This window comes from Homo sapiens, chromosome 3 (genome assembly GCF_000001405.40).
Source record: "Homo sapiens chromosome 3, GRCh38.p14 Primary Assembly".
NCBI classification, from domain to species: Eukaryota; Metazoa; Chordata; class Mammalia; order Primates; family Hominidae; genus Homo; species Homo sapiens.
In genome coordinates this window covers 130516211-131532457 of record NC_000003.12, presented here as the reverse complement: position 1 = coordinate 131532457, position 1016247 = coordinate 130516211, and the positions used below count along the sequence as shown (strand labels likewise).

The 1016247-nt window shown below is 38.8% G+C and overlaps 7 protein-coding genes, 8 long non-coding RNA genes, 1 other non-coding gene and 7 pseudogenes across 130 annotated transcripts, besides 31 other annotated features; 12 read left to right on the top strand and 11 right to left on the bottom strand.

Annotated features, from left to right (window-relative positions):
* On the bottom strand, nucleotides 5317-5990 carry BCL2L12P1 (BCL2 like 12 pseudogene 1; annotated as a pseudogene).
* On the bottom strand, nucleotides 11581-29859 carry LOC105374114 (uncharacterized). Of its 9 annotated transcripts, none has more exons than NR_189110.1 (4): nucleotides 29754-29859; nucleotides 23557-23677; nucleotides 14549-14624; nucleotides 11581-12073 (listed from the first exon to the last, which is right to left on the bottom strand). It is a non-coding gene; the product is annotated as an uncharacterized LOC105374114 (long non-coding RNA). The 9 variants fall into 9 exon arrangements; NR_189112.1 differs by lacking the exon at nucleotides 29754-29859 and adding an exon at nucleotides 29456-29549; NR_189115.1 differs by lacking the exon at nucleotides 29754-29859 and adding an exon at nucleotides 29374-29405.
* Nucleotides 29165-29851: an enhancer, noted in NCBI's record as "NANOG-H3K27ac-H3K4me1 hESC enhancer chr3:131221451-131222137 (GRCh37/hg19 assembly coordinates)". NCBI's record gives its function as "activates a minimal SCP1, AML or CMV promoter by ChIP-STARR-seq in primed H9 embryonic stem cells {active_cell/tissue: H9 hESC(primed)}" and the evidence as "EXISTENCE:reporter gene assay evidence [ECO:0000049][PMID:30033119]".
* On the top strand, nucleotides 29487-70246 carry MRPL3 (mitochondrial ribosomal protein L3). Its single transcript, NM_007208.4, has 10 exons — nucleotides 29487-29728; nucleotides 30743-30927; nucleotides 31937-32028; nucleotides 34181-34279; nucleotides 42378-42477; nucleotides 44718-44778; nucleotides 61179-61287; nucleotides 62685-62762; nucleotides 64290-64367; nucleotides 69583-70246. The coding sequence occupies exons 1-10, from the start codon at nucleotides 29637-29639 to the stop codon at nucleotides 69733-69735; spliced, it is 1047 nt and encodes a 348-aa protein (NP_009139.1). The 5' UTR covers nucleotides 29487-29636; the 3' UTR covers nucleotides 69736-70246.
* Nucleotides 29589-29658: an enhancer, noted in NCBI's record as "active region_20533". NCBI's record gives its function as "activates an Ori minimal core promoter by ATAC-STARR-seq in GM12878 lymphoblastoid cells {active_cell/tissue: GM12878}" and the evidence as "EXISTENCE:reporter gene assay evidence [ECO:0000049][PMID:35858748]".
* SNORA58 (small nucleolar RNA, H/ACA box 58) lies at nucleotides 53225-53460 on the top strand. Its single transcript, NR_002985.2, has one exon. It is a non-coding gene; the product is annotated as a small nucleolar RNA, H/ACA box 58 (small nucleolar RNA).
* Nucleotides 89791-100903, top strand: LOC105374110 (uncharacterized). The gene is made up of 3 exons (XR_924488.2): nucleotides 89791-90062; nucleotides 90313-90509; nucleotides 100283-100903. It is a non-coding gene; the product is annotated as an uncharacterized LOC105374110 (long non-coding RNA).
* Nucleotides 100904-125061: 24158 nt separating this feature from the next.
* On the top strand, nucleotides 125062-130685 carry LOC107986025 (uncharacterized). Its single transcript, XR_001740496.3, has 3 exons — nucleotides 125062-125140; nucleotides 126724-126910; nucleotides 127591-130685. It is a non-coding gene; the product is annotated as an uncharacterized LOC107986025 (long non-coding RNA).
* Nucleotides 130686-143627: 12942 nt separating this feature from the next.
* On the bottom strand, nucleotides 143628-150787 carry NUDT16 (nudix hydrolase 16). Of its 4 annotated transcripts, NM_001171905.2 has the most exons (4): nucleotides 150713-150787; nucleotides 150143-150412; nucleotides 149186-149296; nucleotides 143650-149114 (listed from the first exon to the last, which is right to left on the bottom strand). In NM_001171905.2, exons 2-4 carry the CDS (start codon nucleotides 150410-150412, stop codon nucleotides 149016-149018), a joined length of 480 nt encoding a protein of 159 aa, NP_001165376.1. In that variant the 5' UTR covers nucleotides 150713-150787; the 3' UTR covers nucleotides 143650-149015. The 4 variants fall into 4 exon arrangements, 3 of the variants coding, with proteins under 3 accessions (NP_689608.2, NP_001165376.1, NP_001165377.1); NM_152395.3 differs by lacking the exon at nucleotides 150713-150787 and adding an exon at nucleotides 150516-150684 and having other exon boundaries at nucleotides 143628-149296; NR_033268.2 differs by lacking the exon at nucleotides 150713-150787 and having other exon boundaries at nucleotides 143628-149296; nucleotides 150143-150684.
* Nucleotides 149676-150244: an enhancer, noted in NCBI's record as "H3K27ac-H3K4me1 hESC enhancer chr3:131101058-131101626 (GRCh37/hg19 assembly coordinates)". NCBI's record gives its function as "activates a minimal SCP1, AML or CMV promoter by ChIP-STARR-seq in naive H9 embryonic stem cells {active_cell/tissue: H9 hESC(naive)}" and the evidence as "EXISTENCE:reporter gene assay evidence [ECO:0000049][PMID:30033119]".
* Nucleotides 150245-150814: an enhancer, noted in NCBI's record as "H3K27ac-H3K4me1 hESC enhancer chr3:131100488-131101057 (GRCh37/hg19 assembly coordinates)". NCBI's record gives its function as "activates a minimal SCP1, AML or CMV promoter by ChIP-STARR-seq in naive H9 embryonic stem cells {active_cell/tissue: H9 hESC(naive)}" and the evidence as "EXISTENCE:reporter gene assay evidence [ECO:0000049][PMID:30033119]".
* Nucleotides 150245-150995: a biological region, named in NCBI's record as "H3K27ac-H3K4me1 hESC enhancer GRCh37_chr3:131100488-131101057".
* Nucleotides 150696-150995: a silencer, noted in NCBI's record as "silent region_14737". NCBI's record gives its function as "represses an Ori minimal core promoter by ATAC-STARR-seq in GM12878 lymphoblastoid cells {active_cell/tissue: GM12878}" and the evidence as "EXISTENCE:reporter gene assay evidence [ECO:0000049][PMID:35858748]".
* NUDT16-DT (NUDT16 divergent transcript) lies at nucleotides 150983-207366 on the top strand. Its single transcript, NR_038976.1, has 4 exons — nucleotides 150983-151125; nucleotides 155751-155846; nucleotides 204728-205281; nucleotides 206182-207366. It is a non-coding gene; the product is annotated as an NUDT16 divergent transcript (long non-coding RNA).
* Nucleotides 151106-151375: an enhancer, noted in NCBI's record as "active region_20532". NCBI's record gives its function as "activates an Ori minimal core promoter by ATAC-STARR-seq in GM12878 lymphoblastoid cells {active_cell/tissue: GM12878}" and the evidence as "EXISTENCE:reporter gene assay evidence [ECO:0000049][PMID:35858748]".
* On the bottom strand, nucleotides 167336-170613 carry NUDT16L2P (nudix hydrolase 16 like 2, pseudogene; annotated as a pseudogene). 2 transcript variants are annotated; one of them, NR_002949.2, is made up of 3 exons: nucleotides 170390-170613; nucleotides 170017-170286; nucleotides 167336-169102 (listed from the first exon to the last, which is right to left on the bottom strand). The product of NR_002949.2 is annotated as a nudix hydrolase 16 like 2, pseudogene, transcript variant 2 (transcript). The 2 variants fall into 2 exon arrangements; NR_027766.1 differs by having other exon boundaries at nucleotides 170017-170584.
* Nucleotides 170211-170260: an enhancer, noted in NCBI's record as "active region_20531". NCBI's record gives its function as "activates an Ori minimal core promoter by ATAC-STARR-seq in GM12878 lymphoblastoid cells {active_cell/tissue: GM12878}" and the evidence as "EXISTENCE:reporter gene assay evidence [ECO:0000049][PMID:35858748]".
* Nucleotides 170211-170767: a biological region, named in NCBI's record as "H3K27ac-H3K4me1 hESC enhancer GRCh37_chr3:131080535-131081079".
* Nucleotides 170223-170767: an enhancer, noted in NCBI's record as "H3K27ac-H3K4me1 hESC enhancer chr3:131080535-131081079 (GRCh37/hg19 assembly coordinates)". NCBI's record gives its function as "activates a minimal SCP1, AML or CMV promoter by ChIP-STARR-seq in primed H9 embryonic stem cells {active_cell/tissue: H9 hESC(primed)}" and the evidence as "EXISTENCE:reporter gene assay evidence [ECO:0000049][PMID:30033119]".
* Nucleotides 170281-170340: an enhancer, noted in NCBI's record as "active region_20530". NCBI's record gives its function as "activates an Ori minimal core promoter by ATAC-STARR-seq in GM12878 lymphoblastoid cells {active_cell/tissue: GM12878}" and the evidence as "EXISTENCE:reporter gene assay evidence [ECO:0000049][PMID:35858748]".
* On the bottom strand, nucleotides 181993-505581 carry NEK11 (NIMA related kinase 11). Of its 58 annotated transcripts, NM_001353033.2 has the most exons (20): nucleotides 505452-505581; nucleotides 504456-504528; nucleotides 502580-502845; nucleotides 453868-453974; nucleotides 451870-452035; nucleotides 434723-434848; nucleotides 422537-422655; nucleotides 399649-399713; nucleotides 398502-398628; nucleotides 379921-380070; nucleotides 379749-379827; nucleotides 377337-377422; nucleotides 369931-370050; nucleotides 366939-367032; nucleotides 363521-363628; nucleotides 361571-361685; nucleotides 303770-303930; nucleotides 288962-289022; nucleotides 258884-258980; nucleotides 181993-182901 (listed from the first exon to the last, which is right to left on the bottom strand). In NM_001353033.2, exons 6-20 carry the CDS (start codon nucleotides 434738-434740, stop codon nucleotides 182682-182684), a joined length of 1620 nt encoding a protein of 539 aa, NP_001339962.1. In that variant the 5' UTR covers nucleotides 434741-434848; nucleotides 451870-452035; nucleotides 453868-453974; nucleotides 502580-502845; nucleotides 504456-504528; nucleotides 505452-505581; the 3' UTR covers nucleotides 181993-182681. The 58 variants fall into 58 exon arrangements, 57 of the variants coding, with proteins under 57 accessions (NP_001339962.1, NP_001339967.1, NP_001339951.1 ...); XR_001740271.2 differs by lacking the exons at nucleotides 453868-453974; nucleotides 504456-504528 and adding an exon at nucleotides 190116-190400; NM_001353038.2 differs by lacking the exons at nucleotides 434723-434848; nucleotides 453868-453974 and adding an exon at nucleotides 496646-496785 and having other exon boundaries at nucleotides 505240-505581.
* Nucleotides 200214-200761: an enhancer, noted in NCBI's record as "NANOG-H3K27ac-H3K4me1 hESC enhancer chr3:131050541-131051088 (GRCh37/hg19 assembly coordinates)". NCBI's record gives its function as "activates a minimal SCP1, AML or CMV promoter by ChIP-STARR-seq in naive H9 embryonic stem cells {active_cell/tissue: H9 hESC(naive)}" and the evidence as "EXISTENCE:reporter gene assay evidence [ECO:0000049][PMID:30033119]".
* Nucleotides 315210-315711: an enhancer, noted in NCBI's record as "NANOG hESC enhancer chr3:130935591-130936092 (GRCh37/hg19 assembly coordinates)". NCBI's record gives its function as "activates a minimal SCP1, AML or CMV promoter by ChIP-STARR-seq in primed H9 embryonic stem cells {active_cell/tissue: H9 hESC(primed)}" and the evidence as "EXISTENCE:reporter gene assay evidence [ECO:0000049][PMID:30033119]".
* Nucleotides 439531-439637, top strand: RNU6-726P (RNA, U6 small nuclear 726, pseudogene; annotated as a pseudogene).
* Nucleotides 454071-454647: an enhancer, noted in NCBI's record as "OCT4-NANOG hESC enhancer chr3:130796655-130797231 (GRCh37/hg19 assembly coordinates)". NCBI's record gives its function as "activates a minimal SCP1, AML or CMV promoter by ChIP-STARR-seq in naive H9 embryonic stem cells {active_cell/tissue: H9 hESC(naive)}" and the evidence as "EXISTENCE:reporter gene assay evidence [ECO:0000049][PMID:30033119]".
* LOC124909434 (uncharacterized) lies at nucleotides 482766-484638 on the bottom strand. The gene is made up of 2 exons (XR_007096086.1): nucleotides 483754-484638; nucleotides 482766-483576 (listed from the first exon to the last, which is right to left on the bottom strand). It is a non-coding gene; the product is annotated as an uncharacterized LOC124909434 (long non-coding RNA).
* Nucleotides 489173-489983: an enhancer, noted in NCBI's record as "H3K27ac-H3K4me1 hESC enhancer chr3:130761319-130762129 (GRCh37/hg19 assembly coordinates)". NCBI's record gives its function as "activates a minimal SCP1, AML or CMV promoter by ChIP-STARR-seq in naive H9 embryonic stem cells {active_cell/tissue: H9 hESC(naive)}" and the evidence as "EXISTENCE:reporter gene assay evidence [ECO:0000049][PMID:30033119]".
* Nucleotides 505272-505461: an enhancer, noted in NCBI's record as "active region_20529". NCBI's record gives its function as "activates an Ori minimal core promoter by ATAC-STARR-seq in GM12878 lymphoblastoid cells {active_cell/tissue: GM12878}" and the evidence as "EXISTENCE:reporter gene assay evidence [ECO:0000049][PMID:35858748]".
* Nucleotides 505542-505601: an enhancer, noted in NCBI's record as "active region_20528". NCBI's record gives its function as "activates an Ori minimal core promoter by ATAC-STARR-seq in GM12878 lymphoblastoid cells {active_cell/tissue: GM12878}" and the evidence as "EXISTENCE:reporter gene assay evidence [ECO:0000049][PMID:35858748]".
* Nucleotides 505633-518583, top strand: ASTE1 (asteroid structure-specific endonuclease 1). Of its 5 annotated transcripts, none has more exons than NR_110229.2 (7): nucleotides 505633-505951; nucleotides 506864-506984; nucleotides 507127-508453; nucleotides 513742-513952; nucleotides 515409-515468; nucleotides 516119-516314; nucleotides 518071-518583. NR_110229.2 is itself a non-coding variant. In NM_001288950.2 (7 exons), the coding sequence occupies exons 3-7, from the start codon at nucleotides 507152-507154 to the stop codon at nucleotides 518399-518401; spliced, it is 2115 nt and encodes a 704-aa protein (NP_001275879.1). In that variant the 5' UTR covers nucleotides 505633-505726; nucleotides 506864-506984; nucleotides 507127-507151; the 3' UTR covers nucleotides 518402-518583. The 5 variants fall into 5 exon arrangements, 4 of the variants coding, with proteins under 4 accessions (NP_001275879.1, NP_054784.2, XP_024309254.1 ...); NM_001288950.2 differs by lacking the exon at nucleotides 515409-515468 and adding an exon at nucleotides 517202-517276 and having other exon boundaries at nucleotides 505633-505726; NM_014065.4 differs by lacking the exon at nucleotides 515409-515468.
* Nucleotides 505742-505981: an enhancer, noted in NCBI's record as "active region_20527". NCBI's record gives its function as "activates an Ori minimal core promoter by ATAC-STARR-seq in GM12878 lymphoblastoid cells {active_cell/tissue: GM12878}" and the evidence as "EXISTENCE:reporter gene assay evidence [ECO:0000049][PMID:35858748]".
* Nucleotides 512118-512227: a silencer, noted in NCBI's record as "silent region_14736". NCBI's record gives its function as "represses an Ori minimal core promoter by ATAC-STARR-seq in GM12878 lymphoblastoid cells {active_cell/tissue: GM12878}" and the evidence as "EXISTENCE:reporter gene assay evidence [ECO:0000049][PMID:35858748]".
* On the bottom strand, nucleotides 515746-681863 carry ATP2C1 (ATPase secretory pathway Ca2+ transporting 1). Of its 23 annotated transcripts, none has more exons than NM_001001486.2 (29): nucleotides 638121-638374; nucleotides 637683-637868; nucleotides 601932-602042; nucleotides 600320-600436; nucleotides 597747-597836; nucleotides 594995-595030; nucleotides 591767-591828; nucleotides 590759-590867; nucleotides 578482-578637; nucleotides 577378-577446; nucleotides 576279-576354; nucleotides 573117-573183; nucleotides 568363-568487; nucleotides 567413-567510; nucleotides 565218-565313; nucleotides 565039-565128; nucleotides 563062-563166; nucleotides 556970-557126; nucleotides 553039-553209; nucleotides 551779-551876; nucleotides 539457-539507; nucleotides 538360-538526; nucleotides 536347-536415; nucleotides 535662-535778; nucleotides 534705-534852; nucleotides 534069-534164; nucleotides 532799-532940; nucleotides 531114-531238; nucleotides 515746-516306 (listed from the first exon to the last, which is right to left on the bottom strand). In NM_001001486.2, exons 2-29 carry the CDS (start codon nucleotides 637686-637688, stop codon nucleotides 516211-516213), a joined length of 2850 nt encoding a protein of 949 aa, NP_001001486.1. In that variant the 5' UTR covers nucleotides 637689-637868; nucleotides 638121-638374; the 3' UTR covers nucleotides 515746-516210. The 23 variants fall into 23 exon arrangements, with proteins under 23 accessions (NP_001001486.1, NP_001001487.1, NP_001365441.1 ...); NM_001001487.2 differs by having other exon boundaries at nucleotides 531144-531238; NM_001378512.1 differs by having other exon boundaries at nucleotides 637683-637750.
* LOC100420298 (makorin ring finger protein 1 pseudogene) lies at nucleotides 604173-604708 on the top strand (annotated as a pseudogene).
* CSRP2P2 (CSRP2 pseudogene 2) lies at nucleotides 613259-614473 on the top strand (annotated as a pseudogene).
* Nucleotides 631224-631273: an enhancer, noted in NCBI's record as "active region_20526". NCBI's record gives its function as "activates an Ori minimal core promoter by ATAC-STARR-seq in GM12878 lymphoblastoid cells {active_cell/tissue: GM12878}" and the evidence as "EXISTENCE:reporter gene assay evidence [ECO:0000049][PMID:35858748]".
* Nucleotides 638120-638509: a silencer, noted in NCBI's record as "silent region_14735". NCBI's record gives its function as "represses an Ori minimal core promoter by ATAC-STARR-seq in GM12878 lymphoblastoid cells {active_cell/tissue: GM12878}" and the evidence as "EXISTENCE:reporter gene assay evidence [ECO:0000049][PMID:35858748]".
* Nucleotides 638537-781155, top strand: LOC107986023 (uncharacterized). Its single transcript, XR_001740492.2, has 3 exons — nucleotides 638537-639602; nucleotides 683459-683610; nucleotides 781061-781155. It is a non-coding gene; the product is annotated as an uncharacterized LOC107986023 (long non-coding RNA).
* Nucleotides 638600-638819: an enhancer, noted in NCBI's record as "active region_20525". NCBI's record gives its function as "activates an Ori minimal core promoter by ATAC-STARR-seq in GM12878 lymphoblastoid cells {active_cell/tissue: GM12878}" and the evidence as "EXISTENCE:reporter gene assay evidence [ECO:0000049][PMID:35858748]".
* Nucleotides 662774-663662: an enhancer, noted in NCBI's record as "OCT4-NANOG-H3K27ac hESC enhancer chr3:130587640-130588528 (GRCh37/hg19 assembly coordinates)". NCBI's record gives its function as "activates a minimal SCP1, AML or CMV promoter by ChIP-STARR-seq in naive H9 embryonic stem cells {active_cell/tissue: H9 hESC(naive)}" and the evidence as "EXISTENCE:reporter gene assay evidence [ECO:0000049][PMID:30033119]".
* Nucleotides 682197-682276: an enhancer, noted in NCBI's record as "active region_20524". NCBI's record gives its function as "activates an Ori minimal core promoter by ATAC-STARR-seq in GM12878 lymphoblastoid cells {active_cell/tissue: GM12878}" and the evidence as "EXISTENCE:reporter gene assay evidence [ECO:0000049][PMID:35858748]".
* On the bottom strand, nucleotides 685788-687623 carry LOC105374108 (uncharacterized). Its single transcript, XR_924486.3, has 3 exons — nucleotides 687520-687623; nucleotides 687281-687400; nucleotides 685788-685873 (listed from the first exon to the last, which is right to left on the bottom strand). It is a non-coding gene; the product is annotated as an uncharacterized LOC105374108 (long non-coding RNA).
* Nucleotides 692104-692867: an enhancer, noted in NCBI's record as "OCT4-NANOG-H3K4me1 hESC enhancer chr3:130558435-130559198 (GRCh37/hg19 assembly coordinates)". NCBI's record gives its function as "activates a minimal SCP1, AML or CMV promoter by ChIP-STARR-seq in primed H9 embryonic stem cells {active_cell/tissue: H9 hESC(primed)}" and the evidence as "EXISTENCE:reporter gene assay evidence [ECO:0000049][PMID:30033119]".
* Nucleotides 692868-693633: an enhancer, noted in NCBI's record as "H3K4me1 hESC enhancer chr3:130557669-130558434 (GRCh37/hg19 assembly coordinates)". NCBI's record gives its function as "activates a minimal SCP1, AML or CMV promoter by ChIP-STARR-seq in naive H9 embryonic stem cells {active_cell/tissue: H9 hESC(naive)}" and the evidence as "EXISTENCE:reporter gene assay evidence [ECO:0000049][PMID:30033119]".
* Nucleotides 695886-718735, bottom strand: LOC105374107 (uncharacterized). 4 transcript variants are annotated; one of them, XR_924482.3, is made up of 7 exons: nucleotides 718697-718735; nucleotides 713152-713288; nucleotides 710874-711036; nucleotides 709690-709758; nucleotides 709420-709499; nucleotides 708147-708454; nucleotides 702425-702874 (listed from the first exon to the last, which is right to left on the bottom strand). It is a non-coding gene; the product is annotated as an uncharacterized LOC105374107 (long non-coding RNA). The 4 variants fall into 4 exon arrangements; XR_924480.3 differs by having other exon boundaries at nucleotides 709420-709758; XR_001740494.2 differs by lacking the exon at nucleotides 702425-702874 and adding an exon at nucleotides 695886-696115 and having other exon boundaries at nucleotides 708147-709758.
* GSTO3P (glutathione S-transferase omega 3, pseudogene) lies at nucleotides 704029-704820 on the bottom strand (annotated as a pseudogene).
* RN7SKP212 (RN7SK pseudogene 212) lies at nucleotides 720363-720690 on the top strand (annotated as a pseudogene).
* Nucleotides 784605-784654: a silencer, noted in NCBI's record as "silent region_14734". NCBI's record gives its function as "represses an Ori minimal core promoter by ATAC-STARR-seq in GM12878 lymphoblastoid cells {active_cell/tissue: GM12878}" and the evidence as "EXISTENCE:reporter gene assay evidence [ECO:0000049][PMID:35858748]".
* PIK3R4 (phosphoinositide-3-kinase regulatory subunit 4) lies at nucleotides 785629-853524 on the top strand. Its single transcript, NM_014602.3, has 20 exons — nucleotides 785629-786140; nucleotides 787194-787972; nucleotides 796456-796589; nucleotides 798328-798910; nucleotides 802016-802150; nucleotides 803774-803995; nucleotides 808871-809044; nucleotides 813924-814069; nucleotides 815859-816062; nucleotides 823966-824167; nucleotides 825323-825510; nucleotides 826687-826897; nucleotides 828570-828735; nucleotides 841804-841968; nucleotides 846036-846247; nucleotides 848077-848208; nucleotides 850867-850967; nucleotides 851393-851481; nucleotides 851737-851845; nucleotides 852973-853524. Exons 2-20 carry the CDS (start codon nucleotides 787240-787242, stop codon nucleotides 853141-853143), a joined length of 4077 nt encoding a protein of 1358 aa, NP_055417.1. The 5' UTR covers nucleotides 785629-786140; nucleotides 787194-787239; the 3' UTR covers nucleotides 853144-853524.
* Nucleotides 785889-785948: an enhancer, noted in NCBI's record as "active region_20523". NCBI's record gives its function as "activates an Ori minimal core promoter by ATAC-STARR-seq in GM12878 lymphoblastoid cells {active_cell/tissue: GM12878}" and the evidence as "EXISTENCE:reporter gene assay evidence [ECO:0000049][PMID:35858748]".
* Nucleotides 855416-1015738, bottom strand: COL6A6 (collagen type VI alpha 6 chain). 16 transcript variants are annotated; one of them, XM_017005713.3, is made up of 40 exons: nucleotides 1015611-1015738; nucleotides 1014650-1014821; nucleotides 1007151-1007255; nucleotides 972256-972334; nucleotides 972030-972124; nucleotides 968794-969390; nucleotides 966844-967464; nucleotides 965196-965756; nucleotides 963854-964411; nucleotides 961065-961640; nucleotides 957933-958502; nucleotides 950554-950897; nucleotides 950390-950468; nucleotides 945798-945952; nucleotides 943276-943368; nucleotides 941364-941417; nucleotides 939846-939917; nucleotides 939736-939762; nucleotides 939353-939397; nucleotides 939206-939259; nucleotides 938115-938177; nucleotides 934028-934093; nucleotides 932648-932701; nucleotides 925492-925527; nucleotides 923494-923556; nucleotides 921747-921809; nucleotides 910575-910637; nucleotides 905911-905973; nucleotides 905089-905139; nucleotides 897833-897868; nucleotides 896697-896759; nucleotides 890744-890806; nucleotides 889591-889626; nucleotides 889435-889471; nucleotides 887456-887467; nucleotides 882896-883389; nucleotides 873686-873782; nucleotides 870150-870821; nucleotides 867362-867455; nucleotides 855416-857256 (listed from the first exon to the last, which is right to left on the bottom strand). In XM_017005713.3, the coding sequence occupies exons 5-40, from the start codon at nucleotides 972091-972093 to the stop codon at nucleotides 857061-857063; spliced, it is 6792 nt and encodes a 2263-aa protein (XP_016861202.1). In that variant the 5' UTR covers nucleotides 972094-972124; nucleotides 972256-972334; nucleotides 1007151-1007255; nucleotides 1014650-1014821; nucleotides 1015611-1015738; the 3' UTR covers nucleotides 855416-857060. The 16 variants fall into 16 exon arrangements, 15 of the variants coding, with proteins under 15 accessions (XP_016861202.1, XP_016861200.1, XP_011510728.1 ...); XM_017005711.3 differs by lacking the exon at nucleotides 1015611-1015738 and adding an exon at nucleotides 1015061-1015281; XM_011512426.4 differs by lacking the exons at nucleotides 1014650-1014821; nucleotides 1015611-1015738 and adding an exon at nucleotides 1015061-1015281.
* Nucleotides 953386-953635: a silencer, noted in NCBI's record as "fragment chr3:130297667-130297916 (GRCh37/hg19 assembly coordinates)". NCBI's record gives its function as "represses an EF-1alpha promoter that drives an FKBP-Casp9 reporter gene in an ReSE screen in HepG2 liver carcinoma cells {active_cell/tissue: HepG2}" and the evidence as "EXISTENCE:reporter gene assay evidence [ECO:0000049][PMID:32094911]".
* Nucleotides 993222-993291: a silencer, noted in NCBI's record as "silent region_14733". NCBI's record gives its function as "represses an Ori minimal core promoter by ATAC-STARR-seq in GM12878 lymphoblastoid cells {active_cell/tissue: GM12878}" and the evidence as "EXISTENCE:reporter gene assay evidence [ECO:0000049][PMID:35858748]".
* Nucleotides 1004566-1004766: a silencer, noted in NCBI's record as "peak4833 fragment used in MPRA reporter construct". NCBI's record gives its function as "represses an SCP1 promoter by STARR-seq MPRAs in K562 erythroleukemia cells {active_cell/tissue: K562}" and the evidence as "EXISTENCE:reporter gene assay evidence [ECO:0000049][PMID:32103011]".

Below are 1016247 nucleotides of genomic sequence, written 5' to 3'. Positions count from 1 at the left end.
GATTGCACAGCTATGGAAGTTCAGAGCCAGGATTTAAATATGGATACTCTGGCTCCTAAACCCAAATTCATTGTATAATCCCCATTTCGGCTATCCTTCTTGCACTATACTCATTCACTTGCCATATCAAGCAGCAGATTATTAGGAAATTTGAGAGAAATTAGCCTTAAAATATCCTTTGCTCCCAAATTCAGAAAGATCCGTCTCATCTGATGATCTCAGATTGTTGTTTTGGGCACTTGGTGTCTCGTGATGTACAACATCCCCCCCTGAAAGCAATAGAAAATTCTCAAGCCACAGCCAGGTCTCCCCAACTTCTTGCCATCAAGGAGACCATTTAGGTTGGACATTACAAATACAGATGCTTCCAAGAGCTGTGCAAGCCATAGGAATAACTAAGAAAAAAACAGGTTTTAACAGAGGGACATAAAGAGTAAAGTAAGAAGAATGGAGGGAAACTGGAACGCGTGTGTCCAGAAGAAGGCAGCTGCTACCCAGGTCCAGGGGCCATGCAAGAATGTGGACCTAATGCAGCCAGCCCAACCAGTTTTTTAAGAAAACTGAAAAACATGGTATTTCACATAAAACCTACTGATCTATAAATATTGAAAGCTCATTTAAAATTCAGTAACTGTTTAAAAAGACGACAAGAGCTGGTTGGGTGCGGTGGTTCACACCTGTAATCCCAGCACTTTGGGAGGCCGAGGCAGGCGGATCACCTGAGGTCAGGAGGTCGAGACCAGCCTGGCCAACATGGTGAAACCCCATCTCTACTAAAATACAAAAGTTAGCCGGGTGTGGTGGTGCATGCCTGTAATCCCAGCTCCCCAGGGGGCTGAGGCAGGAGAACCACTTGAACCTGAGGCAGAGGTTGCAGTGAGCCGAGATCGCGCTACTGCACTCCAGCCTGGGTGACAGGGCAGGGCAAGACTCAGTCTAAAAAAAAAAATTGCAAGAACCAATCTGTGCAAGTCAAATGAAAACTACCTCTGGGCTTATGTTTGCTCTGTGTGCAAATTTGGAACCACTGAGTTATATCTGTGTATGGCCTGCTCTCCACTGGGTCTCAACAGATAATATACACACTTTAAAATTCTTGAAGACCCTAAAGAGGCTTTATTTCTGTGGCTTATATTTATTAACATTTGCTATATTAGGAATTGAAACTGGAAATGGAATATATTTATTAATTTATTTAAATAGCAATAATAGACCCATTACATGATAACATAAATAAAATACTTTCATAACAAACTATACTTTCAAAACCAAAAAATGGTCAGTGAGAAGTGCAGCATTGCTTTATAATTTTTCAAATCTTTAGTGCCTTGTTTAATAAAAGATTGCCAGATCCTTATATCTGCTTCTGTATTCAATGTGTTGTGAAATGATGTTTTGGTTAAAGTACAATGTTGAAAACCTGGCCTCACGTGGATATGTAGTTGGAAAGAGGAGAGCTATTTTTAGCTATTTCAGGTAATTGTCCTTCTTTTTACCACATCCAAACTCAACAAGTGGTAGTTTTTTAAAGGTTAGTTGCAATGTAGAATATGAAATCATATCAATAAAATTGTCCTAGCATTTTCAATGGTTCTTTTACCCATGCACTATTTTGTAGCATCATGTACTGGGCATTCAGAAAATATTGATCCACTCAGCTATTTAGATGTTCCAAATGCTTGCACAGTTTATTTTATAATATCAAAAAACCCTGCATTTTCTATTGCTGTACAATATCACTGCTGATCTCACCAGACAGTCTTTAAGTATGGAGAACTTGTCAAATTATGGTGGCAGGTTCAGGCTTTCCAAAACTCTAATCTTTGTTAGGAAGCTCAAATGTTATCATTGCCAACAAATACTGTCAGTTGTTTTTCTTGAAGTGACAGGCTTACTTCAATCATTTTTAAGAAAATATCTCCCAAGTCTGAATAGCTCTGGCTTATCTGTCAGTCATTTTACAAGTAAAAATGATGTTCTATGAGGAAAAAAAGCAGCTAGATCAGCTCCAAACACAATGGCATGTATGCGTTTCCTTGAGGCAACCATTTTAGGTTAAAATGCAGCAAAAGCACTTTCTGGTGCTTTACAATTTGTCTCCCAGCATTTGAAAAACATGAACTCACGGGTCAAAATTTAATAAAAATAATAATTTTCCTACTGCACCAGGAATAGTGTTAAGTAAAACTGTATGTTTTTTCTTCAAGTGTGTGATGATGGTGAAAAATACAGGGAACACTAGTACCATGTGGTGCCACTTTCTTGATGTGAGCTAAAGCCCCAACAGTTTTACTCACCATCGCTTTTGCACCATTGATGCCAGTGTCAATATAGAGAAAAAGGTGAAAAACATTTTAATGTTATTATGAAAATAGTTTTTACCTCAGAGACCCCCTGAAAGAGTCTCAGGGACCTCACTCTGAGAACTGCTTTTTATAGCCTACTTGCCAAAGTTGTATTTGTTTGCTATTTCTGCATAACACATCTACAAACTTAGTGTGTAAAAACAACACACATTGATAATCTCACTGTTTCTATAGGTCAGAAATCCAAGAAGACTCAGGTGCATCCTCTGCTTAAAGTCTCATAAGGCTGAAATCAAGGTGTCAGTAGGGCTGTGTTCCTTACTAGATGCTCTGGAAAGAATCTGCTTCCAAGCTCACTCCGGTTGTTGGTTGCAGTTGCAGAACTGAAGTCCCTGTTTTCTTGCTGGCTATCAGCTGGGCAAGAAAGTAGAGGGGAGGGCAGTGTCAGGGATGGTGGGGTGGGGGCAGACACAATCTTTACTCTGAAGGGCTTCTCACATTCCCTCTCACGCTCTCCATGGGGCCCCCTCCAGCACTGATGTGTCCTTCTCAAACATTGACTCTAACTTCTTTTTCTGCTGTATTTCACTGACTCCAGCCAAAGAAAGTTTTCTGCTTTTAAGGGTTTATGATTAGATTGGCCCACCCAGACAATCCAAGATCCTAAGCTCTGTAACCATAATTATATCATTCAAGTCGTAAACCCATAAACAGAACATGTTTATGGGTTCCAGGGACTAGGGCTTGGACTTATTTGGGGGGCCATTCTGCCTACCACAAAAGAAGAAATGCAAAATATTACTAGATGATTCTTAGAGTAAACGTGGGTTGTTCAAGAATCGTAAAAAGGCTTCCCATGGTAATAGAAGAAAAATACAGACCAAGTCAAGGAGTGGCGTTAAAAAATACTGCTGATTCTAGACCTTGCCTAGGAGAGGTTATTCTAAATCTGCTTGAATACCTCCCGTTTTTTAGTCTACCCCACTTGATAAGCACCAACCTTGCACTAGGCTTGGGGTGAGAACTAGGGGGATGGGAGTTAAAGTGAGAGAGGCAGAGATAAAAATATTTGGTCCCTGCTCCTGGAGGAGCTCACAGCCTAGAGCTGCCCTCTGACTCTAGGACTTTGGGATCCCATTAGACATATTATATATGCCTTAACACTTAAGACATTTACTATTTGTGGACTTTCTCACGAAGATGTTCTCAAACATTGAAAGTAGAGCAGTGGTGTAGGAAGAGAGGTAAGGACACAGGTGAGAAGAACAATCAAGCCAGTCAACCATGTTTATCATCATCCCCTCCCTTGCCCTCCACATGGAATAGATAATCAAATTCCTCCTTAAAAAACTTCTACTCTCTAATCCTGTCTTGACTCAGTGCCTTCCTCTTGAGCACGGTATGTGAAAATACCTGGTGTTTTCAAGCCAAAACAACATGAATTCAAATCCAATCTCTGCTATTTAAGAGTGGGATGGTATCTCTGAGCCTCAACTTCCCCATCTGTAGAAGAGGGAGAATGATTCCTACTTTGACAAATTGCTGCGATTTCAGATAATGTATGCAAGCACCTTAGAACAATGTCTGGAGGTTGTATTCCCTGAAAAGCAAACTCTAAGATCAAGATTAGAATGCAGATAGACTATTAAGGGAGTATTATCAGGATCATGAACTGCAGAAGGAAAGAAAAGGAAGAGGCACTCTGATCCCATAAGAAGCTTTGAAGGGGCAGCCCTTTGAAGTGATCCCAAGCTGGGGAAAAGGGGCCTGGCCTTTATACCCCATCATAGATAAGCCAGCAGATACCTCAAAAGAAGGGTTGGTTTTGGTCAAAGCATCTCTTCTCAACTAAGGAAATTTCAGAAAAGTTGAGCCTCTGGGTCTCAGCAACTGAAAGAATAAATTCTCAAGCCTGAATGGGGAGATCTGGGTTGCAAAACACAACATCTATGACACCTGGCATTTGCCACACTACTCGGTATATTGTGACATTTGCAATTATTACTGCCATCATTTTTTTGTTATTAATTTTTAAAATTTTTATTTATTTTTTGAGACACAGTTCCACTCTTGTTGCCCAGGCTGGAGTGCAGTGGCGCAATCTCGGCTCACTACAACCTCTGCCTCTCAGGTTCAAGCAATTCTCTTGCCTCAGCCTCCTTAGCTGGGATTACAGGCATGCCTGGCTAATTTTGTATTTTTAGTAGAGACTGGGTGTCACCATGGTCAGGCTAGTCTCAAACTCCTGACCTCAAGTGATCCACCCACCTCAGCCTCCCAAAGTGCTGGGATTACAGGCGTAAGCCACCACACCCGGTTTTTATTATTATATTATTTTGTTGAGACACAGTCTCACTCTATCGCCCAGGCTGGAGTGCAGTGGCGTGATCTCAGCTCACTGCAATCTCTGCCTCCCAGGTTCAAGCGATTCTCATGCCTCAATCTCCCGAGTAGCTGGGATTACAGGCACCTGCCACCGCACCCGGCTAATTTATGTATTTTTTTAGTGGAGACGGGGTTTCACCACGTTGGCCAGGCTGGTCTCAAACTCCTGACCTCAGGTGATCCACCTGCCTCGGCCTCCCAAAGTGCTGGGATTACAGGTGTGAGCCACCGCGCCCGACCCCGGCTAATTATTTTCAATTTTTGTAGAGATGGGGTCTTACTATGTTGTCCAGGCTGGTCTTGAACTCCTGGCCTCAAACAATTCTCCTGCCTCGGCCTCCAAAAGTGCTGGGATTACAGGCATGAACCACCTCGTCCGGCCTCTCCCTGAGTAACTTCAGTCACTGGTTTCACGCTCACAGTATTAGCGTACCCAGTCATTGACGCCAGGCATAGCGTCCACACTCATGGCTGCAGTCCGGGCATACAGCAAGGGCTCACCACAGAACGAACGCAGTGGAGCTGGGAGAATACCGGAGGTCTGAGAGGAACCTAAGCAGTTCCCGCCCCTCCTCTATCACATGGCAGTCGGGTAAAGTGAGGCCGGGAGAGAGAGGCTTCAGCGGCTCACCCGGCCCCCGTGGGCCTGGATCCAGGGCGTGAGGCTGTGCGCGTGCTCTACGCTGAGTCCGGCCCGGGTGTCCCCCAGCTCGGCCACGCGCCGGCTCAGCTCCATGGCCAGGGCCAGGGGCTCCTGGGAAGGAGGCGGGGGCCCGGGGCATGCTCGGCTTGGGCGAGAGCTGTCCTCCCGGCTACAGAACAGCTCCACCAGGCGGGCGAAAAAGCCGGAGGCCAGGCTGATCCGCTTGCTGCGGCAGGGCGGGGTCCGAGGCCAGCAGGGCTAGGCGGAGATTTCAGTTGCTCTTGCTGTTCCAGCCGCTGGGCCACCAAGGCATAGAAGTCTGGAGTAGCTGGGCCAGGCTCTGAACCATAGCAGGGGCGGATGGGCAGAGACCAAGGCCGAGGGGACTCAGAGGGGGCTGCTCCTCGCCCCAGGGAGCAGGGAAGACATCTTCGAAGGCGGCTCAGGAAGTCTGTTGGCTCTTCTTGGGCATGGCTTCTAGGTGGATTTGGAACAGGAGACCCAGCAGCCTCACCACGCCTAAGGAAGGCAGCTAGGACCCTCAGCGTGTCTTCCCGGAGCCCCAGCTCTTCAGAGCCTGCCATGGAGGCACCTGATCTGGGGCCCCACTGCCACCTCCTCCGCTCAACTTGCCATCTCCTCCACTCAACTCCTACTGTCATCATTTTTACACTTCTTTGTATAGCCACTGCTCCTGACTTATTCTAACCTTATCCCCTCTTGTCTAGAATGTAAAAGATTTTCCTAACTGGTTTCTGTAATCCATATTACCTTCATCCAATCTGCTCTCCATACTGCTGCCACAGTGGTAGTTAGGAAATAAATCTAAGCATCTCATTGCCCTGCCTAAAATACTTTAGTGGTTCCCCACCAACTTCAGAATGAAATCCTAATTTTTGAATATGACCTTGAACATAACATGCATCTGACTTTCATCCTGATCCTTGCACACTTTTTCTGCCCACTTTTAGCCACCCCACCCCACCCTACACTGCTAACAAACTCTTCACATTGGTTTGTTGTTTCCCCCATCCCACCCCTTCACCCAGTTAATGTCTACTTATCTTGGGAGACTCAGCTCACATGTCAACTCCTCTCAGAAGCCCTCCTAGGCCTGGCACGGTGGCTCATGCCTGTAATCCCAGCACTTTGGGAGGCCAAGGTGGGCAGATCACCTGAGGTCAGGAGTTAGAAACCAACCTGGCCAACATGATGAAACCCCGTTTCTACTAAAAATACAAAAATTAGCCAAGCATGGTAGTGCACACCTGTAATCCTAGCTACTCGGGAGGCTGAGGTGGGAGAATCGCTTGAACCTGGGAGGCAGAGGTTGCAGTGAGCCAAAATCGTGCCACTGCACTCCAGGCTGGGTGACAGAGCGAGACTCCGTCTCGAAAAAAAAAAAAAAGAAAAGAAAAAAAGCCCTCCTAAACCTCTCTTCCCTACCCTAGATTAAACTAAATATTTACCTTGTGGATTCCCTTTTTACCTGTGCATACCTCTGTCAGAACTTTTCTCCCCACCTAGTACCTCAGTTTCTCCCAGAGAACAGAGCCCTGTCTTACCTTTAAACTGAGACCCTATTTAGTGCCCAATATGTGATTAGAGCATGCAGAATTAAATCTGTAAGAGAAGTCATCCTTCTGGTGGGAGGGGAACCACTTACAGTAGACCCTCAGTGCAGTTTTTTAGGAAATATAGCTGGCCCAGCACTTTGGGAGGCCGAAGAGATCGAGGCCACCCTGGCAACATGGTGAAACCCCATCTCTACTAAAAATACAAAAATTAGCTGGATGTGGTGGTGGGCGCCTGTAGTCCCAGCTACTTGGGAGGCTGAGGCAGGAGAATCACCTGAACCTGGGAGGTGGAGGTTGCAGTGAGCCGAGAGATCACACCACTGCACTCCAGCCTGGCAACAGAGTGAGACTCCGTCTCAAAAAAAAAAAAAAAAAAAAAAGAAAGAAATATAGCTGGTAAGCACAAATCAAATTCTGGTGCATTAACTGTTATTACACCAAAATTCTCAGTTTAGCACCAAGATTTTGAGGCAAACATTATTAAGTACAACAAGCTTATAATACAAGAAAATGTGACCAGTTTCCCAAGGTTTATGCAATGCAATTATGTAATTCAGATGTCCCCCAAGTTTCTCCAGCCTTCCAACAAAATATCCCGACAGGAATGTTATCATCCTGTTGGGGTATTTTGTTGGAGCTAGATAGAGGTGGTGGCTCACAACATTTTGAATGTACTGTCACTAAATTTTCCACTTTAAAATGACTAATTTTATGTTATATAGGTTATGTTATGTGAATTTCACGTCAACTTAAATAACACACAATAAAATGTTGTAATACCCCAGTTTATTAGATTAGCATGCCACCCAGTCACTCACCTGGGTCCGCTCCCAACCCATCCTCACCTCTCACTTTGTATGTGGCTCCAGGTTCCTCTGCTAATTATCTCCTGCCCTTGTATCACATTAACAGATTTCTAGGTGGCTGCATTTTTCTTTAAATCATACCCCACACCCACCACCCCTGATACCACCATGGACACATTTTCCTTGCTTAATCCTCCAAAGTGCAACCAAGAACAGAAAGTAGTGTTTAACAAAGCTTTCCTGAAAACTTGTAGTGAACAAAGGAAATTATGATGCAAAAGAGATAAACATAAAACTGAATCCTGTGTTTGCTATAAGAAGTCATGGGCTATAAAATACATTGTTAATTTAATAACTCAGGAGAAAAGAAAAATCTCATTAAACATTTACAAAGGTTTGATTTTAAAAATTTCATAGTTGCCAATAATAAGACAAATTTATCCCTGCAATTCCATTATCCTTTCTTCTTCAGTGTCAAAATGCATCTAAGCCTTCTTCATATTGTTAATTTAAAGGTTCTGCCATTTGCAGTTATACAGAGCATCACAAAGAAATGTTGGTATTCATAACTGTGTGTGGGATCCTGACCTTTTTGGGTCTTTAGTATGCATAATGTAATAATCAAGCTTACTCAGAAACACTGAAGTTTTGTAGGCATTTCTTATTTTATTAAATGTACAGTGTTTTCTAATTTTAAAACCCCAGTGTAAATTCATAAAGGTGCATCAGGCTGCCATTCCATTCCTGTTTGTGACTCCTGAGAACATAGCAGGATTCTAAAACTCCAGCCTTGTTGATGGAACAAAAAATGCTTTTTCCTAAAAAGTAAATATGGCTTCAAGCTCTGAAATAATTTCTCTAGTGTTGCCCAGGAATTTATGAGGGAAAAAATAGATTCAAAAATATAATGGTATCTTATACTATACAGTGTTCTTTTAGGTATATAGAACATACATGCATATATATAAAACATATATATATTTTATATATATATATTTTATATATATATAAAATATATATATGTTATATATATATTCACTTTTACAAAATTTGAAAGCACGCCTGAGTTTGGCAGGGCTTACTCTAAGGTGGGCAGACACTGCTTCCCCATTAATGTTCCCATCCTGATAGCCAGAGTAGTTTCTAAGACAAGAATTTCTTTTACTGGTGATGAACAGTTTTGGTACATTTCAAGAGGAAGATTTTTTTCTTCACTCTTGCATATTGAATCATTTTTCCAAGTAACGTAAAAATGCTAAAAAGGACTTGCCTGCATTCATTAACAACCCAGAGGTAATCCTTGGCAATGCTGGGATCCACTGGGATTGCAATCCCTGCAATCAGAGCCCCAAATGTCAAACCCAGGTGGAATGGAGTGTGGGATATTAAAAATATCTACACCCACAGGAACTGAATTAGACTGAGAAAATAATTTCATAATCTAAACTAATTCATTTAGAATTTATTGAGCAAATGAATTGAAAGTGACTAAAAATATCATTAAATTATAGCCACAGCTCAGAAATTACCATCCTATTCTGTCTATGTTTTGTTTTTAGTATCTTTAGGATCAAAATGAGCTTACCTGAGCTGCCCCACATGAGCTGCCTCACCTGTAGGATTTAGTCTTTATTTTTTTCCTGCAGATCTCAGCCCATCCTAGAAAGTACATTTGTCTATTCTAGCAAGAATGGATAACAAGCTGATCTGATCCTCCAAAAGAAGGCAGAATCATTATGACTATGACCAAGAATTTTGGTGCCAGGCAGAAACAGGTTCCCCAGAGAATGTGTAAATTTAGTTAACCTCTCTGACCTTCAGGTTTCTTATTTGTAAAATGAAGACAATATTATCTACCTCTTAAGAGTTCTTGTGAGTACTTAAGAAGATAATATCTTTAAAGTGTTATATCAATGTATGGCACATCATAAAGGTGTCTGTAAGTCATTATTTATAGCATAATGGGCAAGTTGTACAGCCTAGAAGGCAAAAGCCTGGCAATACATAAATAAATAAAGCAAGCTGAAAAAATGCAAAAACCTATAGCATTTCATGGCCCTCAATAAAGTGACTAGCTCATTGATAAATGTTTGACCTGAGCCAGGCCAAATAATTCAAACCTAGGACTTTTGGGCTTGGATTATTTTGCTGGAGTTCTTAGGAGAATAGAACTCCTTTGGTGTTACTACACTGTGAGAATAGGAATCTGAGTGTGCAGGAGGCCATTCTGCTGCCTCATGGAAATGAGGCCAAAACAGAAGAGAGCAGAACATAAGAGATAAAATTGAAAAAAGAACAAGATAGCATCCTGATGGCCTCAGTTGGGCTCTGGATCCAGCATTGCCTAAAGTGAGATCTACCATTGAAATTTTCAGCCACAAATACCTATGAATTTTCTTTTCATTTAATTCAGTTGAAGTTGGAGTTTTGTTTCTTGCAATTAAAGATTTCTGACTAATATAGCTTGGCTTTTGGCAGAGAGAAATATAGTGGGGCAGAGGTAGACAGAGGCAGTGCTGCACGGCCATTCCTCCTCTACCCCACCAGCCACAAAGGGAACTCATTCCCATGACCTCCTTTCTGGTCCTTGAACCCTTACGGCAAAAAGAAGTATGTAAATTAATATGATGATATTGCTAACCTAATATTTTATTCTAAGTATTCTGCCCTAGAACCTTGGAGAACAGGTTCATCTTTGATTTCCCCATGGGACTAAGCACATAGCTAGCAGATAGCATGTAGACAGCAGATGCACATAGGATTTGGAACACAGAGGTGCTTGGATATTTGTTGAAGAAGGCAAAAATATTGCCCAATCACCAACCTCTACTTCATTTTCTTACATGAGATGGAAAAGAGACAGAGGCGATTCAATTTGCTGTAGCCTAGATCAAATCATTTGAGTTGCCACTGCAGAGAAAAGGCAAAAGGACAGACCATTATAGTGTCCTCCTCTCCTCCATCTCTGGGAAACCCACTGTGTGCCTTCCCATTATTTTCTATTGACCGCTCCTTACTATTTCCCTGGTGTGCATTATATAATGGCTCCTTACATATTTTATTTCAGGATTTGGAATAAGATGACTCGCACTTATATGCATAATACAATGGGGCGAGTAAAAAAAAAATCTCATATTCCTAGAAGCAGGAAGGACACAGTGATTATGGTGTTTTCTAAGTTTGCTGGAAGTTTGATGGGGAGAACTGAGGGTTTGAGGGAGAATGGCTTCTTGTCCCCCATGCTGGTTTCATTTTCTTCCTCAGAAGACCACTGTGCTTTAAAGCCCAAGAAAGTACCCATTGCAACCAGCACCTTTTTTCTGCTTGAGACCTCCCATGTGCCCATTGTTGGGACATTCACCTGTGCTCATGGGAGAAAGTGTACAGTTTAGATGACGAAGACTATTTCCCTTAGAACCAATGTTGATATATCTTATTTTCTTCTCTGACCAAGTCACAGGCTTCTTTTTGCAAAGGACTTGCCTACTCATAATGACATTTTACGTGTGAACATTTCCAATCTAATTGATGTTTCATTTTTTAAATTATTTTCCCCTTCCTTTCTGGCCATAACTTAAGCAAGGAGACATTTTATAAAGAATTCTGCTTTCAGTCTCCCAAAACAGCAAGCTCAAAGGCTGAGGATCACATGAAGTGGAAATAATAAGAATGTGAATTAGGAGACCTTGGGTCTAAACCAGGTTGTACTAGGTAAATGGCTTCACGAGGGATGTTTCTAGATATGTTGTCTTGGACAATTTACCTAACCTCTCCAACCACAGTACTTTCCTCATAGATTGTTGTGGGAGTGAAATGAAATAATATTTGCAAAACATTTAGCACAACACGAGACACTACATAAATAAATTCAAAAGTAAATTTATTATTGGTGATTTTATTACTGCTATTATTACTGTCATGGTATAACAGGAGTTCCTTTGCCAAAGAACACACATTCTCTCAAACAAATTATCATTCCCATCATGATGAACTCACTTGAAGGAACTTGTTTTCTTTTAAAGTCAAGTCTGCAGACACACCTAGCATTCTCTGCAATGCTCCTGGACTGGGTATTGTGAACTTCAAGGAGGAAGAAAGAGATGGAAGGATGACAGGCAAGTGCACCTTGTCCAGAAAGGAGTCATGGCTTCCTGGTGCAGTTAATGATGATGATGCTGCTGACGATGTTTTTAAACAGTGAAAACACTACTTTTGCATATGTTGTATTTCCATAGTAGTAAAAGGAAGCCAGCAAACATGAAGATAAAGGACACTAGAGGCCAAAAGAATGATGACAGGGTCTCCTAACATCTTCTTAGGAGTCTTGCATGATTACATCAAGATGAATTATTCATGCTAAAAACACCAATGAGAAAGAAAAGGATGTATGGAGATTTTTTATAATGATTATAATACCTAACAGAAAGTGAATATAAATATTATTATTAACAATTGTAGTCAGCATTATTTTAGTTCTTACTATGTGCCAGGTACTGTGTTGAGCACTTTATATATATTATTTCCTTTAATCTGTACTGTTACCTTGTGAAGGAAGTATTTTTTTATCATACTTTAAAGATGAGGAAGCTCAGAGAAACTAAGTGATTCCCCGAGATGCATAGAAATAGTGACAAAAATAGGATTTAGGATTTGAACCAAGACCTGACATTTCTTAAAAAAAAAAAGCTCTTGGCTATTATATGAGTATATCAATATTAAGCCCTCTGCTTCTGCTAACGTTGCTGGTGGAGGAGGCAGAAGCATGCTGATGGGCAAGACAGAAACTCTTCCTTTTGCTAGATGTTTGGTAACCCAAGTTCAGGCCTTTTCACCCAAGTCATAGTTCTGGGGTTGCCTCTACTCCTGCTGGTATGGTAATTCTGGCTACTTTCTCAGTATTTCATACCAGATTTCCACATATTTTTGAGTTTTTTGTTATTGAAGTATACTTCACATACCATGAAAGTCACCCTTTCAACATGAACAGGTCAGTTGTTAGTACATGCACAAAGTACACGCATCTGCAACCATCACTTCTAAGACTTCCAAGTGTTTCTGGAGCTCTTATTATAAATATGGGGTTCCTGCAAAGGCCAAACAACCACATCCTACGACTCTGCCTTTACAGAGTTTGCAATTTAATTGAGAAGCCATGATTTAGAAGCTTGAGGCTTCTCACTACTTATAATAAAAGAGAATTATACCATGCAAGAATATAAATATATATATTATACACACATACACACACACACACCACAATAATTGCTAAGAAAAGAGGGGAGCTAACAGCCAGGGCTATTGATTATGAGAAAGTCTTCATGGAGGGGGCAGGCCTAAGGCAGGCCTTGCAGATGAAGGAGAATTGGAGAGGTGGTGTGAGCAAGGAGGGACATCAGATGCAAGGCTAAATGGTTCAAGTGTTAAACTCTTGCCAAGCATAACTGTTTGCCCTACTGAGAGACTGGCTGAGACTTTAATAGGAAATAAAAAAGAGATTAGATGAAGCACAGTGATTTCACCCAGAAAGCACCTGGTCTATTTCAAGGTAATTTATATAATTGTGACCAGAAGCTCATCTCAGAAGCTCAGGTGTGTTGCTCATTTGCTTCAGGGGGATGTGTGCTTTGTGAAGCAAGGATACATTTGGACCTAGGTTGGAAATTTCCACTCTAAAAAGCCATTTTGTTCCATTTTGAAATAAAGGGACAGTGAAAGCCGTGCCCCACGATGCTTCATGGTTACTAAAACTGCAAAGGCATTTATTTCTGCCTGGGCATAAAGAATTATTTTAAGCATCATCTCCCGGGCTCCTTGGTTACTAAGGGAATCCTGTCTCGTCTCAGCTCAGCGGCACAGATGGGTAAGTTGCCATGACGATCCTGAAAGGCCTGGTTGGAGTCTAATACCACAAATGGAGGGACCACTGTCACCGCATGACCCCTGAAAGCTAGCAGTGCCCTTTCTCCCCCTTGCAGCCTGTCCATTCCTCCTACTGGACCCACATCAGCTGCCCAGTCCTTGCCACTGGGGGTCACAGGCACAGTGGAAAGGGAGCAAATGTCAGCGGCTCACTCTGTTTGATGGTAAATCTCCCCTTCGGTCCCAGACTGTGCTGTTGACGCTGGATCATAGTCAAGTCCCCATATCCTTTTGGGCATATACAATTCTTCAAGCCTGGCCTTTGAAGGGAGGACACACTAGTTTTTTATCCAAAAGCTACACTGGGTAGCACAAGAAAATATGGAATAAAGCTTATTTTTTCTCCTGTAAGCCAGACAGACATAGCCTGAAGCTTTTTCACAAGGTAAAAACACCCCACACAATAATTGCTAAGAAACGGGGGAGCTAACAGCCAGGGCTATTGATTATGAGAAAGTCCTCATGGAGGGGACAGGCCTAAGCCAGGCCTTGCAGATGAGGGAGAACTGGAGAGGTGGTGTGAGAAGGAGGGACATCAGATGCAAGGAACTGTCAGGCTAAATGGTTCAAGTGTTAAACTCTTGAGAGTTAGAATTGGTCAATCCCTGCAACTACCTAGATGCAACTTCATTATTTCACATGGACATATGCATGGTGCTTGTGGTTCTAAAGATGGCTGCAACAATCTTCCATCCACGTGTTCTTCTTACAATGTGGCTTTGCCATGTTCACATTCAGGGGTGGGTCTGTGTTTCTTCCCCTTAAATATGGGCCAGCTTGTGACTGAAGTCAAGTGACACTATGTGACTTTCAAGGCTAGGTCACACCAAAGGAAATCTGGTTCTCTTGGCTAGCTTGCCCTGGGAACCCAACCACCAAATTTTGTACATACATCTCTGCTTTGGCACTTACCTCCTCCTGTTTACCTCCTTTGTCTTTTCTGCTACACTGTGAGTTCCTCGAAGACTGAGATTTTTGTCTTGATGCTCTAGAGTAGAAGAAAAATGGGAGAGTGATTGGAGGTTTTAGAGCCAGACAAACCTAGTTTTGAATTTCCACTGTGCTACCTATTAGCTAAGTGTTCAAGTTGCTTACCTTTTTTTCACTCTTGTTGCCCAGGCTGGAGTACAATGGCACGACCTTGGCTCACTGCAACCTCCACCCCCTGGGTTCAAGCAATTCTCCTGCCTCAGCCTCCCAAGTAGCTGGGATTACAGGCGCCTGCCACCACACCCAGCTAATTTTTGTATTTTTAGTAGAGATGGGTTGCTCCATATTGGTAAGGCTGGTCTTGAACTCCCGACCTCAGGTAATTCACCCACCTCAGCCTCCCAAAGTGCTAGGATTACAGGTGTAAGCCACTGCACCTGGCCAAGTTGCTTACTCTTTAACTGACATGCACTCACATATGTAAAATAGTGAACATATCTATCATTATTGTCAGGAGAAACTTCGATGATGTCTATTCCGAGCCAATTACCTGACATATAAAATGCCCAATAAATAACAGGTATTATCATTGTTATTTTATCTTCTACATTGAGTGAAGTGTGATTCAAATTCATTTGATTATTTAAACAATATTTGCCAAGCACCTACTACTAAAAACTGTATATTTCACAGTTGATATGCAATCAAGTATTTTTAATATATGGATGTACAAAATAATGCAACTGATCATTAATTTGGATTTTTAAAGGATATAAGCCTTCTTACCAAAAATTACTTTTTAAATTTCAACAGCTTTTGGGGTACTAGTGGTTTATGGTTACATGGATGAACTGTATAGTGGTGAAGTCTGAGATTTTAGTGCATCCTTCCCCTGTGTAGTGTACATTGTAACCAATGTGTAGTTTTTTTAATCCCTCACTGCCAACTCACCTTCTCCCTTGTGAGCCCCTAAAGTCCATTATACCTTCTGTCTGCCTTTATGTACCCATAGCTTAGTTCCCACTTATAAGTAAGAACATACAGTATTTGCTTTTCCACCCCTGGGTTACTTCACTTAGAATTATGATCTACAGCTCCATCCAAGTTTCTGCAAAAGACATTATTAAATTCTTTTTTAAATGTCTGAGAAGTATTCCATGGTGCATATATACCAAATCTTCTTCATTCATTGGTTGATAATTGCAATTGTGAATTGTGCCATAATAAACATATGCATGCAGGTGTCTCCTTGATATAATGGCTTCTCTTGGGTAGATACCCACTAGTGGGACTGTTGGATTCAATGGTAAATCTATTTTTAGTTCTTTAAGAATTCTCCATACTGTTTTCCATAGAAGTTATACTAGTTTACATTCCCACCAGTAGTGTATAAATATTCACTTTTCACCACATCCATGCCAATATGTACTGTTTTTTGACTTTTTAATAATGGCCACTCCGGCTGGGGTATGGAGATATCTCAATGTGGTTTTCATTTGCATTTATCTGATGATTAGTGATGTTAAATGTATTTTCACATTTTTTGTTGGCCATTTGTATATGTTGTTTTGATAAATGTCTCTTCATGTCATTTGGTCACTTTTTTAAATCTTTTTTTATTATACTTTAAGTTCTAGGGTATATGTGCACAACGTGCAGGTTTGTTACATATGTATACACGTGCCATGTTGGTGTACTGCACCCATTAACTCGTCATTTACATTAGGTATCTCTCCTAATGCTATCCCTACCCCCTACCTCCACCCTACGACAGGCCCCGGTGTGTGATGTTCCCCTTCCTGTGTCCCATTGTTCTCATTGTTCAATTCCCACCTATGAGTGAGAACATGGCGGTGTTTGGTTTTTTGTCCTTGCGATAGTTTGCTGAGAATGATGGTTTCCAGCTTCATCCATGTCCCTACAAAGGACATGAACTCATCCTTTTTTATGGCTGCATAGTATTCCATGGTGTATATGTGCCACATTTTCTTAATCCAGTCTTATCACTGATGGACACATGGGTTGGTTCCAAGTCTTTGCTATTGTGAATAGTGCCTCAATAAACATACGTGTGCATGTGTCTTTATAGCAGCATGATTTATAATCCTTTGGGTATATACCCAGTAATGGGATGGCTGGGTCAAATGGTATTTCTAGTTCTAGATCCTTGAGGAATCACCACACTGTCTTCCACAATGGTTGAACCAGTTTACAATCCCACCAACAGTGTAAAAGTGTTCCTATTTTTCCACATCCTCTCCAGCACCTGTTGTTTCCTGACTTTTTAATGATCACCATTCTAACTGGGGTGAGATGGTATCTCATTGTGGTTTTGATTTGCATTTCTCTGATGGCCAGTGATGATGAGCATTTTTTCATGTGTCTGTTGGCTGCATAAATGTCTTCTTTTGAGAAGTGTCTGTTCATATCCTTCGCCCACTTTCTGATGGGGTTGTTTTTTTCCTGTAAATTTGTTTGAGTTCATTGTAGATTCTGGATATTAGCCCTTTGTCAGATGAGTAGATTGCAAAAATTTTCTCCCATTCTGTAGGTTGCCTGTTCACTCTGATGGTAGTTTCTTTTGCTGTGCAGACCCTCTTTAGTTTAATTAGATCCCATTTGTCAATTTTGGCTTTTGTTGCCATTGCTTTTGGTGTTTTAGTCATGAAGTCCTTGCCCATGCCTATGTCCTGAATGGTATTGCCTAGGTTTTCTTCTAGGGTTTTTATGGTTTTAGATCTAACATTTAAGTCTTTGATCCATCTTGAATTAATTTTTGTATAAGGTGTAAGGAAGGGATCCAGTTTCAGCTTTCTACATATGGCTAGCCAGTTTTCCCAGCACCATTTATTAAATAGGGAATCCTTTCCCCATTTCTTGTTGTTGTCAGGTTTGTCAAAGATCAGATGGTTGTAGCTGTGTGGTATTATTTCTGAGGGCTCTGTTCTGTTTCATTGGTCTATCTCTCTGTTTTGGTACCAGTACCATGCTGTTTTGGTTACTGTAGCCTTGTAGTATAGTTTGAAGTCACATTTGCCCACTTTTTGATGGGATTATCTGTTGTTTTTTCTTGATGATTTGTTTGAGTTTTGCCAAGAGCAGCTCAGTTGGGGAGACCCTAACCCAGTGGTGCTAGAGGAATTAAAGACACACACACAGAAATATAGAGGTGTGAAGTGCAAAATCAGGGGTCTCACAGCCTTCAGAGCTGAGAGCCTCGAACAGATATTTACCCACGTATTTATTAACAGCAAGCCAGTCATTAGCATTGTTTCTATAGATATTAAATTAACTAAAAGTATCCCTTATGGGAAATGAAGGGATGGGCTGAATTAAGGGGATAGGTTGGGCTAGTTAACTGCAGCAGGAGCATGCACTTAAGGCACAGATCTCTCATGCTATTGTTTGTGGCTTAAGAATGCCTTTAAGTGGTTATCCGCCCTGGGCGGGCCAGGTGTTCCTTGCCCTCATTCCAGTAAGCCCATCACCTTCCAGCGTGGGCGTTATGGCCATCGTGAACATGTCACAGTGCTGCAGAGATTTTGTTTATGGCCAGTTTTGGGGTCAGTTTATGGCCAGATTTTGGGGACCTTGTTCCCAACAAGTTTCTTGTAGATTGTGGATATTAGTCCTTTATTGGATATAAGGTTTGCAAATATTTTCTTCCATCTGTGGGCTGTCTGTGTCAGGCCTCTGAGCCCAAGCTAAGCCACCATATCCCCTGTGACATTTGGTGTCGTGACTCGGATCGGGGGACCTCCTTTGGGAGATCAATCCCCTGTCCTCCTGCTCTTTGCTCTGTCAGAAAGATCCACCTACGACCTCAGGTCCTCAGACCAACCAGCCCAAGGAACATCTCACCAATTTTAAATTGGGTAAGTGGCCTCTTTTTACTCTCTTCTCCAACCTCTCTCACTATCCCTGAACCTCTTTCTCCTTTCAATCTTGGCGCCATCCTTCAATCTCTCCCTTCTCTTAATTTCAATTCCATTCCTTTTCTGGTAGAGACAGAGGAGACGCATTTTATCCATGAACTCAAAACTCCGGCGCTGGTCATGGACTTGGGAAGACAGTCTTCCCTTGGTGTTTAATCACTGTGGGGACACCTGCTTGATTATTCACCCACGTTTCAGAGGTGTCTGATCACCGCAGGGATGCCTGCCTTGATCCTTCACCCTTAGTGGCAAGCACCACTTTCCTGGGGGGCAAGCAGGAAAGTGGTGCTTTCCTGTCTCTACCTGTGCTTTCATGTCTCTACCCTCTCTTTTCTCTGGGCTTGCCTCCTTCACTATGGGCAACCTTCCACTTTCCATTCCTCCCTCTTCTCCCTTAGCCTATGTTCTCAAAAACTTAAAACCTCTTCAACTCAACAACTGACCTAAAACCTAAATGCTTTATTTTCTTCTGCAACTCCACTTGGCCCTAATACAAACTTGATAATGGCTCTAAATGGCCAGAAAACGGCACTTTCATTTTCTGCATCCTATAAGACCTAGATAATTTTTGTCAAAAAATGGACAAATGGTCTGAGGTGCCTTACATCCAGGCATTTTTCACACTTTGTTCCCTCCCTAGTCTCTGATCCCAATGTGACTCATCCCAAATCCTCCTTCTTTCCCTCTCACCTGTTCCCTCAGTCCCAACCCCAAGCATCACTGAGTCTTTTCAATCTTCCTTTTCTATTGACCCATCTGACCTCTCCCCTCCTCCCCAGACTCCTCCTCAGGTCACTCCCTGCAAGGCTGAATCAGGCTCCAATTCTTCCTCAGCCTCTGCTGCCCCACCCTATAATCCTTCTATCACCTCCCCTCCTCACACTTGATCTGGCTTACAGTTTCCTTCTGTGACTAGCCCTCCCCAACATGCCCCCAAATTTCCTATTAAAAAGGTGGCTGGAGCTAAAGGCATAGTCAAGGTTAATGCTCCTTTTTCTTTATCCGACCTCTTCCAAATCAGTTAGCGTTTAGGCTCTTTTTCATCAAATATAAAAACCCAGCCCAGTTCATGACTCATTTGGCAGCAACCCTGAGATGCTTTACAGCCTAGACCCTAAAAGGTCAGAAGGCCGTCTTATTCTCAATATGCATTTTATTACCCAATCCACTCCTGACATTAAATAAAGCTCCAAAAATTAGATTTTGTCCCTCAAACCCCACAACAGGACTTAACCTCACCTTCAAGGTGTACAATAATAGAGAAGAGTTGCAATTACTTGCCTCTGCTGTGAGAGAAACCCCAGCCACATCTCCAGCACACAAGAACTTCAAAACGCCTAAGCCACAGCAGTCAGGCATTCCTTCAGGACTTCCTCCCCCAGGATCTTGCTTTAAGTGCTGGCAATCTGGCCACTGAGCCAAGGAATGCCCGCAGCCCCAGATTCCTCCTAAGCCTTGTCCCATCTGTGCAGGACCCCACTGGAAATTGGACTGTCCAACTCACCCGACAGCCACTCCCAGAGCCCCTGGAACTCTGGCCCAAGACTTTCTGACTGACTCCTTCTCAGATCTTCTCGGCTTAGTGGCTGAAGACTGACACTGCCCCATCACCTTGGAAGCCTCCTGGACCATCATGGACACTCTGGGTAACTCTTACAGTGGAGGGTAAGTCCGTCCCCTTCTTAATCAATATGGAGGCTATCCACTCCACATTACCTTCTTTTCAAGGGCCCTGTTTCCCTTGCCTCCATAACTGTTCCAGGTATTGGTAGCCAGGCTTCTAAACCTCTTAAAACTCCCCTATCCTACCTGTCCAAAAACCGGACAAGTCTTAAAGGCTGGTTCAGGATCTTCACCTTATTAATCAAATTGTCCTTCTCATCCATCCTATAGTGCCAAACCCATATATTCTGTTCTGGATCTCCAAGATGCTTTCTTTACTATTCCTTTGCACCCTTCACCCAGCCTCTCTTTGCTTTCACTTGGACTGACCCTGACACCCAACAGCCTCAGCAACTTACCTGGGCTGTACTGCCTCAAGGCTTCAGGAACAGCCCCCATTATTTCAGTCAAGCCCTTTCTCATGATTTACTTTCTTTCCATTCATCTGCTTCTCACCTTATTCAATATTTTGATGACCTTCTACTTTATAGCCCTGCCCCTACAAATCTTCTCAACAGGACACCCTCCTGCTTCTCTAACATCTATTGTCAAAGGGATATCACATATCCCCCTCCAAAGCCCAAATTTCTTCCTCATCTGTTACCAATCTCAACATAATTCTTCATAAAAACACATGTGCTCTCCCTGCTGATTGTGTCCGACCAATCTCCCAAACCCCAATCCCTTCTACAAAACAACAACCCCTTTCCTTCCTGGGCATGGTTGGATACTTTCACCTTTGGATACCTGGTTTTGCCATCCTAACAAAACCGTTATATAAACTCACAAAGGGAAACCTAGCCGACCCCATAAATCCTAAATCCTTTCTCCACCCCTCTTTCCATTCCTTAAAAACAGCCCTAAAAGCTGCTCTCACACTAGCTCTCCCTAACTCATCCCAACCCTTTTTCATTACACACAGCCAAAGTTCAGGGCTGTGCAGTCGGAATTCTTACACAAGAGCTGGGATCATGTCCTGTAGCCTTTCTGTCCAAACAACTTGACCTTACTGTTTTAGGCTGGCCCCCACATTATTCCTGATACCACACCTGACCCCCATGACTGTATATCTCTGATCCACCTGGCATTCACTCCATTTCCCCAATTTCCTTCTTTCCTGTTCCTCTCCCTAATCACACTTGGTTTACTAATGGCAGTTCCACCAGGCCTAATCGCCACTCACCAGCAAAGGCAGGCTATGCTATAGTATCTTCCACATGTATCATTGAGGCTATTGCTCTGCTCCCCTCCACTACCTCTCAGCAAGCTGAACTCATTGCCTTAACTCGGGCCCTCACTCTTGCAAAGGGATTATGCATCAATATTTATACTGACTCTAAATATGTTTTCCATATCCTGCACCACCACGCTGTTATATGGGCTGAAAGAGGTTTCCTCACTACGCAAGGGTCCTCCATCATTAATGCCTCTTTAGTAAAAACTCTTCTCAAAGCTGCTTTACTTCCAAAGGAAGCTGGAGTCATTCACTGCAAGGACCATCAAAAGGCATCAGATCTGATCACTCAGGGCAACGCTTATGCTGATAAGGTAGCTAAAGAAGCAGCTAGCTTCTAACTTCTGTGCCTCATGGCCAGTTTTTCTCCTTCTCATTGGTCACTCCTATTTACTCTCCAAATGAAGTTTCCACCTATCAATCCCTCTCTACTCAAGGCAGATGGTTCTTAGACCAAAAAATATATATATATCTCCTTCCAGCCTCATAGGCCCATTGTATTCTGTCATCATTTCATAACCTCTTCCTTGTAGGTTACAAGCCATTAGACCACCTCTTAAAACCTCTCATTTCCTTTCCATCGTGAAAATCTATCCCCCATCTGCCACTCTTGACTCCCTCTTGGAGTGGATAGATGATCTTTGCTGACAGAACACACTCCAATACTTTCACCCCGATGAAGTCCTATTCCTTACTTTTATACTCACTCTTATTCTAGTCCCCATTCTTATGCTACCCTCTACCTCTCCCCAGCTATCTCCACCACACTATCACTCTTACTCACTCTCTCCTAGCCATTTCTAATCCTTCTTTAACAAACAATTGCTGGCTTTGCATTTGTCTTTCCTCCAAAATTGCCGAGGCCTCGATTTACCCACTGCTGAAAAAGGAGGACTGTATATATTTTTAAATGAAGAGTGTTTTTTTTTTCTTTACCTAAATCAATCTGGCCTGGTATATGACAACATAAAAAAACTCAAGAATAGAGCCCAAAAACTCACCACCAAGCAAATAATTATGCTGAACCCCCTTGGGCACTCTCTATTTGGATGTCCTGGGTCCTCCCAATTCTTAGTCCTTTAATACCTCTTTTTCTCCTTCTCTTATTTGGACCTTGTGTCTTCCGCTTAGCTTCTCAATTCATAAAAAAATGCATCCAGGCCATCACCAATCATTCTGTATGACAAATGCTCTTTCTAACAACCCCACAATATCACCTTCTACCCCAAAATCTTTCTTCAGTTTAATCTCTCCCACTCTAGGTTCCCATAATACCCCTAATCCTGCTCGAAGCAGCCCTGATAAACATCATCCATTATCTCTCCGTACCACCCCCAAAAATTTTCACCGCCCCAACACTTCACGACTATTTTGTTTTGTTTTTCTTATTAATATAAGAAGACAGGAATGTCAGGCCTCTGAGCCCAAACTTAGCCATCATATCCCCTATGACCTGCATGTATACATCCAGATGGCCTGAAGCAACTGAAGATCCACAAAAGAAGTGAAAATAGCCTGAACTGATGACATTCCACCATTGTGATTTTTTCCTGCCCCACCCTAACTGATACGATATAACCTCCCCTCCCCACCCTTAAGAAGGTACTTTGTAATATTCTCCCCTCCCCCCTTAAGATGGTACTTTGTAATATTCTCCCCTGCTCTTAAGAATGTACTTTGTACGCCTATCCCAAACCTATAAGAACTAATGATAATCCCACCACCCTTTGCTGACTCCTTTTTCGGACTCAGCCTGCCTGCATCCAAGTGAAATAAACAGCGTTGTTGCTCACACAAAGCCTGTTTGGTGGACTGTCTTCACACGGACGCGTGTGACATTCTGTTTACCCTGATGATGATTTCTTTTTCTGTACAGAAGCTTTTTAGCTAAATTAGGTCCCATTTATTTATTTTTATTTTTATTGCATTTGCTTTTGGGGTCTTACTCATACTAATAATGATTTTTTTAGACCTCCAAAGGAAACTAGAAAATAGAATACTGGCTGGGTGTGATGGCTCATGCCTGTAATCCTAGCACTTTGGGAGGCTAAAGCAGGAGGATTGCATGAGGCCAGGAGTTTCAGTCCAGCCTGGACAACACAGCAAGACCCTGTCTCTACAAAAAAATGAAAAATTTAGCCAGGCATGGTGGCACTCACCTGTAGTCCTAGCTACTCAGAAGGCAGGCAGGAGGATCGCTTAAGCCCACAAGTTTGAGGCTGCAGTGAGCCATATCATGCTACTGCACTCCAGCCTAGGTGACAGAGCAAGACCCCATCTCTAAAAAAAAAAAAAAAAAAGGTAAGCAAAACTAAATAAAGAAAATAGAACAGTTTCTCTTAAAATCTTGATGTTATATCTCAAAATATTCCAAAATCAAATTCTGTTTGCTATATGAGTTACCAGCATTTTGAACTTCGGGCTTAATTGTCTATAATAGTCTTCCATTTCTGCTATAACAAAGTACCCAAAGCTAAATGGCTTAAACAACACAAATTTGTTATTTGACAATTCTAGGGGTCAAAAGTTTGACACAAGTCTCACTGGGCTACTATGAAGGTGGCTGCAGGGTTGCATTCTATTCTGGAGCTCCTACAGGAGAATATAGTTCCTTGCCTTTTCTAGCTTCTAGAGGTCACTGCATTCCTTGGCTTGTGGACCCCTTCTTCCATCTTCCAGGTAAACACTGTTAGGTTGATTCTTTTTACATTGCATTTATCTTACCCTTCCTCCATTGTTACATTTCTCACCACAGCCAGAAATGTTCTCAGATTTTAAGGATTCATGTAATTACATTGGGCCCACCCAGATAATCTAGTATAATCTCCACATCTCAAGGTTCAAAACTCTAATTACATCTGCAAAGTCCCTTTTGTCACGTAATAAAGGACATTTACAGATTTCAAGAATTAGGACGTAAACATTTAGAATAATGTGACTATTGTGGCTGGGCGCAGTGGCTCACACCTGTAATCCCAGCACTTTAGGAGGCTGAGGCAGGTGGATCACGAGGTCAAGAGATCAAGAACATCTTGGCCAACATGGTGAAACCTGTCTCTACTTAAAAAAAAAAAAAATACAAAAATTAGCCGGGCATGGTGGCGGGCCCCTGTAAACTCAGCTACTTGGTATGCTGAGGCGGACAATTGCTTGAACCCAGGAGGCAGAGGTTGCAGTGAGCCTTGATCACGCCACTGCACTCCAGCCTGGTGACAGAGTGAGACTCTGCACTCCAGCCTGGTGACAGAGCGAGACTCCATCTTTACAAAAAAGAAAAAAAAAAAAGAAAGAATAATATAACTACTGTTTTCTACCTTCCAGAAGGACTTTCACTTAGAAGACTAGAAGGGACCTCAGCTGGACAGATGAACAGGCAGAGAGGTGAAGTGATTTACTCTGTGTCGCACTGCTAGTTAAGTTTAGACCTGAGATTGAATCCCAAGTCTCTTGGCTCTGAGTTCACAGCCATTTTTAGAATGCTGCTACCCAAAATGTGGTCAGCACTGACATCATCTTGAGCTTCTTAGAAATGCAGACTCTCAGATCCCACCCTAGACCTAATGAATCAGGTTCCGCATTTTAGCAAGATTCCCAGGTAAATCTTGTACACATTCAGGGTTGAGAATCACAGGCTTTCAACATCACGTGGGCTCTGAAAAGCCTCCAATGAGGTTGCATAGGAATTGAATGGGTGAATATCTCAAGCAGTTCGGCCTCATCATTCTCTCTTGAGACCGACGGATTCTGATCTAGACTGATGAGACGCCTAAAGATGCAGGCTTAGCACTATCATCATCAATCTTTGTTGGTCTGGGGCATCCTCTGGATGCTGAGCTGAGTGTTCCAATAATGTGCTATGCAGCTTTCTCTTCTAAGGACAGAGGCAGTACAGCAGATCAGTTAAGCACTTGGACTCTAGACAGCCTGCCTGGCCTCAACTCCTGTCTCCACCACTTACTTAACAAATGTAAAGTTTGTGCACTTGAATGACCTGCTCATCGTCTCTGTGCCTCAGTTTCCATATTTGTAAAATGGGGTTGAGACTAACAGTACCCACTTCACAGGTGAGGATTAAATAAGTTAATATATGGAAAGCACATAGATCAGTGTCTGCCACTTAGCAAAAGCAATGCAAATGTTAGTTATTTATCATTTTTCAGGGAATCCCTAGGCCTCCTCTAAGTGGAATCAAAATCCTAAATGAACTCAGTCTTTAGAATTTCTCCAGATTCTGTATCTGTAAGGCTCAGAGGGGTAATCCTGATTATGATTCTAGGTGGCTAGAGTATCCACTGGTTTGGAGCTATACTCTGGCCATCAAAACTACACTGGCATTGGGAGGAAGACCAGGGAGGAAGAGATGTCCTTTTGAAAAGCATTGGTTCCCTGGCATGTGATGCTACATTGTCTGTTGCTAATATTTTTTCTAAGTAATCAAAGAACTTTAAAAAATGGACATTGGTATAATTACATTAAGTTTTGAAACCTTAAACCCAGATTACTACATGGCCATACTGCTTTTTTCTATTTTTTTAAGGCTTTCTTCAAGCCAAATGAATTTTAATTCTGATCATCTCTTGGAACCCTAAAGTCTGTGGGCTTACTTGGGAATTTACAAATAAAAATTATGTTTTAAAAGCAATATATTAAAGTTACAAATTGTGATTTGGCCTTACTGAAGGACATTGAAGCAGAATTCATTCTCTTACTGAATGAGTATCTGTGGATTTTGCAATACAGCCTTTCAAATTTTCTATTTCAGCCAGCAATGAAATCTTAAAGTTCAAAAATCTCTTAAAGTTTATTTTATCTATATCCCCATTGAATGCTTGACTCACTTTCATAACATCTTTACTGATTTTAAAATATGCTAGATTCTCACAACTTGAGAAAAATGGAGAAAAAAAAGGATAACTTAGTAAATCCAAACTCATTGTTTAAAAGATTTCTAATTTCAAATATAAGGTATGTTATAAACTAAGAGACAGCATAAATGAATACTAAAGTGGAAATTACCCAACACAAAATTTACCATCTTGCAATAATCCAACTATACAGGATATATCACAAACATTATAAGAGCTAATGGTAGAGCCTAATGGCAGGAACACATATAAAAGATTATTTCCAGTGAACTCTTGCTTTGAAATCTGCTCCTTCTATGATGATTCTCTTGTATTGAACATGGCTTTAGTAATTCAAAAATGAATCTATTCCTAATGTTTTATTTAATAAGAGAAGGTTTATGAGATCATCTGTTGGTCTGAATTAGCGGAGTAAGAGTTATAGAACTGTACCACTAAAAAGAGAAAGTGCAAGTTATCTTCGTTCCAATAAGGAATTGAAATCTTAGAGAGGCAAAATGGCATTACAGTTTCAGGGTCTAAGGCAGTGTCTGAAGGATGACATCAGAAATAACAGGAAGCTCTAGGTCAGTGCCTGACTGCCCTAGAAAAGCCTAGGCTGGGTCCCTTGACAACTGGGCCTAGTAGCTGTCAGCAGCATATTACAGTGACTAAATCAAGTATGACACCACTCAGCCCTGGCTGGCAATCAGGAGACACATTTTTTACGACAGCAGACAAACCATGTTTTACTTTGATTCAGTTCAGCGGTGGTGCCTGCTGTCAAGGTCCTCCTTATGGACTAGGAGATATTTGGTACTATGGGAAAAGGTTAGACCAAATGGCTACCTCTTCAATCCTCACTGACCACTGCGTGTGATTACTTACCGATTTTCCTCTTTAGCCTTAAAGAAATTCCAAGGCAAGAGTAGTGACATATTTGTCATAGAGAGCCAAAGAAACAAAATGTCTAAAAGCATAAGCTCTATCTATGGTCACAGTCTTTGGCTCTACCAGTTAATAGCTGGGTGATTTTATTTAAGTTATGTAATCTCTGTATGCCTATTTTCTTAACTGTAAGATCCAGATAATTATACTATTGTCACAGCAGATTGTCATAACAATCAAGTGAGAAAATACACTGAGAGAGTAAAAATGAATACTATTAGTAACTGGACTGCAGTGTTTATAGCAGAACATCAATACAATATTTCTTTTTTTTTTTTTTGAGACGGAGTCTTGCTCTGTCACCCAGGCTGGAGTGCAGTGGCTCAATCTCGCTCACTGCAAGCTGCGCCTCCCAGGTTCACACCATTCTCCTGCCTCAGCCTCCTGAGTAGCTGGGACTACAGGCACCCGCCACTACGCCCGGCTAATTTTTTTTTGTATTTTTAGTAGAGAAGGGGTTTCACCATGTCAGCCAGGATGGTCTCAATCTCCTGACCTCGTGATCCACCCGCCTTGGCATCCCAAAGTGCTGAGCCACCACGCCCAGCCCATCATTACAATATTTCTTACAGACCGTACTGTAGGCCACACCACTGCAGCAAAATGACTAACAGTTCCTTATTCTGAGTGATTCCTGCTTTCTTATGAACATCATGCCCACTTCCTCTCTGTTCTTCCTGTCTCTAGAACAAAGACTATCAAGATATCCAATTGCTGAACTGTCCTTTCTTCTTGACAGCACCCATTCTAAAACAAGTTCCTGCTTCTCTGATGCCACTTTAAAATCACTCAGCCTTAAGTCCAAATTTCATTTCAAGCCCCTCCCAGGTCACTCTTTTGGAAACATCCTCAGACATATGCTGTCTTTTGCTGCATCAAGCTAATTAAACTTGACTTTGTATGAGTTCACGTTTTCTTCTAGTAGCCTTGGCTTATGGGCTTCCACAATGCTGAGCACATACTCTAGCACACTATATGGATAAGAAATGTTAGTTATTGGCAGTAGTACAGAAATCTTCTTATTCTCAACTTCTTGCATGTAGCACACCTCAAAACATGTTTGTTCAATGAAGAGCCATCCTTAAGTATCTGGGAAGCCAGGCAGCATGGCTAGAATGAAGAGATGTAGTTTTTCCTTCAAGGTCCAAAGTATTATTGAAAAGTGTCTAAGGTAACTGCAACAGCAATGAGTGGAATGAATGGACAAGCAAAGCAAAGATTTTTTAGCCCACTAAAGTCCAAGTAATGGCCAGGAATTGACCATTGTCTGGACCTGTTAAACCAAGATAGCCAGATCTCTAGTAAAAAGAGAAGGTTGAAATAGCTACACTTTAAAGTTCTTATTTCCAAATTTCTACAAACAGTAATCTGACAAATAAGGGAATTAGTAGAAGAATAAATGTCCTAGTCACATACATGGTTATTAGGCTAGATCTGGAACCCAAGACAGGGGATTTTTTGTGCAGGTGTATTAGCTATCTATTATTGCATAACAAATTACCCTAAAGCTTAATGACTCAAAAAAACGGTAATCATTTATTTTCTCTGGCAATTTCTCCTAGTCAGTAATTCATGAGCGGCCTGGCTGGGAGATTCAGGCTTAACGTCTCCATGAGTTGCAGCCGAGGACTGGTGGATCCACTTCCTAGGTGGCTCAGTCATGACTGGCTAGTTGATTCCTCTTTATATGTTCCTCCCTGCAGAGCTGTTTGAGTGTCTGCAGGAAATGAAGGCTAGCTTTCTCCACAGGGAGCAATCCAAGAGACAAAAACTGAAGTAACAATATGTTTTATGATCCAGCCCTAGAAGGCATACATCATTTCTATGGGTGTAGTCTATTGATAACACATGCCAACCCTGTTTCAGTGCCAACTCTGCTCCTCTGCCAGATGTGTTGTTTTGGACCAGCACCTAAATTCTGAGTCAGTTTCCTCATTTATAATAGAAAAATAAATACTTCCTTTCAGGACCGTTTTTTATGATTAACAAATATAGGATTATGAAGCGCTGCTTAGCATAATGCATTGCCTCACAACGGGCACTATTTAGAAGTGTCTTCATTTTCCTTAGCGTCCTCAGGAAGTCTGTCCTTATTCTTCTAAAGTTTAAACTCTGAACATCCCTTTTATTTTACCCCTGGAGAGGCGAGTCAGTCCCTTCCCACCCCTACCTACTCCAACTCACATCCAAAGTAGGACAACGGTGGAAGCAGAACTATAGTTTCCGGGGAGCGACTCGAGTGCCCGGAGTTCATTGTAAAACGCACCGGAAGTGGGTCCGGCGGCTTTCTTTCCGTCGCAGAGAGCATCGGCCGGCGACCGTTCCGGCGGCCATTGCGAAAACTTCCCCACGGCTACTGCGTCCACGTGGCGGTGGCGTGGGGACTCCCTGAAAGCAGAGCGGCAGGGCGCCCGGAAGTCGTGAGTCGAGTCTTCCCGGGCTAATCCATGCCGGGTTGGAGGCTGCTGACGCAGGTCGGCGCCCAGGTGCTGGGTCGACTCGGGGACGGCCTGGGTGCTGCCCTGGGCCCGGGGAACAGGTAGGAAGGTGTGAGGGTGTCCTACCTGCACAGTTGCGTCCTGAAGCAGTGGAATGGCCTGGTGCAGTTGGGCCTCCCCTGGGTGGAGGAGGAAGGGGCTCTGTTGAGACGTGGGACACAGAAGAATAAGGGCCGTTAACCTAAGGAAGCACGTTCTAAGGGGATTGAAGTGGTGATTTTTAAAAAACGCTTATGAGCCAGCCACTAGCAGCGAACGCTATTAACAGCAATCATATCTTACAATTAGTGAGCGTTTGCCAGGTACTAAGCGCTCTGCTAAGTGTATTAGGTGCCTTATGTAGCCTCACGGGAGCAAACTGCTATCATAAGGTTTACAGATAAAACTGAAGGTTAGGGAGGTGAGTTAATTTGCCCAAAGTCACTCAACTAATAAGTGGAAAATTAGGAATCTAGCCTGAATTTATCTGACTACAAAAGGAGAGTAGACTGCAGAAAGCTTTACTTCTGTTCTGACCCTCCATGCAAGAATTACACCCCTTCTTCCTGACCTCCGCCCACTAAGGTCTTTCTTGGTATGTTCACCTGTTCAGAGGTCATGCCTTTTGTGGATCTTTTAACTTTGCACACCCAGTTTCTTCACTTCTCTGAACCTAGGCCATGTCATTGCAGGGAGGAGGTGAGCTTGTTAGACAAAGATCAACATGCCACCTTCTGCCACCTCCACTGAATGTAAAACTATTAAGGTACACTTCCAAATGGGTTAGTGGCTTTTCATGTCTATAGGTAGGACTGTTTTTTGGGGAATATGTTTATCTGCGAGGAGAAGATGAATTTTTTTCTCCAGGGTAACGACTAACAGTTTAAATGTGAGCCTTATCCGAAGGAATGTGGGGAGTGAGGAAAAGGTTGGAGACCTGAAAAAAAGGTATACAGAATCCAAGCCCTTTCCCAAGGCCCTGACTACACTTTCCAATTTGTGACTTCCCTTTTCTATATTAAGTGGAGGAAGTTTTTAAATTGTGGTTTGGTTTTATTTATTTTTTCTTTTTATAGAACACACATCTGGCTTTTTGTTAGAGGTCTTCATGGAAAGAGTGGTACATGGTGGGATGAGCATCTTTCTGAAGAAAATGTCCCATTCATTAAGCAGTTGGTCTCTGATGAAGATAAAGCCCAATTAGCAAGTAAACTGTGTCCTCTGAAAGATGAACCATGGCCTATACATCCTTGGGAACCAGGTGATTATTTTGTATTTGATGAGCTCTCATTTCCTAATTACTGTGTGGCTGGACACATTTAAAATCATAGTGACTACTTGATAATTTATCATTTCTTGAATTTATTTTTCATGTGCTGCGTGTGTTTTATTGTGGTTTGTTTTGCATGTTTATTTCCAACTTCCTAGTCTAGTTTTAGTGAATGTCTGATGATAATAAAGACCTCCTTGAGAAGCTGTTTTATAGGTGAAGGGAGAATCATTCTGCATAGATTCTCTTGTTTACTTCAGCTAAAAAGAATATAAGTCAGGAAAGAAAGGCTGGAAGAGTATGATGTAAATTGTAATGTGTTGCATGGATGTTCACTTGGGATGCTCTAGCACTGTAGATTTGGGAAGCATAACCCCTGGATCAGCTCTTTGTGTCTAGAAGGATGCTAAACCCATGTGTGGCCAGACCAAGAGGAATAAGGCCTTTTCTATTAAGTGTGTGGTCCCTGGTTAGGGTTTATTGTGACAGTCGAATTGGATAGTTACCAAAACTTCTTAGTGAGGCAACTTTACCAGTTTATGCAAAGAATCTAAGTGTCTTGTTGTAGACTGACATATTTTAGCAATGTATGACCAGTTGTGGCATCTCTATAGCCTCAGCTAACTTCTCAGAGTTTGAGTGATAGATGTTTTCTAATGAATAAAGTTGGGTAAGAATTGATACTAGGAAAGCAAAATGATGGATTTATCATGCCCATTATTTAAAACCAGAATATACCTAACTTATCTGTTTTCTTTATTTCATATATTTATGTTTGTTCATTTTACAAATATTTATTGAGCACCAATATGTCATGCCAGGCATGGTTGAAGGCACTTATATCTGTAAAGAACAGTCCTACTTTACTCTGTGAATATATTAGCATATTTCTTACGTGCCTGCTCCTCATACGGAAACCTGATTTTAGGAAAAACGATTTCATAATGTTGGTGAATGTTGCAAAAGCTTTTGTTCACATTGCTTTGGTTTTAATTGCCAGGTTCCTTTAGAGTTGGTCTTATTGCCTTGAAGCTGGGCATGATGCCTTTATGGACCAAGGATGGTCAAAAGCATGTGGTCACATTACTTCAGGTAAGAGAGAAACAGAAGACGTAAGAGATATCTATGTGTTTCAAGATCTGTTTGTGCAAACCTTAACAAGAACTATTTGTGTCCTGAAACATGGAACTGTATGGTGAAGAAAGGGGTGATGTTGAACATAAATAGTATTAAAGAACTTATGGTGGTTTCAGGAATGTTCTCACTCTTGCCTGAGCAGTGGCCTTCTGATACTGGTATTGGGATAACTGGAGCAATGAATTTTTTTTTAAGTATAACCTAGCCTTTTACAGATCCCCTTGTTTACTTCATAATTGGAAAAAAATCTCAATCCCATTTTGTTTCCTTTTATGGAGTTCTTTCAACTCCAGATTACAGTTTTGATCTTTTTGCTAACAGAATATAATACTCTTGTCTGGTGAGGCTGTATTTTGTTCACTAAGGTAAGCTATAGTCTAGTGGGTAAGAATGTGTGTCCTGAGACCAGAATACCTGAGTTGCAATCTTGATTCTGCCACTTACTAGTGTGTTCCTTGGAGCACTGTGCCTCATCTGTAAAAGATACTCTATTCTGTAAAAGAAATAATTGTGAGCTACTTCAAAAGGTTATTGTGTAGATTGCACCAGATGATAAATGTCAGGCACTTGAAACAATGTTAAGTGTCCACTAAATATTAGCTACTATTGTCTTTATCATTATCATTGTTGTTATTATTATTATTATTATTATTATAGAAAGATACTGGTAAGAGATCATCACTCCCCCAATCACTTTGAACAACTCAGTTGATCTTGGGGCTTAGTCTTAGGCAAGTAATGATACAGGTGATGTAAAGTAACAGCTCATGCACCTAAGTGCTTAGAGTGCTAATAAGGCTCAAAGAGTCTATAGATCCTTTGCAAATTATTATTGGCTCTGAATGATCAAGTATAAGACAATAGTTTTGTGAACTCTGAAGAAACTGGCGGGGGCAGGGGGCTTTCAGTAATGGCTGGTGGGATTGTAAATTGGTACAAAACCATTTTGGAAAACACTTTAGCATTATGTGGCAAAATTAAGACGAGTTAGCCTGTAGTCTAGCAATTCCACTTCCAAGTATTACTAGAAAACTTGAGCAGCAGCATCACACTTAACGCCAACAAACTAGAAATAACCCAAGTCTCTGTCCACAGTAGAACAGGTAAACAAATCATGTTATATTCACATAATGAAATGTTGTACAGCAATGAAAATGAACAGAATAGAGCTACACACAATATAGATGAACCTTACAAATATGTTAAGTGAAGTAAGACATGGAAGAGTACATAAAATGCATAAAATCTGATTCCATTTATATAAAGTTTAAAGCAGGCAATACTTTCCAATATAGTAATTATAAAGAAAAGTAAATAGTTACCATAAATGTCAAGAGTTATTTCTAGGGCAGTGCTTCTCAAACTTTAGTGAACCTCAGAATCACTTAGAGGTCTTATAAAACACAAAGATTCTGATTCAGTAGGTCTGGATTGAGGCCTGAGAATCAGTGTCTTTATTAAGTTCCCAGGGAATCCTGACACTGCTTGTCTGGTGACCATACTTTTGAGAACTCCTGCTCTTGGGTAAAAAGATGAGGAGGTGATTGGGAAGAGACACACACGGGCTTTTGGGATTCTACTTCTTGAGCTGGGTAGTGGTTACATGTATATTTTGTTTATACTCATTTTGTTGTATATGTTCTTTTCTGTATGTATTTAATCTTTTTTTTTTTTTTTTTTTTTGAGACGGAGTCTTGCTCTGTCCCCCAGGCTGGAGTGCAGTGGCACGATCTTGGCTTACTGCAAGCTCCGCCTCCCGGGTTCTTGCCATTCTTCTGCCTCAGCCTCCCGAGTAGCTGGGACTATAGGCGCCCACCAGCATGCCCGGCTAATTTTTTGTATTTTTAGTAGAGATGGGGTTTCACCGTGTTAGCCAGGATGGTCTCGATCTCCTGACTTCATGAGCTGCCCGCCTCGGCCTCCCAAAGTGTGTATTTAATCTTTTTTTTTTTAATTTATATTTTTAAGATTGTGGTTGGTGTTAGAGGAAAGATGAGGTAAGTAACTGTAGGGAATTCCTATTTGTCCTAAGGTCTCAATGGGGCTGGTTTGTAATGTTAAAATATATATTGGCACATGCTTAGTTTTTTTATGTTTGTTTTTTTAGGTACAAGACTGTCATGTCTTAAAATATACGTCAAAGGAAAACTGTAATGGAAAAATGGCAACCCTGTCTGTAGGAGGAAAAACTGTATCACGTTTTCGTGTAAGGATGTATTTTCATAGCTAGAATACTGCATTTTTCATCAGTTTCAAATCTGGATGAGTTTATGTTTTGAGATTGTTCCACAGCCACAAACTTGCATTTGTTTGTGAGGTAAATTGTGTATTTGGGGGAGGCAGTCTGGCACAGCCATTTTGCCCAGGAGTCTTGGAGACTCTTGAGTTTGTTCTAATACCTCTCCCTGTATCTGGAACAAGTAATTTTACCTCTCTAAGCTGTAGTGCTTGTATATCTGTACAATGGGAACAAAAATACTACATACCTAATAGATTTATCACAAGGATTAAATTAGGTTTTTCAGATGTGCTTGGAATATAACAGACACTCAGTAGATTTGGTTATTTTGTTATTGTTTTATGTTTCATTTCACTTTCTTCCTATGGAAAATTGTCTTAACTCTTGACACCAAGAGCATGTGGAAATTAATTTTGTGTATTCTGGAAGGAGCTTTCAGTGTTTGGGAGAAAGCTGTATAAGAATCCAAATCAGATTTTTTTTAATAAAGCATTTTTTTTTAAGTAGAGTACTGAGTTTGTAGTTTAAGTTTGGAAAAGCTGCCCAATGAGTATCCTGTATTGAATAACTAAAACCAGAAAACCTTTCTCAAAATGGTGATGGTTTTCAGTAAACATCTTTAGGTTTACTATAACACATTGCTTATCTCTAAGACAAACTTTTTTTTCATTGTAAACTGTTTATGAAATGAACAAGGCAGAAATTAGGATACAACCCATACTCTCTGACTGTCAAAACTATCAGGTGTTTATCCTACTAACTACTCTATTTTCTGATAGTTAACTTTTATTGAACATTTATTACATGCCACGTGCATAAGCATTACGCTTTTTTCATTTGTTACTTTATATAAACTTTTCAGCCTCTGAGGCTAACGCAGTTAACTAACTCATTCAAAGTCACCCACTGGTAAAAGGTAGAGCGACAGACACCAGAGCCTTACTTAACTGTGTCTTGATATCTACCCACTGGGAGCTCATAAGCTAGTGAGGAAGTTACACAAATAAACCAGCCATCCCAGTACAATATTATAAATCCAAGGAGCACAGAACCGGAGACAGCCAATTCTGCCAGGGAAAATCCCAGGAGGTTTCACAGGGAGAACAGAAAGGAAAATGGGTGTTACAGGCATGCCAGAGAGAATGGCCTCTGCAGAAGCAGAGACAACATGGAAGAGCATGTGTGCTTGGGGAGAGAAGTGTAATGTGGCTGCATTTTAGTGTGCAGGCCTGGGCCAGTGTTGGGAGGGTGGTGAAGCTGCAGCTATCAAGGTAGTGTGTGAGGTTTAGACTTCATCTTACGGACTTTGAGGTGCTTTCTGAATTCTTTAACTAGGTCAGTAACTTGTTCAGATTGTTAAATTAGTTAACTAAAATTTTAAAAATCTGATAGAAGGAAAGAGTTTTTAGGAGATTGTTTTAAGAGATCAGGGGAGAGTTGATAAGAGCCTTTAGAAGCAAGGCAGTTGCATTGAGATTGGAAGGGGCAGGGATTGGAAAGGACTAGGTGGGAGGACACAACTAGGTCAGTGCTGATTGCATACTCTGGGATAGGAACAAGGAAAAGGGAAGCTTTGGAGGAAAGATGTTTGAGATGTTCACAGGAAATCATAGTTCTATAAATGGTGAGAAATACTGATTAGTCAATAAGTGGTGGTGGAAATCACTGAAATCTGTGACATGGTTTATTTTGTTTCGTGTTAGAGAAGTTAGCTATTTTTGAATATTATGGTAGCATACTCCATTTATTTTTCTTTAAAGCTTTGTCATAATATCTGTCCTGCTATTCTTAACAGTTTATTGACTAACAAATTTGGGTTTCATATAACTCCATAGTAATTATAGAGTACAATGAGATATTTATGGGAACTTTTTAAAAAAATCAAGTGTTTGACTTTTTAAAAATTTATTATGTACCAGCCTTCATATGAGTAATTCTTTGGTTTGATAGATGCCACTGTTTTCTACTTGATTGTACTTCTGTGTTTTTGTAATGACTAGCATCATCATCTTCATTTTCATTACAAGTTTTGTAAATTGATGCCTTCATGGCCTGGATATTTGTAAATCAAGCATGCTAGGGTAATCCCTTCTGCCCCAGCCAGGTCTGTGAAGATTGCTTCCTCTGAAATATGAGGTAGTGAGAAAACAAGTGATGTGGGATCAGAAAAGTTGAGTTCTAATCCTGATTTCTACCTTTAGGTCCCCTATACTCACCTTTTGAACATCTATTTTCTTACCCATAAAAACAAGGAATAGTACTTGATGGTCTCTGAATTATCTTCCAGTTCTGAAAGTCTCACATTGGTTCTCTGAATATTTTAATTCTCAAGAAAAAACAAGTTTGGAGAAAAAAAGTACATGGGAGCTCAATTTATTCTATTTTACTTAGTGATAAAGATGTGTTATAATCAAAATTTTATGAAAGTAATACTAATAGTATTACTATAACAGTACTAATAATTAATATTACAGAATGATAGGTATTGCATTTCATAGTCGAGGCTGTTCACACATTTTTTTCTCTTTAGCTTATTCTGATAGCTTTATTCTCTTCAGTGGTTACATAGCACAGCAGGGTGATTTGGATGTTGTGTTCTAATGTTGTGGTGGATTTTGACCCACTTAATTTACGTAAACTTTGAAAACTTCACTTCTCTAGCATAGAAAGTACTGCGAAGGACCTTCTTTCTTCAAGATATAAAATTTCTTCAAGATATAAAATTTCTAAGTCCAGATGACATTTATTACAATAACAAGAAAAAGCTTTGTCTATAAAATGACCTTTCTTCAAAATGAAATGTGAAAATGAAGTTTTAGAATTCTTTGTAAATACATCATTTTTGTTTGAAAACAAAGATTTTTGAAACTAAAAGTATCCAGACTTCCATATTATAGCTCTCAGGAAAAAATGCAAATCGATTGATTATAGAGGATTTTTTAAAAAACGAAGACCTATGAATATAAAATTTCATATATCTAAACATTTGGAAATTAAATCACTTTATAATAGTGTTAGAACTGTTTTCTTTTAATCTGTAAAGAATTTATGCCTCCAAGAAATTAGACTACGTTGCCTTTTTGTTTTGTACCTTATTATAAATAAAAACTGAGGTAGTACATAGTGTTTTTGAATGAGGAAGTTAAGTGGCCTTAAACATTGATTAAATCAATTCATCTTAGGAGGAGAGGCATTTTCATTGTGGGAAGGATAATTGCAGAGAACTTTGAAGTGGGGGAAAAGAATGCAACCTCATAGATGGGATTATCCAACTGTGACAGTACTGTCAGTCTTTTAAATTGCCTTTTGAAATCATTTACTTATTTAGAAGTCTGAAAAAAAGAAAAAAGTCTTTTACATTGCTTCTGGTTTTAACTCTACTTGAGCATTTGGTTTTCCTCCTGACTGAGACCTAATTAGTTTTATAATATTTTGATTTTAAAAGAAAAAAGTATTTACTATTAGTGAAATTGGATGATAATCGAGAAGTATGTTTTACCTTGGTTCTATTTATGGTTTAGTCTAAAAAGTTACTTAGGATGAAATGTTTATATATATTGTCTGTTTTGTATTATTAGAATAGTAAAGGATTTTCCTCAGAAGCTTCCAGATATGCTTAAAAAGCTGGCATTAACAAAATAATATGCTTTGAAAATCACGTGGAATAGGTGAATGTCAAAAATAAACTTGAAGTCCATTCTAAAATTTAATAAATCTGAATTTTATACATCAGGAAAATAATTTAAAGGAGCCATACTGTTAAATGAAAATTTTGTGTTTGCTCTTGTTGCAGAAGTGAGTATGATTGAAGATGAAAAGCAGGGGACTTGATAATAGTGGTGTTGGGTGTTAGTGTTAATTTCAGCGTGTAGGAAATAAAATAATAGAGAATGATTGGAATGAATTTGTGTTATCACTCTTGTGGAGGAAAGGATAGCTTCTTGAGAGAACTCTTGTGAGGTATAGAACAGTCTTCAGTGGACATCAAAGTAGAGCTTCTTGGCATTTGTTGTAGGCTCCACTGGAGAGCCCCAGGGGGATTCCTGGTAAGTTGTAGACTGATCCAAAAATTAAACTGTGTGCTTACAGGCCAGTGCCACCCAATTTCATGTCAACTATAGGCAACTGAGTAAGTTATAAGTACTAATGGTTTACATTTTAAACTGAACAAGTAACTAAAGTTTGCTAAGTATTCACATATTATATTCTACAAACAAGTCTGACTCTGCAGGCACTTCATTGGAATTTGGGGGAAGGATACTTTGTTATTATCAGTGTCATCTTGAGTTGGTTAGGGTTTTTTAGTTGCTGCTATTCTTGCTTTTTGAAAATTACAATTACTATTGGTTTGGTTTTATAATAGTTTCTTGCTGATTTGTTCGTCCTCAGAGCAAGTCATGATATATCTCTTAGGCCTATACTTTTACAGTAACTAGACCTGAAGATTGAGGCCACAAACACAGTAACGTCGTGTTCCAAGAACTGATGGAGCAGAAGAGTAGAAAAGTGGGAAGAGTTAGACAAACTTTATACCCAGATGGTTGCCTGTCCTTTATCTTCTGTTTCTTTTCATCGTTGGTTTAGCCCACTTCTTTATTGTCTAACTTGCCACTGTGCTTAGCTGTAAAGTTAGAGACACAGATGAATAAAAAACAGCCTTTACCATCCAGGTGCTCACAGGTCAGCATGCTGACCAACATTTGAGTAGATAAGTGTATGGTGATATGGACAGTAATTGAGATATTCCAGTGTCTAGTGTTGGCATAGACAAAGGAGCAATGTGCTCTGGTAAGGCTGCTCAGAGAGGGATCTGGATAGGAAATATAACTGAATTTAGTACTAGAGACATGTACTTATATTTCCCAGTGTGAAGAGTGCCTCTTTCACCAGAATAAAACGAACACAGATACATCTACCTGCTGTTCCCTCTTCCTCAACTTTGAAGCTTTGGAGATGCAGGGTAGGGAGGAGATCACAGATGAAGAGAGTGGTGCAGACAGATTCAGGAAAGCATACATAGAGTAACATAGCCATTGGGGGCCTGCGGGTTCTTCATTTATGGTTAGAAAGTTGAGGGAGAGCGAACAGCAGGAAAATAGATGTACTATGTTATATTGTGATGAAAGAGGCACTCTTCACATCAGGAAATAAAAAGTGGCATAACTTTTTTGTCAAGTCCTATAGCAATCTATATCGAGTCTTAAGAATTAAGGTGGGGGGAAGACCCAGGAATTATAAGAAAATAAGATGTCCATAGGTTTTGTTTTTAGTGACACTGGTTGTAGTGATATTTACAATAGCAGGACAGAAGGCAGGAGTGGAGAGCAGACAGCAGGTTCTACCAGGAGCTGGGGATATAGCAGCAACTAAAGCAAGTCTCTGCTTTCAGGAAGCTTAGATTTGGGTAGGTTTGGGGGTGAAATGGGGAGGCTGTTACATAGAACAGGGGTCCCCATCCCCTGGGCTGTAGACTGCTCTGTGGCCTGTTAGGAATGGGAACTGCACAGCAGGAGGTGAATGGCAGGTGAGTGAGCATTAGTTACCACCCGAGCTCTACCTCCTGTCAGTCAGATCAGTGGCAGCGTTAGATTCTTATAGGAGCGCAAACCCTATAGGAGCTGTGTGTGCGAGGGATCTAGGTTGCATGCTCCTTATGAGACTCTAATGCCTGATAATCTGAGGTGGAACAGTTTCATTCTGAAACCATCCCTCTTGCTGCCTCCACTGGTCTGTGGAAAAATGGTCTTCCATGAAACCAGTCGCTGGTACCGAAAAGGTTGGGTACTGCTGACATAGAAACAGTAAAAAATGTGTATCATGACACATGGAGATAAATGCTTTGAAGGGTAATACTAAAAATATAAAGGATTTTTCTCGGAAGCTTCCTGGTATGCCTAAAAAACTGGTATTAATAAAATAATATGCTTTAATAAAATAAAAGTAGGCTGAGGGGATAAGTGACAAAAAATGATGCTATTTCAGATTGAGTAATTAGACAAGGTAAGTTGATATTTTGATTGATACCTGAATAAGTAAGGGAGCCAGTCATGCAAAAATATGGCAGAAAAGCATTCTAGACAGAGGCAATAGGATGCGCAAAGGTCTTGAGGCTAGTGTTTGATGTGTTCTTGGGCCAATAAGGGAGTGCATTTTTTCTGAAGCAGGGTGAGTCAGGAGGAGAGTAAAAGATGAGGTCAGATTGTGTAGAACATTTTAAACCATGGTAAGGACTTAGGACTTGATTCTGTAAGAAGTAGAAGCCACTGTAGATACATGATATGGCTTGAGTTTTAAAATGATAATGCCAGCCTGTGAATTGAGAACAGACTAGAGAGTCGGAAGGGTGGAAGCTTGGAGACCAGTTTGGAGGCTATTGAAATAATCCAGGCAGAAGATAGTGGATGAGGTTGACATTGGGATGGGGTGGTAAGTGGTTGGCGTGGGCTATATTTTTAAATAGTCTGGAGGAATTGCTGATGAATGGGACATGGAATGTGAAGAAGAAAAGAATCAAGGGTGACCATAAGATTTTTGACCTATACGGCAGCATTATGGAGTTGCCTTTTTTATTGAGATTTGGAAGAAGGCCTGGGAAGGGCAGGCTTGGTGAAGGGAGTTGAGTTCAGTTTTAGACACGTTAAGCTTAAGTTTCTATATGACATTGAAGTGGAGATAATGACTTGGCAGTTGGACATGTGAATGTATAGTTCAAAGTAGAATTTGGAATTGAAGTTAGAAATGTGCAGACATTCACATATATGAGAACCGAGAGAGTAGTAACTGGAAGCCAAGAGAAAGTCTTCCATGGAGAGAGTGGTCACCTGTGTTAAGCATTGCTGGTAGATTCAGTAAAATGAGTATCAACCAGTGTGGTTGACCGTATGGAGATCCTTGGTGAATGACAAGCACTTTGCATTGAGTGCTAGGAGCTGAAAGTGCTGATTAAACTGGGTTCACAGAATGGGAGGAGAGAAAGTAGACTTGGCAAGTCTTTCCAGGAGCTTTGCTGTAAGGGGGAACAGAAAAATTAGCTAAAGAATATGTGGTCAAGAAAAAGTTTGTTTTAATATGTGAATTATTGTGACATGTTATATATAGTGATAGGAAGTTCCAGTAGAAAGGGGAAAAAAATGAAGATTTCTTAGAAGAGAGTGGGGACAATTTCAGGAGGAAACCATTGAATAGGTGAGAAGGGGTGGGAATTAGTGCTTTTAATAAAAGTATGGAGAGCTCATCTGTCAGCATGATTTCCAGCCCCAGTTTGACATAGAAATCATGTGAGGTGCTTGAAAATTAGCAATGCCTAGACCCCACACTAGACAGTGAAATTACAATCTCTAAGCAGAGGGCCCTTGCCGTTGGCATTTTCCAGAAGCTCTCCATGTGCATCTCATGTGTAACCTAGAGTGGGGTGGGAGGATAGTACTGTTAATATATTAGTGCTGGTATAGACAATTTGGTAAAAGCATGGAGAAGTTCTCTTAATTCTTTTATTTGATCAACTCAAAGGGAGGAAGAGGAAACAGTGCTGAAGATTTTAGAAAAGGATGTGACTTAGTTTTCTTATAGAGTGTGAAAATGATTTAACCAGAGATATGTAGGTATCTCTAGATATAAGCAGGCCACATTTGAGATTCTGAAGTTTGTGGTCATAACATTTAAATGTAACATACCGTGTTTTCTTCCAGTTTAGAATAAGTGCAGAATAGGCAGAGTTGATTTTTCGGGGTTTGGGTTCTTAATTCAGACAGTCTCCAGTCAGAATTTAAATATGAGCACAACTCTCTATTTTCCTGCAGAACAGAGGTCTTTCCCAGTGTGCTATATTTGAACACTATGTACATGATTGGAATCTAAATAGTAAGATTATTCAGAGATGTAATAAAATATAGCTATAAATCTCACCTCCCTTAAATAAGGGGAATTGGGTGCCCTTTGTTCATTAAGGAATAAGGTATGCTTTGATTTATTTTCTGGGGTGTTAATAACTTGGTTTAGATCTCCATGCATTTAATTCCACTTTTAATATTCAATGTATTACTTATATGTGCTGCTTTTCCTCTAGAAAGCTACATCCATATTGGAATTTTACCGGGAACTTGGATTGCCGCCGAAACAGACAGTTAAAATCTTTAATATAACAGATAATGCTGCAATTAAACCAGGTAATTTGAGGTTGGGGAGAGGAGGGAGGTAAAAATACCCAAATATGCAATTTGTTTAATGTCAGCCCTTTCAATAAAGCTACATCTAAAATGCAAAGTCTCAAACACTTACTTTTAAATACAAAACTGTATCTCATTTTGTTTTTTTTTTTTTTTAGTGGAAAAACCTGTAGATAACTCTTTGCTTTCTGTGAGAGAGGGAGGAACACTTTTGTTTTTAATGTAGAGAGAGTTTAATATTTGAAAAAGCCACCTCAAAGAAATACACTAACTTTTAAAATTCAAAGATCGTTGTTCACAGGCTGGCATTCATGAAAAATAGCCAGGCTCTTGCTTAGGTAGAAGAACTGGAGAAAATATAATAACAGAAGGGACCGACCATAGCACCTCAATGTAAAGATTCTTACTTAAAATTTCCAAGATATTTTGCCTAATCCGTGGACTGTCAAAGAGTAAAGATTTGGCATATGATTATATTGGCTCATATGGTTAGCAAAATATAACATTTTGATGTCTGAACTTCAGAAAAGCTCCCTGATCTCTGAACTTGAGTTCTGACAAGAAGACAGTAGAATGCTGCTTTAAGATTTGGTATTTAATATCGGAACTAAACTGCTTTAAGTAAAATACAGTTGCAGTAGGCTTTTATTGGTGTGACAGAGGGTCAGCCTTGATACAAGGTAGAATTAAAAGTATTCTTTGAAGTTAAGATTTTGCAATTTTAAGGCAAGGTAAATGGAATTAAACAAATATAAAAATTAGTAGAAGTACTTGGGCCATTGTATATTAGAATAGTTTATAATGGAAATACTTTAAATATAAAGGGATAGTTCTAAAATATTTGGTTGTGTAGACAGTTCTGAAGCACTTTTTAATATTCTCTTTGGTATTAACACATCTAACTTTCTTAAACTCTTTGTTTATGTTTATGATAAAGATAAAATTAAGCCACATTAACTTTTGCTGTAGCTCAAATCATACAAAATTGTTTTTGGGGTCAAAAATGGTCAAAAATCAGCAATTCAGCCTCATAAAAGGTCACTTAATTTCTTTTTAAAAAATTAATACTATTTTTTGATTGACAAATCAAAATTATATACATTTATGGGATACAGTGTGATGTTTTGATAATATGTAGACAATGTGGAATGATTAAATCTCTATATTTTCTTCATTCAAGGTTTTTCTCTGCCTATATAAATCCAGGTTGGGTTATAACTTAAAGGAAGTTCCCCCCCTGCAATCTTACAGCACTTTGCTGCTTGTATTAAATAAACTATAACTATAAATAAACTTTCAGTTACATTCTCTACTACAGTGGTTTCTGCCATTTAAAAAAATGTATCTTATTTGATGATGTTAATGTTTATTCTTCACCAAGATAATAAATTTCTTGCTGTCAGGGGCCATGTCTTATATTCTTATATTCTTGAATTTCTAGCTGCACATATTTGTAAGTGCCCTATAAATGTTTGCTAATTGATTGCCAAATAGTTCTTATAAATGTTACTTTCAAGTTTATGTAAACAATATTATGAAGGGCTTTGATTCATCACAAAATTTAAAACTTTTTAAAATAACATTTCCCAAGTACATTTAAAGTAAGACTTTATTTGCATACAACTAGTTTTGTAAACGTTTCTATATAAAATTTAATAAGTATCTATAAAGGCAATTTTTTGCTATTCTAATTATCTAGGCATGAACTGGAGAACTATAGTTTATTGGTACAATGAAGAGTTCACCCAAAATCTGATATGTAGAGGCTTTATATAGATGTCATACATACCATGATCATTACACACCATATGAGGGACTTGGGTTCAAGTAATTGTTTCCTGTTTGTCCAATGGGTGCAGGATATTTAATGAAGCCCCAACATTTTTTGGTTATTCTTGTTTTTGTTTTCCCAATGTGAAGACAAGAAACATATCTTAATTTAGTATACTGTTATTCACTAAAACAACCAAGAATCATCAAATTTATATGTTTGACAGCAAGAACACTGTGTTGTCATGGGAATCACTCATTTCAAACAGCACCACTTTTGGTCTCTGTGAAGTCAATCAAAAGACATATTTGTTGAATAATTTCATTGTTTGGATGTTTCTAATTGCAGAAGAGAATCTCTTACCATTTTTGAAATCAGCTAGAAGCCTTCCTGGATATAGTTTATGTTGAATAAAGTTGTTTCTGTGCTGTCAAATTTCATATTGATTTTTCATTTTCTTTTCATAAAGGCACTCCTCTTTATGCTGCTCACTTTCGTCCAGGACAGTATGTGGATGTCACAGCCAAAACGTAGGTCCTCATAGCGAGTTCTCTTTTCCTTTTGTTTTCATCTATTAAAAGAGAATAGAATAAGTGAAAGAAGTACAGTCTTTCAAGTCAGTGAATAAAGGATAAATATATTTCTCATTCTGAATTCAAATCTTTCATGTTACCTACACTGGTTTTTAAATTGTGCCAAATTAATTGTATGTAAAGGGTTCACATCAGGTTATAGCTTTTATTTTTATTTGTTTTTTTTTTATTATACTTTAAGTTCTAGGGTACATGTGCACAACGTGCAGGTTTGATACATAGGTAGACGTGTGCCATGTTGGTTTGCTGCACCCATCAACTCGTCATTTATATTAGGTATTTCTCTTAATGCTATCCCTCCCCCAGCCCCTCACCGCTGACAGGGCCTGGTGTGTGATGTTCCCCGCCCTGTGTCCAAGTGTTCTCATTGTTCAATTCCCACCTATGAGTGAGAACATGCGGTGTTTGGTTTTCTGTCCTTGTGATAGTTTGCTCAGAATGATGGTTTCCAGCTTCCATGTCCCTGCAAAGGACATGAACTCATCTTTTTTTATGGCTGCATAGTATTCCATGGTGTATATGTGCTACATTTTGTTAATCCAGTCTATCATTGATGGACATTCGGGTTGGTTCCAAGTCTTTGCTATTGTGAATAGTGCCACAATAAACATATGTGTGCATGTGTCTTTATAGTAGCATGATTTATAATCCTTTGGGTATATACCCAGTAATGGGATTGCTGGGTCAAATGGTATTTCTAGTTCTAGATCCTTGAGGAATCGCCACACTGTCTTCCATAATGGTTGAACTAATTTACACTCCCACCAACAGTGTAAAAGCGTTTGTATTTCTCCACATCCTCTCCAGCATCTGTTGTTTCCTTTTTAATGATTGCCATTCTGACTGGCATGAGATGGTATCTCATTGTGGTTTTGATTTGCATTTCTTTGATGACCGGTGATGAGCATTTTTTCATGTGTCTGTTGGCTGCATAGTTGTCTTCTTTTGAGAAGTGTCTGTTCATATCCTTTGCCCACTTTTTGATGGGGTTGGTTTTTTTCTTGTAAATTTGTTTGAGTTCTTTGTAGATTCTGGATATTAGCCCTGTGTCAGATGGGTAGATTACAAAAATTTTCCAGCGCACCAGCATGGCACATGTATACATATGTAACTAACCTGCACAATGTGCACATGTACCCTAAAACTTAGAGTATAATAAAAAAAAAAAAAAATTTTTCTCCCATTCTGTAGGTTGCCTATTCATTCTGATGGTAGTTTTTTTTGGTTTTTTTTTTTTTTTTTTTTTTTTTTTGCCGTGCAGAAGCTCTTTGGTTTAATGAGATCCCATTTGTCAATTTTGGCTTTTGTTGCCATTGCTTTTGGTGTTTCAGTCATGAAGTCCTTGCCCATGCCTATGTCCTGAATAGTATTGCCTAGGTTTTCTTCTAGGGTTTTTATGGTTTTAGGTCTAACATTTAAGTCTTTAATCCATCTTGAATTAATTTTTGTATAAGGTGTAAGAAAGGGATCCAGTTTCATCTTTCTACATATGGCTAGCCAGTTTTCCCAGCACCATTTATTAAATAGGGAATCCTTTCCCCATTTCTTGTTGTTGTCAAGTTTGTCAAAGATCAGATGTTTGTTTCTTCAACATAAATGATAATTTCATTTCTTTTGATGCCTCAGTTTTCTCCTTTTTGTTGCATGATAATTCTGCAGGGATTATTCTGACTAGGAACCCTCTGAAAAATATGCCATTGTTTACAGATGCTCTGGGATAAGTTTGTAATCACAGAGATTGAGCCAGAGCACCTTTTATCAAAAGAAACTGGGGGAGTGCTAGTATCACTTTCCTTCACATGGTTAAGATGCATTCTTCCTAGTTTCAAATATAGGTCATTGCAAAAGCTGCTGGCTGCTTTAATAACCTTCATTTCGCTATTTAGAAATGAAATGTGGGATAGATTGGTAATAAGATGAGTCTTCTTTTTAAAGAGATTGTAAACCTGTCCCCCTTTTTTTTTTCCTGCTTCCTGATTATCGTGAACTTGTTCCTAGTTACAAGAACCCCTGAAATCACTGGTTCCTTGGTAACTCTGTTTTGCATTCCTTTGGCAGAACTCAAAATATTGGAGCTTAAAAGCTTTGATTTGGTTAGTTGGGGAAATATGTGTGTTGTAAATCAGATTATTTTACTTGTTAATTTTTGAATTATTGCATATAAAATGCCACATAGTAATTTTGTTAATTTACACACAGTTAATGTTGTGTGAATTCCATTATGTATTTTATACAATATGGGATATTCTAAGAAACCACGCAAAGTCAGAGGCCTTTGTTAACATTTGCCTTGTGGCTGGACTTGTGACTAACTTGGATTAGAGTCTAGCTTTTCAAATGCCTATCTTCAGTGAATGCTTTCATCTCATATGCTTCTGTTTGGTTTCCTTGGCTTCTTTAAAGTGATTTTTAAAACTTCAGCTGCCTTCTTGTAAGCATAAAGTAAAAGAGGAAAACTTTTGTTTTTTGGTTTTTTGTAAGATCATTTTCATAGAAAACAAGATTATGTAAAGCCATGCACCAGCTTCAGGATTAAATAGCTGGTAAGAGTTGGGGGAACAACCAGCCCTGGAATTTAAAGTAGTGATAGTCAACTCTGGAGAAGTGAGGACCTCCATTTGAGAAGATCACCACTGTTATATGGGCTACAATACAATATTCTGTTTAACTTTTACTGTATTAACAGTGGGGCAGGGTTTTCCTCGCATGTGTGTGTGCATATCTTCATGAGGTATTTATTACTTACATGAGAATGAATTGGACTTTATTTGACCTTTTGCTAAATGTTACCAATAACTATAGCTCTTGTAGCTGACATCTTATTATTGCTGTAAGGTGCTTTTAATTTTAAATGCTTGTAAATTTATAGGATTCGTTGTCCTTCTCATCTGGAACTGTTTTGAATTTCCTGAGTGCAGCATTGTATTCCCAGCTGCATACAGCCCTAGTTGCCACTGCCTCTTCTCTCTGCCACTGACTTCCCACGTCTGTACATGTACACATACATGTGCATACCTTTGTTTAACTTTTTTTTTCTTTTTTAAACTCCTCTCTCTACTTTCCTTAATGCATTTTGGAACTTTTCGGCTCTATCTTCTGGATATTAATCCTGTTGGAAGGGTGAACACTAGGGGAACAATATGTGCAGTGCCATGGTTAAGGGAGTGATGAAAGGACATGGATTTATAGGCTGGAGCAGTGGGTCTCATGCTTGAGTAGGCTTTATAATCTCTTGGAGGTTTAGTTGAGCACAAATTGATGGACCCCACCCACGGAACTTCTGATTCTGTAGGTCTGGGGTTAATACCTGAGAATTTGCATTTCTACCAAGTTTCCAGGTGATATAGATGCTGCTGGTCCGGAAACACACATTGAGAACCACTGGGCTGGAAAATAGAAGCTCATCAGTTAAACCACTTTTCCTCCTCACTCCTCTACCTAGCACAGAATTCAGAATGCCTTTCTTTCCTTAACTCTGCTTGAATTATAACATACAAACATCTGTTTAAAAGCAAGCAAGTTTAATGTAATTAAAATAACATTGCCAATAAAAGTGAGTATTTATTACATTTTAGTTAGCATAAAACTGAAAACTAGTCTGTTTAGTAATTGGCTTCATTATCTTTTCATTAGAAAAGAGAAAAATCTCAATCCCTAATTTCTTAATTTTTCTCATGCTGTAATGTATTTTAATTATCAATCTTCACTTATATTTTTAGTACTAGATTTCAATGTTTCAATGTTATACCTTCAACTTTAATTGCTGAGTTAAATGTACTTTAGAAATAACTAAGAAAATTTTTTATAGGAACAAACACTGTCTGCATTTCAAGAAAATAGTGTGAGAAGTATCTGTCTACCTCAGGAATGAAATTGTCTGCAGACAGTTTTTTAAAAAGTGGCCAGTAACCAACAGTAACAGCTTCTTGACGATATACTTACAATTTTAAAGTGTTCCTTTTAAAATAAAATTTTGTTAGGAAACTTGCTTACATGAAAGATACATTGTGTTTACCTATACTGATGTTGGTTATAATTCTCTAGATAAATAGGTAAATTTACCAGTGTCACGTTAGGGTGTGAGGTGAATATATAATTTACCAGAATTCATTTTAATTTTTACTTGTAATATCAGCAATAGTTTTTCATCAAAAGGATGATAGAAGACAAATTTTATTTAGATTGTATGGGGAAGATTTTTACATCTAATAAATAAAACTGCCTAGCAGAACATTTTTACATAGTTTTATTATACTATCAATAGATAATGAAGCCCAGTCTTTGAAATATGGTAGTTTATGTAATTCATTCCAAATAAAATCTTTAAACTAGCATGTATCATGATGTCTTTTCTCCCTGCCCCTACCCTGGGTACATTTTTAAGGTTTATGTTCTTGCTCTATAGTAGCAATTATATTCCATTGTAACTTTGAATAGATGATGGTTTAGAGTCTAACATTTTCCCATTCTTTCAGTCTCGATTTTGAAGAGGGAACAGCTATAATGTATAAATAGTGAGTAAGCTGAGGTATGACTGTTAATTCTATCCTCAGCATAGGATGTTTAGCCCATTTTTTTTCTGTTGAATTCTGGTGGTGCTTATTATAACTTGTAAAAAAAAAAAAAAAAAGAAGAATGAAACAAAGAACAAATAAAAAGAAAACTAAAGATGCTTTCTGCTGTGGTTAGGGAGCAGTGTTAGGTATCTGCCTGAAAGGACTTGAAGGACAGAGATGGTAGTGATGCATTCGTAATAGCATGGAGAGACACTTCCTGCTAGGTGTCTTGTTGAACTTTGAATTCATGACAGTGCATACCTGAAGTAATTTTCCTTCTGGTTATCTGTAATTTATTTATTTACTTAAAATTTGAAGTCAGAAGACTTCAGGTACTTAAAATGTTTTTTTCTTTCTGAAAGAAGGATAATTTAAAAATCATGTCTAGAAGTCTGGGCTGATTAAAACAACTCATATTTTCAGGAATAATCTTACTACTTTACAGTTGTCAGTGTCCTTTAAATTCTCATTACCCTTTGGTCTCAAAACAGAAAAATAACTAGTTGACAATGTTATCTTAGTAATAAAATTTTTTTTTTTTTTTTTGAGACGGAGTCTTGCTCTGTTGCCCAGGCTGGAGTGCAGTGGCACGATCTCGGCTCACTGCAAGCTCTGCCTCCCAGGTTCACGCCATTCTCCTGCCTCAGCCTCCCGAGTAGCTGGACTACAGGCAACTGCCACCACGCCCAACTAATTTTTTGTATTTTTAGTAGAGATGGAGTTTCACCGTTTTAGCCAGGATGGTCTCGATCTCCTGACCTCGTGATCCGCCTGCCTCAGCCTCTCAAAGTGCTGGGATTACAGGCATGAGCCACCATGCCTGGCCAGTAATAAAAATTAAGGGGAGGGGGGTGGAGGAGATTAGGTATTGGAGCACCTTGGCACATTTATTGAGATTCAGTTAGTTTGGATCCTTTCATTCAAATACCAAAATGTGTAAAGAAGTATTGTTGCCTACCAAAGTCAAAGATGTTTAAACTGTCAACATGGGTTCTTAAAAGAGTAAAGACTTTGTGGGCTGTATACCTAGCCCAGTACACTGTTGAGTGAAGAGTGTCTACATACTGTCAGAAACTCTGCCCACAAGCTCATTGTTCTAACTGGTAGATGTTTGTTGTAAACTCCGGAAGGAGAAAGCAAGGTATGTGCTGCCTTCAGGATACAGTTGCTGTGCTGTCCTGTACATTTTCAGTTTTATTTCATTTTTAACAAGTAACTTTATGTACTGGGTATTCAAAGCAGTACGTTTTTAACGTATTAGTGAAACAATTTTCAAGATGAGTGATTAAACTATAGAGAGAAATAATCTTTGTAAAAATTAATCCCTCTTAAATCAGTCAAAATGAATGATTGGAGAGCAGTGTGTTGGGGTTATATTTAGTTGTTGGGTTAAAAATTTTATTAGTGGTCATCTATAGTTGCCTCCTTATTTACAAAGCAGCATGTTTTTACTCAAGCTCAGCAAAATTAAGGCCTAATAAGAGGCAATGTAAGGTGGTGGCTAAAAGCATGGGCCTTTCAGTAGCTCTGTGACCTAGATAACTTTCTTAATCTCTTTGCTGCTTCATTTTTAACATAAGAATAATTGTAAATGTACTTCATAGCCATATTACAAAGATTGAATGACAGTGCATAGAAAGCTCTTAGCTCAAGGCCTGGCACATAATAAATGCTCAGGAGTATTAGCTACTATCACTATTATTGATGTTGCTGCTTTGTAATTAGTTTCAATTTTAAAAAGATCCATGTTTTCCTGAATAGAAAATATCTTTCGAAATGAATAGAAAACATGACATTATTAGGAATTCAATTCTGGTGTTTTCCAATACATTAAGTTTTGCCTTTATATTTTATGTAACAAAGTAATAGCTTTACAAAACACTCTAGGTAATTTTAAGATCACATACTATCTATTGTATCTGGAATTTGCAGAGTAATGAGGATGCCCTTGAAATGGCTTCATACCTCTCCGATTTGCTGGAATATTTTAATATTTTTCTTCTAATCTGTTTCTTGAGAGGCACTATGACCTGGGTTGAAAGCGTGGCTGGATGTTTCCATTTCCAGCGATTTGATTTTGGGCAAGTGGCTTAACTTGTGGGGATTTCGATTTCATTATCTTTAACCTGAGGGTCTGAGGCTAAATGGTTTCTAAGGTTTCTTTCAATTCTAAAAATCTGTTTCCAAAAAATAATTCCTCAGTTTTCCAAGTGGCATAACTCACCCTTATCTATACTAAAGAAATAATACATGACAGTAGATTCATAGCTCATGGCAATATGGCTTTCTAATCTATTGAAGAACATTATGTGGCTGAAGACCTTCAGAAAATTTGTGTCCTTTCATGATATTGTAGAATTGTTTATTTGTGTTTTCTTTTTTGAGAAGAACAGAGTGTGCCCAGGACAGCAAATGTGGTGTTCTGGGTTTATTTAGTGCAGTTGGGAAATTGAAGGAATCACTGCACAGTTGACTCTTTGTACTATTAAATGAGCTAGATTTGATGTCAGAAAAGCCGTAAGCAGTGCACTCCTTGCACTCTTGTTGATAAAAATGTTCCCAGTTATTGATGGGAAGTTTATGGTTTTTAGACAGAAATCATATACCTGCATTTCAGGTCATGCTGTCACAAATTCGTCCTAAAGAGTTAACAGCTATATTGATATTCCATGCCACCTTCTAACTCTATGTGAATGGAACACCAAGCAACTGGAAAATTCCACCATGACTGACTTGTGGGCTCAGCACCTGTTCATCACTGATCAAGTAGGTTTAGACAGCAACACTGAATTGGGTAGAAATTGACTGCCGCACTTTACAGGGATCTTCAGTAGAGATGCTATGTGGAAATGCAAGTAAGTAGGAAACATCTGAGTGAGTTTGCTGAAATGAGGAGAAGCTATAGTAAAAGATTAAAATGTTTGTGCCATATTAGTTCATCATGAGTTAAAAGCTAATCTTGAGGGAGATTGTCAGCTAGCTAATAAGCCTTTTATATACATGTAATATGTTTTGGCAAAAATTAATTCTTTTTTGTTTATTAGAATTTTTTGTTTGTTTTAAAACTAAGAACATTTGGATAGTTTGAATCTAAAGCATAGTAAAGTGATTATTATATCCTACCAGAATTTCTTTTGATGTTGATTTAGACATTTTGCTTTTATATTCAGTAATACTTTATCACAGTTAAAAGATTTTATCTTAATTCTTTTTTTTGAGACGGAGTCTCGCTCTTTCGCCCAGGCTGGAGTGCAGCGGCGCGATCTCGGCTTACTGCAAACTCTGCCTCCTGGGTTCATGCCATTCTCCTGCCTCAGCCTCCCGAGTAGCTGGGACTACAGGTGCCTGCCACCACGCCTGGCTATTTTTTTGTATTTTTAGTAGAGACGGGGTTTCACCGTGTTATCCAGGATGGTCTGGATCTCCTGACCTCGTGATCCACCCGCCTCAGCCTCCCAAAGTACTGGGATTACAGGCCGTGAGCCACCATGCCCGGCCCGATTTCATCTTAATTCTAATCTGTTTTATAGGTTCATTTCAGCTCAGTGTTGATTTTAGCTAGAAACCCAGGTGAATCTCCATTTTCCTGTGAATCTCCATTTTACCATAACAGAGAAGCTGCTTTTTAAACCAGTAATTTCTTCACCTTCCCACCCCCACTTCTATTTATTAAATTTTAAAAATGTAGCCTGATTTGGGTGTATTCTTAAAGAAGTCAAGTGTCCTTTCTCCATTTGGTACACAGTTACTGGTTTTTTGAGTGATATATGTACAAGTCACTTAAACTTCTTAGAGCATAAAGAGAGAAAGTGAAAACTTAATTTGGAGGGCATACTCGTAGACCTTGCCTGACTGTGCTCATGTCCAGGCAGGGGGGACAGTGTATGCAAGAATAATTTGGAGTTCCTGCCAGCTCTAACCAGCTTCATCAGTGGCTGGATAAATTGCAGGACTCTAAACATTTCCCTGAAGAAAAAAAGAAAACTTAATTTGGAAATGGTTCTAATTGAAAAACCTCTACTTAGAGTATGGATTTTGATTTTTAAAAATTAAAAATCAAATATTTTGGGCTGGGCATAGTGGCTCACACCTGTAATCCCAGCACTTTAGGAGGCTAGAGTGGACAGATGACTTGAGGCCAGGAGTTTGAGACCAGCCTGACCAACATAGCGAAACTTCATCTCTACTAAAAAGACAAAAAATTAGCCGTGGTTGCAGGTGCTACTTGGGAGGCTGAGGCCTGAGAATTGCTTGAACCTGGGAGGTGGGGCTTGCAGTAAGCCAAGATCACACCGCTATACTCCAGCCTGGTAAACAGAGCGAGAGTCTGTCTCAAAAAAAAAAAAAAAAAATCGAATATTTCACAGGTGATGCAACTTGATATTGAATACTTGGTTGTTTTTTCATGACAATAGTGGGAAGATAGACAATGTAGTATGAAGGGTGTTTGAGGCAGAAGGAACAAAATGAACAAAGGCATGGAAGAGTGGCTTATTTAGGGACTCATGGAGTAATCTGCTATGACTAAGATTTTTCAGTGTTTGGAAGTCAGGTTGGATCCAGTTATAAAAAACCTTATATATTCTAAGCTAAAAATATTACTAGGGAACCATCTAAGTTTGTTTGCTTGTTTTTTTTTAAAGCAGAGTACAAATTTATGTGATTAGATTACCACCTTGGGAATTCTGCCCTGTGGTAGGATAACTTGAAGGAAGAGAGATGTTTGGTTTGTTTCTTAAACACTGCAAGTGAATGGCTGAGGTACTTCCAGTTGGATATGGTTGGTACATCTGTAGAATGGGATCATGGCAAAATTCTTGCCAGAGTGCAAGATTATGGAACTCCAGCTTATTACTAATAACTTCAGGGGTCTAAAAACTTTTTCTCAAAGAATGGGAAGTAAATATCTTAGGTTTGCAGACATTATGTTCTCTCTTGCCCATGAGAGAACTAACTTATTCTGCCATTACAGCTCTAAATTGGAGATAGGCAATATGTAAATTAGTGTGCATGACTCTATCCCAATAAAACTTTATTTACAAAAACATACGGCCAGCACAGGCCAGTTTGCCAACCCCTCTTTTAAACCTTAGTGAGAAGAGAATCAGAGGCAGCAAGAGGAAAGAGATTTCTCAAAGAACATTAGGGAAGCAGGAAAATAGGGAGGAAATGATGACAATGGAAAGGAGCGGGACGTTAAGGGGTAGAGGAAAACCCTGTGGAGAGATTCTATTTTAAAAGATCCTATAGAAATCTAAACACCGATGTTAAGAAATTACTAAATTTTTTAGGTTGTGATAATGGTATTGTGGTTTTGTTCTTCAAAAGTATTCTTATCTTTTAGAGATCTCTACTGAAATATTTGTGAATGAAATGATAGGGTATCTGGAGTTTGCCTCACAATAATCTATTGGAGTTGTCAGAGGAGAGGAACAGATGAAAAAAATAAATAGGCCTTGAGTTGATTATTGTTCAACACTGGATGATGGATACATAGGGATTTATTGAGTTAATCTCTCTGCTCCTGAATATTCCGTAAAACTTCCATAATAAAAAACTGTTTTAGTAAAAGACTTGGATTTGGGATTTGGGGATTAACCTCAGAGTGAAATCCAAAGAGTAATTGGAGAGGAAGATGGATTGCAGAGAGTGGATGGTTGATGAGAGAAGGAGAAGCAGTTTGTGTTCCAGTGAAAGACGAGGAGGGATATGAAGGGAAAAGAAGGTAGGAGAATCCAGTGGCTTCTCAAGGGAGATACTCAGGGGATGGGAATTTTAGAGGAAGTTCTCAGAGGACACAGAATGGATGGGTTTAAAAGCAGGTATATGGTCATTCTTCACCTTATGGACATTTCGTTTTATCCCCATAGACAAGTATATCCAGAATCATGCAATGAAAGGCAGTTTCTCACAAAGTAAAGAAATACATGATGGATTTATATTAAAACCTGTGTGTCTCTTGGTAGGCATTTGTCACAGTATAGCAAGGGAATACAATTCTCATAGTAAGAATCTCTAGAGATTTATAGAATTCAGCGGGAAACATTAAATTGTGCATTCCCTTCTGCAGGATTATTAGCCATACCTTTAAGCTTCTCCCCTTTTCTTCAAACCATCTTTTCAAACTAAAAGGCATGCCCATTATACAATACTTGGAAACTGTAGGACAGAAGAAAGGAGACTTAATCCCCTGTCTTCCCTGGACACAGCTATAGCCAGTAACAAATTTTACTCTGCTTCTCTAGACTGGGCACTACAGCTAAATAATACACAGTTTCTACCCTTCGTGCACTGAAAGTGTACTGAGGGGAAATGGACTGAGAAGCAAGGACAATAATGTTTCCTAGATTAAATGATACATCTGAATTTCTATATTTTAGTATAGATACTCTAAATAAAATACATCTTTTATGTCTTCTTAATTTTCAAATATATCTAACTAAAATTGGGATCTCTATGTTCTTTCCACTTTAAGCTTTCCTCTATTTGATTTTTTTTCTGCTATCATTAATTAAAAACTAAGCAGAAAATGGGTAAGGGATATAAAATATAAAGTATGTTGTATATTATTTTTAGTAAAATGAAGATTTTATTTTATATGACCTGTGGAAACCTTTTACTTGAAATGTGTCTGGCTATACTAAGTATAGATTAGTTCATTTCTTGCTTTTGTTTTATTTTTGTTCTCAAGTTGAGTGACAACTGAGAGTAGTATCAATACCTGTACCTCCCATGGATCAACAGGTACACTCTGTTCTCCCTAATCTGAATTCAGCCAATAATTTGTCATGTTATTTGTGTTTTGTTCTTTTGTTTAAAGGTTACTGAAGAGGTTCTCATTGTACAGAGTATAACTACATGATGTATTCTAGAGCTAGATTGAAAAGCAATCTGTAATTAGCCAACAGATAATTAGCACTTTCAGGATACCACTTTTATCTTATAATTATTTACTCTTAAAATGAGCTAAGTTATCTTCTGTAGTTCACCTGGCATGTGTTCTACTGGTGCATGCACTCATGCTCTCTTTTTAAGTAAGAGATCATCAGTTTTAAGAACACAGAAGTACCAGTAAACTTTCTACCAAGAATGGCCAGTGTAACATGTTCATTTAGATTAGTGTTGCCAGTCTCTCTGTCTCCTTTTCTCTTTGAAGTGTTGTTTGCCAAATGATATGGTAAGTTCAAATTACTCTTTAGGTATTTCCTTTTCATTTTTAAATTGCCAAGCACTGTACTTTCCAATTAGGTTCTAAAATTCAATGTTAAGTGGAAACATTTGTTAAATTTCTAAAGCATAAAATATTTGATTATTCTCTTCTTAGATGTTAGTTTACATAATTAATAGTGGGTTTTTATTTAATATGTGTTATGTTTTAGCTCTTTGATCAGGTATACACATTATCTTGAGTTTTCACATCCAAAAAATTATATACACACTGTTCACAGGCTTAATGTGAAGAATGTGATGTAAGCTATGTTTAAATTATTCTTATAAAAGTGACTTTTGACCTATGATTTGATAGTATTCAGCTGTTAAGTCATACATGTAATGTATCATTTTTGTTTTTAAGTTTGAGGTCTCACTATGTTGGCCAGGCTGGCCTCCCCTGACCTCAAGCAGCCCTCCCACCTCAACTTCCCAAAGTGCTGGGATTACAGGCATGTGCCACCAGACCCAGCCTTATCCTTATTTTTAGAGTGGATTTTTGATGTATTGAAAACAAACTGTATTATTCACATAGGCTTTCTTCAATCCATTGCTAATTGTTTGCTGAATGCATAGCAAAGTCCTTGTGGAAATAAGTTTGTTTTTATAATCTTTTTCTTTTTGTCCTCTTTGTAAATGGCCTGAACAGTACACTATATAATAATAGCTAACGTTGGTGGGGTTAGGGAACACTCTGTTAAAAATATGTTGATGTATTATCTAGTAAAAGGTGAGAAAAATCTTCATTTTAAGAGTAAAAATATGTCACATGCCTGGCATGGTGGCTCACACCTGTAATCCCAACACTTTGGGAGGCCCAGGTGGGAGGATCACTCAAGGCTAGAAGTTCGAGACCAGCCTAAGCAACAAAGCAAGATCCCTCTCTCTACCAAAAAAAATTAAAAATTAGCTGAGTGTGGTGGCATGCACCTGTAGTCTGTAGTCCTAGCTACTCATGAGGTTGAGACAGGAGGATTGCTTGAGCCCAGGAGTTTAAGACTGCAGTGAGTTATCACTGTACCACTGCACTCCAGCGTGGTTGGCAGAGTAAGACCCTGTCTCTTTAAAAAAAAAAAAAAAAAAAAATTAAAAAGTCTAGTACAGTCTGAGAATTTTTTCCAGTCTTTTTATTGTGTCATTTATACTGATATAATCAAAGACAAATTTTATTTCTAATTGACACATTGCAGTTGTATTTATGGGGTACAAGTTGATGTTTTAATATGTGTGTATATTGTATAATGATCAAATTAGGGTAGTTACGGTACCTGTTACTTCATGCATTTATCATTTTTTTGTGGCAAGAGCATTCAAAACCATTCCTAGCTGTTTTGTAATATATAATAATTTACTGTTAACCATAGATACCCTAGTGTACCATAGAACACCAGAACTTATTCCTTCTATCTACCTATTAACCAACCTCTCCCCATCCTCCTCATTCCCATCCCCATCCTCTCCCCAGTCTCTGGGTAATCACTGTTGCACTCTCTACTTCTATGATAGCAACATTTTTTAGATTCCACATGTAAGTGAGATCATACATTATTTGTCTTTCTGTGTCTGGTATATTTCACTTAACATAATGTCCTCCAGTTTCATTAATGTTGTTGCAGATGGCAGGATTTTATTTTTTATGACAGAATCATATTCCATGTGTATATGTGCCACATTTCCTTTATTTTGTCTGTTATTGGACACTTAGGTTGATTCTGTATCTTGGCTATTGTGAATGGTGCTCAATAAATACAAGATATCTCTTCAACATGTTGATTTCATGTCCTTTGGATATCTACCCCATAGTGGGATTGCTGGATCATATGGTCGTCATATTTTTAATGTTTTGAGGGATGCTTCCATACTGTTTTCCATAGTGGCTATACTAATTTATATCCCCACTAACAGTGTATGTGTTCTCTTATCCACGTTCTCACCAACGCTTGTTTTCTTTTGTCTTTTTGACAGTAGCCATTCTAACTGGAATGAGATGGTATCTCATTGTGGTTTTGATTTGCATTTCCCTGATAATTAGTGGTTTTGAACATTTTTCATATACTTGGCCATTTCTTTGTCTCTTTTTGAGAAATGTGTTAAGATATTTTGCTCATTTTTTAATTGGATTACTTGGGGTTTTTTTTTAGTTGTTTGAGTTCCTTTGCAGTTATTTTAGGTTTTTTTGCAGTTCTTTTAGTATATATTTTAGATATCTCTTGTCAGATGTAGTTTGCAGATGTTTTCTCCCATTCTGTAGGTTGTCTCTTTGCTTTGTTTCTTTTGCTGTGCAAAAAGCTTTTGAGTTTGATGTAATGTGTCTTTTCTTTTGTTGCCTGTGCTTTTGAGGTCTCATTTAAAAATACTTGCCCAGCCCAGTATTATGAAGCATTTCCCCTACATTTTCTTCTAGTAGTTTCATACTTTTTTTTTTTCATTAAGTCTTTAATCCATTTTGAATTGATTTTTGCATATGGTGAGAGAGAGGGGTCTAACCTCATTACATGTGGGTATTCAAGTTTTCCAGCACCATTTATAGAAGAGACTGTGTTTCCCCAGTGTGTGGTATTGCCACCTTTGTCAAAAATCAATTGCCCGTGATGTGTGAATTTCTGGGCTCTCTGTTCTGTTCCGTTGTTCTGTGTGTCTGTTTTTATGCCAGTAGCATGCTGTTTTGGCTCCTATAGCTTTGTGTAGTATGTTTTGAAGTCAAGTAGTATGATGTCTCCAGCTTTTTTATTCTTACTCAGGATTGCTTTGGCTATTCAGTGTCTTTTGTGGTTCCATATGAATTCTAGGATTATTTTTTCTATTTCTGTGAAGAGTGTCATTGGTATTTTGATAGAGGTTGCATTAAATCTGTAGACCACTTTGTATAGTATGGCCGTTTTAGCAGTTCTTCCAGTTCATGAACAGCAGATAGCTTTCCATTTACCCACATCCTCTGCAGTTTCTTTCATCAATGTTTTATCATTTTCAGTGTAGAAATCTTTCACTTCCATTATTAAGTTTATTCCTGGGTATTTATTTTTTCGTAGCTATTGGAAATGGAATTGTTTTCTTGATTTTTTTTTCAGATAGTTCACTATTAGTATTTAGAAACACTACCAATTTGTATATGTTAATTTTATATCCTGCAACTTTACTGAATTTATTCTAACACTTTTTTGGTGGAGTCTAGGATTTCCTATATATGATATATCATCTGCAAATGGGACAACTTCTTCCTTTACAATTTGGATACCTTTTATTTCTTTCTCTTGCCTAATAGCTCTAAGACTTCTAGCACTGTGTTGAATGGAAGTGGTGAAATTGGGCATACTTGTCTTGTTCCTGATCTTAGGGGAATAGCTGAAAGCATAACATCAGTATGTTTGTCATATATGGCCTTTGTTGTTTCAAGCTGCATACTTTCTATACCTAATTTAGTGAGCATTTCAGAAACAAACTTTAATAATTCTTTAGCTTTAGTGTTGTTTGCTTTCTACCTGGATCATGGGGTTAACAGAATTTGAAAATAGAGTGATTTCATTTTAAAAGGAGATTTTAGATTAGTAAGAAATTGTTACTCTCTGATTTTATTTCTCCATTTGTTTCTTCTCAACCCTGAGATGAAGATCCTTCTGATATCTTCTAAGATAAAATTTGTTCAGCATTTAGAGCATTATTTTTTTCTATTTAGTCCTCTATTGTACTAGTACCTATTGCTGCCTAACACATTATCCTAAAACTTAATAGCTTAAAATAACAAACATTTATTACCTCAGTTTCTGTGCTCAGAAATCCCATTGTAACTTACCTGGATGCCTCTGACTTGGGGTCTCTCCCAAAGCTGCAGTCAAGCATCAGCCAGGGCTGTAGTCATGTCAAGGTTCTAATTGGGGAGAATCTGCCTCCATACCTACTAATAGTCCATTGGCAGACCTCAGGTCCTTCGTTAATAGCTGGAGACATCCTTGCAGCATGTCTCTCCATAGGACAGTTTACACTAGCTGTGGAAGTTGGCTTCCTTCAGAGCCTGGCAAGCAAGAGAGTACCAAGATGGAAGCTACAGTCTCTTTGTAACCAAATCTCAGAAGTGACATCTCATCACTCTTGCCATATTTTATTTATTAGAAGCAAGGGACTAGGTTCACCCAGACTCAAGGGGAGGGAATTAAACAGGAGCATGAGTACCAGGAGGTGGTGATCTTTGGGTTCCATCTTAATGGCTGCTTGCCATATCTGCTATAAGTACTTTGAAACTTCTAGAGCTTTTCCATTTTTACTGTGTCATCTTCACAGAATTAGGATGATAAAACTCCTGTTCAGATAAAATTCCCTGTGCTTAGCTTGCTGGTGTCTCACAATCTTGAATTAATCATTTTATATAGAATTAGACTCCAGGAAGGGGTGCAGACCAAGACAGAGATAAAGGAATATTTATTTGCAGTTTTAGTTGTATAGCCTTTTCTAGTTATTTAAATAAGAAGCTTTGTTAAAACTCTAACAAGAATGTGTACAGTTGGTACTAGAAAGTGTACAATTGGGAATGGTCTATGCTCTTTTCATTATGTAAATTCTAACGTTTGTTTTGTTCAGTATTGGTAAAGGTTTTCAAGGTGTCATGAAAAGATGGGGATTTAAAGGCCAGCCTGCTACGCATGGTCAAACGAAAACCCACAGGAGACCTGGAGCTGTTGCAACTGGTGTGAGTATAACTAGTGAAGCTCTTTTTAATGCTAAATATTCAACTTCTGCACATGTAGTCCTCAGTCCGTCCTTGATATGAAGTCACATAATTTTAGTCTGACACAAGGGGACTCCATGTACTTGTCACCCTTTTATGGATCCTTGCCCCTCACTCATTTCCCAGAGCCAGACTAGAATTAGTTATATTCCACAAGGTTAGCTGAGCATCTGTAGTTTGGCTGTATATACCCTGAGTCTAAATTTAAAATGTACTTTGTGCAAATGTTGAATTCAGTTTGTCTTTTGAATTAGTATCAGTTAACAATTCTGAAATAATTTTCTGTGAATTGTAGGATTGAGTAGATAAGTAAATGTATTGATAATGGAGCTAGGTTTCTCACTGTTGGAAAAGGGCGTTAAAGTATGAAAATGGGAAAATTAAAATGAACCCTATAGTGTTGAATTCAAACTATAAGTATGCATATACTGTTTGGTGGGGGAGGGGAATGCATGCATGCACACAAGGAAAAAATGTAGCACACAGAGAAACAGAGGGGTGTGTGTGTGTGTGTCTTAGTTCTGTCTACTGGAACATTGTAGTCATATATAACGGAATATATTTGTAGAATGAATAAGAGTGATACTTAGTCTGTAATACTCAGAATTGTCTTTTAAGCCTGTTGGTTACATATTAAACATATCTAATGCCATGATGAGGTACTTCCACTGAGAGTTTCACCTGTTAATGTGAGAGCAGCTGATGGAAAAGTGTTTATATTGTGAGAATTCATGTGTTATAAGAAGCTGTTCCATTTTAGTCATAATTCAGATTTGCTTCTTTAGATGTAGAACTATTACCCGTTATCAGAGCCAAAATCAGAGACTGTTAGATTTATGTAAATCAGAGAAAACCAGGGCTAGACAAACTAGTATTCTGATAACTAACTCTGTCCTTGAATAATTTTGGTCAAGGAAAGTAACATCTAAAGCAAGGAGCAGTAGGACCATTCCAGCACCAGTGGTATGGATGAAGTCCATTAAGTCAGTTAATACAGAAGATGAGTTCAAAACAGGCCTGGCAGTCCATTTTTTTTCTTTGAATGATGGTGTCGGTGTGTCTGTATGCCCTTGTCCTTTTTTAATTCTTAGCCAGTATTAGGTCCGTTGTTGCTGAGTTTTTCTCCTAAATCTGCTTCTTAGTCTGTATTTATTTTATCATTCTAGTCTCATTAGAAAGGAAATCCTCTAGGAGTAAATATGCCTAAATCCATATTTAGTTCCTTACTTGGGACCTAGCAGAATAGGGGAAAAATAAAACATTTTAATAATTTATATTTTTAGTTTACATTGTGGTTTGATCAGTGCTGTTTAAAATTGATAGTACTTAAAAGTGTTAACTTTAGTTTTCTCATTTAGGATATTGGCAGAGTCTGGCCTGGAACTAAAATGCCTGGAAAAATGGGAAACATATACAGGACAGAATATGGACTGAAAGTAAGTGTTACAAGTGGTTCTTTTTAGGAACAGCTAAATTGTCTAAATGCAAAGGCAGCAGAATATGTATTTAATCTGTGTCTGTACCATTGTTCTAAGAGGCTTTAAAATTATTGAGGAAAAGAGGATACATGAATTGTGTGTGTGTGTGTGTGTGTGTGTACACTCTAGTTGTAGTAATGGTGGTAGTAATGATAGGGTATATTTCAGGCCATGAAAAGTGCAGTCATTAAAGAGACAAAATTAGTAGTCCACTCTTGGACCTGGAAGATTTTTACAAGATATTGTTGCATGAAAAAAGTAAGATTCAGAGCATTCAGTATAATACTCTTTATTGAGTAAAAGATTTAACAAAAGCTCTCTACGTGTGTATGTTGCTGTGCCATCATATAATCACAGAAGAGTGGAAGGGTATATACCAGGTTCTTGGATTATATATCAAATGTGTGTGTGTGTGTGTGCGTGTGTGTGTGTAAGTGTAAGGAGGAGAGTGGGAGGCAATCAAAATAGGAGGAAACAATAGCACTACAAAAGGATTATGATATACATCCGTTTTTATAAAAAATGTCTGTGTATATTTAAAAGAGAAGTTGAATTCAATCTCTACCAATGAGAAATGTACCTAAGTAAAACTGAGTTATACTATAATGGATGCTGTATAATTATATTTCTGTTAAACAACTAATGTTTATATTTGTTTGCATGTATGTTTTAAAGTGTAGGAAGTACAAAGAAGAAAATAAGCCACCAATAAGAACAATACCCAAAGACAATCACTGGAAACATTTTGGTGCATATCCTCCCAGTCTCTATTCTGCATACCTTTTATATATAAATTTTGACCAGGAGAAGTTTTCAAATTTTATATAATTAAACCTAAGATTTTTTTTACCCCTTCTATTACATTTATACTTATCAGAGACCATCTATTTGCTGTATTTTCTTCGTGTGTGTGATTTCAATTTTTGTAATATTTAATACTTATTCATTATTAGATAGGAGCCATGGGTCAAACTTGATTCCTTATCCAAATATTTTATTTTCTCAGTACCATTTTTTGACCAATCATTCTCTCCCATTTATGTACGTTTTTTCTCCACATGAAGATTTTTTGAGGACCATCTACTCAGCCCACTTACTTTAGAAATTAGAATCAGTGAGGTTGTGGCTTCTCCAGCCTCTAGTTACAGCAAGCTAGTATTAACTAAAAATAAAATAAAATTGAATTTCCACTTGTTATTGTTAATGGTGCCAACAGAGTCCTTTGAAATATCCAAATAGTCTTGATCATTCAGTCACATCTCTATTTAAAATGAGAGTTTTCTACTACTTCCATAAGATATATTTGCTATGGTCTTCTATTACAAGTCATCCATAGGACTTGAAGTTTTTCAGTTCTTATTCAACATTCTGAAGTACTGGTAATAATCTTTTATTACTTTACAAGCAACTTACATCCTCAGCTTTTAGTAACATTGTTTTAATACAAGTATATCCTAAAATTTTTGGTTTTATTTCATGCTTTAGGTGTGGAGAATAAACACAAAGCACAACATAATCTATGTAAATGGCTCTGTACCTGGACATAAAAATTGCTTAGTAAAGGTAAGTATAAGTGTCTTCTTTTTTTTTCCTTTTTTTTTTTTGTTTCTTACTCGCAAGCTAACAAATTACTATCTTTATTTTCTATTGTTTATATATGTGGATATTTGCCATAAAGTCTCCTTTTTCTCATATATGTGGCTTATAAATAAATGGCTGTTTTTCCACATGTTCTCTCCTGAATCTTTCTGCTTTTTAGTAGCACCTGAGTGAAAAAAATGCACAAGATAACCTGTATTCTATTTCTTTCAAACCAAGAACCTGTAAAAAGGGTAAGGCTGTGTATTAGTCCATCCTAATAGAATGGATGGACTCCTATAAAGAAATACCTAAGATTGGGTAATTTATAAATAAAAGAGGTTTAATTGGCTCGTGGTTCCACAGGCTGTTCAGGAAGCATGGCTAGGGAGGCCTCAGGAAACTTACAATCATGGCAAAAGGGGAAGGAGAGATGGACATGTCTTACATGGCTGGAGCAGGAGGAAGAGAGGGAAGGGGGAGGTGCTACACATTTTTAAACAAGATCTTGTGAGAACTCACTATCACGAGAACAGCAAGGGGGAAGTCTGCCCCCATGATCCAATCACTTCCCACCAGGCCCCTCTTCTAACATTGGGGATTACAATTTGACATGAGATTTGGGCGGGGACAAAAATCCAAACCATATCAGGCCAGTAAGCAGAAAGATCTTCAGGAATATGAGAAGGATATTTGGAAAACTATTGCCAAAATACCAGTATATCTCTGTCCTTCCAAAAGGAACATGTTAGCTTTTTAAAGTGCCCCATCTACAAATGAATGGATAAAGAAGATGTGGTGGGTGTGTGTGTGTGTGTGTATGTGTGTGTGTGTGCGCGCGTATGGCTGAAGAATATTCTAGAGAATGCACACACACGCTAGAATAATCTTCAGCCATAAACAGAATGAATTGCTATTGTTTGTGGTGACATGGATAAACCTGGAGGACATTATGTTAAGTGTAATAAGCTAGGCACAGAAAGACAAATATTGCATGATCTCACTTTTATGTAGAATCTAAAAGTTGATTTCATAGAAGTAGAGAACAGAATGGTTTTACCAGAGGCTGGGGGAAAATAGTGGGGAGGAGAGCTGGCGGAGGTGGTCTACAAGCACAGAGTTAGTTAGGAAGAATACATTCCGGTATTCTGTTATATAGTAGGGTGACTGACTATAGCTAATAGTAAGGTATATTTCAATATAGGTAGAAGAGAGGATTTTGAATGTTATCACCATAAAAGAAATGATACATGTTTAAAGTAATGGATATGCTAGTTATCCTGATTTTATCATTATACAATGTATATTTATTGAGACATCACACCATACATATATATGTACAATTATGTGTCAATTATAAGTAAACCCTGCCCCCACCCCCCCCCAAAAAAAATGCTTTTTGGCTTTTAAAAGAGTTACTTTGACAAACCAGAAATACATGAGGTAAAAATTGGAATCATCAAAAGTGGTTAAAGGTAGACATTTGAGGGGGAGCTTTTTTATTATTACTAACACCATGCTCTGATTATATCTTTTAAGTGTTTTTCTTAAAAAAAAGAAAAAAGTAAAAAATTTGTACCGATAGCTCAGATACATTTTAATAAAAACTCTTTAAGTTCTCAGAGACTTACTTCCATAAAATAGAAAATAAATATTCTGCCTGGGGTTTATTCCAACCTAATACAAATTTTCTTACCTCTGAGTTTTGAATCTTCCATGCTGAAAATAAGTTTGTATTAGAAGTTATGTCAGCTGTTCTCCAGAGTATACTCTTCATTGATTTTCCAATGATAGCAGCAAAGAAATAGTGAAACTTAATCCTCTGATTTTTTAAACTCAGTGTTTCCTTATATATTTTTTTTCATTTCTAGGTTCCATTACTAGCATAGGGAATAATTTTTTGAAATCTTGCAAGGAATAAGAATTTTGCTTTTTAAAATTACCTTTCTGAGACACTTCACTTACTGACTGGATTATTCTCATTTTTGTTAAAGAAAAAAATGCATTTAAGCCAGGCCTGGTGGCTTGCATCTGTAATTCCAGCTACTCAGGAGGCTGAAGTGGGAGGATAGGATCACGTGGCCTCAGGAGTTGGAGGCTGCAGTGAGCTGTGATCACACTATTGCCTTCTAGCCTGGGCAACAGAGTGGGACCTTGCTTAAAAAAACAAAAAAAAAAAAAAAAGAGAGAAAAAGAAAAATGTATTTGATGAATTTTTGTAAGTTTTGTTTTTTCCTTAAGTTTGCAGGTTTTTAAGTTTAAGTAGGTTTCTAGTCCCCAAGTAAGGCAGTCATACTTACAATGACAGATAGTTGAAGCCAGAGTATTGTCATTGTACTTCCCGTGGTATTTTGTCTTCATAATTCATGTGAAGACATATCTTCATATCCCTAGCCCCACATTTCAGATCACAGGTTATAAATAGCACAACCTGATAAAGGAGAAGGATTATTTTTTATAATAAAAGTATACTGGACACCAGATTAATTTTTAAATGTCAAATCCTCCTTTTCTGCCTATTTTTCTACATACATGATTCTAGGCTGGTTTTCTAGCTGAACCTTACCATTAATTGCTGTGACTTCTCAAGTACTACTACAACATCTTCTCAAGTACTTCTACAATATCCCTGTTACCAGCAGAGATGAATGGTCAATTATCTTGAAAAACTGTAGTACATACAATGACATTCTGATGTAGTTGTATAAATAGTTGATAACCAGTAACATTTATTACTCAGATTTATCGCCTACTTCAGTAAAAGATTACTTCCAAAAACTCTATTCACTCTCAATCGATAATAGTTTGCCATCACTGAAGATACTCAGAAGATACACCAAAGAGTTCTGAAACGGGAGTCTAAATACATTTTGAGAAACTGGCATCAGAACAATGTCTAGTCCCTTTTGAACTATTAACACACTAGTGAATATATTTCCAGCAAGTATATTTGTATAATAAACACGTCCTTTAAAAAAATCTTTGAAATATGGTGCTTAAATAACTTTCTTTTGTAACCTTAAAGTATCTGCCCAGGCATTAATTAAGGTATGAATTTGGGGAACATTTTATAGGTTTGTGTTTTAAATGGTAAAACTTGCTATGTCCTTTCACTCCATTATTTACGTTCTTCCAGTGACTCCGTAGCAGGTAAATTAGTCCTTCCTTGCCTATGGGTTTTGAGCCACTTCCTAGTGGGCAGCCAACTTTGTTAACATCCACTCACTTCTTGGGAGCTTTTGTTTCCTCAGAGTACAGGGTTACCAATAACTTTTTTTTAAGATTCCAAAGTTAGTAAAGATAGTCTTAGAGATGACCAACCTATTTAATTGGCATTAGCTTTTTGTTTTGCTGTTTGGATTCACTAAATGTATTAATGAAGACTAAAGAACTATTGTTTACAGCATAATAAGTATAAATGTATGTTCTAAAGTACGGTTCATTCGTGTTCATTCCTGTGTCCTATATATCATTTATTTTCAGATTTGCCTGGCTTTTGTCTGTCCTTCCCCCACATTTTCTTAAAAGATTTAGACTGGTTTGCTGATAGACATAAAAAGAATGAGGTAGATAATTGAGGGAGTCTTGGTGCAGGCAGGGAAATAATAAACCTGAGGTAAGATTAAATACACAAAAATACATATGGGCTGCAGACCTTTGGCCCTCAACTTTTGCACCACTAAGACAAAAATGGTTGAGATGTCATTTACGTTTCAGATCCATGAATTATAATACTTAGATTTTACAAACAGTGATTCCGTCGTCTAAAATATTTCTCAGGTATAATAGTTCTATAAAAGTGTGAAAGCAACTGAGAGTTATCTCTTTGGGTCATTGATGACTAAATTTTTATTTCTCAAATTAGCACAGAAAGTTTTGTTGTGATTGGTTTTATTGTTTTTTTTGCTTGGGTTTTATTTTCAATCCTAAATACTGAGCAAGTTTAAATTGGTAAGAATATGACTTTTTCCCTTCTTAAAGTTCAACCTAAGATTAATGGATTGGGGGGACAAAACTAAACAAGTTTACTTTCTTCTGGGTAATTTACTGATAATTTCTTGAAACAATTTTAATAAGAGGGATTAAAGTAGATCTGTTTTTCTGTACTAAGCTGTTCCTAGCAGCTGTGTACTTTATTTCAACCAAATTATTCATTTCTTATTGCTAAAGTAATTATGCCTCATTTTACTCGTGTATATAATTACATGTAATTTTTTTAAAAACTTTACTTATGAATGAAGGCTGTAGAATGAGTCAGAAGTTCTGAAGAATCCAATAATGTTTTCCAAAAATAAAACTCAACATTTTAGATCACATCAGTACCTATATTAAAATTCTTCAGTCTGTGAATTCACAGATATAATTAGAATTTTTGAGAATATATAGAGTTAACAGAGCTCTTATAAAGACCCATAGGTCTGTTATTGTTTTTGCTAAATATTATTCTGTCTTTAACTTATCAATAAGAATGTATGCTCTGACATACATTGTGCTGCATTTGTTGTATATGAAGATAGGATTGGTTCTTGTTGCTCACACCTATAAGCAGAAAAATGCACTAAGGCCATGGAAGTATTCAGTGCTAAATCAAGAATGATATAAAATAGTCTCAACTTAAAGGCCCTTACCCAAATTTGAAAATGCTGAAGAATTAACTTTAAATTTTCCGTCAATACAGGACTTTTTTTTTTTTTTGACCATGTGACATAGAAATACAATCTTGTTTGTTTTATTTGTTGGAGAAATGACTCTTTTGGTAGGGGAAGAAAAATGTAAGCTGATTTCCTTAATAAGAGGTGATATTTTTGATTATGTGCTCTTAGAGTTAAGACTAACAAAAATGCTAGTTTGTCAGGTCATTATATTTGAAAATGAATCCATATAAATGAAATTCAAGTAGTAATTTTAGAATGTGATTTCATCCTGTGGGCAATCCTAGAGATTCTTACAAGTTAAGATACAAAGTAACAATTGGTGATTTTATCCTTATAGCTTCTTGAGTTTCTGTTACTGGATTAGTCAAATTTTTTAGAATTAAAGGAAAGCATTGACTGAGTTCTTTTTACTCTATTTATGTAACAGTTGTGTTATTCACATTAGAAAATGTAGTAGCGAGTATTTCTTTGATTATGAATAATAGCTGAAAAGTCTACCTTTAAAGAACTTAATTGGTTTCACTAAGATTTTTGCCTTCTCTCAGGTCAAAGATTCTAAACTGCCTGCATATAAGGATCTCGGTAAAAATCTACCATTCCCTACATATTTTCCTGATGGAGATGAAGAGGAACTGCCAGAAGATTTGTATGATGAAAACGTGTGTCAGCCCGGTGCGCCTTCTATTACATTTGCCTAACATCTTTGGACGTGGCAGAACCTTACATATTCTGTGAGCTTCGATGAGCCAGAGTGATATCATAACCACCAGAAATCATACTCTCCTTTCTTAGTCACAACAAAATCACACATGTCATCTTTGTCAAGGGCATAAATATATCATTCATACCCCCATTAAATTTTGTTAGAAAAATTACCACATTAAATATATGAGTTAAGTAGATTGGATTTGCTGAAATTGGTGTTGGGCATATTAGCAAAATATTCTTAATTTGTGGACTCGATTCTTTTTTACTACATATTTCCCAAGTTATCTTAAGATGTCTGTAAATTTAACTTTTATTAAAGTTTTGTCAATCTTTGTGAAATAGTGGTTGTGGAACAGTAGAAAACCATATGGGGACTATAGTGCAACCTATTTGGGTAAAGAAACCATTTGCTAAAATGGAGAAAGTAAATAGATTTTTATTTAAATTACAGAAACATGTTAAAGGCCGGACAAAGGAAAGACAATAAAATCATAAATTATCGGTCCTGTTTACATTTTTGTTGGGAGAGGTGATTACTTTTTAGTTTTATCACTCAATTATAAGATCAGTGTGTTTTGGTTTTGTTTTGTTTTGTTCTGTTTAGGCAGGGTTTTGCTGTGTTGCCCAGGCTGGAGTGCAGTGCAGTGGTGCGATCTTGGCTCACTGCAGCCACGACCTTCTGAGCTCAAGTGATCCTTCCACCTCAGCCTCCCATGTATCTGGGACTATAGGTGCCCACCACCATGCCTGGCTAATATTTGTATTTTTTTGTAAAAATAGAATCCCACTATGTTGCCCAGGGTGGTCTTGAACTTCTGAGTTCAAGCTTTTTACCTTCCATGGCCTCCCAAAGTGTCAGGATTACAGGCGTGAGCCACTGCACCCAGTCTACCTTTCAAAAAGAATTTATAATGATCTAAGATTGTATGTTCAGCAAACTTTTATTAATCATGTATTAATCAAAATGCTAATGGTTTGTGGGTTTCTTTTTAATTGTATGAAATTAACATGTATTTACTAATGGCTAGTCATGACAAATAAGCTTAACCATGTGTATAAGCAGACCTCAGTTTAAATACTTGATTTCCTCTGAACCAGATTCTTAATTCACATCACCCAATACGTTTGTTAGTCATAGTGTTAGATTTCCATGTGCTATACTGTCCTGGTTATATCACGTTTTTCACTTCAAATCCAAAGGTAGCCACGTTTTTTTAAAGTTTTTATTTATACTTTATCTTATTCCATTAAAAATGTATGGCAATTGATAGGAAATCCACTCAATAAAATAGAAAAATAAGAGAAAAATATTTAGGATAATATAAATTAGAATAGGTGGTATTTTGGGGGAGGGAATAGTGTCAATGTCATATAGATGAGCAGGCTATGCTGTGCAGAGTTGTTATATTCAGATAGTTTGGTTTTGAGCTTCCTGGGTGCTAAAGTAAAACATAACATTATTTTTTATGTACTGTTCATTATTCATGAGTTTGATTAGTGATAATAATAGAGTGTCATAGTCTTTAACTGGAGTAGATTACATTTAAAACCACCACACCATATTTGGTTAAAAAAAAATATCAAACTAGAAATTTGTTAACTTGTTAAAAGTTTATCTCTAGTAATCATCATATACAAGGGTAAAATGCTAGAAGAATTCTTTTCAGGGATCAAACAAGGATACCCTCTACAACTTCTCTTCAACAGTATTCTTGGGTGTCCTAGCCAGTGCAGTAAGACAAGTAAAAGTAATGAGATAAATTGGAAAGTAGGAGCAAATCTCATTATTTGTAAGAAATATTTACCTAGAAGATGAAAGGTAGACAACTGACAAGCTATCAGAACCAATAGAGTTGAAAAAGGTAACAGTACAAGATTAATACACTAACATATAGCAATATTTTATGGGAAAAATGGATATTTATTTATAATAGCAATTAAAAATCACCTAGGGAAAGCCTAACAAGAAATATGCTAGAGTCTTATGTTCTTTTTTGAAAGATAGATAAGAAAACTTCAATAATGGAGCAGAATATCATGGCCATGAATGGGAAGGTTATATTGTAAAGAATTCATTTGAATCCTGTTTTAAAACTCTCAATAGGACTTAGAGCTAGTCAAACTGATTCTAAAATTCATGTGAAAGTGTAAATTCAAGAATAGCCACTACTTAAAATGGTACACATTAGATATGCCCCCATACTATGCTTAGGAACTTATACGGACATACCTTAGAGATATTGTGGGTTTGGTTTCAGACCACGGCAATAAAGCAAATATCACAATAAAGCAAATCACAGAATTTTTAGTTTCCTGATGCATATAGAAGTTATACTGTACTGTAGTCTATAGTGTGTTTCAATAGCATTGTATCTTTAAAAATATACATACCTTAATTTTAAAATATTGTCAGAAAATGCCAAAGATCTTCTGAGCCCTTAGCAAGTTGTAATCTTTTTAGTGGTAGAGGGTCTTGCCTCAAAGTTGATGGCTGCTGACTGATCAGGGTGGTAGTTTCTGGAAGGTTGGGTGGCTGTGGCAGTTTCTTAGCATAAGGCAATGGACTTTGCCACTTGATTGACTCTTCCTTTCACAAAAGATTTCCCTGTAGCATGGAATGCTGCTTGATAGCATTTTGCCCACAGTAGAACTTCTTTCAGAGTTTGAGTCAATCCTCTCATACCCTGCTACTGCCTTACAACTAAATTTATGGAATTTTCTAAATCTTTGTTGTCATTTCAACAGTGTTCACAGCATCTCCACCATAAGTAGATCCAATCTCAAGAAACCTCTTTCTTTACTCATCCATAAGAAGAAACCACTTTTACTCATCCATAAGAAGCACCTCCTTATCTGTTCAAGTTTTAGCATGAGATGGCAGCAATTCAGTCACATCTTCAGGCTCCACTTCTGCAGTTCATTCCTCCACTGGAGCCTTGAACCCCTCAGAGCCACTCATGAGAGTTGGAATCAACTTCCAAACACCTGTTAATGTTGATATTTTTACTTTCTCCCATGAATCATGAATGTTCTTAATGGCATCTAAAATGGTGAATCCTTTCCTGAAGGATTATGGCAACTTCATATATTAAGGACTATGGCAACTGTAACCTTACAAAACATATTTCTTAAATAATTAGAGTTTGAAAGTCACAATTACACGTTTATGCATGGACTACAGAATAGATGTGTTAGGCATGGAAACAACATTATTCTTGTACATCTTCATCAGAGCTCTTGACTAACTTAGGTGCATTGTCAGTGAGCTGTTATCTTGCGAGACAAATGGACAGTTATTTCTGGGAGAACATAAAATCTTTTACCTGCATTATTTGTGAAAAAGGAATCAGTATATGAAGGTAGCCAGTTGCCCAGACATAAGATTTTTTGACGAAGGCAGGCAACCTTCTGCACTTAAAGAGCCTGCCCCAAACTTACCATCTTCTTTCACTATAGTCGGTGGTCTGTGGATCTGTTTTTGAGTTTTAAAATAGCATTTCTGATCACCTTCCAGGATTACAAGTATGATCCCTGTCTTCTAGAATCAGGGAACAAAACTTTCACTCTCACCCCCCAACCCCAACCAGTCCCCACTGCCAGCAGCTTCTACAGGTACATATCCTTTGAAGAGGATCCAGACTCCATTCTGGCAAACTGAGTGGCCCAGACGAACTGTGTCCTTCTCTCCAGTTGTGGAATACCTAAACCAGTCTGCCTAGTCCAACACTACAAAATGTGATTTCCCAAGAACCTTAGGGTTACTATTTCTGGCTACAGCACAAACATTTTGCCTCAGCATCTGTCCTCAAATGTTCAGCTCGGAAATGGAAGTCTGCCTACTATAGATAGGGAGTACATGGTCCCAGTACTCTCCTGCTCAACTCTCTGGATCCCAGGCAGTACTAGAAGTCTGCTCTTGAGCAGTGCTGACCACTGGACAGATACGGTGGCAATTCACTTCTCAGCAGTGGAGCTGTCTTGGGCCTGAGTTGAGCTTGAGTTTGATTTACTGTTTTAGATTTTGTCTTGAAATGGAGAACCTTTTTGTAATTAAACTTCATTCAAATTAGACATTTGTTCCAGCATACTTGGTACTAGCTATTAGGAATAAAATATGGAAATACTGAACCTTGGATAATTCTCTAAGTCTTATAGAGGCCAACAGATTAAGGAATACTTTCAAGAGTATCCCTTACACTACTTAGACTACTGGTCATCCTTCCTCTCCAAGACCTTTTTCCTACCTGCTAGGGTAGCCGAAGCTGAAATGCAAATGTTAATTAGTCCTATTTCCACAGTGGCCCCTGGCATGGGTAAATTGGATGATGCCAGCTGTCACAAACATTAAGTTGTAAATGAAAATATTTCTTACAGCAAGTATAAGGATATACTTTACAAGAATATTAAGCATTTCAGAATCAGTAGTGCTTTTGAGTCAGTAGTGCTTTTGCAGTCTAATGGTGAGGTACAAATCTGCTTTTCAACTTTCCTCAAGGGGTAGAATATAAGGATGACCTTTACAGCTAATTTCCAAAGGTAAATTTGCAGATGGGACCTGACCATGTTTCAGGACATATGGAGAAATGTGTATAGAACTATGGCCTGTTTTTCTAGTGTAAAGAGTATTAGAATACAGTCAAACACACGGAAGCTGAGTTCGTACTTAGGGTTCCTCATATGCAGAATGAATTCCGTTAGTCTGTAGGATTACTTGCCTTACATCCAGTAGCTTATTTTGTTGTACTAATCAAAAAACCCCTCTTTGAGAAAGAGTGTGTCAGAGTGAAGTCTCTCCTGATTCCAGCAAAATTGAACCTACGCCCTAAATCGTTGCCCAAAGAGAGACTGTTGGCTGTGTCACAGTGAAAACCCATGATGGGAGGAAAGAGCAGTGTTCAGATTGCTGACTCTGAACCTGTTATTTGGACCTCTGGGATGAATACCTTTAAATGTTGGTGTTATTCCTCATTTTTGTCAGAGTAGAAACACAGTGTGGGCTTCCTGTGGCACTGAGTCTTGCAAACTTGTCTTCTAGCCTGGAGTGTGATGTGCTTCTACTAGCTACATTATTTTTCTATGGCTGATTCTTTTCCCTTGGTAGGATGTGTGTGATTCTAAAAATGCCTTTTACTGCCTGTTTTGCCTGAAGGTCACCACTTGGGAAGTTTTCCCCACTTTTGCAGGAACTATGGCAAGAAGAATGTTATGTTTCTATTATGGTACTTATCATGTTACTGCTTATCATGCTTTTATGAACAGTTTTATAATGGAGCACTTTCGTGATGAGGTAGGGCATGTTGCTGATAACTTACTGAACTGCTGAACCAAGAGAGTGAAGACAGGCAGACAGAAGCAACTCACTATGCTATGAGGCCACCTTGGGCAAACATCTTCAATAGCTTTATAATCATGTGTTACTTCATGGCTACCTGTTTTCTCTATGGGAAGAAGTTCTTCACATGAGAGTTTATTTTAGTAGTGATAGATAAAGCTTCTACTCTCTTCAGGGACTTTTCTTAAAGTTGACTTTACTATAACAACAGACAGTTCTTCAGTTTTCAGTTTTATTGCTATTTCTGCTAGAACACCTCATCCACCAGCTTGGCCCCATAAATGATAGTGGTCTCTCAAAGCATGTCCCACCAGACAAATGAAGACTGTCATTCAGACTTTGCCTCCAGCAATTACCTAGGATTCCCTGGAATAAGAGGACTCAGTGTCATTATCCCCTCCAGAAAACAGCCAGTCCTGAGCATGCAGGGTTGCCAGCCTCAATTTCATCGTTTGCTTTTCTGCTTTTAAATGTTTGCAAACAATAGCAGTCCATGTCACATGTTTTATTCTTTTTAGATTAATGAGGTGGCCTGTTCAAGTTAGACAGGCCATATTAATTTCAGCGAATGCGGTCCTTAGCACCACAAAAGCAAACAAATGATTTTAACTCAACTGGACAAAGAGTCTTGGCATAGTAGGTGCGTAATTGTTGGTTTTTGGATTTGACTGGAGAGTGAGAGTTGTGATTTTGATTCTCCAAAAGCAGACTATATGAGCACCAAGTATATTTTAGGTCATTTAGAAAGTTTGTTGTTTGAACAAATGAGGATAAGACATCCATCAGTTTTTGACACTGCACCAAATCTGCTTGATTTCAAAAGGAACTAACTAAACACTCCATCACAAGAGTCCTGACAAAGATGCACGGATGGCTATATTAACGAGACTGTGTCAAAATGAATAATAATAAATGGCTGTCTTGAGAATCCAACGTAAATTTCCTTATCTAAAATAGTGGTTTGTTTAAATGATGAAGCAAAGATGGCATTGGAGCTGTTGGCTGACTGTCCCTTTTTTTCTGCTAACTGCAGAAGCACGGAATCTGATGCCCTACTTTGTGGGGTAATGGTGTGCTTATCTCCCCCTCCTCAAACAGAGTTTGGCACGTTGCTAATAACAGCCAGCCTACTGCTAAAATATCAATGACAGAACAGAAGAAATAGATATTTAGGAAAACATAAATCAAAGCTGAGGAAGTAGGCAAAAAAAAAGCACTGATAGAAAGCAAATAAAGAAAGATCTATAATATTGGGACAGGCAGCATCTCCCTGCTCACATGGTAATTTTCTTTAGCCAGTAACCAACGAGGATGCCTGCCATGGGAAGAAGGTGTGATTTTGTGATTTAATGATCCAAAGCCCATTTTTAGACACCACTTAGCCATAAAGAGAGGCCCAAGTTTCTGTGGTCCAGGAGTCATTGAGATAAGTATTTATGACAAGGTCCACCCAAACACAAGGGGACACAAGAAGGGGGCATGTCAGGCACAGGGAATTTTCACAGTGGCTTACAAAGGCAAGTCTTACTCTTACCTAACACAGTAGTTCTCCACACTGGCTGCATGTTAGATCCCCACAGAAGAGCTTTTAAAATCCCCAATCCAATATTCTTGGAATTGGGGGGCAGGAGAGAGTAGGAGACCCAGTCATTAGTGGTTTTTAAAGCTCCCCAGTTAAATATTTAACTCCCATTTGAAGAGGGGCTAATAAGCTGAGATTAAGAAATACTGACCTAAAACAACATGACGTAGACAGGCAAATCATTTGTGGAACTCAGGCCAGTTAATTGGTCATCTCCCTGAAACAATTCAAATTGGAGAAAATTCTGTACAAATGTAGTAATAGTGATGTTTTATATGTGTATAGTATTTTAAATTTTAAGGTGTTTTTATGTTCATGTCAGGGTGCTCTCAGGAAAATGCTTAGCATCTTGTAAAACTGCAAATGTTAGATATCATCAACCCAGTGTTATAATTGAGAAAACAAGCAGAGTGCAAGTCTAGGACTTATTTGGAGTCTCACCAAAGAAGTGGCTGGCAAAGCCTAAAATTGGGGCACTGGACACTTTCCTATATTCTTCTATCCTGGGAATCATGATTTCCTTTGAAGAATGCTGTAAAATGTTGAGTGTATTTGTTTTTGTCTGTTATGAACTGTGATTGGCCTCACACATAAATAATGAATTCTTTTAGGTTGCTTTAGGAATGTGTTACTTTAGTATCTCAAATCAATAATACAATCACAAGTGAAACAAGCTGTCAATCTTGCCTAAAGTTTTTAAGTTAGGGTTGTCCTGCATCTGCACCAAGTTTCAAAGGTTTAAGAAAGAGTACTGAGAGGAAAAATTGAGAATGAAGAAAGTTTTATCCATTAACTTAGTTTCTGTTTTTACAAACTGGGATAGATCAAGATTGTTATTTTCTTTTTATGGCTGAATGTTTTAGTACAACTCCAGAGAAACTGGTGTGGAGATGGATAATCTTGAGTATAGGATGACATTGCACCAGCAGATTCCTAATGGTTGACTTAGTAATCAATGAATCCTCCTTCCCAGGCCTCATCAGGGCCACTCTCCCTTAATACTTGAAGTTTTGAGTCAAAACTACATGGCATTTATTGAACACCCACTGTCAGATGTTTCACACATGGTCTCTCATTTAATCCTCAATCACCCTGCCAGGTAATTGTTATCTTTGCTTCATAGATGAGAACATTGAGACTCAGAGATTGTGTAACTTTTCTGAGTCAGATATCTAATGAGTGGCTAATGTAAGACTAAGAGTTAAAGGTTGCCTCTGCACTCCAAGTCATTCATTCTGAGAAGAACTCCAGCTTCCAGTCACCCAAGTTTCCTAGCCATTCTGGTGAATGCTGCTGCATAAGCCCTCTCTTAAGCTTTGGGGAGAGATGAATCCCCCTCCCCTGTGTCATACCCAAAGACATGGCATAGACAAATTTTCTGGGAGGCAGTTTCTCCCATGTATCCAAAAGAAAAGAAAGTGTGCATTGTGTCCTTTAAGTTCTCCACTTCCCTCTTCTCCCATCACCTGAGCCAGGAAGACAGTTGAAAGAAGATTGCTAGAGCTTGAATGAGGGTGGGCCAATTCACCTACTGGACTGCAGAACTCTGGGTGATGCCATTCCTATTTATATTTGAGTGAAATTGCATATTTTTCAGGGCTGTCTTCACCATCCTCAGAGGGGAAAAGGGTTGAGTATGTATTGGGGGGGCTGAGTGCTGTTGAGGATAAATTAAAAATAAGGAAAACATTTGCCCTTTCACTCCAGGCTGCTGGTCAAGATGGTCAAATTACCCTCTCAACAAACTCCAAAATTAGACTTGAGCAAGGGTCCTGGGCCTAACAGATATTGTTTAGACCTGGAAATAGCTCTGAGCAGTAAAACATGTGAAACTTTTTTTTTTTTTAATCTTGGAAATGTTTCCTTATTAGTACTACAGAGCTACGTCTGAAGGCTCTAGGGGAGGATTCTTTTTGCCTCCCAGCTTTTGGGGGCTCCAGGCTTTCCTTGGCTTGTGGCTGCCTTTGTTTTCACATGGCCTTCTTGAAACTTTCTTTAAGAAGACAAATTCTTAAAAGACAGTTTCCGGAATATCAAAGAAGTCATATAAGCCAAAACTGCTGAGTCATCTAAGGATTGATTCAAACATTAAAGAGAGTTATTGCAGCTTTTTAAGGACGATGTTCCAATTTTCTCTCCACCTAACAAAGTGGTAAGGTACATTGGACAGGACAGAGAGGCACCCTTGACTTCTGCGTGTCTCTTCATGGACAGGCAGACCTAGGAAGAATATCCATGGATGAGTCATTTCTCTTCTTTACTTGATAAATTAGGTTGACCTAATCAACCTGATTAGGTTGATCTGGCCAACTTTAAGAAATCCTCTAGTGATCCTTTTCTCTTATCATTAAGCAGAAAAGTGTCTGAACGTCGTGTTGCCCTTAAAGCATAACATTACTTATGTAATTTCCCAGTTGAGAATGCATAACCTGGATCTAATCATTGAGAAATATTAAATCCCACCAAAAAAAAAATGTATTTCTCCACACTCCTTGGTGGCCTCACATGTACACATCCCCAGGGGTCACCCACCCCCCGACCTTGACCCCTCCTTGTGAGCTCAAAAAAAATAGAGAAGAGAATGTATTCTTCAAAAATGTCAAATGTGTGTCTTTTATGGCAAATCAAACCACCTTTTAAAAGAGAGGAAAGACAGACTTGGTGGCACGCCTTTGACCCTCTCTCAAAAAAAAAAAAAAAAGACGGGAAGGAAGAAAGGGAGATCGACTGGAGGCTTTTGCGAGTGGCTGATTTGAAACTGGAACTGTAATTCTTCGGTTCCACTTTAGTTTACTTAAATGTATTCCCTCCCATTTATCCAGAAGGAGTTGGACATGACAAGTGTTCATTGAATTCTTGTTTACTAAAGACTTAAATTCAGGAGTTAGGAAAATACTTGAGGTCATGTTTCCCAATACTTCCTTGTGGGAAGGAAGGATGAAGAAAAGGAAGGAGAAATAAATGATGGCCTGGGAACATCTCTTTAAACTACAGATAGAGCCTAGAGCTAGAATTAGCACTGCAGAGCAGTTGTGCCAGCCATTTCTCCCCGCTATGAATGAAGCTTGCATCTGAGGGTTCAAGCCTAATCTGTAGACAGTGATCTAGGGCACATTCCAGGGTCTCTGATTCTGCCAGTGCTTCTAGTAACACAAACTGACGTTTCTAAACAGAGATGACAGACTCCTAAGAGATGCTGAGAAGCTGTTAAAGGCTAAAGAAGGGAGCAGCATGCACGTTGAACCCATTTGTAGTTTTCACTGGTGTCTGATAATTGCTTATTGCAGAACACAGAAAGCCAAGGTCTGCATGCTTTCAGTTGATGCCATGGAAGTCCCTGCCTTTTCCAGGTAGTTCTGTCCCATGGGGCAGAATATAGAGTGGAGCTCTGAGGAAAAGTCTCCAGATTTTAAATTATATTTTTCTCAAGAGAATTTTCTTTAATGTATGATATACTGGCATTTCCTTTTTGTGTACAGTTTTTCTAGACTGTAAATTAACAAATTATGAATTAATCATACAACATTAAATCTCATCAAACTATTGATAATATTCCAACAAGCACTTTACTACCTGCTGTGTTAAGCAGGGCTTTCTACTATTATTTGATCCACCTAGTTATTTTATTTGCTTTTCTCTGTTCTGGTTTCCCTTCTGCATCCCCATGTCTAGTACAGTGCCTGGCAAATGACATCTAGAACTTCCAGAAGGCTTATTTGGTAAATGGATGAAATGAACATAGAATCTTCTTCATCTTCATCTTTTTATTTCCTTGATTGTTTGATTTTCTCTCGGTTGACTTCAACACCATAGTGATATTCTTGTAAAAGTTTAAGATCATTCTAGAATCTTACAAGCCAATAGCACATCCATGTACCCTATGCGTATTACAGAAGATATGCCCATTAGAAATGTTGGTCAGATTAAAACTTTAATAAATGGAGAGCAGACCTGTTGCTGATGAAGAGACTGCATACCACAAAATTCCCTGTTATTTCTAAGTTAATTTGTAGGTTCAACACAATGCCATATTCCACCAGCGTTGAGGAGAGCCATGAGTAGAAAAGGCATGGGGGGTATAATTTTGTAAAAGTGGTTCTAAAATTCATCCAGAATAATACGTAATAGGGTCAAGATTTATCTTTCCAGACTCTAAACGATAGACTCTGTCTTGAGAAAGAACAAAGTGCATGTGGTACTAGCACAACAATAAGTAGATTTTAAAAATAGAACAAGTAGAGAAAAATACTTTTAAAGGTCAGCTTACTATTTTTAAACTTGGAAAACAGGAATCCGGAGTTCATACCCATAATAATAAATAAACAAGAGAAAAGGGAGGACTGTCGATTACAGTAGAATGTTGAGTACCAACTAATAAATATAGTAGGGGTGTTAGAGTTGGAAAATCCAACTTTATTATTAACTTCATTATTTTGCAACCATCATGATAAAGATTGGTTCACATAAGAATCATCAATGGATACTAAATCTAGGATTAGGGAGGGATAGATTTTGTTGGGGAGCAGGATATGTGTATGGTCTTAAAGTGTCTCCCCACAGCTTGCTTATTAGTTGAAAGAGGAAAATTCTAACTATACAATGATTACTAAGTGAACAAAATTAATATGTCAAATGAGGGACAAATGAACATCATTTGTCACCAGATATGAGACACCAAAGACATAACATCACTTATGTAATATCCCAGCTGGGAATGCATAACCCAGATGTAATCATTAAGAAATATCAGGCAAATCCCACGAAAAGAAAAAGAGAATTTCTTCAAAAATGTTAAATGTCATAAAAGACCAAACAGAAGACTATACCAGATTAAAAGAGATTAGGGAGCCATGACAACTAAATGTAATACCTGATGCTAGACTGAATCCTGTATTGGATCAATTGGTAAATCCAGAATATGTACTTTAGATAAAAATGTTATCAATGTTTACTTGATAACCCTACTATGGTTATATAAGAGAAACTCTTATTTTTAGAAAATGCACACTGAAGGTATATAGAGGTAAATAGATATGGGATATACAACTTAGTTATTCTCAAATGTTCAAGAAGAGGCTCAGAAAAAAATATTTAGGTAGATGATAGAGATATATAGGTAGGTAGTAAAGTAAATAATAAAGCAAATAAAGGCAAAATATTACCAATACATAAATCTGAGCAAAGGGCATATGAATGCACTGTACTATTATTGCAACTTGTGTGTAAGTTTTAAATTATTTCTAAAGTTTAGAAATACATACAGTTATGGTTCCATTTATATGAAGTTCAAGAATAGGCAAAACTAATATTTTATATGAAGTTCAAGAACAGGCAGAACTAATATGTAGTACTAGAGATCAGAATTGAAATTGGCAAGTTACTTCCACAGAGGAGAGGATATTGACTGGGAAGGAGCTCACAGGAGCCATCTGTAATGTTGGAAATGCTCTGTATCTCTATCTGGGTAATGACTACGTGAATGTATATGTTTATATGTAAAATTTTATTGTGTTCACTTAAAACTTATGCACTTATATATGCTATATCTCAGTTCAAAATGAATTTAAAATATTTTTTATTAATTGTCTGTTAAGAGCAAGTCGTGTATGGAAGGGTGGAAATGGAAAGTAAGGGATATAATGAAGGGCTGTCAGATGGGCTCAAAAGTGAGTAATAGAATGGTGCCGAAGAAAAACTTCAAAATTTGCCTCAAAACTTTATAGGTGAAGCAACTATTTTAAAGTACCATAGAACCATGCACAATAGAATAATAATAATATACCTTTACCCACCGTTGCTGAAGGGATTCTAAGTCAGGATTGTCAGAAGAGTTGCTTAGGAAAGATATCCGGGAGACTTGAGCTAGGATTGGAAAGGAAATTTAGAAGTTGGAGGGAAAGGGAAATATACAGCATACTTCTTCCAAATTTATCTTCTTTGACCATTTATGTAAGCTTTTAGGTTTGTGAGGCCTTTGAGACTAGTTTGATCTTCTTTTTAATGCACAAATATAGAACTAAAAAATTAACACCTATAGATAAAGAAATAAATGAACATCTCTCTCTGAGAAGAGGCTTTTAAAAAGGACTGTAGTGATAGATTCTCAAAACATGAGGCTTCGAGATAAGGCTGGCACCTACCAAGTCAACAAACTCAAATCAGCATTTATGGAGGACCTCTCCCATGTCCTGGACATTGTACTAACTCTGGGGAGACCATGATGTGGAGCTCATAGCCCCTGCCTTCCAGGAGCTTATATACTTATAGGATTATGTAACAGAGTAATATTAAGAATGGCAAGTTGGGACTTCTGAACAAAGTGAAATGAGATCATGTTTTTTTTGCACCTCCTTTGCTTCAAAACATAGCAGTGATAGATTAAGTATAAAAATAGACATAGCCATGTTTCACAACAAGATAAACCATAAAAGGAAAAAAAAAAACATAAAGCAGAGAATAAACTGAAGCACAAGACTCCTAGGACATAGGTAAGAAGAAAAATGGTAGCAGTGGGATTTAAGGGGACCAAAATGCTTCACCCAAGAGGAGAGACCAAAGCCAAACTTGTTGCATGAAGCCAGAGGTTCAGAAGGAATTTCACCACTCCAACATCTACATCAAATGAAGACAAGAAAGAAAAACTGTACTGCTGCCTATGGCATTTGCTTGCCTGAGGATGTGGGAGATCACCTTCGAAATTTTATGACACCTAAGGGATAAGTTTTCATTGGCTCAGTAACAGGAATTGCAAAGTCTTCAGTATCACTAAAGGTCAGGATCCCTTGAGGCCATTTTGTACTGCAGGCTCAGAAGCCAGATAGAAGCAACTATGCAAACATCAAATAAGGACAGACGAGCATTGAAATATAAAGACAAATAGAAAATACTGCCTTTTTTTTTTTTTTTTTTTTTTGAGATGGAGTCTCGCTCTATCACCCAAGCTGGAGTGCAGTGGCACGATCTTGGCTCACTACAACTTCCACCTCCTGGGTTCAAGCGAATCTCCTGCCTCAGCCTCCTGAGAGCTGGGACTACAGGTGCGTGCCACCATGCCTGGCTCATTTGTGGTATTTTTAGTAGAGACAGGGTTTCACCATTTTAGCCACGATGATCTCGATATCCTGACCTCGTGATCCACCCGCCTCTGCCTCCCAAAGTGCTGGGATTCCAGGCATGAGCCACCACACCCGGCCCAGAAAATACATTGTTAAGAGGAAATAAAATATCTCCCATTCAAAATCCAAATTCTAAAACATAAAAAATCAATGCAAAGAAAGAGCCAATATGGGTCAGGAGCGGTGGCTCATGCCTATAATCCCAGAACTTTGGGAGGCCGAGGCGGGCGGATCACTTGAGGTCAGGAGCTCAAGACCAGCCTGGCCAAAACAGTGAAACCCTGTCTCTACTAAAAATAAAAACATTAGCTGGGCATGGTGGAGGGCACTTGTAATCCCAGCTACTCAGGAGGCTGAAGCAGGAGAATAGCTTGAACCCAGGAGGCAGAGGTTGCAGTGAGTCAAGATCGTGCCATTGCACTCCAGCCTGGGTGACAGAGTGAAACTGTCTCAAAAAAAAAAAAAAAAAAAAAAGCCAATGTGATCAACAGAACAAATGTCTTCCATATAAAATTAATTTATGCAAGAGTTCAACAAAAGTCTTAATATGTTTAGAATGCTGCTATGGTCTGAATATGTCTTCCTAAAATCAATATGTTGAAACTTAACTGCCAAAGTGATAATATTAAGAGGTGGGACCTTTAGGAGGTGACTAAGTGATGAGGACAAAGCCCTCATGAACAAGATCAGCACCCTGATCGGTTTGAGGTTCAAGGGAGCTATTTGCCCCCTTTTTCCATGTGAAGACACATAAGGAAGTGATATCTTGGAAGCAGAGAGCAGCCCTCACCAGACACCAAATCTGCCAACCCCTTGATTTTTAACTGTTCAGCCTCCAGAACTGTGAATAAAAATAGATTTCTGTTTTTTATAAATTACCCAATCTTAGATATTTTTATAGCAGTAGGAGTGAACTAAAACAGATGCTCAAGGAGGTAAATAAAACTAAATTTTATTCAACATAGCAAGAAATTACAAAATAAAAATAGGCAGATAGGAAACGAATGGATTTCCATGAAGAATTTAAAATGCTAGAAATGAAAAAAAATATTTAATACAAACTTTAGATGACTAAAAGGAGAATTAAGAAAGAAGATAGTACTGAGAAAGTCATACAAACTATAATAAATGTAAATGGATTAAATTTACTTATAAAAGATCGAGATTGTGAGATTAAAGAAATACCAGCTAGATGTCATTAATGAGAGATCTCCTAAAACCACAAAGAAGGGTTTAAAATACTTTGAAAGGAAAACTATGTGTATCAAGAAAATATTAACAAAAAGAAAGCTGGTTGTAGCAAGATTGACATCAGACAGTGTAAGCAAAAACTGTTAGCAGAGATAAAGAGGAACACTAAATAATAATACAAAAAAAAAGGGCTGGGTGCAATGGCTCATGCCTGTAATTCCAGTACTTTTGGAGGCCAAGGTGGGAGGATAACTTGAGTCCAGGAGCTTGAGACCAGCATGCGCAACATAGCAAGACCCCCATCTCTACCAAAAAAAAAAAAAAAAATTAGCTGGGCATGGTGGCATGTACCTGTAGTCCTAGCTACTTGGGAGGCTGAGGTGGGAGGATCACTTGAGCCCAAGAGTTCAAGGTTACAGTGAGCTATGATCATGTCACCATACTCCAGCCTGAGCAACAGAGTGAGACCCTGTCCCTTAAAAAAAAAAAAAGTAAAATCTTTTATCAACAACTGTTATAGTTATTACATGTTGGACACAAACAATTTCATGTACACCAACAGCAGACTAGGCTACTCTGACCATAATGGAGCAAGACAAAAATAAGGTCTCTCTAAAGTTGTGTCCAAACACAGAAAAAACAAGAACAATCCAACCCATTAAAAATGACCAAATATCCCCCTCTTTTAGCTAATATGAGTGATTACTTGTTCACAAATTACAGCCTTTAACTTGCTTTATTCCTCTCATCTCCTATATAAAAATTATTAAGGCGTAATAGAATTGCTCCCACTTCTAGACAGCACTCAATTCAGAGCAAAACAATACTTTGAATTCTCTCCCACATCACCTAACACAAGTTCATATTCCTGTAAACAGCCTTACCCTAACATATTGTTTCGGAAATGCCTCATGGCCTCTTTTGATGTGGCATTTTCCTTACTGCAGCAAGCCACTGAAGGGACTGTTTAATTACAGTGTATTCCTTATGATCTTTGGCTAGAGGATATTGGTAGCTCCATTTAACACATAAGAAAACAGGCACAGAAAGGTTAAGTAACTCAGTTACACAGGATATTGGGCTGCAATCAGTGGTCCTCAATCCTGGCTGAACATCAAGTTCTTTGGAGATAGAGCCTAAGTATTCATATATTTTAAAAGCTCCTTACAGTGATATGCAGCCAAGATTGAGAAACATAGATGATGTCTATAGCAGTACTTCTCAAACTTTCACATCCCTATTTATCACTTGAGAATTTGTTAAATAAAATGCAGATTCTGATTCAGTAATTTTGGGTGGAGCCTGAGATTCCACTTTTCTAACAGTTTAGCAGGTGATGCTGATGCTGCTGGCCAACAGAGCATATTTTGAATAACAGGGTCTAAAGTACCTTACAGCTCCAAATCACTGACTTTCTAGAAAAGTGCTTTGTTTGCCGGGGGCAGTGGCTCCTGCCTGTAATCCTAGCACTTTGGGAGGCTGAGGAGGGCGGATCACCTGAGGTTGGGATTTCAAGACAAGGCTGACCAACATGGAGAAAACCTGTCTCTACTAACAATACAAAAATTAGCCAGGCATGGTGGCAGGTGCCTGTAATCCCAGCTACTCAGGAAGGCTGAGGCAGGAGAATCGCTTGAACCCAGGAGGCGGAGGTTGCAGTGAGCCGAGATCACACTATTGCACTGCAGCCTGGGCAACAAGAGCAAAACTCCGTCTCAAAAAAGAAGAAAAAAAGAAAAAAGTGCTTTGTTTATCAAAAAATTTTATGTATTCATTTATTGAACACGTATAATTTATCCAGCAACATCCTAGGCAGTGGAAATACAACAGTAACCAGACAGAAAATGTCTCTGCCCACCCAAGTATCAGGCTGTCCAACTAAAGCAAGGAGTCTGGAGACCTAGGATCAGCTTTTTATGCTTCCACTGTAGCTTGGTGACTTTGACGATGGTTGGGATCCTGATATCTTCCTTCTAGCATTAACATTTTATTTTATTTTTCCCCTGAATAGTACGATTTGGGGAATCATACGTTGTTTCTAGATGCATTTGTTTGCTAAAATAGCAGGAATGCTGTTGGGGGAGGAAGGAAAACCAATATACAGGTCATGAAAATACAAAGTATGTTGTTATTTTAAAACCACAGCAACTATAATGGAATTTAAAAGTAATTTATTTAGCGTCCACGAGCTAATCCCCCAAAGATTATCACAGTTTTAAAGTAGGTCAGACTCTGAGACTATGTGTCTCTAGACTGTACCTATAATAAGTAAAATTCAAATGTTTTCATGAGACTAGTAAAGCCAGTTTATTTAAAACTGGAATTTTCTTTCTCTTAATGTGTGGTTAGTTCTAAGGGGTGACAAAAGCGAAAAGCAGTCCTTGACACCTGGAAGCTGGCCTGGTACTATCAGCTGGGCCTTGGTGTTCTCCTGTCGAACACAACTCTTTCACAGAAAAACAACATCAGAGAAGGCCACTCAGTGACCCTGATGGATCAAAACAAAACAAGACCACACTGTAATCATGTCTGAACACGAAGCATGAACATTGTCCAAATCACAAAAATGACCAAACATCCCACATTCTAGCTAATGTGAGTGACTTCTGCTTCTTTGACACTTCCAACTTTAGCCTTGGTCTATTCTGTCCTCCTTCTAGACAAGATTTACAAAGTAACTTAATCATAGAATTCTCCTGGCATATAGTGGCCACTCACGATAGAATTGTTGAATAAAACTCCAAATTCTTGATTTCATACACTCCTTTCTTTGACCACTATTTTCTGTTCTAGCTCATCTGCCTTATCTCATATGCACTGATCTTATTGAAAGCAAAGCCTGGCTTTTCATCTTCTCCAGGCCTGGCCTCAGCAGCTGAACATTGCTGGAGAAAAATCACACCACTTGAGGTTCATGAACTTGGGCAGTATCAGACTGCTCACACATATTGTGGGGCTTGTAGGACAGATGATGCAGGATATTTTCCTGGTGGTAATGCTGAGCAGTGTTAAAATCTGGGGAAGGGAAGAGAAGTTTGAGATGGAACTAAAGGTGTGATGGAGAAAGCAGAACTTCCAGTATTCGGTTAGGCAAACATGACCGCCTGGGGCTGGCGGCAGAGGAAGGCCAGGTAAGTTGACACTACTGCTGTTTGTTTAGAAGTGGCTGGAAACACCAGGGGCTGAAACCTTTGCAGAAAACCCTTTTATTTTCTGAAATGATCACTCAGTTCACGCAATTCCAGTGTTCCCATTGCAATGTTTAGCTCTCACTTATAAGTGTACCCAATATTTAGCTCTCACTTATAAATGAGAACATCCAGTATTTGCTTTTCAGTTCCTGCATTAATTTGCTTAGGCCTAGTTGAGAAGAGAGCTCAGTGGAGCTCAGCTAAAGTTTGGTCAAGGAGGGAGTCTTTATCAGAGCTAAGAGGGCAACCCACTTGGGTCCCCTTCCACACTGTGCAAGCTTTGTTCTTTTGCCCTTCACAATAAATCTTGCTGCTGCTAAAAAAAAAAAAAAAAAAAAAAAAAAGAAAGAGTTTAAGTAGATCTGCTGATATCATGGAGGATAGTATAGAAAGTTCATACTGCTGATCTCCAGGTTTCTTTTATGTGAAAGAAAAGTCCAATCCCTAATTTGTTTTGAGAGAAATTGTTGTCTCCAATATGAGCTGAATACAGTTGCTAACTGATACATTCCTAATAACTGACCTCCCGTGAATACTTACCATGGGTTCAATTTTGCTGCACCAAAAACTACTTCGCTTCCTAAAACCATTTTGATGAGCTACCTGTGTTCTGGAGTGCCCTGTGGGGTTGGTCAAAGGTTTGTCAGTCCTGTATCAGGGTTCACCTCCTTCCGCCGCCTCATTCTTCTTGCTCCCTGCCTCTTCTACAGGTATTGATCTCTAAAAAACATCCTGTGCCCCAAACTCCATCTCAGCCTCTGCTTCAGGAGATCTAATCAGATATACACTCTGTGATTTGTACTTTCTAGGGTATATCTGGTTCTAATGCTCAGTGTGGAAATAAAAAGGAAGAAAAAATAGTGTAGAGAGCAAGGACATGGGCAAGCCTGGTTTAAATTCTGTGCTTCCTAGCCATGTAACCTTGAAGTAATGATTTGAGTTTTCACATCTTTGAGAGACAAATAATATTCTCTCCTTTAGATAATTATTATGTGAATTAAAATGAGTTAAGGCTAGGCATGGTGGCTCACACCTGTAATCCCAGCACTTTGGGAGGCCAAGGTGGGTGAATCACTTGAGGTCAGGAGTTTGAGACCAGCTTGGCCAACATGGCAAAACTCCATCTCTACTAAAAATACAAAAATTAGCCGGATGTGGTGGCACATGCCTGTAGTCCCAGCTACTTGGGAGGCTGAGGCAGGAGAATTGCTTGAACCTGGGAGGCAAAGGTTGCAGTGAACTGAGATCACTCCATTGCACTCCAGCCTGGGTGACAAAGTGAGACTATGTCTCAAAAAAAAAAAAAAAAAGAAAAAAAAAAAGTTAATGTTCCAGGCACAGTGGTTCATCCCTGTAATCCCAGTGCTTTGGGAGGCTGAAGTGGGAGAATTACTTGAGGCCAGGAATTCAAGGCCAGGCTGGGCAACATAGCAAGACCCTATCTCTAAAAATTAGCCAGACATGGTAGTGCACACTTGTAGTCCTACCTATTTGGGAGGCTGAGGCAGGAGGATCACTTGAGCTCAGGAATTAGAGGCTGCAGTGAGCTATGATCATGCCACTGCACTCCAGCCTGGGTGTCTGTTACAAAAAAAGTTTAAAAAGTTAAAATAAAATGAACTAATACACGTAAAGTGCCTGGCATATATAATAGTGTATGCTAATAACATTATTACAACTATTCTTTTGGCAAAACCTTATTGTCTTCTCTGCTTCATACAGTGACCTACATAAAAGAGCTATATATCAAATGCTTATTAAGCAGCAAACACTGAGATTTATATGTATTTTCTCATTTAATGCTCATGGGAACCCTATAAGGTGATAGTTGTTGTTACCTCCATTTTACAGGTGAGGAAGTTGAAGCTCAGAGAAGTTGAATAACTTGCCCAAGATCACATAGCAAGTGAGTATTAGAGCCAAGATTCATATCTGGGTCTCTCTGTGTCCAGAAGCTAAAGGCATAACTATTTTGCCGCACAGCCTTCTGTCCTGTGGCTCGTTCCCCACCATGAAACCCTTATATGGGTAGTGGGAGCTAAAATAAAGATGGTTAGTTTAATATTAGGCATTGGAAAATCTCAGGGAGAATAGATATAAAAATATTTACTTATATGCATTTATATTTGTATTTAAAAAATTTTTTGTGTGTGTAGAAAGATAACCTCAACACATGCCCTGGATCAAACTAGGAACATGACTGAAGAATAAAATTGCTCCTCCTGCAAAGATGGAAGAATGTTGAGCTCTGTGAGAGCTCCCCACAGCATGAGGAAATAAAGGGGTTGAAACCAGAGAGAAGCTGAGTGGAGACCAAGCAAGAAGGCAGGAAAGTAGGAGCCAGGAAGAGACAGTGAGTAGCAAGGGACAGGTGGGAGGATTGGCGGAGGAACTTCTGAAAACAGGGATCCCTGATATCTGATATTAACTGACCTGCTGTGTTTACCCACAGGGCCTCCCAACCCCAGCACTGTGATTGCCCCCACAGACCCAGTAGCAAAGGCTCCATAGGAGTGTGAGGTATATTTGGAGAAGGCAAGGAAAGAAAGTTGGATCCAATGTTTGGGTGGATGCAAGGCAGAAAGAAGGAGGTGGCTGCAAGGGACAGCAATCAACAGAAGCAGGAAGTCAGAGCAAGCAATAACTACAAAAAACATGTGCCTTCAAGAATCCCCCCAAATATAGGGGGGGCCAGGATTCTGGAGGACTTGAGACAGTCCAGTGGTGCTAGGTCGGACAGATTAAAAGCCAGCTGGGTGGCTTCCGCTTGGTGTCGACTGCACCTGCACTGGCAGATTCAGGGCCTTGGATGTTCCCACCAAGCCCTTTAAAGGATACTACTGGGGGCAGGGGGAGAGAGAGATGCTGTCCCACCCCGGGTTACCTAGAAGCGTGTAGGGGACAGGGAGGAGGGTTTTCTAAGACTGGGGCTGGCACTTCCTTGGTCTCCCCTTAGGCTCCAGCTCTCACAGTTCTCCAGTGCCTTTGAGATCCTGAAGAAGGGAGAACCTCAGAAAGGGTTGCTGAGGGCTGCAGGGAGTCATGCACATGAGATGGGTCCTGCAAAGACCTAACATTTTCTCTCCTCTAACCACAGTAAAAATAAATGCCTCTAATATCAATACTTACAAGGTTAAGTTCTGCAAGTTAATGGAAATCACTGAAGAGAAGCCACCTGAAGGGAGAAAAACAAGGGGGACATTAACAGCTATCAACTAGTGAGACCCAAGTAAATTAGACTCATAAGATATTGGCTCCCTATAAAAGCAAAAGATGACATCTTGACATATATTCTTGAGTTATTTTTTTCCCCAACAAATGGAAAATGTTGACCACCATCAAGTAGACCTCAGTTAAGAAGGAATTGAGAACTACATTCTGACCATTGTTCTTTGTTCTAAATTTCTTCCTGAGGGTCCTGGAAAAGGTCATGCCCACAGACCACACCTTAACAATTCTTTCTGCTGACCCCAAGTTTTTAGCAAAAGCCTTGCTTCCTTGACCAATTGCAAAATCAAAGAATCTCTGAATTCACCTATGACTTGTAAGCTCCCACTTCAAGATATCCTACCTTTTTGGGCCAAACCAATATGTAACTTCCATGTATTCACCTATGATTTTACTTGTAACTTCTGCTTTCTTAAAATATACCCCTGCCTTTCAAAACCCTTGCTTGTAAGCCATCAGAGAGTTCAGGTCTTAAGCATTAGCTGCCTGATTCTCCTTGCTTGGCACCCTACAATAAATGCAATAATTTCTCTTGCTGCAGATCTTAATATTAGTGTTTGGCTTTTTCTGCACACAGGGCAAGTAGAGCCAAGTTTAGTTTGGTAACACAGCCAAGTCAATCTCCATTTCCCAACCCATGGAACTGTGAGAGATTAATAAATTACTACCTTTGCTTTAAGGTACTAAATTTTGGGGAGATTTGTTATACAGCAATAGAAAACCAATATATTTCATTATATATCTAAATTTCAAGTAAATTTTCATTTGAAAAACTCTTGCTTAAAACAATAACAACAACAAAAAATTATAATAGTCTAATCCAACTTTCTTAATTCATTGACGGAGAAACAAGCCATGAAAGGTCCAGACAGTGACATAACCAAGTCATGGCAGAGCCAAGACTAGCACATAACCTTGATTTCTACTTAATTCCAAAATCTATGGCCTATGCATCTATTACTCTCTATCATTCACTGTTGTCATTTCAATAGAGGTGTTCCTAGTCATTTTCCAGATGGGAAGTGTCATAGCGAGGCTATCTTTCCAGGCTATCTTTCTACTTTCCTGAAGGATTCTATTCAACGAGATTAGATATTCAGGGAAGAAAGTACTAAGAGTGCTGTTTAAAGAAAAGACTGATTTATCCAACCTAGTTATTAAGACAAGTACCAAGATATTCTTAAGTTTAGATAAATATGTTCTTCAGTGTTGATTTGACAGGAAGAGTTGAAGTAAATGGTAAAAGAACTTACTGTTAATCACTACCCTGAATATAATGAATGATGAGTTGGAACTTTATGGGCCTTTTAAAAAATACATGTATTTTATAAACAAGTTTAGAACTCCTCAATCCATTAACTAAAAAGCTTTGCTGCCCAAACATGACAATTTCCTAAACACCAAATCAGTGATTTGCTGCATAAATAAAGCAATCAGAGTGATGAAAATAGAAGGCTTCAGCAAAATCCACTTCTGAAAGCTGCTGCCAAAGGGAGAAGGGAAAAGCATTTTCAAGCTAAAATGTTGACTGAAAATGACCTAGAATAAGCTGAAAATTATCACTTCTCCCTGAAACCTACCGGTTAATTATGCTGTTTCACAGCAAGGTAGGTATAGATGCAGCTGGGATAAAAGAGAAATAAACGCACATTCAGAGAGAATTCAAACCACAATTTCATTGGTGGTATATTACATGCCTTTTTTTTCTAACATAGGCCAGGTTGCAAATGTTATGCTGATTTCAGTAGTAGTTGTGAAATTGCTAGAAAATGGCTACAAGTCTTTGCTCTGTCTTTTCAAATGACCTGTTACCAGATCTCTCATTTCAACACTCCCTTTTCATTGCTTATTTATGTTCCCATCTGGGAGCATATGGCAGTGATGTGGGAGAAGCCCCAGAACTTGCTGAAGTTCTGGTTGCTTCCTCAGACTGTATAGCAAAAACTAGAATGTCTCTTATGTGCAACTGCTGGGGTCACTGCAACTCTAGAGGAACATTCTTTCCCCTCAACGGATTCAAGATATGCTTTATATTATTTAATTTTTATATAAATGTCATCTACTTATTGAAGACAGACATTAATAGGACTGTTAAAACAATTAGAGCAATCATATTAGCTCATGCTGGATGCATGAGCAGGATCATTTACTGAGAAATCAATTTGTAGATTTCCACAACCTTCTCTCCTCAAGTCCTAAACTGGTATTCAGGTCCATAATATTTCCTTGCCTTGGGGATTCTTGTAGAGGAAATAATAGAAAATGCTTACAGCTGAAAACATGTCTTGCTTTTTGTGAAACCCTTGACCTCAACAAAGAGCTCGGTCTAAGATGGGCAGAGGGGAGCACAGAATCCCTAGAAAAGTAGTAGAGAGAGAGACTTCCCCTGAGACAGAGAAGAAGAAAGATCTGTGAATGCAGGCCCACAGCCTGGTTTGTGGCAACACTTTTGGAAAGGACCCTCCAGAGGGGGAGGTATGTGGTGCACTCAGCAGGAGTAGACCCAGGTTTAGGGGCCCAAAACTTCTGGAGGACTCCCTTTAAGGAATTTACACAGAATAAGGCACCAGTGTTAATATTTATTTAGAGTAAAAAAAAAAGATTGCAACAAATGAAAAATTAAAATGTTCTAACAGAAACCACATGCATTATAAAATCCAGAAAAAAAGTGATAGATTGATTAATTAACTGCCCACCACACTTCTATAATTTTTTTCTCTATATTTTTAATTGTAAATTCTTTTATCTCTTTTTTCATATAAAAGTTCTGTAACATTATTTTCTATAGAGAAAATGGAAAGATTGTATATTATCTAACATGGCTGATTGAAACTGTTAATGTTTTATTTTTTATTTGTTTTTAATTTTTATGGACATATAGGTATATACATTTATGGGGTACATGACATATTTTGATAGAGGCATACAATAATCACAGGATAATAATCACATCAGGATAAATGGGGTATCCATCACTTCAAGCATTCATCTTTTCTTTGTGTTAAAAATAATTGAATTATACTCTTAGTTATTTATAAATGTACAATAAATTACTGTTGTCTGTAGCCACCCTGTTGTGCTATCAAATACCAGATCTTATTCTTTTTTTTTTTTTTGAGACAATCTTGCTCTGTTGCCCAGGCTGGAGTGCAGTGGCAGGATGTCGGCTCACTGCAACCTCTGCTTCCCAGGTTCAAGAGATCCTCCTGCCTCAGTCTCCCGAGTAGTTGGGATTACAGGCATGTGCCATGATGCCCGGCTAATTTTCCTATTTTTAGTAGAGACAGAGTTTCACCATGTTGGCCAGGCTGGTTTTGAACTTCTGACCCCAAGTGATCTGCCTGCCTCTGCCTCCCATGTAGATCTTATTCATTCTATCTAACTATATTTTTGTACCCACTAACCACCCCCACTTTTTCCCACCCCCACTACCCTTTCCAGCCTCTGGTAACCATCATTCTATTAATACTTTCTATCTCCATGAATTCACTTGTTTTAATTTTTAGCTTCCATACATGAGTGAGAATATATGAAATTTGACTCTCTGTACCTGGCTTATTTCACTAAACATAATGTCCTCCAATTCCATCCATGTTGCAAATGAAAGTATCTGATTCTTTTTTATGGCTGAATAATACTCCACTGTGTATATGTACTACTTTTTCATTATCCATTTGTCCATTGATGGACACTTAGGTTGCTTCTAAATCTTGGCTATTGTGATTAGTGCTGCAATAAACATAGGAGTGCAGATATTTCTTTGATATGCTGATTTCCTTTCTTTGGGATGTATACCTAGCAGTAAAATTGCTGGATCATATGATACTTCTGTTTTAGGTTTTTGAGGAACCTCCAAACTGTTTTCCATACTGGCTGTACTAACTTACATTCTCACCAACAATGTGTGAGGGTTTCCTTTTCTCTACATCCTTGCCAGCATTTGTTATTGCCTATCTTTTGCATAAAAGCCATTTTTACTGCAGTGAGATAATATCTCATTGTAGTTTTGATTTGCATTTCTCTGATGATCAATGATGTTAAGCACCTTTTCATATACCCGTTTGCCATTTGTATGTCTTCTTTTGAGAAATGTCTATTCAGATTTTTTGCCCATTTTTAAATTGTCTCATATTTTTTCCTATAGAGTTGTTTGAACTCCTTATTCTGGTTATTAATCCTTTGTCAGATGGATAGTTTGCAAATATTTTCTCCCATTCTGTGGGTTGTCTCTTCACTTTGTTGATTGTATCCTTTACTGCACAGAGGCTTTTCCATTTGATGTGATCCCATTTGTCCATTTTTGCTTTGGTTGCCTGTGCTTGTGGAATATTACTCAAGAAATCTTTGCCTAATTGCTCTAAGACTTCCAGTATTATGTTGAATAAGAATGCTGACAGTGGGCATCCTTGCTGTGTTCCAGATCTTAGAGGAAAAGATTTCCATTTTTCTCCATTCAATATGATACTAGCTGTGGGTCTGCCTACATTGCTTTTATTGTGTTGAGGTATGTTCATTCTAGACCCAGTTTTTTGATGGTTTTTATCATGAAGAAATGTTGAATTTTATTAAATGCCTTTTCAGCATCAATTGAAATGATCATATGATTTTTATTCTTTATTCTGTTGATATGATGTATCACATTGATCGATTTGTGTATGTTGAACTGTCTTTGCATCCAAGGGATGAATCTCACTTGGTCATGGTGAATGATCTTTTTAATATGTTGTTAATTTTGGTTTGCTAGTATTTTGTTGAAGATTTTTGCATCAATATTCATGAGGGATATTGGCCTGTAGTTTTTTAAAATGTATCTTAGTCTGGTTTTGGTATCAGGGTAATACTGGCTTTATAGAATGAATTTGGAAGTATTCCTTCCTCCACTTATTTTTTGAGTTTGAGAATTGGTTTCATTCTTCTTTAAATATTTAGTAGAATTCAGCAATGAAGCCATCAGGTTTAAGCTTTTCTTTGCCAGGAGACTTTTTATTATGGCTGTGATCTCATTACTTGTTATTGGTCTTTTCAGGTTTTGGATTTTTTCACAGTTCAGTATTTGTAGGTTGTATGTGTCTAAGAATTTATCCATTTCTTCTAGATTTTCAATTTGCTGGCAGATAGTTGCTCATAGTAGTCTCTAATGATCCTGTGAATTTTTGCAGTGTCAGTTGTAATGTCTCCTTTTTCATCTCTGATTTTGAATTTTCTTTTTTTCTTAGCCTAAAGATTTGTCAATTTTATCTTTTCAAAAAAATCAATGTTTCATTTTGTTGTTCTGTTCTGTTTTTTGTTTCAGTTTCATTTATTTCTGCTTGATATTTATTATTTATTTTCATCTACTAATTTTGAGTTTGCTTTGCTCTTGCTTTTCTAGTTCTTTAAGATGCAATATTGGGTTATTTGAAATTTTTCTACATTTTTGATTTAGGTAATTTTGGCTATAAACTTTCCTCTTAGTGCTGCTTTCACTGAATCCCATGTTTTGATGTGTTGTGTTTTCATTTTTGTTTAAGACATTTTAAAATTTCCTTCTTCATTTCTTCATTGATCCACTGGTCATTCAGGAGCATATCGTTTAATTTCCGTGTGTTTATTTAGTTTCCAAATTTCCTCTTGTTATTAGTTTCTAGTTTTATTTATTTGTGGTTAGAGAAGACACTTGATATGATTTCCATTGAAAAAATTAAGTCTTGTTTTGTGGCCTAACATATGGCCTATCCTTGAGAATGATCCATGTGCTGAGGAAAATAATGTATATTCTGCAGCCATTGGCTGAAATGTTTTACAAGTATCTAATCTATTAGATCTATTTGATCTATAATGCAGATTAAGCCCAATGTTTCTTTGTTGGTATTCTGTCTGGAAGATCTGTCCAGTGCTGAAAGTGGGGGTGCTAAAGTCTCCAGCTATTATTATATTGGGGTCTATCGCTCTCATTAGCTCTAATAGTATTTGCTGTATATTATATCTGGGTGCCTTAGTGTTGGGTTCATATATGTTTACAATATCCTCTTACTGAATTGACTCCTTTATTGTCATATAATGACCTTCTTTGTCCTTTTTATAGTTTTTGTTTTGAAATTTATTTTGTCTGGTGTAAGTATAGCTACTCCTACTCCTTTTTGACTTCCATTTGACTTCCATGGAATATCTTTTTCTATCCCTTTAGTTTTAGTCTGTGTGTGTCTTTATAGGTGTAGTATGTTTCTTGTAGGCAACAGATTGTTGGGTCTTATTTTTTAATCAGTTTAGCCACTCTGTTTTTGTTGTTGCTGTGATTTGTTTGTTTGTTTTTAGAGACTGGGACTCACTCTGTTGCCCAGGCAGGCATGCAGTGGTGCACAGTTATAACTCACTGTAACCTCAAACAGCTGGGTTCAAGCAATCCTCCCACCTCAGTTTCCCGAGTAGCTGGGACTACAAGTGTGCACCACCACACCTGGCTAATTTTATTTTTTGTAGAGATGAGGTCTCACTATGTTGCCCAGGCTGGTCTTAAACACCTGGGCTCAAAGCAATTCTCCCACCTCAGCCTCCCAAAGTACTGAGATTGTAGGCATGAGCCACTGTGCCTAGGCCACACCCTATGTCTTTCGATTGGAGAGTTTAGCCTGTTTACATTCGATGTTGTTAGTAATAGATAAGGGCTTAATACAGCAATTTGGTTATTTGTTTTCTGGTTGTTTTGTGGCCTTCCCTCCCTCCTTCCCTCCCTTTCTTCCTTCCTTCCTTCTTTCTTTCCTTCCTTCCTTCCTTCCCTCCTTCCTTCCTCCTTTCTTCCCTTCTTCCTTCCATCCATCCTTCCTTCCTTTTTTGTGAAGGTGATTTTCTCTGGCAGTAGGTTTTAATTTCTTGCTTTTTATTTTTAGTTTCTTTGGATCTGTTATAGGTTTCTTGATTTAACGTTACCACAAGGCTTAAAAATAACATCTTATAACCCATTATTTTAAACTGATGACAACTTACCATTGACTGCAGAAAAAAACTAACTAATGAAGAAGCAGAGAGAAAATTAATAAAAACTCTACACTTTAACTTCATTCCCCCTGCTTTTTAACTTTTTGTTACTATTTATACCTTATTGTACTGTCTATGTCCTGAAAAGTTGCTGTAGTTATTATTTTTGAGAGGTTCAAATTTTAGTCTTTCTACAACATATGAGTAGCTTACACACTACAATTACAGTGTTATAATATTCTGTGTTTTTCTGTGTACTTACTATTATGTGTGAGTTTTGTACATTCAGATGATTTCTTATTGCTCATTAACATTCTTTTCTTTTACATTGAAGAACTGCCTTTAGCAATTCTTGTGGGATAGGCCAGGTGTTGATGAAATCCATCAGCTTTTGTTTGTCTGGGTTAGTTTTTATTTCTTCTTTATGTTTAAATGATATTTTCACTCAGTATACTATTCTAGAATAAAAGTTTGTTTCCTTCAGCTCCTTAAATACCACTCTCTCCTGGACTGTAAGGTTTCCACTGAGAATTCTATTGTATTCTATTGTTTGTATTCTATTGTATGTATTCTATTGTATGTATTGGAGCTCCTTTGTATGTTATTTATTTCTTTTCTCTTGCTGCTTTTAGGGTTTTTTCCTTTATCTTTGATCTTTGGGACTTTGATTATTAAGTGCTTTGAGGTAGTCTTATTTCACTTAAATCTGCTTGGTGTTCTATAAACTTCTTGGATTTGAATATTAATATATTTCTCTAGGTTTGGAAAGTTTATTTGTTATTATCTGTTTGAATAAACTTTCTACCCCGATCTCTCTCTTTACCTCCTCTTTAAGACCAATAACTTTTAGATTTTGAGGATATTTTCTATATCCTCTAGTTTCAATAACTCTTAGATTTTTCCCTTTTGAGGCTATTTTCTATATCCTCTAGTCATGCTTCATTCTTTTTTATTCTTTTTTCTTTTGTCTTCTCTCACTCTATATTTTCAAATAGCCTGTCTTCAAGCTCACTAATCCTTTCTTTCACTTGATCAATTCTGCTGTTGAGAGACTCTGATGCATTCTTCAGTATGTCAATTGTATTTGTCAGCTCTGGAATTTCTGCTTGATTTTTAAAAAATTATTTCAATCTCTTTGTTAAGTTTATCTGACAGGATTCTGGAATGTTTCTCTGTGTTATCTTGAATTTCATTGAGCTTCCTCAAAACAGCTATTTTGAATTTTCTGTCTGAAAAGTCACATATCTTTGTCACTCTAGGATTGGTCACTGGTGCCTTATTTAGTATGTTTGGTGAGGTCATGTTTTTCTGGATGGTCAATGCTTGTGGATGTTCACTGATGTCTGGGCATTGAAGAGTTAGGTATTTATTGTAGTCTTTGCAGTCTGGGCTTGTTTGCCCCTGTCCTTCTTGAGAAGTCTTTGATGTCTGGGCATTGAAGAGTTAGGTATTTATTGTAGTCTTTGCAGTCTGGGCTTGTTTATACCCGTCCTTCTTGAGAAATCTTTCCGAGTATTCACAGGAACTTATGCATTGTGATCTAAGTCTTTTGTCACTGTAGCTGTATCTGCATTAGGGGACATCCCAAGCCCAGTAATGTGACTATTGCAGACTTTTATAGGTACTGCCTTTGTGGCCTGGGGTAAGATTCAAGAGAATTCCCTGGATTACCACGCAGAGACTCTTGTTCTCTTCTCTTACTTTCCCCCAAACAGAGTCTCTCTCTGTGTTGAGCTGCCTGGAACTAGAGGAGGGGTGACACAAGTGCCCCTGTGGCCCCCACCAATGGGACTGCAGTGGATCAGACCTGAAGCCAGTGCAGCACTGGGTCTCACCCAAAGCCCACAGTGACCTCTGCCTGGCTACTGCTGATGTTCACTCAAGGCCCCGAGCTCTTCAGTCAGCAGGTGGCAAATCCAGCGATGTTTGTGTCTTTCCCTTCAGGGTGGCAAGCTCCCCACCAGCCCAGGAATGGTCCAGAAATGCTGTTCAGGAGCCAGGGCCTGGAGTTAGGAACCTTAGAAATCTGCTCTATTCTACTGTGGCTGAGTTGGCACCAAAGCTGCAAGACAAAGTCCTTCTCACTCTTCTCTCTCATTTCCTCAACCTGAAGGAGTCTTTCTTCACAGCCACCACCACCTCAGGCCTATGGCGAGTACTGCTTGGCTACCACTGATGTTTACTCAAGGCACGAAGGCTCTTCAATAAGCTTGCGGTGAATGCTACACGTCCTGGGTCTCTCCTCTCAGGGAAACAGGCTCCCCTCTGGCCCAGGACAAGTTCAGAAATGTTGTCCAAGACCCAAGGCCTGGAATTGGGTACCTCAGGAGCCAGTTTGGTGCTTACCCCACTGTGGGCCGAGCTGATACCTACGCTGCAAGACAAATGTCACTTATTTTTCCCTCTCCTTTTCTCAAACAGAAGAAGTCTCTCCTTGCGGCCACCACAGGTCAGACTATGTTGGGTCTCCCCTGAAACCAGCACAGCACTGGGTCTCACCTAAGGCCCACAGAGAGTACTACGTGGCTACCACTGGTGTTTATTCAAGGCCCAGATTTCTTCAATCAGCAGGTGATGAATCCTGCCAAGACTGGGTTCTTCCCTTCAAGGCAGTGGGTTCCCTTCTGGCCCAGGGTATACCTAGAAATGTCATTCAGGAGCTAGGGCCTGGAATGGTTTTCTGTTATATCATGATTGCGCTGGTATACACATTGCAAGACAACATCCTCCTTACTCTCCCCTCTTTTCTCCTTAAGTGGAAGGAAGGAGTCTGTCCCACAGCTCTGAGCTGTGCTCCTGGGGTTGGGGGATTCGGGGAGGGATGATGCAAGCACTTCCTTGGCTGCTCCATCTGGTGTCTCACTAGGGCATGTATACCCCAAGTCCACTGGATTCAAAGCCCAGTAACACCAGGACTTGATTAGGATATGCAGTCCTTGTGGTCTAGAATACTTGCAAATTTATTTAGAACCCCAGAAGGCTTTAGCCTGTGGCGATGGGATTAGCTGGAACTCAGTTTCCAGTTGCTGGAAGAGATGATTCCTCTCTGGCTAAAGGCTGATCTAAATGCTCCTTCCATGGGTGCCAGCTGAGTTCTGCCCTGTGTTGCTTTCCGCTATTGTAGGGCAGCACTGAGTTTCAATGCAAGTTCCACAGTCACTGCCCTGTCCCTCCCCCGAGTACACAGATTTTCCCCTCCACATCACGTGGCCACTGCCAGGGGATGGAGGAGGGGTGGTGCTGGCAATTCAGGACTGTCTTTCCTACTCTCTTCAGTGCCTGTTTCCTTGATATGATGTTAAAACCAGGTACTTTGATTACTTACCTGATTCGGGATTCTTATGGAGGTGCTTTTTTGTATGGATAGTTGTTCAATGTGTTATTCCTGTGGGGGGGATGATCATTGGAGGGTTGTATTTGGCCATCTTGCTTCTGTTAACATTATTTAATTTTTTTTTTTTTTTGAGACAAGGTCTTGCTCAGTTGCCCAGGCTGGAGTGCAGTGGCATGATAATAGCTCACTGCAGGCTTGATCTCCTGGGCTCAAGAGCCTCCTCAGTAGCTGGAACTACAGATGTGTGCCACCACACCAGGCTAATTTTTTATTTTTATTTTTTGTAGAGATGAGGTCTTTCTATGTTGCCCACGCTGATTTCAGACTCCTGAGCTCAACCAATTATTTTGCCTTGACCTCCCAAAGTGCTGGGAATACAGGCCTGAGCCACTGTGCCTGACCTGTTATCATTATTGATAGCTCTGAAAAGTTTCTTCGATCTTTAGTGCTCCTTATTGTGAAGTTATATAGGATTTCAGAATTGTGGTTAACAAATTATCCAGTTCCTTTCACATATGCACTGGAAGATTTTGAGGTATGTTTTATTTGAGTGGGTGTAAAAATTGCTTCTAGGTATACTGATTGCTTAGTGCACAAGAATTATCCAATCAGTATACTTAGAAACCATTTCTGTGCCCAGTCACATACAACAAACCCTGTATTAAGGGTTTGAATTTATATATGAGCCAATGTCTACAAAACTCTCCTAAGAAACCAGCCTGCTACCTTGCTAATGTGTTATCAACCTCACAGGTGTTAAGAAAGATCACTTCCTGGCAGGCCAGGAGCTTTAGAAAATTGGGTAGACTTCAAGACGATAGGAACTAACCAAATTTACAGGTTCTCCAGGACAAATACGGTGGAAAGGTTTATTGGTCTTTGTTTCCAAGCTTTGGGGTAGGAAAGAAAATAGAGACTTTCCCAAGTTCAATTTGAGAGTCCTAATCTTTGACATCTTCATTTTATACTTGTATGAAAGTCATTTATATAATGTTTTGAAAAGTATTCTTTAACACCTACACTATAAATATTCCATCACTTTTGTAATGTGCCTCCATAGCCCAATCTTCCCACCCAGTTTATACTGTACAACCAGATTAAGCTTCCCAGTGCCCAGCTCTGACTATATCACTCCCTTGCTCAAAACACTACAATAGCCCCTTCCTCTGGATTCAAGATGGTTGGTATTCAAGCCCTCTTACCATCATAACCCAGCCTCTGTACATCTACCCTGGGCTCCAGGCACACAGAATTCTTCACCTCCCCAGATACCTTTTAATCTCTCACCTCCTCACAATTACTCTTATTGTTTTCTCTGCATAGAATGGCCTCTGGTTAAATCTTCCGTCCACCTTGCAAAGCTTTTATCAAATACCCCATGACCACCAGCAGATATTCTTTCTTCTCTACTCCCACAGTCCTTTGATTTGAATATCCTTCAATCACATTTCATGTTGGTCTTATAGTCAAAACTAGATTTAAACACTTTAAATTCTTTGAGGACAGTGTCTAGCCCAGTATTATGCATACAGTAGGTACCCAATAAAAGTTGATAACAAATGAATGAATGAGCAAATTGGTTGATTCATTATACCATTTACCTAAATGTAATGGTTTGCTTTTTGTTTTTAAGAAAGAATGAAAGCTATTCCTTACCCTTATTGTGTGTGTCACCTTAAATATTTTCTTGTCATCCTTGTCTTAATGGGACTTACCTCAGAAGACAAGGATTCAAGTACAAGTAGTTTATTTAAGAGGTTATCCAAGAAAATACCAGCAAAGGAGTAGGAGAGTGAGTCAAGGAAAAGAAAGAGGCAATAAAGGATATGTTATTAAGCCAATTCCCACTGTGAGCAACAGGAGCTAAGTCCTATTGGGGTGATCTAGGGGGTAGTGCAAGACCCTCTTCAGAGCTGTCCCAACCAACAGGTGAGGACTCTGAGGGGGTATTTATCTACCAATTGGGTGAGTGTTGCTTCTAGGGATGTTATCTCCTGAAACTTCTAGCTCACCCTGCACACAGACCAAGCATACTCCCTTGGCCAGGCAAAAACCCTCAAGCTGAGAGTCAATGGTGTTTGCAGCATGCAACTATCAGTGTGCTCAGGGAATGTAGGTGAGACACCTACAGCTTGTGCTATAATACTGGAGGAGCTCCCGGCCAAGCAATTCCATGTATGTACTCCAGTTAAAGAGAAAAAACAAGTCCCATTCTCCCACTGTCTCTCTGTGTGTCCAAGGATGAATTTTTTTTTCTGATTATACTCTTGACACTGCAGGGTTCCATCACAGTACTAGATTTAGCATTATGGTTTTGGAATATATTGATGGATCTCAGGAGTCACTAATGTTTGGCCATAAAGGAAACTAGACGTCTGCATTTTTTTTTTAAGATTGTATAATGTGGCTGGGTGCGGTGGCTCACGCCTGTAATCCCAGCACTTTGGGAGGCTGAGGCAGGTAGATCATGAGGTCAGGAGATCGAGACCATCCTAGCTAATACGGTGAAACCCCGTCTTTCCTAAAAATACAAAAAAATATTAGCCAGGCCTGGTGGCGGGCGTATGTAGTCCCAGCTGCTTGGGAGGCTGAGGCAGGAAAACGGCGTGAACCCGGGAGGCTGAGCTTGCAGTGAGCTGAGATCGTGCCACTGCACTCCAGCCTGGGCAACAGAGTGAGACTCCATCTCAAAAAAAAAAACCAAAAAAACAAAAAAACAAACAAAAAAAAGGTTTATCAATTACAAGCAAGATGAGGCTGGTTGAGACTTCTGCTTGCCTTTATGGTATTACTTCTCTATGCATTTAATGTGCTCCCTCTGAGCTCTATTTAGCATGCTATTTACTGTGCTGGGAAGCAGAGGGAGGAGGAAAGGCCGAATGCTAGAAATTTGAATCATCCTTGTTAAAAAGATATTCTACATGCAAATAAGGAAAGAGAGGAGGGAGGTTCATATCCCTCTCCAAGGGGTGCTTGAAAAGCAATCACAGGAAGCCATCTGATCACCTCTGGAATGGAAACCAGAATGGAACACAGATTTGGGAACCCAGTGGGTCATGAGACATTTTAATTGGTGACAAAATTTAACCACCAATATGCTGCTCTACTGGTAGATGGCTGATTGTCAGTTCAGAGTGGATAATTACACCTGGAGAAATGCTACAGGCCATTAATTTATGCACCAAGCTGCTAGTCCTCTACCACTTCCCTTCGTCTCCCTCCCCCATCTCTAGCATGCTTCTTATCTCTCCGTGGTTCCAGTGTTCTTAGAGGCACATTCAGACTTGTAGTTATACTCAGGAACAGTGGTTCTCAAACTTCAGCCATATCAGCATCACCTAGGAGACTTCTTAAAACACAGATTGCTGGAATATACTCCAGAGTTTCCAATTCAGCAGATCTGGGGTGAATTTACAACTGTAACAAGTTTCCATGTGATGCTGATACTGCTGGTCCAAAGATCATACTTTGAAAACTACTGCTCTGGGAAGAGTAGCAATTGGAGACAGATCTTTAGGGCCACCAAACATCTGCTCAGTCTTTACAAAACTGGTGAAAATATAGCACATATTCCAAAAACCCATGCATGTCACTTAGCTCAGCTTTAGGCTGAAACTATCAGAACATCCCATGCTGGGCCTCTGAATTTTGTAATTTGCATCAGAAAGACCTCAAAAATTATCTGATCCACAATGGTCTACATTTTTGTTTCTCCTAAAAGCTTGTGGATTTTACTTGAGACCCCAGATGCATTCTTTTCATTAAATCTTTCACTCCCAAAAAGCCAAATAGCTGTCTGGTGTAAGTGTGACTGCTCTACATATGGGAAAAAAGAGTATATATCCCAGGAATCAAATCTAGAGATTATCATGGACCATGAACCAGTTGAATTGTTGAATTTAATGGAATTTGGGACTGGGGTCTTCTGGCTAAATAGTTGTGTCACTCTGGTTCCCTGGTCCTTTCTTTTCTTTTCTTTTTTTTTTTTTTTTGAGACATGGTCTCACTCTATCACTCAGGTTGGAGTGCAGTGGCATGATCATGGCTCACTGTAGCCTCGATGTCTCAGGCTCAAGCAGTCCTCCCACCTCAGCCTCCCGAGTAGCTGGGACTATAGGCATGCACCACCACACCCAGCTAATTTTTGGTTTTTTGTAGAGACAGGGTTTTGCCATGTTGCCCAGGTTAGTCTCAAACTCCTGTGTTCAAGCGATCCACCTGCCTTGGCCTCCCAAAGTGCTGGAATTACAGGTGTGAGCCACTGTACTGGCCATAAATCCTTTGAATTAATTTTCTTACTTCAAGGACAGCCTTTGGGTCACAACTGGGAAAAAAAAAGTAGCACCTTTGGAAATTAGAGCCCTGGATCCCAATATCCCAGTTCATTATACTTAATGGATGCTTTAGGCATTAGAATTTTATTTTCTCATAGAATACTCAGAAAGGCTGAGTGGTCAAGAAAAAGGAGTAGTTCTCAATTTTTTTCAAAAGTAGAATTCCTTCATATGGTCAATTTTTTTTTTTTTTTAGATGGAGTCTCGCTCTGTCACCCAGGTTGGAGTGCAGTGGCACCATCTTGGCTCACTGCAATCTCCACCTCCCGGGTTCAAGTGATTCTCCTGCCTCAGCCTCCCCAGCAGCTGAGGCTACAGATGTGCGCCACCATGCCCAGCTAATTTTTGTATTTTTAGTAAAGCCGGGGTTTCACCATATTGGTCAGGCTGGTCTCAAACTCCTGACCTCATGATCTGCCCACCTCAGCCTCCCAAAGTGCTGGGATTACACACATAAGCCACTGCACCCGGCCGGTCAAAATATTTTATATGTTCCCTTGCCCAAGTGAGTACCTATTAAATAGAAAGATAACTGACCCTTTAAAAAAAAAACCCAACACCTAATGTCCCCAGCTTGGAACTACAGTCCAGTCTCAGCAGTTAGATGCTCAGTGGGTCATGGTCAGGCAGGCCACAGGGACAAATGAGTAAAAGTGATCAAGTTGAGATGGGAGGTAAGGCGAGGCAAGCAGGCAGGAGCTAGGAAGCAGGAGTTCCCAGAAGCTGGAATAAACTCAAAAGTCAAGAACAACACAGCATAGACAAGATATTTTGAAAATGAGGGAAGATATGGCCACCTTGCTTCTGGCAGAAAGTCTTCTCTATGTCTGTGGTTATATTAGCATCAGCTGATGCTAGGACGTGGCCCTCCAGAGTCCAGGACTCAAAGTATAGATTAGTACAACAATCCTCAATACTTTACAGGGTCTAATAATGTGGGTCTAGGAAAGAGAAGGCTAGGAAGCAACATAACGATTAGAAGTCCAGATTCTGAAACCAAACTGCCTTTGTTCAAATTCTGCCTCTGCCACTTGCTAGCTGTGTGGCATTGGCTGGCCCTGAATTATTTGCTAGAGCTGGCTTGTCTGGTTCCTGAGAGCTGATTGTGCATATCTTCTCCCAACTCTCTGCTCAGTGATATTCTCTTGGTGGATTGAAATCAGCCATAGTAGGTATGTTCACATCATGGAAACCTACTGCAAATCAGGGCTTCCTCCATACTATCTCCAACCCCAGAGCTGGTTGTTAAGCATCTACCAGCATACCACTGCTCACTGCTAACATTTATGGGGCTCAGAATAAGAGTATAAAGACTTATCATGTATACATCCAAACATTTAAAAGTTATAGATTATTCTAGCAAACTGTCACATAGAATTATTCTATCTTCAACCTTGGCAAATATATCTTCATAATGACCTGGAGTACCTCCTTTTTTTTTTTTTTTTTTTTTTTTGAGACAGAGTCACTGTGTTGCCCAGGCTGTACTGGAATTGCTGGACTCAATGGTTCCTCTTGTCTCAGGCTTCCCAAGTAGCTGGGACTACAGGTGCACACCATTGCACTTGGCTCTGGAGTGCCATTTTTTAAACTTAGAATTCTAATGCTCTTCAGAGTTTTGTGTTAGGTGGCAGTGAGGGAAGAGCCAGCCCTCCTATTTTCCCTCTCTTTCTACTCTGCCCCCAGCTCCCTCCCTCACCATGTGAGGACTCCCCATCCTACACACTCAAGCTGCCCCCAAACCTCACAATCAAAATAGCTGCTCCTTGGCCATCCCTCTGGCCCTAGGGTACACACATGTGAGGGGAGGTCCACACTCCGGAGGCCAGCCCTGGAGGAAAATCCTGCACAGGACCTGGAAGTGTTCTCAGGGCTGTTTGGGCAGGGAATTCTAGGGTACATGGCTGTGGTCTAGAAGGTAGAACAGAGCCTCCTGTTAAGCAAGCATCTTGGCCCCACTAATTCCTTATCCCACAGGGAACAATAGGCAAGAGGAGACCAGAATGGGGCCCTCTAAAGCCTAGGGCCCAGGGTTCCTGTTGTCCAAGTCTAAAGGAGGTACTGACTTTGGGCCAGTTACTTAACCTCTCTGTACTCAGTTGTCTCTTTTCACTATAAATGGCAAATAAGAGTAGCACGTACCTCCTAGGGTCATCATGAGAATTAAATATGTTAATACTTGTGCAGCACTTAGTGTTGGCCCGTAAGTGCTTGTATAAGGTTTTGTTACATATATAAAGCAAGTATTCATGATTTGAAATGCATACTGGACTGGAAGTCTAAAATCCTAGACTCTAACCACTGCTTGCCATCTATTAACTCAGGGACATTCCTTCACTTTTCTGAGACTCAGTTTTCTTATCAGTAAGAATGAGAGTTGGACTAAATAATCTTGAAGGTCCCATAATTTACCATGGTTTATTTTTGTAATTAGTAGAAATTCCAGAAAAATCTTGTATTCACAAAGAAAGAAAAGATAAGATAGTTTCCATGGGGAGGAAAAAAATTATCTCTAAACCTAGTATTTTTGACTGAATTAGAATTTTAACCACATATAACCAAATGTCATTTAAATTTCTCCCTCCCTAGGATATATAATTTGAAGGGTATTCTTGTATTAATTATGAGTTTAGTATTATATTTTGATGACATTTACATTTGAAGAATCCCCGGCTGATCCTTCCAGGTCAGTGGCAGTGGAGTGACCTGCCCCTCAGCAAAGCTGCAGACACAACTGGCAGTGAGGTACCACACAGATGGTGGCCAGTCTCCATAGCTCCTCTCGCTTGTTCCTTCCTCATCTCAGCAGTGCTCAAGGATTCTGTAGCAGTTATCTATTGCTGTATAACAAAGTAGCCCAAACTTAGTAGTGTAAACAGCAACTGCCATCTATTATTAGATCTTTCACAGGTCTGAGGTCTGACTAAGCTCAGCTAGGTGGTTCTTACTTGGGGTCTCTCATGCATTTGTTTGTATTCAGATGGTGGCTGGGGCTGGGGTCATCTCAAAGTCTTCTTCATCCACTTGTCCAATGCCTGGGTTAGGTAGACTCAAGTAGCTGGGAGCTGGAACGGCTGGGGCTGCTCAGACATCTGTGCTCTCTCGACATGGGCTCTGCCTCTGGTCCCCCAGTATAGCAGCTTCAGAGTGGACCTATTTCTTGCATGACAGCTGAGAGAACAAAAGGTGCATGTTCCAAAGAGAGACCCAGGCAAAAGCTCTATCACTTTTCATGATCTAAACTTGAAAATCACACAGCATCACTTTTGCTACATTCTATTCATTAAAAATGAATCATTAAGGTTGGCCTGTATGCAAGGGGAGGGAAACTAAAGTCCACCTCTTGCAAAAAGGAGTGTCAAAGAATTTGCAGACATGCTTTGAAACCACCACAGATTCCTCACACAGAGATTGGATGAAGTTAGAACACAAGGAAATAGACAGCAGCCTCCCTTCCCAGGGAAGTTTGTAAGCCTTGGGGAAAGAAGAGGCCAAAATGAAGTCCGCAGGGACCAAGTAAGGAGCCACACTCCTCATAGAAGGCTGGGAAATCCTCAGGCAGAGTGGGGCTTTGTTGGCCTGTCTCTTCAGAGTCCAGCACACGGTCAAGCATGCCCTGTAGGTGAGAGCCCTTACTCTCTGCACCAGGAGAAGCTAGTTTTTCCAAGTCTGTACTCTTCTGCCTGTAGAATCTGCCCCTTCTTGGGGAAGACAATGACTAGCTGGACCAATTCTGTGATTCTGAGGGAGTTTCCTGAAGCAAAGCAGTTCTTTTGAACACTAGACCTACCATCATTTCCCTACAACTAGATTAAGGGTTGGGGCCACTTGGACAGTACATCTAGCTAATAACTATGTATCTAGGTAGGAAGAACATATTTACTAGAACTCCTCTCAGAGAGAAGGTAAAATATGATAGAAAGAAATACTCTGATATTTCTTTGATGTTTGAGTCTCAAAGGGTATACTTTAGAAATGCTTTAAAATTGTCTTTTGTCACATAACAAACCACCCAAAACTTAGTGGTTCAAAGCATCAATAATCCATTATTTCTCATGATTCTGTGGTTTGACTGGACAGTTTCTCTTCTAGTTTTACTGGGGCTCACTCTTGTGGCTGTATCAGCTGGTTTGGTTGGGTTTTGAGGCCAAGATGGCTTCCTTTGCATGTCTGACAATTGGTGGTGGCTGTTGGCTGGGGCATCTCAGTTCTCCACATGGTTGCTTGTAGTCCTGGAGCCAGACTGTCTTTCTTACATGTTGTTCTCTGGGCATTGTACCAAGTAAAACATGCAGTGTCTCTTAAAGCCCAGTCTCAACAGTTGATAAACAACACTTCTGCCATTTTATGTTGGTCAAAGCATGTCACAAAGCTAGCCCATATTCAGAGGGGGAGGAAACAGACTCCACCTGTTGGTGGAAGGAGTGGCAAAGGAGCATGCATATTGGGATGGGAGGAATTTGTAGCCATTTTGTTGCACTCTCCCTCAAGAAACACTTGATTTCTTCTAAGGAAGGTGGGCCCTGGAAACTCAGGACTTAAGGACCAAAGCTGAACTGTTTGGGAACACTAAGTGTGAGACTGAGCCCTGCCTCCAGCATTCCCCATCTCTGCCCTTACCTCTCCCTCAATCCCCCAGCTATCATCTGAATGTATATCTTAAGGCTATTTAAAAGGGTACTAAGTTATTAGCCTTACTGCATTAGTACCCACATGCCTCAGCATGACCTTACCTGTCCACTACCCCATGCCCAAAATTTATGGCAAAGATTCTCTGATACCCACTGAAGGGAGAACACCCAAGTGGCCGTAGAAGATCCCATCAACCTGAGAGATGAAATAAACAAACAGAGGGTGGCCACACCATTTAAAAATAGAACTCTGATCCACAAACTCAGCAGCAACCAGTCCAGAAAGCCAAACCACCTCTGCAGCAATTGGTCTAAAATGGTCACAACTTGGCCAGCTTCCAACTCAGGACCAACCAGAGAAAATCAAATATGTTCCCCAGCCCAATCACATAGGATGCCTTGCTTCTAGTTAGCCCATTTCCTGCTTCCCCATACCAACAACTTCCAATCTAGCAAACATGAAGCCTTCCCTTTTCATACTATAAATCATTCACACTGCATTGCTTGCCTTTGAGTCTGTGCCAACCAAAAGGAATGGAGGCTAACTCTCTTGCTATAGCCAACTCTGAATACATAGTTTCTGTTGATTTTCATTAGAGTGGTCTTCATTTATTTCCACAAACCCAAGCGTTTCCCTCTAAAAAGGACTACAGAAGTAAGTTTTGTTGAGAGGTGGTAATGATTTGCACCTGGTAGCAGGGGAGCAGGGGAGAACCAGAGGGTTTCTGAAAATATTTTAAAAGGAAGCTGTAGGAGTTGCTGATGGATCAAATATGTGGTGAGAGAAAGGTTAAGGATGACAACAAGTTTTGGACCCTAAGCAACTGGGTGAATGATGAAACCGTTTTCTGAGATGGTGAACATTGGATCAAGAGTTTAATTTTAGACATTTTGAGGTTACAGTTGAAGGTATAAATTTAGGAGTCACCAACTAGTAGATGGGCCTTAAAGTCATGACACTGGATGATATCACACTGGGAAACACCATTTATTTTACTCAATATGAATTGAGCACTTACTATTTGCCAAGCATTATTTAAGCTTTGTGGATTTAGTGGAAGAAGACATAGACATTGGCCCACCATTGAGAAGTATATAGTATGAATTAACAGCACTGTATTGTACATTTTAAAAACATTTGTTAAGAGGGTGGATCTCATGTTAAGTGTTCCCGCTATGATACATTTTTTTTTAATTGCAGTTTTGAGATCTTGCTACTGGAATTTATTCATGCCAGTGAATAGGGGACAAATATTATGAGAAGCAGTAATGAGAGATATGACCCAGCAGGAGGCTTCTGAGTTGAGACTTAACTAAATGATGATTTGTTGTTAGCCAGGTGAAATGGAAAGAAGAAATCATTTCTGGCAGGGGTAAGAGCATGTGCAAAGGTCCTGCGGAAGAAGAGAGCTTGCCATGACAGACAGACAAGAGGCCATTTGGGTTATGAGCCCAGAGGTGGAGGGGCAGCCTCATGGGAGATAAACAGGCAGGGTCTAGACCATGTAGGACCTCATAGGACATGGAAACATGCAGAGTTTGGGTTGTTGTTGTTTTCTAAAAACAATGGGAAGCAATAGGAGGATTTTAAGTGTGGAGGATACAGGATCTGATTGGTTTAAAATACAGGGTCCCCAAACCTACCCTTGAAGACTCTGATTTAGGAGGTCTGGCCTGAGACTTAGGTTATTTGAATTTTCAGCCAGCACCCCAGGGCATGCTGTCATATGTATGAACCCCACTTGAAGAAGTACTGGCACATTCCTATTTATCAAAGTGTTGCTAAGCATCCAGTGACACTAAACAAGACTTGGGCATTGCAGAAGTTTGCCTCAGAAAGGGATACCTGTGGCCAGGTGCAGTGGCTCACACCTGTAATCCCAGCACTTTGGGAGGCCAAGGCGGGCAGATCACGAGGTCAGGAGATCGAGACCATCCTGGCTAACACAGTGAAACCCCATCTCTATTAAAAATACAAAAAAAAAAAAAAAAAAAATTAGCCGGGCGTGGTGGCGGGTGCCTGTAGTCCCAGCTGCTCAGGAGACCGAAGAGGAGAATGGCATGAACCCGGGAGGTGGAGCTTGCAGTGAGCCGAGATGGTGCCACTGCACTCCAGCCTGGGTGTCAGAGTGAGACTCCATCAAAAAAAAAGAAAGAAAGAGAGAGAGAAAAAAGAGAAGAGAAGAGATACCTGTGGGGGTTTACCAAGGCCGTATGCTGCCTGATTAAAATAGAAGAAAATGCATGGAGAGGAATGTGCTACCTTGCAGGCACAGAAGACAGAGGATGCTGTCAGCCTGCTAACCATGTGTGTGCTCCTAAGACAGCCAGCTTTGCATAGTTTCTTTTCTGTTCACGGTGGTTAAGCTGGGCTTTTCAGTAGTTGGATTTCAAAATTGCAAGTTCATAATTCCCAAGACTGGTGTTTAGAGAATATCAGCTCCAAACTTTGGGAAATCCCTATCCAAGCTCCTCTTCGTATTCTCCTTGCTGCTCATACAAACCTTTTCTCTGAGAAGTTAGTACCCACAATGTTTGACTTCAGGTTACTAATTTGTTGACAAATATCACTGTAGCTCAGCCAAACCCTCACCCCTCACCCCTTCTGTACAATGATTTGTCTTCATGCCCCTTGCATTCCTGAAATGAAAAAGAGGCAACAGAAAAATAATCAGCAATTATGACTTTATTACGTATAAAATTTGAGAGTTTATTAAAAACAAGTATGATCTAAAGGAAATGAAGACACAAAAAGTTATTTGAATGCTTTTTCTTGGTCTCATGAGAATCTGGGCAGGTGATGGTGGCTTGAACTAGGGTTGTGACAGTGGAGATAGAGAGAAATCGACTGAATTGCCAAACAGTTTAGAGGTAAAAGCAACTGCAATTTCACCTTTAGTCCTTTGACTAGATTGCAAAAAGAGTTCTCAAATAATTACTAGGATTTTTCATGATCAGGGTGACAGGATTATGGGAAGGTTCTTCCTTAAATGACAGAATGCAAATCTCCCAGAGAAAGATAGCACCATCTCAATCCTTTTCTAGCCTTATCACCTTCGTGTGACTGACTTGACCAGTGTCATGCACAGGAGTCCCAGCCCAAAGACCTTCCTGGCCTGGCAGATAAAGTAAAAGCCCCTCTACTTGGAAAAGAATAAACAGTGGTCAACACTATTGCCAGGCAACATGAGGAGAGCTGAGAACAGTGGGGATCTGCAAATCAAGCCTGCGTCTGGAAACAGCAGTTTTCCCAGCCCAGCCCATTGCTAGCTCCTGACAAGGTGAGCACAGGATTGCTGGTTTCTGCCTTTCTAAGAGAAGCCAAAAAATGTGGATTTTTCAAAAAGTGTGAGATCTTTTCACTTTTAAATATTGGAAATCAACTCAAACTTTAAGAAACTCTGTTGTCCAGACTGTATGCTCAGACATTAACTCATTTAATCCTTACATTCATCCTATGAGGTTAAGTGTGATTGTTCTTTTCTGCAAATGAGAAAAACAAGTCTCAAACGGTGTGGGGCTTGCTCTATTTTAGTCCAAGATCATAGGCCTGAGTTTCTGTATCTGTAGAATGAGGAAGGGGTGGTTTCTGAGTCCCCTGAACTTGGGTGCGAGGGTCTGTACCAATGAAAATGTAGGCCGTTTGCTCAGAAACAAATCCATAGGCTTCATCATATTTTCAAAGAGATTCCTGATCCAAGCAGGCTGGGTGTCACCATCCCAGAGAGGATTGAATGAATTCTACCAGGTAGTCAGATGTCCAAAAACATGAAAAGATGCTCAGCTTTCCTGTAGTCAGGGAAATGTAAATGAAAGAAATGGGCTTGTCAGAAAGATTAAGCTATGCATGTCTAAGTGCACATGGCTAGTGCAGTGAAACTGTAAATGGTTCATTCAATCATTTATGGATCCTTTGGTCACCCACTTTTCTCTTTCTGTCCGTGGTAGTTCTAGAGCTGATACATGCTGACATGTGCCCAATAGTGTCACAATTTCTGTGCGCCAACCTTCAAGGAACAATTTTAAAGCTCAGTGCTTCAGATTACACTGTTCAAGGCCAATTCTAGCTGTTTGAAACCATTTGGGTGTCTTTTTACTGGTTTTATAACACCCTGTCCTCCTCTATACTGCAAAAAAATTTTCAGTAATAATCATGGAATGAAACTAATCATAATGAAGATAAGAAAAGAAATGCAGACTGAGAATGTTTCTATTATTGTATTATATATGTATAATTATGCCAAAAAATTAAAAAAATTAAACAAATATTGTATTACAAAAAGGAAAAATAATTATTGTTTTAAAATTATATCAATCTGATTTTTGAAAAAAGAAAAAAATTACCAACTTTATCTCAGTAATGAAAACATTATATTTCTATTTTAAAAATATTTTTATATTTCAGTTGTTTTTTGGGGAACAGGTCGTGTTTGGTTACATGTATAAGTTCTTTGGTGGTGATTTCTGAGATTTGGCACTCATTATCCAAGCAGTGTACACTGAGCCCAATGTGAAGTCTTTTATCCCTCACCCTCCTCCCACTCTTTCCCCCAAGTCTCCGAAGTCTATTGTATCATTCTTATGTCTTTGTGTCCTCATAGCTTAGCTCCCACACAGGAGTGAGAACATACGATGTTTGGTTTTCCATTCCTGAGTTACTTCACTTAGAAAAATGGTCTCCAGTTCCATCCAGGTTGCTGCAAATGCAATCATTTCATCCCTTTTTATGGCTGAGTAGTATCCATGATATGTATGTATGTATGTATATTATATATGTATTGTATATATACCACATTTTCTTGATCCACTCCTTGATTGATGGGAATTTGGGCTGGTTCCATATTTTTGCAATTACGAATTGTGCTGCTATAAACATCTGTATGCAAGTATCTTTTTCGTATAATGACTTCTTTTCCTCTGGGTAGATACACAGTTGTGGGATTGCTAGATCAAACCGTAGATCTGCTTTTAGTTCTTTAAGGAATCTCCACACTGTTTTCCATAGTGGTTGTACTAGTTTACATTCCCACCAACAGTGTCAAAGTGTTCCCTTTTCACCACATCCACACCAACATCTATTTTTTTTTGTTTTTTGATTATGGCCATTCTTGCAGGAGTAAGATGGTATCACATTGTGGTTTTGATTTGCATTTTCATAATAATTAGTGATGCTGAGCATTTTTTCATATTTGTTGGCCATTGGTATATCTTCTTTTGAGAATTGTCTATTCATGTCTTTAACCCACTTTTTGATGGGATTGTCTGTTTTGTTCCTGCTAATTTGTTTGAGGTCCTCGTAGATTCTGAATATTAGTCCTTTGTCAGATGTATAGATTGCAAAGCTTTTCTCCCACTCTATGTGAGAGAGAAAAAGCTGTCTGTTAACTCTGCTGATTATTTCTTTTGCTGTGCAGAAGCTTTTTGGTTTAATTAAGTCCCATCTATTTTATCTTTGTTTTTGTTGCATTTGCTTTTGAGTTGTTGGTCATGACGTCTTTATCTAAGCCAATGGCTAGAAGGGTCTCTCCAAAGTTATCTTCTAGAATTTTTATGGTTTCAGGTCTTAGATTTAAGTCTCTGATCCATCTTGAGTTGATTTTTATATAAGGTGGGAGATGAGGATCCAGTTTCATTCTTCTACATGTGGCTGGCCAGTTATCCCAGCACTGTTTGTTGAATAGGGTGTCCTTTCCCCACTTTATGTTTTTGTTTGCTTTGTCGAAGATCAGTTAGCTGGAAGTTATTTGGCTTTATTTCTGAGTTCTCTATTCTGTTCCATTGGTCTGTATGCCTATTTTTATATCAATACCATACTGTTTTGGTGACTGTGTTAGAGTTCTCTAGAGGGACAGAACTCATAGGATATATGTAGAGAGAGAACTCTGAGGGGTTGAAGGGGAGTTTATTAAGTGTTAACTCACACGATCACAAGGTCCCACAATAGGCCGTTTGCAAGCTGAGGAGCAAGGAAAGCCAGTCCCAGTCCCAAAACTGAAGAACTTGGAGTCCGATGTTCGAGGGCAGGAAGCATCCAGCACAGGAGGAAGATGTAGGCTGGGAGGCTAGGCTCTCCTAGTCTTTTCGTGTTTTTCTGCCTGCTTTATATTCTAGCTGTGCTGGTAGCTGATTAGATGGTGTCCACCCATATTAAGGGTGGGTTTGCCTTTCCCAGCCCACTGACTCAAATGTTAATCTCCTTTGGCAACACCATCACAGACACAACCAGAATGAATACTTTGCATCCTTCAATCCAATCAAGTTGACACTCGGTATTAACAGTGACAATAGCCCTATAGTATAGTTTGAAATCAGGTAATGTGATGCCTCCAGATTTGTTCCTTTGCTTAGGCTTGCTTTGGCTATGTGGGCTCTTTTTTGGTTGCATGTGAATTTTAGGATTTTTTTTGTAGCTCTGTGAAGAATGATGGTGGTATTTTGATGAAAATTGCATTGAATTTGTAGATTGCTTTTGGCAATATGATCATTTTTACAATATTGATTCTACCCATCCATGAGCATGGGATATGTTTCCATTTGTTTGTATCATCTATGATTTCTTTCAGTGGTTTTGTGATTTTTCTTGTAGAGGTCTTCTACTTCCTTGATTAAGTATATTCCAAAGTATTTTAATTTTTTTGCAGCCATTGTAAAAAGGGTTGAGTTCAAGGGGTCAGATTCTCAGCTTGGTCACTCTTGGTGTATAGCAGAGCTACTGATTTGTGCACATTAATTTTATATCCTGAAACTTTGCTGAAGTCATTACCAGTTCAAGGAGATTTTTAGATGAGTCTTTAGGGTTTTCTTGGTATATAATCATATCATCAGCAAACATGACAGTTTGACTTCCTCTTTACCTATTTGGATGCCCTTTATCTAATTCTCTTGTCTGATGGCTCTGGCTAGGACTTACAGTATTATGTTGAATAGAAGTGGTGAAAATGGGCATCTTTGTCTTGTTTCAGTTCTCGGGGGAATGCCTTCATCCTTTCCCCATTCCATATAATGTTGGCTGTGGGCTTGTCATAGATGGTTTTATTACATTGAGGTAAGTCCCTTGTATGCTGATTTTGCTGAGGGTTTTAATCATAAAGGAATGCTGGATTTTGTCAAATGCTTTTTCTGCATCTATTGAGACGATCATGAGGTTTTTGTTTTTAATTCTGTTTATGTGGTGTATCACATTTTTGAGTTGCATATGTTAAAGCATCCCTGCATTCTTGGTATGAAACTCACTTGATCATGGTGGATTATCTTTTTGATACATTGTTGGATTCTCTTAGCTAGTATTTTGTTGAGGATTTTTGCATGTATGTTCATCAGGGATATTGGTCTGTAGTTTTCTTTTTTGTTACGTCCTTTCCTGGTTTTGGTATTAGGGTGATACTGGCTTCATAGAATGATTTAGGGAGGATTCCCTCTTTCTATATCTTTTGCAATAGTGTCAATAGGATTGGTACCAATTCTTCTTTGAATGTCTGATAGAATTCAGCTGTGAATCCATCTGGTCCTGGACTTTTTTTGTTGGCAGTTTTTATTTTTATTTTTATTTATTTATTTTTTTATTATACTTTAAGTTTTAGGGTACATGTGCACATTGTACAGGTTAGTTACATATGTATACATGTGCCATGCTGGTGCGCTGCACCCACTAACTCGTCATCTAGCGTTAGGTATATCTCCCGATGCTATCCTTCCCCCCTCCCCCCACCCCACAACAGTCCCCAGAGTGTGATATTCCCCTTCCTGTGTCCATGTGATCTCATTGTTCAATTCCCACCTATGAGTGAGAATATGCGGTGTTTGGTTTTTTGTTCTTGCGATAGTTTACTGAGAATGATGATTTCCAATTTCATCCATGTCCCTACAAAGGACATGAACTCATCATTTTTTATGGCTGCATAGTATTCCATGGTGTATATGTGTGTTGGCAGTTTTTAAATTACCATTTCAATCTCGCTGCTTGTTATTTGTCTGTTCAGAGTTTCTATTTCTTCCTGGTTTAATCTAGGAGGGTTGTATATTTCCAGGAATTTATCCATCTCCCCTAGGTTTTCTAGTTTATGCACGTAAAGGTGCTTATAGTAGGCTTGGGTGATCTTTTGTATTGCTGTGGTGTCAGTTGTAATATCTCCCATTGCATTTCTAATTGAGCTTATTTGGACCTTCTCTCTTTGTTTTGTTTTGTTTTGTTTTGTTTAGTCTCATGAATGGTCTATCAATTTTATTTATCTTTTCAAAGAACCAGCTTTTTGTTTCATCTATCTTTTGTAATTTTTTTGTTTCAATTTCATTTAATTGTGCTCTGATCTTTGCTATTTCTTTTCTTCTGCTGGGTTTGTGTCTGATTTGTTCTTGTTTCTGTAGTTTCTTGAGGTGTGACCTTACATTTTGTATTTGTGGTTTTTCAGACTTTTTGACATAGGCATTTAATGCTATGAACTTTCCTCTTAGCACCACTTTTGCTGTATCCCAGAGGTTTTGATAGGTTGTGTCAATATTATTGTTCAGTTCAAATAATTTTTTAATTTCTATCTTTATTTCATTGCTGACCCAACAATCATTCAGGAGTAGGTTATTTAATTTCCATGTATTTGCATGGTTTTGAGGGTTCCGTTTGGAGTTGATTTCCAATTTTATTCCCCTGTGGTCTGAGAGAGTACTTGATATAATTTTGATTTTCTTAAATTTGTTGATACTTGTTTGGTGGCCTATTATATGGACTGTCTTGGAGAATGTTCCATGTGCTGATGAATAGAATGTATATTTTGCAGTTGTTGGGTAGAATGTTCTGTAAATATCTGTTAAATTCATTTGTTCTAAGGTATAGTTCAAGTCCATTGTTTCTTGGTTGACATTCTATCCTGATGACCTGTCTAGTGCTGTCAGTGGAGTATTGAAGTCCCCCACTATTATTGTGTTGCTCATTTCTTAGGTCTAGGAGTGATTATTTTATAAATTTGGGAGCTTCACTGTTAGGTGCATATGTATTTAGGATTGTGATATTTTCCTGTTGGACTAGTCCTTTTATCATTATATAATGTCCCTCCTTGTCTTTTTTTAACTGCTGTTGCTTTAAAGTTTGTATTGTCTGATATAAGAATAGCTGCTCCTGCTCACTTTTGGTTTCCATTTGCATGGAATATCTTTTTCCACCCCTTTACCTTAAGTTTATGTGAGTCCTTCTGTGTCAGGTGAGTCTCTTAAAGACAGCAGATACTTGGTTGGTGAATTCTTTCTGCCATTCTGTATCTTTTAAGTGGAGCATTTAGGCCATTTACATTCACCTTAGTATTGAGATGTGAGGTACTATTCTGTTCATTGTGCAATTTGTTGCCTGAATATCTTCTGCTTTTTTTCATCATGTCATTATTATATAGGTCCTGTCAGAATTGTGCCTTAAGGAAATTATATTTTGGTGTATTTTGAGGATTTGTTAGAGCTCCTTTTAGCAGTTCTGGTAGTGCTGGCTTGGTAGTGGTGAATTCTCTCAGCACTTGCTTGTCTGAAAAAGACTGTATCTTTCCCTCATTTATGAAGCTTAGTTTCACCGGAGACAGAATTATTGGCTGATAATTATTTTGTTTAAAGAGGCTAAAGATAAGACCCCAATCCCTCCTAGCTTGTAGGGTTTCTGCTAAGAGATCTGCTGTTAATCTGATAGATTTTCCTTTATAGGTTACCTGATGCTTTTGCCTCACAGCTCTTAAGGTTCTTTTCTTTGTCTTAACTTTAGATAATCTGATGACTATGTTCTGAGACGGTAATTTTTTTTGTGATGAATTCCCCAGGTGTTCTTTGAGTGTCTTGGATTTGGATCTCTAAATCTCTAGCAAGGCCGGGGATGTTTTCCTCAATTATTCCCTCAGATATGTTTTCCAAACTTTTAGATTTCTCTTCTTCCTTGGGAACACCAATTATTGTTAGATTTGGTAATTTAATGTAATCCCTTCTTGTCAGGGATTACAAACTCTTGGAGGCTTTGTACATTTTAAAAAATTATTTTTTCTTTGTCTTTGTTGGATTGGGTTAATTTGAAAGCCTTCTACTTGTTTGATTCTATTGCTGAGACTTTCCAGTGCATTTTGCATTTCTCTAAGTGTGTCCTTCATCTTCAGAAGTTGTGATTGTTTTTTATTTATGCTGTCTATTTCACTGGAGACTTTTCCATTCATATCCTGCATTTTTTTTTTTATTTCTTTAAGTCAGACTTCACCTTTCTCTGGTGCCTCCTTTATTAGCTTAATAATCGACCTTGTGAATTCTTTTCCTGGCAGTTTTTCTCCAGCAATTCAGAGATTTTGTCTTGGTTTGGATCCAGTGCTGGTGAGCTAGTGTGATCTTTTGATGGTGTTAAAGAACCTTGTTTTATCATATTACTAGAATTGTTTTTCAGGTTTCTTCTCATTTGGGTAGACTGGGTCAGAGGGAAGATCTGAGAATCAAGGATTGCTGTTCAGATTATTTTGCCCCACAGGGGTGCTCCCTTGACGAGGTCCTCTCCCCCTTCCCCTAGGGATGGGGCTTCCTGAGAGCCAAACTGCAGTGATTGTTATTTCTCTTCTGGATCTAGCCACTCAGCAGAACTACCAGGCTCCAGGCTGGTACTGGAGAGTGTCTACAAGGAGTTTTTTTATGTGACTCATCTTCTGGTCTGTCGGCCGTGGATACCAGCACCTGCTCCAGTAGAGGTGACAGGGGAGTGAAGTGGACTCTGTGAGGGTCCTTGGTTGTATTTTTCTTAAGTGCACTGGTCTTGTGTTGGCTGGTCTCCAGCCAGGAGGTGGTGCTTTCTTTTTTTTTTTTTTTTTTTTTTTTTGGTTTTGTTTTTTTAATTTTTTTTTTTATTATACTCTAAGTTTTAGTGTACATGTGCACATTGTGCAGGTTAGTTACATATGTATACATGTGCCATGCTGGTGCGCTGCACCCACTAACGTGTCATCTAGCATTAGGTATATCTCCCAATGCTATCCCTACCCCCTCCCCCGACCCCACCACAGTCCCCAGAGTGTGATATTCCCCTTCCTGTGTCCAAGTGATCTCATTGTTCAATTCCCACCTATGAGTGAGAATATGCGGTGTTTGGTTTTTTGTTCTTGCGATAGTTTACTGAGAATGATGGTTTCCAATTTCATCCATGTCCCTACAAAGGACATGAACTCATCAATTTTTATGGCTGCATAGTATTCCATGGTGTATATGTGCCACATTTTCTTAATCCAGTCTATCATTGTTGGACATTTGGGTTGGTTCCAAGTCTTTGCTATTGTGAATAGTGCCGCAATAAACATACGTGTGCATGTGTCTTTATAGCAGCATGATTTATAGTCCTTTGGGTATGTACCCAGTAATGGGATGGCTGGGTCAAATGGTATTTCTAGTTCTAGATCCCTGAGGAATCGCCACACTGACTTCCACAATGGTTGAACTAGTTTACAGTCCCACCAACAGTGTAAAAGTGTTCCTATTTCTCCACATCCTCTCCAGCACCTGTTGTTTCCTGACTTTTTAATGATTGCCATTCTAACTGGTGTGAGATGATATCTCATAGTGGTTTTGATTTGCATTTCTCTGATGGCCAGTGATGATGAGCATTTCTTCATGTGTTTTTTGGCTGCATAAATGTCTTCTTTTGAGAAGTGTCTGTTCATGTCCTTCGCCCACTTTTTGATGGGGTTGTTTGTTTTTTTCTTGTAAATTTGTTTGAGTTCATTGTAGATTCTGGATATTAGCCCTTTGTCAGATGAGTAGGTTGCGAAAATTTTCTCCCATGTTGTAGGTTGCCTGTTCACTCTGATGGTAGTTTCTTTTGCTGTGCAGAAGCTCTTTAGTTTAATTAGATCCCATTTGTCAATTTTGGCTTTTGTTGCCATTGCTTTTGGTGTTTTGGACATGAAGTCCTTGCCCACGCCTATGTCCTGAATGGTAATGCCTAGGTTTTCTTCTAGGGTTTTTATGGTTTTAGGTCTAACGTTTAAATCTTTAATCCATCTTGAATTGATTTTTGTATAAGGTGTAAGGAAGGGATCCAGTTTCAGCTTTCTACATATGGCTAGCCAGTTTTCCCAGCACCATTTATTAAATAGGGAATCCTTTCCCCATTGCTTGTTTTTCTCAGGTTTGTCAAAGATCAGATAGTTGTAGATATGTGGCATTATTTCTGAGGGCTCTGTTCTGTTCCATTGATCTATATCTCTGTTTTGGTACCAGTACCATGCTGTTTTGGTTACTGTAGCCTTGTAGTATAGTTTGAAGTCAGGTAGTGTGATGCCTCCCGCTTTGTTCTTTTGGCTTAGGATTGACTTGGCGATGCGGGCTCTTTTTTGGTTCCATATGAACTTTAAAGTAGTTTTTTCCAATTCTGTGAAGAAAGTCATTGGTAGCTTGATGGGGATGGCATTGAATCTGTAAATTACCTTGGGCAGTATGGCCATTTTCACGATATTGATTCTTCCTACCCATGAGCATGGAATGTTCTTCCATTTGTTTGTGTCCTCTTTTATTTCCTTGAGCAGTGGTTTGTAGTTCTCCTTGAAGAGGTCCTTCACATCCCTTGTAAGTTGGATTCCTAGGTATTTTATTCTCTTTGAAGCAATTGTGAATGGGAGTTCACTCATGATTTGGCTCTCTGTTTGTCTGTTGTTGGTGTATAAGAATGCTTGTGATTTTTGTACATTGATTTTGTATCCTGAGACTTTGCTGAAGTTGCTTATCAGCTTAAGGAGATTTTGGGCTGAGACGATGGGGTTTTCTAGATAAACAATCATGTCGTCTGCAAACAGGGACAATTTGACTTCCTCTTTTCCTAATTGAATACCCTTTATTTCCTTCTCCTGCCTGATTGCCCTGGCCAGAACTTCCAACACTATGTTGAATAGGAGCGGTGAGAGAGGGCATCCCTGTCTTGTGCCAGTTTTCAAAGGGAATGCTTCCAGTTTTTGCCCATTCAGTATGATATTGGCTGTGGGTTTGTCATAGATAGCTCTTATTATTTTGAAATACGTCCCATCAATACCTAATTTATTGAGAGTTTTTAGCATGAAGGGTTGTTGAATTTTGTCAAAGGCTTTTTCTGCATCTATTGAGATAATCATGTGGTTTTTGTCTTTGGCTCTGTTTATATGCTGGATTACATTTATTGATTTGCGTATATTGAACCAGCCTTGCATCCCAGGGATGAAGCCCACTTGATCATGGTGGATAAGCTTTTTGATGTGCTGCTGGATTCGGTTTGCCAGTATTTTATTGAGGATTTTTGCATCAATGTTCATCAAGGATATTGGTCTAAAATTCTCTTTTTTGGTTGTGTCTCTGCCCGGCTTTGGTATCAGAATGATGCTGGCCTCATAAAATGAGTTAGGGAGGATTCCCTCTTTTTCTATTGATTGGAATAGTTTCAGAAGGAATGGTACCAGTTCCTCCTTGTACCTCTGGTAGAATTCGGCTGTGAATCCATCTGGTCCTGGACTCTTTTTGGTTGGTAAACTATTGATTATTGCCACAATTTCAGAGCCTGTTATTGGTCTATTCAGAGATTCAACTTCTTCCTCGTTTAGTCTTGGGAGAGTGTATGTGTCGAGGAATGTATCCATTTCTTCTAGATTTTCTAGTTTATTTGTGTAGAGGTGTTTGTAGTATTCTCTGATGGTAGTTTGTATTTCTGTGGGATCGGTGGTGATATCCCCTTTATCATTTTTTATTGTGTCTATTTGATTCTTCTCTCTTTTTTTCTTTAGTAGTCTTGCTAGTGGTCTATCAATTTTGTTGATCCTTTCAAAAAACCAGCTCCTGGATTCATTGATTTTTTGAAGGGTTTTTTGGGTGGTGCTTTCAAGAGTGCATCAGCTGCAGTAGGATAGGGAGGATACAAGCTTGTCCTTGGTCAGGTGGTGTGCTGGGCCACAGAGCTCCTAAGAGATTATGTCCTTTGTCCTTGGAGTTCCTCGGCTGTCCCATGGAGCCTGCAGTGGCAATCCACCTCCTTCAAAGGGTTTGCGGATTCTCTTCTCTTGGCTTTCCTGGTATATTCCTGTGGTGGTTCTTGGAGCAAAATTTCACGATGTGGGTCTCCACATGCTGGTCTGTCTATCCGAGTGAGAACTGCAAGCTAGTCCTGCATCCTATCTACCATTTTCCTCTGAAAACATTACATTTCTTGATTTTGAGCTTTAACTTCTGCAAATGTCAGTTATTTTGTCAACATTTGCATATTCATGTTAAAGAAATAGCCAGATTTCTCCACCTATCTTCACTCACAGTTCAGTAAAAACCCATTATTAATTTTAATTCTGAAAGTTTCTTTAACACAAAGCAACAGATAAATTTTAGAAAAGTCTTAAGCATAAAGATAAATTAGAGATTAATAAAAATCACATTTCACAATAAATTCCAGAAATTGTACCATTGTTCACATCTTTGTTTCTTCAGGATTGACCTCAGTGGATTTCAAATGTCTCTGCAGTTGAAACACTTCCACTAAAATATTTTTGCCAGAAAACTCATTGTAAGTTTCTATTACATTTTAGAAAATCTCTGAAGGTTCCTCTTCTACTAAAACTTAACAAATGATTGAATAGTGAACACTGACATGATTTGATCCTCTGCTGTAGAGTAAATGTCTAGTTCTTGGTGAAAATAATCAAGGTGTTTAAATATTGCCCTTGTGATTTCTTGGCACTGTAAGACCAGCACATTTTATCATTTTTCCTGGCACTCTTCTTCAACATTTGATTATGTTTTTCTATGGAATTATTTATTTCCTTATTTTTCATGGTTATTGCGTTGTTCGTGGGCTTCTCCACAATTTCTGTGCACCAAACTTCAAGGAACAATTTTAAAGCCTGGTGCTAATGTATCTTCAGAGTACATTATTCAAAACTGATTCTAACTGTTTGGAAATATTTTTGTGGTTTTTTTAATCTCAAAAAAGAAAAATTGCGTTCAGCTATCATGGTTTATTTTAAATCTCCTGTTTAAGCACAAAAATGTGTGGTACCACAATGGCTGCATACGTAAACCACACCTGAAATTAGGGAGAATTTTTGAGAACCTCATAAATTTACTCTTGAAACAAACATGTGTAGCTGAGTCCATGGATGTTTGAGGCCAAGTACATAACAGGGATTTGAAGCTTTACATATGTATTCTATCTATTCTTAAGACTCAACAGTAACCACAGAAATTGCCTAGAAGTTAGGCCAATGAAAGATTTTTGAGGGGAGGGATATGTTACCAATAACACTGTTTAGCATGGCCAATGTCTGGTGATAATAAAAAGCAAACCAACTTTTAGTCAGTTTTATTACTGTTTTTGTATCCTCTACATACAGTGTGACGTTTTATTGTTTATACCTTGGGCAGCTACTCCCACGGTTCCACCCTTGGTATGCTAATGTTCACAGATGTTACATTCATTAATAATTCTGAGAGTCATTAAAAGATGTGATAGCATGCAGTGCTGGCCAGGATGGGGGTGTCTGGAGTAGGGGGAGACAGAAGAGGAAAAGAGAGGGCAGATTACAGTAGACTCATGCATTGCTGGAGGACATGGAGATCATTCTAGCCCTTCGATAGAATTTGGCAATAGCTATTAAAATTAAATGTAAGCATTCCTTTTAATCCAACAATCCTACTCCTGGGAATCAATCCTGTAGAAATAGAAGTTTTAGTTTATAAGGATCTATGGCCAGTAATGTTTATTGGGCATTGCTTGTGATAGAAAAAATGAAAAGAAGCACATCAATAAGGGAAGATTGGAAATATTGTCATATGTCTGAACCGTGGAATTCCACACAGCCACTGATAATTAGATTTGTACCGACCAACTTAGAATGATTTTCATAATGTTTTATTAAGTGAAAAAAGAAGGTGGGCTAAAAGTGTTTATCAACAACAACAAGGCCTTATGCATGTGAATATGTGACTTTGTATGGTTGTAAGAGCCTAGAGAAAAACTTTTATGAATCGAAGGGGTCATGCACTCTTGGTTTATTAGAGAGAAGAGGGGGAAAGGCCAAAGGAAGAGAAAAAATATTTTAAAAGCTGTTTTTAATTGTGGGGCTCTTCTTTATTTTCTTTTATCTACAGCTTTTTACCATTTATGTAAAATTATGTGTGTGTCTGTACATAGCCACAGAGGGCTATGAAGAGAGAATGCCAGCAGGCTCTCCAGCATCATCCACTAACACTTTCTAAGATGACAGAAATGTGCTACATCTGCACTGTCCAAAACAGTAGCCGTGAGCCTCCTGAGCTGCTGAGCACTTGGAATATGGTTAGTGTGACCAAGAAAGTAAATTGTACTGTACTGGCTAAACTTAAATAGTTTAACTATTGTAGACAATAGTTTTCTATAAGCAATAGAGTGTGGTTTATTTGTATTTTCTTCCTTCTACTCTTCTATAGTGTTTAAATATTTCTATAGTTACTAATTATGTAATCAGAAAAAATTAGGGAGAAGTAGTATGTGTAGTGATTAAGAGCTCAGAGTTAGATCCAAACAGCCTGGTTCAAATCCTAGACCTCCTTCGTCATTGCTTAAAATTTTGAGAACATTTCTTAATCTGAAATTATTTCCCTCACTGTGCCTCAGTTTTCTCACCAGTAAAACGGACATAATCATGATACCTATGTCATGGAGTTATCATGAGGATTAAATGAATGTATACTTGTAAGTGCTTAGAACAATACCTAGCACATGGCAAGTGTTTGATAAGATTTACAAATAGAAATATTATTGGTTGTACTTGTCAAGGGTCTTAGTTGCAAGGAATAGAAGATTCTGGCTAAAGAATTTACTGAATAGATACTTGTGACTCACAAAAATGTTGATGTGTCTGGAGGATCAAGTTCAAGGCCAAAGGGCAGATCCCAAATGATATCTCATTACTGGTTCTGGTGAGGAAGCCGCTGTGCTAATGTTGTCTGAGAGTAATTGCTTCCCTTCTATTCCAGAGTAAAAGTCTTTGCTGGTGCATCAGATTGGCAGAGCATAGATCACATGTCTGTGCCCTAGCTGCAAGGGAGTCTAGGTAAGCAAGCCCTCTTCTAACACTTTCAGCTTCTGTTGGGAAGGTGACCAAAAGTTGGGAGCTCCCTGCAAATAAAAATGAACTTCATGTGCTGGGCAGCCAAAAACAAAAGATTTTTAAAATATACAATAAATGCCATTTAAACTAGGGAAAGGCTGGGGAGAAAGGGAAACTAATGTAAAATTTTTAAGTAGACCTGGATTCTGGACTCATTAAATACATTTTAGGGGTAACTAGCTCTCTGAAACCTTGTTTTTGTATCTGAAATCAAAGTGTTGAATCAGATGAACTCTCTGGATGTTGATGCTGTGAAATGTCACATTCTCAGATCATCTCTGTGGTTGGCATGACTTGAAACAAAGAAAAAGAAGATCCCATAATTACGCTGAAAAAATTATTATTTTTATCTTAAGTCACCCCAAAATTTGTATTTAGAAATGGACAAGGTAAACATTTTTATAGGAATTTTTATTTCTTCCTTTAAAGTAACTTGTCAGTATTATACTGTTGGTTATTGGATTTGAGAGAAGACCTTCTCTCTCCAGACCCAAAGCCAGTCATCTTGTGTGCTCTGAAATGGACCAGACTATTTTTAAAAGGGAGAGAAAGAGGTGCCATGAGGTGATAAAAGGGACAAAAAAAGGTAGACTTTGTTTCTATAAAAGTTTTTTGGAACATGATAGCTTTTTTCATGTCAGCCATACTCAGAGATAAGTGGGAAAAACTCCTGTCTAGTTCTCCCACATCTGCCATGAAAGTTACTAGGGTTCTTATAGGCTTTTCTTCTGAATTACTATAGCATATATTTAGGATTATCCCTATTTCATCTGAAAGTTTTTATTTAAATGTACTGCTTGTTTGCACATGTTTGTTTAAGTTTTGCTGAAATCTTAAGTATCATTCTGTGACTTCTTAATTTCTCTTCCTGTGGGGGGTGTTTCTCTTACTTCATAAACTGAAGACAGGGCTTTCCAAAAATGTTCACATCCAAGCACTCATAAAAATTGTATTTGTATCTGAGGTTACTTCAGATCCTGAGTTGTCCTGGGGACTCCAGCCTAACCACCCTGAAAACTGAGGGCACCAATGATGCTGCCATCTGTCACTTTCGTGGTTCACCAGTGTGTGAGGCACTCCTCAGAAAACTCTGGCCTAAGCCCATGGGAAAAATTAAGTTTGATATACCAAAGCAGTCTTTACATACAGTTTTCCAGGGATGGGTCTGCTAAAGCATGCAATATATCAGAAAGGATAGGTTTCATGACAGTGAAGAGAATGGCGGACTAGCCCAGAGGTCTGTTTCAGTGAACTGAAATGGATGAGGAAGCTGAGGCCCAGAGAGATAAGTGACTTGGCCTAGGTCACACAGCCACTTGGCAGCAGGCCAGGCCGAGATTGCCAGGTGAAGAACCCTCTATCATTTAGAAGAGGTTTGGCCTCAAACTTAAGCATTGATATCAAATGCATTTTAGAATCTTGGAGTTTTATTTTTATCTAATAATAGAATTCTGCAAATTATAATCTTGGGATTTACCCAAGCAATTAGTTCAATGATTCTTTTGTAAAGTTTGTAGACACTGGGGTTAAAAAGGAACGAAACAGTACTTTATTTTAAGCAGCTTAATTAATGTCTTTAGCTACTCCATCTATTTATCACTTTATTCTAGAGTGTTTTTGCAATGCCCAATTCTTTGGCAGTGCATAGAGAAACACAGTTATTAATTACTATTATCATAATCACTTCACAAAACAATAAGTACTCATACTTCCTAGGATTGAAAGTTTCACACCAACATTCCTCCAAGATAAGCATCTTTAGAGTAAAATATTCATATGAATCATCAAGAGCTATTATTAAACGCTTTTCAGAGTTTCTGAGTCATTACCTTAAAGATTTAACTTAGGTTTACTTTGAGAGGAAAATGGAAGGCTAGCATTTAATATCTTTTCTTCTCCTGTAAGAAGTGCTGGTTCTTGACTAGGCCTCCGTGGGCGGCCTTCCCTACCACTCTTATGGGGGAAGTAGACTCAGAGGTGCATTGTGTCTATAAGGAACATGTTCAGGCCTCTTCCTCTTTCTGTTAAGGTGGTATACGAGAATGGGCTGCTGGTTCCCTTCCCCTAAATTTACTGCAGATAGCTCCAGAAGCAGATGCAATCAAAGCTCTGAGGAAATTATCAGTGACACCCAAAAGGGTGAGAATGCCCTGGAGAGACAGAAGGCTGTCTAGCGTAGGAGTGTGAGGAATGAGCGGTGGCAGGCTGGGGCAGACAGCTGGGCATGTGCAGCAGGCAGAGGGGATAGTGGAGGAAAGCCTTTGGGTTCTGCCTTTTCCTCTTCACTGCCTGGCTTTAAATGAATCCTTGCTGGTCCCTTTGCAATTGAAACTGGCAGCATCAACGCAGGCTGCTAGTGTTGTCAGGGTGCATAAATGTACTGCAAAAACCCTGTTGGGATGAGGGTTGATGAAAACAGGACTGGCCAGCTGATATTTAACATCCACTCATCCACCTCTTCCACATCAAACTCCCTGGGATGGCAGATTTTAATCTAGGTGACTATTGCCCACAGGAGTTGCCCGGCAGAGTGGTACCAAAAATAGTAGCCTATCGAATTCTGTGGTATCTGGAGCATCCAGCTCTGGGGTTTATTCCTTCTCTGTTCTTAAACTCACATGGAGGGATTCAGCTCCTGCTTAAAACACATTACCAGGCAGGGTAGATTAAAACAGAAACATGATTTCCCAGGGTAATATAACTGTCTCCTAAAGACAACAAACGTTGACTGGAACTTATAGAGCAAGAGCTTAAATAAACAACAAATATAACTTAAAGTGAGAATGTATTAGCAATCTGAAGCAGGAAAAGAATGTTTCAGAGGTATATACATATGTGAACATTTATCAAATTGTACACTTTAAATATGTGCAGTTTATTTTATGCAAAGTATACCACAATGAAGCTGTTAAAAAGAAAACTAACCACTTACTCACAAAATAAAATGCAAATCTAACAATATCACCCTATTTAACACTCTTCAATGGTTTCCCAATTATCTTAGGATAAAATTCAGTCTTTAGAATGTGGCTTGGAAAGCTTGCATGATCTGGTCCCTACTCAATACATCCTTTCCATACCCAAACTCTCAAATAGGAGACCCAGACATCTCAATTTCTTTCGATTCTTGGGTCTGCCTCCAAGCATTTGCATTCTGTTGCTTGTTAGCATTTTTCCCATATTCCACCCCTACACATACATATACACATTTACCTGGATAATTGCTTTAGGATTCTGCTTAGATATCCTTTTCATGAAGCTCTCACTGACCATCTCTCCCACCCCCATGACTGAGTGGAATCCCTCCTATGCGCACCTACAGTACTCTGGGCTTCCCATATTGCTACAACGTGGGTGTAGTTTATTTGACCCCACAAGTCTCATGTTGAAATTTGATTCCCAGTGTTGGAGGTGGAGCCTGGTGGGAGGTGTTTGGGTCATGGGGATGGACCCCTTATGAATGGCTGTCTGATGCCATCCTCACTGGGAGTGAGTCCTTATTCTTTGTTCCAGTCAGAACTCATTGTTGAAAAGAGCCTAGCACCTCCCTCCCCTCTCTGTCGCTCCCTCTCTCACAATGTGACACACTGTCTCCTCTTTGCCTTCTGCCATGAGTGGAAGCAGCCTGAGGCTTCTGCCCACAGCAGATGCTGGCACCATGCTTCTTGTACAGCCTGTAGAACTGTGAGTCAAATAAACCTCTTTTCTTTATAAGTTACCCAGCCTCAAGTATTCCTTTATAGCAACAAAAATGGATTAAGACACATAGCTTATCATGTATCCCTCTGTCTTGTGAGTGCCTGTTTACTTCTCTGATGCCTCACACCATCCTGTGAGAATGTTTGAGAGCAATAAATGTCCCTGTCTTGTGTATCGCAGCTCCAGTGCCTTGGATACTATCTAGAATATGGTATATTTCTTTAATGATTCAATCAATAAGTCAGTGGAACATGGAGGATCCGAGAGTAAGTCTTAATACCAAATTTAAAGGAAACCGAGGACAACCCTGTGAAAGGGAGAGAAGCAGGGAAGTACAGGGGTAAGAGCTCAAGCAATGTCAGGTAGACTTGGGTTCTCATATCAGCTCTGTCACTTAGTAATGTGACCTTGTGGAAGCTCCCTAACCTCACTGTGCCTCACAATATCCTCATCTGTTAAGTGGAGATAATAGTGATACCTATTTCATTGGATTATTATGAGGATAAAATGAGATAATCTGTGTAACTTTAGGTTCAATGCCTAGTTTGGCCCAATAAGTGTTAATTATAACTAAACAAAACAATATCATAGTGCTTAAGAGCAAAAAGAACTAAATAATAACAAAATCCAGTCAAATAAATGTTTCTGGTGTTACCAAAATGGAAAAGCCAGTTATAGGTAAGTAGCAGATTTGATCAATGGTAGCTCAAACTTACAGCTTAGCCTTACAGGCTTTCTGTCCAATTTTCCTGTAGTGTTGGTGAGTCTAAGGGTACTGAAGTTTGTGTTTCATGTTTTTGGGATTTCTGATTTTCTTCAAAACCTTGCTGAAGTAATATCTAGAGCTGCGGAGCCCATAAGAAGGTTCCAGCTAGGGAAGGTAGGGAGGAGATGCCACTCTCTGCTTACACGTGAAGAAGCCCTTTGCAGTGGAGACTGTGGTGTGTTTCCTGGAACCTCCACTCTAGGACCGAAGCATTCATTCCTCCAGCTTCTAGGTGTGTTGAAGTCCAACACTCAGGTGAGACCCTATCTGGGAATTTGCCATGGCTAGAGAGAGCTGCCTCCCCCAAAGTCACTCTCTTCCCAGGGCGGCCTACATCTAACAGCTGATTGAAGTGGGAGTACAGAGGCATCAACCTCTCACACCAGTTGGGCACATCTCTGAAGGCCATTCTAGCCCCAGGCCTCCCTGTAGAATTGACCTCTGTGGTGGGTGCATAGCAGTTCAGCATTTCTCTCTGCCCAGTATGTGCCTGAGAGCACTTATCAACAAACTCCTTGCCTGCACATCTCAGGCTCAGAAGCTGCTCTCCTGGAAACTGGACCTGCGACTACCATCTCTTGACCCACTGGATGCCTTAATGCCCATATATCCAGGTGTCACTGGGCAAGCAGTCAATGCAGAGATTGGCCACCTTCTCTGAAGCTGAAGCAATGGGGCAGCAAAGAGTGTCTGCGATCAGAAGAAGAAAGGAAAATTGCCACCATCCTTAGGAATTTGACATATGGAGTTATATTTCAGACAACATTTTGGGGAGAGGCCTTGAGTTTATTGAATGATCAGAAGAAAAAGGTATTTAGGATGGAAATCTGGGAGATCAAGGCACAGTTGACTGAACCATTCCAATTCCAAATTGTAAGCTCCATGAGGGTAGGGATTTTTGTCTAGTTTGTTCATTGCTGCATCTCTAGCCAGACCTAAAACAGCATCTGGCATATAAGAGGTACTCAATCAATATTTAGTGAGTCAGTGACTATGGAATTCAGCAGAGGAGAGGTGGTCAGGGAAGGAGGCAAACCTAAAAAGCAAAATGAGAAATGTGACTTAATTCAAGTCCTAGAGAGGGAATGAGGCAGTGAAATTTGGCGAATCAGATCATGAGCTGTGACCACAGGCAGATTTGAGTTCAACTCAGGCTTTGCTACTTAGTAGCTCTGTGACTACTGGAAAAATCATTTAGCCTCTCCAAGACTCAGTTTTATCATCTGTACAATGGGACTTATATTAAATATGGTGATTCTGCAAATTAAATAAGGTGATTTGCATGACATATCTTGTACATAGTAGACACTCAATTATCTGTTCATAAGGAGGCACATATGGTACATACATATGCATACACACACACACATGCACACACACGCACAATCTCAAGGGATTCTAGGGTAATAGTGTTTATAACATGCTTTCATATCCCCAAGAGGAAGAAGTATGCTACTTCGTCAGTTGTAAAAGGCTTGATAATATATTGGCTTTAAGGATGACACAAATTAATGCAAAAAACATGTGAACAAGTGGAGCTTATAAACTTACGCGGCTGCACCAGCCCATTACTTTGAGTCCTAACCATATGACTAAGTTTTTAGTTGCTTAAGCAAATAAATGTTATCAAACACCCTTTGAAGAACAAGTTAATTTGAAATTGAAGTTTTTTCTTAAATTGACCATTTGAGATATGGCTGCTGAGGTTTAAATATTCAGCTTTGACTTAAAGTAGAACAGTTATGCCAGATAGATGAGAGGCCATTTGACCCTTTTATCTCTGCCCAAGTATTCTAAACAACACAAGCTATGGACACAGATTGGATATGTTTTTAGTTACCACAGTATATAAGCTGCACAATCCATTTCTGACTTTGGTCTCTTATTAAATATGGGGTGGAAGTGGGTAGGCTGTCAAGAAGAACCAACAATTTCATATAAATCCTTCAATTCCAGGGAATTGTTTGAAATCAGGCAGAAAATACAAGTGTCATTTGTGAACCTTTTATACTTCAATTGACAAAAATAATCGTATACTTAATTTGGAGACAGAGTTCTGCCTTCCATGACACCCTTATTGTGGTTCTCTTCCTCTCCTCATTGAATGGTAGCCATGAAATTTGATCCTATCCCTCTTGACACAGTGACGGCTTTAGGTCGCCCAGGTCTCAGTCAATCAGCTCAATCCCTTCCTCTGACCACAGGGATTGGTTCAGGGTGGACCAATCATTGCAAACGTAAGGACTGTCTCTTAGATTCAAATAAGGGGAACCAGCCTTGAGATGGAGCCTTCACTATACATATTAGAGTCTAGTGAGACAGAAAAACTGAATTATCAAGCCCCTGGATCAAATTCCCCTGAAACTCATATACCCTGAGATTTTCCAGTATACGAACCAAAAAGGTTTAAATTGGATTTTCTATTACTTACAACCAATGACTTCATAAATAATACATGTCCATCAGCAAATAAAAATGTATTTGCATTTCCAAAACTATATTTGACTTCCTACATTCCATGACAGGGGGCTCAGCACACAACTCCCTGTATTGGCACGTATAATAAAGGGAGATAGGCTTACTTAAGCAAAATGATTTTTATTCACATCGGAAGTGGAGTTTGAGTCCTGAATTTGCACTTTGTTTGTATGTGAGCACTGAATTTGAGCTATAGAGTTCCAGTCATTATGGCTGCCTCCATGAGTAGTAATTAAGCAGTTACTGCTCAGAAAGTCATGCAGAATCAGAATTAGATCTGGCACCCACCTGACAGGTCCAACATCAATGAGGCAACCAGACAGGCAAAACACCTTAATATCCATTAGCCAATGAATAGGTCAGTAGAAATTAAGGGTGAGTGCCCATACTTCTACAGGGTTAACTTCAAAAGGTCAGTTTTCTAGCTTGCTTTGTCAACAAGAAAGGGAAGATGGGTTTGCTTAAGGAAGTTCGGAATGAAGTTTATTAGTGAACTTACCCACCCTTTTCTTCCTGTCCATTTTGTTTGGTCTTCCATAATTGGCAAGCAGCATTTATTAATACATGTTCCTGACATAAAGCTATGAAGTAGGTTTTCCTCTTCTAGTAAGAAATTCGGTCAAAACCACCCAGGTGCCCACATCTCAATTAAAAACAAAAAGACAGGAAACAATTGGGTAGTTCTACTAGTTTTTAATATTCTGTTTTTTCACAGCCCAGAATGTTCTAATTGGGAATGACAAGATTGCAGATCACAGGCAGAGCTGGGAGGTTTTCAGCCAAATTTAATGATACCTGAAAAATCCACCATTCTTCCAATGGGCTTGGTTTACTGGAAATAACACCTGCTGTAAATAACTTACATCTTAGTATATGGGATAAATTGCATGAATAGTTTTTTGTTGGTTTGTTTGTTTTTTGAGATGGAGTGTCACTCTTATTGACCAGGCTGGAGTGCAACGGCATGATCTCAGCTCACTGCAAACTCTGCCTCCTGGGTTCAAGTGATTCTCTGGCCTTAGCCTCCCAAGTAGCTGGGATTACAGGAGTATGCCACCATGCCTGGGTAATTTTATATTTTTAGTAGAGTTGGGGTTTCACCATGTTGGTCAGGCTAGTTTCGAACTCCTGACCTCAAGTGATCCACCCACCTTGGCCTCCCAAAGTGCTGGGATTATACGCGTGAGCCACCAGGCCCGGCTGCATGAATAGTTTTAATTCTCCACCTCTCCTTGTATCTATTCCCACCTGTTAGCATTTGACTTTGAAGTTCCTCTTACCAAAAGGCAGAATATATTTCCCTGCCTCTTAACTTTGGGTTCAGCCATGTGACTTGCTTTCACCAATGGAATGTTAGTGGGTGTGGTATCACTAATGGCTGGAAAAGCACTTGTGTAATTGTTCCTTGCTTCACTGCTGTAACCAAGAGATGAACATCTTGATCTAGCCCACTGGTCCCAGGAGAAGGATGAGAAACACATGCAGCAGAATCAGTCCCAGCCAAGCCCAACCCAGAATAGCTAACTCCAGGCCAGCTGGAGGGCTGCAGACACACAAGCTAAATAGATGATTATGTTGCTCACTGCTGACATTGTGTGTTGTTATAGAGCATGATTGTGGTAATTGTTAATTAATGGAATGTCAATTAATTGTTATTTAATAAAATCCAGGGTGCCCCATGCCTCCTTCTGAACATAATTTTGTTTCCATTTTAGTAATGCCTCTGTCGCTCCATTTTTTATCCTTGAAACTTTGTGGTTTTTCCCCGATACTAACTTAATACCTTGACATCCAATACAGAGCTCCAAGGGAAATGTGGCTTGCCTAAGATTTTTAGCAAAGACTTTTGTTATACCATTGGCTATAACATATGAACTTGCAGGCTTAACCTGCCCACTACAACAAACATATGACAAATTGCCACCAGCTGTCATACTAGCAGATCTGCAGTGACGATTTACTAATTTAATTCCCTTAAAATGTTATAATGGGCCAAGTGTGGTGGCTCATGCCTGTAATCTAAACACTTTGGGAGGCTGAGGCAGGTGAATGACTTGAGCCCAGGAATTCAAGACCAGCCTGGGCAACGTGGCAAAACCCTGTCTCTACCAAAAAATATATGTGTGTGTATATATATATATATATATATATATGTATATACATATATATATATATATGTATATATATATACATGTATATACATATATATATATGTATATATATATATATATGTATATACATATATATATATATATATGTATATATATATATATGTATATATATATATATGTATGTGTATATATATATATATATATATATATATAAAATTAGCCAGGTGTGGTGGCACACACCTGTAGCTATTTGTGGGGGCTGAGGTGGAAGGGTCACCTGAACCCAGGGAGGTCAAGGCTGCAGTCAGCTGTGATCGCACCACTGCACTCCAGCCTGGGTGACAGAGTGAGACCCTTTTCTCTCTCTCTCTCTCTCTCTCTCTCTCTCTCTCTCTCTATATATATATATATATATATATATATATATACACATATATATAAATATATATATGTATATATATATTTATATATATATACACACACACAGATATACATTCATATAGATAGAGATATATATACTACTATATATATGATATATATATATGATAGCATGAAACAGGAACAATATTCTCAACTCACCAGTGTTATCTTTAAAAGCTCCATGTAGCTAATACATAAAGATATTTATTCTAGTATTGAGCACTATTGAAAAAAATATGAATATTCTACAGTTTTTTTAAAGATAGACCTTCACACTAAGAAGATGAATGATAAAATTTCAGGTATCAGCCAATAGGTGGGAGAGGGTCTGAGGAGTGTCTCTAGGAACCAATAAAACCTTATTACTTGGTAATCGATAAGAATTAAGTTCCAAACTTCAACATGTACCTTAGGTAAATTTATCTGTTCTGTACCCATCATTTGAATGTAATGGTAGTAAGTTGCTAGGATGGTAATAAGTTGCTGAGATACCTCCAAGCAGCTTTACAAGTTTACTTTGTTAAACTATGTCCTATGAATTAAGAATTATTAAGTGTTTTGATTGGATGAGGTGAGAAGTGTTTATCTGCATTATGAGGAAACCAAAGAGTGCCCTTTGAGATTTGTCCAATCCCTTCATTTGTTTTACAGATTACATTGTTAAAATAAATATTTACTGAGCACATTCTGTGTGTCAGGCACTGTGCTAAATAATGGGAAATACAGGATACCCTTGAGAGGTTCACAGAAGACAGGGAGACCAAGAACCAGTAAGGTTAGGGAAGTTGCCCAAGGTCATAGGACCTTGTAAAAGAGACTTGAATCTTAGTCCAGTGCTGTTTGCCACAGTGTGAGAAAACTCTTTGACAAAAGTTAATATAAATTAATATTTAAAATGAACTTCTATGTGGAGGCTTCTTTAGCTTCCATAAGAGCCAAGACTTCTCATGAAGCATGTGTTCAATAAGCATTTTACTGAGTGCTTATTGAGTTTACTTCATAAGAAACATACCATATGCTGGGGAAATAAAGTCGTGTTCTAGTAGGGCCAAAAGCAATTTAAACACAGAATCCTGGGCAATGACATATGTACTATTGTAGAGTCATACTCTGGTTGCCACGGTAGCCCAGAAGAGAGGGGGCGAAAGCTGCCCTAAAGGGATTATGAGTTTTGAAGGACAAGTCAGACATTACATGGGCTCTTGACAAGTGGGACATTCCAGGAATGAACAGCATGTGAGTTGCACTTAATGTGATTAATGTTACTAAAAAGAGGATTGACATTTTCTCAGTAGTGTCTGAGAGCAAGATGCCTGATACCTATGGAGACCATGTGTCCAGTTTCAAACATTCAGCTTCTTTGTCCTAAAAATTGGAAGTACCGTGGCAGACCACAGATCTGAGTTTGGGAAATGAGGTATTAAAGCCAATATTTGAGGCAGATCTTTAGGTAGAAAGTGTTGGATTCTCAGATAGGGGATGGGCCTACACATCATTGACATTTCTGACTTCTCACCTCTCAGACATCACTGCATTCCATGGGCTCTTTCTTAGAAGTCACTTAAGACTTCACCTGCCTCCGAGGTGAAAATGAGGCTCATCTCCTGTGTTTCACCCACTCTGAGACATCATTGATTGCAACGTGCATTAATATTTTAGGTACCATTAAGAAAGAAAAATACTGCCATGGAGCCATAACATGATGTTTTCTTGCCTATTAAAAGGTATTTTTAAAATTTTCTGCACATTAAGAAAGATCTTTCAGAGTAATTTAGACATGAGCCTTTATTATAGATCACTTTTGTACATACACAGAAAGGAAATATAAGCAAAATAAAATGATTTAGATATCTCTAAAACTTCTACACAGCATCCTTCTCTTTGAACCACTTCAAATTGGGATCATAGATGTCCGTATCTTTCTATAAAACATCATCCTCTGTGCCATTAAGAGCCATGATTTGCAACGTTTCTTAAGAGTTCCCCACATTCGTCTCTTGGATTTCTTCCCAAGCTGCTGACATTCCTTCTAAAACTTTTAAAGCCGTATGCAGCAAATATCAACTATGTCAAGAACAAAACCTGGCATCAATTGTAAGACTCATTCCTATTTCAGAGATTTTAAAGATGTGTGTCTTAGAATACCTGAAACAACGGTAAGCCAGACCTGAGGTTTCTTAGAACATTATTACGGCTTTAAAACTTAGAAGAAAAAAAGTCCAGAATCCAGAACTTTCCCTCTGACTTTTTACATGGCACCAACCTGTGTCCATCTGCAGAGGTTTCTAACGTGATTTGGCAGCCTCACATCTGTCAGGCCCATGTGAGGTGGGAGCAGGATGACAGCTGCAAGTCAAGCACCGGAGCAAGACCTGCTGCCAAGCACTCTGATTTTAATCCTGTCAGTTAGTGCTTGGCTCCATCCGAAATGTATTCAGGGCTGTGACAGGGTTCTCAGACCCAGTGCCTCCTTTTTACAACAAGGATTTCGGCCTGACAGGGTGGCTCACGCCTGTAATCCCAGCACTTTGGGAGGCCGAGGTGGGTGGGTCACATGGTGGAGAGATTGAGACCATCCTGGCCAACATGGTGAGACCCGTCTCTACTAAAAATACAAAAATTAGCCGGGCGTGGTTGTGGGTGCCTGTAATACCAGCTACTTGGGAGGCTGAGGCAGGAGAATCGCTTGAACCCAGGAGGCGGAGGTTGCAGTGAGCTGAGATTGCACCACTGCACTCCAGCCTGGTGACAAAGTGAGACTCTGTCTCAAAATAAATAAATAATAAAAAATACAATAAGGATTTGGGGACACTGTAGCAGATTGTATCTTCCAAAGATTGCCATAGAATATCTCCTGTCCCACACCATCTTCCAGAACTGTGCTGCTCCTTTATCAAGATTTGGAGCCCAGTCCTCCCACTTCTTGAATTTGTGAGTTTGTGTCTAGTTTGTTACCAATGGAATGTGGGAAAAGTAAAGTTGTGTGACTTATAAGGCTGAGTCAGAAAAGGCCATGCGACTTCCACCTTGCTTGATGGAACATTCATGCTGGAGCCCAGACCTACCATGTAAGCAGTCTCACTGCCATAAGGTGGCCATGCTGTGAGGAAGCCCAAACAGACAACATGGAGAGGCCCTGAGATGATCTGAAGAGAGAGAGACTACTGCTCTCAGTTGAGAGACTACTCAAGCTCCCAGCTACTCGAGCTGTCACCTCCATCTGACTGCAACCATGAATTGCTGTTATTCTAACCCACTAAATTTGGGGATGGTTTGTTATATGACATTGGTAACAGGAAGACTCCCTTTAAGGAGGGGTGTCACTCCCGTGGAAGACAACTGCCTTAGGGACATTAAATCCTCCATGTGACCACCAAGTACACCAACACCAAGGAAAGGCTTCAGGTTCAGAGGCCAGCATTTCTCAGCCACTTACACTCACTGGGGTTCGATTACTCTCTCTCCCTCACCTCTTATCCTCTTCATCACCTCTAAGTCCTGGTATAGAACATTTACATAACTTACCGTCTCTTGGATAAATAAGGAATAACTTCAGTTAGTTCTACAAACTGAAAAAAACTCAAACAGATGATAGTTATTTCCCTATTCGTTATACCCCAGCTTTCTCGTTTGGGTCTCAGCCCCAGCATCAGGGTCTTCAGGGAAGGTAAAATAGTGAAAAGCTACTTCCGGCCCCACTTCACTCCATCCAAGTGTCCAGGGCTGCCAGGCCTCAATGCATAGGCAGAGCTACGTGTTGTGTGGGGCTTGAATCTTTTACAACTCTGGGAACACTTTTTAAGAAAAAGGAAATCAAAATTAGATATGAAAGGAAAGTGATTTAGAATATAAATTCACAACAAATTACAACTTGAAAAAACTAAAAAATCCTACAATCATGAAAAAATCCAGAAAAATAACATAATTAATTACCTAATATGCTCTTATAATATTTTTCTACCTTTTTTTAGTTGCATACTATTTGATTAGTCTTCATATGACAATTTTATGCTATCATTCTACACATGGTGAATTGGAAGTTTATTCAGTTTTCCTCTAGGATGGTAATCAAACTGTGTTTTTAATTACTGATAGTTTAAACAGTTTTTTTTGGTTTCACAACTTGTTATTGGTAACATAATGTAAAGTTTTAAAATTTTTCTCAAATGTTAAAAAAAACTCAAGTTTTTTGTGTTTTTGTTTGTTTTTGTATATGAGCTGTAAGATTAGGAAGAATTTTCCACAGACTAGCTTCTGGCAATATTAATTTCTAGCCTTGTTTCCTTTTTATTATCCTCATAATTCCAGGTTGGATGCCATAGGGCATGCTTCTTTTTTTTTTTTTTTTTTAATTATACTTTAAGTTTTAGGGTACATGTGCACATTGTGCAGGTTAGTTACATATGTATACATGTGCCATGCTGGTGCGCTGCACCCACTAACTCGTCATCTAGCATTAGGTATATCTCCCAATGCTATCCCTCCCCCCTCCCCGCACCCCACCACAGTCCCCAGAGTGTGATATTCCCCTTCCTGTGTCATGCTTCTAACATAACATGGTCTCTGGCCCTGCACCTTTGTGTGAGTTCACCTGGCTTTGTTCTCCCTGCTGTGTGGTGGACATCAGGTGTTTGTGCTATATACTGCCTCCTCCCATACAGATCTTCTTCTCCCCCAGATCTTGATCTGGTGAGACTGGCAATCACAACTCTCCACCCTGCTGGCCACAGAGAGAGCAGAGGGCCCAGTCACACTGCATATTCCAGTCAGCACAGGGGATCCATGCGAGCACACGGCCCAGAGTCAATCAATCAGCCTCTAATCTGATTTTGATCACTTGGGGCTGGGGAAGAGATCTTCCTTCAACTCCACATATTACCCCAAAATGCTTATTGGGATAGGTCCCCACTTACCCATGAGCCCTTTTTTTTTTGTTTTTTTAGATGTAGTAGGGCTGGTTTCTATACACCACAAGAAAAAAATAGTTCCTTTTTATTATTTTTAACTAGTCATTTTATGACCATAGAATACATACATATTGTGCAAGATTCGAACAATATAGAAAGGCATAACAGGAATATTTCAGAGTGTCTGTCCCTGTAATTTATTTCTAGTTTTACTACATGTGGTCCAGAACTTGGTATGTGCTTTATTATTTCTTAGAGGGTGATAGAAGACCAGAGGATTTACTGAGGTTATATATATATATATATACACACTGTAAGTTCAGAGGTTCATGTGCAGAATGTGCAGGTTTGTTACATAGGTATACATGTGCCATGGTGGTTTGCTGCACCCATCAACCTGTCATCTACATTAGGTAGTCCCCCTAATGCTATCCCTCCCCTAGCCCCCCAACCCCCATCAGGCCCCAGTGTGTGATGTTCCCCTGAGGTTTTGTTGTTGTTTGTTTTGAGATAGAGCCTCTCCCTGTCACCCAGGCTAGGGTGCAGTAGCACGATATCGGATCACTGTAACCTTCGCCTCCCAGGTTCAAGCAATTCTCCTGCCTCAGCCTCCTGAGTAGCTGAGATTACAGGTATGCGCCACTATACCCGGCTAGTTTTTTTTTTTTTTTTTTTTTTTTTTTTGTATTTTTAGTAAAGATGGGGTTTCACCATGGTGGCCAGGCTGGTCTCGAACTACTGACCTCAGGTGATCCACATGCCTCGGTGGCATGAGCCATTGTGCTCGGCCTACTGAGGTTTTATAAGGTCCAATAAACGACTAATTTGCTAAATGTTTCCTGACCCTTTAAAATTACATTCACTGCTTGAAGTTACAGAGCTCAATATTTAAGCAAAGTACATTCATTATATTTTTGACTTCTGTGCTGAGTCTGTTTCGAGTATGAAGACAATAGTATCCTTACATCATAAGATTGTTCTAAGGACTCAATATGTTAATACATGAAAAGAGCTTAGAATAGTGCCTGCCACACAGTAGGCATCCCTAAAATGTTAATTGTCATCAGCATCTTCCTTTTTATTCTTTTTCAATACTACATAGGCATACTTACACCTGACATTTTAACTGTCAAACATTGACTGAAAGTATCTTAGCACTCTCTTAATTAATACTATTTTCTTAATTTCTAATAGACTTTGCTGTATATAATCTGAAATTGTTGGTGATTATGTGATTATTGTGGATAATCTCTTGATCAATTAAAGAATTCTAGTGCCTTTGATATTAATATTATGATGATCTCTTACTTTTTTACTGTAATTCCCTGGCATTCTTTCTCATCTTTTCATATTCAGCCAGAATCATATTGTTTTGGTATGTACTTTGAAATAGTAAAATTTCACGAGTCTTACCGTTTTCAGAAATCAAATCCTGCTAATTTCCTCAGCAGAATCACATTTTTATGCTTCTTTCTCCCTCCTCACTACTCACTTTTACTAAAATAAGTGAGAACCTGGGAACTAGCATAAAATCAAATGATTTATTGTTATTTATAAAATATTTATTATGCTCAATATACATATTTCCTTTCAGATGTTAACATATTGTTTGATAGCCATCATTAACACAGTACTTAGCACTAAAATTGTACATAATAGGAGCCACTGCCTCACAGCCAGCCCACAAATTTCCTACAGTTTTCCTGTCGATCAGTTATTTCCTTTGATTCATTCTGTACATTCCTGAAAAACATCTGTATGGTTTTCCAGTAAAACTGCATGAGTAATATCCATGCTTTTGCACTTAAACGTCAATTTAGATAGACATGCAATTTGTGCTGTAGTAAGTGACCTAATTCTCCTACCTTACAAATTTCCTTCACACAAAAAACAGTCTGATGCTTTTTAGTTTTTATCTTTTTGTTCCCCTGAACATAGTGAGTACTGCCCACTTCTGGTGTAGTATCTTGAGTTTAGGGAAGTTTTTGTCCTGTTTCCTCTAAAATGTTGTTCCTGTTACATGTGTTCTGTTAGTATTTTCCTTCTATCACTTAACAAGACTCTGGATTCTCATTGTCTGATCTCTGTATCTATGATATTCTCTTTGGCCATTTTCCTTGTTTTGCACTTTTTCTCTGGGTTCTAGGGGATTTTCTTAAGCCTGGTCTCCATATCAGAGGTAGATTTTCCTGGGGCTGATGATGCTCTTGCTGTTCCTAGGGTAATGTTAAGTTCTCTAACAGAGAGATCCCTCTCCTTAAATTCTTTCTTGGTGTTGCCAGCTGTTCCTGCATGTCTTATCTTTTCTCTCACCTCATTTCAGAGTCCCTGCTCTCCTTAAATGCCCTGAGTAAATACCACTTCTACTCCTTGGAATGAATCTTCCAGAGCATGGTCTTTATCACGTGCATCTGGTGCTCACATCCTCTTCTATTTAACAGACCTATGTTACTTGCTGTTTACTTAAATCAATTAGGGGCAATTCTGCTCTTTTGGTTTCAAACAATTGGGGTCATTCACCTGTTCTCCCTTCCTTGTTTACCTGGCCTTTCCCTACATCCACAACCTAGGACTAGTGCTGGATAATAGGATGTTGTAAACCCATCAGTTCTGTCTTCTAGAGACCTGAAGAAGGTGGGAGGACTGGGACTGTAGGTGAGGGTCTTGGCTGAGTCCAGGAGCTTTCTATACTTGTTGAAAACCCCATCGAGGGGTTGTTATCCTGAGTGGAAAGAGGGAATCCTCTGCCCCCGCATCACCTGGGAATGCCTGTGGTGGGTACATACCCATGGTGAGGGCACAGGCAGCAGCTCCAATCTGCATCTGTGCATCAGGATGAGCAGCACTTTGGTGAAAATGCTAGACACACAAACTCCCTCCATCTGGGAGCTGTTGGTGAGGAGCTTCCTTTTCTTGTTTTATGTCCTTCCCAAAGTCCCTTTGCTATTCTTGCTTTTCGAGTGTAAGAAGGGTTCCTTTGCAAGATTTCATCTCTGCCCAGCTGGCCCCTGTAGACTACCTCTACCCCTAAAGGGAACATAGCCCCTGTAGAGTACCTCTACCCCTAAAGGGAGCCTCATTTGCCCAAGCCAGAAGGGAAGTGGGGAGAAGGCACATGGTTTCTCTTTGTGGGGGCCCTAAGTCCATGGGGGTTTCCCATTTTTCCTTTTTCCTCTGCCCTGCCCATACTCCTCTTCCTCAGAATTGAACATGTTGTAAATAAAATCCCCTACCTGGCTCTTCTATACTTCTCTGATAAGTGCCAAGGTCCAGCATCTTTTACTTTGGTTCAAATTCTGATGCCATCTAATGATTTGTTTACAGACTAAACTTTTTCCTCTAGTTTTGACTCTCTGACACCCGTTTGTGATTCTATTGGAGATAAAGGTTTCAAAAACATTTCTGTGCAACAAACTGAAACTCATATAGGAAACATGCCTTCCCTCTTCTCTTCCCCTCCCCTTGTCTGTTTCACTGGCCGGCTCCCAGCTCTAAGGGTTCCGGTAACTAGGAAAGGAGGAAGTCACTGTTGCCTCAAATGTTCCAGCCCACAGCAGCAGCTTTGCCATATGCCAAGTGACCACAGAGGACTTTGTCTCAGGACAGGGTGGGGCTCAAAGTGTTTTTATTCTGCACCAGCAGAAAAGTGCAATGCTGAGAAGTGGGAACATCTTGCTGATTATGCTGAGAAAGGCAGAAACACGTGTTTGTGGAGAGGCGGCTGGGCCACTCACCTTGCAAGAAACAAAATGTGCTGTGAAGCAGGAAAGTACATAGCATCCTGTACTTTCATACCGCTCAATGCATCTCTGCAAGCTTATCCCAAGTGCTGCCTCATCTGATCTCACCACAGGAATCACAGCAACATTTCAGATAAGGAAAAGGAGGTCAAGGGCTTGGGTCAAAGTCACCACAGCAGTTAGTGGGGGTCAAAGATTGCAATGAGCATTTCTCTTCTTCCTGCCCCAGATGATTGGACTTAACAAGGCCAAGGAAAGCTTAAGTGGGTCATCATCCCTGGCTTTCCTTAAACATCAGCAGGGTGGGAATGGCTAACAGGAGGAGAAACACAGAGTGTGAACTTGTATCACCCCCCACCTGCCTACCCAGAGACTGTCTATGTGAGTGAGATGAACACAAACCCCAGTACAGTGAAACACTTTTATGAAGGCTGCCTGAGAGGTAATCTACTGACTTGGAGAGTATGTTCAAGGGATCATATAGGAAAGTCATGGGCTCTTCCCCACGCAACCATCTCCAGAGACCTAAATAAAAAGCAAATTTAATACGAATAAGTGGACAGATGAGCTGCCCAGTAGGCAGGCACTGAGAGACTGATCAGTGGGATACTCAAGCAGAGTGAGACAGAGCGGAACCTTCCAAGTGGTATTAGTGTTGACCTGGATTACATCCCATAATGAGTTCTGGATCCAGAATTACCTGAGGGAAGGGGTCTGTTAGCAGTGCCATAAAGGGTCAGTGGCTCTGATCTCCCAGGCGTCAGGGTCCCTTGCAGAGATGACTGAGAACCAAGTGCACAAAGCACAGATGAAGCTGCTACAGGCTGGAACCCCAGGGGCCACTGGAATGTCCATTTCCTGCAGCCTGCCTATACTGAGGTTTAATCTAGATAACGTTTGACAAAAGGGTCAGGGTAAGATTAGGAGATGATAATTAACCTCTAGGAGTCTACCTCATTGTACAGCTGCTCCCCCACTGGGTACTCCCATTCTTCTAAGACCAAGGGCTGCCAGTGGGACCCACACTGCTCTGCATCAAGCTTCCAGACCACTGCCCACCCTCCCTTCCTCAAAAGGCTCTCACCTGGGAGATGCTATCCTGTCATGCCTGCTTTCCCCTCTGGCAGGTGCCACTGGCCTTGTGGCCACTCCTCTTGTTCACCAAGGATGCTGACTCCTAGGTCACACCATTCTCCTCAACATCTGTCGGTTTCTTGCTTCAGCACCCATGTGGAGGCTCACCCTGCCCTCCAGCCTCGCCAACCCTAGATTTCACTTCTTAAGGCTCCTCCCTGGCTCTGGCCAGCAACCCCAGGTCATACCCTCTATTTTGCCTTTACCTGAGATTGCTCCACCTCTCAATTTCCAAAGCACTCCTGTCTGGCTCAAATATACCTCCCTGCCCAACCCCTCACCATGCTGGAGTTTCTATCTTGTCAAGACCTCTAATTTCCTAATCCCTCCCTAGTCACCTCCTGTTTTCAATTCCAATTTCTTGGTCAGATTAAACCTTAGACTGCACATTTCATCACTACAATTTCTCCTGTGTATGTCTTCTGAACTGACCCATCTTTCTCTCAACTCCTTTTACTTCCCTGGCAAAACCCCAACACTGCAGTAAGTGTACCCATCCCAGCTCCTGAATCCTGATGAGGGGAAGACAGGTGTGTGCAGAGCCCCACTCAACACACACACACCTGAGTGCCCAGCATCCTACTCTAAACTGACCATCTCAGAGCTCAGCCTTGCCCTGCCCTTCTGCTGTTGCCTTAATCAACCTGTTTTCCAACACCTAGGAAAACATCTACTTCATACCTTCTGAGAACACACTCCACCCACAACTAGCTGATAGTCTCACTTCATTTCACAAAGAAGAGATTCAAACTCCTTCATCATTTCCCCATTAATTTAGTCATCCTAATCTTCTATACTTGCCCCTTTCTGTTTTATTGAGCCATATGAGGCTGCAGGACTGTGTCTCTTCCTACAAAGGTCCCATCCCTCCTTCTTTCTCATGGACTCTGCTCCTTCAGGGGTCCTCCTCTTTGTGCCCCTCCCATCTCTCTCATCACACCATCTTGACTGTTGCCATCAATATTGGCATGCTCTACCTCCCATCTTAAACATGCCTTGACTCCATAGCTCTCTATTATTAACCTGAGCCCCTTGAAGGCCAACTTCTCACACGTTCTACTCCCCAACTTTCCATTCACTCAACCAGTACAGCCTGCCTTCCATACCGCCCTTCCTGAAACTGCTGCCATCATAGTCATCAAACACTTCATGTTACTGAATTCAATGGACAGTTTTGCCTCTGTTTTAGTGAAACCCTCACAAGCACTCTGCATAGTCCGCTTTCTGTCTTCTTTAACGTGCCTGGTTCCCTCTGCCCAAACTTTTAGGATTGGGCCTCCTCAGGGCCTTGTCCTGAGCCCTCTTCTTTTTCTCTCTCCATGGATTACCTCCTCCAGTCTATGTTTTTATACCACCTTTATGTAGATGAAGTGAAGGCAGGGTGGTGCTAGACTGGGGTGGGTCAATTCCCTTCTGATAGTCTCGGAGTCTCAGGCATCCCAAAGATGAAAGCTCTAGAGGAGAGACACCAGTCCTCACAGGACTCATGTCCATGCTCAGTCCAAGGAGACCTAGCCACTTCCTTACCCTTCCTGCTCAGTTTCAGAAGAAAAGGATTGGGGATTGGTTGGGCTGCTCTCCCACCTTTTAAGAGCCAACTGCTTTGGTCACCACTCAAGACAAGAGCAAGTCTATTTTCAGAAAGCACAGGGGGTGCTCTGTTTCTCTATCCTCCCTAACAAATAGGCTGGGCTAGACCCTGGAGGGCAACCATGGAGGAGTGTGGGAAGGATTCACCCTTGCTTCAGAAGCTCCTTGCAATCAGGGACCAGGGTAGTGTGACAAATGCCACTTCAAGGTTAAACTGGACATGACCAGGGGAAGGTGTCAGGCTGTGTGTTGTTACAGATTGTATATTTGCATGCCTGGGGGTTACCAGGCTGTACGCATATAAACAGGGAGGAGGCAGGCTCTGAGAACCTGCCAGGGTGCCTGGGATAAGCTGTGACTTTTTGCCCCTGATGCCATAAGTTGGAGGGTCCTCTGCTCAAAACATATGGTACACACTTCTCCTTCTTTTCATCTGGTATCATGTATCATCTCTCAGATCCAATAAGAAAACATTCCCACGTCCTTCCCTCCCTCCCTAGTACCAAGGTCCTCATCTCAGTTTTCATGGGTCCATGGAGGGCTGCCTCTAGTGATGAGCTGGAATCTTAAGGCCTGAAATAGAGCCAGACTGCAGCAGTCCCAAGTCCTGGAGAGCTTCAAGTAACTGCTCCCGCGCAGAGCCAATAAAGGAATTCTCCAGGAAGGTAGGCAGGCCTCCTACACCATCCCGCAGGGTATACAGGGGCACTCGCACCAGGCCCAGCACCTGTAAAAGGAAGGAGACAGGAGACACTAGGGCCCCAGGTGGCTCATTCCCTTAACTCCATCCTTTCTCCAGCAGATCAGGCCTCACCCCTTAATACTCCAGCAGAACCAGGCCCAAGGCTCACACCTCACTAAAGCCTAGTGGCCCAACCTTCTGCAGGAAAATGACCCAAAACATATTATCTAGCTCTATCAATTAATCTTTCCCACATCTGCTTCTAAACCTCTAGTGGCTACTGCCTCAAAGATGTATTCATACCCTTTCACCAGTGGTTGTCAAAATGTGGTCCTCAGATTATTTGCATCAGCATTATTTGGGAACTTTTGAAAACTACAAATTCTCAGGTTTCCTCTCCCCCCGCCCCACCACCAATGCAGGAATGCTGAGAGAAATCGCTATTTTAATAAGACGCCCCGATGATTCTGCTACCTGCCAAATTTTGAGAACCACCTTCATACATAATCTATCTACTAGCCCTGCCTGAAATATCAGGGCCACATCTCCTACACAAGAAAAGCAAACCCCAAGAATAAAACCTAGGTTGCCACACCTAGATAATGTGATAATCTATCACACTGTCAATAGGGAACAGCAGAGAGACATGGATGAGTGTGTTCTAGAAAGGATCTCTCCTGGTAAAGGGTGGGAAAGACCTTTACAGAAAGCCCAGGTTGGCAGTACTAATTCAGAGTATAGATGATCACGATCCCAACTCCACCAAGAAAGCTGGGGAGAGGGCAAGGTCAGAGGGGCAAAGACTTTTCTCCAGGGATGCTTTCTTGGGGGAGAGAAAGCTTTGGGAGAAGAGGAAATTGGGAAAGGGACAGAGTCCCAGGCTGGTCCCACCTCCAGCCCGTGGTCCTTGGCGCGTGTTGCGCCGGCCTCCACAGCCAACAGCTCCTCGAGCGTCAGACGCTTGGCATAGAAGTGGGCCACAACGCGTGGCCCTGACCCGACGTGGGAGCTGCGGTAGTCAGTGCGCTCCACGCGGAAAGCGGCAGCCGCTTCGCCCAGCTCCTCGCGCAGCTCGCGGTTCAGCCCGTCCTCTAGGCTTCTGTCCTGCGTGTCCACGAATCCGCCGGGGAAGCCCAGGCGTCCATCGAAGCGCATCTGCATCTGCGGGAGGGGGAAGCGGGGATTGGCAGGGGCGCCCCAGAGGAGACCACCAGAGAGGGTGCGGGGCTCAGGCAGAAAGTGGCCGGGCGCGCCCCCTTCTCACCAGTATGGCGTAGCGCAGCGGGATGCGGCCGAAGAGCATCCCAGGGTCCGGCGCGTAGAGGAGAGCGTGGCACGCATGACGCCAGCCCGACCCCAGCGCCAGGGCCTCGCCTAGCTCCAGCCTGCGGGCTCCGGCCATGGCCGGACACTGCTCCTCTGCTGTCCCGAAGGCCCAATGGGCAGAGGGGCGGGTCTCACCTCGGACCAATCCGAGCCTGGGCGGTGCTGCAAGGCCCAATCCCTGCAGGGATAAGGGGAGGAACCTAGGCGCCTGGGGGCGGGGCGCCGCGACCGGTGCGGGAGGCAGCTAATCAGGGCGGGGCTTGCAGACCGGGTTGAAGTCCAGGGCCCAGGAACCCTAGGGTAACCGAAAGCAGCCTCTGGGTTGGGCCTGCGGTGGGGCGGGGCTAGAGGTGTGGCCGCGCCCTAAACCTGGCGCAAGGCCGGTACCTAAAGGCTCCTGGGAGCCAAAAGAGCAAGTCAGGGAACTAGCTTTGGTTGGGTTCGGTGGTACACAAAGCACAAGGCCTGGGTTGGGGTTAGGAGGAAATGAGACTTGCGGCGGGTCGGGGCTGAAGATGTGGCAGCGCCCTGAACCTGGAGAAAGGCTGGTACGTAAACGCCTGCGTCGCAATCTGGAGTCAGCTGGAGTGTCCCGGCAGGTGAGGAAGAGCTGGGGCGCTCAGTTGAGTGCTGGGAGCCAAAGAAGTAATAACTACCTTTGGTTGGGTGTGGTGGTACACAAAGCACAAGGCCTGGGTGGGGGTTAGGAGGAAATGAGGCAGGGTTGGCCTCAGACACCAAGGCCTATCCTAGGGAAATGGAGATGGACAGGCGCCATGGTCTGACAACTATCTTGAGTGGTGAAATTGAGGGGACTTGGTGACTGAGTGAATGGGGAAGAGGGAGCGCTGGGCTAGTGGTGGTTCCGAGTTTCCTGGATGTGGTGTCATTTTCTGAGAGGGGGAGAGTAGGAGAAGGGTGAGCAGTGATAAGTGTAGTTCTAAGGAATTGGGGTGGCCATAGGCAGTGGGCAGCTGATCGTGGGGGTCTGACGCACAGGGAGTGGCACATAGAGAAGTCACAGGGCAGTGAGATTTTCAGGGGAAGGGTGGGGGTGGAAGGAGCTGTGAGTGAAATCCTGTGGCACAGGACTGGGAGTGAGGAGGGGTGAGAGATAGAAGAAGCCTCCTAGGCTTTCTAGTCTTTCCCTCAAACCCCCTCAGACCTCTGAGCTATGAAGGAGGGTGGGTTACCCTACCACAAGGGCAGAGGCCTACTCAGGGCCTGATGCTGAGATGCAGGATCCCTCACTCCAGGCCAGGCCTTCCCCACCCTGCAGAGCGCCCCTACACCAGGTGTCGATATTGATTATGCAATAGAAAGCAGGAGGCAGCTCCTTGAGGGGGGCTGGGCATAAACTCACAGCCTGTAAGTGACGGCATATGGTGGGAAAGAGTCCGGACCCACCCAGAAACAGGTTTGTGACCTTAACAAGTCACTTAACTCTCTCAGATCCCAGCAGCTCATCTGTTAAGTGGAGATGATACCAACCTATTAGGGATGTTGAGATATGTTAGGCACTTAGAACAGTGCCAGGCAGAAAGTAAATGTAGCCATTCTTGGAGTTGAGGGTTGGGGCACAGTGCTATGTCTTACGTTGAGGAGCCAGGGCTGGGCACATACCTATAATCCCAGCACTGTGAGAGGCGAGGTGAGAGGATCATTCAAGGTCATGAATTTGAGACCAGTCTGGGCAACATAGCGAGACCCCGTCTCTACAAAAAATAATAATAATAAATAAAGACCCAAGTGTTGGAACTGAGCTGCACTCATCACGCTCCAGTGTTTGAAGGAGGGATGAGCTGTATGACATCATCTTTCCTAGCTTAGTCTTCTGCGTTGTGGGGCAGGGATATTATCTAATAACATGAAGCAACTGCATTAAAGTGATGAGTCTGTAGGTGTGATACAATTGTCACTGGCCTGCTAGAGTTCCAGGGGGTTTGGAAATAGCCCTGCTTTAACATTAGAGTCACCTCGCAAAAAGCTTCTAAAAATTTTTAAAAGCTGCCACTTTTTCCTACCACAGACCAGTTGAATCAGAATGTATGGGGTCCTACAGGGACATATGCGGTTTTTAAAATATGTTTTAGGTAACTAATAACCAGGGTGGAGAACCGGGGCCTTCCCCCTTCCACTAGCATTCCAAAGGCGACTTGGTTTTTCTCCTAGATAGGCTACCTTTAATGATTTAGGATCAAACATGCCCTTTCCAGATCTTCAAGCTGTTCTTTCTTTCCTGGTTACTTGAGACTTTAAAGATGGACTTTTCAAGATGACTTCAAAGATTTCAAAGGCAACATGAAAAACTGTAAAACCAAGGCAACAGCTGTACGAGTTTTCATGATTTTGGAGACCAGAGCTTTTTCTAGATGAATATGATGAATATGGAAGTCCTTTAGAGCCCCCAACCTTGCCATCCCTTTCAAATCCTTCTCTGCCTCTGCCCCACCCCCACCAACCATCCCCCATTCCACTATCCTAAGGCAGAATGCCCAGGACTCAAGGCTGCAGGTAGAGGGCTGAGCCATGTACCTAAAGAGCTGTTCCAAGTTCATAATGGTACCTGGAACCAAAAATAACTCTGTAGTCAGCATGGGAAGATTCTAGAAAACCAATCTATTATTTTAAAAATAATAATGAAAAGAACTAAGCATTTATCCTGCCTTTTTTATATGAGCTCTTCCTCAGGGCCACCAAATAGTTAATGAGAGGAAATTTATTTCACAAAGTATTCCAGGTAATCAAAGAGGAAGGACAGAGCCAATCAAAATTTTAACATTTGTTAAACTTTAAAGAATTAATGGAATCTAGGGAATGATCATCATTGGTTGCTAACATCATGAATAGACAGTTGTTATACACATTGTGATAAAAGAGCACACTACCTCCTTTGGATTATCTCTGCCAAAATATTGAACTGTCATCTTGATCTAACAATTTATAAGAAATTCAAAGGAATACCTATTTAAAATATTAGGAAGAGACTAGAATGATCTATGTAGTAATAGATTAGAGTTTGAAACATCAGTATGAATTCATTTTTAGCTTGATGTAGATATGGCTATATATATACACATACATACATGCACACATATATGTATACATACAAAGGTTAGTGTGCACAGATATTTCCTTCCTCTGTCAGCTGAGTGGGCTTAGAAGCAATGATATTCCAGTAGCAACAAACACACCAACTGCCACATTTTGGTTTCTAATACCATTTTCCATAAAAGGAATCAAAGCCCTTTGGAGAAATGGCTGATTCTAACATTGGGCCAGGAAATATGCAACATGGATATACAATAAGCCTAAAGCATCTTGTGATGCCAGAAATTAAGGAAGTTCACCAAATAAAAAAGGACAAAAATCGATACTGATGGAGGTATATCAAAGAAACAGAGACACAGGGACCAGCTGAAAAAGTTCCTAGTGGCCAAAGCTGAAAGAATTTGAGCAACAAAATAAGTAGTATTGGATTATAACTTGAAGTATCAAATAAATATCTACAGGCCCATACTGATAATACAAATAAATAATGAAAATGTGTTAGTAAATAAATGGAGGAGAAGAGAAAAATATCCCGTGCAGAAGAACTGGAAATAATTCATGTAGCTACTCTGCCCTCAAGGAGGTGGAGCATAGCTCCCCACTCCTTGTGGGTTGTGAATAATGACTTCCTTCCAAAGAGTACAGTAAGAAAACAGGAGAAGAAAGGAGTAACTTTGTGGAGAAACCTGACAAACACTACCTTGAACACGTGATCAAGGTCAAAATCATCATTGACAAGTCATGTTGGTAGAATGCACCCTTAATATGAAGTAATGAAAATGGTACTTTTGTCTGTGGTTTTCCCTCAAAAAGATATAATCCCTCTCTAACCATGAGAAAAGCACCAAGCAAATCCCAGTGAAGGGACATTCTACACAATACCCAACCAGTAAGCCTCAAAATTGTTATTGTCTTAGTCCATTAGGGCTGCTGGAACAAAATACCACAGATTGGGTGGCTTAGAAACAACAAATACTTGATTTCTCCCAGTTCTGGGGCCTGAGAAGTACAAGATCCGGGTACTGGTAGATTGGGTGCCTACTGAGGGTCCACTTCTGGGATCATAGAAGATAGTCTTGTGCTGAAACCTCATGTGTGAGAAGGGGTGAGGGAGCTCTCTAGAGTCTCTTTTATAAAGTCACTAATTTCAGTCATGAGAGCTCTGTCCTCATGACCTAATAACTTTTCAAAGGCCCTACTTCCAAATACCAACACAATTGGAGTTAGGATTTCAACATAAGAATTTGAGAAGAAAAATATTCAGTCTATAGGAATCATGAAGTATAATGAAAGTCTGAGAAATTCTCACAGCAAAGATGAGCCTAAGAACACATAACATGTCTAAATGGAATGTGGTATCCTGGAGAAGAAAAAGGACATTAGAGAAAAACTAAGGAAATCTGAATAAAGCATAGATTTTGGTTGACGATACTGTATCAAAATTGATTTATTATTATAAGAAATGTTTTATAATAATGTAGATGTTAATTATAGGGTAAAGTAGGTAGAGTGTATGGGAACTCTGTACTATTTTTATAAATTTTCTGTATATGTAAAACTTCTAAAAAATAGGTTTGTTTTAAATCAGGAGAATACAAACAGTGAAATATAAACTGAACAAAAATTTAAAGGAAAAATGACCTGATTTATTTAATAAATAAATTACAAAGGGAAAAAAGGCATGGTGGCAGAATCTATACATTAAGAGATTGAGAAAACATATCAATTGAAGCAGTTGGTTTATTTGATTCCTAATTTGTCCAAACAAACTTAGTGATCATTGTTTGAGGTGCTAATAGTATGGTGGCTGTTTTGTTAGGGTTCTTTATCTGTTAGAGATACATACTAAAACATTTGTGAATGACATGATAAAAATAATTCAATGAAGGGGCAGAGGCTGAAGTTATAGTAAAATTGGCCATGAATTGATAATTTTTGAAGCTGGGTGATGATGGATCTATTAAGGACTTATGTTATTCTGCTTACTTTTACTTTTATATAGCTTGATGTTTCCATAGTAAAAAGTTAAAAATAAAAAGATCTTTGGCATCTCATGAAGTAAAGGTAAAAGTTGTCATTTACACTTGAATAAAACTTTGCATTTCACAAAATTCTTTCACAGAATCCCTTTGGTCAAGGAGAGGGAGAGAGAGGTAAGGGTCTGGTCTTACTTTTTAAGCAGGAAGAAGACTACAAACCACCATCTACCATCTGCCAGGTAATTTTAAACCAGTCCACTTAATCCCCATCAGATTTTCCAGATGCTTTGAATGCAGAGCTAAGGTTGAGAACCACTGATTTAGACAAATATACTATGGGAGAAGGGGAAGGAGGTTCCACCAGCAGAGAGCAACCAGCTAGAGCCATTTGGGGCTTATCACAAAAGACTTCTTGTCAGGGAAATTCACCTATTGAGAGACATTTTGGTTGTTTCCAATTCTGGGCCATTGAAAAGAATGCTAATAAGCAAAGCCCCTCTTCTGCTATGAAAGTAACAGTGGGCAGATATTCCCTCTCTGGCCCTTGGGTAACTGAAAGGAGGCTTATAACCAAAGCACAGCCAGTGAGATGCTCCTGCTCAGGATGTTGATTTTGGAGAAGTGACACAAGGTATATGATCAGAGTTAAGGGTTCAGTAGGCCAGTAATGAGTGCCAGTGGTGTTGGTTCCAGTAGCACAATGGTAAGTATCCAGTTTAGAAGGCTCGGGTGGCAGCATCCTAAGCCCACTATCCCTAGCGAGATGCTGGCTGTGCCTCACCAACCCTCATCCCTGCCTCATCCTTGTTCTCCAGCTTCCCATTAAAACTGTGAGCTTCCTAATACCTTTCCAATAAATTAAATTTTGTCATAAATATACCATAATCCATTTCTATTGTTTCTTTCTTTTTTTTTCTTTTTTTTTTTGAGGCAGAGTCTTGCTCTGTCACCCAGGCTGGAGTGCAATGGCACAATCTTGGCTCATGGCAGCCTCTACTTCCCAGGTTCAAGCAATTCTCCTGCCTCAGCCTCCTGACTAGCTGGAATTACAGGTGCATGCCACCATGCCCGGCTAATTTTTGTGTTTTTAGTAGAGATGGGGTTTTGCCATGTTGGCCAGGATGGTCTCGAACTCCGGACCTCAAGTGATCCGGCTGCCTTGGCCTCTCAAAGTGCTAAGATGACAGGCGTGAGACACCGCACCCAATGATTTCTATTGTTTCTATCCAAGAACATTGATGAGTATATGAGGACAAAAATACTAATCAAAAAGTCACATACAAATGAATGATTTGAATTGGCAATGAGTGACTTGAAGAAAAGGTACATGGGTGAAATTAATCTGGTCTGGAAGGTCAAAGTATAAAGAATGCTTCCCTTAGGAAATGACACTAAAACTGAGACAGACTCAAAGTTAATGAGGTAAAACGTGGAGGGGTGGAGCGGTGGGAGGGTGATGGGTAGTAACAAGGGGAAAGAAGAGTGGGAAATGCAGCGCCAGTAGCCTGAGATCAAAATGGCTTTCTTAGCTCTGGTTGGTTTGGAGGGTAAGAAACTAAAGAGGAGGTGATTGAAATGCAGGTGACACATCTCAATGGAATATTATGATCCTTGTGGAGACTGCATAGTACCATGGAGCAAGTATTATGGTTGAAGATAGTAGACCTGTAGTTCATACACCAAAGAATTAAGGAATCACGCATGCCTATTGGAACAAAAGGGTAGGTAGGTAGAATACCTGGCCTTGTTTTTCCCCCTGCGGCGGACATCAGGTGTTTGTGCTATATACTGCCTCCTCCCTTAGAGAACTGCTGCTTCCCCAAATCTTGATCTGGTGGGATTGCCAACCACAGCTCTCCACTCCCCTAGCCACAATGAGGGCAGAGGATCCAGGCCTGACCAGTCAGACCACATATTCCAATCAGCACAGGGCAATCCATGTGAGCACATGGCTCAGACTCAGGCAGGCAGGCTCTGCTCTGATTTTGTTCATTTCAGGCTGGAGAAGAGATCTTTCCTCAACTCCACAAATTACCCCAGTATTCTTCCTGGGATGGATCCTTGCCCACCCATGAATCCTTTTTTGTTTTGCTTTTTGATTTATTAGGGCTACTTTCTGTATACATATAAGGAAAAAATTTTTTACTTTTTAACTGTTGTTTTATGACCATAGAATACATACATATTGTATAAGATTCAAACAATAAGAAAACACATAAAGAAGACCATTTCAGAGTTTCTATCCCTGTCACATATTTCTAGTTTTACTAAATGAGGTAGTCTAGAACAATGTGATCTATGATTTCTGAGAGGGACTAGAAGATTCGAGAAGATTTGCTGAGGTTTGATAAGGTCCAATATATGGCTAATTTGGTAAATGCTTCCTGAGCCCGTAAAGATATATTCTCTGAAGTTCCAGAGTGCAATATTTATCTGTTAGGCAAAGTATATCAATTACATTTTTGGCCTTTGTGCTGGGTCTATTTGGAGTATAGAGATAATAGTATCCCTATATCATAAGGTTGTCCTAAGGACTAAATATGTTAATACATGAAAATAACTTATAATAGTGCCTGCCACACAGTAAATATCCCCCAAATGTTAATTGTTTTCATCATCATCGTCATTTTTATTCTCTTTAGATCCAGATATGCATACTTAGAAGCTGACATTTTGGCCAGGTACGGTGGCTTACGCCGGTAATCCCAGCACTTTGGGAGGCTGAGGCAGGCGGATCATGAGGTCGGGAGATCGAGACCATCCTGGCTAACACGGTGAAACCCTGTTTCTACTAAAAATACAAAAAAATTAGCCAGGTGCGGTGGTGGGTGCCTGTGGTCCCAGCTACTTGGGAGACTGAGGCAGGAGAATCGCTTGAACCTGGGAGGCAGAGGTTGCAGTGAGCGGAGATCGCACCACTGCACTCCAGCTAGGCAACAGAGCGAGATTCCATCTCAAAAAAAAAAAAAAAAAGCTGACATTTTATCTGTCAAACACCAAAGGAAGTGTGTTTGCACTCCTCAATCTATTTTATTAATTTCATCCTACATTTGCAGATCATGCTATATATAATCTGAAGTTGGTGGTAATTATATGATCATTGTAGATAATCTTCTAGTCAATTAAAGAATTCTAATGCATTTGACATTCAATTTTGATATTAATATTATGATGATTTCTTACCTTTGACTGTAATTCCCTGACATTCTTTCCCATTCTTTCATATTCAGCAGAATCTATTGCTTTGATATGTCCCTTAAAGTAGTAAAATTTCACAAAGACTCTTATCATCTTCAAAAACTAAATCATGCTACTCATCCCCTCAGCATAATTAGCACATTTTTATTCTTCTTCCCCATACTCCCTATTATCTAATTTTCATGGAATGACCTAGAATTGTGGGGCTATCATGTTAATCAAATTATTTTTTATATTACATACATTTCCATGTATTGGTAACATATTGATAGCCATAACACAGTAACTTAGCATTAAATTTGTACATAATAGGACCCGCTGCCTCACAACCAGCTCACAGATTTCTTACACAATTTTCCTGATCAGTTAGTTACTTTGATTCATTTTGTGCATTCCTGAAAAACACCTGTATGGTTTTCCAGTAAATCCAAGCATACCCATGCTTTTGCACATCAATTTAGATAGACATGCAGTTTGTGCTGTAGTAAGTGGCCTAATTCTCCTACCTTACAAATGTTTTTCAATGAAAAACATTCTGAAGTTGTTTTTTAGTTTTTATCTTTTTGTTCCCCTGAACATAGTGAGTACTGCCCACTTCTGGTGTAGTATCTTTTGAGTTTAGGAAACTTTTCTTCTTGTTTCCTCTAAAATGTTGTTCGTGTTACATGTGTTCTGTTAATATTTTTCTTCCATCACTTAACAAGACTCTGGATTCTCATTGTCTGATCTCTATATCTACGATATTTTCTTTAGCCATTTTCCTTGTTTTGCACTTTTTCTCTGGATTCTAGGGGATTTTCTTAAGCCTGGTCCCCACATCAGAGGTAGATTTTCCTGGGGCTGATGATGCTCTTGCTGTTTCTAGGGTAACGTTAAGTTCTCTAACAGAGAGATCCCTCTCCTTAAATCCTTTCTTGGTGTTGCCAGCTGTTCCTGCATGTCCTATCTTTTCTTTCACCTCATTCCAGAGTCTGTGCTCTCCTTAAATGCCCTGAGCAAATACCGCTTCTACTCCTTGGAATGGATCTTCCAGAGCATGGTCTTTATCACGTGCATCGGGTGCTCACATACTCTTCCATTTTGTAGTATTTCTGGAACAGACCTATTAATATTACTTGCTGTTTACTTAATCAGAGGCAATTATTCTGCTCTTTTGCTCTCAAACCATTGGGGTCATTCACCTGTTCTCCCCTCCCTGTTTACCTGGCTTTTCCCTACATCCACAGCCTGGAATTACAGGATGTTGTAATAACAGGATGCTGGATAACAGGATGTTGTAAACCCATTGGTTCCGTTTTTCAGATACCTGAAGAAGGTGAGAGGACTGGGACTGTGGGTGAGAGTCCTGTTTGGGATTTGTTTATCCAGGAGCTTTTTATACTTGTTGAAAACCCCACCCAGGGGTTGTTATCCTGAATGAAAGGAGGGTATCCTCTGCCACAGCTGAGAATGCCCATGGTGAGTTCCTAGGTGGGGAGACAGGGGTGCAGCTCAGATTTAAATCAGGATAGCAGCACTTTCGTGAAAAGCCTAGGCACACAGACTCCCTTCATCAGGGAGCTGTTGGTGTGGAGCTTCCTTTTCCTGTTTCGTGTCCTTCCCAAAGTCCCACTGCTATTCTTGCTTTTGGAGTGTGAGTGCTGCCTGTGAGAAGACTTCTTCTCTGCCCAGCTGGCCCCTGCAGACTGCCTCCAGCCCTAAGGGGAGCATGAACTGCCTCATTTGCCCAAGTCAGAAGGGAAGCGGGGAAGCAGGGAGAAAGCACATGGTTTCTCTCTGCTGGGGCCTTAAGTCCATGAGGGAGTTTCCCATTTTACATTTTTCCTCTGCCCTGCCCATACTCCTCTTCCTCAGAACTGAACATGTTTTAAATAGAATCCCCCAACCTGAGTTCTTCTGCACTTCTCTGTCTAAGGGCCAAGGTCCAGCATTTTTACCCTGGCTCAAATTCTGATGCCATCCAATGATTTGCTTACAGACTAAATTTTTCCCCCATTTTTGACTCCCCCACACCCGTTTGTGCTTCCATTAGAGATAAAGGATTTCAAAACATTTCTGTGAAATAAACTGAAACTGAAACATGGCTTCCCTCTTCTCTTCCCCTCCCTTTGTATGTTTCACTGGCCGGCTCTGAGCGTCCAGGTAACTGGGGAAGGAGGAAGTCACTGTTGCCTCAAATGTTCCAGCCGAGAAGTAGCAGCTTTGCCATATGCTGGGTGACTTTGTCTCAGGACAGTGTGGGGCCAAAGTGTTTATTCTGCACCAGCAGCTAGCAGACTCAAGGGAAAAGTGCAATGCTGAGAAGTGGGAACATCTTGCTAATTACAATGAGAAAGGCAGAAATATGTGTTTGCGGGGAGGCAGCCGGGCCACTCACCTTCCAAGAAACAAAACGTGCTATGAAGCAGGAAGCACACACGGCATCCTGTACTTTCATATGGCTGGATGCATCTCTTCAAGCTTATCCCAAGTGCTGCCTCTCTAACCTCACCACACGAATCACAGCAACATTGCAGATAAGGAAATGGAGGTCAAGGGCTTGGCTCAAAGTCACCACAGCAGTTAGTGGGGGTCAAAGATTGCAATGAGCATTTCTCTTCTTCCCGCCCCAGATGATTGGACTTAACAAGGCCAAGGAAAGCTTAAGTGGGTCCTGATCCTTGGCTTTCCTTAAACCTCAGCAGGGTGGGAATGAGTAAGAGGAGAAGTATAGAGTGTGAGCTTCTATCGCCCACTGCCTGCCTACCCAGGGACTGTAAGGTCTAGGTGGTGAGATGAACTCAAAACTGACAACAATTAAACACTTTTATGAAAGCTACCTGAGAAGAAATCTACTGACTTGGAAGTTACGTTCAAGGGATCATACAGGAAAGTCATGGGCTCCTCAGCCATCTCCAGACACCTAAATAAAAAACAAATTTAATAAAAGGGACTGATCACTGGGATACTCAAGCAGAGTAAGACTGAGTGCTGTAAAGGAACCTTCCAAATGGTATTAACGTTGACCTGGATTACATCCAGAATGAGTTCTGGGTCCAGAATTGCCTAGGACCGGATCCTCAGGCAAGGGATCTATTAGCAGTGTCATCAATGGTGAGTGACTCTGATCTCCCAGTCTTCAGGGTCCCTTGCAGAGATAACTGAGAGCCAAGTGCACAAAGCACAGATGAAGCTGCTGCAGGCTGGGACCCCGGGAGCCACTGGAATGTCCATTTCCTGCAGCCTGCCTATACTGAGGTTTAATCTAGATAACGTTTGACAAAGGGGTCATGGTGACATTAAGGAGAAGAAGGTAATTTACCCCACCAGGAGTCTATCTATCTACCTAATCTGTACAGCTGTTCCCCCACCAGCCACTCCCATTTTCCCAAGACCAAGGGCTGCCAGTGGGAACCACATTGCTCTGCATTTAGTTTCCAGACCACTGCTTACCCTCCCTTCCTCAAAAGGCCCTTGCCTGGAAGGCACTATCCTGTCATGCTTGTTTTCCCCTCTGGCAGGTGCCACTGGCCTTGTGGTTCACCAAGGACACTGGCTTCTAGGTCACACTATCCTCCCCAACATCTGCCCTCTAGTCTGGCTAACCCCAGATCTCACCTCTTAAGCCTCTTCCTCTGGCTCTGGCCAGCAACTCCAGGTCATACCCTTGACTGCCTTTTCCTGAGATTGCTCCACCTCTCAATTTCCAAAGCACTCCTGTCTGGCTCAAATACACCTCCCCACCCAGCCCCTCACCATGCTGGAGTTTCTACCTCGTCAAGACCTCTAATTTCCTAATCCCTCCCTAGTCACCTCCAGTTTTCAATTTCCATCTTGGTCAGATTAATCCTCAGACCACACATTTCATCACTACAGTTTCTCCTGTGCATGTCATCTGAACTGCCCCATCTTTCTCTCACCTCCTATACTCCCCTGGCAAAACCCCAACACTGCAGTAAGCATCTCCATCCCAGATCCTGAATCCTAATTGGGGGAAGACAGGTGCATGCAGATCCCCACTCAACACACACACACCTGAGTGCCCAGCATCCTACTCTAAACTGAGCATCTCAGAGCTCAGCCTTGCTCTGCCCTTCTGCTGTTTCCTTAACTTGCTTTTTCACACCAAAGTGAATGTTTACTTCATACCTTCTGAGAACATGCTCCACCCACAGCTAGCTGATAGTCTCACTTCATTTCACCAAGAAGAGATTCAAATTCTATCATCTTCCCATCAATTTAGCCATCATAATCCTCTATGCGTGCCTCATTCCTGTTTTCCTTGAGCCCTGTTACGCTGCAGGCCTGTCCCTCCTCCTACAAAGGTCCCATCCCTCCTTTTTTCTCATGGACGATGCCTCTTCAGGGGTCCTCCTCCTGATCACCCTCCCATCTGTTTCCTCTTGCCATCTTAACTGTTGCCATCAACATCCACATGCCCTGTCTCCCACCTTAAACACTCCCTGACCCGACAGCCCTCTCTAGTGATCACCCTAAGCCCCTTTAGGGCCAGCTTGTCCTACCTTCTGCTCCCTCATTTTCCATTCACTCAACCAATTGAGTCTGTCCTCTATGCCACCCTTTTTGAAATTGTTGCCATCACGGTCATCAAACCCTCATATTACTGAATTCAGTGTACAGTTCTGCCTCCGTTCTACCTAAACCCTCACAAGCACTCTGCATAGTCTACTTTCTAAAAGCAGCTTTCTCTCCTCCTCTTCTCCTTTTACATGCCCTGTCCCTCTGCCCAAACTCTGGGGGTTGGGCTTCCTCAGGGCCTTGTCCTGAGCACTCTTTTTCTCTCTTTATGGATCACCTCACCCAGTCTAAGTTTTTCTATCACCTTTATGCAGACAAATCACAAATTTGTCTTAACCTGCCCAGAATGTCTTCCTTGATCCTGTCTCTTTCAAAAGCTTATTCCCCCACCCACCAGGCTTTCCCTACATCCTCAATATCAACGCCTTAAGACACAAACATAAAAGTCATCTTTGAATCTTCTTTCTTCCTTACTCCCTTCCTCCCACAACCAGTCCATCAGTAGGTCTTGTCAATGCCACCACCAATATCTCACGCAATCACATCCTTTCTGCCCATCTCCACTGCCCCTCCCTGCTCCAGATCACCACCATCTGCCATGTAGCTATGTGGCAGCTCCCTCTGTCTCCTCCTTCCTCTACTAGCCCTTCCAGTCCGTGTTCCACACAACATCAGGAGTGACTTCCCCAAAGCATACTCCAAGCCCCTCACATGGCCTGTGAGGTCCTATCTCATCAGACTCCCACCTACATCTCCACCTTGATCTCCTCTTACTCTGGTGTGCCCACATGGCCTTTTCCATTTATAGACCATACTTTAGTAGGTTAAAGTTGACTACCAGTTATTTGCTAGTCCTCTGCCCTATTCCTCATCGCCCCCATCAAGAAATGGAGTCTAAAAAAATATTCCATGCAAGTGGAAACTAAAAGAGATTAAGGGAAATCTACATATCTATATGTAGATATAATTACTTCAAATAGACTTAAAGTCAAAAACTGAAAAGAGACAAAAGAAGATCTTTATATAACCAGAAAGAGGTCAATTCATTAAAAGGATATAACAATTATAAATACGTATGCACCCAACATCAGAGCACCTAAATATATAAAGCAAATATGAATAAATCTCAAGAGAGAGACAGACTGTAATACAATAATAGTAGAAGACTTTAATACCCCACTTTCAGCAATGGACAAATCATACAGAAAAAAAGTAAATAAAACATCAGACTTAACAAATTTAGTGATATTAAAATCATATCAAGTATATTTTCCAACCACAATGGCATAAAACTGGAAATCAATAACAGGAGGAATTTCAGAAAATTCACAAATACATGGAAATGAAACAACATGCTCCTGAACAATCAATGGGTCAAAGAAGATATTAAAAGGGAAATTAAAAATTACCTTAAGATAAATAAAAATGGGGACACAACATACCAAAACCTATGTGATGCAGCAAAATCAGGTCTAAGAGGGAAGTTTATGGGATTAAACACTAACATTGAAAAGAAAAATGACCTAAATAAATAACCTAAGAGTACACCTCAAGGAACTAGAACAAACTAAGAACAAACTAAGCCTAAAGAACAAACTAAGCCTAAAGTTAGAAAAAGAAAATAATAAAGATCAGAGTAGAAATGAATGAAATAGAGACTAGAAAAACAATAGGTCAATGAGACTAAGAAGTTGGCTTTTTGAAAAGATAAACAAAATTCACAAACCTTTATCAAGACTAAGAAAAAAGAGATGATTCAAATAAAATAAAGAGGAAACATCAGAACTGATACTACAGAAATGCAAAAGACCACCAGAGGCTACTGTAAACAAGTATATGCCAACAAATTGAATAACCTAGAAGAAACAGATAAATTCCTAGACACACATAATTCTACCAATACGGAATCATGAAGAAAAATAAAATCTAATCAGACCAATAACACGTAGATGCATTAATAAGAAATGCTTTCCCATAAAAGAAAAGCCTAGGACCTGATGGTTTCATTGCTGAATTCTACCAAAAATTTAAAGAACAATTCCTCTCAAATTCTTCAAAAAACTGAAGAAGAGTAAATACTTCCAAATTCATTTTATGAGGCCAGCATTACCCTGATGCTAAAGCCAAAGACACTACAGGAAAAGGAAACTATAGGTCAATATGCCTGATGAACACAGATGCAAAAATCTCAAACAAAAAATGCTAGCAAACTGAATTCAACAGCACACGAAAAGGATCAGTCACCCTGATCAAATGGGATTTATTCCTGGGATGCAAGGATAGACCTTGTCAACAAATGCAAATCAATGTGATTCATCCTATTAACAGAATGGATAAAAAACATGTAATCATCCCAATAGATACATCTGATAAAATTTAACATCCTTTCATGATAAAAACTCTCAACACATTAGGTATAGAAGAAATGTACCTCAGCATAATAAAGGCCATATATGACCCACACACAGCTGACATCATACTCAATGGTAAAAAGTTGAAAGCTTTTCCTCTAAGATTATAAATAAGAGAAGGATGCAACACAGTACTGGAAGTCCTACCCAGACTTGGTAGGTCTTCCAAGACCTTGAAAGCCAGGTGGGGTGGCTCATGCCTATAATCCCAGCACTCTGGGAGGCCAAGGTGGGTGGATCACCTGAGGTCAGAAGTTGGAGACCAGCCTGGCCAACATGGCAAAACCCCATCTCTAGTAAAAATACAAAAATTAGTTGGGCATGATGGTGCATGCCTGTAGTTCCAGCTACTCAGGAAGCTGAGGCAGGAGACTTGCTTGAACCTGGGAGGAGGTTACAGTGAGCCAAGATGGTGCCACTGCACTCAATCCTGGGCGACAAAGTGAGACTCTGTCTCAAAAAAAAAAAAAGGAATTGAAGAAGACACAAATAAATGGCCCAACAAATAAATGAAAACAAATCCCTTGTTAATGAACTGGAAGAATTTATGTTGTTAAAATGTCCATATTACTCAAAGCAATCTGCAGATTCAATGCAATCCCTATCAAAATTCCAATGACTTTTTTCAAAGAAATAGAAAAGCAATTCAAAGATTCATATGAAACTACAAAAAAACCTTGACTAGCCAAAAAATCTTAACCAAAACAACAAAGCTAGAGGTATCACATTGCTTGACTTCACAATATATCATAAAGCTATAGTAACCAAAACGGCATGGTACTGTCATAAAAACAGACACACAGACCAATGGAACAGAATAGAGATCTTGGAAATAAATCCACACATTTATGGTCAATTGATTTTCCACAGAGGGTAAGAATACACAATGAGGAAAAGATAATCCCTTCAATAAATGGTGTTGGGACAACTGCATATTTCTGTGCAGAAGAATAAAATTAGAACCTTATCTCATACCATATAAAAAATAAACTCAAAATAGATTAAAGACTTAAATGCAAGACCTGAAACTGTAAAGCTACAGAAAACAGGGGAAAAGCTCCATGACATTGGTCTGGACAATGATTTTTTTGGATAAGACTTCAAAAGCACAGGCAACAACAACAAGAATAGACAAATGGGATTATGTCAAACTAAAACTTTCTGCACAGCACAGGAAACAGTCAACACAGTAAAGGGACAATCTATAGAATGGGAAAAAATAACTTCAAATCACACAACTGATGAGAGGTTAATAGCCAAAATATATAAGGAACATGAACAACTCAATAGCAAGAAAACACATAACCCAATTAAAAATGAGGCAGATGACCTGAATAGACATTTCTCAAAGAAAGGCAAATAGGTGTATGAAAAAATGCTCAACATCACTAATTATTAGGGAAATGAAAATCAAAACCACTATGGAATATCACCCCATATCTGTTAGAATGGCTATGATTAAAAAGATGAAAGGTAAGTATTAGAGAAAATATGAAAAGGGAATGCTTACACAATATTGGTGGAAATGTACATTAGTATGGTCATCATGGAAAACAGCATGGAGATATTTAAAAATAAAGAACTACTATATGGTCCAGGAATCCCATTACAGGGTATTTATTCAAAGTAATTGAAATTAGGATCTGGAGAGATAGCTGCACTCCCATGTTCACTGCAACACTATTCACAATAGCCAAGATGTGGAATCAACCTAAGTGTCCATCAACAGATAAACAGATAAAGAAAATGTGGTATATATACACAATGGAATACTATTTGGCCTTAAAATAGAAGAAAATTCTGTCATTTGTGACAACATGGATTAACCTAGATGACATGTTAAATGAAATAAGCCAGGTGAAAATACCACATGATTTCACTTATATATGGCATCTAAAAAAGTTAAACACATAGAAACAGAGAGTAAAATAATGGTTACTAGGGGTTGGGGGTAGGGAACAGTAATTGAGAAGATATTGATCGAAGAATATAAAACTTCAGTTAGGAGAAATAAGTTCAAAAGATCTGTTGCACAAATGGTGACTATAGTTAATAAACTGCATTAATTTGTGAAAATTGCTAAGAGTAAATTTTGTGTTCTTACCATGAAAGATGATAAATATGTGAGGTAATGCATATGTTAATTAGCTCAATTTAGCCACGCCACAATGTATACATATTTGAAAGCATCATTTTGTACACAGTAAACATAGGCAATTTTTATTAGTCAATGTTAGAAAATATTTTTTAAAAAACTATGTAGTTTACAAAGCTTAAAGTATTTGCTATCTGGCTTTTAAGAAAATGTTTGCCCATCCCTTCCCTGGAGTCTTGGAGAGCAAGGATGGCTCTCTATACCTTTTATAGTACCTGGCATTTAGTAGGTACATATTAAATATCTGTTGAAAGAAGTGAAGAGCCTCAAGGCCCAGCTCTAACTCCTCTTTAATGGGAGGCTCTTTTTTTGGAAGGGCAGGGCTAGACAGGTATGGGTCAGTTCTCTTCTGATAGTCCCAGAGTCTACAGCGAACCAAAGATGAAAGCTCTGAAGGAGAGACACCAGTACTCACAGGTCTCATGTCCATGCTCCGTCCAAGGGGACCTAGCTACTTCCTTACCCCTTCTCAGTTTCAGGAGAAGAAAAGTGTTGGAGATTGGTTAAGACCCTTTCCCACCAATTGCTGTGGTGAACCCTCCAGCAAGGGCATGGCTACTTTCAGGAAAGCAAAGAGGGTCCTCTGCTTCTCTATCCTTCCCAAAAAACATGGGCTGGGGTAGACCCTAAAGAGCAGGCATGGAGGACTGTGGGAAGGACTCAGCCTTGCTGTAGAAGCTCTCTGCAAAGCAAGAGGCAGGGTATGGTAACAAATGCCAATTCCTGGTTAAATTGGACTTGACAGGTGAAAGATGTCAGGCTGTGTGTGGTCACATTGTACATATGCATGCCTGGGGGTTACCAGGCTGTATGCAAATATACAAGGAAGAGGTAGGCTCTGAGAACCTGCCAGGGCCCCTGGGATGAGCTGTGGATTTTTGCCCCTGATCCCATGAATTGGAGGGTCCTCTGCTCAAAACATATGATATACATGTCTTCTTTTAATTTGGTATCGTCTTTAGGTCCGGAAGAGAAAACATTCCCTTCCTTGTACCAAAGTCCTCAGCTCAGGTTCCCTGAGTCCACAGAGGGTTGCCTCAGACGAACTGGGATCTGAAGTCCTGAGAAAGCACCAGCTTCCACCACTCCCAAGTCCTGGAGGGTATCCAGTAACTGCTCCCAGGCAGCACCAATAAAGCAATTCTCCAGAAAGATGGGCAGGCCTCCCACACCATCATGCAGGGTACAGGGGCACTCACACCAGGCCCAGCACCTGTAAAAGGAAGGAGACAGGAGACACTGGGACTCCAGGTAGCTCATGTCACTACCTCCATCCTCTCTTTAGCAGATCTTTCTAGAGCAGATGCCACAACTCTTAATACTCCAGCAGAAACAAGCCCAAGGCTCCTATCTAAAGGAGGCCCAGTGGGCTCAACCCTCTGCAGACAAATGACCCAAGACATGCTATCCAGCTCCATCAATGTTAATCCTTATGACTTCTGTCCCCTACACCTCTAGTGGCTCCTAACGCCAAAATTCATGCTTAGCCCTGCAACAATGGTTCTCAAAATGGGAAACCTAGACCAGCGTTATCAGCATCACTTGGGAACTTTTGAAAAAAGCAATCTCAGATTTCTGAACCCCTGCCCTCCCAGAACTTGGGAGTGGTGGAAGCTGGGGCTTTCTCACCCACAACCAGCGTTCTGGGAGTAGAATCTAGTCATTTTTGTTTTTATAAGCCTCAGAGATGATTCTGATACTTGACAAAATTTGAGAACTACCTCCATATACAATCTGTCTCCCTGGCCTTAAGTATTAGGGCCTTAAGTATTAGGGCCATATCTTCTTCCTAAGAGAAACAGAGGCCCAACAATAAGGGACTAGGGTAGATGCCTGGCCATTTTCACATTATCAATAGAGAGCAGCAGAGAGATGTAGATATGTGTGTTCTAGAAAAATCTCTCCAGAGCCCAGTAAAGGGCGAGGTGGGTGGAAATCTTCCCAGGAAGCCTAGGTTGGCAGTACCATTCAATAAGAGAAGACCAAGATCCCAACTCCACCAAGAAAATGGGGAAGAGGGCAAGTTCTGACAGACGGGGACCTCAATCCAAAAAGAGTTGCTGAGGCAAAGGAAGACATGGAAGGAAAAGGAATAAGATATGGGGCAGGGTCCCAGACTGGCCCCACCTCCAGCCCGTGGTCCTTGGCCCCTGTTGCGCTGGCCTCCACAGCCAACAGCTGCTCGAGCGTCAGAGATTTGGCATAGAAGTGGGCCACAACACGTGGCCTTGATCCGGCGTGAGAGCTGCGGTAGTCAGGGCGCTCCACGCGGAAGGCGGCCGCCGCCTCGCCCAGCAGTTCCAGCAGACCACGGTTCAGCCCGTCCTCCAGGCTGCTGTCTTGCGAGTCCACGAATCCGCCAGGGAAGCCCAGGCGCCCATCAAAGCGCATCTGCATCTGAGAGAGGAGGAAGCTGGGATTGGCAGGGACACCCGAGAGTAGCGCCGCAAGGAAGGTGCAAGGCCAGAGCGGAGAGTGGCCGGGCGCGCGCCCTCCTCACCAGTATGGCGTAGCGCAGAGGGAGGCGGCCAGAGAGAATTCCAGGGTCCGGCGCGTGCAGGAGCGCATAGCAGGCATGCCTCTAGCCTGGCCCCAGCGCCAGGGCCTCGGCCAGCTCCAGCCTGCGGGCCCTGGCCATGGCCCGACACTGCTCTTCCGCTGTTCCGAAGGCCTACGAGGGCACAAGGGCGAATCTCACCTCGGACCAATCCGAGCGTGGGCGGTGCCGCAAGGCACCAGCCCTGCAGGGATAAGGGGGAGGAACCTGGGCGCCTTAGGTCAGGGCGCAGCGACCGGTGCCGGAGGCAGCCAATCAGGGCGGGGCTTGCAGACCGGACTGATGTCCAGAGCCCAGGAACCTTAGGGAAACCATAAGCAACCTCTGGGTTGGGCTTGCGGCGGGGCGGGGCGGGGCTGAAGGTGTGGCAGCGCCCTGAACCTGGAGAAAGGCTAGTACATAAACGCCTACGTCAGAATCTGGAGTCAGCTGGAGTGTGCCAGCAGGTAAGGGAGAGCTGGGGCGCTCACTTGAGTGCTGGGAGCCAAAGAAGTAATAACTACCTTTGGTTGGGTGTGGTGGTACACAAAGCACAAGGCCTGGGTGGGGGTTAGGAGGAAATGAGGCAGGGTTGGCCTCAGACACCAAGGCCTATCCTAGGGAAATGGGGATGGAGAGGCGCCATGGTCTGACAACTGTCTTGAGTGGTGAAACTGTGGGGACTTGGTAACTGAGTGAATGGGGAAGAGGGAGCGCTGGGCTAGTGTTGGTTCCGAGTTTCCTGGATGTGGTGTCATTTTCTGAGAGGGGGAGAGTAGGAGAAGGGTGAGCAGTGATAAGTGTAGTTCTAAGGAATTGGGGCGGCCACAGGCAGTGGGCAGCTTATCGCGGGGATCTGACGCACAGGAAGTGGCACATGGAGAAGTCACAGGGCAGTGAGATTTTCAGGGGAAGGGTGGGGGTGGAAGGAGCTGTGAGTGAAATCCTGTGGCACAGGACTGGGAGTGAGGAGGGGTGAGAGATAGAAGAAGCCTCCTAGGCTTTCTAGTCTTTCCCTCAAACCCCCTCAGACCTCTGAGCTATGAAGGAGGGTGGGTTACCCTACCACAAGGGCAGAGGCCTACTCAGGGCCTGATGCTGAGATGCAGGATCCCTCACTCCAGGCCAGGCCTTCCCCACCGTGCAGAGCGCCCCTACACCAGGTGTCGATATTGATTATGCAATAGAAAGCAGGAGGCAGCTCCTTGAGGGGGGCTGGGCATAAACTCACAGCCTGTAAGTGACGGCATATGGTGGGAAAGAGTCCGGACCCACCCAGAAACAGGTTTGTGCCCTTAACAAGTCACTTAACTCTCTCAGATCCCAGCAGCTCATCTGTTAAGTGGAGATGATACCAACCTATTAGGGATGTTGAGATATGTAAAGCACTTAGAACAGTGCAAGGCAGAAAATAAATGTATCCATTCTTGGAGTCGAGGGTTGGGACACGCTGCTGTGTGTTATGTTAAAGACCCAGGAGTTGGAACTGAGCCACACTCATCAAGGCCCCAGTGTTTCAAGCAGGGATGAAAACTGTTAGGCATCATTTTTCCTAGCTTAGTCTTCTGAGTTGCAGGGTGGAGATGCCAAATACTAACATCAGATGGGCAGATCAAGGTGATAAAGCTGTAGGTGTGACACAATCCATGTTGGCCTGCTATCATTCTGGGGACTTGGAAATGGCCCTGGCTTCATGTTACACTCACCTTGCTCTAAAAGCGGATAGCAACTGCCAATTTCCGGGTTCCAGCCAGAGCAACTGAATCAGAATCTGTGGAGGTAATACAGGGACATGTGGCTTTTCAAAGATGTTTCAGGTAACTAATAGCCAAGGTGGAGAAGAGGTGATCTACCCCTCTCCCCAGCATTTCAAAGGTAACCTTCTCTCCTAGATTAGCTACTTTTAAGGATTTAGGGTTAAACATGCCCTTTCCAGATCTTCAGGCTGTTCTTTCTTTCCTGGTTGCTTGAAGAGACTTTTAAAGATGGACTCAACTATTTATAAGGCAACATGAAAATCTATAAAAGCCAAGGCAACAGCTATACAGGAATTAATGCTTTGGAGACCAGAGCTTTTTCTGGATGAAGAAAATGGAAGCCCATAAGAACCCCCAACTTTGCCATCCCTTTCAAATCCCTCTCTGCTTCTGCCTCACCTCCCCACCTCCGCCAACCATCCCCCATTCACTATCCTGAGGCAGAATGCCCAGGACTCAAGGCTGGAGGTAGAGGGCTGAGCAGTGTACCTAAAAAGCTGCTTCAAGTTCATGGCGGTACGTGGAATCAAAAATAGCTCTGTGGTCAGTCTGGGAGGATGCTAAGGAACCAATTCATTTTTAAAATAATGAGGAAAAGAATTAAACATTTATCATGCTTTTAAATTTTATTTATTTATTTATTTATTTGAGATGGAGTCTTGCTCTGTCACCCAGGCTGGAGTGCAGTGGCGCAATCTCGGCTCACTGCAACCTCTGCCTCCCAGCTTCAAGTGATTCTCATGCCTCAGCCTCCCTGAGTAGCTGGGCTTACAGGTGCCCACCATCACGCCCAGCTAATTTTTGTATTTTGAGTAGAGACAGGGTTTCGCTATGTTGGCCAGGTTGGTTTTGAACTCCTGACCTCATGTGATCTGTCCACCTTGGCCTCCCAAAGTGCTGGGATTACAGGTGTGAGCCACAGCGCCCAGCCCATCCTGCCTTTTTTATATGGGCTCTTCCTCAGGGCTACTAAATAGTTGATGAGAGGAAATTTTATAAGTATTCTAGCTAATCAAAGAAGAAGGAGCCAATCAAAATTTTACAATTTTTTTTAAACTTTAAAGAATTAATGGATCCTAGGGAATGATCATCAATGTTTGCTAAAATCATGAAAAGGCAACCAGTTACTGTGCACTTCATGATGGAAGAAGACATCACCTCCTATTAATTTTTCTTGCACAAAATTGAAGTTGAATCTCAACCTAAATACCAGTTATAAGAAATATAAAGGTGCCCCTTTTTAAAATATCAGGAAGAGACTAGAATGATCCATGTAATAGTGGATTCGAGTTGGAGACATCAGTATTAACTCATGTTTAACTTAATATAGCTACATATGTTTATATAGGGAAATATTTGTAGATATGTACACACCTCTTTTATAAAGTCACTAATCTAATTTGTGAGGCCCCTGCCCTCATGACCTAATCACCTCCCAAAGGCCCTACTTCCAAATGCCAATAAATTGGGAGTTAGGATTTCAACATATGAATTTAGGGGGAACAAAAATATTCAGTTGATAGCAATCATGAAATACAATGAAAGTCTGAGAAACTCTCACAACAAAGACTAGCCTAAGGACACATGACATGACTAACTGGATTAGATAAATCTGAATAAGGTATAGACTTTGTCTAATGATAATGTATCAAAATTGGTTCATTATTGCAAGAAATGTACCATAATAATGTAAGATGTTAATTACAGAGTAAATTAGGTGGAGTAATGGGAACTCTAGGTACTATCTCCACGCTTTTCCTGTAAATATAAAAAACTTTAAAAAATATATAGAGGAGGTCTCAGTATATTGCCCAAGCTGGTCTCCAACTCCTGACCTCGAGCTATCTTCCCACCTGCACTTCCTAAAATATTAGGATTACAGGCGTGAGCCACTGCACCTGGCCTGCAAATGTAAAACTTTTTTAAAAGTTTGTTTTTAAAACACATGAGGATGCAATCAGTAAATCCTAGACTGAAAGTTTACAAGAAAAATGACCTGGTTTCAGTAGTAAATGAATTACAAGGGAAAAAGAAATATGGTGGTAGACTCTATACATTAAAAGAGATTGAGGAGACATATCAATTGAAGCACCTGGGCTTTATTCTAATTTGAACAAACAAATTCAAATAGTGAGGGACAGGAGAATACTGATTGGATATTTTATATACAGGAATTATGGATAATTGAGATGTGATAGTATTGTGGCTATGTTTCTTAAAAGAGTTATCTTTTAGAGATACATATATTTAAATAAAGTTTTGCATTGTACAAAACTCTTTCAATGAGAGGATCCCCTTTGGTTCAGGAGAGGGAGAGAGGTAAGAGTGTAGTCTCACTTTTTAGGCAGGAAGAAACTGACAGCAAACATCTGCCATCTGACAGTTATTTTTAAACCATTCCACTTAATCCTCATGAAATTTTCCAGGTGCTTTGAATGCAGAGCCAAGGTTGAGAACTACTAATTTAGAAGACTATACCATGGTGGGAGTGGGGAGGAGATGCTACCAGCAGAGAGCTATCAGCTAGAGGCTGTAATTTTACCCAATTACTTCCTGAAAGTGCTAGATGCTGTTGCTTATTATTATTAAGCATTCACATAACCTAAAATCCCATTCAGGAGCCTTAAAGGAGGTGCATTTTCTAGAAGCTAACACTGTTTTTGGTTATTTGCAGGTATAGCATCAAAACTATCCACTGCTCTGTTATCCGGAGTTCATTAAGTAGATCCATTTCACACTATCAGGACAGAATTTTTCAGACACCTGAAGCTCTGTGCCTAGACCTTATTTATTTATTTATTTATTTATTTATTTATTTATTTATTTATATTTTGAGACTGAGTCTCACTCTGTCACTCAGGCTGGAGTGCATGGTGTGATGCACTCCATCTCCCAGGTTCAAGCAATTCTCCATCTCCCAGGTTCAAGCAATTCTCCATCTCCTAGGTTCAAGCAATTCTCCATCTCCCAGGTTCAAGCAATTCTCCATCTCCCAGGTTCAAGCAATTCTCCTGCCTTGCCCTCCCCAGTAGCCGGAATTTCAGGCGCCTGCTGCCATGCCTGGCTAGTTTTTGTATTTTAGTAGAGATGGAGTTTCACCATGTTGGCCAGGTTGGTTTCGAACACCTGACCTCGTGATCCACCCACCTCGGCCTCCCAAAGTGCTGGAATTACAGGCGTGAGCCACTGAGCCTGGCCACCTAGACCTGTTTAATTGAATACCCCACAAGCACCCCAAACTCAAAACACCCAGGAATGAACTCAGTATTTTTCCAGCCGCCCAATCTGCATGTCTTCCTGTATCACCAGCTCTGTGAATGACCTGTCTCCTGCCCAGTCACCTGTGCTGTAAAACTACCAGTCCTCACAGACCACTCCATCACTCCTCTACCCATCCAGTCAGTCCTCAGTTCTCTCTCATGATCTCCCCTCAGGATGTCTTGACTTCATCAGATGCAAGTCAGGCCTTCATCTTTTCTCACCTGGACAAACCTCCTGCCTTTCTGTCCTGCTTCCAGTCTCACCCTTTTCAAACCTGCTCTCCACCCAGTGCCATGATACAGCTAAAGATCATGTTCATCAATAACTTTGCAGTGGCTGCCCCTAAATACAGGACACAGCAGAGCAAATGTGACAGCATGTATCTGAGCTTTGCCTTCTGTATTGGTGATGTTTTGCTGAAACATACTGTAAAATGTGTTAACACCATCAAAAGAAACATTCATTATTTCACAGTGTCTGTAGGTCAGGAATTAAAAGGGGGTGGTTCTAGCTTAGAGTTTCTCATGAGGTTTTAGTCCAGATGTCAGCCAGATCTGTAGTCAAATGTAGGCTTGACCAGGGCTGGAGAATATGCTTCCCATATCTCACTGACACAGCTGGCAAGGTGGTGCTGGCTGTTGGCAAAATGTCTCAATTTTTTATCCCATAGATCTCTCCATAGGGTTGCCTACATGTTCTTACAACACAGTGGCTGGCGTCCTCCAGTGTGGGTGATACAGATGAAATCCATGTGTTTTATGACCTAGTCTCAGAAGTCACACACCATCACTTCTACATTATTCTGTTGGTCACACAGGCCGCCCCGAGGCAGTGTGGGAAGGATCTACACAGGACGTGAATACCAGAAGTGAGAATCACTGGAAGTCATGTTGGAGGCTGGCCACTATCCCCTTCTCGCTAAACCTGACATTATCACTCTCATATTTCATGTTCCACCAGCACCAAAAGATTTCAGATTCCCAGAACCTATAGGGCTGTGTCTTCCATCTTTGTGTTCCTCATGCCTGCAAGATCTTTTCCTCTCTTTTGTCTGGTGAATTCTTATCATTCAAAATTGTGTGCTTATACTTAGTGCCTAGTACAGAATGGGAGCTCAACACACGTTGAGCTGAAATCCAAAGAATAGAATTAGAAGGGATAGTCCAGGTAGGCTCCATGCTATCATCCCACATTACCTTGAAATATGCTGAAGGCCAGGAAAGTCAGAGTTTGTGGCTCACCTGGGCCATATTGAAAAAGGGTATCCATATTTTGTCTAAGAAGCCACAGAATAATATAGTTGGAGACAAACTTCCTCCAGATTTATAAAAATCAATGCCAAAAAAATTTTTTACAAGCCCAAGGATTTGATAAAAAAAAAAAAGTGTTGGAGGAGGAATAAAGAGTGATGTCAGGAGAAGGAAGACATGTTGGTTAGCTTATTGACATAATAATGCCACATAACAACCAACCACAAATCCTGAATAGCATGCAGCAAGAAATATGTATCTCTTGCCTGGGAGTTTTATGTCCCCTGGAGCGGCTCTGCTTTGCCTGCAGTGGCTGAGATGACTTTGCGTCACTCTGTGGGTTGGCTGGTGTGGCTCTGTTCCATCTCTGTCATCCTCCTATGATAGGCTGGCTGGTGATGAGGGAGATGCAAGAGAACATATCCAACTGCACCGACATGTTTCCAGCCCCTTAGTATATTCCTCAGCCAAAACAAGTTCCATGGCCAAACTCAGAGTCAAGGAGTGGGGAAATATTGAGAACTACAAAGTTATAAGGCAATAGTCAGGGGTTTAGGGAGGGGTAAATTGGGACTAAAAATTCAAACTATCAAAGTGGGAAAAGCCACAAAATTTTGGGAAGGAAAAAGAATGTTTCTAGCTGTTGAAAGATTGTCTCCTGAACTAAACCTAAAAATCTACTTTGAAAATATTCCTGCTGGGGCCAGGTGCAGTGGCTCATGCGTGTAATCCCAGCACTTTGGGAGGCCGAGGCAGACGGATCACCTGAGGTCAGGAGTTCAAGACCAGCCTGGACAACATGGTGAAACCCTGGCTATACTAAAAGTACAAAAAATAATAGCCAGGTGTGGTGGCACTTGCCTGTAATCCCAGCTACTCAGGAGGCTGAGGCAGGTGAATCGCTTGAAGCCGGGAGGCGGAGGTTGTGGTGAGCCGAGATCGCACCACTCCGCTTTAGCCTGGGCAACAGAATGGGACTCTGTCTCAAAAATAAACAAATAAATGAAATAAAAAAGAAAATATTCCTATTGGTGTCAAGTTTTCAATTCTGTATAAATGTTAATAACTGTGGTACTCCTAGTGAATATTTGTGTATTATTTTATAATGTATATTTGTTGAACCAAATTTCTGAACTTCCTTCTAAAGTTAAGGAAAAAACTTGAGCATCCTAAGATTTCTGGCAATGATGAACACTGTGGTGTTGCAGACTCATGAAGTGAGTTGAGGCACTGAAAGAAAGCAAGGCTGGTCTGGAGAGTCCACTGACTTGCCTTCCAGAGCTGTCTTCCTCATGGTTCTGTCAGCTCTTAGCTGGCTCTCAGCTAATTTCTGGTCAAGTGCTAGCTGAAAATGGCTAAAAGTGTTTATCTTTCAGGGTGCATTTGGATGGTAATTATAGAAGCCTAGAAACCTAAGGGAGTCTTCAGGGATGAATCTCCAATGGTGGAAGATGAGGTAGCTTGATAATACATTTAATGATTTTTTTTCCTCAAAGTTGAGAACATTTTATGGCATTTAAAGCACTTCTACACATTAGGCTGAATCACGGTGGCAATTTCATGTGATTCAACCTATTGTATTATTTATTCTTTACAGCAATCTTCAGACACAGGCAGGAAACAGATTCAGGGGAAATCACTTAGTTGCTTTAGATCACACAGTAAATGGTAAGAGTAGGCCTGGAATCCAAGTCATCTGCTATCAAGTTCAATTTTTTTCCTTACACAGGTGTGGCAGAAGTACTTTAAAACATTTGTTTTGCTCTGTGTCCACCCGTGCCTCTCTCCTTCCCCCAGCCCCACACTTTCTCCTTCTCTTTGCCTGTTTCTGTTTATCACCTTAGTGGCCTGGCCCCATTCCCTTCTGATACACTAGCTAGTGAACCCATCATCTTGAAAGAGGAATGTGGTATATTTCCCCCTGTTGAGCTACTGCTTAATTTGTCAGCCTCCTTTACTCTGAGCCCACTGTGATGGCTGGACTCTTAAAATATACCTAGGGCTTTGCTCCAACTTCAGCCCCAAAGACATTAAATAATTAACTTCCAGCACTCTCCTTTGTGTGCTTTATCTCTGCATCACCCAAAATAGCTGGTGGCATTTCCTCTGTATAAATAGAAAGCAGAAAGGTCAACTGGCATTTTTGAAATATATATGTATATATATATTTTTTTTTACAAAGCAGCAAGCTAGCAGGATCCCTTTATTTGCTCATACCTGTGACTGTTTCATAACAAGAAACTTCCTAGTTTAACTCCTTAGTCAATTTCCCCCACCATCTTGCAGTTGGATCGTTACTAATACAATTTGAAGTGGTTCAAAATTAAGACTGAGTACAGCTGAAAGAGAAAGCATTTTCTCAGTGGTGATAAGTAAAAGATTTAACATTCAAGTAATGTTAAATCTTCTTCCCCACTCCCACCCCAGTGAACCAAATGAAAGTAAACTTGAGTGAGCTTCTCTTTAGAGGCATGGAGCTATGATTCAAAATGATATTTCTTCCTAGCTCTTTTTTCTTTTGAGCCTGATGAAGTGCATAACACAAATCCCTGGAGAGTAAGCTGTTTTTAGTCTGCACCTGTCTTCTAAGAACCATGTTCTGAAATGCAAGATAGGAAGGTGAATCTGTTTGTGAAAGAAACTATTTGAAAATCTAGCTATTTCCTCTTAGGACCCAGCACACAAGTTTTGTTCTGTTCTAATGTTATAAAAACCATCGACAAGAAGATTGGGCAATTTTTATTAACTGGGGTAATATTATGGTCCCCGCTCTTCCAGTCATATTTGCAATCTGGTTGGTCACAAAAGGGCATGTGAGCTCTGGGGAGCATTTTCTGGGGTGAGGTCTCTTCCCTGTTAATGTGATGGCAATTTGCATGCCTGCTGTCAGCAGCAGTGTGGTCACATGCCCCCATCATCCTAGGTTTCCCAGGGCAAACCTGATTTTCAGTGTTCTACCATGGCAACAACCACGGGTCGTAGATTTTGACCTGGGAAACACACTCAAGTTCCAAATTCTGAAAAGTCTCAGATCCCACCTCCAGAAGCAGTATTTGAGGTCTGCTTTTCCTGCTGCAGACACAGGGGCTGTGAGAGCACAGACATGCTCCTGACCCCCAGCCTCCCAGCCAGGAATAATTCTCCAGTATGCAGGGAGAGAGGGTGAGAATGGGCATCATTAGCTTTGGGAAGAGGCAGAATGAAGTTTTGTGCAGCCCCCAAAACCTCTCTATAGTGTAAGGGAGTTGTGGGAACTCAGAAGAGTGATGTTCATAACCCTTGAGCACTAGAGAAATTGTGGGTTCACCTGGGTGGTTCCTTTGGTTGCTGGGCAGGGATAGAAGTGAAGCCACAGGATAGAGTGTTAGGGCACAGTGGCCATGCCCCTTTGTCCTTAAAATAAGCCCATTAAGTTCTCTCAAGTTATTCACACTGACTCACCTACCACTCCACCCCAGTCACTACTTGCTTATATTCACTGTGAAGCATTTGAAGTCTTTGGACCCTTCTTGGAAGTCCTCATACCACCTTCCAAGATGTGAGATTAATTAAGCCCCCAATTAAGAGCAGCCAAAACACTGTTCCAAAAAGAGGGAGGGGGAGAAGAGAGACAACAGAAAGAAAGGTCTTGAACAATTGTTCTGTGTGGTACCAGTGGCACTGGCACCACCTGGAAACATGTTAGAAACCGTGATCTCTTGAATCAGAAATGCTGGTGATGGAATCCACCAATCTATGCTTCAACAAGCACTCCAGGTGATTCGAATGCATGCTCAAATGTGGGAATCACTGGTCTAAAAGAGTGCATCATGCAGGAAGCACAGCACCACTGAAAACAAGTTAGTAAGATAAAGAAACTCTCTTAGTTTCCTCAGTCATCAGCAGGAGGCTGAAAAGTGAATAACAGTACTGTGGGCATCAAATTCACCCAGACAGTTCTGAAACAATAGATATGTTTTAGCCCCTTGTCTTCCCAGAGAAGGGAGTGGGGTGGGTCTTGGTATTGACAAAGATTATCTCCTCGACCAAACTTTAGACAGGCTCTTTTGAGCCCTCTTTTTTATGAGGCCTCATTCTTGGCTCTGTCTTCAGCCTGCCAAACCCAGTTTTAGCAAGAATTCTGGTAAAGTCAGTTTATTGAGAATACCCCACATTTGATAGCTGATCACCCTCAGTATCTGATCAAATTCCTCATCACCTGCCCTCAATCTCTGATGACCCTGGCCTTCCTCCAGTGGGAATCTTAAGTCAGTTTAGCAGGAATCTCCCTGCTATGGTGTGAATATTTGCCTGCTCCAAAACTTATGTTGAAATTTGATCCCCAAAGTGGTGATGTTGGGAGGTGGGGCCTAGTGGAAAATGTTTGGATTATGGGGGAGCACCCTGAAAAATAGCTTGCTACTGCTCTGGAGTTCTTGCTCTCTAGGCTGGATTGTTTCTTGAAGGAATGGATTATTTCCCCAAAGGGTGGGTGTTATAATGCCAGGACACCCCTCAGGTTTCTCTGTCTTCCTACTTGTCCACTTCCCCTTCATTGCCGTGTTGTGATGGAACACAACAGCTTTTGCCAGAAGCCAGGGCCATGCCGTTGAACTTCTCAGCCTACAAAACCGTGAGCTACATAAACTTCTTTTCTTTATAAATTACTCAGCTTCTGGTATTCTTTTATGGCAACACTAAACAGATGAATACAACCCCCAACCTTTGAATACTCCTTTTAGAAATTTTCCATCCACCAAGGCCCGTATCCTGCTAATTGGCTATTAATCTCTAGTTTTCTTTGCTTCAGCAAAGAAACTTCAGAGTTGAGCCCAATGCCTCTCCCATATTGCAATATTGTTGATACCTATCAAAATAGTCCTGATTACAGTCTTTTTGCCATTTCAATAAGTGTCAATAATTTTTTCATTAACAGTATATTTAAATGTGTCTATGTTTAAAAAGCTTCACAAGCAAATCTAATATAGTTCCATGGTTGAAAATTCTGATAGACACTGGTTAAGAGTATGGATTCTGGAATGCGACAGACCTAGTTTCAAATGCCAACTCTGCTTCTTGCAGCTGAGTGACTAAGCAAATTACCTAACCTGAGCATCTCTCTTTCTCTGTTGTCTCTCTCTCTCTCTTTCTCTCTCTTTCACTCTATCTCTCTCAAGTTAGTGAAAAGATCCAATGAAGGCCCTTAAACTACTAAGCACAGTACTAGTACCCAACAGGCACCAAATTAACCAAATATTACTGGCTCTAAGTAATAATTATCAAAGGATGGATATGTTACATTCAATAAGAAAGTTTTACATAAGGAAAAGATAAAATAGGTGATTTATTTTGTAACTGTGAAAACTATGTTTATTTTGAATACAAATCTTGAATTATCTATGGATGAGTTTGAAATAAATCATAGAAGAGAATCACTTTTTGGATTTTTAATCCAGGTCCTTGTGTGTGTATGAAATACACACATATCTTCCTTATTAGTCATGGAAGGGCAAAAGTGGACCAAAAACAGGTCAGCTAAGACAGGCATGTCTGGCTTCTGGGCTGTAGCTCAGCATGTTGTAGGCTAGAGTCCAGTGACCTTCACTGGCAGGCTGCCTACAGTCCATGAGACCCTAGGCAGTCAGGCACTGAGCTCTGTCCTCCAGCTGAAAATAATGAAGAGCACACGGCTTCTCCCCGGTCATCGTCAGGGTGACTCAATCCTGCTGGAAGCCCTGAGGGCGCACATGAGAGAAATGCTTTTCAAGGGAGCCAAACTTGATCTATAAGCTTATCTCAGGGTATAGTCCAAATAACACTTATGACTCCAAGCATAGGCAGCCATGCTTACTACTCTCTAAAGAAGCCAGTACTTCTGATGAGGAATTGAAAGTCAAGATGGGAGCTCTGCTTTTGTATCCATTCCCCATAATAGAGTTCAGCTTATATGTTAAATGAATTTTCACATAAATTTGTCCACTTGAACTTCTGCTTCTTTTTGATAGTTGCCTAGAGATGGTTCTGGAGAGTAGGTTCTTTTCCCATCGTGATCAGCAACTGCTCTTCAAAGTACAGGAGCTGGTCCACTTCAAAACAGTCGCTGGCTTGAGGCACCACTTTTTCCAAACACTCGCGGATCTCTGCTTCGCTAGCATTCTGATGCCTTGCTCTCTTGAGGTAATTATAGACCTCTTCAAATACTTCTGTCCCCAGCTTCTGCATGGCTGATCTGTCAAAAAAGTTACAAAAGATTACAAAGAGTTACACATTAAGATCACCTGCAGGAAAATGTGCTTTTAAATCATTGATTTTACAAACATTGTCATTCTGGGATTTAGAAAAAAAGGGGGAAGAAAAGGCACAATATCTCCACCCTAAACATTTAACAGTATTCAACAAATAATGCCTCAATGTCTATTATGTGCCAGGTACCCTTCAAGGAACTGGGAATATAGCAGTAAACAAGTTAGGCAAAGTCCTGCCCTTGTGTGTGTATATATATATAATACACAGATATACACACAGATGTGTTTATATAAACGTATGTATATATACACATATACACATAAGATATCAGATGGTTCTAAGTGCAATGAAGAAAAAGCAGGGTGAGGCGGACAGGAAAATCCTTCTGAGGAAGTGTCATTTGAGCAAAAGCTCTCAGGAAGTAAGACAAATACTAGGGGCAAAAGAATTTTGGCCCTAAGGCTAAAACATATTGGAAAAATAACAAGAAAGCTATTGTGGCTGGAGTTAGTAGAACAAAGGGAAACAGGATGGTGGGATATAAAATGCAGAAATAGTTAATAATAACAAAATAATAATGAGGAGGAGGAGGAGGAAAATGAGGGGGAGAATAGTTTTGTTTGCCACTTGCCAGGTCCTTTTCTACTCACTTTGCCCTTTCAATCACACTTAACCTTTACAACAGCTGTACGAAGGAGGCAATTTTTTAAATCCCTATTTTACAGATGAAGAAACTGAGGCTTAAAAGGGGTAAAGTTATTTGGCCAAGTTTCCACCAAGGCCGACATTCATTTTTTCCACACTTCCAGTGATTGTCCATATGTCAACATAATCTTTATGTTATAATCATATTGCCATATCTAGTATGTTTATTTCACCGTTGACTATTTTCCTCTATCTCCAGAAAGGGTCACAAACTAAAGACCTATGGGCAACATTTGGTCCATAACATGTTTTGTTTTTCAATACCATGTTTTATCTTCCTTTATTATTTTTAAATGTTTTAATGTGAATGTCTTTATGTGGGGCCTGCAAGCACTCTGTACTCTGCATTTTCTGACCGTCTTTGACCTACCTCCCCTATCTTTTATCATCTTATACCAGGCTCCTTCTCATAGTTCTTCTACCCACTTAACTCAAGGGCATTCAAGTTGGTGGATTTTGTTTTGCGGTTCTTCACGGTTGTCGTTTTTAATGGCTCCATATTGTTCCACTGAATTTATGTGCCAATATTTACTCCATTTTCCCTTCACCAAACAATGAGCTTTTTTTTGCTCCTTTGCACTATAACATAGTGTGAATACCTCATCTTTAGATATTAGGCTTTTACATTTTAGGGGAATATTTTATGACATCAAATTTTTAGGAGTTGGGCTATTATGTGTGTGTTCACTCTAAAAATTTATATGTGTACTTATGGTTTCTGCACTTTTCTCTGAAGAACAGAGAAAAGAGTAAATATATGTTGTGCTTGATTAAATGATAAAAATGTTATGGGAATGAGATTATTAGGTCAAAGTGTATAAATATTTGTGTGACTTTAACTTGAAGAAATATTACTTTTTCTTCATTTCAATGGATTTGGTAAAAAGAAAAACCAGGATGTGTATTTTTTTTTTTTGGAGATGAAGTCTCTGCACTGGTGTGATCTCAGCTCACTGCATCCTCTGCCTCCCAGGTTCAAGCGATTCTCCTGCCTCAGCCTCCCGAGTAGCTGGGATTACAGGTGCCTGCCACCACGCCTGGCTAATTTTTGTAATATTGGTAGAGATGGGATTTCACCATGTTGGCCAGGCTGGTCTCGAATTCCTGACCTCAGGTGATCCCAAAGTGCTGGCATTACAGGCCCACCTTGGCCTCCCAAAGTGCTGGGATTACAGGTGTGAGCCACCGTGTCCGGCCTTTTTTCACAATTTTTGAAGCATTAATGCTTAACAGTAATGATGGTAATGTTGATAATAACATTGGAGACATTAGTCACAGACTCATTCATTTTATAAGCTTTTATTGTTCAGTGTTATTCAAGCTTGTAATCTCTAAATCATAGGATATGTGTTACGTATTGTGGCCGATAAAGAGATGAATAGGTAATTCTTCTAGCTCTGGTTTAAAGGCTGGTCATGACAATGCAAGACATAAATTTTTAATTTTAACTAACATTTCTATAGCCCTTTAGAGCTTGCAAAGTGCTTTTGCATTCATTATTTCAAATGCTCCTTATGAACTAGGCAATTCATTGAACATTTGTCTTCATTTTACAGATGAGAATAAGCAGGTTTTTCGTAGCCTTTCACAAGCTCACACAGTTAGTGTGGTAGAGTTTGGACTCAAATGCTGATCTTAAAACACCAGATGCTGGAGAAACCAGCAGCCCTAGGCTCCACAATAAGTTTCCCACCTTCTGTCATGAGATTGTCAGGACTGATTCCAGCATGCCTAACATCCCTAGTCACCTCAGTCACCCCCACAAAATCCAGGTGTTTCTTTTGCTGACATCTACCAAACCCTGGTCATTCTCTTCATACACTGATTACTTCAGTGACTAGCCCACTCTTTCTTCCACCTTGTACTCTTGTCATCATTCTTAACTTCTGTATTCTTGCTGTCTCTGGTTTTGAACTGCCTCGCATTCAGCCATCATTTCTTTTACCCTACCTGAGTTGCCCATTCCCATGATCATATCAATTGACCTCATCAGTGCCAATGACTACATGACCTCTGAAATTGATTTCAAGCCTCCTACTCTCTAATCACCCCCTCAATGCCCTCCCACCATACTTACCAGCTAATCTTCCACTTCATGGTGCCCTTCACTTCGACTCTACCCCCATGATAATAATTACTCACTTCTTTTGTAACCTCATATACTCACTCCTCACCTACCTCCTCACAGTTAATTTCATGGCCCATCATCATAACCATTATCTCGCAAATACCTTTGACTTTTTCCACCCCTTTCCCTTTGTTTGGCAAAGACCTAATGGTTAAACTCAGTCGTATACCTACTCCATGGCTGTACCCAAACAAGAGAATATTTATGGAGAAAAGCATCCAAATATACCAAGTCTCTCATTTAAGATGATAATCTTGATTCAGAATGGCACTCAGCACTGCCCAGCAATCTTACCGTGTTTCCCCAGTATGTTTATTTTCCTCCCAAAATGACTACTTCAAATGTTTTCCTTTATTCTTTTAAAAAATATTTTATTTTTGATTTTTAAATTTTATTGTGTATATTTGAGGTTTACAACATGATGTTTTGGGATACATATAGATAATAAAATGGTTACTATAGTGAAGCAGATTAATATATCTATGACCTCACATAGTTACTTTTTTATGACAAGAACAGCTAAAATCTACTTATTTAACAAAAATTCCCAATACAATATAATTTTATTAATTTTAGTCCTCATATTGACATTAGATCTCTAGACTTGTCCATCCTACGTATCTACTGTTTTGTATCCTTTGACCTACATTCCCTCATTTCCTCTCCCCTACCAACCCTGCCTGAGGTAACCGTTGTTTCATTCTCTATCTCTGTGTACTTGAGCTCTTTTTTTTTTTAAATATTCCATATATAATTGAGGTCATGCAATATTTTTATTCCTATGTCTGGCTATTTTTCACTTAGCGTAATGTCCTCCAGGTCTATCCATGTTATGGCAAATGACAGGATATCCTTTTATAAGGCTGAATAATATTCCATTGTATATATATGCCACACTTTCTTTATCCACTTCTCCATTGATAGACATTTAGATTGTTTCCATATCTTGGCTATTGTGAACAATGTTGGAATGAACATGGGAGATATCTTTATGGGGTGGTATTTTCTTCTCCTTTGGGTATATACCCAGAAGAGGGATTGCTGGGTCATTGGTAGTTATACTTTTAATTTCTTTAGGAACCTCTATATTGTTTTCCATAGTGGCTGTACCAGTCTACTGTCCCCCAGCAGTATATATTAGGGTTCTCTTTTCTCCACACCAACATTTGTTATTTCTTCTTTTTGATAACAGACATTCTTAGGGGTGTGAGGTGATATTTCATAGGTTTTAATTTGCATTTTCCTAATGATTAGTGACCCTGAGCACCTTTTCATATCCGTTGGCCATTTTTATGTCATCTTTGGAGAGATATCTGTTCAGATCCTCTGGCCATTTTAAAAATTGAGTTATTTGGTTTTTTGCAGTTAAGTTGTAAGAGTTTTTATAAATTTTGGATATTAACCACTTATTAGATATGTGGTTTGCAAATATTTTTTCCCAGTCTGTAGGTTGTCTTTTCCTTTGTTAATTGTTTCCTTTGCTGTGTAGAATCTTTTTAGTTTTACATACTCCCATTAATTTATTTTTGCAAAAGATCAGAATAAAAATAAATAGGGAATAAAAAACATAGAAAAAAATTAATCAAACCAAGAGTTGGTCATTTGAAAAACAAAACACAATTGACAAAGCCCTAGCTAGACTATGAAAAAAAGAAAAGATGCAAATAATAAATCAAATCAGAAATAAAAGTGGAGACATCACAACAGATGCATCAGAAATAAAAAAGGATTATAAGGGACTGATATAGTTTGGATATCTGTCCCTGTGCAAATCTCATGTTGAATTGTAATCTCCACTGTTGGCGGTGGGGCCTGGTGGTAGGTGTTTGGGTCTTGGGAGCTGTTCCCTCATGGCTTGGTGCTGTCCTTGTGATAGGGAATGAATTCTCACAAGATCTGGTTATTCTAAAGTGTGGCACCTCTCCCCTCCCCACTCTCTCTCTTGCTTTTGCTATGTTACATGCCTGCTCCCACTTCCCCTTCTGCCATAAGTAAAAGCTCGCTAAGGCCTTCCCAGAAGCCAAGCAGATGTTGGTGCTATGCTTGTACAGGCTGGAAAACCATAAGCCAATTAAACTTCTTTCTTTATAAATTACCCAGTCTCAGATATTTCTTTATAGCAATGCAACAAATAGCCTAATACAGAAAATTGATACCAAGGAGAGGGGCATTGCTATAAAGATTCCTGAAAGTGTGGAAGCACCTTTGGAACCTGGGTAATGGGCAGAAATTGGAAGAATTCACATGGCTCAGAAGAAGAGAGGAAGATGAGGAAAAGTTTAGAACTTCTTAGAGACTGGTTAAATGGTTGTGACCAAAATGCTGATAGTGATATGAACAGTGAAGTCCAGGCTGACAAGGTGTCAGATGGAAATGAGGAACTTATTGGGAACTGGAGCAAAGGTCACAGGTGTTATGCCTTACCAAAGAGCTTAGCTGCATTCTGTCTATGCCCTAGGGATCTGTGGAAGTTTGAACTTCAAAGTGATGATTGAGGGTATCTGGTGGAAGAAATTTCTAAGCAGCAAAGCCTTCAAGATGTGTCCTGGCTGCTTCTAACAACCTATGTCCAGATATTGGAGCAAAGAAATGACAAAATTTGGAATTTATATTTAAAAGGGAAGGATAGCATAAAAGTTTGGAAAATTTGCAGCCTAGCCATGTGACAAAGAAAGAAAAAGCTTTTTTGGGGGAGAGAAATTCAAGCAGGCTATGGAGCAACCACCTGCTAGAGATATTTGCATACCTAAAAGTGGGTTAAGTGTAAATATCCAGACAATGAGGAAGAGGCCTCAAAGGCATTTCAGTGATATTCATGGCAGCCCCTCCCATGACAGGCCCAGAGGCCTAGGAGGGAAGAATGGGTTCAGGAGCCAGGCTCAGGGACCCACTGCCCTGCACAGCCTCGGGACACTGCTCCTCACATCCCAGCTGCTCTGGTTTCAGCCTTGGTTCAAAGAGGTCCAGCTTAGGCCAGAGCTCCAGAGGGTGCAAGCCATAAGCTCTGGCAGCTTCTACATGGTGTTAAGCCTGCAGGTGCACAGAATGCAAGAGTGAAAGTGGCTTGGAAGCATCTTCCTAGGTTTCAGAGAATGTACGCAAAAGCCTGGTGTTCAGACAGAAGCCTGCTGCTGGGGTGAAGCCCTCACAGAGATACTCTACTAGGGCAGTGTGGAAGGAGAATGTAAGGTTGGACCCTCACCCTAGTTCTCAGCCAATGACTTCACCTGTTTTCTCAAATGGAAAACCAAAACAATCACATAAACATTCCATTTTCCCAGTATTCAAACTGCCCACTTATTTGGATCAGTAACTATATACTTGGCCTCCTCTTCTGTGCCTAATTAAGGGATCCTCCCTGCTCCTATCAAAGACAAAACTCTACCTGAGTGCTCTGGATCCTGGCCTCTGTCACCATCACAGTGACATTCCCTCCTGCAGTCATCTTCTCTCTTTACCTCACAATCACTTTCTACCTCTACTAGATCATTCCTGTTAGGGTACACACATGACCTGCTATATCTTTTCCTAAACAATAAAACCTCCTTTAACCTCCACATCCCCCAAGGCTCATCCCCTTCTCAACCCATCACTTTGATCTCTATTCCCAACAAAACTTCTTGAAAGAGTTATGTTTGTTGCTTTTTTACTGCACACTCTTTCTGAATCCACTCCTCTTGAGTCTTGGCCCTCTCTTTTTCCCTGAAACTACTCTCACTATGGTATCAATGACTTTCATATGGCCAATTCCCCTGGTCACTTCTTTGTATACATATATTTTTTCTTTTTTAAAAATTGAGGTAAAAGTCATTTATCATAAAATTCCTATTGTGTATAAATTGGCCAGCCTGAAGTATTTTGTTATAGTATCGGAATGGAGTAAAATACTTAAATTTTCTATGTCTTCGGTTTCTTATATTTAAGTGGGGATTTCATACACAGACATACATGCATACATATACACACACACACACCTCTTATCATGCTAGGTATTATTTACTATCATGTACGTTATTGTTGCTTTCTCAGTGGTGAATTGCATAGCAATCCTATTTCTGTTAAACTGGAAGCCTCAAACAATTTTGTAGCTCTATCTTGGTTAAGATACTATTTTAGATTTTTTAACTTCTCTGGATGAATTTGAAAAAAAAAAAAAAGACACCAGGAGACTAGTGACACAGTGGGAGTGAAAAACATGTAATTTCTTAGAAATAATCATGAAAACCTGGTTTACCAGAAAGCCTTAAGAGAACACAGGCATAGTTTAAGGAAACCCTGAAAATGATTTTGTGGAATGTAAGAAATCCCTGCACATCAAATATGTGTGAGTCACTGCAGGAATGGAATGGTACAATGTATTTTACCTTTAATATCGTCATTTCAACAATCATTTGGTGCTAACAAGCATCCGGAATCTTCATTAAGGATACATTTTACAGAAAGAGGTTTAAAATTCTCCATGTGTAGTGTTTCAAATGGCTGTCTCTGAATCAGGTGGGCAAAGACAGAACAGCTCTCTCTCCAGAAGCAGGCAGGTGAACTGGTAGAGGCTTCCATAGCCTGCAGCGTGCCCAGATAGAGCACGTGCCTTGAAGGCCTCTTTCTGTCAATGGCACTTCCCTCTTTCTCAGTTCACTCTGGGCAGGATCCTGAGTGCAAATGTTGGTTTAATATACTGTTAAAAACCATTTCTAAAAGGATTATTTTAATTGTGACTTAAATACCCACCATCATTCATAATTATAATAAATGTAAATGGACTAGACTCACTGACTAAAAAACAAAATCCAGCTAGGTGTTGTTACAAGAAATATACCCATAACATGATGGCATTGAAAGATTGAAAGTAAAATAATTTTTGACAAAGCTACCAGGCAAATAATAACCAAAAGAAATCTAGGGTAGCCATATTAATATGATAAAAATACATTTTAAGTTAAAAAAGCATTATTAGAGATAAAGAAAGTCACTACATAATAATTCAATTCACAAAGAAGAAAAAAAGAATTCTAAATGAGCATGCATCTAATAAAACAGAATCAAAATACATAGAGGACTACAAAGAGAAACTGTCAGATATATTCTCACAATGCTGGATTTTAATATACCTTGCTCAGTTATTGATAAGTGAAGCATTCAAAATATTAGTAATGATAGAAAATATCTGAATAACATACTTAATAAGCTGAACTTAATAGATACACATAGAGCAAGACATTCTTCCCAGGCTCTCATGTAACATTTGCGAAAACTGACCATGTGCTAGACAATTTAACCCTCAATAAATGCTGAATAATTGGTTTCATATAAAATCTAGTGTCTGACCACAATAAAATTGTTAGAAATCTGTAATAAAAATAAAGATTAAACATTTACACATGTGAGTAAATTTTAAAATAATACATTCTAAATAAATTACGGGTCAAAAACAAAATCAGTCATTCCATAAACAAACTCATTTTAGGCTGACAGAAAAGCTATAGGTGTTCTAGTCTTGGAATATTGCCGTGTAAATTTATTCTGATATTTGGAAAACACACTATATTCTGCAATGATGCATTTGAATTTTTAGATTCATAAATAGAAATTCAATTTAAGAGGACTCTCTTGCTGTTATCTAAGATGTGAGAAGGGAGGGCAGTATTCTCTGTGCTGTTCAAATTAAAAGAGTTCCTATGTTTCCTTTTTCAAAGAGAGGGACATGGGGTGGCAGGAACTATTCCTTTAGTTAGCTGGGTATCTCAAATAAAAAGAATTTATATTTTCATTGTTTTCTATTTCTTTCTATGGTGCATTTCCTTTCTAAATTTTATCATTTTCTTCAAGAAACAAAAGCCTTTTAAGTTTTTTAGGGATTGTCAAACATCATTTTAGTCCAAATACTTCATTTACAGGTTGTTTTGCCCAAGATTGAATTGGCAGTTGGGGACAAATAGGGGACTAGAGTCCAGGTTTCAGGACTCTCAGGACAGTGCTCGTTGGGCTGGATAATGGTCCCTTGACACAGGAGTCCTGAAGGAAGGTTCCCTAATGTTCCAAAATTTGAACTGCTTGGGGTCACATCCCGAATACGTGTTTGGCTGACTCCCTTGCTGATGAAAAACTATTAAACACCAAGAAAGCTCTTCTTCTCTCCCCTGCCCATTTCCTCCAAACTCAATCTCTCATCCTCCAAATTCCTTTATTACCTCTTCCTGTGCTTACCTTTCATTTATAAAAAAATACATTTTATCACATCTACTTATTTGCCCATCAATTATAGACTATGCTGTGTACCCTCTAATTATTTATCTCTATCTAATAAGGGCTCTAAAGAATACAGCCATAGCTGCTTAGTTTTATAAGGATAATATCTAAAATGTCCTCATATTTTAAATATTATTTTAATTTTGAATCCCATACTTACAGAAAAGTTACAGGAATAGTATAAAGAACTATTTTGTCCCTGAGTCTTTTGAGAATAAGTTGCTACCCCAATGTCCCCCACTCATACTTTGTGTGTATTTTGTACGAATAAAAACACTTCTACATAACCACAAAACTGCCACCAGAATCAGGAAATTCACATTAATAGATCTGATTCTGTTATCTTGTATATGGAAACATTCAGATTTCCCCCAATTGTCCAATAACACTGCCTGATAACAAAGCATTCAAAATAATCATGAGTTCCATTTACTTGTCATGTCTCTTTAGTTTCCTTCAATGATCTGGATGCTAGAATGTCCCTCAATTTGCATTGCTCACGCCTTTGGGATTTACCAGCTCTTACCCTCTGGTCATCCATCCTTTTATGTATTAGCCTAAAGGATGACTTCAGGAGTAGTGTCTTTCATTATCTTGGGGTATTATTAGAGAGCTCCACCTACACCAGTTCAAGAAGGTTCTTACTGCTCTTGGGTAAAAACAAAGCTTTGATAGTAACAGGAGAGGGATCTTGCCACTTCCAGGTGCCTACTAATGATTCTTCCATGCAATCTGTTCCTGTTCCTGTTTACTGTAAGAAACAAGGACTCCTCTTAGGGAAGGGAAGCAGCTTGTGAAGTGAGTTTCCAGAAGCTCAGAATACAATGCTTTGTCCCAAATATTTCCCTGTACCCCCACCATCACACTTTATAAATCCCACCAGTGAAGGGTACATTCACACAGCTGAAGAAATCACTTCTCAAAGCAGCTGTTAGCTTCTTAGGATAAGGTTCAGGGGCTGCAAAGATGAGCACAGTGAAAAGACCGAAGCCCCGTTAGACACTCTAAGTGCTGGCTGGGATTCTGCCACCAACTTTCTGGGTGGCACTGGGTGAGTGACTTTCACTTTTCAGAGCCTCAGTTACTTCATCTGCAATGTAGACTAACTGATTTCTAAGGATTCCTTCAGCTCTAAATGTTCAATTATAAGTGAGAGCTCAGGAAGACATTCTTTGCTTATAGGTGATCGATAATTATTTGTTGAAAAAATGAAGTAAAAAATGACTTAAAAGCCAGAAGAAAATAGACACTTTGTGAGTCATGAATTTCACTCCTTTTAAAAATAATATCTGAGTAAGCAAATTCTTTTTAAGGGCTTTCAATCATGAGTAATTCTTTCTCAGGGAAAGGAGGGGAAAATAGAAGAAAACTTGTTTTTCAAAGAGTCTGTTAAGTCCCAGGAATGTTTTGTTTTTATTTCATCTTTGGGATTCCCTCTTTTATTTTTTATATATTTTTTAAATTGATAAAAAAATATATATAACAAAATTTCTTCTTTTGAATGTACAGCTCTATGAGTTTGGATAAACTCATTCAGCCATCTAACTCACACCTCAACTGAGATACAGAGCAATTTCATCACACTCCAGAATTCCCTCATATCCTTTTGTAACCAAGTCCTCCCTCCACCCCTTGGTGATAACTGACCTGTTTTTGTTCCTTCAGTTTTGCCTTTTCCAGAATGTCATATGAATGGAATCATTCAGAATGCAGCTTTTAAAGAACTGGTGCCTTTCAATTAACATAGCATCTTTGAGATTCATCTAAACTGCTGTGTGTATTATAATTTGTTCCTTTTATTGCTGATCAGTGTTTCACTGTACGGATGTGCTGCAGTTGGTTTATCCATTCATAGCTGACCAATATTTGGGTTGTTCCTAGTTTTTGAAGATTGTGAATAAAGTTGCTATATGTATTCATATGTAGGTTTTTGTGTGGACATATATTTTCACTTGACTTGGATAAATACCTAGGAGTGGAATTTCTGGGTTGTATGGTAAGTGTATATTTAACTTTATAAGAAACTGCTTATTGCTTCTCAGCCGTTTGGTGAAGATCAAGTGTGAAGAAACCACTCAACTGTTTTCCAAAGCAGATGTTCCATTTTGCATTCCCACCAGCAGTGTATGACAGTCTTAGTTGCTCCATATCCTTGCCAGACTTAGTATTAAAAAAAAAAAAAAAAAAAAAAAAACCAGCTGGGCGCCGTGGCTCATGCCTGTAATCCCAACACTTTGGGAGGCCGAGGCCAGTGGATCACGAGGGCAGGAGATCAAGACCATCCTGGCCAATATGGTGAAACCCCGTCTCTACTAAAAATACAAAAATAAGCCGGGCATGGCGGCGTGTGCCTGTAGTCCCAGCTACTCGGGAGGCTGAGGCAGGAGAATTGCTTGAACCCAGGAGGTGGAGGCTGCAGTGAGCCAAGATCGTGCCACTGCAGTGACCTGAGATCACGCCACTGCCCTCCAGCCTGGGTGACAGAGCAAGACTCCGTTTCAAAAAAAAAGAAAAAAAATTTATGCCAAGCACTTGATATCTATTTTTTAATGTGTTATTTACACAATCATATGAGGTATGCGATATAACTCCTGTTTCACAGTTGAAGAAACTGAGGCACAGATGTTAAGTATCTTAACCACTAAATGGCACTACATGGAGGGGGGGTTCAGATTGATTCTCATTCAGGCTTTGCTCCTAGCTAGCTGTGCAGTCTAGTCACTCAGTTCTGTAGGCCAGTCACTGTCTTCCTTTATAAATGAAGACATTAACTTCTGGAACAATTTCTAAGCTGATTTTTATTTTTATTTATTTTTATTTATTTATTATTTTAAATTTTATTATTATTATACTTTAAGTTTTAGGGTACATGTGCACAATGTGCAGGTTAGTTACATATGTATACATGTGCCATGCTGGTGTGCTGCACCCATTAACTCGTCATTTAGCATTAGGTATAGCTCCTAATGCTATCCCTCCCCACTCCCCCCACCCCACAACAGTCCCCAGAGTGTGATGTTCCCCTTCCTGTGTCCATGTGTTCTCATTGTTCAATTCCCACCTATGAGTGAGAACATGCGGTGTTTGGTGTTTTGTCGTTGCGATAGTTTACTGAGAATGATGATTTCCAATTTCATCCATGTCCCTACAAAGGACATGAACTCATCATTTTTTATGGCTGCATAGTATTCCATGGTGTATATGTGCCACATTTTCTTAATCCAGTCTATCATTGTTGGACATTTGAGTGGGTTCCAAGTCTTTGCTATTGTGAATAGTGCCACAATAAACATACGTGTGCATGTGTCTTTATAGCAGCATGATTTATAGTCCTTTGGGTATATACCCAGTAATGGGATGGCTGGGTCAAATGGTATTTCTAGTTCTAGATGCCTGAGGAATTGCCACACTGACTTCCACAATGGTTGAACTAGTTTACAGTCCCACCAACAGTGTAAAAGTGTTCCTATTTCTCCACATCCTCTCCAGCACCTGTTGTTTCCTGACTTTTTAATGATTGCCATTCTAACTGGTGTGAGATGGTATCTCATTGTGGTTTTGATTTGCATTTCTCTGATGGCCAGTGATGATGAGCATTTTTACATGTGTCTTTTGGCTGCATAAATGTCTTCTTTTGAGAAGTGTCTGTTCATGTCCTTCACCCACTTTTTGATGCGGTTGTTTTTTTCTTGTAAATTTGTTTGAGTTCATTGTAGATTCTGGATATTAGCCCTTTGTCAAATGAGTAAGTTGCGAAAATTTTCTCCTATTTTGTAGGTTGCCTGTTCACTCTGATAGTAGTTTCTTTTGCTGTGCAGAAGCTCTTTAGTTTAATGAGATCCCATTTGTCAATTTTGGCTTTTGTTGCCATTGCTTTTGGTGTTTTAGACATGAAGTCCTTGCCCACGCCTATGTCCTGAATGGTAATACCTAGGTTTTCTTCTAGGGTTTTTATGGTTTCAGGTCTAATGTTTAAGTCTTTAAACCATCTTGAATTAATTTTTGTATAAGGTGTAAGGAAGGGATCCAGTTTCGGCTTTCTATATATGGCTAGCCAGTTTTCCCAGCACCATTTATGAAATAGGGAATTCTTTCTCCATTGCTTGTTTTTCTCAGGTTTGTCAAAGATCAGATAGTTGTAGAAATGCGGCGTTATTTCTGAGGGCTCTGTTCTGTTCCATTGATCTATATCTCTGTTTGGTACCAGTACCATGCTGTTTTGGTTACTGTAACCTTGTAGTATAGTTTGAAGTCAGGTAGCGTGATGCCTCCAGCTTTGTTCTTTTGGCTTAGGATTGACTTGGTGATGCGGGCTCTTTTTTGGTTCCATATGAACTTTAAAGTAGTTTTTTCCAATTCTGTGAAGAAAGTCATTGGTAGCTTGATGGGGATGGCATTGAATCTATAAATTGCCTTGGGCAGCATGGCCGTTTTCATGATATTGATTCTTCCTACCCATGAGCATGGAATGTTCTTCCATTTCTTTGTATCCTCTTTTATTTCATTGAGCAGTGGTTTGTAGTTCTCCTTGAAGAGGTCCTTCACATCCCTTGTAAGTTGGATTCCTAGGTATTTTATTCTCTTTGAAGCAATTGTGAATGGGAGTTCACTCATGATTTGGCTCTCTGTTTGTCTGTTATTGATGTATAAGAATGCTTGTGATTTTTGCACATTGATTTTCTATCCTGAGACTTTGCTGAAGTTGCTTATCAGCTTAAGGAGATTTTGGGCTGAGACAGTGGGGTTTTCTAGATATACAATCATGTCATCTGCAAACAGGGACAATTTGACTTCTTCTTTTCCTAATTGAATACCCTTTATTTCCTTCTGCTGCCTAATTGCCCTGGCCAGAACGTCCAACACTATGTTGAATAGGAGTGGTGAGAGAGGGCATCCCTGGCTTGTGCCAGTTTTCAAAGGGAATGCTTCCAGTTTTTGCCCATTCAGTATGATATTGGCTGTGAGTTTGTCATAGATAGCTCTTATTATTTTGAGATATGTCCCATCAATACCTAATTTATTGAGAGTTTTTAGCATGAAGGTTGTTGAATTTTGTCAAAGGCCTTTTCTGCATCTATTGAGATAATCATGTGGTTTTTGTCTTTGGTTCCATTTATATGCTGGATTACATTTATTGATTTGCATATATTGAACCAGCCTTGCATCCCAGGGATGAGCCCACTTGATCATGGTGGATAAGCTTTTTGATGTGCTGCTGGATTTGGTTTGCCAGTATTTTATTGAGGATTTTTGCATCAATGTTCATCAAGGATATTGGTCTTAAATTCTCTTTTTTGGTTGTGTCTCTGCCAGGCTTTGGTATCAGGATGATGCTGGCCTCATAAAATGAGTTAGGGAGGATTCCCTCTTTTTCTATTGATTGGAATAGTTTCAGAAGGAATGGCACCAGTTCCTCCTTGTACCTCTGGTAGAATTCGGCTGTGAATCCATCTGGTCCCGGACTCTTTTTGGTTGGTAAGTTATTGATTATTGCCACAATTTCAGATCCTGTTATTGGTCTATTCAGAGATTGAACTTCTTCCTGGTTTAGTCTTGGGAAGGTGTATGGGTCAAGGAATTTATCCATTTCTTCTAGATTTTCTAGTTTATTTGCGTAGAGGTGTTTGTAGTATTCTCTGATGGTAATTTGTATTTCTGTGGGATCAGTGGTGATATCCCCTTTATCATTTTGTATTGTGTCTATTTGATTCTTCTCCCTTTTTTTCTTTATTAATCTTGCTAGCGGTCTATCAATTTTGTTGATCCTTTCAAAAAAACCAGCTCCTGGATTCATTAATTTTTTGAAGGGTTTTTTGTGTCTCTATTTCCTTCAGTTCTGCTCTGATTTTAGTTATTTCTTGCCTTCTGCTAGCTTTTGAATGTGTTTGCTCTTGCTTTTCTAGTTCTTTTAATTGTGATGTTAGGGTGTCAATTTTGGATCTTTCCTGCTTTCTCTTGTGGGCATTTAGTGCTATAAATTTCCCTCTACACACTGCTTTGAATGTGTCCCAGAGATTCTGGTATGTTGTGTCTTTGTTCTCATTGGTTTCAAAGAACATCTTTATTTCTGCCTTCATTTCATTATGTACCCAGTAGTCATTCAGGAGCAGGTTGTTCAGTTTCCATGTAGTTGAGCAGTTTTGAGTGAGTTTCTTAATGCTGAGATCTAGTTTGATTGCACTGTGGTCTGAGAGACAGTTGTTATAATTTCTGTTCTTTTACATTTGCTGAGGAGAGCTTTACTTCCAACTATGTGGTCAATTTTGGAATAGGTGTGGTGTGGTGCTGAAAAAAATGTATATTCTGTTGATTTGGGATGGAGAGTTCTGTAGATGTCTATTAGGTCCACTTGGTGCAGAGCTGAGTTCAATTCCTGGATATCCTTGTTAACTTTCTGTCTCATTGATCTGTCTAATGTTGACAGTGGGGTGTTAAAGTCTCCCATTATTATTGTGTGGGAGTCTAAGTCTCTCTGTAGGTCACTCAGGACTTGCTTTATGAATCTGGGTGCTCCTGTATTGGATGCATATACATTTAGGATAGTTAGCTTTTCTTGTTGAATTGATCCCTTTACCATTATGTAATGGCCTTCTTGGTCTCTTTTGATCTTTGTTGGTTTAAAGTCTGTTTTATCAGAGACTAGGATTGCAACCCCTGCCTTCTTTTGTTCTCCATTTGCTTGCTAGATCTTCCTCCATCCTTTTATTTTGAGCCTATGTGTGTCTCAGCACATGAGATGGGTTTCCTGAATACAGCACACTGATGGGTCTTGACTCTTTATCCAATTTGCCAGTCTGTGTCTTTTAATTGGAGCATTTAGTCCATTTACATTTAAAGTTAATATTGTTATGTGTGAATTTGATCCTGTCATTATGATGTTAGCTGGTGATTTTGCTCGTTAGTTGATGCAGTTTCTTCCTAGCCTCGATGGTCTTTACATTTTGGCATGATTTTGCAGTGGCTGGTACCGGTTGTTCCTTTCCATGTTTAGTGCTTCCTTCAGGAGCTCTTTTAGGGCAGGCCTGGTGGTGACAAAATCTCTCAGCATTTGCTTGTCTGTAAAGTATTTTATTTCTCCTCCACTTATGAAGCTTGGTTTGGCTGGATATGAAATTCTGGGTTGAAAATTCTTTTCTTTAAGAATGTTGAATATTGGCCCCCACTCTCTTCTGGCTTGTAGAGTTTCTGCCGAGAGATCCGCTGGTAGTCTGATGGGCTTCCCTTTGTGGGTAACCCGACCTTTCTCTCTGGCTGCCCTTAACATTTTTTCCTTCATTTCAACTTTGGTGAATCTGACAATTATGTGTCTTGGAGTTGCTCTTCTTGAGGAGTATCTTTGTGGTGTTCTCTGTATTTCCTGAATCTGAAGGTTGGCCTGCCTTGCTAGATTGGGGAAGTTCTCTTGGATAATATCCTGCAGAGTGTTTTCCAACTTGGTTCCATTCTCCCCGTCACTTTCAGGTACACCAATCAGACGTAGATTTGGTCTTTTCACATAGTCCCATATTTCTTGGAGGCTTTGTTCATTTCTTTTTATTCTTTTTTCTCTAAACTTCCCTTCTCGCTTCGTTTCATTCATTTAGTCTTCCATCACTGATACCCTTTCTTCCAGTCGATTGCATCGGCTCCTGAGGCTTCTGCATTCTTCACGCAGTTCTCGAGCCTTGGCTTTCAGCTCCATCAGCTCCTTTAAGCACTTCTCTGTATTGGTTATTCTAGTTATACATTCGTCTAAATTTTTTTCAAAGTTTTCAACTTCTTTGCCTTTGGTTTGAATTTCCTCCTGTAGCTCGGAGTATTTTGATCATCTGAAGCCTTCTTCTCTCAGCTCGTCAAAGTCATTCTCCATCCAGCTTTGTTCCGTTGCTGGTGAGGAACTGCGTTCCTTTGGAGGAGGAGAGGCGCTCTGTTTTTTAGAGTTTCCAGTTTTTCTGCTCTGTTTTTTCCCCATCTTTGTGGTTTTATCTACTTTTGGTCTTTGATGATGGTGATGTACAGATGGGTTTTTGGTGTGGATGTCCTTTCTGTTTGTTAGTTTTCCTTCTAACAGACAGGACCCTCAGCTGCAGGTCTGTTGGAGTTTGCTAGAGGTCCACTCCAGACCCTGTTTGCCTGGGTAACAGCAGCGGTGGCTGCAGAACAGCGGATTTTCGTGAACCACGAATGCTGCTGTCTGATCGTTCCTCTGGAAGTTTTGTCTCAGAGGAGTACCTGGCCATGTGAGGTGTCAGTGTGCCCCTACTGGGGGGTGCCTCCCAGTTAGGTTGCTCAGGGGTCAGGGGTCTGGGACCCACTTGAGGAGGCAGTCTGCCCGTTCTCAGATCTCCAGCTGCATGCTGGGAGAACCACTGCTCTCTTCAAAGCTGTCAGACCGGGACGTTTAATTCTGCAGAGGTTACTGCTGTCTTTTTGTTTGTCTGTGCCCTGCCCCCAGAGGTGGAGCCTACAGAGGCAGGCAGGCCTCCTTGAGCTGTGGTGGGCTCCACCCAGCTCAAGCTTCCCGGCTGCTTTGTTTACCTAAGCAAGCCTGGGCAATGGCAGGCGCCCCTCCCCCAGCCTCGCTGCCGCCTTGCAGTTTGATCTCAGACCGCTGTGCTAGCAATCAGCGAGACTCTGTGGTTGTAGGACCCTCCGAGCCAGTTGTGGGATATAATCTCCTAGTGCACCGTTTTTTAAGCCCGTCGGAAAAGCGCAGTATTAGGGTGGGAGTGACCCGATTTTCCAGGTGCCGTCTGTCACCCCTTTCTTTGACTAGGAAAGGGAACTCCCTGACCCCTTGCGCTTCCCGAGTGAGGCAATGCCTTGCTCGCCCTGCTTCGGCTCACGCACGGTGCGCTGCACCCACTGTCCTGCGCCCACTGTCTGGCACTCCCTAGTGAGATGAACCTGGTACCTCAGATGGAAATGCAGAAATCACCCGTATTCTGCGTCGCTCACGCTGGGAGGTGTAGACCAGAGCTGTTCCTATTCGGCCATCTTGGCTGCCCTCCTTCTGATTTTTAATATCTATTAATTCTTAACAAACTGGAGACATTGCTAATGGTTTAATGGATACCCGGAAGGTCATTATCATCTAATATTCATTACTCAAGCCCCCAAATTTACAAGGATTTTTAAAGCATCAGAACTTAAAAATATCTACTGATAAATGGTTGTGTATAAAATTAGTCCACCCTGAAAACTGCCTCTTTGCTGAATGCTAGTTTCTATCTCTGTCCATCACACTAAGAGTTCTGTTACCGGTGAGCTGTGACAGGGTAAACACAAAGTGCAAGTGCAAAGTAAACTGACTTCATTAAAATGGCACTGCAAAACTTGCAGATGCAGGATGTCACATAGTGCATGAATGTGTCCCCCAAGGTTCATGTGTTGGAAACTTAATTCCCATTGCAGCAGTGTTAAGAGGTGGGACCTGTAAGAAGTAATTTGGTCTTGAGGGCTCTGCCTTATGAATGGATTAATGCTGTTATTATGGGAGTGGTTAGTTATTGTAGGAGTGGGTTCCTGATAAAAGGATGATTTTGCCCCCCCCCCTTCCTTCTCTCTTTTCCCCTCTCTCTTGCCCTTCCGACTTCTGCCATGGGATGATGTAGCAAGATGGCCCTTACCAGATGCTGGCACCTTGATATTTGACTTCCCAGCCTCCAGAACTGTGAGAAACAAATTTATTTTCTTTATAAATTACTCAGATTGTGGTGTTCTGTTACAGCAACACAAAATGGACTATGTGAAGAAAACCATGTTGGAATCTTGTGCTGTCATTGATAAGAAAGGATCTGAGCATTAGGTCAATCACCAAAAAACTGAAAAATCAGTAACAATGATGACAGACTCTTCAAATAGGATGATTTAAATTTTAGGAAATTGGAAGAAGACTCCAAGAAACTTAACAAGGTCCTCCAATATTTTCCCCAAAATGATCTTCTCTGATTTGACTATGCTTGTTCCTCCATATCTCCCTGATCCCTAGACTTCTTCTGTCCTCTATCCACATTCTCTCCCAAGGTGGGTCATCTAGTTTCATGACTTTAAATCCTCCCTTAAACTGTTGGTTCTCAAATATGCACTTGTCACTTCTCTCCTAAACTCCAGACTCATGTATTCAGCTACCTACTTGACACTTCTGTGTGGATGTCTAGTAGGTAATAATCTTAGAATTATTGTGCCCTGTCAAATTCCTGCTCTTCCCTCTAAAATATCTTAATACTATTCAGTCTTCCCCATTTCTGTTTATCTCAGTTCCTTTTCAGGTCAAAAACCTGAGTTATCTTTGATTCCTCTCTTTCTCTCACATTCTAGTAGTCCAGTTCCTTTCATAATCAGATCAATTAGTAAGCCCTATCAGCTCCATTTTTAAAATGTAACTAGGATCCCAACACTTCTCACCATTTCCACTACTACTCTGTCTCCCACCTGATTCTTTCAGGAGCCACTCGATTCGTTTCCTGCTTCTACCCTCACTACTCTACAGTCTATTGTCAGCTCAGCAGCCACGGTAAGCCTACTTTCACTTCCCTGCTCAAAACTCTATTGGACTCTTCATCTCAGAGTAAAGGTCTTTCCAGTGGTATACAATATCCAATCATATCTCTCCAGATTGCCTACCTTCCTCCCCTCACTCCCTCCATTCCGGCTGCACTGGCTCCTTGCTCTTCTTTGAACGCATTAGGCACATCCTGCTCCAGGACATTTGCACTTGATGTTCCCTCTAACTAGAATGCTCTTTCTCTGGATATTCATATGTTTCTCTCCTCATCACCTTCAAATCTTTTCCCTCATGTCATCTTCTCAGAGAGACATATTCTGACCACCCTCTTTAAACTGTAGTCTTTACCAATATTCTGTACTACTTATTCACCATCTCTGCTTTTGTATTTTCTTCTTAGTATTTGCTACTTTCCAGCATGATCTGCTTTTCCCTAATATTTTATGATTTATCACCCATTAGAATATAAGGTCCATGAAAACACGAAAAATATTTTCTTTTTTTTTTTTTGACTGATCCCACTGCCTAGAACAGTGCTTGGTGCATAGTAATTAGTCAATAAATATTTGTTGGATGAATGAGTAGATGTCTTGAAAGTCAAATAGGAAGGAATATGGTGATGTCATACAATTTTATTAAAAAATATATGCATCCCTAGTATTCTAAGAATTAGCACATAGTAAAGTTATAGCCTAATTTTATAAACTCTAAAATCACTTTTATGGTTTTTAGCTGCTGTTTTTCAAGATAAAACTCCAAACAAGTACAGTTTTCAGTATTTCTTATGATATATTCATCATTATTTCAAATGCATTGGCTTTATGGGGCCTGCACAATCATCTTTAGATAAAAATGACCTCTTATATTTCTGGGTGACTAGACACAAGCCTTAATTAATTTTTAAAAAGGGATTCTATGCAGAAGGGACAGTGTTTCTGCCTGTCTTCTTTCACACTTTGCACACCCAGGCCATCTGGAGTGAAAATGAAGTCTGCCCAGAGCTGCTGGAAGCCCCAGCTGCCCTGCTGCCCATGGAGTCCTCTGAGGACGACTCCAGAGTCCCTCAACTCCTTGGAGGAGATAAGCAGCCAACACAGTGTTGTTCAGCAGATGCCACCGTCTGCCATGTAAGTTAAATAAGGCAGACAGCAGCAGCTAAGGAGATTTTAGCCTCCTGTTCTAAACAGTATTTTAGCTTAACAGCAGAAAACGTTTAACATGTTCCCCCACTCCTAGAAAAACAAGCAATTTATCTTCAGGGAGAGGGAGAAAAAGCACTTTCCACCATTCTGATGGGTCATCAAGTTTAAAAGCTCTCTTATCCCTAAACCTTTAGAGAAACTAACAGAAAGTATGTTTCCCTTTCCCTGCAGCTTATTTACCTTGCAAATTGTTTGTCTGCCCGGAAGTGCTACAATAATGGCTACATATATATTTTTGTTTCCAGATTCATTAATGATGTCAGAAGTGTAAAACTAAAGGCAGAAGACTGTTGTTTTCAAGATTGCTCCCCAACTAGGCTTGGCGACCCTTGAAGGCAGAGGACCTTTCTGAGTTATCTTTGTACCCTGCATAGTCCTGGCACAAAATAGCACCTAAGTCATTCATTTAGCAAATTTTTTAAAACAATATTCCTGTCATGACACATTCAGCAATTATTTATTTATTTATTTATTTATATTATTTTTAGAAACAGGGTCTTGCTCTGTCACCCTGGCTGGAGTGCAGTGGTGCAATCATAGCTGCAACCTCGACCTCCCAGGCTTAAGTGATCCTCCCACCTCAGTCTGTAGAATAGCTGGGACTACAGGAATACACCACCACAACCCAGCTCATTAAAAAAAAAATTCTGTAGAGACAAGGGTGTCTTGCTATGTTTCCCAGGCTGGTCTCAAACTCCTAGCCTCAAGCAGTCTTCTCATGCTGGCCCCCCAAATCACTAGAAGTACAGGCATGAGGCACCATGCTTGGCTATAAGCACATTTTTAATGAGCACTTAGTATGTGCCACATGCTGCAGATGTAGCCACAAGCCTCTGACCTCACAGACCTCATATTAAACAAGTAAACAAATAAGGTAATTTTAGATTTTTTTCAGTGCTACAAAATAAAAACAGGGAAATAGGAGAGAGAGTAGAGAACAGGACTTTGAGAAGAAAGTCTGGAATCCCCAAGAAGGTGGGTGTCAGAAAAGAGATTTGGCACAGACCCCGCCCCTTTTTTTTTTTTTTTTTTTAACCACCAGGCCCTGGAATTTGAACCACCATCTTCTGGAGTGACTCAAATGCAGAGGAAGCCAGGCCTGCTGCTAACGTTTCTGAGAGGCGGCAAGAGTATAAATGGAGATCCACATATGTATAAATAAAGAGTGTGAATCAAGCTAACAAACTGTTTAATAAAATATGATCTACCCTCTTAGCTTGACAAATCAACTTTTCAAACACCTGGAAGAACAAGTTTGCACTCAGGATTCTCAGACTCCTCAGAGTTCTGCACTGGGATGTGGAAGGGCTGTGCAAGCCAGCCCTTGGGTCCCTGATCCCTGTCTCCTGGCCTGTGCCCGTCTCTTCTCAGCCTGGCTCCAACTCCCATTGAGAGGAAGTTCTTGTACACATATGATACTGCAGCCCTTATGTCTAATATTTATCCATACCTTCTGCAAACAGCCACTGTGTGACCACCCTTGGGCTTCCCAGGGGTCTGCAAACTGACAATACAGACAAAGGGAACCAAGGCAGAGGCTCACAGACTGTAGAAATGGGCTTGGGGCCATCTGGGCAGAGACTTGTGGAATCCCAGGTAAGCAGGGCATCTTAGTTTGCTTGTGCTGCTTAAATACTATGGAAGAGGTAATTTATAAATATTAGAATTTATTTCTCAGAGTTCTGGAGGCTGGGAAGTCCAAGGTCCAGGTCAAGGTGCTAGCAGATTTGCTGTCTGGTGGGAGCTGCTCCCTCTGCTTCCAAGATGGCACTTTTTTGCTGTGTCCTCTGGAGGGGAAGAAAGCTTAGACGGGCAAAAGGGGGCAATTATCTCTCTGAGACCTCTTTTGTAAAGGTATTAATCCATTCCTGAGGGCTCTGCCCTCATGACTTAATCACTTTCCCAAAATCTCATCTCTTAATACTACCTCAATGAAGATTAAGTTTCCATATGAATTTTGAAGGGGTCACATTCAAGCCACAGCACAGAGCATGACCTAGCAGAGGAGACGCAAGCTCTGGGTGTGTAAGTCCCCTTTGCTCCATGGACTTCGTGCTTCATGGGAAGGGATGTGGCTGGAGGGTACCCCTCTACAGCACAGGGCCCAGAGCACCCCTCTTGCCTTGGGTTTAGGGATAGTATAGGTGGTGGTGGTGAGGCTACTTTTGCTCATTAAGAAAAGCCTCTTTGAGGGGTGGGACCGAGAATGTCATTTGAATGGAAACTTGAATCATAAAGATGAGTCATACAAGCCAAGACTTGGGAGAAGGGCATTCCTAAATGAGAGAAGAGGATATGCCCAGCTCTCATAAGCTCTGAAGAAGAGTCACCAACTGTGGTGGGTGGAGCCTAATTAAGAGGAGAAGAATGGTAAGAGACAAGGTGAGATGGTCAGGCAGGAGCAGGGAGCCTGGAGGTCAGGTAAGGGGGCTTGACTTTGCCATGGGTGCAATGGGAAGCCTCTGGAGGGTTGATATGATTTGAATTCTGTTACAGCACGATCACTCTGGGTGCTGTGTGAAATGGATGAATAGCAAGGAGCTGCAGCCAAGAGCAAATCAACAGAAGCACCACTCAAAATGCCTCAGTACCCATTACATAAGGATTCTTGTGATTAATTCTTCCCCAAAATTTAGAGCCAAGAAAAATCCAGCTCTCCTACTGAGAGTTGTAGATTAGAGCTTCTGTTTCTAATCTACAAACAAACAAATGTGTGCAATGTCTTTTCATGACAATTCCAACTTTATCATAAGGTTGTCTACTAAGAAACTAGTAGGCAGGTTTCTCTTGTTGTCTAGACCACCTGAAAGCTCATAGCTGAGTTTGCACTTATTTGCAGAGTAAACTGCTCATTTATCAATCTGGCATCCAATCACAACTTTTTAGCTAACTGTATGTTTTCATAAACACTTTTCTCACACAGTATAAATTTTAAATAAATAACAATAGCAATTAAGTAGTAACAACTCGAGACTGGTATCTGACTAGTGGTTCTTTCACCAGTGTGTACACTGGAAGTTTTGTTTTGTTTTTTGATGTTTGTACATTGTAATTGCAGGACAGGTAGTAAGAAGATTTCAAATTCACATTAGCTTTGCTACCACTAAATTATGGTGACTGTTCCTAATTTGCAAACAAATGTATGCAATCTCTTTTTATGATTATCCCAACTTTATCATAAGGTTGTTATATTTTAAGACATATGAAAAGATATAAAGTATAATACAGTGAATACATATATATCTAACTCCCAGTTTAAGAAATAAAACATTAGCAAATACAGCTGAAGCTCCATGAATTCCCCTCCCAAATCATACTCCCTTCCCACCCGCAGAGGGAACCTCTATTCTGAGCCTGGTGTTTATCACCACCAAGAATTAAAAAAATACTTTTACTATATATACACAAGTATGTACCCCTTAGAAATGAGTAGTAGTACTGTTTTGTATGTCTTTACACTTTAAGTAAATGGTATAAGTTATTTCTTGTTTTTGCTCAAAATTGTTGAAATTTATGCCCTTTGATTCTATAGCTGACTTTCACTGTGAGTCATTCCATCATTATTTCTGTATTCATTCTCCTGCTGAAGTACATTTCAGGTTGTTGCTATTCCTCTGCTGATCCCCCTCCCCCAACACACATGCTTTTATTAATAAATCTGCTGGAACATTCTTGCATACATCTCCTTGGATGTGTTGTATCATAAACCACAAAATATACTGAGCTTTTCAGACACAGGTTCTACATTAAGTCATTATTTTCAGATTGATTTACCATTGCTCATATTCAATCCTTTAGAATGGCCTCAAGAGGATATTTTATAATATTGGAGCACAATCCAGAGAGGGACAGAGTAATTTTAAAAATCAGAATTACAGAATTTTTTTAAATCCCTGTAAGGTACCAAGGAGCTCACCTAATCGAACACCTTCATTTTATGGACAAGAAAACCAATGCTCAGAGGGGGAAGGAGTTGTCTAGTAGTGAGCACTGGGCTATCGGGGGAAGCAGATACCTTCATTGAGCCTCCACTGTGATGGACATGTGTACAAACCATAAAAATAAGCCCCTTGCTTTCCCTTCTGTTCTCTAAGCCTCACTAAACAATGTGCCATGAAACATAGCCCACTTGATGAAGTCCTTCCTGAATGAATTACAATTGTGCTTCCTTTATCAATTCAAGCCACACTTTTTTTCATTTTTGAAGAGTCAATTTCACCACAGCTTTACTGAAGTAGAAGCAAAGATCAGAAGATAAAATAGATTTCTTTACCAAGCATAACTAGAATAACTAGATTTACAAAGGACAATTTTTTAAAAATCACAAAGGAGAAAATAGAGCATAAAGTTGGAAGAATTTCTCAGAGCAAGGATGAGTTCCCATGACTGGGAAACTATTCAGCTTCCTTAGTTAAGAGTGAATTTTAAAATCTGCATTTCATTTGGTGAGTTTCAACAAGGACTCTTTCCTTGACCAAACCTTAATCATGTTCCTCTGAGGCCTCTTCTTGACTAGGCCTGGTCCTGGCCGGCAGAGCCCAGCTCAGCAAGAATCCCCCGACCCTTAATACCTAACCAAATTCTCTTAGTAATTTCCTATCCACTGACCCCTTCGCCATGCCCATTGGCCATAAATCCCCAGCTGTCCCTGCTGCAACCAGAGTCAAGATTAATCTCTCCCCTGCTGCAGTAGTCTTGAATAAAGCCTTCCTTGCCTGTTTAATTATGTTTCATGCTTTTTTTCTTCAACAGATTCACCTCCCAATACCACACTGTCACTGAGTCCTTCATCCCAAACTGCCTGTAATTAGGATGGCCATGTGTAGCCGTTTACTGAGACAGTCCCAGTGCATGCCTGACACAGAAGCACAATAACCAATGGCTGCCCAATCTACTCTCAAAAGTGCCTTGGTTTGCACAATAAATTGTCTTCACACACATGAGGTGTGAAATTTACTGGCTAGAGACACTCATTAAGAAGAGGACTTTAAAAATGGTGCTACAGCAATATACACAGAACAAAAGCAAATTCATGAAACTAGAACACTCCCTTTTTCATAGTGCCTCCAGAGGCATAGTTACATTTGATTTATATCATATTCTATCCAAGTTAAGTGTTTCACCATAAATAAAAATTGATTTTCACGAATTTCTCATTCAAACATATTCATACAATGCCTTTATTATGCCTCTCCTTTGGCAACTACAAATGGGTTTATTATAGAACACTGGCCGGAAATGTGACATGCATTCCAGAAAGAGAGGAAGATGGGGGAAGGAGACAGGTAGAATGGAGATAGATAGAAAGAGACCAGGAAGGCCAAGGTAGTATAGGCTTCAGGAAAAACAGCTGAGATTGGGGAATCGATACCTCATTTTACAGAAATTGCATTAAATGACTGAAATGAATTTGCAAAACAATAATTGAGGCTGACACCTGCTCTTGACAGAAGGGATGAATCAAGACTGAGCTGTGCTTTAGCACCTGCTGTGGTGAGAAAGAACAAGAGGGGAACTGCTAAAGCTTTTTGCCTAGAAATGCTGAGTTTTTTAATTGCTTTCTGAAGCCAAAAGAGAAAATTCCTCGTTAAGGTGGGGTTTGCTGAGTGATTTTTGAGCAATGGTTTGTTTGTTTGTCCTAGCTACTTCCACGTATTTGAAAACATTTGCAAGAGGCCCTTATTCTGCCAAGCTTTCTTAGGTCTGATGGAATGAGATGAGAATAACAACTGCACACTCAGTGAGTAGGATCTCAGGCATGGGCTTTCAGACATAAGATGTGATGCAGGGGAGAGGGGAACAAGTTAGATCATATAATCTCCAAAGTTTCCTCTAACTGGAAAGTCTAAGGTTCTGCCATTCAGTGGACTCTCTACATGGGTTTGTTAATCCCATTTTACAGAAGGAAAGATTCAAACAAGGAGAGAGCAAGGACAATGAAGGGGAGCGGGGGCCTCTTCATCAGTGCTCAGTATGTGACCCACAGGGTCAGACTGACAATTTAGAAAAGAGGAGCCAAGGCCATCACAAGGATGCTCTGCTGAAGCCTCAAGGAAACGTGATCCCACCAGCAGCATTGCATCACATGTGAGCTGCTTAGACATGCAGAATCTCTCACCCCTCCTCAGACCTACTAATCACAATCTGCATTTAATGAGACCCCAAGTTCTTCATATACACATTAGAGTTCGAGAAACACAGGCTCTGGTTTGCATTTCTCTGATGATTAGTGATGTTGAGCAGTGATTACATTTATAGTAGCAAGACTCTAGAAAGTAGTTACAACTATGAACTAGCTTTTTAAAAATATAATTGCAACTTTATTTTAGATTTGGGGGCATGCATACATGTGCAGGTTTGTTACATGGGTATACTGTATATTGTGTGATGCTGAGGTTTGGGATATGAATGGCCCGATCACCCAGATAGCAAGCATAGTACTCAACAGTTTTTCAACACTTTCCCCTTCTCTTCCTCCCTCCTCTAGTGGTCTTCATTGCCTATAAGTGACAACATGTGGTATCTGGTTTCTGTTCCTACAATAATTTGCTTAGAATAATGGTCTCCAGCTGCATCCATGTTGCTGCAAAGGACATGATTACATTCTTTTTTATGGCTGCAGCATATTCCATGGTGTATATTTACCACATTTTCTTTATCCAGTCCCCCACTGATGAGCACCTAGGTTGATTCCATGTCTTTGCTATTGTGAATAGTGCTGCGATGAACATACATGTGCATGTGTCTTTTTGGTTGAACACTTTGTTTTCTTTTAGATATATACTCAGTAATGGGATTGCTAGGTCAAATGGTATTCCTGTTTTAAATTCTTTAAGAAATCTCCAAGCTGCTTTCCACAGTGGCTGAACTAATTTACATTCCCACCAACAGTGTATAAACCTTAGCTTTTCTCTGCAGCCTCACTAGCATCTGTTGTTTTTTGATTTTTTGATAATAGCCATTCTGACTGATGTGAGATGGTATCTCATTGTGGTTTTGATTTCCATTTCTCTGATATTTAGTGATGTTGAGCATGTTTTCATGTTTCTTGGCCACTTGTATGTCTTCTTTTCAGAGGTGTCCATGTCTTGCCCATTTTTTAAATGGGGTTATTTGGTTTTTTGCTTAATTATTTAAGCTCCTTAAAGATTCTGGATACTAGACCTTTATTACATAGTTTGCAAATATTTTCTCCCATTCTGTAGGTTGTCTGTTTACTCTGTTGATAGTTTCTTTGGCTGTGCAGAAGCTTTTTCATTTAATTAGGTTCCACTTGTCAGTTTTTGCTTGTGTTGGAATTGCTTTTGAGAACTTATTCATATATTATTTCCCAAGGCTGATGTCCAGAATGGTGTTTCCTAGGTTTTCTTCTAGAATTCTTACAGTTTGAGGTCTTACATTTAAATCTTTAATCCATCTTTAGTTAATTTTTATATATGGTAAAAGGTAGGGATCCTGTTTTATTCTTCTGCCTATGGCTAGCCAGCTATCCCAGCACCATTTATTGAATAGGGAGTCCTTTCCCCATTGCTTATTTTTGGAAGACTTTGTCAAAAATTAGACAGCTGTAGGTGTGAGGCTTATTTCTGGGTTCTCTATTCTGTTCCATTGGTCTATGTGTCTGTTTTTGTACCAGTATCATGCTGTTTTGGTTACTGTAGCCTTATAGTACAGTTTGAAGCCGGGTAATGTGATGCCTCCAGCTTTGTTCTTTTTGCTTAGGATTGCTTTGGCTATTTGGGCTCTTTTTTAGTTCAATGTGAATTTTATAATAGTTTTTTCCTAATTTTGTGAAAAAATTCTGTTGGTCATTTGATAGCAATAGCATTGAATCTGTAGATTGCTTTGGGTAGTATTGCCATTTTAACAATATTGATTCTCCCAATTCATGAATATGGAATGTTTTTGTATTTGTTTGTGTCATCTATGATTTCTTAGCAGTGTTTTGTAGTTCTCTCTGTAGAGATATTTCACCTCCTCTGTTAGATATATTCCCAGGTATTTTATTTTTTGTCTCGCTATTGTAAATGGGATTGCCTTATGAACTAGCATTGACATAGAATTCTGACATTCTTATAGGATCAGGCCAGCTTTCTAAGCTGGGAGGCATTGTTTCCCATACAGCATCCTCTACTGAAATACTAAGCTTTCTTTTTTACAATATGAGTTTAAATCTGGTAAAGGTACTGTAGAAGGAGTTACCATCAATTTCAGGCTACAGCTGTCTTTCCTTCTCTCTCTCTCTCTCTCTCCCTCCTCTTCCCCATCTCTGGAGGACAGATTTGCATTAATAATAGTTTTGATTTTTAACACATTGTTAGTATTAATTAGTCTACTGTTCTATGTCTTAAGAGGAGAACACCAGCCTTGCATGAGATGGAGATTATGAATCACAGTTTGTTTGGTAGTTTGCTGGATCTCCTTGTCCACATTTACTCCTGACTTCTAATTCTGCATTGGCTAGAATTTTCTTTGCTTAACTAAGCAGGAAACCATTTTCTCTTTAATTTGGGTACTACTACATTCTAATTTTATTTTACTGATGATCTGACTAGAAAGTGACAACCAAGCATAAACCTGTGTTAATAATTTAATTTTTCTTTTATTTTCTTTGTATCTGGGGAAGGTACTGCAGAAATTATTTGTTGTAAAACAGTTTTGATAAGATCTAACATATGGGCAATCCTGGGGAAGAAAAAAAAGAATTAAATCACAGGTTTTATGTTGAGCTATATGGAATTGCCATTTTTACAGGTTAAAAACAAGTCAAATATGGGCAATTTCATACAGTTCAGATTAATTAGAATATTTTAGTTTAGAATTTCTTGACAAGAAATATTGAAAAAATAGAAAGTGCTGTTTCTGGAGGCTGCATTGTTTATTTTACTTGGAGACTTGTTTTTATGAAATTAAAAAAAAATGTTTTCAGAGGCTAGATAACCATCTTTGTATTCTAAGCCACCATAAAGAATAGTGTATTAGAAAGTAAGGTTCAGTTATAGATTCAGGATGAATGTATGTGTCCTTGAAGGAGATTTATTTTTTGCATGTGTGAAAGAAAGGTAGATATAAATGGTGCTAGACTTTGACACCAAAAATTAGGGCAAGTTTCTTTTCTACTTCCTTGTCACAGTCAGGTAAACTCTGATAGGAGTAAGAAGAGAAGATATTTCCCCTACAGACCCACCACCAAGTTACCACCACTCTAGTTGGAAGGTGGGAGAGTATTTGAATATTTCAAAGCAAAGTAGTCCCTTTTTGGTTAATTATTACAATCATACTATAAGCATGCTGAGTCTCCATGGCACTCTGGGCATAATTCTATGACAGCCTGAACTGCATCACAGTGTAATTGTGTGTTTCAATGTCTGTTTTTCCCATACCAGCCCAATATCACACTTTGAGTAGTAAAGTAGGAATCATGCTTATTTGTAATGATGTGCCTAGTGAGTGCCAAGGGAGCTTAGCACACAGTAGGCATTAATAAGTATTTTCTTTCAAATGTAAAAGTTTGTTAAATAAATGACTTTTAATAACAAGTCACATTAGAAAAAATTGATTATATTAAAAATCTTTGTGGAGTATGGAAATCAATTTGGCAATAAGTAAGAATCCTGTGAACTAGTAATTATAATAAAAGGTCACATCTATGAACTAGTAATTACAAGATATTTATCTTAGTCTGAAATTTGAAAATAGCATTAGGTAAAAAAAAGTTTATGTCAACATTATATATGAGTTATAAAACTGAAAACAACCCAAAAACCCAAGAGTACAATATTATATTATAGAGAAATTAATGATGTTTTTGGAATATTTAATCATATTGGAAAATGCTCAAGAAAGGTGGGTCAAAAATAAAAAATGATATTAATGTCCTGCTTACATTAGTTCAATTAGCATTACATCACCAGAATGTCCTAAGTTATTCAAATTTCTACCAAAATAGTTTTTGTAATGGCTATAGAATATGCCATTGGATATAAATATTATAAATTATCAACTGTTTTATAAATATATATATATATATATACACATGTACACACGCATACTAAACAATGACATATGGATGAGATCATATATGCCTATTGTTCTGCATCTTCCTTTTCTCGGTTAACAATATACTCTAGAGAGCTCACCACACAAGCGTGTGCAGATCTTTCTCACTTCTTTTTAATGCCAGGACAGTATGCATTTGCAGAGATATATGTTGACTTTCCAAAACAACTCTTATTGATACTTTTAGGCTATTTATAGCTTTTTGTTATTAAAAAAATTCTGTAAGTATATACCTTTGATATATGTTTTTGTGCATTTATACAAGTATTTATATAGCATAAATTCTGAAATTTGCTGAATTAAAGAGAATTTTCACTTAAAAAATTTGAACAGACGTTGCCAAATTGCTCTCCAAATTATCACACTAATTAACATTCTCTTCTGTATGAAAGTAACTGCTTCATTTTAAAATGGAAATAATGAATGGGATATATTTGTGTTTATGTATTTGTTTGGGATTGAAATAGAGCTCAAGAACGCCAATGATACTATGGCACAACTGAAGTAGGTTTTTCTCCCTCCTTCCCTATCTCCCTTCCCACCTCTTCTTCCTCTTCACCTTCCTTCAATTTTTCTTTCCTTACTTCCCTCTTTCCCCTCTTCCTCCTTTCTTTCCCATCATTCTACCTTAGTATTTTATCTAATGGGAGAAGAGATAGAGGAAAAATTAGACTGAAGGACAGTGAAGAATCTGAAGAAAGCAGGAAATGGGCTTAAGTTGGAAGCAGACTGTTGGGAATACATGGAAATCTGCAGAGTGGAGCAAGTCAGACATACTGAGGAGGACGGACAGTTTGGATATGATTTTCTCATCTGGGGAACTTGTTTAAAAATGAGGTCTGCAGTAGGGCCTAAGATTCTGCATTTCTTTCTCTCGTTCCCTCCCCTCCCCTCCCCCTCCTCCTCTCCTCCTCCTTCTCTCCTCCTCCTCCTCCTCCTTCTCCTTCTTCTTGGGTGGGGGTAGAGACAGGGGTTTCACTATGTCACCCAAGGGTTTCACTGTGTCACCCAGACTGGTCTTGAATTCCTGGCCCCAAGCAATTCTCCCGTCTCAGCCTCCCAAAGTGCTAGGATTACAAGCACGAGCCACCACAGCTGGTCAGATTCTGCATTTCTAATGGGACCTCCAGTGATACTGCGGCTCCTCATCTGGGACCACACTTTGAGGAACACCAATTAGTTGCCATAAATTATAGGCAGGAGTGTTCCTAATCAGTGGTAAGGACTGTGATCATCACTATTTACAGCCAAGGATGCCTCCTGGAAATGTAACAAGGGGATGAAAGCAATGAGTGGGAGCAGTGTATCACTACTGCTTCACCCATCAGTTGCAACCTGTGCTGAAACCAGCACCAGGACCAAACAGCTGCTGCACTCATACCAATGCTTAGTTTTTCACTCTGGCAGGAACCCTTATTGAGGAATCAGGTCAAATTTTATTCGTTTCATCTCTAAAGCTCTGTCACAGAGTCCTTCAACATTTCCTTGATTCACATAATATCTGGTGCTGCTGACACTGTCCTAGGTTTAAGTGGCAATTGCTTGCCTTAGCTTCAGTCCTGAGGGTGCCCACAAACTGCAGCTGGTAGGATGGAAGCCTCACCCCATTATTTTCTATATTGGATGAGATGAACAAAAAGGAAATTATTGCCTAAAGGCCCAGCATTAAAATAGTTTGAGTCCAAGCTTGCAAGCATCTCAACTTTCATTTGAAATTTTAAGCCATTTTTAAGCTCCTCTATAAACTCTCCATGTTCCACTGAAATAGTTTTTGAAGTGTTACATTCCAGCAAAGTTAGGATTGTTCCTATATGCTTTGGAACCAGGTGCTTTTATATTTAATTCTTCCTGTGTAATAGTTTCTTTACCATCAGTTTTTGCAAATCAAGGAAAGTACAAATGCTAACTTCAAAAAACTCGCAAGCTGAAGTTGAGAGGAATATTTTCTTCCTCTCTGATCTAAGCCAGACAGTGTTGGATGCTGGCATGCCTAGGTTTTCCCTCTCTCAGTTTCCATCTAAGGACAGGATGACATAAAGATACTGTTTTTAAAGTATCAACAAAAAAAGCAAAAACAAAGAAAAACAAAAAAGCAAAAACACACATAATCAAAATACAGGCAGGAGCTCAGGCTTGGAGCCTTAAGAAAACTAGTTAATGCATATATTCTCATTTACAAAATATAATCAAAAGGACAACACTCAGAATAGCACAGGTCTTAAGAACTTTGTCACCCAGTGAAGCTGTTAAATGTACCTTCTGTGTCATGCCTAGGATGATGGCACTTGCATTCGAGAAATAGGTTCAATGTGAGTAAAACTGTGTGTTTCTCTAAAGCTGGGGAGGGGAACAGGCATGCAGGGTTAGCTTTATGAGTGACAGATACAAATTAAGGACACACAAGAAAAGTTTCTAATATGGCAGTATTCACTTTAGATTTTTCTCTAATTAAGGATAATTTTAAAATACAGTGATTAGCAATTAGGTTGTTTTATGCTTGATTCATGCTTTTATTTGAAATAAAAAGTTCTGTTTAAGTAGAAAATAAGATAGGCATAATGTTTTTTTCCTTTTTCAGAAAATTAGGCTGTTTGAATCATATGTTTATAGTAACCACAGAACTACTGTCTGTCTACCTGGTGTATGAAACAAAACAAATAGCCTTTTGAGAATTTTCTTTGTATATCCATATATAGAAAGCCATAAAAATATTTATGCCTTTGTACTGATAACTAAAAAAATAAAAGCATACCATCAATAACAGACTGGATAAAGAAAATGTGGTAAATATACACCATGGAATACTATGCAGCCATAAGAAGGAATGAAATCATGTCCTTTGCAGGGATATGAATGGAGTTGGAAGCTATTATCCTCAGCAAACTAACACAGGAACAGAAAACCAAACACCACATGTTCTCACTTACAAGTGGAAGCCGAATAATGAGAATACATGGACACAGGGGTGGAACAACACACACTGGGGCCTGTCGGGGGTTGGTGGGGGAGGGATAGCATCAGGAAAAATAACTAATGGATGCTGGGCTTAATACCTGGATGATGGGATGATCTGTGCAGCAAACCACCATGGCACATGTTTACCTGTGTAACAAACCTGCACATCCTGCACATGTACCCCGGAACTTAAAAGTTGAAGAAAAAAAAAAAAGAAGCATGGCAAGATATAGAAACAACCTGTGTTTACTGATGGATGAATACACACACACACACACACACACACACACAGGAATATTATTCAGCTTTAAAAAGAGGAGATCCTGCCACTTGTGACAGCGTGGATGAACTTAGAGGACATTGTGCTAAGTGAAATAAGCCAGACACAGAAAGAAAAATACTGCATGATCGGAATCTAAAAAAAGAAAACAGATTGCATACAGCACATAGAAACAGAGAATAGAATGGTGGCTGTTGGGGGGAGGGATTAAATGGGAAGATGTAAGTCAAAGCATACACAGTTGCAGGTAGGATGAATAGTCTAAAGATGTAATATACAACATGAAGACTAGAGTCAGAAATATTGTATACTGGTAATTTGCCAAGATAGTATATTTTAGGTACTTTTATTACATACACACAAAGAAACTATATGAGATGATGGATATGTTAATTTGCTTGACTACAGTAATTACTTCACTACGTATGTGTATATCAAGGTACATGTATCAAAACATCATGTTGTATACCTTAAATATGTACAATAAAAAAGAAGTGAAATAAAATATAATAAGCTCCTCAGTAATTTCCATCCCTTAAGATAATTTATAAGTTATTTGTTTGTTGCTTTTTAAACTATTTAACTTGAAGCTTGTTTGTCTGCTATATTTGGCATTGAATAATGAGTGAATAATGTAATAAAATATATTTTAAAAACATGAGTATGGGAGCTTAGAAAGGCTTGTCCCAGGACAACTGAAGTCAAGGCTGTTTTCCACCTATGATGCTGAAGGAATTGCTCAAGTTTCATGGTGAAGCAAGAAACACAGAAGCATGATATGCTCCAAGAATGTTTTTGGTGTGTGGTGGGCAGGCAAGTTGTGCCAGTTTTTCAGCTATTATCTCAGCTCCAAGCCCACTCTTCTGTATGCCACCTTGTGATGTTGTGCCCAAGGCTCTGCCAACCCTATTATAGCTTTCCAGCTGCTTCCTACTAGGTAGGCTCTGCCAATAGGAAGTGCTAAAGAGAGATTGGAAAGCTGGAAGAGAAAAAGACTTATCCTACAGTTTCTGTGAATGTCATGGTGAATGACAAGTTGAGAATGGCTGGGTAGGATTCCTTTTCAATATGTAACATTCTTAAGCATAGAGGATTTTCTCAAAAGATTTGTTGTGCAATTTGATATTAAATCAGCTACAGGTGGAACAACCTGGTCCTTGTGTGGAACATCAGAAATGAGCACAAGAGAACACAGTATTCTTGATGGTTGTTCCATGAGTTTCCACCTCCAGCTCCTGCTGTCGATGCTGTAACAGCACAGAAGATAAACAGTAACGTGGTGCAAAATTGTGGTTACAGTATTCTACAACTTCCTTAATGCAAGACACACACACACACACACACACACTCTTTTTCTCCATGGATAAATTGGAAGAAAGCAATGAGATATTTCTGGAGAAGAATCTGGAGATTACCAATCAGAATACTGGGTATAGTTAAACAAAGAGAATTAGATGTCATTACAAGAATAAATGCCAGCATTATTGAGTTGGCAGCTGACATCTATTTCCCAATATATTGTACTGAAAAGTAAATATACCTTAACTTGAAAACCTTTTAAATGAGTTTTAAAAATTGCCAATTCATTTATTGTTAGGAAAACGCACAATGTTGAAATGCTACTTGGTTCATATGTAAACCTGTGGGGCAAAACTGTTATTCCAACTTTGCGCTAAAATGCTACTGTTGTAAAAGCAGTGTTTGTTGTAAAGTCCCCTTCTTGAAAATTCCTAAGATTGTTTTGTTTGTGTTGGTTTAAAACAGCAAAATTTTGCATGGAGACATGGTAATATGAACATTTTCAGATGTGTTGCTCTGTCTATAACATAGTGAAAACTTCCTATGTCTTACTTTTCAGAAGAAGATATACGTGTGGCCAACAAACATATGAAAAAAAACTCAAGATCATGGATCATTAGAGAAATGCAAATCAAAACCATCATGAGATAGCATCTCACACCAGTCAGAATGGCTGTGATTATAAAGTCAAAAAATAACAGATCCTGGTGAGGTTGCAGAGAAAAGAGAACACTTACACACTGCTGGTGGGAGGTAAATTAGTTTAACCATTGTGGAAAGCAGTGTGGAGATTCCTCAAAAAGCTAAAATAGAACTACCATTCGACCCAGTGATACCATTACTGGGTATGTAACCAAAGGAATATAAATCATTCTATCATAAAGATACATGCATGTGTATATTCACTGCAGCACCATTTACAATAGCAGACATGGAATCAACCTCAATGCTGATCAATGGTAGAATGGATAAAGAAAATGTGGTACATATACACCATGGAATACTATGCAGCTGTAAAAAGTGAGATCATGTCCTTTGCAGCAATATAGATGGAGCTGGAGGCCATAATCCTTAGTGAACTAACACAGTAATAGAAAACCAAATGTCACATGTTCTCACTTGTAAGTGGAAGCTAAATGATGAGAACACATGGACCCAAAGAGGGGAACAACAGACGCTGGGGCCTACTAGAAGGTGGAGGGTGGGAGGAGGAAGAGGAGTGGAAAAAATAACTATTATTGGGTAGTAGGCTTAGTACCTGGGTGATGAAATAATCTACACAACAAACCCCCCGACACGAGTTTACCTGTATAACAAAGCTGCACATGTACCCCTGAACTAAAAAAAAGTTTTTAAAAAAACTTTTGTCTACTTCCCTTACCTCTAATTTTTAGCCTTCCTATTTGAACTATTCTGAAACAGGTGCTCATGAGCATCTTAGGGGTTCTGAAACTTGGCTGAATCACCCTTGGCCCTATTCTAGATTAGTAGGGATCAACTTGAGTTTGTGCTGTTTGTTACAGATGTAGAAGGTACAATTATGAGGCTGAGTTGACTGACCATTCAATAAATATTAAGTGTCTTCTAAAGAAACAGATTCAGGCTATGAATAGATTCCTCAGAGGAAGGAGCCCTGGAGCCCACACTCACCCTGGTACCCACACTATACATAAATTGCCTGGACTAGTTCTCAGGAAATTTGGATTCTAGGTCTTCTCTGTACATATGTTGAAGCTTAGAAGATACTTGTTTCATCTGTAAAATGGGCTCATGTCTACAATGATTATCCCACCCTCACTCCCCCATTGCCCCAAGGTCATGGCTTTCCATGAGTCCATTATGCTAATCACTTAACGTGTTATCTAATTATTTCAACCCTGGAAAGCAGGCATTGTTATCCACATTTTATAGATGACTAAATTAAACCTTGAAGAGGTAAAGCAACCTGCCCAAGATCATAAAATTGTTTAGTGGCAAGAAAAATCGGAGTCCAAGTCTCCCTGACTTAAAGAACCGTGCTCCTAACATCTCAGGGCAATGACACATCCTCATCCAACTCCACCCTTCCCCATTTTGGCTTTACATGCCCTCTCTTGGACAATTCAAATTTTATGGACAAAACCCATGTCTTCTTGGGTGACTGTGGCCTGGTTGCCTTCCGAGCTTTTCTATATATACCTGGTAACTATGGCAGGTTCTAACATTTTCCTAAGATACGTTACCCAACCAGTTATTTCAAATCAAAAATAAATTCAAATATCTCTAGACTTTGTGGGCTTCCATTGAATTTTTCAGCAGCTCTCTAAAACAACAGACAGTGGTTTACAATTTTTGCTAAATCTTTATCTTCTCTGGGATGTTTATCACTAGATTTTACTGATTTGCATACAACAAATATTTGCAAGAACTATACTCTTCAAACATATTCCTTTCAGTGCTGCTCTCAAGTCTCACTTCCAAGCGGCAAACGTCAGCTGCCTTAGCACACTCTGTAACACTTCTGCTCTTCCACAATCATCCATGTTTCTAACATTATTCACTCAGCAATATTAAGCCAACACCACAGAATACAACAAGGTGCTTCTATTTGCTTTGTTGCATTTAATTCAAGGTTCATAATAAACCAATGAGAGTAGGCAGCATTAATGATCTTTTACATTTAATGGAGCAGGAAGAGGAAGCCCAGAAAACTTAGGCAATTTGCCCAAAGCTACAGGACTAGTAAGTCACAGAAGTGATTTAAAAGTCTTGGGCTTTCTTGTGTGGGGTTGAGGGGGGTGAACAAAGGTTGGTTAATGGATACAAATATACAGGTAGATAGAAGGAGTAAGTTCTGATGTTTGACAGCAGAGTAGGGTGACTATAGTTAACCACAATGTATTGTATATTTCAAAATAGCTACAAGAGAGGACTTGAAATGTTCCCAACACATAGAAATGATAAATGCTCTAGGTCATGGATATCCTAAATACCCTGACTTATTACACACTCAATGCAGGTAACAAAATATCACATGTATCCCATAAATATGTATAAATATTATGCATCGGTTTAAAAACTTTTTGAAAAAAAGTGCAGGGCTTCTAAATCTCCTAAAGCTGATATAATTCTGTACATATTTACTTAAGCAAAGGATGAGGGATCCCAGGAACCCCACTAATCCACAGGGGAGTTATGAGAGGGGAAAATAGCTATCAGGGTCAATAGATATTTCCTTCTCTCCTAACCATGGCTTAGGAAGGAGGTCTATGATGCTCATGCTGTGGAGCTAGAAGCAATTACTAGGCTGCATATTTTCAGACATCCCGTCAAGGGTATTGACAACAACAGCTTAAAAAATGAAACACCTTCATTTTAGGGCACAGTCTGGGTGATGCAAACTGCCTAAGGTGCTGCATTAATGTTGCTGTGTGACTCCTGTCTTTTCCTGCATTTGTCATTCTTCTGTGCAGATACACACTGTATTTTTTTTCTGCAGATGTTTTAGAAGCAGCCAAGAAACACATCTCCCTGCAGCTGACACTCAAAAGGTGTGAATATCAGCACCTCTGACATCGCTTTTCACTTTAAAGTTTGAAAGTATATCTGTCATGTATAAAGTAAAAGTAAGAAACAAAGAAGAAAAATTGAGATGCAAGGGATTTTTAAAATAAAAATCTTTAGAAGATAATAGCTAAGTCGTTCATCAGTGAAGTTGTCTACAAAATATCTCGCATCTAATCCTGAAAATTAGTCTTTGAGGTCTATGAGGTATCTCCTGTAATCACCTCGTATTAATCATCACATTAAAACCCAGTTCCTCACTGGAGCCTTGCATCTTGTCCAGAGAAAACAAACCTATGGGCACCTGAAAACTGTCCCTAGAACCCATTTTTCTTAAGCCTAATCACAATCCATTTAGGATAATCAAATATCTGAATTATCATAAATTAGTGAGCAAACTTTTGGAGACTCAAGGGTACAATAGAGAATAAATACTTTTTATGACCTCATATTTCATTCATTCATCTATTCACTCACCCAACAGCTATTTATTGAGCACTGAACTTTGTGCTGGGGAATCGGCAGTGAACCAATGAATCCTGTCTAAATCATGTGTCTTTTTTTTCGATAGAAAAATGCAATAAGGAAATCATGTAATCATATCTACAGGTTGTTTTTTTTTTTTTTTTTTTTTTTTTTTTTTTTTTTTAAACATGGTCTCATTCTCTCACCCAGGCTGGAGTGCAGTGGCATGATCATAGCTTACTGCAGCTTCACTCTCTCAAGCTCAACCGATCCTCCTGCCTCAGCCTCCTGAGTAGCTGGGACTACAGGCATGTGCCACCAAGCTTGATTAATTTGTCTTTTTAATTTTTAGTAAGAATGACTCTTGCTATGCTGTCTAGGTTGATCTCAAGCTCCTGAGCTCAAGTGCCTTTTAAAATAAAATGTTTTACCCTCTTATTTCTGAACAAAAGGGTAGTTTTATTTATAGAATTCTTCAGGCTGTCTGGCAAAAGACCCACTTCCTTAATTTACTCAACATCCATTCTTCCACTTCGGCAGATAATATTGTCAAAAAAAAAAATAGAAAGCATTTTTCTTGTACCCAGATGTTCCAGTTCATAAAGAATCTTGGTGTAATTTTGAGACGTAATGAAACATCACTGTTTGGGACTTGTGTTTAATGAGAACATCTTCCTGAGCTACTGCAAGTAGGAGGAGAGGAGGTTGTTTTAAGACATATATGCTTCTGACAGTAGAAGATCCATTTTACCCTGGATTTCAACTAGGAAATGACTCTATGCCAATGATTACTTTTTTTAACAATCCAAATAATAATGCCAGAGCCCAGCTTATGTTGCTTTGTTTCTTCCCCCAAAGATTCAATTAGGAAAGAGTATGTGAAAAATGAATTTTAAAATGCCTTTCCCAGGACCACAGCAGTTAGAACACTTACACAGACAACAAGAATCCCAAAGTTAGAGAGTGATACAGGCCAAACAAACAGCAGAAAGCATTCTGGGGGGATTAAGTAACACCAAGCATTTCACCTAGTGCGTTCGAGCAGGGGTCCCCAACCCTTAGGCCGCGGGCCAGTACCAGTCCATGGCCTGTTAGGAACCGGGCCACACAGCAGGAGGTGAGCAGCAGGTGAGAGAGCATTACCACCTGAGCTCTGCCTCCTGTCAAACCAGTGGCAGCATTAGATTCTCATAGGAACACAAACTCTGTGGTGAACTGCATATGCAAGGGATCTAGGTTGCGTGCTCCTTATGAGATTCTAACTAATACCTGGTGGTCTGAGATAGAACAATTTCATCCTGAAACCATCCCCCACCCTACCCCCACCCAATCCTTGGAAAAATTGTCTTCCACAAAACCAGTTCCTGGTGTCAAAAAAGTCAGGGACAGCTGCGTTAGATGATGCACAGGTTATAGAAATCATCCAATGGCAATTACACTTAAATTGAGTCTTGAGAATCCTCAGGTGCGTGTATAAACTTTTGCAAATTATAAAAGGACTCTGTTACAAAGAATAGATTATCCTAGTTCAGAGTAGAATGGGACATGCAGAAGACCATCAACAAAATGTGTACCATATAAGGAAGAGAAAAATGTAGACCAGATGGGAGAAGTCATACAGTGAGAGGGTAATTCCTAATTCTTAAAGACAGGGGTGTAAATTTATTGTGTTCACTTACTCTTGTCCTCTGCCCCCATTCACTTAGCCATCAGAATTTGTTTTTATCTATTTTTGCATTCATAAATTATTCTCATGCCAGAGTGTAAAGTTGATTACACACAACAAATCCTTGAGCTGCTTTAGACAATTCTGAGTTAAGAACTGTTTTATTGTATTAAGACTTTCTTGACTATTATGGGTAAGATTCTACTGCCTAAAGAATAGGCAAACCAACCCAGCAGAACCCCTTACTAAAGACTGATGAGGCTCCATGTTGAGTTACTAATGGATGCTATTCTGCATCTTGCCTTTCTTAGAATATCAATAATAGTAATTGTGCTTTAACACTCCTTGATTAAGAGGTGACCATAAAAATAGAAAGTCAAAACACAGTTAATTAATGCATGACAGTAGAGAAGCATACTCATCAAATCAGCCAAGGGCATTCCTGTCATTTATTCCTCTGAGAATTTAAATCAAAATCTGCCTTCAGTTATTTTTCCTTCTTCAAGTGTCACATATTTTTAATTTTAAAAAGTGAGAAGCAAACATTTAATTTTAATTAAAACCAACAGATTATAAATTCTCTAGGTACTTGAAATTTTACCACTGAATAACGTTAGACCCTTGGAAGGCTACATAGTTTAGTTCATTATAGAACAGCTTTTTGTCACCAAAGAAACCGCCTTTACAAAATTCACACTGCAGTTCATGCAGAACTATTGAAGATATTGCTGTGCTCAATATGCTCTATATAAAACATCACATGATAAGCTCTGTCTTCCCTGAAGAACTGGCAGCACATTTGCATTCTTGATAATGAGAACTAGGAATTGTATCATGTTTTCCCTTTTTGACCTGGCTTCCTGGAAGCTCAAACTATATATTCACACAACAACTATGGTCAGCACACTGACTTCCTCACCTTCCCTTTGATCTTCACTTTCTATAGATATTACTTTGTTATTAGCCTTACTATATATTGCATTTTATGTAAAAGGGGATTAAATAAATGTCTCTCAGATAACTCTAATGAGTTAAGCCCTGCTCAGCAAAATGTGCTACACATATGCATCAACTGGCAACTTGATTTTCAAATCCTTTTGACAAAGAGTTCGGGAACAAATATATTTTCAAATGAAATAGACTTTCAGTCTCTCAAAGGCAAAGACTATTCTATTTCTCTCTCCACTTTATAGCAGTAAGCACTATTCTCTGCAAACGCAGTGGCTCAGTAAAGGATACTGAAGGCAACAAGAGTTAACACTTGTTTATTGAGGGTTTGGTTTATATTTCTTGAAAGTTGATATAACTTGGGAGGCTATTTTTAATCCCAAAATAGGAGGTACAGGATACGAAGAAAGGTGGAGGACTTCTAGTTTCTCATTTTCCATGAAAGTCACTTAGAAGGCATCACTCCCTCCTAATAAGTAAAAGGCTGAACAGAGTTTTAAAAAAATCAACAACTCTTTTAGGATCCATTAGAGAGGTGAGGACACAGGGCAAACCTCTGCCCCCAAGATTGGAGACACAGGCAGGCAAATCCATGGAGTCATGGCTTACCAGAGGAAACTCACAAGTAGAAACCATTGCGGGGACCAGTGCTGGGGTAGGAAAACATGAACTGTAACTGATGAATTCCTGGAGGCTCAGTGTGGACAAATCAGAAAGTTAAAAGCTCCAGGTAAACCCAGTTATACAGGGTCCCCATAATTGAGTGAGATATACCTCCAGGAGCTTGACTATGTTATCCCAGTAAATATGGGAGAAACAGCTCTCCATGCTTCCAGTAGGGGGAAAAGAGAAGGAACCATTTTGAACTATGTCAGTGCGCTCTGTTCTTCTTAGCAAGCCTTGCTCTTAGGAGAAGTTAGTTAACCAGAGCCTAATCTACTAATCAGAGCCTAACTGGCCCAGGTGAAAGAAAATGTCCAACTCCAGTTAGTTCTAGCCTTCCATGTGGAAGAAGAAAAATAACCAGCTCTAGCCCACTCAACATGAGAGAAGGGAAATACCCAACTATAGCCCACTTTAGCCATCTTGCCCCTGAGAAACTGAGAACTGAGAAAGGCTTACAAAGTTCACAGCCAGAGGCACAGACACATTTAAAAGCAGAGAACTTATTCCTAGGAGTGTAGAATGCTTCTCCTCCCCCTACACTTACTGCAACATTACTAAAGGCCCATTTACAGCAGAGTTTTTACTCAGTGTAACATGTTTGGTTATCAAAACAAAAATTATAAGACATATTAAAAGGTAAAAAACACACTTTGAAGAGACAAAGTACCAGAACAAGACAAGGCAGGGATGTTGAAATTATCAGACTGGGAATTTAAAACAACTATGATTATGCTAACTCTAATGGATAAAGTAGATAGCATGTACAAAAAGATGGGCAACATAAGCAGAAATCTTAGGATTTCTTAAATCCTAAGAAAGAACCACATTTCATAAGAAATCTTAGGATTTCTTAAATCCTAAGACAGAACCAAAAAGAAATGCTAGAGATAAAAAACAAGGGCCCAAGCCAAAATGGCTGCCTAGACACAGCCAAGAGGAACATATCCCATCAAGAGACGGGGACACTGGGAAGACTGGGACACTCCAAGCAGATCTTTGGAGAGAAGGCATTGAGAGTGGATAGAGGGAGGACCCAGATGCTTAGCTGTAAGGGGAAGAAGCTGGGAGCCCTGCGTGGGGCTGTCAAGAACCAAGACTCATTCCTAGCCCCAGTGACTCTGAGAAAGGGTGAGTTGAATAGGTGAGGAATGGCCCACTCTTGCCATCAACCTCTGGAATTCTAGCAGCAGGAGACCCCAAGATCTCAAAGGACACTTGAGCTGGCAGGGAGAACTGTTCAGAGAGGTGGACGGGGTGAGATTCCAGCCTGTGCAGAGCCAAGAGGGTTTGGTGTAGAAACATCTGCAGTGGAGCCAGGGACAAGACATGCCAATTCCCCAAGGCTCACCATGCTCCTTTAGGAGACTTTAACCTTAGGGAGACTGTTGGACCTAGGCAGAGCAGGGCAATCTTGCCTGTGGAATGGGGCCAGTCCAATCTGAGCACTCCTGTGTCTGCTGGCTTCTCCTGGGGCCCCACCCTCACCATGCCTGCTAGCAGTGCAGCCTTGGATGCCCAACCAGGATATTTCCCAGAGGCCCTCATCATAGCTCTTTCACCAGCAGGCCACAGTTGACTGTTGGAGAACTCCAGCAGACCTGCCCCTGCCAAAACACACCAGCTCACCTGAAGCTTCCCTTTGCCGTTTTGTTAGCACGCACTCACCAATGACCTTCTTACAATTGTTTGGCTGCCATGCATGTGTAGACAGACCTTCCCTCCCTCCCCCGCCAGTGCACACACCATAGCACTGCTTCTGCTGGTGTGAGCGTACCCCACTGCCCCCTCCACCAATGTGTGGGCACCCCACCATGCTGCCACCACAAATGCATGCACAGATGTTGGAAATCCCTCCCCTGCTGCCACCAGCACAAGCACACACACAAATGCTGGCAACCCCACCCCTGCTTGCACCCCACCCAGCCATGCCATCACTGCCACCAGCACGAGTGGGTGCAGGAATGCCATCACTCCATTCCCAATGGTGCTCCACCCCAGCTGACACATGTATACCCCATGACTATGTCTCAGCTGATGGCATGTGCGCGTGAACACAGATCCCACTGCCATTGCCCCAACAGAACTCTTTGGCCAGCACCAACTATTGGCATGTTGTGGCTAGCAGACCGGGAACACCTCAACACCCCCCTAGTGCAGCAGGTTCCTAACCTCAAGGGTCCAGAGAACAAAGCTCAGGCACTGGTACCAGCCTCTAGAGTTAGAGCACACAGCTCAGCTTATTCCATAAACAAAGCCAGATGCCTGAAACCACCCTGTACCACAATCAAACTCCCAAGGGCATCAAAGACGATAAAAGCAAAAAACCCATCCACAAGAAAGCAACTTCAAAGATTGAAGGAACATCAGCCCACAAATATGAGAAAGAACCAGCACAAGAACTCTGGCAACTCAAAAAGTCAGAGTGTCTTCTTACCTCCAAATAACTGCACAAGTTCCCCAGCAATGATTCTTAACTTGGCTGAAATGACAGACGTAGAATTCAGAATATGGATAGAAAAGATCATTGAGATTCAGGAGAAAGTCAAAACCCAATCCAAGAAATCTAAGGAATACAATAAAACAATACAGGAACTGAAATATGAAATGGCCATTTTAAGAAAGGACCAAACTGATCTGATAGAGCTGAAAAACTCACTTCCAGAATTTCATAATACAATTGCAAATAGTAATACCAGAATAGACCAAGCTGTGGAAAAAATTTCAAAGCTCAAATGCTGGTTCTCCAAATTAACTCAGACAAAAATAAAGAAAAAAGGATAAAAAAGAATGAACCTCCAAAAATATGGAATTATGTAAAGAGACCAAATCTATGACTCACTGGTATATGTGAAAGAGAGGGACAGAAAGCAAGAATTATGTAAAGAGACCAAATCTATGACTCACTGGCATCTCTTAAAGAGAGGGAGAGAAAGCAAGCAATTTGGAACATATATTTAAGGATATTGTCTATAAAAATTTTCCCCACCTTGCTAGAGAGGCCAATATTCAAAATCAGGAAGTGCAGAGAACCCTTGTGAGATACTATACAAAGATGAGCATCCCCAAGACACAGTCCTCAGATTCTCCAAGGTCAAAATGAAAGAAAAAATGCTAAAGGCAGCTAGAGAGAAGGGACAGGTCACCTACGAAGGGAACCCCATCAGGCTAATGGCAGACCTCTCAACAGAAATTCTACAAGCCAGAAGACATAGGGGGCCTATATCCAGCATTTTTAAAGAAACAAAATTCCAATCAAGAATTTCATACCCAGCCAACTAAGCTTCATAAACAAAAAACAAAAACACAACAACAACAAAAAACCCTGAGATCCTTTTAAGACAAGCAAATTCTAAGGAAATTCATTACCATCAGACCCACCTTACAAAAGGTCCTTTAGGGAGTGCTAAATATGAAAAGGAAAGACAGTTACCAACTACCACAAAAGCACACTTAAATACATAGACCGTTGACACTATAAAACAACTACACAATCAAGTCTATATAATAACCCCAGCTAATAACATGACGACAGGATCAAGTCCACACATACCAATATTAACCTTGAATGTAAACAGACCAAATGCCACAATTAAAAGGCACTGTGTCGAGTTGGATAAAGAAGCAAGGCCCAACTATATGCTGTCTTCAAAAGACCCATCTCACATGCAATGGCACACATAGGCTCAAAGTAAAGGGAATGAGAAAAATCTGCCACAAAAATGGAAAACAGGAAAAAGCAGGGGCACTATTCTAATTTCAGACCAAACAGACTTTTTACCAACAATAATCAAAAAAGACAAAGAAGGGCACTACATAATGGTAAAGGGTTCAATTCAACAAGAAGACCTAACTATCCTAAATATATATGCACCCAACACAGAAGCACCATGTTCTGAGAGACCTACAAAGAGACTTAGATAACCACACAATAATAATGAGAGACTTCAACACCCCACTGACAGTATCAGACAGAGCACCGAGGCAGAAAACAGATATTCAGGACTTGAACTTGACATTTGACCAAAAGGACCCGACAGACATCTACAGAACTCTCCACCCCAAACAACAGAATATACATTCTTCTCATTGCCACATGGCACATACTCTAAAATCAAACATACAATCAGCCACAACACAAATTCTCAGCAAACTGAAAAAAAATCGAAATCATACGAACCAAGCTCTCAGTCCACAGCACAATAAAAACAGAAATCTCTAAGGAGATCTCTAAAAACCATATAAGTGCATGAAAATTAAACAATCTTCTCCTGAATGACTTTTGGGTAAGCAATGCAATTAAGTTAGACATCAAGAAATTCTTTGAAACTAATGAGAACAAAGATAAAACATACCAGAATCTCTGGGACACAGCTAAAGTAGTGTTAAGAGGAAAGTTTATAGTGCTAGATGTTCACATCAAAAAGTTAGATCTCAAATTAACAACCTAACATCACAACTACAAGAATTAGAAAAACAAGAGGCAAACCAACCCCAAAGCTGAAGACAAGAACTAACCAAAATCAGAGCTGAACTGAATGAAACTGAGATGTGAAAAACCTCCAAAAGATTAATGAATTCAGGAGTTGGTTTTTTAAAAGAGTAAATAAGACTGATACACCACTAGCTAGAATAATAAAGAAAAAAATGAGAAGACCCAAATAAACACAATTAGAAATAACAAATCGGACATTACCACCAACCCTATAGAAATAAAAAAAAATCCTCAGAGACTACTACAAACATATCTATGCACACAAACTGAAAAACCTGGAAGAAACTGATACATTCCTAGAAATCTACAACCTCCCAACATTGAACCAGGAAGAAAATGAACTCTTGAAAACAGACCAGTAATGAGGTCCAAAACTGAATCAGTGATAAAAAGCCTACCAACAAGAAAAAGTCCCATACCAGAGAGATTCACAGCTGAATTCTTCCAGATGTATAAAGAAGACCTGGTACCATTCCTATGGAAACTATTCCAAAAAATTAAGGAGGAGGGACTCCTCCCTAACTCACTCTATGAGGCCAGCATCATCCTGATACCAAAATATGGCAGAGACACAACAATACCCTGATGAACATAGATGCAAAAATCCAGGATAAAATGCTAGCAAACCAAATCCAGCAGCACAACAAAAAGCTAAACCACCATGATCAAGTAGGCTTTATTACTGGGATGTAAGGTTGGTTCAACATACACAAATCAATAAATGTGATTCACCACAGAAACAGAACTGAAAACAAAAACCACATGATCATCTCAATAGACGAAGAAAAGATTTTTGAGAAAATTCAACATATGTTCATGTTAAAAATCCTCCACAACAAACTAGGCATTGAAGGAACATATCTCAAAATAATGAGGCATCTCTGACAAACCCACAGCCAACATCATACTGAACAAAAAAAAAAAGCTGTAGCATTCCCCTTGAGAAACAGAACAAGACAAGGATGCCCATTCTCACCATTTCTATTCAACAAAGTACTGTAAGTCCTAGGCAGGGCAATCAAGAAAGACAAAGAAATAAAAGGCATCCAAATAGGAGAAGAAATCAAACTATCTGTTTGTAGATAATATGAGTCTATATCTAGAAAACCCCACAATCTCTATTCAAAAGCTCCTAAATCTGATAAATGACATCAGCAAAGCTTCAGCCTACAAAATTAATGTACAAAAATCAGTAGCATTTCTATAAACCATCAATGTCCAAGCTGAGGGCCAAATCAAGAATGCAATCTCTTTCACAATAGCCACGGAAAGAACAAAACACCTGGGAATATAGTTAACCAGGGAGTGAAAATTCTGTACAGTGAGAATTACAAAACATTGCTCAAAGAAATCAGAGATTACACAAGCAAATAGAAAAAATATTTCATACTCATGATTAGGAAGAACCAATATTGTTAAAACAGTCATACTGCCCAAAGCAATTTACATATTCAATGCTATTCCTATCAAACTAATAATGACATTCTTCACAGTATTACAAAAAACTATTTTAAAATTCATATGAACCTTAAATAGAGCCCTAATAGCCAAGGCAATCTTAAGCAAAAGAACAAAGTTAGAGGCATCACATCACCTGACTTCAAACTATATCAAAAGGATACCATAACTAAAACAGTATGTACTGGTACAAAAAACAGACACACAGAACAATGGAACAGAACAGAGAGCCCAGGAATGAAGTCACACACCTACAACCATCCGATCTTGGACAAAGTTGACAAAAACAAGCAGTGGGGAAAGACTTCCTATTCAATAAATGGTGTTGGGATAACTGGCTAGCCATATGCAGAAGATTGAAACTGGACCCCTTCCTTATACCATATACAAAAATCAACTCAAGATGGATTAAAGACTTAAATGTAAAACCTAAAACAATAAAAATCCTGGAAGGTAATCTAGGAAATATCATTCTACACATAGGCCTTGGCAAAGATTTAATGATGAAGATGACAAAAGTAATTGCAATAAAAACAAAAATTGACAAATGAAACTTAATTAAATTAAAGAGCTTCTGCACATCAAAAGAAAATGTCAACAGAGTAAACAAACAGCCTACAGAATGGGAGAAAATATTTACAAACTATACATCTGACAAGGTCTAATATTCACAATCTATAAGGAACTTAAACAAATCAGCAAGCAAAAAACCAACAACCCCATTAAAAAGTGTACAAAGGATATGAACAGACACTTCTTAAAAGAAGACATACACATGTGGCCAACAAACATATGAAATATGCTCAATATCACTAATCTTCAGAGAAATGCATATCAAAACCACAATGAGATACCATTTCCCACCAGTCACAATGGCTATTATTAAAAAGTCAGAAAATAACAGATGCTGAAGATGATGCAGAGAAAAGGGAATGCTTATACACTGCCAGTGGGAATGTAAATTAGTTCAGCTATTTTGGAAACCAACTTGATAATTTCTCAAATAACTTAAAAATAGAACTACCAATCATCCTAGCAATTCCATTATTGGGTATGTATCCAAAAGAATAGAAATCATTCTACGATAAAGACAAGTGCAACACATGTGTTCATTGCAGCACTATTCACAAAAGCAAAGACATAGAATCAACCTAAATGTTCATCAGTGGTAGACTAGATAAAGAAAATGTAGTACATATACACCATGGAATACTACACAGTCATAAAAAGAATGAGATCATATCCTTTGCAGTAACATGGATGGAGCTGGAGGCCATTATCCTAAGCAAGCTAACACAGGAATAGAAAACCAAATGCTGTATGTTCTCACTTATAAGTGGAAGCTAAACATTGAGTATACATGAACACAAAGAAGGGAACAACAGACACTGAGGCCTGCTGAGAGGTAGATGGTGGGAGGAGGGTAAGGATCAAAAACTACCTATCAAGGGCCAGGCATGGTGGCTGATGCCTGTAATTGCAGCACTTTTGGGAGGCTGAGGCAGGTGGATCACTTGAGGCCAGGAGTTCGAGACTAGCCTGGACATCATGGTAAAACCCTGTCTTTACTAAAAATGTTACTGTGATGGCACACACCTGTAATCCCAGCTACTCAGGAGGCTAAGGCATGAGAATCACTTGAAACCAGGAGGTTGCAGTGAGCTGAGATGGCACCACTGTACTTCAGCCTGGGTGATAGAGTGAGGCTCTGTTTCAAACAAAAAGAAAAACAAAAGCCACCTATAAATTAAATGCTTATCACCTGGGTGATGAAATAATCTTACATCACACCCTTGCTACACACAATTTATCTGTATAACAAACCTGCACATGTAGTCCTAAGCCTAAAATAAAAGTGTAAAAAAATACTGTAACAGAAACAAAGAATGCCTTTGATGGGCTTATTAGTAGATGCAAAATGGCTGAGGAAAAAATCTCTGAGCTTGAGGATGTCTTAATAGAAACCTCCAAAACCTGAAAAACAAAGAGAACACAGACTGAAAAAAAAAAAAAAACAGAAGAGAATATCTAAGGATTATGACACTACTACATACATACATAGATGCATGAAAAATACTAGAAGGAGAACAGAGAGAAAAGAAGAAATATTTAAAACAATAATGCCTGAGAATTTCCTCAAATTGATGTCAGACGACAACCCATAGATCCAGGAAGCTTAGAGATCACTAAGTAGGATAAACACCAAAAAGAAACACCACCACCATTACCACCACCACCACCACCACCACCACCTAGGCATATTATTTTCAAACTACAGAAAATCAAAGGTAAAGAAAAAATCCTGAAAGAAGCCAGAGTGGGGAAAACCATTTTGCCTATATAGGAACAAAGATAAGAATTACATTAGACTTCTCAGAAATCATGCAAGTATAAGAATGCTTGTGATTTTTGTACATTGATTTTGTATCCTGAGACTTTGCTGAAGTTGCTTATCAGCTTAAGGAGATTTTGGGCTGACAGAGAGCCAAATCATGAGTGAATTCCCATTCACAATTGCTTCAAAGAGAATAAAATACCTAGGAATCCAACTTACAAGGGACGTGAAGGACCTCTTCAAGGAGAACTACAAACCACTGCTCAATGAAATAAAAGAGAATACAAAGAAATGGAAGAACATTCCATGCTCATGGGTAGGAAGAATCAATATCGTGAAAATGGCCATACTGCCCAAGGTAATTTATAGATTCAATGCCATCCCCATCAAGCTACCAATGACTTTCTTCACAGAATTGGAAAAAAACTACTTTAAAGTTCATATGGAACCAAAAAAGAGCCCGCATCACCAAGTCAATCCTAAGCCAAAAGAACAAAGCTGGAGGCATCAGGCTACCTGACTTCAAACTATACTACAAGGCTACAGTAACCAAGACAGCATGGTACTGGTACCAAAACAGAGATATAGATCAATGGAACAGAACAGAGCCCTCAGAAATAACGCCGCATATCTACAACTATCTGATCTTTGACAAACCCGAGAAAAACAAGCAATGGGGAAAGGATTCCCTATTTAATAAATGGTGCTGGGAAAACTGGCTAGCCATATGTAGAAAGCCGAAACTGGATCCCTTCCTTACACCTTACACAAAAATTAATTCAAGATGGATTAAAGACTTAAACATTAGACCTGAAACCATAAAAACCTTAGAAGAAAACCTAGGCATTACCATTCAGGACATAGGCATGGGCAAGGACTTCATGTCTAAAACACCAAAAGCAATGGCAACAAAAGCCAAAATTGACAAATGGGATCTCATTAAACTAAAGAGCTTCTGCACAGCAAAAGAAACTACCATCAGAGTGAACAGGAAACCTACAAAATAGGAGAAAATTTTCGCAACCTACTCATCTGACAAAGGGCTAATATCCAGAATCTACAATGAACTCAAACAAATTTACAAGAAAAAAATCAAACAACCCCATCAAAAAGTGGGTGAAGGACATGAACAGACACTTCTCAAAAGAAGACATTTATGCAGCCAAAAAACACATGAAAAAATGCTCATCATCACTGGCCATCAGAGAAATGCAAATCAAAACCACAATGAGATACCATCTCACACCAGTTAGAATGGCAATCATTAAAAAGTCAGGAAACAACAGATGCTGGAGAGGATTTGGAGAAATAGGAACACTTTTACACTGTTGGTGGGACTGTAAACTAGTTCAACCATTGTGGAAGTCAGTGTGGCGATTCCTCAGGGATCTAGAACTAGAAATACCATTTGACCCAGCCATCCCATTACTGGGTATATACCCAAAGGACTATAAATCATGCTGCTATAAAGACACATGTATACGTATGTTTATTGTGGCACTATTCACAATAGCAAAGACTTGGAAACAACCCAAATGTCCAACAATGATAGACTGGATTAAGAAAATGTGGCACATATACACCATGGAATACTATGCAGCCATAAAAAATGATGAGTTCATTTCCTTTGTAGGGACATGGATGAAACTGGAAATCATCATTCTCAGTAAACTATCGCAAGAACAAAAAACCAAACACGGCATATTCTCACTCATAGGTGGGAATTGAACAATGAGAACCCATGGACACAGGAAGTGGAACATCACACTCTGGGGACTGTTGTGGGGTGGGGGGAGTGGGGAGGGATAGCATTAGGAGCTATACCTAATGCTAAATGACGAGTTAATGGGTGCAGCACACCAGCATGGCACATGTACACATATGTAACTAACCTGCACGTTGTGCACATGTACCCTAAAACTTAAAAGTATAATAATAATAAAATAAAATAAAATAAATCATGCAAGTAAAATGAAAGTCGTGTGAAATACATACAGTTATAAAAGAAAATCCCACCAACCTAGAATTTTGTTCCTTGAGAAATTATCCTTCAAAAGTAAAGGAGAAATAAAGACTTTCTCAGACAAACAAAAATTGAGGGAATTTGTTGCTAGGAGACCTGCCTTGCAAGAAATGTTAAATGAAGGAAAATAACATAGGTCAGAAACTCAGGTCTACATAAAGAAAGATCACTGAAGAAAGAATCGATGAAGGTAGGTTTTACAGACTTTTATTTTTCTTAATCTAACAGACAACCTGTTCTAATAATAATAGTAAAAATGTACTCAATGATGTATGCTTATGTGTGCATGTGTGTGTGTACATATATTTTCTTATGTATGTTTATATATAAATGGAGTGATGGTAATTATAGAAGGGATGGAGGAGAGAATTAGGATTATTTTGTTATTATAAGGTACCCACATTACCTATGAAGTGGTATAATGTTGTTTGAAAGCAGACTTGGGCCAGGTGTGGTGGCTCATGCCTGTAATCCCAGCAATTTGGGAGGCCAACGCAGGTGAATGGCTTGAGCTCAGGAGTTCAAGACCAGGTTGGACATCATGGTGAAACCCTATCTCTACAAAAAATACAAAAATTAGCCAGATGTGGTGGCACTCACCTTTGGTCCCAGCTACTCAGGGTGGCTGAGTTAGGAGGCTCACTTGAGCCCAGGAGGTCAGGGCTGCAGTGAAATGAAATTGTACCACTCCACTCCAGCTCAGCAACAGATGAGACCCTTTCTCAAAAAAATTTAAATTTAATTTAAAAAGGAAAGTAAACTTGGATTAGTTGTAAATGTATACAGCCAATTCTAGGGCAACCACTAAAAAAAGTATAACTGATATGTTAGAAAGGAGAGATAAGGGAATCTGCTCAATTAAAACCATAAAAAGAAATCAATAGCATACTAGTTAAAAATAGATGGTGTATCCATAATATAAAGTATTTTGCAACAGTTAAATGAAATGGGGCAGATATATTAACTTTATGTAAAAGGCAATCTATTGTTTTTAGAACCAAATTGGCCTTAAAAATTGTTTAATGCAAAAAAATTACACATAACAAAATTACAGCCTCACAATATGATGTGCACTCATTTCTAACTTTTCCTTCATGATTCGCATGATAACGTACTACACGTTGAGTATCCCTAATCCAAAAATCCAAAATTTAAAATGCTGAAAAATCTGACACTTTCTGAGCACCACCATGAAGTTCAAAAGAAATACTCATTGGAGCATTTCAAATTTCAGGTTTTCAGATTAGGCATGCTGAACCAAATATTCCCAAATCCAGAAAAAAAAAAATCCCAAATCTGAAACAACTTCTGGTCCTAAGCATTTCAGATAAGGGATACTCAACCTATACTGACTATTCAAATCAGCCTTAAAAATCTTTATTTTCCCTGTTTAAAAAAAAGGCAGAAAGGACTAGAAGATAGAAATGGAACAAAGAACAGAGACAACAAATAGAAAACAGTAAGAAATAGGGTAGATATTAATCCAACTACATCAATAATCACTTTGAACATCAATGATCTAAATGTACCAATTAAAAGACAGAAATTGTCAGGGTGGATCAAAAAACAAAAAACAAGATCCAACTACATGTTAATTACGAGAAACTCACTTTAAATATAAAGACACAATTAAAAGCAATTGGTTGGAGAACAAGATACCATGTGAAAACTCATTAAAAGAAATCAAGGGGAGCCTTAATAATTTCAGACAGAGCAGATTTCAAAGCAAGGGAAGCTATGAGGGATAAATAAAGGCATTACATAGTAATAAAGGGGTCAATTCTCTAAGAAGTCAAAACAATCCTTAACACACATGTTCTTTAATGTGTATGTGTCTAACAACAGAGTGTCAAAATACATGAAGCAAAAACTGACAGCACTGAAAGGAAAAATAGATAAATCCACTATCATCATTGGAGACTTCCAAAATCCTTCTTTCAGAAATAGACAGATACAGCAGATAGAAAATCAGTAAGGACATAGTTGAACTTGACAATACCATTGATCAAAAGGATAAAACTGACATCTACAGACTACTTCATTCAACAGCAGCAGAATACAAATCTTCTCAAGCTCACATGTAATATTCACCGAGATAGACCATATTTAGGGCCATAAAAGCCATAGACTTTTTTTAAAAACAGAAATCATACAATGTCTGCACTCAGACCACAGTGGAACTAAATTAGAAATCAATAACAGAATAACTAGAAAATCCTGAAACACATGGAGATTAAACAACACACTTCTAAATAACACATGGGTTAAAGAAGAAATCTCAAGATAAATTTTAACGTATTTTGAACTAAATAGAAATGAAAACACAACTTATCAAAATTTGTGGATATAGTGAAAGCAATGCTTAGGAAAAAATTTATAGCAGTGAATACATATATTAGAAAGGAAGAAAGATATAAAATCCATAATCTAAGTTTCTACCTTAGAAAAAGAAAAAGCAAATTTAATCAAAGTAAGCAGAAGGAAAGAAGTAAGAATTAGAGCGGAAATCAATGGAATTAAAAATGGGAAATCAATACAGAAAATCAAGAAGACCAAAAGCTGGTTCTTTGAAAAGATCAGTAAAATTGCTAAGCCACTAGACAGGCTAATTAAGAAAAAAAGAGAGAACACAAATTGCTAGTATCAGAAATGAAAGAGGGGACATCACTATAGATGTAAGAAACATTTACGAGATCATAAAACAATACTATGAGGGACTCTATGTCCACAAATTTGATAACTTAGATGAAATGCACCAATTCCTTGAAAGACACAAGTTGCTAAAACTCATACAAGAATAGACTATTTATTCAATAAATTGAATCAATAATTAATAACCTTCCACATCAGAAAGCACCAGGCCCAGATGGGTTCACTGTTGCTTCTACCAAACACTTAAGGAAGAAATTATAACAATTCCCTACAATCTCTTTCAGAGGATAGAAGCAGAAGGAATATTTCCTAACTCATTCTATGAGACCACCATCAACCTAAACCAAAATAAAAACCAAAACCAAAGATGTTATAAGAAAATTAAACTACAGACCAGTATTTTTCATAAACATGCACATAAAAAGTTTTAACAAAATATTTGCAAATAAAATCCAACAATATATAAAAAGAATTATACAACATGACCAAGTGGGATTTATCCCCTCTAAGTGAGGCTAGTTCAGTGTTCAAAAATCAATTAATGTAATTCATTACATCAATAGACTAAAAATAAAAATATCACATGATCATATAAATAGACACAAACAAAAGCTTTTGACAAAATACAACACCCATTCATGATAAAAATTCTCAGTAAACTAGGAATACAGGAAAAATTCCTCAACCTGATAAAGGATATCTACAAAAAACTTATAGTTAACATCATACTTAAGGGTGAGAAACTCAAAGCTTTTCCAACTAATGTCAGTTACAAGGCAAAAATGTTCTCTCTCACCACACTTTTTCAACATTGTACTGGAAGTTCTAGCTAATGCAACAAGATAAAAAAGGAAATAAATATATAAAGATTGGGAAAGAAGAAATAATGTTCTCCTTCAGTGATGACACGATTGTCTATGTAGAAAATTTAAAAAAATCGATAAAAAGACTGCTGGAACTAATAAGTGATTCTAGCTAGGTTGCAGGATACAAGGTTAATATACAAAGGTCAATCACTTTTCTATATATCAGCAATGAATAAGTGGAATTTGAAATTAAAAGCATAATACCGTTTACATCAGCACCCCCCCAAAATGAAACAGGTATAAATCTAACATAATATATACAAGATCTATATGAGGGAAATTATGAATCTCTGATGAAATAAATCAAAGAAGAACTAAAAAAATGGAGAGAGATTTTATACTAATGGATAACAAGACTTATTATTGGCAAGATGTTAGTTCTATTAGCTGGACATAGTGGCACACCTCTGTAGTCTCAGCTACTTGGGAGCCTGAGGCAGAAGGATCACCTGAGCCCAGGAGTTTGAGGCTGCAGTGAGCTATCATCACACCACTGCACTCCAGCCTGGGCTATAGAGTGAGACTCTATCTCTAAAAAAAAAAAAAAAAAGATGTTAGTTCCTCCCAACTTCATCAATAGATGCAAAGCAATCCCAATAAAAATCCCAGCAAGTTACTTTGTGGATGTTGACAAACAGATTCCAAAGTTTATATGGAGAGGTAAAAAAGGTTTAGAATAGTCAACACAATTGAAAACAAAGTTTGAAAACTAACAATATCTGACATCAAGAGTTACCATAAAGGTACAGTGATCAAGACAATGTAGTATTGGCAAAAGAATAGACAAATAGATCAATGAAACAGAACAGAAAGTCCAGAAATAGACCCACATAAATGTAGTCAATTGATCTTTGACAGATAACAAAAGGCAATGCAGTGAAACAAAGACAGTCTTTTCAATAAATGGTGCTGGAACAACCGTACATCCATATGCAAATAATTGAATCTCGGCACAGACCTTACACCCTTCACAAGAATTATCTCAAAATGGATCATAGACCTAAATGTAAAGTGCAAGACTATAAAACTCCTAGAAGATAACATAAAAGAAAACCTAGATTACCTTGAGTATGGCAATGACTTTTTAGATACAACAAAGGCATGATTTTTGAGAGCAAGAAATGATAATCTGGACCGCTCTGTGAAAGACAACGTCAAGAGAATGAGAAGACAAGCCACATACTGGGAGAAGATATTTGCAAAACACTTATCTGATAAGGGGCTATTATGCAAAATATACAAAGAACTCTTAAAACTCAACAATAAGATAACAAACAACCTAACTAAAAAATGGGCCTTAACAGGTACCTCACCAAAGAAAATATATAGATGGCAAGTAAGCATATGAAAAGATGTTCCATATCATATGTCATCAGGGAAATGCAAATTAAGACAATGAGATACTACTACATACTTATTAGAATGACTAAAATCTGGAACACTGACAACACCAAATGCTGACAAGGATGAGGAGCAACAGGAACTCTCACTCATTGCTGGAGGGAATGCAAAATGGTTCAGCCATTTTGGAAGACAGTTTGGAGGATTTCTTGTTTTATTTTGTTTTTTGTTTTTACAAAACTGCACATATTTTTACCATATGATTCTGTAATCACACTCCTTGGTATTTACCTAGAGGAGTTGAAAATATGTCCACAGAGAGAATTGAACATGGATGTTTATAGCAGCTTTATTTATAGTTGTCAAAACTTGGAAGCAACCAAGATGTCCTTCAGCAGATGAATGGATAAACTGTGGTATATCCAGACAATGGGATATTATACAATGCTAAAAAGAAATAACCTATTAAGCCATGAAAAGACATGGAGGAATCTTAAATATTACTAAGTGAAAGAAGCCAAACTGAAAAGGGGCACATACTATATCATTACAACTATATGACATTCCAGAAAAGGCAAAACTGTGGAGACAGTAAAAAGATCAGTGGTTGCCAGGGGTTGGGAGGGATGACTAAGCAGAGTACAGAGTATTTTTAGGGTAGTGAAACTATTCTGTATGATACTATAGTGATGGATACATGACATTATACATTGGTTGAAACCCATAGAATGTACAACACCAACAGTGAGCCTTAAAGTTAACTGTAGACTTTGGGTGATTATGCTGTATGAATGCAGGTTCATCAGTTGCAACAAATGTACCATCTTGGTGCAGGACATTGATAATGGGGAGGTTATGCATGTGTGGGGGCAGGAGATATATGGGAAATCTCTGTATCTTCCTCTCAATTTTGCTGTGAACCTAAAACTAAAGACACCTTTTAAAAAAAGAAAGGGAAGATCTTGATTTTTCCAGTAGGCAGTTATCTGATCTTACAGAGTTTGGCATACTAGTAGAAATCTAGGTGCATGGTTGAAAGCTGTCTCAAGCCTCCTGCATCAAGTGCTGGGTGGGGTCACAGAGAGTCTGGCAGCATGACAGCAGCAGGGGCCATCCCTGGGCCTAGAACACTAATTGACAATTGTCTAGTCAACAATGACTTTGGCAAGAGACAAAGGAGACAGAACCCCTGACCTGGGTAGCAGCCTGGGCTTATGTAAGCTGCATTCTCCCTGCTTCTCTCAAGTCTCAGCTAGTTCACTGATTTTCACCATGGAGAACATCACAATTTCTTGAGATCAGAACATTGCTGCTGACAAAATACAGTGCAAAATAATTCTGCCTTCTTTTCTCTTACGAGCTGATACAACAGCAGAGGCACTCCTGCTATGTCTGAAATTCCTCTTGCCTCTCATTTTTGACCTGACACTGGTGAAGGTGCACACATTTTGATGTAAGTCAGGACCACACATTAGCTCAGTTTCCTACCCATGCTGCCAGGCATCAAGGGTAAGTCTATGACCAAGAACTGTAACAGGGCTCTGCCCAATAGTGTAATTAACAGTGCAAAACAGAGGCTGAGCCATTTCTGACTTGCATGGGAAAATACATTTCAGTGTCTCATAATTATTTGTCTGTTCAGAGACCTGGATAATGAGTTGGCTTTCTTCAGACCTCCTGGAAAACTCACTCAGTTGTCTGCTTCAATCAAAGGCCCTGTGTTTTAACTGCTGGTGTCAAGAATTTGGACACTTTGACTTGCAGAGATAATGTTAAGAAATCAGAGTTCTGTCTCCATCTTTGGATGACAGGTAAGGCAAAGATGGGCCTGCTTTTTCCCATTTCTCCAAGCTGTGTTGCACCATGATAGTGAAGTCAGTAGCACTGGGTTTGTCTTATCAAGAACCTCTGGGTGATAACAGACCATCCTGAGAATAATCTGTGTGAAAGTCAGGTGTGCCCTGGACCAGTTGTTGCTGAGATACAAGCTGTGATGCTGCTGGCAGGTCTGGAACTGTACACCACCTAGAACCTGAGACCTAGGCACAGGAGTGGACAAAAATTTCTAATGGGAGAGCATAAGGCTTGTCCTCTTTATCTGTCACAGGTGACACTAAGCAAAAAAGGTTACAAACCAAATCCCGTCAGTCACCTCTGTTCTACAGGTGGAGGTCCTTTGGAAGGCATTTGATGCTACTGCCATGGTCTGTGCAAGTGCCTTCCAAACACTCATACCTATCCCTCATGACCAAGGGAGAAAAGGGCCTGTAAGAAAGTCCTTCCACCACAGATAATAAAAACACCTTATGTTATAGACTGAACTGTGTATCCCCCAAATTCATATGTTGAAGTCCTAACTCCCATTACCTCTGAATATTTGTATATTTGTAGACCAGGGCTTGAAAGAGGTGATTAAGTTAAAACAAGGCTGTTATTGTGGGCCCTAATCTAATCTGACTGGTGTCCTTATAAGAAGAAATTTGAACTCACAGAGACACCAGGGATGTGGGTCCACACAGAAAAAAGGACATATGAGAACACTGAAAGAAGACAGCCATCTGTAAGCTAAGGAGAGAGCCCTGAGGAGAAACCAAACCTGCTGGCACCTTGATCTTGGACTTCCAGCCTTCAAAACTGTCAGAAAATATATTTCTGTTGTTTAAGCAACTTGGTTATGGTACTTTGTTATGGCAACCCGAGCAGACTAATACACCTGATTTTTCTGATGAGTTCTGATGAGTAGCTTTAATCTGGGAGGGGAAAGGAATGTTTTTAATCTCCGTTTTATAGTTCTGCAATTTATTTATTACTATCTACCCTTGCATTTCACAAAGCATTTGAGGAAGCCTAAAAGAACATATATTATACTATACAAAACATTAAACTAATTAGTTGAAATCAGGGTAGAGGAAAAATAAAGTCAGGAAAGTCATAATCTAAGAGTAAGATTAACACAGAAATGCATACCATATAGGCGGGGCGCGGTGGCTCATGCCTGTAATCCCAGCACTTTGGGAGGCCAAGGCGGGTGGATCACCTGAGGTCGGGAGTTCGAGACAAGTCAGACCTACATGGAGAAACCCCATCTCTACTAAAAATACAAAATTAGCCAGGCACGGTGGTGCATGCCTATAATCCTAGGTACTCAGGAGGCTGAGGCAGGAGAATCGCTTGAACCTGGGAGGCGGAGGCTGTGGTGAGCCTAGATCACCCCATTGCACTCCAGCCTGGGCAACAAGAGTGAAACTCCGTCTCAAAAAAAAAAAAAAAAAAAGAAAGAAAGAAATGCATACCATATAATCTTCGAAGACAGAGGTAAATTTGATTCTATGATTCCTAGTGGCCAAAGCAGAAAAGATGATCAGTATGCTCACCAACTCAAACCCTAGGATTAAAAACAAACCTGCTACTCAGGAAAAACAGCTTCCCAGATACTAAGGCAGCAGAGAAAGAGAACATTGCAATGTGGAGGAGGAAGACCTGAAAACATGGCATGATACAGAAGGTGACAATATTTCTTGTCATATCCTTAATTGAAATCAACAGCATGAAATCAGAACACACTCAGGACAAACAACTGGGAGTGAGAGCAAGTGGGCAGAGGAGACCTCTCTCCCCTTAAATGTCATGGTCATGAAATGGGTGGATTCAGTAGTAAGATTTAGAAGATGGGGAGAAATTGGTGGTGGTCACATCTTTCCAGCAAACCTTTATGAATATGAATTTTTGCCACCAGGTTTTTTATGAATATTGGACAGCAAAGAACTCATGATAGTTTCTATGGCAGGAACATGGAATGCATGTAAATCTATATCATGTCCAGAGAAAGGGATACCCCTGGGATGAAGTGGAGAATGTTAAGGCAAACCAAAATCTCAGCCTTCCTTACATAATATTACTGGTATAATAGCGTTCTCCAAGGGCTGAGATGCCACGAGGAAGCACAAATCAGAATGCTCTGGAGTTAGACCAAGGTGGGCTGGCTCAGCTTGGCATCTGGAGGGTTGAAGGACTTGTGGCAAGTAGGTCAAATCCACAGCCTTTCCCATGTTGATAGAGGGAGGATAGCATTTCTGAGATACTCTTATAATTCAGATATCCCCGGGGCCTTAAAAATCTTAGATACAAGTAGGCTTGAAACAAAGATCTTTGGCAGGGCGCAGTGGCTCACTCCTGTAATCCCACCACTTTGGGAGGCCGAGGCAGGTGGATCACCTGAGGTCAGGAGTTCGAGACCAGCCTGGCCAACATGGCGAAACCCCATCTCTACTAAAAATGTAAAAATTAGCCAGGCGTGGTGGCGCATGCCTGTAATCCCAGCTACTCAGGAGGCTGAGGTGGGAGGATTGCTTGAACCCAGGAGGCGGAGGTTGCAGTGAGCTGAGATCACACCACTGCACCCCAGCCCGGATGACAGAGTGAGACCTTGTCTGAAAACAAACAAACAAACAAAGAAACATCTTTGGACCATCCTTGAAACAGATAAAGTGGGCCATGGGTCCCATTCCCATGATACACCCTTACCTCTTGTTCTGGAGGCAGGGATCTCTGTGTCTGCTGAACAATCCTTGGCTGCACCAAAGAGCATGCCTGCTCCTATGAGATTACCTTTCCCTGCAGTCCAGCTTCCATGGGCACAGATGGACAGAAAAAAACTGCTATTTCATATGGAGTGGGCAATACTAGGGCTCTAATATTCTTCCAGTTTTTCTAAGGTTTTGCCCATTATTCTGCACCTGACTCTACCCAGAGTGCTTCTGGCCGCTCTGTTTGTGCATTCATGTTGCACAAGGGTGACTTACCTGCATGTGCCCCTCACACCCCAAGGGTCTTAATGAAGGACAGGTGAAACTCCTTGATTCTACCCCCACCTTATCAAGAATCCAAAATAATCTCTTTGTAAATTTTTTTTGTCAATATCTTCATACCATACTGTCAGAGTAAACTTGCCTCCTTTCTGAGATCCCAGGCATTGGAAGTCCAGATATGGCAGTTTATCCTGAGAATTGAAAGGTTCATGTTGCATGCTTCCTTTTTCTAATTTGGCAATTTGAAAACTATTAGGCAAAACTCAATGATAGAGAAATAAAAACAAAACTTCCTGCTTAGCCTGTAGTACCTGGTGGTGTTTAGGGTTTTCAACAATGAATAATATAATATAGATATTTCAAAATACTATAGGAACAGCTGTATCCATTTATTTAATTTTATCATAAAACATGCTTAATTGTTTAAAAATATCTAGCCCTCAGCTGGGAAAAGTACACTTTACTACAATTCAGGCATGGTCATAATGGAAATCAAATACATGTAACATAGTTTACTTACAGCTCTAAGAAGAAAAAAGAAACATGAACAAGAAAGAGTAAACAGGAGCTACTAGGAACACTGAAGAAGCCTTGGCACTATGAACATAAATACTGCCCAAGAAGTCCTTGAACTCTGCTCCCACATGCCCCCTACACCCCAACCCTGGCCATCTGTTTTGCAGTTGATAAGAGCTAATGGGTCTGCTTTAGGATTGTTTGCTTGGAAGCAGGATTTCAAATTTGTGTAGTGAAAAAACTAACAGAACAAATATTTTCATAGTCAATGAGACACTAACTCATAAAGTCAGGGCCTGCAGAATGGCAATTGAAGTGGCCAAGAAAGAGGGGTAGAAGGGATGGTATTTATTGGGTGACCACTTAATACACAATATAGTGCTATTTTTAATTATTCCTCCATTGTACAGGTGAAGAAACTGAGGCTCTGAGAAGTAAAGGGACTTGTCTAAGACCACAGAGTAAAAGTAGCCAAGTTGCAAACCCAGATTGTTCAGGTCCTAAAATCCACATTGTTCTCATTATAGCGATTTATCTCTCTGATGCTTCCCATCATTACTGAAATGGAGCAAATGGAATTAGGGTACAAATGTGTTAAGCATCAGCTGGCACAGACATGCGTGCACACACAGAAATTATTTATTTAGAAAACAATAGGCAAGGATGACTTTTGTGAAGAAAGATGAAAGCCTGAGGACATAGTTATTAGTAAAGAAGCAGAAGAATGACTCAGGTGCCCGCATGAGAAAAGTTTGTTTTGCTCTTGAGAAACGTGGGAAAGTGAGAGATGCCAGAAAACTGAAATGGAGCTGGGGATGAAGACTGTTTTTCAAAATAGAGAAGTTTTATTCTCCACCTACTTGGAGTGCCCTTGGGAGACAGATTTCAGCCATCAGCCCTCTTGAAGAATTGCCCTCAGCTGAGCTCAGCTCAAGAACTGCCTCATCAGGGCTCATGCCCTTCCTGCATTCCTGCAGTGAGTGACTGGTAGACGCAGGGCTCTTGAGCTCAGCCCCCTCAATGAACTCTGCAAGGCCATCCCAACTTCAGTGCACCCTGTGCTGTTGACCAGGCCTTGCTGAGATGGTACCACAGCCCACCTTCTCTCTCTACCCACTCCTGTTTCCTTCCTTGCCCCTATATAAATGGATCCAGAGAGCTGGCCATCCCCAGAAACCTTTCCACATGAAAATCATCTCAGAGCCTCCTTTCCAATGGGCCCACCTGCTAAAGAGCATTTTTAAAGAACAGGGATGCCTAATGATTAGTTTGAAGTTGCTTATGTCCTTGTGACATGAGGCTTTTATTGCTAGCTTTCAAATTTTCAAAAAAGTCAAGTGTACTCACAGAAGATTTGGATGAATAGGAGTACATTTTTCAGGGTTCTCTAGAGGGACAGAACTAATAGGATAGATGTATATATGAAAGGGAGTTTATTAAGGAGGATTGACTTACACAGTCACAAGGTGAAGTTCCACAATAGGCCATCTGGAGCCAGGAAGCCAGTTCGAGTCTCAAAATCTCAAAAGTAGGGAGGGCAACAGTGCAGCCTTCAGTCTGTGGCCGAAGGCTTGAGAGCCCCTGGCAAACCACTTGTGTAAGTCCAAGAGTCCAAGAGCTGAAGAACTTGGAGTCTGATGGGCAGGAAGCATCCAGTATGGGAGAAAGATGAAGGTCAGAAGACTCAGCCAGTCTAGTCCTTCCACGTTCTTCTGCCTGCTTTTATTCTAGCCATGCTGGCAGCTGATTAGATAGTGCCCACCCAGATTGAGGGTAGGTCTGCTTCTCCCAGTCCACTGACTCAAATGTTAATCTCCTTTGGCAACACCCTCACAGACACACCCTTGACTGGATTTGCATCCTTCAATCCAATAAAGTTGACACTCACTTAACCATCACAGGGAGTATTGGGGAAAATGAATTAAAAGCCTAGATTTTTCACTCTGCATCAATATGGGTCAGAATGGGGACAATAGAGACAGAAGCCCAGAGGATGAGATCATCACAGCACCCAAGAGTTTGTAGAAGTCTTAGGAAAGGCTTTGAGCTACCATAGGGCATGTCCTAAGGGCTTAAGTCAAAGTTGCCTAGATCTGGAGAGGCAGGGACAAGCTGGCTGACATCTGGGCTACAGTTATGCTAGTGAACCTCCGCTTCAGAGAAAGATGATAAGTCATTCCTGGAGCAGGGAAACAAATACAACAGGTCCATTTCAGGGAGAAGTGCATGAATCTGCTCACTCCTTTATAAGAGATGGGCCTCCTCCTCTGAACTTCCAGAGTGCTGGCTCCACTCCAGTGGCTCCTGGCATTTGCCCTCAGTCTTGTAAATCACACTTACAGGTGTCCGGTTTCCCTAGCTAGGTTGTAAGGTGTCTTTTTGTTCTATGCCCCAAAGCACAATGCCTCACACCTAACAGACTCTCAAGAAGAATTCAATTAATTGCTTCCAGGCCTTGAGACAGCTGAGTAAGAGGTCTGACAGGCTCTTTAAAGGATCTCTTAAAACCGACATATAAATTTAGAACCACTACTCTTTGGGTAAGGAACCCTTATTTGCTGATTACCAAGCTTTTGTTACGTACAAACTTTTGTTGTTTTGAAATTGAAATGCTGATTTCAATCAGCAGTTTCTTCAGAAACACTGCCTGATACTGACCTTTTATTTTAAAAAGGGAATGTTGGAGGTACAACTAGCACTTTTTCAATGAGATTTGGAAAAGGAATGAGAAAAGAACCATCACTGCATCTGTTTCTCCATTAAAGGGTTACTTCAATCAGTGAAACAGAATGAGCTTTGTTCATAAAGCACTTGGAAATCTTGAAATAGTAAAATAGTACATTCTAGTGATACACACACACACACACACACACACACACACACAGTAATAGCCTGAGCTCAGAGAATGAGATGCTGTCAAAATACAAATACCAATACCTGCCAATTCAGAAAAGCATGTGAAAGGGCATAAAATATGACAGCAGACAGACCAACCCTAGAAGCCAGCTTTGGTCTTGGGTGTTTAACTTAACCTCTTTGAATCACAGCTTCTGCATCTCTAAGGTGAGTTGGTTTGTACTTATGGCTACCAAATGAAAACAAATAGGTTCCAGAGCATGATGCCAGGTACATAAAAGGCCTGTGGTAATTAAGAGGCTTCTTTAGAGTTCCTGATGAGATCTAGACTTTAGCATCACTCAGCTCCCACTGTTCCCATCTCATCTTGGCAGTACTTTCCAGCTCTGGTTTTAGAATTAACTACACTTCTATTTGAAGTGTAGCCTTGCCACTTACTAGCTATATGGCAATGGGAGGGTTTCTTCACCTCTTGAAATACAAACTCTTTACCTATAAAATGGAGAATCCTCCGCACCTCACAGGTATATGGTGAGAACTTCAGGAAACAGAAGGTGTCTTAGCACACTCCCTGGCACAAAGGAGGCATGCATTGAAAGTTAGTTTCCCTCCATATAAACATTGCTATGGCTTTGGTCCAGTTCAAAATCTGAGCTGGTACGATTATAAACTTCATGTTACTACCCTATCTTAGGAACATTTTTAGCAAGTGCTTAATGTCTCACCATCATTTTTACAAGTGATTGCTACTGTACCATGAGCTATATATCAGGTTAACAAGAAGGACAATAAAGATCATGGACTTCTCATGTTCTGTTTAGATCTTCCTGTCAAGATATTCCTGTGATTGAAAGTGAAGGAGAAATTTCAAGAACTTGTGAACCGGCTATCTGAGACTGAATCAGTTATGAGGTCTGACCTCACTGTTATTTATAGAAAATCCCTGTGCCTTCTGCAGCCTCTAAATAGTTGACTTCAGCCCTCACGGCAGCACTATACCAGGGCTGTGCTCTGACCTGGGGAGGAGAACAGGCATCTATGACACAGATGCAAAAATACAGAAACCTGTTTTGACCATCAGCAGTGGCATGCACTGTGGTAGCCATTCAATATACCAGGGCATGAGACAGTTCTATGAAGAAGATCACCTTACCCCTCATCTTCCTCTATAAATACTATAAACACAATGTCCACATATAGGAGAAGCAATGTCCACTTGGGCATGATGTGCATGTCACTACACTGATCTCTATGGCATTAATAATGCCAGACTAATGTCTGATCTCTAGGCATTAATAATCTAAAACTGATGACACCAAAATCAGCAGCCCTGGAAAGGTGATTCCTCCTAGATATTAGAGATTTAGAACACCACAAACCCCTACTCCTCATTAAGATAATTTAAACAAAAATCTCTGGCTAAATAGCTAAATGAGAAAAAAAAGTATCGCTTTTATTAATCTTTGCAAGCAACACCATTTGACTCCCAGTAAGCAAGGTTTCTGGAAAGCTGTGTTGGATATCTCAGCTGAAACCTGAGGCTAAAAGTGGTTTCTTCCCTTCCACTCCAAATTTAGATGTGGGGACATTTTGTGCACTTTAATCTCAAGTGTGTTTGCTGTAAGACATGAAAATATAGCTTCCTAAATTCCAAAAAATATACCAAAAGCAAGTAAAATAGACCACACAATGAAATACTACATTTATAAAAGACAAAAGTAGATATACAATAGATGGATGGATGGATAGATAGATAGGCAGACAGACAGACAGGCAGAATAAACTCCAAAAGTTTGATAACGTACTTTGTGGGGAAACAACACTCTCATACTTTGCTGGTGGGAATGCAAAGTGGCATTTGGAAATACCTACCAAAATTATGTATGCATTTATTCTCTAACTAAGCAATCTCACTTCTAGAAATCTATCTCAAAGATACATTGGCAATAAAACAAACAAAAAACCCTGAATGTGCAAGGCTATTAATTACAGCACTATTCGTACTAGCGAAAGACTGCAAATACTCGTATGTCCGTCATTAGGTTACAGGTTGAATAAACAATAGTACATCTACACAGAGGAGAACTTGGAAGCTGTAAAAAGAAGTGAAGAATATTGCCATATACTACTGTGCTCCAGCATATATTACTAAATAAAGGAGACAAAATGTATATAATATGTTACCAATTTCTTAAGCAGCAGGAGAGAGATTCATTTATCTGAATATATTTTTAAATGAAAGGATGAGCCCTGAAATTTTTAAACATGGAAGGGAGGAAATAGGGCAAGGGATCAAGGATAGAAGCTAGTCTTCATTAAATATGGCTTTTAATAGATCTGACTTTGGACCCATGGAAACATGTTACATAATTAACAAAAGTATTAAAACAAAAGCTGTTTAAAAAAATGTGAAGCAAAAGAAATCAATAAACCTGTGTATACCCACACATACAGTGTGATTCAGCTGAGTGTAGACCAGCACGTGCATGTGAGGAGATTACTGAGCTGAGAGAGGGAAGGACACGAGAGGATGAGAGAGAATAGTACTTGGGGCTCACATTGGGCCATGAATAGTGCCTCTTCAGACCTTCATACTTGCCAAACTGGTAAACCTGGTCATTCATCAGCCATTGCATAGAGAACCCAGAAGGGTCTTGCTGCAGTAATGGGAAATAACCAGCTGTAGCCTAAATGCTGCCCTGGTCCCACATAACAAAGCTCAAAAGTAAAAACCAAAAGTATCAAACTGCTTCCAAGCAACTAAAACAAAGATCCCGGCTATTTATTGGAATACAGAATTATCCAACACCCACACAGGGTGAGTTTTAACTCACAATGTCAAAGACATCAAAATAATTAGTATAACTGTACTCTACTTGTTAAATAGAGGAAATATTGAACATGTTAAACAGAGACAAGAAAGATGTAACAAAAAGACTCAAACCAAACTTCTAGAGATGAAAACTTAATGTCTAAGATGAAGAATACACTGAATGTTCCAGTCAATTTTGCTATGAATCTCAAACTGCTTATAATGTCTATTTATAAACATACACTGAATGAGATTAACAGTAGATTAGACATTGCAGAAGAAAAGATTAATAAATTTTAAGACATAGCAAAAGAAACTATCCAAAATGACAGACAGAGAGGGAAAAAAAAGCCTTAAAAAAAAAGAGCATAGCACCAGTAAGCTGTGGGACAACTTCAAATAGCCTACTATATGTGTAATTGCAGTTCCTAAAGTGGAGAACACGTATCCCTACAAAGATTATTTTTTTCCTGTGCTCACTGCATGAATTGGCAATGCAAAGGTGATTCAGAGAATGTCACCAGAAAATGATGCCATCCCTGTCATTAAACTGTTTCTTAGGGCCCAGATGTTTTTCAGGTCCCTGACTTCCAATTGGAAAAGTGGGCTCAGAAGCTCCCCCAGATTCTCAGGCCTTTTCCATTATTGAGCTTTTTAGTGAGGTGGATCTGATCCCTAGAAATCTCAATAGAGCAAGATGAAGGAGACTCCCTCTACTCACACTGTTTCCAGGAACTAAGGCCTCCCAGCCATTGCAAAAAGCTGACAAGTCTGACAGGGAAACCAGCAGTTCAGCCTCAAAATTTTCTGGGTAGCAAGTTTCTCTAACAGCAGACTCTTACTGGGGACAGAAACCTTCGGGACCGCTGCTAGTGAGGTGCCTGTGACTTTAATGCCAGACCTGAGTCTCCTTGTGACAGTTCTGTGGAGAATGAAGTTATTCAAAATTGCAAGGCTCTAGCATATGACTATGCATAGATCTAGATCCATATTCATAACTAACTATCCAGTTACAATGGGGGTCTATGATGCTAAGTGATGATTTCACTAATATGACATTATAAAAAGGAAAAACTATAGGGACAGAAAGTAGACCATGGTTGTGAGGTACAGGGTATGGTGGGAGGAGCTGACTACAAAGGGGGAGCACAGGGAATTTTCGGGGACAGAGAACCGTTCTATAATAATCTTGATTGTGCTGATAATTATACGACTATTTGCACTTGTCAACACTGATAGAACTGTTTACTAAAAAGAGTGAATCTTATTGTATACAAATCAAAATTTATAGAACTATATATAAAAAGAGGTGAGTTTTGCTGCATGTAAATTATATACTCCTTATTAAAATAAATGGAAAATAAGTGAATTTATTTTATTTTTTGAGACCGAGTTTCGCTCTTGTTGCCAAGTCTGGAGTGCAATGGCGTGATCTCAGCTCACTGCAACCTGTCTCCTGGGTTCAAGCGATTCTCCTGTCTCACCTTCCCTAGTAGCTGGGATTACAGACGTGTGCCACCATGCCCGGCTAATTTTTGTATTTTTAGTAATTTAGGCTGGTCTCAAACTCCTGACCTCAGGTGATCAATCTTCCTTGGTCTCTCAAAGTGCTGGGATTACAGGTGTGAGCTGCCACTCCCAGCATAAGTAAATTTTTAAAAGTCAAAAATATTAGGGCCTTAAAACATAAATATATTAATATATTTTATATAATATTTGATTTTTATTAAGACTGATTCCAACTCACATTCTGGTAACAAATGTCTCAAACTTTAATGTGTATATGAATTTCTAAATAGTTTAAAATTCAGATTCTGATTCAGGAGGGAGGGGGCCAGAGAGTTTGCATTTCTCACGGGTTTCCAGATGATGTCCCTGGTGCAGGTCAGGGACCACACTCTAAGTAGTAAGGCACAGGACACCAGTGGTCTTACTTGATGTATAAAGCTGAGGCCAAGAGGATAATTCATTTAGATAGAGCAGGCCCTTCATGTACATTGCCTTGGCCTCTGTGAGTTAAAGGACCAGTCTTAGTCACAGTGGCCCCTTGCCCTCCTCAGAGCTGAAAGCTGACGAGCCGTCATTCCACAGGGTCTCCTTTTTGGCTTCTAGTGGGAGCATGGAGCCAGGCCTGGAATTTAATCTGGCTTGAGGTGTAAAAAAACAAAAAAAAACAAAACAAAACAAAAAACTTTTTTGAACAGAAACCCTTTCCTGAGAGCAGAAGTTTCAGGAGGACCATGGAGCCACAAAGGCCCACTTATCCACCCGTTCACCCATCCATCCACCTACCTATCCATCAATTCATCTATCCATTCATCATTTATCTATCCATACATGAATAGCAACCACTCTTCAAATGTACATGGAAATTCCTCAGTCAGAAAAGAAGTCAACACTGACTTCTTGTCATTTTGCCAACATTCCAATGACTTTGAGCAGTACCACCTAATAACTTCTGAGAGCTGATGTTGTTTGTGCACCAGTAGGGGAGTTTCATTTATGGAGTAGTCTCCCTGCAAGAGTGAGAAGTGGCTGTGGCCAGAAGTCAGTTGGAGAATGGCAAATGTCTGGAATTTATATTAAACAACTTCATGGCATTTTCTCAGAGAATTGGCACTAGCACTTTTCGCATGCTAAAAAGATACTACATGCATGTCTTAACAAACAGCTGCTTCACTTACCAATGCCCTCAGGTATAAAACATCACAAACACATGTCAACACCTTCAGACACTTGGCTTGGGGATTTTCAAAGTGAAGCAACCACACATATATTGAGAGTCTAAGTTGTTAACATTTACTGAGCACTTACTATGTGCCATAAACTATTCTTAGTGCATTTCATACATTATCTCAACTCACCCTAACAACAACTCTATGAGGCAAAAATCATTATTAGTCCCACTTCACAGATGAGAAATCTGAGGCCCAAAGAGTTTGGTTAACTTGTCCAAGGACACATATTAGTCAGTGGCAAGGAGGGATATAAATCCCAGCAGCTTGCCCCCTGCATCTTCCCTTCTGACCACTGTGCTAGGGTCTACTCTATGCCTGACATCGCATATATTAATACTTACAAAGCCCCAGGGCCCCCAGTTTAGAGAACTTGGAGAAGGATGGCAGCATGATCACCAGGTGTGTTGCCACCCAACTTCTTCATAGAGGAGACGACAAAGTCATTTGCCTGATATCCTTAAACTGTCACACACTAAGTAAGCCTTCAGGCACTACTTACTGAGCTGGAAGGTTCTTTCTTAACTAGATCTTGCCTTTGCTTATGTAACAATGGGGAAGGCTGTGGAGGGGGCAGATGTGGTAGGGAAATTTAGGAGTTCAGTTTTGGAAATCCTGAGCTTGAGATGCCTAATGGACATCCAAGGGAAAGTGTCAAAGAGCAGATCAAAATTCACATATTTATTTAAATACTTATGGATATAACATATGATGAATAGGACTTCCTTAAAAGTAACATGTGAGAACAGGTGGAAGTATAGAAAAACAAGATTGGTCATGGGTGATAACTGTTAAACTGGTTGGGTTGATTAGTCTACAGAAAAATTATACTACTCTGACTACTTTTATATGTGGCTGAAACTTCCTATAATTAAATGTTTAAAAGTTCAGGACAAACAATATTTCTTATGTAGGCTACCACCAAAAGTGTATAACCTGAAGCTCATAATGAGGAAACAACAGACAAACCCACAGTAAGAGATATCTTACAAAACAACTGGCCTGCACTCTTCAAAAATGTCAGTGTCATGAAAGATGAAGAATGACTAAGGAACCATTCTAGAGTAAATACACCAAAGAGACATAGCAACTGAGTGTAATGTGTGATCCTGGCTTGTATCCTGAATCAGAAAAACAATTGCTATAATGGGTATTATTGGGATAATCAATGAAATCTGAATATGGATTTGTATGTTAAATAATAGTATGTACTGATGTGAAATTTCCTGAATTCAATCATCATACTATGGTTATATTAAGAGAATGTTCTTGTTTTTAGAAGCTACTCATTTAAATATTTAGGGTTGAAGAATCATGAAGCATGGAATCTATTCTCAAACGGATCAGTAATAATAATAATTTATAAGTGTATATGTATATATATTATATAGATAGATATAAAGAAAAATTACAAAAATGTGACAAAGTGTTAACAACTGGCAAATCCAGATGAAGTCTATACTGGTAAATACAGAAGTGAACATCTTGTTCAGTCACGGCCCCTTCCCAGAGTGGCCCACATGCAATGTCTGATTGACTTGGGGTTACAAAGGCCCTCTTGTCCCAACTCAGCACAGTTCTGCAGGGCCATCTAGCCCCAGAACTCCCAATGGGGTTGGCAGAGGCCTCTAATGACCCATGTCACAGCTTGACTTCTCCCTGACCAGTCTGCTTCCTTCCTCCTCCTTTCTACAGGTGTTGGTCTCCAGAAGATTCCCTCACAAACCTCCTCCTACACATTAATCTCCATCTCTGAGTATGCTTCCTGGGAATCCAGCTGTGGCAATTAATATGACCATTTTATAGATAAAGAAACTGAATCTTAGAAAATCACTTGTCAAAGGTTAGACAGCCATTTATTAGTGAAGCCAAGACTCAGACACCAAATCTGCTGACCTCCAGCTTCTCCTCCTTTTTCTTTACCTCTCCAAATTACATCCCTCTGTGAAGGCCAAGGTGAAGGCTAAGTCCCTGCTTCTCCCAGAGGTCTCCCAACTTCCCCTTTCTGATCTTAGAGCTCTCATCATCTATTTGGCTCATGGCCATGCTCCTATTTGGGGACTTTTCTTAATTATCACCTCATATTACATAACCACTATGTTGTCATTTAACGTTTTGCATTTGAAGTTTTGTGTTTTCTCTACATTATAATCTCTATGGAGACAAATGTCATTAACTATTCTTCTTGGCATCCCAATAGTTGCCATCCATATGCTGAGCATGCAGTATATCACAGTGCAGAGAAAGAACAGCAAGATTTCCTCTCTCTGGCTGGCTTCTAAGTCTTTGAAACTGAGAAAACACAACATGCTCAAAAGACATGCAGATTTGCAGCCTTGATTTCCTTTTGCCTTTTCTGGAATGGCATAAGGATTCACAATATAAAATATAAAAGGATGGCAGGTTATTCCACTAGAGGAGCAATACCATCCATGGGGGAGTAACCCAAACTGCAGTAGCCCACATGAAAAAGGTGAGCCAGAAAGTACTTGGTCAATTACAGCCAAGCAATAAGGAGAAAAAAAACAACACACTAGGAATAAAATCATTAGAATGCATCTTGGCCAATTAATTTAGCAAAATATTTTCATTTTAATTATTTAAAACATTTCATAATATGCTAGGAAATGGGGTATTGTGTACTTTGCAAAAGTAATGAAGTCTTAGATCAAAAATCTGACACCACATTGTTAACTTTTACGGGTAAAATAAGCAAACCACTTTTCTTCTCTTTAAAGACTATCAACTGGGAAATTAGCAACACCTTCTATATTATCTCCTCCAAGCAAGGAGAGGTGGAGGTAGTTTCCCTCTACAGAGGGAAAAATTAATCCATACTCCCTCACTTTCAATTTCTGGGAATCAGTTCTTGCCATGGTAATTATGTTATTATAAGACCACTCTCAAAAGAAGACATTTATGCAGCCAAAAAAACACATGAAAAAATGCTCATCATCACTGGCCATCAGAGAAATGCAAATCAAAACCACAATGAGATACCATCTCACACCAGTTAGAATGGCAATCATTAAAAAGTCAGGAAACGGCCGGGCGCGGTGGCTCACGCCTGTAATCCCAGCACTTTGGGAGGCCGAGGCGGGTGGATCACGAGGTCAGGAGATCGAGACCATCCTGGCTAACAAGGTGAAACCCCGTCTCTACTAAAAATACAAAAAATTAGCCAGGCGCGGTGGCAGGCGCCTGTAGTCCCAGCTACTCGGGAGGCTGAGGCAGGAGAATGGCGTGAACCCGGGAAGCAGAGCTTGCAGTGAGCCGAGATTGCGCCACTGCAGTCCGCAGTCCGGCCTGGGCGACAGAGCGAGACTCCGTCTCAAAAAAAAAAAAAAAAAAAAAAAAAAAAAAAAGTCAGGAAACAACAGGTGCTGGAGAGGATGTGGAGAAATAGGAACACTTTTACACTGTTGGTGGGACTGTAAACTAGTTCAACCATTGTGGAAGTCAGTGTAGCGATTCCTCAGGGATCTAGAACTAGGAATACCATTTGACCCAGCCATCCCACTACTGGGTATATACCCAAAGGACTATAAATCATGCTGCTATAAAGACACATGCACACGTATGTTTATTGTGGCACTACTCACAATAGCAAAGACTTGGAACCAACCCAAATGTCCAACAATGATAGACTGGATTAAGAAAATGTGGCACATATACACCATGGAATACTATGCAGCCATAAAAAATGATGAGTTCATGTCCTTTGTAGGGACATGGATGAAACTGGAAATCATCATTCTCAGTAAACTATCGCAAGAACAAAAAACCAAACACCGCATATTCTCACTCATAGGTGGGAATTGAACAATGAGATCACATGGACACAGGAAGGGGAATATCACACTCTGGGGACTGTTGTGGGGTGGGGGGAGGGGGGAGGGATAGCATTGGGAGATATACCTAATGCTAGACGATGAGTTAGTGGGTGCAGCGCACCAGCATGGCACATGTATACATATGTAACTAACCTGCACAATGTGCACATGTACCCTAAAACTTAAAGTATAATAATAATAAAAAAAAAAGACCACTCTGGTACAGGTAGGGCTAGAAAACAATAAGTATATAAACATAGTAACAGCTTTAGGCTTGGAAATAATTTTCAGCATTTTTTTCTCCTTTGCTTTCAAACATTAGCATGGATGAGAATGTGCTGTGCTGCAAGAATACTATAAGTGCAAATCAACTGAAAAATAATTCTTGCCAAACTTCCCTAATTATTCGACCAGCACCAATACAGAAAGTGAATTTTAGAGAGAAGTTTCTAAGTTGGAACAGCTTAGTCCCAGGTATTTTGTCACGGCAGCACAAATGGACTAAGACAGTATCACATGACTGGGTCACACACTTGGTCAATATGCTTTAACACTGCACCTTCCTAGGGGGCAGGCAACATGCTACTTACTCCCTCATGCGTTTCATCTTGGTCCTGGCCATCACACTGTTGAAAATTGGTGGTCCTGGGGACATGTCTTCAGCCATGGTGGTGATGGTCTTTGTGTCTGAAAATCAATGCACAGCCCTTATTGACTTCATCAGCAATCCTGCAACTTCAAGGCGATGTTCAAGGGCAATCAGAAAACAGAAGCTAATCCACCTTTGCCACATGGTAATGCTACATTAATTAGAGATGAATTCAATTATAACACGCACATTAAGAAGATTTATTCCAAATGACAAGATTATTTACAGTTTTAATATGCACAAGGTATTCCAGGAGAAAGCCTCTCTCACAAAGGATTGTTTAAACAAAACACCATTATTTAAAAGATGAGCTTTTTATCCTAGAAAACTCAGGGGGAAATGTATCTATAGAAAAGCAAGTGTTCCTGAGGACCCTTTGGCCATTCTCTTTCAGCAGGTGTGGATGTTTGACTAAGTGACTAGGAATTTTTCTAATAAGCTTAGTTTTCCTTTTATCTTAATCTTATACCTGAGCATTAGCTTTTTTTGCAATGGAAAGCAAAATGCTGACCAGAGGTCCTATCTGCAGCTTTAAACTTCAGCAGAATGGAGCAGAAGGCCAAAGTTGTGTTCAGAGGGTAAGAGTTGGTAATGAAAGTTGAGGTGTAATGAAATCTGCTGAGAGAGCTACAGTTTTTAATGAAACATCCTGAAGGCTCTTATAAAACATGTTGAAACTGAGGGAAAGAAATATTCCATCAACTGAAACAACACTACTTTCCATTAAAAAGCTAAAACTGGGTTGGGTGCAGTGGCTCATGCCTGTAATCCCGGCATTTTGGAAGGCTGAGGTGGGCGGATCACCTGAGGTCACGAGTTTGGGACCAGCCTGGCCAACATGGTGAAACCTCGTCTCTACTAAAAATATAAAAATTAGCTGGGTGTGGTGGCACTTGCCTGTAATCCCAGCTACTCTGGAGGCTGAGACAGGAGAATCACTTGAACTTGGGAGGCGGAGGTTGCAATGAGCTCAGATCGCACCACGGCACTCCAGCCTGGGTGAAAGAACAAGGCTCTGTCTCAAAAAAAAAAAAAAAAAAAAAAAAAAAAAAGAAGCTAAAACTGGCCCATTAGCAAGAGCTCAGGGCAATCCATAGAGCTGAATTTACAATTTGGCCCTATGCTGCTCTTTCCTCCCTGGAACTGGGAGCAGAGTACTCCCTGTGCACGTCCTTAGATCTCTTATAAGGTGCTTCACATCCCATCAGTAAAAAACTGTCCACTCCAATGATCATTTATAAATTATATCCATGTAGTTGCTATGTCAGAGAGAAGAGACTCATGTTATGAAATTCCCATTCTTTTCTCAACATATCTCATATAACATGTGCCTGCTTGACTTAGGGACCAAGTAAAGAAGCAAGGTGGAGTCCCCATTTTACATATTAGTAAAACTTTTTCTTCTTCTTTTTTTTGAGACGGAGTTTCGCTCTTGTTGCCCAGGCTGGAATGCAATGGCGTGATCTCGGCTCACCGCAACCTCTGCCTCCCGGGTTCAAGTGATTCTTCTGCCTCAGTCTCCTGAGTAGCTGGGATTACAGGCGTGCGCCACCATGCCTGGCTAATTTTGTATTTTTAGTAGAGACAGGTTATCTCCTGTTGGTCTCCTGTTGGTCAGGCTGGTCTTAAACTCCCGAGCTCAGGTGATCCGCCCACCTCGGCCTCCCAAACTGCTGGAATTACAGGCGTGAGCCACCACACCCGACCTTTTTATTTTTTTGAGATGGAGTTTTGCTCTTGTTGCCCAGGCTGGAGTGCAATAGTGAGATCTCGGCTCACTGCATCCTCCACCTCCTGGGTTCAAGCAATTCTCCTGCCTCAGCCTCCCAAGTAGCTGGGATTACAGGCTCCCGCCACCAAGCCCAGCTAATTTTTTTCTTTTTAGTAGATACAGGGTTTTGCCATGTTGGTCAGGCTAGTCTCGAACTCCTGACCTGAGGTGATCCGCCTGCCTCGGCCTGCCAAAGTGCTGGGATTACAGGCGTGAGCCACCCCGACTGGCTCTATTTTTTAAATTTTAAAAGTTAAATGCAAATTCTAATATGTCTCACATACATCCTCCTTTTGCACTACCTGTTGGGGCATGTATCCCACTTTGAACTTCTTGCTCCTATAGATATAATTGAGATGAATATTCTCCAGCTTAATTCTGTGCCAAAGTCTCTGATCTTTCCTTGGACTAGATCCCTAGTTATGGAAATACTGGATTAACAGGGACAAACCTTGTAAAGGGCATAATACAAATTAACAATGTGTTGCTCATAGTACATTCACCAGTTATGCCTTCATGATAAAGACACAAGTACCAGCAACTGATTGCTCCCATTTCTCTCACTCCTGGAGATTGCCCCTTCCACACCTGGAGAGAAAATTTGCCTCGGCCCTCACTGCAACTGGACAGCAGCTTTCTGTCAGCTCCAACCTTCCCACTAACTCTGGCCAGGACAGATACTTTTCCCCAGGAAGCTTGGGGAGTGGGCAAGAGGAAGGCATAGGGGTTTATTTCATATTCCTGTTGGTTGCTTTTTACAATAATCTTTCCTAGAACCTAAAAAGTTACTAAAACAACACCAACCATACCATGCTAAGTAACTCACATGCAAGCTCAAAAATCAGTTCCGCCAAGAATAAAAATAAGGTGCTCCTTTCCCATCTTTTCCAGAGCTGGCAAGTTTTGAAGACTTATGCAAATAAAGGTCAAAGCAATTTCCAGGAGAGCTGCAGTTTATTTTAAGCTGGCTACAGTTTCCCTCAATAAGGCACTCAGTCTGCTAGGAAAGATGCTAAGCCTTAAGCCCAAGGGTAGAAAACAGGGCAAGTATAATTTCGAGTAACAGGGTTGGCAAAGCTTGGTGCTCAGAGCAATTCCTTTTTCAGTGTTTCTTATTGGCCAACTTTCTTTCCCTCTGCCTCCCATCTTCCAACATGAATAGTAGTTGCTTTATGTCAAAGAAAAGGACAATTCATTTAACAATCATAATAAAAATAATTGGGGCAAGAACATAGATGTCATCCAATAGGTGACTGAATCCCAGAGTGTGTTTTAGACCACTGCTTCTCAAACTTTAATGTCATACAAATCATCCAGGGATCTTGTTAAAATGCAGATTCTTCTTTAGTAGGTTTGGGTAGGGCTTGGGATTCTACGTTTCCATATGTTCCCAGGTGATACCAATGCTGCTGGTCCTGCAACCACACTTTGAGTAGTAAGGCTCTAGACAGGCCAGCTACATAATTTGTGGGGCCCAGTGCTAAATGACAACGCAGAAATCCTTGTTCAAGAAACAAGAGAAAAGCTGTTTTTTGGGGGGTCTGTATTTGTCTGTGGACCTGTCATTGTGCTTTTTGTTGGGTATTTAATGTCATTCTCCCTCAGGAACTAGGGCAGATACTCTGCAGGGGAGTGTAGACACTTATAGGGACCTGGCAGTCTTACCTCACGGCAACCCTTCCTCACTATTACCTAGGATCCCATTGGGAATGGAAGATTGCAGTAGTTATGGGATGGGGATTAAGGGCTAGGTGGCAGAGGAACCTTCCCAGGTAGATGTCTTAAAGGCAAGACAGCACATGAGCAAGGCTTTAAGCCTTGAGCCTGTGTTCCACTGTGTTATCAGCTTTCACTCATAAAACACAAATTCAAAGATAAAATTTTATGAAACCCCATGTGTGGGCTCCTTCCTGAACCTAGGGCTCTGTGTAACTGCACTGGTCTCACGTCCATGAAGCCCTGGTTCTAGAGCTCTGCTTTCTTAAAGCTCTGCTTTCTGAAAAATAGCTGAATCCTTAATCCCCATGTTAATTTTCAAAAACTACTTTTGGATGGAATGGGCAAGATGGCCGAATAGGAACAGCTCCAGTCAGCAGCTGCCAGTGAGATCAACACAGAAGGCGGGTGATTTCTCCATTTCCAACTGAGGTACCAAGCTCATCTCATTGGGACTGGTTAGACAATGGGTGCAGCCCACAGAGGGTGAGCTGAAGCAGGGTGGGGCGTCGCCTAGCCAAGGGAAGCCATGAGGGACTGTGCCATGAGGAATGGTGCACTCTGGCCCAGATACTATGCTTTTCCCATGGTCTTTGCAACCCACAGACCAGGAGATTCCCTCGGGTGCCTATGCCACCAGGGCCCTGGGTTTCAAGCACAAAACTGGGTGGCCATTTGAGCAGACACTGAGCTAGCTGCAGGAGTTGTTTTTCATACTCCAGTGGCACCTGGAATGCCAGCGAGACAAAATCGTTCACTTCCCTGGAAAGGGGGCTGAAGCCAGGGAGCCAAGTGGTCTAGCTCAGCGGATCCCACCCCCACAGAGCCCAGAAAGCTAAGATCCACCAGCTTGAAATTTGCACTGCCAGCACAGCAGTCTGAAGTCAACCTGGGATGCTCAAGCTTGGTGGGGGGAGGGGCATCTGCCATTACTGAGGCTTGAGTAGGTGGTTTTCCCCTCATAGTGTAAACAAAGCTGCTGGGAAGTTTGAACTGGGCAGAGCCCACCGCAGCTTGGCAAAGCCTCTGTAGTCAGACTGTCTCTCTAGATTCCTCCTCTCTGGGCAGGGCATCACCGAAAAAAAGGCAGCAGCCCCAGTCAGGGGATTAAAGATAAAACCCCAATCTCCCTGGGACAGAGCCAATGGGGGAAGGGGAGGCTGTGGCACAGCTTCAGCAGACTTAAACGTCCCTGCCTGCTGGCTCTGAAGAGAGCAGTGGATCTCCTAACACAGTGTTCGAGCTCTGCTAAGGGACAGACTGCCTCCTTAAGTGGGTCCCTGACCCCCATGCCTCCTGACTGGGAGACACCTCCCAGCAGGGGTTGACAGACAAATACAGGAGAGTTTGGGCTGGCATCTGGTGGGTGCCCTTCTGGGATGAAGCTTCCAGAGGAAGGAACAGGCAGCAATTGCTGCTGTTCTGCAGCCTCCACTGGTGGTACTCAGGCAAACAGGGTCTGGAGTGGACCTCCAGCAAACTCCAGCAGACCTGCAGCAGAGGGGTCTGGCTGTTAGAAGGAAAACTAACAAACAGAAAGGAATAGCATCAACATCAACAAAAAGGACATCCACTCAGAAACCCCATCTGAAGGTCACCATCAAAGACCAAAGGTAGATAAATCCATGAAGATGAGGAAAAACCAGCACAAAAAGACTGAAAATTTCAAAAATCAGAATGCCTCTTCCCCTCCAAAGGATCACAACTCCTCACCAGCAAGGGAACAAAATTGGAGGGAGAATGAGCTTGACAAATTGACAGAAGTAGGCTTCAGAAGGTGGGTAATAACAAACTCCTCTGAGCTAAAAAAGCATGTTCTAACCCAATGCAAGGAAGCTAAGAATGTTGATAAAAGGTTAGACGAATTGCTAACTAGAATAACCAGTTTAGAGAAGAACATAAATGACCTGATGGAGTTGAAAAACACAGCACGAGAACTTTGTGAAACATACACAAGTATCAATAGCTGAACTGATCAAGTGGAAGAAAGGATATCAGAGACTATGAACTTAATGAAATAAAGCATGAAGACAAGATTAGAGAAAAAAGAATGAAAAGGAATGAATAAAGCCTCCAAGAAATATGGGACTATGTGAAGAAACCAAACCTATGTTTGATTGGTGTACCTGAAAGTGATGAGGAGTATGGAACCAAGTTGGAAAACACATTTCAGGATATTATCCAGGAGAACTTCCCCAACCTAGCAAGAGAGGCCAACTTTCAAATTCAGGAAATACAGAGAACACCACAAAGATACTCCTCGAGAAGAGCAACCCCGAGACACGCAATCGTCAGATTCACCAAGGTTGAAATGAAGGAAAAAAGGTTAAGGGCAGCCAGAGAGAAAGGTCAGGTTACCCACAAAGGGAAGCCCATCAGACTAACAGTGGATCTCTCAGCAGAAACCCTACAAGCCAGAAGAGAGAGAAAGGTCAGGTTACCCACAAAGGGAAGCCCATCAGACTAACAGTGGCTCTCTCAGCAGAAACCCTACAAGCCAGAAGAGAGTGGGGGCCAATATTCAACATTCTTAAATAAAAGAATTTTCAACCCAGAATGTCATATCCAGCTAAACTAAGCTTCATAAGCGAGGGAGAAATAAAATCCTTTACAGACAAACAAATGTTGAGCGATTTTATCGCCACCTGGCCTGCCTTACAAGAGCTCCTGAAGGAAGCACTAAACATGGAAAGGAACGACCAGTACCAGCCACTGCAAAAACATGCTAAATTGTAAAGACCATTTAAACTATGAAGAAACTGCATCAACTAATGAGCAAAATAAAGAGCTAGCATCATAATGACAGGATCAAATTCACACATAACAATATTAATCTTAAATGTCAATGGGCTAAATGCCCCAATTAAAAGACATGGACTAGCAAATTGGATAGAGAGTCAAGACTCATCAGTATGCTGTATTCAGGAGACCCATCTCACATGCAGAGACACACATAGGCTCAAAATAAAGGGATGGAATAATATTTACCAAGCAAATGGAAAGCAAAAAAAAGCAGGTGTTGCAATTTAGTCTCTGATAAAACAGACTTTAAACCAACAAAGATTAAAAGAGACAAAGAAGGACATGGCATAATGGTAAAGGGATCAATGCAACAAGAACAGCTAACTATCCTAAATGTATAAGCACCCAATACAGGAGCACCTAGATTCATAAAGCAAGCCCTCAGAGACCTACAAAGAGACTTAGACTCACACACAATAATAGTGAGAGACTTTATTAGACAGATCAATGAGACAGAAAATTAACAAGGATATTCAGGACTTGAACTCAGATCTGGACCAGGCAGACCTAATAGACATCTACAGAACTCTCCACCCGAAATCAACAGAATATACATTCTTCTCAGCACCACATCGCACTTATTCTAAAATTGACCACATAATTGGAAGTAAAAACACTCCTTTAGCAAATGCAAAAGAATGGAAATCATAACAAACAGTTTCTCAGACCACAGTGCAATCAATTAGAACTGAGGATTAAGAAACTCACTCAAACCACACAACTACATGGAAACTGAACAAGCTGCTCCTGAATGACTACTGGGTAAATAACGAAATAGGCGGAAATAAATAAGTTCTTTGAAACTGATGAGAACAAAGACACAACGTACCAGAATCCCTGGGACACAGCTAAAGCAGTGTTTAGAGGGAAATTTATAGCATGAAATGCCCACAAGCAAAAGCAGGAAAAATCTCAAATTGACACCCTAACATCACAATTAAAGAACTAGAGAAGAAAGAGCAAACAAATTCAAAAGCTAGCAGAAGGCAAGAAATAACTAAGATCAGAGCAAAACTGAAGGAGTTAGAGACAGGAAAAACCCTTCAAAAAATCAATGAATCCAGGAGTTGGTTTACTGACAACAAAATAGATATACTGCTAGCCAGACTAATAAAGAAGAAAAGAGAGAAGAATCAAATAGACACAATAAAAAATGATAAAGGGGATATCACCACTGATTCCACAGAAATACAAACTACCATCAGAGAATATTATAAACACCTCTATGCAAATAAACTAGAAAATCTAGAAGAAATGGATAAATTCCTGGACACATACACCCTCCCAAGTCTAAATCAGGAAGAAGTTAAATCCCTGAATAGACCAAGAACACATTCTGAAATTGGGGCAGTAATTAACAGCCTACCAACCAAAAAAAGTCCAGGACCAGATGGATTCACAGCCGAATTCTACCAGAGGTACAAAGAAGAGCTGGTACCATTCCTTCTGAAAGTATTCCAAACGATAGAAAAAGAGGGATTCCTCCCTGACTTTTTATGAGGCCAGCATCATCCTGATACCAAAACCTGGTAGAGACACAACAAAAAAAAGAAAATTTCAGGCCAATATCCCTGATAAACATCGATGCGAAAATCCTCAATAAAATACTGGCAAACTGAATCCAGCAGCACATCAAAAAGCTTATCCACTACAATCAAGTCAGCTTCATTCCTGTGATGCAAGGCTGGTTAAACTTAGGCAAATCAATAAAAGTAATCCATTACTTAAACAGAACAAATGACAAAAACCACATGATTATCTCAATAGACACAGAAAAGGCCTTCGACAAAATTCAACACCCCTTCATGCTAAAAACTCTCGATAAACTAAGTTTTGATGGAACATATCTCAAAATAATAAAAGCTATTTATGACAAACCCACAGCCAGTATCATACTGAATGGGCAAAAGCTGGAAGCATTCCCTTTGAAAACTGGCACAAGACAAGAATGACCTCTCTCATCACTCCTATTCAACATAGTATTGGAAGTACTGGCCAGGGCAATCAGGCAAGAGAAAGAAATACAGGGTATTCAAATAGGAAAAGAGGAAGTCAAATTGTCTCTGTTTGCAGATCACATGAGTCTATATTTAGAAAACCCCCTCGTCTCAGCCCAAAAACTACTTCAGCTGATAAGCAACTTCAGCAAAGTCTCAGGATACAAAATCAATGTGCAAAAATCACAAGCATTCCTATATACCAATAACAGACAAACAGAGAACCAAATCATGAGTGAACTCCCATTCACAATGGCTTCAAAGAGAATAAAATACCTAGGAATCCAACTTTCAAGGGATGTGAAGGACCTCTTCAAGGAGAACTACAAACCACTGTTCAATGAAATAAAAGAGGACACAAACAAATGGAAAATCATTCCATGCTCATGGATAGGAAGAATCAATATTGTGAAAATGGCCATACTGCCCAAGGTAATTTATAGATTCAATGCCATCCCCATCAAGCTACCAATGACTTTCTTCACAGAATTGGAAAAAAACTACTTTAAAGTTCATATGGAACCAAAAAAGAGCCCACATTGCCAAGACAATCCTAAGCCAAAAGAACAAAGCTGGAGGTATCACGCTACCTGACTTCAAACTATACTACAAGGCTACAGTAACCAAAACAGCATGGTACTGGTCCCAAAACAGAGGTATAGATCAATGGAACAGAACAGAGCCCTCAGAAATAATACCACACATCTACAACCATCTGATCTTTGACAAACCTGACAAAAACAAGAAATGGGGAAAGGATTCCCTATTTAATAAATGGTGCTGGGAAAACTGGCTAGCCATATGCAGAAAGATGAAACTGGATCCCTTCCTTACACCTTATACAAAAATTAATTCAAGATGGGTTAAAGACTTAAATGTTAGACCTAAAACCATAAAAATCCTAGAAGAAAACCTAGGCAATACCATTCAGGACATGGGCATGGGCAAGGACTTCATGACTAAAACACCAAAAGCAATGGCAACAAAGCCAAAATTGACAAATGGGATCTAATTAAACTAAAGAGCTTCTGCACAGCAAAAGAAACTACCATCAGAGTGAACAGGCAACCTACAGAATGGGAGAAAATTTTTACAATCTACTCATCTGACAAAGGGCTAATATCTAGAATCTACAAAGAACTTAAACAAATTTACAAGAAAAAATCAAACAACCCCATCAAAAAGTGGGCAAAGTATATGAACAGACACTTCTCAAAAGAAGACATTTATGCAGCCAACAGACACATGAAAAAATGCTCATCAACACTGGCCATCAGAGAAATGCAAATCAAAACCACAATGAGATACCATCTCACAGCAGTTAGAATGGCGATCATTAAAAAGTCAGGAAACAACAGGTGCTGGAGAGGATGTGGAGAAATAGGGACTTTTACACTGTTGGTGGGACTGTAAACTAGTTCAACCATTGTGGATGACAGTGTGGTGATTCCTCAAGGATCTAGAACTAGAAATACCATTTGACCCAGTGACCCCATTACTAGGTATACACCCAAAGGATTATAAATCATGCTGTTATAAAGACACATGCACATGTATGTTTATTGTGGCACTATTCACAATAACAAAGACTTGGAACCAACCCAAATGTCCATCAATGTTAGGCTGGATTAAGAAAATGTGGCCAACTATTGCAAGGACAGAAAATCAAACAAAAAGAGCCCACATTGCCAAGACAATCCTAAGCCAAAAGAACAAAGCTGGAGGCATCACACTACCTGACTTCAAACTATACTACAAGGCTACGGTAACCAAAACAGCATGGTACTTGTACCAAAACAGATATATAGACCAATGGAACAGAACAGAGCCCTCAGAAATAATACCACACATCTACAACCATCTGATCTTTGACAAACCTGACAAAAACAAGAAATGGGGAAAGGATTTCCTATTTAATAAATGGTGCTGGGAAAACCAGTGAGAACTGCATGTTCTCACTCATTGGTAAGAATTGAACAATGAGAACACTTGGACACAGGGTGGAGAACATCACACACCAGGGCCTGTCGTGGGGTGGGTGGAGGAGGGAGGGATAGCATTAGGAGATACACCTAATGTAAATGACGAGTTAATGGGTGCACACACCAACATGGCACATGTATACATACGTAACAAACCTGCACATTGTGTACATATACCCTAGAACTTAAAGTATAATTTAAAAAAATGTGGCACATATATGCCATGGAATACTATGGAGCCATAAAAACGGATGAGTTCATTTCCTCTGCAGGGAGACGGATGAAACTAGAAACCATCATTCTCAGCAAACTAACACAAGAACAGAAAACCAAACATTGCATGTTCTCACTCATAAGTGAGAGTTGAACAATGAGAACACATGGACTTAGGGAGGGGGACATCACACACCAGGGCCTGTCGGGGGTTGGGGGACAAGTAGAGGGATAGCATTAGGAGAAATACCTAATGTAGATGACGGGCTGATGGGTGCAGCAAACCACCATGGCATGTGTATACCTATGTAACAAACTTGCACCTCCTGCACATGTATCCCAGATCTTAAAGTATAATACAAAACCCTAATTTTGCCTTTATTAAAATACTAGTAAGTCAAATCCAGTAACATGAAGAAAGGATAGTATATCTTTCCTCCTGACAAGAATGTCTTCTCTTGCCATTTTTATATAACATTGTACTACAGGTTATAGCCAGGGAAATTGGGCAAGAAAAAGAAGTCAAAGGAATCCAAATTGGAAAGGAAAAAGTAAAATTATCTCAATTTGCGGATAACATGATTTTGTATATAGAAAATCTATGTCCTATAGAATATGATAGGCATATTCAGGTTTTCTATTTCTTTTTGTTAAAAAAATTATTTGTGTATTTATGTTTAGAGACAGACTCTTGCTATGTTGCCCAGGCTGACTTTGAACTCCTAGGCTCAAGTGATTCTCCCACCTCAGCCTCCCAATAGCTGGGACTACAGGTGCACATCCCTGTATTCAGCTTTCTATTGCTTCTGAGTCAGTTTCAGTGATTTTTGTCTTTCTAGAAATTTGTCCATTTCATCTAATTTATCTGATTTGTTGGTATACTGTTGTTCGTAGTATACCTTTACAATCCTTTTTATTTCTTTAAGGTTAGTAGTAATGTCCCCTCTTTCATTTCTGATGTATTAATTTGAATCTTCTCTTTTATTTTGTTGGTCAATATTTGTTGATCTTTACAAAGAACCTATTTTTTTTTGTTTCACTGACATCCTTTATTGTTTTTCCATTCTTTATTTTGCTTATTTCCACTCTGATTTTTGTAATTTTCTCCCTTCAATTTGCTTTGGCTTTAATTTGCTCATCTTTTTCCAGTTTTTTAAGCCATATATTTTATATGCTCAATAGGTGGGAGTTAAATCAAAAGCAATATAAATAGTAGCTGTGATTCTTAACCTATAAAAATCTTGCAGTCAATTAAGAAGATAGGCTATCTATACAGATGATCCCTAGTAGTACTATGGAGTACATATACATAAGACACTATACTATGTATGGGGCATGCAAAGAGGTATAATGAGGTCCGTGGAAAAAGCAATAACCTTCAAGTTAGGGGACCACAGTTATTCTTTTAGTTCTCTCACCAGCTCAGGCCACCTCCCTGGGTCTCACTTCCCTCATTTTATATTTCAGTAGTTTCATTAGACTGAAGGCCTTCCCTCAATTCTAACATTCTGTGATCTAAGACATAGGTCAGGCATAGCATTTACTTGGGAAGACAATGCCTATGCTAACAAAGATAAAGAGCAATCAAAGGAAACAAATGCTAAGAAGCAAATGGCTGGGACCAACAGTAAATGTTATGAGCATTATGTCAGGCAAAATCATCCTGAAGTCTCTCTTCTCATCTGTGAAATATAGAATGATGAGGATTATGACACTTGACAATATCCCATGGGGATGTTTTGACAATGAGATGAAAACAAAATGATACGAAGACACATTTGGCAATTGGATGCTGTGTTTCCTAAAAGTGCAAAGCACAGCTCATAATAGTAATATTGTCAGGATTCCTCCTACTTCTATGGTCTCTCACCAGCAAAGTTATTTTCCCTGAAGGAGTGACAGCTTGATAATTCTGACATTTCACCAGCAGAGAGTTTCTTCTCTCATTTCTTTGAAAAATTTCTTCTAAAATTTCCCTTTACCCATTTCAGTTGCTGGACAAATGACCTTGATCATAAAAGAAAAAGCTGTGTTTGCCCTCCCTGCTAAACACCCTGCCATGTGGGTAATAAAGAGCTGATGCAGGGACCACAGAGGTGGATATTTTGGCAAACAAGATCTCACTTAAGCACCTGAGACATTGCTTACTCAGGAATCCTCACAGACACTGCCCTTGGTGCACTGTACATTTAGAATGCTTCTTACCTAATCTTTAACCCTCGTCTTGCTCTGAATTTCCTAAGGAATACTTAGGAAATAGCAGTTACTTGACTGATACCACTCTTTGCCAAATTATTGCAAAAGTATATCCTCATGGCTCATATTTCTCCTCCTACTCCTTGGAATGCGACATGACAGAAGATTTGCCTAGATCAAGGTCAGCAAACCTTTATCTGTAAAGGGGCGGGTAGTAAATATTCTAGACTTTATAGACCATAGAATTTCTGTTGCAACTCAAGTCTGCTTCAGTAGCATGAAAATAGCTATAGGCAATAGGTAAATGAATGAGCATGGCTGTGTTCCAGTAACATTTTATTTACAAAAACAGGCAGTGAGACAGATTTGGAATGCAGGCCATAGTTTGCTGACCTCTGGCCTAAATGATAGAGATTCATCATGATTCTGAGCTGGATGTGACCCTAGAACACCTCAAGTCAAATTTCTTCATCTTACAGGTGTGAAGACTCAGGCCAAGAGAGGTTTTATGACTTGCACAAGGTCATAGAAAGGGGCAGAGCCCAGACTAGAACTGTGGTTTCCTGACTCCCAAATGAGTGCTCTAACATCCCATAGAAGTGCCACAACCAAATAACGAGTTTCATGTGATAATTAAAAAAAAATAAGATCATCAGACAGAACTTCCCCTCTAAAAGGTTGAAATTTGGGGTGATCATTATGTCTTCCATCTCATTTCTCCACCTCTCCAGATGACAGCCCCATGACTTATTATGAGGGGCTGTGAATCAGCAGGGCACTGTGAAAGCTGCTCTACTCTGCTGAGAGGCTTAGCTGACACAAACTTGGTGAAGATTTTTCCTTGAGCTTCTCCTGTGACAATAGTGGACATCAGAATGGCAACAAAACTGTCGAAGAATCTGCAAAACAGGGTAGTCTCTGTACTGCCTCACCTCAACACCTCAACACCCCAGAAATGGAGATGCACTATGCAGATCCTCCTTGAAGGAAGAACTTGCTACCCCAGCTGTTGGGAGTAGACAGCCTCCAGCTGTGGCCCCTTCAGGAAATTCTTCAGCCTCAGAAAGCTGCCTTCCCCCAAATCATGCCCCTCCAAGTAGCAACCTTTAATGACTGATCATGGTAGAGGTAGAGAACCTAACCATTATGGCCTTTGCTGGCAACACCCATGGGACTGGAGCTCTCTGAGGGTTTGGCTAAGGCTTGTCAGGCCTTCATCACTGCTCAACTTCTCCCTCTGCCTCATCCTGCATCCTTCTCCTTCTGTCCACAGGGTCAATCCCAAGGGCACTCATGCATAAAAGTCCTGCCTACTCAACTCTGTCAGAGACGGCTTCCTAGAAAACCCAGCCTAAAGGTTGAAGTGGATAAGGTTGAGGGCATGGAGATTATTGTCTTGGTTCCTTTAATAAGTTGGGTATTTGATAAGAGCAGTATTAGAAATAATGACATGACCATTCCTACCACTTCTTGTCCATCCCCAGCTCTTTCAGAGAATTGATTTTATTGGTACAGGGCAGAAGCCACTGCCAAAGAAGTTGTTGTCAACCCTGTGGCATCAGCGGTGTCAATGCCAAACCACATTAGGATGCTGGAGTAGAAAAGCACAGGAGGAAAAGGAAGAAGATGGTCTAGGAGAGAACAACCTCAAATGCTTTCCAGTAGGAAGGGAGCTGGGGCATATTAGGACAAGTATGTGAGCTGGCTTAGAGGACTTGGGTTTGAATCTTGATTCTGTGATGTTTGGAAAGGTAAAAATCTGTGACTCAGTTGCCTCATTGATACAAAAAAAAGAATCCTATCTTCTATGGCTCTAGTAAAGCTTAAATGTATATTAAACTTATATATAAAGGTACATTATTGCTACAAAAGACCCAAGGCAAATTTACACTACCTCCCCATGATGTCCACCACAATGCTTTGCATGGAGCAGCTTCTCAGTGTATCAATAGGACTCCACTGCCTACACCAAAATTAAATAGTTGGGAAAAAGTGGATCAACTTGGGAAAAGCAAACTTGCTACTTATAGGAAATATGATAAATACCAGAAGATAGAAAATAAAATATTTTTATTATGGTTATTTCACACTGCAAATATTCACCTGAATTTTATAGATGATTAAAAACAACAAGAGTTAAGGAGTTTGGAAATTCTTGTTTCCTTTTGAATACACCAGGAAAAACCTCTAAGAACAGTAGCTACCAGTAAAAGGAAGAGACGAAGTGTCTGTTTTTTGGATTGACATTCAGTAATTAAATGTGGATACAGGCTAAGATGAGATTTGTGGAAGCCAGACCCTAACTTTTTCATTTGTGCTTTCCCTGTGGAGACACTAGCCAATGTTTGGGGAGTTTAATTATTCTTATCTGCCAACATGAAGAAATTTAGCTTTAAAAACAAAACCTGCTTTTCTGTAATAGGAGGTTGATCTGGCTTCAAGACTGATTCAAATACTTAAGGAAAGTGTATCAGCAGTACTTCCTTCTCTTTTTTTAAGTTTTTAAAATTTTTGTTTTATTTTATTTCAATAGTTTTTGGGGAACAGGTGGTTTTTGGCTATATGGATAAGTTCTTTAGTGATGGTTTCTGAGATTTGGGTGCACCCATCACTAGAGCAGTGTGTACTGTGCCCCATGTGTAGTCTTTTATTCCTCACCCCCTCCCACCCTTCCCCCTGAGTCCCCAGAGTCCATTATATCATTCTGCCTTTGTGTCCCCACAGCTTAGCTCCCACTTATAAGTGAGAACATATGATGTTTGGTTTTCCATTCCTGAGTTACTTCACTTAGAATAATGGCCCCTCTAACTCTATCCAGGTTGCTGTGCATGCCATTATTTTGTTCTTTTTTATGGATGAGTAGTGTTCCATGGTGTATATATATATATACCACATTTTCTTTACTCATTGGTTGATGAACATTTATGCTGGTTCCATATTTTTGCAATCGCTGCTATAAACATGCATGTGTAAGTATCTTTTTTCATATAATGACTTCTTTTCCTTTGGGTAGATACCCAGTAGTGAGATTGCTGGATTGAATGGTAGTTCTACATTTAGTTCTTTAAGGAATCTCCATACTGTTTTCCATAGTGGTTGTACTAGTTTACATTACCACCAGGATGCGTTCTCACTTTTCATTAGAATGTGAATCCTGACAATTGCGGGGGAAGCATGTAGCTCTCACTATCGTCAGCAGAACAGAAGATAAATTGAAAAATGATTACCTGGTATCATGTACTCCTTAGCTTCTATGAAAGCCAAAAGAGGAGATGTTTCCACAAGACACCGCAAGGGCCATCTCTCCTTTCACATCTCTAGTTATTCCTAAAATTCTATCCTTACAACAGTGGAGCTCATTAATATAGTAAATATTTGTTATTTTTGGCCTTACATTCTCATTTCCCTTGTAAGGGGAATCTTTTACTTTGTGAGACAGAGCCTGGCTCCCATTAAAGCCATGAATGCCGAAGACTAACTTACCAGTCTCCCATGTAATTAGGGTGTAGAAATATGACCAGCCTCTGCCAGTAAGATGAATTTGGCTGGACATGGTAGTTCACATCTGTAATCCCAGCACTTTGGGAGGCTGAGTCAGGTGAACCACTTGAGCCCAGGGGTTCAAGACCAGCCTGAGCAACATGGCAAAACCCCATCTCTACAAAAAATACAAAAAAAAAAAAAAATTAGCCAGGCATAGTGGCACATGCCTGTAGTCCCTGCTGCATGAGAGGCTGAAGCGGGAGGATTACCCTGAGCCCAGGAGGTCAAGGCTGCAGTGAGCCATGATTGTGCCACTGTACTCCAGCACAGGCAATAGAGTGAGACCCTGTCTTAAAAAAAAATTGATAATGAGAAGAAGCAGAGACCACATGAAGTCCATCCAGGCAGGTTTGCGGTAGGAACATCAGCCACATCCAGGTTCCCAAGGCAGCAATATTGGTCAGTCTAAAAACTGTGCCCAGTATCTAACATTATTATCCTTGAGGACACTCAAGATTCTCTGTGGAAAGGCCAATTTGGAAGGGATCTGAGGCCAGCTGTGTGAGTCATCTGGGAAATGCAATCTCCAGCCCCAGTGAAGCCTTCAGATGACTGTGGCCCTGGGTGATAGCTAACTGCAAACTCATGAGAGACCCTGAGCCAGAACCATCCAGTTACGCCCTCCTAAATTCATGACCTACAGCAACTATGAGAGGTAATAAATGATTATCATTGTTTTCAGCCCATATGTTTTTGAGTAATTTGTTATGCATCCATAGAGGACCAATATAGGCATTGAGCTTTTATGGTAGGTCAGGATAAGAAACAAATACATAAAAAATATTTCTGCATTTACCTTAAAACCAGTTTTGAAATCACTATATTGGTGCATAGTCTTTGTAGAAGACCTATGTTAGAGTAAGTTTTTAGAACTTAGGGTTAAAAGATTAACTTTGAACAAATTAATTTCTTAAATCTCTTAAAAATGTTTTAAATTTTGTTTTCATTGACACATAATTATTGTATGTAATTATGGGATACAATGTGGTGTTTAGATAAATGTATACATTGTATAAAAATCAAATCAGTGTATTTAGCATATCCATCACCTTATACATTCATCATTTCATCGTGGTAAGAACATCCAAAATCTTCTCTTCTAGCCATTTTGAAATGTACAATATGATATTGCTAACCACGGTCACCCAACTGTGCAATAGAATACCGAAATTTACTCCTCCTATCTAATTTTAACTTTATACTCATTGACCAATCTCTTCTTATCTTCCTCTCTTCTCTCCTTCCCAGCCTTTGGAGACAAATTTAACTGTTTATTTAAGCAAAGAATGATTTATGAATTGGACAGCCCTCAGAACCACAAGAGGTTTGGAGAACTCTATTCTGCAGGCAAGCAGCATTTATCGATAGAAAATGGAAGTGAGGTATAGAACCAGCTTTATTGGTTACAGCTGGGCATTTGCCTTATTTGGACATGGTCTAATCAGTTGGCAACCCAAGGAAAGCTTTACAGAGAAGTAGAAGGTTTGTAATTCTGGTGTTTGTGAGGGCAGGGCAAGGTTGTGTTCACTGAAATATTCTCAGAGGCCAACACATAGTATGGCATACAACTTTTTTTTCAATAATCACTTAATGAATGAATAGAAAGATAGAAGTAGAGCTGCCAAGCAGTCGGGAGGGGAAGCATTCTCTAGAAAGGATCAAGCAGTGTGAAAGCTCAGAAGTGTGAAACAACTGAGTATATTCATGGAAATATCAAGAAGTTTGGTGCTACTGGAATGTAAGGTGTGAGGAAGGGATTGATGAACCTAGATGTATAGGGCCAAGGCCAGAAAAAAATCTTGTGTGCCAGGTTAGGAGTTTGAATCTCATCCTGTGGGTTAGGATACCACTGTTTTATTTTTTTAAAGTACGATCTGAAAAGGTCACCTTTAACAAACAAGGAGAGTGCTTTGAAAGCAGTGACTTGAAATGTAGAACTGGGTATGTGTTATTACTACTCAGATAACAGATCACATGTTACTACAGTAACTGTTTAGGATCATCATTGCTCAGTAAGAAAGACAGAAGATGACCTCTAACTTCATTTTCTTTGAACTTCTTAGAAATGAAAATTCTGTCTCCATATCTTAGTAACTACATTATGAGCCAAGGTAATCTACAAACTTTAACATTCTTAAATGTTTGGGAAATTAGCTGTTCTTTCTCTCTTTCTTTCTTTCTTTCTTTCTTTCTTTCTTTCTTTCTTTCTTTCTTTCCTTCTTTCTGTCTGTCTGTCTGTCTGTCTCTCTCTCTCTCTCTCTCTTTCTTTCTTTCTTAGATGGAGTCTTGCTCTTCTCACCCAGTCTGGAGTGCAGTGGTGTGATCTTGGCTTGCTGCAACCTCCACCTCTTGGGTTAAAGCGATTCTCCTGCCTCAGCCTTCTGAGAAGCTGGGATTACAGGCACCCGCCATAATGCCTGGCTAATTTTTGTATTTTTAGTAGAGACGGGGTTTCACCATGTTGGCCTGGCTGGTCTTGAACTCCTGACCTCAGGTGATCCACCCACCTTGGCCTCCCAAAGTGCTGGGATTACAGATGTGAGCCACTGTGCCCAGCCAAATTAGCTGCACTTCTAGCTGAGAAAAGTTATCAGCAGAATTATACATGTCCTTGGTAAACTATATTTATAAAAAGGCTTTGTACATCCAAACTGGATGTTGTTTCAGAAGTAATTAGAATTTCACAGATGCTCCAAAACCTCACTTCCCATTAAGATTCTTTTAATGTGTTAATAGGTCTGATCAGTTTTGCTGTTTGAAAATTGTTACCCCTCAATTCTTCCATAGAACTTTGGTAATAATTCCTTAATCTCTGCTAAACAATAACACTGATATAGACCAGAGAAATCATCAGGGCTTCTGAATCCCTTAGAAACTTCCCTTGCTTAAGCTCTTCAAACTCTTAAGCCATTAAGTGTGGTGATGACTTAAAGTCAGTTAATCTTGCACTATTGTGTTTTTCACCTTGACAGAAAAAAATTTCTCATGCTAGTCTCACAGAGATTTCAACATACTGTTTTACTTTGGTTACTGACACATTGCGACCACTTTCATTGGAAGAGAGAAGGGATATTCTGGATTATAAGCCACTTGGATCATTTTGATGTGGATACACAATATCTGTTTTCCATTATCCCTTCTGTTTATGTCTTATAGAGATTTATGTCTTATGAAAAATTTAAATTTCTACAACTTCTTTAAAACTCCAAAGAACGCAACAGATTCAGGATTAGTGACAACTTACGGAGAACATGCTACATGTCTGCTACCTTGCCAGACAGCTCCATTTGATCCATGTGTAGCAAGGGGAGGTAGCAAGGAAAAGACTTTGTAATATAAATAAATCCCTTTAACAATATTATTAATTACTCTTATTAGCATACTCATAGCAAAGAACATTATGTATATTGGTGTTAACTAGAAAGAAGTTCCAGTAATCAAGTTTACATAGCTAAAAGAGAAACTCACCAATCATTAATTCACTTAATACACATGCATTATGGTTTCATTGAAGTTAATATACTTTGTAGCAGGGATATTGTACATTGCACTGGGGTTATACCCCAGTACACACCCAACACACATTTGCCTTATTCACAGTGTATGGTGTACTCATCACAGTATTCTGTAATTATCTGCCTCCCTGACTATACTGGGAAATCATTAAGACAGGGACTTGTTTTCTTCGCCACTCTATCTGTGACATTTGGCTTATAATGCAAACTTTATAAACATTTGTAGGGAAGGAAGAAGAGGAAAGGAAATCAAGGATAGAAATTTCAACTACGGAAATGTCATGTTTCAAAGTATCTGCCCTCAGTAAAATAGCTATTGGCTATATTATTGGCTATTCCCCATGCCCTCATTCTGGACTTTTTTTCTGTTCCCTTTTCATTTCTTCCCTCTTTCTTTCTCCTAATTCTGCCTAGAATCACTTAATATCCTGTTCATGTCTGGTCTTGCTTCTTGTATCCCATGGGAAATTTTGGTGGGAATTTAGCGTTTTGTAAATGAGGGGCCTTCATGTAAGACAATTTGTTTTCCATGTATGAGAAAAGCACCTAGTAGGTATTCCCTGGTACTTTCACAAAACCTTGCACTGATCTGTCCAGGAGCCCACCTCATGACAAGGACCATATTCTAAATGAGTCTCAATATCCAACTCTTTATGCAATGCCTTGAACCTTCATGAGCTCTCTAAATGCCTGATGTGGATGCTGAGGATCAGGCAGAAATACAATACCACTTCTAAGGAAGCTCAGTAACTCTTATGCACAGTGCCAGATAGCCCATCACACAGGACAGGATCACAGAAAGAAAGAGGAAAAAAATCTAGGAAGAAAACATTTCATTTTAGCTTATAGCTTTTAAGTTCTCTATAATTTTTGGAAATAAAATTTTTATTTTACACTTTAGTATTGTTCTGTTTGAATTATAAATTGGGGTGAGTGTGCACGATAATCCTTTCAAGGCTTAAAGATTATAAAGCCATAGTTCTTAAAGTGCAGTCTGGACCCAGAGCATCAGCATCATGTAGGAAGTTGTCAGAAATACAAATTCTTGGACACATACCAAACCTGTATTTTAAGCCCTCTAGGTAATTCAGATGCATGCCCAAGTGTGAAAATCACTGATCTCAAGGCTTTAATCTGACCTTGATGCTATAAAGGAGACTAATACACTGAACTTGAAATGCAAAAAGTCATCTTCAGGATCTCCTGAAGCCACACAAATGCTAACTCATTCATTCAGTCCACTCATCTGTGATGTAAGAAAGAAAAATATCACTGTCCCTGTTCCAAGTAGAATTCAAACTAAATTGGGGTCAGGAATGGGGTCAAGCCACTACACACAGCATTTTCAGGGTTTCGAAGTTAAAAATTTCTTGGTTGAAATTACCAGAAAGGACATGTGTATGTCTGTTTTTCTTTCTTCTCTGGTTAAGAGATAGAAGAAGCTCTTGAAGATGTTTGTAGAAGATACATACATATCTTGACATGCTCTGCAGGCACCTGGGCATTACCAAAGTGCCTAGGCAGATAATGAGCATGAGTAAAGCCTAGTTCAATTCACAGAGGTTTCATTTTGAAGTGAAAAAGCTTATACTCTGACATACTTAAGCTTAAATTGTCCCCGGATCCTGTTAACATTCTGACATATATTAACAACCACAATGATTAATAAGCTCTAACTATTATTACAGTTAGTGGGCCTCCCAAAAATGTAATAGGAACAAAGCAGACACAAGCTACCTGGGCAATGTTAGACCCTTATAAGACTATGTGATGGGATTGTCTTCATGATTTCTATATAATGACAGGGAAGTTCTTGCAGTCCTGAAAGCAATAAAGTTCTCATGTGTAATGAGGGTCCTGCTATGAGTTTCCACACCAGACAGGTATTTCAAAAGCATGTGCTCCCATCATCTCAATGTCTGTAGCCATAATCAAAGAACTCCTTCCATTTCAGCAGCAGCATTAATTAAATTCTACTGTTCTGGTAACATAAGAGGTCACACACAATAAGAGGTCATCATAGTCATAAGAAGCAGTAGAAGGGTTAAGGGGCTTCCTGTGTTGCACAGTTTTGGGCAGCAAGCACTTTAGCAGTTACATGGAATGAACTCTGAAATGTCCTATAAATCATCCCAGCAGATGCCAGGACATAAGCAGAGTAAAGGTATCCAAAACTGAAAAATACATTTAATTAACGTATTCAGAACCTTGCAATCAGATAATCTGAAAAGAAGCTATTATAACTTCAGGGTATATGTATTTTTTATTTTATAATCTAGCTTCTTTTTAATTTACAAATTTAGTTTACTATAATCTTCTCAGAAATCAAAGTGTCCAAAAGTCTTAATCCAGCCTTAATAGCAGGCACACTAAAGTAATGGAGGGCAGAATTGGGCTCTTTGCTTTCCAACACTTACCTCTTTTTAAAAATTGACTTCTAATCTAAGAATTCATGTACCTAGTACTTTTTTAAGTCAAAGCTTTTAATGTTAAAAACAAGAAAGCTTCCTGCCTCACCTTCAAGTTCCAGTCTCCAAAGTCAACCATATTCAACTCTTTAACTTGTTTTTTTTTTTTTTTGTATTTACCTTTATCTCTCTATAGCACATGTTTATACAACTATTTTTTTTAAACTTTTCTGTTTTAGACAATCTGTTTTGGACTTCCTACTATAAATAGGGAATGTTAATTTTGTTCTTTCTTTCCTCTCTCTGTTATACACACACACACAGATGCACACATACACTTACAAATATTTTTCTTCCCTCCATCTTTCCAATATAGTTACATCACATTTAAAAAAAATTATTATGACTATGCAAATATTGTATACAGCTAAGCACTCAGTGTGTGCAGATTACATTTTCTTTTTAAAAAATGACTTTTTGTTTTTCCAGGAGTTCATAATTGCCCTGGATTTTTCACTTTGTTTAGTTTTCTAATAACTTCTAATTCATCCCTAAACTCACCAAAGGAACTGCAAACTCCTCTCATTATGATAAAATCCAAATGGGTTATCCATTAGTTCCATTCCTCTCTAGGAGATATTTATTTACCCCTTGGAATTCTCTGACTCATTCTAGTCTGAATGGATTATTTCCCAGGCCTGTTGCCCACCTATCGTTCAGTGACCTTTCTTTACTCTCATTCTGGGAATCCCCTTAACCTCTCTCCTATATTGGATTTCCTATCACCTGAAGTTCATGTCTTCCTCTTTCTTGATTGACTCTTAGGTTTGATGACGCATATCCTCTAGGAACTTCCTAAGTAAAGTCATGGGAGGTAGATATTTTTCAGACCTCATTTTTGATATTGGATGCCTGCAAATGTCTTTCTTCCTTTCTCACACTTGATTGATAGTTTGGATAGATAAATATTTGTAGGTTCAAACTTTATTATCTTCTAGCTTTTAGTTATTGTTGAAAAATAAGACACCACTCTTTTCTCTGATACTTTATAAGTGGTCTGTTTGATTCTCTCTAGATATTTTTCTTATTTATTTGATAATTTTTTTCATTTTCTGTTCTTTTTTCCTGGAATTTCTATTTGTTAGGTGCTGAATCACGTAGATGAATCACTTTGTTTTCTTACCATTTATTAATTATATTCTGGTAAATTTCCTCACTTTTATCTTCCAAACCTTCTACTGAATTTTTATTTCTGCCATTAAAATTATAACTTTAAGAGCTCTTTCTTATTCTCTGTATGATTTGCTTCACAGAGGTAATACTTTCTCTGCTATCTTTTAGAATTTTAATATTGTTTCTTTAATTTTTTATTTTAAAAAACTTTTGTGGATACACAGTTTTTGAATTTTTATTTTCTTGTCTACATTGTCTGTTTCCTGAGTTCTTTGTATATTTTTGTCTTGATTTCTCTTTTTGGTTAGATTTCCTCAGATACTGGCTACTGCATTGCTACATGTTCACATTTAAGTGTGAAAAATTAAAAGTCAGTTTAAGCTCTTTCTGCAGATTCAGAGATTGTCAACTGGTAGCGCTCATTCCCACCATTTTGTTGAGGAAATGTTAACATCCTTAGGATTCTCAGGCTGGTAAATGCTGTCAGAGAGATATCTTCTAAAGAGTCCATGCTTTTCTGAACCTGAAGGAGTCCATGCTGTTCTTCCAGTGTTTCAGAAGCCAAGTAGGAATGGTATCTGGGGGTTTCATAACTTAATATGAAGACTTTCAACTCATCTCTTTGTTTTCATCACATCACATCACCCTGTCCTTTGGTGTCCCTAAAACCTTCCTGATTCAATGTTCCCCCAAATCGAGTCTGTTTTCTTCTGTCTTGACTGTGGAGAGGAATATTGTGGCTGTGCCAGTGGAGAGAAAGGCACCTGGGGTCTATTTCTCCTTACGCACACTGTCAACCAATCTTCCCATTTTAATCTTCACCTATACCATGCCTTCAGCGGTAGTTGAGGCCTCCAAATCTTGAGCATTTATGAGATTCTGTAGGTTCAGTTGCCTTGCTTCTCCTAGCCTACACCTTACCTTCCCTTCTTTCCTATATACATCTTAGGCACTTAGCTTTCAGCTTTCTCTGTTTTCTAAATCAGTTATCACTCATCTATCTGCTTTATATCTTTCTCAAGTTCACTAAAGCTCTCATCTGCTTCCATCTCCTCTTATGTTCTCTTTTTTTTCTGTAGGTTTATATTAGCTTTTTTCCTTTTTTGTCATGTTAGTGGGACTTCAAGCAGAGATAAATGTGTATTTTTACTCCATGATTCTAATGCTCATTTCTTTAAGGAAAAAAAAAACACCCAGCCTAGAAAGGAATTTGGATATTAACTATTCAATCAGTGCTATTTCAATTTTTAGCAGTGGAATCTATCTTTTTCCAGACACAATCTTTTATAGAAATTCAATTTATAAAACAGATAAGAGTGAAGATAATTTTGGTTGAAACTGGTAAAAGAACAGGGTCTGCATCTAATTTCTCCTAAAAATATTTTTAAATATTTCACATGGAAAAAGCAAAATAGTGCACAGAGATTCACACTATAATCTTTTATTCAAGAAAGAACAGAGGAATTCACTGGAAAAGGAAAGATCCCAGTGAAGAGAGGATGGGTAGACAGCCTGCATGCCAACAACTGACTGAGAACTGTGAGTAAAGCCCTAATATGGGAGAGTGAGAGAGACTGTTTCTCTGTGATCCAGCTTTCCACGGGGGGACCATGCAATCCAGGCCATGGAAGAGCACCTTGTCCCTCACCAGCCCTGGTGCTAACTTGGAGAAAGGCTGGCAGGCTGTAAGAAAGAAAGGCTCCAGGAAGTGCCCCAAGCATTTTTCCAGACCCAAACCTCAGCTTCCATGATATGATTATTATGTATTGTATGCCTATTTAAAAAATCTCATGTACTCCATAAACACAAACACCTACTATGTACCCACATAAATTTTTTAAGAACCATATGATCATCTATATAGATGCAGAAAAAGCATTTGAAAAAAGTCAGCATTCTATCATGATAAAACCTTCTATAAATGAGGCATAAAAGAAACCTACCTCAAAATAATAAAGGCCATATATGACACATCTACAGCCAACATCATACTGAATGGGGAAAAGTTGAAAGCAATTCTCCTAAACCTGGTACAAGTCAAGAATGCCCACTTTCATTACTCCTGTTCCACACAGTACTAGGAGTCCTACCCAGAGCAACCAAGCAAGAGAAAAATAAATAGCACCCAAATTGGAAAAAAGAAAGTCAAATTATCTCAGTTTGCTGATCATATGATCTTATACCTAGAAAACACTAGACTTCTCCAAAAACTGTTAGATTAGATGAACAAATTAAGTAAAATTTCAGGATACAAAATAAACATACCAAAATCTATGGCATTTCTGTACACCAATAACAATCACATTAAGAACCAAATCAAGAAGGCAATTCCATTTACAATAGCTACAAAAAAAAAAAAACCCTAGGAATACATTTAACCAAATAAGTGAAAAATTTCTACAAGGAAAACTACAAAACACTAATGAAAGAAATCATAGATGATGCAAACAAATGGAAACACATCCCACGCTCATGGATGGAGAGAATCAACATTGTGAAAATGACTTCAATGCAATTCCCATCAAATACCACCATCATTCTTCACAGAACTATAAAAAGAAACTCTAAAATTCATATGAAACCAAAAAAGAGCCTGCATACCCAAAGCAAGACTAAGAAAAAAGAATAAATCTGGAGGCATCACATTACCTGACTTCAAACTATACTATATTATAAGGCCATAGTCATCAAAACAACATGGTACTGGTATAAAAACAGGCACAAAAACCAATGGGTCAGAATAGAGAATCCAGAAATAAAGCCATATACTTATAGCTAACTGATATTCAACAAAGCAAACAAAAACATAAAGTAGGAAATGGACACCCTATTCAACAAATCGTGCTGGGATAATTGGCAAGTCACATGTAGAAGAATGAAACTGGATCCTCATCTCTCACCTTATACAAAAATCAACTGAAGATGGATCAAAGACTTAAATGTAAGACCGAAACCATAAAGATTCTAGAAGATAACATCAGAAAAAACCCGTGTAGACACTGGCTTAGCCAAATACTTCATTACCAAGAACCTGAAAGCAAATGCATCAAAAACAAAGATAAATAGATGGGACTTAATTAAACTAAAAAGCTTCTGCACAGCAAAAGAAATAAACAGCAGAATTAACAGACAACCCACAGAGTGGAAGAAAACCTTTACAATCTATACATCCAACAAAGCACTAATATTCAGAATCTACAAAGAACTCAAACAAGTCAGCAAGAAGAAAACAAAAAAAAATCCCATCAAAAAGTGGGCTAAGGACATAAGTAGACAATTCTCAAAAGAAGATATACAAATGGCCAACAAGCATATGAAAAAATGCTCAACATCACTAAGTATCAGGGAAATGCAAATAAAAACCATAATGTGATACCACCTCACTCCTGCAAAAATGGCCATAATTTTAAAAATCAGAAAATAATAGATATTGACATGGATGCAGTGAAAAGGGAACACTTTTACTCTGTTGATGGGAATGTAAATTAGTACAACCACTATGGAAAACAGTATGAAAATTATTTAAAGGACTAAAAGTAGATCTTCCATTTGAGCCAGCAATCCCATTACTAGGTATCTACCTAGAGGAAAAGAAGTAATTATATGAAAAAGATGCACATGCATGTTTATAGCAGCACAATTTGCAATTGCAAAAATATGGAACCAGCCCAAATGTCCATCGATCAATGAGTGGATAAAGAAAATGTGATACACATACACATGTGGTACACACACCACGGAATACTATTCAGCCATAAAAAGGAATGAAATAATGGCATTTGCAGCAACCTGGATGGAAATGGAGACTGTTATTGTAAGTGAAGTAGTTCAGGAATGGAAAACCAAACATCCTATATTCTCACTCATGTGAGAGCTAAGCTATGAGGACACAAAGGCATAAGAATGATACATTTGGACTTTAGGGACTTGTGGGGAAAGGGTGAGGGAGGTGAGGGATAAAAGGCTACACGCTGGGTACAGTGTTCACTGCTAGGGTGATGGGTGCACCAAAATCTCATAAATTGCCATTAAAGAACTTATTCATGTGGCCAAACACCAACTGTTCCCCAAAAACCTATTGGAATAAAAAAAATTTTTTTGTTTAAAGAAAACCTAGGGAAAACTCTTCTGGACATTGGTCTATGCAAAGAATTCATGACTAAGACTACAAGAGCATAAGCAACAAAACCAAAAATAGACAAATGGGACTTAATTAAACTAAAATGTTTCTGTGTAGCAAAAGAAACAAATCAACAGCATAAACAAACAATCTGCAGAACAGGAGAAAATATTTGCAAACTATCAATCTGGCAGGGACTAATATCCAGAATTTATGAGGGACTCAAACAACCATCACCAAAAACAAACAAACAAACAAAAAAACAAAAAACAAAAAAACCCCAACTAACTCGAATAAAAAGTGGGCAAAAGACATGCATGAACAGACATTTTTCAAAAGAAGAAGACATAAATGGGCAAAAGACATATGAAAAAATGTTCAACATCACTAATCATCAGATAAATGCAAATTAAAACCACAAGAAGGTATCTTACACCAGTCAGAATGGCTATTACTAAAAAGACAAAAAATAACAGATGTTGATGAGGATACAGAGAAAAAGGAACATTTATACAGTATTTTGGTAGGAATATAAATTTGTACAACCTGTATGAAAAATAGTATGGAGATTGCTCAAAGAACTACCATTCAATCTAGCAATCCCACTACTGGGTATATACCCAAAGGAAAAGATCATTATATCATTATATCAAAAAGATACCTGCACTTTTATGTTTATTGCAGCACTATTCACAACAGCAAAGATATGGAACCAACCTAAGTGTCCGTCAAAGGACGATTGGATAACAGTACACACACACACACACACACACACACAATGGAATACTATTCAACCACAAAAAAAGAATAAAATCATGAATTTTGCAGCAACATAGAAAGAACTGGAGGCCATTATCTTAAGTGAAACAACTCAGAAACAGAATGTCAAATACCAATGTTCTCACTTATAAGTGGGAGCTAAATAATGTGTACATATGGATATACAGTGTGGAGTAACGGACGTTGGAGACTCAGAAGAGTGGGAAGTTGGGAGAGAGGTGAGTGATAAAAAAATTACTTAATGGGTATAATGTACCATATTCAGGTGATGATTACACCAAAAGCCCAGACTTTACCACTGTGCAATATATCTGTGTAAGAAAACTGCACTGTACCCCTTTACTTTATAGAAATTATAACAATAATATATATTTTTGAGATAGGGTCTCACTCTAGCACCCAGGCTGAAGTACAGTGGTATAATCACAACTCACCGCAGCCTAAATCTCTTGGGCTCAAGGAATCTCCTAGTTTCAGCATCCCATGGAGTTAGGACTCCAGGCACAGGCTATCATGCCTGGCTGAATTTTAAAAAATTTGGTTAGAGACGGGGTCTTGCTATGTTGCCCAGACTGGTCTCAAACTCCTGACCTCGAGTGATCCTCCCACCTCAGCCTCCCAAAACGTTGGGATTACAGGTGTGAGCCACCACCTTCGACCACAAATATTTTAAAATATTTTTAAAGAGCCTCTGCTGCACCAGACACAGTGTTAGACTCTGGAAAAATAGAGATGAGCAGTACAGACACAGCTTCTGTTCTCATGCTGCTTAGTACCACCAACCCCTCATCCTGGAGGTCTCTAAGGAGCCTAGATTGAAAATTAGTCATCTAATCTAAGGTCCAGAGAGGAAAAAGCCTTCCTGGTCTTAAGTCATGCTTCGATGTTAAATGTACTTGTTAAATGTTAAATGCATCAAATAAGTGTATTTGATATACAATTAAACAGATCACAGGGTGATGGTCAGGTGAGAAAATCAAAGACTTATGTTATGACTGAGGTTTCCCATATGGAGATGTGGAATAAGCTAGAAAAAGGCTATAAATTGTGCATAAAGCTCCTAATAAAAGAGTGAATGTTTGCCCACCTGAAAACTTAATTGTTTGTTTTTACCCTGCCATTCCCTTTGAAGAGATTGCTTTTGGTTTAGAGTTTAAATTTTTTAAATAAAAACTTGTAATCAAATTTAGAAGAAAAAAATATCTCAGCCCTTTTCATCTAGTAAGAATACTCTGTGTCACTGTTTATCATCTAGTGCTAGAGTGTATCTCAGTTAGGCTTCTCAGATTAAAAAAAAAATAGAAGAAACTAAGAAATAGGGCTTTATCCCTGAAGCATAGCAATCCTATTTATTGAGACTGACAATGCTAAACAAGTTTTAGTTTTGTTTTTCAGACCAAATCTCTTCAAATAACTGACTGACCTTCGGAGTGATGGTCCTCCCAGCTTAACTGAATGTACTGTGCTCTCTGCTTCTAAAAGACAAGTTAGGTAGGGAGGTTCCTTTTTCCAGAAACTGCACAAACTTGTTATTATGCACTGCTAGGCTGCCATTTGATCACAAGGGACCACTGAATTTCAATTATTTCATCCTTGGAGACTAAGAGTTACTTACAATAATAATAAGCAATTTTTCTTTGAGTTTCCTGGCTTTTGGGTCAGACATTCAACTTCTATTGGCCTCAGTTTCTTCATCTGTTATACTAAGATATCAGACTTAAACACCTGTAAGATTTCTTCCAAGTTATTCCAAGATAATCAGTAGCTGTCAATGTATTTTGAAGCCTAAAGGAACTTACTCACCTAGAGAAGTGCAACCCAGGACATTTTCCAAACACCTGGCCAACGCTTCGATATCACTGTCCTGTCAAAATAAGGGAGAAATGTTTATTTTCCCTGTATGGTAGAAGGATACTTAATAACATGGAAAAATGTTCTTACTACATTTAGGCGAAAAAAAAATCTGGTTCCAAAATTATTTCAGTATAATCCTATTTTTAAAAAGAAAAATAACTTTATGTATATCTACATCACTCTCTCCATAACAATCTCTAGATTTATTGCTCTATCTGTCATGGCAAAAACATACAAAAAAATGTTAGCAGTGGTTTTGACTAAAAGATTAAATTATGAGTGATCTTTATTGTCTCCTTCGTGTGCTTATGTCTTTTCCAAATTATCTATAATAAATACATATTAAATCTATAAACATAGTAAATGCTATTAGAATAAAAGAAATATTTTATTCAATTTACAATTTAGTCAATACAGCAGAAATCTAATGCATTTTTTCCCTTGGAGAACAACTAGCTCTTCTTTGGAAATGTATGGTCTTCAAGGAGTGCTAAATCTAAGAATACCACTCGTCATTTACCTTAACCCTCATTAAGAGTCAGACTTCCCCCATAACGGTTGGGGAAATCACAGAACTGTATTTGATTAAAAATATTGTCTTCAATACAAAATAAATTTGTCCTCCACCAAGCAGGCTTGAAATAATCCAAAACAGCATCCTAATGATCTGGGAAAAGTATTAATTATTTTCAGGTTTGTGGTTATACTAAGGAAAATTAAGAATTTATGGCTGGGCACAGTGGCTCACGCCTGTAATCCCAGCATTTTGGGAGTCCAAGGTGGGCAGATCACCTGAGGTCAGAAGTTCAAGACCAGACTGGCCAACATGGTCAAACCCCGACTTGACTAAAAATACAAAAATCAGCCGGGCGTAGCAAAGATTCAGTCAAAGAAAACATCTTTCAGGAGCATATTATGGCCAGTGTGATTGAGAATTATGCTGCTGATTGGAACTTTTGCATTTCTTCCCTGTTTCATAATTTAAATTGAACTTTACTGGAGCTAAGTGGCCTGAGAGAGTAACTGCATCTTGCTAGATGCCAAATTACAGTGTCACCAGCCTTCAGTCATCTCAGCCAAGTGCTGGGAAGCCAGATTTTCAAATGCTGTGAAAATAACAACGGCTTCTTTGTTGATGAACTTAAATGTTCTTCAAGTCTCCTTCCTCCATAGCCACAAACCCCTCCATTATAATAACATGCCTTAGAGACATGAGGAATATCTTGTAAGATTCAATTCTGAAAAACTGTCCCACAGATTCAAGTTTAGTCAAATGCCCACATTTTTTTTCAGAAACCTATGCAGTCATTTCACTAATGAATTAGACATTGCTTTTATGGAGGAATGGTAGCTGTTCTCAAAAGGTCCAGTCAGATCCATGAAGTACATGATAACTATCAATGCCTGCCTAGCAGCCACAGGAAAAAACTATCATATCTGAAGGAATCTCCCTTTTTAGACAATGTCAAAATACAAATATTGAAAATAATGTTTTCTCTAACAATTCCCATTTATTTTTAATCTGGAAAATATAGAAAATTATCAAAGAAAATAAATACCCCAAATCCCACTGCTATTAATACAAACACACACACATAAACATATATAGTCAGTCTTTTCTATATACATCTATCTCTTAGATATTTCAGATCATACTATATATGTATGCTATATGCATGCCTATCTTTTAGATATTTGAGATTATACTATATATGTACGGTATGTGTGTCTATACATAAAATACACAAAAAAACAGTACAATGTACTGTTGTACAATATTGTTTGGAATATTAAATTTATTAAATTAAAGGGAGTTGGTACTGATATAAAAAATGTTTCTGTTTTTAGAACACACATTTCAGTCACTGCATTCTCAGGTATTCCAAGTCAAATATGATGACATCAATAGACTGCATTTTAAAAACATTGTTTGGTTTTTCTGTTTCCAAACAGAAAATGTACAATATTGTTCAGACTTTTTTCTGACGCTATTAAAAATTCTTCAGAAGCATAATTTTAATGGCTGGACCATTGCTCCCTAAAGGCATATCATATGTATTTATCCATACCCTTATCATTGGACATCTAGATTGCTTTCATTTTATTTTGTTTTAAAGAATACTGCAATGACTATCTTTACACATACATCTTTGTTTCATGTTTATTGTTATTTCTTTAGGTTGGCCCATCAGAAATAGAATTACTGGGTCAAGGAATATGACAATTTAGAAACCCTCCTCTTTCTCTGCTCTTACTCTTTTCTCTACACTCCTGCACTTCCCAACAAGTATATTTTCTTCACAAGGAGCTAATATATGCCTTCATATTTATTTTCATTCTCCTATCTATTAAAATATGCTCTCTGTCAAGAAGAGATATGACAGATCCATTAAAACCAAAAATGGTTGATAAAGTTTATGTGTTATCTCTCTCAGGATATTTGTATTTCATAAGGCATATGACCTCATATCAGAGGAGTTAATTTCTAATAGGAAAAGTTTAGGCAGCAGCAAGCAGGCAATCTCAAAGGAGAAAGTCAGATGGGGTCTTCACAGGATTGTAAAAATCACACCATGTAGATCTTCATTTAGTTATCAGGCAGTTGTTTGACAAAATAATCCAGATGATCTCCTCACTTAGAGCTAGTCATAACGAAAGATTCAATTCACAAGAAAAAAACTGTGTCACTTCATTATCCAGTTGTATTTCATTCAGAAAATATTTATTAAATTAAAAGGGGTTGGAACTGATATAAGAAAATGTTTATGTTTTTAGAACAGACATTTCAGTCACTGGATTCTTGTGTATTCCAAGCCAAATATGATGACATCGATAGACTGTATTTTTAAAATATTGTTTGCTTTTTCTGTTTTCAAAAATAAAACCCTGTTTCTAACAACAACAACAACAACAACAACAAAAACCAATTATGTGTCAAATGTATACAAAGACAAGGAAGAGAGATGAAGCCTTAGCCTCCCATTTGGAGAAAAATAATCCTTTTCTGACAGTTTGTTTCTCAAGCTGTTGCTGACAGTCACTTATCCAAGAGACTCTGGTTGTGGCGTACTGTCCAAGCTGCAGCCAACTCCAGTGAAAAAGGTGCAGCAAGGTAGGAAAGAGGTTTTGCCACACCTATTAGGAAACAAACCAATAAAAACCCACTCATGGGAGAAGCCTAGTTCTAAGAGGTTTGTTTTTCCCAAGTCTAAGAACAGTTAGCCTTTCTGTGGATAAAGATTCTGAGAAAGGAGCCAGAGGAAGGCAAGGCTTAAAGACATAAGATGCCATATTCTTCCCTCCTCCACTATCCACAGTGAACTTGCTCTCGCTAAATGAGTTAAAGGGAAAAAAAAATTACATTGACTAAAAACAATAGATAAATGATTTGGTTAAGAAAAATATTGACCAAGTTTGAAACTTAAAGAGTTGGAGATGGAAAACCAATGACAGGGTTTTGTTTGAAAGTTAGGTAAGTGAAAACCATTTACACAGTTCTCATTGAAGCTGAATGGATAACTAAGGGAATGATATCTGTAAAATGATAACTATATATAATATTATGTATATTGTTTGGTAACAAATGAATTGTGACTGTGTGAATGAATGAATGAATGAATGAATGAATGAAAGCTACCTAGCTGCCACAAGAACTTAGTTTGGGATGAGAGCTCAGTTTGAGCACCAGCAGTCCCTTAGAGATTGCATATCTATCTTTAGATGTTCTTGAGAGTCTCCCAAAAGGTTATTCTTTTGCTCACTGCTCCTTCACCTTGAAGGTGTGAAAACTCAGCCATCTGTCTACATCTAGCACCCTCAGCACTCTCCTGGCTGGTAGGCTATACTGACTCCCGAAGGCATATCTAGAGAAGGCTTGGCACATATCAACACACACATAGATGGGTTCAGAGCTACAGAAGTGTTTTATGTTTCCAGTGGCTGAAAGCTGCTCTGAGTGAGAATGGATGCATGCATGCTTTGCTTTCATGCTGTGCTGCCAGGCTTGACACCATGTCCTCCATCTGCCAAACAATCCTGAGCAGGCATAGACCTATAAAGGTATATATAGAGTAGAGTACGCATAACCTTCTATCACAGCCCCAGCTAGGAGAAGTGCTCAGCTGAGCTTCATCTTGCTCAGACCCCAGGCACGTCCTCAGTCAACCTTATGTCAACAGATGTTAGGGTATAAACGGGCTGATTTCTTTCACCTCTTGGTCACCTCTTCTCTCAGAGCCATCCCATAGAGAAGTAAATCCCACCAAATCATGCAAAACCCTCTTCCTCTTCCCTCCTCACCCAGAGTCACTCTGGACCCATGTTTTTTTTTTCCTGAGAGGCTTCATTTGAGTGTATCCAGACCTTCTTGAAGCTGTGGCCAGGCACTGTCCACAAGCAGCCAGGAAGTGGCCTCAATGCAGGCTGCAGACCTATAGAGCTCATCTATCTACATGAATATTGCAACTCTGTTGTAGTTTTTTTGTAGTTTTTCTTTTTTTGATGTAATTATTAATGATGCATTATTTTTATTGAGATAAAATTTGCACATCGTGAAATGCAAGATCTTAAGGGTACAATTCTATGAGTTTTCAAAAATGTATACACCTGTGTATATGCCACCTAAAGCAAGGTAAAGAATATCTCTATCATCCCCAAGATCTTTTTGCTCACTATGATCTTTTTGCTCACTATGCAGTTTCTGGAACGCGCCCAGGTTTTCATGACCTGGAGCTTTCCCTCACTCTCTGTTCCCTCTCTGTGAAGCACTCTTCTCCCAGTTCCCTTTTGTCCCATCAAGGGCTGGCTCCTTTCCATCCTCCAGGTCATGGCTGAAAAGTCAATCTCTAGAAATTCTCCTTGACTTCCCTTATTAGTAGGTCTTCCCTAAACCCCAAATGCCCATTCCTCTATCACTTCAGCTTCTTTGTTTTCTAGTTGCTCTTACTTCTTTGTTTGTGTCCTGGCTAATTGGCTACCTGTACCACTAGACTGTACACTGCATCCATTCATTCACGTATTCCACAATATCTACTAAGTATTTGTTCTGTGATAAACACTGTTCAAGGTGCTGGGAATATAGCAGTGAAAAAAAATAGAATATCTGCTCTACTGGCTTTCATTCTAGCAGAGGGAGACAGGCCATAAAAGAATAAGCAATAGTGGCCACTCAGACGGCAATAAAGACTATGGAAGAAAATAAAGTAGGAGAGGAAAGAGGGGATTCTCAGTCCAGTGAAAGCTATTTCATATAAGGTGGTCAGAGTCCTCCCTGATAAGATGACATATAAACAGAGACTTGAAGACAGGGAGGGAGCAAATCATTTGTGTATCTGGTGGGAAGAGCATTCAAGGCTCCCAAAGCCAGGGACATGCTTGGTGTGTTCCAGAAACTGGAAGGGTGGAGTGAGTGAGGACAATTCTCATGTTGATGGAAGAGAGGGGCTTAGTGAGGTGATGATGATGAAGTACTGAAAAGCCTTTCTTTGCTTTGAATGAGACGGGAGGGTTAGTAGGAGACCAGTAAGAAGCTACGACAAGGTGATGATGGCTTTCGCAGTAGGAATGCAGGTAGTAAGTAGTGGTCAAATTCCAAGTATACTTTAAAGGTCAAGCCAATAGGTTTTGCTTATGGATTGGATATGAATGTGAGTGAAAGGATGTCAGTCGAGGTTGGCTCAGGAGGAGCTAATTTGGACTGAGGGTAGAGTATATGAGGGGCTTAACTTTAGTACATGCTTATTTCAGGATGTCTATTAGAGACTCCTAACCCTACTCCCAGGCAGACTGGATATGTGAGTCTAGAGTTCTTTCGTACATGCTTATTTCAGGATGTCTATTAGAGACTCCTAACCCCACTCCCAGGCAGACTGGATATGTAAGTCTAGAGTTCTGCGAAAATAGAACTGAAGAATAGAAGGCACACATTTAGGAGATGTCAATCAATAAATACTATGTAAATATGTAAGGCTGAGTGAGATCCCATGAAGGTGGAACTATGTCTATTGTGTTCACTACCATATACCCAGTGCTTAGACCATTCAAATATGTGATGCATAAATGAATGACCCAAAAAGTAACTCATCTATGTTGCATTTCTAAAAGTGTTTTCTTGAGACAGGGTCTCATCTGTTGCCCAGGCTGGAGTACAGTGGCTTAATCATCGCTCACTGCAGCCTCAACCTCTTGGGCTCAAGTGATGTTCCTGCCTCAGCCACCCAAGTAGCTTAGTGCCACCATGCCACCATGCTCAGCTATTTTAAAATTTTTTTGTAGAGATTAGGTCTCACTATGTTGCCCAGGCTGCTCTCAAACTCCTGAGCTCAAGCAATCCTCCCACCTCAGCCTCCCAAAGTGCTAGGATTACAGGAATGAGCCAATGTACCCAGCCCCACCTACTTTTTTCTCCAAGTTGCATTTTTAAACTATCATCTACTCTCCCACAAATGGTGTCCAGAACAGCCCTGGAAAATGTCACTAAGTTACAGAAACCAAAACACCAAGGTGACCTTATCCATCTTCTTCACACTCAGATGTACCTTTCACATCTCAGCTTGAACTCATTAGAAGCCAAGCCCTTGCTTATATGCATTCATAATTCATAGGAAGGCAGAAGATGCCGTTTAGCACAAAGCCATAGGACAGAGCTGATGGCACCTTTGTGAGGGCTTCCCTGAAATCAGGAAGCTAATATCGTAACTCCTATCTCACTACTGATGGTGGCCTTCTGCCTTAAAGTGTGTGCGGTGATAGGAACACAGAGCCACATCTGCAAAACTCAAACTGCCAACAAGCCCCCACAGCTCCCATAAGACTAAAAGCCTCTTTCACTGAATTCCGAATTGCTGAAACGTGACTGTCAACGTGTCCACATTTCACTGCTAATGCCTTGTTTACTCTGCATTATTAAAACCTTCTAACTGCAGCTGTCTCTTATTAATGCCCAGGTTCTCGGCAAGTCAATGCCTGTGGGATTGCTTTAGGGTTTCAAAGACATTCATAGGTATCCAATGACAGAACTCTTAAGACATTTAGAATTACGGTTTAGAAATGTAAAGGATAAAGAGACGAAAAAAAAGCAGGGCTGATAGAATGGCAACGTAACACCTACCCAAAACAGGGCAATGGATTTTCCAGGAACTGGTGAGGCCTGTACTCCCTCTGCAACAATCCATTTCTAGAATTCCAGCACAGTGAAAGAAAAGCTACCTCTAATCAATCCTTCCACTTGCTCTTTATTAACTACTTAATCTCTTTCCACTCTATACATACAATAGCCTAGAGAAGAAAGTCCTGCAATTTAAGGGAGGTTTATTGCCACAAAAACACAAGAATTTTTCAGTCCAAAAGATAGTCATTGTGATACACAGTTGTTTATTGCAGATTTCTATTTTTAACTCTAGTTTTAGCTTTACTTTTATTTAAATCCCACAGAGTAAGTGAAAAATGTAGCCCTGTGATTTAAACATGATTTTAAATCATCAGCTCATAGTCCATTTTCACACACTTTGGAGCTGTCACTTAGGTCCCAAGAATCTCCTTTTCTTCTCCTTTACCAACTTCTACATTAAGTTCTATACTTACTCCAAATTCCTAATAGTTGGTACAACGAATATTTGCTGGTTTAAACCCCAGCTCTGTCATTGGATGGGGTAACTTAGGTCAAATTAGTTAATCTGTCTGTTTCATAGTCTTCTCATTTGTAAATGGTGAGAGATGTTAATTGCATTGAGTGCTGTGAGTATGAATGGGATAAGGCATGTAAAGGGTTTGGCACAACACCTGGATGCTGCAAGGTAGCTCTGTCTTATTATGACTGGTGTTTTCCCAGGGATGACATAGACCCCTGTGCCTTCAGATTACCAGGTTATGTGGGAACAATGCACCCCCAACAATGGCCCCCATGTGTCACAACCCTTTCCTCCCAGGCTGGACACCATGAAATGGTATTTACTCTCCCTGTCTAGGTGAATGAAATATTCAGAAAATTAAAATAAATTTCTGATCACAAAACAGTTGGATGGGACTTGTATTTTTCTGTTTGCCAACGCTGTTTAGGATGGTTTTCATATTTTTTGCAGGGTTTCTGTGCACCATATGGTCAGGGCACCTCAGCTCTGATGATAGCTAGGGAAACAGGGATTAATGTAGGGTAGTGGAGGGAGAAGATTGTTGGAGAGAAAAGCACTAGAGGGTCCACTGCAACTACTCTTATCAGCTGTGTCTCACCACTCTCACCCCAAAGTTCCAGGAGCAGCACAGCGGAGCACAGGGCATCTCACAGTGAAGGTCACCGTCCCTTTATTTGCCCATTGACCTGTGGACCTCTGATCAGCCACCAACAAGGGAGACTGTGGGGCTGGTGACCTCTCCATCTTCACACTGAAGGGAACACTCAGACACTTTGCATTCCTGCTCAGATTTGCTTTGCCCTTTTTTCACCCTATTGCCTTTCTCCTTTTTCTCCATGCTTTGGTATTGGGGTGAAAAATGTAGGTGTGATCCTAAACCCTATAATGGACCTAATTTTAAAGACTTAATGACTAAGCCTCCTACAAAGCCCACAAACTCACGCATGTACCCCCTGAACCTAAAATAAAATAAAGGCCAGAAGAAAAAAAAAGAATAGTATATCAAATTGTTAAGAGAAGTAAGTGATATAATGTAAAAAAAAAAACAAACCCCACTGTGCTGTATTCCACAGCAAGGTTTGACTGGTCCTAATATGACTAGCAATGAGCTATGCTTTGATCTGGACAAGAAATGGGAGAGAGAGAAGGGGGAAGAATCATGACGGAAATGAGGGCTGGGATGGGGGGTAGGGGTGGAAATTGTCACCTCAAAGTCTCTCCTTTGAGCAACACACAGTCTACAGAAGGCCCATCACCTAGAAGGAATGACACACCAAACTGGGAGTATCCACTAACACTGTAGCAAGGCTGATGGCTTTACAGCCTGGGACACAGGCCAGCGGAATGCTAATGGAAAAATGATCGACAATCTGAAACAGCTGGGAGTCTGCTTTTTAGAACTGATGACCTCTAAGGTCGATTTAAGACAAAAAGTGTTTCTTCCCAAGTATGAAGGTAAATTAATTAGGTCAGATCATGTAAAAATAACAGGCAAATAAGTCCCACTACTGGGACTCAACAGTTCTGGCAACTTATCTTAAAAAAGAAAAGGACATAGTAGGAGGAGATAAATCTGTATCCCATAACAGATGAGAGATGTTGGGTCTTTTTTGTTTTACTTTTCATAACTCAGCACTCTTCCTGGAACTGGTTTAAATTTTGCCTTGTACATAGCACAGTCATTCTGTTTAGTAAAAAGGTCTTGCCAGAGTACCAGATAATGCAATGGCCCTGCAGCTATTCCCTTGCACCTAACGCATTTACTCTATCATCAGTGGAGGAGAAGCAATTCTAATTGTTGTGCAGAGGAAAGACTGTATAAAGCAGAGGCTAAAAATAAATTCATACAGTCCAGTTCTGCTACTTACTAGCTGTGTGGTCTTGGAGATGTAACTTAATTTCCTTATGCCTCAGTTTCCTCTTGTGTGAAGTTAGGATGTCACAAACAGTATCTTTCAAGGGACCTAGGTTTTAAAGTCAGCACTTGAAATATCCTCCACTGCTGTTTCTTTTTTGAGCAAATGAAATAGCTGATTTGCACGTAGGGACTAGATTGTGTGAAAAATATGTATCTGAAATACTGGAAGTCTACAACAATAATTCAAAGCAACAAGAGGCTTACAGTCTGAGAGATGCAGGAACTGAGATGCAGTAGAGGGACTGGATTTATATCTCTCAGCTCATTTTGACTCTGGAGCATTCAGTAAAAGTCACATGAAATCCCTAACTCATGATCCCTTCCTTTCTCCTACCTTCACCTTCTCCTTTATCTCTGCCTTCTCCCTTATTTGAATTCCAGCCAGTTAAATTCTAGTTTGATGCAGTTCATCTAGAATATATGCATCAGAGTTGTTGCAAGAATTAAATGAAATAATACACCTGTGACAGCCATGAGATCTGCCACTTACAAGTCCCTTCAAGATAGACCCTGCTGCAAGGAGCCTAGTGATCTGACAGCCCTCGGCTACAACACCTTCGGGATCCAATGCAGGGTCCACGCTGAGGCCCTGCTCTTCCCAGGCAACTCCCAGGCAATGTAAGCACTATGGGGAAGTTAGGGCCAGGCCATTCTTTCGCAGTGCTGGACTCCAGCAACACACCTTGCGCTCCCTCTTGACAGGGCCAAACCTTTTTCAGAATTGCAGTGCAGCCTGAGGCTCCCATCCAATTGCTCCCTCTCTCTCTCCCTCCCTCCCTCCTTCCCTACCTTCCTTCCTGCCTGCCAGCCTGCCTGCCAAGGTTTTATCAGAATTGCACTGCAGCCTGAGGTTCTCATCCAACCTTCCTTCCTTCCTTCCTTCCTTCCTTCCTTCCTTCCTTCCTTCCTTCCTTCCTTCCCCTCAAATATATCAGTATGGTTTAAGACTCCTCCCACCTACTTGATAGGAATTTCCTTTTTATTTCTAATTCTGTCTCATCACCTGCTTCCTGGAGTACCTGAACTGACACAGCATGCAAAGTACCGAGCATAGAATGAAGATTCTGGAAATACTAGCTGTTACTGTTATCATTACTATGATCTGATTAAACTAATGACTCAACTAACAGCAGGAACTCTTGGAGGCACCTACCATCATGACAATCAGATCCAAGGGTCCTCAGCAGAATCTCAGGCCTTGCCTATCGCATATCCAGTTCTCTGCCCCGGGACAATGTTCCAAGAAGAAAATCAATTGTTTTTCCTAAGAATTTCAAAACCTCTGAATGATTTGGGGAAAAAGCATTGAGAACTTCAGAATTAACTGGAATAGTGGAACTCTGCCGCCTTTCATCTTAGGAAGAACAAACACCATAGTCCTGAAGAGCCTTCTTAAAACAAGCCTCAGTGACAGCCACATTCATTAAACAAAGCCCTTCCGAGGAAGATTTGTGTCGAGTCATTATTGTCCACCTAGTATGTGTATTACTGGATGCATCTGAGCCATTTATTAGTCTTGGAGAGAAAAATGATAGTCAAGGCAGCAAAGGAAAGACAGAAGAGTCTGTGAAAACACTCGTCAGCCTGTAGCCCTAAGCCATGTCCATTAGAGCGCATAAAACACTTTTTAGTGACAGGTTGCACAAGTGTTGTGGAGAACCCTGTTATGACGGCAGCTATAAACTCAATTCTCCTGAGATCTAAGATGCTGGCTCCAATTCAGTGACCACAGACTTGGCAGAGGAGCCATCAACAATATGATAATGGCTTGTGATAAAGGTTTTATTGATGCTGTGCTTATCACAGCAGAGAAACAGTTGGCAATCATCAGCAATTAGGTGCTTAATAAAACTGCTTTGGAGACACTGCTACTAAAAAGATTGTCATGGGTGGCACAAAGAACTCAGTAATCAATCTCAATGAAGTCCATGGCTGTGTTTCTTTTTGAAAGCACTTCTTTCATCAAAATAACTATGTGACTTTGGCTCCATCTAAAGGAAGGGGAATCAACTTTGATCTGATTACACACATAGAAGGCATTTGTGTGATGACCATCTAAGCAGACCCTGGCACACTCAGAGGTCCAGGGCAAGACCAGGGAAAGGGGAGAAGAGGCCAATCTGAGAGATGGCAGCAGGTCTCTCTCAATTCACAAAGTTGACCATGACTGAGTTCTGTAGTGTAATTTGTATGTTGCTAATGAAAATAACCTGAAAGGGAAGAGTCCACATTCATCACCTTTGGGGAAGGAGAAACTACATTGAATTACTGGAAGAAAACAAATGGGGTTGTAATTACCTGTCTCTAATACAAATTACTCTATTGTGTAATTGTTTTTGCTACTCTAAACAAATTACTCTATTTTTTGCTAATCTATACAAATTGCTCTACTGTGTATTGTTTTTGCTACTATAGAATGTATATTGACCTAGAATGGACTTGGCAACACTTCTGTTTCCCTTATGCCAAGTCCATTCTAGGTCAATATATATTCTATAGTAGCAAAAACATTGACTTGAGAATGTGACTGATGTGGGCCTGAGGCATGAGTCTGATCCTTGCCTAGCTACGTGACCGCAGGAAGGCTACACCTCTCTCAGAAACTAACTTTCCTCAATTAGAGTGAGCAGAGATCATGCCACTGCACTCCAGTCTGGGCAACAGAGCGAGACACTGTCTCAAAAAAAAAAAGAAAAAAAAGAAAATAGGAATAAGATAACTACCCAACAGGGTTTGTGAGACAAAATACCACCATGTATGTGAGAGGCTGTATTTAGTCTGTTCTCACACTGCTAATAATGACATACGTGAGGCTGGGTAATTTATAAAGAAAAAGAGGTTTAAGGGACTCACAGTTCCACATGGCTGGAAAGGCCTCACAGTCATGGTGGAAGGTGAAAGCCATGTCTTACCTGGCTGCAGGCAAGAGAGAATGAGAGCAAAGTGAAAAAGGAAACCCCTTATAAAATCATCAGATCTCGTGAGACTTATTCACTACCATGAGAACAGTACTGGGGAAACCACCCCATCATTCAATTATCTCCCACCATGTCCCTCCCATAACACATGGGAATTATGGGAGCTACAATTCAAGATGAGATTCGGGTGGGGATATAGCCAAACCATATGAGAGGCCTTAGCATCTTGTCCCAATAGATTACTTAAAATCAATCACAATCTGTCATGTAACATGTGATAGATATACAACCCAGAGAACAAAACTGCTGCCCTTATGTTTATCATCTGCCTTAAGACTAATAAGAAGGAATTTTTAAAAAATTACTTAAAAGCAAGTTAGAAAATCTCACTTTAACATTAAGGAGTTTTGGCAGTATCATAAAGAGGTACTGGATACCTTGACTGAGTAACTTCATAATAATAATAGCTAATATCTCATGAAGTATTTTATTAAATTCTGAGCATTATTCTAATTACTTTATATTGATTACTTCATTTAATCCTCAAAACCACTCTGTGAGGTAGAAACCATTATTCTCCCACTTTACAGATTAGAAAACTGAGGCACAGTGAAGTTCAGTAATTTGAACAAGGTCACGCAAACTGCAAGTTATAAAGACATGCAAGCAATCTGTTTTCCAACCCTATATTCTAAGTGCCAAAGATGGATATTCTGAGACTGGAAAAATTGTATTTCCTGACCTAGGAGCTGTTTGCCATATAGTATTTTATTCATGTGGTTCTAAATCTGTTTTATTTTCTTAAAAAACATTTCTAAGTGAATATTAGTAGCTAAAATTTTACCGCTTGATGCTTTGACCAAAAATTGAGCACTGTATGTATTTTGCATATCATGTGTTTTGCAACCATAGGCCCAGAATGAAGGCTCTGTAATGCTGCAATAATATCCGTTACAGTTGTTTATGACAGTGGCTCAGAAGGTAGTAGAAATTATATTTTCGATTTGTGGTAGGAGGTGCTGTTGTTTTCCAGATTCCGTTGGAAAAAAATGGGGAAACGGTATAAGCTAAGTTTTTATTTTGGCATTCTGAATCCCCCCTTTAGCTGTATTTTTCTCCAAATGTATTTGTTTCTCTCTTCATGTATTTGTCTCCTAAATTATCTCTCTCTAATCCTTTCTCTTCATCTCTTTCTCCTCTTTATCTCATCCCTTTTTTTGCTTGGCCCCATACCTGTACCCTTCACTTGCCTCTCTCTCTTAATATCAAATTGGAGAGCACTTCTTACTGCTTTTATTTATTGAATATTATGACACATAATCTTTATTAAAATGGTTGAATGGATTTAAGTGGCTGAATGGATTGAATATTATGATATATTGCATAGTCTTTATTAAAAATGGTTGAATGGATTTTTGGAGTGAATCATCTTCACTCCAAAAATCATCTCCTCTAGCTGAGTCTTCACTCAGGTGCCCTTTGGTAGACTTTTATTTTAGTAGCTGCATGGTTCTCAGTTAACAAAAGCTTCTGTAACTCATGGAAGTTTAGGATTGGAAGGTAAGAAGAAAAGAAGGTATGTATGCACATTGCCCAAAGCTTTCCCCTTCATCTTCATAAGCCTCTTGCTTTTTATTCCTCTGTTGCAGACACTCAACACTGAAAGCACATGTCAGGGGTGTTTCTTGACCTATGGCCCATATAAGGCTTAATCTTGCTATAGTTAAAAGAGATCTACTACAAGGGCATAGGGCATATACTCAGAGACTTCACCACTTAAGCAAGAATGTGTCCTCAGAGGCTAAAAGTAGCTAGACAGATTATCCCCTAAGCCCAGGATCTTTGGTTCTGATCCCCAAAACTAAGTCAGTCTTTACAAATTTTATTTGCATTCAATTTGTGAATATGACCCCAAAATATGATTACCAGACAGAAAAGTATATAAAAAGTGCCATTCTCTCTGCTAAAGAGATATTTGCATTTTTTAATTCAATAGCTGTATACGAAGCCCTCCTCAGTGGGAATATGGTGTGTGCCATCTCCCAACCCCCCAAATAAGTGCAGCATGCTCCAGTTCTTCCCCCATCAACATGGTCCAGATCAGATTCTCCAAATTCCATAGGGCCCTGCCTGCCTCTGGACCTTGAAAAGCCAGACTTACCACAAGTAGCTATTATAATAACCCTGTTCCCCATGTCCCCAACTTCACCTTATAAGACTTCCTTTCTTCTCTGGGAGAGTCCAATCAGTACCTTGAACAGTTCCATGGCTTCCGACAGGGAGCATTACATACCTGTTGGTTTGTTCTGTAAGCAGGCTGGGATCCCTCATTCCTGATTTCTTTCTCTGGTCTTTCTAACGCTATTTCTTCTTCCTCCTCATCACTCTCTTCACAATAGGAATCAAATGCATCAGCGTAGTACTCTTCAGCCACAAGTGGGTCTTCTGGGATCTCTGAAATAATGAACAAACAGTCAGATACTACCAGTTATTAAAATTATAATGAGGTAAGAATACTGTATCTTTTCACAGGGATGTATATTTTGCTTGCGTTGACAAAGCTTCCATGGAGTGTAGAGCTGAATCTCAGCTTCCTGGAAGTATTTGGTTGAATGTAATAAACACTCAGCAAAATAAAACCAGTAGAGGAAAGGAGGAACATTTCCATTAGCAACTACCGTTTGAAGGTAAGAAAAAAATCATTAAATAAGAATAAATAATATGCTTTAACATTTTGACATTTGGAGGCATGAATCCTTATTAAAAATGAGGAAATTTAGGGGCAAAGGTAGGACAAGATGTCCTGGCTGAAGGGTCCTATTACACAACACACATAAAGTTTTTAGCATAGGAAGTTGGAGCAAAACTACCACAGCATTTTTCCTAGATATTTCTTTTTTTTTAAATGTTACTGGTAGGACCAAACAAGATGAATAGGATATATAGCAGCATCATTTTGGCAAGCTGGGAAAAACACAATTCTTTTCTAACAGGTAATGATGGCTTTTGAGATGGAGTTCACTCTGGTGGGTCCTACTTACTCAACCTTACATTCAGCACTTATTTTAAAAAAGAATACCCACCTAAGCTGATGACAATAAGCATCTACCCAAGTTACTTGATGCAACATTGTTAGTAACTAGAATAAAGTTGGTGTTTATAACAATCTTCAGTGAAGAAAGGCCATGAATGGATCACAAGAAAGCATAACAATATAATTTACTAATGGGGGGCTAGAAATAAAGAACTACCCAAACAACTACCCTTGGGCTGGGGGAGGAGAAAATTAGAATACTCAGCTGCAGCAAAACAATGGGCATTTTAGACTTTGCACCATACTCAGACTTAAAATTAAAATTTTTCTTCCAAATTGTAACACATTATTTTTCAATCTATTGTTGCTATTTCTGGTCTAGTGGGAAAAATATGAAATTTGGGGTCAGAAAATCAAGGCTAGAATCTAGCTCTTCCACTTTTTAGATGAAAATTTGTGCAAGAGACTTAAACTCACAGAGCTCCAATTTCTGTGATAAAATTAACATAAGTGTAATCTAGTAGAGTGGCTGCTGAGATTGAGTAATAGAATTCTCATGAAAGCATCGGTATGCAGGGAAGTTTCATACAAATGTTCACTCAATTTCCAAGTCTGTACAAATGGGCTTTTCATTAAATGAGTCCAGAATCCTTTGAAAGTAAGATACTTAATGGATGTAGAATTCCCTGGAAATAGAAGATGTTAAAATGTGTTTGTTATCTATGGTTTCCCACTAAAACATAAAAGGCTGCTGTACAGTAGAATAAAAATTAGTCAGCTCAAAAGACAAAAATTACATATATTCAAAATTGCCTTTGCCAGTTCCTTAGAAAGCAGTGTACTAGGGATCTCATACCTTCTCTCAGCAATTTCAACACAGCGTATTTTTTTTTTTCACATCAGTTCAGATCACTGATTTTCAGCTGAGCAACAGATGAGATAGAATACTGTTATGGAGAAGCCATAGTTTTTATTATTTTTATTATTTATATTGAAATAATATATATTATTTTTATTAAACGTGGCTTCTAGTCATTATATCAAGAAGACACCTGCACGTGTCTGTATGTACACATATATATATAACATACCTATACACATATGTACATGCATATAGAACTTCAATACCTTTTGCATACAAGTGGTTTTTGGTTACATGGGTGACTTTTGTAGTGGTGAAGTCTGAGATTTTAGTGCACCCTCACCGAGTAGTATACACTGTACCCAATATGTAGTCTTTTATCCCTTACCTCCCTCCCACCCTCCTCCCTTCTGAGTCTCCAAAGTCCATTATCCCACTCTGCATGCCTCTGTGTACCCATAGCTTAGCTCCCACTTATAAGTGAGAACATATGGTATTTGGTTTTCCATTCCTGAGTTACTTCACTTAGAATAATGGCCTCCAGCTCCATCCAGGTTGCTGCAAAAGACAGTATTTCATTCTTTTTTTAATGGCTGAGTAGTATTGCATGGTGTATATATGCCACATTTTCTTTATCCACTCATCAGTGATGGGCAGTTATGTTGGTTCCATATCCTTGCAATTGTGAATTGTGTTGTGATAAACATAAACGTGCAGGTGTCTTTTTGCTGTAATGACTAGAAGCCATGTTAATAAAGATCTTCATTTTACTTACACTGAGAACGACAAGAGAATCACAGCATGAGAAGTGTATGAAAACTAAAATCTCCTGAGAGATCTCCAGTTCTGCCATCAAGTAGGGACATGTGCTTGCTGAGTGGAATGAAAGACAGAACCATATGATGTCTTCCTTCTCTTGCCCACCCTCAACTCTCCCTGAATCTCTGTGTCTCTTTCTCTGAGTTGTCCATTCTCCCTCTTTCCCCACTCTTTTCTACTTCCTCTCCCTCTCGAGTCTCTTTGTCCCTTTGACAGTTATTCATTCTCTCACTCATTCATATTTTTCCCTCTTGCTCTCCCATTTTTTCTTTATCTTCATTCCTCCTTGTCCACTCCCTTGGCTTTCAAACTACGACATGGTAAGAAATATCATTTACATTGTTGCCCAGTGCACAGAAATGTGCTTATATATGTATGTTTATAAATATCTTTATAGTCGAAACAAAAGTTTCATACACCAAGACCTATTTACCCAAACTACATATGACACACTCTGGTGTTTTTCATCCTGTTCAATTATTTTTTTAATGCTGGTTGCAACTCACTAAACTGACCTCTCAACCTGCAGTTTGAAAAACACCCCAACCTAGCTAGAGAGGCCAACATTCAGAAACACTCCTTTAGAATGCTGGCTTTGGCATAAAAACAAAATCTGCATTTAAATCAAGCCTCTAGCAATAGCTCTGTAACACTGTGTTATTTAAGCTTTCTGCACTTCAGTTTTCTCATCTATAAAATAAAGATGATAATATTCATCTCATGGAATTGTTGTGAACATTACATAGTATAATGGATGCAAAGTATGTATCAAATAAGGCAAACACTCAGTAGTTTTTCCTGTAATACCCAACACCAGGAAGAAATAAGTCATGCATCACTTAACAACGAGGATATGTTCTGAGGAATATGTCATTCAGGTGATTTCATCATTGTGTGAACATCATAGAGTGTACTTATTACAAACCTCGATGGTATAACCTACTACACATCTATGTTTATGTGGTATAGCCTATTGCTCCTAGGCTACAACCCTGTACAGCATGTTACTACACTGAATACTGTAGACAATTGTAATACAGTGGTAAGTACTTGTGTATCTTAACATTAAAAATGTACAGTAAAAATACAGTATAAAAGATTTTTTAAATGGCACATCTGTACAGGGCTGTTACCATGAATGGAGCACGCAGGACTGGAAGTTGCTCTGGGTGAGTCAGTGAGTGAGTGGTGAGTGAATGCGAAGGCCTAGAACATTACTGTACGCTACTACAGACTTATAAACACTGGACACTTAGGCTACACTACATTTATAAAAAATGTTTTCCCTTCTTCAATAATAAATTAAGCAGCTTACTGTACATTTTTTAAACTTCTTGACTCTATTGTAATAACACTTAGCTTAAAACACAAACACATTGTACAGCTGTACGAAAATATTTTCTTTTTTTCATATCTCTCCTAACTAGGAGATAGTCAATAAGCATTTTTTCTTTCTTTTTCTTTTTCAACTATTTTGTTAAAAATGAAGACACAAACATACACATTAGTCTACTGCTACACAGCGTCAGGATCACTGATACCACTGTCTTCCACCTCCACATCTTGTCCCACTACAAGGTCTCTAGGGGCAGTAACACACACGGAGCCTCCATCTACTGTGATAACAGTGCCTTCTTCTGAAATACCTCCCGAAGGACCTGCCCAAGGCTGTTTTACAGTTAATTTTTTTTAATAAGTAGAAGGAGTACACTTTAGAAAAATGATAAAAAGTATAGCAAGCCAGGCATGGTGGCTCACTCCTATAATCCCAGCACTTTGGCAGGCCGAGGCAGGCAGATCACCAGAGGTCAGGAGTTCGAGAACAGCCTGGGCAACATGGAGAAACCCAATCTTTACCAAAAATACAAAAAATTAGCTGGGTGTGGTGGCGCACACCTGTGGTCCCGGCTAACTGGGAGGCTGAAGTGGGAGGATCACTTGAGCCTGGAAGGTGGAGGATGCAGTGAGCCGAGATCGTGCCACTGCACTCCAGACTGGGTAACAGAGTGAGACCACACCTCAAAAAAAAAAAGTATAGTAAATACATAAAGCAGTAACAGTCATTTGTCATCACTATACTGTACATAAATATATGCATTACACTTTTATATGACTGGCAGTGTAGTAGGTTTATTTACCCAGCATCACCACAAGTATGTGAGTGGCTATGTTGCTCTGCAATGTTATGATGGCTATGATAGCACTAGGTGTTGGGAATTTTTCAGCTTCATTAACTGGACCACCATTGTACATGCAGTCTGTCATTGACCAAAAGATTGTTATGCAGTGTATGACTGTATTAGACAATTGCAAATATATACTCAAGTTTAAAATATTTATTTATTTTAAATAGAATAATTTCTCAAAATCCATACTGAACCCAACTGAAATGGGCAATATGGAATCTCGCCTCTCTGTGGTTTCCTTTCTGTGGACTCCACAGGAACCCGCAGGCATTTCACCACACTGTTCACCTCCCACTGTCCTTCCTGTCCACTGATTCCGTCAAGGTTTCCTTCAAGCAGCTCAGAAGAAACCTCTGCAAGGGGGGTTGACAAATATGTTCTGTAAAGGGCTAGATAGTAAAACAATTTTAGGCTTTGCAGATTACGTGGTCTCTGTCACAACTACCCAACTCTGCCTTTGTAGTGTGAAAACAGACAATACATAAATAAATGAGTGTGGCTATGTCCCAATAAAACTTTATTTACAAACATAGGCAGTGGACCAAGTCATATCTCTACAACACAGACAAACCTTTCTTTTGTTAAAACACTAAGCTCCTCTTCCCAAAACGTAGCTCATTGTGTACAGACAGCCTTAGTCCCTTTCCCTCTCCTACCTAAGATTTCCTCCTAGAAGGGGAAGAAGGAAAGAAGTGGCCAGGGAAAAGTGCCATTCTGCCACCTAAGTTATGAAACAAACTGGAATGAATCTGTCTCCAGTATTTCTTAAGTAAGCACCACTAATTTGGTGCTGCCCACAAAAGGACTCATTTTCATTTTCAAAGGGAAAAGTCAAAAAAAACGTAAGTCCGTTCAAACTGTGTTTGTCACGCCTCATGTTTTTCATACATAGACCCAACTTGAAGCCTTCTTAGCTTAAGATTCCTTTCTCCTGTCACTAAGGGGAAAAGAGTCTGATAAACAGCTTTAATTTCCTTGCACCCTGAAGTCAGCCTCATAATGGGTATACTGGAGTGGCATTCCAGATCTTCTGTATGCCAGGCAAGCAGTAACAGAATGTGTTTATGAAGGAATCCAATAATGGCTGCACGAGTTTGGACACAGATGTTTCAAATCCATGCTGGAAAAACGAAGACATCACCCTGTTCCAGGAAAATGATGGCCTTTATCAGATCCTTCAATTAAGACCCAAATAAATGCCTTTCTCTAAGACTTGTGTGAGCATCAGGATCACCTGTGGGCTTGTTAAAACGGATCTCTGGGTCCCACCCCAAGACTTGCTGATTCAGCAGGTCTGGTGTGGTACCTGAGAATCTGCATTACTCACAAGTTCCCAGCTGATGCTGATGCTGCTGGTTTGGAGGCTGCCCTCTCAGAATCACTGCTCTAGAATGTGACTAGTTCAAATAAGAGTATACACTATAATAAAATCTAAAAGATTTTATACTATTTCTACATATTTCAACCTTTGTATGTTAAAGACAAAACATAAACGTAAGAAAAACTTTACCTTAGAAGAGCTCGAGTTACTGTGCTATTAGTTGTCTAAATTACTTAAAATCTCCATAGAGGTATAAGTAATTCAACTACTCCCATTTTGTTGATAGAAAAGAACAAAGCTAAGGGTGAGCAGCCCAAAGTTATAATCTTTATATTTGTGTGCATTTTACAGTTTAAAAAGCATGCTGATATACATTTGATACCACAAAAATTTGATACCATTTAATAGCACAAAGATACCATTTGATCTTTGCAACAACTCTTCAATGTAGACTAGAATGACATTTTTCTGCCCACTTTTCAGATAGGAAAAGTAAGGTTCAGACAAGCTAATGACCAACCGAAGGTCACACTGCTGCATCTGAATCCCCTTTCTTTCACTGAATAAGTCTATTTATGGTTAGTTAGAAATTTTCATCTTTGCTAGTAAAACCATTTCAGAAAGGTCATGATTATCTTTCTTGTAGCTCTGAAAGATATTAGACAACAAGGGATAGACTTTTGACTTACGAGATAGAAAAACTGAAGCTTAGTCATCCTGGTAAACCGTCTTAAGGGAGCTGGGAGAATCAGATTCAGCCTGAGCCTAGTTCTCACTACCATCTATCTCAGATGTGTCAAACTTGAGTGTGCCTCAGAATCAGCTGGAAGCCTTGTTAAAACAGATTCTTGCTCCCACACCCAGTGTTTCTGATTCAGTAGGTCTGGAATGGGGCTTGAGATTCTGCATTTCTAACTATGCCACTCGTCTGGAAACACACTTTGAGAACTATTGCTCTATCTTATAGAACCTTCGAGGAGAAAATGACATACAGATGCAACTGTTAAATGAAAAACTCCCTGTCACTTCATCTACTGCATTAGCTCTTTAAACTGCTAAAACGATCCAGATATACATTAACAATTTTTTTAAAAAAGAGTGTTTTCATAAAACAGGAACTTTGCCTGAAGAGAAAACCAAGTTTCCTCTAAAGGAACTTAGTTCCTTTTAGACATTTAGAAGATCTCAGCCTGTGGGCCCACCACCATCCCAGATGGTTTTAACCATTAGAATGCCTTAAGCAAATCCATGTGACAGGCTTCCCAGAATGGTTCTTAAAGGGTGGTCCCCAGAATAGCAAGAACAACATCACCTGGGCTCTTATTAAAAATAAAAATTTCCAAATTTGCCTATACCTCCAACCTACTGAATCAGAAACTGGGATGAAGGTCCAGCAATGTGTGGTTTGACAAGCTCTCCAGGTGATCCTGATGCACCCTTAAGTTTGAGAACCACTAATTCAGCACAATGACTGGCACTTTATGTCTGCTGAAATAAAAATCCCTTCTAATATTCCAGGTAGATGGTAAGCTCCAGGAGGGCAGAGGCCACACCCATCCTGCTTACCATGGTATCCCCAACACATGATTCAAAGCAGACACCCAAAACTTCTTGCTGAATAAATGAGTACATAAATCTCTAAGAGATAAGGACTTTCAAATTGCCACATAATATCATATACAAAGAATTAACTAATCCTTTGGGAGAGTAACGTGGAGAGGGGAAGCTGAGGAGAGGAAGGAGATACAGATGTTTTTCCTAAGACTCCCCCACCCCTTTCCTCTTTTTCACATACTTTGAACTTATATCTCAGATGTAGTCATACCTTCGAACTGCAAAAAATGTCTTCATCGTACTAAAACTTCCAGTTACATCCTGCAGGCCCACTCAGTCAAGTCCCAGAACTCAGTCAAGAGGACCCAGAGTGTGACAGCAAATGCTGTTAGGCTGGAGCTTTCTCCAGGTGCCCTAGAGTCTGCCCCGGACACCCTGCCTCTCTCTGCATATCTAATCATAGTTCAGCATTAAAGTTTGCGGAGCTGGCTGTCATGGGGCAGACAGAGGGTGGGTGGTGGGAGCCCTCAGCAGAAGGCAGCTACCAAAAGATGTCCATCTCTATTTGTCCTTTCTTTTCTAGTTTTCTGAAGAGGGTAATGGCTTTATTACACCAAGCCAGAAAATACTGAACAAGGCTATTATAAGGCTCTAATAAGAACAAACTGATTTATTCTTGTATCTCAATGTGGCCTCTATGAAGACCATGTTCATTCATTACAAATTGGGAGTGGCAGTGCTTAGAATGATTACAGTTATTATTTGTATTAACATGACAGCCATCAAAGCATTTCTTAATTTCCCAAAAATAACATTTGTGGGTGTGAAAAACTGCTCAAATTCATTTTTAATAAAAACATTAAAAATAAAAATATTATTTTCTCATATGTATAGGAAACCTATGATTAATATGCTACAACGTCCCCAAAACCATAAGATTTTTTTTTACCTTTTACATAAGGTAAAAGTCAATACTTTGAGAAGACACACAGACATAGGCATTGTGCTGAGTTGCCTCAATTTCCCCCAGAAGCTCCATTTTGTATAAGGTAAGCACAATTTAGATGAAAACAAAACAAAACAAAACAAACAAAAAACCAAAAAGAAATTGAAGTCAAAGTTAACTGGTGACATCTGCTGCTTCTGAGAAAAACTGCCTTGCAACAGAAGTGATGATACAAAGTAGTGACTAGGAGGACCACCTGTAGGGTCAGATGGCAATCAAATTCTGCCTCCGTTGCTTATTGGCTGTGTGACCTCAGGTGGGCTACTTCACTTCTCTGGGTCACGGTGTTCTCATTTGTAAGTGGGTGTAGTGGCTACTATCAATGCCCCACACAAATTCTCTTCCCAGACACACTCCAAAGTATAATTGGCACACCCTCGTCTGCTAGCTGCTGTGCATGTTGGCTGCTGTATTAAGTCAGCCAGAGCTGTAATGAGAAGATACCACAGATTGGGTGATTTAAACAATAGAAATTTATTTCCCAGAGTTCTGGAGGTTGGAGATTAAGGGGCCAGCAGGGTTGGATTCCTCTGAGGCCTTTCTCCTTGGCTTCCCTCTTGCTGCTTCTTCACAAGGTCATCCTCTGTGCATGCATACCCTGGTGTCCCTGTGTCCTAATCTCTTATTCCTCTTTTTTTTTTTTGTATACTTTAAGTTTGGGGATACATGTGCAGAACATGCAGGTTTGTTCCATGGATACACACGCGTCCTGATGGTTTGCTACACCCAGGTTTGCTGCACCCATCAACCCATCATCCACATTAGGTATTTCTCCTAATGCTGTCCCTCCCCTAGTCCCCCACCCCCTGACAGACCCCAGTGTGTGATGTTCCCCTCCCTGTGTCCATGTGTTCTCATTGTTCAACTCCCACTTATGAGTGAGAACATGCAGTGTTTGGTTTTCTGTTCTTGTGTTAGTTTGCTGAGAATGATGGTTTCTAGCTTCATCCATGTCCCTGCAAAGGATGTGAACTCATCCTTTTTTATGGCTGCATAGTATTCCATGTTATATATGTGCCACATTTTCTTTATCCAGTCTATCATTTTTGGGCATTTGGGTTGTTTCCAGGTCTTTGCTATTGTGAATAGTGCTGCAATAAACATACATGTGCATGTGTCTTTACAGTAGAATGATTTATAATCCTTTGGGTATATACCCAGTAATGGGATTGCTGGGTCAAATGGTATTTCTGGTTCTAGATCCTTGAGGAATCACCACACTGTCTTCCACAATGGTTGAACTAATTTACACTCCCACCAACAGTGTAAAAGCATTCCTATTTCTCCACATCCTCTCCAGCAACCCTATCAAAAAGTGGGCAAAGGATATGAACAGACTCTTCTCAAAAGAAGACATTTATGTGACCAACAAACATATGAAAAAAAGCTCATCATCACTGGTCATTAGAGAAACGCAAATCAAAACCACAATGAGATACCGTCTCATGCCAGTTAGAATGGCGATCATTGAAAAGCCTAATCTCCTCTTCTTATGAGGACACAGTCAGATTGGCTTAGAGCCCACCCTATCAGCCTCATTTTAATTTAACCACCTCTCTAAAAGCCATGTCTTCAAATACAGTCACATTCTGAAGTACTGGGGGTTAGGGCTCCAACATATGGCTTTTAGCGGGGACTCAGTGAAGCCTATAACAGTTGCTGACAGCACACAGATACTCTATTCTCCACAGAATTGTTCTTGGATCAAAGAAGCCCTCCTTACTGAAAAGATGATGCCACATCTCTGCCCCAGGGGCAGTCCTGGCCAATGACTGAGTGACTTAAGGTAAAACCATCTTTGTGGTGTTACTCATGCCCCAGAGCTCCCTGTGTGAGCAGACTGAGGCTAGTCTCCAGCTGAGACCACATCCTTGCTCAGCTCCTTTTATCTGGACACAGCCCCCAACCCCACACCAAACTCTATATACACACACCCACATCCTTAGAGCTCTCCACAATAAGATACATGCACCAGATACCCATCTCAGGCTGTGCTTCTAAGGAACCCATCTAAAGACTTGGACATTATAATAAAAATATCTTGACTCATGGTTACAAAACAAAATATAAAGGATAAGAGATAAACATCTCTTAAAGAAAAATAGTCAGGTGCCAGCAAAGTCACATTCTTTAATATTATAACTTTAATCCTCAGACCTTCAAGAAAATAATAGAGCCCACATCTGTGGCACTGCTAAAGTGAGTCCTTTGTCAGATATCAATTACATCTCAGATGACTAAATTTTTTTCTCTCTGGAGGTTTAGTCTCCTGGCCCTCTTCAAAGTCTTCTTAAAATGCTTCATCTTGCATAATGTCCAGAACATGGTAGATGCTCCATAAAATGGCACTTATTAATTTAGTAGGTAGAAAGATTCGCTTTTATAATTGTTGTTGTGAGAATTTTTTTTAAGAAATTGTATTTAGAAAAATACCTAATAAAAGTGCAGGGAAAGAAAATGATATGATCCCTTCTGCCAGGGAACAAGAGGAGGGCTTTGGCCCTGTTCCAGAAAGGTGGAGGGAAAGAGAGTGGGAGGGGCCAGAGTGAGATGGTGGCCGATCATGTGCTCTGTAAGACGCCAAATTCACCCGAAACTTAGCATAAATGTACCATCTAGGTTTGTGGGAGTACACTCTATGATGTTTGCTCAATGACAAAATTGCCTAAGGACACATTTCTTTGAACGCATCCCCGTTTTTAAGTGATGTGTAACTGTACACATAAAGGGCCAACAGCATAGCTAGAGGAAAACACTTCCCAGGCAGAGGTCACCTGTCCTTCAGGATGACAGCTGAACTCTCCCAACAAGATAAAAACCACTCCTAAAACCCCAGCTTTCCATTCTCCCAGCAGCTTATAAGGATACCCAGTCTCTCCCTCCCCCATGCCTTCCCCGGCACTATTAAAGAAAAAAAACTGACTCTTCTGATACTTTGCTGTTTGGGAAAAGGCATTTTATCCATCTCAAAACTTCAATTCAACATATATTGTATTTTATTTTTTCCTTTTCAATTTTTAAAAGCAATCTCTCTCCCCACTGTGAACCATGAAATAGTTTATCAGAGTTATGCAGTGAGTCATCGGCTGGGCCTCGAACACTGTGTTCACGGTGTCCTAGTTCCCGGTGACAGCAGTTAAGATTGCTCATTGGAGCTCAGAAGTCATAGAGAGGGAAGGGCACACTCTGAGACCCACAATTGTTCCTTTCCCTGGTGACTCATCCCCTTTTATGATACCATGGGCCCCTGCTGGAGGTCCCAGAGAAGCTGTTACTCCACATGCCAAATGGCTGCTGCATCTCTATTTCATTACAAAGAGCCCCCTCTGCGCCCAAGGGAAGCAACTGTAATTTTCAATCACCGTAACATTTAGTGGGACTGGAGGCATGCAGCAGCATATTTGCTAAGAAATGTTTCAAACCAATGTTCAAGCCAGAGAAGAATATGGACAGCCCCCAGTGAAATAAACACACTCATATTCTGAGGGAGAAATGAACAGTCCAGGTATCTTTTAACACTCAGGTCTGCAATCATCTCCTATCTTCCATTGGCATCATGTCTTACACAGGCTGCTGCAGAAATGTTTTGAACCAATGTTCAAGCCAGAGAAGAATATGGACAGCCCCCAGTGAAATAAACACACTCATATTCTGAGGGAGAAATGAATACTCCAGGTATCTTTTAACACTCAGCTCTGCAATCATCTCCTATCTTCCATTGGCATCATGTCTTACACAGGCTGCTGCAAGCCTTGCCTAATGCACTCACCATGTGACTCTCCCCTTTCAATGAGGCCCTCGCTGCCAATAAAATTGAGTATAAAATCTTAAGTTTGGCAGGCAAGACCTTTTATCATTTGCAACCCACATTCCCAGATCTGCCTCTTCTTACCAATGAATATGGTAGATCTCATTTAAAGGTTATGTACCAAAAGACTCTGATTGGGCTGTCCTGGTCTGGGTCTAGGAAGCTTTATTTTTCTGATGCTTTCCAGATAGTTCTCATATGTACCTTCAGAATCCTGGCTTTCATAACCTGAACTCTGTATTTTTCCCTGAATTCACTCTTGCTTTCCCACTTCATCTCTTTAAAGTACCACTTCTTTTAGAATTGACCTAATATGGTAGACACTAGCCACTTGTGGCTATTTGAATTAAAATTATTAAAATTAAATAAAATGACAAATTCAGTTGCACTAGCTACTTTTCAAGTGCTCAATAGTCACCTGTGACAAAATTATAGAATATTTCCAACACTGCAGAAAATTCTACTGGACAGCACTGTTCTAGGCTGTCACCTCTCTAAATAGAGGGGCACAGCCTCCGCTTTCAGTTTGGCCAGATTTCTTTGAAGCTCTGGGATGTGAGTCACTTTACCTCTCTGATCCTCAGTTCCTCTCCTGGCCAGCACACCATCTACCATCACCAATCCCCACCTCTGCAAAGAGAAGGCAGAATCTCCTGGCCCTTGAAAGTGCTCCAGCTCTCACAGTTGTGGATGTAGCAGGGGAGAGGTAGTGTCTCCATCGCACCCCAGCCCTAAGCCTCTTCATGTAACTGAGTGCCATATCAAAGGATGTATCCAATCAAATCTTCTCATCTGTAAGATGCCCTTTTCTGCCTTCTTTTACACCATATCTACATGCACAGGTTGAATAAATGCCCAACCCCAGCCTTCTGGGCAACCCCCTTGCCCAGAGAAAGGCAAGCTCACAGACCTCCCACACCCCCATGGTAGACAATATCTTTCTTTTCTTTTTTTTTTATATATTTTTTTGTTATACTTTAAGTTCTAGGGTACATGTGCACAACGTGCAGGTCTGTTACATATGTATACGTGTGCCATGTTGGTGTGCTGCACCCATTAACTCGTCATTTACATTAGGTATATCTCCTAATGCTATCCCTTCCCCCTCCCCCCGCCCCACAACAGGCCCCGGTGTGTGATGTTCCCCTTCCTGTGACCAAGTGTTCTCATTGTTCAATTCCCACCTATGAGTGAGAACATGCGGTGTTTGGTTTTTTGTCCTTGTATATTTCACAGCACAGCAGGAATCAAGTCAACTTTGAGAATAATATCACTAACTGCAAGTGGAACTGAACCTCAAATACAAACAATATGTTTATATTCTTAGGATGGGGGTGCACATCAGTTGCTTGGTTTGCCATGATGCTTTCTTTCCTCACACAATAAACTACAGGGTTAGTACCGTGACCTTTTCTAAAACAAACTTTCAAAACCAGGGCTAAATTTAACTACATTGATTAGCTTAGCCTACAGCATCACACATGAGGTTGTGAAAAGAAATAATTTTCTTAGACAAAATGCATATTCATGACCCTTTCTGGAGGGCTAAATTAAGTACAGTACAGTACTGTTTTTTATATATAGGACAGCAGGTTCTGCTGTAAGTGCCTCTCTAAGTGACATCTCTATATTTGACTGAGTGTACTAAAAGCTCTCCACTCCCTGCTACACACACACACACACACACACACACACATGCACGCACATTCACGTGACAGAAATAAGCTCCATGATCCTTTTGGAAATAGGTCTCCCTCAAGCTCTAGAGTCTGCACTTTTATCCTATATGTCAAGATGATTTTCCCTCAGGAAAAACTGTAATGTTTCCCTGAAACTTTTCTTTCCTGCTTTAGAGAGTAAAAGCGAAAATGACAAGGTAACATTTGTCTTTTCTCCCCCAAATTCAGAGAAATGAATTCAGGCCAGGAAATTCATTCTGTCAAGGAGAAATGTAGAAAGACTTCACAGAGACTCTGAAAAATTTGGTACATAGTGGGATGTGCTGTGTTTGGAGGCAGAAGACAACTCGTTCTATGACTTTAGGCAACTGGTTTAAGCTCCCAGGCCTTAGGTGTCTTACGTGTAGAATGGGATGGTGATAACTCACCAACCTTAAAACCAGAGCCTGAACTGAATGATTTCAGGTTACTTTTCTGCATTAAGACTTACAAATTTACGACAAGGAGTAATAAACTAGACCAATATCTTAGTTAGTTTGGGCTTCTGTAACAGAATACTATAGACTAGGTGGCTTAAACAACAGAAATTTATTTCTCACAGTTTTGAAGGCTGGGAAGTCTAAGGTCAAGGTGCTGGCAGATTCAGTGTCTGGTTGAAGGCTCCCTTCCTGATTTGCAGACTGCTGTCCTCTTCTTGTATCCTCATATGGTGGAGGAGCATGGAAACATAGAGACAGGAAGCCAGCTTTCTCATGTCTCTACTTACAACGGAACTAATCCCATCCTGTGGGCTCTACCCTCATGACCAAATCACCTCCTAAAGGCCTCATCTCGAAATATCATCCCACTGGGGATTAGGGTTTCAATATGATGAATCTGGGGGGACAAAAACATGTACTGCATTACAACCAGTGTGCACATGAATCATCTGGGGAACTTGATGAACTCTGGGTTCAGATTGGCAGGACTGGAGTAGGGCCTGAGATTCTGCATTTCTGACATGCTTCGAGGTGATGGAGATGCTGCTAGTCCACAAACCACACTTAGAGTAGTAAAAGAATAGACCACTGATTTCTGTTCCTGGCCACCAAATATTTGCCAAAAAGTAAGATTCTAACTAAGACCACCACAGCTGAAGGATTTAAATTACTACCATAGGCGGCCTCTCCCTCCTCTCTTTTACTTTTTTCTCGTTGTATTTTCTCATTAACAAAGTTTCTGTCATGTACATTGGAATGCACTTAGCAACTTGTATAATTGCTGGCAGACAGAACACCTTGTAAGCCAAATGAGAGTTTCTCTTCAATAAAATCCTAACATCATAATTTCTCTTTTCCACCTCTGGTCTCCTGGAAAACATTTGTCTCCCATTGGCAGCACCCTTCTGTTAACCGGCCATCTGGAGGCAGTCAGGAAACTGCTAGAACATGCTTGCTGGCCTAAAGACATTCTCGGCTCACCAATGTGAAGAGGCAAACTTAACACAGCAAGATGGGATGTGTGTGTGTGTGTGTGTGTGTGGAGATGGGTGGCATGGGGGGTTTAAGGAGTTGGTTCACATTCACGCAATTATGGGGGCTGGCAAGTCCAAAATCTGCAAGGTAGGCCATGAGGGTAGGGCAACAGGCTGGACACTCAGAAAAGAGTTAATGTTGCAACCTTAAGTCCAAAGGAAGCCTGGAGACAGAATTCCTTCTTCTTTGGGGAAGATCAGTCTTCTTCTCTTAAAGCTTTCAACTGATTGGATGAGGCCCACTCACATTATGACATTATCAAGAGTAATCTGCTTTACTCAAAGTCTACTGATATAAAAATATTAATTGCATCTTAAAAACACCTTCACAGCAACATCTAGACTGGTGATGGACCAAACTACCATGGCCTAGCCAAATAGACATATAAAATTAACTATCACAGGATCTAACAGGAGAATTATTTTGCAACTTGAAATCTGACAGAGAATAAAGTTGCCAAACAGAACTCAGATCTTCCATGCAGGCTGCAAAAGTCCCTAACAGTAGAATTCCAGGCCTCTTCTAGTACTAAGAAACATCTTGACATTTAGATGTTGACTTTTTGGCAAGGGTAATTAACAGTTTCTTAACAAAGATGGCCTAATAGAAACAGTTCCAGTCTACAGCTCCCAGCGCGAGTGATGCAGAAGATGGGTGATTCTGCATTTCCAACTGAGCTTTGAAGACAGCAGTGGTTCTCCAAGCACGGAGTTTGAGATCTGAGAATGGACAGACTGCCTCCTCAAGTGGGTCCCTGACCCCCGAGCAGCCTAACTGGGAGACACATCCCAGCAGGGGCCGACTGACACGTCATACAGCCGGGTGCCCCTCTGAGACGAAGCTTCCAGAGGAAGGATCAGGCAGCAATATTTGCTGTTCTGCAATATTTGCTGTTCTGCAGCCTCCGCTGGTGATACCCAGGGAAACAGGGTCTGGAGTGGACCTCCAGCAAACTCCAACAGACCTGCAGCTGAGGGTCCTGGTTGTTAGAAGGAAAACTAACAAACAGAAAGAAATAGCATCAACATCAACAAAAAGGACATGCACACCAAAACCGCATCTGTAGGTCACCATCATCAAAGATCAAAGGTAGATAAAACCACAAAGATGGGGAGAAACGAGAGAAGAAAGTCTGATAATTCTAAAAACCAGAGCGCCTCTTCTCCTCCAAAGGATCGCATCTCCTCGCCAGCAACTGAACAAAGCTGGAAGGAGAATGACTTTGACGAATTGACAGAAGTAGGCTTCAGAAGATCGGTAATAAGAAACTTCTCCAAGCTAAAGGAGGATGTTCGAACCCAGGAAGCTAAAAGCCTTGAAAAAAGATTAGAAGAATGGATAACTAGAATAAACAGTGTAGAGAAGACATTAAACGGCCTGAGGGAGATGAAAACCATGGCACAAGAACTACGTGACGCATGCACAAGCTTCAGTAGCCGATTCCATCAAGTGGAAGAGAGGGTATCAGTGGTTGAAGATTAAATGAGTGAAATGAAGCAAGAAGAGAAGTTTAGAGAAAGAAGAGTAAAAAGAAATGAACAAAGCCTCCAAGAAACATGGGACTATGTGAAAAGACCAAATCTATGTTTGATTGGTGTAACTGAAAGTGACGGGGAGAATGGAACCAAGTTGGAAAACACTCTGCAGGATATTATCCAGAAGAACTTCCCCAACCTAGCAAGGCAGGCCAACATTCAAATTAAAGAAATACAGAGAACACCACAAAGATACTCCTCAAGAAGAGCAACCCCAAGACACATAATTGTCAGATTCACCAAAGTTGAAATGAAGGAAAAAATGTTAAGGGCAGCCAGAGAGAAAGGTTGGGTTACCCACAAAGGGAAGCCCATCAGACTAACAGCAGATCTCTCAGCAGAAACTCTACAAGCCAGAAGAGAGTGGGGGTCAATATTCAACATTCTTAAAGAATGTTCAACCTAGAATTTCATATCCAGCCAAACTAAGCTTCACTAATGAAGGAGAAATAAAATACTTTACAGACAAGCAAATGCTGAGAGATTTTGTCACTACCAGGCCTGCCTTACAAGAGCTCCTGAAGGAAGCACTAAACATGGAAAGGAAAACTGGTACCATCCACTGCAAAAACATGCCAAATTGTAAAGACCATCAATGCTAGGAAGAAACTGCATCAACTAGTGGGCAAAATAACCAGCTAACATCATAATGACAGGATCAAATTCACACATAACAATATTAATCTTAAATGTAAATGGGCTAAATGCCCCAATTAAAAGACACAGACTGGCAAATTGGATAAAGAGTCAAGACCCATCAGTGTGCTGTATTCAGGGGACCCATTTCACATTCAGAGACACACATAGGCTCAAAATAAAGGGATGGAGGAAGATCTACTAAGCAAATGGAAAACAAAAAAAAGCAGCGATTGCAATCTTAGTTTCTGATAAAACAGACTTTAAACCAACAAAGATCAAAAGAGACAAAGAAGGCCATTACATAATGGTAAATGGATCAATTCAATAAGAAGAGCTAACTATCCTAAATATATATACACCCAATACAGGAGAACCCAGATTAATAAAGCAAGTCCTTAGAGACCTACAAAGAGACTTAGACTCCCACACAATAATAATGGGAGACTTTAACACCCCACTGTCAACATTAGGCAGAACAATGAGACAGAAAGTTAACAAGGATATCCAGGAATTGAACTCAGCTCTGCACCAAGCAGACCTAATAGACATCTACAGAACTCTCCACCCCAAATCAACAGAATATACATTCTTCTCAGCACCACGTTGCACTTACTCCAAAATTGACCACATAGTTGGAAGTAAAGCACTCCTCAGCAAACGTAAAAGAACAGAAATTATAACAAACTGTCTCTCAGACCACAGTGCAATCAAACTAGAACTCAGGATTAAGAAACTCACTCAAAACCACACAACTACATGGAAACCGAACAACCTGCTCCTGGGTAAATAACAAAATGAAGGCAGAAATAAAGATGTTCTTTGAAACCAATGAGAACAAAGACACAACATACCAGAATCTCTGGGACACATTTAAAGCAGTGTGTAGAGGGAAATTTAAAGCACTAAATGCCCACAGGAGAAAGCAGGAAAGATCTAAAATTGACACCTTAACATCACAATTAAAAGAACTAGAGAAACAAGAGCAAATACATTCAAAAGCTAGCAGAAGGCAAGAAATAACTAAGATCAGAGCAGATCTGAAGGAGCTAGAGACACAAAAAAACCTTCAAAAAATCAATGAATCCAAGAGCTGGTTTTTTGAAGAGATCAACAAAATAGATAGATGCTAGCAAGACTAACAAAGAAGAAAAGAGAGAAGAATCAAATAGACACAATAAAAAATGATAAAGGGGATATCACCACCAATCCCACAGAAATACAAACTACCATCAGAGGATACTATAAACACCTCTATGCAAATAAACTAGAGAATATAAAAGAAATAGATAAATTCCTGTACATTTACACCCTCCCAAGACTAAACCAGGAAGAAGTTGAATCCCTGAATAGATCAATAACAGACCCTGAAATTGAGGCAACAGTTAATAGCCTACCAACCAAAAAAGTCCAGGACCAGATGGATTCACAGCCAAATTCTACCAGAGGTACAAAGAGGAGCTGGTACCATTCCTTCTGAAACTATTCCAATCAATAGATCAATAGAAAAAGAGGGAATCCTCCCTAACTCATTTTACAAGGCCAACATCATCCTGATACCAAAGTCTGGCAGAAACACAACAAAAAAAGAGAATTTTAGACCAATATTCCTGATGAACATCAATACAAAAATCCTCAATAAAATACCGGCAAACCAAATCCAGCAGCACATCAAAAAAGCTTATCCACCACGGTCACGTTGGCTTCATCCCTGGGATGCAAGGCTGGTTCAACATATGCAAATCAATAAACATAATCCATCATATAAACAGAACCAAAGACAAAAACCACATGATTATCTCTTTTCTGCATCAACGGATGCAGAAAAAGCCTTCAAGAAAGTTCAACAGCCCTTCATGCTAAAAACTCTCAATAAGCTAGGTATTGATGGGACGTAGCTCAAAATAATAAGAGCTATTTATGACAAACCCACAGCCAATATCATACTGAATGGGCAAAAACTGAAAGCATTCCCTTTGAAAACTGGCACAAGACAGGGATGCCTTCTCTCACCACTCCTATTCAACATAGTGTTGGAAGTTCTGGCCAGGGCAATCAGGCAACAGAAAGAAATAAAGGGTATTCAATTAGGAAAAGAGGAAGTCAAATTGTCCCTGTTTGCAGACGACATGATTGTATACTTAGAAAACCCCATCGTCTCAGCCCAAAATCTCCTTAAACTGATAAGCAACTTCAGCAAAGTCTCAGGATAGAAAATCAATGTGCAAAAATCACAAGCATTCTTATACACCAATAACAGACAAACAGAGAGCCAAATCATGAGTGAACTCCCATTCACAATTGCTTCAAAGAGAATAAAATACCTAGGAATCCAACTTACAAGGGATGTGTAGGACCTCTTCATGGAGAACTACAAACCACTGCTCCACGAAATAAAAGAGGACACAAACAAATGGAAGAACATTCCATGCTCATGGATAGGAAGAATCAATATCGTGAAAATGTCCATACTGCCCAAGGTAATTTATAGATTCAATGCCATCCCCATCAAGCTACCAATGACTTTCTTCACAGAATTGGAAAAAACTATTTTAAAGTTCATATGGAACCAAAAAAGAGCCCACATTGCTAAGACAATCCTAAGCCAAAAGAACAAAGCTGGAGGCATCATGCTACCAGATTTCAAACTATAATACAAGGCTACAGTAACCAAAACAGCATGGTACTGGCACCAAAACAGAGATATAGATCATTGGAACAGAACAGAGCCCTCAGAAATAATAACACATCTACAATCATCTGATCTTTGACAAACCTGACAAAAACAAGAAATGGGGAAAGGATTCCCTATTTAATAAATGGTGCTGGGAAAACTGGCTAGCCATATGTAGAAAGCTGAAACTGGATCCCTTCCTTACACCTTGTACAAAAATTAATGCAAGATGGATTAAAGACCTAAATGTTAGACCTAAAACCATAAAAACCCTAGAAGAAAACCTAGGCATTACCATTCAGGACATAGGCATGGGCAAGGACTTCATAACTAAAACACCAAAAGCAATGGCAATAAAAGCCAAAATAGACAAATGGGATCGAATTAAACTAAAGAGCTTCTGCACAGCAAAAGAAACCACGATCAGAGTGAACAGGCAACCTACAGAATGGGAGAAAATTTTTGCAATCTACCCATCTGACAAAGGGCTAATATACAGAATCTACAAAGAACTTAAACAAATTTACAAGAAAAAATCAAACAACCCCATCAAATGTGGGCAAAGGATATGAACAGACACTTCTCAAAAGAAGACATTTATGCAGCCAACAGTCACATGAAAAAATGCTCATCATCACTGGCCATCAGAGAAATGCAAATCAAAACCACAATGAAATACCATCTCACACCAGTTAGAATGTTGATCATTAAAAAGTCAGGAAACAACAGGTACTGGAGAGGATGTGGAGAAATAGGAACACTTTTTTTTTTTCTTGAGATAGAGTCTCACTCTTTCACCCAGGCTGGAGTGCACCCAGGCTCGGCTCACTGCAAGCTCAGCCTCCTGGGTTCATGCCATTCTCCTGCCTCAGCCTCCCGAGTAGCTGGGACTACAGGTGCCTGCCACCGCGCCCAGCTAATTTTTTGTATTTTTAGTAGAGATAGCGTTTCACCGTGTTAGCCAGGATGGTCTCGATCTCCTGACCTCGTGATCCACCCGCCTCAGCCTCCCAAAGTGCTGGGATTACAGGCATGGGCCACCGTGCCCAGCCAGGAACACTTTTACACTGTTGGTGGGACTGTAAACTAGTTCAACCATTGTGGAAGACAGTGTGGCGATTCCTCAAGGATCTAGAACTAGAAATACCATTTGACCCAGCCATCCCATTACTGGGTATATACTCAAAGGATTATAAATCGTGCTACTATTAAGACACATGTGCGCATATGTTTATTGTGGCACTATTCACAATAGCAAAGACTTGGAACCAACCCAAATGTCCATCAATGATAGACTGGATTAAGAAAATGTGGCACATATACACCATGGAATACTATGCAGCCATAAAAAATGATGAGTTCATGTCCTTTGTAGGGACATGGATGAAGCTGGAAACCATCATTCCCAGCAAACTATCACAAGGACAGAAAACCAACCACCACATGTTCTCACTCATAGGTGGGAATTGAACAATGAGAACACTTAGACACAGGGTGGGGCCTGTCGTGGGGTGAGGGGATGGGGGAGGGATAGCATTAGGAGAAATACCTAATATAAATGATGACTTAATGGGTGCAGCTTAATGGGTGCAGCACACCAACATGGCACATGTATACATATGTAACAAACCTGCACGTTGTGCACATGTACCCTAGAACTTAAAGTATAATAAAAAAATAAATAAATAAAACAATGCATGTTAAGGGAATGATGCAGTACCTGTAATGTTAGCCCTCTAGTGATGCATATTTTTATTGTTTCTTACTTTAATTTTTGCTTGTGTGATAGATAAATGTGTTATTGTATTCATTTTAATTGAATTTTAAAAATTAAGAGTGAACCCTAACGATTCTAATATTTTTATTAGCTGTTTTACTTTTTGCTCTGTGACTTGTTAATATTTGGCTTAGGACCAAGGTATTTGTGCATAAATTTTTTAAATGTTAAAGCTATTAAACCTTTGTTAAGTTTAAAAATAAAAACAGTTTCTTAACAAATAGAAACTTGCAACTACTATATCTTACAGCCTATCTGGAAAAGCTCTTTATCTCTAAGTATTCATGGTAAACTGTCTACAATTTTCTGGTAGAGTTCTCCTCAGTCATTCTCAGAAAATCATTGTCATCTTCACTTTGTCTGAAGTTTTCAAACCTATCTGGAGAGCCTGACTATTTGGGTGAAGACACTGATGCCCACCATGGACAGAACCAGGTAACCAGGTCACGTTACGGTGTGGTGCCTGTACAAGGCTTCTTTTGGTGAATGTGGGTGCTCTGTGTTATACTGTAACCATAGAGAAAGTGTCAGCACTAAGGGGCTCAGAGATTCATTAAAATCATTTTCCTTACTTATACGCAGTGATTCCATGGTTATCCTGTGACACAGACAACACATCAATAAAATCATCAATATTCTTTAAAAAATGTTTAAAGCCTAATTCAGGAAAAACTGATAAGAAAACTCCCCCAGATCTCATAAAACAGCTAGGAATTACTTCCAAATTTTTGAAAAGCTAGGTGTCTTAGGCTGAATTCCCCAGAAAAAGACTCTTGAGATGAGAATTTTTGTAAAAGTTATTTATCAGAAAGGCAGTATCAAGTAGAGGTCCACAAGGCCTAACTTTGGCTTAATCCCCCAGAGCTCTAGAGACAATTAACAGGGAGGTACTGGAGTGTTTATGCTCTTCCATACATTAGTCATTTTGAAAAGTCTGCCTCTTGAGGGCTGGGGGTGTGGGAGAGAGGTATATATTCCCAGGCCCTTCTGGCTGTCTGAGTATAGACAGACGGAGCTCTGGCAGCTTGAGAGTAGCCCCCACAAAAAGAGACACAGCTGGGACACAAAGCACAAGGAAATGGTAAAGGGATCAAACAGGGTATGAACAACCTGATAGCAACTGCTATACTGGAGCCTTTTTTCCTGACACTTGATTCCTATTCTGCTTTCTCCAGCTCTACCTGTTTGTGGTTCCTCTAATCAGACACCCTCCTGCTACATGCCTCCACTGAGAATGAGTAATGAAAGCCAAGGTGGTTACCTGTTCTGGATTCAAAAGTGCATTCCAACACTTGTTGGCTGTCAACACTTTGGACCAACACTTTCATTTCTTATTTACCATTTAAATTTCAATTTGATCTAGCCCTATCCATTTGTGATTTTGCTTTTACCAAACCCAAATTCCAAAACCAAGTGAATCTTTAGTTCACTTTGCACCAAGCCCACCCAGCTCCAGCATCTTGCCATACAGAGGTTAGTTTCCTAAGGATGGTGAGTCTTACCTTCATCCCTATCGCCAGTCCACTTGGCCTCCTGATCTGGACTGGGCCTTTTATATATCATCTTAAATTGCTCAGCCATGGTGTCTATTGAACTATAACTCATGTTTAGCTGATCACTTTCCCAAAAAATTAGCACCCTCAATGGAGAAAATCTTGAAGTCACAAGGTTCAATGCCCTCTCCCCATCAATATTCTGCTTCTGATTCTCTCAGAGCACTTTGACGGTCCTCATGCTGCAAACAATGAAAAAGCCCAAGGCATGCCTACTGATTTGCATCAAATTATTTTCATAAACAGCAATGCTAAGTCCTTCCACTAGAAAATTAATTTTGGCCTATTTAATGAGTAGGGAGAAATAGATGTGTTGTACATTTGCATTGTAGTACTATTTATTTAAAAAAAAAAACCTCAAACCATTTTTCCTCTGCTGTCCCACCAAGAAAACAATCAATACAGAAGACACCTGTGACCAAATGTGTGGGTGTTTTTCCCACAAACAAACAAGCAATTACTACTGCAATGGACACCAGCTGGGTGTTCCCTAATTCAATTCTGACTATCTACAATATCTATCTATGACACTGGAGATGGTGTCAGATCTCACAGGTTGAGAGCTCAGTCCCCAAGACTGCCCCACTTCAAACACCAGTCACAAATCCAGGCCTTCTGATCAACTGGCTATAAATCAGCTTCTCACAGCCCCCTCCTTGGGTTTGATTAATTTGCTAGGGTGACTCACAGAACTCAGGGAAACACTGATGTTTACTGGTTTATTATACAGGATATGACATAGGATACAGATAAAGAAATGCATAGGGTAAGGCATGGAGGAAGTGGCATGGAGCATCCATGCCCTTCCTGGGTGTGCCACCCTCTAGGACCCTCCATGTGTTCAGCCATCCAGAATCTGGGCAAACTCCATCCTTTTGGGTTTTTTGGAGACTTCATTGCATAGGCATGGTCAAAGCATGGATAACTGTGTCAAAATGTGATTGGACAAAAAGAGTAAGATCTAAACCTAGCAAAGCCTCTTTGTTCAGATTCCATTTGGCCTCTCTATGCAGCATCTCTTTCTCCAGGGAATGAAACAGGACCCTCTCTAGAATGAAGGTCTTATGACTCACAATCAGATTAGAGTTCTATTGTAGGTGAGAGAAAGGAGGGCAGGGGAAGGTCAGAGAAAGAGATTCTGTTTACTGAAACAAGGGCTATGGAAGTTATGAGCTAGGAACCATGGGTGAAAACTTTATATATATATATATATATATATATATATATATATATATATATATATATATATATATATACACACACACACACACACACATATATATATACACATATATAATATACAAATATACATATATACATATATACATATATATATGAACTTTATGTGTACTTTATATATGTGTGTGTGTGTGTGTATCACAATATCACCGTTTTGAAAATTTTTGTTTCAGCGGAGCTGAAGCCAAGTTTCTTTTTTTTTTTTATTATACTTTAAGTTTTAGGGTACATGTGCACAAAGTGCAGGTTTGTTACATATGTATACATATGCCATGTTGGTGTGCTGCACCCATTAACTTGTCATTTAACATTAGGTATATCTCCTAATGCTATCCCTCCCCCCTCCCCTCACCCCACAACAGGCCCCAGTGTGTGATGTTCCCCTTCCTGTGTCCATGTGTTCTCATTGTTCAATTCCCATCTATGAGTGAGAACATGCGGTGTTTGGTTTTTTGTCCTTGCGATAGTTTGCTGAGAATGATGGTTTCCAGCTTCATCCATGTCCCTACAAAGGACATGAACTCATCATTTTTTATGGCTGCATAGTATTCCATGGTGTATATGTGCCACATTTTCTTAATCCAGTCTATCATTGATGGACATTTGGGTTGATTCCAAGTGTTTGCTATTGTGAATAGTGCCACAATAAACATACAAGTGCATGCGTCTTTATAGTAGCATGATGTATAATCCTTTGGGTATATACCCAATAATGGGATCACGGGGTCAAATGGTATTTCTAGTTCTAGATCCCTGAAGAATCGCCACACTGCCTTCCACAATGGTTGAACTAGTTTACACTCCCACCAACAGTGTAAAAGTATTCCTATTTCTCCACATCCTCTCCAGCACCTGTTGTTTCCTGACTTTTTAATGATTGCCATTCTAACTGGTGTGAAATAGTATCTCATTGTGGTTTTGATTTGCATTTCTCTGATGGCCAGTGATGATGAACATTTTTTCATGTGTCTGTTGGCTGCGCAAATGTCTTCGTTTGAGAAGTGTCTGTTCATATCCTTTGCTCACTTTTTGAGGGGGCTGTTTGATTTTTTTCTCGTAAATTTGTTTAAGTTCTTTGTAGATTCTGGATATTAGCCCTTTGTCAGATGGGTAGATTGCAAAAATTTTCTCCCATTCTGTAGGTTGCCTGTTCACTCTGATGGTAGTTTCTTTTGCTGTGCAGAAGCTCTTTAGTTTAATTAGATCCCATTTGTCTATTTTGGCTTTTGTTGCTATTGCTTTTGGTGTCTTAGATGCCAGGCTTGCCACCTCGCAGTTTGATCTTGGACTAGCAGTGAGGAAGGCTCCATGGGCGTGGGACCTGCTGAGCCAGGTGCTGGATATAATCTCCTGGTGTGCCGTTTGCTAAGACCATTGTAAAAGTGCAGTGTTTAGGTGGCAGTGTCCCGATTTTCCCAGTACAGTCTGTCAGGGCTTCCCTTGGCTAGGAAAGGGAAATCCTCTGACCCCATGCACTTCCCAGGTGTGGTGATGCCCTGCCCTGCTTCAGCTTGCCTTCCGTGGGCTGCACCCACTGTCCAGCCCGTCCCAATGAGATGAACCAGGCATCTCAGTTGGAAATGCAGAAATCACCTGTCTTCTGCGTTGATCATGCTGGGACCTGCAAACCAGAGCTGTTCCTATTCCGCCCTCTTGGAATGGACCCTTGGCTCACACTAATCCCAGCACTTTGGGAGTCCAAGGTGGGTGGATCATGAGGTCAGGAGATCGAGACCATCCTGGCTAACATGGTGAAACCCCGTCTCTACTAAAAATACAAAAATTAGCCAGGTGTGGTTGTGCACACCTACAATCCCAGCTATTCAGGAGGCTGAGGCAGAGAATCGCTTGAATCCGGTGAGGCAGAGATTGCAGCGAGCAGAGATTGTGCCACTGCGCTCCAGCCTGGGCGACAGAACGAGACTCTGTCTCAAAATAAAATAAAATAAAATAAAAATCTGAATTTACATTTCTCATGTGCTGTAGGATTTCATGAGAAATTAACATTAAATTGGTCTGGAGTAGTTATACAGGATGCCTGCCAGAAAGAAAAAAAAAAATGACTGGAGGGACATTCCTACAACCTGCTGTTTAGCATTTGCTCAGAGAAAAATCTCCACTCATGATAAACTCTCAACCTAAATTTACTTACACACTTCAATGTTGTGGTGAACACATAACTTTGCAAAGTTTGTAGAGGTATTTCTGGATGATAAACTACTACAAGAAAATGCTGGGTAAAAGGAGAGGCACATTTCTGTCAGAGAGAACATTTCCCCTAGATATGTACAGAGTTTGCTCTCTCATTTCCTTTGTTTCTACTAAAATGATACCTCCCAAACAATACCAAAGAAGTGCAATATAATAAATATAAAGCAAATACTTGCAAAACTACTATATAGGTCGAGAAACTTAAAATTAACCAGTGGCCCAAATGCATCACCGACATTCCGATATTCCACATCCCTTCCTATTTGTAAGCCTGCTTTTCACTCTAGAAATAACCAATATTTTAACTTTTATGGTAAGCACGTCCTTGCTTTTCTTTATAGTTTCATATATATATATATATGAAAGTATATATATATATAGTTATATATATAATTCCTAAATGATATACTCTGGCTTATCTGGTTTAATGGTTATGTAAAAGAAATTATATCTTAGGGAATCTTTCATATCTTGCTTCTTTTAGTTATATCATGTCTACAAGATTTATCTATGTTGTTACAGAGAGCTGAGGTCCATTTACTTTTATTGCTATAGAGCATCCCATTGTATGAATATGCTATAATTTATTTGTTATGCTATTAATAGGCATTTCATTGTTTCTAGAGGCTATTACTGCATTCTTGTATATGTCTCCTGGTGCACATGTTACCGAAACACCAGGGGTTCGGTCTAGGTCCTGCTGCTCGCAGCACAGAAAGCCAATCACTGAGACAATGAGTACACCAAGGAAGAAGGCTTTAATCGGGTGCTGCAGCCAAAAAGATGGGAGCTCAGCCTCAATTCCATCTCCCTGGCTCACTAACTCTAGGGTTTATATAGCAGGGAAGAAATGTAACAATGTGTAAGAAAGCAAGAACTACAGGGGGGCTTGAGGCATCTGGTGAGTTTTGGTTCTTTGATACTTTTTTGAGAGGCCTGATAGTCCTTTCCTGAGAAAGAAACTCAGATAAAACAAAGACAAGTTTCAAGCTTTAAGAGCAGAAGGGTCAATTTCTATGTTTATCCCAAAACAATTGTCTATAGGACTGTTGGGCTGGTTTCACACATAAGCATACATGTTTCTAAGGAATACACCCAGGAGTAAAATTATTGAGTCATAGGGTATGCATCTTTATTAGAAGATGCCAAGAGCTATTTTCCAAAGAAGAGGCATCAATTTATACTCCCACCAGTAATGGAAGCATAATTTGTCTTTGTAGTTCCACATCCTTAACAACACTTGGTATTATCAAACTTTTACATTTTTGTCCTGAGTGGTACGTAGTGGTATCTCAGTGTGGACTTTAATTTTCATTACCTTGATTTACTCTATGAATTACAGGTTGGAAGTTACTTTCTTTCAGTACACAGAAGATGTCAATTACTTATGCGTTTCTTTATTGCTATTTAGATTAGCAATTAGTTTCCTTGTCACTTGTTTGAAAGTAATTTATTGGTTTTTCTCTGGATTCTTTCAAGAATCTCTACATCTTTGGTTGTCTGAAGTTTTAATATGATATATCAAGCTATAGATTTCTGTATTTTGTTACTCGGTATTCTTCAGTCTCTTGAATCTATTGAATGATATCCATCAATTCTGGAAAATTTTCCCCTGTTATTTCCTGAAATACTGTTTCTCTCTGAGACTTCAGTTAAGTGATATTAGATCTCACTGTGTTTCCCCGGTCTTTTGCCCTTTCTTCTGTAATTCCCTGTTTTTACTCTCAGTATTCTAATGTATTCTCACCTTTCTTTCAGTTCATTAATTTCTGCTTTAGTGGTATATAAGCTTTATGAAAACTAGTCTAGTCTAATCTACTGAAATCTTGCTGGCATTACCCAGCCTACATTATCAGAAGTAGAATGCCACTGTGTTTTATAAGATATTATATTTTACTTCTATTTGTAGTTTTTTGTTCATTTTCTAACTTCTCCTCCAGAATGTTATATTCCAAGAGGTTAGGGACTTAAAAAAAAAAAGCATTGTATTCTCAACACCCAGAGAGTTCTTTACATATGATATTTTTTAAAAAACTGTTGAATAAAAATGTTAATTTTTAAAAAAGTTGTAAAATATTTCTTCAAAACTATTATGCATTTTACCAACAATGTATAAAAGTCCTGTTTTCCCCCACACTTTTGTTAACATTGTATATTCTGTCTTGTAAATCTTTCCAGTTTTACAAAACTGTGATATATTATAGTTTTATTTTTATTTATTTAATAAGGTTGAATCACCTTTTATTAGCCTTTTGTGAGATTCTTCATGAAATTGGTAATTTCCTCTGCTCATTTTTCTGTTGGGTTTTCTTTTTTTCCTAATTTAAAGGGGTAGGTAGAACATATATTTTATACATTATAACCTGTATATATTGTAAGAATTGCAAATGTTTTCTTAATTTGTTATTTCTCATTTGTCTTTTATCTTTATTATGTCTTTTGCTATATAGAAATTTTGCGGCAAGGCTAAATTTCCTCGTTACCTGTGGCTACAAGGTTTCCAAACCAAAGGCTCAGCTCTGCTCATAGCAGGTTAAATACGTAGGGGCAAAATTATCCAAAGGCACCAGGGCACTCAGTGAGGAACGTATCCAGCCTATACTGGCTTGTCCTCATCCCAAAACCCTAAAGCAACTAAAAGGGCTCCTTGGCATAACAGGTTTCTGCCGAATATGGATTCCCAGGTACGGCGAAATAGCCAGAACATTATATAATTAAGGAAACTCAGAAAGCCAATACCCATTTAGTAAGATGGACACCTGAGGCAGAAGCAGCTTTCCAGGCTCTAAAGAAGGCCCTAACCCAAGCCCCAGCGTTAAGCTTGCCAACGGGACAAGACTTTTCTTTATAAGTCACAGAAAAAACAGGAATAGCTCTAGGAGTCCTTACACAGGTCCGAGGGATGAGCTTGCAACCCATGGCATACCTGAGTAAGGAAACTGATGTAGTGGCAAAGAGTTGGCCACATTGTTTACGGGTATTGGCGACAGTAGCAGTCTTAGTATCTGAAAAAGTTAAAATGATACAGGGAAGAGATCTTACTGTGTGGACATCTCATGATGTGAATGGCATACTCACTGCTAAAGGAGACTTGTGGCTGTCAGACAACTGTTTACTTAAATATCAGGCTCTATTACTTGAAGGTCCAGTGCTGTGACTGCGCACTTGTGCAACTCTTAACCCAGCCACATTTCTTCCAGACAATGAAGAAAAGATAGAATGTAACTGTCAACAAGTAATTGCTCAAACCTATGCCACTTGAAGGGACCTTTTAGAGGGTCCCTTGACTGATCCCGACCTCAGCTTGTATACTGATGGAAGTTCCTTTGTAGAAAAAGGACTTTGAAAAGCAGGGTATGCAGTGGTCAGTGATAATGGAATACTTGAAAGTAAACCCCTCACTCCAGGAACTAGTGCTCAGCTGGCAAAACTAACAGCCCTCACTCGGGCACTAGAATTAGGAGAAGGAAAAAAGGGTAAATATATATACAGACTCTAAGTATGCTTACCTAGTCCTCCATGCCCATGCAGCAATATGGAGAGAAAGGGAATTCCTAATTTCGAGGGAACACCTATCAAACATCAGGAAGCCATTAGGAGATTATTATTGGCTGTACAGAAACCTGAAGAGGTGGCAGTCTTACACTGCCATCATCATCAGAAAGGAAAGGAAAGGGAAATAGAAGGGAACCGCCAAGCAGATATTGAAGTCAAAAGAGCTGCAAGGCAGGACCCTCCATTAGAAATGCTTATAGAAGGACCCCTAGTATGGGGTAATCCACTCCGGGAAACCAAGTCCCAGTACTCAGCAGGAAAAATAGAATAGGGAACCTCACGAGGACATACTTCCCTCCCCTCCAGATGGCTAGCCACCAGAGAAGGAAAAATATTTTGCCTGCAGCTAACCAATAGAAATTACTTAAAACCCTTCACCTAACCTTCCACTTAGGCATTGATAGTACCCATCAGATGGCCAAATTATTATTTACTGGGCCAGGCCTTTTCAAAACTATCAAGCAGATAGTCAGGGCCTGTGAAGTGTCCCAAAGAAATAATCCCCTGCACTTCAGGCCATACATTTCAATCCCTGTATCTTTAACCTCCTTGTTAAGTTTGTCTCTTCCAGAATTGAAGCTCTAAAACTACAAATTGTTCTTCAAATGGAGCCCCAGACGCAGTCCATGACTAAGATCTACCGCAGACCCCTGGACCGGCCTGCTAGCCCATGCTCCGATGTTAATGACATCGAAGGCACCCCTCCAGAGGAAATCTCAACTGCATAACCCCCACTACGCCCCAATTCAGCAGGAAGCAGTTAGAGCAGTCATCGGCCATCCTCCCCAACAGCACTTGGGTTTTCCTGTTGAGAGGGGGTACTCAGAGACAGGACTAGCTGGATTTCCTAGGCTGACTAAGAATCCCTAAGCCTAGCTGGGAAGGTGACTGCTTCTACCTTTAAACCCGGGGCTTGCAACTTAGCTCACACCTGACCAATCAGGTAGGAAAGAGAGCTCACTAAAATGGTAACTAGGCTAAAACAGGAGGTAAAGAAATAGCCAATCATCTATCGCCTGAGAACACAGTGGGAGGGACAATGATTGGGTTATAAACCCAGGCATTGGAGCCAGCAATGGCTACCATTTTTGGGTCCCCTCCCTTTGTATGGGAGCTCTGTTTTCACTCTATTTCACTCTATTAAATCTTGCAACAGCAAAAAAAAAAAAAAAGAAAAGAAAAGAAAAGAAATTTTGTGGCCAGGCATGGTGCCTCACACCTGTAATCCCAGCACTTTGGGAGGGCGGATCACAAGGTCAAGAGTTCGAGACCAGCCTGGCCAATATGGTGAAACCCCATTTCTACTAAAAATACAAAAATTAGCCCAGCGTGGTGGCACCACCTGTAGTCCCAGCTACTCAGGAGGCTGAGGCAGGAGAATCACTTGAACCAGGGAAGTGGAGGTTGTAGTGAGCCAAGATCATGCCACTCTACTCCAGCTTGTGTGGCAGAGTGAGACACTGTCTCAAAAAAAAAAGAAAAAGGAAAAAGAAATTTCGCATTTTTAAATAGGCAATTCTGTAAGTCTTTTATGACTTCTGGGTTTATTTCATAATTATAAAGAAATTCCTTACTCCAAGAATATGAAGTTATTCTTCAATATCTTCTTTTATTATTTGTTTCATATCTTAAATATTTAAATTTTTAATTCACTGAAATTTATTTTTGTGTGTGTTATACAGTAAGAATCTATTTTTTTTCCAAACAGGCAATTTTTCCAAGACTACTTATTTAAATATGTCTTCTTTCTTCACTAAATAAAACAATGCATTTGTATATACTAAACTCATATTTAGGCAATGTTCTGGATTCTTTACTTTGCTCCATTGATCTGCTTATCATTGCATATCTCTGGAAAATCTTAAGGACTGCTAATAGAGTATTTGAAAAGACATTTAAGAGTTTTATATCACAGTAGAACCTAGATATTGTACTAATAATCATTTTTCATATTCTATTTAATATTTATCATAAATAATAATAACTTACAAAGGACTTTCAATATATTATCACATATAATAGTCACCAAACCCACATAAAATACGCTCCCATTCATTCATTAAGCAAGTATTTATCGGACGCATTTTACAAATAACTAACTGTACTGGTTAATGGGTATAAAAATTATCAAAATTGACAGAGCTCCTACACTTATGAAACTTACATACCAATAGGGTGTATAAAAATTTCTTCAATTTTATATATATATATATATATATATATATTCTGAAATATATATTCTTTATATATACAATTTGTAGACATTATATGTACCACAACTGACAAAGGTGCTATAAAGGAAAAGAACTGTTTCAGCATCAACTCATGGTACAACTCCGGGGACCACCTTCACATCATCTATGGAGGTCCCTGATGTTGTGCAGCACACAGCAGGCACAACTGTATGCAGTAGCCCTGCGGGTGCTAATATAAGAATAACACATGAGATCTAATTTATATCTGTGACTCAGGGAAGGATTCTCTGCAAATAGGACCTTTAAACTGAGGCCTGAAGGATGGATAGGCATGAACTAGGTACATGGTGAGGGCATATGATGTGGCTTCCAAGACAAACAGACATTTCAAAGATGGGAAAGATGTGGGCACACCCAGAGAACAATATGGCTGGACTATCAGGAGTGTAGTGGGCAATCATTCTTGTTTTCAGTGCTTAAACTAAGAAAATCTCAGGCAAACTGGGATGGCTGGTCACCATAACAGGAGTGAGATGGAGTGTAGTAGCATGGGGTGAGGTTGGAGGAGGGGTGGGGAAGAGCAAGCAGGCAGGGGCCTTATAGGCCACGTGAAAGTTTTTCTGTTGTATATCCTACACACAACAGAAAGCTAATAGAGGTTTCAAGCAAGCAATGGCAAACTCTGCTTTACATTTTTAAAAGATCACTTTGGTAGGCATGTAGAGAATGAACTCGTTGCGGGCAGGAGACTAGCTGGAGGCAAATGCAGCACTTGAGATGAGATGAGGGCTCCTCAGCGTTGGGCAACTGGAGGTTCTTACCACGCTCATTACCATGAGCAGCCTGGTAATAGTACCTCAGAATCCATGTTATAGATGACAGTGTTGAAACTTGGGAAAGTTTCAGAACTTGTCTGACATCACACAGCCAGTGTAGGAAGGCTAGATTCAACCTCAGATCTTTTCACTCTGTATCTCTTGATTCTTACTATACCATGCAGACTTCTTGCTTTATATTTCCTATATAAGAAAACAAACTTGAAAAGATGCATTCAGTTGCATGATCGGTAGGATGACAGTTTCTTAGAAAAATAAAAGGGGAAAATATATTTTGTATTTAATAAATGTTGTAGTTTCTCCTAATCATTTGTTAAAACTCAATTTAAAACACAAAGTTCACAGTTAAAATGTTGAGATAATTATTTAATTATAAAATATAAATTTATAAAAACAATGTAAATAGTGTACATATTGTGTGGCTTCACTCAAAAAATGAAAATGACTATTTTGAACAGTGGGGAAGAGAAACATTATCAATGTTGAAGTAAGGAAATATTATGCATTTCTGACTCCAAGTTCTGAATTTATAGGATCCTATTGAAAACACCTAGAAAACTCTCTAGGATGTAATAAATCTTGACAATGGAAGAGGTGCATATATATAGAAATATAAATTTGGGCCCATCATACTATTGCTGTACATTCAACTAGAACTGCATTTATTCCAATTGTACATTAAGTGTCTTTGTCAAATACACCTAATTTTTCATAAGCTATTCGACTAAAAATAACTATATATCTTTACAAGAGAAAATTAAACAACAAAAGGAATACATTCATTTAAGAATATAACTGGGAAAACTGAAATAAAACTATACTTGCAATTTGTCAATGCTGACATAGAGCAATCCATCTAAAGATATTCTCTGAAATCCATGCCACTAGGGGCAGAAAAACATTTCACTGTCACCATACCTCCCAGTGTCTGAAAGTTTTATTTCCATGACGATAAACCTGCAAATCAACTTGCTGTAATGTGTTGATTGCATTTGCTGATACTACAGCTTTCCAAGGACTATTTTTTTGAAAAGTTGACAAGTAACACAAAATTATTTATCAGGCAATTGCATCTTATTTGAGATTCTTCAGTGATGAAAAACTGCTGTGCCTAGTGAATGCTGGAGCCAGGCATTTGGCTGATTCATTTAGAAACTCTCAAACTCTTGGGAGAAATATTTAAGTAAATGATTGTACTTCATCACACAATTATCCCCATAGGAGGCCCCCCAACAATTTCAAGATCTTGCACCTACCTACTTAGCACATAAAATGATATCTATTAAAGCATAAAAGTGCATAATCTCAGTAAGAATGTAGAATTTTATGATCATTACAATAACACTGAAAACATTAATTCTGTTTATTAATGATTTCACACCCATGAAATTCAAATAAAGTAGGGCTTTTACCTTACATACCCTATTTATGAAATGGATTCCTATTGCTTCATTATTCCTTTTCCAGTTTATTAAAATTGTTTAATAGTGCAGAACAAATGGAGAAATTATTCATGATATCCTGTAATATTTAATGCTAGCTCTTGCAGTGTCATTTTATGCCTAGAATAGAAGTTCTCAAACAGTGGTCCAGGAACCCCTGGAAGTCTCTGAGACTCAGGAAGTCCAAACTCTAACAATACCAATATGTTATTTGCCTTTTTCACTCTTGTCCTATCATTAATAGACAGTTTTCCAAAGGCTATATGGCATGTAATATCACAATAGACTAAATACAAAGCAGATATGAGACTACCACTGCCTTCTCTTAGGCTAGTCGCTAAAAAAAAGGTAAAAATGTAAACTAACACCATTTCTTTAAACAAATTTTTTATTTTGGAAAACATGGTTAACTTTCATGATAAGTATGCAATTTATGTTAATATGTATAGATTTATTACTGTTATTTTTAAGTGACTATTTTTAAATTCTGTTTTACTTTCTAATACGGTATATATCTATAGATATAACCATGTAAACAAAAGCTCTTCAGTGTCCCAAGCAATTTTTAAGCGTGTTAAGGTGTCCTGGTGCCAAAAAGTTTGAAAGCTGCTAACCTAGAGTTTATTCAGTAGCTGGGGACACCAGCCGATTACCACACCATCACACTGTTGTGCAACCATCACCACCATCCCTGTCCAGAACTTTTTATCTTCCCAAATGGAAACTCTGTACCATGAAACAATAACTCCCCATTACTTCCTTCCCCCAAGACCCTGACAACCACAGTTCTACTTTCTGTCTCTATGATTTTGGCTGCTATACGTAGCTCATTAAAGCAGAATTATGCAATATTTGTCCCCTTGTGTCTGGCTTATTGCATGTAGCATAATGTCTTCAAGGTTCATTACATGGTGGCATGTATCAGAATTTTCTTCCTTTTCAAGGCTGAATAATATTCCATTGTATGTATGTTATACTTTGTTTATCCATTCATCCATCAATGGACATTTGAGTTGTTTTCACCTTTTGGCTATGGTGAATAGTGCTGCTGTGAACATCGGTATACAAATATCTCTTTGAGACCCTGCTTTCAATTTTGGAGGGTATATAATCACATGTGGAACTGCTGGAAAATATGGTAATTCCATGTTTAATTTTTTGACGAATCACCATACTGTTTTATACAGCAGCTACCTCATCTTAACATTCCCACCAGCAGTGCATAAGGGTTCCAATTTCACCACATGCTGGCCAACATTTGTTATTTTGTTTTTTGATAGTTGCCATTCTAATGGGTGTAAAGTCGTATCTCATTGTGATTTTTAACTGCATTTTCCTAGTGATTAGTGATATGGAGCATCATTTTATGTGCTTATTGGCCATCTGTATATCTTCTTTGGAGAAATTTCTATTCAAATCTTTTGTCCATTTTTTAATTGGGCTGTTTGATTTGTTGTTGTTTTCAAGAGTTCTTTATATATTCTGGATATTAATCCCTTATTGGATATGTGCTTTGCAAATATTCTCTCCCGTTCTGTGGGTTGCCACTTTACTATGTTGATACTGTTCTTTGATACATAAAAATTTCTCATTTTGATGAAATCCATGTTTATGTTTTCTTTTGTTGCTGGTACTTTTGGTGTCATATCAATAAATTACTGTCATATCCAATGTCATGAGCTTTCTTCTATGTGTTTTTATAGTTTTAGGTTTTTGATCTATTTTAATTTTAATTTTTGGTATGAGGTAAGGGTCTAGCTTTATTCTTTTGCATGAGATATCCAGTCTTCCTAATATCATTTGTTGAAAAGACTGTCCTTAACTCTCTTTTTAAACATTGTATTTTTTTTATCAGAATTCAGAGTATTTGTAGTAGGCAGAATAATAACCCCCAAACAATGTTCACATCCTAATCCCCAGAGTTTTTGAATATGTTATCTTACATGGCAAAGCAGAGTTAAGATTGATAGAATTAAGATTGTTAATTAGCTGCCTTTAAAATAGGGAGATCATCCTGGATTACCTGGGTGGGCCCAATATAATTATAAGAGTCCTTAAAAATAGAAGAGGGCACAGCACAGAAGAGGGAGAACCAGAGAGATGGCAGCATCAGAAGGGCTTGGTCCAGTGTTGCTAGCTTTGAAAATAGAGAAAGGAGGGCACAAACCAGGAATGCAGGAGCTCTATGAGCTGGAAACAGCAAGGTCACTAGAGCCTCCAGAAGGAATGCAGGCCAGTGACATCTTGATTTTAGCCCAGTGAGACCAATCTTGGACTTTTAATCTCCAGAGCTGTAAGAGAGTCCATTTGCATTGCTTAAGCCACTAAGTTTGTGATTATTTGTTATAGCGGCAATGAGAAATCAATACAGTATTATTTTTTCTAGGTATTAAATGTATTTTTTGAAATTATCAAAGAAAAAACTGAAACTGAGTAGTTGCTGAACTTTAGATAATTGTTCCTTTACCACAAGAGATATTAGTTAATAACATACCTCTGTAAGGATAAGAATAATAATTATAACAATGTGAAGAGGCTGCAGTCATTGTATCTTTTATTGGCTATGTGTTTCACTTTTAGATACTATTAATTGATTTCCTGCTGTTAAAGAAGTCTGTACACTAAGGCTTTTTTCCAACTCACCTTTCCATACCTCCCAATTTTGGTGACATGTTATTTTTATGTTGTTAAATGTTGTAATATTTACAATAATTATATTTTGTTCTGAAATCATAATTTCTAGAGATCTTTTAGTCTTCAGAATTGGAAGATTATCTTCTAATTTTACCCTGGATTAAGAGATTCAATGCCCCACTAAACTTTTTACCATAGCGTATTAGTCCACTTGTATCACTATAATTATAAAGAATACCTGAGGATGGGTAATTTATAAAGAAAAGAGGTTTATTTTGGCTGAGGGTTCTGCAGGCTGTACAGCAAGTGTTGTGCCAGCGTCCACTTCTGGTGAGGGCCTCAGGAAGCTTAAAATCATAGCAGAAGGTGAAGGGGGAGTGGGTGTCACATGGTGAGACAGGAAGCAACAGAAGGGAACAAGAAGGGGGAAGAAGCTACACTCTTTTAAACAACCAGATCTCATCTGAACTCATCAAGTGAGAAATCACTCATTACTTTAGGGATGACATTAAGCCATTCATGAGGGATCTGCCTCTATGATCCAAATACCTCCCACCAGCCCAACCTCCAACATATTTGTCTGTTTATTTTCCATCGCCCCCAGTTGAATGGAGGCTCCATGGAGGCAGGGATTTGTGTCTGCTTTGTTCACTCCTGAATCCTCAGTGCACAGGACAGTGCCGGGCACATGTGAGTGCTCGAACAGTAGTTTTTGAGAGCATGAATAAGTTCATTTGCTGCTAAAGAATTTTTGCTTCTTTAAAAAAATAATTTCTAGCTCAAGTTTCCCAAAATGACTAGCAAAATACCTTGAACTTAGCAGTTTCTCAGTAAATATTTATGGATCTATACATCGATGTGTAAAGTTAAATACAATCACAAGGCTATATGTGATTAAAAATAGTAGAGATATAAAGTCTTACGGTAAGTGAGCAATTAGAAAAAACATTTCTGTTTGGACTGGTTGTGAAATATTCTGTAAGCCTTTAACAATAATGAAAATTAGTAAAATAGTAGTAAAATAATTATTAATCACTACATTCCAGCAACTTCTCTAAGTGCTTTTAAATTCCTCACAGTAATGCTATGACATCAATATCATTGTGATTTCCATCTAACAGATGAGGAAACTGAGGCACAGAGGTTTATGGCATTTGACCCAAATGCCATAGTGATTGGCAAAGATAGAATTATAACCCAGACAGTCTGCCTAAATAACCTGTTCTCTTGACTGCTATACAAAAATGAGATAAAAGGGTTTATGTTTTTAAAGTGAATAAAGGAAATGGTTTGGTTTTAATGTTTGTGTCTCCCCTAAATTGATATGTTGAAACGTAATCACCAATGTGATGATATTAGAAGTTGGAGCCTTTGAGGGGTGATGAGATTGTGAGAATGGAGGCTTCATGAATGGGATTAGTACCCTTATAAAAGATGCAGTGAGAAGTCATCATCTATGAACCAGAAAATAGGCCCTTGCCAGACACTGAATCTGCCAATGCATTGATGTTGGATTTCCCAGTCTCCAGAATGGTAATAAATAAATTTCTGTTGTTTATAAGCCACCTAGTCTATGGTATTTTGTTACAACAGCCTGAACAGACTAAGACAAGAAGTGTTTTAGTTTCCTAGGCCTGCTGTAATGAAGTCCCACAAATTTGGTGACTTAAAACAACAGAAATTTATTCTCTCACAATTCTGGAGGTCAGAAGTCCAAAATCAGGGCACTGGCAGGGTTGGTTCCTTCTGGAAGCTCTGAGGAAGAATCTGTTCCAGGCCTCCCCTCCTTCCTAGCTTCTGGTGGCTGTTGGCAATCCTTGGTCTTCCTTGGCTTGTAGGTGCATTACTACAATCTCTTCACATCATCTTCTTTGTATTAATATATCTCTCTATCTGTTTTATTTTCTCTTCTCTGATGAGGACTTGTCACTGGATTCAGGGCCCACTGTAATCCAGGGTGATCTCCCCCGAAGATCCTTACCTTAATTTTATCTGCAAAGATCTTTATTCCAAATAAGGTCACCTTCTGAGGTTCCAAGCAGACATATCTTTTGGGGGTCATAATTCAACTCACTACAGGAAGTAATGAAACACTTTGGGGTAGAGGAAAACTTCACTGTAGGCTCTATAGGGCAGAACCAAGTCTGTCTTGCTCACTACTGGATTCCCTTTTCTCAGCAGAATGGATGCCTGATAAATATTTGTTGAAGATTGACTGTTGATGAAAGATAAAAGTGGTGCTCAGGGAATGCTTTTTCTAAAGGATATGAAAGGCAATTGCCTAGGAGCAGGAAAATCAATTAGGATTGAAAAGTGCAAGGATATAATGGTACTTACAAAGTACAAGGATAACAGCAATGTAAAATTCCTAAAAGAAGGGACTCCAGAATTCCTAAAAGGAAGCCCAGAAAGAAGAAAACAGGTAAATTTGAAGAGATTTCTACAGAGCCACATAAGATAACCACTTTTGAAGCTCAAAGAGGCAAACTGCCACTTAAGAAAATAAAGTTTATTATACTAGGTTAGTGCAAAAGTAATTGCGGTTTTTGCCATTACTTTCAATGGCAAAAATTGAAATTGCTTTTGCACCAATCTAATAATAAATCTTTTAGAGGAAAAAGAAATACCACTGACTATTTTCTTATCACCTTAAAATCATACAATTTAATCACAAAGGAGCCAAAATAAATGGACATTGTTTAGGCCACACAAGCACTTTGGAGACATGAACTCACAAAATGCACTTCTATGTACCAGGCTATGTAAGAAACAGCTCATTACACAACTACACACAAGAGACACACTCACACTATGGCACTCCAGGCCAGCTCTAGTCCCAGTGTCAAGCCTCTATCTGCCTGTGTACCCTTCATTAACTCAGGGTTTGTTTATTTGCTCCTAGATGTCACTAATGACTGTTAGCTATTTTACCTGACCATCTCTAATTAAATTGTATTTTCTCTTCAGTCTTGTAAAATCAGCTGGTTTGAACACTTCTGACTCATTAACATGATCAACTGGTTTTTAATAAATGTAAGCTTTGTCTTTCACTGTGGGAAGGAATTATTATTAGGTAAACTCTGAAATACTTTATTTTCAATCTGTGTGACTTTTGGGGCTTTCACTTGCTACACTATGGTCTGAGGCAGCATAATAGTATCACAGTGTTTGGTCCTAATATGCTCTGGAAGTAGGACTTCAACCAAAACACCTGTACTCATTTCTTCTATTTAGTGGAAAGCTGTCACAGCATAGAAGAGAAACCTCTGAAAAAAAATTGCAGATGGGGCTGGGTCCAGTACAACAATATCTCCTTCATCTTTTACCTCTTTGCACTTCAGTGTCCTTCTCTATGAAAAAGGAGAAGAGTTATTGACACATGTTGTCAGTATTTGAGAATTTCAGTAAACCAATCCCTCATTCCAAGGAAGAACTGGAAAATGAGGGAAATAGAATCTTTTGTGAGTTTTAAGTTGAAATATAAGATCAACATTTAATAGTAGTTATAGTGATTTTTGAAACAGGTTTCCCACCAGAATCACCTGTGGAGCTTTTTAAAAATTTAGATACTTAGATTTTACTCTGGAACAGTGCTGCCCAATAAGACTTTCTTCGATGATGCAATGTTCTAGAAGTATGCTGTCCAACACAGTATCCACTAACCACGTGTAATTATTAAGCACTTGAAATGTGACTAATGTGACTGAGGAACAGATTTTTAATTGTATTTAACTTTAATTAATTTAAAGTAACCACATGTGGCTAGTGGATTTCAAATCAGACAGCATACTTCTAGACAAATTGCTTTCAGTGTGTGCTCCTCAAACGCACAGCACCAGAAACAAGCACAGACTTTTCCTTGTCTTCAAAATCTATGCTATGAAAAAAAGGCCTGCTGAAATTTCTTCATATTCCAACTAAAGGAGAAAATAATGGAAGTAATTCAAAGCAATTTGTCTAAAACCAGGAGTTCACTTATACATACAGCCTTTGAGGTAGAGTGGATAACAAATCCCTATGTATCAGGAAAATTACCTGATTTTATTATAAACCCAAAGCAGAGGATTACATTAAAATAAGCCACAAGTATTACCTAAATATTTCCATTGCAAAAGTCATGGTTATGCCTACCAAGCTCTATATTTTAATCTATTGAGTTTGGCCTAAATCTCAAATGAGACTACAATGGAAAAATGGATACATATTCTGGTCCTTCTTATGCTCCTTAGCACAAAATATATTTACACTCATAATGTACTTAGAGAAAATAGATGGAAATTTTAACTGCTAGTGTATGGGCTCTAAACGGCTGGCAAAGGAGCGTCTTCTAAGGAAAGAACTTTGTCCCAGGTTCTACTTCTGGATATAACAGTGGTATCCCTGATGCACCAACAGGAGGGCGCCCATTTAGAAATGCCTTCCTTGGCGTGAATTAGGTCATGAACAGTTTGCTGCACTCTCCCTACATTATCTTGATACACATTTGTAGGGCCTTGGCTCTAATTCTGGGGGCTGTCTACAGACCTGACAAAGATGATAATTTATTTTGGTACTAAGTTCACTGGCCCAGATAGGCATCATTAAGACCATCATTTGATATGTAGAACTAATCAGCCAAAGTGATTTTATATTTTTCATAAACGCAAAAACAATAGCAAATAAAAATACTGTATTCTAAATTATTCTTAATTCATATAGTGAAGGTGTTTATGGGCTAAAATTATAAGGTTTCCTGGTGATTAAAGTTGAAATACTATTGATCATCATTTCAAAGGTTTTATGTGAAACTTGAGAAAATATTGCAACTTGCTTTGACACTGATTGTACTCCTTTAGTAAAAAATTGCTGTGTACTTTCTGTTTCACGTGCTGTGCTCAGCTTTGTGTATCATCTTATTTGTTCCTCACTAAACCCCTGCAAAATGGGTGTGATTATTCCCATTATACAGATGAGAAAACTGAGGCTTGGGAATATTAAATTTTTTGTCCAGGTCCACATAGTTGGTAAATGCCATAAGTAAGGAAAAGACAAAGTCTGGCCCCAAATCTCTTTAAAGTATACCAGTGGCCATCAGTTTAGTGGATTTTTCTGAAATGTGTACGAATATTCCAGAAATTTTAGTCATTCTTACTTTGAACATATTGGAGGTACAGTTACTTTAAGTCAGAGAAAACTACTGAATTATAGACTGTTATCAAAATACTCTTTTACCATCTCAAGCATATGGAATGGCTCAAAGGAACCACTATCTATGAATCATCTGTGGAAGTCTGCTTCTCAGGTCTTTCAAGAATTTGATGATTAGCTGCCAAGCATGCAGTGAACCCAGCGCCTCAAACTGTAAGATATTGGGGATCAGTTGAGCATTTGAGTTGGTGGGGGACAGTAGGGAATAGCATTTCTGTCCAATATGGGATTCCTCTATGGGAAATCTTTGAACCAGTAAAAGCTGGTTCAAAGCCACCCATTGGGCTGAATGAGGCTGTCTCAGAGCTCCAGTGCTGTCTGAGACTCTTCTTGCCCAGTCTGTTTTCCTTCCTGCTTGCCTTTCACAGGTGTCAGACCTGCATCATAGTCTGAAGGTTCTCTGCCTACTCCCAATCTTTCTATCAGTTTTCTTTCAACAGACTTTACCCTATTACAGCTCTTATACTTCTAACTCTGTCCTATTATCTGCTTTCCAGAGGATCCAGTCAACACAACCACTAAAAAAATATTTTCACGTAATGGCCCTACTAGGCCTGTTATTAAAAAATAGTGATTCAACCAATATTTGCTAACGTTCTGTCATATGGAAAGTGCTGTCATGAATTCCATGGGGAGACTAACTGATACAAACAAAAGAAACAAGTGTGCACCTGTAATACAGACTATACTTCATACAACCCTTTAATTCCCAGTAGTTCTTAGGCAGGACACATCCCAAGGAGCCTTGGGAGGATTACTCTGGTGACCCTTCTATTAAAGGATGGCTGGCCATTTCTATTAAATTAAATACTATTCTATAGTTACTGCAGAAGAACAAACCATATTTTTAAACTGTTGGTGACTTACCTAAAATATTATTTAAATGTAGGGGTATCCATAAAGAAAGATGCAACAGCTAGGGGACTCAAAAAGTATGCATGGAGGATTCTATTTCCTTATTTCAGAAATTCCTTTATTTTTCATTTTTCCAGTATTCGTCTAGTGAAATTAGATTACAGTCTCCTTTAAGAAGAAAGAGAAAAATTTTATAGATGAACAGTGATGCACACAACTTATCCTCTCCTGGCAACTTGTTATTCTACTGCTTCCCCAACTGAATTAATCTCTGCGTGAAATGTATGCTGTTTAAGATAAAAAGCATTCGTGTTCTTAATAGGATTTTTCCCTAGGTTTAGTCATTCATTCAGCAAATACTTAGCAACACCAACTCTGAACTAGTTACTGTATAAGTAGGTAGGAATAAAATGGTGAGCAAGACGGACATGGTCCATACTCTTTTGGGTTTAGAGTCTAGCTCAGTCCTTTTCAAACTTTAATGTGCCTACGAATCACTGAGATGTTGTTAAAAATGCATCTTCTGATCTAGGAAGTCTGAAGTGAGTCCGAGATTCTGCATTTCTAACAAATTCTCAGGATGCTACTGATTGTAATCCACAGGTCACACTTTGAGTAACAAAGAACTAGTTTATTGACTCTAAGTTGCTGTGGTATGATACATTCCTATACTGTGAGTACTTCCTCTGACATTTTTGAATCAATGAATATTGCCAATATAATGGAAAATACATGTTTTTACCATGATGCCTGCTGGATGGAATTTTGAGCTGAGAGAGCAATGATTATAGGAATATGATTTACTGAGAGCAAAAAGTAAGAGGCGAGGCATCGAATGACATCATGATGGCACCAAAGAATCGTGGAGTTCCTAGGGACAGGTAAGAAGATGGCCTCTGCGATTATAAAAAGTCGAGAAACAACAGATGCTGGCAAGGCTGTGGGGAAATAGGAATGCTTTTACACTGTTGGTGGGAATACAAATTAGTACAACCATTGTGGAAGACAGTGTGGTGATTCCTCAAAGGCCTAGAACCAGAAATACCATTTGACCCAGCAATCCCATTACCAGTATATACCCAAAGGAATATAAATCATTCTGTTATAAAGATACATGCACATGTATGTTTATTGCAGCACTATTCACAATAGCAAAGACATGGAATCAACCCAAATGTCCATCAGTGATAGACTGGATAAAGAAAATGTGATACATATACACCATGGAATACTATGCAGCCATAAAAAGGAATGAGGTCATGTACTTTGCAGGGACATAGATGGAGCTGGAAGCCATTATCCTCAGCAAACTAACACAGGAACAGAAAACCAAACACCACATGTTCTCACTTATAAGCTGGAGCTGAGCAATGAGAACACATGGACACAGGGAGGGGAAAAACACACACTGGGGCCTGTCATGGGGCCAGGGGGAGGGAGAGAATCAGGATAAATAGCTAATGCATATGGGGTTGAATACCCAGGTGATGGGTTGACAGGTGCCATAAACCACCATGGCACATGTTTACTTATGTAACAAACCTGCACATCCTGCACACATATCCCAGAACTTTAAATTTTATTTAATTTTAAAAAAAGAAGTTGGCCTGTGAACATGTTAGCATAGTCAGGGCAATGACCTACTCTCCTCAAACATGGCACAGAGCTAAAGGGGCCAAGGGAAACATTTTAAAATTTTTTCTAAAATCTGCTCTTTCTTAATCGGTAGTCACCTTTCAGCCCTCTCAAGTATACCACTAAAATTTTTCATTTGGGATGTCAAAAACACACAAAGGTTGGTCCTGTTCAAAATGTATAATCTCACAAATAAAAGGAGGCTAAATTTATTTGACTAGACACCATATGCTCATAAGCAACTGCTTATGCAAATTGTCAAATTATTATATCTTAAAATGGATTTGTGGGAGGTAGAGGGTGGAAGGAAAGAAGCAGGTTAATTTAGCTTTATGCTATTTGAAGCCAAGAAAACAGGTCATGTGGAATTGAGCTGGAAGAAGGGTTGAGTTTTTTCATTTCTTCTAGAGTCAAAAGAGAAAATCAATCTGAGATATAAAAAAGGGTAAAGTCTCTTTGATTTCTACAACCCAAAATGCCCAGGCGCCAATGCATGCAATGAAAGACTGCAGGCATCTTAAACTCACCTACAAATATTTACTTTGCCAGCTAATCTTCAATAGTAAGAAGAACTCCCATTAATAATTTAAACGAGCCTTGGCCAGAAAAAAAATTCAGACAAATGAAGGGGTTAGCAGGAAAGGATCATCAAGGTTAGCTGTGAAGGTAGGTAGGTATGTTTATACTACACATTCATATAAATATATCCCCACATGTGGATGCCAGTGCACAGAACAATGAGATGGGTTTGCAAGAAACCCATCCTGCAAGATCAGAGACAAGTCTACCTGGTGAGTTATAAATGCTGGCGACTTCACATACTTCCCTGAAGACAGAAGTGGAAAATTGACGATAAAGGAGAGAATAAGTCAAATTCATTATACTGCTCACACTTATACACACTATTATGAAATGCAACGATCATTTTGGATCTTTTTAGTGGTTTCCTATTTTTCCTTTTTTGAGTTTTTTAGAAGCAAGAGAAAAAGAGAAGTCAGTTGAAAATGTTGTTACTGATGAGTGAAAAAGATATTAGGTTTTGCTGCCATAGTTACTTGCCAGAAAGTTCTTTTTTCTTTTCTTTTTTTTTTTTTCTGGAGATGTGCTATTTCACTTCAAAAAATGAAAGAGTTTGACAGGTGATTCTAGGGGATCTCTCACTTACAACAATTAGTATCTGGTACTGAGGTGGCCCTTAATGTCACAAAACAAAATAGGAAGTTCCTTTATAAAAATCAAAGAATATTAATTAAAATGCCTATCATAAATTTCTAAATTAAAGTCTGGCCTAAACACCAAAGCAAGCTATTTCAATCACTTCAACAAAAAAAACTAGCATATGAATCAAAGATGGTGGTTATTTGACTGGAAGCAGACATAATCCAATATAGCTGTATTAGTTTTCTATGTCTACTGTGACAAATGACCACAAATTTTGTGATTTAACATAACACAAAGTTATCTTTTCTTTTTTTTTTTTTTTTTTTTTGAGGCGGAGTCTCGCTCTGTCGCCCAGGCTGAAGTGCAGTGGTGCGATCTCAGCTCACTGCAAGTTCTGCCTCCTGAGTTCACGCCATTCTCCTGCCTCAGCCTCCCAAGTAGCTGGGACTACAGGCGCCCGCCACCACACCCTGCTAATTTTTTGTATTTTTAGTAGAGATGGGGTTTCATCGTGTTAGCCAGGATGGTCTCCATCTCCTGACCTTGTGATCTGCCCGCCTTGGCCTCCCAAAGTGCTGGGATTACAGGCGTGAGCCATTGCGCCCAGCCAACACAAAGTTATCTTTTAGTTCTGTAGATCAGAAGTCTGACATGGATCTCACCAAGCTAAGATACACTTGTTGGCAGGGTGCCTTCCTTTCTGGGGGATCCAAGGAGGAAGAATACATTTCCTTCCCTTTTCTAGCTTCTAAAGGTCACCTGCTTTCCTTGGCTCATTGTCTCCTTCCTCCATCTTCAAAGCTAGCAATGTTGGGCCAATTCCTTGTCTCACTGCCATCTCTCTGGTTCTCCCCTGTCTGCCTCCCTCTTCTACTTCTAAGAACCCTTGTGGCACTGAGAGCATCCAAATAATCAGAATAATCTCCCTATCTGATTAGCAACCTTAGTTCCATCTGTAACCTTAATTCATTCCCCTCTGTCATGTAACTTAACATATTCACAGGTTCCAAGGATTAGGACAGCCTTAGGACATCAGGATTTTAAGGACATCTTTGGAGCCCATTCTTCTTCCTACAATAGTAACTTTCGTTAGCTGGCAGAAATGAGGAGCTAAGAAAGACTGTAAATATTGCCCTTACAAATATAACCCTGTCCTCCAGCAGTTTTAGCAAGGCTTCATATGGCCCCAATATAGAATTTTACATATTATAGACTGAATTAAGAGATTCAAGAACCAACTTAATAAATGCCTCACATATATTGCACATTTGAACACCTCTGAAATGGAGATGCATCTTAAAATAGACGGCATATCATAATTTCATGGACAGTAGTTTTATTAATGATATATAATATAATGATTCATCTCAAAATTGATGGTGTCTTTGATTCTGTAAAGTACAATATGATATTTCTCAATTGTATTGGTCAGGCTAGGCTACACTTGCTGCTGTAACAAATACGCCTGCTGACCTAGGTAACAAGGGATTTATAGCTCATTCCTTTTTTAATTATATTTTGCTTTTTAGGTTTAATCAGGAAATTTAAAACTAAATAAAATATTGTTTTTGTCATCAGTTTTATGATAGAATATGAAGAAATAAGCCTATTTTATAATAGTTCATTTTGGTACAAGTCAATATATTATTTTGTAAAAGAATAAAGGTATTTGTTTCTCTATCTAATTGGAACATAAATTTCACATGATTCAATTATATATTTGGGTTTTGTTCATTACCCTAATTTCAGAGTCAGGTAACTAAGATAGACTGTTGTGGTAAGATCAGTAGTGTTCACCCATATCTGATTCTCTCCTCCTTGGGCACAGGAAAGACTGTACTTCCCAGGCCCTTTGTGGAAAGTTGGGCCACATGACTAGTTTTAGTCAATGAAATTGCAAGGAAGTAATTTTCAAGCTGAAGAATTTATGTGTGGGTGTGCTACTTCCAATCTACTTCTGCTGCTTGTGGGAACATTGAAAGCCAAATGCTGAGATGGTGGTGGTATAAAATAGAAGAAGCCTTGGTCCTTAGTCACTGCACAGGGAATATCTGCCCTGAGAGATTCTTTCCCACATAGGACTTTATAGGAATGAGCTATAAATCCCTTGTTACCTAGGTCAATAGGTGTATTTGTTACAGCAGCAAGTGTAGCCTAGCCTGACCAATACAATTGAGAAATATAATATTGTACTTTACAGAATCAAAGACACCATCAATTTTGAAATGAATCATTATATTATATATCATTAATAAAACTACTGTCCATGAAATTATGATATGCCGTCTATTTTAAGATGCATCTCCATTTCAGAGGTGTTCAAATGTGCAAAACTGTGTATTTTAGACTGGATGAAATATGGTATATGTCTAATTGTAAGGAAACCTAGAAAATTTTAAGACTTGACTCATTTTCCAATAAGAATATCAAACTTGAATGTTGAACTATTAGGAGTATAAGTCAAACAGATAAATTTCTATTTATAATACATTGTTAATTTAGTAACAAATTTAAACTTATGTTCCCATATTATATAAAATATTTAGAGCTACTGCTTTTTTCCCACTCTGAAATTTCATGAAATACAATTATTTAAACTCCTCACATGCATACAGACTAAGTGTCCTTGTCATGACTATGAGTTGTGCAACTCCTTACTTCCAGCTCATATTTTTCAGATAAAGCTCTCCTTGAAATCTGCATAGGAAACTGTCAGTACAAGTTCTGTCCTTTTCTTAGCCTATCTGTGCTATTGTCACAAAATACCACGGACTGGGTAATTTATAAAGAACATAAATTTATTTCTCACAGTCCTGGAGGCTGGGAAGTCCAAGATCAAGGCAACAGCAGGTTCGGTTGTGTGGTAAGGGCTGCTCCCTGCTGCCAACATGGCGTATTATTGCTTGATCCTCTGCAGTGAAGGAACACTGTGTCCTCACATGGTGGAAGGTAGAAGAACAAGAGGGATGAACTCACTCCATCAAGCCCTTTGATAAGGGCACTTAATCCCATTCATAAGGAGGGAGTCCTCATGAGTGAATTGCCTCTTAATGACCCCACCTCTTAATACTATCACACTGCCAACAACTGAGTTTTTGAGAGCAGACATTCAAGCCATAACAATCTTAAAGTACAAGTACAGTCATGCACTGCATAATGACGTATCAGTCAACAACGAACCACATATACAGTTGTGGTCCCATAAGATAATAATTAAACTAAAAAATTCCTATTACCTAGTGACGCAGTGTAAACACACATACTGCACTGTCAGTCATATAAAAGTATAGGGCATACAAGCATGTACAATATAATCATAATTATGTTACTACTTTACATATTTACTATACTATACTATTATCATTATTTTATAGTATACTCCTTCTACTTATTTAAAAAATGTTAACTGTAAAACCTTCAGGAGATATTCCAGAGGAAGGCATTGTTATCATAGGAGGTGACAGGTCCCTGCATGTTATTGTCCATGGAGATCTCCCAGTGGGACGAGATATGGAGGTGAAAGGCAGAAGGCCTAGGCTAATATGTGTGTTCGTGACTTCGTTTTTAACAAAGAATTCAAAAGTTAAAAGAATTAATGTTAAAAATAGAAAATGCTTATAGAATGATATAAAAAAGAAAATATTCTTGTACAGCTGTACAATGTGTTTGTGTTTTAAGCCAAGTGTTATAAAATAATCAAAAAGTTTTAAAATTAAATTGTATAAAGTAAAAAAGTTACAGTAAGCTGAGGTTAATTTACTGTTGAAGAAAAATATTTTCAAAATAAATTTAGTATAGCCTAAGTGTTATATATACAGTGCTTATATATAAAGTCTACAGTAGTAAACAGTAGTGAATATCCTAGACCTTCACATTCACTCACCACTCACTCACTGACTCACCCATGGCAACTTCCAGTCCTGCAAGCTCCATTCATAAGTGCCCTATACAGGTGTACCATCTTTTATATTGTGTTTTTACTGTCTATTTTCTGTGTTTAGATATACAAATACTTACCACTGTGTTACAATTGCCTACAATATGCAGGACAGTAATATGCTGTACAGGTTTGTAGTGCAGGAGCAACAGGCTATACCATGGAGCCTAGATGCGCATTAGGCTATAACATCTAGGTATGTGCAAGTATACTCTCTGATGTTTGCTTAAGGATGAAATTGCCTAATGACACATTTCTCAGAACATATTCCTGTCATTAAGCAGTACATGACTGTATTCACGTGAGTGATATTTGAATAGGTTTTTTGTATGTTGTTGTTCATCCTGTGTCTGTAATTTTTATAATATAACTACTTACTATTCTTTTTAAAGTGCTTTCCAAAGACTTGTTAACAAAGACATCCCAGTTTTTCAACCTACGCTAGGGCAACAGTCAGGTTCACAACCTCAGTACTGTAAGGCAGCATAGGATATGTTCTAAGAAAGGAGAAAAATGATCAGGGAGATTAGTCAAAGAGTCCTGGTAGGAGACATCTTCTCACGTCGAATCAAGGAGGACGTCTTTGAGCTGGGTCTTAAAAGATAAGTCCGATTCTAACAAGTAGACAAGAGGTGATAAGCACCATCTAACCATTCTATATCTGTTTTGGTAGTAATAGCTCCTGTCACTGATTGAGCGAAATACAGTAACAGACATGTATGTTACTGTATGTTAACATATGTGTTATATCAAATACATGTTGTCTCACTTAATACAGTAAATTTTTCAGATTGGTATTACTAACTGCATTTTATTGATGAAAAACAAATTTGAAAACTGCAGATGACAGAAATTATGTTCCTTAAAATCACAGTGCAATCACATGGGAAAGTCAGGACTCAAAGGCAGATCTGAAAGATTCCCTTTCATATGGCAGCTTAGCTTTCTTTGGCCATCATAACAATGTTCTCCAAGTGGTAAGCACATAAGTATGGAGCACAACTGTGAAACCTGCATGCATGGAAAATAAATTCATCAACTAAAGGAAAACCATACCGTGGTATATGCAGAGCACTGTCTGAAACACACATTCTATAAGGTTTTACTCTATTACATTTGTTTCTATCCAACCTTAAAGCTATGATTGATACTTATTTAATTTTCTGCTTAATTGATTTGTTCCAAATCTGAGCCATGATGACCCAAGCAAGGCCACTTAAGGATGCCCTCTGCCTTATTAGCATGACCTTTAGTATAATAACTACTATATGATTTATATTTAGCTAAGTGATGATCCATGGGATGACATATAGCCTTCCCAGGCGGTTTACTTATTTTGAGATGTCCGTGGGTGCTGGTTTTCCCCATGAATACCTGACGTTCTGGGACTAATTTTCCCCCTATTTATATTACGTTTGCTTAGGATGCCATGTCAAAGTGGCTTGTTGGGCAGGTGTTAGACAGCACCCAGCTTAATTTTTCAAATTGGATATAATCTTTGAAATTTTAGTTAGTGACTTGTCGTACAGAAGGAACACTCTAAATTATTAAATATGCCTCAGGGTGGAGAATCAGCACATCTTCATTCAGTATTAGATTCATTCTAATTATCCTCTAGAACTCAGAAATTAGTGAGAACTGCAGGCATCTTTATTCCTGAGAGCAAGTATTAGAGTCAGGTGGAAACACTATTATGAAATGCAAATGTAACTCAGTGGAATAAGTGACAATTATGAAATAAAACCACCATCAATTTATCTTTATAAATCAAGTCTTGAAGACATCTAAAGCTCCAGAAGTGACGGAAGATCTAGGAATGTGGAAGTAACCCCTGGCATTTGTTTGGTCTTCTTTTCTGAGAACTAAAGAGCCAGGCAGCTCCACCAGCTTCTCCATCTTGGGCTGGGCATTGGAGTCTGAGCTATCACCTTTTGTTGTATTATGCTCCAGTGGCCTTAGTGAGCACTAGGTCCTTTTAGATCTGCTGGTAGGGCTCTCTGCTACTCAGATGTGTGCACCTCCACCCCCAACTATAAAGACTGAAGAGAGAGGAGCTAAAAGATCCCTGTCCCTTATCTCCAAATAGCCAACTTTCCTCCTTGGAAAGGACCCCAAAGCTTTGTTAACACTCCTTGTGGAAGACAACGTTGTTCAGCTGATGCTAGAAGAAAGTCTCAAACCCTGTGATCACCTTCTGGATTAAGGAGTTTGTGTCCCAGGTGATACCCAAAGATCTTCCCAATTGTTTTCTATCTCCATGACTTCACTCACATCGTTCTTGGCCATTCATTAGCTAACACATAGACAGCTAAGCATTACATTGTTTCTTCTGAATATTTTAATATTTTTTTAATTTATCAATTTTATTTAGGTATAATTTATATACAATAAAATGCACTAATTTAAAGTATTGAGTCCAATGAGTTTTGACAAATTTACACATCTGGGTAGCCATCACCACAATCAAGATAGCAAACTTACAAACTTTTCTATCACAAAAAAAGGTTTCCATGTGCCCTTTTAGAGTCAACTCCCACCACTACCACCCCCAGGCAACCACTGGCCTAATTTCTATTACTATAGATAAGTACTTCTGGTTCCAGAACTCATAGAAATGGAATCATTCAGTATGAACTCTTTTACGTGTGGCTTCTTTCACTTCACATAATTTTAAAAGTATTTATCTATATTGTTGTATATATTGGTGTGTGTTCCTTTTCAGTGTCAAAGAGTATATATTCCATCAACAAACTACAAATTTGCTTATCCTTTCACCTATTGATGGACACTTGACTTGTTTTTTATTTTGAGTACTTATGAATAAAACTTCTAGAAACATTTGTGAACAGGTCTTCTTGTAGATGCATTTTCAGATAACTATCTAAAAGTGGAATTACTGAGTGAGTAAAGGTTTTCTTTCAGATAACTATCTAAAAGTGGAATTAGTGAGTGAGTAGAGGTTTTCTTTTTAAAATTAAAACAATAAAAACATAACATATTTAATTAGCAAAGTTCAAATCACTTTATTTCCACTTGGACATTTAAAAAGAAGAGGTGATATCGTAAGTCATAGACAGCCCAGAACTGTAAAGGGCATGTGGGGCTCCTACAGGCAAGCAAAGCACAACCACCTACAGGTCTGAGCTATCTCTGAGCATTGGGCTCAGTGATTGCTTAAAGAGTGGCTGAACAGGAAATGAAGAGGTGACAGCTGGTCAGGATGTGGGTAAGCAGCCAAGGCCTACTTCACTGCATTCTCCACATCTGAATGGTGGGGTAGGGAGTCATGCTCCTTGTAGACCCAGGCCCTAGAGTCTCAGGCTATTCCAGCTTTGGAAAAAACACTGCTCTGAAAGTCAGCTGTGAGTTGCTAAAAAATAAAATATAAAACAAATGCTAGAGTACAAAGAAGTTCCTGGCAAAAATTAATGTGCAAGATATCATTAGCATTACATATAAGAAGTTAAATGGGGATAATTTCTTTAACATTCCAGTTGTACTTTCTCATTTGGTTATAATGGTTACCCATGACTTTCACTAGATTAAATCAGCTATAGTCAACTAATGCATATCAAATGTAAATAATAAGTCTTATCCTGTCTTTCTTCTCTGCAACTAACTCCTCATATGCCAGAGGGAATTGTCCAATTCAACCTCAAAGACTAATTAAATGTTTGGTGTAGGAGCTTTGAAAGAATGACTGTATAATTTTATTTTACATATACATGCCAAATAAAAAATAAATACAAATTTCCTTTGGGTGCTGAAAGTTTGCAGTCTAATCTTCTAAAAGGCAAAAAATAATTAACCACTTCAGAGTTCATCAACAAATTAAGTCTCATGTTTCAAAATTTCACTTCAATTAATCTCTGTGATCACTAATTTTCTGGTAGTTGCCCACCATTCTAATGATTTGTCAAACCCAAAGGTTGCATTTTCTTTTTTTCTTCTTTTTTTACTTTTATTTTAGGTTCATTATAGCACTATTCACAATAGCAAAGACATAGAATTGACCTAAATGCCTATCAAGGCTGTATTTTCATAGTTCTAAGTTTATTTTTTGAATTTAATATTAAGAAAGAATAGCATTTAGAAGGTATGAATTTACAGACAGGAAAAAATAACGGAAATGTTTAAAGTATTTTACAAGGCATCTGATCCACCTAAAACTATTATGTATTTTTTCTAATCTGATAGTTTATCATAGAGGCCTAAATAGTGTTTACATTACAACATGAACAAAGTGGTCAAAGAAGTAGATTTGACGATTTCCAGTCTGGCTGGTAAATCAACACACTGTCTACCATACTGAAACCTCCATGACAAAAGACAAAATGAGAGGTAAGAAGGACATAGCTTGGGTTTTCCATAGTAGCTGGAACCTGTGGTCAAGGCTAGCTTGGGAGTAATTTGGCTATAACAGTTCACAAAAATTAGCAAAGAGACACATGACAAAGACTCTGCCTTTTGAAAGTCCAGTTCCTTTGACATGTTTTTCTGTTTCTTACAAGTCAATTGCTTCTACCTACCACCACCGAAAACACACACTTTGGGGGAAATGGAAAGGGTGGTATACTAGATAGAAAGCAGGAACTCTGTGGTCCTTAAGCAAACCACTTAATGTCTTTGGCTTCTCATCTATGAAATGCAGTATTAAGTACTTTTCCTATTTGAAACCAGGAAGAAGCTCAGACTTTTTGGTCCTAGACCACCCATTCAATATCCTGTCCTGGGGCTTCCTATGCATAAATAGTGATGGCTCTGTCCTCCAGCAGAGCACAAGCCACAGGTATTGGGAGCTACATATTGCCTAACTTTCTCAGCTTTCTGTCACTGGAAAAGGGTCCGATCCAGACCCCAAGAGAGGGTTCTTGGACCTCGCACAAGAAATAATTCAGGGCAAGTTCATAGAGAAAAGTGGAGGCAAGTTTATTAAGAAAGTAAAGAAACAAAAGAGTGATTACTCCATGAGCAGAGCAGTGGCATGAGCTGCTCGACTGAATAGACTTATAGTTGTTTTTTGATTATATGCTAAACAACAGGTGGATTATTCATGAGTTTTCCAGGAAAGGGGTGGGAAACTCCCAGAACTGAGGATTCATCCTACTTTTAGACCATATAAGGTAACTTCCCATGTCATCATGGCATGTGTAAACTGTCACGGTGCTGGTGGGAGTGTCTTTTAGCATGCTAATGCATTATAATTTACATATAATGAGCAATGAGGATGACCAGAGGTCACTTTCTTTGCCATCTTGGGTTTGGTGGACTTTGGCTGGCTTCTTTACTACAACCTGTTTTATCAGCAAGGTCTTTGTGACCTGTATCTTGTGCTGGTCTCCTGTCTCACCCTGTGACAAAGAATGCCTTAACCTCCTGGGAATGCAGCCCAGTAGTTCTCAGCCTTATTTTACTCAGCTCTTATTCAAGATGGAGTCGCTCTGGTTCTAATGTCTCTGACATTTCTATTTTTAGAAAGAGAAGTCCATGGGATATTTCTATACTTCCAAATTTCACTTTTGGAAATTAACAAATAATATATCAAATACCATAAAAGGCCTAAGACAGAAATCCATCTGAAATATATATTTGTTTGTCAAGAATGTCTGTTACAAGATGGCTTCCATAGCACCATTTTAAAAGCTGGCTAATGCCAATCTAAAGAGCTTCAGGTGCTTGTCTCCATACAGCTGAAGGAGGCAGCACAGGCTTTAACAGCTCTAGTAAGAAGACTTCAAGTGCAAATCTGGTGAGAAGACAAGATAATCCAAGGTTCACTACCTTAATTCTCAATTTGAGAAGACAGCTAAACTGCTGCCAAAAAGAGCTGTTACATCATTGTGCAGCCATAAGGATGCACTTGCAGACCTCCAACAACACAGAGTGCAACTGGCCCAGGATCCCAGCTGCTATGCTCTGAAATCCATCTCTGCATTCTCTCAGAGGCTATGATGCCTCCCGATGGGCTACTACTGGAGCACAGAAGGAATACAAAGGCAGGCCTGTAGGATGGCTGACTTTGCTAGAGGACTTCCTGATGCCTTTGCTACCTCTAACTGCAGAGGAATCTAGTTCACCTTCACCAAACCTCTCTTTTCACTTGGAATAAGACTTTAATCAGTGGTCTAATGGTTCCCCTGGTTTTTTCTAGCTCTTTCCTATTTTCTTTTATATAAGCATTTTCTCTAAAAGTAACGTTGCAATTGTAGTCTAGTCTTAGCATCTGCTTCTCAGAGGATCAGACTAACATTCACTCATGTATTCATCCACTCATTAATTCACTCAAGAAATATTTATTGAGTGCTTAGCATGTTCCTGGAAATTTGCTCTAGGCACTGGGGAGACTGGTGAACAAGACTGAGAAGACACCTATATTGATAACCCTCCTCTGCTCAAAGTGTCATAACTGCTTCCCCTTCTTTAGCACTTACTGTGTGCTGGGCACTGAACTAAGACCACTCCACATGCCACGTCTCATTTGCTATTCACAACAACCCTGAAAGAAGGCATTATTATTCTTATTTCATAGATAAGAAAACTGAGACCTAGAGAGATTATGTTGTCAGGGCCTTCTCTGATAGGGCCAACTTTTTTACTCCAAAACTCATGCATTTAACCATTAGCTTATGATGTACCTACTCCATTTGCATGTATCTGCTCCATTTGGACCACTAATTAAAGTCTTATTCCAAGTGAAAATAGAGGTTTACTGGAAGTGTACTCGTTTGCTGTGTGGTCTGAGGTAGCAAAGGCATCAGGAAGTCCTCTAGCAAAGTCAGCCATCCTACAGGCCTCCCTTTGTATTCCTGCTCTGAGCACTTTTATTTTCTGGTAATGCACATCTGCATAGCTGATTTTCCAAAGCCTGGCTTCATTTCTTCAATTTAAATTTATGACAACTGGAAGAACCATTTACAGAACAGGGAAGACACAGTGCTCCAGAGTATTCGGAGTTTGCACAATTCCAAAGTCAGCTTAACGACAACAGTGTTTAACCCACCCAGAAGAGGTCTCTCACCAGGTGTGAGTTTCCAACTCATCCTCACTATTGCAAAGAAGATAGAGAGGACAGAAAAATCCTTGGCTTCTCTACTTTTCATCCTGGTCATAGCCCAGCCCTGGTAAACTGATAATAGCTGCACACACTCAGAGCTTCTCCCAGAGGCCAGACAGACCCACTGCAAAGTCGGCCACAGCAACCTGTGCAGCAGCTGTGAGCATCCTTCTGAAAATCAATGCAAACACATACCATGGTATCCAAGGTCAGATGTGGCATCCTCTACAATTGATTCAAGTTCGTGGAGGTCCATGGAAGGAATAGGCTGAGACTCAGGCAGGTTCTCTAAAGTTGGTTCATCAGATTCCTTGTGGAAGGTAATTAACAATTCATGAGATGCTGATAGAAGGAAACAGCACTACCACAAATGAAAAAAATATTCTTATTTAGAAGACTACTTGGAAACAAGCCTACCTAATCCTCTCCCTTAAACGTTTTCAAACTTCAGGAGGTAAGGTGGGATAAGAGAAACAGCCCTGAATCAATGAGACAGGTGACCTTGCACAAAGCATTTAACCTTCATGGGCTCAGTTTCAGGATCATGACTAGATAAGCCAAGTGGGATGCCCAAGGTACCAATTGAAGGTACTCACTCCATTGACAGCTGAGGGGGGCCTTCTTCAATTTGGCACCTATGGTGTTCCACTTACCACACCCTACTCCAGCCCTGCTCAGTTTCTGCATCTCAAAATTAAAGGTGTTAGCCTGAATGACTTACAAGTTCCCCTCTAGCTTTAAAGCTCTGTGATTCTATGAATTCCAATTTCCTAAAAGAAAAAGATCTAAGAGACCACATGATGAAAGAATTCACACTTCAAAAAAATAAAAGGTTTAGCCAAAATCAATAGGTATTTCAAGAAATCATTTTGCCTTTTTCCCTTAGTTTTGTGTGTGTGTGTGTATTTGTGTTTGAACCTGGAGCTGGTGCTGAGTTGATCTATTTTTCTTGATAAATGGTTTTCATGGGAAACTACTCCAAGAGTGTCTTTTTAATAAAAGAAAATTTAAAAGAAAGTTCAAACTAATCTTAATAAGTAAAATGAAGCCATGCCACACTGCAGTGCGGTATTTGTGAGAATATCATCATAAAGTGTTTTTAAGAAGTCAGTTTTCTGTACCGCATAATAATTGTTTCAGGAGGCGAAATTGGTTCCAGATTTCAAAGGATCACTGAGAGCACACAGAGAACTTTACAGATAAAGAACAGAGAGTACATGAAATACGTCTTTACGTGCACTTCAGAAATTATTTGAAAATAAGTATGTATTTGGACTCTCAATTAACTTTGATTTGCTGAGTTTCTCTTTGAAGAGAAAGATAGAATTGTTATAATTGCTTCTCTTAGAAAGAGAAGGACATGGTCTGATCTTTGATCCCCATTACCTCTCCACGTATGGAGACCTGATCTGCTATGTACTTTTCACAGAGACCTAACTTTAGCCCCAGCAAAACTGTATATGCCACAGGATCAAAGACAGACCTGGCCTGTCTTATGTATTATGGTATCCAACTGTTTTAAGCTGTGATTCTTTAGAGAAACAGTGCCTAACATGATTCCACATTCGATGGTGCTTCAAGATTTCAAAGCCCAAATTCAGCCAAGCAGAAAATGCCTGCTAAAATAAAAGGCCTTGTCAGCTAGGGTCTGAAAAACAAAGCAAGCCACTCTCTCTACATGCCTCAAATAATTTTTATAACATGTTTGAGAGGCGACATAGAGCCCATTCTCTCCCATAACTCTGATTCTCTCCTGTAAGTGCTTTTGAAATATAAAGTAGCTTGCTTCCACCAGGCAAGAGAGATGCAAAAAGGAATAGAGAACAGAGCCCCAATGAGATTAGCAAGAAATTAAATCATAAACATGTATATGGGCAAGGGGGAGGAAAGCACTCAAAGATGGGAGCAGTTTCCTCTTCCTCTTCTCCTTATCACATTTTTCTTTAGCCTCTTGCATCTGATTAATCTAATTTCTTTCCTATATTTATTTCATCTTTTTCAGCTCAATGAAGCTTTTTCCTGCTACATTTAAAACCCTTCAGGCTCCTCTGCAAAGTGTTCGGCTTCCCATTTTCTTTCCCCTTTGTTCTCTGGATATCATTAAACCTGCCTCACTTTTGTGCTTGTGAATATGATTAAACTTGCCTCTTCCCTGCCTTGCCACCTCTCTTCATCCTCGTCCTGGGGTGAACAAGAAAGTCTTCCCTCAGGTTGCTCCTCCTTTTCTTCCATTCCTTTTAAATGTGTTTTTTCCTAAAGAGATTATGACAAAGTCTGTTCAGCAGTGGTTTTCCAAGTCTTTCTTCATCTAGAGGTGAAGTGCTGCTTTCAGGAGGCCCATTTTCTATTCATTATTAATCAAGGTATACATAGGAAACAGACCAGCAGCATAGGAATTAGCAGAGGGATTATAAGAAATGCAACGTCGGCCGGGCGCGGTGGCTCACGCCTGTAATCCCAGCACTTTGGGAGGCCGAGGCGGGCGGATCACGAGGTCAGGAGATCGAGACCATCCTGGCTAAAACGGTGAAACCCCGTCTCTACTAAAAATACAAAAAATTAGCCGGGCGTAGTGGCGGGCGCCTGTAGTCCCAGCTACTTGGGAGGCTGAGGCAGGAGAATGGCGTGAACCCGGGAGGCGGAGCTTGCAGTGAGCCGAGATCCCGCCACTGCACTCCAGCCTGGGCGACAGAGCGAGACTCCGTCTCAAAAAAAAATAAATAAATAAAAATAAAAAAAAAAAAAGAAATGCAACATCTCAGGCTGCACCCTGGACTAATTGAATCAGAATCTGCATCTTAACAAGATTCATAGGCAATCAAGGTGCATTTCAAGTTTGAGAATACTATAAGCCATAAGAATTTGGAGGAGGGTCCATTGATTGTGGACCCAAGTGGGCTGACAAGGTTTTCCTGAAAACAATTGAAAGAGAGATGGGATGCTGACAATGTGCCAGAGGGAAATGACTGATGTGACTGCACAAAAGAGGGCAGGATGCCTGGCGATGCTGAGCCATCCAGTCTGTGGGCCTGAACCAGCTGGCAAGAGGACACAGTGTTCAAACAGAACAGACTCAACAGCCATCTATCTGCCTGGAGCATTTCTGCCCCCATCAATATATAAACATAGGAAACATGCTTCTGGAAAGCTCAGGGCCAAAGACAGTGGTGGCACTAATCTCAGAAGATCAAAGAATAAACCACAGTCTTTGTCCAGAACAGCATCAGCATCGGTCGCTTCCCCTCCTGCTCCCTTTGCTCCTTGCTGATGGGAAGGGGATGAAAATGGGAAGTCACTGGGGAAGTGATGAGTTGGGAGTTCATAGGATCCTTGTGAAATCCTCTCTTTCTTCATCTGAGTTGGGCCAAGATCAGAACTTTGTGTCTAGCTCCCATGTTCTGTGGAGTAATATATGCATAAGAACATTTTTTGGGATGCTGCCTGCCATATGGTCTCAGGCTTATCTTCAGTTACTTCAGGGCCCCCAAAGGACCTTGATTTATAAGAGGAAGACAAGACCTCATAGAGTATAGTTATAACACCAATAATAATTCCATCCAATAAAAAAGAACACAAACATGGTGATCTTGAAGGGTCAAAGAAGAAAAGCAAAAAAGGTAAGTAAATTATCAGACACTAATATTTAAGCTCATACTTGAAACTACATTTCTTTTTTGCCATATGGTAACTTCAAGAATGAAGTCATTTAGATTTTAAAGAACAAAATAATACCATGCCTGTACTTCTCAATTTTCAATCTTAGGGGGAAAATCCCTTAGAATCAGTGATCCCTGATTTATAAGAGGAAGACAAGACCCTGAAGAGATTATGACAAGGTCTGCTGAGCAGTGGTTTTCCAAGTCTTCCCTCATCTGAGGTGAAGTACTGCTTTCAGGAGGCCCATTTTCTATTCATTATTAATCAGAGTGTACATAGGAATCAGACCAGCAGCATATGAATTAGCAGAGGACTTATAAGAAATACAACATCTCTGAGCATTCTAGAAAAGTATGTCCCCATTTCTATAGCTGAATAAACAAGTACTTTACACATTAACAAACTCGGAATTCTTATAATTCTGTCAGCCTCCTTGTCAGGATTTGTGGGAATGTGCAGTTCTCAGCACTGCAGGGGGACAAAGCAGACTGCACCAGAGAAGAAGAGCCACCTTAACAGGCTATCATTTGCAGGGCCTAGAAGTGTGTGGGAAGCTGAAGAAATGCACCCAGTTTTCAGAGGGGGCTTGAGTCCTTCCATAGTGGTGGCATCAAGACCTTTCTCCAACTAGGGATCCAGCCCTATTGTTGACCCCATGGCCTTTCAGTCAGCAGGTTCTTCACTCGCCAAGTTCCCTGAGCAGGAAAGAACCCATCTCCCAATTCTCTGTAGCCTGCAACAGATCCCACAGGGGGCCTTCACTTAAATGGTGTGTCAGAGGGGTGGGAAAAGGGGGATGGAATTGAGCACATATTACCATCATCCCCACATTGTCTGCTAACTGGTCCATCAAACAGAGGAAGACTCCTGAAATTAGAGGAAGCTAGGCCTCTTATTGGTCCCCACTTGGGATTTTTAGAACTCCAAAGCACACAGAACCCCTAAATAATTGAGAAAGATGCATTACTGGCAGATCTCCCCCTTAAAGAGGGGCCCTGTCTGGCTGAGGGTGAGGTCTCCTGCATGCCCCAGGGCTTGGAGCCATCTGATAACTAAGCTACAACAGAATTAGCATCCCTGGGGCTTGGGGGATTGTCCCCACAGCCTCAGGGAGCTTGGTGCTTCCTGCTAAAGGAGAGAATCTCTCACATGCAGGGATCTCCGTGAATAAAAATCAGAATTTGAGACAGTAGAAGTTCTCTATAAAAATGGCTTCATCCCAAGTTGCTTTTACCTGAAGTGCTATGAGGTTGGTATTGATGTCTATTGCCCAAATTTGACGTTGTAAAGACCACCTTATTAATCAGAGCCTACCCAAGGCCTGTGGAGATATTGTCAACCATTAGAGAAAATGGTGTTTGCTATTTACAGATTTGGAATGCCGAGGACATGAATTTGGGGTCATTTCATGTGAATCTGCAACTCTATTCATTATTGAACATCTATGACAGTTAAAATTTGAATGAAATTATTAACACAATGTACAACAAAATGGGTAGGAAACAAAATAAAAAGGAAAAGAATAAAAACCAGACAAAGAGAACAATGTACTAAAGAGGTAAAGCAACAATAGCATGGGTGGAATTAAAAATTAGATATACACACATTTGTTCTGTCAGCTAATCATTTTAACCCATCAGTTATGCATTCAGTGCCAATTCAGTTGTCTTGTACAGAGTAGGAGCTTGATTTTTGTTAAATGGATCAATTGATCCACCTCTCGCTACAGCCGCTTTGAATCGTTGTCACCAGCTGTTGACCTACATTCTAGAATCCTTCCTGGAATTGGGTGAAGTTAATCTGGATGTTCTTGTTTTCTCCCTTGTCCCTTTTCCTACCCAATCATCGCCATGAATCTAAAGCAAGAAAAATTTTTATGTAAAATTTAAAATAAGAGGGTACTTACATGGAGTACATCAACACTCAGCTGCTGAAAGTTCCGAGATCTCAATTCTTGCATTCGTTTGCTATTTTCTTCATATTTTTCTTCCACAATCTTTCTGTAAATTTAAAGTGAATGTAGAAAAATAACTGCGAATTGCTAAAACCATGTCTATATTATACAGATGAGTGTGATCCTTATTTCAACAGACTGACTGGGGGATTAGAAAGCCAGGCCATCAGGTCTCTTCCTCATCAAGGTGAATGTGGTGCAGCACCCGGCTGATTCTCTTTTAAAGCACACACAAGATACTCTGGTTCCTTATTCACCCTTACAAATCCCAAAATGCAGCAGCAGGAGAAGGCAGTGCTCCTCTCTGTGAGTTCTCCAAGTGCAATGACAGGGCTATGTGTTCCCAATGCCTAGCACAGTGCCTAACACATACTAATAACACAAAAACTGCTTTCAGGATGAACAAACCCATAAAAAGTAAAACTAGAGCTACATATCAAAGGATTTATGAGGAAATATCTGGGAGTCATTGCGCAGGGGAATTTTTCTAGACACATTTACTTTGTTTTCTCTATTACAGGAGAGTGAGTTTAAGCGACCTGCTACTAAACTGGAAGAAAGATTTGAGTTCTTATGATTACTTGTGGGCTAATTTATACTCAGGTTTTCATCACTGAACACCCTTCTAGTCAAACTCCCTTGTCTCTAAAACGGGTACATTATAATTCTTCTGACAATAGAGTCATTTTCTAGCTAAAACACATGATCCCCCTTGATTCTATAATCAACAACTAGAAACAATTCCAATACAACTTATTCACAAAATCAAGACCAAACTTTATTTAAAACCATTACTTTCAAATAAGAAAAATATATTAGTGTATCATGTGAAAGATATGTGACTTCTTTGTATTAAAAAACAGTTTTAATGTATTTTGTAATCTGTATATGTTATTAAATTTGCCTTTTTAATCTGTTCCTATCAGAGATTTAATTTTCCTTTTACCCCCAGCCAATGACACGAATCATGGCACCTTGGAAATATCACCATTTCTGAGGTATTACGAACAGATTTGGGGCTGTGAGCTGATGCAATGGCTCAAGCAATTTATGTGAATATATTTTCCCAGTAAAACTCACACTCAATGTCATAGTGGTTTGCAGAATCCAACTTGTATTGGCTCAAGAGCAGATTGTGTAAATATCTTCCCAACTGAATATTAAATGGTATCATATTGTTAGCTTGATATTGGCCACAGTGGAAGTATTTATATCACAGAAATCAGCAAACAAATAAGCAGTCCCCTTCAAACCCAGAGCTGGTTGTTAAATATTTACCAGCACACCACTGCTCACAATGTACTTTCATGGAAATCTTTCTCTACCAATTTATTAAAGAAAGCAAATGTTACGGGAAAATAGACTCATAGATTCTTACTTGGCTTATCATGATATTCATTCTAAGTACAAGGACACCTCTAAATCATTTTTTGGATAAATTAACAAGGGAACAAAATGCGTAGATTTGTGTTCAGGTTCTTTCTGTCTCTCTAGTTCTTGATTGGGGCTCCTAAACTACCAAAATATTGGCAGAGGAAGAAAAAATAAGAAAAATTTGGAAATTTGATAACCTACCAACACATAAATCAGTCTTTCAGAAATTGAGGCTCTAAGCCTCTTTGAAATTCCATTTTTATACATGTATTTTTTCAGCTTTATTAAAATTTAATTGACAAAAAATGTTTAGATTTATATATACTGTGTGATGTTTTTATATATGTATACATTGTGGGATAATTAAATCAAGCTCTACTCTGTTAGCAATTTTCAAAAATACAAAACATTGTTATTAATTACAGTCACCATGCTGTACAATAGATCTCCAGAACTTATTTCTCCTGTCTGAAACTTTTTACCTTTTGACAACATTTCCCCATTCATGCCCCCCTGCCCCTAGTAACCCCATTCTACTCTCCCCTTTTGTGAATTTAACTTTTTAAGATTCCATATATAAGTGATATCATGCAGTATTTGTCTTTCTATGCCTGGCTTATTTCTCTTAACATAATGTCCTCCAGGTTCATCCATGTTGTTGCAAATGATGGGATTCCCTTCTTTTTTAAGGCTAAATAGTACTCCATTGTGTGTATTTATACCACATTTTATTTATCCCCTTATCTGTTGATGGATACGTAGGTTGAGTCCATATCTCGGCTACTGTGAATAATTCTGCAATGAACATTGGAGTATAAGTATCTTTTCTATATACTGATTTCATTTTCTTTGGATATAAGTCCAAATGTAGGATTGCCAGATCATATGGTAGTTCTATTTTTTAATGTTTAGAGGAATCTTCATGCTATTTTTCCATAATGGCTGTACTGATTTACATTCTCACCACTACTGCACAAGGGTTCCCTTTTCTCTACATCCTGGCTAACACCTGAAATTTCACTTTTTCATGTAAATACTCTAATTACTAGTGATATCTCCCACCAGCAACATCGCCCTGAGCATAGACTTTTCTAAATGCTTCACTTGACAGAACAGAGCTCTGTTTCCAGTCTACTTCTTCCAAAAGCTAACAATTTCCTGCCAATAAAGTCTCCTTCCTATAAATAAGTGAGGTCTCCTGGTAGAAGGTACGCAGCAAGCACCTAGGGAATCCGGGTGAAACAGTGATGTCTCCTGCTGGGGTATGTGCAGAAGCTGTCAACAACAATGAGATTTCGTTTGGAAACTGACCCTATTTTCATCACTAATAACCTCCCAAATAGTTAATCTTTCCCTTCACACAAGACTGAAAGCCTGATATTAATAGCACCTGACATTCAATCTATGGCTCAATAATCATCTTGGAGTGAACAAGTGAATGAATAAACACATAAATACATAATCGTATGCATTGGGGTTTCCTGTTTTGGTTTTTGCTTTTCTCTGTAAATTCCCTGAGAGCCCTGAGAAGTAGTCCCGAGCATGAGTGCCTAAAGGAAAAGCAGCTTACTTCAGCTTCCTGGCTTTCTCATCAGCCGCCTGGAGCTTCCTCAGCCGCATCCTTTCTCTTGGCGTCATTTTCTGTACTTCTGACAGTGCCCTCAGAGTCTGCAGGTGGATCCTTTTTTGCCTATAAATAACAAAGATTCCCCTCATATAGCCCATCCCAAACATGTTCAGAAAAATTAAACAAATATTTTATAAAAGTATCACTACACTACTGAGAGCAAAAGCATCTTGAGACAGGCCAGGCAAAAACTAATAAGCTTTGGGTATGTAATGAGCCAACCAGGACTGTAGTTAATAAGCAACATTTTTCAAATTAGATTTTTGTTTAAAGGAAATTATTTACTTTCCAAATTCCTGCTCATTTCATCGCCAATGACTAGTTTTCATAATGTAAAACAAATTAGGATCTTGGCCATTAAAGAGTAAATAGACTGGCCCAGTAATTCCACCATGTGGATAAAACACATAATCTTTAGAGTTAGGCAGGGTTCGAATCCCACCTCCACCACTCATTAGCTCTGTGGCCTTGGGCAAGTAACTGAACCTCCCTGAATCTCAGTTTTCTCATCTGTAAAGAATGGGCTACAGTAAGTATCATATGAGATAACATATGCACAGTGCCTAGCACATAAAAAGTATTCCAAAATGCTAGTATTTTAATAGCTAAATCTTATTTTTTTATTTTTTAACTTTTATTTAAAGTTCAGGGATGCATGTGCAGGTTTGTTATATAGGTAAACTCAAGTGATAGGGGTTTGTTGTACAGATTATTTTGTCACCCACGTATTAAGCCTAGTACCCATTAGTTATTTTTCCTGATCCTCTCCCTCCTCCCACCCTCCACCCTCTGAAAAATTCCAGTGTCTGTTGTTCCCCTCTATGTGTCCATGTGTTCTCATCATTTAGCTCCCACTTATAAGTGAGAACATGCATTATTTGGTTTTCTGGTCATGCATTACTTTGCTAAGGATAATGGCCTCCAGCTCTGTCTATGTTGCTGCAAAGGACATGATCTTGTTATTTTTATGGCTGTGTAGTATCCCATGGTGTAAATGTACCACATTTTCTTTATCTAGTGTACCATGGATGGGCATTTAGGTTGATTCCATGTCTTTGCTATTGTGAACAATGCTGCAATGAACATATGCGTGCATGTGTCTTTATGATAGAATGATTTATATTCCTTTAGGTATATATCCAGTAATGGAATTGCTGGGTCAAATGGTATTCTATTTTTAGGTCTTTAAGGAATCGCCACACTGTTTTCCACAATGGTTGAACTAATTTACACTTCCACCAATGGTGTATGAGTGTTCCTTTTTCTCTGCAACCTCACAAGCATCTATTTTTTGACTTTTTTTTTCTTTTTTTTTTTTTTTGAGATGGAGTCTTGCTCTGTTGCCAGGCTGCAGTGCGGTGGCACGATTTCGGCTCACTCCAACCTCAGCCTCCTGAGTAGCTGGGACTACAGGCACACGCTACCACGCCCAGCTAATTTTTGTCTTTTTAGTAGAGACGGGGTTTCACCGTGTTGGCCAGGATGGTCTCGATCTCTTGACCTCATGATCCACCATTCTGACTGGTGTAAAGCTTTCTGAGAACTTGCCCTATGAATCTGGGTGCTCCTGTATTGGGTGCATGTATATTTCGGATAGTTAGATCTTCTTGTTGAATTGAACCCTTTACTATTATGTAATGCTCTTCTTTGTTTTTGATTATTGTTGGTATAAAGTCTGTTTGGTTTGAAATTAGAACAGCAACCCCTGCTTTTTCCTATTTTCCATTTGCTTGGTAGATTTTTCTCCATCCTTCACTTTGAGCCTATGTGTGCCATTGTATGTGAGATGGGTCTCAAAGACAGCATATAGTTGGGCCTTGCTTCTTTATCCAACTCGACACTGTGCCTTTTAATTGTGGCATTTCGTCTGTTTACATTCAAGATTAGGATTGATCTGTGTGGATTTAATCCTGTCATCATGATGTTATCTGGTTATTATGCAGACTTGTTTGTATGGTTGCTCTATAGTGTCACTTAGAGTCTGTGTACTTCAGTGTGTACCAGTAGTGGCTGGTAATGGTCTTTCCTTTCTATATTTAGTGCTTCCTTCAGGAGGTCTTATAAGGCAGGTCTGGTAGTAACAATTCCCTCAGTATTTGCTTGTCTGAAAAGGATCTTATTTCTCCTTCGCTTATGAAGCTTATTTTGGCAAGATATGAAATTCTTGGTTGGAATTTCTTTTCTTTAAGAATGTTGAATGTTGGCCCCCAATCTCTTCTGGCTTGTAAGGTTTCAGCTGAGACATCTGCTGTTAGTTTGATGGGCTTCCCTTTGTATGTGACCTGACCTTTCTCTCCAACTGCCTTTAAAATTTTTTCTTTCATTTTGACCTTGGAAAACCTCACGATTATGTGTCCTGGGGGATGATCTTCTTGTGAAGTATCTTACTGAGGCTCTCTGCATTTTCTGAATTTGAGTGTTGACCTCTTTAGCTAGGTTGGGGAAGTTCTTATGGATGAAATTTCTATGTTTCTATGCAATGTATTTCTGTGTTTTCCAAATTGCTTCAATTTTCCCCACCTCTTTCAGGGACATGATTTGACCTCTTTTACATAATCCCATATTTCTTGGAGGTTTTATTCATTCCTTTTTCTCTATTCTTCCCTGACTGTCTTATTTCAGAAAACCAGTCTTCAAGCTCTGAGATTCTTTCCTCAGCTAGGTCCATTCTGATACTAATACTTGAGATTGCATTCTTTTTTTTTGGAGATGGAGTCTCATTCCATCATCCAGGCTGGAGTGCAATGGTGCTGTCTCAGCTCACTGCAACCTCCGCCTCCCAGGTTCAAGCGATTCTCCTGCCGCAGCCTCCTTGGTAACTGGGATTACAGGCACATACCACTACACCTGGCTAACTTTTGTATTTTTGTAGAGATGGGGTTTCCCCATGTTGGCCAGGCTGGTCTCAAACTCCTGACCTCAAATGATCCACCCACCTCAGCCTCCCAAAGTGCTGGGATTATAGGCATGAGCCACTGGGCCCGGCCTGAAATTCTTACAGTGTGGTTTTCAGCTCAATCAGGTCAGTTACATTCTTTTCTATACTAGCTATTTTTCTGTCAGCTCCTGTATCATTTTATTATGTTTCTTAGCTTCCTTGGATTGTGTTTGAATGTGCTCCTGCATCTCAATGATCTTCATTCCTATTAATATTCAGAATTCTATTTCTGTCATTTCAGCCTTCTCAGTCTGTCTCAGAACCCTTGCTACGGAGGTACTGTGGTCACCTGGAGGAAAGAAGGCAGTCTGGTTTTTTGAGTTCTCGAAGTTCTTGCACTGGCTCTATCTCATCTTTGTGGGCTGAAGTTCCTTCAATCTTTGAAGATGCTATCCTTTGGATGTTTTTTCCTTTTATTCTACTTGATAACTTTGAGGGTTTGATTGTGTTATAAGGTGGATTCAGTAGACTGGTTTTGTTTCTGGAAAATTTTAGGCAGCCAGTGCTCAGCTCCCAGCTCCTGGGCTGTGTGCTCTAACTCTGGGAGACTTGTACTGGGCCCCAATTTTGCTCTCTGGCTCCTCAAGGTCGTCAACTCATTGCGCTGGGGGGGCCTATGTGCTCCTGGACAGCTGGTCACTACACTCTGATGGATGGTGCCAGCCATACCATTTTGTAGGATGGTGGCAGCAGATCCATCCTTGCTTGCATGTGCCAGCAGCGGCAGTGGTGGTGGAGTGGCAGTGTGGAGGGGTGCAGACTTGTCAGCTGTGGAAGGGTGCTAGCAGGTGTCAGGGTGCCTGTCTCCCTGTGGGCATTCACAGCAGCAGCAGAGACAGAATGGCTCAGGGAGCCGGGGCCCTCCACTGGCAACTGTGCATGTGGTCCTGCTGGTGGTGGTGTTAGCACAGGGTGCAGCACTTGTGGGCATAGGTCTGTGTGCAACCTCTGTGCATGCTGACACAGGTAGGGGTGGCCACTCAGGGCAGGGAAGGGTCCGCTGTTCTCTGCACCTAGTTTCACTCTAGCAGCAGTGTTGGTACAGGGGCAGGGTGCTGGTAGGGCCAGGGCTGGCTGTCTCTGTGCCCGCCAAGGCTCTGATTGCAATGGCAGGGGAGGTGAGGTGGGATACACTCCTGTCAGCAGCAGTAGCAGGGCAGTGTGCATGCACATGCACGCTGGCAGGGCAGGAAAGTCAAAATCTGCCCATGTATATAGATGCCAGAAAAGCAACATGGGGAGGGTGGTGGCTGTGAGCCTGAGGAAGCTGCAGTTAGGGGAAGGAGCAGGCCTCCCTACTGGATCTCTCCTCCAGTCAGGCATGATTCCTCAGCAGTACGGGAGCTATGATGTAGACCCCCAAGACACCCGTGGCTGCACTGCAAGCAGGCATGGCCAGGCTGGGCCTCAGGAGAGGCCAGAAGATCAAGGGGTGCTCAGGTCAGATCAGCCCCCTCTGATGGGTAAGACTGCCTGCAGAGTTCAAGTCTGACAGTTCCCCTGGGTCTAAAGCCTCCCATGGGAGCAAGTCAAGCCTAGGGGGATGGTCTCCCTGGCCATGCTCTGCTGCAGACACTCAAGCACCAAACCCTCTGGACTTCACATCAGCTGGTGTGCTGCCCCTACCACTTCTCTAAGCAGCTCTCCCTACCAACTCAAGTGTCCCTGGTAGTCAAGGGGTGTCCTCCAGCCAGGATTCCAGAGGCCTGTGGCAAGAATAGGTTGCTCTCTGCCAGTTCAACTCACCCATTCCCCCAGCGTCACTGGAGGTCCCGGTGCACAGGTGTACAGTGGCCCCATACAGGATTCCCACCTTCCTCCCCCTTCAGCCCAGCTTCTGTGTCTTCTCTCCAACCACTCTCAGTTGTTTCCTCTGAAGATCTGTTAGGAGTGTGCCAGTCATCCTGGTCCCTCAGTGGCAGCTGTTCCACCTGGCTCACCTGGCTGCATCTAGCCAACTAGAGGTAGGGCATCTTGTCCCCTACCTCATGCTAAATTTTATTGACTATGTTTTCTATTCCAGGCTTAATACAGTAGATATTTTTGTTGCAGCATGGTGTAGTGGTTAATCGCACAGATTAATAACACACTCTGTGTTCAAGAATACACAAACTTTTTCCCACCGCCCAGACTGTAATGGACAATGATCACACTCCCAGGGCCAACACAAGGTTTAGGCTAGTGAGATACCTCAGGCGCAAAATCTAAGGGGGCACCAAAAAAATTCAGTAACCAAGATAATTTTAATGAAAATTATTTTAAAAAGTCAAAATTAATGTCAAAAAGCCATAAAGAATACAATAGCAAAATTTTAAGGACAGGATCCTACCCTGAACTTACACAATTCCACCTCACTTGCCTCACCTGATCCTGGCCCTGCTGGACTCTGTCTTTAAACTTTTAATATTTTGTTACCAGGGATTTTAAGCATTAATTTGGAATTTTACAATATTGCATTAAAATTTGATCTTGATTCTGAGTTTTGGTGTCCCATTGAAATTTTGCCACAGGGTCAAGGGCCTCACTTGCCTCATCCTCCTCCCAGCAGATCCCTGTGAATACCTTTTGACTTTTTTTTTTTTTTTGTGGAATGCTCACAGCCTCTTCAGTGTTTTCGATCCCAACAACCAGCACATAAACATCTTTCAATGTATGATTAATGTTAAGCATATTTCCTTAACTGAAAAAGAGGCTAAATAATCACATTGGCTAACATTTTAGCAGGTAATAACCCCATGCTTGTAAGCACTTTACATGAATTAACTCACTTAAATGCAGAGCAACTCTATGAAGTAGGTACTTTTTTTTATAGTCATAGAGAGGTTAAGTAACTTGTCCAAAGTAATACAGAGTATTACCTGGGAACTAGAATTTGAATTGAGAGAGTGTTATTAATCTGTGCAATTAACCACTACACCATACCTCAGCAAAAAATATCTACTGTATTAAGCCTGGAATAGAAGACACAATCAATAAAATTTAGCATGAGGGAAGGGGCAAGATGGCCGACTAGAGGCAGCCAGATAGACAGGGATGACTGGCACACTTCTAAAAGTCTTCAGAGGGAAGGCACATTGAAAGAACTCCAACCACATTCTCAATGGCATTTGCTTCTCTTCCTGACTTGGTTAGGACCCAATACTATAGAAGACCTTTCACACCCAACTCTTTCCTTGACAAACACTATGAGAAAATTGTAATGACCTCTGAGGACAGTTCTAATACCTCTCTGATACCATCCAGACAACAGACTCCAGAGGACATGCAATTTTCAGGAATATACATCTCTTATTTTGTCAGACCAATGGATCTCCTTGAAACATAGTCATAGATCTCGAAAATAGCAGTGACCATCTGAAGTCAATATTTCATAATGTAAAATACCCTCCAAACAACTGGATTCTAGAACACTGTTAATTGTAAACAGTGTCAGTTTTATAACTACAGTACAAAATAATAGCTAAAACTAGTCCAGTATTTAAAAAATATCTACTACTCTTACATCTCTAGTTAATAAAATACAATTGGAAATTTCGACGTTTCTTGAAATAGCAGGTAATAAACCATAAAAACAAGGTTATTAAGAACACGTCTAAAAATTTACCCCCTGTGGTATATAGTGTATCTTAACTGGAGATCATGCAAATTTCCTCAGTTTGAAAGTGAGGATGGAAAGCAAACATGGTAGCGTTGAGAAACATTGGACTGGGTGTTGGAGGAGTATATTTGTGCTAGATCAGCCTATTGAGGGCTTCTGTTTTCATCCCACTGTCCTGCACACCTCCTGTATACCATAGTTGTGCATGACTGTAAAACTATGCAAAAATCCAGAACATAAGAACCTAGTATTCTGGGTTCTTGCAAGTTATAGAACAAAAATTTTGAACGAGGTAGGAGAGAGAAGTTAGATCAGGAAATAATTATGTTTCTTTGGGGAATACAATGTTTAGTTCTTATGTGAAGGAATGTATATTTCAAGAAAGTGAATTTCGGCTTATTTTCAATTGTCTCAGGACTCCACAATGTTTTCTTGTCAATAGATACTCTGCCAGTTCACATTAAACAAACAACATGTGAAAGCCATTTATGGTTATTATGGAAGGCTCATTAGCATAAATGTTACTAAATATTTGAGATATTAACTTCTCTATATCCTTGCAAGGCAACTGCAGAGCTACCCTGCAGATCTGTAAGCTGTGCAGTGGTTTAAACTTTCATGATTTCAATTTGCTACCACCTGGGGTAAAGGGCTTTGGAACACCAAGTTCCTGAAGCTCCTTAATTTCTTGGCAAGACTTAAGTGAATTCTAGGATACTCGATGCAGTCAGTTTAGTGCTAATAGATTTTTAAAGACAAATACATTTAACATTTACACTCGATGGGCTTTTTAAAAACAAAGCAATTACTTACATGGCATTAATTATATGAGCAGCCTCCTTCTGACAATCCAAATTTTTGTCTTCCAGAGTCATTTCTGAATATCTACACATTAGGTTCTGAAAAAAAGATCAACCCTGACATATCTTAAAGGCTCCTCTTTAGGGATGAAAGGGAATAAATTACCAAGAATCTTTTCAGATTTGGGGTGCTTTTGACCATGGCAGGGAGCCTGAGAACAAAGCATGCTAGTTTTCCCTGGGTTATGTAAAATTACATGTAGCTTTTCCAAGAAGATCTTGCAGGGTCAGGCTCCTGCCTGTCTCTCCAGCTTCATCTTGCACTGCTTGCTCTCTCACTCCCTTTTGCCAATCATGGGCAGGCCTACTTTCAGCTACAAGAAGACACAAGCTTTTTCCAACCTCCCAGACTGTAGAGGACAGTATCTACACTCCCAGGGCCAGTGCAAGGTTTAGGCAAGTGAGATACCTCAGGCACAAAATCTAAGAGGGCACCAAAAAACTCAGTAGCCAAGATAAATAATTTTAATGAACATTATTGTTAAAAATCAAAATTAATGTCAAAAAACTATAAAGAATACAATAGCAAAACTTTAAAGATAGGATCCAACCCTGAACTTGCACAATTCCACCTCACTTACCTCACCCTAATCCTGGCCCTGCTGGATTCTGTCTTTAAAGTGTTAATATCTTGTTACCTGGGATTTTAAGCATTAATCTGGATTTTTAAAATATTACTTATCTTGATTATGAATTTTAGTGTCCCCTTAACTTTTGCCCCAGAGTCAAGGGCCTCACTTGCCTCATCTTGGTCCCAGCAGATCCCTGTGAATACCTTTTGACCCATTTTTTTTTTGAATGCTCAAAGCCTCTTCAATGTGTTTTTGATCCCCACAACCAGCATATGAGGCTCTTTCCAGAGGACCACCTGCAGGTTCTACTGGATCCCATTTGGCCTGCACAGAAGGAGAGCTGGAAGTATCAGGAAACCTAAGCCTGCCTCCCTCTCCTGTCTAGCCTTCCCCATGACCGCATGGGCTTCCCTGAGAGCATATGCTTGCATAAGAACCCTCCCATTTGTACCTACCTCCAAGGCACAACATAATCAGGACCTCTCTGTGCCAGCTATTCCCTGTGATTCAAACACTGTTTCTGAGGCTCTTTACATGGCTGGTTGCTTCCCATTGGCTCACTGGTAAAGAAATGTCACCTATTCCTTTGACCGCCAAAGCCCTTCCTTTCTCCCTTATTTTTACAGTATCCTGTTTGTTTATTATACTTTCTTCCCAGTGCTAGGCATATACTTATTTTATTTACATCCTTACTTTTTCTTGGTTATTGGATTCTCTCACTAGCAGTCAAGCTTCAAAAGGACAGGAAACATACCTGTTCCTTTCATTTTGGCATCCCCTGGTGTCAGCACAGTGCCCAGCACTCAACTAATAAGTACACATCATTTATCACCTTTGCTTCCTTTGGGTTTGGAACATGCCCCACTGATGAAAAGGTACCCACAGTTTTTAAAGTGGATGACCATTTTGTGGTTCCTCTTAAAGTTACGCATAAAATTACAGAGGAAACTTGCTTCAGGGACCTGTATTGTAAAACCCTGAGAAGTTTTAAAAAAAAACAAACAAAAGCCCTCTAAAGAGGGGACCATTTTCTGCTTTCTTAATACCTGAGACACAGCCTCTATGTCAAATTTCCTAATTTACAAGAAAACAAAATAAACCTAGCTAATCATTAAAAAGTATTATTGAGATATGTAATAAAGGATTGGAATTATAAATGGTCAATGATAACCCTAGATTTTAGCATCCTCTGTTAGCATATTCTTGTCCTTGCAGGGATATAGTTACAAAGTGTTCAGGTAAGATCTGTCAACAGAGCTCCAAGGGTGGATGTTGAGTTTTGGCATAAAATCAGAAACCTAACTTCTTATTTTCAGTGGCACTGGGGAATGGGAGTTCACACACACCTTATTTTGGAAAGAGATTGTCCTGACTACTATTTTTCTCAGCTTTAAAAAATTTTTATTTATTTATTTTTGAGACAGAGTCTCACTCTGTTGCCAGGCTGGAGTGCAGCGGCGCAATCTCGGCTCACTGCAACCTCCACCTCCTGGGTTCGAGTGATCCTCCTGCCTCAGCCTCCTGAGTAGCTGGGACTAAAGACACGCACCACCACGCCCAGCTAATTTTTTTTGTACTTTTAGTAGAGACGGGGTTTCACTATGTTGGCCAGGATGGTCTCGATCTCTTGACCTCGTGATCCATCCGCCTCGGCCTCTCAGCTTCTTTTTGGCCTTTTTCCTCCTTTCTGGTTGATTCTTACTGAATCATATCCCCACTGCATATCTTCAAGTCATGGAATGTGTATACAAATGCTCATACCTGTTTCCCAGAATCCCTTTCATTTTAAATACCTGTAGCTGCTCATCAAGGTAAGGGATTTTTAAAATTTCGATAGCAGATGGTCTTAATGAAGGATTCTTGTTCAACATGCTGTAATGTTTAAACAGAAAATTATTTTTCAGGTAAACTAAAATATAAGTACAACTTTAAATTATTTCTGTGACAACATGTTTATTTCTATACCTTTCCATGATGGCATTTAGTTCTTTTGGATATCTCTCAGGGAGAGAAGGTGTGTCACCTTCAACAATTTTTAAAACAATGGATAAGAAATTGGAGCCAGCGAATGCATGATTCATGCAGCACATCTCATACAAAATGCATGCCAGTGACCTGAAGACAAAGTCAAAGAATTTAAATAAGGAACAAATATCCTATTTTAAATTTTTTCATCATACAAAACCTCAGATGTGTTGGGGCATTGGCTGTGAGGCACAAACATACAATCAGTAGTTGACTTAAAACTGCAGTTTCATACAGTTTTTTTCCATTTAAATACATGTTTACCAAAAAAAAAACCAAAAAAGTGAAAGAATAAAGCACAAAAGTAAGTCTGAATGACAGCTTTTTTATCAAAGAATAAGCAGATCAAGAGTTAACAGTATGCCTGCACATAGTAAGAATTCTAAGTATTTGATTAATGTAAGGATTTTTTGAATTAGCTTTTAATACATAAAATGCAGCTGAATATTATCTTCCTAAGGCAGTTTGATAATTTTATATATGCAAAATATAATTTTAATTTAGCAGCCTAACCTTCCCTCTAATGTGTATCCAAGCATTTTGAAAAGGAAACTGGCATTATTTATTATTCTCTGAATATAATCCATTTGCAAGTGGAGTGGAAGAGCAGCTACTTGAAGCCCACATTAAAATGTATAATTCTCCCATGGTGAGTATGAAACAGAATATTAAAATTCTAGATAAGTCCAACACTGATTTGGATTAACCATGCAAATCAATAACCTCTAAACCAGCCGGAAAATATTTTAAATAACTCTACATCATTAAAAAAAAAACTGAAAGGGAAATTCCTGTCTGAGCTTAGTATTAAGAAATAATGGCACTTCTCCTGAATAATGAATTATTTTTATCTTATGGACATTATGAATTATGTAACTGTCCAGGTTTTCCTTTTCATGTTAGTCACTTGAAAGATAAGAAATAAACTTGTGATTGACCTTGTGTAAGTTACATTTTATGTAACTTTTAACAATGTCCTTAATACAACAAAGGATAGACAGAAATAAATACATGAATAATACCATTGAACTATTTTGTGGGTACTCATGAAACTGTGCATTTGTAAGAGAATTTTGGATATGTACACTGAGAATATTTCTGTTCCAGTAAATAATAACACTAAATATTTCCAACTGAGCTGACTGGTACTTTACATTTTACAAAGCACTGACAATATCTCAACAATCCCTTATAACTTCCCAGTGAAATAGAGCCCGTGTAATATTTTTCCCATTTTTATAGATTGAAAATTGGCTCAGAAAAGTTAAATGACTTGGCCAAGGTCACATAGGTAGTAAATGGTAGAACTGACTCTTGAATTAAGGCATTTATCTTTCCAAATCCTAGACTGTTTCCATTAAAGAATGCTAGAAAGAAGAGGGAGATGTTAGAAGAAAGTGCATGAAATCAACTAGAATACCAATATCAATGTAAATATTAAAAATGATGAAAATTATTTGAAAATCAATAAATTTTGCATCTATCTGCAAGACTATTAAATGGCATCTGGTTAGATTTCTATACCCAGAAAAAACAGTCCTTCAAATTAAGAGGAAATAAAGATGTTTTTAGCCAAGCAAAAACAGAGATTTCATTACCAGCAGGAAAGCATTTCTTAAATCCTAGACATAAATTTTTCTAACAGAAGAAAAATGATCCAGACAAAAACAATGAGTACAAGAAGAAATAAAGAGCACCAAAAAATAAGCATAAATGAATATTAACTCTACAAAATAAAATTAACAATATCTTGTGGTGTTTAAAAATTATGTAGAATAAAAATTCATGACAAAAATAAGGCAAATGACACAAGAGGGAAAAGACTCCAATTAAAAAACTAAATTATCAGACTGGAAAAAAGGTATATTCTGCTCACAAAACAAACTTTAAATATAGGAATACAGAGAGGTTGATAGAAAAACCATACAAACACCAAAATGGCAAGAAACACTACTAAGATTAAGATGGTGGATTAATAAAACAAACCACCAGGAATATAAAACAATTCTAAATCCATATACACCCAATAATGTGTGCGTGTGTGCATGTGCATCATGTGCATGTGTGTGTGTATGAAGCAAGAACTGACAGAATTAAAAAAATCAATAAAGATAGAAAAAATCTACACGATGACAAAATGGACATAATTGGCAAGTTGATGTAAATGCAACCAACAATAACAGAATTCAATTTTTTTTCAAGGGCACATGGAACATTTACCAAAATTGACAATATACAGGGCCATAAAGCAAGCCTCAACAGATTTTAAGGACTGAAATCTTCAAAGTCAGACCACAGTAAAATTGTGCTAGACATGAATAACAGAGTGACAGAGAAAAAGAGATAATTGAAAAACTATAAAATTGCCAACTGCTTGAAAACTAAGAAATACACATCTAAATAATCCTTAGGTCAAACAAGAAATTAGAAAACACTTTTAATGGAATGCTAATAAAGATACCAAATATCAACACATTGAATGCAGTTAAGGTGCTTACAGTAAAATTAAAAGTATTAAATGCATATATTACAAAAAAACTTAATATCTACCGTATAAGTCAATTTGAGAAGTTAAAAAAACAGCAAATCACACCAAAGAAAGTTTAAGGAAATAAATTTTAAAAGAGAAGAAATTAATGAAATAGAAATAAACAATAGAAACAAAATCAGTGAAGACTAATACATTTAATAGATTTCTAGCAAGGCTGATCAAGAAAATCAGAAAAAAACACAGATTAACGATAACAAATAGAAAAAAGTGCAACACTGTAGATTCCACAGATATTAGAAAGTATTAAGATGACATTATAAACATGTTTTTTCCAATAAATTTGATAATATGAAGTTAACAGTCTTTTAAGAACACAACTTACGACACAAGAAGAAAAAGATAATCTGAATAGTTTTTATCTATTAAACAGAGATAATTTCTTATTTAAGATAATAAAACTCAAAGCAGAATGACCATTTGACCCAGCAATCCCATTACTGGGTATATATACCCAAAGGAATACAAATCGTTCTACCATAAAGACACATGCATGCATATGTTCATTGTAGCACTATTCACAATAGCAAAGACATGGAATCAACCTCAACGCCCATCAACGGTAGACTGGATAAAGAAAATAAACTGTGGAATATTATGCAGCCATAAAAAAGAATGAGATCATGTCCTTTGCAGCAACATGGATCAACCTGGAGGCAAACTAACAGAGGAACAGAAAACCAAATACTGCATTTTCTCACTTATAAGTGGGAGCTAAACATTGACTACACATGAATGCAAAGAAGGGAACAACAAACACTGGGGCCTACTTGAGGGTAGAGGGAGAGGAGGAGGTTGAGGAACTCAAAAATAAAAATAAAGAAGGCGGTTGCTGTAACAAACTATAAGCAAACAAATAAATAAAGGTTTAAACACAAAAAATATAGTTAACAATAATTTATTATATATTTCAAAATAGTTAGAAGACTTGGAATGTTCCCAACACAAAGAAATGATAAATGTTTGAGGCAATGAATATCTCAATAACCTAGATTTGATCATTATGCATTGTAAGCTTGTATCAATATATCACATGTGCCCCATAAATATGTACGACTATTATGTATGCATAAAATTTATTTTTAATGAAAAAAAACTACCTATTTTGTACTATGCTTAACACCTAGGTAATGACATAATCTGTACACCAAGCCCTTGTGACATATTATATATATATATATATATCTGTAACAAACCTGCACATGTACCCCTGAACCTAAAATAAAAGTTAAAAATAATAATAACTGAGATAGACAACAGAAGTATCCCCTGACCCTCTATCTCAAAAGTAAATATTATAAAGCAATCCTTATAAGGACCCTGTATTTGTTTGGCTTTGTTTTTGCCTACCAATGTATTTTCAGCACAACAACAGAACAGTGGCTACCTTTATCTTCTCAATATAGATATTTGTTGAATACAGAAAAATAAAATAATAAAAAGCTCTTGCAAAGAAAAACTCCAGGACCAGATGGCTTTACTGATAAATTCTTCCAAATATTTAAGAAATAAATAACAATAATCTTACTCAACCTCTTCATTTCGTAAGACCAGGACAAGTTTGATACTAAAATATAACAAGGATATTATGGGAAAGGAAAATTACGAGCAAATGTTTTCATGAACGTTGATTCAAATAACCCAAATTTACACACACATATTAGCAAATAGAATACGACATATTAAAAAGATAATACATCATGACCATGTAGATTTTATTTCAGAAATACAGAGTTGACTTAATATATGAAAATAAATCAATCAAAATATATCTCATTATAGAAAAAAGTTGAAAAATTGTATCACCATCTCAACTGATGCAAAAAAAGCATTCTATAAAATTCAAAATTTATTATATTTTTAAAAAGAAGAAAACTCCTAGCACACCAGATATAGGAGGGAACTTCCTTAATCTGATTTTTTGAAGCTTAAAAATATATAGTAAACATTATGCTTATTGGTGAAATATTGAAAGTTTATTATTTTCTTCTGAGATTAGGAACAAAATAAGAATGCCTACTATCATCACTTCTATTCAACATTGTAATGAAGGTGCTTCCCAAAGCAATAATGCCAGAAAAAGTAAATTTTTAAAAAAATCTATAAAGATTAGTAAAGAAAACATTAGACTGTCATTAATCATGTCAACATGATTGTGTACAGAAAAAAATCCAAAGACCTGACAAACTGTTAGAATTAACGAGGGAATTACGCAAGACTGCTGAATACAAAGCCCTTTATTTCTATAAACTTGCACAAAAACACACTTAAAGAGGCCCATGAAATACCAACCAAAATCCTAGCAGACATTTTGGCAGGAACTGAAAAGCAGATTCTAAAATTTATATGGAAATACAAAGGAACCTGAATAGCCACGGCAATTAAACAAGAACTAATTTGGAAGTTTTGTATGACCAAATATCAAGATTTATTATAAAGTTATATAGCTTATATTATAAAGTTATATTACCTATGAAAGTGTGGTATTGGCAAAGAAGAAAAAATATACACCAATGCAATCAAATAGAGGGCTCAAAAACAGATTCACACATATTTAATCACTTGATTAATGCAAAAATAAACCACTGCATGGTAGAGGAAAATATGGCTTTTTCAACAAATTATGCTGGGCCAATTGAATATTCATATAGAAAAAAACGTACTTGGATTCCTGTCTCATACCATATAGTCACATACACACACAGATCAATTATAGATAGATGTTACTGTGAAAGACAGAATGAAATTGAGTCAGCTTTAAAAGAAAACAGGAGAAGAAAACTGAGTTTTAAAAGAAAACAAGAGAATATCTTCATGATCTTGGAGTAGGCAAAGATTTCTTAAGACATAAAAGGCACTAATGATAAAGTTATGAACTTATAAAATGAACTTCATTAAAATTACAAACTTCTACTCATAAAAAGACACCATTAGGAGAGTGAAAAGGAAGACACATAGTGTAAGATATTTGCAATTCAAATATTCATCAGACTACCAAAATATGGATAAAATTAATTAAAACTTCTATAAAGCAATAAGAAAAATGAGAGAATCCAATAGAAAAATGGGCAAAAGACTTGAACGGACGCTAAATGGCCAAAAGTCATGAGAAGACGCTCAACATTTTTAGTCATCAGAAAAGTGCGAATTACAACCACTGTGTACTACCACTACATGCTACACACTCATCAGAATGGCTAAAAAGAAAAAGACAGACAATACCAAGTCAGTACTTGTTATACTATGAAAAAAAAAGTTTCCTTAGGAAAACAAGAGGGGCTAAATATCACTAAAAATATATAATCATCAAGTTGAACCAAATACTTTTACTAATGTAGAATGTTTATGTTATGAATTGCCACAATATACTTGGTTATTTCCCCACAGAAGAATCTATAATTCAAACTTCAAGAATGTCTTCTTACACAGAATAGTAGAGTTACAAGAGACTATAAAGATTTGCTCATTTCAAACTCTGGTTTTATCAGTGAGAAAACCAAAGCTCAGAGAGAGGAAGTAATTTGCCCAGAAAGGTACCATGTCAGATCAGCTCATGTTGGTATTGGTATTAGTTCTCATCCAATACTTTTTAAAATTTCTCTTTTAAAAAGTTACATTGATCACATTCTGTTATGTAGCCTAACACACACATAATAATCTGAAAACTGAAAAAAAGAAATCAAATTTGCAAGTCCAAGTAACAGAAGGCTAGCAATCACTCAGCACCTACACACTCTGTTCTGATGATTTATGCTCACCCCACATAGGCTTAGGGTCTCCTTGAGGACAAGATTAGAAACAGAACAAGCTAGACAACCTCTCCTGGCCTGGGCATATCGGAAGGGCTGTAACAACAACCCTTGGGAGCAACAACCCCTGATCCAGAACATTTTAAAGTGTCTTGGAAGCAGCTATTAGATTGTCTCCATCAATAACACAAATGGTAACAACAATAATGATAATTATAATAATAATAATGAAAATGATAGCTGGAATGTTAATAGTGTTTACTATGAGCCAGGCCCTCTTCTATGTTCCTTTCATATTTTAACTCATTAACTTACACTCACAACAATCCTAATGAGGTAGGAACTATTATTATTCCCATTTTTCAGATGAGAAAACCATAAGATTAGGTAAATTGTTCAAGGTTCCATACTGAGTAGGTCATAAAGCTGGGATTGTAGCCCAGGCTATCTGGCTCTAGAGACACAGACTCTCTATGCTATCCTGCCTCTGGATCTTGCACCAATCAGAGCCTTTTGGATCACGAAAGTCTCTCTTGAGTTGGAAATCAGGGCTAGCCCTGACAGAGCCTTTTAAGCAGGGGCTGATTTCCCAAGGTAATTTCAGGTTCTATATAGAACCTTAATTCACTTTTAAAAATCACTGGGGCCTTAGACAACAAGCTATGCAGGGCGTCACACCACGGCAAATATAGGGCACACAGACTATGAGACCTTCTATGGAAAAAGGAAGGCAGACAAGTTTGGCTTTTGTCTTTTCATTGCTTGGAAGGAAAGAGGGCTTAGTGGTCTATTAACAGTGAATTGATCACCTTTCTGGTTTGATGGAGATATAACTCTACTTTGATGAATTTATTAAGGTTATAAAAAGATGTGGTAGGCCAGGCACAGTGGCTCACACCTGTAATCTCAGTGACTTGGGAGGCTATGGTGGGACAATGGTTGAGGCCAGGAGTTTAAGACCAGCCTGGGCAACATAGCAAGACTGCATCTCTACAAAAAATAAAAATATATTAACTGGGCATGGTGGCCCACACCTGTATTCCTAGCTACTCCAGAGGCTGGAGTGGGAGGATCACTTGAGCTCAGGAGTTTGAGGTTACAGTGAGCTATGATTGTACAACTGCACTCCAGCCTAGGCAACAGAGTGAGACCATCTCTAAAAATAAATAAAAATAAAAAAGATATGCAATTATCTGGCTAAAGAAACTATGGAACAATTAGATTCATAGCCTAACTTAGTAATCAATTAATTCTCATATAAGACTACAGTACTCTCTGTTTTGGAAATCCTCTCAGCTACACTGTAGTATGCAGTGCAATTACCTGTTTCACTTTGATGACTAGTATTTGCTTGCACTCTAGCACGTAGAGAAGACTTCATTTATCAGCCAGTAACTTGTGGAAACGGACCTGCTATAGTGGTCCCAGTGCACCTACCTGGAATGGGCGCCAGTAACTGAAACTTGGACAATCTGATTACAGAAACTACCTAGATATTCAAAGGTAAAAGATGTTTGGTTACCTACCATATCTCAGAACCACTGTCAGTGTTTCCCAAACTTTAACATACATGCAAATCACTTAGAGGTTTTGTTAAATACATACGGTAGGTAACCAAAATACATATGGTGACTATATTTCTATGTACCAGTGTTTCTTTTTTCTAGTTTCCAACCAGACATTTCCATATAGGAATCATCTAAAACTCTTCACTTCCATCCTTTTAAAATAATTTTCCCTTATTTGACTCCCAGGTCTTAAATCTGCTGATACAAAAGCAGATTGGGGGTGGGGGAGAGCTGAAATAAACAAGTGAGATGTGTATTTTACTTAGAAGTCTACAATTTGCATTTCTTTCTTTTTCCAAAATACAGACAACTGTGAAGAGATAAGCAAATAAATCCCTGAGGGAGTATGAATACAAGCAATGAAAAAGAAGGCTGGGATCAGGTGTCTGTGAAGCAAATTACACCTGAACTCCATAAACTTGCCATCTGTCCAAATTGAACAACTTGTCCGGAACTACTGAGAAAATTTCTGAAGCACAGGTTGATTGATAATAAATCACAAATGTAACTCAGACTTTGCTTGTCTTAAGGTAACTAAATTTACCCTTCAAAATCTGCCAGACTCTGCAAACAGATGCCTGCCCCAGAGCAATGCATGACTCTAGTTGGTTAGGAAGTTTTGTTGATCTTCTAGATAATGTTTTATTTTGATGTAATTGAAGAGCATCCTGATATATTCATCTAGAAAAGAGGAATCAGTTCAATCTATGGAAACAGTAATGGAAATGTAATAAAAGAGTAGTGGGTTTTGCTTTAGTGTGTATCACCCTAAATGAAAGTCTTTACTTAGGTAGAATTGAGTATTAACCTAAATTCAGTCTAAATATAATGAAATGAAAATAAATATAATGAAAAACATTGGGCTGCTTGAAGTAATAGTACTTAAGGAACAATATTATATAGCAATTTTTTATGAATGACCTACCTTATCTCAAAACCTCTATCAGTGTTTCCCAAACTTTAACATATATGTAAATCACTTAGGGGTTTTGTTAAAATGCTGATTCCGAGCATTTGGGGGGAAACAGTAGATACAGTGGAAGCATAGTTTTTAGATCTTTCTTGAATCCACATATGAAAACAGAGCAGCTACAGAACAAAACTCAAAACTCATGAATAATATTTATTATAATTTAATAATAATTTATTATAAAGCCAAGTTATAAGGTGTCCCCTTGAACCTTGCTGTGCAAGTGAAGGAACACAAACCACACAGCTACTTGACTGGCATAGTATCAGCATCTGTGTGAGAAGAAGCAGAGGGAAGCAATGGAGTGATCAAGGGACATGAGAACAGAAGAACCTCAAACTATCTAAAGTGGACCAATCTAAGCATAGCAATTAAACCCAGCAGGGGTTCTGCCCAATCCAAAAGCAGGGTGAATGCAAGAAATCCCAAGATAAGGCTTAAAGCAGCTGGAGCAAAATAGTTCAGGGCTGTCCAAAAGAATTTATTGAACTCATAGAAATGTTCTTATTTCTACAAACAATAGCCACCAGCCACATTTGGCTTTTGAGCACTGAAAATGTGGCTAGTGTGACTGATGAGCTGAATTTTTTAAAGAATATTTAAAAAGAAAAGTGAACTCATTTCTCTTATCATATTCTAATATACTGTCACATTTTAGGGAATACGACCCATAAAATTATTGACAAAACAAGGTTTGGGTGAATTTTCTCCTGTTCATACCAGCTCTTTCTAATTACTTTCCTCCACAACTGAGCTTTACAATGTTTCAAGGAAGATTATCAAAGCTCTCTCCTCTGTAGTGGTCCCATGTCCTCCATACCATAAGAATGTGGCTAATGGAGGAAAAAGATCAAAACCAGTGAGTGAGGAGAACAAGGAGACCACAGGGTGGCAGAAGAGAAAAACTGGCTAAAAGTCAAAGCTTCTTTGCATCTTTAGCTATTCTTAAGGTCACAGTTATAGATTTTATGCAAACCATACAGCTTAGGAAAGGATGTTTGGAGTTGGGGTAGGGAGGTAGGTTGGCAATGGAAACAATGATCAAAGCATCCTTACATAACCAACTGTTATTTACTCAGCCACTCTATTAAGACCGAATATGGCAACAGCCGACACTGCTTATGGGGCATGAACTGCTTCACATTTTGACTGAATGGCTGTGTTCCAACTGCTTTAATAATTTTATATGATCTCCAGAGGCTCTTTTATGATGGACAGAACATCAAAAGTAGTAGAATGTGCCAGGTTAATAGAAGACCTACCTATCTCCCTCCTTTAGTCTCCACCAATCTTCTCCCTACTGTCAGTTTTCTATAGCCCAGCTGGCATCATAATAAGACTGACTCCCCTGGTAGATTGATTGCTCTTTGCGAATATTCTTTTTCCCTTCCCCCACAGGGGGAATTGGCATAGGACTTGCTTCAGCCAGTGGAATATGGGTGGATATGAAGTGTGTCACAACTAACTGAGTGGAGGATCTAAAGGCAGACACATGCTCTTTCTCTCTAGCACTGTATTGTCCATGTTTTTCAGAGCATAACCTGTGTCCTGGAACTGGGAAAACTATGGATCAGAGCAGGACTGCAACTGGAGCAGAAACTCAGTTAATCTGTAGTCCTCAGGTAAGGCAAAGAATCAATATATGAAGTACCTGAGATTTTTTGGAGTTCTTTGTTACCGCAGCAAAGCTGACTGATACATCATTCCTCTGCTTAACAGCCTTTAGCAGATTCTCATACTCCAGAAGATGAAAGTACAAGCTTCTTTTCATAATTACATGGGTCATTCACCATCTGACCCCTGCCCGCCCTTCAGTCAAATGTACCAACACTCCCCTCCTTGCCACATACACACTTTGTCCTACAGCTAATCAGAAGAACCTGAGCTTTCTCATGCTTCCATGTCCTTTCATACCATTTCTCAGAGTCTTTCAGTAGTCAGAGAAGGTCCAAGTCATTTGTAACTATTTTTAAATTCCCAGTATATATTTTAAATGAACAAATAAATACCCCAATAAAAGTTTCAAAATTGGTGATATATCTGAAATTTTGGCATTAAATAAACACCTTTAACATATACCACCTCATTTGGAAATAATTTTAAACACATACATTTGAGGCCCTTCATGAATGAGAAGGCCCTGGCCAAATGGTTCTTCTGGCCAGCCACTTTCTTTCCCTGCACAGTTCCCTCCCTCTTCTCCCAGTGGGCACCCCTCACTTTTGGTCATTGACATTGGGTCTTTTTACCTGAAATACATTTGCCAAACTCTTCTCCATTTTTCCCCATCCTGAGCAGGAATCATGCACTCTCTAAGACTGTAGCTGATGCTCTCTACCCCTATCCCCAGCTGTCAATCACTCTCTGCTTTATACATCAGAATATGTATTGCACTATAACAGTATACAGCAGTTTGTTTATATGTTTATCATTCCTTTGAGGACAGAAACCTTCATGTCTTCACGTCTCTTCCCTTCTGCAAATACCACCCTAGGGGCAAGAAGGAGTAAGGCTAAAGGTATGAGCTATTCTGGTACACTGCCTTTCTGAGGTAGGAGGAGAAGCCCTAATTTACAAATTTCCATGGTATAAATACCATGGTTGTTTTCAAGTTACTAATGTGACATCAGTGAACATTGACTTGAGAAGAAATGTGGATAATTGGGTCTTATGAGCTGGTATGAGCTCCAGCATACCACTGAATCATGGGAATGATAGAAAGATAAGGCTGGAGTCAGATGGTCCAGTGCTAGGGGTGACGTTGAGGTGGGGGTTGGGAGAAAGAAGGCAAAGTCAGGAGGAATGAAAGAAGAGTTCTGAGGCACATGGAAAAGTTGCTGGTCTGGAAGTTCTCAGCTGTGGTCCAGGTTCTTGGGTTCTACCCATCAAACAGACCAGCAAGTAGAGTGCCAGATTGCTTTTCTGGCACAAGCCACTTCTCTTAAGCAATTTATTGAGCCTTTTGACATAAAGAAAACAAACACTGCCAGATTGTCATACGGAGGCCTAGATTAGAGGCTACTTCTCAACTCCTGCTTGCCGTTCTCCTGATGAAGTCCTGCTCCAGTCACCACTGCTGCATAAAAAACCACCCCAAACCTTAGTACCTTAAAACAACAATAATCAGTCATTTTGATCATGAATCTTTTTGGTCAGAGATTGACAGGGAAGCCTTGAACCTGCTCCCCACAGCATCTGCTGGTGATGCTCAACTGAGGCTTAAGGATCCACTTCCAAAATGGCTCACGCACATCACTGGCCAACTGATGCTGGCTATCAGCTGGAAGCTCAATGGGAGTAAAGACCAAAGGCCTTGGTTCCTCTCAATGTGGCCCTCTCCATGTTGGTCTCTCAATGTGCCACTCAGGCTTCCTCACAACAGGGTAGTTGGGTTCCAAGAACAAGAATTTCAAGAGAACCAAGCAAAATCTATATTGCTTTTATTACCTAGATTCAGAAGTCACATAGCATCAATTTTGCCATAATCACAGGCTTACCCAAATTAAAGGTGAGGGAACACAGACCCCACCTCTCAGTAAGAGTGTGTCAACATCACATTATAAAAAGAACATGTGAGAAAAGAACATGTGAGAAGTGATATGTTATGATGGCCATTTTTGGAAAATACAATCTGCCACATGCCCCTATGGATCATGGGACATTTTACCTTATGCTCCTATCCAAAGGGGTCTCCTTCATCAGAAACCCAGGCCCTGCCCAGGCTCTCATGGCCACACTCTTTCCTCGCCCCTGATGCTCCTCGCTACAAAGTGCCCAATCCTGGAATTTGAAAGATTCAATCCCAATTTGACTTCCTATAGAAAGACTAGTCTCAACTAGGGATTCCAAGACTTAAAACAAATTTAAAAAGCAATGTAAACAATGAAGTGTGGTGATAAGATTTAATACTTGCCAAATAAATTTGCGTGTTTGAAATAAGAACTTGTTAACACAACTAAATTTTTCTTTAGTAAGAGGAATGAAAGAAAATCCTGAACTAACCCTCCCTTCTCCTGCTCTCCCACAGAATTAACAAAACAGGAGTATATGAATTTGCCACATCATTTATTAATGAGTTAAATCTGTTTGGTCTTCTATAACCTTCTTATACTTATATATTAATATCTTTTTCTAGATTCAGGAAGTTCTCTGTTACTATTCCTTTTAATAAACTTCTTACTCCTATTTGTTTCTCCACTTCCTCTTTAAGGCCAATAACTCTTAGACTTGCCTTTTGAGGCTACTTTCCAGATCTTGGAGGTGTGCTCCATTCTTTTTTTTTTTTTTTTCTTTTTTCTCTTATCTCCTCTGACTGTGTATTTTCCAATATCCTGTCTTCGAGCTTACTAATTCTTTCTTCTACTTGATCAATTCTGCTATTAAGAGACTCTGATGCATTCTCCAGTCAATTGGATTTCTCAAGTCCAGAACTTCTGCTTGATTCTTTTTAATTATTTCACTCTCTTTGTTAAATTTATCTGATATAAATCTGAATTCCTTCTCTGTGTTATCTTGAATTTTGTTGAGTTTCTTCAAAACAGCTATTATGAATTCTCTGTCTGAAAGGTTGCATTTCTCTGTTTCTCCAGGATTGGTCCCTAGTGCCTTATTTAGTTTGTTAGGTAAAGTCATGTTTTCCTGGTTGGTCTTGACACTTGTGAATGTTCATCAGTGCCTGGGCATTGAAGAGTTAGGTATTTATTGTAGTATTCACCATCTGGGCTTGTTTGTACCCATCCTCCTTGGGAAGGCTTTCCAGGTATTTGAAAATACTTGGGTGTTGTGATCTAAGCTACATCTGCATTGGGGCCACCCCAAGCCCAGTAACACTGTAGTTCTTACAGACTTGTAGAGGTACCACCTTGGTGGTCTTAGATAACATGCAGAATAATTCTTTGGATTACAAGGCAAAGACTCTTGTTCTCTTCCCTTACTTTCTCCCAAACAAATGGGGTCTCTGTATTAAGTTGCCTGGAACTGGGGGTGGGGTGACACAAGCACTCCTTTGGTCACCACTACTGGGACTGTAGTGGCACCAGGTCTCGTCCAAGGCCCCCATAACTACTTCCTATTACCTATGTTCACTCAAGGCCCTGGAGCTCTACAAGCAGCAGATGATGAAGCCAGCCAGGTTTGTGTCCTTCCCTTGAGAGGTGTGAGTTTCCTAGGTCCTGGGCAGGTCCAGAGATGCTCTCCCAGAGCCAGGGACTAGAGTTAAAAACCTTAGAAATCTGCATGGTGTTATATTCTACTGTGGCTGTGCTGGCACTCAAGTCACATGACACAGTCCTTCCCACTCTTTCCTCCCCTTCCTATGTGCAGAGGAGCTTCACCCCATGGCCACCACCACTACAGGCCTACAGGGAACATTCCCAGGCTACCACTGATGCTCAATTAAGGCCTAAGGACTCTTCCTTCAGCTTGTGGTGAATACCACCAGGCCTGGAACTCACCCCTCAGGGCAGTGGGTTCCCCTCTGGCCCAGGGAAGGTCCAGCAATGCTATCCAAGAGCTAAGACATGAAATCAGGGACTCCAAGATCTCACTTGGTCCTCTACACCACTGTGGCTGAGCTGGTACCTGGTTTTTGGTTCTTATGAAGGTGGTTCCTTTGTGTAGACAGTTGTAAAACTTGGTCTTCCTCAAAGGATAAATGCTGGAGGAGAAGGATACCACATTTTCCATGATGTGATTATTATGAATTGCATGCCTATATCAAAATATTTCATGTACCCCATAAATATATACATCTACTGTGTACCCACAAGAATTAAAAATTTAAATTTTTTTAAAACCTGGTGTTCCTGGGGAGGGGCATGATCAGTGGGGCCCTTATTCAGCCATCTTGCACTGCCCCTCCTCCATCAATATCAATTTAACAAGGATTTATTAGCTATGTTATTAACCCTTTTAAAATTCATCAGGCCAAATTAGTACTATCTGCAGAGTTTGTATCAACCATTTCATGCTAGTCATTGAAAAAAATATATTAATGTTCAAATATACTTCACCTGACTGAAATGTTTTCTCACCTAAGCTTCCATTGGATGAAAATACTGACACCAGTGCTTATTCCCTAGGAAAGCACTCCCTGGTCAATAGCTTTCTTCTGAACCCACATAAGAACTTCCCAGGCCATGGGCAAGTGAAAAAAATTAATTCTTTTGCTCCAGAGCTTTCTTCACCAGGAGGGAGCTGATGAAGCTGCTGGCTGCCAGCTACTAGATGGCCTCATTTTAGTTACAGGAAATGCTGGCAAGTTGGACTGTATTTCTCAAAAAAATAGGCTGTTGTCCCCATCCCTTCCCTGTCCACCCTGGAAATGTTCTTCCATGAGGATACTTTCTTGGTCCTGGCAGGTCAGGCAGGTGCTGGTTCTTCTCTGTTTTCTTCTACTCACAGCTAATCCTTGCATGACACTTCTGCCCCAAGATCATGAAAGCCTGAGTCCAATGTTGGGCATGAACTAGATTCCTTCTCTGTCCCCCACCCAACCAACCTCCACACCAAATTTCTGAGAAAGACCCTGAGAGCTTCACAGTACACTCTAGATGTTGCCACTATTCCCACCACTGTTCCCTTTACTTATATCACCCAAAGAATATGGGGGCTACAAGATCAAAGAGCCATCTGGTTGGGTTCTCACAACAAAGTAAATAAGACCAACAGTGAAATATTGTTTTCTTTCTGTCTAATTGCAGTACCATTATTCAAATAATATTGTCCTTTATTTGTTTCTCCTACCAAAATAACATACTCTAAATATTCATAGTTTAAATCAATTTAATGAGCTGGCCTAGGAACCCAACTCATATTTGTATTTCTCCTGTGGGTATAAGAGTATTCAACAATTGCTTATACAAATCAGCTGTGATCAAAGCATTGTTCTCAGTAAACCTAATTATCCTAACTTTGCAAATAACTTTATAAACTTTTGGAACCTAACCCACTTTTAGGAGAAGGACTTCCTGTACTGAATGCTATAAATAAATGAAGCCAGAAAAGTTTAACAGATTGCAGAATGAAGATAATGTTACATATGGGCAAACATTACAGATGAAAACATAACTAGTATTAGGCCAATTCTCCTTTAAGCAAATTCTCCTTTAAGCATTATAAATATAATATGTACAGCTATTAGTGCTAAAACAAAACACCTGTCAATTATTCATAAGTGTTTCTAATCCTAAAAAAAAATTCCACAATAAACAGATGCTACACACTGAGATTCAGAGACAGGTTCTCAACCTCATTCAATCTAATTTTTCTCAGAGTGTCTACTAAAGATTACTCATCACACGTATGTATCTGACACTATAATTAATAGTTCTCTCTTATTATTTCCATTTTAGGTTTGGCAATAGAAATTTCATTACCAGATAAGCCCACTTTGATTCTGATACAACCAAGGTAATTACTAAATCCATAATAAGGTGGTTATTTAGGGTCAGGATGATGATGAATCCTAAGCTTGTACTTGCTGAAAAGTTAATCTCTGCAAGGAGAGCTAACCTAATGCTCAGAGAAACACATTAAAATCCTTCTGCTTTGTATATTTTGGAGGTTTTGGCTGTTTTTTTTTTCTTGAGTCAGACAGTTTTGTAATCCTAAAGTATAGCAATACTATCTGATATCCCATAATACTCCATGTAATAGTAGGAGCAATTTTTTAAAAAGAAATAACACTGACATAACTGAGACAAATACTCTATGCTTTCCTTTCCTCTCTGTGGGTTCTGTTGCTTTTGTTTTCTAGGAGATATTCATCTGATCTGGAAAGCAGATATAGCTGCCTGTCAAAAGGAGCCAGGTTTGTTACATATAATTCCAAAAACTTAAATGATAGGCTTTGTAAATTAATTTACTCCTAATTCAGATGGCATAACATAACATCTTCTTGAGATACCATATAACCTTAAACTATAAAGATATATATTTGAATCTATTTTAAAATGTCCATAATATTAATTTTTAAAATTAAATGTAAAGAGATATATAGGTATATAATTGAAATTCGATCTGAAGCAAAGCCCAAAATTGATTTCTCAAACTAGAGAAAGGGACTCCAAAAGAAGCAAGATTTCTCTTGATAGGTAGGAATCCTATCACTTTTGCTTTATACCTAAGGAATGTTACACAGTCTTGGGCAAATAGTAGATGTTCAATGAAGCAAAATTTAAAGGAACTCATTAGTTATTCCTCTATACATACCTTTGTGATGTTTGGTTTTATTTGGTTTGGGTTTTCTTTTTCTTTTGGATGTGGTAGTTAAGGGGGTTAGAAGGAAAGAAGACAGAAGATGATAGGTGAATTGGAAAAGACCTCCAGGGCAGAAGTAAGCCAATGATGAAAAAAACACGTGAATAATTTAGAAATGAACAATTGCAAGACTGAATTGAAAGGACGGGATTCATGGGGAATTGCCATACCCAGACCTAATCTTGACAATGTTCTCTCCCATTTGGTAGGCACGAGAACAAGGAACAGATAATGACCCTTGTGAAAATCCTAAGCAATATCCCCTGTTGTGATTCACTTTTCCCTAACCAGAGAAAATGTAATTTTCTACTTTGTCTTCTTTAGAAGAGTGAAGTAAGCACATCTTTTACACTGCTTGTCTTTGAAAGCTCAGAACTATTTATGTTGATTTGCATACAGTAATTATTTACTTAATTAACAAGCCCTCAGCTAGATTGTTCTTTCAACCCTCAACAAGCAGAAAAGTATATAATAAGATTCCTCTTCTAAGGAAAAGAAATAGGATCTATTGCTTACACTAGAACATACTGAATACAATTTTCCACATGGCTTCTGCAGTGAGATTTCACTTAGTTCCATAACAAGGAAGGAGAAATTCCTTTAATATAAGAGCTCAGAGAAACTGAGACATCTCAGATGCATCTGTCACTGAAAATCCAGAAATTTTAAAATTTAGTTTATCCTAGTCTGGGCGCGGTGGCTCACACCTGTAATCCCAGCACTTTGGGAGGCTGAGGCAGGCAGATCATGAGGTCAGGAGATTGAGACCATTCCGGCTAACACAGTGAAACCCGTCCCTACTAAAAATACAAAAAATTAGCCAGGCGTGGTGGTGGGAGCCTGTAGTCCCAGCTACTAGGGAGGCTGAGGCAGGAGAATCGCTTGAACCCAAGAGGTGGAGGTTGCAGTGAGCTGAGATCACACCACTGCACTCCAGCCTGGGCAACAGAGCAAGACTCCATTTCAAAAAAAAAAAATAGTTTATCCTTAAAGCCAATATCTTTAGTAAAATTCTTAAAAGTAACAAAAAGAAAAAAATATAGAAAAGCTGTACATTCCCCACAGAGATTGAAGTTAACCTTAAAATAGAATAAGCACAGTACTTAGGGTTACAAATACTTTATTTAATAGGTTAACAGAAATGTATTAAAATTTAATGCTTATGGTACATTAAGAACTTTCCCTTGTGATTCAGGAACCAAAAATCCAAAACCAACCAATTATCACTGAATAAAAAGAATTTTTGAAACTAGTTTAATGAAATATATTGAGTTCTAAATGCAAAAGACCTTCTTTTACTCTGGTCACAGAAATATTCATGTCAAAGGGATAAAGTGAATGTATGCAGTAAGTAAATGAGCTGAAAGACAAAATGTACCATTCTTTTAGGGAAGCAGATGAAGAGTCTAGCCCACTAGCCCACTCACCAGATGTCCGACTTTGTGTCATAGCCTTGGTGTTTCAGAGCCTCAGGACTCATATAATGGGGAGTTCCAGTTAAAGTTGTGGCCAGGTCACAGGATCCCATTAGAAGTCGAGAAACTCCAAAATCTCCTTGAAATAATAATTAATTTTTATGAATACTTTAAGCCAACGAAAAATTAGCCCTGGAAATTAACAACTGAATGAGTGCCTAATTTGACCATTTTATTATGCAATGGTTCATAGCATTTTAACAGGAAAGAAAAGTAATATATCTTAAATTATACAACGCTGGTAAATAGTTTTAAAAACATAAGTTTTATAGAAGGAAGACTTTGAGCCAGGAAAGTGAATTATGTAAGCTAAAATTCTTTATTTCTGGAATTATGGGAAACTAGACAATTTGATATAAAAAGCTATTTAAAGTCTGAATAATGGCAAACAGAATGATTTTGGAAAAACTGAATAAGATGATATACAATTTCACCTGAGGGGAGAAGAATTTGTTCTTAAATTTACAATAATGGAGCGTTTTAAAGAAAAGATCTGAGACTATTTAAGAACATGACTATAAAAATTTGAATCTATCAGCTTTTTAATACTTGCCTAACTAGTTGCACACTTTTATTCCTTCCTTCCTTCCTTCCCCAAGTACACCCTATATGATGATTAGATGATCCAGTAGCTGTTATGAGGAGAGGTACAGTTCTGAAGAACTAAAGGTTAATAAAGCCATTATATCAACATTTTCATTATCTATAACCACTTATTGCTTGTGATGAAATAATATAAATGAGAAACCTGTAGTAACTAATCAAACCAGTAAAATGATTCTAATAACTTGTAAAGTGCCTGGCATGAAACAGGGAACTCAAAGTATATTTGAAAAATCTATCAAATATGTGGTAAATTTGTACACCTCAATTTATATCAGATACTCAGAAACAAAACAATTAGGTTTTGTTGGGCCCATCTAGAAACCTGAGAAATTTAGTGTTCATTTCAGCAGCACATGTACTTAAAAATTTGAGAAATTTAAACAAACCAATGATTACTCTAATACTTCCACGTACCATTTACTTCAATTTGATATGATAATATCTAGAATATACTGTTCTGCGTTTTTGGAATTCATACTTTTTAAAATCTTACCAATTTTAAGGAGATTATTTTTCAGAAATACATTCTTTGACTTTAAGTCTCGATGAAGTATCCTCCTACAAAAGGCAAAAAAGATATACAACTTCATGCAGAATATAACATTTTTAAATCCCCATGTAAATAATATATGTTGTTGCACATGATTTACACATAAATATATACTCCCATAGATATATCTTTCAATGTTTAAAAGCTACAAAGCCACAATACTTTCCAGTTTCCCTGAGGAAACAAAAGTTTTAAAATAAAGATTTTAAAGGTTGGGGAACATGTAGTTTGGAGAACGGTGATATGCTTTCAACTATTTCAATAGGCTATATTTTATTATGTTTTTGTAGCATAATCTACATAGTACTATATCCAGTAACCATATCCTCAATTGATAGACCAGTTTGTAATCTATTATTACCCAAATGTCCAAGTTTTATATACTTGTGAAAATAATAACGTTGTTGATGATATTTAAGAATAGGTAACATTTATTAAATCTGACTATAAGTCAGTAATGTAAATTATGTCAGTTAAGACCTTTATTTTATGGAATTATAAAGAACTAGAAAACTTGAAAATCTTTGCATAAAAAAACTAAAATGCCGAATAAAGTATACAAATATCTTCATATATGCACAGTTGAGCTCACATAAAAATGAAAAAAAATCCCTGCGAATTATTCAAAAAGAAACTGAAAGTCATTCTAGGCCATAAAACATTAACAAATTTGAAAGAAGAGAAATCATACCATTTCTGCTCTCACATCAAAATGGAATCAAACTAGAAATTAATAACAGAAAGATAACTGGAAAATCCCAAAATATGTGAATATAAAACCACACACTTCTAAACAATGAAGAAGAAATCTCAAGAGAAATTTTAAAATATTTTGAACTAAATGAAAATGAAAACACACTTTATCAAAATTTGTGTGATATAGCAAAAGCAGTGCTTAGAGGGAAATTTACAGCACTGAATATATATATTAGAAAAAAAGAAAGATCTAAAATCAGTTATCTAAGCTTCCACCATAGAAAACTAGAAAAGAAAAGCAAATTAAACCAAAAGTAAGGAGAAATATTACAGCAGAAATAATAAAATTGAAAACAAGAAACCAATAGAGAATATCAACAAAAATAAAACTGGTTCTTTGAAAAGATCAATAAAATCAACTAGCCTCTAGCCAGCCTAAGTAAAATAAAAAGATAGAAGACAAAAACTATTAAAATCAAAAATGAAAGAGAGGGCGTCACTACAGATTCCGTGGACATTAAAAGAATAAAAAAGCAATACTATTAACAATCTATAACCACAAATTTGATAACCTAGATTAAAAGAACCAATTCCTTCAAAGACACAAGCTGCCAAAAATCATACAAGAAGTAGACAATCAAATAGGCCCATCTTCAGTAAATACATTCAATCAATAATTAGTAAGTTTCCAAATAAAAAACACTGGGCCCAGATGGGTTCACTGGCGAATTCTACCAAATATTTAAGGAAGAAATTGCACCAAATATCTATAATCTCTTTCAGAAAATAAAAGCAGAGGAAATACTCCCTAACTCATTTTAAGATGTCAGCATCATCCTAACATTAAAACCAAACAAAGACATTACAAGAAAAGAAAACTAAAAACCAGTATCTCTGATGAATGTAGATGAAAAAATCCTCACTGAAATATTAGCAAATCAAATCCAACATTGTAGGCCAGGCGTGGCAGCTCATTCCTGTGGTCCAAGCACTTTGGGAAGCCGAGGTGGGTGGATCACCTGGGGTCAGGAGTTCGACACCAGCCTGGCCAACACGGTGAAACTCCATCTCTACTAAAAATACAAAAGTTAGCTGGGCATGGTGGCAGGGGCCTGTAATCCCAGCTACTTGTGAGGCTGTGGCAGGAGAATCGCTTGAACCCGGGAGACAGAGGTAGCAGTGAGCTGAGATCACCCCACTGCACTCCAGCCTGGGTGACAGAGCGAGATGTTGTCCAAAAAATATACATATATATATCCAACATTGTGTCAGGAGAATTATACACCACAACCAAGTGGGATTTATACTAGGTATGCAAGGCTGCTTTAACACTTGAAAGTCAATTAATGTATCCATCACATCAACAGAATAAAGAAGAAAAATCACATGAAAAAATCAATAGATGCAGAAAAAGCAATTGACAAAATCCAATACCCATTCATGACAATAACTCTGATAAACTAGAAACAGGAATATTTATAACAAACCTACAGCTAACATCACACTTTACAATGAGAACCCTGACGTTTTTCTGCTGATATCAGGAACAAGGGAAAAATGTCCCCTCTAATCATTTATTTTCAACATTATACTGAAAGTCCTACCTAATTAAGTAAAACAAGAAAAGGAAGTGTAAAAGGAATAGAGATGGGAAAGGAAAAAACAAACTCTCTGTTTACAGATGACATGATCAGCTAAGTAGAAAATCCAAAAGAATCAATTAAAAAAACCTCCTGGAATTAACAAGTAATTAATTCTGCAATGTTGCAGAATACAAGGTTGATACACAAAAATCAATTGCTTTCCTATATACCAGCAATGAACAAGTAGAATTTGACATTTATATCAAACTATATTTACATTAGTACCCCTGAAATGAAACACTTAGGTATAAATCTAATAAAATATGTACAAGATCTATATGAGGAAAGCTACACAACTGTAATGAAAAAAAATCAAAGAAGAACTAAATAAATGGAAAAATAATCCATGTTCATGGATAGGTAGACTCAATATTGTCAAGATATGGATTCTTTCCAAATTGATCAATAGATGCAATGTAACCCCAATCAAAATCCCAGGAAGTTATTTTGTAGACATTGATAAACAGATTCTAAAATTTGTATGGAAAGGCAAAAGATCCATAATATTGGGTCTTTTGAAGGAGAACAACAATGTTGGAGGACTGATACTACCTGATGTCAAGACTTTCTATAAAGTACAGTAATTAAGACAGTACAGTATTGGAGAGAAAAAAAATCAATAAAACAGAATAGAGAGCCCAGAAATAAAACTGCGTGAATACAGTCAACTGATCTTTGACAAAGAAGCAAAGGCAATGCAATGGAACACAGTCGTTTCAACAAATGGTGCTGGAACAACTGGGCATTCATATACAATAGATGAATCTAGACACAGACCTTACAGCCTTTGCAAAAATTAACTCAAAAATAAATCATAGGCCTAAAAAATATAAAACTATAAAACTGCTAGAAAATAATATGTGATAAAATCTAGATGATTTTAAGTTTGGTGATAACTTTTTAAATATAACACCAAAGTCACAATCCATGAAAGAATTGAGAAGCTAGACTTTATTAAAATAAAAAATTTCTGCTCTGTAAGAAAACACTGTCAAGGAATAAAAAGATAAGCCACAGACTGGGAGAAAATATTTGCAAAAGACGTATCTGATAGACTGTTGGCCGGGTGCAGTGGCTCAAGCCTGTAATCCCAGCACTTTGGGAGGCTGAGGCAGGCAGATCACAAGGTCAGGAGATCGAGACCATCCTGGCTAACGTGGTGAAACCCCATCTCTACTAAAAATACAAAAATAAAATTAGCCAGGCCTGGTGGTGGGCACCTGTAGTCCCAGCTACTTGGGAGGCTGAGGCGGGAGAATGGCATGAACCTGGGAGGTGGAGCTTGCAGTGAGCCAAGATTGCGACTCTGACACGCCTGCGTGACAGAGCGAGACTCAGTCTCAAAAAAAAAAAAAAAAAAAGACTGTTATCCAAAATATACAAAGAACTATTAAAACTCAACAATAAGAAAATAATCTGGTTTTAAAATGGGCCAAAGACCTTAACAGACACCTAACCAAAGATGATATACAAAAGGCAAATAAACCTGAAAAGATGTTTTACATCATATGTCATCAGAGAAATGAAAATTAAAACAACAATGAAGTACCACTACACACCTATTAGAACGGCCCAAATCGAGACACTGACAACACCAAATGCTCACAAGGATGTGGAGTAACAGAAACTCTCATTCGCTGCTAGTGGGAATACAAAATGGTTCAGCCACTTTGGAAGACAGTTTGGCAGTTTCTTACAAAATGATACAAATGCTTATCACATAATCCAGCAATCATGTTCCTTGGTATTTATTCAAATGAATTAAAAACTATGTCCACACAAAAACCTGCACAATGGTGTTTATAGCAGCTTTATTCATAATTGCCAAAACTTGAAAGCAACAAAAGTGTCCTTCAGTAGCGGAATGGTTAAATAAACCATGGTACATTCACACAATAGAATATTATTTAGTGCTAAGAAGATATGAGCTATTAAGGCATGAAAAGACATGGAAGAAACTTAAATGCATACTACTAAGTGAAAGAAGTCAGCCTGAGAAATCTATATATGATTCCAGCTATATGACAATCTGGAAAATGTTAAACTATGGAGACAACAAAAAGATAAGTGGTTGCCAGGGTTTAAGAGGGAGGGAAGAATGAGTAAGGAGAGCACAGAGAATTTTTAGGGCCATGCAACAACTTTATGATACTAAAATGATGGGTACATGTCATACATGTGCCCAAACTCAAAGAATGTATAGCACTAAGAATGAACCCTAATGTAAACTATAGACTTTGATGATAATGATCTGTCAATGTAGGTTCATCTGTTATAACAAATGTATGACTGGTAGCAATGCTGATAACAGGGGAGGCAATGCATGTGTGGGAGCAGGGGGTATAAGGGAAATCTCTGTACCTTCCACTCAATTTTGCTGTGAACCTAAAACTGCTTTAAAAAATAAAGTTTATTTTAAATTTTTAATCAGAGCTTTGAGTAGATTCAATAAACTTGGATTTCAGGGTCCACAAAGGAAGAGGTATCTTAGTAAAAAACTAAACCCTTCAGCTGAAAGCTCTGAAAAACTTCTTCATAGAAATAAAGGCAAACTGAAAATAGACCAACCCTCCAAAAGCCTACAGCCTACAGTTAAACTATTTCAGTTCCTCATTAGATCAAGGTGATCTGCCCTAAATATAACTGTCAGGCAGAGAAAAGTAATATCATCTAACATCTCTCAATATTTCACATATATTGTTCAGCATTCACTCAAAAACTACCAGGCATACCAAAAGATAAGATCAAATGATTAAAAACCAAAAGAAAAAAAGAGATATAGAAATAAATACACAAGTGATCCACCTATTGAAATTATTGGACAAGGATTTGAAAATAACTGTGATTATTGCTCAAGAAAATAACTGACACAATGGAGAATTTCAATAGAGAGCTAGATTCTATATATTTTCTATATAGAAAATATATATATATTTTTATATGCACTAGGAGTGCATATATATATTTTCTAGGAATCAAATGGAAATTCTAAAACTGAAACAAAATTTTACTAAAATTAAGAATTTAGTGCATATGTTTGAAATCAAATTAGACACAGCAGAAGAGAGGATTTAGAAACTGGAATAATGGTTAGTGAAAAGTATTTCAACTGAGGTGCAAAAAGAAAAAAAGATTAAAAACATAGAAAAGGCTAGGCACAGTGGCTCACGCCTATAATCCCAGCTCTTTGGGAGGCCAAGGTGGGTGGATCACCTGAGGTCAGGAGTTCAAGACCAGCATGGCCAACATGATGAAGCCCATCTCTGCTAAAAGTACAAAAATTAGCCGGGCATGGTGGCAGGCACTTGTAGTTCCAGCTACTCAGGAGGCTGAGGCAGGATAATTGCTTGAACATGGGAGGCGGAGGTTGCAGTGAGCCAGGATCGCGCCACTGTACTCCAGCCTGGGCAACAAGAGTGAGACTCTGTCTCAAAAAAAAAAAAAAAAAAAAAAAGAAAGAAAGAAAGAAAAAGAAAACATAGAAAAGAGTATAAGAGACATCTGAAATACAGGCTTAAAGTTCTAATATATATATAAATGGATTCCTAGAAGGAGTGCATAGCAATGAAGAACAGAATGTGATGGTCTAACATACATCTTTAAGCATTGTAAAAGGAGAATAGGGGAGAAGCAAAATTCAAAGAGAGAATGACGAGGTATTTTCAGAATTTAGAAGTTTTCATGAATTCACAAGCTCAGAAGCAAAAGAAATCCCAAGCAGAATTTAAAACAAAAATCCACAAGTAGACATAACACTGTAATATTGGAAAACACCAAGGACAAAGATGTTGAGAATCAACTGAAAGAAAAGACATTACCTTAATAAGAATGTCTGTTACATGGAAAGTGACTTAACATCAATAACAGAATCCAGAAGACAGTGAGATAACATTTTCAAAATGTCAGATAAAAATCTGTCAATCTGGAATTTCATTTTTAATAATAGCTAAATAATAATACATTTTTAGCTGAAATAGTAGCTAAACTATTATAAAAGGATGAGGAAAAAATAAAAACATTTTCAAACAAACAAACAAAGAAACTGAGTGTTTATCATTCACGTAACTTAAGGATTTGTTTTGGGGAGGAAAAAAAATGACCACAGAAGGAAGACATGGGGTGGAAGAAGAAGTGGTGAACCAAGAGATTGATAAAAGTGGGGAAATCTAAACTAGTTTTGGCTTGTAAACCAATAATAATGGTAGCACTAATTAATAATTTGTGGGGTACATAAAGGAAGTAGAACTGAAATCCTGAATAAAAATAATAGAAAAGAAGGACACAATTGGAGTCAAAGTCTTTAAGAAGAAATTGACTGCAGTGTATCTGTCCTCCTGCTTAAATAGGAGAACCCAGTCTGGGAGCAGTATTCTTGAGCCTTAGGTCAGAAATGGGGTTGTGGCTTTAGAAAATGAAAATCTGTCCTTTAAACACCAACTTAAGTCCTTCAATGGCTCTGCACTGCTTCCAGAATAGAGTCTACAGTTCTATATGTGGCCTGCTAGAGATTTCAAGATCTGGCCCTACCAATGCTTCTGGCAGCCTTAGCAAATGCTTGAGCCACATTTCTATTAATATCATCTCTTCCTCTTCACAGTTCTTCACTCACAGGAGATGCTCAATAAATGCATGTTGGTTTTTAAAACACTATCCTTGGTACAAAGATGAATACTATCTAGTGGGACTCATTCATTAATCCAAAAAACAATTATTGAGTGCCAACTAGATGTTATGTGCTGTACTACATAATGTGACAGATACAAAGATTCATAAGACAAGGCTATGTATCTCATAATGCTTACACTCAGGTTAGAGAGTTTTTTTTAAGTACATCAGCAACTGTAAGAGATGGCAGAAGGGAAACCTAACCACTGTCACTTTACTAAAGAATTATTTATAATTGTAAATAATTACCAATAAAGACATTCACCTGGTCATAAGGAAATATCTCTCTCAGTAAATGATCACTCTCAGTTACATGCCCACCAAATTAATATTACTATTATTAATTAAAACCAGAAATATCAATTATAAAAATAATTTTTACCATTAGAATTAATGATAGTACAAGTGTAATAATGTTACCTTTGTAAAGTGTTCAGGCCTCAACCATCCAGCTTTATTCTGACTAAGCAAATTCTGACTAACAACATTTTAAAGAAAAGTCACTCATAAAGATCATATAGTTTACTTTATAGGACACAAATGGGCAGAAACTCAACCGGGCCTATAAAATCAGCATATAAAGTGAAGAATTGGATATGATAGTGAGAATTTCCCCTAATTCAAATAATCTTTAGCCTCTTTAACCCTTTAGTGGATTAGAGAGGAATAAGTATGTTTCTAAGAATAGAGAGAAAAGAGAAGAGCAAAACTAGACAATGCAACACTAGGCCACTTCATCTTGAGGTCCATAACCCCAGATGCTATAATCCTAAGCACTATACTACTATTTTTTTACTGTTATGCCCAATCTGGAGATGAGGAAATCAAGGCCTAGAAAGGCCAAATAACTTGCCCAATGTTGTATAGCCTATTGGTTCAAACTGAGGTCTCTTTGACTCTATAAACCACTATTCTCACATAGGTCTGTTTATCTATAAAAACTTTGCTATTTAATAACTATTTTCTACTGCCTTCTTACATTCCCACGATACCTAGACCTATGCTGTACATGAGTATGTTGCTGACTTCTTAACTGATTTAAAAAGAGAACAACAGTATTTACTAACTGTGTTAAATGAAACCTGGCTTTCTCTATGCCTACTCTTGGGGTTCTCTTGGTGTGGCAGGAACTGTGAAATGCCTACCCAATAACCATTCTCCTCCTCTTCTCCCTTGACACCAGAACCCCATGAGCCTCTGGGGAGGCTCAGCCCTCCTCAGACCTGTTAGGTAAAGGAAGTGGGGGGTGTAGGGGGTGAATGTGGCAGGGGGATATGATTGCTGAGTTAGATACAAAACTGGTTAATGCCCAACAAGGCCATAAACCATCATCACCAGGGATATCTGTTCTACTGGACAGAAATTATTTGCATCTCTGCTGGACAAAAATATTCAAGTGTGCCTCTGCCTCCACAGAGTTAGGAAGTAGCCCAGATAATAGAAAGTTAAGTCCAGCACTGCAGTGGAAAAATATCCACTAATATCTTTTGTCTCTTCCATGTTTTTTGAAATTTTTCTAACATCAATGAGACACAAGGGAAGTCTGCTGGAATCTTGTAGGAAATACTTCCCTACTCTTATAAAAGACAAAAAAAGGGGGGAGTGACATGCCATATGTCCCTTTTACCTTTTCTGGAGTTTGGTTACTGTTGTGTGAAGGCGGGATACGTGGTCGTGTTACAGCCATTCTGGCAACCACAAGAGGACAAGTCTGACTACAAAAGCCAAACACACTGAGAATGGTGGAATAAAGAGAAAGAACTAGAACCCCAGAGAATACTGCTCAGCCACCCAAGTTAACCAGCTCTAGAACAACTCACTTTGGAGACTTCATGTTAGGCAAGGTAATAAATTTTCTCTACTGTTTAATCTGCTTCTGTTATTTGCAATTAAGAGTGTCTTAAGTTGATCACTTGGTTTCTATAGCTATTGATTCTAGGAAGTCAAAGAGACAACAGGTTTAGGATTTGCAATAGTGAGCTAAGGAGCCCACCAGAAGACTTGGTGCTGTAACTTTGGAGTAAGTAAAACATTCCAAAGAAACTCACCTGATGACACCTAGACTAGACAAGCAGAAGATGAATTACAAATAATACATTGATAGGCCTCTATAAATATATAAATTAGTAACTCATCAGTAGATACTTTAAGAATAAGGCATACAATATGTTAGAAAGCAGTTATGAGAAGTAATTAGCTGGCACTGTGGTAATGGAACAATAAATTCTATGCAACAAACCAGGTATCAAGCTATTTGCTAAATATCTATTGAAAAATTATAATTGGCCATGCATGGTGGCTCATGCCTGTAATCCCAGCACTTTGGGAGGCCGAGGCAGGCAGATCACAAGGTCAGGAGTTCGAGACCAGCCTGGCCAGCACGGTGAAACCCCATCTCTACTAAAAATACAAAAATTAGACGGGCATGGTGGCGTATGCCTGTAATCCCAGCTACTTGGGAGGTTGAGGCAGGAGAATTGCTTGAACCTGGGAAGCAGAGGTTACAGTGAGCCGAGATCATGCCATTGCACTCCACCCTGAGTGACAGAGCAAGACTCCGTCTCAGGAGAAAAAAAAAATCGTAATGTATTGGCTTTGTGGTTACAGTAAGCCAAAATGAGCCAGCATAATTTTATCCTATGTTTGGCTAATATCCATTCCTTTGAAGTATATGAAAATGAAATCCAACAAATAATAAGGTAACAGGCAATAAAGTTTATATGAAATCTTTCTTCTAAAAAGCTCAACACAGTTCTCCATCTATTATCTCAAGTGCACCATACCATATCTGTTCAAGTGGTGGGTCCCTCTCATTTCTATGTTTCATGACACCCAAGTGATCTGGTTAAGATTTGCTGACAGTTTCTGGTTCAAATTCATGCTAAAAATCCCATCTCCATCTCCCCATCAGGTCATTCTTCCCCAGCATCCAGGGCCCATGCTAGGATGAAGAACAGTCTGTGGAGGTACAGAGGGCAGGCATTTCTCAGGCCTCCAGCCCAAGGTAGAACTGTGGAGAAGGTATGGACAATTCCTCTCACCTCCCCTCAAGCCCTAATATGAACAGTTTATGATATGAAACCCTCCCTGGAGGTCTATCCTTCATCTAGCAGGTTCTCAGGGTGGATCACAAACTCTTCTTGCCAAAGGTGCTGGCACAGCCAATGGCTCCTTTGTGATGCACAACCCAGGCAACTCCTGTTACTGGTCTTTGCCATGTGGCCCCTGTCCTGGGCACTGAGGCACCTGCCTTTCTTCATCAGTCTCATTCCCCTCACTAACACAATGAGTCCTCTATGTTGTAAGTCAGAAGCAGGGTCAGGTCTTCCTCAAACTATTGGCCACTGTCAGCATATCAGGAGTGTGCCTACACCTGGCTCAGGGGTGAGGTTACCTTGAAAAAGTGACTGCAGGATATCCTCAAGAAGTGAGGACCAGGAGAAAGCAGGAATCTCCAGTAACACCAAACACAACTTCTCTCTGCTTTTCCACCTTCAAATCTGGGGTAGGACACCTCCTTCCACAGTCATATTTACGGACTCAGATTTCCAAGTATGGCTCTTCCCTGGAAGCCTCACTACATTAAAAATGAGTTCTTAACACTACCTTTCAGGAAAAAACACAACAGGGAGGAGGTTCCAAGATGGCCGAATAGGAACAGTTCCAGTCTACAGCTCCCAGCATGAGCGACACAGAAGATGGGTGATTTCTGCATTTCCAACTGAGGTACCGGGTTCATCTCACTGGGGCTTGCTGGACAGTGGGTGCAGCCCACAGAGCGTGAGCTGAAGCAGGGCGGGGCATCACCTCACCTGGGAAGTGCAAGGGGTCAGGGAATTCCCTTTCCTAGTCAAGGGAAGCCGTGACAGATGGTACCTGGAAAGTTGGGACACTCCCACCCTAATACTGTGCTTTTCCAATGGTCTTAGCAAATGGCACACCAGGAGATTATATCCCATGCATGGCTTGGAGGGTCCCACACCCACGGAGCCTCTCTCACTGCTAGCACAGCAGTCTGAGATCCAACTGCAAGGGGGCAGCGAGGCTGGGGGAGGGGCGTCCACCATTATTGAGGCTTGAGTAGGTAAACAAAGTGGCCTGGAAGCTCAAACTGGGTGGAGCCCACCGGAGTTCAAGGAGGCCTGCCTGCCTCTGTAGACTCCACCACTGGGGGCAGGGCATAGCTGAACAAAAGGCAGCAGAAACTTCTGCAGACTTAAACGTCCCTGTCTGATAGCTTTAAAGAGAGCAGTGGTTCTCCCAGCACAGAGTTTGAGATCTGAGAACGGACAGACTGCCTCCTTAACTGGGCCCTGAGCCCCGAGTAGCCTAACTGGGAGGCACATCCCAGTAGGGGCCAACAGACACCTCCTACAGCCAGGTGCCCCTCTGAGACCAAGCTTCCAGAGGAAGGATCAGGCAGCAACATTTGCCATTCTGCAATGTTTGCTGTTCTGCAGCCTCTGCTGGTGATACCCAGGCAAACAGGGTCTGCAATGGACCTCCAGCAAACTCCAGCAGACCTGCAGCTGAGGGTCCTGACTATTAGAAGGAAAACTAACAGACAGAAAGGACATCCACACCAAAACCCCATCTGTACGTCACCATCATCAAAGACCAAAGGGAGATAAAACCACAAAGATGGGGAGAAACCAGAGAAGAAATGCTGAAAATTCTAAAAATCAGAGCACCTCTTCTCCTCCAAAGGAACTCAGCTCCTCGCTAGCAACGGAACAAAGCTGGACGAAGAATGACTTTGACGAGTTGAGAGAAGAAGGGTTCAGCCGATAGGTAATAACAAACTTCCCCGAGCTAAAGGAGGATGTTCAAACCCATCTCAAAGAAGATGAAAACCTTGAAATAAGATTAGATGAATGGCTAACTAGAATAAACAGCATAGAGAAGACCTTAAATGACCTGATGGAACTGAAAACCATGGCACGAGAACTATGTGACGCATGCACAAGCTTCAGTAGCTGACTTGATCAAGTGGACGAAAGGGTACCAGTAATTGAAGATCAGATGAATGAAATGAAGCGAGAAGAGAAGTTTAGAGAAAAAAGAGTAAAAAGGAACGAACAAAGACTCCAAGAAATATAGGAGTATGTGAAAACACCAAATCTACATCTGATTAGTGTACCTGAAAGCGACAGGGAGAATAGAACCAACTTGGAAAACACTCTTCAGGATATTATCCAGAAGAACTTCCCCAATATAGCAAGGCAGGCCAATATTCAAATTCGGGAAACACAGAGAATGCCACAAAGAAACTCCTCAAGACGAGCAACTCCAAGCCACATAATTATCAGTTTCACCAAAGTTGAAATGAGGAAAAAATGTTAAGCGCAGCCAGAGTGAAAGGTCGGGTTACCCACAAAGGGAAACCCATCAGACTAACAGCGGATCTCTCAGCACAAACTCTACAAGCTAGAAGAGAGTGGGGGCCAATATTCAACATTCTTAAAGAAAAGAATTTTCAACCCAGAATTTCATATCCAGCCAAACTAAGCTTCATAAATGAGGCAGAAATAAAATCCTTTACAGACAAGCAAATGCTGAGAGATTTTGTCACCACCAGGTCTACCTTACAAGACCTCCTGAAGGAAGCACTAAACATGGAAAGGAACAACCAGTACCAGCCACTGCAAAAACATGCCAAATTGTAAAGACCATCGATGCTAGGAAGAAACTGCATCAACTAACGAGCAAAATAACCAGCTAACATCATAATGACAGGATCAAATTCACACATAACAATATTAACCATAAATGTAAATGGGCGAAATGCTCCAATTAAAAGACACAGACTGGCAAATTGGATAAAGAGTCAAGACCCATCGGTGTGCTGTATTCAGGAGATCCCTCTCATGTGTAGAGACACACATAGGCTCAAAATAAAGGGATGGAGGAAGATCTACCAAGCAACTGGAAAACAAAACAAAACATAAAAGCAGGGGTTGCAATCCTAGTCTCTGATAAAACAGAATTTAAACCAACAAAGATCAAAAGAGACAAAGAAGGCCATTACATAACGGTAAATGGATCAATGCAACAAGAAGAGCTAACTATCCTAAATATATATACACCCAATACAGGAGAACCCAGATTCATAAAGCAAGTCCTTAGAGACCTACAAAGAGACTTAGACTCCCACACAATAATAATGGGAGACTTTAACATCCCACTGTCAACATTAGGCAGAACAACAAGACAGAAAGTTAACAAGGATATCCAGGATTTGAACTCAGCTCAGCACCAAGCAGACCTAATAGACATCTACAGAACTCTCCACCCCAAATCAACGGAATATACATTCTTCTCAGCACCACATTGCACTTATTCCAAAATTGACCACATAGTTGGAAGTAAAGCCCTCCTCAGCAAACGTAAAAGAACAGAAATTATAACAAACTGTCTCTCAGACCACCGTGCAATCAAACTAGAACTCAGGATTAAGAAACTCACTCAAAACCGCTCAACTACATGGAAACTAAACAACCTGCTCTTGAATGACTACTGCGTACATAACAAAATGAAGGCAGAAATAAAGATATTCTTTGAAACCAATGAGAACAAAGACACAACATACCAGAATCTCTGGGACACATTTAAAGCGGTGAGTAGAGGGAAATTCATAGCACTAAATGCCCATGAGAGAAAGCAGGAAAGATCTAAAATTGACACCCTAACATCACAATTAAAAGAACTAGAGAAGCAAGAGCAAACACATTCAAAGCTAGCAGAAGGCAGGAAATAACTAAGATCAGAGCAGAACTGAAGAAGATAGAGACACAAAAAACCCTTCAAAAAATCAATCAATCCAGGAGCTGGTTTTTCAAAAGATCAACAAAATTGATAGACAGCTAGCAAGACTAATAAAGAAGAAAAAAGAGAAGAATCAAATAGATGCAAAAAAAATGATAAAGGGGATATCACCACCGATCCCACAGAAATACAAACTACCATCAGAGAATACTATAAACACCTCTACTCAAATAAACTAGAAAATCTAGAACAAACGGATAAATTCCTGGACACATACACCCTCCCAAGACTAAACCAGGAAGAAGTTGAATCCCTGAATAGACTAATAACAGGCTCTGAAATTGAGGCAATAATTAATAGCCTACCAACCAAAAAAAGTCCAGGACCAGATGGATTCACAGCCGAATTCTACCAGAGGTACAAACATGAATTGGTATCATTCCTTCTGAAATTATTCTAATCAACAGAAAAAGAGGGATCCTCCCTAACTCATTTTATGAGGCCAGCAACATCCTGATACCAAAGCCCACAGACACACAACAAAAAAAGAGAATTTTAGACCAATATCCCTGAGGAACATCGATGCAAAAATCCTCAATAAAATACTGGCAAACTGAATCCAACAGCACATCAAGAAGCTTATCCACCACGATCAAGTTGGCTTCATCCCTGGGATGCAAGGCTGGTTCAACATATGCAAATCAATAAACGTAATCCATCATATAAACAGAACCAAAGACAAAAACCACATGATTATCTCAATAGATGCAGAAAAGGCCTTCGACAAACTTCAACAGCCCTTCATACCCAAAACTCTCAATAAACTAAGTATTGATGGAATGTATCTCAAAATAATAAGAGCTATTTAGGACAAACCCACAGCCAATATCATACTGAATGGGCAAAAACTGGAAGCATTCTGTTTGAAAACTGGCACAAGACAGGGATGCCCTCTCTCACCACTCCTATTCAACATAGTGTTGGAAGTTCTGGTCAGGGGAATCAGGCAGGAGAAAGAAATAAAGGGTATTCAATCAGGAAAAGAGGAAGTCAAATTGTCCCTGTTTGCAGACGACATAATCATATACTTAGAAAACCCCATCGTCTCAGCCCAAAATCTACTTAAACTGATAAGCAACTTCAGCAAAATCTCAGGATACAAAATCAATGTGCAAAAATCACAAGCATTCCTGTACACCAATAACAGATAGAGAGCCAAATCATGAATGAATTCCCATTCACAATTGCTTCAAAGAGAATAAAATACCTAGGAATCCAACTTACAAGGGATGTGTATAGGACCTCTTCAAGTAGAACTACAAACCACTGCTCAATGAAATAAAAGAGGACACAAAGAAATGGAAGAACATTCCATGCTCATGGGTAGGAAGAATCAATATCGTGAAAATGGCCATACTGCCCAAGGTAATTTATAGATTCAATGCCATCCCCATCAAGCTACCAATGACTTTCTTCACAGAATTGGGAAAAAAAAACTAAAGTTCATATGGAACCAAAAAAGAGCCCACATTGCCAAGACAATCCTAAACCAAAAGAACAAAGCTCGAGGCATCACACAACCTGACTTCAAACTATACTACAAGGCTACAGTAACCAAAACAGCACGGTACTGCCACCAAAACAGAGATATAGACCAATGGGACAGAACAGAGCCCTCAGAAATAATACCACACATCTACAACTATCTGATCTTTGACAAACCTGAGGAAAACAAGCAATGGGGAAAGGATTCCCTCTTTAATAAATGGTGCTGGGAAAACTGGCTAGCCATAAGTAGAAAGCTGAAACTGGGTCCCTTCCTTACACCTTATATTAAATTTCTTCAAGATGGATTAAAGACTTAACTGTTAGACCTAAAACCATAAAAACCCTAGAAGAAAACCTAGGCAATACCATTCAGGACATAGGCATGTGCAAGGACTTCATGACTAAAACACCAAAAGCAATGGCAACAAAAGCCAAAATTGGCAAATGGGATCTAATTAAACTAAAGAGCTTCTGCACAGCAAAAGAAACTACCATCAGAGTGAACAGGCAACCTACAGAATGGGAGAAAATTTTTGCAATCTACCCATCTGACAAAGGGCTAATATCCAGAATCTACAAAGAACTTAAACAAATTTACAAGAAAAAATCAAACAACCCCATCAAGAAGTGGGCAAAGGATATGAACAGACACTTCTCAAAAGAAGACATTTATGCAGCCAAAAGACACATGAAAAAATGCTCATCATCACTGGCCATCAGAGAAATGCAAATCAAAACCACAATGAGATACCATCTCACACCAGGTAGAATGGCAATTATTAAAAAGTCAGGAAACAACAGGTGCTGGAGAGGATGTGGAGAAATAGGAACACTTTTACACTGTTGGTGGGATTGTAAACTAGTTCAACCATTGTGGAAGACAGTGTGGCGATTCCTCAAGGATCTAGAACTAGAAATACCATTTGACCCAGCCATCCCATTACTGGGTATATACCCAAAGGATTACAAATCATGCTGCTATAAAGACACATGCACACGTATGTTTATTGTGGCACTATTCACAATAACAAAGACTTGGAACCAACCCAAATTTCCATCAGTGATAGACTGGATTAAGAAAATGTGGCACATATACACCATGGAATACTATGCAGCCATAAAGAAGGATGTGTTCATGTTCTTTGTAGGGACATGGAAGAAGCTGGAAACCATCATTCTGAGCAAACTATCAGAAGGACAGAAAACCAAACACTGCACGTTCTCACTCATAGGTGAGAACTGAACAATGAGAACACTTGGACACAAGGTGGGGAACATCACACACTGGAGCCTGTCATGGGGTGGGGGGAAGGCGAGGGATAGCATTAGGAGAGATACCTAATGTAAATGACGAGTTAATGGGTGCAGCACACCAACATGGCACATGTATACATATGTAACAAACCTGCACGTTGTGTACATGTATCCTAGAACTTAAAGTATAATAAAGAAAGAAAGAAAGAAAGAAAGAAAGAAAGAAAGAAAGAAAGAAAGAAAGAAAGAAAGAAAGAAAGAAAGAAAGAAAGAAAGAAAACACTACCTTTCAGGGAACATTTTAGCCACTCTACCACAATACCTCGCCAAGCTGGCTGGGAAATCCATGGGCAGTGAGGTGATGAGGAAGCCGTCTTGGAGTAAGTGCCCAGCCCTGTTCTCTCCTCTACTTGGAAAGCACCAAAATCAGCAAGGCCTTGAGACCACCAGCAGGTGGGCTCTCTGCAGAGAGGCTGCTCTGTCCTTTATCTTAAGAAATTGACATAACTGAACTCCCCGCCCAGAACAGTAATGGGTTTCAGTGCAACATTCTCAAGATAGCTTCTAGTGAACTGTGAATTTTCTCAGGTTTTAACATCATTATTTATGTGTTTATGCCATATGTTATAGATTTAGAATAATGTATAAATAAACCAAATTAAAATAAGTACAGGAAGCTCCAAAGGAGTGAACAGATTCTTCACTTTTTCTGTAACTTCATTCTTCTTAGTGTTTCCAGGGTCTTCTTTATCTCCTCTACGGCTGCACTGTATTAGTCTGGGTTCTAATGATAAATGATTTATTATGAAGAATTGGCTCATGAATTAGGGAGGCTGAGAAGTCCCACAATCTGCTGTCTACAAGCTAGAGACCCAGGAAAGCCAATAGTGTAATTCAGTCCCTGTCCAAAGGACTGAGAACCAGGGGAGCCAATGGTGTAAATCCCAGTCTGAGGGTAGGAGATGAGATGTCTAGCTTAAGTAGTGAGGCAGGAACAAGGGGGCAAATTCCTCCTTCCTCTGTCTTTTGTTCCATTCAAGCCATCAAGGGATTGGATGATGCCTGCCCACACTGTGGAGGGCAATCTACTTTACTGAGTCCACAGATTCAAATGCTAATCTCATCCAGAACCATCTTCAAAGACACACCTGTAAACAATGTGTAATTCTGGGCATCTACTGCCCAGTCAACTTGACACATAAAATCAACCATCATATATATAAACTAAAATTTTTGCAAGGCATTTGCAACAAACCTAACCTCTTCACATGTATTGTTTCCAAGGTAATCTTAACTCATATGTAAGCCAATTTATGTAATTTTCAAAATATACTTTAATATATACTGTAGATCATATAAGGAGAAAACTAGAATAATGCTTTGTAGACAAGCCTATATTTATCAGCTGTAATTTGAAAGATTTTAGTCTAAAGCTGAGTGAAACATTGTAGTAGACTTATTCTTGTTCCCAAGTATTCACGCTTCTTATTCCTTGCAGTGAGGGGTCCCTTTGGGAGGAAGAGGCATCTCCACCCCCTCTGACATTAAGAGTGGTCATGTGACTTCTCTGGTTAATGACATGTGAGCAGACTGGATGATTGTCATGTCTGAGCAAGGGGTTTCCACTCTCTTGCTTTTCCCTCCACCAGGAGTAAAGCCTGTCCTGGATAGGGCTGCTCCTTCAGTTTGGGTACTGGAATGAAGACATGTAGAGCAGACTTGCAGATGACCCATATCTGTCAATATGCAACATGAGCAGGAAATGATTGCTGCTGTAAGCCACGACACTGGAGTTTTGTTAATACAGCATGACTCCCTTCGGCAAGAACATGTTTTAGTGCTACGTTCTCAAAGTAGCTTTCTGTGAATAGTCTTGGCTTTTTAATTATTTATAAATGTTTATGCCATATGCTAAAAAAAATCATTCCTTTGGATTTAAAAAGTTTTAAAGTCAGACAATTAAGATAAATAAGTTTATTTTCTGAAGGAAACATGTTTTATACTAAATTAAATACTGAAAACCAACAGAAGTGAAACATAGATTATACATTTACAATCAGGAATAATATATATATAACTGCTCCATTTAAAAACCATTCTAAAATTGGATCAAGATGAAGACAACTTCCTCCCCCTCCTCACTCCAACTTCCTCCCCCTCCTCACTCCAAATTCCCAGAAATACAAGAAATTTTTCAAGAGGAAATTCACAATAGTGCTAGAAAACAATAGTTATATTTAAGCAAGATTGCCTTTTTTTTTTTTTTTTTTTGAGAGGGAGTCTTGCACTGTCACCCAGGCTAGAATACGATGGTGCAATCTCGGCTCACTGCAACCTCCACCTCCCAGGTTCAAGCCATTCTCCTGCCTCAGCCTCCAAGTAGCTGGGATTACAGGTGCCTGCCGCCATGCCTCGCTAATTTTTTGTATTTTCAGTAGAGATGGGGTTTCACTATGTCGGCCAGGCTAGTCTCAAACTCCTAACCTTGTGATCCACCCGCCTTGGCCTCCCAAAGTGCTGGGATTACAGACGTGAGCCACTGTGCCCGGCCTGCTTTTTCTTTTTTTCCCCAAAAATTCAGGAAAGAATGCAGGAAGAGAAACTCAAAACTTAAAACACTATTAGAAGAGTCCTGCCTCTGCATCCCTCTACCCACAGCAGCCACTAGTTCAACCATGCATTCTGCACAGCTTTTCTGGCTTCTCCTTCTCACTCTTCCCACTTATTGGCTTCTGATTTCTAAGATTACCTCCTAAAACTCTATTTGTACCCTAGTCTTTGTTTCAGAGCTCTGATATTGTAGGAACCCAAACAAAGTCAAGCCCTGATGGTTCCCTAAGATCCAGAGCCTCACTTCTAACTTCCTTCTCTCATTCTCATTCTCTCTCTCTCCTCCCTCTCCTTCTTCTCTCTCCATATTCTACCCAGCATATTCATAATTAAACTCATCACCATTGTTTCAAACCTGTCTTTCCAATTTCTCATTCATCCAGGCACAAAACCTCAGGTTCATCTTTGACCTTCTATCACATCTCAGATACACTTAATTGCAAGTCCAGTCATTTCAACTTACTGAGTTCATTCTCATCTTTCCTCATTCTACCCACCTCTGCCAGCTTGGTTTAGGTCTCACAATCTCATGCATGGATATTATAAAAGGTTCTTGACTGATAACCCAAGTTACCTTCTCTCCTTGATATAATTTATCATCTAACCTTCCTGAAGCAAGCTCTGGCAATATTATATAACTCCACTCAAAAAGCTCTTGTGGAGTTCAATGTCTATGCTCCAAAATAAAGCCCTCTTGACCTCAGCCTACCTTTGCAAACAACTTTATTCATTACTCCAAGAACCTTCCCAATAGAACTACTCATGATTCTCTCTAAAAGTTCCATGTTTTCCCACCTCTGTGGCTGTGCTCTGTTCCCTATATCTGGAAAGCTCTGACCCATTTTTCATCATACTTGAAACCTACCTTGGGTCAAGTGCTACTTCTTCCAAGAAGAAGCCTCCATTGATTCTCCAAATGAAAACATTATCTCTCTTCTGATCTCCTGTAACACTAAATTGTACTTTTCTTGGCCCTTTTATCACTTGTTTTAAACTAGAGTATAACTTACATTAAAATGCAAAAATCTTAAATTTGATGATTTTTTACATATATATCAACATCTGTACCACTCTTGTAATCCTCTATCCAGATTAAGATATAGAACATTTCTAACATCCCAGGTTTCTTTGTGCCCCTTCCAGGCAAAACCCCTTTGCAAGAGTAATCACTATTCTGACTTATCTTAGGTTAGTTTTGCCTATTTTTGAACTTCATATAAATGTAGTCATGCAGTATACACTCTTTTGCATCTGGCTTCTGTCATCCTACCTCTGATCTCTGAGATTCACCCAGGTCATGCTTATTATCAATTGTGTATTGTTTTTAAATTATAGAATAGTAATTTTAAAAGTCCATTATAGGGCCATACCACACTCAGGTTAACCATTCCACTGTAGATGAATATTTTTTAATGTTTTCACTATTACAAAAAAGGCTTCTATGGACATTTCTGCATACCTTTTGTTGGACATCAGCACTCATTTCTACCCTTAGGAATAGAATTACTGGGTCATAGCTATTTGTATGTTTGGCTTAGAAAGTTTTGCAAACATTTCTCAAAAGTGTTTATATCAATGTATACCCTATTAACAATATAAAATAATTCCAGGTACTCCATATGTTTACCAACACTTGCTACTGTCATCGTTTTTAAAACCCCTTTTGATGTCTGTGCTCTCATTTCTATATTAAATTATAACAACAACATTACATAGAGCTTAACATTTTGCAAACTTTTAAACTGTCTAATATCTGAATGCATATTTTCTACCCTTTAATGTAAGCAAGGAGAGTCCTATTATTATCCTTACTTTATATTAGGTAGGTGCAAAAATAATTGTGGCTTTTGTCATTAAAAATAATGGCAAAAACCACAATTACTTTTGCACCAATCTAATAGATGAGGAAACAGGTTCAGAGAGGAGAGCTTGCTCTCATGACCAGCTTGCTCAAGGTCATGAATCTGGTGAATAGTGGAGACAATGAATTGTGCACATCCACCATGGTGCATGGCTTATAGTTATAAGGGTACATGTTTTATGTCGGCTAGCTTACTAACAGCTCTTTGAGGTTGAGACTTATTTTTAATTTATCACTATCTAATGAAGGAATGAATGAACCGAAACATAAAATTGTAATTTCTCTGTACATAAAAATTTTACAGTAATTGGTTATAATAACATAATGACTAAGAAGCACCATCAATTGTTACCTGAATCACAAAGGATTGTATTTCAGATCCACAGATTCACAAATATCCAAATATTTAGTCTCATTTAATGACTTTCTTTGAATATTAAAGGATTAAAAATTATAAGCCTCTGTTCAAAGGGTTATTTTAAACTCATTTATTTTAACTATTACTAAGCAGTCTTAAAGGTATCAAAAATATTTGGGTTCTTAAATCAACCAAATTCCAGTTTTGTATTTTGTGCATAGAATACCATAGTTAGCATCTTAATATGTGTTGTTTTTTAGTTGTTTTTCTTGCATATAACCTAACAATATGCTAAGAAATAAAGAAATAAAAGAAATACCAATATAAATGTATGTACACAGAAGTTTTACAGTCAGTAGCTTTGGGTAGCTTATTAAAAGATTATTTGATTCATTTAAGTCAAATAATCTTTTAATAAAAGATTTCTAAAGATAGTTTGACATCATCCAACAGATTGTTATGAGGTGTCAATAAATCAGTAGCTATCTGTATCAACAAGCATGTGTTTTAGAAGATACATGGCGAATTACAGAATAATCCGATTACTTTTTATGCTGTCAGAAAGTACAGATGACACATTTAAGCAACCTGACATCCACGGATAGTTAGACCTTGGTGTGCTTTATAAATTACCCCCTTTCGTTCAAGAAGAATGGTACCATGTGTTAACGCCCACTTCCAAGGTGAAAGCGACCACAGACACCTCAGAATATCCACTTCTTTTTTGTCTATGTATGTTCATCTTTTCAAACGTGTTCATATCATTTTATGGGTCTCTAAAATATTTAACTTCTAAAACTTCTTACTTTTGACCTATAAAAATTCATTAAAAGTTTTAAAATACATTTTTGAGGCAGAGATTGTAAATGTAAATCACAGATAATCAAAATAATTGACCTTCATTATGAGATACTTCATATCAAAACTGACTTTCTATCTGAATACTTATCCCTCTGAGGTGAAAGAATACATTCTGTCTCAATTACTGAGCTCTTTTGGGATGTGAACCTAGCTAAGTGTGCACTGACACATTCCAAGGCGACCACACAATTCATTTGTGGCATACTAAGGTATTTACAACTCAAGCCTGCTGTAAGATACAATAAATTCATAGGATGCCAAAGGTTTCTGAGAACTTCCTGTAATTCACAGGACATGATCAGACATAATGAAATGTGTTTAATACAAATTTCTGTCTTATATTCAAGGCCAACTTGAGTTTCAGAACAGCAACAAAAAGCTATGCAAGTAAATCCTCTAGATATAATCATTCAACAGTTTTCTCAAGGAAAAACATATTATAGATGTTTAATTTTAGCCATATACCTTTTGAACTTGTTTTCTTTCAATTATAGAAAAAAAATTCACTTTTCAAGTTCAAACATGACTGTTAAAAATATATCATGCTCCCCCAGTAGCAAATGAACATACCTCTCATGCATGTAGTCAACTCCCAGCAGCAGCTGGATAAACCATTCTATTATTTGATTTTCTGGAAAGATTTTTCCAGCTTGTTTATATTCCTGAATTTTATCGTCCAGATCTCGGCCCTGAAATGAAGAGCATAATCTTTCATATTTTTTCAGCTAATATGTTAAAATCAAGTTCACTTAACAACAGTTAATACATAGCAGTCACTGTTTATAAGAAAGTGCCATTCTGTAATTATCACTGACAAAGATTCTCTCTTTAATCAAAGTCTATCCAGGTTCCTTTGAGCACTCTTCTCAGCTCGGCCTCAACATTAACCTATAAAGACTTTAACAAACACGAATCTATTAATAGTTTCTAAAAGCCCAAGGCCACAACCCTAGGATGGTCCTACCCTCCTACCCCTTAAAGTTCCTACCTGAGAAAACTCAAGGTAGACAGAAGAATTGACAGTTTCTTCCAGCCAATGCCTGAAGATAGGGCTCTTGTCTCCCAATCTCTAAGGAAGGTTAGGAGTCTAACTTTGATGAGCACCAGATAACAAACCCACATGAGTTTACAGGGACCAACCTCCACTTCCTGATTTTTGTAATTTTTCACTTCCTTGACTCTGCTCAGGCCCCTGCTGTTCCTCTTCCCTACTCCCTTATTCTCCCTGAATACCCAGTCACTCTGCACAAATTAGAATGGAGCTTAGCTCTTTCCTCTAGTATCAGTAGTTACTTCATAAAATCTGTTTTAAATGCTTTAATGATATCACTCCAGGAAAAAACCCTTATAAGGAGAAAAGTTATCACACAAACCTTCAATCTAAATTATTTTTTATTATATTACCTATATATGCACCCACATAAAACTAGCAATAACTTTTCTTACACTTAGAGTTGTATATAATTATAGAATCTTAACATATAAAACTTAAAAAGGTCGGCCAATAAAATTCAAATCAGTGATATGAATTTAATATAAAGTGATGATTTTTGGTGAAACTAAATTGGCACTTATATTGTGCATATAGCTGCTGTAGTATAGCTTCTTTTGAGTTCAGCATGCCCAGGGTACCATGCGCATTGGGATGACTGAATTCTCCTTTCCTCTACGTAGCTATAGCAAAACCCTAAGGAATATAATAACTGTGGATCTATGTGGGGATCCAAGCACATCGTTTAAGCATTTAGTTAAGCTCTATCCTATCATTCACTGGCAATAAGTAAAATAATAATACTTATTATTAAGGCCAAAAACTAACTATGATCAAAAATGACAAACATCTAAAATAGCCTGGCAGTGTCTGACATAATGCCCTTTCTGAATATGGTTGTACTGATGTATTTCAATTGCTATAAAAATAAAAATGTCAAATGCTAAATTTTCTTAGAGAACCCTTAGACCTGATCCATTTTACTGTAAAACACCGAAAACTTAGAGATAATTTGAGAAATGTTCCTCTAAAGAAAAGGATGGATTCAATGTTAACTGTGTTTAGTCTTTGCAGGATGCAAAACACAGGCCCCATAAAGAGTGGGAGAGGTCCTTATCATATTCATGGGGAGCAAAAGTGGAAAAAATAAGCTAGTCATAGACTACTCATGACAGAGTTGTTGTTAAGATGCAAAGGAAGAACATTTATAGGCAATGAGACAATCCAAAAGAAATTACTTCTAATGAAACAATATGAGGTCAACTGATTCACTTCTAATGCACTTTTTATTTCCTTACAGTGCAATGTGCAAATATTTGCTTAGCATTTTCTCTCCTACACAGGGCCGTAACAAATCAAAAGTATAGCAAACATTCACTAGCAGCCTAGCTCAAGTACGGTTTCCTGATAGTTTTTCTGGGCCAAGGAGAGTGTTCCAAAGCTTGGTGGAATTCAAAAATATGGCGAATTGAATACTTAACTCCTTGTCTAAAAGACTATCATTTCTTTCTCATTCTTCAAACCTGCCTTTATTTCTTCTCTCTTTTTACTCCTTGAGTTTATCAGAATTCTGTTGAGCCATACAAGCTGTACTCTCATGTTTCTGTAAGTTGCAAAGAACATTTCTGACAATAGATCATTATAACATCCTGTGTAGCAGACATGAAAGTCCTTCAGATGAAAGGTGACCTGTAAACATACAGTTGACCCTTGAATAACATGGGTTTGAACTGCGTAGGTCTGCTTAATATATCAGTTTACAAGCTTATAATATCAGCTTCTAAACTGATATTTTTTCAACCAAACACATATTGGAAATACAATATTTGCAGGAATGGAAATCTGCATATATGAAGGGCTTTTGTATATATGAAGGTTCTGCAGGGCCAACTGCAGGACTTGAGTATGCGAGGATTCTGGTATATCTCATTTAGTTTCTCTGAACACGATAAAACATCTCCAGTGGCAGAAAGACTATTGCCTACATGTTGCCATCTTCTTCCTGAATACCTTCAGAAGAGGAGTGAAAGGAGAGAGAAGAGGATGAAGACAATGATAAAGAAAAAGGAAAAGAAAAATTTGCCTTAAAGAAATATCAGTGAAGCTACCTGCTAGCTTCTTTTTTTTTTATTTTATTATTATTATACTTTAAGTTTTAGGGTACATGTGCACGACGTATGTCAACCCAATGTATCGCTTTAAAAACACCAAAAATAAGCACAATTTTCTCCATGTACAAAAATTATGGTCCCAGAACCTGTGCATTTTTTTAAAATGTGTTAACCTTACTAAGGACAAGCTAGAATTACAGTGGCCACAGTGAAGTTTTAACCCAGATAAAATTGGTTACTTGTGAGGCACATTAGAGAAGAAAGGATCCAACATACCACAAAAGCAATGGGACACACTCTTTAATGGATACACAGAAGTATTAAATATCTAAGATATGAAATGAATCAAAGATTTCCTCTTTAAAAGATTCCTTAGAGAAGGCCAATGGAAAAAATCTTAAGTCTTTTCTACAAATATCAGTCAAAAGCTTTAGCCATCTGGGTGGGTAATCTTGTTCCATGGGCCAGAAAAAAATTCACTTCCAGATTAGTGAGCTTTGTGTTATTGTACTTGGCACCTGGCTAAAATTTTTAAATGAATACTACAAGATCTGTTTTTATGTTTATATTTATATATGTCAGTATGTATGTTATGAATGTGTAACATATTTCTTTTTCTTTATGGTATTGCCAAAATTAAGTTGTAAAAGAGAACTATTTAATTGGTTTAAAGAAAAATAAGTGCTTATATAAAATAGGTATTCCTTAAACCCTTAGAAACAAACCTAAAATATTTTTCAAGTTGACATAATCTTGGATAATCTTCGGTAAATAGTAGCTAATAAAAGTATATTGGCTTGATTAATGCAGGCATACCTTCAGAGTTGTCGGCATTTAGTATAATACAGATGCACAACTCTTCTCCCCTAGGTTTATTTAGTAAAATAAGTTCATGTTATCTCTATGTGACATAGCTTGTCAGCAAGAAAAATAACTTAAGGTGATGGCTAGCTATTTAATGTCTCATCTTTATGAGCATTTCAAGCATAATTGTTAAAAGCAAGAGTCAAATAGAGGTAAGATAGAATTCCCATGTGAAAAATGTCCTTTCTATACCAGAAACTTTTAACATTCTTACGAAGGATGGGAAAAAAAAAAAAAAAGCCCTAACAGGATAGAAATAAAAATTTGTTTCCTCTACAGTTTCTTACTACAGAGAGACTAAAGACAGTTGGGACTGTTAATAAATGTTCTGTGCCACATTGAAAAAAATGTATTATAAAAAAGTACATGCTCCTAGAATTATAATTCACAGGTTTTCCAATCTATAGACTGCTGGCATGATATTCACACTTGCTTGCTTCCTAGTGTTCACTAGAAATTAAGGTCATAAAGGGCTAAGAATTCTAATTAAAATATGTAACTAAAATTACTAGAAATAATAAGGAAAACAACTTTATATGCAAGTATACAATATAGGTAAGATGTGCTTTTGGTAAGGAAAAGCATAAGTTATGAGGATGTGAATTGTTCTGTTAAAACAAAAAGAGAATAATTTTTGTTCTAGAGCAGAATGATTGATCCAAAATGAGAAAGAACTATTTGGGGAAAAAAACTGACTGGATATTAGAAAGTAATATGGTTTAGCTGTGTCCCCACCCAAAATCTCATCTTGAATTGTAATCCCCATAATCTCCACATGTCAAGGGCGGGACCAGGTGGAGATAATCAAATCATGGGGGTGGTTTCCCCCATGCTGTTCTCATGACAGTGAGTGAGTCTCAGAAGATCTGATGGTTTTATAAGCATCTAGCATTTCCCCTGCTTGCACTCACTCCATCCTGCTGCCCTGTGAAGAAGTGCCTGCTTCTCCTTTGCCTTCCAACATGATTATAAGCTTCCTGGGGCTTCCCCAGCCATGTGGAACTGTGAGTCAATTAAACCTCTTTCCTTTATAAATTACCCAGTCTTGGCTATTTCTTCATTGAGAATGGACTAATACAAAAAGTCTGTAGAAGGGAAACCTTGGGAAAGAAATTTTATACGTGATTAAGCTAGCTAAGATTAGACGTGCTATTTATAAATTTTTCTAAAAATTAAGCATTAATATCAAAAACACTATGAAGGGAAATTAGAATTTCATCCTTTATGTTAAAACAACTTTTTCTTGAGGTACTGGTCTACTTTTAACAGGAAATTGTGAAAAGGTTTTTTGTTTGTTTGTTTTGTTTTTACCTTTTAGGTAATTGGCTAAGGAAATATTCTGCATTTTGTCAAGATAATTAAGAAAGTTAAAGAAATGCCATGATGGCTGACTTGCCAAGATGACTGACTAGAAGCAGTTAGTGCATGCTGCTCTCATGGAGAAGAGGCAGAGCTGCAAGTAAACACTAGATCTTCAAGTGGATCATACAGGAGGCCATGTTTTGATTCATCAAAGAAGCAACAGCGACCCACAGAAAGCAAAGAAGAGCAAGGTAGGACAGCTGCCCACCCAGGATTGGTGCAGAGCCAGAGGAGGCTCCCAGCTGCAAGGAAAGGATGAGAGGATGAGTGAGAGTCCCCAAGGACCACATGTCTGCATGACCTTTGTAATCTTGGGCACAGGAGAGGCCCCCGGCTCCCCTGGGCTTCCAGATCGACACAGAGAGCTTGTGGAGTCTGTGCAGAGCTACCACTGAAGCCCACATTGAGCTCCATGAGCCTTGGATCTCTGAGCATGTTGGTGCCAGCTGCCATAGCCCTACAAACAAAGGAGCTCAGGCTCTCTCGTGCACCTCTAGGATAGGTACCACACGCACGGTGCTGAGGAGAGGATGAACTGCAGACTGTACCTCATCAGGCAAGGTCCAATCACAGCCACCCCACCCCAATCTGAACATTCCAGCTGGTCATCGCTCTTCTTTCCTCTGGGATGGAGCTCCCAGAGGCAACTGACAAGCCTGCTGCAATTGCCACTGCTACAGCCCCTGCCCCTGCTGTCCTCAGGCTGGGGAGAGAGTAAAGAATCTAAGAACTGTCATTGGCCTCCAGAATGCCACAGCTGCCATACAGTAAGGCAGCCAGACTGTTTTCCATGCAGCTCTCTGAACTTGCTGCTCCTGATTGGGCACGGCCTTCCAGCTTAGGCCCCCAGAGCAGCTGTGCCACTCCCACCTGATCAGTTAGTGGTGGTTCTGCATTTCTCTGGGGTGGAGCTTCCAGAGACAACTGACAGGCCCTCTGTCACTGCCACCACCATAGTACCCACCCATCACCCCCAACACCCAGGCTAGAAAGGGAACAAACAGCCTGATTGTTGTTGCAGGCCTATAGCACACCACAGCCATCCTATGGAGAAGAGGCCAAACTATCTTCTTTTGTCTTCCCTAGGCAGAGCCCCCACCCCACCTACTCCCAAGCTTGGGCCCACAGCACAGCTGCCCCATCCCTAGCTGATCACTCAAATTAGCCATAGCTATGCATTTCTTTGGGGTGGCACCCCCTGAGGTAACTGGCAGGCTGTATGCCATTGCTGCCACTGCAGCCCCACCTCTGCTGCCCCCAAGGTGGGGAAGGAACAAAAACCCTGATCTCTCCCCAGGGCTGCAGTGCATAGCCTAGGAGTACTAAGGCACTTGAGTGGGAATGGAGCCCACATTCTCAGAGCACTAAGAGGGTTGAGTCACGTGGGTTCATGGGCCGCAGCAGGAATAGGCATGCCTTTCTCCACAGAGCCAGACTGAAAAGGTATGGTCTATCTCCCTACTTCAGCCTCTGACTGAGGGAACCCTGCAGCCCAAACATCTAACAAAAGAAATGCAGGTACAGTGCCAGTGATTGGAAGGAGTTCCCCCAAGGCCCAGGAGTAAATGCAGTGAAGGGGTCACCTCTCTTGCCACTGCACCACAGAGCAAGCTTGCAAGTGGCAGGAAATACAAAGGAGCCATGCAGCAGAGTAAGAGCCTCTACCAGCAAATACGCTTAAGCTTCATCTACTGGATTGCAGCCCAAACTACAACAACAAAAATACTTTGCTAATATAACCCCCTATAAGACCAAGGGTAAGAATTCAGCCACAAATAAAGAAGCTGCATAGAGCATTGGCCCTCTGAAAACATCCAGAAATGAAGCCAACTAACTATACTCAATTTACACCACAATTAAAGGAACGCCAACCTTCTCAGATGAGAAAGAACCAACTCAAGAGTTCTGGCAATGCAAAAAGCCAGAGTGTACCCTTACCTCCAAACAAGTCCACTAGCTCCCCAGCAATGGTTTTTAACCAATCAAAAGTGACTGAAATGACAGACATAGAATGTGGACTCTGGATGACAAGGAATCTCATGGAGATTCAGGAGAGAGTTGAAACCCAACCCAAGGATTCCAAGGAATTAGTAAAATGATCTAAGAGCTGAAAGATGAAATAGCCATTTAAAAAAGAACCAAATTGAGCTTCTAGAGCTGAAAAATTGACTACAAGAATTTCATAATATAATCAAAAGTATTAACAGAAGGATCAAAGCTGAGAAAAGAATCTCAGAGCTCAAAGACCAGTTCTTCGAATCAACTCAGTTGGACAAAAATAAAGAAAAATAATTTTTAAAAATGAATAAAACTTCTGATAAATATAGGATTATATAAAGAGACCAAATCTATGACTCAATGGTATTCCTGAGAGAGAGAGAATAAACAACTCAGATAATATATTTGAGGATATAGTCCATGAAAATTTCCCTAATGTTGCTAGAGAGGATGACATGCAAAACGAATAAATACAGAGAACCTTGGTTAGACACCATATAAGTCAACCATCCCCAAGGCACATAGTCATCAGATTCACCAAGGTCAAGGTAAAAGAAAAAATCTTAAAGGAAGAGAGAAAAGTCAATTCATGCACAGAGGGAAACCCATCAGGCTAGCAGCAAACCTCTCAGCGGAAACCTTACAAGCCAGAAGAGATTGGGGTACTATTTTCAGCACTCTTAAATAAAAGAAATTTCAACCAAGAATTTCATATCTCATCAAACAAAGATTCATAAGTGAAGGAGAAATAAAACCCTTCTCAGAAAAGCAGATGCTGAGGGAATTCATTTTAACTAGACCAGCCTCACGAGTGGTCCTTAAGGGAGTGCTAAATGTGGAATTGAAAGAATGGCACCTGCTACCACAAAAACACACATAGGCACATAGCCCACAGGCACTGCAAAGCAATCTTAATTCTACATAACAACCGGCTAACAACATGATGACAGGATCAATATCTCACATATTAATAATAACCCTGAATGTAAATGAGCTAAACATCCCATATAAAAGCAAAAGAGTGGCAAGCTAACACCCATCTAACATGTAATGGTACACACGGGCTCAAAGTAAAGGGATGGAGAAAGATTCACTATCCAAACAAAAAAACAAAAAAGAGCAGGAGTCACTATTCCCATATAAAATAACCCAGATTTTAAACCAACAAAAATTAAGGAGAACACAGAAGGACATTACATAATGATAAAGGCTTAATTGAACAAGAAGGCTTAACTATACCAAACATATATGCACCTAGTACTATAGTATCCAGATTCATAAAACAAGTTCTTCTTGGCCTATGAAAAGACTTAGACAAACACATAGTAATACAGTGAGGCTTCAGTACCCCACTGACAGCATTAGACATACCATCAAGGCAGAAAACTAACAAAGAAACTATGGACTTAACACTTCACCCACTGGACATAATAAACATTTATAGAACACTCCATCCAACAACCACAGAATATATATGCTTCTCTTCTCCACATGAACATATTCTAAGATCGAACTCATGCTTGGTCATAAAGCAAGTCTCAATAAATTCAAAAACTTGAAATCATACCAAGCATACTCTCAGACCACAGTGCATAAAAATATAAATCAATATCAAGAAGACCTCTCAAAACTACACAGTTACATGGAAATTAAACAACTTGCTCCTGAATAACTTCTGGGTTAACAACAAAATTAAGGCAGAAATCAAACAATTCTTTGAAATTAATGAAAATAGAGACACAACATACCAAAATCTCCAGGGTGTAGCTCAACATGTTAAGAGGAAAGTTTATAGTACTAAATACCTTCATCAAGAAGTTAGAAAGAGCTCAAATTAACTATTTAACTTTGGACGTAAAGGAACTAGGAAAAAAGAACAAACCAACCCTAAAGCTAGCAGAAGAAAAACAATAACTGAAATTAGAGAAGAACTGAATGAAACTCAGATGCAAAAATCTATACAAAAGGTCAGTGACACCAAGAGTTGGTTCTTATAAAAAATAAACAAGATTGGTAGACCTCTAGCTAGATTAACAACAAAAAAGAGATCCAAATAAGCATAATCAGAAATGACAAAGATGATATTACAACCAATCCCATAGAAATACAAAAGATCCTCAGAGAATACTACGACCAACTTACACACACAAAATAGAAAATCTAGAGGAAACACATAAATTCCTGGAAACACACAATCTCCCAAGACTGAATCAGGAAGAGATTAAAACTCTGAATAGACCAATACTGAGCTCTGCAATAATAATAATAATAAAACCTACCAACCAAAAAAAGTCCTGCACCAGATGGATTCACAGCTGAATTCTACCAGTTGTACAAAAAGAACTAGTACCAATCCTACTAAAACTATTCCAAAAAATCAAGGAGGAGGGGCTCCTCCCTAATTCACTCTATGAAGCCAGCAACTGCCTAATACCAAAATCTGGCAAAGATGCAACGAAAAAGGAGAACTTCAGGCCAATATCCATGATGAACATTGATGCAAAAATCCTCAATAAAACATAGCAAACTGAATCCAGTAGCACAGCAAAAAGTTAATATGCCAAAATCAAGTAGGCTTAATTAATTTATTTATTTAGAGATAGAGTCTTGCAGTGTCACTTGTGCTGGAGTGCAATGGCATGATCTCAGCTCATTGCAACCTTGGCCTCCCAGGTTCACACGATTATCCTGCCTCAGCCTCCTGAGTAGCCACCAGCTAATTTTTTATATTTTTAGTAGAGACGGGATTTCACCATGTTGGCCAGACTAGCTGCAACTCCTGACCTCGTGATCTGCCCACCTCAGCCTCCCAAAGTGCTGGGATTACAGGCATGAGCCATCATGCCTGGCCCAAGTAGGCCTTATTTTTGGGATGCAAGGTTGGCTTAACATACACAAATCAATAAATGTGATTCACCCACCACATAAACAAAATTAAAAGCGAAAACCATATGATCATCTTAATAAATGCAGAAAAAGCTTTTAAGAAAATCCAACATCCATGATAAAAACCCTCAACAGACCAGGCATTAAAGGAACATACCTCAAAATAATAAGAGCCATCTATGAAGAATTCTCAGCCAACATCATACTGAATGGCAAAAACTGGAACCATTCTCTTTGAGAACTGGAACAAGATGAGGGTGCCCACTCTTACCACTCCCATTCAACATACTACTGGAAGTCCTAGCCAGAGCAACTGGGCAAGAGAAAGAAATAAAAGGCATCCAAAACGAAGTCAGCTATCTCTCTTTGCTGACAGTATGATTCTATTCCTAAAACACCCTAAAGACTCCACCAAAAGACTATTAGAAGTGATAAACAATTTTAGTAAGGTTTCAGGATACAAAATCAATGTACAAAAATCAATAGCATTTCTATAAGCCAATAATGTCCAGGCTGAGAGTCAAATCAAGAACACAATCCCATTTAAAATAGCCACAAAGAAAATGAAATGCCCAGGAATACAGCTAACCATAGAGGTGAAAGATCTCTACAAGGAGAAATATAAAACATTGCTGAAAGAAATCAGTGATGACACTAATAAATGGAAAAAACATTCCATACTTATGGATTGGAAGAATCAATACTGTTAAAATAGCCATACTGCCCTAAGCAATCTACAGATTCAACACTATTCCTATCAAACTACCAGCATCATTCTTCACAGAATTAGAAAAAACTACTCTAACATTCATATGGAACCAAAAAAGAGCCTGAATAGCCAAAGCAATCCTAAGGAAAAGAACAAAGCTGGAGGCATCACACTACCTGACTTCAAACTGTATTATAAGGCTATCGTAAACAAAAAGCATGATACTAGTACAAGAACAGACCCATAAACCAGTAGCTACAGAATAGAAAACTCAGAAATAAAGCCACACACAACCGTCTGATCTCTGACTAGGCCAACAAAAACAAGGAATGGAGAAAGGATCTCTTTTCAATAAATGGTCCTGAGATAACTGGCTGGCCATATGCAGAAGACTGAAACTGGACCCTTACCTTTTACCACATACAAAAATTAACTCAAGATTGATCAAAGATTTTAATGTAAATCATCAAACTATAAAAATTCTAGAAGAAACCTAAGAAATGCCCTTCTTGACATTGGTCTTGGCAAAGAATTTCTGGCTAAGTTCTCAAAAGCAGTTGCAACTAAAACAAAACAAGTGGGACCTAATTAAATGAAAGAGCATCTGCACAGCCAAAGAAACTATCAACAGAGTAAACAAATGATGTACAGAATGGAATAAAATATTGACTAATGATGCATCCAACAAACGTTTAATATCCAGAATCTATAAGGAAGTTAAATCAACAAGGAAGAAAAAAAAAAACATTTAAAAGTAGGCAAAGGTCAGGAGTTAGAGATCAGCCTGACCAACATGGTGAAACCCCATCTCTATGAAAAATACAAAAATTAGCTGGGTGTGGTGGTGCGCACCTGTAATCCCAGCTACTCAGGAGGCTGAGGCAGGAAAATCGCTTGAACCCAGGAGGCAGAGGTTTCAGTGAGCGGAGATTGCGCCACTACACTCCAGCCTGGGCAACAGAGTGAGACTCCATCTAAAAAAAAAAAAAAAAAGTGGGCAAAGGACATGAACAGGCACTCCTCAAAAGAAGATATACAAGTGGCCAAGAAACATATGAAAAAATGCTCATCATCACTAATCATCAGAGAAATGCAAATCAAAACCATAATGAGTTACCATCTCATACCAGTCAGAATGGCCATTTTTAAAAAGTCAAAAAACAGATGAGTAGGTTGTGAAAATTTTCTCCAATTTTGTAGGTTGCCTGTTCACTTTGATGGCAGTTTCTTTTGCTGTGCAGAAACTCTTTAGTTCAATTAGATAGCATTTGTCAATTTTGGCTTTTGCTGCCATTGCTTTTGGTGTTTTAGACATGAAGTCCTTGCCCATGCCTATGTCCTGAATTGTAATGCCTAGGTTTTCTTCTAGGGTTTTTATGGTTTTAGGTCTAACGTTTAAGTCTTAAATCCACCTTGAATTAATTTTTGTATAAGGTGTAAGGAAGGGATCCAGTTTCAGCTTTCTACATATGGCTAGCCAGTTTTCCCAGAACCATTTATTAAATAGGGAATCCTTTCCCCATTGCTTGTTTTTCTCAGGTTTGTCAAAGATCAGATAGTTGTAGATATGCGGCATTATTTCTGAGGGCTCTGTTCTGTTCCATTGATCTATATCTGTTTTGGTACCAGTACCATGCTGTTTTGGTTACTGTAGCCTTGTAGTATAGTTTGAAGTCAGGTAGCGTGATGCCTCCAGCTTTGTTCTTTTGGCTTAGGATTGACTTGGCGATGCGGGCTCTTTTTTGGTTCCATATGAACTTTAAAGTAGTTTTTTCCAATTCTGTGAAGAAAGTCATTGGTAGCTTGATGGGGATGGCATTGAATCTATAAATTACCTTGGGCAGTATGGCCATTTTCACGATATTGATTCTTCCTACCCATGAGCATGGAATGTTCTTCCATTTGTTTGTGTCCTCTTTTATTTCATTGAGCAGTGGTTTGCAGTTCTCCTTGGAGAGGTCCTTCACGATTTACAAGAAAAAAACAAACAACCCCATCAAAAAGTGGGCAAAGGATATGAACAGACACTTCTCAAAAGAAGACATTTATGCAGCCAAAAGACACATGAAAAAATGCTCATCATCACTGGCCATTAGAGAAATGCAAATCAAAACCACAATGAGATACCATCTCACACCAGTTAGAATGGCAATCATTAAAAAGTCAGGAAACAACAGGTGCTGGAGAGGATGTGGAGAAATAGGAACACTTTTACACTGTTGGTGGGACTGTAAACTAGTTCAACCATTGTGGAAGTCAGTGTGGTGATTCCTCAGGGATCTAGAACTAGAAATAGCATTTGACCCAGCCATCCCATTACTGGGTATATACCCAAAGGACTATAAATCATGCTGCTATAAAGACACATGCACACGTATGTTTATTGCAGCCCTATTCACAATAGCAAAGACTTGGAACCAACCCAAATGTCCAACAATGATAGACTGGATTAAGAAAATGTGGCACATATACACCATGGAATACTATGCAGCCATAAAAAATGATGAGTTCATGTCCTTTGTAGGGACATGGATGAAATTGGAAACCATCTTCTCAGTAAACTATCGCAAGGACAAAACACCAAACACCGCATGTTCTCACTCATAGGTGGGAATTGAACAATGAGAACACATGGACACAGGAAGGGGAACATCACATTCTGGGGACCGTTGTGGGGTGGGGGGAGGGGGGAGGGATAGCATTAGGAGATATACCTAATGCTAAATGACGAGTTAATGGGTACAGCATACCAGCATGGTACATGTATACATATGTAACTAACCTGCACATTGTGCACATGTACCCTAAAACTTAAAGTATAACAATAATAATAAAATAAAATTAAATTAAATTAAATTAAAATAAAAAGTCAAAAAACAACAGATAATGGCAAGGCTGTGGAGAAAAGTGAATGCTTACCCAGTGTTGATGGGAATGTAAATTAGTTCAGCCACTGTGGAAAGCAGTTTAGAGATTCCTCAAAGAACTCAAAACAGAGCTATTATTCAACTCAGCAATCTCATTACTGTGAATATACCCAAAGGAAAATAGATCATTCTACCAAAAAGACATATGCATGCATAATGTTCATCACCACACTATTCACAACAGCAAAGACATGGAATCAGCTTAGGTGCCCACCAATCATTGATTGGATAAAGAAAATATGATACATATACACCACGGAATACTCCACAGCCATAAAAACGGAATGAAATCATGTCCTCTACAGCAACATGGATGAAGCTGGAGGCCATAATCCTAAGCAAACCAATACAGGAACAGAAAACCAAATATCACATGTTATAAGTGGGAGCTAAACATTGAGCACACATGGATATAAACAGAGGAACAACAGACACTGCCAACTACTAGATAGGGGAGGGAGGAAGGGGGATGTGAGTTGAAAAACTACCTATTGGGTACTATGTTCACTACCTGGGTGCAATATACCCATGTAACAAACCTACAGATGTACCCTCTATAACAAAAATATGTCAATTTTTTTAAAAAGACAATTTCCTGTGCTTCGTGTGGTCTTTATAAGTCTTTTGATCACTCAAGAAAACAGTTCTCTCTATTTAAAAAGCTAAGGTTTTTCTATAATTATGTAACTTTCTTTGAAGTATTTTAATTATCACTCTGCTTAAATGACTACTGTTGCCAGTGACCTCTGATCCTATTTTAATTATTTTAAACCCTTTGACATTTTTTAACCACTTCTCAAAATCAAGCATTAAATTAAGGCCTTTCGACCTCAAACCAACTTTGGAAGTTTCCAAACTGACTTCTGGAATTTCTCAAAGGAATTTTTTCCTCTCTTCTTATAAAAAAGAGAGATGTTAAACTAATTAGGCTTATTTGATGTGTTAAATTGCATGGGAAGCATTGTCAAATAATAAGTGTTGCTGAACCATCTTTAAGTTATATTGCATGAGTATGTTATTAATATGTTTTCCAGAAATTATATGAAATTCCCAGAAACTTGATAGTCTTGACATATTACTATCACTCGTAATTTTAATTTTTAAAAAATACTGTATATACAGAAAAGGAAACAAAATTTTCTTGTCAATTGCATTATAATTAATTTTCATCAGACATTTAACCATTATCATTTAAAGTCTTGCCATCCACAGACAGTTAATTGTTTTACTTTGGTATTTTCCTGAAAGCTATTGAAAACAACTATAAACCTAAATTTTTCAACTTTGAGGGGATTCATGGAAAGAACTCTGACAACATAGGTTTCTGATAACCTTAGGTTCACACAATTAGATTAGATAAGAATTTCTAGAATGCTAATGAATAAATTGATTGGTTCATAAAACCACTAACCCCACATCAAGCAGAACACCAATTAATTGGTTGCTAAGGAAATGCTTTGGCAGGTTTTCATACTAAGTCAGCCAGTACTGAAATTGTTAAGATATACAATTTGAATGAGCTCCATAAGATTGATCCAAGTCAAATTACCTATGATGAACTATTTCATAAACAATGCTGTGTGCCTGAATTGGAGAAATCAACTGGTATTTAAAAGGATGTAAATTCAATGTTAAGTGTGGGCTAATGGAGGGCTTGGACAGTTGCTTGGTCCTTCCTGAGTCCTTAAAGCTTTAATTATTAGAAGCTCTGTACTCCTTAACTCATCACAGGAGAGAGAAAATAATCCCAATTATTTTAAAAAATACTGGCAGGCTGTCTGTTCTAAAATTCCTAAAATGGTTTATAACCACTGTCTGGTTTGTCAAACCCATAATTTTGACAAGACAATAAAACACTCAGATGATACATTTCCAGCACCTGCTGGATCATTTGAATACTTACAGATGGACATCACTCAATTCCTACCTTCAATGAATAGTTTCTGGATGTACAGAAGCTTTCCCGTCATGCAGGAAGGTTGCTGATATAACAGTAGCTAAAAGGTTATCATGAAATGTGTTTGCTTTATGGAATACTCCTGGAGAAATTTCCAGTGGTAGAGGCGCTCATTTCACTGGACAAGTTATAAAGCAGTTAAATAAGTTATTACAAACACAATGGTATTAGGCAAAGCTAACTGAATTGACTGTATTGCCTTGTTCAAAGGTATTACTGATTGATGGCAGTCAGATCCACCCCCCTTGGAAAACACAGATTGACCCCTTATAAAATAGTTACCGGAAGGTGTATGGCCCTAATAATAGCACCTCATGAATCTCACACTTTTATAAGTTCTGACATGACTTAATATTGAAAGATTTTAATGCATTATGCTAAAGTATATTTTTACCAGTTAAAAGAAACCCTTTGTGACCCACCAGCTGATGACAACTAGATCTTTCATGATCTAGAACCCACTGAATGGGTCTTTTGGAAGCAACACCAGAGAAAGACTGCCCTTGAGCCTCACTGAAAAAGATCATACCAAGTTCTTCCCACCACCCACACTACTGCAAAATTTCAGGGCCTCAAGCCTTGGATCCCTATATCTCAACTCAAGAGAGCCCCTCCAGACTCTTGGGACAGTAAATCCACTGGAGATCTCAAGGTAAAGCTGACTAGGGAAGCTTTTCTCCAGAAGCAAATGGCATCCTAGATGTGGACAGCTTTCCCAAGATCACAGGTCAAGACTGTTCTCCTCTGTCACTATGAAATCTTTGTTCCCTTTCCTCTTTGTTTTCTTTTCTGTTTATATATGGCAAGATAATGTGATAATTAAGATTTCATAATTGATAGCTTTTGCAGGGAACTAGACTGAATGTTGACTATGTCATGTTAAACCTGAATCCCTATATGATCTTAGAGATATTCTAGTTCACCATGTAACAAATTTCACTAATATTCCAAGGGTGACTATTTGTTCAAATTGCACATCTGGGCTAAGCGCAGTGGCTCACGCCTGTAATCCCAGCACTTTGGAAGGCAGAGGCGGGTGGTCAGGAGTTCGAGAACAACCTGGCCAACATGGTGAAACCCCATCTCTACTAAAAATACAAAAATTAGCCAAGCGTGGTGGCACACGCCTGTAATCCTAGCTACTCAGAGGCAGGAGAATTGCTTGAGCTGAGGAGGCGGAGATTGCACTGAGCTGAGATCATGCCACCACACTCCAGCCTGACAGACAGAGCGAGACTCTGTCTCAAAAAAAAAAATTGCACATCTGGTTCTTTCCACATGATTGGGTTTTTAGATTCATATATTCAGACTCTTGTTTAAATCTAATAGTAGGAAAAACCTATATTGAGGGTTTTGCAGCTAAATTATGCCAGAAACTAAGAAAACCAAAAGAAAGATAAGTTGACAGTTTGTAGACAACTTTATAACCCTAATCCCTTCTTATTGGTAAGAAGTAATCTACCATACAATGATTCAATAATGGACCCTTGGATAAATATTACCAGTGCTTCCCAACTGGTGATTTCTAACACACAAAGTATCACACAAGGAACTGTCTCTTGTGCCCCTCCAGGATATATTTTTATCTGTGGAGGATTTAATGATCAACCATATGTGTGGGCAACTCCTTGTCTCAAGTGGAAAATAAGGGACCAATGTGGATTAGAGATTCTAACAGTACCACTGTCACTTCATAAGCAACTGGAAACTGAACATTGTTCTGTATCTCTTAATTTGTGCCATGGATTAACGAGAAATTGTGCTTGCTTTGGCAGCACATATACTAAAATTGGAATGATACAGAGGAGGTTAGAATGGCCTCTGTGCAAGGATGACACGGAAATTCATGAAGCGTTCCATATTTAAAAACAAAAATAATAAAGAGGAACTTTCCGGCAGGCTTAAATCACTCTAAATGGGCATCTTTTGTAGAATGGTTCTTCTTTGGCTTGGCATAAATGTATATAGAGTTATTATTAGAAATCTGTCTCAAATATTAGCTACTATAGCTGACTCTATTGCAAAGGCTATCGTTGCCCAGAATCCTTTATAAATTCTCTTGCTAACATTGTTTTAGACTGTTTTGGACTACTCGATGAACATGGGAATATGTATGCAGTGGCTAACATCTCATGCTGCCCTTTCATAAATATGTCTGATACGGTAGAAACTCAGTTTTAAAAAGTAAACAAACAAGTTACTTGGTTAAAACAAGTAGATTCCTCTTCTGGCTCATTTTTTTGATTCATTTTATTATAATTGTTTTGGTTCATGGTGGCCTCTGTTAAGGAATACACTTCACTCTCTTAGTATTATCCTCCTGATAACCATCACAATAGTCTCCCTGGTGTTCTATATTCTCTCAAGTGTCTTAAATGCTCATATACAGCCATCTGTTGTACATCAAATGGTCTCACTACTGTTAAAACAACAAAAACACAAAGAGAACATAAGGAATCATTCAACTAGCCTGATGCCATGAATTATGTATTTCATACCAAGACCAAAAAAGTCCATGACGATGGTGACAGAGTGGCATCAATGCCCAATTTTGAGAGACTGACTAATAGGGAGAAATTGTTAAATTAACTTAAATTTGGCCTGAAGCTGCCTCCATACCTTGCATTCCTGTGCAGCAAACCTCACCCTAACGTAGTATGTAAACAAACCAATACACAGAAGAAATAGCTGAGTTTCAGCCAATCACAGGCAGCCAAATCATCACACCATGCCCAAATAAGGCAAATGCCTAGCTATAGCTAATCAAATGATTTCTCTGGTTTGCTTTTGTGTCCATCCTATAAAAGCTCATTGCTCAGGTTGCTGGGCAGAAAGAGCTCTCCGAACTCCTTCTAGTTCTGAAGTTTGCCCAATTCAAGAAATTTTTTTTGTGTGTGCTCAAATAAACTTTGGTAAATTTAATTTATTTAAAGTTTTTATTTTAACAGTTATAATACTAAAATTTGGAGACATTTGTGCATTAAAATAGCATTCCTTTCAGGAATTTATCCCCAAACTGCAATGCTGCTTTTCACATCCTATTGTCATTTTTAAACTGTGTTAAAGAAATATTAAATTCTATACATTTTATATCAACTTCTTTATTTTTTGTGAATGAGCATAATTATGTTTTCTGGGTTACCTTGCCATATGGATGCATGCTCTCTGAGTGACATTTATTGTTGGTCTGACAATCACCTGCTTACAATCTTTCAAGTGGAAGGAGAGATGCAGAACAACAGAGGTGGGTAAAAGTTTTATGTCTGTTTCCTGCATTGATATTAAGTGCCTGATTTCCTGTAATTAAATAAATATATATTTAGACTATTGAAGGAAAAACCAGAAAAGGGCCTTCAATAACAGGCCTCAAAGTGAAATGTCCAAAGGAAATAGCCAAACTCCCCATTGCCTTCTGGGTAGAACTTTAAAAAGAAGAAAGATATCTGTTTTTAGCATTAAGCAAGGGCTATGTGAAATCAACAGGAAGAGAGAACACTGAAAGATTAAATTAATCCAAGATCTGTGTCTTGTGCTTCTTAAGTTATTCTTCCTATTTCCATTTTACATGTTTATCCTCAAGAAAAACTATTTGTTTTGCATTTACTGTGTTCTTTAATAAACACAGCCAGATGCAATCACTCACATCTGTAATCCCAGTAATTCAGGTGGCTGAGGTAGGATGATCACTTAATGCCAGGAGCTTGAAACCAGCCTGGGCAACATAGCAAGATCCCATCTCTAAAAAACAATTTTAAAATTAGCCCAGCCTGGTGTCATGCCTATATTCTCAGCTGCTTGCGAGCGTGGAGTGGGAAGAGCATTTGAGTCCAGGAGATTGAGGCTGCAGTGAGCTATGATTGCACCACTGCACTCCAGCCTGGTGACAGAATGAAACCCCAATCTCAAAAAACACAAAAAATAAACAAAAACCTCTGATTTTTTCTAAGGATTTAATTATGATAGACAAGTCACTCAAAGATTTAGACACAACAAATTATGATTTGACACAACAAAGAAATACAGTTTTTAGTCTGATTTTAACTCAGCAATATGAAAAGCATTACTTTCTTTCTCTAAGCTGTCTTTAAAGTAAAAAGCTAATGTTTTTGATGAAATGTAATGCGTTGGTCTAAGAAATTCTTATTACAATATCTGTAAGTATATTCTGTTTTCTTAACTTTGTCCTTGAGAAATATTTAATAGTGACTTTTATTGCTAAAATAACTTTCATGAAAAATGTATTGACTTTAACTGACCCAAAATTAATATTGCCCTAAGTCTATACAGCTATCAAAAAATGTTTTCCTTCACTAAGATTATCCCTTGAAGGTTGCAATAAAAGACTTGATGTTAACTTCTAAGGTTTTGAAAATCTGTAACCCAAACTGTAACATTTGATGGATTAATAGTATCTCCTCCTTTCACCATCCCAGTTAGCCAATGACAGATTGCCTTTGAAATGTCGAGGCTTTAAAGAAATGAAGAACAACCCAAATTCAGTGTTCTTAACCCCACCTTTGATCGTTATTATCAAATTTTAAATCCTAAAAGGATTTGATTTTAAAAATTAATCCTTGTATTAACATTGGCAATCAAAGCACTTACAACCTTAAAAGACAAAAGAAGAGCATTCTCAGAAGCCTGAATTTAAAACAAAAACAAAAACAAAAAAACCCCTGCAATGTTTAAGGCTAAAAGGAACTTCAAAAATTATTCTGTCCTGCTTTTTATTTTAAAATGAAAAAGCTTCCGTTATTAATTCGCTGGACTGACAACTTAAAATGCTCTTCCTTCACACCCTACCATATCTCCATTAAATAAGCATTCTTCCAGTGGACCTCAAATATTATGCATCAAAATCTTCCAAGTTGCTTGTTTAAAATGCATATCCCTATTATCATCAACTATCATTATCATTATCATCAATAACTCTGACTCAGTAAATGCAGATTGGGTGCAGTGGCTCATGCCCGTAATCCCAGCACTTTCGGAGGCCAAGGCAGGCAGATCACTTGAGGTCAGGAGTTCGAGACCAGCCTGGCCAACATGATGAAACCCCGTCTCTACTAAAAACACAAAAATTAGCCAGGCGTGGTGGCACATGCCTGTAATCCCAGCTACTCGGGAGGCTGAAGTAGGAGGATCACTTGAACCTAGGAGGCAGAGGTTACAGTGAGCCAAGATCCCATCACTGCCCTCAAGACTGGGCAATAGAGCAAGACTCCATCGCAAAATAAAACAAAATAAAATAATGAAAAAGCTTCCCTTATTAATTCACTGGATTGACATTTTAAATGCTGTTCTTCATAGCCTACCATATCTCCATTAAATAAGCATCCTTCCAGTGGACCTCAAATTTTATACATCAGAATCTTCCAAGTTGCTTGTTTAAAATGCATATCCCTAGACATTAGCAACAATAACTCCAACTCAGTAAATCCACATAGACCCAAGGAATCTGTATTTTCAACAAGCATCCTTCGTGACTCTAGGACAGGTGGTCCATGGAACAAACTTTGAGGCATGATGCTAGGCAATAATATAAACAGGCCATGTACTTAATATTTAGCCTGTCAGTGGAAACATTTTGTCTAAAATTTGAACAACTCCAAAGGCAAAAGATGTACTTGAGAAAGGCAGGGCTGAATAAGAGTCATTTTACAATAACATGTTTTTGAAACTCTGTTTCATTACTTAGGAGAATACCAATAAATGGAGGTAAAGGCAGTGAGGGAGGAGATCCTTTGTCATTATATTGTACAACCCAAGGACATTTTCCTAGAATTTTGGAAGTGCACTTTAAGAGACTGCATAAAACGTGGGGGAAATGTCAAGCCACATTATGCTCTTAAAAGCAAAACAAGAAAAAAACCAGCTTCTAAATAGGTACTGAAGAATGCCATGCAGTATTATGATTTTCATTTCTAATAATATAAATGAACATCTTGAGTTTAGTTAGTATTTTTTTCAAATTCTTTTAGAGATAGTGTTCTTTTTGCTGAGGTAAATGTAGATGAATAAGAAATGGCAGAACTTATTCTTAGGTGATATGAAATAATGTGAAATAATGCTTTTATCTATAAAGCACAGGGTTTTTTAAAAAAAAACCATTTGAAATAAATTAGTGTGATTCTATTTTTAAACACTTGTATTTATATAAATTCATATGACAGCTAAAGCCTTACCCCAAATGTCATAAACTCTACTGGGTTTGCAGATTGCTTTCTATTAGTGCATTAGTGCATTTCTTTTCAATGAAACTAGTCTTGCTTTTCAATTGTTAGATTTAACAATTTTAGGTAAAAATCAGTGGTCTTATTTTTTATTGTTTTTCATTAAAAGGTCAAAATATTTCATAGTTTAAGAAAGAAAGTAAATGGAACAAACCAAATGACTTTAATTTTGATACTTATAAAAATCACAAATGGATCAGTTTAGGTATATAAAAACATTAGACACTCGTATTATTTACAGCCTTCCCCAACTGGACAAAATCTAGACCCATAGAATTGACACAGGATAAATTCAGGGAGGCCTACCTACTCCTAGATGGAGCTGCCCAGGAAAATCAGAGGGCCCCGATGGGACCCACCACTCTGAAAACAATGCTTAGTTCCTTCAATCAGCAGCAATCCCAGCAATGCAAACCACTGAAGACAGTCCTGAGGTGTGGACAGCCCCAATGTGTGGATGCCTGATTTGAGTTCACAGTAGGAAGGATGATCACCAATCAATGTCACAATGGTCAAATTCCAGGGGTGTTCCTCATCTATAAATAACCAATTCTGGGGGGTGGTGGTCCCAAACAGGCTTCAGGACTATAAGCAGTTGTTCTGAAGCACAGAAAAGGATTTGTTTCTAATACTAGACACAACACACCCAATATGAAGTTCTACAAGGACCCTCTGAGAACTAGTAAGCCTGGTGGCTGCACGTCATTGCCAAATTTACTTCTAATAGTCTATTGACACGCACTAGAGATTCAAGATTGCAAAACTCAACCCGCTTACTTGGTTTGTTTAAATACTTTTGCATAAAAAAGAAACATATGAGGAAATTTCAAATGTTCCGTTTTATAGTACAATCAGTTCGGAAAGTACTTGCCTCAAAGTTACTAGCAGGCCTATTAGTGGTTAAGAATTTGCGGCCGGGCACGGTGGCTCACGCCTGTCATCCCAGCACTTTGGGAGGCTGACGTGGGCGGATCACAAGGTCAGGAGATGGAGAACATCCTGGCCAACATGGAGAAACCCCATCTTTACTAAAAATACAAAAATTAGCTGGGCGTGGTGGCACGCGCCAGTAGTCACAGCTACCCGGGAGGCTGAGGCAGGAGAATTGCTTGAACCTGGGAGGCAGAGGTTGCAGTGAGCTGAGATTGTGCCATTCATTGCACTCCAGCCTGGCAATGAGGTGAGACTCTGTCTCAAAAAAAAAAAAAAAAAAAAAAAGAATTTGCATATTTCTTCCTTTTGGCATGAATCCTCATACTAAAGGCTGCACGACAAAATCTCAGAGGTAAAAACTAGCTTTACTTCTAGAAAACAGCCGGAGGGAGGAAAGGGGGGTGAGTAACAGTGAAATAACGAACAATTATAATAACTTTCATTATTGAAAATCTACTAGGAGAAAAGCTCTGATAGTCACTTTTTCAACATTCATTATTTCAAATCCCTATAAAAACAAAATATATGTTATACTCTCTTAAGAAAAACGGGTCAGAGAAATGAAATAATTTGCTGAAGGAAATGGACAAAGATTTGAATAGGAGATGCCAAAGTCTACACACTTCCCACTATTTAAAACCTTATCTAGTCTTCCATTGAGAGAAAATAATCATATCATCACATTAAAATTTGCATTTGTGTACAAATAGTTTATGTGAATATGTATATGTATTATAGAAATAGAGATGGATAAAGACACTGAAAATAATTGAGAATAAGCCAAGAAAAGGAGCATCTATCCCAATACCCCTGGTCCTAGTTCTGCCCTGGATTTAACAGTCAGAAAATCACTCCACTTTCTGGGGTCCTGTTTCTTCATCTGTAAAATGGAATTAATAAGCAAGAATTTACTTCTCCTCAAAAAAGGATAGGGGCATGTTAAAAAGACACAGGAGCCAATCTGAAGGAACCCCATTAGCCAAAGTTGGAACAATTTGAGCAACAAAATAAACAGTGACGGTACTGGGTGTAACCCATATAATATTTTAAAATCCATGAGTTCATACTAATATAAATAAATAACTGAAAAAATACATGGATGGAGGAGAAGCAGCAGCTCTTCCTTACAGTGGAATACCAATTAGTAAATACAGAAAGAATGAGAGAAATATATAATCACAATTAGGTAAAGAATAGAGAGTAAGAATCGCCACAGGCAACTTCACTGAAAGAGACTAAAATTAATGAGTGAAGATTTGAAAAGAAACAGGCTATTATTAATAGAAAACTCTCAAACTATCTTACCCAGGATATTTATCAATTTCAAAGGGAAAAAATAGTAACTTTACAGTGAAAAACCCCACAAGACAGAACCTTAACCAAGTGATCAAAGTTAACATCATCAGTAATAAGATACAGCTGGTACCCCTTAATATGATGTACTGAGAAGAATACAATACTACTATTGTAGTAGTCTTGCCAAGAATATGTAACCTCAATCTAATCGTGATAAAACATTAGACAAACCCAAACTGAGAGACATTCTACAAAATAGCTTGCCAGTTACCCATCAAAAGTGTCAAATTCATAAAAAACAAGGCAGGAAAGGGAAATTGTCACAGATTAGAGGAGACTAAAGAAATAGAACTAAATGCAATGTAGAATCCTGGATTGGATCCTAGAATAGACCAAAGGCATAAAGGGGAAAACTAGTAAAATATTAATTTTCCTAGTTTTGATAATTATACTATGATTATATAAGTTGTTAAAATTAGGGAATGTATTTAACTGCAAACATATTACAATTAAAGGTGAAGTACTGGGTTCCTAAATCACATCCCATGCTTTTCTACCTCTGAGCCTTTTATCACATCATTCCATTTAGCTGAAATGTCCTTGCTCTATTCTTCTTGGCCTAATCTTTCCCGTACTGCGAACTCAAATAGAATGCTAGCCCCTTCATGGTTCCCATGGTCAGAAGTCATTTCTCTCTCCTATTACCCCCACAGCACTTTAACCATACCCTTCCCATAACACATACCACACTCCCCCTTGTATTTTAGCAACTGATATAAATGACTCATTAATCCTACCTGAAAATTCATTAAATATTATCATATTATCTCTGTTATGCCACACAATGACTATAATTGTATCTGACACAGATCTGGGGCTCAGTAATGGCTTTTGGAAAGTCCCTTGATTACAATTGCCATTGTGAACTTCAAGTTCATAAGGCATCAATAAATAATCCAGATTGCCAACGTATTCATACACAATGAGAGCTAAAACTGCCAAGGCAATAGGGAACTCATCTCAGGTTAGCCAGCATATTTTTTCCTATTAGAGGAGACATATATGGAAAGCTAAATTAGGATCAGAAGGTTGCCTGGGAAGCAAGGAGAACAAGTTGTGCAATTTTCGTGAATAAGAGCAACAGGCTAAATGGCTTGATCATAAAACTACACTCACTACAGGGCCAGACTCTCTTGTTCTCAGCTCTGGGCCTCATCTTTGCTTAGTGCTCCACCAATAATGACAAATTTTTCCTTTATGACTATTTGTCTATTTCCACACTAACTATTCTCTCCTTTTGAATTTTTAAAATTATTTATTTTGCCATTCTCAGCCCTGGCTGCATTTTAGAATCACCTGGAGAACTCTCAAAACCCTGATGCCTGGGCCATTTCCGAGGATCAATTAAATCAGACTTTCCAGAGGTGGGCCTCAGGCCTCAGGATTTTTGATAGCTCTTCAGGTGATTCTAAGATGCAGCCAATGTTGAGAACTAGTACTACATTGATAAAATTTTTATTTACCTATGTTAATGTCACCAAGCAGAAAATAGAGAAGTCCAACATTTCCTGCCTTTTTCCCTATCATATGTTCTCTCCACCACAACCACTACCACCACCCTCTCCTGAAGATATGTGATCTCACCCATTCTCTAGTGTGTCTACTAATTTAATGCCTAGGTTTCTGGAGATGCCTTGTCTTCACCCAAATGGAAGACTTTCAGGCAGTATCTCACAGGTCTCCAGTGCAGCACATTGTTAGGTATATCAGCACAGTAAGGTAGGACAAAATACTTTTAACATATACAACAGGTAGAAGGATTCAATATTTTATCATTACCATTAGTGTTTGACAGAAATCAGGTGGGAGGCAGCTGGAACCAAGAGGTAAAGAATACATCAAAAAATATCTTGAGTGCTAACTTCTTTGTGGTTCACTATGTGGGTCCACGATGTGATAGAAAAATGAATCAGAAAAAGATCAATCCCACATGCTGAGAATCTGACATGGCTCATATGATGTAAACTGTGCTTTGTACCATGAGAGATAAAGATTCTGTGAGAGTTGAGGGGATTGGGATTGGGGTGGGGAGTGATTTCTAGCCACGAGTTTATGAGAGGCTTTGTTTATGGGAAAGGAACCTTGTTTATTGGAAACTTTGATTATGAGAGAGGAGGTGGCATTTAAGCTGGGCCTGGGAGTCAGGGTAAGATTTGAAGATGTGGGACTAGGAGGAAGGGCATTCTCAGAGGATATGGCCTAAGCAAAGATGAAAAGGTGTGAAACTGTGGAGGATGGGCAGTAGTTCCATTTCCTTCCTACATGGAGGAAAATAGAAGACACCAATATTTGAAATATTCTGCCATTCTGGTAGTTTTGGAACTATTCCCCATCAAAGATTTGGTTAAATCTTGACCAGAAATTATGAGAGTTCAGTTGTCTGCTGTTTTACACTCATAATCTGATGTATGTGTCCAAAGGGTTAGGTAGTAGATGCAGAAGCCTCACTAATGCATTTATATATTTCAGTCTTGAAAGGCCCCAAATTAAATTACAGAAGAGGGAACCTGGAGATAAAGAGATAAGCCATTTCAATGGTAGTGATAGCATTTTTCTATGAGGTGCAATTTTGGTCACCTGCCATTTCCTATACTATTATTTTACCTTAATAAAAAGGATAACACCAGCCCTGTGCCAGTTAAGAGTAAATTTGGGTCTGATGATGAGAAATATCTCTGTTAACAAGAACGGAGCAATCTGTGCAAGTCACTCCTCAGGAGTCCAGGGAAGTGGCAACCTGCCAGCTCAGTGGCACACAGAGCCCAGGCGGCCCCACAGCTGTCTCTCAGCACTGCCAGCAGCCATCACCATGGCAACAGCCCCTCCCGGGAGAGCAGCTCAGCCCACTGAAACCACCCATCATTTAAAAATCAACACAGATGATTCCGGATGAGATCCTCTGCAACAACAACAAAAATCTTATAGAACTGTCCCTTCTAAGAATGTAATTCAGACAATATAGACTGTGAATTAGATGGGTGATTCTCGAAATTCAGTATGCTTTGGGCTCATTTGGCAGGCTTGTCAAAACACAGATTGCCAGAACCCCACCCCCAGAATTTCTGATTCAATGCAGCTGGCTGGGGTAGAGGCAAAGAATTTGTATTTCTAGCAAGTTCCCAAGTGATGCTGATGATACTGGTCTGGGGTCACACTTTGAGAACCACTGGGTTTCATACTAGCATTGTATCACTGTTGATTTCCTGATTTTGATTACTGTACTATGGTTACATAAAAGAATGTCCTTGGTCTTAGAAAATACTCACAGCTGTATTATATTTAGGACAAAGGAGCATCATGTCTGAAACTTATTCTCAAATGGTTCATTAAAAAATGTAGGTAGAAAGATAAAGCAAATGTGGAAAAATAACAATTTGGGAATCTGGATAAAGGGCATATGGAAGTTCATTGTGTTACTCTTGTAACATTTCTGGTAGTTTAAAATTACATTAAAATTATAAATTTTTTCAATTAATACAGGGAAAGAAAGTTATAGCAACATATACTATGTATGTCTAATACGGTAGCGAGGAGCCACATATGGTTATTTAAATTTAAACTAACTAAATTTAAATAAAATTTAACATCCAGGCCCTCAACTGCACTATCCGCACAGCAAGTGCTAAAGAGCCATGTATATGACTAGCGACTACTATATTAGACAGCACAACTATAGCCCATTTCCATCAGCACAGAAAGTTCTGTGAAATAGTGCTGACTACAGTTTAAAATATTCTAAGACATGGAAAGAGTCTTTGAAAAAGTCAATGTCCTAAAAGCAGCAATAGAGGTAGCAGTAATAGTTATAAGCAGTATGAGTCAGTTGTTTCTAAAATAACACAGTTTATTAACTGAAGGAGGCTAAAGAAGAAATATGAACAAATTATAGCAGGTGGATCATAGTATGCAACATATGCATATGCAAGTATCTGTAGTTTTGCACGAATTGGTGACATATTTGCCAGAGTAAATATTCAATATCACTGATCACACCTGACATCATCTTACTGATTTTCTCAGCAATCCACTGGATGATGGACAACCAGATATCCAAATGACCTGGTTCTTCTCCACTCACCCTCCACCCTGTCCACTTTCCTCCAAGCAAAGCAGGGTCAAGACATAGATGGGAAAATACCCAGCAAGGCTGAGGCTGACCTGAAGGGGAATGGCCAAGACATGGAATATTTCAAACTTGTTCAGATATTTTAACTTGGCTATTGGTTTCATTTTGGGTGATACATCAGCTAATGTGTAAAGCAGGCAAGGTTGTTCTCGCTGCTATCCCTTTTCCTTCTGAGCTTCTTTTCTTTCTCCTGTCTCTTCTTTTCTCTCTCTCAAACAAATGGCACCTTCAAGTTAGGTCGAGTTGTCCAAAGTTTCTGGCCCAAACAGAACTGCCGTCTACTCTAAAGAGCATCTTTTTTCCCTCATGTCTTTTGGGCTCCAGCAACATCCAAGTGATAAGCTGACTTCATCCTAAAGTATGAACAGTACCAAATTCTCCCAAGGTGCATTTGGCTAACCCTAGCTTCCATAATATTCTGGGAGATACTTTTTGAGCGTAGTCATCTTTGGGTATTCTCTACCTGACCCAAGCCCTGTCAATCCTCTCTCCATAATGTCTCAGGAGTAAACACACAGATTCACACTGCAGCTACACATTGTCCACTTTCCCCTCTCCCACTTCTCTAAGCAGCTTCACACTCCCTTGGGGCTCAGTAAAATACACAGCTATTACTTGGATAGAACTCAGAGTGGTTGGAAAAACTGTAAATACTTCAAGCTGTAAACCACAAATTGATAAATATGAGGAATTCTTGTGGGGAAAAAAGCCATATTTCCATTTCCAAACTTCCACTGAAGAAATTAAACCATAGAGCTGGAATCCAAAACTCAGGACATATACCTCTACTCTAACCAAGCATCTGTTAGAGCATTTAAATGTCCGTCTAAGCATCAGACCATTCTAGAAGGTTTGCCCTTCCCCCTATCAAAAAATTGTTGATGCATTCTTCTGCAGTAATTTCTCCTTTTTGTTTTTTGTTTTTCTTAGAGATAGGGTCTCACTCTATCGCCCAGGCTGGAGAGCGATGGCATGGTCCCAGTTCACTGAAGCCTTGAACTGCTAGGCTCAAGCAATCCTCCTGCCTCAGTCTCTTCGCTAGCTGGAACTACAGGCTCATACAACCACGCCCGGCTAATTTTTTTAATTTTCTGTAGAGATGGAGGTCTTACTATGTTTCCTAGTCTGGTCTCGAACTCCTGGATTAGCAATCCTCTCACTTCAACCTCCCAAAGTGCTGGGATTACAAGTATGAGCCACCACACCTGGCCTCCACCTTAAAATATATTCTTTTTTACTGAGTTTGCCAATGGAGGGAAAAACCCTTCCTTAGAAACAAGTTTTGTCAATTATCTACAGATAATCATTCTTAGCTGCAAGACATGGGATCCCAGGTCTTTACAGTTCAATTTATGGTGTGATAATTGGACTTTTAAGATCTCTTTACAGAAGGCTTTTTACCATTCAGCAAGTTTTTATAAAGACTTCCAAGAGAAAAGGAGAGTCTCACCTCACAGTACTCCGTGATAATGCAGAAATTATCTTGCTCCACAAAACTTGCATGGAACTTGACAATGGCTGGGTGGTCCAGCTTGGAGAGGAGTTGGGCTTCCAAATTGGCCTGTACAGTTTCATTTGGATTTAGTTCTCCAACAGATATTTCCTTAAGTACCTTTCTGAGATCAAAAAAAATTTTAAAAACATTTAGAGCTGAAAAACACATTTAACAAATATCATCAAGTGGTACAGAGCCATTAATTAATGCCCAGGTTGTGACCTACTCATATATCTGGTATTGCCTATTATGACACTGTGTCTCCTGGTGGGACCTGGGCCTGTTTTCCTGTCCTGCTTCCCCAAGGCCTCTGACCTCCTCATCTGTGTATCCTACAGTTCTATAAGGGCAGCCATGGAACTAATCTTGAGCAATATTGCTGGGGTGGCCCTTCCTCCACCTCTCTAGATGTTTCAGTGTCTCTTGGTTTCTCTTATAGTTATCTATTTCTGTCTGTCTCTTTCTATGTGTGTTCATACACACACACACACACACACACACACAAACACACACACACATATATATATGTAATCCATCACTCTGTCTCCCTGTATCTTATTCTTTCTTTGCCTATCTTTCCTTCTGTGTCTCTGCCTCTTTCTGTGTCTCTCTTTGCCTCTGTGTATGTATTTACATGTATTTACACACACTCACAGGCATGCTTCTCTCTCTCAGCTTAAAATTTTCCAAATATATCGACTTAATATCAATAGGAGCAATATTTATTTATTTTCTTTTTAAAACTATCCTTGGCATATCATACTTCATTACTACCAGTATTTAACAGGAAAAATTAACTAAAAACATTAATAGAGATATTTAGTATTTCTAACATGTATAAATGAAAGAAGAGCTCATTAAATCCCCAAGTCATTAATTTAAAAATTGTGATAACTCTTTGGGAATAGACCAAAACATTATCTCTTCCCATCTAAGAAAAAAAAGAGTCTGATAAACAAATCAATTATAGTACCAAAGTGTGAACTAGACTATAGGAAAAAATACTTTAGAACACCAATTATGTTTGCAGACACAGTCTGATGATTATAAGCAAGCATTGGCAGTTCATTAGGGCAAGTGCTGCAGGACCTGTACTAGAAAACATTTTACAAAAATCTTCTTTAGGAGTTGCTACTTATGCATATCAATAAAAATGTATTATAGTAGAAAATTTCTTTAGGCCCTTTAACCAATGCATAGATTAACCATCATTCTCCAGTCCTTCCTAACAGATGCTGACAGATGCCCTTGCCACAGGGAATGCCTCCAGCTAATAAGCTCTCCTTGGCATGCCCATGAACTTCTGCCCTCCCAGTTGAGATGTATGCTTACCAAGTCATTGTGTTTATTCCCAAGCCTGCTAATGCCAGTTATGCTCATCATTGTAAATTTATGACTTCAATATAACTTAAATGAAGAGTGAGCGTGAAAGTTATCTCTGCTAGGAAAACTAAGTCAAATGATTACCAAAAAACTTGAAAATAAAAAGTTGCAAAAATAAACAGCTGTCAAGTAACTGAAAAGACAGTTCTAAAAAGGTTAAAAATGTGAAAATCTAGTATTCTGAATTCAGATTGTTACAGAAAATAAATCTAGAAAACTAGGTCCTAAAAAATAATATAAAAATAATATATATTTTATGGATGTAGTTTATGCAAAAAAAAAAAAAAGATGAAGGAGTCTCTAACCAGAGGACATTGGATGCTGGCTATACAGCCAAAAACTGGAGAAAATGTACAGTTATATATTTTAAGTTGATGTAAATGTTTTAATTAATGTCATTTTATTTTAAAATTGTTTCCTTTTTTTAACCAAGTACCAGCTTCAATCACATTGGAGAGAAGAGCTTCTACCATTTTTAAAAATGTGATTATGCTATTAACTTCTCAGTAATTCAAACAAGCCTCTCCCTCTGTTTTACAATGGAAGAACCGTAATATCCTCAGGCATTACCAGAGGTAGAGCTTTCTTCTTGTTTCATATTCAGGGTCTAGAAGTTTTGATATTGCAGTCAGCACACTATTGTATAGTATTCCCCCATCCCATTTCTCAGTGAGAGACTACAATTAAAAAAACAAAACAAAACAAAATTAAAAACTCGTTACAATTCTAAGTTAGGAAATCTGTCCTAGAAGCTGAGAGCCTAAGTAGGAAAATGTAGAAAGTGCCCTTATCCTATTCCGGGGTTGGGTAACGTTTGACCTTTTTTTTCCCAGAGCAATAAAAGCTGGGTTAAGTTTCCATTCTCCAAAAATCTCATAAGGAAAACCTTCTAATCCAAGATGACCATTACTGGGAAGTCACTTCCCCTGAAATTTGAGTCCTTTAATATTTTATTCACTTTAAATATTCTCCATGGTCTTCCCATTCTGAACTCATCTCATTCCCAAAAGACAACCAACAGCAGGCATAAGCTGCTTCCACAAAGAGGAGGCCAATTTGCATTAGAAAGGGCAGCTCTGCCTCAGGAACCTCACAGGCAAGGACTCAACTATGCCATTAACAGGTGTCTTTAAATGTGACTGCAATACAGAAAGTTGGAACACTTGTCTTCCTTCCCCTAACGTGTTTTCACATTGGTTTTAAACAGCCTATTAGGCTCCTATTTAATAAGAAGTAGATTCTAGAGAAATGCCTGCTTGGTAACACTCTGAAGAAAGGCTGTTCTATCAAGAATTTGGTTTAAAATGACCTAATGTTATTAGGAGTGGCATTTCAGACTGTTAGTATACCCAAAGAAGCTAGAAATGACATACAAGACACTTTTTTTAACTACTGAAGATTACAAAGCAGCAGGCGAAGCACAAAGACATCTTCATAGAGCTTTTCAGTAATTTACTGTACCCCAGCTAGCATGCAGTTATAAAAGTCACAGTGGTTAAGCATGACAATATAAAGTCTTACCAACTTGCAATATTCTCTTGCTGTGAAGGAATAAATGCTCTAAAAAGCTTCAGGATACTTATTTTTCCTTGCAAACACCAACTATTGTGCAGCAGAGCATGAGCAATTTTACATATAAAATGTAAATACCTGAGCCCCGTCTGGCACCTTGATGATAAAGCATAAAATCTCATTTGTCCACAGTTTAGCAGATGAAGGTAGGGCTATTAAGACAGGTGATATCTATTATAATCTCTCTAGCTGATGCGGAGACGTTCACCTTCCTTACCTAAAATCACGTCACTGAGCTGACAGAGGAAACTCTCATTGCATATCACTTAATACGAGATCTGTATCAGCCAAAGACAGCATGGAAACTTACCAAGTCAAGGGACAGTTTGTCACTTGCTCAGTGATTCCAGCCTGTCACCCCTCCTAAATAACATGACAGACATTTATTTTATCAGAGCCTCAACTCAGGAGAAATTTCAAGACAGTAGCAAAACGAGGCATCCCCGGAGACTTCCCAAGTTACATGCTTTCTTTCTTTCTAGCATCAGTGAACTGACAAACTTTGAGAATAACTTTGGAAATTCGGGATAACTATGGCTAATTTCATTCCCTTGAAATTGGCCTACCTTTTGCAGAAATGGGGAAGATGATATCTTTGAGATATTAATTAAGGGTTACTTTTCTCCAAATTTTCACATATCTTTTCACATTTTCCCCATTCAACCAGCAGCATACACTGCTTCAGGTAAAAGGTGAAATCACTACAGAAATATGAGTCAAACACATGTCTTTTGAGTTTTTAAAGAAAAGACCAAGACTAAAGAGAAAGGATCTGGAGGAACATATGAACAGTGAACACAGTGAACATGTATGGTTGTGTTTTTCAAAGCTTCAAATTGCAATGAATGCTATAAAGTTGAGGTAAGGATGTCTGAGGCCTTTCTGATTTCAGAGCTGTGACCCTGATGTGATTAGCAGCTACTGTACCCACTTAGCCTAAGCCACAGGAAATTTTAATTTCAACTTAGACAAACGAGTAACTTTTTGGCTTTGGATTTTGCTTTTGTGTTTTTTTATTTATCATTTGCCTGTTTTACAAAGAGAGATTATGAAATATAATCAGGGGTTTTAAGATTTTTCATCCCTCTAGGAAGGCAGGAATTATTTTTATCTGCCTTTCTTAAATGGGAAGGTCTCTTTTTTCTAATTTACAAGGAAATAGTTTCATTATAGAAAAATTTAAAAACACAACATAAGGAAAATATTACCCACAATCCAACACAGAAATTATCAGAATTAACATTTCTGTGTATTTCCTTACAATCTTTTTGCTACATGTATTTCTTAATAGTAGAGGCCAAACAGCTTACACAATTTGCTTACTGCTGTTTTCATGAGACATTATTGTAGCAGACACTTGTCATTTGTGGCTGCCCACTTTAGACAGCTTCCTTACACTGTGGCAGATCCCTGGGCTGTGAGTCTTGCCTCCCATGGAGAGATAAAAACAGACAAACCAACCCTATGACTCCCAGCCTCTCTTGAGCTTGGGTGCTGATGTGTGACCTAGGTTCTGTCAGTCAGCTGCATCCACCCGACACTTTGATGTGAGTGTGAGCTGCATCAAGAAACAAGGTGGCACGGCGTCTCCATTTTGCAAATATATGTGTCATCAGAAACAGCATGGCCCTGAGCTCAAGGGCACTAGGTCACTTCACTGGTGATGTTCTGCCCTCTAGCCTGCTCCCCCAGCCCTCCCACCACTGCTATGAACTATCTGTGTTCTGTAACAAATCCTTTTCTGCTTAAACTGGCAAAGGGTGGCTGCTCTTACCTGCACCTGGGAGTCCTGATCAGTGCAATTATGCATCACAGAAGTACTTTCAGGTGTTACCACAAATAACTGTAAACACTTTGGGGCAATGAAAGCCAAACCTCCAAAGGTCTGGCTCATTTGGGTTCATTTTCATTTCCACCTTAGACTCTTCTAATGTATTTAAGGCTGCGGTAATTCTTTCTCCATTTACATGTAGATAGAAATTGATGGTGGAAAACATCCTGTTTTAAAGTTATTTCATCTCTTTTAATATGATATATAACTTTTAAAAGTAAAGGGGCATGAAAAAGATATATAATGGCAGAGAGTAATATTTATTTAAAAAATTGGCACATTGATAAAAATAATGGAAAAGCCAGGAAACAAAGTTACATAAAGGAATAGCTGGTAGGGGAAAAAAAAGAGTAGAGGTTAGTAGCAAGTATACTACATTATACTACAGATGGAGTTTCATTTTATTTCTGTTGTTTTTCCTTCCCTTGGTAAAACAAAAATATTATTTTTATGTCTGTGTCACATTAAAGGACAAAATTATTTTATGGGTTATCCCCATATGCCACAATATGCACTGCTTTTTGTTTTTTAACAATTAAACCCGTGGAACTAGCTCATTCGGGGGTTAGAACTCTCTAATTCATCTTGTCCATTCTACGTACCCCGATCACAAACATGTAGCAGAGCCTTTGGACACAGCAGGGGTTAAAGGGGCATCATGGTGCAGTGCAGGAATGGCAAACTGTAGGTGCCCATGGCAGACATCAGCAACTGAGGAACAAACTGCCAAAGACTTTGAGACAGGAAATCTCACGCTTCTGTTACTTTACTGTCTATTAACTATCTTCTATGTGCCAAATACCATGCCATGTGCTGGAGATATAAAGACGAAAAAGACAAAACTCCTGCCCTCCAAGAGAGCTCAGTCCCATGGGGAGGCCAACAAGTATATAAATAGTTGGACAACTTCATGATAAATGCTAAAATAGAGCTGGGGGTGGGCAGTAGGATTCCTAACCTTTCTTTGAGCAGGAAGAAAAGGCAAAATCCACGGTCTAGAGCTTCAGGATGTTCACTTTTGCAAATGCAAACCGCTTTATACTTGCTGCATTGCCTTTTCCCTGGGTGGAGCTCAAGCAGCAAAATAAATGAATGTATCATTCTTTACCATTTGCCCTGTATAAGTCAATATCCAGTAGAAGAGTGTCTGCATTTGCATTACCTGAATAGGCTATGAAAGTTAATCAGCATATGACTCTTTTAAAAAATGACTTTATACATTATATTATATATTACAATATTTTATATATGCTGTATATTTCCTTAGAGTAAACACATACATACACATACACAAAATCACACTATACATTATGGAATGTGGAATTAAAATGTTACAGGGAGGAGGAGTATTTTTTAAGAGACATATAAAACTGTAAAACTGTCAGGTTCATAAACCTCTCCTTCCCTCCTTGTTTTCTTTCTTCCTTCCTCTCCACCCATTTATTCCCCATTTTTTCCAAAAAATATTTAAGCTTTACATAGCAAGATCTTTAAAATAAGCATGAGGAACCCTCCCATTAAGCCATGCTTTGCTCTGAAGGACTCTCTTCATTTGGGTCCCCTAGAAGGCGAACCCTGAGACAAGGATTTGAATGCAAGTAGTAATTTGGGAAGTAATAGGAAAGTGGGGAAGTGAGACAGGAGGGGAAGGAAGCCATGAAAGGGTATATCATCAAGACAGTTATCACTGAGGGCAGTTGGAGCTTAATTCTGTCAAGAAACTCTGGGAGCTAGTGTAGAACATTAACCTCAGAGTTCTCCTGCCCAAAGGGTGAGGAGTAATGGGGCTGGGATACTAATCCACCAATTCCCATTATTCACTGGCTAAAATTGCTCCCTGGAAGTATTAATTCCTCCACTCTTCTCCCTTGCCAGAGCACAGGAAATCCTAATGGCTAGAAAGAGCACTCAGGCAGAATTGCATGTGCAGGCAGTTGGAGGCTGAGTCCATGCATAAGAAAATGTTAAGTGCCCAGGGGATATAGGCAGGACCCCAACACTGTCTTCCACAGGATAAAAATAAAGGAAATTCCTCCCATTTTAAATTCTGGCCCGGTTTCCCTATACTCCTGAAGATGGCTAGCAAATAAAGATTCCTAGACAAAGTAAAATAAAGTGCCTCAAATATTCAACAATGAAACTGCAAACCAATTACAACCTATAGATAAATTCCATTTACTATGCTTTTCAAGACTGATTTTGTTTACAAATATTTTAGCAGCATATGAGTATTACATACAGATAATAGGCAAATAATTAATAATACAGCTAATAAAGAACAAAAAAGGAGTAAAATTATTTCAGATATTTTTGTTTGGCAAACATGCTATTTCTGGCTGCTGTCTAGATTATATTTCCATTTGTGGTGACAACTTTCATGCAGTGTCTCAGTGCTGGTACTATAACAAATCATTGCAAATTGCCTTTTAGTTTTAAGGAGCAGAAGAGGATAAACAAAAATTCTAGGAGTAGGTGGTTTGAAGACAAATATTGCATGAATAAAAAATATCTAATAACCATCATGTGAATTCTATGACTTTTCCCATCTGTATAAATAAGCAAAATAGAAATGACTTGAGCACATGTCTCAAGGCTGGAAATAGTGCTGGTGCTCCCTGGAGTTCTCTGCAGAGAATCTCTTGTGTCAGTGCAAGAATAGAGCTGGCGTCCAAATGGACCATGTCCTGCATTTCCCTAGAGGGCTTCCTGGAAGTCACATGGAGAAAAGATAAAATGTCTGACCGCTGTGTCATGCAAAGCCCTTCCCCAAGCACATGACCAAAGAGTTGATAGCCAAGCCAAAAAAAATGCATCAGAGCATGTTAATTCACTGGGGAGCAACAAAAGTCTGCATTTGTTCAGGCAGTGTTAAAAAAGCTTGTGCATTTGTGCCCTCACAACATGACAGCCATTTCCCCCCCATTTCTAAGTCACAGCCTCCATAAAAGCTGCTGGGGCTGTCTCGTAGAAGAGTGGAGAAAAAATTGCCCTTCCCTCTTCTTTTACCTACAATATGAGTGGATTCCCTTCATGGAGGAGACAGCTTTCTGGAACTTCTTTCTATTTACTTCTCTAAAAGTTCTCTTTACAACCAAGGATGCCTTGGGTCAATTCTAACTTCCCCTTAAAATCATATACAGCTCCTCCTTGTCCCTATCTTTCTCCCCCACAACCTGAGACAAATGGTCAAGCAATTCTATTTTTCTTATTTATACAGATGGGCAGAGTCATCGAATATTGTGGCCTCCTTATTGTGAGAAACACTGATGACTGCCTACCCCACACAGTCATCCCCCAACACCCCTACCATCATATGCTCTGGAAAGGAGGATCCTCCCCTAGTTCCTGTGGTGAATCATAATTGGTCTGGAAAAGATGTTCCTCACTGATAAAAAGAGAAGCATGAGAGGAAACTCTTCTTTAATCCACCTCTGCATGTGATCATCTGCATTTGACTCCTTGAACTATGGCAGCCAGCTGGAGCCATGAAGTAAGCCACCCTAACATGAGTGGCAGAAACATGGAGAGGTAAGAGAGAAGGCCCCAACGTCCCTGATGATGTTGCTCAGCTGCTGAATTAGTCAAACCAGAATTGCTCTCTCTCTAGACTTCTTGATAGGAGGACAAGAGTTTCTTATTGTTTAAGCCATTTTGATAGTATCAGCCATTTCCTGATACTACCACTTTGCTACAAGAAGGAAGAGGAGATGTTTAAAGAAGAAGAGATTAGAATCAGGGGTAGAGAATGTAGTACAGTAAATATTCCACTCATTTGTAAATGCTTAAGGTTATAAAAACCCAAATGATAAAGTTATTTAGGTATAGCTATGCTGTATAAAAAGATTAGAAGAAAGGTAAGCCCTTTGAGAACTGGGCTATGTCTTACTTACTTAGAAAGCAGTTAATGAGTCTACTAATTTAAACAAAAAATGTATAACTTGGCTCTTTTCTATTTGAGCATTGATATGAATCTTTTAAAAATCATGACAAAATGAACTACAGTGAACTACACAGAAATGAACCTATTGTGAGAAAAAAAACTGGGGGACAAATGACTAAAAATTCTTTGTTATTAGTACATTTCAAAACTAAAACAACATGATATTTGTTTAATTTGAAAACATAATTCAAAATTATTTTATATAAAATTTTTTAAGTTATTTAAAAACATCAGAATTCAAAATTATTAAAATTCCACCAGTGTTATCCTTCTTCCCTTAGGTGATGATATAGAAGTAATAATAGCAAACAGAAGATAATCTAAAATGAGAGGCAAGAAAGAAAAGAGTGAAGCAAGGGGAATGGATGATTCGCCAATCAAAAAATATAAAGATTTTAAAATAAATACTGAGTTGAAAAAGACCAAGAAAAAAAGAATTCTTAAAATATTTGGTTTTCACTCTCTCCTGCCAAAAAAGAAAAGAAAAAGAAAATACACTTTACAAACAGTAATAAATATACCTTTTTCTATAGTTCTCTAGTGATAGGAGATAAAAAAGTACTAAAAATGCAAGTTTATAAAAATTTGCTTGCTAACATACTTGCTGGAATAGCTTTGATCTGGAAGCTGAATTACCCGTGGGAGCTGATAATAACATTAGCATAGACAAAAAAATGGCAGATATTCATACCTGAAAAAAAAGGTTTTGCTCTGATGTTTCACAATATCTCAGAGAAATGATAATACCCATTGTAATGGCCTGGCCCAAGAGAAGCACAAAGCTACCAAATTTTCTTAATGTGTTCCCCCCATATTCAGCTTCTTTTCCAGTTTTGAAATGGATTTTATGTTTTTGTAGAATTTTAAAGCTGGACAAGACCCTCAGAAAGCAGATAATCAAAGTACCTCAATCAATTGAAGTCCTGGGACATTAAGCAATTTATCCAAGGTCACAAAGCAAGTTACAATGGAGCCACCATTTACCTCTTGAAGGAGGAAACAGACCATCAATTCTGAAGAATAGACTTTTGTCTCCAGATTTAATGGTTTTCCCTTTCTGCTGTTAGTATAGAGATCTTCAGTGTCTAATGAGTAAGACAGTCTAAAATTTTTCATTTTTCAAAGAACAAAAACTCCTGACATCTGCTTTCTTCCCTTCCCTAGCATTAAAGAAAAAAAGAAAAAAACAAAAACAACTTGTCGTTGTGATTGGAATAATGGTTTTGCTTTCGATGAGGCACTAATGACCCTATGTCTGTTCTTCATTATCATTTGAGAGTTACAGAAATCTCACGGAAGCTAGGAATATTGCCAATTATAGCACCGCAGATTTGGAGGTTTGGGAAAAGACATCATACAGAAGAGGGAGGCAGTGTTTCTCAGGACTTACTCTCCTAACAAGGTGGTGAAGTCTACATTTTGAGGTTGTTCCAAGTACCACAACCCTGAAGGTATAATTTTGTGTGTTTGAGGGCCAGTCTTTTTAAAAGTTCAACTGAGCAAAATTCATTGATTTAAAATTGTTAAACAATGGAAAAGTAGTAATATGCCTTAAAAACAAAAATAAATATTGATAACATAAGACTCTAGGCAACAAATCACTCATTCACTCCATTACGCTTTGAGAAGTTCTGAGCTTACAGCAAAGATCCTACTTATGCAGGCGAGGAAATTAAGGAGCATAACAATGTTAATAAGGATATAAAAAAATTTACCACAGATAATTTGGTTAGCTTCTGTTACAATTATTATATGCTCCAAATTTAAAATTAGTGTTAGGTTAATATTCAAAATGCAATATTCTAATGAATAATTCATTCCAGGTTTGTATTTTTTTTTTATTATACTTTAAGTTTTAGGGTACATGTGCACATTGTGCAGGTTAGTTACATATGTATACATGTGCCGTGCTGGTGCGCTGCACCCACTAACTCGTCATCTAGCATTAGGTATATCTCCCAATGCTATCCCTCCCCCATCCCCCCACCCCACCACAGTCCCCAGAGTGTGATATTCCCCTTCCTGTGTCCATGTGATCTCATTGTTCAGTTCCCACCTATGAGTGAGAATATGCGGTGTTTAGTTTTTTGTTCTTGCGATAGTTTACTGAGAATGATGATTTCCAATTTCATCCATGTCCCTACAAAGGACGTGAACTCATCATTTTTTATGGCTGCATAGTATTCCATGGTGTATATGTGCCACATTTTCTTAATCCAGTCTATCATTGTTGGACATTTGGGTTGGTTCCAAGTCTTTGCTATTGCGAATAATGCCGCAATAAACATACGTGTGCATGCGTCTTTATAGCAGCATGATTTATAGTCATTTGGGTATATACCCAGTAATGGGATGGCTGGGTCAAATGGTATTTCTAGTTCTAGATCCCTGAGGAATCGCCACACTGACTTCCACAATGGTTGAACTAGTTTACAGTCCCACCAGGTTTGTATTTTGAATATTACAGAAAAATACAAGAATTGCAGATTTCAGTGAGACAATCAGATGACAATAAAATCAAGATACAGTAACAAATTGAGTTTTAAGAAGCAACAAAAGCTGATTAGCTCCATTTCCTTGAGTAGGTAAAAATGAGAAAAGATAAACACTGTTTAAAGTAAAATTAAATTATAATCTAGGCAAGAAGTTGTTTAAACTAATAAACTAAAAATAAAAAATAAAAAAATCTAGGGTTTTAATGAAATAAAGTTCTTTAACCTTGTTTATAATAGCAGTGGTTTGGCTGTCTTAACAGTAAGACAGCCAAAATAGCAAAAGTTTATAATTCTAAATTTCAATCTCTATTTCATCATCATGGCAAGTGTAATATGCAGGCTTGAGCTACAACTTTTTAACTATAGGATAAAGCCAGTTGTTACTGCATTTAAGTTTGAGATGGAAAGGGAAGAAAATGAAACTCTGTATAAGCATACTTCCCTTAGAGGGTTTAAACACTGATTCTGGGTCTTATATTTTTGCTGAGTTGTGCTTATACCCAAATAAAAGTCTATTTTTGTGCACCTAAAAAGTCAGGGCATAACCTACCAAGACAGATCAAAGGAGAATCTACTACTAGGAAGGATCTAGTTTCCCTGAATGACAGCTTATGGATTTAGTCATTGATTTGTAACACACACAAAGTCACAAAGCACTTGCTACAGTCACAGAGATGCTGTGTGGTTTCTCCCGCCTGCCCAAGTTGTCTACAGGAGCTCTGCAGCAGAGACATCCTCCTCAGGACATAATGTTGAGTAAGGGACACTAAAAAAAAGAAGCTTGGGCGTGGTTTTCTATGAGTTTTGTTTCTAGAGATTCTGGAATCTGAGAATAAGTCAAAATATTTTCATGTTAATATGATCAAAGGAAAACATTAGAATCAAAAAGTGTGATACTTGAATACAAAGAAGGGACACAGGGTCTTAGAGCAGTGCTTCTTGAATTTTATTGTGCATACAAATCACCACAGGATCTGTTCAAATGCTGCTTCTGGTTCAGCAGCTCTAGAGTGGGGCCTGAGAGCCTACATTTCTCAGGTCTCAGGTGATGGCTGCAGCTGCTTGTCCAGGGACCATACTTTGAGTAGCAAGGCTGAGAACAGGCAGGGGTCTGGAAGACTGCCAGGGCTAAAAGTGTTGAAGAGCCCCAGTGTTCTCTAGAGGCTTGGGACAGAGGGTGGATTTGAAGAGCAGACCAACAGACAGGGACTGTGTCCCCCTCCATCCCCCAACCTACTCACCCCTCCTTCCCAGCAACCTTGAAATCTCATTTGAAAACAAAGAACTGGGAACAGCTGCTAGTCCAGCTTCATCATCTTACAGATGAGAACACTGGAACTCAGAGAGGCCGCAAGAGTGGACTACATGCCCTCCTGAGAAGATTCCACAGCCAACACTGATATGACCCCAAAACCGTCCGTTTTAAAATACTATGAAGAAAATCTTCCTTACATTTTAACCCAAATTCTTTAAACTATAGTTTGCACTGGTTTCTTCTTGTTCTGTTCCCAGTAATGATAAAGTACAGCTGCCCAATGACCCTTTGAACATCTCTTATTACATAATTTATTACCTTAATGTATTTATACTCAGCCTCATTTCACAGACAATTTGACATAACTTACATAATACAACAAAAAATTAAGACCAGCAAGAATAGAACACAAATAGGGAAAAGAACACAAATATGCTGGCCAGAAATTATTGCTATGATTGAGCTTCAAATTTAATTCCAAACTTCTTGAAAGGTATTTTTATTATTACTATTAGTACTATTGCTGTTGTTGATGGTAATGTGATACAATTCTTGCCTATTACGAGGGGTATTTCAATCTTTGGATCCTGAGTGTCATAAGCCAGTTTTAATTTTAGTCACATAACAGTGAAGATGTTTCCCAAGGAGAACATCAGTGGTTCTATTGAATAGAATTCATTCAGAAACAGAATTCCAACTTACATATGAAATAATGCACTTTGATGTCTAACTTAAGAAAAGCTTCTCAACTATTACCTTAATTCCAGTTTCTAAATTCAGTGCACGTGTATGGGGCACCTGATCTGTGGAAGGTACTTTACTTGTCACAGGCACAGCCTCTGCCTTCAAGGACTTTGCAATCCAGTGGCAGAGCAGAGACAAATAATTAAAAGCTATAAGAAACTGTCATGCACCTTAAAAGGATGAAATCAATATCCTAAAGAGGTAATCAAAGACCAAGATATGAGATAATCATGAGAAAACCTCTACCCACTAAAATAGTGATACTGGTGATGATTATGGCAATAGTAAGCGCCATACATGAGACAGTTATTTGGCACCATGTACTGTGCTAGGAAACTATTAAAATCCTCTTGAAATAAAGAAACTAAGACACAGAGAGATTAAGACACAGAGTCTGTTAAGTGACAAACCACACTCAATAATAATGAAACTGAGATCCCACTTGTAAATCCTCTTTTTCTTTTCTTTTTTTTTTTTTTTTTTGAGACAAGTCTGGCTCTGTCGCCCAGGCTGGAGTGTGGTGGTGTCATCTTGGCTTACTGCAACCTCCGCCTCCCAAGTTCAAGTGATTCTCCTGCCTCAGCCTCCCGAGTAGCTGGGATTACAGGCATGTGCCACCATGCCTGGCTAATTTTTGTATTTATTTTTTTTTAGTAGATATGGGGTTTCACCATGTTGGCCAGGCTGGTCTTGAACTTCTAACCTCAAGTGATCAGCCCGCCTTGACCTCTCAAAGTGCTAGGATTACAGACAGGCGTGAGCCACCGCACCTGGCCCCCACTTCCAAATCCCGGGCATCTAACTATCTCACCCCTATGGGATGCTGCCTTCTGAGTTTATGAAGTCAAAGTCCAATGAGCTTCACAACAAGAACACAACTCAAAAATACATCTCTGCACAAGGTTGATAGTCTGAATAATCCGGAAAAAAAAGGGAGAGGTGCCCTCCTGCCCTCCCTGTCCCCAAGGCACATGTACATGTTCCAATTTTTATGAGCAGTATTTTTCAAAAATTTTACAGCAATAATCCTGACACAAATTGCTGGCAATATTGAAGAACTGCTGATTAAACAGATGGCTTGTGAGAATTTAAAATATAAAGCAGCGGCCAGCAGGAGCTCACATGGGCTTATGGAGAATATGCCAAATTAACCTAATTTCTTTCTGTGGAGGGTTGATTGGTAGATCACAGAGAAGCAATTAGTTGTGGTATATCATGATTTCAGCCCATCTGATAAAACCATGTTAACATGTCAAAGAGATGAGTCTGTGATATCCTTTTCATACAGGAGAAATGCAGTCTTCTTGTGGATTCATAGCTGGTCAAACAAGCAGACCAAATATGCTGGACTCTTGTGTCTTAGGCCATTTTTCAGGTGGTACTTCCTAATGCCATTGAGATCCCTAACAATATCCTCACTTACATTTTATTAATGACTTGGATGAAAATCTAAAAGGACACATTTACCAAGTTTGTAGAAGACACAAAGCCAGACAGCATAATCAATAGGCATAAGGGAAATTCACCTTTTCAAAATGACTGAAGAAGCTGAAACACGAGCTGGAAATCACCAAGACTAAATTTTGCAAACTAAAACCTGAAGTTTATAGTTAGAGTCAGGAAAATCAAATCCTCAAATCTAAGATGAGTGACACCTGACTTAACAGCAGAACAGCTCATCTATAAAAACTCTGGGGAAAGTATGTGGGAAGGGGAATACTTCCTCCCCCACCACCCCAATTCAATATGAAACAGTATGTGACTGCTAAAAGAGCCAATATTCCAGGCTGATTTTGAAATGTATGAAAGATTTTAGTATCATTACACTTGGTTCCATCATACCCCTGGTGTTCAGGCCTCATTTCAAGGGGAATATGGTCACCAAAGTTAGTTCAAGGAATGATTTTAAGATGTTGAGGGGTCTTAAAACCAAGTTATCCAAGGAATAGTCAGAGAAACAAGGAGATGGACAGAGCTAATGTATTTCAAGGAATAACTTGTGAAAATGTGCTAGGAATGTTTTCCTTGTCATTCATTTAAGACTTACAACCATATAGAATCATCCTTATTTTCCCCATTTTACAGATAAGAAAACTGAGACTGGTAGTTTAGGTAATTGTCCAAAGTAAGTGGAAAGACTGAGATATAAATGCAGGAGGTCTGACTTTAAGACCAAAGCTCTTTCTACTCATTGTTAATGTAATCTTTATCCAGCATTTAAATTTTAATAATAACAAGAGAAAGCAGACTAGCAAGGGCATGATAACTGTGTTGTAAAGTTCCTTCCTTGTACATGCCAGGGTTTTCATGCCTTTGTGCCTTCACTTATGCTATTCCGCTGTCTGGGACACACTGTCTCTACCCTTTCTCTGCCAGATTTATATTCATTCTGTAAGTTTGGCTCCAACGTTCACTCTTCCAGAATGTCTTCTCTACTCTATAAAAATAGAATAAGCACATCTCCATCTAGCATGCCCTGCAAGGGGTTGAAAATGCCTATTTACATTCTTGTTTGCCTGACTGGTCCATAAGCTCTTTGAAGGCAAGAGCTATGTCCAGTTTAGTTTTTATTTTTTGTTACTAACAGTTTTATTGAGACATAATTCATGTACCATTAAATTCACTCTTTTCAAGTGTACAATTCAGTAGCTTTTAGTATATCCCCAGAGGTCTGCAACCATCAACACTGTCTAATTTTAGAACCCTTTATTATCCTTATTATGGATTGAATTGTGTCCCCCTAAAATTCATATGTTGGTCTCAACCCCCAGTGCCTCAGAATGTAACTGTATTTGGAGATAAGGTCTTGAAAGAGTCGATTAAGTTAAAATGAGGCCAGCAGAGTGGGCCCTAATCCTATATAAGTGTTGTTCTTATAAGGAGAGGGAGAGACCAGGGACACGCTTGCACAAACACAGAAAGGCCATGTGAAAACAGAGCAAGGAGGTGGCCATCTACAAGCCAAGGAGAGCAGCCTCAGAAAAAAATCACCCTGCTGGCACCTTATTCTTGGACTTTCGGCCTCCAGAACATGAGAAAATAAATTTCTGTTATTCAAACCACCTAGTCTGTGGCATTTCATTATGGCAGCCCTGGAAAACTAACACAGTCCCCAAAGAAATCCCTTATCCATCAGCAATCACTACCCATTCCCACTCTCCATAGCCCCTGGCAACCACTTTTCTTTCTGTGGGTTTGCCTGCTTGATATTTCATATAAGTTGAATCATAGAATATGTAGTCTTTTGTGACTGTCTTCTTCCACTTAGCATATTGTTTTCAAGGTTTATCCAGACTGTAGCATGTATCAGTATTTCATGGCTTCTCATGGCTAAATAATATTCTATTGTATGGATATACCATATTTTGTTTATCCATTTATCAGTTGATGGACACTTGGGTTGTTTCTACCTTTTGGTTATTATGAATAATGCTGCTGTAAACATTTGTGTACAAGGTTTTGAGTGGATATATGTTTTTATGTCTTTTGGGTATGTACCTAGGAATGGAATTGCTAGGTCATACGGGTAATTTTACACTTGTAGTAAATTTCCTGGCTGGTGAGTTACTCTATGATTTCCTCAAGCTCAAGGATAATCATTTTTCAAATACTACTTTTATGTCACTCTCTTGCTAAAGATCTTCTCTTGTATTCCCCATCAGACAAAACTTATTAAGCCTCCAGTTCAAGGTATTCTATCAACTGGACCCTATCTATCGGGACTGTATTAATCATTATTCCCAAACCTGACCCATCCACCTCCTCTATTCATGATCCTATCTCTGTATCCTTTTTCTTGCTTCTGTTTCCCACTCTGTCCCCTTCCTTTCTACTACATCTGAGAAAAAGGACAGTTGCCCTCCAAGAGTTGTCTTGTATTCAAGACTCAGAATTCAGGGCATAGAGAAGATGGTCCTGGAATGAAAAATACTCTGCTGAATTATCTTAATTAACCACAGAGTAAGGGGCTTGGGTTAGATGACGTAAAAGCTCCATTCAGGCTAGATGCAGTGGCTCACAACTGTAATCCTAGCACTTTGTGAGGCCAAGGCAGAAGAATTGCTTAAGTCCAGGAGCTTCAGACCAGCCTGGGCAACATAGTGAGACCCCCTCTCTATAAAAAGTAAAAAAATTAGCTGGGCGTGGTGGCATGTGGCTGTAGTCCCAGCTACTTGGGAGGCTGAGGCAGGAGGACTGCCTAACCCTAGGAGTTTGAGGCTGCAGTGAGCAGTGATTGTGCCACTGCACTCTAGCCTGGGCATCAGCGCAAAAGTCTGTCTCTTAAAATAACAAAAATAATAATTTTTTAAAACTTCATTCATACCTAAGATTCTCTGATTCTGTTGAGAGATTATCTTCATCAGCTGGGCCAACACTGCCCTGAGATCCCTTTACTTCCATTTCTCTTGCCTAGCTTTATGTAGTTGATTACAGTGAATGCCTGAGTCTCCTACTACAGCATTAGTGGGGATCGGTTGGAGCCTGGAACTGGCCAGAATAGAGGAGATGATGTGGTGGTTCCTTTCCTCCTTGACAGTCAGAGCTGTGGAGTCACATCTCTACTAGCACCACGACTTGTTTAATCAGGCTGTGGTGCTAAATCTCTAAAACACAATGCTGAGTGAAGGAAGCCAGACGAAAACAGTCCATACCACATGGTTCTGTTTATTCAAAACGCTAGAAAAGACTTACCTATAGTCACAGAAGCATATCAGTATTTGCCTGGGTTTGGGGTGGAGGAAGATTAGAAGGAGCACAAGATAACTTTTTAAGGGTGTAGGAATGTTCTATATTTTATTTCTGGTGGTGGCTACCACAGTGTGCAAATTTGTCAAAACTATTAGAAATGTGTATTTCAAATGGGTATCTTTTATTGTCTATAAATTATTCTTCAACAAAGTTGGTTTCTTAAAAAGTCAGGCTACAGTAATGAGAGGGCAGCAGAGGAGAGAAAGTCTGCAAAGGCATTTTTAGCCTTTAACCTGGAAGGTTCTCCGGTTCAGATCACAAGGTTGAATACCTTGTTTGGTGATCAGAGTTCCAGGGAAAATAGGAGCTGCCATGTACATCTATTCCCAAGTTACACAACAATATGAAAATTACTCCACAACACTGTAGTTATACTGCTACACACATGTTCTGTCACCCTAAATCGTGTTCCTTGGTATAGGGAATGTTGTTGCCTAACAAGTTTTGTGTGCCTCAGCTCTTCCCCTAAAATGTAAGCTCCTAGAGGAGGGTTTTGGGTTTTATTTGTTGTTTGTTTTTTACTTGTTTTACTTGCTCTTTGGTGCCTACTGTTACTAGTGCCCATTGAATTCATTCGTTATCAACTCAGTTATCTTTTGATTGAACATGGTGTACGCTACAGTCTGATGCCCTGGACTCAGAATTGGGTGCTGATGACATCAAGAATGAGGGGCCTCAAGAAGGCCACTGTGGTGGTAGCAGAGGCAGCACGATGGAGTTCCTAGGCAGCAGTGCCATGGGCCCCAGCACCAGTGATGGCAGGGAGGTTGTCCTTAGTCTGGCCCTCCAGAAATCCTTGGTGAATCTGTGACCCACCCATTAAATTTATAATAAATTCCTTTTGGGCTCCGGTCAATATGCTAAGTCTTATTTTGTTGCTTGGATCCGAGAGACCTGATAAGATAACAGAAAGGAGGATACATATGTATTAGCAGTCTTTAAAGTAAATTACTTTGTGTAGAACTGGTGAAATCTTGTTTTCCCTTTCTCAGAGAAAAGCAAGAGTAGGGAAATGAAACAGAAGTAGGAAAAAAGTACACACTGTCCTTGAGAAGAGACTTTGTCATTTTATATATAGCCAACACCGAGATACACTATCTGATCATAAGGCAGAATAAAAATTAGATGGGGTCTACCAGGTATAGAAATAGCATAACATCCCCAGAAAGACTACATCCTGCCCTACCTGCCCTACATTCTACCCAATGCAAGACTTCCTTCTGTGGCAGATGGGCCAGCTAAACTCAACTTGACACCACTTAATGAGGCAATGTGCTCCTGCCTGTGATTCTTGTCTGCTAGTCCCACTTCTGCAGTCTAGAACAGCATAGATCATGTTTACCTCTGAATATACTGAAGCTCTTCAGATGTTTAAAAAATCTTTAGTTAAGGCAATGCTACTCAAACTTCAGAGTGAAACAGGACCCCCAGGATCTTGTTTAAATGTAGATCTCTAGGCCTAAGTGTGGAAAGTTTGATCTATAGCAGGTTTCAGCTGAGTTCTCGGAGCTGTAGGTGATTCTGCTACAAGTGATTTATGACTTTCATTTTTGAGTCCCTACAGTATGCCCAGTTCTGGATGGGGGACTGGGAATATAAAAACAAACAAATACAGTTCTCCAAGGAAGATATACACATGGCCAATAAGCACATTAAAAACTACTCAGTCTCTTTAGTTATCAGGGATATGCACATCAAAACCACAAGGAGACCACTTTACACATACTACATACTAGGAAAGCTAGAATCAAAAGGACAAATGATAAGTATCAGTGAGGATGAAGAGAAATTAAAACCCTCATACACTGCTGGTGGGAATGCAAAATGGTACAGCCACTTTGGAAAACAATCTGGGCAAAGAGAAGACAGTCACATGTGATACTGTTTACCAGTCTTCAGAATTATGAATGATATCTACCCAAGAAAAGGATATTTTCCATTTGATTTGCTAAATTTTGGACACTGCCTAGATACTCAAGTGGAAATTCCTTTTAGATCTCTGAAAATATGAGATTAAAAAAATGGATGAAAGATCAAAACTACAGATGTAAGCTTAGGATCAGGAAAACTTGGGAAAGTAAGTAGAGTGAATGTGAAACACACCTATACTTAATCCATCATCCTTCAATCCAGAGAATGTTTTGCCAGATAAACTTGGATTGAATTATTAGAAGGCTAGATAAATTGCCTCGATGAAAAAAGCAACCAGAGCCAGTTAACAAGGGCAAGACCAAGCATATTTTCTCTCACTAAAAATGGCCTCCAATACCTTTATGTTTAAAACTCCATGTGAGGTTATACAGATCTGCTCAAATGAGATAACTTCACCCTTGCTCATTGTTTTTAGACCCTTAGAGCCAAAATAGTTCAATTATTCTGATTGCTACTGAACTATGTCATACATCTGTCTTTTAACAGGGGACACTTTAACTGCCCTCCTTCCCCATGACAATATCCATAATATTCTGTGTTCAAGGCCATAGAATTGGCATAGTACCTGTGCAGTCACATAGGGCCCAGTGCTTAAAAGAGACTCACACTTGGATTAATGCTCTGCTATCACTGGCTTGAAATTCTTAATAATTTTTTAACAAGGGACTATGCATTTTTCACTTTGTACTGTGCCCCACAAATTATATAGCTGGTCCTGTCTGTGTTAGTCAAGCATACAACCTATTTATAACTGACTCTTGCTAAACTAACCAACCTCATTCTTGGTCACTGGATCAACTTTGCTTTTACATATTCCATTAAGTGAGGCAGGGCTCAGTTCTGTCAACCCTCTATGTGTCTGTCAATACAGTAAGTTCTCTGAAAGAGGTGCAAGATGGTGGTTGCAGATGGGGAAGTCAAGGAGGCTACAGAAACACTTAAAAGAACTAAAACATCATCTGTCAATGCAAATGGGAGTCAATTGTGTGCATACTTTGATACAAGTCCATTAAACGCATATACTTCACACTATGTAGATGGAGCTTAATTTGGCTTCTTGAAAGGGCTATATGGAATAATTAAATGCACATATCTGTACATTTAAAGGGCATCAATGAATGGTGTGCCTCTGATGGGACTTTTATTACATGTTCAAAACCAGGTTTTATTTGTTATGGGTTACATTTCTAAAGTTCAGGAAAATATGAATATTAAGTCATAATAGTTTTACAGTAACATCAAAAATATGTGTAAAACACAAAAATTAATGTACATATTTCTCCTCTTTATAACAACTTTATTGAGATATAATTTATATACCAAAAAACCTGCACACTTAATGTATACAATTTGATGGGTTTGGGCATATGCATACACCATGCTACTATTACCATATACAATTTCTTTCTGTATTCTATTCTCCAGCTCCAGATAAAAGTACCTCAAAATAAAATTCATAGTAGTTTTGATTAGCTAAAACATATTTTCAGGGGAACCAAGAAGACTGATACTTCTCCATAACATAATTTCAAATGTATTTTCATTGTTCATTAACGGTTCTCCTGAACCACAGATCAGTTACACCTTGTATTAACAATTTTTTTAATCTTTCTTTTGAAGGCTCCTGATAGAACTACTATAAAACCAAATGAAAAGATGCTTTTGAAGTACTTAATTTTTTCAAAAGAAAAAGTTACACTATTGTTAATACGGAAAATGGAAATTTTCTGGAATAGAAGTATTATTAGCTTTATGAAATTTTACTTCCATTTGGGCCAGTTGCCTCTTCTCAGTTACCTCAGTTGTAACCAGGGATAATTCCTGTTACCCAGACAGACTTGTCTGTGAGGATGGGAGAGCTAATAGGTATGACTATCTTAGCAGCTAAAATTAGGGCTGATTTCCCTCTCTTGTCTATACTGTATTATGAATCTCTTAAGGGAACTGTGATATCTTGAGGCATAAAGTTGACTGTAGTATGAATCTCTTAAGGGAACTGTGATATCTTGAGGCATAAAGAGATGAAGATAAGTCAATGGGTTGTATTTACATAAAATACAATGACATGCAGTATCTAGATATTACACCCACAGCTTTCTTTTAGTCCTCAGCCTAAAGGGGAGATTCCTCAATGTCCAAGCAACTCTAATCTGGGGCTGGTATCGCTCTCTCTAAAACTAGATTCAATGCCATCCCCATCAAGCTACCAATGACTTTCTTCACAGAATTGGAAAAAACTACTTTAAAGTTCATATGGAACCAAAAAAGAGCCCGCATCGCCAAGTCAGTCCTAAGCCAAAAGAACAAAGCTGGAGGCATCATGCTACCTGACTTCAAACTATACTACAAGGCTACAGTAACCAAAACAGCATGGTACTGGTACCAAAACAGAGACATAGATCAATGGAACAGAACAGAGCCCTCAGAAATAACGCCGCATATCTACAACTATCTGATCTTTGACAAACCTGAGAAAAACAAGCAATGGGAAAAGGATTCCCTATTTAATAAATGGTGCTGGGAAAACTGGCTAGCCATATGTAGAAAGCTGAAACTGGATCCCTTCCTTACACCTTATACAAAAATTAATTCAAGATGGATTAAAGACTTAAATGTTAGACCTAAAACCATAAAAACCCTAGAAGAAAACCTAGGCACTACCATTCAGGACATAGGCATGGGCAAGGACTTCATGTCTAAAACACCAAAACCAATGGCAACAAAAGCCAAAATTGACAAATGGGATCTCATTAAACTAAAGAGTTTCTGCACAGCAAAAGAAACTGCCATCAGAGTGAACAGGCAACCTACAAAATGGGAGAAAATTTTTGCAACCTACTCATCTGACAAAGGGCTAATATCCAGAATCTACAATGAACTCAAACAAATTTACAAGAAAAAAACAAACAACCCCATCAAAAAGTGGGCAAAGGATATGAACAGACACTTCTCAAAAGAAGACATTTATGCAGCCAAAAAACACATGAAAAAATGCTCACCATCACTGGCCATCAGAGAAATGCAAATCAAAACCACAATTAGATACCATCTCACACCAGGTAGAATGGCAATCATTAAAAAGTCAGGAAACAACAGGTGCTGGAGAGGATGTGGAGAAATAGGAACACTTTTACACTGTTGGTGGGACTGTAAACTAGTTCAACCATTGTGGAAGTCAGTGTGGCGATTCCTCAGGGATCTAGAACTAGAAATACCATTTGACCCAGCCATCCCATTACTGGGTATATACCCAAAGGTCTACAAATCATGCTGCTATAAAGACACATGCACACGTATGTTTACTGCGGCATTATTCACAATAGCAAAGACTTGGAACCAACCTAAACGTCCAACAATGATAGACTGGATTAAGAAAATGTGGCACATATACACCATGGAATACTATGCAGCCATAAAAAATGATGAGTTCATGTCCTTTGTAGGGACATGGATGAAATTGGAAATCATCATTCTCAGCAAACTATCTCAAGGACAAAAAACCAAACACCGCGTGTTCTCACTCATAGATGGGAATCGAACAATGAGAACACATGGACACAGGAAGGGGAACATCACACTCTGGGGACAGTTGTGGGGTGGGGGGAGGGGGGAGGGATAGCATTAGGAGATATACCTAATGCTAAATGACGAGTTAATGGGTGCAGCACACCAGCATGGCACATGTATACATATGTAACTAACCTGCACATTGTGCACATGTACCCTAAAACTTAAAGTATAATAATAAAAACAACAACAACAGAAAAAAAAAACTGGAAGCCCAGGACAGGAGGGCTTGCCCCTGTGGCTGCATCCCTATAGACATAGAGGGCATCTGCTTTGACCCCCTTTGTTATCTTCTCTCAAGGCAGAAATGGGAGGCCCTTGATGACACAACTGTACATCAGGATGCACAGAGCAAGTTTCTCTCTGTTCTCCACTAGAACCATAGAGAACAAGCTGGCAATGATTTCTGACCAATAGGGATATGACACAGGGAGTTTCAAACATTGTGTGTTTCTCTCACTAGAACATGTAGCATATCTTCTGAAAGAAGGCACTCTGATCTTGGGGTAACACTGTTAAGAATAAACACTAGTCACTGAACATCAGAACCATGAGCTCCCCAGGAGAAACCAAAATGAGAGTGTCTGGATGCTTTTCGGCCCCAAGTGGATGATTTCCCTGAGGTCCTTCATATCTAACCATGATAAGGGAAAAACACAGTGAGTGTCCTGACCCTTGCTAGAGGAATAAAATATCTTCAGGCACTGCATGAAGCTGAAATCTGGAAAACACAGTCTCTCTGAAAACACCTAACTCCTAACATAGGCAAGGAGACCATGTCTACAAGGGGAGAGATGGGGCAACCATCTAGATCTCTCTATTCCAATTCCATAGCGCCCATTCATTCCAGTGTGAAATCTCTTCAGCAGAGCAGAAACACACAATGAGGCAGAGACAGACAGAACCAGCCCAGAGACCTGAAAGTGAAAGTCTTCACTGATCTCAAGGCAGTAAAATGAAGCCCTTCGGAAGAAAACCCAAGTACCCCTTCTCCCCACCCTCATTCATGCCTTACTCCCCTGTAAAATGGTTCCAACTCTCCAGAAAAAGGGAACTGATTAACACACAGTATACTTGGTCTCTTTGCACTATTGCCCAGACACAGAAACATAAACATAAGTAAGAATACTGTATCCTGCTACTGGAAAAACAAGAGCTTTAGTGGTAAATTTTGCTCCAAAATCTCTTCCAATGATCTTTCATTTTGGGTGTTTTTGTCAGACTAAATATTTACTGCTGTTTAATACCAAACGTAATATGAACTACCAAGTAGCATTTACCAGATATACACTCAACACTCCTTATCCTCTTTCCTTATTTTTATTTCATGACGATTATTATTTTTAAAGACAGGGTCTCACTCTGCTGCTTGGGTTGGAGCGCAGTGGTGCAATCATAGTTTGCTGTAGCCTCAAACTTCTGGGCTCAAGTGATCCTTTCACCTCAGCCTCCCCAGTAGCTAGGACTACAGGCATATGCCACCACATCCTGATTTTGTTTTTGGTAGAGATGGGGTCCTACTATGTTGCCCAGGCTGGTCTCACACTCCTGGCCTCAAACAATCCTCCCATATCAGCCTCCCAAAGTGCTAAGAATACAGGAGTGAGCCACCATGCCTGGCCCCTTATTTTTATCTATAGCCTTTAATCACATTTTAGTATATTATATATTTGTATTTATTGTCTATTTCCTTCCAAAGCCTAACTAGACTGTCCCCTCCCTGAGAACAGAGACTTTGTTTTGTTCACTGTCTGAAACAGTGCCTGACATTGTCAGCAATCTATCCATTGACCAAAGACTGAATGAAGACATTCACATTGTACATTACTTATAGTAAACACTACTTCCTAATTTTTACAGACTAAATGATTCTATTGCATTAAGCACTTGGCTGATATAAACCGCGTCTCTATTTTTTACTGCAGGACCTGAAGAGATAGATAGGTCTTCAAATCAAAGTGACACCCTTCCTGCCTGGGGAACACAGCAAGACATCAAGGCTCTCTTGCCCCAGGGATGCCATGGTCTAGACAGTTTATTAAGACATCAGCCTTGCTTGCCTGAGGCTAGTCCTTCTGCTACATCTGGAAAGAAAGGTGAAGCAAGCTCGCCCTTGGATCAGAAAAAAGGAAAAAGCAGGGTGAAAAAACTGCCCAACTGTACCTTAGAAGGGTAATTTCAAGCCTTGGTTTCACCAACTAAGGTACAACCATCAACCTAAATGATAAAACCCCTCCCTTAGCCATCTTCAGCAATTCCATATCTACCGGGTACATTCATTCATTTATTTATTTATTTATTTATTTATTTATTTATTTATTTATTTAGAGGCAGGCTGTCACCCAGGCTGGAGTGCAATGGCGCAATCTAGGCTCACTGCAACCTCTGCATCCCAGGCTCAAACAATCCTCCCACCTCAGCCTCCCAAGCAGCTGGGACTACAGGCATGTGCCACCATGCCTGGCTAATTTTTTTATTTTTTTCGTAAAGACAGGGTTTCACCATAATGGCCAGGCTGCTCTCCACCTCCTGGGCTCAAGCGATCCACCCACCTCAGCCTCCCAAAATGTTGGGATTGCAGATATGAGCCATAGTTCCCCTCCATCAGGTAAGTTGAGATATCCTTCACGGAAGAACCTCCACTCCCTGCAGTTCCTCTAGATTTATCATCTGCATCAGGACCCATGTCTCTTTTTCTCAGGCCTGCAGATTTATGAGGGGCTTCAAATGTTGACTTTTTTTTTTTCTTTGAGACAAGGTCTGGTTCTGTCACCCAGGCCAGAATGGCATGAGCTCAGCTCACTGCAACCTCTGCCTCCTAAGCTTAATCCTCCCAACTCAGCCCCCAGAGTAGCTGGGACCACACCCGGCTAATTTTTGTATATTTTGTAGAGATGGGGTTTTGCCATGTTGCCCAGGCTGGTCTCAAACCCCTGGATTCAACCGATCCACCAGCCTTGGCCTCCCAAAGTGCTGGGATTACAGGCATGAGCCACCCTGCCTGGCCAAATGTTGACTCTTAATAAGAGCTCTAAACCGGGTTACACCCTCTGTCCCTAAGACACACTGGCAGCTTGGAAAGATGTTCACCACAACTTTAAATGTGTGTCCCATTTCTGGGCCACCCCAAGTCTAATACACTAGGAATTAAAATTTATAATAATCTTGTCAGTTGTGTAGTCACATTGTATTGAATTTTGGTATGTTAATTTTTTGTCAAATGTAAATATTTAAAGCATATCCCATTTTTGTTGTCCTGTGTTACACAGTCTTATAGTTAAATAGACTTCAAAAGAATGGAAGTGGCTCAGATCCCTCTCAACTTCTAAGAGACCCTGATCTCTCATCCCATTGGCCCTTCTAATAGAGCTATTGGCATTCACATCCTATTTTCAGCCCAAATGTCAGTTCCTGGAGTACAAAGGCGGTGGCTGCTTCAGATGCTTCAGACTGAAACTGCTCTTTGCCATTCTCATGGACACTGGAGAGTTAAGTTTGGTTAAATTGATGCCTTTTTCTTTTAAAAAAGAAAGAATACACATATACCTTTGTGTACACACAAGCTAGGAAACATCAATCTAATACATGGATGGCAAGAAAAACCAGATCTGGCTCATGCCAGTTACAATGGTCTGTGAAGATAAAAAGATTTCTTCAGATTTATTTCTCAGCCAATTTCTGCTTTTCCTAGGGAGAAATTAAAAGTTTGTTAAATACCTATGTTTAGCCTTTTATTAATTTAGCCGGTGAAATTAAAAGTACTGGTAGACTGTAATTAAATTAAGACATTTTCGACCTTGAATTAATGCTGCCATTGGAAATGTTGACATGTCTTAATAGTTGGTCTGCATGTTACATTACCACCATCTACTGTTCATAATGGTCAATTTTTAAATAATGACTTTTATTCTTATTTCCCTCAGTGAATCTTTTGTAAATGTAAATATCACATATGCTTGTGACCACTAATTTGAATATGGGGCCCATGGTATCCAACATGGGTAGTATTTCCCAATTAGGGCTCCTTGGTACATTAATGCTAATAAGAGTGTCCCGGGGGGCGGGAAAGAGGAGTTCAGTAGTCAAACTTGTTTTGGAAATGCTGCTTGCTACATCCAGGCTTAAAAAGTTACAATTTACCCCAGCAAATTTAAGGATCTGAAGAGTTCTTCAGTAAAGAAACTGGTTCAATGTTGTGGAACCCAGTGTTTTCCAAGCTTGTATAATCATGGAAATCTTTTTAGGTAAACCACCTATTAATATTTTTCAAGACATCAGAGTTTGGTGCTGTAGGGCTTTAGGTCAGAGGGTACTGGGCCTATTCCAAAAACTCATAGCTGCAAGTGTTTCATTCTATCAAATGCCAACAAGAAAACTAGACAATTTTACAACATAATTTCTGCTCATAAATAATTTGCCACCAGGTTTACAGTTTTCTTATACTACCTTCGAGAGACATACGGTGGCAAGGTAACACTGTTGTCACTATCACTTCACAGCAGTTATTTCTGAAAGTGAAAAATCATCCTACCACTAGGCCTTAATAACAAGTTTATGGCAGAACTTCTCAAATGTTGCCAGCAAAACACCCCTGATAGTAAAGAAGGATAAATTCAAACCCCTGGAATGAGACTGCTAAAAACAGCACATTTCTGAAATGTTATGTTTTATCTTAAAAATTCATGCAAGAAATAGTGGCATGTTTGTGAAATGACAAATGTTCAGGGTTATCCACTGCAGTGATATTTTTAATAAGAAAAGATTTAATATAACTCAAATGCGCATGAACAGGAAAATGGTTAAATAAATTATACTACAACCACACCATGGAACATGCTATTGAGCTGTTTAAAAAAAAAAGAATGGGGAAATGTTCTACACACTAACATGGAAATATCTCCAAGATATTGTGTCATATGAAAAAAGCAAAAAAAAAAAAAACAAAAAAAACCAGAAGTGTATAATATGCTAGCTTTTATCAGAAAGGGGAAAAATAAGACTCTGTATTCTTAAGTTGCTAATGTGTGCATAAAGCAATTCTAAAAGGATCCAGAAGAAACTCTTAACAGTGGTTACCTTTTGGGGAAGAGGATGAGAACTCAAAAAAGGGGAGAGAAGGATGAGGAGAAACTCGAAACTTGATCTTTTGATGTTTTTTGAGCCATGTGAATGTGTAACCTATCAAAAATTATATTATAAAGTCAAAAATCATGCAAATGTTTTACTCTACTCCATGACATATTCAAATTTGTCTTAAGAGTTTAAGAAGCAGGGCATAACTACTCTGGAGGCTGAGGAGGGAGGATCAGTTGAAACCAGGAGTCTGAGACCAGGAGTTTGAGACCAGACTGGACAACATTGAAACCCTGTATCAAAAAAAAATTTTCTTAATATATATTTTTAAAGGTTTTAAAAATTACCCACATATTTTCACAACAGTACAACTAAATCCATATTTAAACTCTGATTGGTAGGTTATCTGAGATATGTAGGGTCTTGTGTGAAAGGTATGGGTTTAGGCCATTTAAAAGTTGCTTAAACATTTAGCCTTCATTCCATTTGGTAAACCAACATCAATACAAAAAATGATCTGGAATCTCCACTAAAAAGTACTTGTTTGACAGTTTGGGATTTTTATCTACAGGCCGGGGTATTTTAGACCTGGCAAATATTAACCCCAGGGTCCCAGGACTCATGCTCAAAATTAGTACTAACTTATTTTGGAAGTAACTACGGAGAAAATGCCACAACACTGAAATGACAACCCAAAATGTGGAGTGTCACAGAGTTATGTGCACTCCTCAGTGCCAGAGTGTCCAACGGAAAGCCAACTGGTTGGGAGGCAAGAAACCTCAAAGGCAAACCTTCTGCTTTATAATCTAACGTAACTGGAATTAAAACTCTCCAAGTATTTTCAAAATATTTTTTAAAACTTGTTGATTATTTTTAAAATTAAGTAGTCTGGCTTAAGCTAAACAATTTTCCACTACATTTCCCAAATTTTAAAGAAGTAGGCTTCATTTGGTTATACTAATTTTTTTTGGAGGCAGGGTCTCACTCTGTCGCCTAGGATGGGATGCTGTGGTGCAATTCTAGTTCACTGCAGCCTTGACCACCTCAGGTGCTAAGGCAATCCTCCCACCTCAGCCTTCCGAGTAGCTGGGACAGACTGCAGGCATGCGCCACCATGCCCACTATTTATTACTATTTGTAAAGACAGAGTCTCCCAATGTTGCCCAGTCTGGTCTGGAATTCCTGGGTTCAAGCGATCCTCCTGCCTCAGCCTCCCAAAGTGTTGGGATTACAGGCATGAGCCACCATGCCTGGCCTTACTATACTTTCAGAGAACTTTTACTAAAATGCTTTCTATATATGTGGAAAATATATGGCATTTTTATATGGTCTAATAAATAAATAAAATATAACTCAGATATAACTGATGAAACAAGCAAATGCAATATGATTAGTGTCAATAAAATGTACTAAAGGTTCCTGCATTTTATTCCAGAAGATACTCTAGGTGTAAGTTTTATGTCCTTGTCTACCTCCTAAGAATGATTTAATAAACCAACGGTGTCATAAAAGTCTCCTACATTCTTTCAAATTGAAATTTTATTTCTAGGTATAAATGAGGCCAGAATTAAAAAGACAAACAGCATGAATAGATGAACCGTGCAGCACGACCAGCAGGGAGTCATTTGTTACTGCTTTCTTTGATTCTGATCCTGTCTCAGAAGGCTGTTCTCTGTGGAATCCCTTCAGAGAAACAAACAGGCAGTGGGGACCGCAAGGGCTTAAAACTCTACTGCAATCTCCTGATGATCTGTTGGATATTCATAAGTGGCAAAATGATTCCACCTTTAGGTTTTATTTCGTTGTAATAAAGAATTATGAATAATTGATCACTAGGTAATAAATTATTCAGGTAGGCACACAGTTTCCAAGGAATCCTGGAGTGAGTCTGGTTAATGGCAAAGCAGGAGCTTGAGGCAGCTGCTGAGGGGACACCCCCCCATTAACCTCACACTGCAAAGGCATGGGTAGTTAGTGCCTCTCAGTGTGGGCTTTTCAATAGGGGCCATATTAATGCCTTTTGATTTTTTTTTTTTTTTGGACTGAAACACCTGTTTTATTTTCCCAATCTAAACAAAATTTCCTTGACGTTAGTGTTGTCACAAGCAACAACTTTTTTTAAATTGTTTTTGTTATTTATAACATGTAGTTAAAAGTATTCATAGATATATAGTTTAAAAAACAAAAAAATCCTCAGAAGATCTCTACTTTTAGAAAATGCAGTTTGAACAATATCTGGCAAATTTGGAGGATCATATATTATTGTTATAAATGAGGCAATATAGGAAATAAAAACACAAAACTGACATCTTGGTTCTGCATAGTTTATCTGACAAACTCTTGAAATAGATACCGTTTAGTAGAAAATACACGTTTGACAACACTGAGTAACATATATGGGCTAAAGTGGGCTTAACATGCCACTGATGGACACACAAATTAAGCCGTTTGTGGGACATAAGTACAAATACCAATTAAAGAAATGACAAATAATTTTGTAAATTGTCATCTAAAAGCAAGAAGAGTCCCAAAATAAATGACGTATAGAGTGACGATACAAGTGGGCTAAGTCTTAGGATAAAATTTTCATTCTTAAACTCCATACCACTAGGACATATACTGCGTAACTACTGCTGTTTCACAGGACTAGCAACCGTCAATCATCTCTTTGCTAATTGGTACAAAAACTGCACAGAAATTATGTATCTGAAATTGGGTCTCTAAATTCGTCTCTAGATTCTACATAGAACATAATCATGCTGAGTCCATACCATGAGGTCCATTTGTTATTCTACATGGATTTATGCCTTTAATCTACATGGAATGTATAACCAGAGAAAATTTAAAATGTGTTTTAGAACCAAAATACTAAACTAACGAAACTTTTAGCTAACTACAACCAAAAAGCAATCATTGTTATTGTATGTACTATTAATTAGAAAAGGCTATACTAGTTCAAGCCTTAGGTTCGCGAAGTCAAAATGGACACCAAGTCTTCCGTAGGCGGAGCAAGTCAGCAGGCAGCTATCCTCCTTACAGTGCTTCTGTACACAGGTGCCAGCGTCTCAATGCAAGAGCTCAGAAGAGAAGCTCCAAGGTCAGGAGGGCTCTACTCCTTAGGCTGAAGTGACATGTAAATGATGCATCATTCCACTCAGAAATTACTAGCCAGGACACTAGAAAAAGAAATGGTGGATAGGAGGCAGGACTAACTTGCAGCTCCCACTCAGACAGACAGAGCAGCGTGTGAAGACTCATACAGAGAACTTTTGCTCCAAGAACTACCACAGGAACATACCAGGAAAGCGAGAGGATCCACAGATCCTTTGAAGGAAGCGGATTGCTGCTGCAGGCACCTGGAGACAGCCAAAACACTCTGAGTGCCCAAAGTGTGAAAGAGGGATCATCTGCCCCCAAACACACACCCTCACTGGGGAACCTGAAGGTCCAGATCACAGAAGGATCTGACCTTACCTGGAGCTGAGACAAATTTAGAGAGCCAAGTGAAATACAGGTGTAGAAGCAGCAGCAGGAAGAGCCCTGTGGGCACTCTTGGTCCCCAGCGAAGCCGTTTCTGACTTTGTCTCACAGGGGTCCTTGGAGAGGGCTGCCAGAGGAACTGGGAAAAGACCACAGGGAGAAGGAAACTTCCAGCTGAACTTTGTAACCATTTTGACCAAACGCAGTTTCCTGGACAGAACCTGGGGGAGGGGGCGAATAGGGAGTGCAGACACAGCACAGAAGCTGCGGCAGGTGGGGAAACACAGAACCTGAAAGTCCTGCATGCTTTCTCAGCGGGGAGGCTGGTGGCCTGGGGAAAGTTCCCAGCTCTGTTCACCCGCTGCCTGGAAATAAACTCAGTGCTATTGAGAGGGCACGGTAGGAGTAACACTGGCCTTTTGGGATACGTGGGAGCTGCATGAGGCCTGTAACTGCCAGTTTTCTCCCACTTCCCTGGTGACCTGCATGATGCAGCAGAGGCAGCCATAATACCCCTGGAAACATAATCCCACTGGCCTGAGAACCACACCCACATACCCCACAGCAGCCACAGCAAGCCCCACCCAAGAAGAGTCTGAGCTCAGACACACCTAACCTTGCCCCAACCTAATGGTCTTTCTCTACCTGCTCTGGTAGCTGAAGACAAAGGACATATTCTCCTGGGAGCTCTATGGTCCCACCTACCACCTGATCCTTCCTATACTACCACAGCTGATGCTCTCTTGAAAGCGCCACCTTCTGGCTGGAGGCCAACCAACACAAAACTAGTACAATAAACAAAACTACAACCAAGGACCCTCGCAGAGTCCACTTCACTCCCCTGCCACCTCCACTGGAGCAGGTGCTGGGATCCAGGGCTGAGAGACTGAAGATGGTTCACATCACAGGATGCTGTGCAGACACTCCCCACTAGCAGTCCAGAGCCCAGTAGCTCTGCTGGGTGGTTAGATCCAGAAGAGAAATAACAACCACTGCAGGTCAGCTCTCAGGAAACCACATCCCTAAGGGAAAGGGGAGAGCACCACATCAAGGGAGCACCCTCATGAGACAAAAGAATCTAAACAGCAGTCCTTGAGCCCCAGATCATTTCTCTGATGTAGTCTACTCAAAGGAGAAGGCACCAGAAAAACAATCCTGGTAATACGAAAAAACAAAGTGAACACCCCCAAAAGATCACACTAACTCACCAGCAACAGATCCGAACCAAGAAGAAATCTCTGAATTGCCAGAAAAAGAATTCAGGAGGTCAATTATTAGCTAATCGAGAAGGCATCAGAGAAAGGTGAAGTCTAACTTAATGAAATCAAAAAATGATACAAGATATGAAAAGAAAAAACTTCGGTGAAATAGAATACATAATAAAGTGATACTTCTGGAAATGGACACACTTAGAGAAATGCAAAATGCACTGAAAAGTCTCAGCAATAGAATCGACAAGTAGAAGAAAAAACTTCAGACCTTGAAAACAAGACTTTCCAATTAATCTAATCTGAAAAAGACAAAGAAAAAATAATTTTTTTAAAAAGCCTCCAAGAGGTTTGAGATTATGCTAAACAACCAAACCAAAGAATAACTGGTATTTCCAAGAAAGAAGAGAAATCTACAAGTTTGGAAAACATACTTGAGAGAATAATCAAGGAAAACTTACCTGGCCTTGCTAGAGATCTAGGCATCCAAATACGAGAAGCTCAAAGAACACCTAGGTAATTCATTGCAAAAAGATCATCGCCTAGGCACACACTCATCAGGCTGTCTCAAGTCAAGATGAATGAAACTATCTTAAGAGCTGTGAGAAATACCTAATGTAAATGAGGAGTTGATAGGTGCAGCAAACCAACATGGCAAATGTATACTTATGTAACAAACCTGCACGTTGTGCACATGTACCCTAGAACTTAAAGTATAATTAAGAAAAAAAAAAAAGAATCACTTTATTGGAAACCAGATACATATTCTGATTAAGGGGAAAAAAAGAGCTGTGAGGCAAAAGCATCAAGTAACCTATAAAGGAAAACCTATCATATTAACAGCAGATTTCTCAGCAGACACCCTACTAGAAGGGACTGGGACCCTATCTTTAGCCTCCTAAAAGAAAATAATTATCAGCCAGGAATTTTGTATTCAGTGAAACTAAGCTTCATAAGTGAAAAAAAGATACAGTCTTTTTCAGACAAACAAATACTGAGAGAATTCACCACTACCAAGCCAGCACTGTAAGAACTGCTAAAAGGAGTTCTATATCTTGAAAACACATTTTCGCAATACACCAAAATAGAACCTCCTTAAAGCATAAATCTCACAGGACCGATAAAACAAAAACAATGAAAAAATAAAAAGGTATTCAGGCAACAAACCGCATAAGGAATAGAATAGCATGTATCTCAATATTAATGTTGAATGTAAATAACATAAATGCTCCACTTAAAAGACACAGAATGGCAGAATGAAAAAGAATTCACCAACCAACCATCTGCTGTTCTCAGGAGACTCACCTAATGCATAAGAACTCATGTAAACTTAAGGTAAAGGGGTGGAAAAAGATATTCCATGCAAATGGGCACCAAAAGCAAGGAGGAGTAGCTATTCTTATATCAGACAAAACAAACTTTAAAACAACAGCAGTTAAAAAGGACAAAGAGGGACATTATACAATGATAAAAAAAACTTGTCCAAAAGGAAAATATCACAATCCTAAACATACATGCACCCAACACTGGAGCTCCCAAATTTACAAAACAATTACTACTAGACCTAAGAAATGAGATAGACAGCAACACAATAATAGTGGGGGACTTCAACACTCCACTGACAGCAATAGACAGGTCAGCAAGATAAAAAGTTAATAAAGCCACAGGACATACTAACCAGCAACTATAGAATATACATTCTATGCATCAGCACGTGTAACATTCATTCTCCAAGACAGACCATATGATAAGCCATAAAACAGGTCTCAATAAATTGAAGAAAATTGAAATTATATCAAGTATTCTCTCAGATCAAAGTGGAATAAAACTGAAAATCCACTCCAAAAGGAACTCTCAAAACCATGGAAATACATTGAAATTAAATAACCTGCTCCTGAATGAGTGTTGGGTGAACAATAAAATCAAGATGGAAATTTAAAAATTATTTGAAGTATAATAGTGACAAAACCTATCAAAACCTCTGGGATACCACAAAGGCAGTGGTAAGAGGAAAATTCATAGACTTAAATGCCCAAATCAAAAAGTCTAAAAGGGCACAAATAGACAATTGTCGATTTTAGGTCTTTCTTGCTCACATCAAAAAGTCTAAAAGGGCACAAATAGACAATTGTTGATTTTAGATCTTTCCCATTTTCTCCTGTGGGCATTTAGTGCTATAAATTTCCCTCTAAACACTGCCCTAGCTGTGTCCCAGAGATTCTGGTATGCTGTGTCTTTGCTCTCCTTCATTTCAAAGAACTTATTTCTGCCTTAATTTTCTTATTTACCCAGTAGTCATTCAGGAGCAGGTTGTTCAGTTTCCACGTAATTGGGCAGTTTTGAGTGAGTTTCTTAATCCTGAGTTCTAATTTGATTGCACTGCGGTCTAAGAGAGGGTTTGTTATGATTTCTGATCTTTTGCATTTGCTGAGGAGTGTTTTACTTCCAATTATGTGGTCGATTTTAGAATAAGTGCTATGCGGTGCTGAGAAAAATGTATATTCTGTTGATTTGGGGTGAAGAGTTCTGTAGATGTCTATCAGGTCTGCTTGGTCCAGAGCTGAGTTCAAGTCCTGAATATCCCTGTTAATTTTCTGTCTTGTTGATCTGTCTAATATTGACAGTGGGGCATCAAAGTCTCCCACAATTATTGTGTGGGAGTCTAAGTCCCTTGGTAGGTCTCTAAGAACTTGCTTTATGAATCTGGGTGCTCCTGTATTGGGTGCATATATACCTAGGATAGTTGGCTCTTCTCGTTGCATTGATCCCTTTACATTATGTAATGCCCCTCTTTGTCTCTTCTAATCTTTGTTGGTTTAAAGTCTGTTTTATCAGAGACTAGAGACTAGGATTCCAACCCCCCCCCCCACCTTTTTTTTTTTTTTTTTTTTTGCTTTCCATTTGCTTGGTAAATAGTCCTCCATCCTTTGTTTTGAGCCTATGTTTGTCTTTGCACGTGAGATGGGTCTCCTGAATACAGCACACCAATGGGTCTTGACTCTATCCAATTTGCCAGTCTGTGCCTTTTAATTGGGGCATTTAGCCCATTTACATTTGAGGTTAATATTGTTATGTGTGAATTTGATCCTATCATTATGATGCTAGCTGGTTATTTTGTCCATTTGTTGATGCAGTTTCTCCATAGTGTTGATGGTCTTTACATTTTGGTTTGTTTTTGCAGTGGCTGGTACCGGTTTCTCCTTTCCATATTTAGTGCTTCCTTCAGGACCTCTTGTAAGGCAAAATCCTCAGTATTTGCTTGTCTGTAAAGGGTTTCATTTCTCCTTCATTTTTGAAGCTTAGTTTGGCTGGATATGGAATTCTGGGTTGAAAATTCTTTCCTTTAAGAATGTTGAATATTGGCCCCCACTCTCTTCTGGCATGTAGGGTTTCTGCAGAGAGGTCTGTTGTTAGTCTGATAGGCTTCCCTTTGTGGGTAAACCAACCTTTCTCTCTGGCTGCCCTTCACATTTTTTCCTTCATTTCAACCTTGGTGAATCTGACGATTATGTGTCTTGGGGTTGGTCTTCTTGAGGAGTATCTTTGCAGTGTTCTCTGTATTTCCTGAATTTGAATGTTGGCCTGTCTTGCTAGGTTGGGGAAGTTCTCCCGGATAATATCCTGATGAGTGTTTTCCAACTTGGTTCCATTCTCCCCGTCCCTTACAGGTACACCAATCAAATGTAGATTTGGTCTGTTCACATAGTCCCATATTTCTTGAAGTCTTTGTTCATTACTTTTCATTCTTTTTTCTCTAATCTTGTCTTCACACTTGATTTCATTAAGTTGATCTTCAATCACTGATATACTTTCTTCCACTTGATTGATTTGACTATTGATACTTGTGTATGCTTCCTTCATGAAGTTCTTGTGCTGTTTTTCAGCTCCATCACATCATTTGTGTTCTTATCTAAACCGGTTATTCTAGTTAGCAACTCCTCTAATTTTTATCAAGGTTCCTAACTTCTTTGCATTGGGTTAGAACACGCTCCTTTAGCTCGGAGGAGTTCATTATTATCCACCTTCTGAAGCATACTTCTGTCAATTTGTCAAACTCATTCTCCATCCAGTTTTGTTCTCTTGCTGGCGAGGAGTTGTGATCCTTTGGAGAAGTGGCATTCTGGTTTTTGGAATTTTCAGCCTTTTTGCGCTGGTTTTTCCTCATCTTCGTGGATTTACCTACCTTTGTTCTTTGCTGTTGGTGACCTTTGGATGAAGTTTTTGCGTGGTCATCCTTTTTGTTGATGTTGATGCTATTGCTTTCTGTTTGTTAGTTTTCCTTCTAACAGTCAGGCCCCTCTTCTGCAGGTCTGCTGGTATTTTCTGGGGGTCCACTCCAAACCCCGTTTGCCTGGGTATCACCAGCAGAGGCTGCAGAACAGCAAAGATTGCTGCCTGTTCCTTCCTCTGGAAGCCTCATCCCAGAGTGGCACCTGCCAGATGCCAGCCAGAGCTCTCCCGTGTGAGGTACCTGTCGACCCCTGCTGGAAGGTGTCTCCCCATCAGGAGGCACGGGGGTCAGGGACCCACTTGTGGAGGCAGTCTGTCCCTTAGCAGAGCTCGAGTGCTGTGCTGGGAAATCTGCTGCTCTCTTCAGAGTCAGCAGGCAGGAACGTTTAAGTCTGCTGAAGCTGTACCCACAGCCGCCCCTTCCCCCAGGTGCTCTGTCCCAGGGAGATGGGAGTTTTATCTATAAGCCCCTAACTGAGGCTGCTGCCTTTCTTTCAGAGATGCCCTGCCAGAGAGGAGGAATCTAGAGAGACAGTCTGGCTACAGCGGCTTTGTGGCACTGCAGTAGGCTCCACCCAGTTTGAACTTCCTGGCAGCTTTGTTTATACTGTGAAGGGAAAACCACCTACTCAAGCCTCAGTAATGGTGAACACCCCTCCCCCCACCAAGCAACAGCATCCCAGGTCGACCTCAGACTGCCATGCTGGCTGTGAGAATTTCAAGCCAGTGGATCTTAGCTTGCTGGGTTCCATGGGAATGGGATCCGCTGAGCAAGACCTCTTGGCTCCCTGGCTTCAGCCCCCTTTCCAGGGGAGTGAACAGTTCTGTCTCGCTGGCATTCCAGGCACCACTGGGATACAGGGAAAAAAAAAACAAAAAACAAAAACCTGCAGCTAGCTGGGTGTCTGCCCAAACGGTTGCCCAGTTTTGTGCTTGAAACCCAGGGCGCTTGTGGTGTAGGCCCCTGATGGAATCTCCTGGTCTGTGAAGACTGTGGGAAAGGTATAGTGGCTGAGCTGGAATGCACTGTTCCTCATGGCACAGTCCCTCACAGCTTCCCTTCGCTAGGGGAGGGAGCTCCCCAACCCCTTGCACTTCCGGGGTGAGGTGACGCCCCACCCTCCTTCTGCTCGCCCTCCGTGGGCTGTACCCACATCTAACCAGTCCCAATGAGATGAACCAGGTACCTCAGTTGGAAATGCAGAAATCACCCACCTTCTGCATTGATCTCGCTGGGAGCTGCAGACCAGAGCTGTTCTTATTCGGCCATCTTGCCCTGGAATCGCCTTTTGAATTTTTATAAAGTAGAAGTCTCCACTGAGTACTTCCAAGTACTCAATACTGAGTTCATGTCCAAGTATAGTTATGAAATATTGAGCCCTTGCCTCTTCATCCATCAGAACGGGATATTATTACCAGCTGAACACAACTTTTGCTGCTGAAACTAGTGTTGAACTAAAAAACTGTCCAATTAAAAAATGCATACACATATACACACCTTAAACACACACATACACACACACATATATATACGTGAGTATATATTTACGTATGTATACACATACACACACACACACAGAGTTTTTATGGTTATGTGAGCTAGCAAAATAATGCCAAAATAAGCTTTATCTGTGGGAAATTATCTACTGTTGTCAGTTTTCAAAACCTTTTGAATATGTACTTACTCCCTGCAAGTTCAATAGTCAACTGCTTTAAAGCTTACTTAAAATGCAATTTCAGATATGTGTCAGGTCCAATTCATATGGAACACCCAAATGTTTCATTTTTTAAGTAATGTTAAACTGCCTTGCAACTCACATCTGTCATTAATCCTTCCTGTAATTTTGATTACTAAAGCAATTCTAAAAATAATAGAAACTACTCATTAGAGCTCAATAATCTTTGCACCAAAATGTCTTTGAAATAGCAATATAAATTAAAAGCAGCTGATCACCAAATAGCAAATCCAATATTGCAAAAAGTGGATTGGCCGATATTATCCCCAAACTCACAGTGTATGCATTTGTATGAGGCTTATGAGATGAAAGACATAAGCAAAGAAAGAAGAGAGGAAATGAAGGGCTGTGGGGCCACAAATCTTCCTTGAATCTCCCCTGAAGGAAAGCAGCCATAGCTAAGTGATTAGGTTTTAAAGGGTTTCTCAAAATTCAAACTAATAGGGAAGTGGAAACATCAACCAAACTTTAATTAAAATGCTAAGTGACTGCTGCATGTGGGAGAGACTGAGAAAATTGACACCCAAACACATTCTAATCAGAAATTCAATGTTCCAAATTTTCCACTCTTAGAAAGTTGGAAACCTAGTATGTAGGACAATATTATCAACTACATTTTGATCTTCCTTCTTCACTTGCCCAATAAAGGTACCAAAAACAAAGCCTATGATTTTTCTCTGAGCTAAAAACAATAAAATTGGCTGGTATGAACCCAAGATTAAAAAGCAGCACTCAGCTGAAAGTATCAAGTTTCATAATGATTATCATTAGTAACTGCAAATTCAGCCAGTTTAACAATCTTAAGGGTTTTCATATATCATGGTACAGGGTTTTTGCTTTTTCTAAACACAATTGTTAAGGTACAATTGACATAATACACTGCACATATTTTAAGTGTATAATTTGCCAAATTTTGATATATGTATATACCCATGAAACATGACACCATCTCTACAATCATGATAATGAGCATATCCATCACCCCCACACATTTCATCAGGCTTAGTGTTTGCTTTCTTAATAACTAAAACTTTGGGTGTTTTTTTTTTCATATAACTACCCAAATAAATACAGCACTACTGTACTAATAAGTATGTTCTATAGCATGTCAAAGGTTCATAATTATTCATTCGTGAGTAGCAGGGACTAGGGCTTATAAGAGTATCTGAGAAATAAAAAGTGTTCTCGTTAAACTACGGAATGGAAATTCAATTTCACAGTATTTTAAAGCAATAAAGGTCACACAATATTAACTGCTTATTTTTGATACTACATAACATTATTTATACAATGCACAATTAGTGGAAGTAAACTACTTTTAGAACTCTGGTGCCAACAATGTTTATTTCCCACATAGATGTACAAATTACTCTTAATTAAATTTACAAATTACTCTTTCCAAAAACCAAGCTTAGGAATAACTGACCAAGAAACTATTACTAACATAAGGGTTGCTTGTCTCTCATGTTGACTTGTAAGTCATGCACATCACTCAAAGTGCACTATTTAAACATGGATGTTATGGCAACTAAGCTTTTTTCCCCAGGAAAATCAGTTGAAGAGTAATAAATTGATCCAGAAACTAATTTTAACTTGAGAATTTTCCCCCTTCTCATTTCTTTTAAATTTAAGTCATATACATATCTCATTTCAAGTTACTTAAGGGTGGATGATATCACAACTAAAATTTTCAGTTCAAAATAGGTATAAAGTTGGGTGCTGGCCAAAATTGCCTATATTACTCTTGAGAGACATTCATGCGTCAAAAAGGAACCAGATCGGTTTAGAAGGAAAGGACTGAGTAAAACAGATGCCTCCCTCAACTGATCCAGTTAAAGTAAGCAATGGTAAAAGGGAACTGCCTGCTGTCTGCCAGGAAGAGAGCTGGGCTGCCGGATGCACCAAAAGTTGTTGGAGGAAATATTCTCCCCAAAAGGCTGCTTGTGTAGAAACAACAGCAAGAAGGGCTAGTTACAGATTATACTTGAGGGTGTTGTGCTTGTTTTGGGGTCAGGAAATTAAAGTTAGCTGACTGAATATTCTAATATTCATCAACCATTAAGAATTCTGGATTTGGTTATTGAGGTTCCTCTGGACTCTATTAAAAATCAGCTCACTTTTTATTATAAAACATCTCGATGAAAAAAGCCCTTTTAGGGGAAGGAAAAAAAACCTACAAGGTAGACTACACCCATCAAATTTTGCTCTTGCATTTTTTGCACTCATCCTAAAATACTTTATTTATTGAATAAATGAGATACAATAACTTAATAGGCTTAACACAAAAATCTTGCACTTTAAAAATTTTAGGAAGTCAACAATGACAATGTAAAGGGATCAGCATATCCAATTACATTTATTATTACTATTATTTACTAGAATAGCTTAGATATTCCCCTATCTCATACATTTAAATGAAGAATGCTATTCCATATTTCATGGGATGTCATTCAGTGTTAGCCAAACCATTAGCTTCCCTACTCACAAATCCACCAGAACAACACATTGAAAGAACAGAGTGGAATGATAAATTTAAATAAGTCTGAAAATCTAACAAGTATACTATTGTAATTTGAATATACTTTTACTGCTGACACTAATACGGCTGTAATATTTTAAATACATCACTTTTGTTTTCTTTCAAACAACAGTAATGTAAGAAAAAAGAATTATTTTTAAGAAGAATTTTTGAGTATTGTTGCCTTCTTCCTAACTGTTGTCTTCTTCCTAAATGTTTCTTGGCAATTCAGTCTTAAAAGGAGGCTTTTTTGGCCCCCTGCCTAAGCCAAAAAGAAACTGAGGGTTTCCCTGCAGCCTACTCATTCTAATATTTTATTAGTCATTTCTGATCTGTAAATATTAAAAACCAGATAGAAAGCACACGGATTCTTTTATGCTAACACATGCAGCAAAGCGGCCTTAGGAAAGTCATTTATCTCAGAATATTGACTTCATTACCATGATTGAAACTAATCAAAGTAACTATGTGCCCTTGCATTTTCTTCTCTCCTTATCCATTCCATCTCCCAAACTTTAAATATAAGATGGCCAGAAGCTCAGAGGCTTGACCTTATTGTGTGCAGAGAACTGACAAAGCCCAAAGTGAAGTCCAAGTTCAAATGTACTCTTTCTATATTTACCTAGAGGAACCTAAGCACAAGATTCCGAGAATCTGAACTGTTTTTAATATTAATTTTAGTATTAAAATTTTTAATATTTTAATATGCTTTCATGTTATACTTTCTCTTAAAAGATAAGCAGGAAGATTTTTTTTTTAACTGTGAGAAACTGAAAGAAACTGTGTTTTGAGGTCTGGCAAGGCAAAATAGAAAGAAATCATTAGTTTCTTCCAAATTGTTTTCATAACTCTCCACGGCGTAAACCACTGAATCCTATTAAATTAACTCGTCCCACTCAATAAACCCACTATCCCATCACAGATAACCACTGGAGAGAACTCCTAGACATAATATAGAAATAGTAGCTTTAATAAGAATACATAGATTGAGTTCAAAGTTGGACTCATTAAATCTATTGATGTTTTGTTTAAAATGACTCAAAATTGAAAGTAAAGATATGTTAAAATGATTAAATAAATCAGACAGAAATATCCATAAATAGGTATTAGTAGGTACAATATATAAATATTAGCTTTGCTAAAGGTGATCAGCTATTAAATGGCAGAAATTACAGTCACAATCTGAATTATTGAAAGTGTATTTTTAATATTACAAAAACCCACACATTTTAGTAAGAATTATTATTCCTGCTGGGCATGGTGGCTCACGCCTGTAATCCCAGCACTTTGGGAGACCAAGGCAGGTGGACCACGAGGTTAAGAGTTTGAGACTAGCCTGGCCAAGATGGTGAAACCTTGTCTCTACTAAATATACAAAAATTAGCTGGGCGTGGTGGTGGGTGCCTGTAATCCCAGCTATGCAGGAGGCTGAGGTAGGAGAATTGCTTGAAACTGGGAGATGGAGGCTGCAGTGAGCTGAGATCACACCACTGCACTCCAGCCTGGCAACAGAGCAAGACTCCGTCTCAAAAAAAAAAAAAATGGATGAAGTTCTTTTTATCTAATTACTACAGTGCAAATGTAGCTGTAACTCACAAAAAATGCTTCCATTGAATGACACAGAATGCCTGTCATTTCTCAGTGACCGAAGCTTGCATTCCTTAGTTTTTCAGTTATGCTACTGACAGGAAGAAAATGCTGAACCAGTCATCACATCAAATCGCTGAGGACGCTAAAAGGCACAATAGTCTTCTACTTCAAAGAAGGCACTAGAATCTAGATATCCAACAAGTGGCCGTTAAATGACAAGAAAGCCATAGACTATTATGCAGGTGTTAAAAATGATGCTTTTAAAGAGTATTTACTAACATGGGAAAATGCTTATATTTTCCTGCTTTAAAAAAGCATGTGAGATTGTATATACACTGAACTCTATTCCATTTTAGTGCCATTCACACTGAATGCAACTCTTCTCCCATCCCTTTGCCTAGTACAAGGATCCTCAAAATGCAGTCCTCTAAGATGTAGTAACAGCTGTTAGAAATGCAAATTGTCAGGCCCCTCCTACCAGACCTGCTAAATCAGAAACCTCTGGGGTAGGGGGGAGCCAAGCAATCTGTTTTAATAAGCTCTCCAGACAACTCTGATGCTCAACAAATTGTGAAAACCACTGGCTACTTCTTAATAATTCTTCAGATTTCAGCTCACAGTTCTCAGGGAAGCCTTGCCTCACCCAACCTTCCATCCTGCAAGCAAAGATGAGTTTATTGTACCTCACAAGAACCAAGATTTTTCTTTCACAAGTTATTGCAGCTAAAATTATTTATGATTATGTAAGTAGAGTTTTTATCTCCAGTTGAGATATTTCAAGTCTAGTGACACATATGAATCACCTGGAAGTTCTCAAAAATCCTTGGCCATACCCCAGACCAAACAGAATTCACTGGAGTATGACTCAAGCATCTGTACTTTCTAAATATTGTGATTCCACTGTTTGGCCAAGGTTAAGAATCACTGTACCAGACTCAAGCTCCAGATGACCAGTAAACGGTGACCAGTATTTGTTGAATGAATATGTGGGTTTTTTCACTTTATTTTATAGGTTTTGTTTTGTTTCAGTCTTGCACATGATACAAAATTCCAAATGCACAGAAAGGGTTCAGTGAAAAGTGAAGTCTCCTTCTCTTCCTATCTCCTCTCAGAGGCAATGACTAGGACCAATGCCATGTTTCGTTAAAAGACTGAATATTTGTCAGTGCATACAGAAAAGACCACAGGTTGGATGGCAGGATTATAGATTATTTTACTGCTTCTTTATGCACATCTGAACTTTTTATAAAGTGTATACACATTACTTTCAATATTGGGAAAGGAGGTACCCTATGAATATTTGTATGGGGGTGCATCCAGAGCTATTTAGTAGATAAACACTGGGTCTTAGGGCTCCCACAACAATAGCCACTTAGAATGTACATACAGCTGTTCCATTTTGTCAAGTTCTTAGAAGAGACCTTTTACCTGGTTTAAGCGAGTAATTGCCCAATTATTCCACCTGCTTATTTTGGTTATATTTTCACTTCTCATTAGATATACAGCTTCTCCAGAACTTCTACCAGAAAATGGTGGGAGGGTGCACAAAGGAGGAGGTACTGTTCATCCTAGGAACCAGATTAAGAAGTGGAATCATGGTTTATAGATCTATCTTGTCTTGATTTAGTTAATATAAGCTCCTCTCCAAGACTGACCATCTCTGGGTGTATGAATATGAAAAGCTGAGGCCTGGACCCCAGGGTGGTGGCTGAACCCCTGAGCCCTTTTGACTCCATGCCAGTTAGTGAGTCTGTCTCAATACAGTACTTTGGAACAGGGCTGGACGTCTGAGATTTCTATAAGTAGAAACTGGAGTATGGAGAGCTTTACAACAATGGACCCAGACTTTTTTGGCTTTTGGGGTTTTTTAATTATCTTTTTCTTACTTTCTACCTCCCTTACTCTTATGGTCTAAGACCACTCCCCTCTGTTGTCAGTATGACTCATTCTAGCATCAACTCTTGGCCCCCTATCTTCCATTTTGTTTCCATAACTGGGTAGAAAATCAGCTTGCTAGGACTTTTAAAAATCTACTCTAATGTAGACCCAAGAGCTCTCTGAGGAGGCAAGAGCCTGGACTTGAGGGCCATTTCTTTAAGGACTTGTAGGCCTTTTACTATTTAACTCCTGATCCTTATCTCAGGCAGACATATGAGATAGAGGGGGAAAAAATGCCTTCTGTAGAGATAAAGCATTTCCTTGTTACCATTTTTCCCATATTTAGACAAAGACCAAGGTGTACGATCACAGTTAAGGGGTAAAATATTTGGATACGCACTTGGATAGGACCAAGGGGAAAATACACATAAGTTAGATAGTACACAGAAACAAGTAAGATAATATTGAGTTGGAAAGGGAGTAGCCACTCCAACATCTCCGAGTGCAACCTGCCACACAGATACTTAAGCATTGTCTTGTACTGTATACTAGTTGTTTTATGTGTGTTGATATAGTCTTCCGGACTGGAAGCACCTGAAGGCTAGGCCTTATCTCCTACTGCTTCAGTTTCCTCTCTCGTGCTGAGTCCAAAGCAAAGGTCTAATATTTAAATTGTGGCCGGGCGCGGTGGCTCACGCCTGTAATCCCAGCACTTTGGGAGGCCCAGGCAAGTGGATCACAAGGTCAGGAGATCGAGACCACGGTGAAACCCCATCTCTACTAAAAATACAAAAAATTAGCCGGGTGTGGTGGCGGGCGCCTGTAGTCCCAGCTACTCGGGAGGCTGAGGCAGGAGAATGGCGTGAAGCCGGGAGGCGGAGCTTGCAGTGAGCCAAGATCGCGCCACTGCACTCCAGCCTGGGTGACAAATCGAGACTCCGACTCAAAAAAAAAAAATTTAAATTGTATTAAATACTTCATAGTTGACAGACTAAAACAGACAACAGCATAAAATCAACTCTGCATAGTAAGATCACTATATCTTAAATGTGATAAATTTTTTAAAAATCATTATAACCAACATTCTATGCTGATAAGATGAATGTTGAAATTCACTGTAGCTGTGGCCATGATTAATTACAAGTTTAATCATGTATTTTAGGGTAAACCTATTTCCTTAATATCTCTTTTCTATTAAATTACATGCACTATGCTAATGTTAAGGGCCAAAGTAATTTCTGGGCTGATCAAATCTTTTGGGTTTGATTTTTTGAAAAGATACTTTGACAATTTAACAATACTATAAAATAAAATGAATAAGAACTAGCACAATCTTTTTAGGACTATGACAACATAATTAGACTAGAGTGTCTATAATTATGAAAGAAAATATTCTCAAATATTGTTTTATGAATTTCATGATGCATAATAAAGGAAAAACCTCTATCTCATTCACCATACATTTTAACAGTTTAATTTTATTCTACTGTGATAATGAAAAAAGGGATGCCCAATATTTATGCCAGGAAGAAAACTCTCCAAACATGCATCAAGCAAGTGTAATGTCTGTACTGTAGGTTTTATTTTAATCTCACAGCTAATTCAGAAAGTGAATAAAAATGTAAAGGAATATGGTATTTACATTGTAATTAAAGGTCACCCTGTATGCAAAATGTCAATGGTAAAGTGATGCCCCCAAGTGGCATAATGATAAATTGCAATACTTTGACGGAAAAGTTAAGTACTATGTACATACAGCTGTTCCATTTTGTCAAGTTCTTTGATTAAATATAGAAATGTATATAATGAATCTGTATTTCATAGAAACTAGTCATAAGTCCTACAAACTTATTGTCATTCCTTTAACACTGATACCAAGGGATAGTCTGATACCTTCCTTATGAGCTCAAAAAGTTAAGGGTGTATCTGCAAAACAAAAAGGGAAGTCATATCTATTCTGATGTGTTGAAGGAATAGCATTCATACCATTATAGAAGTCTGTATAAAGTATTCATCTTCTAGCCACCTCTAACATTAACCAATTCCTTATGTTTGTGGTCTAGTATGTAAAGCATAATTTAAAACCTTATCTAGTCAAATTGCTTGGACAATGAGTAGTGCTAATAATGTGCTTTGCTCACAAACTAATGGTTCAGTATCAACACAAAAAAAAAAGAGTTTAGTTTCCTGCCTCATATATGCATTAAACATAACAATCACTGATGAATTGATATCTTAGCTAAAAGGTTCACATTCTGAGAACCAATTTATTTTGGACAGCCACAGAGATATAAAAGATGACAACAGAATTGTTACAATCTCAAGACACATCTTGAATAAGTTTTTTAAATTACATGCCTGGTTTCAGATTGGTTTATTTGGGAAATTTTTCTCATTTAAAAGTAATCCAGAAAAACCTTCCATTTATTAGAAGTTTCCAATTGCAGTCATTGGGTGGTAATTAGCTAAAGTTTTCTTAGGCTTCCTTTAATTATTCTTTTAACTTGGATTGTTTATAATTAAGGTGAATCTGTGCTGTTTTTGAGGAATAATTATGAGCAAGGCAATGTGACATCTAAATCTTATATAAATAGGCAGATATCGTATTCTTATTACAATCCTATGAGGTATTATACTCATTTTAAAGATAAGAAAACCAAAGCTCAGATTAGGAATGTACAGAATGTAGACTTCACATTAAGAACAGGCCTGGCTTTACTTTTTGTTCACATCCAAAGCTGGGATTTTAACAATGACACCATACTGCTCTGTTTCTATTACAGCATTCTAGAATTTTGTGAGTAGTCACATTCATACTTTTTTCTGATTTTAGCAAATAATTCCAAAAGCAATTGTCTACAAAGGTCGGCACGTAGTGGAAAGGTGTGATGCAGCTGTATGCCAGAGACAGTAAGGAGAGGTAGGAATGTGGCTAACTGGAGAATATGGAATTTGTCTAAGGGAGTAGCTGCTGCCTAGCTTTAGCAGTCCATTGTGGCTACACAGGAACTGATGTTAGCAAACGTTCCCAAATCTTTTTTTTCTAGAAAAGATGAAATGCTCAATTTATATGAGCTGCTCATTTAAAAATACTGACTACTGGCCAGGCGCGATGGCTCACGCCTGTAATCTCAGCACTTTGGGAGGCCAAGGCAAGAGGATCACCTGAGGTCAGGAGTTCAAGACCAGCCTGGCCAACATGGTGAAACCCTGTCTCTACTAAAAATACAAAAATTAGCCAGGTGTGGTGGTGCATGCCTGTAATCCCAGCTACTTGGGAGGCTGAGGTGGGAGAATCACTTGAACCTGGGAGGTGGAGGTTGCAGTGAGCCAAGATCGTGCCACTGCACTTCAGCCTGGGAGACAGAGTGAGACTCCGCCTCAAAAAAAAAAAAAAACTGATTAATTTACTAAAAAGAAACACTACCCAGGCCAAACAAAAGACATCTGAAAGCCACATGTGGCCAGTATGCAATATGTTTTAGATTCTGATGATGAATGATTCCTTTCCCAGAGATTGTGGACTAGACCTTCTGGTGCCAAATGATTTTTGTCCGTTATCCTCACCACTGGATTCATTCCACAAACATGTCTGCCATCTTCAGCTCCAGTCATGTGTTTTTTTAAGATTGGTTCAGGTACAAGAAAGATCACTAACAAATCACTTGCCAACCAACCAGCCCCAGCCCCCTTTCTTCTCTCTCATTCTCTTTCTCTCTCTCTTCCCCGCTGACTACAAACACACTCTCTCCACTCACTTATTATCTTAAGTCTAAAGGTTTCAAGTTTGATCTTCATACATCTTATTTTACATCCTTTTAATTAACTTTTTAGTCCTCCTGTGAATTATCTTAAAATTTTTCATATTCCTCATTAGTTGAAGAAACCAAAATTGGATATGATCCTACAGTGTAGTTTTTAGAAGTACTGGGTCTGGTTTAGGTCTTACTCTCAATGTTTCCATAAAGGTTATCTAATAATTGTCAGAAATTTATCATTCTATTCTAAATGGCTAGAAGAGCACCTCTAGGATTAAAGAGAAAAAATCCTTTTCAGCAGGAATCATAATGCATGTTCTAAGGACATCAGAAAAATGCCAGCTCTTTTATCATCCCTCATGTAGAAATTGACTAAAAACTATAAATTCTAGATAATTACAGCTTTTAAAAATTCTGGACAGAGACCATTTAAAAGATTGAGTTTTAAAACAAAGTAGTAACATCACTAACATTTACCTTTACAATTCCTATGACCTATGAAGATGTAGAAAAGTGTTTATCACACTGATTTTAAATCCACTCTTAAATATCCAATAGGCAAAAGCTGGAAGAACTTAGAGTAGCCTTAAAACCTTAGAAGAAAACAATATATTATGGGATGAAAATGTGGTCTTCTGGGGTTAAGGGCTGATATCTTGGATCATTCTTCCTTCTGCTTTCTGTTCCTCCTGTGTTTCTGATAGGCAAGTTTCTTACCCTAACTTCAGTTCCAACTTACTTTCCACTGCAGCAAATTAAAAAAACTTTACACAAAAACTAGAGGTTTATCTGTAAGGGAGGTACTGTCTGAAGCTATTAAGAGTTTTTCTCTACTATGAAAGTGTAGAGGGTCCGATCATAATCAAAAGAGACGAGGTGACAAGGGGGTCATTAACATAAGCTAATTTTAAATAGGAGTGTCCATTTGGTTTAAGTGTTTAATCTGACAGCTTTCTGACTACGGAATTTGAAAATCCTCGCCATGGAAAGCCCAAAGAAAATTAATACTGTTACTTTCTTTGGTATACCCTATTCATCTCAAATGTGAATAATTGTTTATTTGCATTTTGTAACATTTCTAAAAATAGTCATTATGAACAATTCTTATTTTCTCATTCAAGAAGTTCCAATCAAGTTAAGTGGAAGTAATATTGTCACTGAGACTGTGGCATGCCCAAACATCTTATTTTCACATAATCTATCCCATTTCTAGCTCCCTTCTTTAGGTCATTTGGATACTTTATTCACCTGCTGAAATGCCTTTAAACCTAATATGAAAGATTAATTAGGGAGCTTACCTATATTTATGAAATACTTGCTTTGGTATAAAGAGCAAAGTGGACATTACTCCATGTTCTTTTTTTTTTTTTGTCAGTCTTGCTCTGTTGCCCAGGCTGGAGGGCAGTGGCATGATCTCGGCTCACTGCAACCTCCACCTCCTGGGTTTAAGCAATTCTTGTGCCTCAACCTCCAAGTAGCTGAGATCACAGGCATGTACCACCCTGCCTGGCTAATTTTTGTATTTTTAGTAGAGACAGGGTTTTGCCATGTTGGCCAGGCTGGTCTTGAACTCCTCGCCTCAAGTGATCTGCCAACCTTGGCCACCCACAGTGCTGGGATTACAGGCATGAGCCACCATACCTGGCCTGCTCCATGTTCCTAATCAGCTAAGACCTGCAAACAAAAAGCAGCCTACTCAAGATTCATAGGAAGCATTTTTACTTACAATTCCTCTCCTCGTTTGGCTTTCTTGTCTGAAACCAGATAGACAGTTCCAAAACTTCCACTGCCAAGTTTTTGTTGAAGCACGTATCTTCTTGCAATCAAGGTCTTTGGATAAGTGGAAATGGCTGTTGATCCACTCACACACTTAGCTGCCTCTTGGAATTTCAGCATTGCTCCAAACAAGAGAGAACTGGTTCATTCATTTATAGAAACTTAACATTCCAGTCTCCTAAGAAATGGTCAAATTCATCCAGTGTTGGTCAGTTCCTTAAAGATGAAAAGTTAAAAGATCAGGTCTAAAGGTTGCTAAACGATGTCTAACAAAAAGTGTTAAGTGCAGTGATATCTGCACCTTGATCAGCAGACTGACACCATATTGGTTAACAACTTGAAAAAAAATGTTAAAAGGTAGAGATACCACAAATTCCAGAAGGCAATCTTTCACAGGAAGAGCCTCCCTTTGTACATTGAAATTTGGCAGAAGTGAATTATAGCCAACTTTCCACAAATTTCTGGGATGTACATCTGTTTTACAATGAGCAATCTCTTCATTTATTTAAGATTTATACTCCCCAACTACTTATAAAAGAATCCAAATACAAGAACATTATCACCTCCTTAAATCTATACATCTGCATCAACCTTTTTGTAATGCCCTCTTCTCACCTTATATTTACTTTGGTTTACAAAGAGTGAGTTAGGATTAAACAAGGAATTAGCAGGTGCTGTTTCCTTTAGATTTATTTTTTTCTGTAGATGTTAAACCACAGTTTTTGTATTTATTAGGACAGATGCAAAGAAGGATAAGGATTGAGAATTTTTTCCCATGCTCAGCAAATTCTAGTTTCTGAAGTTCCTATTGTACACATTGTGTATAATCTCTCTGGATTAAAAACAGGAAGAGTTACAAATTCAATTCAAACCTAAAATCCCATTTAATGTCAGTGGAATATAAATGCTACAGATAAATCTGTAATTCCTCAGGGAGCTATGAGACGTGGCAGTTATGAAAGGCAGGACTGTTTAGGCCGGGCGCAGTGGCTCACGCCTGTAGTACCAGCACTTTGGGAGGCCAAGGCGGGCGGATCACGAGGTCAGGAGATCGAGACCATCCTGGCTAACACGGTGAAACCCCGTCTAATACAAAAAAATTAGCCGGGCATTGTAGCGGGCGCCTGCAGTCCCAGCTACTCGGGAGGCTGAGGCAGGAGAATAGCGTGAACCCAGGAGGCGGAGCTTGCAGTGAGATCTCGCCACTGCACTCCAGCCTGGGCGACAGAGTAAGACTCCATCTCAACAAAAACAAAAACAAAAACAAAAACAAAAAAAAGAAAGGCAGGACTGTTTCATATGAGTAGGTACAAAGTAAAATCACTTTTATTTCATCAGAATGTTAAATGTTTTGTTAGTTATCAAGAAAAGTGTGCTTTTGTTTTAAATCTATATAGAAATAACATTTTAAATTGAAAACTGCCTACACCTTGAAGTTAGGTTTTCATATTCAACAATTCCAAAGCTATGAGACAAAAACCTAGTTTTTAAGGATGGTCAATGGGCTTTACGTGGTGGTGTCCGTCAACCACAAAAACTACTAGGGCAATTAACCACAAAAATCCTCAAAACAGAACATAAGTAAATGCCCATTTACAACATTTTCCTTCTTAAAATGTATGAATCAGTTAAGTTGTACCTAATACCAGTGAGATTAGTTACCAGCTTTTTCTTTTCCCTTCCAAAGACACGTTAGTAAAATCTGCTGGAAAAACAACTACAGAGCAGGCCTCTAAATATACCTTTTGTTTTTACTTCCCCTTCACTGTCATAAAAGTGATGCCGTCTGGCCATACTAAGCTGTTCAAATAAATATATGGACTTACAGACTTTCCAGCTGAAAAGGGTCCTTCAGGTCACTCAGTAATTCTCCTTATTTTAAAGATGAGATTAAGGTTCCTTTTAGAGAAGGACAGAATTAGGGACGGACAGAATGAGAAGTTCACTTCTAGCGGCTCTTATTTTAAAGGACAGTCTAAACCCAGCAGTGCTTAAGTAGTCTGGTCCAGGCTGCAGAAGACTCTGGGACTAGGTTCCCTCCCGCCCACCCTCACAGACTCAGCCCTGCCACCCCCATCCCAGTCCACTTTTAGGTCATCCATTCCATTAGTCTCCTCTGCGCAACCATAAACCTACCCAAGAATGTGTCGCATTGTCTAGATTCTAGAACTATCTGTTCACTTGACAACACGCTCCCCCTCGAGGTTTGAGTGAACTTGGGCACTGCGAACACATCTTCTTTATTTCTGCATCCCCAATCCCTGGCATACCTCCTGGCATATACTAGGTGTTTAACAAACCTTGTTAAGGCAAGTAAGTGTCCAGCAGATCAACTGCCGCCCAAAGGAGAGAAAAAAGGTTAGTTAAGAAAGCTAGATGGGAACTTGGAGAAAGTTACTACCTTGTGCAAACTACCCGTTCTCGGTGAAACAGATCTGGCTGGGGGCAAAAGACAACGGAAGGAGTATTTATCACAAGTTGAAAACCAGTAGTTATCTTCCCAGGTAATAAGAGGAAGGCAATTTGTCACCAGTTTCTGCTACAGCACAAATCTACCTTTAAAGTAAATCTTAACCTTAAGGTAAAACGAACAATTCCTTGCTTCTTCACCTTTTTAAACATTTACATTTTGGCAAAGCAGGTTAACGTTTATTGAGGGGCACTGAGACTGGAGTACATCCGGAGGTAAGATGTCCAGGAAAGCGAGGAGATCGCAGCCATGGCGTCCTAGAGATTCGGAACCCAGCCCGGGCAGCTTGAAACCATTACCTTCCCCCTCGCAGGGGAGCCTGGCTAGCCCCAAGGAGGACAGTTCGCTTTACCTTTCCCTGTCGTGGTCGGAGCGGCGCCCGGGGCTGCCCAAGTCTTGCGGGTAATCGGGCAGGCCTCAAACTAGGGGCAACCACACCCACCGAGCGCCAGACACCGCGGGCCACGGCTGTTTGGAACCGTGGCCAGGGAGACGGCGCGGGGCATACTGGGAAGTCGGGGCGAGGCGGCACCAAGGCGGAAGTGTTCGCCGACCCAAGTAGGCGGAGAAAGCAGAGGAGGACCGGCGGGCCAAGCTTTCCTAGCCTGACAGCAGCCATTTCGGAACGTACGTCCCAGCCCTCTTTAGCTACTTAGCGCCTCTGGGCCCGAGAACACCTGCTCCTTGGCTCAGTCTGGCGCCACCGGCATCACGGAACTGTACTTCCCAGAGACGTCACACCGGGAGACTTCCGATTCCCGCTCTTGAGATTGGACTCTCACGTGCAGGAGCCAGTCCTCGCTGGGCTCTAGCGGGCTTCTGATGGAGGAGCTACTCCTCTGGGAGGACAGAGTAGGTGGGCTCTGCTGCAGGTCCGGGCGGCGGGTTGTGAGGGCCGAGGTGGCACGGTGTATGAAGGCCTGTGTTTGAAGACTTAGGTCAGACCTTTTGCCCGCCTTTCCCCTATGCAGCTCTATGCAACTGTCTGTGCAAGGTCCTGTAATTTGCGTAGGACGCCTTGACACAGTCTCTGCTTATGGACGCTTTACAAAACTATCTTGCAAAGAAATAAGTACTATACAGGATAAGGTTCTGAGATACTGACAGGGCTGGAACTAGGGTGAGATAAGTGTAAAATGTAAATGGATGCCAATAAAATTCAGTAATCAAGGTAAGTTTTAATGCAATCTCTAAAAATCAAAATTATAGCAAAAAAAATCCATGACTGACAAAATGTCACGATTTTAAGTAATAGTAACAGTACCGTGCTGTGCCATATTGAAGCCCGAGGTGTCAAAAGAAAAACCATCAATTCTGATCCTGCGAGTTAAGTTAGCCAGGTGAGGAAGCGTAGCTGGGCCAGATATGCAAAATAAGATGATGAAAAGAGCTCGTGGTTAGGGGTGTAACTGGATAGAGGGGTTCCTAGAGGCATGAAGCAGTTTTCCTTATACCAAAAACTATGCCAATTAAGAAGGGCCCACAAATCCAAAGCCTGAAAGAAGTTCCGTGACTGATTGTCAATACAAAAGAAAAACTTGATCCTTATCATAGGTCCTACACACCTTACTTTACTGAAGCCCAAATGCTTTGTGATTATGAGATGAATATGATATCTTTTTTTTAGCTTAGGACTTTTTACTTTGACCCCACAAAACAAATACTCTGTGCTGTAAGATGTTGACTATTACCACTTAAGAATCAAAGTTCACAGAACTTCTATACTGGTGTGTCAGTAATGGACTTCAACTGATTTTTCTTTAGAATTAGCAGCAGCCTCTGTCACCATCCAAAGATTACAACCCATGAAACCATTGAATTTGTGCCTTGTATCAGAAAGCAAAGGAGAATGAAAAAGCACAGCTAACATTGCTTGAGGATCTAGGTAAGAATTTATGATGTTGATATCTATGTTCTATCTAAAGAGCACTTCATAACATTTGCTATTGATTTAATGGTGCTGGAAGCAATGACTTGGTGCCCCATAACTAGCATCAATTGAAAATGTTTTCTGTTGTTTTAAACAGGCGATTAATTCTTTAGACTGTCATCATGGGTATCCGAGGACTAATGAGTTTTGTGGAAGATCATAGTAATGAGTTCTTCACTGATTTGAAGTTGCGGGACACAAAAATTGTCATTGATGGTTATGCTCTTTTCCACCGTCTTTGCTTCAGTTCAAACTTGGATCTCCGGTATGGAGGGGACTATGATTCTTTTGCAGATGTTGTACAAAAATTCTTTGAATCACTGTTTGCTTGTAATATATGCCCATATGTTGTATTAGATGGAGGATGTGACATTTCAGATAAAAAGCTTACAACTTTAAAGGATAGAGCTAGAGAGAAGATCCAGATGGCCCATTCCCTTTCTGTTGGTGGGAGTGGGTACGTATGTCCCTTACTCATCCGGGAAGTATTCATACAGGTTTTGATCAAGCTGCGGGTGTGTTTTGTCCAGTGCTTTTCAGAAGCAGATCGGGACATTATGACACTTGCTAACCATTGGAATTGCCCTGTGTTATCATCAGATAGTGACTTTTGCATTTTTGACCTGAAAACTGGGTTTTGCCCATTGAATAGCTTTCAGTGGAGAAATATGAACACTATTAAGGGCACACAAAACTATATCCCTGCCAAATGCTTTTCCCTTGATGCATTCTGCCATCACTTCAGCAATATGAATAAAGCTCTACTACCTCTCTTTGCGGTGCTATGTGGAAATGACCATGTTAATCTACCCATCATGGAGACATTCTTAAGTAAAGCGCGTCTTCCTCTTGGAGCTACCAGTTCTAAAGGGAGGAGACACCACCGAATCCTGGGACTTCTGAATTGGTTGTCTCATTTTGCCAACCCTACCGAAGCACTAGATAATGTTCTGAAATACCTCCCAAAAAAGGATCGAGAAAATGTTAAGGAACTTCTCTGCTGTTCCATGGAAGAATACCAACAGTCCCAGGTGAAGCTACAGGACTTCTTCCAGTGTGGTACTTATGTCTGTCCAGATGCCTTGAATCTTGGTTTACCAGAATGGGTATTAGTGGCTTTAGCTAAAGGCCAGCTATCTCCTTTCATCAGTGATGCTTTGGTCCTAAGACGGACCATTCTTCCCACACAGGTGGAAAACATGCAGCAACCAAATGCCCACAGAATATCTCAGCCCATCAGGCAAATCATCTATGGGCTTCTTTTAAATGCCTCACCACATCTGGACAAGACATCCTGGAATGCATTGCCTCCTCAGCCTCTAGCTTTCAGTGAAGTGGAAAGGATTAATAAAAATATCAGAACCTCAATCATTGATGCAGTAGAACTGGCCAAGGATCATTCTGACTTAAGCAGATTGACTGAGGTAAGTATTTGTAATACTAATGAAATTTTTGTAAAGTACTTTACAGGATACAAAGTGCTGTCTTCTATATTAGTTCACTTACTATAACAAACTGATGAGGTTGAGTGCTATCTTGCCCTCATGTCGTAGCTAAGAAATCTAGAACTTGAGTGAACTAGGTAATGTCTTAGCCAGAAAGTGTCAGTGCTAGGACTCAAACCTAGCTCTTTTAGCTCTAAATCTACCATTTCCACTGTACTTCAGTAGTCTGTGTTATCGTCACAGTTATTACTACTATATTGTTATTACTACCAGGTTAATACTAGCTATCAATAGAATGGGTTACGTGGCTGAAAAAAAAAGGAAAAAAATTCACAACTGCAAAAAAAGTGTATAGACACTAATCATAGGCACAACATCTCAGACTACATCGGATTTCAGATAAGGTTAGTACTGATGCTAAGGTCTAATTTTTTAACTTTTATTAATGAATACCTTTTTTAAAATAGGTTTTTGTGTCATTATGGTTATTTGCCTAGTTTGATACAGAAAACATGACTCTTAGTCTAACTTAGTGTTGCTTAAACCTGAGTAACACCCAGACCACCTTTTCAAGGAGAAAAAAATTCTCATGGATCCCAGTGTTGTCTTTTTATATTACATATATATTTAAAATTACAAATAGATATGAAACTATGCTGATAAAAGAACTAGATTTAGACATTAAATAGAGATAACTTAAAAAAAAAACAATTGCAATGCCCATTAGGGGATCTTCTTAGATCCAATGAAATATTCAGTCTCACAAAACTCACAGACCACACGTGGCACCAGTCTACTTAAGGATGTAGGACGGCAACCACAGCTTCCCAGTGGATTTAAGTCAGGTCTTCCTTTTCTGTCAGAGTTCTCCCAGCACTGTTATCAGTCTACACCAAAGCTTTATCACCATTGGTGATTTTGTCCCCCAGAGGACATCTGGCAATGCCTGGAGACATTTTTGTTGTCCCTACCTAGGGAGTAGAAGGGGTAGTGGTTGCTATCGGTATCTAGTGGGGAGAGGCCAAAGATGCTGCTAAATTTTACAACCTGTAAGTCTTACAGTGCACAGGAAAGTGTCCCATAACAAAGAATCTCTAGCCCAAAATATCAGTAGTGCCATTCCCTGGGCTATACAGCTGACCAGGAACTAGCCTCTTAGCCTCCTCTTCAGTCACATCTCAGACAGGAGGAGATGAATGTCATAGTGAATGAGTGCAAGAGCCTTCTTGGCATTGGGCAGTGAGTCCAAGAGCCTTCTTGGCATTGGCGAGTGACTGTTAAACCCCCAGGGTTTCTTTGGTTGGGGGTGAAGAAAATGTTTTGGAATTAGTGATGGCTGCACAAGTTTATAAATATACTAAACCAAGGCAAGATGGCTCATGCCTGTAAGCCCAGCACTTTGGAAGGCCAAAGTGGGAGGATCACTTGAGGCCAGTAGTTCAAGACCAGCCTGGGCAACACAACAAGACTGTCTCTACTAAAAAAAAAAAAAAAAATTTTTTGCCAGGCATGGTGGTACAGCTACTCAAGAGGCTGAGGTTGGAGGATTGCTCGAGCCCAGGAGGTCAAGCCTGTAGTGAGCTATGATTGTGCTCCCTGTTGAGCAAAACCCTGTCTCTAAAAATATATATACACTAAACCCACTGAATTGTATGCTTTAAAAGGATGACTTTTATGACATATGAATTATACCTCAGTTAGATAAAGGAGAAGAAAAGGTTTCAGTAGCTTAAAAGCCCCGTTCCCTATAGGATCCAGTCTTTCTTATAATAATTCCATAAACATAGCTAGGTCCCTGCAAGGGACATCCTACTTACAAGACACTGCACTCAGGGAAGCCCCAAGATATGGTGTCCCCATCAGGTGTTTATAGTTCATTTATATATAGTTTAAGCTTAGATGCAATTTTATAAGTCATTTTTATAATGCTTGGTAACACAACTGACAATCTACCTTTAGCACATTTCCAGGGGTACAAAACTAGAAAGTGGAGCGTAAGTCAGTCTCAAACAAGGGATTTATTAAAACTTTACCCACACCAATAAAATTCAAACTAGCTACATTATTAATGTTTTGCTGAAATTACATTTCTACTCAAGCATAAATGGTGCTGTTGGGGAGTTTTTTAAAAAAAATGTAATGGCTTTACTGAGAAATAAGTAGTGTACAGTAAAGTGCACATAAAGTGTGTACTTTGATGAGTTTTGAGATGTCTACATCTGTGAAGTCATCCTACAATTAAAATAATCAATGTATCCATAACCCCTAAAGTTTCATCTTGTTCCTTTGCAATTCATGCTTCCTTGAGTATAAACACAGTAAAGTGCCCAAATAATCGTACAGCATGATAAATTTTTGCAAGGTCTATACATCCATGCAAAGAAGATCCAGATGAATCATTATCGCCACCCTAGAAGCTTCTCCTAGTGTCTGGTTCCAGTCACTCGCTCTGCAACTCTCTATAATCACTCTCCTGTTTAACAACACAATAGTTTTAACTGAATTATTACTTTAGAAATGAATTCTTTCATCTGGCTTTTATTCCACATGAGATTCATTCACATTGCTGTGAGTAGTTGATCATTCATTTCTCATTGCTGTAACATTTTTCTATTTTGGTATATTACCATTATACACTTAAGAACATTTTTTTTCATTACACAGCTTATGAGCATTTGGGTTCTTTCCAATCTTCCATTTCCATGTGTTCATTAGCCATGTGATACTCTATTATATGAAGTTTCTGTACAGTTTTTTGCTCATTTTTATCATATACGGGTCCTTTGTCAAATAACATATTGTGAATAGTCTCTCCCATTGTTTATTCACTCTTTAGTATGTTTTGATGAACAGAAGTTCTTAATATACTCTAATTTAAATTTTTATTATTTATGGTTACCACTTTTGTGAACTGCTTAGGAAACTGCCTACTCCACGGTCATGAAAATGTTTTTTTGCTGTTCACATTTAGATCTATAATGTATCTAGAATTGGTTTTTTGTGGGTGCGTATGGTGTGAAATAGGGATCAGGATACCTTTTCCCCCCACATGGAAATCCAACTGAATCCATGAGTATAGCAGGCTGCTTATATTCCTTGCTAAGTAGAGATGACTTAAGTGTTCTCATCATTTACCTGGATTCAAAATAGAGTGAAATTTTAGTTCATTCTCTGCGCTCTGCTATCACCCAGCTTTCTCTTGGCATAAACTTATCAATTCTGAATTTAGCTCAGTGCTAATGGTTCTAATTAGCCCCTGAAAATTATAAATGTACCAGGTGCTCATGTGATTCCAAACACAAATGCAAGTACAAGTATAGAAACCTTGTGATAGTACCTATTCATTTTGTTTTTTAGATCTTGTAATACATTATCTGCTTTGGCCAGCTGTTGTTAATAAAAACTTTATAGTCTCTCATTTAATTCCCACAATAACCACATGGGATAGGGTTTCATTTTGGTTATGTTAGTTGCAATGGACAGAGCACCATTCAAGTTAACCAATGGGAGGTTAATCATAAGGAGACACAAAAGTGGATCATTCTTAAGGAGTAAGGCAGCCAAGACCAGTCTCTCTCTGGGCATCTCTGCCTCTCGGGGCAGCTGCTTCTGCAGGCTTGTGCTTTCGCTCCCCCTGGGGAAGAGGGAAAGTAGTTGTCACATGGGATAAAACCTAACTAACGTTAAGGGCTGTGAGTTGAGTACTTCCCCTTTTGGAAGGGACTGTGGACTGGTGGGTTTGATGAAACATCTTATACAAGTCATTATAATGACCATTTTACAGATAAGTCAGACAGACTGTAGAAAAGGTCAGAAACCTTTCGACCAAAGCCATAGGGTTAGTGCAGAGCGGAACATCTCTGAAGTCAAAGCCCAGACTGCTTTGTTTATGAAAAGTTGTAACTTGGCTCTATAATTCAGTAATTTAAATATATATCAGAAAAGAGTTGGTGTATTTTCTTAGCTCTACTTAGTGCATTTTAAAAACCAGTTTAAGAGTTTAGTTTCCACTTTACTTAAAATTTAAGTAGTTAAAACTACTTCCAGTAGGGGTAATTGGTTATACTATAAAGTTCTTTGCATATTTCTAATTTTAAAATTTGTATCACAATATTATTAAAAGCAGTATTTAGAAATAATCGTACTATTTAAAGTTTTCATGCATTAATGATAAAACTATTTTGTCATTTATGATGTGTTTTGTTTCAGGTTAATATCTTTAGTCTCAGCTGTCAACCACTCTTTCTACTAACTAGATGTTACATGCTGAGAAATGTTATTACCATCTCAACTTTCCAGAAAGCAGAAAATCTTTTTCTGGCTGTGTGCAGACACTAGGAATACAACTTTTCTTTTTCTTAAAGTTTGATTATAAAGTCCCCCAGAAGATGACCTTTTAATATTCCTGAGTGCATGACCTGTAAGGTCCCCATTCTGGTTCTTACAAGGTCTTGGTAATTCATTAAGGTAAAATTATTTCAACAAGAACCTCAGTGCTCTTATAGCTGTTTTACTTCTGAGCTTTTATTTGAAGTACACGCTAAACCATGAAGTAAAAGTATGGCGTGTTACTCCAAGCACAATGCAAGTAGTCCTTAAAATATTCCTATCTCCCTTGAATATACCTCTAATCTACAAGCAGCCACCCTGGGACAATCCCTGTGTGTCTTTTATGCAAAGACAATAAAGCATTCAACAGGGAAGGGACATGAGACAGGACCCAAACAAATAGAGTATATGCCACATAGGGTTCCTAAAAGCAACGTTTGTCTTCTGGAGGCAATTAGTAATGGCATCATGCTGAAGGCAAATGCCTGTTGCACAGGCACATACAGGTGGTGTTGAGTATACAGCTTTGTTTCTCAAAGTAGAATACTTGGGCTGCTAGTTAAAATGTATATTCCTCCTGGGCTCTCTCTCAGATTAGTCAATCAAAATTTATGGAGTAGGGCCTAAGGATTGAATTTTTAATGAGCTTCCCAGGTGACGTGCACTGAAGATGCTCACCAGCGTATACAAAGAGGATGGAATGACATAAGTAAAGGTGTAGGAGTAGGCAGTACACCCATTCAACCAACCATATTTATAAAGCATCTTATTAATGTTCTAAATGCTGTGAGTGTGGCTGATTTTTTTTCCCACAAGAAGATAAGTTTAACAGCTGACAGAAGTTTCAGTAGCATTAAATCTCTTCATGCTATGGTGGAAAAAAGAAATAACAGACATTTCCCAAAGTAACTTGCAGGATACTTGGTGTGTATTTTCAGCTCTCCTTGAGGAGGCGGCAGATGCTTCTGTTAGAAACCCTGAAGGTGAAACAGACCATTCTGGAGCCAATCCCTACTTCACTGAAGTTGCCCATTGCTGTCAGTTGCTACTGGTTGCAGCACACCGAGACCAAAGCAAAGCTACATCATCTACAATCCTTACTGCTCACAATGCTAGTGGGGCCCTTGATTGCCATAATCAACAGCCCTGGTAGGTAACTGGAAATTACAGGAGTATATTGTGGCATGTTGCTTGCAAACTGTTTACTCGAGTTTACACAAACAAAAAAGTATTCTTGGATTATTTACTCCCATTAATTGTATCACAACTTAGATGTGGAGGCACCAAAATATCATTCATTCATTGGTAAATATTTTTTAACACTTCATGTGCCAGGCTCAGTGCTGGAGGGCTTGAATCTTAAGTATACAGCAGTGAGATGTGTTGGGGTACTGCCAACTTCCATCTGTTTGGTGGCACCTACTCCTTTAACTTGTGAATTGTGACAGTGTATTTTGCCAGCTGCATTTTGTATTCCATGTTACCTATCCAGTTATTAGCACAGCAGCAACGTCATCACAAGAAACTTGCCCAGAAGTGAAACTTATCTAAATACCTACAACCACTACATTCTTGCTTATACATCTTTTTATTCCTTTTTCTCTGCTGTAGGTTTCAATTAGTATGTAAGTAGTGATGGCAGAAATAGTAATTTGTCCTTTTTTTTTTTTTTTTTTTTTTTTTTTGAGATGGAGTCTCACTCTGTTGCCTAGGCTGGAGTGCAGTGGTGCAATCTTGGCTCACTGCAGCCTCTGCCACCTGGGTTCCAGTGATTCTTCTGCCTCAGCCTTCCGAGTAGCTGGGATTACAGGTGCCTGTCACCGCGCCCAGCTAATTTTTGTATTTTTAGTAGAGACGGGTTTTCACCATCTTGGCCAGGCTGGTCTTGAACTCCTGACCTTGTGATCCACCCGCCTCAGCCTCCCAAAGTGCTGGGATTACAAGCATGAGCCACCGCGCCCGGCCAGTAATATCTCTTAAATACACTGAGGCAAGTTCATCTGCATATAATACCAGGTGAAGTAAATGCTGAAACACTGGGACACTTTAATACTTCAGTGGAATATCCTCTTTAAAGATTATGAATGCTCTAACACTGTATAAACATGCATAATAATTATACTCTGGAATAGTACTATCTAATATGGTGGCTACTAGCCACACATGGCCAAAGTTAAATTCCATTTAAATTAAAAATTCAGCTTTTCAGTCACACTAGCCACACTTCAAGTGTCAGGTAGTTACATATGGCTATAGGCTAGCCTACTGTATTGGACAGCACTGCAGAAAGTTCTATTAGATCGTGCTACTCTAGTTTACTATTTTAATAAGTTAGATAAAAGAATGAAACAGCATGGATTCCTGTTTCTAAAGTATTAAGGCTCAAGCTTGACAGCTGTCAGAGGGACTGTTGTTATATGACAGCCAACTTAACACAAAACAAATCAGTTAAGTCCCACTGCTGCTTTATGAACACAGGTTTAGAGTATTTCCTCTGATTGAATAATAAATACAGTATAAGAAAGCTCTCAGAGCACAAGCCTATTAAGTTTTTACCTGAGTCCAAGAGAAGGGGCATGTCAAGGGTCTGTTTCTTTTCTTTTAGGAAATGTGGACCCTGTACCCAGGCAGGCTCAGTGTCTTGCTCCTCGCTAGTTGGTAAAAGGTGGGCCTCCTTTTTATTATTTTCAAATTGGTCCAGATGTTATTTTGTGCACCCCTGCCCAAACAAATCTGTAGAAACTTACAGCTAAAAACACACAACATTCCTTATTTCCTAGGATTGTTGCTTCTTGCCCCTTATCCTCTACTATGAAAAGAAAATGATTATTTGCCAAATTCTCCAAGTCATACTTTAGCTTCCTCCTATAAAACACAGAGGTCAAAATGTGTTTTGAACACACAGGTTGTTTCTTTAACACAAATGCACCACAGCTTGGGAGTTTCGGTGAAAGAGAACAGTAAAGAGAATAATATTTAATAGTCATTTGTATTTTTCATAGACACAGATTTAGGGTTTAGAGAATTCAAATGCAGACATGTTTATGGTCAGGTAGTAGACCAGTGGAAAAGATCTTATTTCAGGGAAAAAGTAAATTCCGATGGGTTGAATAAAGTTAGGTCATCATTAAAAAGACAGTTCAGTATCAATATTTCAATTTATACAGCAAGGCATTTATGAAGCCAGAAGAGAAAAACATCTTAGTTTTTTTAAATTAATTTCTTTCTTTATAGAATTTGTAGTATATGTGGAGAAAATGAAAAGCTGTTACAGTGCTTTTAGAAATACTGCCCTTGGGCTGTTTCTTTATTTAGGTAAGGAAGAGCTGCAGGAAGATGGTGCTAAGATGTTGTATGCAGAGTTCCAAAGAGTGAAGGCGCAGACACGGCTGGGCACAAGACTGGACTTAGACACAGCTCACATCTTCTGTCAGTGGCAGTCCTGTCTCCAGATGGGGATGTATCTCAACCAGCTGCTGTCCACTCCTCTCCCAGAGCCAGACCTAACTCGGTAAGCACCATGGGAAACTTTAGTTCAGATGGAAGCACACAAAAGTAAATACAGTATTTTCACTTATATTTAAAGCAACAAAGTTACTTAAAAAAAAAAACCAAAACAAAAAAAAACTAATCTTAATGTAATTGATTTTGAGTCACTGTTACAGCTGAAGAGCTGGAAACGGGAAAAATATTAAATTATTTCCATATTCTCAAAGAATGTTTCCATGATTCAATCCAATTTTAAAAAATCAGTTCCTTTAAGTAATACATTAATATGTGGGAGAGGGGAGGCAATCATTGGTAGGATACAACTCTCTCCTTTCCTCTCAGTCTTTAAATGTCACTTTGTAGAGCCTTTTTCTGATAACCCACCCTAGTGAGACACACTGTCTACCCTCATTCACTCTAGTCCTGTTACTCTATTTTTTTTTAATTGCATTTCTTACCACTTGGCATATGGCTTACTCATTCATTCAGATATTAAATGCCTACCCTGTGCTAGGGTGTAGGGACAAAAACAGAATCTCAGCTCTAATGGAGCTTTCATTCTAAGTGAGATGATGAGTAGATGCCCAAGTGAACTTAACCTAGGATGTTTGCTTTACCAGGCAAGAAGGACAATAAGGGAGTTGAGCCTATGTGCCACAGAGTAATTATAATGTTTGTCTGTGGAGTTTAAGCTGGGTATGATAAAAAGAAGTGACAGCAGCAGTAGGGTGTGGAGCAGTGAAAAAAGTGATAGGATCAATGGATTGGACATCTTGGTAATTGACCATCCAGGAGGTACTTGAGGGAGAGATGAAGATAAAAAGGAGATAGATTGTGTTTTGTTTGTCTCTCCACTCAGATGTAAACTCTGTGGGGGGAGGGGCTTGTCTATTTTATTTGCTGTTGCAGCCCCAGTGCCTTCAATACTTTGAATGAGGATATATGGACGCATACAAAATATGGTGGGACTTTACATGTTTCAAGGTAAAAAGCCTCCTGGCAGTAAACAGTGTTGTTAATATATCTCTGGGCCTTATATCTGAGCTAACACAAATAAGACTAATTGGCCTTTGACCCCTGGATTCTTTATTTCTTTCGTTTAATAATTTAAGGCCATTCTTGACTGGATCCTCTTTAGTTACCACAAATCCTTTTAAAACAAAACAGGAAATGCAAAACAAAACAGTTCTCTTAATAATGATTTAAACAGCAGGATTGTTCTTGAATCTTAGCATAACCAAGGCTTTTTACACAGAGATGTTACACTGATTAAATGATGGTTCTACATGGATTGCTAAGGTACCAGTTTATCAGCTTTGTCCATAATAAACTTGTGGATTCCAATTAATCCCATCTTCTATTTGTGAAGTAGGTTTTTAGTCTCAGTGAATGACCTTGCAAATGATGCCAATAAATTTTCTCATATTCTAACAAACTGCCTGTTTGGTTTATCAGGGTCCTTTTAAATTCCTTTTCTTTAAAATTAAAGTGTTTGTTAAAGACACCTGCTCAGTCTGGGGCTAGCTGCAAAACCACTAAGCATGCATCACGTAATTTGTTGATGAAAAGTTTTTAAGTATCACCAGCAAAGAATCTTTGTCATACCAGCTCAGTTCCTTCCTTCAAAGAACAGATTATTCTTAAGTAATTTCGATAATATTATAGAGCAATAAGAGCTCTCATTGTTTAGATGCATTTGTTGAAGCTATGTCAATGGTAGTTATCCTGTTGCACTGAATTACTTCTTTAACAACATACTTTTTTCTTGCTTTGAACAGACTGTACAGTGGAAGCCTGGTGCACGGACTATGCCAGCAACTGCTAGCATCGACCTCTGTAGAAAGTCTCCTGAGCATATGTCCTGAGGCTAAGCAACTTTATGAATATCTATTCAATGCCACAAGGTCATATGCCCCCGCTGAAATATTCCTACCAAAAGGTAGATCAAATTCAAAAAAAAAAAGGCAGAAGAAACAGAATACCAGCTGTTCTAAGAACAGAGGGAGAACCACTGCACACACCAAGTGTTGGTATGAGGGAAACAACCGGTTTGGGTTGTTAATGGTTGAAAACTTAGAGGAACATAGTGAGGCCTCCAACATTGAATAAAACTCAGTTTGCATCAAACTAGATGTATTTAATATAATCCTTACTTAAAATTCTTCCGTTACCACCCTTGAAACAATTAGCTTTTTCTTTAGGACTGACCTGTTAGGGGATAAACATCACAATAATCTGAATTCCAAGTTATTTTGTATTTTGTTTTTAATAAATACAACCTGATTTAAGAAGCTTCTGTATTTCTAAATATGTTTGAAACCATGTTTATACTTCTCATGTTCCATTTCAGCAAGTTAATGGTAATATAGTCTATATGCTTTAAATTGCAGCAATTTAGCCAGCTACATTCTCAGAAAGTAGAAGTCTCACTCAATTATTGCCTTTAAGTAGCAGCTGGTTATCATTTCAAAAAGTTTTAAAAACAGTTTCCTCTTTGTACTTTAGTATGAAGTCTGGCCAATGAAAGTTAGAAGTGAGGATGCCAGACAGAAAACTGTCTCTACTAAAAGTAAGTACTTAGTCAATGAGACCATGACAGGATTGAAGAGCACTTTAGGTGCACTCCAGGTTTTAAAGGAGAAGTTGAAACTAATGGCTTCAGCCAAATAAGAAACAGCATCCTGAGCTGTTAGACCTGGAGAAGGAGGAAACAGTGAGAAGTGAAAATATCAAGAGATATATGCAGCAATACCAGACCCTATGCCCTCTTTATACTACAGATTTTGACCCATTAATGAGATGTGAAAGTATTTAATGAGTCATACCCAGCATTTTTTAATGAAAAAGTTAGAATGGAAAATATCAGATATACATATCATGTATTAGGTGATTGTGTAAAATATATTCCTTACTGTGGACTGTAGGGAAGAAGTTTAAAAGGTACTGCTCTGGAAAATACTGCCAAATAGAGGCTGCTAAAATTAGAAATACCCAGAGTTCTGAAAGTGCCGGCCAGTTCCAAATGAGAACTTGAAAATAAAGAGAACCAAGTAGAATAAATGCATTGGGCAAGATCTGAAAATATACTCAACCTTCATTTTACTTGTATTCATACAAATTGTGTTCTTCCTTCTGTACTCTCCCACTGGTATATTCCATCAGGAATAGCCCTAAAGGTAGCTTTAAAGCTGCCATTTTGAGCAGGCCTATGTACAGTTCCTAATATCTGATAAACAATTTTCTTTACTTTACTAGAATTACCATACTCTTAGAGAAATAAGCCCAGCATCAGCCAGTGTCAAACACACACCTGCCAAGTGTTGACTTTTACAAAAGGCACAATAAATCATTTGCCCCTAGAGTATTCAACCCTAACAATTACTTTGTTAAATAAGAGTTCTTGAAATAAGGAAATTTTTATTATTTTCAGAGGATTGCATGGGAGTTCCTCAGTAAGGTTATTTTTATAACCTTACTAACAACCATCTCCAAAGAGATGGTTACTCCCAGAAGAATCAAGAAAAGAGTAGTCAAGTACATCTATTTTTGAGAAGAAATGTTACTGGAAAATAAGGTATCTAATGAGGACTATAAACATGTGAGACCGGTGCTGGATGTAGTGGCTCACACCTGTAATCCCAGCACTTTGGAAGGCCAAGGCAGGCAGATCATTTGAGGTCAGGAGTTCAAGACCAGCCTGGCCGACATGGTGAAACCCCGTCTCTACTAAAAATACAAAAATTAGCCGGGCATCATGGAGGGCACCTGTAGTCCCAGCTACTCAGGAGGCTGAGGCGGGAGAACTGCTTGAACCCGGGAGACAGAGGCTGCAGTGAACCGAGATGGCGCCACTGTACTCCAGCCTGGGTGACAGAGCAAGACTGTCTCAAAAAAAAAAAAAAAAAGAAAAAAGAAAAACCATGTAAGACCGTTGTTATATCAAATCCTCCCTACCTTGATTCCTGGAGTTTGAAGCTAATCTGGAGACTATATTAATATAACTGTCCCATTTCCTGGGTTATCATCAACACTGCTTCTTAAAACCACTGAATTACATCTACCATGTTTTTCTTTCATTAAAAGTGTCCTCCTCCAGCAGAAGTAATAAGTCAGGTTCCTTTCTCTAACCATGGCACTCAGGACCATTCCACTGAAATTATCCAGCCTTGCAGTAAAGCAGTGACAGTCTAATAATGTCCCTTTAAGTATACTACTCTGGTGTATATCTTCTCCTACATGTATTAGATGAGAGGTCACAGGCACTTCACAGGAGTATGTAAGGTGGTTCACCGAAAAATGATGACATAGCACCTGAACCCCCTGCAGAAGACATTCTTGTTCAGGCTGCTTGGGAGACAACACACAATGAAATGACAAGAGATTATTTTATTAAGTTGGTGCAAAAGTAACTGTGGTTTTTACCCTTACATAAAGCAGTCTGTCAAGTGCAAAATGGCAAAGTGCAGACTGAATACTACAATAAGGAAACAGCGGTCACCAGGATGAGAAGAGGTTAAATCACAAGAAGATTCTCAGACCTGGCTTTTGACCTGGCTTTAAAGAATAGGAATTTTAAAATTGAGATCAGATATACATTAGGAACACCTGTGTAGAAGCAGAATATTGTACATCCCATATTCCCTTTCCAAAATCTAGTTTCCTATGTTTGCAATCAAGTGATTAGGTCCTGCTCTTTCTAATTCAGTTCTAACAAATGAAATCTCATCTTAGGCTTTGGAAACTGTCTTCAATTAGCAGTTCAAGTAACAAAAGGAACTCTGGGCAGCTAAGATGAATAAATTTTAGAGAGAAAGCTGCAGAGACAGGAAAACTTTTACTATAACCTAATCATGTTCTGTATTTAGTGGTGATAAAATTATACTGGAAGTCTATTTTTTAAAAGCACTTTTTGAGACACCTGGACCTTGAAAGTTTAATATGCATCCTGTAAATATAATCACAGGTCTTTCATGCCATTTGATCATGGGGAAAGAATTCAAATTAACCTTTTGACATCTGAATTTGAATTTCAGAAGATAAAGACCATAGCTAAAAAGCCCTTAGAATTATCTTTTTCTCCTTTGTGCACAAAAGGAAATAAATCAATGACTATGCCTCAGTTGCCCTACTTGCAAAATAAGGATTATAACAGTCCAAATTATTGTGTAAAAGATACAATAACAAGTATATTTAAGTTACTTAGCACAGTGCCTGATACTAAAAGTGTGTTATAAGTGATAGCCATTGTTATATCCGCACATGAAAAGCCAGGGCAAAGCAAGGAATGTGGGAAGAAGTGAGTGAGTGTTAAGCAGTACAAAGATTAAGACAACGTGAGACCAGAGTTGCCACAGGTTTAAGAGCAGAATTTTGCAGAGGCAAAGGAGATCAACACTATCAAATATGGTGAAGAAGAAAGATGGGCAGGAATGTGAGAATATTATAGCAACTCCAGCCGTAGCCACACTGGAAAGGGTAGAAAACTACCAAGACAATTTCAATGGGCAGCCAAGCTCAAACTTAGAAAATAATGAAAAAAGACCAGAAGGAATTATCCCCATGTGAGTACCTGTCCCCCTTGAGCCCTTTTTCCTATGTTCAGAGAGTTTTCTGTAGTGTTTTTAAAGCCCAATTTGAAAGAGCCCTTGGCATGTTTAAAGATAGAAAAAGGTGGCCGGGCGTGGTGGCTCACACCTGTAATCCCAGCACTTTGGGAGGCTGAGGTGGGCAGATCACGAGGTCAGGAGATCGAGACCATCCTGGCTAACATGGTGAAACCCCGTCTCTACTAAAAATACAAAAACAATATCAGCCGGGTGTGGTGGCGGGCACCTGTAGTCCCAGCTACTTGGGAGGCTGAGGCCGGAGAATGGTGTGAACCCGGGATGCAGAGCTTGCAGTGAGCCGAGATCGTTCCACTGCACTCCAGCCTGGGCAACAGAGCAAGACTCTATCTCAAAAAAAAAAAAAAAAAAAAAGATAGAAAAAGATGAAGAGCAGATATTACCATTTCCTAGGAATTTCCTCTTCCTGCAACTACCAGGGTTATAACCTGGCCCTACTCCATAATCCTAAGGAGGCCAAACCCAGTTTTCCCCCTAGCAAGTTTGCCAGATTTCACTGGGTGCTGCTCTCTACCACATGCTGTTTGGCTGGCTGGTGTACCATTTACCTGAGCAGCACCTGGAAAGCTGTCACTACCAAGACCAGGAAGTTCCATAAAAGGATAAACTTTCAGTGGTGCCTGACTCAAAATATGACACTGTATTTTCAATAAGACAGATGTGGGGTACTTGGTGTTTATCTCGTAATGTCTTAATGACACATTTCAGTCATCACAGCTGAAAGTGATTCTGCATCTTGTACCAATTTGAAATTAAATACTACTCTTGGAAAAATGTATTAAAAACATTACACCCCACTTTCAGCAACAGCTTTCTGAGCCATACAGGATAAGCTGCTTCTGCATTTCTTTCCAGAGGTGTGAGTAATACCAAATTCAAGTCCATCCAGCTGTAAAAATTCTAAGACGAGAACTTCATGTTAAGGAAGGAAGTTTTAAAATTTAAAAGGCGTGACTGCACCAGGCCATATAACAGTCTGTTAAAATGAGAGAAGTAAATGAATGAGATAATACATGAAAGAAGTATTTCCAGCTAGTTTCACTGGATTCTGTTTTTAGGGACAGAAATCAAATGAAAAATGAACATGCTACAATGCACATGCAATCTCTTCTATTCCTGCTACTCCTGAAAACATTCTATTTGGTTAAAATAGCTAAGTCTTTCTCTCAAAATATAAATATATTTTTATATTTATGTATACATGCACATATACAGTCACCTTTTGGTATCTGTGGGAACTATGCAAATATGTTTTGGTTTAGAATGTTCTGTTCTGAAAAAATGAGTTAGTGAGTATATTTTTTCCCTAAGACTGAGCTGTTAGGATAGTTTAGTTTCTGCTATTACTAAATGTTGTCTTCTCTAAGCAAGATAACATACTTAAGCCTATTCAGATTAAGCTTTATTTCTCTGGGTTTGTACAACCAATAGGAGGGAAACCTCCACTTCTCTTGTGCATCCAAGAGGTAGAAGTGAGCCCATCAACCAGATAGGAGCAGACTGCTTCAGATGGATAAAAAATTGGGTGAGCAAAGAGAGAGAGATGGGAAGCACAATTCAGATGGGACGGCAGATCAGAACACTCCAGCCACTGTAAGAACAAGAAGCCTTGATAATGTGATGGCATGTCCTCCTGGTTGATGATGTTTTAACAACAGTCTGAGACACTCTGACTTTCTCTACATGGGGGCCTTGATGGAGACTCAGAGTAGTCACTGACATCAAATCTGCTACCAAGAGCATCCATTCAAGAGAGAATATACTGTTGGGAGATTGGAGGGTAGAGAAAATTGATGGTACTTCCTTTCTAATCCACTGAATGCAAGGTACAGGGCCTATTTTCCTCTTTTTGAATATCTAAATGAGTAGGCAAACTTTCTACAAAGGGCTAGATAGTAAATATTTTAGGCTTTACAGGTCATATAGTCCCTTGCAACTGCTCACCTTTGCTGCAACTGCTCACCTTTGCTGCCACAGCATGACAGTGCCAATAAACAATATTGTAAATGAATGTGGATAGTTGTGTTCTAATAAAACTTTATTTACAAAAATAAGCAACAGGAGAATTTGACCAGCATGGCACAGTTTTTCTTTTCTTTCCTTTTTTTTTTTTTTTTTGAGACAGTCTTGTTCTGTTGCCCAGGCTGGAGTGCAGTGGCGCAATCTAGGCTCACTGCAGCCTCCACCTCCCAGGTTCAAGCAGTTCTGGTTCTCAGCCTCCCAAGAAGCTGGGATTACAGGGATGCATCACCACGCTCTACAGATTTTTGTATTTTTAGTTTCGCCATGTTGGCCAGACTGGTCTCGAACTCCTGGCCTCAAGCAACCCGCCTTCCCCAGCCTCTCAAAGTGCTGGGATTAAGGGTGTGAGTCACCATGCCTGGCCATAGTTTCTACACCAAAACTAAATAATAGCTCCATGTGGGTGAGTTAAACAAGATCAAATTAAACTATTTCCCTAACTTGTAATACCTCTAGCTGATGCATGGACCATCCAACCATCCAGACCCACTCCACATAGAAAAATACTTACAAAATCTAATGCAATCCTATTACGCAACCACACAGATGAATGAGACAGGAATAGGAATTAAAACATACTAATTTATAGCTTGTTAAAATTGATCTAATAATGCTTAAATGTAAAGTTTGTCATGTCTTTCCTATCAGACATACATTTTCTACAGTCACCTATTTGTAAGATGCACATATCACGTGTTTCACAGTATGCCTGCAAGATGCAGACCTGATAAGAGCAATGGTCCAGGCATTATATGGTATTTTATTTATGACCCTAAGATGGCACCAAATTGTCACTTGTCAACTAAAGGGCACTTTGGTATACTTATCAGAGAAAACTTTAATAGAAAGTTCTTTAATGTAGTTGAGAAGATTAGTAATTTTTTAAAAAACTGTATTAAAAGGCACATTTTTCAAAAGCTACAAATCCAGAGCCCAAAAATGGATCTCTGGAATTTATATAGAACAGTTTGCTCAGTTTCTGGCATTGAGTGCTCATAACAATGAGATGTGGTTTCTACTCAAAAGGGTTATTAAGTAGAGCAATGCAACTATTGCTTAAGAAATAATGATTCTGGGGCACCCTTGGGTTAAATATGAAAAGAAGTTCTGTCAGGCCTAACAGCCATGAAGCCACCACAGAAATGTGGGCCTTTGTCAGTATATTTGTCAGTTTGGCCAGATTTGCGTAAAACAGGATAGGAATAGCAAAATCAGGTGTGTACGGTGACCTGCAAATGAAACACCATCTACCTGGAGCAGCTGTGCAAGCACAGGCTGTTACATCATATATGTTCACGTGTACACGAGAACACCAGCAGATTTACATTAGAAAAGGATTTCTAAGGATAAAAACTAATGGCTCAAATAATTGTTTTCACTTTTCTCCCCAAACTTTGACATTTAATTTTGAATGAAAGAGATCACCAAATTTCTGTTTAGATTTATCAACAAGTGTTTTCAACTTAAATTTTTAATGCTTTCTAAAACATAAAATCCCACAATTTTATATGCAAACTTATTGCTACATTCAAAGAGTGTTTACAAGAAATGAGGCTGGGCGTGATGGCTCACGCTTATAATCCCAGCACTTTGAGAGGCCAAAGTGGGCAGATTGCTTGAGCCCAGGAGTTTGAGACCAGCCTGGGCAACATGGCAAAACCTAATCTCTACCAAAAAAAAATACACAAAATTAGCTAGGTATGGTGGCATGCACCTGCAGTCCCAGCTACTTGAGAGGCTGAGATAGGAGGATCACTTGAGCCCAGGATGTCCAGGCTGCAGTGAGCCATGATCACACTACAGAGCAACACCCTGCCAAAAAAAAAAAAAGTGTACAAGAAACTGTACTACACACACACACACACACACACACACACACACACAAACACACACTAGAAATCTGGAAAGGTTATTCTTGTTGGCATTTCACTGGGCTCTGAAGTAGAGGTAAAAGCTCTGATTCTCAACATTGGGACAGAGAAAAAACGATTTCAACTTAAAGTAACACTGTCCAAAATGATCTGGAAGTGGACTGTATTGGAGCATTGTGTAGGATATGAGGCTAGAAAGGCCAAAAAAATTACGAGTAAAATTTAAAAAAATAAACAGGCCAACCGTGGTGGCTCATGCCCGTAATCCCAGCACTTTGGGAGGCTGAGGCGCATGGATCACCTGAGGTCAGGAATTCGAGACCAGCCTGACCAACATGGTAAAACCCTGTCTCTACTAAATATGCAAAAATTAGCTGGGCATGGTGGCACAGGCCTGTAATCCCAGCTACTCGGGAGGCTGAGGCAGGAGAATCACTTGAACTCAGGAAGCAAAGGTTGCAGTGAGCCAAGATCGCACCACTGCACTCCAGCCTGGGCAACAGAGCAAGACTCCTTCTCAAAAAACAAACAAATGAAAAACCAACATTGTTTTCTACTCTTCTGCCATAATTACTCATTCAGAGTAAGTAGCTGTTTTCTAATGGTAATGTTATTTACTCATTGGGGTTTCCTTACGTGGCATACCTTAAGCTATGTGGTATGCCACATAAACAGACACACACATATACACACACACACACGCTCTCACCTCTTAGAAAGTGTCTTACTACATGTATCAAAAAAATTGCTACCAGTAATTCAGATCAGTGTTTTCCAGTCAGTAACCTTAATAACAGATTCCCTATTAACATTCAACAACAAAGGAGATTGAAATATTATCTTGTCCTTCTGCATTTTGAATTTACACAACTGTTTGCTGATTAATAACTATGCTAAAGGAAAGTTTTTAAAGAAAATCTTATTTTGTGAAAGCTGAGTTTACTTTGACTTATCGCTTAATTTAACAACAACAAAAAAAATGGATGCTTGTTTTTCTACTAGCTTATAATTAGTCAGCTATAGCTTTGATTAACACATCCGTCTGGGAAATCTCAAAGACACCACAAGCTGTACATTTCAGATGGACCTGTGTCCCACTAAACCCTGCTTAGCTTAGGTTCTTCTGCTAATAGCTCTACTATTCAAGCCAAAGGCCACAGACTAGTATCTTTTCCATTTTCCTTTTCTCCTGTCCAGTCATGTCAATGCTATCTCTCAGAAGATACAAATTCAAAGCTGGGCACAGTGGTTCACACCTAATCCCAGCATTTGGGAGCCCAAGGCTGGTGGATCACCTGAGCTTAGGAGTTCGAGACCAGCCTGGGTAATATGGTGAAACCCTGCCTCTACCGAAAATACAAAAAAATTAGCCAGACATGGTGGTGTGCACCTGTAATCCCAGATACGCAGGAGGCTGAGGTGGGAGGATCGCTTGATCCTGGGAGGCAGAAGTTGCAGTGAGCCAAGATCACACCACTGTACTCCAACCTGGGGGACAGAGTGAGACCCTGCCTCAAAAAAAAAAAAAAAAAAAAAAAAGACAATTCAAATTCCATGCCTTTCTCTCCATCCTGACTGCCACAGCTCAATTATCCCTTTACTCCTTAAGCTTCCTTGATTTTCTAATTGGTCTCCCTATTTCAGTCTTCACAATTGACCCTCTGTGCTTCCATCAGCATGTTACGATACAAAAATCCAAACTCACATCAAACTCTTGAAATGCCCTGGCATGCTATCAGACAAATCAAATGTCTCTGCTTTCAGCATTAGGTTCCTGCCTATCTCTCCAACCCTTCACACTGTACCTCCTGCCTTAACAGTGTCAAACTCATTGTGGTTTTCACAGATTCCTTATAGCCCCTACCACCACCTCTGCAGAGGCTTTGCTGTTTGGCTGCACTGTCCTACTGCTTCTCAGCTGGAGTTTCCCAACTTAAAATTTGATTCAGCTGTCATTAGTTCTAGGAAATTTCTATGACAAATTTCTTTGAGGATCCCATGAAGTTATTTCTCTACTTCAACTACTGTAGCATTCTGGACAGCATTTACCACTCTAGTGGATATATTTCACATTGGTCTCCAGAACTGACTGAAAACTTCCTGAAGGCATGATACTACTTTTTCTTTTTAAATCTAAACCTACAACAATGTTTATGGACAATTGTATCTACATTAATACCAGGGACTGGTTAACCATTATCCATTATTAACAATAACCAACTCTTGACAACCAAAACCCAAAACAATGTCATTAAATAAGAGTTAATAGTTCAAGTGGTAACTGAGCTCAAGGAAACTTAACCATCAGAATGATCTGTCTGTCCAATCACGTACTAGTTAAGGATGAACATCCATACCACGTTTTAGTATGCAAATCAGCTGCTGTTTGGATTGCAGGAGCTCAGTCTTAAAAAGCACTTCAAAGATTTTCAAATGCCAATGTCAAGGAAACATCTAGTGAAAAGTGCACTGGACTCATTTTAATCTATGTGTATTTTTAAAGTAAATGGGCAAAGATCCCTATTTACTTTCTTGAAACAGCTTATTAGCAGTTATATCCCCTGCTATCTGTGTTCATGGGCTCCTACAGGGCAGGGATGCCATTATCGTTCTACTTCTAGCACACTCCAGGTACTAAAAAAATGTAATGAAAAGATAACCAGTTCATCATCTAACTTCATGGGTGAGTCATATGTGGAAGTGAATTGCCAAGTGACAGAGGCAGAAAGCAAGGTAGAGTTAATTAAGTTTCCTAAATATTATGTTTATTGTTTGCCTCCAATTCATTTCAGTGAGAAACTATTTTTAAGTGTGACCAATACTTACTTTACTTATATAGTATATCAAGGAGACCAAAACTTAAGTGATCTCAAAAAGACTACCAATGTAAAATACATACCCTACATGGGCATGGCAGGTAAATAATGTGTCTTATTCTTGTGAGGGTGGTTACTGCTATATAAATAAAGCCTGTATCCTGAGAGGGGAGGGTCTTCGGGTTTCATGGTTTCACTTTTGTTTCATCTCTGGGTCATGCAATGTCCAGCACAAATGTGACACAACATGTTCAGCCTTGTTCTGTGTGGCCAGTTTTGATCATTTCAGAACTGTTTACCTAATCAGTGAATTATTTTAAGTTCTTTTCTTTTCTTCCCTGATGTTTAGCCATTATGGGGCCAAATAACTCCATAAGGTAGTCTAACAGGGAAAAACATCAAGTAAGTTAGTATTGTTAGGGACTCTAGCAAGTCCTAGGATTAGGAAATAGGGTAAAAATTTAAAATTTAGATACTAGCCCATTTAACTCATCCATGTCAACTTGGATTAATATATTATGGAAAATTGCAATCTGGATCTGTACTGTACATTCAACTTCTTTTTAAATCATAGATTCTGTGTACTATGCATTCTCCAGCATCCATATGGATAATTTTAATTTCTGTATCTTCAGCATCCATATGGATAATTTTAATGCTAATAGTCCCCACTGGGATGTCATTAACTTAAGAAATCATTTTTATTTTTATAGTACAAAGCAAATGAATGTATAGGCACATTTATTTCAATCAAGTCATAATCTGAACCTAAAATGCAAAGCAAAACATTAACGTGCATTTAATACGTATTTCAAGTCTTTGTAACAGAGAATAAAAATCATTACAAAATTAAGGTATGAGACATCAAGTCACTAATGATAGAGTTGATTAGACAATGGCTTCCATGTTCCATCTAACGACATGGAACAATGTACATTTGACAATTCAGCCTTAAAGGGTTAAGTAGAATAAACTGCAGCCAGCTCCTTACACTCAACTGCCTCAGTAACAATGACTCAAAGAATAGATATTTTCCCTATCAATGACAATATTTCAGTGCTAACACTTGCAGTTTAATATTGGATAAAAGCTAAGGAGTGGTTCATCCTGACAGATTATAAAAGATAAAACTTATTGGCTTCAAGAAGGATTAAACCTGTTAGAATTGGGACCAATTTTTGTTTATATACTCAACAGAAAAACAAATTTCTAATTTTAAATTTCTGGCCCACATACTCAAAACAAATGACCTATACCTCATCAAGCTTTCATAAAAACTGATGGCATTACACACAAAATCCACCTATTTCCCTAGCATGCCCAATGAAACAAAAAGAAGGTACAGAACACATGATGAAAGTAGAAGAGATATACTCAGGTTTGTGCTAAAATCTAGGCCAAAGAAGCTTCAGATGCACACAGAGCAAGACCAGCAAAGAATCTTCCACATATACTCTGGTTCATAAACCATTTGTTTGGGTTTGGGGACTTTTTATTCTAAGTCCAGTAGCCTATACTTCCTAAGAAATATGATTAAAAACATACATAACAGTAAAAATAATAAAATAGAATTACTTAGCTGAGGTATTTGGATTTATATTTAGAGGATGACAAAATGATATTTGACAAAGTATATATCTTTACCTCAAAAAGGAAGACATGTTAATATAATTTATTATAAACTTCAACCCAATCAGTCTTAAATGTTTTTGACTCTATGACTAAGCGTTAATTATGGACACTGTTACCCTAGAACACCACTTGATAGCCCTGCATGAATTCTGCCAAACCAAAGACATACCTTTTTAAAATAAAAATAAAGCAACCATTTACACTTACTAAGAAAAACAAAAATTTACTTCAAATTGTAGTATAGGCTTTTCAATCACAAAAAGAAAGAAAAGAACAGTGATCTGACAGTGGTCACATCCTGTGCAAAAAACTTGATACAAAAATGATAGCACATGGTATCTGAGCTGCTTACATTACAAGAAAAAGGAAATACAGTAGCTGAAATATGGCACTCCTGGGAATCAACTTCTAAACCAAATAGAATGCCTTTGAAATGATTAAATTTATTTGTGTATTAGTAAGAAAGCCCCACCACCATAAATAGTACAATATTTAAAAATAAAAAAAAATATATCTATCTAAGATAGATAGTGTATTTGTACTGTTAGACTTCTTTAAGTGCAGAAGGTGGTTCAGGTTTTGCCTTTTTAATTAAATAACTGACCATATGCTTTATAAAGTTTCACTCAATCACAAAAGCCAATTTAAATCAAGGAATATGATATCAAAGTTGCATAATTTCATTTGGGACTGCCAGCAGGTTAAAGTCTTAAGTCTTTAACATTAATGTTCATTTTTAGTCAATGAATAGTTAAAAAGTTCTCAAATCTTCATATCCTCTTGAACTTGCCCTTCTAAATGATCCTCAGACTGCAATTCCTAGTTTGCAAATAAAATAATGCAATATGCATCATACTTCAAGAAAAGATGATGATGTCGAACTAACATGCTTCTGGATCTTTTCCCTGCTCCTTTCAACCTTCTTTATAATTTCTGCCACTATGCACACTGATGAGGTGAGACCCAAAAGAAACAACAGATCTGCAAGAGAAAATAAGTTGGGTTTTACATTTCTTTGAAACTTACAGTTGCAAAGCTTAATAGCTTACATTTTTCTAGCATTTTAACACAACTTTTTTTTTTTTTTTTTTTTTTTCTGAGATGAAGTCTTGCTCTGTCACCCAGGCTGGAATGCAGTGGCATGATCTCAGCTCACTGCAACCTCCGCCTCCTGGGTTCAAGCCATTTGCCTGCCTCAGCCTCCCAAGTGGCTGGGATTACAGGCATGTGCCATCATACCTGGCTAATGTTCGTATTTTTAGTAGAGAGGGGGTTTCACCATTTTGGACAGGCTGGTCTTGAACTCCTGACCTCAAGTGATCTGCCTGCCTCAGCCTCCCGAAGTATTGGGATTACTGGCGTGAGGCATGGCGCCTGGCCACCACAGCTTTCAAACACATTGTTTCACAACTATTCCATAAGGCAGGCACAATCACCCTCAGTTAAAAATAAGAAAAGAAAAAAAGATATTAAGTGACTTATCCAAAGTCACATAACTAGGAAAGGCAGCAGCCAGAATTAGAACCCAAGTCCTCTGACCACTTTCCCTGAAACCTTATGTGGCTAGCCTTTAACAGTATCACCAACAAAAGGAGTTTATTTCATAGATCACACAGCCCTTTAAAAAAGTACTGTATCAACAGTAGTAGACAATTTGAATGACAATGCCTATCTGAAGATTAAAAATTTGACATTAATATGTTCTATTTCAAAGCATAGAAGACTTGTCTTTACAATACTATCCACACTATCTCAATTCTTATTTACTGCTTGGAAAATTGCAGATGTTTCCTTAAAATGCCATTTTTTTAAAAAGAGGAAGAAATGTGAATATGGAATTAAAATACTGAAATTCAACTAGTTCAATTTTAAGGTAAATTTTAACTTACAAGAAAAAATACAGTGAAACTGTATAACTCCTTTTCATAAATACCCAAATTGAGAACTCAATAAAGGATAGCATTACTGTCAAATATATCATTCCTCACACCTACACAGGAAAACTAATTTTTAAATGCACTGTATTATACATTTAATAAATGGTAATGTAAGAAAAATGTGTAATTTCCAAATAGTCTTTATAAAACATTCTGCTATTTGGTCAGACTGACATTTTGTGAAATTAGAATGTACAAACAAGAAAGAATAATGAAATTATTAGTTTACTGAAAATTCTAACTTTAAAGAAGAGAGCAACTTGGTTTTCAGGGAGATTAAGTCTAGTTTTCTCTTCATACAAGATGGCATAGTACATAAAAAGTTATAAACTATACTCTAGAGCAGGTTTTGATTTGCTATATTTGAGAATCACGTATTATGATTTTTATAACAATTGATAACCTATAAAAGAGCAAAAACCAAAACCCTGGAGTTAGGAGAGTAATTCCCCTGAGCTTCCCCAAGTGAAAAAATAGACTCCTTTTTCAAATCAAGTGAGTTACTTATTTTGCTATTTTAAAAGAATTTTAAAATTAAAACAAACACATTAGAAAATATGATTTATCTAAAATACATAAATGATAAAGATAACGTTTTCTTTACCCAGTATGCTTAGGCTCTCAGTCTGAAAAACCTTCTGAAGCGGAGGAAAGTAAATAACTAGTAATTGTCCCATGATGGATCCAAGAACTGCATAGCAAAACATTCTATTACTGCAGAGTCCAATCTCAAACACAGACTTGGTCTGTTGGCAGAGCAGAGAGTTCATTTATTACTCCTTGGTCACAGAAATAACTTCTTTATTATATTCACTTCTAATTTTTAACAAGCAGTGTCACTTTATCACTGAATTGTGCAATGTCAATTCTATGAAATATCTTAAATTTTACTACTGTTTTGGAATAATTCAGATGGAATAAAAGTAAATATTAAAGTAGCTTTTATTTTATTTATCAAGAAAAGGCTTGCTTAAAAAGTGACACTATATAATTTAGACCATAGAAAGAAAAGAAACCTTTTAACATCCCAAACATCAAGAAACTTTATTTGTATTTTGCTAAATCATTTCTATACATTCACTAAGGTAGATAATCTAAAATCCTTTCTTGGAGAATGGACCTAATTGTGTGTGTACTGAAAAAGTAAAACCACTTTTCATAAAAAAATAAATATTACAGCTTCTTCAAAAATTGGTCAATTAGTGAGAATTCGCTGTACTCAGAAGTTCCAGCATGGCAAATGGTAATATAGTTAAGGATTCATAAAGTGCTTTAAAGCTGAAATGAATAGTCATGCCTCAAATGAAACTAGTTTTTAAGGACAATATGCTCTAAAAAAGTACCATAAAGCTCTAGCCCATTATTTTCTATCAAAACACTTAGACCAAGAAGCAGCAGTCACACCTTAAGATACAACAAGGGAAGAAAAGCAAAATTAGAATGTCCTAAGCTTTGACACAGTGACAGGAGTGATGGGAAAAAAAATAGGCACATAACTGCTCTTATACTCCTAGCAATACTGTCTTTTAAAATGAGACTAATAAAATCTCAACAGAAACTATGAGGTTTGTTCTATGCTCAAATAATGTTAACCACGATCTATCTTATAGCTATAGCCAGCTAAACGCAGATGACAACACCTGTGAATTATTAATACTTTTATGTTCTAGTCAGACATAAAGCTTACCTCCCACAAATGCCCCATCCTCATTGTGACCAATGGCACATGTTTATAAGAAGGCTGTGTCTGGGGCTGCAATCTGTGGCTACAAAATTAAGCAAAGCTAAAAACCCATAATCTTTGCCTACTTATTAGAAAGCACTCTACTCAAGTGAGTCAATCAAGTCAATCAACTAAGTTCACCTAAACATACCTGGGATCTGGAACTTAGTGCATTGAACATGTCAAAAAACACAAAGCATGTGAAGGTCATTGTTGTGTCTCGAGGTGTAATCACATTGTCTCGTAGCTGTCAAGAGGCAATAACAAAATTACTTTTCAGTGGCTGAATTTAATGGATAAATCGCTGCTTTTTAAAAAATATAAACATTTTCTTTCCATTAGGAAGAAATAACTTTAGCCTAACACATGAAACATAAAAGCTACCTAAATTTCCTATAAATCACCTAGTGAATAGCTGTAATCTACATAATAAAAAGTAAAAAAAAAACTTCTCATGAACTATGTATTAGATATTAAAATACTGTTATTATTTAAAAATAATAAAGTGGCTCTATGATTTTAAGACTCAGATTTTCCAACTTCTCTCTAAATTTTCATGTATTTTTATTGTAACTGATACTTCTCTGCAGATTTATTCTAATACATGAATCAATAATTTTATTTATCCATAAAGATGGAAATCAAACTCTTTTAAAATGTTCTTATATTTTTCACTAAAAGAGCTCCCTTAACTTCCCAGCCTTCTGGGTAACCCATCAAAATAACTAAGAATCCTATCAGATATACAGAATTCATGTTAATATAGCAGCTTGGCCAGTGAATATACCTCACGCCAGAAGACAAACAAAGTCCCACAAACAATGATTATTGATGAAACAAGTATTTTAAGTATCAAGTTTTTAGTCAAAATGCTGTCTTTCCAGTTGCGAGGAGGTTTACGAATGACATCTTTATCCACTGGTTCTACTCCAAGGCTTAAAAACAAACAGAAAAATAAATTACTTTCAAGTTTTAAGGTCTGGATTTGTTACTTTCACAACCTCACTAACCTCAATTATTCGGCAAACTAAATGCTTTCTTATAGAAACAAAATGTTGCATCATAAAACGCTGGCTGATTACGCAAAAATAACCACTGATTTTGTCACTTTTTCTCTCCTCTTTATTTGTTTGGCACAATTTGATAGGGGATAGATAATCAACTTTCAAAAAACCATCCAATTCATTTACATGTAAGTTTACCTATTTCAAATACGGTGTGAAATACATGACCTACCGACTGAATTTTGAAATATCTTTCATATAAAGAGGTTTTAACTGGGATGATTTGCTGGAGTGGCCAAATGACATCTATCACTCAACTACCCCATTATTATTAAATTTTTTAAAAAAGTTATGACACTCAGGTCCTCTAATACTTTCCCAAAGTCTCTAAAACTGACAGTAGAACCTAGATAATAAAACTGAACCCAGAAATTTCTCCATTATACCCATTTCTTAGAAATAAAAGGCTTACTTACTTCCTGAGGACAGGGATAGCACCTATTCCTGATCTATTCTCAACCTTAGGCTAGGCATCTAACAGTGGAAAGGCTCAGATCTACACTGCATGCACACTCAAAAAGAATTAATAAAATACACACATCACACAATTTATAACATAAATGTTAAAACATTTGCTGCAAAGTTTTCCAACACTGTCCATAAATCAAGTTTTAAAACTTAATTATCAGGGTAGTACACATTCCTTGTCTTTCCAGCTCATGCAATTAAAAAACTCGTACCTCTGAGCTGGGGGTCCATCCATAATAATATTGATCCACAAAATCTGCATGGCATTGAGAGGATTAGGAAAGTTCATTAATGTAGCCAATGAGATTAAAGTTAATGCTGCTATACTCCTGTTGAAAAAGAGAGTCATTTAAAAATATCAGTAGAGTAAATCTGTTGATTCTATGATACCACTTTTTTAGCATTTAAAAATCTCTTACTACTATGCTTTTAAAGGAAGACTGTTTCAAGTAAACTATTCTTCAGTCACGTGGACATTTTAAAGCTAAGAGTATTTTAACAAAGGATTTTCAAGATGTTTAGACAACAGGAACAAATAAAGAATTTTTACATCTGCATGATAGTTTCAACAATATTTTGGTAACTGTTCTTTGACTACACAATACCCCTTCTACTTTTGGAAAAAGATACCAAGAGGAAACAATGAGATGTGAGCTATTAAATAAATCACAAAGATTTATACATTTTGATGATACAGACATCTAACTGTTACATTTACAACCTATTTATCATGCCATTTAAAATTTCAGAATACAATAAATTTTCTTTTTGGAAAACTGACATATGAACAATGCTCACAAATATAAGGCAGAGAAGTTTCTAGGCATTCTGCTTAAGTTCTACTTTTCATATAATTTATCCAGAAGACCCATGGTGACAAATTTCTTGCAAACTTACGTGCTCAGCTGGAATCTAACGAAATTTTTAATGTTATTATAAATCCCTTTACCCTCTTCGATTGCAGACCTGAAATTTAAAAAATAAAGATGAAGTGAGAAAATATTATCATACAAAAATGTATCTATACTAAAACACTGTAGAGCTAATTTTGAAAATAAATTTCCAACCGGGCACTGTGGCTCATGCCTGTAATCCCAGCACACTGGGAGGCCGAAACTGGCAGATCACCTGGGGTCACGAGTTCGGACCAGCCTGGCCACCATGGTGCAGCGAAACTCCGTCTCTACTAAAAATACAAAAATTAGCCGGGTGTGGTGGCGCATGCCTGTAATCCCAGCTACTCGGGAGGCTGAGGCAGGAGAATCGCTTAAACCCGGGAGGCGGAGGTTGCAGTGAGCCAAGATCACACCACTGCACTCCAGCCTTGGCAACAAAGTGAGACTGACTCAAACAAACAAACAAATAAATAAAATAAAATTCCAACTAATACAACACATGTATCAATATGGAAACATTTATTTTAGCAAAGAATTAAAGTCAAGCCTAAGCTCTACCTGAACTAATTTGTCACAATATTAAAATTCTTATTCTGAAGAAGATACTTCAACATTAAAATCATGCATTGTCTCTTCACACAAGAGAAAATACTTCACATTCATAATACATAAAATGATTATCTTTTTTTTTTTTTTTTGAGACAGGGTCTTGCCCTGCTTCCCAGGCTGGAGCGCAGTGGCACAACCTTGACTTACCTGCAGCCTCGACCTTCTTGGCTCAAGCAATCCTCCAGCTCAGCCTCTAGAGTAGCTGAGACCACAGGCTCACATCACCACTCCCAGCTATTTTTTTTGTATTGTTTGGAGAGATGGGTTTTGACATGTTGCCTAGGCTGGTTTCGAACTCCTGGGCTCAAGTGATCCATCCACCTCAGCCTCCCAAAGTGCTGGCATTACAGGCATGAGGTACCCTGCCCAGCCATGATTATCTTCTTCACCTTCCTCTAAGCTCATTTTTCTTAGTGGTACAAAATGCAGAGTAAAGGTTTAAACTAATGCATGTCAGGAATCAAATGGCAATGAGATATATAGGAATTATAGAATTTAAGCTACGTGTTGCTCCTGCACATCAAGTAGATCACATGTTGCAGAGGAATTAAATGAAGAACATGGTTTACAAGGATTCATATAAATTATCTCATTCATTTAGCTGAATCCAGGAAAATCTATGCTTTTTAATCAACTCCCCATTTCTTCTAAGATTTCTATATAATTATAATAATGGAAAGAAAAAACTCATATCCTTGCAAAAGCTTGGCAAATACTGTGAGTCCTAAGCTCCCAAATGTTTCCCTGTAGGCCAAAACAGAGTAATAAAGCAGCCTGGAACATATAATTGGAATTTATCACTAAACTCAGGTCATCCAACAGGTAGCTACCAAAAAAATAAATAAATAAATAAATGGGATTCACATGATCCCCACCTGAACACTGTGAAACTGACACCACCATGTATTACACTGGAGTCTTAAATCAACTGGAAACTGTGGCTGACACAAATAGAGCTATTTAAATTTAATAAATTATAACATTAAATGAGGGCAAGATGAATAAATTACTGATATAAAAAACAGGTATGGATGTAAACTTCATAATTTTCAATATTTATTATAAAGCCAAAAAAAGAGCCATACATATGCATATTTCTAACTACCTGAATTTAACTAAAATAAAGGCCATTACTATACCATCATATTAGTGCCCAGAAAAAGGTGAAATGTGGCTGGCACTTGGCAAATACTTCTTAAATGAGGGTCCTGCCATTTACTATGCCTGTTCCAGCCACACAAATCATCTTCTTCATACCATAAAATAGGATAATTACCCTAGAAAAGTGGTTTAGTTTACCTAATGTTTAAATACTAATTCTTTTCCAGTTGAATTCTCTAGGGGTGGGGGACAGGAAAGGATAGGGGAAGATTCTCTGATAGGCATTCACTGAAACAAAGCTTACATTATGGTTTGAAAATCATCATCCACTAGGATCATGTCTGCTGCCTCTTTGCAAACATCTGTACCAGTCTGGCCCATCGCAACTCCAATGTCTGCAGCCTTCAGAGCAACTGCATCATTTACTCCATCTCCTGTCATGGCTACAACTGAACCGTTCTTCTGTAGCGACTAGAGTGGAGCAGAGGACAGGGGAGAGGAAGGAATTTTGATAAAAATGTTGCTTCCATACAAAGCGATAAACAAATCCTCCCTATTTTTTTCACATAATTAAGATTAGAAATAATATAGACCACCCATTGTTCAATGAACTTCAACAAATGGAGATCTCAGTAAGATAAAGCTTAGAAAAAGTTGCTACTAATATTCCCATCTGTGAGAACTGTATCTCTAAATTCTGTTCTTCAAACAACTATACAATGATTCTCAACCAGGGGCAATTGTGTCTCCCAAGGGACATCTGACAATGTGTGGAGATGTTTTGGACTATCAGGATTTGGGGGATGTTACTGGCACCTAGTGGGAAGGGGCCAAGAATGCTGCTAAACATTCAATAACATATGGGGCAGCCCTTCACAACAAGGAATTATCCAGTCCAAAATGTCAATGGTGCCAAGGTTGAGAAACTCTGAACTACACAATGGCTGGCTATCATAACTTAAGACCATTAACTACTGGATACTCTATCAGTTGGTTTAAATACATTTGACTAATTAATATAAATAATCATAGCCTTTTAAGCACTGTTCACACTGTCACAACACTATTTCCTTGCTGTATTTATTTAGTTTCTAACTAATTACTGCTATTTACGCTGGGATGACTCGGCTATGGACCCCAGTTAGAACATTGTTTTATACTGTCTAACTGTTTAAAGAAGGCTGTATTTGCAGATACTTCATTCAAGTTTTCTTCTACATCTTATGCCAACTAAATTCTCTATTAGTGTTTCTATGTCAAGCTCTTACAAAAAAAAAAAACTGTTTTGCTTCACAGTATTTCTGACCTTGATGCTCTACTCCCTGTAATGCAAACATAACAAAAGTAAAGTAGCAGCATTTTGTATACAGAAATAAAACAATCTGATTCTTACACACTCACCTTAATAATTTTCATCTTGTGCCTTGGGCTAGCTCTGTAAAATACTGCAACCTGTTAAAATACAAGATACACTAAAAATCTTCAATATTAAGATTTCTACAGAATAACCCATGCATTCATAACTAATGATGAAAAACTCATCAATTTAAGCTGTATTTAATTTGCCACTGAGATCAAGCTTAAGCAATATGACATATGTTTGTTAAGACATTAATCTGACATGGTCATTTCAATCTTTACCAAAGGTACCACAGGAAATACACAATCTAAACAAGTCATCCAATTTATATCATTATGTGTAAACTCTGGAAAGAAAACAGCCTTATTCTTGAAATGTTCCAGAGACAAAAAAAGGAAAAATTCTCTTGCGTCTGTTTCCTATGACACTCGCATACAACTAAAATAGCCTTTTCCCTTTGTTCTGTCTTCAGGAGCAATAAAGAACAGCTGCTTCTCAGTGTCTGTAGAGCCATTTTTTACAGTGTCAAGTGTCTGCTCATTCCCTTTTACTCAGGTTAACTCATTAGCCTCTCTTCCACTGTACTTCTAAATTGCTTATATGATTTTTATCTCTCCAAAATAAATATTTAATCCTTTTTTCTGACCCCATCTCCTGATCTAAAATCGTTTCACTGTGTTCCAACAAATCTCCTCTATTTTTTACTCTTTTTCACTTTGCTCTAACCTAGTGTTTCCACAAAACACTACCATCCCTATAACCTCCTCAAATAGTACTTTGCTCTAACCTAGTGTTTCCACAAAACACTACCATCCCTATAACCTCCTCAAATAGTACCACTGGGGGAGCCTACAGGTGGAACACGGTATCCGCTATTCTCCCTTCATAAAACCTCAGTTCTGAATGTCAGATGAGACTGTAACTCACTAACTGTAAGCATTCACTGCTCCGGAGTTCACAGCCCCTCATTTCACAATGATTTTAACTTCTGCCTCACTACCATGTCACTCTCTCCAACAATATTTACAAGTTATGGTGATTTCAATATACATAATACACCATTCTCTTTCCTATTCTCCTAGAGGATTAGTTCATATTAGTTTTCTCTCCTCGTACCTGCAATCTATCCCCTTTCTCTAGCCTCCTTCTCAGCCGACCACCTTGCTTCCTACTTTGGAGAAATCAGAATCAGAAGAGAATTTCCACAATTCCCCCAACTCAGTATCTGTATCCAGGAACTAACCTCTGGTTTTACTACAGATGAACTCAATATGCATCTACTGCAGGTCAAAGATTCTACCTTCTTACCTATTAAGACCATTACTCCAGAAATTCTCCTCCCTCCTGTGCCAAAATGTTTTCCTCACTGCTATATCTTTACCGTCAGTATACAAAAACATGTTGTCCCTTCCATATAAAAAAAGAAAGAAAAACCACTTCTCTTCCCTTCCCATTTCAGCTGCCACCCTTTCCCTTTTTTTTCTTTATTTTTTTTAAATGGAAGAGGAAACATGTTTGTATACTGATGGTAAAGTGCAGCAGCAAGGAAAAAATTTTGATATAGGAACGGGGAGGATTTTTGGAGCAGAGCTCCTTAGCAAGTAGCCTATACTTGCTGTCTCCCATTCTCTCTGAATCCATCCCATGATCATACTGTTACCACAACTGCAGTGAAACACGATTCATGACTTTCAAAGACCTGCACCACCACCACCACCACCACATTGCTAATGCCTACAGTCATTTCTCATCTGACTTAATCTCTCAGCCGCACCCTAACGTAGCTGATTAGTCCCTCCTGAAACACCATCTTCCCTTGGCTTCCACTACCACCGATACTGGTCTTCCTCCTACCTTTTTGGCTGTTCCTCTTGTACAGACTTCTCCTGATCCCTCTTGATGCCTAGATGTTGGAGCACCCCAGGGCTCAGTTCCTTTCTCTATAAGAGGTCTCAGAATTCCCTACGCCTCAGGTGAGCATACCCAGGCACATGGCTTTGGATTTTACTTACATGCATTTTTTTGAATGCATTTTTATCTCAAGCCCAGACATTTCTTCTGAAATCCAGATCAGCAAAACTAATTCCCATCCCTACTTCACATTTCCTCTTAGATGTCTCAATCTTGCTCCTTCCTATCCTCTGTTAGTGAAAAGTACATATGTGCAGTTGCTGAGGCTCCAAATTTTGGGAGCCAACCTTAATTCCTCCATTTTTCTTATGTGCCAACAAGCAGTTTGACAGCGAATCTTGTTGACTCCACTCACAAATATATCCAGAATTCAACCACCTTACTCCAAAACCATTGCCCACACTCTGGGCCAATACCTCCAAACTGATTTTCTTATTTCTGCCCTAGTTTCCTGCAGTCAATTTGCAACACAGTAGCCAGAGTGGCACTGTTAAAACAGAAGTGAGATCGCGTGTCTCTTCTCAAAACCCTCAAATGATTTCACATCTCTCTCAAAACAAATGCCTAAGTCCTTTATTATCTACCGGGTCCCTCATGAAGTTCACACCTCACTGCACTCCTATCATTAATCTTTTCCTGACTGAACTACATTGGCCTCCTCGTTGTTCCTCACACATGCCAGGCACACTCACTTCCAGCCTCTGCCCTTGTCTGGAATGCTCTTTCCTCGGATATAACATGGGTCCCTCTTCTGTCAAATAGTACCTTCTCAGTGAGGCCCTCCCTAGTCTTACTATATAAAAATTTCAATCTCCCTCTCTTATCATTCAAATTTTGCCTTTTTTTGTGGGGGGGGGGGTTGCTCTTAAGCACTTATTTAACATTATATTCATTTATCTTCTAAGACTCATGAAGCCAGAGATTTTTGTCCTATACCAACAGCGCTCTATAAAGACAAATAAAATGAATGAACAACTGAATAAATCTCAGTACTACCATAAAGACTGTTCCCTGGTTCTCTCCTTTAATAAAGGTCTAAATAAAAAAAGTATTATTTTCTTAAACAAAAGACTCAGCTGCACTGTAATATCACACTACTGATTATCCCTAGGCAATCCAAATATCATGAATCACATAACTTATATTTGGGAAATATCCTTTCTTTCAAAAAAGTTCAAAAATCCATTCAGAAACTCTTCAGTGTGCCTTTAAAAAAAAGACTGAGTTACACATATATCCAAAACATACTGGTAACCTTCCAAGTGAAAACTCTAATTACTGCAGAAATTAATCATGTAGCACACAGCACTGAAATATAACAAGTGTTTGGCAAAAGCTGCAAAATAAGTTAGCGAATGAAAGGTTGTGACTGTGAGTTGTCCATGTACTTCATGTGTTGAACAAAGAATTGAACAAAACACACAAAGGAACAAAAGAACGAAGCAACAGAAGTACAAACTTATTGAAGCAAAAGTACACTCCATAGAGTAGAACGGGCTCGAGCAAGCGGCTCATGAGTCCCAACTACAATGTTCTTTAGGGTTTGTGTTTTTTTTTTTTTTTTTTGAGATGGAGTTTCGCTCTTGTTGCCCAGGCTGGAGTGCAATGGCGCAATCTCGGCTCACCACAACCTCCTCCTCCCGGGTTCAAGCGATTCTCCTGCCTCAGCCTCCCAAGTAGCTGGGATTACAGGCATGCACCACCACGCCCAGCTAATTTTGTATTTTTTAGTAGAGACAGGTTTTCTCCATGTTGGTCAGGCTGGTCCCGAACTCCCAACCTCAGATGATCTGCCCACCTTGGCCTCCCAAAGTGCATTACAGGCATGAGCCACCACACCCAGCCGTTTTTTTGTGTGTTTGTTTTTTTGTTTTTTTTTTTTTTGAGATGGATTTTCGCTCTTGTAGCCCAGGCTGGAGTGCAGTGGCGCAATCTCGGCTCACTACCTCTGCCTCCTTGGTTCAAGCAATTCTCTGCCTCAGCCTCCCAAGTAGCTGGGATTACAGGTGCCCGCCACCATACCCAGCTACTTTTTGTATTTTTAGTAGAGACGGGGTTTTACCATCTTGGCCAGGCTGGTCTTGAACTCCTGACCTTATGATCCACCAGCCTCGGCCTCCCAAAGTGCTGGAATTACAGGTGTGAGCCACCGTGCCCGGCCTAGGGTTTTTATTAAGTTAAAAGAATTTGGTAACACTACCAGATGCCATTTAGAGGCCTCCAATTGGTTACACCCTATGAAGGATTAGCCTGTGACCAATCAGAGACTGAAGTGGAGACTTGGTCCCCAGCCAATCAGAGGCTGAAGTGGAGACTACTGTCTTGTTATCACAGGATTAAGGATGTGGCCTAAATGCTGCCTAATCTTGCCTAGAACTGGCTGCATCTACTGTTCTTTTACTTATGCCTTAACCCTTGATTACCCTAATTCCCTATTCTGCCTCATTTCTCCGAGAGACATGATCCCCATAAATCTTTATGGGAGGCAGAGGCACTGAGGATCAATTTTCTGTAGCTGCTTCTTGCTGGTCGTGGGTGTCATCCCTGCCTATTGGGGATCATGGCTGTCCCGAAGTTAGATGGGTATCCGTGGGTTGCAGTGAGCCTTGTACTTGGTGGTAAAAGGTGCAGCTGGCTTGATCCAGTTGTGACAGTTGGGTATTTTGGCCTGATTTTAGATTTGGAGGAAGAGATAAAAATCATCAAAGAGAGTAGAACAAGGCCACATATTTTCAGAAGCAATCTACAAGGGGTATTTTTCTCTTCTTATGAGTCCTCCTTTTCAGTGTCACATTTGTGGTCAGCACTCACAGTTCTTTTGATGGAAATTAATAGACAAGATGTACTAGGGAAAGGAAGTTACAAAAAAAAAGAAAGGAAAATATTAAAGGAGAGATTAATGGAAAAGATGTGTCTTGCATTAGAATAACCTACCGAAGATCCTCAAATCTTCTAGGACAGATTAAAGAAAACTAATGCACTGAAGAAAAAACAAGTGATTGAAATAAAGGTTTACAACCTATTAAAAATTAGACTATATGAATTGTGATAATAATATGGGGACTTGGTGAATAGATTCAGTAGAAATATAAATGCAAGTAATGCTGTAAAAATCAGAAAAAGAAGAATGAAAGAGGATGACCACTTCTATCAATGGATCAATGGAAAATGTAGGACACACTAGAAAAAGTCATAAATGGAAAACACTGAGAATTCCCAGATGACTTAATAACAAGCAAAACTGAGATTCAGTACTACTTTTTAACTGGCTCTAGGTCAAAGTACATAGCAACACTTCATATTCCAAAAGGAGAATGAAATGTGTTCAAAAGAATTATGAAAAAGGATGGCTGAAAAATATTTTAATGAGGGGCACAATTAATATGATTCTAGTACATGGGGGAAAATGTCAACAAGCTAATGATTTAGAACAAAAGGTCTGTTTTATTTGTAACAATAATAAAAGTTATTCAAACTGATGTGAAGCAAAAGCAGCAAACTGTCTGAGTGCAGTGGCTTATGCCTGTAATCCCAACACTTTGAGAGGCCAAGGTAGGAGGATCACTTGAGCCCAGGAGTTTGAGACCAACCTGGGCAACACAGCAAGACCCCATCTCTATAAAAAATAACAAAATTACCTAGGCATGGTGGCATATGCCAGTAGTCCCAGCTACTCAGGAGACTGAGTCATGAGGGATCACCTGAACTGGGGAGATCACCTGAACCCAGGAGTTTGAGGTTGCAGTGGGCTATGGTCACACCACTACACTCTAGCCTAGTCAACAAAGCAGGAGACTCTGTCTCAAAAAACAAACAAAGGAAAGCAGAAGACGAGGCTACGTGCAGTGGCTCATGCCTATAACCCCAGCACTTTGGGAGGTTGAGGTGGGAGGATCACTTGAGCCCAGAAGTTCAGGACCAGTCTGGGCAACACGTGGTGAGACTCCATTTCTGCAAATCCTTTCTTTCAAAAAAGTTTAAAAATCCATTCAGAAATGGATTTTCTTTCTTTTTTTTTTTTTTTAATTACCCAAGCATAGTGGTGAGCACCTACAGTTCCAGCTACTTGGGAGGCTAAGGCAGAGGATAGCTTGGGCCCAGGAATTCAGGGCAGCAGTGAGCTATGATCATGCCACTGCACTCCAGTCTGGGCAATAAAGCAAAACACCATCTCTAAAACTAAACTAAACTAAACTAAACTAAACTAACTAAACTAAACTAAACTAAACTAAACTAAACTAAACTAAACTAAACTAAACTAAACTAATCAAAAAGCTGAAGGCCAAATAAACATATTGGCTATAAAAGGGTCACATGAACACAAAATGAAGTAGGGAAAAAGACAAGATGAGGGTGGGGGCCGTCCTGCTAACCTAATGAGACAAAAAATTCTCTAATAATATTTGGAGAAAAGACTTAGGTATTCAAAAGATACAAAATACCTGGGAGGCAGGGCTAGTATTTATAGAATTCCACTTTAAAGTAGGATGAATTTAAGCAATTCAACGAGCTTCTGACAGGGCTTAGGTCTTATTTTGTTTTAGTCTCCTTGGAATAGCATCAGGATATCTGCTATAATTAACGCACACACACTCTACTTGGGAAACCCCAACAATGTGATTTGTCCAGGCTGATGATGTAATTTGTAATTAGTTTCTTTCTTCCCTAACTATCTTTGGTTGGTTTCCAGAGTTCACCTTAATTTTTATAAGAGAGCCAGAGGACAAACTGAAGAAAGCAAATAAAATGAAAGTTTCACCACCTTTAGCATCTCTGAGAAGTTATGCAGAAGTCTAATGGTAAAATGTTTAAGTAACTGCAGATTTCACATACATTTACTAATACTCTGTCCCAATACCACTAAAAAAATCCAATATGGGATTTATTCAGAAATAAACTTCAGGAAGAGATTACCAGGATAGGACGTGCACCAAAAAAAAAAAAAAAGCCCTATTCAAATATATAAACACCTTCCCCACCCCAAAAACAAAGCAAACATCCACACTGCCCCAGCTCTCTGGGTGGCAGTGATCCCAACAGTCATCTATGATCCCAACATACTGGGATCATAATCTTGAAAGATGCAATACCAAATGCCATAATCCCAAATGCTGAAATCCCTAAAGATCAAAATCCCTAAAGTCTAAACTCCTGAAAATCACAATCACAGGATAGGAAAATTTAATAGAGAATGTTCATGTTAGTGTACATCGAATCATAGAATTTCAAAAACAGCAGTGCCACATAGAAAATGAATATGAACATACGCTGACAGCCATGTTCTTAAAGAAAAAAAAGCAACTACTCATCATGCTGCAAGACTTCAAAATATAGTTAATGATCGTGAAAGTCAGCCAGCTTTTATGGACTATCTCCATGCAACTGTCCATCATTTATCTCTGTAATATGCTTTTCCATGTCATATTTTCTTTTTAGGTTTTTTGCTGTTGTTGTTAATTTGGTTTTTTTTTTTGGTGGGGCGGGGGAGGTGGGGTGGGGGAAGGAGTCTTGCTCTGTAGCCCAGGCTGGAGTGCACTGGTGCAATCTCAGCTCACTGCAGCCTCTGCCTCCTGGGTTCAAGCGATTCTCCTGCCTCAGCCTCCTTAGAGTAGCTGGGATTACAGGCGCCCACCACCACACCCAGCTAATTTTTGTATTTTTAGTAGAGATGGGGTTTCGCCATGTTGGCCAGGCAGGTCTCGAAATCCTGACCTCAGGCAATCCATCCACCTCAGCCTCCCAAAGTGCTGGGATTACAGCTGTGAGCCACCACACCCGGCCATTATTTTTCTTTTTTTAGTTTCCTTTTCCGCTATTTTAAATTGTGAGTATTATTTTTTACAATTTGCTATGCTATGTATTTCACCTTTGCATCATTTCCAACACTGGAAGCGTAAGTTATAGAGACTTAAAGGATTCTAATTTGTTTTATGCATGTTTTGCAAATCTGACTTCACGAAAGTGCATGATCACAATGTTGACTTTGTATGTAAGCACTGTACATGTATGTAAAAATGTTGAAACTTCCTCAATAAATGAACAGATGTCCTTTTCATACATCTGCATTTGTGAAAGATAAAAATGACCCACAGTTATAAAGTGGGGTGCACACAATTAGCAACCACAGTGATAGGTGTTTATGCATTTCCCTTATGACCTATTTCTTTATAAATACAGTTCATATGCTCATAACAGTCCTATGTTATATCTTTCTGTCATATAATATGCCTGAGTGTTTATGCTTGCAAATGCTTGCAAAACTATGTAGGTTATTTATTATTGCTTATTTTGTATAAAGTGACCAATGAAGCATTTTCATGTTTTTATGTTTCTCAAATAAATTCCTTCTTAAAAATGTAAATTATTTTATTTTAAAATTATTTTTTCCAGAATTAGATTTTTAGGATTTTGATCTTTGGGGACTGTGGTTTTTCAGGATTTTAAGACTTTATGGATTTCAATCTTTCAGGATTTCAACATTAGAGATTACATCTTTCAGGACTATGATTGGCTCTCTCTGAAAACAGCATTCATGAGTGATTAGAAGTTGAGAAATAAAAAATATGGATAAGCAAAATAGTGTATTTCTATTAGTAACAACATCCAAAATCTAACCACTTGCTAGAGGATGAGGGAAGTGGGGCTGGAGGTCTAGGGACTTAATGCTACTGTATGAAGTGTAGTTTATGGAAATATAAACAGAAACTTTTTCAGAGGACAATTCAGCAATATATGTTAACGGCCTTACAAATGTGTTGAACATTAGTCCAATCATTTCACATGCAGGAATTTAGTGTATAAAAATAATCAGATGTACATGGATAAGGGCAGTGGTAAAAAATAATAACAATAATAATAATAATCAGAGTTGGGTACATCTTAGGTTCAATAATATTCAAAGAAACAGCAAACAACAGATGAACTCTGGAGCATACAGACCTGGATTCCAGTTCCAATGCCAACACCACCACTTACTAGCTCTGAGACATCAGCCAAGTCTCCCAAGTACTGTGGGCCTCAATTTCCTCATCTATAAAAATGGAATTGCCTGTTTCTTAAAAAACTAAATATACTCTTACCATATGATCTGATTCAGCAACTGTGCTTAGTATTTACCCAAATGAATTGAAAACTTATGTCTACGCAAAAACCTGTATATGAATGTTTAGAGCAGCTTTATATATAATTGCCAAACCTGGAAGCAACTAAGATGCCCTTCAAAAGGTGAAGTGATAAACTGTGGCACTTTCATACAATGGAATATTATTTAGTGCTCACAAGAAATGAGCTACTAAGCCAGGAAAAGACATGGTGAAACCTTAAATGCATGTTGCTTAGTGAAAAAAATCCAGTCTGCAAAGGCTACATATGATATTATTCCAACCATACACATTCTGGAAAAGGCAAAACTACAGAGACAGTAAAAAGATCAGTGGTTGTCAAGGATTCAAGCGGAGTGGGGAGGGATGAAAACGTCAAACACAGGGATTTTCAGGGCAATGAAACTACCCTGTATGAAATTCTAATGGTGGAGCGAGACTCCGTCTCAAAAGAAATTGTAATGGTGGATATATGTCATTATGCATTTGTCAAAACCCCTAGAAAGGTACAACACAAAAAGTAAACCTTAATGTAAACCATGAAATAAGAATGTATCAATATTAGCTCATTAATTGCAATAAATATACTACAGTAATGCAGTCTATTAATATGAAGAGGAACTGTGTAAGAGTAGAGGGTAGAGATGGAGTAGGAATGTAGAACTCTGTGTTATCTGCTCAATTATTCTATAAATCTAACACTGCTAAGAAATAAGGCTTATTAATTATTAGAATTTTTAAAGCGGTGCTGCCTATCTTTCATAAGGTAGCTATAAGAAGTAAATTAGATAATGTAGGTAATACATGCATTGGCAGATAATAAATGGTTGCTATTGTCATTATCCTTAAAGGAACATTTACAGTAGTAAAAAGAATAGAAGCTCAAATTTCAACAGGAAAATGGTTATGTAACTCTCTCTCTCTATATATATATATGCATGCTATGCATTTATACACACATACACATGGTATACTCAAAATATTGTACAGCAATTAAAAACATGTTTTCTAATAATAATTGATTTCAGAAATGCCAAAGTTATGTAAAATGAATGTTCAGAATTATAACAGTATAAAGTAGCAACCAGGTTTTGTTAAACACATTTTTTTAAGTCATAATAGGTTAACTTATTATGGATACTCTGTGGATGCATAACCTGAGTGTGGGTTAGATTACAGACAACTTCTATTGTAGCTCTTACTTTTCTATATTATTTGATTTTTCTATGTTGAACATATACCACTAATGAATAAATTTTCTAATCAAAAAAGTATAGACATACCTTAAGATGCAGAAACAATTTAAGAAAATTCCACATTCTGAATATATAACTTGAAGTTGTAAGTGTAAAATAAATGAAGGAGGAGGTAGCACATTTTATTAGTAACAATGGATGGCTACAAAATAGCTAATAAAATAAATTCCAGATAAGTGCTTATTTTGAAGGACATACAAATAGATGTGCATATATAAGTTAACTAACAATAAAACCAAGAAATCTGAACTGTCAGCAACTGGGAAGACTGCTGCCCACCTCTTATGGGGCACTTCCTATGGGACCTGGGTATCCACAAACCAGGCTTTGATAGGCCCCTTACAAGGCAGCCCAAGATAATAAAGTAAGTTAATCTCATATCAGGGAACCTGGCTTTAAAGAAGCTACTGTGCTGTGGGGCAGGAGATACCTCCTTCCTACAAATAATTTGTTAGAAAAGCATTATAATCAAAAGTTAAAAAGTATTTCAATGGAAAAAGGACAGTCTTTTCAACAAATGTTGCTGGAATAACTGAACATCTATATGCAAAGAAAATAAACCGTAACCCATTACAACATATACAAAAAAATACACTCAAAATGGATCACAGACCTAAGTATAAAACCCAAAACTATAAAACTTCTATAAGAAAACACGAAGAAAATCTTTGTGAACCTGGGTTAGGCAGGGAGTTCTGAGATATCAAAAGCATAGTCCATAAAAGAAGAAATTGAAAAACTAGACCTAATCAAAATTAAAAGCTTCTCTCTTGGAAAAGACACACTACCAACTGGAAAGAAACATTTTCAAACAAATATCTAATAAAGGACTTGTATCCACATTATATAAAGAATGCTCAAAATTCAATAATTAGAAAACATAATTTTTAAAAAATAGGCAGGGCAGACACTTCACTAAAGAAGATATATGGATGGCAAATAAGCATATGAAAAGATATTCAACATCACTAGTTGTGAGGGAAACGCACATTAAAATCACAGTAAGATACCATTGTACACTTATCAGAATGGGGGAGGAGGGCAATGACAATCCCTTGTGCTAGTGAGGATGCAGGACTATTAGAAGTTCCAGGCACTGCTGGTGGGGTTGCAAAATAATAAAGCCATCTCGTAAAACAACTTGGCAGTTTCTTATGAAATTAAATATACATTAAGTGTATGACCCAGCAATTACTCACAGATATTTACCCAAGAGATATGAAAATGTATTTTCATGCAAAATAAATTTGTGTACAAACTGCAAAAGCCTGTACACAAATGTTGACAGCATCTTTATTCATAATCATCAAAAAGTGGAAACAATCTAAATGTCCTTTAACTGGTGAATAGGTAAGGTACACCTATAATAGAATATTACTTTAAAAAACAACAACAAACTACTAATACACACAACCAACATAGATAAATGTCAAATGCATTATGCTAAGTGAAAGAAGCAGATTCAAAAGCCTCATTCATATGGTATGATTCAATTTTTAGTGCATTCTAGAAAAGGTAAAGTGGCAGAGACAAAAAAAGAATTAGTGGCTGCCAAGTCCTGGAAGTAGGGGGAGAAGGTACCACAAAAAGGCCTAAGATAATCTGGGGGGATGATGGAACTGTTCTATATCTTGATTGTGGTGGTGGTCACAAGACTGCATGCATCACTCAATGTTCAGAACTATACACTAAAATGGGCGAATTTTACTATATGTAAATTGTACCTAAAAAAAATCACATACTCATGCTAAAATTAAAATTGAACAAAAGAGTAAGAAGTATAAATCAATGATCTCTCTCCATCCTCTAATTCATAAATACAAGCACTATTAATTTCCACAGTACTTTTCTCAGAGGAAATCTGGTTCTTGCTAAAATTAATAATTTTGCACTGATATTCATAAACATCATATCATAAATAATCAATGATAAGACTAATTCAATGATAAGACTTCATTTCAGGATTTGAACCAACAAATCTGGTGGTTATTTAAATCCCTGATGTTCACAATTAAACAGTTTCATTAAGATAGTAGTAGAAATGGTAACACTTAGAATAAGGCCTTTCAGTCCAAAAGGCTTTAGTTTAGGCCTACCTTTGGTACTATTTGTGAAAGCTGCTGAACATCCATTGCATCTATTTCTTCTCCTGAGACTGACTGGGAAGTTTTGGAATACAATCCCAGACGACTGGCTAAAGCAAATGAGAGAGAAAATGTAATAAACCAAATTGTTTTTGCTTGACAGGCTAGTCAACGTAATGCTCATTTAGTATGATTTGTTATCTGTTCTCTTTTGTTACCTACCAGTAATACAAACCTATCTGAATCAGTATTAAGTCTGGAGTTTTATGTTTGACTTTCATTTTTGTTTAAATTTAAGAATAAAGAATTTTCAAGGCTGGCCACGGTGGCTCAGGCTTGTAATCTCTGCACTTTGGGGCTACAGGATCACTTGAGCCCAGGAGTTCAAGACCAGCCTGGGCAATATAGCAAGACCCTGTCTCTACAGGAAAAAAAAAAAAAAAGAATTTTGACTATTTAAGCTAGCATACCTAAGAATCGAAACTAGGCCAATCAGGTTCTGCTCAGCAGCTGAAATGTAACGAAGATCAGAGTGCATTTTAAGTACAGTGTCCGAAGCCAGACAAAATGGTGGTGGATCTGTGGTAATCATGTAGTTATACATAAATGAAAATAAACATCGAAAAGTTATTCTTCCAATAATATAATGTTCCTAGTGACCTGTTCTTAGACAATATATAGTTTGAAACTCCTGGACTAGCCCCTCTCCAAATAAGAATTAATGGAGTTTAGCCAACTGTTAAATTTATCAGTATGAATTACAGTTTAGAGGCTCTGGGAAATTAACTTTCATTCTCTTCTTCGCTCTTATTCTACTTCTTACGGTAATCTTAAATAGCATTCAAATATAGGTATACATGATGAAAAACAAATACATATAACAAGCTATTTTCTGCCAAATTATGCACAAGTCTGCTTTGAAAATTATACTTAAGTTGAAAGGAAAAACTAAGTTTCATGTTTCCTTTGACAATCATGATCTAGTGCTTTTACTCTGTCATCACAGTTGATCATGAGATTAAAAATAATTACCCTTCTGTGAATAAAATGCATGTGATTTCATGATTTAGTTATGCATGTCAAAGTTATTACTTTTTAAACTATAATCAGTTTTGCCAACTTTATATAGACCATGAGCAAAACCATGAGTCGATTTCAATTGCATAATCTCAATATTACATAAACATATTCATAACTAATAGTTCACAAAATTATGCACCACAGTATTTTAAGAAAAACTATCGAAAACAAAAGAAAGCAGTCTAGTTATACCGATTGCAACTGCAGTCTCCTGTGAATCTCCAGTAATCATTTTTATTGATACTCCTGAGGCAATGAGTGTTGTAACAGCTTCTTTCACACCAGTTCTAGGTGGATCAATGATTCCCACCAAGCCAAGAAATGTCAGCTGTCCCAGTTCAGGACCAGAAGCCAAAGCAAGAACTTAGGAAATAATAAAATCCAAACAACAACAAAAAAAAGTGAGTCATGAAAACATCAGAATTTAGTTGATAGAAATTGGAGACAGTAACACTTCTTAAATAAATCACTTAAGACTATAATGTCATTTGTAAAATCAAAATGATTACAGACCAAAACATTATAGTTTAATGGTTCTGGATAAGGGGTCCCTTTAAGCTGTTTTAATTAAAAAGAATCAAACTAAAGAACTGAAGGGCAGAGTAGGCAAGAGACAGAAAATGAACAATATTTTCACATAGTAATCACATGCAGCTACTTTCAACAGGAACTCTACCTCTTTAAAAAATAGAATTAATTATTTAGAGAAACTATGGGTTTGTTAGGCTTTAAAGTCAATTTTAAACAGGCAAACACCTTTGAAGGTGGCTTCTAACGGATCTTCATCTTTCCATTTCCAAGATCTCCAGAAAAATTAAACACTCTGAAGAGAAGGCTGTATTAGTTAATTATACACAGCCTGTAACAACTTTGTACATGAAAACTCCTGGAAGGTAAAGCTAATTTGGAAAGTGGTTGTAAAACCATTAATACCAACAATAGTTTGGATTCTTTTACTCCTTCCATAACATGAACAGACATTTCTTATTTGTAACGTTGGTTCTCTAAGAGTATGTAAATAACGCCATCATATTATTATTTCTACTTATTTCCCTGTCATCATCCTTGGGCATGTAAGATATAGTACAAAGTACTTTTCATTTCCCAAATATCATTTAGCTTGCTCTCAGAATTATGGAACTCCGGAAACTACTTTTATTAACCAAAGGGATGTGCCTGCATCTGAGATATTAGACTGAACAACTTGTAACATGCACATACAAACTAAACATAAATAAGTCAAGAGGAGACTGAAAAGCCCCAGAGAGACCAAAGAAACTATCCATTCTTCGTCAAGCAGAAGGTATGAAAGATTACATATGCTCAAAAAAAATCAAGGTTAAAAGCAAGTAATTCTATTTTTCCAAAGTAAGAGTCATATACCTAATTATTTATGTAGATGTGGGCTCCAAAGGCTTTCACCCTTGAGAGAATGAGCCACTTCACAGTTCCTGGTGTTAGGATAGAGGCTGATGGTAACAGAAGGGGACAGTGACAAAAATATATGTCAGCAAATCCTAAGACGGAAAGATCAGCTCTGCGCACTCCTAATGGAGGGGTGGCACTAGTCTAGAGGTTAGTATCCTGTATTTATTTGCTTCTTTAGCACCAGTGAAAATCTGCTGCTACTCTCTGAGTCAAGGATAGGTAAACTTTTTTCATGTGGAGAGCCCCTGACATAAAACAAAATATACTCTAATATCAAAATTAAGAACCACAGTATTTTAAGAAACTTGTTTCATAAGATGTAATGTAAGTACATATCAACTGAGGTTTAAAATCTTTCTGTTCTTCATTACGGTAATCTCAGGGGGAGGATGGAAGTGGAGCACAAGGGTAGATAAAGAAGAAAAGACATGAAGCAAGAGACAAATGAGCAGAATGTTTCCCAAAACTCTGTGCAACAAAAACTTTCCCCTCTACCAACTCTGGTCTACTTCATAATGTTACAGTACAAAACACACATACACAAACCTCCACAATCCTTCATATGAAAAGAATTAGTCAATATAATGAGGTAGGAAAACTTTGTTCCAGAAACTAACAAAAAGAGGGAGCATATATTAGACCTTCAAGACCTCTTTAAGTCCTCTAAATCCATGCCACTTTAAAACCTCTTGCTATGTGCTGCTAAGAGTAGCAAGACTCTGCCCACTTCCCTACCTTTTTTTCTCCACTCTTTTAATGCTTTATTAATAGCTGGAAACAAAGCCAACAAACTGGAAGTGATGACATCCCAGAAGTTCAAAAGAGGAAAGAAATGGGTTCACATTTTGTTCACCAACGGTCTTTTTAAAAAATAAATAAGTGCAACTTAGCAAAAGTAAATTTAAAAAGAAAGGGTCAAAGCCCCAGAATCAGGTGAATCAGGGGAGTAACAGGCCCTCTGCACCACAGTCTTCCCAGGATTGTCTCAGTGGAGCTGCCACTGCCCCTTCCGACACAGGCTTTATCAATCCAAACCCTAATTTTGTGGCAGCAAGGCCTCCCTGCAGTGCCCCTTAAGTCTCTGAAACTCCCACTTGCTCTAACGATTATAATCCTGGGTCAAGCCTTAACTGTCATTCTCTTTCCCTAGCTGAGGTGGAAAGTTGAGGAGTGTAAGGGGAACAAAAGTGTTACCCTGAGCCAGAGTATCTGAGCTTCCAAACAGTTTGGTCTGCCAACTGTTCAGAAGGGAGTGACGGTACAATGTACGAGGGCACCCCCTGTGCTCAATTATCCAGAGTGTCAGTTGGCAATTGTACATTTGGCTTGATAAAAACACATCAAAACCCTGTGGTTTCAGAGATCCTGCTATTCTTAGGTCTGGCCCAGGTAAACCAGAAAAGAGATTCCTCCTGCCCCAGAAATGACGCTGGGAGAAAGAATCTGCCTTGGCTTCAGGGGTCCAGAAAGCTTGAGGACTGAGGTGGGGGGATCCAGGGCATGTTCCAGATTCAGGCCTTTGGGATGAAACCCCAGAAACTCTAGAACCTGTCATCAAAGCCTCTTACATTAAAAGGGGAAAGGGGGAAGGAAAAGTTGTTTTCCTTTAAATTTTTTTCCATCCAAAATATCCATTTGCAAAATAACTTCTCAGCCATGAGTCTCTGCCTCCCATTTCCTTGGAGACAGGGGATGAAGTGTTAAGATGGTCACAATACAGCCCATATCCCAGATGAGATGCACCAGGCTCTGGGGGCAGGGGTATGAGGAGTGATCTTGGTTCAGCAGCACAGAAGGTTCAGAGAGAAGGGCAATGGCAGCAGGCTGGGAGCAATGTTCTCTGCTGGTAAGAGTACCTTTCCAAACTTAGTTTATTTTAAGAACAGAAGCCCTATAAATCCATCAAAATGTTTAAAACTCAAAAAAAGCCTTTGCTTAAGTGAACAACAAATAAAAACATTTTTCACATAACTTGTTTTTCTTCCTCCCAGAAATTGTAGTGCTTAGACTCCTATTTCATTAAAATAATAAAATTAAGGAAGCCAACTCTTCCAACTGCTGTGAGAGACTACATAACTACATATATTCTGCAGAAGCCAGATGACTATCCAGAAGGTAAGAATCAGGTTAGGACACCAACCACCAACCCCCGAGTCTTACACATGACATCCCTAGGAGAGGTGGCCTAATGTGTGTGTGTCCAGCAGACCCTCTCCCCATCACTGCTCAGTCAGCAGCATATAAGTAAGCAGAATCTGGGGACTTCTTTACCTCCCTGGTGAACAGTAACAGATCAAGTTAGCAATCACCTTAAAGGATATATTAGAGGCTTCAGACTCAATTTTTAGAAAAGTATTTTTGTCTTTAAAACAAAGTGATAAAAAGAGAGTAACACCATTTTACCTCGATCCATTTCCCTTCTCATAAGATAAACTTGTTTAAAATAAAATTTCTATCAGCTACTCAGAGACCTCTGGAGATCTAAAAGAACCAGTGATTCATATTTTGCTACATTCTCAAATTTCCATCTTTTGAGGGCCAATTAACCAACTAAAACTTAACACCTCAATACTGGCAAGGGTTCTACAAATCCTGGAAGTGAGTTGGACAGCTCAAATGTGAAGCATGAATTCATCTGCAATTAAAAGAAGGCTCTACCTTTCCACCCCAGGGGACTATGCTGAAATAGCCTTACCTCTGAGTCCCGCTGAGCCCATGCGTGCCTTCTCTTGTTGGTACACATCTCTCTGCTGCTGAGTAAGTGTCAAGGTCTGCCCTTTGCTCTGGTATGTAGTACAGTACTTAATTACTTGTTCGTAAGCACCTTTCATAAAACAAATCTCTGGTCTGTCCTAAGAAGAAAATGTACCAAACACAAGTTTAATTTCAACTTGTACTTACCTGCCATTGGAGTCCAAAATTAAGTGGCATTCATTTCTCATAATTCCCAGAGAAGTTACTCAAGCCTAAGGTTTTGACTGCCACCTGAACTCTGAAGATTAAATATTCCTATAGGGGAGCTTTCTGTATCTTCTATAGAAAACATCTATCCCACCATCCCACACATAAAAGGCAATGCTATACTAAGCCCCAAATTTGGCACTCTGAAATGTGGAAAGAGGCTCACTGCAACATAACAGGAAATGGAAGAGAAATAACAGCTCACAATGGTTCAAGTTCTCTATTAGCTACTATATACGTCTATATCTATCTACCTAAAACACCATTTAATTCTCCCAATCACACTGTATTTATGGGTATTATCGCACTTTTTCTTTTATTTTTTGTCATGGTAAATAATCTTCAAAAGCTTATAATGAAATACTGCAGTTTCCTGTTCAACGCTTCTCACCACTAGTCCTACTCCATGGAAGCAAAATAATTTTAACTCTCTTAGCTGTTTTCTCTGATATTTACCCTCATGTTTTTAACATGTTTATACTGCTACTCCATCAGTTATCAATTTTATACACTGTCTATTGTGACAGATGTTAATTTCCCCATTTCCACTATCTATTCCCCCCCTCCCCATCTTTATGATATAGCTAAAGCAAAATCTGCCAGTATTTTGTTTACAACAAGACTCTTTGCTGCTAAGCCAAGTGTGGTAATGACTATAGCAGTTCACAAATATCCCAGTTCTCCTGGGAGGCAGGAATGTATTTCCCTATTGCCGTCCTCACTCCACAACGGTCAGGTATGACTTGCTTTGGCCAATAAACATGAGTACTTGTGTCACTTCCAAATGGAAATGTAGGTGCCAGTGCACAATTTCCTATTCTTCTACCCCTGCTGTGACAGTGTGTGCTCACATTAAAATGGAGCTTCCATCTGCCTGCATTCCCAAGTAACTACAATGAGCAGATATTTGGGGACAGGGAGGCAGCAGGAGAGCATGATGTTGTTTTCATGGCCTATCCTGATTGATAGCTCAAATAGGATACTTCTTTTCCTGTTCAAGTTTTGTCTTTTATAAAGTTAATAACCACCTCTTTAATTTGTTTTCTGTATACCTATCATTCATTCTTCCTAAACTCTTCAATGTAATATAAAACCCTTCTCATGGTATTTTTTCACAACAACAAAGAAGCAGATAAGCTATTACCTCTATATTATTACTGGAGACCACCCTCCTTCAGTCTTCTTTCCATTTCTAATTGGCTGATTTCTAGGCCTGCTGTACCACTGGTATCTAGGAACAACCCTCTACCTCTATCCTCACTGAATTTTAAGTCTTTTAAGTCTCCCTTTTCTTTTTTTTCTTTTATCCACCAATATCTAAGAAAGGGTGTGTGGTGTGGGACACATTTTTCTTCTATCCTCACATTTGTAAGTTTAGCTAGGGATAAATTTCCTCTCATTTTGAAGGCTTTGCTCTATTATCTTCCAGCCTCCAGTGTCAATGTTTTCATTGAAAAGTATAAAGAAATTAAAGTAGTGTCCCCTTATCCAGGGTTTAATTTCCTGCAGTTTCTGTTACTTAGCAGCAGTCCAAAAATATTAAATAGAAAATTCCAAAAATAAATAATTCATAAGTTTCCAATTATACAACATTCTGAGTATGGTGATGAAATCCCACTCTGTCCTGCCAAGGACATCATCCCTTTGTCCAGCATATCCACACCGTATATGCTCCCTGCCCATTAATCACTTAGTAGCCATCTATGTTACCGGATCGAAAAAAACACGGTATATATAAGGTTCAATATTATTCATGGTTTCAGGCATCCACTAGCAGTCTTGGAATGTATCCCGCTGGGCTAAGTGGCAGACTACCATACTTTAGTTCCTAAGCCCTTTTATATGATCTCCCCTTTGCTTAAAGCTCTCTAGAAGCTCTTCGAATTCTCCCTCTCCAAGTGTCCTCAAATTTCTTAATTATGGGTCTTGTGTTTATCCCTCACCCCACTCTGCTTTAACATACATATTGTGCTGAGCAGTTGGTGGGCCACTTTATTCTAGATGCTAAAGTCTTTTCATTCTGGAAAATTTTCCAGCATTAGTTGATAAAATCTTCTCATTTTCTGTTCTTTCTTCCTATTACCTATTCCTATTACCCTTCCTATTACCACTATGGGGTAATTACTGGATCTTCTGTATTTGTTTTGATTTTTACCTTTTATACTGTACATGTCTTTGACTTTCTGTTCTACTTTGATACATTTCTTGACTTTATTTAATAAACATTTTATTGAAAGTTATTTTGTCTTTTTTATGGTTTTTGGAAATTTTCTTCAGCATCTGCCACTACCTTTCTCTAAGATCCCTTTCTCTGTTGGTTTGGTCTTTGGCTTTCATACTAAAGATTTTCTCCAAGTATCTAGTAATCCCTCCCTGTTCACTTGTATTTAATACACCATGGAATACTATGCAGCCATAAAAAATGATGAGTTCATGTCCTTTGTAGGGACATGGATGAAACTGGAAATCATCATTCTCAGTAAACTATCGCAAGGACAAAAAACCAAACACCGCATGTTCTCACTCATAGATGAGAAGTGAACAATGAGAACACATGGACACAGGAAGAACACTCTGGGGACTGTTGTGGGGTGGGGGGAGGGGGAGGGATAGCATTAGGAGATATACCTAATGCTAAATGATGAGTTAATGGGTGCAGCACACCAGCATGGCACATGTATACATATGTAACTAACCGGCACATTGTGCACATGTACCCTAAAACTTAAAGTATATAAAAAAAAAAAAAAGAGTGAAGAAACTAAAAGACTAGAAGCTCCATGAGCACTGGCAGAGCTAAGGATCAACTGGTAAGCCTTGCTGTAGGGTGATGAGATGAAGTCCAGGAGTAGGTAAGTGCTTCCAATGAACAAAGAGCTTAGCTCAAAGGTGCCCCTTATGACAGGGCTCCCCAACTCCCAGGCAGTGGACCAGTACAGTCCATGGTATGTTAGGAACCCAGCCACAAAGAAGAAGTGGGCTGCAGGCAAGAGAGCACTACTGCCTGAGCTCAATCTCCTGTCAGGTCAGCCAGGGCCTGAGATTCTCATAGAAGCAGGAACCCTATCGTGAACTACACATGCAAGGGATCTAGGTTGTGCACTCCTTAAGAGAATCTAATGCCTGAGGATCTGAGGTGGACCAGTGTCATCGCAAAACCATCCCCTGCCTGTGGAAGAGTTCCAGGAAACCAGTCCCTGGTGCCAAAAAGGCTGGGGACCACTGCCTTACGAGACCAGGCAGCTTTTCTAAAACTCTTGAATCTTCTTACTTAGGGAATGACAGTAGGGAGATGCCAGCCTTCATGTATTCCAAGAGACAAATGGTGTTAAGAACTAGGGCTTTATCCTTCAGGACAATGACATCTTCTTAATCATTCTGTTTTCAGTCTTAAGGCTTAATCCTACCCTCTACTCTTATCCCCAGATTTCTGGTGTTCCACAGGGGTAAAGGAAGGCTAACCGTCTGGCCTAAAGAAGCAGCAAAGGTACTTGGGGGAGTTCTATTGGTTCCTTATTCAGAATTTCAAATTTCTCTACTATTTTTAGCCTTATGCCTTACTCCCTGCCTTCAAAGGTACCTGGCACCTTTGAATCTTCCCTATACTTTCTGAGTTTATATCTTTTATTCCTTGTTAGTAATTTTGGTGGGTTCCAGGGAGATAGTAGAGATAAATATATATTGTCATGTTCAAGTGAAAGTCCTTTAAAAGCAAACTATCTGAGCCACTGAAGTTACTTTTAAAATGTTAAGTTTCCCTATCTGTGTCAGGATGACTTCTTCTAGATCCTGAGTCACATCTGTGGGTTGGGTTTTGTTTGTTCATTTCACTGGTTGGTTTTCACTTGCAAGAGGAACTCTTCAGGTCAGCAAGTGTGAAGAATAATCAAATGTTTCCAAACATATCCTGCCACTTTCTGTCCCCCACTCCCACAACTAAGAAGATTTAATCTTCCAATGTAAAACTTTGGTAGATTACATTAAAAGTTCCTGAAAAGTAAAATTATTAAACATTACATGAGCCACACTATCTTGAGGTACCGTGTGATGGTTTACAAAATGTAATGAAATAGACCTATCAAAAAAAGTCATATGCATATGCTTGCCATATAACTATGTGGTTAAGGGACATCAGCTGAAAATCGCCTAAGTTTAATGCAATTTCTGAAAGCTTTACATTAAAACGTTTAAAGTGAAAGGTATTGTATTTTCATAGTTTTATTTCCAATTGTCTTCTTTCACCTAAGCTTGTAAAAGTTCCTTTAAAGAATAGACGGAAATCTTTTTTTTGGCCCTCATGAACATAGTTCCTGGAAGACTTCAATTCAAAGTTCAGTGTTAACCAACCTGGCCTTTCTTTTAAAAACTGTATGTTTCCACTTATATGAATGAAGGGAGATCCCTTCATTCCTGTTTTCTATAGAGACGTAATCATAGGTATCACATGCAAAAATCATGTGTTTGCTCATAGGTAAAAACATATAACCAACTAGTCATTCCTGTCAAAGGAACTATAAAAATAACAAATAAGTCCAGGCATGGTGGCTCACGCCTGCAATCCCAGCACTCTGGGAGGCCAAGGTGGAGGATCATGTGAGTCCAGGGGTTCAAGACCAGCCTAGGAAACACAATGAGATCCCATCTCTACAAAAAATTAGCAAAATTAGCCAGGTATGGTGGCACGTGCTTACAGTCCCAGCTACTTGGGAAGCTGAAGTGGGAAGATCACTTGTGCCAGGGGAGGTTGAGGTTGCAGTGACCCGAGGTCACGCCACTGCACTCAGCCTAGGCAAAAGAGTGAAGGAAAGTTTAAGGGTGTGTGTGTGTGTGTGTGTGTGTGTGTGTGTGTGTGTAATTTTTTTTTTAGACAGGCTGTTGCCCAGGCTGGAGTGCACTGGGGTGATCTCGGCTCACTGCAACCTCCGCCTCCCAGGTTCAAACAATTCCCCTGTCTCAGCCTCACTGCAACCTCCGCCTCCCAGGTTCAAACAATTCCCCTGTCTCAGCCTCCTGAGTAGCTGGGACTACAGGCACACACCACCACACCTGGCTAATTTTTGTATTTTTAGTACAGACAGGGTTTCACCATATTGGTCAGGCTGGTCTCAAACTCCTGACCTCAGGTGATCCACCCGCCTTGGCCTCCCAAAGTGCTGGGATTACAGGCGTGAGCTACCGCATCCAGCCCAAGCTTCAATATTTTTTAAAGTTAAGTTTCATCATCAAGCTGGTAATAGCAACTATGAGTGATATAATTATACACTGTAGATAATTCAGAACTCTTATTACACTAACTGGAAAAATTTCTCAAGCACCCAGGAACAAGGTGGCGGCTTAAAATATCGGTATGTCATTTTGTCAGCTTGTAAGCTGGAGTAATCAACATGAATGACATACATTTGCAAACTACTTTTCAAAAAGTAAGGTGGCTTCATTTGTTCTAAAGATAAGACATTCCTTCAGTGAAAGAACACAGATTGAAACACAGTCTGCAAAGACCTTATAAGGAACTGTCATGAAGAAGAGAAAAAATTCTGAAAAAATCTGATGTCACAAGCTTCAGGAGACTGAGACTAGGCTACAACTCATTTAAGCTGTTTGCTCACACAGCAGCAACTCCATGAATATATCTATGCATGGATTCTATAAGGAAAGACTATCAAAGAGAACACAAACAATTAAGAGATGAGTGTACTATTAATTACATGTACTTTAAAGCAACAAGTCTTTATTATGTACAATGACTAAACCCAAAGGTGGACAGTAAATGAAAAAATAGTCATCTAAGCTAAACAGGAAATAAGTATTCTTTAAACAGATGGATACCTGCTGTGTTCGGTGTACACACTTAACAGCCATCCACTTTTGCTCAGAGCTAAAAGGGTATTCAGCTTTTCTGATGTAGTCTTGTTGAAGTCCATCAAGACCCATCTATATGGCACAAAGAGAAAGTTAATTCTCACCTATATGTGATTATTTTTTCCTTTAACAAAGAACAAGGGTCACCACTTGTAACTAGGTTGGCTGGATTATTTTTCAGTTAATAGTGAAATAGTAAATGCTCCATCTATATATACTGTACTTCCCTACACATCAGCATACATTTTCAACATGAAAGCCCAGGTATGTAGATATAGTCTAAGGCAGGTTTTCTGGATTGTACGCTGACTAAACCTCCCATACACACTGTATTAATCCCTCTACCCACTCAAATTCTGAAAGGAAGCAGGATATAAATAAATAAAAGTACCCAACCAATTCTGAGCATGTATTTTTATGATCAATAGAAGTTTTAGATTAAATCTCTCACTTCTTAGGGACTCAAATGGCTCACCTGTTATCATCCTAGTCCCTTACCCTCTGCCACTTTATATCCTGAATACTACCAGTCATGTTGTTGTTTTCCCTCCTAATAGCGTTTGCATCAATATCAAATATCTAAATATCAAAAATATCAAAAAATATCTTCCAAATATCAAAAATGTTTAAACTACTCAAAATTCTACCATGTATTGCTTTCTACTTTCTACTGAAACATGTTCAGGCTCTTCTTGGCCTTAAAGGTTCTCCAGAAACCCACCACATACAGCGTCTATAAAAATCCTCCTGGTCGTGCAAATACGTTTCATTTCATCCAGTTTGGCCAACTCATTAGCCACAACCAACTCTATGCTCTTTTATTCCTCTCTACTTCTACTTTAGTTCATTCCCTAGCTTATCTCATCTAAACCCTTCCTATCCTTCAAAGCCCTCATATCCCAGCTCTGAATTTGCATTGTTCTTATCTTATATGTGACTCAGTGTTTAAGATTTCAGTGTCTGCTGTCTTGGACTGCCTTTTGTCTCAAGAATGTCAATATAAATTCCCTACCTAAAATGTGAGGTCTCTGCCCATAAAAAGATAGTTTCATATTCTTTATCCCTCAAAGAAACTAATATCTTTATAAGCATAACACAGGAAATACTTGATAACGGATTCATGTTTTGAGTACTATGCTGTTTTAGTTGTAAGGAGACCAAATGATACAGAAATGTGCTTTTCTGCCAAGGAAACTATATATTCTAAAACTATCAATTTTATTTCATTAAATATGTTATAATAACCTGTAATTCTGTACTGTCTCTCATTTCAAGCAACCTCATTTAGAAGCCTCTTGCTTTATACAAGTATCAAAATTTTCTCTGAATACTCTTAAAGGTAGGAATAGTTATTTTTGTTATGAGTGACAGGCTGGACTTACTAGGTTTCTCACTGAATCAAATATAGGACTTAGGGGATAAGGAGACGGATTGGGACAGATGAAAAGTTAACTGAGACTTCTTCTCCCCAAAACAAATTATAACTTCACAATCATTTTGAGAAATTAACAAAGGAGAGAAAGGAAAGACTGGGAAAACAAAGCTATTTTCTCATGACTGTGTTATTATCTTTACATAGAAATACTAAAGAATGTTGCCTTTTATTCATTCAAAAGTTAGTATTTATCAGCAATTACACACATTTATAAAGTATTTCACATGTAGATCTCAACATTGTGGAAGACAGGAACATTTCTTCACAAGAAATCAATGACTGCTCATTAGTTTGTAACTTGCATGTGAACAATAAAGTTATACTGAAAAAAGTCTATACTTTACATTTATAGGAATAAAACTGATACCTAAAAGATAGTAAAAACAATGAAATAGTATGAGTTTTTTTCACTCAATACCTAAAAACCAGTAATACTGAAATTGATGACACTGCATTCTGTTGTGAGGGCAGTGTCTCAAATGTCAAAGAAGAGAAATTTAGGTACGTACCTTCATTGCAAGAGCAATTAAGGCCCCTTCTGTTGGCTTCCCCATTAGAGTATTGTTTCTAATTACAGCATCATTGCACACACAGCCCGCCTAAGAAAAATACACATAAACTATGAACCTATCACTGTGTCTTAAGTTATTATGAAGAAAGTCACCATCTTGGAAAAAAAAATATTTACCTCAACAATTCTGCTAACAGCTGGGTTATAGAATCCATGAACAACATCACCATCAACAATCACTTCCCCAAATTGATTATAGCCAACTCCAGTAACCTAAAGATCACAAAGTGGGATCAATAATACAAACACTACAAACACTTGGTGGTGACAAGACCTATAAAACCCAAAAACTATAATGAGTTCTGTTCATTTTATTTATAATGACACTGTTAAAAGTGTTCACCTAGAAAAGCATTAAAATTTGTCTTTAAAAAGGACATTTAGTAAAGAAATATAGATTCTAATTCTCATCACAATTATTAATCTAAAAAGACATTGTTTTCTAATTACAATATACTGTTAAAAGAATAAGCTATGAAAATATACATAAGTAAGCTTAAACTTATATGACATTACACTTATATAGCATACTACAGTTTGCAAAGAACTCAAATGCATTACCATATGTAACATACAACACAAAGCTGTGACTTAGACAAAAGCAGTATTCTTTTTGCAAACATGCAGGCCTGGAGACATTGAGATATATGCTAGCACTTACAAATCACTTTAACACAGCATATTACACACCAATTTTAAAAATCAGAGGTAGAGACAAACCAGGTATTTATATCATATGTCTAGAACAAACCAAGCCAAACGAAAAGAAATTTCACAATAAAAATCATACAATTTAGTGGCCAGGTGTGGTGGCTCACATCTGTAATCCTAACACTTGGGAGGCTGGGACAGGAGAATCACTTTAGCCCAGGAGTTCAAGACCAGCCTGGGCAACAAAGCAAGATCCATCTCTATTAAAAATAAAAATAAATAAAAAATGTTTAATGACATTAATTGAGAGATAAAACAATTAACAAATAGTTAATGCATTACATATAGCATGACCTTAAAACAAAAGAAAAACTAATATTCTACCTTCCATACCTGGATCATATAAGCACATGTAATCCCAATGACCCTTCTGAATCATCCAGAAAGGGCACATTCACCAACACAGCATGGGGGATCTTTGACCAGATCTAACACCGTAAATATCAAGAGTCTCTTTTCAAAACCTATGTAAAATGGACGTAAATAAACCCAAGTACAACTTCTGTCAATTTGCCTACTGCTTATTTTTCTCAATGAATTAGCTATAAATACATTTTAAATCACTGTACCCAACATAAGTAGTGTTAAGAGCATTCCAGTCAGAAATCCTGCATAGACTGAGTAGGATTAGACCTGTCCATAAGCACCTTCAGGAAGAACTACTGCACAGTGATGTGCACTTAAGAGACAATGTATCAATATATAATTGTTAAAATAAAGTGATTCATTCATTCATTCATTTATCGAGTATTTATTACTATGAAGCAGGCTGTGTGCTAGGCAATATAGCTCCTGCTCTCTTATAATGGGGAAAAGGGACAGAAAATTTTACCTAAGATAAGGACTAAGAGGTATGAAATGCTAAGACAACATATAACATAGGGCCACTTCTGGGTGTTCTGAAGAAGTGGGTTGGAATTAAGGTGCAAAGGATGAAGAGGCATTAGACTATCCTAAACAGTGACAAAGGCAGCAAAGTTCTTAAAGTAGGAATAATTGTGTCACATCGAAAGAACTATAAAGCCAGTATACTTGGTGCACAGAAAGCAAAGGGTAGCATATAAGGGTAGAGGAGAAAATAAGGGACAGAACATGTACGGCTTTGAGACGCCACAGTTCAGGATCCTGATCACAATGGAAAACCATTGGAGTACCTTAATTTATGGAGTGACATGCTTAAAATTTGGTTCTAAAAAGATCCCTCAAACTGCTTATGGAGTGAGGGCATCAAGAATGGAAAAAGACCAGTCAAAAAGCTTTATCAGAATGGCAGGTGAGAAATGGCGGTAACTTAAAGAAGCTGGCTATAAAGTAGATGGCTGGGAAAATTCTTTAGGAAGTCAAAATTGGTAGGATTTGATTATGGATAGATGAAGGGGTGACTGAAAGAGAGATGTCAAGGAGGAATCAAAGTTTTTGGATTGAACAAGTGTACAAGTGGAATGAGACAAAGACTTGGTAAAATCACAGAGAGAGAAAATAACTCCACTACTAATTTACAGCCCTTTTGAAGGTAAGACACTGGAACTGTTAGGAATGTTAAACACCAAGTTTCTTAAAGGGATACTGTTTTTGTTTGTTTTTAAAAACCTATAGAGTACCTCAGCATGCAGACCATCTGAAGTAAATATGTGAGTAACAGTCATTTCATTCTTCGTCAGTGTTCCAGTTTTATCTGAACAAATCACATTACAGCAGCCTAAAGAATTAAATCATTACAAGTCACCAAAAGAATCAAGGAGAAATATAGGTTCACTTAAAAAACAAATCAAAGACTAGAATCCTGTCCTACTTCTCTGAATTTTATAGAAATCAAACTCATTGTTAATTTTAGATTAACTTCTCTCATTATGCTTGTTTCAGCATAAGGTACAGTTTCTGAAATTAAAAATAAAAATTAGATGATGACATGTTCTTATTTATATACAGTTAGTTTCTACAAAGCTACTTCACATTAGCTTTATGTAATGATCTTATATAACATCTTTTCTAGAAAGTTTGGAGAGTTTCTAAATATAAACCCGTATAATTTCTTCAATCAGGATTTTTCAAGGTATTTCAGCTTCTCATATATGGAGAAGATATTAAAATACAAACTAGAAATTAAATTCAGTACATTTTTGGAGTTTCAAAGCATATTGCACATAAAGTTTTGTTACAGCAATATAACTACTGTAAATTTACTGTTCTTACAGGCAAATTCAACTCAAGTATGACATTTGGGATCTGTAATAATACATTATCTTCTTTGACATGTCACAAGAAAAAAATTCTATTAATTTTACTCCAAGATTTCAGTTGTTGTATGGATTTTCTTAACATGATTTGTGCATTAGAACATGATGTAGAAAGATTTCTCTTCAAGTCCCCTCACCTAAGGGATAGGAATTTTTAATTGCCTTTTTTGGTTGTTAAAACCATATCCAATTTTGCCATAAGCCAAACATCATTATGCAAATCTCTAAGATAAAAACTGTAAAACTCTGAGATGATTCACTATTGACATAAACTTACGCATCATTGCATAAGAATGCTCTTAACACAGACTTACCCAGAGTTTCAACAATAGGCAGCTTTTTCACAATGGCCCTTTTCTTCACCATTCTCATAACACCAAGAGCTAGCGTCACTGTGACCACAATGGGGAGACCTTCAGGAATTGCTGCTACAGCCAAACTATAACCAACATATACAAAGTATTAAAATGTAGGTTAAACAGCACTCACAGCAAAATTTAAATTGGATGTTACTTAAAGCTTAATAAAACGCAAAATTAATATAGTCAATACCTAAAAAATAAACTTCTCAAAAGGAAGAGAAAGTTAACATTTACTGGATACCTAGTAGCTGCCAGGTTAAGCACAGTGGTTAAAAAATGTAGGTTCTGACATCAAATTGCCTGGATTTGTATCCCTGGCTTCACCATCTCTTACTTGTGTGATCCTGGGCTACTTACTAATCTAGCTCTGTAGTTTACTGTCCTCATCTATAAAATACAGATAACTACAAATGTTCAAACAAAAACTCATACATGAATGTTCACGGCAACACTATTCACGATAGCCAAAAGATGGAAACAGGCCAAATATTCATCAACTGATAAATGTAAAATTGTGACATCCATGCAATGGAGTATTACTTTAGCCACAAAAAGGAATGAAGTACTAACACATGCTACAACATGAATAAACCTTGAAAACATTATGCTAAGTGAAAAAAGACAGATACAAAAGGTCCCATATTATATCATTTCATTTATATGAAATATCTAGAATAGGCAAATCCATAGAGATAGCAGATTAGTGAGTGGTTGCCAGGGACTAGGGGAAGAGGAAAACTGGGGAGTGACTGCTTAATGTGTACAGGGTTTTCTTCTGGCATGATGAAAAGGTTCTGAATCTAGATAGCGGTTAACAGTTGTAAAACATTGCGACCATACTTAACTCCACCAAATTAACTCTTTAAAACTGTAAATTTTATAATATGCGTATTTTATCACAGTTTAAAGAATTATTTCACTCGCCTTTTATAATTAAAAAATAACAAGTCTTTCTTTGTGCCATTCCAAATACTATTTCTTGATCTGCTAGAAATAAGGACATAAGCAATTTAACCCTTCATTCTACCACTGTTCCCTCTGCTGCTTCTACTTCCTAATTTCCATTACCAACTTTTTCTTTGCATAATCTAGTACATTAGCATCCTTTTCTATAACCGTAATTGACTTTTTCATGCTTTATTTACTGGTTGATTTTAAAGTTGAAAGCACATAAGCAACAACATTATTGGCTAAACAATACACACTGAAGAGTCAAGAAATATGTATTATCATTAATACTTCCTTTTCTCCTTTGGGCTACTCAAAGAGAATGTTCCTAGTTCAAATGGAATCCTTTTTTTTCTTTTTTCTTTTCTTTTTTTTTTTTTTTTTAATGCTTCCATTAAGGAAAAACAGGCATTATCACTTACAATCTAGATACAACGAATCTTTTCAATCTTTTATATTTAAGTCATCTTAGCAAAACTTTGCAGAGGAATAATTAAATTGTAAAAAAACTTCACTCTAAATTTTCATTTTAATGATAACCCAAAACTATTCCTGGACTTGAAGGCATCTATACCTGAAATGGGTAACATCTTTTGGATGCAACTAACTGCTCATCTACTGCTTTTGGTGAACTTGGAACATATTTATCTTATAAATATTGATTTCAGATTTCAAAAAATATTTCTAACAGGCGCTAGCTTATTAATCTAGTTCTTCTTTCTTGCATTTGTTCTGTCAAATTGCAACACTTCTAAAACCACTGATGGCTCCCAATTGTGTTGAAAAGAGAACAGTTATCTTCTTTGGTCCATGACTGCAAAACATTTTCAATTTTAGATTTATAAACACCAATTACAATGATGAATCCAATGAATTTTTCTACTTCTGCATAATCTATTTCCTTTTAATCACTTTTATATTCATACCAGCCTTCAGCATTTCTCCACTTAAAAGCAGTATGAAGTCAATGCTGATAAACAAGCATCATAAAAGATGAATGAAATAGGGTCATGCATTCGTTTAGCTAAAAGAGATGGTCCAGATTCTTGCTGAAAACTACTACATGATAGAGTCCTTGCTGCAGAATGATTAACTGGAAGAGAATACCTGTTTCTTTTTTGTCCTTAAAAACAGATTGCTCACTCATCAAAATTAAGGTGTTTGAGAAGATCTAGAGTATCATCATCCAAAGACTCAGTCTTGAGATTTCACTTATATTATTAATTTCACCCACATCATTACGGCCTACAGTGCTTCTATTTGGCTCTTTGCACTGATCTTCTGATTTGTCTAATAATTGTGAAAAGTCTTCTCTGTCAATTATTCTCTTTGCCATTATAGTAGAAAGTGAAAAATTCTGAATTCTCATTTTTGTTCAATGAAAGCTGTAACAAACAAACCTAAAGATTGTGCCTTTAGACTTCTTTTACACCTTCTTAAATGATGCAATACTTTAGGCAACACAATAAGAAAACTAAAGAATAAGAGAATAGTGATTATTTACTTTATTATTACATCAACCTTCTCAATGATTCCATCATTTTTCTGCTTTCTTATTGTTTTAGTCATCTTCAGCACTCTTGCAAATAATTGTTAAAATAATTCCTAGGGTGAAGAAATTGTAAAATACTTCAAGAAAGAGGAAAAATAGGATCATTAAAGGTCCCATAATGTAGCTTATACTTATAAAAGATTCCAATGGATCCATACTGCAAAACAGAATTGCAAAATAGAATGAGTTTTATTCTATTTGAAAATTTTTAAGTATCTTGTCCTTTGGAAGACCTTGAAGAAAGAACAGAAGTTATGATATGTCAATCTGTACAAACAGAACTCAAAAAAAAAAAAACCCAAATCCTCAAAAACTAAAAATGATCCAATGGATAATATGTCAATGTTTAATATCTCAAACTTATTCCCCATTTTAAATGTATTTTATATTTAACCCATGGCGTTTTTAAACACAAATTTAAACCAAGAGTTTCAAATTGCATTTTCACCCCCTCCCTTGAGAAAAAAAAAAACACATTCTTTCACTATATCACAAATATCTTTTTACTTCTTATTCATTCTGATTCCTTGTAATCTATTTGACTTTTCTTTTTGAAAGACATTGACTTTTGTTCTAATATTTGAAATATTTCATATGCCTACAACAGAGGTCTACCAGGATTTCTTTTTCTTAGATGCCTAAGTAAGTTCTTGCCCTTTCTTATGTCTATTATCATCTTCCTTTCTTTCACCCTTGTTTTGCTGGAATTCATATAAGGATGGGTAGGAAATGAATGTTCTGAGTACTTGCCTACCTATTTGTCACTAATTGGACCAATCCTTTGGCTAGGCCCAATTTACAGATTTATGATCAATTGCCCCCCTAATTTGTTACCACGGCTCCACTTATTCTAATGCAATCTGATGTTGCTGTGGATGAACAGTTAATAAAATAATCTTCCCCTTCTGGATTTGATTAACTCTAGTTCTGTTCACCTAGTGACCTGGTAAGAATAATATGTCAAGTATGCTGCTAGATAACACTGCTATGATTAAGGGATCCCCTGACTAATAAAATCTCTCTGGACTAGGAAAGTTATAATTATCTTATAGGAAATCATAGCTTTGAGTTTCTCAAGTGTAGTAACTTGTAACTAGACATGTCCTTTGCAGGCATCTGGAAATGCATGTTTCAAAATACGTCTCTCATAGAACACGAGATATTTTAACCCAAGGTAGATCCCACACTCACAAGGTTGACCTTATCTCCTTGTACTTGAGTGAATTGCTACATGGACTGCTGCGGACTCTCAGGAGAAGGCTGCCTGAAGTTACCCTGCTGTGTTCAGGGCACAGGTATCAGATGTGGTCTGTGAAAGTCTTGTGAGTTGGAATGTTTAGAAGAACCCAAAAAGATCCTGTGGTAGAAACTGCAGTTGCTAATGAGAAGTCTGATGCCAGCGTAGTTACCCTTCCTTTGTAGATGACCTGACTTTTCTTCTTTAGTTTCACAATTATGTATCAAGGTTGAAGTTTTTTCCATTCTGCTTGGTATTTAGTGAATCCTTTCAATCTATAAAGACTTACTTTTTGCCTTAGCTTGAGAAAATACTTGTGTGTCATATCTTATGTAATTTTTGAAACTCCAATTAGTTACAAGTGGTATTTCCTGAAATTATTCCTCTTCATCATTTTATCTCATTCTAAGACTTTTTACTCTTTTTGGGGGGAGACCTCTTTGAATTTATATTACACCCCTACAATTGAATTTTTAATTTCAACAATCATAATCTTAATTTCTAAAAACTCTTTTTGTTCTCTGATCCTTTTCTACAACAATTTATCTCATGGATGCAGTTTCTTCACAAGTCTCTGAAAATACAAACACTTGGTTTTTAAATTTGTCATCATTTCTTCAATGTTTCGTTTTCCTCTGAAATTGATTATTCAATTTCTATATTGTGAACTTTCTCTTTCATGTTGCTAGTTTTCAATTTGACAATCCTTAATTGTATATTTATATATAAAAAGGCAATAATGCATTAGTAATTCCAGACATCTAGTATGGGTTTTCTTCATTACCATATACATACATTTTCATTTTTCTAAGGATAATTTTAATATATGACTTCTGAACTATTTATGTAGCGATGTTATACTCTTATGGGCTCCATGTAATACTGATCTCCATAATAAAACGTAAGCTATGTCCATTAGAGAAATAAAAGAGGCAAAAGAGACTCCAATTATAAAGTATTGAGACTTACCTTACACTAATAGTAAACATTTCCAGGATATCTTTTCCCAGTAACCAGCCAACCAACATGATGATTCCTGAAAGATAATTAAATAGTTATTTTTCCCTTTTACATACAATCACCTAGAAGGAACAGAACAAGCTGAAGGAATCTAAAACGTCCCTTGACAAAAAAGGGAAAGCATATCAGATCACAATTAGAAGATTTTATAAAAATCCATTAAACAGGGGAGGTTAAAGTTAACACTGCTTAATGTGAATGCTGTGCATACTCACATACGTACATGTGTGCACACACACACCACACATGCACACACACACACAGTTTTACTTTTGGTTGACACTGCTCCTACCATCCCTTAAAGCAGTAATATTTTATTATTTTTTTAAAAATTACCAGTATGTTCATACAATGAAAAAAAGAAGGTGGCAGCAAACATATAGGTCTTCTATTTAATATCAAATATGCAAAATTAAACCCTAAAACTTTATTTTCCATAACACAATATCCAGACACTTCTCAGCAAATCCATACTACACACAAAGGGACACTTACGACTTGGCTCAAAAAGTGATGTGCCTTACGTTAAGCACCTACAACTGCATTAACATCTAAAAATCACTACTTTTATGGCATTTCAAAAATTTAAAAATCAATTAAACCAATACTCCTTGCTTTAACCTTTTATCTTTGAAAAGAATAGGGGGAAAGGGGCGCACAAGCAGGTTTGTGAGGAAAAAGCAAACAGATTCACGAGAGGTTTGATAAAATAAGCTATCTCAAGACTGCAAATCAATATGAACATTTAAGACAAGTTTTTTTTTTCATCTTTATATAACTAAAGAATAATTATCCAAATAGCAACCTTCTAAGATCCTATCCCAAATACTATCATGATGAAAGAAATTATGTCCAAAGGATTATACCAGGGGTCAGCAAACTATAATCTGTGGGTCTCCTGTCTGCTTAGGTAAATGAAATTTGTTGGAACATAGCCACACTCATTTATTTACATATTTTCTATGATTGCTTTCATGCTAATGGCAAAGTAAAGTATTTCCAACAGAGACCATATGGACTAAAATATTTACTATCTAGTTCTTTACAAAAAACAAAAAAAAACAATTGCTGACCCCTGATCTAGCTCTTGACCTTGGCAAGAAAAATTATGTCCAATGTAATATACTAACATATAACCAGAGATCGTAAAGTTGAAACATATTTATTACTAAATTTGAAATGGTTTATGGTATAGTGCTAATAGAAACTACAAAGATTTAATTGGCTAGAATGTCATTCGATCTATCAAATTCACTATAAAATTTCTAGAAAATGAGCAATAATCAAACGGAAGAAGTTATGAGGGCATACACACCAGTAAAACAAAAATAACTAAGATAACTTCCTACCTTCTACTTTATGTTTACAATGAAGATAGATGGATAAACAGAATTACTATTTACAAAGTTATTTCAACTAATATTGTATTAACAGAAATATTGCTTTAAAATTGCATTAGTCCTGTAATCCCTGCACTTTGGGAGGCTGAGGTGGGCAATCACATGAGTTCAGGAGTTTGAGACCAGCCTGGCCAATGTGGTAAAATCCCGTCCCTATTAAAAATACAATAAAAAAATTAGCCAGGTGTGGTGGTGCACACCTGTAATCCCAGCTACTCGGGAGGCTGAGGCAGGGAAATCACTTGAACCCCAGGAGGTGGAGGTTACAGTCAGCCGGGATTGCGCCATTGCACTTCAGCCTGAGCAACAAGAATGAGACTCCATCTCAAATAAAAAAATTGTATTACTGACTTTGAAATACTAAACTAGCTGGAATAATTAACACGGTAAGAAAATTAAAGGAGAAAAGACTCCAAAATTAATGCAAGTGCTTAATGTGTGATAAAAACGTGACTTCAATCCAATGAATAAAGACTGGATTACAGAATTAATGGGATAATTAACTTGAGTAAAAAAGTTAAAACTCTGCCTTAAGCCATGTACTAAAATAAATTTTAAATAAAATAGTAAAATGTCAAAAATAAAAAACTATACAACAATGTTTTAATAAATGTTCTTATAAACATGAGGTTGGGAAAATCTTTAGGAACAGAACAAAACCAACTTAATTGCAGAGATTATCAATAGGAGGGTGATAACAGAATCTCAAGGAAAAGGGGATGTTTTAACCCATTTGTGTCTGAGGTTGCAATTTTTTGAATTTTTGCAACCAGACCTTGGCAATGACCTTGAGCAGTAGGATATAAATAAGTCCCACATGCTTAGCATTCCAATAATGGAACACTAGGCATAAATGGTTAATTACATATATTGTCCTCTTACCAAGTTTATTCCACATGCCTCAAAGGCAACTTAAACGGGAAAAAAAAACTTATACAACAAAAAGATTGATAATCTAGTCATATAAAAAGCTTTTATCAATCTAAGACTCAAGACACAAGAAAAGGGACAAAAGAAATCGTTGGCAGGTCATAAAATGAAATAAAAATGATCAACCCACACATGACAAAGCATTCGGTTTCCCTAATAATGAACTGTGAAATCAAATAATGAGAACTCTTTTATTTACAGTTGAAGTTAATGACAATACTTAAAGCTGGCCAAAAATTTAAAAGTTACATGGATCCCCTTTGACTAAATAATTTTATTTCTAAGAATTTTTCCTTAAAAAAGAGAGGTATTTACCAGAAGACACCACACTAAAGAAGTATTTATATGACCAAAAAAAAACCCTCAAAAAATCCTAAATGTCTAGAAGAGGTCTTCTTATATGTTTTCCCACAAAATAGAAAACTATACAACCTTTATGTTTGTTTTATGTGACCATCAATTTAATGACAAGAGTTTTATGACAGGATATGTGAAATAAAAATAGAAAAGCAGTCCATAAAACTATCGTATTACATTCTTGTTGAAGACTAGAAAGACAAATACTAAAATGTTTCAAGAAATATTTTCTGATTACAAGAATCAGAGTTCTATTTTTTCTTTGTTGAAATGAACAATGGCTACTAGTAGTCTTATAATTTTAAAAAGTATTAAACTTAATAAAAAAAAGAAAAGCCAATAAATAAAACTAGAATACCACCACCCTTCACATTCAAAAAACAAAACTCAAATAAAAATATATACATACTCACTCTTCTCTTACCTATTATACCAAAGGAGTAAAAGGAAAGTTGTTTTCCTAAGAGGTCCATGCTCTTCTGCAGAGGGGTTTTTGGTGCCTTGATAAATTGAAGAAGAGTGTCACCACAATTAGCTATATTTACTAAGCTTTATCAAGTGCCAGGGGCTTGCTAAGTGCTTGACAAAGCAATTCCTAAGTTAACCATACAACTCTCCCATAAGGTAAATAATCACCTTCACTGAGAAAACTGAGACTTAGATTTTACACAATGCCCAAGGTCACACAGTGAGGAACAGAAATTCTCTATTTTTAAAAACCTGTTTATTATTTGAAAAGGTCCGTTCTCTCTATGCTTCCTTTTGAGGAAAAATCTGTTCTCCCTCCTACCAACCACTGCAGGACTTCATTACCATCAGCTGCTCTCTCACTTGCTTTTCCAATTTTTCCCTTTTGGTATCCACAAACATGCTAGTAACCCAGGTCTTTTAATCCTCCCTCAACTGCTAACCCTCTTCTCTATTCATCCCTTCACTGCCACGCCTCTTGGAATGAGTTCCCACTTTGCATCGCATACTGGAGTTTTGGCAGGTTACCTGAGAAATCCAGAGGATTTGGGGAGAACACGACATTTGCAGAATGAAGCTTCTTTTTATAATAAGAAAGTATTTAAAATGAACTCATCTTTAATACTTTTAGCCGAGAATATCTTGTAGGTTATTTTACTTGGCAATCTTTTCCCTGCCACCCTTACTTGGAATTATGTGAAGTTGAAAAAATTTGATAGAAGACATATTCCAAGGTACAAATATACTAATTACTAATCCTTAAAATTACCACAACACTAATTTCTGAAAATAATAAGATCTACAAATAAGTGGCTATAAGCCTTTTTCTGCTATAAACAATGAGTAAAGCTCAAAATCCTTTAGAATACTAACAACATCAATTTAGACCTTTTCAATTACAGGCTTTCCAATTATGTTTCTAAACAGAGACAACTGATTTCCATTCTGAATAAAATATTGCTCTCAATAGTATATAAAATAATCCAACATTCTCTACTTACAATGAAGAATTTCAGATTTGGAACAAATACATCATTAACATATTAAGTACTCACCTCTTCTGCTTGCATCATTTTAAAAACCTCCCCAAATTCAGAATTTTCTCCTGTTCCAATGACAACACCCTAAGGGGAAAAACAGGAAAATACATTTACATCCAGATGAAATGTAAACCAAAACACATACACACACACATCCAACAACTTTCAAAGTCTTACCTACAGTGAAGATGTCTAACATACACACTCCTAAGATTTCCTCAGCAAATTTACTTTTTTATGTTCCTGTCATTAGCATTTGCCCCTTATGATTTAAACTCTGGAAACAAACATTACATTAAACGTATTGCTGGCCGGGTGCTGTGGCTCACGCCTATAATGCCAGTACTTTGGGTGGCCGAGGCGGGTGGATCACTTGAGGTCAGGAGTTCGAGATCAGCCTGGCCCACATGGTGAAATGCCATCTCTACTAAAAATACAAAAAATTAGCCAGGCATGGTGGGACATGCCTGTAATCCCTACTACACAGGAGGCTGAGGCAGGAGAATCACTTGAACCTGGAAGGTGAAGGTTGTAGTGAGCCAAGATCACGCCACTGCACTCCAGCCTGGACGACAAAGTGAGACTCCGTCTCAAAAAAAAACGTATAGCAGACTCAATTCTGAGGCCTATTTTTTGCCTATATTAGTATTTCTGAAATACAAACATGTATTATACTCAATAGGAGACATTTAATATAGTTTCTTTTTACCCCTAGTGAATGGTGTCTTTTGCACTGGTGGAGTATCAGAATTCAGGAAAGGAAGCATTTGAAATCGATCAACAGGTGAACAACATATAGTCAGATTATTATAGCCAGTATCATATTAACTAAATTAAAATTTATTTAATAATAAACACATCCATGAAAACACTGTTTCTCTCTTTAAAAAGAAACAGGTATTGAGGATTATCCATTATCTGGGAAATAGCAGAACTACGGAAATATTATACTTTGGGGACACAGATTCTCCCCAGTTTCACAAATAGATGTAATGGGTTAAGTTCAATTTTATCCTTTGTCATGTATTTGAAAAATTCCACATAAAATCAGCAAAAAATAATTGAGAAAATAGTTTCAAACAAAGGAACTGCTTTTTTCAAATCAGGAAAAAAATTTACCTTTGCTTTGCCACATCTGACCAGTGTTCCCATAAAGGCAATGTTACTTCTCGATGCAAGATCTCCATTAGTTGCAGCTGGCTGAGGAGCTGTCACCTTAGAACAAGGCGTTGTCTCACCTGTCAAGCTGGACTCATCAATGGAAAGATCCACAGCCTTAGGGAACATAAAGAATCCCAGATTCAAATTTTGTGCTACATTTAACATCTCTAGAGTTCATAACCATCATCACTTCTTCCTCAAACATCCCTTTTCCATTGATTAGCCACATCTTGTATCAAAACCATCACTCTAAAAGACCAGAATCAGTACAATCATATTTTAAAATACAATTAAGTCAACAAAATCTAAGACATGCAAAGTAGAATGCTGTACCATGAGACTAGATTAGCCTAAAATTGAAAATACAACTAGGAAAAATTTGACACTAGCTAAGACTCAATCTTCATCTAGAGAAAACTCAACTTTTCATGACAAAATATTATTTCCTAATTTTGTCAAGTACCTAAAGTTCTGGAAATATGGCTTGGCAGATTAAAACCATCGACGATGACTGAAAGTGATAAATGAATAAAGGGGAAAAATGTTACTTAGAAATCATTTCATCATTTTGGAATCAATTTTCATAAAATCATTATTGTTATACATGCCGTTTATTCCAAATTACAATTTGCAAGACTCAAAAATGTATACAAATGCTTTCATGCAGATCATAACTATCATAATATCTTCCAACTCTGCAACAGGGCTCAGTTTTGAAGGCTTCACTCCTGACACAGTATTTACCTACCCAAGCATACAGAAAAAAGAAAAAAAAAACAATTTTATGAGTATAGATACATACACACATACATACATATATACATACATACATACATACATACATACATACATACATACGAACAAGTGAGGGAGAGGACTAGGGCCAAGTAAGTCAGAAATAGTTAAGAGTTAAACAGCTTCCTCTACTGCAGTGCTCTCAAAACCTTCAATACATTAACATGAATCACCTCAACAGGAATACAGATATACAGCAAAGCTTCTGAAAGGAGGACAGCATCACATCCACTACCTCAGAACTTGTTAGAAGTTAAGAGTCCTTTGCTCCACCTCAAACACAGGGTGGAAAAAGTAAACCTAACAGACAGTATTTACAAGCCCTCCAGGTGATTCTGTTGCAAATTTCCATCCATTTTATTCCAGAAGCATTTATTCAAGGGTCCTTAGGATACTCTGTAAGAAACTAGGAATTAGTTCATGACTTTACTGATTTTACAGGCTCATTCATTCACCCAACAAACATTTACTGACTATCAGTGTTAGGCACTGAGCAAGCTCCTGGTAAGAAAACAGGATAAATTACTGCACAGTATCACTGATATTTTAGGCTGAGTCAGTATTCTCAATCAGGCCTTTCTTAACTCTCAGTTCACACTATGTACCAAGTATTCTAAATTTAAATCTTCTTTTTCTTTTCTTTTGGTGGGGGGTGAAAAGTTATAAATTACATCTTTTCAAATGGTTCACTTCTGAGCATAAAAACCTCAAATAACCTCACGTAAAATGATTATTAAAAATTGGTTCACAGAATCTTCATCTCCTCAACAAAACTGTTTTAATTTGATCAACAACATTCCTACATTCACTTAACAAATATTTATTACTGCTTACAATGTGCCAGGCCCTGTGCTTTATCATACACAGTAGGATAATCAGCAGTGAATGAAACAAAGTTTCTACCCTTGGATATTAATGGGAAAGTGATTTTAAACAAGCACGAGTATATAACATAATGCCAGGTAGAGGGAAAACAACAAACATAATAAAGATAGAGCCACATTTTAGAAGAAAACATTCCCCAAAACCAGGTAATCCTCTGCAGAGCCCTGACAGACCTGAGAGCTCCAAGGCTGGGCCATAATTAGGGAGAGTGGATTTCATGTAAAGGCAACAAAAAGTACAAAGACCTTGGGGACAGGAACATGCTTGGTGTGTTTGTGTGTTAGGCAAACATAACTGCAAAAATAACAGTTTACAATAGGTTGTTAAGTTTTAAAATATTCATCATGAAAATAAATATAACTCCAAAGAGACAAAATTGTGCTAGCATTTCCCAGAAGTTTAGATAATATGACAGTGGAATGCATTTTAGTATCAAAATAAGCTTACAAAAATTATTCTTTAAAATACAGATCAATAGTCATTTAGACTTTAAAGGATTTTGCATTTAACATTAATTGTGTATACAAACACAAACCAGTTAATAAATCTGAGTTCATTACCTTAACGCAACTGAAGATTTAAAAAACACCTGTCATGTTCAAAGGCAAGTGAATTTTTCTTTATTAAAGAAACATATTTATTTGACTTTTATTTCCACGTTAACCTTGGAACTATTTAACTTTTCACACTAACACATTTATTAGCAAGGTAAGAGAAACAAATCTTAAAATGGGCCCTTCTTCAAAGATAATGCCAATACTAAAAATCAGCTGACATTTCATTGCTTACCATCTGCTAGGCACTATGCTACATATCTATGCTAAATTATCACATTTAATCCTACTAACAACTCCTATGAGGCAAGTAATTACTATTATTATCTGTTTTACAGGCACTGAAAGGTTAAGTAACTCATCCAACGTTATAGAGGTACAACACTATGCAGATAAAATTCCAGTGTTGAAAGACTTTAACTCCAGATTCCTCTTAATTATTTAGAGGATCAATCTGCAAATTATTTCTCCTCCCCAATTTTGTAACCACTTATAGAAAAAGACAGTATAACACATAAAGCAAAGATATGTAAAAAATTATGTATTATCTGAATTACAAGTAAATTTATATAAGGTTCATTTTATTTAGCAAGCTCATATTTAATGCTTGTTACAACAGTCAGAGTTGCACGTAACTTTCCAAGATCTTAATTAGGAAAGAGACCCACTAATATTTAAAAATACTTGTAGAAATTTACAGAATTCCTTCTGTAAGAGAAGTAAAACTCATGTTTTCCCTTTGAAGACTTTTGCTTTAAATGTAAATCTTAAACATGGATAAATACTAACATGAAGTGACTAACAGAGAAGGAATTTTTTTTTTTAATCTGTTGTTTTTAAAAAGAGAAAAGCATGATTTCATGGCTCTGTCAGCAACCTAGCTCTTTGGTTTCAGCCTCAGAACAACAATCACTTAAGAGAGCCCTTGTCTGGTGGAACAGACAAGCTGATGTGGAAGAAAAAGGAGCTCAGGACCCTAATTTTTTCCTATATCATTATAAATTTGCAACTAAAACTCAAATGATCATGAAATTTGTCTAAATCTTACAATGTCCCAATCTGCAAAGATTTCAACTATCTGTTGAATACGAATACTTTCTAAGTCACAAGTTATTTTCTCTTAATAGTGATTGCAAGAGTTTTCCTAGGAAGTAGTTTTGAGGGAGTAGAGGGAAAGAAAAGGTGGAATTTAATAAATTAGGCAAGCCTATTACAGTTTAATAAAGTCACAATTTAATTCGTCTGAGAAGAAAGATATTAGAGTCATTATTCATTGCATTCATGAGAGAGGGAAAGGTAGGATAAAGTGAAATCAAAGAATCAGGCAGCCCCATGACAGCCAGCCAGAAGTTTAAGTATTAAACCCTCAGAAGACCTGTTAATGAACAAGAAAACTGATTTTCACTTTCATTCTTCTTCAAGCAGTCTGGTGGAGGTGTGAATATGCTATAAAACAGTTCAAAAATCAGAATATAAATAAGAATCAAGACGACTATATAATCCACAGTCTAAATATTTAACATGTACACAATAAAAATGATTGGAAAATTCACAAGATTATTATTCCCATAAAACACTAGAGAGAAAGAAATCAAATGCCAGTCACAAAGGTTTCCTGAAAGGCAGAAAGTACTTTTAAAAATTCAGGTTAATATGGAACAACTGGCAGCTACAAATAAGTTCTTAAGCTAAAGAACGGTTTGACATACGGTACACTGATAAGGCAATCACCTCTCGAGTCTAGAATTAAAAGCAAATCATTAAAATGCAGATTAGAAATGGATTTCTCTCCCCAGAAAACAATCTTCCAAAATATTCACCTGTAGCTGCCTGATCATGATAAAATTTCTTACTTCTGTTCTCAAAAATTAACATACCTCACTGTTTATGCAAATGAAGAAAAATGTAATTTAAAATCTTCATGTATTTAACTTACTAACACTCAAAGCCAAACCAACCAAGTGTTATGTTACGTATTACTGAAAACGATATATGAAATTAATTTTATCCCGTGGTAGATGCTTACATAAATTGCTAACTTTCTGATTCGAGTATACAGAAAGTTATTCAGAAGATACAGCTGTTTCATCTACATTGAAAATGTTCGGTACAACCACCTTCCTCAATGATCTTAGCTACATCTTCTGAATAACTTGCTGCAGCTTCTCCATCAACATCTGCTGCTTCATCTTGCACTTATATGTTACAGAGATGGCTTCTTTTCTTAAACCTCACGAACCAATCTCTGCAAGCTTCAAACTTTTCTTTGGCAGCTTCCTCACTTCTCTCGGCCTTCACAGAACTGAAGAGAGTTAGGGTCCTGCTCTGGATTAGGTTTGGTTTAAGGAAATATTGTGGCTGCTTTTATGTTTTATCGAAACCTTTCAAACTTTCTTCATATCCACAATAAGAATGTTTTACTTCTTATCATTTGTGTGTTCACTGGAATAGCACTTTTAATTTCAAGAATTTTTTCTTTGCATTCACAACTTGGCTAATTGTTTGAGGCAAGAGGCCTAGCCTTCAGCCTATCTTAGCTTTTGACATGCATTCCTCAGTAAGCTTAATCATTTCTAGCTTTTGACTTAAAGTGAAAGACATGCAATTTTTCCTTTCACTTGAACACTTAAGAGGCCACTGTAGGGTTATTAATTGGCTTAATTTCCATATTGCTGTTTCTCAGAGAACAGGAAAGCCCAAGGAGAAGGAAAGAGCAGTCGGGCAGAGCAGCAGTAGAAAACACGCAACATTTACTCATTACATTTATAGTCTTACATGAACATCGTTAATGATGCCCCAAAACAATTTTAACAGTAACAGCAAAGATCACTGATCACAGATCACCATAATAGACATAATATTGAAAAAGTTCGAAATACTGTGAGAATTACCAAAATGTGACACAGAGATACAAAGTAAGCACCATGCTGTTGGAAAAATGGTGCCAACAGACTTGCCTGACACAGGGTTGCCACAAATCTATTAATATATTTTTTTAAATGCATTATCTTTGAAGCATGATAAAATGAGGTATGCCAGTACAATCTCAGAAGGAAAAAAGAGAAGGCGACAGAAAGAATAGCTGAAGATAAAATGGCTGAAAACTTCCCCAACTTGATGAAAGACATAAATCTACACAACCAAGGAGCTCAATGAAATCCAAATATAATAAACTCAAAGATATCCACAATTAAACACATTATAATCAAACCATTGAAAGATAAAGACAGAATCTTGAAAACAGCCACAGAAACAACTTATCACATAACAGAATTTTCATTAAGATTAATAATCCTAATCAGAAACCACAGAGGCCAAAAAGAGCAGACATTTATAATATTCAGAAAAAAAAAACTGTCAACCAATAATTTTCTATCTGGCAACATTATCTTTTAAAAATGAAGGAGAAATTTTTAAAATCCTAAATAAACAAAAGCAAAAAGAGTTCATCACTAGTCAGACCTGACTCATAAGAAATGCTAAGAGACAGCCCTTTAGGCTGAAATAAGAAAGTAGAAAGTAACTCAAAGCCATATGAAGACATAAAGAATTCCAATGAAGCTAACTATGTAGGTAAACATAAAAGTCAGTATTATTGTATGTTGAGTTCGTGACTCCTGTGTTTGCTTCCTATATAATTAAACTTATAAATGCATAAAATGCTTATAAATCTATATTAATGGGCACAGAATGCATAAAGATGTCATTTGCAAAAATAACAAAGATGAGGGAGGTGTGGGCTGTACGATTTTGTATGCTACTGAAGCAAAGTTAGTATCACTTCAAATAGATTGTTATAAGATTAGGATGTTCATTGTAATCCACATATAATCACTAAGAAAATAAGTAAACAGTATGCACAGAAAATAATTTGAGGGAATAAAAAAGGTACATCAAAAAAAATCAATTGGAGGGGCGTGGAAAAAAAACAAAGAAGGGCACAAAGGAGAAACTGAGGAACATAAAAAGATAACACAAATAGAAAACAAGTAACAACAGAAGTCCTTTCCTATCAGTAATCACTGTAAGTGTAAATGGATTAAATTCACCAACTATGTGATATAAATCCTTACAATGGAAAATTATTTGGCAGTAAAAAACAATGACATACATGAATGAAGTACCTAAAAACATTACATTAAATGAAAGAGGCCAGACATAAAAGACTACATATTGTATGATTCTACTTATATGAAATGTCCAGAATAGGCACATGTATTTCAGTGGCAAGCAGATTAGTGGCTGCTAGAGGCAGGGAAAATACAGAATGAATGCTAAGAGGTAAGGGTTTTCCTTTGAGAGTGATGAAAATGCTCTATAATTAGACTGTAGTGATGGGTGTACAACTGTGAATATACTGAAAACCACTGAACGATACACCTTAAATGTGTGAACTGTATGATATGCACATTATATCTCAAAAAAGCTGTTTTAATAATTTTTTTTTTTAATGTGGTGGATGGACCAGTGCTTTTGGCATGGTCTAAGAGCTGGTTAAGTATGCGTAATCTCAGGCCCCACCCTACACCTACCAAAACAGAGCCCAGCTGATTCCTAGGCACATTAGAAGTTGGAATGCATTGCTCTAGGGCAACTCTGTGTCACAGTGACAAAACAGGCCTGAAAAAATCAAGCGGCTTGCCTAGGCTCACATGGTCAATTCATTTCATGAGCAGACACATATCATTCTTTGAATCACAGTTGTTTGCAAGCTGGTGTCTGCCAATGGAGAGGGCTCAAACTGTCTTTTTCACTTCTAAGCCCTGAAGCCTGATACAATGTGCTGTACATGGTTTTCAAATATGTGCTAAATGGCGAAAATGGTTTCATAACAGACTGATTTCCTAAGAAATGGATTACAATTGCCTAAATTAGCTTCATTACCAACATAAGTAAATTTAAAATATCACTACATGCTTACATTTTATCAAATATTTGAAAACATTCTTTTTTGAAAAAGCATACCAAACCAAATCAGAATTGTAACCTGGGTTTTACCAGAGTATTTTTTCATTGAGTAAATGGAACATGTATTTTATTAACTCAGGAAATCAGAATGCTTGACACAGAGTGATTGCTCCAGTAATGGATTTACCCAACGTGGAGGAAGCTGCTTGTTAGCGGGTCTTAACAACAGACTGGGCAAGAATGTGAGCCTCACAGATAGGAACATAATGGCTACATGGGGTTCCAGTCAAGGAGATTATTTCTGACTCCTTCAGGTGGCAGGTAGCTAAAGTATATCTGTGCTGGCTCAATGATGCCCATTATCTTTGGTTTTTACTTCTCCTTAGAACTAGGGAACAGAAAGGAACAAGCCCTGAAAACACCAGAAACTACTCACTGAGCCAAACTGCTATACTATAACAAAGTACAAGGATTCATGAGATTAAAAAATGGCTCACAATATAATGCCCACTGGCGTGTTCTTAAGTTTGAATTCCTGAGCTTGGCCCCAGTTAGACCCTAACTCCTAATAGAACTAACCTTTCTGCCCAGATTAAAATGGTCTGATAATCCAGTATCATAAAAACAGCTTAATCTTGGTTGCTAGCCCAAGTGGTAATTCTCTGAAAGAAGTCTGATACATTTAGAAAATCATCAGATCAAAAATAGGTTTAAAAAAATGATGGGGGCCAACTATAAGCACATGAACCACAAAGCAAAGTGTCAATGGACTTATTCAGAACTTCAAATGAAAGAAAATCTTGCTATCATTTCAAGCGATGTATTATTCGGCTTAGAAAGTTATAGCTGAGAGAAGTAAAATATTTTCAAAAGACCAAAAAAAAAAAAAAACCCACAACCTTTTTCCATCTGACCCTCACGCTGTTTTTTCTTACAAAGAGTTCTTTATCCAAATATTGATATAGACTTTACCTGGAACAACACCAAAAATATGCTGTGTTTTCACAAAGGCAAAACATACTGTTCAATGATAGACTGGATTAAGAAAATGTGGCACATATACAGCAGGGAATACTATGAAGCCATAAAAAAGGATGAGTTCTTGTCCTTTGTAGGGACATGGATGAAGCTGGAAACCATCATTCTGAGCAAACTATCACAAGGACCCAAAACCAAACACCACATGTTCTCACTCATACGTGGGAATTGAACAATGAGAACACTTGGACACGGGGTTGGAAACATCACACACCGGGGCCTGTCGTGGGGTGGGGGGAGGGGGGAGGGACAGCATTAGGAGATATTATCTAATGTAAATGACAAGTTAATGGGTGCTGCACACCAACATGGCACTTGTATACATATGTAACAAACCTGCATGTTGTGCACATGTACCCTAAAACAAAGTATAATAATAAAAAATAAATAAATGAAATAAAAATAAAAATAAAATGTACTGTTATCCAGGCATACATAGTCAATAAGATTGCTTCATCTAAAGTCATTGTCCGACCAATCCATTGGTTATCATCAAGTAATTGGCCAGTGGTGCCTCTTCTCAACACTAAAAGTTAAAATAAAAACCCTCGGGGGAAAAAAAAACAAATAACATGCCCAAAGCTCAATTCCTCTAAGTTTTACTGTCCTAGCTCCATCAGTGCCTCTCAGGCTCCTGCTGGAAAGGCCACTGCCACCAACTATAGTCCTCCCTCTGTAGCAGTGGATTCAAGCAATCACAGGTGGAAAATATTCAAAGAAAGTATAATAAAAAAAATACAACAGTAAAAAAAATACGAACTTTTAAAAATATAGTATAACAACTGTTGACATAGCATTTATATTTTATTAGGAGTTATAAGTAATCTAGAGATGAATTAAAGTATACAGAAAAATGTGCAGAGGTTATATATAAATACTACTCAATTGTATGTAAAGGACTTGAGCATCTTTGGATTTTGCTCTCTGTGGATCTACTAGGACCGATCCTCAGTGGATACCAAGGGAAAACTATCTTGGCTCAACCACTGGCTTCTGAAAACCTGACACAGGCAAGGGAAAAACTACACAATTCCTTAAGTTATTAATATTAGTCTTTAAAAAGTATAAACAAAATGGCAGTCTCAACCTGTTACAGTCTTAACTATGTATCCCAAAAAGTCACATGCTATATAGCTCTACAGTCAATGTTATAGTATTTGGAGATGGGGCCCTGGGAAGTAATCAGGGTTAGATGCGGTCATGAGGCTAGTCCTAATGATGCCATTAGTGGCCGTATAAGAGGAAGAGAGAGAAATTGCTGTCTCCGCCATGTGAGGACTCTGCAAGAAGATAGCCATCTCAAGCTAGCAACAGTCCTCACCAGAAACCAAACCCTGCCAGACCTTGACCTTGAACTTCCAGCCTCCGTAACTGTGAAAAATAAATGGCATGGTATTTTGTTAAAGCAACCCAAGCTAAGACACAACCTATGAAGATAAAAGTTGTACCAGATAAAAGTTGTACAACAGTCAAGTCACTGAATGTGCTAACAAGAAGCTGCTAAGGACCCAGGCAAGTTTACAGTCAAACTCTGAAAGCACTAAAATTTATGACAGTTACAAAATGATGACACTAAAGTTGCAACTGTGGCTTTAGGCCTAGTCTGTAAGAGAACTAACTACATAGCAGAAGTTCACAGACTTGCTTTCTCTAAAGTGAAATCTATGTGCTTTGGAAGAAATTAGTGATATCCCAAAGCTGACTAAGGAGTTTTCTGGTTCCTTTAAACCCTAATGACAGTTTATTTCATACAGTAGTATCAAATGACCAGCTAGCCTTACAAAATTATCCAAAGATCACCACAGCCAAACTGAGCCAACAAAACTCCAATAAGCCAATTTACTTTCAAAAAACTAGCAGCTTCTGTGTCCAGAAGAGAAACTGACTTTATCAGTCTATATCCTAAGTCAGTACATTTAAATTTAGATGGATAAAAGATCCCCAACTCTTTAAGGAAAGTTATTTCAATCTGCAGTCAAAGTAGTTGCAAAAGTCTGTTTGGGGTAGCAAGTAACAGGCAAAACAAATAAGGCAGAATTAAGGTAGAGAGAATAAAAAATGTTCAACTATATACGTAAAAGTGGATTAACTAGAACAAAATCAACCTAACTACAGTACTGCAGAATAAAACGTGCTGATGAAGTGCTTGCAAAGTTAACAAGTAGGGGGAAAACAATAATAACTAATAAATTACTCCACAAGACATATGCTTATAATTCTTATTAAATTCACAATGTCGGCCAGGAGCGGTGGCTCACGACTATAATCCCAGCACTTTAGGAGGCTGAGGCAGGTGGATCACCTGAGGTCAGGAGTTCAAAACCAGCCTGGCCAACACAGCCAAACCCCGTCTCTACTAAAAATACTAAAAAATTAGCCAGGCGTGGTGGCAGGCACCTGTAATCTCAGCTATTGGGAGCCTGAGGCAGGAGAATTGCTTGAACCCAGGAGATGGAGACTGCAGTGAGCTGAGATCGCACCACTGCACTCCAGCCTGGGCAACAGAGTGAGACTCCATCTCAAAAACAAAAATAAAAAATTCACAATGTTTTCAATATATATTTGCTGAGTAGATAAAATACATACTAATCTATACTGACAGGTTTTCTTTCCTGTTTACATGTGAACTTTGAAATAATTAACTGTCAAGTCAATTAACCCTTAGTTAAATGAAAACCCTAAAATAGTTTAGCAAGCATTAATGGTGTTTTGAAGTTTCTATCATTATATTTCTCGAACCATGCAAATGAGAAACACCATCTTCTAACTATCCCAATGAGAAGTTCTGCTTCTCAACTGGAAGAGCAGCAGCCCAGAATAAAGAATGGCATGAACTCCATGAATTTAAATTAGGGTTTTCTGGGGGAGGGGGAAGAAAACTTATGCCAAGTGACAAGACTACTTAATCTCTGAGGAAGAATAATTCAAGGTATTGTCATCGGCAAAATATTAGGAACTGAAGGAAAGAAGAGTAGAAAAGAATTAACATTAAAAAGACCTCAAAGACGAGAAAAAGGATAATGAAGTAAAATTAGTAACACTTGCAATATTATCAATTATTCCTAGTCACCCAATTAAAGCAATCCAGTAGCTTTCTAAGGATAAATTTCAAATATTTGGAAAAAAGGCCTCTGCTGAAAGATTAAGCCAAGTTTGTTCTTATTACAGTCTGAAAGGTTTTTCAGGCCTTCTACAGCATCTATGAGAACACTCATACTTTTGGCCATAGTATTTAAAGACTGACTGCTCTGCAGGTGTTAACAAACAGCTTAATTCCAATGGTGGATAAGACCTGCATACTAATGGGTTTTGAAAGCCTGTTAAACTAGGTGCCTATCTCCATTTTCCAGTTCTTCAATCTATTCTACACACTGTAGCCAGATTAAGGATAACATTATTTAGCAACTGCACAGGAGCCTCAAAAGGTAACTCCTAACCAAAAAAATCTGAAGTTAAGCCTAGTATCCAAGGCCTCTGAAATCTGATTCCATCACACGTTTTCTACCCTTACCATGTCCCAACAGAGTTTCATACACTGGAATGTTCATAGTGATTTGAATGGTGTTGCTTCATTGTCTTCCCCATCTTTGTCCAGTACTACTCTTCAATTATCACTGCCAAAGCCATGTGGTCTGAGGCATATTCTGATCTCATTCAAATCAGGTGGAACCTCTCCCTTCTTTAAATGTCTATATCCTATTCTTTGAACTTCTCTTACTCAATTACTGAGTTCTATTTTATGGTGAGTAATTTGTGTACACATAGTATGTTCCCTAGTCACAAGTATTCTGTCATATCATCTTTGTATCTCCCACAGTCCCTAATATGCAGGTTTCTATAAAGATCTGCTGATTCACTAAACAAACACCTCAAAAGATGTTACAGTAGAGACAGATACATTTTAAGGAAAAAAAAAAGTTTATATATGTCACATTTTAAAGTAGAATACCAAATGGTTCAAATCAACTATGTGTTAATTCCTTAAAACTAGTAATGTTTATCCTTTAATCTACATCCACGTATTTTCACTTATTACAATCAGATCCCAAATTTACCTCAAACAAGCGTAAGTCAGCAGGAACTCTATCCCCAACAGAAAGGCAAACTGTATCACCTGGAACCAAGTCTCGGGCAAGTGTATGCTCCAATTTTCCTTCACGCACACTGTAACACGAAATAGAAACAACCATGGTTAAAAAAAAAAAATTCATGCAACTTGTCTTAAAAAATTATTTCCAGTAGGCTTGTCTGAGGAAAAGGCAAATATAAGAACCAAGAAAAAGACTGTTTCTAAACACTTAAGATGCCAAGATGACAGAAAATAACTTGAAAAACAAATTATTTGTTCAAATGTAAAATGTGCAAATTGAAGCAACCTTTTGAATCACCTGGGTCTGTTTGATTGTGAATCACTATACCCAGAACAGGGCTTAGCACACACTTGCGCATGGACACGCGCATGCATGCGCGCGTGCGCGCACACACACAGACACACACACACACACACACACACACACACACACACACACACTGTTAAATACAGCCGGGCGCGGTGGCTCACGCCTGTAATCCCAACACTTTGGGAGGCCGAGGTGGGCAGATCACGAGGTCAGGAGATCGAGACCATCCTGGCTAACATGGTGAAACCTGTCTCTACTAAAAAATACAAAAGATAATCTGGGCGTGGTGGCAGGCACCTGTAGTCCCAGCTACTCAGGAGGCTGAGGCAAGAAAATGGCGTGAACCCGGCAGATGGAGCTTGCAGTGAGCCGAGATTGTGCCACTGCACTCCAGCCTGGGTGACAGAGCCAGACTCCATCTAAAAAAAAAAAAAAAAAAAAAAAAAAAATCTGTTAAATACATCCATGTCTCTAGAATCTCGGATTTTAAAGTTTTCAATGGTACAGTTTTGCTACATTAATGAGACCAGGAACTTTTTGTGTCAGATTAATAGTATCTTCCTTATGTTCAGACAAAGTGGGGATAACAATATGTACGGTACTAGTCACATTCAACTTCTATTTTTAAAGGGGCAGAAATCCATACCAAAAAAAGGATCATACCAATGGCATTCTGGTGGCACAAGTTTACTCAATTCTTCAAGAGATTTTTCTGAACGATATTCCTATTCAAACAAAAAAAAGTAGAATTTAATTTTGCTCCCATGAATATATTCCATTTAGACTTATTAATCTCAATCATTATTTTAAAATTTCCCCCAATTCTCATCTTTTCCTTTACTTGTGCTTATATTCTTACCCAGAAAAGCTTGTCCCTTATTTTAAAATGTTAAATGTAGAGATCAATTTTGATAATTAAATATTCCCAGTTTTACATTTTAATATTCAATGTACAAACCTAAGGTTATTTAGAATAAAAATGAAAACTGACTAGTATGTCCAAAGAGTACATAATTTGAGTCATTAAAAGTTTTAAGTCATTGAGCCTTAAAATTTAGATAATCTTATGTTAAGTGTCTAATGACCACAGAAGTCAAAGATAATTAACCGTAAACAACATCTGCTTTAGGAATTTAAGCCCATGCTAACAGCAATGGTTTACAAAGTAAACCATTAGAACAAACATGGGATAAACAAGGAGTAAGATGTGGCTGGCTCTATACTGACAGACCCAGTTCCCATCAACCTGTGTATCCAAAAAGGAAAATTCTCAGGAGTTCTAACAATGTGATTTCTAGCCTTCTTCCATCCAGATAACAAATAGCTGAGGGTCAGTCAGAAACATCCTTCAACTCACAATACTACTTAGTCCACATTTCCATGAGCAGTCTTGCATCACACATCACTGCTATTTTTGCCTCATGTCTGTAGTAAGCAAAAGAATCTTCTAATCTAAGGTCAAAAGAGGGAGAGGCAAATAGTGGAGGTAGAAGGGTTGGGAATGTTTTGAAATGACTGCAGTGCTAGTACTAGTCAAAATGTCCTATCCATCACAAACTTCAAATAGAAAACACAAGGCTATGTAAGAATAACTTAGAACACAATCAGTCTCTACTTAATCTTAGAGTGACAAATATAAGGAAAATCTACAAATGTAAAAATCATAAGACAACACCCCAAACACATGAAGGATATTAAGGAATTTGGAAGTTTACCCAAAAATTCTGTAATATGCTAGAAAATACCCATCAATCCTAGATCCCAGTAATAAATGACATAGATGCTGCCCAATCTTTACTTATGTCTTCTGGTTTCTTAGCCTCTACTCCCTACAATTATAAAGATACCTCTATATCAAAATGATCATTAAACATACCACCTAAAACCTAATAAATGCCTAAAAGTCATTTTTCAAATTTATTGTAAGGTGACTTCATTACGACTATATAAAACAATTAGCTATTTTTATGGCTGGGAAGAAGTACAGTGGTGTGGGGAATGGGGATTGCAAAGACACACGGAAAAAAGGCAGGACATAAATATAAAAAGGAATATAAAAAGCCCTCTTAAGACACAAGTAATATAGCACAAATAACAAATAATGATAAAGTATTAAGAATTTTTTATACATTTTTGATAAAGAGCTTTTTGATTAAAGCATTATGATAAGTTCAACTGACAGTAAATAGGATCTTTTTGGAGAGGATTTTTACTTGTTTATAGACTATTTTGTTGGTTTCACAGGCATATTTGGTGATGGGTCACATGTGTGTAAGAATCAGACCTAGCAATTTGAAACTAGGCTTTTTATAAAGTTTTCATCCTTTTGTGAGATTTCTATCAAATGTACCTATCATAAACATATTTAATAGTCTCAGCCATAGCATTTAATGTGTATAACAACACTATCTTGTGTAAAATTCCATATTGACTTATGTTAAAATCACAATTTTGTGGTGTTTTTTGAAAACATGGGCTTTCTAGTGATCAAAGAGAACAAGGTACTAAGGTCTTCCATACATAGTGATACTATTTGCAGGAATCCTTCTGAAGTAGGGCACTCCACATATCTGACACATTCTTAAAGACGCAAGAAGGTCCAGTTAGTGGTCCAGTGGGTCATATCACTCACTTGGCTGAATGAATAGCTGCCTTGAATAATGGTTAGCCTGACATGACCTATGCTAGACTAACCAGCTCCACCTGACCATGGGCAACATTTGTCTAAGCAAGAAGATTCCCCTAAAAGCGGAACCCTGATAGTCTACTAATGGAGCTCACAAACCTACTGCAAATGATCTGATTCCAACTGGCTTTCTACACTGGGTTACTACAGAACTAATAACAACTAGGTTAGAGATTACCTTAAGAGGCTGGGATAGTGACAAGAAATACCCACGTAATAAATCGTAGATGTAAGAACAACCATAGTTATTCAAAGTATAGGCTTCAGATTCAAAACAGCACGAACTTCAGGCTTATGCAACAATATTACATTTTTCTCTAAGCTAGAATAATTCTATTCTTGTTAACCATGTTCTAGCTAAAAAGGAAATCTGCTGATATTGTGAAACACTGTTCTAAAATCTACAGAAGTTTCAGATATTTAAATAAACATAAAACTAAGCCTACATTTTTATTTGTCTGTACTTATTAATAGAAATCTTGACAGTATCTCCACATTATTCATAGTAATTTTTAAAAGGGGCTACTTTACATATGTTTTATTTACTGTTTGAATTACTTTGATTCAGATCACAACACCCCTTTTGTGGAGGAATGAGAAATTGTTTTAAAGGGAGGGGAGAGGAGGTCATGCCAACAATGAGTAGAACCATTTTAATTCCTCAAAACAGACTCAAATAAAATAAGGTTAAGTGATAAATTCAGCAAACAAGTGTAGCATTTGGCTAAGGGAATCAGTCACAGAAACCTGTGGAATTTTCTTCAAATGGTACATCACAGATCGACCTTTTAATTCTATACTTTTTTGTTTCATCTAGACTTAGCTCTAGTAGGCATTAAAACATAACAGTGTTATGAAACTATAAACTCTGGTCCAATTTTTTAATTGAAAAAATAAAAAAGTTTACTGCTGGATTTTATTTCTATTACTATGCTTTTTGTTTCCATCTGCTTCAGTTATCCTTAACATTATCAAATAAAAAACTAGATTTTCTTCATCTCACTACCTAAATCAAAGCAGTTCCTTAGTCCCACACCACAAGCTTCCCTGAAGAGTTGTCTGTATCTGAAATTACTTGAAAAACAAAGAATAAGTTGTTCTGATGGGCATTACAACCCCCCAATAACGGTAGGTTCTACCACAAGACACCTTGATTTTTAAGCAATTAACATACCATTTTCATGTTGGCAAAATAGAGTACTTACCTGAACAAAGGCAACTGTAACAACGATAAGTATTGCCTAAACAAAAGAAACAGGCTTTTAAATCAGACATTAACTTGAGAAGTAACTGTTAACTGTATTTTATTTTTCTAACTATCTGCAGTCCCACAATAACAGATTTTAAACACTGAGATCAGCTGGAAAAGAAATCACAACTTTACCTTAAGGCCTGTGGGGAAAGAAGCTAACAGTTTACAGTGGCTTGCCATTACCAGGGCAGCTTCTCTAACTTTTTGATCTCAGGGCCCTTTTATGCTCTCACAAATTGAGGACCAGCTTTTAAGTGGGTTATATATACTGATATTTACCATATCAAATTTTTCAACTAGTCAGTTTTAATTTCTACTCATCAACTCATGTAAAAAATTTTAAACCTCATTACATGCTAACACAAATAACTTTATGAAAAATAAATTTTCCAAAAAAATTGTGAGAAAAATAGCAGTGTTTTAAATTTTTATATTTTAATATATGACTTTCTAGAAAGCTAGTATTCCATTTACTATAACATATTGTTCAGGCTAAAGTGTATGAAGAAAATCCAGCCCCATACAGATACGGTGGAAAAGGGAGGAGCATTTTTTCTTTTTTATTTTTTTTAGGGAGGAGTTTTTTTTTTTTTTTTTTTTGAGACAGAGTCTTGCTCTATTGCCCAGGCTGGTGTGCAGGGGCGTGATCTCAGCTCACTGCAAGCTCCGCCTCCGGGGTTCACGCCATTCTCCTGCCTCAGCCTCCCGAGTAGCTGGGACTACAGGTGCCCACCACCACGCCCAGCTAATTTTTTTTTTTGTATTTTTAGTAGAGACGGGGTTTCACCATGTTAGCCAGGATGGTCTCAATCTCCTGACCTCATGATCCACCCGCCTCAGCCTCCCAAAGTGCTGGGATTACAGGCATGAGCCACCATGCCCAGCCTAGGGAGGAGTATTTTAACAGCTTTTTCAGATGATTGTGGATATTCTTCTTAGCTACTACACCAAAACTCAAGTGCTAGTTACTTAAAGGTAATCTGCAATGTAGAATATAAAACTGTATCAATGCACCTTTCATAATCTATTATATCGAAATCCATTGACCTATCTTGCATTTGAATGGATCTTTTACCATTTCAGATTTTGTAATGTCACGCATTGGTCTTCTGGGAAATATTGGTTCACTTGGTTATTCAAATCTTCCCCAAGATTGCCCAAATCTTCCCCAAGGTTACCACATTTCGTAACAATTTTTTTTTTAAAAAAAACACACATTTGTTGAAATCACTACTGATCTAATTGGAATAAAGTCTTAAATACTGGGATGCTATCCAGCCCATAAGAGTGCATACAAATTTTCCAAAACCCTAATTATTGCTTGAAAACCTGAATTTTATCATTAGCAACAAATTCTGCCAGTTGCCTTTCCTTGGTCTGATTCGCTCATTTAATTCACTTTCAAAAATAAGAATCTGCTGGTTACCCAAGTCCTAACACCCATAGTTTGTCTATGAGTCAGTCTTTCAAGTACAAGGCTAGTTTGCCTCACAATCATCACCCTTCCTTGAGACAACCATTGTATTTCAATATACAAAAGAGTTTCATGCATACTTCCCATTTCATTACATAAATTATTATGAAGGTATGTACTCAAGGGTCCAGATTTAATAAAATTAATTTTTACTGCTTTATCAAGAACATTCTTAAGAAACATGAAAGAAAACAATGACTGTTAACAAAGTTGGGTGCCATTACTCTGAATTGTGCTAAGGCTCTAACAGTTTCACCTGCCATTGTTTTTGTGCCATTAATGCCAAAAGTCTATAATTGAAAGACAAATAATGTTTTAGTATTATTAAAATGGTTGTGACCTCACATACCCCTTGAACAGGTCTCAGGGATACCTGGGATACTGCAAGCAATAGTTCAAGAGCTGCATCTCTACAATAACATCTACAGTGTTCTTAAGCATAAGTGCTTTTACTTGCTACAAATTTTTTATACAAAAATGAAATGGAGCAAGAAGGAAAAAGATGAGAAAACAGTTCAATGAAAGCTAGAATAACCTAGCTGGAAAGAATAAAATCATATATAGTAAATGTATGCTGTAAATACAGCATGCACTATAAGGAATATTTTTAATTTCACATGTCAGGCTTTAGTTCACAACTAGTCAAAATATATTCTCAACTGCAAAGTGAAATAAATTTAAAATTTAATCAGATAATTATAAAATTTCATATTTGTGAAAATTACCAGTTAAAGAATTTTCATGTGTGCTAATCATGGACTTTTGAACATTACTCAAAATTACTGTAACTATAATAAAAGCAGAATTTGAGCCAGGCACAGTGGCTCACACCTGTAATTTCGACACTTTGGGGAGGTCAAGGTGGGAGAATCACTTGAAGCCAGGAGTTTAAGACCAGCCTGGGCAACATAACAAGACCCTGTCTTTACAAAAAAATTTTAAAATTGCTGGGGGTGTTAGCATACACCTGTAGTCCCAACTACTCAGGATGCTGAGGCAGAAAACAGCTTGAGCCCAGGAGTTCGGGGCTGCAGTGAGTCATGACTATACCACTGCACTCTAGCCTGGGCAATACAACAAGAAACTGTCGCAACAAAAAGAATAAAATAAAAGCAGAATTTGGACACTGAAAAAAATCTGAGAGCACTTCTCAATTTATTTTCCAAAATAAAAACCAATCCCAATTTATACACTTACTCAACAGATTAAAAATATGTAATTTTTTTCTTACCACAGTGATACTGACGGCATCATCAAACTGATGCATTAAAACACTGATGACTGCAGAAGCCAGAAGCAGCATAATAAGGGGATTTTTAAACTGAAAGTAAAAACAAACAGCAATTCAACACAGTTTTGTACATGACAGTTCTCTCAGCAAAGGCTTTAAAAAAAAAAAACCATAAGAGCATGACTGGAAAATTACAAAAGTCTATACTCAGTTTATTTTATGTATCTCTTCAATTAACAAAAAAAGCGTTTATACTTAACTACATTTAAAAGCTTTTTAACAGTTCCTTTTCAGAAAAAAAAAATTAAATAGCAATACTTAAAACTAAGAATTAACCAATTCCTTATAGTATACAGCAATTTTTGGTATATTAATTTAAGAAATACAGCTGTTCTGAATTTCTACTGAGGCTAGAAAAAGCAGGAGAAGATGATTTTTAAGCTAAAAATTTGGGCGAAATACTGAATAGAACACTGAGATTCAAACATTTCTCAAGTACAATGGTGTAGATTACAATTCTGTGGTTGACTCACATATCACAGAAAAATTCCCTCCTCTCCACAAAAGAAACTGAAGATTTTCCTCAAGGCTAGCTTTCCTGGTTTCTATCTACCACAGCAAATCATATCAAAGAAACAGGACTATAGCATCAACCTGATCAGAAAGCATTTAAATGACCTCACACCAGAGTCAACCCCAAATTCTTCCAGTTGGACATTCTATTCCTTGAAACTCTGATGTTAGAATCTCTTCCTCTGCTAAAGTGTTACATCACTGTCAAAGTTGCAAAGTAATTAGGCTAAAAAGAATCCATCCCACCAGAAAGCCCCAGCCCTTAGATACCATAGCTCTGAGGTTACATGCCACCACCTCCAAAGCCCCTTTATGGTTCCATTCCCTGGAACAAGTCCCAATCCTTCTTCACATCGGAATCCTATAAGAAACTTTTAACAATACCAATGCCCAGATTCACACCAAGTTAATTAAATCAAAATCTTTAGGCATAAGGCCCAGGCTTTAGCATTTTTTAAGCACTCCCCAAGTGATTCTAACGAGGATTTTTAAAAAATAATAAGTTAAACTGCCCTAATAAAATAACACTGCAACTGCAATATGGTTCAGGGCTGACCAACCACAAACCTGACTGAGTCAGAGTACCTAGGTTTGAATCCAGTTGCTGGCATCTGTGTGTCACCTTAATCTTTTTAAGCTCCAGATTCTTCATCTGGTAAAACAGAACCTTATACCAAAGAACTGTTATAAGGATTAACTAAGAATGTACATTAAAGCACCGTGTAAACCAAAAAAAGTTCTTAAAAATGTTAGCTATTAACGTCACACTTTGAGGGCAAGACCCATGATCTTTTTTATTTTCCCCTAAAAAAGCTGTGCCACATTACTAAGCACACCACTTGATGGATGGCAGGCTGCAGAGGAATAAAGAATCACCCAGTGCTTTGTGATTACGATTACTATTTACTGTTATTTGTTTAGTTGTGCTTAACTACATTACAGGCACTATTTAATTCTCACAGGAATCCCAAGGGGCAGGTGCTCTAGCTTTGGTAACAGGATCAAGAAAGTAAAACATTAAATCATACTGCCTAGGGATAAGTCAAATCATTACAATTTATAAATCCAGAGTAAACTATGTTAATGCTTTCTGAAGTCTTTGGTAATGTGGGAATGTGGTAAGTATGAAAATACAAAGACACATATAAATAATATTCCATAAAAATAAGACATATACACACAAGGTTCATCCAACCTTTAAAATTCCAGTGTTGCTACTTTAGACAAACTCATTCGCAAAATTAAGCCTGGCAAATTTAAGCTCATTAGCAGAAAAGGCACTTTAGAAAAGTTAAACATAGATCGTTTTAGAAAGACCGCAGGTTAAAAGGCACAGACATTTACTAAAAAGAAGTTTTTAGCAAAAAATATTTGTTTAGCAAACCAACCTAATTACTTCAAAACTAATCATAGTAACCTGTAACTTTTTACATTAACACAATCGTTATCAAGATAAAAGCAGTCTAGAATAAGTCTTTCCTAAAATTTAGGATGAAAAAATATAAATAACTATCATCTACTGAGAGCTAACTATCTCCCGTAAGGTTATCATCACCATTTTATAGATAAGGCTCAGAGGATAATAAAGATGACACAACTGGTAAGAAATGAAGGTGTAATTTGTACCCAGGCAGCCTGAGTTTAACTTACCTAACTTACTTTTTACTAGTTTTCTGAGCTGGCCATGATTACCTTAAAAAATATTGCCAGTCCTATCATTTAAATAGTGTAGGTTTGATATCAGCAAAGGACACTACTGTCAACAGTATTATCTTTGTGTAATATACCCATATGGAAAATGTTGTCTTTAAGATTTACATACTAAAAATACAGGAATTCCAACCTAACAGTAAGCCCCAACAAATGAAAAATTTTAGGTAAAAAACATCTAAAAATTATTTCCTTTCTCCATAAACAGTATCACAAAAGTAAGCAACTACATAACAGAAGTCCATGTATTAATAAATTACACAGTAGAAGAGGAAGTAAAAGTATCTCACCTGAGAAATATACTTCTTCCACAGTGGCTCATCTTCACTAATATCAAACTCATTCCAGCCATGAAAGGCTCGCCTATGACTAACTTCACATTTGTTTAGACCATTCTGAAGATCAGCCTATTAGAGTTTATACATGAAAGTTATTGAAAATGTTAGCACAGAAAAGAAAAACACAAAAAAGCACATAATATAATGTATTATCACATTTACAGAAACTACAACAGTCAAAACTAGTCTATTATGAGAGCAACCTATCAGTGGTTGCCTGGGACCAGAAGTGACACATAGAGAGGGAGGGATTAATTACAAAGGGACATGGGGGAGCTTTCTGGAGTGATAAAAATGTTCTATCTTAATGGTGGTGGTGATTACATTTGTCAAAATGCAAATTGTACACTTTTAAAAAGTACATTGTATTTTATGTGAATTATATCTCAACAAAATTGATTTTTTAAAAAAAATGTAAACAAAAAGGCAGAGTTTACCAAACAAACAAAATTTAGGGAGAAAAATAACACAATCAGCCACAAGACTTACAGAAAGCATAACAGTACATTTTAATTAGCTTTTTCCTTTTCATTGTTGTTTCGCCATTTTCTAAAATTAGTTTCTCCCAAAGAACGTTCAATGGGCCATAAATGTCTTCCTTGTTCTCTGGGCCTATCAAAACCCTGGGGTTGGTATTAATTTATACTCTTGGACTGTGTAATTATTTCATGCTCAAATTTTGTGCTTCCTAAATTACTCAAAAGCAGTGAAGTTCAGATGAACTTCTTCTTGGAACAGTTTATGTTCTATAAACACTACCTACATCCTTCAGTTATTCTCTCTCATGATTTAGTATTCTAACTATTAAAGAATAAAATTATCTGTACCCCCAAAATAGTTGCCCTGACCAAAAGGTTATTATAATAGAGTCCAATAAAGGAGCCTTTCAAAACAAACATATTACAAATAAGTGGTTTTAAAGCAGAGTATAAATACAATAACAACAACAACAAAAACCTAAAAAAGGATACCCATGTTTTTAATGCTATCACTAAGATATGTGACTGCTGAAGGAAAAATAAAAAATATTATCTTTTTCATGTTTCGATAGATACTACTTTTGAAAACCAGGAAGAGCCTACATAAGCAATTACAGATTATCTGCAATTCTAAACTTGTACTTAAGTTTTTACTTTACCTTAGAAAACCCTTATCAAAAAAAGATAAACTCCTACCACTACTTACGTTAATTATTTTCCTAATCCAACCAATCCTTACACAGCACTAATATAGTTCCTAGAAAAGCTATTATGTTCTAGAGCTGCACTGTCCAATCAGGTAGCCACTAAGCCACCTGTAGTTATTTAAATAAATTTAAATTAAATTAAAGTCAGTTTCTCCATCACACTAGCCACATTTCAAGTCATATAGTCATGTTTAATTCTGTCAAGTTTAACCCCATGTCAAGCTCAACAGTCCTGTTCAACTTGTGGCTACTATGCTGAATGGCACAGAACAGAATATTTCTATCACTGAAGAAAAGTAAATTAGACAGCACTGTTTTATAGAGTCTAAGTGACTGACTTTACACCATCTAGTCCCTTCCTCCCCACTAACCACTTACTTGGAGAATGCTTGCAACTTCACTGACTGGTAATTCACTTGCTTTTTTTGATGTCAATACAGGAATCATTGTCTCATTTTCACCATTAGGTATTTTTTGAAAACGTGCAACCTAGGAAGTAAAACCAAAGAAAAAATATTTGAATATAGCAAACAAGTGTAATGCAGTCTAGAATAATAAAAATCCAAAAGTTCACAGCAACTAATTTTCCAGTTAGAAAAATATTTCAGACTAATTACGTAGCTAGTCCTAATAGGAAAGACAATTTTATACTAACCACATGCTACTTCTCAAGAAATTACATTTCAAAAACTAAGCCATCGGTGCCCAGCTAGAACACAAAATTTTCACATTGAATGAAAAGCACGCTATTTCTCCACCAACATAAGAGTAAAAAGTAAAACAGATGTCCTGTCTAGCAGATCCTGATGATTACAAATAATCATAATCCTCTAAACTCATTACGTTTAACATGCAAGACAAAGTACAGCTAAGCTTTCTCCATTTTAACTACTCCTCTTAGTCAGTCAGCTCATAGCTGATCTACCCAGAAAAGACAACTGGCTACTCTTTCAACGCACCATGACAACAAGTCAGACTTTAAGAGCTATTCACAAACTAGGAGAAAAACAAGAAGTAAAAGAGACCAGACAAGCAAAGGATGCACAGGTTAGTGAAGGGGAGCTGGTGGGAAGGGTGGGGAAGGCTGTGAACAAGCAGTTAGTCACGAGATAGTAGTAATCAAGGTACGTACTTGATGCAGCTTCATAAGTAATTATCTATAGCTACAGAAAACTGTTTAACACAACTCTAGAAATAAATCCTCAACACAGACTTGTTTTGAGTCCTAAGCTGAGATTCTTTACAGACAAAATGCTTTGAGTGAAAACAGAAGGGAGACAAAAGCTGCCCACTACTGAAACTTAAGAGACGAAAACACTTGAATTGCCACACATCCACTCAATTAAAATAATACTGAAACTAAAATTATCATCTTACTGCCCAGATACAAGTTTTTAAGCTGTCAGGTAAGATCTTTTCAACCTTGGATAATTAACATTTTTAGGATAAAATATTTCCCTAAAACTTTTAAAGCAGTATCTTTAAGCAAATGAAATCAAAGAAGATTCTACTACATTAGAGTGTCATTACAGAGGCCTGCACACATAAAGGCTTTTTGCATTTACTCCAAAAAATAGTAAATTGCTGAGGAAAAAAAGTCTTCTCTCAGTATGACTGAGTTTCTGGAACAATCAAATTCATGTTTTCTAATCTTATTTATGTAAAAAGTACAGTTGGACGTTTAAATACTTTAAAACAAAGAGCAGTAGTATTTTTCAACTTTTAATGAGGAGATATCGGTGAATAAATATGAGGAAACTAGAGACAGATTACCTTTCTTTACTGCAAATTACTGAAATTATTTTATAGCATAATATTTTTACATAATTAAGAAATGTAAAAACTTAGAGAAAAGATTAGGAATTTTACAAAAGCTACACACATGTTTTAGAGCCACTGAAATGCCCTTATTTCAAATCTATAAAACAAACTAGGACAGGGGAAAGACTTCATTGAACCGTTCCTAAGTAAAACATTGGAGAAGATTCCCCCCAAAATGATTTAAATCTTAAAACAATGAGAATTGAAATAGATGACATAGTTATTTCATCTTGTGAGATCATAAAGCAAAATTAAGAAGAATCAAATATATTTACACTGCCTGCAGTGACAGATCAATAAAATCTCTTATTTCTAAGATCCCCAAACCTCATCTTCTTCATATATATAACCTGGGGATAATATGGCTAAACAGAGATGTTTGAGGATTAAATACACTAACACAGCATTTGACTTACCACTAGTAAGAGCTCAAATGACAGCTATTAATACTTTTCTTCCAACAAGGTCAATACAGACTAAACAAGGTGAGTAAAGTCAGTTCATGATAATTTCCTATTAATGTTTACTTTTCTATCAATAATATATTGGAAATTGCTAACTCTAGTACCCAGCATGCAATATGACAGCCTTACTCATAAAATGTTTCTCAACTAATCCTTTGGTAGTTGGTATATAGATAGGGTCTACATTTGAACACACTTTACATAAAACCCTTTGGGGGTATTCCATGGGCTCAAAGTAGCTGTAAATCTCCAGAGTAGGAAACGGTATTATTTCATATAATAAACAATAAAACACTAAAGGGGCATGATACTCTCTAAATATATAAAGGGCTGCTTTGAGATGCTCTCCAGCTGCAACCACACCTGCACCTCAAGTGTGTTCACAAGTGGAGGAGTACTAAGCAACAGAAAAGCAAGATGGTAAAGTCCATCCCAGAATGCCAGGCCATATTTAACTTTGTCATTCCACATGAGTACTGCGTGGAGTAGAAGGTAGCAGAAACTCATTTCAGGAATACAAGGAGATGAAGAGTGATAAGGCATGTAGGTATTTTAACGAAGAACATGGAAGCTGCCCATTTGGAGAGAATTGTTCCAAGTCTGCCTACCCTGATGGTGGTAAAAGGAGCCAGAGACAGAAAATGGGAACATAAACAGATACAGGGCCCAAGGAAGGAACCAACTCTGGGAGCTCACTGAGGAAACAGAACAGCAACCCCTTTGACAACAGTGACAAGAGTCTGTCATCTTTGAGATAGGTGAGATGCTGCTTAAGCTCTGTCTGCAGGTGGAGATGATGACCTGACAGTCTCTGATGATAAATGCAGCTTGTTTCATGATAAGCTAGATGATTTTTACAATTTGAATATACAGCAACATTGCATGGCGTGTGAACTAGTCTGCTGAGACTCAGATGGTGGCTGTCCCCTGTGGTCATATAGCAGTTGCCTGTTTCTTTCCTAGGCAGGCCTAATCAACTCCAGGTGCAGTCATAATAATTTTTACCCAGAGCTGGTTTTCTCAATCCTTCATCTTTCCCCAAGGAATATACTGTTTTCTCTATTTTAAAAAGTTAAAAAGGCCGGGCATGGTGGTTCACGCCTGTAATCCCAGCACTTTGGGAGGCTGAAGCGGGCGGTTCACAAGGTCAGGAGATCGAGACCATCCTGGCTAACATAATGAAACCCCGTCTCTACTAAAAAATACAAAAAATTAGCCAGGCATGGTGGCAGGCGCCGGTAGTCACAGCTACTCAGGAAGCTGAGGCAGGAGAATGGCATGAACCCGGGAGGCAGAGCTTGCAGTGAGCTGAGATCACGCCACTGCACTCCAGCCTGGGCGACAGAGCGAGACTCTGTCTCAAAAAAAAAAAAAAAGTTAAAAAAAAAATCTTAAAGATGGTTTTCTTGTGAAATAAATTTAACTACCAGTTAGTATATGTAGGTTTGTTGTTTTACCTGTTTTCAACCAGATTCACATAGTACTTATATAGTGTTTATGAACTTTCCATATTCATTTTGAGGACACCAGATACAAAACTAAAAGCACTGGCCCTGCTTTGGGGTCCAAGAATAGAGGTGAAGGGTAAAAGGATCTGATGTGGCAAGCAGACTTCTGCTACAGACTGAAGAGGTGGGTCCTTGAGATTTCCAGTGAAATATGTACATCCGTGTTTATATAGCTGTTTTCTACCAAGATGGTATAATTCCTACTATGTGTACTTGCTCACTGGTTTCATTGCACACAAGAATACTACTGGGCAACCAAAACCAGGCGCAAATGTGTTGAGATGTTTAATGTGTTTCACATGATAGGAAAACAGCGAAAGAACACATATAAAGATCACATGCATAAAATACACATGGAGTTGGAAGGCGACGCCCAAGGGCTGAGAGACCTGGTATGTGAGCGTGAGTGTGTGTGATAAGGTTCTCATCCCTGCATACATGTGACATTCCTAGCCTTAGTAGAAAAACTTGGTTTAATAGTTTGAGCCTAGTATGGCAGACACATTTTAAAGGACAAAGCAGTATACTGGTAGTTATTACCATACAGCAGTGCTAGTTTTGTCTACATATTTATAGAAATGAGGATTAGCCAGAGCAGTTAAAACGATCTGGTTATCCCATATATTAACACATACTGGGTCTTGGATATACTATTTTATTTAATGTTTTAGTATCACCTAGGCTTTCCAGTTCAAGTACTTTTTGAAAACCTTTATCTCCTCATTGGAGTAGTTTTGCTATCCAGTTTTTGTGTTTGTTTTATTTGCCTCGTTCCATGCCTGAACTTTGTAGGTAGATACACATTATTCGAAACTATATCTAGATGCTCAAATTAAGATGGTGGATAGGAGGCAGGACTAGCTTGTATCTCCCATTCTGACAGACAGAGCAACATGTGGAGACTCACATCATGAACTTTTGCTACAATACAAGAACTACCACAGGAACAAACCAGGAAAGCCAAGAGAATCCACAGACCCTTTGAAGAAATTGGATCACCACTGCAGGTTCTCTGGGAGGCCTAAAAACTATGAGTCCATTTGCTTTCTCAAGGGGGAGGCTTGTGGTCTGGGGCAAAGTATCCACCCTGGTAACCGGCTACCTGGAAAAAGACTTGGTGATGTTGGGGAGGCATGATGGAAGTGAGACCAGCCTTTAAGACCACAGGTTGCATGGAAGCAAGGTAAGGTCTGTGACTGCCAGCTTTCCCCCACTTCCCTGGTGGCCTGTATGACTCAGCAGAGGCAGCCACAATCCCCCTGGGACTATAACTCCACTGGACTGGGAACCACACCCTCACCCCACCCCCCGCAACAGCAGCTGCAGCAAGCTCACCCAAGGAGAGGCTGAGACACCCCTATTCCTGCCCCCACCTCGTAGTCTTTCTCTAGCCATCCTGGTAGCCAAAGACAAAGGTCATAATCTCTTGGGAGCTCTATGGGCCTGCTCACTGCCTGAGAAACCTGAATACTTGACCAAGTGTCTCTAGGGCAAATGTGCATCCTCCCTGTAGCACCACAGCTGATATGCTCTTGAAAGTGCCAACTCCCAGCTGGAGGACAACCAACACAAAACCAGCACACTAAACAAAAACACAACCAAGGACCCTCACAGAGTCTACTTCACTCCCCAGCTACCTCCACCAGAGCAGGTACTAGTATCCACAGCTGCAAGACCTGAAAACGGATCACATCATAGGACTCTTTACAGACACTCGCCAGTACTAGCCTGGCACCTGGTAGCTCGACTGGGTGGCTAGACCCAGAAGAGCAAAAACAATCACTACAGTTTGGCACTCAGGAAGCCCCATTCCTAGGGGAAAGGGGAGAACACCACATCAAGGGAGAACCCCATGGGACAAAAGAATCTGAAAAGCAGCCCTTGAATCCCAGATCTTCCCTCTGACATAGTCTACCCAAATGAGAAGGAACCAGAAAAACAATTCTGGTAATATGACAAAACAAGGTTCTTTAACACCACCAAAAGATCGTACCAGCTCATCAGCAATGGATCCGAACAAAGACGAACTCTCTGAATTGCCAGAAAAAGAATTTAGAAGGTCAATTATTAAGCTAATCAAAGGAGGCACCAGAGAAAGCTGAAGTCCAACTTAAAGAAATCAAAAACATGATACAGGATATAAAAGGAAAATTCTTCAGTGAAATATATAGCATAAATAAAAAACAACCACAACTTCTGGAAATCAAGGACACACTTAGAGAAATGCCAAACGCACTGGGAAGTCTCAGCAATAGAATCGAACAAGCAGAAGAAAGAACTTCAGAGACAGAAGACAATGCTTTCGAATTAACCCAATCTGCCAAGATAAAGAAAAATTATTTTAAAAAAAATAAACAAAGCATCCGTGAAGGCTGGGTCTACGTTAAACATCCAAAGCTAAAAATAATTCGTGTTCCTGAGGAAGAAAAGAAATTTGAAAGTTTGGAAAACATATTTCAGGAAATAATCAAGGAAAACTTCCCCGGTCTTGCTAGAGATCTAGACATCCAAATCTCAAGAGGCTCAAAAATACCTGGGAAATTCATCATAAAAAGATGGCCCAGGCACATAGTCATCATTACCTAAAGTCAAGATGAAGGAAAGAATCTTAAGAGCTGTGGGGCAAAAGTATCAGGTAACCTATAAAGAAAAACCTATCAGATTAACAGTGTATCTTTCAGCAGAAACCCTACAAGCTAGAAGGGACTGGGGTCCTATATTTAGCCTCCTTCAACAAAACAATTATCAGCCAAGAATTTTGTATCCAGCAAAACTAAGCTTCATAAATGAAGGAGAGATAAAGTCTTTATCAGACAAACAAATGCTGGGAGAATTTGCCACTACCAAACCAGCACCACAAGTTCTAAATCTTGAAACAAAACCTCAAAATACACCAAAATGGAACTTCCTTAAAGCATATATCTCACAGGGCCTATATAACAATGATGCAATGAAAAAAAAAAACAAAAACAAAAAACTAAGGGATTAAGGCAACAACTAGCATGATGAAAACAACAGTACCTCACATCTAAATACTCACGTTGAATATAAATGGCCTAAATACTCCACTTAAAAGATACAGAATGGAAGAATGGATAAAAATCCACGAACCAAGGATCTGCTGTCATCAAGAGACTCACCTAACACAGAAGGACTCACATAAGATAAAGGGATGGAAAAAGATATTCCATGAAAATGGAAACCAAAAGCAAGCAAAGGTAGTTATCCTTTTTTTTTTTTTTTTTTTGAGACAGAGTCTCACTTCATCACCCAGGTTAGAGAGCAGTATGCAATCTAGACTCCCTACAACCTTCACCTCCTGGGTTCAGCTATTCTCCCACCTCAGCCTCCCAAGTAGCTGGGATTACAGGCGTGAGCCACCACACCTGGCTAATTTTTGTATTTTAGTAGAGACATGGTTTCACCATGTTTGCAAGGCTAGTCTTGAACTCCTGACCTCAAGCAATCCACCCACCTATGCCTCCCAAAGTGCTAGGATTACAGGTGTGAGCCACCACTTCCGGCCTAGAAGTAGTTATTCTTATATCAGACAAACTAGACTTCAAAGCAACAACAGTTAAAAAAGGACAAAGGAGGCCAGGTGTGGTGGCTCACGCCTGTAACCCCAGCACTTTGGAAGGCTGACACAGGTGGATCATAAGGGCAGGAGTTCGAGACCAGCATGGTGAAAACTCGTTTCTACTAAAAATACAAAAAATTAGCCAGGCATGGTGGTGTGTGCCTGTAATCCCAGCTACTCGGGAGGCTGAGGCAGGAGAATTGCTTGAACCTGGGAGGCAGAGGTTGCAGTGTGCCAAGGTCGCACCACTACACTCCAGCCTGGGTAACAGAGCAAGACTCTGTCTCCAACAAAAAAAAAAAGAAAGACAAAGAGGGATATTATATAACGATAAAAGGACTAGTACAACAGGAAAATGTGGCAATCCTAAATATATATGCACCTAACATTGAAGCTCCCAAATTTATAAAACAATTACTACTATGCCTAAGAAATGAGACAGACGGCAACACAATAATAGTGAGGGAACTTCAATAATCCACTGACAACACTAGACAGGTCACCAAGACAGAAAGTCAAGAAAGAAACAATGGACTTAAGACTATACCCTACAACAAATAGACTTAACAGATATTTACAGAACATTCTACCCAACAATTGCAGAATATACATTCTTTTCACCAGCAGATGGAACATTCTCCAAGACAGGCCATATGATACGCCATTAAACAAGACTCAATAAATTTATGAAAACTGAAATTATATGAAGTATCCTCTCTGACCACAGTGGAATAAAACTGGAGATTAACTCCAAGAGGAACCCTCAAAACTACATAAATACATAGAAATTAAATAATCTTCTCTTGAATGACGACTTCAAGTCAATAATGAAACCAAAATGGAAATTTTAAAATTCTATGAACTGAGGGGTAACAGTGACACAACTTATCAAAACCTCTGAGACAGAGCAAAAGCAGTGCTAAGAGGAAAGGTCACAGCATTAAATGCCTACATCAAAAAGTCTGAAAGAGCACAGACAATCTAAGGTCACACCTCAAGGAACTAGAGAACAAGAACAAACCAAACCTAAGCCCAGCAGAAGAAAATAAGTAACAAAGATCAGAGCAGAACTAAATGAAATTGAAACAAAAAATTACAAAAAATAAATGAAACAAAAAGCTGGTTCTTTAAAAAAAAATAAACAAAATCAATAGACCATTAGCAACATTAGCCAAGAAAAGAAGAGACAAGATCCAAATAAGCTCAATTAGAAATGAAACAGGAGATATTACAACTGATAACACAGAAATAGAAAAGATCATTCAAGGCTACTATGAACACTTTTACATGCACAAACTAGAAAATCCAGAGGAGATGGTTAATTTCCTAGAAATATAAAACTCTCCTAGATTAAATCAGGAAGATACAGAAACTCTGAACAGACCAATAACAAGTGGTGAGACTGAAACAGGAATGAAAAAATTGCCAACAAAAAAAAAGTCCAGTACCAGATGGATCTACAGCTGAATTATTTCAGACATTCAAAGAAATTTGGTACTACCGTTACTGAAACTATTCCTAAAGATAAAGAGGGAATCCTCCGTAAATCATTCTATGAAGCCAGTATCACCCTAACACCAAAACAAGGGAAGAATATAACAAAAAAAGAAAATTACAGACCAATATCCTTAATAAATATAGATGCAAAACTTCCCAACAAAATACTAGCTAACTGAATCTAACAGCCTATCAAAAAGGTAATACACCATGATCAAGTGGGTTTCATACCAGGGAAATCTACTGACCCTTGTGATGCAAGGATGATTCAACATATAAAAAATGTATTAATATACCACATTAACAGAATCAAAGATAAAAATCACATGATCATCTCAATAGATGCAGAAAAAGCATCTGACAAAAATCAACGCCCTTTCATTATAAAAACTCTCTACAAACAAGGAATAAAAAGAAAGTAACATAATAAAGACTGTATATGAAAAGCCCACAGCCAACATTATATTCAATAGCAAAAAACAGAAACTTTTCCTGAAAGATCAGGAACAAAGCAAGGATGCCCACTCTCCCTACTTCAGTTCAACATAGTACTGGAAATCCTAGCCAAAGCAATTAAGCAATAAATTAAATGCTTAATAAAATAAAAAAAATACATCCAAATCAGAAAGGAAGTAGTAAAATTGTCCCTTTTGGGCCAGGCACAGTGGCCCATGCCTATAATCCCAGCACTTTGGGAAGCCGAGGTGGGCGGATCACTTGAGGTCAGGAGCTTGAGACCAGCCTAGCCAACATGGTGAAACCCCATCTCTACTAAAAATACAAAAGTTAGTCAGGTGTGGTGGCAGGCACCTATAATCCCAGCTACTTCGGAGGCTGAGGCAGGAGAATCACTTGAACCTGGGAGGCGGAGGTTGCACTGACCCAAGACTGTGCCCCTGCACTCCAGCCTGGGAAACTGTGCGAGACTCCGTCTCAAAAAAAAAAAAAAAAAAAAGAAAGAAAACTCGCAAGATTCCATTTTTAAAAAACTGTTAGAATAAACAAATTGAGTAAAGTAGCAGGATACAAAATCAACATATAAAAATCAGTAATGTTTCCATACACTAACTATCTGAAAAGGACATTAGGAAAACAATCTCATTTACAATAGAAAAAAATTAACTACCTAGGAATAAACTTGAATGAGGTGACAGGTTTGTTTATTGAAAACCAGAAAACAATGAATGAAATTAAACAAGACACACAAAAAAACAGAAACACCTATGCTCACGTTTTGTTAAGACTTAGTATTTTTAAATGCCAATATTACTCAAAGTGATCTATAAATTCTACGCAATCACTATCAAAATTCCAGTGGTATTTTTTATAGAAATGGAAAAACGATTCTAAAATTCATATGGAACCACAAAAGACCATAAATAGCCAAATCAATCTTGTAAAAGAACAAAGCTGGAGGCATCATACTTCCTGATTTCAAAATATATTAATATTACAAAGCTACCATAATCTAAACAGTATGGTATTGGCATAAAGACGGACATATAGAGCCACAAGAACACAGAAAGAAAGCCTAGAAATAAGTCCACACACATATGGTCAACTGATCTTCAACAAAGATGCCAAGAATATACAATGAGGAAAGGAATGGCATCAGGAAAACTTCATATCTACATGTAAAAACCTAAAAAAAATAAACTGGGCCCTTTTCTTACACCATACACAAAAATCAACTGAAAATGATTTAATAAACCTAAGACATGAAACTAAAACTCTTAGAAGAAAACATACAGGAAAAGCTTCATGACACTGGTGTCGGCGATTATCTCAAGGATTTAATACCAAAAGCATAAGCAACCAAAACAAAAATAAACAAGTGGGACTACATCAAACTAAAAAGCTTCTACGCAGCAAAAGAAACAATTAACAGAGTAAAAGGCAACCTACGGAATGAGAGAAAATATTTGCAAACATCTGACAAGGGGCTAGTCTCCAAATATATAAAGAACTCCAATAATTCAACAGTAAAAAAACACAAATAACTCAACTTAAAAATGTGCTAAGGACATCAACAGACATTTCTCCAAACATATACAAATGGGCAGTAAGCACATGAAAAGATGCTCATCATTAACCATTAGGGAAATGAAAATCAAAACCACAACACAATATTACCTCACACCTGTAAGGAAAACTATTATCAAAAAACCAAAACAAAACAAAACACAACTACTGTTGGTGAGGATGTGAAGAAATTGGAATCCTGTTGGTGGGAATGCAAAATGGTGCAGCCACTATGGAAAAAAGTATGAAGCTTCCTCAAAAATTTAAAAACAGAACTACCATATATTCCAGAAGTCCCACTTTGGGGTATTTATCCAAAAGAATGAAATCAGGATCTCAAACGGATATTACCACTCCGATGTTCACCACAACACTATTCACAATGTGATAGTGATAGCTGCAGAAACCTAATGTCCACCAACAGATGAAAGGATTTTTAAAATGTGGAATATATGTACAATGGAATACTATGTAGCCTTAAAAAAGAAACTCTAGGCCGGGCGTGGTAGCTCATGCCTGTAATCCTAGCACTTTGGGAGGCTGAGGCAGGCGGATCACCTGCAGTAAGGAGTTCGACAACAGCCTGGTTAACATGGTAAAACCCCTTCTCTACTATAAAAATTAGCTGGGTGTGGTAGTGGGCGTCTATAATCCCAACTACTCGGGAGGCTGAGGCAGGAGAATCGCTTGAACCTGGGAGGCAGAGGTTGTAGTAAGCTGAGATCGCGCCATTGCACTCTAGCCTCGGCGAAAAGAGCAAAACTCTCTCAATAAAAAAAAAAGAAAGAAAGAAAGAAATTCTAAAATTCTAGCGATCTCGGACTCCCTGGACACTCCCTCCAGCCCAGCCTCTCTAGCTCCGCCTGTGATGCGTGCTCCTGCCTCCAACTCAAAATGCCTGCGTGGAGAGGTGGAAACAAGTGTGGGGTCTGCGGGAGGGCCGTGCACCACGCAGAAGAGGTGCAGTGTAATGGCAGGAGCTTCCACCGCTACTGCTTTTTGTTTGTTTGTTTGTTTGTTTAAGACGGAGTCTTGCTCTGTTGCCCAGGCTGGAGTGCAGTGGCGCGATCTAGGCTCACGGTAAGCTCCGCCTCCCGGGTTCACGCCATTCTCCTGCCTCAGCCTCCCGAGTAGCTGGGACTACAGGCACCCGCCACCATGCCTGGCTAATTTTTTTGTATTTTTAGTAGAGACCGGGTTTCACCATGTTAGCCAGGATGGTCTCGATCTCCTGACCTCATGATCCGCCCGCCTCGGCCTCCCAAAGTGCTGGGATTACAGGCGTGAGCCACCGCGCCCGGCCCACTGCTGCTGCTTTCTATGCATGATTTGCAGGAATAATTTAGATAGCAAGACAGTGGCAATTCATGATTAAGAGATTTACTGCAAATCCTGCTATGGAAAGAAGTATGGGCCAAAAGGCTACAGTTTATGGCCAGGGCGCTGGCATACTTAACATGGACCGTGGTGAGAGCCTGGGCATCAAGCCAGAGTGTTCAGCCTCACATGCCTACAAGCAAATCCAAAGACTTCTAAATTTGCTCAGAAATACAGAGGTGCTGAGAAGTGTTCCAGATGTGGGGATTCCGTACATGCTGCTGAGAAGGTAACTGGAGCTGGAAAGCCCTGGAACAAAAACTATTTCCGATGTGCAAAGTGTGGGAAGAGTCTTGAATCAACAACTCCTGACTGAAAAAGAAGGTGAAATCTATTGTAAAGGGTGCTATGCAAAGAACTTTGGGCCCAAGGGATTTGGCTATGGCCAAGGAGAGGGCTCTTGTTCATGCCCAGTAAGGTGTAAACCCAGAACCAAGCATCACACACTGAGAATCTCTTCATAATCTAGGCACAGATAATCTTTCTAAACTACTGCAAAATTCTACCAGCATTAAGTACTATATATTACCCTGTACTCGGATAGGCTGGCTAACTCGTAGGAAGGGAGCACTATATCTTATCCTTTTGCTTTATTCGCCAGCATTTTTTGGGAACCATTTCTTTTACAATTTAAATAAAACTTCAGCTTGAAAAAAAAAAGAAATTCTACAAAATGGCACAACATGGGTGAATCTTGAGGACACCATGCTAAGTGAAATAAGCCAGTCACAAAAAGACAAATGACTGCATAACTCCACTATCTAAAATAATACAAATTCATAAAAATCAAAGAGTGGAATGATGGTTAGCAGAGGCTGGGAGAAGGGGAAATGGAGAGTAGCTAATCAAAGCTCATGAAGTTTCAGTCAGTCAAGATGAATAAGCACTAGAGAGCTGCTGTACAACATTGTACCTATAGCCAACAATAATGTATACTTTAAAATTCATTAAGAGGCTAGATCTCTTTACCACAATATTTTTAAGAGAATATTTTTGCAAGTAAAACAAAAAAGTTTTCACCTGATCCCAAGTTTTACTAGTGTTTTTAAATGTCGAGGTAAAATAAAAGCAAAAGTTTTACATCTTAATTTTTAGCACACACTACCATGTAAGCAAGATTCAGAAATAATACTCTGGCACTCATTCCCAGCTGTTATGTGTTAAACACAATTGCAAACCATCTATAACACAACAAAATCTAAAGTCTTACTTAGATAAAACAAATCCAAAGGCGTTCACATATTATTAATCTGCTTTTAAAAAAAAGAAATGTCTTTTACCTGGTAGTTAAGTTTATCTTCATAGAATCCACTATTCTCCTCAACTGCAATGGGATAATATGCCAACAAATCCATCATAAGTTGAAAGTAACAAGTCAAAAATGCATTTCATACACCTAACCTACCGAAGCGAACATCATAGCTTAGCATAGCCTATTTTAAACACACTCAGCAACACTTACATTAGCCTACAGTTGAGCAAAATAATCTAATACAAAGCCTATTTTATAAAGTGTTGACTATCTCATGTATTTAATAAATAATACTGTACTGAAAGTGAAGAACAGAAGTACAGTTTCTACTGAATGTCTACTGCTTTCACACCATCGTGAAGTTGAAAAATCCTAAGTCAAACCATCACAAGTCACGGACTTGTGTGTACTTCATTTATAGTAACCAATGACCTTAGCTGCTTTAAGGATATAATCAGGGAAGTGAAATCAGTCAGTACACATTGATTTACAAAAGCTATGTTTAGAAAAACCAATCCTCAACATGAGTAAGAAAAGTGGGCAAGAAAACACCATTTGTATGGTTTTTGGACAATAAAAAGATAGAGAACTGAGAGCTGAATAAAAAAAGAAAAAGAAAAATTGAGCTGTCGAGTGGCTGAATAAAAAAAGAAAAAGGAGAACTGAGGGGTCAAGTTACACATAAAGGTAAGACATTAAAGATTCAAACAGTCCTCCACTTCATTAATCAGGGAACTTGAATTCTGCCTGCAATGGTACCAGCTGTTTCCCCGCTAAGGCAAAAGAAATTGGTACTGCAGCAATACATAATGGCTTTGAAAAGAAAAAAAGAAGAAAGAAAAAATATATATATAAATTTAAGCACAAATTTAATCTTTAACCCTACTAATCAATCACCTTTTGGGCCCGTCCTCCAAGAAAATCATAGTTTCGACCTCACTTTATTTTTTTATTTATTTTTATTTTTTGAGATGGAGTCTTGTTCTGTTGCCCAGGCTGGAGTGCAGTGGCGCGATCTCTGCTCACTGCAACCTCTGCCTCCCAGGTTAAAGCAATTCTTCTGTCTCAGCCTCCCAAGTAGCTGGGATTACAGGCACATGCAGCCATGCCTGGCTAATTTTTTGTTTTTTTTTTTTTTTGAGTAGAGACAGGGTTTCACCGTGTTGCCCAGGCTGGTCTCAAACTCCTAAGCTCAGGCAATCCACCCACCTCAGCCTCCCAAAGTGCTAGGATTACAGGCGTGAGCCACTGTGCCTGGCCTCCACCTCACTTTAAATACTCATACTCCATGAGGATCTCTAAAAGGAATGTTACCTAATAGGAGACTATAAGAATCCTATTTATTAACTATACTTAAATATTCTGTTGTCACAAATAAGTTTGCTTTACATGTCCCAGTAATGCTGCCCTTCACATATAAGGATGGCTAATCCTCTGTTATTAAGATACATAACCCATTTATTTAGTGACAGTGGATTTGGACTGACTCAGAACGCCTCAGGCTAAATATAAATGGCTAAATATAAAATCTAAAACCACACTACTGAAGTGGCATATGTAGAAGAGGTCTACCACTGAGTCCCTTTGTCTGAAATGCTTGTAGCACATTTCTGCAGGCAAAAGCCAGGTCCAGCCTGCACACTCCATACCCTACACTAAGCTTTTAGGCCTCATTCCTTCTATGAGCTTTTTTGTGTTGGCTTGCGACAACCCTGAACCGATTACTCACACTCAGTCCCCTACCACGTAACTATCACTGCTCATCCAAACGTGTTTTTCCCTCAACTACACTATAAACTCAATAGCTACAAGAACTGCAGGTCACACAAACCAACACTCACTATGCCTGGCATATAGCTGGTACTCAGTAACTGCTAAATAAAAGGATAAATGAAAAACTAAGCTAAGTAACAGACTTTTTCCCTAATTTTTCAACTAACACTATATCCCTAAACAAAAACTGTACATTCTTATAATTAAGAATGAATTAGGCCGGGCGCAGTAGCTCATACCTGTAATTCCAGCATTTTGGGAGTCTGAGGCGGGTGGATCACTTGAGGTCAGGAGTTCGAGACCAGCCTGGCCAACATGGTAAAACCCTGTCTCTACTACAAATACAAAAATTAGCTGGACGTAGTGGCAGGCGCCTTTAATCCTAGCTACTTGGGAGGCTGAGACAAGAGAATCGCTTGAACCCAGGAGGCGGAGGTTGCAGTGAGCCAAGATCACGCCATTGCACTCCAGCCTGGGCAACAGAGTGAAACATCGTCTCAAGGGGGGGAAAAAAAAAAAACCCAGAATGAATTAATCCCAGTAAGTTCACAATTAACTCTTTTCTTTCCCAATCTTTACTAAGAGGTAGGAAGGAACCCTCCTGTCATCCAAAGCAACAAACAAGTCAAAGAAGATTCAACAATCCAACTGCTTTCCCGTAGGTGCTAATGCTCTATTTGCTCTGTATTATAACAACTGCAGAATATCCAGATGGTTCTCATACTTATTCACAAATAATTGGGCTTCTTCTATTGAAATCTATGTTCCCCATGTTTTCATGTTCAAGGTATGTTATGGGGTAGGGAGGTAGAACGTGAAAGGGATGGGCAATCAAAATCTTAGTCAAGCAAGTTAGTCCCACCTACACAACTACTTGCCTAACATCTATCAGTAATTCACATTTATGTTTTTAATTCCTTGCTTCAACTTCCAATCCTTTTATTAAGATATAATCAAAGACACCCTCTACTTAGGAGGCTAAAGCAGAAGATCAAGAGTTCAAGCCCAAGCTAGGCAAAATACCAAGACCCCATTTCCTTGCCCCCCAAAAAAGACAAAGACACCCCAGAATGATATTATTGAACACAAAGTAGCCAAAAGTAATTCAACATGAGTTACTAACCTGAATGGGTTTTTTCTTGTAAAACTATAGGGCTTGGCTGGTCTGAAGGCAGTTGAGTTATCTCAACTGATTGTTCACAGTCAGTTACAGATCCAACACCTTTCTACTCTTTCTCCCTTCTCACTGAAATGCACTTGACTAGTTAAAACAAATCAAAAAAAAAACAAACAAAAAAACCTATATGGCTTAAGCCTTAAACTAAAGAACAAAAATGTTTAGCTATGAAACTTTCACAGGGCACTTTCATTTTAAAAGATCAACTATTTATCCTTAAAGGATCTGCAAGAAATACACTGTTTTTAGTTTGAAGCTTTGAGTTAAAAAAAAAGTCTAAAACTCTACTGATTTCACATTTAGTCATTTATATGTTATCACAGTAACAGTTGGAGGAAACATAATAGGAAGAAGAGTACTAAGGAGGAGGAGGAGGAGGGAAAGAGCAGGTTTGCCCGTTAAGCTGCTAAGTACCAGTGCTTGATGCTGAGTGCTTTATTTCTAATACTTCACTTAATCCTCGGAAAACAATCTGAAGAGGGCATTATTTTTACTACTTTTTTAGATAGGGAAATTAAAGATTAAAGAAGTAATGTGCCCAACACAAAAAGAAATTAACAAAACTAGTAAGTGATATGGCCAGGAACCGAACCATTGTGTAACACTAAAAGTCCTCCTTCTTAACTATTGTACAATATTTAAATTAGTCAGGTCATCCAAAAGTTTCAAAGTAAATCCAGTTTAGGGGACTAATTTTAGTATAGTGAGACTAGATTTAAGATCTAAGAATACAGGCTTCTTTTTAACCAAAAGCAAACTTAGTGCAAAGAATCTTTTCATCCTTCCACCTCCCCTCTTCCCCCATACACACACCAAAAAAATCTTAAATAAATACAGCAGATTTTAACTTTGGAAAAGGAGAAAACAATCATTTAAAAACAGCATGTCTTAAGTACAGTAAGGCTGTACAGTCTTCTGATGCCAACAAGACATTTTATAAACACTGTCACATGAAAATACACAGCTAAACTGCATAATTTCTGACAGGTGGGCCAGTAGTATTAATAACTCAGTACCACTAGGTATGCCACGAGGCTCTATTCTGTTAATATTTTATCAACAACTCAGATAAATACTGAATAGCATACTTATCCAAGATGACATTAACTCAAGGCTGGAGAGGGATACCCACCTTGCCTCATAACCAAAACAAAATTCTTTTTTTTTTTTAAATTTATTTATTTTTTATTATACTTTAAGTTTTAGGGTACATGTGCACATTGTGCAGGTTAGTTACATATGTATACATGTGCCATGCTGGTGTGCTGCACCCACTAACTCGTCATCTAGCATTAGGTATATCTCCCAATGCTATCCCTCCCCCCACCCCACAACAGTCCCCAGAGTGTGATATTCCCCTTCCTGTGTCCATGTGGTCTCATTGTTCAATTCCCACCTATGAGTGAGAATATGTGGTGTTTGGTTTTTTGTTCTTGCGATAGTTTACTGAGAATGATGATTTCCAATTTCATCCATGTCCCTACAAAGGACATGAACTCATCATTTTTTATGGCTGCATAGTACTCCATGGTGTATATGTGCCACATTTTCTTAATCCAGTCTATCATTGTTGGGCATTTGGGTTAGTTCCAAGTTTTTGCTATTGTGAATAATGCCGCAATAAACATACATGTGCATGTGTCTTTATAGCAGCATGATTTATAGTCATTTGGGTATATACCCAGTAATGGGATGGCTGGGTCAAATGGTATTTCTAGTTCTAGATCCCTGAGGAATCGCCACACTGACTTCCACAATGGTTGAACTAGTTTACAGTCCCACCAACAGTGTAAAAGTGTTCCTATTTCTCCACATCCTCTCCAGCACCTGTTGTTTCCTGACTTTTTAATGATTGCCATTCTAACTGGTGTGAGATGGTATCTCATTGTGGTTTTGATTTGCATTTCTCTGATGGCCAGTGATGATGAGCATTTTTTCATGTGTTTTTTGGCTGCATAAATGTCTTCTTTTGAGAAGTGTCTGTTCATGTCTTTCGCCCACTTTTTGATGGGGTTGTTTGTTTTTTTCTTGTAAATTGGTTTGAGTTCATTGTAGATTCTGGATATTTGCCCTTTGTCAGATGAGTAGGTTGCGAAAATTTTCTCCCATTTTGTAGGTTTCCTGTTCACTCTGATGGTAGTTTCTTTTGCTGTGCAGAAGCTCTTTAGTTTAATTAGATCCCATTTGTCAATTTTGTCTTTTGTTGCCATTGCTTTTGGTGTTTTGGACATGAAGTCCTTGCCCATGCCTATGTCCTGAATGGTAATGCCTAGGTTTTCTTCTAGGGTTTTTATGGTTTTAGGTCTAACGTTTAAATCTTTAATCCATCTTGAATTGATTTTTGTATAAGGTGTAAGGAAGGGATCCAGTTTCAGCTTTCTACATATGGCTAGCCAGTTTTCCCAGCACCATTTATTAAATAGGGAATCCTTTCCCCATTGCTTGTTTTTCTCAGGTTTGTCAAAGATCAGATAGTTGTAGATATGCGGCGTTATTTCTGAGGGCTCTGTTCTGTTCCATTGATCTATATCTCTGTTATGGTACCAGTACCATGCTGTTTTGGTTACTGTAGCCTTGTAGTATAGTTTGAAGTCAGGTAGTGTGATGCCTCCAGCTTTGTTCTTTTGGCTTAGGATTGACTTGGCGATGCGGGCTCTTTTTTGGTTCCATATGAACTTTAAAGTAGTTTTTTCCAATTCTGTGAAGAAAGTCATCGGTAGCTTGATGGGGATGGCACTGAATCTGTAAATTACCTTGGGCAGTATGGCCATTTTCACAATATTGATTCTTCCTACCCATGAGCATGGAATGTTCTTCCATTTGTTTGTATCCTCAATTTATAGCACTAAATGCCCACAAGAGAAAGCAGGAAAGATCCAAAATTGACACCCTAACATCACAATTAAAAGAACTAGAAAAGCAAGAGCAAACACATTCAAAAGCTAGCAGAAGGCAAGAAATAACTAAAATCAGAGCAGAACTGAAGGAAATAGAGACACAAAAAACCCTTCAAAAAAATCAATGAATCCAGGAGCTGGTTTTTTGAAAGGATCAACAAAATTGATAGACCACTAGCAAGACTAATAAAGAAAAAAAGAGAGAAGAATCAAATAGACACAATAAAAAATGATAAAGGGGATATCACTACCGATCCCACAGAAATACAAACTACCATCAGAGAATACTACAAACACCTCTACGCAAATAAACTAGAAAATCTAGAAGAAATGGATAAATTCCTCAACACATACACGCTCCCAAGACTAAACCAGGAAGAAGTTGAATCTCTGAATAGACCAATAACAGGAGCTGAAATTGTGGCAATAATCAATAGTTTACCAACCAAAAGGAGTCCAGGACCAGATGGATTCACAGCCAAATTCTATCAGAGGTACAAGGAGGAACTGCTACCATTCCTTCTGAAACTATTCCAATCAATAGAAAAAGAGGGAATCCTCCCTAACTCATTTTATGAGGCCAGCATCATTCTGATACCAAAGCCGGGCAGAGACACAACCAAAAAAGAGAATTTTAGACCAATATCCTTGATGAACATTGATGCAAAAATCCTCAATAAAATACTGGCAAAACGAATCCAGCAGCACATCAAAAAGCTTATCCACCATGATCAAGTGGGCTTCATCCCTGGGATGCAAGGCTGGTTCAATATACGCAAATCAATAAATGTAATCCAGCATATAAACAGAGCCAAAGACAAAAACCACATGATTATCTCAATAGATGCAGAAAAAGCCTTTGACAAAATTCAACAACGCTTCATGCTAAAAACTCTCAATAAATTAGGTATTGATGGGACGTATTTCAAAATAATAAGAGCTATCTATGACAAACTCACAGCCAATATCATACTGAATGGGCAAAAACTGGAAGCATTCCCTTTGAAAACTGGCACAAGACAGGGATGCCCTCTCTCACCACTCCTATTCAACAAAGTGTTGGAAGTTCTGGCCAGGGCAATTAGGCAGGAGAAGGAAATAAAGGGTATTCAATTAGGAAAAGAGGAAGTCAAATTGTCCCTGTTTGCAGACGACATGATTGTATATCTAGAAAACCCCATTGTCTCAGCCCAAAATCTCCTTAAGCTGATAAGCAACTTCAGCAAAGTCTCAGGATACAAAATCAATGTACAAAAATCACAAGCATTCTTATACACCAAGAACAGACAAACAGAGAGCCAAATCATGAGTGAACTCCCATTCACAATTGCTTCAAAGAGAATAAAATACCTAGGAATCCAGCTTACAAGGGATGTGAAGGACCTCTTCAAGGAGAACTACAAACCAAAACAAAATTCTAACAAGCTGATTATCAGGCAGAATCAACGAGAAGAGGCAATATACCACCACCTCAACATTTACAAAAGCATACACGTATACTTATGAGAAATAAATGTAAAAACCTACTACTAGCTGGGTGCCGTGGCTCATGCCCGTAATCGCAGCACTTTAAGAGGCCAAGGCAGCAGGATCACTTGCACCCAGGAGTTCAAGACCAACCTGGGCAACATAGTGAGACCCTAACTCTATTGACAATAAATAAATATAAATATAAATATATATATAAAACCTACTACTATACCGAAAAACCAACTACTAACATACCAGATGCTAAGGCTCTACAATAATAATTCAGACAAACACATGGGTTAAGTTGACCTCATACATCATTTAAAGAGCTGTAAAAGCATTCTCAGTGTAAACCTGTTGCTAAAAAGGTAAACATTATCCTAAACTGCATTATGAGAAAGATAGCTTTTTAGTCCAAGCGAGTCAATGAGCCTAGACTATTTCACAACAATCCAACCATACCTTGAGAAGTCTATATTCAGTTTAGGGCATCATTAGAGCCTGCTACCAAGCATGGCATACTATGGTGACATTTCTGGAAATGAGGTCTTAAGATGATCAGTGGAAGGAATTAGGAATATTCGGCCTAGAGAAGTATGAAGGGCAGTACCTGACCATTAATTGGATTTCAATAAAGATTTCTAAATAAAGGATATGACAGGTATCTTCAAATATTTTAAGATATGTTACATGAAACATGACATTCTCCCTAAAGACAGAACCAGCATCAACAGATAAAAAGTTTCCAATCACCAGGAAGTTTCTAGGAGAGATGTTGGTGCCATTTCTATATGGGGTGGGAAATTGGTCCCCTCACCTTAAAAATTCTAGGAATGGTCTGGCAAAATCCAGAGGGATCTCACTGCCTCCTTACTGCCTGTGGTACTAAGGTTTCTGAAAATGTATCAGTAACCTTTGTTAAGGGAGATACTATGAAATGGTTACCTTCTTCACTGAACCTTAAGTTCCAGAGCATGAACCCAAAGAACAGTGGCATAATCAGGCTTCAATGCTCTTAAGTATTCTTAAATATTCTTTGTACTTAAAGAATTAAATATTCTTAAATATTCTTCATTTGATAAATTAAAAACTAGCACAATCACAACTCTTAAAAGATAAATCTTATTTTTCTCCCATACTTACAATATGTAGAAATGAAAAATATGGTTCCAAATACTATTAAATATTTGTACCCAAGAACTAATTCTAATCCATTTTCCACACAGCAATAAAAATCACAATAAAATGCATTTACCTCTGGATACCAACAGGGATTATATACAAAACAATCAAACTGCTCTAGAGACCAACAGATATTATATATAAAACAATCAAACTGACAGAAAAAAACAAATATTTTATTCCTAAAGAGTAGTATTAATTTTAATTTTACTTGCACTACTGAGTCATTCTTAATGATTTTTCAGAAAACAAAAACCTGCTCATTGTTTTAAAAAAAGTCAAGTAATGAGAAAGGATTTAATGAGATTTCCAGTTCTACTGCCCAGAAGTAATCTCTGTTAACTATTTCTGTGTATACTGCCAGCCATTTTCTATACAGGTGTGTATACAAGTATTTCTGGTGTTTTTTTTTTTTAATTTCTAATAGAACCACACAATAACAAATTTTGTCATTCAATACATCTTGGACTCCATGTCACCTTACATACTAACCTGCCTCATTCTTTTCAGTGGCTCACAGGGCATTTCATTGTATGCAGTACTTCAATTTTAACTAGTCCTCTTGATGATATTTAGGCTGACTCCTGTCTTTTGGTATTACAAATGTTGCTGCAGTAAACATCCTGTACAAACTTCTTGGTATATTTGTGCAAGTACAGGTACAGAATACATTTCTGAAAGTGAAACTTTGGTTGTTCATATTTTTTATTCTGATAGCTACTGCTACTGATCTCCAAAGGGACTGTGTCAAAAACTTCAAACTCAGAAGCTTCTATTTTCCCCACAGTCTAGCCAAGACTAGTCATCACTACACTCTAATCTTTGCCAATCTGACAAGTGAAAAATTATAATTTTGTTTTTAATTTGCATTTCTTCATGACTGAGGTTGAACATCTTTTCATGTACCTTTTGGCCTTCTATTTCTGTGAAATGCTTGTTACCTAGAATAAGGTCACACCCAAACATAGTACTCAAAAAGTCTTATGTTTGTACCTAAGTAAGAATATTATATTCTCAAAGTAAAGGACAATTCAAGGCAATGCTTATGAAAATTCCAACTGCCTTTTTAACAGAAATGGACAAACTGATTCTAAAATTCATATGGAAATGCAAGGGATCCAGAATAGACAAAACAATCTGAAAAAAAAAAAAAAGAAAGGCAGACACTGTTAAAGGTCTCACACTTCCAGTTTCAAAATTAACTTACTACAAAACCTACAGTAATCAAAACATTATGGTACTTACATCAGCAAAGACATATAAACCAACAGAATAGAATTCAGAGTCTAGAAATAAACCCATAATTTCTGGTCAATTGATTTTTGACAAGGGTGCCAAGACATTCAATGGAAAAAGAATAGTCTTTTTAACAAACAGTATTGGGATAACTGGATATTCTATGCAAAAGAATGAAGGTGGGCCCTTATGTCACATCATATGCAAAAATGAACTCAAAATGGATCAAGCGTGAGAGTTAAACTATAAAATTCTTATAATCTTCATCACATTGAATCAGGCAATGGTTTCCTAGATATATAAAGCACAAACAATAAAAGAAACACATATATAAATTGGACTTCATCACAATTTTAAAAGTTTCTGATGTAGAGGATACCATTCAGAAAGTGAACAGGTAATCCACAGAATGGGAGAAATATTTACAAACCATATCTCTGATAATTATCTTATAAACATTGCTGCAGTGAACACTCTTAGGTAAACATCTTTGTATACTGGTACAAGTATAGAATATATTCCTATCCAGTATCCAGAATAAACGTATGTGTGTGTGTGTGTGTGTGTGTACACACATATATATAAAGAACTCTTACAACTCAACAAAAAAGTAAATAACCAAATTACAAAATGGTCAAAAGATTTGAATAGACATTTCTCCAAAGATATACAAATAACCAATAAGCACATCACACTTCCTAGTTGCAAAACTAACTTATCGCAAAATCTACAGTAACCAAAACATTGTGGTACTTGGATCTGCAAAGACTTATAAACCAACAGATTAGAAGTCAGAGTGCAGAAATGATTTTTGCATATGCTGTGAGATAAGAGTCCACCTTCATTCTTTTGCATGAAGAATCCATGCAAAAGATCCTTGACACATCATTAGTCATTTGGGAAACGCAAATCAAAACTACAATGTGAAACCACTTCATACCCCCTAGGATGCAATGGAAAAAAAAAAAAAAAACAGCAAAATGTTGGAGAGGATGTGGAGAAATTAATTAAAAGAAAGCCTCATACACTGCTAGTGGGAATGAAAAAATGGTTCAACCACTATGGCAGTTACTCAATAAATTAAAGATAGAATTACCATGACCCAGCACTTCTACTCCTAAGTATACACCTGAAAAAACTGAAAACATGTTTACACAAAAACCCATACATGAATGCTCACAATAGTGTTATTTTTTGACAAAAAGTAGAAACTGATGAATAAACAAAATGTGTATATCCATACAATGGAATATTATTTCATCGCAAAAAGAAATGAAGTACTAACACGTGCTAGAAGCCAGACATAAAAGGTCACATATTGTATGATTCAATTTATATGAAATACCCAGAACAGGCAAATCCATAAAGACAAAGTAGATTAGTGGTTACCAGGGGCTAGCGAAAGGGGAGAATGGGAAGTGACTGCTAATGGGTAAGGGGTTTCTTTCTGGGGTGATAAAAATGTTCTAGAATTATATCAATATACAATTTTGTGACTATACTAAAAACCACTGAATTATACACTTTAAAATGACAAATTTTGTGGTAAGTGATTCTATCTTGAAAAAGAAAAACCCAGTAAAGGACAGGGTCTACAAAATACTTCATGATTTACCACAGCTATGAGAGAATTAGTATTCATACTGTAGGTGGCTCCGGGTCTAAAACTGTGCATACAGAACAAATAAGATTTAGTCGATGGGCATGATTTCAAGCACTGACAGTTATGGGGCCACAGCTGATATCAATTCCCAAGTGTAAACGATGTAGAAATGAGAGCTGAAACTAAGGAACCAGGCAAGCAAGCCCAAGAGAATGATTGCCAAAGCACATGTCCTTTAACTGCTGTCTGGCAAAGCAATTACAGCTGTACCCAACCTTAAGCAAATCCAGTCCTTTTAAGAACACATCTTTATCATAAATAAATGGGAGAGGGATACTGTGCTATGATGAAACAGGATGTAGGAGGAACTTAAAACAGCATACAAACAATAACAAGTGAACCTAATTTTATTACAAGTGACTAACATAACCCTTAGGCAGGGATGAAAAGAACCCAAGTAACTTCTGAAAACAGAATTTGCCTGTATACCATAAAGTTAAAGACAAATATTGTACTCTAGTTTAAAACTGTGTTTCTCACCAGGGAATGAATAGGTCACTAATTCTAAAACTACTTTTGTTTGTGTGTACTCGGATGAAACAAGTAAGTCAATATACTGTGGTTGAGAACAGTTTCTCACCTTTGGAGAAGGAAGTAACAAAGAAAGAGAAAAGGGCTGAACAGGAAAAAAGACCAAAATGGACCCTATGGTGGAAGAACAGAACTGGCAGCATCACTGGCAGTTTTTTATTTATATACATAGATGGATAGATAAGAAAATAAAAACATATGTGTTCATACATGTTACCAAACATATACACTGCTAGCTCTATCTACTAAGAGAGCCTAGAAGCAATGACACCCAGTAGCATGGAGCACACCTGGCACCCAGATCTTGGTTTCTAGATATCATTCTCTAGTAAAATGAACTCAGCTCCCTGGAAAAATGGTTGATTCCATGGCTGGTGCAAGCAGGAAAAATACAAGATACACCCAGAACATCATGTGATACCAGAAAGTAAATTAGTGCTCACAAAATGAGAGAGGGTATTGTAGAAAAGACACAGGAACAAATTTTCAAGTGCCCTCAATAACCAAAGCGAGAATGACTTGAGCAACAATTACTGGATTTTAACCCATAAGGCAAAATATCCACAAAGCCATGTAAATAAATTAATTGGATAATTAATAAGTAAAGAGGACAGTACTTCCTTAATTGTAGAATTCCAAATATAGTAAGAATGAGTGAAATAGAAAACTCGCCATTAAGCAAAGACCAAAGCAGTAATAACTGCTGCCAGTTAAGAACCATTGATAGATAGCAAAACTTGCCCATGTAAAGTATGATGGAACACAGGATATTGCAAAACTGGCCCATGATAAGTATGATGGGACACAGTATATTTGCAGTACCTCCCCACTAGAGGAAGGTATTAATTACAAAGGAATTACTAATTATTATACAACTACAAGGTTAAAATGAACATTTATTATTACAAAGGAAAAAGCAGTAACTTTACAATGAAGAAATCTGGCAGACACAGCCTTAACCAAGTGATCACATTAACTTCACCCATCATAAGACATGCTAATCACGGGTGAAGATCTGACAACCCCATATTGAGAAACATTCTAAAAAATAACTAACAGTACTCTTCAAAAGTGTCAGTAACATTTATAAAAGATGAGAGAAAAAAAAGACTGAAAAGCTTAACAGATGGGAGGAGACTAACATGATGATAACTAAATGCAAGGTAGGATCCCAAATTGGATCCTGAACTAGAAAAAGGATAGTTTATAAATGTGAATGTCCTGGTTTTAATAATTATACTATGGTTATATAAGATGTTAACATTAGGAGTAACTGGGCAAAAGATATCCAGGACCTCTTTGTACTATTTTTATACCTTTTATGTAAGTCTAAAGTTATTTCAAATTTTAAAAATCAACATAATTTTAGAAGATTTTAGAAAAACCTCTCAAAGTAAAGTAAATCTTTCTACCATAATTGAATTTGCATCCAACAGTTAACTACATCTGAATTATACTGCCACTCTGGGAAGAATTTGGCATTTTTTGATCATTAAATTAAAAAGTGGGCATAATACTCCATCTACTGATACATCTGTTTGTATAAATTATTCTAGGTTTGAAAGAAATTTGGTACAAGGATGGAGGAAAGGGGTATCATACCATCTACATATTTTTTAAACCCGTCCATTTTGTTGCCATCCTATATTAAGCATGCAACCAGTGTTTTTTAAAGCCTTCAGTGAGCAACAATTATTTTACTAGCAATACAGAAGATGGAAAGGAAAGGAAAGGAAAGGAAAGGAAAGGAAAGGGGAAAGGGGAAATGGGAAAGGGGAAAGAGGAAAAAGGAAAGGAAAGGGGGGAGGAAGGGGCAGAAGGAAAGAAGGGAGGGAGGGAGAGAAAGAAAGAAAGTTTTTTTAGATTCCTTTATACCTTCTCCTAATACCTCCCCCACCATGACCAATGACATTCATTTCATAAAGCAGCTAACTGGTGAACCTAATTTTACAGGCTATGACAAACCAAACCCTTATGAAAAGACATTATGGTGGCATTCTTAACACCCTGTGCTTCCAGACCTAAATAACTACAGGTACAATGGGGAGCCACGTAAGCCTTTAAAAGCAGTTGACAGTCAAATACAATTTAATATCATTTAAAGCTACCAACTTTGAATCCTATAGGGTTAAGTTAACCGATAATTTATTTGCTGTCACAAAATGTACTCTGTTATTATTTTCCATGTTTAAGTGGTGTTCCTCAAAAGCTAATTTTTCTAACCAACTAATTAATGAATGGAATATTTAAATAATCTTAGTTTAAGATGAAAAACAGGCAGGTTATTTCTAAATTCCACCTGCAATTAATAAAACGTACATTAGTAAGTCCAATACATAGTTTACCGAACTCAAGGACTTTTACCTACAGTAATTCCATTCTATAGATGGAGAAAATAATGTATAGTAAGAGTAAACCGGTTTTTTTCCTAAAAGGAAAGAAATAGCAGCAAAGAATTCCAGTGACTCCCTAAAAATGAGAATGCCACACAACTATGTACATGTAAGGAGACTTTAAACACTGAGGCTATGACTGGAATAGATCACTAAGGGATTGGTATTAGAGATGAAAATATCGGTGGTCCTGTCCCTAACACCACTGAAACATTCAACACCTTACAAAATAAAGGGAATATTCAACACCTTACAAAATAAAGTAAAAAGACACCCGACAAGCAAAAGAAAGCCACCTAATGAAGACCCTAAAAAGGAAATCTAAGGAAGAGTTCTGACTTCGGGGGGGGTCTAGTTAGAATAAATGGATAAAAAGGAAAAAGGCAATAGACATAGGAGGTCTAGCATTTTCCATGAGAAATAAAATTCAGTACATTTTGGTCTTGATTTCAAAGAATAGTAAAATTGCTTCCAAACAATAACAGTTCTGTGAGCAATAAATAATACATAAAATGTATTTACAGGCTAAAAAGTAAAATTTAAGGGCTTAACTTCATTGATCTACACTAAGGGTTTAACTTCATTGTCTACTGCTAGGTGAACACTAAATACTGAATCCTGAAATAGTACAAACCCAAACCAAAGTATAATCAAAATCATAATTTGATAAAACCATGAGAAAAGCATTAAGATTATAAAAGCTACTCTATGTTTCCTAGGCATCCCACTCACCTCTCAGAAAAAAAAAAAAAAAAAAAAAAAAACAAAAAAAAAAAACGTGAAGCCTTGAAATTAGCAGTTAAAAGACCAAAAGTAACTCCCCTAAATCTATTCATCAAGTAAGGTAAGGGAAATTAGGATTTGCTGAGAGGCTCTTTCATGCCAGGCACTTGTACACACCCTGCCTGGTCTAATTCTAACAAACCTGAAGTAGTCATAATCTCTTTACAAGTGAGGAAACCAAGGCTTAGAGGAGTCAACTTCCTTGCCGTTTGTTAGAACAGTGTTTCTCAATCTTGGCACCATTGACATCTGGGGCTAAAAAATTTTGAGGGTGGCGGGGGGAGGTAGAAGATGCTGTCTTACGGATTGTAGCATGCTTACCAGCATCCCTGGTCTCTACACACTGGATGCCAGTAGCATACTTTGAGTTGTGACAACCCAGCATTTCTCTAAACATTGCCAAATGTCCCCCGGGGGCAAAACAATCCTGAGATGAGAACCACTTAGAAGGAAGAAGCCAGCATTTTCATTCAATTGACAGTAGGTACGTCCCAGAGTCTGTTCAAGATGAATAAAGGACAAATTGAGGTCTCTGCCTTCAAGAGCTCACTTTGAATCCTGGTGCTTGATTTAACACCTCTCTCCATGCATAGCTATATGAGCCTCACATCATGACAGTCTGACCTATATATTCCCTTCAGCCAGCCCCTAAATCGGCTCACTCCTTCAACCACAATCAATGGCACCTTCACTGACCCAAATGACATCTTGCAGTCATGTCTGATTCAACTATTCCCTTAATTCTCTGTATCTAGTCACTGTCCAAGTCCTGCTGATTTTTCCTAGGAGTAAAATATCTCTGTCATCCATCCCTACCCTTCATTCCCATTACTCTAATATAGATACAAACCACACTCCCTTTATCTTCTAACAGATGAAATCAGGAGTAACTAATCTCTCTTGGCCCCTCATATGAATTAGGGGTACATATCAAGATATAATAACTGATCTACCAACTTTTAGGATAGAGGGCTGGCAGACTTCAGAGCAGTCCCCAATGACCACATCTTTCTCTGGGGTGGGGAGGGATGCTGGAATTTCTCATCTGATACTAGTTTCATAAGCCAAATATTAACTCTTAAGTAAACAGTAACCCTCACAAGCATTAAGAAAAGGACACAGCAGAAATTAGTTTGCATACCACTACAAAGTGGTTTGCATGCTATTTCTGGCATTTGTGCCATGAACTGCTTTTGCCTGCTTCAAAAGAAGGTAGAACTGACACTCAACAGAGCAAGTAAGGTACAACTCCCAAGCTTAATTAAGCCAACTAATATTTCCACCCCTGATGATGTAGAAACCTAGATGAAGGCAGGTAAAGCAAACATGCTGCTAGGGAAACACTAAAAATAGATGGCCAAACAAAATCTAGTGAAATGCCTGCATACAAAGAGAGATATAAATCTCATATATAACATATACAAATAAAATCACAGCATCAAAAGGCTAATTTATTTATACTACAAATGAAAAAGGCTCCGATTTAAGATGAGAGGAAATCCAGGACCTGGTTCAAAGTTGGATCTTGCCCTTAGGCAGAGAATAACAGAACGTTTATGTACTAATGTACTAATGCTCTATTCTTTTTAACTTCAGGACACCATAACCAAGATAAATTTCTGAAATTCACAACTTAACCAAAACTTTTAATTTTTACTTTGCGTGTTTAAATTTTCAAAAAAACACATTTACATATTCAAAAAAAAAGTCTGATGAGTGACATCCTAAATATTTCCACTTATTATTTCTGAGTTTTCCTATAAAAGGCTGATGGCAAATATATTTATTATTTAGGGTCCTGCTTTTTCCAACTTTATCAAGCTGTTTTAAGTAAGTAAATAAATAAATGAAAGTAATTTCTATAAGGATGCATCAATATCTCAAAGCTTTCTAAAAGAATAAAGAATGTCATACTAAAGCTGGGCACGGTGGCTCATGCCTATAATTCCAACAATTTGGGAGGCCAAGGCAATAAGACTGCTTGAGTCCAGGAGTTCAAGACCAGCATGGGCAATATATCAAGACCTCGTCTTTAAAAAAATTAAGAAATTAGCTGGGTATAGTGATGTGTGCTTATAATCCCAGCTACTCAGGAGGCTAAGGCAGGGAGATCGCATTAGTCCAGGAGTTAGGGGCTTTGGTGAGCTATAATGATGCTACTGTGTCCCAGCCCAGCCTGGGTTACAGAGTGAGACTCCATCTCAAAAAAATAAATAAATAAATAAGCACAAAGGGAAAAAAAAGGATGTCATACTAAATTAACGTATTTCCTTCTGAGGGAGGGACACGAGTTTAGGTCAGCATGTTTACGAAATGACCAAATGTCAAACCAAAAGGCCTTTACTTAAGAAAGCAATTACAACTAACAGGTATATTAAATAATTCCAATTCACACATTCTCTAATACCTATAGCAGAATTAAAAAAAGCAGAGATAGAAATTGAATCAGACACCCAGTTACGGCCATCTTAAGATAATGCTTCTGACCCCGACTATTACTGTCTTCTGTCTATAATCTAGGACAGCTTTTCAACATTTCATTCAAACTTTTTCTAAACACATCACAGGTTTAGTCTAAACCAACCTAATTTAACACAATTGGTGTAATTTATTTGTAATTCTACGATTTATACTTTTGTCGTAGCAACTTAAAGCCTGAAGACAGAAGATACACAGTTGACTCTTTAACAACATGAGTTTCAACTGTAAAGGTCTACTTATACTCAGATTTGCTTCTGTCACCCGAGACAGCAAGACCAACCCCTCCTTTTCTTCAGCCTACTCAAAGCGAAGACAATGAGGATGAAGACCTTTATAGTGATCCACTTCTGCTTAATGAATTATAAATATATTTTCTCCTCCTCATAATTTTCTTGGTAAGTTTTTTTCTCTACTTTATTGCAAGAATACAGTATATAATACATATAGCATACAAAGTATGTGTTAATTGACTGTTTATGTTATCAGTGAGGCTTCCAGGCAACAGTAGAGACTATTAGTAGTTTAGTTTTCAGAGAGTTAAAAGTTACATGCAGATTTTCAACTGCATGGTGGGTCAGCACCCCAACCCCCACATTGTTCAAGGGTCAACTGTATTAACAAATGCATATAAGTAGCAGTCATATACATCCAAGAGGAAATTATCAATTTAGCCTTTTTTTTGAGAGATCCTTTCTTTCATGAAATGATGGCATTAACCTCAGGATGCACCCTTTACTGCCTTTTACCAACATTTGTCTACATGAAAAGCATAAAGATAACCTTGTCACAACTGATGCCTGAAACCATTATTAAAAAGAATTTGTTTCAACAAAGTAAATGTGAGGGGACCTCTTGAACTGATCCTTAAGATATTTTAAGATGCTACATGTAACAACGGTGTAATTTAAAATTCATGCTAACTTTACCATCAAGCCACAGTGTTCCTGGCACCTTTAAAACAAAATTTAACCTTGCAAAACAGATCATGGCTAACTAAGATCTCCAAAATCAGTCCTGGGCCCCTAGGGGTGTGTTCCCTAGGAAACTATTTTGTTTCATAATGCTTTGCGTTAACAGACCTGAATTCTGCTGACTTTAAATGAATGACAAAAATATGAAGACAAATCAAGTATTTGGAATCCAACTGTCAGAAGGTTATTGCATACAAGTACTCTCTACAGCATCCTCTGGCTTAAATTACTACAGTTTACAAAATGTCATATATATAATCTCTTTTAGTTTCAACTCTTTTTCAGAGTACTAATTAAGACTATCATTTTATGGACAAAACTGCAAACAACATAAACTATATTTCCCACACCCAAAGATATATTTTTATAACCTGGTTTCCTATTTTCAGTTAAAGGAATAAAATTAAGGTGGCTTCTCATCCCTTTTTCCCTATAGCTTCTCCAACTATAGTAATGCAATTTTTTCTTGAGACATTCCTAGCTGATTAACAATTTGAAATTGAATTAAGAAACTGCTTTTAAAAGTAAAGTGTAAATACAACCATTTTCAAACAAAAAAGATTGGGGCATTGTTCTCTACACCTATTAGCTCTGTCTATAATCTTAAATTAACCATGTCCTGAAATCCTGAAGACTATTACATTTCTATCCACTAGTCAAACATTTAAGGCTATATTAAAGTTTCATGTGTATTAAAGTCACACTGAATTTTCTATGGGAAAGGCCAAATTTATTCCAAAAAATAAATCCATTACTAGAAAGGAAAACCTATGTGCAAGCTTCTCCAGCTAGACATATCTTTTCTAGTAAGCTATCACTTTAAACATGCAATTAACTTTTAAAAATCAGGTAAGAGCTGTTTACTTGTGCATCTCAAGATGCCTAAGCGGGATCTGTTTAGATTTGTGATAAACATGTAAAAACAAATTCCAAAGGATCTGGATAAAATCCTAACTCACGACTGAATGTTAAGTAGTCCAAAAATTCCAGGAAATTAACATTTTAAACGTTCCTAGTGACAAGCAGAAAGTGTTCATGAAACATCCTGGAGTCTACAGCTAAAAATTGGTCAAGCTTTGCTGAGAAAGTTTAAATGGGCCCTAGGAAAAAAGTCCAGAAGAATCTAAACCGAAGTGCCAAAGAAAATACCACCATTGCTGAAGGAACCAACACATGGATGAAACCATTTCCTCCCCACACCACTGTAAGCTACCTAAGAAACCTTCATGCTGATGCTCTAGGGAAACACTATCAATTCTACACTGTTCACACCCACAAATGTAACTACCTGCATACCTACTGGAGGATACTCTTACTAGGGAACAGCAGCATCACTCAATTCATCCAAGTTAACTGTATGTCAAACATTGCTCTGGCGGCTTCATTTATTACTCACATCAACTTTGCAAGAGGGCATTATCTCATTTACAGATGAGATAACTTAGAGGCTGAGAAAGCTTAGAAGCCTAGTAACTTGTCAGATTTTTCAGGAGAGGAAAACATTACTTGTCGGGCTTCAAATCCAAACCTGTCTCTTTCTGTACTGGACCCTGGCTTCTTGGTAGAGCCCTAACTTTTTCTGTAGGCTTAAAAGCACTAATGCCATAGAAAATTCCTTACCTAACTCCACTTATCCCTCAACTAACAATGACAACTTCATTTTGAGCATTTGGCTACTACTGTTCCCCCTTCCAACATTTAACTGTCATGACAATATTAATGCCAGGTGGCCTATTAGTATGTATCAAACATTCAGCTAGGCAATTTATAATTAACATTTACCGAGCACTTACTATGTGCCAGATACTGTTTGAATGTTTACAACAACCTCATAAGGTAGGTTCTATCATTATCTTTATTTTATGAAGAAACGGAAGCACAGAAAACTTTAATATGCACAAAGCCAAATGGTAAGCGACGAATCCAGCATTCAAATCAGTCTGCATGGTTCCACCACAACTCAAGCTCTTAAACGTTATCATTCCTACCTCACAAGAGAATTTATACAGGGTTTCTCATTTAATCCTCTCAATTCTGTGAGTTAAAGATTATCAATCCCAATTTATAGATGAAGAAATACAGGCTCAGAAAGGTGACGTAATTTACTTAAAATCACACAGCTTTAAGTGGTTCAAGACAAGTTAGTCAAGACTTGAATCCATTTTTGTTTCACACCTCCAAATTGTTAATACTACACTATATCAAAGAAGGATGAAAACTACAAAAAGGCAAGTGAACAATAAAAAGGCACAGGTATCAATCTATGTAGTTTAATATGGTCAGTCACTTTTGAAAATTTCTAGGCTATATACAGGCTCTTCTTCAAACTGTTTATATATAAAAAAAAATGTGACGATAGGGAGAAACTGACAAAAATGGTCTCTTGATGGTCAAGAATAACGGGACAGAAAACCCCACACGTTTTTAAGAACTGTATAATCTTTTACTATGAAACCACAAAATTCATATTTGGCCACAAAATACAGAGACAGACACAAGTAGGCACCATTCTCCTATCTCACAACCACCCCCTCCCACCTCAGTAGATAATGAGAATCGGCTTTATTACTCATGCTCTTCCTCCTGAGAGATCAAGAAACAAAAGCAACATGAAAGAATCCACCTACTTTAGGCTACCCTCTTAAATCTGGTACCATTCTGAAAACAAGCTCATAAACATACATTAAATGTTAGAAGTTATTTAAGATGTTTCTACCAAGAAACAAGTATATGAATGCATTTAACATTCTTTGTCTCATGTGCAGAATGGATTTGCCTTTCTTAAATCAATAAACTTAAAAGAGAGGAAAAAGGCTCAGAAAAGTGACTTTCCTTATCACCAAAAACATCACTGCTTTCAAATGTTTCTCAAGACCCAATTAGACAGTATAACTCCTCTGCAGTTATACACTTTAGTATTTCAGAAAATGTCTTCCGCCAATTATCCATCCAGAGTAAAATTTGTCAATATAATCATGCCTCTCATCATATTCCCTACATAGCCCAGAGGTCTCAGAGAGCAAAACACATTACTGCATCTATAAGAAACACCCATTTCAAAATTACTAGTCCTAGTCAGACAATCAAGCTTACATTCTCAACAATGGAAAAACAAATTAGAAGCAGCCAGCAAGACTGCAGCTCCTTTATACCAGACACATATTTTTTAAAACAAATTATACCAGAGGAAAAAACTGTCATTTGTTAAGTATCTTTTATAGTATTTTGCAGCCCGGTTAAAGGCAGAAGAAAAAAAAATGATCACGCACAAGTCAGAAGTCAGTCCAAAGAATAAGTGTTGTTTCAGGAGGGGGAAAAAAAATCACTTATTCACAGTTGTTCAACAATTTTAAAAATAATCAGTGCTGTGTAGGAAAAGCATTAAATATTTTAACGAGGCCAAAGGGATCATGTAACATGTGAATGACGATCTAATGTGTCCAAAGTGTACAGTGAACAAACAGGTTCCGCTGTCAGCCTCCTAAATGATGTTTTGAAATAGGGTGGAACTTTAAGAAAAGCACTCATCTCATAACATTTCATTAAATTCACTGGGTTTTTTTTGTGAATTGAAAAATAATGAGTTTTTTCCCCAATGCTAGACATAATAAAACATGGCTTGCTTTCTTATAAATGAATCCTGCCACACACCACATCGAGGCTTGAAACGCCAATATACAGAGATGCAGCCCCATCCCCTTGTCCCCCATTTCCACTTCCCCTCGAGTAATTCCTTTCAAATAGCTATTTAAACATGCACAGACGCTATCTGAAATGAAAACTTCCCTCTCATTCCCTAAGCTGAAGAGAGCAGGAATTCCTCAAGAAAGCTGAATCAAGCTCAGTCACCCACAGAACCTCAATCTCTCAAATGCCCCATGTTACCAAAATAAAAGCTGGATACCCTAAGTAAGCAAATCCTTGGACACTTCACATACACAGTAAATAAATAAGCTCACGAAAATAAAAAGGTGGAAAAACAAAGACAACTTAAAAGCAAACCACCACACCCTCAACTCCGCGTTGCAACCGGTCGGCCAGGGGCCTTTACCTTCATTTTCCATCGAAACTGCACTCGGGTTGATGGCTACAAAGTCTTTAGTGTCAGCCACGGCCACACTGGGAATAGAGAGGAGAGGAGGAGGACAAGGAAGAGAAGCCCCCGGAATCCCAGGCTGTCACCCCCGCTCCCGGCCACGCGTCCCACGGCTGCTCCCACCACCCCTAGCAGCAGCATCTGCAAGAGAAACCAGGAGAAGCGGCGCTGACGAGAGGCTGAGGAAGGAGTTCCCCGCCCAGCCACTATCTCGGGAGCCCCCCTCCCCAAGATCCCGCACCCGCCCCGTCGTGTGCCCGCAACGTCCCCAGCTCACGCCAGCGGGGCGGCGCCCTAGAGATGCCCCCCCATCCAGGGGATACCCGAACCTCCCCTTCCTTCAGAACCTGGAAGTTTCTAGAAATGGGGGCAGGAGGTAATACTGGTACCCACCCAAAGCCCCGGACAGCCCTCCTCCAGGCTGCGGGGTCTCAGCCGCGGGGCTCGCGGGGGCGCCCCGCGCGCCTCGGGAGAAGAGGAGCTGCTCGCGGGGCAGCGGTGCGAGGCGGGAGCCTGCTCCCGGCGTGAGAAGAAGCGAGCGGGAGGGAGGAAGGGAGGGAGAGAGGGCGGGCGGGGAGGGGAGAGAAGAGGAGGTGAGGGGACCCGTCACGGTCCGCCGGGCCGGCTCCGCGAGGCCGTGCTGGTCTGCTCCCGCCTCCGACTCCTGCGCTCCGCCCCTCCCCGCCGCCGGCCGCCCAGTCGCGCCCCGCACTCCTGGGCCAGCCGCGAACCCAGCTTTGTCACTATTACTTCCGCTGAGAGAGGTGCGCGCAGGCGCATTCGTGTTCACGGGCTGGGAAGGCGGAAGTGAAGTGAAGGCCGAGACTTCGGCCCGGAATGGACAATGTTTGGGTTTGGATCCGTCCGGTAGGAGGTCGCTCGGGGTTGGTGGCCCGCCTTGTTCTTGCTGGCGCCTCCCTTACCCCAGGGACGGTGTCCGCCCGTTTATATGCACCCCCTGAACGCGAGGGTCGGAGATTCGCCCACGCCCCGTGTCGGCCACGCATTCCCGTGGGGCGGCCGCGGGGTCGGCCCAAGCTGAGAGTCATGGCCGCTGTCCCCGAGGCGTTTAAGCGCTCTCTACAAAGTCTGTAGGGGAAGCTGCTCCCGTCGGGGTGGCAGTCACAATCTCAGCAGGCAACGTTGAGGCCCACGGAAGGAAGGGGCGAGGTGTCCATGCTCCTGCCAGGGACTGGAGCACCGTGAGCAGCCTCCCGAGTCTCGCACTCTCACTTGCAAAACCCTGCACTGACTGCTTGGTTCTTGGGGGAGCCGGTAATCGCGGGGCGACTTCCCAAAATTCTTTAAGGGGTGTGCTTAGTTACCATGTGTAATGAGAGAGCAAGGTTCAGCCTCAGAGAGCTCCAGGGAGAGCTAATCTTTTTCATTCGTTTGTGGTATATGGAACTGGGGAGAGGCTGGAACAGCAATTAGAAACCAGTCGTACAGCTGTCGAAGCCAATGAACGAGCACTTCTTTTAGCAGCTGTACCTTTGTCCAGTGTCAATGCCTTTTCACACGTAAACATTTCACTTGCTCGGCATCTTACCCAGACCCCTAATAAGTGCTTTTTAATGAACGATTGGTTTTAATAAACCGTGGTGAGCCAGACATATAATGTTGAACAGAAGTCCTCTCACACCCATAACCACTAGAGGGCAGGGCTTCACCTACTGAGTTGGTGATCATCCTACAGAGAACTCAAAAGAAAATTTCCGTATATGCTAGATGTGTTTTTCTCCATCAACACTTAGACACTTTACAAATTTGCTTTTTATCTCAGGTCCTGTAACATATCGCAGTGTGCTCTCTAACCACACGTTCAACATCAGAATTAACGGACGGGGTTGCCTGTGTTTCTATATTTGTTCCCAAGTAAGTGGTACTAGACTAGGATTGAAAATTCTGGACAGCTTTCTAGATTTACCTTTCTTTTAAGAAATATTGAACTTTTATTCAGCGAGGTCACTTTTAAAGATGAACCCATAAAAATCACTATCAAGTAGATTTCTAGTCTTAACGAGTTAACTATGATCCACCTCTGGCATGCATGGTCAGTGATTTTTGTCTGCACAATGACGGAGCCAAATTAACGGACGGGGTTGCCTGTGCTTCTATATTTGTTCCCAAGTAAGTGGTACTAGACTAGGATCGAAAATTCTGGACGGTTTTTAGATTTACCTTTCTTTTAAGAAATATTGAACTTTTATTCAGCGAGGTCACTTTTAAAGATGAACCCATAAAAATATCAAGTAGATTTCTAGTCTTAGGAGTTACTATTTATGATCCACCTCTGGCATGCATGGTCAGTGATTTTTGTCTACACAATGACATAGCCTGTGATTTGTACAATGATTGTGATCTCTCGTAATCAATTTGTAACAGTTATTACTGTACATATTCGACCTTGAAACAGCATTATATTAAAAACAAAAGCACCTAAGGTAGGAAATTACACAATATAAATACTTTGATATTAACATATGCATTTACAAAATAGAGGGTAACTGTACAGAATTTGGTATTGGGTCACTTTAGCTGAAACATTTTTCTAAAGCAACTTTTCAGAACTATCTGTTGTATTAATATACTGCAATACTCTAGCATTAACACTGAATCTATAACTCCTCCAAAAGATTTATAGCTCCATGGTTTATTCCTAAAATGACTTAAACTGAAATTTTACTTTTGGTCCCCTAAATTATGAAAATCATTGTTCCTATTACTAAGCCAAAAAAGAAACTGGTAAGATCAAGATCAACTTTACCAAGAAGAATTGACCAATTAGTCATTTTATATAAAAAACTTAAGCATCTGGAAATTTTGGTGTCTGAGGGGGTTCTGGAACCGATCCCCTGTGGACAATGAGGGATGACTATATACATATATATGTCATACACACACATATGTATATGTATAGACAAACATATACACATATATATGTATATTCATACACCCACATATACATACACACTAGCCTTCTTTCAAAAGATTTTTGTAAGAATCTCATAAAGTAAGTGAACACAGGTTGCAAATTATAAGCACTATAGAAGTATAAGATTATTATAGAGAGAATCAAGGAAATCCCTGGAGTGTTAGCTAGCTACAATGGGATTGATGGCAATGAAACATATTATTTCCAAGTTTCAGCTTATTGCTTCCATAGAAATCAAAGCTCTAAAAATTCTTTCTACTCTCCTTTTGTCCTGAATATTTAACCTACAAAATTAAATGCATCTGATGCAAAAAGTGGTCACGTGCAAGAAAGGGAAATTTGTCAGGCTTTTCCGCTTGGGGGAAATATTACAAATGGGAAAGATTGAAGAAGAATGGTCATGACATTCTAATTTTCTTTATACTGTGCTTTATTCCACAAAGGGTGTGCGGTATCTTGTTTTTAATATCAAATTTGATAGCTGCATTTTTATAAACCTGGATGGTACAAGAATATGTGGTTCTTTAGGGATTTAAAAATTAAAACTTGGAAAAAATTATTTTAAAATCTTTCCTCAATTAATTAATGTCTTCTTTTAAAGGCTGTTTTAATGTTGTTTAAAGTACCAGAGGTTAATAGTTAAGAAATTTCACCTAGCTGCTAGAAAAGAAATTGTAATTTTATTTTAAGTTGAACATTTTATTTATTTACTTACTAACTTAAGAGACAGAGTCTCTGTCGCTGAGGCTGGAGTGCAATGATGCCATCATAGCACACTGCAGTCTTGAACTCCTAGGCTCAAGAGATCCTCTTGCCTCGGCCTACCAATGTGCTTGGGATTAGAGGCATGAACCACCATGCCTGGCAAAGTTGGACACGTTAAAAACATATAAAGATGCATCACTTTATTTTTATAAGCTAACCTACTCCAACAGAACAACAGAAGTATTTTTCTTCTTATAAGATAAAGGACATGCTAAATGTCAAGTTTAGAAAACTATAGTTTTATTGCCAAGAGTGTTGTACGAAATCAGTTCCTAACAAACATCTACCAGAATTGCTATAAATCTGCCTAGTTCCATGTTTTGGCAGTGCTGGAAGATTAAAAGTTGGAAGCAAGAATAAAAATTGAAGGACTCATATGAGCTACTTGTGTTTGGTTGGTTTTAATAGCACCCAGATCCAGATCCCCAAGTACTCTACAAATATTTTATCACTCACAAAATTCCATAGCCTCTTTCACACTTGCTAGCATTTTAAACATGAAATATTTGATGAAACTGAGATGAAATGAGAGAACTTATACTCTTAATTTTTATTGTTAAAGAAGTTTATTTCAAGTATGACATAGTCTCTCCATTCATTGGCTCAGATTCTGAGCCAGTGGTAATATTTGGGATCTTATATACTACCAGTCTTCTGGATTAGACATGAGTGTCGATGGGATGCATGTGAAAATAAGAAAGAGGTAAGAGCAAAGTGAGTGTGAGTCCCATGACCCAAGAGTACCATGACCAATGAACTTCATCATTTCCATGGAAAACAGACATACAATATTCCAAATTATATAAACTACAGGATTTGTTTTGAGATACAAAGGTATCCATTTAAATGATAATATTCCACCTAGTTTCCAAACTAGCATAATTCACCTCTGGCCCCAAAACATTTGACAGCAGTAAATATGTAATAAAGACCTATTAAATAAATGGATAGCCTGAAAAATGTTTATCATAAATATTTTTTGTTGAATGAATAACAATCTACTTGTTTCCTATGATCAAACTAAAATCCAAGCTCCTACTTTCCTGTAAAACCAAGAGGACTTAAGGGATTTTTAAGAAGTTTAAGGGTTTCTGGTGCATCTCACACCTGTAATCCCAACATTTTGGGAGGCTGAGGCAGGAAAATTGTGTGAGCCCAGGAGTTCAAGACCAGGCTTGACCACATAGTGAGATCCTGTCTTTACAGAAAATAAAAGCATTAGCTGGGTGCAGTGGCACACACCTGTGGTCCCTGATACTCAGGCAGCTGGGGTGGGAAGATTGCTTAAGCCCAGGAGGTCAAAGCTGCAGTGAGCTGTAATCATGCCACTGCACTCCAGCCTGGGGGACAGAGCAAGAAACTGTCTCAAAAAAAAAAAAAAAAAAAAAAAAAGTTTAAAGAATAAACCTACATCTCCAAAAACCACAAAGGGGTTAACTAGGACAACATTATCTGAATGGGAATAAGTCCTAATTGTTGTAAGAAATGCTCGATATTGAGCACTGCCCAGAGCAGATAAAATTGCACACCCAGATTTTGAGCCCAGGTAACCATTTGAAATTAAAAGATAACAGTGTTGAGGTGCTTGTTTCCATGCATTTGAGAAATTTTAGCTGAGCCTGTGCTTTTGATTTTGATGGCATGAATATTAATGCCTGACAAAAAGCATTGTACACTAGGTCCTCGAATAAGGTCATTTTGTTCAACATCATTTCATTAAATGATGAGAAAAAAACATCAATTACTGGTAGGGCCACTGTATTGAGTTTGCACATTCTCCCTGTGTCTACATGGGTTTTCTCCAGGTATTCTGGTTTCCTCTCATATCCCAAAGTTGTGCATGTTAGGTTAATTGGCGTGTCTAAATTGTCCCAGTGTGAGTGAGTGTGTGTACATGTGTACCCTGCAATAGAATGGCATCCTGTCCAGGGTTGATTCCTCCCTTGAGTGCTGAGCCGCTGGATAGGCTCCAGCCACCTACAACCCGGAACTGGAATAATTGGGTAAATAATTACCTTATTTGTTTTATTAATCTTTCTTAAATGTATGTATAACTCACATTTATTTCAGTGTTTAATATTCGAAGTGTTTTGGAGAGCAGAGCAAGATGGCGGAATAGAAGCCTGTACCATTGATAACCCCCGACAGGAACAACACATTTTAACAAATATCTGCATACTGGAAAGTTTAACAACTAACTGCATACCATCACAAGAACCAAAAATCAGAGCAATCGGAGTACCTGGTTTTATATTCATATCACTGAAAGAATCATTGAAGAGAGTAGGAGAGACAGTCTTGAATCACAGACACCACCCCTTCCCCATAACCTAGCAGCAGCCCTGCTACACAGAGAGTATATGCACTTGGGGGAGGGAGAGTGCAGTGGCTAGTGGTCTTTCTATTGAACTCAGTGCTGCCATGTCACAGTGGAGAGCAAAGCCATGCTGGGCTCAGCCAGCACTCATGCATGAAGGGAACATTTGGACCAGACCTAGCCAGAGGGGAATGGACCATCCCAATTGTCAGAACTTGAGTTTTTTGGCAAGCCTCACCACCATAGGCCAAAGTGCTCTGGGGTTCTAGGTAAACTTGAAAGTCTGTCTAGGACACAGGGATTGCAGTTCTTAGGCAACTTCTAGTGCTGGGCTGGGATGGGCTTAGAGCCACTGGACTAGGGTGGTACATGACCTGGGGAGACACTAGCCAGGGAATCTAAGGGAGTGCTTGTGCCATCCTTCCCCCAACCCCAGGCAGCACAGCTTGAAGCAACAAAAGTGACTCCTCTGCGTATGAAGAGGAGAGCAAAGAAGACTTTGTTTTGCATCTTGCATACCAGCTCAGTCACAGTAGGATATGGCACTGGGCAGTCATGAGGCCCCCATGCTAGACCCTAACTCATAGATGACACGTCTAGACACACCATGGGCCAAAAGGTAAACCGCTGCCTCGAAGGGAAGGATCCACACCTGGCAGGATTCATCACCTGTGAATAAAGAGCCTTTGGGTACTAAATAATCAGCCGCAATACCCAGGTAGTGCATCATGGCATGGGCCTTGGGTGAGACTCTGAGACGTGTCTTCAAGTGAGACCCAGAACATTGCCAGCTGTGGTGGCTATGGTGAGAGACTCCTCTTGCTAGAGAAAAGCAGAGGGGAAAGTAAAGAGGACTTAGTTTTGCACTTTAGATACCAGCTCAGTCAGAGTGGGTTAGACCAACAAGTGGGCTCGTGAAGTCCCCAATCCCAGGCCTAACCTCTTGGATGGCATTTCATGACCTTCCCTGGGCCAGAGGGAAGCCCAGTGCCCTGAAGGGTATGTCCAAGCCTGGCAGCATTCACCACAAGCTGACTGAAGATCCTTTGAACTTTAAGTGAATACCAATGGTGGTGTAGAAAACCACCCATGGCCCAGTGATAGTGGTTGCCACAGGGAGAGGCTCCTCTGCCTGTGGAAAGGGGAGGGAAGAGCAGGAAGGACTTTGTATTGTGGTTTAAGTGCCAGCTTAGCTACAGTAGAATAAAACGTCAGGTAGACATACAAGGATTTTTGACTGCAGTCCCTAGCTCCCATACACCATCTCTGGACCCACCCGGGGCTGTGGGGAACTCACTGCCCTGAAGGGAAAGACACCAACCTGGCTGGCTTCACCACCTGCTAATGGTAGAGCCCTAGGGACTTGAGTGAACATGGGTGGTACCCAGGTAGTGGTTACAGAAAGCCATGGGCAAGACCTAGTGCTGTGCTGGCTTCAGGTCTGACCCAGCACAGTCCCAGTAGTGAGGGCCAGGGGGGTAGTATGTCACTCTACCTGCAGCCCTAGGCAGCTCAGCACAGAGAGACTTCATTTGTTTGGGAAAAAGTAAGGGTAAAGAACAAGAGTCTCTGCCTCATAATACAGAGAATTCTTCAGGGTTTTATCCAAGACCACCAAGGCAGTACCTCTACAAGTCTACAAGAACCACAACCTTACTAGGCTTGAGGTGCCCCCTCACGCAGCTATGGCTTAGACCACAATACCCTAGTTCTTTCAAATACCTGAAAAACCTTCCCAAGGAGGATGGGCACAAACAAGTCCAGACTGTGAAGACTACAATAAATACCTAACATTTCAATGCTTAGACACCAATAAACATCAAGACCATCCAGGAAAACATGACCTCACTAAATGAACTAAATAAGACACCAGGGATCAATCCAGGAGAAACAGAGATATGTGACCTTTCAGACAGAGAATTCAAAATAGCTCTTTTTAGAAAACTCAAAGAAATTCAAGATAACAGAAAAGAAATTCAGAATTTTATCAGATAAATTTAACAAACAAATTGAAATAGTTAAAAAGAAGCAAAACTTCTAGAGTTGAAAAATGCAACTGGAATACTAAAGAATGCATCAGAGTCTCTTAATAGCAGAATTGATCAAGCAGAAAAAATAAATAGTGAACATGTAGAAAGGCTATTTGAAAATACATGGTCAGAGAAGACAAAAGAAATAAGGATAAAAAAGAATGAAGCATGGCTATAAGATCTAGAAAATAGCCTTAAAAGGGCAATAACTCTTAAATTATTGGCTTTAAAGAGGACGTAGAGAAAAAGATGGGGATGGAAAGTTTATTCAAAGGGATGATACCAGAAAACTTCCTAAGCCTGGAGAAAGATATCAACACTCAAGTACTAAAAGACTGTAGAACACCAAGCAGATTTAACCCAAAGACTACCCCCAAGGTATTTAATATATCAGACTCCCAAAAGTCAAGGGTAAAGAAAGGATCCTAAAAGCAGCAAGAGAAAGGAAACAAATAAAATAAAATGGAGCTCCCAAATGTCTGGCAGCAGACTTTTCAGTGGCAATCTTACAGGCCGAGAGAGTGGTGTGACATATTTAAAGTGCTAAAGGAAAAAAATAAAATTTATTGTAGAATAGTATATCTGGTGAAAATATCCTTCAAGCATGAAGAACAAAGACCTTCCCAGACAAACAAAAGCTGAGGGATTTCATCAATGCTAGATTTGTCCTAAAATAAATGTTAAACAGAGTTCTTCAACCTGAAAGACAAAGATGTTAATGAGCAATAAGAAATCATCTATATGAATATTTACAACAAACCCTCATGACGTGTTTATCTATGTAACAAACCTTCACGTGTACCCCCAAATCTAATATAAAAATTAAAATACATATATATGTACAAACTCGCTGGTAATAGTAAGCACATAGAAAATCAGAGAATATTATAACTGATTGCAAAAACAAACTGTAATTGTGGCATGTAGAGTACTCAAGTAGAAAGTCTAAATGGTGAACCAACCAAAAATGATAACGACAACTTTTCAAGACATAGTACAATGAAACAAAGAGAAACAAGACGTTAAAAAGCAGGGGGACAAAGTTAAAGTGTAGAGTTTCTATTAGTTTTCTTTTTTTTAATGTGTTTTTGTTTATGCAATCAGTTTTAAGTTGTCTTAAGTTTAAAATAATGGGTTATAAGATAGTATTTGCAAGCCTCATCTTGAAAAACGTACAATAGACACGAAAACTATAAGAAGCAAGAAATTAAATCATACCACCAGAGAAAATCACCTTCACTAAGAGGAAGACAGAAGGAAGGAAAGAAGGAAGAGAAGACCACAAAACAACTAGAAAACACATAACAAAATAGTAAGAGAAAGTCTCTACTTATCAATAATAACATTAAGTGCAAATGGACTAAACTGTCCAACCAAAAGACACAGAGTGGCTGAATAGATTAAAAAACAAGACCCAGTGATCTATCACCTATAAGAAACACACTTCACCGGCTGTGCGTGGTGGCTCCTGCCTGTAATCCCAGCACTTTGGGAGGCAGAGGCGGGTGGATCACCTGAGGTCAGAAGTTTGAGACCAGCCTGGCCAACATGGTGAAACCCCGTCTCTACTAAAAATACAAAAATTAGCTGGGCGTTGTCGCAGGTGCCTGTAATCCCAGCTACTCCAGAGGCTGAGGCAGGAGAATCGCTTGAACCCAGGAGGCGGAGGTTGCAATGAGCCAAAATCGCGCCATTGTACTCCAGCCTGGGCGACAAGAGCAAGACTCCGTCTTAAAAAAAAAAAAAAAAAAAAGAAAGAAAAGAAAGAAAAGAAACACACTTCACCTATTAAGATACACATAGGCTGAAAATAAAAGGATGGAAAAAGATATTCCAAGCCAATGGAAGCCAAAAAAGAGCAGGAGTAGCTATGCTTATATCAGACAAAATAGTTTTCTTGACAAAAACTATAAGAAGAGACAAAGAAGGTCATCATATAATGATAAAGAGGTCAATTCAGCAAGAGGATATAACAATTATAAATATGTATGTACCTAACACTGGAGCACCCAGATATATAAAGCTAATTTTATTAGAGCTAAAGAGAGAGATAGACCTCAATACAAAATAGCTGGGGACTTAAACACTCCATTTTCAGCATTGGACAGACCTCCTAGACAGAAAATCAACAAACATCAAATTTAATCTGCACTGTAGACCAAGTGGACCTAATAGATATTTACAGAACATTTCATCCAATGGCTGCAGATTACACATTCTTCTACTCAACACATGGAGTAGTCTCAGGGACAGACCATATGTTAGGTCACAAAAGAAGTCTTAAACGTTCCCCAAAAATGAAATAATATCAAGCATCTTCTCTGACCACAATGGAATAAAACTAGAAATTAATAACGAGGAATTTTGAAAACTATACAGATACGTGGAAATTCAACAATATGCTCCTGAATGACCAGTGGGTCAATGAAGAAATTAAGAAGGAGAACGGGCACAGTGGCTCACGCCTGTAATCTCAGCACTTTGGGAGGCCGAGGTGGGCAGATCACCTGAGGTCAGGAGTTGGAGACCAGCCTGGCCAATGTCGTGAAACCCCCTCTCTACTAAAAGTACAAAAATTAGCCAGGCATGGTGGCCAGAGCCTGTAATCCAGCTACTCGGGAGGCTGAGGTGGGAGAATTACTTGAACCCGAGAGGCGGAGGTTGCAGTGAGATGAGATGACACCACTGCAGTCCAGCCTGGGTGACAGAGAAAGACTCTATCAAAAAAAAAAAAAAAAGAAGAAAAGAAAAAGAAAGAAAGAAAGAAAAGAAATTAAGAAAGAAATTGAAAAATTTCTTGAAACAAATGCTAATGGAAACACAACATACCAAAACATATCAGATACATTGAAAGAGGGAAGTTTATAGCTATAACTACTAAGAGGGAAGTTTAAGCTCTAAGTACCTACATCAGAAAGAAGAAAGAGGGTTGGGTGCGGCAGCTCACATGAGTGATCCCGGCACTTTGGGAGGCCAGGGTGGGCAGATCACTTGAGGTTAGGTCAGGAGTTTGAGACCAGCCTGGACAACATGGCGAAACCCTGTCTCTACTAAAGAGACAAAAGTTAGCTGGGCGTCGTGGCAGGTGCCTACAATCCCAGCTATTTGGGAGGCTGAGGCAGAAGAATTGCATGAGCCTGGGAGGCAGATGTTGCAGTGAGCTAGGCTGCACTCCAGCCTAGGTGACAGAGCAAAACTCTGTGGAGAAAAAAAAAAAAGAAGGAGAAGAAAGACTTCAAATAAATATCCTAATGATACATCTTTAAAAAAATTAGAAAAGCAATAGCACATCAAACTCAAAATTAGTAGGAAAAAAGAAGTAATAAAGATCAGAGCAGAAATAAGTTTGAAATGAAGAAAACAATAAAAATGTCAATGAAACAAAAAGTTAGTCTTTTGAAAAGATGAACAAAACTGACAAACCATTAGCCAGACTAACAAAGAAAAAAAAGGAAAAGACCCAAATAAATAAAATCAGAGATGAAAATAGAAACATTGCAACTGATACTACAGAAATTCAAAGGATCATTAGTGGCTAGTATCATCAACCATATGCTAATAAATTGGAAAATTTAGAAGAAATGGGTAAATTCCTAGACACATAACAACCTACCAAGATTGAACCATGAAGAAATCCAAAGCCTGAACAGTAACAAGTAACAAGATTGAAGCCATAATAAAAAGTCTTCCAGCAAAGAAAAGCTTGGGACCTGATGGCTTCACTGCTGAATTCTACCAAACATTTAAAGGTGAACTAATACCAATGCTACTCAAACTATTACAAAAAATAGAGGAGGAGGGAATACTTCCAAACTCATTCTACGAGGCAAGTGTTACCCTGATACAAAGAACAAAGACACATCAAAAAAAAATCTACAGGCTGGTGTCTCTGATAAATATTAATGCAAAAATCCTCAATGAAATACTAGCAAACCAAATTCAACAATACATTAAAGACATCATTCATCATGACCAAGTGAGCTTATCCTTGGGATGCAAGGATGGTTCAACACATGCAAATCAATTAATGTGATATGTCATAGCAACAGAATGAAGGACAAAAACCATATGATCACTTCAATTGATGCTGAAAAACCACTTGATAAAATTTAACATCTGTTCATGATTAAAACCCTTTAAAAACTAGGTAGAGAAGGAACATATCTCAACATAATAAAAGTTGTGCTGGGCATGGTGGCTCACGTCTGTAATCCCAGCACTTTGGGATGCCAAGACAAGCAGATCACTTGAGGTCAGGAGTTTGAGATCAGCCTGGCCAACATGGTGAAACCTCATCTCTACTAAAAATATAAAAAATTAGCCAGGTGTGGTGGTGCATGCCTGTAATCCCAGTTACTTGGGATTACAAGAGGCAAGAGAATCACTTCAACCCAGGAGGTGGAGGTTGTAGTGATCCAAGGTCGCGCCACTGCATTCCAGCCTGGGCAACAGAGTGAGAAAAAAAAAAAAAGAAGAAAGAAAAAAGTATATGACAGACACACAGCTAGTATTACCCTGAATGGGGAAAAACTTAGAGTCATTATTTTAAGACTGGAACATGAAAAGGATGCCCACTTTTTCACCACTATTATTCAACATAGTACTGGAAGTCCTAACTAGAGCAATTAGGCAAGAGAAATGTTCTTTAACATCTAAATTGTAAAAGAAGAAGTTTCATTATTTTTATTTGCAGATGATATGACTATATATTGGAAAAACCTAAAGACTCCACCAAAAACTATTAGAACTGGTAAATAAAGTCAATAAAGTTGCAGGACACAAAATCAACATACAAAAATCAGTAGCATTTCTATATGCCAACAGAGTACAATATGAAAAAGAGGTAAAAATAATCCCACATGTAATAGCCACAAATAAAATTAAATCCCTAGAAATTAACTTAACCAAAGAAGTGAAACATCTCTATGATGAAAACTGTAAAACACTGATGAAAGCAATTGAAGAGGATGCAAAACAATGTAAACATATTCTATATTCATGGAATGCAAGAATTAATATTTTTAAATGTCCATGCTACCCAAAGCAATCTACTGATTGAATGCAATCTCTACCAAAATGCCAATGACTTTCCTCAAAGAAATAGAAGTAATAACATGGAAAACATGGAGAAACGTCATCTCTACAAAAAACTTAAAAACTAGCTGGGCATGGTGGTGTGCACCTGTGGTCCCAGCAACTTGGGAGGCTGAGGTGGGAGGACTGCTTGAGCCCAGGAGGACAAGGCTGTGGTGAGCCATGTTCACACCACTGCGCTCCAGCCTGGATGAGAGAGAGACAAAGGAGGGGAAGGGGGAGGGGGAGGAGGAGGAGGAGGAGAAGAAGAAGAAGAAAAAGAAAAGGAGGTCTTAAAATAGGTGAGTAAGTTAAATTGCCACTGGCCAATATCTTCCACCAACTTTGAAAGCTTTGCTGACGGGTTGGTTGTTTTAAATTAAAACTGTGGGAAAAATTCTGTGTCATATCTGCAGGCCTCTAGCTGTGTTTGCATTAATAGCCTAGGCCTCCTCCCTCCATTTAAATGCTGTATCAATTTCATATCAGAAACATTTTCAGTCTCTCTTTATCCTGCTGCACACTGGGATGTGGGAGTGCTTTGGGAAAGGTAGCATTTCCTCATACCTCCAAAATAGTACATTTTGCACTTAAAAGTTTTCTATCCCAGTAACTGCTGGAAGTCAGATATTTTCTGCAAAGCTTTCTTCTGTGTCTGAACTTGTCCCCTGTCCTTCCAGGCCCCCTGCAGAAATCATCTCTCTCCACTGTGCTTCCTATTGTGCAAATAAATGAGGAAAAAGGCACAAAATGCCATTATGATAATAAATTGGAGAGTGAGATAAACAGCCCCAAGGCTTTATGAGGATCCTGCAGTTTAGCCCAGGACAATCATCCAAACAGACCACTAGTCCCACTGAGCATACTATGGGAGATACAGAACCCATATCAATGAGATGGTTTTTGAAATAGATAATGAAAAAGGGGAAATTACAATTTGGCAATATAGTTTATGAGATAAATGATAGAGAAGGGTAATTACAAATTGGCAGGAAAGAGTTTTTGCAACACAAGCAAATTGTTAATCCTTTAGCTTAGAAAATTTATTGCTACAATCAAAGATCAGGTGGAAAATTGGATTAGAAGCATTTACAGTATGCCTTTGGACAACCTTATTTTTCTTCCTTGATTATAGAAGGTAATGCTTTTGTAGCCTGTATCATATTTTAAGTTTTTAATAGTTCTAAATGTCCAATATTTAGGCGAATTGGAAAAATGAGGATTTGGAGGGGTAAAACTTCCTATGAGTGGGAACAGGTAAGCTGAGGTGAAAATTTGGGGCTTGAACTGACCCAATCAAGCTCCCAATTCAAACATCTGAATGCAAAACTATTTTCTGCAAAACTACTACATCAACTACTAGAAATATTGGTATTTTAAATGAGCAGTGTCCCAGTGTAGAATATTTAACAGGAGGCTTACAAACTAAAAATGACACCAGGCCCTTTGAGGTGAGTAAAGGGAACTCTGTAATTTTCCAAATGATAATTATAGTATATCTTTTAATGAATGTCATAAGTAATCCTCAAACATCCATTCCCAGCCACCATGAACACCTTTGCACTCCTCCTAGGTACCTGCTGCCACCACCACACCAAATAGGGGTTAAAGGACCAGACCACATGAGGGTTCACTATCACTTCTGCCAGCAACCCAGCCCATTCCAGCGATGAGGTCATCATGCACCCATGTGCTGCCCAGGGGCCCAAGGATCATCTCACCTGGCATCCCCATCCAGCACAGCTTTCCCACAGACAACTGCAATCTAAGCCACTGAGGAACTTGCAGACACCACTGATGTTGATGACAGCCAAAGAAATTATACAGAGACTGTACTATCGCACCCACCCAGAATGAAAGCCAAAGCACTCTACCCAACTTACATTATGAATACATCTATAGGAAAAAGTCTTTTTCTATGAAAGATACTGTATAAAATTGGAAGAAAACAACGGTTACACCAGATGCACAGATATTAACATAGAGAAACAAAATAACATGAAAAAGCAAGGAAATATAACAGCACCAAAAAACAACGGTAATTCTTCAGTAGCAGAATACCAAAAAAGGAAATGCATGAAATGCTTGAAAAGAAATTCAAAATAATTATCTTCAGAAAACTCAGTGAAATGCAAACAAATACAGATAAACAATACAATAAAATCAAGAAAACAATTCAGGATCTGAATGAAAAATTCAACAGAGGTACATTTCATTAAAAAAAGAGAAAAAAACAGAAATATCAGCCAGGCATGGTGATTCACACCTGTAATCCCAGCACTTTGGGAGGCTGAGGCAGGTGGATCACGAGGTCAGGAGTTCAAGACTAGCCTGGCCAACATGGAGAAACGCTGCCTCTATTAAAAAATAAAAATACAAAAATTAGCTGTGCATGGTGGCATGTGCCTGTAATCCCAGCTACTCAGGAGGCTGAGGAAGGAGAATTGCTTGAACTGGGACCCAGGAGGCAGAGGTAGCAGTAAGCCAAGATTGTGCCATTGCATCCAGCCTGGGCAACAGAGTGAGACTCTGTCAAAAAATATATATATATTAAAACTGAAGAACCCAATGTATGAAATAAACAATACTTATATAGTTTCAAATAGCTAGAAAGTGTATGTTGAATGGTCCCAACAGAAAGAAATGTAATTTAATAAAATAATAGCTGAAAAATTCCCAAATTTTAGGAGTGATATAGACATCCAGATACTGGAAGCTCAAAGATCTCCAAATAAATTCAACACAAAAAGGTTCTATTTGAAATGCATTATAGTTACATTGCCAAAAGTTGAAGAAAGAATTCTGAAAACAGCAAGAGATAAGCATCAAGTCATATCTAAAGGAATCCCCATCAGAATAATAGCATATTTCTCAGCAGAAACCTTATAGGCCAGGAGAGAATGGGATAATATATTCAAAGTGCTGAAAGAAAGAAATTGTCAGGCAAGAATACTATACCCAGCAAAGCTAACTTTCAGAAATGAAGGAGAAATAAAGTATTTTCCAGAAACCAAAAACAGGAAACTCATCAATACCCCTCCAAAAAATGCTTAAGAAAGTCCCACATTTGGAAGCTAAAGGACAATGTCATATTTACCATCAAGAAAACACACAATAGTGTAAAATTCACTGGTAGAACAGATACAAAAATAAGACAGAAAAAGGAACTAAACATTATCACTACAGAAAATCATTAAACTGCAAAGAAAAACAAAAAGAAACAAAGGGTACACAAAACATTCCGAAAACAATTAACAAAATGACAGAAGTAAATTCTCATTTATTAATAGCAACCTTAGGGCTAAACATTTTATGATTTTTTTATTATACTTTAAGTTCTAGGGTACATGTGCAAAACCTGCAGGTTTGTTACATATGTATACATGTGCCATCTTGGTGTGCTGCACCCATTAACTCGTCATTTACATTAAGTATATCTCCTAATGCTATCCCTCCCCCCTCCCCCCACCCCACGACAGGCCCCAGTGTGTGATGTTCCCCACTCTGTGTCCAAGTGTTCTCATTGTTCAATTCCCACCCATGAGTGAGAACATGCAGTGTTTGGTTTTGTGTCCTTGTGATAGTTTGCTCAGAATGATGGTGTCCAGCTTCATCCATGTCCCTACAAAGGACATGAGCTCATCCTTTTTTATGGCTACATAATATTCCATGGTGTATATGTGCCACATTTTCTTAATCCAGTCTATCACTGTTGGACATTTGGGTTGGTTCCAAGTCTTTGCTATTGTGAATAGTGCCGCAATAAACATACACGTGCATGTGTCTTTACAGCAGCATGATTTATAATCCTTTGGATATATACCCAGTAATGGGATGGCTAGGTCAAATGATATTTCTAGTTCTAGATCCCTGAGGAATCGCCACACTGACTTCCACAATGGTTGAACTAGTTTACAGTCCCACCAACAGTGTAAAAGTGTTCCTGTTTCTCCACATCCTCTCCAGCACCTGTTGTTTCCTAACTTTTTAATGATCCCGTTCTAACTGGTGTGAGATGGTATCTCATTGTGGTTTTGATTTGCATTTCTCTGATGTCCAGTGATGATGAGCATTTTTTCATGGGTCTGTCGGCTGCATAAATGTCTTCTTTTGAGAAGTGTCTGTTCATATCCTTTGCCCACTCTTTGATGGGGTTGTTTGATTTTTTCTTGTAAATTTGTTTAAGTCCTTGGTAGATTCTGGATATTAGCCCTTTGTCAGATGGGTAGATTGTAAAAATTTTCTCCCATTCTGTAGGTTGCCTGTTCACTCTGATGGTAGTTTCTTTTAAACATTTTAAATCCCCCCAATTGAAAGATAAAGACTGGCTGAATGAATAAGCAAAAACAAAACCCAACTTTATGCTGCCTACAAGAAACTCTTGTCACCTTTAAAAACAGACAAAGACTGTGAGTGAAGGAATGGAAAAATGTATTCCACACAAATGAAAACCAAAAGTATATAGGAGTAGCTATACTTATATCAGACAAAATAGATTAGGCAAGAGAAATAAATAAACAGCATCCAAATTCAAAAACAGGAAGTCAAATTGTCCCTGTTTGCAGATAACATGATCTTATATACAGAAAAACCTAAATACTCCACCAAAGTACTTTTAGAACGAATAAACAAATTCAGTAAACTTGTAGGAAACAAAATCAACATACAAAAATCAGTAGCATTTCTGTATGCCAATAACAACAACAATAAAAAGAAATCAAGAAAGCAATTCCATTTATACTAGCTACAAAAAACCCCTAGTAATAAATTTAACCAAGGAGGTGAAAGACCTCTACAATGAAAACTATAAAATGCTGATGAAACAAATAGTAGAGGACACAAAAACAATGGAAAGACATCCTATGCTCATGAATTGAAAGAATTAGTATTGTTAAAATGACCATATTACTCAAGCTACAGATTCAATGCATTTCCAATTAAAATACCAACGACATTCTTCATAGAAATAGAAAAAACAGTCTTAAAATTCATGTGGAAACACAAAAGATCCTGAGGAACCAAAGCAATCCTAAGCAAAAAGAACAAACCTGGATGCATCACTGTATCTGGCTTCAAAATACACTACAAAATTTTAGTGACCAAAACAGCAAGATAAAAACAGAAACAAGGACAAATAGAACAGAATAGAGGACCTAGAAATGAATCCAACTATTTACAGCCAACTAATTTTCAGAAAAGAAGACAAGAACATACACTAGTGAAAGAACATCCTTTTCAATAAATGGTGTTGGGAAAACTGGATATTCATATTAAAGAAGAATTAAATTAGACCCCTAACTCTCAGCATATATAAAAATGAACCCAATATGGATTAAATAATTAAATGTAAGACACAAAGCCCTAAAACTACTAGAAGAAAACAGGGAAAATGCTTCTGGACATTGGTCTAGGAAAAAATTTTATGGGTAAGACTTCAAGAGTACAGGGAACAAAAATAAAAATAGACAAGTGGTACTATATCAAACTAAAAGCCTCTGCACAACAAAGAGTATCATCAACAAAATGAAGAGACAACCTGTAGAATGGAAATAAATATTTGCAAACTATTTACCTGACAAAATATCCAGGATATACAAGGAACTGAAAAAAACCAACAGCTCAAAAAATAACTCCAAAAAAAACTCAAATATTTTGATTTAAAAATGGGCAAATGATCTAAAGACACTTCTCAAAGCAAATGGCCAACAAGTACATAAAAAAAAAAAACACTCGACATCACTAATCATCAGAGAAATGCAAATCAAAACCACGATGAGATATCACCTCACACTTGTTAGAATGACTATTGTCAAAAAGACAAAAACTAACAAATGCCAGTGAGGATACAGAAGAAGGGAAACTCATACAGTATTAGTGTGATTGTAAATTTGTACAGCCGTTATGGAAAACAGTATGGAGGTTCCTCAAAAAACTAAAAATAGAACTATCATGTGATTCAGCACTACCGGGTACCTATCCAAAGAAAAGCAAATCAGTATATTGAAGAGGTATCTACACCCCCATGTTTATTGTAGCATTATCCACAATAGCCAAGATAATGGAATCAAACTACAAGTCCATCAACAGATGACTGGATAGAGAAAATGTGGTATATATACACAATAGAAAACGATTCAGTTATAAATAAGAATTAAGTCCTGTCATTCATGGCAACATGGATGAACCTGGAGGATGTTATGTTAAGTGAAATAAATAAGGCACAAAAAGATAAATAACACATGTTCACACCCATACATGAGCTCAAAAGTTGAACTCATAGAAGTAAATAGTAGAATAGTGGTTACTAGAGGCTGGTAAATGTAGTTGGAGGGGAGGAATAGGGAGAGGTTGGTTAATGGATACAAAATTACAGCTAGATAGGAGAAATACATTACAGTGTTTTATAGCACTGTGGGATGAGTATAGTTAACAACAATTTACTGCATATTTTTAAAAAACTGGAAGAGAGGATTTGGAATGTTCCCAACAAAAAGAAATCATAAATTTTTGAGGTGAGGGATATGCTAATTGCCCTTACTTGATGATTACACATAGTACAGATGTATCAAAATATCATTCTGTGTTGCATAAATAAATACAACTATTACATGTGAACTAAAAAGAAAAGAAAAAATCCATTCGTTTCCAAGATCATTAGTCTAAGTTAATATTTCTCAGTGTGGCTTTACTATGAGCAGCATCAGCATCACCTGGGAATTTATTAGAAATGCAAATTCTCACACTCCGGCGAGTCCTACTGAATCAAATTCTGGGGATTAGATGCAGCAGTCTGATTTAGCAAGACTTTTCAATGATTCTGAATGCTTGGAAGTACAGCAGCCACCTTTTTATCCCTCCTTCTACCCTTCCCCTGAGAAAAGACAATACTAAGAATGGCAAAGTAGTGACTCGAAGAAGCCAAGTCCTTTAATACATAATTAAGCTAACAAATAAACCAACTCTGGGGCCTGCCCTACCACTAGACTTCCTCTAATGTGAGATAATAAATGAACTACATTTTCTGTTACATACAATCAGAAGAATCTTAATTGATAGATTAAATGAGAGGAAAAAATTTAGTTTAGATTAATAGGTTAAAATGTTGGTTGATGATTGTTCCTATAAAAGTGAAGAGTATAATACAATATGAATTATTCAAATGATAAAATGTTACGACAAGTACTTAAAATGTTAAAGGCGATGTTAATCAATAGGAAGTTACAGAATAAGATGTCCAAAAACTGAATAAGAAGTGTGTCTGTTTTTTAAGTTAAATAATTGCCATATTAGCAGATAAAGTTAAAAATTGGCTATTGACTTCAGAAATTCCATTGACAAGTTTTCCTTATCACTCATTAGAAATATTTTAAAATTATATAACTGACTGTATTTTATTCTTAAACATTGATGATCTTTTAGAATTTTTACTTATATAGTTGCATGCCCTGGGCACTAGATTTTTTTCTTATCTTTTCTTTTTCTTTTTTTCTTTTTTTTTTTTGAGACAGAGTCTCGTTCTGTCACCCAGGCAGGAGTGCAGTGGTGTAATCTCAGCTCACTGCAACCTCTGCCTCCTGGGTTCAAGCGATTCTCCTGCCTCAGCCTTCTGAGTAGCTGGGATTACAGGCACCCGCCACCATGCCGGGCTAATTTTTGTATTTTTAGTAGAGACGGGGTTTCACCATGTTGGTCAGGCTGGTCTAGAACTCCTGACCTTGTGATCTGCCCACCTCAGCCTTTCAAAGTGCTGGGATTACAGGGGTGAGCCACGGTGCCTGGCTAGATTTTTTTTCTTTAACTAATGATTACTTAGTGACAGATTCGACTATGGAATTGCTAAAATGAAACTAAATTTACACTTACTTAAAGTATACTATAGTCTTTTCTTTTTCCCAAAAGCTAGGCAAAAATATTTATTATTTTGTGGTTTGCACATCAACTTGTTTCTATTAGCAGACACAATTAGAACAGTTAAAAAGCTATGACATTTGAGTTTTTAAAAAACTTATATTTTTTCCTCATTTAAATGACAAAAATGTTATTTTAACCCTGGAAAAGTACAAAAGTACTTGGAAAGGTAAAGATGTCAACATTACACATTTGATTAAAACGTTTAAATTACTTTTAGGGAAGTGAGAATCAATTCTCACTGAACAGACACCAAAAGTACATATTTGTATATAATTAAATTTAATGCTCAAAACATTGCGAAGTAAGCAGACTAGATTTCATTAATTGCTTCTTAAAGGTGATGAAGATGAGACTCATACAAAGGAAGCTCCCTGCTCAAGAATTTCTCAGTGTTTAATGTCAAAGTTAGCAGTCTAATACCCATCTTGGCTTGGGTATCCCTCCATCCCTCAATGTTTCCACAATGCCTTATTGGAGAATATATAAGAAGCTGCTCTGTTTATTTAGTTACCTTTTGTAGTTTATCATTTTGTTTGTTAAATTCTTGCCTCTTTCAATTCAGTGTGGCCCCCTTTAACTTTAATAGTGCCTAATTTCTGAGTGTAGGATATATGCCCCATAGCTAATTTGATGACACTCAAGATTGTATTAATTAATAAGGTAACTGTCTTTCTTAGTCACTCTTAGTCAATATCTACATCTATTCACTTGTTTTTATTCAACCTTCAGATACCATTACTGGAGAAATTATTCTCCAAGCAGACCCTCTTCTAGAATCCCTTGGGTTTATCTTCTCAGAGTTGAAAAGTACTGCTCAAGCTGGGCGCAGTGGCTCACACCTGTAATCCCAGCACTTTGGGAGGCCGAGGCAGGTAGATCACAAGGTCAGGAGTTCAAGACTAGCCTGGCCAAAATGGTGAAACTCCGTCTCTACTAAATATACAAAAATTAGCCAGGTGTGGTGGTAGGTGCCCGTAATCACAGCTACTCGGGAGGCTAAGGCAGGAGAATCGCTTGAACCCAGGAGGCGGAGGTTGCAGTGAGCCGATTTCGTGCCACTGCACTCCAGCTTGGGTGACAGAGTAAGACCCCATCTTTAAAAAAAAAAAAAAGAAAAGAAAAGTACTCCTCAAATGGGAGTGTAGTCTCATGAATAATAATCACAGATAGGCATAGTACTGGTAAAATGGGAGTGTAATCTCATGAATAATAATCACAGATAGGCATTTTAGAGACATTATTCAATAGGTAATTGAGACATGTTAATTAACATGATCTATTGAAAAATCAACAGAATACATATTAAACATATGTCCTAAACCTAAAAGCCACTAAGTAGTATTAAGAATACTGATTTCATCTTTCCAGTTAAATTTTTGTTATTCAGAGTCTTTATAATTATGTTTAAACAATAAGCAGAGTAAGGGCTAGGGAAAAAATGAGGGTTTTATTCTTTGTTTCTTTTAATTAAGACCTCATAATGGCTTTAGAAAGTATGCAGGACCTAACAAGGATTATATCTTTTTGTATATTCCATGATTTAAATCAACAATTGAAATTCTCAGTTGCTACATCACTTTAATCAGCTATCGAAGATGATATAAACATAAGAACATATTTTAGATTATATTCTTAGGGCCAAGACATTGCTTAAAGATTTTTTTTTTTTTTTTTTTTGAGACAGAGTTTCACTCCTGTTGCCCAGGCTGGAATGCAGTGGCATGATCTCCGCTCACTGCAACCTCTGCCTCCCAGGTTCAAGCAATTCTCCAGCCCCAGCCTCCAGAGTAACAGGGGTTATAGGCACGCGCCAGCACGCCTGGCTAATTTTTGTACTTTTTAATAGAGATGGGGTTTCACCACATTGGCCAGGCTGGTCTGGAACTCCTTACTTCAGCTGATCCGCCGGCCTCTGCCTCCCAAAGTTTGGGATTATAGGGGTGAGCCACCGCCCCTGGCCTAAAGATTTCTTACTAAGCATTAAGTAACACTAGGCATCAGCCAAGGTGAATGAAAATGGTCAATTAAGAACCTGTGAAACTCTAAGTCATCATTAGTATCCCTCTGGCTTTGACAATGACTTACCATCTTCTAAGCAGCATACATGCTATTCTTGAGTAGGTATGACAAGCCCTGTCAGCTTTGATTTTGGAAATATACATCATCAAATGATCTGCAACAGTGGTTCTGAAAGTGTGGTCCCTCCCACCTGGAATTTTTTTAGAAATGCAGACTCTTGGGCCCCACCTCAGTCCTACTGTATTAGAAACTCTGGAGGTGGGGCCCAGCATTCTGTTTTAATTAGTCCTTTAGGTGATTCCAATGCATGCTAAAGTTTCAGCACTGTTTACAAGAAGCATTAAGCTTTCATCTAAAAATATTTTGATCATGCCAATAGTACTCAATTCTAAGAGTGAATAAGAATGTACAGGGATAACTCAGAGATATTGTGAGCTTGGTTTGAGACCACCACAATAAAGCAAATATCACAATACAGAAAGTCACACAAATTTTTTGGTTTCCCAGTGCATACAAAATTTATGTTTACACTGTATTGTAGTCTATTAAGTATTCAATAGCAAGTCTAAAAAAATGTATATACCTTAGTTAAAAAATACTTTATTGCTAAAGAATGTTAATGATCATCTGAACCATCAATGAGTCATAATATTTTGGCTGGTAGGGGATCTCGCCTTGACGTTAATGGCTATTGACTGATCAGGGCGGTGGTTGCTGAAAGTTGAAGTGGCGGTGGCAATTTCCTAAAATAAAACAATAATAAAGTTTGGTGCATCAATTGACTCTTCCTTGCACAAATGATTTCTCTGTATTGTCTGATGCTGTTTAGTAGCATAGTAGAACCTCTTTCAAAATTGGAGTCAGTCCTCTCAAACCCTGCCACTGCTTTATCACCTCAGTTTATAAAATACTCTAAATCCTTTGTCATCATTTCAACAATGTTCACAGCATATCTACCCAGCAATAGGTTCTATCATAAGAAAACATTTTCTGTGTTTTCTTATGAGGAAGCAATTCCTCATCTGTTCAACGTTTATCATGAAATTGCAGCAATTCAGTAACATCTTCAGGATCCACTTCTAGTTATCTTGCCCTTTCTACCACATCTGTACTTACTTCCTCCACTGAAGTCTTGAATCCCTCAAAGTCATCCATGAGGGTTGGAATCAACTTCTTCTAAACTCCTGTTAATGTTGACACTTTGTCCTCCTTTCATGAATCACAAATGTTTTTAGTGACACCTAGAATGGTGAATCCTCTCTGGAAAGTTTTCAGTTTACTTTGCCCAGATCCATCAGAGGAATCACTATCTATGGTAGCTATAGCCTTATGAAATGTGTTTCTTAAATAATAAGACTTGAAAGTTAAAATTCTTCCTTGATCCATGGACTGCAGAACAGACAGCAGACATGAAAACATTATTCTCCTTTTACCTCATGTCAGAGCTCTTGGGTGACTAGCTGCACTGTGAAGAGCAGTAATATTTTGAAAGGAATCTATTTTTTTTTTTGAGGTCTCAACAGTGGGCTTAAAATATTCAGTAAGCCATGCTATAAATGGATCTGCTGTCCTACAGGCTCTGTTGTTCCATTGATAGAGCACAAGCAAAGTAGATTTAGCATCATTCTTTAGGGACCTAGAATTTTCAGAATGATAAATCATCATTGGCTTCAACTTAAAGTCAACAGCTGTACTGGTTCCAAACAAGAAAGTCAGCCTGTGGCTTTTTATCCACATTGAAAATCTATTATTTAGTATAGCCACCTTCATCAATGATCTTAGCTAGGTCTTCTGGATTACTTGCTGCCACTTCTCCATCACTCCTTGCTGCTTCACCTTGTACTTTTATGTTATGGAGATTGCTTCTTTCCTTAAACCTCAAGAACCAACCTCTGCTATATTCAAACTTTTCTTCTGCAGCTAACCCTCCTCTCTCAACCTTCACAGAATTCAAGAGAGTTAGAGACTTACTCTGAATTAGACTTTGGCCTAAAGGAATGGTATGCCTGGTTTGGTCTTGTATCCAGACCGCTCAAACTTCCTGCACATTAGCAAAAATACTGTTTAGCTTTCTTATCATTTGTGTGTTCACTGGAGTAGCACTTTTAATTTCCTTCAAGAATTTTCCTTTGTATTGACAACTTGGCTAACTGATGCATGAGGCCTAGCTTTCAGCCTACCTCAGCTTTCAACATGCTTCCTCATTAAGCTTAATCATTTCTTTTTTTTTTTTTTTTTTTTTTTTTTTTTTATTTTTTATTGATCATTCTTGGGTGTTTCTCGCAGAGGGGGATTTGGCAGGGTCATAGGACAATAGTGGAGGGAAGGTCAGCAGATAAACAAGTGAACAAAGGTCTCTGATTTTCCTAGGCAGAGGACCCTGCGGCCTTCCGCAGTGTTTGTGTCCCTGGGTACTTAAGATTAGGGAGTGGTGATGACTCTTAACGAGCATGCTGCCTTCAAGCATCTGTTTAACAAAGCACATCTTGCACCGCCCTTAATCCATTTAACCCTGAGTGGACACAGCACATGTTTCAGAGAGCACAGGGTTGGGGATAAGGTCACAGATCAACAGGATCCCAAGGCAGAAGAATTTTTCTTAGTACAGAACAAAATGAAAAGTCTCCCATGTCTACTTCTATCCATACAGACCCGGCAACCATGCGATTTCTCAATTTTTTCCCCACCCTTCCCGCCTTTCTATTCCACAAAACCGCCATTGTCATCATGGCCCATCCCCAATGAGCCGCTGGGCACACCTCCCAGACGGGGTGGTGGCCGGGCAGAGGGGCTCCTCACTTCCCAGTAGGGGCGGCGGGGCAGAAGCGCCCCTCACCTCCCGGATGGGGCGGCTGGCCGGGCGGGGGGCTGACCCCCCCACCACTCTCCCGGACGGGGCGGCTGGCCAGGCAGAGGGGCTCCTCACTTCCCAGTAGGGGCGGCCGGGCAGAGGCGCCCCTCACCTCCTGGATAGGGCGGCTGGCCGGGCGGGGGGCTGTCCCCCCCCACCTCCCTCCCGGACGGGGCGGCTGGCCGGGCAGAGGGGTCCTCACTTCCCAGTAGGGGCGGCCGGGCAGAGGCGCCCCTCACCTCCCGGACGGGGCGGCTGGCCAGGCGGGGGGCTGACCCCCCACCTCCCTCCCGGGCGGGGCGGCTGGCCGGGCAGAGGGGCTCCTCACTTCCCAGTAGGGGCGGCCGGGCAGAGGCGCCCCTCACCTCCCGGACGGGGCGGCTGGCCAGGCGGGGGGCTGACCCCCCACCTCCCTCCCGGACTGGGCGGCTGGCCAGGCCGGGGGCTGACCCCCCCACCTCCCTCCTGGACGGGGCGACTGGCCGGGCAGAGGGGCTCCTCACTTCCCAGTAGGGGCGGCCAGGCAGAGGAGCCCCTCACCTCCCGGACAGGGCAGCTGGCCGGGCGGGGGGCTGACCCCCCCACCTCCCTCCCGGATGGGGCGGCTGGCCGGGCAGAGGGGTCCTCACTTCCCAGTAGGGGCGGCCGGGCAGAGGAGCCCCTCACCTCCCGGCCGGGGCGGCTGGCCGGGCGGGGGGCTGAGCCCCCCCACCTCCCTCCGGGACGGGGTGGCTGCCGGGCGGAGACGCTCCTCACTTCCCAGACGGGGTGGTTGCCGGACGGAGGGGCTCCTCACTTCTCAGACGGGGCGGTTGCCAGGCAGAGGGTTTCCTCACTTCTCAGACGGAGCGGCCGGGCAGAGACGCTCCTCACATCCCAGACAGGGCGGCAGGGCAGAGGTGCTCCCCACATCTCAGACGATGGGCGGCCGGGCAGAGACGCTCCTCACTTCCTAGATGTGATGGCGGCGGGGAAGAGGCGCTCCTCGCTTCCTAGATGGGATGGCGGCCGGGCAGAGACGCTCCTCACTTTCCAGACTGGGCAGCCAGGCAGAGGGGGCTCCTCATATCCCAGACGATGGGTGGCCAAGCAGAGACGCTCCTCACTTCCCAGACGGGGTGGCGGCCGGGCAGAGGCTGCAATCTCGGCTCTTTGGGAGGCCAAGGCAGGCGGCTGGGAGGTGGAGGTTGTAGCGAGCCAAGATCACGCCACTGCACTCCAGCCTGGGCACCATTGAGCACTGAGTGAATGAGACTCCGTCTGCAATCCCGGCACCTCGGGAGGCCGAGGCTGGCGGATCACTCGCGGTTAGGAGCTGGAGACCAGCCCGGCCAACACAGCGAAACCCCGTCTCCACCAAAAAAAAACGAAAACCAGTCAGGCGTGGCGGCACTCGGCAGGCTGAGGCAGGAGAATCAGGCAGGGAGGTTGCAGTGAGCCGAGATGGCAGCAGTACCATCCAGCTTTGGCTCGGCATCAGAGGGAGACCGTGAGGGAGAGGGAGAGGGAGAGGGAGAGGGAGAGGGAGAGGGACAATCATTTCTATTTTTTGATTTAAAGAGAGGAATGTATGACTCTTTCTTTCACTGGAACATTTACAGGCCATTGTAGGGTTATTATTGGACTACTTTCAGTACTATTGTGTCCCAAGAAATAGGAAGGCCCAAGGAGAAGAGAGCTGGGGAAATCACTGGTCAGTGGAGAAGTCAGCACACACATTTATCCATTAAGTTTTCTGTCTAATGCGGGCATGATTCAGGGCACCCCACAACAATTACAATAGTAACATCAAAAATTACCACAGGTCATCATAACAGATATAATAATAATGGGAAAGTTTGAAACATTGCAAGAATTACTAAAATGTGACACAGAGACATGAAGTGAATACATGATTTTGGAAAAATAGTGCCAATGAACTTCCTCAATGCAAGGTTGCCAGAAACCTTCAATTTATAAAAAACACAATTACCTGTTAAGTGCTATGTATATATAAGTGAAGTGGAATAAAATGGAAGTATGACCGTACATGAATATTTAAACCTCCTCCAGCATTCTTAAATTATATAAGGATTTGAATTTCTTTGAGTAGACACTTATTGGCCTAAAACCAGCTATTTTAAAATATGAGAGGAAAGAGTATTAAAATCATAAAGAAATCATACTTCTCCCCTCTTAGGTAATTGAGTATCACATTGGCAAAACCACAGTTTGAGAGAATAAGAACAAAGTTAGCAATTCAGTGATAATGGAGCTACAGTTGTCATCCTAGCTATGAAGCCAGTTTTTGTTTTCTTATTCCAGGTCAGGACCTTTGGAACAATGCTTCTTTGACTAGGTGTATCAGGCTTTAGCAGCACCAGTTAGATGAAAGAAGAGGAGTAGGGAAGCTTCACAAAGTAAGGATAAAATGCCATTTTCTTGAAACTGGGTTTCTCAAACAAATAATTTTATCCTTAAAGAAAATAAGTTGGATAACATTTCAGAGGCTCTAAAAATTTCAAGTATATTACACACAAATTTTATGTTGGGGACAGAGCAAAAGGAGTTTTTTGACGCTAGTGAAATGGCTTTACACAATTCTCACTATTTAATCACTTGAAACAAACATGTCTTCATTATTTAAGGCTAAAATACTTCTATAATTTGCTTTATTTATTTTTAGATGACTTATAAGCCATGGTCTAGTTAAGTTGTAAACTTGGGTAATATAGTAATGGTACAGAACAGAATTGTAAGCACTGCTTACATTTAAGGATAATTATGCATATATAATCAAAAAAGGAGGATTCTAGAGTTTCAGCTAAGAATAGGATATATATGAAAAAAGTAGACATTTCAATACATTCTCAATGAGCAAAATTCAGCAAAAAAGGTCAATATATGATTATGGGGATTAAACAAAGTTAAAAAATTTTTAAATCAACATAAAGATGATCTTTATCTAGAGTATCAGACAAGTTTCAGAAACTATGTATATTAGTCTGTTTTGATGCTGCTGAAAGACATCCCCAAGACTGGGATAAAAAAGAGGTTTAATTGGACTTACAGTTCCACATGGCTGGGGAGGCCTCAGAAACATGGCGGGAAGTGAAAGGCACTTCTTACATGGTGGCAGCAACAGAAAATGAGGAAGAAGCAAAAGCAGAAACCCCTGATAAACCCATCAGACCTTGTGAGACTTATTCATTATCATGAGAATAGCTCCGGGAAGACTGGCCCCTATGATTCAATTACCTCCACTTGGGTCCATCCCACAACACATGGGAATTCTGGAAGATAGAAGTCAAGTTGAAATTTGGGTGGGGACACTGTCAAACCATATTATTCTGCTCCTGGGCCCTCCAAATATCATCTCCTAACATTTCAAAACCAATCATGCCCTCCCAACAGTCCCCCAAAGTCTTAAGCCATTTCAGCATTAACCCAAAAGTCCACAGTTCAAAGTTTCACCTGAGAGAAAGGCAAGTCCCTTCCGCCTATGAGCCTGTAAATCAATAGCAAACTAGTTACTTCCTAGATACAATGGAGGTACAGGTATTGGGTAAATGTGGCCATTCCAAATGGAAGAAATTGGCCAAAACAAAGGGGTTACGAGGCCCATACAAGTCCAAAAATTCAGTAGGGCAGTCAATTTTTAAAGCTCCAGAATGATCTCCTTTGACTCCAGGTCTCACATCCAGGTCATGCTGATGCAAGATTGGGTGCCCATGGTCTTAGGCAGCTCCACCCCTGTGGCTTTGCAGGGTACAGCCTCCCTCCTTGCTGCTTTCATGGGCTGACGTTGAGTGTCTGCGGCTTTTCTAGGAGCACGGTGCAAGCTGTCGGTGGATCTACCATTCTGGGGTCTGGAGGATGGTGGCCCTCTTCTCACAGCTCCACTAGGCAGTGCCCCAGTAGGGACTCTGTATGGGGGCTCTGACTCCACATTTCCCTTCCACACTGCTCTGGCAGAAGTTCTCCATGAGGACCCCACCCCTGCAGCAAACATTTTCCTGGGCATCCAGGTGTTTCCATACATCTTCTGAAATCTAGGTGGAGGTTCCCAAACCTCAATTCTTGACTTCAGTGCATTCACAGGCTCAACAACACGTGGAAGCTGCCAAGGCTTCGGGCTTCCACCCTCTGAAGCCATAGCCTGAGCTGTACATTGGCCCCTTTCAGCCATGGCTGGAACACAGGGCACCAAGTCCCTAGGCTGCACACAGCACAGGGACCCTGGGCCCAGCCCACGAAACCACAGGCCTCCAGGCCTGTGATGGGAGGGGCTGCTGTGAAGGTCTCTGAAATGGCCTGGAGATACTTTCCCCATGGTCTTGGGGATTATCATTAGGCTCCTTGCTACTTATGAAAATTCCTGCAGCCAACTTGAATTTCTTCCCAGAAAATGGGTTTTCCTTTTCTATCACATAGTCAGGCTGCAAGTTTTCCAAACTTTTATGCTCTGCTTCCCTTATAAAACTGAATGTCTTTAACAGTGATGAAGTCACCTCTTGAATGTTTGCAGCTTAGAAATTTTTTCTGTCAGATACCCTAAATCATCTTTCTTAAGTTCAAAGTTCCACAAATCTCTAGGGCAGAGGCAAAATGCTGCCACTCTCTTTGCTAAAACATAACAAGAGTCACCTTCACTCCGGTTCTCAACAAGTTCCTCATCTCCATCTGAGACCATCTCAGCCTGGACCTTATTGTCCATATCACTATCAGCATTTTGGACAAAGCCATTCAACAAGTCTTTAGGAAGTTCCAAACTTTCCCAAATTTTCCTGTCTTCTTCTGAACCCTCCAAACTGTTCCAACCTCTGCCTGTTTCCCAGTTCCAAAGTCACTTCCACATTTTCGGGTATCTTTTCAGCAACACCCCACTCTACTGGTACCAATTTACTATATTAGTCTGTTTTCATGCTGCTGATAAAGATATGCCCGAGACTGGGAAGCAAAAGAGGTTTAATTGGACTTACATTTCCACATGACTAGGGAGACCTTGGAATCATGGCGGAAGGCAAAAGGCACTTCTTACATGGCAGCAGCAAGAGAAAATGAGGAAGAAGCAAAAGCAGAAACCCCTGATAAACCCATCAGATCTCATGAGACTTATTCACTATAATGAGAATAGCATGGGAAAGACCAGCCCCCATGATTCAATTACCTCCCCCTGGGTCCCTCCCACAACACCTAGGAATTCTAGGAGATACAGTTTAATTGAGATTTGGGTGTGAACACAGCTAAACCATATCACTATACTATAATTGCAAATAACACATGAGTTTGCAAAAGCTTGATTACATCTTAATGAATTCTTAAAGACTTTATCTTTCTTTAGTGATGTTTTAGTTTTTCCACTATGTGATCTTAAACAGCAATAACACAGTCTTTCTCTGTGTGTGTGTGTGTTAACTGGTCTGCTTGGAAGAATAGTAAATGGTGTGTTTAATATTAATTAGACTAATATAGGAGTATAGAGATCTATTTGTATTTGCAAAGAATCCCTTTGCAAATAATTCTTTTTTGAATATAAATGGTGGCAGAGGAGTCTGAGACCTTTGAGTTTTAGCAGTACCAGAACATCTATATCTTCAACATATTATTTATAAAATATACTGAATAGAACATCCTCTACTTCATTCAATGAGTTTGGGAGCTGAAGCTGCTCAGAATAGGATCTCATATAACATCATTTTTTGAAGCGCTATATGGCATGGACTCTTGTGTATTATAGTGTAATACCATTTTTTTTGGTTACACCTTTCCTCCAGAGCTGGGTTTTCTTGGAAGCCAACAAAGCTTAAGCTTCAAGGTCCCTCACTTGCAGAACCCTCTTTAAGGCCCCGAGAAAGACTCTAGCATTGTTCTCATAATCTTATGTTTCGTTAAAAATTTGCAAAATATATTTTAACTGCAATTGGCTTGAGAGCACTCTTTTTACTGGCTATCCCTCCTTCACAATTCTACTCCTATCAGGTAGCACTGAAGTGGCCATAGGTATGTCTTGGATCTGGCTCAAAGAAAGTTGAGATGGGGATACCCTTAGATTTCATTTGGATTTAGTGGATTATATAATTGTGGTTTGTAGTCATGCCTGTGCATGGTTAAGTTATTGCTAAATGTTTTGGTGGAGAAATGACATACAGGAATATCCCTACTACCTGTACTAAATCACTGGGCTGAAATCTTCATATAAATATGTCCTATGGTGCTCAGCACCTGAAGTATGTGGGTAGTAAAGGAGAAACAGAGCCAAAAGCTAGGCGATGGAACTTTTCTAGACTCTAATGAAAAACAATTAACTATGTCAGGGGAGTATCTGAATTATCTTTCTATTATCTCTTTATAGAATATTTAAAAAATCAGCCAAGTGCGGTGGCTCACACCCATAATTTCAGCACTTTGGGAGGCCGAGGCAGGCAGGTCACCTGAAGCCAGGAGTTCGGGACCACGCTGGCCAACATGCTGAAACCCTGTCTCTTACTAAAAATAAATAAATAAATAAATAAATAAATAAATAAATAAATAAAGTGAATAAGTAAGTATAATAAATAAAAATAAAGGCCGGGCACAGTGGCTCATGCCTATAATCCCAGCACTTTGGGAGGCCAAGGAGTAGGGATCACGAGGTCAGGAGACTGAGACCATCCTGGCTAACACGGTGAAACTCCGTCTCTACTAAAAATACAAAAAAAAAAAAAAAATTAGCCAGGCATGGTGGCAGGCGCCTGTAGTCCCAGCTACTCGGGAGGCTGAGGCAGGAGAATGACATGAACCCAGGAGGTGGAGCTTGCAGTGAGCCAAGATGGCGCCACTGCACTTCAGCCTGGGCGACAGAGCGAAACTCCATCTCAAAAAAAATTTTTTTAATTAAAAAATCAAAATCAAAATAAATCATCATTGTGTTAGGAGGTCATTAAAGATCCTGTGGCCCCCACATTGTAGGAACAAAACATTTAGGGTGTATTCATTAATTTTTAATTGGTAAAAACACTTATTTCCTAGATTTTGTGATGCCTATGGTATTTGTCACTCAGATTTGTAATTTGTTGTGATTTCTTCTTCCATTCTAAATAAGTATTCACTTCGTATCTACTTTAATGTTGACAATTTTGTGATGTTAATTTTATGTCTCAATTTTACTGGGCTAAGGGATGGTCAGATAGCTGGTAAAATAAATAAATAAATAAAAATAAAAAAACACATTATATCTGGGTGTGTCTGTAAGGTGTTTGGGGGAAGAGATTAGCATTTGCATTAGTGGACTGAGTAAAGAAGATTCACCCTCATCAGTATGAACGTTCCTCATCCAATCCATTGAGAACCCAAATAGGACCAAAAGGCAGAGGAAGGGTGAATTTGCTTTCTCTGAACTGGAACATTGATCTTCTCCTGCCTTCAGACATTAGTGCTCCCAGTTCTTACGCCTTCTGACTCTGAATAAATTACATTGCTGTCTTTCTGGGTTCTCAAGCTTATAGACAGCAGATTATGGGATTTCTCTGCCTCCATAATTGCATGAGCCGATTCCCATAATAAATACCTCACCTCCTAGAGAACCCTGATACAGACTTTTGAGATAAGGTCTCACTCTGTTACCCAGGCTGGAGTGCAGTGGCGTGATCTCGGCTCACTGCAACCTCTGCCTCTCAGGTTCAAGTGATCCTCCTGCCTCAGCCTCCCGAGTAACTAGGACTACAGGTGCATGCCACCAAGCCTGGCTAATTTTTGTATTTTTAGTAGAGACAGGGTTTCACCATGTTGTCAGGCTGGTTTTGAACTCCTGACCTCAACTGATCCACCCACCTCAGCCTCTCAAAGTGTTGGGAATACAGGCGTGAGCCACCGCACCATGTCGAGAAACCTGATACAGATTTTATATTCTTTTTCTTAAACAAAGTCTCCCAAATTGAATAAACTTTAAACTTTGCAAAAACCTGTATTTCCACCTATATTTCTCATTCTAAAAAAGATTTAAGGTATCTTCCAAACACAATAGTTATGATGGTTTTATTTTCAACTCCTTTATCCTCATAAATGAGAGAAAATCTGAGGTCAAGGAAAAAAGGAAGGAAAAAGTAAGAAAGGAAGGAGTGAAGGGAAGAAGGAGAGAAAGGAATCCTATCTATGGGAGGTATCTCTGTATGAGGGAATGAATTGGGCTTTGAGGTCAAACAGACAAACCTGGAGCTAAAATCTCAGAGTCATCATTTATGAGCTATGTAGCAAGTTACTTTACCTCTTGAAACCTCAGTTCTCTCACCCACAAAATGGGGATAATACCACTGACTTTGCAAGGTTATTATGAGAAATAAATTACAACATACGTAAAGCACCTTGTCAAGTGCCTGACACATATAAGGCATTTAATACAAATTTAAAATATTTTATTCTTGAATGCATAACCTAAGTTGTATCTCCTGAAATAGCCTTACTAATATGCCACCTTTAGGGTGAGTAGGAAAGAAATAATTCCAACATTTTTCCTGCTCTCTTCACAGCAAATCATGAGCAGTACAACATATGTGGGTATTTTCATTTTGTTTTCTGTCAAGACATGGGACTGTCTGTACAAGGTGCAAAAATATGTCATCTTTCATTCTGAACAAAAGCTAACGAAGTGTAGATGAACTGTCTAAAACATGGAATGGGATAGCAAATTTAGGAATCTTTAAAAAAGCTACACTGTCACAGAAAAGGGTTTTGCACTTTATGTTTGTTTTAATGAAAAATAATCATACATTAACTGTATTAGGGCAGTATCCAAATTATCTTTCTACTATCTCTTCACAGAGTATTTAAAAACCATCACTTTATGAGGAGGTGATTAAAGACCCTGTGGCCCCCACAATGTAGGAACAAAATATTTTAGGATGGATCTGTTAACTTTTAATTGGTAAAAACACTTATTTTCTAGATTTTTTTGATGCTTGTGATATTTGTCATTCGAATTTGTAATTTGTTGTGATTTCTAATTCAATTTCTTATTCTAATAATGTGCTTATTTCAAAGACAAAGCAACAGTTTTGATATTCATCCATTTACTGACTCCCATGTTTCAAAGGCACCAGAGCACAGTAGGTTAGAAAAATTTTAAAGTAAATGAAGGGATTAAAAATAGCTCAGAAATCAACCCAGGGTCCAGGTGTCTCTTAGGCTTGTCTGACACTTCACTGCTGTGATGCTGTGGACAAGAAGGATGGAACACCTTCAGAAGGGACCATAATAAACGGCAAGTTGCCAGCACTGACTGCATTGAAGAAAATCTGAAGGTAAAAGAGGCTTGATTGAAGAAGAAGAAAAAACAACAGTGGTTAAAGTGCCACAAAATAACCTGAAATTTCTTGGCACCCCCATTTATCAATGACTGCTATGTATATTTAGCTATTTATCGTTATACTGGAAGGGGTTAGATAACTTACAAACTATGGATTAGAAGTAGTTAAGTGGTCGATTAGGCTTAGAAAAGCTAGTCACAGGTACATAGCTCTTCACTTGAGGTCTTTGCTAGATGTAACTTTTGTTTTTTACCTTGACGGAGAATTACATGCTACTCTAATCACCAAAGGCATTTGATTCTGTCTTCTTTGGTCTTAGACTCTAGAGCAACATGCTAAGACTATGGAGTATTTACCACTAACCAAATAAAACGGGAATCCTAACTACACATCTATGCCCTCTGCCCTCTCCTTATTTCTAAAATATCTGAATTGTTCATCTCTCTATTGCCTATTATACTAGAATATCAGAGCTGGAACCTAATAAGTCATTCAGTCTTCTCTTTTATGATGCAGAAACCATTGCCACAACATCCCCTAAGGAGGGGTCACATACCCCCGCACTCTGCAGAAGATAATTCATTTCTTTACCTTTCATTTTTAGAAAGTTCATCTTTATTAGTATATCATAATCCCTCCCTGCAATTCTACCCATTGGTCATGGTTATTTCCTCCGGAACCTCCCAAATGCATACCTATCTTTCTTCATGAATTAGCCCTATGATTCTTAAGTCCAATACCTTAATCACTCAGCCATTCTGGTACTACAGCCCTAAGATTCTTACAAAACACATACACAAACACATATACAAAAGCAGTCATGTATCTTCCTCACAAAGTCTAACATCCAGGATTATTTCAAGTACTTCAGTCTCAAGATAGAATTCATTGCACCCCTACTCCCCACATTCACTAATTCCACAAACTTGTATTCAGTGCCTTCCATCTGTCAGGCACTTTGCTAGTCACCTGGGATACATCGGGAATCAAATAGCCCCCACAGAAAGATGCGAAATTGCTACTAGGATAAATACAGCAAAGGACAGTTACCAAGTGCCTTCAAAGGATGTAATGAAGCAAGGTGGAAAAGTCAGAAAAGGCTGCTCTAAAGGAGTTAATATTGAATTAAAATCTGAAGGAAGAGTAGATACTAACTGAGGGAGGATAGAAAGATGATTATTGGAACAGATGCCCTAGCCAGGAAGTAGCAGGGAAACTTGCATACATAGAAGAAGTGTGCTATAGCTAGGGTTCAGAGAACAGGGGGTGTGATGGTTAATATTGAGTGTCAACTTGATTGGATTGAAGGATGCAAAGTATTGTTCCTGGATGTGTCTATGAGGGTATTGCCAAAGGGGATTAACATTTGAGTCAGTGGACAGGGAGAGGCAGACCCACCCTCAATCTGGGTGGGCGCCATCTAATCAGCTGCCAGCACAGCTAGAATAAAGCAGGCAGAAGAAAGTGGCATGAGGAAACTGGCTGAGTCTTCCGGCCTTCATCTTTCTCCCATGCTGGATGCTTCCTGCACTGGAACATCGGACTCCAAGTTCTTCAGCTTTTGGACTCTTGGACTTAACACCAGTGATTTACCAGGGGCTCTCAGGCCTTTGGCTACAGACTGAAGGCTGCACAGTCAGCTTCCCTACTTTTGAGGTTTTGAGACTCAGACTGACTTCCTTGATCCTCAGCTTGCAAACGGCCTATTGTGGGATTTCACCTTGTGATCGTGTGACTCATGTGAGTCAATTCTCCTAATAAACTCCCCATCATATATGCAAATATCCTCTAGTTCTGTCCCTTTAGAGAACCCTAACTAACACAGAGGGGCAAGGTCAACATGCAGCAGGGAGAGAATCAGAGCTGGACCATACAAACCCCTCCACATTAGGGAGCTTTGTCTGTATCCAAAAAGCAAATGGAAGCCAGTGAAAGATCATAAGCATGGGGCTAGGTGGTAGTGTTCAGAAGACCTCTCTGACTGTAGTGTGGATTACTGGGAGACCAATGAGGAAGGTATTACAGTATTTCAGGCAAGAAGTAATGACGGTCTTTGGGCTAGGGTGGTGAAAGAGGGAAGTAGACCAACCGGTTTGGGAGTTTTTTAGGGGTAGAATTGAATGGAGTTGGTGATAGATTAAATATTGACTAAGGGAGCAGAAAGCACCAAAGATGAACCTAGGCCTCTGCCTAAATATCAGGATGGTGATATTTTCTTAGATAGTGAAGACATATTTGGGAGAGAGAAAGACCATGAGGGTGGTTGCTGACAACTAGAAAGCCATTTATCTTTATGCAAGCTATCAATGATAACTCTCAGGCATCTTGTAGATAATGTGAAAAACCATTGGTAGCTTTTTATTTTTTGGTAAATACATAGCTCATTTAAAAAATTTCTCCCTTCAGATAGAGGAAAAGGTTGTCATTACCATAATAAAATAGTTCCACTTTTAATGTCACATTTAATAATCAGAAATATTAAAGTTCAACTTCATGTTGTCACAATTTAACTGTCAATGTTACCTATATATAATTATACAAATTCCTCCACAGGAGTGGCATAGACTCTCTGTCCTCTATCTTAACCCATTTGTGCCCAAAGTTACAATTTTTTGAATTTTTGCAATCAGACCTTGGCGATGGCCTTGAGCAGTAGGATGTAAATAACTCCCACATGCTTATTGTTCCAATAATGGAACACTAGGTATAAATGAGATAACATTTATTAAGTTCTACAAGGAAAATCTTTTCCTCCTGTTTGTGAAGGACTGAAATTTTTTCTACTCAAGCACAAGCACAGGGGGCAAGGTCAACATGCAGCAGGGAGAGAATCAGAGCTGGACCACACAAACCCCTCCACATTAGGGAGCTTTGTCTGTATCCAAAAAGCAAATGGAAGCCAATGAAAGATCATAAGCATGGGGCTAAGGGGACATGGAGAAGCACTTTTAGTTTCCCCTCAAATATCATTTGAACTGACAATGGATAGCATTTCATGACTTTTCAAAAAGACTTTTTACAATGAATAGCTTTGGTATACACTCAAGATATAACCAACTTACTGACTTTATGGAGCTAAAAACATTTCTTAAATCAAGTTGTAGTGAAACGTCTATCATTTTACCTAGAGAATCAGAGCCTACATCAGCAACCTCAAATCCTTATTTAGCCTTGGAAATCTCAATATAGTTTTCTTTGGAATGGGGAGTTCTTAATTTTTATAGTATCATTCAGAGTAAGTATGAGAGCCAAAATGCAGAAATAAGTTTCTAAAATTCAAATTAAATTCAAATATTTATTTAACAGTGCAACTTTGAGGTTAGCATTCATTAAGAAACAGAGCAGCAAAGAAAAAAAATTCCAGTGATCCCGTTCCAACTAGAAACATTTTCTTAAGCCATTGAAAGGAAACTTTAGAACAGCTTCCAAAACAAAATTTGATTCTACTCTGTAATTAAAATGTAGCTACAGTACATGCCCCCTGGGCCCAAAGACCACTCTCCTCATTTTAAGCAGATTCACTGTTAAACAGGCAAGACTTGTCAGATCAGCCCTTGAATGGTATTTCTCAATCAGGAAAAAAAAAATCTCTGTTCAAGAGAGCGAGACATTGGTACAGGTCATCCCAAATTCTTGTAGATTAAATTAGCTGGCCTGTGTTTTCTGACTCCTTCTCGGCTTTCCTCCTGCAGGGACACATAGAAGTGGGGATTCAGACTGGCGAGGCTGCTGAAGGGCAGTGTAAGTTGAGGGACAAGGCAAAAAAGAGCAGGCTCTGCTCTGCCTCAGTCTCTCATCAAAACGTCTTATTTGTTATTGACAAGTTGACAAGTTGACCCTCAGGCATCACCTATTCTCTGGACCCATCCTGTAGAGTTTTTTTCTCATATGGCCTTTTTCTACATCTCTGCTTAGGGGTTCACTATACATAACAGAATGAGAGTCAAGCGAACCAAATTCTAATCCCAGCACTGACACAGATGAGCCATGCGAGCTTGGGCAAATCTCTTAGTTTGTGACACTAGTTTCACGTCTGTAAAATAAATTCCTCTACATGATTTCCCCTAGATCTCAACAGCCTCTGCTTACTAAGGATAATAACCCTATTTTCACCATCTCTTACCCTCACCTGCATAAAAACACCTCAGCCCCGTGAACCCTCCAACCCCACGGCTTCTCTAATACTTACAAAGTCCCCTTTTTCCATTCAATTACATTAATTTATCATCTATGTGCCAGATTTATGCTTAGCACTGGGACTAAACTAGCAAACAAAATAATATCATATTCCCCGCATTGAGCTAAAATAAGATTTTCATTTAAAGCAGAAAATTCTGACTGCTACAGGAGACACAGATTGTAGGATAACCAGAGTGAACATGGAGACACGAATTGGAAAACTATTGCAATAGTTCAAGTAAGAAAAGATGGTTGGCAGGATTAGAAGGGTGAAGATGGAGAATTCAATAACTATTTTAGAAGTCTTACTAAAGGATTAGGAAGGGGACGTAAGGGGGAGAAAGGGAAAAAGAGAGGTGCCAAGGTGACTCCCAGGTTTCTGGTTTGAGCTTTTGTGTTGATTGATGGAAAAACCTGGGGAGGAGCATGTTTGGAGCTTGTGGAATTCTCTTTGGACACATTCAGTCTGCAACATTCACAAGACATTCAGATGGAGATATCAAGTAGATGATTGGATGCAAGGCTGAAGTGCTCTGGGTATAAACATTTGGGAGTTTTCAGCAAATAGGTGTTTGAAACCATGGGAATAGAAGAACTCACCCAAGGAGAGAGAGTAGACTGTCCCACATGAGCTGACAAACTGTCTTCTCATTGTTTGGTGCTAGCACCCATATGTAGCCCAGGGGTGCTGGCCCCTAAGAGCAGTACTCCCCAGGGGTTCATGAGGTATTTGGTTCTTGGCAGGCATCTCCAGGCTAAAGCTAGACTATAGTCAGCCCAGAAGTGGAGCAAATTCTCCCTTCCACACTCAGTGTCCCGCTTGATCACCTGAGCCACAGATCAGGCTGCTGAGTCTCTAGTACTTAGGGGAACATTGCCTGCAAGTCTCACTCATTCCTTATAAACTAGACACCAACATCTGAGCCAGGTGCTGGATGTTGCCCTCAGACCAAAATAAAATAACCGAAACCAAACACCCTTATGCGTGCGTTCAGCACACCTACTCAAACTCATCTGAGACTCCATTTAGGCTCAGGCTGCCCAACGTTCACCACCACCACTGTTACTACCACACCATTTGAATAATTCTGAGAGAAAGGTTAACAAATTTTCCCAACCTTCAGCATCTTCATCTCATTAATGCTGTTAATCTTCTACATATGTGGGGATTTGGCTTTGTGAAACACTTGCTGCAAGAGAATCTAGGGAAGCAAAGGATGAAATATTTGTTCTCAATTTGATAAATAACCTACCAACCTATTGATGGCTGTATCACAGGAATAACACTACCACCACCAGAAAAAGCTACCAAACAAATCAACCCTCATGTCAAATCTTCTTGTCTGTATGACACCAAGTGCGAGAAGAGCACTAGGAGAAGTTTTAAACAATAAAGCATATGTGAACAAGGTGAGTGTAACAATGATCATAATTTGGACCACAGAAAAGGGGTATGGGGAACTTCTAGGCCTAGTAAAAACAACAAAGGAGGTCTGTGTCACAGTCAATCCAGTGTGTACCCTCTGCCTGTTGTGTGGGTCACCTTTACACCAGTATCTGCCAGGCTCCAGTATGCCTCAGGGAACAAAGAACAAGATAACATCCAGTGTCATGTGTGCATGGGTGCACGAATATCGACATGAAATCACATGATTTACTACATAGAATGTAGTAAGGGCTGTGTCTGAAGCAAACAAAATATCTTGGAAAAGGAAGACTTCATTCTTCCCAGCAGCACTGGAGAAAGCTTTTCACTGAGCCCATTTAATCCAAGTATTGAAGGATGTACAGGAGACCTCCAGGAGGGCAAGTTGTAAGTAAAGGAGAGAATTCTAGGCTAGAGGGGGGAGTTCATTTAAATGTGCAAAAGTAAAGAAGCAGATGGTGTTCTGTTATAATATTCCCCAAGTATGTGGAAGTCAACATGGTTGGTACTTAGCAGCGCTAAGTGAGGTGGGAGAAGATTTTAAGTGGCATGCAGACACTACATTCAATAACACTGAATCATTTTGGATTGAAAAACATTATCTACCTTTTAATTCCTTTCCATCCTCACCCAGGAAACTTTCTCAGTTGGCTCCTAGGATGCTCTAACCTTTCTCTTAAAAGCTAATCTTCCTTATTAACAAATGAGCAGGTTTCAGGCTTGGAGGTTTTACAGGCAATAGTATCTACCTAGAATTTAATACTGTTTTGCTTTTATTAATTATTTTTACTTACGGCTAATGACAATGGTTTTCCATTTACAGTCATGATATGAACTTTTTTTCTAAATAAACTCTAATAATGTGATTTAAGTACAAATACAGAAAAATATTGAGGAATTAATCATACAGATGTGGTAAACAGTAAAAATTATGACAGTGCTATGTGAATATAGGAAATTTTAGAAATCTCTCAAGGAGAAAAGTTAGCAGGGTGATATTTTGCTATTACTAGATTGTTCAGGGATCAAGCGTGGTAAAATGAATAAAATTTAAAGCCATGAGATAGAAATTCACATCTTCCTCTGGTACTTTCTAGCTGCATGGGCAAGGGCTCTTAAGGGCTCTAAGTCTCAATCCCTTCACTTTTATATCAAGGATTAGTTATACAAGAATGTAAGGATTAGAGGCAACAAATATGCAGGTCATAAGATTGTAGACATTATTAACCTCCTTTATAACTTCCCAACAAGCTTTCAAGGTTAGTTATGATGAACTCTGACCTAATTTCTCTAATTCTGTGAGACATTAGGTCTGCAGAGCTGTAGTTGGCTTTAAAAAGAAATCAAATATATTATTTCTCTTAATTATTCAATTCACTTATATAAGAATTTAAGAACTCAGCATAATACTCACTCCCAGCTGTTCCTAGGTTGTCCCAAATGGTTGTACACTGGGGAAGGGACTACCCACCCTGTCCAAGTCAGAGGTTTTATGTTAAATTCTAATGGTCTTCTGAATGCATTTTGTAATACTTCTTCAATAAACTAAAAACAAAGAACCATAGAACTACACAAGCAATATAGCCACATCTCTGAAAACTTACAATACTGAGAAAAAAAAAATCACTCAATTCACATTCCACAGTTGTGTTCCCATCCTTTCAGCCACCTCTCTTCCTTCCATAATAAATGAGGCCTGAAGAAGCCCGTGAACATTAAAAGATTGGCAAACAAAAACTTATACAGCCCTACCACTTGGTTCTCTAGCTTTCTACATCAAAAGCAAGTGCAGGCTGAAACTTGGAAACCAAAAGTTGGTCTTTTAATGGTGACACCTTGCCTAAGTAAGATAAACTGGACCAGCCTAGCTCCCTTAGTGAACAGAGTCTGTTTGAATTTCTGGCCCTTGTAAAATTATTAAAGCAGGGCATACAAGCAGTTTCCTCTCAAACAGTAGCAATGATTTTTATTTTCCAAATTATGCATTGCCTTTTTGGGAAACCTGTCATGAGAGGATTTTCTGTCTGCTAAACCTATCTTGCATTTCCTGGAAGTGTTTTATTAAGTGGGTCATCTCATATCACAAAGGAGAAAAAAATACAGGACACTGGTGATATCTCCTGCATAGTTTTGCAGTTCTAGTTACAAGCACAATGCACAAGCAATTTATGACTGCTGGGTCTTTGGTATGGCTATACATTTGTCCTTCACATTTGTATACCACCGCCACACTTCTTCCTAAATGAATCACTAGATTTAAATGGATCAGATATTGCTACTTCTTCTAACAATTTGGTAAAATTCATAAAAATCATTTTTAGAAATGTCTTTTTTGGAGATCAAAGAAATGGAATGATATAAATCTCACACCATAAAAATGACTGCATGATTTTAAATGAGATGTGATCAGACATTTTAACAGTTTTAAAAATGCTTATATTCCCAAGTGATAGTGTCTCCTGCTGGAAATCATAGCTTTTGATTGGCTAAAAAGACTGAATATGGCAGTGCTCTACCTCCTACCTTTTACACACACAAAAATGACCAACTGCTTCTGAATGATCTTTATAGCTTGTTAATGATCTGTTTAAGGTTATTATAGTTTATAAAATGTTTTTTGTTTTGCAAATTCTGGCTATGTAAACATAACCATAAATACAAGAAGACAAGTGTACTTCTAGGGTCTGATACTTTCTTTGTTGAGATATTAATAGTGTCAAATTTTGTATCTGAGGCATTGGAAAATGATCAAAGAATTCAAAATTTAACTTTGATAGAGTAGCTCTTTAGAAGAAAGAAAGCATGTGGCTTCATTACAGAACTCCGCTTAATCTCAGGATCTGAATGTTCCAAGTTTAAATAAATTCTCACAAGCCTGCTTGCTTTCTGATTGCCAAGTCTGAACAGCCACAAGCAGGATCTGACCTGTACCTATAAACATGTAAACCAGCACAAATGAAATCACTAAGCGACGTAAAAGCAACAAGGAACAAGCACCCGTTCATTTTAAAGATAATATAAACAAAATGATACCTGTTCTTCGGCTCTTTGGTTTCTCAGCGTCGATAAATATCTCCTAATTGCATGGAGAGGATATTTTTTGAAATAAGAGAATCTAGATGGAGGCAACAGACTATCCATAGTGAGGAAAGCAAGAGGGTCCTTGTCTGCACCTCCTTGTCAGCAACCATATGAAATTAGAAACTTAGCAATTCCTCAGATGCCTAAAGATTTGTTTGTAGCTCGACAACTTCCCTCCTACAAACAAAGCAAATGTTCTCCTTGCTGTTTCCTCTTTTGGGTAGAGTTCCTGGTGAAACCAGACAGCCAAGTATGAACACTGTCTAGAAGCGTCCAGAAATGCAATGCCCAAAGGGCAATAGGAATTCAGGGGCTGGTCCACAGAATGCAAATTGCTTAGTGGTAGTGATGCGACTGTCCTATTTCTAGCAACAGTGTTCTGTTGCAAGCTATGTTAATATTAGCTAGCTGGTGACTTTCCATACCCACAGACTCTCGTGAGGCTTAATTTTAATTCTTCTGACACTTTTTCTAGTTCTTAAACAGGGCATGAGATGTGGTTTTCCCAGTTTCCTTCTAGATTTCTTATCATCATGCGCACACACAGACACACAGCTCAGTTGCGGTCTGAGCTGGAAAGTGTTGATTCATTCAGTCTTGAGAAGACTGTTATAGGGGACTTCCAAAAAAATTTAACAAATTACCTCACTCTTCATTGTTATCAAGGAGCTCGTTGTCAGCACTGAAAACGTTTGGCTTGCACTGTGATGCATTATGCAACATGCCCAGTAACCAGATACTTTACATTAATTGAACAATAGCTGCAAACAGATTCTGTTCTGAGTTAAAAGCCTTCTCTCCTTGAATCCTTATCTCAAATCCACAGGCTGAATTCAGAAACATTAACTTTCCCTAGGCTTTTAAAAACTATGAATGTAAGTGAGAGAAAATGTTTTATGTTTACTTTCTAACTCTTATTAAAAAAAAGATTCATGCTTAAAAAAAAAAGAACAAAAGAAAAATAATGCCAAGAGGTCTGTGGTCTTAGAGGACATGAAATCATAAAATTTGAAAGTTCAATATTTTCTTAATACTTTATAGAGATCACAGGGTTTTTCTAAACTAGGGCCCCAAATAGACATTACTATTTTATTATCCTTTTAAACTTTACAGTAGCTGGTTCCTTTGATGGAAACATTTGGTCACTTCTGTGAGGGGCTGTCATGTAGAAAACAGACTGGACATCAACAAAAATTATGTGACCCAGAGTTTTCTTTAAGGGTGAAAGCAAGCCCTGGTTTTTCCCTCTTCCTAGAGAGCACTGCAAGTTGCGGGGAAGAGGAGGTAGGCAGAGCTGGGGAAATTACATTGCAGCCTTAGTTGTCCCCCTGGACAGCCTCCCTGACACTCCTGGATGGGTCACCTGCCTTCAGGGAACACACTTGATGGCCTAAACCTGGTTGTGCTGCAAGCAGCCCAGGCCATCTGTCAGGTTGGCATTGGGCCCACTAGCAAGGTGATCTTCCAGACTCACCAGGACCAGCCTGGCAATTCCAAGAAGTCATTTACATATTGCTACTGGAGCTGGCTCCTAGGAGGAGGCCCTGCCCTTCTGTCACCTCTCCAGGTGCACCATGCTACATGCATACAGAGGCTCTGCACGTCCTTCTCTGTATGCTGGAGACAGCTGACTCTAATGAGGGCAAGAGAGAAGCAGTGTGCTTGTGAAACACCTGAATGCTAAGGGCACAGTGCTGCATGCTCCCTGCCAGTTCATGACCCAGAAAAACAAGAAGTATAGAAAGCCAGATACCCTGGGCCAACTTGAAGCCCTGGAAAGAGAGGCAGCCCTAGGGATTGTGGGGGCAGGGAAATGTGTCGTTCATACGAACCCTTGAGATCCACTAACTGCCCTTTTGCTTCTCTTTTTAAAAATATCAGAACCTTCAGAGATGCCTCTTTATTGTGGGCAGAAGCCAGCAGCCTGCTAAACACCCACAGCATGACTGGTGATCCAATCTTTTCCCAACAGACGAACACAAAGCAGACTTCATTTCCACAGTTGTTTCAGGATCACTTTTTCTGGGGCTGAGGTGAGTGATGAAAAGAAATGGGGAGGGAGAAATGCAGCATCCCCAAACAAAAACTGTTCTATTAGATTAAGCACAAAAAAGAAAAATGGGTGAAACAAATTCAATTAAAATTCCTTTAGGAATTTAATTGATAACGAATATAAATCGTATCTAATACTAATTGGGCCCTTTGGCCAGGTGATGTGCTAAAGTCTTTACATGTATTATCACATGTAATCCTACAGTAACATATGGGTAAACTAAAGCTCAGAGAAGGTAACAATTTGCTGAGGTCGCACAGCTGCAAAAACAGAGGCGAAGGGGATTCTAACCAGGTAAACCTGACTCCAGTATCTGTATCCAACCTGTATACTGCAGAACCACTTAACCCACTCCCAGAAATGAATTCTCAAGGACCTATTAACTTGAAGAAGGAAAGACATGGTGTTACCTTGTTAAAGAGGAATACAGGCCAGGCATGGTGGCTCACACTGGTAATCCCAGCATTTTGGGAGGCCAAGGCGGGCAGATCACTTGAGGTCAGGAGTTTGAGACCAGCCTGGCCAACATGGTGAAACCTCGTCTCTACTAAAAATACAAAAACTTAGCTGAGTGTGGTGGTGCGTGCCTGTAATCCCAGCTACTTGGGAGACTAAGGCAAGAGAATCACTTGAACCTGGGAGGCGGAGGCTGCAGTGAGCCCAGATCGTGCCACTGCACTCCATCCTGGGCAACAGAGCAAGACTCTGTCTCCAAAAAAAAAAAAGAGAGAGAAATACAAATACAGATGGCTAGGAATTTGCAGACTACGATTGGAGAGCAAGTACGTCTTCTCAAACAATCATACAACCTCCTGTCCTGAATTCTCTATAAATAATGTTCATATCATTACCTACCTCTTAAAGATTCCTTTATGAAATGATTCTGGTGATGCTAAAAAGAAGCTGTATTTGTAGATACAGATATTCTGCTTCCCAATTTTTGAAAACTACTACAATCTCAGTTTCTGTTTGACATAGGTTTCAATGGTCCGTCTATATTTAATAAAATATGAATGTGGGAATTTATGCACCCTGTTTCTCAGGTGGTAGGCATAGTCTCCTTAAGTTTACAGTATGGACATCTCTGCCATCACAGCTTGGAGAAGTGCCCTTTTTTTTTTTTTTTTTTTTTTAAGGCGTGCCATTTTTTATTGCCCCTGTGGCTCAGGTGCCTTGATGAAAGACAGCTGACCAGAGTCCTGGTGGCTACAATCTATATCTGCAAGGACTGAAGGGCCCAGTGTTTCTTCCACAAGTATATGAGGTATATTTTGCCCTCTGCAAAGTAGCACAATAAAGAGTGGAAGCAGGCCGGGCACGGTGGCTCACGCCTGTAATCCCAGCACTTTGGGAGGCCAAGGAAGGCAGATCATGAGGTCAGGAGTTCAAGACCAGCCTGGCCAAGATGGTGAAACCCTGTCTCTACTAAAAATAGTAAAATTAGCTGGGCGTGGTGGTGTGTGCCTGTAATCCCAGCTACTCAGGAGGCTGAGGTAGGAGAATCACTTGAACCTGGGAGGCAGAGGTTGCAGCGAGCCGAGATCACGCCATTGCACTCCAGCCTGGGTGACAGAGCAAGACTCTGTCTCAAAAAGAAAAAGAAAAAAAAAAAGAGTGGAAGCAGTTATCTGTTATTTTGCAGAACTCACTCCCACCCCTCGTCCTCGATAGAAAAATAACTAACAGAAACCATGAATCCAGGAAAGTCATAGGTTAAGGCTGTAATCCCACAATGAAAGGATATTTGTGTGTTCTCTGTGCTTTCTAATAATAATCTGCTTTTTTGCAAATGGCTTAAAGTATGGGGAATCCCAAATTCTTCACTTGAAAAGCAACATAATGAGGCAAAGCCAACACCAGGAAAAATAGTGGTAAGGGAGTGAGCAGAAAGATATTTTACAGTTTATTCTTTTTCAAATGTTAAAGAAGATAGGATGAAAATGTAGGTTTGTGAAGTCATCTAGCACTGTGCATTGCACACAGTAGGTGTTAAGTTAACATATACCAATGCATATTCATTGAAAGAGAATGACAAAGAAGAAAGAATTGGATCCAAGGGTTAAATACAGGTTGAGAAACATGAAACAAGAATTGAGAAACAGTGTCTCCAGGATACCTTTGAATTGATGAGATTTTCAAATTGCATCAGGACAAAAATGAAAAGCCCGCTAATCTCCTCCTTCCAATCAGTGCTAAGAGTTCCCATCAGGAAAATGACTCCATTCTCTGGGAATTAATCCAGCCTGGATACAGAGTGAAGGGCCGGCAGTTAGGATGATGGAGAAGCTGCTAGCTCAGAAAACAGAAATCATTTATTATTATGAATTCTACTGAGAAATCACTCTCATCCCACTAGATCTGTAGATACTGGTCCAGTCTTACACTCCCCTAAGGACAGCATCAAATACAATCAAGAGAGGAATGGGAGGCATTTAATATTGCTCATCAGGGCAAGTTTATGCAGCACCAGATTCCACCTTATTGCATGATTAAAGCACTTCTGCTACTTCACAGTACATTTTCTTAGTGCCCTCACCACATAGGGAATAATTATCCTACATCTGCAGATGGTGTATTTTTACTTTCCCAAAATTCACTTTCAAAAATCCCTCTATATTCCCATTACAACCATCATTCAGCAACTTTGATGTTTCTAATTGCTCTATAAACTGTGCAACTTTTATGCCTTTTGCTCTTCGGTTTCAAGTATTAATTTCTCAAATTTAACAATATTTCCACGCTCATGAGACACTTGTCCTCCACTGAAGAAAAAAAGACATTTTCTGCATAGTTTAGGCCAAACTTGAACATACATTTGAATCATCTGGAGGGCTTGTTAAAGCACAGGTGGCTGGGCCCCACCCTCAGACTTTCTAATTCTGTAGGTCTTGCGGGAGGAGCAGAGATTTTGCTTTTTTAACAACTTCTCCAGTGATGCTGATGCTGCTGGGAACCTCACTTTGAGAGCCACTGGTTTGGGAGCTATCAGGTAGGGACATGGCTGTAGAGGGATTTCCCAGGTGGAGTTTGAAAGATAGATGCCCTGTTTGCTAAAGCACTTTGAGAGCTTCCAGCAGGCCCACAATTTAAAACACACTTCCCCAGTAGGGGTGGTTTTCCTCAGGCCAATGCCCATCTCTTTTTTTGCAGCCACTTTCCCATAAGGAAATTCCTGCATATCAGTCTTCACATGGGCCTCTCATCAGGTGATATCTTGACTTGATATCTGACTGCTCCCACATTCTCTCTCACTCATTTTCTCTTGTCAAGGTACAGTGGTGCTATTAGTAGCCTTAGTTCAGGGAAATCAACTCTTGCTTTAGGCCCAGGACCAAAAAATAGAGCCAGCTCTACCCAATGCCCCCTCTTCTCCCTCTTCTGCCACTAGCTTCTCATCCTTTTCAAGTTGGGATGGAGGGATCCTAAACCTGAAACAGGGAACCCCCTTACCACCAAGAATCTCCCAAATCACATCCTTTCTCAAACCCATCGCCAAGTACAACCTGCTCATCTTTGTCTCCAACATGCCCATGGTTTGGGATGAATCCTCTAACTCTATCTTCTTTCATCCAGTCTTGAGAATTCCCACTCAGGATGGAATTGCAAATTATTCCTTTAACAGAAACATTCAAATCTCCCAGCAAACTTACTGTTTTTGATGGATTTGGGGCAGGTCTTTGAAGCTGTGTTGCCTTCTTCTCCCCATCAGTCATGATTTGCTCCTCTGGGAGGCCTAGCACCAACCCAGAAGAAGAGGAAAGAGGCTTTTCCTTTTAAGGAAAATGGGGTAATTTCAAATTGGTGGGCATGCTACTGATAATTCTATATGAAAACTAAAAATATGGTTTTACTATAATGCTTCTCAATCTTTCATGTGCATATGAATTACCTGGAAGGTCTGGGATGGAGCCCCAGATTCTGCATTTCTAACAAGTTCTAGGATGATGTTGATGTTCTGTTTCCGTGTACCTTACTTTAATTAGCAAGAGTCCAGTACCTGTTTTGGAATGCAAAATCAACACTCTCTCAGAGGCTTAGTTTAAACTCCAATTTTAATTGCGTGAGTTTCTTCCATTAATACTCATGACAGTTTGCTATTTTTAAATTCATTTGTTTACTCTTTTTTTTTTTTGGTCTCCTCTACTGGAACATAAGCTCCATGAGGGCAGGAATCTTGTTCATCTCAGTCACCATTTTGTCCCCAACACTTAGCACAGATGGTAACAATGTGGAAGCCAGGGAACAGAAGAACAAGTGGTAACTCACTTAACAAATGAGCTGAAGGTTAAGGCAACAGCAAGGAACACAGAGAAGAAACCCAATTTGCACTACAGAATTCCCCAAAGGCTCCAGAATTGGCAGACCAAGTAATTCTGGAAATGGGGGCAGAAACAAGGTGGTTGGTTGGCAATTGTTAAGAAGCATTTTGACCAGACCCCTTCTTACTCCATTAAGGAGAGGATAGAAATTTCTTTGCGGAAGATTGGCGTTTATTTTCACTCCTGTTCTCTTGGCTCTTTGAGTTTGTACCTTTAAAAAATAGCAATCCTTCTCCCTGTATGCAGCTGCCTTCTTTTTCATTCTTTAGGCCTCAGCTTAAATCATACCTGCTTGGAGGGGGTTTCCATACTTTTCTATCTAGAATAGGTTCCCCCTGATTTTTTTTTCTCACTAGGTAAGTTCTTTCTGTGTGTAAGTTCTTCACTGAACACAGGGAAGTCATGGGGTGATATTATAAAAAGAAATTATTTTCTACTCCTACTATCCCTTTATATATGACCTGTGTGTGTGTGTGTGTGTGTGTGTGTGTGTGTGTGTGTGTGCACCTTCCTCTGTATATGAGTAAATTTTGGAGCAGGCTGCATGACTTTTTTAGTTACTCAAAGGAACTAGAAAATCCTACAATAATTTCATCCTAAGCAAGTCTCAATTTGATATAGCCTAGTCGAAGAAAATATTTTCAACATGATTGACCTTCTCACTTCACTTTAGCTGAAACCTACTGAGCACTGACTACTTTCAGCAGAACAGAGAGGAGTGGTCTCACTCTCGCATTTCTCCTCCTCTCCTAGCTTGCTCACTGAGATTTCTGAAGCTGCCAGGGCAAAGGCAGGGGTTGGAAGGAGAGACACTGTGAATAGAAAGCTCTCACTTGGCTGGTGCTGTTGTAAGTTGGCCTCATTCTCTCTGGGCCTGACAGTTGTTTAGAGTGTTCTCTTTCCCTGGCAGGCTCTTCATTCATTGCAGCATTAGGCACCTGGCTCAAAGTTATCCTGTCAGCCACAGGGCTGCTACCACCCTTAATGCATGTCCAGTTTACCAGTGTTTGGTTCCTGGGTTTAACTGACTTGCTAAGAAAGATTTCCCTGACCCTGATGTTATAAAATATTTATCTTTCTTTTTTTTTTTTTAGACAGAATCTCCCTCTGTCACCCAGGCTGGAGTGCAGTGGTGCAATCTAAGCTCACTGCAACCTCTACCTCCTGGGTTCAAGCGATTCTCTCGCCTTAGCCTCCTGAGTAGCTGGGATTACTGTAGGTGTACACCACCACAACCTGGCTAATTTTTATATTTTTAGTAGAGACGGGGTTTCACCATGTTGGTCAGGCTGGTCTCGAACTCCTGACCTCAGGTGATCCATTCCCCCACCCCACACCTTGGCCTCCCAAAGTGCTGGGATTACAGGCGTGAGCCACCATGCCCAGCCTTTCTCCATGTTTTCTAATATGCTTTGTCTTTTACATTTAGATATTTAACACCATTTAAAATGTATTTTTGTATATGAAATGAAGTAGAGATCTATTCTACTTTCTTTTTTTTTTTTTTTTTTTTTTTTTGAGACAGAGTCTCGCTCTGTCACCCAGGCTGGAGTGCAGTGGCTTGATCTCGGCTCACTGCAAGCCCCACCTCCCGGGTTCATGCCATTCTCCTGCCTCAGCCTCCCAAGTAGCTGGGACTGTAGGCGCCTGCCACCACGCTTGGCTAGTATTTTTTTTTTTTTTTTTTTTTTGTATTTTTAGTAGAGACGGGATTTCACTGTGTTTGCCAGGATGGTCTTGATCTCCTGACCTCGTGATTCTCCCGCCTCGGCCTCCCAAAGTGCTGGGATTAGAGGTGTGAGCCACTACGCCAGCCCTATTCTACTTTCTTGCAAATGGATAGGTGATGTTCCTAGCCCCATATATTCATTCTCCACAGAATTATAATTCCACATTTATCATTTATTCATTTCTAGTATATACTGTGTATTAGTTTGCCAGGTCTGACATAACAAAGTGCTGCAGACTGAGTGGCTTAAACAATAGAAATTTTTTGTCTCATAAATCTGGAGGCTAGCAGCCTGAGATCAAGGTGTTGGCAGGATTGGTTTCTTCTGAGGCCTCTCTCTTTGGCTTCTAGATGACCATCTTCACCTTGTATATTCACATGGTCTTCCTATCTCCAAATAAAAACCCTATCTCCAAATAACATCACATTCTGAGGTACAGCAGTTTATGACCTCAACACATAAATTTAGGGAGGGAAACAATTCAGTCCATAACAACTTGAATCTATTTTCAGATGCTCTGCATGTCTATTCCTGTGTTATCATCACAGGTACAAACTTATAGATTACTTAGAAGACAATCTACTATTTAGAAATTAACTTTTCTTAATAGTTAATATGTTACATCGTTTGTAAAACTTTCCCCAATCTCTTCAACTCTCCTGCTAGAAACGAATGCCTCTCCCTGTATTTTATTTCAACCTCCATTATAATACTGTTCACTTTATAAAGAGGTATTCCAACTTCTGTATTCAAACAAGATTGCAAGCTCCCAGGGCTCAAGTAACTAAATTATTACTAAATATTATTAAATATTCATATTTGATATTATTAATAATCATTTGTTGATGCTTACTCTGTGTTGAACACTGTGTTTTGAGTTTTGCTTGGATCTGCATCCTGTGAAGTAGAAATAAGGCTTAAAGAAGTCAAGTTACTTGCCTGAGAGCACATAGCAAGTTAGTGACCCACTTAAGATTCCAACCATCTCTATTTTACTCCAAATCCTAAATTCTTAGCCATTATGCATCACTGCCTTGACAGCTGTTTTGTACCTGCTTCCTTCTCCCTGCAGAGTGCCTGCTGCACTGTAGGTATTTAATATATGTGCTTAGAACGTGAACTAAGCTGAAAAGCACACCAACCAACAAGTTTTTTTGATGTCATTCTTTCTATTTAAAAACTGTTGTGACTAATGAGCTATTTTAGGTCTGGATTACTGTGGCTGAAGTAACAGATATGTGATCAGGTCCTCCTCATCCCCATGACACATAGAGTGTATGCTTCCCAATACTGAGAGTCACCATTTCCTTCCTGTATATTCCTGGTCTTTAATATAACCTCAAACCAAATTCCATTATATTGTGTACTTGATGCTACCATTACTCAGCATGTTAAACGAATGCCATAGGCCAGGTGTGGTGGCTAGCACCTGTAATCCCAGCACTTTGGGAGGCCAAGGTGGGCAGATCACTTGAGGTCGGGAGTTCGTGACCAGCCTGGCCAACATGGTGAAACCCATCTCTACTAAAAATACAAAAATTAGCCAGGCATGGTGGCGCACTCCTGTAATCCCAGGAACTCGGGAGGCTGAGACAGGAGAATCGCTTGAATCCGGGAGGTGGATATTGAGGTGAGCTGAGATCTGAGATCACACCACTGCACTCCAGCCTGGGTGACAGAGCAAGACTCTGTCTCAAAAAAAAAAAAATAATAATAATAATAATAATAATCAATGCCATAAAAAGCTTTCATTTAAAGATCAAAATAAAATAATTTTATGAAAGATTAATTAGCAAATAGGTAGTCAATAAATGCTAATTATCCATGATCACTGAAGAATTTGTGCAGTGGTTGACCTATGAATAGTATAACAATGTGTTGATTGGATGAGTCAAGTTGTTTTAGGATGGAAATATGGACGGAAGGCTCCTAGTGGTGGTAGTAATAGCCCATTGTTAGGCTCATTAATTATGACTAAAACAATACCTGTTTATACCTAAATTGCTCTATCTTTCCTAAATGTGAGGAATCAACATCTTTATACAATTTTGAATAATATTATCTACTAAAAATTTATTTATATGATGCTTCATTTCCCTGGATGAAGGAGCCCTGTATTAATTGTGTAAAACATTTCATCAAAATGAATAAATTCTCCATTACTATCTATCTTCAGCGTTAAAATGTATCCTTATTCTACTTCACAGTTGCTTTATTTTAAATTATTTTAAGTTATTTCCTTAAGCTATTCCAAACAATCTCTTCCCTTCCTCAATATTAGTTTTCAAACACTTACATATTACTCTATCTCCCCAGAAGCCTTTGTTTATAGTTCTAACATTTTTATTGCTATAGAATTCCTTTTAGCTCTTTATGATTTCTCCTGCTCCAGGTCCTGTCTAGATCTGACATGTTATGATTCTGAGATGCTCCACAATGAAAACAATGTTTTAAACTCTGAGCTTGTCAAGCTCCAAAAGAATATAAGGTTGAAGAGGGGGATAGGGCAACAGAAGTGCTGTTATTGCCACTGTTCTGCAGAATTGGAAAAGTAGCTCAAAATGACAGCATGGGTTAAGTCCCCTTCATTCACGTGGCTACAAATGCATAAACAAGTCTGTTTCCAAGAGTGTTTCAAGGTTTTCTCCTTCCCAAGAATTTTTCCCCAAGTGTTTTTCATGACTTCCTACCAGGCATGTCACATATGAAAACTGACTGCCCCGCCCCCCACTTAACAGCAGGTGTCCAACTTTCAACTTCCATCTGCATTATTTCTTACACTTCTGTCCTTATTAGGAGTTACTTCCTTTGTTTTGCAAAGAGGCAGCCTTGTAACAGGTGTCTTTATTTGGCAGCTAACATTGCCAGAGCCACTTGAGTTTCTTCCAGTCTGTGGCTGGGCTTCTTGCAATTGATTGTGGCAGATGTAATGCGGAGACTACCATTCGAAATGTAAAATGGATCAGATTGGCTAGAACATCTGAATGAAGATTTCATTTTGCTAATTTTAAACATGCAAGTGCTAAAGAACACATTTTTAAAGAATTTTACAGGACACCAACTTTTCAGTGTGGTCCTAGCTTAGCTTCTCTCTTCTCAAATGCACAGTTCGCCTTGTTTGTGGAAAACAAGGGGTCACTTATGACAGAATTCATGCTCTACCTTTCCTTCTGAAAGCACAGCCAGCTCCATGTGACCATCAAGCTATACTTAAGACAACCATTCCTTGGAAGCATAATTCCTTATCAGAGCCAGAAAAAGACAGTGTCCCACTAAGAGGAGTATGCCAATTATTAAGTTATTGTTTCTCAACTCCAGACTCAAAATTCTGTTCTCTACTTAGCAACGCTGGGATTCTACACACTTTTTTTCTGCTTTGCCAGCTGTTCCCCATTAGCCTTTGCCAATGGAAAGAAACAGAAAGTGAAGGAATAAGAGGGGACTTATTCCTTTTTTAGTTTTGCTTCCTGTTCTTGACAATCACTCAAGCAACACTTTTTTCACCTCAGGGACTGGACTTCAGCAGCAGTAGTTCACTTTTTTAGGAGAAGCTGAATCCAGCTTGCAGTTTTTCTACCACTCCCAACCAGTCTTCTCTCCTCAAAGATCTGGGTTCCAGCCCCCAGGAGTCTCCTCCTCTCCTCTGAGTTCAGACACAGGAGTGCTAGCTGGCCAGTGCCTCCTTCCTCAGAGGTTTGGGTCTTAGACTTCCCCATTTTGCACTAGGAATACTTAGTAGGCCCAGATTTCTTGCATTTACATGCATAGAATTGAAATTCAGGCCATTTTATTTGGATATATTACAGGTAAAGATGTCATAAGAAGGCTTAAGGACTTGGGAACATTCCGTTTATGTGTTAATGACTCCCAAACCTGTATCTGAATACCAGATATCTTTCCCAATATAAGAATCTATATGTACCTCAAATTCAGCATGTACAAAATTAAATCATTATCTTCTCTCTTAGATCAATGAATTTTGATATTATTGGTCAGTTCCTAGCAAGTGCTATTTTTCACCTTCTCATACAGTCTTCAATTGCTGTCAGTTTTAATTCTTAAATGTTTCCTACATTCCATTGTTACTTCACAATCCCAGTTCAGGTTCACTAAACTTCTATGGTACTCCTTAAAACCCTCCTAACTTGTCTCTTTGCTTTCCAGCTGTTTCTAATGTAACCTAATATTTCTAGAGTGTGTGTGGTTCTAAAAAAGATATAAAAAGATAATACACATTTATAATTTCCGGAACACTGTTCCAGATCTGTCCAGTAACTCTGAAATACTCCAAATCATTTAAGATTTTGCTCTTCATTATTGGTTTTGAGCAGTTTGATTATGTGTCTTGGTGTCTTCTATGTTATGCTTCTTGTGCTTGTTTTCATTGAACAATACATTCATTTCTTGTTTATTAAAAACAATAAATCTGTGGGTTTATTGTTTTAATCAAGTAAAAAAAATTTTGGCCATTATTTACTCAAACATTTCTTCTGCTCCCTCTTTAGGAGTCCTCAATAACATGTGTCTTAGGCCACTTAAAGTTGTCCCACAGCTCATTAGTTTTTTTCTTTCTTTTTTTTTTTTTTTTTTTTTTTTTTTTTGAGATAGAGCCACTCTCTGTCACCCAGGCTGGAGTGCAGTGGCATGATCTCGGCTCACTGCAACCTCTGCCTTCCAGGTTCAAGTGATTCTCCTGCCTCAGCCTCCTGAGTAGCTGGGATTACAGATATGTACCACCACTCCCGGCTAGTTTTTGTATTTTTAACAGAGATGGGGGTTTTGCCGTGTTGGCCAGGCTGGTCTTGATCTCCTGACCTCAAGTGATCCAACTGCCTCAGCCTCCCAAAGTGCTGGGATTACAGGTGTGAGCCACCAAGCCCGGCAATTTCTGTATTCTTTTTCCCCATGTTTCACTTTGTATGCCTTCTATTGTTCATGTCTTCAATTCATGTACTATGTCTAATCTGCTATTAATTTTATCCAGTGTACTTTTCATCTCAGTCATTTTAGTTTTTACTCGAGTCTTTTCTTATATTTTCGTATTTCTATTTAACATTTTGAACATATGAAATACAGTTATAATAACTATTGTAATGTCCTCATCTTCTGATTCTAACATCTGTGTTGGTTCTGGGTTAGTTTCAATTGACTATTTTCCTCATTATGGGTCATATTTTTCTGCTTCTTTGTAATTTTTGTTTGAATGTCAGACATTATAAATTTTACCTTTTGAGTGTGGAATATTTTTGTGTTGTTATAAATATTCTTAAGTTTTATTCTGAAATGTTGGTTAAGTTACTTAGATATAGTTTGATCTTTTTGGGTATGACTTGTATGATTTGTTAGGTGTACACATCTATGATTTATGATTTCTTAGCTGTATTCAGTCAGAGCTAATTATTTCCTCTTAGTAAAATAAAACCTTCCTGAGTTTTCTACCCAATGCATCGGGAATTTTGAGTTTTTCCCCAACTGGCTTAAGAACAGGTACTATTCCTGACATCATGTTAACTAGGTACTGTTGTTCTCTACTTCTTTTGGATGTTTCTTCCCCAGCCTTAGGTAGTTTGCAGATCATATATACACAGACCACTACCCAGCTAAATGCTCAAGGGGACCTTGAGTATATTTCTAAGGTCTCTCTGGGGTCTATGCTCTGTCACAGAGCAGTTCTCAGGATCAAGAGTTTTTATATATGTAAAGGCCTCTAACTTGTTGCCCAACATATAATTGGGGCTCAATAAATACTTTAAAAATCAAATTTAGATCTCCAGATACAATAAACTTTAGTGGACTTTTCTCATTCTTTTTTGTTTTTTATTTTTTTTGAGACAGTCTGGCTTTGTCACCCAGGCTGGAGTGCAGTGCCGCAATCTCGGCTCACCGCAAGCTCCGCCTCCCAGGTTCACACCATTCTTCTGCCTCAGCCTCCCGAGTAGCTGGGACTACAGGTGCCCGCCACCACACCCGGCTAATTTTTTGTATTTTTAGTAGAGACGGGGTTTCACTGTGTTAGCCAGGATGGTCTCGATCTCCTGACCTCATGATCCACCCACCGCAGCCTCCCAAAGTGCTGGGATTACAGGCGTGAGCCACCGCGCCCAGCCGTCTCATTCTTTTGACTACCCAGCATCTATAATTTCTTCTAATCAGGCAGAGCTTGTCTGCCATCATAGAAACTGCAAAGAAGCAAGTCAGAGAAGAAGCAGAGACCACACTGAGTTTATTCTAGGGACAGGAAGCAGCAGGGCAGTGAGAGCAGGTCCATCCACTCTTTAGAGGCAGCATTCTCGGTGGTCATAGTAATAATGGCCCAGCAGTGCAGAAGTGCGATTTTCATTAAATCTGTTCTGTGGTGAGATTTGGGGCACTTTTCTAGCTGTGTTGCCTGGCAATCTGGTTGTTCTTCCAAAGATTCTGCATGCCATCCAGTATCCTTTAACATTTTGCATTGTTAAAGTATAGCATATATACAGAAAAACACGCACATAAATTTTTTTTTACAAAATGAATTTTTACAGACAGTGCATTTTTATAACCAGTGCTCAGATAAAGAAACAGAATATTACCAACATCCTAAAAGCTTCCTCATTCCCCCTCTAGTCACTACCATCTGCCATCCAAGGATAACCAAAATCCTGACTCCTAGCATCATAGATTAATTCTACTTGTCTTGTTTTTCTTTATACAAATAGTATCATACCACATTTGTTGTGTATGTCCAACATTATGATTGTGAAATTTATCCATGTTGTTTGGTTTAGTTGTATCTCATTCACTCTTACTAGTATAGCAAAGTATTCCATTCTATAAATATACTATAATATTTATGCATTTGTGTTGGGGGTTCTCAAGACCACCCTCAGGCTCAATGATTTGTTGGGAAGACTCACAGAACTCAGAAAAGCTGTTATACTCATGCTTAAGATTTATTTCAATAAAAGGATGCAGATTAAAATCAGCAAAGGGAATAGGTGCACAGGGTTGAGTCCAGGAGAAACCAGGCACAAGTTTCTAGCTATCATCTCCTGGTTGAGTCACGCAGATAGCGCTCAATTTTTTCAGCAATGGTATGTGGCAACACATGCAAAGTGTTGCCAACTAGGGAAGCTACTTAAGCCTTGGCATCCAGGATATTTATTGGAGACTGAACTACTCAGTCTCCAGCCCCCATAGGGTCAAATGGATACAGTGAGGCCTAAAGCCTCAGGCATACAAAAATAGGCATTTTGTTAGTGCTAACTAGCTGGCATAGCCCAAGCCATTAGGCATAAAAAGATACTCTTTTCGGGCACGATAGTCCAAGGGCTCAGACACCTTTTCCCAGGAATCAGGCTAAGGGCCATTGCTGAAGAACTTGGGAATATACAGGGTTTGAGTAGCCCAGGCCTACAGGGTTAACCCTTTATACATATCATTATACTGCTGATGAGCATCTAGGCAGTTTACATTTTTATTAATATGAATAGTGCTGCTGTGAACATTGTTGTACACATTTTTGTTAAAGATTTGTATGCATTTCTATTGGGTGGTTAACTAGAAGTGAAAATGGTAGATTATAGAATATAGCATTTGCTCAGCTTTTATATATACTGCCAAAGAGTTTTCCAAAGTGACTGTGCCAGTTTACACTCCCAGCATCAGTGTAACATATGGTTCCAATATCTTTTTTAAAAGCAGTTTTATTGGGATATAATGGACATACAATACATTCTATATTAAATTATCCAATTTGATAAATTGTGACATACATTATATTTACATCTGTAAAACCACCACCACAAGCAAGATAATAAAAGTATCATTCAAGATAATAAAAGTATCATTCAACTCCAAAAGTTTCCTTATATTTCCAGTATCCTCTCAATTGATTCATTTTTCTATTAAAAATCAGCCAGTCAGTTTCTGTTGCTTAAAACTGAGACTTCCTAGATGATATAATCCTATCTTGCATTTGTCTTGCATTTGTGCCCAGCTTGGTCCTCTGCACTTCTTTTCATTTCAATTCTTGCTGAGCAGCTTTGATGTATGCCAAGGACATAGATTCTGATTTTTGCCTGTGTGAGTCAGTTTGGTCAGATTCCAGGTCATCTGATTCTGGCTTTGTCCTCAAGACTCCTGGTGATTCCACACAGCATTTTATCTCCAGTTTTCTGCATATACTTCTTCCTGAACTACCTTACAGCCCCTGGCCCCAGTCCTTCCTGGTTGGCCCAGAACCAAACTCCTCTAGATTCATCCCTGAAAGGGTTTCCTAGATGTTAAGAGAAAGGGCTTTTTCCTCAGCTCTTCATTAAGTTGCATAGACTAGTGATATAGGTTGAATTGCATCCCTCCCTCCACCCCACCAAAATATATAGATGTCCTAACCTCCAGTACCTCAGAATGTGATTTTATATGGAGATAGGGTCTTTATTTCCATATAAGGCCATATAAGTAATCAAGTTAAAATGAGATTGGGGTGGACTCTAATCCAATATGACTAGTGTCCTTATAAAAAGGGGAAATTTGAATACAGATAACAGACATTTGAACAAATTTGGACACCATGACATAAAAACAAATAGAGGGAAGATGATGTGAAGAGAGACAAGGAAGAAAGCCATCTACAAGCCAGGGAGAGAGACCTGGAACAGATCCTTCCTTCACATCCCTCAGAAGGAACCAACCCTGCTGACACCTTGATTTCAGACTTCTAGCTTCAGAACAGTGAGACAATAAATTTCTGTTGTTTAAGCCACATCATTTGTGGTACTTTGTTAAGGCAGCTCTAGCAAATTAATACAACCAGGTAGGATGCATTAGCTTTTCTCCATCATTTTCAAATCATGTGAAGTACAACAGAGGATCAGAAGGCAGTGTCTGCCCTTTTGGAAACACTTCATTATAGAAATTGAGATTGGGGAGAAAATAACTTGGGAAGAGCAAACTAACTCAAGATTTTTTACTTTGGTCATGGCTAAATCCTGAAGTTCTATACTCCTTGTTCTTTTCTTTCCATTTTCTTGAATTGATAAGCACGATTCATTTTTCACAGCCATCTGTGGGAACACATGGACTACTTCAGTTAGTGGCTATTAAGATCTGTTCTACAGTCTGAGGGGGGTGATTTGGGAATGCTTTTCTCTTAGGTCCTTTTCATGGAAACTTTTCCAAAACAAAAGGTTAATGAAATTTCAATAGAGGCAGATACAGAATGTCTTGAAAACCCCCTGAAATATTCTCATCACCTTTAATCAGGTCATCTGACAGGCTACCTTCAAAGAACCCGACTTTAGACTGAGTCCTTGTAAGGGCTGATTTTGCTTTACTTGTAAAATGTTATAAAGTCTACTTGCCTTGTTGGTCAAAAGTTGATTAAAGAAGAAATATCAAGGAGAAAGAATGACAAACAGAAAATATATTGAAAATAACTTGGTTCCATTCTCCCTGTCACTTTCAGGTACACCAATCAGATGTAGATTTGGTCTTTTCACATAGTCCCACATTTCTTGGAGGCTTTGTTCGTTTCTTTTTACTCTTTTTTCTCTAAACTTCTCTTCTTGCTTCATTTCATTCATTTGATCTTCAGTCACTGATACTCTTTCTTCCAGTTGATCGAATCAGCTACTGAAGCTTGTGCATTCCTCATGTAGTTCTCGTGCCATGATTTTGAGCTCCACCAGGTCATTTAAGGGCTTCTCTACACTGGTTATTCTAGTTAGCCATTTGTCCAATCTTTTTTCAAGGTTTTTGGCTTCTTTGCAATGGGTTCGAACTTCCTCCTTTAGCTCGGAGAAGTTTGATCGTCTGAAGCCTTCTTCTCTCAACTCGTCAAAGTCATTCTCCGTCCAGCTTTGTTCCGTTGCTGGTGAGGAGCTGCATTCCTTTGGAGCAGGAGAGGTGCTCTGATTTTTAGAATTTTCAGCTTTTCTGCTCTGTTTTTTCCCCATCTTTGTGGTTTTATCTACCTTTGGTCTTTGATGATTGTGACGTACAGATGGGGTTTTGGTGTGGATGTTCTTTCTGTTTGTTAGTTTTCCTTCTAACAGACAGGACCCTCAGCTGCAGGTCTGTTGGAGTTTGCTGGAGGTCCACTCCAGACCCTGTTTGCCTGGGTATCAGCAGCGGAGGCTGCAGAACAGCGAATATTGCTGAATAGCAAATGTTGCTGCCTGATCGTTCCTCTGGAAGCTTTGTCTCAGAGGGGTACCCGGCCGTGTGAGGTGTCAGTCTGCCCCTACTAGGGGGTGCCTCCCAGTTAGGCTACTCGGGTGTCAGGGACCCACTTGAGGAGGCAGTCTGACCGTTCTCAGATGTCAAACTCCGTGCTGGGAGAACCACTACTCTCTTCAAATCTGTCAGACAGGGACGTTTAAGTCTACAGAGGTTTCTGCTGACTTTTGTTCAGCTATGCCCTGCTCCCAGAGGTGAAGTCTACAGAGGCAGGCAGGCCTCCTTGAGCTGCAGTAGGCTCCACCCAGTTTGAGCTTCCCGGCCTCTTTGTTTACCTACTCAAGCCTCAGCAATGGCAGGCGTCCCTCCCCCAGCCTCACTGCCGCCTTGCAGTTCGATCTCAGACTGCTGTGCTGGCAATGAGCGAGGCTCCGAATGGGCATATGATTTATTGCCCTTCCAGTTCAATCTGACAATAGAGAATATAATAAATTTGCCCCCCTGAGGAACTTCTTTTCCACTTCAAGTCCTTCGTTTGGCTATTTTCACCCTCCAATCTCTATCCTTTTCTAGTTTTTAGGTCTAAATTTGCAGATATTTCAGCAAAGCTGCATAATGACCTATTTGGTTGAGTCTTGGGAGTCAGATTCTGATTGCTTCTTGGAAGTGAGCACAGCGATATCCCCTGGGGCCTTGCTCTGATGCTATTAGTGAATATCTTGGTTTCCTGGAGATCAGAGATCCCTTTCTGCAGCTCTGGCTCCATTTCCTCCCGCTTCCATGGACAAGTGTCACTCCGCTGTCTACAGAGGTTGCTTTTTTCTTCTTTTTTAAAAATTGAGATTAAATCCATATAACATAAAATTTACTGTTTTAACCTTTTTAAAGTGTACATTTTGGTGGTTTTTAGTATATTCGCAGTGTTGTGCAGCTATCAGCACTAACTCCAGAATGTTTCCAGCACCCCCCAATAAAACCCTGTACCCATTAACTGTCATGTCCTGATTCCTCCATCTCCCTTTTCCCTGGTACCCTCTAATCTATTTTCTGTCTCTATGGATTTGCCTATTCTGGTTATTTCATATAAATTGAATTATACAATACTTGGACTTTGTGTCTAGCTTCTTTCACTTAGCATGTTTTCAGGTTTCATCCATGTTGTAGCATGTTTCGGTATTCTATTCCTTTATTTGGCTATCATCCCATTGTATAGATATACATTTTATTTTTATTTATTTATTAATTCATCAATTGATTAACATTTGGGTTGTTTCCATTTTTGGGCTATTATGAATAATGCAGCTATAAATATTCAGGTATAAGTTTTAGTGTGGACATATGTTTTCATTTGTACGTATATGTATTAATATATCCACAGGGTATATACCTGTGATTGGAATTGCTGGGTCATATAGTAACTCTATGTTTATGTTTTTGAAGAACTTTCAACCATTTTTTAGTCTTTTCGGGGAGAATAAGATGATAAGATTGATTTCAGACACACTGATGTTTAGGAGAAGCTGAGCTATCAGAGAGAAATGCCCACCATGAGTTGAAGATGCAAGAGTGGAGCCCAGGTAGGCATATCAAGATTGCATATGTCAACTTGGGAATCATTCAAATGCAGTGACTGCTAAACCTATGAGGGAGATGAGGTCTTTGAGGGTGATAACAGATAGAGAGAAGAAAATATGAGGAGCCTATGATAGGCCCAGCACTGCCTAGGATTGTACTTTACTTGTGTCATTAGTTTAATCATTACAACATAATTAAGTGAATGCTACTATTAGCCCCATTTTATAGATAGGGCAACTGAAGCTCACTGAGGTTAAGCATAGGAGCTAGTTTGCATAGTTTGTATACAGCAGAGCCAGGATTTAAATGCTGGCAAAGAACATAGATATAGCCAGAAGACATTTAGAAGATGAAAGCAAATTAAAAAGAAAGAGAGAGACCCATTAAGTGCAATAGGATGGGATAAGTGAGTTATTGTGTTCCAGACTAAAAGGAAGAAATTTTTTTGTTTTTTGTTTTAGAAGGAATATGTCAATTGTGCAGACTGTTACAAAGGCATCAAGTAAACACAGAAATGGGATAATATCTAATTATCCCATTTCTGACCCGTTACAATTCTCAGGATGTTTGCTATTTAGCTTTTAACTGATCTGTCCTGGCTGCTGCTCTATATGCATTTTCCTCTGCAGAACACCAGGACATCACTGGGTTGCTATTATAGACAATAAATGCATTTCAGAATGAGTAAGGAAACCGATTATTTACAGAGAAAACAGTTTCACAAAAACTTTTTTTTTTTTTTTTTTTTTGAGACAGACTCTCACTCTGTCACCCAGGTTGGAGTGCAGTGGCACAATCCTGGCTCACTGCAACCCCCGCCTCCTGAGTTCAGAGGATTCTCCTGCCTCAACCTCCTGAGTAGTTGGAATTACAAGCACATGCCACCATGCCTGGCTAATTTTTGTATTTTCAGTAGAGACGGGGTTTCACGATGTTGGTCAGGCTGGTCTTGAATTCCTGACCTCAGGTAATCCGCCTGCCTCGGCCTCCCAAAATGCTGGGATTACAGGTGTGAGTCACTGAGCCCGACCAAAAACTAAAATTTTTCAGTAAAATGAGATTCTTTCATGGTAAATCATGAAGTAAAATTTTGAATGCATAACACTAAATAACTCTTAGTACTAGAAGGAAAAAGAATTATATTGTAGCACTGAAATAAAACTGTATTGTATGGGTAATGAAGCAGTACCCTCACCTTTCTTCAGTATTTTATATCTTTGGCTTTTTTCCCCCCTTTTCAGATGGTGGCAGGTGGACTTGAGATTAAAGTGCCATTATTTCAGAGCACTGAAGCACATCCACGTAATGATGACATTATGTGAGAAATCTCGGGCAGTTTCAGTCCGTCAAGTCTTTTTCATTAGTAGTCGCAGGTATTGCTGGGGCTAGAGTCTTCCCCCGCTTCAGACTGTTGGTTTATTTGGCACTTCAGGATATTTTCAAAGATAAAATAAGGTTGGATTCCCTGAAAAACCAATTATAAAAGCTTTCCATACAAAGCTTTTGTATGGAAAATTGCCATGAAAAACTAAGGAACAAATGTTTTTAAGAGAAAAATAAGGTAAGAATAAAGTGAAATGGATGTCGTAGTAAGTCTCTGTTATTCGCAAGTCAATGGGTGACAACCAAGCAACTAACTAGAATACATTCACCCACTGGCTTGTCTGCAACTCAATTTTACAGGCCGCTCTTTGTTAGAAAACAAATGGTTTGGGGGCTGCTTTTTATTAAAAGAAAAGCCTTACCGAGAGCTCCTATGCCCTCACTATCTGGCTAAATAGCTTTTTCTAACTCCTATATTACTAGTTGCCTGGTACCTGGCACTGGGATGATTAAGGCAGAGGAATATTGTCTCTTGGGTGTATAAGTCAGATAGTTGAGGCAAGACTCTGGATTGGTTAGTTTGTATATCAAAGGCATGCATGCTCCTGGCTGAGTCTTTTGCTGTCTCTAAGAATTGGCTAACCCTGAAAGGGGCTGTCTCTCCCCAGCTAGATAGGTTTTTTTAAGATGTCAAAACATCATAACATAGAAAAATTTAAAAATATACAATCGAAAATGTGAGTTTTTTCCATAATTTGTTAATTATCATGAAAAGGCTAAAGCAATGAAGCATTGTTCTATTCTGAATATGAAAGAGGTAGTTACATTAAACTGAACTACAAGGTACTGTAAGAAAAGAAACCAAGTTCATTGAAGTCTTCCCAGTTTGGGCCATTTTCTAACATTAATTACATCTATGTTAATTACTTTTTGTTGATTATTCAAATTCATTCTATTTATTTATTTATAGGTAGACTCTAGCTCTCACCTAAAAGGGATTTAGAAAGGAAAAAAGACCTAAAATCAAATTTGGATAAGTAATATTAAAAAGCTGTTAATGTCCCATCAATCTGCAGAAAGCAGAGTACATTAGTATATTAATGTGGGCAGCAAAGGCTATCTGGTTAATACAGGAAAATTTCAGAGAGATTTATGTTCACTCTTCATCTCTTTTGCATCATTTTTTTCTTCAGGGTTGCCTGTCTTCCTTGTTACTAGTCCTTTGTGGTTTGTGTACTATTTGATCTCTTCTCTAAGGTTTTATTAGAGTTTTGATACCAACTTTTTTTTTTTATAAGTGAAGGAAAACATCAGACATAGCTTTATTGCTGACTCCAGCCCCCTTCAGAGCCCATAGTCACAGGCCTCCAGGCTGTAAGTAGAGCTCTGTGAAACCTTGCCAGTCCTTCACACCAGTGAGCAGGGCTGAGACTGTGGGATCTTCCCTCATGGCTGCCATCCACAGTTTAAGTTCTGGAGTGTGTTCTACACACTCATTTAACTTCATTGCTTCCAGCCGTTCAAACGAGGGCCAGATGACGTAGTCAATCATAGAGATGGAACTGCCACCAAAGAAGGTTGTCTTCTTATTAATCAGAACCTCCTCTAGCTTGCTAAATTCTTTACACAATGCTTCTTTCAGGCCAGCACCATCTTCCTTATTTTGGGTTCTAAGGAAGCTTCCTACCAAAGATGGCACCTTAGAAAACAACTCAAAGACCATCTTCTGGCAAGCTTTGTCATAGGGGTCATCCGGCAACAGCTTCTTCCCTGAGTATGCTTCATCCAGGTACTCACAGGTGATGGCAGACTCGTAGATCAGCTGACCCTGACTGTTTTCCAGAACTGGCACCAAACTAAAGGGATTTTTCTTAAAGAACCACTCAGGCTTATCTTTCAGGTTGATATAGATTACTTCATGCCTGATTCCCTCGGCCTTCAGAACCAGATGCGTCCTCTCAGCAAACGGGCAGAACCTCATGCTGCAAATGCAGATCAGGCCCTCTGGGACCAGCCCCAGGGGCGTGCTTCCCTTCCCCGGGCTCCTGGCTGACTCCTCTAACATCGCAGCGCAGCGCAGGCCAAGCTGCCAGTGCCGCGGGCTCTCGACATCAACATTTTGAACATTTGACATCTCTTTAAACTTTAAAATATTTAATGAAGTAAAAAAAACATCTCCAAAGTTATACAAACACATATTTTTGAGTAATCATTGAGTATTGACACATTTAGATTAGTATGACATTCTTATAACTACACTATTAAGTTCAAAAAGGAAGATACATTTCTATTTAGCGTTACTCATAAAAAAATTCAAAACTCAGGTTTTTGTTTTGTTTTGTTGTTCTTATTTGGTTTTTGGAGACAGAATCTTGCTCCGTTGCCCAGGCTGGAATGCAGTGGCGCAATCTCAGCTCACTGCAGCCTCCGCCTCCCAGGTTCAAGCAATTCTCTTGCCTCAGCCTCCTGAATAGCTGGGATTACAGGCATGCACCACCACGCTCGGCTAACTTTTGTATTTTTAGTAGAGACGGGGCTTTGCTATGTTGGCCGGGCTGGTCTCAAACTCCTGGCCTCAAGCAATCCACCTGCCTCAGCCTCTCAAAGTGCTGGAATTATAGGCTTGAGCCACCGTGCCTGGCCTCAAAACTCAGTTTTTAAAGATAAAGTAAAGAAATACTCAGGAGCTCATTCATTTCACATCTGTCACCTGACAGTGTCTACAGTTATTAATGACCTCATGTTGTTTTCATTGCATTTGCATGCCTGTGCATAAATCGTCCAGAATCATTATATGAACTACTTTCAGCTAAACCTTGGGAGAAATCATGCCTTGCATTTCAGACAAAGAAGTGACCAGTCCAGGGAGGGAATCAACCATGCTTACAACATTGCTGCTAATAGGTAATCTTTTTAAAAAAATGTATTTACTGCCTGCCACCATAGATGAGCCGGTGTGATTTGGGCTTCCTGGACCACACCCATTATGACAGAAACCTATTGGCATTTCCAAGACTCAAGACAGGCTATGTGCTCTCTGTTCCATAAGAAGAAGGGGCTAACAAGGCCTCAGTTATGACATTCAGGAAAGAAAACTGATATTATCAGTGGGGAAAATCCACTTATAACCAGCCCAGCATGTGTTAGCTATTGGAACCACTGTGAGAACTCTCTGTAGCCCTTATGTGTGGTCTAGAATCTTCTTTGCAGTTGATGACTATGACACAATTCAGTTCTAAGTCCACAAAAATATATGTTTTAGCCAGAATTTCCTATATTAACTAGATTTTTTCTGCTATCCAAATTCATGTAGTTTACTTTCTACAGGATACTAGGTTATCAACAGCTTTTAGGGTTGCTCACTCAAACTTCATTCTAGGTTTTTTTTCCTTCCTAATTTTTTTTGGGGTGAGAGTTGGAGTTTGTCTGTTGTTTTGCTGAATTTTATCTCCACAACCAGCCAATTCCCCTTCCCCACTTCTCTTAACCCTCCTTTGGTCCCAAGGATTTTCTCTCCTCTGGAAACAAATGGACATCTCGGCTTCTCCATATTAGATTGATTGCCTAGCTGGCTCCCTGCATCAAAGAGAACTTTGGTCACAGGGCATACAGTAACTATTACTCCATCGTCCTGCCTGTGCATAGTTAGGTGATAGCACAAGTGCCACCCCTCCCCTTTCCAACAAAGAGAGAAACAAGATTAGAGTTCAGCACTTGGGCTATTATTTCATAAAGAGTTCAGTGCTTCAGCACAATTGCCTGATCTTTATCATCACAATTCAATTTTTCAGGATACACTGAAGAGAAAAAATCATGTTCAAGTTATCTTCCTCCTTGTACAAGAACATCCAGCAACACCCCCCTCCTCCCAATTCCCAGAGGAGGACAGCAGCCACTGCAATTACTGAATGCCATTAGAAATACCAAGATGAGTCCCCTCCATTTCAAGACTTGAGAGTTTTGTGCTTTTTCAGGCACAGAGAGTTGATCTGACTTTTCTTCTTCTGAAAGCTTTCTGCAGGGCCCTGCAGAATAACTTTTGCTTTGATTACCCAGTGATTTACAGCCCTTCTCATTTGCTTCTCATATCTCCTTTTTCCAGAGTATAGGGAGCTCTCCTTTTACTCTGAGGAGGCAACCTCTCCTGTTGCCTCAAAGCAATTTTTCTTATCATCTCCTGGAATTTCAAGGCCTATCTCCTTTATGCTCTTTTGATTCTCCTAAATAATGATTGTCTATTTTCTTTCTTCTTTCTTCCTGCTTCCTATCTTTCTCCCTCCCTTCCTTTTTTCCTTCCTTTCTCTCCTTTCTCTCTTCCCCTCCCTCCCTCCCTCCTCCCTGCCTTCCCTCCTTCATTTCTGTCTTTCTTTCTGTTTTTCTTTCTTTCTGACATCTGTGTTTTCATCACAGGGGCAGATTTAATATAAACACAGAGCACTGTAATTCTAATAGAGAAAGAAAATAATACATTCTTGATCTCATATGTACCTAGTTTGTATCTGCAAGTGGTCTTGTGAATTATACAGTTTTGTAGTAATAGTTGTCTCAGTATTCCTGATATGTCTGCAAAATAGCATGCCAATACCAGATATAAGAGAGATGTGTTAGCAGGGCTCCTCTCAGAAGCAAAGCTGAGACAAAGATTGAGTGCACATAGTCTATTTGGAATGTTGAGAGAGAAGGGCAGAAGAGAGAGAAAGAAATAATATAACGAAGCTAGTCTATAAAGGGACACTATTAAGGCAACTACCATAGTGTCCACCTGAAGTTTCATCCTGTAGAGAAGTGTTTTAAAATGGTGCAAAACGCATGCTTCATTATGATTCCAGTCAAGGGGCAAGGGAGCTGGAGTATTTATACATTGTACTTATTAAGTTTTGGTTAAAGGATACCACTGATGGGTTATGAGTTACCTAGGCACTTTGGATCTGCCCTGCATGGAGGCAAAGTGGGTTCCAGCAGTCTGAGGGCAGCCCTCTAACAAAGTTGTAGATGCTGACTGTTGGAAGGCAGGCTGGCATGCACCAAAGTGAGGCCATATGGAAGGGGCACTGGTGTATCTACTGTAGGGAATCAACGGAGCGAGGCTGGAGGGCTTAGATTAAAATCCCACTACCTATGCAACAAGCAACCAATTTGAAAGTCATAATGGTGGTGGACTATGTTGTGACCTCAAAGTTTTCTACAAACAGGTGGCCCAGGTAAGCAGATAGTCAGAGGAGTAGCCATTTGTCATTCTTCTAGCTGCCCAGCCCCTAAAACCTTTCCTACTGGGGAGCTCTACACCATTAAGTGACTTGGTAAAATGCTCTCATTCCAAAAGCCAAAAGGGCTGGCTAACATTTTCTTTCCTTGCTTCCTTGTAGCCAGGATATGGGCAGGTGATCTGGCCTTAGTCATTGAAAGACTCCTACCTGGGACTTCTAATCTTCAGCAAGTAAGGCAAAGATGAAGGAACTGTGTGTGGGGTTTTTCTTGATGGTGCTTTTGGGAGTGCAGGAGCAGAGGAGTCAGTGGTAGCAGCCTAACAGCAGTGATGCAAGTATGACCTTGCTTCCTAATTTGTGCCCATTTTCACATGTCCTTCCAGCAAATTTGTCTTCTGTTTTACTTAGCAAGTCTTGGCTTCTGTTGTCTGCCACTGAGAACAACTGACCTTTGAGAATAACAAAATTTGGAATGCAGGCCATGCCCTGCTCTGTGCAGACGACTTTTCTAGGATCTAGAGACAAGGATGAGAGAAATAAAGGCAATAGATAACAGATGTTTCGTCTTCAACAAACTCATAATCCGGTTGAACAGATAGATACAAAGTAAATTCATGCAAAAAAGCCTGAAATATACACACTTACATTATCTCATTTACATATGTTATCTCTTTTACTTAATTATCTTTTATATACTTGGGGTCATCTATCCTCAGAAACCCTGCCCAGGAAGTACTATTGCCTAGGATTTACAGAGGAAGAAACTGGGGCATGGAGGAATTAAGTAATATTCTCAGAATTCTACAGAGTTAAGTAATATTCCCTGAATGCTACAGTCAGGACATGACAAAATCGAGACTCAAACTCTATTGTGTCTACTGTGCCACGTGCCCTTCCCATTAGCATTCTGTTTGGGAGTACCTTGCTGTACATGGACAAGGGGCTAGAGCAGGGGTTGGCAGACTATGACCTACACGTTAAATCCAAACAGCCAATTCTTTTTGTAAATAACATTTAATTGGAGCACAAACATACTCATTTTCTTTTGTATTGTCTATGGCTGCTTTTGAGTTATAATAGCAGAATTAAGTAGTTGCAACACAGACCATATGGCCTGCAAGCCTAAAATATTTACTATCTGGCCCTTTTCAGAGAAAGTTTGCCAACCTCTGAGCTAGAACATAGATTTAAACAACTTAGTTTTGCTGAGTTAAGCTTCTCAGGGTCTTATAACTGGTGTCATCCGATCTGCACTATTCTAGGGACATTAATGACTATGTGATAAGTACAAAGCAATAGCCATGTGATTATAATATATTAATAACGATGATAATAACTGTCATTAATGAGGACTCCCTATGTTCAGGTTCTGTGATGAATGCTTCACTAATATGCTGTAACTAGCCTGATTTCAGGTTCAGAGAGGTTAAGTAAAATTGTGCAAGAGCAGAGAACTGTTAAGTGGCAAAGCTGGATTTACCCCACATCAGTCTGTCTCCAGAGGCTGGGTTTTAACTAGCATACTTTACTGTCTTTCACATCCATCATGAAGAGTGAAATCTAGAAAAAAAGAAAAGGCTAATTTTCTGAGCCTCTGTGGAGGCAGGCAGATCATCAAGGGCCACCTGAAGAAGCTGGTGTGAATGAGACAGTGAATGTCAGGTGATTCAGAGCAGGGAATGTTTGGTTGTGATGGTCACTTCTGAAGTTGTCAAGGTTCCACTTGTAACAAGGTTCCACTTGTAATTACCAGAGTTGCTTTAAGTTTTCTCAGTGAAACATGTTGACAAACCATTCAAGATAACATTGCTGTAGAAACCTAACAAAGATGAAACAGAAGCCAATTTAGTTCCTCATCCACTAACATTTGGCTTTCAAGAACTTCTGAAAATTTTGAATGACCCATCTCCCAAACCTTTACAGCTTCAATGATAATATGGAGAATTTTCCTGCTCTACCCATGCTAGTGCAGCAAGAGGGTGGATTGTGAATCCTCTTAAAGAGGATTTAAAATAGGCCTGCCTGGTCTTGGAATGTCAATTGCACAGTGCCCTGCCTTGTTGGGAGATTCAAGATAGTTCATGACAGTGATGCCAAGGGGCAACATCATTCCCTTGGCTTCAGCCTTACCTGCTCCCTGTGTTAAGGGAGCCTTTACTTACCCAAGGTGTTGGACACCCAAGGATGTAAGCAGCCTCAAAGCTTCCCACTGCACCCTAAAATATGCAGAGCTTGGCACTGGTTGCCCTCAAATTTTGGAATCCCAGTTCTGAACACAGAACTGCAATGTGAGTCTTAGAGTCTAAATTATGGCTATTAGCCTGGACACTTTCAAGGGCAGGGAGAACCTCTTACTTCTCTTGGTATTGTCTCTGCCTAGCATATTTAGCATATTGCTGGGCACAGAGTAGATCATAGAAAAAGATTTAGTGCACCACTGTATCAGCCTCAAGGAAAGTCGAGACAGGACAGCTGGCTGTATTTCTTCTTTATTCATGCATGGCATTCCCTGGGTTCCTGTGGGCTAGGGCCCAGGATCAGACTTCAACTCCTGAAACCCTTAGCCTGGTGCTCTGGGTCTCATGTACCCAGAAAAGAATAGTAATATTAATAATACAATAAAACAACTACCATTTTAGGAAGAGCTAAAATTTATTTGATGATTAAACCTACCTATAAGTAGATGTTATTATCCCCATAATATAGATGGGGAGAATTAGACTCAGAGAAAAAGAAAAAACTTGTTCCTAGATTACTGTATTAATTTTTTATTGCTACATAACAAATTACATACCAGAAATTTAGTGCCTTAAAACAACATACATCTATTACCTCAAAGTCCTCATGGGAGAAGTCTGGGCACGGCTGGTCTAGGTCTTCTACACAGGATCTCATAAGACTTCAATCAAAGTGTCAGATTGGATGTATCCTTACCTGAGTACTTGACTGGGGTAGAATCTGTTTCCAAGCTCATCCAGGTTGTTGGAAAAATTCATTTCCTTGCAGCTGTATGACTGAGGCCCCAACTTCTTACTGGCTTTCAGCTGGAGGTCCCCTTCAGGTCCTTGAGATGACCCACAGTTCCTCCCATATGGCCCTTTTCATAGATAGTTTATATGGCTGTTTGTTTTTTCAAAGCTAGCAAAGTCTCTCACCCTAGTTAACTAAGATGGAGTTTTATATATCATAACATAAATCATACATAAATCATAGGAGTGACATCAAATCGGCTTTGCCATATAATGCAACGTAATTACATTCCATCAGTAGTGACATTCCATCACATTTGCCATATTATGTTGGTTAGAAGCAAGTCAGACTTTCCACTTGCACTCAAAGGGAGAGGATTACATAAGGATGTAGGATTATGCAAGGGTGTGACTCATTGGAGGTGGCCTTAGGAAGTGCCCACTACAATTACATCACTGCTATGTGGCAGAGCAGGGATCAGAGCCATGCCACACTGCCTCCCTGGCACTTCTAGGTTCCCTCCTTTCTCCATCTGCCCCTTTTGCTACATGGAATTGTCCTGTCACATGAGTCTCAAGTCGTAGGATTAGAGACACCTTTGACTGCCCTCAAAGTCATGCTCATACTTTTTTATGATTGAATCCTTTCCTTTTTTCAATATAAACTCTCTTGAAAGAGGGTTTAAAACAGGCTTTCTTGTCTTGGAATGTAATTTACGTAGTACCCAGTCTTGTTGAGAGATTCCAGGTGGTTTATGATGATAAAACAACCAGCAGAGCCCTTAGAGTGAACCTAGGCAGATATACTATGAAAACTCAATACTCTCTTACATGGGCTGAATTCTATTTCCCCTAAGGACAGCTTCTATATACATGCAAACAAAGATTTAACAAATGTCCATAGAAGAAGAAAAAGACTAAAGGCTATTTTTCAGTTTAAGTCAGTTCAGAAATACTCATGTCTGGATATAATTTAAATTCCCAATGAAATGCAGTGGAGATAGATCAATGGCACAGCCTCTGTGAAGAAAATTGTCAACGCATGAGACACCTCTGTCAGAGTGTCCCATCATCTTTTTATTTCTGGGAAGACAGACCCTGTCTCATGACAGGGTCATGACAACCTTATCATAGAGGTTGGCATATATCTGTGGATGTGCCTGATTTCTTGGCCTTTTTTCATTTTGTCTAAATAGTGATACAGTATAGATCTGATTTGATGAGCAGACTCCACAGAGAGCTTTGTCTACTGTTTATTGGTTTGTGATGAAAAACAACTCTGCAGAAACATAAAGTGTGTTCTGCTCCTGAGTCTGAGACGGATTCCAAGTTCATTCAAACTCATAAAAAAAATTGAAAAAGGGAATAGAAACTCAAGCTGGTCTTCATAGGGAATAGGGATTGCTTTAGCAGGTATACTAAAGTTTTTCATCAAAAGTAAGTTAGGCAGCCCAAATACAATTTTTATAATATGCCAGTACATTGTACAGTGCTCCCATCAATCACAGCAGGATAATGCCACAGTAAAGAAAGGTCATGGAGGAAAGCAGAGAATTTAGCTGAGCTGAATTTATTAAAATACTGTAGAAGCAGATAAAGGCAGTCCATGCAAAGCTCAAGTCTATACAATACTATTGTGTGTATAAAAGAAGACAAGGTATTTACTTTTTGCCACCCAAACTTTAAAAAATACATACAATTTACAAAACCGTGTTGCTTTTTAAATTGCTTTTGAATTGGGGGAACTATTTATTTAAGCAGGTTAAACCAAGGAAATAAATGACAAAATAATGTTCAGTATTTTATGTAATGAGATACTTGATTGAGTTCCACGAAAGAATGGTGATTACAGACTAGTCAGTGGGAAGCTGCTATTACACTAACCTTTTGCCATTCCTTTATGACACAGACCCACAGTGGAAAATGTAGTTGTTATTTTTGAAAGTGGATCCTGATTCTTACAGGACTTGATTGCTAGGGGCATGGGGGATAGCAGTGAGGAGGAGAAGAAGGGAGGGAGAGAAGATCCAGAAGTTTAGAAAGTTAGACCTAGTATGACTGGGCACTGGCTGGGGTACAGGTGAAGGCAAATATCCCCCTCTACCCAACTCCCCTACCCTGATCCAATATTAGAGAAGAGTTGTGGAAGAAAAAAGAAAAGGTGAGATTGGTAATTATTTGATTCCTTAGGATACCTCTGCTATAATAGAAAACTAAATTGAGGCAACAAAATCATGAAATACCTCCTATAATAAGAAGTTGGAGGAAGGAGAATCTCAGTATGAGGTGGCACTCTAAAATTCTCCTGGCGTTCTCCTCCAGCTGCAAGGTGGTAGCTACTGCTCCAAGCATCTTATCCTTACAGGATGCAGGGTGGGGGCTGGGGGAAGGTATGCACAGAAACAGTAAAAGGAATGAGTCTCACATGACCACAAGAAGCCAAAACACAGAGCAGAACTGGAAATTGTCCATGAAAAGATTGTCAAACTCTGTTAAATATTTGAAGGGATTTATTCTGAGCCAAATATGAGTGACCAATGGCCTGTGATACAGCCCTCGGGAGAGCCTGAGAACATGTGCCTGAGGTGGTCAGGCTACAACTCACAACTTGGCTTTATACATTTTAGGGACACATATCAATCAATGCGTGTAAGATGTATTATATTGGTTTGATCTGGAAAGCAGAAAAACTGAAAGCCAGGACAAGGGGGCTTCCCAGTCATAGGCAGATTCAAAGATTTTCTGATTGGCAATTGGTTGAAAGTGTTGTTATCTAAAGACCTGGAATCAATAGAAAGGAATGTCTGAATTACAATAAGGGGTGGTGGAGGCCAAGGTTTTACCACGCAGATGAAGCGTCCGGGTTTCAAAGAGAATAGATTATAAATGTTTCTTATCAGATTTAAAGAGGCTATTCTATTAGTCTTAAGGTCTGTGTTGATGTGGATGCTGGTCAGCTGTGCCTGAATTCCAAAAGGGAGAAGGGCATAATAAGGCATGAATTACTCCCTCTTCCCATCATGGCCTGAACTAGTTTTTTGGGTTAACTTTGGAATGCCCTCGGCTGAGAGGGGTCCATTCAGATGGTTGGAGTGTTAGATATGAGTTCTAAATTTCTTTTCAAAGAATTAATGTGTCAGTATGTTCAATTCTTTGCCTTCTACTTTTAAACTTAACTTCCTCATAAAGCAACCTTTTTTGATTACCTACTCCACCCTGACTCATTCTGATTACCTGCTCCACCCTGACTCATTCCAATTACCTGCTACCGGTTCTGCCCTGACTCCCGCCAAAGCACTCACCCTGTCATTCTCTTTAAAGTAGCCAATTGGAATTACTTTAGCCTGTGCAGTCTAACCCTAGCCAATGGGGGAATGGCACAGCAGCAGGGTCCATGTGCATCAGGGATAAGAACTCCTTCCCCTCCCTTGTCCAAGTGTGTGCTCACCATTGTTCCATCTGTAAGGGCGCACCCTTCTATAGAAGTAACTTGCCTTGCTGAGAATTAAAAGGAAAACTTTATATTCGAGTGCTATTCCTTTTGCAGCACTGAAACTTTACATATAACAGGAGGATCTTTGAATTTTATTTTTTGTTTATAAAATAAAATATCCTTTTATAAATGGAAGGAGTATGGCTTGGATTTAAAGAGGATGGGAAGAAGGGAGGAGAGAAGTGGGGGAGGCAAGTATGAATTCTGGCAAAGTGCTCTGATCTACCCTTGATAGATGCCATTATTTGGAGGAAGCAAAAGAAAAACCAATCACATGCAATTTACTTCCAATTCAAATATTTGGATTTATAGAAAACTTGGATATAGGCCCGACTAGGGCCAGAATAAGCTTTCAGGATTGTAGTTAAGGCTCTCATCAGAGCTATGAGTAAAAGCTACACAATGGCTCAATTCAAACATTTTAAAAAGTAGAAAGAATCCCAATCCCATTATATAATTTTCGTAGAACCCCAAATTTCAATTCACAAAGGCTCATAGGATAATTCCCCTCTGTGGTATTTGTCAGAGTCTCTCTTCTCATGAATTTATTTTCTTCTTCCTTGTTAGAGCAATGCCATACTTTTCAGCCTTGTTTTTTTTCTTCTCATTTTAGGCCTCAAATTTTTTTCTGTCTAGCTCAGCACTGATGCTCACTCACTTTTCAGGGAAACAAATTATTTCAATATGAGTATGAACTTGTCAGACCAAGACCCCAGGAATACTGCTTGTTTTTAGGAAGAGAATTCCAGCATACAGCTGTGGCTTGAAAACTTTTAAACATCCTCGTATGTTTACGTGGCAGAACTGACAGGCACAGGTGAGATTTCCGACACAGACGAGCTTCCAGAGGGGTGGTATAGGATGATGAGTGAGATGCAGACTCTGGACTCAGACTGCCTGGGTTTAACATTTGATAAAATTATGACCTATTCTGTGTGGGATGTTGCAAGCTGTGAAATCATATGTAATCATTTTGTCATCTGTAAAATGTGGATGATGTCATTAGCTACCTCATAGAATTGTTGTGAGGATTAGAGTTAAATATCACCAAATCCCAACTACTTACCATCTCCATTAATACCTATCAATGTTGTCTAAGCTGTCATCATCTCTTTATGGGTCACAATGTCCTCACTAGTCTCTTTGTCTTTACCTTTGCCCAGCCACACAGCAGCCAGATGTATTCTTTTGTAATGTAAATCAGATGTAATGTCATCCTTCCGCTCACCACCCTGCAAAAGCTCTCCATCTCAGTCACTGGAAAGATAAAGTCTTCACAATGGCCTTATAGGGTCTTATGGACCCTAAATGACCAGGCCTTTCATGATCTCTCTGACCTTGTCTCCTGTCGGCTTTTCCTTCCCTCACCTATTCCAGTCACACTGGCCTCCTTGCTGTCTTTGAACACACCAGCTGTTCTTCTGCCTTAGAGGATTCACTCTGGCTGTTCCCTCTGCTTAGAATGTTCTTTCTTCAGATATCTACATAGTTCACTCCATCTTCCCCTCCCTCCCCTTTTGGACAGCTTTATTGAGACAGAATTTACATGTCATAAAATTCACCTGCTTTAAATACACACTTCAGGCCTGGCACAGTGGCTCACACCTGTAATCCCAGCACTTTGGGAGGCTGAGGTGGGTGGATCACTTGAGGCCAGGAGTTCAAGACCAGCCTGGCCAATATGGTGAAACCACATCTCTACTAAAAATACAAAAATTAGCCAGGCATGGTTGTGCATACCGGTAATCCCAGCTACTTGGGAGGCTGAGGCAGGAGGATTGCTTGAACCCAGGAGGCAAAGGTTGCAGTGAGCCGAGATCATGCCACTGCCCTCCAGCCTGGGTGACAGAGTGAGACTGTGTCTCAAAAAAATAAAATAAAATAAAAATAAAAATAAATACACACTTCATTGGTTCGTAGCATATTTACAGAGTCGTGCAATTATCACCACAATCAATTTAGAACATTTTCATCACCTCAAAAAGAATCCTTGTACACTTTAGCTAGCATTCTTCACTTCTTCTGTCCCTCCCAGCACTTAGTGTGTTTTCAAGGTTCTTTCATGTTGTAGCATGTATCAGTACTTCATTTCTTTTTATGGTCTCATAATATTTGTTGTATGGATCTCTACCACATTTTTTTTATCCATTCACCCCTTGATGGAGTTTCCACTTTTTGGTTATTATAAATAATGCTGCTATGAACATTCATGTGTAGATCTTTGTGTTAACATATTTTCAGTTGTCTTGGGTATATACCTAGTAGTGGAATTGCAGGGTGATATGGTAATCTAGCTTTAATCTTTTGAGGAACTGCCAAATTGTTTTCCAGAGTGGTTGTACTATTTCACATCTCCACCAGCAGTATAAGAGGGTTCCAATTTCTCCACGTCCTCTCCCATACTTATTTGATTCTAGCCACTCTGGTGAATGTACAGTAGGTTTTGATTTGCATTTCCCTAATAATTAATGATATTGAGCATCTTTTTATCTGCTTATTGGCCATTTATATACCTCCTTTGGAGAAATATCTATTCAAATTCTTTGCCCATTTTAAATTCTGTGACTTGTCTTCTTGTAATTGAGTTGTAAGAGTACTTTATACGTTCTGGAAACAAGACCCTTATATATGTGATTTGGAGATATTTTCTTCCAATCTATGCATCCTTTTGAGAGGTGACAATGTGCCAGCAGCCCTCACTTGCTCTCAGCGCCTCCTCGGCCTCAGCATCCGCTCTGGCCATGCTCGAGGAGCCCTTCAGCCCATCGCTGCACCGTGGGAGCCCCTCTCTGGGCTGGCCAAGGCCAGAGCCGGCTCCCTCTGCTTGCGGGGAGGTGTGGAGGGAGAGGCACGGGCAGGAACCAGGGCTGCATGCGGTGCTCGTGAGCCAGCGTGAGTTCCAGGTGGGCACATGCTCTGCAGGCCCCGCACTCAGAGCAGCCAGCCAGCACCACCGGCCCAGGGCAGTGAGGGGCTTAGCACCCGTGCCAGCAGCTGCGGAGGGGGTGCCGGGTTCCCTAGCACTGCCGGCACACTTTCGCCATGCTTGAATTCTTGCTGGGCCTCAGCCGCCTCCCCTTGCGGGGCAGGGCTCGGGACCTGCAGCCTGCCATGCCCAAGCACCGCACCACCCCCCACCCCGCCCCACTGCTGCAGTGGGCTCCCGCGCAGCCCGAGCCTCCCCGACCCATCGACTGCCCAGGGGCTGGGGAGTACGGGCACCCCGCACGGGACTGGCAGGCAGCTCCACCCACGGCCCTGGTGCGGGATCCACTGGGCGAAGCCAGCTGGGCTTCTGAGTCAAGTGGGGACTTGGAGAACTTTTATGTCTAGCTGGAGGATTGTATATGCACCAGTCAGTACCCTGTGTCTAGCTCAAGGTTTGTAAACATACCAATCTGTGCTCTGTGTCTAGCTCATCTAGTGGGGACTTGGAGAACTTTTATGTCTAGCTAAAGGATTGTAAATGCACCAGTCAGCACCCTGTGTCTAGCTCAAGGTTTGTAAATGCTCCAATCAGTGCTCTGTGTCTAGCTAATCTAGTGGGGACTTGGAGAACCTTTATGTCTAGCTAAAGGATTGTAAATGCACCAATCAGTGCTCTGTGTCTAGCTCAAGGTTTGTAAATGCACCAATCAGTGCTCTGTGTCTAGCTAATCTAGTGGGGACTTGGAGAACCTTTATGTCTAGCTAAAGGATTGTAAATACACCAATCACTACTCTGTGTCTAGCTCAAGGTTTGTAAACGCACCAGTCAGTGCTCTGTGTCTAGCTAATCTAGTGGGGACTTGGAGAACTTTTGTGTCTAGCTCAGAGATTGTAAATGCACCAATCAGCACCCTGTCAAAACGGACCAATCAGCTCTCTGAAAAATGGACCAATCAGCAGTATGTGGGTGGGCCCAGATAAGGGAATAAAAGCAGGCTGCCCCAGCCAGCAGCCGCAACCTGCTGGGGTCTGCTTCCGAAGTGTGGAATCATTGATCTTTTGCTCTGTGCAGTAAATCTTGCTGCTGTTCATGCTTTGGGTCCGCACAGCCTTTATGAGCTGTAACACTTACTGCAAAGGTCTGTAGCTTCACTCTTGAGGCGAGTGAGACCACCAACCCACCAGGAGGAAAGAACAACTCTGGACGTGCTGTCTTAAGAGCAGTAACACTCACTGCGAAGGTCTGCAGCTTCACTCCTGAAGCCAGCGAGACCACAAACCCACCAGAAGGAATAAACTCTGAACACATCTGAACATCAGAAGGAGCAAACTCTGGACACACCATCTTTAAGAACTGTAACACTCACCGTGAGGGTCCACAGGTTCATTCTTGAAGTCAGTGAGACCAAGAACCCACCAATTTCGGACACACTTTCACTTTCTTGATGTCCTTTAAAATGCAAAAGTTTTAAATTTTGATCAAGTCCAATTTATTAATGTTTTATTGCATGAGCTTTTGGTGTTATATCTAACAAATCATTACCCAGTCCAAGTTTGTGAAGATTTACACCTACATTTTCTTCTAAGTATTTCATAATTTTGGTTCTTACATTTAAACTTATGATTCATTTTGAGTTAATTTTTTTTGTATAATGTGAGATAGAGGTCCAAATTTATATTTTTGCATGTGAATATACAGTAGTCCCAGCACCATTTGTTGAAGAGGCTATTTTACCAACATTAAATTACTTTTGCACCTTTGTCAAAAATTAGTTAACTGTAAGTGCAAGTAGTTTATTTCTGGGCTCAATTCTATTCCATTTATTTATATATCTATCCTTATGCCACACTGTCTTGATTACTGTAGCTTTATAGTCATTGTGAATTCTCCAAGTCTGTTCTTTTCTAAGATTATTTTTGTTCTTCTGGGTCCTTTGCATTGACATATACATTTTAGCATCAATTTATCAATTTTTGTAAAAAGAAAGCTATGATTTTTATAGGGATTGTGCTAAACCTATAGATCAATTTGGGAAGTATTGCCTTCTTAGCAACATTAAGTTTTCCAATCTGTGAACATGGAAATGTCTTTCTATATTATTTAGGCCTCCTTTAATTGCTTTCAGTATTTTTGTAGCTTTCAGTGTTCAAGTCTTCTACTGCTAAACTTATTAGTAAATACTGTATTTTATTCTTTTTGGTGCTATTGTTAATGGATATTGTTTCTTAATTTCATCTTTGGACTGTTTATTGCTAGCTTATAGAAATACAATTTACTTTTGTATATTAATCTTACATCCTTAAACTTTGTCAAACTCATTTATTAGTTCTAGTAGTTTAAGTGGATTTCTTAGAATTTTCTGTATATAAGATTATGGCACTTACAAATAAAGAATGTTTTATTCTTTCTTTCCAATATGGATTCCTTTTACTTCTTTGTCTGGCTTAATTGTCCTGGTTAGAATCCCCACTACCATGTTGAATGGAAGTGGCGAGAATGGACATCCTTATCTTATTCCTGATCTTTGGGGGAAACCATTTATTCTTTCATCTTTAAGTTTAATATTAGCTGTGGGTTTTTAGTAGATGCCCTTTATCAGGTTGAGGAAGTTCTTTTATATTCCTAGTTGCTTGAGTATTTTTTATCACGAATGAATGTTGCCTCACTCTCTTCTTGTCTTAGCTGAAATGCTGCATTCTCAGAAAGGTCCACTTTGGCCTCTCTATTTAAAGTATAATCTGCTTCCACCCACCCATGTCCCTCACCTTACTCTACTTTGCTTTTTTCCATTATAGCTGTAATCATCTTCTAATATACCAATGATTGTACTTATTTATTTATTTTTTACTGTGTCCTTTTGCTAAAATACATGCTCTATAAAGCCAGACATCATTTTCTGGTTTTTTTGTTTGTTTTAACTGATGTATCCCAAATGTCTTGAGTGATGCACATAGCAGGAGTTCAATAAATATTTGTTGAGTAAATATATTAATATAAAATGCTTGAGAACAGCATTTTTCAAATAGTAATATGGCTGTGAGGGTGATCTGGTTGCAACATCTGTCACCCCATTGATCACCAGGGTTGATCTGGCTGATCAGGCCGGCCAGGCTGGCTAGGAGGGTGTCTCCTTCCCTCTCTGCTCCATGTGCATCCCTCCTGAAGCTGTACATGTAGAGGAAGATGATTACCTTTCTTGAGAGTAGAGGACCATTATTTGATCAAGGGAATATGAGTAGCTGCACTCCCCTGCTAGACTCTCTAACCAAGCTCTCAAATAGTAACCACTACATAATTTTTTTTTTCCTGCAGTGAGAGAGCAATTCAAACCTAGTGCTAAAATCATCTTATTGTCCAGATCCACAGGTCCTTGCCAAAAATGCTTTTAAGCTTCCTGAATGCTTTTTTCTTAAACCACTAGGTATAAAAAATTTCTCTTACCATCGGGAGCTTTGGTTTCATTACAAAATAAAGAAGGCCGGGTGCAGTAGCTTATGCCTATAATCCTAGCACTTTGGTAGGCTGAGGCAGGCAGATCACTTGAGCCCAGGAGTTTGAGACCACCCTGGGCAACATAGCCAGACCCCATCTCAAAAAAAAATAATAATAAAATAAAATAAAATAAAATAATCTTCCTATTTACTTCATAGATGGCATGAAAATGAAATGAAATAATATGTCATGTGTGATTCAAACTAGATAGAAGTTTCTGTCTCATATAATAATCTAGCACATTCAGGCCTCTCTGTTCTGTGAGGCAGCCCAGGCATCATGTTTCTACTATCTTGTTGTTTCTCAACCTCCTACAGTATTGCCTCTTGTATCACTTAGGTATTGATGCATAACAAGCTACCCGAAAAGTTAATGACTTAAAACAATTTTTTTTTCTGCTTATTGTGGTTTTTAGGTGGTTCAGATATTTAGTCTGAACTCAGCTATATGGTCTCTTCTACTGATATCATCTGGGATCACTCATGCAGCTGGACTTATCTGGTGGCTTGACTGGGGCTGGATGATCTAAGTGGCCTACTTACTTGCTGGGTATCAACCAGGCATCTCTCTCCATGTGGTCTGTCATCATGAAGGAGGCTAGGCCAGGTGTTTTTACATGGCAGTCACATAGCAGTCACAGGGTTTCAAGAGAGAAAAAGTAGAAGTCATATGGTACCCTGAGACCTCTTGAGAGCTCTCCATAGGTCAGCTGAGGCCTCAGTTAAGAACACATTGCAGGCCAGCTTCTCCCTCTTCCCAATTCTGCCCTTCTCACACCCTTCCCATGTATCTTGTTTATTTATTTATTTTTTAATTTTTTAATTTTATTATTATTATACTTTAAGTTTTAGGGTACATGTGCACAAAGTGCAGGTTTGTTACATATGTATACATGTGCCATGTTGGTGTGCTGCACCCATTAACTCGTCATTTAGCATTAGGTATATCTACTAATGCTATACCTCCCCACTCCTCCCACCCCACAACAGTCCCCAGAGTGTGATGTTCCCCTTCCTGTGTCCATGTGTTCTCATTGTTCAATTCCCACCTATGAGTGAGAACATGCAGTGTTTGGTTTTTTGTCCTTGTGATAGTTTGCTGAGAATGATGGTTTCCAGTTTCATCCATGTCCCTACAAAGGATATGAACTCATCATTTTCTATGGCTGCATAGTATTCCATGGTGTATATGTGCCACATTTTCTTAATCCAGTCTACTGTTGTTGGACATTTAGGTTGGTTCCAAGTCTTTGCTATTGTGAATAGTGCCACTATAAACATATGTGTGCATGTGTCTTTATAGCAGCATGATTTATAATCCTTTGGGTATATACCCAGTAATGGGATGGCTGGGTCAAATGGTATTTCTAGTTCTAGATCCCTGAGGAATCGCCACACTGCCTTCCACAATGGTTGAACTAGTTTACAGTCCCACCAACAGTGTAAAAGTCTTCCTATTTCTCCACATGCCCCCCAGCACCTGTTGTTTCCTGACTTTTTAATGATCGCCATTCTAACTGGTGTGAGATGGTATGTCATCGTGGTTTTGATTTGCATTTCTCTGATGGCCAGTGATGATGAGCATTTTCTCATGTGTTTTTTGGCTGCATAAATGTCTTCTTTTGAGAAGTGTCTGTTCATATCCTTCACCCACTTTTTGATGGGGTTGTTTGTTTTTTTCTTGTAAATTTGTTTGAGTTCATTGTAGATTCTGGATATTAGCCCTTTCTCAGATTAGTAGGTTGCAAAAATTTTCTCCCATTCCGTAGGTTGCCTGTTCACTCTGATGGTAGTTTCTTTTGCTGTGCAGAAGCTCTTTAGTTTAATGAGATCCCATTTGTCAATTTTGGCTCTTGTTGCCATTGCTTTTGGTGTTTTAGACATGAAGTCCTTGCCCATGCCTATGTCCTGAATGGTATTGCCTAGGTTTTCTTCTGGGGTTTTTACAGTTTTAGGTCTAACATGTAAGTCTTTAATCCATCTTGAATTAATTTTTGTATAAGGTGTAAGGAAGGGATCCAGTTTCAGCTTTCTACATATGGCTAGCCAGTTTTCCCAGCACCATTTATTAAATAGGGAATCCTTTCCCCATTGCTTGTTTTTCTCAGGTTTGTCAAAGATCGGATAGTTGTAGATATGCGGCATTATTTCTGAGGGCTCTGTTCTGTTCCATTGGTCATATCTCTGTTTTGGTACCAGTACCATGCTGTTTTGGTTACTGTAGCCTTGTAGTGTAGTTTGAAGTCAGGTAGCATGATGCCTCCAGCTTTGTTCTTTTGGCTTAGGATTGACTTGGCGATGCGGGCTCTTTTTTGGTTCCATATGAACTTTAAAGTAGTTTTTTCCAATTCTGTGAAGAAAGTCATTGGTAGCTTGATGGGGATGGCATTGAATCTATAAATTACCTTGGGCAGTATGGCCATTTTCACGATATTGATTCTTCCTACCCATGAGCATGGAATGTTCTTCCATTTCTTTGTATCCTCTTTTATTTCATTGAGCAGTGGTTTATAGTTCTCCTTGAAGAGGTCCTTCACATCCCTTGTAAGCTGGATTCCTAGGTATTTTATTCTCTTTGAAGCAATTGTGAATGGGAGTTCACTCATGATTTGGCTCTCTGTTTGTCTGTTCTTGGTGTATAAGAATGCTTGTGATTTTTGCACACTAATTTTGTATCCTGAGACTTTGCTGAAGTTGCCTATCAGCTTGAGGAGATTTTGGGCTGAGATGATGGGGTTTTCTAGATATACAATCAGGTCATCTGCAAACAGGGACAATTTGACTTCCTCTTTTCCTAATTGAATACCCTTTATTTCCTTCTCCTGCCTAATTGCCCTGGCCAGAACTTCCAACACTATGTTGAATAGGAGTGGTGAGAGAGGGCATCCCTGTCTTGTGCCTGTTTTCAAAGGGAATGCTTCCAGTTTTTGCCCATTCAGTACGATATTGGCTGTGGGTTTGTCATAAATAGCTCTTATTATTTTGAGATATGTCCCATCAATACCTAATTTATTGAGAGTTTTTAGCATGAAGGGCTGTTGAATTTTGTCAAAGGCCTTTTCTGCATCTATTGAGATAATCATGTGGTTTTTGTCTTTGGTTCTGTTTATATGTTGGATTACATTTATTGATTTGTGTATGTTGAACCAGCCTTGCATCCCAGGGATGAAGCCCACTTGATCATGGTGGATAAGCTTTTTGATGTGCTGCTGGATTCGGTTTGCCAGTATTTTATTGAGGATTTTTGCATCAATGTTCATCAAGGATATTGGTCTAAAATTCTCTTTTCTTGTTGTGTCTCTGCCAGGCTTTGGTATCAGGATGATGCTGGCCTCATAAAATGAGTTAGGGAGGATTCCCTCTTTTTCTATTGATTGGAATAGTTTCAGAAGGAATGGTACCAGCTCCTCTTTGTACCTCTGGTAGAATTCAGCTGTGAATCCATCTGGTCCTGGACTTTTTCTGGTTGGTAAGCTATTGATTATTGCCTCAATTTCAGATCCTGTTATTGGTCTATTCAGAGATTCAACTTCTTCCTGGTTTAGTCTTGGGAGGATGTATGTGTCGAGGAATTTATCAATTTCTTCTAGATTTTCTAGTTTATTTGAGTAGAGGTGTTTATAGTATTCTCTGATGGTAGTTTGTATTTCTGTGGGATCGGTGGTGATATCCCCTTTATCATTTTTTATTGCTTCTATTTGATTCTTCTCTCTTTTCTTCTTTATTAGTCTTGCTAGTAGTCTATCGATTTTGTTGATCTTTTCAAAAAACCAGCTCCTGGATTCATTAATTTTTTGAAGGGTTTTTTGTGTCTCTATTTCCTTCAGTTCTGCTCTGATCTTAGTTATTTCTTGCCTTCTGCTAGCTTTTGAATGTGTTTGCTCTTGCTTTTCTAGTTCTTTTATTTGTGATGTTAGGGTGTCAATTTTGGATCTTTCCTGCTTTCTCTTGTGGGCATTTAGTGCTGTAAATTTCCCTCTACACACCGCTTTGAATGTGTCCCAGAGATTCTGGTATGTTGTGTCTTTGTTTTCATTGGTTTCAGAGAACATCTTTATTTCTGCCTTCATTTCATTATTTACCCAGCAGTCATTCAGGAGCAAGTTGTTCAGTTTCCATGTAGTTGAGTGGTTTTGAGTGAGTTTCTTAATCCTCAGTTCTAGATTGCACTGTGGTCTGAGAGACAGTTTGTTATAATTTCTGTTCTTTTACATTTGCTGAGGAGTGCTTTACTTCCAACTATGTGGTCAATTTTGGAGTAGGTGCGGTGTGGTGCTGAAAAGAATGTATATTCTGTTGATTTGGGGTGGAGAGTTCTGTAGATGTCTATTAGGTCCGCTTGGTGCAGAGCTGAGTTCAATTCCTGGGTATCCTTGTTAACTTTCTGTCTTGTTGATCTGTCTAATGTTGACAGTGGGGTGTTGAAGTCTCCCATTATTATTGTGTGGGAGTCTAAGTCTCTTTGTAGGTCACTAAGGTCTTGGTTTATGACCAAGGACTTGCTTTATGAATCTGGACTTGCTTTATGAATCTGGGTGCTCCTGTATTGGGTGCATATATATTTAGGATAGTTAGCTCTTCTTGTTGAATTGATCCCTTTACCATTATGTAATGGCCTTCTTTGTCTCTTTTGATCTTTGTTGGTTTAAAGTCTGTTTTATCAGTGACTAGGATTGCAACCCCTGCCATTTTTGTTTTCCATTTGCTTGGTAGATCTTCCTCCATTGCTTTATTTTGAGCCTATGTGTGTCTCTGCACATGAGATGGGTTTCCTGAATACAGCACACAGATGGGTCTTGACTCTTTATCCAATTTGCCAGTCTGTGTCTTTTAATTGGAGCATTTAGCCCATTTACATTTAAAGTTAATATTGTTATGTGTGAATTTGATCCTATCATTATGATGTTAGCTCGTTATTTTTCTCGTTAGTTGATGCAGTTTCTTCCTAGCCTTGATGGTCTTTACAATTTGGCATGTTTTTGCAGTGGCTGGTACTGGTTGTTCCTTTCCATGTTTAGTGCTTCCTTCAGGAGTTCTTTTAGGGCAGGCCTGGTGGTGACCAAATCTCTCAGCATTTGCTTGTCCATAAAGGATTTTATTTCTCCTTCACTTATGAAGCTTAGTTTGGCTGGATAGGAGATTCTGGGTTGAAAATTCTTTTCTTTAAGAATGTTGAATATTGGTCCCCACTCTCTTCTGGCTTGTAGAATTTCTGCCGAGAGATCAGCTGTTGGTCTGATGGGCTTCCCTTTATGGGTAACCCGACCTTTCTCTCTGGCTGCCCTTAACATTTTTTCCTTCATTTCAACTTTGGTGAATCTGACAATTACGTGTCTTGGAGTTGCTCTTCTCGAGGAGTATCTTTGTGGTGTTCTCTGTATTTCCTGAATTTGAATGTTGGCCTGCCTTGCTAGACTGGGGAAGTTCTCCTGGATAATATCCTGCAGAGTGTTTTCCAACTTGGTTCCATTCTCCCTGTCACTTTCAGGTACACCAATCAGACGTAGGTTTGGTCTTTTCACATAGTCCCATATTTCTTGGAGGCTTTGTTCATTTCTTTTTATTCTTTTTTCTCTTAACTTCTCTTCTTGCTTCATTTCATTCGTCTTCCATCGCTGATACCCTTTCTTCCAGTTGGTCGCATCAGCTACTGAGGCTTCTGCATTCGTCACGTAGCTTTTGTGCCTTGGTTTTCAGCTCCATCAGGTCCTTTAAGGACTTTTCTGTATTGGTTATTCTAGTTATCCATTCGTCTAATTTTTTTTCAACGCTTTTAACTTCTTTGCCGTTGGTTCGAATTTCCTCCTGTAGCTCGGAGTAGTTTGATCTTCTGAAGCCTTCTTCTTTCAACTTGTCAAAGTCATTCTCCATCCAGCTTTGTTCCATTGCTGGTGAGGAGCTGCGTTCCTTTGGAGGAGGAGAGGCGCTCTGATTTTTAGAGTTTCCAGTTTTTCTGCTCTGTTTTTTTCCCATCTTTGTGGTTTTATCTACCTTTGGTCTTTGATGATGGTGACGTACAGATGGGTTTTTGGTGTGGATGTCCTTTCTGTTTGTTGGTTTTCCTTCTAGGAGACAGGACCCTCAGCTGCAGATCTGTTGGAGTTTGCTAGAGGTCCACTCCAGACCCTGTTTGCCTGGGTATCTGTAGTAGTGGCTGCAGAACAGCGGATATTTATGAACCACAGATGCTGCTGCCTGATCGTTCCTCTGGAAGTTTTGTCTCAGAGGAGTACCTGGCTGTGTGAGGTGTCAGTCCACCCCTACTGGGGGATGCCTCCCATTTAGGCTACTCGGGGGTCAGGGACCCACTTGAGGAGGCAGTCTGCCCGACCTCAGATCTCAAGCTGCGTGCTGGGAGAACCACTACTCTCTTCAAAGCTGTCAGAGAGGGACATTTAAGTCTGCAGAGGTTACTGCTGTCTTTTTGCTTGTCTGTGCCCTGCCCCCAGAGGTGGAGCCTACAGAGTCAGGCAGGCCTCCTTGAGCTGTGGTGGGCTTCACCCAGTTCGAGCTTCCTGGCCGCTTTGTTTACCTAATCAAACAACTAACTCGGCAATGGCAGGCGCCCCTCCCCCAGCCTAGCTGCCACCTTGCAGTTTGATCTCAGACTGCTGTGCTAGCAATGAGCTAGACTCCATGGGCATAGGACCCTCTGAGCCATGTGCGGGATATAATCTCCTGGTGTGCTGTTTTTTAAGCCTGTTGGAAAAGCACAGTATTAGGGTGGGAGTGACCCGATTTTCCAGGTGCCATCTGTCACTGCTTTCTTTGACTAGGAAAGGGAATTCCCTGACCCCTTGTGCTTCCCGAGTGTGGCGATGCCTTGCCCTGCTTCGGCTCATGCACGGTGCGCTGCACCCACTGTCCTGCACCTACTGTCTGGCACTCCCCAGTGAGATGAACCCGGTACCTCAGTTGGAAATGCAGAAATCACCCGTCTTCTGCATTGCTCATGCTGGGAGCTGTAGACCAGAGCTGTTCCTATTCGGCCATCTTGGCTCCTCTCCTGCCATGTATCTCTTAAGAGTACCTCCAATAAGTATTTTGCACACAACTCCCTGTTTCCAGAGAACTGATCCAAGACATATTTGAAATTACATGTGCATAAGGATAGTTTATAATAGCCGAGGATTGGAAACAACATAAATGCCCACAGAAGCAGACAGGTTAGATGGACTATGTGGCCTGTAAAGAGAATTATATATATCTCTGAAAATAATACTTATGGTAAAAGATATTGAGTAAAAAGTGCTTACTTTTTACCAGGCACTGTTCAAAGATCTTTATGTGTAGGTGCTCTTATTGTGCCCCGGTAAAGATGAGTAGAGAAAAGAATAAGGAAGAGCCTCCCAGGTAAATGAAATGGCATATTTGAAGGTGCAGAGGCAAGAGCAGTCTTGGAATATTTTTAAAACTGAAAAAATAATTATAGTATTATAGAAGCATAGAATGTGAGTGAAAAAAAGACCAGAGATGGGGCTGAAGAGTTAAGATGGAACTAGAAGGATGAGGTCACATGACTGCATTTCAGGGACCAATTAGGGGGTTGTAATTCTGATCCTAGTAAGAGACAACAATGGCTTGAACTAGGATAGTGATGAAAGGGAACAAATTCATGGAAATCCATAAGATAAAGTTAATCCAGTTTGGTAACTTAGGTGTGGGAAAAGGTGAGGCAGGTTTGGTTTTAAGTGTGTGCTAGTGATGGGGGTGCTGTTTGGTGTTAGGTTTAGACATACTAAGTTGAGGATCCCTCATAGACATCCACGTGGAGATGTCAGGAAGACAGGTGAGTATGTAAGTTTTTAATTCAGTCCAAAATGGAGATTGAGTTGGCAGTTTATACATGTTATTTAAAGGCAAGAGACTAGATGAGCTCACTCAGGATATGAGTGTTGGTAGAGAAGAGAGGATTGTTTGGTCAGTTATATACACAGTTATATATAAACTAATACACATATGAATAAAAGAAAATCTGTGAAACCTACCTTTAAGGGGAAGATGAAACAGAAGGAGCACAGCAAAGGTGACTGACTAGGAGTGTGGAGAAAATGGATAGACAATCAGGTGAGAGAATGTGCCCTAGAAATCCAGAGGTGAGAATGTTTAAGAGACCACTTGCTGAAGATATTTTCAAGGCAACTGAAAGCTGGCCCCTTGAGATTACCATTTATGAAGTCACTTGTGACCTCAACAAAAGCAGTTTTGGGTGGTGAAGACACACTCTTGTGTGATAGATTGAATAGTGGAAGTGGAGAGAAAAGGCATAGAATGAGGAAGAAAGAGAGGGAGGTAAGGAGAGTGGGAGGAAACAAAGGAAGGGAGGGAGGAAGGAATGAATGAAGGCAAATGAATGGGGTATGTGTGGAAAGGTGTCATTAGGAAGCAGCACATAGTATTCAATAACAAATTCCCCATCTAAAATAATGACTATGAAGATCATAGCTGTATGGTTTTGAGCAAGTTACTTAACCTCTACTTTCTTCAGTAAATGTGAGCATTAAATAGTTTAATATATTATGAAATGCTTATAATAGTGTCTGGTGCATACTAGGCACTGGAAAATGGAAATTCTTAAAATAAAATAGAAGCTATCATCATTATTTTTAGCATCATGGAACTATCATGAAGCACCACACTCTCAAAAGACAAGAAAGTGAGCCTCAATTTGAGATAGATTTAAAAAATCTCATTAGTACCGAAAACACATAGATAAATTAAATAAAGATTAGAGAAGAGCTGCAAGGGTAAGAATTTGTGTCCTTATTACTTGTTGTTATTTGTCATCCTAATTACCATCAATATTGTTTAACAGGCAGCCTGATCTCTGAGGGAAGCAGGGCGACTGAATTTCTGACTACAAGTGAAATAAATGTTCACTCCTGGGAGGTGTTATTTCTTTCGGCTCCAAGGAACCAGCTGGTGATATAAAAACAGTTAATTGGATTTTTCCACTTCCCTCAGAAAAAGCTTCTAAAAGAATTTATTCTCTTTTTATATGGGAATATTTTATTCACAAAAATCTTCTTTTAGTATCCATCTATTCAAGACTTTAAGAGGAGTTTGGTACTCCATCTATTGGATCCCCCCAGGCCATTTTGACCCGCGTGAATCCCAGTGATTATTGAATGATTTTTCTTGTTGGAAGGGAGGCAAATGCTTTTAAGAAGGTCAATACAAAATTTTTTCCAAAAAGGAAATAAATGTTAAAATAATTAATGGTTCTGTGAACTATAGCCCTTATTCAGAAAAAAAAAATCAGTTATAATACCTCTATTTACATTTGCGATGTCCAACACAATAGCCACATACGGCTGTTGAACACTTGAAATATGGCTAGTGGAGCTGAGACACTACATTTTAAATTTTATTTAATTTTAATTCACTTAAATTAAAAACTGATACTTGATTGAGTTATTTGAAAATTTTAAGTAAGTTTTGAACAACTTGGGCATGTGAATCTACTTTTCATTTCTTTTTTTTCCTAGCAGGCATTTATTTATTTAAAATTGTATATATTTCATGTACAAAGTGATCTTTTGATATATACATACATAGTGAAATTGCTACTGCAATCAAACAAATTAACTTATCTATCACTTCAAATAATTATCTTTAAAATTTGCTAGAATCTATTCTTCTAGCAAATTTTCAGTATACTATACAGTATTATTAACTATAGCCCCCATGCTATACATCAGATCTCTAGATTTATTTATCCTATGTAACCACAAGTTTGTACCCCGTAACCTACATCTGCCCATTTTCTCCCCGTCTCTGCCCTTGGTAAACACCATTCTACTCTCCGTTTCTATATATTTGACTTTTTTAAGACTTCACATGTAAGTGACATTATGCAGTATTTTTCTTTCTGTGTCTGGCTTATTTTACTTAACATAATATCTTCCAGGCTCATCCATGTTGTTGCAAATGGCAGGATCTCCTCCATTAGCAAAGGCTAATAATATTTCATTTTATATAAATGCCACAATTTGTTTTGCTTATTAGTCTCACTTTATTGTTTTTTAGCAAAAATGCTTAAAATAACAATATTTAAAATTAATAAGTCAAAGCATATTTTATTTATGTAGCGTCCATTTTAAATTATAATTTAATAAGTATGACATGAAATCTAAGATAGCCACTATAAGGTAGAATTATTCTCAACTGAACATATAGTTAATACAATTAACTAAATAGCTATCATTTTAACTTAATATTGCTGGACTTTTTAAAAAATAATGTCCATTTTTTTAATATGATTTACATTCTTTTTTTTTTTTTCTTTGAAACGGAGTCTCTCCGCGATGCCCAGGTTGGAGTGTAATGGTACAATCTTGACTTACTGCAACCTCTGCTTCCCAGGTTCAAGCGATTCTCCTGCTTCAGCCTCCCGAGTAGCTGGGACTACAGGCTCGCACCACCACGCCCGGTTAATTTTTATATTTTTAGTAGAGACGGGGGTTTCACCATATTGGCCAGGTTGTTCTCAAACTCCTTACATCAAGTGATCTGCCCACCTCAGCCTCCGAAAGTGCTGGGATTACAGGCATGAGCCACGACGCCTGGCCAATTTACATTCTTTACATATTTGCCTCCTGTTCTTTTGTATTTGCTTTTGGAGATTTAATACCACCAGGTGACTCATTTGGATTTTGTTCTTTGTCTTAGAAAATTAAAAGCAACCATGTGGTTAACTTCACTATTGCATGATTGACTGAAGGTGATTTAAATTTAGTTCTTGGGATACACATAGTTTGCTAAGAAACAGAATTGGCAATCACATGAACCTTTTGCTTTGTTTTCATTGAATCATTTATCTATTTTCTTGCAGTAAATATTTAATTAATCTTTGAATATTAAATACATCAAGAACCACTATACATTTCTTTGTTAATATTTGAACTAATCGTGTAACATTGATTTCAATGGTAATTATATTTTCTTTCAGAGACTGTATCTGATATATTTTTCATGAAAGAATAACCTTTGTGGGGTGAGAGCAAAACTTTAAAAGATACTAAAGTACGTTAATAGGTTTATTTGTGCCTTGGTTTCATTTTCGGGTCTCTTAATATTTATGAATATTGCAAATGTTGTGGGAATACAGTATGCATAATATGGGATCATAATGTGTTCAAATAGTTGAGTAGCCCTACAATAAAATCAAGAACAAAACAGAAAGAAGTTTAGAAATTATAACTGATAATTTTCAGAACTACAAAGGTAAAAGTCTTAACATTCTCTCATCAAATGGCTTTAAGTAAATTTCCTAACTTCACTTAGTCTGTCTCTTTACATGAAAATATGAATAACAGTACTTACAGGTTATTGTGATAATACAGTGAATATTGTATGTAAAATTGCCTGGCCTGGTTCCTATCACAGGTGTATTTAATAACAATTTTTTTCTTTTATTTTCTTTTTTTAAACAAACTGTAGAAATATTCCTTTTAATGGCTTCTCTACAGTTTGTAGCCATAAGGCAGGAACTATTTCTACTACTTTGACTATCTTTTATTTTCTTTTTCTTTATTAAAAATATTTTTTATTTCAATAGTTTTTGAGGTACAAGTGATTTTTGATTACATGGATGAATTGCATACTGGTGAAGTCTGAGATTTTAGTGCACCCATCATCCAAGTAATATACATTACACCCAATGTGAAGTGTTTGTTTTGTTTTTGTTTTTGTTTTTGAAACGGAGTCTCGCTCTGTCAACCAGGCTGGAGTGCAGTGCCGCGATCTCAGCTCACTGCAAGCTCCACCTCCCGGGTTCAAGCAATTCTCCTGCCTCAGCCTCCCGAGTAGCTGGGACTACAGGCGTCCACCACCAAGCCCGGCTAATTTTTTGTATTTTTAGTAGAGATGGGGTTTCACTTTGTTAGCCAGGATGGTCTCGATCTCCTGACCTCGTGATCTGCCCGCCATGGCCTGCAAAAGTGCTGGGATTACAGGCGTGAGCCACAACCAATATGAAGTTTTTATAGCTCACCCCACCTCCCACCATCCTCCTTCTGAGTCTCTGAAGTCCATTACACTACTCTGTATGCCTTTGAATACCCATAGCTTAGCTCCCACTTATAAATGAGAACATATGGTATTTAGTTTTCCATTCCTGAGTTACTTCACTTACAATAGTGGCCTCCAGTTCTATCCAAGTTGCTGCAAAAGACATTATTTTATTCTTTTTTATGGCTGAGTAGTATCCCATGGTGTATATATAGCACATTTTCTTTATCCACTCATTGGTCAATGGGCATTTAAGTTGATTTCATATCTTTACAATTATGAATTGTGCTGCAATAAACATACATATGCGGGTGTCTTTTTGATATAATGAGTTCGTTTCCTTTGGATAGATAACCAGTAGTGGGATTGCTGGATAGAATGGTAGATTTACTTTTAGTTCTTTAAAAAATGTTCATATTGTTTTCCATAGACGTTGTGCTAATTTACATTCCCACCAACAGTGTATAAGCATTCCACTTTAACCACATCCACACTAAGATCTACTGTCTTTTGAGTTTTATTTCATGACCATTATTGCAGGGGTAAGGTGGTATCTCATTGTGGTTTCAATTTTCATTTCCCTGATGATTAGCAATGTTGAGCATGTTTTCATATGTTTGTTGATCATTTGTATAACTTCTTTTGAGAAATGTCTGTTCATGTAATTTGCCCACTTTTGATGGAATTTTTTTACTTGCTGATTTGTTTGAGTTCCTTGTATATTCTGGATATTAGTCCTTTGTGAGATGCATAGTTTGCAAATACTTTCTTCCATTCTGTGGATTATTCATTTACTCTGATGATTATTTCTTTTGCAGTACAGAAGCATTTTAGTTTAACTAGGTCCCATTTATTTATTTTTGTTTTTGTTGCATTTGCTTTCAGGGTCTTAGTCATGAATTTTTTTGCCTAGATCAATGTCCAGAAAAGTTTTTCCTAGGATGTCTTCTAGAATTTTTATGGTTTCAGAGCTTAGATTTAAATCTTTGAGCCATCTTGAGTTGATTTTTGTATAAGGTGGAGAGATAGAGATCCTGTTTCATTCTTCTATATGTGGCTAGCCAGTTTTTGCAGCACCACTTATTAAATAGGGTTTCCCTTCCCCAATTTATATTTTTTTAATGCTTTGTCAAAGATCAGTTGGTTGTAGGTATTTGGCTTTATTTCTGGGTTCTCTATTCTGTTCTATTGGTCTATGTGTCTAGTTTTATACTGGTATCATGCTGTTTTCGTAACTATACTCTTGTAGAATAATTTAAAGTCTGGTAATGTGATGCCTCCATATTTATTCGTTTTGCTTAGGATTGATTTGGCTATTCAGGCTCTTTTTTGGTTCCATATAAATTTTAGGATTTTTTTTCTAATTCTGTGAAAAATGATGTTGGTATTTTGAGAAGAATTGAATCTGCAGACTGCTTTGGGCAGCATTGTCATTTTCATGATATTGATTCTTCCAATCTATGAGCATGAGATGTGTTTCCATTTGTTTGTGTCATGTATGATTTCCTTCAGCAGTATTTTGTAGTTATTTTTGCAGAGATCTTTCACCTCCTTGGTTACATATGTTCCTAGGTATTTTAATTATTTTTTGGCAGCTGTTGTAAAAGGAATTGAGATTGAGTTTTTGATTTGGCTCTCAGCTTGGTTGTTGTTGGTGTATAACAGTGCTACTGATTTGTGTACACTGAGTTTTTAATCTAAGACTTTACTGAAATTATTAATCAAATCTAGGAGTCTTTTGGAGGGAGTTCTTCAGGTTGAAATGAAACAATGCTAAACAGCAGTGTGAAAGCATTAAAAAGTATAAAACTCATTGGCAAAGAAGACAAAAAAGAGAATGCTTTATTACCATAACAGTAGTGGGTAAATCCATTATAATCCTACTATGGAAATTAAAAGACAAAAATATTAAAAACAACTATAACTAAAAAAGTTAATGGATATATACTATAAGAAGTTGCAAATTATGACTTCAATAGCATATAACACAGGGGGAGGAGAGGTAAAGGCAGAGTGTTCTTTCATGCAAGGGAAGTTAATTGTTATTAGCTTAAAATAGACTATCAAAGTATAAGATATTTTATATCAGGCCCTTGGTAACCACAAATAAAATAGTTATAGAAGTTCACAAAAGAAAAAGAGAAAGGAACCCAAACCTAGCAATATAAAAAAATGGCAAGAGAAAGAGGAACAAAAAAACCATGAGCCGGGTGCAGTGGCTCACGCCTGTAATCCCAGCACTTTGGTAGGCCGAGGCAGGCAGATCGCCTGAGGTCAGGAGTTCAAGACCAGCCCGGCCAACATGGTGAAACCCTGTCTCTACAAAAATACAAAAAAAATTAGCCAGGCATGATGGCTGGTGCCTGTAATACCAGCTACTCAGGGGGCTGAGGTGGGAGAATCGCTTGAAACGGGGAGGCGGAGTTTGCAGTGAACCAAGATCGCGCCATTGCACTCCAGCCTGGGCAACAGAACAAGACTCTGTCTCAAAAACAAACAAAGAAACAAACAACAACAACAACAACAACAACAAACAGAAAACAGTTATCAATATGACAATAGTAAATACTTTCTTATCAATAATTACTTTAAATGTAAATGGACTAAACCCAAAAAAGAGACACAGAATGGCCAAATAGATTAACAAAAACTGCATCCAACTGTATGCTACCTACAAAAGACTCTGTTTCAATTCGTGGACAAACAAACTGAAAATGAAGGGATAGAAAAAGATATTCCATGCAAATAGTAACCAAGAGAAAGCAGAAATGGCTATTCTTATGTCAAACAAGTAGACTTGAATTCAAAAACTGTCTCTAGAGACAAAGAAGTTCATTACATAATGATAAAGGATGAATTCAACAGGAAGATGTAATAACTGTAAATATTTGTGCACCCAACATCAGGGCACATAAGCATCTATAGCAAATATTGACAGATCTGAAAGAAGAAATTGACAGCAATGCAATAATAGAGGGAGACTTCAATATAGATAGAGCACTCATACAGAAAACTAAAAAGAAACATTAGACTTGAGCAACGGTATAGACCAAATGGACTTAGGCACATTTTAAAAATTATAGCAAAATATCTGGGAATTTGTCCAAAGAAAATATCAAAATGTAGAGAAAGTTTTATGCAGGATAAAATTCATGGCAGCTTCATTTGTAATCAGGAAAAATTGAAAATATTTTGTGCATACAATAGAGAAGTGGTTGGGTAAATTATAGAACATTATTTTAATTGAATTATCATGAAATTATTAAAAATATTCATGATGTTCACATAGCAATATGTAAAATGTTTATCAACCAATGCTAAATGAAAAAGGCAGAATACAAAATTTTATTTGTATTAAAATTTCAACAAATTTTAAGTTTTATATCCATAAAGACACAAACTGGAAACGGACATGAGAAAAGAATAGTTGAGTTGTTAGGCTAATGGAAATGTGTGTATGTTTCTTTATAAAAGGGGGACATTGTTTTGTATAATTATTATATAATAAACATTATGATTATTATAATATTTATATAATAAGTAAATATATAGTGGATCAGAAAAATAGGTTACAATGAGCAGAAAAACTTAAAAACTTTTTTTAGTAACTAAAAATGTTTCCAGAAAATAAAAATATCTGGATTGAATTAACTGAGTCTCTCCATTTATGTAATACGGGATGAAGTTTCTTTTCCTTCTAAAAGGGTACCAAGGCCAAATGTTCTTCTTGGAGTCACGTAACCCAGACAGAATCCTATTTAGTATATGTTCTGTTGGTGGTTTTAGAGAAAAGAAAATCTAAAAAGCATTTGGAAAAGAAGTGCTTTGATTGTTAGGAGTAAGACCAAGTAAAGACTGTCAGAAGTATTTGCAAATGTATGAAGAGCTGCATTCCTCATTAAGAGAGGGGAAAAGGGATGTCACCCAGAAGATAATTTTGTGCTAATGTAGGTGACAGCACTATGATGTGTCTCTCTCTTTTCCTGACCAGATTTTTCATTTTTCTTGTTCCAGTTCATTCTGACAATTATGTGCAGCCTAATTACTTTTTTTGGCTTGGCTTCAATTGAGGCCCTTTATCCCCTATTCCTCACTTAAACTCAACATTACATAATTGTTTGCATTTTTCCTTTTTAACCCCTTCCGATAACTGCTTTCATCAGTGAATTTCTACTGACTTTAAAGCAAAGGATATTCATTTTCTTATATTTTGAAAGCTAAGTAACCTTGTCTAAAATTAATCAGCAAGACTCGAAGTAGGGTTATAAAAATGTTATTAGCATATGGAAATCATTAATCATTGATATATTATAATGCATTCAACCCACACCACTTCATAAACCTGACTTTAGAGGAGAATTAAGTGATTTGTGGGACACAATTTGAATACTGAAGAAGGATAGATTGTTTTAATATTTTAACCTTGGAATAATTTTTAAGTGATAGGTTTGCAGGTGCTGGCACTTATTCTTTCCTTATATTTACATAATGTGCAGGAATATTTTTTATTCACCAATCATACTTAGCATTGCTCAAGCTAGAAGATGAGTGTTTTAGAGGCAGTTTGGCTTAACGTAAAGAGAGTAAGTTTTGGAATCAGAGAATACTGGGTTCTAATCCAATCTCTGCTATGGCATGCTTTAGGACAAGTTACTTAACCTCTTTGGTCTTGTTTTCTCATCTTAAAAATGTGAGTACTATCTCATTACATTGTAAGGAACATTAAATTAGCTAAAGTATGAAAACCACATAGACTCTGTCAGCACAGAGTACTCAGTTAATGGTAGCTATAGCAAGTATAGGACTCCACTGAGATTGTTACTCTGCTTTAACAACACATTCTAAGACACTAAAGAGCACCCAAAGAAGATAAGTACGTATCCTGAAGTAGAAAAACAGGTCGTTCTCAAGCAAGTTTTAAGAAATAAAAGGAATTCGAATTATTTGAAATAGACGTATGACAATTGAAGGCATGACCTAATAGACCTCTTCAAATACATGAGGAGGTGTTATGAAGACAAATAGGAATTCATACCATTTCAGTTGTATTCTGGATAAAGGAAAAATGAATTAAATCTCAATGAGGGGTTTATGCTCAACAAAATGGTCACTATTTTAACTGTGAAATCTTAGACCCAATTCTAGGAGAGATTGCAGAATTTCCTGAATGGACATGGGTAGTTGCCTATACAATGTCCATTTCCTCTTCCCCACCCCCAACCCCCCCCCCCTTTTTTTTTTTTTGAGACAGGTTCTCACTTTGCCACTCAGGCTGGAATGCAGTGGAGCGATCTTGGGTCACTGCAGCCTCAATCTCCTGGGCTCAAGAGTTCCTGCTGCCTCAGACCCCAAGTAGCTGGGACTACAGGCGTGTGCCACCATGCCCGGCTCCTTTTTTGTATTTTTTGGTAGAGACGGGGTTTCATCATGTCGCCCAGGCTGGTCTCCTGCTGAGCTCAAGCGATCCACCTGCCTTGGCCACCCAAAATTCTGGGATTACACGCGTGAGCCACTGTGCTCAGCCTTCCCTTTTTAATAGTACCCAGAATCTTCTATGCTTATCTATCCCTCCTTCAAATAGCCCAAAATTGTTTGGGAGGGAATCTCACTCTTTCCCTCATTCCAGGGGTGGATCCCAATTTCCTTATGTTAATGAACATATCCACCACGCAGGTGGTCGTGGGATTTAAGATGCCCAATCAAACTAAATTTCAAGACTCTTATTTAAATCGCTGGGAAATACATTCTCTTTCTTCAGAGTGGTTGGTGTAATATTCAGAGGTGAAGCCTGGAACTGTGGCAATCATTTCAGGATAATGAGGGAAGTTGGCCTAAAGGAGGAAGAGTAGAGAAACAAGAAGAAATTAGGACCTTGATGACATTGCAGAGTTTACCAGGCAAACCAACTGCAGCCCACTTGATCTTTGAATTTCCTGAGATATAAGCCCAAGTTTTTTCTAATGTTCAAGTTTATTTTCTCTTCTTGCAAGAGGGAGTCCTAATGGACATACAGAGGTCCTCCCTTCTGAAGTTTTGCCACATTTTCAAGTATGTTTGTGTTCTCCACAAAATGGGCTAAGAACATTCTCAGGGGTAGTGGTTATGAGTTGTGTTTATTTTAGATCTCCTACCACACCTAATGGCATGCCCTTTGTGCAGTAAACCCTCCAGAAATGTTTGTTTACTGAGGATCATGGCTGGCTGGCCCATTGTCAGATCATATTGTATCTATGATTCTCAGCAAGTGCACAGATTGGTTTATTGGTTATCTTCAAATCCTTTTCCCATGCGAGGCTGCCACTGTCATTATCTTTCAGACTGGGAAAATGGTTTCAGCAAATGAGTTTGCTACCTTTCATTTAGCTCTATGCCACTCCTGCGTTAGCCAGAACCTAGACTGTCTGGAAAAAAATAAGAGGTTTTAGGGGAATTCTACTAAAACCATCACAGCAGTCATAGCTCATTTTTAGGAGGTGCTAAATATCTATGGAAATAAAACTTGCAACTCCCAGAACTCTTAGAAAATTAATATTTTAATTCAACTTTGTGCATGGCTTGCTAGTGTAATATCACATATAATGGAAAAACTGAACCATTAGCTAATCTTCAAATAGTTTGTGATGTTAGCATTTAAACTACATCTATGGTAGGAAAAATTATGTATGATATAAATGTGATTAGCATAGTTTATCACATGCCATGGACTTCCAAAATCAGTGTTAGGTGAGTATCAAATCCTACTGTGTGTGATTCTACAATATCCTCCTATTCCTAGGTACTTGAGGATCCCTCTCATTGTTACATTTCTTCTACCCTGTCTTCTTATGAAGCTAAAGCCATGGCTTCCTTTTTCTTTTCCCAGATAAAAGCTTTTGACCAAAAGCTTTTGTAATTAATTTATGCATATATGTAATAATAATTTAGCGAAATCTTTGCCTCTCTGAATCTACTTTGGCATGACAAAAGCTATCTCCATCATTTCCTGTTTAAAAAGGCACACATTTTAAATCACGATTCCATCCTTGGCCCAATTCAGAGGTATATCTACTTTCAGGTGAAAGATTATGGAACTCAGGACAGGTTACAGAAAATGTCCTGGTTTGTATGACTCATGGTATTAATAGGATTGAAGTTCTTTGTGTTTGCACAAAACAAAAAACAAGGGCTGACAAAGTGCAGCCTTATTGCCAAGTTCCTGACCTTTTAAAGACTTGTAAAGATTGGGATATGTTCTCAGCATAGTGAAGATTCAAGGCCACTGAGAAAAACAAAACTATAAAATTCTGACAGTGACTTTTCCTCACAGTGTCTGCAATCCCTTTCCAAAGCTACCTGACAGCCTTCGGTATACTATAATGATTATTAAGGATTTTTTTCCTTTCTCCCCATTTGTAATAGCCTGTCTGGTTTCCTAGCCATATAGTCCCTTCCCTCATACCAGTCACAGGCTCTACTCTAAATAACAGGTAACACTTATTTAATGTATACCATATGAACCTCCCTCCTAGCTACTACATGTATTAATGCTATTTTCCTAACAATCCTATGAAGAAGATACTATTCTTATCCCCAATTTAGAGATGGAGAAATTGATACACAGAAAAGTTAAGTAGTTTGTCCAAGGCTATATAGCTAGCAAGTGGTGGGACCAGGATTTGAATCCAGGCAGATGAACTCTAGGAGTCTATACTATTAACCACTGTGCTCCACAGTCTTACAGCTGACTTCAGGTTCTAAGATCAAACTGACAAGCAAATAAGAAAAATTTAAGGCCAGATCAGCATCCTGTTGGCCTGCAGCTCAGACTTGATCTGCTTTGCCTTAGACCTCAGTTTTCATGATTGGGTATGTATTTCAACATCACCTCTTGCTCTCTCAAAGCATAGTTCCTGCACAAGATAGGTTTTTTTTTTTTTTTTTTTTTTTTGGAACTTATGTATGGGAAAGAATTCCCACAACCTGATGTTGGAGCTCCTGATCCTAGCTTGCTAAGCAATCTTTGCTTCCTTATCAGCTTGCAGACTCTGCAGCTTGCTATAGCCTGTTGCCTACTACCAAACCTCTCCATTCCTGACTTGGCCCAGTCTTTGGCCAGTTTATTAGCTGTCTACCTCTCTTAAGGCTGGCAGACAGCTCTCTGGATTTCCTTCATGTCTGTCAGGACAGCCCTAACACCTGGCTTGCCCAATGAGTGCATATTGTTTATGGTTTTTGTTACCCTCAAAACTGACCCAACCAGCCTCAGTTCTGACCCTTCCTTTTTTTGTCATTTCCCACTTATCTTCTTAGTGGGCTCTTCATCTGACTCCACCAAACTTTCCTCCCTCTACCTTTCCACCTTTCTTATGGAGCACATCATTTTCTGCCTCCTCTCTATTTTACTTATTTTTTTAAATCTTCATAATATCACCTTCTTTGGTTTCTCCTGGAAACATCTTATTTTCCCTTTTTTTACATTCCCTATTAATTGTTTCTATCTCAATTCTCACATACTCTTCTCCCGCTACAAACTAGATGGTTTGGAATCAGCAGTTTTCTGATCTTGAAAGAGTAGGTCTTTCACCTACGCTCTATATGCTGGAAAAACATCCACGCTTTAGACTCATGTTTCTGATTTGCAGTTTTCACAGCCTTAGTTTCCTCATCTGTGAAATAGGGACAATAATATTACTTCACAGAAACATTGTAAGGATTGCACAGGGTCATGTATTAGAAAGTACTTGAATAGTATATTACATTAAACAAATGTTAGGCATTATTAATACGAAGAATACTACAGGGCCTTTAAAATATAGAAGAATAAGTGATTTCTACTCTGCATCATAAACCAGCCCAAGAATTACAGCACTCTGTTTCTGTTCTTCAATGTTTATAGCAGATGTTGATATATAGAGCAGAAAGAACCAAATGCATTAGGAAGCTTAAGAGCTTGTAATAGCCATAGGCATTAGATATACAGGTCTCTGGAGACTCTCAACATCTTTGTCAAATTTTTCAGTACCTTTGTCAAGTTTCTTGCTTTCTTTACTGGACTGGGAATAAAAGTTTTTCTTAGATTAAATCAGACATTTTAAACTGGCAGTTTACTGGCTAAATTTGACTTTTTGATACACCTCATGTGACAGAATAGTAATCTTTTTAAAAAGATGCATGTGAATGCATTTAGGTAGTATTGTGGATCAGGTTCTCCCAGAAGATTCTCTAAGCCAAGAATTTGGGTGTGAGTGATTTATTTAAAAAGTGTTCCCAGCTGGACATGGTGGCTCATGCCTGTAATCCCAGCACGGTGGAAGGCCAAGGCAGGAGGATCACTTGAGCCTGGCAGGTTGAGACTGCAGTGAGCTGGGATCACGCCACTGCACTCCAGTCTGCACTCCAGCTCCAGTGAGCTGTGATCACACCACTGCACTCACACCACGGCACTCTAGAGCAAGACCCTGCCTTAAAAACAAAAATAAATAAAGTGCTCCCAAGAGAAACTGATAAGGGAGTTGGGAAACATGATAAGGAAGGGGAGAAGCCCAGTAAGGGTGTGATTCCAGGTGAAGTTACAGACTAAAACAAATGATATCTCAGTTTATTGTTCCTAGTGTTAAAGGAGTTGAGCTTTTATATACCCTCCTCCCCTGCAGGAAGAGGAGACAGCATAATCACCAAGTTCTTCCCTCGTCCTTATCAGTGATTAACTTTAGGGCCCAAGAGCAAGCCTCTGAAGGCCACACGGGTGAAGTATTAGCAGCAAAGCATGTAAGAAGTGGGGGAAGGGCACGCAGCTGGTGAAAGAGATCTGTAGGTTCCAGCTGGGACACCAACAAGGTCCACTACAAATGGGGTACATGCTATTTAATGTGCCACAGTCCTACCACTTCCAGTTCCCACTCCTGGCCAGCTGCAGCGCCAGGGTTTCTATAATGGAGGGATTGGCATGACACTGTGGCTGGAAGTGGAAGGCTATCATGAGGCTGTGCTTACTTAGCACTTTATACAAGATGAGAAAACATCAATTGTCCATACCTGAGATTGGAGAATATATTGGGGATTAGGGGAGTTTGTGTTAAATTCCTCCCTCCCCAAGCCCAGTTTTGTTTTCACCCCAACATTTAGCCATTTCATTATTTGGCCTGGCTCCTATATGCATTTTCATGTGGTGACTGCATAACTCGTGTGATAGGAGATTAACACGATGATAGAATGTTAGACTGAAGAGACTTAGATTATTTGAACCTCTCCCTTAACTTTACAGATTATGAAAGGAGGTTCCCAGATGTTGTGACTCTCATAAGGTCACAGCGCTAGTGGTGGGAGAGACTGTGTAGCACCTATGTCTCCTGACTCCCATGGGGTTGCTTAGTCTAGGGCTCAGCTTCATTCAGTCCTTCTACACGTGGGTTATGACGAGGCTGACTCCTCAGAGAGACTGAGTTAGATAAATTTATTAAATTGTAGGGCTCAATATAAATGTTTAAGTGTGGTTATGATCTCAAAAAGAAATATCTTGTCCAGCCAAAACTGATGAGCTTTGAGGGGCGGCAGCTACAGGTTATTGCACAGAAAATGGAGGGCATTAAACTTAATTCTCTGTATGATGCTTCTAATATCTCCTAAATGTGTTTTATATCCTCAACGTTTCCCACAAACTCATTGGTAAAGGCCTCACTTGATTTTAGTTCACTGGAGCTGATGACTGAGGTAGCTAAGGAAATTGGCTTATACTTCACACTTTAAAAACATAAGTGATCCCATACCATAACTTTTTGAACTGTCCCAAGCATCAGTTTGCTGAGGATACATCATTTTAGAAACATGGAAATGTCAATGAAATGAGTTAATGCCTAAACTAACATTTAGTACCATGCTTGGTGATATGGTTTGGATTTGTGTCCTCATCCAAATCTCATGTCAAATTGTAATCCCCAGTGTTGGAGGAGGGGCCTGGTGAGAGGTGATTAAATCAGGGGAGCAGATTTCTCCCTTGCTGTTTTCATGATAGTGAGTTCTCACGAGATCTGGTTGTTTAAAGGTGTGTGGCACTTTCCCCCGTTTCCTCCTGCTCTGGCCATGTAAGATGTGCCTCCTTTCCCTTTGCCTCTGCCATGATTTAAGTTTCCTGAGGCCTCCCTAGCCATGCTTCCTGTACAGCCTGCAGAACCATGAGCCAATTAAACTCCTTTTCTTTATAAATTACCCCATCTCAGGTAGTTCTTTATGGTAATGTGAGAACGGACTAATACACTTGGCATAAAGAAAGCAGTTGATAAAGTTTTTAAACAACAAAAATTACATAAAGGGCTAAGGGCTTCTGACTTAGGTTGGAGGAATATCTTGGGATGCTTTTCATTGTAATATTTTCCAACATCTACATGGGAAGCAAGAAACTTGGCCTGGTTGCTTGTTGAAACAATTCTCGAGAGGAGACCCAGGGAGTTCAGGCTGACTGTTGAGCATTGTTAGAACTTGAACAAAGGAGACTGGTGACTAACTCAAGGACAAATTTGTGGGTTGAAATATGAGGATTCAGGCTGACTGACAGGCTGAAGCTGGATACTGGGTAGGAGTAGAGAGAACCTGGAAAGACATTGCAGAGGATCAGAGAAAGAAAGGCAGAGTAGAAATTGGAGACAGAGGCTCAGATGTTTCATAGCCTGGCCTGGCCTGGAGAGGGTTAACAGCAGCAGGCTCTGGCCTGAATGATTGAGGATCATGCACTTTGACAGTCTGGAGGTCAAGTACTGCAAGGTTGCAAACCGCAGCTGCAAACCGCAAGGTTGTTCTGGGCAGCTAACAATTAGCCTGGTGTGAAAAGCCCTCTCATTTATCTTTCTTCATGGTTGACATCTGATGGAGTCATTCAATTCACGTCAAACTCTTTGACAAATGATGTTGGATATGATTTATTTGGCTCTTAAACAGTGTAAGTGCAATTCAGATATATGGTCTCCCTCCCTTCACCTATCAGAAGACAGTATCTTCTTAGCTACCACGACAAACAGAAGATTCTATACTACCAGAGCTGTGCCCCAGCATCCTGGGTCTTTATGTTTCCATCTCTCCCCTAGCCACCCTCCTTCTCCTGCGGGTGTTTCTGTGGTTTAGTACACAGAATAGGCTGAGCCAATATGAGAACGAGATGGTTCAAGCCTCACTTTTTTTCCCTCACTGACCACTCAATTGCCCTAAGACCATCATACCAGGCCAAGCAGGTAGACACAAATTTTATTTATGGGAGGGTTAAGCAATTTTAGCATAAGTTTATAAAGAAGGCCAAGAGTTGATTTCTCCTTCCCCTGGATGCAGGGTTATGGGAAGGAATGACATCTTTTTTGCAACTCTGTATCAGGTATAGACAGACCACTTCCTTTTAATAGGCTTATTATACCAAGCACAGACATGCCTCCCAAGCATTATCTTAATAGGCTGGGAGGGAAAAAAAAACCCATTCTGAGGAAGAAAAAATTTATTCAATTAGCATAGAGTCTTATCCCAGGCCCTTGGAGTCGATGAGCCCCCATTGATTATGTGGAAATACGCTTGATTTCTGTTCTGCTCTCTTCACATACCTACCAAAATAAAAAGAAGCTGTATTAGTCTTTAATGACCTATTTCTTTTTTTATAGCATAAAGGACTCTGGTTTGGGTTAAATTCTTTCAGTTCAACAGTAGGGAGCTATTTTAACTTTTCTTTACATCTGCAATACCCTAAGTGCAAAAAATGTTTCATAAATGTTACTTATGATGATAATAAGTAAGGGAGACTGATTTAGGTCTTTTTTGGTTTTGATTCCTCTCATTTCTCCACTGCCAGTCTCCTTCTAGAGAGCATTGGCTCTGGATTAAATCGCAAAATAGATCAAGATTTCCAAAGTCATCTTTGCTCTCTATTCTTGCTGCTTTCCCCCATCAGTGGCAGAGGGGCCTCATTTCTCAGCCCCTGATGGTCCTATTCCTTTTCAATAAAAACCACTCTTGCTTATCTATACTGGAGTAGAATTAATAAAAGCTTAAAGAGTTACCCTTTCCAAGCCTATGGTTAGAACAGAGGTTACCAGCTATTAATAACATTCCTACTGAAGCAGACAGACAGATGACTTACATGGGGAAATTGGGTGGATGAGCCAGAGAGGAGAGCTCATCATTGTCTAGTGATGAGCTGCTACTCAGCTCTAGCTGACTGTGACAATGAGGAATGCTGGCCCAGTATTGCCAAGTATTTTCCAGGTTTTCAAAAAAGCCAGAAAGCTTGATTTTAGGGGATATCTTCCAATTTTCCAGTGAGTTAAATAGATAACTTAGAATACAAGTGAGCAATCCCACTCCTAAATATCTACCCAAGAGAAAGGGGTTATGTCCATAAAAACATGTGTAAGAATCCCCATAGCAGCTTTATTTATAAAAGCCAAAAAATGAGAAACAAGCCAACTGTCCCTTATTTAATGTTGGCTCCCTAAATTATCACTCAAACTACCTGTTGATAAAGACAAAGCTGAATCGAGAACTATCCTGACAGAGTCTCTGTAGTGTGACAGAGTCTCTGTAGTGTGACAGAGTCTCTGCAGTGTCTCAGAGTGGTAAGGACCAAGTCAGGATATTTATTGATAGCTTGAAGTGCTTTAAGGTGGGTCTTTCAGTGTAAGAGAGTAGGTCTTGGTTAGGAGCAGAAAAGAATATGATAATTAGGATTGATGGACACAGCAAGGCAAGGTAAAGGGTTTAAAGCAACTAAAGGTGTAAATTATTGTTTGTTGATTTCTATTGAAGAGTTTCAAGAATTTCCTGGAATGAATAATAAAGTGGTTTGTGACTTTTATCTTCCTAGACAAGAGTTTCTTAAAATAGTAAAATGATCCTGATGATGCCAGTGAAATAGTAGAGTCATGCTAAGGTAGGTAGTCAACTGTATAAATGTAGATGGTTTGGGTTCTCATCTTCAATAAGAGAATGAATACATTCTGGCATATTTATAAAATTGAATACTACATACTACTCAACAACAAAAAATTAACAAACTATTCCTATACACAGTAACATGGATGACTCTTATAGGGATGATGATGAGTGAAAGAAGCCAGATGCAGAAGAGAAAACAGTGTGATATGTTCAAGAACATATATAAAGTGTCAAGAACAGGCAAAACTAATCTATAGAGATAGAAGTCAGAATAGTGGTTACCTCTGAGGAGGTAGGGCAGGTGGTAGGTGTGGTATTACTTGGGAAGTGGCACAAGGGAACTTTACAGTGTTGAAAATATTCTATAACTGAGTGGTGATTACATGGATATACATATGGTGATTGAGAAATCATTGAGCCCTATACCTAAGATTAGTATACTTTATGCACTTTCATATATGTCTCACCTCAATTAAAAACATATATACACACAAAATACCACCAAGCTGCAAGAACATACTCAAATAACAAGATTTCCATTACACTCATTAAAACAGCTGTCCATGTTGGGGGTGAAGAGAAAATAGAAGTGAGCTATGGGAAAAAAAATATTATGAAAACAAACATATAAGAAATGGAACCCCATCTCTACTAAAAATACAAAAATTAGCTGGGTGTGGTGGCACATGCCTGTAATCCAGCTACTCAGCAGGCTGAGGCAGGAGAATCGCTTTGAACCTGGGAGGCGGAGGTTGCAGTGAGCCAAGACCACACGACTGCACTCCAGCCTGGGTGACAGAGCAAGATTCCACTTCAAAAAAAAAGAGAAAGGACTTTTTCAGAATCAAAGGTGGCAATGCATCCTAAATTATAAATAGTTAATGATTCATTCAACTCTCTCCTTTTGAGATCTAAAATAATGCATACTTAAAAGATTTTTTAAAAGGTAAAACCAACTATAAAATGTACATGTGTCAAATATTTTGATTAACTCATTAATCAGTATGAACCAGTTACGATGCTACAGTGGGAACCAGTAAGATGCTACGACCAGTTCAAAAGACATTTAAAGAGCAGAAACTTACACAAGGGAATAAAAAATTATGAAATAAATTTCTAAACAGGTGCAAAAAAGATTTAAACAGATCTACCTATCTATATCATCTATCAATCATCTATATGTAATAATCAATTGCATTTCACTAAACACAATGAATTTGTATGTCTCTCGACAAGAATCACTTATATTATTTGTTTTGTATAACTAGCAGAACTATTTTTAAAAGCAGCTCAGACAGTGAAAAGAAGTGATAACCTGGATGGGTGAGCTAGAGTGAAAAAAAAAAACCTTTAAAATTTTGTTTATTATTCTTTTTCTGAATACACACATACACACAAATTTAAAACTGGGCAGTCTGAGAAAAAACACAGACACAGGCCTATTTTAGCTCAGGAACCTCAAAATTTCAAGCACTGTTTTGGAATTTTAAAAGTTGAGGGTGCAAAAGAGCCTCAGAGTTCATCTATTTTAAAAAGGCCTCAAACTACAGGAATGGCACTTTCTTATAGCTGCTTGGCCACCAGTCAGCAAGAGGGATACATTTTAAGAGACAGCCCGGTCTTTGAAATGTTCAGAAATTACCCCACCTCAGCCACCCCTCTTTTTGCTGGTATGCCTAACCCTGATTCTGAAATCTGGTCTCATTGTATAATATAGAAGAATCTCATATGATAGATCATTGTCTGGACTTCTGATAAAATATCAGGATGTCTTTTTCATAGTCATCTAACTTGCTAGGTTTCTGTTTCAGGCAGTGGGATAAGATATAGCCTAATTCTTGATCACGAGCCAGGAGGAAAGGCAGAGAACTCTCAATTTCACAAAAGGAACAAAGCTTCATTTATAGCACACCACTGCGCAAGATAGAATTTCATGAGTCAGTCGATAAGGATAATTAAACTGTGTAGGTCAAGGACTAGACACAACAATTCAACCTCCAGAAAATCCATTAAACAAAAGCATAAAGAACATTATTTAAAAGCTGCAATATTTAATTATTGGTGCATTTAAAAAATTGCTTTATTGCTGCTAAACAATGTTGAGAAAATAATAAAAGCCCAAATTCTCAACAATATTTCATCAAAAAAATCAACTTCAAAACATACTAACAATAATCCTTTTTTTTTTTTTTAATTCACTGTGTAAATTCCCTACTTTTGTGCTTTGCTTCTGCCATTTCCTCTTCCTGGGCTGGCTTCTTGTCTCTCTTTTTGAGACGGAGTCTAGCTCTGCTGCCAGGCTGGAGTGCAGTGGTGCCATCTCGGCTCACTGCAACCTTCACCTCCCAGGTTGAAGCAATTCTCCTGCCTCAGCCTACCGAGTAGCTGGGACTACAGGTGCGTGCCACCACACCCAGCTAATTTTTGTATTCTTAGTACAGACGGGGTTTCACCATGTTGGCCAGGATGGCCTTGATCTCTTGACCTCGTGATTCACCCGCCTCGGCCTCCCAAAGTGCTGGGATTACAGGCGTGAGCCACCGCACCTGGCCTCTGGCTTCTTGTCTCTTTAAAACATCTCTTTAAGATTCTTTTCTAGGAAACCCTCTCTGGGGATCACAGCATGCTAAATTTTCCCCCATTCTGAATCTTTTTAGTACTTTTTATTTTATTTTCACTTTTAGAGATGGGATCTTGCTATGTTGCCCAGGCTGGAGTGCCGTGGCTATTTTGAGGCATAATTATGGCACACGACAGCTTTCAACTCCTGGACACAAATGATCCTCCTGCTCCAGCCTCCCAGGTAGCTGGGGCTACAGGTGTGCCCCACCAGGCGCACTTTTGGCACATTTAAGGCATAGTTTCTTCTAGCACTTTAAAAAATATCCACTTTATTAAGCTATAGTTCACATATAATGCTACCCATAGTAAATGTAAGTTTGAAGGGTTTTGTCAAATGTATACACCCTTGTAACCACCACCATAATCAAGGTACAGAATATTTCTATTCCCCACAAAATTTTATCATGCCCTTGTAGGTAATTCCATTATATCACCACTTCTGCCCCCAGACAACTCCTGATCTGCTTTCTGTCACTGTAGATTAGTTTTGCCTGTTCTAGAGTTTCATATAAATGGAATCGTATGATATGTACTGTTTGGTGTCCAATGTATTTGGCTCAGCATAATATTCTTACAATTTACCTATGCTGTTCTATCAGTATTTTATTCCCTTTGCTTGCTGAGTTATAGTCTGTTGTACAAATAGATCTCAATTACTTGATCCATTTACCTACTGTTGGAGACTTAAGCTGTTTCCATGTTTTGCTACTATAAAAAGCTAATATGAACATTTTTGTACAATATTTGTGTGGACATATATTTTTCTTTTTAAAATATTAATCGATTAATTTTTATTGCATATATTTAAGTTGTCTAACATATTCTGATATACATATAAATAGTGAAATTACTATGGTTAAACAAATTAACATATCCATACCTTACATAGTTTATGTGAAAAGAGCACTTAAAATCCACTCTTAGCAAATTTTCAGTATACAACACAGTGTTGCTAACTATAGTCCTCATGCTGTACATTAGATACCTAGACTTATTCATTCCACATAACTGCAAGTTTGTATCCTTTGGCCTACACTTCTCAATTCCCTCCCTCTCCCTACCCTTGGTAACCACCCTTCTACTCTCTACATATACAATTTCTTTTCGATTGTGCAGACATATATTTTTATTTCTCTCTTACACACATGTATGCATACATATATACCAGCTATATATGTATATGTACCTACATACGTATAACATACACATATATGATTTTGTATGGTAAATATATGTTTAACTTTATAAGAAAACTGTTGACCTGTTTCTCAAAGTGTTGTACCATTTTACATTCTCACCAGCTGTGTATGAAACTTTCAGTTATTACACATTTCCATCGACACTTGTCAGACTTTCTTATTTTTGTTATTCCAGTGGATGTGCAGTGATATCCATTACAGCTTTAATTAGCATTTACCTGAATGCTAATAATGATGAGCATGTTTTCATGCGCTTATATAAAGTAGGAAGGAGCTAGAGGATGGGTGGAGTCAGATTGTGAAGGAACATCTAGACAAGCTAAGTAGACCAGCATTTGCCAGATCTCCTCTCATCAGGCCCTTAAAACAATTTCTGGAACCACTTTCACAGAAATATATAACATTGCAAATAATTTTTTGATCATTTAATCATTTTTATGTGCATGACAACTGAATGAACTGAAGTAAAATACATAACTATTAAAAAGTTTATTTTAGGTACACTATTTAATATCAGTAATATATGAAGACAAGTCTTGCCTATTCCCCTATTAAGAATGCATGCATGCTGTTCAATTTAAACTCTATAAAAAGTGTGATTTGTCAGCTAACAAATTAAAATATGACATATACTGTGTTTGGCTTTGGAACCTAGTATATACTGAAATATGGAAGTGAAATTTAATTTTATTCTGTGGGATCAAGAAGTATTCAAGTTGTTTTCATGGCCTGATATTTGAAATTCCTGTTTTACTTTAAGATATCAACAGGTTTGTGTTTATCTTTTTTATGTTTTGCTTCTTAATGGCATGATGGGAGATAAGGTTTCAGAATTCTCTTGGAAAATAACACATGGCAGGAATGCATTATGTTCATTCCTGAAAATTAAGAGCCAAATGGAATGTAATTGTCACTATGCTGTCCGTCTTTTTAACACTGTTTTTGTAACTATTTGATGCACTCTCAAAGCTTTTGATAAGAATCATGCAATTTACAGATCTATTGAGGTTCTATTTGAGGCAAATTAATAGTGATATTATTATTATTATTATTTGAGACAGAGTCTCACTCTGTCACCCAGGCTGTAGTACAGTAATCTCGGCTCACTGTAACCTCTGCCTCCTGGGTTCAAGCAATTCTCCTGCCTCAGCCTCCTGAGTAGTTGGGATTACAGGCACCACCATGCCTGGCTAATTTTTGTATTTTTAGTAGAGATGGGGTTTCACCATGTTGGTCAGGCTGGTCTTGAACTCCTGACCTCGTGATCTGCCTGCCTCGGCCTCCCAAAGTGCTGGGATTACTGGCGGGAGCCACCATGCCCAGCCAATAGTGATATTATTTTTTATTTTTATCAGCTTATTAGATTTCAACACTTATATTCAATAGGCTTTCTGTTTTTAATTAATGGTCCATACAGCTTAATAAATTAGTATAAGGCAAACATCCTTACAACCACCATTCGTGTCAGAAGCCAGAGACTCTCCAGATACTCCACAAATCTTACACGTTTTCAGTCCCAGTTTCAACTCATCCTTCCCCCAACAGTAAGCACTGTGTTGACTTTATGATATTCACTTTCTTATTTTTCTGTAGTTTCACAACCCAAGTGTGCATTACTAAACTGCCATTTCGTTTTGCTTGTTTTTTTTAAAGTTTGCCTTTTGAGTCTTTTAATTTATAGGTTTCTTCTTCTTCCCTCTCTTGCCTTGCAATTATTTGTTGTAGAAACATGATTATTTCTCCCATGTTTTCCAACAGTCTGGGTTTACTGATTATATCCCCTTTTCACAGGTTCCTCTGCCCTCTGTATTCCTATGAATTGATATTTGGATCTTGAAAACTAGTCAGATTCAAGTTTGGTTGTTTTAGCAAGACTATTTCACAGGCGATGATGTATATACTTCATCAGGAGACACACAATGTTTGGTTGTCTCTCTTTCTGTGCCTTGAGCAGCTTTGGTTGCATATTGCCCAAATGATTTAATTATTTACAAATTGCAAAACGGCAGTATTCCTATTGTCACATTCCTTCTTCATTTATTTGCTGAAAATTTTAATGAGAAAGTTTGCCTTATCTACCATTTGATTATGTAGTGATAGAGTTCATATAGGAAAGGAAGGATAAATAGTTCTTTCCTTTTATTTACTAATTTCCAAAATAAGTAATTGGTTTGCTAGCATCTCCAAGGTGATCAATTAGCGCATGCACGCACGTGTGTGTGTGAGAGCGAGAGAGAGAGAATTGACTCATTGATTTATACATATTTCATGTGTTTAGAAATCTGACAGATACTACCCTTATTCGTGCTAAAATTATCTCATTTTGGGGCCAACTCTGAGTTGGCTCCCAAGTCTACAAAAGATGTATTTTAGAATTCTTTCTAACAAGAATCTGGCTGTGAGAAAAGACCACAAAGGAAATAAGAATTTTGCACCAAAAGGATTTGCTTTGGCTCATCTAGCAATTTTGTTTTATAGTCTGTACATGCCCTATTTTACTAGAAACTGAATTATGCTTCATTATTTTTAGTCTCATGACTGTGTGAGTGGCAGGATTTACCAAAGACAAGCAGTATTAGAATGTGAATTACAGAAACTCTACCTAACTTCTAGAGAAATAAACATTGTCTGACAGGTGTAAACTATCACTCTTACTGGTAAATAACCACAGCTGGCCTTGAAGGGGAACCACTTTCCTCTCTAAATGATGCATAGCCAGGCTTTGACAATAATTCACAGTCTCTGGAGCACAGCGCTGTCTGGGTTCATTTATGTCCTCAAGCCTCTTTGTCCTTAATTGCAGCCTTCCTTACTAGGCTCTATTTTTAACCCCTTAGAAACTATGGTAAATGTTTGTTTTTTTACTAAAATATTTTAAACATAAATAAATAGAGAAGTATTATAAACATCTGTAGAATGGCTATCTAGAATTCCCAAATTGTATTATTTTGTAGTATTTGCTTCAGACCATTTTAAAAAAGAAAAAATATAATAAACACATAGTCCCCTTAATTCTCTACACTAGTTCTATTTACCTCCCTCATTGCAGAGGCAACCACTATTTTGATGTTGATTTGAATGATTGAATGAATGTTGATTCATTCTATGCATATTTTAATGCTTATGCTCCATGTCTAGATCTATGAAAAATATTTAGAATTGTTGTGTCTTTTCAAAGTTTTATAAATGTTATTATACTATATGGCATCTCATCCACTAACTTGATTTTCTCGCTGGATGTTTCATTTTGGGAATCTATTTTTGTTGCTGTTTTGAGACACGGTCTTTCTCTGTCACCCAGGCTGGATTGCAGTGGCACAATCATGGCTCATTGCTGTCTTGACTTCCTGGGCTTAAGCAATCCTCCCACCTCAGCCCCTTGAGTACCTGGGGCTACTGGCCATGCCACCATGCCCAGCTAATTTTTAAATTTTTTGTAGAGAGGGCGTCTCATTGCCCAGACTGGTCTTGAACTCCTGGGCTCAAGAGATCATCCTGCCTTGGCCTCCCAAAGTGCTGGGATTACAGGTGTGAGCCACCATGCCTGGCCTGGAATCTATCTATGTTAATACATCTAGTTTATTAATTTTCATTGTTGTATCCATTCTCTTGTTAATGGGCATTTATGTTTCAATTTTTTCCTATTATAACACAGTGCTTCAAATAATATTCTTAAATATGTATGTGGGACAGTTTCTCTAAGGATAGATGAAGAAGCAGAATTTCTGGGGTACAGAGTCTCATATATCTTCAACTATATCAAATTACTCTCTGATGTGGTTACATATTTTTAAACATTTTATTGTGTGTATTTAAGGTGTACAGCATGATGTGTGAGGTACATACAGATAATAAAATGCTTACTATAGTGATACAAGTTAACATATCCATCATCTCACATAGTTATGCATTTTTTCTGTGTATGGCAAGAGCAGCTAAAATGTACTAATTTAGCAAAAATCCTAAATATAATACAATATTATTAACTATAGTCCTCATGTTGTACATTAGATCTCTAGACTTGGGCATCCTACGTATCTACTACTTTGTATCCTTTAACTTACATCTCCCCATTTCCTATCTCCTCCTAACCCCCCATCTTTGGTAAACCACTGTTTTATTCTCCATCTCTGTGTATTTAACTTTCAAAAAAAGATTCCACGTATAAGTGAGATCATGCAATATTTTGCTTTTTGTGTTTGTCCTGTTTCACTTGGCATAATGTCCTCCGGGTTCATCAATGTTGTTGCAAATTCTGGGATCTCCTTCTTTTTTAAGGCTAAATGATATTTTGTTATGTATATAATGTTATATATAACAGTTTATTTTTCATTTGAGCCTATTAAATTAAATTTAATTTTGAAGATTTTTATTTTCAAATTACTTTGATCATTACACATCATGTATCAAATTTGAGTTATTAGCATATCCATCACCACGAAAATGTATCATTTCTTCGTGATGCGAACATTCAAAATTCTCTCTTCTATCTACTTGAAGATATAAAATAAATTATTGTTAACTATAGTTACCCTACGGTGCTACAGAACACTAGAACCTATTCTATCTATCTAGCTGTAACTTTGCATCTGTTAACCAACATCTCCCTATTCCCACTTCCAACTCTTTCTCAGCTTCTAGTAACCACTTTTCTACTTTTTACTTTAATGAGTTTCACTTTTCAGCTTCCACATATGAGTGCCAACATGTGGTGTTTATCTTAGTGTGCCTAACTTACTGCATTTAACATAGTGTCCTCCAGGCTCATCCATGTTGTTGTGAGTGACAGGATTGCATTCTTTTTGAATAGTATCCCATTATGTAGACATACCACATACCACATTTTCTTTATTCATTTATTGATGGACATTTAGGTTGATTGTATATCTTAGCTTTTCTGGGTAGTACTGCAGTAAACATAGGGATGCAGATATCTCTTCAATATACTGGTTTCCTTTTCTTTGGATATATACCCAGTAATTAGATTGCTGGATCATGTGGTAGTTCTATTTTTAGATTTTTGTGGAGTACTGCTTTTCATAATGGCTATACTAAGTTACATTCCCACCAATAGTGTACAAGGGTTTCCTTTTATCTGCATCCTTGCTAGCATTTGTTATTTTTGTCTTTTTGGTAATAGCCATTCTAAGTGGGGTGAGAATGTGGTTTTCATTTGCATTTCCCTGATGAACAGTGATGTTGAAGCATTTTTTCATATATGGGTTGGCCATTTGTATTTCTTCTTCTGAAAAATGTCTATTCAGATAATTTGCCCATTTTAAAATCAGGCTAATATTATTTTTAATGTTGAGTTTTCTGTTTCTTGTATATTCTGGATATTAATCTCCTTGTCAGGTGAATAATTTGCCAGTGTTTTATTCTCTTCTGCAGGTTGTATTTTCACTCTGCTGATTGTTTCCTTTGCTCTGCAGAGACTTTTTAGTTTTATATAATCCTATTTGACTATTTTTGCTTTTTTTGTCTGCTTTTGAAGTCTTATCTGTAAAATCTTTATGCAAACCAATGCTATGAAGTATTTCCCCTATGTTTTCTTCTTATAGTTTCGGGTCTTACATTTAATTATTTAATTCAGTTTTAGTTAATTTTTGTATATGGTGAGAAATAGGGATCTAGTTTCATTCTTTAGCATATGAATATCCAGTTTCTCCAGCACCATTTGTTGAAGAGGTCGTTTTTCCCCCAATGTATGTTCTTGGTGCCTTTGTCAAAAATCAGTTGACTGTATGTATGTGGATTTATTTCTCAGTTCTTTAGTTTGTTGGATTGGCCTATGTGTCTGTTTTTATACAACTGTTGTGCCGTTTTGGTTACCACAGTTTTATAGTATATTTTGAAGTCAGGTAGTGCAGTGCCTCCAGCTTTGTTCTTTTCACTCAGTATTGGTTTTATTGCTGTGGCTTTTTGGGGTCTTTTGAGGTTCCATGAATTTTAGGATTTTTTTTCTGTTTCTGTGAAGAATGTCTTTGGTGTCTTGATAGGGATTGCATTGAATCTGTAGATTGCTTTGGGTAATATGGTCATTAGGTCATTTCTATATCTTGGCTATTGTGAACAATGCTGCAATGAACATGGGTGTGCAGATATTTTTATGAGGTGATGATTTCATTTCCTTTATGTATATACCCAGAAGAAGGATTATTGGTTCACATAGTAGCTTTTTTTTTTTTTGAGACAGAGTCTTGCTCTGTTGCCCAGTCTGAAGTGTGGTGGCACGGATTTCGGCTCACTGCAACTTCTGCCTCCCAGGTTCAAGTGATTCTCCTGCCTCAGCCTCCTGAGTAGCTGGGATTACAGGCGCACACCACCATGCACAGCTAATTTTTGTATATTTGGGTAGAGATGGGGTTTCACTGTATTGGCCAGGCCTTGAACTCCTAGCCTCAAGTGATCCACCTGCCTTGGCCTCCCAAAGTGTGAAGATTATAGGCATGAACCAGGGTACCCAGCCAGTAGCTCTATTTTTAATTTCTTTAAGAACCTCCACAACGTTTTCTGTAACGGCTGTATTGATCTGGTTATGTTAATTTACATGTCCATCAGAAGGGGTTCAAAATTCCTTTTTCCCCATTTCTGGTATATCATACCTTCTAATTTTTGCCAACCTGATAGATATGAAATGGTACCTCATTGATGTTTTAATTTTTATTTGCTTGATTACTAAAGAAGTTGAATACCTTTTTATATACTTATTGGCCATTCTTTTCTTTTTTCTTCTGTGAGTTCTTGGGCAGTGTTCTTCAAATTGCTGAAGGATGATCAATGTAATGAGAAAAGTTGGAGGTGGAAGATCACTTATACACTGGCACAGATTTCCAGTAGTCCTCACTAGTCTCCTCCCCAACTTACATCTTTATCTTAAATCTGTGTGTCTCTTCCCCCTTCTTCCTGTGCATTTATTGTGTGAGGTATCTGAGAGAATAATATAAGGCAGATGAACTAGAATAAGGAGGAAAGATAATAAGGAAATAAGCTCAAAATTAAGAATAAAAAGAAATATAACAGAGACTACAATCTATTGGCGTTTAGCATTATAAAATCCCTATTTTGTTCATTGGATTGAGAAGAACACTAGTTTAATATTTTACTAAGGAACTAGAAAGGGAATCATAGAATTTAGATTTTAGACTTTGTCTTTATAATTTGTAACTTTGCATTTTACAGTGTCCACCTCTTTCATGGCCTCTGAAGGTATATCTTCGGTGTTTGAGGAAAATGAACAGATTAATGTCTGGGGTGGGTTGTATATGGTTAAGAATGGGGCTATGGAAGGCGGTTCTAGGTGTAGTTGCTGGTTCTGTCACTTACTAGCTTTGACAACTTGAAAAGTTTTGTAACCATTCCAGATTTCATTTCCTCAAGATAACAAATAGCACCTACTTTATAGGATTGAAGTAATGATTAATAGAGTAATATATGTAAGTACTAAGAACAATGCCTAGAGTATAGTAACTACTCAATGTCAGTTACAATTATCATCTTGAAAAGTAACACATAAATGAAAATATACTATATAAATGCAGATTCTTATCTTGAGTGGAGAACTCTGAGAGTTCATATGACATTCCTGGAAGTAGATATATATTTTTTTCATGGTTGATAGGAACACCAGCAACTTTAGGGTAACTTATGTGGAAATGATTTCATCCTGGTGTTGGAGAAAAGATGACTATGTTATGAAAGCATTCGTCTATTCATTCATCCATCCATTCATCAAGCATTTATTAGAGAACTGCTTTGTGCCATGAATGCCCTGTGCAAGAAAATGGAGGAAATAAAAAGTTAAATGATACTTAGTATCTGTTATTAAGGAGATAAGTAGGAGAAATAGCCACATGAGTAAATTTATTAATTTAACAAATTTTAGAACAGTGAGAGCACAGAGGAGGGAGTTGCCAACTCTACAAGAATATATTAGGAAAGCTTCTATAGAGATATAAGTTAGGAGGAAAGGAGACCTTCCAGTGCCTTTAAAATTCCACCAGGAAGTTGCTATTGGACTAAGCCAAGGGGGTACTTCATGGTTAGAGGTGGTATTGGAGAGGAGAGGCCTGGGAATAATGTCAAATCAAGAGGGTGTTTAAACCAAGTATTCTGTGGATTCATTGCCAGGAAAAAAATGCAAGGTGGTCACTGGAAGGTTCCAAAGTCATGACCAGGAATATGAAGCATGGTCAAGTTCAAGGCAGGACCAAGGCCCATCTGGAAAATAATCAGTGAAGTTAGAAGTTCAGCTCAGAGAAACAAAGGAAGTTTGTTTTTGAGATCTAGCTGGAGATTTAGGCTCATTCAGTCAATGAGCCTCTTTGGCTGTGCTTATTATCAGCCGTGGGGTAGTGTGAAGTTATTTCAAGGAACTCTGCCAAGCTGAACAGATGCTGCCTAATTTGCCAGCTCATAAGTCTGGTTTTCTGGTTATTTTTCCTCTTTATTCTAGTTCATGTGGGTACTCTTATCTTTAGCACAGTTTTTCTATGTCCTAAAAGTTTTTAAATCCTCCTTAAAAAGAGATCTGTAACACGGTGAAACCCCGTCTCCACTAAAAATACAAAAAATTAGCCGGGCGAGGTGGCGGGCGCCTGTAGTCCCAGCTACTCGGGAGGCTGAGGCAGGAGAATGGCGTGAACCCCAGGGGGCGGAGCCTGCAGTGAGCCGAGATTGCGCCACTGCACTCCAGCCTGGGCGACAGCGAGACTCCGTCTCAAAAAAAAAAAAAAAAAAAAAAAAAGAGATCTGTTTCCATTGAGTCATATTCAGGCAGTAAAATATATAACTTGTCTGTATTATGTGAAATATATCCTATGGAAATTGTGTTTACTAGGGTAGATATAAAATTACATCATCCTGCTTAAGGGCTTAATGAGGGATTCCAGTAGAAGGTGACCAAACTGTGATGATTCAATGTTGAGGGTGGCCCAAAAGAGAAAGGTGCTCACTGTCGCAGCTACTGGATTAATGGGCCAGATTTAAATGCTGAAAACATGTCCAGTGCTGAAATTTATCACCAAATGCATGCCAGAACAGTGGCCCACTTGGCAAATAACCTACATCCTATGCCTTACCTTTCTACTTGTGCTATTAATTTGCTTTCCGTGGATCAATGACTACAAAGTGTGAATCAGTCTTTACAGGAATGGCCAGCTTGCTGGCAGGGCAGTAGCTCTTCTGTAACTTTGCCAAAGTTCACAACTGGGAAGAGATAATTAAATCCAAGCACGAAGCTCAGACATCTTTGAAAGCTTCCCATAAGGTTACCTTCTGCTTCAGGATTTGAGGCTGAATTCAAAGGTCATCCTCTGAAAAGTCAGAAACCATCCAAACTGACCACATTTAAGATAATACTACTAATGAAATCTCCAGAGAGCTTTCTTATCATTAATTCAAGGAACACCTGTTTGTCTCTCTGCATATCCCCTTAGCAAATTACTTTTGCCCCTAGACAAAGATATCTTCTGTCACCCTGCCAAGTCCTTACCTACACACTGGATCTACATTAAGAGAAGAACACAGATGGATAGTAATTGCTGCCATAAGAAAGCTTAGCCTCCCTGAATATGGGGAAGTTAGCTTCTTTGTGGGTTAGGTCTTTCCTGGAATCCATGGCCAGGCATAAGACAGAGGTTCCCTGAATCTAAGATACTAAACTGGGAAGGAAGAACCTTGCTCACACACTAAGGATAGTCTTAAATCCTATCTCAAATATTCACCCATAGTGGGGAAGCTTAGGAGGGACTAGAGAGTCCAGCCTAATCTATATAAGTCCTATGACCTGACAGATGAAGGCAAGTTGTGTGTGGGTAGGTGCCAGGGGGCAATGGAGGGGCATGGTCTGGTATTCAATAGTGTTGAATGAGAATCCAATACAAAGAGAAGCATTTAAGTTAAAGTCATGAGCAGGTGTGTGAGAGGATATTATGGGCAAATCTTGAGATATGCTATGGCCAGTTTTCTGTCTTCCTTTTGCCCTATGTGGGGCAATGCATAGGAAAGTCAGACCCATTCAAAGGGACAAGTATGGGATGTGTTTTGACCCTCTTTGTTCAATTTGCTTTACATGTTCTGGTAGATCCTGTTTCCAAAGGCAGCATTCCATTACTGTCCTTTCAGCCACTCCTTTCTTAGTGAACCAAACACTGAAGTGAGATTTGATGTGCCCAGGAACCCATTGCGTCTTCTCAATCTTAGTTCACTGGGGCTAGGCACTGAAATATGGGACTGAGGATAGGATCTCTGTGGGCAGCAGAGAATAGTAAAAATTTTGTGGATGCACATGGAAGGGAAGGTGGGTACTATAGTATAGGTGATGGGGCAGATGATCTCTGTCATCTAGAAGTAGTCCTAGTAGAGGTCATCTGGTCCTTGTTGTGAGTGAGATGTTAACAATGAATGGAAGGGGAGTCAGATGGAGGATAGCACTTCGAATTTCTCGATGCTTTTGGCATGTAGCTCTTCTTGAACTATAGGTACCGCATCTTAGTACAGAATAGATCCTAATTATTGTGAAAGGTAAGATTCTAGATGAGGTGCTACTGTGAATCATATCCACATGCCATGATAACTAGATCAGCCTTTGACTGTAGGAGTGTTTTCTCAGCAGCTATAGACATGGGTGAACTTCGAACGTAGATTTTGTGCTCTATCTAATAAATGATCTATAGGAGGTGGGAAGTGGAAAGACAAATGAATTTTTTTTGTTTTTTTAGTAGAGCCCTATAAAATAGAAATAGGCTATCAAAATCAGAGTGTGTGGTTGGCTCTTCCATGAGGAGGGGTAAGTTCCTTGAGAGGAGGACAATGGTAGAGAGGGGACATATACATTTTCTTGAGGATATTCACAAGCAGGATAGTGTCCTTGTATGGGGAGGGGACAGTCTGAAATGAAGTGCATTGCCATAATGTTTCATTTAGACTTAGAGTTTGGAACAGCTACGTCATCTTGGCTTATTTCTCTCAAAGTCTCTGAAGATTATGTTTAATCACTTATCCAGGGTAGTTCTAGGATGACAGCATTTCAGATTGTGAAACAAAGCAGGTCATCCTACTAGATTAGTGGCCTTTGCAACCCTTGACCCCGGGCCTCATCTGCATAGCTCTGAGCTCTAGCAGGAGCTACTGCATCATCTTTGTCACCTGAAACTGGGGAGGGATAGCCAGAGTTCTTGTGCCAAAGTGTCCTAGGGCCTGGTGCCCTCACTTTGCCATCTATTTTAGGTTGAGTTTTCTGCCTGGTGGGGCCAGGGCTAGGCAGGGAGGAGACAGGGATTCTACCTCAGGCTCTCAAGGATATATATCCTAGTCTGGGCCCACAGCAGTTCTATTGCCATCAATCAAAGAACACTCACATCAGGGAATTTTGTGATGCCAGGATTGGTGAAGAGATGAGATGGTCATCTATGTCCTGTGATTCTCAAGCATGGAGAGTCATCAAATCATCTGGGGAGTTGTGTGTGTGTGTGTGTGTGTGTGTGTGTGTGTGTGTGTGTGTGTGTGTTTTGTTTTGTTTTTGGAGACGGAGTCTCGCTTTGTCACCTAGGCTGGAGTGCAGTGGCATGATCTCGGCTCATTGCAACCTCCGCCTCCCCGATTCAAGTGATTCTCTTGCCTCAGTCTCCCGAGTAGCTGGGACTGCAGGTGCCTACCACCACACCTGGCTAATTTTAGTATTTTTAGTAGAGACAAGGTTTCACCATGTTGGCCAGGCTGCTCTCGAACTCCTGACCTTAAGTGATCCACCCGACTCGGCCTCCCAAAGTGCTGGGATTATAGGCATGAGCCACCGCACCTGGCCTGGGGAGTTTTCTTAAGTTATAGAATTTAAAACCTCTGGAACTTGAACTATAAAAACAAAAAATTACCCCTCCTCCAGTGATTCTGATTATCAGCCAGGTTTAGGAAATACTGATAGGTAATAGCTTTTGGATCCAGGATGTTGAGTAGAAGAATCCTGTAGTTCAGGCAATTATTGACTTGCTAAACTTGTCAAGGTTGTAGGTGCCCTAGAGGTCCAGCTTTATGTGGGTCAGGGCCACCCAAAAGGCAAAGATCAGAGTGTGTCAAGTTGAGGCTTCTGAACTATTTTATATACATCTAGTTTCACATTCTTCTAGATGCTTACGGAGCCCTTGTTTCCTGCTTCTAGAGTATACCCCAGTGATAAGAACTTGCCTTGGGATCCATTAGAGCTTACTTTTTCCTTAATTTTCAATTTTTGTGGGTACATAGCAAGTGTATATATTTATGAGTTACATGAGACATTTTGATACATTCATACAATGCATAATAATCATATCAGGGTAAATGGGGTACTCATCACCTCAAACATTTATCCTTTGTGTTACAAACAATTCAATCATACTCTTCTATATATTTTTCAATGTATAATTAAATTATTTTTTACTCTAGTCACCCTGTTGTGCTAGCAAATACTAGGTCTTATTCATTCTTTCTATCTTTTTGTATCCATTAACCATCCTACTTCCCTCGCACCCGCCAAGCCTACTATCCTTCCCAGCCTTCAGTAACCATCCTTCTACTCCATCTCCATAAGGTCTATTGTTTTAGTTTTTAGCTCCCACAAATAAGTGAGAACATGTGAAGTTTGTCCTTCCATGGCTGGCTTATTTCATTTCACATAATGACCTCTAGTTCCATCCATGTTGTTGCAAATGACAGGATCTCATTCTGTTTTATGGCTAACTAGTACTGCATTGTATATATGTACCGCTTTTCTTTATCCATTAATCTGTTGATGGACACTTAGTTTGCTCCCAAATTCCAGCTATTGTGAATGGTGCTGCAGTAAACACAGGACTGCAAATATCTCTTTGATATACCGATTCTTTTGGGTATACACCTAGCAGTGGGATTGGTATGGATCATATGGTACTTCTATTTTTAGTTTTTTGAGAAACCTCCAAACTGTGTTCCATAGTGGTTGTACCAATTTACACTCCCAACCACAGTGTACCAGGCTTCCCTTTTATCTACATCCTCGCCAGCATTTGTTATTGCCTGTCTTTTGGATATAAGCCATTTTGACTAGGGTGAGATGATATTTCATTGTAGTTTTGATTTGCATTTCTCTGATGATCAACGATTTTGTGCACTTTTTCATATACCTGTCTGCCAATTGTATGTCTTCTTTTGAGAAACATATATTTAGATCTTTCACAAATTTCATAATCAGATTATTATATATTTTTTTCCTATAGAGTTGTTTGAGTTTCTTAAATATTCTGGTTATTAATCCCTTGCCAGAAGAATAGATTGCAAATATTTTCTCTCATTCTGTGGGTTGTCTCTTCACTTTATCGAGTGTTCCCTTTGCTGTGCAGAAGCTTTTTAACTTGATGTGATCCCATTTGTTCATTTTTGCTTTGGTAGGCTATGCGTGTGGGGTATTACTCATGAAATTTTTGCCCAAACCAATGTATTGAGAGTTTCCCCAATGTTTTCTTGTATTCATTTCATAGTTTGAGGTCTTAGATTTAAGTCATTAATCCATTTTGATTTTATTTTTGTATATGGTGAGAGATAGAGGTCTAGTTTCATTCTTTTACATATGGATATCCAGTCTTCCCAGCACCATTTCTTGAAGAGAGTGTGCCTTCCCTAGTGTATGTTCTTGGGACTTTTTTCAAAAATGAATTCACTATATGCGTGTGGACGTTATTTGTAAGTTCTATATTCTGCTCCATTGGTCTATGTGTCTGTTTTTTTATCCCAGTACTATGCTGTTTTTTTTACTATGTAATTTCTCTAGTTTTGTTCTTTTTGCTTAGGATAGCTTTGGCTATTCTGGATTTTTAGGGTTCCACATACGTTTTAGAATTTTTTTCTATTTCTGTGAAAATGTCGTTGGTATTTTGATAGGGATTGCATTCAATCTATAGATTGCTCTGGGTAGTACAGATGTTTTAACAATATTGATTCTTCTATTCTATGAACATGGAATATCTTCCCATTTTTTGGTGTCCTCTTCAATTTCTTTCATCAGTGTTTTATAGTTTATATTATAGAGATGTTTCAATTCTTTGGTTAATTCCTAGGTTTTTACTTTTATTAAATATGATAAAATTGACTATTATAAATAGGATTCTATTTAAGTTTCTTTTTCAGGTTGTTCACTGTTGGCATATAGAAATGCTACTGATTTTTGTATGTTTATTTTCTATCCTATGACTTTACTGAGTTTGTTTATCACTTCTAATATTTGTTTAATAGAGCCTTTAGGTTTTTCCAAATATAAGACCATGTCATCTGCAAGCAAGGATAATTAACTTCTGTCTTGCCATTTTTCGATGCCCTATATTTCTTTCACTTGTTTAATTGCTCTATCCAGGAATTCCAGTACTATACTAAATAACAGTGGTGAAAGTGGGGATCCTTGTCATGTTCTTGATCTTAGAGGAAGGGCTTTCAGTTTTTCCTCATTCAGTATGATACTAGCTATGGTCATATATGGCCTTTATTATGTTGAGGTATTTTTCTTCCATACCGAGTTTTTTTAGGGTTTTTATCATGAACAGATGTTGAATATTATCAAATGGTTTGTTAGCATCAATAGAAATGATCATATGGTTTTTGTCCTTCATTCTGTTAATATAACATACGACATTGATTGATTTGCATATGGTAAACACTCTAGCATCCCTGTGATAAATCCCACTTGATCATGATGAATGATCTTTTGAATATGTTGTTGAATTCAGTTTGCTAGTGTTTTGTTGAGAATTTTTGCATCAATATTCATCAGGGATATTGGCCTGTAGCCTTCTTTTTTTGATGCGTCTCTGTTCAGTTTTGGTTACCAGTATAATACTGGCCTCGTATAATGAATTTGAAAGTATTCCCTCCTCCTTTATTTTTTGGAATAGTTTGGGTAGGATTGGTATTCATTTAAATGTTTGGTAGAGTTAAGCAGTGAAGTCACTGGGTCCCGGGCTTTTCTTTGCTGGGAGACGTTTTATTATGGCTTTGATCTCATTATTTGCTATTGATCTGTTCAGGTTTTGGATTTATTCATGGTTCAATCTTGGTAGATTTTATGTGTCTAGGAATTTATCCACTTCTTCTAGATTTTTCAATGTATTGGCATATAGGTGCTCATAGCAGCCACTAAAAATCCTTTGAATTTCTGTGGTACAGTTGTAATACCTCCTTTTTCATCTCTGATTTTATTTATTTGTGTCTTCTCTTTTTTTTTGTTAGTCTGGCTAAGAGTTTGTCAATTTTGCTTATCTTTTCAAAATTCCAACTTTTTGCTTCATTGATATTTTGTATTATTTATTTTGTTTCAATTTCCTTTATTTCTGCTCTGATCTTTATTTCTTTTCTTCTACTAATTTTGGGTATGGTTTGCGCTTGCTTTCCTAGTTCTTTAAGATGCATCATTGGGTTACTTGAAGTTTTTCTTCTTTTTTTTTTTTTTTTAGATGGAACCTCACTCTGTCGCCAGGCTGGAGTGCAGTGGCACGATCTTGGCTCACTGCAACCTCCGCCTCCTGGGTTCAAGTGATTCCCCTGCCTCAGCCTCCCGAGTAGCTGGGACTATAGGTCCATGCCACCACACCTGGCTAATTTTTTGTATTTTAGTACAAACGTGGTTTTACCATGTTGGCCAGGCTGGTCTCGAACTCCTGACCTCGTGATCCACCTGGCTAGGCCTCCCAAAGTGCTGGGGTTATAGGTGTGAGCCACTGTGTCTGGCCAGTTTTTCTTCTTTTCAACATAGGCACTTACAGGTATAAACTCCCTTCTTAGTACTGCTTTCACTATATCCCATAGGTTTTGGTATGTTGTGTTTCCATTTCCTTTGTTTCATGAAATTTTCCAGTTTCCTTCTTAATTTCTTCATTGACCCACTGGTCATTCAGGAGCATATTATTTACTTTCCATGTATTTGTATAGTTTCCAAAATTCCTCTTGTCATTGTTTCCTAGTTTGTGGTCAGAGAAGATGCTTGATCCTATTTCATTTTTTTAAAATGTTTTAAGACTTGTTTTGTGATCTAACAATTGGTCTATGCTTGAGAATGATCCATATGCTGAGAAAAAGAACATGTATTCTGGAGCTGTTGGATAAAATGTTCTGTAAATATCTATGAGGTCAATTTGGTATATAGTGCAGATTAAGTCTGATGTTTCTTTGTTGGTTTTAGTCTGAATAATTTGTCCAATGCCGAAAATGGAGGTGCTACACTCTCCCAATATTATTGCATTGGAGTCCATCTCTCTCTTTAGCTCTAATAATAGTTGGTTTTTGTATCTGGGTGCCCCACTGTTGGGTGCATATATATTTATAATTGTTATATCCTCTTACTAAATTGACCCCTTTATCACTACATAACCTTCTTTGTCTCTTCTTACAGTTTTTGTCTTGAAATCTACTTTGTGTGATATAAGTATAGCTACTTCTGCTCTTTTTGGGTTTCCATTGGCATGCAATATCATTTTCCATCCCTTTATTTTCAGTCTTTCTGTATCTTTTTAGGTGAAGTGTATTTCTTATAGGCAAGAGATCATTGAGTCTTATTTTTTATCCATTCAGCCACTATTTCTTTTGATTGGAGAGTTTACATTCAACGTCATTGTTGATAAATAGACTTACTCCTGCCATTTTGTTATTTGTTTTCTGGTTGTTTTGTGATCTTCTCTTCCTTCTTTCCTTTCTTCCTGTCTTATTTTTAGTGAAGGTGATTTTTTTTTAGTGGTATGGTTTAATTTCTTGCTTCTGTGTGTGTATATATATGCATTGTATGTTTTATTTGTTGTGACCATGAGGCTTGAAAATACTAACATAACCCATTATTTTAAGCTGATAACAAATTAACAGTGTACAAATAAACAAACAAGGAAAAAGAAAACAAATGACAAGTCTAGATCTTAACTTAATCCCCACTTTTTAACTTTTTGTTGTTTCTATTTACATTATATTGTACTATCTATGTCTTGCATAGTTGTTGTAGTTACTATTTTTGATTGATTCATCTTTTAGTCTTTCTATTTAAGATAAGAGTAGTTTACATACCACAATTACAGTGTTATAATAGTCTGTGTTTTTCTGTGTGCTTACTATTACCAGTGAGTTTTGTACTTCAGATGATTTCATATTGCTCATTAGTGTCCTTTACTTTCTGTACTCCCTTTAGCATTTCTTGTAGGATAGGACTGGTGTTGATGAAAAATCCCTCAGCTTTGGTTTGTCTGTGAAAGCCTTTATTTCTCCTTCATGCTGAAGGATATTTTTCACTGGATATACTATTCTAGGATAAGTTTTTTCCTTCAACACTTTAAATATGTCATGCTACTCTCCTGCCCTGTGAGGTTTCCACTCAAAAGTCTGCTGCCGGCCAGGTGTGGTGGCTCATGCCTATTATCCCAGCACTTTGGGAGGCCGAGGCAGGCGGATCACGAGGTCCGGAGGTCGAGACCATCCTGGCTAACATGGTGAAACCCCGTCTCTACTAAAAATACAAAAAAATTAGTGGGGCTTGGTGGCGAGTGCCTGTAGTCCCAGCTACTCGGGAAGCTGAGGCAGGAGAATGGCGTGAACCCGGGAGGCAGAGTTTGCAGTGAGCCTAGATCATGCCGCTGCACTCTAGCCTGGGTGACAGAGTGAGACTCTGACTCAAAAAAAAAAAAAAAAAGAGTCTGCTACCAGGTGTACTGGACCTTCACTGTATGTTATTTATTTATTTTCTCTTGCTGCTTTTAGGATCTTTCCTTTATCCTTGACCTTTGGGAGTCTGATTATTAAATGTGTTGAGGTAGTCTTCCTTGAGTTAAATATGCTTGGTGTTCTCTAACCTTTTTGTATTGAATGTTGATATCTTTCTCTAGACTTGAGAAGTTCCAAGATATTATCCCTTTGAATAAACTTTCTACTCCTATCTATTTCTCTACCTACTCTTTAAGGCCAATGATTCTTGGATTTGCCCCTTTGAGGCTATTTTCTAGATCTTGTTGGTGTGCTTTATTCTTTTTTTACTCTTTTTTCTTTTGTCTCTTCTGACTGTATATTTTCAAGTAGCCTGTCTTCAAGCTCACTAATTCTACTTGATCAATGCGGCTATTAAAAGACTCTGATGCCCTTTTCAGTATGTCAAGTGTATATTTCAACTCCAGAATTTCTTCTTGATTCTTTTTAATTCAATGTTTGCTAAATTTATCTGATAGAATTCTGAATTCCTTCTCTGTGTTATCTTGAATTTCTTTGAATTCTCTGTCTGAAAGGTCACATATCTCTGTTTCTCCTGGATTTGTCCCTGGTGCCTTATTTAGTTCGTTTGGTGAGGTCATGTTTTTTTGCATGCTCTTGATGCTTGTGGATGTTCATCAGTGTCTGGGCATTGAAGAGTCCAGTATTTATTGTAGCCTTCACAGTCTGGGAATGTTTGTACCTGTCCTCCTTGGGAAGGCTTTCCAGGTGTTTGAAAGGATGTGGGTGTTGTGATCTAATCTGTATCTGAATTAGGGGTCACCCCACGCTCAGTAATATTGTAGTTCTTATAGATTGTAGAGGTATTGCCTTAGTGGTATTGGATAAAATCCAGAAGAATTCTCTGGATCACCAAGCAGAGACTTTTGTTCTCTTTCCTTACTTTCTCCCTAACAGAGTCTCCCTCTGTGTGCTAAGCCACCTGTAACTGCGGGTGGAGTGACACAAGCACCCCTGTGGCCTTCACCACTAGGACTGCACTGGGTCATATCTAAAGCCAGCACAGCACTGGATTTTGCCAAAGCCCACTGTAACTACTTGGCTACCACTTATGTTTGCTCACAGCCCTAGGGCTCTACCATTAGCAGGTGGCAAAGTCAGCCAGGCTTGTGTCCTTCCCTTCATGACAGCAAGTTCCCGCAGGCTTAGGGTGCACACAGAGATTCCATGCAGGAGCTAGGGACTAGAGTCGAAAACCTTAGAAATGTACCCAGTGTTCTATTATATTGCAGCTGAGTTGGAACTCAAACCATGAGACACAGCCTTTCCTACTCTTCCCTTCCCTTTCCATAGGCAAAGGAGCCTCACCCTGTAGCCACTACCACCACAGGCCCACTGGGAGTACTAACGGGCTACTGCTGATGTTCACTTATGGTCCAAGCACTATTCAGTCAGTTTGTGGTAAATGCTGCCAGGCCTAGGACTCACCCTTAAGGGAAATGTGCTCTCCAGTGGTCCAGGGTGGGTCCAGAAATGCCATCCAAGAGCCAAGGCCTATAATTGGGAACCCCAAGAGACTACTTGGTACTCTACCTGACTGTGGCCGAGCTGGTACCTAATGTGCAAAACTAAGCCCCCTTTAGTTTTCTTTCTGTTTTTCTCAAGCAGGAAGAGTCTCTCACCGTAGCCACTACAGTTGGGAATGTGCTGGGTCTCACCTGAATCCAGCTCATCTCAGAGTCTTACTCAAGGCCCCTGGTATACTACCTGGGTATCACTGTTGGTTATTTAGGGCTGAAGGGCTGCTTAGCTAGAAGGTGATGGATCCTGCCAGGACTGGGCCCTTCCCTTCAAGGCAGTGGGTTCCCTTCTTGCCCAGGGTGTGTCTCAACATGTTGTCTGGGAGCTAGGGCCTGGAATGGGGGCCTTATGACTCTTACCAGTGCCCTATCCTACTGTGGCTGAGCTGGCCCAATATGCACGACAAAGTCCTCTTTACTCTCCCCTCTTTTCTCCTCAAGCAGAAGGAAGGAGTCTCTTTTGGAACGTGAGCAGTGCTGCCTGAGTTTATGGGAGGAATAGCACAAGCACTCTCTTAGCCACTTCGGCTGGCTTCTTAGTAGGTGGTGTACCCCTCAAGTCCACTGGTTACGAAACCAGCTCAGCACTATTACTCTCCTAAGGGTTGCAGTCCTTGTGGCCTAGACTGTCTTTCAAGTTTATTAGGGCCCCAGAGCACTTTAGCCCGTGGTGATGAGGCTTGCTGAAACTCAAGTTCTGACCACGGGAATGGGTAATTTCCCTCTGGCTAGGGCTCATCTAGATGCTCCCTCCTTCAGCACACACTGGCTGACTTCAGCTGGGTTTTGCTTTCTGCTGTGATAGGACAGCACTGGGTTGAATGCAAAGTCTCACAGTCGCTGCTCTTTCTCTCTTGCAAGTGCACAGATTCTTTCTCTGTACCATGCAGCCACTGCCAGGGGGATGGGGGAGGAGTGGCATCGGCGATTCAAGACTGTCTTTACTACCCTCTTCAATGCCTCTTTCAGTGATATGAAGTTCAAACGTGGTACCGTGAGTGCTCGCCTGATTTTTGGTTCTTAGGAAGGTGCTTTTTGGGTGTAGATAGTTGTTAAGTTTGGTGTTCCTGTTGTGGGGGACAATCAGTGTGGAGCCTTCTATTCAGCCATCTTCCATTAGAGCTCATTTGTGATGGGCAGGTGGGTTAGGGGGACAGCTCCTCAGCTTCCTGGTCTGATGATATTTCCTAGTGGTTATCAAAAGCCTGATGTTCCAAGAATCTATCCTTGGTTTAGACACGGATTTGGGTAACTGCCACCCTTAGTTTCATAAGAATGTGTTGTCATTTACATCTGAGGTTAGAATTCAAGTAGGTACAGGAAATTCCTAACCAATTTCCTCTCTTAACTGGCCAGGTGAGGTCAAATAAATAGGGAGATGAAAAAAGTGAACAATAAGTTTATATAGTCAGAGGAAGTAGTAGTTATAGTGGAGATGTTGGTGATGATGGTGATATCGGTCATCTGGGTAACACTGATGCAGCCATGATGTAGGAATAGTAGGTGTAATCTTGACAAATGCCTGTGATGACAGTTATTGCCTGGGGCTGGCTTTTAGTTGATCTTTTTCACATGATAGGTGGGTGAGTCAGCTACTTTTAAAAGGCTAAGAACAGAGGGGACATGTATAAATCAAAATTTTATAAATTAAATATTTCCACTTTGATTCATACTATAATTTCAGAGACATTCAATCTTTATTTCTGAATGACCTTTCATTGTCAGTGATGGAGTATTTTAGCCTTAAGTTACAATGCCCTGTTGCCTCTGTAACATGTAGTTATTTTGTAAAGAAATTCCTAAATGATTACAGGAACTCATATTTAAACAATCATTTTGTAAAGAGTAATTGTCATATTTGACATATTTCTATTTTTCATCAGATGAAATTTTCTTACACTGAGAGTTCTAAGAGAAATATACTATACTATCCCAAGGCTACATAACTTGTGAGGAATAATATTTAAAAGGATTCAGAGATAACTTATTTGTATATTCCATTTTTTTTCCTTTGGGTGTTGACAGTTTATTCATTTAGGAAATGAAAAGAAATAGCAAAAATGTGATAATGATATTCTAGACATTAAAATGAGAAAAATAACATTTTGTAGCTACATGAAAATTTTTCTCTCTGGAGTTTAAAATGCTGAAGAGAATAATAGAATTATTCTCTCATCGATGAGAATAATTTCATTTACAGTCAATAAAAATATATATTCCATCACAAGCTCTCCATTGTAAATGTAAATAAGATATACTATGCAATAAATCTCTAAACAACCTACTCCAATAATTAAAATTATTTTATTTTCCTTTTTAGTATTTTTTGTCATCATCATCCTGTGATTTTTTTTGCTGAGCAATATTATATGCCTGGTTCCATGCTGGACTTTTATATATATATGATCCCTGTTAATGCTCACAACAGTCCTATGTGGTATCTGTAATTGCCTCTGGCTTTACAGATAAAGAAACTGAGACTCAAGAGATTTTAAACAACTCATCCAAGGACAGTGGTGCACAGAGGAATGACCCCAGGTCTAAGATCATGTTCTCAAATACTGCACGATATTTGACCACAAACATATGTGATTTTCAAGGAGCATCTGAAGTCATGTAAAAAAATTCCTGTAGCTGTTTTATTTATAGTAATATTATATCACAAACACTTTCCGTGTTTGCCACATAACTTCTTAATCAGACGTCCTGTGCACATTTGCTCTGAGCCTCCACTGGGGTGCACTGCCCTCTAGTGGAATTCTATTCTTCAGAAACTTTTTGCCCTCTTTCTGCCCCTAGGATAAAAAGTTGTTTTCTTGTTGCATAACTATTTATTGTTACTGCTTTATTTTAAACATGATAAAATGTTACAAGGTCTTTTATCTTGTATTCTTTAATGTAGAGAGATATGATTATTCCTATTTTGGCGGGTATGTGGAAAATAAATTGAACCCCAGAGAAATTCAGAAATGTACTTCAAGAAAGAATTCATTGTTCCTCGCGTTGAAATAAACATGGCGCCACTATTTCCTGAAGTTAACAGGATATTTAAAGCATCTCTCCTAAAATTACATTTAAAGGCTTGAGGATATGTCAAATTGTGATAGTACCAGCACTGAAAGACAAAGTAGACTCTCCTGGGATCCATAAATAACTTGGAAATATATTTAAAACACAAGAAATTCAAATAGACCAGAATTTGTTTCTGTCTGAGCTCAGGTTAATTCCTCATTTTTAAATATGTTTCTTTTTCTTTTCTTTGTTTCTTTTTTCTTTCTTTTTTTTTTTTTTTTTTGAGACACAGTCTCACTCTGTTGCCCAGGCTGGAGTACCGTGGTGTGATCTTGGCTCACTGCAACCTCTGCCTCCCAGGTTCAAAGGATTCGCCTGCCTCAGCTCCCAAGTAGTTGGGACTACAGGTGGGGGCCACCACGCCTGGCTAACTTTGTATTTTTTTATAGTAGAGATGGGGTTTCACCATGTTGCTCTGGCTGGTGTCAAACTCCTGGCCTCAAGTGATCCGCCCACCTCAGCCTCCCAAAGTGCTGGAATTACAGGCGTGAGCCACCCACGCATGGCCTAGTTTTTAATATGTTTCTAATGAATCTTTTTCACTTTGATATTGTTAAAAATCCTCACAGTATTAAAATGCATAATTGGATAGCTTTGTTTTAATTAGGAAGGACTTTGGTTAATATCGCATTGTTTTAGAGAAAGCAACAGGGATAATGTTTTTTGTTTTGCTTTGTTTTTAGTGAATTAGGCCATTATTTCTGCTACTGTTCATCAGAAAAGAAGCCCTGGGCAAAATTGCTGATGCTATCACATGGAAAAGGGCTGACATGAGTTGTAATTGCTTTGTGTGCACCCAGTGGAACATGCTGTGGAGGGGAGGGGAAAACCCTTCAGCTTCATCTTTACTAGAAAGCCAGCTCTTCAAAATTAGATGTCTTCTTGTGCTTAGTGAATGACCAATATGAAAAAGGAGAAGCAGCAAAGACAGGGTTATATAGCATGTATAACATTTAATAAAAGAGAGAATCATCCAAGACTTCCTAAGGAAATTATATTGATATCTCTGTGCTCTACATTAAAATTGTTTATTTTCTTTGAGCTTAGGTTTCAGGACAGGTAAGAGGATGGTCAAAACTAACATAAAGCAATTTTTAAGACAAATACTCTTCCAAGTAGTACACAAATAAGTTACCCACACAAGGGTAAAAAAAGACGATGGCAAAATGCCTTCAAAGTGTGGAAATGTAGGATAGGTAAAAATCATGGATTATGTATATTGATAAACTCTTTTGTTCACCGAGAATTGACATTCAGCATATTATATACGAAATGAAAATTTGCCTAGGAAATGATCTTTGCTATTTGTAGACCATGCCATATATAAATACCACATTGCAAATAAAATCTTATAGTTAGAAGACTTGTAGGAAGTTGATGTTTTCTATAGGTTCCTCCCCTTACGGTTTAATTATTCTAAATACTTGTAGAGTGTTAATATTATAAGGCAGGATTTCTCAACCTCTATTATGTTACCGATAATTCTGGTTCCTCCCCCTACAGTTTAAGTATTCTAAATACTTGTAGAGTCTTAAAATTATAAGACAGGATTTCTCAGCCTCTGTTACCGATAATTCTCTCTCTGTATGTGTGTGTGTGTGTGTGTGTGTGGGTGTGTGCGTGTGTGTGTGGGTGTGGGTGTGTGTGGGTGTGGGTGTGGGTGTGTGTGGGTGTGGGTGTGTGTGGGTGTGGGTGTGTGTGGGTGTGGGTGTGTGTGTGTTGCTTTTCTATGAATTGTAGAATGTTTAGCACCATCCCTGGCCCCTAAGGCTAGATGCCAGTAGCAAATACTACCCATCCCCCATATGACAATCAAAAATGTCTCTAGACATTGCCAATAAAATCAAAACACTTGTATATATGGCATGGCTGTTCATTCAAGAGATGAGATAATGGTATAGTATTACAGATTGTGTTTTTCAAAGATGACTGCTTCAACATATATATATATGAGATATATATGATAAATATATATAATTTCATATACATATAACATATATGTATATATATCATCTTGCTTGCTTTTCCTATAATGTGACCTTGACATGCATCAATTGAAAGGTGTGTGTGTGTGTCGGGGAGAGGGTATCTATGCTCCTTTCCCTTGAACCAGGTTGTAACTTTGTAACTGTCTCACTGAATATAAGGTCTATCACTGAAGCTAGGTTATAAAAGGCAACACGGCTTCTACCTGGATGTCTCTCTCTCTGGATGCTTGTCCTAGGAACCCATCCAGAATGTTGTGAGGAAGCCTAGGTCACAGGAAGAGATTATGTGTGAGTATTCTGGCCAACAATCCCAGCTAGGCCTCCACCACAGCCAGCACTGACCTCTAGACATATGAATAAGAGGGCCTCCAGATAATTCCAACCTCTAGTCTTTAAGGCTTCAGCTAAGGACCCAGAAATCATGGAGCAGAGGCAAGCTGTCCCTGTCTAATTCCAGATCCACAGAAATAGATGGACAATAAATTTTTTAAATTACTTTCAACTACTAAGTTTTAGAGTAATTTCTTATACAGCAATATATAGCTAAAATATATAGTTTGAATCAGATCTCAAATATGTGTGTATATATAATATGTATATAATATAGATGTAATTTTTTAAATAAGCAGAGTCTAATATTATTGATTAGGATTAAGATTGGCCAATAATACTGATTTTACCCTGTCCTTCTCCACAACATACAAGCATTCCAAAAGGAGAAAGAATCTCTGTCTTCCCGAGTTCCATTAAAAAAAAAAACTAAATGACTAAAAACAACCAGACTCATCCCATAACTACCAGGTCCTTCTCCCATACCACTACTTTATCACTAGTGCACAAAACATCATATTGATTTATGATATGGCAAGCACTGTCAAACTGAATCAATTAACATTTTAGGGCCATTTCATTCCTACAAGCAAACCACATTCAGCTGCTAGAAACACATGAACTAAAGGCCATGGATTTGGTTTTATTTTCCAAGCCACATGGGCATACCCACCTGCTACAAACAAGAGACCCGTAAAGGTCAGACTATAATAAAAAAGCCATCTCCAGTATAACTGCAAACTCTGCACAGTGACATCCCCTGGAATTAAGTGACTTCAAAGTTCTAGAACAAGATAAATTAGTCAACTTTTTATACTACTTTATCAGTAGTGTAATCTTTGGTTACAAATACAGAAAATCTAACCAACACTGACTTCAACAAATGTTTCTTTTTCCCATGTAATAAGATGTTTGGAGATCAGGGCTGTGGGTTCAGAGGCTTGACTATTATCAGGGCCAGCATTTATTTATTTCTTTTTGTTTGTTTGTTTGAGACAGAATTTGGCTCTTGTTGCCCAGGCTGGAGTGCAATGGTGTGATCTTGGCTCACTGCAACCTCCGCCTCCCAGTTTCAAGCAATTCTCCTGCCTCAGCCTCCTGAGTAGCTGGGATTACAGGCACGTGTCACCACGCCCGACTAATTTTGTATTTTGAGTAGAGATGGGGGTTTCTCCATGTTGGTCAGGCTGGTTTCGAACTCCTGACCTCAGATGATCTGCCCACCTCGGCCTCCCAAAGTGCTGGGATTACAGGTGAGCCACCTTGCCTGGCCTAGGGCCAGCATTTCTGTTACTCTCTTTACCTTTTCCTCATGCCTCTTGAATCGTGGTCATATTATAGCTACTGCAGCTCTGAGTAATGCATCTGTATTCAAGGCTGGAAGAAAGTCAGAGGGGAAATGGGTGGTGCCAGCAGATTTCTCCTTGTATCTCATTGGACAAAACATAAGGCATGGCTGTGCCTCAGTGTAAGGAAAACTGGAAAAACAAGTACCGCCAATGGCCGCATAAAAATGTGTTCAATGATGGACCACATATACAACGTCCCATAAGATTATAATGGAGCTGAAAAATTTCTATTGCTCACCTGTTTGTGGTGATGCTGGTGCAAAATAACCTGCATTGCCAGTCATATAACAGTCTAGCACATACAACTATGCACAATACAGAATACTTGGTAATGACAATAAACGACTATGTTACTGCTATTTTTAGTATATTATACTTTATATCATTAGAGTGTATGCCTTCTATTTATGAAAACAAAGTTAACTGTAAAACAGCCTTTTGTGCTTCTCAGTTACCACTTTTGACTTATTAGTAATGTGATGTTAGGAAAGTCATATACTTCTCTGCACCTTCATTTTATTATCTGAAAAACAGGGACAGTTTTTTCACAGAATTGATGGGCAGTTCAAATGAATTAATATCTGGCATATTTTATGCCCTATACCAGGGTTAACTTTTCATGGTAATATGACATGTTCTGGCCGGGCGCGGTGGCTCACGCCTGTAATCCCAGCACTTTGGAAGGCCGAGGTGTGCAGATCACTTGAGGTCAAGAGTTTGAGACCAGCCTGGCCAAGATGGCGAAACTCTATCTCTACTAAAAATACAAAAATTAGCCAAGCGTGGTGGTGGGTGCCTGTAATTCCAGCTACTCAAGAGTTTGAGGCACGAGAATTGCTTGAACCCGGGAGGTGGAGGTTGCAGTGAATGGAGACTGTGCCACTGCACTCCAGCCTGAGCTACAGAGCGAGACTCTTTCTCTCTCTCTCAAAAAAAAGTAATATTACATGTTCAAATGTAAAGGTCAAATAGATATTGGATACATGAGTTCAGTGACCAGGTAAAGGTTTGAGAGGGGAAAAACAGTATTATCAGCATACTGATGATATTTAAATCCACAGAACTGGAAAAAGTCACTTAAGGAGAAATTTTAAATTGAGATGAAGTACCTAGAAAAACAGAAGATGTTATAAACATATTATTGAATTGATCTCAAGTAGTGAGCACCATATTTGTAGTGAGCACCATATTTGCCAAACCACTTACCTAACTCAAAAGAAAAACTTTGCCCTGGCCAGGCACAGTGGCTCATGCCTGTAATCCCAACATTTTGGGAGGCCAAGGTGGGCAGATTGGTTGAGCTCAGCAGTTTAAGACCAGCCTGGGCAACACAGTGAAACCCCATTCTACAAAAAAATTTTTAAAAATTGGCCAGGCATAGTGGCTCAGGCCTGTGGTCACAGCTACTCAGGAGGCTGAGGAAAGAGGACTGCTTGATTCCAGGAGGCAGAGGTTGCAGTGAGCCAAGATCATGCCACTCCATTCCAGCCTGGGTGACAGATGTGAGACCCTGCCTCAAAAAAAAAAAAAAAAAAAGAAAAAGAAAAAGAAAAACTTTGCCCGTGATGTTTAACATGTTAACAAATGTCTTCACTGTAAAGATTCAAAGAAAAAAAAATCTTATCTGGATTTTGGTCTAAAGAAAAGCTTTTCATTTCATATAAACTAATTTATTCCCCTTTACTGAACAATGAGAACTACATAAGCCACAAATTTACCTTTTGTGATTAGCTGCCACAATTTCAAAGCTAAATTAATAATTTAACTTTTGTTTGTTTGTTTGTTTGTTTGTTTTTGAGACGGAGTTTTACTCTGTCAGCCAGGCTAGAATGCAGTGGTGTGATCTTGGCTAACTGCAACCTCTGCCTCCCAGGTTCAAGTGATTCTTCTGCCTCAACCTCCTGAGTAGCTGAGATTACAGACACCTGCCACCATGCCTGGCTAATTTTTGTATTTTTAGTAGAGATGGGGTTTCACTATGTTGGCCAGGCTGGTCTCAAACTCCTGACCTCAGGTGATCTGCCCACCTTGGCCTCCCAAAGTGCTGTGATTACAGGCATAAGCCACCACGCCTGGCCAAATTTAACTGAAGTTTAATTTATTAATTCCAAGTACTATTTCTCTGCTCCTTTTGAATGAATATTTATTATTTATTTTTTCATCCTTTTATTTGAGTTAATTTTGTAAAATCACTTCAAATCTTTTGTGGAAGAGAAGTGGTGAAGGATTAGAAGTGGATAATAGTGGAAGATAGAGGAATGGCTTGGATATATGTATTCTGTTTGCCCACCTCCTCCTCTGCAGCCAGCATCTCACTCACTGCCCCTTCAATCCCCCACAGTGGCCTACTCTTTGTTCCTAACTTGTCAAACTTCTCCCCACTGCTAGTCCTTTACCTTTACTCTTCCTTTCGCTTACAACACTATTCCCATTGTTCTTTATTTAGCCAAAACCTGTTCATCTCTTACATTCCAGATTAAATGCCCATATCATGGGCATGTCTTCCCTGACTGCCCCTTATTATATATTCTCGTGGACCCTGTACTTTTTCTCCATAACACTTATTATCAATGAAATCCTTTGATTTTTTTGACTAATCATCTTCTTTAAAAAACGTTAGCCCTTTCATTTCCATTTATTCAAGAACAGTTTTACCCAAGATTATACATTCCAAGAAAATTGGAATCTAGTTCTCCCTATCCTTTGTCTGCCAATTTTTTCATATGTAATGGTGAAAGAGCTTTAGGCCAGGCAGCTTAGGTGTTTTTAAATAAGACCCAGAGAAGTGATAGCAATGAAATAATTACCAACTTTTAAAAACATTTCTGCCACTTTGTTTCTCTCTGAAATATTCAATCTATATTCACATTTCTTCAATTATGCATGAAATGTTTTTTGTAGCTGTTTCTAATCCTGGATCCAGTTGAAGCTCACACATTGCATTTAAATTTCATGTCTCTTTAGAATCTTTTAATTTAGAAAAGTCCATCCATATTTTTCATGGTATTGACTCTTTGAAGAATCCAGGCTAATATTCCATTTTCTGGATCTGTCTGATTGTTTCCTGATGGTATTGCTAAATTAATTTTTCTATTCCTTTTATTTTTTATAGGCTGGAAATTGGTTCTAGAGTGGGGTTGTCTAATAAAAACATAACATAAGCCACATATGTAATTTTAAATTAGTAATCACATTTTAAAAAGTAAAAAGAGGCCGGGAGCGGTGGCTCACACCTGTAATCCCAGCACTTTGGGAGGCCAAAGTGGGCGGATCATGAGGTCAGGAGATCGAGGCTATCCTGGCTAACATGGTGAAACCCCGTCCCTACTAAAAATACAAAAAATTAGCCGGGTGTGGTGGCGGGCACCTGTAGCTCCAGCTGAGGCAGGAGAATGGCGTGAACCCAGGAGCGGAGCTTGCAGTGAGCCAAGATCCCACTACTGCACTCCAGCCTGGGCGACAAAGCGAGGCTCCGTTTCAAAAAAAAAAGTAAAAAGAAAGATTCATTTTAATTAAATATTTCCTTAACCCAATATATCTAAAATATGATTCCAACATATAATACTTATCAAAAATATATTGAGATTTTTTCATTTTTTTGTACTAAGTTCTCTAAAATCTGTATGTTTTCTGTACTAATAGCACATCTCAATTTGTAGTAGCCATATTTCAAGAACTCAATAGTCAAATGTAACTAGTGGCTATCATATTGAGCAGTGAGGTCTAGGGGCTTGATTGAATTCAGGTTACACATTCTTGGCAGCCGGGTGAGGTGACTCACACCTGTAGTCCTAGCACTTTGGGAGGCTGAGGTGGGTGGATCACTTGAGATCAGGAGTTCAAGACCAGTCTGGTCAACATGGTGTAACCCCCATCTCTACTAAAAATACAAAAATCAGCCAGGCATGGTGGCATGCACCTGTAATCCCAGCTACTTGGGAGGCTGAGGCACAATAATTGCTTGAACCCGGGAGGCAAAAGTTACAGTGAGCTTGAGATCATGTTACTGCACTCCAGCCTGGGCAACAGAGCAAGACTGTCCAAAAAAAAAAAAAAAAAAAAAAAAAAGAAAGAAAAGAAAAAAACCAAAAATATTCTTGGCAAGAATGCTTCCTGGGTGACAGTATATATTTCCCATTGCATTATATCAGGAGCCTCATAATATCTGTGTCCTACTATTAATGATACTAACTTTGATCACTTGGATAAAGGGGTTATGAAAAGGTTTTCCACTATAAAAAGTTCATTTTCATTCCTTTTTAACATAGAAAATAATCTGTAGGTATTCCTTGGGTACCATGAGACTATCTTGTTGTTCTACAACTTTTACCCAGTGATTTTAGAACCCATTGACAATCCATGTAGAAATCAATTATTGCACTGCAGGTTACAAAATGGTAATTTCTTATAATTTATTTTGCATGTATTAGCTGGCATTCTTGTATAAGAAGATAAAATATTTACTATTAACTTGAAGGAGCTGTTTACATTAGGGATCCTTCCCCCTTGCCTTATTTTTTCCCTTAGGATGCAAGGATAGCAGAGCTCACGTGGACATCTCACAGGACTGCAAGTGCACTGGTGGAGTAAGCAGCCCAGGAGAGGGAGGAAATGAACAGAGATCAGGCAGATGAATGTATTTATAAAGGCAAGGCTAACTGCTATAATTAATAAATTATGAGATTTTGCTGGCTTATAATGGGGTATACTTTTGCGTATGTAAAAGTTCTATGTGAGTGTGCCTGCTAAGCAAGGGTCTTTCTCCAGGCTGTGATTCGGGGACACAGGCTCCTATCATCTTGTGGCTCTGGCATTAACTAGGGCCTTTAAGTCTTCTGCAACCAGGTTAAAGAGGAAAGAAAGTGGAAATCATTCACCTCTTAACTATTGTGTACTAGAAATGAAACACAAAATTTCCACCTGAACTTCATAGTGAAAGCTAGTAAAATGGCTCCACTTAGATGCAAACAGTGGCGTGGGACTGAAAAATATGGTTCCTATAGTTCAGGCACTTCCCAGAAACATCTATTTTCTGTGGAAGGGGACAGTTAGCCATCACTGCCAAAATGCAGCTGCAAGGACACTGGCTAGAGGATGGTCTAGTGTTTGCTGGCTCTTTCTTAGTTTGACTTCAACAGCAGCAAGTAAATTTTATCTTTTATTTGCTTTGAAAAGAAATAGGTGAGATTTCTTTAAATAATTCTCCATGGACAGTCATGATTGCTGTTTAACAATAGAAGAAACGAAAGAAGGAAGAAAGAATGAGAAGGAAAGGAAGAAAAAAGAAAACGAAGAATTGGAAAAAAAAAGAAAAGAAAACCATATGTAGTGAGTATAGAAGGCATTGAAAAAACCCACAAGTTATTTCACAAAATGTAATGTTGGGGAAAAATACATGTTGGGAAAAGCAGAAATAATCTAAATTGAGACATATTTACCATATTTCCATGCCATTATTTCTCTATTGGAGAGATATCTAAAGCACTTACATACGTGGTATTCAGAGTCTGAAATATAAGCTTACTCTTTAAAAAAATATTATCTGGTAATTAACTGAGTGCTTCCACTGATTTTATGTATATATTTTAGATGTTCCCAGTCCTGGGACTCCTGACCTTGGCCCTAATGATCACAAATCTCACAAAGTCCACATTTATTGATTCAAAAAATACCAGTTGAATGTCTATCATCTGTTAGGTATGGTTCTAGGTGTTGAAGACACCCTCGTGAGTAAGAATCACACAATCACTGTTGTTGTGGAGTTTACGGTCTAGTGGTAAAACAGACAATAAGCAAATAGTTATCCCTCAAACTCAAAAGAATTCAATAATAATAAGCACTGTGAAGGAAAAGTAGAAGGTCCATGAAAGTATATAATGGGGGGCAGTCAGTGAAGAATTGCATGAGGTGATGGCACCTAATCTGGGACTTGAAGGATAAAAAGATTTTGGCTAAAGAATAGGGGAAACAGTGTTCTAAGCAGAATAAAGAGTAAATGTGAAGGACGAGCAGTAGGAAAAGGTTTGACAAATTAGAACAGGATAGAAACAAAGAGAAAGCCAGTGTGGGAGCTGAGAGGGACAGTGAGTAATGTCAACTACAGTGCAGCAGGTGGGCAGGGGTCAGATCATGCAAGGTTTTGTGGGCCAAGATATGGATTTTTAATGTTAACCTAAAAATGAGGAGGAGCTTCTAGAAGGATGTAGGCATAGATGTCTTATGATTATAATTTCATTTAAAAAAGACTACTCTAGGACTAGCCATGTCAGACATTAAAACATCATACAATTATTTTAAAAGTACTGGTAGATGAATTAAATAGTACCTCAATGGACAGAAAAGAAAGTCCAGCAGAAGACCCAGATATATATAGGAAATCTGTTATATGGTAAATTTGACATTTCAACTAGGTGGGGGGAAATATATTACTCAACATTTTTAGATAACTGAGTAACTCTCTAGAAAAAAATAAAGTTGTAGCTATACTTCAGAAATTTGAGAGCACAAAATGAAACCGTAAAAGACCCAGAAAAAATTTTGGGAGAAGTATACAAAATAATATCAGGAGTGAGGAGTGCCTTTTCTGTGTGGGTTTCAAAATGTAGACATCATGACAATGATGGTTGCTTGGCCTAGGCCTTGAGATGGCAGTGAATGGGTTCAAGGCATATTTTGGGGATAGAATCAGCAAGAGCAAGTGATCACTGAATGGGAGGAATGAGTGTGGTGAGGAAGGAGGGGGAGAGTAGGAATATGTTAAGGATGACTTAATGAGTTCCAAATTTATAGTCTTGAGGAATTCAGTGGGTAGTAGTGCTGCATATTGAGATGGAGAAGAAGGGAGGAGGGAATGTTGCAGGGATAATAACGATTTCAGCTTTGGATTAAAACATTTTGTGTTTCAAAGAATACTATCAAAAAAGTGAAAAGACAACAGAGAGAAAATATTTGCAAATAATATCTCCAACAAGGGATTTGTATCTAGAATATATAAAGAATGCTTACAACTCAATAATAAAAAGACAAATAAACCAATTAAAAAATAGTCAAATCATAAACATTTCTTCAAAGAAGATATATGAATAGAAAACAAGCACAATAAGAAAGATGCTTAACGGAATTGGTTATTAGGGAAATACAAATTAAAGCAACAATGAGATACCACTTAACAGCCACCAGGATAATAAAAAAAGAAGATAATAACAGTGTCAGCAAGAATGTGGAGAAATTAGAGCCCTCATATATTGCTAATGGGAATGTAAAATGGTGCCTGCACTTTGGAAAACAGTTTGGCAGTTTCTCAAATGTTAAACATAGAGCTACCATATGAGCCCACAATTTCGTTCCTCAGTATCTATCCAACAGAAATGAAAACATATGGCAACACAAAGACTTATAGACTAATGCTATGAACATAGGAACATTATTCATAATAACGTAAAAGTAAAACAACTCAAATGTCTATTAACTAACAAAAGGGTAAACAAAATTATTTGCAACAACAAATAAATGAAGTACTAATACAAGCTACAATAGGGATAATCCTCAAAAACATTACCCAAAGTGAAAGTCAGTCACAAAGACCACATATTATATATAAAATGTCCAGAAAAGGCAAGTGTATACAAACAGAAAGTAGATTAATGATTGCCTAGGGCTGGAAGGGGGAGGAGAAATGGGGGAGAACAGGGAGTGACTCCGAATGGTTTCAGGGTTTCCTTTTGGGGTAATGAAAATGTTTAAAATCAGGCAGGCTGGGCGCGGTGGCTCATACCTGTAATCCCAGCACTTTGGGAGGTCGAGGCGGCGGATCACTTGAGGTCAGGAGATCCAGACCATCCTGGCCAACATGGTGAAACCCCATCTCTACAAACAATACAAAAACTAGCGGCCGGGCGCGGTGGCTCACGCCTGTAATCCCAGCACTTTGAGAGGCCGGGTGGATCACGAGGTCAGGAGATCGAGACCACGGCGAAACCCCGTCTCTACTAAAAAAAAAATACAAAAAATTAGCCCGGCGCGGTGGCGGGCGCCTATAGTCCTAGCTACTCGGGAGGCTGAGGCAGAAGAATGGCGTGAACCCGGGAGGCGGAGCTTGCAGTGAGCCGAGATCGCGCCACTGCACTCCAGCCTGGGCGACAAGAGCGAGACTCCGTCTCAAAAAAAAAAAAAACAAAAACCTAGCTGGGCGTGGTGGCACGTGCCTGTGGTCCCAGCTACTCTGGAGGCAGAGGCATGAGAATCGCTTGAACCCGGGAGGTGGAGTTTGCAGTAAGCCGAGATGGCACCACTGCATTCCAGCCTGGGTGACAGAGCCAGACTGTCTCCAAAAGAAAAAAAAAAAGGCCGGGCGCGGCGGCTCACGCCTGTAATCCCAACACTTTGGGAGGCTGAGGCAGGCGGATCACGAGGTCAGGAGATCGAGACCAACCTGGCTAACACGGTGAAACCCCGCCTCTACTAAAAATACAAAAAAATTAGCCGGGCGTGGTGGCGGGCGCCTGTAGTCTCAGCTACTCGGGAGGCTGAGGCAGGAGAATCGCTTGAACCCGGGAGGTGGAGGTTGCAGTAAGCCGAGATCGCTCCACTGCACTCCAGCCTGGGCGACAGAACGAGACTCAGCCTCAAAAAAAAAAAAAAAAAAAAAAAAAAAAAAAAAAAAAAAAAAAAAAATTAAAATCAGATTATAGGGATGATTGCACAACTCGATAGATGTATTAAAAACTACTGCTTTGTACATTTTAAGCAGGTGAACTTTATGGTATGTAAGTTATATCTCACCAGAACTCTAAAAATCCAGCTTGGGATATATTAGTTTTCCTAAATATTCTTGAGTTCTCTTAACTCTGTTCTGCTGTCCTGGGAGTGAAGGCGTGTCTGAGCAGATTCTAGGGGATGTCAGAAACCTCAGCGTTCGTGAATGAAAGGTAGAAGAGCAGGAAGGGGAATAGATCTTTGTCAGAGCATCATTTTCTCCCTGTAGACTCGCCCAAAGTAAGACCACGCCTTCCCTAGTTTCCTAGCAACCGGTTTCCTACCCTGGCAATTCCTCAAGGCTCACTCTTTTTCGTCACTTCCGCTCGGCGACAGGAAGTGAGGTCAGACCGGTTGCTTTCCCGGGAGTTCGGCGTTTGCTGGGGCTGCAGCAGCTGAAGTGTAGTGTTTTCTTGGGACTGGCGGTCTGCACTTCTCTCCCGGGTTCCATCTCCCCCCGCCCGGTGGTGAGGCCCTCGAGGAGGGCTCGGACGGGTGTAGCGATCCGCGCTAGAGGAAGACGAGGCCCGGGAACGCATGTCCCCCAGGGCAGGTTAGGGGGCTGGAGGGGTCAAATCCCGGGGTACTTGTGGAGACTCTTTAGCGTGGCTTCTTCTCTCTGCTGAGACCCCGAGAGCTTTCCCAGTTCTCCTCCCAGGACCACCGGGGTTCCTGAAGATCGGGACTTTTCTGCGCCCCTCCACCAACAGCCCATCTCCTGTCTATGAAGAAAGACCCTTCGTAGAAACAACTTCCCCGCTGCTGACGCGTTTTCCCGTCCCGTCCCCGAAGTAGTCTACTATGACCTCGTTGTGAGCCTCTGAACGATTTTGACACTTTCCCGAGGCCTAGGGTAAATGTTTATGTGTGCTCAAGGTCGTGTGTGTATATGTGTGGCATTTATTTCCTGCAAAACCTGAGTTAGCAGAACCCTGGGGTACGTTTAGCTAGTGTATACTTTGGTCTGCTTTTCTTTAACATCTGTGGCAAGGTTTCTTGTTGCAGACCAGCGAAGTTTGCACCTTCTTTTAGCTGGGTGAGAGGGCACACTGGAATTAGGCAGGAAGTGTCCAGGAGTTAACTGAATTTTTAGATCTTAGTTTGACCTTTTCAGTTTTCAGTTTTTCTTTTTTTTTTTTTATTTTTTGAGACGGACGGAGTCTCGCTCTGTCACCCAGGCTGGAGTGCGGTGGCGGGATCTCCACTCACTGCAACCTCTGCGTCCTGGGTTCAAGCAATTCTGCGTCAGCCTCACGAGTAGCTGGGATTACAGGCACCCACTACCACGCCCGGCTAATTTTTGTATTTTTAGTAGAGACGGGATTTTAACCATGTTGGCCAGCCCCGTCTTGAGCTCCTGACCTCGTGATCCTCCCGCCTCGGCCTCCCGAAGTGCTGGGATTACAGGCGTGAGCCACCGCGCCCGGCCAGTTTTAAGCTTTTAATGTGTCTCTTTCTTATTTCCAAGAAACTACAGATTCTTGGACAAGAACTATGTCATATGGTAACTTTGTAATTCTCATAGCCCCAAGCACAGCACGGAACACATAGTAAAGGCTCATTAATATTTTAAATTTAAATATGAGAAAATAACACAAACTAACATTTTTGGCTTAAAGTTGAAGAGGCCTATCTAAATATAGTTCAGCTCCTGGAAATGGCGATGCGCAATAGCAGGGTATTTTTAGGTAAAATAACAAGGTCTTCTTGGAGAAAATAACATGGTCTTTTTAGATAAATGTGTGTGAAATTTAGAGGCTGCCCCAGAAGGCTAGGTACAGTGCTGTTAGTGGAAGAGAAGTATGCTGCATCTGTCTTTTTGGAAGAGACCAAATAATGGAATAATGGTGTTTCACAGCTTCTTTGTTTCTTGTCTTTTTTCTTCATTTGTTTTTATTTTAAACAGGTATTATATCCTAACCTTACTAAAGACCACAGAGGTGCTTGCCATTATGGGAAATCAGCTTGCTGGCATTGCTCCCTCCCAGATCCTTTCTGTAGAGAGTTATTTTTCAGATATTCATGACTTTGAATATGATAAAAGCCTGGGGAGTACTCGGTTTTTTAAAGTTGCTCGAGCCAAGCACCGAGAAGGCCTGGTCGTTGTGAAGGTTTTTGCAATTCAGGATCCCACATTGCCTTTAACCAGCTATAAACAAGAGCTGGAGGAACTGAAAATCAGGCTTAATTCTGCACAGAATTGTCTACCTTTCCAGAAAGCATCAGAAAAAGCATCTGAGAAAGCAGCTATGCTCTTTAGGCAGTATGTGCGAGACAATCTCTATGATCGCATCAGTACCCGTCCATTCTTGAATAACATTGAGAAGCGCTGGATTGCTTTCCAGATCCTGACAGCTGTGGACCAAGCACACAAATCTGGAGTTCGTCATGGGGACATCAAGACTGAGAATGTGATGGTCACCAGTTGGAATTGGGTTCTTCTAACTGATTTTGCCAGTTTTAAGCCCACTTATCTTCCAGAAGACAACCCGGCAGATTTCAATTATTTCTTTGACACATCACGGAGGAGAACTTGCTATATTGCTCCTGAACGTTTTGTTGATGGTGGGATGTTTGCCACTGAGTTAGAATATATGAGAGATCCTTCAACTCCGCTTGTAGACTTAAATAGCAATCAGAGAACAAGAGGAGAGTTGAAGAGAGCAATGGACATCTTTTCAGCAGGTATTTGAGTGGGTCACATTTGCTAAGGGAGCATGTGTTTTTCTTTTAACTGTTAAACAGAAATGTGGCTTTTTTTAGTCACCAGATATTGAAAAGTTAATGTCTTGGTTTGTCCTCAGACGCTATTTCAGTTAGAGGCAGCATTCCTGCATTGGATATGTTTAAATGCCTAGGAAATGCAAACAGCAGTTTATTTACACAAACATATAAACATATTTGCTTGCCTACTTTTATTGTATGTGTCAGGCACTGTCCTAAGTGCTAGGGATATTGGTGGATAATATATTTTCATAATGCTTCCATTTTAAAGTGACCGTGGATATTGCAAAAGGACATTTCAATGCGGTGTTGATTGCTGTGGTGGTGATAAGCATAGGGTGCTGCTATAGGAACACATAGATATTTAAATTAGTCCTCATGGTGGTGTTGAGTCAAGAGGTGGGATCAAGAAAGGCCTCTTTAATAGAAAGATGATATTTACATTGAAACCTGAAAGTTGATTGGGAGTTAACTTTCGTAGAGTAGTTTGTTTCAGGCAGAGGATGTTGCCTATACAGAAGCTTAAAGACCAGAATATGATGCACTGATGTGTTTTCTGGAACACAGTGTGAATTAAGCAAGGCCCAAACTCAGCCAGATCAGAAAGGGTCTGGCCTGACTGGAGCATGGAGAGTGAATTTTGCAGGGGAGCTACACAGAAGACAGGAAAACAAGTTAGGAGAAAACTGCCACAGTCCAGGTAAGATGATTGTGACCGGCTTAAGATTGTGGCAGAGTTGGAAGGAGTGGAGAGAAGTGGTAATGCTTAAGAGATAATTAGTAGATAGAATTGTTAGGATTCTGTCATTGGAAGGTGAAGTCACAGGAACTTCTCTCGCCCACCAAACTGAGTGGATGGTGATGCTGGTCCCTGAGACAGGGAGACACAGGAGGAGCAACAGGTTAGGTTGGGAAGATGATGAGGTCTGTTTAAGATATGGTAAGTTTGAGATTTCTGCCAAGTATGCAGGAGAAGATGTACAACATGTATTTGGTTATATTTTTATTTATTTTTAATTTATTATTATTTTTTAGAGGTAGGATCTCACATTGTTGCCTAGGTTGGTGCCCAGTGGTGCAATTGTAGCTCACTTCAGCCTCCAACTCCAATGATCCTCTTGCCTCAGCTTTCTTTGTGTAGCCGGGACTGCAGGCGTGCACCACCACACCCAGTTGACTTTTTTTTTTTTTAACATTTTTGGTAGAGACTATTTTACTGTGTTGCCCAGAATGTTCCTGAACGCCTGAGCTCAAGCTGTCATCCCACCTCAAGTTTCCAAAGTATTGGGATTACAGGCATGAACTACCACACCTAACCCAGCAGTTGGTTATAAATTTTTGGGCATAGAAATCTGGGATAGAGATGGAGATTTGGGAGTTATCAGGAAATAGGTAGTAATTGTAGCCAGGGAAAGGTTGTACAGAAGTGATTCTGAAGCTTTTTTGGATACCCTTAAAAAATTTAATGAAATCAGTGGACTCCTTCCCCAGAAAAATGTACCATGCATTCATTCCTATATATTATTTCACATACACAGACCACATGAAGCTGAGCTATGGATTCCAGATTATTTAAGAATTTGTGGGATAGAGAGGAAGAAGTGTGTTGAGAGTGGTACTCTGATAGACTTCAAAAGAAATCTGGCATCGGTGCCATTTTTGGTAAATTTTGTGATGGTTTGGCTTAATTTTTTTCTTGCTTGTAGGTTTATTACAAAAAACATAAATTGAGCCAAATTTTAGATTATTTAGGAAAATTAATTGATGAATGAATGTATTTCATCTACCAGAATGAATAATGTTATTCAGGATTGCACCTATGTTGGTCTATTCAGCTCACTAATCTGTGTCCCAAGATAATACTGAGAGATGTTTTGATAAGATAGGGTTAGCCTCAAGGTTGTAAATACAGTATAACAAGGTTAGAAATGTAATCCATCAAAGTTCCAGTTTTGTTGATCAGTGTATTAAAATTTTCTTGAACCATTTTTACATTTTAAACTCACTAATTGTTATGTAATCCTTTAGCTTAGGAATTGCGTCACTTTCAAACTTCAGGGGATCATTCATAGGTTTAAAATTTCAGTGGTTGATAAGCTTATTTTTATCCTTTTTTTGTGCATTATAGTTTTGTAAACTTCAACAAAATTCACACTCAGCATTTATTTTTCCAGACCAAAGAGCCTTACATTGTTTTGGCTGAAGGTAGGCCCTTCCGTTCCTTTGAAAAAGAGGTGGGTGGCATCTGTCCACTTCCCAGTGCTCTTAAGATTTGAATGTTTGGGTTTTGAGTGCTACTTTCCCCTCTTGATGGATATCCATGGTTCCAGGCTGCTGGTTTGGGAGAAGTGTTCAGCGAGTCCTGACGTCCTTGATAGGCTCTTGGAAACTGCTACTTTAAGTGAAACAGTGTAAAGCAGGTCCATCAAATAATGTCGTTTTCATTATAATGAAATGGTGAGAAAATAAATGGTTTTGTTGTACGTTGTTGTACTTAAAGTTGCAGTTTCCAAGAACCCATCGATACCGTTGAGGACTTACCATATATATTCTGCCTCTGGTCCAGTACATAGGCATAGCCTTGTGTGCTGCAGATCTTTCATTCATTTTGACATGCATTTGAGCATATTATGTGCAAGCCATTGTTACGTAGGTGCCAGGAATACAGTTGACTAAGCTTTTGCCATTATGGAGCTTTCATTCTAGTGGGGAGAGAGATAGAATAAACAAGTAAATAAGAAAGTTAATTTTGGTTAGTGATGTGTTATAGCCAAGCAGAATGATATTGAAAAGGCTGGTAGGGCACTACTTTAAGATAAAATGGTCAGGGAAGGCCTCTCTGATGAAGGTAACATTTGAGCTGAGATTTGAATGATACAGACTCAGTGATGATAGTGACGATTTAAACAAGTTGTTCCACAGGGAAATACCACCCAATAACATCTTTCAGAATAAAATCGTAAAAGTTTTGAGAAAATAAATATGAATTCACTGCTGCATTAGTTTGTTAGGGATGCCATAACAAAATACCATAGAGATGGTGGCTGAAACAAGATTTATTTTCTCTCAGTTCTGGGGGCTGGAAGTCCAAGATCAAGCTAACAGGGTTGGTTTCTTCTGAGACCTCTTTCCTTGGCTTGCAGATAGCCATCTTCTGGCTGTGTCCTCATGGGTTTTTCTCTGTGAATGAGCATACATGGTGTCCTTTCTTATAAGCACGCCAGTCATATTGGATTAAGGGCACACCCTTATTACCTCTTTAACCCTAATTAACTCCTTAAAGGCTCTGCCTACAAATACACTTAGATTCTAAGGTATGGAGATTAAACATATGAACTTGCAGGAGGGGAGGCAGGGGGCACTTGACACACAATTCAGTCAATAAAACCTCCATTTAGTTATAAATAGTCATATGTCACTGTGTTTTTTTCTGACTTTATTTGGAAATACTGTAATTTCAAACTTGAAAGCCTTAAAAACTTACAGACTTTTAAACTTGCAAAAATAAAAATAGAACAAAGGAACACCCATATACACTTTACCCAGATTCACCTATTGTTAACATTTTGCCCTGGTTGCTGTATCATTGGTATCGTTTTCTTCTTCCTCACGCCCCATTTTTTCCCTAACCTTATGAAATAAGTTACATATATTATGGCCCTTTACCCTGAAACATTTCAGTGTGTATTTTTTACTTTTTATTTATTTTTATTTTTTGAGACAGAGTCTTGCTCTGTCACCCAGGCTGGAGTGCAGTGGCGCGATCTTGGCTCATTGCAACTTCCACCTCCTGGGTATCATGCTGCTGCCTCCTGAGTAGCTGGGATTGCAGGCATGTGCCACCATGCCTGGCTAATTTTTTTGTATTTTTAGTAGAGACAGGGTTTCTCCATGTTGGCCAGGCTGGTCTTAAACTTCTGGCCTCAAGTGATCCGCGCCCCCTTGGCCTCCCTGAGTGCTGGGATTACAGGTATGAGCCACTGTGCCCGGCCTTCAGTGTTTTCTAAGATGAGGTATAGTCTGTTACAAAACACAATATAGTTAATGGCTGCAGTAATTTTAACATTGATACAGTAATTACACTTTTTATTCTAATTTTGTATTTGACCCAATAATGTCTCTTATAGCATTTTGCCTGTTTCAGGACAGGACCTTGTTTAGGGTTCAGGTATTACATTTAGTTGTCATATCTCTTTAGCCTCCTTTAATATTTCTACAGCCTTTTTTTCTTTTGTTATTATCACATTGCCATTTTTTGAAGAATGCCTCCCCCCACTTAATTTTTCAAAATCATTTTTATACATTTTAGTTTGAAATTATTGTAGAATCAAAGGAAGTTGCAAGAATAGTGATGTATCCTTCACCCAGCTTCCCCCAATGATGACCTTTTATGACTGTTGTACCATATCAGAATCAGGAGTTGCCATAGGTGCATTACTGTTAACTAGAGTATAGCCCTTACTCAGTTTTCACCAGCTTTTACATGCATTCTCTATGTCACCCACTCCTTTGTTTTTTGATAGGATGTTTCTCATTTTGAGTTTGTCTAATGTTTCCTCATGATAAGATTTATGTTATAACTTAGTAGGAATACTGCATAGATGGTGATGGATTTTCACAGGGTCACATCTGTAAACAAATGATGGTTGTTTGTGATGTTAATTTTAATCATCTGGTCAAAGTCTTCCCAAATTGTCTCCCCTCTATAGTTTTTTATTTTTTTTCAATCCCTTGCAACTAATAACCTGTGGGAAGAGTTTTAAGATGTGCAAATATGCTTGGTGTGGTGGCTCAAACTTGTAATCCCAGCACTTTGGGAGGCTGAGGTGGGCAGATTCTTGAGCCTGGGAGTTCAAGACCAGCCTGGACAATATGGTGAAACCCTGTCTCTACAAAAAATGTAAAAAATTAGTTGGGCGTGGTGGTGTACACCTGTAGTCCCAGCTACCCGGGAAGCTGAGATGGGAGGATCACCTGAGCCCAGGAGGTCCAGGCTACAGTGAACTGTGATCACACCACTGCACTCCAGGCTGGGTGACAGAGTGAGACCTTGTATCAAAAAACAAACAAAAGGCCAGCGCGGTCGCTCACGCCTGTAATCCCAGCACTTTGGGAGGCCAAGATGGGTGGATCACGAGGTCAGGAGATCGAGACCATCTTGGCTAACACGGTGAAACCCCGTCTCTACTAAAAATACAAAAAATTAGCTGGGCGCGGTGGCAGGCGCCTGTAGTCCCAGCTACTCGGGAGGCTGAGGCAGGAGAATGGCGTGAACCAGGGAGGCGGAGCTTGCAGTGAGCTGAGATAGCGCCACTGCAGTCCGGCCTGGGTGAAAGAGTGAGACTCCGTCTCAAAAAAACAAAACAAAACAAAAAAACAAACAAAAAAAGGTGTGCTAATATCCTGCCCATTACCACGGTTTATCGCTTGACATTTGGCATCCATTGATGATTCTTGCCTGATTGAATTTTTGTTATGATGGTTGCAAAAATGATTTTTCCACTCAAATACGTCCTCCACATTCAACAGTAGGACCTCAGCATTCTGCTGTACTCAAGGATCCTCTGTTTTGCCCCATTTATTTATTTATTTATTATTGGTATAGACTAATTCTTAATTTTTTTCAGTTGTATATATTTATTACCTTGTTAATTATATTGGTGCACCAGTTGTCTCAGATTTGGCCAGTGGGAGAAGGAGCCTTCTCAGGCTGATTCCTGTGTCCTTGTGACAGTCCTCATCTTTTTTTTTTTTTTTAAGCATTTCTTTACTTTTTGATATAAGATACCGTACTTACCCTGCCTTAGTGCTCAAACCAGCCATTAAGGAAGCCTAATTCTTTTAGTGTGTAGTGAATTATATTAGAAGCCTCTATCTAGTGCTCGTTGCCATTAGATTGTCTTTGACACTTTGCTCTTACAGCTGACAAAGCCAGGCAATATATGTAGTGTGTGTGTGTTGTACTCTGCTTTTGTTGGGTGGAGTGTTCTGTCGATATCTGTTAGATCCAGTTGGTGTTTTTCCCTACTGTTTTTTTCGCCTCAGCACCAACTTCTAGATTATATTTTATGTGCTTATGTTCCTCAACTTACAACGGAGTTACATCCCAGTAAACTGATTAGAAGTTGAAAATATCATAAATAGAAAATGCATTTAATACACCTAACTTATTGAACTTCATAGCTTACCCTACCTTAAACTTGCTCAGAAACTTACTTACATTAGCTGGTTAATTTTAATTGTATTTTTCGGGTCCTCTGTTTCCTTGTTGCTTATGGTGTTTTTAATAGCTGTTTTTCGAAGTCCTTCATTCTAAAATGTGACACTATACAGAGAGAAATTAACAAATTTATTGAGTGTTTATTATGTGTTAGGAACTTAGTTGCTGGAGATTTTTCAATGAATAGAGAAAAATAGAAAAATCCCTTCCTCATGTAAATTGCGTTCTAGTGGGCATGTAGACAAGAAGAAACATAGAGACTGTCCCCACTTTGCAATGGTTCAGCTTATGATTTTTTGATTTTACCATGGTGCAAAAGTGATACACATTCAGTTGAAATGTATTTGGAGCACCCATACAATCATTCTGTTTTTCACTTTCAGTTCAGTATTCAATAAATTACGTGAGATGAATCACTTTATTGTGAAATAGGCTTTGAGTTAGATGTGTTTGCCCAAATGTAGGCTAATGGAAGTGTTCTGATCATGTTTAAGGTAAGCTAAGCTGGAAAATTCAGCAGGTTAGATGTATTAAATCCATTTCTTTTTCTTTCTCTTTTCTTTTTTTGAGACAGAGTCTGGCTCTGTTGCCCAGGCTGGAGTGTAGTGGCCCGATCTCTGCTTACTGCAAACTCTGCCTCCCAGGTTCAAGCGATTTTCCTGTCTCAGCCTCCCAAGTAGCTGGAATTACAAACGTGCACCACCACACCCGGCTATTTTTTGTATTTTCAGTAGAGATAGGGTTTCACTGTGTTGGCCAGGCTGGTCTCGAACTCCTGACCTCAAGTGATCTACCTGCCTTGGCCTCCCAAAGTGGTGGGATTACAGGCATGAGCCACCGTTCAATATTTTTAACTTTTCGTTGATTTATTGGGATCTAACCCCATTGTAAATAGAGCAGCATCTGTACATAAAATATAACCTGGAAGTTGTTGCTATGGGGGAAAAACAGTAAGGAAAGGGAAAAGGGAATGTGTCCGGTGAGGGGTGTGGCGGTAGTTGTGGTAGTGGGGCCTGCAGTTTTAAACCGGCAATCAAGAAAGGCATTACTGCTGAGTGACATTTGAGCACCTGAAGATCTGAAGGAGGTGGAGGTATAAGCCACATGGATCCTTGGGGGAATAGCATTCTAGGTAGAGGGAGTAGCAAATGCACAGGCTGTGAGGTGAGGTTATTTAAGGATCTCTTTAGACTTGTTAAATGCCTGTCATGTAATGATTTCAGTTAAACTGTGTTGTCCTTTTGGAAATGTGGATACTTACAAAATTTCTGGTTTGAAGATTATATAAGTGCAAAACGAGAGTTATCTCTCTTTTCCTCTCCCTAATCTTACAGCTACACTTTTTAGCATTTCACATATTATGTTTGTTCACTGCTTTATTTTCTGTCTTCCTTCCTAGAATGAAAGCTTCATGAGGGCAAGGATTTTATCTGCTTTATGTACTGCTTGTGCCTAGGGCATAAACTTTCTGTTTAATGATGAATAAATGATTTGTCGGATATGACTTTGTAGTAGTAATTCCTTATGAATCTAATGTCTGTAAGTCCATACTTGAAAAAAAAAGTTTCTTGTTTTATCACTCTATGTAAATTGTATATATTACATATATACATTCATTTTATTTTATTTTATTTTATTTTTTTGAGATGGAGTCTCACTCTGTCATCCAGGCTGGAGTGCAATGGCACGATCTTGGCTCATTGCAGCCTCTGCCTCTCTCTACCTCATCTCCTGGGTTTAAGTGATTCTTGTGCCTCAGCCTCCCAAGTAGCTGGGACCACAGGTGTGTGCCACCATGCCCAGCTAATTTTTGTATTTTTGATAGAGACGGGCTTTCATCATGTTGACCAGGCTGGTCTCGAACTCCTGACATCAGATGATCTGCTGGCCTTGGCCTCCCAAAGTGCTGGGATTACAGGTGTGAGCCACCACATCTGGCCTATACATTCATTTTAAATTACAGAACGGGGGAATTATTTAAGTTTTTTTAAGAGGGAGAAAAATTGTATGGCTCTTCTTTGACTTTATACTTTAGAAACCAGTGTTCGGGTAATAGACATTTTCCCTGTCAGCTTGATTGTAGTTGTATGTTGCATTAAAATTTTTAATTTCATTTACTTTGGGGTTTTGCATTTTGGGTTTTATGAACTGTCTGAGTTCTCAATCTATATTGCATGATATTTTTTATCTCTTTTCTAACAGAATTATACCTGCTATTTTTCAGGTTGTGTGATAGCTGAGCTTTTTACAGAAGGTGTACCATTATTTGATCTCTCTCAACTTTTGGCTTATAGAAATGGACATTTTTTCCCTGAACAAGTGCTAAATAAAATTGAAGATCACAGTATCAGAGAATTGGTAACTATGCTACAAATATTCGCCATAAAGTTTTTAATAGGATCTAGTTCCCACTTTTGCTTTAATCAGATTTCTGGAATGTTGTAAATTTGGAATCAAGCAGTAAAACACCATAGACTAATATAAACAGCCTTTTGTTATTACTTTGTTAGGGAAGAATGTACTGTTTTTTTCCCCTTCAGGCACAGAGCTCATTTGACTTAAAAAAAATCTATTTATTATCTATTTTCCCACTATAATCTTCAGTGTGCTTTTTACAGATTTGGAAGGAGGTAAGGTAGTTTCTAGGGGTTGGAGAGGTTGTCCTGGCTAGAGCTTGCTAGTAAGAAATGAAGAAGACAGACATTTGAAATGGAGGGGACAGGAAATGTCAACTTGAATGTAATACAGCAATACAGGGCCATTGCATATAGAAGCAAATAGCTTTGTATTAATATATGAAGCTGAGGGCAGTTCTGGAAAGGCAGCTACAGAAGCACAAATTAGTATAGCAGAATGGGCGTGAGGAGTCGTGTGGGGGATCACGTAAGCCACATAGCTACATTATTGTTTGAGGGCATCTTTTCTAAGTCAGTTATAGGGTAACTGATATTGTGGTGATGACTCTGAGTCATGGAAAAGATTGTGGTGTGTTTAGAATATTCTTTAATTATGTAGGGAGATATGTAATACATTTTAATTTCTCTTAAGTATGTCAAATATTAAAAAATAAGGTGCTTCAGAGGAAGCCAGTTGAGGCCATATTTATTGAACAGTGCACTGGATGAGGAGTTGGTGTAGTGTTCTGTCTTTGGGTATGGCACATACTTGTTACGTTGCTTTGGTTATATAACTTCATGTCTTTGGGCATACATTTTCTGAACTGCGAAAGAAGTGAATTTGTTTAATTTTTAGGGCCTAGTCCAAACTAAAAGCAATTCTAACTAGTTAACATTTTCTTTTAGTACATTTGAGTCCCCCATGTTCACTACTAAGCTCTTATTTAAACTGTAAACAGAAAGTTCAGATAACTCAATACATTTTGTGATATTGTATTTCAATAATGACTGATACCCTATGAGTGTCCCAGAAAGATTAAACTATGTTCTGTGCATTGAAAAATATTTATTTCCCTATGATACTAGAAAACCATAGGATAAATTCAAATTAGGTGTATCATTTCTAGTGTTTGCAGAATTTAACATCTCTTTGACACTATTTGAAAACTTTAAGCCACTGATTCCCCTACTGATTAGATCCTAGAGCTATACTTAAACCACAGATTCCTTTGCACTTGTGGCAATAAGGTTCTGAACCATAACTCAACCCGGGATATGTAAATGGATTTTAGGGGTTCTGTGATTCCTTCCAGAATTGTATGTGTTTTTTAATGCAAAAATTGTGTGTATACATTTTTCTCTGGAAGAGATCCATTGCTTTCCTCAGATTCTTAGTGGTATCTCCTACTTAGAAAAGTTTGTAAGAATCTTTGAGTTGTGGACAGCAATATATTAGTCCCTATTTTAATAAATGGGGAATACTGAGCCATGGTATAACCTCCTCTTTATGTGTCAGGGCCATCTGTAATATATTTGTATATAATTTTTTACTGCTTTCTAGGATGATGGAGTCACAAATCACTTAGCAGTCAGGTTCTGAAAGATCCTTTAAATCGTATGTAAATTGCCTTTGTAGCTTTCATCTGGTTTACTTTTCTATTCTCAAATCTATTTTAATTCCTTTTCTTCCCTTGGTATAGGTAACTCAGATGATTCACCGTGAGCCAGATAAACGTTTAGAGGCAGAAGATTACTTAAAACAGCAGCGTGGCAATGCCTTTCCTGAAATATTTTACACTTTTCTTCAGCCCTACATGGCCCAGTTTGCCAAGGAAACGTTTCTTTCTGCAGATGAGCGTATTCTGGTTATACGGAAGGATTTGGGCAACATTATTCACAATCTCTGTGGACATGATCTGCCAGAAAAAGCCGAAGGAGAGCCTAAGGAAAATGGGCTGGTTATCTTGGTATCTGTTATAACATCCTGCCTACAGACCCTTAAATACTGTGATTCCAAACTAGCTGCTTTGGAACTGATTCTTCATTTGGCTCCAAGATTAAGTGTTGAAATCCTTTTGGATCGTATTACTCCATATCTTTTGCATTTCAGCAATGACTCTGTTCCTAGGGTGAGGGCTGAAGCCTTGAGGACGTTGACCAAAGTTCTTGCTCTCGTCAAAGAGGTTCCTCGTAATGATATCAATATTTATCCGGAATACATTCTGCCAGGCATAGCCCACTTAGCCCAAGATGATGCTACTATCGTTAGACTAGCCTATGCTGGTAAGAGTTTATTGTCCAAATATTAGCCACTTAGATATTTTTTAAGTTAATGACTATAATACTGCTTGTTTTTCTGATTTGTTTGAGAATTGCAAGTATGAACTTTGCTCTTTGAACTATTTGTGTACATTTTGATAATATTTCTAGTTACTCTGTTCCTGGGAATCAACGTTTGTGTGTTCTCTCACTTTTGAAATGATCAGAATTATCAAGTGATGGAATTTTGTGGTTTTCTTAGGAATACTACATTCGACTTGGAATAAGACTAATGTTTACAAGTATGTGCTTCTGATCTAGTGTCTTTAGGCCTTTATGAAGTTTCTCTGACAAATATGGTTATTTGACTGTCAGTTTTAGCATACAACAATCTATTGCTGCTGAAAAAGATTAATTTTGCTAGATAATTTGATGTTGAAAGAACCTAGCATACTAACTTACTGAAGTTTAAGGTTGTTTTCCCAGTTACTGTACTGTTTAGGATATACATCTTCTTTATGATGAGGTGGGTGTGTTATACACACCTACCTGTTTTGCCTGTCTCACTCAAAATCAGGTGATACAGATTCTTGTTTCTAGCTCCCCAAATTAATTCTGAAAGCTTATTTCTGCATGAGAAATATCACTGAATATATATAATATCACTGAATATATATAATTTATTTCTATAATATAATCTGATAGAAATCAGGGATTCTGTTTTGAAGTCTTTGTAAATAGTACGTGTGTGGTAATGATATTGTCTTTTTTTTTTTTTAAAGAAATGTAGTTCATTCATTTTATGATTTGCTTGTCATTATTTTAATGAAACATGTGAAAAGTGGTCTTTGGACTCTGGTCTTATCTCTAGGCACACCCACAAAGTGATTGGTGATTGTTACGTGTTTTTATGTTTCCTCATACATATATTTTTATTTATGTTTATCTCTGCCTATTTATTTATTTATGGTTTCTATAACCATACAGGTATGAACTTCAGGCCCAGAAATCCAGGATTTCTCTTAAGACACATCAAAGTTTATCATTTATAACAAAGCATAGTTGTAACTCACTTGGCAAATATAAATTAAATAATTGAACCAGATAAAATCAAATCAAATGAAAGTTTATCAGTTTTAAAAACAAGCTCTGTCTTCTTTACCAGAATTTTATGATCCTACTTTTTGGTGCAGTGTATCTTAATCTGTTCTCAATTGTGTTAAACGGGTCATGTTCTGATGAGGTGCCATATTAACATATTGACACTCAGTTACTAATAGCTATCACATAAAAATAATAGCTACTGTTTATTGAAAAATCTGCTCTAGGTTGTTGTAAGGGTTAGCTGCAACAACCTTGAGCGTTAGATGTTATATTACCTTCATATGACAGGTGAGGAAACTGGGGTTAGGAGAGACTAAATAACATGACCCAAATGTATCCGGTCTAATTCTCAGTTCTCAGAGCTCCTGCTCTACACCTTGGTTTTGAAGCAATCCTGCTTTTCTTTGGTCTTCTGGGTCTTTATGGTGAGAGTCCGTGATAACCCAGGGTCAGTGCCAGCACCTTGCATTGTTATTTCTTCAAGGCCCAGTATGTGATCACCCAGGCTGGAATGCAGTGGGGAGATCATGGCTCACTGCAGCTTTGACTTCCCAGGCTCAAGCCATCCTCCAAACGTAGCCTTCCAAGCACTATAGGTGTGTGCCACCACGCCTGGCTAATTTGCGGTCTTTTAAAATAGAGCCAGTGTATTTGAATGTGTATGGTTAAATATAATTAAAATACATGTGTCAGTAATTATAAAAGTTTAAAATCAACATTTGTTTCTTTACAGTATTTTTTAAATATCATAGATGCTGGTACAGATTTGTGTAAAGTGAACTTCCAAGTGTGCTGTGGTTTATGGACTTAAAAGGGGAAATAAGCATAGATCTACTCAGACTTTAGAGGTGCCCAGGAAAGTAAGAGACTTTTCCTAATAAAGATTTGCTCATTAAAGTGGGGATATTCATCTAGAATTTTGACATATTATCAGGATATGGCCCAGAGTTTTTCCATTTTTAGGGCGAGCAGGCGTTATAGGGTATTTACATCTTGCTTACTTAGAGGTAAATTTTTATTCTATTCAGAGCATTGTTGAACCTAGCAGGGGTGGGGAGTGGGACCCAGGATGAAGGGAATAATTGTGTTTGATTGACTCAAAGATCTCAACTGCCATAAGGTACATTTTGATTTCAGAGATGTTGGAAAGCAAGGAAAAAGTAAGGTTATTTTAAGTTTAAGGTAGTTAAACTTTACGTTCAGTGCTATTCACTGCTAAGAAGGAAAAGAGTACAGTCTTTGACCGGTTGTGATCATATGTTAAGAAACACATATGTTAAGTGGGAGGCAAGGTAGGAGAAGAAAGTGTAAGTGAAGAGCAGATACAATTGATAGTAAATGTGACAGCAGAAATTAGAAGTAGTTATTTTGTAGTGGTGAGGAATATCAGACAGTCTTTGTAGGTCATCAGAAAGAGAAAGGAGAAGATATAGACAACTGTAGAAATGTGCAAACAGTCTGCCACTTTGGTTCACTAAGAACTTGAGTATCACTTGTAAAGCAGTCTAACAATGGTTTCTCTTTGAGGCAGTTGTGACTTTTCATTTATATGTGAAGAAACAGTCTCAGATTGCTTAAATGGTCAAGTTAGTAAGTGGCAAGGTTGAGATTTGAACCCAGGTCTTTCTGATGCCAAAGCTTAGCTTTATCTGTTATTTTAATGTGGATGTTTCTTTGTTAGTCTAATAAATATCTCTCACTTGTCAAGGATACTGTTTAAAAGGTAAGTCCCTGCAGAGAATTAGGCTTTTTTTTTTTTTTGGTCCTCAGTAGATGAGGTATTAGATTATTTTTATATTATTATTTTTTTAAGCTGTGTTTCAAAAATAAGACTAGTGGTTTGGAGACAGTTACAGATTATGAGCTGGGTTACTAAAATCTGATTAAGTTAAATGCTAAATTGAAAAGTTCTGTTTTTCCCATAGGCTTATGATTATTTATGTATAAAGACAGGGAGGAAAAGTTAATAAGCTTTACAGAGAGTTAAGATTGTAATTATAAATTTTCTTCCTTTTTATTTTATAGAAAACATAGCTCTGCTGGCAGAAACAGCTCTGAGATTCCTGGAATTAGTACAGTTAAAAAATCTTAATATGGAAAATGACCCCAATAATGAAGAAATAGATGAGGTTACACATCCAAATGGAAATTATGACACAGGTTGTATAATTTTCTCTTCCAGATTTCCTGTTATTTAGAATGAATTGCTGATGCTAACTTGTAAAACTATCATTTGTAGTTTTCATGTAAGGTGAAGGAATACCAGATCTATATATTAGATAGGAAGAGTCCCTGGTGTCTAATTATTCTCTCTATCCTCATATACTGTTATCTTGCTCAAAAATAATCAGCTTGTCACCATGGATACTAAAGTCAATTGTTTGTCAGCCAGAATTGATTTGTGTGAACAGTAAAGCTGGCTGAATTATATAATTCTCATAAAAGAAAAAATTAGAAACATCATAGCTAAAGAAGCTAAACCTTTTCTCCTTACGTGAGTATATTCTGAGTATCCTCAATCATAAATTGTTTTTATTTCATACTATTTGTTATTTACAAAAAACCATAAAGGAACAGATGTGATGATGGTAAACTTATTGATGTCAAAGTCCTTGTCTTAGGTTTCTTTGTGTTATACAACTCTTTACAGATTTTTACTTAATGTTTGTTGAGTAAAAGATTTAGAAGTAAAGTAATAGATGTAATTTTCTCCAAGATGCTTCTAGTTGTGAAAAACTAGAGAAATCTAGTTTTTTAGAATTTTATGCTGCAAACAACTACAATTGTTACTTGTTAGAATGGCACCATTTTTAGACAACATGTATTATCTAGAGTTGAATACAGTGGAATAATTTTGAAGTTATAGGAGGATGTATCAGGAAGTCCTAGCCTTTTTTTATGGAATTACTTGGAAAATAATACTGTCCTATAACCATGTAATTGGACCTGTTGAGATAATAAAGTTAAATGGTAAAATTTTTGGGGAGGGAATCTAAAGTTTTTCTTAATGTGAGCATATAGTTTTGCATGTCAGACCAGTTACCTTTTTCCTTGACAGTAGTAGCTGGACCAAGAGTGGCCCCTGTCTTCTGTTTATTCACAGATAATTGTTAAAGATTAGCTCTGCATCAGGCAATTAGGAGCCTGCCCTAAGCACTAGAGCATGGTGGTGAATACGATAGAAACGATCCTTGCTCTTGAGCTTACATTTTAGTAAAAAGAAGACAGGCAGCTAAGTAAATAAATAAGTGAGAAAAAGTGAGGATGAGGAAGAGAAGAGGTAAGACCAGAGAAGACAGTGGCCAGATGAAGTAAAGCCTTGACAGAACTTGCAGTGTGTTTTCTGGCTTTCTAAAATAAACTGACCTTTAAAAACATTTTCTAAAAGGATTGCTCAGTACCATCATATTATATCCTAATCCTATTCCATTATTTTCAAGTCCTTGATTAACTGGGATCTTACTGGGGCAATGTGATTTCCTTTCTGGTGCTTCTCTATAATTTTCTCCTTGAGCTAATAAATGAAACTATTTGATTAGTGAGATAGTAACTATGTTTGTGGCATCTGCTTGTTAGGATATTCTTCACTTTATATTTCAGTTTCCCATCCTTCAGAGCTTTGAATAATGCAAAAAATTGGTGATTAAAGTCTTCGGTGGATTCTGTAATCAGTCTCTCTGATGAGTAAGAAAGAAGACTGGGACTATCTGTATGGGGAAAAATTGATCTTTTCTTAACTATTTCTTTTCTTTCTTTCTTTCTTTCTTTTTTTTTTTTTTTTAGAGCTCCAAGCCTTACATGAAATGGTCCAGCAGAAAGTTGTTACTTTGCTAAGTGACCCTGAAAATATTGTAAAACAAACCTTGATGGAAAATGGAATAACACGGCTGTGTGTATTCTTTGGACGTCAGAAAGCCAACGATGTTTTGTTGTCCCACATGATTACTTTCCTAAATGATAAGAATGATTGGCATCTACGTGGAGCATTTTTTGATAGTATAGTTGGTATGTTTTTTGCTTTTAAATTCCTTTAAGATTTTTAATCATCCTCTCAAATACTTCCATGCAATCTGAAGGATAGATGATACTACCAAATTTCATTAATAATGAAATGAATTCCTAGTATTTCTGTCTTCATGCTGCTTTTGGATGATGTAAGTATTTTGGCTTGGTTAAAATAAAGGGTTGGTATATCAACCTGTGTTACATCCGTATGAAGGAATACCGTGTGGTCATTAACTATATTTAGACAGAATAATGACCTGGAAAGTACCATGAAGTATGTTAAAGTGACATAAGTAGGTTGTAAATCCTCTTAAAGAATGATTGCTGTAGTGTAAAGGTAACAATAACAGAAATCATATATGTTTATAAACATGTTAATAAAAGTGAACATGCATCACTTTTAGAATCAGAAAATAAGTTAAAATATAATCATGGTTGAAAATCAATGTAGTTGGAAAGAATTAAGTTAAAGGCTTTGTGTAACTGAAAATTTGTGAAAATTTAAGCAGCATTTTTTTTTTGCTGTTCTTTCATTTTACAATTCTTGATTTTTAGATATATCTAAAGTCAGACATCTTGTGTTTTATATGCATGACTTATATTACATTTGTATTCAGAATTAGAAGTAAATGAAGTGGACAGTATTTTGCATGGGTTAAGTCATGTTTGATACAGGATTTAATATTTTTCTCTTTTGAATAATAACTGATCCCCTTTTCCCTGAATGTACTGATCTTTTCAGTTTAAGATTTGGCCAATTATGAAATATATGCTAAATTCATATTATTATGATTATCCACTACCCCCTATTATATCATTTCCCACATAGTTGTAACAGTTTATCTGTTAACCCGAAAAGTTTAAAGACTATTCTGCACAATAGAAAGCTTGGCTGTGTCCAGACTTTCTTGTGAGGCAGCAGAAGCTGTAAGACTTTAAGGGCCGGGCGCCGTGGCTCACGCCTGTAATCCCAGCACTTTGGGAGGCCGAGGCGGGCGGATCACGAGGTTAGGAGATCGAGACCATCCTGGCTAACACGGTGAAACCCCGTCTCTACTAAAAATACAAAAAATCAGCCGGGCGCGGTGGCGGGTGCCTGTACTCGGAGGCGGCGGGAGGGGGGCTGAGGCAGGAGAATGGCGTGAACCCAGGAGGCGGAGCTTGCAGTGAGCTGAGATTGCGCCACTGCAGTCAGGCCTGGGTGAAAGAGCGAGACTCCGTCTCAAAAAAAAAAAAAAGACTTTAAGTTTTGGTTCCCAATAATCTAGGAAAGGTTTGCTGTTTGATTTTTGTTTGCTAAAAAAATAAAATGCAAGAAACCTATGTGGCAACAGGATTGATATTTCTGCAAATGCTATCATATGTTTTGGAGGAAAGGGTACTTTCTACTTTGAAAAACTTTCAAATTCCCGGTTATTTTTGGAAATTACTGTACCTGTTTTTTTCTTTTCAGACATCTTTTGTTTTTTATTTTTGCATTAATTTATAGATGCATCTTAGCCTTCCATCTAGGACTTCATCTAACTCAGTTCCTGAATACAGTATTCTTTGATTCTTACATCTTTTTGTCTTGCTTGCTCTCTTCTTCTTCCAAATAATGTTATATTTATTTCTTTTCTCGGGAAAAGTCGGTTCTTAAAACTTCCCCTATCTATTGGTCAATTCATGTGTTCTTTGAAACACATATTAGTTTGTCTTAATTTAAAAATAAATTTTTTATTTATAAAAAATAAATATGCTTATATTACTTTTGGAAATAAAACTTAGAAAAATTTGGAAAATACGGAAACCAGAAGAAAATAAATGACCATTAATCCTACAACCCATGTACAATGTCTGTTAAAGCTTTGATGTTTTTTCCCATAGCTATTCCTCTTCTCTTTCCATCCCATTTATCCCTTTCTGTCATATGCTGATCGTTAAGAGCAGGCATTGTGGAGCTATACTGTTGGGTTCAGGTGTTCACTTTGTCACTAGTTGTGGTTCTTGGAAAATCATTTAATTTTTTTGTGGCTTAGTTTACCTATCTGTAAAATGGAAATAAGAATAGTGCCTGTCTTACTGGTTGTTGGGGGATAGAATGAATTAATATATGTAATAGTGCCTGGCGTAAGTGCTATGTATATATTATATTACTTCCAAATTTTATTATTTCTTAAACTTTTTCTAATAACATACTTTAAGCATTTTCTCATATCATTAAAAATTTATTTGAAATCATAATTTGATAGGTCTAAACTATTCCTTTATATAGTTTTGCAAAAATTTAACCCTTTTGGATATTTAAATTATTTTCATTTTTTTCTGTCATATATAGATAATCTATATATTTGGTATAAATATGCAACGTATGTATGTAAGTAGTTGTTTCTGATTATTTTCTTAGGATAGAAGTAAAAAAATTTTAATTACTGTGTTAAAGAATGTGAATTTATTTTTAAAACTCATGACACATTTATAAGCTATTCAAAAAGATGATATCATTTTGCATCCCCATCTCCGTTAAGTGCTGCACACCCATCCAGTGTGAAATAGGCTTTACTTAGTCCTTGCCTGTTGGAAGGGTAAAATGATAACTTGTTTTGATATATATTTCTTAGCTTAACTATCAAGTTGAAAAACTTTTTCATGTTGATTATGCATTCATATTTCTAATTCTATGAATTTTAAAATTCATTATTTTGGCTTATTTTTTTCTGATACTTATGCTTTTCTTGTTCTTTTCGAGCCTTTATATACATATTAAGAACATTAATTTTTTAAATCAATTTTAAGCTCACGTTTCTTAGTTCTTTAACTTGATTTTTGAATCTTTTCTGTAGACAGTTTTTCTGAAGTCAGTTTACTCGATCTTTTTGCTTTGTGATTTTTTTTTTTCTACTTTTGTATGTAAAGTCTCTTCCCATTCCAGAATTAGATTAATAATCTGTTGTGTGCTTGTCTTTTTTTCTTTTTCATGCTTTAGTTTTTACACTTAACTGTTTAATTGATCTTTATTTTTGGTCTGTGATGTGGGATGAAAACTAAATTTTCTTTTTCTTCTCAGATATGTAACTGATTTTCCAGCATAATTTATTAAGCATTTTTTTTGTTTTTTTTCTTACTGGTTTGTTTCTTACTGTTTTATCATCTGTTGCATGCTTCTGTCTGTTAAGGTCAGTTTTCTGGCTATCTAGTCTGTTCCATTGATTTTTCTCTTCTTGTACTCATATTCATAGCCATATTCAATTTACATTATTATATATTTTTAATCACCTTTATCATCTGATAGGGTAAGTTTCAGATGTCATTCATTTTCAAAATAGTTTTAGCTATTTTAGCTCATTGTACATTTCAGTTTGTAAAGTTCCTAAATATAATTCACTGGAATTTTAGATAGAATTTTTCCTTTTATTAAAGAAAACAATTATAACATAATTTTTTAATCATAAAGGAAATAGGCTTTTAGAAATTATTTAAAATTTAATCAAAATGTATAATGTATGAAAAACAATAGTTGAAATTTCCAGAGGCAACTACTCAGCTTTCTGCTTTTATTTTAGTGTTTTCAGGTGATTATTACCATATCTCTAAATAATATTTTCATATTACTATTTTTAGAATAACCAACTTTGGACTTTATCTCTTGAATTTTTTTCTGTGCCAGATGAAGATTTAATTCACTCATAACATGCCTTGATCCTTCTTCTCTTTTCAGTTTTTGAGATGTTGACTACTATTTTCTGTGCTTTAGTTTTTGGTTTGTTGTTTTAATAACTTTAAGTAATTAAATCTATTTTGTGTGCTCCACCTCTGATTTGCAGTACAAGATTAGTGCCCCTTTTCTTTCTCTTTACCTGTGTCTCTCTTTTTTATTGTTTGGTTAGTTGAGAATTGAGAATTCTCAACAATTTTTTTGTCATAGTTAATAATACATTCTGTTCTATAACACAATGAAGTCTTTTATGTATAGACTGATTATGAAGCTTCAAAACAAAATACATGATTATGAATGTGTAAATTTTATTGACTGTGGAGCCAAGTAATATACTGTAATTATATTTGCTTCATCACAATCCCAATTCAGTGACTCTCCCCCTCACCATTTGAGTATGTTTATAGCAAGGCCAGTGGATTCTACTTTACTCCCTCTTCTAGTTACTAAATACACTATTTATTTTAATTTCATATTTGGACTGTGATTTTCTTGAGCAATTTCAGGAATTTTAGATTTCTTTGTTTTCCTTTTAGAAAGAAAAGTAATAAATTGTCACCATATCCGTAATAGCTAGCTTCTTTCTTATTAATTTTATTTGTTGCTTAGAATCTATTCCATTTTCTTCTTGATGACATTCTTGAAATTTATTAGCTTTTAATTCTAATCTGGGCTGACTGATTTCTAGGTCTTTGCTAGCTTTTTTTTGCCCTTGAATTCTTAGGTTGAAACTTTCCTAGAAAGGGTTGCATGGGAGGCAAACTTTTAATAGTCCTTACATGTCTTGAAATGACTTTTTTTTTATTTAATTGACAGTTTGACTGAAAATAGAATTCTTTTCATAACTTTTAATGCCTTGCTTGCCTATGTCTTGTCTTCTAACCTCCATTGTTGCTGAAGATTATATAATTACAGTCTGATTCTTCTTCCTTTTTAGGAGACCTATATTTTCATTTCTGTAAGTTCTTAGGATCTTAGCTTTTCTGTGGTGTCCGAGAATTTCCTGATGATTTGCCTTGCTGTGGGTCTTTTTAACTTTATCATGCTGGGTAGGAAGTGCAATGTTCTTTCCTAGGTAATTGATTAATATGTTTGGCTTTTGCTTAATTTTATTGCTTTACTTAATGATATATGTACTTTTAGGTATTGAATAATCACATAATATTGCTTTTCATTTCCAGGTGTTGCTGCCTATGTTGGCTGGCAAAGCTCCTCAATTCTCAAGCCTCTGCTGCAACAAGGTCTTAGTGATGCTGAGGAATTTGTCATTGTGAAAGCTCTTTATGCCCTTACTTGTATGTGCCAGTTAGGACTGCTACAAAAACCCCATGTTTACGAATTTGCCAGTGATATTGGTAAGTTTCTGTTTCTCAAAATTAGAATGAGATTGGAAGAACTTTATAAAATTTCTAGGTAATATAAAGAATTGCAACTTTATTGTTCCTGCTATTGATTGTGTGGGGTTCCTACTATTGATTGTGTGGGTGTGCATGTGTGTATGTGTATGTGTGCATGCTTATATGTATGTGAGAGACAGACAAGCTGACTCATTGGGTCCTCCAGCCTGGTTGGGAAGTACTGCTTTGTTTTCATCTGTTGGTAAGTCTGTGTTACCCTTGTCAAAAAGCAAGACTTTGGTTTTTGTTTTGGCTTTCTTTTTTTTATTTTTAATTTTTTTTTTTTTTTTTTTTTTTTTTTTTTTTTTTGCGACAGTCTCTCACTCTGTCACCCAGGCTGGAGTACAGTGTGTGATCTTGGCTCACTGCAACCTCCACCTCTGTGTTCAAGCCATTCTCCTGCCTCAGCCTCCTGAGTAGCTGGGGTTACAGGCACCTGCCACCATGCCCGGCTAATTTTTTTTTTTTTTTGTATTTTTAGTAGAGACGGGGTTTTACCATGTTGGCCAGGCTGGTCTTGAACTCCTGACCTCATGATCTGCCTGCTCCAGCCTCCCGAAGTGCTGGGATTACAGGCACGAGCCACCGCTCCTGGCCGAGACTTTGTTGTTAAAAAAACCATGATGTGGGTAAAGCCTTGACTGGTCTGAAGATGAAAATTATTTTTGGGCACTTGACTAGCAGTCAAGTTGAAAATTGGATGTGAAGGGTCTGTCACTGCATTGATTACCAGTTAAGAATTCGTAGACTTGAATAATATGTTTATTCTATTATAATTTCACATAATACATTGCTTCTGTGGCCTAATTAGTTATTTCAAAATAATTTTTGGAAATTATTTTTGAAATTTAATATAGCTTGTAATTAGCATTTTATTTATCTACAAAACAGATGCCCATCAATTTTAAAGCAAAAATCATCATGAAAATAGTTTTTTACCCCTGCACTCAAAGTTTGTGGAGATTTTTCTGGACCTTGCTATTTCTAGTCTTTGATCCCAGGATGAATATATGGAGTGCTCATATATCTTTAGTGTCAAAATAAATTATGTTTATATACAGAATAAACCCAGTGTGGTACTACTTCTTCAATGGATAACTCCCTTAGAACTACAACTGAATTTGATATGAAAACTATGGGGAGAAAAAAACACGTTACCAAGAAAAATCAAGTAAACAGTCATTTCTTGGCATTTAAAACTGTTTAAAAGTAAAAAACAATTTTAGTAACTTAGAAACACCTACTTATTTAAAACAAATGATAGACTATATACATCTCTCTCATTCTGTTTTTAAACTATGTGTATTCTGTTGTAGTGATTTTTTTTTCCCCAGCTTTATTGAGGTATAATCAACAAATAAAGATAGTATATTATGTTCAACATGATATTTTGATATATATATATACTTTGTGAAGTAATTATGGCAATCAAGTTAATTGACATATCCATAGTTCTTTTTCTTTAGTGGTAAGAACATTTAAGAGTTACACCCTAGTGATTTTCCAGTATACATTATTATTAATTATAATCACCATGCTGTACTTGCACATACTGTACAAGAACTTATTCATCTTGTCTAACTGAATTTTTGTATCCTTTGACTAACACCTGCCCATTCCACCCTCCCTTCTACCCCAGCCCCTGGTAACCACCATTCTACTCTCTACTTCTAAGAGTTCAACTTTTTTAGATAATATGTATTAGTTCGATCATAACAGTATCTGTCTTTCTGTTTCTGGCTTATTTTACATAGCATAATGTTCTCCAGGTTCATCTGTGTTGTTGCAAATAACAGGATATTTTTATTTTTTAGTGCTGAGTAGTATTTTAGTTGTTATATACACCATTTTTTTTATTCATTCAGTGGACACTTAAATTGATTTCCTATGTCGACTCTTGTGAATAATGCTGCAGTGAACATGGGATTGCAGATATCCCTTCAACATACTAATTTCATTTCCTTTGGATGTATACCCCAAAGAGGGATTGCAAGATCACAGGTAGTTCCATTTTTAATTTTTTTTTTTTTTTTTTGAGACGGAGTCTCGCTCTTTCACCCAGGCTGGACTGCAGTGGCGCCGTCTTGGCTCACTGCAAGCTCCGCCTCCCAGGTTCACGCCATTCTCCTGCCTCAGCCTCCCAAGTAGCTGGGACTACAGGCGCCCGCTACCATGCCCGGCTAATTTTTTTTGTATTTTTAGTAGAGACGGGGTTTCACCGTGTTAGCCAGGATGGTCTCGATCTCCTGACCTCGTGATCCGCCCGCCTCAGCCTCCCAAAGTGCTGGGATTACAGGCGTGAGCCACCGCGCCCGGCCTAATTTTTTTTTTTTAAGACACAGGGTTTTGCTCTGTCACCCAGGCTGGAGTGCAGTGGCATGATCACAGCTTACTGCAGCCTGGATCTCCCTGGCTCAAGCTATCTTCTGGCCTCATCCTCTCGAGTAGCTGGGACCACAAGCATGTGCCACCACGCCTGGCTAGTATTTATTTATTTAGAGACGGAGTTTCACTCTTGTTGCTCTGTGCTGGCTGCCTGGACTTTGGGGAATGTTGACATGGGTTATGTGAAACTACCCTTCCTGCCCTCTTCATTGGGGCTTTTCTCAATTTTGCTATACCCAGGTGCTGTAATCTCTCACCTGGATTCCTTTGTAATGGTGTTTTCATGCATTGATAGTTGTTAAAACAGATTTTTTTCTACAAGAGGATGAATACTGAAATGTCCTATTCAGCCATATTGTTTTCACTGCCTAGTGACTCTTAAAGAGAATGGTGGTGGTGGTTTTGATGGTGATTATGATTTCTTTGTTACTCCTTTTAAAAACTATACTTTTCCCACTTAGCTATTATTAATATTTTCCCCCACATTTGTCTTCTGATAAGTTGAATGTGTTAGACAAAGAAAAGATTGATTGGGAGGCCAAGGCAGGCGGATCACCTGAGGTCAGGAGCTCAAGACCAGCCTGATCAACATGGAGAAACTCCGTCTCTACTAAAAATACAAAATTAGCCAGGCTTGGCAGCGCATGTCTGTAATCCTAGCTACTCGGGAGGCTGGGGTGGGAGAGTTGCTTGAATCCAGGAGGCGGAGGTTGCGATGAGTCGAGATCGTGCCATTGCACTCCAGCCTGGGCAATAAGAGCGAAACTCCGTCTCAAAAAAAAAAGGAAGAAAAGATTGAATATGCTATTTCATAGGCAGTTCTTTAGATTCAGGCTTCTTCTTGTTTTGAGTATTTGAGGTGCTTTGTATCAGGCAGCTACTTAATGATATAATAATGCTGTAGAACAGTCAACCACAGAATCTCAGTAAATCCTTCAGTAAATTTTTCGTCATGCACCTGTGGGTTGTATAGGTGGCCCTGCTTCAGGTTCTGCATCTCCAGGTTGTCTGTGATGACTGTGATTCATCTGTCTCATTCTGGGGCCCTCATTGTAGGGGCAGTAGCTACCCACATCATGTTCTCATGGTGATGGCAGAAGCACGAGAGGGCAAACCCAGCTATATAGCACATTTCAGATTCCTGTTTGTCGTAATATTCATTGGCCAAAGCAAGTGATATAAACCAAAAGAAAGGGGGCAGAGAAGTATCCTTTGTATACTACAGGTGTATACAAAGTGAATGAGTGTGGTTGTGTGATACAGGGAAGTTAAGAATTGGGGTAAATAATTCAGTATAATACAGTTCCCAACTCCTGTCAAACCGTTATGGGTTTAGCTACTTTCTGGAGGTTTACCAATGTTTTTCCAGTCCTCATTTTCCCTCTTATCACAGGGAAAATACCCAGTGTCCCTTGTTGGATGGATCAGAGGCTGCAGGGTATTTATGAAATAAACAAAATCTTCTTCATTTATAATTAGAAGAATTAGAAATGCGAGACCTTGGGAGATAGATATTTTGAACGCATCTTTTCTCCTTCCCCTGTTAATATAAGTATTATTAGCCTATGATTGTATTCCTATTTCTCTATTAATGTGTATTTCTTATATACACTAAATAAATATTAGAAGATAAAGAAATATCCTCTGAATGCTGGTGTGTTTGCATGCTCAGAGCTAATACAATTTTTCTTGCCTTTAAAAGTTTGGATTTTATTCTAAATCAGGTTAGTCTAATGTCGATTAGTTGAAATCATTGATTTTATGTTTAATACATAAAATCGTTAAAAGGTATGAAAAGACATTCATTTAATTTTCTGGTTTAATGTTATATTTTAAACTTTTTAAGAATAGGTATCATGTTTTCAGCCTTTTTGTTTCCATTCATCATTGCCTTGTGAAAGTAACTGTGAGTTATATATTAGATTTGATCAAACTCCTGCATTAAAAAGAATATCAGATAGGCTAGATTGTTCCCTTAATCTTTATGCTGTAGCTTGGAGAAGTAAATTCTCCCCAATTTCTCTGCCCCTTGGGTGGTAGAGGGGATATGTCCTTGAACTTCTGTGGGGGTACAAGTTGGGGAATAATAGTTAGCTATATGCTGTTGGGACTTGTTATGTCTCTAACAGTTTTTAATCCAGTGTTATAAATGAGTAGGTGCCCACACAATTTTACTTCTGACTAAAAAAATATAAATTTTAAGTCCTCAGCTATGAGGTAACTGTTTTTATTCTTTTGTGGTACTGCTGTGATATTTATAATAAGAGAATATTATAATAACAGTGTGTCCACTTGATTGAGTTTATGCTTCAGGGTAATTGAGTATGTGAAGGCTCCTGATAGTAACACTGTGGCAAAATCCTTTTGTCAGTTACGTTATAAGGTAAAAATTTGTTTATCCCGATAGTTTGAAATAACTTATTTGATCCCTACCTTTTCTTTTCCTCTTTAGCCCCCTTCCTGTGTCATCCCAATTTATGGATACGTTATGGTGCCGTGGGATTTATCACAGTGGTAGCTCGTCAAATAAGTACAGCTGATGTCTACTGTAAACTGATGCCTTATCTTGACCCATATATTACCCAACCAATAATACAGGTATACATGTTCCAAGTTGGAGTCAGTCTTTCCTCCAAACTGTGCCTCTTTAAAAAAAATGTTTAGAGAGTCCTATTTTTCTTAACATTTTTTAAGTATTTAAATTGGGCTATAGCATGTTTATATTCCTTTCAAGCTAATTAATGTTAATGAACCAAGCACCTTTGAAGGTCAGAAAAGTGCAAAAGATTATTATGTTTTACATCATGTTATATCTAATGTAGCGTACAGTAGTTCATATATTTTCTTTTGTGTAATATTATAAAGCAACTGTTAAAAGTGAAATATAGTCTAGCAAAAATGTATATTGATGGCCCTCTGCTTTTTATTTTAAAAAGTATAACTGATTGCATCCAGTTATAATAAATTAGAAAAAGTCTTTTTCAAATTTAAGTTTTTCACCGCTAACTGGTTGTTTTGATGTCTTTTCTTTTTTATTCTAACAACCCCACAACCTCTGCTCCACCTTTAGCAGTACTTGGTGATAAACTTTAGGTCTTTGGTTTGTACAGGGCAAATATTATTCACCTAGATTTTCAGTGTTTATACCCTTCATCTTGCTAGACAGCAAATTATCAAGATAGGCATTAAATGGATTGAAATGGCGAAGGACGATTCTAGCTGTTAAAACATCTGAAAGTTCCTATTTTTACCAGAACTCCATTTGGAATTCACACACCTCTCTGGCTTTCTCCCACTTTTGTATTTCAATGTGCCTTCCCTTTGGAGAAAATGGCCTTGGATAAACTCTGGAAACTAGGAAGCTTTGGTTATACCTTCTTTTCTTCATAGATTCATTCATTTCTAGAGGTTATCATTCTATTTCATAGAGTTTGTAGGATTTTTTTTTTATTTTTACCCCAAGAGCAACTTATATATACATGAAAGATGGATAGCACTATCAGAAAAAAATGCCTTTTTAGAAAAGTTTATGCTTCCTTGGAAATTAAATCTAGAGATATCTACTCCTTTTGAATAGTTACTCTATTTAAAAGTTTGCTCATTGAACTTTTTCTTTTGTCATTGTTTCGTATTTTGAAAGGCCAGGATCAGAAGTTGAGAGGCTAATTATTCATTTGCTTCATGAATCTTATTTTTCTACAATTTGGATTAGACAAAAGATATCTTTTTATGCTGGTTTCCACTGGCTGACTTCACCAAGGAGTTAAATATATCTAAAGGAAGTCCTCTTGGTTCTTTTGCTAGAGTCACAGAAAAAAAAAAAGAAAAAAAAGAAGATAATCTTCTTGGTTACTTTTAGCAGTACTCATCCATTTTATTTGCATTGACAAGGAATGTATTCCTTTTGGATAATTAAAGGAAAGATTTTATAAACACTATGGAGATAGCAATGTTTTTTAGAAGTGGTTGAATCTACCACGAAAATGTGATAACTGAAGGAAGACCTGTGGCTGTTGAGCATCTTTTCTGGATCAGTACCTGCTGGTTGTCAGACCTGTGAACTGCACATACTTTTTAGATCTAGGACGTTGTCTGACATATTGGGATCTAGAAAAGGCTCTTTTTGTTTTCTAAAATTTCCTGGGTTGGATGATTAGTCTTCCAATGACAGACACACGTGTGGTCTAGCGCTACAATGAAAAGTAAGAGATACCTTAGCTCTTTAAATTTTACTAGTATTCTTTTTTCTTCTACACACTTACAGATGTTGATATCTTATTTTCTTAGAAAATGAATATGTTAACTTTTCTCAAGTTGTATTTATTGAATTTGAAAATAACTGTACATGTTATATTTTTGGCTGATCCTTTTTATTTTTCCAATATAGATTGAAAGAAAACTTGTTCTGCTCAGTGTTTTAAAGGAACCAGTAAGTCGTTCTATATTTGATTATGCTTTGAGGTCTAAAGATATTACTAGCTTGTTCAGACATCTTCACATGCGTCAGAAGAAACGAAATGGTTCTCTTCCCGACTGCCCTCCGCCAGAGGATCCTGCCATAGCACAGCTTCTGAAGAAGTTGCTCTCACAGGTTGTATCACCCTTCCAAAGTCTTACATTTAAATGCGAATTTCATAAAAATATTGAAGTGTCCATTTAGTTTTTTAAAATGTTTTTGATTGATTAGATTACATCATAAAAATGAGTAAGTAAATCTGGCAAACATCTTAGGCATTTGCTTTTGATTCCTAAACAAAGATAATAATAAGATGATGATAAGGTATCAGGTTAAGCTAAATAAGGAATCATGGGAGACCTCTTAAGTTTCTTTTGTAATTACTGGCTAAATAAATGAGGGAAAGACAGTAGAAACAACCTTAGATTTAATTAGTAGTCTTGATTCAGTTCTATGTTTTACCAAAAATGTAATGAAATTTAGCTGGAAGAAACATTGCAAAACACAGATGCAATATAGAAAAATCCTGGTTCATTTCGATCCAAATTTGTAATTAATACTTGTAAACAGCTGAAATAACTTGTATTTAGAATGCATCTTAGGTTTAATAGACCAGCAGTTTACTGGTATATCTTAAAAGCCTATGAATTTGAATCAATTAACAAAATCTTACTACACTTGGCATTGGTAATGCCTCTTTAGAAATATGAATTGTATTCATGACAAAAAGGCCAAAAGCAATTGCAACAAAGGCCAGAATTGACAAATGGATCTAATTAAAGAGGTCTGCACAGCAAAAGAAACCATCATCAGAGTGAACAGGCAGCCTACAGAATGGGAGAAAATTTTTGAAATCTACCCATCTGACAAAGATCTAATATCCAGAATTTACAAGGAACTTAAACATATTTACAAGAAAAAAAAATCCCATCAAAAAGTGGGCAAAGGATATGAATAGACACTTTTCAAAAAAAGACATTTCCATAGCCAACAAACATATGAAAAAAAGCTTAACATCACTCATGATCAGAGAAATGCAAATCAAAACCACAATGAGACACCATCTCATGCCAGTCAGAATGGCAGTTATTAAAAAGTCAGGAAACAGGCCGGGTGCCGTGGTTCAGGCCTATAAACCCAGCACTTTGGGAGGCCGAGGTGGGTGGGTCACCCGAGGTCAGGAATTCCAGACCAGACTGGCCAACATGGTGAAACCCCATCTCTACTAAAAATACAAAAATTAGCCGGACATAGTGTTGTGTGCCTGTAATCCCAGCTACTCGGGAGGCTGAGGCAGGAGAATCGCTTGAACCTGGGAGGCAGAGGTTGCAGTGAGCAAAGATCGCACCGCTGCACTCCAGCCTGGGTGACAGTGAGACTCTGTCTCCAAAAAAAAAAAAAAAAAAAAAGTCGGGAAAAAATAGATCCTGGGGAGGCTGTGGAGAAATAGGAATACTTTTACACTGTCAGTGGGAGTGTAAATTAGTTCAACTGTTGTGGAAGACAGTATGGTGATTCCTCAAGGGTCTAGAACCAGAAATACCATTTGACCCAGCAATCCCGTTACTGGACATATACCCAAAGGAATATAAATCATTCTACTATAAAGACACATGCACATATATGTTTATTGTAGCACTATTTACAATAGCAAAGACATGGAACCAACCCAAATGCCCATCAATGATAGACTGGATGAGAAAATGTGGTACATATACACCATGGAACACTATGCAGCCATAAAAAGGAATGAGAGCATGTCCTTTGCAGGGACATGGATGAAACTGGAAGCCATCATCCTCAGCAAACACAGGAACAGAAAACCAAACACTGCATGTTCTCATTCATAAGTGGGAGCCGAACAGTGAGAACACATGAACATAGGGGGAAACGACACAAACCAGTGCCTGTTGAGGGGTGGGGGGTGAGGGGAGGGAACTTAGAGGATGGGTCAGTAGGTGAAGCAAACCACCATAGCACACGTATATCCATGTAACAAACCTGCACATTCTGCACATGTATCCTGTTTTGCTTTTTAAAGAAAAAACTAATTAAAAAATAAATACATGAAGTCTAGGCCAGGCATGTTGGCTCATGCCTGTAATCCCACCTTGGGAAGCCAAGAAAAAAAGAAATGTTAAATCTAAATGTACATCTTGTTTTATGAGGGGTATGTGGAACTTAGGGAAGCCAAGATAGGAATAAAAATGGTTAAAAATAAAGAATACAGTCGCTGAATATATGCTCTATGAGCCATAATGCAAATTTTAAAAATTTAATTTGATGTGACTTGAATTCCTGGAGAGCTTTTTCTTTGGGTTTTCTTTTAACCTTGGCTTGTACGTTAGATATGTTTTGTATTTTAGAAAGCAATTTGTGGAAAATTGGATTCTGAATCACATTTTTCTGTTGTTTCTCCTGAGTAAGTAATCCTTATCAAAGAGATTTCAATGTGCAGTAAAAATCATCTCAATCTAAGTGTTTCTTCAGCCTTGGCCGTTGTGACTATTTCTGTCTCCCCTACCTATCCTGTATATTAATTTAAAAACCTTCATCCCAGGCCCGGCGCGGTGGCTCATGCCTGTAATCTCAGCACTTTGGGAGGCTGAGGCGGGCAGATCACAAGGTCAGGAGTTTGAGACCAGCCTAGCTGACATGGTGAAACGCTGTCTCTACTAAAAATCCAAAAAATTGGCTGGGCATGGTGGTGGGCACCTGTGGTCCCAGTTACTTGGGAGGCTGAGGCAGGGAAATCGCTTGAACCTGGGAGGCAGAGGTCGCATTGAGCTGAGATCGCGCCATTGCACTCCAACCTGGGTGACAGAGCAAGACTCTATCTCAAGAAAAAACAAAACAAACCTTAATCTTGACATTTTCTTTTCCTTATCAGTCATTAGTTACCTCATGGGGCCACCCTAGCCCCTCATCTCTTCTTTTTACCTTGCTAAGGTATAGGTTTTGACACTGCCATGGGTAAAAGGAAGGAGTGGGAAGGAACAGTTTCCATAGCCTTTCTACTTCCTGCTTCCTACGGTTCTTGTAATCCCTTCTACCACTACTGCTCCTTCAATGCCAGCCCCCGTTACTGGGTGCCATGATAAAAATCACTAAAACTCCCTGACCCGTATTCCTCTGAAATGTTAGTGCTTCGTATATTCATTGGTCTGTCAGTGATCCCCTCATTTGTCTGAGTGGAAAAAGAGGAACAAATAATCCCCCATTTTATGTTATTTCTGGTGCCAGTGGCTTTAGGAGACTCCTAAAGGTTAGGGGACAATCCTCTGTTCAAGAGATAAGCACTGCTAGTAGAAGGGAGAGCAGGCCAGAAACTCTGAGGTTCTTACCAGAAATAACAGCAGAACAACACCAGCTTCCGGTTTTTTGAAAGCCAGCAATGACTTTACCAGAGCAGTTTGTGATTTCCATATTTTTGACTATCCTTAAAACAAATTTGAGCAACAGGTGTTATTCCTATTTTATAGATAAGGGAATGGAGACACAAGGAAGGTAGTTAACTTGCTTATGTTCATATAGTGCAGTAAGTTTCAGAGTTGGCATTTGAATCTAAACCTATCTGATTCCAAAGCCTACACTCCTACACTGTGCTGTGTGGCCTCTAAAGTAAAATAAACAGAGGACAGAGAGCTAAGACCCAGAAGCTGGCTTGGGTTTTATACAGACTTAGGGAGAAGCCCATGTGCAGTTTATCTGCTCCAGCCCCTTACAAGCCTTTTCTCTACCTTCACTTCTTTTTGGTCCCTGTGCTACCTGAGTTTCTTAGGATTACTAGTAGAGACTTGGATCCAGGGGAGGCTTTGGAGATAGGAATTGAGTCCTTGTTTCTTTTTTTTTTTCTTTTTTTAATTGAGATGGAGTTTGTTGTTGCCCAGGCTAGAATGCAATGGTGTGATCTCGGCTCACCACAACCTCCGCCTCCCGGTTTCAAGCGATTCTTCTGTCTCAGCCCCCTGAGTAGCTGGTATTACCGGCATGCACCACCAGGCCTGGCTACTTTTGTATTTTTAGTAGAGACGGGGTTTCTCCATGTTGGTCAGGCTGGTCATGAACTCCCAACCTCAGGTGATCCGCCCGCCTTGGCCTCCCAAAGTGCTGAGATTACAAGCGTGAGCCACCTCGCCCGGCGAGTCCTTGTTTCTAATGTCAGGGCTACAGAGCGAAGGACCATATTTTTAGCTTCTGCAAGCAGGCAATATGAACACTTCTACATAATTTTTTTTTTTTAGCTTAGAGTTCTTCAGTGCTCTTCTATACGGGACTGTACTTGAGACACATCATGGGTAAAGTAGGCCTTTCTAGACCAGCGTAGCATTGTTTCTATGGGAAAATATGTTAGTAGTTCCAGTTAATAGACTTAACATACACTTTTGGAACGTTACCCATATGGGAGTTGGAATCTGTACTCCAGATTTTCAGTAGAACTTAAATCAGGAGATGACTCATGGAAGGGCTGTTTTCATTAGATCCATCTACAATAGCTCCCTGTTTTATTTGTATCCATTTAATCAGGTGCTAATAAATAATACAAAATGATTTCACTCCTTTAAAAAATGAGTTACATTTTTAATGATTTTTTATTTTTGCACTTTTTGACAGATTAGTATAAATACAGGTTTAAAATTCAAAAGCTATAAGAAGATATATAATGCAATGTTAAGATTTTATCTAATCCCTGCCCTCCGGCCAGGGAGTTTCTTTCTCTGTGGATTGTGAATTTTATGTTGGGTGTTGAATTGCTTTGCAGTGTTGGACTTGTTCTGCTGTGCAGTTACTTGGAATCAGTTTCATCCTTTTAAGCTTTGCTTTTAAGCTTTGTTAAGATAGGTTTAGGATAGGTCCAGACCAACCCTTAATTGGTCACTTTAGTCCCACTACTAAGAACTCAGAACATGATGCTTTGTGTATATTAAGAGGTCTTGCACTGTTCCCAACCTTGTGTTGTTCTTTCTATGGCCTCAGGTGGTTTCCTTATGCATACATAGTTTCATATTCAGCCAAAGACTTGAGGAGACCCTTCTGTAGCCCTCTGAAGCTCTCATTCTGTGCAGATCCTCCTTCATTTCTCTGCTCCACAGAGTTAGCCTTTGTAACTTTCTTGAACTCTGATGTGTCTCTTGAAATCAGCTCTGTTTTACTCTATGTTCCTTCTGCCATAGCCTGGCAACTCTCTCTAGACAGTATTGCTGGGACAGTCATAGGACTCAGTTTTAAATATTTTAGGCATTGTAGCCCTGTCTGCCTGTTTTCCCATGCCTGAAAAGTGTGTGTCTGTGTGTGTGTGCGTGCGTGTGTGTGTGTGTGTTTTGTACAGTTTGAAGTTGTTTAAAGTGGAAGGGTAAAACTAGTCTGGTCCCTGTTATTTCATCATGGTCAGAAGCTGAAGTTTGTGGGTATGTTTATGGACTTAACACTAGTACTGCACTTTCTTAGTTACCATAACTTAGGCTTGATCTTTGGTAGAAAAAAACATCTCCCAGCTTGTTTTTTTTTTTTTCTTTCCTTTTCAAGATATTCTTGGCTATCCTTGGTTCTTAACATTTTTTTTTCTTTTTCAAGAGTTTCTTGGCTATCCTTGATTCTTACACATTTTCCATTTTCCAAGTGATTTTTTTCAAGTCAGCTTGTCACTTTATGCAATAAAAATTTACTGATGTATTGATTGAGATTGCATTGAACCTATAGAAGTCAGCTTGTCACTTTTGATTATTTTGAGTGCTATTACAATTGGCATATTAAAACATTATTTTGTTTGTAGCTGGTATATGGAACAATTTTTATATTTCCTTTTATCTGGCAACCTCATAAAATTTATTAATTATAATAATTTGCTAAACATTTTCTTTTGAACTTGTACATTCACAGTTGTATCATGTGTGAACAGTGACTATTTTATTCATTTTTTTCCAATCTGAATACCTTTGTTTTCCTTGCCTTATTTAAATGACTAGGATATTTAGTATAGTATTAAAGGGAGTTGGTGTGAGTGGGCATCCTTGTTTCTCATATCAGAGGGAAAACTCTCGACATTATACCATTCAATGTGATTTTTGCTATTAATTTTTTTTGTACAATCTTTTGAACAGATTAAGGAAATCCTCTTTCTGGAGCTAAGATGATTATTGGAAGAATGTTAAATTTTATCAAATGTCTTTTATCGAGATTATTATATGGTTTTTCTGTTCTGTTAATGTGTTGAAATATGTTGATTGATTTTTCATATTTTAAACTTGCTTTATTCCCTGGATATTTGAAATAAACACAGCTTTGTCATATTGTATCTATATATAAATGTAGTTTTAGAAAATAAATACAATATAAATATATAAAATGTTTTTATATATACTGGATTTGGTTTGCTCACTTTAGTGGATATTTTTTCATTTGCGTTTATGAACAACCTTATCCTATAGTTTTCCTTTCTTGTAATGTTCTTGTCAATTTGTTTTTTCATGGTGCAGTGCTAACATTTTTTGTTTTTTATTGAGATACAATTCACTACCATAAAATTCACTCTTAAAGTGTACAACTTGCTGGTTTTTAATACATTTGCAGAGTTGTGCAAACATCACCACTGTTAAATTCCAGAACATTTTCGTCACCCTGAAAAGAAACCCTGTATCCATTAGCAGTTATTTTCTTTCCCTTAGCCCCTGGCAATCACTAATCTGCTTTCTGTCTCTATGGATTTGCTTAATCTGGACATTTCATATTGATGGAATCATGCAATATGTGGCCTTCTGTGTCTGGCTTCTTTCACTGATCTTAATGTTTTTAAGGTCCCCCTATGTTGTAGCATGTATCAGTATTTCATTACTATTTATAGCCCTTACTGTGGCCCTCCCTTTTGTGGACTAAAACATAGACTAACAAAAAGAGAGCTCTTACTTTAGCTATAAGGTAGCTATTGTCTATTTAAAGCGAATTTTAGGAGGAGACATGAAAATAAACCAAGTATTGCAAGTTAACACTGGGATTTAGTCAAGAATATGTCTATTATTATTGTACTTTAATGCAATTTTATTTCATGTTTTTTAGCTTTGTGCCCTCCTAGGGTTGGTTTTATCATAGTCTGCCTGAGAATTGTGAATATGACTCTAAACTCTAGTGGGATTCTAGATTGAGGCCTCAGGAGAACTGATATTTTATTAAATGAATGTTTTTTATTCCTTTACATGATGAAAATGTACTAGAGGATTCTGTGGATGGTTGGGAAGAAAGACACTCAGAGCTGCCACATTTACCAGAATATTTAAGTTGCCAAGGAATTAATTATTTAGATTGATTACTTAGTATTTGTCCGTTTCAAGTGCACTATTTTAGGTGGATTAACATGTAAATTTCACTATAATCTGATAAGATGGGTGCCAGTAATTATCTTTATAGCTAAATAGAGGTGCACAGATACAGTAAGTAGTAATTAGGGCTGGAATTTGAACCTAGGCAGTCTGACTTCAGCCATTATCCTAGATTGCTACTGGGTTTGTTGCTCACATTTGCAGTTGAGGCAGCATTCCAATCAATCCCTTAGTTGCATGGTATATTTTATATATCGTAGAATGCCTTTACATACTCATTCAATATAAATTTCTCAACACAACCAGGAGCAAAGTTGAAGTAGGTACACTTTCTTTTGCTTAATATTGTACATTCAGAGTTTTGTTCACATAATAAATATTTATTCAACAGTTGTATTTTAAATACTACTAGATATCACACATTGTGTTCTTTGGAAATTCCAAAGATGAGTTATGTGTGAATACTGTCCTTTAGGAAGAAAGTTAAGATATAAATCATGATACAAATTACAAAGTGCCCTAATAGAGTGTTCTGGGAGATCTTAGTCGTGACATGTCATTCTGTATTGTTAACTTTATTTTTCACTTGGACTTGGTTGTTTCACCCTTCTGTCTCTTTTCAGTTTTAAATTGGGTGATTTGTCCCTTCAGTTGTTAGTCATTCTGAGGCTTGTTTTTATTATTTGTGAAAATAAACTAGAACATATGGTTTTATTTGGTTTTAGGGAATGACAGAGGAAGAGGAAGACAAACTTCTGGCACTGAAAGACTTCATGATGAAATCTAATAAAGCAAAGGCCAATATAGTGGACCAGAGCCATCTTCATGATAGTAGTCAGAAAGGTGTAATTGACTTGGCAGCTTTAGGCATAACTGGGAGACAAGTTGATCTTGTTAAAACCAAACAAGAACCAGATGACAAACGGGGTTAGTATGCTTGTTTGTGTGTGTGTAGCTTGTTGTTGTTAGTTATTTCATAAGACTGTTTTTTAGCTAATTAATAATAAAATAAAAAGCCCCATTTCACAGATAAAGAACTTACAAATACAGTGACTCCATTACTTAGCAGGGAGATTTTGGGGAAGAAAAATAGGGAAGCGAACTAACAGTTAAGGAAGTAACTTGCCAGAATCACAGCTCTGTATGTGACAAACCAAGGTCTGATTCCAAAGCTCTACTTTTACAGTAAAATCACGTTGTCACCATGGAGGTGTATGATTGAAGATGAAATTCTGTTTTTTAACCCTTTAACCAGCAACCCAAGAACAATAGTTTGTGTAAAATGGTATCAAGTTTTCTAGTTCATTAGTAGTAGGTAATGCCCAGTGAATTAAAAAGAAAGGTCTTGCTATTAACAATGAAATACAAGAGTAGAGACCAGACAAGACTTAACCATTTGTAGTCTTGAGATCTGAAACTGTGAGCTCTTGTGACATTGACATTGATTATATGAAGTTTTTTAAGATCCTGTGCATACCCTTTTTGCACATATATTCACTGCCAGTTACATGCCTTTAAAATTTCCTCTATTCTAGCATTAGATTTTGAAGGCAGCTAATGAATTACATTTAAAATAAACTTCTAATTGCCAAATTTGAGAAAAAGTATTTGTAACTTAAGTTTTAATGGTTTATATCCATAATATATAAAACATACAAATTAATAAGAAAGCAAGCCAAAAAAAGAAAGATTGAAGGATATGAACAGACAACTGATAGAATAGAATGCATATATATGAAAAGGTAAATAGTTTAATAAATGCAAATTAAAACATGCTATTTTCTTACTATTCACTAGATATAGTGGTTACTTGAAATTGAGCTGGCTTTGGGAAACTAGGAAGTAATTAGGTCTTATTATTAACATCATTGGAAGCACATATGTTCCATCTGCCCTAGAAATGAAGTGAGAGTTAATGAATTGATACATGAATATGAATAAATTAGAAATCTTAAGGAACAAATAGAATATGAAGTGTATTGCTATCCCTGCCTCCTCTACTGTCCCCTCCAAAGGCAATAAAAGCACATAATGGTTTTAAAGGCTACCTTCAGACTAACTATTCTGAATATATTTTCATAGCCAGAAAACATGTAAAACAAGACTCAAATGTAAATGAAGAATGGAAAAGCATGTTTGGGTCACTGGACCCACCAAACATGCCACAGGCCCTACCTAAAGGGAGTGATCAGGAGGTGATTCAGACTGGGAAACCTCCTCGTTCCGAGTCCTCTGCTGGCATTTGTGTCCCTTTGTCAACTTCTTCACAGGTACTGTGTCACCCAGTCAGTAGTCCTCCTAATGTCTTTGAACGCTCTTCTGCTATTTTGGTTGTTTAAAGGCTGTGTACTGTAGTGGAAAAATCAATATGGTGACTTGTCTTTTAGGGAGGTCATATTTCTTTCTAAGACAGGTTTATCTTTAATTTTATGGTGAGGAGGAAATCTAGTTATTGAAAGTACTAAAAAGATCTCATTTTAGAGTACTTGGCAATACAGTGATCTGAGATTGTGGGTTGAAGACATTATTATGAACTGTGATTATAATTAGGCTGCAGTGAACCTTTTAAATCTTTTTTATTCCTCCTCCAGTATAACATAGCCATATCTATAAAATAGCAAAAATACTTCTGGGAAGAAGTCCCAAATTTCCTACGTGTGATAAATGTCATGATGCTTTTTATGTACAGATCATTCCTGACTTAACAATGGTTAGACTTAGGATTTTGTGAGTTTATATGGTGTGAAAGTGATATTCATTCATTAGAAACTGTACTTCCGGTACCCATATAGCCATCCCATTTTTCATGTTCACTACAGATTTCAGTAAGTTACATGAGATATTCAACACTTTATTATAAAATAGGCTTTGTGTTAGATAATTTGCCCAACTGTTGGCTAATGTAAGGTTCTGAGCATGTTTAAGGTAGGCTAGGCTAAGCTGTGATGTTCAGTAGTTGGGTGTATTAAATGCATTTTTGACTTAATGATATTTTCAACTTATGATCTGCTTTTTGGGATGTAATGCCATTGTAAGTCGAGGAGCATCTGTATTTGAAATAAGTTTGTAATTTAAGGCAGCTCTTTCCTAGTCAGTCATATCTTAAATAAAAAACATTAATTGAACCAGATTAATTGAATTGAAATTCCATTTCTTCTTTTCACTTAATGATAATTTTTGTTTAATGTTATTTTCATGCTGATCAGTTTTTTTATATATAAAATGTAGGATTTATATAAAAAATGGAAATGTAGCATTTGTGGTTATACTTCATTTTAACTGGGTTTTCACTAAAAAATGTAATTGTAATTATATCGATTTTAAAATTGGTACATTAATGAGGACAAAAAGCTGTTATAATTTATAGATAAAAACATGCATACACTTCTGTCTTCAAATATACTTTGCTTACGACGTAAATAGTTAGAATTCTATTTGTTTTGTAGGTTCCAGAAGTGACAACTGTCCAAAATAAAAAACCAGTAATACCGGTTTTAAGTAGTACAATCTTACCATCCACCTATCAGATTCGAATTACAACTTGTAAAACTGAACTTCAGCAACTCATCCAGCAAAAGCGGGAGCAGTGCAATGCTGAGAGAATAGCTAAGCAGATGATGGAAAATGCTGAATGGGAGAGTAAACCACCACCACCTGGTAAAAGTTCCGTTGATAAGTAGTTGTAGTCTAGTCTAGGTGCTTAAGGCTAGAATCTAATAGAGGAAATGAATACTTAACTACCAGACAAAAGAGGTAAGAACAAAAATGTTATTTGGGAAACCCAGAAGAAGAAGCAGTAAGTAAGAAATCTTGTCATTATTTGTGGAGTTGGATCTTTTTACAACTGGCAAAGTCATGTTTAGGCCAATCATGTAATAATTTAGCCTATCTGTGCTTCATTTTCCCCATTTATAGTACTAGGTTTTGCCTGTTTAATGCCTTGCCACTTTTTCACTTGAATGTCTGGCTTCTTTGACCAAATTCCTGCTTTTAATTTCTGGAAGGTTTAACATACTTTCATTAATATTATTTAAGAAAAAGTTAGAAAATTTAGAAAATGATGAGTACTTTTTTTAAAAAGAAAACAGGCTGGTTGTGGTGGCTCATGCCTGTAATCCCAGCACTTTGGGAGGCTGAGGTGGACGGATCACTTGAGGTCAGGAGTTCGAGACCAGCTTGGTTAACATGGTGACACCCCATCTCTATGAAAAATATAAAAATTAGCCAGGTGTGGTGGCACACGCCTGTGATCCCAGCTACTCCGGAGGCTAAGGCAAGAGAATTGCTTGAACCTGGGAGGTAGAGGTTGCAGTGAGCTGAGATTATATCACTGCATTCCAGCCTGGGCGACAGAGCAAGACTCTGTCTCAAAAAAATAAATAAATAATAAAGTAAATAAATAAAAAGAAAACAACATCACCTCTAACCCTACGCCTTAACGATGATCAACATTAAAATTTTGAGGAAACAGTTCCATATTCTGTTAAGACTTAAAAGCAATTTAGAGATACTTCAAATGAAAATCTGACTCAACTATCTTAACAGACTTGCCTAGTGTAATGTAGCAGAGTTAGTCTTTGATACTAGATTTGTAGGTTTAAAAATATTTTTTGAGTTTCTGTCTACATTTTAATGATAAAAATTGAAATTGAGAAGATGCATAGTGTGCTTATATATAGATATTTACAAATCATGTGAATTCCTATGGGCTACTGATGTGGACTTGGGGAAAATGCTGGTAAAGGTCAATGATTTAAAGATTTAGAAAGTATAATTAAGTGGCAAGTGGCATCATTAGTTGCATAAATTTTCTTATCAAAATAAATATTTTGGAATTGTTTAATGTTCAAACGGTTTTTGTGATATACCAGCACAACTTTAAAAACAGTGAAAAGTTGATCATAAACTGCTGTATTTTATGATAGAATCTGTCTTTGTAAGTGGTGTATTATACTTAGAGTAACGTATTTTATTTAATAAATCACAGAAAAGATGTCAAATTTTGTAGTTCAGGGATTTCAGAGGTAGCAGGTACCCCTGTGCCTTCATTTTCAGGTAACTGCTGTGCCTTCTCAGATCCTGGAGAAGGGCCCCAGGGGCTGCCTTTCTGAAGCTATTTAAGCAACACTTAATTGCCAAATTGATGTCTCAGTAAATAATATCTGTCATGGTCCAGTAGACCACTCTTTATTGGCAACTATTGGTACTTTCAAATATTTTAGTTCTTATGATTGTTTTCAAGCTGGTTGTTGGTTATTATAACAGGGGATGATGGGGACATTGTATTTGTAAACTACAGTTTATGATACACTCCTTTGCTTTTCCTTAGGATGGCGTCCTAAAGGGCTGTTAGTTGCCCATCTTCATGAGCATAAATCTGCTGTGAATCGAATTAGAGTCTCTGATGAACACTCACTTTTTGCAACATGTTCAAATGATGGCACAGTGAAAATCTGGAACAGTCAAAAGATGGAGGGGAAGACCACCACTACCAGGTACCATATGCTCAGGAATGAATCAGTTCATTAATTCAAATCAACAAATGTTTATTGAGTGTTTACTCTATAATAACCACTGTTTTGGGTACCAGGCATACAGCAACAATAAATGGACAAAAATCCTTCTTCTGTGGAGTTTACCTTCTAGTGGAAAGTGAGAGACAATGAAAGTATAAGTAAAACAGCTAATGTGTTAGATGGTTAAAAAAAATTGTGGTAAAAAATACAGCAGGAAAGGAAGCTAGGAAATGCAGTAGAGGTGGGGTAGGGTAGAATTTTAAATAAATTAACCAGAGAATGCCTCACAGGGAAAATGACATTTGAGGAAGGACTTGAAAAAAGTGAGAGAAAGCCATATGGATATCTTGTGGAAAAACATTCCAGGCAGAGGAAACAGGCATTTCAAAGGCCCTGAGGAAGAAACATGTTTGGCATGGTTGAGGAACAGCAGAAAGGTCTTTGTGGCTGGAGCAAAGTGAGCGAGGTGGAGGAGTAAGAGGGGCCAGTTAGATATGGCTTTGTAGGCTGTTGTAAAGGACTTTGACCTTGACTCTGAGTGAGGTGGGGAGCCTTTGAAGAGTTCCGAGTAGAGGAGAGATGTCATCTGAGTTAGTTGTCAACAGAATTACTCTGGCTGTTATGTTGAGAATAGACTGAAGAGGAGCAGGGCAGAAGCAGTTAGAAGACTATTAAATAATCAGGCAAGAGCTGGTCGCTTGGTAGCAGTATGAGGTGGTGGGAAATGATCAGATCCTGGATATAACAAGATTTGCTGAATGAATGGATTAGATGGAATATGATCATGAAAAAAGTAAAAAAATTATAGAATGGCTAACTGTGTAAGGAAAACAAATAGTGTACCATTGCCACACTCCTGCGGACAAGAAGGATATAATTTATGACTTCAAATCCCTAAGACTTTAAATATGCATGATGTGATTTTAATAAATGTGATTATGATAAATATTTTAGATTTGTACAACTTTATAAGTATGTCCCTATCTGATTTGCAGTTTGTCCTCCCTCTCTTTCTTTCTTTCTCTGTATTGGTTCTACCATATTCTTATTTGTTCTTTGCCTAGTTTGGTCTGAAAAGAAAGCTGCTAGAAATCAGAATTGAATCTCATCTGTGTAAACAGATGTGGAGAATCTCTGGTGCTTTTCTTGTTATAAGTTCATTGACCATAATTAGCCACAAAATCATCAAACAACAAAATATCTTTGATAACTAAAATAATTTAAAAATTTACTTAAGATTTTGTGCCGATTAGCTCTATATTTTTACACCATTCTTAATTATTGTATTTTTCCTCATTCTCTGTTTGTGTTGTATTGGTCAGAACATAATTTAAAAAGAAGTAAAGACTCCTAGGTCCGTGGAGCAATTTTTTTTTGGTCAACATTTTACTATAAAATATTCAAATATGCAAGCAAAGTTGAAAGTGTTTCACAGTGAACATCCATGTACTTGCCACCTAGATTTGTAATGATTTTACTATATTTGCTCTGTTTTATAACTATTCATTTTTCTGCCTCCCATCAATCTATTGTTTAAAATTTTTATTTTTATTTTATTTCTTAGAGACAGGGTCTCTTTTTGCCCAGGCTGGAGTGCAGTGGCCTGATCATAGCTCACTGTAACCTTGCACTCCTGGGTTTCAAGCAATCCTCCCGCCTCAGCCTCTCAGGTAACTAGGACTACAGGCGCATGCCACCACACCCAGCTAATTAAAAAAATTTTTTTTTTTACTTGAGAAATGGGGTCTCGCCACATTGCCCAGGCTGGTCTTGAACTCCTGACTTCAAGTGATCCTACCCTCTCAAGTCTCCCAAAATGCTGGGATACAAGTGTGAGCTACTACCTGGCCCCATTTTTTTTTAATGATTTCAAAATAAGATACAGACATCAGTATGTGCCCTCTAAAAAGTTCAGCATGCGCATCATTAACAGGATTTCAATATTTATAGCTCTTTTTTCTTCTTGATATAAAATTTGTATGCTATGAAGTACACAGATCTTAAATGAACCATTCCATGAGTTCTGACAAATAATACCACTGTATCCTGAATCCCTCTCAAGATGCAAAATTTGACCATCATACCAGGAGGTTCCCTTCTATTCCTTTCTTTTAAATCCCTGCTCTTTCCTTCCCCTGCTACTACCATTCTTTTGATTTTTTCCTAACCATTCTTAGCCTTTTTTTTTTTTTGAGACAGTCTCGCTCTGTTGCCCAGGATGGAGTACAGTGGCACGATCCTGGCTCACTGCAACCACCGCCTCCTGGGTTCAAGTGATTCTCCTGCCTCAGCCTCCAAAGTAGCTGGGACTACAGGCGTGTGCCACCACATCTGGCTAATTTTTGTCTTTTTAGCAGAGAGGGGTTTTGCCATTGTTGGCCAGGTTGGTCTTGAACTCCTGACCTCAAGTGATCCGCCCGCCTCAGCCTCCCAAAGTGCTGAGTTTACGGGTGTGAGCCACCGCACCCAGCCCATTCTTAGCATTTTAATTAGCATTTTAAGTACCTCTTCAGATAATTGTTTTCCAAGTGGTTCTTTGTTATTATCAGTTGGATTCATTGTCCCCTTTATTAGGATGGTAAATTGCAAAAACCCTGCTTGTTAGTTCTCAAGTGATTTTTATTACAGTCATACCTTCTGTATCCCAGTGTCATGCTTTAGACAGTGGTATTTTGGTATCACATTTCAGATAATATCCCCCAAATTTTGGTAATTTAGCTGACTTTATAGAATTTGGGAAGTCTGTATGGTTAGGAGACTGGATCTCCTCTGAATGCAGTTACTCTTTTGCTTTGCTGTAACACCTGCTCTCGTTTGTGGCCAGCCATGGGCCTTGGCTTGGGAAAGAGGGTAAGAAAATGCAGTGTGTCGCCCTTATCACATGCCTTTATTGACTGGTGAGGGGAGAAGGAAGCAATTCTTATTGCCAGAGCCAAGTGGGAAACAGCTGGTGGCAGGGAAAGAACAGCAAAGCTAATGTGTTTTCTTAGGAAATGTTACTAGTACATTCTGACTAAGAGGAGTTTCCCCCATGAGTGATGTTGGCAGACCATTCAGTTCCCAGTCCTGATTTTCTTACTGAATTATGACTGGTGATTTGGACTACCTAGATCTTGGCTCTGCCATTTTCTTTTTTCTTATTTGAGTTAAACTTTCAGTTTGTCTCTTTGGGACTAGTTCTTGAAAAATTGCTGTTTTTCTAAACTTTTGCACAGCTTTTTCAACTTATTTGTTTATAGTATTCTAAATTATATTTTCTATGTTTTCTTCTTGTGCTACCTTATTTCTGGCTCATTCAGCTTCTCAATTTTAGGGGAGATGGATGCATTTGGTATTCGTTGAAATTGGGGTGGTAGTAAAATATCTAAATGGAGTTCTATCACAGTGAAAACTTAAAACAATATGAGCAGTACAAAAGAAAGTTGTCAATGTTAGGGTTACATGTTTTGGAGTCACTGGTAGTGTTGAAAGTCAGCGTTTTTGAGTGGCTATGAAGTAAAGGGAATATGAAGGGCAACAAAAGCCTGATGTCTGAATCTTAGGAAGTTAAATTTTTGGAACAGGAAGAGAGGGGCAAGAAAGGGAAAGAGAAGAAACCATTTAAGTTAATATTATAAACTACAATGAAAGAGAAAACTTATGAAAAGAATATGTAGGCCTCTCTCAGTGAGACAAAAACCCTACTAGCATGAAAACCTCATAATGCCATTGATGCACTCTCATATAGTGCCCTCTGGTGGAATGCAATTGATACCTCTTTCCTGGAGGTTTTTTTACAATATATGTATCACAAGCCTTTATGATGTACATATCCTAAGGAAGTAACTAAGAATCAACTCAGATTTAGTTTCAAGACTGTTCAGATTGACTTTCTTTATAATAGCAAAAAATTAGGAGCAAACTAAAAGTTCAGCAGCAGTTATCAATGAAAAACATTGATAATTGTGTTTTTTAAAATTAGGTTTAAGAAAAGCATATGGGGTTTCTATTTTGGAATGGCAGAGTAAGGACCTCCAAAAATCTGTTCCTCCATAAAGCAATGAGAATACTGGCAAAGACTGTCAAAGTCAATTTTCTGAGAACTTTGGAAATCAGCTAACACCTTTCAGCAATCTAAAGTGGATTCAAGAAAAACACCTGACTCTCAGTAAGAATAGTGAGCCATGTCGTCCTTAACTTACTGTAATCTTATCCCCCTTTACCAGCTCTGTGGTAGTCTGGAAAAACAGCCTCACAACTATGGTAGTTATGAAAACTAGCCCCTTAGTAGACAGTGGAGGGGTCATAATGGCATTGGAGCTCCCCAAAAGCACATCTCCAGAGAATTGTCACTATTTGACCTCTGTGCCAGCTGGCTGAAAAGTTCTGTTTTCAGGGCCCATCTTTATTTGACTTGGCCCATACCTTGTTCTTTGAGAAAACTCTTACTCACAGGGCACTTGTTGAAACTAATCAGCACCATTTATTTAACATAGCAGTCATCTTGAGGTGGCATCAGCAGGCTGACAGAAAGCTTAAAAGGAAGAACTGGGTAATGAGATGTCCATATGGGCCTTTGAAAAGTTTTGATCTATTCTTGGGTCCTTATAAGACCACATGTATGTGTAGAGTTGTGCACATACCCAGGAAGAAACTGAAAAGACCAAATTCTCATGTCTGGCTGGCTTTGAGACTCTGTGCAAGCAAGAACTGAAGGCTAAAGCAGAGATGTAAAATGCTTGATGGAGTGTTGAAGGTGTGCCACAACACAAACAAAACCCTCACTTAATTGTTCAAGGCATTGAAAGAAATACCTGCCAGTTATTAGGTGATCACTTACCTAACTGAACAGAGACTTCAGTGGCCACATATGACAAGGAATACAGACTTTATAGAATTAGTGGAGGAAAGTCATTAAACAAATAGCAACACTTTGGAATCTTATTTCCAAAATTGACACGTTATATTAATTTTGAATGCACAGTTTTGAACAAAAGATTACAAGTTAGGCAAAGAAACAAGTAAGGATGGCTTATACCTAGGAAAAAACCTTACTAGACATAGATTTTAAATCAGCTATTAAAAATATGTGCAAAGAACTAAAACCATGTCTAAATATTTAAAGGAAAGTATGAGAACAGTGTCTAACCAAATAGACAATATCAATAAAGAGATAGAAATCATAAAATAGAAATTCTGGAACTGAAAAGTATAATAACAGAAAATTTGCTGGAGAACTTCAATAGCAGATTTCCACTGATAAGAGCAAAAAATCAGAGAATTTGAAGATGGTTGGTATTATCCAGTCAGAGGTACAAAGAAGAAAAGAATAAAGAAAAATGAATAGAGCCTTAGAGACCTGTGGTGCACTATCAAGCATTCTCACACATGCATAATAAAAGTTCCAGTAGGAGAGGAGAGAGAAAAGGGGACAGAAAGAATATTTGAAGAAATAATGGCTGAGAACTTTTCATGTTTGATGGAAAACATTAATCTGCACACCCAAGAATTCAATGAATTCTAAATAGGACAAAATCAAGGGAGCCATACCTGGACACATCATAAACTGTTGGAAGACAAAGACAGAATTTTGAAAGCAGAGAGAGAAAAGTGACTCATCACATACAAGGGATGTTCTATAAAATTAACAGTTGATTTTTAAGTCAGAAATGATAGAGGCCAGAAGTCAGTGTGTTGAAAGGAAAAGACTGTCAACCAATAATTCTGTGGCAGTAAAATTGTCCTTCAGAAACCAAGGAGAAATTAAGAATTTCAAGATAAATAAAAAGAGGGAATTTATTGCCAGCAGATTTTCCCTAAAAGAAATACTAAAGGGAGTCCTTTATGCTGAAATGAAAGAATATGATACAGTAACTTCAATCCATATAAAGAGATGAAGAGCACCAGTAAAGATAACATAAGTAAATATAAAAGTACAAATTATTTTTGTTTGTAACTCTTTTTACCTGCTATCTGATTTTGAAAGATGACTGCATGAAGAGATAATTAGAAGACTGTGTCAATGGGCTTATGACATGTAGATATGTAATTTGTATGACAATAGTTATACATATGAGGGAGGAGGGAAGAGACATATTAGAGCAAAGTTTTTATGTATTACTGAAATTAAGTTGGTATTAATTTGATTATTTTAAGGTGTTCATTGTATTCTCAGAGCAATCACAACTTATAAATGTAATCACAAGGCAGAGTTGGTAGAAGGGGTGAAAAAACATGATCCAACTGTATGCTATGTATGATAGACACACTTTAGATTTAAAGACATAAATAGACTGAAAGTAAAAGAATTGAAAAGATAAACCATGCAAATAGTACCTAAGAAAGAGCTAGGCCATGCGCAGTGGCTCATGCCTGTAATCCCAAGCACTTTGGGAGGCTGAGGCGGTGGATCACCTGAGATCAGGAGTTCGAGACTAGCCTGGCCAACATGGCAAAACCATGACTCTACTAAAAATACAAAAAAATTTTGCCAGGCGTGGTGGCACACGCCTGTAGTCCCAGCTACTCGGGAGGCTGAGGTGGGAGAACTGCTTGAACCCGGGAGGTGGGGGTTGCACTGAGCTGAGATTTGCCACTGCACTGCAGCTTGGGTGACAGAGCAAGACTCCGTCTCAAAAAAAAAAAAAAAAAAAAAAAAAGCTGGAGTGGCCAATGTCAGATAGAACATAAACTTTAAGGCAAAAATTACTCCTAGAGACAACCAAGGAGATTTTATAATGGTAAAAGGATCAGTTCATCAGGAAGACATAACAATTACAAACATACTTAACAGCAGAGCCCCAAAAACACACTAAGCAAAAACCGATAGAATTGAAGGGAAAAATAGATAATTCAGTTATAATAGTGGGAGCCTTTAATAGCTTATTTTCAAGATGGATAGAACAACTAAGCATAAGATCAGCAAAGAAATAGAAAATGTGAGCAACACTACAAACCAACCAGATTTAACAGGTATCAGTAGAATACTCCACTCAGGAACAGCAGAATTTAAATCTTCCTTAAGTGTACATGTAATCTTTTCTATATTTAACCATATATTAGGTCACAAAACAAACCTCAATAAGTTTAAAAGGATTGAAAGCATATGAAGTATGTTTGTTAACCAAATTGGAATGAAACTAGGTATCAGTAACAGAAGGGAAGTTAGGAAATTCTGAAATACATGGAGATTAAACAACATATGGCTAAATACCCAGCGTTTCAAAGGGAAATTAGAAAATACTTTGAGATGAATAAAAATGGGAACAGCATACTAAAACTTGGATAATGCATCTAGAGGAGTACTAAAAGGGAAATTTATCACTGTAAACATTTATATTAAAAAAGAAGAAAGATCCCAAATTAGTAATTTAACCCTAACCTTAAGAAACTAGAAGAAGAGCAAACTTAAAGCAAGTAGAAAGGAATGATAAAGACTGAAGAGGAAATAAATGAAATAGAGAATAGAAAAAAAAAAATCAGCAAAAGTAGAAATTGGTTGTTTGTAAAGATAAACAAAATTGGCACACCTTTACTATAGTGATCAATAAAAAGGGAGGACTCAAGTTACTAAAAACAGGAATTGAAGGGGGCACATTACTACTGACTTGACAGAAATAAAAAAAGAGTACTATGAAAGGAATACCATGAACAATTGTATGCCAGCAAATTAGATAACCTAGGTGAAATGGATGAATTCCTAGAAAGACACAAGCTGCTGAAAATGACTAAAGAAGAAATATAAAATCTGAATAGATCTATAATAATAAAGAAATTAGTAATCAAAAAACCTCCCACAAAGCCCTGGCTGAGATAGCTTTATGGTGTATTCTACCAAAGGTTTAAAGAATTACAATAGTTCTCCATTATGTGTGGAAGAGACAATCCAAGACCCCTAGTGGATGTCCCAAACCTCGGATAGTACCAAACCTTATGTATACTGTGGTTTTTGTTATGTGTACATATCTATGATAAAGTTTAGTTTATAAATTAGGCACAGTAAGAGATCAACAACACTAATAGAACAGTTACAATAATATATTTTAATAAAAGTTATGTGAATAGAGTCTCTATCTCTCAAAATGTCTTACTGTTCTGTACTCACCCTTCTTGTGATTATCAATCTCATAACTGGGACAGCTACTAAGTGACTGACTGATCAACTAGCAGGTAATGTCTTCAGCTGGATAAAGGAATGATTAAAGTCCTGGGCAGGAGGGAACAGGACAGTGTGAGATTTTATCACACTACTCAGAATGGTGCACAGTTCAAAACTTATGAATTGTTTATTCTGGAATTTCCATTTAATATTTTCTGACTGCGGTTGACCACAGGTAACTGAAACTAGGGAAAGTGAAACTGTGGATAAGAAGAGACTAATGTAACATCCATTCTTCAAAAAGTCTTCCAAAAAATAAATGAGGGAACACTTCTTAACTCATCCTTTGAGGCAGATGTCAATCTGATACCACAGCCAGATAAACAGTTCACAAGAAAGCTGTAGACCAATACCCATAATTAATATAGGTGTAAAAATCTACCACAAAATAATAGTAAACTAAATCCAACATGTAAAAAATAATATCATGACCAAGTACAATTTTTCTTAGGAATATAAGGTTGGTTCAACACATGAAAATCAATTAATGAATGTACCATATTAATAGAATAAAGGGTAAAGACCAAATGGTCATCTCAACAAACTCTCAGAAAGTATTTGACAAAGTCCAGTATCATTTTATGATTATAACCAACTCAACAAACCAGTTAGTAATAGAAAATGAATAAAGGCCATCTACAACAAAAAACCCTACAGCTAACATTGTACTTAATGTTAAAAGATTGAAAGCTTTCCCCCTAAGATGAAGAGTTAGACAAGAATGTCCACTTTTGCCACTTATTTGAATACTGTACTGGAGGTTCTAGCCAGGACATTTGGGTAAGAAGAAGAAATTGAAGGCATACAAATTGGAAAGGAGAAAGTAAAACTTTCTGTTAGTAGCCAGCATGATCATGTATATGGAGAATTAGCAATAATTAAACAATAATTGTTTTAAAAACTTACTAGAACTAATAAGTTCAACAAAGTTGCAGAATACAAGATGAATATATAAAAATCACTTGCATTTCTTTATGGTAGCAATGAATAGTCCAAACATGAATTTAAGAAACCATCCATTTACAGTAGTATCAAAATGAACAAAATACTTGGGAATAAATTTTACACAAGAAAGTATAAGATTTGTATACTGAAAAATACTAAAGATCATTGAAAGAAATTAAAGAAGACTCAAATGAATAGAAAGAAACCCCATGTTCATGCAGTGGAATACTTAATATCATTAAGATGGCAGATCTCTCGATGTACAGATGCGATGCCATCTCTATGGAATTTCTAGCTGCCTTTTTTTTTTCCCTGAAATCGATGATCTGATCCTAAAATCCATAAAGAATTACAAGAGACTCAGAATAACCAAAACAATATTGAAAGAAAAGAACCAAATTGAAGGACTCACACTTCTGTATTTCAAAACTTGCTACAAAGCTACAGTAAATTAAGACAGTGTAGTACGGGTATAAGGATAGACATATAGATCATGTCTATGTCTATGTCTGTGTCATATATTCATGGTATAGAACTGACATGCAGAAGTACATTTATGGTCATTTTTTTTTTGACAGAGGTGTCAGGATATTTCAGTTGGGAAAAGAATGGCCTTTAGAACAAGCAGTGCTGGGATTATAGGATTTCCGCATGGAAAAAGATGAATTTCAGTAGACTTATTCAAAATGGATCATAGACTAAATGTAAGAACTAAAACCATAAAACTTAGAAGAAAACATAGGCATGTAAATCTTCATGACCATGGATTAGGCAAGGATTTCTGAGAAATTACGTGAAAAACACAAGTAACAAAGGAAAAAATAGACAAATGGGACTTCATCAATGTTATAAACCTTTGTGCTTCGAAGGACTCTATCAAGAAAGTGAAAAGACAATCCACAGAATGGGAGAAATAACATATATCATATATCTGATAAAGATCTATTATTTAAAATGTATAAAGAACACTTACAACTCAACAATAAAAAGACAAATGACCCAATTAAAAAGCAAATGATGTGAATAGATGTTTCTCCAAATAGGACCAATAAGCGCATGAAAAGATGCTTCTTAGTCACTAGAGAAATGTAAATCAAAACCACAGTGAGATACTCCTTCACACCCACTACAATGGCTATAGTAAAAAAGGCAGTGACCAGTGTTAGGATGTAGATAAATTGAAAGCTTTATACATTGCTGGTGAGAATGTAAAAACAGTGCAGTAACTTTGGAAAACAGTTTGGTAGCCTTTCAAAACGGTAGACATAGAGTTACCATATGACCCTATGATTCCATTCCTAGCTATATACCCAAGACAGTTGAAAACATATGTTCACACAAAAATCTGTACACAAATGTTCATAGCAGCATTATTCATAATAGCCAAAAAATGGAAATTATGATAAAATGTGGTATATCTATACAGTTGAAAACCAGCCATAAAACGGAATGAAGTACTGCTACATGCTATAATGTGAGTAAACCTTGAAAACAGTATGCTAAGTGAAAGTAGCCAGATCCAAAGGCCACATATTGTATGATTTCATTTATATTAAGTATTCAGATAGATAAATCCATAGAGACACAAAGTAGATTAGTAATTGCCAGGTGCTGGGGGAAGGGAGCATTGGGAAGAGACAGCTAATGGATACAGGGTTTCTTTTGGGTATGCTGAAAATGTTCTGGAATTAGATAATGGTGATAGTTGTAAAATGTGGTGACTTTGTAAACCCCTTTAAAAGGGTAAATTTGGTGATATGTGAATTATATGTCAATATTAAAAGAGATGGGGAGAGAAAGCCTAAGTGTGTGTGAGAGACCAAGCATATTGGCACTCCCATCTCTGCCATTGCTTGTCACTGGCTGTCTTTACTCATTTACAGTACTGATTGGGCCCCTGTGGGGCCCCTGTGGGCATTGTGTTTGAGACATTTGTCCACACAAAGACTTATACACAAATATTTATAGCAGCGTTATTCATAATAGCCAAAAGGTGGAAATGACTCACATGTTTATCAGCAGATGAATGGATAAGCAAAATGTGATGTAGCCATACAGTGGAATAATATTAAGCCTAAAAATGAATGAGGTATTACATACCACACCATAAACTTTGACATTATGTTATGTGAAAGAAGCTTGATATAAAAGACCACACAATGTATGACTGTATTTATATGAAATGTCCAGAACAGGGAAATTCATAGAAAATAAAGTTGATTAGTTGTTGCCAGAGGCTAGGGAGAGGGGGAAATAAGGAATGAATGCTAATGGGTATGAGGACAGCTTATTTTTTGATTTCTTATAATTAATAAAAATGGCCTGGAATTACTGGTGATCTTTGCAGAATTCTGTTAATATACTAAAAATCATTGAATTATGCACTTTAAAATCTATGGTATTTGAAAATCATTTCAGCAAAGCTGTTATTAAGAAAAACAACTAGGCCAGGTGTGGTGGCTCACACCTGTAATCCCAGCACTTTGGGAGGCTGAGGCAGGCGGATCACTAGGTTGGGAGATCGAGACCATTCTGGCTAACATGGTGAAACCCTGCCTCTATTAAAAATACAAAAAAATTAGCTGGGTGTGGTGGTGGGCGCCTGTAGTCCCAACTACTCAGGAGGCTGAGTCAGGAGAATGGCCTGAACCCAGGAGGCAGAGCTTGTGGTGAGCCCAGATCGCACCACTGCACTCCAGCCTGGGTGACAGAGTGAGACTCTGTCTCAGAAAAAAAAAAAAAAAAAAAAAAACTAGAGAGAGATACTGATAAAATATATGAAATATTACAGATTTTTTTAAAAAAAACAAGTGTGAATGTATTGTAATATGTATAGAAAACCTTTTGAAGGATATGTAACAAAATGTTAAGTGTTTCTGGGTGGTATTATAAATGTTTTTACATTTCTGTATTTAGTACACTTAATATGCATTAACTTTTATAATAAAGTGAAATAAATTACACAAGATAGATGAATGTGTTCGGTGTTCAGGGGCTTTTGACCTTTTAGAGGTATGGCCCCTTAGAAGCGTAAAGTTGCAGTCTGTGTGGAGAGTAATGGAGGAGGGAGTTGGTGATAATGGAGGTCCCCTGTGTAGATGATATATTCAAGAAGTTTGGCAGTGAATTCAAAGAGAGTAGAAAACACAGCTTGAGAGGTCAGCATATGTGTGGGAGAGACTGAATATTATAATTTTGCATTTATGAATGTTTTATGGTTTACATATTACCTGATTTTCCCTATGGTCCGGTTAGGGAAATAGGTCAGTACTTGTTTTGTAGATGAGTAAACTGAGGCATACAACTGGTTAAGTAGCTTGACCAACATCATATAAGTAGTTGGTAGTAGAAGTCCGTGATTCCAAAGCCAATGCTTTTCCTTCTGTGCCAAGCTGTGTGATAGAATAACTGAAGGGTATAAGAGTGAGGGTTTAAGATATTCCAGGAGTTGAAGAAGATAGGATCAGGACCACAAGTATGGGAGTTCTCATTAGAAAAGAGTTCAAAACCAGCCTGGGCAACATGGCGAAACCCCATCTCTACAAAAAATTAGCCAGGCATGGTGATGCACGCCTGTAGTCACAGCTGCCAGGGTAGCTGAGGTGGGAGGATCACTTGAGCCCAGGAGGTCGAGGCTGCAGTAAGCTGTGATCGCACCACTGGCCACTACACTCCAGCCTGGCAACAGAGTGAGACCCTGTCTCAGAAAAAAAAAAAAAAAAAAAGAGGAGAAGGAGGGGTAGTCTATGATAGAGAGAAGTGTGTGCAGATGGCCATTTGAAAATATCGGAAGAAAAGGCAATTTTTGTAACAGTTCTTTTGAGAGGAAATTCTTGTTTTTGTCCTGAGATCAGGGAGATTAAATGGACCCCAAAGTAATAATTTTGCTTGCTAATGGCCATGTGGATATTTAACATTAGCAGTGACATTGGTTCATAAATGAATTTTATTTTTCTTTCATTCAGATCTATTCTTACATACAGCCGAATTGGAGGACGAGTCAAGACGCTCACATTCTGCCAAGGCTCCCACTATTTAGCCATAGCATCTGATAATGGTGCTGTCCAGCTTCTTGGAATTGAGGCTTCTAAGCTGCCCAAGTCTCCTAAAATCCATCCTCTACAAAGCAGGTATCTTATCTTTTGTCTTTCTTAAACATTGTATTTAGTGCACTACAGTACCTTAAGTCTCCTTTCTACCCTGCAATGTAGTTGGGATCAACTAAGGGCCTCTTACATTGCACTTCTTTTTTTAAGCCCATAAAATAAATAAATAAATAAATAAAATTTTAAAAATGTGCTTCCAGCTCAAAACTGTCAAATGTGGTTAGTCTCAGAAGATGGTATCTATGTATCTTATCTTCTGCAAACTTGTCAAGAGGTCAAAGGGGCAGCTTTGAACTTGCAGCTCATCCCAGTCTAGAATTTGTCTGAATAACCTAAAATTACCAGTTATATCTTCTGTCTCAGCTACTAAAAACACAACTCTGCCTGATTTTGAGAATGTGAGTGTTCTTCATTAAGGAAAACTCAAATGTCAGCATTCTGTTGCTTGGCATTAAAATCTCTGAAGTTGATGGGGACATGGAGAAGAGCATTTAGACAGATGATTTGCTTATCATTTTAAAACAAAATAGCGGTGGTTTTATTTAAGAATGTTTATTTTTTATAAATTGTGGTTGCTTGCAGATTAAATGCATACAAGGTAAGATATTTAAAGACAAAGCAGAACAATTTTTGACCAATATGTGTTACACACTGAAGATTTCAAAGACAAGATATGTTATGCTTTAAGAATCTACAGTCTAGTGGAAGAAATAGACAAGTGAACAGACAATTTCAGTGCAATGTGGTAATTTTTACATGGATAACAGGAGCCAGCTTGAAAGGGAAGACAACAGGCAAGACCAGGTGTGAGTTAGCCAGGTGAAGCAAGGTGGTTAAGAAGGGCCAGGTGGAGGTGGTGGACCCCACAGAAGAAAGCAAAATGAGGAGTTGTTTAGTGGATGATAAGCCATGGCCATTAGGTAGCTTAAGGCAGAAAGGGATATTTGTTGGGTCACCTGGGCTTTTGTTTTGTTTTGTTTTGCTTTTTGCATTTAAAAAGATTTTCCACACATTCATTGAACAGATTTAAGCAGCTTTTGTCCAGGACATATTCTTTATGGCCTTTAATAACAAATACCAGCCTATTTTTAAGAAAGTCTGTTTCCGCAGATGATGTCTGTATAGTAACATATCTATTGAGTTTCATGTAAATTATTTAATAACTTGGCATAGTGCACTGTGTGATGACTGAGCCCACAGGCCCTACACGCAGACAGACATGCACATTCAGTGCACGGTTGTCTCTCAGCCAATGGCACTTTTCACTGTAAATGTTACTGTCTTAAAGCAAACACTAGATAACTACCTAACTACCTAGGTAAGGAGACAGGCAGGATGTTTAGCTTTTACTCTGCCTCACAGTGTGTGCTTCAAAGAAACTTTGCCATAAGGTCATAAGTTTTTGATTGTTTTGGTTATATCAACTGTTCTCATAGATAGCTCTTACTAATTAGAATTTGTGGAAGGAACCATTTTACATTTTAGTTGGCAGTTGGATTTTTTCATCACTCCTCAATGGGAAAATATGGTCAAAATTAGAATATTTGTAAGTACAAGTGTTTATCCAAGGGTTAGCAGACTACAGCTTGCAGTATGGTCCATAAAATAAGAATGATGTTTGCATTTTTAAAGGGTTGCAAAATAAAAATAATATTCAACAGGAATGTATGTGATTCACAAAGCCTAAAATATTTACAATCTGACTCCTTATAGATGATGTTTGCTGACCTCTGATCTAAAAGATAAAACTAAAACTGCCTGTATGAATGCATGATATGTGTGAATAAAGGAGACTGGCCAATGTTTTATGATGTTCTTTTTAGTTTTAAAAATGCCTCAGCTTCAAAAAAAAACTAGTACACTTATATAGTAGAATAATAATCTGCATTATAAAGGAATGAGTTATTGACTCATGCAACAACATTGATGAATCTTAAATGCATTTTGCTAATTAACCCACTTAACTGTATACCACAAAAAGTGAATTTAAATGTATGTAAAATTTAAAAAGTTAACCAGGATGTAAGGGGAAAGATGGAATGCAGTCTGTGACAAATTAATCTGTTTTACAAGTGAATCACATAATCACATTGAAGGGCATGGCGAATAAAGGAGTAACTTTGGAAAACAGTTTTTGAATTTGACACTGGGAGGCTAATGACAAAAGGAACTCAACTCAAACGTTGTATTCTAGTTGGTTGTTTTTCACAGGGTTAACAATTTCATTTTAGCAGTTTCAGGTTTAACAATTCTGAAACTTTACCCTTCGTTTATATATTCAGGTTGAACAAATAAGTAAATGTATTGTAGTTATGAGAGCCAGGTTTGTCACTGTTAGAGAAAGGTATTACAGATGAATGAACTCTGGTGCTAGATAGGAGTTGGAGATTATCAGTATGGACTCATGATATTTGTGTATGCATAGGCATAAATATATACATGTATACAAACACACGAACAGATGCAGAAATATAGATGTGTCCACATGCCTGAAGTAGTATACATAATATATCTTTTAGCTCTGGCCATTGAGAGGAACTAGAAGCAGGCACACTGCCGTAGCAATGAACACATAGGGCTTAGATTTTTGTTTCTAAATACCATTCTTCAATAAAAGGAACTAGTACTTCTAGAACTGGTTGATTCCAGGTGTGTGGGAAAAATAAAACAAGCCTGGAGCATCTTGTGGTGTCAAAAAATTAGGAAGTATTTAAAAAAGTACATTGAAAGGGCACAAGAGCTAACATGAAAGAGCTTCCAGTGGGCAAAGTTGGAACAACTTGGGCAACAAAATAAATAATTGTAGTATTAGATTGTAACTCAAAGAATAAAATAAATATCTGTGAATCCATAGTGGTATAAATAAGTGAATAAATAAGTTTATGGGGAAGAAGTGACAACTTACAGAAGAATCCCAGTCAACTAATGTAGAAGGACTGAGGGAAACAAAAAGTCACCATTAGCTTACCACAGGCATGCTCCCTCAAATGGATGTTAAAATTAGTGGGCCAAAGTTAAAGCAGAAACTGAATTTTTGCATTGTCTCAAAGTATTTTTGCCAAATATTGAGTAATTATAAAGGGAAAAAATGTTTACAATGGAGAATCCTAGCAGACACCAGCTTAATTCACATGATTCAAGTTAACATCATAAGTGATTCAGGTTAAACATTTCTAATCTGAAAATCCAAAATGCTCCAAAAACTGTAAGTTTTCGAATGCTAATATGATGTCACAAGTGAAAAATTCCACACCTGACTTTATGGGACAGTTTGCAGTTAAAACTTTGTCTCATGCACAAAAGTATTTTGTACAAAATTACCATCAGGCTAGGTGTATAAGGTATATATGAAACAAATGAATTTCATGTTTAGACTTGTGTCCCATTCCCAAGATACCTCATTATGTATATGCAAATGTTTCATGCTAAAAAAAAAAAAAAACCCAAATCTGAAACAGTTGTGGTTGTGAGCATTTTGGCTAAGTGATAATTAACCTGTACATGCTAACATCCGGTCCTCCCTCACATGATGCACTGAGAAGGGCACATCACTTCTGTGGTATCTTTCCCAATAAGGCATAATTTCAGGATAATAATGAGAAAACATCAAACAAACCCAAATTGAGGAACATTCTCTAAAATAACCAGTAGTCTTCAAAAATATCAAGGTCATGAAAGACTGAGGAACTGTCACAGATTGGAAGAAATTTAATATTGCCCTGTATTATCCTGGATTGGATCCTGGAATAGTAAAAGGACACTATTGGGAAAACTGATAAAATCAGAACACGTTCTGTACTCTAATTACTAGTATTATAGCAAGGTTAATTTCTTAGTTTTGATAAATGTTCTATGGTTATATAAGTTGTTTACCTAAGGGGAAGCTTGAGTGAAGGATATACAGCAACTCTACTATTTTTGCAATTCTTCTCTACATCTGGAATTTTTTTAATGTGTCGGCTTTCGTTTTCTTGATAGAGTCACATAGCTCTGGTTTCTTGACTATGGATAGGATATAAAGTCATCTTAAAGGGAGACTAGTGCTATGTTTTCAGTGACTGGAAACGTCTGTGCTTTGTGTATTTCTCTAGAATTCTAGATCAGAAGGAGGACGGTTGTGTTGTGGATATGCATCACTTCAACTCTGGAGCACAGTCTGTTCTTGCCTATGCCACTGTGAATGGCTCTCTGGTTGGCTGGGACCTTAGGTCTTCAAGCAATGCGTGGACTTTAAAGCATGATTTAAAGTCGGGCCTCATCACTTCCTTTGCTGTGGACATCCACCAATGCTGGCTCTGCATTGGTAAGCTAACTTTCAAGTCATTGGCTGGGTTTTGAATGCCACTAATGCCTGCAATTGCTGTCTTGTGAAATCAGTTTTTTCCTCTTTGTTCATTGGTAATTTTTCCCGTCTTTTTTTTTTTTCATAGTCATGTTAAAATAACTTGCAATTTTATTTTTTTTTCATTAAAAAACAGGTTTGAAAGGGTGGAATCAGTATCCTAAGGCATAAAACAGTTTCCTCATTGTCCTTGTTCTTAAATGAGCCTCCTTACTTTATAATCATTAAGTGATCAGATTTGCTGGCATTCTCTTACTCTGGCAGTGAAGCAGCAGACTTAAGGAAAATAGCATCCAAGTTTGGGCAGGCATGGTTTAAATTCCAATAGCTTTAGGCAGGTTATTTAACTCCTCTGAGGTTCAGCTATCTTCATCTTCAAATGGGGCTAATCCTTTCAAGGGCAGCTTTGAGGATTTAATGAAGTAAAAGGATCTGTCACAGTGCCTGTTGTTGAGAGAAGAGCTAAGCAATGGTTTCTTACTTTATTGTTTGCCTTGTCTCCAAAGGCTAAAGATGAACCAAGTGATCCAGCTTGCTTAAGCAGGATTTTAAAAAATGTATTGTTGCATGATATTCCATTTTATAGATAACAATTTGTGTATCCCTCTATCCCTCAGTTGATGGATAGCTGAGTTGTTTCTAGTGTTTGGCTTTTCAGAGTCAACCTGCTGTAAATATTTGCAAATAAGTCTTTGTAAGGACATATATTTCCATTAATCTCAGGCATATATATACCCAAGAATGGGATTGCTGCTTTTGTAAAATTTCTTTTTTGACAAACAATTGTATATATTTATTGGGTACAGTGTGTGATGTTTTGATACATGTATTAATTGTGGGATGATTAAATCAAACTAACAAATCTATCACCTTACCTACTTATTTGCTATGAAAACATTTAAAATTTACTCTTGGCAACTTTGAAATATACACTGTATTATAATCACCATTCTCTGCAGTAGATCACTAAAGCTAATTCCTCCTAACTGAAACTTTGTACTCTTTGATCAACATTTCCCCTTTTCCCATCTGCCCCTTTCTTAAGTTTCGCGTTTTTCCCTCATGGTGTTTTGAACCTGCCGCTTGAGAAACTACCACCTTATTCTTTTTTGGTTGGCATGCTTATTCAGAGAGTTATCTTCTGTGCTTGAATTTAGGTTTTCTAGATTCCCTAACTCATATTTGTTACACTGTTAAGTGTGTGCCCTTTGCTTTATTACTTTTTATGTAGTTTATATGGAATGCATTTTTTTTGCCTTTTGTGTGAATAAACTGCACAGGGATAGAAAGATGTAACATACCTGTCTATAGAATGTTTAAGAGGGAAGGGCAAATGGAAACAATTGAAATCTGATGATAGCTACAAAGCTGCTGCTACTTTGGGATTGGTAAAGTGATCATTGAATACCAGTAAAACATCTTTGGGTATTTAAGGCAATCTGAACATTTTGACTTACCAAATTCATTTTGTATCTTCTCAATAGCTTCTGTTTTTGTGGGTGCCTTCGGCAATTAATAACAATGTCAGCAACTAATAAATTATTCATTTTCAATTTACATTATTAGTAGTAGCATTATGATAAGCACTTTATATCTCAGTTATTTATCAACCAAAGGGGTATTGTTTGAAAATGGTGAGACAGCTTCATGAGAACAAAACTTTTTTTTAAGTAACGAAGGCATTTTTCAAATAAATTCATAAAAAGCTAATACTATTTTTCATTTGTATAAATGCAGCTTGATGCACTTTGATCATTAGATGGTAATCTTTTTTTCCTTTTTTCTTTAAGGTACAAGCAGTGGTACCATGGCTTGTTGGGACATGAGGTTCCAGTTGCCAATTTCAAGTCACTGTCATCCTTCCAGGGCTCGAATCAGACGCCTCTCAATGCACCCTCTGTATCAGTCCTGGGTGATTGCAGGTAAGATGGAGGGCTGGCTTTCATGTGTTGGGAGATTTTCTTGGAAAGTACATAATAACCTGTTGCCAAAACTCATGTTTTTAGTTTTATTTTACATATGAACTGAATGCTTGATTGTCTTCTGATTATGGAGGTTGCCACTATTGATACCTCACTGTCATCTATGTTCAAAAATGATCTCATCAGTCACCATCATTACTCCATTCTTAACTGTCCACCACCATCTCCTATCCCTTTTTTCTTCTTCCTGTGTCCCCTATTTTTGTTACAGCTGCCACCATCTTCCTAGAGAGCTAAGTTAGAAACCTTGACTCATCCTTCTTTGTTGCAATTTCTTGTTGCTCTGCTTCCTTTGTGTTGCTTGAAAGCTTCCCTTCCCTTCCTTCATTGGGCACCCAAATTTTCTTTTATGGCTCCTGGGCATGATACTTGGGCAAGTCTTGAAACTGATTTTCCTCATCTTTAATACGTAGTTAAAAATACTTACCTTGTAGAGTTATAGGGAACTGAGATAAAACATGCAAAATACATACTCTAGCACACAACTAATGCTTGATAAATAATAGCTCTTATTATTCTTAGGTTTTCCCCTCAGCCCTCTTGCCTCTAGGCTCTTTGTGGTCCCTTCTTGTACACATAGTCCATCGCATACACTGCTGCTATCAAAGTCACCGTGTTGCCAAGTTCTAAGGCTATTACTGTGAGCCCTTTTCTTATTTGACTTATCATTTGATCAGTTGATTTCTGTTATTTTCAAATACTTTCCTTACCTGGTTTCAAGGACATTTCTCTTGGTTCTCCTACTTCTTGATCTGCTCGTTCCTTCTCATCTTCCTGGCTTTTAAATTGTGGCCTGCCTCAGGACCCAGTCTTTGGTCTCAACCACTTCTCCTACACTGGCTCTGTGTTTGATCTCATGCAGTCTCATGCTTTAACTACTAAATTTATTCAGACTCATACCTATTTAAAATCTCTCTTAAGATGTCTAATAGCCATTGTAAACTCAACATGTCTAACTAAAATGAATGCTTGATTTCCTCTCTACTAAATGTCTCCACCACTGCCTCCTACCCTGCTCTTCCTATGGTATTCTTTCAGTAAATGGCAGCTAGGTGCTCAGAAGCCTGGAATTATCCTCGACTGCTCTTTTTCTCATCCCACTTCCAGTCCATTAGCCAGTCCTGTAAGTTCTATTTTAAAGTATAGCCAGAATTTGATCACTCTTCACTACCTCCATCACTATCTCCCTAGTCCAAACCACTATAATCTCTTTCCCCTATTAATGTAATATCTTCTTCACAGCCTGCTTCTGTCTGTACCTCTTAAGACCATTTTTTTCTTCTGCTCAGTACCTTCCATTGGCTTCTTGGTCCAAAAGACTTTATGGGACCGGCCTTCTTGCCACCTCTCTGACCCTTATCACCTACAATTCTAACAGGAAACAGTAGCACACTCAAGGTAGGATAATTTAAGAATTTATTTTCAAATAAAATTGTTTACAAAGGTTTGGGTGTAGGGGGTATTAAAAAAGATAGCACAGTAATATGGGCTGGTAACAGCAGAGTAGCAGTAGAAGGCATGAGGGGAGGAGGGCATGGTTACTGAATTTGGGAAGGAGTAGAGAAGGCCACCTTGAAAGGAGCAGTGACTGTGAGATGAGGGATACAACCAGCCTGATATGAATGACTTGACTTTCTTCCCTCCCTCCCTTTGATCTCCTGCTGCGGTTTCCCATAGGCAAGTATTAGTTTCCTATTACATCACAACTTATTTTTTTAATAATTCTAGAGGCCAGAAGTCTGAAATGGGTTTTGTGGACCAAAATCAAGGTAGCAGCAGACTTGTATTCCCTCTGGAGGCACTAGGGGAACATCTATTTCCTTGCCTTTTCCTGCTTCTAGAACCAAATTCCTTGGCTCCTTCTTTCATCTTCAGAGCCAGCAACATAGCATCTTGTTTCATTGTTATACTGCTTTCTGTTCTTGCTGCCAAATCTGCCTCCCTCGCCTAAGGAGATTTGTGATTACATGTAGGGCCCCCTGAGTAATCCAGAATAATCTGTCTCAAGGTCCTTAATTTCATCACATCTGCAAAGTCACTTTGCCACATAAGGTACCATTCACAGGTTCCAGGGGATAGGACTTGGATACCTTTGGGGCCATTATTTAGCCTACCACAGGCTGGCGGACCCAGCCAGAGGGAGTACAGAAGCTTGTTGATGTGGTTCATTCAGGTCAGATTTAGAGCAGCAAATGGAAAATGACCAGCATTACTGCCCTTTCTCCTACTTATCTCCCATTCTCAGTCTGTTCCTGCCACACTGACTTGTTTTTTCAACTAAGCACACTCCTGCTTCAGAAGGGCCTTTGCATTTTTGTCTGTTGTCCCCACTAAAATGGAAGTTCCATGAAACTGGGAATTTTTCTGCTTTGTTTGCCATCTCTTCTTCAGTGCCTAGCGCAGTGACTAGCCCATAGTAAAAATATTTACTATATTTACTGGCTCAGTAAATATTATTAAGTGAATATTATATTGTCTCTCCCCCTGAAAGAAAGAAAGAAATTTTTCTTTCTTTCTCTCAGGACTGCAATTTGTTTTGTTGTAATCTTCTCCAACTCTTTTTGTCTGAGTCAAGATTCTGGCCTTTGTTTCCTTTAGCTGTTCAGGGCAACAACGAAGTGTCCATGTGGGACATGGAGACTGGTGACAGAAGATTTACTCTCTGGGCCAGCAGTGCACCACCACTTTCTGAATTACAGGTTTGACTTCAGTTTTTACTGTAAAGGATGATATTATTCCCCACATCCTAAGTACTTTCAGGCATTTAATCAAACCTAGTATCTGTTGGGCTTTTGGGTTATGTTTAAATTTGGGTTTTTAATAACATCAAGTATCATGTGGCCATTGCTACATGAGTGTTTCCTTGCTAGTGTTCTGCATTATTGGGTAAATAAGTTGCTAGCCCATAAAGCTTGTGATGTCTCTTTGGAACCCCAATAAGATCTAGCATAATTAGGAAAAGGCCAGATTGAAGTAGATAGGGCATACATAACTGGTCTCTCATTTCTTCAGTTAACCAGGTGCTTGTAAAGCTACTGACAGTTAACTTGCCTCTAGAAATAGCACTATCATTTATGGAATACACGGATGTCTTTTATTTGACTCCACATCTATTTCTTTTAAGCCTTCTCCTCATAGCGTCCATGGTATCTACTGTAGTCCTGCAGATGGAAATCCTATCCTACTAACAGCTGGCTCAGATATGAAAATAAGGTACACTATCTCAATACTTTAATAAAATGGATACTTTTACAAGCTGTTATTATAGATACTGATGGCACTGTAATGTTTAAAATCATCTTATAAGGACAGCTGTTAATACTTTATTTGTAACCAATGGTATGCTGTTCTATGAAAACCTCTTTTCCTAATGCAAAAGAAAAAATGCATTGATGAAGATAAGCCAATGATTATTAGTTCCTCCCATTGTCCTGAAGAGATTGTCATCATTTATTTCCTCTTTCCTAGGTTTTGGGACTTGGCTTACCCAGAAAGGTCCTATGTTGTTGCAGGAAGTACTAGTTCCCCATCTGTGTCCTACTACAGGAAAATAATTGAAGGCACTGAAGTTGTCCAGGTACTGTAGTCTTTTCATTCCTTTCACCTTTTGTAAGCACAAACATGGCTTTTGTAAACAGAATTGATTAAAATAAATGGCTTGACCAAGCGAGGAGTACTTTGAATTTAGGAAATTTATTTTTTCTTGAATTTTCTGTATTTAAAAAAATTAACTTTTATTAAGGTAAAATAAGCATAAAGAAAGTGCATATAAGTAATAGCTCAAATGACCAGTATGTACTTTATAACATCGTAAGGAAGCACTTTTATTATCCTCTTACAAATGAAAAAGGCACAGTGAAGTTAAGTAACTTGTTCAAGGTCACACAGCTAGTAAACAGAAAGCTGGGATTTAAACCTGGCTTTGGGACTGTAAAGTTTGTATTCTTGACTCAGGCAAAAACTTCAAGTGAGAATATACCTTTAGCACCTGGGCCAAAGTAGGTGCTCTGTAAATGAAAGTGTGCTTCCTTCATGACAAATATTAATGAGCTTTAGAAGTGGTAGAATATCTGCTATGTATTTTTTATATTTTGGTCATTTATACCTCTTTTTTTTTTTTTTTTTTTTTGAGATGGAGTCTTGCTGGAGTGCAGTGGCACGATCTCTGCTCACTGCATCCTCTGCCTCCCAGGTTAAGCGATTCTCCTGCCTCAGCCTCCTGAGGAGCTGGGACTACAGGTGCACGCCACCACACCCTGCTAATTTTTGTATTTTTAGTAGAGACGGGGTTTCACCATGTTGGCCAGGATGGTCTTGATCTCCTGACCTTGTGATCCACCCGCCTTGGCCTCCCAAAGTGCTGGGATTATAGGCGTGACCCACCGCGCCTGGCCTATACATCTTTTAATTATATTCTATCCCTTTTTTCTTTTGATGTTGGCAAAAGTTAATATGCACAGAATATTGACCTAAGATAAGTTTTCCATAGTTATAAGTGGCTACTCATGAAATCCAATGACTAGGACCCTAGAATGTCATTTTGGCTCCTCTACTCCTTTTGCTCAATGTATTCGTGAAAGCATGACTACAAAAGGTGTTAACTTAAATACAACAACAGTATCTCAGAAGCAGGACTACTGACGAGAGGAAAAATGTGGTACAGACTTTTAACCTCTGGCTTGCTCCCTTTTAATCACCAAACAGGAAATTCAGAATAAGCAGAAAGTAGGACCAAGTGATGACACCCCTCGAAGGGGCCCAGAGTCCCTGCCCGTGGGACATCATGACATCATCACTGATGTCGCCACATTCCAGACCACACAGGGCTTCATCGTAACTGCTTCTAGAGATGGGATTGTGAAGGTGTGGAAATAAAACCTACTGATTTGTATAAATTTTAATAGTTATAAATATAATACTATAACTCGAGAAAAGGCATTTCTAGAGAACAGATTCATTTGCTTAATTTTCAAAATTATGTCTCCATATTACTGTTTCATGACTGACTGACTAAATGACACCCAAAATGGTTAAGATGTACTTGACTAGTTTACTTATGCATCTCTTTGCAAGAATCAGCCAGCCAACAATGTCTGGGATTTTTATTGTATATGTTATAGAGGTGAGAAATGTAAAATATGAAAATGAATATGTTTATTTTGTATTGAAAAAGATGGTTGAAAAGATGGTTGTAAGCTATTATAGTATAAACACATTTTTGCTATTAAAAATGCTATTCAAAGCAGTTAAACTGTATTCATGCATCCTAAGAGTTTGTGGTTTTGGTGGTATTTTTAAATGGTAAATTTAAGCAGAGGAATAATCCCTCCATTAAGCAGAGGAATAATCTCTCCAGCAGCATTTGTTCTAAGGTGAAGAAATGGAGTCCATGTCACAAGGAATCAGTGACAGAACCAGGTGTTAGGTCCAAATCTCTGGACTCTAAATATTGTGCTCTTTCTGCTCTAATATTTCCTGTGTGTTTTACAGTCTGTCTTATTAGTTATTTATTTAACACTGTAGAATTGATTTCCTGCATATTAGTTATACAAGTGTGCCTCCTCTTGGCCATCATTATTTTTTATGGGCTGTACCATAAATTCTGACACTTGGCCCAACAGGTTGCTTTTATCCAGTATAGACTATTGAATGCATGAAAAAGAAAAAAGTACACCAAAAATATACATTTTTAAAAGGCCAAAATTGGTCTTTTCCACTAAGATAAAACCCTTCAAGGTTATGGATTACTATTTGCATACAGACTCCGTATTTAATTCATATCCACTTGCAGAAGGATTTATGGTATTCAGAATATTTTAGTTTAAAATTAGTTACATGAGTCTGTAAAAATCTCAGCCAAGGGAAAAGCCTACTTGCTTAGAAATACTGTAAGAATTTTCTATATTTTTATAATTATATGATTAAGTTACAGTACATATAGTTTACGAAGCATATATCTAGTTTCATGATTCAATACAATCATCCCTAGGTATCTCTGGGGCATTGGTTCCAGGACCTCCCAAGGATAACAAAACCCACAGATGCTCTAGTCTCTTACATAAAATGACGTTGTATTTGCATATAATCTACACACATCTTCTCATATACTTCAAATTATTTCTAGGTCACTTGCGATACATAATACACTGTAAATGCTAAATAGTTGTTATACTCTATTGTTTAGAGAATGAAAAGAAAAATGTCTGTACATGTTCAGTACAGACACAACCATCCTTCTTTTTCTGAATATTTTTTATCCACGGTTGAATTCATGGATGTGGAACACCCACAGATACAGAGCCAACTGTACTTAGTTTTTAGACAGGTAAACAACAAAACTGTCAGAAAATGCCAGTCGTTCAGAAATGTCAAAGTTAGGAATGATGGACTAACTAGGCCTGATAGCTTAGTGGATTGGTAGAAATTGCAAATTTGGCATTGTCATGTTGCCTTGGCTTTGTTTCCCTTAATGTCTGCTAAGACCATATTTACAGGGTTTCTAGCTACTAAGTCAGATTTAGAGTCTCCAAGGGGGTTGGGGAAAATTTTTTTTGCTATATAAACTGTAATGCTGAGATTGGACTTCAGCCTGGAGCCATTAGATAGATAAGCTGTAAGACTGATAAATATGGGAAGTGCTAAGAAAAAAAAATGGAGTGGGCTGACAGAGATATGATCCTTTTCTCCCCTTATCTCCTGCTACCACCCATTCTTCTCTGTCCCCTTGCCCCACAGAAAAGCCCCAGTTTTAAAAAAAAGTTATTTGGTTGAATTCTAAGTATTACAATCTGATGCCGTGTTAAGTTGCATCTCCTTTTGACCTCTACTTAAAAAAAAAAAGTTTGATTCATAGCTCAGTGCAGAGATAATGGGAGGCAGTTCCTTTACAGTCGATTAATTCACATTTTTAAACCAAGAAGCATCCTGGCTTGTGTGATTCTTGGGTTAAATATAGCTTTATTAAATTTATATTCAACTTAATTTTTGCTGTTTCCACTTTTAGGAGAAAGAGGTAAATCAGGGAAAATACTAATATTAGGGATTTTTAAAAAGGAACTTCTATTTGCAGCATGCTTTAGAGCTCTCACCTATTAGTGATTCAAAAGATGGCCCAAAATACTAAAAATAATCTGTCACCAAGGGAATATTTGTTTTATGTTCTTTACTTGCCAATGCAGAAAAACAGACAAATACATCTTAATGGTATTTCCAACAATTAACAAAAGAAAGGAGTTCGTGCTTAACTCAGAGTTAACTAGAAAAATCCCTTTTATTAAAATACATTGTAAATATTGCTCATTAATTTCCTGTACTTGAAACATTTTTTCTGAACCCCTAAGCACCACTTAGGATAGATGAAGCAAACCTGATGTGTTTTATTCTTCTCTATTACCTGAGTATGAATGTGACATTTAACTCCTTGAACTTCTTGCTCCTCTGAAGACATGAGGTGCTATCACTGGATTTCTCTAAGTAAGAATAGCAGAAGTCGTTTTAAAAAAATACTGCAGATAGTTTTTCTTTCCAAATTTTATGAAAATAGGTATAGGAAAGAAAATCTGAATGTCCTTGGTGTCAGTATCCATCTGCTCCATGCATCCAGGCAGGGCTTCTTTCCATTCCCAAAGAGGGGGACAGTCTGCCTAACAGGGCCATTGCTACCAACTGTGGAGCCAGCTCTTAGACTGAGGTAAGGTCTGAACATTGGGTGTTTCGTTGTTGAAAATATCAGCCCTATCATAAAAACAAAAATGCAGATGAGGACACAGCCATCAATACTTTTATAAAACCTTTCCTACTTTAACTTACTCTGATCTCTTTTGCATCTCTGCAACTGCATATGAATTTGTAGATTAAAACAATGATTTTCTTACATTTTTCTAAACTCAGTGTGTATTTAAGGCTGTTTTTAAGAGCTCTGCTAATCCTGTTTTGGTGCTGTTTATTATTGACTAAACAGCTACCTGATGGGTAAAAGTAACTCAGAGCTTCATCTATGACAAGTAGTTTCTTGACTCTCCTTGTCTAAAGAATATATGGATTAGTGAAAATTAATAAATGACCATAACAGGAAAGACAGACTAGAAGTCCATCAAAATGGGGGCTTCAAGCTCCATCAAAATGGCAGTAAGCTTCCTAATGAAGAGAAAACTTCCAGCTCAAAAGCAATAATTTATGTTCTGCGGGAATTAATGAGTTTTTCAGTGAGTTCAGGAGGATTTAGAGATGGAGAAAATTACCCTCTTCTCATCAGTCCAAGCAAACAACTCCCACAGTGGTGTGTTTAAGTGGAATAGAAGGTCACGTTTTAAAAAAATACGACATATAAACAGCATCCATTTCTAGGATAAATTTTGGAGTAGCTTAAAACATTAAAAAATAACTTTGACTAAATAGATGAGCATTAGACATTACTAAATTAGGAAAGGAGGATGGGTTTGCAGAAAATGAACTGGACAGAGATAAAAGAATTAACATTGACCCATGTACACATATGCATACATCATATAAATTTTACCTTCAAATTATATCTCCATTAGACTTTTCAAAACACTTCTTTCATTCTTCTGTCTTCTAATGAAACAGTTCTTCGACATATCAGTCGTAGAGTGCTGGAATTGTCAGGAGTGGTCAAATAAATGAACAAGATATATCTTAATACCAATGAATGCAGGGGGTCAAGTCACCTGATAACCTACAAACTGTTGCTTGAGTTCTGGCAGCAGATTTAGTTACTATTTAAGTCCAGAGTCTTACCATGCTTCCTAAGGCTAAGTTGTTCAAGCATTTTTTTAATCATGTTGTTTGGGAGCACTTTCTATCATCCTTCCATTCTTAAAGGTATGGGAGGTGCTTCTCATAAAATTTTGAATAGCATCATCTCTGCCACTTCTTGCTACTCTTGAAAGATATTTTTTATCTTGAAAGAATTTTGCCTTCTGTAATACATCTTCTTTGAGGGTAGCTTTAAGTGGTCCAGGAACAAAGCTATACAACAAAAGAGAACATCATAGAAGATAAATGCCATTTCAACTTTAATAGACTACATATTAATCTGTCATAGTAAATTAATTGTTTCACCCATTTCCTTGTTGCAGCCTTCCTCCAGGGTAATTTTAAAATTAAACTGGGTACTTAAACTGGCTCATATATCAGAAGCTGACAAATGATACATCTCATCAAAGTATGCAAAAGTATTACTTCAGCAGCAAAGTTTCTTCATGGAATATGTACCACTCATTTCTACCTATGGTTGGTTCTTCTGATTGTTTAGATTTGGGTTCAAATGGTACCTCATCACAGACCACCATATCTATAGTTTTCCCAGATCCACTCCTACTTACAGTCCCTCAGCACATCATGCTATTTTCTTTATAACACTTGGCACTATCTGAACTTTTATTTACCTGTAAACTTCCTTATGATCTGTTCCTCACTTTTCCACCCAACCAGACAGAAGGTTCATGAGATCTTGTCTGTTCACTATAGTAATCCCAGGAACCTAAAAGTGCTTAACACATAGCAGTCACTCAATAAGTATTTGTCTAATGAAAGCATGAATGTATGCCATTCCCTTATTTCATCTCTTCCTTTCTTCCATAGGTCCATCCATCCATATGTTTACTATCTGCTTAATAGAAGGCACGGTGTTAGGTACAATGGGGGACATAGAAATAGAGCCCAGTCTGGCAGGCACAGAAAGAGCCTGGCTGGGAATCATGAGTAACCCAACAGTAAAGAGGAGCTGGAGTCAGACTCTGGAAGGGCTTGCAGGACAGGTTGAGAAATCAGGGAATCATAGAAGCCAAGTGCTAAGTAGAACTTAGAGCCTGTCTGAAAAAACCTCTGCTGACAGAAGTGTCCTAGAATCTGTACTACCTATATGGCAGCCATGAGCCACATGAGGCTTTTGAGCACTTGAAATGTAGTGTGACTGAGGAACTGAAATTTAATTTTAATTAACCACATATAGCTGGTGGCTACTGTATTGGCCAGTACAAAAAAGGAGCCATTTCAGACAATCGTATTTTACAGGGATGTTGTGGAAAGAGTTTTGGGTTCAAACACATTCTTCACATTTTAATATTCTAGCCCCTAGCCGAGCAGCTTTGGGCAAATCATTTAACTAGAGTGACCCTTGTTTCTTCAGGTGTAAAATGGGAATGAAAAATAACTTCTGTTGTTGTGAGCAACAACTGAAGTCCCCTAGACTAGTTGTATATATATTTATTTGAGACAGGGTCTCACTCTGTCTCCCAGGCTGGAGTGCAGTGTTGCCATCATAGCTTACTGCAGCCCAGATCTCCTGGGCTCAAGTGATCTTCCTGCCTCAGCCTCCCGAATGGCTGGGACTACAGGTATGTGCCTCCACACCTGGCTAATTGTTTTATTTTTGGAGAGCTGAGGTCTCACTATGTTGCCCAAGCTGGTCTTGAACTCCTGGGGTCAAACAGTCTTCTTGCCTTGGCCTCCCAAAGTGCTTGGATTACAGGAGTTAGCCACCCATGTACCATCCCAGCATTTCCTTATTATCTTGCAGAGTGAACATTATAAACTCAAATTCCCCAAAGTGACGATTGTATGCATAGAACATTGGCTCCACTGATATGGGAAGGGCATTCTTTTGAGTCTGAAGCACGCTGTTTTCATGGTCTTACCTTTACTGGACTCTTCCCTAGCCCCTTCACGCTGCGTCCCCCTACCCCGCACCTCTCCCCACCTCCCCGCCTTTTCCGTTAGGTCCTTTGTTTTCTTTTATGGCAGGTTTAGTTACTGTTACCTTTCTTCCCATCTTTGTTACGAAAAAATTGTTAAATTAGTAAGTGCTTATATAGCATGATATTGCTATATTTTTTCCCCTCTCAAATATTTTTATTCTCAAAAGGTTGAACATTAATACCATATCTTTGAATTTCCGTTTTTCACTATGTTATATGTAGGAGTTTGCACTTGGGTTTTGTTTTTTTTTTTTGTTTTTTTTGTTTTTTTTGTTTTTTTGTTTTTTTTTTTTGAGATAGAGTCTTGCTCTGTCGCCCAGGCTGGAGTGCAGTGGCACGATCTCGGCTCACTGCAACCTCTGCCTCCCGGGTTCAAGCAATTCTTCTACCTCAGCCTCGTGAGTAGCTGGGATTACAGGCACCCACCACCACACCCAACTAATTTTTTTTTTTTTTTTTTTGAGATGGTGTCTTGCTCTGTTGCCAGGCTGGAGGTGCAGTGGCATGATCCCGGCTTACTGCAACCTTTGCCCCCCCGGGTTTCGAGTGATTCTCCTGCCTCAGCCTCCCAAGTAGCTGGGACTACAGGTGTGTGCCACCACGCCCAGCTAATTTTTGTATTTTTAGTAGGGATGGGGTTTCACCATGTTGGCCAGGATGGTTTTGATTTCTTGACCTCCTGATCCACCCGACTCAGCCTCCCAAAGTGCTGGGATTACAGGTGTGAGCCGCCACACCCGGCAATAATCACTTAATAAAAATCATTTGGGCCGGGCGCGGTGGCTCACGCCTGTAATCCTAGCACTTTGGGAGGCTGAGGCAGTTGGATCACTTGAGGTCAGGAGTTCGAGACCAGCCTGGCCAACATGGTAAAACCCCTGTCTCTGCTAAAAATACAAAAATTAGCCGGGTGTGGTGGTACACATCTGTAATCCCAGCTACTCAGGAGGTTGAGGCAGGAGAATCGCTTGAACCCGGGAGGCAGAGGTTGCAGTGAGCTGAGATCACACCACTGCACTCCAGCCTGGGTGACAGAGTGAGACTCCATCTCCAAAAAAAAAAAAAATGTGATTACTCAATTTGAGAATTGTAAGACTTTGTTTCTCTTTATCCTACTATATATTGTTCAAATAATTCTTTGCTGATTGGTAACTCCAATAGCTTGTCAAGACAAAGAATGAAATCGTCTATTTTGCAACTTGTGCTCAGCTCCAGTAAAGTTTGTGGAAAGATGGATGTGACAAATTCTAGATAAGGTTAGGTGGGACTAATTGTAGTTCTCTGTGATCAGATTCCTCCATCTATGCAGATATTCAAGAGTCAGCCATGCTACATCTATTAGTTGACTGGATGCACTGAAATAGAAAATGCAGACAAGATTGCTTCTATTTCCAGAATTCTTTTACATTTGGTGTGCCCAGAAAACGTACTTTGGAAAGCAGAATTATAACAGATGCATTATTCATATGGCATTAGTGATTATGTCCATTTTTACAATTCAATTGTTCTGGCTCTGGCCTATCACTGCTTTAAAGTCTGGCACAGGTTCTTCCCTGGCTGGATGAAGCAATAAACAGGTGGCTTTCTGCCTTTATTGTTTCTGAGTAGATCTAAGTGCTTATATAAAGAGGGTGCCCTGCTCTCTCATCCTCATGGGCCACCTGTCTCCTTGGTAGCTTGTGGTTTGATTCAGCTCCTTCCTTTTCTATCTGATAAGCACCAGCTTCTACATGTATTTCTCATAATCTCACAGAATGACCTAATTCCTATGCAAGTCATTCTAAAGACCTGATGAGTCATCTTTATATCCAGACCTCTTTCCTAGCAGGTATTCTCATCTCCCTCAATCCTGTGTGTTCAATTGTGCCTCACCTCTCTTGAATGGCTCAGGTAAGGAGTTTCAGAAGCAGCTGTGTGGCTCATAACTTTTGATTAGAGTCTTTGATCACTTATAGAATGGCTGGCGAATGCACAGACAGTGGTATGGATTTCATGTCTCAATTCCTTGATGCCCCAGCCATTTGCTGACATTTCACCATTTCAAATACATAGGAGAAGCTGAGCATCCAGTGAATCTGGGGCAGTGTGACGAAAGAGGAAGAAACTTCCTGTCCAAAAGCACTGTGGATCCCCTCTTCCCACTCATATTTCTCTGCAAACATAAAGCATGGTAGGAGTGGTTTTCAAAAATGCCTTTTAATTGCATAGGTTGGCTCCCACATGTGTCCTTGCAGCATTCATGGCTGGCTACATATGTGGAGAGCCGACGGCAAAATGCAAATTCAGGCCCTTAAGTCTAAAAGCAGGGAAAAAAGCTTTCTTCCTTCTGCGATCTCTCCATCTGCCATGGAGGTTTCTATTTGTCATTCAATAAGCTTTCCCCATCCCCTTTACTTGGTGTGTGGCCAGCTGTTGAGTTCCTTTTCCCAACAGCCAGAAGTCAAGCCAGGCATCTCCCCTCTTCCCTTGGCTGGCCATCCCAACCTACAGCAGAGGGGTGTCCAGTCTCTTGACTTCCCTGGGCGACACTGGAAGAATTGTCTTGGGCCACACATAAAATATACCAACGCTAACGATAGCTGATGAGCTTGAAACAAAAAATCACACCAAAATCTCATGTTTTAAGAAAGTTTGCAAATTTGTGTTGGGCCACATTCAAAGCTGTCCTGAGCCTCATGCAGCCTGTAGGCCACAGATTGGACAGACTTGCTCTAGAGTGTTGCAGCCTCTTTGCTGGGACATGCTGGGTGCCTCGATGTAGGTGGGCAAAAGATAAATGCAGCGTGGCACTGCCAGCTTGGGGTGGATGGCCGCTGCCTTCCCTGTCCCAAGACTGTGGGAGCATAACTGACCCTAAGCCTCCCAGTCTAGGGTAGGTGGGGTGGGGGAACCCCAGGGAACTGGGAGGTACACAGTGGTCTATGAGAACCAGTCCTGGGGAAGTGGAGGGAGGTTGACTGGCAAGTGAACCAAGTCTCTAGGTTCCGACTCCCCAACACGTGCTTTATTATCCCATTGGACTTCACTATAAAACTCAAATTCAAAAATAACACTAATAGTGACTGTAGAGCACTAAACCCCAAGTGCTGTGCCCTACTGAGCACCCAGGCCCTGTGCAAGCTAACCAGCTTGTAGCACTTAGCCTGACTTGGTGAAAACACTGCTTTAACACCAGCTTTAATGTACCCTCCATGCCAAAGATACTGTCCTCGGCAAGAGTCACATGCACGGCATCTTGTCTATGTCCCTTTTCCAAGCTGCCAGACACCTGCAGCACGGGGAGCCCTGCTCTCCTTGGACTTAATTCACAGGCCTGTTTTAGGCTTGACTTCAGGAATTATTTGCTGCTGGACAGTTTCCCTGGACAGCTCACCTGTCAAGGTAAGCAAGAGATTCCAGGTGGAGGCTTCTCAGAGGTGACAGAGCTGGGGCTACTGCATTAGGAGTGCCTCCCTGGCCTTGATCACCATGCAGAAATGCACACATCACACAATAAAAGTAGGCACATCGCCAAAGGTATTTGCCTAAGTGTGGGTTCCAGGTGCTGGTGCACATTTGATTGTGGTTGGTGGCTGGGTAATGTATATGTGTGTTTGTACAGAATAATTTACCACAGAAATAGAGACACTCCCATTTGATTTCACTTATTTCTAATTTTTAAAAAGTAATATTCATACGTGCTAAAGATACAATATATATGCACATTCTTAAGTTTTGAAAGAACTGACTTTTGCCTTTGTTGATACTATCTTAATTTTTAAAAAATATTAAGTTCTACTCATTCATTTCTTTGAACATAGTCTGTTTTTTCAAATATATAACATCTTCAGATCAACGCTTAGCTCATTAGCTTCTTGAATTTAAATAACTTTTCTCACATGAGAATTAAGATAAAATTTCCTAAATCATGACTTCTGGTGCATCCTACAAGTTTTGACATATAGCATTTTGATTGTTACACAGTTCTAAGTATTTTTAAGTTTTCACTATAATTTTTTGTCCCATTATTTATTTATTCCCTTTAAAATGTATAGGTTTTTAAAATATTATTTTATTTTTATTTATATATATATTTTTTTGAGACAGAGTCTCACTCTTGCCCAGGCTGGAGTGCAGTGGCATGATCTTGGCTCCCTGCAACCTCTACCTCCTGAGTTGGAGCAATCCTCCTGCCTCTGCCTCCCGAGTAGCTGGGATTACAGGTGTGGGCCATCACGCCTGGCTAATTTTTGTATTTTTAGTAGAGATGGGGTTTTGCCATGTTGGCCAGGCTGGCCTTGAACTCCTGACCTCAGGTGATTCACCCACCTCAGCCTCCCAGAGTGCTGGGATTAGAGGCGTGAGCCACCGTGCCCAGCCTAAAATATTATTAATTTCTAACTTAATTGCATTGTGGTCAGACAATGTGGATTGTATGACACCAGTTCTCAGAGATTTGTTGACACTTGCTTTATAAGTTAGAAGTTGCACAAGGAACACTTATAAACACTCCACCTTGATTTAACAGTTGTTAATATTCCATATGTTCTTCAGAAGAATGTCTAATTTTTCTGTCCAGGGTTCTGCATGTATCTATTAAATCATTTGTTACTTATGTTTACATCTTTTATATCATTACTAATTTTTGTCTGTTTGACCTATCAATATTCAAACTAGTATACTGAAATCTCGAATTTTGATGGTTCAATGACAATTTCTCCTTATGGTTTTTCAGTTTCTCTTTTGTCTATTTTAAGGTTTTACGACCCTCATCAATTTAAAATTGTTTTATCTTCCTCATAAATTGAACACTTTGTCATCATGTAGTCATCCTCTTTATCTCTACAAAATGATTTAAAAGTATATATTATCTGATATAAATATAGCTATTCTACCTTTATTTTTGATATATTTGCCTGGTATGTTTTTTCCATCATTTTACTTTCTGCCTCTCCATTTCCTTATATTGTGGATGTGTGTCTTGAAAGCAGTTGAAGCTAGATTTTATTTTTTTGAGATGGAGTTTTGCTCTTGACCCCAAGGCTGGAGTGCAATGGTGTGATCTTGGCTCACTGCAACCCCTGTCTCCTGGGTTCAAGCGATTCTCCTGCCTCAGCCTCCCGAGTAGCTGGGATTACAGATGCCCGCCACCACGCCCAGCTAATTTCTTGTATTTTTAGTAGAGATGAGGTTTCACCATGTTGGCCAGGCTGGTCTCGAACTCCTGACCTCAGGTGATCCACCTGCCTCGGCCTCCCAAAGTGCTGGGATTATAGGCATGAGCCACCGCGCCCAGCTGAAGCTGGATTTTATTTTGTTTTCAAAATCAAATCCATCAATCTCTGATTGTAACTGGCATGTTTAATCTGTTTTTTTTGTGATTACTCATATATTTAAATTGACTTGATTCTGCTGTCTTTGTGCCTTCTGCTTGTCTTTTTTTTTGGCCTTTTTAAAGAAACTTTCTTGGCTTTTTATTTTTAAAAAATAATTATTACATTGTTGTTTTTTTATCCTATTTTCCCTCACTAGATTTTTGGTAGTTAGCTAATTTATATTTTTCTTTTTCATGTGTGCCCTTAAAATTTGTTATGCATTTTTTAAGCATCTCAAGTTTTTCAATAGCCTAATCCCCGGCCCAAATGATACAAGCTCCTAGAATCTTTTAACTCCATCTATCTCCCTGTGACTTACATTATTATTACCCTCTTTTTAGTACCACCTTGCTTTCCTTAAAGTCCAAGGCTTCATTTTTTAATAATACAAGATTATTTTTGTTGATGTCTTTTCTCATATTTAAATAAATCAAAAACATTTATTAATATTTATAGTCTTAGAACTTTTTCTGTTAAAACCACCAGGTGAAATGTTTTATTTTCATAGCTTTGTTAACAAGTACAGCTTTTTTATAATCCCACAAGTTAATATATATTACTTAAAAATGCATTTGTTTAGGCCAGGTTCGGTGGCTCACGCCTGTAATCCTAGCACTTTGGGAGGCTGAGGCGGGTGGATCACCTGAGGCCAGGAGTTCAAGACCAGCCTGGCCAACATGGTGAAACCCCATCTATCCTAAAAAATACAAAAAATTAGCCAGGCGTGGTGGTGCACACCTGTAATCCCAGCTACTTGGGAGGCTGAGGCAGGAGAATTGCTTGAACCTGGGAGGTGGAAGTTGCAATGAGCTGAGATCATGCCACTGCACGCCAGCCTGGGCGACAGAGTGAAACTCTGTCTCACAAACAAAAAAACATTTGTTTAGATTTAACTAAATACTGATAAACTTTATCACTTACTATTGCCTCTTGCATCTCATTCCCTTCTTCTGTGGTTATTTTTTATTTTTCTTGAAGTACATACTGTAGAAGTTTCTTTAATAAAGACTTTTTTGTAGTAAACTATTGTTTAAGTCTAAATTGTCTTAAGACAGTTTTTCTAAGTTGACAAAATTTTCTTCCACTAAAGTTATTCAATAGTTTTGTGGTTTCCACTGTTACAATTGATAAATCACCTACCAGCCTAATTACAATTTATTTGTAGATAATCTGCCCTTTCTTTTTGGCTGCTTTTGTCTTGGTGTCCTGCATTTCCCCATACTATGTCCAACTGTTGCTTTCTATTTATCTTGCCTGTTATATCTTTTTTCTTCATCTGTGAATTCATGTCATTCATAAGTTCTAGAAAATGATAATCTCTTTATGTCTTTGAATATTGGCTCTCATTATTTCTATTTTATCTTTCTAGAATTCCAATTAGATATAGGTTAGATCTTCCCATTTCATTTTGTCTCTAAAATTCTTGATCATCTCTGCATTCTATTTCAGCATTTTCTGTAATTATGTTTCTCTTCAGACACATTTATTACTGTTTACTCTTTCACTAAGTTTTACAAGTTTTAATTGTGAAATTCACAGAAAATTAGAATGAACAGAATCATAAATAACCTGTATATCTTTCACCTATATTCTCCAACTGTTACTATCTTGCTATTCTTTATATGTATATATGTATATAATGTACACATATATTCATTCACGCACACACCCTATCCTACTTCCCTTTAGGAAAACCATCTGAAGGTAGGGTGCAGCCATCATACATGTTACTCTTAAGTACTTCAGCATACCTATCTCAACAAAGACATTCTCTTATAAAAACATGATACTACTACCACATACAAGGATACTGACATTAATTCAATAATATCATCCAACATATTGTTCATACTCAAATTTTCCCTATTGTTCCCCAAATATCATTTATATTAGCTTTTTTCCAATCTTGGATCGAATTAAGATTCACACAATTACATTTGACCATTTTGTCTCATTTGTCTCCCATTCTAGAACAGTACCCCATGTCCCTCTATTCTTCATGATATGAATCCTATAAACAATGTAGGCAAGGTGTTCTGAAAAACATTCTAGATTCTGGAATTGTCCATTGGTTTCCTCATTATTAGACTTGGATTAAACATCCTATCTGAGGTCCACCAAGACGCTCATTTAGGTGACGTTGTGCACCTCCCACTGCATCCCCTCAGGAGGCACATAATGCCAGATCTCACCACGTAAAGGCACATTTTCCTGTTTGTAATTAATAAGTAACATGTGAGTGGTTCTGTGAGACTATTTAAACAGCCTGTTCCCCAACAACCTGTCACGCGATGGTTTTGGCACCCTGTAATCATCAGTTATTGTAATATGTTATTAACATTGTTATTACATTGTGAACCACAAACTGGTGATTTTCTAATTCTACCATTCCTTCTACATTTATTAGCTAGCATTCTTGTATAGAGAACATTTTCTCTCTTCCTCCATTTTTGGAAGTCCTCTATATAGACTTGCGGATTTTAAAAATTCAAAGTGTTATAATTCATTATCTTTATACTTTCTAACGTTCAACTTACTCAAAATTAGGCCAGTGGGAATCCCATCAAGATGACTCCTTTGTCCTTTTGAAAAGACATTGTTGGTTTTTAATTATTTTCTTGCTTTCTGGCATAACAAGTTTCTCCAGGCTAATATTGTACCTTCCCTGGGGCAATCTAGAATTAGGACTTTCTCTAAGAAACCCTGGTTCCTTTTAAAGGTATTTAGAAACCACAATGTGGTTATCAGGCATGCTCATTGTCACTGGGGTGTCCCATTTGGGTGTTTTATTTCAACACTTAGCTTTTCCATTAAAAAAAAAAGCAATTTGTTTTTCAGATCAGCATGGTCATTTTAAAAAGTTATCTCTTGTTCCTTCGAATTATATTTTAATATCATGTAGCAATAGATTTTTGTCCAAATAAGATGGAGGAGGAAGAAAAGCAAGAAAAGGAGGAGGAGGAAAATAGAAGAAAGGCAGGGGGCATTCTCATTTATCAAGTAACACCAAACAGACAGTACCTTCGGAATGGTCGTGGGGGCTGCTTTGGATCTATAGAGTTAAGTCTGTTGCACTTTATTTTTAAGTTTATTGGTGGATATTTGTTGATTGCACCTAGAAGAGAAAAGTCTGTGATAAGTCTTGTATTCATGACTGTTAACATTACTGCAATCTGCTCTGTACACAAAGTGCCACTTTACTGTTTTAAATAGCCATCAAGAAAAATACCAACTAAGGTGATCACATGAAATGAAAGCAGATTTCTCAGGGGAATCTTTAAAACTGACTTTAGAAAACACATCCCTTCTGAATTTATAGGTGAATTCAACTAACTTTTCAGTAAGATCCTCTTAGCTGCTAAAGCGGGTCAACCATTAGAGGAGATAACAATGAGCCAGTCCTAATAGGTCTGGCTTTTAATTGATATAAACTAACAAGAGTAGTTATTTATTTGCTCCTTTGAAATATCAAAATGCAAAGGAAAAAAGACATTTTCTTTATGATCTTTGAAACACTAACAACAGCAACAATAGCACTAACATCTTGGGTTCAGTTCATTAGTGGCTCATTTCATTTGGAAGTGTATTAATTTTTCATAACAATGAAGCATGCCTCTTTTTATACCATGTAAAGATTTAAAAGCCATTTTTGATGGGAATTCTTAAAAATGTATTATCTATTTCTTTGAAGCAGTAAATCAAATAGATTTGCTAAACACAACTAGATCTCTTCCTGGTCACCCAGGGTCATCATAAGTAGCAAGTTTGTCCTGGACCGTGACCCAACACTGTCTCCAGAGCTGCTGTTCTAAGTAAGACTGTGTGCTCTGGACTGAATGGCCTAAGACTGTGTGATGCTTCTGTTATTGTGCACCTGATTTTTAATTTTTTTATCTGTGTTAAGTATCAGATGGTTTGTCAGCAGTTTTGTTTCTCTTAGAAAATGTGTTGATTTTGATGTGGAGTGTGCTTGATAGTCAACTCTATTATAACAGTATATTTAAATAAGAGCCACAAAGCGAGGGAGCTAGACCAGAAGACCAGTCAGTAACCAAGACTGTTTTGGTCACTCCTTGATACCCAGCATCAGAACAGTGAGTGGCTCAGAGAAGTTCCCCAGTAAATATATGTTAATGTTGAATGCGTTAGTACAAGTCTGTGAGCCTGCTATGGAATTAAGCATGTAGACTTGAACATGATTATGCAAAGTCTTTCTTGACTTGTACTTTTATAGTTACATTTTAAAGATTGAAGATTTATAGATCTAAGTTCTAGAAGAATGGTGTATAATTTCATCATGGTTATAATTTTCCCAAAGCACTTTATGTATCTCTCATGTACCCTAAGTACTTTTTTCTTAAAACATCTTTTTACCTTTCCTCAGTTGAGGGGTGGGGTGGTGCCATTTATCTAATAATATAATTTGACTAATAACCCATGAAACACTACCAAGAATTTTGGGGGAGTGGGGAAGGAAATTCCATCATAAGACTTCTTGCAACTTCTTGCCTGATGAGAGTTTCTTTACAAGTTATCAGTCTTTAGAGATGTACTTTTTTTACCCTTACAAATGCCTTATGATTCCTTTCTTCAGAATGGCCCCATCCCCGTTTTTTTCCTTTTTTTCCTCAGCTCTTCTTTCTGGCTTCTATTCCAGAATACATCCACATAAATTTCATTCTGGGGGCTTATTGTTCCCATCCAAGTGTTTCTCAAACCATAATATACATATGAGTCACCTGGGGATCTTTATAATATGCAGATTCTGGTTCAGAATGACTGGGTTGGGTCCTAAGATTCTACATTTCTAACAAGCTCCCAAGTGACACTGGTACTACTGGTTCTAGAGTCAGTTTGAATCATAGAGGATATACTATCAGCCCCAACAACAATCTCCAAGGCTCCTTAGACCTCACCCTACACTGACTGATAAGTCTGTGTCTCTACAGCTTTAACTGGGCTTGCCACGTAATATCAGAGGCACATTTGAGACACAATCAGGACCTCAGTTGAACCACACCGGGTACTCTTTTGCCTGTGTGTTCATTTTTCTGTATCTGGACTGCAAGGGATCATTTACCATGAAAACGTTTGCAAGTCCTACCAAGTGCTTTTCACCCTTCAGAATCATATTAGGATACAGCTTTTTATCCACCCTGTTGCATTCAAAATGGATTGCATATTTTCAAGGCAAACTTACTCCAAGAAATGCAGCCCATGTTTCTTTTTTATGGGCACCAGTTACTCTAATTACTGGCATCATAAAAAGAGCCATTAACAAGGCTAAGAAAGTTTTGCAAGGCTCTATTTTTCATTCTGACAGGTAAAATGGTATCTCCTAACACTTCAAACTCTGCCTCAGGAACTTGTGAAAGCAAAGCCAAGAACTGTTTAATTTTTCTTTGGCTCTCTTTTTTGGTGCCTTAACAGATGAAACTTTCCATCAAAGGGCAGTGTGCTAAGGTTACACTGCAAGGATTTCTACTTTGTAGCTAAAGTCCAGGCTATGACTTCACACCCCCGGACTGCACTGCTCCATGAAGACAGATGTGTGAACAGCTGCTTGTTATGATTGCTTCTCTATAGGAACCAGAGGCATAAAAAAAAAATAAGCCAGAAAACTAAATGTGTAGGAATCAGAGGTTTCCTCCCTTCTACCATCCGTCATTATATATTTTCCTTTCTGACCCTGAAGTGCCCTTGAAGACAGACAAGAGGTTTCCAAGTATCCATGTTAGCTCATCAACCTTTTTTTAGTAATACCAAGTATATTCTTAAAGTGCAGAGAACAACAGATTTTATGACTTACGCCTGATTGAGTTTATAAAGGACTTCACAAACTTCACACCATAACTGTGGTCAGGTTTATGAATTCGGCCAAGCTGGACCAGGTGGTGATCCAAAGGGTGGCTGGCGAGATCCTCCAGTTCCTTGTCATCCCAAATAGGGCCAAGGGAAAACACAAATAAGGCATATCCCTGACATTTGGCTCGCAAGGATTCCTTCTTTAAGATTTCCCCATCTAAGTGGCTGGTTTCCCCAGCAGATATCACAAATATGACTTTGTTTCTTCTCAGATTGGGTGTACTTAAAAATACATTGTCCAGAGTCCACTGTAAGGCATGACCAATAAAAGCATCTCCATTTAGTTGTTTAACTGACTCGTGCACATGCCTCTTCATGAGGCGCTTACTTCTGTAGGTGGTAAGATTGAACTCAGCTCTAACTGGACTCTTCTGAGTGTTGGGTAGGAAGTCGGGGGGAGCATGGCTCAATAGGGCCACCCGGTCTCCAGTGACAGAAGTCTCCGGCTCTGGGGTGATTTCAAAGTGATCTAATAGTGCTCCAAGGAAGGCTCTTATGTCTTCAAATTCAGCACTTCCCATGTTCCGGGAGGCATCCAGAAGGAAAGCAGCATCCATGTAAGACTGCACAGGGGGTGGTCTGGCTTGGTCACAAGAAGCATCTGGCTTGCACACATCTGTGAACCAAAAGTTACTCTGGGTTACTAAGTAGAAATAGAAAAGGGAAGATAGCATGTCAAATATTTTGACATTTGGAAACTGCATAGTCTTTGATGTTAAAATAGTGACTAAATACTTTAATAGTAACAGGAAGATTTCCTAGTACATGGTTTGCATCTGTCCCCCAAAAGTACAGATTTTATACCCAGCTTGTGTCTTGGACTCCATTTACTAATGCTATCAGACTTTTAAAGATTAGGCTGTTTTCAACAGAAGTTTAATCTTGGCTGTGTCTCAAGTTTATGTCATTTGAAGTGGACGATTGGCCTCGTGCATGCAAGGGTATACTGTATCACAACATAACAGTGACTCATCCCTCTAGATTGACAATATTATCACTACGCTTATATTCTACTATGAAGAAGTGCTTACAAAGTAAAAGTGAACAAAGTAATATATCTTTTATTTCAATTTAAATAAGTTTATAACTCAGTGTCTACCTATGAGTGATCCTTAAGGACAAAGCTCATCTTTGCATTTCCATAGTGCTCATTAGTTGAAAACTGAATACATGTTTGTTAAATGAATATTAGATATTAATGGACTTTCCTAAATGAGGTCATTTTATAAATATGCATATCTCATTTAATAAAAGAATGCATAGTAATAAAAACGGGATTTTATTGAATATGACCACCATGAATATTCAGAGGAATAAAAAAATGGAAATGGAAGGTTCTTAAAGGTCATTTAATGTTGTAATTTTACAGAAGAGACTGTGGCCAGGATAGTAAAATAATTTTGCCTAAGGACACACCAGTATTTCTAGAAGTTTCTATATAGGAAGTCAGTATTTTATTGTTAGAGATGAGGCCAGGTGGTATAGTAGTGGGGAGGCCCCTTGGCCTGAGAGCTGGGATGCTTGGGTTCTGGTCTCGTTTCAGTAACAAGCTGTGTGCCCCTAGCCAAGTCACCACTGGGCTTCAGTTCAGCATAGTTCTGTAAAATTAGGTGGTAGGACCAGGCTCACCTACAGACCCCTTTCAGGGCTGACATTTTGTAATCCTGGGTTTTCAATAGTAGTTGATGGTTGAGGATGAAAATAGCCTCTTTAATAACCAAAGATAAGAAAGAAAAATGGAGTAACATGAGTATGGACAGTTGGTACTGGATATATAGGCAGAGGCCACAAATAAAAACTTAGATGAAAGATTAATAACCAGAGTGCTGATCCTAGGAGATGTAAGAAAATTCTCACTACAGTCTTGTTCATGGACTCAATAAAGATGTGACTTTGGATAAGTTATGGTTCCCTTACTGAAGTTAACTAAAATTTTATGGTCCTGTATAATGGTCAGATGATAAAACAGTCACCTGTGTGCAAAGCAGTTTCTAAAATCAGGGACAGCAGGCTGCCCATTTGCTCAGTTTTGTAGGATTTTTAATTGCAGGAAACAACAGCCAAAATCTCTTTTATTATATGCCTAAGAGACAAAACAAGGGTTTAAGCCAAGAAATGAAGCCAAAATCTATCCCCAGTCACACATGTGCAACTTCTGACTATGCAACATACCATCACACTGTTGTAACTGACATGTTTGAAAAAGCAACTGAGAATACATAGGGTGGAATGTATCTCCCCACAGTATGTAAAGCACTTTAACTGTTCTGAGTAAGATTGCCAGCGCCTAAACCAATTCTGTGCAGTCAAGAGAAGGAGAGGGAAAGAGGGAAATTTGATAGAGGGGAGCAGAGGGAAGACAGAAAGAAGAGGGGTTATTAGAAGACCAGAAACCCTACTTCTCCCTCAGAATTACTACCTTCCTCATTTAGGTCATTTATATGGCAGGCATTTGCATCTCACTGATACATGTGAAGGAGAAAAATCAAGCATTTTCTACAGGCTCAAATGGAGAGGTTTAGGGAGCAGAAGAATGAGACCTGTTTTTCATAAACTGCAGACGGTTTAGAGTCAGCCTTCTTGGGTTTAATATGGCTGTGAAGCCCTGAGCAAATTACTATCTCTAAGCTTTATTTTTCTCTTCTGTAAAATGGAACTAATAGTAGTTTAAATGTTTTAGGGTGATTTTAAAGACTGAATGACATAATTCATTTAAAGTTATTAAAACAGTGCTTGGAACATAAGCACAATAGTTTAAGTATTAACTGTCATTATCACCATCATTGATATTACATGAATTAGAACAGTGCATGGCCTATAGAAAATGCTTTATATCTCTTAGCTATTACAGCCACCAATGATTCCAGTGGCTTCCACTGTCTTTGTAATTATTAGAACACTCAAATGGAAGATTAGAGTCCAGTTTTCTAGTTAGACCTATACATTACGTATAAAACACTACAAATAAATCAACACTGCAAATCTTTCTGATGCTTAATATTTGGGAGTCTATGAAGCCTTTTTTCAATGAGAAATGTATGAATTTCTGCTATTTTCCACTTTGACTGTACTAAAAAATATTCCTAAGCAGGTAGGAGGGTGCTGAATTGCTTTCAGGCATTTCTTTGTGGCTGTGAACATTTGAGATTTAGAAAACACATAAATATACTTTATAGCATAAAAACTTGGCAATGAAATAGGCTGTTTTTCTAAGAATCATTACTGTTTCCTGTAAGCTGCACTATGTAGAAAGGCCTGGAATGCAACTCTTTTGCTGGGATATATAGGAAGAGACCATGTTTGCTGAGCTGAGAGGATTCATCTGTGGAAGATGAAGTGTGACAGGGTGGGCCCAGAACCCCAGAGAGGTCCTCCCAAGGCCATAAGTATCCCTGCTGCCAAGTTCCAGTTGCCCCTGCCAGTGGTGACTCATCATGCTTAATAGGCCTGACCAAATTACCTTCTCTCTGTGGGTCTTACCATAGCAGAAAGTGCACCGCTGGAGTCTCTCTAATGCTGGTATGTAGTCGGCCCCGGAGGGAACCACTATTACTTGAAATGTGCCAGTGTCGTCAATCTAAAAGAAGCAGAAGCAGCAGAAAGAACTTAGTGGGTAGGGCTGCAAGAACCTCTTAGGACTACATAGAGAACTGACATCTGGAGAGAGTAACACTGCTCCTTCTAAGAAGGTACGGGGGAGGCACAGCATGTAAGCATGGCTAAGAGCTCTGTCTGGGTTTAAACCTTGACTCTCAATTTAACTATATGACAAGTTATTTTCCATGTTTCTTCATCTGTAAAATAAGAGTACTACTACCTCCTAACAGGACTACTGTGAGCATTAAATGGGTTCATATTTGTAAAGCGCTTGCACAGACAGTACAGTGTGGGTGGTTAATGATCACAAAACATTTTCATATCTATTACTGCAGCAATACAGTGAGTTATGCTCATCATCCCCATTTTACAGATGGGGAAACTGAAGCTCAATGAAACGTTAAAAGGACCGATCAAAAGACACTGAAGCCATTTAAGAAAGAGTATCAGAGACCTCCTCTCCCCTACCTAAGTCTCAGAGACCCATGTAAAATCACAGGATGCCCTTTATAAACTATCTTTAGGTTTCTACTATAAACTAGGCATTGAAGCTGTCTTTGAAATACACTCAGATCTACGTCCATGCAGCTCTCTGAACAACTCCCAACCCTTTCCCAACTTGGCCCCATTGTTAGTAACCCACAGGGGGAGCTTGAGGGTAGAGAACAGGGGGAAGATAAGGAGGCTCTGAACAAGAATTATGAGCTTCACTAATTGACCCAGAGATCATTGATAATTAAAGAAAAACTGTAGGCATGACCTTATCTAATGCCTAAGAGATGAGTCAGATGATATTTTAGTTTTTCCCTGTGATTCTCCTGTCCTAAGCTAATGACTACCCTCTTTCTCTGGGAAGATCCCCCATCACCATAATTAATCCACAGAGGTAGAACTTCATCAGTTGTTTATATGGCGTAACTCTGTCTTCAACCATAGCTGACTGGACTAGATATGGTGTTAAAGTACATTTGGCCTGAGGACACCTCTGTATTTTGAGTCCTCATGTAACCAACTGCAACCTAACTTAGTACGTACTAACTGAAAACCTATCTTAGGAGTTGTTGTTGTTGTTGTTGTTGTTTTAAACAAATAGCCAAGTCTTAGCCAATCATAGCGGCTATGCTTCAGTTAGTCACAAGTGGCCAACTGATTAGACCATGTTCAAATGAGGCAAAGCCCGAACCGTAATCAGTCAAGCTGTTTCTGTAGTTCACTTCCATTTTCATCCATAAACACTGCCTGCCACATTGTGAAGAACAGCTCTCTGAAACTCCTCTGGTTCTGAGGGCTGCTCGATTTGATGGCAGTGGTGGCCCATCTGGAGTGGCCACTGCCATGATGCTGGCTGCAGTCAGGCCCACTAGGCTTGTCCCACTCATTCAGCCTGGCAGGCTGTGCTTGGTTCATGCTACCTGAGTACAGTCGGGGCTGCACACTCCATGGAACCCTGGGAGCTGGGAACAGGTGGAAGCCCCACCCGCTTCTGAGTTGGCAGGGTAAGAGCCTCCTGCTCCTTGAATGCAGCTGCGGCCATCCAGCTGTGGCTCCAGACCCAGGCATCCCTGTGCTCTTGGGGGCTGGGAGTAGGCAGGGGCCCTGCCCTCCTGGGAGCAGTTGCAGCCGTCTGGCTGCGGCTGTGGGCCCAGGCATTTCTGCACTCTTGGAGACCTGGGAAACCCCTTGCCCCTACCAGCTCGAAATGCCTGCTCCTGCTACCTAGCCTCTCTCTGCTCCAGCACCTGCTCTGATCTTGGAGCAAAGTTGAGGCTGAGCCCAGGCACTGTTGCAACCCGGCCAGGTGTGCACACACCATGGGCAGTGCTGACATGCCAGCCTCACTGCCTCAGCCCCCTCCCGAGTTTGGGTGCTAACAAGCACGAGAGGGAGTCCAAGGGGGGTTCTCAGGGCAGCTTGGTACTGGCCTGTAGGCACCCCTCAGTGCAAACAGCCTGGGCTCCACTGGATGACAGAAGGAGGCAGACAGGCCTCTGTGTGGAAAGGGGTGGGTCCTCAGTGAAACCCCACCTTCAAGCCAGGGGGAGCCCGAAGCCTGGGGGCTGGGCTGACCAAAATGGGAACTTATGGTGCTTTTTCTGGCCCGTCAGTGGCCTCCCATTAATCAATCAGCACACACTTCCTCCCCTCTGAAACCCATAAAAACCCTGGACTCGGACAGACTCAAGGAGGCCACCAGTTGACCAGCTGCAGAGAGGAGCTACCCACCCCAGGGCCTCCTCTCTGCTGAGAGCCAGACACTCATCAGGAGACCCTGTCTGCAGAGAGGAGCTACCCACTGCAGGTCTCCTCTGAGCTGTTCTGTCACTCAATAAAGCTCCTCTTCACCTTGTTCACCCTCCACTTGTCTGTGTACCTCATTCTTCCAGGATGCAGGACAAAAACTCAGGACCCACTGAATGGTAGAGCTAAAACAGCTGTAACACACACAGGGCTGAAACATGCTCCTTTTTCACCACGTTGTGGGTGACAACAAGGTGAGGAGAGAGGAGAGGAGAGAGAAGAGCTGCAGCCCTCTGGGGAGCCCAGACCTAGGAGCTCAAGTCAGGGCTGTGATACCCTCTCTGGGGGTCTGCAGTTCCTGGCATCTCCAAGTTTCCAGGTGCCACCATGTTCCCCAGTGCCAGCTGTGGAAGCTGCTTGAGGTACACCTGGTCCAGCCACAGCCTCGCAGGGAGCTGCCCACCCTGCCACCCCACAATCACTTGCTCACACACCCCTCGCTGCTCCATGCCTGGCTTGCCCTTGGCAGGTATGAGATTCAGGCTGGTAGCATGAGCCAAGCACAGCCTGCCAGGCTGAATGGGTGGAACAAGCCTAGTGGGCCTGAGTAAAAACTTGGGCAAAGGCACCACTGGCCACAGAGGTTTCCAGCTGGTGGAGCAACACCCCAAAGATCCCATGACAGATTTACAAATAGCTCTTAGTGCAAATAAACTCTGCAAAATTTAACTTGCCTAAAGTTTTTAACACTTTGGTATCACAAATGGGATCCAAAGTAGACTTCCAGTGACTCCCAGGCGCACCAAGTGACCAGGTAAATATACCTGCCTGGTCCACTGTGCCCATTGATCTCTCACAGCAACTGGGATCATGGGTGAGTTCTCTTTGATTCAAGCTCCATGAACTTGTGTTTTGAGCTCTTCAAGTTTATTTGAGTAATTTTTATATTGGCTGGGTCCAAGATCAGATTGGATCCTGTAATTAATAGGATTGCATCCAATTAGAGGCCTCAGATGTCTGACTGGGTCAGGCAGAAGCTGGACTGGGTCCAGTAGGTTGGTAAGATTAAGGAAGACAGAGAAGAGTGGGTTCATCTGGATTCAACAAGTCTTCTATCTTGGAACCTATTCTCTTCTAGAGAAATGGGTAAACCTTACCAAAAATAAGAGTTACAGTGGCCACCGTGGGAAAGATTTAACCCAAACAAAATTGCTTATCTATGAGGCACTTTGGAGGGTAAAAAGGGGATCCTGGACACCTCAGGAACAATGGGCTATATTACTCATTACTAGTCATTATTCTGGAGCTTGCAAGATACATAACTTCCCCAATTTACTCCTACAGATAACATCACTACTGTAGAACCTATGATTGGCCCTTTGAGATGTCTTCAGGTTGTTTTGCATTTCTGATAACTAATGGCTCCACCTGAACCCACCAACCACTCCTGTGGCCCCGCCCAGAAGTGACTCAGAGTGTATGAAGACCATTTTCCACACCCCTATGATTGCATTTCCAACCAATCTGCAGCAAGTGCCATTGCCTAACCACTCCCCTCTTCCCCCAAACTATCCTTGAAAAGCCCTAGCCTCCAAATTCTCAGGGAGACTGATTTGAGTAATAATAAGACCCCGGTCTCTTGTTCAGCTGGCTCTGCATTAATTAAGCTCTTTCTCTACTGCAATTCCCCATCTTGCTAAGTCAGCTCTATGTGGGCAGTAGGCAAAATGAACCTACTGGAACGTTACATGAGCACAGGGTAAAAGCAGAGGCTGCTTATCTGGACTTAGGACCAGAGGACACCTGGGCTCCAGATACTTATAAATTCTACTTAGGATGTGTGTATATGGGTATACCTAAGCTAGCTTAAATTGGTTTTTGTGATCTGTAAACAAAGTAGTCTTGACTATACACCAGGAGAGTTAGTCTGCATTATTAATAGCTATTAAGAGGTGTCTCTTTGCAATGTTTTAAGTGAATCATGCCTTCACTCCATCTGGATTGTGGTAAATGACTGGAAACCAAACCCAGTGTCAGTTCAGACAGCATAGCTCAGACTACCTGGGAAGGGCCAAGAGCTTTCTTATTGCCAATGATCAGGATCCAGGGGGAAAAAAAAATCATGGAACATTTGATCTAGAAGAAATCAGGAATGATGTCATCTATTGCAACCATTTAAAGATGAGCCAAGTGAGCCTCAGAAGGGGTGGATTATGGAAGGCTCCGATTTAAGTTTTGCTCTCCCCAAACAAGGGCTACCTTCCATCTTCTGTATTAGCTACCTTTATGATTAGAGTTTTTTATCAGTAGGTCTCTAACTTAATTTAGAGCAGTGTTTCTCAAGACATTGCCCAAACATTGCTGCCATTTGCTAATTAGTCTTCTATTCTACATGTTCTACATGTCTACAACATGACCACTTCCATATTTCTGGTGTTGGTCCCTGCTGATAATTTAGGCTCACATTTAATCACGTATCAACACATTGGTGTCAACTTAGAGCAACATCAACCTTCTCATTGATTCTAGTGAGTTGTTTTATGGGGAGAGTCCACAGGGGGTCTGCACTCTCACCCAATACCTCCCCACTTCCCCCAACCTTTCCCCCTTGACCAAGTAATCTTTCAGTCAATAAAGTCTGGAAGATGTAGTTTTAGAGTTCATTCATCCTACCACATATCACTGGAATAAGTATAGTTAGCATATTACAGAAAAATTCCTTAAACTGAATGTGGGCTAAAGATTTAAAATAAAATGGTCCTATTATTTATGTTTCTTATTGCTCACTCTCCTGTGGATTCAAAGAAGCACCAGCTTGGATGAAAGCACAGCTATTACATTCACAGATGGGAGGTTTGGGGCATTTAGCAAAGGGTTCTGAATGATACCTTACTCTTTCTTCTCTAAACATCATGGGGCATGTCTAAACATCTAAGAAAAAATACAATGAATATTATGAATAATTCTCTTCTAGACAATTATATATAAACAAATAAAAATTATCTTCAAAATAAAAAGGTTGGGTGCCAAAATTCTTGTTTTCCATGAGAAGTCTCCCCCCATTTCAACTCTGTCTCTAATCATGAGAATCATCTATAATGTCAAAGACTACACTTAATTTTCCTCTTAGCTGCGACGCCACACAGCAGTGTAAAATAAAAAGCCAGGCTAGCTAAAAGACATATTTCTTATCAAAATATTGGAAAGGGAGATTCACCCTAGATTAGAAGCCTCAATGTGCAGCACGTCAAATTTTATCAGAAGAAGCAATTGCTAAACAAATCTAAAGGCAAATTCCTAGGGACAAAATAAGCAAACAAACAAAAAACATGTTTTTCCATTAAAAAATGGTCCTCCATTTGTGAAGGAAGGCACAGCTTGCCACTCAACTTCATACTATCATGAAAAACTTCCAAGACGGTGATCACAGTCCATTTGCTAAGAAACAGGGAAATCAGTATATGCTGTCAGAGCGGGTGCTTCTGAGTCCCAACACACATGGCTGCACAGGTACCAAATTTCATGATGGACTACTTAACTCCCAGATGGATCAAGATTTAGAAAAGCCTTGGTAGGTATGAAACAAACTAGGGTTTTAAAATGTGGACCCACAATAAAAATGCATTGTATCATGAGACTTTCAAGTTCTGTTCTTAAAAAATAATGGACAACAGTTTAAATGTAGGTAAAGCACAATGGAAGAGAATGGATAAAAGAAAGAAGGCGGCAAGTAGAGGTAGTAATGTAATTTCTCTTCTGTAATATCAGACATTGGGTTCTAACCAAGTTGCATATATGGCTCTGTTTTGAGCCCTTCCAGACAACCCTGCTTGGTTTCATCTTCCAGCGTCAGGGTGGGCCTTTTGGTTTTCCAGTTTGCTCCTGTATCCTCAGACCCTAGGACAGTACCTGGTGTATAAGATGAGGCACTCATTAAACATCTGTTGGATGAAACTTGGGAGCAATTCTGACTTCATCTCTGACTCCATAGCAAGTCCGAGTTCCTGAGCTTGTTGTAAAGCAATGTGGTCCTTGTTGTGTTTATCATCTCTGAATCTGACTTGCTGATATCTGAATGAGAAGAGGTACCTCTCCACGAGAAACACATCACTGGGGTTTCCTTTAACCAACCTACATCCCAGCATTAGGCATCTCACACATTATTAAACTTTTGTTCTTTCTATACCTGTTGCAAAGAACTGCTCTTCGCTGAGCTTTTTCATTCATTCAGCATTTGTTAAATATCTGATGTATGGCAGGGACCAATAAACTAGAAGATCAGCAGTTACTGTTCCTATCGCCACACATCATAAATTAGGAAAAATAATCAGATAATCACATATAAGTTGCAGTGTTGGGGGCCAATGCTGCTTACATTAATGGGGGTCATTATGAAGAATTTAAACCTTCATTGGTGCTCTTTTGAGATGAACTTCTTCAAAAAAGGAGTTAAGAGTTTCTAGAAGATTTGAGTAGAATCAAGAAACCAGATTCATCAATTTCTAGGTGAGACTGAACACTCAAAAGTTTAAAACACAAAGTACATTTTCAGAAGTTAAATGTTGTACACACACCTTTGAGTGGGTGAGTGGAATTGTGTCAGTTTAAGTTTATATCACAATTTGCATCAGGAGAGAAAGTTGTCTCCTTTTATGACTAAACAAAACCAAGGGATAAGGGAATTACAAGGACTATGTAACCAAAATCACTTATTGAATTTTTTAGCTACTGCTACTTCTCATAGCAACTCTATTTGCATAGCCCGGCCCCACTCTTTTCTACTTTATTGCATTTCCCTATCTGAACCTGATCCATCAGCCTTTCATTTGCATAATTCTAAGGTTAGTTCAATGATGCTACTATTAATAATAGCAGTTTCAGCTCCTTTACAACCTAGATTATTATTAAACAAATTTTTGTTCAGGATCAAGCAACTGAATGCTAATAATTAAAGCAAAAGCTATCATTCTTTTTTTTTTTTTTTTTTTTTTTGAGATGGAGTCTCGCTCTGTCACCCAGGCTGGAGTGCAGTGGCACAATCTCGGCTCACTGCAACCTCTGCCTCCTGGGTTCAAGCGATTCTCCTGCCTCAGCCTCCTGAGTAGCTGGGATTACAGGCACACGCCACTGTGCCTGGCTAATTTTAGTATTTTTAGGAGAGACGGGGTTTCACCATGTTGGCCAGGATAGTCTCAATCTCTGGACCTCGTGATCTGCCCGCCTCAGCCTCCCAAAATGCTGGGATTACAGGCGTGAGCCACCGCACCCAGCCAAAAGCTGTCATTCTTGATTGCTCACTACGTACTGGCACTAATGCAGTGTTGCATAAATTAATCTTCACACTAACTCTAGGAACCAGGTGCTTTCTGCTTTCCATATTTTACAGATGAGAAATATATTCCAACTCTGTTATGCTTATTTCAACACTTTCACAGAAAATTTAGAACAGTGGAAATGGCCTCAAAAGGCCACTTTTAGCCTCTAATCTAGGAAAAATAGAAGTCACCCTCCACAGGTGAGTGACCACCCTTACAAAAGACCTGCAGATAAAGGTAACATCTTGACTACTGGCATTAATTCATGCCCAGTAAATCAACATTGCCTTTCAAAAATTCTTTTTTAAAACCTAAAGTTTCCTACTGCTGTCACCCCTAGTTTCTCTATGATTTTGCAGATTTGGAATTCAGCTGGCTAATTTTCTCCAGTAATACTTTTTCATACGCTTGAAGACAATGATTGTTTCTTGTCTTATTTTCTCTAAATAAATTTTCAAATGGCTGGCCTTTTTCTTTTTTCTTTTTTTTTTTGGAGACAGAGGCTCACTCTGTCACCCAGGCTGGAGTGCAATGGCACGATCTTGGCTCTGCCGCCTGGGTTCAAGCGATTCTCCTGTCTCAGCCTCCCCAGTAGCTGGGATTACAGGTGCCTGCCATCGCGCCCGGCTAATTTTTGTATTTTTAGTAGAGACGGGGTTTCACCGTGTTAGCCAGGATGGTCTCGATCTCCTGACCTTGTGATCCACCCGCCTCGGCCTCCCAAAGTGCTGGGATTACAGGCGTGAGCCACCGCTCCCGGCCCTGGACTTTTAATTTAAATTTTCCAATGCCTCTTTGCTGCTCCCTGGCCCCCCCCTTCACGGTCTCCACATGGAGAACAGAACACCATGTGGTGCCAAGAGGCCAACTGGAAGGACCCTTTGCTGGGCCCAGCAGGTCCCCAGTGATGAAGCCCTGCCACTGAGCCACTATTAACGGGATATTTTAAAGTTATCATCAGTCATCTTAATCCCAGGGAATTTATTTAGGAATGCAACACATTTGAGATTTTACTCCTCAAGCTAAGAAGCTATAACTGCAATGGCTTTTCCTTTATAATTAGTGAAGTTATAAAATCAGCAAATTGGCTCTCATCACACAGCAACAATTACTACCCTAAGTGACATGTATGTTTACCGGCCTCCTGATTCAGTATCTTTAGATTCAGAGGCAACTCAAAGAGTAGCTTGGGGAAGCACTAGAACAGCAAATTTGGAGTAAAGTTCTGACACTGCCATTTCTTAGCTGTGGGAACCGTGAAAAGTGGCTTAACTTCTGCATGCTCAGTTTTCTCATCATCTATTTTATACATACTACTTGTGAAAATTAAACAGGTAAATAATAGACATTATCCCATTTAATAGAAAGAGCTTAACGTGTTCCCAGTACACAGTAAGAAATACTTATTCTACTCTGCCAATCCAGAATTTTTTAAACTTCCTAACAAATGGCCCTGATTTTGAAGGCAAGGTAGTATAGGGGCTTCTGAATACAGGCAAGATAAGTAAGAATTGTCATGTGAAAGGTTTCATCCTCATACCGCAAATGCGCGCCTGACCGAGGGCACGTTGCTGAAAGTGATCACCACGGGAATGATTTCAAGCGCGCCGAACTCCATGGCAGCCGTGGTGATGGAGTGGGCATCCGCGGACTGACCGCTGCTGAAAAATGTGGCGATTTTTCTCGTGTGTGCCCCCGGAAGCGTCCGCTTGAAGACATTCCTGGAAATAAACCGCATTGCTCTGCCAATCTCCCTGCTGGCAGAGGATCTCTCATAAGGAATAGTTTCAATTTCTCTGAGAAGTTGACTCTTCTTGTAGGCGTCTGAGAAGCGCACAAGGTGCCTGGCGTGGGAGTTATAGGAGAGGATGGCGATGTGCGCTCCCACGGGGCAGCTGTTCTCCCGGACCTTAATGTCTCTCACCAGGAAAGCCATCATCTCCTTCATCCGCTCAAATTCCTGCTCAGTGACATCCCGGGAGTGGTCCAGGGCAAACACCAACTCGGTTGGGTGCACTGGGCATTCCGGTTTTCCTAAAAGACCATATCCCTTAACACATAGCATCCTTATTTAAAAAAAAAAAAAGATACATAGAAGGCAAAGTAATTTTAAATGTTAAGCATTCAAATACTTAAAGAGAATAATTTAAGTATTAAAACAAACATGTAAAATATATTTAAATCTTGAATAATTATAGATGTTATTCCAAAAGCTGAGTCTGCTCTTTTGAATCAAGCACAAAAGGAAAACATCTGGAATTCAGTTTTATTTTATATGAAATGTTAAAGTTCATTATCAAATTCCTTCTAAACAATAGAGAGCTCCTGGAAATACCCTTCACCTGCAGAGACTCGATCAAAAGTATCAAGTTTTGTTGCTGGAACTTCACTCAGTTAAACACATTTCTTTTTTTACTTAATAAGGAAATGTAATAAGAGTTAAAAAGGAAAGGCTGTGAAAGCTCTGATAATTTTAGAAAAATTGGAAGAAAACTGACATAATTTACAGAGCAAAGAATGAGACGCAAAGAGAGTAGGCAATACAGGGTAGAGTTTAGCGCCCTGGCCCAATCACTAACCAGCCATGTGACCCTGTCTGAATTACTCATCCTGTCTGTGCCTCAGTTTCTTCATCTGTAAAATGTGAGTCATAACATCACCTGCTACATAGGCCTGAGGTGAGCATTAAATGAATCAGCACAGGTAAAGTACTTAGAATAACAGAACCTGGCACATAGTAGGTGCTCAATAAATGTCAACCATTGCTGTTATAATTATCATTCCAGACTTTTTCATTGTGAGAAATACATCACTAAAAGGAGACTGAGGAAAGCTTTAACAGATACATTTTTGTTTAACAGTTACAAATGCAAGTTTACTCAATAAATATGCCTTATTACTTAGAGAAACTGATTATGGTTGGTAAACTCTACTGTAAGTGTTAATTGCATATTTATGCATCCATACTCATTGGTTCCAAATCATTCTAATTTCGGTACTTTGCACTTGTCACAGTTGATAACTTATTTTTGATTATCTGATTAATGTTCATTTATCCTAGTTTATGATGCATGGATAGGAAGAGGATCTGCTGACCTTCTAAGTTATTAGTCCCTGCCATATATCAGATATCTAACAAATGCTGAATGAATGAAAAAGAGCTCAACAAAGAGCAGTTCTTTGCAACAGGTATAGAAATAACAAAAGTTTAATAATACGTGAGATGCCTAGTGCTGGGATTTGGTTGGTAAAAGGACACCCCAGTGATGTGTTTCTCTTGGAGAGGTGCCTCCTCTCATTCAGATATCAGCAAGTCAGATTCAGAGATAATAAACACAGCAAAGACCATCTTGCTTTACAACAAGCTCAGGAACTCAGACTTGCTGGGGCTCACGTAGGCTGGCAAGGAGACATCCCTCTGCCATGGGCCAACTGGGCCTTGCCCACCTTAGTGCTAAACTATGACCTCCTCCCGTCCTTGACTCCATGTCCTTCAAAGGCAAAAGAAGTACCAGTGAGAATAAATGTTCAAACCCAAATCAAACTGTTCATCTCGATGGAGACAGGAAATCATGTATTAGTCTCTAAGTCTAAATTACTGGGCTGAACAGATTTTTATAAATGGACGTGTCACTTTTATCGTTTAAAAAAGTCAGTAGAACTAAACATGAAAGTGATTCTTCTGATTTTTTGGGGGGTGGTTATTTGCACATGGAAACAACAACAAAAATGCTTCAGATACAATTTAGAGAGAAGGGTGGGTGAAGGTTCACAGCACTGGCTGAAGATATGAAAAAAAAATTCAAGTTTTTTTAGGGGAAAAACCTAAGGACTAATTCAGCTTCCAAAACACAAGCCCTAAAAACCAAGCAAGCTGCCAGGAATCCCAAGGATTCTGAAGAAGCCTAGGCTGGATGGCAGTGGTACCTAGGAGGCCCTCCTCAAAAAGGGAAGGATTGCCATGTGCGGTTCCCCAACTAACATGGCTCTGTGACCTCACACTATGTACTGAGGACTGCTACTTGCCACAGAGGAGGTGAAAAAAAGAACAGGGAGGCAAGGATCAGCCCAAACCACTGCCATGTAACCTAAACACAACACTGATGGTCCTTATCCAGGTCGCCACCATATTTGCCTGAATACTACAGTCCTCTCTAAACTAGGCCTTTGGCTTTGACATTTCCTACCCTTCACCCTTGCCACAATCCACTCTCCCCATAGCAGCCCAAGTAATATTTTAAAATCAGATCATGCTCCTCCCCTACATACTTTCAACATACTCTTTAATACCCACCCCATCACAACTCAAATAAAATCCAGCCTCCTTATAATGTGCAAAGCTCAGCTTGCTCTGGCCTTTGCCTATTCCCCATGTTTTTATGCACTACTCTCCCCCTCCCTATGTCTCAACCTTGTTGGGCTCCATCAGTTCCTAGGAAATACCCAGGTCTGTTCTGTTTCATGGCCTTTGCACTTAAAGTTCCCTATGCCCAGCTCTTGAAAGATGGCTCCTTTGGTTTTTTTTGTTTGAGACGGAGTCTCACACTATCACCCGGGCTGGAATGCAGTGGTGTGATCTCGGCTCACTGCAACCTCTGCCTCCCAGGTTCAGGTGATTCTCCTGCCTCAGCCTCCCAAGCAGCTGGGATTACAGGCATGTGCCACCACGCCCAGCTAATTTTTTGTATTTTTAGTAGAGATGGGGTTTCACTATGTTGGCCAGGCTGGTCTCAAACTCCTGACCTCGTGATCTGCCTGCCTCGGGCTCCCAAGTGCTGGGATTACAGGCGTGAGCCACCGCGCCCAGCCAAAAGACAGCTCCTTTGTGTTCTTCAGTCTAAACTTTAATTTCACTGCCCCCAAAAAGAGCCCTCTGTCCAAAAACATCTCCCCCCCTTACATTATCCCAGGACACAGCATCCTATGCTTTATCTCTTTCTATTTTTTATTTTATTATTATTATACTTTAAGTTTTAGGGCACATGTGCACAATGTGCAGGTTATCTCTTTCAAATAGCACCTAATGTGCTGGGCTTCCCTTTGTTTATTTGTTTGTGATCTGGATCCTCCATAAGAATGGAAGTTTCTGAGCACAGGAAGCAGATTCATTATTCAACTCTGTATCCCTAATGCCTACTACACATACTGGCACTTACTAGGCTTTCAACAAATATTCTTAAATGCATGGATAAGCAATCAGAGGACATGGGTTTGTGGGCTTATACAAAAGGTAAAAGTGTATAAATGTATAAGAGGGTGATAAGTTTACAGAAAAACATCATGTAAGAAGCATTTGTAAGATACCTGAAAACTAGCACTGAAAAATATGAAGCCAACTTGATAATTAACATTAGGCATGAGCTCCATGGATTCTGGCATTATCTGAGTTGCACATTCCACTTACTTGCTATCTGATCATCCCCACTTTTATTCTGCCTTCTGCATCTTAATCCCTAATTAACCACTGGATGACAGAGATGATATGACACAGGGAGAAAATGAAGGGAGTAAGAAATACTATTTTTGGCCAGGCACAGTGGCTCACACCTGTAATCCCAGCACTTTGAGATGCCAAAGCAGGTGGATCACTTGAGCCCAGGAGTTCAGGACCAGCCTGGGCAACATGGCAAAACCCTGCCTCTACAAAAAATACAAAAATTAGTCAAGCATGATGGCATGTGCCTGTAGTCCCAACTACTCCGGAGGTTGAAGTGGAAGGATCACTTGAGCCCAGAAGGTCAAGAATGCAATGAACAGTGATCAGCCTGTGTGACAGAGCATGTCTAAAAAAAACCCCAACATATTTTTAAAACCTTTAAAAGCAAGGTGAATGGTGATGTTAGTCATTAAGATATTAATATCTTAATGATTTTTTATTAATAAAAAAGCAAATCGCTTGGTTGAGAAATAGCTGTGAAGCTCAGCTACAGCTGAGTGATTTATTGGAGGCAAGACTCTGCTACCAGTATGAGGCAGCAGCAAAGAAAGCCCAGATAAAATTTGTGTCATTTGGAAGCCAATACATTGCTCTAACTCATCTTTCCAGATGTATGACATTTTAGAGCTTGATTAAAGCATGCTGTAAATAAAGATTACTCACCATGCCTGCCAGCTGGGGAAGAAGAACAAAGGAGATTGGATTATTATTTGGTAGGAGAAGAGAGTTCTGTATCGTGCAGGAAAGAAAGGTTCTATCCTGTCTGCTTTTTGTAGATGACTCAAAAATCAAGGCAACAGAGTTTGGAGAAAATGCAGACAGAGTCTAACATCTTGGTAAAAGCACTATTCTTTCCAAAGGGAAGAGGATGTGAGAAATGGGACAACATACAGCCATAAATCAGCGGCCTGCAGCCAGCTGTCAAGAAACAAAGACTTTTTGCCTGGGAGGGAAAATGACATTGCAGGGAGGTGCGCTGAATTTGGAAAGCTGAAAGATCCAACCTCTCTTTACTCTAAATTTTTCCCATGTAGATATCTATAACTATCATTTATATATATGTACACACATACACACAAATGTATCTATATCTTTGTATAGTATATATGTGTATACTATATGTATATTATATGCATATTTATATGTTATGTAAGTATCAGAGGTGGAGTTACTCTGAATTAAATGAACACTTGCTTTAGACCTGTACTGTTCAACATGGCAGCCACAAGCCACATGCAGCTATTAAAATTAATTAGAATTAAATAAAAATTCAGCTTCTCAGTTGCACTAGCCACATTTGAAATGCTCAAAGCCACATGTGTCTTGTGGCTACTGTACTGGACATCACAGGGAACACTTCCATCACTGCAGAAACTTCTATTGGACAATGCTGCTTTAGACTTCTCTCTTGCAGGGGTCCCCCCTTGCAATGCCTTTCCTGGCAGGAACCCTAGCCATGTTGTTCGCACAATCACATACTCTTATAAAATAAAATATGCAAAAGTTAATGGTTATGATTTCTTTTTTGTTCTAAATAACACTTACTTTTGAAATACCTTTGCACCCACTTTTAGATTTGCGATTTTTTATGGAGTCCCTTAAATTTTAAAATATCAGGTCTCAATATACTTGGATTTGCCCTTGAGTCATTACAATTTACATGGTTCCTATGTCATAAAACCCACCGCACTAACTGAGCCCCAAAACAACCCATCTTCATGACTCAATGTATACATGTGTTTTGATTCCCATCATGGTTCTATTCTGCTACAAAAAGACAGAGTTCCAATAGACACTGCATTCAAAGTTTTTAAATGTCTGTCTTTGAGACCAATGTTCTCTACTGAAATAGGCTCTAATTTATTTTTCTTCCCCCAAAATATCTGGAGGAAACTTTTGGCTCCTCTTTTCTGTCATATTGTTATTTGGAAAGTCATTATGCATTTGTAGATGAACACTGAAGAGTCAACTCTCTCCTAATCTTGCACATGAAATTTTTTTTGATGGTATCAACACATATTTTGATAGAACAAGCTGTTAGAAAGGTTTAAAACAAATTCTAATCAGCATTTGCCAAATCAAAATGTCATTTTGATTTTAAAATTTTGAGAAAGAAAAAATATTGGCAGAATGAGTATTACTATGAATTTTTAAAGCAAATCAATCAGTCCAACAAAAAATAATCAAACATATCTTCCCGGGAAAGGAATAACAAACAATAAACCAAAGTCAGGACTCGCACCCACCAGGACACCCTATTATCACGGCTGCTTCTTTCATGCCAGGTGAATTCAATTCTGTCAGTTACTGTCAGGCATTAATAATCATCTTTTAAAAAGTTCCGTGTGACTCTCAAGTGATTGATTTCACTATTAGGTGAATTCAGACATCAAATCTCAATTTTCTTTAGATTAAAAGCACTCAATAGATTATTTCTTACTGCTTGACATGGGTTTCAATAGACATGATAGCAACCAGAGAGGGAGTTAAAAGTCACCAGTCTATGCTGACTCAAAAATACATGCAGTGACATCTCCAATTTTAAGAAATTGGCTGGTGAATTCAATTCTGAGTGTAGGTTTCTCTGCTTTTCTTGTATGAATGCTGACAACTTGGGTGATCATTTTAAGCAGGGTACTTACGACTGCGGTCTCGCACATACTGAATGAGCTCACATGTCTGCAGTTCGAAAATAAAACAGAAACAATTAAACAACAAACTGCTAGGCCCTGAGGTTTAAAAATAAGTAAATTGAATGGAGCACTCAGAGCACTCTGTTGTAGTCGGGAGATACGTACAGAAAATGAAGCCAAGCCTTTGGCTCCTTTCACACCCTAGGAAAACAAACAAAACATTGTTTTAATGCCTCTAGACATACACATCAGTAGCCAGTGTGCACCAACATTGCCCTCAGAAAGTGATAACTTTTAAAAGTTTTATTCTCATTAAATTGTAAGAGGCAAAAAAGAATGCAGGTAGGTACTCATTACCTAATTAACAGTAACATTCTGGAAAGAACAAACTTTAAGCAGCAAGCTTGGTGCACACAAGCCTTGAGAGGCCGCTTTCCTCCGGGTCCATCTCTGGCTAACAAGCATTGTCCAGAATTACCAGGATGGAGCTGACAACCTGACACTTGCCGCAGAGCTCTGGAGCACGCCTACGCCTCAGGACTAGCTAAAGTGAGCCACACATGTGCAGTTGCCCTCTTTCATAGCAGAAGTTTCAAGGTCTTCAACCCCCATTCTTTGACTGAGCCACTGAACAGCAGCCAGAGCTGAACCTTAATCTGTTCCCATCATTTGTTAGCTGACAAAATGATCGGACTCAATTGAACATCTGGAAAGGTTATCTCAACTACCTTCCCAAAACAAAAAATACACACACACACACACACACACACACACACACACACACACACATATAATCTGTCAGAGTTTGGGATAGAAGAACAAATGGAACTGGTTTTAATCTTATGTGTTCAATCCCATCTTCAGAAGAAGAGGAGTCTGGCTTCTTTCAAAGAGAGACACCCAAGAAAAAAATGCAACAGAGCCCCCCCTGACCTCCTGAAGCAAATAAGTTCCATGTGAATGCAACATTGATCACAGTCACTATTTATTTCCTTTCACTTCCATTCATCCAATGATCATTTATTACATATAGAAAGATTGAACAGATACAGAATATGATAATTGAGAAATACCATTTTAGTTTAAGTACTTTTGGTTTCCTCCTTCAATTTCCCCTCTCTCTCAAGAGATGTATTTAATCAGTATTTTTTCACCTCTAAATATTTAATCAGTATTTTCTCCCCCATAAAGGTGGGAAAAAAGTGGCCAAGAAGCAGAGACAGAAGGCATGCACATTTGGACAATGAAGATTTCATGCACTGACTTTTTTTTTTTTAATGGAAAAGGACCTGCTGTGGTTTATAGTTTTTCTACTTACCTTACGTCCAGGAGGTCCTGGTTCCCCAGGGGATCCCATCTCTCCTGGAAGCCCAGCAGATATCTCAAAGGAGAATTTATTTTAAAATTGTATTTATACATATATGTATGTGTGTGTGTAAATTCAAATTTTAAAAAATTAAAATTCAAAGGTGAAAATTCAAAAGTGAAAATTTCACTTTTATTTTAGAAAATTGAGAGTTTTCCAAAAAACATAAAGAAGGAAAAAATATTCCCAGCAATCCCTTCTTCCCCAAATAATCCTCATTAACATTTTGATGTCTTTTCTTATTTTTTTTGGAATTAAGACATATATTCCTTTTTAAAACTCATTTGAATCATACTTTTCTCTGTTACCTTTTAAACTAAATATATCTCTGGACATTTTCAGTTAGTAAACATTATTTGGCAAAATCATTTTTCACAGCTGCATAGTATCCCATCACATGGTTGTACCATGATTTAGTTAGTCCCTTACTGTTTGTTGTTGTAACAGGCAATAGATAATTTAGTTAGTCCCTTACTGTTTGTTGCTGCAATAGGCAACAGGTAATAGGACCCCCACCCACCAGGACACCCTATTATCACAGCTGCTTCTTCCATACCAGGTGAATTCAATTCTGTCAGTTACTGTCAGGCATTAATAATCATCTTTTAAAAAGTTCCGTGTGACTCTCAAGTGATTGATTTCACTATTAGGTGATGCTATTATAAGGCAATGCTATTATAAAGTTATATGCATAATTCTGATTATTTCCTTAGGGAAGATTGCTAGGACTAGAATTGCTGGTCAAAGGAAAACTTTTTATCTAAATGGAGTGGTAGGTAACTAAACTGAAAAAACAAAAAGCAAAAAGTCTAGAAAAACAAAATTGAAATACAAAAACTTTTAAAACAACAGAAACACAATCATTATTTGGAAATATTGTAATGAAATGGGGAATAACAGCAACAAAAACAGTTGTTATCTGCTTACTAGATGTCAGAAATATTTTCACGTGCATTCAACAATAAGTTTATCATAAAGCTAGGACTTAGTTTAAAAATTGGAATATTTCTTTCTTCATTCAAAATGCCACAGGATTTACAACATTTACAGGAATAAAAAATGAAGTTTAAAATCAACTTAATTTGTAAAAGCATTACCTATAAAACAGTAAATAATGATTGATATCCTTTGGGCATTCCAATGATATTGACAGTGTGCTTGGTTGAGTGAAAAATAAAATATTTTTATTTAGAAGATAAAGGTTAACCTCCAAGGAGAAAATAGCAGATTGAGTACATATATTTACTTTCATTCCTTTCCAATATCTTACTAAAATGACAGTAAGTAGATTATTTTAAAGGCAAAAAACAATGGTGGGGAGAATGAAAAAGGAGATGACAGCCATAAAATGTGAATCTGGAAAGCAAATGTGTAAGTGTTAAATGACTGAACAGACCTGAGAAAGTTGAATCCTAAGCCAGCAGCAGGGAAAGCCAAGAACCAATGTGTTTTATATCATACGTCCCAGAAGGCTGAGGATTTGGCAGCACCGGGAACCTCCAGAAGTGGAGGTGAGGGAAAAAGGTGAAGTAAAGATGTTTAGTTGAAAATCATTTTAGGAATCTCCAAATCTCCTCTCTATTCTCAAGGGTTGGGTGAATGTCCCTTTTCCCACCCTAGCAACAAAGAGAGGTAAAACCAAGGTGGGACTCCAGGCTGAGTTGAGAACCTACAGTATCTGAGACAGGGAGAGTAAATGAGGGTATGTACAGTAAATGTGTGAGTCTCCAGCTCTCTTTTTCTATATGGCTCCTAGAAAGCTGGCAGCCAGACCTTTACTCTCCAGGTAGGAAACTGTAAGAAGTTTTTTCAGGAGAACTTCACTAGACAAAGAAGAAAGACCAAAAGATATTGATTTCAGAGGTTTGCTAAACAAAGAATTTAGCTAGATCACTCTCTTTGGGAAACCGGTAGTTGACAAGCCCCACTCATGTTCTCAGAGCTTCCAATCAGTCATTTTTTTTTTTTTTTTTTTTTGAGACAGGATCTCAGTCTCACCCAGGCTCGAATGCAGTAGTGCAATCTTAGCTCAATGCAGCCAAGACTTTCTGGGCTCAGGTGATCCTCACACCTCAGCCCCCTGGTAGCTGGGGCTACAGGTACATGCCACCACGCGTGGCTAATTTTTGTATTTTTTGTAGAGATGGGGTTTGGCCATGTTGCTCAGGCTGGTCTCAAACTGCTGGGCTGAAGCAATCTGCCTGCTTAGGCCTCCCAGAGTGCTGGGATGATAGGCGTGAGCCACCGCACCTGACCCCAATCAGTCTTTTTGTCTTCAATTCTTAAATATGAAGAAATAGCTCATTCCTGAAAAATCTGAGTAATAGAGTTCAAAACAGAAAGGAAAATAAAATGCAGGAAACAGACTATGTTGGGCAAAAAAGACAAAAATATTTATATTTTCAGAAAGGTAAGATATTTTAATCATGAAACAAAAACAGTATGCTATAAAAAGGAACATTCAGAGAACAATAACAAGCTCTTGAAAATTCAAGTATGAAACACTGTAAGATAAACTCAACGAACTCTCCCAGAAAGTAGAGCAAAAAGACAAAAAGCTGGACGACAGAACAGAAAAAATAAGAAAATTAATACTAATACACCCAATAATAGGTATTTTATAAATAGGGAATAGAGAACATAAAGGGCAAGAAATCATCAAAATAATTGACCAACACTTCTTTGGAGGACACATATTTCCAGGCTCCTAGTGCCTATGAAGGACCTACCTAATGCCCAGGAAAATGGATAAAAATGGACATCAACTCATAAAACCCAGGAAATATCAAAACACTGCAGACAGAGAAATTATGCAATAAGGTGCCAGAGAGAGAACACTGGCCACATCAGGAATCAGAATGGCTTTGGGCTTCCCCAAGTAACAAAAGAAGTTAGAAATAATGGAGGAATGACAGCCTTCAAAATTCTGAGAAATTAATTCCAACCCAGAACTGTTGGAATATCCAATCCAAAATATCCAATCACATCTCAAGGTACTACAAATCCTTTCAGATGTTAGCTGTTTCAAAAACTATACCTTTCATTCACCCCTTCTTAGCAGGCTACTGGATGAGTTTTCCACGAAACAAGGGAGAAATCCAACAAGAGGAGTCTGAGAATAAGAATGAGAAGCAGAGATCCAACGCAGAAGAGAGGCAAAGGGAAGGGTGAAGGTGAAGGACAATTGCAGTATGGCAGCTGGGCACCAGCCACAGACGAACCTCCATCAGGTGGGTCAGGTTGGAAGGCTCTGCGTTGGGATTAAGTTGGAGAGAACACTTGCCTCATCTAAATGTTTTCAGACAGGATTTAGATAAGGGAAAATCAAGAAAGGTACATCAGCAACTTTTATAGCAGGAGGAATCAGTTCATAATGCTTAAAATTTATAAATCAAAAAAGTAAGAAGGTAAGTATGATATTTAGAGGCATATTGTCAATTCTGAAACAAATCAGTTCAGAAGTGACAGCTGTTGTTTCTGGGGAGAAGGAAATGGGAGTGAGTGAGGGGGTGAAGGATTTTTTTTTTTTTAATATAACAAACTTTGTTATTTGACTCTCTAAACCAGTGGTTCTTAGCAAGGGAGAATTTTGACTCCTTTTTTTCCCTGGGACATATGGCAATGTCTGAAGATGTTTTTGATTGTCATAACCTGGGGTGTGGGTAGGACAGAGGGTAGTTGATGCTGGAATCTAGTGGGTAGGTGCCAAGGATGTGGATAAACATTCTACAAGGCACAGGACAGCCCCTCAACAAAGCCTTATCCAGCCCAAAATGTCAACAGTGCTGATATGGAGAAACCCTGCTTTAAACTATGTGCGTGCTTTTAAAGGTGGGAAAAAGAAAAACAAAATGCATACAAACATACATATATACACAAAATAAAACAGGTTAAAAATCATAGCAAAATTTAAAAAATGTTTTTTGAGGAAAAAAAAATCAAGGTGAAGATTTAGAGAATTTAAACAAGGAGTATAATCATTCAAAGAGAACTGACGAAGCATTCAGAATTTAAGTTGAAGTTTTACCAAAATCTTCCAATAGAAACTTCAGCTCTTTTAGAGGGAAAACCTGGATATTTTCAATGTCTAAACTTCAACTTCAAATCCAAAAACACTAATGTAAAGCTGGAAAAAGTAGCTGGGTGGGTGGAAAGAGCAAGTTAAGAACAGTGATAAATTGTCCAAAATGGAGAAAAAAAAATTTTCAAACATTTTCAAAGGCCAACAGAAAAAGTTTATGTTTCCCATTCGTTTATTGTCTTTAAAAATGAATAATGTGACTTTGTGGGGAGGGATCCAACCATGAACTTGTTAGCGTGCTTCTGATGTTCAAGGTTAAACTTCTTAATTAATAAGCCAAGGGAAATAAATGATCCAGAGATAGTTCAATGCAGATGACATCTGGATTAATTTGAAAGTCTTTTCCAATTATTTTTCTAATTATATCTGTCTTCATCTTTTTTTTTTAGAGCATAATGTTAATGGATAGCCATCCAAAAACATGTATGAGGACAAGCATTATAGGTGGGAAGCAGTTCTCATTGGAGGAGGGGGAGGGGGAGGGAGAGAGGGGGAGGGAGAGAAGGGGAGGGGGAGGGGGAGGGAGAGAAGGGGGAGGGGGAGGGAGAGGAAGGGGAGGGGGAAGGAGAGGAGGGGGAGGGAGAGGAAGGGGAGGGAGAGGAAGGGGAGAGAGAGGGGGACAAAGGGCAGGGGAGGGGGAGGGGGAGGGGGAAGGGGAGGGGAGGGGGAGGGGAGGAAGGGGGAGGAAGGGGAGGGGGAGGGGGAGGAAGGGGAAGGGAAGGAAGGGGAGGGGGGGAGGAGGAAGGGGAGGGGGAGGGGAGGAGGAAGGGGAGGGGGAGGGGAGGGGGAGGGGAGGGGAGGAGGAAGGGGAGGGGGAGGGGAGGGGAGGAGGAAGGGGAGGGGGAAGGGGAGGAAGAGGCAGAAGAAGAGGAGTTTCCTTATTTTGTACCCCTAAAACCTACACAAGTAATATCTATACATAAAGATCGTATAGTTTGTAGAAACAAAAATAGATCAGAGCAAAATTAGCTATGAAGACAAAACTGGAAAACCATTTCAAGTATACATTTTTATCAGACTTTTAAAATTCTTGCTAATTGACATGATAAATTAAGACCAGTTTGCCTGATCAGTGCTGTTCTGAAGAAAAAAGATGATCACTGTATCAAGAGACAATTATCTTAGGACTGTCTTTTAAAAAACTAAAACAGCATTCTCACTTATACACAGTCTAAGATATATAGAGAGTCAGCAAATGCAAGAAATCCATTCTTAATCCACAGGAACCCAAGGCAAGCCTACAGGATGAATTGTACTGGAGACCTGTGTTTATTCCAAGTGACTCAAAGCACTAGGCAATATCTAAGAACCTCTACAGAATAAAGACCTACTCAGTTACACAGTAAGCAAACTTTCTCACAAAGCTCAAGAGATAACCTCCTTGAGCTAAATGAGAAGACCTTTCTGCATGTATCTCATTAAAAGTAGATTAACAAAACCTGAATAGTGAAGACAAGATGCCAGTGGGCATTAGGTTGCAGTAAACCTGCCAGGGAGACAGGATTAAACTAACTACATTTTGGCAGTGTAAAAGCTGTTTTGAATCACAAGGATTTCTTTTAAAAAATCTTATTACCAGTGTTAAGTATGGTACCCTGGCAGCTAAAACAGGTGAACTTGCTCACTAAAAGCAAACAGTTCATTGTTTTTGCACTGGCATTGAGAGATGACTATCCATTCCCCTTCCCCAAGTTTGCCTTAATAGAAAACACATGCATTTTGCAAGTCACTGGTAACAAAAGACAACTCAAATTATTGTAAATGCACAAAGGAGGACTTCCCAATGTAGTGAGGTTGTCAGCAATTGGAATCTAAGAAGCTTACCATTTTGCCTCTAGCTCCCTTCAGCCCAGTCTCTCCTGGACCACCAGGGTCCCCAATCTCACCCTAAATACATTTATTAAAGTAAAATAGTTATTAAAATCAAACATATACATATGTAACATATTTGCATCTTTAAACTGATTCTAACATGAAGACATTTTTCGTATGCATTTTTAACAGTCATCTTTGAAGAGTGTGAGTGTGTGTGTTTCCATTTGTGTAACTCTCTACATAGCACACTGCGTCAGCATTGTTTCACTCTGCTGTCTCCCCAGTGAGAACACTGGCTCTTTGGAGAAATGAACTTTGTTCTTTATTTTATCCTCTGACTCTATCATAGGACCTGGCATTTACTGAGTTCAGTAAGGGTTTCTAGAAAAAGTGGTATCTCCAAGGTAGAAGATGTCATTGCTAACTAGTTATCTAAAGATGATTTATAAACATATTGGGAAAACTGAGACAGGTAAAATCAAATAACTCTTATTTTCTTTACATTACACTTTTCTTTCTACTTTTATTTTTTTTTGGAGACAGAGTCTCACTGTGTCACCCAAGCTGGAGTGCAGTGGAGAGATCTCAGCTTACTATAACCTCCATCTCCTGGGTTCAAGTGATCCTCCCACCTTAGGCTCCTGAGTAGCTGGGACTACAGGCATGCACCACCACGCCTAGCTAATTTTTGTATTTTTCGTAGAGATGGGGTTTTGCCATGTTGGCCAGGCTGGTCTCGAATCCCTGACTTCAAGTGATCCACCTGCCTTGGCCTCCCAAAGTGCTGGGATTACAGGCATGAGCCACCACGCCTGGCCTTACATTATACTTTTCTTTCAGTAAATAAGAAAATATATATGATAGAGGGAAGGAGTAAATTTGAGGAAAAAATTTTAAAAGGATAAGTTTTCTATCTTCTCATACTAATTAAAAAACTAGAAATACTTTTTAAGCCTTACACTCCTAAACAAATGTATAATCTTAAAAATTGAAAAAATATTGGTCTATTTCTTTCTTCCCTCCTTCTCCGCACAAAGGTAGGACATTTATTTATCATTAACTGTTCTTCTACTGGCCTAGGATACATTTCATAAACCCCAGGAGTATTTCTGACTGATCTCTAGTTACTAGGAAGCACACGGTACCTTAGGTCCACTTTCTCCAGGGAATCCTTCTTGTCCCTGTAATGGACAGGAGGAAAGATTTATACAGGCACACATCACCCAATGAAGTCTACATTGATTTTCAATTTACCTGCTGCCCTGTGTAGTTTTGGTACCTCTGAATTAAGGAAGGGCCAAAACAATTGAAATCTGGAAGTGAAATAGCAGTATTTGAGAAACAAACTAAATTATAAGTTAAAGTATTTAAGGGTTTCATCAACATATCATAACTACCTAGGTGGCTAAAAGTATACATCTGAAGAGTTACAATTCGGCTTTCCTTCTTTTGTATGCATATAACCGCATAGGTGGTCATTTGGCCATGTGTCTCTGACACGATCTTTTTTTTTTTTTTTTTTTTTTTTATTTATTTATTTATTTATTTATTTATTTATTTTTTTTTTTAACATTTTATAGCTTGAGATTTATTTTAAGAAATCAACTGCTATTTCACGGATTTGACAAAGGAAAGTAATATTGACAAACTGTTTCCCTGAAATGCTGCTACAGGGATTTAGAATGTAACTGGCATTTTTTTTTTTTTTTTTTTTTTTTATTATACTCTAAGTTTTAGGGTACATGTGCACATTGTGCAGGTTAGTTACATATGTATACATGTGCCATGCTGGTGCGCTGCACCCACTAATGTGTCATCTAGCATTAGGTATATCTCCCAATGCTATCCCTCCCCCCTCCCCCGACCCCACCACAGTCCCCAGAGTGTGATATTCCCCTTCCTGTGTCCATGTGATCTCATTGTTCAATTCCCACCTATGAGTGAGAATATGCGGTGTTTGGTTTTTTGTTCTTGCGATAGTTTACTGAGAATGATGGTTTCCAATTTCATCCATGTCCCTACAAAGGATATGAACTCATCATTTTTTATGGCTGCATAGTATTCCATGGTGTATATGTGCCACATTTTCTTAATCCAGTCTATCATTGTTGGACATTTGGGTTGGTTCCAAGTCTTTGCTATTGTGAATAGTGCCGCAATAAACATACGTGTGCATGTGTCTTTATAGCAGCATGATTTATACTCATTTGGGTATATACCCAGTAATGGGATGGCTGGGTCAAATGGTATTTCTAGTTCTAGATCCCTGAGGAATCGCCACACTGACTTCCACAATGGTTGAACTAGTTTACAGTCCCACCAACAGTGTAAAAGTGTTCCTATTTCTCCGCATCCTCTCCAGCACCTGTTGTTTCCTGACTTTTTAATGATTGCCATTCTAACTGGTGTGAGATGATATCTCATAGTGGTTTTGATTTGCATTTCTCTGATGGCCAGTGATGATGAGCATTTCTTCATGTGTTTTTTGGCTGCATAAATGTCTTCTTTTGAGAAGTGTCTGTTCATGTCCTTCGCCCACTTTTTGATGGGGTTGTTTGTTTTTTTCTTGTAAATTTGTTTGAGTTCATTGTAGATTCTGGATATTAGCCCTTTGTCAGATGAGTAGGTTGCAAAAATTTTCTCCCATGTTGTAGGTTGCCTGTTCACTCTGATGGTAGTTTCTTTTGCTGTGCAGAAGCTCTTTAGTTTAATTAGATCCCATTTGTCAATTTTGTCTTTTGTTGCCATTGCTTTTGGTGTTTTGGACATGAAGTCCTTGCCCACGCCTATGTCCTGAATGGTAATGCCTAGGTTTTCTTCTAGGGTTTTTATGGTTTTAGGTTTAACGTTTAAATCTTTAATCCATCTTGAATTGATTTTTGTATAAGGTGTAAGGAAGGGATCCAGTTTCAGCTTTCTACATATGGCTAGCCAGTTTTCCCAGCACCATTTATTAAACAGGGAATCCTTTCCCCATTGCTTGTTTTTCTCAGGTTTGTCAAAGATCAGATAGTTGTAGATATGCGGCATTATTTCTGAGGGCTCTGTTCTGTTCCATTGATCTATATCTCTGTTTTGGTACCAGTACCATGCTGTTTTGGTTACTGTAGCCTTGTAGTATAGTTTGAAGTCAGGTAGTGTGATGCCTCCAGCTTTGTTCTTTTGGCTTAGGATTGACTTGGCAATGCGGGCTCTTTTTTGGTTCCATATGAACTTTAAAGTAGTTTTTTCCAATTCTGTGAAGAAAGTCATTGGTAGCTTGATGGGGATGGCATTGAATCTGTAAATTACCTTGGGCAGTATGGCCATTTTCACGATATTGATTCTTCCTACCCATGAGCATGGAATGTTCTTCCATTTGTTTGTCTCCTCTTTTATTTCCTTGAGCAGTGGTTTGTAGTTCTCCTTGAAGAGGTCCTTCACATCCCTTGTAAGTTGGATTCCTAGGTATTTTATTCTCTTTGAAGCAATTGTGAATGGGAGTTCACTCATGATTTGGCTCTCTGTTTGTCTGTTGTTGGTGTATAAGAATGCTTGTGATTTTTGTACATTGATTTTGTATCCTGAGACTTTGCTGAAGTTGCTTATCAGCTTAAGGAGATTTTGGGCTGAGACGATGGGGTTTTCTAGATAAACAATCATGTCGTCTGCAAACAGGGACAATTTGACTTCCTCTTTTCCTAATTGAATACCCTTTATTTCCTTCTCCTGCCTGATTGCCCTGGCCAGAACTTCCAACACTATGTTGAATAGGAGCGGTGAGAGAGGGCATCCCTGTCTTGTGCCAGTTTTCAAAGGGAATGCTTCCAGTTTTTGCCCATTCAGTATGATATTGGCTGTGGGTTTGTCATAGATAGCTCTTATTATTTTGAAATACGTCCCATCAATACCTAATTTATTGAGAGTTTTTAGCATGAAGGGTTGTTGAATTTTGTCAAAGGCTTTTTCTGCATCTATTGAGATAATCATGTGGTTTTTGTCTTTGGCTCTGTTTATATGCTGGATTACATTTATTGATTTGCGTATATTGAACCAGCCTTGCATCCCAGGGATGAAGCCCACTTGATCATGGTGGATAAGCTTTTTGATGTGCTGCTGGATTCGGTTTGCCAGTATTTTATTGAGGATTTTTGCATCAATGTTCATCAAGGATATTGGTCTAAAATTCTCTTTTTTGGTTGTGTCTCTGCCCGGCTTTGGTATCAGAATGATGCTGGCCTCATAAAATGAGTTAGGGAGGATTCCCTCTTTTTCTATTGATTGGAATAGTTTCAGAAGGAATGGTACCAGTTCCTCCTTGTACCTCTGGTAGAATTCGGCTGTGAATCCATCTGGTCCTGGACTCTTTTTGGTTGGTAAACTATTGATTATTGCCACAATTTCAGAGCCTGTTATTGGTCGATTCAGAGATTCAACTTCTTCCTGGTTTAGTCTTGGGAGAGTGTATGTGTCGAGGAATGTATCCGTTTCTTCCAGATTTTCTAGTTTATTTGCATAGAGGTGTTTGTAGTATTCTCTGATGGTAGTTTGTATTTCTGTGGGATCGGTGGTGATATCCCCTTTATCATTTTTTATTGTGTCTATTTGATTCTTCTCTCTTTTTTTCTTTATTAGTCTTGCTAGCGGTCTATCAATTTTGTTGATCCTTTCAAAAAACCAGCTCCTGGATTCATTGATTTTTTGAAGGGTTTTTTGTGTCTCTATTTCCTTCAGTTCTGCTCTGATTTTAGTTATTTCTTGCCTTCTGCTAGCTTTTGAATGTGTTTGCTCTTGCTTTTCTAGTTCTTTTAATTGTGATGTTAGGGTGTCAATTTTGGATCTTTCCTGCTTTCTCTGGTAGGCATTTAGTGCTATAAATTTCCCTCTACACACTGCTTTGAATGCGTCCCAGAGATTCTGGTATGTGGTGTCTTTGTTCTCGTTGGTTTCAAAGAACATCTTTATTTCTGCCTTCATTTCGTTATGTACCCAGTAGTCATTCAGGAGCAGGTTGTTCAGTTTCCATGTAGTTGAGCGGCTTTGAGTGAGATTCTTAATCCTGAGTTCTAGTTTGATTGCACTGTGGTCTGAGAGATAGTTTGTTATAATTTCTGTTCTTTTACATTTGCTGAGGAGAGCTTTACTTCCAACTATGTGGTCAATTTTGGAATAGGTGTGGTGTGGTGCTGAAAAAAATGTATATTCTGTTGATTTGGGGTGGAGAGTTCTGTAGATGTCTATTAGGTCTGCTTGGTGCAGAGCTGAGTTCAATTCCTGGGTATCCTTGTTGACTTTCTGTCTTGTTGATCTGTCTAATGTTGACAGTGGGGTGTTAAAGTCTCCCATTATTAATGTGTGGGAGTCTAAGTCTCTTTGTAGGTCACTGAGGACTTGCTTTATGAATCTGGGTGCTCCTGTATTGGGTGCATAAATATTTAGGATAGTTAGCTCCTCTTGTTGAATTGATCCCTTTACCATTATGTAATGGCCTTCTTTGTCTCTTTTGATCTTTGTTGGTTTAAAGTCTGTTTTATCAGAGACTAGGATTGCAACCCCTGCCTTTTTTTGTTTTCCATTGGCTTGGTAGATCTTCCTCCATCCTTTTATTTTGAGCCTATGTGTGTCTCTGCACGTGAGATGGGTTTCCTGAATACAGCACACTGATGGGTCTTGACTCTTTATCCAACTTGCCAGTCTGTGTCTTTTAATTGCAGAATTTAGTCCATTTATATTTAAAGTTAATATTGTTATGTGTGAATTTGATCCTGTCATTATGATGTTAGCTGGTGATTTTGCTCATTAGTTGATGCAGTTTCTTCCTAGTCTCGATGGTCTTTACATTTTGGCATGATTTTGCAGCGGCTGGTACCGGTTGTTCCTTTCCATGTTTAGTGCTTCCTTCAGGAGCTCTTTTAGGGCAGGCGTGGTGGTGACAAAATCTCTCAACATTTGCTTGTCTATAAAGTATTTTATTTCTCCTTCACTTATGAAGCTTAGTTTGGCTGGATATGAAATTCTGGGTTGAAAATTCTTTTCTTTAAGAATGTTGAATATTGGCCCCCACTCTCTTCTGGCTTGTAGGGTTTCTGCCGAGAGATCCGCTGTTAGTCTGATGGGCTTTCCTTTGAGGGTAACCCGACCTTTCTCTCTGGCTGCCCTTAACATTTTTTCCTTCATTTCAACTTTGGTGAATCTGACAATTATGTGTCTTGGAGTTGCTCTTCTCGAGGAGTATCTTTGTGGCGTTCTCTGTATTTCCTGAATCTGAACGTTGGCCTGCCTTGCTAGATTGGGGAAGTTCTCCTGGATAATATCCTGCAGAGTGTTTTCCAACTTGGTTCCATTCTCCACATCACTTTCAGGTACACCAATCAGACGTAGATTTGGTCTTTTCACATAGTCCCATATTTCTTGGAGGCTTTGCTCATTTCTTTTTATTCTTTTTTCTCTAAACTTCCCTTCTCGCTTCATTTCATTCATTTCATCTTCCATTGCTGATACCCTTTCTTCCAGTTGATCGCATCGGCTCCTGAGGCTTCTGCATTCTTCACGTAGTTCTCGAGCCTTGGTTTTCAGCTCCATCAGCTCCTTTAAGCACTTCTCTGTATTGGTTATTCTAGTTATACATTCTTCTAAATTTTTTTCAAAGTTTTCAACTTCTTTGCCTTTGGTTTGAATGTCCTCCCGTAGCTCAGAGTAATTTGATCGTCTGAAGCCTTCTTCTCTCAGCTCGTCAAAATCATTCTCCATCCAGCTTTGTTCTGTTGCTGGTGAGGAACTGCGTTCCTTTGGAGGAGGAGAGGCGCTCTGTGTTTTAGAGTTTCCAGTTTTTCTGTTCTGTTTTTTCCCCATCTTTGTGGTTTTATCTACTTTTGGTCTTTGATGATGGTGATGTACAGATGGGTTTTCGGTGTAGATGTCCTTTCTGGTTGTTAGTTTTCCTTCTAACAGACAGGACCCTCAGCTGCAGGTCTCAGATGGAAATGCAGAAATCACCGTCTTCTGCGTCGCTCACGCAGGGAGCTGTAGACCGGAGCTGTTCCTATTCGGCCATCTTCGACACGATCTTAAAATGGATTTCATTGGAGAAATTTGGAAAGCCTATGGAGAGTCTAAACTTGATCATTCATTTTAGGGTCCTCTGTTTACCTTACTTTGTTCAAAGACTATAATTGAAGAGATATAATAATCCCTACTGGATAAAAAAGTATATAATTAATTTAAAATAAAGCTCATTTCCTGATTATAATAAATCCTCAAACATGTATAAAATCAAAAAATAGAAAGAAGAAAAATCACCAAAATCTTACTGCCCAGAAAGATTATATACATTTTGTTATTTCCTTTTAGCTTTTAAAAATGCAATGTAACACAATTGGGATAAATGTTTTTCTGAGTATATTCTAAATTTTTACTTGAAAGTGTCACATAAAAATTTATTTACATAATTATAAACTTCATATACATTCATTTTATAGGGTGGCTAATGTTCCAATGCCATAGGCTACTTAATATTTCCCTTCTTGTAAGATGTTAAGGGATTATATTATGGAATATTAACTGTTCTCTGTTCTAATGAACATTTCACTGGAAATCCCTCATTCATTAGTTTTATTTTTCAAATAGTTCTAGTTTTTGGTCCTTTATTCTTCCAGATGGCCTCTTGCATTATTCCCGTTGGGATTTCACTTGGAATTATGTTCATCCTTCAATATTTTAGACTTTCCAACAAGATCTTGGAATGCCTCTCCATTTATTGAAGTTCTCTTTTCTGTCTCAGCAATTCACTGTTACAGGTCTCAAACATTTTGCAGACATGATATCCTTAACTATATTATGTTTTTTGTATTTTGTAATTATGGTGGGATCTTTTTCATTCTGACTTCTTAGTGGTGATTGCTAGTATACAGAAATCACTGGTCTTGGTAAACTTATCCCTCAGTTCCAGCCACCTAAATATTCAGTGACAATATCAAATTACTCTTCTGATATACAGTTTTATTTTTAAGTTATTGCTTGGGCCAGTACATTTAGAAAACTCCTGCACAACCTCTCATTACTGGCTAAATCAAACATAATAATAAGAGGACTGATTTTGGAATGCTTCCCTGAGTAAACTTGAGCCTGGAGTGGCTAAGATTACATGCACTGTTCAGGCTGGAACAAGTCAGACTAGGGCCGCATATCACTGCAGAAAACAGAAAATTTATTTTCAAGTTTCACTTGTTGCCTGCACCTTAAACCATCACATTCTTTTCTATCACATTCCTCATGGGATAGCAGCAAATAAATTACTGAAATATATTTCTAACTGTCCAAGATTGCCTTATTCCCTGCTTCCCTTTTTCTCTTAAATGTGGCAAACAAAACCAGCAACAAAAAATAAATGGAAAACGTCCAGCTTCCAGCAGACTTGACTTACCTTTGCTCCCTTGCGTCCGACACTACCATAACCTGGACTGCCATCATTGCCCTGTAAACAGAGCAATTGATTACCAACATCCCAGACTACAGATAGAGACAGGCTTATTCTTCAAGAGGACAACATTGCCAGCTTTTTGGTTTGATAAAGGAAAAGCAGGACACAGGATCCTCCTTCTAGGGCAGGCCACCAACATTTTATGATAGTAGTACTAAAGGCAATTGTTAGTAACAGATACAGACAATGCACTGTCCCTAGGTATTCCCATCTGTAAGCTGGGAATAATAATTATACCTACTCATGGGTTGTCATGAGGATTAAATGAACAAAAAATCAGGCATATAATAATCTTTCAATAAGAGGAGATAATAGTATTACCTCTCCCTGATAACACTTCTATTTTAATACCATTTTCAGTTTGCTAGACAAAAACAACTAGTAAATGCCCCAGTATTGGCTACTGTCTGACCCTTGTAGAAACCCTGAGCAGTGGGGGAAGGATGGAATGGGTTTCTGACGAAGAGGCTCTGATAAAAGGAAAGGCTGGAAAAAGGGTTACGGGATTGCTGAAGACAAGTTTTGTTCATTTTACTATTTGGCTTCAAAAGCATTCTGGCCATGATGTTTGGCACCTGGGGAATTGCCACCTTGGGAAAGCTGGCCAAGGAACTAAGATGAAGACAATATCCCTCCTAATTTCTATAAAACTATAAAACTTCATGAGGATTGTATCCTTAAAACTCTCTTCAGAGAACCACACCAGATGTCTACTGAACTAAAAGATTCCAAGAATCCGATCAAAACTAGTGTCAAAATACAAACCTGCAAGCCACGAGGACCAGGAAAGCCAACAGCTCCTTTTTCTCCCAGATCTCCAGGTTCTCCCTGTTAAACAGAAAGATTGTTTTTAGGTTGGAAATTGGAAATGATGGCACTAATTCAGCTCATCTGTGTGGATCACACACAACAATGGGTTTGTGCCCAGAACTGTGTGTCGTGCAAGTGATACAAGAGGAACTGCTGTTGTTGGCCAGGGAGGTGTCCTCCATTGATCAGTGAAGCCTCAGCAAGCATGATTTATTGTTTAGGGCAAGTTGCCATCTTAGCAGCTCAATGCCATGAAAATGAGTCAAGAGAAAAGCTCTATACTGTTTTAAAAAAATTAACAAAATCGTTTCCAGGATGATTCATGCAAATCATCTGGCCTCTGCAAAGATGGCAGATTGATTAATCTAGTTTTAATATTCTGAGGGAGAATCAAGTTAACCAAGGGAGCATGATATCCTGGCAATAGTTTCTAACTTCTGACTAGTAGAACATCTACTGTGTGTTATTAATCAATCTCAGTATTATGTTGAGGAAAGTTCAGCTACATGGGAAATCAACACAGGTTTACAGAGGAAAGTTAACTCCTTTTTAAAAAAAGGTAACAATTTTAATTTTGGAATAGTTTTAAATTTACAGAAATGTTGTGAACATAATATGGAAAGTTCCTGTATGTCCACATCAATTTGCCCCTATTTTTAACATTACATTACACTAGTTGCATTTGTAGGGTACATTTGTCACAACCGAATCAATACTGATTTATTATTATTAACTAAAGCCCATACTTTATTCAGATTTTTTCTTTTTAACCTGATATTCCTTTCCTGTTCCAGGATCCCATCCAGGATCCACATGGTATGTCTCCGTAGGCTCCTTTAGACTGGGACAGTTTCTCAGACTTTTTGATAACCTTGACCATTTTGAGAAGTATTGGCCAGGCAGTCTGTAGAAAGTCCCCCATTGCTGTTTTTCTGATTAGACTGGGCTTATGGGTTTGGGGGAGGAACATTACACAGGTAAAAGGCCATTCTCATCACATCATATTAAGGGTATATACAATCAACATGACATCAGTGTTGATGTTAACCTTGATCTTCTGGTTGAGATAATGGCAGTCAAGTTTCCCTAATGCCAAGTTACTCTCCATCTCCCTCCCCTTCTCTACTGTACTCTTTGGAAGAAAGTGTGAAAGTATGTGCAACCTACACTTAAAAGGTGGGGAATCATCACATCTTTTTTAAGGACAGAAAACCAACATAAGGGAAAATGGACAAGTGACCACCAGCACTGAACTCTGGGGTAACGAAGAATAGGATTCTATATAAGGGAAGCAGGAGATCATCTGCCTTGATGCCTTTTAGGACAGCGGTTCTCAAAGTGTGCTGTGGGGACCACAGCCACATCCAGGGTTCATGTGTCAAGAAAATTCTTGGATCCCATTGGATTAGACTCTGGTAAGTGGAACCCAACAATATGTGCTTTTACATAAGCTTCTCAGCTGATTCATATGCACACTAAAATTTAAGAACATCTGCCTTATGGTAAGGAAACAAGGAAAGTCATATGGCTTTTCTAGGGCCACATGCTTGGTTATTGGTAGAGTCAAGTGTTAAGCCCAGGATTAACTGCCAGGTTGCTTGCCTCCTGGAAATGTGAACTTACTGGAGTAAGGTAGGGGTAAGTGTTTGAGGTTTATCTCAGTGAATCATGAGTCTAGAGTGCCCAGTCCACCCTGGGGCAATACAGAGGATTTGGGTTTTCTTTGGGGCACTTGCCATCTAAATTCTTGACCTGCCCCCGACCCCTGACCAAGTCTTTTGTATTAATAATGATCTTCTAAGGCACAACTGCCCTGCTCCTGTTTATCTACTTCCCCACGGCCACCTCTATCCAACTCTAGGGTCCCTTTATCTATGTCTATCCTTGGTAAGATAAACTTGATTTTTACCAGTGACACCACTTCCCCTAGAGCCTTCTTCAGGGACAAGAAGGCAGCATTGTCTTTGTTCCAAACTTTGATTTCCCGATTACATGCCATATATTGCTACACTACATGCCATAGAAGTCCCTTCCTTTTGCAGTTGACTTCTTGTCATCCCCATTATCTTGTTACATCCTCCAATTAACTGTCTTTGCAACATTCAACTGCTGGACTCCATCATATCAGCCTTGAACAATTCTTCAGTACAAAGTTAACCCCTTTTCTCAGGCCCTCAAGCTCATCCTCTTTGCCAAATTTCTCCGTTAATCATCTACTCTGTCTACTCTTTCTTACATTTTCAATCTCCTCTTTTCTCCCTGGCTTTCTCCTCTGATTATAAACATGCTGGTCTCTCCTGTCATTAAAAACAAACCAATATCCCACATCAACCTTTCCTAGACCTTGCCAGTATGAGTAGTTAATGTCTTCTTCTTCCCCTTAAAGGCCTAGGTTTTCCAAAGAGTAGTTTACAGCTTTTTATCCATTTTCTCCTCGCACATTTCTCGGTCCTTTGCAGTCCTGTCTCCCTTTCTCTCCTCTCAATTGCTACACTTTTGAAACTGTTCTTTAGAATGTCTTAGCCACCAGATATCATGGCTTCTCCACTCCTCCCCTCCTTAACTTTTCTTTACCAGTTGGTACTCTTCACCTCCCTTCTTGAACTCTACTCAAAATCCAGTGTGCTTTTTTGTTGATTTTCCTTCCTTCCTAATAATTCATTGTCTTGTTTCCTCTTGGACTTCTTACAAAGAGGCATCACCAAGAGTTATTTTTAATCCAAATGACTCTGAAATTTACATCTCCAACCAGACCTAAACCCTTTCCTCTATCCCCCAAGTGATTTTCTTTCCTCTTAAACCCACTCTTCCTAATGACTTTCCTATGTCTGTGATAGGGTTACCCCTCATACACGAAGCCCCCAAGTCATCTAGCCCACTCCTCTCTGCATCAGTCCCCTATTGGAAGAGTTCTATGGAATCATCACAAGTTAAGTCCTCACCCCGTTAAGTCACCTAATCACTATTTGCCTTGGAGACTATAAGAGTGTACCAACTGTTCTCCTAGCTTTCATTCTCTCAGACTTCATAATATTTATTTATTTGAGATGGAGTCTTACTCTGTCACCCAGGCTGGAGTGCAGTGGCAGGATCTTGGCTCATTACAACCTCCACCTCCTGGATTCAAGCAATTCTCTCTGTCTTAGCCTCCCGAGTAGCTGGGATTACAGGCATGTGCCACCACACCTGGCTAATTTTTGTATTTTTAGTAGAGACAGGGTTTCACCATGTTGGCCAGGCTGGTCTGGAACTCCCGACCTCAAGTGATCCACCTGGCTCGGCTTCCCAAAGTGCTGGGATTACAGGGGTGAGCCACCATGCACAGCCTAAGCTTCATAATATTTCTACACTGAGTTGCCTATTTAAAATCTTCCAAAAGTCTGGCTGTGTTCATCCACTCCATTCAAAAGTTTTAGATAACACCGTGCTGGCCACTGAATAGATTCACCACAGGCTTTCTTGTTGTTTTTGGCCTGCCAGACAGGATCATTTTTCATGCCTAGATACCTCCTCTTCTCTCAGGATTTTCCAACCTTGTGCCTTCCTTCACACCGCTTTTTCTCATTACAGTCCCCCCATTCCCTTCTCTGCTTGCCAAAATTTTTATCTTCTAAGTCCTGCTTAAAGTCTGTATTTTCTTTTCTTTGAGACAGAGTCTCGCTCTGTCGCCCAGGCTGGAGTGCGGTGGTGCGATCTCAGCTCACTGCAAACTCTGCCTCCCGGATTCACACCATTCTCCTGCCTCAGCCTCCTGAGTAGCTGGGACTACAGGTGCCCGCCACCTCGCCCGGCTAAATTTTTGAATTTTTAGTAGAGATGGGGTTTCACCATGTTAGCCAGGATGGTCTCGATCTCCTGACCTCGTGATCTGCCCACCTCGGCCTCCCAAAGTGCTAGGATTACAGGCGTGAGCCACCACGCCCGGCTCAAAGTCTGTATTTTCTATGATGCCTCTTTTTGCATCCCAGAAATACTTCTAATAATGCCATTTAAAACTCCATTTTAGCCCCTTATCTTTATTTTATGTCATAGATTGTTATGAAAATATTCTTTGGGGTTGGTTTCATGTCATATATATTATGCCACCCACAGATTCATTTATTCAATATTTACTAATCACATATTACATGCCAGGCACTGTTCTAAGCATGGAGGATGGAATCAATGACCAAAACAAAGATGTCTCTCCTGGAGCTGATTCTTCAGCCCAACCGAACGCTCAGTACAGTGCCTTGGTCTTAAAAGGTGCTTACCAAAAGTTTGTGTGAATGGAGGAAAGGAAAAAAAAAAAGGGGGGGGTAGGCGGGGGGAGGAAATTAAGAGAGATTGGAAGAGAGAAAGGAAGGCCTGCCCCAGAATATCCCTTGTTCCCTGAGATCCCTCAGCTCCAATAGGGTGTATCCCTCCCCTCTTAAATTACACTGAGCTGGAATCCCTGATTTCATCCAGGTCCACACCCATGTCCTTAGAGGTTGTTGGCTCTCTAAGAATCAAGCCAGGGTTTAAGGACCAGAAAATGTGTTCTTGTTTGTGTTGAAAGGGCCCTGGCTAATACAATTAGACACAGTTCTCTTGAGCAGAAAACCTCAACTTTGGTGAGTATAAAGAATGTGACCTACTTTATTTCCTTGGCTTCCCAAACGGCCTTGATTCCCTGCCTCTCCTCCGGGTCCTGGAGGCCCCTGAAACAAAACAAGGGGTTTGCAAATATAGCAAAACATAAAGCAACTTTTCTTCAAACCCTCTGTCTTATAAGAGGAAAGTGAACCACAGACGAGAGAAGAGTTATGGCTGTATCGATCCTTGCTCTGGAAAAAAGTATTGCCACCATCAAATAAAGACTGGTAAATAAAAGAAAATTAATAAAGTAATTCATGCCAGATGTTGTCTAAAGAATTGTGCTTCCTTGTGAGTTTTCTCTTCCAAAGTGATTTCAGGTTGTTTTGCTCTAAGAACAGATGTTGTTAAAATGCCTAACACTTAAAGAAGCCATTCCAAATGACATTTGCCTTGAACTATAATCCTTCTTGTCCTTTGGTAGAAAGGACTGGCTTTGGTAGAAAACATTTTTTGGAAGACAAAATGATCTTTATTGGAAAATCATATGATATGTATATTAGAAAGCTTAAGAAACTTTACTAAAACAGTGTTCATAAGATATGTTTAGGTAGCATAAGATAAATATTCTGAAATAATTTTCTCTTTCCTAGTGATAAGTTAGAAAAGTAAATGTAAATAAATTCCCACTTACCAAAAGAAGAAAAAAACTGTAAAATGCTTAGAATAAATTTATCAAGAAAGATGCAAAACCTAAAGAAAGAAAGCCTTAAGATCTTATTGAAGAACATAGCAAAACTTAAACAGATGATAAATATAACACCTATCTATATGGAAAAGCTATCAGATATAATGGAAGTAAGTCCTTCCAACATTCTAGAAGGCATGTTTCATTGGAACAACTTTAGACTGAACATTTTAAAATACCAATTCAGAGATGACACAACTACCTTCCTCTGTTATTAACACTTGGAATCAGATTTTTCCTTTGGGATATCTAAACATATGGAAAGAGAAATCTCTTTTGGTACAACTGTTTACAGGTATTTGTAAATAATCCCAACCCCAGTGAGCTGAAATCATTTGCACAATTTTTTCGTCATGGTTGTTGTAATTTAAAAGTAAATAAACCAGCCTTTGCGTAATGAGCATGACACTTGCAAATTTATTTCGTTCAGAACAAAAATATTGTAACATTAACATTTTCATCTTTTAAAAAATTTAAAAAGCAATACATTGGACATAAAAAATTTCCTAATAGGAAGGATTGTTGAACAATAAATTGGTTACTAACAAAGATAAGAATCTTTCCATAATACCCTATCTCTCCCCCTTCCTTCATCTTTAAAGAAAATTCTCAATATTGTCACCCTCCATAGATAGCTCTCAACCCATTCCCTTCTAACTTTCACTTCCACCACTACATGGAGCTAACTCCTTTGACTTTCATGTTCAGTCCAGTTGACACTTTTTTGCCCTCACCTTTTTTGAGTTTGATCATGTGTTCTTTGAAACTTTTCCCTTAACTTCTGTCACACCAAGTAACCATGGTCTTCCTGGTCCCTCTCTAGGCTCCTCTCATGAACCTTTGAAGGCTCCCCTTATTCTATTTGCCTCTTAAATTCTGTGTGCCCCAGGGCTCCATCCTCTGGCCTTATTGTTCTCACTTTATCCCCTCTTCCTGAATGGCACCCGTATGAATTCACATATCACTTCTACACAATGACTCCTAAATACATGCTCTCAAGTCCCAACCACTCAACTGAACACCAGAGCCATATATTAAAAGGCTGAGTAACACAGCAAGCCTCTATGCCAAAAAAAAACAAAACAAAACTCAAGACTTAACCAGGCACAGCAGCACACACCTGTAGTGCCAACTACTTGGAAGGCTGAGGCAGGAGGATCACTTGAGCCCAGAAGTTCAAGGCTGCAATTAGCTATAATTGTGTCACTGCACTCCAGCCTGGGTGATAGAGTGAGACTCTGTCTAAAAAAATAAATAAAATTCCCATTGGACATCCTATTGAATAGAAATGGATTCTCAAAACAATCATATTTACCCTAAATCATGCTTCCAGTCTCATTTTCTTTTCATCAAGGAATAGTATCACCCTTTACTACCATTGAGACCCATGCCAGAAACCTGAGAATTATCCTAGACCCTTCCACTACCTCACTTCTCAAAACCCCTCAGCTACAAGGCCCACAGTAGAATCTGTCTACTTTCTGTACCCCTCCCTCTTCCATTCCCATTACTTGCCTTCAGGCCCATCTTGCATCCTGCCTAAATTCTTGGCTCTCCTAACTGTAGCCAGGTCTTCCTCTAATCCATTCTCCACCCTTTTTAGAGAGAGATTTAAAATGTCAGGCTGATGTTACCACTTTGTCTGAAATTCTGAATATCTTTCAGAATAAAGTTTAAGGTCTTCTTAATATGCAAAATCCCTCAAAATGTTGGAATTGCATGCCTCTGCAGCCTCATTTTCTGTGACTACTTCCATCGCTTTATGTTCAGGCACATCAAAGCAAGTGATTCATCAAATGTTTGTCTTACGTCTCCACACTCATGCAAATTTTTCCCTCAGCTGGTCCATTTTTTTCCCTCTAGGGAGAGGTACAATCTCCCTCCTCTGAAAAATCCTACCTTTAGCATCACTGTTTCAGGAAGAATACTCAAACTTCCTAGCTGTGTTGGGTCTCATGCTTGTCCCCCCGATTCCTCTACGCTGTAAGTAATTGTTAGTGTATTTCTCTTTCTCATTCCTTAGAGACTAGACTGTATACTTCTTTAACGGGCACGTCCTATTAATTCATATCTCTGGCGCATCATAGGATACCTAGAACCCATCAACCCATCCATTTATCTACCCAGGAAAGATTCTCAAGAGGGATGAACTACTGTGTTTAATTTGTTGGTTTTCCATATGAAATTTTCATGCACTGCACAGAGAAGTAGAGAGATTCTAATTGTCCTGAAAAGCAATGTATAAATTGGAAGATCTGTCTAGAAGCCTACTCTCCATTCTTCATTCAGACATAAATTCTGAGACAGAGGATGATTTTGGGAGATTATTTCATGTGTAGTTACCTCAAACACACACAAGAACAATGAGAGATTATCCTGTTTTAAGAACTTTCAAAATAAAAAATGTCTTGGATGAGTAGATGGTTGGATACATACAGGACCTTGCCATTAGAGAATCAGAAAACCTGATTGTGTTTCCCATGCAGGATCTTGCAAAGTACCAAAGTGAGGTTTGTGACTTAGATGAATAAGGCTCAAGCCTCAGTGAATGGTTACCCAGATAAATCACCTACTCAAACACTGCTGGTTAGATAAGGAATCACACTGGTGGTTTCTAAAAGAAAGACAAAAAAATTGTCACCCTCAGAAAGATATCAAAGAATGAAAGAGCTTAGTTGACTTGAGATCAAGAATAGCTATGGAGGGTTAAGAGAAGCTTAGGGCATTTAAAGGGGAAGGGCATTAGCTAGAGATCAAATCTTCTTTGGCTTTGATGTAATGGCTGCCTTTTATTGAGCATTCATATTTTGTGCAAGGCACTGTGCTGAGTGGTAAATAGTCTTCTATTTTTACAACACAGTGAGATGCCTGTTATTAACCCCATTTACTGATCAAAAACAGTTTCTCAAGGCATTTACATCCAAATTGCTCAGTTAATAAGAGGATTAGATGGGAAATGAACCTAATTGTATCTGACTCTAAAGACTAAAGTCCCAGCCACTATGCCTGCTGCTCTGAGGCCCTTGTGTGGGACAGGATTCCCAAACTCTTACCATCTATGCATTAGCCCAGATTGGAGTTCTAAAAAAAATGTGGCTCTCCAAACTTGATGCATAAGGCTGGGGCCACATCAAACCTCCAAAAGTGGGACTTGATTGTCCCACTTTTTTTCCTCAGGTTGAGTATTAGTTACAGAGCCCTTGGCAACCACAACTGCTTTAGTGTTAAGCAAGGATAGGAAAGAAGTGTTTAGAGGTTAACGATTATTTGAAAATTGTGCTTAGCACCTTATCAGAAGAGATTGCACTTGGGAGTTTAGGTTTAATGGTTGGGGCATTGCCAAGGACACCTTGACTTTGGATTAGATAAGGCAGGGTAGAAGAGGTACAGGGTGTTCCCACACTTAAAAGGAATCCTTGTCACTTGTTTTTATTTGTGTGGGGGTAATGTATGAAAACTCACAATGAACAAATATCAAGGTGGAAAGAAACAAGGAGATCAAGTGCTGAGCTTCTTTAAAAGTTAGATATCAGCTAAGTCTAAGAAAACAAAAATCAAGAGGCCATCAAATGGTGAGCTAATGCAAGAACAAACCCCAAAACATCTGAGATGTCAATCTTGACAGTACTAGTCCTTAACCTTAACTTCTAATACTTCTCCATGCATTCTACACTCCAACCATATTGAGCCATTTGTGGTTCCCAAAACTCACCTTGATATCTCTGTGTAACTTGGTTCCATCCTCTTTCTGCATGCCTGCCTTTCCTTGGTTACCCGGAAAACACCTGCTCATTCAGCAAAACCAAATACGCTCATCTCATTTAACTCCATTCTTTACCACATCACTCTACATTGAGTATAATTCTCTTTTAACATTCAGCAGGTCACATGTCAATTGTTTGTTTGTATGAGTCTCCTTTATGAGATTGGGTATACGTGAGGCTAGAGTCTATACCTCATTCATCCTTGTATCCTAGAATAGGGCCCAACACACAAGCAGCACTTAGTAAATGTTTGTTAAATGAGTAAAAGGAATGGCTAATGGACCACCAAACTTAGCTTATACAGAATGATGAAACTTGTTGATTACTACAGGTTACGTATTGTTATATTACTATCATGGCCTTTCTTGGAATGGTGACCTGCATTCTTTGAGCACAAAATACTCCCATTAAATTAGGTAATACTGATACAATATAGTAGCAATAACAAACACATAGAGCTTGTGACTGCAGGCAATGTTCTAAGCACCTACATACATTAAATGGTTTAATTTTCACAACAATCCAATGAGGTAGCTACTATTACCATCCTTATAATTACAGTAAAAAACTGAAGCACAAGGTGGTTACATAAATTCCCCAAGGTCACAGAGCTAGTAAGGTACAAAGTTAGGAATCAATGCTAGGCAGTCTGGCTCCAGACCGTATACCATTTACCACTGTGCTATGCTTTGTAAAGACAAAAACAGAAATTCTACTCCGGACTCCAAACTGCATTGAACATCTCCGAACTTTCTTGATATTGTACAAGCCACTAGTGATTCATTCACTAAGAAAGCATAAGTATTTAAAAAATAATTACAGCTTCAATTGAAATTTGTATTTTTGTGTCTGATTTTCCATCCTTTTTTTTTTTTTTTTTTCAGGCATTGATTAAATTAAAATAGGACCTTAAGGTAAACCAAAGGGGGAATGAAGGAAGGTAGAAAAGAATATGCCATTCCTTTCAAAGCTCTTTCTTCCTTTTCATTGTGCCATGGACTGTATTCTTTTGTATCATAGTCATATACTTGGCTGGATTAGCACACATTTGATTTATACAGAATGCCAGTTAAATAAGCCTTCAGAACATTGTCAACAGAAATCACATCTTTTCTTAAACGTATATCCTAAGAAAAACTTCAAATCCTGAAATTACAAAGCACTCATGTTATTCTATTCCAGTGGCTGGTCCTTGTGTGCTGTAAAACAATATGAAACCTATGGCAGGGAATTTATAGAACCGGTGAAGAATAATACTCTCTTGTGTATCTGATTGTGTTCATCTCTGTGGCTTTCTTTTGGACACAACAACTTTGTGACCCCATTCATCCATGTCCTAAACATAAAAAATTGTACACATCTTTGAAATAGCATTTTCACTGTACTGACAAAGGTATTTCAAGAAAACCAAGCACAGAAAGAAAAACCATGTTTTCCAGTCAGAAAAATGGTAGACGTAGACTAGAGAGAAGTGGTACCTTCTGACTAACTCTGACAATGCCAAGAGGCTGAAAGATTTATGGCCATGACCAATCTTGCCAAAGCAAGATTAAAGGGTACTCATTCACAGACGTGCTCTGCACAGCCAGTGGATGCAATTTTGGATTCTAGACCAAGAGAAATACCAAGATTTTGGATTTCCACCCACTCACATCTCCATATTTTATATAAACAGATGAGATAATCACATGATATATGTTTTTCTTGGCATTTCCATCTTTAACAAATTTCAATTTATGGTACCAGCAAGCTTTTATTGATTCAAGGATATGAATGCGAAATAGTTATTTTCATCAAGTTATTTCTACCATGACATTTTAAAGTTTTTATGCTTTTTGAAGAAGCACCTTCATCAAAATTAAAAACAAATATCTTCACAAGCAATAATTAACATGCTTTAAAACAGTATCATGACAGTATTAGGCAGATCATGCAGGCAGGAAATTAACAAAGATACTCAGAACCTGTACTTGAACACTTGATTTAATAGACATATAGAGAACTCTCCATCTCAAAACAACAGAATATTCATTCTTCTCATCGCCACATGGCATATACCATAAAATTGACCACACAATCAGAAATAAAACAATCCTCAGCAAATTAGAAAAAAAACAAAATCATATCAACCACAGTCTTGGACCACACTGAAATAAAAATAAAAACTAGTGCTAAGAAAATCACCCAAAACCATATAATTACATGGAAGTTAAACAACCTGCTCCTGAATGACTTTTGGGTAAATAATGAAATTAAGGCAGACATCAAGAAATTCTTTGAAACTAATAAGAACAAAGATACAACATACCAGAATCTCTGGGACGCAGATAAGGCAGTGTTAAGAGGGAAGTTTATAGCAATAAATGCAAGAGAAAACCAACCCCAAAGCTAGCAGAAGACAAGAAATAACCAAAATCAGAGCTGAACTGAAGGAAACTGAGATACAGAAAATCATACAGAAGATCAACAAATCAAGGAATTTGTTCTTTGCCAAAATAAGATAGACTAGTCAGCTAGACCAATACAAAAAAAGGAGAGAAGATCCAAATAAACACAATGAGAAATGAAAAAGGGGGCATTACCACTGACCCCACAGAAATACAAAAAGACCTCTCAGAGATTACTATGAACACCTCTATGCACACAAACTAGAAGATCCAGAAGTAATAGATAAATTCCTGGACACAAACAACCTCCCAAGAATGAACCACAAAGAAATTGAATCCCTGAACAGACCAATAACAAGCTCCAACGTTGACTCAATAATAAAAAGCCTACCAACCAAAAAACAGCCAGGACCAGAAAGATTCAAAGCCAAATTCTATCAGATGTATAAAGAAGAGCTGATATCATTCCTACTGAAACTATTCCTAAAAGGTGAGGTAGAGGGACTTCTCCCTAACTCATTCTACGAGGCCAGCATCATCCTGATACCAAAACCTGGCAGAGACACAACGAAAAAAGAAAACTTCAGGCTGATATTCTTGTTGAACATAAATGTAAAAATCATCAACAAAATACTAGCAAAGCGAATCCAGTAGCACATCAAAAAGCTAATTCACCACAATCAAGTAGGCCTTATCTCTGGGATGCAAGGTTGGTTCAACATATACAAATCAATAAATGTGATTCGTCATGTAAATAGAACTAAAAACAAAAACTACATGATTATCTCAATAAATGGAGAAAAGGCTTTTGATACAATTCAATATACCTTCATGTTAAAAACCCTCAACAAACCAGGGATTGAGGGAATGTACATCAAAATAATAACAGCTATCTATGACTCACAGCTAATATCATACTGAATAGGCAAAAGCTGGAAGCCTTCCCCTTGAAAACCAGAATACAGGGATGCCCTCTATCACCAATCCCATTCAACATAGTACTGGAAGTCCTGGCTAGAGCAACCAGGCAAGAGAAGGAAATATAAGGCATCCAAATATGAAGAAAGGAAGTCAAACTATCCCTGTTTGCAAATGACAAGATTTTATATCTAAAAAACCCAGTAGTCTCTGCCCAAAAGCTCCTTGATCTGATAAACAACTTTAGCAAAGTTCTAGGATACAAAATTGAAATACAAAAATCAGTAGCATTCCTATACACCAACAACATACAAGCCGAGAGCCAAATCAGGAATGCAATCCCATTCACAATTGCCACAAAAATGTAAAAATAAAAATATCTAGGAATACAGCTAACCAGGAAGGTGAACAATCTCTAAAATGAGAATTACAAAACACTGCTCAAAGAAAGCAGAGATGACACAAATAGGAAAACATTCCATGCTCATGGACAGGAAGAATCAATGTTGTTAAAATGGCCATGCTGCCCAAAGCAGTTTACAGATTGAATGCTATTTCCATCAAACTACCAATGACATTCTTCACAGAAATAGAAAAAAACTATTTTAAAATTATACAGAACCAAAGAAGAATATGAATAGCTAAGACAATCCTAAGCAAAAAGAACAAAGCTGAAGGCATCACCTTATGTGACTTCAAACTATATTACAAGGCCATAGTAACCAAAACAGCATGGTACTGGCATAAAAACAGACTCTAGACCAATGGAACAGAATAGAGAGCCCAGAAATAGAGCCACACACCTACAACTATCTGATCTTTGACAAAGCCAACAAAAACAAGCAATGAGGAAAAGACTCCCTATTCAATAAATGGTACTGGGAGAACTGGCTAGCCATATGCAGAAGATTGAAACTGGGCCCCTTCCTTATACCATATACAAAAATCAACTCAAGATGGATTAAAGACTTAAATGTAAAATCTAGAAGCATAAAAACCCTGGAGGATAACCTAGGAAACACCATTCTGGACATAGGACTTGGCAAGGATTTCATGAGAAAGATGACAAAGGCGATTGCAACACAAACATTGACAGACCCAATTAAGCTAAAGAGCTTCTGCACAGCAAAAGAAATTATCAACAGAGTAAACAGACAACATACAGAATGGGAGAAAATATTTGCAAACTATATATCCAACAAATGTCTGATATCTAGAATCTTAAGGAACTTAAGCAAACTTACAAGCCAAAAACAACCACATTAAAATGTGTGCAAAGGATATGAACAATTTTCAAAAGAAGATATATACATGGCCAGCAGGCATAAGAAAATATGCTCAATCCCACTCCATACAACCCTCCCCTTTCTGATGCCCCCATGCTTGTAACCCACCTCTCACCCTCATGTACATAGACCTCACCAGAGGGGCCTCATTCTCATTTTTTAATCCAGCGGCATCCCCTACGCCCAGGCTGTCAACCCTGTGTTGCGCTACAGGTCAGAGGAGCCCTGCAGTCCTCCCATGAAACCCAGGGAGAGAAGCACAACAAACACTTATATTTTTTGTAGTGTTAAACGCAGTTTTGTATTATTTAAAACTGCTCAAAATCACTGATTAGAGAAATTAAAATCAAAACCACAGTGAGATACAGTCAGAATGGCTATTATTAAAAGTCAAAAAATAACAGATGCTAGTGAGGTTGTAGAGAAAAGAGAACATTTGCACACTCCTGGTGGGACTGTACATTAGTTCAGCCATTGTGGAAAGCAGTGTGGTGATACCTCAAAGAACTGGAAACAGAATCACCATTCAACCCAGCAATCCCATTATTATTTACCCAAAAGAATATAAATCATCCTACCATAAAGACACATGCATGTGTACATTCATTGCAGCACTACTCACAATAGCAAAGACATGGAATCAACCTAAATGCCCAACAACATTAGAATGGACAAAGAAAATGTAGTAAATATATACCATGGAATACTATACAGCCATAAAAAAGAACAAGATCATGTCCTTTGCAGCAACATAGATGAAGCTGGAGGCCTTTATCCTAAGCAAACTACCACAGGAACAGAAAAACAAATACCACATGTTCTCACTTATAAGTGGGAGCCAAACAACAAGAACACATGGACACAAAGAGGGGAACAACAGGCACTGAGGCCTACTTGAAAGTAAAGGATGGGAAAGGATCGGAAAAAAATACTTATTTAGTACTATGCTTATTATCTGGGTGGCAAAATAATATGTATGCCAAACCCCCATGACATGCAGTTTGCCTGCATAACCAACCTGCACGTGTACACCTAGACCTAAAATACAAATTATAATTAAAAAATAGTGTCATGAGATACAAGTTTATGCAAATAGCCTCTTAAATTTTCTTAAACTTTCTGGTGATAAACACAACCACTTACATATTGGACTGCCTGGTTCAACTAACGTACACACGTAATGGAATCCTTTTACCCTAGTGTTAGTGGAGAACACAATTTCCAACTGTGTCTCATTCACTCATTTACTGTTTGATTCATTATTCAAATATGTGTTGAGCTCTACTATGTGCCAGGTACTGATATTCTGGACTCTAGGGATAGAGTGTAATAAGACAAAGTCCTATCTTTTATGGAGCTTGCAATCTAGGAGGAGAGACAGGCAAACAGCTAAACAAATAATACGTACTATGATAGCAGGTAGGTGAGGGCCAGATCATGTAGGGCCGTTCTATTAAAAATGTGGTCTGGATCAGCAGCATCAGCATCATCTGGGAATGCCCTAGAAGTGCAGAATCTCAGGCCTTGCCCTTGACCTGCTGACTCAGAATCCGCACTTTAACAAGTTCTCTAGTTAACAATCCCCTCTAGGGGATTCTTCTGCACTGTGAATCTGGAGGAGTGCTAATGCAGAGCAGTCATTCCCAACCCTAGGTCTATATTAAGATCTCCTAGGGAGAAGTTAAATTACTGCTACCCTGGCCTCATTGCCAGAGATTCTGATTTAAGTGTCCTGGGGAAGGTTCTAGGTGGTGGAATGTTTTAGAATTCCCCCAGGAGATTATCATATTTAGCCAGTTTGAGGACTACTAAAGTAGGCTGTATTCTGGGGGTGGGATGGGGATGGGAAACCCCAAGAGAATTGAGATCAGGGGAGTGATGCGACCTGATTTACATAGCTGAGCAGCTGAGGCAAAGAGGGCTAGATTTTCTACCTCTGTGTCTGATAGTGATAGCCTGCTCTGCAAGATGGGGACCATGATGTGATGTGGCCACCACATTGAGCTGAAGTGAAACCTAATACACGTTCCTGGTTCACAAGCAGTAAATAACTCCACCTGTATGGAAGAAACCACAAAGACATATCAAGCCAAGATCAAAGTCAGATGCAATCATTTTTCTCATTACATACCTGGGGACCTTTACTTCCCACACCTCCTTTTTCTCCTTTCACACCAGCCTCTCCTCTTGGGCCCTAAGTACATAGAATTAAAGCATTATTTTTTGCCTAAAAGAGAACATTGAATATTAAATTGAATATTACAAGTAGAAATACTAAGTCAGTAACATGGACAGAAATGGGAAAGAGAGCTCCAATCATGCCTTTCCTTCCATCCTGGCCTGTGGAGCTCATTCTCATTTGTGCAGGAATATGAATGTCCAATCTGAAATTTAGGCAGTTGAGGATCTGCAGTCAAACTGACTGGGGCTTGGAAAAAAATACTGAATGGTTGAGCTTTTCCATATTGCTTTCTACATTTCCCTACATTTCTCTTGTTAGAAAGAAAAATATTCCTTACAAATATACATCTGAAACCAGAACATTTAAATAAGTTTTCTATTCAATAACCACACTGAAGACTGGTCATAAACAAGATATGGTATGTGGTAAGATGAAATCTGACTATTTCTACTTTTGGAATATTATACTGCCTATTAGCTGTGGCTTTCATATGTTATGCAGAGAAACTTTCATGCTGTGTTTGGTTTTTGCCTCTGCTTTTAAATTACACCATTAAAAAAAGTAAGTTTCTATAAAATGGAAGAAGGGATGCCATAGTATTACTTGCTTAGCATGAAATAAAGCAGTCAATCTATTGAAATGCTTCCCCACAACCCCAGTGGCAACTATTTCTCGCTTGAAGGTTAAAAAAAAAAAAAAAAAAAAAAAGTGAGCTTTCCTCAGCTGGAAAGCAACAACAAAGAAAAGTAATCAAGCTAGGAAGAGATAAAGGTCCAAGGGGAAGACTGTGCACTGCTCTGAATCTTGGCAAAATGTGGACAAACTTTCCCTTCTGATGTTTAAGGATATGTTGCCCAACTTCCAGGCAAAAAGCTGCCAACATATAATAGTTACTTTTTTTAACTATGTGGATTAAAAGTTTGAAAAATAGCAGAGCCGTTGATTGTCCTGCCTATGCCAAATAGAACACTTATTCCTCAAGCTTTCAAAACTAACTTTGGAGAGGAAAAAAAAAAGTTCTAACTTTTTTGTGGTCTGACCTTTCTTTCAACTCAGTATTTGCTAGGATTTCCTTTCCTTTATCATAATATGTTAGCTAAATTTTGCCCTCTCTGGCCCCTCATGTGACCCCTCATGCAACCCCTCATGTGATCAGTGTAAACAGCCAAGTATGGCTTGTTCCTTGCAAAGGAAAAAGTGCCGGAGGTAGCTCCCTGGAGAAGTCAGCTGGCAAGGGCAGGCTGAGTGCTGCACTGCAGATAACCCCACTGATGTCTCCAGCTGTCTTTCGAGCAATTCTTTCCTAAGAGTAAAGCCAATTTTTCTACATCATGAGCACCAAGATATGTAACACTGAACTATTACTGTGCTAAATTGACCACAATTCCCAGATCTGAGGTTCAACATTTTCCTTGGCTCAAGCTCTCCCTGGAATATCTTACTTACCCTGAACCCAGTACACAAGGACCACTGCCTAGTTTGCTCATTCACTTTTCACTTCTTGACTGGGACAAAACTTAAAGCAGACCAAGTGCTGCATGAGTCCAAACTGTGTTGCTTCCTTACTTTATTACCATGAGAACTTTAAACATGGAATTCTGCAAGGGAGATTTGAAGGTTTCTATCAGGTCCTCAGATTTTTCCATTCCCAGATTCTTCTTTATGTTCTCACACCCTGATTGGTCTTGATATGTACCTGAGGGCCCTTAAGTCCCAGGGAGCCTTCAAGTCCATCTGGTCCTGGGATGCCTGCTGTTCCCTGTGGCGAGAAAGAATCAATCTGTTAACACTGTTTCCTGAACATTTTGTCTCCTTTACCTGCAAGCTTACAAATATTTTTTCAGTCACAATGTCAATGCAGGATCTTTGCAAAAAAAAAAAAAAAAAAAAAAAAAAAGGTGAAAAATAAATGCAAATACAAAGAAAATAAAAATCTATAATCTCATCAGAGATAACCATAGCTAGTATGCTGGTGTATTTCCTTTCCATCTTTATATATATGCATGCATGCACACATGCAGCCCCCACCCCTTTCTTATAAAATTTGTATTATATCTAACTTAGCTATGTGGCCTTAAAAACACTCAAAATTTAGTTCACATTTTCTTCAAACATCTTCAAGCATCTTACACGATTATATTAATATTTATATTCAAATCAATTAAATATCTAGGGAACAAAAGTTGAGCATTCTCTTCATATTGTTCTTGAATTCTGTCACAGACAAGAATTATAAAAAGCATAACGAATTCAAGAAGTTTATAATTTAGGCAACTATTAGGAGAGCCTAAGTTTATATTTCAGTTGTTATATAGTTGGATGTGATTAAATGTCACTTACAGATACCTTTTCCTAGAAATCAGAAAAAAATTTTTTAACATCTTCTCTCTCCAATTTCATTTCATTTATATCATGCCATTTTACTAGGTAGGTTCTCCTTTTTGCTGAAGTCTAAACTTGAAATGTGCTGTAGTCTGAATGCATGCATTTCTTCAAAACACGTATGTTGAAACTTAATCCTCCATGCAATAGTATTAACAGGTGGGGCCTTTAGGAGGTGATTAGGTCATGAGGACTCCATCCTCTTGAATGAGATTAGTGCCTTTATAAAGAGGTTCAAGGTAGCTGTCAGCCCCTTCTGCCATGTGTGGATGCAGCAAGAAGGCACCATTTCTAGAGTGAACAGCAAGCCCTCACTAGACACTGAATCTGCTCATGTCTTGATCTTGGACTTCCCAGCCTCTAGAACTATAAGAAATAAAATTCTGTTGTTTATAAATTACCAGTTTAAGGTATTTTGTTACAGAAGCAGAAACAGATAAATAAAAAGTATGTGGGAGGGAGGGATAATGTCTGGATGGTAAGGTCTCTTTGTCTACAAGTGTCTATTTTACATTACACATAGTTTAGCTAGGTATAAAATTCTAAGTTAACGATTATTTTTCCACTGTACCTTCAGGTTATTACTCTGTTATTTTCTGGCATGTATTACTGCTGAACAGAAGTTGCTGCAATCTAATTTTTCATTCTTTTCATGAGTAAAGCTATCTTTTCTCTGTGGTAATTTTTAAGATGCTTTTTATCTTTAACATTCTGGAGTCTCACCATGTTGCCATTGAGAGTGGATTATTTATCCTCATTGTATTTTTAATCTGAGGATGTGTGTTTTATAAAATTATAAGTCACAACCACTCTTTCATAAATATTATAGGTTCATGAAACACATATAATGTATCACCAACATACACAATGAGAATGGGATATGGTTTTTGATTTAACCAACTTTTTGAACAAAATACTCAGAATATCCAATTTGTACAAGAGTTTTATTGTATTCTTTTGGCTTATATGGGGTTTTTTATAATTGTAAGATTCCAAAGTTAAATGAAAATGTAAAAGAAGGGTCATCTACTAAGTTATTCAAGTTTGTACTTAAAATCCAAGCAAAGTTAAATTTAACAATAATTGTGCTAAGTACATCTCTGGCCATTATTTTTTATGGTTTTTGACCAAAGTTCCCACATCATTTTAAAATATGAACTCTTAAAATCTTAACCTAAAATTTTTTCAGCTTTCTATTCCATAACCAATATCATCAAAAAGGGAAGTTTAGAGACTTTACAGAGACTTTATTCCAGCTCCCTGATTGGATGCAGTATTTGTTATTTGGAGTTAAGGGGAAAAATCATTGTACCTGTGGGCCTGTATGTCCCCTTCTGCCATGAGCTGCCTAAAATAGAAGAAAAGGTGGATATCATTAATTCAGAAAAAATGCTTTTTATATATGATTTAAATTCATAATGGACACTTTAAGGCACCAACATACATAACAATTCCCACATAGTGCTTACAACATTCAATTTTCCACTGTACCATGAAAGCAAAATACTGCTAAATCTAAATTTCTATCCTAGGGCAATTGAATATTTGTCTCCTTGAAATAACTGACAATAGAAATAATAGACAATTGAAATCTACAGATACTTATGAGAACAGACTGTGGTCAATAATTTGTTCTCTGTTAAACTTTTACTAGAGCTGTTCACAAGCTGCAAATTGACTTATTTGAATTTTATTTCTTTTATTTTTCCTTAAGCACTACCAAGGAATCCAGGAATCAGGGGTAAACTAGCCAAAAGGCAGGAGGCCAGAGGAAAAACTGGGAAAACTGACTCCATGTACTTTATAATAGATTAAGTTCAGACATAAAGATGGCCAAACTAATTTTATTTTTAAAAAGCCAAATAATATGCTTACCTGAGAAAAATGAAAGAATTATCTCAAACATTCAAAAGCTACTCAATCCAGTATATTAATATTCAATCAAAATGATACTACATAATCGAGTTTTCCTGCCACTGTCATATGTAAGTGTAGGGTCTAGATATATTCTAGATCAATATTTCATACACCTGGAAATCAAGAGACCATGACATTTTGTTGTCTAACCTAGGATCATTCAGTAATGTTATAGTAAAAGTAAAACCCAGCATTTGCAAAATTCAATAAAATCGGAATTGTCTTGATTGAAATTTGAGATGTTCTCTGAGAGGCCAGTATTTCAAACTTTAAATTCTGCTAATCATATTTCAGTCAAAATCTATTTGATATAGTTTGGCTGTGTCCCCACCCAAATCTCATCTTGAATTGTAGCTCCCATAATTCCCACATGTTGTGGGAGGGACCCAGTGGGAGATAAGTGAATCATGGGGGTGGTTTCCCTCATACTGTTCTCATGGAAGTGAATAAGTCTCATGAGATCTGATAATTTTATAAGGGGTTTCCCCTTTCACTTGGCTCTCATTCTGTCTTGCCTGCCACCATGTAAGACATGCCTTTCACCTTTTACCATGATTGTGGGGCCTCCCCAGCCACATGGAACTGTGAGTCCATTAAACCTCTTTTTCTTTATAAATTACCCAGTCTCAGGTATTGTCTTTCTCAGAAGCGTGAAAATGGACCAATACACTATTGTTATAAAAGAAACAGACTGTATTTCGGGGAAATGATTAGAAGTCTTTATTTTATTTTTACAAAACTGATGAATCATCATGAGATGAAACCCTAAATCTTCTATCAGAGGGAGGAAAATAAGCTGTTTCCATTCCTTCAGCACATGGGTTTGTCTGTTCTGATTCAATTCACTTCTCTTTTATTCAGAAAAATATCAGTAGATATTTCCATTTGACAAATAGCAATAGATATTTTCATTTGAAAAATATACTACCCACGAAACACACTAGATGGGAAACATGGCAGCATAAAGATCTCACACACACACACACACAGTCCTGACCTCAGGGGACCCTCATTCTTTGGGTTTGGGAGGAGGAGATAAATATTACAAATATTTACAAGGCAAAGTATTGCAAATGCCATAAAAAAGGGGAAAGATAGAAATACAAGTTTTAAAGAAAGCAATCATATCCAGTTGGTCAAATCAGGAAAATCTTCCTGGAAGAAGAGATTTTTGAGATGGGTGTTTCAGAGGATGGGTAGCAGTCCTACAGGCAGAGGATGTATCAAGTCTTTCCAGCAGAGGTACAGCCTAAGCTATGAAGTAGAAACAGAAAAACAGGAAGCATATTTGGTAGCAGCAGTAAGGCCATCTGTGTCAAAAGTGTGAGAAGAAAGGGAAGTAGCAGGGTTACTAGGCTGAAAGGTCCCCACAACATTTAGCAGAAGCCACTAGGGTTTTTGGAGCTGGAAAAGTACATGGTCAGACCCCAGCTTTAGGTGGATACATCTGGTTGTGGTAACAGGAACTGAATGGAACTTTATATTCAAGCAAAATAAAGAGCTTCCAGTATGTTTAACGGAAGTGGAACAGACCTCCATTTTCAAAAATCTACCTCTGGCTTGCTGTCGCAATGTTTCAAACATCATCAACAAACATTTTTTCCCCTTTTGTCTTTAAGGTTTGATTTTGAAAGGGCTTGCTGAAAATAAATTATTGTAACACATATTTATTGAGTTCCTGTTCCCTTCCAGGAACTGGGCTGGGTGGTGGTGAACAAAATCTGACTCCTGACCCTAGTTAGTTTATAAGCCTAATGGATGAGAAAGACTTTAATCCACCATTCACACAAATAATGAAAATATCTCTAGAAACGATCGCATAGCACCTTTGTTAATGGTTACATGGAATTTTTTTTTTTTTTTTTTTGAGACGGAGTCTCGCTCTGTCGCCCAGACTGGAGTGCAGTGGCGCGATTTCGGCTCACTGCAAGCTCCGCTTCCCGGGTTCACGCCATTCTCCTGCCTCAGCCTCCCGAGTAGCTGGGACTACAGGCGCCCGCCACCACGCCCGGCTAATTTTTTTTGTATTTTTAGTAGAGACGGGGTTTCACTGTGTTAGCCAGGATGGTCTCGATCTCCTGACCTCATGATCCGCCCGCCTGAGCCTCCCAAAGTGCTGGGATTACAGGCGTGAGCCACCACGCCCGGCCCAGTTACTTGGGATTTAAGCTCCAAATGAAAGTCATGGGAGAGATATATTGGGTTGCTGTGAGAGACAGAAAACAAGGAAATATGGAAGATGATTTTGCAATTTTGCCTAAAATTTTCAAGTGTTTTATATGAGAAAGATGAAATTCCAAAATATCTTAATGGTTTACCCAACGACTTGCAAATGTCTGATAACACATCTAGATAACCTGACTTATCTTTAAACAGACTGTGAATGGGCACGTCAGGAAAGAAAATCTCCCCAAAGCGACCTGAGAAGAAGATGGCCAAGAACAGGGTACTCAGTCCTTCATTCCCCCAAAGCCTGGCTTTCTGGTTGTTTACAGGGCCCAATTTCCTAGATATAGAACCATCAGGATGGAGAATTATCAAGAAAAAAGCAGGACATTCTGAATGGTAAAACATCACATTAATACTAAGTCTTAATGGCAAGCATTTACAATGATGAACAATTGTCCGACACCACTTCAGAATGCCTGTAAATGAGTGCCAAGAGGGATGAAAAGGGCAAGTCATAACTAACAGCCCTCTAGACTAACTAGGAATGAAGGATATGCATTAATTTGAGGCTACAGTTGCTTCTCATTATCCTTGGCACAAGAATCTGTTCTAATTCTCAGGTTTGGCTCAGAGACGCTCCCCCTTTCTTCCTCATCTCCCCCACAGAACTACCACATTCTAACCCAGATTCTTCCTTCTTGTCCATCCTTCCTGCCTTTTCCCCCAATTCATTATAGTCTGCTAGCATAGCACTGGTAACAGCTTATTAGCTCTACAGGTCCATCCCCTCTACAAAGTGATTCTCAGCAGGAAAGGGGGGATTTAGTACCCTCCCTTTCCCCAGAAAACACTTAGCAATATCTGGAGACATTTTTCATTGTTACAGGTCAGGGGTGTTACTGGCAGCTAATGGGCGGAGGCCTAGCCCCCCACAGCAAAGAATTGTTTAACCCAAATGCCAATAATGCTGAGGCTGAGAAACCACACTCTACAACATGATTCTAAGTTCCTTGACAGGAAAGATGGTCTTAGTTAAGCTTGTAGTTGAGTTTATTTCTAGTATTTAGTAGTGTTGCTGGTGGACTGTAGGTGTTCAAATGAGTAAAGGTCAGATTTGCTGTTTATTTCCCCGCATGCCACTCCTACCACTGGCCATCCTCCAATCACTTACCCGCTTAGTGGAACCTAAGTGCACTGACAAGTCCTCCATGCTCATTGTAACATTCATTTTAGAGTTCTGCAGTGAACACTAGATTTTTCTACTTTCTCAAAGAATGACTTTACTGTTATGAGAATGATGCATGCTGATTTAAAAAATATTTGAATACAGAGAATACAGAAAAAAATTTTTAAATCACCCAACTCCTCCATCTAGAAATATTATGTTAATCATGATTCCTGACATCTTCTATACTCATTCTTACAGATAAAATTCTAAATAGTGTTTTATTAAAAAGCAACCATATTAAACTTTTTTAAAATTAAAATATTACATCTAATTTTACTTGAAGAAAAAACAAAGAATAGAAATGTCAGGTGTTAACATGTCTTACATCTCTACTGTTTTCCCTTCCATTTCTCCTCAAGCCCTGCCAACTTGCTTTCTTCACTTTCTATTGTCTGTGTTTCAAACTTTAAGAGCAATAATGTTATCTTCACTTCTTTGAGACCCTGGAGAACTATTTGCCAGAATTCATATTTTTCCTTGAATAATTCCTCTTCTAATGAGGCTTTATCTGCCCTTTGCCCATGGTTTTCTTTCTCTTGCAGCTTTACGTCCTGATTAATCATCTAATTAATAAAGATTATTAATGTTCCTGACCATTCACCATCTTTGAATAGGACCACTTGTTTATTGAAGAAATTATGGGGATGTGTGCCTGGAACAGGGCTGGTGGCTTTGACACAGATATGTTGCCTCAAACACTTTCTCATCAAACGAATGATTTCTTTTTCCTTAGAGCTACATCTTCCTTCTACTACTGATGTTTAGAGATTCATGGCACTCATATGAAGCCCCTTAAGTCATAGTTTCCCTGTGTTGTGATAGACACTGTTACTTCTCTCCTCATTGTTTGCAGCCTCCATGGCCTTGGTTGCTAGTTGTACATAATAAAAGTGGAATATTTTCCAGTTTCTCATTTTGCCTCCTCTGTTGAACTATGGCCCTATGTGTATATTCCCTGCTCCACTCAAAATCTACCATGTCCCTGGATTTTGCTCACCAGTTTTTTCAGGACTATGGCAGTTAGTTTTGAAGAAATCTGATCCCTGCATGAGGTCACACTTGATGTATCAGCTTTCTAAATCCTTACTCATTAGGGTTGAGATTTAAAAACAGTTGGCCGGCATTTGTCATTACTTGCAGCTTGAAGCTGTGGTTATTCTCTGTTTCGCCATTTTTAATTTCTTTTGTTGCTTTTGGTGAGATGCACGTAAGAGGAATAGTGTGAAAACAGCTTTACTCTGCCATTTCAACTGAAGTCCCACTTTTACTCCTGAATGACATGGCTGAAGCTATAACCCAAGATGGGGGTCATATTTCATGGGAGTGGTGTGGTTTAAATAATGCATAGCAATATTGCATTAGCCCCTGGAGGCTATAAAACAGTGAAAGTACATCCTTACATGCCAGGATTTCCTGGATGATATTCTTTAAGTTGAAAATATTTTCCAGGGGTATATAAGCTGACTACACCCTTTTAGAAAGTGAAATGAATAGCAAATGCATTTCTTTATAAGCGTTGAAACTGCATTAGTAAAGCACTTTTCCAGCAATCAAATTCTGCATATTTTAAACGATCTCTTTTCATTTTCTCTGCCTTGCAAAGAACACGGGTATGCTCCAAGATAAAAAAAATATTTTTCGATGGAGTGTAATAGCTGGCTCTATAAACTTCTGCTCAGAAAAGACAATGTGTAATAAATGCAATATACTAAAGTAGTTTCTACTTGTGCTTAATTTTAAAACATTTTTCTATTTGGGAGGGGGTGGGGGAAATTGAAGGCTGGATAACTACATAAAGAATGGAAAGAAAACCTAGCAAAATGAAACGAGACAGCCTAATTTAGACACTGATGTAGGCATCTAAGTATATTTTATTAAAGTTATCTCTTCTTATTGAATATTTTATCATCTCTGTGCTTTTCTGCACACAAATTTTTTAAAGTACTTAATGAAAAAATAACAAATAAAATAAAAAACAAACCAAAACTGCACCCCCAACAAGCAAGTGATCCAATTTCACTCTCAGATATGCCTATACCAGGACTGACTTCTTTTCTTTCCCCCTTTTTTTTTCCTGTTTTAAATTTTTATTTTTATTTTAAGTTCCAGGATACAAGTGCAGAACATGTAGGTTTGTTACATAAGTGTATGTGTGCCATGTTTGCTGCACCTATCAACTGTTCATCTAGGTTTTATGCCCCACATGCATTAGCTATTTGTCCTAATGTTCTCCCTCCCCTTGCCCCACCAACCCCCGACTGGCCCTGGTGTGTGTTGTTCCCCTGTGTCCATGTGTTCTCAATGTTCAACTCCCACTTGTGAGTGAAAACATGCGGTGTTTGGTTTTCCATTCCTGTGTTAGTTTCCTGAGGATGATGGCTCCAGCTTCATCCATATCCCTGCAAAGGACATGATCTCATGCCTTTTTATGGCTGCATAGTATTCCATGGTGTATATGTACAACATTTTCTTTATTCAGTCTATCATTGATGCGCATTTGGGTTGGTGCCATGTCTTTGCTATTGTAAATAGTGCTGCAATAAACATACGTGTACATGTGTTTTTCTAGTAGAATGATTTATATTCCTTTTGGTATATGCCCAGTAATGGGATTGCTGGGTCAAATGGTATTTCTGGTTCTAGATCCTTGAGGAATTGTCATACTGTCTTCCACAATGGTTGAACTAATTTACATTCCCACCAACAGTGTAAAAGTATTCCTATTTCTCCACATCCTCACAAGCATCTATTGTTTCTTGACTTTAATAATCACCATTCTTACTTTTCTTAATAGTCATACAATTTGGCAAAGAAAGAATAGAATTTGGATTTAAAACGCTATCACAGGTGATCTCAACCTAGCTAGTAGGCCACACTTTGACCACTTTTCCCCTAGTTGGAGGTTTTTTTGGTTTTCTTTGCCCAGCTCTCTCTCCTGACTGGCGATCTGCTCTGCAGTCAGCACTTTCCTACCTCAGCTTCCAGGGCTTTCCCAAGTCCTTTGCCAGCCCTGGTCTGCGAGATGTCATAAGTTAGTTTCCTCAAGGTAGTGAGCTCCAGCAGAACCATCCCACCCACTCCCCCAAAGTCAGCCATTTTCACCACAACATGAGCCACCAAAACAGTGGGTCTCCTTGTCTAGAAGGGCTCTTACTGTCTTTCTTCTGGAGCCTGGTGTCCCGGGGGGGCCTGGCCAGCCTCTTCTGCCCTGTCAAAGGAACAGACAGATGTGTGACGGTAATTATGCAGCATTGACAGAGTTTCTCTTTAACATCAACTTTTACTCCAGGGAGGATAGATAGGTTCACACACCAATGAGAGAGTTACCTTTCCTTTGGAAAATGGCATGAACTCTACTGATCATAAGTCACATTTCTATATAAGTCATGAGGAATTGCAGGAAAAAATGCTAATGACATGGCTTCATCTGTTCATCATTCATCACTACTGTCTAAGTTGTATTTGGGGTACATGTCTCAGATAATTCAAACTATCCCTACTACGTTGCCACAGTGTGGATAACTAAAGCATACTATGTGTCAGGTATGGCTACTACTGGTTTGGATTTCTACTTTTGAATTGCTTGATCCTTTTGGCTAATCAAACAGATTATTACCTTACTGTAAATAAAGTCTCATAATAAAAAGACTTGTATGATCACTAGATGATCACTTGAGATGATCATTAGATACAAAAGTATGCAATAATTTATGAGTCTTCTATGGGACTTACATTTACCACTTACTAATAATGGCAGATAATATTTACTGAAGGTTATAATGTCATTAAATTAAATATCATTAATTCCCATCATGACCTTCTAAAATAGGCTATTCACCCTATTTTACAGATAAGAAAATTGGGGTTTACAGAAAGTATCCCAGGATCCAGAGCTGGTAAGCAACGGAGCATGAGATAGGACCCAGTGCTGTCTCCAAAGCACAGTTCTTTCCACTTTATCGTACTTCTTTCCTAGGTACAGTCATCAAGGGAACATTATCCAAGAAAATCCAGTAACGCATTTTTTAGACAACTATTTTTAAATACTGAAAACAGGTTTTGATGACCACATTGTGACTTATGAGATTAAGCCCAAGAACTTTTCTTGATTGTGTGGACCACGTCTATCTACCAGATCTTGTTCTTTTTATAATGTACTACTAATATGTCTTTTTAGGGTATGTTACCTCCAGATACTGGAAAGGCCAACAGCTCTTTTGCTAGCACAGTTCTTTCTATCAGCTAGCCCTATATTTTAAGTTAGAGTTCCAATGTTTATATTCATGAAGACCTCGAGGATGTGTCTTGGTGAATCAAGTCACCCCAAATTTAGAGGAGGAAGGCAAGAATGTTTCTCAAATCCCAGAGTAGTACATAGGCAGGAGAAAAGATCATTTTGCTCCTAATAATGGTTTTTCTGTACCAAGTATATCCACTTTGATTCCAGTTTTTTTGTTAAGCATTTCACATTCTACCAACAAGAACTTAAGCCCCACAGTTGTTGCATCACGATTTTACAAGCCCACGTAATTACTTGTCTTCCACGTTCTCCTTTCAAGCCTGTGGGTCCTTCTATGCTACTGTCAACTCCAGGAGCTCCCTAAAAATAGAAAATAAAGAGAAAAATTAATATATTTGGACATTTCTCCTTAAACATATAACTTATGTATAACACTTAGCTAACTCTCGAGAAGTTGACAATTCCAACCCATTTGAAAGCAGAAATAGGTTAAAATTACAGATGGCTTACAAGTATTTTCTTTTCCTCCTGTGTTTGACATTATCAGAGAGAGAACGGAGACCTAAGGCATGTGTGTGGGGAGAAAGAGCTCTCCATAGAAGGCACAGCCAAGGCAAGCCAGGGTGATGTGAATTATGTGCATGGCAACTCTTACCCTGGGTCTGGAGGAAATCCCTCTTGTTACTGCCACCCCTTCTCTTAACTTTTCCTCTTTTTTCTTGGAGGCTAGGCAAAGTTACACTTGAGAGTTGGTAGATTTTATTCTACCATACCCTTGGGAAAAGACAAAATTTGTAATGGGTTCCACTCTGATAATGTAATAAGCACACTAAGTGACACTGAAGATTCTACCTGCCACCAGCTCCCTCTTTCTCTTCCTGGACACCTGGGCACTCCCATATGCTACACCCATATGTTCACCCCTACTTTTCCAGTTTCCAAAAAATCCTGAAATTTTGAATTTTCCCCACTATTCATGCAACTATTTCCCGGGAACTCACTGACAACAAGCATACGTTGTGGGATATTCTCTTTAGCAGGCCAAACCAAAGTCTTTCTTGCTTGAGTCGTATGAACCACAAACAGAGCTGTGTCTCCATGATGTTGAGACAATCAGTTGAGCTAGTCAATTCAGTCAATGCTCCAATAAACTGAGAGAGGACAACAATTATCCAGTCCTGCTGAGTGCCAGCTATGGGGCTGCTGGGCTGATAGCAGCTCAGATTTCCTTCATCAATCAATAAGTAATTTGCGGTCACCAGCAGGGACATATCATTGTTCCAGATACTTAGTAAGCTTTTTAAACAAATGGTTTTGTACTTACAGAGCTTATAAGTTAATGGGATGAAAAAGATGGGTTTGGAATTTACTTTATAACACTGATATTACTAAAATGTAGGTGAAAAATTGCTTCTTTCCTCCACCTACCAAAGCCAAATATCATTTTCTGTATCTTCTTTTTCTTCCTTAAGTTTAAATATTTGTCTCTTACGTTCTCCAAGCAGGGTATACCTCAATTACAATATCAGAAAATTGTATTTTGGTGGAAAAAGCAGGGAAGGAAAAGGAAGGTCACGTAAAGTCCAGAATTTTATTTCACTGGACATAAAAGCCCCTTATTGTAGTTCAATTCTAAACTACTTGAAGAGATAACATAAAAAGAATCATATACCAGCACATTTTACAGAACAGAACAACCCAAATTGCATACAGACAGTTGGTCAATGTGAATCTGAACCGATTTAGTCTTTCTATACGTATACAACTGGGTAAAAAAGCATTATCTTCCACAAATTTACAATTAAACATGGGCTTATAATAATATATTGTCAAAATGAACCTTACTATAGCCTCTATAGATCAAATAATTTAACTGTTTTCCCCCAATATTTCTTTTTTTAAAAATTTTATCATTATTATACTTTAAGTTTTAGGGTACATGTGCACAACGTGCAGGTTTGTTACATATGTATACATGTGCCATGTTGGTGTGTTGCACCCATTAAACAAACACTTCCAGTCAGTATGGGAAATTCCAAACAGCTCGTCAAGATGGGAAATTCCAAACAGCCAAATGCACTTCCATGTGATCATAAATCCTATCTGAATAAACTTAGGGTTTCAAAAATTAGCATCATTTACATGCTTTCCTAAGAATAAACTGATCATGTGTGTTCTATTTATTTATCCCCAATTTTTCCTGAAATAGTAATGCACTGAAGCCACATGTAAAAAAACAGAGTTGTTTTACAGTTGGAAGTCATAGAGCATTTCTTTTAAAATAGAAAGCTCTTTACATTATTCAGACTCTTTAAAATATGTTACACAATCACACGATCTTTAGCAGACAATTTAGGAGAAATTCTGATCAAAATCAGTGGAGGTTATATAGCAATGCCCCAAATGAATTTTTGGTCATCATATATGGATAACTGAAACGTCTTTGTATTTGAACTAATATTTCTAAGTTGTGCTTATATGTGGATAGTTCTTTGGTTCTAAATTAGATTCTTTGAAGTTGAAAATTCTCAGGACACCATTATCAGAAGATGTCACTTAGTCAACAATGTTTTCCTCATGCGCAAATTCCTCTGTTTTTAAATACAGTTGCCTAACATTTACATGTTCATATATATTGCATCAAATTCCTTCTCTGATCAACCCATTGTATACAAGAGGTTATATTAAAGAAAACAAAAATCCTCATGAGATTCCCAGGTGTCCCACATCCTTATCAGCACTTGGTATTGCTTTTTATAAATTGTAACCATTCTGATGAGTGTGTAATACCGTTCTCATACATTGCTAGTGGGAGTATAAATAAATACAAACTTTTGAAAACCATTTGACTGTAAAGACAATCTGAGTATGGCCATACACATTATAATCCAGAAATTCTACTCTTAAAATATAGACCCAATATAAATATGTAAAAAAGTGCATCAAAAGACATATATAAGAATATTCATAGCAGCACTACTTATAAAAGCAAAAACTGGGAGCAACCCACCTATCATTAGTATAACAAATAAATCATGGTATATTCACACAATGAAATACTATGCAATGCAGCCACGAAATTGAATGAACTATTGTTATACACAACATTGATTCATCTTACAAGTATAAAGCAAAAGAAGCCAGAAAAAAAGAGCAGACACTTATATGGTTCCATTTATATCAAGTTCTAGAACACATAAAACTAATTAATAGTGACAGGATAGTGATTACCTTGGGGGAAGGTGAGTAGTGGCTGCAGTGGGCATGAGGGGGCTTCTGAGATGCTGGTAATGTTCTATTTCTTTACCTGGTGGTGACTACACAGGTGTATTCACATTCATTAAGCTGTGTATTTATAACTCAGGGACTTTTCTGATGTATGTTACAGTTCAATAAACATTTTAAAACAAAGCTAAATCTTAATTCATTAAGGTTTTGGAGACTTACTTAAGTGTGGGTATGGTGATGAAAATCCTATAGTACTGATGTTCTATCGGACTTGGCATATTCCCTATATATTGGTATCTTTTTTTTTTTCTTTAACATGGGTCCTGCCTACTCAGCTGGGTTGTGCTCCTGCAAGGGCAGTGCCTTTATGTCATAAGTTTTGCCTAATATAATTCTACTTGGCCTGGGTTACAGGAAATGAGACTGATATTCTTGAGAAAAATTCTTGGAGAACTGATAGTGGTTTGGCTGTGTCTCCTCCCATATCTCATCTTGAATTGTAATAATCCCACATATCAACAGTGGGGCCAGGTGGAAATAATTGAATCATGGGGGTGGTTTCCCCCATACTGTTCTTGTGGTAGTGAGTAAGTCTCATGGGATCTGATGGTTTTATAAATGGAAGTTCCCCTGCACAAGCTCTCTTGCCTGCTGCCATATAAGACGTCCTTTTGCTCTTTCTTCATGATTGTGAGGGCACCTCAGCCATGTGGAACTATGAGTCAGTTAAACCTCTTTCCTCTATAAATTACCCAGACTCAGGTATGTCTTTATTAGCAATGTGAGAACAGACTAACACAAGAACAGAAAAAAAAGACATGGCTTTCTTTCTGTCATTGTGTTTGTATTTTGAGGTGCTTGGAAGATAATGAAGTGGACCAGAATTTCTTCATTGTTTTGAAGCACAAAAACAATTCTGAGTATGTATTTACAAAATTGCATTTGCAAAAGACATGTAAGGGCTTTTTACTGCTCATACTCATTCAGTATATGAAGAGGATCTAGCACAGGTACCTGAATTTAAAATGTTACAATCATGCCTGTGGTGTTTTAAACTCAGGGTTACTATTGTAGTACCTTGAAATCGAGACTCCCTATCAGAAGTACGGATGGGAATCAAGCCCTAACTCCAGTTTGCAGCCCGTGCACTTACGGGATCCCCTCGCAGGCCCTTTGCTCCACGGTCACCAGGAGTCCCTCTCTTCCCTGGGCTTCCCTAAAGTTAATACAAATCAGAAGAAAAACAAGACAAGAAGTTTTAATAAAATTAATAAAAACAGAGCTTTTCTTCTCCCTGGTGTGAATAATTAAATATTTTTCTACAAAGGCTATTTTTAAGCTGGAAAGATGAACAACCGAAAAAATTAGTTTCAAGCACCATATAAATAATTTAATAGTGAACTCAATTATTTGCCACAGTGGTGAACTCTGTGTTCCAGACACACTTGTCATCTTGTTTTTTACAAATATTCTATGAACCAGGTATTCCTTATTATCTTTCTTTTATAAGGCAACTGAGATTCAGAAAGAATATGCACTTTGCCCAAGATGGTTGTTTCTGACTCAATTGTTCACACTCTAAAGACAAAGTAGAGGATGAAAATATGGCTGCTGTTGGTATTTATTCTAGGTGGGCATGAGGGACATTCACTCTTCAATGTGCTGCCTGGCACCACTGACCCTTGTCAACACCCCACTTCTATTCTTACTATGGTAGTTGCTTGTCATTGATGGCCCCAGTTCTTCACCTCTCCCTATTCCTGTGTCCTTTGCCATGTAACTCTACAATGACTTCCAACTGTGGTGGGCAAGATTCCCTTCCTCTGAGTTTGGCAATATGCATTGATTTGGCCAACAGAAAGAGATGCAAGTGTTGAGAGAGTTCTGACCCTAGGTCTGAAGAAGACCTGAGAGTTCTAGTATGTTTCCACTTGCTTTCTTGTGCTTCTGCCATGGGCATAAAAAGGTCATGGCTAGCATGGTTAGGCTAGCTCCTGGTCCCAGGAGGGTAAGTGACAGATGGAGTAAAGCCCCCGGCCACCTTACAGACATGAGCCATGTCCAGCCTCAATCGGCTGAACCCCTCAGAAACATAAGAAATAAATGTTCATCGTTGTATGTGATTGAGGTTTTATGACTGTCACAAAACAGTTTTGTAGCAATAGCTGACTGAGTATTCTACTCTGTTAATCACACCCTTAATCCCCAGTACAATTTTTATGTTCTTCCTTTTCAAATCCCTACCTGAGATCCCTCATCTCCCTTTTCTCCTTTTCTTCCAGGAAGACCATTATCACCCTAAAAAACAAGAAGGGAAAGCTATTAATAGAATTCTCGTTTTCATAATGGTAAATAGCTCAGAAGGGTCTCTATGGTACAAGAAGGCTCTACCTGTTCTCCGTTTAATCCGTCAATTCCATTTTCCCCAACTTCTCCCTGAAAAGATAGATATGATTAGAACAGAGTACATCACGTGCATGTGTAAAGAAGTCAGATGCCAAACAAAAACTCTATTTTTGTGTTTCACATACAGCCTCCTTGTGAGGCTGGGCCTGGGTTATTAATATTAAAGGTTACTCAGTAATAGAAACTATCAACAAATAATATGTATTGCCTATAATGAAAGAGAAGAAGAAACAAAATGAAATGGCTGGCAATAAAAAAGGAAAGTCAATGACAACTTTATTTGTATAATTTACTGATAAATAATCTCAAAAATAAAAATATTTCTAGATAACATATGGGTAGGTAAATGGATGTGCCTGGTAACATACCTCCTGTCCATTTAGTCCTCTGTTTCCCTGAAAATAAAAGGACAGTTATAGTTAGTGTAGGAAAATGTAATTAATATTGAGAAAACTCCACACTCTTATGCAATCCTTACCTTAGGACCTTTGGTGCCATAGCATCCCTTAGTACCTTGCTCTCCCACTGGTCCAGGGGCTCCTCTTTCTCCCTGAGAAAGGGCACATATCCAAATGAGCTTTTTCTATTGTAATCTGAGATCTGTCTTGAAAACTTGACAAGTTTTTTGTTACCAAAAAAAGTGTGAATGCTCATGGTTCACAATCCAGAGTTCTTGCTTATAAAAACTAAGAGTAGAAATAAATCAGAGATACCCTGATGATAGACAGCCCTTTGCTTTGGATCCCACTTGCATACTGCCTGTGTGAGACTTCTCTCTCACCAAGTGGTCACCAAGTTACGTCCTTCCAACCTTCTTAACATATCTAGTCATACTGTCCTAAGCACAAATTAGGACCTGTCTTGCATCTATGACTGCAAGACTTACCTATAAACCTTCACCTTATCATCATCTGTAATGTTGCTTGAGCATGCTTTCTAAACACTCCCATAATTTTGACCCCTGTGCTTCCCACCATTCAGTGACTGCCCACCAACTAGAAGACACAATCCAAATCTTCAGCAGGGGATTCAAGACTCCCAATAACCTGAGTCTTACTTGCCACATATATCTTCCTCCTGCAGTGACCTGGGTTCCATCCATGTTAACCATGTGCCATCTTATGAACATGATCTTCTCTGACTCAGATACATGCCCTTGAACATACTTTTCCCCCAAACTTTGCCTGTAGAAATTCCTATTCATCCTTCAAATGTCTGCCCAAGTACTACTCCTTGTTCGCAGCGTTCCCCTCTCAAGCCCCAACTTTAGCTAAGGCTGTTAGGTAACTGAGTTGTTCTGCCACACTCCTTTGCATGTCTCTATACTTCTAGTCTAGCCCTTGTGTAAAACAACCAGAATCACTGTTGTCTCATTTGCATTTCTACTAGTTTGAAAGTTTCCTGGAGGTAGAAACCATATTTTTCCTTTTATTTTTCTTATTGCTGAAGCCTACAAATATTTGTTAAGTATCTGATAATCTGCCAGGCACACATATATGTAACATATATTTGTTGAATGAACCAATGAATGAGTATGTTAAAGTGTGAGGTCTTTGATAAAATAATGTAGGAAATGGTAAGATGTTTATATATAATTGGTAAACAAATGTTTGGATGGATTGATGGGAGGAAGGAAGGATGAATGAATGCAAGAAAGAGTGGGGTCCTTGATACACAATGTGGTGAGTTGGTTTACCTTTACAGAATGCTCCAGAATGGGGGAAACAGCAGTGATTCAACTCCCCTAGTGAAGGAGGTTACTTCCGCATTGAATTCATTGTGCAATGTTGGTGGGTAGTCAAAGAAGAGACAATAGGTCAATAAACCACTAATGACCACCAGAAGCAAAGCACAATGAGGACAAAAGAAGATCTGAGATTCTGTACACGAATCCTTAGAATCTCACCTTTCTTGCTTCCCCCTGAATTGACTCAAGGAAATTCATATTGTAGATGTTTTTAGGGATAAATGGAGGTAAAAAAGAGCCCTGACTTACAGCGATTCCCTCCTCTCCCAGGTAGCCTTCACTGCCTTTAAAACCTGGAGGTCCCTGGAAATAAGAAAAGGAAGAAAACATTTGCATCTATGGACCAAAAATCAGAGGTAACCAAACCAAATTCAGTTTTACAGTTTTACTTCATGTGGAATAGTAAGTGTTTGAAAAAAATGGTCCTTCCTTCCCAATGTAGGTTGCATTTACACACATAAAAAGAAATGGAATTTTGGCCGGGTGTGGTGGCTCATGCCTGTAATTCCAGCACTTTGGGAGGCCCAGGCGGGCGGATCAAGAGGCCAGGAGATCGAGACCATCCTGGCTAACACGGTGAAACCCCGTCTCTACTAAAAATATAAAAAATTAGCCGGGTGTGGTGGCGGGTGCCTGTGGTCCCAGCTACTCAGGAGGCCGAGGCAGGAGACTGGCGTGAACCCGGGAGGCGGAGCTTGCAGTGAGCCGAGATCGCACCACTGCACTCCAGCCTGGGCGGCAGAGCGAGACTCCGTCTCAAAAAAAAGGGACAAAAAAACCAAACACCGCATGTTCTCACTCATAGGTGGGAATTGAACAATGAGAACACTGGGACACAGGAAGGGGAACATCACACACAGGGGCCTGTCGTGGGGTGGGGGGAGGGAGAGGGATAGCATTAGGAGATATACCTAATGTAAATGACGAGTTAATGGGTGCAGCACACCAACATGGCACATGTATACATATGTAAAAGACCTGCACGTTGTGCACAAGTACCCTAGAACTTATAGTAAAAAAAAAAAAAAAAAAAAAAAAAAAAAATATATATATATATATATATATATATATATATATATATATATATATGAAAAAAAAAGAAATGGAATTTCGAGACAAGTGTCCAGTGAACTCAAGGGGGTGTCAATCATAATATTGTAAATCTGGGTTTATATATAGTTCCAGAGCTTCTTTCTAAACATTCAAGTCAACACAGCTATATTTGCCACTGATAAACTAGAATTATTCTCCGTTTATTAAAAAATCTTTTAAGATTTATGCTACACATAGAAAAATAGACCACACACCTTTCTTTCCATTCTTTCTGAGCCTTGTTTTTTAAAAAAATCTACCACTCTCTTTACATGAAGCTGAAACATTCAGGAAATAATTAGTCCAAAAACTTTCAGAGACATATTCAGAGACATAGCCCTGGTGATTTGGGAGTTACAGTGCTATCTATAAATTATTCAAAAATAAAACACATGTAAACAAACTGTATTGAAATCATTATAACATATCCACAGTGTTTATATGTATTTAAACATTTCTTAAAGTTCAAAATAATATTTTCACATAAGGGTACATATACTTTTTCTGGTTAGGAAATATATGAATCAATGTTGTTGGTTTCTGTTTTTAAATAATGAGCCTGTTTTTGTTTATATATCTGTGATAACATTTTGACCTGGCTTAAGATGAATGAGACATCTTAACATCTTTTGCTATAAGAGAGTGATCTGATCTAGCCTGGTTTTCAGCAGAGTACACAAAGTATCTTCGCTTTGATTTTAATAACTCTGCCATCATTAAAAATGAATGCTGAAATGCGTTATTCACATGGAGGAGGCTTTCATTATCCAACATGAGGAATTATAGCTGATTTTTCTGCATCATTGTCATCAGTACTAGAATACTGGATAATCAAGGATCTTGACAGTTGTTTCTCCTGAGTCTTCCACAAAAACTTTTAAAAAAGACTCCAATTTAGAATGCCAAGGAAAATCCATGACTAACTTAACATATAAAAAGAGGAGTATAATAAACTCTTATATAAGAGGCTCTATTTAGAAGTTAAAAATCACCCCTTATTTCTACTTAAACCCATGTCTGAAGGACATACTACAACTCAAAGTAACCCATAAATCTGAGCTAAAATCACCCTTTTCCCTGGTGGTCCAGGATCTCCCATTGTGCCATCTCCTCCAATGCACTTGCAGAACAAACAGCAGCATGTCCTTTCAGCAACATTGACCTTGGGAGAGGGTAAGAAATACATTACATTTGGTGGTATTGCTTCCCAAATCTCATATACAAGTTCAACCATGCGATCCAGACTTCTACCACAGTTTCAGAAGCCTGGTCACCATTCAAATGACTGTGCTTTAGAAAGAATGCATGAAACTTTTTTTTTTTTTTTTTTTTTTGCTTCCATCTTTTCTTCTATCATCTGCACTCTCCACCATTTCAGGTATTCCAAATCAACTCAAAAATGTTTCTGTGTTTTCAAATTGGTATCAGTTTAGCTATGGCAAACTGACTGCATGCCAACTGATGTGGTTGTCTGTCCCTGCCCCATCTCACTCTAGCACTGACTATGATATTGTCGATTTCCCTATATATTTCTGCCCCAAATATTTTGTTCAATAAAATGAATGCATGCTATTTTCCTCATTTTGTGAAATCTTGGTATGCTAGAGAATTTAGACAGTGCCCAATGTAACATGTCTTGGAACTAAGTCCAATGGTTAACTCTTCCAAAGCAATTCTGATAGGATTTCAAAAACACAACTTACACGTGCAATATTTTGGAAGCACTTGCTGTAGGGGATTGGGGCACAGGAGAATATTACTCTTTATACTCTGGTAAAAACATCTATATCATATATTTTAAAACATTAATAAATGTCATCCTGGACTTACCCAGCCATCCCTTGAATAGATGACATATTGCTTTACATTTTTACAATTAACTCACCAGATTTACTTTTAGAAAAATTCTATTTTCAGATAAATGTTATACTTCACTTTAGTGGGGCAGAACCAATCTTTGTATTGTGAAGTTTCCCAATAAATTTCTAGTGCAATGAAAAATGAAAATCTTTTGTTATAGTCATTTAGCAATTTTCTCCCTTTGATTGTTTCCTACTATATAATGTTCCTTTTCTGACATTATGAAATTCTTTTTCCTGACAATTTCAGAAAAAGCAACCAAACTGGAAATGTGTGAAAGCAAACAATAACAAAATGGATACTATGATTTTATATCAGATAACATCAATTTTCTTTGGATCACCAAAATTCTACAGCATCAAATCTATTACTATTAACATTAAAACTGATCTATGATTAAGTTTTTCTTGTAGAGTGTTCCATTTATATGATATACAAAAACTGAGAGGTTTGTTTGAAGAAGAATTTCCTTCCTCTATGAATTACCAAAGAGATTTCAAACAGTAGTCGACAGGAAAAAAAGACACATTTTGTAAAAACACTGTCTTCCCATGTAGAAAGGAATTCCAACAAAACTTTCATATTCTATATGTAATTATTTTTACATAATTACAACACTGAACAAGCTGCTTAAATACCTATGTGTATATGAATTTTATAGGTGGAAAACAGCAGGAGCTAGCACTTCCTTGGAAAGTGTTCTCATATACTGATTAAAGATTTTATAAGTTATAAGCAAATTACAAAATTACTAGCAATTCATTAAAGTAGAAGTAGAGCCACACAGAGCTTGCTGACACTTTACCACTTGAGTTTGAATTCTCGTATGTTTTTGAAAGAAATACAATTGAGATACATCTTATACAGGCATTAGGTTTAAAAATAGAACATAAGATGACGTCAGGAGTTCAAGACCAGCCTGGCCAACATGGCAAAACCCTGTTTCTACTAAATATACAAAAATTAGCCGGGCATGGTGGCGGGCGCCGGTAATCCCAGCTACTCGGGAGGCTGAGGCAGGGAGAATTGCTTGAACCCGGGAGGCAGAGATTGCAATAAGCTGAGATCACAACACTGCACTTCAGCCTGGGCGATAGAGCAAGACTGTCTCAAACAAACAAAGAGAATATAAGGTAGAAATCTCAAGGAGTCACAACCCCTAATCTTTCAATTGCTCATAAAGTACAACATGTGAGGTTTACTGTCACTAGGCATTTCCTCCAGCTTTAGAGCAGATTGCTCTTTCTCTAGTTGAACTCCAAATGTAATTTGCTTTCATTTACAGGCCTTATCCCAGGAAAAATACACATCTTAAACACTAGAATTACACTCAGTACGGAAAGCTGTTATGCCTAGGATCTGCAAGCGGTGTGAAAACTGGCTGGTGGAGGTTAACGGCCGATTCACGCTCGCATCTCAGATTCTTTTTGTCACTTATGTTCTTTGGCTATAATTTGGACATGATTGTGGGTGCTATTTAAATTTTCTTCTTTTTCCCTCTTTCCTCCTCCTATTTTTGCCCAGTGTATAAATTAAACATGCTTTGACATCTCTTTACTGTATTACATTTCTTCCAAACAAACCCTCTTACTTAGGCTGTTCACTAATTCATAAAAACCTTTCTTCACTCCCAAATAAACACAGTAAGTTCAAATTCTTAAGCATAAGTATTAAACTTATATACAAAATAATTGAAAATTTAAGCTCACCAGCCTTTTCAGAATAACTTACCAGCTGCTTTGACAGCCGGCTTCCAAGTTCTCTCATGCCAATAGAGAGCTGTGTCCTGTACTCAAATCCTTTCCCAAATTCAATATAGGGAAGATCAGCCAAGTCACTTGAATCAGCAGGTCCATCCAGAGCAACAGTTATGAGGGCATTCAGGCCTATCCAACACAGTTTACAATGTTCCAGGTGAGGTGGGTTTGGTTACTTTAGTTTTTTGCAAGCATATTTAAATTGTTATTCTCAGTGAACAGCTGCAAGAAGAACAGTCAGTTTACTGTCCACTTCCCCCAAACACATGATGTAAACCTGACAAGTGACAAGACTATAATAAGAGTACAAAAGGAATTATGTTTTTCAAAACTAAATAAATTGGAGACAGGGAAAATTGTAACACAACTTCCAGTTCCTTGATTTGAAGGAGACAGTTCTAAAAGATCTACAGAGCATGCTAAAGTAAAGAGAAATTCACACACTAAGAAAATCCAGCTTGGGCAACATGGCAAGATTCCACCTCTACAAAAAATTTACAAAATTTTACAAAATTAGCTGGGCATGGTGGCATATGCCTGTGGTCCCAGCTACATGGGAGGCTGAAGTGGGAGGATCGCTTAAGCCTGGGAGGTTGAGCCTGCAGTGACCTGTGATTGTGCCCCTGCACCCCAGCCTGGGCAACAGAGCAAAACCCTGTCTCAAAAACAGAAAATACATGTTCTACATTTTTGCCACTCAGTGGAGGATCCTTGAAGCAGCAGCACTGGCATCACCTGGGGGCTTATCAGAAATACAGAATCTCAGGCCCCATCCCACACTTACTGAATCAGAATTTGTATTTTAACAAAATCCCCAGGTGATTTGTATACACATTAAAATCTGAAAAGCACAGCTCTGTACGATCTGATAAGACATCAATAACCCAGTTGCACCTATAAGTAGTAAAAGAGTAACAGGCCTATTGTCAGGCAATTAGGAACAGATGACACACAATCATCCAGGAGCTGTGGCTCGGAGGCTTTGGGGTTTTATGAATACAATTATTTCAAAGAAAACTGTTGGTTAAGGACCAACATAGGGTTGCCAATGACTTATTTTGCTAGGTAAGAACATTAAATAATGATGGTAATAAATCTGACAGTCATTATGGTGGAGGAAGTAATTCAGCAACAACAGTGCTATCATTTGTTGATAGAAACTGTGTGCCTGGGAAATGGTTAAGTGCTTTACATGCATTATCTTATTTGTAAGGTTCGAATATAACTCTATTGGTATGTATAATTATAGTCCTATTTTACAGACAAGCAAACAGACTTGGAGAGGTTAAATGACTGCCTGTAAGTGGTATTTTTAGGTTTTTTACCCAGATAGCCTAATTCCATAGCCTACATTCAAAGGATATTCTGACAATAAAAATGTGCTAAAGATATAATCTTGGAATAAAGGGCAGTCTTAAAATCAAATACGTTTAGCTTCATGTAAACCTTACTCCACTGGCAACATTTTTCTCATTTTATTATTGATGGGTAAAGAATCCTTTGATGAGAATTGGGTACCAATGAACCAGAATAGATAAATGTTCAAGGACTTGGCTGAGAGTCAAGAACACCTTCTTAAATAAATTTATATGATATGATTTTATATGAAATGAGTAGATGAAGAGAGAAATCAAGAGAATGAAGTTTCAGGGACATATTGGAGAGGTTCAAGTTCCAAGAGAGGCAAACAGAATGGTTAGCTGCAGTGGAAGAAAGAAAGAGGCCGGGTGCGGTGGCTCACACCTGTAATCCCATCACTCTGGGAGGCCGAGGCAGGCGGATCACAAGGGCAGGAGATAGAGACCATCCTGGCTAACACAGTGAAACCCCATCTCTACTGAAAATACAAAAAATTAGCCGGGTGTGGTGGCAGGCGCCTGTAGTCCCAGCTACTCGGGAGGCTGACACACGAGAATCACTTGAACCTGGGAGGCGGAGCTTGCAGTGAGCCGAGATGGCACCACTGCACTCCAACCTGGGCAACAGGGCAAGACTCCATCTCAAAAAAATAAATTAATTTAAAAAATAAAAAAAATAAAAAAAGAAAGAACAAACGAACCACCAAAGAAAAATAGGGTGACAATTTGTCCTCATTTCCTGGGACTTTCCTGGTTCTAGTGTTGAAAGTTCCCATCTTGTTCCCAACAAAACAGGATAGTCGGTCATTCTTCTAGAATGAGAATGAGGAGGGGGAGAAAAGAGGTTGTAGAGTGGGCTGGGATATGAAATGCTTGTACATCAATTGGTGTTTAGTTATCAAGAGAAGGCATGCTAATGGATCTACTTATAAGAGAAATGAAACCTTCTGTCATCTGATTTTTCTTATAATACCCAGGAAATGTAAAATTTTAAGAGTCATAAGAACCAGGGGATTGTTGACTTGCAAGAAATATGCATATAACTATTATTTATAACTGTTTTTCTTGGGATCAGGGGACTCCTATCTTCTTTCAGACTCATCCAATAAATGAGTCACATGATCCTAAATACAATGTTTTCAATTTTCTAACAGTGAATTAAGAAAGAAAAGATTTTCAAACTTGGGAGAATAAAGAATCACTGAGTAGATTCTAGGGTATTCAATTCTAAAAAATTAATTAATTTAAGCCCCATTCCATGTGCATAAGTTTTACAGCCACGTCCGCCATCAAGGATTGTTTTTTCCTTGTCTCCTCTTGTTCAGTGATGATTGCATACTTTACACATATTGATGCCCGGCCTGAAATTAAGGAAGCTTTCCTAGGTGAATAGATCATAGGGCCCAGCACCAAGTGAAGTCCTGTGTAAGTATGGGAAGCCAGCGAGAGAGATACTTCTTGTCCATACAGAAAACCACTTTCTTTACTTTATTAAAGAAAAAAACAAAACCAAAAAACTCAGGAGATCCTTTGAGATCTTGCTTGGTGTAAGTCTGACAGGTGAAGAAACTGGTAACCAAATTATTCACACTCAACCATGTCAAAGATGGTCACTTTCAAAGAACTAGACACTTTTCAAAGAACATTATTGCCATGATTTCTCTCTTCCATTGGAAGAATCTAAATATCTGAGGATATTATTCAAAATATAGCTTCTGAAGTTGATACCCATTTACTAGTTTTTCAGTAGGCATTGGAAGAAAGATACTTGGTCTTAGAATTCTGGATATTCCAAAGCACTTCCTGGAAGAAACTCTACTGTCCTTTGCAAGAGAAATACCTTTTCCCCACAAAGGAAAAGCTGAAATAAAAGAAAACAAAATAACAGCAACCACCAAAACAACCCTACCCATCCCAACTAAGCACTCTAGTATCTTTTTTCAGTCTTAATTAAAACCTTCATTACAGCTCATGAACAAAGGCCAAGACCAGAGAGAATAAAAACAAGGCATACTTCGTAAATAAGGGATAAAATAAAAACTTTACTCCCTAGTAGTAAACTCAGATAATTTTGCAATTTGTTGAAGACTGGAGAGAGAGAACAAAATAGAAAAGACAAAGTCCTGTCAACCCCTATTAGCTAACCTGAGAGATAATGTCTTAGGTCATGTTCCCTAGAAACAGAGTTTGAGATAAGGATTTGGAGGTACACAAATTGTTGAGGAAGCACTTTCAGAAGAAAGGGAGTGAGGAAAACAGGATAGGGCAGGGGAAGTTGCTGAGCAAGAAGACAGTGTTGCAGCTGGAGTCTAGCTTTATTTAGCCTGATCCCAGGAAGCTCTGGAGCATAAATTGCAGCACACCACTGGTGTCATTTAGAGGCAAAGGTCCAACTCTGTAATCTTATCTGCTGCCCAAGGATGGGGTGGACAGCAACCTTCCAGGTGAGGCAGCTCTACTGTCCAAGGGCAATTCTTCAGAGAAGGAGTAAGCTGTGAGTTGTTAGCAGCTAGAGGATAGGTGAATCTGCCAGTAAAGGAGATCTGGGTAGGGCAGAAATAGCACCCACTTACAGAAGAGGACTTCTATTCTGAGTCAAACAAGAACTTCTTTGTTTGACTAAACAAGAACATCCACATGTTCTTGTTTGACTCAGAATAGCTTTTGGTTCAAAAGCCAAAAGCCTGGTGCCAGAGCTTAAAAATCTCAAACACCATGGTTGGCCAATCCATGGTCTGAAGGAAGGAACTGATTAGAAAGCTGCAAAACATGAGTAAATTTATCCAAAAATGCTTGCAACTCTGGGAACTTTAAGAGTGTTAGAAGAAAACTGACTCTCATTCCCTGGTCAAGGAGAAATATACTCTTCTCTTCTGGTGACACTAAAGAAGTAGCAATATTAGACAATGTGGGGCGAGAGAGAAAGGAACATTCTCCAGGAAAGGTCAGGAAGAAGAAATACAGTAATATGAAACAAAGGATAGGACTTTGTATTCAGTGCTGTTTCATACACATGAGGCATGAGGAAAAAAGTGGATGTCAAAATATTCTGAGAGCTCATTTGTTCTGCCTAGTACATACAGAATACGGAGATTGTCAAAATCAGGGTTATTCAAAATTTAAGAGCCTGGAAATTTAAGAGCCAGAATTTAGTTCTGAGATTATAAAGTTAATAAGCACTCCCTTCCCACTTCTCCATACTCAGTACCTTCTTTTCTAAGTTCATCAGATTTTTGTTCAAGTTTCTCAACATCATCATCCAATCCATCTGAAAATAAAAGGACCACCTAAGAAAGTATTCAAAAAAAGTAAAATGAATTAAAAAGGGTTCATTGCAATCATAGACCAACAAATAAGATAAATCCATGTTACCTTTCCTCGAGCAGCTGATTTATTCTGAAATGTATCCCATAGAGAATCCAAGAGGTTTGCATTGAGAAGAGATGGTCCTTTAACTGTTATATCCTTCAAGCTATTCAGTATGTTTTCACTGTAGATCTCAAACTTGGGAGAATATTTTTCCATGGCATTGGTCACTTGAAAAGCCACACTGACCTGAGTCTCTGTGCCCACCTCACAGCTTACTCCATTGAGGGAGCTGATGGCACGTAAGATGTCTTGAAGGTAGGTTTCCATCCAAGGCTGACCTTCAAGCAAAGTCTGCCCTTTCTCCTGAGTTGAGACATCAAATCCCACCACAACATCCACGAAACAGTCTAGGATTCAAAGGAAAAGCATGTCTTAATAAATCAACAAACGCCTTTATTTAACTCAGACACCATGTCTGAATCAAGGGACTTGGAATTCTATTTCAGTTATAAAGTTGGAACACAAAGAAAGGCATAAATGAATAAAGAAAGAGGCTAAGAATCAACTCTTTTCTAACCTGTAAAAGTGTAAGGGTTCATTATTATTTTTTCAGGTCATATAAAATCTGATGATTCTATAATGAAGTTCTGAAAGATTTTATTTTAGCTATTGAAAAAGTCATGCAGAATCATTTAAATATCCCTAAAGTACACTGTGGAAATGTCATTAGTCTAAAATAAGACATTCATATAATGCTACTTATCAATTGAGGTCATTCAACAAATATTAAATTACAATAATCATAAGGGAAATTTAAGAACATTTGAATAAAGTCATCTAGAAAAAAATAAATCACAAAGGACTCATCTAAGGAATGGTTTTGATGATTTATATTTCTAAAAAGGGCCTTTTTGATTCCTCTTGTTGTCTTCTAACATCCATGCAGAAAAGAAAAAAAAAAAAACTAAAAAATTCAGGAGATCCTTTGAGATCTTGCTTGGTGTAAGTCTGACAAATGAAGAAACTGATAACCAAATTATTCACATTCGACCATGTCAAAGATGGTGCTGCTTTCAGGAGCTCAGCCATTCCAGAAGCCACGGACACTGCCATTTTGAGGTTAAATACTTAGAGGCATGTTGCATTAAAGTGCTTTGCTCTTATTCTTATTAATTCTAGGGAAACTTAAGAGTTGGAGAAACTAGAAAGGGCTTGATATTTTAAGCTGAGTGTCCTAAAGGCAGTTAATTAGAGAACAATAAAGTCATGTGACTCATACACTCTCCTTTCACGAATTTTTAACTTGGCTAAAAACTCTAATTTTTTTCAGCAAACTGAACACATACAGCTTGCTTGATAAAATGAGTGGTTGTTTTTAATTTGGTTTGCTTAGATCAGCAATGTTTAAGATATTCCTTGTAAAGACAAATGCTTAACTACTTCCCAGACACACTGGTCAGTTGGACATTTGCAAATGCTTAAAACCAAAATCATCAATTTCAACTTTTAAAACAAGTGTTGGCAACTTGATTTTTAATGAGAATTGACTGAGGGAAAACAAAAATTTTATTTGATAATCAATTTTCATCATGAGATTCAAGGTAAATCAAAGTGTTATCAAAAATCTGGAAGACTGAGCATCTTATTTTACTGTATTTTATTGGAAATCTCTTCTTCATCAGAAAATAAGATAAACTATTTAGAAAAAAGCAGAATATATCCTTTCCAAAATTCCTCTTGCATCTACGTCTTCTCATATCTGTCTTGAGCTTGAAAGTTTCATTTTTGATGATGACTGTTTAAACCTGAGCAGAAAACCAGGTAGTAACCAAGATATGATAATGTCTTTAAGGAAAACAGAATTGTGTGAAAAAAACCAACCAGCAGAAATACCAAAATGACATCAAGTGACCTTGGGAACTGTTGCCTATAAACATTGTGTATTTTAAATTTTTGTCTAGATTGCTGAACGTACAAACTTATTTAGGTAAACAAGTTCCTTGTGTTTAATTTGAATTGACAAATGATTCCATAATAATGTGATAGAAGGAATGGAATTTGGTGGACAAGTCCAGAATTAGTAACCATGTGTCTAAGTACAGTGAGAGAGACCAAACCATACTGAGCAAGAGGCTCTCATGCAACAGCCTAAAAACTCCACTGAGACATCTGCCCTTAAATCAGGAGCCCTGTCTTGAAGTCTTCCATGACACAGGTTGTACTTTAAAGTGAATCTGCCATTGGTGACTTGAAAGGACTGGAGGCAGGGAGTTTTGGAAGTGAGCTAGGGAGAAAGCTGAAATTGGATTTCCAAAGAAATAATGAAGAATTAAAGTAGGATAACAGCAGTGGGAATAAGAAAGGGCTAATAAAAGCAAAATATTTAAGAAGGTAATTGGCAGGACTGGCTACAGAGGGTGATAAGAGAAGTAAGAGTAGCCCGCTGAGCCCTTGACTAGTCCTCCAAATAGCAATGTGGAATCCTGGGGGGCAAGTCTGTGAGTGGGAAGACAGAAGTTCAGTTTCAGTCACATGCTGGTCACCATTCTGTTACTGCCAAACTACTTTTGGCAACTCTTATCCTCTCTGGGCATTAATTTTCTTGTCTATAAAAATAAGGGGGTTATATATTTCCAAGTAAAAATACAAAAGCACAGAAAAGAGTGAATTGGATCAGACAGTTATAGTCTCATTGTTTCCTGCCAAGCCCAAAAGCTGATTCTAATTATTAATTTATAAAGACAGTACTTAATTGGAGCTGATGATGGCAGATTCTTGGTATTAAGAAATACTGTCAAGAGGCTAGGGTACATTTGTAAGATTAGAAGACAGATTCTTGAGAAAATACTTTAAAGGGGAAAGTGGCAGTTATTAGCTGGGATAGGAGAGAAATCTGTTTGGGACTTTGAAAGATGGGGTATTTTAGATTAAAAAAGAAAGGATCATCTATAAAGTATAGCTAGGGACTGTTAGAGACTCAGTTTATATACCTCCCAGATTTGCTTCCTCCCTTTCCCAAGGCGTAGACATTTGTCCACGGAAGAGCCCTAGCTGCCATCATCCTTAGTCTGCTAACCGTGGAAGTGACAGCCTGGCTTTGACACAGCCTCCACCATGCTCACTGCAGAACGGCCACCTTGGCTCTGGTGCCCGTGTGCAACCCACGTGAACTTAGGGAGGCCCTGGTCCCTTCAGCATTTCCTGCCCTAGGTGTAGTGCACTGTGGGACCTGTTTCTGATTTCCCCAGCAGTTTCCATAAGGGGCTGGATAACGCAACCCAGTAGTGTAGGGAAGTTAACTCTCTGACTTATGAGAGGCAGTAGATGGGAAGCAATTGGCAGGTAAATCCTCTCTTTTATTCCCTCTGCTGGGCTGGTATACACGGTGGTTTTATAGGGCTTCTCTAGTGATGTTCTGCATGACCAACGCACCAGTTATGCTTTCTTAAGCTGTGGCTAACTTGGTAACATACTACCTTGTATTTACTTTCCCCTCCTTTCCCGCATCACTTCCCTTCCATTCACTCTTGCTTCCCTGGGACTGCACTCCCAATAAAGTATTGGCATGTAAACTCTGCTTCAGGCTCTGTTTTCTGGAGAACCCAGACCCAGTTAAGGCAGGAATATAAAAAGAGCTCCTTATTAAGAAAAGTTGGACATGAACATCTATTTTTTTCCTTATATTTTTCACATCTCTTGAATCAAATCCTGAGGTTGTCTCTTACCCTAATGAGACTAATCTTTTGCTCAGTCTCCCTCTTGATTCATCTATCCATAATGATAGATACATCAGATGAGAGATGCTCCTGATTCTCTGCTACCTAATCATGGCTCCATGCTAAAAAAACAGGCAGAACCTCCACATCCTAAAAATTGCTCAAAGTCTCCTCTAGTGGACAGAATAGCCAGTCTCAAAGAAAAACCAAGAAAATAAGCATGGATAAAGGTGAGAAAACAGTTGCTTAAGAAAATACCACGTATATTTATTAAATTTGAATATAGCTCTGAAATGTGGCTAAAATATTTAAGTCCCTAAACTAAGGAATTGTTGGTAAATTGTCCTCCTGTGAATTAACCCCATTACTCCACAAATTTTCATTCAAGACATCCCTTCATGGTACTCTCAGCAACGTGCTATGATATTAGCTAACTCTCAATGAACACTTACCATATACTTCCAATTCACTGTCTCACTTCTCCTCATAAGACACAGAATAAGTAGAAGCTCTTTTTCATTTTGCAGATGAAGAAGCTGTGACAGAGAAGCTTGCCCAAGATCTCACAGTTAACACTGTGTCTCTCACACTTGGGATTCAGATCCAGACTTCTCTGGAGTCCACATGCTGAACCACCTTATTCTACCACTTCCTGGTTAGCCAGTGATGACAAGTCATGCAGGTTGCTAGTTCTACTACTAGGTTATGTTATTGGAAGTGACAGCAGGAAGTGGTTTCCTTAGGGAATATCAGCTTGTGGAAACAATTTCAAAGATACAACCCTATGATGTCTTAATAAGCTCCAGCTATTAATTGGTGAAGCACAACACTTAGATATTAGTTCTTTATAATGTCAATATCAGATAACCTAGACAATAACTATATCAAGAAAACAGCTTAATTTAACAAAAAAGTCAGGGATGGGGGTGGTGAGAGGAACAGACGGGGGTCAGACAACCCTAGGTTTCAAAATGTGCTTAGTCTTACTTCCTGTATGATCTAGACCAGGCTACCAATATTCCCTTGAACCCCAGTTTCCACATTTATAAATGAAAACAAAAACACCAACCATGTAAGATGTTGGGAGAATTGAGTGAGATAGTACATTTAAAGTGCTTAGAACACCAGGCTTGACCCTTCGTAGATGCTCAAAAAATAATGATTCTTAGTCACCTCCATCATACCTCCATGCGTCTGACCTCCCTTTCACATATGTTGAATCACAGTATACAATTAGAGGAACTTTTAGAGATTATTTAGATTTACAAACCAGAAAACTAAGACTCAGAAATGGTACTGACATCTCCAAAGTTATGCATATTTTAATAAGAAGCACAGCAAGTGTTCAGGCCTTAAGTCCAGTTTGTTTTGAACCATACCCAGCTACTGTCTGATTTCCTTGTTTTGGGATTTATAGTTTAAAAAGAACTGGCATCCCCTAATATATTTGTACATGCCTTTGAAGCTTTATCAGTGTTCATTCCAGCTTCATCAGTCCTCAGCTCATAGCCTGCCTCACATTCTTCCTTGCTGAAGTAATAACCTCAAGTTTATCTTAATATAGAGTATTTTTCTTATTTTTTTTTGCATTCATGACTATTTAAAAAATAACTCATTACTTACTTGGAGTTCATACTTCTGTTTTTTACTTTCCACATGGTTTTCTTTCATCACACTCAGATAGAAACTGGATGGTTCAGAGAGAATTTTCTGCCTAATAATTGGGCTTGAGTATTTCACATGAAACAAGAAATTAATGTGGAAGGTTTGGCCGAGGTAATCAGATACATTCCAAAGTATGTGAAGCAGAACTTAGAGAGTCAGTAGTCCCAAATCAACTACAGAACTCTTAACCTTTAACCTGCACATCAGGTCTTATTAAAGGTTTAAGACTGCAGTTTGGAAAAGTGTTTGGAGAGAGCTGTTGATGTGCTGTGGGCTCTCCCATCAGGCACACACACATATACGCAAGGAGAGTGGGTGACTTCCTTTTCAAGCTGAGAGAGGGGCTTTCAGAGATAATCTGGAGATAACCTAATCCTGGAAATTCTAAAGCATGAGACACAGGATGGAATATTGCCCTCCCTACAAAGAAGAGGCAATCACGCTGGAGGGCTGTGATTCCCAGTTTTTATTAGGGCAATCGATATGTTATTGTTGACCATGGAGCTGATATGGCTGAGTAGAAGAGCAAGCTGTTGTGGGCTCCTCTGATCTCCCATCTAAGAAGCCCCTGGAGGGGACAGAGAAACCTCAGCAGAACAAAGCTGGAGGCATCAGCAGATGCCCAGAGGCTGAGAAAGGCATAAGGGACACTCTGGAATAGAGACATACTTAGCCTCCTAAAAAAAAAAACTGTGATGGAGAGATCTTTAGACAAAGGTGGCTTGGTTGGGGAGGTGATGATGTGGGGCAGGAGGTGGAATCTTCGAAGGACCTATGAATGGACCCAGCTTTAGACACGGGCTATTTTCAGAGAAAACCAATTCCTGATAAGGGCCATCAGATTAAAAACTTTCCTGTACCCTTTTAGTTGTTCCCCCTTTCCTAGTACCTTCTCCTTCTGGAGAGACCAGAAACTATGGTTAGTAAGATGGAGGAGCACCTGGAAGATGGGGAGTGCAGTGAAAGTCTGGGGACATTGGGAGAAATGTCAACCACTTCTCTCACAGCAAGGCAGCCTGTAGCAAGCTGGAAATGTGGGGTAACCTTGAATAAAATGTAAAGTTTTAACATTACACTGGGATGGACATATTAATCACCAAAAGAAGGTTCTTTTATTTCCTGAAAGTGATGAGGGGCAAAGGAAGAGCTAGCTCCCATTCATAAATTTAATGGTCACTGGTAGATAAAAATGAAGGCACTTTATAATTATATCTCAGGTGTTATGCTCATTAAAGTTGAAATATGCATTTTCTCATTTAATCCTCACAATGTTCTTTTGAACTAGGTACTGCTATTATTCACATTTCAAAGGTGAAAAAATTAAACTTAGAGAAGTTAGGCAACTTGTCCCGGAAAAAAATGGCCATAGAGCAGGGATCTGCTGTCAGGCTGTCTGTCTTCAGAGCTGCCTCTTAATGACCTTGCAACTTTTTTTTTTGAGTGGAAATCTGGGATTAATGTTTACCTTTGGTAGTTATATAGAATCATAACCAACCCATAAGATACCTTTATAACAGAAAAAGTGACTTCTCCTTTAAGACACTTTACTTCCATCTGTTGAAAAAAGTGTCAAAATGCACTAATTGTAAAGAAGATATTTACTAATTTCTGCAGTAAAATTTCATAATAAAGATATAAACCTCTAGGGAGGTTTCTTACCTACCTGTACCACAGCTCTTGGCAGCCCTATAGGCCGTATTGCCAAGCAACCAAAAATCAGTCAAATATTTCCTTTCTTTGAGGCATTGCTCTTCAACCTCTGAAACCAGCCAGATTGCAAACAATGGCCTTTTCCTCACACCTGAAGGCAGGCATTCCCACTCACAAAGGAGGCATGCTCCCCCAGGAGACAGGGAGAAAAAAGGGCACAGGATATCAAACACCCTGTTTCTCAATCCACAGGTCAAGACAAATATTTAATAACTGTGAAAAGCTCAATTTGAAATCCAGAGGCACAAATCTAAATTCTCCCACTAGCCCCAGGGGATGACAATGGAGCTGGAAGAAAATGCCAGAGAAGATGGTGTAGGGAATCGAATGAAGAACTTGCTAAATACTTACTGCTTTCACCCGCTGTGGTACAGATGTTGCGAACGATCCTTTTATTGACCTTCTTCAGTTCATCGAAGTTGTGCACTGTCAGTTTTTTCTCTGCAGTCCCGGTGATCTGAATGAGCTGCTGGTCATCCACATCCCCAATGCCCACGGAGTAGATGTCGATACCTCTGTGTCTCAGGGCTTCCGCGGCCTGGGCCACCTCGTCTTGGGACTGGCCATCTGTAAGGACCAGCAGCACCTGTGGGGTACCTGTATTTATCCTGCTGCCCATGTCTGGCCTGAAGTAATGTTCCACCTCCCTGAGTGCAGCACCGATGTGTGTGTTTCCAAAGATCTGCTTGATGTTTTCAATCTGAAATGATATCTCTTTTTCACCTATGAAAGTTCCCAGTGGAAACTCCGGGTGATAGGTATCGCTAAACTGGGCCGCTCCTATTCGCACTCTGTTGAGGCTGACATCAAAGTCTTGAACAACAGATGCCAGAAATTCCTTCATTTTCTTGAAGTCATTTGGCTGAATGCTAGTTGAACCATCCATAAGGAAAACAAGATCTACTTTGTCAATTTCACAATCTACAAAGAAGAGAAGGAACAACAGAAAACCCAGATTGTTATTCTTTCCTTAATCCACCAAGAGTAAATTCAATGTTTGCAGCTATAGGCCGGGCGCGGTGGCTCACTCCTGTAATCCCAGCACTTTGGGAGGCCGAGGCGGGCAGATCACAAGGTCAGGAGAGCGAGACCATCCTGGCTAACATGGTGAAACCCAGGATCAACTAAAAAAAATTAAAAAAATTAGTTGGGTGTGGTAGTGGCTGCCTGTGGTCCCAGCTACTCGGGAGCCTGAGTCAGGAGAATGGCGTGAACCCGGGAGGCGGAGCTTGTAGTGAGCCGAGATTGTGCCTCTGCACTCCAGCCTGGGTGACAGAGCAAGACCCCGTCTCAAAAAAAAAAAAAAAAAAAAAGTTTGCAGCTATATAGAAATATTTCTGAAAGTGGTTTCTTATCTTATGCTAGCATGTGGTCACAATAATTGTAGAGGAAATAAAGGCAAATGATCAGCTCTTAAAGTCAGTACAAGGAATGAATCACTCACACATCTTTTTATGCTTCTCTTGGCTTGTTGATTTGGTATTAGGCCATTTTATTTTCTGAGATGCCAGAGAACTGGGGCCAGCGCTATGGAAAACTTGTTCTCATCTACAACCTAGCCTCAGCTCTTCCAGAAAGCCCGGTGACAATAGTAGCACACCAAGAGAAAACAAAACACACATACATTTAGGGATTCAAACAAAGAGGCAGATAGTTCATGTTATTGACTTAGCCTCCCTGGTCATTTGAGCCAATAAATATTTTTCTAGTTCATTAGGGCATATTGAGAAGAGGTTTTAAAAGGATGCCTTTTGGTCTGTATCTAGTCAGTTTTCCTTTTTATCAGCCCCTTTCTGCTGTATGTAGGCAAAAATATCTATTTGAGAAAAATATTTGTGAACAAGCAATGCAATATAAAGATGCTTCCCCCATATTAACACAGCAAATATAAAACAAGAAGAACATGAGAGACCACTGCCAATGAATGAGTTATGCTTGGCACATGTGTGTTCCTTAGCTTTCTGGTAAGCATGATCGTTTCCATGAATTCCCCAGTGATCTCACCACTCTCCGAACTTAGTTCTCATCATAGCCTCAGAAATATTAAAGGTGTCTGAGATTCCTGAAGTCCAGGTAAGCAAGGAAGTGATAAGAAGAAATATGGTAAATCGATCCTTTAGGAATTGGTTAACTTATTAAATTGTTTCAGATTTCAATAAAGGAAATCTAGTACTGTTTTTCTGTCCCAAGGAGAATTTTCAATATGAAAATGCAATGTCAACTTCTACAGTGAACTGGAGAAGGATAGATCCAATTTTAGACAATGGCTACAAGGAAGGAAGAGATTTGTCCCAGTTTTCAGTAAGACCCAGAAAGATTTTATTAGTTTTGTGAAAGAAAAAGATAGTAGCTGCATTCTAAGGAGGCAAGGCTTAGGAAAACCAGAGAAGTTAGATGAGTTTTAAAAAGAACTACTATATCTAGATGTTGGAATCATGAATTAATAGCAATTCATCTAGTAAAAACATTTAGTATCTTTAGTAAAATACATCTTGGGAAAATTACTCAGGAAACTAAGTAGAGAACAATCTTTCTCTGAACCAAAAGTATAAAATGATAGTAAAATGATGAAGGAAGGAATACATACATACATGCAGCAATGCAATCTCCAGCTGCCAGAATAGAAGCCCCACTATGCTCTGTCCTGGAAACTTCTGAGGCTGGAACAGAGTTTTTAATACTGGGCTTCACATTTTAAATGACCTTCTGCCACAATTGAAATAAGCAAAGAAGCTGGTGACTTCTAGCCTGAAGGAAAGAAGACTTCAGGCAATTCTAGCTGGTTCTTAGGAGGAGAATTTGTTTCTTGCATAAAGAGGAAAAAGAACTAGTGGGTGGAAAAATGTGTAAGCACATATGTGTTCTAATGAAGGCTGTTCAAAACTGGTGAATTCAGCTCAGTGTAGTGGCCCACACTTGTAATCCCAGCACTTTGGGAGGCCAAGGGGGGCAGATGGCTTGAATCCAGGAGTTTGAGACCAGCCTGGGCAACATAGTGAAACCCTGTCTTCACAAAAAAAAAAAAAAAAAAAAATTAGCCATGCCTCATGCCACACATCTGTAGTCCCAGCTCCTTGGGGAGGCAGAGGCAGGATGATCACCTGAGTCCTGGAAGTTGAGGCTGCAGTGAGCCGTGATCATGCTACTGCACTCCAGCCTGGGCAACAGAGCAAGACCCTGTCTTTAAAAAAAAAGCCAAAACAAAACAAAACAAAACAACTTTTGAATTTCCCATCATTAGAAGAGTTTAGGAAGAAGTGATTAGGAATGCTGCAGAAAGTATCTCTCTTTGGGGAGAAGTCTGAATGAAATATGCCCAAGGTCTTTCCAACCCTCAGATTTTATAATATAGAAAGTCCTATGAAACAATTAGAGCTCCTTCTCTCCTCTCTGGAAAACTTGTTCCTGAGAGCCATTGCTTTGCTTTCTCTCTCATTTGTCCCTCTGCTAATAATTAGGAAAAACTTAGTTGGCAAAACTTACCTACTTTTGAAGAGTTGCAGACACTGGCTGTCACATCTGAAAATATTCCCTTCAGACCTCCAAAAGTCTCCACGAAGAAGTACTTGTCGCTTGATCCTGCCATGGCTAACAGCTCCACGGGATTGGCACCATCAATCCCCACAGCCAGGACAAGAATGCCTTTGTCCCGCAAGGCCTTTGCCGTGGCATTGAGTTTATCAGCATCATGGGATTCCCCATCGGTGATCACAATGAGGACTTGGGGGACCCCCTTGTTCAGGCGGCTGCCCCGGGCTTCAGTGAACATGTGGTCTGAGAAGCCCAGTGCCTCAGCAGTATAAGTACTGCCACCCATGGCTTGGTCATTCTGGAGCACTGAAATTACCTCCAGTTTTGTGCCAAAGTCATCCAGATAAAACAGCACCTCTGGGTCATCAGCATACTTCAGAGCCCCAAACCGGACCTGATTCTTGCCCACATCAGCTTTTTTCACTAAGCCAATCATAAAATCCTTCATGATATTATACTCATCATAGTCAATACTGCCAGAGCTATCAATGACAAACACAACGTCTAAAACTTCAATCCGCTTGCATTCTGAAAGAGGAAGAGAGAGGTAAACCATATGAGATTAGCTTTGGACAGCATGGGAGACGCCTCAACCTTTTTATAAATTGCTAGTGTTTTCTCTCCAAGGGGATCATGCTGTGCATTAGAATGTCGGTTCCCTGGATAAGAGGACAATACACATACATTGGTGCTGGAAGTATACAGTTAATACTCACTTAGGTGAGCTTGTAAGATAAGGCGGGAGTCAGTGGGGGCCCACTGCAGGGAGTGGGACGAGGTCAAGTGACAATCACAGGATTGCCAGGAATAAAAAATTTTAAAAGCTTTGGACTAAAAAAATCAATTCTGTGTAAATTTTCCTGTATAAGTGGTTTATCCAACATGTGCTTTCATTTATACAATTTTTTTCTTTTTATTTTAGCCACGATCTTGAGATTTGTATTCTTAATATAAACCTTGGGGAAATGACCAAATGAAAATGAATTTGGCAACACTGTATATTTTTCATGATTCTCTGATGGCTGACTTTTCAAAGTTACTTTTTCCTCACTTTTTGACTTTTTTGAAACATCTATTTTCAGTTTTGGGTTTCATCATAGAAATAAGCCCACTTCGCACTGGGTCCAACTAAGCTGTTCTAGCATGATGCTATTAACTTTTTAAATCTGAGGTCAGCACCATGGAACAGAAAAGCAGGAAAGACCCAATTAATTCTTAATCCATGTGGAGCATGTTCCCTCCAAAGGTGCAGTGTTCCAAAACTAACTCATCCATTCTGGAGAAGGGGAATTGTAAGATGGTTTGTTATTTAGTCCTTATGTAGCACATTCTCTCTACAGGCCATAGAAAGGTATGATCCAAACATTAACTCATCCATTCTTGAGAAATGGAATTGTGAGAAAGCACCCACCCCCCAGAGGCTTGCCACATTTTCTTCTTTCGCCAGCCACTTGCTATGTAAGGGCTGTTGAAAACCTTAGAGCCATTGTACTTATCCCCACTAACTGCAGGCCATGTGTACAGGGCCATCAACAAAATTCCCAAGAAAGGCTGGCTGTACTTGGGAATTTACGTAGAAGAACTATGTCCCCGTGGTCTTTGACTGCCTGGGAAGCCTGCTTGGATTACCCAGGAGACTGGGAATACATTACTCAGTGTCAGAACGCTTCAGAAAGTTCATATTTGTTCTGGGCGAAGTTACCAGGAAATAGAAACCAGGTGTACTCTTTTTCTACAAAATACAGATCATGAGCACCAAACCTTCCAGTGGGAGTTGAACAGAACTGTTATTTGAATAAGCAAACAATGTTCCTCTCTTCCCTTTAAACTCCATGCAGATCTATGTCCTTCATTTTCAGAATGCCTCTGTCATCAAGCCCTATGGGTCACATATAAATCAGCCCCTTATATTGGCTGAGCTTTTATTTGATCATTTCCATTACTCTACATTCCCAGTACTTTTGATCATTTCCATTACTCTGCAGTTTCATGGGAAGACAGTGGGGACTAGGTTCCTTACTTCCTTTGAAGCAACCGTTGCTCAAGTCCTCTTACTATATTCCTGCTTTATAAAATTTAATAACTATCAAAGTGTTTTCGCAAACATCACCTCATTTGATACAAGTATTGGTCTTTAGAAATTGCAAAAATAAGCACCATATATAGTAGATGTGTAGGTCAAAGAGGAGCCACCTTGCCCAGGAGGATAAATGCCAGGGCTGCCTCAGCAACCCACATGTAGCCCACGTGACACAGGGTACACAGGGCTGAGCCCCTCGCCTCAAGGTAGGACCAACTCTGTAATTCATGGTCTGGAGCTCCCCATGGGATCAGGCCAAACTAGACTCCACCTAAGGTGATTTCCTTGTTCAGTTCCTACCCATGCCCTGACCTGTTTCCTACACCCCTTCTGAAAATACCTCCTCAATAAATCACTTCCAAAGAGCCCCTGACTTAACTTCTGCTTCTAGGGAACCTGATCTAAGAACTGGTATGATACCATTTTTCTTAAATGGAGATCCATCACTGTAGTGCTATTTACCTACAAATGGGAATGGGTCTAGGTAAACCAAAACTCTTCCTCACTGTCTGTTTAATTCAACAGGTCAAAGCCACTAGGAGAAACATTTCAATTAAACCAAAAGTTTACAATATGTAAATAGAATTAAATTCAAGAAATAGAGGCTAAAAAAGACATCTGTTGTTCGGATAGTCCTGCTAGTGAGTATGCCCATGCCTACCTTCACGGGGGCTGCATATTCCAAAAACAAGATCATCTTCAATGCGCTGCAGAATGTCAAAATTCTCAACATAAAAAACCATCTCGGGCCTCCCACTGATCTCCTCAAGCTGGGTGACATTGGAGCCAAACACTCCCACAGAATAGATGATTACACCTTCTTGCCGAAGCACTACTGCTGGTTCCTTTACTATGTCCTGAGCTTCACCATCCGTGATGAGGATGAGAAACTTTCTGATGTTGGGCCGGGCGCCCTTGGTGGGGCTGAAGTACTGAGACACAAAGCTCAGGGCACTACCAGTCAGGGTGGTTTGTCCAATGTGAGCCATTTGGTCTATTGCATTTGAAATGTCGCTTTGGGACATGAATCTGTTGAGCTGAAACTCTTCCTTATTGATGTCGCTGAACTGGACTACACCAATTTGCACCCGATCTGGTCCAATCTGAGACTTGCTCACCAGGTTTTTCATAAATGTTTTCATTTTGCTGAAGTTTTCAGGTCCTATACTTCCAGAACTGTCCACCAGAAACATGATGTCAGCTTTCATCTCTTTGCAAGCTGCATAGGAAAAACTGTGATGTTTATTCAAGTCAGCTACATGTAAAAAGTTCAGAGTAAACAGGAAAATCCAAAACACAAATAATTTTATATTGACATGTGTACTTAGTAATAATTAGTAGTAAATAAAGCTTAGAAGACAATAAAAGTGAGAATATTCTATTTGTTATTTAGTAACTTGCTTAAATACATAACTCAGGGTTACTCAACCTCAGCACCATTGACATCTTGGGTATCATTTTTACTGTGCCAAGTCTGTGTGTTGTAGGATACTGTAAAATGCTTTGCAGTATCCCTGACCTCTACCTCTTAGATGACAGGAGCACCCTCCAGTTATGACCATCAGAAATGTCTCTAGGCGTTGACAAATAACCTCTAAGGGTGCAAAATCACTCCTGGTTGAAAACAGGAGCTCTAAATGATTTCATAAAAGCTGTATAAAAAGACATTCATATAAACCTGAAGAACTCCTTACAATCTGAAATCATTTTATCATATTACACGTGTGGTGTACACTCATATATCTATCCTGGCAAGAAATTGTGAGAGGAAGCTGATTAATACTTATTAGGGAAATTCCTCCAAATATTTTTCTTATGCTTCAGATATTATTTAGAACAACAGTATAATGGGCTCTTAGCTTTGTTCTAGAGAACACAGTTACACAAGTTAACAAATCTCAACTTAGTAATTTATGTTGTTTTTCTAAACCAGCAATGTCAATTATTGCCAGGATAGCAATTTGCGAGTGAAGGTCAGTAGGTAAAGCCACGATTTCTCTTACCTTCTTCAGTACAGATTTCTTGAACAACTTGGTTTCTTATGTCTTTCAATGCATCAAAGTCATGCACGTAATACACTCTCTTTTCCTCTCCTGCAATTTCTCTCAGCTGTGTTTGGTTGGCCTCCTTGATCCCGATAGCATAAACTCGGATGTGCTCTTCTCTCAGTCTGTTTGCAGGCTCCAAGATGCTATCCTTGGACATGCCATTTGTCAGGACAACAAGGTGGCATGGAACTTTGTTTCCTCGCTGCTTCTTTGCTTTTTGCAACAGACTCAGTGTGAAATTCAGTGCTGCGCCTGTGTTTGTATTCCCACCCATCTGCCTGATATTCTCAATGGCCTTTCCCAAATCCTGCTTGTTGGAGTATTTATTGATCTCAAATTCCAAGTCCCAGCTGTCAGCATACTGAACGGCCCCAACCCGCACCTTATGGGGAGCAATGTTGAACATCCCTACCACCTCTGACAGGAACGTCTTCATTTCATGGAAATCTGTGGCCTGGGTGCTCCCTGAGCCATCGATAAGCAGATAGATGTCTGCTTCCTCAGTGTCCACACAACCTAAAAAGGAATCAATAAGTTGCATGTGGCATTTGAGCAAGCATGAAGAAGAAATGAGAGCACATGGAAAGAAGAACAAATATGAACCTCTTCAGACAGAAAAATGGGAAACAGCTTCTAGGCTTAAAATACATGCTTTGTTAGCTTAAAATGGGGGAATCTTAACATCCAAATGAATCGCTTCTGACACTTTAAGACTATTGCCCCAATTCTCTGCCATGAATCAGGATAAGTCTGAATATGGTAGGAGATTTAAAAAATTTGAAGCTGCTTTTTACAAGACACTTCACCCATTAGTAAATAACTGCTTAGCAAAAAGTCAAGTAGTGTGTTGGGAAATGGAGAAGGTGTTTAACTGGACAGGTATTTAACTGGACATTGTGGGCCCATGAACTCTCTTGAGCAAATTATTTACTCCTTACCCGCTCCTAGTCATCTAACTAAGGCTACTATTCATGAGTGAGACAATGACATTTGTAGTAAATATGCTATAAATATTTATGGAAGAATATACACATCTATATGTATACCAATACATAAAAATATTTATAAGTGTATATATGAAACATAAGATACATCACCCTCTGTCTCTGTCCCTGCACTGGTGGATGCTAGAATGGTACCCCACAACAAATTACATAATTACTTTTTCTTCATTCAAATCACACTCCTGTTTATTCTCTAAATTGGAATTTGGAAATGAGGAAAGATGATTTGGGTGAGAAAAGTACAAAAAGAATAAAGAAATAAAGGGAAGAGCAGGGGAACGTGAGAGGCAAAAGAGAGAAAGACAAAAGAAGAGAGAAAAATAGCAAAGGAAGGTATTCTGGAACATGGATGAGTAACAAATCCAATTAAAGCTGCACAAAAGAGGAACTAAAAGGGGAAATCTCTTCTCCCCATGCCAACACCTCAATGGCTTTTATTGTCCCCAAATTAGGCTTCATATTTTCAAGCTCAAGTAAAAGAATTAGGAACTTATCCTTCCCATCCACATCTTCCCAAGCCAATCCACTTTGTATACAGAATATTTGAAAGAGAAGAAAAAAAGAATCCAAACAACCCTTCTTTCAGCAGAAGACCTTACCAGATTTGAGCGTTTCAGTCCTCTCTGAAAAGACAGAGACTGTGTGTGTTATTTGGTTCCGCAGCTTCTTCAGAAATGTCTGGTTGTGAGCAGCCAGGTCAGCGAAGGTCTTCAGTTTGGAGACATACTGCTCAGCAGGGTGGGATGCTATCTTTTCCAACTGGGTGTCGCTGGCGCCCTCTATGCCCAGGGTGAAGATGGTCACACCCTCCCGTCGGAGGTTAACAGCTGCTTTTGTCACGTTGTCTTCTGAATCTCGGTGGGTCACCAGCACGGCAATCTGGGGCACCCCCTGATTCTTCCGACTGCCATTCCGTGCACTAAAAACTTCCTTCCTGAGCTTTTTGATGGCAGCTCCAGTATAGGCCTTCCCAGTTCGGGGAGAAAGGTTCTGTATATGCTGGAGAACCTCTGACTTATTTATGCCCATGCTCAGTGAATTTATCACTTTTGTCTCATTGCTATAGGCCACAAGGCCAACCCTCATGCAATTTTCCTTTATGTCAAGGGCAGATACACTTTCTTCCAAGAATCCTTTAAGATAGTCAAAGTTCTCCTCACTTCCATTGATTGACATATCCAATAGGAACACAACATCGGCCATAGAAGGGCCTTGGCAAGCTGTGTGGCAAGAAATAAACAAGCACAATTTTAGCTGGTGGTTCAGCATCTTTGGTGAGCATTAGAAGGCATGAAGACCATACAGCAGAGCTCAGTTATGCACTTAGAGAAGGAGGTAGACAAATAATTATGAAGTTGAGGTTAAAGAGACCTGAGTTCAAATACTACATCTTAGCTAAACTCCCGGCTTCAATTTCCTCATCTGTAAAAGGGAGACAATATTAATCTCATAGAGTTGTTATGGGGATTTAATGCGACAATATTCTTAGCATGGGGCCTGGTACATAAAATTCATTCAGTGAACCATAGCCATTGCTATCATATTAAAATCATTTAAGCATCATCCACACTATAGTCAGCAGTTACAGTCCAAATATTCCTAAGGGATAGTAACGAAATAGCAATTGCATTTTCAGTTCTTTTATTTGGGAATGATGCTAGTAATAAGGACTCATAGTTTCACAGATGACCCCAAGGAAAGCATTCTCTATTATCAATAGGTAAGTATATATATCAGCTCATTCAAACTGATTTAATCAGGGATAATGTGAGTTTCCTATATAACATATTTGGACATGTACACTTTGAACACATTGTTTTTTACTGGCTATCCCCTGCCCTTCACTTGAATGATGATCACCAACTCTTGACCATTCTTGTTACTAGAGTAGTACAAGAGGACAGACCAGGAGAGAAGTTTGGCCACAGATCAGAACACAGGGAAAACTAATTCAGAACAGGGCAGCAGGAAGCAAGGCAGTCTGGAGCTGAAACTACATGGCTGGGAATTGGGAGATCTGGCCTGTTAGCTCTGACTTTAAGTCACAGCCTGGCCCCTGGGCCAAGGCACATCACTTCTAAGGATATATATAAGTTCTTTTTTGCAAAAAAACAGGGGGATCTGGACTTCTGGAAGTTGCCTTTAGGTCTAACATTCTATGATTATATTATGTGGTTTTAAGAGTCAAGAATTTCTTTAGAAGCAAACTTACCTTTTCAATGAACCAGTACTAAAACTACATAGCAACTAAAGCCCAGGGAAATAGCTCAGAGATCAGCTGGGTGGCAGGGAGAAAGCATCCCTAAATTTTAAGAAGTCTGTGAATGTCAGGCAACACAGATAAGTGAAACATGAAAAACCAAGACTTCTGGGCTTCACTGAATTGAAAATGGTCATAATCACTGGACTCTCTTAAACGATGGGTACATAACATCTGAAAATGCAGCCCATTTTGGGGATAGGAATATTCATAGAATTTCAATCCTCTCCCCATTTTAATTTTTCAAAAGCGTTTTATCATCATTCCTATACACATATCCTAAGCCCACCTTCTACAAAGATGTCATCAACTGCTCCCTCCTTGTACTTTATTACATCCTTGATGATGTGTGTCATGTTTTGGGAAAACATGCTGAGGTCTCTGACTGTCCGAAGGTTGAAATGAAACTGAGACGTGGCCATGGCCTTCAGGTTTTCCTCAGAAGCTTTCTGCACCCCTACAGAGATGATTTTCACTCCGTCTTTCCGCAGGGCCTTTGATGCCTCTTCCACATTATCCTCAGACTCAGATGAAGCCAGGACCACTAGAATTGGGGGAAACTGTTTCTTGTCTCTCCCATTTGCGGGTGCAGAGAAATAAGTCCTGTGAGCCTCCTGAAGAGCCTTTCCTATCTGCAGGGACCCGCCAATGAATCCAAAGTTCTTCCTTAGGTGGTTCAGCATGGGGCTCCTGCCTTTGAAGGTGCTCAGGTGGAATTCACTGTGAAGTTTATCACTGTACTGGGCCAGGGCCACACGGTATTTGTCGGCCTCTATGGGGAGACTGCTGATCATTTTGGTGATGAACATTTTCACAAATGGGAAGGACTTGGATCCCAGGCGATCAGAGCTGTCCACCAAAAACACAACATCTGCATACTCAGGGCCTGCAAAACCACAAACATATGAACGAACCAAAAACTTTAAAAAATTTACTGCCATATTTAATGCCAACTCTATGGCGGGGAAGTACTTTCCTTTTTATTTTTAAAATACCTTCCCAATAAACCGAAAATAATAGCCTGCAACTGCACATTCTCTCAAGAAAAAGAAATAGCTGTATCTTGGGCTGATTCTTTTAAACAACTTCTCATTTGAACTTATCACAAAATTAAACATAACTTTTGCAAGGAATTGGTTAATTAGAAATAGTGATTAACAATAGTGACTGGAAAAATAAAACAGAAATAAACAGAGAAATAAAAAATCATGGGTTTTATACCTTTTGTGGATAATTTCCTCTTGTAGTTTTTTTGGCTTTTGGAATTTGATTTCAACTATGTCAACTAGATAAAAATTTTAATTGAAACTCAAACTCCATCAAATTCACTTTAATGGTAAAATCTGAAAGATGGCCTTTCTCATTTAAGCAACACAACAGTTTATCTGATTAACTTAAAACCATATAAGTTGTACATTCCAAACAGTCACATTAAGTTTAAAAAAATCTATAAATCATAAAAATATGGAATAGTCAATCTTTTTCAAGGTTATTTTAAATATCTTAATATTTTTGATGAATTACATGAATGAGCATTATATTATAATTGGTGAATTTTATTCTCACACATGCAAAATGTGATGGCACCAATGTATCTTGGGCTAGAAAAGGGATTCTAGTTTTAGTTTCCATTAAAAATATAAGTTTTATATAGGAATGTAATACTTTGCTTAACCTTTAAAGCTTCATTCATTGTTAGATTCAACACTACTTATCTGGTACTACATTTTTACATGATATAGAATCATTGGATTCAAACACTAACTGTTGTTTAGTAATGGTCTGCTGGTTTGAACTCAGAGCTCTCTCTACCTTAGCATAAGATCCATTTCTTGTCTGGGGTAGGGAGGGAAGTATATGTGTGGTGTATGTTTAAGGAAATACAGCATAATGGAACAAGTCATGAACACCCTGACTTTACCTTCAGCTAACTCTATGAGCTCTGTCAAGACATTCAATACACTTGGGCCTTAGTTTTTTCTTCTTTAAAATAAGTAGATTCAGCCGGGCGCGGTGGCTCACGCCTGTAATCCCAGCACTTTGGGAGGCCGAGGCGGGTGGATCATGAGGTCAGGAGATCGAGACCATCCTGGCTAACAAGGTGAAACCCCGTCTCTACTAAAAATACAAAAAATTAGCCGGGCGCGGTGGCGGGCGCCTGTAGTCCCAGCTACTCGGGAGGCTGAGGCAGGAGAATGGCGTGAACCCGGGAAGCGGAGCTTGCAGTGAGCCGAGATTGCGCCACTGCAGTCCGCAGTCTGGCCTGGGCGACAGAGCGAGACTCCGTCTCAAAAAAAAAAAAAAAAAAAAAAAAAAAAAGTAGATTCAACTAGAAAACATCTAAGGTACCTCCTCACTCTGAGATTCCAATTATCTAAAATGGTTACTAGGTAAGTTCTAATCAAATTAGAATAACTTCAATCTTTTCCTTTCTACACTGGCTGGGAAACCAGCTTTGGCAGACCTGTGTGTTATTTCATTCCTTTTATGGCCATCTGATCGAGGCATAATGGGTAAAATAATTTCTTGTCTTTTAAATAACCCAAATCTAACCACTCTGAGATTCTTTTCATGATTATACAGCCAGCAGCATCTCAGGGGAAGAAATAAGTGAGAGTGTATCAACACCTTCCTCCCAAAGAAGCCTGAAACCCTGTGAAGACTGCCAGGGGAGCCCTGCCGTGGGTGGCTTGATTTGTGACCACCAGTGACTTTCTATTCATGAATGAAGCCCTACATCTTTTGTGGAGAAAGGAAATGTAGATGAGTGGCACATAAGGCGGACTCAGGTTCTGATAAGGTCCATCACTACGTCTGAACCATGAAACAATGGAGGAAAAATCATGGCTTCTACTTGAGAAGCTCAAGGCTTAGAGATACATCAAAGGAAGATGTTTGCAGGGCAAAGTCTGGTTTATGTCTTCACAAAACTTGCTTACAAGGTCAGTGTCCTCGAGGAAGTTGTAAAAGCCAATGTAAGTTGCTCTGGACAAGAACCAATTATTTAGGAGATGGTGAGGTGGTTAAGGGTGTGCTAGTGTCTTAAGTCCACAGGACAGAGATTGCCAACAGACAGAAGGCAGTGCTATGAAGCTTTCTCTCCAGGGAAAAAGCACTTTCTTCACAATAAGCAGCCAAATAATTTAATCTGGAGCAAATCTGGACACTAAACCAAGATACCCTTTTGACACAAATGAATTAGGATGGGACATTCCAAGTTTTCCAGGCCTGAGCCTAATATTAACAGAATTTTTATGCAACCTCCCAGAAGACCTAAAAGGGGTTGAAGCAGGACAAAATGACAGCTCTCATATCTATTATTAACAAGGAATAAGATCCAGAAACAAATGATCTTCAAAGGAATATGGAGTGACCTTACAAAGAATTTGACTTACCGCCCTTAATCTCACTACCATCAAAATCAAAACAAAGTGATACAAAACTTGTAACTTTTAAATAGGTCAAACTCATGTATTATCTATTTTCTATAATCAAAATTAAGAATTCTTTCCAGTTTTTCCTTACCGGAATCTTGGTTCACAGAAATATGGGAACAAATTATCACGAGGAACAAAATTAGCAACATCATATTATGACCTGAAAAATCTTCAACTTCAAATCTGAAAAGGCAAAAATATAAACAAATTGTTGTGGATATTATTTGGGAATTAAGACTCACATACAAGAGCATACAAAATTATATAATAAATTGGGTGTAACAGGGGACAAGGAATTTCTGAGGTTCACTGACCTTCTAATATGTGAAATGCCTTAGAGAAAACAATCCATCAATATTTACAAAGTCGTAAGAGTTTTTCTTGTCCCCAGACCTAGTAGAAACATGAAATTTTGGACAGTTGGTAGAAGGAGCCAGATGGATTTTAGTGCTAACAATATTACGCGTTCCTAGTATTTATTTTCCTGTACCCTAGCGCCATCCTCTATCTATTCATTGCTAAGACAATTCAGGGTTCACAGTTAGGACACACCCCAAGACCTATTTCATAATCTCGCCATCATGAATATGTAGGTGTACTTTATCTTTGAAGACTAATTATTTTTAGATGTGATCAAAATTACACGTTTTTTCCTTTTCCTCCCTAACTGAAACAGTAGCTATTTCAAAACAAGCAGTGATTTTCCATATTCCATATAATGTCTTGCTCCTCAGAATAAGGAGCTCAGCTTACACCATTTTATGTCCAACTTCCCAGAACTGCATGAGGCAAGGGTTTTCCAATCTCATTTTGGCCTAAAGCATTTTCAGCCACCTTGAAATGTTCATTTTATGGAATGAAGCAGGATATTAAATGCATTGAAAATAAATATTTAATGAAGCAGGTTGGGCTTATTTTTTGCTCATTTATTAATTGAACAAAAAATGAATTGATCCATTAATAAACCAGTGTCTCCATGTCCTGCTTAATTGTGCAACACTATATATGTTTATCTCACCCTATACCAGGCAGGCTCTGAGTTTCTAATATTCAATCTCTTCAGAAAAGGGACATTTATCATGAGAAGTTCCATCCCTGTTTCCTCACCTACATCACTGTCCTTCTGACATTCTGCAACTTGAGACTCTCTTCTAGTCCTTCACAAGTCTAGACGATGTAGAGTTTTCAGTCTGTATATAAATTTATTAGTTCTATTCAAGTTGTAACCAGTGAGCTAGAAAAAGATGTCAGGAGGCAATGTGTAGTACAAACCTTTTCATTTTAGAGAAACTAAGTCCCAAAGTGGATTTCCCGAAGTGAAAACCAAGTCATACCATCTGTACAATTTTTATTAATGTGTATAACAATAAATAATAAATTCTGCCATTTGTTGAGCTTTCACTATGAGCCCTGCCCTGTGCCAACAGCTTTACATTTGTTCTCCTGTTTGATATTGGTAACAACTCTAGCAGCAGGTATTATTACTATTCTTGTTCTTATTTTGCAAATGAGGAAACAGACTTTTAAGGGGAAGTAACTGATGCAAGGTCACATTGGTAAAGTGAGCCACAATTTAGACTAGAACCCACATCTGCCTGACTCCAAAACCTTTAAAACTCAGTTACCCTGCAGATTAAACTCAATGTTATGAACACAAAATGTCTTCTAGTTTCTTCATTCTACATCTTTTTTCTAAGAACTAAGAGACTTTGGTACTTGTTTTCATACCTTTTTATTTTTGCTTATAAAACCAGGGTTTTACACTATTTTCTTCCTTTCTGTTTATATTATGAGCTTTATAAATTATTGTAGTCTTTTGGAGTTATGAGAGAGAAAATGCTTTGGGAAGAATCCATAGGGCCAATGTCAAAAGTTTGCAAACAGTCACAATGGGAAGAAATCGGTATTGAGTGAAGGATGAACATCTGGACAGAGAAGCGAGGATTTGGAAAGGCTACAATAGTCCCAAAGCAGCATGCAGCATCTGGAAATTTCCATATGCAGATGTCAATCAATACCTCTAGTATTTACTCAAAAGTTAAGTTCTCTGGATTAGCATCTTGTGGAACAATTTTCTTGCAGTCTTTCAATGGAATCCAAAGTCTAGTGTGCTGTAAGGCTATACAATGTTGAAGCCCGGTGAAGCGTTCTTGAGGTGTGTGTGCCTGACTTTGTGTGTGCATGGGGTGGGTGGTGTATGATAAGGCAAGCTGTAGGACCAAACCTCCAAGGTCATGCTCGGGAGGTAGGGAGAATGGGCTCATTTACACTGTATCAAAACACAGATGAAGTGCCTGCAATCTGTATGTTGTTCTATTACCAGTTATGACCAGGATTTTCATACTTACATTATAAACAAACATAACCGATCACCTGAAGACAAGTGAGGGGAGAATGAAGGTGAGGTTTATTTAAAGCAATCAACATAAAATTTAAATTCATAGTAAGCTCTATCTTAACAGTGAGATTAATTGCCTCTCATTATAAACACTCTCAAAGGTACATGTCTCTTTAATCTGAATATGTTTTGCATTCAATTCATTCTGAATCAAGTAAGCTGAGGCTAATACTTTCTCTTTATATGCTATAAAGGTCTTTTTAAAAAATCTAGATCTCTGTAAACTAGAATGTTTCTAATTTAAACTACAGCTGCAAAGCAACACAGCCACCCAAGACTTGGCTTCAAACCCAGAATGTTTAGAACTTGTACAACACCTCTTGGGGCTATTAAGAACGCGGAGTCTCAGAGAAACTTCTGCTCCATACAAACCAATTCATAATCCAAGTCCTATCTCTGAAAAAAGGTACTAAGAGCCCATAAGGGAAACAAAAGAGACTTCAGCAAAATTAAGATAAATATTCTTCCTTTAAAATAAGGTATGCAGGATACATCATTTTTAAGTACTGATTTTATTTTTCTTCAGAAACAAGATTATCACTGTTTTACTGTAAGAAACAACATTGGGTCTCTGCCACAGTGTTAAAGATAAATGATCATTTGCTTATTTAACCCCTGATGTCTTCATTATTTCCTTTCTGCAAGCCATTCTACTCTGAAGTCAAAAAGTAAAAAGAAAAATATTCAGAGTGAGCCTTAAGTTCATGTTAAAATGCTGCAGGATAAATCCTTGGCACGCAATAGGCACAGACAAATATTGAATAAATGCTGGTGAGAAAAACAAAACAAAAGCACTTGTGGTACAAGCAAGTTGCACAGTTTTTACTTTCCCCCAGTTGCATTTTCTGGAATTACAAAAAGGAGCTTTGTATGTTAATCATATTTGAACAGGGTCATGCAGGTGAACTTGCCACTTTATAAAATGATACTCTCCTGTGTAGAGGAGGTGTTTGGCTGAGTGAAAAGTGCACAGGCTATAAGGTGTCATGGCCTGGGTCCAGCTCCATTCCTAAACTGCCGTGTGACCTTAAACACCATCACCTAGGTTCCTAATCTCAAGCATAAGGGATTACAGTCTCTCTCAGTCCAAGCAGTTCCACACCTTAACAGTTTTCTGACCTAACAAATACAAGTAAAATAAATAAAAATATGAATAATTAAGCCAAGAGCACATTTGAACACTGAACGCCTGTTTTGAAACCATCCCCTGGAGAAAACTGCCCCTCAGATGACCACCTATGGCAGGCCCTCTGTGGGAAGGGCTGGCAGTAGCAAGGGAGGGAGCATGTCTTCAGCGCTGATCCTTTCTGGGTCAAAACTTGTTGGAATCCTTCAGGATTCACCCATCTACATGAACTTCAGGGGACTAAAATTTTAATAGTGCAAAGAATCCACTAGAAATTATGTGCCCAACACAGAAATTAGAAAAAAAGAATAAATCTAAGAAATAGATACTACAATACTAAAAATTAAAGCAGAAATCAAACTCAAAAAGAAAATTAATCTTTGAAAAGAAAAATCTCAGAACAGACTGATCAATAATAAAAAGAGAAAATGCAAATAGATAATCATATAAATGAAAAAGGAGATACAACTAAGGATAAGGAAAGTATTTTAAAGAAATTGTAGTTAAAAATATTCACAGAAAGTAAACACCAGGCCTTTGGAAAGTTCCACCAACCTTTCAAGAAACAGATTATCTGAATCTTTTATAAAGTATTTTAGAGAGCAGAAAATAAAGGAATATCAGCCATCTTATTTGTATAGGGCCAGTATAATCCTGATATATAAATCAAACAAGGACAATATGAGAAAGGAAAATTAAAGGCCCATTTCACTCATGAAGATAAATATTAAAAAATCCTAAACAAGACATTAGAAAATTAACTCCCACAGTATATAAAAATCATGCCTTTTGCAGCAACATGGATGGAACGGTAGGCCATTATCTTAAGTGAAACAACTCAGAATCAGAAAGCTAACCACTGTGTGTTCTCACTTGCAAGTAGGAGCTAAATAGAGTGTACCCATGGACACAGAGTATGGAATAATAGTCCCTGAAGACTGAGAAGGGCAGGAGGGTTGCAGGGGAGTGAGGGATGAGAAACTGCTTAATGGGTACAATGTACACTACTTGGTTGATGGTCACACTAAAAGCCCAGATTTCACCACTACACAGTATATCCACTTAAAAAAAAACTGCATTTGTATCCCTTAAACTTATAACAAAAAAGTTAATACACCACTATCAAGTTGAGTTTCTCAGAAATGTAAAGATGTTTTAAAATTAAGAAATACATAAATGTAACGCACATTAATAGCTTAAATAATAAACTATAAATATTTTTAAAACCCCACAAAAAAAACCAAAAAACACCCATCATTCAATTCATGATTTTAAAGAAAAACTTAGCAAATTAGGAGTAGAAGGAAACTTACTTAACCTAACAGAAGATATATTTTAAAAATCTGGAATACATATCATCCTAATGGGGAAATGTTAAAAGTATTCTCTTTAAAATTAGGAAAAGGAAAAGGTGATCCACTCTTATTCCTAGGTGCTAATGAATTTAAAGCCACAAAGATTGAAAAAAAAGAACAGGGACAGGGGGCAAGATGGCAGACTAGCCGTAGCCAGGGGATCATTTGTTAGCAAGGGACTGGGACACTGGGGAGACTGACACACTCTCAGACCTTCAGAGCAAAGGCATTGAGAATGGACAGAGGGAGGACACAGATCTGGGGCTGAAGAGGGAGGAAGCTGGGAACCACGCATGGGACTACCACACACCAGGTCTTGTTCCTGGCACCCAGTGACTCCTGGGGAAGGGGTGAGTTCAACAGGTGAGGAGCAACTTGCTCTCATTACAGACTTCTGGAATCCTGGAAGCATGAGACCCCAAAATCGACACTGGAAATGGCAGAGAAAGCTGCTTAGAGAGGTGGTAGGGGCAGGACTCCAGCCTATGCAGAGCCCAAAGAGTTTGGTGTGGGAACATATGCAGTGGAGCGTGGCCAGAATGCCCACGCCCTAAAGCTCACCCTGCCTTAGAGGAACTGTTGGACCTGAACAGAGTACGGCAACATTGTCCATGAGATGGAGCCAGTCTGACCTGAGTGCTGCCCTGTCTGCTGGCCTCTTCTGGGGCCCCAGCCTGGCTGCCCAACTGGGGTACCTCAACTGAGGTACCTCTCAGGGGCCCACGTCATAGCTCCTATGCTGGCCGACTGTGCCTGACCCTCAGAGTGCTCCAGCAGAGCAGTCCCTGCCAATATACACTAGCTCACTGACATGTTCCCCTCCCCCACTGCAGCCTCCCATGTTGCTTTCTTTACCAGTGAACACTCACCCATGGCCACCCCCTGCATCACTTTGCCAACATGCATGCACATGAGAAGACCTCACCTCCCCTTCTCCACAGGTGGATGTGTACACCTTATGGTGTGACTGCTGCCAGTGTGAGTGCACCCTGTGATCCCTCCACCACACCTCCAATGCCAGCATGAATGAGTGCATGGAGACCAGTGGCTCCCCTGCCCCACCGTTGCCACTGCCATCTGCATGAACACACACAGGGAGACCAGTGGCTCTGCATTGCCACCCAATGTGAATATGCACACAGAGGCCACCAGCCTCGTGCCCACCAGCACCCCATTCCCAGACTGACACCACTGCCAGTGTGAACGTGTACAGAAACACCAGCACCTCCACCTCCCAGCACCACCACTTTCATGAATGCCTAGATGGAGGTCAGCACGTCTGCACCAGCCAGCAGCCCACCCCCATGTCAACACCATTGCCACTGTGAAAGCACACATGAATGCCAGCAGCCCCACTCCATCTTGTGCTGCCACTATTATGAATACCTGCACAAGAGCTGGCACCCCTATACCAGCCAAGAAATGTGCACTCCAATGCATTATTGCTGCTGGTGCCACATGCAAAACTGCACAGAGCTTGCTGCCACCATCCAACAAAGCACTTTGGCTAGCACTACCCACTAGTGTGTTGTGTCCAGCAGTCCAGGGACACATTGGCCCCTTCAGCACAGTAGGTTCCTAACCTCAAGGGGCCAGAGAACAACGCCAGGGGCCTGATAACAGATCCACAGAGTTAGAGCATGCAGTCCAGCAGTGCTAAGCTGGGGCTTGGCCCCCTAGAATCTTCCAGAAATGATGCCAGTCAATACAACCATTCTTATACCACAATCAAACTCCCAAGGACATCAAAGATGAAAGCAAAAAAACAAAACAAAACAAAACAAAAAAAAACACAAAAAAAACCCACCGCAACACCCATTCAAAGGACAGCAACTTCAAGGATTCAAAGAACATCAGCCCATAAAGATGAGAAAGAATCAGTGCAAGAACTCTGGCAACTCAAAAAACCAGAGTGTCTTCTTACCTCCAAATGACCATACCAGTTCCTCAGCAATGGTTCTTACCCAGATTGAAACTGGCTGAAATGGCAGAAAAAAAAAACCCAGAGTATGGATAGGAATGAAGATCATCAAGATTCAGAGAGAGAGTCAAAATCAAATCCAAGGATTCTAAGTAATACAATAAAATGATACAGGAGATGAAAGAAGAAATGGTCATTTTAAAAAAGAACCAAACTGATCTGATAGAGCTGAAAAACTCACTTTAGGAATTTCAGAATACAATCCCAAGTATTAACAGCAGAATCAACCATGCTGAGGAAAGAATCTCAAAGACCACTTCTCCCAAATAACCCAGTCAGACAAAAATAAAGAAAAAACAAAGAAGAAGAATTAACAAAACCCAAAACCCTAGAGAAATATGGAATTATGTACAGAGACCAATCTATGACTCATTGGCATTCCTGAAAGAGAAAGAAAGCAAACAAACAACTTGGAAAATATTTTTCAGGATGTCATCCATGAAAGTTTCCCCAACCTGGCTAGAGAGGCCAACGTTCAAATTCAGGAAACGTAGAGAACCCCTGGGAAATACTACACAAGATGGCCATCCCCAAGACACATAGTCATCAGATCCTCCCAGGTCAAAATGAAAGAAAAAAAATGTTAAAGGCAGCTAGTGAAAAGGGGCAGGTCATGTACAAAGGGAACCCACCAGGCTAACAGCAGATGTTTCAGCAGAAACCCTACAAACCAGAAGAGATTGGAGGCCTATATTATTCAGCATTCTTAAAGAATTTCCAACCAAGAATTTCATATTCAGTTAAATGAATCTTCATAAAGGAGAAATAAGGTCCCTTTCAGACAAGCAAGTGCTAAGGAAATTCATTATTACCAGACCTGCCTTAAGAGAGACGGTCCTTAAAAGACTGCTACATATAGAAAGGAAAGACCATTACTGGCTACCACAAAAACACACTGAAGTACATAAACCAGTGACACCAGCAACCACACAAACAAGTCTGCATAATAACCAGGGTTAAGTTAACAACACGATGACAGGATGAAATTCGCACATATGAATACTAATCTTGAATGTAAACAGGCTAAATGCCCCCAATTAAAAGGCAGAGAGTGGCAAGTTGGATTAAGACCCAACTTAATCCAACCTAATAGTATGCTGTCTTCAAGAGACCTATCTCACATGCAATGACACCTATAGGCTCAAAGTAAAGGCATGAAGGAAAATATAGCAAGCCAACAGAAATGAGAAAAAAAGGAGGTCTTGCTATTCTAATTTTAGACAAAACAGACTTTAAACCAACAAAGATAAAAAAAAGACAAAGGACATTACATAATAGTAACAGGCTCACATCAACAAGAACATCTAACTATCCTAAATAGGTATGCACCCAAAACAGCAGCGCCCAGATTCACTAAGCAAGTTCCCAGAGACCTATGAAGAGATTTAGATAGCCACGCAATAATAGTAGGAGACTTCAATGACCCACTGCCAGTATTAGACAGATCATTGAAGCAGAAAACAAAAATATTCCGGACTTGAACTAGACACTGGACCAAATGGATCTAATAGACATACATAGAACTCTCCAGCCAAAAGCAATAGAATATACATTATTTTCATCACCACATGGCACATACTCTAAAATCAACCAGACATAAATAATCCTCAAATTAAAAAACTAAAATCACACCAACCACACTCTCATACCATGATGCAATAAAAATAGAAATCAATACTGATCACTCAAAACCAAACAATTACATGGAAATTAAACAACCTGCTCCTGAATGACTTTTGGGTAAATAATGAAATTAAGGCAGAAATTAAGAAGATCTTTGAAACTAATGAGAACAAAGATATAACATACCAGAATCTCTGGGATACAGCTAAAGCAGTGTTAAGAGGGAGGTTTATAGCACTAAACACCCACATCAAAAACTTAGAAATATCTCAAATTAACAATCTATTATCACAACTAGAGGAACTAGAGAACCAAGAGCAAACTGAACCCAAAGCTAGCAGAAGAAATAACCAAAATCAGAGCTGAAATGAAGAAAATGGAGATGTGAAAAAAAAAAAAAAACCCAAAAGATCAACAAATCCAGGGTTGGTTCTTTGAAAAAAATTAATAAGAGATGTTAGCTAGACTAATACAGAAAACAAGAGAGAAGATCCAAATAAACACAACTAGACATGAAAACGTGGGCATTACCACTAACCCCATAGAAATACAAAAAACTCCGATTCCTATGAACAGCTCTATGAACACAAACTAGAAAATCTAGAAGAAACAGATAAATCCTGGACACATACAATCTTCCCAAGAGTGAATCAGGAAGAAATTGAATTCCTGAACAGATCAATAACAAATTCTGAAATTGAATCAATAATAAGCCTACCAACCAAAAAATGCACAGGACCAGGTGGATTCAAAGCTAAATTCTACCAGCTGTATAAAGAAGAGCTGATACTATTCCTACTGAAACTATTTCTAAAACTTGAGGTGGAGGGACTCCTCCCTAACTCATTCTGTGATGCCAGCATCACCCTGATACCAAAACCTGAAAGACATACACACACACAGAAAAAAAAAAAGCTTCAGGCCAAGATCCTTGATGAATGTAGATGTAAAAATTGTCAACAAAATACTAGCAAACTGAATCCAGCAGCACATGAAAAAGCTAATCCACCATGATGATCAAGTGGACTTTATCTCTGGGATGCAAGTTGGTTCAACTCACACAAATCAATAAATGTGATTCATCACACAAACAGAACTAAAAACAAAAACCACATGATTATCTCAATAGATGGAGAAAGGCTTTTGATAAAATTCAACATCCCTTCATGTTAAAAACCCTCAACAAACTGGGGATTGAAGGAATGTACTACAAAATAATAAGAGCCTGATATGGTTTGGCTGTGTCACCACCAAAATCTCAACTTGAATTTTATCTTCCAGAATTCCCACATGTTGTGGGAGGGACCCAGGGGGAGGTAATTTAATCTTGGGGCTGGTCTTTCCCTTGCTATTCTTGTGATAGTGAATAAGTCTCACAAGATCTAATGGGTTTATGAGGGGGTTCTGCTTCTGCTTCTTCCTCATTTTCTCTTGCTGCTGCCATGCAAGAAGTGCCTTTCACCTCCATCCATGATTCTGAGGCCTCCCCAGCCATGTGGAACTGTAAGTGCAATTAAACCTCTTTTTCTGCCCAGTCTCAGGCATGTCTTTATCAGCAGCATGGAAACGAACTAACACAGAGCCATCTATGACAAACCCATAGCCAACATCATACTGAATGGGGAAAGCTGGAAGCATTCCCCTTGAAAACCAGAACAAAACAAGGATGGTCTCTCTCATCACTTCAATTCAACATGGTACTGGAAGTCCTGGCCAGAACAACCAGGCAAGAGAAAGAAATAAAAAGCATTCAAATAAGAGGAAGTTGAATTTTCCCTGTTTGCAGACAATATGATTCTATAACTAGAAAATTCTACAGTGCCTGCCCAAAAGCTTCTTGATCTAATTAACAACTTCAGCAAAGTTTCAGGATAAAAAAAATCAATGTACAAGAATCAGTAGCATTCCTATATACTAACAGCATCCAAGATGAGAGCCAAATCAAGAACATGATCCCACTCGCATTAGCCACAAAAAGAATAAAATACCATCTCATCAGGGAGGTGAAAGATCTCTACAATGAGACTTCTGAAACGCTGCTCAAATAAATCAGAGATGACACAAACAAATGGAAATACATTCAATGGTATTCCTATCAAACTAGCAATGATATTCTTCAGAGAATGAGGAAAAGAAACTACTTTAAAATTTAGATGGAACCAAAAAAGAGCCTAAATAGCCAAGGCAATCCTAAACAAAGCTGGAGGCATCACATTACCTGACTTCAAACTATACTACAAGGCTACAGTAACCAAAACAGCATGGTACTCGTACAAAAGCAGACACACAGACCAATGGAACCGAATAGAGCCCAGACATAAGGCTGCACACCTACAACCATCTGATCTTTGACAAAGCTGACAAAAACAAGCAATAGGGAAAAGACTCCCTATTAAATAATGCTGGAATAACTGGTTAGCCATATGCAGAAGATTGAAACTGGACCCCTTCCTTACACGATATACAAAAAAAAACAATCCAAGATGGATTTAAAAAACTGAAATGTAAAACCCTCAAGTACAAAAACCCTGGAAGATAACCTAGGAAATACTATTCTGGACATGGGACCTAGCAAAGATTTCATGACAAAGACATGAAAAGCAATTGCAACAAAACCAAAAATTGACAAATGAGACCCAATTAAACTGAAGAGTTTGAGGCCAGCCTGAGCAACATAGTGAGAGCCTATCTCTATAAGAAATTTTTAAAAGTGGCCAGATAGGGTGGCACAAGCTTCTCAAAAGGCTGAGGTGGAAGAAGTACTTGTGCCCAGGAGGTCAAGGCTGCAGTGAGCCATGATCATGCCACTGTACTCTAGCCTGGATGACAAAGTGAGACCTTGTCTCAAAAAAACAAAAATATGAATGAATCTTAGCAATATAAAGAGCGAAAACATGAATCCCAGAAAACTACATAGAGCATAATATCCTTTTTATAGCATTAGAAACAACTAAAGTTAATATAGGTTTAAAGGAGTATAAATGCGATAAAATTATATTTTAAAAATCAAAGGGATGGTTTCCAGCCTAGCATATAAGAAGCTTGGAGGTCATCGTGCCATCCTAACAAGTAAAAAGCTGAACAAACTGAAAAATCAACTATTTTTCTTAGATCTGTAACACAAGAAAGGTCACAGGACAAACCCCTGCCCCCATTGGAGAGACTAACAGGCAAATACAGAGAATCACAACTTACCAGAAAAGAAATCCATGAACTAAACCATCTGTGTGAACCCATGCTGGGGTAGGAAAACCTGAACTGCAATTGACAAACTGCAGGAGACTTAGAGTGTACAAGTCTGAGAAATAAAAACTCCAGGCGTAGAGAACCCACTTTTGTGAGTTTACCTCCTGGTGCTCTACTGGGAACTCACAGTGAATACTGGAGAGAAAAACCCTCATGCTTCTGGCAGAAGGAGACAATTAGGAGCCACTTTGAAATATGCCAGAGCACTTTGCTCTTCTTAACAAGTACTGCCCTCAGGGGAAAGTAGTTAAGGAGATCCTAACCAGCTGGGGTTTTATCAGAGCTTAACTGACCTGGAGGAAGAAATATCCAACTCCAACCCCCTTTAGATTTGCATGTGGGAGAAGGAAAACACCCATCTCCAGCCCACTCTAGCCATCCAGTCTCACCAAGGTGGGACAGGGGCCTGAGAAGCACTTGTGGAATTCATAGTCCAAAAAACACAGGCTAACTAAAAGACTGAGGCCTGCTCATAGAACTATGCAACACTTCCTCTCCTTACCACCACATTACCAAAGGCCTATTGACTGCAGTTCCTTTTACCCAGCACATTGCATCCAGCTACCAGGAAAAAATTACAAGACTTTCTAAAACGTTAAAAAAAAGTTTGAGAAGACATAGCAAACATCAGAACCAGACTCAGACATGGCAGGGATGTTGGAATTATCATACTAGGATTTAAAACAACTAGGATTGGCCGGGCACAGTGGCTCATGCCTGTAATCCCAGCACTTTGGGAGGCCAAGGCAGGCGGATCACCTGAAGTGAGGAGTTCAAGACCAGCCTGGCCAACATGGTGAAACCCCATCTCAAAATACAAAATTTAGTCAGACATGATGGCAGGTGCCTGTAGTGCCAGCTACTCGGGAGGCTGAGGTGGGAGAATCACTTGAACCCGGGAGGCGAAGGTTGCAGCGAGCCGAGACGGCACCGCTGCCCTCCAGCCTGGGTGACAGAGCGAGACTCCCTCTCAAAAATAAATAAATAAATAAAACAACTAGGATTAATATGCTAATGGCTCTTATGGATAAAGTAGACAGCACACAATAACAGATGGCCAATGTAAGTAGAGAGATGGAAATTCTAAGAACCCAAAAGAAATACTAGACATCAAAACATCATAACAGATCATGAACGCCTGTGATGAGCTTATGGGCAGGCCAGACACATTGAGAGGTGACAACATGCTGGCGGCCCTCACTCGTTCTCAGCCCCTCCTCGGCCTCGGCATCTGCTCTGGCCACGCTTGAGGAGCCCTTCAGCCCGCCACTGCACTATAGGAGCCCCTCTCTAGGCTGGCCAAGGCCGGAGCCGGCTCCCTCTGCTTGCAGGGAGGTGTGGAGGGAGAGGCACAGGCCAGAACCAAGGGCTGTGTGCAGTGCTTGCAGGCCAGTGCGAGTTCCCAGTGGGTGCCGCCTCAGCGGGCCCCCGCACTTGGAGTGGCTGGCAGGTGCCACCAGCCCTGAGCAGTGAGGGGCTTAGCACCTGGGCCAGCAGCTGCAGAGGGGGCGCTGGGTCCCCCAGCAGTGCCAGCCCACTCTTGCCACGCTTGAATTCTCCCTGGGCCTCAGCCACCTCCCTGCGGGGCATGGCTCGGGACCTGCAGCCTGCCATGCCCGAGCCCCTCCGCAGTCGGCTGCCTCGTGGCCCAAACCTCCCAGATGGGCGTCGCCCCCTGCTCTGTGGCGCCAGGTCGCATCAACCGCCCAAGGGCTGAGGAGTGCAGGCAGGCCGCGCAGGACTGGCGGGCAGCTCCACCTGCTGCCCCCATGCAGGATCCACTAGGGGAAGCCAGCTGGGCTCCTGAGTTGGGTGGGGACTTGGAGAACTTTTATGTCTAGCTGGAGGATTGTAGATGCACCAATCAGCACTCTGTCTAGCATAAGGTTTGTAAATGCACCAATCAGTGCTCTGTGTCTAGCTAATCTAGTGGGGACTTGAAGAACTTTTGTGTCTAGCTAAAGGATTGTAAATACACCAATCAGCACTCTGTGTCTAGCTCAAGGTTTGTAAATGCACCAATCAGCATCCTGTGTCTAGCTCAAGGTTTGTAAACGCACCAGTCGGTGCTCTGTGTCTAGTTAATCTGGTGACGACTTGGAGAACTTTTATGTCTAGCTAGAGGATTGTAAATGCACCAATCAGCACCCTGTCAAAATGGATCAATTAGCTCTCTGTAAAATGGACCAATCAGCTCTCTGTAAAATGGGCCAATCAGCAGGATGTGGGTGGGGTCAGATAAGGGAATAAACGCAGGCTGCCTGAGCCAGCAAAGGTAACCTGCTTAGGTCCTCTTCCATGCTGTGAAAGCTTTGTTCTTTTGTTCTTTGCAATAAATCTTGCTGCTGCTCACTCTTTGGGTCTGCACTGCCTTTATGAGCTGTAAACACTCACCTCGAAGATCTGCAGCTTCACTCCTGAGGCCAGCGAGACCACGAACCCACTGGGAGGAATGAACAACTCCGGACGCACCACCTTAAGAGCTGTAACACTCATCGCGAAGGTCTGCAGCTTCACTCCTGAAGCCAGCGAGACCACAAACCCACCAGAAGGAAAAAACTCCAAACACATCCGAACGTCAGAAGGAACAAACTCCGGACACACCATCTTTAAGAACTGTAACACTCACCGCGAGGGTCCGGGGCTTCATTCTTGAAGTCAGTGAGACCAAGAACCCATGAATTTTGGACACAACATGACTGAGGAATGAATGTCTGAGATTGAGACTAGCTCAATAGAAACTTCCAAAACTGAAAAACAGAAAAATGACCAAAAAACCCTGGAATCTCCGATAATTGTGGAGCAACTAGCAAAGATATAATATGTGCAAAATGGGAATACTAGGGAAAGAAAGAAAAAAAGAAGTAGAAGTAATATTTGAAACACTGAGAGAATTTTCCCAAATCAATGTCAGACACCAGATCGCAGATACAGGAAGCTTAGAGAGCACCAAGCAGGATAAATGCCAAAAAAGTACACCAACGCATAACACTTTCAAACCATAGACAATCAGAGATAAAGAAAAAAGCCTGTCCGGGCACAGTGGCTCACGCCTGTAATCCCAGCACTTTGGGAGGCCGAGGCTGGTGGATCACCTGAGGTCAGGAGTTTGAGACTAGCCTGGCCAACATGGTGAAACCTCTGTCTCTACCAAAAAAATACAAACTTTAGCCAGGAGTGGTGGCAGGCATCTGTAGTCCCAGCTACTCAGGAGGCTGAGGCAGGAGAATCACTTGAATCCGGGAGGCGGAGGTTGCAGTGAGCCGAGATCATGCCACTGCACTCCAGCCTGGGCGACAAGAGAGAAATCCCATCTAAAAAAAAAAAAAAAAAAATGCCTGAAAGCAGCCAGGAGGTGGAAAACCCTCACTTGGAGCAATGATGAGAATTACATTCAACTTCTCCTCAGAAATCATGAAAGTTTGAATAAAATATTTAAAGTTTTGAGATAATTCTGGGAAATTACCCTTCAAAAGTTAGAGAGAACCAAGACACAATAGAGAAAGGATAGTCTCTTCAATAAATAGTGCTGGAGAAATGGTATATCCACATGCAAAAGAATGAAACTGGACATGTATCTTACACCATCCACAAAAACCAACTCAAAATGTATAAAAGACCTAAATATAAGACCTGATATGATAAAACTCCTAGAAGAAAAGATAGGAGAAAAGTCTCTTGACATTGGTCTTAATGATTTTGGTTATCACACCAAAAGTTCAGGCTGCAAAGGCAAAAATAAATAAATAAAAAATAGATGGGCATACATCAAACTAAAATGTTTCAGCACAGCAAAGGAAATAATCAACAAAATGAAAAGGCAGCTTACAGATTGGTAGCAAATATTTGAAAACCATATATCTAATAAGGAGTTAATATTTAAAAAACCTCATACAATTGGATAGAAGAAACCTGAATAAAAAATGGGTAAAGGACCGGAACAGAAATTTTTCCAAAGATGACATACAAATGGCCAACAGGTATATGAAAAAGTGTTCAACATCACTAATCAGGGAAATGCAAATCAAAACCACAATAAGGTATCAGCTCACTCCTGTTAGGATAGCTATTATAAGAAAGATGAGAGATAACAAATGTTGAAGGTGTAGAGAAAAGGGAACCCTCATACACTGTTGGTGGGAATGTAGATTGGTGCAGCCACTGTGGAAAACAGTATGGAGTTGCCCAGAGAAATCAGAAATAGAACTACGTATGACCCTGCAATCCCTGCATCCCTCTTCTGGGTATATACCCAAAGGAAATGAAATTACCACCTTGTAAAGATATCTGCACTCCTTTGTTCATTGCAACACTGTTCACAATAGCCAACATACGAAAACGACTGAAGTGTTCATCATGGATGAATGGGTAAAGAAACTGAGATACACACACAGAAAGGGAGGGAGAGAGAGAAAGAGAGAGGAATATTATTCAGCCTTAAAAAAGGATATCCTCCCATTTGCCACAACATGGATGAGACTGGATGACACTATGCTAAGTGAAGTAAACCAGAAACAAAGAAAAAAACTGCATGATCTTATGATCTTACTTATATGTGGAATCTATTTTTTAAAAAGTTGAATACATAGAAATAGAGAATGACATGGTGATTACTGGGGGAAGCAGGAGGATATAAGGAGATATAGGTCAAAAGATATAAAGTTGCAGATATATAGGATGAATAAGTCAGGAGATTTAATGTACGTGAGAATTATAGTTAATAATATACTATTGTAGTCACAAGTTTCACTAAGAGATTTTAGACACTCCTGCCACTGTGTTAGATGAATGATATATTAATTTATTTGGCTGATCGTTTTACTATATATATCAAAATATCATGTTGCATATCTTAAAAATACACAATAAAAAAGTGAAGAAATACTTTCTCAAACAAAAATTGAGATAACTTGTAGACCTTCTTTGCAAGAAATATTAAAATAAACTTAGAAGAAAAATTATGTATGTCAGAAACTCATACATAAAAAGCATCAGAAAATAAAATACAACCATTTTTCTTATTCATAATTCATCTAACAGACAACAGATGAAAATAGCAATAATGCATTTGATTATATATGCTTGTATGTGTGTGTGTATATATGTGTGAAATGAATGACAGCAATGTTACAATAGATGGAAGGGAGAAATTAAAATTATTATATCTTACTTGCCTTACTCATGAAGCAGTATAAGTGTTATTTGAAAGTAGACTGGGATTAGTTGCAATGTATATCGTATACTCTAGGCAACCATTAAAAACAGCGTAAAAAAAGGAAGTGTAACTGTTATGCTAAGCAGGGAGGGAAAATGTAATCATAAAATGCTCAGTTAAAACCACAAAAGATAGACAAAGAATGGAAGATAAAAATAGGAACAAAGAAAAAGGGCATCGAATAGAAACAAGTAACAAATATGGTAGTTATTGATGCAACTATATCAATAATCATTTGAATGTCAATGGTCTAAATGCCCCAATTAAAAGACAGTTTGTCTGAGTGGATCAAAAAACAAAATCTCACTATATGTTCTGCACAGGAAGCCCACTTTAAATATGAAGCCAGATATAGATTAAGAGTGAATGGGTCAGACACGGTGGCTCACACCTGTAATCCCAGCACTTTGGGAGGCCGAGGTGGGCAGATCACGAGGTCAGGACATCGAGACCATCCTGGCCAACATGGTGAAACCCTGTCTCTACTAAAAATACAAAAATTAGCTAGGCATGGTGGCACGTGCTTATAATTCTAGCTACTCGGGAGGCTGAGGCAGAAGAATCCCTTGAACCCGGGAGGCGGAGGTTGCAGTGAGCCGAGATGGTGCCATTGCACTCCAACCTGGTGACAGAGCAAGACTCCTATCTAAAAAAAAAAAAAAAAAAAAAAAAAAGAGTGAATGGATGGAGAAACATGTACTATGTTAACACTAAGCAAAATAAAGCTGGAGTAGCTATATTAATTTCAGACAGATCAAACTTCAGAGCAAGAAAAGTTATCAGGGATAAGAAATGACACTACCTAATGACAAAGGAGTCAATTCTCCAAGAAGACATAATAATCCTTAACAGGTATGTGCCTAAAATCAGAGTGTCAAAATACATAAGGCAAAAACCAATAGAACTGTGAAGAGAAACAGATGAATCCACTATTATAGTTGAAGACTTCAATACCCCTCTATCAGAAATAAACAGATCCAGCAGGCAGAAAATCAGTGAGGACATAGCTGAACTCAACAATGCCATCAATCAACTGTATATAATGGATACCTATAGACTACTTCATCCAACAACAGCAGAATATACATTCTTCTCAAGCTCACATGGAACATTCACCAAGATAGACCACATTCTGAGCCACAAAACACGTTCACAAATTTAAAAAAACAGGAATCATACAATGTCTGCTCTCACATGACAATGGAATTAAACTAGAAATAACAAAAAATGTAGCTGGAAAAATACCAAAACACATGGCGATAAAACAACATACTTCCAAATAAAATGAGTAGAAGAAAAAAACAAGAAATTAAAAGATGAATAAAATGAAAATAGAAGCACAGCTTATCAAAATTTGTGTGACGCAGTGAATTAAATCCAAAGCAAAGAAAAAAGAGGAAAAAAATAAAAATTTTAAAAAGAAATCAATAGAAAAAAAAAATCAACAAAACCAAAAGATGGTTCCCTGAAAAAGAAAAAAAAAACAATAAAATTGATAAGCCTTTAGCCAGGCTAACTAAGAAAAAAAGAGGACACAAATTACTAATGTCAGAAAAGAAAGACAGGACATCACTGCAGATCCCATGGACATTAAAAGGCTAATCAAGGAATATTATGAAGAACTCTATGCCTGCAGATTTGATAACTCAGATGAAATGGACCAATTCCTTGAAAGACACAAGCTGCCAAAACTCACACAAGAATATACAACCTGAACAGGCTTATCTTTAGTAAGTAAATAAATAATAAACTTCCAAAACAGAAAATATCCAACCCATGTATGTTCACTGGTGGGTTTTGCCAGACATTTAAGAAAGAAATTACACCAATTTTATACAATGTCTTTCAGAAGATAAAAGCACAGGGAATACACTATATGTCATCAGGAAAATGCAAATTAAAACAAGGTACCACTACAAACCTCTTAGAGTGGCCAAAGCCCAGAACACTGACAACATCAAATGCTGACAAGGAGTTTGAACAATATGAACTCTGATTCATTGCTCATGGGAATGCAAAATGGCATAGCCACTTTGGAAAACAGGTTGGCAGTTTCTTGCAAAACTAAACCACAAGATCCAAATGAGTTGAAAACTTATGTCCACACAAAAACCTGCACATGGATGTTTCTAACAGCTTTATTAGTAATTGCCTAAACTTGGACGCAACCAAGATGTCCAGCAGGTAAGTGGATAAAGAATCACTGGTCCATCCAGACATTGGAATAGTATTCAGCACTAAAAACTATCAAGCCATGAAAAGACATGGAGGAAACTCAAGTGTTTATTGCTAAGTGAAAAAAGCCAATCTGATCACTGTGGCTCTGATTTTCATTTCTCCAATGATCAGTGATCTTGAGCTTTTTAAAAATATGTTTGTTGGCTGCATAAAAGTCCTCTTTTGAGAAGTGTCTGTTCATGTCCTTTGCCCACGTTTTAATGGGGTTGTTTTTTTCCTTGTAAATTTGTTTAAGTTCCTTGTAGATTCTGGACATTGGATTCCTCAAAGACCTACAACCAGAAATACCATTTGACCCAGCAATCCCATTACTGGGCATATACCCAAAGGAATATAAAAAAATCTATTATAAAGATATATGCACACATATGTTCACTGCAGCACTATTCACAATAGCAAAGACATGGAATCAACCCAAATGCCCATCAGTGATAGACTGGATGAAGAGAACTGGTACATATACACCATGGAATACTATGCAGCCATAAAAAGAAATGAGATTATATCCTTTACAGGGAAATGGATGAAGCTGGAAGTCACTATCCTCAGCAAACTAATGCAGGAACAGGAACCCAAACACCTCATGTTCTTACTTATAAGTAGGAGCTGAACGATGAGAACACATGGACACAGGGAGGGGAACAACACACAATGGAGCCTGTTGAGGGAGGGTGGGGTCAGGGAGGAGAGCATTAGGGAAAAGAGATAACGCATGTTGGGCTTAATACCTAGGTGATGGGTTGATAGATGCAGCAAACCACCATGGCACATGTTTACCTTTGTAACAAACCTGCACATCCTGCAATGTATCCTGGAGCTTAATTAAATTTTTTAAAAAAGAAAAAAAGGGCAGAGCACAAAGGATCTGTAGGTCAGTGAAATCATTCTGATACTATGATGGTGAACACATATCATTATAAATTGTCTAAACACATAGAATGGACCACATGAAGAGTAAACCCTAATGTAAATTATGGACTTTGGGTGATGATGTGCCAGCGTAGGCAGGTTCATCAATTGTGACAGATATCCCACGCTGATAGAGGATATTGATAATCAGGGAGGCTATGTATGTGTGATAGAGGATATATGGGAAATCTGTCCTTCAGCTCCGTTTTGCTGTGATGCTAAAACTGCTCTAAAAAAGTCGTCTATTTTTAAAAAGGAAATAACCATAAGGGTCAGGATAGTAGTTACATAGGATGTGGGGGGCAGAGAGAAAGGACTGAAAATAAACTCATTGTAGATATGTTATTATCAACATTCCAGTTTTCATGTGGTAGAGGTTTATGGTTTATTATTAACAAATAAGCAAATAAATAGAACCTCTTGCAAGGACCCATAAATGAGTATGTAATGAACTGTGGGTTAGAATTAACCCAATTCTATGTACCTGAAATCCAATAAATGTATATTTTTAAAAAACTCAAAATTTTTAGAATTAAATACTGTTGAAGGAAAGAGATCAGGCAATTAAGCCTCCAGTTCATTTAAATGCTGACAGCAGGTATGAAACAATTGCAGGGAGTATTTGTCCCACTGAGATGGTCATCTGTAATAAGTTTTGTATTAGTGTGGCAGGAAACAAGGAAGTGAAGAGCATATTTTGATCAAAAGAACCTTCCTTGAGCCCATAATTTTTCATGGTGTACTGCAGAACCCAATTAAAGGAACTCAAAGAAATAAATTTTTTTTTTTTTTTGAGACGGAGTCTCGCTCTGTTGTCCAGGCGGGAGTGCAGTGACGCGACTTGGCTCACTGCAACCTCCGCCTCCCGGGTTCACGCCATTCTCCTGCCTCAGCCTCCTGAGTAGCTGGGACTATAGGCGCCCACCACCACACCCGGCTAATTTTTGTATTTTTAGTAGAGACGGGGTTTCCCTATGTTGGTCAGGCTGGTCTGAAACTCCTGACCTCTTGATCCACCGGCCTCGGCCTCCCGAAGTGCTGGGATTACAGGCGTGAGCCACCGCGCCCAGCCCAGAAATAAAATTTCATCAATGAAAAACCACCTAGCAATAACCATAATCTCTGTGGCTGACACTTCTTAGTTGTTCACCAAAAATTAGTGCTGCCCATTCCACATTGAGAAGTTGTCACTGAGCCATGGCGGCCAGCAGGGGGCTATATTTTCTAGCTCCACTTGCAATGGCTAAATGAGTGCCAGCCAATGCAACCTCAGCAGAAATTCCCACAGGGGGCACCTCAATCTTTCTTCCCCTTCTGATTGGCTGGAATGGAGACAATCTCAAGCACCAAATGTTGAGGATGGCAAGGTTACTCTCAGCATGGGGACCTGAATGGCTGTGTGGACAGGGGCCACCCCATGAATGTGTTTACAGACCTACTTCTGTTAAATCAGTAATAATTTAACTTACTATTGTGTGTGCATCAGTATACATTTTTAGGTTTATTAGCTACAGCAGCAAGCATTACCCAATGTAGCCTCTAGCACCTATGATTGTAGGATAGCATGAAATAGTAGAGATAGGAGAGAAATTCTGAGCAGGGGATAGGAGGTGTGGGACAAATTCGAGGCACAGGCAGAATCACTCCACTGAAAATGACTTGGCAATACTGAGCTCACACTCCAATTATACTAGGATCCACCTGTAAGGCTGTGTAGGCTAGTAGTTAAACTCATGGATTCTGGCATCAGACTGCCTAATTAAAATCCTAGTTCTATAGCCCACAAACTGCATGACTAGGCAAGTAATTTAATTGCTTTGAACCCATTTCTCATCCATAAAATGGTGTTAGTAACCACATCCACTTCAAGGAATTGTTTTGGGGGTTAAATGAACTGATGTGTGTAAACGAGTTGGCACAGTATCTTCTTTGCAGCAGATACTAAGTAAATGTTAGCTGTTGTCATTATTTTTATTTTTGTTGCCATCTTTACAATGGGACAGCTTGTGAGTAACCTAGAAAAGGCACCGCCTGGCAAGGAACTTTATTTACTCTCTCTCCTAAAGTCTTTCCTTATCACATTTTCAACTCTTAACATGTCTACAGGCTTGTATAACATTTGCTTAGGTATAATATTTTGCAGATTTCCAAGTCTTTTCACAGCCATTATCTCCCTGAACCCTGAGAGTACCCCTGTAAAGTAGGTATAATTTTTTATTCATTTTTTACAAGGGAAACATCTAAGTCTTGGCAAAGTTGAGCATTTCCTCAGGTCACAGCCAGTCCTGCTGATCTGAGTCCAGTGCTTTTTCCACTATATCATATTGCTTTCCTTGAGGCAAAGCTTTGCATGCTATCCAGTTCTCTGCAGATGAAGGAATTTTATCTAATGTGTTAGAATGTACCAGATAATCTGTGTGTAATTATCTTTCACTGGAAATTTCTTTAAGTTGTCTTCTTTCTCAATGAATGGATACCAACTGCTGTGAATTTCTGCCATTGACAGCTAATCCCATTAAGTCTGAATAGAGGCTCTGTATCTCCAAGTTGCTGTTTTTCTGTATTTGACCAAGATACAAAAGGGCAGCCATACTGACACAATTTATAACGGCCAATAATGACATCAGCTAGTCTGAAATCTGTCCAGCAATACCCAAAGGACTAGAGAGGTAATAAAATATTTGGTCACTGATAAAATATTCATTACAGCTAAATCAAAAGCATGCATGGCAGGAAAAATGAGGTTTAACTGGTACTCTTGAATATCCCAGCAGCTAAGCCCAAAGTAGACATTCAACAAATATCTGCTAATTGTTGACCACCTAAGTTTTAGGCTTGGAAAAGCAAAACACAACTAAAGAGATTCACACAGGGTAGCATTTGAAAGCTAGCATGGATTTTCTCTATTAGCTCAAGTATTAAGTACCTTTGAAAAATAGTCTGACCTTGCATTGAGCAAACTAAGTAGAGAGAAACTCATAAGATCCCTGGGCTGACTGGCTACAGTTGGTGGGGTGTGGGGGTGTTTCTGGAACGAATAACAGCTACTACTGAGCACTACTAAGTGCCAGCCATTATTCTAAGAGCCACACTTAATTGTCTCAACAACCCGATGAGTACCAGACCCACTTTACAGATGAGATTGAGTTAGAGGGTTAAGTAGCTTGCTGAAAGTCACACAGCTATTAATTGATAGAGCTAGAACAAACTAATCAATCAAATGTGAATGTAGTGTCCCTAACTGTGTTAAGGGAAACAGACAATCTAATTGCTGAGCTGTAACAAATACACTAAAAAATAATTAACTGTTAAATAATGCACAGTTGAATATGACTGCCATCTCAGTAAGTGGTACCACTACTCACCAAGTTTCCTCAGCTAGAAACATAGGAATAATTAACTCATCTCCTTTCACATCCCTGAGCAGACACTGTTAGTTTTACTTAAAAAAATTAGATCTCAGATCCAGCCATTCGTCAATACCTTTTTTACTTCCACCTTAATCTAAGACACTATCATCTCACCTGAATTCTAGCAAAAGCTTTCTAATTGGACTCCTTGCTTCCACTCTGGCCAATTACATATTATTCAAGTGTGCTTCATTTTAAACTAAAAATGAGATAGTTTCACATCTACTCAAAACCCCTTTCCATGTTCATCAGGGCCTTCCATGGTCTAGGCCCTATTAATCCTCTGACTTCATCTCCTTCCTCTCTCTCACCACTCCAGCTGCACTGATTTCACTTTTCCTTGAACAGGACATGCTTGTTCTACCTGAGGGCCTTCACAGTTTCTGCTACTTTGGTTTCCTTAGATGTGTGTTTAAATATTACATCCTTCTTAAAGGGACGTTTGGTTAGCACCCTATTGAAAATAATTTCCCCTTCTCTACCCGTCTACTCCCAATCACTATTATTTCTCTTCAGAGGACTTGTCTTCGTCAGCGAATCTATTGTGGTAATATTTGTTTCCTTGCTTATGGTCTTTCCTCATAAGAATGTGAGTACCACAAGGGCAGGTATGTGTTTTTGCAGGCTGCACCCTGGAGTCTGGAACAGTGCCTGACCCACTGTGGTACTTGAATGAACAAGTAAATGAATGGATGTATAGGGATGAAAGAATGAAAAGAGACAGGTGTCTCTTGTGTAAGGACAGAAGGACTCACAGAGAAAGTGAGACTTGAGTGTGACTTTAAAGGATGAACAGAATTTGGTTATGTGTAGAAAAAAGTGGAGAAGAATTTGTTTCATGAAGATGCATGAGCAGAAATCACTACGTAAGACTAACTATTGGAGAAGTTTTCTGTATAGCAGAGTTTACAAGAGCATCCCCTTCTATAAAATCAAAAATAGAAAATTTGGCTCACTGGCCTGGAGAAATGGCTAGAATAAGGATATCAAACTCTATATATGTATCAGCTACCATTTAGTATTCATAGCAATTCTTTGAAATTCTATTATTTTCTCCACTTTCCAGATGAGGAGTTGAGGCTCAGAAGCTAGGTAACTTTTCTAAGGTCCTACAGTGATAAAGTAGTACAAATGGGATTTGAACCTAAGCAGTTTCACAGTCACAAGACTAATCAAAGTGTTTTACTGGAACCCTATATTAAAGAAGAATCATAGATAAGAAACTTAGAAGTCTGGTGAAGAGTAGATAGAGGGCTTCACCCTACAAAATCCATATGGTACAGGAGTCCCAAACTGAGGAATTAATGCAAAAACTGGTTTCAACCATGAAACTCCTCAGCAGCTGCAGAGGCAAAGGCAAAACTCTTTAGGGGCATTTTCACCACTTTAGGTGCATAGGAATCTCTCAAACACGTAAAAATAGCCACTGCTGAAGATGAGCGCAGAAAAAATTACAACTATGGAAAAAAAAAAAGAATCACTCAAAGGGAGGCAGAAGGTTTCACAAAGAGGAGATGTGGCATCCAAGACCACTGGCTAATAAAATAATTCAAAAGACACTGCAAAAACAAATTTGTGAAAAGTGCTTAAAGAGATGATAGAAAGCCACAGTGAAAAAAAGGAAAAGCATAAAATAGCTGGAGCACAAAAAAGTATAAAATGAGGTATGAATTTGAAAAACAACCATAAAAATATCTATCCATGGAAAATATGTGCACTGGAACTAAAATTGATTCATTAAACGTTGTGTTTTATATAGAACATTTAAAACAAGAATTAGTTACCCAGAGTAAAGCAAAGAAAAATAAAGATACAGAAAATATAACAGGGAAGTTAAAAGCCTGGAGTGAGAACAACTGACATGGGTCTAATAGGAATAGTGAGGGGGAAAAAAGAGAATGAGAGGCAATGTCTGAGGAGGTCATGGATGAGAATTTTCCAGAACTGAAGGAAAATACTATGAGTTCTCTTGGGTGGAGCAAATGAAGACTTGACTTGAGGAGGTAAAATAAATCAACAAATGAATGAGATTTGATGAGCAAATTTGTCATTCATATCGATAGATGCCAGACTAATATAAATGCTACTATAACATAGTAGGAAAAAACCCAATACTCATTATAATTCAAAAATGAGAGTGAAATAAAACATTAACAGAAAAAAATCTACTTCTAGATTTTCACGTGAAACACTACGATTAAACCCAGAAAAGAAAACGAAGGAAGCAATGGTAATAATTTGAATGTAGGTAAATCTAAGTAGGTGCTGGCTGTGAAAAAAAATAACCCAGGGTGGTTTAAAATCAAGTGTAGCTAAAACATTCGCAATAAAAATGTGAAAGATGAGAGGGAAGTCATCAAGGAAAACATACGCCTGAGTTCTCATGTTAGGTATTTACTAAGATAGGTGTTTACTAAGACTAAACTCTGATAAAATCACACACAATATTCCAAAGGCAGTATGTCAAAATGCAAACCCAAACCATTATGACTTTGGAAGAAATTAATGAAAATACAGTAAGTATAAATCATAAAGGAGAGGATTGGTGAATGGAAATACATTAAAATGTTAGTGCTGACAAAAGACATCATAAATAAGAAATAAGCTACTATAAGGAGTAATATATTTAATCTATGAATCAATATGAAATCACTGACTCCAGCAGAAAGATGAACAATGAATATGAACATGAAATTCACAGCAGAGGTAATCTGAATGGTCAATAGCCACATGAAAAGATCCTTAGCCTTATCAGTAACAGGGAAATGCATATTAAAACAGTGAGGTTCCATTTCCTTCCTATTAGACTGGCCAAAATGAGTTTGACAATACCAAAAGTTGACAAGGATGTAGGGAAGTTAGAACTTATATACATGGCTGGTGGGAATATAATTTGATGCACTCACTTTGGAGAGCAATTTGGCAATTTCACGTAAAATTAAAGATGACCTAGCAGTTTCATGTAAAGCAGATACCCTACAGAAACCCTGGTACATGTGTACAAGACAATATATGTTCGTAAAAATTGCAGACTATTAATGTTCATGCAGAGGTTAAAAAAGATTAAACTGGCGTGCACACACACATACGTGGGAATATTGTTCAAACATTAAATGAATACTTTAGATCTACATGCCTTGAAGAGGAATAAATCTCAAAACACAGTGAGAAAACTAGTTGTAGGTTGACATGACCTACCCACAACAGGGCTCCTATCCTTGGATGAGAGGCTTAGGGAAGAAGTCTCAGAAGTACAATACCATCCATGTAAAATTATTAAAACACACCAAAATACCAAGTGTTTAAGCAGAGGTACATTAAAACAAAACTTGGAACAATACAAATCAACTTCAGAACAGTGGTCCCCGCTGGGAATGCAAAGTGGAAAATGGGAGCAGAAAGGGGGACCAAGAGGATTTCTAACTTGTCTGTAATATTTTATTTTTTTAAAAAGTCTGAACAAACATTGAAAGATGTTATTGTTAAATCTGGGTAAGGAATAGTTATTACATTATTCACTATGCTTTTCTGTGTATTTGAAAAAAGTCATAAGAAAAAAGGAATGCTAAATGATGTCATGCAAGAAGAAGGAACAAACAAAGGTCTTTCAAAAAAGGAGTGTTCATATCTTGTGAAAACCAATCTGGTAGAGGGTTGGAGGGTAAGTGGCAAGGAGGTGACGAAGTGATGAAATCCATTGTTATTAAATTAGGTGGAGCACCTGTGCTTGACACCGTTTTTGCTTTTTTTTTTTTTTTTTTTAATTCCTGGGATGTAAGGCTATGAAAGAATTATTGACAGAGGCAACAAACTGCACTTGTTAGAAAATACGGTAAAATATGGCCGCTATTTCTTTGCCACTGCTGCCACTGAGAAGAAAAGTCGATTTTCCCTTCCCCTAAATCTAGGTTAGCTTTAATGACTTACTTGATCAGTAGAATGTGGCAGAAGTGATGGACTCAGGCTTTCAATGCTAGGTCATAAGAAACCTTGGAGCTGGCATGTAGGCTCCTGAGGCACTTGCTCCGGGCCAAGTCAGCTGCCAGTAAGGAGTTCCGCTATTCTGAATCCATATTGTGAAAAAATCTAAGCTAGCTCCATGGAGAGGCTTTGTGAAGAGGTCAGGAGAGATGCCTAACCAGCTCCCAGATGATCCAGCCCTCCCAGCCCAGGTGCCAGACATGTGACTGAAAACATAGTGATGACTCTGGCCACTATCTCACTGAGACCCTAAGCAAGAATTACCCAGAAACCCAGTCAACCCACAGAACCATGAGAGATATTACATTGTTTTTAGGCCACTACTTTTTGGAATGATTTACTTTGCAAACTTAGATAACTGGTGCATAAAGTAAGATCCAGTTTTAATTCCTTGAAGCACAGAATCTGAGGTGTCCACAAGTCATAGGAGTGGAGACATCCCACAGGCAGATGGACATGTAGTATTGGAAACTTAGTGAGTCACTGCTGTCACATTCATGAGTAAGTCACCTGCTTTGGTCAGTGTACCAGCCCCTGGGAACACAAAATCCAGCAAAGACAGCCCCGGACATCATGAAATCAGAGTCTGATTGGGGACGCAAGGGGTAGACCTGTGTTCACACAGGTGGGCGAGCCCAAGGTAGGAGTGTAGAAGATCAGAAAAGGGGCACATTAATGCCTTGGCAGAGTGGGATGGGGGGGTACAGAAACTATTTTTCTGTAAAGTGGCTGCTTTAATAAGTTCTGAAGGAAAAATACTCAGTGTCAAGCACAGGTACTCCCTGAGTGAATAAAGACAACAGACAATAGGGGTAGGGAGAAATGCTGATAAGTGGCATCATTTCCAGGAATTTGAAGTCAATAACTAGGGAAATTGCATCGCCTTGTCAACTGCCCCATTAGGTTATTTATATATTAATCTCAGAAGGACACAGAAAAGATCCTATTTCAAAAGCTATCAAAAGAAAATTAAAGCAAAATGCAAAATATGATATGCAAATCCATGCATTTACATGTTCATCTGGCATTTTTCAAAAGTCATATTTCATCCTAAACACACCTCCCAAAACCTCTTCCCCTGTGCTATCTCTATACCAGAAAAAGGCATGGTTTTTCTTTGAGGAAAACACATATACAGTATTTTTATAGTTTATAAATTGCTTTTACATTATAACCACTCTATGAGGTAGACTCTGCTCTTCTCATTTTATAGATGTTAACACTGAAATTCAGCAAGAACGAGTGACTCTACCAAGGCTACAAGCTGGTAAACAGCAGGATTTTGACTCAAATCAAATCATCTGCTTCTCTTTCATGGCTGCCCCTGCCTTCAAGGGGTTTCAATGGAGAAGGACAAAGCACAGGCCTATGAGACTATAAGAAGCACATTAGAAAACTCTGTGAAAAGACAGGCATGAGAGCAGAAGCTCAAGGGGGAGGCAGGTTATTAGAGCCACCTTTGATAGTAGTGATTTTGAGCCAGACTTTGTGGACAGTGTTTTGATGGGGAAAGGGAAGAGAATGTAGGCTATGTGGGCAGCAGAGCAGCACTGGTTCAATGGGAGTGAACTAGGGGGAAGAGCTCATACATTTTCCTTTTTATACCAGTTGTTCTCACCTGGAGATTTTCCATTCCCAGTGGACATTTGGCAATGTCTGGAAATATTTTTGATTCTGCTGGGGTGTGGGGTGCCACTGACATCTAGTGGGTAGAGGTCAACCCACTACTGTTGTTAGTATGCTGCTAATAGGATGTTAGATGCTGCTAAACATCCTGCAGTGCACAGAAGAGTTCCCCAAAATAAAGAATTGTGCAGCCCGAAGGTCAATAGTTGAGAAACTATATAGGTTGAAAAGCCTGGACCTACACATATTTAGCACATTGAATTAGGGTTCTCCAGCGAAACAAAATCAATAGGTACAGAAAGGCAATGTGTGAGTGGCAGAGAGAGAGAGAGAGAGAGAGAGAGAGACTGTGTGTGTGTGTGTGTGTGTCTGTGTGTGTGTGTGTGTGTGTGTAGAGGAGGGGGGTGGAGAGGAGAGAAAGAGAGACTTCAAGAAATTGGTTCACGTAATTATGAGGGTTGACAAGTCCCAAATTTGCGGAGTAGGCCAACAAGTTGGAAATTCCAGCAGGAGTTGATGTTGCCATCTTAAGTCTGAAAGCAGAATTTCTTCTCCCTCAGGGGACCTCAGTCTTTTTCCTTAAGGCCTTCAGCTGATTGAATGAGGCCCACATGCATTACTGAGGGTAATCTACTGCACTTGAAATCTCCTGATTTAAATGTTAATCATATCTAAAAAACACCTTCACAGCAACACGGAGACTGGTGTTTGACTAAATAACTGGGCCCCACAGCCTAGCCAAAGGTTAAGCACCCTAACATATTACAACCATTTAACTTTCAAAACCCTGTGAGGCAAATTTAATCCTTGTTTTAAAGACAAAGGAAATAAAACTCAGAGAATAAATTTTCCCAGAGTTGCACAGTTAATAATACTAACAGTTAACATATTTTCACCACTTACTTTGAGCAGTGCTGTGTTAACAGCTCTAGGTTATCTCATTTAATCCAATTCAGGTAGCTACTAGTATTTTTATCAACTCCATTTGATAGATGAGAATGCTGAGGTACAGAAAGGCGATGTAAATTTTCCAGAGCCAAACGGTTTTTAAGCAACAGAGCAAGGGTTTTGAGGCCAGGCAGTCCGGCTTCAGAGTCCATACCCTAATCCATGGTCCTCACACTGGAACAAGCTTCAGACGGTATTTTTATCAACTCCATTTGATAGATGAGAATGCTGAGGTACAGAAAGGTGATGTAAATTTTCCAGAGCCAAACGGTTTTTAAGCAACAGAGCCAGGGTTTCGAAGCCAGGCAGTCTGGCTTCAGAGTCCATACCCTAACCTGTGATCCTCACACTGGAACAAGCCTCAGAATCGCCAGGAGGGCTAGACTGAAACACTGACAGCTGGGCCACAGCCCCAGAGACTCTGAATCAGTAGGTCATGGTGAGCCTCAGGATTTGCATATCAAACAATGTTCCAGGTGATGCTAATACGGAAGGGCTGAGGACAACACTTTGAGAACCACTCCTCTAAACCACTGTGCTGCCCTCTGCTGAGGAGGGGGACTGAGTTCGTGCAATCCTCAAAAATTCACTGAGCCCCTGCCATATACCAGGTGTTGGAGATAAAATAACAAGGCAGTCATGGTCCTTTCCCTCATGAACTTTTCCAGGGCCAGGAGGTTAAATTTATGTCAACAGAAAGAGATCTGGCTTTAATAGAGAACCTCACTAAGGACTACAGGTGCTCCCAGCAGGGGCCCCTTCTCTGGGTGTGGACCAGGAAAGATACCTCAGAAAAAGCAGATGACTAAGCTGAGGAGAAGACTTGAAGGAGAAGCAGAAATTAAACAGGTGATTGTAATGAGGTGAGGCAGCATGTCCAAGGCAGGGAGATCAGCATGTATCTGGAAAGGCCCAGAGGGGACAGAAGAGCTTAAGCAGTTCAGCAAGCTAAGTCACAATAGGTTGCCTGTGTCTCCCTGGCATATCATCATACAATCTGCACAATACATTTTCTGTGCTCCATTTTCCTCATCTGTATACTAGGGATGAAAATACCATATTTCCTGAATTCAGAGTGAACATTTCCACTCCACCCTGATTTTAACATGCATGAAATCAGGATGTGTGTTACTAGAGATTTGTACACTTCCTGCTTTTTTTTTTTTTTTTTTTACATTTCCTGCTGTGTTTTTGTACATTTCCTGCTGTGTTTTTCCCCCCTTCATTGAAAGCTATTGGTCAACTGATGATCTCTCAGAATTAAGAAAAGATGGAGTCATTTTGCCTTGCCTATCTCCTAGGGCAAAGAGAATAAGGGGCTATCAAATGAGATTGAGGCCCAGAGTGGCTCTCAGCCCAGGCTGCACCTTGGCATCACCTGGGGATGTTGCCCAGGCTGGAGTGCAGTGGCGGCATGATCTCAGCTCACTGCAAGCTCCAGCTCCCGGGTTCACGCCATTCTCGTGCCTCAGCCTCCCAAGTTGCTGGGACTACAGGTGTCCACCACACCTGGCTAATTTTTTATAGTTTTAGGAGAGAGAGGGTTATGCAACGTGTCAGCCAGGATGGTTTCGATCTTCCGACCTTGTGATCCACCTGCCTACGGCCTCCCAAAGTGCTGGGATTACAGGCGTGAGCCACTGCTCCCGGCTTACCTGGGGAGCTTTTTAAGTCTATCAGTGCCTCAGTCCCATCCCCAGTGATCCTGATTTTATTGATCTGAAATAGGAACCTGATGGGTGATTATTCAAACCCAGGTGACTTTGATGTGCATCTGAACCTAAGAACCAATACCACCTGATTCTGCCCCAGGAGTCAGAAAACTATGGTGTGTGAGCCAAAATGATGCTCTGCTTTGCTAAAGCTTTATTGGAACACACCCATATCCATTCACTTATGTACTATCTACGGCTGCATTTACACTACAATGGCACAGCTGAGTAGTTGCAACAGAGACAGTATGACCTGCAAAGTCTAAAATGTTTATTATCTCACTCTTTATAGAAAAACTTTGCAACCCTTGCCCTATTCCATTGCTACTTAAAGAGTGGTCCTCAGATCAGCATGATCAGCATCACTGGGGATCAGAAATGCAGGATCACCTGTCCTACTGAATTAGAATAACAATTTAACAAGGTCCCCAGGTGATCTGCATACCCATCAAAGTTTGAAAAGCCCTGCCCCATGCCCATCTGGCCACTGCCACCCTCTCTGGCAACCTTTTTGTTCCTCTTTCCTTGTTCCTGCTCAGTCCTCGTCTCCAAGTCTTCATTGCAATGCTGCTGCCTCAAGGAGGTCCTTTCCTTCTGTCCTTATTAACTTAGGTTCCCTCTGAGATTTTTCTGTCATAGCATCTTATTATTTTTCATAGCATATCTCAAATCTATGATTAAGCTTTCATCTGAGTGTTTATCTCTTCAATGTCTGTCTCCTGGAAACCTCATAAGGGTTTGGGTCTCAGAGCATCAGAAACAGCTCTGAAAAATGTAAAGGCACACCAGGTGTTGCTTCCAAGAGTAGGGCAACAACAACAACAACAACAACCAAAAAAAAAAAAAAAAAAAAAAAAAGGAAAAGTAACATTGGAAGTAACTTGATGGGAAACAACAGATAAAGTTACTATGCTGACCATGGGGGATGCAGCCTAGAAGGTCCCAGATGATAAGCAGCTAGGTCAGGTTTAATTTCCTCTTTTTGTATTCTGGAGTAAATGATTAGTATTCAATCATACTGAAACTATGAAGTGCTTTGGTAAACCTCTGCAGAGCAAGGATCCAATTTTACCAGCTGTTCATTAAATGAAATATCCATATATATGTATCAGCAATTTAATTAGAAAGGCAGAGTGCCAAGGATGTGATCATTGCTTGGGAAAGTTACATTTCAGGCAGCTTTTGTCTTCCAAGAGAACAGAGGAGACTCTTAATTGTATTCTATTCTCCTTTCCCTCTTAATCACAGCTTGCCTCCACTGATTTTCTTCAAAATGCCCTTGGCGGGGGGTGCTGAACATTTTTGAATGGCTACCTTCTTATATAAAGATTAAGCACACCAGCTGCTCTTGCCTAAAGACCTATAGTGTCTTTCAAAACAGGACACAAATCAGATGGCTTAGGCTGACCTCTTTTGGGTCCTAAGCATAACACTCACCAATAGTGAGTCAAGATTAGTTATCTTTACTGGAGAAGAAAACAAGGTCAAAGAAGAGAAAAAAGTGTAATAGACTTGAGCTACCTCAACAGAGCCTCAAAGGTGATTAGAATAACTCTTGACTGCCATTCGTGAGTGCCAAGCTAAACAGACTAGTTATCCATTAGGAGTTTTTGAAACACATTTTGGCAACCCTTCCCTCCCCACAATAAAAGAGTATGAGGTTCACAGTGGCTCTACTGCAAGAGGAAAAGTAGCCTAAAAGAGGAATGTAGAGACATGGGTTCTAGTCTGAGCTGAGGCCTAAGGCCATTTCCTTAACTTAAACTCTCGGAGACCGATTTTCCTTATCTATAGAATAAGATCGTTTTAGTTTATGTATTTATCCGTTCACTTATTCATGCCTTCATTCAAGTAATATTTATTAAGCATCTATCACCTGGTAGGCAGTCAGGCAGTGGGTATGCAATGAAAAGTAAAAACAGACTTTTTTTTTTTATCTCATGGAGCATATAGTCCTTTGAAACTATAAGGTGCTGATTAAAGAATTACATGAATAAGTGTAAAGTTACAACTGTGATACATGTAAAAAAGAGGTTTCTCTGAAACTTCTGAGCCAATCCATCAGCAAGTCTTGTCAATAGTACTTCAAAACATGTTTTAAATGTAACCACTTTGCACCAGCTGCAAACCACATCACTGCCACCATCACTTCTTGGCGGAACTACTGCACTAACAGTACCTGACCCTTGTCCTTCTTCATAGATCCTTCACACAGCAATCAGAGGGATCTTTGAAGACCATAAATTAGATTGGTGCACCTATGTTCAAAATCTCTAGTGACTTTTCATCACACTTAGGCTAAATTCCAATTCCTTACACCCAGTCCATAAGGCTCTTAATGATGTGAGCCATGCCCATGTGATCTTTGATCTCATCTTTACTCTCCTCATTCCCTCCACTCCAGCCACTATGGCCTCCTTGCATTCCATGAACAAGCCCAAAGTTGTTCCTGCTTGGAAGTGTCCCCCTACCCGACTTCACAAAGAGGGACTCATATTCTCCTCCCATATTCACTCAGATCTCTGCTCAAATGTCACCTCCCCAGAGAAGCCTCCCTGACCACCCCATCCAAAATTACCTCCCACCTTTTTTATAGTCAGTCATTAGCTCCACAATTAATTTCTTAATTAAGGTAGCATGGAATACTACCTATAAGTCATTTATTGACTTCTCTGTTGTTTATATCCTCCTTGGAGCAGGGACTTTGTCTGTTTTCCAGCACCTAGAATAGGGTTTGTACATTAAAAAAAAATGCTTAATAACTATTTGTTGAATTATTATACACTGTGATGACATATATCACTACATAATGAGGAGAACTGATTAACTTGGAAAGTCCAGGGAAGGCTTCTTTGAGGGAATGCTGTTTGAGCTAATGATGAAGGAATGGTGAGAGTTAACTAGCCCAGGAGGAATGTGATGTTCCAGGAAGGGAGGATAGCTGATGCAAAGTTCTCGTGGCAAGAAGGAGAATGGCGTGGTCAAGGAAGCAAAGGAAGTCTAGTATAAATAGAACACAGGGAGAGAAGGGGAGCATGGCACTGAATGAGACTGGAAGAGAGGAAGAGTCCAGGCCATTCACAGCTTTGCAGGACCTACTCATGACTTCTGTCTTTTTCCCGAGATCGACAAGAATTCATGAAAAGATTTAAATTGTGGGAGAGCATAGAGGAAGAACCAATCACTTTTGCTTAAAAAAATACTTGAAACGATTTGTGAGATCCATTTCTGCTCTGAAATTCTAGGATTCTATAAAAAGTCAAACAGCAAAAAAAGGAGAATGGACTTTTGAAAATATTTACTAAAGTCAATTTCAATAACAGAGATCCAAGTCCCTGAGCGACTTCTCAAACATCGCCATTTTGAGTTTTATGTTCACAATGTTAGCAGTCTCCCTTTTTTCCCTCTTCTAAAAAATACTGAGTCAAAATTTCCTCTTACCATGAAAAATATGACTTCTGAACTGTTATTCCGAGCATCCAGGAATCTAAATTTTGTCCACATTAGAAGTTTCTAGGCTTTTGAAGCACACATTTTCCAGATTACCTGGCAGAATATACAGATAGCAGTATCAAGGTCTGAGTTTTAACCACATCCAGAATTCAAATCTCTTTCATTGGCCAGCTGTGATTTGAGCAATTGATGAACCTTGAAATCCTGGACTCTCATTTGTGAAAGCAGGATAATGGGTTGTTGTAAGGATTAAATGTGATAATGTATATAATATGTTTAATAAGTGCTGAGTTCATTGATGTAGAAAACTCTGGATTGGAGTATTTGAAGACCCACCTTGTGAAGAGCTGAAGTCATTCATCTCTTTTTCCCTAGGGTATTTCTATCCCAGCCCAAAATTGCTTAGTGGCTGCAGTTAGTGGCATGGCTTCAGCTCTGCATCCACAGCGCACATCTCCTTTCTCAAGGGGGACTTTAGCAGGGATGGAAGGCATGGAATCATGCAGTCGGTGCCCAGCACACTGCCCAACTTAACAACTTTTGCTACTGCTGATTGAGATGACATAGGAACATCTATTGCCTAATTGCTGTTTTCTCCATGAAGAAATTTAAAGACTTGATAAGAGCACTGAGAAATAAAATAAACAGATAAATAAAGTCCTTCATGCTTTTGGAAGTAAAAAGGCAACTACTTAAAGAATTTTGCAGCTAAGAATACATATTTATGAATTTATCTATTCAAGCTGATCCAAGAAAATGAGGTGGGACTCCAACATAGACAACACCATTAACCACCATTTTGCCTATTTTTCTGAGTATACTGACTGTTACTTACAAGTGACTATGTATTCCAAAATTGTTAGGATATATAGGAAAAAAAGGAATTTATACACTTTGTATGTTTAGAGTGGGGCAGGGCACCTCTGGCCCAGTGAACTTGAAAACTGTTTTGCTATGGACTATTAGGTAAGTGCGTCAAAGCAGTAACTTACTAAATACCTAAAAGCCCTTAAAATGTGCAGACAGCTCCCTGAGGTGCTATTATCCCAATTTCCACCCCAATTATGTACTTAATTCACCTCTCTAGTAAAAGCTAAGAAATTCTCTGCCTTCATCATTCACCAGTGCAAGCTGAGGAACTTGTTTAGTGCTTGCCTCTACCCAGTTACATTGCCTGTAAATGTACATCTCGGTTCCTGAGCATTTTGATGACAGTTCCCCGGAGGCTCAAAGATTAGGTGCTTAATGGTGCCATTTCAGGTTGATGACAGTACTCGTGGAGAAGGGGGAAAGAAAAAACCACGGAGGAGCGGGGAATAACTAATTAAGGCAGAACTCTTGGAAAAAAATCTCAGTTTAGAAATTGGATTCATGGCATTAACCCAGGGAATGCAGATATTGAAACTCAAGGAGAAAGACTGTTTGGAAGAAACTGTGAGGGAATTAGATGCCATTATATGTAGTTACATCACTTGCATTTCCAAAAACACACCTCTTGAAAGGTTTTAAAAGACCTTTTAGCTTTTAGCTAAATGATACTTTCCTCCCTCTGGGTTCCTCCCAGAGCTGCTACATCAAAGTGCCCCTTTAACTTACACCTTCCAGGATGTAGCCTTTACTGTCTCAAAACATCATGAGGCAAGGCAAGCCTAGTTCTACCTTGCTGAATCCAAAATAACTTCTATGTATTGAGCACCAACTTAGGTGTCAGGAACCCCAGATCCATAATTTCATCAACTCCTCTCAATCACCCTGTGCTTGAATATTGTTTCCACTTTGATGAGAAAACTGAAGTTCAGATAAGTTAGGTGACTTGCCCATGATCATCAGCTAGTAAGGAACCTGATTTCAGCTCATTATTCATACAACAGATACTTCAGTAGCTGGCACTGAAGGCAGTCTGGTGAACATGAAACACTAAGAAATAGAGCTTTTAGTGGGAGAGCGATATGGCTAAGGAAGCCCAGGCTATTGTGGGGATCCAGGGAAGGGCACTTTTCCTAGTAAGGGGGTCCAGTAATGCTTTTTCTCAAGGAATGAACATAGTAGCTAAGTTCTAAAGGGAAAGAAGCAGTTAGCCAGGTTGAGAGTCTGGAGAATATGGTTTTAGGTAGAAGAGATTCCAAAATGCAAGTGGCAGGAGGTGAGAGAGAGCAAGATCTCCCTAAAGAACTAGAGGACTGGGAGTAGTGGGAACAAAATAAGAAGGCATGATGCAGAAGACACAGTTAAGGTGGAGTGGTGGGAGGATTTTCAACCAGGATAAGGATTTTGGATTTTACCTAAAGCCATTGGAGCATTTTAACCAGAGAAAAGTGTGAGCAGATGTTTTCAGGCTGAAGTGTGGAGAATGCTACAAGAGGGGCATGACTAGATACAGGGAGGGGCACTAGGAGGCCGGTGTTGAGTGAAATAGATGACGGTGTTTTGGAAATGCAGTGATGACAAGGAGAATGGAGAGAAGTTTGTAGAGATTGTTAGGAAATTAAATTTGTAAGACTTGGAGACTGATTAGATGGGACTGTTGATGAAGTGAGAAGGACAGATCCTCAAGGCTACTTCAAAGTTTTCTGATGGGGCCACTGGGTTGTGCCATTCGCAGGAAGAGGGGAGGGTTTGGGGGAAGATAATGAGTACCATTTGGGACTTGTTGGACTTGTGGTGCAAACAAATCTTCAAGTGCCTTGTGGGCAGTTAGATATCTGGGACTGGAGTTCTCAGGAGAGGTCTGGCCTGGCGGTATGGATTAGAAAATCACTGATAAATAAATGGTGACCCAACCTGTGGAGGGGATAGGAACACCCAGCAGGAAAATAAAGGGCCCAGCATTATCTTCACTGAGCATGTGTTTGAACCACTTTCCAGAACCTCTTTACATAACATGAGCAGAATATGTTCTTTGTGCTATTTCTCTAATTATGGGATCACACTAAACCCTCATTGTTCTGGAGTCACACCAAATCTTCACTGATATCTCCCTCCATGTCCCATGACAGTTTCCAAAAAAGGCGATGAGAATTTAGGATCCAGTTATGACCAATAAGATACAAGTTAAACAAGACACCAAGACACCAATGAAACAGTATTAGCTACAGACAAAATTCTGTTCTGCACTGTGGAAAGCAAGAATTCCATTCATGATTTACTTTTTGGCTAGAATGGCATCTATAGTCCACTTGGCTAAGTATAAGCTATACTTAGTTTACTGCAGTATAACTTATACTGCATTTACTGAAATAGCCAAAAAGTTTATGGTAGACTGGGTTCTCCCAAAAGCAGACCCTGGACAAGAATTCATTCAATTAGTTTATTTGGGAGGTAACTCCTGGTAAAGGAGTGGAGAAGTGAGACAGAGAAGGGAAAAAAGTCAATGTTAATGAGCAGGTAGGTTACCACTATGAGCAGCTGGAGCTCGGTTCCATTGGGTACCTCTGGAGGAATGTATGGTTCATACCTCAAAAGTTGCCTCACCTAAGATGTGAGAAAGTGGGGTATTTACTCACCAACTTTCATATATTATTGGGTAAGGTATTGCTCCAGGGGTGTTTACTTCCAGGCCCTTCTGGCCTACCCTACATGGGTCAGGCAGGCTCCCAAGGCCTGATAAAGCCCTCAGACAGAGTCACAGTGCTTGAAGTAAGAAGCCTCCAGCATGCACTAAAAGAAGGAACACAGTGGGAAAATATGGGCAGGGCCCTCACATTATCTGTAGCCAGCAGAGAGGAGAAAAGCCTGGATATTGAGGGAATCTGCTACAGTGTATAATGTCATCTTCACATTAAAGTTTCTAGCTGTCCCAGAGAAAATGTGAAAGTAAACAAGATTATAAAGTTAACTACACATGCTGGCTTAGGATGAGGTAGGGGTACGAAAATATGGTACACAGACCATTTGACATACTGTGGTATTGTTTTATAACAAACAGTAATAGCCAAATATGACTGTGACTTGCTTATGATCTTCAAAGTTCTATTGTATTTGGAAGCATATAATGGAGAATTTTAGTCAGAATTTCTTACCAAACATTAATCAAGTTGTTTTTAACGGACTAAATAAGTGATTAGCTTATGGTTTTTCAAGCCAACACAAATGCCTTTGCCAACTAACTCTGGCAAAATCTTTCCCCTCTAAAGTGTAGGATACAGTACTTAGAGCAATACAAAAATATTTTAGAGTCAAATCAATGTTCACATCCTTAACTGTAAATGGTTTTAAAATGGTTACATGTATATTTATTTGTGCCTTTGTGACTTAAGGAGAATACTGAGGTTTACATTTGCAAGACTAAGTTGGTTTGTATATTCTATTCTTCTTCCCTCCCCTCTACCAGTTGAGCATTTGGGGAAAAATTTTCTCATCATTCCAAAATTAAATGAGTACATCTCCTTAGACTTGTTCTTCGGGACTGTTAAATGCATTAGTTTTTAGGGTTATGTCAGTCAATCAAAATAGCTCATAAAGATAAGATTTAGAGTCAGTAGTGATAGACCAGGTGTTTTAGTAAGACTGAACTTCAGAAGTAGAGACACAAAGATGATACTGCCTCCTTTATCTTGTCCCGAGATTTTTCACGTTAGGAATTTTCCCTGAGATTTTGCATGTTATTGGATTTTCAAAGTGCAACTGCTACAGCTTTACATGAGATGCATAATTTAGCCAGAATTTTGAAATTTTAAGTCCTTCACTTACCAAATATTACTGAATACCTACTAAGTGCTAGGTATTGTGGGAAGCATTAGGGATACAAGAGACACAAAAGATCTTTTCTTCTGTACATGACTTATATTAGCTAATGGTATCTATTTTTATGTGGTAATCTCCTCTAAATTTCCATGCCAAGGCCTTGGGGTCACCTCAAGAAAAAACCAGTTTTGGAAGGAGGGCGAGGAAACAGAAGAGGAATTGAGAATAAGATTCAGTTATTTTTTCATTTAGAAAGGTCGGCCTTTAGTCACTATTTTGTAAAGGATCATTTATGCCTTTTAAATTCCTTTGAAAAACTTAGCGTAGCTTTTGGTAACTGCTTTAAAATTCAGAAAATCTAAATATAATACTCTTCTGCTGAAAGTAGAAAGACATTTTTATTATTGCAAAAGCATTAGCTAAAGAAATTAAAACACTGAGTGCACTTTTAAAAGCCTCCTACCTGCAGGCATAATTTGACCCTCACGGAAAAGTCTCCTCAAATGCTAAAGCCTAAGATATGAAGAAATTTGTAGTAAAAGCAAAACAGCCACAATCCTCAAACATCTCTTCCAGGATAGCAGCATGCCAGAGTGACAGGCCCTAAATGATCTCCATGATCTCTACAAACTAGAACACTTCCAAGGAGATTACAATGTTTGGCGGATCATTCGTTCCTGTTAATCATGTATTACATTCCATGGAAACAAAGTATTTGAGTGAGGTCAGAACACAGGATAAAATTGGGCTCAATAGTAACTAAATTATTGGAAACAATTCTATTTGCCTGATCTAATGATGATGATGGCTTTACCACCACCATCGCCATCACCATTGTCCTCATTTATTGAGCACTTGTGCTTGGCATTTTACGAAGATCTTGTTTTTTTCCCCATACACCCCTGTGAGGTAGGTAGATATCACTGCCCTATGTGACAGGTGACAAGAATAAGACTCAGAGAGGTAACTGCATTGTTTGAGTTTGTCTATAACTTGAATCTAGACCTGTTGGAGAGCAAAGCTAATCTACCTTATACTTTAAATAACGACAATAAGGTCAGGAAAGGAAAAAAAATAATTTTGGCCAACAATCATCCTGGAAAAGTCATGTTCATGAATCTTTTAGAAGCATAAGAAGAAGCATAGAAAATCTAATCTTCCTACTTATTTCTTAGGACTGTAGGAATGAGTATTCTTAGATTACAACACATAATCATTAGTCTGGATCACTTTTATATATTTGCAGGGGGTCTAGCTCACAAACCCATATTTTTGAGGAATTCCAGGGTCAGCGGATATTTACTGACAGAGAAGTTCTTTTTAGTCATTTTTAAGACCATTGTATTAGTGGGACTTTATAGTGTACTAAGTATAGAGATTATTAAATAAGGCACCAATTTTTATTCATAATTTTTACAACCTGATCTTCATTTGGTGACTTAATTAGATGCTCTTGATACTGTCTATACAAATAAATAAATATTTTCTGCAAAATATTCAAAATACTGAAACTTTCTGAAATTCAGACTATCTGAAGGGAATGGAAAAAATGAAAATTGCAAGTATTTATATTCAACAATAGTATTTCCGGAGAATTGGTTCACAAAAAATTTAGCAAAATTAAATTTTTTAAATTACTAAAATATAAAAGCCAAAGATGATTCTCCAATGAATGCTTAACCTAACATCTTTCATGAACATTATAAAATTTGATTTCACATGGCACAACATCCAAAACACACCTTCTTTTGAGGCACGGTATTTTTTTTCTCCTTCTTTTTCTCTCCTCTGCACTTCTAATATTTTGGAATAAAATGAGGGAGAAATTGCTGTAATCCCAGCACTTTGGGAGGCTGAGGCGGGCGGATCACCTAAGGTCAGGAGTTCGAGACCAACCTGACCAAAATGGAGAAACCCCGTCTCTACTAAAAATACAAAATTAGCCGGGCATGGTGGCTCATGCCTGTAATCCCAGCTACTCGCGAGGCTGAGGCAGGAGAATCGCTTGAACCCGGGAGGCGGAGGTTGCGATGAGCTGAGATGGCGCATTGCACTCCAGCCCCGGCAACAAGAGAGAAACTCCGTCTCAAAAAAAAGGAGAAATTAATTGACAACCTCTTTTATAAAGACAAGAACTATTAAGGCTGTGTATTTTAAAGAACATTATTTAGAAGTTTCAGGATTTTTATGTAAGTGACTTCCTCTATGAAGACACTGAACAATAAATTTAACATTGAACATTTTATATTAAAAATACTACTCATTAAATAGATTAGTTTAGAAAAAGTAACATGACTGCTGAATTCTGTAACTATAGAATTCTTAACAGAAAACTGCTGTTATCCTTCCTGCCACAAGTGTTAGGATTTTTACTGTCTCAGATATTCCTAATCACCGTCACCACCCCTCTCTCCTATCACCCCCACACCCATCCACTGGCAAAAGGTCCTCTTTAAATATATCCATAGAGTAGACTTTTAACAAGAGAATGAGAAATCCTTGTCACAAAAGGACAAAAAAGAAAAGAAAATCACTTCCTAGTTTTAACATTTTTTTTCCTCTTCCAGCCTGCCTCCTCTCCTCTTCAAAATTACTTGCATGGTTGATACTGAGCCAGGTAATTGGGGTTCCGCTCAGAGTAGAATGTTTCTGGGAATTGAGAAAAGGGTGCATTTTCTCTGCTTTCCTTCCTCCCCTCAGACAGCAGTAAAAGTCCAACCCTCTTTAATAAATTTGTGTGAAGTGCAAGAACAAAAGTACAGACTGGGAATGTACAGGCTTGGGAGTGACTTTTCCTGACTCACCCTGATTAACTCCATTCATTTGTTTCCGAGAGTGGTCCACTGTACATGCCACTCGCCAGGCCCTGTGCTGTGAGGACACAGTGTTGGGTGACGCACCTCTCAGGAGGCGCCCTGGTGCGCGGTGGGAGACGCGGAGATGGGAGCAGAGAATGACAAGAGTGTGCTGTAGGTTCTTCAACAGTCGGATGCGAAAAATTAAAAGAAAGACGAGGTGAGGGCAGTTACTCTTGTTTGGAGGAGGAGAAAAGCCAAAGGAGGAGTTTTTGAGCTTCTGAAATTCACTTATTTCCCTCCACCGCAGTCTTTCTCATGCAGCCTCCTCTATTCTGGCCGGTCCCTCCCATCCAACTACTGATCACTTGTAAACCTAGTTTTGGCTCTTGCTGTCCCAGCGTTGGCTCCTGGACTTACCTTGGGGAAACTTCCATGCAGCCCCCAGCCCTGCACTTCGAAAGCCCGGGGCGGATTTCCTCTGGACGCGCACTGCGCGGGCAGGGCGCACCGCGGGGAGCGCAGAGTTTGGTGCCGCCTGCGGCGCGCGGGGAGACGGTGGAGACCTCGGAACCGTGGAACGGACAGGCAGCGGCGTGGGCAGCCTCTTGACTCCGGTGTCCCGCAGGCAAGCGGGTGGCAGCTCCCACGCCCCTCGCCGACATATAAACGCTTCTCCCCGCCCCGGGCCCGACCCTTCCCCGCCCCGGCGGCCCCGGGCCCAGCGCACGTCCCCCAGGAGGGGGGCGCAGCCTTAGGGAGGTGACGGAAGCGGGACTGGAGACATTATGAAGGCTGTTACTGCTCCACCGGCTTCTCCCCTCTTGAAACTCCTACCCTAAGGTCCCGACCGTGGGAGAAAAGAAAGAGGGGAAGTTGGGGCTTTCATGGTACGCGCCTTCTCTGTACCCCAAAGATAGGCAGGGCGTGCAGATCCGAGGCGCACTGAAGGCAGTAGCTCTGCTCCTACCGTTGGAACTGTTGTTCTTTGGCGGCTTTGCCTGTATTCTGGGGTCTTCTGGCAGAAGGCAGGATCTAGCAAGGGAGCCAGAGAGAGTCTTTGGGTTGTAGAAACTCCTCCCTTTTCCGTGGGAACGAAGACCGTGAGATTAAGGTCCAGAGCCACCACCTCATCCCACCCTCAACGCCCCCTACCTCCCCAGTTTCCCTACTCTCTGGTCCGAATTCAGGAGTCCCAAGGAGAATATCCTTGACTCTTTGTCTACTGACCTTTTTCTCTTCTCGCTATCTGTCCATTCACTCATCTATCTATTTTTTGTTGTTGTTGATTCCACAAATATTTGAGCACCTACTATGCACTACTATCAGATGCTTGGGGTAAAAAAAAAACAGCAAAGTCGACACCTTAGCTCACAGTTTGGTTAGGGAGATAGACAAGGAAACAAAAAGCAGTGTGGCAATTGCTGAATGGGGAAATGATGCCATAGGAACCCAGAAGAGGGGATCCCAACTCAACCTTGGAAGGCCAAAAGAAGCTTCTCTGAGGTAATTAAGTCCAAACTGAAATCCAAAGATGGAGCTAGACAGAAAAGCATGGAAAAGAGGGTCTCAGGCAAATGGAAGAGCAGCAGGGAAGAGAGAGGGAG

What these genes read in the sequence shown, in the direction of transcription:
- MRPL3 (NM_007208.4), top strand. Translation starts at nt 29,637, where the DNA reads ATGCCGGGTTGGAGGCTGCTGACGCAGGTCGGCGCCCAGGTGCTGGGT. An exon ending in TATACATCCTTGGGAACCAG is followed by an intron (nt 30,928 to 31,936) that starts GTGATTATTTTG and finishes TTTAATTGCCAG; the next exon opens with GTTCCTTTAGAGTTGGTCTT. An exon ending in GTGGATGTCACAGCCAAAAC is followed by an intron (nt 44,779 to 61,178) that starts GTAGGTCCTCAT and finishes TGTTTTGTTCAG; the next exon opens with TATTGGTAAAGGTTTTCAAG.
- NUDT16 (NM_001171906.2), bottom strand. Translation starts at nt 150,653, where the DNA reads ATGGCCGGAGCCCGCAGGCTGGAGCTAGGCGAGGCCCTGGCGCTGGGG. An exon ending in CGCTGCGCTACGCCATACTG is followed by an intron (nt 150,413 to 150,515) that starts GTGAGAAGGGGG and finishes CCCCTCCCGCAG; the next exon opens with ATGCAGATGCGCTTCGATGG.
- NEK11 (NM_001353022.2), bottom strand. Translation starts at nt 502,749, where the DNA reads ATGCTGAAATTCCAAGAGGCAGCTAAGTGTGTGAGTGGATCAACAGCC. An exon ending in TGAGTGTTGATGTACTCCAT is followed by an intron (nt 363,629 to 366,938) that starts GTAAGTACCCTC and finishes TAATCTCTTTAG; the next exon opens with GAAAAAACACATTTAAAAGG. An exon ending in GGTGGCAAGGCAGGGAAGAG is followed by an intron (nt 361,686 to 363,520) that starts GCAAGTTTAATC and finishes ACCTTCCACAAG; the next exon opens with GAATCTGATGAACCAACTTT.
- ASTE1 (NM_001288950.2), top strand. Translation starts at nt 507,152, where the DNA reads ATGGGTATCCGAGGACTAATGAGTTTTGTGGAAGATCATAGTAATGAG. An exon ending in ACTTAAGCAGATTGACTGAG is followed by an intron (nt 508,454 to 513,741) that starts GTAAGTATTTGT and finishes GTGTATTTTCAG; the next exon opens with CTCTCCTTGAGGAGGCGGCA. An exon ending in TGCCATAATCAACAGCCCTG is followed by an intron (nt 513,953 to 516,118) that starts GTAGGTAACTGG and finishes TTCTTTATTTAG; the next exon opens with GTAAGGAAGAGCTGCAGGAA.
- ATP2C1 (NM_001378511.1), bottom strand. Translation starts at nt 681,637, where the DNA reads ATGGATAGTCTGTTGCCTCCATCTAGATTCTCTTATTTCAAAAAATAT. An exon ending in ATGCCGTCAGTATCACTGTG is followed by an intron (nt 595,031 to 597,746) that starts GTAAGAAAAAAA and finishes TCTTTTGTTTAG; the next exon opens with GCAATACTTATCGTTGTTAC. An exon ending in TGAGAGCCTAAGCATACTGG is followed by an intron (nt 531,239 to 532,798) that starts GTAAAGAAAACG and finishes TTTCTCTTGCAG; the next exon opens with ATCTGTTGTTTCTTTTGGGT.
- PIK3R4 (NM_014602.3), top strand. Translation starts at nt 787,240, where the DNA reads ATGGGAAATCAGCTTGCTGGCATTGCTCCCTCCCAGATCCTTTCTGTA. An exon ending in CGTTAGACTAGCCTATGCTG is followed by an intron (nt 798,911 to 802,015) that starts GTAAGAGTTTAT and finishes TTTATTTTATAG; the next exon opens with AAAACATAGCTCTGCTGGCA. An exon ending in GGCTCAGATATGAAAATAAG is followed by an intron (nt 851,482 to 851,736) that starts GTACACTATCTC and finishes CCTCTTTCCTAG; the next exon opens with GTTTTGGGACTTGGCTTACC.
- COL6A6 (XM_011512424.3), bottom strand. An exon ending in CTGGTCCTCGTGGCTTGCAG is followed by an intron (nt 905,140 to 905,910) that starts GTTTGTATTTTG and finishes CTCTGTTTACAG; the next exon opens with GGCAATGATGGCAGTCCAGG. An exon ending in AGGGAGCTAGAGGCAAAATG is followed by an intron (nt 890,807 to 896,696) that starts GTAAGCTTCTTA and finishes TTCTCCTTTGAG; the next exon opens with ATATCTGCTGGGCTTCCAGG.